This window comes from Pleurodeles waltl, chromosome 2_1 (assembly GCF_031143425.1).
Source record: "Pleurodeles waltl isolate 20211129_DDA chromosome 2_1, aPleWal1.hap1.20221129, whole genome shotgun sequence".
Classification (NCBI taxonomy): Eukaryota; Metazoa; Chordata; class Amphibia; order Caudata; family Salamandridae; genus Pleurodeles; species Pleurodeles waltl.
This window is the reverse complement of record NC_090438.1, coordinates 509,876,144-511,029,576: the sequence shown is the minus strand read 5'-3', so window position 1 is coordinate 511,029,576 and position 1,153,433 is coordinate 509,876,144. Positions and strand designations below refer to the sequence as shown.

General features: G+C 46.8%; 1 protein-coding gene and 2 non-coding genes across 3 annotated transcripts; 2 read left to right on the top strand and 1 right to left on the bottom strand.

The window, feature by feature from the left end:
• The first annotated feature begins 455,350 nt into the window (after window positions 1-455,350).
• Window positions 455,351-952,683, top strand: LOC138265840 (TRPM8 channel-associated factor homolog). Its single transcript, XM_069213933.1, has 8 exons — window positions 455,351-455,482; window positions 493,460-494,089; window positions 543,698-544,668; window positions 630,499-630,593; window positions 649,602-649,815; window positions 783,694-783,933; window positions 839,579-839,916; window positions 949,809-952,683. Exons 2-8 carry the CDS (start codon window positions 493,479-493,481, stop codon window positions 950,103-950,105), a joined length of 2,766 nt encoding a protein of 921 aa, XP_069070034.1. The 5' UTR covers window positions 455,351-455,482; window positions 493,460-493,478; the 3' UTR covers window positions 950,106-952,683.
• Window positions 569,152-569,267, top strand: LOC138270361 (U5 spliceosomal RNA). Its single transcript, XR_011200247.1, has one exon. It is a non-coding gene; the product is annotated as a U5 spliceosomal RNA (small nuclear RNA).
• A 129,125-nt stretch (window positions 952,684-1,081,808) lies between the features above and the next one.
• Window positions 1,081,809-1,081,880, bottom strand: TRNAE-CUC (transfer RNA glutamic acid (anticodon CUC)). Its single transcript has one exon. It is a non-coding gene; the product is annotated as a tRNA-Glu (tRNA).
• Window positions 1,081,881-1,153,433: the final 71,553 nt, after the last annotated feature.

Genomic DNA, 1,153,433 nt, shown 5'->3' with positions numbered 1-1,153,433 from the left:
ATATGTTTACATGCTCCAGGAGGTATATGGACAAAATATCAAGTTGTGAATATTGGGAGACAGAAATATCAGAAAAAAATTGTGATACAAAATGATAGTGATGCAGAAATCTCGTTAAGAATATGATTCTTTCAGATAAGTAATATTGTTTTTTAATCATTTTAATGTATTGTAAATTATTTATCAATTGAATGTGTTGCTATTGTTTGTAGAATTGTTATCCATTTTCTAAGTATAGTTTGTCATTGTAAGTGATTTAGAATTTTTAATTTATTTTCCAATGGTAATTTATAGTGTTGTAGCGGGTTGTTGGGTTCGTAGTGGGATAGGGTAGAAAGTTAATTAAGTAATAATTAATACTGAATTAACTATTACAATTTTAATTTATTAATAATTCATTAATTGATTATTAATCGTGTAAATTGTGTAATAATCACATATTTTTGTTATATTGTTGGTGCAGGCTGCTCAATTTATAGCGGTATAATGTGTCAAGGTAATAAAGTAATATTTAACAATTTATTATTAATTATTTATTTGATTATTATCCATGTAAATTGTGTAATAATCAAATATTTTAGTTATATTCTAAGTGTGGGCTGCTCAGTTTAGAGGGGTATAGAGTGGCAACTAAATGAAGTAATAACTAAACACCCATTATGATTTAGAAATTTAGTTAATTGGTTAATTTTTGTATTATATATATATAATATATTATACTTTAGGTTAAGTAATACTCTTTATATAACGAGTTTTATATTTTTCTAAATTAATAGGGTTATTCAAATATGTAATGTGTTTGAAGTGAAGTAAATTTAACCCCTCCGAAGTCCTATCCTTTTCCTACTGTTGCAAAGACTAGAGGGGGAATTGTAAATTTAACCCCTCCAAAATACAATACTTCCCGTCCATTGCACAGACTGGAGTGGGAATAGTAAAATTGACCCCTCCAAAGTCCAACAGTTTCCCTACTGTTGCACAGACAGGAGTGGGAATAGTAAATTTAACACATCCAAAGTCCAAGACTTTCCCTATTGATGCACAGACTGGAGAAGGAATAATAAATCTTACCTCTCCAAAGTCTAACCCTTTCCCTGTAGTTGTGCAGGCTGGAGTGGGAATAGTAAATCTTACTTCTCCATAGCCCAACACGATCCCTACTGTTGCACAAACTAGAGTGGGAATAGTAAATTTAACCCCTTTAAGTCCAAAGCCTTCCATATTTTTGCACAGACTGGACTGAGAATAGTAAATTTAACCCCTCCAAAGTCCAACACTTTCCCTACTGCTGCACTGTTTGGAGTAGGAATAATAGATTTAACTCCTCTGAAGGCCTACACTTTCTCTACAGTTGTATAAACTGGCAAGGGAATAGTATATCTATTATTCCCAGATTCCAATACATTTCCTACAATTGGTTAACAAATTTGTTAATAATATTTGTTTATAATATTAACCCTTTGGGTGCTATGGACTTGCTGGACACATCCTCAGTGCCGGTGCTCAGGTGCTGAGTATGTATTCAGCATGTTCTAGTACCTGCTCAGGGGGAAAGCACTGCTGCTCTCCCAGTGGAACTCCTGTCACTCGGCCCCACCAGGGATGTCAGCAGAAGCACTTCTGCTGCCACCCCCACCCCCTTCTTCAGCGATATGATGACAGAGCATGGATGGCACACCAACGTCACCAACAGGCACCAGAGATGCACTATAAGCCATTTGGTTCCAGCATATCTCGGGAGGAGGACCTGTTTCAGGTACGTCCAGACTCCTGGAAGGGATCAGGAAGGCAGAGACACACAGGGGAAAGGAAAGAGTTTTTCCTTTGCCTCCGTGTTTTTTTCAAGTGCATTTCTGCTGGGAGATCGCGAGTGGGCCCCCGATTGGGGTGTAGAAGGCATGCACCACTAGACACCAGGGATGTTTTCTTTGGGTGGTGGTAGCAGCCCCTTGGGCACAGGTCACCCCAAGTTTGAAACAGCCCATCCTTTGGCCTTTTCCTCCCTCCCTAAGGCAGATTGGACATTTTGTAGGTTGATTTGCCCTCTGGGGGGTAAGAACACCACTAGACACCAGTGATTTCTTTATTTATATTTATAGGGCGGTACTCCTTGAGCAAGGGTTGCTCCCTGTTTATAAGTGACCATATATTGGCCGTTTGCCATCCCTCCTGGGGAAGATCAGCCATTTTATATGTTGATCTGACCCCGGGGAGATGGAAAGCCACTAGACACCAAGGATTTCTTAATTTATGTATATAGGGAGCCACCTCTTGGGCAAGGGTCCCTTCCCTTGAAGGGCACAATTTTCCTTTGTTTTTGCCCCCTCTGGGGACAGATCAGCCAGTTTTTAAGCTGATCTGCCCCCAGGGGACTCACTAGACACCAGAGAAATAAATAATTTTCTTCAATGGGAGTGACCCCCTTGGACAAGGGGCGCTTCCCAATTTGGGGGCATATGTTTTGGCTGTTTTCCACCCTGACTGGAGTTGGGGAGATTGACTATTTTTTAGGCTCTTCTTCTCCCAAAGGGGTGGGGGGGATGGAAAACCACTAGACTCTGGGAAGTTTTATTTAGGCAATTATAAAGTGGCCCCTTGGGTAAGGGTCACACCCCAAAAAACAATAAAATGTGTTTTGGGTACTTTCCACCTCCCTGAGGCATCAGGGATTTGTTTTAATTTATGTTTGTTTGTGAGCAGCCCTTTGCACAATGATCGCCTCCCAAAAATATTGAGACATGTTTTGCCATTGCCACCTCCCTGCCCCTCAAGGTGCAGAGTGAACGTTTTTTAGGCTGGTCTGCCCCCAAGAGGGAGAAAAACTACTAGACACCCTGGATTTTGATTTTATAAATGTTAGGGAAGGGGCCTATTCGGCAAGGGTCACTTCCCAGTGTTGCCCACACTTGTCCTTTGTTTTCCGTTCCCAGCTCTCAGCATATCAAATTTTTCGTAGGCCTTTCTGCCCTTGGGGGTGTCGGAAAATCACTAGTCACAAGCGAATACGTTTTTGTGTGGTAATCTGGCGTTTGGCTGAAAGTATGTGTGGGCTGGCATGTGTCTAGCGTTTGGTTGGTGGTGTGTCCGTACTGGTGTTTGGCTTGCGTTTGGCTGGCGGCTGGAGTAAGGGTCACTCTGCACTGGAGTACCATTTATTTGCCTTAGTTTCCAGGGGCAGACTTCATTGTGTTTTGTGATGTTAACTGTTTTATTTCTTCCCATCATTTGCATTTGTCAACTTAATGTTTTGTTTCTTTTTATTGTTGTTCAAAGCTTTTGATTTCCTTGGTGGCACCTCCTACTTGCAGTTTCTACATTGATACTTCTCCAGTTTGTGTGGTTGCATGTGTTTAGTAAGGCACCATTTTTGTACTGTTTACTTGGAATGAATATTATCGCCCTGCATTCATGTGTTTTTTTGAATGGTGTAATATTTGCAAAATATTTAGCTTTTGTTTTATTTTGTGTCAAATTCACTTTGGATTTGTGAAAGATGTGTATTGTATTGTCTTCTGTGTAATTTCCTTTTGTTTTTCTTTTCTGGCCGAATATCGTTGGTGATTGCTGTGTCTTTACTGAGTAGGTGCAGCTGATCCTCAGTCTTGATGTCTGTTGCAAATGAGAGGTATTTTGTGGAGTAAAAAGTTAATTGTGTGGTTTGTATTGATAGTTGTTTCTAGTTCATTATATGCCAATAGTTATAGTTACTGTTTGATACAGCCACAGTTTGTTGAGTTGAAATTGACACAGTATTGCTTTATTGTTGTTCTGTTGTTATGTTTCATTAGTAACCATAATGATCGCCGGTCGGCTGAATGCCCAGCAGGTTGTTGGTTTGCTTTTTGTATCTGCCTCTGAACATGACTCCAAGACTGGCTATTCATCTGAGGCAGAGAATCAAGTTGAAGATGAGTCCGCTATTAGTGCTGATGAAGTACCACTTTTAGAGGAGGACACCGATATTCCAGTAGAGCAGCAAGAGCAAGCTGGACTGTAGACAAAGGCTCATAGGTTTCCCATTGGAAGTGCTGCACTGTGGGTTGCCCCTAATATGGTGCAGACTGTTTTACCTGGCTTTAGTGGTGTTGCATGGTGTAGAGTCAATACAGAGAGCCTTTTGCCTGTCAGTGTTTTCCAGCTGTTTATTGATGATATGTTTTGGATGGTATTATTGAGCACTCTAATTTGTGTGCAGTTTTTGAAGGACAACAGTGCCACACTTAAGACCCATTCTAGAGCTACTGGTGGACTCTCACAAATCCCCATGTTTAGAAAGCCATTACTGTCTTTATATTGGTCAACTAGTCCCTTAATGGCAACTGTTATATTTCCAGCAATCATGAGTCGAGACCAGTATTTGCCTTTGCAGAGGATGCTGCATTTTGTGGATATGCTACATCATTGCCACACAATCAGCCTGATTGTGACCATCTCTTCATGATTTGGCCTTTCCTTGACCATTTAGAGGATCGTTTCTCAGAGATCTATGTTCCAATGAAAGATATATCTGCAAATGAGTCTCTGAACCTGCTCAAAGGCTGTTTGGTTTTCAGACAATGCATTCCTAGTAAGACAGGACATTATGGTATCAAGATGTATATGTTGTGTGAAAGTGCCACTGTAAATGTGTACAATTTCAGGATCTTCACTGGTATGGATTTTTCAGTTAATTCCCAGTTGCCCTTCCACTTTTGGAATAAGTGAAAGCATTGTGTGGGGACTTTTTAATAAAAGTAATTGTTCATATGTGGACAATTGCTACACAGGTGTGCTATAATTTAACCACAGAAAAAAAAGAAAAAAAGGAGGGCAATTAATCCGGGAGATGTATACGGTCCTATGCATAATTTTCCCTAATCATATAAAAACCAAAAGAATGGCCAGTTCCAAGAGAAAGAAGGCTCCTCAATATCAATTTGGGAAGGAGTCGCTAGGTCTCTGCAAGCCCTCTGTACTTGGAACAAGGGCCGTCACTCACCATCCCATGACATGCTTCATCACTGGGCAATGCTCCTCATCAAGCCGGTGCTGCAATGCCTGGAGGGCCCCGTTTATGTGATATTTTTAAAGAAATTGTTCAAGGTTCACATGATGGCATGTGGCACACTCCACTCTACTGTAAATGTTACCCAAAAGAGCGTGTGTGTAAACAACTTCAAAAGGGACAGAGCAGTGCCTTGCACAGTAATGAACTTCTTGATTTGAAACTTCCAGATAGAGAGATGCCCATATGCTCACAACTATTCATGATGAAAGAACTTCACCTGTGAGTGTTTGGGGTTAGGTTCAACAGTCTATTTTAGGCAGCTATGTTGTTGATGAGTAGGCATCTCTTCTTACAGTCACAGTGGTGGAGTAATTGGATAGATTGAATGATTACCACTTTCCTGAATACATTCCTCCAACACCCAACAAAAAAATCCCTTGTCAGAGATGTAGGGCTTCATTATGAGTTTGGTGGTTGGACTGCCAGACCCCCATAGTGGTTGTAGGAAGCTGGCCTGGTGTGTGGTGGGTACCTAAGGTACTTACACCTGATACCAGGCCCAGGTGTCCCCTATTAGTGTAGTGTAGGCAGTGTCTAGAAGCCAGGCCATCTAGAGGTAGCTGTGGATGAGCAGCCAAGGCTTATCTAGGAGACATGCAAAGCTCATGCAATACCACTGTAGCCCCCAGCACTTACACACAAGAAAGAAAACACTCAGTGGTAACACAGCACACAAAATAATATAGAGGCAATACTCCCTTGGGAGGTAAGTAACACGCAAGATATATACACAAGTAGTCAGAAATAAGCATAAGAATAGTTAGAAAACAGTGCAAAACAGTGTAAATCGCAATAGAGAATCGTGACCCTAGGGGGAGCACAAACCATAAACTAAAAAAATGGAATGCAAGAGTTGGACCCCCACCTAGGTAAGTGGAGTGTGTAGTGGGGCACTAGGGGTACCAGGAAAGCCCAAAGGTAAGTACCACAACACCTCCCAGCGACCCGCAAGGTAGGAGTAAATCACTAGAATTTCCCCTAGACACCCACTTGGAAGAAAATAAAAGAACTGCAAAACCCAAAGATTACTGCAAGAAACCAACACAAGATTCCTAAAAAGGAGGACCTGTGGAAAGAGGGGACCAAGTCCAGAAGGCACAGCAGAGTCCAGTGGGGTCAGGAGCCCCTACCCACCAAGCTGAGGATGCAGGAGTTGGTCGACGGTGAGGAGTCAACACTGCAGCCCTTGAGTCAGAGTCGAGTTCCTGGAGGATGCAGGTGATGTCCCATGCCGGAAGGAAGATTGCAGTCAGGTTTGCATGTTCGTTTTTCACCAACAAGCCTTGGCACAAGCAAAACTCGCGGTTGGCGGAAAGTGGTGCTGCTGGGGACCAGCATGCCCGAACTCAACCCAGGAGGGGGAATCCGAGGGGGCCCTCAGTGTCACAGAAAACCCACATGCAGCACACACAGGAGTCCCACAGAACAGGGACAAAGAAGTTGCACATGGAGCTCTCACATCACTGCGAAAAGGAGTCCCACACCACAGGTTATCCACTCAGGGAGTTGTGCGTCACAGGAAGGAGTGCTGGGGGCAGGAGCTACAGGATGCCTGAAGACTAAGAAGTGTCAAGCCTTGGCAGCTGCAAAGACGCTGTACACATGGGTACTGTCCTGAGTGGGAAGGCAAGGGCTTACCACCACCCATGTAGAACAGCTGGTAGAGAGGACCGATTGGACCAATTTGGACCACCCCCTGCAGGATCCATGCAGCTCGGCAGGAGAGGGGATCCACGTAGCCGGTCGTCGTTGCTGTTGGTGCCTGCAGATGCAGGGGAGTGACTCCTTCATTCCAAAGGAGATTCTTTCTTCTTTCCTGTGAAGACTGAAGACAGACTGTTCTCAGAGGATGCACGACTGGGGAAATGTTACAGAAGCTGGAAGGAGCCGTAGAAACAATTTTGCAGGCGAACTCTTCATCTATGTTGCAAATTGTCAGGTCCTGGAGAGTCCAGATGCGGTTTCTTCGGTCAGAAGTTGAAGTGGAGGTTGAAGAGGAATCCTGCTGGAATCTTGCCAGCTGAATCTGAGGAACCACCCAAAAGAGAGACCCTAAATAGCCATGAAAGGGGGATTGATCACCTATCTGGGTGACCACCTACCAGGGGGGGCTCCGACTTCACCTTCCTGACCTGGCCACTTAGATGCTCGCAGTGTTCTCTGCCAACCTTGGATTCAAGATGTCAAAACCCAGGGAACCTCTGGTGGATCTCTGTGCACCACCCCTGGGATGGTGATGGGCAGGGGAGTGGTCACTGCCCTTTCCATTGTCTGGGTTCGTGTCCAAGCAGGGACTCGAGGTCCCTCAACCGGTGTAGACTGATTCATGCACCAAGGGCACCAAATATGCACTTCAAAGCATACCAGTGGCTTGGGGGCATACCCCTCCCAAGACATGGACCACCTATTTTCAAATGGAGAGGGTGTAACATCCCTCTCCCAAAGGAAATCCTTTGTTCTGCCTTCCTGGACTTGAGCTGCTCAAGCAACAGGAGGGCAGAAACCTGTTTGTGAGATGGCTGCAGCTTCGGCTGCCTGGAAAACCTTAGAAGAATGTATGAGCAATGCAGGTGGTCCTCTAAGGAGCCCCAGAGTGCATGGAAAAGACAACTAATACTTGCAAAAGTATTGGGGTGTGATTCCAACATGTTTGATACCAAACATGCCTAGCTTCGGAGTTACCATTGTGTAGCTGGACATAGGTAGTGACCTATGTCGAGTACATGCGTAGAATGGCGTCCCTGCACTCACAAAGTTCAGGAAAATGGATCTGTAGTTTGTGGGGGCACTTCTGCTAGTGCAGGGGTGCCCTCACAAACAGGTACCTGCACCCTGCCCTCTTGGCTGAGAGGGCCTACCATATGGTTGATTTACAGTGACATGGTGCAGTGGCCTGCATTCAAAACGGGTGCATGCACCTGGTTCACGCAGACTGCAATGGCAGGGCTGCAGAACCCTATGCATGGGCTCCCTTTGGGTGGCAGAGTAACTGCTGCAGCCCATAGGGATCCCATGGAACCCCAATGCCCTGGGTACCTGGGTACCATATACTGGGGGCTTACATGGGGGCACCAGTATGCCAATTGTGGGATGAAACACAAAGTTTTCAGAGAGAGAGCATAATCACTGGGGTCCTGGTTAACAGGATCCCAGTGAACACAGTCAAACACACTGACATCAGGCAGAAAAAGAGGGTAACCATGCCAAGAAAGAGGGTACTTTCCTACACAACCCCACAATATCTTGTTTAGGGAGCTTGATGGGTTGCTCCCAACCCTCCTTCACAAGAGCAAGTGGACCCCTAACAGGGTGCCTAAATAGAAGCTCAAAAGGGCAGTAGCCCAAACCCATTGGAGGGTCCTCCCTATAGGCAAAAAGGAGGCACAGTAATAGGGCGTCCCATCTCCTCCTGAGTTTTTCAGAGAGTCCCATTATCATGCCTTTGAGTGTTTTGTTAAACATCTCAACTAACCCATTTGTTTGGGGATGGTAAAGGGTGGTGAACTTATAAGTTACACCACACTCTTTCCACATAGCTTTCAAGTATGCAGACATGAAGTTGCTACCTCTGTCTGATACTACTTCTTTTGGGAATCCCACTCTGGAGAAGATAACCAGGAGGGCTTTGGCCACTGCAGGAGCTGTAGTGGTCCTTAGAGGTATGGCTTCTGAATACCTGGTGGCATGGTCAACCACTACCAGTATAAATCTGGTTCCAGAAGTTGTGGGAGGGTCTAGGGGGCCAACAATGTCAACACCTTCCCTCTCAAAGGTTACCCCAACCACTGGTAGTGGAATTAAGGGGGACTTTAAGGTGCCGCCTGTCTTTCCATGGCTTGACAAGTGACACAGGGGCGACAAAACTCCTTTGTGTCTTCAAACATATGAGGCCAGTGAAAGTGATGGACTAGCCTGTCCCATGTTTTACTTTGCCCCAGGTGACCAGCTAGGGGAATGTCATGTGCAAGGGTCAATAAAAACACTCTGTATTGCAGAGGTTCCACCAATCTCCTGGTGGTACCAGGTTTGGTTTCCCTTGGTTCTGAATACAGGAGGTTATCTCCAAGTACACTTTGAGGGTGCCACTGATATCTCCTGTCTCCTGTTGGACAGCTTGCTGTCTCAAACCCTCTAGTATGGGACAAGTCTTCTGAGCCACACTTAACTCCTCCCTGGCAGGCCCCCTGCACCTAAGAGCTCAGCTGTGTCAGCTTTTAGTTCATCAGATGTAGGTTCTGTCCAGGGAATGGATTCCTCCACAAAGGGGGAATCCTCAGTGGAGGGTGGGGTAGGGAATAATATCTTACCCTTTCTACCCTTGTTTTTAGGAAGTCCTTGGTCCATTATTTCAGGATCCAAGTTTCCCTGTTCCCCTTGTTTTTTGGCCTGAGCCCATTTCAAAGGAAAGAAGTGCCCTGGAATTCCCAGCATTGCTGCATGGGCTTCCAACTCTACTTCAGCCGAAGCTGAAGTCTCTAAGTCATTCCCTAGTAGACACTCTACAGGTAGGTCTGTGGACACTATAACTTTTTTAGGACCAGTAACCTCCCCCCAGCTGAAGTCAAGAATTGCCATGGAGTGGCTGACAGTATTGTTGTGGGTGTCAGTCACTTGGTACTCATGACTAAGTAGGTGTTGCTCAGGGGACACCAGTTTTTCAGTCACCGTGGTGACACTGGCACCTGTGTCCCTGTAGGCCTCTGCCTGAACAGCATTTATCAAGGGTAGCTGCTTGTACCTATCAATGTTAAGGGGACAAGCAGCCAGGGTGGCAAAGTCAATGCCCCCATCAGAGCCTAAAACAGCCTCTGTTGTATCCCTAACTAAACCAGCCCCCAACTACATTTCCCAGAGTTAGCACTGCTACACCCTTGGATTGGTTTATATCAGCACTACCGATATTGCTAGGGGCACTAGAGGTAGGAGTGGGGGTTGTAGTGGTGGGTGGCCTGGTGTTTTTCTAAGGGCAGGAGCTGTCTCCTGGCCCATGTTCTTACACATATAACACCAATGCTTTTTTACCTGATGTGAGAAGCTGGCCTGGTTTGTGGTGGGTACCAGAGGTACCTACACCTTATACCGGGTCCAGTGATCCACCTTAGTGAAATGTAGGCAGTGACTAGCAGCTTAGGCTGTTTAGAGGTAGCTGTAGCAGAGCAGCCAAGGCTGAACTAGGAGACATGCAAAGCTCTTGCAATACCACTATAGTCACCCAGTACTTATACACAATAAAGGACAATACTCAGTGTTACCAAAAATAAAGGCACTTTATTTTAGTGACACAAGGCCAAAAATACCTTGGAGGAAATATTCCCTTAAGAAGTAAGTACTATACACAATATCTACACTAGTAACCAAAATCAGGTAAGTACACAGTGAGAAAATAGTTGCAATAGGCCTAGGGGCAACACAAACAATACACTAAAATAGAGGAATGGGAATGTCGAATTCCTCCCAAGGCAAGTGTAGTGTGTAGAGGGGCGCTGGGAGTGTGGGAAAACACCAAAGGTAAGTAAAATACCCCACCCCAGAGCCCAGGAAAACAGGAGTAAAGTACAGCAAGTTTCCCCAGGACACACTAGAAGTCGTGATAAAGGATTTTGAAAAGACCAAGCAAGACTGCAAGAAACCAACAATGGATTCCTGGACCTGAAGACCTGTGGAGAGAGGAGACCAAGTCCAGAAGTCGATGAAGAGTCCAGGAAGAACAGGAGCCCCTGCCCACCTGGAAGAAGGTACAAAAGTGGATTCTCCGGTTGGAAGAAAAGTACAGAAATGCACCAAAGAAGATAGCTGCAGGTTCCTGCTCGGTGCAAGAGATGGTCCACGCTGAGTCATTGGATGCAGGCTGTTTGTGTTGCTGGATTCCACCAACAAGCCTTGGTTCACGCAAGAACATGTTTTATGTCAAAGAGGAGCTGTCTGGACTCAAGAGGGACCTGGGGGTCTCAACTCAGAGTGAGGAGACAGAGGGGGCTCTCAGCACTTCAGAGAGCCCTCAGAAGTCCAGGTAGCACCCACGGTAGTCCCAGGGCATAGGGACAAAGGAGTTGCAAAGTGCGGTTGTTGCAGCACTAAACAAACAGATATCACGCCGCCGGAGAGCAACTCAGGGAGCTGAGCATCACAGGATAGAGTTCTGGGGACCTCAGTTACACTGTGCATGAAGGACTTTTGGAAGAAGTGCACAGAAACCCAAGGAGCTGCAGAGGACGTGATGTATAGGGGTACTGTCTGGCACAGGGAGGCACGCCCTTACTTACACCAGATTTGGACAGCTGGACCGTTGGACAGTCAGGATCTCTTCGGTCTACCACCTGTGTTGAGCATACTTGCGACTTGGATTTGTTTCGGAATCATCGTATTTGGAAGATATGCAATATGTAGTTGTCTCGTACTCTTGAGATTTTAAGTTTCTGGCACAGAGTGTGTTAACCCATAAACACGTAATGCACGTGGAACGTTGCACTCGATTGTGAATATAGGATTCCTACTTGACAGTTTATCAGCTATGAGGAAGTCGTTGGGGTATTCCCCTAAAGACAAAACACGTGTTGGCTTTTGGCTCAATTGAAAGAACTTTATCAATGGTGTACCGGAGAGTTTGTTTGCTTCATCTTATGAACCTGATGTATTCAACTAAATAAGTTTTACCATTCTACGGAATACAGAGCACTATGTGAATAAATTACAAAGACTGGAAAATATTATGAAGAGCTGTACACATATTCTTTCCCTTTTCAGACTCTCAGCAAAGCTGTACAATTTGTGAAGTGACTGTGGCATTCATTTTTCTTGTGAAATTACTAGATTATTGAATTTACTACATTTCAGTGAGTGCCTCACATGTATTTTCTGTATCTTTCTCTGTTTACTTGGTAAACCTGTTAAGGGTCTGGGTGTTCCCCTGTGAGTGCACTGCAGTTGAATACTTTGCCGAACTAAGTCCTTGAGCACCTTTCTTTTCCCCTGGTTTTCACACCCGTCCTTTATGAACCTGTGTTCTAGGGATCATGCTCGTTGACAGGAGCGGAGTCCCAGAGTACCGGTCATCGTTGCAGAGAGGTGCATGCTGAAGCAGGGAAGTGACTCTGTCACTCCACGGGAGATTCCTTCGTTTCTTTTGGTGCAGGGTGAAGACAGGCAGTCCTCAGAGCATGCAGAAGCTGAAGCAGAGGATGCAGATGAGTCCTGGAGGAGTCGTGCAAACCGAATCTGAGAAAACACCCAGAGGAGAGAGCCTAAATAGCCCTGAGAGGGGGATTGGCTACCTACCCAGGTATGCACCTATCAGGAGGGGTCTCTGACATCACCTGCTGACACTGGCCACTCAGATGCTCCCAGAGGGTCCCCACACCTTGGAATCTAAGACGGCAAACGCCAGGGACACTCTGGAGGAGCTCTGGGCACCACCCCTGGGGTGGTGATGGACAGGACAGTAGCCACTCCCCTTTCCTTTGTCCAGTTTCGCACCAGAGCAGGGACTGGGGGTCCCTGAACCGGTGTAGACTGGATTATGCAAGGAGGGCACCGTTTGTGCCCTCCAAAGCATTTCCAGAGGCTCTGGGAGTCTACCCCTCTCATACCTGTAGCATCTATTTCCAATGGGAGAAGGTGTAACACTCCTCTCCCAAAGGAAATGCATTGTTCTGCCTTCCTGGGATTGAGATTCTCAAACCCCAGGAGGGCAGAAACCTGTTTGTGTCGTGGCAGCAGCTGGGGCTGCACTGGAAACCCCAGAGAGCTGGTTTGGCAGTACTGGGGGTCTATGGTGAAGCCCCCAGGGTGCATGGAATTGGCCCCCCAAAACCAGATTTGCATTAGGGGTTCAATTTCACAATCTTAGACACCTCACATGGCCACATTCTGAGTTATCATTGTGAAGCTACATATATGTATTTTGATATATGTAGTGCACGCTTATAATGGTGTCCCCGCACTACATATGGGTGACTTATAATTTTCCTAGTGCAGTGCAAAATGGCTGTGAAATAGTGTGTGCACTATTTCACTCACCCTGCAGTGGCAGTCCTGAAGAAAGGTTTGTATGAGCTCCGTATGAGTGGCAAAAGAAATGCTGCAGCCCAGAATGATCTCCTGGAACCCCAATGCCCTGGGTACCTAGGTACCATAAACTAGGGACTTATGGGGGGGGGCGTCCAGTGTACCAATTTGGATTGAAATATGGAGGCACTAGACTGTAGTGACAAATTTGGTACACAGAGAGAGCATGAACACTGAATTTCTGGTTAGCAGACCTCCAGTGACACAGTAAGCATACTGACTACACAGCAACACATACTGCCACAAACTATGAGCGCTGGGGTCCTGACTAGGAGGATCCTAGTGAGACAGTAAAAACACACTGTCAAACACTGACAAACTGGCCAAACATGGGGGTAACCATGCTAGAAGAAAGCCACCTTCCTACACCAGATTTTTAGGGGCACATGTTTTAGACCCACCCGAGAGGAGTTTTGTGGGCCTGATGAAAAATCTTTTTTATCTTTGTCCCCACCTTTGTCATGTTACTTACCTGCTTCATTTTTCTTGTCTTTGTCACCCCTGTATGTGTTTTTCTGCCCACCCTAGTTCTGACCCATTTGTCTGCCTTCTTACCAAATTCTTGCGGTGAGGTCAGATCTGAGTCCACTAGGTACTAGTGCAACAAATTAGACACACTGGGGCATATTTATACTCTGTCTGCGCCGATTGTGCGTCAAAAATTTTGACGCACAATCAGCGCAAACGTTGCCCCGTATTTAAACTTTGACGCCCGAGCCTGCGGACGACAAAATTCCGCTGTGTGTGTCATTTTTTGGATGCGGCAACCCGCCTTGCGTTAATTATATGCAAGGTAGGCGTTCCTGTACAAAAAATGGCTTAAACGGCCGTGCGTCGTATTTATGCTTTTGGGCAAAAATGACGCACGGCCGGGAGGCGGAGCCAGGAAATGACGCACAGCCCGATTTGCGTCAAAAATTAACGCCTGGGTCAGGGCAGGCATTAAAATGGGGCAAAACACCTGTATTTAATCAGAACACACAGAACAAACAGCAGAGCAGCAGAGCAGCAACAGGGAGCCATGGCGGTCATTCTAATCCAGCATGCACGCAGACGCAGAGCCCAGCAACAACAACAGCAGCTACAACAACACCAGCAGGGACCCCAAAGGTAGCGCAGAAGGCAAGAGAGGATATTCCGCCCAAGAACAACCCTTCAGGGCCTCAGGGAACACGACATCATACAGAGGTACCGGTTGAACTGGCAGGCCATTCAGCAGCTGCTGCGAAACATTGAACAGCAGTTGGCCCCCACTTTGGTGACACCCCATACCATCCCAACAGAAACCAAGCTGCTTGCCGTACTTCATAGGCTGTCAAGTGGCTCTTTTCAAACAACTGGTGCCCTGGTAGGCGGAATATCACAACCATCATTCTCCGCCTTTTTGCCCAAAGTACTGGACGCCATCATTCGACTGACACCCCGCCACATCTACTTCCCTAACACACTGCCGAAGCCGCAGGAAACTAAACAGGGGTTCTACGCAATCAGTGGCTTCCCACACGTCCTTGGTGCAATCGACTGCACACATATACGCCTTGTGCCACCTGCTGCAACTGAACACCTCTACCGCAACAGGAAGCACACACATTCCATCAACGTGCAGGCCATTGTCGATCACCAGGGATTGATCACCAACATCGTGGCTAAATATCCTGGGAGTGTACATGACTCATACATCTTCCGTCACTGCACCATCAATCAACACTTCCAGGATGGACGGTATGGCAATGGACTACTTGTTGGTAAGTACAAAAACCTACATATATATACATTGCACAGCAACCCACTAGGACACACAACACATACACCACAACAGCAACATGTCAACAGGAACACACTGAGGTCGTGACATCGCTAGCCATGTTTCTTAACTCACCATTGAACCTGTCACACATCGGAATTTACTGTACAGCCTAATGTGAATACATCAATGAGTGTGGTTGCCTAAATGTCACCTTGCAAATTGTAAGTGTCCCAATGACCTTTACATTAATACATTGCCTAAGTCTAAAGGTATGGGATGTCCAGGGTACTTTCATATGAACGTGTTAACAACACTTTCAATTTTAAATCTGCATGGAACTATCATCTCACCCCCAGTGAAGACACACGGACACCTGTATCACAAGTCACAATGCTAGGGAGGGCACACTGTACTGAAAGTCCCAAAACATATTGCTGACAAACGGTTAGCAGACAAACACTTGTTCAGCCAAGGAAACAACACAATGCAGATGGTATAGCCTACAAGCATAGGATGTCACATTAGTACACAAAAGAGACACAGACAATACAAGACAACTACTGTCATTAAAGGTCTTTTCAATAGTGCCAGCTACATCAACATGATCCCATTAATTTTCTATTGCAGCTGATCAGGGGTATGGTATCCAGCCATGGATTATGACACCATTTGGCAACCCGAGTACAGCTGCAGAGCGTGCATACAACGAGGCCCATAGGAGGACACGCAGCATTGTCGAGCGGACCTTCGGCATCCTCAAGTCAAAGTTCCGCTGCCTCAACATCACTGGTGGTAGCCTCCTATTTTCCCCCGAGATGGTCTGTAGGATCATCCTCACATGTGCAATATTGCACAACATTTGTGTCCGAAGAAACATTCCCCTCCTGGAACCAGAGCCACACATGCCTGAAGAGGAGGAAGAGTAGGATGCTGGCCTGCAACAGGAGGGGGAACTACAGAACACAGCTGCTGGTATACGCAGGCGGCAACAGATTGTAAATAATTTCTTCTGAATATGATCACCTTCACCACTTTAGTTAACTATTTTAAATAAACACCTATTATAATCACCATATCATGGTCTGGCTATTCCTTTTTACACACCTTCATGTCTACTTATCAGAATAAGAGTGTTGCCTCATGGAGCATTGCTGAGATACTGAGTAGGACACGGAACATCCCTGAGCTTATGTGATGCCTAACATACAATGGTCACATACACATACACTCTTAATGACATATATCATGTACATATCTCCTTTGAAGGCCTATAGCAGAGGACCACAACTATTTCACACATACATGTTGAAAGCGAGGTCCAACGCAGCATATGGCACACAACTATGACCCCATCACTCAATAAGGGGAAAACAAGCCTCATACATGAGGCAGTCAATGTGCTTTGGCATCACTAACAGGAATGTCTGACAAGACCCTTGACAGCAGTTAGTCCAACTGCATCCAATATTTGCAAGGAATATCTGTGACTAGAGTTCCATAGAAGCAGAACATAGACAGCACAAGTGCCACACATATGACATGCATTGCGCACATGACATTCCATGTACATGTCAGCCCATTTCCTAACTCATCACACACCCATGCACCTGGTCACAACCCACCTGTCGGAAGAGGTCCGTGGAATACTAAGATGTGTACCCTGATAATACCTCCTCTACAAACACAGACCAAGATTAGCAAACCAGTGTGCTACACCCTTTCCTAAGGTATGCCATTGTCAAAGAACATCTGACTGCATGGACGTCAGGTCAATTTATACACTGTATCCTAGTTTCAAAGCCCTGTTAGCACATGTAGATTGCTTCCCCTTGTGAAAATGTCTGTTGGCCCTTAGAATGCAAGTCTCACCTACAGGACTGGTGAGAAATAGATGCAGCCCACACCTGTGAATACCTCCATGCACACCACCCATTACAAAAAGCACTGCCCCTGATGATGCCTGGAACAGCATAGTAGTAGCCATGATTTTGAATACATCGTCAACCATTTATAGTAATTAAGTCGTGTAACACAGCCACTGGGTTCATTTGTCACCTTCAAAAACACAGGACATACACAGATGGACATGTCAACTGTCTAGTTTGTCCTCCAAACAGTCTCAGTCAGACCACTGATTATGTAACTTGTCCAGTAGCTGGCTCCTGAATCATCTTGCATTCTGTCAGCCTGACTGGCAACTGTCAGTGCGTCACAATAAAGTATCCCTGTGTCTACATATGTACCACACTTGCGTTGTCAAACCTGCCATTCATCAGGGGACATTGGGCATGGGCTTCTACCATTCATACACAAATACATTGTATAGCATCATCTGCCTTTTAACTGTACCATTTGAGTTAAATCCTCTTGTAAATGCAAAATTCTTGGCCCATCCCTTTGCTGGGTTGCATTTATGCATGAATGACAAAGTGTGACAGTGTCCCAGGGTCATAGGCAGGGCTTGGGTACGGGGCTTTCAGCACAACCAGCAACCTCTGATAATGTACATGACTAATACACAAATGTCAGGACCATGACAGTTCACACACAGCATCACAGTGCGCACAACATAGTGATGGGCCGTGTGTGCTGAATATGCAGCACAGAGGCTATGATGTTCCCAGATGCAGTGGGAAGTGCAGAGGCCAACCTGTGTACAAATGTGGTATTGACACCTGCCGGAACATGACAATTGAGACATTATCTCACTCAGCACACCAAGGTTGCCCTGTTGACTGTCTCATTATACGTCTTTAGTGACAGGGTGGGACCATCCACATGTTGGTTCACATGTCCACATCTACTCTACTCACATTGATCAACAAAGGATACTAAGTAGTTACAGGAATAGCTGCCACTGACACATGATGAGTCCTGGTCCGAACTGTGACAAATTACATCCCAAAAAATCTACAGGATCATATTTGGACCACACACATGAACAAGACACCTATGTGCAATTGATCACTGCAAATATGTGGACATGTGCTGTCTTGTATGCTGGTCCACGACAGCCACTTGATAGTTGGGGCTTACTTCTATGGCCTCAACTGTGGTGTCATCATACATATGAGATTGACCCTTGTCTGTCTGTGCAAACAACATGGTACCCACTTCATCAATGCATGTGTATGACTCACTGTGGTATACATCAACTAGTGCCTAGGAAGCTCTTACCAATACTCTAGGACATAGGATGTAGAAATTGTGGACCTTTGACATGAACATGTGTCTGCCATCCATCTGGTGCATGCTATGTCACATGTGGTGTCTACGTGACCCTAAAACTTGGAAGTATACTTTGCGGGTGTTGTTACATGTATGACTAACACATGCCCTTGCTCATTCCAATATTTACTTGCATCTTAGGGTAGGACACATGGACGTCACATTCATACAACCAAATGTACAATAATGCTTCATGTGATGTACACACACACCTGGTCAACCAACAAATTAGTTGTCAAAGCACACACTTTGAGCCAAAGGCAATTAGGTATTGTACATATGTGTGTCACATTGCTATCCTCTCCTTATGGCAAACATGCACAATTTGTGCCATACATATATGTGGGCCACACATATGACCATCTATGACGTCAGCCAACTGTAAACATACTGTGAAGGGTGTAGTGGATGATGTTCCGCTGCAGTATGATGTCACACATGTGAACATACACCATCAACACCATACTGTCTTCAATTAGCCAATCTCTGATGTTTTCCAAAAGTAAAATAACCAAAAAACATGTAAAAATGCCCCAAACCAGTTAATGCACTGTGATTTTGACGTCCCTAGCGGTGTGCATCATTTTTTGTTGCACAAAACTGTTTTTGCTTCGGTTTTTTAGACACACAGGAGTGAAATATAGCCCGCATCCTGATATTTGTACAGTCCATGTATCATTATATGGATGCAGGTTAATATTCACGTCTGTGCGTCAAAAAAAATGACGCAAATACAGTTTTGTGCAACAAAAAATGATGCATAACGCAAAAAAGGCGGGACTTTTCATTCAGGAAGTGATGTAATAGGATATCCTGTTTACAGATCATGTACAGTGGGTGTACTTTCACTTTCACTTTGCAGTCTATGATCCTTCTAGACTGTGTGGCTGTGTAGAGAGTGTTGTCCAGAGATTTTGTGCTGTATTTGTCCTGTGTGCTACCTGTAAAGTCCTTTTGTGAAATAAATTTTGTTTGTGTATACTGTAGTACTGTGTTTTGTCTACATTTGTCCATTTATCTTGTTGATTTATTGTTTGTGGGAGTCTGTTGTGGATAGTGTTAATTTGGGAATAGTTGGGCTCTTTTAGTGTTTAGGTTTACTTTTTTTTCTGTCTTTTTACCCCTACTTTCACCCATTTCCATTTCTTTTTCTTTTACCCCTATTCCTTATCTTCTTCTATAAGTATGTCTGGTAGGCCACGTCTTGGAAGTATGGGGGAAGAGGAGTTGGGGGGCTTCATCTGGCTGGTTACACATTTCTTGCCGCTCATGATCCAGGCAGGGGGCAGGGTCATACAGGGCTACCCGACAGAGGCGCGCAGAATCCGGTGGGGAAAGGTGCTGCATCACCTGCAGCGTGTGTATGTCAACCAGAGGAGTGACCACCAGCTGAAGCACCGGTGGGCTGACCTCATCACCAGGGAGCAGGATCTCTTGGACCACCTGGGAATCATGATTGGTGGCACTGTTGGTGAGTACGACTATTGTTATTGTGCAAAAATGAATGCTCTGTTGTGACATCAGTGGATTAGTGCAATGTCTGCCACCTAACTTGCTGACTGTGTGTAATTTTGGGGACATATGAGGGGATCATTGATGCACTATGGCAAGGATAACAATTGCTAGGTGTCAGGTAGCACGTGCTCAGCAAACTTACAGGTAACTTTACCATGAAGGAAATTGGTGCGGCCTTTCTGTCAGCACAGCTGACAAAATAGGAGCCAATCATGTCTATATAGGGTACTATTGACAGAGAAGTACAGATGTACCAACATTTAGGCTAACTATGTTGACGCAATTGCTAGACTGACTTTAGAATCACTACATGATGCTGAAAATGAGTGCTGCCTTCACAACAATTTATAATAGCAAAGTGGCTCAAACATTGGTCTCATGTGAGTCTGGTGAGTGTGGAAGGAAAGCGTTCACAGAAGTACTATGAATGTGTGGGATTATTGTGTTTCTTAATCTTTTAGGATAAATGTCAGTTCATGATTTTAATACATCGTGTAAAGGTGTAAGGTGCCCTCAGCCAACATCGTAAGATGTTTGTTGGAATTGGTTGAGCCACAATCCAAATATGGATGGCAGACCAAGTGTATGCACATGGCTTTACGTCTCCATGGTTGGTGCAAATCACCATAGCTGGGCCACATCAATTGACTATACTGTAACAACAGGATGGCTTGCAGGAGTCCCTGCCCCTCCCTCTGTACATTGGGCCTATGTGCAATAAATGTGTCATGACCACAAGGCATGTTTGACTGGTAATGCAGTCCTCAAGTAACCAGGCTTTGGATGTTTCTCTTGGATGCACAAGATGAGACGATTAAACTCCATATTTTTTAGTGCTCACCGATTATGGGGCAAGTTTGAAACCACATGATAGTTAGGGCCAATGTATGTGTGCAGATATGTGTGTAACTGTCACAGGAGACCCATGCTATGTACAAGTTGGCCGTGATATATCAGATGCAGTACCATCATGTCTGAATGGCTGCCATTTACTTATTCAGCCTACACATTGTAAATGATACTGAAAATGTTGCACTGTGCACAGATTTTGAGCACATTTCTTCCTTCCATACCTTACAGGTGGACCGGCGCCCTACACTGTGGGAGAGGTGGCGACATTTGAGGACCCCGACCACTACAGTAAGTGCTGATATGTCTGTTATGTGTTGTGTTTGCTGGTTATGGACTCCTGTGAGTTGGACGAATAGGAAGGTGTGATGCTGTGGTCAGGTTTTTCACTTGTTCCATGAGTGGGAATGCAGTTTTCACATGTTTTGAGTTTGCCAATGCGTATCCAATGGTTTCATGTAGGGATTGTAGGACATCCCTGTAGGCCCCACTGTGAGTACAGGGGATAGTCATGTCTCTGACACTTGTATCACCAAGAGTCGCAATGGATGTCAGCCCCTATTTAGTCAGCCTGTCAGACCCACATTCTCTAAGATTGGTGGAGCTAATAGCTTCCCAATAGACATCTGCTTCACTATTTACCTACGTAATTTTGAAACAGTAGGTAGAACCTCCTAGCAGCATGTACTTCCACATGTAGTGTATCAAGTCTGTGGAACCTGAGTGTAATGGCTTAGGTGTGCATGCAATTCATGATCATGGGTGTTCAAGCAACTCTGTGTCTGATGTAAGACAGGCCTCACTGGAAGAATATGTTGTGTACTAAGTTCTGATTTTCCTGACATGTCTGACCCTATGAGTGCTCTAGGGTTTGCTGACTCCAAAATTTAGATAGACCTTCCCTGTGGTGTGTCTGTAGAGACAAACATGTGTGGATTAGCCTATACACTCCTCGGTGTACATGTTGTTGGCAAATTATAGTTGTATATCCACCGCCCCCCCTCAAACACGGCCATGGGTTTGTGAATGGGGTACCTAGTATTGATGCTACCAGTATGTTACACATACCTGTGAATAAGTGACGGTTTGGTTGCATAGTAGTATACACACTCAGGTTTGGCACTTGGTACCATACTGGAAATTCCAGTTACAACTTGCAGACCATGTGGCTTTAGTTTTGCTTTTCGTACACTGACATTTGTAGCCCAGCTCTTGGTGGAGGATATGCAGCAGGATTCTTAGATGTTAACTGTCAGAACTCAGATTGCAAGTCAAGGCCAGTTGTTACCCATCTTGTGGGTTATGAATGTGCTTTGTGTGATGTGACCTTTGTTGTCTGGCCTGCCATGTACTTCCTCCGGGACATTCGATGCTCTGTATCGTGATATGAGCTGTTAGAAGTACAGTAGATGTATTGTCTGATTAACTTGCTGTGCTGTTTAACACAATGCAGTTACTAATGTGGCATATCTGCATTTGTCTTCACAGCAGCTAACATGACTCCAGACCAGGTCTGTGAATTTCAGTGTCGGGCCATGCGATACCAGCACATCCTGCTGGTGGAGTCGGGGTTCCAGAGGATGGCCCGGCGATATCGCCATGAACGTGCCTCCGGGGCATGGCGAGCCTTCCCACAGGGTGGGCCTACTGTGCCCACCACAGCCAACACAGAAACAACCACCAATGAGAGCCAGGTGGCCCCACCCACAGCTGCCTCTGTAGAATCTACATCTGCAGGACTTCCTGGCCCCAGCATTGCCACCGGTGCAGGACAGCCCACACAGACCTCCTCCACCGGTACCCAGACTGCCACTGCTTCAGCTGTTGACCCTGCCGCCTTCAATAGACTTGAGGACAAGATGGACAAAGTGCTGCGCAAGGTGAGCCACCTGAGCCGGTACGTGCGGCACATTAAACGGCGGGTCAAGGGTATCAAGAGGACCCTCCGGAGGGCCAGCCTCTAGACAGTTGGATAGATGGACATGATACCCTCCCCTCCCTCCTCTTTCCTTGTTCTTATAGTTAGTGGGCTTAGGGGGCTTAGTGTTAGGTTAGTATAGGCTGTTAGTTTAGTCAGTGTTAGTGGGTGGGGGGTAGGGGGTCCTGCTTGTTTCTTTTTTGACTTATTACATGTGTGGGTGGGTGGTTGGGGGGCTATGTTGGGGTTCTTGTGTGTAAATTGTTTTTTTTTAAAAACATTAAAAAAACATTTACCAAAAAAATATATATTTGTTTAGGATAGTATAGTATGTGTTTAGGTTAGTATGTGTTGTCCTCAATGTGTCCCGTCTCATAAGGGGGGTGGGGGGTAGATGTTTAGAACGTTTCGTTACATGTGATAAGTAATTGTAGCTTAGGTTAGTTAGGGACAGTTGTGGGTAATGAGTAGTGAGGATAGATTAGGGTAGGTAAGATTTTTCCCTCAGTTTCCTCATCTATGGTTAGCTTTTAATAAATATTTGGTTACCCCCTAAATAGTATGTGTTGAATGGTACGTGATCGTGGGTTTGGATTCCGTGTACATCTCTTTTGTACTATAACATCTGTGTCCTATGCTACAAACAAATTCCAACTGAGCTGTACGATTGGCAGCTAACCCAGAGCTAGCCTTGCAAAGTGTCTACCCTTTGTTGCAACCACCAATCACAGTTAATATGGATGACAATGTGTTTCTGTTGATAAGTGTGTTTTCAAAGTCACTAACAGTGCTTCCAGACTTGATATTGGGGAAACAGTTTTAGGTCTGACTGCAGTGTGATGATCATGCACACCCTTGTAAGATGAGTTCTCATTGTCTATCTTGTATTTTTGTCTTCATGACCCTCATACATCATTTGTGACACAGTTCGGCATGATTACCTATTTGTACGTTAACTCAGACACCTTCATTTCTGCAGTTTTTTTAGTGTTTAGTGTGGCATGTTTATTGTGTTATTTTTGCACTTTGACAACATTTAGCGGGCACAATTTGATGACTTAGTTATCCCCTGAGGAAGCATTCTTCTGTCCAACACAGCATGGTGGTCTATGGTTTCTCACTTCATCAGATTATTCCCTCAGGATGGGCAGAGTATGATGCAATCATGGTCACTGTGCAGATTTCTCTAACTACATAATATCTGGACAGTTGTATTGAGAAGCTACGTTATTTGACAGTAGGGACATTTCAATTATCTACTGCGCAGTTGATATGTCACATTACCCAGAGACAGATTTGTTGTGTAAGTGCTATTTATTGAAGAGTGCTGTAGTGCTATCTGTACATTGTCCATGAATGTGAGTCCATTATAGTGATATCTTCCATTGTGATCCAACACAAGGGTTTATCAAAATGCTTTTGTCATGCTGGGGTTGCTGTTTCAGACAGTGCAGAGGGACAGGATTTGGCAATGAGTAGCAGAGAGACAATCACTGGGCTGGGTGACAAGATATACAGTGGTTTGCAGAACAGTGCTTGAGTACAGTTGTTACAAGACTGGCAAGTTACAAAGCACAGGACATTGGTAAATGTGGGCCATGTGGCAGGGACTAGTGCTTCCGGGTCATTTTCCTTGTGAATGTGATCTGTTCCATGTCTTTTTCTTCTGATGTGTGTGTTGCCTGCTTTGTCCTTGTTGTTGTTGGTTGTGAAGGGGCAACACACACCTCAGTGCTAGAAGACGTGGAGGCAGACATCCCGGTGGCTGCTTCCTGTGAAGGTCTTAAGGGCAGTACTGCAGCAAGGAGGATCTGCTGGTTCTTGAGAATAGCAGCCACATCACGATGGTAGGCAGCCAGGTCGGCCCTGAGGGGTTCAATGTTGCATTTGTGCACGCGTTGACAGGATTGCTGTTGTAGGTGTTGGGTCAACTGTATTACAGCTGTGCTGATTTCCTTCTGGGTTTTCTGCAGTTCCTGCAAGATAGATGTTAGGGCTTGCATAGCTGCTGCCTGATCTGCAGATGACATCATGCACGAACGCACCCCCTCTAGGCTGGCTGCCATATTTTGCATCCCCACCCGCACCTCCTTGGCCAGCTCCCGCTGTACTCCAACTACAGTTCTCTCAAAGCTGGTGCCAGTGTCGTCAGAGTCCTTAGCTGTATTGGAGCTTGCAGGTCTTACAATTGGGGTGGTGGGTGGTTCCTCTGCGATGGCTGCTTGTTCTGTGCTCCTCCTTGTGACGGAAGGTGGGGTCTGGAGGGTTTCAAGGACCTTTTGGATAGTCTCCTGGGGAATGTTTATCGGCTCGTCATCCATGTCATCAGGGAAATCTGGGACAGGCATATCGGCAGGAGATCCATCTTCCTCTGCAATGAAACAGGGTACAATTAGTATGTCTGTGTTGTGACAATTTTGACGTGACGTGCCTGCCTTTTGATGAATTCACTTTGTGATCTTGTTTTGTATTAATATCTGCAGTCCTTCAGATGGGCATTGTTTCAGGCCTATGGCCCACCTGCGTGTCACATGTATGTTATTGAGTTATCAGACTTGTCAGCCTCATTGCCTCTAGGTGTTGCTTTATGCCAAATAGAGAATTGCCACCTTTTAGTCCTACTCGACACTCCGTGTATATCCATTCTCATGGTGAGACCTTTCACTGGCTGTGGGTGTTCTGATGGCCCTGGCAGCACACTTAACTATCAGGACCTGCCCCAATCCCTGATCGTTCACATCGACTTCATTGTAATTGACATGTTGCATATCCTATGCATGGCAATGTTATGATCTGATATGGATGTTGACATTGTTAATGTGTCCTGCTGATGTTGGGTAATGTGTGTTAAATTGGATTGCCCCGATAGTCGTATCAGTGTCCTATTTCGTCCTCTGACTGTGCAGGTGTATTTCAGTGACCAGTTACATGTGTCCCCTCCTCAATGCTGTTGTCTGAGCAGTATGACATTTGTGATGTTGCCTTGTTACCCAGGCACAGGATGGACCCTGACATATGCAGCATGGGTGTGTCCTTAGTGCTGTGTCGCTCCTATTGATGTTTGTGACAACTATGGGCATTGACATTTGAGTATACTGTGGCCTTTGTCTTGTTTCAGGAGATTGTTGCAGATGTCATCCTCACCCCCTAATTTAGGTGTGTATGTTCCATGGGGAGGTTACTGCCATTTGCTACTTGAGCTGCACACAGATCAGAGGTGGTAGTGGCAACTGTTGTCGCAGTTACATTGCAGTTGTCGATTTGGCTAGAGGATTGCTAATAGGGCCCTAGTTAATGTAGGAGGTATGTTGGCTGATGAGTGCCAGGATGTCAGTTTGACGTAGTGGCCTTCCCTCCTGTCGTGGCTTTCCCTTTGCTCCATCGTTGGCATGACAGCATGCCCCCATGGGACTGTTGTTGGTGTTGTGTAATGGTGTGCCCCAGCTTCTGTTTGTGCAGACCATGCCCCCCTGCCGTGCCCCTTTACCCATGCCACTCCATATATATGATGACTTACTTGCAATGTGTAGTAGGTATTCCCCCCCCGGTTGCAGTTGACATTAGTGCATTATAATTCCCCATGCGACTTACCCTGCATGTGCGTTGTCTCCTGGTAGTCTGCGCTGTCCTTGAATCCCTGTGACTATCTCCTCAGGGATGACGGCTGCGACCATCTCCTCCATGTGGTCCAGGGCCTCCTGGTGTGCTGGACTCCCCACTCCAGTCTGCAGTGCTGCCTTCCTGTTCCTGGACATCTTTTCCTTGGTCCTGCGTTTGCAGTCATGCCAGCGTTTCTTGCACTCGATGACTGTTCTGCGTACTTCAGCCACACTGTTAATCTTGTCGACAATTTGTTGCCATATAGCCTCTCTCCTACTGATTGGCAACTTTGATGTGACAAACAGTTGGTGCTGGTGTTCTGTCACCTCTTTAACCAGGATTTCCTGCTCCTCTGCACTGAAGCGACACTTTCTTTTCTTCTTAAAATTGTCCTGGTTCTTGTGTGGGTCCTCTGGCTGGTTCCTGGTCTGCTGTCATCTTCCTGGGGTCTGTAGTGGCATCTGGGATCCATTTTGGCTCTCCTCTGGTGAACTGGCAGTGTTCGTGGTTTTTTTTTACGCTATTGCGTCAAAAAACGGCGCATATCCGGTTTGCGGTGTCGTAAATCGACCCACAGGCATTTCCGCCGCATTAACGTAGTTTTCCTTTACGACTTGACTCCGCGGTGTGCGTCAAAATTAATGACTCCCACCTGTTGTTTGCGCCGCCGGCGGTAATATTTTTGACGCAAAACTGAGCCAGCGCAGTTTTGCGTCAAAAAGTATAAATATGGGCCACTATTACTAAGTATATGCTCTCTCAGAATCAAGGTTTATAGGCCCTCACAATCAGACACTTTGCTGCCATGTAGCCAGCCTTCCAAAGCTTTAACGGAATGTAGGAGGCTGGCCTGGCTTATAGTGGGTACCTTGTGGTACTTACACCTTGTGCCAGGCCCAGTTATCCCTTATTAGTAGATTAGAGGTGTTCTAGCAGCTTAGGCCGATAGAGGTAGCTATAGCAGAGCAGCTTAGGCTGAACTAGGAGACATGCAAAGCTCCTACTATACCACTTATATCATATAGCACTATATCATAAGAAAACACAATACTCAGAGTTACTAAAAATAAAGGTACTTTATTTTAGTGACAATATGCCAAAAGTATCTCAGAGGATATACTCCTTTAGGAGGTAAGTAATATACACAAAATATATTGACACAAACCAAAAATCAGGTAAGTAACAGTTAGAAAAGTAGTGCAAACAATGTAGAACACAATAGAATGCAATAGGCAGAAATAGGCCTAGGGGCAACACAAACCATATACTCCAAAAGTGGAATGCGAACCACAAATGGACCCCAGGCCTGGTGTAGTGTGTAGAGGGTCACTGGGAGTGTAAGAAAACACTAAGGGTGTCCAAGGTACCCCACCCCAAGACCCTGAAAAGTAGGAGTAAAGTTACCCTACTACCCCAGAAGGACAGTAAAGCTGAGATAGGGGATTCTGCAAGGACAACAACTGACTGCACAACACTGAAAACGGATTCCTGGACCTGAGGACCTGTAAAGGAAGGGGACCAAGTTCAAGAGTCAAGCAAGTGTCCAGGGGGGGCAGGAGCCGACTAAACCCCGATGAAGGTGCAAAAGGGCTGCCTCCGGGTGGAAGAAGCCGAAGATTCTGCAACAGCGGAAGGTGCCAGGAACTTCTCCTTTAGTCAGAAAATGTCCTACGGCGTGCTGGAGGATGCAGAGTTGTTTCCACGGAGAAAGACTGCAAACAAGCCTTGCTAGCTGCAAGAGTCGCGGTTGAGGATTTTGGGTGCTGCCAAGGCCCAGGAAGGACCAGGAGGTTGCCCCTTGGAGGAGGAGACAGAGGGGGAGTTCAGCAATACGGAGAGCCCATGCAGAAGCAGGCAGCACTCGCAGAAGCACCTGAACAGGCACTTAGAAGATCTGAGGACAACGGTCGACTCAGAGTCACAAAGGAGGGTCCCACGACGTCGGAGTCCAACTCAGCGAGTTGGGCAATGCAGGACGGAGTGCTGGGGACCTGGGCTAGGTTGTGCACGAAGGAAGTCTTGCAAAAGTACACAGAAGCTAGAGCAGCTGCAGTTCACGCAGTACATAGGATTACTGTCTGTCGTGGGGAGGCAAGAACTTACCTCCACCAAATTTGACAGAAGGGCCACTGGACTGTCAAAGACACTAGGACCCAGCTCCTGTGTTCCAGGGACCACACTCGTCAGGATGAGAGCAGACCCAGAGGACCGGTGATGCAGAGGTTTGGTGCCTGCGTTGGCAGGGGGAACATTCCGTCGACCCACGGGAGATTTCTTCTTGGTTTCCAGTGCAGGGTGAAGGCAGACAGCCCTCAGAGCATGCACCACCAGGAAACAGTCAAGAAAGCCAGCAGGATGAGGCGATACAATGTTGCTGGTACTCTTCTTGCTACTTTGTCGCGGTTTTGCAGGCGTCCTGGAGCAGTCGGCGGTGGATCCTTGGCAGAAGATGAAGAGGGAAGTGCAGAGGAACTCTGGTGAGCTCTTGCATTCGTTATCTGGTGAGATGCCCACAGGAGAGACCCTAAATAGCCCAAAGAGGAGGATTGGCTACTGAAAAAGGTAAGCACCTATCAGGAGGGGTCTCTGACGTCACCTGCTGGCACTGGCCACTCAGAGCTGTCCATTGTGCCCTCACACCTCTGCATCTGGGCACCTCCCCTGGGAGGTGCTGGTCAGGGGAGTGGTCACTCCTTTTTCCTTTGTCCAGTTTCGCGCAAGAGCGGGGTGGGGGGATCCCTGAACCGGTGTAGACTGCCTTATGCAGAGAGGGCACCATCTGTGCCCTTCAAAGCATTTCCAGAGGCCAGGAGAGGCTATGCCTCCCAGGCCCTTCACACCTATGTCCAAAGGGAGAGGGTGTAACACCCTCTCTCAGAGGAAATCCTTTGTTCTGCCTTCCTGGGACCAGGCTGCCCAGGCCCCAGGGGGGCAGAAACTTGTCTGAGGGGTTGGCAGCAGCAGTAGCTGCAGTGGAGACCCCGGAAAGTTAGTTTGACAGTACCTGGGCTAATGCTGGAGACACGGGGATGCATGGAATTGTCCACCCCAATACCAGAATGGTATTGGGGCGACAATTCCATGATCATAGACATGTTACATGGCCATGTTCGGAGTTACCATGATGACGCTACATATAGGTATTGACCTATATGTAGTGCATGCGTGTAATAGTGTCCCCCCACTCACAAAGTCTGGGGAATTCACCCTGAACAATGTGGGGGCACTTTGGCTAGTGCCAGCGTGCTCACACACTAAGGCCCTCATTCTTACTTTGGCGGGCGCGGCGGTCATTCTGACTTTCCCGCTGGGCTGGCGGGCGACCGCCAAAAGGCCGCCTGCCCGCCCAGCGGGAAAGCACCAGCAACGAGGATGCCGGCTCCGATGCAACGGCTCCGTTGCTGGTGTGCGACGGGTGCAGTTGCACCCGTCGCGATTTTCAGTGTCTGCCAAGCAGACACTGAAAATCAATGTGGGGCCCTGTTAGGGGGCCCCTGCAGTGCCCATGCCAGCATGGGCACTGCAGGGGCCCCCAGGGGCCCCACGACACCCGTTCCCGCCAGCCTGGTTCTGCCGGTGAAAACCGCCAGAACCAGGCTGGCGGGAAGGGGGTCGGAATCCCCATGGCGGTGCTGCTTACAGCGCCGCCGTGGAGGATTCACAGGGGCAGCGGGAAACCGGCAGGAAACCGCCGGCTTCCCTTTTCTGACTGCGGCTTTACCGCCGCGGTCAGAATAGCCCCAGAAGCACCGCCAGCCTGTTGGCGGTGCTTCCTCCGTCCCCTACCCTGGCGGTCTCGGACCGCCAGGGTAGGAATGACCCCCCTAACCTTACTAAGTGAGGGTATACATATAGGTGACTTATAAGTTACTTAAGTGCAGTGTAAAATGGCTGTGAAATAACGTGGATGCTATTTCACTCACGCTGCAGTGGCAGTCCTGTGTAAGAATTGTCTGAGCTCCCTATGGGTGGCAAAAGAAATGCTCAGCCCATAGGGATCTCCTGGAACCCCATTACCCTGGGTACCTAGGTACCCTATACTAGGGAATTATAAGGGTGTTCCAGTGTGCCAATCAGAATTGGTAAAATTAGTCACTAGCCTGCAGTGACAATTTTAAAAGCAGAGAGAGCATAAACACTGAAGTTCTGGTTAGCAGAGCCTCAGTGATACAGTTAGGCACCACACAGGGAGCAAATATAGGCCACAAACCTATGAGCACTGGGGTCCTGGCTAGCAGGATCCCAGTGACACATATCAAACACACTCACAACATAGGGTTTTCACTATGATTACTTGGCCCTGGCTAGCCTGACATATACTCACAAACAGGCCAAAAGTGGGGGTAACAAGGCTAGAAAGAGGCTACCTTCCTACACAGAACAGTCCACAAAGTCTATCCAATCTTGTGAGGACTATTTTCTGGTCTCCCAGAACTTTATTCTATATTGCTAGGCGTATGTGTTTTTCTGCCCACCCTAGTTCTGACCCATTCGTCTGCCTTCTTACCCAATTCTTGGGGAGAGGTCAGATCTGAGTCCACTAGGTACTAGTGCAGCAAATCAGACACACTATTATTAAGTACATGCTCTCTCAGAACCAAGGTTTATAGGCCCTCATAATCAGACACTTTGCTGCCATGTAACCAACCTTCCAAAGCTTTAACAGAACAGTCCACAAAGACTATCCAATCTTGTGAGGACTCTTTTCTGGTCTCCCTGAACTTTATTCTGTATTGCTCAGTGGTGAGACCAAACCCATCTGAGTGCAGATTTAAGGATATTGTAGTTGTCTGCTTTCTCTTCTCTGACAGTGAGAAGCCTGTCCCTCACCTTGTCAGAGAAGGACAACCAGAGGGATAGAAGCCCACTGCCTTTGAGGGACCCTCTGATCCATCTAAGAGTGCATCTTTCAAAGGTTTGTGGTTATTGGCATCACTTTCTCTGACAGTAAGGAGCCTATCCCTACCCTTACCAGTGAATGATAACCACAAGATAGCAGGCCATGCCTTTGAGGGACCAACTGTACCAAACCACTTATAACTATCATCCCCTACCTTGAACAATTTTGTGCAGGTTTCTAGAGTCAAAAGAGTCCTCTCTGACCTTGTGCTCCCTCAAACGTGAGCTGCTGCCACCATGGGGTGTTAGACCCAACTCCTGTCTTTCCCACTCAACTGCTAAGATCTCACTATCTAGGGCTAGCTGTTGCTGCTGTAGCCTCAGCCTGGTCTCTTCCAGTCTCAGTTTCCTGAGCTCCCTGTCTAGAGAGTCTCCCTCTAGATTTGAGAAGTTGGTCCCCTCAAACACTGAGGTGACATCTGAATGGACAGCGGAGGATATCTCCCTAGGCTTATTGACCCTTTCCACAAGCCCTATGGGTGTAAAGTGAGCCCTACTAGTATGGTTTCCCCTCCTACTTCCTGTAGTGCTTCAAGTCATGCTAGTAGGTCTGCTAGGAACCTTGTGACCCTCTGAGCTATCCTGTTGATCACCCCCAAGATCTAGAAAGTCATTTTCCAGCTCTGAAGGGTTAGAATTTACTCCTTCCTCCACCTCCTCCTCCTGGTCACCAGCTTGTTCCTGGTCATCCTAGAGGAGCAGACCCAAGAGCAGGCTCTTATTAGGATTCCTCCCCATGTCTAGCTTCCTTTCATCACACATCCCTTTCAATTCCTTGAAGGTCAGGTTCTCATAAGGAGAATCCATGGCCTCAGAGGTGTGCCCAGTTGTAGACATGGTATGTTAGAGTGGTGTAGGGTATACCTAAACTCTCTAACTTCTAGTCTCTATTAAGAAGTTTGGAGCAAGAGCTATGCCTAGACCCCTAGCTTACCCCAACCCAGAGACTAGATCCCTGACACTATGTACTATTTGTATCTCTAAGTAAGGAGTGGTCTTTCCTGTGGAAAGTACCAGGTAACAGAGTGATAAGACAATTGGAAGTGCTTACCCACCGCTGCACCACCAATGTAGGAAGCTGGCCTGGTATGAGGTGGGTACTTAAGGAACTTACACCATATGCCAGGTCCAGGTATCCCTTATTATTGTAGTGTAGTCAGTGTCTAGAAGCCAGGCCCTCTAAAGGTAGCTGTGGATGAGCAGACAAGGCTTATCTAGGATACATGCAAAGCTCATGCAATGCTACTCTATAGTCACCCAGCACTTACACACATGAAATAAAACACTCAGGGGGTCATTACAACATTGGCGGTAAAAGGCGCTTACCGCTGTGCAGAAGACCGCCAATACACCGCCGCGGCCGCGGAATTCCGCCACAGCTATTATGACCCACAGCACGGAATCCACCGAAATTCAGACACCCACACAAGTCCGCCACACCAAAGGTCAGTGATAAACTGCCGAAAACAAAACCTCCACCGTCACGCCAACAGAAACATGCCCATGCTATCACGACCCACGAATCCACGTGGCGGTCTTTCAATCGTGGTATTCCATTGGCGGTACACACGGTCAAAATACACACACATCTCCAAAACACCGCCACATTGGACAATTCAAAATACACACACCTGAGACACATACAAACAACACTCCCACACACCCAACACAATATAAAACACACACCCACATCACCCACAAACCCCTATGACCAAAAACTGAAGACGAAGGCGACAGACAGACAGAGACTACAGAAATAGACAACCCCACCACACAGAGGCACACAACACCATCACCCATACAACATCCACGCTCAAAACACCCCACACCACCACACATCACCACACTCATCAACACATACACCACCCCACACATCACCTACACCACCCCATGTCACGTCAAACACACCCCTGGTTTTCTGAGGAGGAGCTCAGGGTCATGGTGGAGGAAATCCTACGGGTAGAGCCACAGCTATTTGGAGCACAGGTGCAGCACACCTCCATAGCCAGGAAGATGGAGCTATGGCGAAGATTCGTCGACAGGGTCAACGCTGTGGGACAGCATCCAAGAAATCGGGAGGACATCAGGAAGAGGTGGAACGAGCTACGGGGGAAGGTGCGTTCAGTGGTGATTCAGCGGACTGGCGGCGGATCCCCACCTCCCCCCCCACAACTAACAACATGGGAGGAGCAGGTCTTGACTATCATGCATCCAGAGGGCCTCGGAGGAGTCGGTAGAGGAATGGACACTGGTAAGTCTAATCTTAACTATCATATCCCCCACCCTACCTGCATGCTATCACACACCCCCACCCTCACCCCCTCCCCTATCACTCCAACTCCTCACTAATGTACTAATAACACAAACCACACATCCCAACACCAAGCCCTGCATGACACAACTAAGCATGGACACCCAGCACTAAAGCATGCTCACTGCACATACCCATAACAACCCCCCAACCATCATCATACAAGCCCCCACACAGGAATGCTTGCACTGGGGTACACGCACACCCACCCATTGCACACCATGACACACACACATGTAATAATCATGCTCTTATACCCCTGCAGGACCACTACGTAACATCACCACACAGGAGGGTCCAGACATCTCCACTCCACCCACAGAAGAGGCCCACAGTGACGACAGCAGCTCTGGCCAACTGGATCCAGATGACCAGCCCAGTCGTGGGCCTCGGGACAGTCGGTTCCCCTCACACAGGCACAGCCCAACACTAACCGTCCATCCTCTGGTAACACCAGCACAGCACCCACCCAGCGGGCCCATACCTCCGTACCCAGGACACGTCAATCAGTGGTGTGTCCACCACTACAGGGAACCCAGGGTAACTCACCATCCCAACAACAACAGGGACCTGGGGGCAGTGGTAGTGGGCACACAGTCCAGGGGACGGAGGCACAGGAACACAGGGGAACTGACTGGGAGGGCTGTTGTGCGACAGGGGGCGGACAGGCCAAGGGATCCCACCCTCCACGAGGCCCTCTCCTCCATCATGGGAGCATACCACCACTCCCAGGAGACGATGGCGACGGTCCTGGCCAAGTTTCAGGAGACCCAGTGCCTGCAGGACGAACAGTATTTGGGGTTCAGGGAGGAGCTCAGAACCATAAGCTCCACCCTGGGCACCATCGTAGGGGTGCTGAAGGACATACAAAAGACCATGAGGGACACCGTGGCACTCCAAGGGGCCCATGACACTAGCATGGATGATGAACTGCCCACCACCTCCGCCGGCGCTAGTGGACAGGACGCCCCACCACAGGACCACCACACCAGCACCCCACCCCCTGCAGACGGAGAACAACCCCGCAAGCGGTCCCTGAGATCCAGGAACAGGACAGAGCAAGATGGCAAGACCCCCGCCAGGAAATGAGACCACCCTGATTGAACTCCCACTGTCTCACTTTGTTACCCTGTCCAGATTGGAACTGCCCCAGCTCCACTTCCTATGCCCATATGGGCAGTGCACCTGTGTGACTAATAGACTGGACTCTGCCATGGACATTCCTCCACCATCACCCATCACCATTTTGCCACCCCCTCCAATAATTAGCACTTCAATAAACACCCTTGAACCACAAAACAATCTGGAGTCAGTCTGTGATTTTGAAAATCTGTATTAGCAATGACAGTGACAAAATGCGTTTTCAAATGTAATGCCAACATACCTATGTCACACATCACAAGTCCATGAAGGATGCAAGTAGATGACACACGTTGGTAATCACACCTGTGAAACCGTAATGGAAATGCACAACTCAGTTACCAAATACTGCTACTAATTGACAGACAGGATAGAGGTAGAAGTGTGAAAGTGAATGTAATATTAAAAAATATTGTTCTCACCTGTGTGTCACTGGAAATATTGCTGTATGACTGACTCCTTGTTGTCTATGTCTTCTTCCTCAGCTTCCTCCTCATCACTGTCCACAGGCTCCACAGGCTCCACAGGCTCCACAGCTGCCACAACACCGTCATCTGGACAATCCTCCTGCAGAAAAGGCACCTGGCGTCGCAAAGCAAGATTGTGAAGCATCGAGCAGGCGATGATGATCTGGCACACCTTCCTTGGTGAGTAGAATAGGGAACCACCTGTCATATGGAGGCACCTGAACCTGGCCTTCAGGAGGCCGAAGGTGCGTTCGATCACCCTCCTAGTCCACCCATGGGCCTCATTGTAGCGTTCCTCTGCCTTGGTCCTGGGATTCCTCACTGGGGTCAATAGCCATGACAGGTTGGGGTAACCAGAGTCCCCTAATAGCCACACCCTGGTCCTCTGGAGTTGACCCATCACATACGGGATGCTGCTATTCCGCAGGGTGTAGGCGCCATGCACTGAGCCAGGGAACATAGCATTTACCTGGGAGATGTACTGGTCTGCCAAACATACCATCTGTACATTCATCGAATGATAACTCTTCCGGTTCCTGTACACCTGTTCACTCATGCGTGGGGGGACCAGAGCTACATGGGTGCCATCAATAGCACCTATGATGTTGGGGATATGTCCCAGGGCATAGAAGTCACCTTTCACTGTAGCCAAATCCTCCACCTGAGGGAAAACAATGTAGCTCCTTACGTGTTTCAGCAGGGCAGACAACACTCTAGACAACACGTTGGAAAACATAGGCTGGGACATCCCTGATGCCATGGCCACAGTTGTTTGAAATGATCCACTTGCAAGGAAATGGAGCACTGATAGCACCTGCACTTCAGGGGGTATTCCTGTGGGATGGCAGATTGGTGAGATCAGGTCTGGCTCCAACTGGGTACACAGTTCCTGGATTGTGGCACGGTCAAACCTGTAGGTGATGATCAAATGTCGCTCCTCCATTGTTAACAGGTCCACCAGCGTTCGGTACACCGGAGGATTCCGTCATCTCCTCAAATGTCCCAGCTGACGGTGCCTAAGAAGGACAACAGCGACCACAGAGTCAACAAATTCCCAGGTATGTACCCACAGCTACACAGAACACAACACCAAATATAAAACTCTTCCTGTATGTGTGTTGAGTGTAGGCCTAGGTATGTGTGACGCAGTAGTAAATGAAGCCATGTGGGCCCCTGAAATGGCAGCTGCCTGACCTCTAAACTAGGACAATGGGATGTGAGGTATCTGCGCTGGCGTTGTACACCGTCGCGGTAGGCGGTCGTAGACCACGGCGCAATGCTGCATTGGTTAACATTGGACCCTATGGGTCCCAGGAGCCAATGATGAAGTGCGCCGGCGGTGATGATACGCACCGCCGTGGACGTGACCGCCGCGGACGTGACCGCCATTTTCTATCTGTTCAATTACTTGATACCTGATCTTCGACAGGAGAGGACCTACACTGCTGTGCTGCTGTGACCTCGGTCTGGAAGAGACAATGGCACGTGCGTCTGGGGAAAGGGCCCCTGCCTTCACTGCTCAGGAGTTGGAGAAGCTAGTCGACGGGGTCCTCCCCCAGTACATGCTACTCTACGGTCCTCCAGACCAACAGGTAAGTACACAGGGAGCACGTTGTATGGGCTATGCTGGGTGGAGAGATCTGGATGTCAGTAGGAAGGGGGCAGAGTTCAGCGACCATGAAGGACTGTGAATGCATGTGCCACATGGCATGGGTAGGGATGGGGGCCACTCACTTCGACGGTGCAGTTGGTAATGACTTCTCTTCTTCCCCTGTACATGTCATGTAGGTCAGTGCCCACCAGAAGAAGGACATTTGGCGTGCCATCGCCAAGGACGTCCGGACCCTGGGGGTCCACCAGAGACGGGGCACCCACTGCCGTAAAAGATGGGGGGACATTTGCCGCTGGAGCAAGAAGACGGCGGAGGCTCAGCTGGGGATGGCCTCCCAACGTGGGAGGGGTGCCCGTCGCACCATGACCCCCCTGATGTTCTGGATCATGGCGGTGGCGTACCCGGAGTTGGATGGGCGCTTGAGGGCATCACAGCAGACACAAGGGGGTGAGTACACTCTCATTCTGTGGACTTTGCACGCAGTGGAGGGGTCTGGGTGGGGGAGAAGGGCTGTGGGTTTCCCTAGGCCAGGGCGAGTTACGTAGGCTAGGCCCCTCCATAATGCAGGCCATGTGGCACTCCACCCCACCTCTGTAGAGTGCCAAGTACAGGTATACATGCCCCTGTGTCATCTATGTGTGCAGATGTCCACCATAGCCATGTAGGCCAGATCCCAGGAATTGCATCTGTAGAGGCCAAGAGCACGGCGTAGTGCAGGGGGCTGCTGTGTCTGTACTGTCCGCCAACGGTAGCGGGAAGCCATGCACTCAACCTGTCTTTCTTCTGTCGTCGTCCCCCTTTTTGTGCTCTCCCTGTTCTTTTGTGCATCAGCATCATCATGCGGAGGTACAGTGGCACCGGAGCACGAGGGAGCTGCATCCCACATGGCCATGGAGAGCCACACCACAGACTCTGAATACACCAGTGGGACGTCGGGCGAGGGGAGCTTCACGTCGGTCACCGGATCACCAAACAGCGACACAGACTCGTCCGCCGATGGGAGCTCCCTTGTGGTGGCGGCACCATCTGTGCCCCCCACTTCTACAAGTACAGCTGCCACCCCCCCTACCAGCACCGCCCTCCCAGCAGCCCCTCAGCCTTCGCTCCGTGCCTGCTCACCCAGGAGGGTGGGCATCACCTTCGCCCCAGGCACCTCAGCCCCTGCCCCAGTCACCCCTGCTGCCCTCAGTGAGGAGGCCATTGACCTCCTCAGGTCACTCACTGTTGGGCAGTCTGCCATTGTGAATGCCATCCAGGGTGTAGAAAGGGAGTTGCAACACGGTAATGCATTCCTGGAGGGCATTCATTCTGGTCAGGCTGCCCTTCATCGAACCCTGCAATCTCTGGCCTCAGCACTGATGGCAGCCATTGTTCCTGTGTCTAGCCTCCCCCCTCCAACTTCCTCCACCCAGACCCAGTCCCAGTCCCAGTCCCCTGTACCCCAGTCTATCCCAAGCACACCATCAGACAAGCATGCACACACCTCAACACACAAAAGTAGCTCAGGCAAACATAAGCACCACACAACCCACAGGCACTCACACAAGCATCACCCACATACAGACACAGCAACATCCACTGCCTCCACTGTGTCCCCCTCCTCCTCGTCTCCCTCCTCCCTCCCAGTGTCGTCTACACTCTCACCTACATGCACTACACATACAGGCACTAGGACTCGCACCAGAACACCCAGCACCACACCCCGCTCACCTGCACTCACCACCCCCACTACCATTTACACGTCCCCTGTGTCCACTCCCAGTGTGTCTGTGACGCCCCCTCCCAAGGTACACAAACGCGGGCACCCACACACCCAACATCCATCCACCTCACGACAGCCTCCAGTACCTGCACCTGCACCCAAATCACCTAAAGTTACACCTCCTACAACCACCTCCTCTTACTCCACTCCCAGACCCCCTCCAGCTACCCATCCCAGTGTTCGTCAGAAACTCTTCCTCAGCAACGTTGACCTCTTTGCCACCACCCCCACCCCTCCAATTCATAGGTCCCGTAGTAGCACCTCAGCCAAAAAAAAGTCTGGTACCAGTGGTGCGTGTTAAAGGTGTGTGGAGTGCACCGGCCACCAGGGCAGCCAGTGTGACACGGAGCCAAAGCACTGCCAGTCCACCCCCTGTAAAGCACCTTAAGTTGGAAAGTGGCCGACGGGAGAGGGTGAAGCCTCCTGCCGGCAAAACAGCTCACAAGGGTCCCGAGTGTCAGCTGTGACTCCTCCCAAGGTGGTGAAGGGGCAGAAGAAATCTCCAAAGTCTGGTAAGAGCAGCATGGCGGAGAAGGGCGCCATCCTCCCCGCCGGCCGAACGCCACCGCCAGCACTGTAGTCACTGGTCCGGAGACCACCACCAGAGTCAGTGCCTGGAGGCCAGCAGTATCGTCACTGGTCAGGAGACAACCGCCAGAGTCAGTGCCCTGGAGGGCAGCAGTATCGTCACTGGTCCGGAGACCACCGCCAGAGTCAGTGCCCTGGAGGGCAGCAGTATCGTCACTGGTCAGGAGACCACCGCCAGAGTCAGTGCCCTGGAGGGCAGCAGTATCGTCACTGGTCCGGAGACCACCGCCAGAGTCAGTCCCCTGGAGGGCAGCAGTATCGTCACTTGTCAGGAGACCACCGCCAGAGTCAGTGCCCTGGATGGCAGCAGTATCGTCACTGGTCAGGAGACCACCGCCAGAGTCAGTGCCCTGGAGGGCAGCAGTATCGTCACTGGTCTGGAGACCACCGCCAGAGTCAGTGCCCTGGAGGGCAGCAGTATCGTCACTGGTCCGGAGACCACCGCCAACGTCAGTGACCTGGAGGGCCCCGGCAGCCACAGCCCCGCTGGGCACTGAGGGACCGTAATGCCACACACCGCTGCACAGGTCAGAGACAGCAAAGGCAAGCACCGCTGAACAGGGCAAAGACCGCCATGGTGAAGACCGCTGAACAGGGCAAAGCACCGCTGAACAGGGCAAAGACCGCCATGGCAAAGCACCGCTGAACAGGCCAAAGACCGCCATGGCAAAGCACCGCTGAACAGGTCAGAGACAGCAAAGGCAAGCACCGCTGAACAGGGCAAAGACTGCCATGGTGAAGACCGCTGAACAGGGCAAAGCACCGCTGAACAGGGCAAACACCGCCATGGTGAAGACCGCTGAACAGGGCAAAGACCGCCATGGCAAAGCACCGCTGAACAGGCCAAAGACCGCCATGGTGAAGACCGCTGAACAGGGCAAAGCACCGCCAAATCAAGCATCGTTAGCCCATGTGCAGCTGGGACAGTGACGGAACTGGGACCGTCACGGGGAGCGTGATGCACTCTGGGCACCATTCCCCCTCCAGAACCAGTGGAGACCTGCATCCACTCTGTCTGTCCTTCACAGGATGAAGCACTCTGGGCACCAGTCCCCCTCCAGAACCAGTGGAGACCTGCATCCACTCTGTCTGTCCTTCACAGGATGAAGTACTCTGGGCACCAGTCCCCCTCCAGAACCAGTGGAGACCTGCATCCACTTGAGAGACTGTGGCTTTGCACTCCCCAGGATAAAGCAGTGGGCAAACCACCCACTGTAGAGACTTGAGAGACTGCGGCTTTGCACTCCCCAGGATGGTATAGTGGGCAACCCACCCACTGTAGAGACTTGAGAGACTGTGGCTTTGCACGCCCCAGGATGGTACAGTGGGCAAACCACCCACTGTAGAGACTTGAGAGACTGTGGCTTTGCACTCCCCAGGATAAAGCAGTGGGCAAACCACCCACTGTAGAGACTTGAGAGACTGTGGCTTTGCACTCCCCAGGATGGTACAGCGGGCAAACCACCCACTGTAGAGACTTGAGAGACTGTGGCTTTGCACTCCCCAGGATGGTACAGCGGGCAAACCACCCACTGTAGAGACTTGAGAAACTGTGGCTTTGCACTCCCCAGGATAAAGCAGTGGGCAAACCACCCACTGTAGAGACTTGAGAGACTGTGGCTTTGCACTCCCCAGGATACATCAATGGGCATGGAGCCCCGTCGTGGATCTGGCGTGGTGCTGTAATCCGGCTGAGGTGCCCCCCCCTTCCCTTCCCCCTGAGGTGCCTGTTGTATTTCTATCTGATGTCCCTGCAGTGTTCTCTCCGTTTGTGGACAGGTATCTAGTGTGGGCCTCGCCCATGCATTTTGGGCCCTGTGGTCCACGGACATTGATATGTGCATACCTGCAGTACTACTCGTGATGTATAATTTTCGAGTGTTTATATATCTGTATATATTTGGTTACTGTATTTTGATACATTACAATGTTTGAACTGATTTCCTTTTGTCTTTGCATTCTTCCGGGGGGGGGTTGTGGGTTGTTACTGTGCTTTTTGGAAATGCATTGGTGTGTGTGTTGTAGTGGGTGAGGGTCGGGTTGGGGGTGGGGGTGTTGCGTGTGTGTCCCCCTGACTTTTTCCTCCCCCCCCTATGTCGTAGGTGCAGTACTCACCGTTGTCTTCGGCGCCTATGTTGCTGGTGATTGTAGAGGAGCAGGAAGACAAGCGCAGGGAGTATTTGTAGTTCGGGCTCCATGGTGGCCTCCTTCCTCGTGGAGTGTGTAGAGGTGAGCGTTTTCCCATTGAAATGGCTGTTTCCACCGTGTTTTTATCCACGGTGAATCCGCCCCGGAAAAGGGGGCGGATTGGCAGGTTGTGATACTGTGGGCGGTACATTGTCTCCCGCCTGTCTGTTGGCGGTGACCGCCGCGCTGCTTGTCTGTACCGCTGTGGCGGTCGGAGTTTTAAAGTGGCTGTCTATGTTGGCGGTTTCCGCCACGGTCATAATTCCCTTTTTTTGTCCGCCAGCCTGTTTGCGGTATTACTGCATCTTTAACACCGTCCGCCAGGGTTGTAATGACCACCTCAGTGTTACAAAAATAAAGGAACTTTATTATGGTAACACAGCACCAAAAATACTATAGAGGCAATACCCCCTTGGAAGGTAAGTAACACACAGGATATAAACGTATGTATGTAGTCAGAAGTAGGCATAGGAATAGTTAGAAAACAGTGCAAAACAGTGTAAAACACAATAGAGAATAGTGACCCTAGGGAGAGCACAAACCATATGCTAAGAAAATGGAATGCAAGAGTTGGACTCCCACCTAGGTAAGTGGAGTGTGTAGAGTGGCGCTGGGGGAAGCAGTAAAGCACAAAGGTAAGTACCACAGCACCCCCCAGCGACCAGGAAGGTAGGTTTTCCCAAAGAAAATTACAAAACCCCAAGATGACTGCAAGAAACCAATGGTGGATCCCTAAAGAGGAAGACCTGTGGAAAGAGGGGACCAAGTCAAGAAGACACCGCAGAGTCCAGTGGGGGCAGGAGCCCCTACCCACCAAGCTGAGGATGCAGGAGTTGGTTGACAGTGAGGAAGGAGAGTCAACAATGCAGCCCTGGAATCAGAATTGAGTTCCTGGAGGATGCAGGTGATGTCCCACGCTGGAAGGAAGATTGCAGTCAGGTTTGCATGTTAGGATTCCACCAACAAGCCTTGGCACAGGCAAAACTTGCGGTTGGTGGCGAGTAGTGCTGCTGGGGTCCAGCAAGGCCCAGGAGGACTCAACCCAGGAGTGGGAGTCAAAGGGGGCCCTCAGCGTCACAGAGAGCCCACAGAAGCACAGACAGCACATTCAGGAGTCCAGCAGGACCTGGACACAGAAGTTACAAATGAAGCCCACGCAGCTCTATGAAAAGGAGTCTCGCCCTGCAGGAGATCCACTCAGGGAGCTGTGCGTCACAGGAAGAAGTGCTGGGGGCTGGAGCTACACGATGCCTGAAGACCCCTTGGAAGAAGTGCCAACAAGCCTTGGCAGCTGCAAAAGACACAGTCCACTGGGTACTGTCCTGCACGGGAAGGCACGGGCTTACCTCCACCCAAGTGGAACTGCTGGTAGAGAGGACCGACCACAACCAGAGGGCATAGCTGCTTGAGCAATGTGCCCACACTGTGTCCTTGCCAAACCTGGGACATAGTGAGTGAACAGAGAAGCCATTTTAATATATGTGCTGGATACTGCTCAACACGAGTTTCCAAGCTATATAATGGCTACTCTGAACCTTGGGTTGTTTTAGTATGAAACAACTCAGAATGATAAATCCAAACTGGTGCCAGTACTGGATTTATTATAAAATGTAGCTAGGGGTCACCTTAGAGGTGCCTCCTGCAAAAGCTAACTATCCTGGCATGGTTACTGACTGGTTCCGAACAACCAGACAGCCAATATACAAACCCTAGGGGAGAGCCCTGTCTCTCTGGTTTGTAAAACAATGCCCTTCCTGGGTGGAGGGGCTAACACCCCCTCCCTCAGGAATGTGCACTGCCCTGGCAGTGCGCTTCAAAGGGCTGCAGCCATTGAAACTCGATCCCCAGGCCTGCTGCTGGCAGCAGATGGCCTCCCCATTTGCACGTCCCCACTTTTGGAGGGAGCAAAGGCGGGAAACCAAACAAAGGGTAGGAGGAGTAGCCTTGCCTAGCCTGCACCACCCCCTAAGGTGTTGCCTGCAAAGTGATCCCTCAAATTCAGTTTTCTCCTGTAGGAAAGTACATCTTCCTTGGCATGTTACCCCATTTTCTGCCTGATTGTCAGTGTGTTTGACTGTGTCACTGGGATCCTGTAAGCCAGGATCCAGTGCTTATGGTTTATGGCCTGCTTGTCAGTATGTTTTACTGCTTTTCCAAATTGTCACTGGAGTACTCCTAATCAGAACTCCAGTGCTCATGCTCTCTTTATTTCTAAATTGGCATACTGGACCCCCCTTATAAGCTTATATGGTACCTAGGAGCCCAGGCCATTGGGGTTCCAGGAGATCCTTATGGGCTGCAGCATTTCTTTTGCCACCCATAAGGAGCTCATACAAACCTTTCTTGAGGACTGCCATTGCTAACTGAGTGAAATAGTCTAAACACTATTTCACAGCCATTTTCATTGCACCAGGTAGCATATCAGTCACCTATATGTCTAACCTTCAGTTCCTGAAGGCTAGGTGCAAAGTTACTATGTGTGAGGGCACCCCTGCACTAGCAGAGGTGCTCCCATTTTGTCCAGGACCAATTTACTATACTTTGTGAGTGCAGGATACCATTCTAAGTGTGTAGTACACATAGGTAAATACATATATGTAGCTTCACAATGGTGACCCCGAATATGGGCATGTGAGATTTCTAGGATTGTGAAATTGTACGCCCAATCCAATCCTGGTATTGGGGGACCAATTCCATGCACCCTGGGGGCTCCACCATGGACCCCCAGTACTGCCAAACCAGCTCTCCCAGGTTTCCAGTGCATCCCTAGGTGTTGCCACTTCACAGGCAGGCTTCTGCCCTCCTGGGGCTTGGGCAGCCAAATCCAGGAAGGCAGAAGAAAGCATTTCCTTTGGGAGGAGGGTGTTACACCCTCTTCCTTTGGAAATAGGTGTTAAAGACTTGAGAGGGGTAGCCTACCAGAGCCTCTGGAAATGCTTTGAAGGGCACAGATGGTGCCCTCCTTGCATAAGCCAGTCTACACCGGTTCAGGGATGCCCAGTCCCTGCTCTGGCACGAAACTGGACAAAGGAAAGGGGAGTGTCCACTCTCCTGTACATCACCACCCCAGGGGTGGTGCCCTGAGCTCCTGCAGAGTGTCCCTGGCGTTAGCCATCTTGGATTCCAAGGTGTGGGGACCCTCTGGTAGCATCTGAGTGGCCAGTGCCAGCAGGTGACGTCAGAGACCCCTTCTGATAGGTCCATACCTGGTTAAGGAGCCAATCCCCCTCTCAGGGCTATTTAGGGTCTCTCATCTGGGTGTTTCCTCAGATTCGATTTGCAAGACTCCTTCAGGACTCCTTTGCATCCTCTGCTTCAGCTTATGACCATCGGATCAACCGCAGACAGCTCCAGGAACATTGTATCCAAGAAGGCTACAGTGACCCTGCAACTGCAACAGTTTCCAGGTTGTGCATCTTCAGAAGGCTCCCTGTCTTCATCCTGCACCATAAGAACCGAAGGAATCTCGCGTGGAGTGACGAAGTCACTGCCCTGCTTCAGCAGGCACCCTTCTGCAGTAACAACCGGTACTCTGGGTCCTCTCTCATATCAACAAGCATGATCCCTGGATCACAGGTGGTAGACCAAAGTGACCCTGATTGTCCAGAGGTCCAGCTGTCCAAATTTGGTGGAGGTAAGAGCTTGCCTCCCCGTGCCAGTCAGTACCCTTGTGCACCGACCCTTCTTCCATCTCCTTGAGCTTCTGTGCACTTCTTCCAAGAATCCTTCATGCACAGCGTAGCCCGGGTCCCCAGCACTCTATCCTTCGATGCTCAGTTCCCTGAGGTGTGGGATCCCTCTGTGTAGTGTGGTGACGACCGCCATTTGCAATTCCTTTGTCCCTGTGTTCTGGGACTTCTGTGGGTGCTTCCTGGTCTTCTGAGAGCTCACTGAAGTGCTGAAAGCTCCCTCTCTCTCCTCATCCTGAGTTGAGACACCTAGGTCCCTCCTGGGCCCAGGCAGCTCCTTTTCCCACCAAACATGTTTCTTGCACGAGCCAAGGCTTGTTGGTGGAATCCAACGACGAAAATCAGCCTGCATTCTTCTACTCGGCGTGGGACATCTCCTGCACCAACCAGGAGCCCAATCTTTCTTCTTTGGTGCATTTCTGACTTTTTCTTCTTTGTACCTTTATCCGGGTTAGCAGGGGCTCCTGTTCTTCCTGGATTCTTCATCGAGTTCTGGACCTGGTCTCCTCTCTCCACAGGGCTTCAGGTCCAGGAATCCATTGTTGCATTTCTTGCAGTCTTGCTTGGCTTTTGCATAATCCTTTACCACGACTTCTAGTGTGTTCTGAGGAAACTTGCTATACTTTACTCCTACTTTCCTGGGCTCTATGGAGGGGTATTTTATTTAACTTTGGTGTTTTCTTACACTCCCAGAACCCTTCTACACACTACACTTGCCTAGGTGGGAAACTGACATTCGCATTCCACGATTTTAGTATATGGTTTGTGTTCCCCCGAGGCCCTTTGCAACCTACTGTGTTTTTTGCTGTTTGCACTATTTATGAGTGTTTACTTACCCGATTTTGGTTAATAGTATATATATTGTGTTGAATACTTACCTCCTAAGAGAGTATAGCCTCTAACATATTTTTGGCCTTGTGTCTCTAAAATAAAGTACCTTTATTTTTGGTAACACTGAGTATTGTCTTTCTTGTGTGTAAGTGCTGTGTGACTATAAGTGGTATTGCAAGAGCTTTGCATGTCTCCTAGTTCAGCCGTGGCTGCTCAGCTACAGCTACCTCTAGACAGCGTAAACTGCTAGACACTGCCTAAATTTCACTAAGGTGGATCACTGGACCTGGCATAAGGTGTAAGTACCTCTGGTACTCACTACAAGCCAGGCCAGCTTCTCATATTGGTGGTGCAGCGGTGGGATAAGTACTTGCAATTGCCTCATCACTTTGTCACCGGTGCTTTCCACAAGAAAGTGTATTCTAATACTTGGAGATATATACAGATGTACCTAGCAATCTCATTTTCACTCTAAATTATATTTTTTCTTAACATTTATTTCTCTAAAAAGTTGGGTAAAATAGTTTTGCTTACTTCTTACTCTTCTTCCTAACTGTTCTATTACTATGGCCCTCATTACGACCCTGGCAGTTGGCAGCAATTTGGAGAAAGGTACTGCCAACAGGTTGGCGGTACCTTTCCCCAATTATGACATTTCCGGTTTGGCTCAAACCAAACCGCCAATGTACCACTCCGTCCGCCAGGGTGGTAATGGCTGCTGGACTGGAGACTTCGGTCTTTAGCTAGGCAGCCGTCACAATCCCCCCCTCAGGATTATGAGCCCTTCTACCACCATGGTTTTCATGGCAAGCGTACCAACATGAAAACCATGGTGGTAGGCACTGTCAGTTCCAGGGAATTCCTTCCTTGGCACTGATAGGGGTCTTCCCCGCTTCCCTCTCCCTCCCCATACTTCTCCCTCTCCTGCCCCCGCACATTTACACACCCACACGTGCACACATACACACTCATACACACACGACCACACACATACACACACAACACCCACACACGTACACACCACCCCCCTCTCCTGTCAGAGAACGCGACTTACCTTCTTGCATGGGGCTTTCTGGTGGAATTCCTTCTATGGTCATAATGAGGGCTGTTGCCGTGGGGGTAGGCGGTCAATACCGCCAATGTTGTAATGCGGGCCTATGTCTTCTATTGAGGTTACCCCAAGGGTTGTTAGACAACTTTGGAAAATCTTAATTTTAAATGTCTGAGGGGGCTTTGCTTAGAAAGAAGCTTAGGGATTGGGAAGAACCCCAATAAGTATTTCCTCTTAAATCTCCTCTTGCAAGATGATGAGGAGCAATCTGATAACCATGTAGAACCAGAGGGAGGGGTAGAGGGGGAGTCTGACCAGGTAGATTCAGGAGAGGGCCCTGAAAATGCAGGGGAGGGTCCTTCCACAGATCTCTTAACAGGCCTGCTAGTGTAGCTGGTAGTGGGAAGGGGTCACACACAGGTAAGGCACTGTAGGAGGCTGGCCTGACTTATAGTGGGTACCTGAGGGTACTTACACCTTGTCCAAGGTCCAGTTATCCCTCATTAGTAGATCAGTAGTGTTCTAGCAGCTTAGCCTGATAGAGGTAGCTATAGCAGAGCAGCTTAGGCTGAACTAGGAGACATGCAAAGCTCCTACTATACCACTTACATCATATAGCACTATATCATAAGAATCACAATACTCAGAGTTACCAAAAATAAAGATACTTTATTTTAGTGACAATGTGCCAAAAATATCTCAGAGGATATACTCCCTTAGGAGGTAAGTAAAATACACAAAATATACACACAAACCAGGTAAGTAAACAGTTAGAAAAGTAGTGCAAACACTGTAGATTACAATAGGATGTAATAGGCCTAGGGGCAACACAAACCATATACTAAGAAAGGTTAATGCGAACCACTTAGGGACCCCTGGCCTAGTGCAGTATGTAGAGGGTCGCTGGGAGTGTAAGAAAACACTAAGGGTGTCCAAGATACCCCACCCCAAGACCCTGAAAAGTAGGAGAAAAGTGACCCTACTTCCCCAGAAACACACTAAAGTCATGATAGGAGATTCTGCAAAGACCACAATAGACTGCAAAGCACTAAAGACGGATTCCTGGACCTGAGAACCTGTAAAGGAAGGGAACCAAGTCGAAGAGTCACGAAAGTGTCTGGGGGGGCAAGAGCCCACCAAACCCCGGATCAAGGTGCAAAATGGCTGCCTCCGGGTGGAAGAAGCTGAAGATTCTGCAACAACGAAAGATGCCAGGAACTTCTCCTGGAGGTCGCCACTTAGAAGCGGAGACAGAGGGAGCCCGCAGCAACACAGAGAGACCACGCACAAGAAGGCAGCACCAGCAGAAGTATTTGAACATGGATTAAAGAAAACTGAGCATGGCAGTCATCTCAACACTACAAAGGAGGGTCCCACGAAGCCAGTGGCCAACTCAGCGAGTTGAGCAATGCAGGATGGAGTGCTGGGCACCTTGGCTATGCTGTGCATGAAGGATTCCTTTCAAAGTGCACAGAAGCCCCAATACATGCAGTTCACGCAGTACACAGGATAATTGTCTGGCGAGGGGAGGCAAGGAGTTACCTCCTCTAAATTTGGACAGATGGACCACTGGACTGTCTGGGTCACTTGGATCCACCACCTATATTCCAGGGACCATGCTCGTCACAATGAGAGGGTACCCAGAGGACCGGTGAAGCTGAAGTTTGGTGCCTGCGTTTGCAGGGGAAGATTCCGTCGACCCACAGGAGATTTATTCTTGGCTTCCAGTGCAGGGTGAAGGCAGACAGCCCCAGAGCATGCACCACCAGGAAACAGCCGAGAAAACCGGCAGGATTAGGTGCTACAATGTAGCTGGTAGTCTTCTTGCTATTTTGTTGCAGTTTTGCAGGCGTCCTGGAGCAGTCAGCGGCCGATCCTTGGCAGACGTAGAACAGGGAGATGCAGTAGAACTCGGGTGAATTCTTGCAAATCGTTATCTGAGGAAAAACCCACAAGCAAGACCCTAAATAGCCCTCAGAGAAGGATTGGCCACTTAGAGAGGTAAGCACCTATCAGGAGGGGTCTCTGACATCAACTGCTGGCACTGGCCACTCAGAGGACACCACTGTGCCCTCACACCTCTGGATTCAAGATGGCAGAGGTCTGGGACACACTGGAAGAGCTCTGGGCACCACCCCTGGGGTGGTGATGGACAGGGGAGTGGTCTCTCCCCTTTCCTTTGTCCAGTTTCATGACAGAGCAGGGGCTGGGGGTTCCCTGAACCGGTGTAGATTGGCTTATGCAAGGAGGGCACCATGAGTGCCCTTCAAAGCATTTTCAGAGGCTGGGAGAGGCTACTCCTCCCCAGCCCTTAACACCTATTTCCAAAGGGAGAGGGTGTAACACCCTCTCTCAGAGGAAATCCTTTGTTCTGCCTTCCTGGGAGTGGGCTGCCCAGACCCCGGGAGGGGTCTGAAGGTTGGCAGCAGCGGTAGCTGCAGTGAAAACCCCAGAGAGCTGGTTTGGCAGTACCAAGGGTCCATGATGGAGCCCCGAGGATGCATGGGATTGGCACCCCAATACCAGATTTGGCATGGGGGACAATTCCATGATCTTAGACATGTTACATGGCCATATTCGGAGTTACCATTGTGAAGCTACATATAGGTATTGACCTATATGTAGTGCACACATGTATGGTGTCCCCGCACTCACAAAGTCCGGGGAAATTGCACTGAACTATGCCAGGGTGTCCTCACACTAAGTAACTTTGCACCTAACCTTCACTAAGTGAGGGTTAGACATATAGGTGACTTATAAATTACTTAAGTGCAGTGTAAAATGGTTGTGAACTAACGTGGACGTTATTTCACTCAGGCTGCAGTGGCAGTCCTGTGTAAGATTTGTCTGAGCTCCCTATGGGTGGCAAAATAAATGCTGCAGCCCATAGGGACCTCCTGGAACCCCAATACCCTGGGTACCTAGGTACCATATACCAGGGAATTATAATGGTGTACCTGTGTGCCAGTTAGAATTTAAGGAAATGGTCACTAGCCTATAGTGACAAATTTAAAGGCAGAGAGAGCATAACCTCTGAGGTTCTGATTAGCAGAGCTTCAGTGACACAGTTAGTCACTACACAGGGATACACATTCAGGCCACAAACCATGAGCACTGGTGTCCTGGCTAGCAGGATCCCAGTGAGACAGGCAAAACAAACTGACATACAAGTAAAAATTGGGGTAACATACAGGCAAGATGGTACTTTCCTACACAACTCCCCTAAACGAGGGACAATAAGGCTAACCTTGCCCAGATGAGTCTTCATTGTCTAAGTGGAAATATCTGGAGAGTCCATCTGCATTGGAGTGGGTACTCCCAGGTCTATGTTCCACTGTATAGTCCATTCCCTGTAAGGAGATGGACCACCTCAACAATTTAGGGTTTTCACCTTTCATTTGTTTAAGCCATAATAGAGGTTTCTGGTCTGTTTGAACAATAAAGTGAGTGCCAAACGGGTTTGGCCTCAGCTTTTTCAGTGCCCAGACCACAGCATAGGCCTCCCTCTCTATGGCAGACCAACACTTTTCTCTAGGGGTCAACCTCCTGCTGATAAAAGCAACAGGTAGATCCTGGCCCTCAGTGTTAAGCTGTAATAGAACTGCCCCTAACCCTAATTCAGTAGCATCAGTCTGGACTATGAATTTCTTGGAGTAACAAGGGCTTTTTAGGACAGATGCAGAGCACATAGCCTGTTTTAGCTCATCAAAAGCCTTTTGACAGTTTGCTGTCCACAATACCTTTTTAGGCATCTTTTTGCTGGTGAGGTCCTTAAGAGAAGCTGCAATTGAGTCATAGTTCTTAATAAACTTCCTATAGTACCCTGTGAGGCCTAACAAAGCTCTCACCTGGGTTTGAGTTGTAGGGGGACCCCATTCCATAATGGGCTGGATCTTCCCCTTTAGTGGTGCAATCTGTTCACCACCTACCAGGTGGCCCAGATAAACCACTTTCCCCTGCCCTACATGGCACTTTGAAGCCTTAATAGTGAGGTCTGCCTTTTGCAGGGCCTCCAAAACTTTCCATAGGTGGATCAGGTGCTCATCCCAGGTGGGGCTAAAGACAGCTATGTCATCAAGATATGCTGCACTAAAAGCTTCCAATCCATGCAGGTCTGTTTTCACCAACCTCTGGAAAGTGGCAGGTGCATTTTTCAAAAGAAAGGGCATAACAGTGACCTAATAGTGCCCTCCAATGGTGGAAAATGCTGTTTTGGGTTTAGCATCTTCTGACAACTTAATCTGCCAATACCCTGCAGTTAAGTCAAAAATGTTTAGATACTTGGCAGAAGCCAGTATATCTATGACCTCATCTGCCATGGGTATAGGGTGAGCATCAGTTCTGGTTACCTGATTGAGTCCCCTATAGTCCACACAAAACCTCATTTCCTTTTTACCATCTTTAATATCAAGTTTGGGTACAAGCACCACTGGGCTAGCCCATGGGCTTTCAGAAGGCTCAATCACTCCTAGATGCAACATTTTTGAACCTCTTGTTTTATGCAATCCCTTACATGGTCAGGCTGCCTATAAATCTTACTTTTGACAGGCAAATTGTCCCCAGTGCTGATTGTGTGCTCACACAAGGTAGTTGTACCTGGGATTAGTGAGAAAAGGTCAGAGAATTGGCCTAGGAGATTTACACAGTTGTCCTTCTGCTCTGCAGTAAGGCAATCTGCAAGCACCACTTCCTCCACTAAGCCATCGACTTCAGTGGTGGAAAAGAGGTGACGGAGAGGGTCACTCTCTTCTTCCTGCCCCTCATCTGGTGCCATGAGCAGGGTTAAGTCAGCCCTGTCATAGTAAGGTTTTAGGGGTTTGACCTGGAGCACCCTAAGGGGACTCCTGGCAGTGCCCAGGTCTACCAAGTAGGTGACCTCACCTTTCATTTCAACAATGAGATGGGGTCCACTCCATTTGTCCTGGAGTGCTCTTGGGGCCACAGGCTCCAATACCCACACCTTCTGTCCGGGGTGGTACTGGGTCAGGACAGCCTTCTGGTCATGCCATTGCTTTTGGAGCTCTTGGCTGGCCTGAAGGTTTTTACTGGCCTTTTTCATGTACTCAGCCATTCTGGATCTTGGGCCAAGGAAAGAGTCCACAATGTCTTGCTTTGGAGCTTTTATAGGTTGTTCCCAACCCTCCTTCACAAGAGCAAGGGGACCTCTTACAGGGTGCCCAAAGAGAAGTTCAAAGGGGCTAAAGCCCACTCCTTTTTGGGGTACCTCCCTATAAGCAAAAAGGAGGCATGGCAACAGAACATCCCATCTCCTTCTGAGTTTTTCAAGGAGACCCATAATCATACCTTTGAGAGTTTTATTAAACCTCTCAACCAGACCATTTGTTTGTGGATGATAAGGAGTAGTAAACTTGTAAGTTACACCCCACTCCTTTCACATAGCTTTGAGGTATGCAGACATGAAGTTACTACCTTTGTCTGACACCACTTCTTTAGGGAAACCCTCTCTGGAAAAGATTCCCAGGAGGGCTTTTGCCACTGAGGGAGGTTTAGTGGTCCTTAAGGGAATTGCTTCAGAATACCTAGTGGCCTAGTCTACTACCACAAGGATGAATATATTGCCTGAAGCTGTTGGAGGGTCAAGGGGGACAACCAGGTCAACCCCTACCCTTTCTAAAGGCACCCCAACCACAGGAAGTGGAATTAAGGGGGCCTTAGGTGTGCCACCAGTCTTGCCACTGGCTTGGCAGGTCACACAGGAGCGACAAAACTCCTGAGTGTCCTCTGACATGTGAGGCCAGTGAAACAATGGTACAAATCTGTCCCAAGTTTTACTCTGGCCTAAATGCCCAGCCAAAGGAATATCATGTGCCAAGGTCAGAAGAAACTCCCTATACTGCAAAGGGATGGCCAATCTCCTGGCAGCTCCAGGTTTAGGGTCCCTTGACTCAGTGTACAGGAGGTTATCTTCCCAATAGACCTTATGGCTATCAGTGATATCCCCATTCTGCTGTTTGACAGCATGCTGTCTTAAACCCTCTAGTGTGGAACATGTCTGCTGTGCCACACTCAGCTCTTCCCTAGCAGGCCCCCTGCACCCAAAAGCTCAGCAGTGTCTGCTGCCAGCTCATCTGGTGTAGGTTTTGCACAGGGAGAGGATTCTTCTTCCTCAAAAAGGGAATCTTCTGAAGAGGGAGGGATAGTGGGCAAGGATTTACCCTTTCTTCCTCTAGCTTTTGGGACCACTTGGTCCACTGTTCCAGGATCCAAATTTCCCTGTCCTCTTTGCTTCTGGGCCTGAGCCCTTGTGAGAGCAAAGATGTGCCCTGGAATGCCGTGGATTGCTGCATGAGCCTCCAACTCCACTTCAGCCCAAGCTGATGTCTCCAAATCATTGCCTAGTAAGCAGTCTACAGGTAAATCAGTGGCTACCACAACTTACTTTGGACCAGTAACCCCCTCCCCCAGTTGAGATTCACAACAGCCATGGGGTGGCTAAGAGTGTTGTTATCAGCATCAGTTACTTCGTACTGCTGACCAAGTAGGCGTTGATCAGGGTGAACCAGTTTCTTAATCACCATAGTGACACTGGCTCCTGTATCCCTGTAGGCCCCAACCTCAATACCATTTATTAGGGGAAGTTGCTTGTACTTACCCATATTAAGGGGACAAGCAACCAAGGTGGCAAAATCAATACCACCATCAGAGACTAAAACAGTCTCTGTGGTTTCCCTAAAAAGACCAACCCCAACTACATTACCAATGGTGAGCCCAGCTACACCCTTTGATTGGCTATTTGTAGTAGACTTTCCACCACCACTGCTATTACTAGTGGCACTAGAGGACGCAGTTGGGGTTGTGGTAGTGGGCGCCTTGGTGTTTATCTTTAGACAAGTGGAATCACTTGCCCAATGGCCTTTACTCTTACATAAATAACACCATGGCTTCTTTTGGTTGTTAGAAGAGAATTTGGATCCACCTCCCCCACAGGATTTTTGTGGGCATAATGAAGACTGAAATGCTTTTTATCTTTGTCCCCACCCTTGTCAGAAGACTTACCATCCTTCTTCTTGCCATCCTTGTCACCAGCTGTATGAACTTTTATGTTCACTCTTTAAAGTTTTAACTACCATAGGTTGCCTGAACAACTGTGGGAGTGAGCTCTACTGCAGACATAGTTGTATGAAAGAGTTTAGGACAGAGAGAAAAAAGTTTAGAAACTTTTTATGGAAAAGAATAAAACTTTTCAAACTTTTGAAAACTTTTGAAGACTTTTTAGAAACCTTTTAGAAAGTTTTTAGAAAGGGAGTTAAACTGTTTAGGTTAACTGTGTATATTTTTAAGAATTTGGAATATGTTTTTCTTATGAAAAGCACCAATGACAAAGTGGTAAAGCAGCTACAAGTACTTATCCCACCGCTGCACCACCAATGTGGGAGGCTGGCCTGGCTTATAGTGGGTACTTGAGGGTGTGTACACCTTGTGCCAGTAGATTAGTAGTGTTCTAGGAGCTTAGGCTAATAGAGGTAGCTATAGCAGAGCAGCTTAGGCTGAACTAGGAGACATGCAAAGCACTTACTATACCACTTATATTATATAGCACTATATCATAAGAAGCGCAATACTCAGAGTTACTAAAAATAAAGGTACTTTATTTTAGTGACAATGTGCCCAAAATATCTCAGAGGATATACTCCCTTAGGAGGTAAGTAAAATACACAAAATATGCACACAAACCTAAATCAGGTAAGTAAACAGTTAGAAAAGTAGTGCAAACACTGTAGATTACAATAGGATGCAACAGACCTAGGGGCAAAACAAACTATATACTAAGAAAGTGGAATGCGAACCACTTAGGGACCCCTGGCCTAGTGTAGTGTGTAGAGGGTCGCTGGGAGTGTATGAAAACACTAAAAGTGTCTAAGATACCCCAACCCAAGACCCTGAAAAGTAGGAGTAAAGTTACCCTACTTCCCCAGAAACACACAAAAGTCGTGATAGGAGATTCTGCAAAGACCACAACAGACTGCAAAGCACCAAAGATGGACTCCTGGACCTGAGGACCTCTAAGGGAAGGTGACCAAGTCCAAGAGTCACAAAAGTGTCCAGGGGGGGCAGGACCCCACTAAACCCCAGCTGAAGGTGCAAAATGGCTGCCTCTGGGTGGAAGAAGCTGAAAATTCTGCAACAATGGAAGATGCCAGGAACTTCTCCTTTGCAAAGAAGATGTCCCACTGAGCGGTGGAGGATGCAGAATTGTTTCTTTGGAGAAAGACCGCAAACAAGCCTTGCTAGCTGCAAAGATTGCATTTTAAGAAAAAGGGTGTTGCCCAGGCCCAGGAAGGACCATAAGGTCGCCACTTGGAAGAGGAGACAGAGGAGGCTCTCAGCAATACAGACCATGCAGAAGAAGGCAGCACCCACAGAAGTACTTGAACATGGGTTCAAGAAAACTGAGCATGGCGGTTGTCTTAACACTACAAAGGAGGGTCCCATGAAGCCGGTGGTCAACTCAGCGAGTTGAGCAATGCAAGACGGAGTGCTGGGGACCTTGGTTATGCTTTGCATGGAGGATTTCTTGCAAAAGTGCACAGAAGCCCTAGCAGCTGCAGTTCACACAGTACACAGGACTACTGTCTGGCGAGGGGAGTCAAGGACTTACCTCCTTCAAATTTGGACAGAGGGACCATTGGCCTGTCGGGATCACTTGGATCCACCACCTGTGTTCCAGGGACCACGCTCGTCATGATGAGAGGGGACCCAGATGACCGGTGAAGCTGAAGTTTGGTGCCTGCGTTAGCAGGGGGAAGATTCTGTTGACCCACGGGAGATTTCTTCTTGGCTTCCAGTGCAGGGTGAAGGCAGACAGCCCCAGAGCATGCACCACCAGAAAACAATCAAGAAAGCAGGCAGGATTTGGCGCTACAATGTCGCTGGTAGTCTTCTTGCTACTTTGTTACAGTTTTGCAGGCGTCTTGGAGCAGTCAGCGGTCGATCCTTGGCAAAAGTCGAAGAGGGAGATGCAGAGGAACTCTGGTGAATTCTTGCAAATCGTTATCTGAGGAAAAGCCCACAGGAGAGACCCTGAATAGCCCTCAGAGGAGGATTGGCCACCTTGAGAGGTAAGCACCTATCAGGGGGGGTCTCTGATGTCACCTGCTGGCACTGGCCACTCAGAGGCCTCCACTGTGCCCTCACACCTCTGGATTCAAAATGGCAGAGGTCTGGGACACACTGGAGAAGCTCTGGGCACCACCCCAGGGTGGTGATGGACAGGGAAGTGGTCACCCCCCTTTGCTTTGTCCAGTTTCATACCAGAGCAGGGCTGGGGGATCCCTGAACCAGTGTAGACTGATTTATGCAAGGAGGGCACCATCTGTGCCCTTCAAAGCATTTCCAAAAGCTGGGAGGGGCTACTTCTTCCCAGCCCTTAACACTTATTTCCAAAGGGAGAGGGTGTAACACCCTCTCTCAGAGGAAATCCCTTGTTCTGCCTTCCTGGGACTGGGCTGCCCAGACCCCAGGAGGGCAGAACCCTGTCTGAAGGTTGGCATCAGTGGTAGCTGGAGTGAAAACCTCAGAGAGCTGGTTTGGCACTACCTGGGGTCCTTGCTGGAGCCCCGGGGATGCATGCGATTGGCACCCCAATACCAGATTTGGCATGGGGGGACAATTCCATCATCTTAGACATGTTACATGGCCATATTCGGAGTTACCATTGTGAAGCTACATATAGGTATTGACCTATCTGTAGAGCACAAATGTAATGGTGTCCCTGCACTCACAAAGTCCGGGGAAATTGCCATGAACGATGTGGGGGCACCCCTGGCTAGTGCCGGGGTGTCCTCAAACTTACTAACTTTGCACCTAACCTTCACTAAGTGAGGGTTAGACATATAGGTGACTTATAAGTTACTTAAGTGCAGTGTAAAATGGCTGTGAAATAACGTGGACGTTATTTCACTCAGGCTGCAGTGGCAGTCCTGTGTAAGATTTGTCTGAGCTTCCTGTGGATGGCAAAATAAATTCTGCAGCCCATAGGGATCTCCTGGAACCCCAATACCCTGGGTACCTACGTACCATATACCAGGGAATTATAAGGGTGTTCCAGTGTGCCAATTAGAATTGGAGAAAAATGTCACTAGCCTATAGTGACAATTTTAAAGGCGGAGAGAGCATAAGCACTGAGGTTCTCATTAGCATAGCCACAGTGACACAGTTAGTCACTATACAGAGACACACATTCAGGCCACAAACTATGAGCACTGGGGTCCTGGCTTGCATGATCCCAGTGAGACAGGCAAAACAAACTGACATACAAGTAAAAATGGGGGTAACATGGCAGGCAAGATGGTACTTTCCTACAGGCACCCTTCGCACCAAGAGGCTAGGTCACTAGGATTACACAATTTAGAGAAAGATCAACCTCTCCACACTCCCATGTCACTTCTGTGTCAGAAGTGTCCCACACATCCAGCCCTGAGGACCAGTCCCCTGATAGGGAACTCAGAAAGCTGAGGTTGGACGAGGCCAGACTGAGGCTACAGCAGAAGCAGTTGGCCTTAGATAGGGAATCCCTAGCTGTGGAATTGGAAAGACAGGGGTTGGAGTTAGTTCCCCATGGTGGCAGCCACAACAGCAGTTTTAGAAGTAACAATGCCAAAAAAAAAAAAATTGATTGTGGAAACCTGCATACAATTATTACCCCTTACAAGGAGGGGGATGACATCTACAAGTGGTTTGCTGCATTTGAGAGGGCCTGTAAGGTTCACAGGGTCCCTCAAATGCAGTCTGCTGACATTCCATGGTTGTCCTTCTCTAGCAAGGGGAGAGATAGACTCCTTATTGTTAAAGAAGGTGATGCAGACAAGTACAATGTTTTGAAGACAGCACTCTTGGATGGATTTGGCTTAACCACTGAGCAATATAGAATCAAATTCAGAGAAACCAGAAAAGAGTCTTCACAAGATTGGTCAGACTTTGTGGACTGTTCAGTGAAGGCCTTAGAAGGTTGGTTAAATGGCAATAAAGTAACTGATTATGAAAGTTTATATAATCTGATCTTAATAATTGTGTGTCTGACTTATTACACCAGCATCTAGTAGACTCAGATCTGACCTCTCCCTAAGAATTGGGAAAGAAGGCAGACAAATGTGTCAGAAAAGCTCATACAGGGGGTGACAAGGACGACAAGAAGAAGGATGGTAAGTCACATGACAAGGGTAGGGACCAAATAAAAGGTCAGAATCTTCATCAGGCCCACAAAAATCCTCTGAGTTGGAGGGCCCAAATCCTCTTCCAACCACCAGAAAAAAACATGGTGTTACCTGTGTAAATTCAAAGGCCATTTGGCAAGTGATCCCAGTTGTCCCAAGAGGGACACCAAACCTTCCACCACCACAACCCCCACTGCTTCCATTAGTGCCCCTAGTAATAGCAGTGGTGGTGTGAAAAGCACTGCAAATAGCCAACCTAAGGGTGTAGCTGGGCTCACATTTGGTAATGTAGTGGGGGTTGGTCTAGTTAGGGAGACACTGAGGCTGTTTTAGTCTCTGATGGTGGCATTTACCTTGCCACCTTGGTTGCTTGTCCCCTTAATAAGTACAAGCAACTACCCCTAATAAATGGTGTTCAGGTTGAGGCCTACATGGACACATGTGCCAGTGTTACTATGGTGATGGAGAAACTGGTTGCTCCTAAGCAACACCTACTTGGTCATCAGTACCAAGTTATTGACACCCATGACAACACTGTTAGCCACCCCATGGCTGTTGTGAATCTCAACTGGGGGGGGGGAGTTACTGGTCCTAAAAAGGTTGTAGTATCCACTGACTTACCTGTAGAGTGTCTATTGGGCAATGATTTGGAAACTTCAGCTTGGGCTGAAGTGGAGTTGGAAACCTATGCAGCAATGCAGGGCATACCAGGGCACATCTTTGCTCTTGCCAGGGCTCAGGCCAAGAAGCTAAGAGGACAGGGGAAACTTGAATCCTAGAACAAGGTACCAAGTGCTCCCAAAACTAGGGGTAGAAAGGGCAAACCCTTGTCCACTATCCCTCCCTCACCAGAAGATTCCCCTTATGATGAGGAAGAGTCAACTCCTTGTGCAGAACCTACACCAGAGGAGCTTCAGGCTGACACAGCTGAACTCGGGTGCAGAGGGGGCTGCCAGGGAGGAACTGGGTGTGGCACATCAGACATGTCCCACACTAGAGGGTGTAAGACAGCAAGCTGTCAAACAAGAAGCTGGGGATATCAGTGACTCACACAGAGTTTACTGGGAGAATGATCTCCTTTATACTGAGGCAAGGAACACTAAACCTGGTGCATCCAGGAGACTGGTCATTCCCTTGCAGTATAGGGAATTCCTCCTAACTCTTGAATATGATATTCCCATAGCTGGACATCTGGGGCAAAGTAAGACATGGGACAGACTTGTCCTTCACTTTCACTGGCCTCACATGTCAGAGGACATAAAATAGTTTTGTTGCTCTTGTGTCACTTACCAAGCCAGTAGCAAGACTGGTGGCACCCCAAAGGCCCCCTTAATCCCACTGCCTCTGGTTGGGGTGCTTTTTGAAAGGGTAGGGGTTGCTATTGTTGGGCCCCTTGACCCTCCATCTGCTTCTGGAAATAGGTTCATCTTAGTGGTAGTGGACCATGAGGCAAGATATCCAAAAGCTATCCCTCTAGGGATCACTACAACAACTGCAGTGGCAAAGGCCCTCCTGGGAATATTTTCCACTGTGGGCTTCCCCAAAGACGTAGTATCAGACAGGGGTAGTAACTTCATGTCTGCATACTTGAAGGCAATGTGGAAGGAATGTGGTGTAACCTATAAATTCACCACACTCTATCCTCGATAGACTAATGGTCTGGTTGAGAGGTTTAATAAAACTCTCAAAGGCATGATTATGGGGCTCTCTGAAAAACTCAGAAGGAGATGGGATGTCCTCTTGCCATGCCTCCTTCTTGCCTACAGGGAGGTACCCTAGAAGGGAGTGGGCTACATCCCCTTTGAACTCCTTTTTGGTCACCCTGTTAGGAGTCCACTTGCACTTATTAAAGAGGGGTGGGAGCAACCCTTAAAGCCCCCTAAACAAGATATTGTTGATTATGTACTTGGCCTAAGATCCAGAATGGCTGAGTACATGAAAAAGGCCACTACGAACCTTCATGCCAGCCAAGAGCTTCAAAAGCAATGGCATGACCAGAAGGCTGTCCTGGCTGAGTACAACCCAGGACAGAAGGTGTGGGTATTGGAGCCTGTGGCACCAAGGGCATTCCAAGACAAATGGAGTGGCCCACCTCTTATTGTGAAAAAGAAGGGTGAGGTCACCTATCTGGTTGACATTGACACTGCAAGAAGTCTCCTCAGGGTACTTCATGTCAACCGCTTTAAACCCTACTATGATAGGGCAGATTTAACCCTACTCATGGCCACAAGTGAGGGGCAGGAGGAAGAGAGTGACCTTCTCCCTGACCTCTTCTCCAACACTGAAGCTGATAGCTTAGTGGAAGGAGTTGTGCTTGCAGACTCCTCACAGCAGAGCAGAAGGAAGACTGCAAGAATATAGTAGGCCAATTTTCTGAACTCTTTTCACTTACACCTGGTCATACTACTTGTTTTGAGCATGCAATTGATACTGGAGATATATAGGCAGCCTGACCATGTCAGAGACTGTATTAAATCTGAGGTTCAGAAACTGTTGGACCTAGGTGTCATTGAGCCCTCAGACAGCCCCTGGGCCAGCCCAGTGGTGCTTGTCCCCAAACCTTATAGTCAAAATGGAAAGAGAGAAATGAGGTTTTGTGTAGACTACAGAGGGCTCAATACAGTTACAAATACAGATGCTCACCCTTTACCCAGGGCAGATGAGCTCATAGATACACTGCCACCTGCCAAGTGTCTAAGCACTTTTGATTTGACTGCAGGGTATTGTCAGATCAAATTATCAGAAGATGCTAAAGCAGAAACTGCACTTTCAACTATTGGAGGGCATTATCAATTTGCAGTTATGCCCTTCGGTCTGAAAAATGCACCTGCCACTTTCCAAAGGCTAGAGAATACAGTCCTTCAAGGTTTGGAAGCATTTAGTGTAGCATATCTAGATGATATTGCTGTATTTAGCTCCAACTGGGATGACCACCTGGTCCACCTGAGGAAGATTCTGGAGGCTCTGCAGAAAGCAGGCCTCACTATTATGGCTTCCAAATGCCAGATAGGGCAGGGAAAAGTGGTTTATCTGGGATACCTGCTAGGTGGTGAACCGATTGAACCACTACAGGGGAGGATCCAGAATATTTTAGACTGGACTCCCCCTACTACTCAGACCCAAATCAGTGCCTTTCTTGGCCTCACTGGGTATTACAGGAGGTTCATTAAGAACGATGGCTCCATTGTTGCCCCTCTTAATGACCTCACCTCTACAAAGATACCTAAGAAGGTATTATGGACAGCCAGCTGTCAAATAGCGTTTTAGGAGCTTAAGCAGGCTATGTGTACTGCTAAAAAGCCCAAATTACTCTAAAAAATGTATTGTCCACACAGATGCTTCTGAATTGGGGGTTGGGTCAGTGCTTTCACAACTAAATTCAGAGGGCCAGGATCAACCTATTGCTTTTATTAGTAGGAGGTTGACCCCTAGAGAAAAGCTTTGGTCAGCCATAGAGAGGGAGGCCCCTGCTGTGGTCTGGGCCCTGAAAAAGTTGAGACCATACTTATTTGGGACTCACTTTATAGTGTAGGCAGACCACAAACCTCTCTTATGGGTAAAACAAATGAAAGGAGAAAACCCAACATTGTTGAGGTGGTCCATTTCCCTACAGGGGATGGACTTTACAGTGGAACATATACCTGGGAGTACCCACTTCAATGCAGATGGACTCTCCAGATATTTCACTTAAACAATGAAGTCTCATCTGGGCAAGGTTAGCCTTATTGTCCCTTGTTTGGGAGGGGGGTGTAGGAAAGTACCATCCTCCTTGGCATGGTGCTCCCATTTTTTGCCTGATTGTCAGTCTGTTTGACTGTGTCACTGGGATCCTGCTAGCCAGGACCCCAGTGCTAATGCTCTCTTTCCTCTTAAATTTGCCACTGCATACTGTTAACCCAGTATTTTACCCACAATTGGCCTACTGGTGCCCCCTTATAAGTCTTTAATATATGGTACCTAGGTACCCAGGGCATTGGGGTTCTAGGGGATCCCTATGGGCTGCAGAATTTATTTTGCCACACATAGAGAGCCCATGCAAAGGCTTCTGCAGGACTGCCATTGCAGCCTGCGTGAAAAGGCGCATGCACCCTTTCACTGTAGTAGAAAAATACTTTTTTAGTTCATAAAAACCATACAAAACATCCAAAAGATACAATACAGAGTTTTTGGGTACTCCCACATGACGTGCTGGGCTCTCTGACTGCCATTTACACTGCACTAGGTCACTTACAAGTCACCCCTGTAGCAGGCCCTCCAGCCCTGAGGGCAAGGTGCAGAGTACCTGTGTGTGAGGGCACCCCTGCACTAGCAGAGGTGCCCCCACGACCTCCAGGACCATCTTCCCAGACTCTGTGAGTGCAGGGACGCCATTTTACACATGTACTGGACATAGGCCACTATAGGTCGGCGCAGTGCTGAGCCAAATTTGGCAGCACCACGCTGCGTCACTTAAGAAATGCAGGGATGCTCCGTATTTAAGTGAATATGGAGCACCCCTGTGTTGGCCACTGTTCTGGCGCTAAATTTAGCTGCCAGCGCCAATGCAGGCATCCTTGCAATATTGTGCAAGGATGTCTGCGTTGAGGGATGTCATTGTTTATGTGCGGGAAGGTGTCCCTTTTCACACATAAACAATCACTAACGGCGCTTTGCCACTTCTGTGTGTGCTGCATAATGCAGCACACACAGAAGTGCCAAAGCGTCAAATGATTGTTTATGTGCAGGAAGGGACATCACCCCGCACATAAACAATAATTTCTGGCATTCCGCTCTTTCAATGCGTGCAGAATGCAGCACGCATAGAAAAAGCAAAAAACGAAGAGGAATAAAAGTATTCCTCCTCATTGCACCTTGCTAACGCCACCCCTGGGAGTGGCGTTAGATTTTGGCGCTGCCTCAGGTTTACGAAATTCCATAAATCTGAGGCAGTGTCAAAATGCAATGGGTGTTGCTGTGGCAAGCCCACAGCAACACTTGTTGCACACCCCTTCCACGCACAGTGCTGCGTGGGAAGGGGACATATTTACAAGTGTGGCTTAACACCACCTTGTAAATACGGTGCAGTGCTTAGCCCCACAGGAGTGTCAAGAAAAGTGATGCTCCTGTGACTCTATGGGCCTATAACTACGCCCCTAAGTGTTACAGGCTTGGGAGGGGTAGCCTCCCCTAGCCACTGGAAATGCTTTGAAGGGCACATTTGGTGACCTCCTTGCATAATTCATTCTAAACTGGTTGCGGGACCCGGAGTGCCTGCTCTGGTGCGAAACTGAACAAATGAAAGGGGATTGACCACTCTCCTGTCCATCACCACCTCAGGGGATCTGCTCAGAGCTCCTCCAGAGGGTCCCTGGGTTTTGCCATCTTGGATTCCAAGTTGGCAGGGAACTCTGGGAGCATCTGAGTCTCCAGTGCCAGCAGGTGGCGTCAGAGCCCTCCCCTGATAGGTGCTTACCTGTTTAGGTGGCCAATCTCCCTTTCAGGGCTATTTAGGGTCTCTCCTTTGGGTGGTTCTTCAGATTCGGATTCTAAGACTCCAGCAGGAATCCTCTGCATCCTCTACTTCACCTTATCACCAAAGAAACTGCATCTGGACCCTTCAGGCACTCTACAAACTGCAACAAAGAAGCAAAGATGACTTCTGCAACATTGTATCTTCAGCTCCTGCCAGCAACTGCAACTGTTTCCCAGTTGTGCATCCTCAGAGGACAGCCTGTCTTCAGCCTGCACTAGAAGAATGAAAGAATATCCCTTGGAGTGAAGGAGTCACTCCCGTGCTTCAGCAGGCACCTCTCTGCAACGACGACCGGCTGCGTGGGTCCCCTCTCCTGATGAATGGCGTAGATCCTGCATCACGGTTGGTGGACTGAAGTGGTCCCGACGGTCCTGACGTCCCTCTGTCCAACTTTGATGGAGGTAAGAGCTTGCCTCCCCACACAAGACAGTACCCCCATGCACCACGTGTTTTGCAGTTGCCAAGGCTTGTTGGCGTCCTTCCACAAAGTTCTTCGTGCACCGTGTATCCTGTGACGCACAGCTTCCTGAGTGGTTATCCGGCTGCATGGGGTCCTTTGTTGTAGTGCTGTTGTCCCCATGCTGTGGGACTCCTGTGGGTGCTGCCTGGTCTACTGTGGGCTCTCTAAGTTGCTGAAAGCCTCTTCTGACTCTCCTTCCTGGGTAGAGTCCACCAGGTCACTCCTGGTCCAAGGCAGTGCCATTTTCTGCTAACCGCGAGCTTTGCCTGTGCCACGGCTTGCTGGCGGAATCCAGCAACGCAAACCAGACTGTAATTTTCCATCCTGCATGGGACATCTACACCTTCCAGGAACCCACATCCGTCTTCTTGGGTGAAGTATTGACTGTTGTTCTTCACCGGTGGTTCTTCTTTTGCACCTTCATCTGGGTTGGCAGGGGCTCCTGTTCTCCCTGGATTCTTCTATGCTTCTTGGACTTGGTCCCCTTCTTCCACAGGTCTTCAGGTCCAGGAATCCACTGTTGGAGTCTTTCAGTCTCTTCTGGTTCTTGCATAATCTTTTTTCAAGTTCTTGGGTGTTCCAGGTAAGTTACAGGGGGTTATTACAACTTTGGAGGAGGTGTTAATCCGTCCCAAATGTGACGGATATACCACCTGCAGTATTACGAGTTCCATAGGATATAATGGACTCGTAATACGGCTGGTGGTATATCCGTCACTTTACCGTCACTTTTTGGACGGATTAACACCTCCTCCAAAGTTGTAATAACCCCCACAACAGTGATTTACTCCTGCTTTCCTGGGCTCTGCGGTGGGTTCTATTCCTTACCTTTGTTTTTTTCTAATACTCCCAGCGCCCCTCTACACACTACACTTGCTTAGGTGGGAAACCGACCTTCGAATTCCACTTTCTTAGTATATGGTTTGTGTTACCCCTAGCCCCATTTCTAACTACTGTGAATTTCACTATTTGCACTGTTTTCTAACTGTTTTTACACCTGTTTTTGCATTCTAGTGTATATAATTTGTGTATTACTTACCTCCTAAGGGAGTATAGTCTCTATGGTATTTTTTGCATTTGTGTCACTAAAATAAAGTACCTTTATTTTTTTAACACTGAGTATTTTCTTTTATGAGTGTGAGTACTGTGTGACTACAGCGCTATTGCATGAGCTTTGCATGTCTCCTGGATAAGCCTTGGCTGCTCAGCTACAGCTACTCCTAGAGAGCCTGGCTTCTAGACTCTGCCTACATTTCACTAATAAGGGGTAACTGGACCTGGTATACGGTGTAAGTACCATAGGTACCCACTACAAACCAGGCCAGCCTCCTACACCCTGTAACTACAAACACTACCTCAGTGGTATCATGATACTAGACATCTATTTTAACAAAGATCAATTGAAGTGGACTTACCTGGGGGGATGACATTTGTACAGTGTGTGTAGCACAGAGTGACATGTCTGCAACTACCAGCAGGCCTTGGGTCTGTGACTCCAAACAACTGCACAGGTTTCATAGGTCTAAATATACCTGTCTGTAATCACTCCAATGCTTTACACTCACCTGGGAGGGTGCCATTTTTCAAGTGTTGGGAAGTGGAGGGACTGACATGACTGCCAAGGCCAGAAGGCACTCTTTCTGTAACTACAAACACAAGCCCAGTGGTCACTTGCTAAAATAACCCTGACTGTCAACTCTCAATTGACGTCTACCTACCTGGGAGGATACCATTGCTAGACGCTGTGTAGTAGAGGCACTGAGCGACTACAGCTCACAATAGGCCTGGGTTCTTTCACTCCAACCATTAGACCTGTATACTCCTGGACAAATATACCTGTTTGTTAACTTCAAAATGAAGTGTACTCACCTGGGAAGATACCATCTGTTTAGTGTGTGAAATACAGGGACCGGGCTGACTACAGCTCACAATAGGCCATTTTTCTGTCACTCCAACCACCAGACCAGTGTACTCCTGCCCAAATACACTTGGGCCCATATTTATACTTTTTTGTGCAACATTTGCATAATTTTTGGACACAAAAGTGGTACAAACTTACAAAATACAAACATGCGTCACAAAATGATGCAAAAAAAGTGTAAATATGGGCCTTGGTTGTTAACTCCAAAATGAAGTTTACTCACCTGGGGGGATACCATTTGTTTACTGTGTGAAGTAAAGGGAGTGACCAGACTGCAAATCCCAGGAGACACGGTTCATCAAACCTCTAAGACCAGTCAAGTTTACCTTAGGCCAAATACAAACTTTTGTTAGCTCCAAACTGCTGTTTACTCAACTGGGGGAATACCATCTGTCCAGTGTGTGAAGTACAGGGACTGGGCTGACTACAGCTCAGAATAGGCCCTGTTTCTCTCATTCCAAATACACTCATTAGGTAACCCACAAGTGAAGTGTACCCAACTGGGAGAACAACATTTGTCAAGTGAGGGAGGTGGAGGGAGTGACATGAATGGGAAGGGCAGGAGGCACTGTTTCAGAAACTAAAAACACAAGCCATGTGGTCACTTGCCAATGTTTGTTAAATCCCATTTGAAGTTCATTCACCTGGGAGGATAACATATGTCAAGTGTTTGGTAGTATAGGGAGTGACCTGGCTGCAGCTCTCAGCAGGCCCTCTAATTGTTACTCCAAACACCAGACCAGTGGACACTTGTCAAAATATGCTTGCTTGCTAACTCTCAATTGAAGTTTACTCTCCTGGGAGTGAGCAAAATAGAGATCATGCTCAGCTCAGGGATGTGTCTGCCTACTTAGCTCCATTTTGACATGATAACCCAAGATGAAACTAGTGAGGACAGGAAGGGCATCTTACACAATGTGCCTAGAAAAGGGCCTCAAGGCCTCAAGATGCATTACTAGAATGGTATTGACAGCAGACACATTCACACTGCACTCACCACATGATCACTTCAGTCACATATACAACAAACTCCTACCTCTGCCTGTCTCAATCAAATAGGCCACAAAATGGCCAAAGCAATATCCTGCGCAGCCACTGTTTTGCCTGCACTGGTGGCAAGATGTAATTTCCAGGCCATCTCCAAAGTGCAAATGATCTGCACATCACGTCAGCTGCTTGTTTCAAAGTGAATTGGCAGACTTCACACATGTTAAGTTAAAACACCCCATACTGTGGTCACTTGGAACAATTGGATCAACTGCAACTTAACTTTGAACAAGGTCTCTGCTTACTGTAACACTAAACTGTTGCAGGAGATGCCACAATCCAACCAGTAACAGTGTACGTTTTACATCCACAGGTAGACCTGCAACTGGGCACACAGAGGAGACTGCAACCCCCACCCCCTCCAGATGCAGCCCTCAGTGAGTACAGCACTCTTGGACTGCTGGATATAGAAGAAGCCCCTGGCCCATCTGGGAAACCTAGTCAGATGGCTGCAGTGAGTCTCACTGTGCCCACATCAGCACCTCCCAGCCCAGTTGCCTCAAAAACTCAGGCAGCCATTCACCCCCCAACCTATGTACCTAGCACAGTGTCGACAATCTTATGCCCCCAGTCCTCGATCCTGAGTTTCTGTGCAACACTTCAGACAATGAGGGTCCAGGAACAAATGGGAGAGGGCATCCTGTTGCAAGGATACAGGCTTGTAGGGGTGGTATGCGTGGAAGCAGCGCCGCCATTGGAGGATTCCCTGGGCCAGGGGAAAACCGGCGGGAAACCACCGGTTCCCCTTTTCTGACCGCGGCTTTACCGCCGCTGTCAGAATGGCCCTGGAAGCACCACCAGCCTGTTGGCGGTGCTTCCGTTGCCCTCCACCCTGGCGGTCATAGACTGCCAGGGTTGGAATGAGGGCCAGAATGACTGCCATAGACTGTCCATATGTCTGGACTTCTATAAACAAGAGTGTATAACTCATACACATATCCTAAGGTAGAGCCCCCCACCCCAGACCATAGCGGAAAGGGATTTGCCAGACATTGACCCATAGAATAGGCAAACATGGAAGTAGATTATGTCACCAGATTGAGCCTTATCACATATCATACCAAAGTTTTCCAACACCACATAATTCAAGATACAGATAGATGGCAGTGTAACAGTCCATGATCACAGGTCCATTAAGATCCAGGTACCATTCATCTGGTGGTATGACACACACATATGTCAGTGTTGTGAAACAGGCATGACACTGCGATGACGAAACACATCGACAGCTACATATCGGCCATGCAAAAAGTGTTTAGCCAAATAAATTAAAAGTGATCTGTTTGCAATCTATGACTGCGTGTGTCATGCCCATATGATGACACACATGATGGAAGTCTCCAAGCCACAGCATATACAACAAGTCCAATGGGCACTTCTGAACTTCCATCAAGATACTGTGCAAGCTCTCCTACACCCAAACTCTGTGATCTACATTAACTGGAGCAATCCATGTCCACTTCATCTGTCCTAACAGCATCACAAACCTGCCAATGTCTGAAATGCCCACATGAGGATGGCATGGTGATAGTACCTGTACGGAGACAAAACAAGGGGTATAGGCTTGGAATCACCATGACACAAATCACATTTCATGCAACTTGAAAACCACTTACATTGCAGGGAACTAACATCCTCAAGGTGGGGATGTGTCAAGTGCAAATTGATCAAACTGTCTTTGGCTGGTCATTGAAGAGTGTCAGCTCCTTAGCTGTTTTGTATGAAACAAACTCTACATATTCTCACAACTACAGTCCAATGTACAGTCATAGTCATATGACATGCTTACACTCATGAAAAGTAGCTATTGATGGGATCTTCCTGCAAGTCAGCTCCTTTTCCTTTACCACTGTCATCCTCACTTGACATTTCAGGAGTATCACCCAGTGGCACTGCAGGCTCCCCCTCCTCTGGAATATATGGGATGTTCCTTTGCAGGGCTAGGTTGTGAAGCATGCAGCATGCCACAGTGATCTGACATACTTTCTCGGGTGAGCACAGGAGGGATCCACCGGTCCAATCAAAGCACCAAAATCTGGCCTTCAGGAGCCCAAAAGCCCGCTCCACAACCCACCTTGTTCTTCCATGGGCCTCATTGAAGCGAAATTCCCCCTGGCATAGTTGGATTCCTTAGTGGTGTTAACAACCATAGATGGTTGGGATATGTGGAGTCTCCTGCCTAGGAATGTGACGTATTTGCATCCATGAGTCCCACACTTCATGATTGTAGCACCTGACATTGCTCACACAGAACCAGTACAGGTGTGACTTACCAACCCTCTGTGGTCGCAGTTGTGAAATCAGCTGGGGTATGGTGATGTTCTGCATGATGAAGGAATCCAGGACTGCACGAGTACAGACATGTGAAATGTAGAGATCCACCAAACAGACTACTTGCACGTTGATGGAATGGAAGTTCTTCCTGTTCCAATAGAGTTGTTCATTGGCATGTGGTGGCACCAAGCCAACATGTGTGCCATCAATGTCTCCTACCAAATGTGGTAGGTGGGCAAAAAATAAAAGTGAGCATTCACATTGGCCAAATCCTCACATTGGGGAAACTGGATATAGGTGTCAAGGTGTGCCAACATTGCAGAGAGGACATCCCTCAACACCATAGGCTGAGGCCACTGTATGTTGGAAGGACCCTGTGGCCAGGAAATGCAACACTGACATGACTTGTACAATGGGTGGTATGCTGGTTAGATAACTAAAAGCTGACATCAGATCTGGCTCCAACTGTCTACACAAGTCCACTATTGTTTTCCTACCCAGGCGGTAACAGTATAATGTGGCAATGCTCCATTGTCTGCAGGTCAGGCAGTGGATGATAGACAGGAGGTTGGTGCCTCCTCCCTCTACCTGGGTACCTATGTGTGACAAGACGTGATTTGTAACATCGGTTAGTGTTGTCCACAGCAACTTACAGGATGCATAACAAGTTTATTATGTGACATAGCTTTTCAGGCTGCATAGACATGAAATCCAGCAAACATCCCAGCTGGCAACTAGTCAAGAGTCACATGTGACCCACATGTTTTCACAAACATGTCCTCTACATGGTATTGGACCAAACTAGGACTTTGTGTGACCCAATTGCCCCTAGAAATATGACTGCCTCCCCCACATGCAAAAAAGGCCATCAGCGGGGGTGTACCATGCATTGCTGTTTAATGCCATTAGTGCCCTGCGACATGCCAAAATGTTGTTTGAGAAATACCTACTTGACAATCCAACATAAGGATTATGTGAGTTTACATCACATGTTTTTAGGGTGTGATGCAGTGCAAATAGTGCAAAACAGCATTTCATGCTGCAAAAATGGCAGCTGCTGACCTACTCCACTGGACAATAAGAACAAACTATGACTCCCAGAGGAAGTCGTTGTGGCGGTAGGAGGTTGCAACCACAGCAGACACAGCCATAGGCTAAAGTTATTGCCAGTGGTGGTCGCAAGCCAATTGCTGTGTCTGCCGGCGGTGACAACAGCGTTTGTGGCAGACGTGACTGCCATGTTCTGCTGATTCACATCAAGATCTTCCCTGCCTGAACTGCGATGTACCACCTCTAGGAGCAATCATGCCACATCCAGCAGTTGATAGGGCCTCTGCCTTCTCTCCAGAGGAGCTGCAGAGACTAGTTGATGATGTCCTATCTCTGTATGAACAGCTCTATGGTGCACCAGAGGACGAGGTAAGTACCTCATGTGCACAGTTTGCTCTGTAGTCCACCATCCTTTCCCTCCTTACAGGTTAGAGTGTGGCCATGTATGCTAGGCTGACTACTCATGTGCCTCTTGTTGCAGTCTGTGTGGCATCAATGGGTGGGACAATTTCCAGGTATTGGTGGCCGGTGCATGTAAAGTTCATACACACTGTGTTGTGTGGGTTTTTTTAGTTCCTAGATTCTCCTTGTGTTGGATGTCCATAACTAGGTGAGGAGCCATCACTGCCATCCACCGACATGTCTTTTTTCATGATTGTAAATGTCAGACAACATGTATGTGCATGACAGCATGAAAAGAGTATGCAGGTTGTATGAGTCAGTTGTGAGTAATGTGAGCAATGTGCATGGTGCCACAGAGATTCCTTAACACATCTGCTGCTCCTCCATTAGGGCAGAGGAGCACCCCCGCCCCCCCAGCAGCAGAAGCTGCAAAGCCTTTCACAATGAAGGGATAATAAATTATGTTTATAATCCCTTCATTGTGAAAGGGGCGGGGCCATGGGGTGATTAGCAGTGAGGGAAGTGCACAGAGCACTCCCCTCAGAGCACATGTGCACTTGGCTGGCCGTCTCGGGCTGGCCAAACACACATGCGCAGAGTGCTCTCTCCAGCCCGGCACTCTCTTGCTGGCTGGAGAGAGTCTGCACAGGCTCCCAGTCTGCTGGGCACTCCCAGACAATTCTGACACTGCTTTGAGCAGCATCAGGATTGGCCGCAGGGCAGGCTGAGTGCCTGTGCCTGCAGCGAGACAGACGAGAGGAGCAGCATGGTGAGGAGCGAGGTAAGTTTTTATTTCATTTATTTATTTATTTATTTTTTATTAAATTTTAAACCCCCTCCCACTTCCACCTCACCTGCGTGCCGCACTCACCCCGATCCTTATGAGTGAAGCAAGCCGCGATTGCTGCCTTTGCTAAACTGTTGTCATATCTTGACTCGTTCTGCCCTTCAGGTTGCTACACACAGCACATGACAATTTGCTGTTGTCTACATAATGTACTGTCATGCATGGAAGTGATGGAAATGGAGTGTAATGTAGGTTCTGTCTGATCAGCCTGCAGAGACCAGGGCTTGTCAACTGTATCTCCCAGTACGGGTCCTAGTCTAGGCTGGGGTAGGGCCACTGTGGCTATGCAACTGTGGCACTGTGCCCACTATTTGTACCCCAGCTGACCCTGTCACATGGTCAATATGAGGCTCTGGCGGCACATCCTGCCCATAATCATTCCTTTGATTAGATTAGGATGGGTGCAGAGGTAAGATATTGATCTAAGCCATATGTCCCACAGTGCAGACAGTGTGTTGATTACAGAGAGGCCATGATATGTGATTCAATAGCTCGGTCACATTGCAGAAACTGTACAACACATGCCTTTGTTTGCTGGATGCCATATCTGTAGGATGGACACATATATCCGAAAGAGTGTTCTGTGGTATAGGTATATTCCTCAGAACACCAACCCCCGAAGTGGCATGACTCTGCATTTGTTATGGCACATGTCCACACATGGACAGGGAAGACACTTTCTGTATGCACCATGCCAGTCCCTTCATTGTTGCCCATCTATAATTTTTGAGTTTCTACTCTGGCAGTTGCCTGCAGGGACTGTATGCAGAGGGTCATTCTCACAGAGTGTGAATGTGTTGGTCCATATTCCTGCCTGTCACATTGCCAAGTGAATGAGTTTGGTTCTGAACTCTCCCTCTGACAAATAGGGATGAACCATGTGTCATACAGTAGAAGAGTGATTGTGTAGACATGTCATGTGGTGCATACCACATGTGGTGTACACTGATGTGCCTTGAATATTGGCCCAGAGACCTAAGACACAACTGGGTAGAGTCCACAAACCATTTGCTCTCCAGGGACAACACGTGGCTGAGTATATTGATCATAAGACTACTGTTTGTTGTTGCAGTGTGCATAATTTGTATGCAACAGACCACTACTCCTAAACGTTAGAGGTAAAAGGTAAGTAGCTGATGCATCACTTTCCAAAGCCATGTGTCTGGGTAAATGTGTGTATAGGTATCTGCCACCCACAGGCCAGTTGTCTTCAGTGCATGATGGGTGCGGCTGCCTCTCAGTAGTCTGCAATGTGAAGATGTCCAACATACAAGTGACAGAGCTTACATTGTTCTTTAGATGCAGCTTTAGGTCAATACTTTCACTTGGTAAGTGGGGAATGTCCATCAACATTATTTATGTGCCATCACTGTTGCCAACATTCATTGTGCGTACATGTCAGCATGTGTCCCTTACTGTTAGACATAGCATCCTTGGCGTGGCCTCCCCTAACTTTTTGCCTTGCGCTTCCCAGGTTGTTGATGTGTGCTGGACTCTGTTTTTGCTGTTTTTGATACTCTGGGCACTTTACCACTGCTAACCAGTGCTAAAGTGCAAGTGCTCCTATATAAAATGTGTGTGTAATTGGCGTATCCATTATTGGCATATTTGAATTACTAGTAAGTCCCTAGTAAAGTGCACTAGAGGTGCCCAGGGCCTGTACATCAAATACTACTAGTGGGCCTGCAGCACTGGTTGTGCCACCCACATGAGTAGCCCTGTAAACATGGCTTAGACCTGCCACTGCAGTGTCTGTGTGTACAGTTTTCAACTGCCAATTGGACTTGGCAAGTGTACTCACTTGCCAGGCCTAAACCTTCCCTTTTTATACATGTAAGGCACCCCTAAGGTAGGCCCTAGATAGCCTTGTGGGCAGGGCTCAGTGTATGTTAAAGGTGGGACATGTACTGATGTGTGTTGCATGTCCTAACAGTGAAATACTGCTACATTCAGTTTTCACAGTTGCAACTCCTATCTCCCTCATAGGTTAACATGGGGGCTGCCCTTAAATATTATTAAAGTGTAGATTCCCTTTGGGAGCAGATAGAAATGTGGAGTTTAGGGTCTCTGAACTCACAATTTAAAAATACATATTTTTGTGAAGTTGGTTTTAAGATTGTTTGCTTGAAAATGCCACTTTTAGAAAGTAGGCATTTTTCATGCCTAAACCATTCTGTGACTCTGACTGTTTGTGGATTCCCTGTCTGGATCAGTTTGACAGTTGGGCTCTTTGCACCTCTCCTCTAGACAGTGACACAAAGGAAGCCAGAGTGTAGCCTGCAGATCCCGATGAGCCATCTGTGCTAGAGTGGAGGGAGGAGTGGTCACTTACACCTGAATGGGCTGTGCCAGCCCTCTCACAATGCAGTCTCCAATCCCCTGGTGTTTGTATGGGCTGGCCTGGGCAACGCAGGATCTTGTGAACAACAAAGACTTTCCTTTGAAGTAGGCCTACTTCAAAGGCAAAAAGGGGTATACATATTGGACCCAAAACACCTGAAAATCAGATTATGTCTGAACCAAGAAAAACCTCTGCCAAGGAGAAAAGCTGGAGGAGGAGTACTGTCCCTTTGCCTGTGCTTTGCTGGGGTGGCCTGCAGTAGCTGCTTCTGCCTGAAAGAGGACAAATTCTGACTTTTGTGTGACTTCCCACTGGTGAGGAATCTCCAAGGGCTTGAACTGAGCTTGCCTCCTGTTGTTGAAGTCTCAGGGACATCAAAGACTTCTCTCTGCCAGCAGATGGACTCTCTGCATAGACTCCTGCCCTACCAAGTGGTGCCCTAACCTGCCTCTCGGCTCTTGAAAGGTGAAGCTTGTGGAAAAGGACAGAAATCTATGCACAGACCGCTTTGTGGGGAAACGTTTGACGCTCCATCCACCACGCGGCTGATAAACGACACGCCGCCGGCCTAGCGGCTAAAAACAGCACTCCACCTGCATCGCAGCTGGGAGATTGACGCATCACGGCTGGAGAAACGACGTGCAACACCCACTAACGGCTGCTGATAATGACGTAAGCCCCACGCAGCATGGTTTCCTGACACTGTGCGACTGGATTTTGAATGCAACATTGCTGGTAGTGAAAAACCAGTGCAAAGCCTGCCCGGACCTGAGGTGCCCATCTGGGAATTGACGCATCGCTATCTTGCAGGAAAGAAGAAACTACGCACGCTGACCCTACCGGAGAAGGATTGATGCACGGTCTCGCTTGCGAGTGACAATTTGACGCATCGCTGGCCTTTTTCGACACACGCTCGCCCATGAAGCTCAATTTTTTACGCCAACCAGGTACTTTGTGTAACAACAGCATTCTCACTGTTTTTTAAGGCTTAAGACTCTTATTTTTTTTTAAATGCATATCTTGACTTGTGTATGTTAGATTTTTGTCGTTCTGGTCTAGTTTGATTTAGATAAATATTACCTATTTTTCTAAATAGGTGTGGTGTCCATTTTGTAGTGTTTTCACTGTATTACTGTGCGTGTTAGTTCAAATACTTTACGCATTGCTTCTGAAGTTAAGCCTGCCTGCTCGTGCCAAGCTACCAAAAGGGTGAGCTGGGGTTAACTGAGGGTGATTCTCCTTTACCCTGACTAGAGTGAGGTTACTTGATTGGACGGGGGTAACCTGACTGCCAACCAAAGACCCCATTTCTAACACTTACTGTTTTGAAAAACATTTGTGAGCTGCTGTTTCATGCATGGTCTACATATGTTGTTGGGATGATGTCCGTATTCCCTCACATATATGTGCATGGCAAACTGTTTGTGGAATAGTACATTTACAATGCAGGTACTTTTCATGTTGTGGCACAGACAGGAGTGTGCCACCAATGTTTATTGGCCGACACATACCTTCACCCATCATAACATGTCATTTGGCATTTAAAACTGCAGTGGCAATGAGGGACATGACAGGCAGACCAAAAGTTTAGAGTCACAATGTGAATATCTCTCCCCTTGATGGAGCATCATATGGAAAAGTGCACTGCACATGTGTAATGAGTAAGGTTTGTGCCGTGACTGTTAGCCGGCATCATGGAGTGACTTGCAGTTATGTTGATATCACATGTGTTTGGGTACAAGCATTCATTCATAGACAGACATCTGGGTCTGCATTGCCATAATGGAGACAATAATGTAGCTTCCCACTGGGCAACATTTTGATAGCCTTCAACAAGTATTGTAAATCTCAGGGCCTCTCCAACATCCAAGGGACTAATGGTGTCTACTGATGCATTCAGAGTATTTCATTTTAAGGGGTACCAGACATTAGTGGGGTTTACTATGGGGCTTGCTGATTCATTATGTTGTTGATTTTGGAGCCATCTCTCCCTGAAATATTGCACATGATGTCTACAGTGTCTATTCCCATGCCACATGTGTGGCCTCCCTGAGCAACATATATACTACCTCCATGACCCTGTCGTGACAAATATCACTTGGTGAAGTGTGCATTGTTGATATGTTTCCAGTGTGACATGTGCATTTCCATGTCTCGTTCTCCAGGCTATTGTACTTTTGTTATCAACATGGCAAGATTTTCTATCTTCATTTCTCATTGTAGGGCCATTATGTATGTTATAAATGAATGTGTGCATGACCTTGTGTGGGATCTGTAGAAATGCATTTGACATTGGCCTACTATTGTATGACAACAAGTAACTGGGGTCTGCTCCGTGGGGCAAAGGTTTGAGGGTGATTGTGTCTCCTACTTGTTGAATGTTTTTTGTGATTGCACAACTTAAGCCATGCAATTTTAGGTGCCTGAGATCCTGATGTTCCTTTGGGCAAATGTTGATAGTTCAGATGGCATGCATGCATATGGTATGGTACATGTATGGGCCACTTAGGTGGAGTTTGCTGCTGGGGCCTAATTGATATCCTGTTAATGGTTTCCGATCAGAGCTGTTGTTTGTAGGAGGCTGGCCTGGCTTGTAGTGGGTACCAAGGGGTACTTCCACTCTGTACCAGGTCCAGTTATCCCTTATTAGTGTAGAAGAGGTGTTTCTAGCAGCTTAGGCTGATAGAAGGTAGCTATAGCAGAGCAGCTTAGGCTGAACTAGGAGACATGCAAAGCTCCTACTATACCACTGGTGTCAAATGCACAATATCATAAGAAAACACAATACACAGATATATTCAGTATGAGGATGCCAAATATACACAAGATATATGAACACAATACCAAAAATATGCAGTAATAGCAAAAGGAAGTAATGCAAGCAATGTAAAGTTACAGTAGATTGCAATAGGAGGACATAGGTTTAGGGTCAACACAAACCATATACTCCAAAAGTGGAATGCGAACCACGAATGGACCCCAAACCTATGTGAGCTTGTAGAGGGTTGCTGGGACTGTAAGAAAAAAGTGAGGGTTAGAAAAATAGCCCACCCCAAGACCCTGTAAGGTAGGTGTAAAGTGCACCTACAACCCCCAGAGAGCACAGAAGTCGTGATAGGGGGATTCTGCAAGGAAGACCAACACCAACAATGCAACAACAGTGGATTTCCGGACCTGAGTACCTGTAAGACAAGGGGACCAAGTCCAAGAGTCGCGACAGTGTCGAGAGTGGGCAGATGCCCGGGAAATGCCAGCTGAGGGTGCAAAGAAGCTGCCACCAGATGGAAGAAGCTTTGTGTTCTGCAAGAACGAAGAGAACTACGAACTTCCCCTTTGGAGGATGGATGTCCCACGTCGTGAAGAAGCTTGCAGAGGTGTTCCCACACAGAAAGACCGCAAACAAGCCTTGCTAGCTGCAAGGGTCGCGGTTAGGGTTTTTGGATGCTGCTGTGGCCCAGGAGGGACCAGGATGTCACCACTTGTATGAGGAGACGGAGGGGCAGCCCAGCAAGTCAGGGAGCCCTCACAGAAGCAGGCAGCACCCGCAGATGTACCGGAACAGGCACTTGAAAGAGGAGTGAACCGGAGTCCACCTGAAGACACAAAAGGGAGTCCCATGATGCCGGAGGACAATTCAGAAGGTTGTGCACTGCAGGTTAGAGTGTCGGGGACCCAGGCTTGGCTGTGGACGAAGGAAATCCTGGAAGAGTGCACAAGAGCCGGAGCAGCTGCAAATCACGCGGTACCCAGCAATGCAGTCTAGCGTGGGGAGACAAGGACTTACCTCCACTAAACTTGGACTGAAGAGCCACTGGACTGTGGGAGTCACTTGGACAGAGTTGCTGAGTTCCAGGGACCACGCTGGTCGTGCTGAGAGGGGACTCAGAGGACCGGTGATGCAGTCTTTTTTTGCCTGCGGTTGCAGGGGGAAGATTCCGTCGACCCAGAGGAGATTTCTTCAGAGCTCCTGGTGCAGAAAGGAGGCAGGCTACCCCCAGAGCATGCACTACCAGGAAACAGTCGAGAAGGCGGCAGGATGAGCGATACAAAGTTGCAGTAGTCGTCTTTGCTACTTTGTGGCGGTTTTGCAGGCGTCCTGAGCAGTCAGCGGTCGATTCTTTGGCAGAAGGTGAAGAAAGAGATGCAGAGGAACTCTGGTGAGCTCTTGCATTCGGTATCTGAATAATTCCCCAAAGCAGAGATCCTAAATAGCCAGAAAAGGAGGTTTGGCTACCTAGGAAGGAGGATAGGCTAGTAATACAGCTAAGAGCCTATCAGAAGGAGTCTCTGACGTCACCTGATGGCACTGGCCACTCAGAGCAGTCCAGTGTGCCAGCAACACCTCTGTTTCCAAGATGGCAGAGGTCTGGAGCACACTAGAGGAGCTCTGGGCACCTCCCTGGGGAGGTGCAGGTCAGGGGAGTGGTCACTCCCCTTTCCTTTGTCCAGTTTCACGCCAGAGCAGGGCTGGGGGATCCCTGAACCGGTGTAGACTGGCTTATGCAGAGATGGGCACCAACTGTGCCCATCAAAGCATTTCCAGAGGCTGGGGTAGGCTACTCCTCCCCAGCCCTGACACCTTTTTCTAAAGGGAGAGGGTGTAACACCCTCTCTCTGAGGAAGTCCTTTGTTCTGCCTTCCTGGGCCAGGCCTGGCTGGACCCCAGGAGGGCAGAAACCTGTCTGAGGGGTTGGCAGCAGCAGCAGCTGCAGTGAAACCCCAGGAAAGGCAGTTTGGCAGTACCTGGGTCTGTGCTAGATGCTCGGGGTCTCATGGAATTGTCTCCCCAATGCCAGAATGGCATTGGAGTGACAATTCCATGATCTTAGACATGTTACATGGCCATGTTCGGAGTTACCATTGTGACACTATACATAGGTAGTGACCTATGTATAGTGCACGCGTGTAATGGTGTCCCCGCACTCACAAAGTCCGGGGAATTTGCCCTGAACGATGTGGGGGCACCTTGGCTAGTGCCAGGGTGCCCACACACTAAGTAACTTAGCACCCAACCTTCACCAGGTGAAGGTTAGACATATAGGTGACTTATAAGTTACTTAAGTGTAGTGGTAAATGGCTGTGAAATAACGTGGACGTTATTTCACTCAGGCTGCAATGGCATGCCTGTGTAAGAATTGTCAGAGCTCCCTATGGGTGGCAAAAGAGATGCCCATAGGGATCTCCTGGAACCCCAATACCCTGGGTACCTCAGTACCATATACTAGGGAATTATAAGGGTGTTCCAGTATGCCAATGTGAATTGGTGAAATTGGTCACTAGTCTGTTAGTGACAATTTAGAAAGCAGAGAGAGCATAACCACTGAAGTTCTGGTTAGCAGAGCCTTAGTGAGACAGTTAGTCATCACACAGGGAACACATACAGGGCACACTTATGAGCACTGGGGCCCTGGCTGGCAGGGTCCCAGTGACACATACACTAAAACAACATAGATACAGTGAAATATGGGGGTAACATGCCAGGCAAGATGGTACTTTCCTACATTGTTCAAGTGTGATCATGAACATGTGATGACCCTATTTCTCTTTGTATTTGCAGCATCAGCACGGCAAGTGAAGGAGACTGGGCACAGCGGAGTGGGGAAGCATCTGGCCACAGGACCTTGGGTCAAGACACCACCGACACAGAGTGACCCAGTGGCCTAGAGGGTAAAGAGAATGCCACAGGGGAGCCTGGAGCATCTTCTTCATCATCTGATTCTTCCTCCAGTGGACACTCCCTAGTGGTGGGCATCCCCCTGTACCACCTTTGTCTGCCACTCACATTCTATCACCGCTTTCCCTGTTGCTCCCCACCTAGTTGACCATGCCTGCTCACCCAAGAGGGTGGGCATCACCTTTGCCGCAGGCACCTCAACTCCAGCCCCAGTTACTCCGGCCGCCCTCAGTGAGGAGGCTATTGACCTCCTGAGAAGTATCTCTGTGGGTCACGCAGCCATTGTGAATGCCATCAGGGATTGGTAACTCAGCTACAACAGACCAATGCATTCCTGGAAGGCATTCATGGTGCAATGTCTGGCCTACAGAGATCTTTTCAGGCTGTGGCCTCCACACTGCCAGCAGCCAGTCACCCCCCACCTTCCATCCCCACTCCACCTCCCTCTTCCCACTCCAAATGCCCCTTCCCCTACCTACACAAAGCAAAAAGACAGATCTGCATGCATCTACCTCAACATACAACTGCAGCATACACAAACGCAAGCACCACAAAACACACCACCACGCACACAAAAAACACTATCCATCCAGAGACAGTCACCACTTCCCCAGACACCCCCAAAACCCTCCAGCATTACACACACCATCCAGCACAGACCCAGGTACTGCCAAACTGCCTATCCAGCATACCTACAGGCACCACACCAACAGTCGGTGTCACACCCATCACACCCAACATACCTGCAGACACCCCACCAAAAGACACACAGACATCCACCACAAGCACCATGCCCGCAGACACCACAACAGATGCACATACATCCCCCACATCTACATACTTGCAGACACCACCCCAACAAACACACACACATCCACCACTCCATCCCCCAGCACCTCCACCTCCTAGACCCCAATACACACAAACACACTCACTCATACACCCAATAGAAACCCACCAAACACAAGCATACTCACTCACCCACCCAACATCCAAACCTATACATCAGACAACCACTCCCTTGACCTCCAAATCCTGATCCCCTTCTGCTGACCGCCCATGCCCCTAAGAAAAATGTTATGTTTGACCTTGACCTTTCCCCTGTTCCCTCTACCCTGTCTTAAACCCAAGAAGTCCCTACCCACCTCCCAGCCCCTCCTTTCAACCTCCACAGGCTCCCCTACCCCCTACCCCCCTGCAAGCAACCATACCTCTCCCCCTCAAGATGAAGCCCACCTCTCCTAAAAAGCAGACCACCCCTCCCAAACCCAAGACCAATCCCTCCCCAAATCTGACCCTCCCCGGATGATCTCTGAGGTGCCTGTCTGCCCATTTGATGCCCCTTTCTGTGGAGGTTCCATGGCAGTACGGTGTCAAGTTTTGGCACAATACTGTGCTATTATGGACAAAGAAATGGACTGGCCAATGGACTTTGTTCTAATTCATTTGGTTAAAGTAAACCCAAACAGCTGTTGTTTTATTGGGTACACCTTTGTATTGCAATTCCCTTTCCACTGTTATGTTGTTCCTGAGTAATTTGTATTGTCTGCCTACTGTTGCATGTGTTTCAGCCTGCTTGCTGTTCCGTTTGCTGTTGTTTGCAGTATGTGGACAGTGCTGATGTCCCCCAATACAAGTGTATATATTGACTTATGGATATATGGGTGTAAATGGTAGTGTCATGGCATTGTGTACTGTTTGGTATGTCGTGTGGACTCTCATCATCCTAATGAGGTGACTGGATTCAGGTGGCAGCATCACCTGAATTGTGGTGTACTGAGTCCAATCCCACACCATGTGGCAACTGTCAGCCTAATCTGTTTCCAGCCAACTACCAGTGCCTAACCTACAACCAAGCGCAGGGGTAATTTGTGGCAACTGGGAGCATGACAAGAATGACTTCTCAGGAAAATTGTGGTGGATCAGATCACATCCTTTTCTCTCAGTTACATGTGTCTCACACATGCAAAAACACAGAGGCAGTAGATAGTTCAGTAAGGTTTATTGAATGAGCTGTGTCTTAGATAAAATGGCATGAATTGCAATAATTAGAATGATAAAACATAATAGAAGCAAAATGGTGACAAGGAAAATGAAACACAGGAAATGTCCCACCATACTGTCACTATGCTAAAGATTTGTGGTTCCTATCTAAGCTATGTTAGAGCACAGCGTGATAAGTCCTAATCCGCCCTTCAGGTTTCCCACCAGGAAGACATCATCTTCCATAACTGAGCAAGAAAGCCTGTTGTATAGAGAGACACCATCCCTATGTAGGCCAGGCAACCAGTCGTCTCAGCAAGCAGCTCTAGCAAAGTCAGTCAGCATGCAGTCGTGGTCATCTGGCTGGAATCTCCCTCTAACATGCATGGGACCGAGAAGTGTTTTTTTAAATAAAACAGCTAATATTCTGGGAAAATGTCCCAACATAAGAATGTGTGTGTTTCTGTGAATGTGTGAGACGCAGTGTACCACTATGCTGGCAACACTATTGCTCTGCAGCCTTGAGGAAAGCACAAAGTGAAAAGAATGTCTTGCTAAGAAACACAATGCTTTCCTATGAGAAAGAACAACTAGATAAAGAAAATAAAACAACACCACAAATGTGGTAGATTCTGAACTAACACAAATGAAGCAGAATAAAGTGTAACTGGGCTAAAGGGCAGAAGAGGCAGGCCTAGTTGCTAAAATAACATGCTTAAAGACATCACTGAAATGGCTATACAACAGGTGTGGTACGTATTTCCACTTGTGTTGTCCAATGTGAGCATGTGTTGTATTCGCCTTGCCCCCTGATATGGATCATGTATTCATCTGATGTGTGTCAGCTTGAGTTTTATTTGTACTTATATGGACTGTGCTGAGTTGTGCTATCTTTGTTTGCGTTGGCTGTGCATGTGTCCATTTAGCTGTATGTAACTTGCAGCTAGTTCTTGGAAATGTATATCCCATGCATTGGAGTTGTGTGTGCTCCGTTGAATTGCACCTCCACATTGTGCAGATAGGCATGTCATTTGGGTCTAGTATTGTTTATTGCTGAGATACACTGTAGGGCCATTTCCTGTGCAAATGTTGCTTGAGGGGCATCTGCAGAGTGATATGTGTCCTAGTGCAGCCTTCTTCCCTGAGTGTCCTAATGGCCCTATCAAAAGTGTGCAGGTATAGTTTCCATAGTGAGCTTGGGAAATTTATGTCTCAGACTCTTTTGCATGCCATTGTCTTTCCAATGCGCTGTAATGGGAGTGTTGTTTGTGTTCCATGCCAGGGCTGTTTAATGGGAGTGTTGTTTGTGATCCATGCCACAATGATACATATGTGTGTTGAATGTGACATCTGTCTATGGCATGTGTGCAATATGAGTGTGAGTTGTTTTTGTAGATGTGATGTTGGTGTGTTGCTGGTGTTGTGTGAGACAATGTTGTTTACCCTTCACTGTCCCTGTGTCTGAGATGAGCAGGCGTGTTTTTTTGTGTAGTGTTGCAGTGCAGTGTGAGTGACCTGCCCAAAGTGGGCATATTGTGACTGAGAATGTGTCCATTTTTATGTATGATTCCGATTGTGTACACAATGAGACGTGTACTTGGTGCCCATAGCGTGAGCCCCATACCATGTGGATGATGGTGCAATGATCTGTTGTAACAACTGATAGCACAGATAGGTGTGTACTTACAATTGGTTGTGCCCACAGTGGTGTGGATTTTGGTCTCCTTCAAAGATCAGCAGCAGCGGCAGGAAGTGTAAGATGGTCCCTCTGGCGGCACCAGATGTGAGTGTCTCTCTTTATTCTCCCTGTTTCTGCCTGCTGGGATGTGGTGGTTGGACCACCACGGTCATATTGGTGGTGTACAACCTCGTAATGTGTCCTGTGGAAACTTAGGCTCTGCTGGCCTGTTTGTGCTGCCTTGTGACCGTGGCAGTCATGGTGTTGGCAGGACTTGGGTAGTCTTTGCTTCATAGACCCGCATGACTCGTATTATGGTGGGCCGAACGAATACCCGACGATGCTCTGAGTGCTGCAAGGTTGTCGCTGGACCGCCAAACTCGAAATAAGGCACTAGGGGGGTTATTACAACTTTGGAGGAGGTGTTAATCCGTCCAAAAAGTGACGGTAAAGTGACGGATATACCACCAGCCGTATTACGAGTTCCATAGGATATAATGGACTCGTAATACGGCTGGTGGTATATCCGTCACTTTACTGTCACTTTTGGGACGGATTAACACCTCCTCCAAAGTTGTAATAACTCCCTAGGTCATTTTCTTTGTGTTAATGTTTGGGTTTAGTGCTAGATGTTGTTTGCCTGCTTTGTTACCCTGGGTGCAATCCTTGGACCTAATGTAACCCTCTATGAGGGTTTTTCACTTGTTCATTCATCCATTATATTGATTGACTTTACGGTTACACGGATCTATTTAGGTATAGATGATGTTTGGGTGGCATCTGGTTGTTTGTTGATGATGATTCTCTCTAAGTTCCTAAAAGAATATAAAATGTACAAAACATATTTTAGGTTTATGTATAAGGTATGTAGTTATTTAGTTGTGGGGCATGGTATTGGTTGTTTTTATTGGTCAGTTTTTGACTGACCAAAACAATAGTGATTATCTTTTTCTTTTGTTCTGAAGGAATATGTATGTGATTAAATTACTAAAAGGGTACGTATGAGATTAGTTTAATGTATCTGTAATATTTTGTTCTTACTGTAAAATGCTGTTTGTGTGGACGTATGATGGTGCTTGTGTTGGTGAATTATCTGTTTGTGGATAATGGGGAGTGTGGCCTTTGGCACCTAATGTCCCTCTGGTGTCCCCACTTACTATGTCTACCTTCTACTTTTTCTTGTATTACAAGAGCCACTATCTTTCCCCGTTTTACCACAGCCCCTGAGTGCCACCTGTGCCACCCCTGCTTCCCCCTAATACACCTCTATCCCCTTGCGTCCTCTGTGTGCCTCTATTTCCCTGCAGGTCATCTGTGTATCCCACATCCCACCTTAACATTTAATGGTCCCTTACTGTGTCTGTATGCAACTATATAAAGGTATGTTTCTTTTTGTTGGTTGTATGAACATATAAAAGAGGGTAAGTTGGGTACATTGAGGGACAGCCTCTTACATTTGCTGTATCAGCGGTCGGATAAAGACTTTGAATTTGCTGATACCACTTTTTCAATTACGTGAACACGTGAATAACTCTCTAAATTGTCTTTAGTTAATTGTTTTTGATTTTTCTAGTTGAATAACCATTTTTACAAGTTTCTAAAAGCAAATGTTAGAGCCCTGGTTAGTTGTCTACAACCTAGAAAAAGTTTAAAAGTCTTTGCTTTAGTTGGTTATCCAAAAAGGGGAATTCTAAATTCTAAAACGGTCCCAACTTTAGTAAGATAAAAATGTCAGAAGCAGAATCCAGAAACCAAGAGCTCAACCTGGAACCTTATGAGGCATATAGCTATGACCAATTAGGGAAATTCTGCAGGCTTTACAAACTTGAAACTGGAAAAAGCCCCAAAACAGAGCAACTTAGGTTTCTGGTGGCCCAGTACGAAAGAGATCATCTGCCAGCTGATGATGATGATGCATCTGAGGTGGATAAAGATCCTGTGGACAATGGGGATAAGGGTAGCTCCTCTTCTCACACAAGCGCTAGAACACTCACAGACACAGACCTGGATATTACCAGGCTAACCAAAAGACTTGCTTTAGAAAGTCAGCTTTTGGAGATAGAAAAAGAAAGAAAAGAGTTGTGCTTGACACCCATCTCTGGTGGCAGCATTCAAGTGTTGAAAGATAAAGCTTTCAACATCAAACTCCCAAAAGGAGTTGTCCCTCCCTTCACTGAAGGGGATGATATAGTGAAATTGGTTTCTGCCTTTGAAAGAGCCTTTATTGGGTGGGAAATTGAAAAGAAACACTGGGACACATTTATGTGGGAGTTATTCTCAGGAAAGAGCAGGGATAGGCTTCTGACACTGAATGAGGCAGATTCTAAATCGTATGACCTCATGAAGGGTACCCTGATTGAGGACTTTGGATTTACAACTGAAGAGTACAGGATAATGTTCATGGAGGCTCAAAAATCCCAGAGCCAGACCTAGGTCGACTTTGTGGACTATTCAGTAAACATGCTGGATGGCTTGTTAGCTGGGAGCAAGGTACAAGATTATGATGGGCTGTACAATTTGTGAAAGAGCATCTGTTGAGTAATTGTTCCAATGATAGGCTACATCAACATCTGATAGACCTCCTCAAGAGTTGGGGAGGAAGGCAGAGCATTGGGTCAAAGCACTGGTGGATAGATGGAAGCTTTCCTCTATCCACTGGCGATGGAAGCTTCCATCTATCCACTGGTGGGGGAGACCAAAAGAAAGAGGCCAAAAAGTCCCCTCCCCCAGTGGATAGATGGAAGCCAGGGTAATAACAACAAAAAGTCTTCTCAAGGCCCGAAACATCTGCACACCAAGTTGGGCCCTGAGCCTACTCACAGTCCAGGGGAGGGTACAAAGGGAAACACTTTGACCCCAGCCAGCCTTGGTGCCATGATTGTATATCCAAAGGACACCAAACAAGAGACTGGCTGTAAAAAACAAAATGAACGCCTCTAGTAAATCTGCTGTAAATGTAGTTGTGATTTTCCAGATTGGGTCAGAGGTGTGGCCTGACCATGTCAGTGTCCCCACAGAGGAAATATTAGTCACTGAGGGTGGGGTAGATTTATCCTGTGCTGCCTCGCCAAGTAACATGAAGAAATACAGGCAGCACCCTGTGATTATTAGGGAAAAAGGAAGCAGAAGCTTTGAGGGACACAGGGGCTACTATCATCATAGTATCTCAGCACCTGGTTCCCTCAACTCAGTTCCTGGTAGGGAGGTCTTATCCTGTCACCAATGCTGACAATAACACCAAGTTCCACCCCATGGCTATGGTAAACTTTGAATGGGGAGGAGTAGCAGGGCAGAAAGAAGCGGTTGTGTCCTCATCCATCCCTGTAGATTTCCTACTTGGTAATGACGTGGAGCATTCCCCCTGGGCTAAGGTAGAGCTAAAGACCCATACAGCAATGCTTGGGATCCCTGAGTGGGCTTATGTCAGGACTAGGACACAGAGCAAACTTTAGAGAGAAAAAGGAGAGCTGGATCCCGAAATAGTGGACCAGTTACCCAAGAGAAAAGGCAAGAGAACTGGGGACCAAGATCCCAAGACAGGACTCCTCTTCTCAGGAGGGGGAGTTACCCACCTTAGAGGAAACTAAGTCTGAAGAGCTTAGGCCTTAGTACCCACAGCTCTTGGGCCCAGGGGAACCCTCTAGGAAAGATCTGTGCCAGGGACAAAGAGAGAGATAAAGGCCTCAGACAGCAAGCTGCTCAAAAGAGCTAGGAAATGTCAGTGATACCCACAGGGTCTACTGGGAGGAGGGTCTCCAGTTCACTGAGGCCAGAGACCTCAAGCCTGGTGCAACCAGGAGGGTGGTAGTGCCGCAGAAGTTCAGGGACTTCCTTGTCACTTTAGCCCATGACATTCCCCTAGCAGGACATTTGGGCCAGAAGACAAGACATGGAGTAGGTTGGTTAAGCACTTCTACTGGATAGGCATGTCGCAAAAAGTGAAGGACTTTAGTCAGTCCTGTCCTTCTTGCCAAGCCAGTGGCAAGGGAGGAAGGCACTTAAAGATCCCCTCAATTCCACTACCTGTGGTTGGGGGTTCTCTTTGAAAGAGTAGGGGTTGACATTGTTGGCCCCCTTAAACCTCCAAGAGCATCAGGAAATAGATATATCTTAGTGGTAGTGGATCATGCCACTAGGTATCCTGAGGCTATTCCCTTTAGGATAATCACTGCACATGCTGTTGCCAAGGTCCTCCTGGGTATCTTTACCAGGGATGGGGATGGGTTCCCTACGGAGGTAGTATCAGACAGGGAGTCAAACTTTATATTTGCATACTTAAAATACATGTGGCAGGAATATAGAGTGACATATAAATTCACTTCCCCATACCATCCACAAACCAATGGGCTAGTAGAAAGATTCAACTAGACCCTAAAATGAATGATTGGAGGGCTCCCCGAAAAACTCAGAAGGGGGTGGGATGTCCTACTTCCTTGATTGCTTTTTGCCTACAGGGAAGTGCCACAAAAAGGAGTAGGTTTTTCTCCTTTTGAACTTTTGTGTGGGCACCCTATTAGGGGAACACTAAGGGCCTCATTACGCCAAGCTGTAACCGCCGTGCGGCCGCCAATGCGGCCGCACTCCCGCGGTGCCCATTTGGACATCCCCGCTGGGCGGAAACCAAGTTTCCGCCCGCCGGCCCAGCGGGGATGTGGGCCGCAACATGGGAGCCGGCTCCAAATGGAGCCAGCGGTGTTGCGGCCGTGCGACGGGTGCAGTTGCACCTGTCGCACTTTTCACTGTCTGCACAGCAGACAGTGAAAAGCCGCATGGGGCCCTGTCAGGGGGCCCCTGCACTGCCCATGCCATTGGCATGGGCAGTGCAGGGGCCCCCAAGGGCCCCATGACTCCCCGTACCGCCAGCCTTTTCCTGGCGGTTCAGACCGCCAGAAAAAGGCTGGCGGTCGGGGACTCGTAATCCCCTGGGCAGCACTGCAAGCAGCGCTGCCCTGGCGGATTACATCCGCCGGGGCCGTTGTGGCGGTAAACCACCGGCCCAGGCGGTGCGACTGCGGTGCTACCGCCGCGGTCAAAATACGCCGGGAGGCACCGCCAGCCTGTTGGCGGTGCTCCCGTCGTTTTGGCCCTGCGGTTGTAATACCGCCAGGGTCATAATGACCACAATAGTCTTATAAGGGAAAGCTGGGAGAGACCTCTCAATGAGCCCAAACAGGATATTGTGAACTATGTGCTTGGCCTACGTTCCAGAATGGCTGAGTACACGGAGAAAGCCAGAAAAAATCTTCAGGCCAGCCAAGAGCTTCAAAAGCTTTGGTATGACCAAAAAGCTGCTATAGTGGAATTCCCACCAGGGCAGAAAGTGTGGGTGTTGGAGCCTGTTGCTCCAAGGGCCCTCTAGGACAAATAGTTGGGGCCCTATCCCACTCTTGAAAGAAAAGGGAAGGTCACTTATCTAGTGGACCTAGGCAGTTGCAAGAACCCCAAAAGAATCATACATGTCAACCGCCTTTTATGACAGAGCTGATGTGACCATGTTCATGGTTACAGATGAGGGACAGGAAGCTGAGAGTAACCCCCTCCCTGATCTCCTCTCCAGCAGTCCCCAAAATAGTTCTGCACATAGAGTGGTCTTGTCAGGCACCGTCTCAGGACTACAGGAGACTGATTGCAGGAAAGTCCTCAACCAGTATGCTGTGCTCTTTTCTCTGACCCCTGGAACAACAAAGTGGTGTACCCATGATGTGGACGCTAGTGACAGCCTACCTGTAAAAAACAACATTTACAGACAGTCTGACCATGTCAGAGAAAGCATAGAAATTGAAGTCAAGAAAATGTTAGATTTGGGTGTCGTTGAACCCTCAGAGACCCCCTTGGCTAGCCCAGTAGTGTTAGTCCCCAAACCTCACTCCAAGGGTGACAAGAAAGAAATTAGGTTTTGTTTGGACCATAGAGGCCTCAACTCAGTGACCAAACAGATGCACACTCAACCCAAGAACTGATGAGCTCATTGACAGACTAGGGTCAGCCAAGTATTTGACTACTTTTGATTTAACATCAGGGTACTGGCAGATTGGCATGACCCCAAGAGCAAAAGTGAGGGCAGCATTTTCTACTACTAATGGGCACTATCAGTTCACTGTTATGCCCTTTGGACTCAAAAATGCACCTGCCACCTTCCAAAGGTTGGTGAACTACGACCTTACTGGCCTGGAAACCTTTTGTGCAGGTTACTTAGATAACACAGCTGTCTATAGTTCCAACAGGTTCACTTGTTGTCCCTTGGCAAGGTCCTTGACGTTTTGCAGAAGGCTGGCCTCAATACAAGGCCAGTAAGTGCCCGATAGGGCACAGAAAAGTTGTGTACCTGGGTTAACTAGTTGGTGGAGGCCAAGTATAACCTTTACAACCCAAGATTCAGGCTAATCTGGCTTGGGAAGCTCCCTCAACCCAGACCCAAGTCAGGGCATTCCTTGGCTTAACTGGAAATTACAGGAGGTTTTGAAGGATTATGGCACAGTAGTTGCCCCCCTTACAGAACCCACCTCCAAAAAGATGCCCAGAAAGATCAACTGGATAGTGAGTTGTCAAGAGGCCTTTGACACAGTGAAGAAAGCTAGGTGCTCTGCTCCAGTTCTACAAGCGCCAGACTGCTTTAGGGAATTCATAGTCCAGACAGATGCTTCAGATATGGTGATAGGAGAAGTCCTCTCCCAAAGGAATGCTGCTGGACATGACCAGCCAGTAGCTTTTATCAGCAAAAAGCTACTCCCTAGGGAACAAAAATGGAGTGTCATAGAGAAGGAAGCCTTTGCTGTGGTTTGGGCTCTGAAAAGGTTGAGGCCATACTTGTTTCGCTCTCACTTCACTGTTCAGACTGACCACAGGCCACTCCCATGGCTACAACAAATGAAAGGTGAGAAACCCAAACTGCTTAGGTGGTCCGTTTCAATACAGGGGATGGACTTTAGAGTGGAACACAGACCTGGGACTGCCAATGCCCATACAGATGGCCTCTCCAGCTTCTTCCACTTAGAAGATGAAGACTCACTAGAGAAAGGGTAGTCTCATCCTCTTTCGTTTAGGGGGTAGTAGTGTGAGAGGAGGCCTCTTTTTAAATGGTTAGCCCTCACATTTTGCCTGATGTTGATGTGTCCTAGAAGATGTAGTGCCCAGGGCCCCTGCCAATCAGGTTCTCTGGGCCAGAGTTCTTTCCCTAAATCTGTTGTGATGCTTGGCACAATTGGAAACACTCTTACACATCAGTATAAGACAGTAGTAAATGGGTACTCCAGAACCCAGGGCATGGGATAGCATGAGTAGGCCCCTGAGGGCAGCAGCACTGACTGTGCTACCCTGAGCAGGCTCAGTGTACTGGGGCAAACCCAAAAAGACAAACTCAACATGACACACTCCCTGTGTGCCCTGTCCACCCTACACTGCATATGGTGTGGGTAAGTCACCCCTCTGGTAGGCCTTACAGCCCTAAGCAGGGTGCACCATACTATATGTGAGGGCATAGGTGCATGAGCAATATGCCCCCACTGTGTTCTTGCCAAACCTAGGAAACCCTGAGTGAACAGAACAGCCATTTTAAGTGCACATACTGGACACTGGTCAAACACGAGTTTCCCAGCTACATGATGGCCACTCTGCACCTTGGGTTGTTTGGTCACAAACAACTCAGGATGATAAATCTGAACTGGTGCCAGTAGTGGATTTAATCCCAAAAGTACCCAGGAGTCACCTTAGAGGTGCCCCCTGCAAAAGCTAACCTAACTGGCATAGTTGCTGACTGGTTCCATCCAGCCTGCCATTTCCAGACAGCCAATATTCACACCTAGGGGAGAACCATGGCTCTCTGGTTTGTAAATTAATGCCCTTCCTGAGTGGAGGAGCTAACACCCCCTCCCTCAGGAATGTGCACTCTCCTTGAAACTCGAGCCCCAGGCCTGCTGCTAGCAGCAGATGGCTTCCCCCTTTGTCAACCTGCACCTTTGACAGGAGCAAAGATGGGAAACCACACAAAGGGTAAGAGCGTGCACCACCCATAGAGGCTTGCAGGCGAAGTGGACCCCCCATTTCATTTTCCTCCATGTTGGATGGATGGAAAGTATCCATAGAGGTTTAGGGAAGTGACCCTTCCCACAGGAAGGGATCACTATAGTGGGTGTAGCCACCCAAGTGTAGGTGTCCGATTGAAAACTACCAGGTTCCTCCTAAAACACCCACTAAATTCAGTATTTAGTTGGCTCCCCTAGACCAAGAACTTAGATTCATCTGGAAGAAAAGAACACAGCACCAAAGAACGTGACAGGATGAGAACAGAGTGCCTGCTGCACCAGAAGAGGCTCCAAAACCCCTGCTGGCTACACCAGAGACAATTGCTGCTGCGGAGGAGCTGACAACTGGACCAACCTCAAAAGCCCCCCAGGACCTCTAGGCTTTCCAAATATCTCAAGATCTCCCTCCTGAGTGGAGGGACCACTCAAAAAACTAAAGAGACCTACAAGGAACCAGAATCCAGTGAGGGTTACTTCATTGGCCATATGATAGTTCCTCACCTGGAAGTTGTAGCTGGACACGAGGAAACAGCAACAACAGCCCAGACAAGACCTGCAAGTGTGCCAACGTTGGTGGCACAGTGCCCTCCCGTGGCTGAGTTATGCCAATACTCCAGGTACTGGTCAGTGCACGTCAGACAACACCAAAAACAGCTCACCCAGAGCTGTAACTGGACCAGGAGGAAGCCCCAGTTGAAGGACTTTAGTGACACCCTGGGCTTCCCACCAGGGCACCCATGATGTCCTGCAAGGCCCCTGGAAAAAGACTTACCTCCAGCTCCAAAGGGTCCCTTTGCGCACAGCATCCAAGACCTTCAAATCACCGTGCATCTGGCTGCCCTGAGCCCTGCATCGTGGGATCTACTGTGCGCCGAGGGTCCCCAACCCCTTGCAACCTCAACATCCCAAGGGGACCCCAAGGCACCATGGTTAAATCTGCAAACCAGCTCCTTTTCCAAGTGGCCCCTCCAGGTGGCCCTGTGCCAATAGACTTTCCAACACTGCTCCCGCCGGATCCAGGAGCTGCCTGAGGATCTCCGGCTAGCACACTGTGCCCACCAACTGCTTTGACCACCCTGCAAAAGAAGAGACTGGTAACTGAACTGTATGACTTTTATTGCATTTTTAAAGGTGACTGCCTATTGATTCCTATGGTGCGTAATTACGCACAGAAAAAATGCATTTATTAAAACTTGAAAAATGAATAACTTGAAAGGTACTTAATCAATCTTAACAATCTTAAAATGTAGCTATTTTTCTGGTGCTTGCCAGCGCTATACTTTTTGCAGCAAACCTGCGCTAAACGCAGGTTTGTGGCAAAAAGTATAAATCTGCCCCTAGGTTTCAAAAACCTACAATTAGCAATTGCAGCTGTGGGTGCTTTTTCTTTTTGATGTCCAGCCCAGAGGCAAGACAACAGTCATAAGCTGCTGACACATTCTCCACTTTCAAATATTAAGACAAGACTCCACATATAGTGCTAATTTTAAATATGTTGCATCTCTCTCAGTTCTCAACTTACTGCTTTTGTCAACTTCACTAATGTAGGTGCTTCACCTACCAACATGAACAGGGAGCGATGCAAAGGGTTTAGGAAGTGCATAGTTACAAACAACCAATGAGCACTGCTAGGCGCACTAGTCATGAGGATAGAACAAATGAAATATGGCCTGGACTGTGAGGTAACCATACATATGTGATCGCGTCTCGCAGTAGCCTGGGACAGAAAATAGGCCCAGCACCAAAATAATAGTGACCCCTATTAGTGAATCAAATAGCTGAACAAAGTGGTCTACGTTTGCAAATCGGGGCAGTTTTAAGCATGTTAAGCCAAGCTGTATAGGTGTTTCGCAAGGTATGGGAAACTGCATGCATTTAGACAATGTTTGTGGCAATACTAGGGAAATCAAAAGTAAAGTCCAGCCCACCACACAGCCACAAAAGCATCCCACACTGACCTGTCAGGTGCTGCCAGATTGGCCAGTCTTATACTGTGTCTGGGGATGAGAGACATAAGTTCTCACATCTGCAGAAGTAAGATTGCCCACCTCAGTACCAGTACAGAAACTGAAAATAAAATCACCTGGCATAAAAAAAGAATGGATGTGGAAAGAGGATAACACATCATTGTGCCCTGGCACATCTGCTCCTTGTTTTGTATACGGAAGCTGCTGACGAGGCCAACTTTAACACTCACTTTTTTACACATTGCCGCCTATAATTGCATGAGGTTTCAGGGGAGCAAGTGTGTTTCCACATTGGCACTAAACTTTCAAATAGATGGTATTAATAACTAAAGGATTGAGGGTATGTGGATTGGCGGCGTACTTATCGTAAATTGGAATTACTCAGTTTACCTCCTTATTTAGTCTACTTTTTTCAGAAAAGTGAAGCCATATTTAGTGTACCTCAATTTGCTTTAAAAACTTTTTCCACATAACTTTCAACATATATTACTTTGCATATGAGCAGATCTAGAAATCTTTAATAACTAACAGTAAAATACAAAGTAACAAAAGCTTTGACAAAATTGCTTCATCTAACTCACTCTCCCTATTTTCAAATATGGAAAATACAGGCGATACCATCCAAGATTTTGTTTCTTCTACACCTTCAACGTCTACATCTTTATCGTCTGCTATTAACAAATTATCATCCAAGCTTCCTGTTATATCATCTACGTTAAACAATAAAAGAGCCAAGAAAGATCCTCTGTAACCTATTAAAGCTGTTAGCACCATATCTATGGAGTTATTTCTTGAGAAGATTAGAGCTCTTAAACCTTACATGGAAGAAACTAATAAACAACTGCAAATATTGGATGATAAAAGGTCACATGTGGAGAACAGAGTTTCTCAAGTGGAACGAAAGGTAGTGGTGCTTGAGGATTCAGTTGCGCGCTAATAAAACTTTACAATCTGAAGTTACCTTGTTGAAAACATGGAAAATCGAAATAGAAGAAACAAACTACATATTTATGGTCTGGTTGAGGGAATTGAAGGATCAGATCCAGCATCTTTCTTACAATTGTTTTCCCCCAAAATTGTAGATTTGCCTACTTCTCCTGCTTTGGATATACAAAGAGCACATAGACTTGGTCATTCTTCTCATATGGCTTTGACGTCAAAGAAACCAAGAAGAGTCATCCTTGAATTGTTGGACTATTTGGATCGGCTAAAGGTTCTCCAATCTCTTCTTTGCAAACGACTATGCAAAATCGACAGAGGACAAATGAAAGAAATTCTTGGACATGCATCCTGCACTTAAAGCCCTTAATGCTCGATTTGGGCTCTTTCAACCCTGTTTATTAAAGGTGACTTACAATAATAAAACCACAACACATGAAGATCCAGCTTTATTGCTGAAAGTTATTGATACCTGCAAAGATGAAAACATGGACATAACCAAAGCAACAGAGTTTTGACTATTATAATGTAGATGTGCTCATACTGGTTCCTATAATGTTGAGAATGACTTAATATCTAAAGGAGTTGGTTGATATTACTCTTCCCTATTTTCTTCTCTTTTTAGATTTTACTCCATCAAAGTACCTGTTTCTGTGGTAGAGTTTTGTGCAGCCCGGTGTTTCTTCCCTTTCATGTCTGCAGTTGTAGAGTTACGGTTGTATCATATTCCTTTTGTGGTTTTACCACCCTCATTTTGTTTTGTCTTGTAGGTATGTTTTTATTACTTGTTATTTTTTGTGTTTTTAATTTCTCTTTCTATATTATTCTGTTTCCTTTTTCTTTCTCTTCTTTTTCTTTTTCTATTTTCTTCTTTTATCTTTCCTTTTTACTCTCTGCTGGTCATATTTATTCTCTTGTTTTTCTATATCTTATTATGTTTCTTTTTGATCAATTTTCCACTATATATAGTTGGTTTACATTTAGAATTTTATGGTTATATTATAAAGACTGTGTTTGAAATGACAATTAGATTTATTTCTTGGAACGTTTATGGTTTAGGCTCTCCAAGAAAGGGTCAAAGAGTTTTAACACATATTTCAAAGTTAAACACTGATGTTGCCCTATTGCAGGAAACTCATATTTCTGATACTGAAGCAGTCCAACTTAAGAGACAATGAGTGGGACATGTTTTCTCATCTCCTGGCACAGGGAAACAAATGAAGCAATTATACTATGTCATAAAGCTTTAGATATTTCTGTTATATCTTAAGAATCTGATACTATGGACAGATGGGTCGTTGTTTTGTTACCCATTAACAAAATACCCTTAACTATATTCAATATTTATGCATCCACTCAACTACATAAATCATTTTGGAATGAAATATTAACAAAGTTAATGATTTTTTCTGATGATTGTTTCATTTTTTCAGGGGATTTTAATATGATTATGGATTCTTTTGTCAATTGTAATTCCAAATCTAAGTTGATACCATCCACTAATTTTTTGCAGTTTACCTCTAAGATTAAGCAAAGAGCATTAATGGATGTTTGGAGATATGTGATCCCAATGTACAGGAATATACCTCTTTCTCTCCTGCATGTTCTTCCCCATCAAGGATAGATTATTTATTTGTCTCACAGCATATTGTACAACACGTTTTGGGTGCAGAAATTGGCTCTATACTAATTTCAGATCATGCTCCTGTGAGTATAGATCTAGATCTCATACAGCATAGCCAAACAAATAAAAGATGGAGATTTAATAACACTTTATTTCTTGATACAAATTGTTCCCAACTCTTTGAAAAATTTGTAGCACAGTTCTTTTTAGATAATAATACTCCTCAGGTACCTCTTCAGATAATTTGGGATGTTTTTCAGGCAGCATCTAGGGACTTTGGGGCTGATTCTAACCTTGGCGGACGGGGGACGCCGTCCGCCAAGGTTCCGCCGTCAGAACACCGCACCGCGGTCGAAAGACCGCGGCGGTGATTCTGAGATTTGCCCTGGGCTGGCGGGCGGCCGCCAAAAGGCCGCCCGCCAGCCCAGGGCAAATCAACCTTCCCACTAGGATGCCGGCTCAGAATTGAGCCGGCGGAGTGGGAAGGTGCGACGGGTGCAGTTGCACCCGTCGCGTATTTCAGTGTCTGCTAGGCAGACACTGAAATACTTTGTGGGGCCCTCTTACGGGGGCCCCTGCCGTGCCCATGCCAGTGGCATGGGCACGGCAGGGGCCCCCAGGGGCCCCGCGGCAACCCCTACCGCCATCCTGTTCCTGGCGGGCGAACCGCCAGGAACAGGATGGCGGTAGGGGGTGTCAGAATCCCCCATGGCGGCGCAGCAAGCTGCGCCGCCATGGGGGATTCTAAGGGCAGCGGTAAATCGTCGGGAGACCGCCGGTTTGCCTCTTCTGACCGCGGCCGAACCGCCGCGGTCAGAATGCCCTGCGGGGCACCGCCGGCCTGTCGGCGGTGCTCCCGCCGACCCTGGCCCCGGCGGTCTATTTATTTCCTATGTTGCCAATAAAAAGACAATTGCTACTAAAAAACTACTTCAATCCATGGATCGCATCAAACAATTAGAAAATATATACTACTTGTCCAAATCTACAATTTGTCTTACTTAGTTGCTTCAAGCTAAATTTACTTTTAATAAGAATTTGAGAGACATTGCTAATTCTTATCTACTTAAATCCAGTGCTAAGTAGTATGGAGGACAAAACAAGTCAGGAAAACTTTTAGCAAACTATCTTAAAATTAAAAAGGATAGAACAAAGATAGAATCTATTTACAATACTTATAATTCTGTATTGCATAAAAATGATGACATTTTAAATTAATTTGTTCATTTATTTTCACAACTATATATTCCAGAATTGCACCCTTTGCAGGATCATATTCTTCATTATGTGTCATCTATTAATCCACCTACACTTCCAAAATCAGAATTCTCTGCTCTTGACAAAGACATTTCGATTAAAGAAATTCTCAATGCAATAAATACTATCAAGAAAGGTAAAGCTCCAGGGCCGGATGGTTTCACTATAGAATTTTATTTGCATCGCTCTAAAATATTGGTTCCAAGACTATGTCCACCTTTTTCTCATTTCATCACATTTAACTTGACTGGAGGCTCTTTTCAAGGTACTTTAATTTGCCTTGTACCAAAAGATCACAAAGATCCAATGTTGTGTAAGAATTGTAGACCAATTTCCCTAGTTAATTTAGATTATAAAACTTTTGCTAAAAGTCTGGCTCTTCATTTGGAACCTATTCGTCTGAGGTTAATTGGTAAGGAACAATCTGGATTTATTGAAAGACATCTATTATCAAATAATACAAGTTTACTTTTTATTATTTCAAGTAAATCTGTTACCTATAAAAATTCTCTCTCAGCTACTACTGTAGATGCTGAAAAAGCTTTTGATCGTGTTAATTGGCTTTTTATTTTCTCGACTCTTTCCTGGTTTGTTTTTGGAACTAAATTCATAAAACTAATATCATTATTATTTTCTTCTCCTAAAGCAGCCATTTTTCTAAATAGTCTCATCTCTACTTCTTGTTCACTTTATAAAGGAGTTTGTCAGGGATGTCTCTTGCGACCACCAGGTTTGTTTTTTTCTTTGGAACCTTTTTTAATAAAACGTAGAGCTAATCCAAATTTGCATGGTTTTCAAAATGGGGAAAAACAATTAGAATGTATGGCCTATGCAGATATTTTACTTTTTTTTTTTGTAAGACACAATCTTCTTTTCCTGCTTTCTTGTTGGAAGTTGATAACTTTGCCTCTAATTCCAAATATAAATTAAATAAAGATACATGTGAAAAACTCCCTTTAAATAAATTCTATCTTTCTGAATATTTTAAATTATCCAATTTCCACTGGAACAATGATAAAATTAAATATCCAGGCCTTTTGTTTAAGTCTTCCTTTAAGGATACAATATCCTGTAACTTCCTTCAATTGTTTTCTACTCTTAACTCTTTTATATCTAAATGCAACCCTCTATTTGTATCTTGGTGGGGTAGATTAGATTCTCTTAAATTGATGTTGCTTTCTGTAATTCTTTTTATTTATCAAATATCCCAATTAACATCCCTTGTCATTATTTTAAGAAGATAAATTCTATTTTAACTAAATTTCTATGGAATAATAAAAAAAACCTGAATGACCCTTCTAAAACTAATGAGACCTAAACTTCTAGGAGGGGTTAATTTTTCAGATTTCCGCTCATATCATACAGCCTTTTCCCTTAAACAAGATTATTTTTTATTAAATGAGGATGATTCTATTACATCACCATTATGGATTGATGTTGAAAGGTCATCCTTTGATCCTTTTTCATTCCTAGAAGTTTTAAATCTAACACAGAAACCAGCTTTTATTTCTCTTCCTATTTTGAAAATTCCTGAACAATTTTACAGCCCATTTATGCTCCTTATAATGAGAGTAAAGATCAATTTCTTAATTCATCATTTTTGTATAACAAATATATCATATTGAATAATAGAACTATTTATTGGAAAACATGGCATATAAAAGGGTTAAAATGGGTGCACCAATTATTTAACAATGGGACTCCTCTTTCTTTTGTACAGGCTCAACATCTTTTCTCTTTTCTATCCTCATTTGCTAGAAAATATGATGCTTTAATAAATATTGAAAATAGATCACATCAAGATTTTCCAGCTCAGCAAACATCTTCTATTCAAGTCTCTCAAATTAAAAATGTCTTATTAAACTCTGCGTCAGCTTTCCATATTTATCATGTTATTACTGCCCCTCCTGAAAAAAGACCTAAATCTACAACTGAAATGCAGTGGGAGAAAGATTTGGATTCTTCCTTTTCAACTTCCTTATGAAATAAAGTTTGGATTAAAATACGGAAATCCTCAAGAGCAGCTAATGTAATTCAAACTTCATTCTTTGTATATAATAGATAATTAATTACTCCATTATCATTACATAACATTAATTCTACTGCGCTGTCTTGTTGGTCCTCTAATAGGCCGTTCTTAGATCTTAAACATATGTTATTTAAGTGTCCTTTTACATATCAATCCTGGGTAAAAGTTTAGAACAAAAAACTATTATATTCAATGCTCAAATTACTTTTATTTGTACAAATATATTTATTATCAAAAAATTAAATAAATATTTTAATTTTAGATCTTTTATTAGCTGTTGCATTTCAACAATTTGCTACGGGCCAGATTTATCAAAGGATTTTGTATTCACAAACGGTGCGACTCAGTAAATTCCACCATTTGCGAATGCAAAATCGCCTTTCACAATATATGAAAGGCAGTGCAGTGCAATTTTAGGAAATCTCAATTTTTAGCGATTCCCTAAAATTTCTACTTTGTATAGGTAAAGGCAAATTGCAATTCCCTAAATAGGGAATCACAAATAGGGAATGCCTATTTGCGATTACTTGTGCACATGTATCATGCATTTCCTAAATGCAAACTGAGCATTTAGGAAATTCAATTACTACAAATTCAAATATGATTAAAATGAATGGTATTAATATGCAATTGTGTTTCTTAAGAGAGAATTTTCTCATGTAACTGAACTCTTATTGTATTATTTATTCAAACTATTCATTGTATTTCTATAGCTTGATTATTGTATTAATTATTTATATTTTTCTTTTAAAAGTTAAAAAAAATAACTCAAGGACCACTCCATACTGGCATAGCCACTATGGCAGTGCCAGCATAGGATGGGGATGCTGCAAGTTTCAGCGAGTGGTCTGGTGGCAAGGTGAAAGCTGCTGTCGGCCCCTCGCAAACATTTTGTTTTATAAATAAGTTGGCACAGAGCAAAATGTTTTTGAATAGATAAACTATGCATTGTCCAACCACCCCTGATAATGAGGGACACTTTTTTAGGTGGATTCGTCCTTTGTGCACGAGCAAAATGCTGTGAGTCACAATGAAGGCAGCAGATGGAGAAAGAAGACTTAGGCCCTCATTATGACATTGGCGGTAAATCCCACTTACTGCCACGCTGACTGCCACCAAAATACCTCTGCCGCCGTGGATATCCGTTCACCATATTATGACACACACACCAATCCGTCACTATTCAGCCACACACACAAATCCGCAACACCAAAGGTTAGTGATAAACTGGCGGTATCCAAACCCACACCATTACGCCAACAGAACAACGCCCACCACATTATGACCCATGAATCACCACGGCGGACATTCAATGGCAGTAAACCATTGGCGGTACATACCGCCACACTCAAAATACACACACACAAACAAAACAACACCACATTGGACAATTCAAACAACACACACCTGACACCCATGCACACACCACACCCACACACCCACACTACTTTAAAACACACACCCACATTACCCACAACCCTTTACGACTACAAACCATTGGCAAGAGACAGACGCCACAACCACAGACAAAAACAGAGCCACACACTACCTATGACTATATACCACCCACGCATCCCACATCACACACCCCAACACATCACCTTACACACCCTCACCTACACAACTCACACAACACCCATGGCACCACAAAGACACCCCAGATTCTCAAAGGAGGAGCTAAGGGTCATGTTGGAGGAAATCATCAGGGTAGAGCCACAGCTATTTGGAGCACAGGTGCAGCAGATATCAATAGCCAGGAAGATGGAGCTATGGCAGAGAATCATGGACAGGGCCAACGCCCTGGGACAGCACCCAAGGACCAGGGATGACATCAGGAAGAATGTCTTACGGGGGAAGGTACGCTCCATTGCAGCAATACACCAGCTCACTGTACAGAGGACTGGCTGTGGACCCTCACCTCCTCACCCTAAACTAACAGCACGGGAGGAGCAAGTCTTTGCAATCATGCATCCTGAGGGCCTGACTGGAGTAGGAGGAGGACTGGACTCTGGAAAGCCAACTCTCTACTACTACTACCCCCTACCTGCATGCCATACCCCCACCCTCACCCTCACTCCCACCACTCCACCACTTCTCATACACCCCACCATCACATCTCACTCATTCCAATGCCAAGCCCTGCATGCTCAATAATGCATGGACACCACTCACAGGCCTGCATGGGCACCTATCACTAAAGCAGGAACACTAGAGAGAATCAGCTAGCCCACCACATGCCAACTTACACAAGTGAAAGTTGCCAGGGCAAATACAACCAAGGAGGGCAACCCACAGATGCACAATATGTCAGACACAGAAACAATAACACATCATTTACATCCCCACAGGTATCCCATCCAATGTCACTGGAGTGGAGGTACCAGCAATATCCAGTCCCCCCACAGAAGAGGCCCACAGTGATGACAGCAACCCTGGTTGTCAGGATCTGGATGTCTAACCTGGCCCATCAGGGACCTCTGGATAGTTGGTTGCCCAAGCCCAGTCACAGACAACCACAGAGCCTCCCCCATCCGGAAACACCACCACAGGACCCCCCCAGCATACCCACACCTCTGTCCCCAGGACACGTCAATCAGCAGTGTGTCCACCTCTGCAGGGACCCCAGGGCACACCTTATACCCAAGACAATAAGGGACCTGGGGTCAGTGGCAGTGGGCACACGGTTCAGGGGACAGAGGCACAGGCCAGCAGGGAAACTGGGAGGACTGCTGTGCGCCAGAGGGATGACAGGCCCAGGGAACCGACTCTCCAGGAGGCAGTTGCAGAGATCCTGGGAGCATACCAACTTTCCCAGGACATGATGGGCCAGATCCTGAACAATGTACAGGAGAACAGGAGGCTGCAGGAGGGACAGTACCAGGGGATCAGGAAGGACTTGCAGGACATCAATACCACTCTGCTCTCCATAGCAGGGGTACTGGAGAGATGGCCAATATTATGAGGGAGGCAGTCTCACAACAGCGGGCCCCTGCCACTAGCCAGACATCTGAACTGCCTTCCACCTCTGCTGCTGCTAGTGGACAGGAGCCCCCCCCCCCAGAGAACCAACAGGCCACCAGCACCTCTCCGCCTGCAAAGGAAAACCACCCCGCAAACGTTTCTTGTGATTCAGGCAGAAGCCAGCAACTATTGCCAAGACTCCCGCCAGGAAATTAGACTCTCCTGATTGCCACCCTTGTGTCCCACTCTGTCACCCTGTCGACCTTGAACTGCCATTGCTCCCCTTCCTATGTCCCCATGGATAATGCACCTGTGCTACAGACTGTAACACTACCCTGGAATTTCTTCCATCATCACCCCATCCCATTGCACGTGCCCGTCAATGTCTTAGCACTTAAATAAACACCCTTGTAACAAGTAGAAGTATGTATACGTTTAACCATTATTTAAGTATGTATACGTTTAACCATGTACAAACATTGCAAATCAAATGTACAGTAAATGAGCACATATGGAAGACCTGTTGTTGGCTGCAGTGATCACACTAGGAGTACTCTGAGGCACCAACATCTGTAAAATGAATTGACAAAGGGTACAGTAAGTGGGCATAAAAGTGGGAAATAACAGTGTGCCAGTGCCAACCAATTTCAAAATAATGACAATTAACTGTGAAGTAACACTGTGTGTCATTTAAAGTACTGTCTGGTCACTGCTGTTCTGTTGTCCTCATCCTCTGCTTTCTCATCCCCTCTGTCCACAGGGTCCACTGCTGCCAAAGGGCATCTCCAGCCTCCTCCTCCAGCAGAAAAGGTACATGGCGTATCAAGGCAAGGTTGTTCAACATGCAGCATGCCACTATTATCTGGCAGACCTTATTGGGCGAGTAGCACAGGGATCTACCTGTCAGATGGAGGCACCAAAACCTGGCCTTCAGGAGGCCAAAAGCTCTCTCAATGATCCTTCTGGTTTGCCCATGTGCCTCATTATAACGTTATTCTGCCCTTGTCCTGGCATTCCTCACAGGGGTCAGTAGCCATGATAGGTTGGGGTAACCAGAGTCACCTGCAAATGTTTAGATGCAACATTTAGCCACACACTATCCCATATGACCCACACCATACCCATACCCCAACATCTACTGGGTGGTAACCAGGGTTCACCTATTAGCCACACCATGTGCCTCAGTAGTTGGGCCATCACATTTGGGATGCTGCTATTCCTCAGTACAAAGGCATCATGGACCGACCCAGGATACTTAGAATTGTCATGGGAGCTGTACTGGTCCGCCAAGCACACCATCTGGACATTCATTGAATGAAAGCTCTTGTGATTTCTATACACCTGTGCATTTTGATGGGGGGGACAAATTCAATATGTGTTCCATCAATCGCACCAATTATGTTTGGGCTATGTCCCATTGCATAGAAGTCAGCCTTCACTGTGGCCAAATCTTCCACCTGGGGAAATACAATGTAGCTTCACATGTGTTTAATCAGGGCAGACAACACTCTGGTCAGCACAATTGAGAACATTGGCTGTGACATTCCTGCTGCCAAGCCCACTGTCACTTGGAAAGAACCAGTTGCCCGGAAATGGTGAACTGATAGAACTTGCACAAGAGGGGGGATCTCAGTGGGGTGACGCATAGCAGATATCAGGTCAGGCTCCAATTGGGCACACAGCTCTGTGATTGTGGCCCTGTTAAGTCTATAGGCGAGGATGATGTGCCTGTCCTCCATTGTTGCCAAATCCACTAGGGGCCTGTAGACGGGGGTACGTCTCCATCTCCTATTCATCCGCAGCGGTAGTAATCTAAGGGACAAAAGAGTGAGGAGCCAGTCACAAACTGAACAATGGGGCTACAGCAGTACGATGCATGCTGTCAAATTGTAATGGGTCAGTGAGAATTGTCCTGTATGTCCAAAATTAAACAGTGACGTAGTAATTATCCAGGGCCTGCCCCCCCCAAAAATGGCGTCTGCCTGTCCTGTGTGGAGGGACAGGTGGAAGTGCGGCAATTCCGCTGATGCTGTGAGCCGTTGCAGGAGGCGGTCGGGGACCGCTGTGCAACTCCTCATTTTTTATAATTGAGCCCTATGGGGTACAGTGGCCCATGGTGATGGACGCCGGCGGTGACGGTATGCACCGCTGTGGACGTCACCGCCATTTTCTATCTGATTCCTCACTTGCTACCTGATCTTCAACAGGAGAGGACTTACACTGCATGTGCTGCTGTGACCTGTGTCTGGAACCTACCATGGTCCTTTGTGGCTGGGGAAAGGGCCCCTGCCTTCACTTTGGCGGAGTTGGAGAGACTGGTTGATGGGGTCCTACCCCAGTATGGACTGCTGTATGGGCCTCCAGACCAACAGGTGGGTACACTGTGGGCACAATGCATGTGACATGAATGCATGGAGTGGGGTGTGAAGGCCTTGTGTAAGGGGGTGGGTGGATGTCCCCTGGGCCAGCGTGGTGATGTGAAGGGGTATGGTCGGCCACACATGTAGCAGGTAGGGCTGTTTGACTAATACTATTTTCCTGTGAGTATTCCCTCTGGAGGTCAGCGCCCAACAAAAGAAGTAGATATGGTGTGCCATTGCCAAGGAAGTGCAGACCCTTGGGGTCTATGGCAGGCGGAGCACCCACTGTTGGAAATGGTGGGAGGACCTAAGACGCTGTGCACGGAAAACAGCAAAGGCCCAGCTGGGGATGTCCTCCCAATGAGGAAGGGGTGCCCGTTGAACCCTGACCCCCCTTGATGGCCCTCATACTGGCGGTGGCCTATCCAGAGCTGGATGAGCACTTGAGGGCATTACAGCAGACACAAGCCCACACATCATCCTACAGGCACTCACACAAATACCATCCAGATGCAGACTTACCAACATCCACAGTTTCCACTGCAGCCCCCTCCTCCTCCACCTCCCTCCAAGTTCCGTCTACACTCACACCTGCGTGCACTACATCCTCATCCACTACCTACCAGCATCACCACCACACCTAGCAGAACACACACCTCACTCGCAGACACCTCCACAACAGCCATTCACACATCCCCTGTGTCCTCTCCCACTGTGACTGGCCCAGCAGTCACCACACCCACTTGTGGTGGGAAAGGATCCAGGGCACATGTCCTGAGGGTGAAGGAGCAGCACCAGGCAGCCTCAAGGGTAAGGAGCCTGCCCCAGCTGCTGCCAGGAAGAGCAAGGAGCCTGCCACAGCCTCTGCCAGGAAGACCAAGGAGCCTTCCCTGGCTGCTCCCAGGAAGACCAAGGAACCTACCCCAGCTGCTGGCAGGAATACCAAGGAACCAGCAGCAGCAGGCAGGAAGGGAAAGGGGCCTGGGGCAGGAACTGTGATGGAGCCCCCACCACCAACCATGGTTGTGCAGCCATCCGAGGCTACGGGGGATGGGCTGGAGCTTCCCCCCCACCACCCGCAGCACCACCACCAGTACAGCCATCCGAGGCTGCACGGGGTGTGCTGGAGCTTCCCCCCACCAGCAGCAGCAGCACCACCACCACCAGTGGGCAGCCATGGCTGCAGGGGGTGGGCTGGAGCTTCCCCCCACCACCAGCAGCAGCACCAGCACCACCAGTGGGCAGCCATCATAGGCTGCAGGAGATGGGCTGGAGCTTCCCCCCTCCAGCAGCAGCACTACCACCCCCCCAATGGGCAGCAATCCGAGGCTGCAGGGGATGGGCTGGAGCCTCCCCCCACCAGAAGCACCACCACCGCCACCTCCAGTGAGCAGCGGTCACCGCCGGCGGACGGTATGTAATCCTGCCTCCATGGGCTGCTGTGCGTGCTGCCCCCTGCAAAGCTAGTGGGGATGACACCCACCTGAGAGACTGTGACCTTGTACTCTCCAGGATCAAGAGCACAGGGCACGATGCCTCCTCCAGAACCAGTGGGTAAGACACCAACCAACCCCAGCCTCCCCAGGATCAAGAGCACATTGCACGATGCTCACTCCAGAACCAGTGGGTAAGACACCCATCAACCCCAGCCTCACCAGGATCAAGAGCACTGGGCACGATGCCCCCTCCAGAACCATTGGGTAAGACACTTACCAACCCTAGCCTCCTCAGGATCAAGAGCACAGGGCACGATGCCCCCTTCCAGAACCAGTGGGCAAGTCACCCACTTGAGAGACTGTGGCCTTGCACTCCCCAGGACCAAGCACAGGGCATGTTGCCCCCTCCAGAGCATGTGGGCAAGTCACCCACTTGAGAGACTGTGGCCTTGCACTCCCCAGGACCAAGCACAGGGCATGTTGCCCCCTCCAGAGCATGTGGGCAAGTCACCCACTTGAGAGTCTGTGGCCGCCTTGCACTCCCCAGGACGAAGCACAGGACATGTTGCCCCCCCAGAACCAGTGGTGTTGTTCCATCTCCCGGCTCAGGTGTCCCCCATCCCCGTCCCCCTGAAGTGCCTGCCTATTTACCAACTGATGCCCCTGCAGTGTTCTCTCCGTGTTGATGCAGATGACAAGTGGGGCCTTGGACTTTGGCCTGTGGTCGTGTGGGCCACGCAAAATGAGGACTGGGCAGTGTCCCTTGAACTATAGAATTGTAAATATCTGTAAAATTGGCTACGTTATTTTTATACTGTGTTGATCTTATTACACTCACTTTAGTACATTAATTTTGCCCTTGGATTATTTAGCCGATTTAGGGGGGTTAACTTGTTTTCTTGTATATCTGGTTGTGTGTATGGTGTTGGGGGTGTGTGCGTGTGTTGTGCGTGTGTGTCACTCTCTTTTTCCACCCCCTCCCTTGTGTGTTAGGTGGCTGTACTCACAGTCGTTGTCTTCGTCGTTGTTGGTGTTCGAGGTGGAGCAGCACGTAGAAGAGCATAGGGAAGACATGCAGCTCAGGCTCATGGTGGTGTGGTTGTCCCCTGTGTCTCCAATGGTGATTCCTTCCACTTCTGAGCTGTTTCCACCAGGTTTTTGATGTCGGTAGTACCGCCCTGGAAAGGTGGCGATTGGCATGTCTTAATACGGTGGGCAGAACATTGACTTCCGCCTGTTGTTTCCTCCCTGGCGGTCGGTGTGGTAAAGTGGCTGTCTATCTGAGATCTTTCCGCCATGGTCATAATTTTGGCGGTAATTACCGCTAGCCTGTTGGTGGTATTACCGCCACTTTTGTACCAACCACCAGGTTTGGAATGAGGGCCTTAATCCCTTACCCCAGGTTATAGGCTGCAGTGGGCAGGCAGGCAGCAGAATGTGAATGCCACCACAACAGACCAATGAATGAAGAGGTCTTACAGACAGCCTCTATATCTATGTATTTTTTTAAGGATTTTTTTAAAAAAAGAAAATGTTTTGGCTAATGCCAGAGCAAATAATTACATGAAAATAATTTCTCATCTACTTTTAAACCATTTTCTAGCCCAATATGCAAAGAGATGAGATATAGACAATACAAAAGTGAAAACATAAGGTAAATTCCACCTTGTTACTGCTTACAGACAATCTAGATGATGTTTGTGAGTGACAAAATGGTATTTCTCATGACTATGGCCATTATATAAAGTTACCTGCCACAGTTGTCATAATAAAGAGAACAAGAATGCCTATACTTTTGCACATTTTTAGTACGGCTACTGTGCTGGAAGCTCCTGTCTCTGAGGATTGTGCCACTGAAGTAAATCTATCCATTTACAAGACATCTACAGCCTAGGTTTTGATCCAGCACACATTGTGTATGAAGTGACTCAGATCTTTCTTTAATCTACATATCACTACTGGGATCCTGCTGGTCAGGACCCGAGTGCTCATAGTTTATGGCCTAATGTGTGTGGTGTGTATAGTGTTTGACTGTCAATGTGGCTCTGCTAACCAGAACCTCAGTGCTTACGCTCTCTCTACTTTTAAATGTGTCACTGTAAGCTAGTGACTTCATTTACCAATTTCAATTGGCACACTGTACCCGCTTTATAAGTCCCTAGTATATGGTACCTAGGTACCCAGGGAATTGGGGTTCCAGGAAATCCTTATGGGCTGCAGCATTTCTTTGGCCATCCATAAGGAGCTCAGACAAACCCTTCCACAGGCCTGCCATTGCAGCCTGCGTGAAATAGTGCACAAACTATTTCACAGCCATTTTCACTGCACTTAAGTAATTTATAAGTCATCTATGTGTCTAACCTTCACTTGCTGAAGGTTAGGTGCAAAGTTACTTAGTGTGAGGGTGCCCTTGCTCCCACATAGTCCAGGGCCATTTCCCAGGACTTTGTGAGTGTGAGGAGCCATTACATATGTGCACTACATATAGGTCAATACCTATATGTAGCTTCACAATGGTAACTCAGAATATGACCATGTAAGGTGTCTAATATAATGAAATTGTCCCCCCATGCCAAATCTGGTATTTGGGAGCCAATTCCATGCATCCTGGGGACTCCACTATGGACCCCCAGTACTGCCAAACCAGCTCTCTGATGCATGCACTGCAGCTACAGCTTCTGCCACCTCACAGACAGGGTTCTGCCCTCATGAGGTCTGAGCAGCTCAGTCTCAGGAAGGCAGAACAGAGCATTTCCTTTGGGAGCAGGGTGTTACACCCTCTCCCTTTGGAAATAGGTGTTACAGACTGAGGAGGGTTAGCCTCCCCCAGCCTCTGGAAATGCTTTGAAGGGTACAGATGATGCCCTCCTTGCATAAGCCAGTCTAAACTGGTTCAGGGACCCCTTGTCCCTGCTCTGGCATGAAATTGGACAAAGAAAAGGGGAGGGACTACTCCCCTGTCCATCACCACTCTAGTGGTTTGCAGACTTGGTTGGTTCTTGCAAAAATTCCAATCATGCGGTGTAGTGTGTCCTAAGGAAACTTGCAGTACTTTACTGCTGCTTTTCTGGGCTCTGGGGTCAGGTAATGTATGTACCTTTACTGTATTCTTACTCTTCCACTTCTGCACACACTACGCTTGTCTAGGGGGGAATTTGTGATTCACATTCCACTTTCTTAGTATATGGTTTGTGTTGCCCCTAGACCTATTTTCTCCTATTGCATTCAATAGCATTTCCTATTGTTTGCACTATCCTATGTCTAATTACTTGCCCTCTTTTGGTGTCTAGTGTATATATTGTGTATAATATTTACCTCCAGAAGGAGTATTGCCTCTAAGATATTTTTGGTACTGTGTCACCCAAATAAACTACCTTTATTTTTGGTAACACTGAGTATTGACTATACTTGTGTATAAGTACTGTGTAACTATAAGTGGTGTTGCATGAGCTTTGCTGTCTCCTAGTTCAGCATAAGCCGCTCTGCTATAGCTACCTCTATCAGCCTAAGCTGCTAGAACACTACTACATTTCACTGATAAGGGATAACTGGACCTGGTATAAGGTGTAAGTACCCAAGGTACCCACTACAAACCAGGCCAGCCTCCTACAACACATCACCTCATTCCCTACAAATGACATTTTCTGCATTTTTGCAATCTAAAGTTTTAAAGTAGTTCCATATCCAATGCTCAGGCACTCCAGAGGGACCAACCACCGACTTGCATGGGTACTATGTTGGTCTATGGCTCAGATACCTGAAGTCCTAATCCTCTAATGTTACCTTCTTCTGATTGCCAGTTTTGTGCACTTACGCCAGCATTAGCCATCAATCAATGTCAGACTCCCATCTAAATGAAAGTTAGCTTCCCAGCACTAACACATATTTATGGTTCATGCCAAGCTGTCCAGCTACAATACAATGATTGATAGTGTTTTAAACTATAAAAGGTTTGCGATGTAAAACCAAAATTGATTGGTTGTTCACCCATGCTATCGGTGTGGTGTTTAGTGTCTGAACAACAATTACATTGTTTAGAAGCTGGACTGCATAGTCGTCTTTAATACTGCATCTCAGAACAAATATTTGTGTTAACTTACTGCTAACACCTATTTACCTCATGACATATAAATGATCTTTAAATTACATAGTTGTATGAATAATTTCAATGTCTGTCCTAATTTTATTTAGGAACATGGCTTTAACTAAGCAGTGGGCATTTATTTTGAACTTAGGCTTTACTAAAGTGAGAGCACATTAGGAACTTTTGTTGTAGTGCGTTGCTACCTGGTTGAAAATGTAACATTGCTGGCTTCTATTTGTAGTCAATGTTTCAAGACAGTTTTACTCATTTGCTTATTGATATTTTGATTGATATGTAATGGCAATTAAATATGTCAAAAAACAAAGGTTAATGATACATTATAGTTAGGAAAACCTAATGTATTATTTCTATAGAAAACAATATAAACTGCACAAATCTTACAAATTACAAAGTTATAACTATAAAGTTATACATTCTGACCCACCCACAACTTTCAGTAACTAATGCACCTCAGTAGAAAGTGTTGTAAACTTGCTAGGAGGAGTAAATGACCTATAACTTGCACCATCACCATGTATTGCTTATACCCTCTCATATTATGTCACTTGTAGCATAATAAAGCATTCAAAATAACACTCATACCATCTCAAATACAGAGTGAGGTTACAACACATCGTACAGAGGTACGCGAAACATAGAAAGTCTTAGGTGGGGCACAAATCATAACTTTAAGTTATAACTATAACTTTTTAATTTGTAAGGTATATGTTGTTTGACATTCAGCATTGCTGAATTTCAGTGAATGATGCAATACAATTTTCGACTTTGACGCCAAGTCTTGCATTAAGAAATGGAGCAAAGAGCATAATACTCAGTCAGGAAGATGGTGATATTTATTTTAAGTTTGACTATAATTGATTGTCTTAAAAACTGAAAGCTGCATTTTTCAGAATTCAACCATATAGATCATCACCAGAGAACACTTCTGTTTTTCTCAAGACAGCTATTTCCATAACACAAAACAAAATAAAAGAACATTTCACATCAGTGCCAAACATTCCACTTGTGGTTATTACTTTGACAGAAAGGCTCTCATTAGGAGTTTGGCGGTCTTCGGGCAAAACCGCCGTGCAAAATGGCACCACCGTATCGTAGTGGTGGCGGTATAGCGACCGCCGGATTACAAGTCACAAAACACAAAACGCTCAAAAACAGAGACAAAACCAACACCGCCAGGACATTCCATAGCAAAAGAGTGACTGTGCAACCGCAGGCCCCGCCACGCTGTCACCATTTCGACCATCATATTTAGAGGCAACCTCCAGCACAGTGGTACATGCACGGCGGTAAACTGTTGGCAGTTCGCACCGCGGCGGTACAAAAAGGCACCTCTGAAAGTAGCCAACACCATATTGTCCACTTTGAATATCCCACACCTCAAACGCATACACACACCATGCACACCTGCACACGCTACCATATAACACCCCAACACACACACCCACAATCCCTAGCGACAACTATGAGCAGACACACTCGACACGAAGCACACTCAAAACACAACAAAAACAATCATCCAGCACACATTGTACAAATTATCACCACAGCTCACCAGCATCCCCACATCACTACACACCCGCACTGTACCCAAAACGCACACCACATACCCACTCCACAACATGTCACGCCATAAGCACCCACGGTTCAGCGAAAATGAGTTGTGGGTCATGGTGACAAGATCATCAGAGTAGACCCACAGCTCAGGTACAGCAAACATCAATGGCCAAGAAAACGGAGTTATGGCAGAGGATTGTCGACAGGGTCAATGCAGTCGGCACCTACCCACGCACAAGGGAGGACATCAGGAAGAGGTGGAACGACCTCAGGGGGAAGGTCCATTCCATGGCGCCCAGGCACCAGGTAGCAATCAACATGACTGGTGGTGGGCCCCCTTGAGTTGACAACCTGGGATGAGAAGGTCCTGGACCTCATGCAACCTGAGGGCCTGACTGGAATCAGCGGAGGGCTTGACTCCGGTAAGTCAACAATATCCCCCAAGCACCAATCACCCCTGCCCAGCATTCCTTCCCATCACCCACCACTCTCCAACCTACTACAACCCACGCCACTGCATCTGTCCCAAACATCCCATGCCCCATCCTCTGCATGCCACACTACCCCACTCCTACCATCCCTACTCACTCCCTCATAATGCACAAATGACAACCACAATGTGAAGAACCACAGCTCGAACAATCAAGCACAACCCACACAGCAACACACCAGAGATCTACTGCACATTGGAACATCTGTATGGACATCTGTGAGAAAGTAGCCTCTTTCTAGAATGATTACCCCCATTTTGGCCTGTTTATAAGTGTTTAACAGTGTGTTTTTCCTGTCTCACTGGGATCCTGCTAGCCAGGACCCCAATGCTCATAGTTAAAACTCTATTTGTCAGTGTGTTTTGCCTGTCTCCCTGGGATCCTGCTAGCCAGGACCCCAGTGCTCATAGTTTGTGGCCTATGTGTGTTGTCAGCATGCTAAAGTGTGTCACTGGAGTTCTGCCAACCAGAATTCCAGTGCTTATGCTCTCTCTACTTACCAAATTTGTCACTACACTTTAGTGACTCCATATTCCAATTCTTATTGCACACTGGACTCCCCCTTATATGTCCCTAGTATATGGTATCTAAGTACCCAGGGCATTGTGGTTCCCGGAGATCATTATGGGTTACAGCATTTCTTTTGCCACCCACAAGGAGCTCATACAAACCTTTCATCAGGACTGCCACTGGAGCCTGAGTTTAAAATTGCACACACTATTTCACAGTCGTTTTCACTGCACTAAGGTAACTTATAAGTCACCTATATGTCTAACTTTCATATACTGAAGGCTAGGTGCAAGGTTACTGTGTGTGAGGGCACCCTTGCACTAGCAAAGGTGCCCCCACGTTGTTCAGGACCACTATTATAAGCGTGTACTACATATATGTCAATACATATATGTTGCTTCACAATGTTAACTCCGAATATGGCTATGTGAGGTGTCTAAGATCATGGAATTGTCCCCAAATCCAATCTGGTATGGGTGGCTGTAGGAAAGTACCATCTTGCCTGGCATGTTACCCCCATTTTTCACTGTATATATGTTGTTTTAGTTGTATGTGTCACTGGGACCCTGGTAACCCAGGGCCCCAGTGCTCATAAGTGTGCCTGAATGTGTTACCTGTGTAGTGACTAACTGTCTCACTGAGGCTCTGCTAATCAGAACCTCAGTGGTTATGCTCTCTCATTTCTTTCCAAATTGTCACTAACAGGCTAGTGACCATTTTTACCAATTTACATTGGCTTACTGGAACACCCTTATAATTCCCTAGTACATGGTACTGAGGTACCCAGGGTATTGGGGTTCCAGGAGATCCCTATGGGCTGCAGCATTTCTTTTGCCACCCATAGGGAGCTCTGACAATTCTTACACAGGCCTGCCACTGCAGCCTGAGTGAAATAACGTCCACGTTATTTCACAGCCATTTTACACTGCACTTAAGTAACTTATAAGTCACCTATATGTCTAACCTTTACCTGGTAAAGGTTAGGTGCAAAGTTACTTAGTGTGAGGGCACCCTGGCACTAGCCAAGGTGCCCCCACATTGTTCAGAGCCAATTCCCTGAACTTTGTGAGTGCGGGGACACCATTACACGCGTGTACTACATATAGGTCACTACCTATATGTAGCTTCACAATGGTAACTCCGAATATGGCCATGTAACATGTCTAAGATCATGGAATTGCCCCCTCTATGCCATCCTGGCATTGTTGGCACAATTCCATGATCCCAGTGGTCTGTAGCCCAGACCCTGGTACTGCCAAACTGCCTTTCCTGGGGTTTCACTGCAGCTGCTGCCAACCCCTCAGACAGGCATCTGCTCTCCTGGGGTCCAGCCAGGCCTGGCCCAGGATGGCAGAACAAAGAACTTCCTCTGAGAGAGGGTGTGACACCCTCTTCCTTTGGAAAATGGTGTGAAGGCAGGGGAGGAGTAGCCTCCCCCAGCCTCTGGAAATGCTTTGTTGGGCACAGATGTGCCCAATTCTGCATAAGCCAGTCTACACCGGTTCAGGGGACCCCTTAGCCCTGCTCTGGCGCGAAACTGGACAAAGGAAAGGGGAGTGACCACTCCCCTGACCTGCACCTCCCCTGGGAGGTGTCCAGAGCTCCTCCAGTGTGCTCCAGACCTCTGCCATATTGGAAACAGAGGTGCTGCTGGCACACTGGACTGCTCTGAGTGGCCAGTGCCACCATGTGACGTCAGAGACTCCTTCTGATAGGCTCCTTCAGGTGTTAGTAGCCTATCCTCTCTCCTAGGTAGCCAAACCCTCTTTTCTGGCTATTTAGGGTCTCTGTCTCTGGGGAAACTTTAGATAACGAATGCAAGAGCTCATCCGAGTTCCTCTGCATCTCTCTCTTCACCTTCTGCCAAGGAATCGACTGCTGACCGCGCTGGAAGCCTGCAAACCTGTAACACAGTAGCAAAGACGACTACTGCAACTCTGTAACGCTGATCCTGCCGCCTTCTCGACTGTTTTCCTGCTTGTGCATGCTGTGGGGGTAGTCTGCCTCCTCTCTGCACCAGAAGCTCCGAAGAAATCTCCCGTGGGTCGACGGAATCTTCCCCCTGCAACCGCAGGCACCAAAAAGCTGCATTACCAGTCCCTTGGGTCTCCTCTCAGCACGACGAGCGAGGTCCCTCGAATCCAGCGACTCTTTCCAAGTGACCCCCACAGTCCAGTGACTCTTCAGTCCAAGTTTGGTGGAGGTAAGTCCTTGCCTCACCTCGCTGGGCTGAATTGCTGGGAACTGCGACTTTTGCAGCTACTCCGGCCCCTGTGCACTTCCGGTGGAAATCCTTTGTGCACAGCCAAGCCTGGGTCCACGGCACTCTAACCTGCATTGCACGACTTTCTAAGTTGGTCTCCGGCGACGTGGGACTCCTTTGTGTAACTTCGGGTGAGCACCGTTTCACGCATCCTCGTAGTGCCTGTTTCTGGCACTTCTTTGGGTGCTACCTGCTGCTGAGAGGGCTCCTTGTCTTGCTCGACGTCCCCTCTCTCTCCTGGTCCAATTTGCGACCTCCTGGTCCCTCCAGGGCCACAGCAGCGTCCAAAAACGCTAACCGCACGATTTGCAGCTAGCAAGGCTTGTTGGCATTCTTTCGGCGGGAAAATACTTCTGCACAACTCTCCACGGCGAGAGGGATCCGTCCACCAAAGGGAAAGTCTCTAGCCCTTTTCGTTCCTGCAGAAACCTCAGCTTCTTCTGTCCAGTAGAAGCTTCTTTGCATCCACAGCTGGCATTTCCTGGGCATATGCCCATCTCCGACTTGCTTGTGACTTTTGGACTTGGTCCCCTTGTTCCACAGGTACCCTAGATTGGAAATCCACAGTTGTTGCATTGTTGGTTTGTGTCTTTCCTGCATTATTCCTCTAACACGACTTCTTTGTCCTTAGGGGAACTTTAGTGCACTTTGCACTCACTTTTCAGGGTCCTGGGGAGGGTTATTTTTCTAACTCTCACTATTTTCTGATAGTCCCAGCGACCCTCTACAAGGTCACATAGGTTTGGGGTCCATTCGTGGTTCGCATTCCACTTTTGGAGTATATGGTTTGTGTTGCCCCTATCCCTATGTTTCCCCATTGCATCCTATTGTAACTATACATTGTTTGCACTGTTTTCTAAGACTATACTGCATATTTTTGCTATTATGTATATATACCTTGTGTATATTTCCTATCCTCTCACTGAGGGTACACTCTAAGATACTTTGGCATATTGTCATAAAAATAAAGTACCTTTATTTTTAGTATAACTGTGTATTGCGTTTTCTTATGATATTGTGCATATGACACTAAGTGGTACTGTAGTAGCTTCACACGTCTCCTAGTTCAGCCTAAGCTGCTCTGCTAAGCTACCATTATCTATCAGCCTAAGCTGCTAGACACCCTATACACTAATAAGGGATAGCTGGGCCTGGTGCAAGGTGCAAGTACCCCTTGGTACTCACTACAAGCCAGTCCAGCCTCCTACAGTGGCAATCCCATGCACCCTGGGGGCTCCACCATGGACACTCAGTACTGCAAAACCAGCTATCTGAGGTTTCCACTGCAGCCCCAGCTGTTGCCACTTCACAGACAGGTTTCTGCTCTCCTGGGGACTGAGCAGCTCAATCCCAGGAAGGCAGAACAATGCATTTCCTTTGGGAGGAGGGTGGTACACCCTCTCCCTTGGGAAATAGGTGTTACAGTCTTGGGAGAGGTAGCCTCTGAGAGCCTCTGGAAATGCTTTGAAGGGCACAGATGGCACCCTCCTTGCATAAGCCAGTCTACACCAGTTCAGGGACCCCCAGTCCCTGCTCTGGCATGAAACTGGACAAAGGAAAGGAGAGTAACCACTCCCCTGTCCATCACCACCCCAGGGGTGGTGCCCAGAGCTCCTCCAGAGTGTGCCTGGCGTTAGCCATTTTGGATTCCAAGGTGTGGGGACCCTATGGAGACCTCTGAGTGGCCAGTACCAGCAGGTGACGTCAGCGACCCCTCCTGATAAGTGCATACCTGGGTAGGTATCCAATCCCCCTTTCAGGGCTATTTAGGGTCTCTTCTCTGGGTGTTTCCTCAGATTCGGTTTGCAAGATTCCTCCAGGACTTCTTGCCATCCTCTGCTTCAGCTTCTGACCGTCCGATCAACTGCAGACTGCTCCAGGAACCACTGTAACTGCAACAAAGTATCCAGGACAACTCTTGTGACCTGCAACCTCAGCTCCAGCCAGCTTTTGCAACAGTTTCCAAGGTTTTGCACGCTCTGAGGACTGCCTGTCTTCACCCTGCACCAGAAGAAATGAAGGACTCTCCCATAGAGTGACAGAGTCACTTCCCTGATTCTGCAGGCAGCTTTCTGCAATGACAACTGGTACTCTGGGATTCCTCTCCTGATGACGAGCATGCTCCCTGGAACACAGGTGGTGGACCAAAGTGACCCAGACTGTCCACAGTTCCAGCTGTCCAAATTTGGTGGAGGTAAGAGATTGCCTCCCTGTGCTGCGACAATACCCCTGTGCACTGCGTCTTCTGCAGCTGCTTAGGCTTCTGTGCTTCCAAAAATCTTTTGTGCACAGCTTAGTCCAGGTCCCCAGCACTCCATCCTGCAACGCACAGCTCCCTGAGTTGTTCTCTGGAGGCAGCTCCTTTTTGATGCAAATCACATAATTGCTTGAACCAAGGCTTGTTGACGGAATCCAGTGACGCAAACAGCCTGCATCCAACAACTGAACGTAGGACATCTCCTGCACCAAGCTGGAACCTGCAGACATGTTCTTCTGTACTTTGACCGGAGAATCCTTTTTTGCACTTCTAGGTTGGCAGGGGCTCCTGTCCTTCCTGGACTCTTCTTTGACTTCTGGACTTGGTCTCCTCTTTCCACAGGTCTTCAGGTCCAGGAATCCATTGTTTGTTGCTTGCAGTCTTGCTTGGTTCTGGCAAATCTCTTATAATGACTTGTAGTGTGCCCTGAGGAAACTTGCTGTACTTTACTCCTGCTTTCCTGGGCTCTTTGGTGGGGTACTTTACTTACTTTTGGTGTTTTCTTACACTCCCAGCACCCCTCTACACACTACACTTTCCTAAGGGAGAATTCATTATTCACATTCCACTATTTTAGTATATGGTTTGTGTTGCCCCTAGGCCTATGACAATCTATTGTATTTTCTACTATTTACACTATTCTATGATTGTACCTACCCGATTTTGGTTACTAGTGTATATTGTGTGTAATACTTACCTCCAGAAGGAATATTGCCTCTAAGATATTTTTGGCCTTGTACCACTAAAATAAAGTACCTTTATTTTTGGTAACACTGAGTATTATCTTTTATTGGGTATAAGTACTGTGTAACTATAGTGGTGTTGCAGGAGTTTTGCATGTCTCCCAGTTCAGCCAAAGATGCTCTGCTACAGCTACCGCTAGACAGCCTAAGCTGCTAGAACACTGCCTACATTTCACTAATAATTGATAGCTGGACCTGGTATAAGGTGCAAGTACCTTAGGTACCCAATACAAACCAGGCCAGCCTCCTACAACAACCATACCACTACCCACACCTCCTGGCTGCCACAACTTTGTCCCAACACATGGCAATGACAGCAATGCCAAACTCCATCCACAACCCCCATGTAACATGGAAATCATGCCACAAACCCCTACAGCAAATCAATGTCTGCAGTGCAGCAGCTGTCATTGCCATCACTCGGAAGCAAGTCAAGCCACTGCATGCATCACAACAGGGACATAGCAACCACAGTGACACAACTAATATCTACCGTTTCCATCCACAGGTACCCGTGCCACTGCCACCGTGCAAAGAATGCCAGGCTCAGACAGCTCTCCCCAGGATGAAGGCCCCACTGGATGTCTGGATGGGGTCGACTTACCTGGGCCATCTGGGACCACTGGACAGTCCACCAACAGCAGACCCACCCTGGACACACCAGAGGCCCCCACCCATGTGGCAACAACACCACAGCGAGACCCTGAACCCCACACCTGTTTCCCAGGGACCTCACAATCAGAGGTGTGGCCTATAGTACAGGGGCCAGAGTCAAGAGCGCACACCCCAGACAATGAAGGCCCTGCTGCTACTGGGAGTGGGCACACTGTGCCAGGGGCACAGGCACAGGGGGCTAAAGGTAGTGGGAGGGGAACCGTAGTCCAAGGCTTGGGGCAGTCACACCAACTGACTGCCCAGGAGGCCTTCAACCAAGTCTTGGGTGTATATCAGCAGACCCAGGACACAGTGGCCAAGATCCTCGCTACCGTGCAGGAGACTCGGAGGCTGCAGGGGGAATACCATCAGGAGGCCATGCAACAGTGGCAGGCCTACATGTCACCATGGCCTCCATAGCAGGGGTGCTGAAGGACCTGACCACCATCCTGCATGAGTCCACCACTCACCAGCAGGCCCCTTCCACTCTCCACATCCCATCAGAGCCCTCCACATCAGCAGCAGCCAGTGGTATGGAAGACCCACCATAGGACCTGCAGGACACCAGCACCCCGACCCCTGTAGCTGAGGAACCCCCAAGCAAGCGAGGATGTCCAACTGTACATTCAGCCAGACATGATGCCAAGACCACGACCACTGCCAGGAAGTGACCTTCTCCTGAACATTCTCCCTTGTGTGTGATAGCTCTGTTTTCCCCTGGCCAGCATACTGGACCTGTGTAGGAAGGTAGCCTCCATCTAGCATTGTTACCCCCACTTTTGGCCTGTTTGTGACTATGGGGGTCATTCAGACCCCGGCGGGCGGCGGGAGCCGCCCGCCTGGAGGGAACCGCCATATGGCGGCTCCGCGGTCGAAAGACCGCGGAGGCCATTCTGGCTTTCCCGCTGGGCTGGCGGGCGACCGCCAGCAGGCCGCCCGCCAGCCCAGCGGGAAACCCCTTCCCACGAGGAAGCCGGCTCCGAATGGAGCCGGCGGAGTGGGAAGGTGCGACGGGTGCAGTTGCACCCGTCGCGAATTCCAGTGTCTGCTCAGCAGACACTGGAATTCAAAGTGGGGCCCTCTTACGGGGGCCCCTGCAGTGCCCATGCCATTGGCATGGGCACTGCAGGGGCCCCCAGGGGCCCCACGACACCCCTCACCGCCATCCTGTTCCTGGCGGTGAGGGGGTCGGAATCCCCCATGGCGGCGCAGCAAGCTGCGCCGCCATGGGGGATTCCCAGGGCAGCGGAAGACCGGCGGGAGACCGCCGGTTTTCCTGGTCTGACCGCGGCCAAACCGCCGCGGTCAGAATGCCCTGCGGGGCACCGCCAGCCTGTTGGCGGTGCTCCCGCATCCCCGGCCCCGGCGGTCCTTGACCGCCGGGGTCGGAATGAGCCCCTATATGTCAATGTGTTTTTACTGTCTCACTGGGATCCTGCTAGCCAGGGCCCCAGTGCTCATAGTGAAACCCCTATTTGTCAGTGTGTTTTATATGTCTCACTGGGACCCTGCTAGCCAGGGACCCAGTGCTCATAGTTTGTGGCCTGAATGTGTTCCCTGTGTGGTGCCTAACTGTGTCACTGAGGCTCTGCTAATCAGAACCTCAGTGCTTATGCTCTCTCTGCCTTTAAAATTGTCACTGCAGAATAGTGACCATTTTTACCAATTCTACTTGGCACACTGGAACCCTCTTATAATTCCCTAGTATATGGTACCCAGGTACCCAGGGTATTGGGGTTCCAGGAGCTCCCTATGGGCTGCAGCATTTCTTTTGCCACCCATAAGGACCTCAGACAATTCTTACACAGGACTGCCTCTGCAGCCTGAGTGAAATAACGTCCACGTTATTTCACAGCCGTTTTACACTGCCCTTGAGTAACTTATAAGTCACCTATATGTCTAACCCTCACTTGGTGAAGGTTAGGTGTGACGTTACTAAGTGTGTGGGCACCCTGCCACTAGCCAAGGTGCCCCCACATAGTTCAGGGCAATTTCCCCAGACTTTGTGATTGCGGGGACACCATTACACATGTGCACTACATATAGGTAAATACCTATATGTAGCTTCACAATGGTAACTCTGAATATGGCCATGGAACATGTCTAAGATCATGGAATTGTCCCCCCATGCCCAATCTGGTATTGGGGTGCCAATCCCATGCATCCCCGGGGCTCCAGCATGGACCCTGGGTACTGCCAAACCAGCTCTCTGGGGTTGTCACTGCAGCTACCACTGCTGCCAACCCACAGACAGGCTTCTGCCCTCCTGGGGTCTTGGCAGCCCAGTCCCAGGAAGGCAGAACAGAGGATTTCCTCTGAGAGAAGGTGTTACACCCTCTCCCTTTGGAAATAAGTGTTAAGGGCCTGAGAGGAGTAGCCTCACCTGGCATCTGGGAATGCTTTGAAGAGCACAGATGGTGCCCTCCTTGCATAAACCAGTCTACACCGGTTCAGGGATCCCCCAGCCACTGCTCTGGCACTGGACAAAGGAAAGGGGAGTGACCACTGCCCTGTCCATCATCACCCCAGGGGTGGTGCCCAGAGCTCCTCCAGTGTGTCCCAGACCCCTGCCATCTTGAATGCAGAGGTGTGAGGGCACAATGGAGGCCTCTGAGTGGCCAGTGCCAGCAGGTGACGTCAGAGACCCCTCCTGATAGGTGCTTACCTGACTAGGAGGCCAATCCTCCTCTGAGGGCTATTTAGGGTCTCTCCTGTGGGCTTCTCTTCAGATAACGAATACAAGAGCTCACCAGAGTTCCTCTGCCTCTCCCTCTTCGACTTCTGCCAAGGATCGACCGCTGACTGCCCCAGGACGCCTGCAAAACCGCAACAAAATAGCAAGAAGACTACCAGCAACATTGTAGCTCCTAATCCTTCCGGCTTTCTCGACTGTTTCCTGGTGGTGCATGCTCTAAGGGCTGTCTGCCTTCACCCTACACTGGAAGCCAAGGAGAAATCTCCTGTGGGTCGACGGAATCTTCCCCCTGCTAATGCAGGCACCAAACTTCTGCTTCACCGGTCCTCTGGGTCCCCTCTCATCTTGACGAGCGTGGTCCCTGGAACACAGGAGCTGGATCCAAGTGACCCTGACAGTCCAGTGGTCCATCTGTCCAAATTTGGTGGAGGTAAGTCCTTGCCTCCCCACGTCCTGTGTACTGCGTGAACTGCAGCTGCTTGGGCTTCTGTGCACTTTTGCAAGGAATCCTTTGTGCACAGCACAGCCCAGGTCCCCAGCACTCTGTCCTGCATTGCTCAACTCGCTGAGTTGACCTCCGGCTTCGTGGGACCCTCCTTTGTAGTTTTGAGGCAACTGCTGTGCTCAGTTTTCTTGAACCCGTGTTCAAGTTCTTCTGCGGGTGCTGCCTGCTTCTGTGTGGGCTCTCTGTGTTGCTGAGCGCCCCCTCTGTCTCCTCCTCCAAGGGGCGATCTCCTGGTCCTTCCTGGGCCCGGGCAGCACCCATTTTCTTCAACCGTGACCTTTGCAGCTAGCAAGGCTTGTTTGCAGTCTTTCTGCGTGGAAACAACTCTGCATCCTCCAGCATGCAGTGGGACATTTTCTGTGTAAAGGTGAAGTTCCAGGCATCTTCCATTGTTGCAGAATCTTCAGCTTTTTCCACCCGAGGTAGCCATTTTGCAACTTCATCTGTGGTTTAGTGGGCTTCTGCCCCCTCTGGACACTTTTGTGACTCTTGGACTTGGTCCCCTTCCTATACAGGCCCTCAGGTCCAGGAATCCGTCTTCAGTGCTTTGCAGTCAGTTGTGGTCTTTGCAGAATCTTCTATCACGACTTTAGTCTGTTTCTGGGGAAGTAGGGTAACTTTACTCCTACTTTTCAGGGTCTTGGGGTGGGGTATCTTGGACACCCTTAGTGTTTTCTTACACTCCCAGCGACCTTCTACACACTACACTAGGCCAGGGGTCCCTAAGTGGTTCGCATTCCACTTTCTTAGTATATGGTTTGTGTTGCCCCTAGGCCTATTGCATTCTATTGTATTCTACAGTGTTTGCACTACTTTTCTAACTGTTTACTTACCTGATTTTGTTTTGTGTGTATATTTTGTGTATTTTACTTACCTCCTAAGGGAGTATATCCTCTGAGATATTTTTTGGCACATTGTCACTAAAATAAAGTACCTTTATTTTTAGTAACTTTGAGTGGTATAGTAGGAGCTTTGCATGTCTCCTAGTTCAGCCTAAGCTGCTCTGCTATAGCTACCTCTATCAGCCTAAGCAACTAGAACACTATTAATCTACTAATAAGGGACAATTGGACCTGGCACAAGGTGTAAGTACCATCAGGTACCCACTATAAGCCATGCCAGCCTCCTACAACCTGGACTACCCACAGCTGGCCTCACCACTCTGATGATCTCAGCTGCCATTACCTCACTCATCACCCCTTGTACTTGTCCCTCCCAAATAAACACCATTGAGCACAGTTATTGCCTACATCTTTATGTGTCATTAGCACAAATGGAACTGCTAATACATGTGCAACTGGCAACCCATCGCCCAGCACATGCATGGGAGGGTGAGAGAGGAAGGAGCAAAATGCAGGGATGTCGATCGAGGAGCAGCTAATGGATAGAGATTTGTGTCAAGGGAGGTAACAGGTCAGGCAGAGAACACCACTACAATGACCTGAAAGTAGAGCAAGACAGAGACAATAATCACCGTAGGAGTCACAGATTCCAACTCAATACAAATGCACTGTAGGAACAGGTATCCAAGGCAGATATGGCAGGCAAGTCCTCAACCATGTGGCCAGTATCAACACACAAAACCAACACATACCAACCCAACTGTCCCACCCTCACAGCACACAGAGCCAGACCTGACCCCATACCCACTGCCACCAACAACAATGAAGCACTGCCAACTAATGTTGAGTCCCAGGATAGATGTTGCACAGACGCAAAAACCCTGTGTGGCACACACATAGCAACTCAGGAAAATTGTACATACACGTTGATGGCACTAGTGCACCAGCACAACAGCTGCCTGACTATAGGCCTGACCTGTACACAGTGACTACCTAAGTCATGGGCACATGTGACACCCCCCCCACCCTCCCAGAGTCAGAGCTGCAACCAATACCATCAGTGGTCACAGAAAACAGGTGGTAGCAGGGACAAGGCAGACAGTTGTAGAGGACACATACCAGACAGTTGACACATATGTGCATCTCAGTCGAAGTACTGTTGAATCAGCTCTGCCCTGGAGTCATTTACATCCTCATCATCCTCCTCTTCATCACTCCCTGTGTCCCCTTCATCAGTCACTGGTACAGCTACCCCCTTCTCTGCATCCTGCAATGGGATATGACGCCTCAGGGCCAGATTGTGCAGCATGCAGCAGGTCACAATGATCTGGCACACCTTCTGTGGGTTGTAGAGCAGGGCACCCCAAGAGATATGCAGACACCGGAATCTGGCCTTCAGCAGGCCAAAGCACCTCTCAATGACCCGTCTGGTACGACCGTGGGCCTCATTGTAACGGTCCTCTGCATCTGAAGCTGGATGCACCACGGGGATAGCCAGAGTCACCTATGTGCACCGAGGTAAGCGGCATGTCAAGACCAGGAGGGTGAGAGGGCAGGGACACAAGTGTGCAAATAGTGGAGGGTCATACAAATGCAGGAGTACATACCGATGAGCCAGGCCCCGTCCCCCGTAAGTGGTATCATCATGTGTGGGACACTGCTGTTCTGCAGGATGATGGAATCATGCGCACAGCCTGGGAACCTGGCCATCACCTGGGAGATGTATTGGTCCGCAAGACGCACCACCTGCACATTAACCAAATGAAAGCCTATTCACTCCACCTGGGTGCCACCAGGGCAATGTGGGTGCCATCAATGGCCCCAATGACATGATGGATGTGTGCCACTCCATAGAATGCAGCCTTAACAGTGGGCAATTCTGCGTGTTGGGGGAACCGGATGTAGCTGGCCAGATGTTTGAGCATGGCACATAGCACATCCCTCAGGACGTTGCTAAATATGTACTGTGACATCCTTGCTGCTAGGCCCACTGTGATCAGGATGGAGCCTGGGGTAAGGTAGTGGAGGAATGACAACACCTGCACTGTGGGAGGGATGGCATTGTGATGGTCTCCCAGTTCAGATGATAGGTCTGGATGACGTGACGCTCCTCCAGGGTGGCAAGGTTGACAAGGGGCCTGTACACCGGTGCATTCCTCATCCTCAACCTTCCATCATACCTGGAAGCAGGAGAGAGTTGGTATTATGTTGTGCACCATAGACGGTGTTGATATGGCCACAGATCACCAAATGTCACCTATGACGCATTAACATTTCACCCACTATTCACATTGGACATGTAAAATTGCAGACGCCTGTCCTGCATGCATGGGTCAGGTGGAAGTGAGGTAATCCTGCCCGCGTAACACATCATGGCGTTAGGTGGTCACGGGCACCGTGCAACTCACCATTGTTTGACACTGTTGCCTGTGGGAAGCAGGAGCCAATGGTGATCGCCGCTGGGGGTGACGGTGATGTCCACGGCGGCCCTGACTGCCATTTCATGTGCCTTCCCTGTACATATGATATGGCGGTCTTAACAGCTGGGCCTGCGGCGGTGCAACCACCAACTCCACCGCGCCGATCCACTCACCGCCAAACCCGTGATGAGGGCCAAAGTGTATAGACAAAGAAGTTGAGTGGTAAATAAGGTTGACTGCTCTGACTGCTGCCTCGGGGAATAAACTCACATTTTTAAATAAATTAGGTGATATTAGATTTTTTGATATCTCAATAAAGAAACACAGGAAAGCAGTAACAATAAAACATTTAAGTATCTTATGTTTATAAATTATAAAGCAATAATATTTGAGTCTAATGTTCAAAGTAAAATTGAAAAGTATTGTGGGCATGTAATGAACTTCATTCCCCTCTGTTTAGCTCACACCTGTTTTTAATTTCCAAGCATATTATGCTGCAGCCTTTTCCTTGTTGCTGTGAATAAACTTAATGTTCACAAAACACTTATAAAGCCAGGAGGTCTGGCTTGAATGTGCTAACACGCATAAACAGATCTTGTGCATATCAGCGTTTGCATGTTTTAGCATATCAAAACAAGACAAGACATTGGTTTTGCCAGTTCTTGTATCTTCAGAATATCTTGGCCATTTCGTATTATACATGTATAACAAAATCAAACAATTAAATATTGGGACTTGCCTGTGTCCAGTTACTGAAAAAAGATGAGCTGGTGGTTAACTCATCATGTATGCAATTCTCATACATGAACATCAATTCTCCAAAATGCCAGGGGTAGTGGAAGTGATATCACACACTAATTGACCTTACGTTTTACTCACACACATGCTTACACACACACACACACACACTTTTACACATTCACACACTCATATAAACACTCTCGCCCAAAAGCACGCACACACCAGACATTTAAAAGTATGCTTACTTACTTCAAATGCCAGTGAGGGTCATATTCCAGCTAATTGTACTCCATTCTTCATTACACTAATAGTGAATAAAAAAAGTATTCACTATTAGTGTAATAAAACACTGACCGAAAACAAAGAAAATGGAGCTCCAACCGATATCTGCAAAGACCAGTTGCCCCTTTGCTCCAGGTACTGATTTTGCCACCTCTGAGGCCAGGGGTCGCAAAGGCAGTGCCAGAGATCGCAAGGGGCAAGGTAAGGGTAGTAGCTGCGACCGCTGGCGAAATCCGAATGACGTTCATGTTCTCATACCTTTCTGGAGGTACCTAGAGTGCAGGTAGCTTTATGACTGGGAGTCATGGAGACTAGCTCTTATTTCAGTGTCTACTGATTGTGCAAGATGCCGACACTTCGATGTCCGCGCTCTGTGGCTGTGTGCACAGTTATCCTCAGTCTCTATCACAGGCACATTTGGAGTTGTTGGGGTATCCCAGTCGTGATATGCTTCTGTCACAGCCTCCGTTTATTGGTTAAATGCCTCTCCTTTGTGGTCATCTATGATCAATTTTTATGAGTTTTAGGAGTATTGGGTCCCATTTCATTACTCTGGTGTCCCCCTATAATGCATTGGTGGGGGCATGTGACTGAGCATTCAACGTCCATTGATTTAGTCAGTTCCGATCCACTAAAATGTCAGTGGTGCACTTGTTGATTTACATGCCTTGGTGATATGTCTTGTGGAGCGTAGGTGGGTCATATTGACAAGTCCACTTCCTTGCTTCTTCTTTTTGGTTCTAGTCATTTAGCCTAGTAAACAGACCTTCAGTGTGTATGCTATTGGTTAACCCGTCAAGCATTCCACACTGCCTGTTATCTTAGTCTAGTATCTCACTGGGGGTGGATAGGACCACAGAATGTGTATTAAGTATTAATCATGTGTATGTCTGCCTGACATAGTGGTCATCTATCAGAGACTGTTGACGGGATCCTGTGTAATCTGTGCAGGTGATGTATGTACCTGCAGAGTTCTATGCTGTGTTGGATCAATTTAAACCTAGTGTTTGGGTATTCCACTAGCAGTCACTATCAGATGTCTTCTTATAGATGCTCTACTCATCATTCCTTTAGTGATCTTAGTTAGATTTTAGGCATGTTTACTGTGCTCAGTATAGTTGGAAGATTGGTTTATTTGCCTCGCCCATTTGTAGGATAAGGACAAATATCAAATTACAAGTTATATCACCGCAGCCCAATTTGTATATTGCCATCATTTACCGCCCAAAAGTTATGGATTGGCCTGTGTACAAGGTGCACCTGTTGCAGGCTCTGGAATATGTGTAGCCATCAGATAGGCCTCCAATATTGTAATACCTGCTGTCGACCTTAGCAACACAGCAATATGCCTGTGTATATCAGCCAAGCCCATCAGGCTCTGCATTGGAAGTCTTAAAGCACAACTTGTATCTGTACCAGTGCTCTATCCGAACCAGGTTTCAGCAGTATCTTGCTGTCTACAACAGTTTTGGGAGGCATTGTTGTTCAGTTTCCTTCAGGAGTGAGGCATCCCAATACATTCCCTGTCACAGCATGTTTCCAGGGTGTCAGTATTTGGAGTCCACTGGGCCACCCATTGAGTTCAAGATCGGTAATACCCAGTCCATGCCCAAGCCCAGTGCCAGTTTGAAGAGCGAGATCCTGTGTTGACACAATAAAAGGCCAGTGATTATGATATCTAATTTTCATGAGCAGTCGCACCAGTATGTTAACAACTAAATAGAGGAGTTATGGAAGAATGATCATTTTGGTTTTGGCCACTCTGCCCTCAGCAGAGAGAGGGAGGCACTTCGGTGATTCATGAGGGTTTGCAATAACTTTCAAGTACTTACTTTGAGTTTGTATGGTAAATTTAAATGCCCAGGTCTCCTGTTCCCACTACAGTAGCGGGACCAGGAACTTAAGTTTTGGACAGGAGAAATTAAAAGGAATCATACAAGATTTAATTAAATACACAGGCTGAGCGAAGAAGCATCGTAAAAAGATTGAGACCTGCATTTAAATGTGTAACCATAATACCACTGTGAGATAGTGACCAATGAGGGAGTTCGGAGTTAATGAAGCGAAAAGACATGCATTGTTCAGGAAGCTGCTAATGAAAAGTATAGGAGATGAGGCAACATAACTCCCTTTCCAGTCCAAATCTTGCACAGACTACAGGACCGATTTCCTTACTTTTGATGAAATATGCAGACACACAATACATCGCATAGTTATGACTATGAATGCAGCAGAAGCATTATTTTCTTGCTAGTTTTGTTTTTGTCTTTAGTGTTATTTTTATACATGCCTAATGTGTTTCGCCAGGCATGAGATTGTTCATGAATCTCTAGCAATCCCTTTGACTATCTTTCAGTGTCCCTAAAGCACAATAAATACATTAAAATACATAAAAAACGGACTTATCAGCGCTCTTATGGACATGTGGTGCACTGTGACTCCTGTATTAATATATAATGCTTACTACAGGAAAAATCATGTTGTTTGCCTGTATTGTTCAAATTGTGCATGCTTTTAATCAAAAGTGCTGCTTTTATACTTCCAGTGTCTTTTTCAGATATGGCTGAACAGCACAGATGCCTGCAGGCCTATTGTTGCCAAACCTCTATAATATTTATAAAATGGGCTTGTCTCACCTCATGTGTGGGTTATTTAGTGCATCATCCTCTCTTCCAGGAATTACTTCCATTGGAATGCATGAGGGAATATTTTACATCTGAAAAAAATACACTCAATCATAATGCTATTTGTCACATTCAATATTCTTTCTCGTGTATGCATTTCATACAGACAGCAATCCTTTTTTGCCTTTTTCTGAAAACCCAGCAATGTGAACAGGGCAGGATATAACGTGACATTCAGCATTTGTGCTTGCAGCTCTTAAAAACAGCGCTTGTGAATGCCTGAGTTTACGTTGATTGACACATTAAAGAAAGACCTATTGGCTTTATCTATGATTGTAAATTTAGACAGGGAAATATGGTGGTTTGATAGTTGTACAGAGTAACATCTACTCCTGGTAAGGATGCTCTGGCACTTACACTGGAAGTGGATGGCGTCAATAGTGGAAAAAGGCTGACCTTGCATTGATGCAGGCACCTGGTATTCCCCTGACAAAAGGTTTGAGCTCTGGCATTTGTTGTTATAAAGGTAAAATCCCTCAAACATCTCAACCCCAGAGCCTATCCACTTGCCTTACTAATAATAGTTACATCTCTGCAGCAAACTTGTAGGACTCTTATTCAACTAATCTCCACCCAAAATACTGATCTGCGCAAATCATGTGACATTCACTTTCTACAGTACAATCGCATTGCTCAAATGCCCTGGCCTTAAAGTGCCATACATGCTTATCAAATACCTTAAAGAAAACAAATCTATCCTAGAATGAAGTCATGTCTTGTCTCAGTCCAACGGTTACCAAACTTTATAGAAATGTGATCCACTTTTTAGAATAAAAAAAAACTTGTGAGCCCCCTACCTTTCATGAACACGAAGATGATTTTATAATGTACCTAAAGCATTGTGTGAAAGAGCACAGTCATTTACAGACAGCACATTTCCCGTTGAAATGGCCACTAACTTTGGAAAGACACAGTTTTAATGATAAACTTACATAGCACCCAAATGATAATGTCTGGATACAGGCTTTCTGTTAATAGTTTTCAGTTGTGCATCACCGAGTACCTTGAGATTTGTTTTTGTCTTACTAAAATCTCTGTTTCTAGCACATTTCAGAATTTTAAAAAATATGCTTCATTTTCGCTTTCCTTATTGCGGACAGTTCATTCACTGGTATCTACATTTGGTTGTGTTTTGCAGAAAATGCTACGGACTGTTTTTCACGTTCCCTGTCGTAAGGGTGTATGTTCAATGTGTTCCAGTAATACCTCTTCTGAATAAAAAGTTACAATTATGAGAAGTCCAGTGGAGCCAGGCACTGCGAAGTGTAGCATGGAGGGTGGTGCCTTTTCCATTTTGTTGCGAAAAGTTGTTTTTCGGCAGCAGTCATTTTCATATGGGGACCAGTGAAAATATTAACTTAAAAGCACTGAAAACAAGTCACACGAAAAATTATGTTGCTCTATATTTTTTATTTCTAATGTAAGGATAGCATACCCTCAAGTCACTGAAAAAAGAGGTGCTTGTAGTGGCACTTTCCCAACCTGTGGCAGAGAGTTTTTTCAAGCTACTGAGCTGTAACTCATGGTAGAAAGCATGCGGAACACGCGCTGCCAATCTAAGAGATTTCTTAGAGTTATTTTTTTCTGCACTTTTAATGCCTGCTCAGAGCAGGTGTTAAAAGGAGGCACACTATTTGTTTACAATGGGTCTCAATGGGCTTTGCAAGATTAGCATCAAAATTATTTATGTTAATTCCTACAAAGCTCCGAACTAGGGACAAAAATGTTGACGCTAGTCTCCCTACCACCATGGTACGCCGTATCTTGGATACGGTGCACACATGTCGGCATTAGGGGGCACTAAGGGGGGAAAGAAAAGTGGCACTGGACTTGGTGCAGTGCCACCTTTCTTAAATCAGGCCCTTTGACTCTGAATGTACCACAGTTACTTCTTTAGTATATGTTGGCGTTGCCACCTGAGCCAAAAATAAACGTCAATCCTAACAGGTTGTCTCACATAGCTGAGGAGATAGTAAGCTTTGAGTTTGTGTCTATTCTCTGTTTGTGACACCGATTTCAGACTCTGTGGTAAATTTTCAGGAAGCTGATGCAGAATCTTGACATTCTCAGTTGTTTTCAGGCATTCTGTCAACACGTCAGTATCAAACAATGAACTCCTCTACGTGAACTGATTTGAAATAGATTTCGCAGGTGCATTTTTTACTGACATTTCGATATCAGATAGATTTTACATGTTTATTTTTGCCACTACATTTCCGGACTATGTAGATTTCACAGATGCAATTTTGTATCTACGTTTTAACATAACAAGGACTTCCACCGATCTCTGGATGGAAAATGTCTTTGTGATCAGGTCAGTCAGTGTTAATGTCATTTTGCACATGTTAGTTGATGCAAGTGTTCTGGCAAATGTAATTTCTATTGGTGCAATATATATAGCCTATACCATGGCATACTGTAGTGTCAAAGGTTAACACGACTGTGATTTTTTTCCTATTTTTTAAATGACATTATTTCAGACCCAACTTTATAACAGGCTCATGATATAATTTATATATTCACAAAGGTTATATAATTAATTTACAGTGATTAAATAACATCCGATTTGCCCTGAAACTACATTTAGGGCTCTAATGGCCGGATAAACACGTACTGTACATTTCTGCTCTTAATGTGACATTTCTTCATTTTAAATTCAAGAGCTAGATAACAAGTTGGTGGTGACTTACTTTGGTAACTTAGCTTCTTCTTCAGAGGATCATCAGTGTTCATGGAAGAAGCGTTATTTAAAGTCAGAGTTTGGACTCCTGAGGCACAGTTTCATCATTCTTACTTTATTGTCTCTCTAGATCTCTCCCCCCTGACCCTCCCATTCTTTCCCGACCAAACTTTGCGTGCGCCAAAGGACAGCAACACATGGCCGAGAAGTGATTTGCTGTCATCACTGTAAGTAATTTAATTGAACACCTGCATCTTGTTGTAGAACAAAAGTAACAAAAAAGTTCAGAAAGTTTTGACAAATTATATTCCAGTTTTGGACTAAATGACATCTATGAGTTGTGCTGGGTGCAAAGTAGGAGCTTTAACACAGCTCTTGGACTGTAAAACAATGTCTCAATCGATAGAAAACAATCTAGTCAAATGAAGATAACAAATATGTAAGTATTGGGGTGTAATAATATACACATTAACGAAATCGAGAAGGCCGTGCCAGGACTAGAGTGACATAGTCGAGCATTTGAAGACTTATTATTTGCCCCTACAGTTACTTTCTAACTTTGACACCCATGTATAATAAACCCCCGAAATATCAAGTAAGAGGACAATGAGAAATGTATACGTTTTTGCATTTCTCCCTTTAATCAAGGGCAACTCTGCTATCTGCCCTCTGTTCCCTAGAGATTCTTCTTAACTGTCCCAATTGAGCATGTGCATGACTTAGCCATTTTCAGCACCAGATTTTCGTCCCCCTGCTGTCTTTATCATTCCAAGACACTGTCCCCTTGAAGCAGTGGGCGGCCCTGCACTTTTCCTTACGGTTCATATCACTTATCTAAAGGAACCAAGGCATGAGCAAAATCCGAACTAAAAAATTGTGTAAATCCAGATTTGCACAATGTTCCAATGTCAAACGGTGTCATTTCAGACTCTGTGAATAACGTAACAGGCTTTGATTTGGAGTTTGGAAGGTACACTTATGTTCACTAATGCATGGAAACTATTACTTCTGCAGAGGCAAAAGTATACATCTGTAATACCTAGAGTGTTCTGCCAAGGCACAAAGATGGATCAGCAATATGGTCACACCTGCCATGGGAGAAGCCAATTTAGGGAGGACATTTTGGTGGAAGATTTACCAGTATTCCATCACTGCTGGTGGAATCACTATCCCTCAATATGGGTAGTAAAAATGTTTTCCCAAAGTACAGTTACATTGCCGAGATGGCGAAGTTTGTAGTGGCATGTCTGAGATCTTGGTTACTCTAAACAGGGAGGTGGCAAAGGTGTAGCTGGGGAAGATGAATTATTTTGGTGCAGTCTTATTTAGGGTTCTCAGTCGCTTTGTGTCTCACCTACGAAGTATAGTCAAGGCACAGAAACAGAATACCTTTAAAGCATAGTATTTTAACATCTGTTTTATTTTAATTTTGTCAAACCATAAACTTGAATTCCTCATGAAATGCAAACAAACGGAGAATTAATATGTAAGACCTCAAAACATACAGTTTTATTTTTCATTCGTATGAAAGGAGAGACTCAGCAGAAAGTAAAGGAATTACTTTATCTTATGATGAGCTGTTTACCAATTTTGACCTGATTTTGAACACATTTAATGTGCTTTATGAAAATACAGTAGGAGTATTCTTTCTTCTCCCTGCAGCATAAGGAAGATACCATTTTAATTACTAGTTAGCAACATAGTATAAGGTGTAGCATCTTCCCCAACCTGGTACCCGCTGATTAACTAGGCCACACACATAACTGTAAATCACATATCTTTATAACTCTGCGTGTACCTGTTTGACTCTACCATTCTAAACCAAACACCCATAGATTCTATTCTAACAAATATGTCACACACTGAAAAGGAGTCCTCGGAAAGTCAGAAAGGTTCTGTTTTAAATCATCCAAGATGTTACATCTCCCATTTTGTTAAATGAAATATTACACATTTTTAGAAATCATGAGACAGACAGAAAAATCCACATATATCGAGAAGCATATACAAATATATATTTTCAATTAATCTTCTTGTCGCTTTGAAATGTCGACTCAGTATGGTTGCTGGAAACAGTAAATGATCAAATTGCCAATGATGGTAATGAATCAGCAACAGTCACTGAGTGTTTAGAATCAATTTTTCTTTCACTATCTTGAGTTGAAGACTGATGAAACACAGTCATGAAGTGAGAAGAGTCTCTGGTGGGGGCCTTCCCAGGTCGTTGGGCAGTCACCATGTTTCCTTTGGTAGACACCACTTGAAGAAGTTAGCATTGTAAGGAGCATCAAATTTTATTTTCTATAACTGCTGAGCGATCATCAAATTTCCTTTTCAGAATGAGAGATCTTTTGCCTGTCGTCTCTTATCTGCATATATATTAATTGTCTGTTTTTGATCCAAGTCCCTTCTACGAATCAGGTTTCATTTCTACTTTTTTCTGTGGTCCATTGGGGTATCTTGGTTGCCATTGCTCTCCCGAACATCAAAATTGCATGACTTTCATCTGTGGTCAAGTGGGGTGTCGAATAATAAGAGCATAAAGTTGTATTAAGTATTGCTTTTAGACTTAGCTTCTCAAGAGTTGCACAGTGCACTGCTTTCTCACAAACCGCTCAACAAATCCATTGACATGTGGCCACAAGGTTGGATCTTTAGATGCTTTATGTTTAGATGCTCCAGAAATTCTTTAAATTCTTTGCTGTTGAAGGACAGACCATCGTCAGACTCCACAATGGCTGGCAAACTCCAGGTTGCAAAGATGCCATCATGTTTTTTGATGATTCGCTCATGTATAGTAGATTAGTGACCTTCAACTAAAGGAAAACGTTAAAACTCATCTACAATCACTATTAAATGGCATCCATTGTCAAGGGGACAAAAGAAATCAAAGGAGATTCTCTTCCAAGCATGTATCGAGAGTTCTGATGTGTTCAGAATATGTTGAGTAACTTTGGTTGACAGGCAATTTTTGACAGGAATGCTGTTTTTGTAGCAACAATGCCACAATGTCCTTTGTGAGCTACTTCTATCACCTGTCGTAGACTCTCCAGAATCAGGATCCTCGATCCTCATAGTATAACTCCTTCCTGATTTATGTACAATTCGTCCTTGACATTCTTGTACTTTGATATTCATCAACATTACTGAAAGGTCGAACATGTTTGTTCCATGACTGATATTTAATTATGGGACTGATTTAGATAATGGTGGAGGGGTTATTCCGTTGCAACGCTGATGGATATTGTGACCACCAAAATCTAAGTCCCATTGGATATAATGGGATTAAGATTTTGGTGGACGGGATAGTAACCCCTCCACCAATATCTAAATAAGGCCCAAAGTCTTTTAACTTTAGCAGGTGACTATCATGACTCATAGCATCATCAATCTGGGCTAAAAATACAGTAACTGGTATACTTGACTTGACAATGAAATTGTTGTAAGCCTCTGCCATTTTGGGTGGAGTACTATGACCTTAAACAGGCACTCTCAAAAAGTAGTCAGTAGGATTTTGATCCTTTCCAGGTTGATGGAAAATTGTATAATCGTATTTGTCCAACTGTAGTTCCATTCGTTCAATTCAAGGAGGCATCTTGGCTTTTGGATTGCTGAAGATTCTCAGCAAAACTTGACAATCAGTCATCAGCACAAAAGGCTTTCCACACAGGAATACATGGAAATGTTCACAAGCCCATACCACAGCTAAACTTTCCTTTGGGAGCTGTGAGTAAGCATGTTGTTTTTGAGTTAAAACGTCTGCTAGCATAGGCCACAATATGTCATCCTACATTTGGGCATCCACTGTCCTATGCAAGCATAACGCCTAGTCCAACGGAAATAGTTTGAACCACAATCTTAGTGTGTAGATTTGGATTGATGTATGCCATTTCTGTAGCATTTTCTATGGCATGTTTGAAACTCTTTAAACTCTTTTTACATTCTATTGACCTTTTTAAAAAAAACACTTTTCTTTTTAACTCTCGTAATGCAGCACTGACAGTGACAGATACCTTTTTGTATTGTGAGCAGTTGCTGGCCCTTTCAAGAAATGAATGTACCATTTAAACAACTTGTCGGGGTTCAGCATTCAATTGCGTATTCATGTCCGCAATATGAGGCCCTATATGTTGCTCTAGTTTAATTGCTTTGTTCATGTGGCGCATGTCAATGCATATGTGGACAGCTCTTTCATGGTCCTTTTTTAGGCACAACTATACTATGGGAGAAACCCATGGCGTTGGACCATTGAAACGTTCAATAATACCATGCTTGAGTAATGATTTGAGTTCTTATTCAACAGGTTCTTGTTAATGGAAGGCAACATGTCTATATCTCTGAGCAATACGAGGGACATCTTCATCATTATGCAGCTTTACTTTCATAGTCTTTAATTTTTCTAAACCATGAAAGAATGAAGGAATTTGACTTATTATCTCATGATGAGCATTCATGTTGCAATTTACTGAAATTAATCCCATGTCAGCAGTCGTGTTGAAACTGAGCACACAGACACTTGCCGCTGTACCTGGAAGCACATGGATTTGTGCTAATTTCTTTGTTACTTATGTTTCACTGTCGCCATAAACAAACTTTTACTTTTCATTGATGTCAATGTAGCCCAAATGTACACTTTGGTCTTTGACAGAGTAAGCTGCAGCTACAGAGGCAATTCAGTGTATTTTAATTCAGGCCTTATATTTATCAAAGCACCACTATCAGTAATGAAAGGTATTGAGCATCCATTTATTTTTGATCTAATCTTTGGACAGCATTTGTACGATTTTGTTTTTTTTACATATCGACTTTTCTTTGACTGACTTTTCGCCTCATGGGCAACTAGTCCAACATGTGTAAGTTTTTCTGAAGTAAACATTGACATGGCACAATCACTTTCTTCACTTTCACTTATTATTGAGGCTGAAGAACTGTTTGACGATAATTTAGATACAATGGACTTTGATTAGTATTTATTTGCCTCATCTGATGTCACCGTTTGTCCTTGTGGGTGTGCGTCAAAGGTTGCTCCTGGAACTTTCTGGTGGCCATTTTGTCTTCGCACCGTGACACACCTACGTTTCCCTACGCTCTGCACATTGTCAGATAATGGTTCTCTTTACCACAGCCTTTGCATATCTGACCAATGGCGGGACATTTTCCTTCAAGTGAAAACACAAATCCACTTCTGAAGCACAACTTCTTTTTACATGTAGACATTACTTTGTGTCCTTCAGTCTTTTGTTTTGAATTACTTTTCACATTCATGACTGACTGACTCACATCAAAGTTACAGGACTTTCACCTGTGGTCGAGTAGGGTGTTGAACGATAAGCTTGTAAAGTTGTGTTCAGAATTGCGTTAAGACTGAGCTTCTCAAGAGTCACACAGTGCACCGCTTTCTCATAACCCACTCAACAAGTCCATTAGCATGTGGCCACAAGAGTTAGATCTTTTGATGCTTTATGTTTAGATGCTCCAGAAATTCTTTCAATTGTTTACTTTTGAAGGGTGGACAATAGTCAAACTTCACAATGGCTTCCAAAACACAGGTTGCAAAGATGCCATCATGTTTTTCGATTACTCACTCATGTATCGTAGATGAGATATCTTCAACCAAAGGAAACCATGAAAATTAATCTACGGTCACTATTAAATGGCGTCCATTTGCAAGGGGACCATAGAAATCGATGGCAATTCTCTTCCAAGCATGTATAGGGAGTTATGACATGTTCAGAATATGCAGAGTAACTTTGGTTGACAGGCAATTGCATATTTGACAGGCTTTGAGTTCCATTTCAACTCTTCCATCTAGGTGTGGAAACCAAACCCGGTCTTGGAATGCTGTTATTGTAGCAACAATGCCACAATGTCCTTTGTGAGCTACTTCTATCACCTCATGTCATAGACTCTCCAGAATCAGGATCCTCGATCATTATAGAATAACTCCTTCCTGATTTATGGACAATTCGTCGTTGACATTCTTGTACTTTGATATCAATCATAATAATTGAGAGATCGAACATGTTTGTTCCACGACTGATGTGTAATTATGAGACTGATTTAGATATTAGTGGAGGGGTTATTCCATCACAACGGTGATGGATATCCTGTCCACTGAAATCTAAATCCCATTGGATATAATGGTATTTAGATTTCGGCGGATGGGATATCCTTCACCATTGTGATAGAGTAACCCCTCCACCAATATCGAAATCAGGCCCAAGGTCTTTTAACTTTAGCAGGTGATTATCATGTCTCATAGCAGTGACAATCCGGGTTAAAAATACAGCAACTGGTCTACTTGACTTGACAATAAAATAGTTGTAAGCCTCTGCCATTTTGGATGGCACACCATGACCTTAAATAGGCACACTCAAAAAGTAGTCATTAGGATTTTGATCCTTTTCTACTGTATATTGCTGTCAAATTTCATTACAATCCAACAGTCATTTTGTCTCCACGTGAAATGCAAAAGTCTATGTAAAATGCATTGGATTTTGAAGTGTATTTTGGGTATTTGGGAGTCTAATTAGAATGTCCCTGTAACCTTTGTGTTTTTCAGTGAATTTCTATGTTTTTTTTAAATTCTATTTTCCAACTATAACATACCTGTAACTTTTAGTTTTTTTCCAGTGAATTTTTATGTTTTTTTTAAACGTATATTAATTTTCATTGCTATACATTAATCCAACCACCTCTGCACATGGCCTTCGGCTGTGTGTGGTGGCAGTGGGCCACAGGGCCAACCCCCTATAAGCACCCAGCATTGCACCGTACATGGCCTTTGCCCATTCATAGCAGGGGTTGCTCGCAAGGCCTGGCCTGCAGCCGGACCCTGTGGCCATCCACCCAAGCCTACACTGAGCACAGCCCTTTGGCTGTGCGCAGCGGGAGTTAGCTGCAGCCTGTATCTCAAGGTGTGAGAATAGGGGTGAGAGGGTATATCTGGGGATGAGAGTGGCTGTGAGAGTCTCTGGGTGTATGAGTGCATGCATGTGTGTCTTAGTGGGTGCGTCAGTGTCTGTGCAGGTCTGTGAGTGGGTGCATGAGGGTGTCAGTGGGTCTGTGAGTGGGTGTGTGTGAGTCTGAGTGGGTGCATGAGTGTTTGGGTGGGTCCGTGAGAGGGTGCTTTAGGGTCTGAGTGGGGCTGTGAGTGGGTGCCCAAGGGTCTGAGTGGGTCTGTGAGTGGGTGCATGATTGTCTGAGTGGGTGCATAAGGGCCTAGGTGGGTGTGTGAGTGGGAGAAAGAGATTGAAAGAGAGAGAGAGAGAGAAAGAAAAAGAGTGATAGAGAGAGATAGAGAGTATTTTAGGCATTGATGGATGAGATATTTCTGGACAAATAGAGAATAAAATGGATTTGTCAATTAAAAAGTGTGAGATCACCTTTCAGAACCTTAAACTTTTGAAGTTTAAAAGAAATTAAAGGAGGGAAGTGATCACAGACATACCTGGAGTAGAACCCTCAACTCTCATGTGAAGTCCTGTGACCTTAACAATGAGGCCATAGGTGACTACTGAGTGTGCTTTCTCTAGACATAACTATGACATTCAACCCACACACTTAAAGAGGAAAGCAACATGAATGTTCCATTACTAGGAACGTTTAACAGTCAAACAAGAGAGTGTTTGCTATGGCTTGGCTGCAACTTCAAAGCTACAGCCAGGCCACAGCACACAGCTATGTCCCGGGGGTGGGCGCCCTGAGATATAGCAGGAGCCGACCCTGGGAGGTAGTGGTCCCCAGGGTCATCAGTGGCTCTTTAAGGGGGGGCTGCAGGGCCCCCCTCCTCTAATAATAGCTTCGGGGAGGTGGTGGTCCCTGGGGCTAAATGGGGTCCGAAACGTGCCTCCTTTACATTATTTAGTATGTTCCCTGAGGGGTGGTGCTCGACAGGGCAGGGAGGAGGCCATCTGGCCATCGCCACATATCAAAAGCATTTTTGCCCCAGGGGTGGTGGTTCCCGGTCTGCGATGGGGGTGCGGCCCCTACTCATATTTTATCATTCTCCCCAGGGAGGTAGAGGTCCCATGGGCTGTGGGGGGGGGGGGCAGGAGGCCCCCCTTTTAAAAAATAAGCAGTGCCTCTGGGACCTGGCCCACCTGGGGGCTTTTTTTAAAACAAGCGCTATAGCCCGCGCTTTAAAAAAATAATAATTACTGTGGATTTGCGAACCCATCACAATTCTGCTGTAAAATTAAAACAAAAATGCTTTTTAGCCCTAAGGGACCCCAGCACCAGACCTAATGGGTCAGGATGACTCTACCCTGGCCCCTTTTCTTTTTTTCACATTTTTTTGTGGGACTCAGCTAAAACAGAGTCCCAACATGGCTGCCAACACTTCCTGGTTTGAAGTGTTGACAGCTAAACAGATCTCACCACAAAATCGGGAGGGTTTGCAAATCCTTCACGTCCCTATATATTCAAATTTGGATTTACAGCTTTGCTAGATAAGCAGACATTTGAGGTGAGCAAATCTAGAGTGTCGCTGGTGTTGCAGGGTGCTCCTTACTAGAGCAGCTCTCCACCTAAAATTGGGAACTTCCCAGAGTTCTCCTTTGTTTTTTGCATAATTTATGCGTCGCTCTATCCCTGAAAGGGTTTTGGTTTGACTTATACTGGGTGCTCCCTTGTGTCTGGACAAAGCTATACTCCTCTGAAGAGCTCTAATGAGAGCGAAACACGTGTCAGGGGTTGCTTTACTCATTCCAGGTTCGCTTGGATGGTATTTGACCAGTCCAAAGCTGTAATACTGTGCCTGGAGTGGTAAATGGCTTTTGTCATTTTACAGCTCGGCAAGGATGACACTATGTCAATCCTATGCTTAAAGATTTTGCTGTACAAATGGCAAAAGACTTTGTCACTATCTAGCTCGGCAAGGATAGCACTGTGCTAATCCTATGCTTAAAGACTTTGCTAGATAAGCAGATATTTGAGGTGAGCAAATCTAGAGTGTCGCTGGTGTTGCAGGGTGCTCCTTACTAGAGCAGCTCTCCACCTAAAATTGGGAACTTCCCAGAGTTCTCCTTTGTTTTTTGCATAATTTATGCGTCGCTCTATCCCTGAAAGGGTTTTGGTTTGACTTATACTGGGTGCTCCCTTGTGTCTGGACAAAGCTATACTCCTCTGAAGAGCTCTAATGAGAGCGAAACACGTGTCAGGGGTTGCTTTACTCATTCCAGGTTGGCTTGGATGGTATTTGACCAGTCCAAAGCTGTAATACTGTGCCTGGAGTGGTAAATGGCTTTTGTCATTTTACAGCTCGGCAAGGATGACACTATGTCAATCCTATGCTTAAAGATTTTGCTGTACAAATGGCAAAAGACTTTGTCACTATCTAGCTCGGCGAGGATAGCACTGTGCTAATCCTATGCTTAAAGACTTTGCTAGATAAGCAGACATTTGAGGTCAGCAAATCTAGAGTGTCGCTGGTGTTGCAGGGTGCTCCTTACTAGAGCAGCTCTCCACCTAAAATTGGGAACTTCCCAGAGTTCTCCTTTGTTTTTTGCATAATTTATGCGTCGCTCTATCCCTGAAAGGGTTTTGGTTTGATATATATATATATATATATATATATATATATATATATATATATTCACTGAAAAATACAAAGGTTACAGGGAAGTTATATTTAGGAAGCAGAATTTAATAAAAACATACAAATTCACTTAAAAAAACAAAGGTTCTGGGACGTTATAGTTAGGCTCACATTTTAAATGTACAAACCCATAGAAATTCACCAGTTACAGTTAGAGTTACCACAAGTAACTATAACTTTTGTTATTCTCAGTGAATTTCTATGTTTTTTTTTATGTATAGTATTTTTCATAAAGCACCCAGCCTTGCACCGTAAATGGCCTTTACCCGTGCACAGTAGTGGTTGTCCATAATGGCTAGTCTGAAGCCATTCCCTGCTGCCTACTTCCCCCAACCACCCGACCCCAAGCTGTGCACGGCCCTTTGGCCATGCACGGCTGAAGTTGCCCACGGCCTCTTTGGGTTTCAGAATAGGTGTGAGAAGGTGTATCTGGGGATGAGAGTAGCTGTGATAATGTTTGTCTAGGTGAGGGTGAGTACATCAGTGCTGTAGTGGGTGCGTCAGTGTGTATGTGAGTCTGTGAGTGGGTGGGTGCATGAGGGTGTCAGTGGGTCTGTGAGAGGGGGTGTGAGTGTCTGAGTGGGTCTGTGAGTGGGTGCTTGAGGGTCTGACTGGGGCTGTAACTGGGTAACAGGGTCTTAGTGGGTCTGTGAGTGGGTGTGTGAGTGTCTGAGTGGGTTTGCGACTGGGTCCGTAAATGTCTCAATGGGTGTGTGAGTAGGAGGAAGAGATTGCAAGAGAGAGAGAGAGAGGGACAGATTAGAGATTTTTTTAGACTTTCATGTATGATATACTTAGAATGAGACACTTCTGTTCAATTTCAAAAGAAAAATGTATGTGTTATTTTTGAAAAAACATCACCTTTTATTTTACCTTTAAAAAATTTTAATTTAAAAAAAAAGAGGGAAACAAGTCCAGCTTGACTCGAATCATCAGAGCGAAGGTCTGTGACCTTCACGCTGAGCCATTGTTTTTTTTATGTTCGTTTTTTTTAACCCTTTATGGGCTATCTGGGACTATGATGGAGTCCTCAAGGGCTTCCCCCCACTCCCTACATGTTTTTTTAACTTTTAATATTTTTCTTATCATATTAAATATAAGATATATAAAAGCTGTTTTTTGATTTGACTATATCTTTGGTACCGTTTGAGGAATCTTCACGAAATTTTCCAATGAAAGTGTTCCTGAGAATCTTGTTGTATGTGGGAAGTTTTGGGGTGATCTGTCAGGTGGGGGCCTCAAAAAAGGGGGGTTGAAATGTGTGTTTCCCATTATAATTCCCATAGGATTTTGAACATGACTACAGCCTGAATTGTTGGATGGAATTACACCAAATATGGTAGGAAAGTATCTTTTGGTCCAGAAAGAAGCCTTTTTGTGGCTTGGTGTAAATCCATTCAGTAGTTTTTGAGATATTAAAAAATATATATAGATATCTAGAGGCTTGAAGGCTTCACGAAAAATAACAAGCTTGTGCAGAGATCTGCAGAGCTCTGTTTGGCTGCTAACACTTCAACCAGGAAGTGTTGGCAGCCTCAGACATCTTGGGACTGGGCTTCAGACGAGTCCATGAAAAAAATAAAAATGGGGCCAGGGGGTCTTGGTACTGGGCTTCAGCCGAGTCTCTGAAAAAAAGATAAAAAAGAAACGGGCCATGGTAGGGACACCCTCACCCCTTAGCTCTGGCGCTAGGGTCCAAGAGGGGGTGAACCCGGTCCTTCGCAGCCCGGGGGACCGCCACCCCCCCAGGGCAAGTTATTGCAAATGAGGGGGGCATGTGGCCACCCTGAAGCCCCAGGGACTGCCACCTCCACTGGGCCTGAAATAAGATAAAGAGAGGTGTCTGTTGAGGACCCCCAGCACCGGGGTCCACCACCTCCCAGAAGCAAAGTTACAGATTGGAGGGAGGGTGCACAGCTCCCGCTCGAGGAGACAATAATGGCCCTCGAGGCCACAACCCCACAGGGCCAGCTCCTGCTGTGTCCTGGGGTACCAACCCCCAGGACATAGCTGTTAGCTCTGACTTGGCAAGAGCTTTGGCAGCGCCCACAAAGTCAGAGCAAACACAACTCCACTCTCAGCAAGCAAGAGTTGTTTCACAGCTGTTGAACAGCGCTTGCTTGCTGGGAGTGAAGCTTTCCTCTGTTTCCCTGCCCGAACATATGCGGTCATGGAAACAGAGGAAGCAATTACTCTCAAAGACAGAGAGTTGCATGTTTAGCAGCTTCCTGTCTGTGACAGCAATACCAGTTCCCACAGGAGCCGGGTAGCTGGCTGGGACTGCGGGGGCCTTCAGGCTCCCCCCCCTTGGTCTCATTGCACACTGGGTGCCCTGTGGAGCACCCAGGACAGATGGCGAAGCCCCGGAGGATGGGGTCCTTGGGGCTGAGATCAACCCAGGGAGGGGAGCGCGTGCCCCCCCCAAAATAAAATATATATTAAGGCAGGGCCCCATGGAATGGGCTCCCTGGGGCTGAAATCGGCAAGAAAAGGGGGGACTGCTTGGCACCTGTACCAAAACAATAAAATATATTATGGGGGTTTTCCCCAGGGGATGGGGTCCCTGGGGCCAAAACTGGCCTGGAGGAGGGGGGGTGCAGCCCCCTCCCCATTGAATGGTTGTGGGCCCCGGGGGATGGGGACCCCAGGGCCAAAATCAGTTGGGGGTGGGAGGCCCCACAGCTGGGAGAGGGGGGCATGCGTTATAGCTACTTTAGGCCTCAAGTTATAGTTATTTGAAGTAACTCTAACTACTGAATTTGAATTTGTCCGGTTTTGTGCGAACCTAACTATAACATCCCCGTAACCTTTGTTTTTTTTAAGTGAAAATATATTTATATATATATATATATATATGTATATATATATATATATATATATATATAATTCACTGATTATATTCTGCATTGTAAAATTTCAGTTAATGAAGCAATACAATGTTTTACTTTGACGCAAAGTCTTGCATTAGGAAGTCAAGCAAAGAGCATGCTACTCACTCAAAAAGCTGGTCTTTTTTATTTTAAATTTGCCCATAACCGATTGTCTTAATAACCAAAAACTGAAAGTTGTATTATTCCATTATTCAGAATTCCACAATATGGAACTTTACCACAGAACGCTTTAAACTTTAAAACTTAACACTTCAGTGTTTCTCAGTACAGCTAGTTCCATAATACCAAACAGAACATTTTGCAATAGTCGCCAAACATTCCAGTTGTGACTACTACTGCAGCACAATGTGCATACAATTTTGCATTAAAAAAAGTTCAGTGGTAAGTAACCATACATGCCAAATATACCCGATTACGGCCGGGGACTCCCGATGTCTAAAGCCAAAAACTATTTTATGTTATCTGTCTCCCGCCTGAAATTGACCCTGCTTCAATAGAACTCAATAGGGGAAATATATTCTCCCGATTATATTTTTAAAATCTCCTACTTTCCTCCTCTAAAATGTTGGCATGTATGAGAAACGCTGACTGCTCTGACTACTGCCAAAGGTTACACAATAATATTTTCTATACTAAAAAAGAGTGATTTGAAATTTGTTAGCATCTTAATAATCTAACACAGAGAAAGGAAGTAAAATGAAAAATTATTTATGTGTATAAAACCAATACAAATATTTTATTTTAAAAAAAATTAGCTTCATAAGACATATGTAGCACATAAGAAATCAATATAAATCAATATATTTTTTAGTGTATTTTTAAATATTTTTTATGAATCTTACAGTTTAATTCTAATGGGTGTTGCTGAACGTACACCACCTACCAATACTAAGAATATCTTGGCCATTTCTTATTACACATGTATAACGAATACAAACAATGAACTCCTGGGTCTAGCGTGTCCAGGTATTGCAGAAAGATGAGCTGTTGGTTATCTCGTCAAGTATGCTTTCTCATACCTTGCTAGGTGTCTGGAGTAAAGGTGGCTCCGTGATCAGGAGTCATGTAGACTGGGATTTAAGTGTCAATTGATTGTGTGTGGTGTTGGTGCTCCAATGTCAGCGCTCTGTGGCTGTGCACAGTTATTCCTAGTCTATATTGCATGCGTATTTGGTGTTGTTGGGGCATCCCAGTCATGAAATGCTTCTGTCACGTTCTCCGCTTATTGGTCCACCCTTCATGGTGGCCTGTGATCGTTTTTTCTCAGTTTTAAGAGTATCATATCCAATACATCACTGTTGTGCTCCCCATGCATTGCATTGGTGCAGGCACATGACCGAGCATTCATCTTCTATTCATTAAATCAGCTCTGAGTTCCACTAAGCTGTGCAGCAGGCCTTGGACTGGTGTGCCAGTATGGAAGAGCCAATATACACAGCATGCGGTTGCCCTCACAAACACTGCAGTATAGGGAACATTTAATTGGACACTTTGGGCTTAAAGTGGTGCTCTGAATGTCCTTTCGTTGACCTGTGATCACGGGATTGTAACCTGTTGCTGTCATTTTGCCTGCTTTGCTGGTTCCATTCTGATCTTTTCCATTAAAAAAAACAATAAACATATTTTATCAAAAAAACATTAGCTTCGTAAGGCATATGTAGCAGATAGGTGTGGCGTAGCAGTGAGATTATTTTTGGCAGCACCTTCCCCACTATTTTGCGGTCTAGGATGAGCATTGACAGAGTGTCGCAAGAATGTACATTTAGTGGGCCCGAATGAGTTTTGAGGCAGTGACGATTTGGGCGTTCCTACTAGAAGGTGGAAATGTGTTGGAGTCCAGGGGTGTTGTGTACATAGATAGGAGGCTCGTGGTCAGCTGACCAATGTATGTGCTCTTTAACTGAGGACCACCATAACATCCTAGGGATTTTACAGCCCTTAGTCGTTTTATCACATTTTGCCTCCGTTAATGACAAGGGTACTCCCAGTTTCTCATTTTGATCGCCTGTTAGCCTCTCCAGTTCCGACCGTTCGAAATATCTTGATAGTTCTTTCCTTGAGCCAATGGAGATGTCATGATGTATATTCTCATATTAAGCGCATATAACTTTGTTTGTTTGTGATGTGAAATTAACTATCAGATGTGAGGGAATCTCAATGCATCAACAGGGGTCTGCATTTCCATTTCTATGGTCAGCAAACTCTTTGTCCCCTTTCGCATGTTGCCAAGCCACAAATGCTTCCTGGATGTGGTGTTGCAGATAATGATCCGCTGACCCCATGTAGGAAGGTAGCCTCTTTCTAGCCTTGTTACCCCCACTTTTGGCCAGTTTGTGAGTATATGTCAGGGTGTTTTTACTGTCTCACTGGGATCCTGCTAGCCAGGGCCCCAGTGCTCATAGTGGAAACCCTATGTTGTCAGTGTATTTGATATGTGTCACTGGGATCCTGCTAGCCAGGACCCCAGTGCTCATAAGTTTGTGGCCTATATGTGTTCCCTGTGTGGTGCCTAACTGTCTCACTGAGGCTCTGCTAACCAGAACCTCAGTGTTTATGCTCTCTCAGCTTTTAAAATTGTCACTGCATGCTAGTGACTAATTTTACAAATTCTGATTGGCACACAAGAACACACTTATAATTCCCTAGTACATGGTACCTAGGTATCCAGGATATTGGGGTTCCAGGAGATCCCTATGGGCTGCAGCATTTCTTTTGCCACCCATAGGGAGCTCAGACAATTCTTACTCAGGACTGCCACTGCAGCCTGAGTGAAATAACATCTACGTTATTTCACAGCCATTTTACACTGCACTTAAGTAACTTATAAGTCACCTAGATGTCTAACCGTCACTTAGTGAAGGTTAGGTGCAAAGGTACTAAGTGTGAGGGCACCCTGGCACTAGCCAAGGTGCCCCCACATTGTTCAGGGCAATTTCCCCGGACTTTGTGAGTGCGGGGACACCATTACACGCGTGAACTACATATAGGTCAATACCTATGTGTAGCTTCACAATGGTAACTCTGAACATGGCCATGTAACATGTCTAAGATCATGTTAATTGACCCCCCAAGCCAAATCTGGTATTGGGTTGCCAATCCCATGCATCCCGGGTACTGCCAAACTATCTCTCTGGGGTTTTCTCTGCAGCTACCGCTGCTGCCAAACCTCAGACAGCTTTCTGTCCCCCCCCCGGGCCTGGGCAGCCCAGTCCCAGGAAGGCAGAACAAAGGATTTCCTCCAAGACAGGGTGTTACACCCTCTCCCTTTGGAAATAGGTGTTAAGGGCCTGAGAGGAATAGCCTCTCCTGGCCTCTGGAAATGCTTTGAAGGGCACAGATGGTTCCCTTCCTTGCATAAACCAGTCTACACCGGTTCAGGGATCCCCCAGCCCCTGCTCTGGTGCGAAACTGGACAAAGGAAAGGGGAGTGACCACTCCCCTGTCCATCACCACCCCAGGGGTGGTGCCCAGAGCTCCTCCAGTGTGTCCCAGACCTCTGCCATCTTGAATGCACAATGGAGATCTCTGAGTGGCCAGTGCCAGCAGGTGACGTCAGAGACCCCTCCTGATAGGCTCTTACCTGGTTAGGTAGCCAGTCCTCCTCTGAGGGCTATTAAGGGTCTCTCCTGTGGGTTTCTCTTCAGATAACGAATGCAAGAGCTCACCAGAGTTCCTCTGCACTTCTTTCTTCAACTTCTGCCAAGGATCGACCGCTGACTGCTCCAGGACGCCTGCAAAACTGCAACAATGTAGCAAGAAGACTACCAGCAACATTGTAGCGCCTAATCCTGCCGGCTTTCTTGACTGTTTCCTGGTGGTGCATGCTCTGAGGGCTGTCTGCCTTCACCCTGCACTGGAAGCCAAGAAGAAATCTCCAGTGGGCCAACGGAATCTTCCCCCTGCTACCGCAGGCACCAAACTTCTGTATCACCGGTCCTCTGGGTCCCCTCTCACCTTGATGAGCATGGTCCCTGGAACACAGGAGCTGCATCCAAGTGACCCCGACAGTCCAGTGGTCCTTCTGTCCAAATTTGGTGGAGGTAAGTCCTTGCCTCTCCACACCAGACAGTAATCCTGTGTACTGCGTGATCTGCAGCTGCGAGGGCTTCTGTGCACTTTTGCAAGACTTCCTTCATGCACAGCACAACCCAGGTCCCCAGCACTCCGTCCTGCATTGTCCAACTCACTGAGTTTACCTCCAACTTCACGGGACCCTCTTTTGTTGTGCTGAGACAACCACAATGCTCAGATTTGTTGAATGCCTGTTCAGGTACTTCTGCGGGTGCTGCCTAATTCTGCATGGGCTCGCTCTGTTGCTGAGCGCCCCCTCTGTCTCCTCCTCCAAAGGGTAACCTCCTGATCCTTCCTGGGCCCTGGCAGCACCCAAAATCTTCAACTGCAACGCTTGCAGCTAGCAAAGCTTGTTTGTGGTCTTTCTGCGTGGAAAGAACTCTGCATCCTCCAGCAGGCCGTGAGACATCTTCTGACCAAAGGAGAAGTTCCTGGCTCCTTCCGTTGTTGCAGAATCTTTGGGTTCTTCCACCCGGAGGCAGCCCTTTTGCACCTTCATCCGGGGTTAGTGGGCTCCTGCCCCCCCGGACACTTGTGTGACTCTTGGACTTGGTCCCCTTCCTTTACAGGTCCTCAGGTCCAGGAATCTGTCTTCAGTGCTTTGCAGTCAGTTGTTGTTCTTGCAGAATCCCCTATCTCGACTTTACTGTCTTTCTGGGGTAGTAGGGTAACTTTACTCCTACTTTTCAGGGTCTTGGGGTGGGGTATCTTGGACACCCTTAGTGTTTTCTTACACTCCCAGTGACCCTCTACACACTACACTAGGCCTGGGGTCGATTCGTGGGTCGCCTTCCACTTTTAGAGTATATGGTTTGTGTTGCCCCTAGGCCTATTTTCTCCTATTGCATTCAAATGTGTTCAACAGTGTTTGCACTACTTTTCTTAGTGTTTTACTTACCTGATTTTGGTTTGTGTGTATATTTTGGGTATATTACTTACCTCCTAAGGGAGTATGTCCTCTGAGAAATTTGTGGCACATTGTCACTAAAATAAAGTATCTTTATTTTTAGTAACCCTGAGTATTGTGTTTTTTGTGATATAGTACATATATGATATAAGTGGTATGGTAGGAGCTACGCATGTCTCCTAGTTCAGCCTAAGCTTCTCTGCTATAGCTACCTCTATCAGCCTCAGCTGCTAGAACACTACTAATCTACTAATAAGGGATAACTGGACCTAGCACAAGGTGTAGGTACCCCTAGGTACCCACTATAAGCCAGGTCAGCCTCCTACACCCCAGCCTGACCCTCTTCTGTATGAGCGCCCCCTAGCTCCTACTTCTTTTATGGCATTGAGTTTATGGCCTTTATTTCATTTTCTATTTTCACAATCTCTGTATTTAGGCTCATCCTGACTCCCTTCAATACCTCCATTCAATCAATGCTGCTCCAACTGATTCCTCGTTATATTTAGGGTGGTGTGTAATGTGCTCTGCAAAGCTGCACCTGAGTGCATTGGGTTATGATGTGTCAGTATGAATCCCAAATGCTCTATGTGCACAATGCTTCACAGCACATATGTTAGTGTGATGCCAGTTCTGGTGTACAGTCTGCGTACTGTGGAGTAAAATTACTTTTAGATGTCCATTGAGTGTAATGCTCACCATCAGTCAGTTCAGTTCCAGTCTCACGCCCAGTGCATGAAGACATCCAAGACCTTCCTAACTTCCATACTGAGCAGGGGTAGGAGACATCCTGTCATCTCTGTGTTCATTACACAGTTAAAGCCCCTTCTCCACATTATGGAAATCTGCAACATTGTCAGGATGTGCAAGTTAATGGTGCATAGAATTGCTACTTGGGATGTGTTTGGAGCATATATGCATGGCGCTCTTCCAGGAGACTTCTTACTATCAGAAATCTGCTCTCCTGTTCCCATGACATGTGCTGTGTTTCAAACAGGACCCCACCTACACCCAAATGAGTGCTCCTTTGACATACGACTAGTATTTCATATGGAATAATTGTTCACTCCATCTTTTGGAAGATTTTCCCCCTTCGTTTTGGTTAAATGGGTATCTTAAAGGCAAGGAATGCCAATTTTCATTCAGATGAACTATGCCTGCACTTTGTGTCTCTTTGAGGGAGTCCAGACACCTCTGACATTTCATGTCATTAACTTTTATTTCCCCAGGGTTGGTGAATATATGCATCAAGATATCTGTCCATGTGTGTTTCCCTTCCTCGTTTCATGGTCTCATTTTTATCAGCAAATATACATCATTAGCGACCTAGTCTCATGTGTAGCTTCAACCCACTTTGACTGCTCATCCCTGTTCCCCAATGAGATGAAGGCCACTTTAATTATGAATGACCTAAAACAATAAACCTTGAACAACCCCTGAGGTTGTGGCCAAAAAAACAAATTCTGTCCAACTTAAATTAAACCCTGACACCATAGCTTCGTCTGACCATCTCATCACCTGTAGACGTATAGAAGGCTGCAAACATATTGTATGTAGGCTCCTTCTGTATGGGTAGTTATATCTTACCCGTACAGCCTATTAGATGTGCTTCTCTTGGTCTCTTTGGTGTCACACTCTTGTGGGAGGTGCATTTCTAGATTCTCTTGGGGCTGATGGGCTGTAGAATTGACTTAAGTAATGCAACACTTGACGAGTCCCATCGTATCCGCCGATTGGAAGCACTCATTGTCATAGAAAACGTTTCACTGTAATGGGTGTGATACAAGGTTAGCAGTTGGTGCCTTGTCACTAGTACCTACTTCTTGTGTTCACAGACGTATCTTTCATTCCTGATTCTTCGCCTGAAATCTAATTCCCAGCTTCTCGACATTATGCCACTTGGTGCTACCACCTTTGCATGGTCCGTGGTTGCATGCTCAGCCATCGGCCTATCCCAGTGCATCTCCTGTTGCTTTGACACCTACATCAGCTCCATCTTTTGCTCAGCTGCAACTTCTTTTCAGATTCTGCATTGGGATCTGTGAAAAAAATGTCCTTGTTAAGGATTTTCAATTTTGCTGGTAGGAGTAGCATGTATCTAACTGTTAGAGATCTACAAGTATGTTGACTTCCAGAAACAGGCCCCTTTGGTGTTGTACCACCATGCTGAAGTCTGGGAATTCTACTCTATATGGGTGTTTTTGGTGCACCATCCGTAAAAGGTGGTCATGTCCTGTGTTCAACAACCATTCAACAAACTGGCTACCACAAGGGGCTCGTGGAGGGCCCTGGCTACCACTGGTTACCTCTGGTTTTGAGGTTGCCACCAGGACTCTGTGTGCTCATTTGATAAGAAGAATTTAGAGAGATATTGTGGTGTGCGTGAGTGCAGATAAACTATTTGAGTTGGATCTTCATGTTATGGCACTCTGGGGGTTATTCTAACTTTGGAGGAGGTGTTAATCCGTCCCAAAAGTGACGGAAAAGTGACGGATTTACCACCAGCCGTATTACGAGTCCATTATATCCTATGGAACTCGTAATACGGCTGGTGGTATATCCGTCACTTTACCGTCACTTTTGTGACGGATTAACACTCCTCCAAAGTTAGAATAACCCCCTCTGTCTTTTCTCGTAATCCCATGATGTGTAGACTATTTCTTCTGGAACAGCTATATAAGTCTTCTGCTCTACAATCATACCCTTTCCTGTGGATCTGTGACTTGTCATTGCAGGTGTTGGAGTAATGGGTTCAGTGTTCCCAGCATTAATTCGTTCTTGGGGACTCTATATGAGATCTTGCAGTGAGCAGCCTGAAGAATGTTAAGATCCATAGCAACTCTATAGCAAGTGTGTCTGTCTTTAGTTCCAGGATTTCCCTTACGGCATTGATGGCCTCCAAACTGGTATCCAGCTTGCCCCTGGCCATAGATGGCATTATCATATTGTCTCCTTTTTTCATCGATGACTTTTTTTGTGTTGTGCGGGAGTTGTGTCATTTTCGGTAGGCCCAGTGAGGTGTGGTGCGTTTTGGATTTTATTAGTTTCAGTGGGGTGAAGTCACTAGCTCAATTTATCTGATGGTGGAGCCCTGCTGTAACCTAGGTCCATCTGCCTTTGGCTTGGTCCAGAATATGGATCATTGGAAACTTCACTGGGGCAGGCCACCTGGTGTTGCAGGCAGATTGACGTTCAGCTTTGGGCCCACGTTACCTTCATGAATGTGTGCCACAATTTGTGCTTATTCAGTAAGTCCGGGGGAAGGATTGGGAGCAGAATGAGTGAGCTGATCACTGTGAGTGAGCAGTACCTTTAAGTGTTTGTCACCCATCCGATGTACCTAGTGAAGCTTTTCTAGGCCCTGGGCCTGCCTCCATGGATGGCGTGGTGCCTATTTAATCAGTCTGCTGAGCTGAGCGGCCCGATTACTGTTGCAGAGCGCTGCCTACGAGTATATGTCACCCTCCTCTTGCCTTTTTAATTCACCAATGCACTTTCCACAGTATGGATGCCAAGAATGTTATGTAAGTTGGGGCAAAGCCCGTGTCTGCACCTTTGAATTGTCCATGTCCACTCAGCTCCATGTGCTCCACCACTCCCTACCCAGTCTACTTGTGCACATTATGTTGAATTTAACCTTGTAGAGACTCAGGCTTACTAAATCTTAGGTGCAGTTTTAGTTTAGGCCCCACTTATTTCTCAGGCCCAGTGCTCGAGCCATTCTAGTGGCCCCAGGGTCGATTTGGGATCCCAATAGGGCGTGGACAGTCCCAAAAAAGTGGCCAAGGTTCCTGAACAGAGCCCTTTAAATACTATTTGCTTAGTCTCAGTGGACTCATTTTTAGAGAAATGTGACGGGGGAGGGGGGGATGATCAGGTGAAGCACACAGCTGCTATTGCTCCAGCAACAGGAAGGTGGGGCCAAAGGCCACAAAATCGCCTGGCCCTAAGTCACCCCCTTCCAGCTCACCATACACTCGGCGCGATCACTTTGCAGGGGAGTGGTTAGGAAAAACACATTGCTGCTTCTCTACGGGGATGAGGGTGAAAATCACCTGCTACCCACCCCCTCTTACTCAGCGAGGCCATGCATACAACCGTGCCTTGAATGTAAATGCTGAGTGGGGCTGGGTGGTCAGAGAATAGAGACAGCTTCTGGACATGGGTGGTCCCTCAGGAACGGAGATTAGAATGGCCTAAGGCCCAGAGCAACACCTGTCCCCCAAGAAGGCAGCATCTTAGACTCAACCCTCCCTCGCCCAATATATCCTGAAGAGCGATGGCCTGGCAGGGTAGGAATAAAGCAAATGGCATGCTCTGGGCAGATTAATAGAGGCCCTAAAAGAATTGGCCCACAGGTTACCTTAGGCACTGGCCCATCGCCCAATGCCCGACTGTCCACCTTACCTATCCGACCCTGAGTGGCTCCTGTGCCATCTCATAAATCTTCATGTGACGCCACTATGTGTTGGCTTGCTCAGTTAACAGTCTTTCTGGGGGTCAACTCTGGTAGTGCCATGCTGTCTCTGCACTATGTGCCTGCAGGTGTCACAGAACCATCAAAAGGCTACCAGAACTCGTCAACCGTCCCTCATTTTCCTCTCGTCGTGGGTCACATGTGCGTAAGCTGCATCTTTCGGGGATGGGTCTTGTCAGCCCTGGTTTGTCGCCAGAGGTCAGGCTACTGTTTCTTCTCTGTCTGCATGGATGAAGGCACTGAGGGAGCCCCCAGTGGCTTGCTTTGCCTCGAGCTCGCCTCCCTTTCAGGCACTGCAGGCTTGCATTTCCTACCACTCACCAAGTCTCTCAGTCAGCCCATCTCCTTGTTTGTTCACAAGGATGTCCCGGTTGGTTAGGCACTTTCTGTTGCACCTGATATGTTTTAATCACTGTGGACGGTCAATGTGTGCAGCATTTTTGATTATAGTTGAGGGCTTCACAGGAGCTATCTGTGAATGCGAATAGTTCGAAGTTTTGTCAGGTCAGGGTCAATTAATCATAATCTCTTATGTAACAGAAATAAAACTTTATTTCCATATAGCATTAATGCTTAGTAAAGTCCGTACCCCGTACTAAGTTCAGTTGTTATATCTTAATAGCTTTGGCCCCATTAACTACATTTGCACCAAACATGAGGGACATAGCAATCACAACTCAAGCGTCAACATGGTTAAATGTTTCAAAAGTTATAAAGTGGTCCTCAGGTTTGTCTTTTACCAATTAACATGGGTTTTCGAATAAGAGGATTTACCTTTAAATAACTCTGAAGCCACTACAAGAAAATTCTTCCAGTTTTGATGGCATAGCCGCCTTTATTCTGTTAATTTTCCTGATTTGATAAATGTTCGTTTAGGCACTTTAGAACTAAAAGGAGACGTGAGTGTCAATTGCACATGCACCAATATAATATATAATTCGAAGGTGGTCACGATCTCCAGAAAATTATGGCGAACCTTTTGTGAGCATCATAAAATGTCAAAAACTGCTCATGTGCCACTTAGGCACGTGCTCAATAGACACTGGACACCTCTGGCTTCTAAATAGATGGACTGGTAGAGCCGATTCTGCAATATAGTACGGGGGAGGGTAACGACCTTTCAGGTTTTAGTGTAAACATAACACATCCGACTTTGCCCAGTCTGCTGGCTGATCCAGGATACCAAAAAGCTAAGTGGTGCTTGCAAGGAACGTTTTAAAGTGGAATTTTTATGCAAACTCTTTATTTCATAGTTATAAGTAAAAAAAAAAGGTGTTCAATGTTATTAGATTCTTGTCGTACTTTAAATTATGTATGTCGGCTTTCCCAGGGTTTTCATCACTATTTAAGCTTATGCACTTAGATTGCAGTACAGAGACTGTGCTTCCAATTCTTCTAGAAGATACTTTTGTGCATAGTCCCTGAAGGAATCAGACCATGGACGGCTTTTCCGCAATGCCGAAGGAGCGTCGCCCCACTAGCTCAGAGCCAGCAGCTGATAAATAAAACGATATTTGACTATCGTTTTATTTTTCAGTTGATGGCTCTCAGCCAGCATGTGCAGGGAGGGGTGGGAATGGGCCATGGAAGGGGGGGAGGAGGAGTGGAGAGGGTGCACCTAAGGGTGTATGTCAGTTTGGCCGGCCATCTTAGGCCGACCAAACTCACATGCACACTTAGGCTTCTCCAACCCGCCTGGGTTGCACAGCTGGGTTTGAGAAACAGCACAGACTCCAGTGCACTGTCTGAGTGGCAGACCAAGCTGCTCAGACCAATCCTGAAACTGCTCTCTTGCTAGGTGTAGGTAGATCAGTGCCAGGATTGCATGAGAAGCCTGTGCTGGTGTCTCAGGGACTGCTGGGGCACCAAGACAATCTGGAGAGGAGCGAGGTGGCCAGCAGCAGCAGACAGGTATGTTATAAGTTTTTATTTTATTTTATTGTTTCTCCCCACCCATCCCAGTCCCCAATTCTCTCTACACCCCCTTGAGATTTGTAGTGGCCACCACTGATTCAGATATGTCAAATGGAGAGAACGTGACATCTGTCAGGTAACAGCGGTATTCCCAGTTGTCCTTCCTTCTTCTTATAGGGTAGTTCAAAGTGGTTTCTAAGTTCTCCTCATGTCACACCTAAACTCATTTGCCTGAAATGAAGAGGACCTGTTTTCTGTTAGGGAGCAGCCCGTATGGCCTCCCAGCCTCCATGTGTGACTGCTCTGGACCATCTTAAATACCTTTCTATGAGACGAGGCCCAACCCTCCACCTCCACTGTCCTGTGACTGCGACATCAAGGTAAGTTTATATGCTATGACTGAAGCATCACAGGCCATGACGAAGGATATAGTGTTGTCATGAAATTCTATTCATTACTGCTTGGGTGCGTAGTTAATGGATGCCATAGAGAGAATAGTTGGCAGGTTGCATGAAGCCAGCTTTGCATCACCATTTTCTGTAGAACCAAAAGTTACAGTTCTTGATAAGGAAAATAGATCACGTAGGGCTGCATTAATGTAAGACAACTACTAGATCTCAATCTTTGTGGAGACTAAGTAGGACTAAAAAGGTCTCCCCAGCCAATAATGTCAAAAATAACTGGTTGATTCAAAATACATAGGTTGTGATTGCCATTGATACATTCAAGTTGCTGAGTGTTAGACCTGACAGCCTTAGGGTGGTCATCCCCCAACATTTTGCCTGCCTCCCTCCACTTTTCTGACACTGTTTTTGCTGGTTTGAAGACTCTGCACATTTTACCTCTGCTGACCAGTGCTAAAGGGCATATGCTCTCTCCCTTAAACATGGTAACATTTGTTCATCTCCAATTGGCATATTTGATTGACTTATAAGTCCCCAGTAAAGTGCACTGCATGTGACCAGGGCCTGTAAATAAATGCTACTAGTGGGCCTGCAGCACTGATTGTGCCACCCACATAAGTAACCCCTTAACCATGTCACAGGCCTGCCATTGCAAGGCCTCTGTGTGCAGTTTCACTGCCACTTTGACTTGACATTTAAAAGTACTTGCTAAGCCTTAAACTCCCATTTTTCTACACATGTCACCCCTAAGGTAGCCCTTATGTTACCCGTAGGACAGGGTGCTATATAGGTAAAAGGCAGGACATGTACATATGTGTTTTATATGTCCTGGTAGTGGAAAACTCCTAAATTTGTTTCCAATACTGTGAGGCCTACTGCTTTCATAGACTAGCATTAGGACTGCCCTCATATACTTTTTGAGTGGTAGATTCTGATCTGAAAGGGGTAACCAGGTCATATTTAGTTTGGCCAGAACGGTAATAGGACATCCTGCTTATTGGTGAGGTTGGATTTAATATTACTATTTTAGAAATGCCACTTTTAGAAAGTGAGCATTTCTCTGCACTTAAAACCATTTGTGCCTTACAGACTGCCTCCAATCAACGTCTGGTCTGTACTGGCTGACAGCTCCCTCGTGCATTCCCCTCTGACAACCACAAACACAGGACACTTAGGGGGTCATTACAACCCTGGCAGACGGTGTTAAAGCGGCGGTAAGACCGCAAACAGGCCGGTGGAAAAAAAAAGGGAATTATGACCGTGGCGGAAACCGCCAACAAAGACAGCCACTTTAACACTCCGACCGCCACGGCGGTACAGACAAACAGCGCAGCGGTCACTGCCAACAGACAGGCGGGAGACAAAGTACCGCCCACAGTATCACTACCTACCAATCCGCCTCCTTTTCCGGGGCGGATTCACCGTGGATAAAAACACGGCGGAAACAGACATTTCAATGGGAAAACGCTCACCTCTACACACTCCACGAGGAACGAGGACACCATGGAGCCGGAACTCCAAATACTCCCTTCGATAGTCTTCCTGCTCCTGTACGATCATCATCAACGCCGCCACCGAAGACAACGGTGAGTACTGCACCTACGACATAGGAGAGGGGGGAGGCAAAAGTCAGAGACACACACACACGCAACACGCCCACCCCCACCTGACCCTCACCCACAACAACACACATACCAATGCATATCCAAACATTACAGTAACAACCCCCAAACCCCCCGGAAGAATGCAAAGACAAAAGGAAATGAGTGCAACCATTGTAATATATCAAAATACAGTAACCAAATATATATAATTACACATTTAACAAAATATACATCATGATTAGTAGTGCAGGTAACGCACCATTCAATGTCCGTGGACCACTGGGCCCAAAATGCATGGGCGAGGCCCACACACGATACCTGAGCAAAATGGAGAGAACACTGCTGGGGCATCAGATAGAAATACAACAGGCACCTCAGGGGGAAGGGAAAGGGGGGCACCTCAGCTGGATGACAGCACCACACCAGATCCACGAGGGGGCTCCATTCCCATTGATGTATCCTGGGGAGTGCAAAGCCACAGTCTCTCAAATCTCTACAGTGGGTGGCTTGCCCACTGTTCAATCCTGGGGAGTGCAAAGCCACAGTCTCTCAAGTCTCTACAGTGGGTGGCTTGCCCACTGGACCATCCTGGGGAGTGCAAAGCCACAGTCTCTCAAGTCTCTACAGTGGGTGGCTTGCCCACTGTACCATCCTGGGGAGTGCAAAGCCACAGTCTCTCAAGTCTCTCCAGTGGGTGGCTTGCCCACTGGACCATCCTGGGGAGTGCAAAGCCACAGTCTCTCAAGTCTCTACAGTGTGTGGCTTGCCCACTGTACCATCCTGGGGAGTGCAAAGCCACAGTCTCTCAAGTCTCTACAGTGGGTGGCTTGCCCACTGTTCAATTCTGGGGAGTGCAAAGCCACAGTCTCTCAAGTCTCTACAGTGGGTGGGTTGCCCACTGTACCATCCTGGGGAGTGCAAAGCCACAGTCTCTCAAGTCGATAACAGTCTCCACTGGTTCTGGAGGGGGACTGGTGCCCAGAGTGCTTCATCCTGTTAAGGACAGACGGAGTGGATGCTGTTCTCCACTGGTTCTGGAGGGGGACTGGTGCCCAGAGTGCTTCATCCTGTTAAGGACAGACGGAGTGGATGCATGTCTCCACTGGTTCTGGCGGGGGACTGGTGCCCAGAGTGCTTCATCCTGTTAAGGACAGACGGAGTGGATGCTGTTCGCCACTGGTTCTGGAGGGGGACTGGTGCCCAGAGTGCATCAGTCTCCCCGTGACGGTCCCAGTTCTGTCACTGCCCCTGCCGCACATGGGCTAGCGGTGTTATAGTTGGCGGTGCTTGCCCTGTTTAGCGTTGCTTGCCATGGCGGTCTTTGCCCTGTTCAGCGGTGCTTGCCCTGTTCAGCAGTGCTTGCCATGGTGGTCTTTGCCCTGTTCAGCGGTGCTTGCCCTGTTCAGTGGTGCTTGACTTTGCTGTCTCTGACCTGTGCAGCGGTGTTTGCCATGGCGGTCTCTCATTGCCCAGCGGGGCTGTGGCTGCCGGGGCCCTCCTGGGCACTGACTCTGGCGGTGGCCTCCTGGCCACTGACAATGGGACTGCCCTCCTGGGCACTGACTCTGGCGGTGGCCTCCTGGCCTCCTGGCCACTGACGATGGGACTGCCCTCCTGGGCACTGACTCTGGCAGTGGATGGGACTGCCCTCCTGGGCACTGACTCTGGCGGTGGCCTCCTGGCCACTGACAATGGGGCTGGCGGTGGCCTCCTGGGCAGCGGGGATGATGGCGGGCTTCTCCGCCGTGCTGCTCTTCCCAGACTTTGGAGATTTTTTCTGCCTCTTCCCCACCTTGGGAGGAGTCACAGCTGAGTGAATAGTCCCCCCGGGACCCTTGTGAGCGGCTTTGCCGGCTGGAGTCTTCCCCCTATAGATTTTTTGGCTGAGGTGCTAGTACGGGACCTATGAATTGGAGGGGGGGTGGTGGGAAAGAGGTTAAGGTTGGTCAGGAAAAGTTGCTGACGAACACTGGGACGGATAGCTGGAGGGGGTCTGGGAGTGGGGTAAGAGGAGGTGGTTGTAGGAGGTGTAACTTTTGTTGATTTGGGAGCAGGTGCATGCGCTGTAGGCTGTGGTGAGGTGGATGGATGTTGGGTGGGTGTGTGGCCGCGTTTGTGTATTTTGGGAGGGGGCGTCACAGACACACTGGGAGAGGACACAGGGGACGTGTAAATGGTAGTGGGGTGGTGAGTGCAGGTGAGCGGGTGTGGTGGTGGGTGTGCCGGTGCGGGACCTAGTGGCTGTACTGGTAGTGCATGCAGGTGAGGGTGTAGACGACACTGGGAGGGAGGAGGGAGACGAGGAGGAGGGGGACACAGTGGAGGCAGTGGATGTTGATGTGTCTGTATGTGTGTGATGCTTGCGTGAGTGCCTGTGGGATGTGTGGTGCTTATGTTTGCCTGAGCTTCCCTTGTGTGTTGACGTGTGTGCAGGCTGGTCTGATGGTGTGCTTGGGATAGGCTGGGGTACAGGGGATTGGATCTGGGTGGAGGAAGTTGGAGGGGGGAGGCTAGAGACAGGGACAATGGCTGCCATCACTGCTGAGGCCAGAGATTGCAGGGTTCGATGAAGGGCAGCCTGACCAGAATGAATGCCCTCCAGGAATGCATTACTGTGTTGCAACTCCCTTTCTACACCCTGGATGGCATTCACAATGGTAGACTGCCCAACAGTGAGTGACCTGAGGAGGTCAATGGCCTCCTCACTGAGGGCAGCAGAGGTGACAGGGGCAGGGGCTGAGGTGCCTGTGGCGAAGGTGATGCCCACCCTCCTGGGTGAGCGGGCACGGGGCGAAGGCTGAGGGGCTGCTGGGAGGGCGGTGCTGGTAGGGGGGGTGGCGGCTGTACGTGTTGAAGTGGGGGGCACAGATTTTGCCGCCACCACAAGGGAGCTCCCATCGGAGGACGAGTCCGTGTCGCTGGTTGCTGATCGTGTCCCCGCCGTGAAGCTCCCCTCGCCCTCCGTCCCACTGGTGTATTCAGAGTCCGTGGTGTGGCCCTCCATGGCCATGTGGGATGCAGCTCCCTTATGCTCCGGTGCCACTGTACCTCCGCCTGATGATGCTGATGCACAAAAGAAAAGGAAGAGCACAAAAAGGAGGGGGAGGGACGACAGAAGAAAGACAGGTTGAGTGCATGGCTTACCGCTACCGTTGGCGGACAATACAGACACAGCAGCCACCTGCACTACGCCACGCTGTTGGGCTCTACTGATGCAGTTCCTGGGATATGGCCTACATGGCTATGGTGAACATCAGCACACATAGATGACACAAGGGGATGTATACCTGTACTTGTCACTCTACATAGGTGGAGTGCCACATGGCCTGCATTACGGAGGGGCCTAGCCTACGGAACTCGCCCTGGCCTAGGGGAACCCACAGCCCTCCTCCCCCACCCAGACACCTTCACTGCGCGCAAAGTCCGCAGAATGATGTTGTACTCACCCCTTTGTGTTTGCTGTGATGCCCTCAAGCGCCCATCCAACTCCGGGTAGGCCACCGCCAGGATCCGGAACATCAGGGAGGTCATGGTGCGACGGGAACCCCTCCCACGTTGGGAGGCAATCCCCAGCTGAGCCTCCGCCGTCTTCTTGCTCCAGCGGCGAATGTCCTCCCATCTTTTACGGCAGTGGGTGCTCCGTCTCTGGTGGACCCCCAGGGTCTGGACGTCCTTGGCGATGGCACGCCAAATATCCTTCTGGGCGCTGACCTACATGACATGTACAGGGGAGAAGAGAAGTCATTACCAACTGCACCGTCGAAGTGAGTGGCCCACATCCCTACCCTTGCCATGTGGCACATGCATTCACAGTCCTTCATGCTCGCAGAACTCTGCCCCCTTCCTTCTTACAACCAGCCCTCTCCAACCAGGCATAGCCCATACAACTTGCTCCCTGTGTACTCACCTGTTGGTCTGGAGGACCGTAGAGTAGCGTGTACTGGGGGAGGACCCCGTCCACAAGCTTCTCCAACTCCTGTGCAGAGAAGGCAGGGGCCCTTTCCCCAGACGCAAGAGCCATTGTCTCTTCCAGACCGAGCTCACAGCAGCACTTGCAGTATAGGTCCTCTCCTGTCGAAGATCAGGTATCGAGTGATTCAACAGATAGAAAATGGCGGTGATGTCCGCGGCGGTGCGTATCATCACCGCCGGCGCACTTCGTCATTAGCTCCTGGGACCCATAGGGTCCAATGTTAACCAATGCAGCATTGCGCCGCGGTCTTCGAACGCCTACCGCGATGGTGTACAACGCCAGCGCAGTTACCTCACATCCCATTGTCCCAGGTTAGAGGTCAGGCAGCCGCCATTTCAGGGGCCCACATGGCTTAATTTTCAACTGCATCACACATACCTAGGCCTGGACTCAACACATACAGACAACTTTTTGGATTATGTTACGTGTTCTGTGTAGCTTTGGGTACATACCTCTGAGTTGCTTGGCTCTGTGGTCGCTGTTGTCCTTCCTAGGCACCGTCAGCTGGGACATGTGAGGAGATGGCAGAATCCTCCGGTGTACCGACCGCTGGTGGACCTGTTGACAATGGAGGAGCGACATTTAATCATCACCTACAGGTTTGACCGTGCCCCAATCCAGGAACTGTGTACTCAGTTGGAGCCAGACCTAATGTCAGCTATCCGCCATCCCACAGGGATCCCCCATCAAGTGCAGGTGCTATCAGTCCTTCATTTACTAGCAAGTGGGTCTTTTCAAACAACAATGGCCATGGCATCAGGGATGTCCCAGCCTATGTTTTCCAACGTGTTGTCCAGAGTGTTGTCTGCCCTGCTGAAACACGAGGAGCTACATCGTTTTCTCTCAGGTGGAGGATTTGGCTACTGTTGAAGGTGACTTCTATGCCCTTGGACATATCCCTAACATCATAGGTGCCATTGATGGGACCGATGTGGCTTTGGTCCCCCACACAGGAGTGAACAGGTGTACAGGAACCGGAAGAGTTATCATTCCATGAATGTACAGATGGTATGTTTGGCAGACCAGTACATCTCCCAGGAAAATGCTATGTTCCCTAGCTCAGTGCATGACACCTACATCCTGCGTAATAGCAGCATCCCTTATGTGATGGGTCAACTCCAGAGGCACCGTGTGTGGCTATTAGGAGATTCTGGTTACCCCAACCTGTCATGGCTACGGACCCCAGTGAGGAATCCCAGGTCCAGGGCAGAGGAACGCTACAATGAGTCCCATGGGTGGACTAGGAGGGTGATCGAACGCACCTTCGGTCTCCTGAAGGCCAGGTTCAGGTGCCTCCATATGACAGGTGGTTCCCTATTCTACTCACCAAGGAAGGTGTGCCAGATCATCATCGCCTGCTGTATGCTTCACAATCTTGCTTTGCGACGCCAGGTGCCTTTTCTGCATGAGGATGGTCCAGATGACGGTGTTGTGGCAGCTGTGGAGCCTGTGGACAGTGATGAGGAGGAAGCAGAGGAAGAAGACATTGAAACAGGGACTCAGTCATCCAGCAATATTTCCAGTGACACACAGGCGAGAACACTTTCTAGCCTACTACAAGTACTTTCACACTTCTACCTCTATCCTGTCTGTCAATTTCAAGCAGTATTTGGTAACTGAGTTGTACATTTCCATTACGTGTGGTTACCAACGTGTGTCATCTGCTTGCATTCTTCATGGACTTGTGAAGTGTGACATAGGTATTTTGACATTACATTTGAGAACGGATTTTGTCACTGTCATAGCTAATACACATTTTCAAAATCACAGACTGACTCCAGATTGTTTTGTGGTTCAAGGGTGTTTATTGAAGTGCTAAATATTGGAGGGGGTGGTAAAATGGCGAGGGGTGATGGTGGAGGAATGTCCATGGCAGAGTCCAGTCTATTCGTCTCACAGGTGCATTGCCTATATGGGCATAGGAAGTGAAACTGGGCCAGTTCCAATATGGACAGGGTTACAAAGTGGGACAGTGGGATGACAATCAGGGTGGTATCATTTCTTGGCGGGGGTCTTGCCATCGTGCTCTGTCCTGGTCCTGGATCTCAGGGCCCGCTTGCTGGGTGGTTCTCCATCTGCAGGGGGTGGGGTGCTGGTGTGGTGGTCCTGTGGCGGGGCGTCCTGTCCACTAGCGCTGGCGGAGGTGGTGGGCAGTTCATCGTCCATGCTAGTGTCAGGGGCCCCTTGGAGTGCCACGGTGTCCCTCATGGTGTTCTGTATGTCCTTCAGCACCCCTACGATGGTGCCCAGGGTGGAGCTGATGGTTCTGAATTCCTCCCTGAACCCCAAATACTGTTCCTCCTCCAGCCGCTGGGTCTCCTGAAACTTGGCCAGGACCGTAGCCATCGTCTCCTGGGAGTGGTGGTATGCTCCCATGATGGAGGAGAGGGCCTCGTGGAGAGTGGGTTCCCTTGGCCTGTCCGCCCCCTGTCGCATAGCAGCCCTCCCAGTTCCCCTGTGTTCCTGTGCCTCCGTCCCCTGGACTGTGTGCCCGCCACCACTTCCCCCAGGTCCCTGTTGTTGTTGGGGTGGTGGGTTATCCTGGGTTCCCTGTAGTGGTGGACACACAGCTGATTGACGTGTCCTGGGTACGGAGGTATGGGCCCGCTGGGTGGGTGCTGTGTTGGTGTTTCCAGAGGGTGGAAGGTCTGTGTTGGGCTGTGCCTGTGCAAGGGGAACCGACTGTCCCGAGGCCCACGATGGTCTGGGATGGTCATCGGGATCCATTTGGCCAGAGCTGCTGTCATCACTGTGGGCCTCTTCTGTGGGTGGGGTAGAGATGTCTGGACCCTCCTGTCCGGTGACGTTGGGTATTGGTCCTGCAAGGGTGTAAAAGCATGATTATTGCATCTCTGTGTGTCATGGTGTGCAATGGGTGGGTGAGCGTGTACCCCAGTGCTAGCATTCCTGTGTGGGGGCTTGTGTGATGATGGTTGGGGGGATGTTATGGGTATGTGCAGTGGGCATGCTTTAGTGAGGGGTGTCCATGCTTTGTTTTGTCATGCAGGGCTTGGTGTTGGGATGTGTGGTTTGTGTTATTAGTACATTAGTGAGGAGTTGAAGTGATAGGGGCGAGGGTGAGGGTGGGGGTCTGTGATAGCATGCAGGTAGGGTGGCGGATATGATATTTAAGATTTGACTTACCAGAGTCCATTCCTCCACCGACTCCTCTGAGGCCCTCAGGATGCATAATGGTCAAGACCTGCTCCTCCCATGTTGTTAGTTGTGGGGGAGGAGGTGGGGGTCCGCCGCCAGTCCGCTGTACCGCGATGTTGTGTCTTGATACCACGGAACGCACCTTCCCCCGTAGGTCGTTCCACCTCTTCCTGATGTCCTCTCGATTTCTCGGGTGCTGTCCCACTGCGTTGACCCTGTCGACTATTCTTCGCCATAGCTCCATCTTCCTTGCAATTGAGGTGTGCTGCACCTGAGATCCGAATAGCTGTGGCTCTACCCGGACGATTTCCTTCACCATGACCCTGAGCTCCTCCTCAGAGAACCTGGGGTGTCTTTGCCGTGCCATGGGGTGGTGTAGGTGATGTGTGGGGTGGTGTATGTGGTGATGAGTGTGGTGATGTGTAGTGGTGTGTGGTGTTTTGTGCGTGGATGTTGTGTGGGTGATGGTGTTGTGTGCCTCTGTGTGGTGGGGTTGTCTATGCTGTGCAGTCTCTCTGGCCTTCGTCAATAATGTTTGGTCGTAGGGGTTTGTGGGTGATGTGGGTGTGTGTTTTATATTGTGTTGGGTGTGTGGGAGTGGTGTTTGTATGTGTATCAGGTGTGTGTATTTTGAATTGTCCAATGTGGCGGTGTTTTGGAGATGTGTGTGTATTTTGAGCGCAGCGGTGTGCACCGCCAATGGAATACCGCGGTTGAAAGACCGCCGCGTGGATTCGTGGGTCGTGATAGCATGGGCGTGTTTCTGTTGGCGTGACGGTGGAGGTTTTGTTTTCGCCAGTTTATCACTGACCTTTGGTGTGGCGGACTTGTGTGGGTGTCTGAATTTCGTCGGATTCCGAGATGTGGGTCATAATAGCTGTGGCGGATTTCAGCGGCCGCGGCGGTGTATTGGCGGTCTTCTGCACGGCGGTAAGCGGCTTTTACCGCCAATGTTGTAATGACTCCCTAAGTCACATCTGCAGTCATCTGCATATTGAATGGGTCTTTCTGGGCTGGAAAGGTGTAGGGCCAGACACTTACATTTCAAAGGCCAGTGGCCTGCCCTCACACAAAGGAGTGATAAACCCTCATCCCACTGGGACCCTGGCAGACAGGACTGGGCTGAAAGGGGAACTTGTGCACTTCACTTCAAAACCACTCTTTGAAGTCTTCCCCTCTTCAAAGGCATTTTTGTGTATATAGACTGGGTTTGTGACCCCACCAACTCAGACACTTTTGGACCTAAACCTGCACCCTGTCAGAGGAGAGCTGCCTGGCTGCCCAAAAGACTGATCTGGACTGCTTTACTGAGAAGTACTGCTGCCCTGCTGGCCTCTGACTTTGTTGGACAGACTCTCTCTTCCCCCCAAAACTGCTCTCCAAGGGCTTGGATTGAGCTTGCCTCCTGTTTTTGAAGTCTCAGGGCCAACAAAGACTTCATCTTTTCAGGAAATTCCTTGTGTGTCGAAAAGCGATGCAATGGCTGCTGAAAATCGACACAAAGCCTGCATATCGACTGAGATTTTGCCAACCAGAACAACATAGCCCCACTTTCCGACTGAAAATTCGATGCAGTGCCTGCCTTGCAATGGAAACATTCAACGCATCGCCTACCGGATCGACACAGCACCATGCCTTTTTCCAACGCATCAATAATTTTCACTGATCGTCCCTGGGTGTCAAAATATCCTTGCATCGCAGTGAGGAAGCAAGACTGCACACCGAAAACCAACACAAACCCCTTGCTGCCTGGAAAATACAATGCATCGTCTGTGCTGCGTCGGAAAATCTGACGCAACACCTTATTTTTCCATGCATCTTCTCCTACGCGGTCTCCGTGCATCGTTATTTTTGATGCATACCAGGTATTGTGTGTAACATAGAGACAACTGTTTATTTCTAAGGACTATAAACCTTTTAAAAGGGATATTTCAACTTTTGCTTATTGTATCTTTGTCTTTTTTACTTTATTTTATTCAGATAAATAATATCTATTTTCTAAATCTGTTTGGTGTATTTTTGTGGTGTTTTCACTGTATGATGTTTTGCACAAATACTTTACACATTGCCTTCTAAGTTAAGCCTGATTGCTCAGTGCAAAGCTACCCTAACAAGGATGGTGGTCCCTACTTGGACCAGGGTGTATACCTCTACCAACTAGAGACCCCATTTCTAACACTGAGTATCATCTATTTTAGTGAACAGGACACAGAACTGAGATCCGACGGCATAAAGGTAGACATTCACTATGTAAATGAAAAAATCGTTCTCATCTTCAAGATAAAAGAACAGTGTTTTTTGAGATCTTACCTAAAGTCACCTTTAGCAACAGACCAATTGGATCCAATATAGGCTTAGAGTAGGCTCTGTGTCCATGCCTTGCTCATGATTTGATGTTGTTCTTCTTTATCCCAGTCTCTTAATCTTGATTTGATGGCTTTATTTCCAATTCCATGTCTGTCCCACCCAAAGACTATTTCACCCTCAGATTGTCTTGAGTGGATGAATCTTGTGAGGCCTTCTTGTGCCCATCTTGGTTCTCAATTTTAGCTTTACATTTCACACATTTTAGGCTGACATCATTTTTAGCAAAGTTATTTTACATGTTTATGCTTGCACTATATTATTCTGAAAATACGCTGTACAAGCTGCTTCTTTTCGGTCAGCCTTTCTTGTCATGTAATCTGTACACTCTGTTCAAGGCTAGGTGCATAGAACACAATATCCTAGTGCTTGTGTTGTCCATTTAAAGACAGCTTCTGAATCCTAGACATATTATCGCATCGAAGCTACACCTCTGACACAGTGTATTTATGATTATATAAACAATGTACTGTCCTACACAGGTCAGAGGAGCACTCAAGCAGTGTACGGATCCTGTGTTCAATATGCAGCTCTGCTGACCTTTCATGTTGTAGAGAAGGATTGCCAACTTCACCCTAGAAAGACTCCCTGGTCCAGCTTTCCAGCTGTTGTGGGCTCAAGCTGTCCTTTGAGATCTGGAAGAAGGTACACCCACTGTGCTCTCATATTGTAGGTAGTCCTAGGTAGGAATATAGTAAAATAAGATTGCCATGGTTAGATTATTTATTCTGTTCACCATGTTAGTTACAATGCTTTGTTACATTTACCTAATAATCAGAGCTCATTCTTTCTATGCAAGAATATGATTATTTGAAGAAATGTTTGAAAACCTTTATTCATATTGTTCTTGTGTTTACCCTTGCATGCATAAGTAAACAAATAAAAGGGTAAGCTCAGTTTCCACCATTTCCTTGGGAATCAGAGTGGTCCTGTTCGAGGTTGACAAAATCATGTGTTACCTTGGGAAGGTTAGGGTTTCCGGTGAGGCACTGTGAGCTAGCTCGGAATTGGGCCAACATTTTCTGATGTGTAGACAGACTCAGAACCTACCTTCTGAAGGTCTGCGATCCTAATACGCAGCCCTACTTCTTGTGGGAGCCTTATAACATGGCGCCCGACATTCTAGGTCAGGTACTTACTTAACGGTCAGGTAGTTATTGAACAGGTTACTTGAGCAGGCCCTCTCCAGCACTGCCTCACTGCAGCCAGTGCCTCCTTCTGCCACACTGCTGGTAGGCTGTGCCCGTCCTGTGCAGGTTAGTCCAAGCAGACTGCACAGTCAGCCAGCTTCTGCCCTTAACTAATTTTACTTAATTTTTTTCCCCTGCCATTACTTGGTTGGTGCCTTACCAGCCCTTGGCAGTTCGTATCATACTCTCCCGTTTTTCTCACCACCTGCTACCACCCTCCCCAGTGCTCCTCCCAAGACATATTTACTGGAGGCCTTAGGGTGGCCAAACAGCAAATCTGCACAACGGGCACCTCACTGGTACACCAAAAGGAGACCAAAGGCATGCCCTTGTATGCCAGTCTGCAACTGGACTGCACCCAGGGACAGGAACCCTGGCCCTACGGACATCCACAGGTACTCTGGGGAACTTTGAGCCCTTGACCTCGGATGCCACAACAACTGCTGCATCACCCTTCCTCGCCACACAGCAGCATCTTTCACAAGCCACCAATGTCAGTTCACCTACAACATCGGACTGCACTCCCTCAAAGAAACCCATGCCACTCTCACCCTTTCTGCCTATGCCACCCCGGAACCACTCCGATGCCTCCTGATCAATGCCAGATTGCTCTGCAAACATGCCACCAAAGTCTAGGACACCATCTCCACATTCACCCCTGACATGACCTTTATTACAGAGACATGGCTCAATCCCTCTTTGGCCCCTTACATTGCCACTGTGACATACAAGATGAAACACAAGTACTGCACCAACAAACAATGAGGGGACAGCCATCATCCACAAAGAATCAATCTGTTGCACCACCACAAACGACAAAACTACACCTATCATGGAGCACCTCAGTTTCCAACACCACATGACCAACATCACAATGATCCAGGACCACAAAATGGCCTATGCAACACCATCACAGACTTCATTACCCCACTAGCCATCAAATCCAAGCATTACATCTTCCTTGGAGACCTCACCTGGATGACCCTACAAACATGAACTCTGCCAACCTCTTGGAACGAATGGACAACATCAACCTCACACAGTTTTTTACAGACCCCACACACAGAGCAGGACACACACTTGACCCTGTCTTCACATCCAGCAACAAAGCCAAATACAGCCACACCATGGAAGTCACCTGGACCGACCCAATGGACAGATGCCCTAAACACCACCCATCCCAACGCCACAACAAACCTCAATCAGGCAGTTGAGAAATTCAACACCTGCATCATCAACTCCACCAACCGAGTCACCCCATCAAACAAGTAAAAACTCATAGATCCACCAAACATGCCAGAGGTACACCCCAGACCTCAGCACAATGAAACGCAGCTGCAAACAACCTGAGAGAAGATGGCACACCAGCAAATACAATACCGACTAAGTCACCTTCAAATCAGCCCTCAGTAAGTACCACCAACAACTCAAAAATGCAAAAAAGGATGCCCTCGCTCACCCCATTGAGGATAGTGCCAACCACACCAAGGAATTCTTCACCATCATTAGAGAGTTCTTCTTCACTACAGCCACCCGGAACACTATCCCTCACTCACAGGAACTCTGCAGTGCTCTAGTAAATCACTTCCACAACAAGATATCCACCATTTACTGGAACTTATAAAGCCCAACCCACGACCTCATTAGCATCCTCACACCTACAGAAGCCTTCCCGACCAACATCACGCTGCATGGGAACATCTCACCACACCCTTAATGAACTCCATCCACTTGGAAGCACCCACCGATCCTTGCCCCCACCACCTTTTCAACTTAGGAAGCAACAAGATCAGCTACTAGCTCACCACCATCCTCAACACATTCATCACCACAGCCACCTTTCCCGATGCATGGAAGCACGTAGAGGTCACACCTCTTCTCAAGAAACCCTCAGCAGACCCCAGCGATCTCCAGAACTACCACCTCATCACCTTGCTCCTTTTCCCCACCAAATTCTTGGAGAAGGCCATCGACCATCATCTTACCTGGAGAGAAACAACCGTCGAGACCCGTCCCAATCAGGAATCCAAGCCGACCATAGCACTAAGACCACCCTAATCGTTGCAACAGATGACATCTGCACCCCATTCGACAGAGGAGACTTGGCTGCCCCAATCCCCTTCAACCTCTCCACAGCTTTCGACAACATCTCCTACTGCACGCTCATCAAGAGACTGTACCAGATCAGAATCAGCGAAGATGCGCTCAGATGGACTGCATCATTCCACACGGGACAAACGCCGAGAATCTGTCTCCCCCCCCTTCACCGCGCAACCCAGGAGCCCCATCTGGGGCGTCCCCCAAGGCTCATCCCTCATCCCAACCCTCTCCAACATCTACATGACTCGTCTAGCAGACATCGTCGGAACCCACGATTTCAACATCATATCCTACTCCAATACCAGCCAGCTCATCCTCTCACTCTCAGCAGCCCCCATGCCAATGAAGAACAACTTCCACAATTGCACGAAGAACGTCTCAGCTTGGATGAAGGACAAGAATCTGAAGCTCAACACAAACAAGACTGAAGTGCTGATCTTTGGAAACCATACCTCCGTTTGAAGCGACACCTGGTGGCCCGCCGAACTTGGACCCACCCCCATACCAGAAGACCACGCTCTTTACCATGGCATCATCCTAGACAGCAAACTCACAAAGAAGCAACAGATCGGCCTGCATCCACACACTCTTCATGCTCTGAAGAATCTTCAAATGGCTCACCACAGGCACCATGAAAATGGTCATGCAAGCCCTAATCACCAGCTGTCTGGAGTATGGCAATGCACTGTATGTGGGAACCACCATCAAACTCAAGAGAAGGCTCCAGACATTACAAAATACAGCGACCTGATGCTGAACCTGCCCAAACAGGCCCAGATCACCCTGCACCTGAGGAACCTCTACTGGCTCCCGTTGAGAAAAGATGTCAATTCAAACTACTGACACACACCTACAAAGCCCTCCACAACCAAGGACCAGCATACATGAACCATTGCCTGATCTTCCACCAGCCATCCAGAAACCATTGCTATGCCTCCCTTGCCCTCGCCGAACTCTGGGCATCCGCGGTAGCCACAGCAGAGGACGCCTCTTCTCTCACCTCACCGCCATGTCCTGGAATGCCCTCCACCTCCGAATATCACCCTTGCTGACAGACCTGACTCTTTGACTAAACCCAGCAACCTAGCACCTGGATACCCTCATGGGTGAGAAGCAGCACTCTAAAAGTAATGATTTATCAATTGATTGTGTGTCTCCAAGGTCCCTATTCACCTATAAAATGGAGACGTCTGTGGTATTATGGATTAATTTACAGAATTATAGGAAGTATTTATTTTTGTCTGTAGGTTATTCAAGCTTGAACAGTCAAAACGTTACTACACTATAATAGTTTCCTCTCTGAATGCTATTCAATAAAATGGCAAATGATAATGTTAATTGTGGATTCCAAGGAGATTCAGCATTCAGGAGCACCTCCCTGCTCCCTACCCCAGCAGCCTGTGCTCAGTGACTGGCCATTTAGCTCCCAGGCAACTCTAAGCTCCCCTCTCACACCTGCACTGGCCCTTTAAGTTTGTGGAGGGAACCCCAAGGCAGTAACCCCAGCGTCTCTGTGCCCTCAACAGCCCAGTGAGCAAAAGGCAAAGAAAGTGGTAAGAATACCTACTTTGTGTGTATTGTTGAAATTTTAAAAGTGCTTTTTACCCTAGCCCTGACTGTTTAAATTTACCTATTGGTTTCTGCAAATTTTGTACTTTTAAACTGCTGATTTGTTTCTACCTGTGACTGTTTACATTTCTCTACTAATTTTTCCCCATACTGTACTGAGCTCCCCCAAAGCAAAAATATGCATCAGTAGCCATCCCGAGTACTTTTAAGAGACTGCTTGATCTGCCTTATGGTTTAAACTGTTGTTTGAAAGTGCATGTAGCACTTGTTTTGGATTGACAAAGTGAGTAGTTTAAGTGTGTTAAAAAGCATTATTTTAGTGGCTTCATAATTGGGCCTGTCTGTATCCAAGGAGATTCTGCATTCAGGAGAACCTCCCTACACCCTGCCCCAGCAGCCTGTGCTCGCTAACTGGCCCTCTAGCTCCCAGGCAACCCTGAACCCTCCTCTCACACTTGCAGTGAACCTTTAAGTTTGTGGAGGGAACCGTAAGACAGCCACCTCCATTTTGTGACCCCAGCTTCTCTGTGTCCGGAACAGCCCAGTGAAGAAGAGACGAAGAAGGTGGTAAGACCACAGACTTGCTGTGTATTCTTGAATTTTTAAAGTGCTTTGTACCCTACCCATAACTGTATATATATTTACCTCTTGGCTTCTGTGAATGTAGTACTTTAAAACTGCTATTTTGGTCTAAGTGTGACTATTGACATTTTTCCCCCATACTATAACCTCCCCCCAACAAGATAAAAATGGCAAAATATACATTAATGGCTAAGCAGAGTGTGTTTAAGAGGCTGTTTGATCTGCTTTATGGTCTAAATTGTTTTTTGGAAAATGTATGTAGCATTTGTTTTGGGCTTGAAAAGGTGATTAGCTTATGTGCGCGAAAAAACAGTATTTTAGTGGCTTCAGGATTGGGCCTTACCTGAAGAGCTGAATCAGGAAGCTACAAAGTGTAGCTTGATCCTGTCTGTATCCAAGGGAATTCTGCATTCAGGAGCATCTCCCTGCCCCAGCAGCCTGTGTTCCCTGATTGACTTTCTAGCTCCCAGGTAACCCTAAGCCCTCCTCTCACACCTGCACTGGATTTCTAAGTTTGTGGAGGGAACCCCAAGGCTCACCTCCATTTTGTGACCCCAGTTACTTTGTGCCCTGAACTGCCCAGTGAGCAAGAGACAAAGAAGGTGGTAGAACACAGGCTTTTAATGTATTCTTGACATTTTAAAAATGTGCTTTTTCCTCTATCTGTGACTGTTGAAATTTACCTTGTGGTTTCTGCAATTTTTGTACTTTAAAACTGCTGTTTTGTTCTGCCCATGACTATTTATATTTCCCTCCTAATTTACCTCCTATAGGGTACTAAGCCTCCCTCCCTTCCAAGGTAAAAAGGCCATAAACACCTCCGTGGCTAACCAGAGTGTATTTAAGAGACTGCTTGATCTGCTTTATGGTTTAACCTGTCTTTAGAAAGTGTATGTAGCACTTGTTTTGGCTCAAAAAAGTGATTAGTTTAAGTGCACTAAAAAGTAGTATTTTAGTTTCTTCAGAATTGGACCTTACCTGAAGAGCTGAATCAGGAAGCTAGAAAGTGTGGATTAAGTCTGTCCAGACACAAAGGAGCAACTCCCTGCCCTACATGGCTGTGCTCACTGCTTGACCTTCTAGCTCCCAGGTAACTATGAGCCCCCCTCTTATACCAACACTGGCTCTATCAGTTTGTGGAGGGAACCTCAAGAGAGACACCTCCATTTTTTAGACCCCAGCTTCTCTGTGCCCTAACTAGCCCAGTGAGCAAGAGACAAAGAAGGAAGTAAGAACACAGGCTTTCTGTGCATTCTTTCAACGTGAATAGTGCTTTTTTCCTTACCAGTGACGGTTTAAATTTACCTCTTGATTTTTGTAAATTTTATACTTTAAAACTGATGTTTTGTTCTAACTGTGACTGTTTACATTTCTCTCCTAGTTTCCCCCCATACTGTAGTAAGCCTGACTCCCCCACAAAGGAAAAAGGCAAAATACACCTCAGTGGCTAACCACAGTCTGTTCAAGAAACTGCTTGATCTGCTTTATGGTTTAAACTGTCTTTGGAAAGTGTATGTAGCACTTGCTTTTGCCCTGAAAAAGCGATTAGTTTAAGTACGTGAAAAAGCAGTGTTTTAGTGGCTTCAGAATTAGGCCTTACCTTAAGAGCTGAATCAGGAAGCTACAAAGTATGGATTGAGCCTGTCTGTATCCAAAGAGATATTACATTCAGGAGAAACTCCGTGCCTACTGCCCCAGCAGCCTGTGCTTACGGTCTCTTGCCCCTCATATTAGTTTTGACTGGTTGCTGCATCTTGTGCTCTGACTGGATGCTAAGGTTAGGGTTTCTATTGGACTAATGGTTTATGGCTTGAATTCTGATTGGCTGTTAGGGCTATGGTTTCTGATTGGTTGCTAGGGCTAGGGTTTCTTTTGGACTAAGGGGTTATCATTTGAGTTGTGATTGGCTGTTAGAGCTAGGGTTTTGATTGGTGGCTAGGGTTTCTTTTGGAGTGAAGGCTTAGGGTTTGAGTTTCGATTTGCTGTTAGGGCTAAGGTTGTGCTTGGTTAATAGGGCCAGGTCTTAGGGATAGGCGTACCATTGACCATTACAGCTATTTAAGCCTAAGGTTCAGGGTGTCTCAGCCCGGGCATGGAGGCTAAAGGTGCGAGGACAAGGGGAGTTGCATGTTTGGGCCTATGGCCAGCACTTCTGCCCGTTTTGTCAATCACCAGCAACCACCTAAATCCATCCACATCCACAAACCTAGTAACACTGTCTCAGCAACTGCACAATATTCATGGATCACAAACAAACCTCATACAGATTTCAATGTCTCAACAACCACTTCTAAACCCCACAAACCACACTCATACGCCCTTCTGCCCCAACAACAACACCATGGCAGCTTCATTCTCACAAAATACAGCACTGTGTCCTATACCACTAACAAATCCACATATCATCAACACAACACAAACCACAGTATACATAACTTTAATGCTTCTAGACACGCACTCCCTGTTCATAAAAAACATCAGCTCTATCCTCTACTTTCACCTAACAGACCCCTTTTTATCACCAAAAAACGATACTCAACCTTCCATCATATCATCCACCAATACCCTCCTTCTCTTTTTTTCAAATGCACAACCAAAACATCTTTACACTCCACTCCAACGTACATATTACCTCTTTCAGTGATCAAATCTAACACAAACACTCCTAAATCTTGTCCATACCCCCTTATACACTACATACACATAAACCGCTGCCGATAAAGGTTCCTAGGTCAGGGAAACATTGTACATTGTAAAACACGCCTGGCAACCTCATTCATTCACATATTAATACTATTACTATCTACAGCTCAAGCAGACTCCAACATTTGTATTATTATATTTATTTAACAATTCACAAAAAAAATTCTTATTACACCATGGGGCTTATTCTAACTTTGGAGGAGTGTTAATCCGTCCCAAAAGTGACGGTAAAGTGACGGATATACCACCAGCCGTATTACGAGTTCCATAGGATATAATGGACTCGTAATACGGCTGGTGGCAAATCCGTCACTTTTCCGTCACTTTTGGGACGGATTAACACCTCCTCCAAAGTTAGAATAACCCCCTATATTTGGTACTTCTGGGATCATATCACACTTAAAAATACACACTCAACTAACCTCATTCTCACCACACACACCATATCAAACATATTTATCCCACATTAAAACCATATAATCCACCACAGACACACCTTTGCAAAGAATGACAGTGTCTGTCAAGGATTCAAGAAGTCATTATCTGCGTTTGGCAGATTCTCAAAAAACAGTTCTCTATTTTCAATCAGTTTTACATATATCATTTAACATCACATGCTTTTATTACTATCTATTTTAATTTTCAGGTAAGGCTCAATAACATTCAGTATTTGAGGCTTGTATTTCTCTCTCCTTGCATGTTTTGGCAAACAATGCCTTCTTAAGGAGAGCCACTTGATAACCTTAATCTTCAAATCTGTAATCACATGTAATTTGCTGCTTGTAGAAGGCTGGCCTGGTTTGTAGTGGGTACCAAAGGTACTTACACCTTATACCAGGTCCAGTTATCCCTTATTAGTGAAAATGTAGTCAGTCTCTAGCAGCTAGGCTGTCTAGGAGTAGCTGTAGCTAAGCAGCCAAAGCTGATCTAGGAGACATGCAAAGCTCTTGCAATACCACTGTAGTCACACAGTACTCACACACATGAAAGAAAATACTCAGTGTTACAAAAATAAAGGCACTTTATTTTTAGTGACTGTAGGAGGCTGGCCTGGCTTGTAGTGGGTACCAATGGGTACTTACACTCTGTACCAGGTCCAGTTATCCCTTATTAGTATAGAAGAGGTGTTTCTAGCAGCTTAGGCTGATAGAAGGTAGCTATAGCAGAGCAGCTTAGGCTGAACTAGGAGACATGCAAAGCTCCTACTATACCACTGGTGTCATATGCACAATATCATAGGAAAACACAATACACAGATTTACTAAAAATAAAGGTACTTTATTTTTATGACAAATGCCAAAAGTATCTCAGTGAGTACCCTCAGTATGAGGATGCCAAATATACCCAAGATATATGTACACAATACCAAAGATATGCAGTAATAGCAAAAGGAAGTAATGCAAGCAATGTAAAGTTACAGTAGATTGCAATAGGAGCACATAGGTATAGGGGAAACACAAACCATATACTCCAAAAGTGGAATGCGAACCACGAATGGACCCCAAACCTATGTGAGCTTGTAGAGGGTCGCTGGAACTGTAAGAAAACAGTGAGGGCTAGAAAAATAGCCCACCCCAAGACCCTGAAAAGTAGGTGTAAAGCGCACCTATAACCCCCAGAGAGCACAGAAGTCGTGATAGGGGGTTTCTGCAAGGAAGACCAACACCAGCAAAGCAACCAAAGTGGATTTCCAGACCTGAGTACCTGTGGAACAAGGGGACCAAGTCCAAGAGTCGCAACAATGTCGAGAGTGGGCAGATGCCCAGGAAATGCCAGCTGAGGGTGCAAAGAAGCTGCCACCGGAAGGTAGAAGCTGTGGATTCTGCAAGAACGAAGAGGGCTAGAAACTTCCCCTTTAGAGGATGGATGTCCCACGTCGTGAAGAAGCTTGCAGAGGTGTTCCCACGCAGAAAGACCGCAAACAAGCCTTGCTAGCTGCAAGGGTCACAGATAGGGTTTTTGGATGCTGCTGTGGCCCAGGAGGGACCAGGATGTTGCCACTTGGATGAGGAGACAGAGGGGGTGCCCAGCAAGTCAGGGAGCCTTCACAGAAGCAGGCAGCACCCACATAAGTACTGGAACAGGCACTTGGAAGAGAAGTGAACCGAAGTCCACCCGAAGACACAAAAGGGAGTCCCACGACGCCAGAGGACAACTCAGAAGGTTGTGCACTGCAGGTTGGAGTGTCGGGGACCCAGGCTTGGCTGTGCACGAAGGAAATCCTGGAAGAGTGCACAGGAGCCGGAGCAGCTGCAAATCACGCGGTACCCAGCAATGCAGTCTAGCGTGGGGAGGCAAGGACTTACCTCCACCAAACTTGGACTGAAGAGTCACTGGACTGTGGGAGTCACTTGGACAGAGTTGCTGAGTTCCAGGGACCATGCTCGTCGTGTTGAGAGGGGACCCAGAGGTCCGGTGATGCAGTCTTTTGTTGCCTGCGGTTGCAGGGGGAGGATTCCGTCATCCCACGGGAGATTTCTTCAGAGCTCCTGGTGCAGAAAGGAGGCAGGCTACCCCCAGAGCATGTACCACCAGGAAACAGGCGAGAAAGCGGCAGGATCAGCAATACAAGGTTGCAGTAGTCGTCTTAGCTACTTTGTTGCGGTTTTGCAGGTGTCCTGAGCAGTCAGCGGTCGATCCTTTGGCAGAAGGTGAAGAGAGAGATGCAGAGGAACTCGGATGAGCTCTTGCATTCGTTATCTAAAGAATTCCCCAAAGCAGAGACCCTAAATAGCCAGGAAAGGAGGTTTGGCTACCTAGGAAGGAGGATAGGCTAGCAACACAGGTAAGAGCCTATCAGAAGGAGTCTCTGATGTCACCTGCTGGCACTGGCCACTCAGAGCAGTCCAGTGTGCCAGCAACACCTCTGTTTCCAAGATGGCAGAGGTCTGGAGCACACTGGAGGAGCTCTGGGCACCTCCCCTGGGAGGTGCAGGTCACGGGAGTGGTCACTCCCCTTTCCTTCATCCAGTTTCGCACCAGAGCAGGGCTGGGGGATCCCTGAACCGGTGTAGACTGGCTTATGCAGAGATGGGCACCATCTGTGCCCATCAAAGCATTTCCAGAGGCTGGGGGAGGCTACTCCTCCCCAGCCCTGACACCTTTTTCCAAAGGGAGAGGGTGTAACACCCTCTCTCTGAGGAAGTCCTTTGTTCTGCCTTCCTGGGCCAGGCCTGGCTGGACCCCAGGAGGGCAGAAACCTGTCTGAGGGGTTGGCAGCAGCAGCAGCTGCAGTGAAACCCCGGGAAAGGTAGTTTGCCAGTACCCGGGTCTGTGCTAGAGACTCGGGGGATCATGGAATTGTCTCCTCAATGCCAGAATGGCATTGAGGTGACAATTCCATGATCTTAGACATGTTACATGGCCATGTTCGGAGTTACCATTGTGACGCTATACATAGGTAGTGACCTATGTATAGTGCACGTGTGAAATGGTGTCCCCGCACTCACATAGTCCGGGGAATTTGCCCTGAACGATGTGGGGGCACCATGGCTAGTGCCAGGGTGCCCACACACTAAGTAACTTAGCACCCAACCTTCACCAGGTGAAGGTTAGACATATAGGTGACTTATAAGTTACTTAAGTGCAGTGGTAAATGGCTGTGAAATAATGTGGATGTTATTTCACTCAGGCTGCAGTGGCAGGCCTGTGTAAGAATTGTCAGAGCTCCCTATGGGTGGCAAAAGAAATGCTGCAGCCCATAGGGATCTCCTGGAACCCCAATACCCTGGGTACCTCAATACCATATACTAGGGAATTATAAGGGTGTTCCAGTACGCCAATGTGAATTGGTGAAATTGGTCACTAGCCTGTTAGTGACAATTTAGAAAGCAGAGAGAGCTTAACCACTGAGGTTCTGGTTAGCAGAGCCTCAGTGAGCCAGTTAGTCATCACACAGGGAACACATACAGGGCACACTTATGAGCACTGGGGCCCTGGCTGGCAGGGTCCCAATGACACATACACTAAAACAACATATATACAGTGAAATATGGGGGTAACATTCCAGGCAAGATGGTACTTTCCTACAGTGACACAATGCCAAAAATACATTAGAGACTATACTCTCTTAGGAGGTAAGTAATATACACAATATTTACACTAGAATGCTGAAATAGCTGTAAAAACAGTTAGAAAACAGGGCAAATAGGGAAAATCACAATAGGTTGCATTGGGACCAGGGGGACCACAAACCATATACTAAAATAGTTGAATTTAAAAGTCGGTCTCACACCTAGGCAACTGTAGTGTGTAGAGGGGTGCTGGGAAGGTACGAAAACACGAAAGAAAAGTAATAGAACCCGCCCCACAGCCCAGAAAACAGGAGTAAATCACAATAAGTTTCCTGGGACACACAAGACGTTGTGATAAAAGATTATGCAAGAACAAGATGGATTCCTGGATCTGAAGAGCTGTGGAAGAAGGGGACCAAGTCCAAGAAGCAATGAAGAATCCAAGGAGAACAGGAGCCCCTGCTAACCCGGATGAAGGTGCAAAAGAAGAACCACCAGTGAGAAGACAAAGTCAGTTATGCACCGAAGAAGAGAGATGTGGGTTCCTGGTTGGTGCAGAAGATGTCCCACGCTGGATGGATGATTACAGTCTGGTTTGCGTCACTGGATTCCGCCAACAAGCCTTGGCACACGCAAATCTCGCAGTTAGCCGAAAATGCTGTTGCCTGGGACCAGGAGGGACCCAGAAGGGGTAGTCAGAGGGGGCTCTCAGCAACTCAGAGAGCCCTCAGAAAACCAGGCAGCATGCACAGGAGTCCCACAGCACAGGAATAAAGAAGGTGCAAATGGAGGCCCATGCAGCACGACACAAAGGGATCCCACACCGCCGGAGAACCACTCAGGAAGCTGTGTGTCGCAGGATGGAGTGCTGGGGGCCTACGCTGTGCTGTGCATGAAGAACTTCTTGGAATGTCGCACACAAGCCTTGGCAACTGCAAGTCACGCGGTGAAAGGGGGTACAGTCTTGCATGGGGAGGCAAGCCCTTACGTCCACTAAAGTTGGACAGCTGGACCTTGGGACTGTTGAGGTCACTTTAGTCCACCACCCCTGTTGCTGGATCCATGCTCGTCATCTCGAGAGGGGACCCACGCTACTGGTTGTCGCTGCAGAGAGGTGCCTGCTGAAGCAGAAAAGTGACTCCTTCACTCCACAGGAGATTCCTTTGGTTCTTCTCGTGCAGGCTGAAGACAGGCAGTCTTCGAAGGATGCATGACCTAGAAACAGTTGCAGTTGCTGGCAGGAGCTGAAGATACAATGTTGCAGAAGTTGTCTTGGCTTCTGTGTTGTAGTTTGTAGAGTTCCTGGAGGGTTCAGCTGCAGTTCCGTCGGTAGAAGATGAAGTAAAGGATGCAGCGTATTCCTGCTGGAGTCTTGCAATCCAAATCTGAGGAAACACCCAGGAGAGGGATCCAAAATAGCCCTGAAATGGGGTTTGGTCAGCTACACGGGTAAGCACCTATCAGGTGAGGTCTCTGACTTCACCTGGTGGCACTGGCCACTCAGATGCTCCCACCAACTTGAAATCCAAGATGGCAAAACCCAGGGACACTCTGGAGAAGCTCTGGGCACCACCCCTCAGGTGGTAATGGGCCGGGGAGTGGTCACTCCCCTTTACTTTGTCCAGCTTTGTGCCAGACCAGGGACTGGGGGTCCCTGAACCGGTGTAGACTGGATTATGCAAGGAGGGCACCATCTGTGCCCTTCAAAGCATTTCCAGAGGCTACCCCTCCCAAGCTTGTAAATCTATTTCCAAAGGAAGAAGGTGTAACACCCCTCCCAAAGATAATCCTGTGTTCTGCCTTCCTGGGCTTATGCTGCTCAAGCAACAGGAGGGCAGAAACCTGTCTGTGAGATGGCAACAGCTGGGGCTGCCTGGAAAGCCTCAGAAGGCTGGTATGGCAGTACTGGGGGTCCACTGTGGAGCCCCCAGACTGCATGGGATTGTACAACCAATACTAGAATTAGTATTGGGGTACAATTCCCAGTAGTTAGACACCTCAGATGGGCATATTCGGAGTTACCATTGCAAAGCTGGACATAGGTATTGATCTCTGTCCAGTGCACACGTAAAATGGCATCCCCGCTCTCCCGAAGTCTGGGAAAATGGTCCTGGATGACGTGGGGGCACCTCCGCTAGTGCAGGGGTGCCCTCACACACAGGTACTTTGAACCCAGCCTTCATGGTTGGAAGACCTGACATGTAGGTGACTTATAAGTGAACTGGTGCAGTGAAAATGGCTGTGAAAGAGTGCATGCACCATTGCACGCAGGCTGCAGTCTTGGAAAAGCTTTTGCATAGGCTCCCTATGGGTAGCAAAAGTAATGCTGCAGCCAATAGGGATCCCCTGGAACCCTAATGTCCTGGGTACCTAAGTACCATATATCTCAATTAGGTCTTCATTAAAATACCCACAGTGAATGGCACTCATGCTGTTAACCAAAAAGGAGAAAAAATACAAATAAGAGGGAAAATTATTCATCATCATATACGCCTAATGTTAGTTAAGTGTGCTTCAAAATTGTGCCTCTTAATGACACCTATGTAATATTGTCCCTCATTACAACCCTGGTGGTCGGTAATACCGCCAACAGGCCGGTGAAAAAAAAATAGAATTATGACCACAGCGGAAACCGCCAACACAGACAGCCACTTTAACACACCGACTGGCACGGCGGTGGCCACATGCACTGCTGCGGTAACCGCCAACAGCCAGGTGGAAGACAAGGTTCCGCCCACTGTATTACGAGACACCAATCTGCCACCTTTTCTGGGGTGGTACCAACGCCATCAAAAGCACTGTGGAAACAGTACACAGCAGGGAAATGACTCACCTCTGGACTCTTGTGGAACAACCACGATGCCATGGAGCCCGAACTGCAGGTGTTGCCCATGCTGGTCTGCCTCCTCCTAGACCAGGAATACCAATGGCAGCTAAGACGACCACGGTGCGTATCGCCCCTAGCACACAGGGGAGAAGAGGGAGGAAAAAGAGAGTGACACACACATGCAACACGCAACACCTCTACCCCAACACTATACACACAAACAGATGCAGTAACATTACATATCCACCCCGTACCCCTCAGGAATTATGCAAGGACAAAAGGAAGTGATTGAAGTGATTGTAATAAGATAAAATACTAGTAATACGTCCTCAAAAATCAACACAGTATACACATAAATACAAATGGAGGGACACTGCCCAGTCCATAATGTCCGTGGGCCACAGGGCCATATTACATAGGCCAAGGCCTCACTTAGTTTAGTTTAGTTTAGTTATATGGTTTTAAAGAGCGCATAGCTACTCTAGGGCATCCCAGCGCTGAGATACGTGAAGACTCCTAAGAGAGAAAAAAGAAGAAGAGAAAAGAGAAAGATTAGGGCAGAGGATTAGCTACAAAACAGACCGTTTTTAGATTCTTCCTAAACTGACGTTTACCTCCCCAGGATCTCTTAAATCATGCTATATGGACTTGCCGGGAGGTAGAAGACTGCAAAAATCTGGCGGGGACATGGAAAGAAAAGCGATGTCTGAGAAAAAGGGGACCCTTATTATGTATGGCTTTGTGAACCAAACATAAGGCTTTACATTGAATACGCTGTTTTATGGGCAACCAATGGAGTGCTACAAGAGCTGGCTTCGTAGAAAGATGTTTGGGTAAATTAGTGAGCAGTCTGGCTGCAGCATTCTGTACAACCTGAAGCTTTTTTATCACATTGTCCGGAGAGCTGAGGAATAGAGAGTTGCCATAATCGAGACGAGAGAGAATCAGAGCCTGGATAAGGATTCTTCTGGCCATGGGAGGTAGAAGATTAAAAATCTTCCCAAGAGATCTTAAAAGACCAAAGCACATAGAAGAAACCTTTTTGGACTGGAGCTCCATAGTTAGACAGGGCTCGAGCCAAATTCCAAGGCTTTTGATTTGTGTTTTAGGAGGGGGAAGGCTACTGAAGGCCTCTGAATGTAAAGTCAAAGGGATAGCAGGAGAGCCATTACCCACAATCATTACCTTTGATTTTCCATCGTTAAATTTCAATTTAGATAGGGTCATCCAATTGGCAATGTCCATCAAACAGACTGGCAGAGGAGAAATGCCCGTGCTAGAGAGGGATACTACTAGTTGGGTGTCATCAGCGTAGGTGACCATAGAGAGGTTGTGGGGGAGACAACCTTGGCTAAGGAGGATAGATAAATATTAAAGAGAGTCGGGCTTAAAGAAGAGCCCTGAGGAACTCCACAGGTCTAAGTATCTGAGAAAAATGAATGGTCTAAATCTTGAAAAGATCTTCCCGTAAGGAAAGAAGAAAGCCAGGAAATAGCAGTACCTCCTATCCCTATCTTAGAGAGTCTGTGGCAGAGGACGTTATGGTCCACAGTATCAAATGCTGCACTAAGATCGAGTAGAATGATGGCAGCATGACCCCCTCGATCTAAAACTTGCCGGGCAGATTCAGTGACTGCTAAAAGAGCAGACTCAGTACTATGTTGGGCTCTAAAACCCATTTGAGAGGGATCCAGGAGCTCCTGGTTCTCTAGATAGCTGGTCAATTGATGATTAACATGTTTTTCTAGGACCTTTGCTGAGATAGGGAGAAGAGCAATGGGTCTATAGTTGTTCAGAGACACATGATCTAAATTGTTTTTTTTCAGAAGGGGTTTGATGACGGCGTGTTTAAAAGATTGAGGCAGGGAGCCTAGGGATAAAAACCGATTTTAAATCTTTGTTAACAACGGAACAATAATGTCTGAAGCCAACGACAAAATAGCCGGAGGAGCAGGGTCAAGAGGAGAACCAGACTTAATATTAAGAAAATAATTGGTTACCAAAGTGTCTGTAAAAGGTTGGAAAGCATTTAATGCCATTCCCGAGGGAGAAAGATCAATGGACTGACAGTCCAGGGGTTCTTGAGGTAAAGAAGGGGGAAATGCAGAGTATATTTGAATGATTTTGTCTTGGAAATGAGCAGCTAACAGATTACTCTGTTCGATAGATGCCTCTATAGGAGAGTCAATTTGAGGAACCAAAGTAAGTTCCTTAAAAATCTGGAAGATTTATTTTTGAGAGTTAGATGATTCTTCTATTTTGGTGCTATAGTAAGTAGTCTGGGCTGCTTTAATGTTCTGATGGTAGCATCTGATTGATTGCCTGTAAGCCTCCTTGGAAGGAAGGCTGTAATTCTTCCTCCAAATTATTTCCAGTTTTTTACAATTCTTTTTAAGTTCTAACAGAGAAGGTGAGAACCAGGCATTAGTTTTGTGAGTGGTTTTCTTTAATCTTGTTTTGATGGGCAGAACAGAGTCCAGGGAGGTAGAGATCCATTTATCAAACAACTCTGCAGTAGTCAAAGCTGAGTGCTTATGGGTCATAGGAGAGGCACAAAGTGCCTTATGCCATTCAGTGGGTACCAGTTTGGACCGGATTCACCCCGATATTTTAGTCCTGGGTTGTGCACCTAAAGAGTGCTTATTAGAGGGAGAGAATGACAGAAGATAATGATCTGTCCAAGTAGGGGCAGGGGAGTGAAATTCGCGAGAACAGGAACGTTACTAAATATAAGGTCGATAGTGTGGCCTTTCAGGTGGGTGGGACCAGTCGAATAATGGGTCAGATCTAAAGCAGTCAGAGAAGCTAGTAAAGATTTAGCAGAAGAACAATCTGCATTCTCAAAATGGATATTAAAACTCTGAGGATGGTTAAATTGGAGGTTTTACAGATGATACTGGCCACAGCATCGGGTAAGGCTTATAGGAAGCTGACACAGGAGCCAGGAGGCCGATAAAGAAGATTGCCAGAGAAGGTGAAGATAAAGGGCGATAGATAAAGTGTAAAAGTCATGCTCTCACAGCCATGAATATCAAATGACAAAGCAACACATTTATTCATTGTCTTATGAATAATAGCAATGCCACCCCCTCTTGTGTGGGGTCTATCTACATGAACTATTGAATAAGTGGATGGTAAGGTATCTACAGATATCAACAGACAAATTTTCCGTCAACCATGTTTCAGTAAGAAATAAAGCATCAGGTTGGAGATCTTCTAAAAGAGTATAAATATGTAACTTATGTGCTGGCAAAGAGCGACAATTAAGCAAAAGCATTCTGCCCAATTGATGAGAGTAATTTTTAGAAGGAGGGGAGGTAGTAGGTCTCCAAGAACAACTAGGGCATGGTGAGGGGTCACAGAAACATAAAGGCGGTGATTCTAACCGCGGCGGGCGGCGGTCGCCGACCGCCATGCGGTTACCGCCAAATGACCGCACCGCGGTCACAAGACCGCGGCGGCCATTCTGGCTTTCCCGCTGTGCTGGCGGGCGACCGCCAAAAGGCCGCCCGCCAGCACAGCGGGAAAGACCCAGCAACGATGAAGCCGGCTCCGAATGGAGCCGGCGGAGTTGCTGGAGTGCGACGGGTGCAGTAGCACCCGTCGCGAATTTCAGTGTCTGCTAGGCAGACACTGAAATTCCTTTTGGGGCCCTCTTACGGGGGCCCCTGCAGTGCCCATGCCATTGGCATGGGCACTGCAGGGGCCCCCAGGGGCCCCGCGGCACCCCCTACCGCCATCCTGTTCCTGGCGGGAGACCCGCCAGGAACAGGATGGCGGTAGGGGGTGTCAGAATCCCCATGGCGGCGGAGCGCGCTCCGCCGCCATGGAGGATTCTCAAGGGCAGCGGAAAGTCGGTGGTACACCGCCGACTTTCCGTTTCTGGCCGCGGCTGAACCGCCGCGGTCAGAATGCCCAGCGGTGCACCGCCAGCCTGTTGGCGGTGCTACCGCGGTCATTCGCCCTGGCGGTTTTTACCGCCAGGGTTAGAATGACCCCCAAAGTGTCTGCAGGGCCAGCGCAAATAATAGGGGTTCTAGGTGCAGGAAATTGTGAGGGAGAATAAACTAACCTATTGATGTCAAAAGGAACAGCATTTCTGGGCTCTGGGCTCTTCTGGGCGCGGACTGGCGCAGACGGGCTTGCCTCTGGTGCGCCTCTGGCACGCCAGCGGCACGTCTGCTGCGCGCCCGGCAAGCAGAAGGCTTTAAATGCCCCATCTGGGGAAAGCCTGAAGCTGAGAAATCCAGTGGCTAGATCGCTAACAAAAATGGCTGCCAAAAATGGCCTTACAAGTGGGAGAGAGGAGGAAAAATGGAGACCCCCGGAACCACTGAACACGGGCGCCGGCAGCTCTTAAAGTAGAAAAATGCCCCCCAAATGTTAAAATGTCAAAGATAAAATGCCCCAAAAGTCACCAAAAACATTAAAAAGCTTTTAAAACCAAGTTAAATGAGTGGACTCAGGAGGAGTCACGTACCTTGACTCCTGCCTCAATATGGAGAGAACACTGCTGGGGCATAAGCTTGTAAATACACAGTCACCTCAAGGGAAGGGGAAGGGGGGGCACCTCAGCCGGAAGATGGTACTACACCACTGCTCCTGGAGGGGGCAACATGCCCATTACTCTGTCCTAGGGAGTGCAAAGCCACAATCTCTCTAGTGGGTGGTTTGCCCACTGCTTGGTCCTGGGGAGTGCAAAGTCACAGTCTCTCCAGTGGGTGGCTTCTTCCACTGGTGCTTTAGGGGGCTTTGGGCCCTGTGATGCAGCACTTGGGGAGAGCAAGGTCACAGTCCCTCACCTGGGGGTCAGACCCACAAGATTTGCAGTGGACAGGATGCATGACACTCCATGGAGGCAGGACTACAGTCCATCCACCGATGGTGACGGCTAAAGAGTGGGGCTGGTGCTGGCGGTGGTGCTGCCAGTGTTGGGGGGAGGCTCCAGCCCTTTCCCTGCAGCCTCAGACGGCTGCCCACTGGGGCTGGGCTGCTGCTGCTGGCAGTGGTGCTGGCAGTGGTGCAGGTGGCGGTGTAGGTGGCATTGCAGGTGGAGCTGCTGGCGGAAGTGCTGCCAGTGGTGGGGGAAGACACCAGCCCTTCCCCTGCAGCCTCAGATGGCTGAAGTGCCATGGTTGGTGTTGTGTGCTCAGATTCAGCTCCAGCACCAGGCCTCCTATCCATCCTGCCTGCAGTGGCCAGCCCTTTGTCATTGCCCTTGGCAGCTGGTGGTCCCTTCTTGCCCTTGGCAGCTGGTGGTCTCTTCTTGCCCTTGGCAGCTGGTGGTGCCTCCTTGCCCTTGGTAGCTGGTGGTCCCTTCTTGCCCTTGCCAGCTGGTCGTGCCTCCTTGCCCTTGGTAGCTGGTGTGCCTCCTTGCCAGCTGGTGGTGCCTCCTTGGCAGCTAGAGGTGCCTCCGTGCCCTTGGTAGCTGGTGGTCCATTCTTGCCCTTGCCAGCTGTTGGTGCCTCCTTGCCTTTGGTAGCTGGTGGTCCCTTCTTGCCTTTGGCAGCTGGTGCAGGCGCACTGGCAGTGCTGATGGGTGTCTCCTTGGGGCCTCTCACACCTGCAGTAGCTGCCGAAACTACAGTGGCCGTGGACTGGGTGGCTGAGGTGCTGGCCTGGGTTCTACCCACCCTGGCCCGATTTGAAGGACAGGGGAGGAGCAGGGAAGAGGTTAAGGGTGGAGAGGAAAAGCTTTTTAGGGACACTGGGGTGGGAAGAGGGTGAAGGTTTGGGAGTGGAGGAAGAGGGAGTGGTGGTTGGAGGTGTCTGCTGTGTTTGGGTGCAGGTGCAGGTGCATGGGCTGGATGCTGTTGTGAGGTGGATGGCTGTTGTGTGTCTGAGTGCTTGTGTTTGTGTACTTTTGGAGGATGGGGCACAGTCACAGTGGGAGAAGACACTGGGGACGTGTGCATGGATGTGGGGGTGGTGATTGTCAGTGAGGGGTATGTAGTGATAGTCGTGATGGATGTAGTGGATGAGGATGTAGTGCATGCAGGTGTGAGTGGAGACGCTACTGGGAGGGAGGTAGACGAGGAGGAGGAGGGAGACACAGTGGATGTTGGCATGTCTGATTCTGGATGGTGTTTGTGTGAGTGGCTGTGTGATGATGTGTGGTGCTTGTGTTTGCCTGAGCCACTCCTGTGTGTTGTCTTGGGTGCATGCTGGTCTGATGGTGTGCTTGGGATAGGCTGGGGTTGAGGGGAATGGGACTGGGTAGAGGAAGTTGGATGGGGGAGGCCAGAGACAGGAACAATGGCTGCCATCAGGGAGGAGGCCAGAGCCTGGAATGATCTCTGTTGGGTCACCACGCCAGAGTGAATGCCCTGCCAGCCCCTGGATGGCATACACTATGGTTGACTGCCCAACAGGGATGGATCGCAGGAGGTCAATAGACTCCTCACTCAGGGCAGCAGGGCTGACTGGGGCAGGGCCGGAGGTACCTGGGGCGAAGGAGATGCCCATCCTCCTGGGTGAGCGCACATGGGAAACACACTGAGGGGCTGCTGGTACGGGGGTGGCGTTTGTATCTATAGTTGGGGTGGCCACAGAGGTGTCCGCCACCACCAGGGAGCTTCCGTCAGAGGAGGTCTCACTGTCAGAACTGTCCCCTCCAGACTACACTGTGGTGCTCCCCTCGCCCTCAATCCTACTGGTGCCCTCACCATCGGTAGATTCGGCCTCATGGGCCATGTGAGATGCAGCTCACTCCGTCGCCGGTGCCTCTGCTCCTCCGTCAGATGATCCTAATGCACATAAGGACAGGGTGACAAAACAAAAAGGGGGGGAGAGCCAGAGGATACACTTGGTCAGTGCTAGGAACAACACCACCGTTGGTGTACACAAAACACAGGGAACAGCCCTATGCACTAAGCAATGCACTACCAGTGACAATGCTAGTCACCAGGCCATGGAGGATAATGCCTAATGCCAATAGCAGCATACCTGAGACCCACAGAACCCTGCCCCCTAGTAGATGCCCACTAGCATGTTTGGGGGTGGAGTGCATCAGACCCTGCCCAACATGGAACCTACCCTGCAATGTTCGACCTGGCCTAGGGGCACCCACAGGACCACATCCCCCACCCAGATAACACCCCACCACGCACAATTTTCAGAACTGGAAACTGTATTCACCCCTTTGTGGCTGCTGTGATGCCCTCAAGTGCCCATCCAACTCCGGATAGGCCACCGCCAGTATGCAGAACATTAGGGGGGTCAGGGGACGACAGGCACCTCTTCCTCATTGGGAGGCAATCCCCAGCTGGGTCTCCGCCATCCACCTTGCCAAGCAGCTCAGATCCTCCCACCGTTTGCAACAGAGGGCGCTCTGTCTGCCGTAGACCCCCAGGGTCCGCACATTCTTGGCGATGGCACGTCATATACCCTTTTTCTGATGGGCACTGACCTGCAGGGAAATAAACATAGAATAAGGTATCAACCATACCATCTGGCCTGTTACACTCATGGCCCACCATATCCCTCCCATCCCCTTACGCATATACATTGACCACCATACATGCAGCACTCTACCCAGAGCCCCTCAACCACCCCCCTACACGAGGCCTTCACACACATTTTTATAGTGTCGACAATCCAAGAGCTGTGTGCCCAATTGGAGCCAGACCTGATCTCAGCTATCCGTCAGTCCACTGAGATCCCCCTTCTTGTGCAAGTCCGATCAGTACTACATTTCTTGGCAACTGGCTCCTTCCAAGTGACAGTGGCCATGGCAGCAGGGATGTCACAGACAATGTTCTCAATAGTGCTGACCACAGTGTTGTCTGCCCTGATTAAACACATGCACAGCTACATCGTTTTCCCCCAGGTGGAGGATTTGGCCACAGTGAAGGCTGACTTCTATGCAATGGGACATATCCCCAACATCATTGGAGCAATTGATGGTACACATATTGCCTTTGTCTCCCCCCCAGGAGAAATGAACAGATGTTCAGAAATCGAAAGAGCTTTCACTCTATGAATGTGCAGATAGTGTGTCTGGCGAACCAGTACATCTCGCATGTCAATGCAAAGTATCCTGGGTCTGTGCATGATGCCTTTATCCTGAGGAATAGCAGCATCCCATATGTGATGGCTCAACTCCAGAGGCACCGGGTGTGGCTAATAGATGAGCCCATGGTCCCCACCCAATGTATGTTGGTACATGGGTGTGGGGTTGGCCCTAAGGGTGAGTGTGTGGCTAACAGGTATCCCTCGATATTTGCAGGTGACTCTGGTTACCCCAACCTCTCATAGATACTGACCCCAGTGAGGAATGCCTGGACAAGGGCAGAGGAACATTACAATGAGGCACATGGACGAACAAGAAGAATTATTGAGCGCACTTTTGGCCTCCTCAAGGCCAGGTTCATGTGCCTCCATCTGACAGGTGGATCCCTGTGCTACTCACCAACGAAGGTGTGCCAGATCATTGTTGCATGTTGCACAACCTTGCCTTGAGACGCCAGGTGCCTTTTCTGCAGGAGGATGGGACTGGAGATGGGCGTGTGGCAGCAGTGGAGCCTGTGGACAGTGATGAAGAGGAGGCAGAGGATGAGAATGTGGACAACAGAAGAACAACTATCATACAACAGTACTTCCAGTGACACACAGGTAAGACACTGTAACTTCACCTTCCATTGCTGTTTTGTGTAGTGAATTTTCTCTGGCAGGCTGCTGTTCCCACTACTATGGCCACTTACTGTACCCTTTGACATGTCTATTCACAGATATTTGTGCCCTACTCTGGCTCTTGGTGTATTGACTGCAGCACATTACAGGTCATATCTATGTATACATAACTGTACAGTCTAACTGCAATGTCTACAGATTGTTAAATGAATACATCCTTAAATCATTTGACATACTCCATACTTGTATTTTTTCAAATGGTGTTTATTTCAGTGCTGAGAAGTAAATGGGGATGTGGAATGGGCTGGGGTGATGGTGGAGGAAAGTCCAGAATAGAGTCCATTTTATTTGTATCACAGGTGCATTGTCTAATGGGGCATGTGAAGGGGAGCAATGGCAGTTCAAGGTGGACAGTGTAACAGGGTGGGACACAAGAGTGACAATTAGGAGAGTCTTATTTCCTGGCGGGGGCTTGGCAATGTTCTTTGACTTCTGCCTGGATCGCAGGGACCATTTGCGTGGTGGTTCTCTTTCTGCAGGGGGTGGGTGCTGGTGGCCTGTAGTTCCGGTGGCGGGGCCTCCAGTACACTAACATGGGTGGAGGTGGAGTGCTGTTCATTGGTGTGGCTAGTGTCAGGGGCCCGTTGGTGTGCCACTGCCTCCCTCATGGTGTTGGCCATGTCAGCCAGCACCCCTGCAATGGTGATCAGGGTGGTGTTGATGTCCTTCAAGTCCTCCCTGATCCCCAGGTATTGTCCCTCCTGCATCGACTGGGTCTCCTGCAACTTGGCCAGTATCTGGCACATCGTCTCCTGGGAATGGTGGTATGCTCCCAGGATCCCTGCAAGTGCCTCGTGGAGAGTCGGTTCTCTGGGCCTGTCCTCCCCCTGTCGCACAGCAGTCCTCCCAGCTTCCCTGTTGTCCTGTGCCTCTGTCCCCTGAACCGTGTGCCCACTGCCACTGACCCCAGGTCCCTGATCGTCCTGTGTTTGTGGGGTGACCTGGGGTCCCAGTAGTGGTGGACACACTTCGGATTGACGTGTCCAGGGGACAGTGGTATGGGTCCGCCGGGTGGGCGCTGTGGTGGTGTTTCCTGAGGGGGAGGGTTGATGGTGGTATGGGACTGTGGCTGGGTAACCAACTGTCCGTAGGTCCCTGATGGGCCAGGATGGTCATCCTGATCCAGGCGTGCAAAGTTCTGTCATCACTGTGGGCCTCTTCTGGGGGGGACTGGATTTTGCTGGCACCTCCTCTCTGGTGACGTTGTGTGGGGGACCTATGGGGATGTAATTGCAGTGTTATAGTTTCTGCGTGTGTCATCTTGTGCCTGGGTATGTTGCCCTCTATGGTTGATATTGCCATGGCAGATTAGCCTTAGTGTGAGTTGTTATTTGTTGGGCTAGGTGATTGTCTCTAGTGTGCATGCAGTGGTGATGGTTGTCCATGCAGGTCTGTGATGGGTGTCCATGTGTTGGTGGTGCAGACATTGGGCTGAGTGGGTTGTGGTGGTGGGGTGTATGTGAAGTGGTGGAGTTATGGTGGTGAGGTTACGGGTGGGGGATGGTGATGGCATGCAGGTGGGGGGGTGATAGTAATAGAGATTTGACTTACCAGAGTCCAGTCCTCCTGCTACTCCTGCCAGGCCCTCAGGGTGCAGTATTGCCAAGACTTGCTCCTCCCATGTTGTTAGTTGTGGGAGAGGAGGTGGGGGTCCACCGCCAGTCCTCTGTACAGCTATCTGGTGTCTTGCTGCCCTGGAACGCACCTTCCCCCGTAGGCCATTCCTCCTCTTCCTGATGTCATCCCTTGTTCTGGGGTGCTGTCCCACGGCGTTGACCCTGTCCACGATTCTCCTCCATAGCTCCATCTTCCTTGTGTGTGTGTCAGGTGTGTGTAGTTTGAATTGTCCAATGTAGTGTTGTTTTGTAAGTGTGTGTATATTGTGAGAACGGCGGTATGTACCGCAAATGGTTTACCGTGGTTGAATGTCCGCCACGGTGATTCGTGGGTTATAATGCTGTGGGCATAGTTCTGTTGGTGTAACAGTGTGGGTTTTGGTACCGCCATTTTATCACTGACTTTTGGGCTGGCGGACTTGCGTGTGTGTCTGTATAGTGACCGATTTCTATGTGTGGGTCATAATACGGGTAGTGATATACCCCCGCGGTTGCAGTATGTTGGCGGCAGTCAGCATGGCAGTAAGCAGCACTTACCGCCAATGTCATAATGAGGGCCGTAATATGGTATCTCACTTAACACACAAGAGTGAAAAGCATCCCTTCCAAGTGATAACTATGTCAAAGCTAGGGTGTTTACCAGGAAGAGGCACAGAATCTGCCCTCATTGCCATCTGGGATGATCCTAAAAACACAGTTGACCGTGACACCCTAATACAAAAACTCTACAAACTGGCATAGAAGGGATTGCTTTCAAATGGATCACATCCTGCCTTCAAAACAGAACAAATATCATCCATACTTCCCTTTTCTCATCCAAATCATAATTCACAAAAGGCAGGGGTCCCTCAAGGCTCAATCTTCTCACCCATGCTTTTCAACATCTACATGAAGTAATTATCGGAAATGATCAATGAATTTCAGATCACATGCTACAGCTATGCAGATGGCACACAAATACTCCTTAAACTGGAAAGCACCAAAGACATTGGAAACTCCAAAATTTTCAGTTGCCTCGAAGTTGTTGATGACATGGAGTCATCTCAAACTGAATGCTTCCAAAACTTCCATGTGGCGACTGGAAGAATTATGACCCACTCTGAGCCTGGCCTGACGATCCAGGACTGCCTCCTAAAGTATCTAAGGAAGTAAGAAACCTAGAAATTACCATGGACTCCAAGTTAACAATGAATGCCTAAGTGGAGACGTTAACAAGATCAAGCTTCATCACCCTGAAAACTCGGCAAATCATTTCCCCCCACCTGGGATTTCCACACAAGGTCCAGGCTACTATCTCTCTTGTACTGTCTAAACTGGATTACACCACTGACTTCTTGTAGGAGGCTGGCCTGGCTTGTAGTGGGTACCAGAGGTACTTACACCTTGTGCCAGGTCCAGTTATCCCGTATTAGTGTAACAGAGGTGTTTCTAGCAGCTTAAACTGATAGAAGGTAGCTATGGCAAATCAGCTTAGGCTGAACTAGGAGACATGTAAAGCTTCTACCATACCACTGGTGTCATATGCACAATATCATAAGAAAACACAATATGCCAAAAGTATCTCAGTGAGTACCCTCAGTATGAGGATAAGTTATATACACAAGATATATGTACACAAACCAAAATTATGCACGTAATATCAAGAAAAGTAATGCAAGCAGTGTAAAGTTACAATAGATTGCAAAAGGAGCACACAGGTATAGGGGCAACACAAACCATATACTCCAAAAGTGGAATGCGAACCACGAATGGACCCCAAACCTATGTGAGCTTGTAGAGGGTTGCTGGGACTGTAAGAAAACAGTGAGGGTTAGAAAAATAGCCCACCCCAAGACCCTGAAAGGTAAGTGTAAAGTGCACCTACTACCCCCAGAGAGCACAGAAGTCGTGATAGGGGGATTCTGCAGGAAGAACAAACACCAGCAATGCAACAACACTGGATTTCCAGACCTGAGTACCTGTAAGACAAGGGTTCCAAGTCCAATAGTCGCGACAGTGTCGAGAGTGGGCAGGAGCCCAGGAAATGGCAGCTGAGGGTGCAAGGAAGCTGCCACCTGTTGGAAGAAGCTTGGAGTTTTTGCGAGAAAGAAGAGGATTAGGAATTTCTCCTTTGGAGGATGGATGTCCCACATCGCGATGAAGCTTGTAGACATGTTCCCATGCAGAAAGACCACAAACAAGCCTTGCTACCTGCAAGGGTTGCAGTAGAGGTCTTTGGGTGCTGCTGTGGCCCAGGAGGGACTAGGATATCGCCATTTGGAGGAAGAGACAGAGGGTGCGCCCAGCAAGTAAGGGAGCCGTCACAGAAGCAGGTAGCACCCGCAGAAGTACCTGAACAGGCACTTAGAAGAAAAGTGAACCGGAGTCCACCCGAAGTCACAAAAGGGAGTCCCACAACGCCAGAGGACAACTCAGAAGGTTGTGCACTGCATGTTAGAGTGCCGGGGACTCAGGCTTGGCTGTACATGAAGGAAATCCTGGAAGAGTGCACAGGAGCCAGAGCAGCTACAAATCACATGGTACCCAGCAATGCAGTCTAGCGTGGGGAGGCAAGGACTTACCACCACCAAACTGGACTGTGGGAGTCACTTGGACAGAGTTGCTGAGTTCCAGGGACCACGCTCGTTGTGCTGAGAGGGGACCCAGAGGACCAGTGATGCAGTCTTTTGGTGCCTGCGGTTGCAGGGGGAAGATTCTGTCAACCCACAGGAGATTTCTTCAGAGCTCCTGGTGCAGAGAGGAGGCAGGCTACCCCCAGAGCATGCACCACCTGTAAACAGTCGAGAAAGCCGGCAGGATGAAGCGATACAAGGTTGCTAGTAGTCGTCTTGCTACTTTGTTGCGGTTTTGTAGGCATCCTGAGCAGTCAGCGGTCGATCCTTTGGCAGAAGGTGAAGAGTGAGATGCAGAGGAACTCTGATGAGCTCTTGCATTCGTTACCTGAAGAAGTCCCCAAAGCAGAGACCCTAAATAGCAAGAAAAGGAGGTTTGGCTACTAAGGAAGGAGGATTGGCTACCAAGAGAGGTAAGAGCCTATCAGAAGGAGCCTCTGACGTCACCTGCTGGCACTGGACAGTCCGGTGTGCCACAAACACCTCTGTTTCCAAGATGGCAGAGGTCTGGGACACACTGGAGGAACTCTGGGCACCTCCCCTGGGAGGTGCAGGTCAGGGGAGTGATCACTGCCCTTTCCTTTGTCCAGTTTCACACCAGAGCAGGGCTGGGGGATCCCTGAACCGGTGTAGACTGGCTTATGCAGAGGTGGGCTCCATCTGTGCCCATCAAAGCATTTCCAGAGGCTGGGGGAGGCTACTCCCCCCCAGCCCTCACACCTATTTCCAAAGGGAGAGGGTGTTACACCCTCTCTCAGAGGAAGTCCTTTGTTCTGCCTTCCTGGGCCAGGGCTGCCTGGACCCCAGGAGGGCAGAAACCTGTCTGAGGGGTTGGCAGCAGCAGCAGCTGCAGTGGAGACCCCGGAAAGGCAGTTTGGCAGTACCCAGGTTCTATGCTCGAGACCCGGGGGATCATGGAATTGTCACCCCAATGCCAAAATGGCATTGGGGTGACAATTCCATGATCTTAGACATATTACATGGCCATGTTCGGAGTTACCATTGTGACGCTGTACATAGGTAGTGACCTATGTACAGTGCACACGTGTAATGGTGTCCCCGCACTCACAAAGTCCGGGGAATTTGCCCTGAACAATGTGGGCTAGTGCCAGGGTGCCCACACACTAAGTAACTTTGCACCCAACCTTCACTAGGTGAAGGTTAGACATATAGGTGACTTATAAGTTACTTAAGTGCAGTGGTAAATGGCTGTGAAATAACGTGGACGTTATTTCACTCAGGCTGCACTGGCAGGCCTGTGTAAGAATTGTCAGAGCTCCCTAAGGGTGGCAAAAGAAATGCTGCAGCCCATAGGGATCTCCTGGAACCTCAATACCCTGGGTACCTCAGTACCATATACTAGGGAATTATATTGGTGTACCAGTTTGCCAATGTGAATTGGTAAATTTAGTCACTAGCCTGTTAGTGACAAATTTGGAAAGCAGAGAGAGCATAACCACTGAGGTTCTGGTTAGCAGAGCCTCAGTGAAACAGTTAGGCATCACACAGGGAACACATACAGGGCACATACTTATGAGCACTGGGGCCTTGCCTGGCAGGGTCCCAGTGACACATAGACTAAAACAACATATATACAGTGAAATATGGGGGCAACATGCCAGGCAAGATGGTACTTTCCTACACCTCTACCACAGATCATCTCTATCAACTATGAAGAGACTACAACATATTCAGAACCCTACTGCCTGGCTACTCCTACATGTACAGCCACAGCTCCACATCTTCCCTGCCTTGAGGGCCCTACATTGGTTACCGGTTGCCAGAAGATCCACTTTCAAGATGCTTTGTATCACCCACAAAGCAATACATGGAACAGGACTACTTTCATCAGGAATAAAATCACCAAATACTTTCAACAAAGGAACATCCGCTTAAGATTTACACCTCGCCTCAAAACACCATCATACAAAAAAGACAAAGGGTAGTGCATATTTCTCTGTCCAAGCAGCTAAACTACGGAATTCATTACCCCCAAATATAAGATCCACGGATAACTATCTTATCTTCAGAAGACTACTCAGAAATTGGCTCTTTACTACATAACCACCATACTCAAACAGTAATGTGCAGCATATACATGTGTATGTAAACATTTTTTATTTAATTATATTTATATAGCTTGATATGTGGATTTCTTCATACAAATATGCATAATGATTATGGTTTTACAATATACAGATACTCTTTAGGCCTGCTTAACAAATTTATATATCACTTACAGTTGATATAGGTATAGATATTATTTTATGCTTAACACTTTCATATGTCATTGTAAAGTTTTTTATATAAGTTGTTTGATTAGATGCTTATGGGTCTCTGTTTTATTTTTTTATCAAAATAGGTAAACACTATCATAACTATGAATCTACAAGCAATTCACTATTGAAATATTGAGGAAAAGATAAAATAAAAAATATGAGTTATAAAAAATAATGTATCTCTAAATACTGCAATACATGAATTTATACAATAAAACGTTGTCTCCATAGATTATCTTCCTTATGACTATATTCCCATTCTATGTAATCATGTATCTATATATTTATGACTTTACTCCTACTGTACAAAAGAAAAAAAAGAAAATGTACTCTCTCCTTTGCAATAATCTGTCTCATTCTAGACCTCTCTCGTTCTATCCTCTGTCTCCACTCTCTGATTTATCCCAAACTATGATCTCTGAAATAATTCTCCTTAGGCCTTTCCCTCCTCTATCCCTCCTGGCCTACCCCAAAGCTCAGTTTACTAGTATGATCTTCCAAACAACCCTACTAAATTCTTCCCTCATATATCTCTCCTTTGACTCATCCCAAACCTCATTTGACTACTATGATCTCCCTAATTCCTGTCTACAAACTCTTGCCTCCTCCATCTCTCCTTTTATTCACCCCAAGCCTCATCCTATTACTATGATCTCCCAACTAACACGATTTAGACTCTTCGCTATCCGCCTATTATTCTATTCATTCCAGCTCAATGAACTCATATTTCCCTATACTAATCCACCACTAAACCTTTTGGGTTCTGGAGTAGTGTTCAATTCACCGAAAAGCACTTTAACGCCTAGTCAGGGGTAGTAAGTGCTATATAAATTTAATTACAATCAATATACCATCTTATTGCAGACATGCTGTTACAGCACATTTAACACTGCATGGACTATGTGCTGCTGGTGGAGAAATTACATTTGTGGTTGAGGCTCACAAAGCTCATAAAACTGGAGTATTTAACTTGTGAGTGACTTTTACTGCGGTAGATGCTTATACAAAGACATTCCATACATACACTGAAGCTACCGTATCAGGCCCACACAGAGCTTATAAAGATTTAGAAATAACATTAACACTTTAACACATCAGGAAGTTCAAAATTGGTTGTTCCAAGGCGCCCTACCACGCGCATTAGAAAATATCAGGCTCGGTCCCCTTAGCAGTAATGAAGCAACATAGCCCATTTTGGCTCACTACACACCATATTCAAACCAAGCACTGCAAAATACAGGTGATTTACATACTCTATACCAGTGTTTTTCAACCTTTTTTGGGCAAAGGCACACTTGTTTCATGAAAAAAAATCACGAGGCACACCACCATTAGAAAATGTTACAAAATTTAACTCTGTGCTTATATTGACTATATATAAAGTAATTCTCTTGAATAGGAATCAAATAAACGCAAAGAAAGTATTTTATAATTACTTTATTATGAAATAGTAAGTAAACAGAAATATGAAAAATTATAAAATACTTTATTCAGTGCGCAACCTGGGCCTGTTTGGCTGAACGGGTAATGGTGAGGGGTCTCTAATTTAGTGCATCGTGCTCCCAAGTGGACAGGAAAACAAGACTGTCCTCGGTTGCTGTTATTGTGCCCCTACCCTTTCTCCTCTCCCAGCTCCCCTATTTCCTTCCCCAGTGCCCTTTTCCCTCTAGGTTCCCGCGTCCCCAGGAGGGACCTTACCTTTGCAAGCCACGACCCTCCTGGGTCGTGGCTGGCTCCTCGGCTGTTCTGCTCCGGCTCTTCTCCGTGGTAGACCTCCTTCTCCTTGTCTCTCGTTACTGCCGCTCTCTCGTCCTCCTCGTCCCGCTCCTCGACTCCAGTTCTTCCTGACTTGACCTCCTTCACTCCTTCGTCTCGTCCTGACCTCGTCGCGCTCTCCCTCTCCGCGTCTTTCGGCTCCGGCCCCTTTTCACCGTTGCTGCCCCGGAAGTCCTCAAGCGTTTCCCTGGAAACAGGGAAACGCGTCATCGACGCCCGGAGCGTTCCCATGGAGACATGGGAACGCGGAACTGACTCATCGGGCTTTCCTGGCGAGAAGCTGGTTGGCGCTGGCGTGGACGTGGTCGTAACGACCCGTTCACAATGTCCTACTGTGATAGGTCCAGGCTGGAGTCTGGACCAATCACAGCCCGGACATCAGAAAAGTGGAGGGTGTCCCCCTGAGGAGCGCCAATCGGCGCCCCTGCTGGCCGAGGGTGGGGTCAAAAACCCCACCCCCCCATACCCAGGACACAGTCCGGCGCCCACCTAGTGGGCGAAAATGTTACTTTTTTTTTTTTTTTTAATCTTTCGAATTTTTCAATTTTTCCCACGGCACACCAGGCAACATCTCGCGGCACACTAGTGTGCCGCGGAACAGTGGTTGAAAAACACTGCTCTATACAAAAGTCTAGTTAGACTATATGGACGTTTAAAACAGTTTATTATGAATACAATAACAACTGCCCCAGCAAGGCCTGTTTAAGCTGTCTAGCTACAGTTAGCTGTGTCCGTGATTGGTACAGTAACCAATAATGCAACATTGGGTAGGATACACACCAGACAGGGGGAGATTTTGTTCTGGATTGCTCAAAAAAGACAGCTTTAAGCTGTGTTCCCCTATATGGGACATCAGGACAAACATAGAATTCTTACCATGTGCTTACTGCTTGGAATGGTTTCCTCTATTGACGACTGTGTCACTTGGGGTACAGTCTTTGTTGTAATACATGCCATAACACATTTCAAACCATCACTGGCTTTTCAATCATATTAAGTAATATTAAAGAGGATGCAGCAGCTCTGGCAATACGCTAACGCCTTGTGCAGGTCACGGTTGCAGACTAGGGGCGCAAACTACCAAAAATTATTGCTGACACCTTTATGTCCATAAGTAGAGATAATTTGGGAGCCAGACCAATAAGCCAGAGCTTAAAGGTAATTCTGAAAAAGACAATTTCAAAAAAGCATTTGAGATGTTAAAATAAAGAAAAAGCAAAATCACTGGGTAGATCTCTGCAGTCAGAATCCTCTGATAAACATGAAAACTCATATAACCGTGATACAATTAAACAGTCTGATAGTTGTCAGTATACTGATACGCATCCTTCTTGTTCTTTTCAGGACACATCGGATAAACAGTCAGAGAGAGGGGAGCAATCAGAGCATAGACAAGAAAAGCATGTGTTAGAAATGGAGTTTCTAGCTGGTTTTGGATTGCACCCTGTCCAAGTAGAGACCATCAGTCTAGTCAGGATACGGAAGCCACACAGTTAAGATAACCCCTGCTCACCCCCTTGGTGGCTTAACACGGACAGTCAGGGTTATGTCAGAGGCAATGTGTAAAGTATTTGTATATATACACACACACACACACACACAGTTACAGTGAACACACCACAAAAGTTCTCCACCCGAGTTTAGAAAAATAACCTCTATTTATCTGAGTAAAACAAGACCAAAATAGCAACAATTTAACATACACAAGTAAAGATACACACCACTCGCGAGGGAATGCGGGCCGGTCAAGGAGTTGCACGGACCCCAGGTACAGTACCTTTGGAAAACAAGAAAACAAAGGGGTTGCACAGAGTTGGGGAGATGAGGCATCACTGGAGCCAGTATAGTGTTGGTTCCTTACTGCTACTCGGGAGGTAAGGCATTGGCTCCTTACTGCTAGGCAGGGGAGATGAGGTGTTGGTTCCTTATGGTTGCAGGTTAGGTGATGCAGCATAAGTGGCAGTTTGTCAGTTCCTTACGATCTGCCGGGGCCGATGAATCCAGCAGATCAAGACACAAGGCATTGGCTTTGTGGTGTCACAATCACACCACAGGATCACAGGTGCTGCAGCAGAGTCGAGTGTCCTGGAGGTCGGGGGCACAGCACTCGAGATTCATGCTGTGGCAGGACTTCAGAGGCACTACAGCAACATTGGGCCTGCCGCAATGGTCACAGTCGATGGACTCAGCAGGGACCACAGCTCAGTTGCAGGTAGCGGCGAGGAGTTGGACAGCGGTGCCGGTTCTAGAGTCGCTTTGGAGTCGATGAGCTTGTTTCTTCTGGGTTACACCAGAACTCTCTCCCAAGGCTCCTTGATCTGGATTTATCACCACCTGGTGTGTCAGGAGTCTCAGTAAGAGAGCCCAGGTGCAGGCAGATGAAGTCTTTGATGTCCCAAAGACTTCTAACAGAAGGCAAGCTCAGTTCAAGCCCTTAGAGAACCTTGAAAAGCAGGATGCAGAAAGCAAAGTCCAGTCCTTTCACTTCCAGAACAGAAGCAGCAAACAGCAGGCCAGCACAACAAAACAACAGGCAGAGTAGCAGTCCATCCTATAGCATCCATCTCTTTTTCCTGGCAAAATGTCCTTAGTCCAGAAGTGTTCTAAAGTTGTGGTCTCAGAGGTCAAATTTTTTATTTTTATTTCTGCCTTTGAAATAGGCAAACATCAAAGGAAAGTATTTGTAGTGCACAAGACCCTGCCTTTCCTGCCCTGGCCCCTGACACACTCCAGGCGGTTGGAGACTGCTTTTTGTACGGACTGGCACAGCCCTATTTAGGTGCAAGTGGCAGCTCCTCCTACCACTCTAGCCCAGGAAGACCCATCGGAATATGCAGAGCATACCTCAGCTCCCTCTGGGTGAATGTCTAGAGTGAATACTCAAACAGCCCAACGGTCATCCTGACCCAGACGTGTATTCCACATCCAGGCCGAGGCACAGAATGGTTAAGCAAGAAAATACCCACGTTCTAAAAGTGGCATTTTCAAACTTATAATTTAAGAAACAACTTCATCAAAAGATGTATGATTAAATTGAGAGTTCAGAGACCCCAAACTCCAGATCTCTAGTTGCTCCCAATGGGAAATTACACTTCAAAGATATTGCAAGGAAATCCCCATTTTGCCCTGTGGGAGAGATAGTCCTTGCCTTGCAATAGTGAAAACGAATAGTTCCAGTACTTCCCATCAGGAATCCCATCAGGAATGAACACGCTTTATTGCACAATTACTTAAAGTCATTGCACAAACACACATTTTAAAAGGATATAAATATAAACGACTGAAAGTACATTCCCATATCAAAATCATCATATCTGGCTATATATAAAACACTGTAAAAATAAAATGGACAAAGCACATGGAGAGAGTGTACTAACGGAGATACATCTTCTCATCATAAATCGCCATTTACCTGTATATATGCAATTAGAAATGTCCAGTCCCGGAAGGGCGTGGTCCGCGGCCAGGCAAGATAGCCGCATAGTGGAGCAGCTCTGTGGCGGCGCCTTAAAGGCCCATTAAAATCTGTTGCAGCAATCTGGACCAGAGGCAGGGGAAAGGACCGCCAGGAGTCGAGGGTCTCCTGAGGCCTAAAAGAAGGAGATGCGAGGTGTGACAGATGACGATTGAGGGCCAGGAGGACGGAGCAACCTGCTGCCAGGAGAAAACAAATTGGCAGGAAGAAGGAACACACAGGGCTGGGAGTGGGGCCTTTGAGGTGCATGGTCCCCCCCAATTAGGAGGAGCAACAGGGACAGCCAAGTGGGCACCGGAGGTTGCGTCCTGGACCAAGATGGGGTCGGAAGTGGTGTGCCGCGGCCCGACACCTCCGTACAGCCTGTGTGACAGCAAGGAAAAGACGAAGAAGTGCTGCAGGACACAGAGGGCACCAAGTCAGTGGGACGAGCGGGCGAACCAGGACCACACCCCTGGTCGATCTGAATACCCACAGTGGACGGTGGGTGATGGCAGCAAATGGAAAACCAGCAGAGAGAGAGAACTTTGGGTAAAGTTGCCCAACTCTGGGGGGTGTTGAGATGGACAATATCGACCCAAGAATGTTACAGAGGCATGACAGCCCGCTGAGAATACAGGAGAGGCCCGGGGGGATGAGGCTCAGACACCAGTGACAGTATGGACTGGGAGGCACCCCTATGAAGGGAAGGGCAGGCAGTGAGAACAGGCAAGTGATCCCAACAGCAAGCACTTCATTGGAGACAACCAGAGATCCTGGAGCAAAACATAGATCAATGCGGGTGATCACACTTGGCCGAGGGCAGCAGGAGAAGACTGCACTGGGCCAAGAGGCGGCTTGAAAGAGGGGAGGCAGTTCCAACACTTGGGAGGGGAGCGCCCCTCCGGAGACTCAACCTACGTCAACCAGTGTATTAACCCACCAGAAAGAGATCAAGATTGCACCCATGCATGGGGCTTGACAAAATGGATAGCAACTGAGGCCCACAAGCAAGGCAAACAAATAGTTTGGACAATTACACAGTTCAGCATGCGACAACGGGATTGGTGAAGACTGCACCAGATCCTACAGTGGAAAGCCCAAGGAGTGGAGACCCCTCACTGCGGGAAATCATAGATGCCATACAAGCACTAAGGAATAACACTGAGCTGAAAATCGATGCGGTGACACTGGATGTTAACTCATTACGTGTAGACCTTTGCAAGGTCACGGACAAGGTTGCCACGGCAGAAGGTCAGATTAACAGACTCCAGGCCATAAACAAACGACTAGAAAAAAAAGTACAAGACCTGAAAAAGAAACAGGCCGAGATGGAGGTGAAGTTGGAGGGCCAAGAGAGTAGGGCCCGTCGCAACAACATCAGGTTCACTGAAGTCCCGGAAGGGGCAGAAAGGCACTATACAGAACTGTTCATTGAAGACCTTATCCTGAAAAAATTGGGCCCCAAACGCCTGTCCAACTACTTTACAATCGAAAGGGCACATAGAGTACTGGCATGACTGCCTCTGACGGGCACCCGTCCCAAACAATAATCGTTAGAGTATTCAATTTCAGAGAACGCAACACACTTCTTCAAACAGCCAGAGCAAGGGGTGATCTGAAATGGGAAAGCGCCTTGATCCATTTCTTTCCAGACTTCACCCCTCAGGTCCAGAGGCAGAGACACTGCTTCGAGGAGGTCAAACTGGCCCTTTGGGCCAAGGACATAAAATACATGATGATCTTCCCAGCCAAGCTAAAGATAGTGCAAGATGGCAGGTCCTTGTTCTTCCAGTCTCCAGAGGAAACATGGGACTGGCTGGAGGGTTGGTGCAAGACGGAAAAGTGCGGCCCTGGGGCACGTGAGCGGCAAGATAGATTGAGAGAGAGGTGGACTCTGAGACGTGCCCAGGCAAGTCCCGTCCAGTCTGGTATAGAACACCAGGGCAGTCAAAATGCACAGGAAGGACTGGGGGACCGTTCTATGCATAGCCCGGAGGGAGCATCAGATCAGGAGTTTCTGGACTTGAGCCAAGCAACAGGAAAAGAGTTGGGTTGAGCCTGAATCGGGAGTTGGGGCATCGGCCCGAGACCACAGGGCAAAACCAAATGTCTGACCCTGCTGTCAGTCTGGCCATACAGCACTTATTGAACAGGGTCAGATAGAAGCCTGAGACTTAAGGCTGGTCATCTGCTGTGGTTTGCCGCAAATTCGTTTGAAGGTTTTGAGGCGACAGGCACGCTGCTAAGTTGTGAAGCGGGGTTGTGGGGTCCTGTGGGGTAGGGCAGCAGGAAGAGAGGAAGGGTTTGGTAGGGAGAGGGGAGTTCAATGGGGGAAGCTTACAAGTTTACATGTTTGGAGCGTGCATACAAAAGTTGAAATCAGGGAGACAGGGCTTCCAGAGGGTTCCCAGCCACAGAGGCCGACAGCTTATGACTGGAGAGAGCATGATATAGCAACTAAATCAACTGCATACAATGGCTTGTGGTGCGTTTCATAAACTCAGCATCTTGTCGTGGAATGTCAATGGGCTGGGGAGCAAAATTAAGAGGATAATAGTTCTACAGCACCTCAGGCGAACGACGGCAGACGTACTCTTGTTGCAGGAGACCCACCTTAGAGGGAACAATTACAAGACCATAAGCAGTTTTGGATATTATACGGTGGTCCACGCAGGATACCCCTTGGATGCAGGGGGGTGGGTATCCTACTTAGGAAGACTTCTATTCACCCAAGTACGTTCCTGGGTAGATCCCATGGGCTGATTCCCCACGATCACGGGACAGTGTGAGGGGCTCACGCTAAAGATACGCTGAGTATACATCCCATCACACCTGCACGGGGTGACGTTGCCGTAAATCGGAACTCAGATGCTGGAGCTGCCAGCTGGGATCCTTATCATGGGGGGGGGGACATGAGTGCAGTGATAGATACAGAGGCGGACAGACAGACAGATCCCCACACCCAGCAAAGGAGGACCACTGAAATCGTTTGTAGAAGCACTGGGATTGGTGGACATCTGGAGGACGTTACACCCACATGAGAGGCCATATATATACTATTCTGGCCCACACTGCAGATTTTCCAGGATAGACCACATATACACCCCTAGCCGACACATAGGTCACTTTGGGGAGGCCAGGCATGGGGCATGAGGAATCTATGACCACTTGCCAGTGGTGACAACACTAAAGGGACAGCAACGTGACTATGCCGCCATACCCAGAATAGATGCATAGTACTTGAGGGACCCAGTAATAGGGGAGCAGCTGCCGGAGGGGACAGTGTCCTCTAGATGTGTGTTGTGGGAGGCATTCAAGACAGTCCTTCGTTAACAGGCCCAAGCACTGACAGGGGGTAAGAAAAAAGAGAACAAGTTACAAATCGAAGCTTTGGAGAGGGAAGTAGGAGCGTTAGAGGCCCAGCTACCTGGTGACAGGTTAGAAGAGCTCCGCTGGCATTTAATAGTGAAGCAAACTGAATTACATGAGCTGACGGAGGACAAGGCCAGGCAACACAGAGAAGGGTATATGATATTAGGGATAAGGAAAGCAAACTGTAAGCGTGGTCAGACAACAGAGACCAAAAACAAAAAGGGGTGTGTGAGATAGTGGACGAATCGTGTGGGTCTAAACGGTCGAGCCCAGAAATAGCGGAGGCTTTCACCCACTAATATGAGAAGCTGTGCTCCACAAAGACCCTTATGACAGATCACGACTGTGACAACTTGCTCAAAGACATGGCCCTGGTGTCCCTCACAGAGTTAGAAAGAGAGTCACTGGAGGGAGAGCTGATGGCTGAGGAGATAGGACGGGCATTCGGAGCCCTACAGATGGGAAAGGCAGCAGGCCCAAACAGGCTCCCAGTGGAGCTCTACAAGGGACTGAAAAGCAGGATGGCCTCACATCTAAAAAACATTGTTCACGAGGCACTCAATATGCAGCAATTGCCGGAAGACCAGAGGACAGCAACTACAGTAGTCATTCCTAAGGAAGGGAAGCCGGCAACACAAATGAACATCATATAGGCCCATATCCCTACTGAACGTGGAGGCAAAGGCATTGGCCAAGGTGCTGGTTAACCGGCTGCAAATGGTGATTACTTCCATAGTACATCCTGATCAATTGGGATGTATGCCCTGGAGAACCACCCGGCTTAACATCCGTCGACTGTATGGAGTGCTCCAGATGACACAGTTGCTGGGGGGCACCCGGGCAGCCTTGTTGGCCCTAGACACCAGGAAAGCATTTGACAGCATAGAATGGGGATATATGTTCACCACACTTCACAGACTGGATTCTGCACCTTGGTTAGGCTGCTGTACCAAAAACCACTGGCCAGGGTGAAAGTAAATGTTGTGAATTTCTGCACGTTTCAACTGCAGAGGGGAGGGTGACAAGGCTGGGATGCCCGCTCTGCCCTATGCTATTTCCCTAGAACCGTTTGCAGCCTGGATGCGTCAGGACCCATTGCTCCAGGTCATCCTGGGTGCGTGTGTGGGAGGAGCGCATCTCTCTATACGCAGATGACATATTACTATTCATCATGGATCCGGCTCGCTCCATAGACAGGCTACTACAAATCTTCCTCACCTTCGGAGATTACTCCAGGTACAATATTAACTGTGACAAAGCCCTGCTGTACCTCCTGGTGGGGGGGACAATTCCGATGCCTCTCCGAGCAGACATTCCCATGGCACCCGATGGCTTTGAATACCTGGGGATATACATTACCAGAGACCTGCAAGAATTCCTCTGAGCGAATTTGACCCCACAGGTCAGGTGGAAAGGCCAGAGAGAGACGTAGAACATTGGCAACAACTACCATTGACACTAATGGGTATGATGATGATGATGACGCTGCTCCATTTGCTATACGTGTTTCAGAACACCCCCGTGGCGATCCCTAGGGTTGCCTTTCAAAAAATCGACCAGGCCCTTAGATCACTGTTGTGGGGGGATCCCCCCGTATAGCGCTGAGGAAGCTCCAGAGGAGGATTTATGAGGGAGGACTGGCCATTCCTGACACTCAGATGTACTACTGGGTGGCCCAGCTAGTGGTGATCAATGAATGGGCCTTCACAGGATCCAAGGAGCCAGCCTATATGGTTGATAGGGCAGCGATGGGTGCCTCGGGCTGTGAGAAAGTCCTATACTGCTGACGGAGGGCCTGTGACCTACCAACTCACACCCTAACTGTGGTGCGAGCTTAGGGAGAAGGAAGTCACTACCTTGGGGAGGTGCTGTCGGCTCGTGCCCCACTCTCGACTGGCGACTTCCTGAAGGAAATGAGTGTGCTGCGAGAGTTCTCAAGATGGGCCTCGATTGGGATAGAACACCAGGGAGACGTGTGGAGGAACAATGCTGTTATATCTTTTGAGGACCTACAGACTGGGTTTACATTACAGGATGCAGAAAGATATATATACCTGCAACTGCACCATGTCGCGTAGGCTCTCATTATCCTAATGAGAATACTGGATTTTGAGCGGCAAGATCGTTCACAGTGTGGGGACTAAGTCTGACCCACAATGGAGGACCCTTGTCACTCTAAATCCGGGTTTTGCTCCGGCTAACTAGCAGTGCCTCATCTCTCCCAAATGGAAGAGACAATTGGGCAGCCGAGCGCATGACATCTTAGCACTTCCCAGGGAAGTCGTAGTCACTCAGGTCACAACCGGTTCTCTCATACACAGTACGGTCTCATATATAAATGACAAAGGCAGTTTAAGTTTTAAAGATTGGTTTAATAAAACGACTGCCTTTTAGATAGAAAAGCGTGAGCTGCAATAACCAGAACTACATACTTAAAATAGTAATGATGAGAGTGAAGCACAAGAATAAGGCTATCATAGTGCCGCTAGATTATTTTCTCTCTAAATTATATTTCGAGCACAGCATGTGAAGCTCTAAGCCTGCCTTTCAGGTTCCCCCGGGAGGACATCAACCCTCATACCTGAGCAAAGGCCTGTAATCTGCATCAGCATCTGCAACAGGGCATTCAGCATCTACTTGTAGGTTCCTGGCCGTAATCCCAATAATAATTTATAGGAAACAACTCCCCCAATCCAAACAAACGACTGCGGGTGGCGTGAGAGGAAGACGTAGGTCCCATGGATGAGGATGAATGGGCTGACATGTTGAAAAGCACTAGAGAAATTGCAATTCGGAACCCGCTTTGGATTGGTGCTACTTTGGATACTGCACAAGCCCTATTTCTCCAGGGTGCGATTGCAGCGGATGGGGCGTACCCAGTCAGATCTCTGTGTGAGAGGGTGTGAGATGCCAGGGGCTTTCTAACACATACTATGTTCCTGCCCACAGATGCAGATGTTTTGGAGGGAAGTGGTACACAAGATGTCACAGGGTGGAGGGAGGCCCAGTACCGATGGACCATAGGTGGTTGCTCTTATCGATTGTAGGAGAAACTGTGGAAAAAAAAACAATTGGTATGGCTGAGGTTGGCAGTAGGAGTGGCAAAGAGGAATGTGACCAGGGCATGGGGTGCTCCCCATGCCCAAAGGGGGTGGATTGGGTGGCAGATATGGAGTGGTGATGTGGGTCTGAGAGAGTGTTCTACAAAAGTAGGGGGTGCCTAGCGAAATGGGACAAGATATGGGGACAATCGAACGCAACTCAGGGCTCATGTGTAGGAGGAGTATGCCGGAAAAGGGGGGGTAGCGGTAAGGGAGGTCAAGATTGGACTTTCCAGCCTTGGTTGGAGGAGGAAAGGTAGAAGCGTGCTAGAAGGGATCTGTGGGCAAAAGGTCCTTGAAAGATTATGTACTCCGTCACACCCGTTCACTAACTATCATGTCAAATTTCTGTTGTTTACATGTATTGGATGCCACGCGGTGTTAAATAAAAAGATTTGGAAAAAAAAAGAAATGTCCACTCCCATTGTAATGGAATCAACTAACTTCTTTGTGATATATCGCTCTTGGCAAGCCCGTCCCCATGAAATGAAACACAGTGGATTATCAAGCACTGTCATAAAAGAACCTAAAATCAGTGAAGGAGTGAAAGTGCCAGTGCATAAGTAGTACATTCTTCCACCTGGGACAAGCAAATAAAATCCATAAGTAATACATATTGGCCCTCATTCCTACTTTGGCGGGCGGCGGTCACCGCCCGCCAAGCGGGAACCGCCAGAAGACCGTACCGCGGTCAAAAGACCGCGGCGGTCATTCTGACTTTCCCGCTGGGCTGGCGGGCGACCGCCAAAAGGCCGTCGGCCCGCCCAGCGGGAAAGCACCAGCAACGAGGATGCCTGCTCCGAATGGTGCCGGCGGAGAAGCTGGTGTGCGACGGGTGCAGTTGCACCCGTCGCGATTTTCAGTGTCTGCCAGGCAGACACTGAAAATCAATTTGGGGCCCTGGTAGGGGGCCCCTGCAGTGCCCATGGCACGACACCCGTTCCCGCCAGCCTGGTTCTGGCGGTGAAAACCGCCAGAACCAGGCTGGCGGGAAGGGGGTCGGAATCCCCATGGCGGCGCTGCTTGCAGCGCCGCCGTGGAGGATTCACAGGGGCAGCGGGAAACCGGCGGGAAACCGCCGGCTTCCCTTTTCTGACAGCGGCTTTACCGCCGCGGTCAGAATAGCCCCTGAAGCACCGCCAGCCTGTTGGCGGTGCTTCCTCCGTCCCCTACCCAGGCGGTCCCGGACCGCCAGGGTAGGAATGACCCCCATTATCTTTCAGATCTTTCCCTAAAATTAGAAATTACCATTGACTCTATCGAGCACCATCTTAGTGCGACCTTGAAATAAAAGTCTAAATTAGATAAGACAGTAAAAGTGCATAGGTAATACATGCCATCATAAAAAATCATCAGCCCAGAATAGACAAGTAAAACACGAGTATTATATAATATCTTTCAATACGTACTCTTAAAATAGGGGGGATGCAGATGAGTCTTAGTATACTCTAAAAAGCAGAAGAGATGAATGATATAATTTAGAACTCAAGTCACCACACATGTCCTTTCTACAGTAGTCTAAGATTGATGTAAACATAAAAATAGCTACATAATATATGCCATCATTTGGGCTCATCCTCCTAGGATATACAAACATAATACACACATGCCATTTTCCCAAATCTTCCTGTAAGAGAGAATAATGATGTAATACAAAAGGAACTTGAAATGTCTGACAGAGATGGTAATTATTGATTGAAGCATATACTCATTACAGGTCATCTACTTGACCAGAACTGATAAATGGTGCTTATATGCGAACATTAAAATGCAATACACAATACCGTCCAAGACTGAATAAGCATTCAGCATGGAGGGAGCAGCCATTTTAGTAATGAAGTTCCTTTTTGGGCAGAGCTACCTCTGCCAATTGCTAATTTTTGCTGATCACGTGCATCCTGTAGGGCCCTGCCAACTCTGGCAAATTGTTTTCCAAATCAGGCCAGCTCCATAGGGGCCTCCGTTATAAACATGAACTATAGGACCTCTTTAAAAAATTAAGGCTTTAGTAATAGATGTCTTTCTGTGACTAAGCCCGGGCAGCAATGTATGAGATGGATTATTGTTTCAGAATGATATTTACACAGCGTACATTTTTGCTGGTAGCCGTGTGGAAGCTTCCAATTGTGTTTGTACTCCCAGGCTGTGAGAGTTAAGAGCTGCATCCGCGGAATACTCTGAAATGCATGAACACCCAATGGTTGGCCGCTTATGGCCCCATATGACTCTACTAGGCCATAAGCGCCACTGATATTCCTGATACTAGCAATGTCACCTTCCCTTGTGGCTCCCTCCCCTTGCTCCTTCAGAGTCCTTTTTATCAGGGCCATCATTATAAGTGGGTTTAGTCCATAGGAACGAGCCATGTTCAAATGTTCCTCCTTAGATAAGTAGCCCAGTTACTGGAGTTATCTTTAAAAATTACTTCAAGTACGCCCTCAGGCCATCAATGTTGGCCCTGCAGACTCAATGATAAAACTTGATTACCTCCATTTTACATTTAATGTCCATCATTATTAAGTCAAATTCAAGGCAAATCCCTGCATGCCTGGTAGATCTGGGAATCTGAAATATTTTCTTGTAGGCTTTTACCTGACACTTCTCAAGCAATGTGGTAAGGATACCAGGGTATGCAAGGTTCCCATAGGAGATTGTTGGTAATAACTTTGCCTTAATAACACTCCTAATTGCCGCTGCAATCGGAGATTTAAGCTGATGGTAACGTTTTGATGCGGCATAAGTAATTCTTTCCACATTTTCTGCCAATGCTGCTGTCTGATATGAAGTTTTCCCTGAGTTTGTTACTCAAACTCCAAGGTAATGATAATTAGTTTCCGTCTCTATTTTTAATGGGCCAAGGCTCCAATCCATTTGATACTTTTTAGTTTGACAACCAAAAATCTAAACTTTAGTTTTAGCCGCATTTGTCCGTAATGCATTTTGAGGGTCGCGCGAGCAAAGCGTTATGTCCTTGATGTAATCTCTCTATGGGCTTTTAACCACACCCATGTCACCCCTATCAGTTTGGTTGGTTCGTGGGCTTGCCTTTTAAAATAATTGTGGGTTCTACTGGCTGCATATATGACACTGAGGGTGACACATTGTCCATTGCATATAAATCACATTTATATTCTCACTCTGAAATGTGTTTTGCATCTACTGAAAAAATTGTGACTGGAGTTCAGATGGCTGTCATAAAGGAAAAACCTTTGGCTCAGGGGAAACACATACTTGTTGTTACTTCCATTCCAGTCTTAGAGGCTGTTACAAAGGCTAGAATACCTAACATGAAAGCCTTTCATTCTAGATGGATACAATGGGCCAATTGCTTGGCAGCAACAGATGCAGACTATGGCCCTCATTACAACCCTGGCGGTCGGTGTTAAAGTGGCGGTAATACCGCATACAGGCCGACGGAAAAAAAAGTGGGATTACGACCGTGGCGGAAACCGCCAACATAGACAGCCACTTTAACACTCTGACTGCCACGCCGGTAGAAACAAACATCGTGGTGGTCACCGCCAACAGACAGGCGGAAGACAAAGTACTGCCCACCCTATTACAAGAGGCCTATCCGGCACCTTTTACGGGGCAGAACCAACACTATCAAAAGCACAGCGGAAACAGTACACAGAAGGGAAAACACTCACCTCTCAACACCCAACAAGGAACCAGGACGCCATGGAGCCCGAACTACACGTACTGCCCATGTTGGTTTACCTCCTCTTCTACCTGGAGTACGATCGGGGGGAGGAAAGAGAGTAACACACACACGCAACATGCAACACCCCCACCCTCACACACAAAATCATACACACAAAAACATACACACAAATGCATGCAGCAACATTACACATACACCCCCACCCCCTGGAAGAACGCAAGGACAAAAGGAAATGAATGTAACCATTGTAATCATGAAAAATCCATTAGTCAAAAGTCAAAATTCAGTATATACAAATATGTACACCAACTACACAAGTCCGGATAGTGTTCAAATCATTGTCCGTGGACCACTGGGCCCAAAATGCATGGATGGGGCCCACACATAATACCTGACTGGAAACGAAGAGAACACTGCTCGGGCATCAGATCGAAAATATACAGGCACCTCGGGGGGGGGCACCTCAGCCAGATGAACGCACGACGCCACTGCTACACGAGGGGTCTCCATGCCCATTGATGTATCCTGGGGAGAGCAAAGCCACAGTCTCTCAAGTCTCTCCAGTGGGTGGTTTGCCCACTGCCTTATCCTATGGAGTGCAAAGCCACAGTCTCTCAAGTCTCTCCAGTGGGTGGTTTGCCCACTGCTTTATCCTGGGTAGTTCAAAGCCACAGCCTCTCAAGTCTCTCTAGTGGGTGGTTGCCCTCTACTCCAATGTTTGCATTATTGCCTTGGTCCTTGTGTGATTGGTGATTTTGGGGCATGAGTGAGTCTCTGTATTGGACATGCTTGGGTGATGGGTGTCCATGCATTGGTGTTACATGCAGGGCTTGGTTTTGGGATGTGTGGGTTGTGTTAGGGGGGTATCTGTGGGTTGTTGGGGTGATGGGTGTGAGGATAAGGGTGGGAGTATGTGATGGCATGCAGGTGGGGTGGGGGGATAAGGTAGTAAAGATTTGCCTTACCAGAGTCCAGTCCTCCAGCTACTCCTGCAAGGCCCTCAGGATGCAGTATTGCCAAGACTTGCTCCTCCCATGTTGTAAGCTGTGGTGGAGGAGGTGGGTGTCCACTGCCAGTCTTCTGTACACTAATCTGGTGTCTTGTGACCACGGAACGCACCTTCTCCCGTAGGTCATTCCATCTCTTCCTGATGTCATCCCTAGTTCTTGGATGCTGTCCCACTGCGTTGACCCTGTCGACAATTCTGCACCATAGCTCCATCTTCCTTGCAATGGAGGTCTGCTGCACTTGTGATCCGAATAGCTGTGGCTCTACCTGGATGATTTCCTCCACCATGACCCTGAGCTCCTCCTGGGGTGTTGTTGAGGTGCCATGATGTGGTGTGGGTGATGTGTGAGGTGGTGTCTGTTGTGATGTGTGAGGGGGTGTGTTGGTGTGTGTTTTCTGAGGTGCATGGATGTTGTGTGAGTGATAGTGTTGTGTGTCTGTAGATGCTGGTGTTGTTTTAGGTGGTGGCTCTGTCTGGCATACTTTCAAAATTCGGGTAGTAAGGGTTTGTGGGTGATGTGGGGGTGTGCTTTATATTGGATTGGGTGTGTGGGTGTGGTGTGTGTATGTGTATCAGGTGTGTGTCTTTTGAATTGTCCAGTGTGGTTGTGTTTTGTAAGTGTGTGTGTATTTTGAGCGCGGCGGTGTGTAACATCAATGGATTACCGCGGTTGAAAGACCGCCGCGTTGATTCGTGGGTCATGATAGTGTGGGCGTATTCCTGTTGGCGTGACGGTGTCGGTTTTGGTATCGCCAGTTTATCACTGACCTTTGGTGTGGCAGACTTGTGTGGGTGTCTGTATTGTGGCGGATTCCAGGCTGTGGGTCGTAGTACCTGTAGCGGAATTCTGTGGCTGCAGCGGTATGTTGGCGGTCTTCTGAAGCTCAAGACTTTCTCCAATATGAACAAGAATACCCTGTACCCAGTAATATATTGCCTCTTCAACAGTATAAATACATTATATATATACTGATGGTTCAGCCAAGTCTGCCATAGGCACTTAACATCAATACCCGGGGGCCTGCACCGCAGTACACAGTGTCATGAAGGATGGACAATTCCATCCACAAAAACACTTAAACAATCCTTAGAGGATTGTACTGCACAACTGGCTGAATTGCAAGCATTAATTCTGGCAATAGAAAATGCGGATCCAGATTTTCTCACACTCATAGCGCATGATTCATATTATTGTGTACAGTCTTTAATAAAAACTTAGCTTGAATGTTTTTCAGAGACTCAAGAGGAAATACTAAGAAGCATAAACTGCTTTGTGTTTGCCAAATGCTCATGTGATACACACATTGAGTCACCAGCGTGTTGGAGTACACATTAAAGGGTATTCATTGGCTGATAAAGCAGCCAAATCTGCAGGTAAGACTGACTGTAGCTGTGATTATTTGTTCACATACAAGGGTGGATGAAGATATTATGGCTGCCATCACTGCTTCACGCAACTGCACCACCTTACCTGAAAAATACTGAGCAAAACATCCCTATAACTTGAGCGCCCAAAACATTCCTTTTGCTAGCATCCCTGGAGTGGGTGACTGTGTGATAACAAACCAGGACCGAAGAATAGTACTAATAATACCTGCTCATGATGGTGTAGAATCTGCCCATGCAGGTATGGCGGCCACAATTTCTCTACTACAGAAGAGTAATTTGTGGCAGGGTGGCAGGGTCTGAACAAGCGGACAAAACAATATGGGGCATAGTTAAGAGCCCCCAGCTCCATTCTAACACCACATTAGAGTAATTTTTTTTATGATAATGTGCCGTTATAAGGCAAAAAACGCTGGCCCATATTTACAAAATGGCGCAATGCATGCATTGAACAACTTTGTAACCTTTAGCGCTACATTATGCCTGTGTCAGGCATAATGTGTGTGAAGAGGGAGTACCCCCTTTGGGGAGGGGTGAAAAAATAGCGCAAGGAAATCTTTTTTTTCAGCACTTATAGGCATATTCAGTAGCTGTATCCCACTCGGACCCTGTTTGCCTTTAAGGCATACAGGGATAATATGGGAACCCTGGGTGTTGCTGTGCATTATTTCTCTCCATATCACCCCGAGGGAAATTTTATTGTGGAGAGGAAGAGCTGTGACTTATAGCAATCCTTAACAGCTAGAGTATTAGGTTCAGGTCATAGTAGGATAAATCACTTGTATGGAGTCCATAGAGCATTAAATAATCTGCCAATATGATCTTTGGATGGCCAGACCTCCTCTGAGGTCTTCTTTGGCATCCAGATGTATGTTCCAGAACTGATTTAATATCAGTTTGGGAAACAAAACATTGGCAAGTGCAGGGTACAAAACACCTTCTTTAGAGATTGTTTGATTCCAATACAGATGCTTTTTCTTAATGAAACAGTGCAGCAAACTACTTGCTTGGTTATGGCAAATATTAAACAAATGAATTTGGCCATTATTCCCTCTATTGCACATTGTGATAAAGGGCAACCAGTTGTGAATTCCACAGAAGAACAGATCAATAGTATGGTACACAATGGTACCTATAAGTCTTCACTTTCAGGTCCAAACAGGTAGTTGGTGTAGCCAATAGCCTCAAATTATTTCAATGCACATTTTTTAAACTTCTCAAAGGGTTTTAAAGCAAGCAGACCGGACCCTTATTACAGCCTACCCCAACTCTCAGGGGTACAGCGTAGGAAAGTTTTGCCATCAATGGTTACAACATTCCACTTTGTCTGCAGTGAAAGATCATCTTTCTCTCCTCTCTAATGACATGGATTTATAAGATTCCTTGTTAGGTCCTAGGTCACCACATTCTAAAAGATTATTTTATACCATTTATAATGAAATATGGAAGCTTTCCCTGAAGGAAGCTGCTGCTGGTTTAAGGCAAATTGGTCAGGCTAATATGGAAAAAGCATTGGCTGTTATTGATAATGGAATAAATAGGTTTTCAACTCATATTTACACATTGAATAACATTATATCATCTGTGATTGATATTATTCAAAATTATGTCTTTTTTATACACTACAAGCAAAGTCAGCTTATCTCAATCATGCAGTTGAGCTGGGTGCTACATGTTTTAAAATTAAACCATGTGCCCTGAAAGCATTTGAACGCAACTGAATTGTTTTTGCCTTTTAATTTAACATGCAGGCAGCAATTGATGGCAAAGAAAGACACCACTCATACAGTGTTAAATATGGAAAATGTTGAAAAGTTGTCTGTGACAGTAGCTGAGCCTCTAGCGGCAGTGTGGTTGATTCGTGAGGTGATCTTGTTACCTATTTTAACGTTTCAATTCACATCCTATATGAAACATTTTCAAGTATGCAGATATGAAGCTTTGGGGGAGAGTTTCATCCACGAGTTGTGGAATTTTCCTTTTGATTACAAATGTATGAGTGGGAAAAAAGAAGTGTTGCTTTCACAGAAACAAATGTGAAACTTTGCTCAGGTACTCAATGACTTGTAAACAGGTGTCATTTCACAGGGCATGTAATGTCTGTATAGCCAACCTGGCCTGTTACTTGAAGGGAGTACCAGATTCCTTCATTTTCCCAGTGTTTCGATTGCTGTTAAATGGAAGTTATTTGATGTTGAATGATCAAGGCTGTTGTGGGATCAGAGCAGGTGTCCCTCATGTGGTTTCAGTCTTTCAAATAGTGACATGTTGTAATAATGTAATATTTCCTCCAACGCTCACAATTAAAGTAGTTAGCCTGAGGCTTTCCAGTCCAGCTTTTATGGTTTACTTTGACAAGCAGAACAGATTAAAAGTTGTATCGCTTCAAACAGAAGTGGCATGTACATCTGCCCGTGAATTGTTAGAATTACAGGTTGCAAGGTTATCCTCTGAAATACAATTGGTACTGAGCACAAACCTCCATTGGCATTTTAGTGCATTACATATTTAATGCTGCCAACACCACAGGTGTGGTATACTTTTTAAAGTGGTTGGGTCTGGTTATGTCAGCACATTATAGACTGTTTTTTGACTCTGTCCGTCCTTTATACACTCTCTGTTTTCTAGTATTTTAAAAGCATACCAGTTGTGCTATTTCTGATTGGTGGTATTTTGGTCCTATTTTTGCTGCTCCACAATGGATGTCCCACTTTGGGATCAAATGGCGATGGAACTACTGCACATCCATCTGTGCTGTGAGGACATGACACAGTATTTTGGACTGTCTTTGCTTGAGGTACTGAATAAAAACTGGTTCCAGTCTTTCAGACCGGTGTGTTTACACTGTGGGCAGCCTGTGTTGTACTGCCTTTGGTTTCCCTTCAAGTTTGCACTTGACATTTGTCTTGCAACACAGCTGGTACAGATGGGCCTCTGAGTGCCCATTTCGAATGTTGGCCTATGAGACTGGCATTGCTGCAGGATGTTTTTTATGAGCCATTCCTCTCATTGGATATGGATGCTAAAGTTCCTTGCTTCCTAGCTCCTGGCTCTTCCAATGCAGATACAATACGGGATACCACACCTTCAGCATTGGCTTAGGGTGATGACCATGTCTGTTCCTTCGATTTACTCGCCGAGGCCATTGTGGTTCTATTGTCTGTGGATGAGCGTTTAATTCTGGATTCCATTGACACTGAGAACATGGATAACATCTTGGAAGCCTCCATTGGTTCTGAATTTGGACACTGTTTTTTATTAAAACAGTTTTTAAAATCATTACATTCTTTTAATAGTATATTTAAATTGCTGTTTTGTTTTTAAATGGCTTTTGTCTGCTCTGGTTGTTAGGGTAATGGTTTTATTACATGCTTAGATTAGTGTTTTATTATTAAGCTTTGTCTTCCATGGCTAAGGTGAGGGTGTTGTGAGGCCTTCTTGAGCCCACTTTTCTCCATTTTAGGTTTACCTTTTATACATTTTAGGCTGACATTGTTTTTTTGCAATTTTATTTTACATGTTTATGCTTGCACAATCTTATTTTGAGAATACGCTGTACATGATGGTTGTTTTCATTCAGCCTTTCTCGTCATGTAAGCTGTACACTCTGTTCAAGACTAGGAAAACAAGATATCTTAGTGCTTAGTCTGAATCCTAGAAATATAGTCTCATTAGAGTTGGTTCTCTGATGCAATGTGGTTTTTATTATATAAGCAATGCGCTGCCCTGCACGGGTCAAAATAGCACTCCAGCCGTGATTGTCCCGGACGGACCCAATATGCAGCTCTGCTGATTCTGACCTTTCATCTCATGCAGAAGGATTGCCAACTTCACCCTAGACTGACTCCCTGGCCCAACTATCCAGGTATGGGGGCTCAGGTTATCCTTCAAGATCTGGCAGGGGGTACACCCACTATGCTCTCTGAGTGTAGGTAGTCATAGGTAGAAATATATAGAAATAAGATTGCCATGGTTGGGTTATTCATTATGTTCAACATGTTGGTAATGCTGGTTACAATGCCTAATAATCGCAGCTCATTCTCTCTATACAAGAATATGATTATTTCAACAAATGTTTGAAAACCTTTATTTGTATCCTTCTCGTGTTTAACCTGGGCATGCATAGTTAAACAATGAAAGGGTAAGATCTGTTTCCATGATTTCCTTAGGAAACAGAGTGGTTCAAGGTTGCTGAAATCATCAGTTACCCTGGGAAGGTTAAGAGTTTGGGTGAGGCACTGCAAGCTAGCCAGGAATTGGGGTGATATTTTCTGATTTTTTTAGACAGACTCAGCCCCTACCTCCTGAAGTTCTATTGCCCTAATACGCAGTCCTACTTCTTGTGGGAACCATGTAACACCATATCCATCCACTGCTGAAGTCATACCTAGCACTGCAGTGCTTGAGGGATATTGCGTTTTCCTCTGTCTCTTTCTGGTCTCACCTTCTTTCCCTCTCCCCCACCTTTCATCTCTCTTTATTAAACAATTAGGCCATACCACCGTCCACTTCCCTGTTGCCCCTTTATGCTCTAAATGCCACCAGCAAGCATCCATCTTAAAATGTTTTTAAACCATTGCAAGATGGCCACCCACGTGTGCACATCGTGAATATGCAATTACACTCTTTGAATGGTTCTTATTAGTGTAAAAGAAAAAGTATTGCAAGATAACTGCTATGCATGAGCATGTATGTGCAAGAACAATCCTAGAACAGTTTTTCTTTTGCTTTAATAAAAAATCATTCCAAGATGGCCTTGTGCGTGCGCACACACAGCGGCTATCTGGGGAAAAAACATTGGCAAAGTCAATAGGTCTGCTCTCCTCACGAGAGAGACCTTGTGCATTTGACAATGCTTGTTGTGCATTGGGCAAGGAGAACTCTATCTGAGAATATAAATATATTTTTACTTCAGTGGTTTTAGCTTAGTAATGTTTATCCTAAATGTTGTAAATCAATGCCTCTCTGTCAGAGTAAATCCAATATGAGCGTCAAGTGGTGGTTGTATTAAAGCATTGGCATAATTTATTCGTGCTGTAGCAACATCGGGGAAGTGTCTTGTGGGCAATTTTGACAATATCTGGTAAGGAGCAATTCAAAGGAAAAATTGAGAAAACATATCCAAAATGAGACTACAACATCAAGAATGATGGTGGAATTATGTCTAGCTCAATGTGTTTAGGAAAAAGACAACACGCAGTTAACGCAGAACGTCATATGGTGATACAGCATAAGACCATTGTGCATCCACTTTACATAACAGTATAACTTCGTTATAGAAAAAAGTTAAAGTACTGTAATTCTCAGGACCTTTAGAGTAAAAAATGACAAAGTCGCTTTTTTTAAAGTTTAATTGCTAGCCACTTGTAAACATCTAGGGAAATTTCGCAGAGACTGTTAGTACATTCTAAATGTATCTTAATTCTTACTGGATTCTGCAATAATTACGCATTGTATTCCACATTCCAATTTGTTCTAATCGGTCGCAATGGGAATATTTACACGTAAAAGTTTTAGACTATGTTCATAATTAGGTTTCTTGGCTGGCTTTCATTACTCACTCCAGTGTTGATGAAATTGCTTCATTAGTTGCGTAGGAAAAGATGTCCCAATCCGCCACGGTTGGATGTTCCCAAGCGGTAACACACGTTTACGCTATCGGTGCCAAAAACAGAAGTGACAAAACAGTTACAACTTTAAAACTTTTACAAGTTAAACCTAAGTTATGGCAAAGCACTGACATGTGCATTAATGTAAATGCAAAGGTTTAACGGACAGAATATCTCATCTACTCCTCATTGTATGTTGTGAAGAGATTCGAAATCTCTCAGGTGTTCCTAACTACGGTGATATGACTTAGCCTAAGGTCATGGAATTGCGACGTTAGTTGCAATATCCTTTTTATGAACAGTTCGTGGGAGTTAAAACCTTCTAACATGTGGAAAAGCCATCATCTCTACTTTACAAAATACGATTTTTAACTCTTTTATCGCCTCGCCCTCTTTCCTGGATACATTACTTTCTATTATTACCCCCTCCTTTTATGACAATAAAATTGTGGTTTCCCATCTGTCCTTACCTTTCCCCAAATCCCATCTCCACACACATTTCTTTAGAAATATTAATATTTCTTCTCCTTTTGTTTTTCCTTTACCACATACACGTTTTGGGCAAATTCTTCCATCACTCACCAGCTCTTCCAGTGTCTTAGTGTATTATTTGCAAATGCTGGTGAAATCTCTATCTAACTGAAGTAGGAACGGGCTCCCATATCACACCATCTCATAGCTAATGACGATGGTGCTTCAACGTTGCACCAGCAGGTGATAACTAGGGATGTGCAAAATGTGGGTACTTTGCTTTTGCGTAAATTTAAAACATTTTGGGAAAATTACACCTAATTGTGCGAAATGGAATGGCGACATAAGGGGCCAGATGTATTAAGATTTCAGTTTGCGATTTCATAATTGCAAATCTTTGAGATTCACAATTAGGAAATCGCAAATTACAATGTACCCATGCGTCTTTGACATATTTAGCTATTCCCAGTGGGCTGCAAATGGACCTGCCTCAACAATATCCATGAGGCAGCTCGCAATTTGTGACCCATTGTGAATGGCCAAAATCACAGGAACGGTGATCTGCAGGGGTCAATAAGCATTTTTTTTTTTAGTAATGCAGCCCGTTTTCCATAGAGGAAAACCAAATGTATTTCAAAAACAAAAATGAAAAATTTTCTTTTCATTTTTTAAGAGTAGGCAGTGGTCCCACTGCTTGCTCTCCAAAAATGTTTGTAGCCCCATCGTTTGCAAAGGGGAAAGGGTCCTTGGGATCCCTTCCCATTTGCAAATGGGTTACCACCAACTTGAAGTTGGTGGCAAACCGTGAATGTTTCACAACTGCATTCTGGTTGCAAAATATTCATACATCCCCCTGCAACTCGCTAGTAGGAAGGGACGCCCTTAACATGCCCCTTCGTAAACCGATTCGCAAACCTATTTTGCAATTCAGTAATAGTTTCCCAAATCACAAAATAGGGCTTGTATATATCAAAAGGCTATGTAGCGGTTGCAATTGACCCGATGCTCTGTTTGTGATCGCTAAAACCTCTTGTACGTGTGGCCCTTAGTGCTATATTTCAGCACAAAGTGTATCCTCACTTCTGTTTTGGATGCAAGGACGAATTGTGCAGTAAAATGATGTCTCCGAACATACAAGTGGCACGAACAACAGATCTTGTGTTCTGGTATCATTGTTCCTGTGCTATCATTTTGCTGTGAAGGTAGTGTAATATTGCGATATGGTGTAATGGTGTTTTCCTGAAAGTATACTAATTATCCTGGTGTACTTGAAATTTCTCATTGATAACATAGGGGATGTGGGAGTGATGCAATACGCGGGCCATAGCATGCTATGGCTCCCAAGAAACTCCAAACATTCTTGCAAGTCTTACATGCCTCCAAGACATTATTAACAACCCTGGATGACCCAAAAGAAACGAGCATCGGGCGCTGCCTGTCAAGGTTTACTCTATATCTCACTGGTGGTGCACTTAAACGGAGGTCATCCAAAAACTCCTTACATACAGTGAAGAATCACTGTTAACAGTATATATTTATATAATGCACACAACCAAATTCTATTATCTGTGAATGTTCATATCATTGTCATCCAAAATTTAAAAAGCGGAAAACCATATTCACAGTTCTTCAATTTTTTAATTGTCAATGTTTCAAGGAGAACCAATATTCATATCTTCAATTCTTCAATTTTCTGCTATTACTTGTAGATGACCAAAAGGAACTCGTCCGCCAACACGTGCTTCGTCATGGGTGTACCCCACAACTTCATCAGGGCTGTCTGTTTCCAGTCCGAATTGTAATTGCTTCCTCTTTAGTAAGTCATAGTCGGTTAGTGAATCCAGCGTTGAAAACAGTGAAAAAAACGAAACATCCAATATCTCTCTCTAACCGACTCATGTCCTTAATATGACTCCGCTCGTCCGATTATTCCGTAAACGAGTTGATGTATTTACTGACGAGGTAACTTTATCTTGGCACCAAAAGAAACAGAAGATACCATGAAGCAATCCCTGTTATTACATTCTGCGGTGAAGCCATTCACTAACCTTTCCTCAGCCTTCCTAGCACAGGTGCAGATCATAATTTAGTGGTATGGGGTAGCATCACTTAAACCACTTCTCATATGTGTCTTTACTAATAAAATCTTTTTTCCTAAATTTATTTTGCACATAGTTTATTTTGCATTTTTTCAAAAACAAAATGTACAAGTAATTCAGAGTAAGTGGAACAGAAAAGAAAGACGGAAGGAAAAAGATCGGAGCTCTTTGAACCACACATGAAGCGGTTTCATTTGCCTCGTTTGGACATGCTGCACTTCATAAGCTAGTAATGTCTCTCAAGCATGTTGGTCCTTGCTCTTCATACATTAATGTGTTCTGCACAAAACTTGCGACCAAAGAGGTACCCCTCAAAAGGTCAAAAATGTCGCTGCCAGGGATGCCAAATACTGAGGGCTAAATAGGGGCCCGTAAGGAAAGACAGCACAGTGAATACTGTGGTAGTGGACTACCCTAGAGAGCGGCTACTCTACTAAAGAAAAATATGTTTAAGATATAGTTAAATGAACCCCAGCAGTTAGCTGTGCTGAAATGAGGATGCCCCCAAGCACCACCGAAGAACTCCATGAAGAAAGGGCATTCTCAGAATTGAGGGTAAGGGGGAAAGGAATAATGATCATCACAGACAGATTACTCAGATGAAGAAGGGGTATATGTTATTTGTCAGGTATGTAGCGGTCACAAGAAAAGGTAGTCACAGATCAAACGCCAAATGACCATTCTGTGTCTAGAGATAATTAGCATGGCAATGCATTCCGATGATGGCAACTACAACAAACACCTAGGCACTCAAAAATATGAATATATACATATAATAGCTTGGACCCAATCTCTTTGAAGTGGCCATTTTTATTTTACTTGCAACAGGGTGCAGTAGGAGCGACTGCAAATACAGAGGCGTGCACTGTTCCTCTTCTAAGCCGCACTACAGCAGATGAGCTGAAGCGCACGTGCAGTGGAACGTTCCACTCTTCACTGTCAGGGTGCGTATGAAACAAAATGTGAAACTTCACATAGACAAGTCGTACAGTGTGCGGTGTCTCGACCCTGAGATCTTTTGTACAAAAATAAGGCGACATTAGAAGACGCTGATGCCCCTGAAAGGAGTGGATAGTTAACCCATAGGCTCTCCCTGATAACAGTAACGAGAAACAAATGCATCCAGTAACGGTCTTCACGTTCATGGCCATGAAGCTCCTCAGATACAGGCCTCAAGCGAGAGTGTCACATGGCACCAACAATTATTAACAAAATAAGCGCAGTTCTGAATGGTGCTACGTGTCTCCGTTATACTCTGGAGATTAATACACACTAAAAACAGTTACAAATTCGATAAGAAGCGGAAGGAATCTGCTGTTTTCTAGCAAAAGAATCGTAGATCCACGTAGCAAGGTCCTGTCTGCAGCAACCTTAAATCATGATTGCGCAGCAAAGCCAGCGTGAGCCATGAGGGGAGCTACTCTTAGATGCCCAAGATGGCCACGGTATCTCCAGACTACATGAGAGTTCATAGCTTTTAAAGAAATACAGTTCATTGTCAGGATGATGTTGCATAGCGCTCTATCGTCTGTGTCAAGCCTCTTTTCAGACATCACAGACACTCTGTGGGGAACGCCAGCCTTTCCTTGGAAAGCCATTTGATGGGCAGGTTTAGTATCATTCCATCATCCCAAATTTCAAAGGGTAAGCAAGACCTCTAGCCCTGTTTCCTGACATTGTTTGCCACCCCCAGGCCTCTGTCTCCGTGGCGGGGTTTTTGGTTTGTCAGTATGTCTTGCATAAAATTGTCTCAGCAAACGTGGAGCATGAACATTTGAAGCAGGTTCCCATAATCTCTCAAGGCCAAACCCCTTCCAATCCACCAAACAATTATTACAGCTTTTTTTTCTAAGAGGTCCTGCACCTTAAATCTTATGTACCTCATATTCGCTTTCCATTCTGCATTCACCTGAACTGACGTAGAATGAGAATCAAAACATGTTTTTGCTGAACAGAGTTTTAAACAAGCATTGGCAAAGGCAATAGGTTTCGCCTTTGTTATTTCGATCTAAGTGGATTGTAAAGTATTAGAAGGTAGAGATAGGTAGATGTAGGTGTAGGTATAGGTACAGGTAGACGTAGGTGTAGCAAGAGGTAGGTATATGTGTAGGTAGGGGTAGATGCAGGTAGAGGTAGGTGTAGGTAGAGTTAGGTGTAGGCAGAGGTAGGTAGACATGGAGTTAGGTGTGGAGGTAGGTCTAGGCGTAGGTAGAGATAGGTGTAGGTAGAAGTAGGTGTAGGTGTAAGTAGAGGTAGAGGTAGGTGTAGGTAGGCAAAGGTGTAGGTAAATGGAGAGGTAGGTAGCAGTAGAGGTAAGTGGAGGTAGAGTTAGGTGTAGTTAGAGGTAGGTGTAGGTAGAAGTAGAGGTAGGCAGAGGTAGGTAGACACATAGGTAGGCGTAGGTAGGGGTAGAGGTAGGTGTAGGTAGAGGTAGAGGTAGGTGTAGGTAGATGTAGGTAGAGGTAGGTGTAGGTAGAGGTAGGTCTAGACAGAAGTAGATAGAGGTAGATGCAGCTTGAGGTAGGTAGAAGTAGGTGTAGGTAGAGGTAGGTAGAGTTAGGCAGAGGTAGAGGTAGGTATAGGCAAAAGTAGGTGTAGGTAGAAGTAGGTAGAAGTAGTTGTAGGTAGAGGTAGGTGTGGGTGTACATAAAGGGGGCTGTAGGTAGAGGTAGGTGTAGGTAGCTGTAGATACAGGAAGAGATATGTGTAGGAGGAGGTAGGTATATATGGAGGTAGGTGTATGTGTAGGTACAGGTAGAGGTAGGTTTTGATGTAGGTAGAGATAGAGGTAGAGGTACATGTAGTTGTAGGTAGAGGTAGGTGTAGGTAGAGGTAAGCAGTGGTAGAGGTTGGTGTAGGTAGAGGTAGAGGTAGGTGATGGTGTAGAAAGAGGTAGATATAGGTAGAGGTATGTGTAGGTAGAGGTAGAGCTAGGTGCGTGTAGTTGTAGGTACAGATAGGTGTAGGTAGAGGTAGGTGTAGGTAGAGGTAGGTAGCTAGAGGTAGGTGTAGGTACAGGTAGAGGTAGGTGTAGGTACAGGTAGGTAGAGGTAGGTGTAGGTAGAGGTAAGTGGTGGTAGAGGTAGGTGTAGGTAGAGGTAGATGTTGATGCATGAAGAGGTAGGTGTAGGTAGAGGTAGGTGTAGGTAGTGGTAAAGGTAGGTGTAGATAAAGGTAGGTGTGGGTAGCGGTAGGTGTAGGTAGAGTTAGAGGTAGGTCAAGGTAGAGGTAGAGTTAGATGGAGGTAAAGGCAGAGGTAGGTGTAGGTAGAGTTAGAGGTAGGTAGAGATGAAGGTAGGTATAGGTAGAGGTAGATATAGGTAGAGGTAGGTGTAGGTAGAGGTAGATATAGGTGTAGGCAGAGGTTGAGGTAGGTGTATGTAGAGGTAGAGGTAGGTGTAGGTAAAGGAAGGTACAGGTAGAGGTAAGTAGAGATAGGTGTAGATAGAGGTTGGTAGGTGTAAGTAAAGGTGGGTGTAGGTAAAGGTAGGCGTAGGTAGACATAGGTGTAGGTAGAGATAGAGATAGGTAGAGATAGAGATAGGTAGAGATAGAGGTAGGTAGAGGTATTTGTAGGTAGTGGTAGGTGTATGGAGAGGTAGATGTAGAGTAGAGGTGGGTGTAGCTAGATGTGGAGGTAAAGGTAGGTGTAGGTAGAGGTAGGTAGAGGTAGGTATAGGTAGAGGTAGGTAGAGGTAGGTGTATTTAGAAGTGGATAATGCTAGGTGTAGGTAGAGGTAGGTGTAGGTGGAGGTAGGTAGAGGTAGGTGTAGGTAGAGGTAGATGTAGATGTAGGTAGAGATGGGTGTAGGTAGGGGCAGGTGTAGTTGTACATACAGGTAGTGGTAGGTGTAGGTAGAGGTAGGTATAGGTGTAGGTAGACATTGGTGCAGGTAGATATAGGTGTAGGTTTAGGTACAGGTAGTTGTAGATGTAGGTGTAGGAAGAGGTATGTGTATGTGTAGGTAGAGGTAGGTGCAGGTAGAGGTAGGTGTAGGTAGAGTTAGGTGTAGGCAGAGGTAGGTGGACATGGAGGTAGGTGTGGAGGTTGTCCTAGGTGTAGGTAGTAGTAGATGTAGGTAGAGGTAGGTGTCGGTAGAGGTAGAGGTAGGTGTAGATAGAGAAAGGAGTAGGTAAAGGTAGAGGTAAGTGGAGGTAGAGGTAGGTGTAGTTAGAGGTAGGTGTAGGTACACGTAGGTAGAGGTAGGTGTAGGTAGAAGTATAGGTAGGTGTAGGTAGGGGTAGAGGTAGGTGTAGGTGGAGGAGGTGTAGGTAGAGGTAGGTCTAGACAGGAGTCGATAGAGGTAGGTGTAGCTAGAGGTATGTAGAAGTAGGTGTAGGGAAGGGTAGGTGTAGATAGAGGTAGGTGTAGGTAGAGGTAGAGTTAGGTAGAGGTAGGTCTACTTTGAGGTAGGTAGAGTTAGGTGGAGGTAGGTGGAGGTAGAGGGAGGTGTAGGTAGAGGTGGGTGTAGGTAGAGGTAGGCATATGTAGACGCAGGTGTAGGTAGAGATAGATAGAGATAGAGGTAGGTAGGGGTAGGTGTATGTAGAGGTAGGGAGAGGTAGGTGTAGAGCAGAGGTGGGTGGAGGTTGAGGTGGAGGTAAAGGTAGGTGTAGGTAGAGGTAGGTGTAGGTTTAGGTAGAGGTAGGTAGAGGTAGAGGTAGGTGTAGGGAAAGGTAGAGGTAGATGTATGTAGAGGTTGGTAGAGGTAGGTGGAGGTGGAGATAGGTGGAGGTAGAGGTAGGTAGAGGTAAGTGTAGATAGAAGTTGGTATAAGTAGGGGTAAGTGGTGGTAGAGGTAGGTGCAGGTAGAGGTAGAGGTAAATATTGGTGTAAAAAGAGGTAGATGTAGGTAGAGGTATGTCTAGGTAGAGGTAGAGCTAGGTGTAGTTAGAGGTAGGTAGAGATAGGTTTAGATAAAGCGGTAGGTAGCGGTAGGTGTAGTTGTAGGCAGAGATAGAGGTAGGTGGAGGTAGAGGTAGATGTAGGTAAAGGTAGAGGCAGAGGTAGGTGTAGGTAGAGGTGCGTGTAGTTGTAAGTAGATATAGGTATAGGTAGAGGTAGGAGTAGGTAGAGGTGGGTGTAGCTAGATGTAGAGGTAGGTGTAGGTAGAGGTATGTGGAGGTAGAGGTAAATGGTGGTACAGGTAGGTGTAGGTAGAGGTAGGTGTTGGTAGAGGTTGGTGTGGTTGTAGGTAGAGATAGGTGTAGTTACAGGTAGGTAGTGGTAAAGGTAGGTGTAGATAAAGGTAGTTGTAGGTAGGGGTAGTTTGGGAAAGTACCATCTTTCTTGGCATGTTATCCCCAATTGTGCCTGTATGTCAGTATGTTTTTGCCTCTCTCGCTGGGATCCTGCTGGTCAGGACCACTGTGCTCATACTTTATGGCCTAATGTGGGTGATGTGTACAGTGTTTGACTGTGTCACTGAGACTCTGCTAATCAGAACCTCAGTGCTTAAGCTCTCTCTGCTTTTAAATTTGTCACTAAAGGCTAGTGACTTAATTTACCAATTTCAATTGGCACACTGGACCCCCCCTTATAAGTCCCTAGTACATGGTACTTAGGGACCCAGGGCATTGGGGTCCCAGGAGAAACGTTATGGGCTGCAGCATTTCTTTTGCCACCCATAAGGGGCTCAGACAAACCCTTCCACAGGCCCACCGTTGCAGCCTGCGTGAAATAGTGCACACACTATTTCACAGCCATTTTCACTGCACTTAAGTAACTTATTAGTCACCTATATGCCTAACCTTCACTTGCTGATGGTTAGGTGAAAAGTTACTAAGTGTGAGGGCACCCTTGTGTGAGAAGGTAACCTCTTTCTAGCCTTGTTACCCCCACTTTTGGCCTGTTTGTGAGTGTATGTCAGGGTGTTTGTCACTGTTTTCACTGTCTCACTGGGATCCTGATAGCCAGGCCTCAGTGCTCATAGTGAAAACACTATGGTTTCAGTATGTTTGTTATGTGTCACTGGGATCCTGCTGGTCAGGACCCCAGTGCTCATAGGATTGTGGCCTATATGTATGTGTCACTGGGACCCTGTCACACAGGGCCCCAGTGCTCATAGGTGTGCATGTATATGTTCCCTGTGTGGTGCCTAACTGTCTCACTGAGGCTCTGCTAACCAGAACCTCAGTGGTTATGCTCTCTCATTACTTTCAAATTGTCACTAACAGGCTAGTGACCATTTTTACCAATTTACATTGGCTTACTGGAACACCCTTATAATTCCCTAGTATATGGTACAGAGGTACCCAGGGTATTGGGGTTCCAGGAGATCCCTATGGGCTGCAGCACTTCTTTTGCCACCCATAGGGAGCTCTGACAATTCTTACACAGGCCTGCCACTGCAGCCTGAGTGAAATAACGTCTACGTTATTTCACAGCCATTTTACACTGCACTTAAGTAACTTATAAGTCACCTATATGTCTAACCTTTACCTGGTAAAGGTTAGGTGCAAAGTTACTTAGTGTGAGGGCACCCTGGCACTAGCCAAGGTGCCCCCACATTGTTCAGAGCCAATTCACTGAACTTTGTGAGTGCGGGGACACCATTACACGCGTGCACTACATATAGGTCACTACCTATATGTAGCTTCACCATGGTAACTCCGAATATGGCCATGTAACATGTCTATGATCATGGAATTGCCCCCTCTATGCCACCCTGGCATTGTTGGTACAATTCCATGATCCCAGTGGTCTGTAGCACAGACCCTGGTACTGCCAGACTGCCCTTCCTGGGGTTTCACTGCAGCTGCTGCTGCTGCCAACCCCTCAGACAGGCAGCTGCCCTCCTGGGGTCCAGCCAGGCCTGGCCCAGGATGGCAGAACAAAGAACTTCCTCTGAGAGAGGGTGTGACACCCTCTCCCTTTGGAAAATGGTGTGAAGGCAGGGGAGGAGTAGCCTCCCCCAGCCTCTGGAAATGCTTTGTTGGGCACAGATGTGCCCAATTCTGCATAAGCCAGTCTACACCGGTTCAGGGACCCCTTAGCCCCTGCTCTGGCGCGAAACTGGACAAAGGAAAGGGGAGTGACCACTCCCCTGACCTGCACCTCCCCTGGGAGGTGTCCAGAGCTCCTCCAGTGTGCTCCAGACCTCTGCCATCTTGGAAACAGAGGTGCTGCTGGCACACTGGACTGCTCTGAGTGGCCAGTGCCACCAGGTGACGTCAGAGACTCCTGCTGATAGGCTCCTTCAGGTGTTAGTAGCCTATCCTCTCTCCTAGGTTGCCAAACCCTCTTTTCTGGCTATTTAGGGTCTCTGTCTCTGGGGAAACTTTAGATAACGAATGCATGAGCTCAGCCGAGTTCCTCTGCATCTCCCTCTTCACCTTCTGATAAGGAATCGACCGCTGACCGCGCTGGAAGCCTGCAAACCTGCAACATAGTAGCAAAGACGACTACTGCAACTCTGTAACGCTGATCCTGCCGCCTTCTCGACTGTTTTCCTGCTTGTGCATGCTGTGGGGGTAGTCTGCCTCCTCTCTGCACCAGAAGCTCCGAAGAAATCTCCTGTGGGTCGACGGAATCTTCCCCCTGCAACCGCAGGCACCAAAAAGCTGCATTACCGGTCCCTTGGGTCTCCTCTCAGCACGACTAGCGAGGTCCCTCGAATCCAGCGACGCTGTCCAAGTGACCCCCACAGTCCAGTGACTCTTCAGCCCAAGTTTGGTGGAGGTAAGTCCTTGCCTCACCTCGCTGGGCTGCATTGCTGGGAACCGTGACTTTGCAGCTACTCCGGCCCCTGTGCACTTCCGGCGGAAATCCTTCGTGCACAGCCAAGCCTGGGTCCACGGCACTCTAACCTGCATTGCACGACTTTCTAAGTTGGTCTCCGGCGACGTGGGACTCCTTTGTGCAACTTCGGCAAGCACCGTTTCACGCATCCTCGTAGTGCCTGTTTCTGGCACTTCTCTGGGTGCTACCTGCTTCAGTGAGGGCTGTTTGTCTTGCTCGACGTCCCCTCTCTCTGCAGGTCCAATTTGCGACCTCCTGGTCCCTCCTGGGCCCCAGCAGCGTCCAAAAACGGCAAACGCACGATTTGCGTGTAGCAAGGCTTGTTGGCGTCCTTCCAGCGGGAAAACACTTTTGCACGACTCTCCAACGCGAGAGGGATCCGTCCACCGAAGGGGAAGTCTCTAGCCCTTTTCGTTCCTGCAGAAACCTCAGCTTCTTCTGTCCAGTCGAAGCTTCTTTGCACCCGCAGCTGGCATTTCCTGGGCATCTGCCCATCTCCGACTTGCTTGTGACTTTTGGACTTGGTCCCCTTGTTCCACAGGTACCCTAGATTGGAAATCCACAGTTGTTGCATTGCTGGTTTGTGTCTTTCCTGCATTATTCCTCTAACACGACTATTTTGTCCTTAGGGGAACTTTGGTGCACTTTGCACTCACTTTTCAGGGTCTTGGGGAGGGTTATTTTCCTAACTCTCACTATTTTCTAATAGTCCCAGCGACCCTCTACAAGGTCACATAGGTTTGGGGTCCATTCGTGGTTCGCATTCCACTTCTGGAGTATATGGTTTGTGTTGCCCCTATCCCTATGTTTCCCCATTGCATCCTATTGTAACTATACATTGTTTGCACTGTTTTCTAAGACTATACTGCATATTTTTGCTATTGTGTATATATATCTTGTGTATATTTCCTATCCTCTCACTGAGGGTACACTCTAAGATACTTTGGCATATTGTCATAAAAATAAAGTACCTTTATTTTTAGTATAACTGTGTATTGTGTTTTCTTATGATATTGTGCATATGACACTAAGTGGTACTGTAGTAGCTTCACACGTCTCCTAGTTCAGCCTAAGCTGCTCTGCTAAGCTACCATTATCTATCAGCCTAAGCTGCTAGACACCCTATACACTAATAAGGGATAACTGGGCCTGGTGCAAGGTGCAAGTACCCCTTGGTACTCACTACAAGCCAGTCCTGCCTCCTACATTGGTTGTGCAGTGGTGGGATAAGTGCTTGAGACTACTTACCACTCTTGTCATTGTACTTTTCATAAGAGAAAAATATACAAAACAAGGTCAGTGTATATACACATAGCCAAAAAGTTTTGCATTTCCTCTTTTCACTCTTTTCTAAGTGCTGAAAAGTACTTCTAAACTTTCAAAAAAGTTCTTAAAAGTTTAAAAAAGTTTTTTCTGTCTTTCCAAAAAGTTCTGAAAACTTTTTTCTATCACTTTAACTCTCTCTAAAAAAATGTCTGGCACAGGAAAAAATGTTGAACTGTCCAAACTTGCATATGATCACCTTAGCTGGAAAGGAGCAAGGAGTCTCTGCATAGAGAGAGGTTTGAGTGTAGGGAAGAATCCTTCCTTAGAACTGTTAATTAATATGCTTAGAGTACAGGATAAGGCCATGAGTGCCAAATCTGGTGAAAAAGTAGCTAATGGTTCTCAATCTGATCCAGGGACTCCCCCAGGAAAAGGTTCAGGAAAGAAACTTCTCAGCCTGCCCATTACTAGACAGTCTAGCATAGTTGGTACAGAGGTTGAATCACACCATACTGATGGTGTGCTCTCACATTATACTGGTAGCCAAGCTGTTAGGGTGCCCTCTGTAAGGGACAGGTCTCCTTCTGTTCATTCCCATCATACCTCTGTATCTAGAAATGTCCCTCCCACCCACCCTGATGACAGATTGTTGGAAAGGGAGCTCAATAGATTGAGAGTGGAACAAACCAGACTGAAGCTCAAGAAGCAACAGCTGGATTTGGATAGACAGTCTTTAGAAATAGAGAGGGAAAGACAGAAGTTGGGTTTAGATACCCATGGTGGCAGCAGCAGTATTCCCCATAGTCATCCTGCAAAAGAGCATGATACCAGGAATCTGCACAAGATAGTTCCCCCTTATAAGGAGGGGGATGACATTAACAAGTGGTTTGCTGCACTTGAGAGGGCCTGTGCTGTACAGGATGTCCCTCAAAAGCAGTGGGCTGCTATCCTATGGCTATCATTTACTGGAAAAGGTAGGGATAGGCTCCTTACTGTAAAAGAAAATGATGCTAATAATTTCCAAGTTCTTAAGAATGCACTCCTGGATGGTTATGGCTTAACCACTGAACAGTACAGGATAAAGTTCAGAGAGACCAAAAAGGAGTCTTCACAAGACTGGGTTGATTTCATTGACCAGGCAGTGAAGGCCTTGGAGGGGTGGTTACATGGCAGTAAAGTTACTGATTATGACAGCCTGTATAACTTGATCCTGAGAGAGCATATTCTTAATAATTGTGTGTCTGATTTGTTGCACCAGTACCTGGTAGACTCTGATCTGACCTCTCCCCAAGAATTGGGAAAGAAGGCAGACAAATGGGTCAGAACAAGGGTGAACAGAAAAGTTCATACAGGGGGTGACAAAGATGGCAATAAGAAGAAAGATGGTGAAAAATCTCAAGATAAGCATGGGGATAAGGGTAAAACCAAAGATCCCACTTCAAATCTTAAACACTCTTCAGAGGGTGGGGATAAAACAAATTCTTCCTCTTCTTCCCAACCTGCACACATTAAAAAGCCTTGGTGCTTTGTGTGTAAAAACAGAGGCCATAGGCCAGGGGATAAGTCCTGTCCAGGTAAACCCCCTGAGCCTACCACCACTAATACATCAAGCTCTAGTGCCCCTAGCAGTAGTGGTACTAGTGGTGGGACTGCTGGCAACAGTCAAGCAAAGGGTGTAGTTGGGTTCACTTATGGGTCCATAGTGGAAACTGATGTAATCAGTCCCAAGACAGTTTCTGTCACACCTAGTGGCATTGGCCTTGCCACACTGGCTGCTTGTCCCCTTACAATGGATAAGTACAGGCAGACAGTTTCAATAAATGGTGTTGAGGCCTTGGCCTACAGGGACACAGGTGCCAGTTTCACTTTGGTGACTGAAAACCTAGTGCCTCCTGAACAACACATCATTGGACAACAGTATAAGATTATTGATGTCCATAACTCCACTAAGTTTCTTCCCTTAGCTATAATTCAGTTTAGTTGGGGTGGAGTTACTGGCCCTAAGCAGGTGGTGGTATCACCTAGCTTACCTGTAGACTGTCTCTTAGGTAATGACCTAGAGGCCTCAGGTTGGGCTGATGTAGAGTTTTATGCCCATGCAGCCATGCTGGGCATCCCTGAGGAATTGTTCCCTCTCATTTCTACTGAAATGAAAAAGCAAAGGAGAGAAGGCCTGAAAACTCAGGAACCCTCTCCATCAACAGGTAAAAAGGGTATCACAGTATCCCCTAACCACCCTACCATTCAGGATACTATTCCTGTGGTGGGAGAAACCTCTCCTGGGGTGGCACCCGTTCCAAGGGAATCATCAGCTGGCAAAGCTGGACTCCCTGAGGTGGAAGTAACTCTCTGTGGGATAACTAACATTGGTGAGAAAAACAGCACCATTTTAGTTAACATGGAGCATCCCTCCAACCCTCCCAGAGAAACTTTAGTGCAGAAACCCTGCACTACCTCACAACACTTAGGACAGCATCCCTGCCCTAGTGTGGAGCTCATAGGACAGCATCCCTGCCCTGCTCCAACTCAAGAGAAACAGCATCCCTGTTCTCTCTTCCAGCCAGATGGATAAAGTTTTTGCCCAGCTATGGCTTTTCTGAGACAGCATCCCTGTCTGGCATTTCCATCACTACAAATAGGTTCAGTGGACAATTCCCACTGCTCTAAACTAAAACTTACTGATAGAAACTCTGAAAATACATCTTCACATTGTTGCTTAGCTAAAAAACTTCAAACAGGGTGGTTTACATCCCCACAGGGAAGTAACCATATAGTGGATGATAAAGGGAGTAACCAGTCTATTGCAGAGCTACTCTCTACTTATCACCACTTAGACAATAAAGTCTCAACTGGCCAAGGTTAGCCTTATTGTCCTTCGTTTGGGGGGGGGGTTGTGTGAGAAGGTAACCTCTTTCTAGCCTTGTTACCCCCACTTTTGGCCTGTTTGTGAGTGTATGTCAGGGTGTTTGTCACTGTTTTCACTGTCTCACTGGGATCCTGATAGCCAGGCCTCAGTGCTCATAGTGAAAACACTATGGTTTCAGTATGTTTGTTATGTGTCACTGGGATCCTGCTGGTCAGGACCCCAGTGCTCATAGGTTTGTGGCCTATATGTATGTGTCACTGGGACCCTGTCACACAGGGCCCCAGTGCTCATAGGTGTGCATGTATATGTTCCCTGTGTGGTGCCTAACTGTCTCACTGAGGCTCTGCTAACCAGAACCTCAGTGGTTATGCTCTCTCATTACTTTCAAATTGTCACTAACAGGCTAGTGACCATTTTTACCAATTTACATTGGCTTACTGGAACACCCTTATAATTCCCTAGTATATGGTACTGAGGTACCCAGGGTATTGGGGTTCCAGGAGATCCCTATGGGCTGCAGCACTTCTTTTGCCACCCATAGGGAGCTCTGACAATTCTTACACAGGCCTGCCACTGCAGCCTGAGTGAAATAACGTCTACGTTATTTCACAGCCATTTTACACTGCACTTAAGTAACTTATAAGTCACCTATATGTCTAACCTTTACCTGGTAAAGGTTAGGTGCAAAGTTACTTAGTGTGAGGGCACCCTGGCACTAGCCAAGGTGCCCCCACATTGTTCAGAGCCAATTCACTGAACTTTGTGAGTGCGGGGACACCATTACACGCGTGCACTACATATAGGTCACTACCTATATGTAGCTTCACCATGGTAACTCCGAATATGGCCATATAACATGTCTATGATCATGGAATTGCCCCCTCTATGCCATCCTGGCATTGTTGCTACAATTCCATGATCCCAGTGGTCTGTAGCACAGACCCTGGTACTGCCAGACTGCCCTTCCTGGGGTTTCACTGCAGCTGCTGCTGCTGCCAACCCCTCAGACAGGCAGCTGCCCTCCTGGGGTCCAGCCAGGCCTGGCCCAGGATGGCAGAACAAAGAACTTCCTCTGAGAGAGGGTGTGACACCCTCTCCCTTTGGAAAATGGTGTGAAGGCAGGGGAGGAGTAGCCTCCCCCAGCCTCTGGAAATGCTTTGTTGGGCACAGATGTGCCCAATTCTGCATAAGCCAGTCTACACCGGTTCAGGGACCCCTTAGCCCCTGCTCTGGCGCGAAACTGGACAAAGGAAAGGGGAGTGACCACTCCCCTGACCTGCACCTCCCCTGGGAGGTGTCCAGAGCTCCTCCAGTGTGCTCCAGACCTCTGCCATCTTGGAAACAGAGGTGCTGCTGGCACACTGGACTGCTCTGAGTGGCCAGTGCCACCAGGTGACGTCAGAGACTCCTGCTGATAGGCTCCTTCAGGTGTTAGTAGCCTATCCTCTCTCCTAGGTAGCCAAACCCTCTTTTCTGGCTATTTAGGGTCTCTGTCTCTGGGGAAACTTTAGATAACGAATGCATGAGCTCAGCCGAGTTCCTCTGCATCTCCCTCTTCACCTTCTGATAAGGAATCGACCGCTGACCGCGCTGGAAGCCTGCAAACCTGCAACATAGTAGCAAAGACGACTACTGCAACTCTGTAACGCTGATCCTGCCGCCTTCTCGACTGTTTTCCTGCTTGTGCATGCTGTGGGGGTAGTCTGCCTCCTCTCTGCACCAGAAGCTCCGAAGAAATCTCCTGTGGGTCGACGGAATCTTCCCCCTGCAACCGCAGGCACCAAAAAGCTGCATTACCGGTCCCTTGGGTCTCCTCTCAGCACGACGAGCGAGGTCCCTTGAATCCAGCAACACTGTCCAAGTGACCCCCACAGTCCAGTGACTCTTCAGCCCAAGTTTGGTGGAGGTAAGTCCTTGCCTCACCTCGCTGGGCTGCATTGCTGGGAACCGTGACTTTGCAGCTACTCCGGCCCCTGTGCACTTCCGGCGGAAATCCTTCGTGCACAGCCAAGCCTGGGTCCACGGCACTCTAACCTGCATTGCACGACTTTCTAAGTTGGTCTCCGGCGACGTGGGACTCCTTTGTGCAACTTCGGCAAGCACCGTTTCACGCATCCTCGTAGTGCCTGTTTCTGGCACTTCTCTGGGTGCTACCTGCTTTAGTGAGGACTGTTTGCCTTGCTCGACGTCCTCTCTCTCTGCAGGTCCAATTTGCGACCTCCTGATCCCTCCTGGGCCCCAGCAGCGTCCAAAAACGCCAAACGCACGATTTGCGTGTAGCAAGGCTTGTTGGCGTCCTTCCGGCGGGAAAACACTTCTGCACGACTCTCCAAGGCGAGAGGGATCCGTCCACCGAAGGGGAAGTCTCTAGCCCTTTTCGTTCCTGCAGAAACCTCAGCTTCTTCTGTCCAGTCGAAGCTTCTTTGCACCCGCAGCTGGCATTTCCTGGGCATCTGCCCATCTCCGACTTGCTTGTGACTTTTGGACTTGGTCCCCTTGTTCCACAGGTATCCTAGATTGGAAATCCACAGTTGTTGCATTGCTGGTTTGTGTCTTTCCTGCATTATTCCTCTAACACGACTATTTTGTCCTTAGGGGAACTTTGGTGCACTTTGCACTCACTTTTCAGGGTCTTGGGGAGGGTTATTTTCCTAACTCTCACTATTTTCTAATAGTCCCAGCGACCCTCTACAAGGTCACATAGGTTTGGGGTCCATTCGTGGTTCGCATTCCACTTCTGGAGTATATGGTTTGTGTTGCCCCTATCCCTATGTTTCCCCATTGCATCCTATTGTAACTATACATTGTTTGCACTGTTTTCTAAGACTATACTGCATATTTTTGCTATTGTGTATATATATCTTGTGTATATTTCCTATCCTCTCACTGAGGGTACACTCTAAGATACTTTGGCATATTGTCATAAAAATAAAGTACCTTTATTTTTAGTATAACTGTGTATTGTGTTTTCTTATGATATTGTGCATATGACACTAAGTGGTACTGTAGTAGCTTCACACGTCTCCTAGTTCAGCCTAAGCTGCTCTGCTAAGCTACCATTATCTATCAGCCTAAGCTGCTAGACACCCTATACACTAATAAGGGATAACTGGGCCTGGTGCAAGGTGCAAGTGCCCCTTGGTACTCACTACAAGCCAGTCCAGCCTCCTACACCTTGCACTAGTAACGGTTACCCCACATAGTTCAGGGCCAATTCCCGGGACTTTGTGAGTGCCGAGACACCATTACACGCGTGCACTACATATAGGTCAATACCTATATGTAACTTCACAATGGTAACTCCAAATATGGCATTGTAAGGTGTCTAAGATCATGGAATTGTCCCCCCATTCCAAATATGGTATGGGGGAGCCAACTCCATGCATCCTGGGGGCTCCACCATGGACCCCCAGTACTGCCAAACCAGCTCTCTGAGGCTTGCAATGCAGCTACAGCTACTGCCAACTCACAGACAGGGTTCTGCCCTCCTGGGGTCTGAGCAGCTCAGTACCAGGAAGGCAGAACAAAGCATTTCCTCTGAGAGCAGGGTGTTACACCCTCTCCCTTTGGTAATAGGTGTAACAAGCTTGGAAGGGGTAGCCTCCCCCAGCCTCTGGAAATACTTTGAAGGGCACAGCTGGTGCCCTCCTTGCACAAGCCAGTCTACACCGTTCAGGGATCCCCAGTCCCTGCTCTGGCATGAAACAGGACAAAGGAAAGGGGAGTGACCACTCCCCTGTCCATCACCACCCCAAGGGTGGTGCCCAGAGCTCCTCCAGTGTGTCCCAAACTTCAGCCATCTTGCTTTGCAAGGTGTGGTGCACACTGGAGGCCTCTGAGTGGCCAGTGCTAGCAGGAGATGTCAGAGACCCCTCCTGATAGGTCCATACCTGATAAGGTAGCCAATCCCCCTCTCAGGGCTATTTAGGGTCTCTCCTGTGGATTCTCTTCAGATTTTACTTGCAAGTTTCCAGCAGGAATCCTCTGCAACTATTACTTCATCCTCTGACCTCGGATCAACCGCAGACTGCTTCAGGAACTAGCAACAAAGTATCCAGAAGGGATACTTTTCCTCTGCAACTTCAGCTCCAGCCAGCAACTGCAACAGTTTCCACGGTGTGCACCCTCTGAGGACTCCCTGTCTTCACCCTGCACAGAAGGACCAAAGAAATCTCCCGTGGGGTGACGGAGTCACTCCCCTGCTCATGCAGGAACCTTCTAAGTCGATGACCAGTTCTCTTGGACTCCTCTCCTGGTGACAAGTGTGTCCCTTGTAACACAGAGGGTGGATCCCATTGACACAGACTGTCCTGAGGTCCTAGTGTCCCAATCTGGAGGAGGTAAGACCTTGCCTTCCCCGAGAGCGACAGTACCCCTGTGCACCGCGACTTCTTCACCTCCTGAGGCCTCTGTGCACTATTTGCAAAATTCCTTCATGCACAGCCTGGCCCAGGTCCCCAGTACTCTATCCTGCAACGCACAACTCACGTAGTTGATCACCGGCGGCGTGGGACCCTCCACTGTAGTGCTGCACTTTCCACATTTTGTACCTCCTTTGTCCCCGTGTCCTGGGACTCCCGTGGGTGCTGTCTGGCATCCTGAAGACTCTCTAAAGTGCTGAGAGCCCCCTCTTCCGCCTCACATAGCATTGAGGCTCCTAGGTGCCTCGTGGGCCAAGCCAGCGCCATTTTGATGCAAAACACAACTTTGCCGGAACCAAGGCTTGTTGGAGAATTCCAACACGAAATCAAATCTGCATCCATCTTCACTTCGTCGGACATCCATTGCATCATGCAGGAACCTGCAGACATCTTACTTGGGTGCATTTCTGCAGTCTTCGTCCTACCGGGGACTCTTCATTTGCACCCTCTTCTGGGTTGGCAGGGGCTCCTGTCCTTCCTGGAACTTCTTTCGACTTCTGGACTTGGTCTCCTTCTTTTGCTGGTCTTAAGGTCCAGCAATCCAGCAGTTGTTGTTTGCAGACTTGGTTGGTTCTTGCAATAACTGTAATCACGAGGTGTAGTGTGTTGTAAGGAAACTTGCAGTACTTTACTCCTGCTTTTCTGGGCTCTAGGGTAGGGTAATTTACTTACCTTTACTTTATTCTTACTCTCCCAGGGATTCTCTACACATTACACTTGTCTAGGGGTGGATTCGTAGTTTGCATTCCACTTTCTCAGTATGTGGTTTGTGTTGCCCCTAGACCTATTTTCTCCCATTGCATTCTATAGCATTTCCTATTGTTTGCACTATCTTATGTCTAATTACTTACCTTATTTTGGTGTCTAGTGTATATATTGTGTATAATACTTACCTCCAGAAGGAGTATTGCCTCTAAGATATTTTTGGCCGTGTGTCACCCAAATAAACACCTTTATTTTTGGTAACACTGAATATTGTCTTTACTTGTGTATAAGTACTGTATAACTATAAGTGGTATTGCAGGAGCTTTGCATGTCTCCTAGTTCAGCCTAAGCTGCTCTGCTATAGCTACCTCTATCAGCCCAAGCTGCTAGAACACTACTACTTCACTAATAAGGGATAACTAGACCTGGTATAAGGTGTAAGTACCCAAGGTACCCACTACAAACCAGTCCAGCCTTCTACATTGGCAGCAGCGATGGGATAAGTACTAGCATATGCTTTACCACTTTTTTACTGGTGCTTTTCACAAGAAAAGCTTTTTCCAATACTTAAAACATATATAATATATACCTAGAACAAATTTCTATCTTTCTAAAAAGTTCTTTAAACTTTGCAAAAGTTTTTACAAAGTTCTGAAAATATTTATTATTTTCTCTAAAATGTTTGCTCTGTTAGTCTACTAACCTTTTACTCACTTTCCTAAACTTTTTCTCTTTCAATATGTCTTCTGTAGAAGCTACCCCTAGATTTGTCAAGACTACCTATGAGAATCTAAACTTGAAAAGTATGAGGGGTCTCTGTATTGAAAGAAGTTTGGGAATTGGGAAGAACCCCAATAAGGAGTTCCTCTTAAATCTTCTCCTCCAAGATGGCCAGGGACTGAGCACTGGTCCAGATCAGACAGGGGAAGAAGTAGAGGATGATTCCAACCAGGAAGGCTCAGAGGAGCAAACTGACAATCCTGGGGAGGGTCCTTCCACAGATTTATCTGTTAACAAGTCCCTTAGTACAACTGGGAGTGGGAAGGGTTCAGACACTAGTAGGGCTCTCTTTACCCCTAGAGGCCAGGTCACTAGGGTGGCCCCTGTTAGAGATAGAACTGCTTCTGAACATTCCAATGTTACCTCTGTTTCAGAGGCATCCCACACATCTAACCCTGAGGACCAGTACCTAGATAGGGAACTCAGAAAGCTGAGGTTAGAGGAGGCCAGACTGAGGCTAATGCAGCAACAGTTGGCCTTAGACCGGGAATCCCTGGCTGTGGAAAAGGAAAGGCAGGGTTTGGGGTTAGTTCCCCATGGTGGCAGCAGCAGTTTCAGAAATTCAAATGTTAGGGAACCCTCGTTTGACTCTAGGAATCTGCATAAAGTTGTCCCTCCTTACAAGGATGGAGTTGGCATATATACGTGGTTTGCTGCACTTGAGAGGGCCTCTAAAGTTCAAGGGTCCCTCATATACAGTGGGCTGCTATCTTGTGGCTATCCTTCTCTGGTAACGGGAGAGACATACTCATTGTCAGAGAGGATGATGAAGATAATTACCAAATTCTTAAAAGTGCACTCTTAGATGATCTGGGCTTAACTACTGAACAATACAGGATAAAGTTCAGAGAGACCAGAAAGGGGTCATCACAGGATTGGGCAGACTTTGTAGACTATTCAGTGAAGGCCCTAGAAGGTTGGTTGACTGGCAGTAAGGTGACTGACTATAAAAGCCTATGTAACTTGATTCTGAGAGAGCATATCTTGAATAATTGTGTGTCTGATTTGTTACATCACTATCTTGTGGACTCAGATCTGACCTCTCCCCAACAATTGGGAAAGAAGGCTAACAAATGGGTCAGAACAAGGGTGAACAGAAAGGTTCCAACAGGAAGTGACAAAAGACAGCATGGAGAAGGATGGTTAGTCACATGACAAGGGTGGGGACAAAGAAAAAAAATCTTCAGAGTCTTCATCAGGTCCACAAAAATCCTCTGGGGGTGGTGGGCACAAATCCTTTTCTCACAAAGATAAGAAACCTTGGTGTTATATGTTAAGCCAAAGGCCATTGGGCAACTGATCCTTATTATCCAAAAAGAAACGCTAAGACTCCCACCACCACAACCCCTACTGCAACCACCAGTGCCCCTAGTAATAGCAGTGGTGGTGGGAAGAACACTAGGGTGTAGCTGGGCTCACCATTGGTAATGTAGTTGGGGTTGGTCTAGTTAGGGAGATCACTGAGGGTGTTTTAGTCTCTGATGGTGGCATTGACCTAGCCACTTTAGTTGCTTGTCCCCCTATCATGGATAAGTACAAGCAACTACCCCTGATTAATGGTGTTCAGGTTGAGGCCTACAGGGACACAGGTGCCAGTGTCACAATGGTGATAGACAAACTGGTTGCCCCTGAGAAGCACCTACTTGGTCACCAGTACCAAGTGACAGATGCCCATAGCAACACTGTTAGCCACCCCATGGCTGTTGTGAATCTCAACTGGGGGTGGGGGGGGGGTTACTGGTCCAAAGAAAGTTGTGGTAGACACTGATTTGTCTGCAGAATGTCTGCTAGGCAATGATTTGGATACTTCAGCTTGGGCTGAAGTGGAGTTGGAGGCCGATGCAGCAATGCTGGGCATTCCTGGTCATATCTTTGCTCTTACCAGGGCTCAGCCAAGCAGCAAAGAGGACAGGGAAACTTGGATCCTGGAATAATGGACCAAGTGCTCCCAAAAACTAGGGGTAAGAAGGGCCAACCCTTGTCCACTATCCCTCCCTCCACAGATGATTCCCCTTTTGAGGAAGAGGAATTCTCTCCCTGTGCAGAACTTACGCCAGATGAGCTGGAAGCTGATACAGCTGAGCTTTTGGGTGCAGGGGGGCCTGCCAGGGAAGAGCTTAGTGTGGCACAGCGACCTGTCCCACATTGGATGGCCTCAGGCAGCAAGCTGTCAGACAGCAGAATGGGGATGTCAATGACAGCCACAGAGTTGACTGGGAGAGCAATTTCCTCTATACTGAAGCAAGGGACCCTAAACCTGGTGATTGGTCATCCCTCTTCAGTACAGGGAATTCCTCCTAACTCTTGTTCATGACATTCCCTTCGCTGTGCATTTGGGTCAGAGTAAAACATGGGACAGACTGGTTCCCCATTTTCACTGGCCCCACATGTCAGAAGACACAAAGGAGTTTTGTCGCTCCTGTGTCACCTGCCAAGCCAGTGGCAAGACTGTGGCACCACAAAGGCCCCCTTAATCCCACTGCCAGTGGCTGGGGTGCCCTTTGAGAGGGTTGGGGTTGATATAGTTGGCCTCTTTGACCCCCAAACAGCTTTTACAGTAGATTTATCCTTGTGGTGTTGGATCATGCCACAAGGTATCCAGAAGCTATACCGTTAAGGACCACTACAGCACCTGCAGTGGCAAAAGCCCTCCTTTGAATCTTTTCCAGGGTGGGTTTCTCTAAGGAAGTTGTATCAGACAGAGGTAGTAACTTCATGTCTGCATACCTCAAGGCAATGTGGAAGGAGTGTGGTGTTACCTATAAGTTCACAACCCCTTATTATCTGTAAACTAATGGATCGGTTGAGAGGTTTAATAAAACTTTCAAAGGTATGATCATGGGACTCTCTGAGAAACTCAGAAGGAGATGGGATGTCCTGTTGCCATGCCTCCTTTTCGCCTACAGGGAGGTACCCCAGAAAGGATTGAGCTACAGCCCCTTTGAACTCCTATTTGGTCACCCAATTAGGGGTCCCCTTGCTCTTGTTAAGGAGGGTTCGGAACAAACTTTAAAATCTCCAAAGCAAGACATTGTGGACTATGTACTTGACCTGAGAAGCAGAATGGCTGAGTACATGAAAAAGGCCACTAAAAACTTTCAGGCCAGCCAAGACCTCCAAAAGCAATGGCATGATCAGAAGGCTGCCCTGACAGAGTAACACCCAGGACAGAAGGTGTAGGTATTGAAGCCTGTGGCCCAAAGAGCACTCCAGGACAAATGGAGTGGACCCCATCTCATTGTGGAAAAGAAAGGTGAGGTCACTTATCTGGTGGGCCTGGGCACTGCCAGAAGCCCCCCCAGGGTGCTTTGTGTTAATCGCCTGCAACCTTACTATGACAGGGTTGACTTAACCCTGCTCATGGCCACAGATGAGGGGCAGGAGGAAGAGAGTGACCCTCTCCCTGGCCTCGTCTCCAACACTGAAACTGATGGTTTAGTGGAAAGAGTGGTTATTGCAGACTGCGTTACTGCTAAGCAGAAAGAAGACTTTAAAAATCTCCTAGGTCAGTTTTCGGAACTCTTCTCACTCACACCTGGTACAACTACTTAGTGTGAACATACAATTGACACTGGAGACAGTTTACATACCAAAAGTAAAATTTACAGGCAACCTGACCCTGTCAGAGATTGCATAAAAACAGAAGTTCAGAAAATGTTAGACCTTGGAGTTATTGAGGCTTCTGATAGCCCATGGGCTAGCCCAGTGGTGCTTTTCCCCAAAATGCATAGCAAAGAAGGAAAGAGAGAAATGTGGTTTTGTGTGCACTATAGGGGTCTTAATACAGTAACCAAAACAGATGCTCACCCTATACCCAGGGCAGATGAGCTAATAGATACACTGGCATCTGTCAAGTATCTAAGCACATTTGATTTGACTGCAGGGTATTGGCAGATCAAAATGTCAGAGGATGCTAAAGCAAAAACTTCATTTTCTACCTTAGGAGGGCATTATCAATTCATTGTTATGCCCTTTAGTTTGAAAAATGCATCTGCCAATTTTCAGAGGGTGGTGAATATAGTCCTCCAAGGTTTGGAAGCTTTCAGTGCAGCATACTTAGATGATATTGATGTCTTTAGCTCCACCTTGGATGATCACCTGGTCCACCTCTGGAAGGTTTTGAAGGCCCTGCAAAAGGCAGGCCTAACTTTCAAGGCTTCAAAGTGCCAGGTAGGGCAGGGGAAAGAGGTTTATCTGGGCCACCGAGTAGGTGGAGAACAGATTGAACCACTACAGGGGAAGATTCAGACCATTATGGACTGGACTCCCCCTACTACACAGAGCCAGGTCAGAGCCTTCTTAGGTCTCACTGGGTATTAAAGGAGGTTCATTAAGAACTATGGGGGTCATTCCGACCTCAGCGGTTTTTACAATAGACCGCCGAGGGACCGCCGTACGGAAGACCGCCAGTGCTGGCGGTCTTCCGCACGGGCCATTCTGACTGTTGGTGCGCTCCGCCCGTTTCCGGACGAAGAGCCGCCAACAGCCATACTGGCGGCAGGCGGGGAAGTGGAGGTAGCTCCACCTCCACCGCCACGCCAACAGAACACCGCCCAGTGAATCACGACCTGTGATTCGCTGTGGCGGTGTTCTGTTGGCATGGCGGGTGTCGGCGGAGCTGCCCCCATGTGTCCCGTTCCCACCCGGAGGATCACCGGAACAGGTAAGGTGATCGCCCGCTAGGGAAGGGGGGTGGGGGGTGTTGTGAGTTGTGTGCGTGCATGGGGGTGTGCATGTGTGTATGTTGAGGGGGCGTGTGAGTGCGTGCATGAATGCGGGGGGGTGTGTGTATGTGCATGAATGCGTGCATGAATGTGGGGGTGGGGGTGTATGTGCATGAATGCGTGCATGAATGCGGGGGGTGTGTATGTGCATGAATGCGTGCATGAATGCGTGCGTGTATGTGTGTATGTGTGTGTATATGTTGGGGAAATGTTATGGATCGGGGTGGGGGACGGGGGTCCTGCAACCTTTTGGGGGTGGCAGGGGTGGTGGGGGGGTAGGGGAGGGAGTCGGGTGGGGGTTGGGGGTGGGGAAGACCCCTATCAGTGCCAGGGAAGGGATTCCCTGGCACTGATAGTGCTTACCGCCATGGATTTCATGGCGGTCCCAAACCGCATGAAATCCATGGCGGTAAGCCGGGGTTAGGCAGGTTGGAATTCTGCCGGCGGTATGTGACGACCGCCGGGCTGGAGACCCAGGTCTCCAGCCCGGCGGTCATTACCGCCGTGGCGGTCGGAATGGTGAAGCGGCGGCTGGCCTTGGCGGTAACCGCCATGGTCAGAATACATGAAAAAAGACTGCCAGCCTGTTGGCGGTCTTACCGCCGCTTCACCGCCGACCGCCACGGTCGGAATGACCGCCTATATCTCTATTGCAGCCCCTCTAAATGACCTCACCAGTAAGAAAATGCTTAAAAAGGTATTGTGGACAGCCAGTTGTCAGAAGGCTTTTGAGGAGCTAAAGCAGGCTATGTGCTGTGCACCTGTCTTGAAGAGCCCAAACTACTCCAAAAAATTCATTGTCCAAACAGATGCTTCTGAATTAGGAGAAGGGGCTGTACTATCACAACTTAACTCAGAGGGCCAGGCTCAACCTGTTGCTTTCATTAGCAGGAGGTTGACCACTAGAGAAAAGCATTGGTCTGCCATAGAGAGGGAGGCCTTTGCTGTGGTCTGGGTCTTGATGAAGCTGAGACCTTACTTGTTTGGGACTCTCTTCATTGTTCAAACAGACCACAAATCTCTATTATGGCTTAAAGAAATGAAAGGTGAAAACCCTAAATTGCTGAGGTGGTCTATTTCCCTACAGGGTATGGACTTTACAGTGGAACATAGACCTAGGAGTACCCACTCCAATGCAAATGGACTCTCCAGATATTTCCAGTTAGACATTGAAGGCTCATCTGGGTTAGCCTTATTGTCCCTTGTTTGGGGGGGGGGGTTGTGTAGGAAAGTACCATCTTTCTTGGCATGTTACCCCCAATCTTGCCTGAACAGGACCCCAGTGCTCATACTTTATGGCCTAATGTGTGTATTGTGTATAGTGTTTGACTATGTCACTGAGACTCTGCTAATCAGAACCTCAGTGCTTATGCTCTCTCTGCTTTAAAAGTTGTCTCTTTAGGCTAGTGACTTCAATTATCAATTTCAGTTGGCACACTGGACCCCCCTTATAAGTCCCAACTATATGGTACCTAGGTACCCAGGGCACTGGGGTTCCAGGAGATCCTCACAGGATGCAGCATTTCTTTTGCCACCCATAAGGAGCTCAGACATATCCTTACACAGGCCTGCCATTGCAGCCTGCGTGAAATAACGCACACATTATTTCACAGCCATTTTCACTGCACTTCAGTAACTTATAAGTCACCTATATGTGTAACCTTCACTTGCTGAAGGTTAGGTGCAAAGTTACTATGTTTGAGGGCACCCTTGCACTAGCACAGGTGCCCCCACATAGTTCAGGGCCATTTCCCGGGACTTTGTGAGTGCGGCGACGCCATTACACATGTGCACTACACATAGGTCAATACCTATATTTAGCTTCACAATGGTAACTCCGAATATGGCCATGTAACATGTCTAAGATCATGGAATTGTCCCCCCCATTCCACATCTGGTATTGGGGAGCCAATACCATGCATCCTGGGGGCTCCACCATGGACCCCAGTACTGCCAAACCAGCTCTCTGAGGCTTGCACTGCAGCTACAGCTGCTGCCACCTCACAGACAGGGTTCTGCCCTCCTACGGTCTGAGCAGCTCAGTCTCAGGAAGGCAGAACAAAGCATTTCCTATGAGAGCAGGATGATACACCCCCTCCCTTTGAAAATAGGTGTTACAGGCTGGGGAGGGGTAGCCTCCCCAGCCTCTGAAAATGCTTTGAAGGGCACAGATGGTGCCCTCCTTGCATACGCCAGTCTACACCGGTTCAGGGACCCTTTGTCCTCTGCTCTGGAGTGAAACTGGACAAAGGAAAGGGGAGTGACCACCCCCCTGTCAATCACCACCCCAGAGGTGGTGCCCAGAGCTCTTCCAGTGTGTCCCAGACTTCAGCCATCTTGCTTTGCAAGGTGTGGGGCACTCTGGGGGGCTCTGAGTGGCCAGTGCCAGCAGGTGTTGTCAGACACCCCTCCTGATAGGTCCTTACCTGATAAGGTAGCCAATCCCCCTCTCAGGGCTATTTAGGGTCTCTCTTGTGGGTTCTCTTCAGATTCTACTTGCAAGATTCCAGCAAGAATCCTCTGCAACCACTACTTCATCATCTGACCTTGGATCAACCGCAGCCTGCTCCAGGAACCGCTGTAACAGCAACAATGTATCCACAATGGATTCTTTTCCTCTGCAACTTCAGTGCCAGCCAGCAACTGCAACAGTTTCCCTTGGTGTGCACGCTCTGGGGACTCCCTGTCTTCATCCTGCACCAGAAAGACGAAGAAATCTCCCGTGGGGTGACGGAGTCACTCTCCTGCTCATGCAGGCACCTTCCAAGTTGACAACCGGTACTCCTGGACTCCTCTCCCAGCGATAAGCGTGCTCCTAGAAACACAGAGTGTGGACCCAATCATCATAGACTGTCCTGAGGTCCTGCTGTCCTAATTTGGAGGAGGTTAGACCTTGCCTTCCCTGAGTGCGACAGTACCCCTGTGCACTGTGTCTTCTTCATCTCCTGAGGCCTCTGTGCACAATTTGCAAACTTTCTTCATGCACAGCTTGGCCTAGGTCCCTAGCACTCCATCCTGTGATGTTCAACTCACTGAGTTGACCTCTGGCAGCGTGGGACCCTTCTTTGTAGTGCTGCACCAACCGCGTTTTGCACTTCCTTTGTCCCCATGTCCTGGGACTCCTGTGGGGGCTGTCTGGCAACCTGAGGGCTCTATAAAGTGCTGTGATCCCCATCTTCCTCCTCAGACAGAGGTGAGGTCCAGCCAGCGCCATTTTGAAGCAAAACACACATTTGTCGTAACCAAGGCTTGTTGGCGACTTCCAACACTAAATCATATCTGCATTCATTTTCATGTCGCGGGACATCTTCTGCATCCTGAGGAACTCGTTAGCATCTTCCTAAGGTGCATTCCTGCAGTCTTCGTCCAACCAGGGACCCTTCTTTTGCACCCTCTTCTGGGTTGGCAGGGGCTCCTGACCTTCCTGGAACTTCTTTCGACTTCTGGACTTGGTCCCCTTCTTTTGCAGGTCTTCAGGTCCAGGAATCCAGCAGTTGTTGTTTGCAGACTTGGTTGGTTACTGCAATATTCCAATCACGAAGTGTAGTGTGTTCCTCGTAAACTTGCAGTACTTTACTTCTGCTTTTCTGGGCCCTGGGGTTGGGTAATTTACTTACCTTTACTGTATTCTTACTCTCTCAGCGATGCTGCACACACTACACTTGTCTAGGGGGGAATTTGTGATTCGCTTCCCACTTTCTTAGTATATAGTTTGTGTTGCCCATAGACCTATTTTCTCCCATTGCATTCTATAGCATTTCCTATTGTTTGCACTATCCTGTGTCTAATTAGTTGCCTTAATTTGGTGTCTAGTGTAGATATTTTTGGCCTTGTGTCACCCAAATAAATACCTTTATTTTTGGTAATACCGAGTATTGTCTTTGCTTGTGCATAAGTACTGTGTAACTATAAGTGGTATTGCATGAGCTTTGCATGTCTCCTAGTTCAGCCTAAGATGCTCTGCTATACCTACCTCTATCAGCCTAAGCTAGAACACTATTACTTCACTAATAAGGGATAACTGAACCTGGTACAAGGTGTAAGTACCCACTACAAACCAGGTCAGCCTCCTACACTACCCATGCAAGTGAGGTACCATTTTTATTGGGAGACTTGGGGAAACACAGAATAGCATAAGTGTTATTGCCCCTTGTCTTTCTCTACATATTTTCCATCCAAAATTTTAGACAGTGTGTAAAAAATACATCTATTTGAGAAAAACCCTGTGATTCAGATGCTAGTATGGGCAACCCGGAATTCAGAGATGTTCAAATAACCACTGCTTCTCAACACCTTATCTTGTGCTCATTATGGAAATACAAAGGTTTCCTTGATACCTATTTTTCACTCTTTATATTTCACTAAATGAACTTCTGTACACCCAGTATACAATGAAAACCCATTGCAAGGTGCATCTCCTTTGTTGGCTCTGGGTACCTACGGTTCTTGATGAACCTAGAAGCCCTATATATCCCCACATCTAGAAGAGTCCAGCATTCGTAGTGGTATATTACTTTAGAAAATATGACATCACAGGAAAAAGTTACAGAGTAAAACGTGGAGCAAAATGGCTTTTTTTCACCTTAAATGTCAATATTTATTTCAGCTGTTATTTTCTGTAGGACAACCTTGTACGGTCTACACAAATGACCTCTTGTTGAATTCAGAATTTTGTCTACTTTTTGGAAATGTTTAACTTTCCGGGATCCAGCATTGGTTTCACACCCATTTCTGTCACTAACTGGAAGGAGGCTAAAAGCACAAAAAAATAGTAAAAATGGGGTATGTCTCAGTAAAATGCCAAAATTGTGTTGAAAAATGTGGTTTTCTGATTCAGGTCTGCCTGTCCCTGAAAGCTGGGAAGATGGTAATTTTAGCACCGCAAACCATTTGCTGATGCCATTTTCAGGGGAAAAAAAACACATGTTTTCTTCTACAGCCCTTTTTTCCCATCTTTCTGAAAAATGTTTTTGCTGTATTTGGCTAATTTCTTGGTCTTCTCCAGGGGAATCCACAAACTCTGGGTACCTTTAGAATCCTTAGGATGTTGGAAAAAAAGGACACAAATTTGGCATGGATAGCTTATGTGGACAAAAAGTTATGAAGGCCTAAGCGTGAACTACCCCAGTCAAAAAAGGGCTCAGCACTAGGGGGTGGGAGGGGAGGCCCAGCAGTTAAGGGGTTAACAATAGATTGTGCAAGCAGCGTGCTAGTGCGCGAGCAGGCGGGGGGGAAGTCCCAGCAGTTAAGGGGTTAACAATAGATTGTGCAAGTAGCGCGTTAGTGCGCGAGCAGGCGAAACCGAAAAAGAATACATAAAAAAACAAATGAATTGTCTCAGTCTGAGAGAATTTCAATCACACAGTAACTGGATTTACAATCTGGTTGATCACAAATGGACCAACAAACTTAGGTTGTATTGGAAATATCCCTCTCTATAGGTCACTTCTAAAATGTTGCCTTCCACCTGCTATTTTTGCTGGACCTTTGCTCTTGTTGACCTTAGGACTCTGCACTTTAACACTACTAACCAGTGCTTATTGGTTGGGCGACCTCCCTAAAACATGGTCAAACTAGCTTATATCCAATTGGCATATTTAATTTACTTGTAAGCCCCTTGTATAGTGGTAAACCATATACCCAGGGACTGTAATTGAATTTCTACTAATGGGCCTGTAGCACTTATTGTGCCACTCAATTATGCCTGCCATTGCAACCTGAATGCATTGTCGCGCTGCCATGTTGACCTGGCATTTAAACACCCTTGCCTAACCTTAAACTCACCTTTTGTTACATGTAAGTCACCCCTCAGGTAGTGTAGGAAAGTACTCTCTTTCTTGGCATGGTTACCCCCTTTTTCTGCCTGATGTCATTGTACTTGACTGTGTTCACGGGGATCCTGCTAACCAGGACCCGAGTGATCATGCTCTCTCTCCCAAAAGTCTGTATCTCACCCACAATTGGCATGCTGGTGCCCCCTTATAAGTCCCTAGTATATGGTACCTAGGTACCCAGGGCATTGGGGCTCCAAGGGATCCCTATGGGCTGCAGCATATATTTTACTACGGAGCCTATGCAAAGGCTTCTGCAGGACTGCCATTGCAGCCAGCGTTAAAAGGTGCAAGCACCCTTTCACTGCCATTTTCACTGCACCAGGTCACTTATAAGTCCCGCCAAACAGGCCCTTCAGCCCTGAGGGCAGGGTGCAAAGTACTTGTGTGAGGGCACCACTGCACTAGCGGAGGTGCTCCACGAACTCCTGGCCCATTGTCCTGGACTTCGTGACTGCAGGGACGCCATTTTACACATGTACTGGACATAGGTCACTACCCATGTCTAGCTACATAATGGTAACTCAGAACATAGGCATGTTTGGTATCAAACATGTTAGAATCATAACCCAAGGCTTTTGCAAATATTGGCTGTATGGTTCCATTGTTTTTTTCTGGCAACTGGGACAGGCTCCTTTAGCTTCTTAGCAGCTGCTGGGGCAGGCTCCTTGCTTCTCCTCGCAGCTGGGTCAGGCTCCTTTACCTTCTTGCCTGCTGGGGCAGGAACCTTGGTCTTTCTGGCAGCTGGGGCAGACTCCTTTCCCTTGAGGCTGCCTGGTACAGGCTCCTTCACCTTCAGGAAATGTGGCCTGGATCCTTTTCTACCACGAGTGGGTGTGGTGACAACTGGGCCCATAGACTGGGTGGCTGAGGTGCTTGGCTGGGTTCTTCCCACCCTGGCCATATGTGCAGGATGGGGGGAGGGGTGGGGATGAAGTCAATGGGGGATAGGAACAGTTTTTTAGGGACATTAGGGCAGAAACAGGGAGAAGGAATGGGAGTGGAGGAAGAGGGAGTGGCAGTTGGAGGTGTCTGCTGATTTTGGGTACAGGTGCATGGCTTGGATGCTGTAGTGAGGTGGATGGCTGTTGGGTGTCTGAATGCTTGTGTTTATGTAACTTAGGAGGGGGGACAGACGGAGTGGGAGAGGACACAGGGGACATGTGCATGGCTGTTGTGGAGGTGTCTGCCAGTGAGGTGTGTGTTCTGCTTGGTGTGGTGATGATGCTGGTAGTGGATGATGATGTAGTGTATGCAGGTGTGAGTGTAGACGGAACTGGGAGGGAGGTGGATGAGGAGGAGGAGGGGGAGACAGTGGAAATGGTGTATGTTGGTGTGTCTGCATCTGGATGGTGTTTGTGTGAGTGCCTGTGGGATGAAGTGTGGTGCTTGTGTTTGCCTGTACCACTCTTGTGTGTTATCTTGGGTGCATGCTCATCTGCCTGTGTGCTTGGGATAGGTTCGGGTTGAGGAGAATGGGACTGGGAATAGGAAGTTGGAGGAGGGAGGGTAGAAACAGGGACAATGGCTGCCATCAGAGAGGAGGCCAGAGCCGGAATCGATTGCTGTTGGGCCGCCAATCCAGTGTGAATGCCCTCCAGAAATGCATTTCCCTGTTGCATCTGGGCTGCCAGACTCTGGATGGCATTCACAATGGTTGACTGTCCTACGGAGATGGATCTCAGGAGGTCAATAGCCCCGTCACCCAGGGCAGCAGGGCTAACTGGGGCAGGGCCTGAGGTGCCTGAGGCGAAGGAGATGGCCACCCTCCTGGGTGAGCGGGCGTGTGCAACTCGATGAGGGCCTGCTGGGAGGGCGGTGCTGGTACGGGGCTGGCAGCTGTACCTGTAGCTGGGGGGGTCACAGAGGTGTCTGCCGCCACCAGGGAGCTTCCATCGGAGGAGGTATCTGTGTCAGAACTGTCCCCTCTAGTCTCCTCCGTGATGCTACCCTCACCCTCCGTCCCACTGGTGCCCTCAGCATCGGTGGACTGTGCCTCCTGGGTCCTGTGGGATGCACCTCCCTCTGTCGCCAGTGCCTCTGCTCCTCCTCCATATGATGCTAATGCACATAAGGACAGGGTGACACAACAAAAACGAGGGGGAACAGACAAAGGATACACTTGGTCAATGGCTGCACCAACACCACCGTTGGTGTGCACAGCACCCTCACACACAGGGTACAGCCCTACGCAATATGCCATAGCACTAGCAGATAAATAGTTATCAACCAAGCCAAGGGGAGGGGCACACACCGCCAAATGCAGCACACCTGGGACCCACCCAGCCCCGACCAGTATTGGATGCCTTCGAGCTAGGTAGCAGGATTTTCCCTTCTGAACCCTAGCTACCAGGGGTCATATGCTGCTATGTCAGGTCTTGCCCATGGGCGCTCACTGACACACATCCCTTACCCAGATACCACCCTACCATGCGTAAGTTGTAATGATGACCACTGTACTCACCCCATTGTGGCTGCTGTGATGCCTTCACGCACCCATCCAGCTCAGGATGGGCCATCGCCATTATGCGGGCCATCAGGGGGGTCCGGGTTTGATGGTCACCCCTTCCTCGTTGGGAGGCCATCCCCAGCTGGGCTTCCTCCGTCTTTCGTTCCCAGTGTTTCAGGTCCTCCCACCGTTTCCGACAGTGGGTGCTCCGTCTGCCTAAGAACCCCAGGGGACCGCACGTCCTTGGCGATGGCACGCCATATAAAACTTCTTTTGTGATGGGCATTGACCTGCATAGGAAATACACAGAGGAAAATTTAATTAGTCAAACAGTCCTGCCTGTTACACTAATGGCCCACCATACCCCTTCATATCACCATTTACACACACATGGCCCAGCACACAACCAATATGCCGCCCAGAGGACATCCACCCACCCCCTTAAACAATGCCTTCACCCACAACTCCATATTTTAATGTCACATGCATCGGGCCCACAGTGTACTCACCTGTTGGTCTGGAGGCCCATACAGTAGTCCATACTGGGGGAGGACCCCATCCACCAGTCTCTTCAACTCCGCCAAAGTGAAGGCTGAGCCCCTTTCCCCAGTCACACGGGCCATGGTAGGTTCCAGACACAGATCACAAGGGCACATGCAGTGTAGGTCCTCTCCTGTTGAAGATCAGGTAGCAAGTGAGGAATCAGATAGAAATGGTGGTTATGTCCGCGGCGGTGCATACCATCACTGCCGACGTAGATCACCATTGGCCACTGTAACCTATAGGGCCCAATGTTATCCAATGAGGAGTTGCACAGTGGTTCCCGACCGCGTACTGCAATGGCGCACAACGTAGCACAACATCAGCTCAATTATCTCACTTCCACCTGTCCCTCCACACGGGACAGGTAGACGCCATTTCAGGGGGGGGCAGGCCCAGGATATTTGCTGCATCACTGGTGAATTAGGGCATACTGTACACATCACAATTATTCATTACAAGTTAACAGCATGCAAAGTTCTGTGGTAGCCCCATTGTTCAGTTTATGACCTGCTCCTCACTCTTTTGCCCCATAGTTTGCTGCCGCTGCAGATGAATAGGAAATGGAGACATACCCCCGTGTACAGACCCCTGGTGGACTTGGCAACAATGGAGGACAGGCACATTATCCTCACCTATAGACTTGACAGGGCCACAATCACAGAGCTGTGTGCCCAATTGGAGCCTGACCTGATATCTGCTATCCATCACCCTACTGGGATCCCCCCTCTTGCGCAAGTGCTATCAGTACTCCATTTCCTGGCAACTGGTTCTTTCGAAGTGACAGTGGGCTTGGCAGCAGGAATGTCACAGCCAATGTTCTCAATAGTGCTGACAAGAGTGTTGTCTGCCCTGATTAAACACATGTGCAGCTACATTGTATTTCCCCAGGTTGAAGATTTGGCCACAGTGAAGGCCGAGTTCTAGGCAATCGGACAAATCCCAACATAATTGGAGCGATTGATGGAACACATATTGCATTTGTCCCCCACGTCAGAATGAACAGGTGTTCAGAAATCAGAAGAATTTCTACTCTATGAATGTACAGATGGTGTGCTTTGCGTACCAGTACATCTCTCACGTCAACACTAAGTATCCTGGGTCGGTGCATGATGCCTTTGTCCTGAGGAATAGCAGCATCCCAAATGTGATGGCTCAACTACAGAGGCACAGGGTGTGGTTAATAGGTGAGCCCTGGCTCCCACCCAGTATATGTTGTGTATGGGTATGATGTGGGCCATATGGGATAGTGTGTGGCTAAATGTTGTCCCTCAATATTTGCAGGGTACTCTGGTTATCCCAACCTATCATAGCTGCTGACCCCTGTGAGGAATGCCAGGACAAGGGCAGAAGAACGTTGTAATGAGGCTCATGGATGAACCAGAAGGATAATCGAAAGGATCTTTGGCCTCCTGAAGGCCAGGTTCCGGTGTCTCCATCTAACAGGTGGATCCCTGTGCTACTCACCCAAGAAGGTCTGCCAGATAGGAGTGGCATGCTGCATGTTGCATAACCTTGCCCTGAGACGCCATGTGCCTTTTCTGCAGGAGGTGGAGGCTGGAGATGCCCATGCGGCAGCAGTGGACCCTGTGGACAGTGAGGATGAGGAGGCAGAGGATGAGGATGAGGACAACAGAACATCAGCGATCAGACAATACTTCCAATGACAGACAGGTAAGACAGTGTTACTTCACATTTCTATTGAATTTGTTGGAATGTTTGTGGCACTGGCATGCTGATATTTCCCACTTCTATGCCCACTTACTGTACCCTTTGGGAATTCATTTTGCAGATGTTGGTGACCTCACATATGCTCCTGGTGTGATCACTGAAGCCAGCTACACGTCATTAATCTATGCTCATTTTCTGTACAGTTAAATTGCAATGTTTGTACCTGTTTAAATGAATACATACTTGAAAAGTTTGACATACTCCAAACTTCTTTCTTTGCAAGGGTGTTTATTGAAGTACTAAAATATTGAGGGGCAAGTGTAATGGGATGGGGTGATGATGAAGGAAAGTCCACAGTATTGTTCCAGTCTATTTGTAGCACAGATGCATTGTCCAAAGTGACATAGGAAGGGGAGCAATGGCAGTTCAAGGTGGACACAAGTGTAACAATCAGGAGAGTCTCATCACAGGGAATGTTTGTGGGGTGGTTCTCCTTCTGCAGGGGAGGGGTGCTGGTGGCCCATGAGTCCTGTGGCGGGGTCTCCTGGCCACTAGCGGCAGCGGAGGTGGAAGGCTGTTCAGATGTCTGGCTAGTGGCAGGGGCCCGCTGTTGTGTGACTGCCTCCCTCATAATATTGGCAATGTCTGCCAGCCCCCCTGCTTTGGAGATCAGGGTGTTGTTGATGGCCTGCAAGTCCTCCCTGATCCCCTAGTACTGTCCCACCTGTAGCCGCCTGTTCTTCTGGACATTGTCCAGAATCTGGCCCATCGTGTCCTGGGAATGTTGATATGCTCCCAGGATCTCTGCAAGTGCCTCCGGGAGAGTCGGTTCCCTGGGCCTGTCCTTCCCCTGGTGCACAGCAGTCCTCCCAGTGTCCCTGGTGGCCTGTGCCTCTGTCCCCTGAACCGTGTGCCCACTGCTATTGACCCCAAGTCCCTGATGTCATGGGTTTGAGGTGTGCCCAGGGGTCCCTGTAGAGGTGGACACACTGCTGATTGTCGTGTCCTGGGAACAAAGGTATGGGTATGCTGGCTGGGTGCTGTGGTGGTGTTTCTTGATGGGGGAGGCTCTGTGGTGGTGTATGGCTGGGCCTGGGTAACCGGCTCTCCAGAGGTCCCTGATGGTCAGGTTGGTCATCCAGATCCTGAAGACCAGAGTTGCTGTCATCACTGTGGGCCTCTTCTGTTGGGGGACTGGATATTGCTAGCACCTCCTCTCCGCTGACATTGGCTGGGGTACCTGTGGGGATGTAAATGATGTGTTATGGCTTCTGTGTCTGACATATTGTGCATACGTGGCTTGCCCTATTTGGTTGTATTTGCCGTGACAGCTTTCCCTTGTATATGTTAGTGTATGGTGGGATTGTTAGTTCTCTATGCTGTGCATACTTTAGTGATGAGTGTCCATGCAGAGCTGTGAGGGGTGTCCATGCATTGGTGAAGCATGCAGGGCTTGGCATTGGGATAAGTGAGACGTGATGGTGGGGTGTCTGGGTAGTGGTGGCGTGATGGGAGTGAAGGTGGGGGTATGTTATGGCAATCAGGTAGGGGGGTGATAGTAGTAAAGAGTTGACTTACCAGAGTCCAGTCCTGCTCCTACTCCGGCCAGGCCCTCAGGATGCAGCATTGCCAAGACTTGCACCTCCCATGCTGTTAGTTGTGGGGGAGGAGGTAGGGGTCCACCGCCAGTCCTCTGTATAACTAGTTGGTGTCTTGCTGCAATGGAACGTACCTTCCCCCGTAGGTCATTCCACCTCTTCCTGATGTCATCCCTAGTTCTTGGGTGCTGTCCCACGGCATTGACCCAGTCCACGATTCTCCGCCACAGCTCCATCTTCCTAGCCATCGATATGTGCTGCACCTGTGCTCCAAATAGCTGTGGCTCTACTCTGATGATTTCCTCCACCATGACCCTTAGCTCCTCCTCTGTGAATCAGGGGTGTCTTTGTGATGCCATGGATGTTGTGTGAGGTGTGTAGATGAGGGTGTGTTGGGTAATGTGTTGGAGTGTGTGATGTGGGGTGCGTGAGTGGTGTATAGGTGTGAGTAGTGTGTGGCTCTGGTTGTGTCTGTGGTCTTGCTGTCTCTCAGTGGTGGCAATTATTTGAAATGGTAAAGGGTTGTGGGTAATGTGGGTGGGTGTTTTATAGTGGTGTGAGTGGGTGGGTTTGGTGTGTGTATGGGTGTCAGATATGTGTTGTTTGAATTGTCCAATGTGGTGTTGTTTTGTTTGTGTGTGTCCATTTTGAGCGCAGCCGTGTGTACAGCCAATGGTTTACCGACATTGAATGTCCGCCATGGTGATTCGTGGGTCATAATGTGGTGGGCGTTGTTCTGTTGGCGTAACGGTATGGGTTTTGAGACCACCAATTTATCACTGATCTTTGGGCTGGCCGATTTGTGTCTGTGGCTGTATACTGACGGATTAGTGTATGTGTGTCATAATATGGTGAACGGATATCCGCCGCCGCGGCAGAACGTTTGCTGCAGTCAGCGTGGCGGTAAGTGGGATTTACTGCCAATGTCATGATGAGAGCCTCAGTGTTAAAGAAAAAAAGGTACTTTATTTTGGTGACACAAATACCCAAAAAACCTTAGAGGCTATACTCCCTTAGGAGGTAGGTAATACACAAATAATCTACACTAGTATGCAGAAATAGACATAAAAACAGTTAGAAACAGTGCATTTAGTGAAAATGACAATAGTAGAAATGGGCCTAGGGGGAGGACAAACCATATACTAAGAAAGTGGAATGCGAAAGTCGGTCTCTCATCTAGGCAAATGTAGTGTGTAGAGGGGAGCTGGGAGTACTTAGAAAGCCCAAAGGTAGGTACCAGAACTCACCCCAGTAACCAAGAAAGCAGGAGTAAATCACAGTAACTTTCCCACACAGAAGGAAGAACAGAAGAATATTGCAAAACCCAGAAGAGACTGCAAGACACCAACAGTGGATTCCTGGACAAGAAGACCTGTGGAAGAAGGGGACCAAGTCCAAGAAGCACAGAAGAGTCCAGGAAGAACAGGAGCCCCTGCTAACCCAGATGAAGGTGCAAAAGGTGAGACTATGGCAAAGACGAAAAGTCAGCACTGCACCCAAGACCACGAAGTCGGGTTTCTGGAGGGTGCAAGTGATGTTACACACCGGATGGAGGATTGCAGTTGGGTTTGCGCCTTCAGAGTCCGCCAACAAGCCTAGGCACACGCAAAGCTCGCGATTAGCAGAAGATGGCGCTGCCTGCGACCAGGAAGGACCTGGTGGACTCTACCCAGGAGAGGGGGGTCAGAGGAGGTGCTCAGCAACTCAGAGAGCCCACAGAAGACCAGGCAGCACACACAGGAGTCCCACTGCACGGGGACAACAAAGTTGCAGAAGAGGCCCATGCAGCACTACAACAAAGGCTCCCACGCTGCTGGAGAACCACTCAGGACATTGTGCGTCGCAGGATAGAGTGCTGGGGGCCGGCGCTACAAGATGCAAGACAGACTTGGAGGAAGGGTGCCAACAAGCCTTGGCAGCTGCAAAAGACATGGTGCATGGGGTTGCTTTCTTGCGTGGGGAGGCAAGGTCATACCTCCACCAAAGCAGGACAGCTGGAAGAGAGGACCGTCAAGACCACTTCAGTCCACCATCCATGATGCTGAATCCACTCAGCTCTGCAGGAGAAGGGATCCACACAGCCGGTCGTCATCTCAGTTGGTGCCTGATGAAGCAGTGGAGTGACTCCTTCACCCCAAAGGCGATTCCTTCTTCCTTCTGGTGCAGGCTGAAGACAGGCTGTCCTCGAAGGATTCACGACTGGGAAAATGTTGCAGTTGCTGGCAGGAGCCGGAGATACAATGTTGCAGGAGGCGTCTTGTTTCTCTGTTGCAGCTTGTAGGTTTCTGGAGGGTCCAGATGCAGTTTCTTCGATGAGCAGTCGACGTGGAGGATGCAGAGAATTCCTGCTGGAGTCTTGCAATCCAAATCTTAGGAACCATTCAAAGGAGATACTCTAAATTGCCCTGAAAGGGGGATTGGTCACCTAACCAGGCAAGTACCTATCAGGGGAGGGCTGTGATGTCACCTGCTGGCATTGGTCACTAAGATGCTCCCAGAGTTCCCTGCCAACCTTGAATCCAAGACGGCAAAACCCAGGGACCCTCTGGAGGAGCTCTGAGCACCACCCCTGGGGTGGTGATGGAACAGGGAGTGGTCACTCCCCTTTCCTTTGTCCAGTTTTGTGCCAGAGCAGAGACTGAGGGTCCCTGAACTGGTGTAGACTGGTTTATGAATGGAGAGCACCAAATGTGCCCTTCAAAGCATTTCCAGTGCCTTGGGGAGGCTACTCCTCCCAAGCCTGTAACACCTATTTCCAAAGGGAAAGGGTGTAACACCACTCTCCCAAAGGACCCTGGGCCTGGAGCGGACGGTATGTAATCCTGCCTTCATGAGTTGCTGTGCAGCCTGCACCCTGTAAATCCAGTGGGTATAACACCCACCTGAGAGACTGTGACCTTGCACTCCCCAGGATCAAGAGCACAGTGGACGAGGCCCCCTCCAAAACCAGTGGGTACAATACCCACATAGCCAAGACACCCCAGGATCAAGAGCACAGGGCACAAGGCCCCCTGCAGAACCAGTGGGTATGACACCCACACAGCCATGTCACCGCAGGATCAAGAGCACAAGGCACAAGGCCCCCTCCAGAACCAGTGGGTAAGACACCCACACAGCCAAGACACCCTAGGATCTAGAGCACAGGGCACGAGGCCCCCTCCAGAACCAGTGGGTAAGACACCCACATAGCCAAGACACCCCAGGATCAAGACCAGAGGGCACAAGACCCCCTCCAGAGCAAGTGGACAAGTCACCCACTCAAGAGACTGTGGCCTTGCACTCCCCAAGACCAAGCACTGGGCATGTTGCCCCCTCCAGAGCAAGTGGGCAAGTCACCCAGTGTAGGATGCTGGCCAGGTTTGTAGTGGGTACCTTTAGTACCTACACCTTATACCAGGTCTCGTTATCCCTTATTAGTGAAGTAGTAGTGTTCTAGCAGCTTAAGCTGATAGAGGTAGATATAGCAGAGCAGCTTGGGCTGAACTAGGAGACGTGCAAAGCTCATGATATACCACTTATAGTTACACAGTATTTATGCACAAGTAAAGACAATACTCAGTGTTACCAAAAATAAAGATATTTATTTGGGTGACACCAGGCCAAAAATATCTTAGAGACAATACTCCTTCTGGAGGTAAGTATTATACACAATATATACACTAGACACCATAATCAGGTAACTAATTAGACACAGTATAGTGCAAACAATATGAAATGCTATAGAATGCAATGGGAGAAAATAGGTCTAGGGGCAACACAAAACATTTACTAAGAAAGTGGAATGCAAATCACAAATTCCCCCCTAGACATGTGTAGTGTGTGCAGAATCGCTAGAAGAGTAAGAATACAGTAAAGGTAAATACATTACCCCACCCCACAGCCCAGAAAAGCAGGAGTAAAGTACTGCAAGTTTCCTTAGGACACACTACACCTTGTGATTTGGATTATTCCAATAACCAACCAAGTCTGAAAACAACAACTGCTGGATTCCTGGACCTGAAGACCTGCAAAAGAAGGGGACCAAGTCCAGAAGTTGAAAGAAGTTCCAGGAAGGACAGGAGTCCCTGCCAATCCAGAAGAGGGTGCAAAAGAAGAGTCCCAGGTTAGACAAAGACTGCAGAAATACAACCATTGAAGATGCCAGCAGGTTCCTGCATGATGCTAAGGATGCCACACGACGTAAAGATAGATGCAGACGTGATTTCGCATTGGAAGTCGCCAACAATTGTTGGTTACGACAAAGTTGCGTTTTGCGTCAAAATGGCACTGACTGGACCCAGGACGGACCTGAGGGCCTTAACTTTGTGTGAGGAGGAAGAGGGGGCTTTCAGCACTTTAGAGAGCCCTCAGGATGCCAGACAGCACCCACGGGAGTCCCAGGACACGGGTATAAAAGAGGTGCAAAACGTGGTTAGTGCAGCACTGCAGAGAAGGGTTCCACGCCGCTGGAGGTGAACTCAGCGAGTTGAGCAAAGCAGGATGGAGTGCTGGGGACCTGGGCCAGGCTGTGCACGAAGGAATTTTGCAAATAGTGCACAGAGGCCTCAGGAGGTGAAGAAGATGCAGTGCACAGGGGTACTGTCGCACTCGGTGAAGGCAACGTCTTACCTCCTCCAAATTGGGACAGCAGGACCTCAGGACAGTCAGTGTCGATGGGGTCCACCCTCTGTGTTCCAAGGAGCATGCTCGTCTCTGTGAGAGGAGTCCAGGAGACCCATTTGTCAACTTAGAAGGTGCCTGCGTGAGCAGGGGAGTGACTCCATCACCCCACAGGAGATATCTTCGGTCCTTCTGGTGCAGGATGAAGACAGGGAGTCCCCAGAGCGTGCACACCATGGAAACTGTTGCAGTTGCTGGCTGGAGTTGAAGTTGCAGAAGAAAAGTGTCCCTTGTGGATACTTTGTTGCTGTTACAGCAGTTCCTGGAGCAGGCTGCAGTTGATCCGAGGTCAGAGGATGAAGTAGTGGTTGCAGAGGATTCCTGCAGGAAACTTGAAAGTAGAATCTAAAGAGAACCAACAGTAGAGACCCTTAATAGCCTTGAAGGGGGATTGGCTACCTTATCAGGTAACGACCTATCAGGAGGGTTGTCTGACGACACCTGCTGGCACTGGCCACCCTGAGCCCTCCAGAGTGCCCCCACACCTTGTAAAGCAAGATGGCTGAAGTTTAGGGACACACTGGAAGAGCTCTGGGCACCACCCCTTGGGTGGTGATGGACAGGGGAGTGGCCACCCCCCTTTCCTTTGTCCAGTTTCGTGCCAGAGCAGAGGACAAGGGGTCCCTGAACTGGTGTAGACTGGCTTATGCAAGGAGGGCATCATCTGTGCCCTTCAAAGAATTTCCAGAGGTTGGGGAGGCTACCCCTCCCCAGCCAGTAACACCTATTTTTCAAAGGGGGAAGGTGAAACACCCTGCTCTCAGAGGAAAAGCTTTGTTCTGCCTTCCAGTGGGTGAGCTGCTCAGACCTCAGGAGGGCAGAACCCTGTCTGTGAGGTGGCAGCAGCTGTAGCTGCACTGCAAGCCTCAGAGAGCTGGTTTGGCAGTACCCAGGGTCCATAGTGGAGCCCCGGTGGTGCATGGAATTGGCACCCCAATACCAAATTTGGCATGGGGGGACAATTCCATGATCTTAGGCATGTTACAGGGCCATATTCTGAGTTACCATTGTGAAGCTGCATATAGGTATTGTCCTATATGTAGTGCATGCGTGTAATGGTGTCCCCGCACTCACAAAGTCTGTGGAATTGTCCCTGGATGATGTGGGGGCACCTTTGCTAGTGCACACATAGTAACTTTGCACCTAGCCTTCAGTAAATGAAAGTTACACATATAGGTGACTTATAAGTTACTTAGTGCAGTGAAAAATGGCTGTGAAATAGTGTGTGCACTATTTCACTCTGGCTGCAGTGGTAGTCCTGAAGAAAGGTTTGTATGAGCTCTTTATGGGTGGCAAAAGAAATGCTGCAGTCCATAAGGATCTCCTGGAACCCCAATGCCCTGGGTACCTAGGTACCATATACTAGGGACTTATAAGAGGGGTCCAGATTGCCAATCAGAATTGGAATATGGAGTCACTAAACTGTAGTGGCACATTTGGTAAGTAGAGTAAGCATAAGCACTGGAGTTCTGGTTAGCAGAACTTCAGTGACACAGTCAAGCATACTGACAACACACATAGGGCCAGATTTATACTTTTTGGCATAAAACTGCACTAACGCAGTTTTGCGTTGTTAGAAATGGGGTCTTTGGTTGACATTCAGGTTTCCCCCCTGTTCAAGCAAGGACCCTCACTCTAGTCAGGGTAAAACAGAATCACCCTCAGCTAACCCCTGCTTACCCCCTTGGTAGCTTGGCAGAGCAGTAGGCTTAACTTCAGAGTGCTAGGTGTAAAGTATTTGTACCAGCCCACACAGTAACTAAATGAAAACACTACGAAATGACACAACACAGGTTTAGAAAAATAGGAAATATTTGTCTAAACAAAACAAGACCAAAATGACAAAAATCCACAATACACAAGTCAAGTTATTAATAAAAATGCAAAAAGAGTCTTTAAGTAGTTTTAAATACACACTAACACTGTTAGCGTGAAAAAAGTATCTTGGGTGCGTCAAAAATAACCCCGCATGGGTGAGTGTGCGTCAAAAAGGGCTTACGATGCATCGATTTCGCTCACAAGCGGGACCTTGCATCGTTTCTCCTTTCGTCGGGTCGGGGCGCGTTGTTTCTTCTCTCCGCAGGAGAGCGATGCGTTGATCCGGTCAGCACTCTTGGGTCCAGGCAGACCTTGCGTTGTTTTACACGCCCAGCAGTACTTGCATCGGAAATCTAGCCGCACGATGATTTGAAAACCACGCAGCGCAGGTTGCGATCTCCCAGCCTCCGTCAGCGATGCTGCGCATTGTTTCTCCTGCTTCGTGCATCGATTGTCGGTCGCGTTTCGGGCAAGGGTCGATTTTCAGCCACTGAGCCGGCAGCGCGTCGTTTCTTCAGCCGCAGATCGGATTTGCGTCGATCTTTTCCCCGGACTGCACTCTGTGCGTGGATTTCCTTTTCTTTAGGCTGCCAGCTTCTCCTTTCAGGGTCCCAGGAACTGGATGGGCACCACAGGGCACAGTAGGAGTCTCTCCAGAGACTCCAGGTGCTGGCAGAGAGAAGTCTTTGCTGTCCCTGAAACTTCAAAGAACAGGAGGCAAGCTCTAAATCAAGCCCTTGGAGAGTTCTTCTCAAGATGGAAGGTACAAAAAGTCCAGTCTTTTCCCTCTTACTCTGGCAGAAGCAGCAACTGCAGGATAGCTCCACAAAGCACAGTCACAGGCTCTTCTTCCTCAGCTCTTCAGCTCTTCTCCAGGCAGAGGTTCCTCTTGTTTCCCGAAGTGTTTTCTAAAGTCTGTGGTTTTGGGTGCCCCTCTTATACACAATTTCTCCTGTGAAGTAAGCCTACTTCAAAGTAATGTCTCTGTTGAATGTGAAATCCTACCTTGCTCAGGCCAGGCCCCAGACACTCACCAGGGGGTTGGAGAGGGCAGGCACTGCCCTTTCAGGTGTGAGTGACCACTCCTCCCCTCCCTCCCAGCACAGATGGCTCATCAGGATATGTAGGCTACACCCCAGCTCCCTTTGTGTCACTGTCTAGTGTGAGGTGCAACCAGCACAACTGTCAAACTGACCCAGACAGGGAATCCACAAACAGGCAAAGACACAGAAATGTATAAGCAAGAAAATGCTCACTTTCTAAAAGTGGCATTTTCAAACACACAATCTTAAAATCAAGCTTACTAAAAGATGTATTTTTAAATTGTGAGCTCAGAGCCACCAAACTCCACATGTCTGTCCGCTCCCAAAGGGAATCTACACTTTAATCAGATTTAAAGGTAGCCTCCATGTTAACCTATGAGAGGGACAGGCCTTGCAACAGTGAAAAACAAATTTAGCAATATTTCACTGTCAGGACATATAAAACACATTACTATATGTACTACCTTAACCATACACTGCACCCTGCTCTTGGGGCTACCTAAGGCCTACCTTAGGGGTGTCTGACACGTAAAAAAGGGAAGGTTTAGGCCTGGCAAGTGGGTACACTTGCCAAGTTGAATTTACAGTTAAAACTGCACACACAGACACTGCAGTGGCAGGTCTGAGACATGATTACAGAGCTACTTTTGTGGGTGGTACAACCAGTGCTGCAGGCCCACTAGTAGCATTTGATTTACAGACCCTGGCACCTCTAGTGCACTTTACTAGGGACTTACTAGTAAACAAAATATGCCAATCATGGATAAACCAATTACATACATATTTTGTAAAGGAGCACTTGCACTTTAGCACTGGTTAGGAGTGGTAAAGTGCCCAGAGTAACAAAAATGGCAAAATCAGAATCCAGCACACATCAAAAACCTGGGGAACAGAGGCAAAAAGTTAAGGGAGACTACGCCAAGGATGAAAAGTCTAACACGTGTCCCCCCTAGCCGAAAGTGGGGAGCAACTACCCAACCTCATGGGTGTTCTCATCACTAAGGCGGAAGAACTTGGACAGACCATCAGCATTGGCGTGATCTGTACCAGGACGGTGTTCCACCGTAAAGTCCATCCCCTGTATGGAAATGGACCACCTCAACAGTTTCGGATTCTCACCCCTCATCTGCATTAACCATCTGAGGGGCCTGTGGTCAGTCTGAACTCGGAAGTGAGTCCCAAACAAGTAGGGTCTTAGCTTCTTAAGTGCCCAGACCACAGCAAAAGCTTCACGTTCTATGGCACTCCACCTACGTTGCCTGGGTAGTAACCTCCTGCTAATGAAGGCTAGGGGTTGATCTAGGCACTCTTCATTAAGCTGTGAGAGTACTGCTCCAATACCATGCTCTGAGGCGTCTGTTTGCAGAACAAACTCCTTGGAGTAGTCGGGTTTCTTCAGCACAGGTGCTGTGCACATGGCAGCCTTCAGGGCATCAAAAGTGTTCTGGCAAGCCTCTGTCCAGATCACTTTCCTGGGTTGCTTCTTAGAAGTCAACTCGGTAAAGGGGGTAACAATGGTACCCTATCCCTTAACAAACCTCCTGTAGTATCCTGTGAGTCCTAAAAAGGCTCTCACTTCAGTCTGGGTCTTGGGAGGCTCCCAAGCCAGAATGGTATACATTTTTGGTTGGAGGGGTGCGACCTGGCCACTCCCTACCTGGTGTCCTAAGTACACCACAGAACCCTGCCCTATTTGGCACTTGCTCACCTTAATAGTGAGGCCTGCCTTCTGCAGGGCCTATAACACTCTCCAGAGGTGTTGCATGTGTTCCTCCCATGTGGAACTAAACACAGCAATGTCATCCAGGTAGGGGGCTCTGAACTCATCCAACCCAGCCAACACCTGGTTGACCAACCTCTGAAAGGTGGCAGGGGCATTCTTCATCCCAAATGGCATCACTTTAAATTGAAAGTGTCCATCTGGGGTAGAGAATGCTTGGCCCCCTCAGTTAAGGCAATCTGCCAGTAGCTAGATGTTAAACCAAACGTACTGAGGTACTGGGCAGCTCCCAACCGGTCAATGAGTTCATCAGCTTGGGGGATGTGGTGTGCATCAGTCTTGCTGTCCGCATTGAGTCCCCGGTAGTTCACACAGAACCTGAGTTCTGGAGTGGCACCAGGTGCAGTAGCCTTTGGGACCAATACCACTGGGCTGGCCCACGGACTGCTGGAGTGCTGAATAACCCCTAGGGCAAGCATTTTGGATACCTCATCCTTAATTCATGCCCTAACCCTGTCAGTCACCCTGTAAACCTTCTGTTTAATAGCTGTAATGTCCCCAGTGTCCACATCATGGGTGCACAAGTGTGTGACTCCTGGGATCAGGGAAAACAGTGAGGAAAACTGTCCCAACACGTGGCGACAGTCACCTTGCTGCTCCTCAGTCAGGAAGGGGGAGAGGATCACTTCCTCCTCTGACCCATCTTTTTCTGCTGCAGATAGGAGGTCAGGAAGAGGCTCGCTCTCCTCCTCTACCCCATCATCGGTTGCAAGGAGAATTGACAGCTCAGTGTGCTCAAAGTGTGGCTTGAGGCGGTTGACATGCAGGACCCTTAAAGGGTTCCTTGGAGACCGCAAGTCCACCAGGTAGGTGACTACACTCTTGTGCTCCACCACCTCAAATGGCCCAGTCCACTTATCCTGGAGCACCCTTGGCTCCACTGGTGCCATCACCCACACTTTTTGTCCAGGTTGAAACTCGACCAGAGTGGCATTCTGGTCATACCAGTGTTTCATGTCCTCCTGGCTTGCTTCCAGGTTCCCCTGAGCGAGACTACTGAAGCGGGCAGGCTGGTTTCTCAAAGCCAGCATGTAACTGCATACATCCTGGGAGGGCTTACTAGGAGCTTCCTCGAAAGCTTCCTTAGCCAGACTCAAAGGTCCCCTCACAGGATGCCAATAAATCAGCTCAAAGGGACTAAACCCAAGTCCCTTTAGCGGCACCTTCCTTTAGGTGAACAAAAGGCATGGCAAGAGGATGTCCCACTTCGCCTCAAGGGCTCTGACAGGCACAGGATCCTGCCTTTTAAGGTGTGGTTGAATCTCTCAACCAGACCATTACTGTGGGGTTGGTAAGGGGTGGTGAACTTGTAGGTTACCCCTCACTCCTTCCACAGAGACTTCATATACTTGGATATAAAGTTGGTACCCCTATCAGATACCACTTCCTTGGGGAATCCCATGCGGGTAAAAACCCCCATCAAAGCACGACCCACCAGAGGGGAAGTGATTGATCTCAAAGGAATGGCTTCTGGGTACCAGGTGGCATGGTCCACCAAGACCAGGATAAACCTGTTGGCCATGGGTGTCTTGGGATCCAGAGGCACCACAATGTCAATGCCTACTGTCTCAAAGGGAGTACTGACAACAGGCAAAGGTTGGAGGGGAGCCTTACATTTCCTCCCACTCTTGCCACTTGCCTGACAAGTCTGACAAGACCTGCAATGTGCATCTGAGTGCCTGCCCAGTAGGGGCCAGTAAAACTGAATTACAAGCCTCTCAGAGGTCTTGTCCTGTCCCAAATGTCCAGATAAAGGCACATTATGAGATAAACCCCAGTAGGAAGGCCCTGAAACACTGGGTTACCACCAGCACACGGGCAGACCCAGGCTCAGGAACCTTAGGCTTGCTCTACAGGAGGTCATCCTCCCAATAGATCAGGTGCGATCCTGGCTCCTTGCCAGCCGCCTGGTTTACCGCCTGCTGCCGCAAACCCTCCAAAGTAGGGCATGTCTTCTGTGCTGCACAGAATGCTTCCCTAGTGGGCCCCCTTCCTGCTGCCACTGCGACAGCTCAGGGACCTCCCCCAGTTCTTCCACCTGTTCCCCTGTAGGCTCCGGGGCGTCACCCTCAGGCTCTGCCTCCTCCCGGACCGTGGGAACTTCTGGGGCCAGGTTCCCATGCCCCCTGCCCTTCCTCTTCTTGGCGGTCCCTTGGGCCACTGTTTCAGGCTCCAGGGGCTCTTGATTACCCTGACAGGCTGCCATTGACTGGCTGGATACGCATACCCACCCAGGCAGACCCAACATCTCCAAGTGAGACCTGTGTTCCATCTCCTTCCAAGGGGAATCCTCCAGGTCATTGCCTAGCAAACAATCAACAGGCATGGTTGGACTCACAGCTACCTTCAAGGAACCTGTGACCCCCCCCCATTCAAAAGGAACTGTGCCACTCTGCGCAGGCGTTCTGAGTTGTCCACTGCAACTATTTGGTGAAGTACCCAGGGATCTATCTGCTCTTCAGACACCAGCTGACTCCTTACTGTAGTCACGCTGGCTCCTGTGCCTCTCAGAGTCTCCACCCTCTGTCCTTTAATGGTCACCCACTGACTGTACTTCTTAGTGTTTTCAGGCACTAGGGTTCTCTGGACCATCTCACTGTCCCCTAGTGAGACAAGGGTCATCTCAGCTGGTCCCCACCCACCTGAAACCAACTCCTCCCCAAGCACTACACTGGCCAAACCCTGGGACGGTGCAACAGTGGGTGCCGGTGTACTTTTGGGGCATTTGGGGCCCCCCCTCACATGACCCACCTGGTCACATGCATAGCACTTATGCAGAGGACCACCTGCCACTGGGTTCCCTTTGTTATGTTATGTTATGTTATGTTATGTTATGTTATTTGCACTTATAAAGCGTCTGACTACCCGAAGGCCTCACAGCGCTAAAAGGACAACAACAAGAGCAAAAGGAAGGGAAAACTAGATTTTAAAAAGCCAGGATTTAATAGCCTTTCGAAAATTAAGTTCATGACTGGTTATTCGAATACTGAGGGGGAGGTGTAGGAGGCTGACCTGGTTGTAGTGGGTACCTTGTGCCAGGTCCAATTATCCCTTATTAGTAGATTAGAAGTACTCTAGCAGCTTAGTCTGAATAGAGGTAGCTATAGCAGAGCAGCTTAGGCTGAACTAGGAGACATGCAAAACTCCTACTACACCACTTATATCACTTAGCACTATATCATAAGAAAACACAATACTCAGAGTTACTAAAAATAATGGTACTTTATTTTTGTGACAATATGCCAAAAGGGGATATACTCCCTTAGGAGGTAAGTAATATACACAAAATATACACACACAAACCAAAATCAGGTAGGTAACAGTTAGAAAAGTAGTGCAAACAGTGTAGAACACAATAGAATGCAATAGGGAGAAATAGGCCTAGGGGCAAAACAAACCATATACTCCAAAAGTGAAATGCGAACCACGAATGGACCCCAGGCCTAGTGTAGTGTGTAGAGGGTCACTGGGAGTGTAAGAAAACACTAAGGGTGTCCAAGAAACCCCACCCCAAGACCCTGAAAAGTAGGAGTAAAGTTACCCTGCTACCCCAGAAAGACAGTAAAGTCGAGATAGGGGATTCTGCAAAGACAACAACTGATTGCAAATCACTGAAGATGGATTCCTGGACCTGAGGACCTGTAAAGGAAGGGGACCAAGTCCAAGATTCACGCAAGTGTCCCGGGGGGGGCAGGAGCCCACTAAACCCCGGATGAAGGTGCAAAAGGGCTGCCTCTGGGTGGAAGGAGCCAAAGATTCTGCAACAACAGGAGGTGCCAGGAACTTCTCCTTTGGTCAGAAGATGCCCCACGGCGTGCTGGAGGATGCAGAGTTGTTTCCATGCAGAAAGACCACAAACAAGCCTTGCTAGCTGCAAGAGTCACAGTTAAAGGTTTTGGGTGCTGCTGGGGTCCAGGAAGGACCAGGAGGTTACCCCTTGGAGGAGGAGACAGAAGGGGCACTCAGAAACATGGAGAGCCCATGCAGAAGCATGCAGCACCCGCAGAAGCACCTGAACAGACACTTAGAAAATCTGAGGACAACAGTTGACTCAGAGCAACAAAAGAGGGTCCCATGATGTCGGAGTCCAACTCAGCGAGTTCAGCAATGCAGGACGGAGTGCTGGAGACCTGGGCTAGGCTCTGCACGAAGGAAGTCTTGCAAAAGTGCACACAAGCCCTAGCAGCTGCAGTTCATGCAGGACACAGGATTACTGTCTGGTGTGGGGAGGCAAGGACTTACCTCCACAAAATTTGGACAGAAGGGCCACTGGACTGTCGGGGACACTTGGACCCAGCTCCTGTGTTCCAGGGACCATGCTCGTCAGGATGAGAGGAGACCCAGAGGACCGGTGATGCAGAAGTTTGGTGCCTGCGTTGGCAGGGGGAAGATTCCGTCGACCCACGGCAGATTTCTTCTTGGCTTCCAGTGCAGGGTGAAGGCAGGGTGAAGGCAGACAGCCCTCAGAGCATGCACCACCAGGAAACAGTTGAGAAAGCTGGCAGGATGAGGCGCTACAATGTTGCTGGTATCTTCTTGCTACTTTGTTGTGGTTTTGCAGGCGTCCTGGAGCAGTCAGCGGTCAGTCCTTGGCAGAAGTCGAAGAGGGAAGTGCAGAGTAACTCTGGTGAGCTCTTGCATTTGTTATCTGGTGAGATGCCCACAGGAGAGACCCTAAATAGCCCTCAGAGGAGGATTGGCTACAGAGAAAGGTAAGCACCTATCAGGAGGGGTCTCTAATGTCACCTGCTGGCATTAGCCACTCAGAGCTGGCCACTGTGCCCTCACACCTCTGCATCCAAGATGGCAGAGGTCTGGTACACACTGGAGGAGCTCTGGGCATCTCCCCTGGGAGGTGCTGGTCAGGGGAGTGGTCACTCCCCTTTCCTTTGTCCAGTTTTGCACCAAAGCAGGGCTGGGGGGATCCCTGAACCGGTGTAGACTGGCTTATGCAAGGAGGGCACCATCTGTGCCCTTCAAAGCATTTCCACAGGCCAGGAGAGGCTACTCCTCCCAGGCCGTTCACACCTATTTCCAAAGTGAGAGGGTGTAACACCCTCTCTCAGAGGAAATCCTTTGTTCTGCCTTCCTGGGACTGGGCTGCCCAGGCCCCCGTGGGGCAGAAACCTGTCCAAGGGGTTGGCAGCAGCGGTAGCTGCAGAGGAGACCCTGGAAAGTTAGTTTGGCAGCACCAGGGCTCTATGCTGGAGACCCGGGATGCATGGAATTGTCCTCCCAATACCAGAATGGTATTGGGGTGACAATTCCATGACCCTAGACATGTTACATGGCCATGTTTGGAGTTACCATTGTGATGCCACATATAGGGGGAAACATCCTTTTTTCCGACTTTTTTTTCTGAAAGTCGTGGTTAACGAAAGCGCTACAACGCTTTTTTTAACCACAACGTTTTTTTGTGCCTTAACTATGTATGTTCTGAACAACGAACATGCGTGGTTAAGGTACAAAGAAGGGAGTTGGTGAAGGTAAGTGGTGGGTTTAGGTTTTGGGGAGGGGGTGGGGGGTCAGGGGGTTTTAGGTTTTGGGTGGGGTGTTTTTGGTTTTGGGGAGTGGGTGGGGGGTCAGGGGGTTTTAGGTTTTGGGGTGGGGTTGGGGGGTGGGGCGTTTTTGGTTTTGGGGAGGGGGTGGGCGGTCAGGGGGTTTTAGGTTTTGGAGTGGGTTTGGGGGGGTGGGGTGTTTTTGGTTTTGGGGAGGGGGTGGGCGGTCAGGGGGTTTTAGGTTTTGGGGTGGGTTTGGGGGGGTGGGGCGATTTTGGTTTTGGGGAGGGGGTGGAGGGTCAGGGGGTTTTAGGTTTTGGGGTGGGGTTGGGGGGGGTGGGGCGTTTTTGGATTTGGGGAGGGGGTGGGGGATAGGGGGTTTTAGGTTTTAGGGTGGGTTTGGGGGGGTGGGGCGTTTTTGGTTTTGGGGAGGGGGTGGGCGGTCAGGGGGTTTTAGGTTTTGGGGTGGGTTTGGGGGGTGGGGCGTTTTTGGTTTTGGGGAGGGGGTGGGCGGTCAGGGGGTTTTAGGTTTTGGGGTGGGGTTGGGGGGGTGGGGCGTTTTTGGTTTTGGGGAGGGGGTGGGGGTCAGGGGGTTTTAGGTTTTGGGGTGGGTTTGGGGGGGTGGGGCGTTTTTGGTTTTGGGGAGGGGGTGGGGGGTTTTAGGTTTTGGGGTGGGGTTGGGGGGGTGGGGCGTTTTTGGTTTTGGGGAGGGGGTGGGGATCAGGGGGTTTTAGGTTTTGGGGTTGGGTTGGGGGGTGGGGCGTTTTTGGTTTTGGGGAGGGGGTGGGGATCAGGGGGTTTTAGGTTTTGGTGTGGGTTTGGGGGGTGGGGCGTTTAAGTTTTGGGGAGGGGGTGGGCAGTCAGGGGGTTTTAGGTTTTGGGGTGGGTTTGGGGGGGTGGGGCATTTTTGGTTTTGGGGAGGGGGTGGGCGGTCAGGGGGTTTTAGGTTTTGGGGTGGGATTGGGGGGGTGGGGCGTTTTTGGTTTTGGGGAGGGGGTGGGGGGTCAGGGGGTTTTTTGTCTTGGGGAGGGGGTGGGGGGTCAGGGGGTTTTAGGTTCTGGGGTGGGGTTGGGGGGGTGGGGCGTTTTTGGTTTTGGGGAGTGGGTGGGGGGTCAGGGGGTTTTAGGTTTTGGGGTGGGGTTGGGGGGGTGGGGTGAGGGATGTAGGGTGAATGGTGCCTATTACTAATGCTTTTATCAGGAATGCCTTTACAACAAAATATCGTTGTTAAGGCATTCATGGTAAAATCATTAGTAGTAGCAACGAGGTCGGTGTTCCGACCTCGTTATTAAGGCAGTAGTTGTTTTTGAAGTCGTTGTTTCGTCGTACAATCACATATAGGTATTGACCTATATGTAGTGCACTCGTGTAATGGTGTCCCCGCACTCACAAAGTCCGGGGAATTTGCCCTGAACAATGTGGGGGCACCTTAACTAGTGCCAGGGTGCCCACACACTAAGGGCCATATTTATACTTTTTGACGCAAAACTGCGCTAACGCAGTTTTGCGTCAAAAAAAATTGCGCCGTCTAACGCCATTTGGAAGCGCCATGCGGGCGCCGTATTTATTGAATGGCGTTAGCCGGCGTTAGCAGACCGGCGCTGCCTGGTGTGCGTGGAAAAAAAACCCGTACACCAGGCAGCGCCGGCGTTGGGGAAAATGGCGTTAGGGCGTCTTAAAATGGTGCAAGTCAGGTTGACGCCAAAAAATCGCCTCCACCCGATTTGCGCCATTTTTAACGACGCCCAGACGCCATTTACATGACTCCTGTCTTAGTAAAGACAGGAGTCATGCCCCCTTGCCCAATGGCCATGCCCAGGGGACTTATGTCCCCTGGGCATGGTCATTGGGCATTGAGGCATGTAGGGGGGCACAAATCAGGCCCTTGATAGCTTGGCAAAGCAGTAGGCTTAACTTCAGAGTGCTAGGTATAAAATATTTGTACGAACACACACAGCACCTTAATGAAAACACAACAAAATGGCACAACACAGGTTTAGAAAAATAGGAAATATTTATCTAAACAAAACAAGACCAAAACTACAAAAATCCACATTACACAAGTCAAGTTATTAATAAAAATGCAAAATGAGTCTTTAAGTAGTTTTAAACACACACTAACACTGTTATCGTGAAAAAAAGTACCTTGGTTGCATTAAAAAAAACTCTGCACGGGCGAGTGCACGTCAAAAAGGGCTTGTGATGCATCGATTCCACTAACAAGCAGGACCTTGCGTCATTTCTCCTTTTGTCGGGTCGGGTGCGTCGTTTCTTCTTTCCGCAGGAGAGCGATGCGTTGATCCGGTCAGCACTCTCGGGTCCGGGCAGGCCTTGCATTGTTTTTACACGCCCAGCGGTACTTGTATCGGAAATCCAGCCGCACAATGATCCGAAAACCACGCAGCGTGGGTTGCGATCTCCCAGCTTCCATCAGCGATGCTGCGCATCATTTCTCCTGCTCCGTGCATCGATTCTTCGGTCGTGTTTCCAGCGAGTGCCGATTTTTAGCTGCGGAGCTGGCGGCGCAGGTGATCTTTTCCCCGCACGGCACTCTGTGCGTGGATTTCCTTTTCTTTAGGCTGCCAGCTTCTCCTTTCAGGGTCCCGGGAACTGGATGGGCACCACAGGGCACAGTAGGAGTCTCTCCGGAGACTCCAGGTGCTGGCAGAGAGAAGTCTTTGCTGTTCCTGAGACTTAAAACAACAGGAGGCAAGCTCTAAATCAAACCCTTGGAGAGTTCTTCTCAAGATGGAAGGCACACAAAGTCCAGTCTTTGCCCTCTTACTCTGGCAAAAGCAGCAACTGGACGATAGCTTCACAAAGCACAGTCACAGGCAGGGCAGCTCTTCTTCTTCAGCTCTTCATCTCTTCTCCAGGCAGAGGCTCTTCTTGTTTCCAGAAGTGTTTTCTAAAGTTTGTGGTTTTGGGTGCCCTTCCTATACCCAATGTCTCCTTTGAAGTAGGCCTACTTCAAAGTAAAGTCTCTTTTGAATGGGAAATCCTGCCTTGCCCAGGCCAGGCCCCAGACACTCACCAGGGGGTTGGAGAGGGCAGGCACAGCCCTTTTAGGTGTGAGTGGCCACTCCTCCGCTCCCTCCTAGCACAGATGGCTCATCAGGATATGCAGGCTACACCCCAGCTCCCATTGTGTCACTGTCTAGTGTGAGGTGCAACCAGCCTCACTGTCAAACTGACCCAGACAGGGAATCCACAAACAGTTAAAACTGCACACACAGACACTACAGTGTCATGTCTGAGACATGATTATAGAGCTACTTTTGTGGGTGGCACAACCAGTGCTGCACGTCCACTAGTAGCATTTGATTTACAGACCCTGGCACCTCTAGTGCACTTTACTAGGGACCTACTAGTAAGCCAAATATGCCAATCAGGGAGAAACCAATTACATACACATTTTGTAAAGGAGCACTTGCACTTTAGCAATGGTTAGCAGTGGTAAAGTGCCCAGAGTAACACAAACAGCAAAATCAGAGTCCAGCATACATCACCAACCTGGGGAACAGAGGCAAGAAGTTTAGGGAGACCACACCAAGGATGAAAAGTCTAACATGCATCAAAATTTTTAACACTGGATAATGCCATTTCTTAACCCCACACGCGTGTCAAATTTATACTTTGACGCATGGTGGTGCTGAGAACAGGTTAGAGTATTTTTTTTACACTAACCATTGCGCCTTGTCGTAAGGCAAAATTACGTTAACGCAGGAAAAATAACTCTAATCCGGTTTGCGACATGGAAAAATGTTGCAAAAAGGATATGCACCATTTTTCACCGCAATAGTGTCAAAAAGCGATGCAAACGCAGCAAACAGTGCTAAGGAGCCCCTAAATGGATCCCAGAAGCCAGGAGAGACCCCAGGGAGACCTCAGTCAACCAGGCACCATCCAGGAGGACACAGACAAGATGCAGGGGAGAGACAAGAAGAAGAGGAAGTCTCGCTTCAGCTCAGAGGAGCATGAAATTCTGGTCAGAGAGGTGACAGAGCACCAGCATCAATTAATCATCACCTCTAAAATGCCAATTGGGAGGAGAGAGGCAATTTGGCAACAAATTGTGGACAAGATTAACAGTGTGGCCGAAGTCAGGAGAACTGTCACTGAGTGTAAGAAATGCTGGCATGAATGCAAATGCAGGACAAAGGAGAAAATGGCAAGGAACAGGAAGGCAGCACTGCAGAGGTGGGAGTCCAGCACCGCAAGAGGACCTGGATGAGATGGAGGAGATCGTTGCAGCTGTCATCCCGGAGGAGATCGTCACAGGAATCGCAGGACAGGACAGCTCAGACTACCAGGAAACAACACATATCCAGGGTGAGTTGCATGGGGGACAAAAATGCCTAAATGTCAGGTGCAAGAAGGGGAGCCACATACCTACTAAACAATGCATGTCAGCCCTGAAAATCAGGCAGTGGAAAGGGCACAGGGGCACGGCACGGGTGCATGGGCAGTGCAGGGACATCCAGGGGCACAGCACAACACAACACCAAAAACCTTTGCATGGGGATACACCGCCATGCCAAGGCTTCTGGAAATGCAAAAAAAGACCAGGAGGGGAGGGAAGAAAATTGAACTGGGCTGCTGTCACAGGACAGCTGGTATTTTCAGAATGTAAGCTAGGGGACAAAGCCCAGTCTCAGGACATTGGCTCAAGCCACCTTTACCATTAACAACACTTGCCATTACTGCCTGTGCTGTGGGTCAAATAGGAAATAGCGGTTAGGTGCCCATGGCAAAAACACACCCAAAATGAGGGATCAGTATGACTACGTGATCAGTCCCCATCAATCCCTATCCAAGTGCAACTCCTGTCAACTGCTCATGTCCATAGACCCAATAAACATCAGGCACTGTTACATACATTATGAAATACACAGCAGTAATCTCATACCCATGCTGCCCATTCCAGGGTCTACCCTTGCACCTATGTCAAAATAGCTGCAATACTAACATGGAATATCTCAGGTGTCATAGTGCTTAGACAACTGCATTGAGGGAGAGGACATAAGTGTGTAGCTAGGAAATTACACCCACACAGTCATAAGAGGAATTGGAATTCTGCCATGGCCCATCAGTGCAATGTAACGTAGCACACACATGCAAGCATCAACATGAGAAACTACCAATGGTGACACCTGTATTGTTTCATGAAAATGCAATACGTGGCATGGTGCTAGGTCTAAGCACCGGATAGGTGTATGTGAAAAATGATAGACTGGGACAGGGCCACATTTATATGTGTGGTGCATGTGGCATCAACACACCATCAAGCATTGAAAGGCCTCACCATGCTAATGGAAGCAGAGGGAGGGTTGATTAGGACAAGAAGGTGACAAGCCACAATTTGGACAGAAACCACACCTAGAAGATGTGACGCAGACAAACCCCCAAATTGCCCACACTACATGTGACATGCAGGTGGGGCATAGGCCTGAGAGACTGCAAACATTAATGAAAGGAACAATGCACTGGAACCAAGATTACAACGTACCACCAATAGGAAGTCAGTGACGTCACAGTACAACTGCCACAACACAGACACTCTAATTGTCAGACAATGGCTGTCCTATGGATCTGCCTGTCCTGGACTACCCTGATGACATGGATGACCAGCTGACAATCATCAGCAAGAAAACCCTCCAAGATGTCCTGGGAACTCTCCAGACACCACCTCCAGTCGCAAGGAGAAGCACACATGTAGCAGCCATCCCAGAGGACCCACCTACCTCCCCAATTGTACGACCTGCCTGCTCAAACACAGCAGAGGACTCTGATGACACTGGGACCACCTCTGAGAGGACAGCTGTGGGAGCACAGCGGAAGCTGGCTAAGTAGGTGCGGGCGGGGATTCAAACTATGGCAGACAGCTTTGAGGGGATGCGCAAGTGCAAGATGACATCCACAGAACAGTCAGCAGCTATACAACTCACCCAATCACAACTGCAAGGAGTCCAACAGTGTGTGAGGGACCTCACCACTGATGTGAGGGAGCTGCAACAGCACCTGCTCTCCAAATCTTGCAGCTGCATGCATGACAACAAGCTGGACTCCCTCAGGGCAGACGTGGCTGTCTACTACAGGGATGTTGCTGCCATACTCAATAATCAGTAGCTCCTCCTTGCTGCAGATATGCCATATCTAGTTACACTGATGGCAGCTGCAGGGGATTTGGAGTCTGCTTTTCCACCCACTGAAGTGTGTGTTGCCCCCTCAAACTCACCACCACCATCATCAAGGGCAGAGAAGACGACACACACATCAGAGGATGAAGATGTGGAACAGATCACCTTCACCCGTAAGAGTACCCGGTAGCACCAGCCCATGTCACATGGGCACTGTTTTTCCTTTGTCCTGTGCTTGACAACATGCCAGTGTTGCTACAGTTGGTGACATGCACTCTTCACCCACACACTGTTAACCTCACCACTATGGGCTGTAATTGTCTCTCACTACCCAATTGGCAATTCATGTTCCTCTACACTGAATGACACTTCATCTCAGCATGTCAAATGACATGTCCCTCAACCTTGCACTTGTATTGCTTCACAATATAATGCTTTACACTAATGGGCTCACAAACCTGGACTTTGTAAATATTGCACTACAACATTTTAAAATAAACAGCACCTACACAACCCCTTTGTCTCTGTGTAATGTGACAAATCTACTTTGCTGGAGATTTGTGATGCATGTAACATGTCAATGGTCACAGAGTGTCAATACCAGAGAGCAGAATTAATGTGGCACAGATATTTATGCACAAGGGTCAGTATTTTTAAATTATCTGTGCTGCCTATGCCTCATTTCTGAAGTAAAAGCTGTACAAACTTGCAAAATATCATTGTAATTTGTTAGTTTGCGCTGCTGCTGGGTTAAAAAATGAGGCAAATGCTGTGTAAAAATAGTATAGTTCAGGCCCAGGGTATCTACAAGATTAAACTCAATGCTGGGCCACATCCCCTACAAGACAATCATTGTGTATGTGACATTTGACTCAAAAACATACATGCCACACCCACAACATATAGCAGGAATGGCTGTGTAGGAGTGTTTGGCCAATAATGTCACCTGGGAGTACAATTAAAACCCATAGGCGTGAATTCTGTATACTTGACCTCATCAGAAATTGACACCACTCAGTTTATCAGGGTTCACATGAATATCAGGCTACAGGGAGACATCCCACAGTGCTCAAGATTCCAACATAGGACCCAAATGATGACAGCTTTAAAATCACACCTACCTGTCCAATATATGGGAACCATAGTCACCTTGAGTGGTGGGTACAATGGATGGCAGATGCATATAGATTTAGGTTTGTTGTAGCTGCCAATGTGACAGCTCATCTGGAAGTGGGAATTAACATGTCAAGAGTGGGATGTGGATGCATGACTGAATACACAGGCCAACAGAAAAGTGGCACTGTACACTCATGCAAAGACCCAGATCCCCAAGCATGTGACACATGCCGTAAAGGAGTACCTAAAACTTTTAGAACTATGGTGGTCATTACAACCCTGGCGGACGGTGTTAAAGCGGCGGTAAGACCGCCAACAGGTTGGCGGTAAAAAAATTGGAATTATGACCGTGGTGGAAACCGCCAACAAAGACAGCCACTTTAACACTCAGACCGCCATGGCGGTACAGACAAACAGCGCGGCGGTCACCGCCAACAGACAGGCAGAAGACAATGTACCGCCCACAGTATCACAACCTACCAATCCGCCACCTTTTCCGGGGCAGATTCATCGCGGATAAAAACACGGCGGAAACAGCCATTTCGAAGGGAAAACGCTCACCTCTACACACTCCACGAGGAATGGGGAAACCATGGAGCCAGAACTCCATATTCTTCCTGCACTAGTCTTCGTGCTCCTATACGAGGATCATCAACGCCGGTGGCGAAGATAACGGTGAGTACTGCACCTACGACATAGGGTAGGGGGAGGCAAAATACAGGGACACACACACGCAACACCCCCACCCCCACCCCAACCCTCACCCACTACAACACACACACAAATGCATATCCAAACATTACAGTAACAACCCCCAACCCCCCCGGAAGAATGCAAAGACAAAAGGAAATGAGTGGAACCATTGTAATATATCAAAATACAGTAACCAAATAAATACATATATATATATATATATATATATATATATATATATATATATATATATACACATCAAACAAAATATACACCACGATTAGTAGTGCAGGTAATGCACCATTCATTGTCCGTGGACCACTGGGCCCAAAATGCATGGGCGAGGCCCACACAAGATACCTGATCAAAACGGAGAGAACACTGCTGGGGCATCAGATAGAAATACAACAGGCACCTCAGGGGGAAGGGAAGGGGGGGCACCTGAGCCGGATGAGTGCAGCATGCATATCCACGAGGGGGCTCCATGCCCATTGGTGTATCCTGGGGAGTGCAAAGCCACAGTCTCTCAAGTCTCTACAGTGGGTGGTTTGCCCACTGTACCATCCTGGGGAGTGCAAAGCCACAGTCTCTCAAGTCTCTACAGTGGGTGGCTTGCCCACTGTACCATCCTGGGGAGTGCAAAGCCACAGTCTCTCAAGTCTCTACAGTGGGTGGCTTGCCCACTGTACCATCCTGGGTAGTGCAAAGCCACAGTCTCTCAAGTCTCTACAGTGGGTGGTTTGCCCACTGTACCATCCTGGGGAGTGCATAGCCACAGTCTCTCAAGTGGATGCATGTCTCCACTGGTTCTGGAGGGGGACTGGTGCCCAGAGTGCTTCATCCGGTTAAGGACAGACGGAGTGGATGGATGTCTCCACTGGTTCTGGAGGGGGACTGGTGCCCAGAGTGCTTCATCCTGTTAATGACAGACAGAGTGGATGCATGTCTCCACTGGTTCTGGGTGGGACTGGTGCCCAGAGTGCTTCATCCTGTTAAGGACAGATGGAGTGGATGCATGTCTCCACTGGTTCTGGAGGGGGACTGGTGCCCAGAGTGCATCACTCACCCGGTGATGGTCCCAGTTGCGTCACTGCCACTGTCGCTCATGGGCTAGCGGTGCTTGAGTTTGCAGTTTCTGACCTGTTCAGCTGTGCTTGCCCTGTTCAGCGGTGCTTGCCATGGCGGTCTTTGCCCTGTTCAGCGGTGCTTGAGTTGGCAGTTTCTGACCTGTTCAGCGGTGCTTGCCCTGTTCAGCGGTGCTTGCCATGGAGGTCTTTGCCCTGTTCAGCGGTGCTTGAGTTGGCAGTTTCTGACCTGTTCAGCGGTGCTCGCCCTGTTCAGCGGTGCTTGCCATGGCGGTCTTTGCCCTGTTCAGCGGTACTTGAGTTGGCAGTTTCTGACCTGTTCAGCGGTGCTTGCCCTGTTCAGCGGTGCTTGCCATGGCGGTCCTTCATTGGGCAGCTGGGCTGTGGCTGGCGGGGCCCTCCTGGGCAGCTGGGCTGTGGCTGGCGGGGCCCTCCTGGGCAGCTGGGCTGTGGCAGGTGGGGCCCTCCTGGGCAGCTGGGCTGTGGCTGGCGGTGACCTCCTGGCCAGTGACGATCAGGCTGACCTCCTGGGCAGTGACTCTGGCGGTGGCCTCCTGGCCAGTGACGATTGGGCTGGCCTCCTGGGCAGTGACTCTGGTGGTGGCCTCCTGGCCAGTGACGATCAGGCTGGCCTCCTGGGCAGTGATTCTGGCGGTGGCCTCCTGGCCAGTGACGATTGGGCTGGTGGTGGCCTCCTGGGCAGCGGGAATGATGGCGGTCTTCTCCGCCGTGCTGCTCCTCCCAGACTTTGGCGATTTCTTCTGCCCCTTCCCCACCTTGGGAGGAGTCACAGCTGAGTCGACACTCCCCCCGGGACCCTTGTGAGCGGCTTTGCTGGCTGGAGTCTTCCCCCTCTCCCGCCGGGCACTGTCCAACTTCTGGTGCTTCACGGGGGGGACTGGCGGTGCTGTGGCTCCGTGCCACACTGGCTGTCCTGGTGGCCGGTGCACTCCACATACCTGTAACAACAGGCACCACTGGTCCCGGATATTTTTTGGCTGAGGTGCTAGTACGGGACCTATGAGTTGGAGGGGGGGGGAAGAGGTCAAGCTTGGTCACGAAAAGTTTCTTAGGAACACTGGGACGGGTAGCTGGAGGGGGTTTGGGAGTGGAGGAAGAGGTAGTGGTTGTAGGAGGTGTACGTTTGGTGACTTTGGGTGAAGGTGCATGCGCTGGAGGCTGTCGTGAGGTGGATGGCTGTTGGGTGGGTGTGTGCCTGCGTTTGTGTATCTTTGGAGGGGGCGTCACAGACACACTGGGAGAGGACACAGGGGACGTGTAAATGGGAGTGGGGGTGGTGACTGCACGTGAGCTGGTGGGTGTGCTAGTGCAGGACGTAGTGGCTGTAGTGGTAGTGCATGCAGGTGAAAGTGTAGACGAGACTGGGAGAGAGGAGGGAGACGATGAGGAGGGGGACACAGTGGAGGCAGTGGATGTTGCTGTGTCTGTATGTGTGTGATGCTTGCGTGAGTGCCTGTGGGATGTGTGGTGCTTATGTTTGCCTGAGCTTCCCTTGTGTGGTGAGGTGTGTGCAGGCTGGTCTGATGGTGTGCTTGGGATAGGCTGGGGTACAGGGGATTAGGTCTGGGTGGAGGAATTTGGAGGGGGGAGGCTAGAGACAGGGACAATGGCTGCCATCAGTGCTGAGGCCAGAGTTTGCAGGGTTCGATGAAGGGCAGCCTGACCAGAATGAATGCCCTCCAGGAATGCATTTGTGTGTTGCAATTCCCTTTCTACACCCTGGATGGCATTCAAAATGGTAGACTGCCCAACAGTGAGTGACCTGAGGAGGTCAATGGCCTCCTCACTGAGGGCAGCAGAGGTGACAGGGGCAGGGCCTGAGGTGCCTGGGGCGAAGGTGATGCCCACGCTCCTGGGTGAGCGGGCACAGGGCAAAGGCTGAGGGGCTGCTGGGAGGGCGGTGCTGGTAGGGGGGGGTGGCGGCTGTACCTGTAGAAGTGGGGGGCACAGATTTTGCCGCCACCACAAGGGAGCTCCCATCGGAGGACGAGTCCGTGTCGCTGGTTGCAGATCCTGTGACCGCCGTGAAGCTCCCCTCGCCCTCCGTCCCACTGGTGTATTCCGAGTCCGTGGTGTGGCCCTCCATGGCCATGTGGGATGCAGCTCCCTTGTGGTCCGGTGCCACTGTACCTCCGCCTAATGACGCTGATGCACACAAGAACAGGGAGACCACAAAAAGGGGGGGGCGACAGAAGAAAGACAGTATGAGTGCATGGCTTACCGCTACCGTTGGCGGACAATACAGACACAGCAGCCTCCTGCACTACGCCGCGCTGTTGGGCTCTACAGATGCAATTCCTGGGATATGGCCTACATGGCTATGGTCGACATCTGCACACATAGATGACACAGGGGCATGAATACCTGTACTTGGCACTCTACAGAGGTGGGGTGGGGTGCCACATGGCCTGCATTACGGAGGGGCCTAGCCTACGGAACTCGCCCTGGCCTAGGGAAACCCACAGCCCTTCTCCCCCACCCAGACACCTTCACTGCGCGCAAAGACAACTGAATGATGTTGTACTCACCCCCTTGTGTCTGCTGTGATGCCCTCAAGCGCCCATCCAACTCAGGGTAGGCCACCGCCAGGATCCGGAACATCAGGGGGGTCATGGTTCGACGGGCACCCCTCCCACGTTGGGAGGCCATCCCCAGCTGAGCCTCCGCCGTCTTCTTGCTCCAGTGGCGAATGTTCTCCCATCTTTTCCGGCAGTGGGTGCTCCGTCTGAAGTGGACCCCCAGGGTCCGGACGTCCTTGGCGATGGCACGCCAAATATCCTTCTTCTCGTGGGCACTGACCTACATGAAATGTACAGGGGAAGAAGAGAAGTCATTACCAACTGCACCGTCAAAGTGAGTGGCCCACATCCCTACCCTTGCCATGTGGCACATGCATTCACAGTCCTTCATGCACGCAGAACAGTGCCCCCTTCCTTCTTACAACCAGCCCTCTCCACACAGGCATAGCCCAAACAACGTGCTCCCTGTGTACTTACCTGTTGGTCTGGAGGACCGTGGAGTAGCGTCCACAAGCTTTCTCAACTCCTCTGCAGTGAAGGCAGGGGCCCTTTCCCCAGACGCACGAGCCATTGTCTCTTCCAGACCGAGGTCATAGCAGCACTTGCAGTGTAGGTCCTCTCCTGTTGAAGATCAGGTATCGAGTGATTGAACAGCTAGAAAATGGCGGTCACGCCCGCGGCGGTGCGTAACATCACCGCCGGCGTACATCGTCATTGGCTCCTGGGACCCATAGGGTCCAATGTTAACCAATGCAGCATTGCGCCGCGGTCTTCATCCGCCTACCGCGACTGTGTAGAACGCCAGCGCAGTTACCTCACATCCCATTGTCCCACTTTGCAGGTCAGGCAGCCGCCATTTCATGGGGCCCACATGGCCTGATTCATAACTGCGTCACACAGACCTAGGCCTTGTCTCACAACACAAATACAGGCCAGATTCTGTGTATGAATGGTGTTCTGTGTAGACTGTGGGTACATACCTCTGAGTTGTTTGACTCTGTGGTCGCTCTTGTCCTTCCTAGGCACCGTCCACTGGGACATGTGAGGAGATGGCGGAATCCTCCGGTGTACCGACCGCTGGTGGACCTGTTGACAATGGAGGAGCGACATTTGATCATCACCTACAGGTTTGACCATGCCACAATCCAGGAACTGTGTGCGCAGTTGGAGCCAGACCTGATGTCAGCAATCCGCCATCCCACAGGGATCCCCCCTCAAGTGCAGGTGCTATCAGTGCTCCATTTCCTTGCAAGTGGGTCATTTCAAACTACAGTGGCCATGGCATCAGGGATGTCCCAGCCTCTGTTTTCCAATGTGTTGTCCAGAGTGTTGTCTGCCCTGCTGAAACACATGCAGAGCTACATCGTTTTCCCTCAGGTGGAGGACTTGCCTACAGTTAAAGGTGACTTCTATGCCCTTGGACATATCCCCAACATCATAGGTGCCATTGATGGGACACATGTAGCCCTGGTCCCCCCCCATAGGAGTGAACAGGTGTACAGGAACCGGAAGAGTTATCATTCCATGAATGTACAGATGGTATGTTTGGCTGACCAGTACATCTCCCAGGTAAATGCTATGTTCCCTGGCTCTGAGCATGACACCTACATCCTGCGGAATAGCAGCATCCCTTATGTGATGGGTCAACTCCAGAGGCACCGTGTGTGGCTTTTAGGGGACTCTGGTTACCCCAACCTGTCATGGCTACTGACCCCAGTGAGGAATCCCAGGACCAGGGCAGAGGAACGCTACAATGAGGCCCATGGGTGGACTAGGAGGGTGATCGAACGCACCTTCGGCCTCCTGAAGGCCAGGTTCAGGTGCCTCCATATGACAGGTGGATCCCTATTCTACTCACCAAGGAAGGTGTGCCAGATCATCGTGGCCTGCTGTATGCTTCACAACTTGGCTTTGCGACGGCAGGTGCCTTTTCTACAGGAGGATGGTCCAGATGACGGTGTTGTGGCAGTTGTGGAGCCTGTGGACAGTGATGAGGAGGAAGCAGAGGAAGAAGACATTGACAACAGGGACTCAGTCATCCAGCAGTATTTCCAGTGACACACAGGTGAGAAAACATTCCTGCCTACTACAAGTACTTTCACACTTCTACCTCTATCCTGTCTGTCGATTTCAACCAGTATATGGTCACTGAGTTGTACATTTCCCTTACGGTTTCACAGGTGTGGTTTCCAAAGTGTGTCATCTGCTTATATTCCTCATGGACTTGAGATGTGTGACATAGGTATGTTGACATTACATTTGAAAACGCATCTTGTCACTGCCATTGCTAATACACATTTTCGAAATCACAGACTGACTCCAGATTGTTTTGTGCTTCAAGGGTGTTTATTGAAGTGCTAAATATTGGAGGGGGGTTGTAAAATGGTGAGGGGTGCTGGTGGAGGAATGTCCATGGCAGAGTCCAGTCTATTAGTCTCACAGGTGCATTGCCCATATGGGCATAGGAAGTGGAGCTGGGGCAGTTCCAATATGGACAGGGTTACAAAGTGGGACAGTAGGATGACAATCAGGGAGGTCTCATTTCTTGGCGGGGGTCTTGGCATCGTGCTCTGTCTTGTTCCTGGATCTCAGGGACCGCTTGCGGGGTGGTTCTCCGTCTGCAGGGGGTGGGGTGCTGGTGTGGTGGTCCTGTGGCGGTGCCTCCTGTCCACTAGCGCCGGTGGAGGTGGTGGGCAGTTGTTCGTCCATGCTAGTGTCAGGGGCCCCTTGGAGTGCCACAGTGTCCCTCCTGGTGTTAAGTATCTCCTTCAGCACCCCTACGATGGTGTCCAGTGCTGATGGTACTGAGTTCCTCCTTGAACCCCAAATACTGTTCCTCCTGCAGCCACTGGTTCTCCGGAAACTTGGCCAGGACCATTGCCATCGTCTCCTGGGAGTGGAGGTGTGCTCCCATGATGGAGGAAAGGGCCTTGTGGAGAGTGGGTTCCCTAGGCCTGTCCGCCCCCTGTCGCACATCAGCCCTCCCAGTTCCCTTGTGTTCCTGGGCCTCTGTCCCCTGGACCGTGTGCCCACTACCACAGGTCCCTGTTGTTGTTGGGGTGGTGGGTTATCCTGGGTTCCCTGTAGTGGTGGACACACAGCTGATTGACGTGTCCTGGGGACGGAGGTATGGGCCCGCTGGGTGGGTGCTGTGCTGGTGTTAGCAGAGGGTGGAAGGTCTGGAGTGGCCTGTGACTGGGTGTGGGGAACCGACTGTCCCGAGGCCCACGATGGTCCGGGCTGGTCATCTGGATCCAGTTGGACAGAGCTGCTGTCATCACTGTGGGCCTCTTCTGTGGGTGGGGTGGAGATGTCTGGATCCTCCTGTCTGGTGATGTTGGGTAGTGGTCCTGCAGGGGTGTAAAAGCATGATTATTGCATCTGTGTGTGTCATGGTGGGCAATGGGTGGGTGACCGTGTACCCCAGTGCTAGCACTCCTGTGTGGGGGCTTGTGTGATGAAGGTTGAGGGGGGTGTTATGGGTATGTGCAGTAGGCATGCTTTAGGGATGGGTGTCCATGCTTTGTTGTGTCATGCAGGGCTTGGTGTTGGGATGGGTGGTTTGTGTTATTAGTACATTTGTGAGGAGTTGGAGTGATAGGGGAGGGGGCGAGGTTGGGGGTCTGTGATAGCATGCAGGTAGGGTGCGGGATATGATAGTTAAGATTTGACTTACCAGAGTCCATTCCTCCACCGACTCCTGCGAGGCCCTCAGGATGCAGAATAGTCAAGACCTGCTCCTCCCATGTTGTTAGTTTTGGGGGAGGAGGTGGGTGTCCGACGCCAGTCCGCTGTACCGCGTTGTTGTGTCTGGAGACCACGGAACGCACCTTCCCCCGTAGGTCGTTCCACCTTTTCCTGATGTCATCCCGATTTCTTGGGTGCTGTCCCACTGCGTTGACCCTGTCGATTATTCTTTGCCATAGCTCCATCTTCCTAGCTGTGGAGGTGTGCTGCACCTGGGATCCAAATAGCTGTGGCTCTACCCGGACGATTTCCTCCGCCATGACCCTGAGCTCCTCCTCCGAGAACGTGGGGTGTCTTTGCTGTGCCCTGGGGTGGTGTAGGTGATGTGTGAGGTGGTGTATGTGGTGATAAGTGTGGTGATATGTAGTGGTATGTGGTGTTTTGTGCGTGCAAGTAGTGTGGGTGATGGTGTTGAGTGCCTGTGGATGCTAGTTTGTGGATGGTGGTGTCTCTCTCTGGCCTTCTTTCCGATTTTTTGGTTGTAGGGGTTTCTGGGTGATGTGGGTGTGTGTTTTATATTGTATTGAGTGTGTGGGAGTGGTGTGGGTATGTGTATCAGGTGTGTGTATTTTGAATTGTCCAATGTGGTGGTGCTTTGGAGATGTGTGTGTATTTGAGCGCGGCGGTGTGCACCGCCAATAGAATACCGCGGTTAAAAGACCGCCACGTGGATTCGTGGGTCGTGATAGCATGGGCGTATTTCTGTTGGCGTGACGGTGGAGGTTTTGTTTTCGCCAGTTTATCACTGACCTTTGGTGTGACGGACTTGTGTGGGTGTCTGTATTTTGTCGGATTTCGGGATGTGGGTCGTAATAGCTGTGGCGGAATTCCGCGGCCGCGTGTTGGTGGTCTTCTGCATGGCGGTAAGCGGCTTTTACCGCCAATGTTGTAATGACCCCATATGAATAAAAGAGAACTTAAAACTATGTCAGACACCTATACTATTCTAACCTATCCTAACAATACATAACCCACAACTGGCCCTAACTACCCTATGCTAACCTTAATTACCACATTTAACTAAACACTTTAAACATTTACCCCCCCACACCCCTTATATGACGGGACACATGTAGGACAACGTATACTAACCCAAACAGATACTAACTAATATTAAACAAAAAACAAAAATATATATATATATATATATTTTTTTTTTTTTAATTAATTAGAATACACAAAAGACCCAACTTCAACCCCCACCCACAAACTAACATGTAGTAATATAAAGCCCCCCCACCCCAACCTACTTATCCTATCTAAACTACTAGCCTACTCTAACCTATCACTAAACCCCCTAAACCCACTAATAAGCAGGATAAGGAAAGAGGAGGGAAGGAACGGAATTAGGGATGAGGCAATGCAGGAGTTCAGAGGTTTGCCCTCTTCAGAGTTTTTTAATAGATTTTAGCCTCCGGCTATTCCTATCCACGAGAGTGTCAATCTTCCTTAGGACCTTTCTCATGTCCCTCTGTAGCTGCCTGATTGCTGCCATGTCCAAGCAGCTGCTGTTGTGATCTGTGTCCCTGATGTTGTCGCTCCTGCAGGTGCCGTGTTCGGGGGTGCTGTAAGTGAAGGTGCAGCAGGTGTTGTGGCTGTAGCTCCCGAGGTTGAGGGTGCAGCAGGTGGGGATGATGTACCGGTGGCCATTGTGCCACTGGCTGCAGTCGTGGTGGTGGAGACCCCTGTTGTGGCCAATGCCAGGACCCCTTGGCTGAAAGCCTGCCCTTCTCCTGTGGCTCTCTCCCTACAATAGCATCTTGCCATCATTCTGAACCCAGCTCAAAGTTAGGAAATTCTAATGGAATTTGTAAGTTTGTGCTGATTTTGCATCAACAAATGACGGCAAGGCTGAACTACAAAAGTATAAATCATGGTCTGTGTGTTTTGTGTGTGAATTGACTGTTACAACTATATGTGTGCTTCTGATAGAACGGCATGCAATACATTTGGTGTAATGGTCATGTATGAATGTGTTACAAATGATATCAACATCAGAGGGCAATCAATGATATACAACAGTCATGATATGCGTTTTCAATATGTGTCGACTCATTTGATGTGGATAATTGTTTGACTTTGGGGACATTACATTTCCCACGACAAACAATACACAGGGAAGATCGAGGATGGCAGATGAGGGCTATGTCGGATATGTTACCCCTCACATGTGAATAATTGATATGTCGGGCATTTGTATATGTTTGGAAGGTACAGTGTTTGCGACACTGAGCCTCAATTCCAATCATAAAATTATTAGGTACACATCAGTTTGACTAATGTAAATTACCTATATTACTACTGTGGCTGTGGTGGACCTGCAGCCCTGGCTGCATGTGTTCACATATTTTCCGAGGTGCATTGCATAAAAGTGTCCAGTTCAACTGTGTGGGCATGTGTACCCTGTGTCATTATTGGGTTCCATGGTGTTACGGTTTTGTGCAGGTCTAGTCAGGAGTCTGTTGGGGCAACCCTTGAGTTCACAGAGTACCCTGCAAGGCAGATTTGTCCTAAAGCAGAAGATCAGCTAAAGGCATACAAGGGGATAGGGCAGCTAGGGTACGGCAGATAATACAGAAGAGTGAATACAGAGCACACTTAGGGGGTGATTCTGACTCTGACGGGCGGCGGAGGCCACCCGCCAGAGTTCCCCCCTCCAAAATACCGCTCTGCGGTCGAAAGACCGCTGAGGGTATTTTGGCTTTTGCACTGGGCTGGCGGGCGACCGCCAAAAGGCCGCCCGCCAGCCCAGTGCAAAAGACCCTTCCCACGAGGACGCCGGCTCAGAATTGAGCCGGCGGAGTGGGAAGGTGCGACGGGTGCAGTGGCACCCGTCACGAATTTCACTGTCTGAAATGCAGACAGTGAAATTCTTTGTGGGGCCCTCTTACGGGGGCCCCTGCAGTGCCCATGCCATTGGCATGGGCACTGCAGGGGCCCCCAGGGGCCCCACGAAACCCCATACCGCCATCCTGTTCCTGGCGGCAGAGCCGCCAGGAACAGGATGGCGTGACCGCGGCCAAACCGCCACGGTCAGAATGCCCTGCGGGGTACCGCCAGCCTGTTGGCGGCGCTCCCGCCAACCCTGGCCCCGGCGGTCCATGACCGCCGGGTTCAGAATGACCCCCTTAGTGTGGACAAATTTATAACGGGTCAGTAATGGACAAACACGCAGGGCTCATCACTACGTTTGTACACAGGGTAGGGCTCAGAACTTCCCACAGCAACATGGAACGTCAGTGCCTCTGTGTAGAATAATCTCACAGCTAGTCACCACCAAGCCCCATCGAAAGGTGGCGGCAGAAGTGAATCTGTGTCTGGACCCTCAGGGCACAAACATGGATTGTCCTTACATACACAAGACTAGCCCTTGTTTTTCGGGCTGGAGACACAGTAACAAATCCTGGAATACAGCCATAGCACACTGTCACTGTTAGGCACTAATGAATACATGCAAAACTAGACAAAGGATGGGGGCTGGATTAGCCTCCTGGAAACCAGGTACCAGAACAAATACAAAATTAAACAAATCTATACAGTTGAGGACTGATAGTACACTTACCAGACACGATACCCCAAGAGGAAACAGAGGGCAAGGAAACCAACTAGGAGGCAAATGCAGGCACAGGGAACATGCTCTGGTTGACGCAAAGACTGGAACATGTCTAGGTAACAGAAAGCAGGCTCTGTCAGGAACAAACATGAACATGGCTGAAAAAACAGGGAGCAGAGTCTGACTGGAACAAGCAGGCACAGCACTGTGTGAATAGAGAGCAGTTTCAGGCGTAATCAGGACTGTAACACAATCCAACAAGGGCTCTGGTACACAAATGAATTGTACTCCAATGCATGACGAGGAGCTTCAGGGAATGGCAGATTCTAAGCAGTTCCAGGCAGCAGCAAGGCAAGGGCAGAGTCACATGGCTGGGCTGCACAACAGAGGTCACAGGTGTGTGCAGCTTCAGTCTCTCACACGTCCTGGAGGAGAGAATCCAGTATAAGGGGACAACCAGGCTTTTCCCATAGGAAGCTATGGACAGAAGATTACAGGTCTTACTGACTACCAGGCAGTGCATTATGGGACCTGAAGTTCATGCAGGCTAATGTAGTTGTTCTATAGCATGCCATATAGAAAAGGGAAGCAAACAGGAGTCAGAATGGGAGTCTGGGTGAGTGTTAATGATGATTCCCAGGGTGTAGATAGTCCATTTACAGCGCCCCCTAGAGAAGGGAGGGCAGAGACTTAACACAAGGCAGTGGCAGAACTTATTACCAGGGATGGACTGCGCAGGGCATGTGTTGTGACCATTGCTTGTCATACCCGGGACACTCCTGCTATCCATTTTCAGGATTGATTCACCTCTTGTCACACAAGCTCCTTGCAGAGATAGCAAATGTTACTAATGTCAGGGGTCTGTTCATACATTCCTGTTACCAATGATATTTCACATCCACTGCCTCATGTATGATGCGCTTATGTATGTCAGGGGTCTGTTCATACATTCCTGTTACCAATGATATTTCACAACCACTGCCTCATGTATGATGCACTTATGTACCTTATGATTGAAGATGTCATAGTTGGGTGTCATGTGCAACAGTAGACCATGTTGGTAATGTGGATGTCTGTCATATGCTGTGGTCCTATGATTTCATCCTTCATATGTAAAATTGAAAAGATGTTTTTTTTTTAAACTGTGTGTGATATTTGCTGGACAATCATACACATCACATGTGATGTTGCATCAGAAATAGTCATATTTGTCTTTGTGACGTGCTCCCAGAGGTAATACTCACATTCCTAAAGAACATGTGATGCAGAAGTAAGTAACCAGAGCAGGATTGAGTGATAAAGTCAGGTGTTTAATTATATATTGTAACAATGTGTTTAGAGTTTTGAAAAAAGTGTTGAACTATCTGCTCTCTGCAATGCATTCCTGCAGCTGTGTTTGGATGATCCCCCTCATTTTCCCTGGCACCATCCGCCTCCTCCTCCTCAGGCAGTTCTTGTTCGGGTTCATATAGGGGGATGTTCCTCCTAACACAAATGTTGTGCAGGATGGCACAAGTCAATATGATCTTGCAGACCATTTCTGGGAATATAAGAGGCTGCCTCCGGTGATGTCCCAGCACCTGAATCTGGACTTCAGGATGCCAAAGGTCCGTTCCACAATGGTGCGTGTCCTCCGATGTGCCTCATTATAGGAACATTCTGCTGCTGTGCTAGGCTTGGGGAATGAGGTCATGGTCCATGGCAGGATCCCGTAACCCTGATCAGCTGAAAAAGAAAATAGGGGTAAGTATTTTGTTGTTGCTTGCACCAGGAATGTCATGTAGCATGGCGGTTGATATCTTGTGTCGTCTATGACTCATATGTGTTTGTGGCATTGTGTGAGATCCTGGGCTTCTGTGAGGCTCTTTCTGCATTGGGTTGTTTGACTTGACGACTTGTGTTTGGCTCATTGACCTCATATCTATAGTTTAGTTTCCAAACTGCAGTTCAGTATGTATGTACCATGCGTTGTGTAGTGAGCAACATGTTATGGTGTGCTTTCACTGGAGGGGAAATAATACTTCCACACACACAATAGATTCCAATGTGGTAGTAACATAGTTGCACTACATGGCCCGGACATCCCATCCACTTAGACATATGTAATTGAAGATGAAATCCAGAAGTGAGGCCCTTTGATAAGGCTTGGTGACAATGCCCAACACATCTCCCTACGTTGGCAGCACAGAGGTGTTCGGTATTGACAATGCACAATTGTCCCATGTGTGACTTGGTTCTATGTAGACCTTTGTGGTTCCCTCTGCCAGTGGCTCATGTGCAACCATGCACCTACACTACCGAACTTGCTCCAGGTAACCTGGCTAACTGCCTTGTGGAGGTGGATGTATCTGTGCAGGAAGGGCCATCTCCCTGTACATCTGTTATTTTGATGGACAATGAGCTCTTTCATTGTGTGCAGTAGTGTGCAGTTTGCATTAGTGCCACATCAATATGTGTTCATTGCACAGTCCACTTCCTTATTGCTAGCTGCGAACGTCACCCCAGGAGTGATGTGTGATGTTGGGACTGCCTCAGTATTTCCATGTCACCTACATGTGAGTCAGCATCATCATGCTATATGTCTCATGGTATTTGACCTGCAGCAACATGCATTGCATACCTCTTCAAGTTGTCAGAAGATGCTAAACCTAAAACTGCATTCTCTACCATTGGAAGGCACTACCAATTTACAGTAATGCTCTTTGGTTTGAAGAATGTACCTGCCACTTTTCAGAGGTTGGTGAACACAGTCCTCCAAGTTTTGGAAACCTTCAGTGCAGTATTTCTAGATGATATAGCTGTCTTTAGCTCCACCTGGGATGATCACTTGGTACACTTCTGGAATGTTTTGGAGGCACTGCAGAAGACAGGCCTCACTATCAAGGCTTCAGAGTCCCAGATAGGGCAGGGTAAGGCTGCTTATCTGGGACACCTAGTAGGTTGGGAACAGATTCAGCCACTATAGGGGAAAGTCCAAACCATTTTGGATAGGACTCCCCCTACCACACAAACCCAGGTCTCACCCTTCTTAGGTCTCACTGGGTATTACAGGAGGTTCATTAAGAACTATGGCTACATTGTTGCCCCTCTTAATGACCTCACCTCCACGAAAATTCCTAAAAAGGTAATATGGACAGCCAGCTGTCAAAAAGCTTTTGAGGAACTCAAACAGGCCATGTGCTCTGCACCTACTCTAAAGAGCCCAAACTACTCCAAGAAGTTAATTGTTCAGACTGATGCTTCAGACGTAGGGGTTGGGGCAGTTCTCTCACAACTTAATACAGAGGGCTAGGATCAACCAGTAGCTTTTATTAGCAAAGGGTAGACCCCCAGAGAAGAGCTTTGGTCAGCCAAAGAGAGGGGGGCCTTTGCTGTGGTATGGGCCTTGAAGAAGTTGAGACCATACCTCTTGGGACTCACTTCATTGTTCAGACAGACCACAAACCTCTCTTATGGCTTAAACAGATGATAGAAGAAAACCTCAAATTGTTGAGGTGGCCCATTTCCCTACAGGGTATGGACTTTACAGTGAAACATAGACATGGGAGTAACCATTCCAATGCAGATGGACTCTCCAGATATTTCCACTTTGACAAGGAAGACTCATCTGGGCAAGGTTAGCCTTCTTGTCCCTCATTTGGGGGAGGGGATGTGTGTAGGAAAGAACCCTCTGTCTGATGTCAGTGTGTTTGACTGTGTTCACTGGGATCCTGTTAACCAGGACCCCAGTGATTATGCTCTCTCCCAAAAGTCTGTATTTCACCTAGAATTGGTACAAAGGTTCCCCATTATAAGTCCCTAGTATATTGTACCTAGCTGCCCATGGCATTGGGGTTCCAGGGGATCCCTATCGGCTGCAGCATATATTTTGCCACCCAGAGGGAGACCAAGCAAAGGGTTCTGGAGAACTGCCATTGCCAGCGTGAAAAGGTGCAGGCACCCTTTCACTGCCACTTCTCACTACACCAGGCCACTTATAAGTCACCCGTATGGCAGGCCTTCTAGCACAGAGGACAGGATGCCAGGTACCACTAGCAGAGGTGCCCCCACGAACCCCATTTTCCCAGACTTCGTGAGTGTGGGAACACCGTTTTAAGCATATACTGGACATAGGTCAATAGCTATGTCCAGCTACATAATAATAACTCCAAACATAGGCATGTTTGGTATGAAGCATGTTGGAATCATACCCCAAGGCTTTGCAGACATTAGTTGTATGATTCCATGCACTCTGGGGGCTCCTTAGAGGACCCCTGGTATTGCCATTACAGCCTTCTGAGGTTTTCCAGGCAGCCCAAGCTGCTGCCACCTCCCAGACAGGTTTCTGCCCTCTTGTTGTTTGAAAAGCTAGAGCCTAGGAAGGCAGAACAAAGGCTTTCTTTTGGGAGAGGGGTGTTACACCCTCTCCCTTTGGAAATAGGTGTTACAAGCTGAGGAGAGGTAGCCTTCCCAAGCCACTGGAAATGATTTGAAGGGCACATTTGGTGCCCTCCTTGCACACACCAGTCTATAACAGTTCAGGGACCCCCAGTCCCTGCTCTGGCACAAAACTGGACAAAGAAAAGGGGAGTGACCACTGCCCTGCCCATCACCACTCCAGGAGTGGTGCTCAGATCCTCCAGAGGGTCCCTGGGATTTACCATCTTGAATTCAAGGTTGTCAGGGAACTCTGGGAGAATCTGAGTTGCCAGTGCCAACAGGTGACGCCAGAGCACCCTCCTGACAGGTGGTCACCCAGCTAGGCGACCAATACCCCATTTAGGGCTATTTAGGGTCTCTCCTTTGTGTGGTTCCTCAGATTCAGATTGCAAGACTCCAGCAGGAATCCTCTGCACCCTCCACTTCGAGTTCTGACCCAAGAAACTGCATCTGGACTCTTCAGGACCCCACAACCTGCAACAAAGAAGCAAGATGCCTTCTGCAACATTGTATCTCCGGCTCCTCCCAGCAACTGCAACATTTCCCCATTTGTGTATCCTCTGAGGACAGCCCGTCTTCAGCTTGCATCAGAAGAAAGAAGGAATCTATCTTGGAGTGAGGGAGTCACTCCCCTGTTTCTGCAGGCATCAACTGCAATGACGACTGGCTGTGTGGATCCCCTCTCCTGCTGAGTTGGGTGGATTCTACATTATGGGTGGTGGACTGAAGTAGTTCTGACGGCCCTTACTTCCAACTTGGTTGAAGGTAAGTCCTTGCCTGCCCACGCAGGGCAGTATCCCCATGCACCGCATCCTGCAGCTGCCAAGGATTGCTGGCATCCTTCATCCAAGATCTTCAGGCATCCTGAAGCTCCAGTACCCAGCACTCCTTCCTGTGACGTACAGCTCCCTGAGTGGTTCTCTGGCGACGTGGGAGTCTTTCTTGAAGTGCTGCGTGGGCCTCTTCTGCGACTCTCCTGTCCCTGTCCTGTGGGACTCCTGTGGGTGCTGCCTGGGCTTCTGTGGGCTCTCTGTGTTGCTGAGGGCCTCCTCTGACTCCGCCTTCTGGGTAGAGTCCACCTGGTCATTCCAGCTCCACTTTCTGTTAACCTGGAGTTTTGCATGTTCCAAGGCTTGTTGGCGGAACCCAAAGATGAAAACCCAACTGCAGTACTCTTCCGGCATAGGATATCACATGCACACTCCAGGAACCTGACTTTGTCTTCTTGGGTGCAGTGCTGACTATCCTTCTTCACCAGTGGTTCACCTTTGGCACTTTCGACTTGGTGGGTAGGGTCTCCTGCCATTCCTGGACTCTGCTGTGCTTCTTAGACTTGGTCCCCTTCTTCCACAGGTCTTCTTGTCCAGGAATCCACTATTGGTGCCTTGCAGTCTCTTCTGAGTTTTGCATTCTTCTTCTTTACTTCTCTATGTGTGTTCTGGAAAACTTACTGTTATTTACTCCTGTTTTACTGGTTGTTGGGGTGGGTTGTGGTACTTACCTTTGGTTTTTCCTAGTAATCCCAGTTCCCCTCTACACACTACACTTACCTAGGTGGGGGACCGACTTTCGCATTCCATTGTTTTAGTATATGGTTTGTTCTCCGACTAGGCCTATTTCTTCCTATTGTGATTTTTACTAATTGCACTGTTTTCTAACTGTTTTCATGCCTATTTGTGCATCCTAGTGTAGACAACTTGTGTATTACTTACCTCCTATGGGAGTATAGCCTCTATGGTATTTTTGGTATTTGTGTCACCAAAATAAAGTACCTTTATTTTTGTAACACTGAGGGGGTCATTACGACCCTGGTGGACGGCGGTAGTTTGGAGAAAGGTACTGCCAACAGGCTGGCGGTAACTTTCCCCAAAATATGACATTGGCGGTTTGGCTCAAGCCAAACCGCTAATGTACAGTCTGTCTGCCAGGGTGGTAACAGCCACCACGCTGGAGACTTCGGTCTCCAGCCAGGCGGCCGTCACAATCCCACCCTTGGGATTATGACCCTGTTTACCGCCATGGTTTTCGTGGCAATCTTACCGCCACGAAAACCATGGCGGTAGGCACTATCAGTGCCAGGGAATTCCTTCCCTGACACTGATAGGGTTCTACCCCACCTCCCTCCCCCTCCCAAGAGTCCTCCCCCAACCCCCTACACGCATACCTACATCCACCCACGCATACATACATACAAACACACACACACCGCAACACACATCTAACATACATATAAGCACACACGCATTCACAACACACAACATACACCCACACTCACATTCATTCATTCACACACGCATCCATACGACTCACACCTGCATATACAAAAACAATCACCCCCACACACACACACAACACCCCCCTCTCCTGTTGGAGTGCCCGACTTACCTGCTTAAATGGATCATGATCCGGTCGGCGGTGTTTTCCTCACGTGGCGCTGCTGCTGGCAGCAGCGCCACCTTACCACTGTCCACCGCCATGACTGTAGCTGGAATTCCACCAGTCTTCTGGTGGAATTCCGGCTACGGTCATATTATGTGGACGGTAGGTAGCCACGGCAATGTTATTTTGGAGGTCGTCACCGTGGTGGTAGGCTGACTTTTCCACCAAAGATGAAATGAGGGCCTGAGTGTTTTCTTTCATGTGTGTAAGTACTAAGTGTGGCTACAGTGGTATTGCATAAGTTTTGCATGTCTCCTAGATAAGCCTTGGCTCCTCATCCACAGCTAACTCTAGACAGCTGGTTTCTAGATACTGACTACACTACACTAATAAGGGATACCTGGAGCTGGTATAAGGTGTAAGTACCATGGATATCCACCACATACCAGGCCAGCCTCCTAAAAATGTGCATGCGAATGCAGCTGAAAACAAAAAGCATAGCTTCACTGGATAGAGTAGTGTATACATCAGATCTAGTTTATGCAGTTGTTTCTTAACATTTATGAAGATTCTGCATAGTCTCTGCACAGCATTTTTATAATATGAGAAAACGTTCAACCTGTTGCCCTCACCTGTTCATGGGCCATGCCATCTGGACACTTGCAATATGTGATCTCTATCTCTCGCTCTGAAATTAAGCAGTCTGGCCATAATGGGTCTCTGGGGAGCCCCCGGTACGGCCAGTCTGCCTGGAACCATGTGGGTGCACCCTACAGAGACAATACTTTATGTTTTTCCACTCAAAACTGTTTGCAATAACTAGTCTTGTTTAAATTGTTCAGTTCTGGGGCCCTCTGCTTTCTTTGGTATACCTACTAGATGAATTTTATTTCACCTGAGGTGTAATTCAGCGTCATACATTGATGGAAGTGACTGAATCTGCGTTAGCATTTTGGATGCAGAGGACTTCACTATCGCTGGGGTTGATTTGTTTACAGAAACCCTCTCTGCCAATTTTCTGTGGTTGTCTCGAAGGATGTCAACATCTAATGCAACCGCATCAATCTTGACCTCTAATGTATTCTTGGTCTTTTTTATGGCATGAAGTATGTTACCTGTATGTTCATCTAGTGTCAGGTCTGCATCTGTGGCTTCAGTTTCATCCTCTTGTAGGAGGCTGGCCTGGTTTGTAGTGGGTACCTACGGTACTTACACCTTATACCAGGTCCAGTTATCCCTTATTAGTGAAATGTAGGCAGTGTTCTAGCAGCTTAGGCTTTCTAGAGGTAGCTGTAGCAGAGCAGCTTAGGCTGAACTAGGAGACATGCAAAGCTCCTGCAATACCACTATAGTTACACCGTACTTATACACAATTAAAGACAATACTCAGATCACCAAAAATAAAGGTACTTTATTTTAGTGAGACAAGGCCAAAAATATCTTAGAGGCAATACTCCTTCTGGAGGTAAGTATTATCACAATATATACACTAGAGACCAAAAGAAGGTAATTACTTAGACATAGAATAGTGCAAACAGTAGAAAATACAATAGATTGCAATGGGCCTAGGGGTAACACAGACCATATACTAAGAAAGTGGAATACGATTAATAAATTCCACCCTAGGCAAGTGTAGTGTGTACAGGGGTACTGGGAGTGTAGGAAAACACCAAAGGTAAGTAAAGTACCCCACCCCAGAGCCCAGGAAAGTAGGAGTAAAGTACTGCAAGTTTCCTCAGGACACACTACAAGTTGTGATAAGAGATATTGCAAGAACCAAGCAAGATTGCAATCAAAAACTGGTGGATTCCTGGACCTGAAGACCTGTGAAGGGAGGAGACCAAGTCCAGAAGTCGCAGAAGAGTTTAGGAAGAACAGTAGCCCCTGCCAACCTGGAAGAAGGTGCAAAAGTGGATTCTCCGGTTAGAAGAAAAGTGCAGATTTGCACCAAAGAAGATAGCTGCGGGTTCCTGCATGAAGCAAGATATGTCCTACGTTGAGTCATTGGATGCAGGCATTTTTCGGTGCTGGATTCGTCCAACAAGCCTTGGTTCAAGCAAATTTGTGGTTTGCATCGAAATGGCACTGCACGGGCCCAGGAGGGACCTGGTGTAGGAGGCTGGCCTGGTTTGTAATGGGTACCTTGGGTACTTACACCTTACACCAGTTCCAGTTATCTCTTATTAGTGAAATGTAGTTGTGTTCTAGCAGCTTAGGCTGATAGAGGTGGATATAGCAGAGCAGGTTAGGCTGAACTAGGAGACATGAAAAGCTCCTGCAATACCACTTATAGTCACACACTATTTTTACACAAGTAAAGACAATACTCAGTGTTACCAAAAATAAAGGTAGTTTCTTTGGGTGACACAATAGCAAAAATATCTTAGAGGCATTACTCCTTCTGGAGGTAAGTATTATACACAATATATACACTAGACACCAAAATAACGTAAGCAATTACACATAGAATAGTGCAAACAATAGGAAATGCTATAGAATGCAATGGGAGAAAATGGGTCTGGGGCAACACAAAGAAAGTGGAATGTAAATCTCGAATTCCCCCCTAGACAAGTGTAGTGTGTGCAGAATCGCTGGGAGAGTAAGAATACAGAAAAGGTAAGTAAATTACCCCACCCCAGAGACCAGAAAAGCAGGAGTAAAGTACTGCAAGTTTCCTTAGGAAACACAACAAGCCGTGATTAGAGTTATTGCAAGAACAAAGTGTAGGAAGGTAGCCTCTTTCTAGGCTTGTCACCCCCACTTTTGGCCTGTTTGTGAGTATATGTCAGGGTGTTTTTACTGTCTCACTGGGATCCTGCTAGCCAGGGCCCAGTGCTCATAGTGAAGACCCTATGTTGTCTGTGTGTTTGATATGTGTCACTGGGATCCTGCTAGCCAGGACCCCAGGGCTCATAGGTTTGTGGCCTATATGAGTTCCCTGTGTGGTGCCTGTAGGAAGTTGGCTCTGTATGTGCTATTTCAAAGTAAGGAATAGCATGCACAGAGTCCAAGGGTTCCCCTTAGAGGTAAAATAGTGGTAAAAATAGATAATACTAATGCTCTATTTTGTGGTAGTGTGGTCGAGCAGTAGGCTTATCCAAGGAGTAGTGTTAAGCATTTGTTGTACATACACATAGACAATAAATGAGGTACACACACTCAGAGACAAATCCAGCCAATAGGTTTTTTATATAGAAAAATATCTTTTCTTAGTTTATTTTAAGAACCACAGGTTCAAATTCTACATGTAATATCTCATTCGAAAGGTATTGCAGGTAAGTACTTTAGGAACTTCAAATCATCAAAATTGCATGTATACTTTTCAAGTTATTCACAAATAGCTGTTTTAAAAGTGGACACAGTGCAATTTTCACAGTTCCTAGGGGAGGTAAGTTTTTGTTAGGTTAACCAGGTAAGTAAGACACTTACAGGGCTTAGTTCTTGGTCCAAGGTAGCCCACCGTTGGGGGTTCAGAGCAACCCCAAAGTCACCACACCAGCAGCTCAGGGCCGGTCAGGTGCAGAGTTCACAGTGGTGCCCAAAACACATAGGCTAGAATGGAGAGAAGGGGGTGCCCCGGTTCCGGTCTGCTTGCAGGTAAGTACCCGCGTCTTCGGAGGGCAGACCAGGGGGGTTTTGTAGGGCACCGGGGGGGACACAGGTCCACACAGAAATTTCACCCTCAGCAGCGCGGGGGCGGCCGGGTGCAGTGTAGAAACAAGCGTCGGGTTTTCAATGTTAGTCTATGAGAGATCTCGGGATCTCTTCAGCGCTGCAGGCAGGCAAGGGGGGGATTCCTCGGGGAAACCTCCACTTGGGCAAGGGAGAGGGACTCCTGGGGGTCACTTCTCCAGTGAAAGTCCGGTCCTTCAGGTCCTGGGGGCTGCGGGTGCAGGGTCTCTCCCAGGCGTCGGGACTTTAGGTTCAAAGAGTCGCGGTCAGGGGAAGCCTCGGGATTCCCTCTGCAGGCGGCGCTGTGGGGGCTCAGGGGGGACAGGTTTTGGTACTCACAGTATCAGAGTAGTCCTGGGGTCCCTCCTGAGGTGTTGGATCGCCACCAGCCGAGTCGGGGTCGCCGGGTGCAGTGTTGCAAGTCTCACGCTTCTTGCGGGGAGCTTGCAGGGTTCTTTTAAAGCTGCTGGAAACAAAGTTGCAGCTTTTCTTGGAGCAGGTCCGCTGTCCTCGGGAGTTTCTTGTCTTTTCGAAGCAGGGGCAGTCCTCAGAGGATGTCGAGGTCGCTGGTCCCTTTGGAAGGCGTCGCTGGAGCAGGATCTTTGGAAGGCAGGAGACAGGCCGGTGAGTTTCTGGAGCCAAGGCAGTTGTCGTCTTCTGGTCTTCCTCTGCAGGGGTTTTCAGCTAGGCAGTCCTTCTTCTTGTAGTTGCAGGAATCTAATTTTCTAGGGTTCAGGGTAGCCCTTAAATACTAAATTTAAGGGCGTGTTTAGGTCTGGGGGGTTAGTAGCCAATGGCTACTAGCCCTGAGGGTGGGTACACCCTCTTTGTGCCTCCTCCCAAGGGGAGGGGGTCACAATCCTAACCCTATTGGGGGAATCCTCCATCTGCAAGATGGAGGATTTCTAAAAGTTAGAGTCACTTCAGCTCAGGACACCTTAGGGGCTGTCCTGACTGGCCAGTGACTCCTCCTTGTTGCTTTCTTTGTTCCCTCCAGCCTTGCCGCCAAAAGTGGGGGCCGTGGCCGGAGGGGGCGGGCAACTCCACTAAGCTGGAGTGCCCTGCTGGGCTGTGACAAAGGGGTGAGCCTTTGAGGCTCACCGCCAGGTGTTACAGCTCCTGCCTGGGGGAGGTGTTAGCATCTCCACCCAGTGCAGGCTTTGTTACTGGCCTCAGAGTGACAAAGGCACTCTCCCCATGGGGCCAGCAACATGTCTCTAGTGTGGCAGGCTGCTGGAACCAGTCAGCCTACACAGATAGTTGGTTAAGTTTCAGGGGGCACCTCTAAGGTGCCCTCTGTGGTGTATTTTACAATAAAATGTACACTGGCATCAGTGTGCATTTATTGTGCTGAGAAGTTTGATACCAAACTTCCCAGTTTTCAGTGTAGCCATTATGGTGCTGTGGAGTTCGTGTTTGACAAACTCCCAGACCATATACTCTTATGGCTACCCTGCACTTACAATGTCTAAGGTTTTGTTTAGACACTGTAGGGGCACAGTGCTCATGCACTGGTACCCTCACCTATGGTATAGTGCACCCTGCCTTAGGGCTGTAAGGCCTGCTAGAGGGGTGTCTTACCTATACTGCATAGGCAGTGAGAGGCTGGCATGGCACCCTGAGGGGAGTGCCATGTCGATTTACTCATTTTGTTCTCACTAGCACACACAGGCTTGTAAGCAGTGTGTCTGTGCTGAGTGAGGGGTCTCTAGGGTGGCATAAGACATGCTGCAGCCCTTAGAGACCTTCCTTGGCATCAGGGCCCTTGGTACTAGAAGTACCAGTTACAAGGGACTTATCTGAATGCCAGGGTGTGCCAATTGTGGATACAATGGTACATTTTAGGTGAAGGAACACTGGTGCTGGGGCCTGGTTAGCAGGGTCCCAGCACACTTCTCAGTCAAGTCAGCATCAGTATCAGGCAAAAAGTGGGGGGTAACTGCAACAGGGAGCCATTTCTTTACACAAGCCCCCCCCAGCCCACAGGCCAGGAGACTCAGCCCAAGCTGGGAGAGTCTTCCTAGTCTGTCAGGCGAGGAAGAGTAGGAGAAATAGGCTGGTTAGTTGCAGGGCCTACTCTGCCTTACATCCTTCTGTTCAGGTCATTCCCTTTGGGGAACTGACCCACTTCCACAGTGATAGGACCTAGTCTGAATTGCCTCTTGTCTGCTTCTTCAATGTCTCCACCCATTCTTTTTATTTTGGGTTTAGAGGTATCCACCTCTGCTAATCTTATCTTAGCCAGGGTCATCCCTAGCTTACCCAAAGAGGTTACCCAGAGCTGGAGTAACCCCACCATGACCAACAGGGTCAGGGGGCCTAACTTGTTAGTTGGCATGGGGTCAGACCACCATGCCAAGGATAGTGCAGCCATAAAGGCTAACACCCAGCAGAGGCCACTGACAGCTGTCAGTGCCCAGAACCACACCTTTAGCTCTTCACCTACAAGGGAAGGGGCTAAGTTACAGGCTTCTTTGGGTTCAGGGTGCCTGTCTGCTGTATTAGAGTGGGGGGTTACCACATCTTGTAGTAAACACCCTTCTTCCACTCTTTCTTCTGTTAGCTGAGGAGCCACCCACTCAGGCTTAACAGTTGCCTGATGAGCCAGGACTTCTTGTGGGTCAGGTTGGACTTTATCAGGGCCACTTTTGGAGTTCTCCCCTACTGGAGCAGAATCTCCTTGGCTTGCTGTAACCTTGGCTAAAGGTTGTCCACCCTTCCTACTCTGTTTTCTTTTCTTCTTCTTCTGGGGCCTGCTTGCATTTACTGCAGAGGCAGGACTTCCAGAATCCTTGGGAGAGGACTGGCACTGGACCAGTTCCTCTCTTGGGCTCTGACTAACCTCTGGGTAGTCATTTCCAAGGAGACAATCAAGGGGGAGGTCTGTACTGACTACTACCCTTCTCCAGCTAAGAGTGCCACCCACTTCTATGGGCACTAAAGCCACAGGCCTCTTAGTGACCCTGTCTAGGCTAACTCTTACCCTGGCAGTCTCACCTGGGATGTACTGGTTTGAGAGCACCAGCCTGTCATGCACAATAGTGTGACTGGCACAAGTGTCTCTCAGGGCAGTGGTTGGGATTCCATTCACCAGTAGGTGGTGGAAGTGTCTACTTCCCTCTGGAATCTCCAACTCACCTGTTGGGCCCTGTTTCCAGTTGAAGGCTAGGAAGACCTCCTCATCTGAGGAGTCATCTCCCATGGCTACACTGGTTACCCCAGGAATTTTGTTCTGGGGTTTGTTTTTGGGACAAGAAGTGTCCTTGGTGTGGTGCCCAGACTGTTTACAGTTGTGGCACCATGCCTTAGTGGCATCCCAGTTCTTACCCTGGTACCCACCTTTGTTTTGGGTTGTGTCCTGGGGCCCACCCACCTGTTCTGGTTTTTGGGGGCCTACAGGGGACTCTTTTTCTTTGTTTCTAGTGTTACCCACTTTCTCCTGGGGAGTTTTTGTAACCCCTTTCTTTTGGTCACCCCCAGTGGAAGTTTTGGTTACCCTAGTCTTGACCCAGTGGTCTGCCTTCTTTCCCAATTCTTGGAGAGAAATTGGACCTAGGTCTACCAGATACTGATGCAACTTTTCATTGAAGCAGTTACTTAAAATGTGTTCTTTCATAAACAAATTATAAAGCCCAACATAGTCACACACTTCATTTCCAGTTAACCAACCATCTAGTGTTTTTACTGAGTAGTCTACAAAATCAACCCAGGTCTGGCTCGAGGATTTTTGAGCCCCCCTGAATCTAATTCTATACTCCTCAGTGGAGAATCCAAAGCCCTCAATCAGGGTACCCTTCATGAGGTCATAAGATTCTGCATCTTTTCCAGAGAGTGTGAGGAGTCTATCCCTACACTTTCCAGTGAACATTTCCCAAAGGAGAGCACCCCAGTGAGATCTGTTTACTTTTCTGGTTACACAAGCCCTCTCAAAAGCTGTGAACCATTTGGTGATGTCATCACCATCTTCATATTTTGTTACAATCCCTTTGGGGATTTTTAGGATGTCAGGAGAATCTCTGACCCTATTTAAGTTGCTGCCACCATCGATGGGACCTAGGCCCATCTCTTTTCTTTCCCTTTCTATGGCTAGGAGCTGCTTTTCCAAAGCCAATCTTTTGACCATCCTGGCTAACAGGGGGTCATCTTCACTGGAGTTATCCTCAGTGATTTCAGAGGTGTTGGTCTCTCCTGTGAGGGAACCAGCATCTCTGACTATTATTTTTGGAGTTAGGGTTTGAGGGACCCTGTTCTCCCTAGATAGGACTGGTAGGGGGGAATTTTCCTCCAAGTCACTATCCTCTTCCTCTGAGTTGCCACCCTCAGAGGGGTTGGCCTTTTCAAACTCTGCCAAAAGCTCCTGGAGCTGTATTTTGGTAGGTTTGGGGCCCATTGTTATTTTCTTTATTTTACAGAGTGACCTTAGCTCCCTCATCTTAAGATGGAGGTAAGGTGTGGTGTCGAGTTCCACCACAGTCACATCTGTGCTAGACATTTTGCTTCTAAAAGTTGGAATACTTTTTAAGAATCTACAACTGGTTCTAGAATCTAATTCAAACTTTTACAAACTTTTAAACTCTAAAAGAAATGCTAAACAGGATCTAACACAAGGCCCTAGCAGGTCTTTTAAGAATTTAGAAAACTTTTCAAATTGCAAAAATCAATTTCTAATGACAATTTTGGAATTTGTCGTGTGATCAGGTATTGGCTGAGTAGTCCAGCAAATGCAAAGTCTTGTACCCCACCGCTGATCCACCAATGTAGGAAGTTGGCTCTGTATGTGCTATTTCAAAGTAAGGAATAGCATGCACAGAGTCCAAGGGTTCCCCTTAGAGGTAAAATAGTGGTAAAAATAGATAATACTAATGCTCTATTTTGTGGTAGTGTGGTCGAGCAGTAGGCTTATCCAAGGAGTAGTGTTAAGCATTTGTTGTACATACACATAGACAATAAATGAGGTACACACACTCAGAGACAAATCCAGCCAATAGGTTTTTTATATAGAAAAATATCTTTTCTTAGTTTATTTTAAGAACCACAGGTTCAAATTCTACATGTAATATCTCATTCGAAAGGTATTGCAGGTAAGTACTTTAGGAACTTCAAATCATCAAAATTGCATGTATACTTTTCAAGTTATTCACAAATAGCTGTTTTAAAAGTGGACACTTAGTGCAATTTTCACAGTTCCTAGGGGAGGTAAGTTTTTGTTAGGTTAACCAGGTAAGTAAGACACTTACAGGGCTTAGTTCTTGGTCCAAGGTAGCCCACCGTTGGGGGTTCAGAGCAACCCCAAAGTCACCACACCAGCAGCTCAGGGCCGGTCAGGTGCAGAGTTCACAGTGGTGCCCAAAACACATAGGCTAGAATGGAGAGAAGGGGGTGCCCCGGTTCCGGTCTGCTTGCAGGTAAGTACCCGCGTCTTCGGAGGGCAGACCAGGGGGGTTTTGTAGGGCACCGGGGGGGACACAGGTCCACACAGAAATTTCACCCTCAGCAGCGCGGGGGCGGCCGGGTGCAGTGTAGAAACAAGCGTTGGGTTTTCAATGTTAGTCTATGAGAGATCTCGGGATCTCTTCAGCGCTGCAGGCAGGCAAGGGGGGGATTCCTCGGGGAAACCTCCACTTGGGCAAGGGAGAGGGACTCCTGGGGGTCACTTCTCCAGTGAAAGTCCGGTCCTTCAGGTCCTGGGGGCTGCGGGTGCAGGGTCTCTCCCAGGCGTCGGGACTTTAGGTTCAAAGAGTCGCGGTCAGGGGAAGCCTCGGGATTCCCTCTGCAGGCGGCGCTGTGGGGGCTCAGGGGGGACAGGTTTTGGTACTCACAGTATCAGAGTAGTCCTGGGGTCCCTCCTGAGGTGTTGGATCGCCACCAGCCGAGTCGGGGTCGCCGGGTGCAGTGTTGCAAGTCTCACGCTTCTTGCGGGGAGCTTGCAGGGTTCTTTTAAAGCTGCTGGAAACAAAGTTGCAGCTTTTCTTGGAGCAGGTCCGCTGTCCTCGGGAGTTTCTTGTCTTTTCGAAGCAGGGGCAGTCCTCAGAGGATGTCGAGGTCGCTGGTCCCTTTGGAAGGCGTCGCTGGAGCAGGATCTTTGGAAGGCAGGAGACAGGCCGGTGAGTTTCTGGAGCCAAGGCAGTTGTCGTCTTCTGGTCTTCCTCTGCAGGGGTTTTCAGCTAGGCAGTCCTTCTTCTTGTAGTTGCAGGAATCTAATTTTCTAGGGTTCAGGGTAGCCCTTAAATACTAAATTTAAGGGCGTGTTTAGGTCTGGGGGGTTAGTAGCCAATGGCTACTAGCCCTGAGGGTGGGTACACCCTCTTTGTGCCTCCTCCCAAGGGGAGGGGGTCACAATCCTAACCCTATTGGGGGAATCCTCCATCTGCAAGATGGAGGATTTCTAAAAGTTAGAGTCACTTCAGCTCAGGACACCTTAGGGGCTGTCCTGACTGGCCAGTGACTCCTCCTTGTTGCTTTCTTTGTTCCCTCCAGCCTTGCCGCCAAAAGTGGGGGCCGTGGCCGGAGGGGGCGGGCAACTCCACTAAGCTGGAGTGCCCTGCTGGGCTGTGACAAAGGGGTGAGCCTTTGAGGCTCACCGCCAGGTGTTACAGCTCCTGCCTGGGGGAGGTGTTAGCATCTCCACCCAGTGCAGGCTTTGTTACTGGCCTCAGAGTGACAAAGGCACTCTCCCCATGGGGCCAGCAACATGTCTCTAGTGTGGCAGGCTGCTGGAACCAGTCAGCCTACACAGATAGTTGGTTAAGTTTCAGGGGGCACCTCTAAGGTGCCCTCTGTGGTGTATTTTACAATAAAATGTACACTGGCATCAGTGTGCATTTATTGTGCTGAGAAGTTTGATACCAAACTTCCCAGTTTTCAGTGTAGCCATTATGGTGCTGTGGAGTTCGTGTTTGACAAACTCCCAGACCATATACTCTTATGGCTACCCTGCACTTACAATGTCTAAGGTTTTGTTTAGACACTGTAGGGGCACAGTGCTCATGCACTGGTACCCTCACCTATGGTATAGTGTACCCTGCCTTAGGGCTGTAAGGCCTGCTAGAGGGGTGTCTTACCTATACTGCATAGGCAGTGAGAGGCTGGCATGGCACCCTGAGGGGAGTGCCATGTCGACTTACTCATTTTGTTCTCACTAGCACACACAGGCTTGTAAGCAGTGTGTCTGTGCTGAGTGAGGGGTCTCTAGGGTGGCATAAGACATGCTGCAGCCCTTAGAGACCTTCCTTGGCATCAGGGCCCTTGGTACTAGAAGTACCAGTTACAAGGGACTTATCTGAATGCCAGGGTGTGCCAATTGTGGATACAATGGTACATTTTAGGTGAAGGAACACTGGTGCTGGGGCCTGGTTAGCAGGGTCCCAGCACACTTCTCAGTCAAGTCAGCATCAGTATCAGGCAAAAAGTGGGGGGTAACTGCAACAGGGAGCCATTTCTTTACAGTGCCTAACTGTATCACTGAGGTTCTGCTAACCAGAACCTCAGTGTTTATGCTCTCTCTGCTTTTAAAATTGTCACTGCAGGCTAGTGACTAATTTGACCTATTCTGATTGGCACACTGGAACACCCTTATAATTCCCTAGTATATGGTACCTTGGTACCAAGGGTATTGGGGTTCCAGGAGATCCCTATGGGCTGCAGCATTTATTTTGCCACCCATAGGGAGCTCAGACAATTCTTACACAGGACTGCCACTGCAGCCTGAGTGAAATAACGTCCACCTTATTTCACAGCCATTTTGACTGCACATAAGTAACTTATAAGTCACCTATATGTCTAACCCTCACTTGGTGAAGGTTAGGTGCAAAGTTACTTAGTGTGTGGGCACCCTGGCACTAGCCAAGGTGCCCCTACATTGTTCAGGGCAAATTCCCTGGACTTTGTGAGTGCGGGGACACTATTACACGCTTGCACTACACATAGGTAACTACCTATATGTAGCTTCACAATGGTCACTCTGAACATTGCCATGTAACATGTCTAGGATCATGGAATTGTCACCTCAATACCATTCTGGTATTGGCGGGACAATTCCATGCATCCCCGGGTCTCCAGCATAGAGCCCGGGTATTGCCAAACTAACTTTCGCGGGTCTCCTCTGCAGCTACTGCTGATGCCAACCCCTCAGACAGGTTTCTGCCCCCCCCCCCGGGCCTGGGCAGCCTGGTCCCAGGAAGACAGAACAAAGGATTTCCTCTGAGAGAGGGTGTTACACCCTCTCCCTTTGGAAATAATTGTGAATGGCCTGGAAGGAGTAGCCTCTCCTGGCCTCTGGAAATGCTTTGAAGGGCACAGATGGTGCCCTCCTTGCATAAGCCAGTCTACACCAGTTCAGGGATCCCCCGAGCCCTGCTCTGGCGCGAAACTGGACAAAGGAAAGGGGAGTGACCACTCCCCTGACCAGCACCTCCCAGGGGAGGTACCCACAGCTCCTCCAGTGTGTCCCAGACCTCTGCCATCTTGGATGCAGAGGTGTGAGGGCACAATGGACAGCTCTGAGTGGCCAGTGGCCAGTGCCAGCAGGTGACGTCAGAGACCCCTCCTGATAGGTGCTTACCTTTCTCTGCAGCCAATCCTCCTCTGTGGGCTATTTAGGGTATGTACTGTGGGTATCTCACCAGATAACGAATGCAAGAGCTCACCAGAGTTCCTCTGCACTTCCCTCTTTGACTTCTGCCAAGGATCGATCGCTGACTGCTCCAGGACGCCTGCATAACTGCAACAAAGTAGCAAGAAGACTACCAGCAACATTGTAGCGCCTCATCCTGCTGGCTTTCTCGACTGTTTCCTGGTGGTGCATGCTCTGAGGGCTGTCTGCCTTCACCCTGCACTGGAAGCCAAGAAGAAATCTCCCGTGGGTCGACGGAATCTTCCCCTGCCAATGCAGGCACCAAACTTCTGCATCACCGGTCCTCTGGGTCCCCTCTCATCCTGACGAGCGTGGTCCCTGGAACACAAGAGCTGGGTCCAAGTGTCTTAGACAGTCCAGTGGCCCTTCTGTCCAAATTTGGTGGAGGTAAGTCCTTGCCCCCCCACGCCAGACAGTAATCCTGTATACTGCGTGAACTGCAGCTGCTTGGGCTTCTGTGCACTTTTGCAAGACTTTCTTCGTGCACAGCCTAGCCGAGGTCCCCAGCACTCCGTCCTGGATTGCCCAACTCACTGAGTTGGACTCCGACGTCGTGGGACCCTCCTTTGTGACTCTGAGTCGACCGTTGTCCTCAGATCTTCTAAGTGCCTGTTCAGGTGCTTCTGCAGGTGCTGCCTGCTTCTGCATGGGCTCTGTGTGTTGCTGAGTGCCCCCTCTGTCTCCTCCTTCAAGGGGCGACCTCCTGGTCCTTCCTGGGCCCTAGTAGCACCCAAAATCCTCAACCGTGACTCTTGCAGCTAGCAAGGCTTGCTTTTGGTCTTTCTGCGTGGAAACTACTCTGCATCCTCCAGCACGCAGTAAGACATCTTCTGACATAAGGAGAAGTTCCTGGCACCTTCCGTTGTTGCAGAATCTTTGGCTTCTTCCACCCAGAGGCAGCCTATTTGCACCTTCATCCGGGGTTTAGTGAGCCCCTGCCCCCCCTGGATACTTACGTGACTCTTGGACTTGGTTCCTTCCTTTACAGGTCCTCAGGTCCAGGAATCTGTCTTCAGTGTTTTGCAGTCAGTTGTTGTCCTTGCAGAATCCCCTATCTCGACTTTACTGTCTTTCTGGGGTAGTGGGGTAACTTTACTCCTACTTTTCAGGGTCCTGGTGTGGGGTATCTTGGACACCCTTAGTGTTTTCTTACACTCCCAGCGACCCTCGACACACTACACTAGGTCTGGGGTCCATTCGTGGTTCGCATTCCTCTTTTGGAGTATATGGTTTTTGTTGCCCCTAGGCCTATTTCTTCCTATTGCATTCTATTGTGTTCTACATTGTTTGCACTACTTTTCTAACTGTTACTTACCTGATTTTGGTTTGTGTCCATATATTTGGTGTATATTACTTACCTCCTAAGGGAGTATATCCTCTGAGATACTTTTGGCATATTGCCACTAAAATAAACTACCTTTATTTTTAGTAACTCTGAGTACTGAGTTTTCTTATGATATAGTGCTATATGATATAAGTGGTATACTAGGAGCTTTGCATGTCTCCTAGTTCAGCCTAAGCTGCTCTGATATAGCTACCTCTATCAGCCTAAGCTACTAGAACACCTCTAATCTACTAATAAGGGATAACTGGACCTGGCACAAGGTGTAAGTACCATAAGGTACCCACTTGTAAGCCAGGCCAGCCTCCTACATTGGTGGTGCAGCGGTGGGATAAGTACTTGTAACTGCTTTACCACTTTGTCATTGGTGCTTTTCATGAGAAAAACATATTCCAAATACTTCAATATATGCACATTGAACCAAACAGTTTAACTGTCCTTCTCTAAAAACTTCCTACAAAGTTTCAGAAAAGTTCTGAAACCTTTTTAAAGTTTTCAAAAAGTTTGAAAAAGTTTTTTCTCTGTACTTTCAAAAGTTCTAAAACTTTTTCTCTCTCTGTCCTAAACCTTTTCTATCATGTCTGCAGTAGAGCTCACTCCCAAAATTGTTCAAGCAACCTATGAGAGTTTAAACTTTAAAAGTTTGAGGGGTCTCTGCATAGAAAGAGGTTTAAGCAGTGGTAAGAATCCTACCAAAGACATTCTTTTCAACCTTCTCCTAGAAAATGACGAGAACCAGTCTGGCCCATCCCAGGAACAGGAGGTAGGAGGGGAAGATGCCCAGTCAGACTCAGAGGAGTTCCCTGAAGAGATTGGGGAGGGTTCTTAGAAAGATCTGCCGCCTAGCAGGCCACCTAGTGACACTGGTAGTGGGAGGGGGTCACACATTAATAGGGCACCTTTCACTCCTAAAGGTCAGGTTACTAGGGTCCAGCCAGTTAGGGACAGGTCTCTCTCTGCCAATTCCCAAATTTCCTCTGTATCTCACCATTCCCAAGCCTCCCACCCTGAGGATAACTTAATGGAAAGGGAACTCAGAAAGCTGAGGTTGGAAGAGGCCAGTCTGAAGCTTAAATAGCAGCAGCTGGCCTTAGACAGGGAATCTCTGGATGTAGAGAGGGAAAGGCAGAGATTGGGGTTAGTTCCCCATGGTAGCAGCAGCAGTGTTTTTGATCCTGTTAAAGAGCAAGATTCCAGAAACCTTCATAAGATAGTCCCCCCTTAAAAAGAGGGGGATGACATTAACAAGTGGTTTGCTGCACTTGAAAGGGCCTGTATGGTACAGTTGGTCTCTCAAAGGCAGTGGGCTGCTATCGTGTGGCTATCTTTCACTGGTAAGGGTAGGGATAGGCTCCTTACTGTCAGAGAAAGTGATGCTAACAACTACAAAGTTTTGAAGGATGCACTCTTGGATGGATTTGGCTTAACCACTGAACAATACATGATTAAGTTCAGAGACACCAGAAAAGAGTCCTCTCAAGACTGGACAGACTTTGTAGACTGTTCAGTGAAGGCCCTGGAGGGTTGGTTGCCTGGCAGTAAGGTGATTGACCACAAAAGCCTGTATAATCTAATCCTGAGAGAGCATATTTTGAACAATTGCTTGTCTGATTTGTTGCACCAGTACTTGGTAGACTCAGATCTGACCTCTCCCCAAGAATTGGGAAAGAAGGCAGACAAATGGGTTATAACAAGAGTGAACAGAAAAGTTCATACAGGAAGTGACAAGGATGGCAAGAAGAAAGATGGTGAGAAATCGCAGGATAAGCATGGGGATAAGGGTAAAACTAAAGGTCCTTCTTCAAATCCTAAACACTCTTCAGGGGGTGGGGCTAAATCAACTTCTTCCTCTTCTTCACAACCTACACACATTAAAAAGTCTTGGTGCTACGTGTGTAAAAATAAAGGCCATAGGCCAGGGGATAAGTCCTTCCCAGGTCAACCCCCTGAGCTTACCACCACTAATACATCAAACTCTAGTCCCCCCAGCAGTAGTGGTAATAGTGGTGGGACTGCTGGCAACAGTCAAAATAAGGGTGTAGTTGGGTTCACTGACGGGCCCATCATAGAAACTGGGGTAGTCAGTCCCAAGGCAGTTTCTGTCATACCTAGTGGCATTGGCCTTGCCACACTGGCTGCTTGTCCTCTTACTATGGATAAGTACAGGCAGAGAGTTTCAATAAATGGTGTTGAGGCTCAGGCCTACAGGGACACAGGTGCCAGTATCACTTTGGTGACTGAAAACCTAGTGTCTCCTGCACAACACATCATTGGACAACAGTAAAAGATTATTGATGTCCATAACTCCACTAAGTTCCTGCCCTTAGCTATAATTCAGTTTAGTTGGGGTGGAGTTATTGGCCCTAAGCAGATGGTAGTATCACCTGGCTTACCTGTAGACTGTCTCTTAGGTAATGACCTAGAGACCTCAGGTTGGGCTGAGGTAGAGTTGCATACCCATGCAGCCATGCTGGGTATCCCTGAGGAATTGCTTCCTCTCATTTCAGCTGAAATGAAAAAGCAAAGGAGGGAAAAAGGCCTGAAAACGCAGGATCCCTCTCCAACAACAGGTGAAAAGGACATCAAAGTATCTCCTACCCATCCTGCCATTCAGGATACCATTCCTGTGGTGGGAGAAACCTCTCCTGGGGTGGCACCTGTACCAAGGGAACCATTAGCTAGCACAGCTGTACTCCCTGAGGTAGAAGTACCTCTCTGTGGGATAACTAATATTGGTGAGAAAAAGTGCACTATTTTAGCTAACATGGAGCATCCTTCCAACCCTCCCAGAGAAACTTTAGTGCAGCAACCCTGAACTGCCTCACAACACTTAGGACAGCAGCCCTGCCCTCGTGTGGAGCTCATAGGACAGCATCCCTGCCCTGCTCCAACCTAAGAGAAACAGAAACCCTGTTCTGTCTTTCAGCCATATGGACAAAGTTATTGCCCAACTATGGCTTTATTGAGACAGCATCCCTGTCTGGCATTCTCATCATTTGATACAGGTCCAGTGGACAATTCCCACTGCTCTCAACTTAAACATACTCATAGGAACCCTGAGAATATAACTTCACATTGTTGGCTAGCTAAAAAACTTCAAAGAGGGTGGTTTACATCCCCACAGGGAAGTAACCATATAGTGGATGATAAAGGGAGTAACCAATCTATTGCAGAGCTACTCTCCAATTATCACCACTTAGAGAATAAAGACTCAAATGGCCAAGGTTAGCCTTATTGTCCTTTGTTTGGGGGGGACGGGTTGTGTAGGAAGGTAGCCTCTTTCTAGCCTTGTTACCCCCACTTTTGGCCTGTTTGTGAGAATATGTCAGGGTGTTTTTACTGTCTCACTGGGATCCTGCTAGCCGGGGCCCAGTGCTCATAGTGAAGACCTTATGTTGTCAGTGTGTTTGATATGTGCACTGGGATCCTGCTAGCCAGGACCCCAGTGCTCATACATTTGTGGCCTATATGTGTTCCCTGTGTGGTGCCTAACTGTATCACTGAGGCTCTGCTAACCAGAACTTCAGTGTTTATGCTCTCTCTGCTTTTAAAATTGTCACTGCAGGCCAGTGACTAATTTTACCAATTCTGATTGGCACACTGGAACACCCTTATAATTCCCTAGTATATGGTACCTAGGTACCCAGGGTATTAGGGTTCCAGGAGATCCCTATGGGCTGCAGCATTTCTTTTGCCACCCATAGGGAGCTCAGACAATTCTTACACAGGACTGCCACTGCAGCCTGAGTGAAATAACGTCCACATTATTTCATAGCCATGTTTCATTGCACTTAAGTAACTTTTAAGTCACCTATATGTCTAATCCTCACTTGGTGAAGGTTAGGAGCAAAGTTACTTAGGGGGTCATTACAACCCTGGCAGACGGTGTTAAAGCAGCAGTAAAACCGCCAACAGGCCGGCGGTAAAAAAATTGGAACTATGACTGTGGCAGAAACCGCCAACAAAGACAGCCACTTTAACACTCAAACCGCCACGGCGGTACAGACAAACAGCGCGGCGGTCACCGCCAACAGACAGGCGGAGGACAATGTACCACCCACAGTATCACAACCTACCAATCCGCCACCTTTTCCGGGGCGGATTCGCCACAGATAAAAACACGGCGGAAACAGCCATTTCAAAGGGAAAACACTCACCTCTACACACTCCACGAGGAACAAGGGCACCATGGAGCCGGAACTCCATATTCTGCCTGCAATAGTCTTCCTGCTCCTATACGAGGATCATCAACGCCGGCGGCGAAGACAACGGTGAGTACTGTACCTACGACATAGGGGAGGCAAAAACACAGGGACACACACAACCAACATCCCAACCCCCACCCCGACCCTCACCCACTACAACACACACACCAATGCAAATCTATACATTACAGTAACAACCCCCAACCCCCCCGGAAGAATGTAAAGACAAAAGGAAATGAGTTGAACCATTGTAATATATCAATATACAGTAAGCAAATATATATATACATATATATATATATATACACATTAAACAAAATATACACAACGATTAGTAGTGCAGGTATTGCACCATTCATTGTCCGTGGACCACTGGGCCCAAAATGCATGGGCGAGGACCACACAAGATACCCGATCAAAACGGAGAGAACACTGCAGGGGCATCAGATAGAAATACAACAGGCACCTCAGGGGTCAGGGAAGGGGGGTCAGGGAAGGGGGGGCACCTCAGCCAGATGAGTGCACGACGCCAGACCCACGAGGGGGCTCCATGCCCACTGTTTAAATCCTGGGGAGTGCAAAGCCACAGTCTCTCAAGTCTCTGCAGTGGGTGGGTTGCCCACTGTACCATCCTGGGGAGTGCAAAGCCACAGTCTCTCAAGTCTCTACTGTGGGAGGTTTGCCCACTGTACCATCCTGGGGAGTGCAAAGCCACAGTCTCTCAAGTCTCTGCAGTGGGTGGGTTGCCCACTGTACCATCCTGGGGAGTGCAAAGCCACAGTCTCTCAAGTCTCTACAGTGGGTAGTTTGCCAGTGTACCATCCTGGGGAGTGCAAAGCCACAGTCTCTCAAGTCTCTGCAGTGGGTGGGTTGCCCACTGTACCATCCTGGGGAGTGCAAAGCCACAGTCTCTCAAGTCTCTGCAGTGGGTGGGTTGCCCACTGTACCATTCTGGGGAGTGCAGAGCCACAGTCTCTCAAGTGGATGCAAGTCTCCACTGGTTCTGGAAGGGGCTTTGTGGCCAGAGTGCTTCATCCTGCCAAGGACTGAGGAAGTGGATGTATCTCTCCACTGGTTCTGGAGGGAGCTTTGTGCCCAGAGTCCTTCATCCTGTGCAGGACAGACGGAGTGGATGCAAGTCTCCACTGGTTCTGGAGGGGGACTGGTGCCCAGAGTGCAGCACACACCCTGTGATGGTCCCAGTTGCGTCACTGCCCCTGCCGCAAATGGGCTAGTGGTGCATTCCATGGCGGTCTTTGCCCTGTTCAGCGGTCCCTGGCCTGTTCAGCGGTGCTTGCGTTGCCAGTGTCAGACCTGTTCAGCGGTGTATTCCATGGCGGTCTTTGCCCTGTTGAGCGGTCCCTGGCCTGTTGAGCGGTGGCCTTGCCAAGGTGGTCCTTCATTGCCCAGCAGGGCTGTGGCTGGCGGTCCTTCATGGGTGAGCTGGGCAATGGAGGACGGGTAGATGGAGGGGATTTGGGAGTGGAGGAAGAGGTGGTGGTTGTAGGAAGTGTAACTTTTGTCGATTTGGGTGCAGGTGCATGGGCTGGAGGATGTCGTGAGGTGGATGGCTGTTGGGTGGGTATGTGCCTGCGTTTGTGTATCTTCGGAGTAGGGGGGGTCACAGACACACTGGGAGAGGACACAGGGGACGTGTAAATGGTAGTGGGGCTGGTGAGTGCATGTGAGCGGGGTGTGGTGGTGGGTGTGCTGGTGCGGAATGTAGTGGCTTTAGTGGTAGTGCATGCCAGTGTGAGTGTAGACGAGACTGGGAGGGAGGAGGGAGACGAGGAGGAGGGGGACACAATGGAGGCAGTGGATGTTGGTGTCGTACATACTGACGTATGTGTGTGATGCTTGCGTGAGTGCCTGTGGGATGTGTGGTGCTTATGTTTGCCTGAGCTTCCCTTGTGTGTTGACGTGTGTGCAGGCTGGTCTGATGGTGTGCTTGGGATAGGCTGGGGTACAGGGTATTGGGTCTGGGTGGAGGAAGTTGGAGGGGGGAGGCTAGATACAGGGACAATGGCTGCCATCAGTGCTGAGGCCAGAGTTTGCAGGGTTCGATGAAGGGCAGCCTGACCAGAATGAATGCCCTCCAGGAATGCATTTGTGTGTTGCAATTCCCTTTCTACACCCTGGATGGCATTCAAAATGGTAGACTGCCCACCAGTGAGGGACCTGAGGAGGTCAATGGCCTCCTCACTGAGGGCAGCCGAGGTGACAGGGGCAGGGGCTGAGGTGCCTGGGGCGAAGGTGATGCCCACCCTCCTGGGTGATGGGGCACGGGGCACACTCTGAGGGGCTGCTGGGAGGGCGGTGTTGGTAGGGGGGGTGGCGGCTGTACCTGTAGAAGTGGGGGGCACAGATTTTGCCGCCACCACAAGGGAGCTCCCATCGGAGGACGAGTCCGTGTCCCTGGTTGCAGATCCTGTGACCGCCGTGGTGCTCCCCTCGCCCTCCGTCCCACTGGTGTATTCTGAGTCCATGGTGTGGCCCTCCATGGCCATGTGGGATGCAGCTCCCTCGTGCTCTGGTGCCACTGTACCTCCGCCTGATGATGCTGATGCACACAAGAACAGGGAGACCACAAAAAGGAGGGGGACGACAGAAGAAAGACAGGTTGAGTGTATGGCTTACCGCTACCGTTGGCGGACAATACAGACACAGCAGCCCCCTGCACTACGTCGCGTTGTTGGGCTCTACAGATGCAATTCCTGGGATATGGCCTACATGGCTATGGTCGACATCTGCACACATAGATGACACAGGGGCATGAATACCTGTACTTGGCACTCTACAGAGGTGGGGTGGGGTGCCACATGGCCTGCATTACGGAGGGGCCTAGCCTACGGAACTCGCCCTGGCCTAGGGAAACCCACAGCCCTCCTCACCCACCCAGACACCTTCACTGTGTGCAAAGTCCGCTGAATGATGTTGTACTCACCCCCTTGTGTCTGCTGTGATGCCCTCAAGCGCCCATCCAACTCAGGGTAGGCCACCGCCAGGATCCGGAACATCAGGGGGGTCATGGTTCGACGGGCACCCCTCCCACGTTGGGAGGCCATCCCCAGCTGAGCCTCCGCCGTCTTCTTGCTCCAGCGCCGAATGTCCTCCCATCTTTTCCGGCAGTGGGTGCTCCGTCTGTGGTGGACCCCCAGGGTCCGGACGTCCTTGGCGATGGCACACAAAATATCCTTCTGGTGGGCGCATGCAATCACAGTCCTTCATGCACGCTGAACTGTGCCCCCTTCATTCTTACAACCAGCCCTCTCCACACAGGCATAGCCCATACAATGTGCTCCCTGTGTACTTACCTGTTGGTCTGGAGGACCGTAGAGTAGTGTGTACTGGGGGAGGACCCCGTCCACGAGCTTCTCCAACTCCTCTGCAGTGAAGGCAGGGGCCCTTTCCCGAGACGCTTGAGCCATTGTCTCTTCCAGACCAAGGTCACAGCAGCACTTTCAGTGTAGGTCCTCACCTGTCGAAGATCAGGTATCGAGTGATTGAACAGATAGAAAATGGCGGTCAGGTCCGCGGTGGTCACGCCTGCGGTGGTGCGTACCATCACCGCCGGTGTACATCGTCATTGGCTCCTGGGACCCATAGGGTCCAATGTTAACCAATGCAGCATTGCGCCGCGGTCTTCGACCGCCTACCGCGACGGTGTACAACGCCAGCGCAGTTACCTCACATCCCATTGTCCCACTTTAGAGGTCAGGCAGCCGCCATTTCAGGGGCCCACATGGCCTAATTACCAACTGCATCACACAGACCTAGGCCTTGTCTCACAACACAAATACAAGCCACATTTAGTGTACGAATGGTGTTCTGTGTAGACTGTGGGAACATACCTCTGAGTTGTTTGACTCTGTGGTTGCTGTTGTCCTTCCTAGGAACCGTCCGCTGTGAGAAGATGGCAGAATCCTCCGGTGTACCGACCGCTGGTGGACCTGTCGACAATGGAGGAAAGACATTTGATAATCACCTACAGGTTTGACCGTGCCACAATCCAGGAACTGTGTACCCAGTTGGAGCCTGACCTGATGTCAGCAATCCGCCATCCCACAGGAATCCCCCTTCAAGTGCAGGTGCTGTCAGTGCTCCATTTCCTTGCAAGTGGGTCATTTCAAACAACAGTGGCCATGGCATCAGGGATGTCCCAGCCTATGTTTTCCAACGTGTTGTCCAGAGTGTTGTCTGCCCTTCTGAAACACATGCAGAGCTATATCGCTTTCCCTCAGGTGGAGGATTTGCCAACAGTTAAAGGTGACTTCTATGCCCTTGGACATATCCCCAACATCATAGGTGCCATTGATGGGACCCATGTAGCTCTGGTCCCCCCCCCACAGGAGTGAACAGGTGTACAGGAACCGGAAGAGTTATCATTCGATGAATGTACAGATGGTATGTTTGGCAGACCAGTATATCTCCCAGGTAAATGCTATGTTCCCTGGCTCTGTGCATGACGCCTACATCCTGCGGAATAGCAGCATCCCTTATGTGATGGTTCAACTCCAGAGGCACCGTGTGTGGCTATTAGGGGACTCCGGTTACCCCAACCTGTCATGGCTACTGATCCCAGTGAGGAATCCCAGGACCAGGGCAGAGGAACGCTACAATGAGGCCCATGGACGGTCTAGGAGGGTGATCGAAAGGCCAGGTTCAGGTGCCTCCATATGACAGGTGGTTCTCTAATCTACTCACCAAAGAAGGTGTGCCAGATCATCGTGGCCTGCTGTATGCTTCACAACTTGGCTTTGCAACGACAGGTGCCTTTTCTGCAGGAGGATGGTCCAGATGACGGTGTTGTGGCAGCTGTGGAGCCTGTGGACAGTGGTGAGGAGGAAGCAGAGAAAAAAGACATTGGACTCAGTCATCCAGCAGTATTTCCAGTGACACACAGGTGAGAAAACATTCCTGCCTACTACAAGTACTTTCACACTTCTACCTCTATCCTGTCTGTCAATTTCAACCAGTATATGGTCACTGAGTTGTACATTTCCCTTACGGTTTCACAGGTGTGGTTTCCAACGTGTGTCATCTGCTTATATTCCTCATGGACTTGAGATGTGTGACATAGGTATGTTGACATTACATTTGAAAACGCATTTTGTCACTGTCATTGCCAATTCACATTTTCGAAATCACAGACTCCAGATTGTTTTGTGCTTCAAGGTTGTTTATTGAAGTGCTAAATATTGGAGGGGGGTTGTAATATGGTGAGGGGTGATGGTGGAGGAATGTCCATGGCAGAGTCCAGTCTATTAGTCTCACAGGTGCATTGCCCATATGGGCATAGGAAGTGGAGCTGGGGCAGTTCCAATATGGACAGGGTTACAAAGTGGGACAGTAGGATGAAAATCAGGGTGGTCTCATTTCTTGGCGAGGTCTTGGCATCGTGCTCTGTCTTGTTCCTGGATCTCAGGGACCGCTTGCGGGGTGGTTCTCTGTCTGCAGTGGGTGGGGTGTTGGTGTGGTGGTCCTGTGGCGGTGCCTCCTGTCCACTAGCGCCGGCGTAGGTGGTGGGCAGTTCATCGTCCATGCTAGTGTCAGGGGCCCCTTTTAGTGCCACAGTGTCCCTCCTGGTGTTAAGTATTTCCTTCAGCACCCCTACGATGGTGCCCAGGGCGGAGCTGATGGTTCTGAGTTCCTCCCTGAACCCCAAATACTGTTCCTCCTGCATGCGCTGGGTCTCCTGAAACTTGGCCAGGACCGTTGCCATCGTCTCCTGGGAGTGGTGGTATGCTCCCATGATGGAGGAGAGGGCCTCGTGGAGAGTGGGTTCCCTTGGCCTGTCCGCCCCCTGTCGCACAGCAGCCCTCCCAGTTCCCCTGTGTTCCTGTGCCTCCGTCCCCTGGACCGTGTGCCCACTGCCCCCAGGTCCCTGTTGTTGTTGGGGTGGTGGGTTATCCTGGGTTCCCAGTAGTGGTGGACACCCAGCCGATTGACGTGTCCTGGGGACGGAGGTATGGGCCCGCTGGGTGGGTGCTGTGCTGGTGTTACCAGAGGGTGGAATGTCTTTGGTGGGCTGTGCCTGTGTGAGGGGAACCAACTGTCCTGAGGCCCACGATGGTCCGGGCTGTTCATCTGGATCCAGTTGCACAGAGCTGCTGTCATCACTGTGGGCCTCTTCTGTGGGTGGGGTGGAGATGTCTGGACCCTCCTGTCTGGTGACGTTGGGTGGTGGTCCTGCAGGGGTGTAAAAGCATGATTATTGCATCTGGGTGTGGCATGGTGTGCATGCATGGGTGGGTACCGTGTACCCCAGTGCTAGCATACCTGTGTGGGGGCTTGTGTGATGATGGTTGAGGGGGGTGTTATGGGTATGTGCAGTGGGCATGCTTTAGTGATGGGTGTCCATGCTTTGTTTTGTCATGCAGGGCTTAGTGTTGGGATGGGTGGTTTGTGTTTTTAGTAAATTTGTGAGGAGTTGGAGTGATAGGGGAGGGGGTGGCTCTGTGATAGCATGCAGGTAGGGTGGGGGATATGATAGTTAAGATTTGACTTACCAGAGTCCATTCCTCCACCGACTCCTGCTAGGCCCTCAGGATGCAGAATCGCCAAGACCTGCTCCTCCCATGTTGTTAGTTGTGGGTGAGGAGGTGGGGGTCCGCTGCCAGTCCGCTGTACTGCGATGTGGTGTCTTGAGACCACGGAACGCACCTTCCCCGTAGGTCGTTCCACCTCTTCCTGATGTCGTCCCGATTTCTTGGGTGCTGTCCCACTGCGTTGACCCTGTCGACTATTCTTCGCCATAGCTCCATCTTCCTAGCAATGGAGGTGTGCTCCACCATGACCCTGAGCTCCTGCTCCGAGAACCTGGGGTGTCTTTGCCGTGCCATGGGGTGGTGTAGGTGATGTGTGGGGTGATGTGTGTGGTGATAAGTGTGGTGATATGTAGTGGTGTGTGGTGTTTTGTGCGTGGAAGTTGTGTGGGTGATGGTGTTGAGTGCCTGTGGCTGCTAGTTTGTTGATGCTGGTGTCTCTCTCTGGCCTTCTTTCTGGATTTTGGTCGTAGGGCTTTGTGTGTGATGTGGGTGTGTGTTTTATATTGTTTTGGGTGTGTGGGAGTGGTGTGTGTATGTGTATCAGGTGTGTGTATTTTAAATTGTCCAATGTGGTGTTGTTTTGGAGATGTGTGTGTATTTTGAGCGCAGCGGTGTGTACGGCCAATGGAATACCGTAGTTGAAAGACCGCTGCGTGGATTCGTGGGTCATGATAGCATGGGCGTATTTCTGTTGGCGTGACGGTGGAGGTTTTGTTTTCACCAGTTTATCACTGACCTTTGGTGTGGCGGACTTGTGTGGGTGTCTGAATTTTGTCGGATTTCGAGATGTGGGTCGTAATAGCTGTGGCGGAATTCCGCGGCCGCGGCGGTGTGTTGGCGGTCTTCTGCACGGCGGTGAGCGGCTTTTACCGCTAATGTTGTAATGACCACCTTAGTGTGTGGGCACCCTGGCACTAGCCAAGGTACCCCCACATTGTTCAGGGCAAATTCCCCGGACTTTGTGAGTGCGGCGACACCATTACATGCGTGCACTGCATATAGGTCACTACCTATATGTAGCGTCACAATGGTAACTCCGAACATTGCCATGTAACATGTCTAGGATCATGGAATTGTCACCCCAATACCATTCTGGTATTGAGGGGACAGTTCCATGCATCCCTGGGTCTCCAGCATAGAGCCCGGGTACTGCCAAACTAACTTTCTGGGGTCTCCTACTGGTGCTGCCAACCCCTCAGACAGGTTTCTGCCCCCCTGGGGCCTGGGCAGCCTGGTCCCAGGGAGACAGAACAAAGGATTTCCCCTGAGAGATTAAGCAAGACTGCAAACAACAAATGGTGGATTCCTGGGCCTGAAGACCTGCAGAGGAAGGAGACCAAGTCCAGAAGTCGAAAGAAGATCCAGGAAAGACGGGAGCCCCTGCCAACCCAGAAGAGGGTTGTACGAGGCTGGCCTGGCTTATAGTGGGTACCTGATGGTACTTACACCTTGTGCCAGGTCCAGTTATCCCTTAATAGTAGATTAGTCATCTTCTAGCAGCTTAGGCTGATAGAGGTAGCTATAGCAGAGCAGCTTAGGCTGAACTAGAAGACATGCAAAGCTCCTACTATACCACTTACATCATATAGGTTCTATATCATCAGAAAGACAATGCTCAGAGTTACTAAAAATAAAGGTACTTTATTTTAGTGACAATGTGCCAAAAATATCTCAGAGGATATACTCCCAAACCAAAATTAGGTAAGTAAAACAGCCAGAAAGTAGCGCAAACACTGTAGAATACAATAGGATGCAGTAGGCCTAGGGGCAACACAAACCATATACTAAGAAAGTGGAATGCGAACCACGAATGGACCCCTAGGCTACTGTAGTGTGTAGAGGATCACTTGGTAGAGTAAGAAAACACTAAGGGTGTCCAAGATACCTCACCCCAAGACCCTGGATCGTAGGAGTAAAGTACTACTATTTCCCCCAGAAATTCACTAAACTCGTGATAGAGGATTTTGCAAAGACCACAACAGACTGCAAAGCACTGAAGATGGATTCCTGAACCTGAGGACCTGCAAAGGAAGGGGACCAAGTCCAAGAGTCATGAAAGTGTCCAGGGGGGCAGGAGCCCACTAAACCCCGGATGAAGGTGCAAAATGGCTGCCTCCGGATGGAAGAAGCTGAAGATTCTGCAACAACGAAAGATGCTAGGAACTTCTCCTTCGTGCAGAAGATGTCCCATGGTGTGCTGGAGGACAAAGAGTTGTTTCTTTGGTAAAATACCACAAACAAGCCTTGCTAGCTGCAAGAGTCATGGTTGAAGAAAAAGGGTACTGCCCGGGCCCAGGAAGGACCAGGATGTCGCCACTTGGGAGAGGAGACAGAGGGTGCCCTCAGCAATGAAGAGAGCCCACTCACAAGAATGTAGCACCCACAGAAGTACTTGAACACGGGTTCAAGAACTCTGAACATGGTGGTCATCCCAACACTGCAAAAGAGGGTCCCGCAAAGCCGGAGATGAACTCAGGGAGCTGATCATCGCAGAACAGAGTGCTGGGGACCTGGGCTTGGCTATGCACAAAGCATTTCATAGAAATGTGCACAGAAGCCCTTGTAGGTGCAGTTCACGCGTTTCACAGGATTACTATCTGGAGAGGAGAGGCAAGGACTTACCTCCTCCAAATTTGGACAGTTGGACTACTGGACAGTCTGGGTCACTTGGGTCCACCAACCGTGCTCCAGGAGCCAGTCTCTTCTGGGTGAGAGGGGCCCCAGAATACCGGTGACACTGAAGTTTGGTGCCTGCTGGAGCAGGGGGAAGATTCCGTCAACCCACAGGAGATCTCTTTGTGGCTTCCAGTGCAGGATGAAGGCAGGCACCCCCAAAGCATGCACCACCAGGAAACAGTTGAGAAAGCTGACAGGATTAGGTGCTACTATGTCAGTGGTAGTATTCTTGCTACTTTGTTGTAGTTTTGCAGGTATCCTGGAGCAGTCAGCAGTCGATCCTTGGCAAAAGTCGAAGAGAGAGGTGCAGAGGAACTCTGATGAATTCTTGCAAGTCATTATCTGAGGAAAAGCCCACTGGAGAGACCCTAAATAGCCCTCAGAGGAGGACTGGCCACCTAGTCAGGTAAACACCTATCAGGAGGGGTTTCTGATGTCACCTGCTGCCACTGGCCACTCAGAGGCCTCCAGAGTGCACTCACATCTCTGGATCCAAGATGGCAGAGGTGTGGGACACACTGGAGGAGCTCTGGGCACCACCCCTGGGGTGGTGATGGGCAGGGGAGTGGTCACTCCCCTTTTCTTTGTCCAGTTTCATGCTAGAGCAGGGACTGGGGGGTTCCCTCAACCGGTTTAGGGTGGCTTATGCAAGGAAGACACGATCTGTGCCCTTCAAAGCATTTCCAGAGGCTGTGAGAGGCTACCCCTCCCAGCCTTTAACACCTATTTCCAAAGGGAGAGGGTGTAACACCCTCTCTCAATGGAAATCCTTTGTTGTGCCTTCCTGGGACTGGGCTGCCCAGACCCCAGGAGAGCCGAACCCTGTCTGTGGGGTGGCAGCAGCGGTAGCTGCAGAGAAAACCCCAGTGAGCTGGTTTGGCAGTACCCGGGATCCATAGTGGCGCCCCGGGGACGCATGGAATTGGCAACCCAATACCAGATTTGGCATGGGGGAACAAATCTATGATCTTAGACATGTTAAATGGCCATATTCGAAGTTGCCAGTGTGAAGCTACATATAGGTATTGACCTATATGTGGTGCACGTGTGCAATGGTGTCCCCGCACTCACAAAGTCCAGGGAAATGGCCCTGAATTATGTGGGGACACCTTTGCTAGTGCAAGGGTGCCCTCACACTTAGTAACTTTGCACCTAACCTTCAGCAGGTCAAGATTAGACATATAGATGACTTCTAAGTTACTTAAGTGCAGTGAAAATGGCTGTGAAATAACGTGTGCATTATTTCACTCAGGCTGCAGTGGCAGTCCTGTGTAAGGTTTGTCTGAGCTCCCTATGGGTGGCAAAAGAAAAGCTGCAGCCCATAGGGATCTCCTGGAACCCCAATACCCTGGGTACCTAGGTACCATAGACTAGAGAATTATAATGGTGTTACAGTGTGCCAATTAGAATTGGTAAAAGTGGTCACTAGCCTATAGTGACAATTTTAAAGGCAGAGAGAGCATAAGTACTGAGGTTCTGGTTATCAGAGCCTCAGTGACACAGTCAGACACTATACACAACACACACATTAGGCCATAATGTATGAGTACTGGGTCCTGACCAGTAGGATCCCGGTGAGACAGGGAATAACATACTGACATACAGGTAAAACTGGGGGTAACATTCCAAGAAAGTTGGTACTTTCCTACACCTGGGGGTATCAACTTGGAGTGAGGAGACAGAGGGGCTTTCAGCACTATAGAAAACCCTCAGAAGACCAGGCAGCACCCATGGGAGTCCCAGGACACGGGGACAAAGTATATGCAAAATGTGGTTATTGCAGCACTACAAAGGAAGGTCCCACGTCACCGGAGAACATCTCAGTGAGTTTTATGTGTCACAGAATGGAGTGCTGGGGACCTGGGCTACACTGTGCATGAAGGATTCTTTGAAGAAGTGCACAGGAGCTGTAGATGACGTGGTGCACAGGGGTACTGTCGCAAACAGGGAACACAAGCTCTTACCTCCACCAAATTTGGACAGCTGGACCTTAGGACAGTCTGGGTCATGTTGGTTCACCACCTGTGTTCCAGGAAGCACGCTCGTCGTCAGGAGAGGAGTCCCAGAGAACCGGTCGTCGTTGCAGAAGGGTGCCTGCAGAAGCAGGGAAGTGACTCCGTCACTCCACAGGAGATTCCATCGGTTCTTCTGGTGCAGGGTGAAGACAGGGAGACCTAAAAGTGTGCACACTTTGGAAACTGTAGCAAATGCTGGCTGGAGCGTAAGTTTCAGGTAACAGGAGTCAGCCTGGATACTTTGTTGCAGTTACAGTGGTTCCTGGAGCAGTCCGCGGTTGATCCGACGGTCAGAAGCTGAAGCAGAGGATGTAGAGGGTTACTGGAGGAGTCTTGCAATCTGAATCTGAGGAAACACCCAGAGGAGAGACCCTTGATAGCCCTGAGAGGCGGATTGGCTACCTACCCAGGTATCCACCTATCAGGAGGGGTTTCTGGCATCGCCTGCTGGCACTGGCCACTCAGAGATCTCTAGAGTGTCCCCATAACTTGGAATCCAAGGGCTGGAGGGTTGCTCCAAATTTACTAAAACAGTGCTATTTTGCACATCTGGTTTAGTGGTTCCACAGAGAGGTACCTTTACCTCTGGGAGTCCAGCTGTTGTAGCTGAGGGCTCCTTTGGTACAGGTTCCACCCCAGGAGAGCTTTCTCCCACCACAAGAATGGTGTCCTTAGTGGTAGGGTGGGGAAGGGATACTTTGATATCCTTTTCACCTGTTGGTGGAGAAGGATCCTGAGATTTCAGACCTTTTTCTCTTCTTTGCTTTTTCATTTCACCCTTAATGAGAGGAAGCAATTCCTCAGGGATACCCAGCATGGATGCATGGGTCCTAAACTCTACCTCAGCCCAACCTGAGGCCTCTAGGTCAGTCCCTAAGAGACAATCTACAGTTAATCTAGGGGATACCAACACCTGCTTTGGGCCAGTAACTCCACCCCAACTACGTTGCACTACAGCTAAGGGGAGAGACTGAGTGGAGTTGTTTACATCAGTAACTTGGTACTTCTGACCAAGGAGGTTTTGTGCAGATAACACCAAGTTTTCAGTCACCAAAGTGATACTGGCACCTGTGTCCCTGTAGGCCTGGGCCTCAGTCACCAAAGTGATACTGGCACCTGTGTTCCTGTAGGCCTGGGCCTCAACATCATTTATTACATTTGACTGCTTGTATTTGTCCATCTTAAGGGGACAAGCAGCCAAGATGGCAAGGCCAATGCCACCAGGTCTGACAGAAATAGTCTTGGGATTCTCTACCCCAGTTTCTTTGATGGACCCAAAAGTGAACCCAACTACACCCTTTGCTTGACTATTGCCAGAAGTCCTACCACTATTACCACTACTGTTAGGGGCACTGGAGCTTGATGTATTAGTGGTGGTAGGTTCAGGGGCTTTACCTGGGCAGGGCTTATCCCCTGGCTGATGGCCTTCACCTTTGCACACATAGCACCTAGGCTTTTTATTGTGTGAAGGATGGGAAGAAGAGGAAGATGATTTATCCCCACCTCCAGAGGAGTGTTTTGGACCTGAAGAAGGGTCCCTGTGCTTACTTTTATCCCCATGATTATGAGATTTTTCACCATCTTTCTTTTTGCTGTCGTTGTCATCCCCTGTATGAGCTTTTCTACTCACCCTTGTTCTAACCCATTTGTCTGCCTTCTTTCCCAATTCTTGGGGAGAGGTCAGATCTGAGTCCACAAGATATTGGTGCCACAAATCAGACACACAATTGTTAAGAATATGCTCTTTCAAAATCAGATTATATAGGCTTTCGTAGTCAGTCAATTTACTGCCATTTAACCAACCTTCTAAGGCCTTCACTGAACAGTCTACAAAGTCTATCCAATCCTGTGAAGTCTTGATTCTCTAATGTTCAGTGGTTAAGCCTAATCCATCCAAGAGTACACTTTTCAGAACATGGTAGTTGTCTGAGTCATCTTCCCTGACAATAAGGAGTCTGTCTCTCCCCTTGTCAGTGGAAGACAGCCAAGGATAGCAGGCTACTGTGCCTGAGGGACCCTCTGAATTTTACAGGCCCTCTCAAGTGCAGCAAACCACTTGTAAATAGCATCCCCATCCTTGTAAGGTAGGACAACCTTGTGCATGTTTCTGGAATTAAACACTGGAGTTCCTGAAACTATTGCTGGTGCCACCATGGGGAACTACCCCAAGCCCTGCCTTTCCCTTTCCACAGATAGGGATTCCCTGTCCAAGGCCAACTGCTGCTTTTGTAGCCTCAATCTGGACTCTTCCAACCTCAGCTTTCTGAGTTCCCTAACTAGGGACTGGTCCTCAGGGTTCTATGTGTGTGACACCTCTGAGACAGAAGTGACATGGGAATTAGAAGAGGATGATCTTTCCCTAACTTGAGTAACTCTAGTTACCTGACCTCTAGGTGTGAAGGGTTTCCTACCTGTCTATGACCCCTTCCCACTACCAGCTATACTAGGATTTTTCATGGAAAGATCTGTGGAAGGACCCTCCCTGGATCTTCAGAATGGTCTCCCGAATCTACCTGGATGGAATCTACCTCTACCTCCCCCTCTGTCTGTACCTGGTCAGTGGTATATTCCTGGTCATCTTGCAGGAAGTGATTCAAGAGAAATTCCTTGTTTGGGGTTCCTCCCAGTCCCTAAACTTCTTTCTAAGCAGAGACCGCTCAAACTTTTGAAATTCAAGCTTTCATAGGTTGTCTTTACATCCCTGGGGGTAGCCTCTACAACAGGCATAGTGAAATAAAGAGTTTAGGGAGAAGAGTAAAAGGTTAGCAAACTATTTAGAGAAAAGAAAAACTTTTCAGAACTTTTTAGAAACTGCAAAATGACTACTAAGTACAAGTGTATATAGCTCTAATTATTGGAGTACACTTTTATTGTGGAAAGTACTAGTAACAAAGTGGTAACGCAATTTTAAGTACTTATCCCACCGCTGCACCACAAATGTAGGAAGCTGGCCTGGTATGTAGTGGGTACCTAAAGTACTTACACCTTATACCAGGTCCATTTATCCCTTATTAGTGAAATGTAGGCAGTGTTCTAGCAGCTAAGGCTGCCTAGAGGTAGCTGTAGCAGAGCAGCTTAGGCTGAACTAGGAGACATGCAAAGATCCTGCAATACCACTATAGTTACACAGTATTTATACTCAATAAAATACAATACTCAGTGTTACCAAAAATAAAGGTACTTTACTTAAGTGACACAAGGCCAAAAATGTCTTTGTGGCAGTACTCCTTCTGGAGGTAAGTATTATGCACAATATATACACTAGAGACCAAAATCAGGTAAGGTAAGTAAGCAGTCATAGAATAGTGCAAACAGTAGAAAATACAATAGAATGCAATAGGCCTATGTAGGAAGGTAGCCTCTTTCTAGCCTTGTTACCCCCACTTTTGGTCTGTTTGTGAGTATATGTCAGGGTGTTTTTACTGTCTCACTGGGATCCTGCAAGCCAGGGCCCAGTGCTCATAGTGAAAACCCTATGTTGTCAGTGTGTTTGATATGTGTCACTGGGATCCTGCTAGTCAGGACCCCAGTGCTCGTACGTGTGTGGGCTATATGTTTTCCCTGTGTGGTGCCTAACTGTATCACTGAGGCTCTGCCAACCAGAACTTCAGTGTTTATGCTCTCTCTGCTTTTAAAATTGTCACTGCAGGCTAGTGACAAATTTTACCAATTATCATTGGCACACTGGAACACCCTTATAATTCCTCAGTATATGGTACCTAGGTATCCAGGGTATTGGGGTTCCAGGAGATCCCTATGGGCTGCAGCATTTATTTTGCCACCATAGGGAGCTGAGACAATTCTTACACAGGACTGCCACTGCAGCCAGAGTGAAATAACATCCACGTTATTTCACAGCCATTTTACACTGCACTTAAGTAACGTATAAGTCACCTATATGTCTAACCCTCACTTAGTGAAGGTTAGGTGCAAAGGTACTTAGTGTGAGGGCACCCTGGCACTAGCCAAGGTGCCCCCACATTGTTCAGGGCAAATTCCCCGGACTTTGTGAGTGCAGGGACACCATTACACGTGTGAACTACATATAGGTCAATACCTATATGTAGCGTCACAACGGTAACTCCGAACATGGCCATGTAACATGTCTAAGATCATGGAATAGTCACCCCAATACCATTCTGGTACTGGGGGGACAATTCCATGCATCCCTGGGGCTCCAGCATAGAGCCTGGGTACTGCCAAACTAACTCTCCGGGGTTTTCTCTGCAGCTACCGCTGCTGCCAACCCTCAGACAGGTTTATGCCCCCCTTGGGCCTGGGCAGCCCAGGCCCAGGAAGGCAGAACAAAGGATTTCCTCTGAGAGAGGGTGTTACATCCTCTCCCTTTGGAAATAGGTGTTAAGTGCCTGAGAGGAGTAGCCTCTCCTGGCCTCTGGAAATGCTTTGAAGGGCACAGATGGTGCCTCCTTGCATAAGCCAGTCTACACCAGTTCAGGGATCCCCCCAGCCCTTGCTCTGGCACGAAACTGGACAAAGGAAAGGGGAGTGACCACTCCCCTGACCAGCACCTCACAAGGGGAGGTGCCCAGAGCTCGTCCAATGTGTCCCAGACCTCTGCCATCTTGGATGCAGAGGTGTGAGGGCACAATGGACACCTCTGAGTGGCCAGTGCCAGCAGGTGACGTCAGAGACCCCTCCTGATAGGTGCTTACCTTTCTCTGTAGCCAATCCTCCTCTGAGGGCTATTTAGGGTGTCTCCTGTGGGTTTCTCACCAGATAACGAATGCAGGAGCTCACCAGAGTTCCTCTGCACTTCTCTCTTCAACTTCTGCCAAGGATCGACCGCTGACTGCTCCAGGACGCGTGCAAAACTGCAACAAAGTAGCAAGAAGACTACCAGAAACATTGTAGCACCTCATCCTGACAGCTTTCTCGACTGTTTCCTGGTGGTGCATGCTCTGAGGGCTGTCTGCCTTCACCCTGCAGTGGAAGCCAAGAAGAAATCTCACGGGGGTCGACAGAATCTTCCCCCTGCTCACCAGACATCAAACTTCTGCATCACCGGTCCTCTGGGTCCCCTCTTATCTTGACAAGCGTGGTCCCTGGAACACAGGAGCTGGATCCAAGTGTCCCCGACAGTCCAGTGGCCCTTCTGTCCAAATTTGGTGAAGTTAAATCCTTGCCTCCTGTAGGAGGCTGGCCTGGCTTGTAGTGGGTACCAGAGGTACTTACACCTTGTGCCAGGTCCAGTTATCCCTTATTAGTGTAGAAGTGGTGTTTCTAGCAGCTCAGGCTGATAGAAGGTAGCTATGGCAAAGCAGCTTAGGCTGAACTAGGAGACATGCAAACCTCCTACTATACCACTGGTGTCATATGCACAATATCATAAGAAAACACAATACACAGAAGTACTAAAAATAAAGGTACTTTATTTTTATGACAATATGCCAAAAGTATCTCAGTGAGTACCCTCAGTATGAGGATAAGATATGTACACAAGATATATGTACACAAAACAAAATTATGCAGGTAACATCAAGAAAAGTAATGCAAGCAGTGTAAAGTTACAGTAGATTGCAATAGGAGCACATAGGTATAGGGGCAACACAAACCATATACTCCAAAAGTGGAATGCGAACCCCGAATGGACCCCAAACCTCTGTGAGCTTGTAGAGGGTCGCTGGGACTGTAAGAAAACAGTGAGGGTTAGAAAAATAGCCCACCCCAAGACAATGTAAGGTAGGTGTAAAGTGCACCTACAACCGCCGGAGAGCACAGTAGTCGTGATAGGGGGATTCTGCAAGGAAAACCAACACCAGCAATGCAACAACAGTGGATTTCCGGACCTGAGTACCTGTAAGACAAGGGGACCAAGTCCAAGAGTCGCGACAGTGTCAAGAGTGGGCAGGAGCCCAGGAAATGCCAGCTGAGGGTGCAAGGAAGCTGCCACCGGATGGAAGAAGCTTGGGGCCAGATGTATGAAAACTGGGGTCTGCGATTCGCAAAATGTGATTTTTAAGAAATCGCTATTTCCGAGTCGCAATTGGCCATGTAACAAATTTGCGATTCGGAATTAGCGATTTCTTAAAAATCGATATTTGTGGTTTGCGAGGCCCATTTACTGAATCGCAATTTGCATTCTCGCAATTTGCGATTTTTTACCGATTCGGTAAAAAATCGCAAAATACGACAAAGTTCGAGAATGCACACCTGGAGGAGCCTGATGACATCACCAGCAGGAAATAAGTCATCCCAGGCAGTTACAGGTGCCACACCCAAACCAGCATCCTGAGTGAGAGCAGCCCAGCCACATTGAGCAGCACTCTGAAGGAGCAGCATCACCTGAGCCACAATGGAGCCCCAAGGTCCAGCACAGGAGAAGCAGGAGTGGAAGCCCAAACTGAAGTTCAGTGAGCAGGAGCTGGAGGCATTAACAGAAGAGGTGATGAGGAGCCATGACCGCCTGTTTGGCAAATCATCCCTCCAGGTGCCAGAGAGTGAGAAGAGAAGACTATGGCTTGAGATCCAAAGTAAAATCTGCGCTATTGGAGTGGCACAGCGCTCCATTGAGGAGATCAAGAAACGCTGGTATGACCTGCGGTCCCGGGCAAAGGAGAGGGTGGCAAGGAGACTTGCAGAGGCCAGGAGCACAGGAGGAGGACCACCAACCGAGCCACCTGCCACACCACTGGAGGACCTGGTGGAATCAACACTCCTACCGGAAGCAGTGACAGGGGTCACAGATATAGACACCTTCGCTCAACCAAGTACCATCCAAGGTAAGTGCAATGTTGTTGTGTGAACCCAATATGTGCATGCATAAAAGCCCCTTAGGAATTAGCATGTAATGTGAAGTAGTGTGTGAAGTAGTCCACTCCACATCTTAGTAGCAGCACAACAATGCATTATGGGAGTTGTGGTCCACAAACTAGTATAGACAGTGGCATGACAATGTAAGCAAGCATAGTGACACCCAAGGTAACACAACACACACTACACCATGTAGAGCAGTACCTATAGCTTTATTGCCATTTCTGGACAGATAATGTAACATACAGAACTGACATGCTGCATATTGTTGTTGCAGGTGGGCCTGGCACAGCAGCCACAGAAAATGCGTGTGTAGGGGAGACGGACACACAGCTGCCCTCTGACACCAACACCAGTGGGTCCGTCGATGTCTCCACTGTGCGCCGCAGGCCCAGGCCATTGCCACTTCCAGACCTCAGTGGTGACTCCGATGTGCAGCAGGAGGGGCCAAGCACACCATCTGCACCCGATAGACTCAGCCAGATACCAGATGACAGGGGTCATTCAGCACATCGCAGAAGTGCCACAGTGTCCAGCAGCAACTGCAGGAGGCAGCTGAGGGTACATCCTTGTTTGGTGGACTTGAGGCTGCTATGTTGCAGCAACAGCGCCTGCAAAACAGGAGAATTCTGAGTCTGGACAGGAACCTTAGAGTCCACAACAGACATATGGTTGGCTTGCATCGGCGAATTGACACCCTGAACGACAATATCACCCAGCTGCGTGAGGGACAGGTGCAGGCCTCTCAGGACACTAGGGAGCTGACCAGTGCAGTGCAGTGCGTGACCTGTGTGAGGAGCTGCGCCACGAAAGAGTGAGACGACGCAGACATGATCACCGTTTCCGAACCATGTTTGCGAACTACTGCAGGTCCTCAAATAGGATGGCCAACTCCACCGCCCTCATCGCCCGTCGTGCTGTGGCGGCCCAGGTTGAGGCTGCACACACCAGCAGGGATGTGGTCCAGGGCCTTGTCCAAATCACCAATGTGATTGAACTAGTCATGGGACAGAGGTCGGCCACTCCCAGTGAGGTTGCCTTGGGGGACACGGAGGACAGTTCAAGCCTCAGTAGTGTGCAAGTACCTGCTTCAGACACCAGACGGCGCAGTGCCAGGCGCAGCTCTGCCACTGAGGGTGACATTCAGGGTGCCAGTGAGTCAACTGGGCACCCCAGTGGTGTGCGAGGGAGGAGGAAGTGACTCTTGCCGCATTGACACTGGTGTCCCCACTATGAAGTAATAGTGTGGGACTCAGTTTTTTTGTTCATTTTCGTTTTTCTTATTCACCTTTTTACTTCTTTCATCACAATTAATTACCTGACGTAAGGTAATAAATTTCTATCACTACAGGTACAGTTGTCAGTGGAGTTTTGTTATACATACTCACGTCTGAAATGGTTGTGTGTGATGTCAGCACGCCTTTGCCTTCCCTCTACTGCACTGGTCCTGTCTGCTGGCTGTAGAGGTGGTATGGGGTCGTCATCCTCATCTGATTCAATGTCACTGATTTCTATAGCAATGCCCCTGGTTGTAGCTATATTGTGCAAGATTGCACAAGTAGCCAATATTCTACATGTGGTTTCTGGACTGTACTGTAGTGCCCCTCCACTCTTGTGGAGGCAACGGAAGCGACTCTTCAGGAGGCCAAATATGCGCTCCACCACGTAGCGGGTTGCCCTGTGTGCTGCATTGTATCTACGTTCTGCTGGTGTTGTGGGATTGAGGTAGGGCGTCATCATGTAGATGCGCACTGCATAGGCACTGTCTCCTGAAAGGGACAGAAGGTTTGATGAGTACCTCAGCCATCTGACAAGGGTTTGTTATCTATGCGCCATTGTAAAGAGTGACATTACCTAGTAGATATCCTTCACCAAACTCACCAGCTACCAGTCTTGTGTGAATGCCGCTGTGGCGAAAGATGTATGAATCATGTGTGCTCCCTGGGTACCTGGCCACGAGATCAGTTATGATATGGGAGGCATTGCATATCACCTGTATATTCATGGAATGTTGGTGTTTACGGTTTCGGTACACATACTCTGTGACAGAAGGTGGACATATTGCCACATATGTGCCATTTGTGGCACCTAAGACGTGGGGGAACTGTGCTATCTGATAAAACTCAATTTTTGTCTGCTGTATTTCCTGCAGGGTGTGGGGGAATCGGATGTACTGTTGGAGTTTGCTTAGCATGGCGTTGATAAATGCATTGAAGAATCTGGAGAGGGTGCTCTGTGACACCCCCCCAGCCGCTGCTACGACCCCTTGATAGCTCCCTGAGGCGAGTAGGTGTAAGGAACATAATACCTGAACATGGGTGGGGATACTATGTGTCCTTCGTGTTCTGCGCTGCAGTAGGGGTTGTAGCTCAGCTATTAAGTCAAGTATCATGGCTGAGTTCAACCTATACCTCTCATATACTTCCTCCTCTGTCAGGTCAAAAAGTGTAATGCGCACTCTGAAAATGCGCTCCTGTCTCCTCCTCCCTCTCCTCAAACCTGCCAGGATCCTCATCCTCCTCGCCATGACGTAGAGTGCAGCCATTGTGGTAGAGAGTGTGAGGCATTCTGGGCCTCTTTATATAGATTGCTCCTGGTTACCACCTGGTTTCACTTAGTAGTATTTTGCATGTGCAAAATGCCATTCTGCGAAAAATCGCTAATTGGGAATTTTTGATGCATCTATTTGCGATTTGGATTTTGTGATTCGCATTTTGCACCTCGCAATTTCCTACTGGAAATACCGAATCGCAAAATGCGACTCGCAAAACCCAGTCGCACCGCAAAAAAATCGAAATTTTAGCGATTTCTTATTTTTGGTCTGCGAATGCCTTTCATGCATCGCAGACCACGTTTTTGCACTCGCAAACGGCCGATTTTTGCGATTCACACCGTTTGCGAGTGCAAAAACTTTTCATACATCTGGCCCTTGGTGTTTTCCAAGAACGAAGAGGACTAGGAACTTTCCCTTTGGAGGATGGATGTCCCACGTCGTGAAGAAGCTTGCAGAGGTGTTCCCATGCAGAAAGACCACAAACAAGCCTTGCTAGCTGCAAGGCTCGCAGTTGGGGTTTTTGGATGCTGCTGTGGCCCAGGAGGGACCAGGATGTCGCCACTTGGATGAGGAGACAGAGGGGCTGCCCAGCAAGTCAGGGAGCCCTCACAGAAGCAGGCAGCACCTGCAGAAGTACCTGAACAGGCACTTGGAAGAAGAGTGAACCGGAGTCCACGCGAAGTCACAAAAGGGAGTCCCACGACGCCAGAGGACAACTCTGAAGGTTGTGCACTGCAGGTTAGAGTGTCGGGGACCCAGGCTTGGCTGTGCAAAAAGGAAATCCTGGAAGAGTGCACAGGAGCCGGAGCAGCTGCAAATCACGTGGTACCCAGCAATGCAGTCTTGCGTAGGGAGGCAAGGACTTACCTCCACCAAACTTGGACTGAAGAGTCACAGGACTGTGGGAGTCACTTGGACAGAGTTGCTGAGTTCCAGGGACCACGCTCGTTGTGCTGAGAGGTGACCCAGAGGACCGATGATGCAGTCTTTTGTTGCCTGCGGTTGCAGGGGGAAAATTCCTTCGACCCACAGGAGATTTCTTCAGAGCTCCTGGTGCAGAGAGGAGGCAGGCTACCCCCAGAGCATGCACCACCTGGAAACAGTCGAGAAAGCCGGCAGGATGAAGCGATACAAGGTTGCTAGTAGTCATCTTGCTACTTTGTTGCGGTTTTGCATGCGTCCTGAGCAGTCAGCGGTCGAACCTTTGGCAGAAGGTGAAGAGGGAGATGCAGAGGAACTCTGGTGAGCTCTTGCATTCGTTATCTGAAGAATTCCCCAAAGCAGAGACCCTAAATAGCCAGAAAAGGAGGTTTGGCTACCTAGGAAGGAGGATTGGCTACTAAGAGAGGTAAGAGCCTATCAGAAGGAGTCTCTGACATCACCTGCTGGCACTGGCCACTCAGAGCAGTCCAGTGTGCCAGCAACACTTCTGAATCCAAGATGGCGGAGGTCTGGGGTACACTGGAGGAGCTCTGGGCCCCTCCCCTGGGAGGTGCAGATCAGGGGAGTGGTCACTCCCCTTTCCTTTGTCCAGTTTCGCACCAGAGCAGGGCTGGGGGATCCCTGAACCGGTGTAGACTGGCTTATGCAGAGATGGGCACCATCAGTGCCCATCAAAGCAGTTCCAGAGGCTGGGGGAGGCTACTCCTCCCCAGTCTTCACAACTATTTCCAAAGTGAAAGGGTGTCACACCCTCTCTCAGAGGAAATCCTTTGTTCTGCCTTCCTGGGCCAGGGCTGCCTGGACCCCAGGAGGGCAGAAACCTGTCTGAGGGGTTGGCAGCAGCAGCTGCAGTGGAAACCCCGGAAAGGCAGTTTGGCAGTTCCTGGGTTCTGTGCTAGAGACCCGGGGATCATGGAATTGTCCCCCCAATGCCAGAATGGCACTGAGGTGACAATTCCATGATCTTAGACATGTTACATGGCCATGTCCGGAGTTACCATTGTGACGCTATACATAGGTAGTGACCTATGTATAGTGCACGCGTGTAATGGTGTCCCCGCACTCACAAAGTCCGGGGAATTTGCCCTGGATGATGTGGGGGCACCTTGGCTAGTGCCAGGGTGCCCTCACACTAAGTAACTTTGCACCCAACCTTCACCAGGTGAAGGTTAGACATATAGGTGACTTATAAGTTACTTAAGTGCAGTGGTAAATGGCTCTGAAATAACGTGGACGTTATTTCACTCAGGCTGCACTGGCAGGCCTGTGTAAGAATTGTCAGATCTCCCTATGGGTGGCAAAAGAAATGCTGCAGCCCATAGGGATCTCCGGGAACCCCAATACCCTGGGTACCTCAGCACCATATACTAGGGAATTATATGGGTGTACCAGTATGCCAATGTGAATTGGTGAAATTGGTCACTAGCCTGTTAGTGACAATTTGGAAAGCAGAGAGAGCATAACCACTGAGTTAGCAGAGCCTCAGTGAGACAGTTAGTCATCACACAGGGAACACATACAGGGCACATACTTATGAGCACTGGGGCCCTGCCTGGAAGGGTCCCACTGACAAATAGACTAAAACAACATATATACAGTGAAATATGTCGGTAACATGCCAGGCAAGATGGTACTTTCCTACACCTTCTATCTCTGCAACTACACCTCGCTTCTCTGGGGATCCTAACAAATTGCGAGAATTCCTAGATGCCTTGACAGTCTACTTCGCATTCCGTCCTTCACAGTTCACAAGATAAAACTAGAGTGGAGGATCTCAAGGGTTTAATGGATTTGACACTTTCGATAGAATATCGTCTAAATGAGCGAAGAATGGAGAAGAAAAAGAATCGTATACCATCACACTCAGTGGCCTTCCGCGCCATTCTTCATCGTTCCGAGAAGACTCGTTCTGACACTAAAGGGCCTACTGATGAGGAACCTATGCAAATCGATATGGCGCGTGGGCCGTTATCAACTAGTGAACGTGAAAACAGGCGACGGAAAGGACTTTGCCTTTATTGTTTTGCTTCTGGTCATCTACTCCGTACCTGTCCCATCTGTCCAGCAAAGCCCTTGGGAAGCGCCAGCACCCGTCCTCTGTGAGAAGGGTAAGAATGGGATATTCCGAGATACCTTCCATCTGTTCTTCCAGAGAAGAAATAACCGCTCTTTTCCTCTTACCCGTCACCTTACAATCAGTAAATGGCCGTGAAGAAAGAGCACCGGCCTTGTTGGATTGTGGAGCCAGTGTATCTACCTAGACGAAACGTGGGCTATGGAAAGACAGATTCCTCGGACACCCAAGGACGTACCAGAGCAAGACCACACGGTGGATGGTTCCCTCCTAGTCTCGGGACCTGTCAGGCATACCACTCCTACGTTATGTTTGCATTTCGGGAAACGTCAAGAAAACATTTCCTTCGACTTAATCTCCTCACCGCATCATGTAATGATTCTGGGTATTCCATGGCTAACCCGGCATAATCCCTATATTAATTGGGAAACTAGAACCATTTTTCTTTCCTCCCACTTTTGCCAACAGCATTCGTATTTGGCAGGAACTTATTGGTCCCCGAAGAGTATCTTACTAACACCACCTAAAGTAGGATGTTGCATCAACTTTCTGCAAGGAGTACCCAGACATTATCTGGAATAAGCAGATGTATTCCAGAAACCAGAAAAGCCTGTACTTCTTCCTCATAGAGAATACGATTGTGCCATTCCTCTGGAACCAGATGCCGTGGTTCCTTTAGGGCGAATGTATTCTCTAACCAAGCCTGAGAAAAAGATCCTCAACGAATATCTAGAGGAAAACATACAAAGTGGTCTGATTGCCCCTTCCTCTTCACCTGCAGGGGCTCCCCTCTTTTTCGTACCAAAGAAGAGAAAAGATTTACGTCCGTGTATAGACTTCCGTGGATTGAATAAAATCACTACTAAGGACCGTTACCCTTTGGCTCTCATTAAGGATATTTTAGAAGCCGTCAGAGGGGCTAAGAAATTCACCAAGTTAGATCTTAGGGGAGCATAACATCTTTTAAGGATAAAAGAAGGTGAGGAATGGAAGACCGCCTTCAGAATACCTTTCGGCCATTATGAGTATCGGGTAATGCCTTTTGGACTAACCAATGCTCCCTCCATCTTTCAGAGATTTATGGGCGCTATTTTGTCTATTCTCCTACACCAGACAGTGGTCATTTAACTGGATGACATTCTGATATTCTCTGTTCTCCCAGAACAACACACTAAACATGTACTCCAAGTATTAGAAAGGCTTAGACAACATCATCTATTCTGCAAGCCAGAAAAATGCGAATTAGATCAAACTGAAGTAAATTACTTGGGGTATTGCATCAATCAAGTAGGTGTTGCTATGGATTGAGACAAGATCCAAGCCATTCTGGATTGGCCATCCCCCTCTTCTATCAAGAAAACTCTGTTTTTTTTAGGATTGGCCAATTTCTATCATCAGTTTATAGCCGACTTTGCCCGGCAAACCAGTTATATTCCGCAAACCCTTAAGAAGGAAAGTCTACGGAAGGGTTTTTGTTGGACCAAAGACACAGAATCCGCATTTCAAGAGTTAAAACATGCCTTCATTCAAGCTTCCATTCTACGGCATCCGGACGCCACCAAACACTTCATTGTCGTTACAGACACCTCAGAAAGAGCAATCGGGGCTGCCTTGCTACAAAAACAAGATGATGATGGGCTAGAGCACCACGTATTCTACCTTTCACACATACTATCTGACTCCGAACGTAACTATTCGGTTTTAGAACGAGAACGACTCGCCTTGAAGACAGCCTGCACTGAATGGAGACACTTTCTTATGGGATCAAAAGAACCTTTTGAGACATGGACAGATCACTGGAATTTACAGTGTTTGAGAAACTTTCAATGCAAAAATAGTCGGCAGGCTCGATGGGCTTTCTTTTTTAGTCAATACGATTTCTACATCACATTTATCCCTTGTTCCCAAAATATTTTGGCAGACGCCCTGTCACGCCGCTATCCTGAGTGTAGTGATTCTCCTGTGCAAAACCTATTTGAAAATAATAGGATCATTGGGTTGGTACAATCATGCCTTGACAAAGAGAAAACTGAGTATTCCAACCTTGAAACAACTGAGATGAACAATTTACGACCACAGCTCCATAAAGATCAGGATTACTACTATCATAAAAAGGCATTGTTCCTACCTACTAAAATAGTCCAAACAGAGGCCCTGCAAATGTGCCACGATTCCCCCATCGCAGGTCATCGTGGTATGAAGGCTACCCAAGATCTCCTGCTTCGCTCTTTTTGGTGGCCCACGCTTAAAACAGACACTGAAAACTATGTGACTTCTTGTCCCATCTGTGCCCAAGTAAAAACACCTCGTAATAAACGAGTAGGATTACTCCGTCCTTTACCTGTTCCACCAGGTCCGTGGCTCACTATATCCACTGATTTTATGTGCACTTTGCCTCCTTCAGTTGGGAATCGGGTAATAATGGTAACGATTGACTCCTTCACGAAAATAGCACATTTCACAGCATTAAAGAAACTACCTACGGCAAAAGAACTAAGTCAAATCTTTACTCAGGAGATCTTTCGGCTTCATGGCCTGCCGCAAGTCATTATCTCAGACCGGGGTCCCCAGTACATCTCACGTTTTTGGAGACAATTTTGTAAGACACTAAGAATAGAGGTAGCTCTATCATCTGGTTTCCATCCCCAAACTAATGGACAGACAGAACGTCTGAATCAAGGCCTTGAACAATACCTACGTAGTTTTTGCAATGCTACGCAAAGCAATTGGTCTACGTACCTACCACTTGCTGAATTCTCATACAACTATTCGGTACACAGTGCCTCGAAAGTTTCTCCTTTTTATTGTTCTTATGGATTCCATCCGAAAGCCTTTCTTACTCCTCTTAAAGAAACATCTACTCGCCCTGCCATTACCTCATATGTCCGGCAACTACGGGGTATCCAACGTGTCATGCATTTGAATCTTTTAGCCACAAAAACACACATGAAAAGAATGGCTGACAAGAAACGTTGTGAAGCCCCGCCTTACCAGATCAACGATAAAGTCTGGCTTTCCTCTAAATTCTTACCTCTTTGATTAACCCAAAATAGGTTCAAACCTCTGTATTATGGTCCATTTCTGATTCTTCAAAAGATCAATCCCGTTTCTGTTCGTCTTCATTTGCCTCAGACTTGGAAAATACATCCTGTGTTCCATGTACCTCAGCTTAAACCCTATGTCCCTGATCCTTTTCGCAGACAATTCATCTGTCCTCCTCCTCAACTGGTTGACAACGTGCCTGAATACGAGGTCCAGGAAATCTGTGACTCTCGAGTCTTCTATGGTCGTCTCCAATACTTCATTCATTGGAAGGTCTACCGTATGAGTGAATGCTCCTGGGAAGACGCATCTTCGGTTCATGCCCCTCTTCTGATCCGTTGTTTTTTCCGTCTTTTCCCTCACAAACCTGGGACCTCGGGGGGGCCTACTGTCATGCCGCCGCGGCCCATGGCGTCTCCTGGCCGGGCCGCGGTGGGAGGCGCGGCCCGTGTTGGGGGTTGCGGTGCCCGCGGCAGCCCTTTTTTCCAGCCGGGTGCTGTTCTTTTGCCGCGGCGAGGCCTGAGGCCCAGGGTTGGACGTCGACCCTCGCCGCGCACAGATCGTGACGCAGGTGTTGTCGTGGGGTGTCTGCGCCCCCCCTAGCATCACAAACTTACTGGGTGCCCCATTCAGGGCCTTCCTTTCCTCCTTGTGATTTCTGGAGCCATGCCTTCTCCTTCCCAGGACACCTTGCACCTCTCTTTTCCCTGCATGCATCTGTTCCCTTTTACTATGGTGCCTTTTCCTATATATATTACTATAGCCTCTTCCCAATCCAAAATGGTGGTGTTACTTCTTCCTGTTTATCACTTCCTGTTTAGAGGTATATAAGGGGAATCAATTCTTTATCTCATTGGGTTGCAACACTTCTGCTGTGGTGGTCAAGCTCCGGCTGGTCTTCGCTTGGACTCCAGTTGTTCCTGTTTTTTCCTCTGCTTTCCAGTATTTCCAGACTTCTGAGTGCTAATTCCTTGTGTCCTCCTTCTGTTCCAGAGAGTTCCTGTTGGAGGTTTTTTTCCCCTTGGGGTTTTTCCTCTGGGACTCCTTCTGGAGGGCACGGACTGTGGTGGCGTACTATTGTCAACAGCAGTGTGGCTACCGGAAGGGGTCGCCCCCTACCTCGGTCAGAGTAGGACTTGCAGGAACCGGGGCCGCACACCATCCCTCCCTGATACAGACGGTAAGCCAAGGGTGAATCGTGACAATCTTAACTTTACTGTCTTTCTGGGGTAGTAGGGTTACTTTATTCCTACTTTTCAGGGTCTTGGGGTGGGGTATCTTGGGCACCCCTAGTGTTTTCTTACACTCCCAGCGACCCTCTACACACTACACTAGGCCTGGGGTCCATTCGTGGTTCGCATTCTACTTTTGGAGTATATGGTTTGTGTTGCCCCTAGGCCTATTGTCTCCTATTGCATTCTATTGTGCTCTACAGTGTTTGCACTACTTTTCTAAGTGTTTTACTTACCTGATTTTGGTTTGTGTGTATATTTTGTGTATTTTACTTACCTCCTAAGGGAGTATATCCTCTGAGATACTTTTAGCATATTGTCACTAAAATAAAGTACCTTTATTTTTAGTAACTCTGAGTATTGTGTTTTCTTATGATATAGGGGCTCATTCTGAGCCCGGCGGGCGGCAGGAGCCGCCCGCCTGGAGGGAGCCGCCAAATGACCGCACCGCGGTCAAAAGACCGCGGCGGCCATTCAGACATTTCCTCTGGGCCGGCGGGCGCTCTCCAAAAAAGCGCCCGCCGGCCCAGAGGAAATGCCCCTGCAACGAGGACGCCGGCTCGGAATTGAGCCGGCGTAGTTGCAGGGGTGCGACGGGTGCAGTTTGCACCCGTCGCGTATTTCAGTGTCTGCATTGCAGACACTGAAATACACAGTGGGGCCCTCTTACGGGGGGCCCTGCAGTGCCCATGCCATGGGCATGGGCACTGCAGGGGCCCCCAGGGGCCCCGCTGCACCCCCTACCGCCATCCTGTTCCTGGCGGGAGACCTGCCAGGAACAGGATGGCGGTAGGGGGTGTTAGAATCCCCATGGCGGCGGAGCGCGCTCCGCCGCCATGGAGGATTCCCCCGAGCAGCGGGAAGTCGGCGGGAGACCGCCGACTTTCCGCTTCTGACCGCGGCTGAACCGCCGCGGTCAGAATGCTCGTGGGAGCACCACCAGCCTGTTGGCGGTGCTCCCGTGGTCGGTGGCCCTGGCGGCCACCGGCCACCAGGGTCAGAATGACCCCCATAGTGCTAAGTGATATACGTGGTATAGTAGGAGCTTTGCATGTCTCCTAGTTCAGCCTAAGCTGCTCTGCTATAGCTACCTCTATCAGCCTAAACTGCTAGAACACTTCTAATCTACTAATAAGGGATAACTGGACCTGGCACAAGGTACAACACTCTTAGCCACCCCATGTCTGTTGTGAATCTCAACTGGGGTGGGGAGGGTTACTGGTCCAACGAAAGTTGTGGTAGCCACTGATTTACCTGTAGACTGCTTACTAGGCAATGATTTGGAGACATCAGCTTGGGCTGAAGTGGAGTTGGAGGCTCATGCAGCAATGCTGGGCATTCCAGGGCATATCTTTGCTCTCACAAGGGCTCAAGCCCAGAAGCAAAGAGGACAGGTAAGCTTGGAACCTGGAACAATGGACCAAGTGCTCCCAAAAGCTAGTGGTAGAAAGGGTAAATCCTTGCCCACTATCCCTCCCTCTCCAGAAGATTCTCCTTTTGAGGAAGAGGAATCCTCTCCCTGTGCAGAACCTACATCAGATGAGCTGGCAGCAGACACTATTGAGCTTTTGGGTGCAGGGGGGCCTACTAGGGAAGAGCTGAGTGTGGCAGAGCAGACCTGTCCCACACTAGAGGGTTTAAGACAGTTAGTTGTCAAACAGCAGAATGGAGATGTCAGTGATAACCATAAGGTGTATTGGGAAGACAACCACTTGTATACTGAGTCAAGGGACCCTAAACTTGGACCTGCCAGGAGATTGGTCATTCCCTTGCAATACAGAGAGTTTCTTCTTACCTTGACACATGACATTCCTTTGGCTGGGCATTTGGGCCAAAGTAAAACTTGGGACAGGCTTGTTCCCCTGTTTCACTGGCCTCATATGTCAGAGGACACTAAGGAGTTTTGTCGCTCTTGTGTGACCTGCCAACCCAGTGGCAAAACTGGTGGCACTCCAAAGGCCCCCTTAATTCCACTTCCAGTGGTTGGGGTGCCCTTTGAAAGGGTAGGGGTTGACATAGTTGGCCCCCTTGACCCTCCAACAGCTTCAGGCAATAGATTTATCCTAGTGGTAGTGGACCATGCCACTAGGTACCCTGAGGCCATCCCCTTAAGGACCACTACAGCTCCTGCAGTGGCAAAGGCCCTCCTGGGAATCTTTTCCAGAGTGGGCTTTCCTAAGGAAGTGGTGTCAGACAGAGGTAGTAACTTCATGTCTGCATACCTCAAGGCAATGTGGAAGGAATGTGGTGTAACGTACAAGTTCACTACCCCTTATCATCCACAAACAAATGGTCTGGTTGAGAGGTTTAATAAAACTCTCAAAGGTATGGTAATGGGACTCCCTGAAAAGCGCAGAAGGAAATGGGAAGTCCTGTTACCTTGCCTCCTTTTTGCTTACAGGGATTTACCCCAAAAAGGAGTGGGCTTTAGCCCCTTTGAACTCCTCTCAGGGTAACCTGTGAGAGGTCCCCTTGCTCTTGTTAAGGAGGGTTGGGAACAACCTTTAAAAGCTCCGAAACAGGACATTGTGGACTATGTGCTTGTCTAAGAACTCGAATGGCTGAGTACATGAAAAAGGCCAGTAAAAACCTTCAGGCCAGCCAGGAGCTGCAAAAGCAATGGCATGACCAGAAGGCTGCCTGACTCAGTAGCACCCAGGACAGAAGGTGAGGGTATTGAAGCCTGTGGCCCCAAGAGCACTCCAGGACAAATGGAGTGGACCCCATCTAATTGTTAAAAAAAAGGGTGAGGTTACCTATTTGGTAGACCTTGGCACTGCCAGGAGTCCCCTTAGGGTGCTCCATGTCAATCGCCTGAAACCCTACTATGACAGGGCTGATCTCACCCTGCTCACGGCAACTGATGAGGGACAGGAAGAAGAGAGAGACCCTCTCCCTGATCTCTTCTCCACCACTGAAGCTGATGGCTTAGTGGAGGGAGTAGTGCTTGCAGATTGTCTTACTGCTGAGAAGAAAGATAACTGTATAAATCTTTTAAGTAAATTTTTTGAACTCTTCTCACTGATACCAGGTATCACTACTTGGTGTGAGCATACAATTGATACTGGAGACAGTTTACCTGTCAAAAGTAAGATTTATAGGCAGCCTGACCATGTCAGGGGCTTTATTAAACAAGAGGTTCAGAAAATGCTAGACTTAGGAGTGATTGAGCCTTTAGAAAGCCCATGGGGTAGCCCAGTGGTGCTCGTTCCTAAACCTCACAGTAAGGATGGAAAAAGAGAGATGAGGTTTTGCGTTTACTATAGAGGGCTCAACCATGTAACCAAAACAGATGCTCACCCATTTCCCAGGGCAGATGAGCTTATAGATACACTGGCTTCTGCCAAGTATCTAAGCACTTTTGATCTAACTGCAGGGTATTGGTAGATTAGGTTATGAGAAGATGCTAAACCAAAGACTGCATTATCAACTATTGGAGGGCACTTTCAATTTACTGTAATGCCCTTTGGTCTGAAAAAAGCACCTGCCACTTTTCAAAGGTTGGTGAACACAGTCCTGCAAGGATTGGAAGCTTTTAGTGCAGCATGTCTAGATGATATAGCTGTCTTTAGCTCCACCTGGGATGATCACCTGGTCCACTTGTGGAAAGTTTTGGAGGCTCTGCAAAAGGCAGACCTCACTATCAAGGCCTCAAAGTGCCAGATAGGACAGGGGAAAGTGGTTTATCTGGGCCACCTGGTAGGTGGGGAACAGATTGCACCACTGCAGGGGAAGATCCAGACCATTATGGAATGGGCCCCCCTACAACTCAAACCCAGGTGAGAGCCTTTTTAGGCTTCACAGGGTACTACAGGAGAGTCATCAATAATTATGGCTCCATAGCAGCCCCTCTTAATGATCTCACTAGTAAGAAAATGCCTAAAAAGGTATTGTGGACAGCTGGCTGTCAAAAAGCTTTTGATGAGCTCAAACAGGCCATGTGCTCTGCACCTGTCCTAAAAAGCCCTTGCTACTCCAAGAAATTCATAGTCCAGACTGATGCTTCTGAATTAGGGGTTGGGGCAGTGTTATCACAGTTGAATATTAAGAGCCAGGATCAACCTGTTGCTTTTATCAGCAGAAGGTTGACCCCTAGAGAAAAGCGTTGGTCTGCCATAGAGAGGGAGGCCTTTGCTGTGGTCTGGGCACTGAAAAAGTTGAGACCATACCTGTTTGGTACTCACTTTATTGTTCAGACAGACCACAAACCTCTACTTTGGCTAAAACAAATGAAAGGTGAAAACCCTAAATTGTTGAGGTGGTCCATATCCCTACAGGACTATACAGTGGAACATAGACCTGTTTGTACCCACTCCAATGCAGATGGACTCTCCAGATATTTCCACTTAGACAATGAAGACTCATCTGGGCAAGGTTAGCCTTATTGTCCCTTGTTTGGGGGGGGGGGGGATTGTGCAGGAAAGTACCGTCTTTTTACCCCCGTCATTTTACCCCCATTTTTACTGTATGTATGTTTGTTTTTGCCAAAGTGTCACTGGGATCCTGCTAGTCAGGACCCCAGTGCTCATAAAGTATGCCCTGTATGTGTTCCCTGTGTGATGCCTAACTGTATCACTGGGGCTCATCTAACCAGAACTTCAGTGTTTATGCTCTCTCTGCTTTTAAAATTGTCACTGCAGGCTAGTGACTAATTTTACCAATTATCATTGGCACACTGGAACACCCTTATAATCCCCTTGTATATGGTACCTAGGTACCCAGGGTATTGGGGTTCCAGGAGATCTATATGGGCTGCAGCATTTCTTTTGACACCCATAGGCAGCTCAGACAATTCTTACATAGGACTGCCACTGCAGCCTGAGTGAAATAACATCCTCGTTATTTCACAGCCATTTTACACTGCACTGAAGTAACTTATAAGTCACCTATATGTCTAACCCTCACTTAGTGAAGGTTAGGTGCAAAGTTACTGAGTGTGAGGGCACACTGGCACTAGCCAAGGTGTCCCCACATTGTTCAGGGCAAATTCTCCGGAATTTGTGAGTGCGGGAACACCATTACCATTCTGGTATTGGTGGGACAATTCCATGCATCCCCGGGGCTCCAGCACAGAGCCCGGGTACTGCCAAACTAACTCTCCGGGGTTTTCTCTGCAGCTACCGCTGATGCCAACCCTCAGACAGGTTTCTGCCCCCCTGGAGCCTGGGCAGTCCAGGCCCAGGAAGGCAGAACAAAAGGAATTCCTCTGAGAGAGGGTGTTACACCCTCTCCCTTTGGAAATAGTTGTTAAGGGCCTGAGAGGAGTAGCTTCTCTAGTCCACACCGGTTCAGGGATCCCCCCAGCCCTGCTCTGGCGTGAAACTGGACAAAGGAAAGGGGAGTGACCACTCCTCTGACCAAGGGGAGGTGCCCAGAGCTCCTCCAGTGTCTCCCAGACCTCTGCCATCTTGGATGCAGGGGTGTGAGGGCACAATGGACAGCTATGAGTTGCCAGTGCCAACAGGTGAGAGACCCCTCTTGATAGGTGCTTACTTTCTCTGTAGCCAATCCTCTTCCTGTGGGTTTCTCACCAGATAACAAATGCAAGAGCTCACCAGAGTTTCTCTGCACTTCTCTCTTCGACTTCTGCCAAGGTTCGACCGCTGACTGCTCCAGGACTCCTGCAAAACCGCAACAAAGTAGCACGAAGACTACCAGCAACATTGTAGTGCCTCATCCTGCTGGCTTTCTCAACTGTTTCCTGGTCATGCATGCTCTGAGGGCTGTCTACCTTCACCTTGCACTGGAAGCCAAGAAGAAATCTCCTGTGGGTCGACGGAATCTTCCCCCTGCTAACGCAGGCACCAAACTTCTGCATCACCGGTCCTCTGGGTCCCCTCTCATCTTGACGAGCGTGGTCCCTGGAACACAGGAGCTAGATCCAAGTGTCCCGACAGTCCAGTGGCCCTTCTGTCCAAAGTTGGTGGAGGTTAGTCCTTGCCTTCCTACGCCAGACAGTAATCCTGTGTCCTGCATGAACTGCAGCTGCTAGGGCTTCTGTGCACTTTTGCAAGACTTCCTTCCCGCACAGTATAGCCCAGGTCCCCAGCTCTCCGTCCTGCATTGCCCAACTCGCTGAGTTGGACTCCAACTTAGTGTAACCCTCATTTCTTGTGCTGAGATGACTGCCGTGCTCAGATCTTCTGAGTGCCTGTTTAGGTGCTTCTGTGGGTGCTGCCTGCTTCTGCGTGGGCTCTCTCTGTTGCTGAGCGCCCCCTCTGTCTCCTCCTCCAAGGGGCGACCTCCTGGTCCTTCCTGGGCCCTGGCAGCACCCAAAATCCTCAACTGCTACTCTTGCAGCTAGCAAGGCTTGTTTGCAGTCTTTCTGCATGCAGACAACTCTGCATCCTCCAGCACACCGTGGGACATCTTCTGACCAAAGGAGAAGTTCCTGGCACCTTCCGTTGTTGCAGAATCTTCAGCTTCTACCACCCGGAGGCAGCCTTTTTGCACCTTCATCCGGGGTTTAGTGGGCTCCTGCCCCCCTGGACACTTGCATGACTCTTGGACTTGGTCCCCTTCCTTTACATGTCCTCAGGTCCAGGAATCCGTCTTCAGTGCTTTGCAGTCAGTTGTTGTCTTTGCAGAATCCCTTATCTCGATTTTACTGTCTTTCTGGGGTAGTAGGGCAACTTTACTCCTACTTTTCAGGGTCTTGGGGTGGGGTATCTTGGACACCCTTAGTGTTTTCTCACACTCCCAGTGACCCTCTACACACTACACTAGGCCTGGGGTCCATTCGTGGTTCCCATTCCACTTTTGGAGTATATGGTTTGTGTTGCCCCTAGGCCTATTGTCTCCTGTTGCATTCTATTGTGTTTTACAGTGTTTGCACTACTTTTCTAAGTGTTTTACTTACCTGATTTTGGTTTGTGTGTATATTTTGTGTATTTTACTTACCTCCTAAGGGAGTATATCCTCTGAGATACTTTTGGCATATTGTCACTAAAATAAAGTACCTTTATTTTTACTAACCCTGAGTATTGTGTTTTCTTATGATATAGTGCTAAGTGATATAAGTGGTATAGTAGGAGCTTTGTATGTCTCCTACTTCAGCCTAAGCTGCTCTGCTATAGCTACCTCTATCAGACTAAGCTGCTAGATCACTTCTAATCTACTAATATGGGATAACTGGACCTGGCACAAGGTGTAAGTACCACTAGGTGCCCACTATAAGCCAGGCCAGCCTCCTACAGCGTAGGGGCAACACAAACCATATACTAAGAAAGTGGAATTCGAATCACGAATTCCCCCCTAGGCATGTGCAGTGTGTAGAGGGGCACTTGGAGTGTAGAAAACACCAACGGTAAGTAAAGTACCCCACCCCAGAGCCCAGGAGAGTAGGAGTAATGTACTGCAAGTTTCCTCAGGACACACTACAAGTCGTGATAAGAGATATTGCAAGAACCAAGCAAGACTGCAATCAGCAACTGGTGGATTCCTGAACCTGAAGACCTGTGAAGAGAGGAGACCAAGTTCAGAAGTCCCAGAAGAGTCCTGGAAGAACAGGAGCCCATGCCAACCAGGAAGAAGGTGCAAAAGTGGATTCTCTGGTTAGAAGAAAAGTGCAGATTTGCACCAAAGAAGATAGCTGTGGGTTCCTGCTTGATGCAAGAGATGTCCCATGTCAAGTCATTGGACGCAGGCAGTTTTCGGCACTGGATTCATCCAACAAGCCTTGGTTCAAGCAAGTTTGTGGTTTGCGTCAAAATGGCGCAGCCCGGGCCCAGGAGGGACCTGGGGGTCTGAACTTTGACTGAGGAGACAGAGAGGGGGCCTCTCAGCACTTTAGAGAGCCCTCAGAAGACCAGGCAGCACCCATGGGATTCCCAGGACACATGGACAAAGTAGATGCAAAATGCAGTTGTTGCAGCACCACAAAGGAAGGTCCCACACCACTGGAGAACAACTTCGCGAGTTGTGCGTCGCAGCATGGAGTGCTGGGGACCTGGGCTACACTGTGCATGAAGGATACTTGGAAGAAGTGCACAGAAGCCCAAGAAGATGGAGATGAACCAGTGCACAGGGGTAGCGTTGACAACCAGGAAGGCAAGCTTTTACCTCCACTAAATTTGGACAGCTGGACCTTAGGACAGGGTCGGTCACGTCGGTCCACCACCAGTGTTCCAAGGAGAACGCTCGTTGTCAGGAGAGGAGTCCCAGAGAACCGGTCATCGTAGCAGAAGGGTGTTTGCAGAAGCAGGGAAGTGACTCCGTCACTCCACAGGATATTCCTTCAGTTCTTCTGGTGCAGGATGAAGACAGGGAGTTCTCAGAGCATGCACCCCTTGGAAACTGTTACAAATGCTGGCTCGAGATGAAGTTGCAGGTCACAGCAGTCATCCTGGATAGTTTGTTGGAGTTACAGCCGGGAGCAGTCTGTGGTTCATCCAACGGTCAGAAGCTGAAGCAGGTGATGCAGGGGATTCCTGGAGGATTCTTGAGAGCTGGATCCTGTGAAACACCAAGAGGAGAGACCCTAAATAGCCCTCACAGGGGGATTGGCTACCTACCCAGGTGTGCACCTATCAGGAGGGGTCTCTGACGTCACTTGCTACCACTGGCTACTCAGAGGTCTCCAGAGTGTCCCCACACCTTGGGATCCAAGATGGCTAATGCCAGGGACACACTGGAGGAGCTCTGGGCACCACTTCTGGGGTGGTGATGGACATGGGAGTGGTCACTTCCATTTCCTTTGTCCAGTTTCACACCAGAGCAGGGACTGGTGGTCCCTGTACCAGTGTAGACTGGCTTATGCAAGAAGGGCACAATCTGTGCCCTCCAAAGCATTTCCAGATGCTCTGGGAGGCTACCCCCCCCCCAAGCCTGTAACACCTATTTCCAAAGGGAGAGGGTGTGACACCCTCAACACAAAGGAAATGCATTGTTCTGCCTTCCTGGGACTGAGCTGCTTAGTCCCCGGGAGGGCACAAACCCGTCTGTGAGGTGGCAGCAGCTGGGGCTGCAGTGGAAACCTCAGAGAGCTGGTTTGGCAGTACTGGGGGTCCATGGTGGAACCCCCATGATGCATGGGGTTGGCCCCCCAATACCAGATTTGTAATGGGGGGACAATTCCATGATCTTAGACACCCCACATGGCCATATTCATAGTTAACATTGTCAAGCTACATATATGTATTGACATATATCTAGTGCATGCATGTAATGGTATCCCCGCACTCACGAAGTCCGGGGAATTGGCCCTGGACAATGTGGGGTCATCTTTGCTAGTGCAAGGGTGCCCTTACACTTAGTAACTTTGCACCTAGCCTTCACTAAATGAAGGTTAGACATACAGGTGACTTATAAGTTACTTAAGTGCAGTAAAAATGGCTGTGAGTAGTGTGTGCAGTGGCAGTCCTGAAGAAAGGTTTTTCTGAGCTCCTTTATGGGTGGCAAAAGAAATGCTGCAGCCCATAAGGATCTCCTGGAACCCCAATGCACTGGGTAACTAGGTACCATATACTAGGGACTTATAAGGGGGGTCCAGTGTGCCAATTGAAATTGGAATATGAAGACACTAAACTATATTGACGAATTTGGTAAGTAGAGAGAGCATAAGCACTGGAGTTCTGGTTAGCAGAACTTCAGTGACACAGTTAAGAGTTACTGACAGCACACACATAGGCCACAAACTATGAGCACTGGGGTCCTGGCTAGCAGGATCCCAGCAAGACAGACAAAATACACTGACAAATGGGGTTTTAACTATGAGCACAGGGGTCCTGGCAAGCAGGATCCCAGTGAGACAGTAAAAACACACTGACAAACACTCACAAACAGGCCAAAAGTGGGGGTAATTATGCTAGAAAGAAGCTACTTTCTCACACCTCTTGCCTAGGTTGTTAGTTGAGAGAAGCTTAGTTGTTTTTTGCATGAACCATTTTCCTTTCCTTATAGTCATGTTCTTTCATGTGTTTGATTGTTTCATAGTAATACACCATTCTGGCACTAATTGAGCACCTGTATGTGTCCTCAGACCCATATAGGAGAAGGGGATAATACAGGGAATACACCACAGATGTCTAAATGTAGCACCTGAGTCTCTCACATTCACCCCTATTCTGCCAGAAATGGACTATACCTCAAAAGTGAGGATGTAACAAATCTGTAACTTTCAAGGCAAGGGGTAGCTCCATCTCTAAATTAAGTGGTGCCCTGCAGCAGCTCAAAGAAATCATCGCCTCTTAGGTAACCTCATTTAGCACACTGGTGAAAAAAGGCAGATGTTCACAACATTTCAGACCTCAAGGTCCAGTAGTTTCTTTGACTTGAGTTATTACTGTGCTCCTGGGTCACCCCCCTCTGTTGAGTGATCAGAGAAATGTGGTGTTTCCCCCACGGAGGAGCATATACTTTGTAGCCCATATAAACAAGAGGAAAGCAGAAGTGGACACTGTGAGCCCCAGTCCAGCTCTCAGGTCCACATCAATGCATTCTTAGGATGATAACTGCCCTATAAGTCGCCATTTCTCTACATGTAGCTGTGAGCTGGCACCAAAGGTGCCCATCCATGCCAAGCCTGTGTTTATTTCTGGACAGGGACGGCCTTGGCGAGCCAAATCACCTACTATGCTTCTGTGTAATCACGTAGGACAGCCATGCTTGCTGCATTTTAAGGTGGTGGCATCATTCGGTACTGCAGAACCCACTTTGCCCTCCCAGATCATCACCCATCCCACCAAGTCAAGGGTTTTCTTTTGGTCTCAATAAGATCCCAACTCCCTGTGTCAAGTCTTGGGATCCTCCATTCCTCAAGAGGCACAATCTAAGTGCCAGCACGCAGGTGGCTGCTGGGGGAATAGGCCTCCTGAAAGCCCCCAGCTCCACAAGGCTGTCTCTTTTGAAGATAATGAGGGAGAGGAGCAGGTTTATCCTCAGTATTACAGGTGAGGTTGTCTGCCAATCCAGACATCAGGATAATTGTTGCACAGGGACAGTCTCTTCTGGGCTCTAATCAAATGTGTCCTAAGCCACTGATATCTAAGCCATGACGCCTGTTTTCCTTAGTTAACTGTGCCAACCACAATGTCTCACTACAGTCCTCCTCCTGTGTCAATACTTGATATCTCAAATTCAGCTCAACACTTTGATTTACCCTCTCAGATTGTCCATCAGTCTGAAGATGGTAACTAATGGACAGACAAACATCTATAGCTTGTTACACAGGACAGACAAATACTTTAAAATAAATAAAGTGAGACCCTCTGTCAGTAATATAAACCTGTGGAACACCACGTCAAGTGATGAGCAAATGTCTGTGCTAAAGCATTAGAGGTAGATGATCCAGGCAAGTATATGAAGTGATCCATCTTAGTCAAATGGTCCACAACTACTAAAATTACTATGCAACATTGACATTTGAGGAATTCTGCAGTGAAAACTATTCATACTGTATGCCAAGATCCAAATACCATGTAGAACAAACACAGGCCTTAACAAGCCGACTGGTATATTATGTGAGCTCTTAATTTGGGCACAGATTGAATGTTTGTACACAGTTCTTAATATCAGAAATAAATTTGACCACCAAAACTATCTGCTCACTGCTGCCAAAGTCGTAGCAATTCCAACATGTGCAACCACCTCTTGATCATAAAGTCAATTAATTTCCTATTGTCTTACCTTTTTTTGTATGAAAATCATATCTTATGTCTTGCTCTTTTAACCAAGGCTTTTATCTGTAAATTGCTGTTTGTATGTGCTGTTTTTGGAAATAAATCTATAATTATTGAAGCAATGGAAAGATCATACAAAATGTTGTCGGACAAACTTAACGGGGGATCCTCTGATGTTTATCCTCCAATGGATCTTGTCGCTATAGAGTATCAGCTTTATCATTTCTGTGACCTTGTCCATACTGTATCACAAAATCATGTCAGAAAAGAAGAAGGTTTGTCCTGGATGCTGGGGAGTAAGTGACTGATTTCAGAAACTGGAAATGTCTGTGATCGGCATATACTTCCATCTCAACAACACACTAAAGCAATCCTGCCCGTAGTGCTGGGACCCTTGCACTATGGTACAAGGGTGCCTGTGTTGGCACTTGGCAGAACACAGTGCGCCAGCACAAGGAGAGAGCAGAAATACTTCATATCTTTGTAAATATGCAGTATTACTGCTTTCTCCCTCTGAAGCAATGCAGAGGAGCAAGTTCCCTTGCTGCGCCGCATTACGTGACATAATAGTAAATGTGCCTGTCAATGTTCAATTAAACTGGTCTGTCACCATATAATTTTCTTGACTTTCCCACAACCTGTTCTTCTGTTTGTTTCTGTTCACACCTACAATTACGCATGTTGCAAACAGCATTTTTCAGACTTAATCGATTCTGGTTCTATATGTCCATTAGAGGAAGATAAAAGGAATGAGAAATTGCTTAGTACCATGGAACCTTTAAACACAACAATAAACTACATGGATCAATCAGTCATTTGTTAGTATGCCTCTTGCTCATGGTCGAGCATCACATCTTGACCATAAAAAATTACAAAATTAATAAATGACCATCCACAATAGAATCTTGGCCACAAAGTAGGACTCCTTGATTAAAAATAAATAGACAGGCAAGGAGCGCATGCAGTGTACAGGATCTAATCAAAGGCCTATAACCACAGAAGTGTACTTTCTCATATAGAAAACCAGATCTGGTAAGTTATTGCAGTATATAAAAAATGGGGAAGTGCCCAAAGGTGTACCTTGTGTCTGTTAGCGCGTCTGACCTTAATAAGTAAACTTACAAGGGGACGCAAATAGTTCGATGAACCTTTTGACTCGCAACTAAGATGTTCTTACCATAGCTCCAGTACATAATCAAGAATCAATACACAATAATAAATAAGCAACATCAATCAAAAACATCAATAATTAATGGAGTCAGTAATTGTCACGCACCATGACCTTTCAGTCATGAATACCACACCTTTTAGTAAAAGTTAGAATATTTATCTCCCTATATTAACAATGCTAAGGTCATGTAGCATAATCTTAATAGCAAATGAAACACATACAGAAATAATACTGGCTGTCCAAAGAGACTGAAGAAACGTAATCTAATCAAAGTTTGAACTACAACACATTCTAAAGTTATGGTGCCAATCAGTAACAAAATCAACTGCATCAACGTAACTACATACATCAAGTTTAGCAGAGAAATTCATCAAGCATTAGTCCCTGTTAACCTGATTCCATTAGTGAGGATCCTTAACTAACACCAGATTAGCATCAGCATGTTGGTCTTCATGCAAAAAGATTCAGTAACACAAATTTGGAAAAAACATCTAATTTTGCTCTATCAAAACAGTTCAGTTGGTACCTAGAAAGAAAAAGAAAATATGCATAATAATCAACAGTCTATTTTTTTATACCTATCCTCAGTGTGGATCAGCAAGCAGAGTCAGTCTTCGTCCTCAGGGCATCAGTCGATCAGCAAGGCATCAGGATTAAGCATCAAAGTTCAGAAAATGCAAAGTCTCTAAGTATTAAAGTTAAGCACGCCTTTTGTCAAGACGCACAAGGAATATTGACCTTTCGCCCAGCAAGAAAATGGACAATGGTGCAACGACAAAATGCAAGGGCAGAATGTCCCTCTCTTCTCCGTGTAGTCCGGTTAAGTCAAAACTACTAAAACTACTTCCTAAATCCTTATTGGTCGGATACTCGCATGTTCACACTTTGTCCAATAAAACTAAAACTCCAAATCTATGAATTCTACTATTACTCCGTTCACATGCGTTGATTGGTTTGTCTTGTAATGTCCTCATCATCCAGCTTGTCAGGTAACAACATTGTTGCAGCTTCCACTCCAGTCAGTATCCCCATTGTTCTTCTCCTAAGAGAGTCAGTCTCACACACATTACACACAAAATGTTACATTAATAAATACAGCATCTTGTAGCAGTCGATTCTCATGAGAAGCAAGTCTCAGCCGCGAGCACACAATGTAAAATGGAAAATCACAATTTAACTCTCTAGGACAGCCATTTTATTAAACGTTAAGAAATACAGCTTTGACATGAGGCCTGGCAAACTAGGCTAAGACATTCGCTAAGTTAAGGCCTACAATTAATAAAACTAAAGCATACTGCATAACCCTCAATATGACATATTACTACATTAGTCAAACATATATTCAACATGTCTTAATATTAAATCATTGATTAGTACATTTCGTTAACATTGGTGGCAATTATTCGTAATCACATATTCAAATGCGTGCACTATTTTTCTACGTTATTATTTTTCTACACAAATCACTTATTCAGAATACATGAACACTCATTAATACATTTTTATTAAAACACCCTCCGCTAGCACCACCGTATTAAGGAATAAACAATGTCCAAGAGCCCAAGATAATGAATCTACAGGAAGAAATTACCACAACAAGAAAAACTGAGAACTGGCCACAAGGACATAGACACGCTGCACAAAAGGGGCAGTAGAATATCACTTACCAATGAAGTGCAATAAATACCTCTGGTACGCGACTCCTATTCTACAATCAGAAATGGATGAAGATGCCAGTGAACCACAAGGTTAAAAGCAGGTTAGCAAGGGGGCAGTAAAGTAGAAGAAGACCATGTGGGAGGTGCGCTCAGGCTGCAAAGGCCATCGCCATCTTGGAAGGTACTCGAAAGCTGGATCAAAGTATCGGGCCAATTATAGCTATGAACCATAGAGAACCGGGGTCCTAGGGCTGTAGAAATTGCAAGATAAGAACGTGAACTGCAAACTACTCAATGAAGTACAAAAATGAAAGTGGAGCGTAACCAAGAGAAATGTATAAATTAACACGGGCCATATTGGAAAGGCTGATTGTCGTTCAGAATCAAATTAACCAATGAATACGAGGGTCCACAAAAGTTTGTAAAAAGCACAGCAACATTGTACAGGTCAGCATAACCTAGAAATGGGTGCATGTAAGAGGCACACAAATGTCAGAACCATGTTGTGTATATATATATATAGTCAATTCATTCCGGGGCAGCATGCGCCATATTGGAGGGGATGATATTGCAAGTTTAGTGTAGAGTCACGATAAACAACAATTGCGAAAGCCAAATAAAGGTTATAAATATAACCACATTGGGAAACAGGCACATTAAAAAAATAGTATGACATTAACTAACTGCCATATTAAAGTAAGAATGATGTGGTGTGTAAACAGAAAGTAACTAAAAAGCAGTGGGGGGGCAAAGAAGTAGCATTCAGTTGTGTAGGCTAAGGGAAGGAAAAGCTAAAGCCTCATGGTAAAAGGAATAATACAATATTATAGTCTGTTTTTACAGACCACAGTTACTTAAAAGAAAAATGGAAAACAGGCTTAATGTCTATTCATAGGAATCAGTCAGGCTAGAACCCACAGTTAAACAAGGGCAGATAAATCTTCCAAGCAGTTGAGGTCACTTTGAAAACTATTTACACACAGAATCCATTTGAGTTTCCCCTTGTTTAGTAGTGTATTAATATCTCCACCCTTAGGTGATAACTTGATGACAGTGATGACTTGCCAACGAAGTTCATTCTCTGCATGTCCATTTGCCACGAAGTGGTCCACAAGTGAAGTGTTGGAAACCCAAGATCTTAAGCGACTTCTGTGTTGGCAGATGCGTATGTGGATTTTTTGTGTTGTCTGTCCAAAATAGATTAAATTACATGGAAAGAGAATTGCATAAATAACATTAATTGCATTACAATTATAAAATGCATGTAAAACAGCTTTCGCATTGCCATGAACAAATTCCTTTGTTTCAATATTAAATTCACACGCACTGCATTACCCACATTTATAGTGATCCACAAGCGGTTGTTAACCCCAGGCCTCATGTAGAGTATGGCTGGTCGGTTTAGGAAGAAGATTTGCCCTCATCAAGTGATCTTTCAAGTTTTTGCTTTTGCGAAATGCAAATAAAGGTTGTCCAATATGTAGGTCACCCACATTACGAATAGGCCACTGTTTCAAAATACACTATAATTGATTGGAAACAGGGGAGATGGTTGTCACGCAGGCTAGGCAATCTTTATTTACTTTGTCTTTAGGAAAGAGTAATACATCACAAGGTCAGTACCAGGCTCTCTTCATTGAACGTTTACAAGTTTGCGGGGGTAACATCTACCAATACAAGGAGTCCTACTTTGTGGCCAAGATTCTATAGTGAGAAGTCATTTACTCATTTTGAAATTCTTTAAGGTCAAGATGTGAAAATTATTGTTTTTCACACCACTTCACCTTCACTTTTCCATATGTTTGTATGCGCGTCATGAGTGCTTTGTCACTCATTACTTATATCATTTTACCTGGCATTTGCTTTTGGCCTTTTTAAAACAAAAATCTAATTTGAATATTAAAAACAATTTTCCACAACTTTTCTTTTTGTAAAACAAATGAACTCTTTCTTATCACTGTTCCAACATGTTTATCTCCAATATGTTTTTGACCCTTTAATCCCTCTCCCCTTTCTTTTTCCTTTCAGAAGGCGTAAGGTAACCCAGTTGTTGATTGTAACCCCTTTGCTCTTCTCAGGCACAAATTTGTGATGTTCCCGAGTATCTAGTCTTAGGGATCAAAACGTCATTGACAATATGTACCTTAACTCATTTTTACTCTTTGTATGAATATTGGTACTACTTGGAAATAGACACACATTTCTGGATTGTATTGAGTCACCTGGTTTTGCCTGAGTCTCATTACTGGTTATTGAAATATGCCACAATCAGTATTCATTACACATAATTTTTTATGGAAAATTATCACATATATAACTGTTGAACCTGGAACTATTTTTTTTTTGTATTTTCTTTTTCATATCAGCTTGGCTGGGAAGTGCATACTTTTTGTTATTGTCTTATGTGTATACATCCTTTGCTTTATTTTTTTAATGATTCTTTTATTAATAAATGAATGTATTTTGATATTATGCATAAAACTCATTGTATTTATGTGTTTGAATTATGAACTATATTTTGCTGATAAGTGACCCCTGTTCCTTGTAATATGTCATACAAATATCTATGGCAAGCCGATGATATTGAATCATGCACCTTATCACTTTGCTTAGGGGTTGGATATGTGATATGTAGAAAATGGAACTGAGTATATTTGAAGCAGATGTTCCCTGACAATTTGTGTTTCTTAGATACATTTTCAAGTCACTGCCATGGTGAGGAGAACACTCTAGAAGCAGGTTCCTAATCTCTTAGTTTGCCCCTTAGTGTATAATAAATGTTGCACTGATATATTGGGGTTCACCATCTAACTTGCAGCATTCTCTATTAATGTATTTTGGATCGGTGCACAGTGTGGAGTGTGAGTCCTGCTCAATCAGTTGTCAAAGTGATCTCAGAGTGCCTGAGTCATAAGAGCCCCTAACTCTATCCATGCACTCAACTGCAGCATTGTGTGGAAGCCTTGGGCACTGGGAGCCCACCTAGTGACAGGACCAGGGTGTAAATTGGTATTCTCCCTGTCTTGAGGAGTACTTGCCCTAACATATAAGAGTAACCTGCAGCAATCTAGACCATCCCATATCAGGTGGCAGCATGCCTACTAGCACATATGTTATTTTCTCTTCTCACACATCCTCATCACCAATTCCTGCCTTTGTCATCCACGGTCTATCAAACCTTCTAGCTGTCCATTGAAGCACTGCAGCCAGATAGTACAGTTCAAAGTCGGCTGCCTCTATGCCTCCCTATCCCCTTGGTAATTTTAACTTAACAAGAACTACTCTGTGGCTGTCTGATCCCTCGATCAGGTTGGAAAGCAATGTGTCCACATCTTTGAAGAAGCTTTTGTGTATCCAAACTAGCAGTGTAGCATATTGAAATAGTAGTTGGGGAGCACATGATTATTTTGGCCAGTGCTATATGGTGCATGGCCAATATGGGGAATTTTCTCCAGAATTTCATGCAATTTCTCAGGGCAGTCTGTGATTTCACTAAATTCCCCTCTGTCAAATCAGAGTAAGGATATAAGACCTGTACCTAATTATGTAAATGTTTGTGGTTCTCAAGCTATGCTCTGATCTTGTAATACTGCAGGTTTGGGCAATGTCCAGTGGCCTTATTATAAAACCACATGTGTTCACCTAGTTTATGCAAAAACCTGAAATTCATTCAAATTCGGGTAGGACTCAAAACCTGTCATCATTGTTACGTATGAACATGTACTTATTTCGTAAAAATAAGGCATCAAAGTTTCTCATGATTTATGTTGAGTCCCTGATTACTTCCCATTCAAGTTCCCTAAATTTCAGAACATATTCTGTTAGTGTGGATGCTGGCAGGAGTGAGGAGGAATCCCACCAAACCTCTGCCTGCCAATACAGTCCCCTAGAGATTCAACCTGGGTGTGGATGATGCCAAACAGAAGCTAGAGGACTGAGTGTGTGGGGCATGTAAATGGCTAGCTGGTTTACCAAGGTCGTTCAGCAGGACCACAGCTTTGCAAGTTGAAAAGGTATAACAATTGCCCTCTACTTCTCTTTGAATTATATATGGCCTTAACTTTGTATTCTGGATGGTTGTTGATGGGAATAGGTGGCAGAGGTGTTAGGAAACAAGTTTTTATGGAGTGGTATTGCCACAGATATGCGAAATACTGGATGAATGGCTAGCTTTCTATATAATGTAAATTGAACACACACAGGATTTATTATTTTAATCACAGCACAAGGACCAGTAAACTTTGGCTTCAATATGTTAGCTGCTTTCAATTTGATGTTTTTGTTGATAGCCCGACCCTATCCCCTGGCTTCTAGCTTGGACCTATAGTTCTATGTTGGTCAGCATAATCTTTGTACTTGTCCTTGACCTCTTTTGAGACTTTCCTTTGCTTCTTGGTGTATCTGATGAATTTGTAGGACTCTTTCTTGGATGGTGAGGATCGTAATTCTTTGTTTTGGTTTGGTCTCTAACATTTTGGGATGCCTTACGAAGGTACAGCAAGCTGTAGAAAAAGTAGACAAAGCATTTGTCACATTGCTGTAGGCAAGCTCATTCGGCCAGACACTATCAACCCAGTCTTCCAAATTCTGCAGTAGTAAGCAGTATAAAAATTGGTTCAGTGTTTGGTTTACTCTTTCAATCAGGTCATCAGCTTGAGGGTGGTAGCCAAAGAATAGTCTGGCATCAATGTTCATTATCAACCAGAGAGTTCCTCAGAAATGGGGTACAAACTGGGTGCCCCTGTCTGTATTAAGTGCTGATGATATCCCATACAGCTGTATATTTTCTTGTGATAATTTGGCGACCAATTTGAAAGCTGATGGCACTTGTTTTAGGGGAATGAAATGAGCGTTCTTGGTTAAATGTTTCACAACAACTACAAGAGAGTTGTAACCTCCCTTGGACTGCAGTAGTTTCACTGTCATGCTCAGATACCGTATGCTGAGAGTTAGAGGGAGAGTGGGAGGGGTTGAAATAGCCCCTTCATATGTTGAAGACTGGCTTTGGCTTGGGCACAAATTGCATAAGTGGCCACAATTATTAAATGTCTTTAGACATAAATGTCCACTAAAAACATTGTTGAACTAACTATAAAGTTTTCTTCTCTCCAGGGTGATTTGCAAGGAAGCAGAAAGATGCCAGTTTGTTGTCTGATTCTGTAGAGACTCAGTAGGGAGCTGCAAGTAATGACCGTTGTAATATCACTCATCTTTGCTGGTTCCTGCTTCAGATTCCCAAGCACTTGGATCAGTTTCAGATTGGGACTTCTTTACAGAGGTTAAAAAGTCTGTGGTAGCTGCATTTAGAAACATCTCCTCAGCAATGATTCTCACTGGCTTTAGGCTGGGAACTCATACCTGGACAAGGTGTCAGACTTGCCACTCATACCTGGACAAGGTGTCAGACTTGCCATGGTTTCTTCCAGGTTGTTATTGGATGAAAAATTCATAGTTCTTAAAGAATTGCATTCAACACAATTGTCTTGTCGATAGGGTGCAGGGTGATTTAAAACATTGTAAGTTTTCTACGGACCACCATAATGGTAACTGTGAGGAAACAGAGTGTATTATATAGTGTGGTTGTGTGTGTGTCACCTGTGTGTCAGCATGTAACACACTTAGCAACCCCTTTCCTGTCATATTTTATGTTTTTTAAACCCTCTAGCTTGACCCTTGGTAGCTGTGGCTCTGAGCAGTCAGGCTTACAAAAAGGAAAAAGTGTTAATCATTTAAAAAGCATGAAAACAATTGAAGAAGAAATTCACAAGGCACTCAAGAAATCCAACACCAATGTATAAAAATAGACTGTATTCTTATGTAGTTTTAGACATCACAATGAAAAAGATCAGACAGTTCTGGAGCTACATATTTTACAAGGTATAGTAAATATGCACTTTCTACTTAACTGCAAACAGTCATTGGCAAATTCAACAAATTTGACACAGGAATTTTTGAGGAATAACTTTGGTTACTTGTATTGCGGTTACTTGGAGTTACTTGGACAACCAACTCCAGTAGTGAGCCAGTCAGTGGGACCAGCAGGGGCCTCATAAGCAGTTACTTCAAAGGCAGAAGGAGTCTTCAGTCATTTCCAGGCACTTTGTCTCCTTGCCATAGACTCCTATAGAAGCGGTCCTGATGCAAGAGATATAAGATGCTGAGGATGCTTAAGGATACTGTGGATGTGATGCGGTCAATGAGGGTCTTCCAACACCTACTCCTCGGTCCACATCTCTCAGGTCTGGCAGAAGTGCAATTGCCACTGGGCTACAAGTCACCTGGTATCGTGGTCAACGGGAAATCCTTCCTTGGACTGTTACTCACCTTGTAGTGATCAAGCTGCACTCTACAACTCTCCCAGGTCCAGCAGACGTGGGTGCAACTTAAAGCATTTGTTTCTGGCCTTTGGTGGTGCACAGTGCAGATGAGCAGTGATATGAAAATCCAGGCTACAAACTCACCCCAGCATGGTTCTTCAGCTGTTGTGGCCCTGTGCTGCATACAGGAGGCCAGCCAACTGATCCTTAGAGTCCCTTACTTCAGCTGGGCTTGGGAATGACGTCTCAATGAGCAGAACACAGCAGGCACAGTCACCTCTTCTTTGCTGGTCCCCAGGTCCAACAGGTGCAGTCCACGCCTGTGCAACCTCTGTTTGCTGGGCCCTTGGTGAAGCAGGGCAGTCTTTTCTCAGTACTCTTCTCCAGTCTGTTGAGATCTGAGTTCTGGGTGTGCGGGGTGCTCTTTTTATGTCCAGAAAATGCCCTTAAGGTAGATGCAGTCAGTGGCCAATGGGCTACTAGTCTCCTTCCCTCCTGATGACCACTTCCTTCAAAGTGTGGCATCTGGCTGTCTAGGAAGCACCATTCTGCCCACTTCCAGCATGGAAGACTCCCTCCCTTGGCATAGAGAGCTTCCTATTCCAACCCAGAGGTGCTGCTACCAAGGGTGCTACACGGACCTGAAAAACTGTTTTGGCACCTGATTTCCTCTCTACATTCCTAGTGTCAGTCTGTATACCTAAAACACAGAGCAGTCCCTCTCCCAAGTGTTGCCCATTTGCCCTTCAAAGGTGGCTTCTCCTTGAAGTTCACCTTTTGGGATAACACCCATGTGTCTTCCTGACAGAATTTGATAACACCTCTCTCCCATGCAGACTACCAGTGTCACCTTTCTAGGGCTCATTTGCACAGGAGGCCAGAAAGATGTCTGAGAGGCAGATCCCATATATAACCGCAGTGGGGCACAGGGGATTTAGGGCAACAAAGTAGCAACTTTGTAAAAGTTGCACACTGCAACAAGCTACATACATTTTGACTTGGACATCAAATTGGGCTTAATATGCTTTACAGTATCAACTTTAGTAGTCCCAGTCAGAAGTTAGCAGGGCTGCTGGTGCAGTCTGAAACTCTGTACTCACCAATGGGGCTATTAGTCTTTTTCACAGTAAAAATGACAAATGTAGGTTTTTACTGTTGGAACGTGTAGACACATGTTCCACATCTTAACATAGAGCACACTGCCCTATGGCTTGCTAGGCCTACCATATGGGTGACTTACATATATTACAAAGGGAGGACTTGTTTTTTCCATTGCTTTAAATAGGTATTAAATGTTCTGTTGTTCGATGGCGATTCTTCTGCCCATCCTGCCTGTAGCTTATGTTCTAGTTACTGGATTCCTAGAGTCATGGCGCACACTAGAAATACTTAATAAATACGATAAAGAGTAAAAAGGAAACTGGTGTATTCAAAAGCAGAGAGCCCGGCGAAGCACAGTCCAATAAGGTTTATTGGCAGACAGAGAGGAACGACAACAAACGTCCTTACAGCCTGACCAGCCCCCTGTAAGACTGAAGTCAGCAGATTGACAAAACATAATTCTAAGTCAAAGCCTGGAGCATCAGGCCAGAAAACGCAGCAGAAAACTCCATCTTACCTGCTGAAAGGGAACAAAAGGTGTGTTCTCCTGATGATAACGCTACTCCTAAGAGCCAGTTATAGCTGACTTTATTATTTGGTCTCCTGGTAATCTTCACTTGGGGCTTTGATATAAGTGTTTCAGCATTTTGAGAGGTATTCTGCATCTGGTGAATAGTATTAGAGATGGGTGTGGTGTTTATTGGATGCCTCCCCTTTCCGTTCAGTTATGTGACCCTAGAAATGGAGGCTATTGTGTTCTGTTATGAACCTGTGTAATGCTCCTTAGCTGCTGGTTTCGAAATTATAGCAGCCAAAAAAGCACTTTAGAAATGATTAATGCATAGACGTCTTTGTTAGTTTCTTTTGATTTCTTGTTATTGGTTATTTGGAATCTTTGCAAAATTCTGTGTCTGTGAGTATGAAACACGCAAGTCGAAACACTTGCAATTAAAGAATCGACTTCCTGGAAACTTAAGAGAAGTGTGATAACATCTTCTGCGTGTATGGGGCTATTGAAAAAAATCAGGATTAGTGTGCCAAAAATATCGCAGCTGGCTATTGAGGCATATTGTAAGGGCGCCGCTGCAGCACTACGAGACAATACGATTTAAAATCACAATTCTAACTAAAAGCTTGAATCACCACTAGACACTTTTCTGGTAGGCTGGCACTCTTGGAGGCCACTTTTTAGGGCACCGGGTCGCTCCTAGTGCCTCTGTCACTTTCTCTAGCACAACGAAGTTAATTGGAGCAGGCAGGTGACACATCAAAAGAGAGAAAACGGGGGGAAATAGAGAGAAAGTGATCAGAGCAGTAGGAGAGAAAGAGAGGAGAGGAGAATGGACGGCTGGAAAGAGGGAAGAGAAGAGAGGGGCTGGTTTGAGTATTTTTACCAGGACTTCTTTGGTTCTTCAGTCTGACCATGAGGTGAACTGTCATGTAACTGCTGAGCGTCAAGCACATATGGACCTAAGGGACCCTAAAAATCTGAGCCTAGAGGCCTCGGGCAGCAATTCCATGAGTTAATCAAGTTGTTCATTACAATATTATATGTCCTTGACCCATATTTTAAGAGAAGGCTGACCACCGCTCTCTACAGAGACCCGTCCCTTGTCTCTTGCTTATCAGCAGTGCCGATGCTGCATTTTCCGTGCTGTAGCAGAGATAGTTCTGGCCAGGCCAAGTAGAGTGATATAGGCTTCCACGGGACCAACAAAATTAAAAACCTTGCATTGTGTTGTTCCTGTCAATACCTGTAAATCCCAAGACTCCCATCCAAGTGTAATAATCCTAACAATGGTTAAACGTCGATCCCTCCCTTAGTCCATTTTTCCACATAATCAAAGGGGAATGGCAAATTATATGTAGGAATTTAAAAGGCAGAATGCGGACTCCACCAGTAGTGGAGAGAGCACTGGTATGTGTCTACAGCAAAACTCTCAATCCACCTCGGAAACCTCGCTTGGTACCTCAAGAGTCCTTTAATCCATGGAGGTGGGGGTTCTTCAAAGGAGCCCCAGCTTGCATTGCAGAACATAGTTTCGTTATCAAACACCCAAATGGATTTAGTCTGATATTTATACTATTTGACGCAAAACTACGCCGGCGCAGTTTTGCGTCAAAATTTTTACCGCCGGCTAACGCCATTTTGGTGCACCGTGCGGGTGTCATATTTATACTTTGACGCACGTCGGCGCAAACCACAGGTGGGAGTCAATATTTTTGACACACACCGCAGCGTCAAGTCGTAAAGCAAAACGACGCTAACGCAGCGGAAATGACTGTGGGTCGATTTACGACCCCGCAAACCGGATATGCGCCGTTTTTTTAAGCAATAGCGTCCAAAAAACCAGCGAACACCGCCCTCACACCAGAGGAGAGCCAAAATGGATCCCAGATGCCACTACAGACCCCAGGAAGATGACAGCAGACCAGGAACCAGCCAGGAGGACCCACACAAGAACCAGGACACTTTTAAGAAGAAAAAAAAAGTGTTGCTTTAGTGCAGAGGAGCAGGAAATTCTGGTGAAAGAGGTGACGGAACACCAGCACCAACTGTTTGTCACATCAAAGTTGCCAATCAGTAGGAGAGAGGCTATATGGCAACAAATTGTCAACAAGATTAACAGTGTGGCTGAAGTACGCAGAACAGTAATTGAGGGCAAGAAACGCTGGCATGACTGCAAGTGCAGGACCAAGGAAAAGATGGCCAGGAAAAGGAAGGCAGCACTGCAGACTGGAGGGGGGAGTCCAGCACACCAGGAGGCCCTGGACCACATGGAGGAGATGGTCGCAGCCGTCATCCCTGAGGAGATCGTCACAGGGATTCAAGGACAGGACAGCGCAGACTACCAGGAGACAACTCACATGCAGGGTAAGTCGCATGGGAAACTAAAATGCACTAATGTCAACTGTGAGCAGGGGGGGATACCGACCACTAAATGCATGGAAGTCATCTAATACATGGAGTGGCATGGGTAAAGGGGCACGGCATGGGCGCATGGCCCGTTCTGAGAAGACCTGGGGCACACCATTACACAACACCACCAACAGTCCCATGGTGGCATGCTGTCATGCCAACAATGGAGCAAAGGGAAAGCCACGCCAGGAGGGAAGGTCACACCGTCAAACTGACATCCTGGCACACATCAGCCACCATACCCCCTACATTATCTAGGGCCCTATTAACAACCTCTAGCCATACCGACAACTGGAATGTAACTGCGACAACAGTTGCCACTACCACCTCTGCTCTGTGTGCAGCTCAAGTAGCCAATGGCAGTAACCTCCCCAAGGATCATACACACCTAAATTAGGGGGTGAGGATGACAATTTCAACAATCCCCAGAAACAAGGCAAAGGCCCCAGTACTGTCAAATTTCAATGCCCATAGTTGTCGCAAACATCAGCCAATGTAAACAACAATAGGAGCTACACAGCACTAAGGACACACCCATGCTGCATTTGTCTGGGTCCATCCTGTGCCTGGGTAACAAAGCAACATCCCAAATGTCATACTGCTCAGACACCAGCAATGGGGGGGACACATGTAACTGGTAACTGAAATACACCTGCACAGTCAGAGGAGGAAATAGGACACTGATATGATTATCAGGGCAATCCAATGTAACACACATTCCCCAACATCAGCAGGACACATTACCAATGTCACCATCCATATCGGATCATAACATTGCCATGCATAGGATATGCCACATGTCAATTACATTTAAGTGGATGTGAAAGATCAGAGATTGGGGCAGGTCCAGATTGTTAAGTGTGCTGCCAGGGCCATCAGTACACCCACAGCCAGTGAAAGGTCTCACCATGAGAATGGGTGTAGACGGAGGCTTGAGTAGGAAAAGAAGGTGGCAATTCTCTATTTGGCATAAACCAACACCTAGAGGCAATGAGGCTGACAAGTCTGATAACTCAATAACATACATGTGACACACAGGTGGGCCACAGGCCTGGAAGAATGCCCATCTGAAGGACTGGAGAAATTAACACAAAACAAGATCACAAAGTAAATTCATCAAAAGGCAGGCACGTACATCAAAAACTGCCACAACACAGACACACTAATTGTACCCTGTTTCATTGCAGAGGAAGATGGCTCTCCTGCTGATATGCCTGTCCCAGATTTCCCTGATGACATGGATGACGAACCGATAAACATTCCCCAGGAGACTATCCAAAAGGTCCTTGACACCCTCCAGACCCCACCTTCAGTCACAAGGAGGAGCACAGAACAAGCAGCCATCGTGGCGATCCACCCACCACCCCAATTTTAAGACCTGCCAGCTCCAATACAGCTGAGGACTCAGACGACACTGGCACCAGCTTTGAGAGAACTGTAGTTGGAGTACAGCGGGAGCTGGCCAAGGAGGTGAGGGTGGGGATGCGAACTATGGCAGCCAGCCTTGAGGGGATGCGTTTGTGCATGATGTCATCTGCAGATCAGGCAGCAGCTATGCAAGCCCTAACATCCATACTGCAAGGACTACAAGAAACTGTCAAGGAATTCACCACTGCAGTAAGGGAGTTGCCACAACACCTCGCACCCCAAACCTTCCACTGCATGCACAAATGCAATCATGACTCCCTCAGGGCCGACCTGGCTGCCTACCATCGTGATGTGGCTGCTATTCTCAAGAACCAGCAGACCCTCCTTGCTGCAGTACTGCCCTTCACAGGGAGCAGCGACCAGGATGTCTGACTCCACGTCTTCTAACACTGAGGTGTGTGTTGCCACTTCTCAACCAACAACAAGAAAGACAGAGCAGGCAACACACACATCAGAAGAAGACATGGAACAGATCACATTCACAAGGAAAATGACCCGGAAGCACTAGTCCCTGCCACATGGCCCACATTTACCAAGGTCCTGCGCTTTGTAACTTGCCAGTCTTGCAACAGCAACAACTTTACTCAAGCACTGTTCTGCAAACCACTGTATATCTTGTCACCCAACCCAGTGATTGTCTCTCTCCTACTCATTGCCAAATCCTGTCCCTCTGCACTGTCTGAAACATCAACCCCAGCATGTCAAAAGCATTTCCGTAACCCCTTGTGTTGGATCACAATGTAAGATGTCACTATAATGGACTCACAATCATGGACAATGTACAGATAGCACTACAGCACGTTCCAATAAATAACACTTACACAACAAATCTGTCTCTGGGTAATGTGACATATCAACTGTGAAGTAGATAACTGAAATGTGCCTACTGTCAAATTACGTAGCATGTCAATACAACCGTCCTGATAATATGTAGTCAGAGAATTCTGCACAGTACCCATGATTGCATCATACTCTGCCCATCCTGAGGGACAAATCTGATGAAGTGAGAAACCATACACCACCATGGTGTTGGACAGAAGAATGCTTCCTTAGGGGATAACTAAGTCATCAAATAGTGGCCGCAAAATGTTGTCAACATGCAAAAATAACACAATAAACATGCCACATTAATCTAAGTAAACGCTAAAAAAACTGAATAAATGAAGGTGTCTGAGTTAACATACAAATAGGTAATCATGCTGAGCTGTGTCACAAATGATGTATGAGGGTCATGAAGACAAGAATACAAGATTGCCAATGAGAACTCATCTTATAAGGGTGTGCATGATCATCACACTGCAGTCAGACCTAAAACTGTTTCCCCAATACCAATTCTGGAAGCACTGTTTGTGACTTTCAAAACACACTTATCAACAGAAACACATTGGGATCCATATTAACTGTGATTGGTGGTTGCAACAAAGGGTCGACACTTTGGAAGGTAGCTTTGGGCTAGCTGCCAATCGTACAGCTCAGTTGGGATTTGTTTGTAGCATAGGACACAGATGTTATAGTGCAAAATTGATGTACACTGAATCCAAACCCACGATTGTAGGAGGCTGGCCTGGCTTGTAGTGGGTACCAAGGGGTACTTACACTCTGTACCAGGTCCAGTTATCCCTTATTAGTGTAGAAGAGGTGTTTCTAGCAGCTTAGGCTGTCAGAAGGTAGCTATAGCAGAGCAGCTTAGGCTGAACTAGGAGACATGCAAAGCTCCTACTATACCACTGGTGTCATATGTACAATATCATAAGAAAACACAATACACAGATATACTAAAAATAAATGTACTTTATTTTAGTGACAATATGCCAAAAGTATCTCAGTGAGTACCCTCAGTATGAGGATGCCAAATATACACAAGATATATGTACACAATACCAAAAATATGCAGTAATAGCAAAAGGAAGTAATGCAAGCAATGTAAAGTTACAGTAGATTGCAATAGGAGCACATAGGTATAGGGGCAACACAAACCATATACTCCAAAAGTGGAATGCGAACCACGAATGGACCCCAAACCTATGTGAGCTTGTAGAGGGTCGCTGGGACTGTAAGAAAACAGTGAGGGTTAGAAAAATAGCCCACCCCAAGACCCTGAAAAGTAGGTGTAAAGTGCACCTATAACCCCCAAAGAGCACAGAAGTCGTGATAGGGGGTTTCTGCAAGGATGACCAACACCAGCAAAGCAACAACAGTGGATTTCCGGACCTGAGTACCTGTGAAACAAGGGGACCAAGTCCAAGAGTCGCGACAATGTTGAGAGTTGGCAGATGCCCAGGAAATGCCAGCTGAGAGTGCAAAGAAGCTGCCACAGGATGGAAGAAGCTTTGGTTTCTGCAAGAACGAAGAGAACTAGGAACTTCCCCTTTGGAGGAGGTATGTCCCACGTTGTAAAGAAGCTTGCAGAGGTATTCCCACGCAGATTGACCGCAAACAAGCCTTGCTAGCTGCAAGGGTCACGGTTAGGGTTTTTGGATGCTGCTGTGGCCCAGGAGGGACCAGGATGCCGCCACTTGGATGAGGAGACAGAGGGGGCGCCCAGCAAGTCAGGGAGCCCTCACAAAAGCAGGCAGCACCCGCAGAAGTACCGGAACAGGCACTTAGAAGAGGAGTGAACCGGAGTCCACCCGAAGTCAGAAAAGGGAGTCCCACGACGCCGGAGGACAACTCAGAAGGTTGTGCACTGCATGTTAGAGTGTCGGGGACTCAGGCTTGGCTGTGCACAAAGGAAATCCTGGAAGAGTGCACAGGAGCCGGAGCAGCTGCAAATCACGCGGTGCCCAGCAATGCAGTCTAGCGTGGGGAGGCAAGGACTTACCTCCACCAAACATGGACTGAAGAGTCACTGGACTGTGGGAGTTACTTGGACAGAGTTGCTGAGTTCCAGGGACCACGCTCGTCATGCTGAGAGGGGACCCAGAGGACCGGTGATGCAGTCTTTTGTTGCCTGCGGTTGCAGGGGGAAGATTCCGTCAACCCACGGGTGCAAGAAGGAGGCAGGCTACCCCCAGAGCATGCACCATCAGGAAACAGGCGAGAAAGCCAGCAGGATGAAGCGATACAAGGTTGCAGTAGTCGTCTTTGCTACTTTGTTTTGCGGTTTTGCAGGCGTCCTGAGCAGTCAGCGGTCGATCCTTTGGCAGAAGGTGAAGAGAGAGATGCAGAAGAACTCTGGTGAGCTCTTGCATTCAGTATCTGAAGAATTCCCCGAAGAAGAGACTCTAAATAGCCAGAAAAGGAGGTTTGGCTACCTAGGAAGCAGGATAGGCTAGTAACACAGGTAAGAGCCTATCAGAAGGAGTTTCTGACGTCACCTGATGGCACTGGCCACTCAGAGCAGTCCAGTGTGCCAGCAACACCTCTGTTTCCAAGATGGCAGAGGTCTAGAGCACACTGGAGGAGCTCTGGGCACCTCCCCTGGGAGGTGCAGGTGAGGGGAGTGGTCACTCCCCTTTCCTTTGTCCAGTTTCGTGCCAGAGCAGGGCTGGGGGATCCCTGAACCGGTGTAGACTGGCTTATGCAGAGATGGGCACCATCTGTGCCCATCAAAGCATTTCCAGAGGCTGGGGGAGGCTACTCCTCCCCAGCCCTGACACCTTTTTCCAAAGGGAGGGGGTGTAACACCCTCTCTCTGAGGAAGTCCTTTGTTCTGCTTTCCTGGGCCAGGCCTGGCTGGACCCCAGGAGGGCAGAAACCTGTCCGAGGGGTTGGCAGCAGCTGCAGTGAAACCCTGAGAAAGGCAGTTTGGCAGTACCCGGGTCTGTGCTAGAGGCTCGGGGGATCATGGAATTGTCTCCCCAATGCCAGAATGGCATTGGGGTGACAATTCTATGATCTTAGACATGTTACATGGCCATGTTCGGAGTTACCATTGTGACGCTATACATAGGTAGTGACCTATGTATAGTGCAGGCCTGAAACGGTGTCCCCGCACTCACAAAGTCCGGGGAATTTGCCCTGAACGATGTGGGGGCACCTTGGCTAGTGCCAGGGTGCCCACACACTAAGTAACTTAGCACCCAACCTTCACCAGGTGAATGTTAGACATATAGGTGACTTATAAGTTACTTAAGTGCAGTGGTAAATGGCCGTGAAATAACGTGGACGTTATTTCACTCAGGCTGCACTGGCAGGCCTGTGTAAGAATTGTCAGATCTCCCTATGGGTGGCAAAAGAAATGCTGCAGCCCATAGGGATCTCCTGGAACCCCAATACCCTGGGTACCTCAGTACCATATACTAGGGAATTATAAGGGTGTTCCAGTATGCCAATGTGAATTGGTAAAATTGGTCACTAGCCTGTTAGTGACAATTTGTAAAGCAGAGAGAGCATAACCACTGAGGTTCTGGTTAGCAGAGCCTCAGTGAGACAGTTAGGCATCACACAGGGAACACATACATATAGGCCACAAACTTATGAGCACTGGGGTCCTGGCTAGCAGGGTCCCAGTGACACATAACAAACATACTGACAACATAGGGTTTCACTATGAGCACTGGGCCCTGGCTAGCAGGTTCCCAGTGAGACAGTGAAAACACCCTGACATATACTCACAAACAGGCCAAAAGTGGGGGTAACAAGGCTAGAAAGAGGCTATTTTCTCACAACGATCAAGTACCATTCAACACATTCAATTAAGGGTTAACCAAATATTTATTAAATGCTAATCACAGATGAGGAAACTGAGGGAAAAATCTTACCTACCCTAATCTACCCTGACTACTCATTACCCACAACTGTCCCTAACTAACCTAAGCTACACTTACTTATCACATGTAACGAAAAGTTCTAAACATCTACCACCCACCCCCCTTATGAGATGGGACACATGGAGGACAACACATACTAACCTAAACACATACTATACTATCCTATACAAATATATATTTTCTTGTATTTTTTTGTATTTTTTTTTTTTTTTTAATTTTGAATTTCTTTTTTTTTTTTTAAACACACAAGAACCCTGACATAGACAATACATGTAATAAGTAAAAATAGAAAAAAGCAGGACCCCCCACCCCTAACCCACTAACACTAACTAATATTACAGCCTATACTAACCTAACACTAAGCCCCCTAAGCCCACTAACTATAAGAACAAGGAAAGAGGAGGGAGGGGAGGGAATCATGTCCATAGCAAAAAGTCCAGAGGTTGGCCCTCCGGAGGGTCCTCTTAATGGACTTAACACACCGGTTAATGTGCTGCACATCCCAGCTCAGGTGGCTCAACTTGCACAGCACTTTGTCCATCTTACGATCCATTTGGTTGAAGGCTGCAGGGTCAACAGATGGAGCAGTGGCAGTCTGGGTACTGGTGGAGGAGGTCTGTGTGGGTGTGGTGCTAGGCCTCGTGGGCTGTCCTGCACCGGTGGCAATGCTGGGGCCTGGAAGTCCAGCAGATGTCGGACCAACAGTGGCAGCTGTGGGTGGGGCCACCTGGCTCGGATTGGTGGTTGTGCTGGTGGTGGCTGTGGTGGGCAAAGTAGGCCCACCCTGTGGGAAGGCTCTCCATGCCCCGGAGGCCCGTTCATGGCGATATCGCCGGGCCATCCTCCGGAACCCTGACTCCACTAGCAGGATGTGCTGATATCGGATGGCCCGGGTGCTGAAATTCACGGACCTGGTCTGGAGTCATGTTAGCAGCTGTGAAGATAAATGCAGATATTCTACATTAGTAACTGCATTGTGTGAAATGGCACAGCATGTTTATCAGCCATTACATCTACTGTACTTGTAACAGCTCATATCACAATACAGATCATTGAATGTCCCTGAGGAAGTACATGGCAGGCCAGACTACAAAGGTCACATCACACATAGCACATCCATAACCTACAAGATGGGTAATAACTGGCTTTGACTTGCAATCTGAGTTCTGGCAGTTATCAGCTAAGAATCATGCTGCATATCCTCCGCCAAAACCTGGGCTACAAATGTGAGTGTACGGAAAGCAAAACTAAAGCCACATGGTCTGCAAGTTGTAACTGGACTTGCTAGTATAGTACCAAGTGCCAAACCTGAGTGTGTATACTAGTTTGCAACCAAACCATCACTTATTCACATGGATGTGTAACATACTGGTAGCATCAGTACTAGGTACCCCATTCACAAACCCATGCCCGTGTTTGGGGGGTGGATAAACAACTATAATTTGCCAACAACATGTACACCGAGGAGTGTATAGAAAACTCATGTTTGCTCTACAGACACACCACAGGTAAGGTCTATCTACAATTAGGAGTCAGCAAACCCTAGAGCACTCATAGGGTCAGACATGTCAGGAAATGCAGAACCTGGTACACAACATATACTTCCAGTGAGGCCTGACTTACATCAGACACAGAGTTGCTAGCACACCCATGATCATGAATTGCATGCACACCTAGGCCATTGCACTCAAGTTCCACATACTTGTAGCACTACATGTGGAAGTACATGCCGCTAGGAGGTTCTACCTCCTGTTTCAAAATTACGTAGGTAAATAGGGAAGCAGATGTCTATTGGAAAGCAATTTTCTGTACCAATCTTAGAGTATGTGGGTCTGACAGGCTGACTAAATCGGGACTGACTTCCAGTGCGACTCTTTGTGATACAAGTGTCATACACATGACTAACCCCTGTACTCACAGTGGGGCCTACAGGAATGGCCTACAATCCCTACATGATACCATTGGATACGCATTGGCCAACTCAAAACATGTGAGAAACTGAATTCCCACTCATGGAACAAGAGAAAAGCTTGCTCAACGCATCACACCTTGCTATGCGTCCAACTCACACAAGTCCATAACCAGCAAACACAACATATAACAGACATATCAACACTTACTGGAGTGGTTGGGGTCCTCAAATGTCACCACCTCTCCCACAGTGTAGGGTGCCGGTCCACCTGTAAGGTATGGAAGGAAGAAATGAGCTCAAAATCCGTGCACAGCGCAACAAATTCATAAACATATACAATGAGTAGGCTGAATAAGGAAATGACAGCTATTCAGACATGATGGTACTGCATCTGATATATCACGGCCAACTTGTACATAACATGGGTCTCCTGTGACAGTTACACACATATCTGCACACATACATTGGCCCTAACTATCATGTGGTTGCAAATATGCCCCGTAATTGGTGAGCAGTAAAAAATATGGAGTGTAATCGTCTCATCATGTGCATCCAAGAGAGACATCCAAAGCCTGGTTACTTGAGGACTGCATTACCAGTCAAACATGCCTTGTAGCCATGACACATTTATTACACATAGGTCCAATGTACAGAGGGAGGGGCAGGGACTTTTGTAAGCCGTCCTGTTGTTACAGTTTATTCAATTGATGTGGCCCAGCTATGGTGATTTGCACCAACCATGGAGATGTGAAGAAATGTGCATACACTTGGACTGCCATCCATATTTGGATTGTGGCACAACTAACTCCAACAAACATTCTAAGATGTTAGCTGAGGGCACCTTACACCTTTTCACGATGTTCTCAAATCCAGAACTGACATGTATCCAAAAAGATCAAGGAACACAATAATCTCACACATTCATAGTACTTCCGTGAACGCTTTCCTTCCACACTCACCAGACTCACATAAGACATATGTCTGAGCCACTTTGCTATTATCAATTGACGTGAAGGCAGCACTCATTTTCTGCATCATGTAGTGATTCTTAAGTCAATCTAGCAATTGCGTCAACAAAGTTGGCCTAAATGTTGGTACATCTGTACTTCTCTGTCAATAGTACCCTATATAGACATGATTGGCTCCTATTTTGTTTTCTTTTCTGACAAAAAGGCCGCACCAATTTCCTTCATGGAAAAGTAACCTGTAAGTTTGCTGAGCACGTGCTACCTGACAGCTAGCAATTGTGATCCTTGCCATAGTGCATCAATGATCCCTTTATATTTCCCCAGCATTACACACAGTCAGCAAGTTAGCTGGCAGACATTTTACTAATCCCCTTATGCCACTACAGAGCATTTAATCGTGCGCATTAACATGATTCGTACTCACCAACAGTGCCACCAATCATGATTCCCAGGTGGTCCAAGAGATCCCACTCCCTGGTGATGAGGTCAGCCCACCAGTGGTTCAGCTGGTGGTCACTCCTCTTTCTGGCATACACACGCTGCAGGTGATGCAGCACCTTTCCCCACCAAATTCTGCGCACCTCCGTTGGATACCCCTGTATCACCCTGCCCCCTGCCTGGATAATGAGCGGCAAGAAATGCGTCACAAGCCAGATGAACCCCCCTAACTCCTCTTCCCCCATCCTGCCAAGATGTGGCATACCAGACATACTTGGAAGTGAAAGGGAATAGGAGTAAAAGAAATAGAAAGGGGAAAAGGGGGAAAGTAGAGGTACAAAGACAGATAAAAAGTAAACCTAAACACTAAAAGAGCCCAACTATCCCCAAACTAACACTACCCACAACAGACTCTCACAAACAAAAAAACACAGAATAAATGGACAAATGTAGACCAAACACAGTAGTACGGTATACAGCAACAATATTTATTTCACAAATTGACCATGCAGATAGCACACAGGACAAAAACAGCACAAAATCTCAGGACAACACTCTACACAGCCACACAGTCTTGAGGGATCATAGACTTCAAAGTGAAAGTGAAAGTACAACCACTGTACATGATCTGTAAACAGGATAACCTATTACATCACTTCTTGTATGAAAAGTCCCGCCTTTTTCACGTTATGCATCATTTTTTGTTTAACAAAACTGTATTTGCGTCATTTTTTTTGACGCACAGAAGTGAAAATTAGCCCGCATCCACATAATAGTATATGGACTGTACAAATATCTGGATGCGGGCTAAATTTCACTCCTGTGCGTCAAAAAAAATTCCGCAAATACAGTTTTGGTAGTCAAAAAATGACGCATAACGTTAGGGACGTCAAAATTACAGTGCATCAACTGGTTTTGGGCATTTTTACTTGTTTTTTGGTTATGTTACATTTGGGACACATCAGAGATAGGCTGATTGAAGACAGTATGGTGTTGATGGTGTATGTTCACATGTGTGACATCATACTGCAGTGGACCATGATCAGCTACTCCCTTCACAGTATTTTTACGGTTGGCTGACGCAATAGTTGGTCATAAGTGTGGCCTACATATATGTGTTGCACAAATTGTGCATGTTTGGCATGAGAGGATAGCAATGTGACGCACATATGTACAATACCTAAATGCCTTTGGCTCAAATTGTGTGCTTTGGCAACTAATGTATTTGTTGACCAAGTGTGTGTGTATCACATGAAGCATATTTGTACATATGCTTGTATGAATGTGACGTCCATGTGTCCAATCCTTAGATGCAAGTCATATTGGAAATGAGCGAGGGCATGTGTTAGTCATGCATGTAACAACACCCGTAAAGTGGACTTCCAAGTTTTAGGGTCACGTAGACACCAGATGTGACATAGCATGCACCAGATGGATGGCAGACGCTTGTTCATGTCAATGGTCCACATTTTCTACATCCTATGTCCTACAGTATTGGTAAGAGCTTCGTAGGCACTACTTGGTGAATCCCACAGTGAGTCATACACATGCATTGAGGAAGTGGGTACCATGTTGTTTGCACAGACAGACAAGGGTGAATCTCAAATGTATGATGACACCACAGTTGAGGCCATAGAAGTGAGCCCCAACTATCAAGTGGCTGTGGTGGACCAGCATACAAGACAGCACGTGTCCACTTATTTCCAGTGATCAATTGCACATAGGTGTCTTGTTCATGTGTGTGGTCAAATGATGATCCTGTATATTTTTTGGGGTGTAATTTGTCACAGTTTGGTCCAGGACTCATCATGAGTCAGTGGCAGCTATTCCTGTATCTACTGAGTATCCTTGGTTGATCAATGTGAGTAAAGTGGATGTGGACATGTGAACCAACATCTGGATGGTCCCACCCTGTCACTAAAGACGTGTAATGAGACAGTCAACAGGGCAACCTTGGTGTGCTGAGTGAGATAATGTCTCAGGTGCATGTTCCGGCAGGTGTCATTACAACATTTGTACACAGGTTGGCCTCTGCACTTCCCACTGCATGTGGGAACATCATAGCCTCTGTGCTGATTATTCTCGCAGCTATTCACCACACACGGCCCATCACTATGTTGTGCGCACTGTGATTCTGTGTGTGAACTGTCATGGTCCTGACATTTGTGTATTATTCATGGACATTATCAGAGGTTGCTGGTTGTGCTGAAAGCCCAGTACCCAATCCCTGCCTACGGCCCTGGGACACTGTCACACTTTGTCATTCATGCATAAATGCAACCCAGACAAGGGATGGGCCATGAATTTTGCTTTTCCAAGAGGATGTAACTCAAATGGTACAGTTAAAAGGCAGATGATGCTATACAATGTATTTTTGTATGCATTGAAGAAGCCAATGCCCAATACCCCCTGATGAATGAGAGGTTTGCTAATGCAAGTGTGGTACATATGTAGACACAGGGATACTTTAGTGTGACGCACAGACAGTTGCCACTCAGGCTGACAGAATGCAAGGTGATTCAGGATCCAGCTACTTAACAAGTTACATAATCAGTGGTCTGACTAAGACTGTTTGGAGGACAAACTAGACAGTTGACATGTAAAACTGTGTATGTCCTGTGTTTTTGAAGGTGACAAATGAACCCAGTGGCTGTGTTACCCGGCTTAATTAGTATCAATGCTTACGGTGTATTTGACATAATGGCAACTCCTATGCTGTTCCAGGCATCAGCAGGGGCAGTGCTTTTTGAAATGGGTGGTGTGCATGGAGGTGATCACAGGTGTGGGCTGCATCTGTTTCTCATCAGTCCTGTAGGTGAGACTTGCTTTCTAAGGGCCAACAGACATTTTCACAGGGGAAACAGGCTTTGAAACTAGAAGACAGTGTATAAATTGACCTGACGTCTTTGCAGTCAGATGTTCTATGACAATGGCATACCATAGGAAAGGGTGTAGCACACTGGTTTGCTAATGTTGGTCTGAGTGTGTAGAGGAGGGAATATCAGGGTACACATCTTAGTATTCCAGGGACCTCTTCCAACAGGTGGGTTTTGACCAGGTGCATGGGTGTGTCAGGAGTTCGGAAATGGGCTGACATGTACATGGAATGTCATGTGTGCAATGCTGCTCATATGTGTGGCACTTGTGCTGTTTCTATTCTGCTTCTATGGGACTCTGGTCACAGATATTCCTTGCAAATATTGGATGCAGTTGGACTTACTGCTGTCAAGGGTCTGGTCAGGGATTCCTGTTACTGATGCCAAAGCATATTGACTGCCTCATGTATGAGGCTTGTTTTCCCCTCATTGAGTGATGGTGTCTTAGTTGTGTGCCATAGGCTGCGTTGGACCTTGATTTCAACATGTATGTGTGAAATAGTTGTGGTCCTCTGCTATTGCCCTTCAAAAGTGAAATGTACAGGATATATGTCATTTACTGTGTGTGTGTATGTGACCATTGTATGTTAGGCATCACACTAGCTCTGGGATGTTCTGTGTCCTACTCAGTATCTCACCAATGCACCATGAGGCAACACTCTGCATCTGATAAGTAGAGATGAAGATGTGCAAAAAGGAATAGCCAGACCATGATATGGTGATTAGAATAGGTGTTTATTTAAATTTGTTAACTAAAGTGATGAAGGTGATCATATTCTAAAGAAATTGTTGACGATCTGTTGCCGCCTGCGTATACCAGCGGCCGTGTTCTGTAGTTCTCCCTCCTGTTGCAGGCCAGCATCCTCCTCTTCCTCCTCTTCAGGCATGTGTGGCTCTGGTTCCAGTAGGGGAATGTTTCTTTTGATGCAAATGTTGTGCAATGTTGCACATGTTAGGATGATCCTACAGACCATCTCTGGGGAATATAGGAGGCTACCACCAGTGAAGTTGAGGCACCGGAACCTTGACTTGAGGATGCCGAAGGTCCTCTCGACAATGCTGCGTGTCCTCCTATGGGCATCGTTGTAGGCACGCTCTGCAGCAGTACTTGGGTTGCCAAATGGTGTCATAATCCATGGCTGGATGCCATACCCCTGATCAGCTGCAAGTGAAAATGATTGGGATCATGTTGATGTAGCTGGCACTATTGAAATGACCTTTCATGGCAGTAGTTGTCTTGTGTTGTCTGTGACTCTTTTGTGTAATAATGTGGCATCCTATGCTTGTAGGATGTACCATCTGCATTGTGTTGTTTCCTTGGCTGAACGATTGTTTGTCTGCTAACCGTTTGTCAGCAGTATGTTTTGTGATTTTCAGTACAGTGTGCCCTCCCTAGCATTGTGACTTGTGATACAGGTGTCCGTGTGTCTTCACTGGGGGTGAGATGATAGTTCCATGCACAGTTAAAATTTATAGTGTTGTTAACACGTTCATATCGATGTACCCTGGACATTCCATACCTTTAGACTTAGGCAATGGATTAATGTAAAGGTCATTGGGACACTTACATTTTGCAAGGTGACATTTGTGCAACCCACTCCACACGTTGTGATCTTTGACGTCTTAACATTAGGCTGTACAGTAATTTCAGATGTGTGACAGGTTCAATGGTGAGCTAAGAAACATGGCTAGCGATGTCACGACCTCAGTATGTTCCTGTTCACATATTGCTGTTGTGGTGTATGTGTTGTGTGTCCTAGAGGGTTGCTGTGCAGTGTGCATATAAGTAGGTTTTTGTACTTACCAACAAGTAGTCCATTGCCACACCGTCCATCCTGGAAGTGTTCCTTGATGGTGCAGTAACAGAAGATGAATGAGTCATGTACACTCCCAGGATATTTAGCCACGATATTGGTAATCAATCCCTGGTGATCGACTATGGCCTGCACGTTGATGGAACGTGTGTGCTTCCTGTTGCGGTAGAGGTGTTCAGTTGCAGCAGGTGGCACAAGGCGTACATGTGTGCAGTCGATTGCACCAAGGACGTGTGGGAAGCCACTGATGAGGTAGAACCCCCGTTTTGTTTTCTGCTGCTTCTGCAGTGTGTTAGGGAAGCAGATGTGGCGGGGTGTCAGTCAAATGATGGCATCCAGTACTTTGGGCAAAAAGGCGGAGAATGATGGTTGTGATATTCCGCCAACCAGGGCACCAGTTGTTTGGAAAGAGCCCTCTTGCCAGCATATGAAGTACGGCAAGCAGCTTGGTTTCTGTTGGGATGGTGCGGGGTGTCACCAAAGTGGGGGCCAACTGCGGTTCAATGTTGCGTAGCAGCTGCTGAATGGCCTGTCAGTTCAACCGGTACCTCTGGATGATGTCGTGTTCCCTGAGGCCCTGAAGAGTGGTTCTGGGGCGGAATATCCTCTCCTGCCTTCTGTGCTGCCTTTGGGGTCCCTGCTGGTGTTGTTGTAGCTGCTGTTGTTGCTGCTGGGCTCTGCGTCTGCGTACAAGCTGGATTAGAATCACCTCCATAGCTCCCTGTTGCTGCTCTGCTGCTCTGCTGTTTGTTCTGTGTGTTCTGATTAAATACAGGTGTGTTTGCCCCATTTTAATGCCTGCCCTGACCCAGGTGTTAATTTTTGACGCAAATCGGGCTGTGCGTCATTTTCTGGCTCCGCCTCTCGGGCGTGTGTCATTTTTGCCCGAAAGCATAAATACGACGCACGGCCATTTAAGCCATTTTTTGGACGGGAACGCCTACCTTGCATATACTTAACGCAAGGCGGGTTGCTGCATCCAAAAAATGATGCACATGGCGGAATTTTGTCATCCGCGGGCTCGGGCGTCAAAGTTTAAATACAGGGCAACGTTTGCGCTGATTGTGCATCAAAATGTTTGATGCACAATCGGCGCAGACTGAGTATAAATATGCCCCTTAGTGTTTAACATCACTGGAAGCGTTTCAATGTTGATGGTTACTGAGGGAATGTGTCAAGTTTACTTTTGCATGACAACCTTAGACCCTAATAAAGAATAATATCAAGGGTTGTGTGATTTGGTTTCCCTGTAATTGGGCTATTGCGAAAAAAGTGCACCTCCCGAAAAAAATCCCCCAGCTTTGTGATATCTAGCGACTGCAGCTTAGTGAAATCTTTTATTTTCACACGTGGACAGCATTCTTGGGTGGTTTACAAGGGACACTCTATACCAGGCTTATGCAGTACATTCAATACTGTTCATGATTGATAAGCTATGTGGGACCTGTTTGCATATTAGGGACTTAAGAGAGATGGGAGACGCATGATCTTTTTTATTTGCAATATGTGGTGTCAAAGATGGCAGGTGATACCAAAAGTGTGCAAACTAGACCTGAGCACAGAGGTATTAAATCTATATATCCAACCTGTGTATAAGGCAAAGGTACAGTTACGAGTTGTTGTTGCTTCTCCAATTGACAGCTTGATCATTAAAGATCATGGACTCTTTAAAAAGGACTTCGATGAGGGAATCTGAATTCTTCAACTAAAGTAAAGGAGTCTAGGCAGGCCAGCCATCTTCATTGAGGCGATGTGAACTGCGATTGATAATGGGAAAATAGAACATCTCTTTACCTGACCTCCTATCTTGGAGATGGCAATACCATTATTTGTATGCATGACCGCTTGATTATTCTTACTGATCCACCAACCCCCTTTCCCATAAGTAGGTAACCAAGCAATCACATCACAAAAGAGTAAATCCAAGTTCAACTTTATTAGTATGTGAGGTGAGTTGGAATAGTAATGATTTTCTTCAATTTATTGTAAATCCTGAATGGACCTCAAATTGCATATATTCTCAAATAATTGACCCTACATTATTTTGCAGATTCCTTACAAAAATTCTCATGTCATTTTCATAGAGAGAAATCAAACGTTTATGTGAAGTGAATTTAAGGGAGTTATCTGAGTAGTGCTATGTAAGCATTGCTGCCAGTGGTTCGAGTGCCACTGTGAATAAGATAAGTGATAGGAGGCATCCCAGTGGCATATACATCTGTTATGAGGACGAAAATGGCAATTTCATGGTTGAAATAATGGTAGATTTAGCAGTCACCATTGAGAGATATCAAATTATATTAATAAATTAGTGGCACAGAAGTTAGCATATGGTGACTAGTTAACCCTAACAGAGAAAGTAACATGAGTTGTGAAATGTGCACATTTGAATGATGGTGAACCACGTGGCCACCATTAATTTTGTGTACCATGTTTTAACATGAGAGTTTTGCATTTTATCATATTAAAATATTAAACTGAGCAAACGGTAACATTTTTTTCTTAATATGAAGAATAATAATTGAAGTATTAAAATGAATATGAATTAATTGTACATGCGTTTGAATAAATGGATTTCATTAATGTAAATTACGTGTATGCAGAACAATAAATGCATGTTTAAAATTGGCTCTAATATGCTATGAATACTGTTTTCAATTAAATAATTAGATTTGCACATATGAATTGTAAGGAGTGCAATATGTTTACTAATGTATTAAATGTATCGGTGTGTATTAAGGCTTCCTTGACTTCATTAGGTCTAAGAAAATTCATTTTGCAGTAATGGAAAACCACCAGTTTATTCTGTCCCATCTGACCTGAATTATTTTCCAAGGTTGCTAATGTGAATGCTGAATGTCCTACTGTATTTTAAGAAAGAAGCATGTTTTAAGAGCAACAATGTTACATTATTTGTTCTGGCTGTCAAACAGGACAGGAAATTTGCAGTTCTCATGTGAAATGAATTAGTTTAGCTTATTGTGTGCCGTGAGAAAGGATCTCAAGTAAAAAATAACTAGAGAATGTAATATTTTGTTAGTCACATATAAAGTACACAATGACACTGCACTTTTGCTGAGAAGATTCTTGAAATTATCAGAGTTTAGTCATGCCATCTTCAAGTGAATGGATGCTGAAGCTGATGTCTGAAATGCGCCCACCTGAAGGACCAATCAAATGGACTTTGCTTATTTTAATTAGTAAAGAACTTTGGAATTGGAGTCAGTTTGTCCTGAGTCAGTCTTCCCTAAGCACCACACCTGTTTCGATGCTTTTCAGAAGTCTGCTTAAGTCTGCTCTCACATTCCTATTCTCTGAGTTTCCCAATGAGTTTTCCTCATCATAGTCATAACTGCCCTATTCTGGTATGTGGCTCAGAACTAATAAGACAAACTAATTCTGAACTGCTGATCTGTCCTATGTGCAGCTCGTGTTCCGCACTGTCCTGAAGCTGCTGTCAACTGATGCTGGAAGAAAGTGACTCCTCTGCCTGATGAACTGTTCCTGTTTGCTGTCCCATGAGGAGATGTATAACTAAATGTTTTTTCTTGTTTTCTTTAGGTAATGACTTAACACCGACATATTTTTTAGCGAGTTGCCTTAGTTAAATGTTTTCCAAACAATTTTTGTCTTTCTTTTATCTTTGCTTTTTTCCTGCATGTGTTAGCCCATTCCCACACATGCAAGTCCAAATTCTGGTTAGTTTTAAGAATGGCCCAGCTCTGAAATCTGAAAACTGAAATTGAGTGTTAAATTGCATTTTGATGATTTACTGATGTCACCATCATCTGCTTTGAATGTTAATAGTCATGTGCATATGGTATTGTTGTCTATCTGTGTTATTCATTTGGAGTGCTTAACAATATTAATGTTTAGTGGATTGAATCTTTTCAGATGTTTTAGTCAGCCTATGGTTTTCATCTATGTTTATAATTTATATATTTGGGGATGGTGTCTCACCAGCACAACGGTGACTGTTGAGCCGGAATCAGGGAGTGAATTATTTCCTGGACTGTTGTGTGCCAGCAGCATCAACAGCAGGTAAGAGGTGAAAATGTGTTACCTATCTCTCAGCTCACTCTTCACTCCTCACTGCTGTCACCCACCAGCATTCCAAACCTTCAGATGTAGAGCAAACCAAAAAGAAAATAAAGATAGAAAAAGTTATGAACGTCAATTTACCAAAATGCCAGGGGTAGCGGAAGTGACATCACACACCCTTTGACTTTCAATTACATATACACAGATACACATGCTTACATATACACACATTCACACTTACATCCTCTCATGTAAACACACACACCCTCACCCTCAAAAGCACTAACACAACATGCATTTAAAAACATGTTTTTTTTACTTACCTCAACCACCAGGAGGGCCATAGTCCAGCTAACTATACTTCATTTTTTATCACAGTAATAGAGAATAATTAAACATTGTTTACTATTAGTGTAATAAAAAATGAGAGAAAACAACGGGAAAGGAGCCCCAACAGATGACCATAAGGACTTGTGGCCACTGTGTTCCTGCACTGATTTTGCCACCTCTGAAGGCAGGGGTCGCACGGAAAATGCCAGGGGTTGCAAAGGGCAAGCCAGGGGTCACGGCTGCAAACCCTGGTGACCCATAAATGAGGTACATGGAAAAAGTATATCACTCCATCGTCCAAAGTTTACTAAATAAATATTCCCATTCTTAAGAGTCCAAAGCTTTGGCACCATCAAATAACACTGTCAGCTTGAGGTTCTAGTTGATCAATGAGGAAAAATATGGTGTGCAGGCTGTGTTAAGTGAACCTACTAAGAATGAATACTGCCTTGCCAGAAATCATCAAGTCCGAAAGGAGAAGAAACACTTAATCTGCAATTAGTTTAGCAAAGACGTTAAAGAGTGGAATTGGGCTGTAAGATTCGCACTGTTCAGGAAATTTCCCAGGTTTATGGAGTGTGACAAAAGAGACTTGTTAGAAATGGGGTCTCTAGTTGGCAGAGGTACACCCCCTTGTCCAAAAAGGGACCACAATCCTAGTCAGGGTAAGTCACACACAATCCAAAGTATCCTGTGCCCACCCTCTGGTAGCTTGGCAGTGAACAGTCAGGCTTAACTTAGAAGGCAATGTGTAAAATATTTGTGCAACAAATCATACAGTAACACAGTGAAAACACCACAGAAATACACCAAACAGGTTTAGAAAAATCTAGGATATTTATCTGCTTAAAATAAGGTCAAAACAATAAAGATTAAATAAGCACAAGTTGAAATGTCACTTTTGCAAGTAAAAAGAGTCTTAAATCTTAGAAATCAACGGTTGTCTCTTGATTACACAAAGTACCTTGTTTGCGTCAAAAATAACATGCATGAAGACCACAGAGGACGAGCTGCATGGAAAACTAAGGTAAGCGTCAGATTTTCTGATGCAGCACAGACGTTGCATTGTTTCTTTCCATGCTGCATGGGGCTTGCGCCATTTTTCGCTGCACAGTCTTGGTTCCTCACTGCAATGCAGGGATCTTTTTGACGTCCATGGGCGATGCAGAGAAATCCTGGGCTCGCTGGAAGAAGTCACAGGTGTTGAATCGATCCAGTAGGGTGATGTGTTGAATTTTCTGTCACAGGGCAGGTGCTGCATAGATTTTCCACTCGGGGAATTGGCTACGTCATTCTGGTTCGGCTGTGCGTCGATCCGGTAGGGCTGTGCATTGAAATTTCTGTCGCAAGGTAGACGCTGCAGAGATTTTCAACTTAGGAAGTCAGGCTGCGTCATTCCGGTTTGGCTGTGTGGCGAATTCTCAGTCGCTAAGTCGGGTCAGGGATCCCCCAGTCCCTGCTCTGGTCAAAACTGGACAAAGGAAAGGGGAGTGACCACTCCCCTGTCCATCACCACCCCAGGGGTGGTGCCCAGAGCTCCTCCAGTGTGTCCCAGACCTCTGCCATCTTGAATACGGAGGTTTGAAGGCACAATTGAGGCTACTGAGTGGCCAGTGCCAGCAGGTGACGTCAGAGACCCCTCCTGATAGGTGCTTACCTGACTAGGTGGCAAATCCTCCTCTGAGGGCTATTTAGGGTCTCTCCTGCAGGCTTCTCTTCAGATAACGAATGCAAGAGCTCACCGGAGTTCCTCTGCATCTCCCTCTTTGACTTCTGCCAAGGATCGACCGCTGACTGCTCCAGGACGCCTGCAAAACGGCAACAAAGTAGCAAGAAGACTACCAGGGACATTTTAGGGCCTGATCCTGCCGGCTTTCTCAACTGTTTCCATGTGGTGTATGTTCTGGGGGCTGTCTGCCATCACCCTGCACTGGAAGCCAAGAAGAAATCTCCTATGGGTTAACAGAATCTTCCCCCTGCTAACGCAGGCACCAAACTTCTGCTTCACCAGTCCTCTGGGTCACCTCTCTTCTTGACGAGCATGGTCCCTGGAACACAGGAGATAGACCAAGTGACCCCGACAGTCCAGTGGTCCATCTGTCCAAATTTGGTGGAGGTAAGTCCTTGCCTCCCCACGCCAGACAGTAATCCCGTGTTCTGCATGAACTGCAGTTGCTAGGGCTTCTGTGCACTTTTGCAAGGAATCCTTCAAGCACAGCACAGCCCAGGTCCCCAGCACTCTGTCCTGCATTGCTCAGCTCGCTGACTTGACCACCGCCTTCGTGGGACCATCCTTGTAGGGTTGAGACGACCGCCATGCTTAGTTTTCTTGAACCTGTGTTCAAGTTCTTTTGTGGGTGATGCCTTCTTCTGCGGTAGCTCTCTGTGTTGCTGAGCGCCCCCTCTGTCTCCTCCTTCAAGGGGCGACCTCCTGGTCCTTCCTGGGCCTGGGCAGCACCCATTTTCTTCTACCACAACCTTTGCAGCTAGCAAGGCTTGTTTGCGGTCTTTCTGTGTGAAAACAACTTTGCTTCCTCCAGCACGCCGTGGGACATCTTCTATACAAAGGAGAAGTTCCTGGCCTGTTCTTTTGTTGCAGAATCCTCAGCTTCTTCCACCTGGAGGCAGCCATTTTGCACCTTCATCCGCGGTTTAGTAGGCTCATGCCCCCCTGGACAATTTCATGACTCTTGGACTTGGTCCCCTTCCTTTACAGGTCCTCAGGTCCAGGAATCCATCTTCAGTGCTTTGCAGTCAGTTGTGGTCTTTGCAGAATCTCCTATCACGACTTTAGTGTGTTTCTGATGAAGTAGGGTCACTTTACTCCTACTTTTCAGGGTCTTGGGGTGGGGTATCTTGGATACCCTTAGTGTTTTCATACACTCCTAGCAACCCTCTACACACTACACTAGGCTTGGGGTCCCTAAGTGGTTTGCATTCCACTTTCTTAGTATATCGTTTGTGTTGCCCCTATGCCTATTGCATCCTATTGTATTCTACAGTGTTTGCACTGCTTTTCTAACTGTTTACTTACCTGATTTTGGTATGTTTGTATATTTTGTGTATTTTACTTACCTCCTAAGGGAGTATATCCTCTGAGATATTTTTGGCACATTGTCACTAAAATAAAGTACCTTTATTTTTAGTAACTCTGAGTATTGTGATTCTTATGACATAGTGCTATATGATGTAAGTGGTATAGTAGGAGCTTTGTATGTCTCCTAGTTCAGCCTAAGCTACTCTGCTATAGCTACCTCTATCAGCCTAAGCTGCTAGAACACTACTAATCTACTAATAAGGGATAACTGGACCTGGCACAAGGTGTAAGTACCATCAGCTACCCACTATAAGCCAGGCCGGCCTCCTACATTGGTGGTGCAGCGGTGGGATAAGTACTTGTAACTGCTTTACCACTTTGTCATTGGTGCTTTTCATAAGAAAAACATATTCCAAATACTTAAAAAAATACACAGTTAATCTAAACAGTTAAACTTTCTTTCTACAAACTTTCTAAAAAGTTTTGAAAACGTTTGAAAAGTTAAAAAAGTTTTTTCTCTTTTCTCTAAACATTTCTAAAACTTGTTTCTCTCTGTCCTAAACCCTTTCTAACAACTATGTCAGCAGTAGAACTTACTCCCACAGTTGTCCAGGCAAACCTATGGTAGTTTGAACTTTAAAAGTTTGAGGGGTCTCTGCATAGAAAGAGGTTTAAGCATTGGTAAGAACCCTACCAAAGATCTTCTCCTTAGCCTTCTCCTAGAAAGTGACCAGAACCAGTCTGGCCCATCGCAGGATCAGGAGCTAGAGGAGGGGGGTACCCAGCAAGACTCAGGGGAGGGCCCTGAGGACTCTGGAGAGGGTTCCTCCAAAGGCCTGCCAGCTAACAGGCCACCTAGTGACACTGGTAGTGGGAGAGGGTCACACACTTGTAGGGCACCTTTTACTCCAAAAGGCCAGGTAACTAGAGTCCAGCCAGTTAGAGACAGGTCCACTTCTGCCAATTCCCACATTTCCTCTGTGTCTCAGAATTCCCAAGCCTCCCACCCTGAGGATAGCACCATAGAGAGGGAACTCAGAAAGCTGAAGTTGGAAGAGGCCAGACTGAAGCTGAGACAGTAGCAGTTGGCCTTTGACAGAGAATCCCTGGATGTAGAGAGGGAAAGGCTGAGGTTGGGGTTTGTTCCCCATGGTAGCAGCAGCAGTGTGCTTGATAGTAATCCTGTAAGAGAACAAGATTCTAGGAACCTGCATAAGATAGTTCCCCCTTACAAGGAGGGGGATGACATTAACAAGTGTTTTCCTGCACTTGAGAGGGCCTGTATTGTACAGTTGGTCCCTCAAAGGCAGTGGGCTGCTATCTTGTGGCTATCTTTCATTGATATGGGTAGGGCTAGGCTCATTACTGTCAAAGAAAGTGATGCTAATAATTACAAAGTTTTGAAGGATGCACTCTTAGATGGATTTGGCTTAACCACTGAACAATACAGGATAAAGTTCAGAGATACCAGGAAAGAGTCCTCTCAGACTGGACAGACTTTGTAGACTGTTCAGTGAAGGCCTTTGAGGGTTTGTTACATGGCATTAAGGTGACTGACTATGAAAGCCTGTGTAATCTAATCCTGAGAGAGCACATTTCTTATAATTGTATGTCTGACTTGTTGTATCAGTACTTGGTGGACTCAGATCTGACCTCTCCCCAAGAATTGGGAAAGAAGGCAGACAAATGGGTCAGAACAAGAGTGAACAGAAAAGTTCATACAGGTGGTGACAAGGATGGCAAGAGGAAGGATGGCAAGTCTTCTGACAAGGGTGGGGACAAAGATAAAAAACATTCTGGGCCTCATTCTGACTTTGGCGGGCGGCGGAGGCCGCCCGCCAAAGTACCGCCGTCAGAACACCGCTGCGCGGTCAAAAGACCGCCGCGGTAATTCTGAGTTTCCCGCTGGGCTGGCGGGCGACCGCCAGAAGGCCGCCCGCCAGCCCAGCGGGAAACCCCCTTCCATGAGGATGCCGGCTCCGAATGGAGCCAGCGGAGTGGAAGGGGTGCGACGGGTGCAGTTGCACCCGTCGCGATTTTCAGTGTCTGCTTGGCAGACACTGAAAATCTAGGTGGGGCCCTGTTAGGGGGCCCCTGCAGTGCCCATGCCAGTGGCATGTGCACTGCAGGGGCCCCCAGGGGCCCCGCGACACCCGTTACCGCCAGCCAGGTTCTAGCGGTCAAAACCGCTAGAGCCAGGCTGGCGGTAAGGGGGTCGGAATCCCCATGGCGGCGCTGCCTGCAGCGCCGCCATGGAGGATTCCCCAGGGCAGCGGGAAACCGGCGGGATACCGCCGGTTTTCCGTTTCTGACCGCGGCGGTACCGCCGCGGTCAGAATGCCCATGGATGCACCGCCAGCCTGTTGGCGGTGCATCCGCGGTCGTTTGCCTGGCGGTAGTCTACCGCCAGGGTCAGAATGACCCCCTCTGTGTCTTCATCAGGCCCACAACAATCCTATGGGGGTGGTGGGTCCAAATCCTCTTCCAACAATCAAAAGAAGCCATGGTGTTATTTATGTAAAAGTAGAGGCCATTGGGCAAGTGATTCCACCTGCCCAAAGAACAACATCAAGGATCCCACTACCACAACACCAACTGCGTCCTCTAATGCCCCTAGTAATAGCAGTGGTGGTGGGAAGTCTACTACAAATAGCCAATCAAAGGGTGTCGCTGGACTCACCATTGGTAGTGTAGTTGGGGTTGGTCTTGTTAGGAAGACCACAAAAGCTGTTTTAGTCTCTGATATTGAGGCCTACAGGGATACAGGAGCCAGTGTCACTATGGTGATTGAGAAACTGGTTCACCCTGATCAACACCTACTTGGTCACCAGTACCAAGTGATTGATGCTCATGACAACACTCTTAGCCACCCCATGGCTGTTGTGAATCTCAACTGGGGGGGGGTTACTGAAGAACCCCCCCCCGAAGAAAGTAGTGGTAGCCACTGATTTACCAGTAGACTGCTTACAATGCAATGATTTGGAGACATTAGCTTGGGCTGAAGTGGAGTTGGAGACTCATGAAGCAATGCTGGGCATTCCTGGGAATATCTTTGCTTTGAGAAGGGCTCAGGCCAAGAAGCAAAGAGGACAGGGAAGCTTGGATCCTGGAACAATGGACCAAGTGCTCCCAAAAGCTAGGGGTAGAAAGGGTAATCCTTGCCCACTATCCCTCCCTCTCCAGAAGAATCCCCTTTTGAGGAAGAGGAATCCTCTCCCTGTGCAGAACCTACACCTGTTGAGCTGGCAGCAGACACTGCTGAGCTTTTGGGTGCAGAGGGGCCGGCTAGGTAAGAGCTGAGTGTGGCACAACAGACCTGTCCCACACTAGATGGTTTAAGACAGCAAGCTGTCAAACAGCAGAATGGGGATGTTACTGATGGCCATAAGGTCTATTGGGAAGATAACCTCCTTTATACTGAGTCAAGAGACCCTAAGGGGGTCATTCCAACCCTGGCAGTCGGTGATAAAGCGGCGGTCAACCCGCAAACAGGCCGGCGGTCAAAAAAATGGAATTCTAACCCTGGCGGGAACCGCCAACACAGGCCGCCACTTTAACACTCCGACCGCCACGGCGGGACCGACAAACAGCGCGGCGGTCACCGCCAACAGGCAGGCGGCAGACAATGTACCGCCCACCCTATCACAACTCACCAATCTGCCACCTTTTCCGGGGCGGGAGCCCCGCCGATAAAAACATGGCGGAAACAGACTACGAACGGGAAAACGCTCACCTATACACACTCCACGAGGAAGGAGGACACCATGGAGCCCGAATTACACATCCTACCGGCTATTGTCTACCTGCTCATCTACCAGGAGTACGAACGCCGGCGCAGATGACAACGGTGAGTACTGCACCTACGACACAGGCGAGGGGGGAGGAGGAAAGCTTACGGGCACACACATGCGCCATACACCAACCCCCCCACCACAAATACCTACACCGCAATGCCGAGCAACAAGTCAGAGTGACACCACACAAACCTCCCGGAATAATGCAAAGACACAATTTAAATGATCAATAAAATATATGTATAAATAGCTCCATTTAAGGAATGGCAAATATGCCATATAAAAGATACAAAAATAAGGAATGAACATAGGCAACAATATATCCATAGGCAAAAAGTCCGGCACATTCCGTGAAAGTTCCATAGTCCGTGGGCCAATGTGCACAAACACAAGGGCAAAGCCCACACAAGAGACCAGATACCATTGGAGAGAACACTGCAGGGGCATCAGACGATAAAACTACAGGCACCTCAGGGGGAAAGGAAGGGGGGGCGCCTCAGTCACATGAGTCTACGACGCCAGATCCACGAGGGGCCTCCATGCCCACTGTCCCATCCTGGGGAGTGCAAAGCCACAGTCTCACAAGTCCCTACAGTGGGAGGCTCGCCCACTGGACCATCCTGGGGAGTGCAAAGCCACAGTCCATCTGACGGATTACCGACTCCACAGTCATTGGAGGAGGCATGGTGCCCAGAGTGCTTCCTGAAGCCCTGCTCGACACAGAACCGGCACGGTCAATGGCCCAGCGGTGCTTGAGATGAAGGGCCCAGCGGAGAGGTGCTTGAGATGAAGGGCCCAGCGGAGCGGTGCTTGAGATGAAGGGCCCAGCGGAGCGGTGCTTGACAGGAAGGGCCCAGCGGAGCGGTGCTTGACAGGAAGGGCCCAGCGGAGCGGTGCTTGAGATGAAGGTCCCAGCGGAGCGGTGCTTGACAGGAAGGGCCCAGCGGAGCGGTGCTTGAGATGAAGGGCCCAGTGGAGCGGTGCTTGAGACGGCGGGGCCCAGCGGAGCGGTGCTTGAGATGAAGGGCCCAGCGGAGCGGTGCTTGAGATGAAGGGCCCAGCGGAGCGGTGCTTGAGATGAAGGGCCCGGCGGAGCGGTGCTTGAGACGGCGGGCCCAGCGGAGCGGTGCTTGACAGGAAGGGCCCAGCGGAGCGGTGCTTGAGATGAAGGGCCCAGCGGAACGGTGCTTGAGACGGCGGGGCCCAGCGGAGCGGTGCATGAGATGAAGGGCCCAGCGGAGCGGTGCTTGACAGGAAGGGCCCAGCGGAGCGGTGCTTGAGACGGCGGGGCCCAGCGGAGCGGTGCTTGAGATGAAGGGCCCAGCGGAGCGGTGCTTGAGACGGCGGGGCCCAACGGAGCGGTGCTTGAGATGAAGGGCCCAGTGGAGCGGTGCTTGACAGGAAGGGCCCAGCGGAGCGGTGCTTGACAGGAAGGGCCCAGCGGAGCGGTGCTTGACAGGAAGGGCCCAGCGGAGCGGTGCTTGAGATGAAGGGCACAGCGGTGCGGTTCTTGTCCCGGCGGGGCCCTGTTCAGCGGTGCTCCTCCCGGCGGGGCCCGTTCAGCGGTTCTTGTCCCGGTGGGGCCCTGTTCAGTGGTGCTCCTCCCGGCGGGGCCCTGTTCAGCGGTTCTTGTCCCGGCGGGGCCCTGTTCAGCGGTGCTCCTCCCGGCGGGGCCCGTTCAACGGTTCTTTGGTCCGGCGGGGCCCTGTTCAGCGGTGCTCCTCCCGGCGGGGCCCTGTTCAGCGGTTCTTGTCCCGGCGGGGCCCTGTTCAGCGGTGCTCCTCCCGGCGGGGCCCTGTTCAGCGGTTCTTGTCCCGGCGGGGCCCTGTGCAGCGGTGCTCCTCCCGGCGGGGCCGGTTCAGCGGTTCTTGTCCCGGCGGGGCCCTGTTCAGCCGTGCTCCTCCCAGCGGGGCCCATTCAGCGGTTCTTGTCCCGGCGGGGCCCTGTTCAGCGGTGCTCCTCCCGGCGGGTCCCTGTTCAGCGGTGCTCTTCCCGGCGGGCCATGTTCAGCGGTGCTCCTACCGGCGGGGCCCTGTTCAGAGGTGCTTGTCCTGTGTGTCTAGGGAGCCAGACCTGGCCAAGACTTCCCGCTCATTCACCATCCGAACTTGCGGTCGCGGCACCCTCCTGTGATGGAGTCCTGGGCCCATGGGTGTCGTCCGACACACCCGGAATGGGGCTGGTGGGGCCCTCCTGGGCAGCTCGCCTGCTGCCTGACTTCTCCGCCCTGCTGCCCTTGCCCTCCTTCGCTGGAGCTCTGTGGGCCTTGCCTTCCTTGGATGATGTGGCAGGTGACGGGGCAAGGCTACTGTCCTTGGTGGCAGCCGTCTCAGGCTTGTCGCGCCAGCCCTTTTTCTTTTTTGTCCTCTTCCCAGGGGGGGGGCTGGCTGTCCCCTTGCTGCTGGCCGATGTCCCTGCCCTAGGTTCTGGTGGACTCCAATAGCCCTGCACTATGGTCACAGTAGATGCAGGGCTGGTGGTGGCTGAGGTGCTTTTTTTAGTCTTACCAGATGGAGGGGGTGGGTCAGTGATTGGAACGAGCTCAAGGTTGGAAAGGAAAAGGACTTTGGAAGGACAGGGACGGGTAGGTGTAGTGGGTTTGGGAGTGGAGGAAGAGGATGTGGTTGTAGGAGAGTCAGGTGTGCTATCTTTGGGTGCAGGTGCTTGTGACGGAGGCTGTCGTGAGGTGGATGGCTGTTGGGTGGGTGGCTGCCTGCGTTTGTGTGCTTTGGAAGAGGGGGTGACAGACACACCGGGAGAGGACACAGGGGACGTGTAAATGGCAGTGGGGGTGGTGACTGCACGTGTGCGGACTGTAATGGAGGGTGTACTGCTGATGGAAGTACTGGCTGATGGTGGTGTGCATGCAGGTGTGAGTGGAGATGTCACAGGGAGGGAGGAGGGAGATGAGGAGGTGGGGGACACAGAGGTGGTAGTGACTGTTGGCATGTCTGCATCTGGATGTTGCTTGGGTGAATGCTTGTGTGATCTGTGGTGCTTATGTCTGGATGAGCTGCCCTTGGGTGTAGAGGTGTGTGCAGGCTGGTCTGATGGTGTGGATGGGATAGGCAGAGGAACAGGAGACTGGGACTGGGTGGAGGGAGTCAGAAGAGGGAGGCTGGAGACAGGGACTGCCGTCAGTGCTGAGGCCAGAGCGTTGAACGATCGCTGATGGGCAGCCTGACCCGACTGAATGCCCTCCAGGTATGCATTGCTCCGATGCACCTCCCTTTCTACACCCTGGATGGCATTCAAAAGGGTAGACTGCCCAACAATGAGTGTCCTGAGGAGGTCAATGACCTCCTCACTGAGGGCAGCAGGGGTAACTGGGGCAGGGCCTGAGGTGCCTGGGGCGAAGGAGATGCCCGCCTTCCTGGGCGAGCGGGGACGTAGCGAAGGCTGAGGGGCTGCTGGGAGGGCGGGGCTGGTGCGTTGGGTGGCGGCTGTACCTGTTGTGGCGGTGGGCACGGATGTTGCCGCCACCGCTAGGGAGCTCCCTTCCGAGGACGTGTCGGTGTTGCTGACGTCTCCACGGGTCCCCGTTGTGGAGCCCCCCTCGCCCTCCGTCTCACTGGTGTACTCGGAGTCTGTTGTATGGCCCTCCGGGGCCATGTGAGATGCAGCTCCCTCGTGCACCAATGCCACTTCTCCTCCGCCTGATGATGCTAATGCACACATGAACAGGAAGACAAAGAAAATGGGGGGGGGAGAAATGAAGACAGGTTGAGTGCATGCATTGGCAACACCATTGTCGGAGAGGACAGACACAGAAGCCCCCTGAACTAGGCCGCGCAATGGGGGTACACTACTCAGTTATTGTGACTAGGCCTACGGGTCTATGGACGACAAATGCACACATGGGTGAGGCCGGACCATGGATAGCTGTACTTGGCACCCTATAGAGGTGGGGGCGGGGGCACAGGGCCGTGTCTAACGGAGGGGCCTAGCCTACAGAATGCGCCCTGGCCTAGAGATAGCCACAGCCCTCCTCCCCCACCCAGACACCTTCACTCTGCGCAAAGATAGCAGAATGTGCTGATACTCACCCCCTTGTGTCTGCTGTGATGTCCTCACGCGCCCATCCAAATCGGGGTAGGCCACCGCCAGGATCTGGGACATCAGGGGGGTCAATTGGCGACTGGCACCCCTCCTACGTTGGGAGGCCATCCCCAGCAGAGACTCGGCGGTCTTTCTGGTCCCGCGGCGGATGTCCTCCCACCTCTTTCGGCAGTGGGTGCCCCGTCTGTTGTGGACCCCCAGGGCCCGGACGTCCTTGGTGATGGCACGCCAAATGTCGATCTTCTGATGGGCGCTGACCTATGTGACATGTACAGGGTGGTAAAGGAAATCGCATCAGTTTTCTGCCTGGTCAATGTGAGTGGCCCCCCCCTCCCCAACCTTGCCATGTGGCACATGCTCTCATCTTTCGTGTGTTGCACTCCTCATTCGCTCCCCTCCCCACCATCTGACATACACCCCACTCAACACAGGCATAGGCCATTCAACGTGCACCCTGTGTACTAACCTGTTGGTCTGGAGGACCGTAGAGTAGCGCATACTGGGGGAGGACCCCATCAACAAGTCTCTCCAATTCTTCGGAAGTGAAGGCAGGGGCCCTTTCCCCAGTCGCAGCAGCCATTGTATCTCCCAGACCGAGGTCACAGCAGCACTTGCAGTATAGGTCCTCTCCTGTGGATGATCAGGTCTCGAGTGATTAATCAGATAGAAAATGGCGGTCACGCCCGCGGCAGTGCGTACCGCGGCGGTGCGTACCGCGACAGTGCGTACCGCGACCGCCGGCGCACATCGTCATTGGCTCCTGAGACCCATAGGGTTCAATGTTAACCAATGCTGCTTTGCGCCGGTGGCTTAGACCGCCTACCGCCAGGGTGTGCCACGCCAGCGCAGTGACCTCACATCCCACTGTCACACTGCACAGGTCAGGCAGCCGCCATTTCAAGGGCCCACATGGCATGATTTCTACTGCGTCACACAGGCCTGGGCCTTGCATTGCCACTCATACAAGCCGTTCCATGCATAGCGATTCGTGTACTGTGCAAGCTGTGTGAACGAACCTGTGGGTTGCTTGACTCTGTGCTCCATGTTGTCCTTCCTAGGCACTGTCCGCTGGGACTTGCGAGGAGAAGGATGAATCCTCCCTTGTACCGACCGCTGGTGGACCTGTCGACAATGGAAGAACGACATATCATATTTACATACCGGCTTGACAGAGCAACTATACATGAACTATGTGCCCAGCTGGAGCCAGACCTGATGTCCCCCATCCGCCAACCCACAGGGATTCCCCCTCTGGTGCAGGTTCTGTCAGTACTCCATTTTTTGGCAAGTGGGTCGTTTCAGACAACAGTGGCCATATCATCTGGGATGTCTCAGCCTATGTTTTCTAAGGTTTTATCCAGAGTGTTGTCTGCCCTGATGAAATACATGCAGAGCTACATTATTTTCCCTGAGGTGGGCGAATTGGCTACAGTGAAGGGTGATTTCTATGCCCTTGGACATATCCCCAACATCATTGGGGCCATTGATGGGACCCATGTGGCTTTGGTTCCCCCAAAAGACAGTGAGCAGGTGTACCGAAACAGAAAAAGTTATCATTCGATGAATGTCCAGGTGGTCTGTTTGGCTGACCAGTACATCTCCCATGTAAATGCCAAGTTCCCTGGGTCAGTGCATGATGCGTATGTCATGCGAAATAGCAGCATCCCTTATGTGATGGAACAGCTACAGAGACACCGTGTGTGGCTAATTGGTGACTCTGGTTACCCCAACCTGTCGTGGCTACTGACCCCAGTGAGGAATCCCCGGACCAGGGCAGAGGAACGGTACAATGAGGCCCATGGGCGGTCTTGGAGGATCATAGAAAGGACCTTCGGGGTCCTGAAGGCCAGGTTTAGGTGCCTGCATATGACAGGGGGATCCCTCATGTACTCACCAAAGAAGGTGTGCCAGATCATCGTGGCCTGCTGTATGCTTCACAATCTTGCATTGCGACGCCAGGTGCCTTTTCTGCAGGAGGATGGTCCAGATGGTGGTGTTGTTGCAGCTGTGGAGCCTGTGGAGAGTGAAGAGGAGGAAGACGACAGGGACGACACGGACAACAGGGATACAGTCATACAACAATACTTTCAGTAGCACACAGGTAAGAAACAGCCACCCCAATTTACATTTACTTAAGGCCTCATGCGTCTACACTGTCTGTGTTTCCCCCCAGTTCCGGTTAACTGATTTGTGACTTTCCCTTCCCTTTTCAGAGCTGTATGACCCACTGCCTGACTTCAGCTTTGTTTGCCCATGGACTAAAGCTTATTGAAATTGGTATGTTATCATCACAAAGTAACTGGACATTATTGAACCGTTATGTGTAATACATTTGTTAAGAATACAAGCAGACTCCTGTTTATTTAAGTGGAATAAGTGATTTATTTTAAGTGCTAGATATAGGTAAATGATTGGGAAGCGGGGATGGGTGGGGGTGGAGTAATGTCCATGGCAGAGTCCAGTTCTCAGTCGCACAGGTGCATTTTCCATATGCCTGTGGAAGGATGGAGCAGGGGCAGTTCAAGGTTGGACAGGGTGACAATGTGGGACAGTGGGATGACATCAGGGGGTATCTTAGGCTGGCGGGGGTCTTGCAATCCTACTCTGTCTTCTTGTGAGATCTCAGGTTCTGCTTGCGGGGTGGTTCTTCTTCTGCAGGAGGTTGGGTTCTGGTGGCCTGTCGTTGTGTGGGGGCCTCCTGTCCACTAGCGCAGGCGGAGGTGGTAGGCTGTTCCTGGCCTGGGCTAGTGACAGGGGCCCTTTGGGGTGCCACATGGTCCCGCAATGTGGTGTCGATCTGGGTAAGGGCCAGGACGATGGTCCCCATTGCGGAACCGATGTTCCTCAGTTCCTCCCTGAACCCCATGTACCGTTCCTCCTGCAGTTCCTGGATCTCCTGGAACCGGGCCAGTACCGTCGCCATCGTCTCCTGGGAGCGGTGGTATGCTCCCATGATGGAGGAGAGGGCCTCTTGGAGAGTCGGTTCCCTGGGCCTGTCCACCCCCTGTCGCACAGCAGCCCTCCCAGTTCCCCTGTGTTCCTGGGCCTCTATCCCCTGGCCGGTGTGCCCACTACCACTGCCCCCAGGTCCCTGTTGTTGTTGGGGTGGTGGGTCAACCTGGGTGCCCTGTAGTGGTGGACACACCGCTGATTTACGTGCCCTGTAGACAGAGGCATGGGCCCGCTGGGTGGGAGCTGTGCTGGTGTTCTCAGAGGGGGTTGGGTCTGGTGTAGCCTGTGGCTGTCTGTGGGGAACCGACTGTCCAGAGGTCCCCGATGGGCCGGGCTGGTCGTCTGGCTCCAGGGAGACAGAGCTGCTGTCATCGCTTGGGGGCCTCTTCTGGGGGTGGGATGGACATCTCTGGACCCTCTGTGGCGGTGTGGTGGCGTTCGGGTCCTGCAGGGGTATAAAGGTATGGTTATTGCTTCTGTGTGTGGCATTTTGTGTGATGGGTGGGTGTCCGTGTACCCATGTGCAGGCATTTCCTTGTGGGGGCTTTTGTGAGGGTGGCTTGTGGGGGTGATGTGTGTGTGCAGTGGGCATGCTTTGGTGATGGGTGTCCATGCTTTGGGGTCGCATGCAGGGCTTGGTGTTGGGATGGGTGGGTTGTGATGGTGAGGCTTTTGCTAGGGGTTGGTGTGATGGGGGAGGGGGTGAGGGTGGGGGTATGATTTGGCATGCAGGTGGGGTGGGGGTGGGAAGCAGTAGTGAAGATTTGCCTTACCAGAGTCCATTCCTCCGCCTACTCCAGCGAGGCCCTCAGGATGCAGGATGTGCAAGACTTCCTCCTCCCACGCGGTAAATTCTGGGGGAGTAGGTGGGGGTCCGCCGCCAGTCTTCTGCACCGCTATGTTGTGCCTTGATACCATGGAACGCACCTTCCCCCGTAGGTCGTTCCATCTCTTCCTGATGTCCTCCCGATTGCGTGGATGCTGTCCCACCGCGTTAACCCTGTCCACTATCCTTTGCCATAGCTCCATCTTCCTGGCAATTGTGGTGTGCTGGGGCTCTACACGGACTATTTCCTCCACCATGACCCTGAGTTCGGCGTCACTGAACCTGGGGTGTCTTTGGGGTGCCATGGGGTGGTGTGGTTGAGGTGTGGGGTGGCGTTTGTGGTGATGAGTGTGGTGCGTGTGGTGGTGTGTGGTGTTTGGTGCGTGGATTTTGTGTGGGTGATGGTGTTGTGTGCCTCTGTGTTGTGGGATTCTCTATTCTGTGCTCTGTCTCTAGCCTTCGTCAATGATTTCGGGTCGTAGGGGCTTGTGGGTGATGTGGGTGTGTGTTTTATATTGTGTTGGGTGTGTGGGAGTGGTGTTAGTATGTGTATCAGGTGTGTGTATTTCGAACTGACCAATGTGGCTGAGTTTTCTATGGGTGTGTGTATTTTGACAGCGGCGGTGTGTACCGCCAATGGAATACCGCGTTTGAAAGACCGCCGCGTGGATTTGTGGGTCGAAATGGTATGGGCGTATTTCTGTTGGCGTGACGGTGGAGGTTTGGTCAGCGCCATTTTTTCGCTGACCTTTGGTGTGGTGGATTATTGAGGATGTCGGGTTTTCGGCGGTTTGGCAGTTGCGGGTCAGAATGACCGTGGCGGTTTACCGCGGCCGCGGCGGTGTTATGGCGGACTTCCGGCCGGCGGTAAGCGCCTTTTACCGCCGATGTCAGAATGACTCCCTAAGCCTGGAGCTGCCAAGAGATTGGTTATCCCTTTGCAGTATAGGGAGTTTCTTCTGGCCTTGGCACAGAACAATCCTTTGGCTGGGCATTTTGGCCAGAGCAAAACTTGGGACAGACTTGTTCCATTGTTTGACTGGCCTCACACGTCAGAGAACACTAAGGAGTTTTGTCACTACTGTGTGACCTGCCAAGCCAGTGGCAAGACTGGTGGCACACCTAAGGCCCCTTTAATTCCACCTCCTGTGGTTGGGGTGCCCTTTTAAAGGGTAGGGGTTGACATAGTTGGCCCCCTTGACCCTCCAACAGTTTCAGGCAATAGGTTTATCCTTGTGGTAGAGGACCATGTCACTAGGTATCCTGAAGCTATCCCCTTACGGACCACTACAGCTCCTGCAGTGGCAAAGGCCCTCCTGTGAATCTTTTCCAGGGTGGGCTTCCCTAAGGAAGTGGTGACAGACAGAGGTAGTAACTTCATGTCTGCATACCTCAAAGCAATGTGGAAGGAGTGTGGTGTAACATACAAGTCCACTACTCCTTATCATTCACAAACAAATGGTCTGGTTGAGAGGTTTAATAAAACTCTCAAAGGTATGATAATGGGATTCCCTGAAAAACTCAGAAGGAGATGGGATGTCTGTCACCGGTGCGTCAGTGATGACACGTGAGCAATGAATATGTGTTCAGATGTGTTTTATTATTTTCTTGTTAATGTGAAGCTGTGAACATGCTACATAGCCTCTATGGGTCCAGTTTCTTCGATAACGGCAGGTCTTCAATTCTCTTTCCTTCTCTCTGCTTATTACAGGGCTCCTGGAGGCGCATGTGAAGAAAGACAAGACAAGACAAGGTATCAGTAAGTTGCTTTTCTTGTCTCTAAGTGTCTTTCCCTTTCTCAGTCTCACCCTTTCCCTTTAGTCTATCCCAACCTTCGGATTGTTTTTCAGGTATTTCTTTTCTCTGTTTTCTGTTCTCTCTGTTCTCTGTTCCTTTTCCTATCTTTGGTACACCTATCTGTCTGTATCTCTCCTCTTCGAACCTTCCTAGTCTATTTCTTTATCCATTTGCCTTTGTCTTCTTAGCTTATACTTCTTCTCTACTCTTTTGGGTCTTTTTGTCTTTTCACTCTCTTCTATCTCAGCCATCTTTATTTCTTCCTGCTTCTTGTTTGCTTCTCTTTTGCTTGTTGAGTTTTCATCTGTCTTCTTAGTGACCCTTCCCTCTAGTCATCTCTTACTGGGTTATTGGTTGGTTCTCCTCCCCTCCCCTCTCGTCCTTCCCTGTCTCTTTCCTCTGATTCTCCTCACCTTTCCCCTCTTGTCTTTCCTGGCTTCCCCCTTACACCACCCCGTATTTTCTCTCTGCCCTTACTAGTGATGCACATGGCTTGGCCACGCTTCTCCAGCGTGGCTGGAAGGGTCACAAAATGCCTCCCGGGCCGCTGTTGATTCTGGGGTCTCCACGCAGGTACAGTCCGCTGGTTCCCGGAGTCCAAGGGAATCCTCCTTCACCGCCTGCTTCAGTCGCAGCATTTCTTCCTCTGTCTCCGTCGCTCCCATTTCGTCTGCGTTGTCGCCTCCATCAGCTGGTTCCTCTTCTTTGTCGACGACGCCTCTGGCACCGCGAACTGCTCTTTTCTGCCGTCTTCTCCCCGGAAGTGCTAAGGGATTGGAGAGCGCTCGATCCCTTTACGGGTTGGAGGCGGCAGAGTCAGCACCAGTCAGCGGCCCGTCACAGACACTCCCCTAGCGAGCGGTCATAGAGGCGTTCTGGATCCAGGTGCCTGGAGAGGTAATCGGCATTTGTCATGTGTGTTCCCGGGGAATGACGAATCTTGAAGGAAAACGGCTGGAGTGAGAGAAACCATCGGAGCACCCGAGCATTGGTATCTTTATGTTGGGCAAGCCAGGTTAGGGGTGCATGATCTGTTATCAGGTTGAAAGTTCTACCAGTCAGATAATATCATAGGGATTCCACTGCCCACTTAATTGCCAGCCATTTTGTTTCCAAGGTGGGGTTGTGTTGTTTCCGGGATCTTGAAGGAAAAAGGCTGGAGTGAGAGAAACCATCATAGCACCCGAGCATTGGTATCTTTATGTTGGGCAAGCCAGGTTAGGGGTGCATGATCTGTTTGTTATCAGGTTGAAAGTTATACCAGTCAGATAATATCGTAGGGATTCCACTGCCCGCTTAATCGCCAGACATTCTTTTTCCAAGGTGGGGTTGTGTTGTTCCCGGGGAAGTAGCTTGCGCTAATATAGACGACGGGGTGTAATGCCCCATCTTCTTTCTCCTGGGATAATACCACCCCTAGGCCCACATCTGAGGCATCTGTCTGTATTACAAAGGGATTGGTAAAGTCAGGACAACAGAGTACCGGCTCAGAAGACAGGCATCACTTTAACATCTCAAAACTCTTCATTGCAGTAGCAGAGAGGGTAGGTAACTTGTTTGGACATGTTTGCTTTAAAAAGTCCGTAAGGGGCCCTACTATAGTTGAAAACCGGGGAATAAATCTGCGGTAATAACCTACCATACCTAAAAAGGCCTGGATGTCCTTTTTCGTGCGGGGAATGGGTATTTTGGAGATGGATTGGATCTTTTCTACCTGGGTCTTTACTTGTCCTTCTCCTAGTATACAGCCCAAATACTTAATTACGGTGTGTTCTAACTTACATTTCTCCGGGTTAGCCGTGAGGTTGGCTTCCCTCAAGGCCTGTATTATGTGGCGTAGGTGTTCTAGATGGTCCTCCCACGTAGCGCTATAGACCATTATATCGTCCAGGTATGCTGCTGCATACTGGTGGTATGGTTGGAGAATTTTGTCGATTAGACGTTGGAAGGTGGCTGGGGTCCCATGAAGTCCAAACGGAAGGACCGTGAAATGATAAAGGCCAGAGGGAGTAGCAAACACGTTTTTTTCCCTATTTTCCTGACGTAAAGGAATCTGCCAATATCCTTTCGTTAAGTCCAGGGTGGACATGTATCTAGCTTGGCCTAAACGATCTAGGAGTTCATCTATGCGTGGCATCGGGTAGGAGTCAAAATAGGATAATGCGTTCACTTGTCTTAAGTCTACACAGAATCTGGTGCTACTGTCTGGTTTTGGAACTATTACCACCGGGGAACACCAAGGGCTGGTAGAGGGCTCAATTATCCCTGCCTTTAACATAGCGTCTACTTCCTGTTCTATTATCTGTTTCTTGGCCTCCGGGACACGATATGGAAGTTGCCTGGATATGGTATTAGACTTAGTGCGTATGGAATGTTGGATCAATGAAGTCTGTCCCGGCATTTTCGAGAACACGTCAAGATTGTCACTGACGAGGCACTTGAGCTGGATATATTTGGCTTCCGGTAGGTCAGTATTTAGCTGGGGAAGTGGATGTTCTAACAAAGAACCAGTTGGTAGGGGGTGGATAGGTATGTCCCCTTCCGGTTCTTTTGTTATGTACCGATTGAGGTGTTCTTCCGTCGGCTCATGCCATTTTTTAAGGAGATTTGTATGATAGATCTGGTCGTGCCCTGTACCAGGAGGTATTTCAAGTTTGTATGTGGTTGAGTTGATTTGTTCCACTACCTCATAGGGTCCTTGCCATTGGGCAAACAACTTATTATCATAGGTAGGTAATAAGACCAGCATCCTATCTCCCACTTTCAGACTACAGAGGGTGCTTTTGGCATCATGGAGTCTCTTCTGCTTATTTTGGGCCTCCCTAATGCGGTGTGGGTTTCTTCCCAAACCATGTGTAGGTTTTCTTTTAATTCTTTAGTGTAGGTAAGGATATCCTTGACCCCGTCCTTCGACTCCTCCCACTGTTCTGCCAACATTTCCAAAAGGGTGCGGGGTTGTCACCCAAAAAGTAATTCAAAAGGGCTATGTCCGGTGGACGCTTGGACATGGGTGCGTATAGAATAAAGGACCAACTGTAACTTTTTTTTCCCAGTCCTTGCCTGCTTCAGAAATGACTTTTCGGAGGAGGGTTTTAATGGTTTTGTTATATCGTTCTACTAATCCGTCTGTTTGTGGATAATAGACCTAAGTTCGCATCTGTTTGACCCCCAGGGTCTGGCATATTTCAGCCATAAGTCGAGGCATAAAAGGGGTTCCCTGGTCTGTAAGAATTTCTTTTGGGAAACCTACCTGGGAGAAAAATTCGATCATGGCTTGAAAAATTGTTTTGGTATGCATGCTAGAGAGGGGTATAGCCTCGGGATACCGTGTTGCGTAGTCTACCAGAACTAAAAGGTATGGCGTTCTTTGATAGATGGGGTTAACGGTACAACAATATCCATGCCGACTCGTGAAAAAGGGATGACTATAACAGGCAGGGGTTGCAGAGGGACTGGCGCATGAGCAGATGGGTTAATCAGTTGACATTTTGGGCATTCTTGACAGTGTTTTCTGATGTCACCATAGACCCCTGGCCAATAAAACCTTTCCAATACTGGTGCCATAGTCCTCTCTCTTCCCATATGCCCCCCCGGTATCCCAGTGAGCCAGGTGTAGAACCTGTTGTCTGTGTGTTAGAGGAACCACTAGCTGAGAATTTCTCCCTGAACTATTGGGACTAGACCTGTATAACAAATTATTTGTTATTACAAAGGAGGGACCTACCGATCGTTCATCCGGTTGTAAGGCCTGCTGCCAGGATTTTTTCAGTGTGGGGTCCTCTCGCTGGGCTTGTCTAAAACTCCCTGTAGACTTTAGAACGGTAGCGGCCCTGAGAACGGACATATGAGTGTCAGTAGTTGGGGTGGCATGGTATTCCTTTCGTTGCTCTCGTTTTTGTTTTCTGCTGAGTTTCTTTTTCAAAGGTCTTTCTTCTACCTCAACTACCCCATGTGGTGCTTTTTCCCACCAGGCGCTGGTTACATCTTCGTGGCAGGCCTTTTCTAATAGTGGGCTGAAATCAGGATTATCAGTGCCGAGTATTAAATCCTCCCCTAGGTTTGGGATAATCCCTATCATGATGGTTTCTTCTGTCCCTCTCCAGTTGAGCATCACTGTTGCCACTGGATACAGCTGTTCATCTCCATGTACACATGTGATCAGGACTTGGGTGTGGGGGACCCTTTGTTCAGGTCTCACTAAATCCTGTCTAACAATACTTGACTACACCCGAGTCTATCAGAGCTTTCCTTTCTATGCCATTAAGATAAACCCTAAGGGTATACTTTGTTTTCTTCTGTCCTGACCATAATACTCGGCCTCTCATCATCCCTATCTCCATGGGTTCTTCTGTCTCTTTTTTTAACGGACAGTTGCGGGCGATGTGCCCCCATTCAGAACTGTGGAAACATTGAGGTCCGGTTACGGGGTGTCTTGGGGCGGGGGAAAGGATAGGTGTGACCCGGTCGGGACCGTGAAGCAGCGTGGGTCGTGACTGTACCGGTTTCCCCTGTCCTGAACGAAGGTTAGTGGAGGCAGGTGTTTTAGTGGGGATGCTACAGAAATCAGGGGCTCTGTGGTATGCACAAGCAAGTTCTATTGCTGTCTGATTGGTTAAGCACGGATGTTGTCGGATCCACTTCAGTGTACTGAGAGGGAGGGCTTCCAAATATTGTTCAAGTTTAATGGCATCAAACATCTCTTCTCTCGCAGTTTCTGTGGGGTGTAACCATTTACCCCCTGCTTGGTGTACTCGGTAATATAGTGTAGGTGGATTCTCCTGGTGTATCCACTTAGTGTGCCGAAACTTGGCCCTGTAGCTTTCCTTATCCAACCCAACCCTTATCCAACCCAACACGTTCTAGGATGGCCTTCTTTATTTCAGTGTAAGGTGTAACCCCTCTGGGGTTTACTGCCTGGTAGGCGGCTTGCAATTGTCCTGTTGGCAGGGGTGCTATATATTGTCCCCATTTATCGTCTTCCCTTTAGTCTATCCCAACCTTCGGATTGTTTTTCAGGTATTTCTTTTCTGTGTTCTGTTCTCTCTGTTCTCTGTTACTTTTCCTATCTTTGGTACTGTAGGAAAGTACCATTTTGCCTGGCATGTTACCCCCATATTTCACTGTATATATGTTGTTTTAGTCTATGTGTCACTGGGACCCTGCCAGGCAGGGCCCCAGTGCTCATAAGTGTGCCCTGTATGTGTTCCCTGTGTGATGACTAACTGTCTCACTGAGGCTCTGCTAACCAGAACCTCAGTGGTTATGCTCTCTCTGCTTTCCAAATTGTCACTAACAGGCTAGTGACCAATTTCACCAATTCACATTTGCATACTGGAACACCCATATAATTCCCTAGTATATGGTACTGAGGTACCCAGGGTATTGGCGTTCCAGGAGATCCCTATGGGCTGCAGCATTTCTTTTGTCACCCATAGGGAGATCTGACAATTCTTACACAGGCCTGCCAGTGCAGGCTGAGTGAAATAACGTCCACGTTATTTCACAGCCATTTACCACTGCACTTAAGTAACTTATAAGTCACCTATATGTCTAACCCTCACCTGGTGAAGGTTCGGTGCAAATTTACTTAGTGTGTGGGCACCCTGGCACTAGCCAAAGTGCCCCCACATTGTTCAGGGCAAATTCCCCGGACTTTTTGAGTGCGGGGACACCATTTCACGCTTGCACTATACATAGGTCACTACCTATGTATAGCATCACAATGGTAACTCCGAACATGGCCTTGTAACATGTCTAAGATCATGGAATTGTCACCACAATGACATTCTGGCATTGGGGAGACAATTCCATGATCCCCCGGGTCTCTAGCACAGAACCCGGGTACTGCCAAACTGCCTTTCCGGGGTCTACACTGCAGCTGCTGCTGCTGCCAACCCCTCAGATAGGTTTCTGCCCTCCTGGGGTCCAGCAGCCCTGGCCCAGGAAGGCAGAACAAAGGATTTCCTATGAGAGAGGGTGTGACACCCTCTCCCTTTGGAAATAGGTGTGATGGCTTGGGAGGAGTAGCCTCCCCCAGCCTCTGGAAATGCTTTGATGGGCACAGATGCTGCCCATCTCTGCATAAGCCAGTCTACACCGGTTTAGGGATCCCCCAGCCCTGCTCTGGCGCGAAAATGGACAAAGTAAAGGGGAGTGACCACTCCCCTGACCTGCATCTCCCAGGGGAGGTGCCCAGAGCTCCTCCAGTGTGCTCTAGACCTCTGCCATCTTGGAAACAGAGGTGTTGCTGGCACACTGGACTGCTCTGAGAGGCCAGTGCCAGCAGGTGACGTCAGAGACTCCTTCTGATAGGCTCTTACCTTTCTTACTAGCCTATCCTCCTTCCTAGGTAGCCAAGCCTCCTTTTCTGGCTATTTAGGGTCTCTGCTTTGGGGAATTCTTCAGATACCAAATGCAAGAGCTCACCAGAGTTCCTCTGCATCTCCCTCTTCACCTTCTGCCAAAGGATCGACAGCTGATTGCTCAGGACGCCTGCAAAACCGCAACAAAGTAGCAAAGACGACTACTGCAACCTTGTATCGCTTCATCCTGCCGGCTTTCTCGCCTGTTTCCTGGTGGTGCATGCTCTGGTGGTAGCCTGCCTCCTTTCTGCACCAAGAGCTCTGAAGAAATCTCCTGTGGGTTGACGGAATCTTCCCCCTTCAACCGCAGGCAACAAAAGACTGCATCACCGGTCCTCTGGGTCCCCTCTCAGCACGACGAGCATGGTCCCTGGAACTCAGCAACTCTGTCCAAGTGACTCCCACAGTCCAGTGACTCTTCAGTCCAAGTTTGGTGGAGGTAAGTCCTTGCATCCCCATGCTAGACTGCATTGCAGGGTACCACATGATTTACAGCTGCTCAGGCTCCTGTGCACTCTTCCAGGATTTCCTTCATGCACAGCCAAGTCTGGGTCTCCGACACTCTAACCTGTAGTGCACAACCTTCTGAGTTGTCCTCCGGCGTTGTGGGACTCCCTTTTGTGACTTCACGTGGACTCCAGTTCACTCCTCTTCCAAGTGCCTGTTCAGGTACTTCTGTGGGTGCTGCCTGCTTTTGTGAGGACTCCCTGACTTGCTGGGCACCCCCTCTGTCTCCTCATTCAAGTGGTGACATCCTGGTCCCTCCTGGGCCACAGCAGCATCCAAAAACCCTAACCACAACCCTTGCAGCTAGCAAGGCTTGTTTGTGGTCTTTCTGCGTGGGAACACCTCTGCAAGCTTCTTCACGACGTGGAACATCTATCCTCCAAAGGGGAAGTTCCTAGTCCTCTTCGTTCTTGCAAAACACCAAGCTTCTTCCATCCAGTGGCAGCTTCCTTGCACCCTCAGCTGGCTTTTCCTGGGCTCATGCCCACTCTCGACACTGTTGTGACTCTCGGACTTGGTCCCCTTGTCTTACAGATACTCAGGTCCAGAAATCCACTATTGTTTCATTGCTGGTGTTGGTTTTCCTTGCAGAATCCCCCTGTCACGACTTCTGTGCTCTCTGGGGGTTGTAGGTGCACTTTACACCTACTTTACAGGGTCTTGGGGTGGGCTATTTTTCTAACCCTCACTGTTTTCTTACAGTCCCAGCGACCCTCTACAAGCTCACATAGGTTTGGGGTCCATTCGTGGTTCGCATTCCACTTTTGTAGTATATGGTTTGTGTTGCCCCTATACCTATGTGCTCCTATTGTAATCTATTGTAGCTTTACACTGCTTGCATTACTTCCTTTTGCTATTACTGCATAATTTTGGTATTGTGTACATATATCTTGTGTATATTTCTCATCCTCATACTGAGGGTACTCACTGAGATACTTTTGGCATATTGTCATAAAAATAAAGTACCTTTATTTTTAGTATATCTGTGTATTGTGTTTTCTTATGATATTGTGCATATGACACCAGTGGTATTGTAGGAGCTTTACATGTCTCCTAGTTCAGCCTAAGCTGCTTTACCATAGCTACCTTCTATCAGCCTAAGCTGCTAGAAACACCTCTTCTACACTCACAGAGATACTTTTGGCATATTGTCATAATAATAAAGTACCTTTATTTTTAGTATATCTGTGTATTGTGTTTTCTTATGATATTGTGCATATGACACCAGTGGTATAGTAGGAGCTTTACATGTCTCCTAGTTCAGCCTAAGCTGCTTTGCCATAGCTACCTTCTATCAGCCCAAGCTGCTAGAAACACCTCTTCTACAATAATAAGGGAAAACTGGACCTGGCACAAGGTGTAAGTACCTCTGGTACCCACTACAAGCCAGGCCAGCCTCCTACAGGTACACCTATCTGTCTGTCGAACCTTCCTAGTCTATTTCTTTATCCATTTGCCTTTGTCTTCTTAGCTTATACTTCTTCTCTACTATTTTGGGTCTTTTTGTCTTTTCACTCTCTTCTATCTCAGCCGTCTTTATTTCTTCCTGCTTCTTGTTTGCTTCTCTTTTGCTTGTCAAGTTCTCTTCTGTCTTCTTAGTGACCCTTTCCTCCAGTCATCTCTTACTGGGTTATTGGTTGGTTCTCCTCCCCTTCCCTCTCGTCCTTTCCTGTCTCTTTCCTCTGATTCTCCCCACCTTTCCCCTCTTGTCTTTCCTGGCTTCCCCCTTCCACCACCCCGTATTTTCCCCCTGCCCTTACTAGTGACGCACATGGCTTGGCCACGCTTCTCCAGAAGCATGGTTGGAAGGGTCACAAAACGCCTCCCGGGCCGCTGTTGATTCTGGGGTCTCCACGCAGGTATGGGTCCGCTGGTTCCCGGCGTCCGAGGGAATCCTCCTTCACCGCCTGCTTCAGTTGCAGCGTTTCTTCCTCCGCCTCCGTCTCTCCCGTTTCATCCGCATTGTCGCCTCCGTCAGGTGGTTCCTCTTCCTTGTCAACGACGCCTCTGACGCCGCAAACTGCTCTTTTCTGCCGTCTTCTCCCCGGAAGTGCTAAGGGATTGGAGAGCGCTCGATCCCTTTCTGGGTTGGAGGTGGCAGAGTCAGCACCAGTCTCCTCCCCGGACGGGCTTGATGGCAGCGGCCTGTCACAGTGTCCTGTTACCTTGCCTCCTTTTTGCTTATAGAGAGGTACCACAAACAGGATTGGGCTTTAGCCCCTTCCAACTCCTCTTTGGGCACCCTGTAAGAGGTCCCCTTGCACTTGTTAAGGAGGGTTGGGAACAACCTTTAAAAGGTCCTAAACAGGACATTGTGGATTATGTACTTGGCCTAAGATCAAGAATGGCTGAGTACATGAAAACGGCCAGTCTAGCCGGGAGCTGCAAAAGCAATGGCGTGTCCAGAAGGCTGCCCTGACCCAGTACCCCCCAGGACAGAAGGTGTGGGTATTGGAGCCTGTGGCCCCAAGAGCTCTCCAGGACAAATGGAGTGGACCCCATCTAATTGTTGAGAAAAAGGGTGAGGTTACCTACTTTGTAGACCTGGGCACTGACAGGAGTCCCCTTAGGGTGCTCCATGTCAACCGCCTAAAACCCTACTATGACAGGGCTGATCTCACCCTGCTCATGGCAACTGATGAGGGACAGGAGGAAGAGAGTGACTCTCTCCCTGATCTCTTCTCCACCACTGAAGCTGATGGCTTAGTGGAGGGAGTAGTACTTGCAGATTGTCTTACTGCTGAACAGAAAGACAACTGTGTATATCTTTTAAGCCAGGTTTCTGAACTCTTCTCACTGATACAAGGTACCACTACTTGGTGTGAGCATACAATCAATACTGGAGACAGTTTACCTGTCAAAGTAAGATTTATAGGCAGCCTGACTATGTCAGGGACTGCATTAAACAAGAGGTTCAGAAAATGTTAGACTTAGGAGTGATTGAGCCTTGTTCCAAAACCTCACAGTAAGGATGGTAAAAGAGAGATGAGGTTTTGTGTTGAGGGCTCAACTAATTAACCAAGACAGATGCTCACCCTATACCCAGGGCAGATGAGTTGATAGATTCACTGGTGTCTGCCAAGTATCTAAGCACCTTTGATTTAACTGCAGGGTATTGGCAGATTAAATTTTCAGAAGATGCTAAACCTAAAACTGCATTTTCAACCATTGGAGGGCATTATCAATTCACTGTGATGCCCTTTGGTCTGAAGAATGCACCTGCCACTTTTCAAAGGTTGGTGAACACAGTCTTGCAAGGATTGGAAGCTTTTATTGCAGCATATCTGGATGATATAGCTGTCTTTAGCTCCACCTGGGATGATCACCTGGTCCACCTGTGGAAAGCTTTGGAGGCCTTGCAAAAGGCAGGCCTCACTATCAAGGCCTCAAATTGCCAGATGGGGCATGGGAAAGTGGTTTATCTGGGCCACCTGGTAGGTGGGGAAAAGTGACCACTCCCCTGTCCATCACCACCCCAGGGGTGGTGCCCAGAGCTCCTCCAGTGTGTCCCAGACCTCTGCCATCTTGAAGGCAGAGGTGTGAGGGCACAATGGAGGCCTCTGAGTGGCCAGTGCCAGCAGGTGACGTCAGAGACCCCTCCTGATAGGTGCTTACCTGGTGAGGTGGCCAATCCTCCTCTGAGGGCTATTTAGGGTCTCTCCTGTGGGTTTCTCTTCAGATAACAAATGCAAGAGCTCACCAGAGTTCCTCTGCATCTCCCTCTTCGACTTCTGCCAAGGATCGACCGCTGACTGCTCCAGGACGCCTTCAAGATCGCAACAAAGTAGGAAGACGACTACCAGCAGCATTGTAGCACCTAATCCTGCCGGCTTTCTCAAATGTTTTCTGGTGGTGCATGCTCTGAGGGCTATCTGCCTTCACCCTGCACTGGGAGCCAAGGAGAAATCTACCGTGGGTCGACGGACCAAACTTCTGCATCACCGGTCCTCTGGGTCCTCTCTCATCTTGACGAGCATGGTTCCTGGAACACAGGAGCTGGATCCAAGTGACCCCGACAGTCCAGTGGTCCTTCTGTCCAAATTTGGTGGAGGTAAGTCCTTGCCTCCCCACACCAGACAGTAATCCTGTGTACTGTGTGATCTGCAGCTGCTAGGCCTTCTGTACACTTTTGCAAGGATTCTTTCATGCACAGCACAGCCCTGGTCCGCAGCACTCCGTCCTGCATTGCTCAAGTCGCTGAGTTTACCACTGGCTTCGTGGGACCCTCTTTTGTTGTGTTGAGACAACCGCCATGCTCAGATTCCTTGAACATCTGTTCAAGTCCTTCTGTGGGTGCTGCTTGCTTCTGCATGGGCTCTCTCTGTTGCTGAGTGCCCCCTCTGTCTTCTCCTCCAAGGGGCGACCTCCTGGTCCTTCCTGGGCCCGAGCAGCACCAATTATCTTCAACCATGACTCTTGCAGCTAGCAAGGCTTGTTTGCAGTCTTTATTCGTGGAAACAACTCTGCATCCTCCAGCACACCGTGGGACATCTCCTGACTGAAGGAGAAGTTCCTGGCTCCTTCCGTTGTTGCAGAATCTTTGGCTTCTTCCACCCGGAGGCAGCCCTTTTGCACCTTCATCCATGGTTTAGTGGGCTCCTGCCCCCCGGACACTTGCGTGACCCTTGGACTTGGTCCCCTTCCTGTGCAGGTCCTCAGGTCCAGGAATCCGTCTTCAGTGCTTTGCAGTCAGTTGTTGTCTTTGCAGAATCCCCTATCTCGACTTTACTGTCTTTCTAGGATAGTAGGGTAACTTTACTCCTACTTTTCAGGGTCTTGGGGTGGGGTATCTAGGACACCCTTAGTGTTTTCATACACTACCAGCAACACTCTACACACTACACTAGGCCTGGGGTCCATTTGTGGTTCGCATTCCACTTTTGGAGTATATGGTTTGTGTTGCCACTAGGCCTATTGTGTCCTATTGCATCCTATTGTATTCTACAGTGTTTGCACTACTTTTTTCTAACTGTTTACTTACCTTATTTTGGTTTGTGTGTATATTTTGTGTATTTTACTTACCTCCTAAGGGAGTATAGCCTTTGAGATACTTTTGGCATATTGTCACTAAAATAAAGTATCTTTATTTTTTAGTAACTCTGAGTATTGTCTTTCTTGTGGTATAGTGCTATATGATAAAAGTGGTATAGTAAGAGATTTGCATGTCTCCTAGTTCAGCCTAAGCTCCTCTGCTATAGCTACCTCTATCAGCCTAAGCTGCTAGAACACTACTAATCTATTAATAAGGGATAACTGGACCTGGCACAAGGTGTAAGCACCAAATGGTATCCACTATAAGCCAGGCCAGCCTCCTACATTGGTGGTGCAGCGGTGGGATAAGTAGTTGTAACTGCTTCACCACTTTGTCATTGATGCTTTTCATAAGAAAACCATATTCTAAATACTTAGACATATACACAGTAACCTTAACAGTCTGACTTTCTCTCTAAAAACGTTCTAAAAAGTTTCAGAAAAGTTTGAAAAAGTTTTTCTTTTTTCTTTAAATGTTTTCTAAATTCTATCCCTCTCTCCTAAACTCTTTCTTTCAACTATGTCTGTAGTAGAGGCCACTCCCAAAGTTGTGCAGGCAACTTATGACAATTTAAACTTTACAAGTTTGAGGGGTCTCTGTATAGGAAGGAGTTTAGGAACTGGTAAAAACCCTACCAAAGATCTTCTCCTTAGCCTTCTCCTTGAAAGTGACCAGAATCAGACTGGTCAAACCCATGATCAGGAGGTAGAAGAGGGGGAAACCCAGGTAGTTCCAGTGGAGGTCTTTGAGGACTCTGGGGAGGGTACTTTCAAAGACCTTTCAGTTAACAGGCCATCTAGTGAAGTTGGTAGTGAGAGGGGGTCACACACTAGAAGGGCACCTTTCACTCCAAAAGGCCACGTTACTAGAGTTCAGGTAGTTAGAGAAAGGTACAATTCTGCCCATTCCCATATCACCTCTGTGTCAGAGAATTCCCAAGCCTCCCTCCCTGAGGATAACACCCTAGACAGGACTATCAGAAAGCAGAGGTTTGAAGAGGTCAGACTGAAGCTGAGACAGCAGCAGTTGGCCTTAGACAGGGAGTCTCTAGATGTAGAGAGGGAAAGACAGAAGTTGGGGTTAGTTCCTCATGGTGGCAGCAGCAGTATTCTAGATAGTCATCCTGTTAGAGAAACAGATTCAAGAAACCTGCATAAGATTGTCCCCCCTTACAAGGAGGGGGATGACATAAATAAGTGTTTTTCTGCACTTGAGTGGGCCTGTGTGGTACAGTTGGTCCCTCAAAGGCAGTGGGCTTCTATCTTGTGGCTATCTTTCACAGGCAAAGGTAGGGACAGACTCCTTACTGTCAGGGAGTGTGATGCCAACAACTACAACATTTTGAAAGATGAACTCCTAGATTGAACCTTGCCCACTATCCCTCCCTCTTCAGAAGATTCCCCTTTTGAGGAAGAGGAATCCTCTCCCTGTGCAGAACCTAAATGATCTGGCAGCAGACACTGCTAAGCTTTTGGGTGCAGGGGGGCCTGCTAGGAAAGAGCTGAGTGTGGCACAGCAGACCTGTCCCACACTAGAGGGTTTAAGACAGCAAGCTGTCAAACAGCAGACTGGGGATATCACTGATAGCCATAAAGTATATTTGGAAGATAACCTCTTCTATACTGAGTCAAGGGACCCTAAGCCTGGAGCTGCAAGGAGATTGGTCATCCCTTTGCAGTATAGGGAGTTTCTTTTGACTTTGGCTCATGATATTCCTTTGGCTGGGCATTTGTGCCAAAGTAAGACTTGGGACAGACTTGTTCCATTGTTTCAATGGCCTCATATGTCAGAGGACACCAAGGAGTATTGTCGCTCCTGTGTGACCTGCCAGGCCAATGGGAAGACTGGTGGCATACCTAAGGCCCCCTTAATTCCACTCCCAGTGTTTGGGATGCCCTTTGAGAGGGTAGTGGGTTGACATTGTTGCCCCCCTTGACTCTCCAACAGCTTCAGGAAATAGGCTTATCCTTGTGGTAGTGGACCACTAGGTATCCTGAAGCTATACCCTTAAGGACCACTATAGCTCCTGCAGTGGCAAAAGCCCTCCTGGGAATCTTTTCCAGAGTGGGTTTCCCTAAGGAAGTGGTGTCAGACAGAGGTAGTAACGTCATGTCTGCATACCTCAAAGCTATGTGGAACGAGTGTGGTGTAACTTACAAGTTCACTACTCCTTATCATCCACAGACAAATGGACTGGTTGAGAGGTTCAATAAAACTCTCAAAGACATGATCATGGGACTCCCAGAAAAACTCAGGAGGAGATGGGATGTTCTGTTTCCATGCCTCCTTTTTGCTTATAGGGAGGTACCCCAGAAAGGAGTGGGCTTCAGCGCCTTTGAACTCTTCTTTGGACACCCTGAAAGTGGTCCCCTTGCTCTTGTGAAGGAGGGTTGGGAACAACCTTTAAAAGCTCCAAAACAAGTCATTGTGGATAATGTACTTGGCCTCAGATCAAGGATGGATGAATCCATGAAAAAGGTCAGTAAAAACCTTCAGGCCAGCCAAGAGCTCCAAAAGCAATGGCATGACCAGAAGGCTGCCTGACTCAGTACCGCCCAGGAGAGAAGGTGTGGGTATTGGAGCCTGTGGCCCCAAGAGCACTCCAGGACAAATGGAGTGGACCCCATCTCATTGTTGAGACAAAAGGTGAGGTCACCTATTTGGTAGACCTGGGCACTGCCAGAAGTCCCCTTAGGGTGCTTCATGTCAATCGCCTGAAACCTTATTATGACAGGGCTGACTTAACCCTGCTCATGGCCACTGATGAGGGACCCTCTCCCTGACCTCTTCTCCACCACTGAAGCTGATGGCTTAGTGGAGGGAGTTGTACTTGCAGATTGCCTTACTGCTGAGCAGAAGGACAACTGCATAAATCTCCTTGATCAGTTCTTTGACCTCTTCTCACTGATCCCAGGTATAACCACCTGGTGTGAGCACATAATCAACACTGGAGACAATTTACCTGTCACAAGTAAGATTTATAGGCAGCCTGACAATGTCAGAGTTTGATTAAGCAAGAGGTACAGAAAATGTTAGATCTGGGAGTGAATGAACCTTCTGAAGGTCCCTGGGCTAGTCCAGTGGTGCTTGTTCCCAAACCTCACAGTAAAGATTGTAAAAAGGAAATGAGGTTTTGTGTGCACCATAGAGGTCTCAATCAAGTAACCAAAACTGATTCTCCCCCTATACACATGGCAAATGAGCTGATAGATGCACTGGCTTCTGCCAAGTATCTAAGCACTTTTGACTTAACTGCAGGGTATTGGCAGATTAAGATGTCAGAAGATGCTGAACCTAAAACAGCATTTTCAACCATTGGAGGGCACTATCAGTTCACAGTTATGCCCTTTGGATTGATAAATGCACTTTTCAGAGGTTGGTGAATACAGTCCTCCATGGATTGGAAGTCTTTAGTGCAGCACATCTAGATGATATAGCTGTCTTTAGCTCCACCTGGGATGATCACCTGGTCCACCTGTGGAAAGATTTGGACGCCCTGCAAAAGGCAGGCCTCACTATAAAGGCTTCAAAGTGCCAGATAGGGCAGGGGAAAGTGGTTTATCTGGGCCACCTGGTAGGTGGGGAACAGATTGCACCACTGCAGAGGACGATCCAAACCATTATGGAATGGGCTCCCCCTGCAACTCAAACCCAAAGTGAGAGCCTTCCTAGGCCTCACAGGGTACTACTATAGGAGGTTCATTAAGAATTATGGCACTATAGCTGCCCCTCTTAATGGCCTCACATCCAAAAAGATGACTAAAAAGATTTTATGGACAGCTAGCTGTCAAACGGCTTTTGATGAGCTCAAACAGACCATGTGCTCCGCACCTGTCCTAAAAAGCCCTTGTTACTCCAAAAAATTAATAGTTCAAACTGATACTTCTGAATTAGGGGTAGGGGCAGTTCTATCACAGCTTAACACTGAGGGCCAGGATCAGCCTGTAGCTTTTATCAACAGAGCGTTGGTCTGCCATAGAGAGAAAGAGAGCTTTTCTGTGGTCTGGGCCCTGAAAAAGTTGAGACCATACCTCTTTTGTACTCACTTTATTGTTCAGACGGACTACAAACCTCTATTATGGCTTAAACAAATGAAAGGTGAAAACCCTGAAATGTTGAGGTGGTCCATCTCCCTACAGGGAATGGACTATACAGAGGAACATAGACCTGAGAGTACCCACCCCAATGCAAATGGACTCTCCAGATATTTCCACTTAGACAATGAAGACTCATCTGGGGAAGGTTAGCCTTATTGTCCCTCGTTTGGGGGGTGTGTGTAGGAAAGTGTCATCTTGCCTGGCATGTTACCCCCATTTTTACATGTATGTCAGTTTGTTTTTGCCTGTCTCACTGGGATCCTGCTAGCAAGGACCCCAGTGCTCATAGTTTATGGCCTGAATGTGCATACCTGTGTAGTGACTAACTGTGTCACTGAGGCTCTGCTAATCAGAACCTCAGTGCTTATGCTTTCTCTGCCTTCAAATTTCTCACTATAGGCTAGTGACCACTATTACCAATTTCAATTGGCACACTGGAACACCCTTATAATTCCCTAGTATATGGTACCTAGGTACCCAGGGTATCGGGGTTTCAGGAGATCCCTATGGGTTGCAGCATTTCTTTTGCCACCCATAGGGAGCTCAGACAAACATTTACATAGGACTGCCACTGCAGCCTGAATGAAATAACACACACGCTATTTCACAGCCATTTTCACTGCATTTAAGTAACTTATAAGTCACCTATATGTCTAACCTTCACTGAAGGTTAGGTGCAAAGTTACTAAGTGTGAGGGCACCCTTGCACTAGCAAAGGTGTCCCCACATAGTCCAGGGCCATTTCCCCAGACTTTGTAGGTGTACTGGGACACCATTACAAGCGTGCACTACATGTAGGTCAATACCTATATGTAGCTTCACAATGGCAATTCCAAATATGGCCATGTAACATGTCTAAGATCATGGAATTGTCCCCCCATGCCACATCTGGTATTGGGGAGCCAATTCCATGCATCCCTGGGCTCCACTATGGACCCCGGGTACTGCCAAACCAGCTCTCTGGGGTTTTCTCTGCAGCTACCGCTGCTGTCACCCCACAGACAGGGTTCTGCCCTCCTGGGGTCTGTCCAGCCCAATCCCAGGAAAGCAGAACAAAGAATTTCCTCTGAGAGAGGGTGTTACACCCTCTCCCTTTGGAAATAAGTGTTAAAGGCTGGGGAGGGGTAGCCTCTCCCAGCCTCTGGAAATGCTTTGAAGGGCACAGATGGTGCCCTCCTTGCATAAGCCAGTCTATAACTGTTCAGGGAACCTGTAGCCCCTGCTCTGGCGCGAAACTGGACTAAAGAAAGAGGAGTGACCACTCCCCTTTCCATCACCATCCCAGGGGTGGTGCCCAGAGATCCTACAGTGTGTCCCAGACCTCTGCCATCTTGGATCCAGAGGTGTGAAGGCTCTCTGGAGGCCTCTGAGTGGCCAGTGCCAGCAGGTGACGTCAGAGACCCCTCCTGATAGATGCTCACCTGACTAAGTGGCCAATCCTCCTCTGAGGGCTGTTTAGGGTCTCTCCTGTGCACTTTTCCTTAGATACCGACTTGCAAGAATTCACCAGAGTTCCTCTGCACCTCTTTCTTTGACTTCTGCCAAGGATCGACTGCTGACTGCTCCAGGATGCCTGCAAAACTGCAACAAAGTAGCAAGAAGACTGCCAGCGATATTTTAGCACCTAATCCTGCCAGCTTACTTGAGTGTTTCCTGGGGGTGCATGCTTTGGGGGCTGCCTGCCATCATCCTGCACTGGAAGCCACAAGGAAATCTCCAGTGGGTCGACTGAATCTTCCCCCTGCTTCAGCATGCACTAAACGTCAGTGCAACTGGTACTCTGGGACCCCTCTCCTCCTGACGAGCGTGGCCCCTGGAACACAGGTGGTGGACCCAAGTGACCCAGACTGTCCAGTGGTCCAACTGTCCAAATTTGAAGGCGGTAAGTTCTTGCCTCCCCTCTGCAGGCAGTAATCCTGTGCACAGCGTGAAATGCAGCTACAAGGGCTTCTGTGCACATTTCCACAAAATCCTGCATGCACAGCCGAGCCTAGGTCCCTAGAACTCTCTATCCTACGATGCTCAGCTCCCTGAGTTGATCTTCGGTATTGTGGGACCCTCTTTTGCAGTGTGAGAAAACTGCTGTGCTCAGACTTCTTCAACCCGTGTTCAAGCACTTCTGCAGGTGCTACCTTCTTGATCGTGGGCGCTCTACAATGCTGAGGGCCCCCTCTGTCTCCTCTCCCAAGTGGTGAAATCCTGCTCCTTTCTGGGCCCGATCAGTACTCTTTTTCTTCAACTGTGACTCTTGCAGCTAGCAAGGCTTGTTTGTGGTATTTTGCCAAGAAAACAACTCTAAATTCTTCAGCACTCCATTGTACATCTTCTGCACCAAGGAGAAGTTCCTATCATCTTTCGTTGTTGCAGAATCTTCAGCTTCTTCTATCCGGAAGCAGCCATTGTGCACCTTCATCCGGGGTTGTAGGAGGCTGGCCTGGCTTATAGTGGGTACATTGTGGTACTTACACCATGTGCCAGGTCCAGTTATCCCTTATTAGTAGAATAGAGGTGTTTCTAGCAGCTTAGACTGATAGAAGGTAGCTATGGCAAAGCAGCTTAGGCTGAACTAGGAGACATGCAAAGCTCCTACTATACCACTTATATCATGTAGCACAATATCATGAGAAAACACTATACTCAGAGTTACTAAAAATAAAGGTACTTTATTTTTATAAAAATATGCCACAAGTATCTCAGAGAGTACCCTCAGTTAGAAGGTAAGTAATATACACAAGTTATATGTACACAAACCCAAAACAGGTAAGTAATAGTAAGAAAAGTAATGCAGTGTAGAATTACAATAGGATGCAATAGGTGAACATAGGTCTAGGGGCAACACAAACCATATGCTCCAAAAGTGGAATGCGAATCACAAATGGACCCCAGACCTATGGGAGCTTGTAGAGGGTTGCTGGGACTGTAAGAAAACAGTCAGGGTGTCCAAGGTACCCCACCCCAAGACCCTGAAAAGTAGGAGTAAAGTACACCTACCACCCTAATAGGACACAATAGTCGTGATAGGGGGATTCTGCAAGAACCACAAACACCAGCAAAACACTGAAGATGGATTCCTGGACCTGAGGACCTGCAAGGCAAGGGGACCAAGTCCAAGAGTCGCGATAGTGTCCAGGGGGGGCAGGAGCCCAGGAAACCCCGGATGAAGGTGCAAGAAGGCTGCCTCCGGATGGAAGAAGCCTAGGATTCTGCAACAATGAAGACAGCTAGGAACTTCTCCTTTGGATGGAAGATGTCCCACGGCATGCTGGATGTTGCAGAAGTACCGCAAACAAGCCTTGCTAGCTGCAAGGGTTGCGGTAGAGGTTTTTGGGTGCTGCTGGGGACCAGGAAAAACCAGGATGTCGCCCCTTGGAGAAGGAGACAGAGGGGGCAATCAGCAACTCAGAGAGCCCTCACTGAAGCAGGCAGCACCCACAGAAGTACCAGAGCAGGCACTTAGAAGATTTGTGAACCGGAGCTGGAGTCACAAAGGAGGGTCCCACGACGTCGGAGTGCAACTCAGACGGTTGGGCACTGCAAGACGAAGCTAGGCTGTGCACAAAGGAATCCTTGGAGAAGTGCACAGAAGCCCTAGCTGCTGCAAATCATGCAGTACACAGGTTTGCAGTCTAGCGTGGGGAGGCAAGGACTTACCTCCACAAAACTTGGACTGAAGGATCACTGGACTGTGGGAGTAATTGGGATAGAGTTCCTGTGTTCCGGGGGCGTGGCTGGGCCACGAAGGAAGATGGCCACCTAATCCCAGAGCGCCGCGCTGCAGCGACCCTGGGGAGGCGGCGGGGGCCTTGCTGTGGCCACACCGAAGAATCTGTCCGGCGGCGGAGTGATCCAGAGGCCTCTGGGCCACTGAACCGGGGGTGAAACGGATCGTGGCCGAGACTTGGAGGGCCAGCGACCGCCCGACAGGAAGAGGCCTACTCTGGGGCGGAGCAGCGCCATCCTGGTCCCTCGGTCGGCCCACTGAGACAGGGCTGAAAAAGAGGCAGAGCGGTGGGACGGCCTGGTGAGGGGCCTCGGGGACTCTTACCACGCTCCGGGCCCTAGACACCCTTAGCCCCCGAGGAAGGATCAGTGGTGGATCACGGAGGGACCGCGACGAGACCCGCGACAAGACCCAGCGCCGGAGGCCTGACCGAGGGGGCGGAACCGCCCCCTCGAGTCAGAGAAACAGCAGATATCCTGGCTACCACAGACCGGCAGCACCCGGCACCCTCGGCAGGGGATCTTCGAGCCTATTCCTACATCGGAGAGAGAGCGGGGAGCGGCGGAGGAAGAAGGGACATCGACCATCGAACATCGAACTGCAGGAACAAAAAAGGGACATGGATTAGGTAAACAGATAAAAGAACTATCATCTACAAAACCGACAGAAAAAAGTAAAAATTTTAAAACCAGGAGGACAGAAGAAGAAAGTAACAAAAAAAACAAGTAGAAAGAGAGTGAAAAGAGACAAAAGGACCACTATTGGACAGGGAAAACAAATAAAAGAACATTGAAACTAAATATCTATTACCTACTTCTGCTTCTCCAAATCCAGCTGTTTGAACTCCGAGACAAGAACAAAGGGTCCCCACTAATGCCCGCACTAGAGATGGGAGAAGGAGATCAACGGCAGATACAGACAGTGATGGTGGTCAGGAGGTAAAACACCGTAGAAAGGGCCTCACTCACCCCTCCTTCGACCCACCCTAAAAGAAGAACCATCGAGACACTGACAGGTGAGGGGCCAGGGACAAAGACCGACCGACTCGCGAACCCCTATCCCAAAGAAGACCTCGGGTCCAATCAGGTAGCCTTTGCAGACTAGTAAGGGGATGTCTGGCAGCAAACCGAACCACAAACTGGCAGGCAAGCCGGTAAGACAGTTACTATTCTCAGAGGCGCTCCACCAGAAACGAACAACTCCCATGACAATGGAGACCTATCCGTCATCACCCTCAAACCAGCCTGTTACGACATCGGACAAGGAACAATCCACCACTATGGAACGGATACTACACGAGATCACTGCTGTTGGGCGCTGAATAGAGGGAATAGACACTTCCATATCCTCATGGACCTTAGAAACCAAATCCATTTGGTTAGACATTGCAAGCTTTCAAACCAGAGTGACAGGCCTGGAACATCGCATGGGATCATTGGAAACACAGATCGCCACATCCCAGGATAGAGACCAGGACCTCCTCTCCCTCAAGAGTAAACTCACAGATTTGGAGGACAGAAGCCGAAGAGACAACATTCGCCTACTGGGAATCACGGAAAACAAAGAAGGCACCGACATACAGGCCTTTCTGAGCTCTACCCTCCCTAAACTGACTTCTCTGAACTTTGATCCACTTCTAGAATTCCAACGCGTACATAGAGTGGACCCGAAACGTTCCGATACATCCCTTAGACCTCGTCCGATTATCGCTAGCCTCCTACGCCACAATCAGACCCGACAAATACTACAAACAGCGTGCAATCACAGCCCCTTTTGGATAGGCCAACACGACATACGGATAACAGCCAACTACTCAAAGGACACTAATGAGCGTAGGAAGGCCTTTCTAGCTTTAAGACCTCGACTTCGCCAACTAGAGATGAAATACGGCCTCTTTGACCCCGCCAGAATGTGGGTCACCAAAAACGGAATATCCAGGGACTTCTACAACCCAGAAGAACTGAAACAATTCCTTGACTCCTTCCACCGTCAACCTACGGACTCTACAAGCACAAACTGTCCACCAGACGTCTCGGGGGGCAACGAGGACGACAGGACCTTTCTCTTAGGACTAGAGAATGAAGGCGCTACCCGCCATGACACCGACACCGGCCAAAGGGGCGGAGACCTAGAGAGACTAGCTAAATCGCATGACGATAGAGGACAGGTCTTACACGCGGTGGCAGTTCATACCCAGCTATTGGAGAGAGATAAATCCCGCTCACCTCTGAAACCAGCGGCCGCACCCTCCTGAAACGACTACCTACCACAGTGCTCACAAGAAACAACTATGATAACACCGAAGGTCAACCGGCTGCAACCCTATGGACAGATGAGTACACATTTGGACTCTATAATTGCACCTATCCTATAGACAACCACAACTACCTCCTTTAAAGATAAATGTTTAATAGATCTATGCTCTCTATAGCATACTGCAAGGTTCTATGTTGCAATAACACGGTATGAACTGTCCGCTAAAAGGCGCAAGGTACACATATCAGTGCACACACCAGGCTTCACCGACATACACAGGCCACACACAAGCTAGGATCTCACTCTAAGAGGCTGCAACTAGACTCATAACCAAACTTCTAACAAATAAGTAGACACCCCTCTCACCCAACTACAGAACAATTCACAATAACAATGCCACATAGTCACACATGACATAATATGTAAACCATATCAATAAACCTTTCTGCTAGATTCTACTAATTTCCAACCCTTACACGGAAACCCAAAATAAACGAAACAAGCCATACACAGGGACACAAACACTGACACCCAACAGGGTAATAGACCAGTGAGAGATGCCACAGTAGGAGATATTACATTATATTATACTATGCAAAACAGGGCGTTGCACGATCATGATCATACCACCGGGCTTGTTAATAACCTAACAACCCCTAAATGCACTACACAGTATTATGACGCAATAATACATTACAAGACGCATAGGCAAAGGTGAGAAGACCACGTTAGACACGTATGGACCAGGACCTATTAATACTCCCTATCAACCACAGGGTATGCCCCAAGATACGCGATCTAAACGATAATGACACGATAACAACAAGGAACCCTATTATACTATGTTATGTTATGTTATAACAAGTAATAGACGAGATGCATGCCATGATATATATTGCAGTGTAACTATATGAGTACAGAAACTTCTAATTTGTAAATTTGTACATTGCAAATTGTTAATTATTATTATGTTCAGATATATTCCATAGCCCCTACCTGGCTCCATACTGCAGCGTCCTACACCCCCCCCCCCCCCGGGCCCTGCGTCCCCCCGTCTCGTCCTATCTACTCACTTCCTCCCTTATGCTATATACTATATGTTATATCTCACTATATTATATTATATTATATTATATTACACTGTATCTCATTTCTTACATTTCGTCTGTTAACACACTTTCCCCAGCCCCTGCAAACTCTTCCCTTCCCTCCCTTCCACCACAGCATTCCATAATGCAGAACCTAACATGATGGCATAAATCGAGCACAGAGGTTATCCAGTACCCCACAGGCACGAACACACCAACTGTATGATACATCATATTAGACAACGATGGACGTAAGAGCCCCCAATAATGAACGGCCACATACATCTATATCAACATACTAGGCCCTCTCAGTTACTTGCACGTTGTCCTTCCCTACCCCGCTATCCTGCCCCGTACCCCTCTCCCTTCCATCCAGGACAGCAAACCCCGATCATAACTACCAACATGGCAACTGCCCCCCCTCGGGTCCCTCCCACCGCGTGGCTGTGACCCGCCCCCCCCTTTTCTTTAAGAATTTGGAGCCAGCGCACCTCCCTACCATAAACCAGAACCGCCTGACCTCTGCCCATCCGCCGCCTCCCCGGCAGAGAGATCGCTCTGACGGCACGGAAAGCTCCGATAGGAATCGGGCTCGTCGTCTACAGACCTTCCCACAGGAGGCTTCCAACCCCTAGCCCCTATTTGTATTTGTACCCGTCCCCTCCACTCCTTCCCTCTTTCGACCCTCCTTGTTATTTTATTTTATTTTATTTTATTTTATTTCATCTCACTTAACTTTATTTTGTCCTATTTATTAACACCAATACCCTTCCTTCCCTCTCTCATCTATAACCCTCTCTCAATCTTCTCTCCCCCGAATAATTTTCTCAACCCCACACCCCTCCTCCCTTTCCTGTCGGAGTGTTCGGACCTCACCAGTTGATCCCTCTTCCCTCCCTACCTAACATCACTCGGCGAACACAGACCCTATTTCATTGGCAAAAGTACCCCCCTTATCCTACATCTACCATCCACAGGATCGCTGAGATCTTGTTCTACCATCGAGAATGCCAGGGAACGCCCCCCACACGATGTGCCCACTACGAATCCTCTCCTGGAATGTTCATGGCATGACGAACTACATCCAACGGAAAAAGATTCTATCCTATCTCCAATCCAAGAGAGCGGACATAGCCCTGATCCAAGAGACACACCTAGATAATGCAGAATCCAGCAAGCTTAAACGCGACTGGGTAGGAAGGGTTGTCTTTAGCTGCTGCAAAACCAGTCGGGAACCCGGGGGCAGTATGCCTCGCAAATGCGGTGTAGCAATCCTATTACGTAAATCCCTCCTGGCTACGATCATTAAAACATGGAATGACACGGAAGGGAGATATGCATTCACTAAACTGAAAATAGGAAACACCTTCCTATGCGTGGGCTCCGTTTATGCACCAACGGGCACAAAGTGCCCCTTTTTCCTGCAACTAAACCGTCTATTGACTGAAATAGGAGCGACCCGCTACATTATAGGGGGCGACTGGAACCTTGCCCGAGACGCCATAATGGACAGGACAGGCCCTATAGATGCGAGCAACAACCAAGATAGAGCACTATTGACAGATATAACCACAGATGTAGGTTTAGTCGACTGCTGGAGGCTCACACACCCAAAGGACAAAGAATACACCTTCCTATCATCCGTTCACGGCACCCAATCACGCCTGGACTATTTTCTAGCATCGCATACCATAATCCCCCAAATACAAGACACTTGCATTCTAGATAGTGGACTCTCAGACCACTCCCCGATCCTTCTCTTGCTACAAGCAGGGCTGGCCTCCCCCGGTTGTAAGCCATGGCGCTTTTCTATACATAGATACCGCTCCCCACAAGGGAAGGAACAACTTAAGGCCCACATATCCACATTCATGACCGAAAATACGGGCTCCATGGTGTCCAAACGGGTGCTATGGGCAGCGACGAAGGCTACCCTGAGAGGGAATATGATGCGTGATGCGGCACTAGCCAACAGAGATAGGAATACCCGTCAGCGTACCTTAGAAAACGAGATCCAGAGTCTTACCAAACAATATACCACTCATCCGACCCCTGAGCTACGCCGCTCACTCGAACTGGCCAGAATGGCACACAACGAGCTATACACAACACAGGCAGAACACGCGCTACAAAGATTGCGCAACCGCCACTATGAGCAAGGAGAAAAGGCGGGTCGCCTTCTAGCGGCACAGCTCCGGCAAAGAGAAGCCGCTTCTGCCATCCCGGCCATTACGTCCTCCTCAGGAGCGGTACTGACCAACCCACAAGACATTGTGAATGAATTCGCTGCCTACTACCAGCATCTCTATACCCCTGAAATACCGACCGACCACGTGCGGGCTGAAATGTTTCTCACTGCGGCCAAAGTACCCCGCCTATCGGAAGCCGGCCGAGCCCTACTCAGCGGCGATATAAGCAGAGAAGAAATAATACAAACAGTCGCAAACCTCCCTTACCATAAATCCCCGGGAGAGGACGGGTTCCCTGCCGAATTTTATAGATGGGCCGGGGAGGAGGCAATCACGGCAGTACACGAAGCGCTCTCAGAAACATGCCAGGAGGGTTCTCTGGGCACCCTTTCTAATAGAGCCACAATCGTCGTCTTACCCAAACCAGGGAGAGACCCCTTGCTTTGTGGCAGTTACCGCCCTATCTCACTCCTGAACGGAGATGTCAAATTACTAGCTAGCGTCCTAGCAGCACGCCTGCGTAAAGTGATCCCATCCTTGATCCACAATACCCAGGTAGGATTTGTGCCGGGTCGCACCTATAGAAACCATATGCGTACCCTGTGCCATACACTGATCAAATCGCTACACTTACCAGAGGAGGCACTGGCCTTAACCCTAGACGCAGAAAAAGCATTCGATCGTGTCGAATGGCCCTACCTATTCACCACTATGAAACACTTCGGCCTCAGGGACCAATTTATTTCCAAAGTCCGACTATTATATGACCATCCAACGGCACAAGTTAACTGCGGGGGCTTTCTATCAGACCCATTCCCCATTGGAAGAGGCACCCGACAAGGTTGCCCCCTTTCGCCACTTTAATTGTTACTGGCGATGGAACCCCTGGCAGCCACCATACGGAACTCCCAACAAATAAAAGGTATCCCGCTACCAGGGGGTTCCTCCAAAATCTACCTATATGCAGACGATATTCTATTAACCCTGTCCGATCTGGAAAGATCCTTACCATCATTGCTCTCTGTCATAGAGAACTTCGCACTCTTATTTGGCTACCGGGTGAACTGGGACAAGAGCGAATCGCTGCCCCTATCTCGCGCTACTACGAGGTCCGCAATCCACGGCCTCCCATTCAAATGGACCCCGACTCGCCTCAAATATCTTGGAACATACATTAACCGAGGCCTAGAACATATGGTTAGGGACAATCTTGATCCCCTCACATCCCGGATGAAACAGGACTTCGCCAAATGGTCACTATTGGGTTTATCCATGTGGGGCAGGACACAGGCGGTCAGGATGGTTACACTACCACGCTTTACATACGTATTAGGTATGCTCCCTTTGCAGGTACCCCTCTCCCTTTTCCGGATGATCGATACCTCAATAAGATCTTTTGTCTGGGGCTCTACACGCCCAAAACTGAAGCCCGCAACACTATTGGCACGACGTCCCTACGGTGGATTAGGCTTACCCTCAGTAGAACAATATTCCTTAGCACTACAACTATCGCAACTGGCTTACACATTACCTGGCACACCGGACCCTCCACAATGGGTAACCACGGAAAATATACTCCACGGACAGCATATAGAGTTAGGTGGGGGTATACACTGACTGTTCCCAGTCGGCAAACCCTATCCTTAAGGCCACAAACACAGCACCGCCTGTTAAGTACACACCCTTTCCTGCACACTCAGGCTCCTATAGCATGAAACAAATGCATAAAAATAGGAGGAAACACCTTGCAGTGGCCCCAATGGAACACGGCTGGAGTCCATAATATTTCCCAAATAGTAGATGATGATCACCTTAGAACCTTTGACTCTCTACGGGAAAAATTCGGCATTGACAACAAACAAGAGTGGCGATATATGCAGCTTAAACACTGCATGCGCAAAACACTAGCTACCCCCCGTGGACGATTAAGATATCACCCATCGTTACTTACCTGCAAACATGGGGTCTACACAGAGACGTCATGGCTGGCCTATATGCAGAGATAACGAACCACCTATACTCACAACCCCTCCTAGAGCGGCTGCGTTTAAAATGGCAAGAATGACTGGAGACAGATTATACCGAGGAAGAGTGGTCAGATGCAATGGAGGCCCTAGGTAGGGGGGTCCGAGAGGCCCGATTGAAATTCTGTTTATTTAAAATCCTTCAAGACTGGTACTGGACTCCCATAAAACTCTTTAAAGCAGGCCTGATACCACATGCGAAATGCTGGCGATGCGCGAACCTCCAATGCGACCTTCTTCATATCCTGTGTCACTGCACAACTATACAACCCCTATGGGACACAGTACGTCATACACTACTGGATATCATACCGATCCCTGACCCGATACCACTACCACTTATTTTCCTACATGATATGCACCTGTACCCCTCCCTATCACAATCCCAAAAACGGCTGATTCACACGGCAATCGCCACAGCCAAAATTTGCATTCTTAGACACTGGAGGTCTAGCGTAGCCCCAACATCAGCAGAATGGATGACAGCTATGTTCCAAACTGCCACACATGAATGCGTAATTTACAATCTACAAGACCAAGCAGCTCTGTTTGCGGAAATCTGGAGTCCCTTCCTGACGGGACCATGATGTAGAGGGAGGAAGACTGACAGACAGGGACAGCAACACCAGCGGCCGACATTCCAGGACCCTCTCCATCCCCACTTCTCTCTTGCCCCCCCTCCCCCCCATCATTAACATCACCACTATTTTTTTTATATTTTTCCTCCTCTCTCATCCAGATTACCCGTTTCTGGAAAAGTTCACCTACCCAACCCATCCACTCATACATCAGAAGACTTGCTCCCCCTTACCCCATCTGGCCAGTCCTCGAATATTTAAGGTACCTAGAACGACCTAGACCCCTGATATACCCAATCCTAGGCCCCTACGGGCATTCCCTTGCTCACCATCTTCCATTCAGTATCTTATACCTCTCCCAGACAGGAAATACTCAGAACACCCAATTACCAGGAAGCACTGACTATAGGACCCTTCCACCCCTCCCTCTACATATCCTCTTCTCCCTCTCCTCCCCTCTTTCCATTCTCTCTCCCAACTACCCCTCTTCCCCCTATCCCTCTCCCAAATGGTTTCGTCTCTCTCTTCCCCTCCACGTCTCTCCCCTATGTTCCCACTCCCCTCTCTCTCCCCACCACCCCGGGCTGACATCTTTACACCCATCAACCAGTATATTCAGCAGATTGTATGCCCACATATATACACAGAGTAAGGATTTGATGTAAAGTGGAAAGTTGAAAAAATGCCTATATATACACATATATTTTGTAATGCTTTATGTTTCTAATCAATAAAAACTATATAAAAAAAAATTAAAAAAAATAAAGAGTTCCTGTGTTCCAGGGACTACGCTCGTCAAGATCAGAGGGGACCCACAGGACCGGTGATGCAGTCTTTTGGTGCCTGCGTTAGCAGGGGGAAAATTTCCGTCGACCCACAGGAGATTTCTTCTTGGCTTCCAGTGCAGGGTGAAGGGAGACAGCCCCCAGAGAATGCACCACCAGGAAACAGTCGAGAAAGCCTGCAGGATGAGGTGTTACAATGTTGCTGGTAGTCATCTTGCAACTGTGTTGCGGTTTTGCAGGCGTCCTGGAGCAGTTAGCGGTCGATCCTTGGCAGAAGTCGAAGAGGGAAGTGCAGAGGAATTCTGGTGAGCTCTTGCATTCGCTATCTGAAGAATACCCCAGAGGAGAGACCCTAAATAGCCAGAAAAGGAGGTTTGGCTACCAAGAAAGGAGGATTGGCTACCACGAAAGGTAAGAGCCTATCAGAGGGGGTCTCTGATGTCACCTGCTGGCACTGGCCACTCAGAGCAGTCCAGTGTGCCCCCAACACCTCTGTTTCCAAGTTGGCAGAGGTCTGGGACACACTGGAGGAGCTCTGGTCACTCCCCTTTCCTTTGTCCAGTTTCACGCCAGAGCAGGGCTGGGGAATCCCTGAACCAGTGTAGACTGGCTTATGCAGACATGGGCACCATCTGTGCCCATCAAAGCATTTCCAGAGGCTGGGGGAGGCTACTCCTCCCCAGCCCTTCACACCTATTTCCAAAGGGAGAGGGTGCAACACCCTCTCTCAGAGGAAATCCTTTGTTCTACCTTCCTGGCCGGGGCTGCCCAGACCCCAGGAGGGCAGAATCCTGTCTGAGGGGTTGGCAACAGCAGCAGCTGCAGTGGAAACCCCAGAAAGGCAGTTTGGCAGTACCCGGGTTCTGTGCTAGAGACCCGGGGGATCATGGAATTGTCCCCCCAATTCCAGAATGGTATTGGGTGGACAATTCCATGATCTTAGACATGTTACATGGCCATGTTCAGAGTTACCATTGTGACGCTATACATAGGTATACAGACCTATACAGACCTATGCATAGTGCACGCGTGTAATGGTGTCCCCGCACTCACAAAGTCTGGGGAAATTGCCCTGAACGATGTGGGGGCACCTTGACTAGTGCCAGGGTGTCCACAAACTAAGTAACTTGGAACCCAACCTTCACCAAGTGAGGGTTAGACATATAGGTGACTTATAAGTAACTTATATGCAGTGAAAAATGGCTGTGAAATAACGTGGACGTTATTTCACTCAGGCTGCAGTGGCAGGCCTGTGTAAGGATTGTCTGAGCTCCCTATGGGTGGCAAAAGAAATGCTGCAGCCCATAGGGACCTCCTGGAACCCCAATACCCTGGGTACCTAAGTACCATATACAAGGGAATTATATGGGTGTACAAGTGTACCAATGAGAATTGGTAAATTTAGTCACTAGCCTGCAGTGACAAATTTGGAAAGCAGAGAGAGCATACACACTGAGGTTCTGGTTAGCAGAGCCTCAGTGATACAGTTAGGCACCACACAGGGAACACATACAGGGCACTTACTATGAGCACTTGGGTCCTGCCTAGTAGGATCCCAGTGACACAAGGGCTAAAACAACATACATACAGTGAAAAATGGGGGTAACATGCCAGACAAGATGGTACTTTCCTACAGTGGTTTAGTGGGCTCGTGCCCCCCCCTGGACAGTTTCGCGACTCTTGAACTTGGTCCCGTTCCTTTGAAGGTCCTCAGGTCCAGGAATCCGTCTTCAGTGCTTTGCAGTCTGTTGTGGTCTTGCAAAATCCTCTATCACAACTTTAGTCTGTTTCTGGGGATATGTCAGTACTTTTCTCCTACTTTCCTGGGTCTTGGGGTGGGGTATCTTGGACACCCTTAGTGTTTTCTTACACTCCCAGCGACCCTCTACACACTACAACAGCCTAGGGGTCCATTAGTGGTTCACATTCCACTTTCTTAGTATAGGGTTTGTGTTGCCCTTAGGCCTATTGCATCCTATTGTATTCTACAGTGTTTGCACTACTTTCTGACTGTGTCACTTACCTGATTTTGATTTGTGTGTATATTTTGTGTGTTGTTTCAAAGACGACGTCCTACTAATCTGTAGTGGGGATATGTAATCGCCACATAAATTTAAGGACTGGTTGAATAGCAGCACTTCTGTTCTACACTTTGCTTCAACCATCACAAATTTGTCACTTTCCTTCCTTGACCTCGAAATCTAGGCTATTGACGGGAAACTAATGTCTCAGGTGTATCATAAACCCACTGACAGAAACAACTTTCTGTCACATCAAAGTTTCTGTCCAAGATCTCGTTGAAAAAATCTGCTTTATCGTCAATTTCTGCATCTTCACAGGAACTGTTCAGACATTAATGATTTTAAACAAGCGGCAAACAGGCTTAGCAATAAGCTACAAGAGAGACACTACCCGAACCAGGTGGTGGCTATAGCACATAAGGGACACTCTCCATTGTTGTATAGCTATTTTAGCCATGTTTTAGACACGTTGTTTTAGCTTATTAAGCCTGCCCCTGTGCACTTTAATCCAGTTGCATTTTATTCAGCATTGCTTTATTTTTGTAGCAATAGCCACATTTGTGGTGCAGTTTTATTTTCTTTATCTCATTGTACTTTTGCTTAGGACGGCATCACGTTCTTAGTAGGACATTAATTTCACTTTGTGCTTTCTCCAAGGCTACAGTCAGATATGGTTGCCGGCAAACGTGGTATGCTCTGTCTTCAACATTCACAGAAAAACACACACTCATACTTGGGGACTATTAGAATGTCAGCTATCTTATTATAAATCACTCCTTTGTCTTCGACACTTTAGAGGGAGATTCCAGCCAGATGACCAGGACTGTATGGTGATTGCTGATTGCTTTGCTGCAGCTAATTGCTTAGACGACCGGATCTCTGATCCACATTGGGGACGGTGTCTCTCTAGACTACAGGCTTCTTCCTCCAGGTATGAGGGATGATATAACCCTAGGGGGAAACCTGAAGGGCAGATTAGGCTTATTATGCAGTGCTCAAATATAGTATAGGTAGGAGATATATAAGTCACTCCTAGTGACAGGATGGTAGGACTGTTCTTGTGTTTTACTCTAGTAGTCACCTGCTTGTTTTTATTGTGTTTTATCATCCTAGTTATTGCAATACATGCCTTTTTATCTAAGATGCAGTTATTTCAACAAATCCTTATTGAACTATATTCTGCCTCAGTTGTCTTTGCCTGTATGAGACCTTTTGGTAACTGAGAGAAAGGAAGGGGATCTGATCGACCACGATTCCCCTGACGAGTCTTAGTACCCACCACCCATGTGATCCTGTCTCCCAAATCCAGTAGCCTCATTACCAGAATGAGAACCTATGCAACACTATGAGACAAATGAGAGACCTAAAGCAGACAGAAACATCTGTGTAACAACTTTTAGCACAGCCTCTAATCACATCAAGAGAAATGTCACTAATGGTTTGGGTCTACAACCCCTAATGTTTTTCATTTAAGAAGAACACAAGTATTAGAAACATTAGGAACAGTGAGACGTTTGAAATGGTTCCAATTGAGTGATTCTATTATCAAATGACACAGATTTAATTATTATGTTACTTAGATTTGTTGCAATTTTCATAAGTCAAGGATTGTCAGAGTTATGGATACGTAATGAAACAGGTGAGAGAAGACACTAAGGCCCATATTTATACTTTTTAAGCACCGAATATGTGTCGTTTTTTGACGCAAAATAGGCGCAAACTTACAAAAAACCATTGAATTTTGTAAGTTTGCGCTGATTTTGCGTCAAAAAATGACGCAAATGCAGCACTAAAAAAGTATAAATATGGGCCTAAGGGCTCAATTATGAGTTTGGAGGACAGGACGACCCATCCACTGAACTTCCGATGGGGAGGTTGCCGCCTTACTGGCTACTTCCCCGCTGGCCCCATTACGTCTTTGCCACTGGGTTGACAGGCAGAAACCAAGGTTCCCACCCGTCAACCCAGCGGGAATGTGGCAGCAGCATTGTCGTGGGCTTATAAACTAGCTGGCAGCAATGCTGCCGTCTGCAGGGGCACCAGCACCCTCGTAATGCACACTGTCTACACAGCAGACAGTGTACATGACGAGGGTGCTGGGCAGGGGGTCTCCTGCACTGCCCATGCCAGGGGCAGTGCAGTGCCCCCCGTGGCCCTCTGCATTTGTTCTCTGCCTGCCTTTTCATGGTGGTGAAAGCGCCATGAAAAGGCTGGCGGAGAACCAGATCATAATCAGCAGGGCGGCGCTGACTTCAGCTGCATCCTGGCGGATTCCGACCTGCACCACCTTCTTCCTACAGAACTCACATGTACAGGTACTTGCAAAACCTGTGCTACAAAAAGATGTCCCTGTCGATATGCTCTTCTCAAATGTTCAACATTCTGCATATGTACCACGAGCAATTGCCCAAACAAATAAATAAAGTGAACTATGAAAATGTGTTTAGAACAGAAGTGATGAAGAATTTTTTTTCATAGTCATATCATAAATAAATATTGTTTGATGTATACATAAAAGGATTAACAAACATTATTATTTGTTTCATTTCTATATATTTCTCTTTTTCCTCTATTATAGCCTCCATTTTGGAAAATGGCAGAAGGGTTGATCTGAGGAATTATTTTCTGTCTCTATCAGACTACTTGACCCCCAAAACCTATGTTTTGACACCAAACTGAAGAATATAAGTCTCATGGTTCTTGAAATATTACATCATCACTGCAACACATCTGCCATTTTTTGAAAATGTCATCCAGAAAAATTCTGCTTGGAATAGCGATGCCTACCCAAGCCGAATTACTTCTCTAATGATCCAAAAGCACAAATTAAAATTGAAAATCTCTGGACAATTCTTTTTGCGGAGGTATGTATATCTAGGGGCCTGGACGATATTTAGAGTACCTGTTTGCTCCTGAAAAGTGCTAGTCCTCTCCTATTAAATGTATTGCACAAGTGCTGCGAAGTGCAGGTACTTTCCCATTCAAATTAAGAAAGTGTAGGTACTCAGTACAGGACAGTACCTGCCCATTTAAAGCACTATACGTGTAGATGACTTTCCTTCAAATGGTTATTGACACTTGACTGTGTTCTTGATGGAATTGCTTTGTACGAGAATGCTAAACTTAGGCAGCTCTGGAATAGAAGTAGAGACTACCTCAAGATTTGTTTGAGCTAAAATCATATATTGCTACAGCGCCAACATATATAGTTATCAGGCAAAAATGTTTAAAAAAACGAAAAAACACTGCTTCATGTCAACATTTCCTGGTCCCTAATACCGCAGTTTTTCAAACTTACTGCAACATCAATTTCTTTTACATCAGCGAACAATTCGTTTCACCCTAACCTTCCTTTTTATTTTATTGCCTTTTCACAGTGTCATTCATTTTCTCTGTTTATTTCAGTTGTTAACCTCTTGGGCACCTGTTATATCTTTAGAGTGTAAAAGTTTTCTGGTATTTCACTGGTGCCCAATTAGACTAGCCCACCACTATCACAACCTCTGACAGATCAGATTTTTACTGAGTCATTTTATTAACGCTTTTTATGGCAAGCGATTAGTCACTAGGGATGAAAAATGACAATATCTTTGTCCAATATAGGCTGCAAGAATGTTGACTCGACAGTATCGACTTGCACTACATTGTCAAAGTAAGTGGATGTGGAGGTAGAACAGTGAATCTATGTTTCCTTATGTATACTTACCTCAGCCATAAAATGGGGTGTTTATGTCTCTGTCGGTCGAAATTTGGTAGGCTATATTGTGACACCAATCTCTTCTCTTCCTGATCAAACCAGTATGGTTATAAGCATGTTTAACATTTCCAGCCGATGATTACACTTCCATCCATTTTCTCTCCTAACCCCTGGTTGGGGCCCATAATTGTGTGGTTGGCAGTTTTCACCCTCCTCAGAGAGCATTAACCACTGGCATTTCGCTTAATAAACACTCACACATAATAAACATTTTACTTAATAAACACTCGCAGAGAACGTTGCATCTTGTCCTTTGACATTGCAGATGTCCACCAGTCATACCTGGATAGCTGCCATGAGAAAAAAGCAGCAAAGAGGGAGTCCACCAGGGCACAGCAGTCGCCGCTTGTTTGGGAATCACTAAAGGTGGGTGCAAGTAGGTGCAGTTGAGTAGTTAGTTATGTACACGTCGCTGGAATGGCATCTGTTATACTCTCTTTTACCAACCTTCAATTCAGTTTGTTAACCCACTCAACCAACTCTAGAATCCTTTTTCTCGGTTTCTGTGTCAACTTACTTTCCATACCTCAGAGGTGATTATTCATTAAAGTCCCCTACTGTTAATGTCCTTTCCTTTGAATATTGTAGTTGCCAATTCTCTGTTATTCGCTTGGCTTCAATTGGGGAAAAGGGGGGCATAACCAAGATTGACACTGAACTGTGTGGAAAAGGCCGCTTTTATTGAAGACAGGTGCCCTTAACATTATAACTTGGCCTTTGCCTTACAAAACTAACCTCCTCACTATACATGCGCTTCAACTACGCCATTCCCCCACCCCTGCCCTACCCTCCCCCTCCCAACAACAGTATTGCAATCCTGTCCTCTTGTTTTTCTTGGTGCAATGTCTATATTCAAAACCCCTTTCAAGATGCTATTACTCTGCAACTATAACAACTCTAACTTTGTGCCGAAAATGTTAACAATGTGGCTCGACCCTGCGAAGTCCAGTCTCCCCTCTCCTTTCCCACCTGGGCTGCCGCTTTCAAGCCTAAAACTGTGCAAACCGTGCCAACTGGCCCTGCCCCCGCCATAACAACTGCCTCTAAGCGACAACGTATCAACATACCAACTTATCTTAGAACACCTGTCCTCAAGAAAACTCCCTGTTTTAACATTCCTCCCATTGATGCTACAAAAAAAACCTTTGTTTAACCATTGACAAGCTAACGGAAGGAGGGAGGGATGGAGGGAGGGATAAAATATCCTGCTACCGTAAATGGCCAGCCACTGTGTCGCCTACCTCAAAATGGGAACTGAGACCACAAAATGGCTGTATAAATACACGGCGACATAGAAGCCCAAAAGAAGCCCAAAATATAGCCGGAGCAGTCGTGGACTGCTCCATTGCCCCAATAATTCCAGGGGGAGACCTCCCGCCGGTCGGCTAACCCCCAAAGCCTCAATGGGGAAAATGGGGGCATAACCAAGACTGACACCGAATTGTGTGGAAAAGGTCGCTTTTATTGAAGACAGGAGCACTTAACATTATAACCTGGCCTTTGCCTTACAAAACTAACCGCCTCACTATACATGCGCTTCAACTATGCCACTCCCCCCACCCCTACCCTACCCTCCCAACAACAGTATTGCAATCCTGTCCTCTTGTTTTTCTCATTGCAATATCTATATTCAAAACCCCTTTCAAGATGCTGTTACTCTGCAACTATAACAACTCTAACTTCCTGCCGAACATTTTAACAACATCGCTCGGCCCTGCGAAGTCCACTCTCCCCTCTCCTTTCCCACCATGGCTGCCGCTTTCAAGCCTTAAACTGTGCAAACCATGCCAACTGGCCCTGCCCCCTGCCACCCAGAAAGTGGACAAAATTGGACTCTTTCTGCCCCGCCTTCTTAAGATATCCTAAAAAGCTCCTGCAATACCTCTTTGATATGTAACAAATAAAGTTTGCTACCCAGGAACGACACATGGACACTGTCACCACGAAAGAAAATATCATCCTTCAATTGCAAATCTGAGTGTTCGACGTAAGTAACTCCTCTCGCCACACAAGCATTTTTCATCTCCTTATTCATCTTCTTTCTTGCCCTTTCAATTGCTCCCGGTCGCCTCGCACCCTTCCATGTCATTCGTGGAACAAATGCTGTCCATACTAAATGGCATCCAGCCCATTGCCGTTGGATCTCCTTTAAGTCTCTTTTCATATTTTTAAAAAACTGCGACCCTTTTGCTGCAACTAAATCATTCTCCCCTAAATGGATTAACAAAACATCCGGACATTGTCCTTGAACCACTAACTTATTCAACAATGGCATTAACTCTGGCCACTTCATGCCGCCTTTCCCGTGCCAATTTAATACAAAGTCTGATGGATTTAGCCCCAAATTCAGACCCTGATTGCCCCGGTGAGCTTGCAGACGTGGCCATTTTATGATGAATGCCCCACGAGCCAAATCTCCAATCTTTCGCTCGCTGGACCAGCTACTGAACCTGTAAAAGAACAAAAACAAGATACCTAAGGAACTTCATTAGACTTGATCTGGAACAACATGCACATATCTTCTGAAAGTCTCGGAGTGCTGATTTCCTAAATTCATGATCTGTTCCTTATCCCACCGACATCTAGCTGCTTCAATTGCCATGTCTATTGCAAAAGAGTGCGTACCAAGCTCTGAAGGAATATGACCTATAGCTAAAAACGCTTTTCTTAACACTGACAGCAGTTGAAACGCCGTCGCTGGCCGTTTATTTTTATGTAAAAAGACTAACTCATCCATAGAACCCCTTCTTGCATACAACTCCCTACTCCACGTTACTTGGCATATACTCCCATCTGGGTAAGACGTCAACTGCACCATGATTCCCCTACCTCTTTGGTCTGATTTTGACTTCTGGACCCAAATGGAAACAGAGTCCTCCTGCACTTGCACATCAGACCACCATATCCCCACCTGTGACCTGCCCCCTACCATCTCCGACACCCTAAAAGCCCCCAAAAACATCCACACCATAAGCGTGCTGAAAAGCATTGCTTCAGTCTCATCCGAGGAAATCTCTGACATCTTGCTAACCAACTCCTTCAACCCTGGAGTCGTCACTGGCCTTCTGGCATCCCTACTCTGCCCCACCTCTTTGGCCCAACCATCTAACATTTGTTTTCCCAGCTCGCCGGCCATAGGAGCATAACCCCACAATAGTTTGCCCATAAAGGCAATGCCCGCTATTTTGCCCGAGATAGTAACTTTGGATTGTCCTTTGTTAATTAGCCCCAGAATAAACTGCCTCACATCCTCAACTTTCTCCCACTGTTCCCTCCGTCTACCAGCCCCATTTTGCTCAAACTCCTTCCAGGCTTGCAAGTACGCTTGGCACGTTGACATTGCTAATGAATTTAAAACCAGTTGCAGCATCCTTTTTCGCCCGTAGTCCATAATTCCGGAGGCATCTGCACTTTCCTGATTTCTGCATCCGTGACCAGACCAAGGAACCTCTCCCACTGTGAACAAGACAAAGCATCCGCAATGTCATTGTCCACTCCAGGAATATGTCTGGCTCTAAAAGCAACAGAGTACCTTAGACAAAGCAGTACAAAAACGTGCAACAATTTTACAACCTGAGCATCCCTTGCAGATTGATGGTTGACCACATGTACCACCACCATGTTGTCCACCCTGAACAGAACTTTCCTGTGTGCCAGCTCTTTGCCCCATAAGAGCACTGCCACCACCAAGGGAAACAACTCTAAAAACGCAATACTTCTGCCTCCTTGCTTCCATGATTGCAGCCACTCATCTGCGCAGCACCTACCCTGCCAGTAGACCCCAAAACCAGGACCCCCTGCAGCATCAGAAAAGAATTGTGCATCCCATTCAATTTTTTCACCATCGTCGCAGGGGAACACCATTGAACTCTTTAAAGAATTTCAATCACATCCTCAAGTCTTCCTTCACGCCTGCTGATAAACGATCATGGTGATGAGGCAACCAGTTACCTGACAAGGACAACCCCAACCACCTACGAAAAACTCTTCCGGCTCTGACTACTTTGCATGCAAAATTCAAGTGACCCAACACCACCTGTAGTTCCTTTACTGTAACTTTCTCTTTCTTCAGCATATGCAGTAACAATTGTGCCATTGCAATCTTCTTATCAATGGGAGGCGTGCTTCCATGCTCATAGAATCTATTTCAATGCCAAGAAAGGAAAAAGATGTCACAGGTCCCACTGTCTTCTCTGGTGCCAAAGACACCCCCAATTCTCTCATAAGCTCCTAAAAGGCCTCAGACATTTCCCTACACTGGTTCGATTCCGGCTTCCCTGCTAAGAAAAAATCATCTAAGCAGTGTGTTATGCCATTATGCCCTGTGCTCTGCTGGAACACCCATTGCAAAAATGTGCTGAAGCATTCAAAAAGGGCACATGATATGGAACACCCCATTGGCAATGCTTTATCAACGTACCAGCGCTCTTCAAACTGGATGCCCAACAATTCAAAATCATTAGGGTGTACCAGCAGAAGCCTAAAATCCGACTTAATGTCGCTCTTGGCTAACATTGCACCCTGTCCGACTTGCTCCACCAGATCAAATGCTACATCCACTGAAGCATATGACACTGAGACTTGTTCTTCAGGGATAAAATCATTGACCAAAGCTCCCTCTGGCCATGCTAAATGTTGAATCAAAAGGAATTGACCTACCTCTTTCTTAGGAACAATCCCAATGGGAGAAATAATAAATTTTTGCATCGGCCAATGTAAAAAAGGGCCTGCCATGCGACCTTCCGAAATCTCCTTCTGTAACTTTTCCCTTACCACTTGTTTGTGTGCAACTACTGATCTCAGATTCTCTGCCCATCTACACTCTTTCTGACCCTCAGAGCCCAACCTGAAACCCCATGTGGAGCTTTCCTGAAGTGTATGAGCATCCTCCTGCCTGTGATATTTCTGCAACCAGAATTCCAACTTATCCAACTTAACTGGAGTAGGAGCTTTTACCACCAGAGCCATGAGCGCCCCTTCCTCCTCTTGCTGTGTTCGCATGAAACTGTTGAGATCCTCTACTGCCCTGCGACCTTTGCCACTGCCTTTCTGAGCACCCAGCTTGTTGTCCCCCCCAACAGCTAGCCAAGGCCTGTTTTCCCCCGCATCTGGAACATTTGTGCCACAAACTGCAGTATTCTCTTGTACACAACCCTTTATTAAAGTCCCAGCATGCTCCTGTTTGTCCACTACCCAAACCACTGGCCTGTCCTCTGGTAACCCCACCCCACCCCGGGTGGTGGGACGATCCCGAAAGGGACGATACGATATAGGAAGACCACTAGCTGTAAACACCGTCTTCCCAAATTTCGTCAGGCCCATAGTGTGCTGCCAAAGATCTGCATCAATTTCTCCCCATTGAATTTCAGGATCCACTGCCATACTTGCTCGGAATTCCTCATCATATTGGACCCAGGCAAAACCGCTGTAATTCAGTTGTGCTTTCCTAATCATGTCCATATATTTAAGAAGAACCACAGCACGCTCAGGGTACCATTCACAGTACACACTAGCGAAGATCAAAAAGGCTGCAGTCCAATTTTCGATTGTTACAGGTACCATGGGGCGCTTTGCCAGTTCATTTTCTTATTCCTTTGAGCCTTCTTTTGCTCATAATTCCCTATGTAGTAATTTCAACATCTCAACATATTCGCCCTTCCATATCTTTTCTTTTGTAGACATTAAGTGAGCCCCCAAAGGTTTAGAAGTTCCCATGTACTGGAGCTTTTTAACTTTAGCTTCTTTGCTTTCCAAACCTTCCGTCTTATTCGTACCTGAGACTGTGCCTACCCGATCTTCTTCCACACCCACCAGGGTGTCTACCTTTCCTTGTATGGGCTGCCCACCCATGTCTTTCTTACTAGCTGGATCCCCTTCCCCCTCCAAACTCATCTCTCTGCCGACTGCCATGTCCGTCATGTATACTGTCAACACCAGAGCAGTAAGTGCTCTATTGGCGACAGAAATGCAAAAACCCAGCACTCTCAAAACAACGTAATTTATGCATTGTGCTGATATGTTGTGGTTTAACCTTTTGCATTGCAGAGTTCAATCCTAAAAACGTATTTTTAATATGCTTACAAATACTGTTCCTTTGCAATGTATTGCTGCAGGTTTTCAGAGTGTGTTAGGGTGTGGCCCCTTTCCAGGGCCTTCCAGAGACTTTCCCTGCAACATGCCTGGGCGTGGTTCTGGGCTGGGCCAAGACTCTATAAAAGAGAGCCAGCCCAACTCCCAGTGCTCACTATTCAGAGGTCCCGGTGCAGAGCAGCAGCTTCTTCCTGAGCTCCAGTCCTGGCGGCCTATTTGGATCTTCCAGTCTTCTGCCCTTCATCCTTCATTGGTGATCATTGTTCCAGGCGGTAAGACGGTGGTTGGACTGTTCCGACACCGTTATTGAGAATTTTCATATTCTTGGTTTAATTCTTAAATGAGTAACAGATTACTTGTGCGCTACCATTTCTTGACATTTATATGGTAGTTTACAAATAGGCAAGACGCGCGATTTGTTTCATAAAGGTTTGACTTTGTTATTCATTGCGTGCTACCATTTCTTGACATTGACATGGTGGCTTAAGAATCGGCAAGACGCACAATTCATTTTCTGGTGTTTAAACATTGTTGTCGATTGCGCGCTACTATTTCTTGACATTTACATGGTGGCTTAAGAATCTGCAAAAGAAGCGCGATTCATTTCATTGTACTTTGAGCTTGTTATTTATTGTGAGCTGTTATTTCTTGACATTTACATCGTGTTTTACGAATCGGCAAGACGCGCGATTCGATTAATGATGATTTGACTTTGATACTCATTGCGTTCTACCATTTCTTGGTATTTTACATGGTGACACTCGAATCGGCAAGACGCACGATTCTCTCCTCGAGTTTATTTCATGTTGTTTATTGTATGCCACAATTCTAACATATTTATTATGTAATATTCGAGTTGACAAGTTATGTGATTTGTTTCCTGAATCCATATTGTGTTATTCATGGTGCACAATCCTTTTATGGTGTTTACTATATATATATATATATATATATATATATATATATATATATATATATATATATATATATCTGCAATATGCACAATTTGTGTTGAAACATTTTAAGAGTACACAGAAGGGCAGAGTTTCTAGATGCAATATTGTATGGTCCTAGTATACATTCTCAAAACAGGATTTATATGACTGGTTTAAAATGTAGTCAGAATGTTTTTTCTGATTCTCATGTAAAGGAAAGTACTTGAATAAGAAAGTTTTCATTTAATTCATCTTGATTCCCTTACAGGTATCCAGCCATCTTGAAACTTAGTCATTTTAAACTTAACTCTTAGATTGTTCATGTTTTCAGAGTGACTAGGCTTAGAATCATAGTCTAGTATTGATTTCAGGAGATATAATTTTCATATTGTGTGTTCTAACCTTTTTCTTACTACAGGTCTCCTTCCCAGCTGTTCCCTTCCTAATCCCCTCTTCCCCTCTTGAACTCTCTCAGTCTCTGTGATTTATCTATCAGAGTCTTGGAGCTGTTCAGTGGTGGACGTGTTGGGAACGTGCACAGACCCCGAGGATCTGGTGACTCTGACATATACCCCTTTCCACAAGCGCGTCCCAGTGCTACCTGTTTTAGTGGTTTCAACTGCCACAGACACAATTGCTTTTTTCTTCTGTGCTTGCTTACCTGGCGCGCGGTGGCCGCTCATGACACTTCCTCCTTGCCAGGTCCTCCTTTTTTCCAGCATCTCGCCAAATATTCTGACTAACGGAACTTGACCCCTGTAAAACACAAACAACAGGATCATCCGACCCCGCTCCCACCCTCACTTTTTGGCTCTTTTCTTTCTGCCACCTTTCAGCTTCCTTTTTGTTAGCCTCATATTCTTCCTGCACCTCCCCTTCTTCCAAACTTTCCTCATCATAATCAAGTGCCGAGTGCCCACTGAAAACCTATGTGTCCATACCGGACGGCCCTGGTTGTTCCTCAGTGTAATGATATGGTTCTGTTGGTGTATGTTTGATAGCCGTTGAAGGGCACCGAAGGGCTACTGTGAGCCTACTCTCCCACCAAGCTACCTTACCTGCGGACTGTTGGTGCCTCGAAACATTGGCAGGTGCACCATACCTGCCATCCCAAGGCACCTTTACCACCTCATTGTCACTGAACCCAATCGACCAATCCGGTCCCTCGTCGGTCCAGCTGGCCACCCGGGGCTCAGCCTTCTCTTCTCCTCGAGTGTCCTGAGCTGCCTGAAGCTCCCTCGAACTCTGACTCGTGCCTGCCAACACCCGCTGGGAAAAAGAAAAAGACAACGGTCCCGGTGTGCTGACCCTGACTCTCTCCACAACTCCTATGCTGTCATCCCTTAATTCCGACAGCTCTCCACCCCCTTTGACTCATCCTCGTATAACCTACCACTGTTTGACACCCTGGGCATAGCTCCTCCTGCCTTCGTTGATTTCCCCACAGCCTCCTTAACCCCACTACCCCTAGGATATACTTTCTTGGGGGGCCTACAGTGCTGTTCATCCTCATCCTCGCTACATTCCATAAAGGCAGCTTCCAGCACCAATGCCGGGCCCTCCTCTCTTCCCAAGCTATGTGCCACATAAATATCACCTTTTTTCCTTTCAGCCATATTCCTATTTACATCAAGGTTCTGGACAGCCTGCATCTCCTCATCCCGCATTGCAGTGCCATAAGGCTCCATCCCCCTGACCGCTCCTTGCCTCTCAGAACTTGAAGGGCCTTCTAAATGTGTTGCCGGTAAATCATACTGGCCTAACCTATCCCCATCATGTATTTCTTTATTATCCCATGTCCGCATTCTTTTAATATTCTTTCCCAGGCCTTCCCTGAAACACTGACCCACTCTTCTCACCCTGAAATCCCCCCCACCCGCCCTCAGCCTTTTATGGACCCAGCCCGAGCACTGAATGAGGCCCCGCCCCGCCGCTTGTAGAATTCGACGTTCCCACTAATAAAAGATGCTGTGCTTTCTTCGCTCCTGTCACCTTTCGCCACCTGCAGAGATCCGCTTCTCATTATGCGGTCTCCCCCCCTCCTACTGAGGCCACTTGCCGAGTGTGCAAGCGGCCTCTCACACTAACCTCCATGACCTTAGCAGAATCCTCACGTGGCAGCGAGCACGCTGCCACAGCAGCCGCCACACCTGCTGCCGCTTTCCTCGCCAGTCATGCCTGAATACGCGCTGCCGGCGCCAGCAAATCAAGTCTGCCTGACTCTTCAAACAAGGCCAAGGCCTGCTGAACCAATTAGTCTGCCATACTCACAGACACCTTTTTTGTCACGTAAGTACAACTGCTAAGGCATTCTTTTCTAACAGTGCACACCCTGCTAAATTCAAAATCAATAAATTCAAATAATTATATTGACTAAATGTAGGAGGCTGGCCTGGCTTATAGTGGGTACCTTGTGGTACTTACACCTTGTGCCAGGTCCAGTTATCCATTATTAGTAGATTAGAGGTGTTCTAGCAGCTTAGGCTGATAGAGGTAGCTATAGCAGAGCAGCTTAGTCTGAACTAGGAGACATGCAAAGCTCCTACTATACCACTTATATCATATAGCACTATGTCACAAGAAAACACAATACTCAGAGTTACTAAAAATAAAGGTACTTTATTTTAGTGACAATATGCCAAAAGTATCTCAGAGGATATACTCCCTTAGGAGGTAAGTAATATACCCAAAATATATAGACACAAACCAAAATCAGGTAAGTAACAGTTAGAAAAGTATTGCAAACAATGTAGAACAACAATAGAATGAAATAGGGAGAAATAGGCCTGGGGATGAAGGTGCAAAAGGGCTGCCTCCGGGTGGAAAAAGCCGAATATTCTGCAACAACTGAAGGTGCCAGGAACTTCTCTTTTGGTCAGAAGATGTCCCACGGCGTGCTGGAGGATGCAGAGTTGTTTCCACGCAGAAAGACTGCAAACAGGCCTTGCTAGCTGCAAGAGTCGTGGTTGAGGATTTTGGGTGATGCTAGGGCCGAGGAAGGACCAGGAGGTCGTCCCTTGGAGGAGGAGACAGAGGGGGCGCTGAGCAACACGGAGAGCCCAAGCAGAAGCAGGCAGCACCCGCAGAAGCACCTGAACAGGCAATTAGAAGATCTGAGGACAACGGTCTACTCAGAGTCACAAAGGAGGGTCCCACAACGTCGGAGTCCAACTCAGCAAGTTGGGCAATGCAGGATGGAGCGCTGGGGACCTGGGCTAGGCTGTGCACGAAGGAAGTCTTGCAAAAGTTCACAGAAGCCCGAGCAGCTGCAGTTCACGCAGTACACAGGATTACTGTCTGGCGTGGGGAGGCAAGGACTTACCTTCACCAAAATTGGACAGAAGGGCCACTGGACTGTCGAAGATACGTGGACCCAGCTCCTGTGTTCCAGGGACCATGCTCATCGGGATGAGAAGGGACCCAGAGGACCGGTGATGCAGAAGTTTGGTGCCTGCGTTGGCAGACGGAAGATTCCGTCGACCCACAGGAGATTTCTTCTTGGCTTACAGTGCAGAGTGAAGGCAGACAGCCCTCAGAGCATGCAGCACCAGGAAACAGTTGAGAAAGCCGGCAGGATGAGGTGCTACAATGTTGCCAGTAGTCTTCTTCCTACTATGTTGCGGTTATGCAGGCATCCTGGAGCAGTCAGCGGTCGATCCTTGGCAGAAGTCGAAGAGGGAAGTGCAGAGGAACTCTGGTGAGCTATTGCATTCGTTATCTGGTGAGATGCCCACAGGAAAGACCCTAAGTAGCCCTCAGAGGAGGATTGGCTACAGAGAAAGGTAAGCACCTATCAGGAGGGGTATCTGATGTCACCTGCTGGCACTGGCCACTCAGACCTGTCCATTGTGCCCTCACACCTCTGCATCCAAGATGGCAGAGGTCTGTGACACACTGGAGGGGCTCTGGCCACTACCCCTCGGAGGTGCTGGTCAGGGGAGTGGTCACTCCCCTTTTTTTTGTCCAGTTTTGCGCCAGAGCAGGGCTGGGGGGGATCCCTGAACCGGTGTAGACTGGCTTATGCAAGGAGGGCACCATCTGTGCCCTTCAAAGTATTTCCAGAGGCCAGGAGAGGCTACTCCTCCCAGGCCCTTCACACCTATTTCCAAAGGGAGACGGTGTAACACCCTCTCTCAGAGGAGATCTTTTGTTCTGCCTTCCTGGGACCAGGATGCCCAGCCCCAGGGGGGCAGAAATCTGTCTGAGGGGTTGGCAGCAGTGGTAGCTGCAGAGGAGACCCAGGAAAGTTTGTTTGGCAGTACCCGGGCTCTATGCTGGAGACCCGGGGATGCATGTAATTGTCCTCCCAATACCAGAATGGTATTGGGGTGACAATTCCATGATCCTAGACATGTTACATGGCCATGTTCGGAGTTACCATGGTGACACTACATATAGGTATTGATCTATATGTAGTGCACACGTGTAATGGTGTCCCCGTACTCACAAAGTGTGGGAGCATCTTGGCTAGTGCCAGGGTGCCCTCACACTAAGTAACTTTGCACCTAACCTTCACTAAGTGAAGGTTAGACATATAGGTGACTTACAAGTTACTTAAGTGCAGTGAAAAATGGCTGTGAAATAATGTGGACGTTATTTTACTCGGGCTGCTGAGCTCCCTATGGGTGGCAAAAGAAATGCTACAGCCCATAGGGATCTTCTGGAACCCCAATACCCTGGGTACCTAGGTACCAAATACTAGGGACTTATAAGGGGGGTCCAGTGTGCCAATTAGAATTGGTAAAATTAGTCACTAGTCTGCAGTGACCATTTTAAAAGCAGAGAGGGAATAAACACTGAGATTCTGGTTAGCAGAGCCTCAGTGATACAGTTAGGCACCACACAGGGAACACATATAGGCCACAAACGTATGAGCACTGGGGTCCTGGCTAGCAGGATCCCAGTGACACATATCAAACATACTGACAACATAGGGTCTTCACTATGAGCAATGGGCCCTGGCTAGCAGGATCCCAGTGAGACAGTAAAAACACCCTGACAAGTGGGGGTAACAAGGCTAGAAAGAGGCTGCCTTCCTACACTAAAAAAAACTAAAAATGTCCTGCTACCTTGAATGGCCAGCCACTGTGTCGCCTACCTCAAAATGGACCATAAAATGGCCATATAAATACACGGCAACATAGATGCCAAAAGAAGCCCAAAATATAGCCGGAACAGTAATTTCCCCAATAACCCTCCAAAGCCTCATTCAGCAAGACATCTTCGCACCCCGGTAGGGTGTAATTGTGAGGAAGAAGTACATCCATACCGTGCACATATACTTTGTCACTTCACCTCGAAGTGTCCTGGTCGCTACAGTCCTTTGTAAGGACTGCTAACAATTAGCACCGTTTGAGACAATTTTATTGAATGACTAGGAACATTTGAGACCGAGAACAAACAATGAAATCATTAGCAAAGAAGTAGTTTTCACCGTCAAGATCCCCGAAGGAGGATTAAATGGGAACTGTGCGGCCCTTCGCTGCGAGCCAGCACATGTGTGTTTACATGAACCAGTAGCTCTGGCGCTGGCGGCCTTTCAGAACAAGGACATTCATGCGTTTATGGCTTGGGCAGGGCATTGTTCTGCAGCATTGTGTGCTCTTCGGCATTAGGTTTAACGAGGTGCAAACAAATGTCACATCCCTCGTGGCATTTAATATTAAATCCGAGTTCACATAAAGACTGAAGGAGGTTGCTTTTTCTGTTCATGTTGAGAAGCTGATGATCCTGCAACCCCTAGAAGAATTTATGTATTTATTTTGAAATTCTTAATTGTTACATTTCTTGTTCAGTTTTTCCCACTGCGCGCTTTTGTTTTTTTTAACTGAAAGCCACCTGGCGTCTCAAGAACATGTTTCACATTATTTATCCAGGCGTGATTTTATTACGACTAGTATTATTAACAGTAGTAATGAAAATAACAATAACATTGATTATAATAATATTGTCATTTATCAGGCGTAAGCTCCACTCCAAAGAAGGGACTTGGCGCTATAGAATGTGTGCGTGAACTGCAGTGCGAAAAAGAAAAATAAGCAGTTAAGAAGAAAAGGAAAGAGTGTTATGTGGAGCAGATTCGATCCTCTTTCAAGATTGAGACTGTTGCACGTGAGAGTATCCTGGATCTGAAAAGCTTTGTTGCCTCACCTTTGGTATCTTGGACTGGGGACTTAACAGCTCCTGATAATAGCCTGCGTTTTGGAATGCGTTTGGTGAATTTCTAGGCTGAAAATTTCCGGCCAGGAATATAAAAGTTCGAAAGCCTAGAAGTTTTTTTATTATGTGCAATTTTAGGTGGTAAAATATTTTGAAACTTTTATGATGAATTTTAGTCGTAAACGGATGAATTACTGAAAATGAAAATGCACTCAAATGAATGGTATTTGGTACTTATGCAGAAGTGTGCTTAATAATGTGTTTTAGTTATACCACATTTCCCTATTTAGACAACATTTTAGTTAAATGGATGTTCTTTCTGATGCACTGTGCAAACCTGCTCCTGCTTATTTCCCCTCCTAAACATGCTTCCCTGATTGTCGTTATTCCTCATTGTTTCTGCATTCTTTGCAAAGCGCACAGAACGCTACGTCTTAATTGGTAACTTTCCTCGAGCTCTTGTACTTTGAATGAAGCTTTTGTCTCTGTATGTCCCTGTGTGTTGTTACTTCTGAAGACCAGGTTCATCCAGCTGTAGCTTCCTGATGCCTAGTTGAAAATGTTTATTGTTTAGTAAATTAAACATAATGTGAAGTACACCTAAGGAGCCTCGCTTGTAGAAGGGGGATAAGGTATTTTATTTAATTCGGTGACATGTTTATTTGTAATTGGTCAATGTTGTGGTATCTGTGATTAAGTCATGCTGAATCTGCAGTTTTTCCTCATCAGTAATGTGAAAATGATTATAAAACCCCCTGATTTTGGGGTGGTGTATGATGTGAGAAAGTAGCCTCTTTCTAGCATGGTTACCCCCACTTTTGCCCTGTTTGTGAGTGTTTGTCAGTGTGTTTTGACTGTCTCACTGGGATCCTGCTAGCCAGGACCCCAGTTCTCATAGTGAAAACCCTATTTGTCATTGTGTTTTGCCTGTCTCACTGGTATCCTGATAGCCAGGACCCCAGTGCTCATAGTTTGTGGCCTAATGTGTGTGTTGTCAGTAGTACTTAACTGTGCCACCGAAGTTCTGCTAAACAGAACGCCAGTGCTTATGCTCTCTCTGCTTCCAAATTAGTCACTATAGTTTAGTGACTTCACTTACCAATTCCAATAGGCACACTGGACCCTCCTTATCAGTCCCTAGTATATGGTATCTAGGTACCCAGGGCATTGGGTTCTAGGAAATCCTTGTGGGCTGCAGCATTTCTTTTGCCACCCATAAGGAGCTCAGACAAACCCTTTCACAGGACAGCCACTGCAGCCTGCGTGAAATAGTGCACACACTATTTCACAGCCATTTTCACTGCACTTAAGTAACTTATAAGTTACCTATATGTCTAACCTTAATTTACTGAAGGCTAGGTGCAAAGTTACTAAGTGTGAGGGCACCCTTGCACTAGCAAAGGTGCCCCCACGCTGTCCAGGGCCAAATCCCCGGACTTCGTGAGTGCAGGGCGCCATTACACGCGTGCACTACATATAGGTCAATACCTCTATGCAGCTTCACAATGGTAACTCTGAATATGGCCACATAAGGTGTCTAAGATCATCAAATTGTCCCCCCATTCCAAATATGGTATTGGGTGGCCAATCCCATGCATCCTGGGGGCTCCACCAAGGACCTCCAGTCCTGCCAAACCAGCTCTCTGAGGCTTGCACTGCAGCTGCAGCTGCTGCCACCTCACAGACAGGGTTCTGCCCTCCTGGGGTCTGAGCAGCTCAGTCACAGGAAGGCAGAACAAAGCATTTCCTTTGGGAGGAGGGTGTTACACCCTCTCCCTTTGGAAATAGGTGTTATAGGTTTGGGAGGGGTAGCCTCACAGAGCCTCTGGAAATGCTTAGAAGTACCCTCTTTGCATAAGCCAGTCTACAACGGTTCAGGGACCCCAGTCCCTGCTCTGGCACGAAACTGGACAAAAGAAAGGGAGGGACCACTCCCCTGTCCACCTCCACCCCAGGGGTGGTGACCAGAGCTCCTCCAGTGCGTCCCCGGCGTTAGCCATCTTGGATTCCAAGGTGTGGGACCCTCTGGGAGCATCTGAGTGTCCAATACCAACAGGTGACATCAGACACCCCTCCTGATAGGTGCATGCCTGCGTACGTGTCCAATCCCCGTCTTAGGGCTATTTAGGGTCTCTCCTCTGGGTGTTTCCTCAGATTCGGTTTGCAAGACTCTAGCAGGACTCCTCTGCATCATCTGCTTCAGCTTCTGACCATCGGATCAACCGCAGACTGCTCCAGGAACTGCTGTAACTGCACCAAAGTATCCAGGAAGGGTACTGTGACCTGCAACTTCAGCTCCAGCCAGCAACTACAACAGTTTCCAGGTTGTGCACACTCTGAGGACTGCCTGTTTTCATTCTTTACCAGAAGAACCAAAGGAATCTCCCGTGGAGTGGTGGTCCAAAGGTCAAGCTGTCCAAATTTGGAGGAGGTAAGGGCTTTCCTCCCTGTGCCAGACAGTTCCCCTGTGCATTGTGTCCTCTGCAGCTCCTTGGGCTTCTGTGCTATTCTTCCAAAAGTCCTTCTTGCACAGCATAGCCCAGGTCCCCAGTACTCTATCCTGTGACGTTCAACTCCCTGAGTTGTTCTCCGGAGGCGTGGGATCTCTTTGTATAGTGCTGTGACAACCGCACTTTGCAATTCCTTTGTCCCTGTGTTGTGGGACTCCTGTGGGTGCTGCCTGGTCTTCTGAGGTCTCTCCTAAGTACTGAGAGCCCCCTCTGTCTCCCCAGTCTTAGTTGAGACCCCCAGGTCCCTCCTGGGCCGGGGCAGTGTCTCTTTGATGCAAAACACATTCTTGCATGAACCAAGACTTGTTGGCGGAATCCAGTGACGAAAACAGCCTGCATCCAATGACTCGACGTGGGACATCTCTTGCACCAAGCAGGAACCTGCATCTATCTTCTTTGGTACAATACTGACTGCGTCTTCTCCCTGGTGGGTCTCCTTTTGCACCTTCATCTGGGTTAGCAGGGGCTCCTGTTCTCCCTGGACTCTTAAGTGCTTCTTGGACTTGGTCCCCTTCTTCCACAGGTCTTCAGGACCAGGAATCAGTCGTTGGTGTCTTGCAGTCTCTTTTGGTTCTTGCACTGTCTTCTACCATGACTTCTAATGTGTTTTAGGAAACTTGCTGATTTTTATTCCAGCTTTCCTGGGCTCTGGTTGGGGTATTTTACTTACCTTTGGTGTTTTCTTACACTTCCAGTGCCCCTCTACCCACTGCACTTGATTAGGTGGGAAACCGACATTCACATTCCACTATGTTAGTATATGGTTTGTGTTGCCCCTAGGCCCATTGCAACCTATTGTGATTTTCACTGCACTGTTTTAAGACTGTTTACTTGCCTGATTTTGGTTACTAGTGTATTTTTTGTGTATAATACTTACTTCCTAAGGGAGTATAGCCTCTGCGATATATTCAGGATTTGTGTCAATAAAACAAAACAAATTTTTTTTTTGGTAACACTGAGTATTGCCTTTCATGTGTGTAAGTACTGTGTGACTACAGTGGTACTGCAAGAGCTTTACATGTCTCCTAGTTCAGCCTTGGCTACTCTGCCTACAGCTACCTCTAGACAGCCTGGCTTCTAGACACTGACTTCATTTCACAAATAAGGGATAACTGGACCTTGCATAAGGTGTAATTACCTGTGACACCCACTACAAACTAGGCCAGGCTTCTACATTCATGAGCTGCCCAGCATCTCTGACCATTACGCCCAGGTGCTTCCTAACATTTAGAAGAAGGGACTGTTTTCACAAACAAATGCACTCCCTGAGAACCATGTTTTTGCAAAGTGCAGGAGTGCCATTACCGCTTAAGGTGCAACTTGCAAAATGAAATACACAAAAAGAAGACATTCTATCATTTGAAGCATGGGAATAGTCTCTGCAACTAGAATAATGTGTGCTTGACATAGATGCTGCATGGGGGTGATGGGGTCAGGTGCTCTGCTTTGCTCTACCTATAAGTGTCTTCCGGTGCACAGCTTTGATAGTGCTGTCATCAATCACCACTGCAAAATACAAACCTGTGCAATACCCCTGGAGGCTGCTCCAAGATGTGAAAGGCACTTCAAATAAGCAATGGCTGAATGTGGCTGACCCATAGCGACCAGTGACTCACTGGGGCTGACTGAAGCCCCTTTCTCTACTTTTTTTTAGGTTTGGATTTTGACATCACAGCTGTCTGACAGACCTGTTGTTGACTAAATGAGCTTCAGTTCTACTCCTTTCTTCAACCAGCCTTTTTCAGCCATTGTCAATCAGATTTTATTTAACTCAGCACAGTGGAGTATTCTTCTCTTACTGTTTGCTAGTGGCTGTTTGCGTGTATCCTCCATTTCCACTACACTGCTTGCATCGTTCTGGATGAGTCACAACAACCAAAGCCCTCCCTGTCTGCTCCCTCTCGAGAGCCTCCTTCTGTATGCAAACTGCTACTCCCGGACCTATTGGCTTTGTCAGCACTGGTTTTGTATGGCTGGTACATGCTCCAGCAAATAGCAAAAGCTGCCTGTAGTCGGAATTAAAAACAATGTACTGGATTGCTGCCCCCAATAATCGCCAGTGACTTAGAATAATTCAAACACTCTGTCCTCTTTTTGTTCTTCTGACACTAAACAATAAATGATTACTAATCCCTGAGTTTTGAACGCTAACGATGTAGGAGTTAGAATAGTTTCAGCCTGCTTCTTGGCGCTTTGCTGTTGGTGGCATGCACCTTTTCCCCTAACACGTGGCTAAGCCTACCTTCTGGGAGGAGGGAGCACTTCTCTTCTGCTGTCATTCGGAATCCATAAAAGGCAGGAAGTGGAGAGCCATTCGTTGTGTGATGAATACATGTGTAATCTGAGATGGCGAGATTGGGCAGTATAAACCGCAGCTCCATTCAGCAGGGATCGGGATAACAGCTGCTGGCAAGTAAGTGAGGTGCTCTGACTGGGAGTAGGCTACCTGCACTTCGATCGACTTGGTATGTATGCTGCACCCTAGCTACTTTGTAATTATACACATTCGTGGTGTACACGTGTTTCGGATGATCGCCTTGTATGTTTGGCTCCAGGAACACTAGGTCAGCACTAAACGAATAAAATCATTATTATGCAGCTGCGCTGTCAGGGCCAATTGCCTTGTACACACCATGAGATGACAAAACAATTTTGACTGGCGTTATTAAGGAACTGCTTGCTCTAAACACCTCTTACCAATGTGTTATGAAATTAGGATGTTGGAGGTGATACTGTATGACAAGAAAGTTTGTGCACATTTGGGGTGTGGCATTTTCTTGAGATGCTGAGGTGTTCTGCTTTTTGTGCTGCATCATTCCATTTGAGTTTTGTTTTGCTGTACTGCATTTTTTTGCGTTCCGTTCTGTTTTGACTTTTTTGTTGCAGTGTCAGTAGTTTTAATTGTGGTGTTATGTTGCTTTGTGTATATTATTAAGCGGTATTTAGTTATAAACAAAACTCTGTTCTATTTCCAGCCAAACGCAGCAAGCTAATTCCATGTGCCTCTCATCTCGCCCGCTTACCTAGTAATACTTACTAATTAGGGGCTTATTTACAAGCCCACGTGGCGCAGGACTACGCAGCAAGGGGCATATTTATACTTGTTTTGCACCGAATTTGTGTCATTTTTTTCACGCAAATTCGTTGCAAAACTAACTCCATATTGATTTGTATTGTAATCGTATTTATATAGTGCTTACTACCCCTGACGAGGCGTTGAAGTGCTTTTCGGTGAGTAGCACGCTACTCTGGAACCCAACAAGAATTAGTGATGGATTAGTATCGGGAAATAATGAGTACAGTTTTGGTATTATTATGAGTTAATTTGAGCTGTGGATATGAGAGTTTGTTAGTTAGATTGACTGGAGTAATGGAGGGGTGGAGGAGGAAAGAAATCCAGAAGTGTTAATTGGGTGTATATCCTTAATTTACTCAACCCAAAGGCTTGGGATGAGTAAAGGGGGATGGAGGAGGGAATAGTATGTGGAATGGTTAGGGAGAGCATAGAAGCGGGGTGAGATAAATGTGGGAGAATTTAGTAGGGTTGTGTGGGAGGTCATGGTAGTAGAGTGAGGTTTGGTGAGTTAGATGTGGAAGCGTAGGAAAGAGCTTAGGCAGAGTTATTTAGGAGATTAAAGTAGTAGAAAGGATTTGGGATGAGTCAGAGTGAGAATGGAGGATAGTTTGATGGAGACATGACATATGATGATGGGTAGATAAGTGTGATAAGATGAGAGCAGGAATTCATAGATATCTAGTATAACAACCCACCCAGGTGCCATGCAAAGACCCACGAACATGCCAAGCACAGAAACAACATATACATATACATACAAATGGTTTTGTTTGCTGTAAGGAGTGCAAAGCATGTCGCATTGGGATGAATGTGAAGGAATTCGAGGACTCTGGTGGCAACAAGATGACTATCAACAAAAAGATCACATGTAATTCCAATTATGTGGTATATGTGATTCAATGCACATGTGGTATGCGTTATGTGGGCAGTACAATTTGTCCTTTGAAAAAACGCATTTTGGAACACATTAGAGCCGTGCAAAATAAGGATACAACCTATGCTATTGCAAAACACCTTATGACTCATGATGGAGCTAAATGGACAGACATGAGATTTTTTGGTATTGCGAGTGTAGAGAGCAATGAAAGGGGAGGAGATAGAGAGTTACAACTGAGACGTTTGGAGTCACGGTTCATAATACAGCTCAAAACCAAAAGCCCGAGGGGTCTGAATGGGGATGAAGGATTACATTATCATCTGTAGGTTGAGGATATATAACGCTCTTGCTAACAGTTATTAGATAAGATTACCTGTGGATGTGTGGATAGAGGATATTTATAGATAAATATCAAGGAGAAAATGAGGTAAATTTAGGAGGTATATGAGAAAGTATGAAAACAATAATAGATAAGTGCACCAATCTATTATCAGGTACATAGAGCAACCACAGAGGTAATTGTATTAAGCAAGGTTAATAGTACCAACAAAATAGAAATGGACATAATTTTTGTTGTGAATAGTGATATTCTTTGCACATTTTCATTTAGACAATTTGTGTAGCGTAGGGCACGTTCTGTGGTGGTGGGGAGCTTGGTTTATAATGCACAACATTTAATTTATTTTTAATAGACTACATGTCCCACTATGCACCAATAGGGGTCATAGGAGAGACACTATAAATAGGGGACATGGAGATAGGACTAAGTTACTGTGATCAAGACCAGTAGGTCGAAACGAGTCAGTGGTGAAGGATGGTGATTTAATCCTGACTGCAATAAAAAGAAATAATTTCCTCCTGGAGTGCGGTGGTGAAGTTGCTTGCAACTGTTTGTTTTTGGATTCATGAGAGGAAATGGTCCATTCCTCACACCTGCACCAACATGAAAGAGCGCGCCAGAAGCAGGACCAGTTTGTTTTCTCATATACATACATACATACATATATATATACATACACACACACATACAAACAGACATGAATACACACACATATGCATATACAATACATAATTAGAACCATGGGTAAAATATACTTAGTCAAACAGGTTTAAAGAGTGTGTGTGTATTTTATTGTTATGACATAGTAGTGATACATATTTTCTAAGGAACTATACATAACTAGAAATATACACATAATCTGAAAAAAATATTTATCAACATAGGCATATGCAGTCCATAGTTGTTTGAATATGGTGGTTATGAAGGAAAGAGCCAACTCTTGAGTAGTTTTCTGAAGACAAAAAAGTTATCTGTGTCTCTTATAGTTGGGGGTAATGAATTCCATAGTTTGGCTCCTTGAACGGAGAAGGATGTATAACCTATAGTCTTTTTCTTGTATGGTGGTGTTCTAAGGCGGGGTGACAATCTTGAGCGAAGGTTTCTTTGTTGGATGTATTTGGTTATTTTGTTTCTGATAAAAAGCGGTCCTGTTCCATGTATAGCTTTGTGGGTGATACAAAGCAGCTTGAAACATGCATCTTCTGGCAACGGGTAACCAGTGTTGTGCTCTCAAGGCAGGGGAGATGTGGGCTTGCGGCTTTACATGTAATAGTAGCCTGGCTGCAGAATTCTGGATACATTGTAGTTTTTTCAGAATTGATAGAGATGATCCATGGTAGAGGCCACTGGCAAAATCCAGTTTGGACAGTTCAAGCGAGATAGTAGCTTGCACCTTGTGTGGAAATCCGAGGTGGGGGAATATGCGTCGTAAAGTCTTCAAGGTGATGGAGCTTGTTCGTGCTAATTTGTCCACTTGCGCATTCATAGTTAACTTGGAATCCATGGTGATTCCTAGGTTTTTAACTTCCTTGGATAATTGAGGAGGTGGTCTGAGATCGTCAGGCCAGACGCACAGAGGCGCTAGACCTGTCTAGCACCAAAGTTATGGAGTTAAAGTCATTTTTTAGACGTGTAAACCTACCTTGCATCAAAGAGATGCAAGGTAGGTTTTCCCGTGCAAAAAATTACTCTATGGCCTTAGCGCCATATTTATCCCCATGCTACAATCACTCACGGGTGGAGGAGGGGTCAAATAATGGTGCAAAGATTGCTTTGCACCATTATTTAACGCCTGGGTCAGGGCAGGCGTTAGGGGACCTGTGGGCCTATTTCCATGGTGGAACACCATGGAATAAGCCCACAGGTGCCCTTCCCAGGCCCCAGGGACACCCCCACCTACACCAGAGGGACAGCCCAGGATGGGGGACCCCATCCCAGATAGGTATAGGTAAGTACAGGTAATTATTTTATTTTATTTTTTAAAGTGCCATTGGGAGCCCTGGAATGGGCCCCCTACGTGGCACTGTGTGCAGTGGCCATGCCCAGGGAACACTGGTCCCCTGTGCTGGCCATTGGGGTGGTGAGCATGACTCCTGTCTTTTCTAAGTCAGGAGTCGTGTCGTATGGATGGTTTGCATCAGAAAATGACGCTGGGATTTGTTTTTTTACTCTAAGCTGCCTAATGTAATTTTTTGGTGCAAAACCCCTTTCTCCCATACCAACATCCCCACCCAGCTAATGTCATTTTTTTTTTACGCTAGTCCACCCTTTGCGCCGGCTTGCACCATTCCATAAATAAAGTGCCCGGCTGGCACTCAGGAATGGTGCAAGCCCGTGCAAAAGTTTTTAATGCAAAACTGCGTAAGTGCAGTTTTGCACCAAAAGTATAAATATGCCCCAAGTGTCCTGCTGTGCTGCCCTGTGCCACTGGGAATGGGCAGAAATGCACTGCATCTACAAGATTCAGCACATTTCTGTCCTCTCCCCCGGTGCTGGCACTAGAATTAGCTACCTAACGCCAACACAGACACCCTTGTACCATGGTGCAAGGGTGCCTGTGCTGCAGGGAATTATTGTTTATGTGCAGGAAGGTGGCCTTTCCTGTGCATAAACAGCCAATAATGGTGATTTCTATAGAAGAAGCAAATCATCATTATTTAATGATTGTTCATTTGCAGAAAGGGACACCATCCTGCACATAAACAATCATTAATTGGAGATTTGCTCTATGTGTGCTCCAGAATGCGGCACTTATGGAAGAAGTGAAACCAAGGAGAAATAAAAGTATTTATCTCCTTTGTACCACTCTAACCCTACCCCTGGGGGGTGTTAGTTTTTTGTGTTGTCTCAGGATTACGATTTCTCGTAAATCTGGGGCATTATCATAAGCAATGGGTGTTTTGTGGAAATGCCCACAGCAACAACCATTGCACTCGGGCCACAGAAAAATGCATTGGGGGACCCAAATTTACAAATCAGCATTAAGCCACGCAAAGTGGCTCAGAGCCACCTTGTAAATGTGGAAAAGGGGACGGCGGCTACCGTAGCTTTGCTGAAGGTGACGCTCTGGTGACGCTCTTATTTACAAGCCCCTTAGTTTTTTATGGTCTGGCTTGACAGCACAGCTGTTGCCAGGCAATTCTGTGAGCATTACTTCAGAAGGACTTTGGCTCCCCCCACATGTTGAGACCAGGCGTACATGTTTTGATTAGACAGACGTGCTTAAACAATAAGGGCTAGATGTAGCAAGATAGCAAATTGCGACTTGCAATTTGCGAGTCTGTGCGACTTGCAAATTGCAAGTCGCAATTTGCTATGCAGAACGGTGTCTCAGACACCGCCTGCGAGTCGCTATGGGGTCGCAAAGACCACCTCATTAATATTGATGAGGTGGGTCGCAAATTGCGGCCCCATAGTGACTATGGGCACTCACGGGTATGGAGGCCTGCTGTAGTCAGCAGACCTCCATGTCCGTGACTGCTTTTAAATAAAGCAGTTTTTTTTTTCCAAGTGTAGCCCGTTTTCCTTAAAGGAAAACGAGCTGCACTTAGAAAAAAAATACGAAACCTTTAGTTTCAGATTTTTTCAGTGCAGGTAGTGGTCCCTTGGACCACTACCTGCTCTGAAAAAATAATTTGGGGTCCAGTCTCAAAGGGGACCCCTTCCCGTTTGCGAGTGGGTTGCCATACACTTCATGTGGATGGTAACTGCGACTCCATTTGCGACCGCATACGCGGTCGCAAATGGAGTTGCATACCACTGCGACTCGCAAATAGGAAGGGAACACCCCTTCCTATTTGCGACTCTGAAATGCATTTTGCGAGTCGGTTCCGACTCGCAAAATGCATTTCTGCATAGCAAACACACGTTTGCGACTCGCAAACGGCGATTTTCGCCGTTTGCGACTCGCAAATGGTTTGCTACATCTGGCCCTAAGTGCTTGCCCTCAACACAGCTGTGATCATTTTGTTTATTTATCTAGCTGAGTAAGCTTGAATTCTCAGGGGCACACGCATGACATTGAACTTCTATTAAAGTGTCTTAGATAACTAGATAAGTTATGTTGTTTTTGGCTGGCAGCAGCATAGATGGGAAGAAAGCAGTCATCAACCTACTTGGTGTTTTAGGTCTGGCTTGGCAATGCAGCTGTGCTCTGACCTTTTAAACAACATTAAAGTTATTCTACAGTTCTTTGCTTCCAGTCAAATAGATTTCTTTTCCCATGCATTTTACTTAATAATGCTTCACACTAGCGAACAACATTCGCTTAAATCCAGACTTATTGGCTTTGCCAATGCTTGTTATTTTAATTTGTCATCATGTGCCCACTTATCTATGTTCCATAGTACTCCACATCATTATCTGCAAGCTGTTCCTTTATCTATTTGCTCTACATTGCTGCATTCGACATAGAAAAGCAGACAAACGACTCTACTCACTTACTGCTCGATTAGCAAAAGTTTCTAGGGTAACGTGTGTCTGGAGCAAACGTCATATTGTTTTTGGAATTAATGCAATGTCTTGTTATTATTTGCACGCTTTGTGTATGTTCATCAGTACATAAATTCTTTTTCCGCTGAGGAAAGTGGAAAAGGTGGAAAACTTTGCATGTGACGATGTAATACAAACTACTAGTGATCCTTTTTTGGAACACCAACAGTGAAATATTAGTAAATATTAGTACCAGTGTAATACAAAATGGGCAGAAAACAAGGGGTGTGGAGTCCCGATGACCATAAGAGCTCCATGCCCCAGTGATCTTGGCACTTATTTTGCCACCTTTGAGGCCAGGGGTTGGAAAGACATTGCCAGTGGTTGCAATGGGCACGTCAGGGGTCACAGCTGAGAACTCTAAATGATGTCTGTGAAATGACACATGATAAAACTTCCGGCGGTTTTCCGCCATTTCTGCCCCGGCGGCTATAATCCACCAGGGCAGCGCTGCCCTGGGGATTATGACCCCCTTACCGCCAGCCTGTTTCTGGCGGTTTTCACCGCCAGGAAGAGGCTGGCGGTAAGAGGTGTCCTGGGGCCCCCTAACAGGGCCCCGGACAGCTTTTCACTGTCTGCCTAGCAGACAGTGAAAAGCGCGACGGGTGCAACTGCACCAGTCGCACGGCCGCAACACCGCCGGCTCCATTCGGAGCCGGCTCCTGTGTTGCAGCCTCATTCCCGCCGGCCCAGTGGGAATGTCAGAATGGGGGACGCGTGAGTGCGGCCGCATTGGCGGCCGCATGGCGGTTTCCGCCTGGCGGGCGGCAGTAGCCGCCCGCCAAGGTCGGAATGACCCCCATAGTCATTTAATTTAGAAATAACTTTAAGCAATAATTTAAAAAATATCTCACATTCTATAATATGTTTATGTACATTTAATATGTAGTAGTTTGTGAAACGCAACTGTCTTACTCTTACATTGGTGGGTGTTTGAATTAGTATGTCCCTCCTAAACACTTCCTTAAATTTCCCTAAAGCACACCCATTTAATAATAAGTATTCCCCATTTTCCAGCCACTTCGATTATCTGTCCCACATATACTGTGAAAATGTAGACCTGCATTGTAGGAGACTGGCTTGGTTTGTAGTGGGTAACTATGGTACTTACACTTTATACCAGGTTCAGTTATCCCTTATTAGTGAAATATAGGCAGTGTCTAGAAGCCAGGCTCTCTTGAGGTAGCTGTAGCTTAGAAGTCAAGACTTATCTAGGAGTCATGCAAAGCTCATGCAATACCACTGTAGTCACATAGTACTCACACACATGAAAGAAAATACTAAGGGGGTCATTCTGACCTCGGCGGTAAAAGGCTCATACCGCCGGTCAGAAGACCGCCATTCTACCGCCGCGGAAACCCGTCACTGTAATTCTGACCAACAACTGCCAAGCCGCCAAAAACCCGACATCCACGGAAGGCCGCCTCATCAGCGGGCAGCGATAAACTGGAGATGACCAAACCTCCACCGCCATGCCAACACAAACACGCCCATGCCATTACGACCCACCAATCCACGCGGCGGTCTTTCAGCCGCGGTATTCCATTGGCGGTACACACCGCTGCGGTCAAAATACACACCCAGGCTCCAAAACCCAGCCACATTGGACAATTTGAAATACACACACCTGATACACATACAAACACCACCCCCACACATCCAAGCAACTATAAAACACACACTCACATCACCCACAAACCCCCACTAGTTGGAAATCGGAGAGAAGGCGAGAGAGAGCGAGAGAGAGAGAGAGAGAGAGAGAGAGAGAGAGAACAGCAATCGAAAACCCCAACACACACAGGAACCCAACATCATCAACCACACCACATCTACGCACACATCACCACACACCACCACTCACATCACCGCAAACACCACCCCACACCTCATCCACACCACCCCATGGCACCCCAAAGACACCCCAGGTTTTCCGACCAGGAACTCCGGGTCATGGTGGAGGAAATCATAAGGGTAGAGCCCCAGCTCTTCGGCACACAGGTGCAACACACCACCATAGCCAGGAAGGCGGAGCTATGGCAGAGGATTGTCGACAGGGTCAACGCTGTGGGACAGCATCCCAGAAACTGGGAAGACATCAGAAAGCGCTGGAACGACCTACGGGGGAAGATACGGTTGATGGTCTCCAGACACAACATCGCTGTGCAGAGGACTGGCGGCGGACCCCCACCCACCCCTCCCGAATTCACAGCATGGGAGCAAGAGGTCCTTAACATCCTGCATCCTGCGGGCCTCGCTGGAGTAGGCGGAGGAATGGACTCTGGTAAGTCTAGTCTCAACTACTCCCCCCCCCAACCACCAGCATGCCAACCCACACCCCCACCCTCACCCCCAACCCCCCAGCACACAGCCTCCCTGCCAATGTCTCACCAGCACAACCCACCCAACCCAAAACCAAACCCTGAATGCCAACACAAACCATGGACACCCATCACCTATGCATGACCACTGCACATACCCATCCCCCCCACAAACCACCCTCACAACTCCTGCCACAAGGGGATGCCAGCACTGGGGTACAAGGGCACCCACAAATCGCACACCATGGAACACACAGAAGCAATAACCATACTCTTTCACCCCTGCAGGGCCCGAACGCCAACACACCGGCCAGGAGGGTCCAGATATGTCCATCCCACCCCCAGAACAGGCCCACAGTGAGGACAGCAGCTCTGTCGACCTGGAACCTGATGACCAGCCCGGACCATCGGGGACCTCTGGACAGTCGGTTCCCCACACACAGACACAGGCCACAGCAGACCTAACCCCCTCTGGGAATATCAGCACCGCTCCCACCCAGCGGGCCCATGCCTCTGTCTCCAGGACAGGTCAATCAGCGGTGTGTCCGCCACTACAGGGCACCCAGGCTGACCCAACACCCCAACAACAACAGGGACCTGGGGGCAGTGGTAGCGGGCACACCGTCCAGGGGACAGGGGCCCGGGGAAACAGGGCAACTGGGAGGGCTGCAGTGCGACGGGGGGGGAGGACAGGCCCAGGGAACCGACTCTCCAAGAGGCCCTCACCACCATCATGGGAGCATACCACCGCTCCCAGGAGACGATGGCGACGGTAATGGCCAGGTTCCAGGAGATCCAGGCACAGCAGGAGGAACGGTACATGGGGTACAGAGAGGAGCTCAGGAACATCATCCAGGCCCTGAACCTAATAGTCACCACATTGCGGTACCATGTGGCACCCGAAAGGGCCCCTGTCACCAGCCCGGACCAGGAGCAGCCTACCACCTCCGCCGGCGCTAGTGGACAGGAGGCCCCCACACAACGACGGGCCACCAGAACCCCACCTCCTGCTGAAGATCAACCACCCCGCAAGAGGAGCCTGAGATCACAAAGGAAGACAGAGTAGGATGCCAAGCCCCCTGCCAGCCTAAGATCCCCCCGGATGTCATACCACTGTCCCACATCGTCACCCTGTCCAACCTTGAACTGCCCCTGCTCCATCCTTCCACAGGCATATGGACAATGCACCTGTGCGACCGAGAACTTGACTCTGCCATGGACATCACTCCACCCCCACCCATCACCGTTTTACTATCATGGACCTATTTGTAGCACTTTAAATAAATCACTTATTGCACATGAAACACTCAGGAGTCTGCTTGTATTCTTAACAAATGTATTATGCATAACGGGTCAAAAATGTGCAGTTACTTTGTGATGACAACATACCAATGTAAATCTGCTTTACTCCATTGCCGAACAAACCAGAAGTCACGCAGTGGGTCATACAGCTCTGAAAAGCCAAGGGAAAGTCACAATTCAGTTGAAAGGAACTGGGGGGAAACACAGAAAGTAGAGATGCAGGAGGCCAGAAGTAAATGTAAAATGACGTGGGGGATTCTTACCTGGGTGCTACTGAAAATACTGTTGTATGACCGTGTCCCTGTTGTTCGTGTCGTCCCCGTCGTCTTCCTCCTCTTCACTCTCCACAGGCTCCACAGCTGCTACAACACCACCATCTGGACCATCCTCCTGCAGAAAAGGCACCTGGCATCGCAATGCAAGATTGTGAAGCATACAGCAGGCCACGATGATCTGGCACACCTTCTTTGGTGAGTACATGAGGGATCCCCCTGTCATATGCAGGCACCTAAACCTGGCCTTCAGGAGGCCGAAGGTCCTTTCTATGATCCTCCTAGATCGCCCGTGGGCCTTATTGTACCGTTCCTCTGCCCTGGTCCGGGGATTCCTCACTGGGGTCAGTAGCCACGGCAGGTTGGGGTAACCAGAGTCACCAATTAGCCATACACGGTGTCTCTGTAGCTGTTCCATCACATAGGGGATGCTGCTATTTCGCATAACATACGCGTCATGCACTGACCCAGGGAACTTGGCATTTACATGGGAGATGTACTGGTCAGCCAAACAGACCACCTGGACATTCATAGAATGGTAACTTTTCCTGTTTCTGTACACCTGCTCATCTTCTTTTGGGGGTACTAAGGCCACATGGGTCCCATCAATGGCACCAATGATGTTGGGGATATGTCCAAGGGCATAGAAGTCAGCCTTCACAGTGGCCAAATCACCCTCCTCAGGGAAAATTATGTAGCTCCGCATGTATTTCGTCAGGGCAGACAACACTCTGGACAAAACCTTTGAAAACATAGGCTGAGACATCCCTGATGACATGGCCACTGTTGTCTGAAAAGACCCACTTGCCAAGAAATGGAGGACTGACAGAACCTGCACCAGAGGGGGAATTCCTGTGGGTTGGCGGATGGGGGACATCAGTGCTGGCTCCAGCTGGGCACACAGTTCATGTATAGTGGCTCGGTCAAGTCGGTATCTAAGTATTATATGACGTTCCTCCATTGTCGACAGATCCACCAGCGGTCGGTACACGGGAGGATTCATCCTTCTCCTCGCAAGTCCCAGCGGACGGTGCCTAGGAAGGACAACATGGAGCACAGAGTCAAACAACCCACAGGTACGTAACTACAGCTTGCACAGTACACGATTCTCAATGCATTGATTGGCTTGTATGAGTGGCAATGCAAGGCCTAGGCCTGTGTGACGCAGTAGTAATTAAGCCCTGTGGTCCCTTGTAATGGCGGCTGCCTGACCTGAGAAGTGTGACAATGGGATGTGAGGTCAATGCGCTGGCGTGACACACTGTGGCGGTAGGCGGTCGAAGACCGCGGCGCAAAGCCGCATTGGTTAACATCGAACCCTCTGGGTTTCACAGGCCAATGACTAGCTGCGCCGGCGGTCGCGGAACGCACCGCGGCGGTACGCGCCACCGCGGGCGTGACCGCCATTTTCTATCTGCTTAATCACTCGAGACCTGATCATCCACAGGAGAGGACCTATACTGCAAGTGCTGCTGTGACCTCCGTCTGGGAGATACAATGGCTGCTGCGACTGGGGAAAGGGCCCCTGCCTTCACGACAGAAGAGTTGGAGAAACTTGTGGATGGGGTCCTGCCCCAGTATGCGCGACTCTACGGTCCTCCAGACCAACAGGTAAGTACACTGTGTGCACGTTGAATGGGCTATGCCTGGGTTGTGTATGGTGGACGTAAGATGTTGGGGTGGGGAGCGAATGAGGAGTGCAAGGCACGACAGATGAGAGCATGTGCCACATGGCAAGGTTGGGGAGGGGGGGCCAATCGCATCTATCATGCAGAATATTGATGATATTTCAATTTCCACCCTGTCCATGTCAAATAGGTCAGCGCCCATCAGAAGATCGACATTTGGCGTGCCATCGCCAAGGAAGTCCGGAACCTGGGGGTCCACAACAGATGGGGCACCCACTGCCGCAAGAGGTGGGAGGACATCCGCCGCGGGACCAGGAAGACCGCCGAGTCACTGCTGGGGATGGCCTCCCAACCTAGGAGGGGTGCCAGTCGTACCCTGACCCCCCTGATGTCCCGGATCCTGGCGGTGGCCTACCCCGATTTGGATGGGCGTGTGACGACATCACAGCAGACACAAGGGGGTGAGTACCAGCACATTCAGCTATCTTTACACGCAGTGGAGGCGTCTGGGTGGGGGAGGAGGGCTGTGGGTGACATTAGGCCAGGGCGCTTTCTGTAGTGTAGTCCCCTCCTTTAGGCATGGCCCTGTGCCCCCGCCCCCAACCTCTGTACGGTGACAGGTACAGCTAGCCATGGTCCTGCATCACCCATGTGTGCGTTTGTTGTCCCTAGACCTCTTGGCCCAGTCACAAGTACTCAGTAGTGTACCCCGATTGCGCGGCTTAGTGCATGAGGCTCCTGTGTCTGTTTTCTCCGCCAACGGTGTTGACAATGCATGTACTCAACCTTTTATTATGTCTCCCCCCACCCTTTTTCTTTATCTTCTTGTGCATGTGTGCTTCAGCATCATCAGGCGGAGGAGACTTGGCACCGGAGCACGAGGGAGCTGCGACTCACAAGGCCCCGGTGGGCCATGGCACAGACACCGAGGCCACCAGTGATACGGAGGGCGAGGGGAGCTTCACAACGGGGAGCCGTGGTAAAACCAGCGACACCGACACGTCCTCGGAAGGGAGCTCCCTAGCGGTGGTTGCAACATCCGTGCCCCCCACCTCTACAGGTACAGCCGCCACCCAGCGCACCAGCTCCGCCCTCCCAGCAGCCCCTCAGCCTACGCTCCGTGCCCGCTCGCCCAAGAAGGGGGGCGTCTCCTTCGCCCCAGGCACCTCAGGCCCTGCCACTGTTACCCCTGTTGCCCTCAGTGAGGAGGTCATTGACCTCCTGAGGACCATCATTGTTGGGCAGACTACCCTTTTGAATGCCATCCAGGGGGTAGAGAGGGAGGTGCATCGTAGCAATGCATACCTGGAGGGCATTCATTCGGGTCAGTCTTCCCATCAACGATCGTTCAATTCTCTGGCCTCAGCACTGACGGCAGCCATTGTCCCTGTTTCCAGCCTCCCTCTTCTAACTGCCTCCACCCTGTCTCTGTCTCCTGTTCCTCAGCCTATCCCATCCACACCATCAGACCAGCCTGCACACACCTCAACACCCAAGGGCAGCTCTTCCAGACATAAGCACCACAGATCACACAAACATTCACCCAAGCAACACCCAGATGCAGACATGCCAACAGCCACTACCACCTCTGTGTCCCCCACCTCCTCGTCTCCCTCCTCCCTCCCTGTGACGTCGCCACTCACACCTGCATGCACACCACCAACAGCCAGTACACCCATCACCAGCACACCCTCCAGTACAGTCCGCACACGTGCAGTCACCACCCCCACAGCCGTTTACACGTCCCCTGTGTCCTCTCCCACTGTGTCTGTCACCCCCTCTTCCAAGACACACAAACGCAGGCAGCCACCCACCCAACAGCCAACCACCTCACGACAGCCTCCAGTCCATGCACCTTCACCCAAGGACAGCACACCTGACTCTCCTCCAACCACCTCCTCTTCCTCCACTCCCATAACCACTGCACCTACCTTTTACCTTGGTCCTAAAAAGTGTCAGAGCGGTAATGGGCAGAGGAGTAGTCACTCCCCTTTCCTTTGTCCAGTTTCGCGCCAGAGCAGGGGCTAGCAGTACCTGAACCGGTGTAGACTGGATTATGCAAGGAGGGCACCAAATGTGCCCTTCAAAGCATTTCCAGTGGCCTTGGGAGGCTACCCCTGCCAAGCCTGTAACACATTTCCAAGGGGAAAGGGTGTAACACCCCTCTCCCAAAGGAAATCCTTTGTTCTGCCTTCCTGGGCTTGAGCTGCTCAAGCAACTGGAGGGGAGAACCCTTTCTTAGGGTTGGTAGCAGCTGGGGCTGCCTGGAAAACCTCAGGAGGCTGGAATAGCAATTCTGGGTGTCCTCTGATGAGCCCCCAGAGTGCATGGGATGATACAACCAATGTTTGCAAAATCCTTGGAGTATGATTCCAACATGTTTGATACCAAACATGCCTATGTTCAGAATTACCATTATGTAGTTGGACATAGGTAGAGACCTATGTCCAGAACATACGTTAAATGTCGTCACCACACTCACTAAGTCTGGGAAAATGGCCTGTAGGTCGTGGGGTGCCCTCACTCACAGGTACTCTGCACCCTGCCCTCAGGGTGGAGGGCCTGCTATTGGGGTCACTTATAAGTGACCTAGGGCCAGATGTAGCAAAGGGTTTTACCCATTCTGTGTCTATGGGGAAATGTGTTCGTACATATGGCCCCTGGTGCAGTGTAAATGGCAGTGAAATGGTGCACGCACCTTTTCACGCAGGCTGCAATTGTAGTCCTACAGAGGACTTTACATGGGCCCTCTATGGGTGGCGAAAGATATGCTGCAGCCCATAGGGATCCCCTGGAACCGGAATGCCCTGGGTCCCTAGGTACCATATAATAGGAACTTATAAGGGGGCACCAGCATACCAATTGTGGGTGCAATACGGGGTTACCAGTATGCAACAACCATAATTTAAGGGAGAGAGCATAACTACTGGGGTCCTGATTAGCAGGATCCCAGTAGACACAGTCAAACACACTGACAAACAGGCCAAATGTGGGGGTAACCAAGCTAGAAAGAGGCTACTTACCTACATGCATGTGCATAGATCTCCATCACTGTGGTGCAGGTCTCTGCAATGAAAAGATAGGCAAGGAGGAGGTCTCCAACTGTAGATTTGCAAATTGAATTTTGCAGTGCTTAAGTAACACTACTGTACTTCTACTTTACATCCTGCAAAATGCAGTTTGAGAATAGGCCCTTGAATGTCTAAACCAGCTATTGGCGTTATGCAGATTAGCATAACTGAGCAGAGTTTCACAACAGGCAGTTTTGGAACAGTCTCCAGTCAATAATGTAGGTACCGCCGCATTAACCATTCTTCAAAAACAGTTGACTGAGTTGTTCAGGCAGTCATATAGTTCAGATCCACAATATGCAGCTGTCCCTATGTATACTACACACTCAATTTGCTTCATCTTTAAGTTTTCACATCTCTCAGGATCTAGCTGCAACATATCATGCTACTTGTTGCTGTCAGAAACAATCAGCTTGTAGACCAACCAACTAGTCCCAATGTCAGAGTTCAGTCAAAAACATAGTCAATCCTGATAATGTTCTGTTTATGATCCTTCCTGTTTGCTTCATCAGTGAAGACAAACATCCAGTCTGTTGACAAATCTGTTATTCCATCAGAGCAAAAGCAAGCCAACAGGTTTAGATCCTTCTCATAGGAATTTCCCCCTAAGTATTGCATATATACATATATATATATATATATATATATATATATATATATATATATATATATATATATATATATATATATATATATGTGTATATATATATGTGTATATATTTATTATGTGTACATATATATATATATATATATATATATATATATATATATATATATATGTCTGTTTTAAAAATAAAAGATACAAATATTCTTTTGTAAATTTAATACAATATAGGAGCATCTGCCATAAGCTCTTTTGTAACATTTGTCAATTGTATGGAACTGAAAACAGAAATTAAAGAGTTTACATATATAGAGATGGTAACTAGTAGCTGAGATCCACAGTAACAATGAATGTTAGTAGTGTGTATTCCTGCTGTGTGCGGTAATACTCCACCACACACCTTTCCTGATTTTCACTCTCCTTAACATCACAGGAATAAACTTTAACCTGCGGTTTGCGGGTTGCTAGCACAATAACCTTACCACACCAATTTCACACAAGAGATATAGCCACCCTACATTTTGACAACATACATTTTGGTACTCTCCTTGTATAGTGACCCCCAGGTTTTTCATTGATGCTGCTGTTTTTTTTTACTCTGAGAGTGAGCTGAGGCCTGCTAACCAGACCTTAGTGCCAGTGCCCTGGCCCCAAAATGTGTATGTTGCATTGGCTGTACCCAATTGCCAGAGAATAGTTTACTTGAAAGTCCCTAAAATATGTTACCCAAGGTACCCAGGGCCTGTAAGTTAGATGTTTACCCCAGGGACTGCAGCACCGGTTGTGAAACCCTGGATGTGACAAAGGTAAAGCAAGTCCCCAGTCCCCCATTGCAGACTGGAAGAGCAGCTTCCGGCTGCTAGCCGGGCTTTGCCATTTAAAGCCATGGCAAAGTCATATGTTTCCCAAAAACATGTGTAAGTCCCCCTCTGGCTGGCCCACTGGGCCCTAAAGCAGGTTGCAGCATATTTCATGGGCAGAACATGAATTTCACATGTTCTGAAAGTAAAAATGGGAACCTGTTGTTATCACTGTGGAAAGAATTGGTTGGTCACTCTGTTGGCGAGTGCAGGGTTACACGTTGACCCCCTCAGCTGTGCTAATTCCTGAACTGTGAAATCAAAGTTGATACTCCAAGGTATCAAACAGCTTGTTATATTAAGCCTGACTTGATTCTGAAGTCAAAATTAATGTAACAAGTTGTTACTGTCTGCAACCTTTACAAAGTTGCCACTTTTTTTCCTTCAACCTCCAGTGCCCTTAATGGTTCCACTTGGAACTCCAGGCAGCTTTCTGCCTTCCTAGGGAGACATGCAACATCTCCCATGAAAGTAGACAATTAGGGCCTCTACTTGAGAGAGGTGTTGCCTCCTTCCTGCAGGAAGCCACCTAGGGTTAGGCCCAAAAGGCAAACTTCAAAGCTGAAGTTCCCTTTGAAGAGCAAATGGGGAACACATGGGAGAGAGACATCCCCATTGTTAAAGCAGACTAAGGGGCATATCTATACTCTGTTTGCGCCGGATTTGCGTCATTTTCTTTTTTTATGCAAATCCGGCGTAACTTTGACTCCATATTTATATTTTGGCACTAGAAATGTTTAGTGCCAAAATATTAGAGTTAATGTTATTTTTTCCCAGCAAAAAACTATCTTGTGTCAATGAGATGCAAGGGAGGTATTCCCAGGCAAAAAATGCCTCAAAGGCCCAAGCGCCTTATGTATCCTCCCATGAAAAGGGGGAGGAGGGTCTTAAATAATGGCGCTAAGCCTGCTTAGCACCATTATTTAATGCCTGGGTATGGGCAGGCATTAGGTGACCTGTAGGCAGATTTCCATGGTCAGAGTTTCAAAGACAAGAGGAGAAATACAGAGGTTCGGGCATTGCAGAGGTAAGTCCAACACTACCAGTACAGGAGCTGACAGCAAAACAAATAGTTCAGCAGGGTTAAACGTGGGGGGGTGGAACGTAGAGATAAATTGCCTAACTGGAGGAAACTGCACATGAGGAGAAGCTGCCGTAGAGAACTGCAAAAGAAGTGCGGAGACAACGCACAGTGGTGGGAACTGCAGAACAGAATGTGGTATTTCATATGGGCACATGATTGGCATAGGAACTTTAAATGCAGTAGAGCAGAAACTACAGAAAAGAATGTGGGGCTCAAGCAAAGCAGAAAGGGCCAACAGGGATTCAGGACCTACAACCAGGAAAAGCTATAGAAAAGCAGACACAGAAAGAAATGAGAAAATTGAAGCATGCAGGAAGAACAGAGGGGAAAACAAGAAGCAGAAGAACTGCCAAGGGGAAGCTGAGGTGCATGAGTTGGAGGGAAATCGCTTTATTGCTTGTTCGCCATCCTCACTACAGTCAGTATGAGAAATACATCTGCAGACAGAAACGTCACCAACCAAAAATACACACTGGTTTCCCATCCCTCCAAAAAAGATGACTTCCTTTTCTATCACTTAATTTGCATAAAAAGGTAGTCATTTTACCTCACCTCCTATTTTTTGTTTCTGTGCTGGTAAAGGTCACCAGGACAAGGTCATGATACATCTATATTTTCCTCCAAACGGCCTCTTTTTAGTCCCTGATACCAAAGCTTTGAAGAGCAGGATCTTGCCCACTCGCATGCTGTTTGCATTGGCTATATTAAAGAAGCAGCAACACTCAGGGCCTGACTCAAAAAGGTAAAAGTACACTTTAGTGTAAACTTAGGCTTGCTGGCTATTCACAAAGGAATTTACGAGTAGTTTCTTTACAAGTGTGGAGTCTCCGCACATTAAAAGATTGGTCTTAATGTCTAGACATGTTGATGGTTGTTCTGAGGTACTCTTGGTTATTTAATGTTTAGCAGATGTGGAGTATCCACCAAAATTGTCAGATGATCTAGCCCTTTAAAAAGCATACACTCTCAATGGGAGAGACAGAACATTTGCCAAACTCCAAGTACCACCCCTAGTACCTACGTAATAGCTGATTCCAGGGCTTAGATTGGTATCCTTAGTGCCAGAATGTATTACTCCACTGTGGTTTAATCCTGTTTTTATGTCACTGATTCTAATGCTTCACTGACTCCCTTGATTCCTTTAAATGATGTTCCTCACTCTAAGCTGTTTTTGCGATCCGCCTAGTCTGCAGCCTATGACATCATATCATTTAAAAGCCTACAGTCTGTAATTTGAAGTTGTATGCTCTAGGATTTCTTGGAGATTGTTAAGGTTGCTTTCCTCTGCTGCATAGGGTGATGGTGTGGACAATGTTTCATGGCTCCAGTCTGTGGAGAATGTTGCTGCGTGTACAACTGCTCTGGCCGTGGCCATAGCCATCCTTGCAGCACAATGAGTGCATAGTTGGCCATAAAAGGAATTGCGATTACATGTAATGGTAGATGAGGGATTCTGAGCTTGGGACATGGACATGAGCTGCAGAGTGCTGGGAGTTAAGCTGAGATATGTATTATATTTTGAGGCTAGGTCACTTTAGGAACTCCCTCCCCACCAGCCTCAGGACCACCCAGGACCACTCCGCTTTCCGGAGACTCCTAAAGACTTGGCTGTTCGAGCAGCGATAACCCCCCCTTTCCCCCCTAGCGCCTTGAGACCCGCACGGGTGAGTAGCGCGCTTTATAAATGTTAATGATTTGATTTGATTTGATTAGGAGGCAGAGACTCTCAACTTGACAGAGGTCTTTGATAATTTCTTCAAAGGGTAGCTTTTGGATTGTTTTTAATGCTGTGCTGTTTTCAGGGATGGTAGATGCTTCTAATGTAGGATATGCATGACGGTGTTTTTCAGGCTCCCCTAATATTTCTTATAAAAGCTCCAAATGATTCAAAACCAGGTAGTGAGTTTAGTTTCTGATCTTTGGAAATTTCACAACGTTTCTGAGAAATTGTGTGCTGTTCACTGGGTACCCATAGAAAAGGGGGTCTATTTTAAAGCATTATGCAACTGCAATAAGAGCTTTCCCAAAAAAAGGTCCATAGGACCACTGCCTGCTCTGAACAAATGTTTTCAGTGACATTCACAAAGGAGAAGAGGGACCCCTTCCTGTTTGGGAATGTGTTACCACCAGTGTGACACTGGTGGTAACTGCGATTGTTTTGCGACCGCGTTCGCTGTCACAAAACAATCCTACATCGCACTGCGAGTCGCAATTAGGAAGGGAACACCCCTTCCTAATTGCGAGTCGCAATCCCATTTTGCTATTCGGTAACAATGTTACTGAAATGCAAAACTGAGTTTGTGCATCGGGAAGTGCTTTTTGCACGTTGCAAACAGCCAGATTCGCTGTTTGCGAGGTGCAAGAAAGCATCATACATGTGGCCCTAGGTGTTTTAGAAAACATATACGTGAGTAAATATACAAATGCATATTTGCTTTAGTGACTACGCCTCTATAAGCTGGTTTTCCTCAAATATAGCATATTTTATGGTTCAATATTTTGTAATTAGTTAATTCATAGAGATCAGTGATCACTGGCATGCTCATTAATTCTTATCCTTATGCTACAGTTGATAAGTTCTCTCGAATATTTCTTTCTACCACCAAGCTACCCATTCAAATAGTAATAGGAAGTAATTTTCAGTGTGTCCTTAAAATGTTAAACTATTGATATATTAATATTGTATTCTATTGTGATTGCATTTATATAGAGCTTTCTACCCTGAAGAGGTGTTGAATCACTTGTTACCTAGTAGCACCCTACTATCTAACCAAGCGATAGAAGTTAATAAGTGAAATTATTATGATTTATAATTTGAGTAAGAACAACAACTGTGCCCTATGGATCGGATCTATTGCATGTATTGTTCTAAAAGTCTTGTGGCAGAAGTTTAAACATTTTAATGTGGTCTAGATCAGAGTTGGGTCACGTGTAAAGACTGCAGTTCTTAGTGAACTGTGGTAGTTGAATTAGGGTTGGGTTAAAGTTGGTGTTGGAAAGATCAGGTTGGAAGTTCCGTTAGATTATGGGCCTGATTCAGATGTTGGCGGTGATGGTCCCATCACCGGTTTTCCATCAGAAAATCTGTCCGCCGTTTTGGTGGTCCACCCGCCCTATTTAGATGTTGGCAGGACCATTGGCAAAACACTGCCCGAGTCCCACTGACTCCGCCAAAAATCTCCAACCGCCCTAATGGTGACAATGGGAATAGTGGCTGACTGTGGGACTCCAGTCACCTGTACCGCTGAGCAGATCTGGAGGTTCCTTACCGCCAACCCAACTGGGGCGGTCCGACCTCGACATCTGATTTTGGGGTATTTTAAGAGGAAAGGGCACAAAACCTACCTTTTTCCATGTTTCCGCTTCCATGGTGGACCAGACCTTACTGGACATCACTTGTCTTCACTGCTGCCACTGGACCACGGGGGACACGCGACCCCGCTGTTGCTGGACTCGGAGGTAGGGATACTGCATGTATTGTGTATGTTGTGTGGGCACTGTACATGAGCTACGGACTTCTGAAGAGATATACATGCCAAAGGTATATTTTAAAAATACCTCTGATATGCATTTGTTAGGAACACATTTGTGTCAGTGATTGATGGGGACACACTGGTACAAGACACATTGCACACACACATAATTGTTATTGTGGTGTCAGTATTCATTGCTAAATTAATGCTGACATCACAATAACGAGGGCATCACACTTCTCACCACGTCTATGTATGCTCATTGCAAGTGAATCTGTACCTTTGGTATTGTGTGTTCACTTGTGTATGTGAGTCATGACGTATATGTGTGCATGGGCCTGGATTGGCTGGTCGAGGTGAAGGGAGCTGGAGTGGGTTTTGTGGTTGGGTCTGTATGTGTGCCACGTCCATGTGGGTCTGATTAGTGTTGTGTGTTTTAGGTTGTATGTTGTTTTACTTTGTGCAACACTATGGTGTGTGTTGTTGTGTGGTGCTTGTGGTTATGATGTGTGCAATTGTGCTTTTGTGTGCATGTGTTTGTGTAGATAGGTATTTCATTGTGTTTGTTGTTGTGGTTGTGTTGTATTGGTGTGTAGGTGTGTGTCATATTAATGGTGTGTGTACGTTTTGTCATGGATGTGTGGCACCGTGTGTTTTCTGTATGTAGATGTCATATTGCAGTGGAATTGCAATAGATAATAGTGTGTATGTTGTGTGTTGTGTTGTGCAGGTTTACACATATGACTAAGGTAGTGTGTGTGTATGTGTGTGTCACTTACCTCTATGCAATAGCCACTGCCATTGTACAATGCCCAATGGCTCCCGCAATGGTCTCTCTCTGTCAGAAATCTGCCATCAGTACACTGCCTGCAGGACTGTAACATCTAAATACAACGGGCAGAACTCCTCCAACTTGATGGTGTTTTGAGTATGCCGCCACTGCAGAGTGGCGGTAATACTGCCAAGATCTAAATCAAGCCCTATATTATTGTTTTGTTACACTGATTTACTCTGGGATTAATAGTCTAAAATAGCGAAAAGGAATTTTGTATATTCATGCTGACAAATTTATCAAAAGATGATCTTTTGGATTGGAGAAGGCAAATCAGATAATGGAAAAGGAGGTTAAGATTCGGTAACATTCAGGGGCCTGAGCTTTGTGCAATGTAAAGGGATATCTAATATGTACTTCAGAATGAAGTCTACGGACGTTTATATAAACTGCTAATCTTTATATTTGCTCTATTTATTGAGTAATGAAATCAAAGGATCTCAGTCTTTGCATTGTCTTGTATTGTATCTTAATGTAATTGATTTTATATTGTGCTAACTACCCCCAATGAGGCATCAAAACACTTTGGGGGTCATTCTGACCCCAACGGGCGGCGGGCGCCGCCCGCATGGAGGGAGCCGCCATATGGCTGCTCCGCGGTCGAAAGACCGCGGAGGCCATTCTGGCTTTCCCGCTGGGCTGGCGGGCGACCGCCAGAAGGCCGCCTGCCAGCCCAGCGGGAAACCCCTCCCCACGAGGAAGCCGGCTCCGAATGGAGCCGGCGGAGTGGGTATGTGCGACGGGTGCAGTGGCACCCGTCGCGTATTTCAGTGTCTGCAAAGCAGATACTGAAATACAAAGTGGGGCCCTCTTACGGGGGCCCCACGACACCCCTCACCGCCATCCTGTTCCTGGCGGTCGGAGCCGCCAGGAACAGGATGGCGGTGAGGGGGTCGGAATCCCCCATGGTGGCGCAGCAAGCTGCGCCGCCATGGGGGATTCCCAGGGCAGCGGAAAACCGGCGGGAGACCGCCGGTTTTCCTGGTGTGACCGCGGCCAAACCGCCGCGGTCAGAATGCCCTGCGGGGCACCGCCAGCCTGTTGGCGGTGGTCCCGCATCCCCGGCCCCGGCGGTCCTTGACCGCCGGGGTCGGAATGACCCCCTTTATGCCAGACAGCAGGCTGCTCCAGAGCCCACGATTAGTGATTAATCCAATGGTTATTGTTGGGTAATGAGGTTAGTCTTTTGTTTGCAAGGCAAATATTTCATTCATTTACTCCAGTTTCTTTGTAGTACATTTAATTAATAAAAGATAGGGTTAATTATTGATGGGGAGCAATGTGAGTTTGTGAAAATGGTTGGTGGGATTTGTAGGGAAGATTAGATATAGTTAGGTCAGTTTGCATGGATATGACCTTCAAAGAAGTATTTTTGAAGTGAGGTGTGGGCAATATGCAGTAATGCAAAAATAACAATTGTATTCAATAATAGAATGATTAAGACAAACTAGTGTGTGCTTTAGTGCATGCTGTACTTGCAGACAATGAAATGTAAGTAGGGGGTCTTTTGAAAAAATGAAGAGAGACAACCATCAAAAGTTTTAAATCAAGTTGATTTTGTTTATTGCAGGATTTTAGGAAAACTGAAAAACATTTTTGAGATAGCTCTAATATGAGCATACAGTCTTTACTTACTGTAAGTAAGGAGATCTTGAGCTCCCTCTTGTTCAATTTAGAGTGCCTGCCTCTTCTCTTACCTTTGAGGCCAGGTGCTTTTCAGTAGCTTTTATCTTAGCTTCAGAGCAGATTCCATAGGATTTGGTCATTTGGTTTCTAGCAATGATTTTGAGAAACCCACAATTCTTCCGAAAATCAAATGGATTTTGGAGACCCTTAACTTTGCCAGCAGGAAGTGCCATAGATTAGCAGTATGTATTGTTGTCAGTGTTTATTTACTCGCATGTCTGAATTATTAGACATGTTGCTAACCTAGAATGTAGGGCCCAGATTTAAGAGATCCTAGCGCCACCTAACGACACATTAGCATCAATTGTTTTACACTAATGTGGCGTTATATGGCCAAATTCACCGAACCATATTTACAAAGTGGTGCAATGTATACAATGCGCCACTTTGTAACCACTTGCGCCACATTATGCCTGTGCCATAATGTCATAATATATGCAAGAGGGACGTTCCCCCATGGGGGCGGGCGTGCAAAAATGGTGCAAAGTCATCTAAGAGATTTATTTGTGTCATTTTTTCCAGCATTTTTAATGACTGCTCAGTGCAGGCGTTAAAAGGGGGAGTGCCATTGTATTCAGTGATCCACTGAGGTAACATTTTGGCGTTCACCCTGAACAGTAAATCAATAGCGTCAGAAATGTGGATACTATAGCCCCCTACCCTGCCCCATGGTGAGCTGTATTTTAAATACGGGGCACACATGGTGGCGGTAGGGGGCGCAAGGGGCAGCAAGAAAAGTGGTGCTACATGTAATGTAGCACCAATTTTCTTAAATCTGGCCCCAAGTTTGTAGGTTGGCAGTATTTCATAATTTTCTTGTGGCAAAATCCTGGACCATTACAGTTTATTATCCTGTGAGTGATGCACAGTAGCTTGAACAACGATCATTTGGTGAGTGGTAATCAGTCAAGCGCCTTCACAACTAGGGAGTAATGACTTTAAGTGAGTGGTAATCAGTGAAGCGCCTTCACAACTAGGGAGAAATGACTTCATGTCTTTACAACAAGAAGCAGTTTTACTGCTGAGTTCTGGATTCCCATGGTTGATAGTGAGGTGCCATGATGTAGACTATTAGCGCCATCTATTTTTAAGAGGATGGGTGATGTTGTTGCTTGAACCTTCTGTGGCAACCCTATGTATGGGAAAATATGGCAAAGTATTTGCATTTTGCAGAATGTAGAGTCACATTTTGTCTACTCGTGTGTTCATGGAGAGTCCCAAATCCATTGTAAATTTGGAGTTTTGTTTCTACCTAGATATATTTAAGAAAGTCCCTATTCTGCTGGCCAAGATAATAAAGCATCATACCTTTTCCATTCACCACAGAGAAATATTTCAGTGTATGAATCACTGAATTTTATATGATTCCAGGTCATCCATTGGTCTATGGGCATGATGTTTGATTTTCATATGATCTGGGGTTTTCCAATTTGAGAATCATCTGTGTGTGGTTGATATTGTTGTAGCAGATAAGTTTAAAGCTATTGAGTAGTTGTAGCAGTAGTTTCATGTAAATGTTGAAGATGAGGAGCATGATGATAGATCCTTGCAGGGCTCCTGTCATTATGTTGTAATGTTTCAATGAAAAAATAGAGGTACGTTCCACTGGGTTGATTTATTTGAGTCTGAGGGTTACAATACCTTGCTGGAGCATGTTGAAAGCTGAAGTAAGATCAAGGAGTAGCAATGCACCTGTGCGAGTTTTGTCAGTGATGATTTGTAGGTTGTCCCAAATCACTACCAATTGCAGGGTGGAATGAGTTTTGGTATTCTGAGCATAAGTAGCTTTCTTCAGTCCTTTGAAGTCTTTATCCAGTGAGGAAGTTTTTTCACATTTGCCTTTTTCCTCCTAGGAAGGTGGCAGCTCCTCAAGGGCTCTTGCCTATTACATATTCTAGTGTGTGATGACATTGTGGATTCAAGAAATATTTGCCCTTACCTTGGGCAGTGGAAGGCCCAGATTGGAGAGCGGATAAGTGTTACAACCTCAATAGGTTGCAATGCCCAAAATCTGTTTGTTTCTAACAACAATCCTGGTGTAGACATGAAAACTGTACTTCAGCAACAAACACTGATATTGGACCACTTAAGGACCGAGAATGCTGCCCTTCGTAAAGCAATCCATTTCAGTTCTTGTGAAGGATTTGAGTAATGAGCTGGCAAGGCTTCCCCAAGCCTCTTCATTTGCTGAACTCCTGGATCAAGTGCACCTGGTAGAATGCAGACTGACTGACTGAGTACCTCAACTTACAGCTACAAATCAAAGCCAAGTCAACAGTAAGAGGTACCTTTGTATACAGACCCCCAGGACCTCGACTGGCCTTTTGCAATGCCATCCCCAACTTCATTGCCCCTCTAGCCATCAATTACAACCACTACATCCTTTCAGCAACCTACATTTCCACTTCAATGACCTCAACAACACCAACTCCACCACTATCCTAGAGAACTTGAGCAACATCAGCTTCGCCCAACTGTTCACCAAAGCACCGCACAAAGCCGGACACACACTGGACCCCATCTTCACCTCCAGTGACAGAGTCAAATTCAACCATGTCACAGAACTCACCTGGTCGACCACACCATAGTTCACTTCACCATCTCTGACCCACACCACACCATCGCCAGGAACCACAGCTCCTCCCACAGCAGCTGGGGCAAGATAACAGAGACACAATGGACTCAGGCTCTCTGCACCTCCCAACACAAAGTCTCATCAGACCTAGAACAGGCAGTCCAGAACTTCTCTACCTAGATCACTGAATGCGCCAACAGAGTTGCCCCGCTAAAACCAGCTAGAACCATCAAAACCTCAAGACGAATCAGTGGGTACACTCCTGAGCTCAGAGCCACCATGCATAGTTGCTACCAACTCGAGAAACAATGGTGATCCACCAGAAACCATTCTGGCAGAGCTGCCCACAAAGCAGCCCTTAGCGACTACCACCAGCTAATCAAGGAAGCCAAGAGAGCACGCAGCCAGCATCCACACAGTTGTCAACCGCATGAAAGAACTATTCAAAATAGTAAAAGAATAATCCATACCAGCAGCCACAGAAAACAGAATCTACCCTTCCCAATAACTTTGTGACGCCCTCTCGGACTACTTCCACAGCAAGATTGCCACCATATACAAAAACATTAACCCCCCGAACCCATAGCCCTCAACCTCAGAAGCCTCGACCAACCAGCGCACACCAGCCAAACGATCACCACAGGGACACCACTCACAACACAATCCACTTTGCCCATCATGCCATCCATCTCCCCTGGAGCACCCACTGACCCATGCCCTCACTATTTCTTCAACCTCAGAACCAATCACAACAACACAGAAGCACCAGCATCCTTAACACCTACATCACCATGGCAGCATTCCCGGACACATGGAAACAAGCAGAGATCAGACCCCTCCTAAAGAAGGCATCTGCCAACCACAGCAAACTCAAAATTATCGACAGATCTCTCTGCTTCCCTACCCTGGCAAAGTACTCGAGAAGGCAATCAATCAACAGCTCACTGAATACTTAGAACAAAACAACCTGCTCAACTTCTCTCAGTCTGGATTCTGAGGTAACCACAGCACTGAGACCACACTTATCACAGCCACAGACAACATCAGAACACTCCTCGATCACAGGGAGACAGCTGCTCTGATCCTCCTTGATATTTCAGCAGCCTTCAACACCATATTCCACCACACCCTCCTGACAGGATATACCCAGAGTATCCAGCTGCCTCCCTTCACCACCATACCCAAGATCATCATATGCTGCGTCCCTCAGGGATCATCCTTCAGCCCCACTCTGTTCAACACCTACATGACCCTCCTTGCAGAGATCATCAGATCTCACTGTCTCAACATCATATACTAAGCAGACAATACACAGCTCATCCTGTCACTCACTGAGGGCCCACCCAACACCAGAGAACACTCCTGCAAAGTCATGACCAACCTAGCCAACTGGATGAAAGCAAACTGCCACAAACTCAATTCATATCTTCGAGAGAAACACATCCACATAGGACCACAGCTGGTGGCCAACTGAACTTGGACACACTCCCACACCAACAGACCACACACCCAACCTCAGCATCATCGTCAACAATGAATTGACCGTAAAGTGACAATTCAGCGGAGTTGCCTTCTCCTGCTTCTACACCCTCCACATGCTCTGCAGAATCTTCAGATGGATCCCAGTCAACACCACGAAAACCATCACCTGGGCCCTCATCACCAACCACCTTGATTGTAGTGAGCCACTGTACTCTGGCATTTCCATCCAACTCCTCAAAAGATTCCAGACCATCCAGAACACGGCAGCTAGACTCATCCCCGACCTCCTCAAATGGGTCCACATAACCCCTTACCTCAAAAACCTCCATTGGCTCCCCATTCAGAAGAGATGCCGGTTCAAGATCCTCATACACTCCTACAAGGCCTTAAATGATCAAGGACCTGCCTACATCATCCACCGACTGAACTTCCATCAACACACCAGACACTTGCGCTCCGCCTCACTAGACCTTGCACACATACCCCAAAACTTTTGCAGTCTTAGTGGTGGCCATTCCTTCTCCTACATCACTACCAAGACCCGGGACAACCTGCCCCTCCACCTCCATGCATCACACTCCCTTGCGGACTGCACAAAGAAATTCAAGACCTGGCTTTTCGGCGGAGACCTCGCACCCCAGGGCCAAGATATTCCACAGGTGATGGTGTTGCTCCGTACAAATACTGACTGATTGATTGATGGAAAGGAGAAGGGTAAAGCAGAAAATTAGAGGTTCTCTTCTACTCCTACTTCACAAGCTTTAACACGGACTGAGTCTACACACAATTGACCTGAACACCGAATGCAGTTCAGGTCCGCTAGAGGCCCATTGTCAACACTAAAAATATTGAAGATGTAAGGGAGGTTTGTGTCTTTTGTGTGCAAGCCCAAGTCATTTGCTGAGAGACTGCCCAGTTTGATCTTTCACGGCTATGGGAAATTCCAGGTCATAACCTTTATAATCAATCAATCAATCAATCAACCAGTACATTTGTATAGCGCGCTACTCACCTGTGAGGGTCTCAAGGCGCTTGAAAGAGGGCTGGGGGGATAGCTGCTACTGCTCAAACAGCCAGGTCTTGAGGTGTCTCCTGAAGGTCATTAGGTCCTTGGTCTGTCGTAGGTGGAAGAGGAGGGTGTTCCAGGTCTTGGCAGCGAGGTAGGAGAAAGATCTGCCACCGGTTGTTGTCCTGTGGATGCGTGGAATGTGGCGAGGTCGGCGGAGTGGAGCTGTCGGTTCAGGGTGTAGAAGGTGAGTCGATCATTGAGGTATGCTGGTCCGGCATTGTGGAGTGCATTGTGGGCGTGGGTGAGGAGTTTGAATGTGATCCTTTTGTTGATGGGGAGCCATTGTAGGTCTCTCAGGTGGGCTGTGATGTGGCTGAAATGGGGGATGTTGAGGATGAGGCGTGCGGAGGCGTTCTGTATTCGTTGCAGTCTTTTCTGGAGATTGGCTGTGGTTCCCGCATAGAGAGTGTTGCCGTAGTCCAGTCTGCTGCTGACGAGGGCCTGGGTTACTGTCCTTCTGGTTTCAGTAGGGATCCACCTGTAGATCTTGTGGAGCATGCGGAGTGTGTTGAAGCAGGAGGATGAGACAGCGTTGACTTGTTGGGTCATGGAGAGCGATGAGTCAAGGATGAAACCCAGGTTGCGTGCGTGGTTGGTGGGCGTCGGTGCTGCTCCCAGCGTGGTCTGCCACCAGGAGGCGTCCCAGGCGGAGGGGGTGGGGCCAGGAATGAGGACATCTGTCTTGTCCAAGTTCAGTTTTAGGCAACTGTTCTCCATCCAGTTCACAACGGCCTTCATACCTTCGTGGAGGTTGGTTTTGGCGGTGGCGGGGTCCTTGGTCAAGGGGAGGATCAGCTGGGTGTCGTCGGCATATGAGACGATGTTGAGCATGTGAGAACGGATGATGTTGGCGAGCGGTGCCATGTAGACGTTGAAGGGTCGGGCTGAGGGAAGAGCCCTGTGTTACGCCACAGATGGTCTCGGTGGCTTCTGATCGGAATGGAGGGAGGTGGACTCTCTGGGTTCTGCCGGTGAGGAAGGAGGTGATCCAGTCCAGGGCTTTGTTGCAGATCCCTGCGTTGTGAAGGCACGTGCGCAGGGTATGGTGGCAGACGGTGTCAAAGGCGGCCAAGAGGTCAAGGAGGATGAGGGCTGCGGTTTCACCTTTGTTCAGGAAGGTCCTGACGTCGTCGGTGGCAGCGATGAGGGCGATCTCGGTGCTGTGGTTGCTGCGAAAACCGGATTGGGACGTGTCCAGAGTGTTGTTTTCCTCAAGGTGGTTGGTCCGTTGCCTGTTGACGACCTTCTTGATGACTTTCACCGGGAATGGAAGCAGGGAGATGGGCCGGTAGTTTTTGAGGTCCTTAGGGTCCACCTTGGGTTTCTTGAGTAAGGCATTGATCTTGGCGTGCTTCCAGCTGTCCGGGAAGGTGGCGGTCTCGAAGGAGCTGTTGATGATCATACGGAGTTGGGGGGCAATGATGGAGCTCACTTTGTTGTAGATGTGGGGTCAGATGGTGAGCCGGAGTGAATGGTGTTCATTACTTTGGTGGTGTCAACGTCTCTGACATGTGTCCAGGATAGTAGGAGGTTAGTGTTGCTGGGGGGCGGTGAGTTGGTGGTGTTGGCGAATGCCGGTGGGGTCTTGGTGTTGAAGCTGTTGTGGATGTCTGCGATCTTCCGGTGAAAGAAGGTGGCGAGGGAGTCGCAGAGGTCTTGCGAAGGTGGGATGTCATTGGTGCTGGAGCTGGGGTTGGGGAGTTCCTTCACGATGTTGAAGAGCTCTTTGCTGTTGTGCACTCTGTTGTCGATTCGTTCCTTGAAGGAGGATCTCTTGGTGTTGCGGATGAGCTGGTGGTGCTTGCGGATGGTGTTCTTGAGGGCTGTGTGGGTGTATGGTGTCTGTTCTTGGCGCCACTTCTTTTTGAGTTTTCAGCAAGTCTGTTTGGAGGTCCAGAGGTCAGTGGTGAACCAGGTGGCCTTTCTGCTGGTGCGGTTGTAGGAGGGTTTCTTGATCGGGCGAGAGCGTTGGCGCAATCATCGATCCATTGCCTGAGGTTGCAGGCAGCTGTGTTGGTGTCGGTGGTCTCTGCTGGTGGGGCTTGGGTGAGGGCGGAGATCTGCTGGTCATTGGTGACCTTGCTCCAGCTGTGGCAGGGGATCGGTTGCGGGTGGAGGTGAGTGGTGGGTTTCTCAAAGGTTAAGTGGATGCAGCTGTGGTCGGTCCAGTGGAGTTCGGTGGTGTGGCGGAAGGCTATGTGGCTGATGGCAGAGAAGATGGGGTCGAGCGTGTGTCTGGTGGAGTGGGTGGGTGACGTGACGAGATGTTTGAGTCCGAGGTTTGGTGAGGTTGTCGAGAAAGGTGGTTGAGTTCCTGTCATTGGTGTTTTCGAGGTGGAAGTTCAGGTCTCCGAGGAGGGAGAAAAGGGCAAGAGATACTGCTGTCCCTACAATTGTCAGTTCCTCCTATTAGTTCAGTTCATGCTTGTTCATGTTGAAGTTAACTCTTCAAAATCATCCCGGTTAGTCCCTCTCTATTCCACTCTGTTAGATTCAGGTGCTTTTGGAATGTATATGAACTCAAATTGTGCCCAGAGATTCAACATTCCAATCAGAAAAAAAAAAAATCCTGATCATGTACAAACTATTGATGGTTCTCCTTTGACATCAGGTCTCTTGACCCCCATAAGTGGTTCCTCTCCTAGGTTTCTTAGGTAATCATAAAGATACCATTGTCCTTGGGATACCTTGGCTGGTGTGACACAATCCCTTTGTCAATCGAGAAATCAGAGTTGTGTCTCTTTTCTCCCAGTTCTATAGTGATAATTATTATTCTAAGAGGAGCTAATGGGTTCCAGTAGTGTAAGAATTTAATTGAAGCCCAGACTCATTCCACTATTGCTCAGACCTTGTTTAACCTTCTGGCTGATGAAGAACATCTTGACGTTTTTCATAAGCTATCTCTGTATCACTTCCTCTTCATAGAGATTTGGGCTGTGCTATCTTGACCATGTCTGGAGCCAAATGAAAGGATATATTCTCTTTCACAGCAAGAGAAGCAAGTTCTGACAAAAATCTTTATAAAGGCCTTATTGTATGGTCTACTACCCTGCTGGAGTCATTCTGTCTTTAGTCCCAAACAAGTCCAAGTAGCTAAGACCATGTACCAACAATTGTGGGTTAAATAAGGTCATTCCTTCCACTCATCAAAGATATTCTTGAATCCATTCAGAGTGCTAAATACTTTACTAAGTTACATCTCTGTGGAGCTTTCCATCCGCTCCAGATAAAGAAGGGTGATGAGTGGAAGACAGCTTTTTAGACACCTATTGTACAGTTCGAGTACCATGTCATGCCCGTTGGCCTAACCAATGCTCCAGTGGTCTTTCAGAGATTTATCAACAGTATATTCTCTGATGTCCTGAAAAGAGTTTCTTGTGGTGTATCTTGATGATGCCCTGATCTTTTTTACTTCCTTACCCGAGCATAGAGTCCATGTTCATTTTATTCCTTAACATCTCAGAGAAAACCACGTGTCCTGTAAAGTACAGACGTGCAAGTTTGAAGTAACAGAAGTGGACTATCTAGGGGATGACCTCTGTGAGAGTGGATTATCAATTCACCCTTTTAGGACCTCTGCCATCCTGGACTGGTCTTCTCCTAAGTCCATAAAGGAGACCAAGAGTTTCTTGGGACTGGATGTTTTTTATATCCAAAAGAAGTAATCATGTAGCTGCCACTTAAAATAAAGAATAATCTGGATAAAGGTTTTTTTGGACTCCGAAAGGCCAGACGGTCTTTGCCAATCTCAAGAAAGCTTTCACCCAAGCTCCTATCCTCAGGCACTCAGATCAATACAGAAAATGCATTGTAGTTACAGACACTTTGAATTTCGCTGTAGGAGCATCTCTGCTTCAGCTTCCGAATGAGGACAACTTGGAACATCCCATATTTTAGCTTCCCCATGACCTGAACTTATGGGAACACAATAATTCAATTCTTGAATGTGAACTATTGGCCCTCAAGCATGACAATATGATGTGGTGGTATCTTCTAATGGGAACAGTTGAATCTTTGGAGGTATTAAAATCTCCAGTTTCTGCAGAACATGAAATGTAGTAACAGCAGACCAGCATGCCGGGCTTCCTTCTTTTCACAATATGATTTTTATTTCACTAATATCCCTAGCACACAGAACACTCTTGCCGATGCCTTGCCTAGACAGGTTTTTGTGGTTCCAACAGGCCCTGTTGATCCATACTAGGGAACTTCAAACTGAGGTGCTGGGAATATGTGAAGACACTGCAAAGGCCGGTCATTGCAGAGTTAAATCAACTTTAGAGTTAGTTCCTTCTGGCGGCATACAGTTTGCCAGGATATAGAGTTATATTTAAAGTCCTGGCCTGTTGGCACACAATCCACAGCAGTCCACAAGAAGCCTGATGGGTTTCTTCAGGCCTTGATTGTTCATTCTTATCCATGGCATATTATGACCACTGATTTTATTCTGTAGGAAATTGAGTGATTATGGACACTGTATACCTCTTTTCCGAGATGGTTTGCTTTCTCTTGTTTTTCATAAACTTTTATCTGCCAGTATGTTGGCAAGGAGATTCCTAGCTGACATATTCCTTCTTCATAGCTCTCTGACATCATAATTTCAGACAGGGGCTCTCCATACATTTCAAGATTTTGTTCCTCAATTTGTTGTACCCTACAAATCCATCAAACTCTGTCCTCAGGTTACCAGCCACCATTCGGTGAAGAGACTGAGAGGGTCAACCAGAGTCTTGAACAGTGTCTGGGGTATTTTTTTAATATCACTCTAAACAACCAGGTGGAATATTTACTTTTCTCAGAATTCTCCTATATTAACTTTATTCTCTCTGCTCCCACGTATTCTCAATTATATTGTATCCAACATTTTCATTCTTGTTCCTTGCTGGATTCCCCTCTGGTCACTGATCTTGTGCCTGCTGACTTTCTAGAAAGGCTTGTTTCTGAGAGACACGTGATTATCCAGAATTTACAAGATTCCAAAACTTCTACGAAGGCTAGAAGCAATAAATTAAGAAGACCAATCACAGTCTTTAAAGAAAAGATAAAGTTTGGTCGTCTTTCAGGTTCTTATCCACTTGAAATTTACCAGTCTGCGATCAAACTCAATATCTTGGGGAATTTGTGATAACCAAACAGATGGATAATTTTGCCTTTGGCATCAGTCTTTCTAATTCTTAGAAGATTCATCCTACTTTTTAAGTCCCCTAGCTGAAACCTGATGTTTTCTCATCAGAGTTCTGTTCCTCCTCCTGTTTTGGTGACTACGGAACGTTAATATGAGATTATGAGATCTGTTATCACCAGATTTTCAAATGAAAGTTACCGTTCTCTGTTCACTGGAAAGACAACCCTGCTACTAGTGAACATTCTCAAAGTCCCTGCCACTTCCGTCAATGTCCCTATTGTGGTCCACCTTTTTTTCCTAAGATGCCTTAGGCCTCAGGAGGGGGTAGACGTTTGCGGTTGCAGCATCTTATTCTTCTAGATGTCTAAGACATAGGATGTGTTGTGTGGTTATGAGGTTCCTTGGCATCATAAAATTCTGCAAGAGGCCTGTAGCTGCATTTCCTCAGCCGCACTCACATAGGTTGGCCTTTTCTCATGGTCCTGGTCTCATGTTTGATGCTCCTCTAGCTTCAACATGTCAGTCACCTGTATGAGAGATTGCAATGCCTTTTAAGGCTCTTCCAAAGCTAGTACAATGATGTGGTGATCAGACCATGTGAACTGGATGAGCCTTTGGATAATGATTAGTTATGGATTGTGAAAGATGACATCAACTATATTTCCTGCTTTATGGATTGGCCTAGGAATACTTTGTTGTAGGTTGTGTAAGGGTCAACGCAATAGGTTGACATTTGGTTGTGGTTATTAGGTTTGTTGAACCAAATGGTTAGATCAACAAGTATACGTGGATTAGAACTTTAGCTGACAGGCCCAATACTGCATTTATGAAAAACCATCTGGGAAGGCTCCGTTGTTTGCTGGTGGTCTGTAGATCAGGAGAAAATTGCAGACAAAAGTCAGGCTGTGATTGCATCTGAGAAGAAGGACTTCACAACCTCATATTGCTACCTTTTCTGACTTGGAAAGTGTTATGGATTATTTAGATACAGTTGCTAAACCGCCTCCTCTCATTCCTGTCATTGTTCAGTGATAGTACGATATCCAGCATAGATGGCTTTATGAAGTGCTGGTGTCATGTCAACTCTCAACCATGTTTAAGTGATAAATAACATGTATGCCTATAGGTCAAAACCAAATTAGTTTAAGTTCATTGAGCAGGTATTTATCAACAGGCAGCTTATGTGGTATACTATTGATTATGGAGTTATTTGAGTCAACATCAGTGTCAGTATCACATTTGGGCTAACTGTTGTTCTGTTGATTGACATGAATTTCTCTTGTCTATTACACAGTGAAACTCTTATAAGTGTGAAAGAGTGAAGAAGAAACATCCTGGTTCATTGGCAGTCGCTGTGCTGCTCAGACAGGGTATAAGATATAGTCATTGCAGGACGGTGTGGCTGACCCCATTTGTGAATGTTGTATTGGGGAGTGAGGCGTATCAGTGATATGTTGACATCACCGTGTGGCCTGTTGTGTTGCAGCAGAAGGGATGCATGATTTGTGATGGTGATTACGTTTTCTGTATCATTTGTTAAAGGTAAAAGGGTTTGAATAAAATAACTTGGTAAACCATCAGGGCCTAATTTTGTGCTTTAAATGTAGCACTTAGTGTGAGGCATACAAGTGAGTGAGAATGGTGAGTTGTGTTGCGCTCACTAGTTGGGAAATTTGGGCAAGATAGAGAGCGCTAGGAGTGGTTAATATGTGGGAGAATCCACTGAGAATTTTATTTAGTGAGGTCACAGTAAGTTGATGAGACCTTGTACAGTGGAGTTGCTGTTGGAGAGAAAGCCTGTTATTGTGAATCATGAGTTGCACATATTGGGTGCTTGTGGAAATGTAGGTGAAATTTCTGGTGCTGTGCTTCTGGGTAGATGCACTTAAAATTTTTGATGTGGTTGGGAGGAATGTGGGAGCTTCAAATGTCATTTTATAGTTCAACACTTCTATAGGAAATGCACCTAGTGCGGTGGCAGACAGGAGGGGAAGTTTAGAATGGGTAATTAAGTGATGCAGTGATGGAAAGACATTGCAAAGGTTGAGGGTGTGTGATGTTTTGGAGAAAGGGTTTGATGGGCAAAAGGGAAAAGGTTTAATAGTTAAGGAGGGAACACAGAGGTGGGGTGGGGGAGTGTAGGGGCAGCGCAGGATATATTTTGGGGGAAGCCAGTAGACGTTGGGAAAGAGGTTTTGGGGAGGATCTTTGGTCACAGTGTTGTTGTGGGGATGAGTACGTCGGATGAGAACGATGAGGTGCAAATTTGCGGGTACAGGATGAGAGGTGGGTAGATTATGGGTTTGTTGGGGTAGCTTGTAGGCAGAGAGAAGGGAAGGAGAGTGTCTTGTGAGTGTGGGTGCATAATTGTTGTATTCGAAAAAAGAATAAATCAGAGTGGCTGTTAAAGCTCATGTGTTAAGCCTGGTAAGGGAGTATTAAATCGAAGATCAGCAATCAGATCATTTAAAGGGAAGAGGCTAATCAAGAGCGACACATCAATTGTAAGGCAAAGGCTTACCAGTTGTTAGGCTATTTAAGGCAACGTTTGTGGCCAAAGACCCTTCCAGGCCCTACACACCGAAATACGGAAGACCTGCCCCATGCTTCTTCCAACCTATGCCTAGTACCTGTTAGGCAACCACCAAAATAGTGCACGTGGAAGTGTAGGTGACTCTGGTCTTAAATCCAAAAATTCTTTCTGTGCATATATAGAGGAAGAGATTTGGAGACGGAAGGAGAGACCAATGTTAGGGGAGGAAGTGGGAGAGCAATAGTCCAGGCGGCAAAGATTTCAATCTACAGACCGTACTGAGGAATAGATGCACTCTGCTAGACTCTCTGAAGCCCACAGACTAGAATCAGCATCCTTGCCGATAGATTTTCTAATACACCCTTCGCTTTCGGAGAGCAGGAGGATGAGGTGAAAAAGTTCCAAGTTCCTGTTTGCTAATAGAAATAAGTGTGCACTTTGTAATAAAATATCAAGATGCTGCAAGGATTAAATCAACAAAAATTATATTAGGAAAGGCGGCAGGATCAGAGTATGTAGTGTGGTTCCTGAAATGTAATAATTAATTAATTGCCCTGACCTCAGGAGTTGAGAGTGGTACAGGCTCCTCATCCCTAGCTGCAGCCAGTATGGCCTGACGCCCTAACGGGGAAAAAGTCAAGCCTGTATGCAACATACTGGATTCAACACTGGGCTAAGGAAAAAACGAAAAACCAGCTGATGTATATGTGTGTACATAGATATGTGCTACATAGACAATCGTGGCTGAAAGAAACCCGATGCCAAATGGAGCTGCTGCAAATGAAGAAAGTGCCACCTGAGCTAATAAATGATACCCACAATTGTAGTTATTTTAATGAATCATTTTGGCTAGTGCTTAATATCATTGAAGTGAGATTCATTTGTTCAGGTAGCCTGCTAGGCCTTTTGATTTCCACCATAGGAATGCCTGAAAAACATTTACCCACTCAGTCAAAGTTATGTTATGTCAGAGTTTGTCATTCCAATTTTTGGGACTACACAGTGAGATATCTAACATTGGTCTCAGTGAGCAATGGTTCCAAAGTTCAGTATTTTTCAACTTGAAGTTGTGTTTAATCGAAATAATTATTTCATTGAAGCCTTGTAGCTTAATGCTTTTCTTTGATAAAAGAGTGTAGTGTAGAGGAACGCACCGTATAAAGGAATTCCATAAATATAGATAGATATATTACGAAGTTTAATGGAGAAACGAGACCCACGACTGAACTCCACAACGGCTCCTCCACAAGTCCTTATTCTAGAATACCATAACATTCTTTATCATGACATACCAACGACTTCTTAACATTCCAGTACAATAACTACAGTAAATACCACAATTGTCATACTACTTGGATTTGTCTCTTAGATGTTACAGGGAGTATTGTGGAAATCATAAAAGGGGATATGGCCATACCTAAAGATATGTTCCTACTATTTTGTATTACTGTTATTGCAATTTGGTAGTCAGAGCTCCCTTTCTTGTCGTTGTTTGAAAGCTTGACTTTGTCAACTGTACCTTTTCCTGTGCCAAAGCAGGATTCTTATCCGATTATACATCTTGATGGGATTTTTATATCTGTTCATGGAACATATGGTTAAGTACATACATTATCCCATTTCCTATTGTTTATTGCTCTTCAAATTGTTAAATTAACCTGGGCTGAAACTTGAAATCCTTGTTAAATAGTTTTTCATGCCAACAATCTAGTCTTTTGACACGATGTTTCTTAATTGCTTCTAGGAATCTCAAACCATTGGAAATGACTCCCACAGAGGCGTACAGGAATCTGATCAAAGGTCTCAATGTTTTGGACTTTACTGAGCATGAGGCCCCATGCCAGCTGCTCCTCAATGGCGATAAAGCATTTCCAATAGTGGTTAGTCCCAAAGGGGAGGTCCTCATAGCTGCCTCCCAGTATGGGAAGGGCCGAGTGGTGGTCATTTCACATGAAGGCTACTTGAAAAGTCATAACTTCACTTCTTTCCTTCAAAATGCCTTGGAGTGGCTCAAACCCTCACATGATGCACTGATCGGAATCCACACAAGCTTTGACTTGCTGCTGAAGATAATTCATGAGAAGAAGGTTCAATCCAGTGAGGAGTTCTCAGACTGTTTTGGTGTGTATTGCATGAATGCCTATGATGATAGGCAATGTAGGGACATCATCATGTCTTTGAAGAGGGGTGCAGGTATCCTTATTGGGGGTCAAGCCTGGACCTGGTCCCATCAACACGGCTTTGAGAATGTCATGGCTGAATTTCCTGGAAACAAAGTGACACGTGTGACTGGAATCCATTTCACTGCCAATATTGCTGAGGCAGGAATTTTCCCTGTCACCAAGGAAATGCCTATGAATCCAGTCTTTGTTCAGTGGGTATCACAATTTATATTACTTGTAATTTGATTTACTGTCTAAGCATTCTGTGTTGGAACACATTATTTTTGCTTTAATGTATTGTAATAGTAATAAAAATGTGGCCAACACTATTACTGAAGCCGTCACTTAAACAGTAATACCTTTAAGTAGGGGTGTGCAGAATTATAATTATGGGTTTGTAAAATTACACCTGTGAGATATTTACATGGGTGGTGCAAAAAGTGCCATGCTAACATTACTGATGGAGTTGTGTAATTAATGAATAAACAAAATATGCAATTTTCAGTTGTGGCTCAGTGTTCAGGATTCTGAGCTTGCCTGGAAGTCCCAATGAGGGTTCATTTGAAGCCTCAATCCCATTTAGGGTTCCAGGCTACTAGATACATTCTGTCAAATGTTCCTTCTGTGACCTCGGTGCACATGGTCAAGACTGTGAGCTGAAGCAGTTGTCCAAGGGTTGGCTATAGGACATTGCTGCAGGGCAGGACCTATGACTAACCCACTGTGCCTGGCCAAAGCCAGTGTAGCCTCTTACTCATCGTATTTCCCCACTGATATTATCTGCTCCATAAGGAAATCCAGGTTCTCCACTAGCAAGGTTTCCCAGTGTTGTTTTGTTGTGTGCAATATTTTCGAGTGATTGAGGTCCCTGCGAGGTGAGATATTGGGAATCCAACTCCAATAGGCGTGTCACTAACTGCAACACCTCTTGTTCCTGGCATCTGTTGTCTCTGCTATGTATCTCATGGTTCCAGTCATGGTGAAGGCATTAAAGGCCTCTATAACACTTGGGGAGAAAAGGAGGTTAAAGCAAACCCCCTTGTCTGCCTTAGGTAAACTATCACAAGCATATCATGACGTGGCAATTGAATAATATGGTACTATGGCTTTCATCTTTAGTATGTATTTCCAAGAAGTACTAACCACCCCTGGAACCTGCCTAATCAATCTCAGGGCATTTTCAAGACTTGTATGAGGCGGGCTCACTCACGTAATGTGACATGCTTCATCATTGGCCACCTCAGCCCAGAGTGGACAATGATGGATCATGTCGCGTCATGTTGTGTTTGTGGCATTACAGACGTCCCATAATGTCATTAGGGATGCTACTGAGCCCTGATGCTGCATAAAATAAAAGATGGATTCCTGTATGATGTTGTTTTTAAATGTAATTTAATTTAGCCCCATGCTCCAAGGTGCCAACTCCCTCGTCTTGTAACCCCCTGGGTCAAGAATGAGTTAATCAAGTGAGTAGTCTGAAATTCCCCATGCCAGTATTGGCGCCAGTACATTCAGATCAAGGTCAGAAAATAATCAAGTTTTGAAAACGACCTTGGTGTGCTGGAATCATAGCTCAGCACCGTTCACCTTGTTGAAAGTGATGCCAAACATCTATGAGGCTCACGGCTTCTGCGAAGACAGCCAGACAAGTGAGACCCTGAAATGAGGTCACTCTAGTGCCTATTCTGACAGCAACTCAGTCAATGATGCCACTAAAGTGTCCGCCAAGAACCAGAATCCCCATTTAGAGTTACATTAGGGGTGCCCCACTGCCTTCTAGGAGGGTAAAGATCAGTGGGATGGGAAGTATATGCTAACTAATTACATTGATTTGTCATAGAGAAATCCTGCTTTTACAATATAGAGTTATTGTGAGTAAGTTAACATATGCTGTATTTGGAAGGACAGATGATTCCTTATCAATATTGCTACCTCTCGAGATCATTTCATAAATTCTACATGAAGTAGCATGGGACACCCATGACATTTCAAGAAATTATAGTTTGTGCCCATCTGGTGTGACTTGTAAGAGGAGAATGCCTCACTCATAGCACTTTTAGGTATTTGAGCGCTGGTGCCAGAGTCAATCATGGATCAGGATAAAGAAGGAAGAAGAGAAAGGATGCTGATCAAGATATAAAAACTAAAGAAAGGTTACGTATTGTGGATGTTTCAATACAGTCTGTGCACCTGCCTCTGAAGCCCCTAGTAGCATGTGATCATGCATTGTGTTTATCCATCTAGCATTTTTGTGTGTCAAAATCATATCCTCTTTTGCTGGGAGTATGTTGCTTTGCCACAGGGTATCTTTCTAAAAACGGTGTACTAATAAGTGTGTACTAATGTATGGCATTCCCTACAGCTCCTGAGTTGAGTAATCCCCCACAAGCGATTCCACCTCCCCCAGACCCTGCGCTCTAAGTGTCTACCACACTTTTCTTTCCCTGTAGATCTTATTTTACCATTGTGTTGGAGGTCCTGGATGCTTTCTCAGCACTTTCTGCTCTATTGACCAGTGTTGCAAAAGAGCCAATAGAGTGTAACACAACCTTGCGTTTTGCCGCGTAGAGGAGTTTGTACTCAAGTAGCATTGCCCTCAACTTCTGTTTCACCATCTCAAATGTCTTTCTTTGCTGTTATACAGGGTCAGTGTAATGAGGTGTGATCAATATTCCAGCTGAATTATAGTTGAAAGTACCTGTCCTGTTTGCCACCTGAAGGATAGAATCAGAGTCTTTAGAGCTTTGTATATTAGTTGTAATGGGTCAGTATGCCTTGGGGGGGGGGGGGGCACTTCTGGTTCAGGGTGTAATGTGCAGAAGGGAGGTGCATCTCTGTTTCCCTGGAAGTAGACCATGTGTACAAGAAGTTTTCTGGTGGAGCACCTCCACCCTGTCTGGGAAGCCCACCAGTCACAAGCTGCTATGGTAAGCCATCTGTTCTGCATTTTATGCCCATTCCACAACTGGTTGAGGATAAGAGACAGCCTACCTGTGTCTTTGGGTGTTGTACACCCTCTACTGGTTCCAAAATGTGGGCCTCCTCCTCTTTGACTCTGTCCATGGCATATTTCAGATCTGCCCTGAGCAGGACCACGTATAACCAAAATTCTAGAATCTGATGAGGGCTCTTGATTGCCTGGAGAATTATTGCAGTGTCCAATGTCATCTTAGAGCCACAACAATCACCCTGACTCACCCCTTTGTTGCTGCCAGTCTAGGGTTCATTCGTTCGTGGGCATGGGTTTTTCAAATTTATCACTTTTGGGTTGATGAGCGGTTTGATGAAGCATATATGTCATCATAGCCTTTGGTGACAGGTGTAGAGAATTCTAGGGATCATTAACGACTTCCTCCCTTACTGGTCTTCAGCCGTCATGTCTAGTCTGTCAGTCCTAGGATGTAAGGCCTCTCAGGCAGTCAAACCAGTTTTCTTTCCTTTCACTAATATTACTTCTCTTTAAAGTTTCCTCTCAGTCTCAAGGCTGAAGCTCCAAGAGGCACTGGAATGCCACTCAGTTTACAGTCTCTGGGGCCCTCAAGTTATCTCTATCTGGTACCCCTGGAGTTATGCATACCTGTGGCTCGGTTGTCAGCCAGTCACTTTTCCTGAGCACATTTACTGGCAGACTAGGGTGTGGGCTGGTCAGGCAGCACATCCTATCACAATGAGAGACCGGGGCACCTCAGTAAGTAAGCCCCAATCTGCCATCTTGTCCTTCAGTCTGCCCACTCACCGTAATGATTCATAGCAGGGGTACCTCTTTAGTAGAAACTGGGTCATTCCATGAGGGCTGTTTCATTGCAGATGGTTGTGCTTGGAGCTCGTGGATGCTTCCTCCCATGCGGAGTTTCGTCTCTCGGCAATCGGGCATGCAATCTGCTACTCATTCGGTATTGATGCGAGAGAAGATTTGTTTCTGCGACTGTGGCACTTGATTAAGTAGAGTTAAACACAGGCCTGGCAGGTGCTCTGAAAAGTGTATCTGCCATGTTGGGCTTTTAGCCCATCACGCTTCACCCAACCTTCCTTTGTAGTCTTTGAAATATTTGAATCTGGGAGACCAGTGTTCTGGAGGTCCACCAACGTAGAAACTGATAACCTCTGAGAATTCTACAATAATTCACATCTTGCTTTAAGGGCTTCATTTTCTTGTTGAAAGAATGAAGGACGGCATAACCACAAAACGAATCCTGGAGCAGATTTTGCCTAGTTTCTATTTTATGCTTTATCCAAGCCAGAAAATACATGGGGTAGAGGGCTATACAATTTAACACTATCTCTATTTCCAGACTGAATGCCCTACGATTGTGACATTGATTGAAACAAATGTGGCCCTCGGTTAGGATTTTTCCATGTTTCCAAGTAATTTGTGCCAGTGCGTAATGGAAAGTCTGATTGGTGGCTTTTAGGGGGCACATATGTCCCAACTCTCTTTCGATTGCTTATTTGGATGGCTGACAACTTCTTCTGACCATAAGCATCAGGGTTTCTCTTTCCAGATTGATGCCAATAAAGGAGACATGGATTAGGCTTTTCTGGGAAGACTCCAGTCTGACTTATTTTGGTTAAGTGTAGAACTTGTTTAGCTTTTCATAGTTATATTATTACATGGAAAGACTGTTTTTTTAAATGTGGCACAATAATCATTGTTCCTTGGCTCCCAGCTTCCCAGTATTTAATATTGAATGCTAGTGTAGCATCTCTTTTCCAATCTCGAGAACACAGTTTCCTACAGGTGGTTGCCTCGCTAAAAGGATCTGCGTTTATGAAATGTGCCCCAAACATGTACTGTAAATGTAAAAGCAAGGAGTAAGAGATGTATTTGTTTTTTTACTTATTTCTTTGGGTTTCCTAACATGCTTTATGCTGTTTTAACTGATCTCCTATGCAAGGTGCAGTGGGAGTGCACAATGAAAACTGGAAAGTCCCACAATTGGTGGCAAACCAGCCTTGAGTTCTAGTCACGATGGCAGAGAAAAACAAGAATAGGCCAACCAAGCCGTCTCGCGTTGGCTTTGCAAAAAGCTTATCTTATTAGCGATGGCAGACATTAGTGAACAATGAAGTATCCAAAAACATTTAATATAGGGGCTCATACATGCATAGACAGCCATCTCTGAAAGTTTTTGAATTTTTTTAGCAGTGTATACTGTGTCAAGGTATTTGACGCGTTGAAAGCGTGCCAGCCTCACAGAACGCTAATGCAATATCAAGTATTGAAAGAGACATTCCAAAATAGCTCTCGTGCATGGACACATAAGCGTGGCCATTTTGAAATGATTATAACTATAGTTGGGGTTTTACAAAAATATTGAAAGATGGCTGTCTGTTGGTGCACATGTAGGCATTCACACAGGTGACTAACTCGGAATGTTTTTTTTACATGCTTTAGTGTTATTATTATTATTATTACTTTTGTTATTATTACTATTATTATTATTATTATTATTATTCCTATTTATGGAAGTCAATCGCAAATTTGGCTCAATAAAATAATAATAAGGTATGAGCTGAATGCCACGTACTCTTAAGATGAGCGTGCAGCGTGAAAGCAGCATGCATGGAGCTGGTAGGCCCTTGCAAACCAAAATAATAGCCATTGGCAAAGCCAAAGAGGCTGGGTTATTTCAGATAAATGCGTTGTTTGTAGTAATGCCTCTATGTTGTGTTACATGTGTGGGTGCACAAGCAGATAAACTCATACAGGTGCCCACGCCAATGAACAAAGTGTATAGCAAAACATATACACATAGACAACATACGTGCAGGCAGAAACGTGTGTGCCAGAAGTAGTGTAACTCAGATCTGACAACCTGACATACTAGGCTGCCGACTATCTCAGAGAGAAGCAGATTAACTGCCACTGCCTTTGAAGAGCACAACTAACTTCCTTATAACTTTCTTATTGGTTGTTCTCACACAGCAAAGCATTTTTAGGTTATACAGAACTGGCAAGTGATAAGCATCCAGGAGTAGAGGACACACAGTCCTGACAAAGAGTGAGGGAAGACAGGTGTAAGTCTATGAGAGGCTGAGTCACAGTATTGAGGAACGAATGATGATGTACATGGCTATGTGGGTGAGCGTCGGGTGTAGTGTATGAGTGAGCATTATTATGAGGCACGTGATTGGTGCTGAGAGTGATGGGTGTTGTAAGAGATTGATTGTGGGCGAGTGATGTAGAAATTGTTTTTGATATTGTGGGTGTTGATGGGAATGTGCAAGTGAATGGTGTTGCTCACATAAGTGTTAAGAAGCTATGTGACGTTCTTGGCTGCGTTAGCATATGAGTGGCTGTAGGTAAATAGGTGGTGTGGGTCAGGGAGTTTTGCAAGTATGACTGATTGATTCAACAGGAAGAGAGAAATCAGTGCAAGCTCATGGTGTTGAGTGATATTACTAGTTGATATCTATTTAGATGACTCACTGTTATGGCTAAGTGAACAAATGTTGATGCGGTGGCATGTATAGGTGTGAGGTTAAGTGGTGATGAATAGAGGATGATTTCAGTGGCTGGAGGGTGGTCTAAGACTCAAAAAGTACTGTGAGAACAAACATCAGACGACATCCACGTTTCTTTGTATTGGAATGTGCCACAATCGCTATGAAAAAATAATTTCTTTCTGTTCCAGAACCAATGGTACTGGCAAGCCACAGGTACTTCGATTGCAGTACTTTGATCCAGAGCATAGCTAATTTATACATGCACAGTTTTGAGAGCGTACATATCTACCCGGATCCCAATCCATACCAAGCACATCTCTGGAAAAGATATATTGGTGATGTTCTTGGGCTCTGGGAGGGTAGTTCAGCTTTAACTCTGGAATTCTGGAATTCACACTAGGAACAATCATATAAGATGTACCTGCTAATACAGTAAGACTAATCTTCCCTTTTTGGATCTAAAACTGTACCCTAAACGTGGATACATACAGTCGGAATCATATAAGAAACCAAGGGCACATAATTCATTATTATTATATGACAATTTCCATCCATGAGCGCTACGTGACAACCCACCTCTAGGTCAATTTTTTAGAATTCGAAGAAACAGCTCTGACCTGATTTTTTTTTTAATCATGCCACTGAACTGAGTGAGAACCGGATACAAAAAACTACCCCCCCCCCCCCATTTGGTTCACAAAACTGGAAAAAAGCTAGGGGCAATCACACAGATGCACTTCTCGAATATTATCAGAGACCCATATAGAATAGATTGATATGTGTATGCACTTTCAGTCATTTGGCAACTACTATTAAGAAGGCAGACCTAAAAAAAATTACACATTCTCAATACTGGTGACATGGAGTTGAAAAGATCAATGTTTGCTTTCAAGCACAACAGAAATCTGAAAGCTATGGTTTTACACACCAGTCCTAAAATAACTAATGGACACGTCCCGGATTTCATTTGGGCACTTCCAAGGATGAGGGGCTATGTCCGATGTGGCTTATGCTCAGTGTGTTATCACTCCAGTGCAACACGGAAATTGATCTGGGTTGACTACTTCATGGGTATTCAAACACCATACCTATTGTAACACCAGTAACGTTATTTACTTGATTTAATGTCCATGTAGCCTACCTTACATTGGAATGTCCTAGTGGGAAATGGAAAGAAGAGGGAAGATGATAATTATAGAAACTGGGACACTAAAAGATGCAAACACTCTAACACTAATACACCGTTTCTTGACGCTTAAGCAAAGCGAGAATGACCTGCGATGGACAGTTATTGACAAACCATAACATTTCTCCCAAACATGTGGTCTGGAAAGTTTTCTGTTTCAGAAGGAACAGCGCTGTTTTTTTTGGTTAAAGAGTACTAACTCGGGCCACAACAATGACTTCCAGTGGACCAGTCTGCTATTAGCCTAGTAGTTTGACACATTTATCAGGGAAACTCTAGTCTTTTATTTTATATGAACGGAAATCTTGCATGGCACAATAGATGAGCTATTTCTATTTTTCATTTTTCCTCTTCTTTTTTTCCTTTCCTTTTTCCCCAAATATATGCTATGGGCTATTATATTATTTATCTACTCTTATCTCTGTTATCTTCAATTCAGAAAATAAACTTTTTTCCAGGCCCAAACCTTCCTTTTTAATACATATATTATAAGCCATCACCAAGGTAGTCCCTGAATATCCCAGAGATTAGGGCCAAGTGAATTTCAAAAGTTGGACATGTACTGTCAGTGAAAAGCTCCTAAATTCATTTTTCACTATTGCAAGGCCTACCTTTCCCATAGGATAATATTGGGTTACCTCGTAGGAGGCTGGCCTGGTTTGTAGTGGGTACCTAAGGTACACCAGGTGCAATTATCCCCTAATAATGAAATGTAGGCAGTGTCTAGAAGCCAGGCTTTCTAGGGTTAGTGTAGATGAGCAGCCGAGGCCTAAATAGGAGGCATGTGAAGCTCATGCAGTACTATTGTAGTCACGCATTACTCACACACATGAAAGAAAATACTCAATGTTACAAAAATAAAGGTACTTTATTTTAGTGACACTAATGATAAAAATACCATAGAGACTATACTCTCTTTTGAGGTATGCAATACACAAATAATATACACTAGTATGCTGAAATAGCTGTAAAAACAGTTAGAAAACAGTGCAAATAGTAATAATCACAATAGTTAGAAATGGGCCTGGGGGAACACAAACCACATACTAAGAAAGTGGAATGCGAATGTCGGTTTCCCACCTAGACAAGTGTAGTGTGTAGAAGGGTGCTGGGAGTATTAGTAAACACCAAAGGTAAGTAATAGAACCCACCCAGAGCCCAGGAAAGCAGGAGTAAAACACAGTAACTTTCCTAGAACACTCAAGAACACGAGAAAGAAGATTATGCAAGAACCAGATGAGACTGCAAGACACCAACAATGGATTCCTGGACCTGAGCACCTGTGGAAGAAGGGGACAAAGTCCAAGAAGCACAGAAGAGTCCAGGGAGAACAAGAGCCTCTGCTAACCTGGATGAAGGAGCCAAAGAAGAACCACCTGTGAAGAACAACAGTCAGTACTACACCCAAGAAGATGGATGCAGGTTCCTGCTTGGTGCAGATGATGTCCCACACTGGATGGCTGATTGCAGTTTGGTTTGCGTTGCTGGATTCCACCAACAAGCCTTGGCACACGCAAAGCTTGCAGTTAGTGGAAAATGGCGCTGCCCAGGACCAGGAGAGTCAGCATCTCAGAGGGCCCCCAAAATATCAGGCAGTATGCACAGGAGTCCCACAGCACGGGGACAAAGGAGGTGCAAAAGGAGGCCCACGCAACACAACAAAAAGGATCCCATGCCACCTGAGAGCCACTCAGGAAGCTGTGCATCACTGGATAGAGGCTGGGGCCGGAGCTGCACGATGCATGAAGAACTTTGTGGAAGGATGCTAACAAGCCTTGGCAACTGCAAAACATGTGGTGCATGGGGGTACTGTGTTGCGTAGGGAGGCAAGCTCTTACCTCCACCAAAGTTGGACAGTAGGACGTCAAGACCATCGGGACCACCTTAGTCCACCACCTGTGATGCTGGATCCACCCAACTTGTCAGGAGAGGGGACCCACACCACTGGTCGCCGCTGCAGAGAGGTGCCTACTGAAGCAGGGGAGTGACTCCTTCACTCCAAAGGAGATTCCTTTGTTTTTCTGGTGCAGGCTGAAGAGAGGCTGTCCTCAGAAGAAACAAGACCTGGAAACAGTTGCAGTTGCTGGCAGGAGCTGAAGATACAATGTTGCAAAATTCATCTTTGCTTCTTTATTGCAGTTTGTAGAGTTCCTGGAGGTTCCAGGTTCAGTTTATTCAGTGAGACGGTGAAGTAAAGGATGTAGAGGATTCCTGCTGGGGTCTTGCAATCCAAATCTGAAGAATCACCCGAAAAAGAGACCCTATATAGCCCTGAAAGGCAGATTGGTCACCTAAACAGGTAAGCATCTATCAGGGGAGGGCTCTAACTTCACCTGCTGGCACTAGCCATTCAGATGCTCCCCAAGTTCCCTGCCAACCTTGGAATCCAAGATGGCAAAACCCAGGGACCCTCTGGAGGAGCTCTGAGCACCACCCAAGGGGTGGTGATGGACAGGGGAGTGGTCACTCCCCTTTCCTTTGTCCAGTTGTGTGCCAGAGCAGGGACAGGGGTCACTGAACCAGTGTAGATTGGATTATGCAAAGAGGGCACCAAATGTGCCCTTCAAAGCATTTCCAGTGGCTTGGGGAGGCTAACCCTCCCAAGCCTGTAACACCTATTTAAAAAGGGAGAGGGCGCAACACCCCTCTCCCAAAGGAAATGCTTTGTTCCACCTTTCTGGGCTCGAGTTGCTTGAGCAACAGGAGGGCAGAAACCTGTCTGAGAGGTGGCAGCAGTTGGGGCTGCCTGGAAAACCTCAGAAGGCTGGAATGGCAGTACTGGGGGTCCTCTAAGAAGCTCCCAGAGTGCATAGGATCAGACAACAATTGCTTGCAAAAGCATGGGGTTAAGATTCCTACATGTTTGATAAAAAATATTCCTATGTTTGGAGTTACCATTATGTAGCTGGACATAGGTAGTGACCTATGTCCAGTACACACATAAAATGGCATCCCTGCACTCATGAAGTCTGGGAAAATGGTCCTGGAGATCGTGGGGGATCCTCTGCTAGTGCAGGGGTGCCCTCACACATAGGTGGAGGTCATGCTATTGGGGTGACTTATACATGACCTGGTGCAGTGTAAATGGCAGTGAAAGGGTGCATACAACTTTTCAGACAGGGTGCAATGGCAGTCCTGCAGAAGGCTTTGTTTGGGCTCCCTATGGGTGGCAGAAGATATGCTGCAGCCCATAGGGACCCCCCGGACGCCAATGCCCTTGGTACCTAAGTACATTATACTAGGGACTTATACGGGGGCACCAGTATGCCAATTGTGGTTGAAATACTGGGATGCCAGTATGCAGCAACCACATGTAAGGGAGAGAGTATAACTACTGTGGCCCTAATTAACAGAATCCCAGTAGACACAGTCAAAACACTGACAAACAGGCCAAACAATGGGGGTAGCCATGCTAGAAAGAAGCTATGTTCCTACATACCTTATAACACTTAATAAGTGATCTCTTTGAATTGGAAGCAGACAGACTAGTCAAGTTTGGTGTCTAAAGAATTGTTTTTTAAAGCCCTCTCCTTAATGGTAAAGTTGGATTTTAAGCCACAATTATGAAATGCCACTTTTAGAAAGTTGGTAGTCTTTCCCCCAACCATTTGGTGCCTGCCGCCTGTCCCTGGGTCACATGACTTGGTGTAGTTGGCAGTTGGTGTTTGTGGTTGATCCCAGACAATGAGACAAAGAGAAAATAGGTGTTGGCAGAAAGGATCACTCTGATGAGGGGCAGGAGCAGTCACTTACTACGTTTTCACATCACACAGGCCCTGTCTGAACATGCAAAGAGTTTGCCACCGGTTTTGTGTAACCCCAGACTGGCTGGGGGCAGGGAAGGCAAGAAATTCCAAACACCTCCAGGGGTGGAAACCACCAGAACCGTCTCCTACTTCAAATGGGCACCAGGTATAAATACTGGATCTCTGACCCCAAGTCTTAAGTACACATGTGGACCCTTGCAAGACTCAAAAGGACTGCTATGCTGCTATGCTGAAAGAAGGACTGACACTCACCCGCTCTGATACCCTCCTGCCTGAGTGAGAAGGGCTAGACCCACATCTTGAACCCAGGACCACTAGAGTGACTTCAAGGGCTAGTTGCCTGGCCTCCTGATCAGAAGCCCCAGGGAAAGTAAAGGCTTCCTCCATCCTGAACCCAGCACCTGAACTCTTTCGTCTGTGAGTCCTGCCCTACCAAGTGGTGCCACCCTAGTCCTGGACCCTTGCAAGTCGGCCTGAAGGAGCTCTGCCAGGTCAACTGTGATGCCAGCAGAACTGACACATCACCTCCCAGAAACTCAGCATCGGTGTCGCTGCACTTTGCATCACTTCACCAAACTCCACAGTGCAGGTCTTCACGTCACCGCCCGCAACCTCCTAGGAACCTCCACTGTGTGATGCATTATGGATGCAGGCCTTCCCATCTCAATCTACTCATCAACAACTTCCTCAACAACAACTCCATTTTGCAAGCCCAGCTGCTTCTTCAGAACCAGCCGGTGCGGGATGCATCTTCGTGGCAGGACTTTGCATTGCAAGTATCCTCGACTATGACGCAGGTCCTAGCATCGCAGCCTCGCAGACTCAAGGAACCGCCGCTGCATAACACATTTTCTTTGCAGGACTCTGCAATGTCCTGCAATTGGGATTTATGCTATTCCTGTTCAGCAGGCCTAACTGGGCTTCTGTAGTGGGATCACACTCCATTCCAGTTGGACTGAACTTGTGACTTTGTCCCGGTCCGGTGCAATCAAATAACCACGATTGCACTTTGCTCTCTTTGGTGCTATTTCACTTAAATATTTAAAACTGCATATCTTGATTTTACTAATTAGTTTGTGTTGTTTTACTCTGTTTATCTAAATTGCTGTGGGATTTTTCTTTTAAGTGTAATTTCCCATTAGGAGCAGATAGAGATATGGAGTTTGTGTTTTTTGAACTCACAAATGTAAAATACATCTTTTGGTGAAGTTGGTTTTTGAACTGTGAATTTGAAAATGCCACTTTTAGAAAGTGGGCATTGTCTTGCTTAGCCATTCTGTGCCTCTACCTGTCTGTGGAATACACATCTGGGCCAGGATGACAGTTGGGCTGTTTGTGAATTCACTCCGGACTGTCACACAAAGGGAGCTGAGGTGTGCCCTGCGTATCCTGATGGGTCTCCTGGGCTAGAGTGGTGGGAGGAGCTGACATACCTGAATAGGGCTGTGCCTGTCCTCACAAGAGATGGCCAACCTAAATAAATATTGGCTATTGTTCTACACTGGTGTGGAGTTATTTTGTAGTATTTTCACTGTGTCACTCTGTGTGTACAAATACTTTACATATTGCCTCCGAGATAAGTCTGACTGCTCGTGCCAAGCTACCAAGGAGGTGAGCAAAGGTTATCTTAGCAGTGTGACTTCCTTACCCTGCCCACAGTGAAGGTCTCTACTTTAACAGGGTGCAAACCACTGCCAACCAGGGACCCCATTTCTAACATATCCCTCACTGTTCAGCCCACCAAAAGGTCATTTTACCCTTTCCTATCACATAACCTGCACTATGCCTTGCTCATCTACACCATCGACACTCATAGGGCCCTTACTATCAAAAACACCTCGAGAGCTCCTCCCTTGGCTAAGACAGTTGTAGCCCATAGCAGAAACCATTGGTTCCGGTGTGAGGATGGGGTCGATGGTGAAGCATGCCACCTAAGGGTGAGTGAGGCTTACGATCCTTAACAAGAGGACTTGCAAATAGTACAAAGACACTGTCCCCCTTCGTGGAAATGGATCTCATCGGATGAGTCTCATAGACCATGTGTACTTGTTTGTGCTATACTTGTGTTTTAGGGAGCAGTACACAAAAGGACATTTAGGTTGCTCATTTTAGACTCTTTTTTGTGATTTAAATGAAGAAGGCTCATCTCATATTGTGGACTATGGTTGGTGGACATAAAGTGTGATGAATAACTTAACAAACAAATGAATGAAGACCACTAACCAAAAGCCTCTATATGTATGTATATATTTTTGAAACCAAAGTAGTCTGGCAAGACAGCTAATGTTGTCTCAAAGGCCAGACCTAAACAAGCATTTGCAATTGCAATGTAATGGGTCGCACGTTTGCTCGAGCTAGAGCTATTAGCATTGTAAGTTCCTAACTGGACTTTTCTTGCCACTCAAATTGAAAATTAAAAGTAAAACATTTTAAATGAGTGTGCAATGTGGAGGAGAGACACAAAAGGAAAAAGAAGTTCGCTTGCTGTCAAACATATTGGCAAAAATCCAATTATCCATGTAACAGAGTCGATGGCAGTAACAAAACTGCCCCAAGGACGGACAACATAAAGCATTTACCAATGATAACAAAAACCCACAGATAGATTACAAGAGGCCAGAGCTCTTGTGCGCTCAACCTACAAAGGGTGCTGTTCACTCTCAATGTGCTTTAAAAGGTGCATAGAATTGCATCAATTTTCTTAACATTAGAAAGGCCGACAAGAACAGCACAAAAACTGGCACGTGGCAGCCCTCGAAAACCTTATATAAATGTAGGATATAAACTGCTAAGTTTTATGTCCAAAATATCAGTCAAAATATTGAAATTGCACACATATTTTCCCACATAAATTTCTGCAGGCACCCAACCCCACTTTAAGCTTATGCCCCTTAACCCCTTCGCTGCCAGGCCTTTTCCCCCTCCTGTGCCAGGCCTTTTTTTGCCTATTTGGGGCAGTTCGCGCTTAGGGCCTCATAACTTTTTGTCCACATAAGCAAGCCAAGCCAAATTTGTGTCCTTTTTTTCCATCATCCTAGGGATTCTAGAGGTACCCAAACTTTGTGGGTTCCCCTGAAGGAGGCCAAGAAATTAGCCAAAATACAGTGAAAGTTTTGTTTTTTCAAAAAAATGGGAAAAAGGGGCTGCAGAAGAAGGCTTGTGTTTTTTCCCCTGAAAATGGCATCAACAAAGGGTTTGCAGTGCTAAAATCACCAGCTTCCCAGCCTTCAGGAACAGACAGACTTGAATCAGAAAACCCAATTTTTCAACACAAATTTGGCATTTTACTGGGACACACCCCATTTTTACAATTTTTTGTGCTTTCAGCCTCCTTCCAGTCAGTGACAGAAATGGGCGTGAAACCAATGCTGGATCCCAGAAACCTAAACATTTCTGAAAAGTAGACAAAATTCTGAATTCAGTAAGGGGTCATTTGTGTAGATCCTACAAGAGTTTCCATCAGAAAATAACAACTGAAAAAGAAAAATATTGAAATTGAGGTGAAAAAAACAGCAATTTTTCTCTACGTTTTACTTTGTAACTTTTTCCTGCAATGTCAGATTTTCGAAAGCAATATACCGTTACGTCTGCTGGACTCCTCTGGTTGCGGGGATATATAGGGCTTGTAGGTTCATCAAGAACCCAAGGTACCCAGAGCCAATAAATGAGCTGCACCCTGCAGTGCGTTTTCATTCTATACCGGGTATACAGCAATTCATTTGCTGAAATATAAAGAGTCAAAAATAGCTATCAAGAAAACCTTTGTATTTCCAAAATGGGCACAAGATAAGGTGTTGAGAAGCAGTGGTTATTTGCACATCTCTGAATTCCGGGGTGACCATACTAGCATGTGAATTACAGGGCATTTCTCAAATAGATGTCTTTTTTACACACTCTCTTATATTTGGAAGGAAAAAATATAGAGAAAGACAAGAGGCAATAACAATTGTTTTGCTAATCTATATTCCCCCAAGTCTCCCGATAAAAATGATACCTCACTTGTGTGGGTAGGCCTAGCGCCCGCGACAGGAAACGCCCCAAAACGCAACGTGCACAAATCACATTTTTTTAAAGAAAACAGAGGTGTTTTTTGCAAAGTGCCTACCTGTAGATTTTGGCCTCTAGCTCAGCCAGCACCTGAGGAAACCTACCAAACCTGTGCATTTTTTAAAACTAGAGACCTAGGTGAATCCAAGATGGGGTGACTTGTGGGGCTCTGACCAGGTTCTGTTACCCAGAATCCTTTGCAAACCTCAAAATGTGGCTAAAAAAACACATTTTGCTCACATTTTGGTGACAGAAAGTTCTGGAATCAGAGAGGAGCAACAAATTTCCTTCCACCCAGCGTTCCCCCAAGTCTCCCGATAAAAATGATACCTCACTTGTGTGGGTAGGCCTAGCGTCCGCGACAGGAAATGCCACAAAACGCAACGTGCACACATCACATTTTTTGAAAGAAAACAGAGGTGTTTTTTGCAAAGTGCCTACCTGTAGATTTTGGCCTCTAGCTCAGCCGGCACCTAGGGAAACCTACTAAACCTATGCATTTTTGAAAACTAGAGACCTAGGGGAATCCAAGATGGGGTGACTTGTGGGGCTCTGACGAGGTTCTGTTACCCAGAATCCTTTGCAAACCTCAAAATGTGGCTAATAAAACACATTTTGCTCACATTTTGGTGACAGAAAGTTCTGGAATCCTAGAGGAGCAACAAATTTCCTTCCACCCAGCGTTCCCCCAAGTCTCCTGATAAAAATTATACCTCACTTGTGTGGGTAGGCCTAGCGGCCGCAACAAGAAATGCCCCAAAACACAACGTGCACACAAAACAGAGGTGTTTTTTGCAAAGTGCTCTAGCTCAGCCGGCACCTAGGGAAACCTACCAAACCTGTGCATTTTTGAAAACTAGAGACCTAGGGGAATCCAAGATGGGGTGACTTGTGGGGGTCTGACCAGGTTCTGTTACCCAGAATCCTTTGCAAACCTCAAAACGTGGCTACAAAAACACATTTTCCTCACATTTTGGTGACAGAAAGTTCTGGAATCAGAGAGGAGCCACAAATTTCCTTCCACCCAGCGTTCCCCCAAGTCTCCCGATAAAAATGATACCTCACTTGTGTTGGTAGGCCTAGCGCCCGCGACAGGAAATGCCCCAAACCGCAACGTGCACACATCACATTTTTTGAAAGAAAACAGAGGTGTTTTTTGCAAAGTGCCTACCTGTAGATTTTGGCCTCTAGCTCAGCCGGCACCTAGGGAAACCTACCAAACCTATGCATTTTTGAAAACTAGAGACCTAGGGGAATCCAAGATGGGGTGACTTGTGGAGCTCTGACCAGGTTCTGTTACCCAAAATCCTTTTCAAACCTCAAAATGTGGCTAAAAAAACACATTTTCCTCATATTTTGATGACAGAAAGTTCTGGAATCAGAGAGGAGCCACAAATTTCCTTCCACCCAGCATTCCCCCAAGTCTCCCGATAAAAATGATCCTCACTTGTGTGGGTAGGACTAGCGCCCACGAAAGGAAATGGCCCAAAACACAACGTGGACACATCAAATTTTTTCATAGAAAACAGTGCCTACCTGTGGATTTTGGCCTGTAGCTCAGCCGGCACATGGGAAAACCTAGCAAACCAGCGCATTTTTGAAAACTAGAAACCCAGGGGAATCCAAGATGGGGTGACTTGCGGGGCTCTGACCAGGTTCTGTTACCCAGAATCCTTTGCAAACATCAAAATATGGCCCAAAAAACACTTTTTCCTCTCATTTCGGTGACAGAAAGTTCTGGAATCTGAGAGGAGCCACAAATTTCCTTCCACCCAGCGTTCCCCTAAGTCTCTTGATAAAAATGGTACCTCACTTCTGTGGGTAGGCCTAGCGCCCACGAAAGGAAATGGCCCAAAACACAACGTGGACACAACACATTTTTTCACAGAAAACAGAGGTGTTTTTTGCAAAGTGCCTACCTGTGGATTTTGGCCTCTAGCTCAGCCGGCCCCACGGGGGGGGGGCAGAAATGGCCTAAAATAAATGTGCCCCCCAGGGGAGCGACCCTTGCCTAATGGGTCGCTCCCCATCGCTAAAAAAACAAACAAACAAAAAAAAAACACAAAAATAAATTTGCCCTGGCACCTAGAGGTTTCTGCCCCCAGGGGGGGCAGAAATGGCCTAAAATAAATTTGCCCCCCAACCCCTCTGCCCCCCGGGAGCGACTCTTGCCTACGGGGTCGCTCCCCCTGCGTGACATTGCTTAAAAAAAAAATCCCCGGTGCCTAGTGGTTTCTGCCCCCCTTGGGGGCAGATTGGCGTAGCAAAAAAGGGCCGATCTGCCCCCAAAGGGGGCAGAAATGGCCTAAATACAATTTTCCCCACCAGGGGAGCGACCCTTGTCCAAGGGGTTGCTCCCCATCTGTAAAACAAAAAATTCCCGGTGCCTAGTGGTTTCTGCCCTCCTTGGGGGCAGATCGGCCTAATCAAAATATGCTGATCTACTCCCCAGGGGGGCAGAAATGGCCTAAAATAATTCCCCCCCCCAGGGGAGCGACCCTTGCCTAAGGGGTCGCTCCCCTTGGGTGAAATTTCCGAAAAGAAAAAAAACTCCCTGGTGTCTAGTGGTTTCTGCCCCCCTTGGGGGCAGATTGGCCTCATCAAAATAGGCCAATCTGCCCCCAAGGGGGGCAGAAATGGCCTAAATATAATTTGCCCCCTAGGGGAGCGACCCTTGCCTAAGGGGTCACTCCCCACCTAAAAAAAAAAAAAAAGATCCCTGGTGCCCTAGAGGTTTCTGCCCCCCCCCCCCCCCCCGGGAGCAGATCGGCCTAATAATAGGCCTATCTGCCCCAGGGGGGGCAGAAAAGGCCTTCCCAAAAAAATGCCCCCCCCCCCGGAGCGACCCTTGCCCAAGGGGTCGCTCCCTTTTGTCACTTTCAGGAAAGAAAAAAAAATCCCTGGTGTCTAGTGGGGTTTCAAAAGCCGGATTGCAAGCAATCCGGCTTTTGAAACCCTGGGAGAGACTTCAAAGGGAAGGAAATACATTTCCTTCCCTTTGAAGCCCCTCCGGGCCTACCCCACCCAGCGCGATGGGGGAGGCCCCTGTGACAAATCAGCGCGCACTCGTGCGTTGATGTCACAGGGGGGGTGGGGGGTCGGGGATGGAAGGTCTTCCCCTTCCATCCCCGCCTTGGGGGGGTGCACAGGGGGGGCGCGCTAGCGCTCCCCCAAGTTCCCGTGCCTTGGAGGAGGTGACCTCGTCCAAGGCACACGGGAACTGTAGCCTTGCAAGAGGTGACCTCGTCCAAGGCACAGAAGCGGTTAATAATGTAGTTTCATCTATATTGAGACTACTGAAGTTAATTAAATCAATTGCAAATCCAGCAGAACATCACAATCAAATGAAGCCCTAAAATACAAAATAAAAGCACATTGTTAATAACAAGGGCTCCCTGCCTAGTTTACAAAGCGTAACAAGCATTGGCAAAACCAATAAGCCTCGTCTATACAAGAGCTTTTGGCTTTGGCAATGAGTTTTGCCATGTTTTACACCAGCATGGCTCCTGTTCAGCATGGCTAAACTTAGTGGTGTGAAGTCTCAATGTCATAGAGTGGAGTAAGAGGATTAGAGTACCTCATAGTTGAGTAGAGGGGAGTAGGGTTCAGTGGCAGAGAGTGTCATAGAATGAAATGAAGTGGGATGGAATAGGGTGGTGTGGATAGAGTGGATTGAGGTAGTGGGGTGAATTGGATTGTAGTGATGTGAGGTGGTTTGGATTGGAGTAGAATGAGGTGGATTGAGTGGAGTGGATTGGTGTGGGGTGGATTGGAGTGGGGTGGATTGAAATGGGGTGAGGTGGATGGGATGAGGTAGATTTGAGAGGGGTGGATTAGATTGAAGTGGGTGGCTTGCATTGGAGTGATAGGGGTGGATTGGATTGGGGTGGAATGGATTGGAGTGGGGTGGATTAAATTGGTTTGGAGTGTATTAGATTGGACTGGAGCGGGTGGATTAGATTGGACTGGAGGGAGGTGCATTAGATAAGATTGGACTGGGATGGGGTGGGGTGGATTTGATTAGATTAGACTGGAGTGTGGTGGGGTGGACTAGATTTGAGTGAGGTGTATTGGAATGAGTGGGTGGAGTGGATTAGGGCGGACTAGGATGGGGTGGGGTGGGGTGGATTGGGATAGACTGGGTGGATTGGGGTAGCGTGGTGAATTGGAGTGAGAGGGTGGATACGGGTGTGGTGGATTGGATTGGGGTGGCGCGAGTTGGATTGGATTGTGGTGGATTGGAATGGGGTGAATTGCATCGAGGTGTGGTGGATTGGAGTGTGGTAGGATGGATGGATTTGATTGGAGTGAGTTGGGGTGGACTGAACTGGGGTGGGGCATTTTGGATTGGGGTGGGTGGACTTTAGTAGAGTGGATTGTGTTGGAGTGGGGTGGATTGGATTGGGGTAGGCTGAAAGGATTGGATTGGAGTGTGGTGGACTGAAATGGGATGGGGTGGGCTGGATTGGAGTGGAGTGGGGAGGATTGGAGTGATGTGGATTGTTGGAGTGAGGTGGATTGAAGTGGGGTGGAGTGAATTGAAATGGGATGGGTTGGATTGAGGTGGTTGGATTGGGGTGGGGTGGGGTTAATTGGATTGGCGTGGATTGGACTGGGATGGGTTGCATTGAGGTGAGGTGCATAGGATTGGCATGGGGTGAAATGGATGGGATTGGAGTGGGGTGGAATGGACTAGAGTAGGGTGGACTGGAATAGGTGGGGTGGATTGGACTGAGTGGGGTGGATTGGATTGAGTGGGGTCAATTGGGCTGTGATGGGGTGGGGTGGAATAGGTTGAGGTGGATTGGGTTGGGATAGATTGGATTGGGAAAGATTGGATTGGTTGGGGTGAATTGGAGTGGATTGGGGTGGGGTGGAGTGGATTGGTGTGAACTGGGTTGGGTAGGGGTAGAGTGGATTGTGTGGGGTGGGGTGGGACAGATTGGAGAGTGGTGGATTGGATTGGAGAGGGATGGATTAGAGAACAGTGGATTGATTGTAAATGGGTGTACTGGATTGAAGTGGGGCAGATTAAGGTGGTTTAGATTGAGGTGGATTTGACTGGAGTAGGGTGGATTGGGTAGTGGTAGACCTGAATGGATTCAAGTATGGTGGGTTGGAGTGGGGTGGGGTGGACTGGATTGAGTGGGTAGGATTGGATTGAGTAGGGTGGATTGGATTGAGTGGGTGCATTGGGTGGGGTGTGGTGGGGTGAATTGGATTGGGGTGGATTGGACTGGGATGTATTGCATTGAGGTGAGGTGCATTGGAATGGCATGGGGTGAAGTGGACTGGATTGGAGTGAGGTGGAATGGACTGGAGAACGGTGGACTGGAATGGGTGGGGTGAACTGGATTGAGCGGGATGGATTGGATTGAGTGGGGTCGATTGGGCTGTGATAGGGTGGGGTGGATTAGGGTAAGGTGGATTGAGGTGGGATAGATTGGATTGGGGAGGATTGATCGGTTGGAGTGAATTGGAGTGGATTGGGGTGGAGTGGATTGGAGTGGACTGGGTTGGGTAGGGGTAGAGTGGACTGTGTGGGGTGGGGTGGGACGGATTGGAGTGGGACATATTGTTTTGGATTGGAGTGGGCTGTATTTGAGTGGAGCAGATTGTGTTGATTTGGAGGGGGCAGATTGGAGTGAGGGCAATTGTTTTGGTTTGGAGTGGGGCAGATTCTTTTGAATTTGAGTGGGGCAGATTGGAGTGAGGTAGATTGTTTTGGATTGGAGCAGGCAGATATTTTTGGATTGGAGTGGGGCAGATTGTTTTGGATTAGAGTGGGAAGAGTTGGGGTGGGGCAGATTGCTTTGTAGTGGTGCAGATTGTTTTTGATTTGAGTGGGGCGAATTGGAGTATTGCAGACTGTTTTGCATTTGAGTGGGGCAAATTGTTTTGAATTGAAGTGGGGCAGATTGTTTTGGATCGGAGTAGGGCAGATTTGAGAGGGGCAGATTGGAGAGGGGCAGATTGGAGAGGGGCAGATTGTTTTGGGTTGGAGTGGGGCAGATTGTTTTGAATTGGAGGGGGGCAGATTGGAGTGGAGCAGATTGGAGCGGGGCAAATTGTTTTGGGTTGGAGTGGGGAAGATTGTTTTGGACTGGAGTGGGGCAGATTGTTTTGGATTAAAGTCAGGCGAATTTGATTGGGGTGGGTTGGGAGGATTGAAGTGTGGTGGGTTGGAGTGGACTGGATTGCAGTGGGGTGGATTGGTGTGGGGAAAGTGGTTTGGATTGGGGTGAGTTGTAGTGGGGCAGATTTGAGTGGGGTGGATTGGGGTGTACTGCATGATTATGTATTAAAGCATCATTTCGTAGATTACACATTAAAAAGAGACACTTCCATTTTGAAATATTTCAAACAAGTTAATTGTCATCTTTTGAGAAGAGTGCCCACGAGCAAAAAGAAAAGAAAACATGAGTGGAAAGTGAGAAAAGACTACTTGGCAAAATAAAAGAAATTTAGGTTTAAAAAATAAAACTTTGCAATTTTGTTTGCCCTGCTGGGCACGTTTTTGCCACTCACAAGCCTTCTGTTTGTGGGGCACGAAAAGTTAAAAAGAACAAAATACTATCTTGATCACGTCAGAAGCAGTGGACAGGCACTAATTAAACTGAATTAATCAGTGCTTAATCCCTGCTCCACAAAGAGGAATGAAAATTATGCCAGGTGTGACTTGACGAATTACGAGGATGTAAAGAAGAGTGCTACGCAAGCCAACAATGGTGGGTGACAGGCGGGCTCTGTAGGAAGGTAGCCTCTTTCTAGCCTTGTTACCCCCACTTTTTGCCTGTTTGTGAGTATATGTCATGGTGTTTTTACTGTCTCACTGGGATCCTGCTAGCCAGGGCCCAGTGCTCATAGTGAAAACCCTATGTTGTCAGTGTGTTTGATCTGTGTCACTGGGATCCTGCTAGCCAGGACCCCAGTGCTTATAAGTTTGTGGCCTATATGTGTTCCCTGTGTGGTGCCTAACTGTATCACTGAGGCTCTACTAACCAGAACCTCAGTGTTTATGCTCTCTCTGCTTTCTAAATTTGTCACTGCAGGCTAGTGACTAAATTTACCAATTCTCATTGGCATACTGGTACACCCATATAATCCCCTTGTATGTGGTACTTTGGTACCCAGGGTATTGGGGTGCCAGGAGATCCCTATGGGCTGCAGCATTTCTTTTGCCACCCATATGGAGCTCAGACAATTCTTACACAGGCCTGCCACTGCAGCCTGAGTGAAATAACGTCCATGTTATTTCACAGCCATTTTTCACTGCACATAAGTAACTTATAAGTCAGCTATATGTCTAACCCTCACTTGGTGAAGGTTGGGTGCCAAGTTACTTAGTGTGTGGGCACCCTGGCACTAGCCAAGGTGCCCCCACATTGCTCAGGGCAAATTCCCTGGACTTTGTGAGTGCGGGGACACCATTACACGTGTGCACTGCACATAGGTCACTACCTATGTGTAGCGTCACCATGGTAACTCTGAACATGGCCATTTAACATGTCTAAGATCATGGAATTGTCACCCCAATACCATTCTGGTATTGGGGGGACAATTCCATGATCCCCCGGGTCTCAAGCACAGAACCCGGGTACTGCCAAACCGCCTTTCCGGGTTTTCCACTGCAGTTGCTGCTGCTGCCAACCTGGGGTCTAGGCAGCCCTGGCCCAGGAAGGCAGAACAAAGGATTTCTTCTGAGAAAGGGTGTTACACCCTCTCCCTTTGGAAATAGGTGTGAAGGGCTGGGGAGGAGTAGCCTCCCCCAGCCTCTGGAAATGCTTTGATGGGCACAGATGGTGCCCATCTCTGCATAAGCCAGTCTACACCGGTTCAGGGATCCCCTAGCCATGCTCTGGTGTGAAACTGGACAAAGGAAAGACTGCATCACCGGTCCTCTGGGTCCCCTCTCAGCACGACTAGCGTGGTCCCTGGAACTCAGCAACTCTGTCCAAGTCACTCCCACAGTCCAGTGACTCTTCAGTCCAAGTTTGGTGGAGGTAAGTCCTTGCCTCCCCACGCTACACTGCATTGCTGGGTACCTAGTGATTTGCAGCTGCTCCGGCTCCTGTGCACTCCTCCAGGATTTCCTTCGTGCACAGCCAAGCCTGGATCCCCGACACTCTAACCTGCAGTGCACAACCTTCTGAGTTGTCCTCCGGCGTCGCGGGACTCCCTTTTGTGACTTCGGGTGGACTCCGGTTCACTCTTCTTCCAAGTGCCTGTTCAGGTACTTCTGCGGGTGCTGCCTGCTTCTGTGAGGGCTCCCTGACTTGCTGGGCGCCCCCTCTGTCTCCTCATCCAAGTGGCGACATCCTGGTCCCTCCTGGGCCAAAGTAGCACTCAAAAACCCTAACCGCAACCCTTGCAGCTAGCAAGGCTTGTTTGTAGTCTTTCTGCATGGGAACACCTCTGCAAGCTTCTTCAAGACGTGGGACATCCATCCTCCATAGGGGAAGTTCCTAGTCCTCTTCGTTCTTGCAGAACTCCAAGCTTCTTCCAACAGGTGGCAGCTTCCTTGCACCCTCAGCTGGCATTTCCTGGGCTCCTGCCCACTCTCGACACTGTCGCGACTATTGGACTTGGTCCCCTTGTCTTACATAAGCCAGTCTACACCGGTTCAGGGATCCCTCCTGCCCTGCTCTGGCGCAAAACTGGACAAAAGAAAGGGGAGTGACCACTCCCCTGACCAGTACCTCCCAGGGGAGGTGCCCAGAGCTCCTCCAGTGTGTCCCAGACCTCTGCCATCTTGGATTCAGAGGTGTTTGGGGCACACTGGAATGATCTGAGTGGCCAGTGCCAGCAGGTGATGCCAGAGACCCCCTCTGATAGGCTCTTACCTCTCTTGGTAGCCAAACCTCCTTTCTTGGTAGCCAAACCTCCTTTTCTGGCTATTTAGGGTCTCTTCTCTGGGGTATTCTTGAGATAACGAATGCAAGAGCTCACCAGAGTTCCTCTGCACTTCCCTCTTCGACTTCTGCCAAGGCTCGACTGCTGACTGCTCCAGGATGCCTGCAAAACCGCAACAAAGTAGCAAGACGACTACCAGCAACATTGTAGCGCCTCATCCTGCCAGCTTTCTCGACTGTTTCCTGGTGGTGCATGCTCTGAGGGCTGTCTGCCTTCACCCTGCACTGGAAGCCAAGAAGAAATCTCCTGTGGGTCGACGGAATCTTCCCCCTGCTAATGCAGGCACCAAAAGACTGCATCACCGGTCCTCTGGGTCCCCTCTCATCCTGACGAGCTTGGCCCCTGGAACACAGGAGCTAGATCCAAGTGACCCCCACAGTCCAGTGATCCTTCAGTCCAAGTTTGGTGGAGGTAAGTCCTTGTCTGTCCACGCTAGACTGCAAACCTGTGCACTGCTTGATTTACAGCTGCTCCGGCTTCTGTGCACTTCTCCAAGGATTCCTTTGTGCACAGCCTAGCGTGGGTCCCCAGCACTCTGTCCTGGAGTGCTCTACCCTCTCAATTGGACTCCGACATCGTGGGACCCTCCTTTTGTGACTCTGGTTACACCAATCTTCTAAGTGCCTGCTCCGGTACTTCTGTGGGTGCTGCCTGCTTCTGCTGGGGCTCTCTGAGTTTCTGAGCGCCCCCTCTGTCTCCTCCTCCAAAGGGCGACATCCTGGACCCTTCCTGGTCCCCAGCAGCACCCAAAAACCTCTACCGTGACCCTTGCAGCTAGCAAAGCTTGTTTGCAGTATTTCTGCCACCTTCAGCATGCTGTGGGACATCTTCCTTCCAAAGGAGAAGTTCCTAGCCCTTTTGGTTGTTGCAGAATCTTTGGCTTCTTCCACACAGAGGCAGCCCTTTTGCACTTTCATCCGGGGTTTCCTGGGCTCCTGCCCCCCCTGGACACTATCGTGACTCTTGGACTTGGTCCCCTTGCCTTGCAGGTCCTCAGGTCCAGGAATCCGTCTTCAGTGCTTTGCTGGTGTTTGTGGTTCTTGCAGAATCCCCCTATCACGACTATTGTGTCCTTTTGGGGCAGTAGGGGAACTTTACTCCTACTTTTCAGGGTCTTGGGGTGGGGTATTTTGGACACCCTGACTGTTTTCTTACAGTCCCAGCAACCCTCTACAAGCGCCCATAGGTCTGGGGTGCATTCGTGATTCACATTCCACTTTTGGAGTATATGGTTTGTGTTGCCCCTATACCTATGTTCACCTATTGCATCCTATGGTGATTCTACATTGTTTGCACTACTTTTCTTACTGTTACTTACCTGTTTTGGGTTTGTGTACATATAACTTGTGTATATTACTTACCTCCTAAGTGAGGGTATTCTCTGAGATACTTTTGGCATATTGTCATAAAAATAAAGTACCTTTATTTTTAGCAACTCTGAGTATTGTGTTTGCTTATGATATTGTGCTATATGATATAAGTGGTATAGTAGGAGCTTTGCATGTCTCCTAGTTCAGCCTAAGCTGCTTTGCCATAGCTACCTTCTATCAAACTAAGCTGCTAGAAACACCTCTATTCTACTAATAAGGGATAACTGGGCCTGGCACAGGGTGTAAGTACCACAAGTTACCCATTATAAGCCAGGCCAGCCTCCTACAGGCTCCAAGCCCTCTACTGAACACAACAGAGTCTTGCAAGCAAGACGCATGTGCTAGCACATGCACTCGTAGGCTCGATCCTAAAAAAAAGATGTTGAGCCATTTTACATGGTTTTCAAAATTCATTAAATACAGAGAGTAAATAGCGAAAAATATACTACTTTATGGCAGTTAAAATAAATCAGGAAATTTGAAGCAATCCAAATATCAAGGCCTACTTCAATAAAAATACTATTTACATTAGAACTGAACATATTAATCCTCCTTACTCTCGTGGCAGAGGTTAGTGAATTAGAAGCACAGCTTTTACTAATGGCCTCCTTCCTGCACTTAACTAACTTTGGCACATACTTGATTTGACACCTCTCTAAACACAGACTTAGTACATCCCTGGTCATACAGCTATGAGTCAGGCTAAAAGTATCTTTTAAAAACACAGTGGGAGCTAAGCATGGGCCGAGGAAAGCCAGCATAATTTCTTCTCATTTTCGCTGATGTTGTGGCTAAGCTTGAAACAATTGCAGATTCGGTGGGAGCCTGCCCAGTTGTGCCTGAATTTAACCATATCAACAAGCAGGTTCTTAAAGGGCAAGAAACCATATCTGACGTTTTCATGGTTCAATTAAATATCTTTGTGGTGCCACATCAGGGAAGGAACCTCCTAAATATTTAAAGCTTTTCCTAATCGAGTAAAGAAGTACGAACTTCCACTAGAGTGAATCCTAACCTGCCCTCATTAGTTTATTCAATGCACAAAAAGTAACTAGATGACCCGACTATTTATCCTTTAACTCTTTCCTGCTAAGTTATTAAGTTATTAACATACAATAAAAATGGTATTGGGATTCCAACTATGGTGTATACGTTGGAGGTGGATGTTTTGACCTGCATTTTCTCCTCAACTAAGAAGGATTGCAAGGATCACCATCTGATGGAGTCTGCTTGCAAGTCATCAAATAACATCCAAAGACTGGACAGGACTGAAGCGAACTACACCACTCAGACTAATCGCAAGATTCAGTTTACGGAGCAATGTGGGGCTAGCTTATATATCGGATGAAAGACATGTAGTCCTGAGAATTTATGGTAGTACATAGTGATGGGGCACACCCAGTGGAGCAAAATCTGGGCACTTCTATCAACAATGAGCCTCACCTTTTACTGTAATCATAGAAGATGTGTAGCAGTTCTTATAAGGGGGAGCACACTTGTTGCCACCTGAAACACGTCCCTAATGAACGCTGCCCATTTACCTGTTCCACTAACATAGCTCAAGTCCACTACAACTAACAGTATTCTGAAATCAAGTGAATCTGCCTATCTGCATCATCACAAGGGGCCATTCACCGTGATAGGGCACCACAGGCTCCCATAGAGACACCCACAGGGTGCATTGTATTTGAAAAGTTGGACATGCACTGTTACGTTTAATATGCACTGTTAAGTTTTGCAAGCATGTAACATTTGTTTTTCAATGTTGTGAAGTCTAACAATACTTTTTTTGGTAGTGGATACAAAGCTCATATTTGGTATTTAGGAATTGTAAGTTAAATTCCTCATTAATGGTAAATTTGGATTTCAATGCCCAATTCTAAAAATGCCACATTTACAAAGTTGACATTTTCCTGTCCTAACCATTTGGTACCTGCAGCCTATTTCCTGGGCCCCATGACTAGGTTTAGTTGGCAGTTTATCTTTGTGTTGGCAGGATGAGCTATCTTGGCAGGACAAGGGGCGGAAATGTGCAGAGTACTGTAGGAGGCTGGCCTGGCTCATAGTGGGTACCAATGTTACTTACACCTTGTGCCAGGTCCAGTTATCCCTTATTAGTAGATTAGTAGTCTTCTAGCAGCTTAGGCTGATATAGGGAGCTATAGCAGAGCAGCCAAGGTGGAACTAGGAGATATGCAAAGCTCCTCCTATACCACTTATATCATCCAGGTACTATATCATAGGAAAGAGAAAACTCAGAGATACTAAAAATAAAGGTACTTTATTTTAGTGACAATGTGCCAAAAATATCTCAGAGGATATACTCCCTTAGGAGGTAAGTAAAATACACAAAATATACACACAGCCCAAAATCAGGTAAGTGAAACAGTCAGAAAGTAGTGGGGCAACACAAACCATATACTATGAAAGTGGAATGAGAACCACAAATGGACCCCTAGGCTAGTGTAGTGTGTAGAGGGTTGCTGGGAGTGTAAGAAAACACTAAGAGTGTCCAAGATACCCCACCCCAAGACCCTGGAAAGTAGGAGTAAAGTACTACTATTCCTCCAGAAACACACTAAAGTCATGATAAGGGATTTTGCAAAGACCACAACAGACCGCAAAGCACTGAAGGTGGATTCCTGGACCTGAGGACCTGCAAAGGAAGGGGACCAAGTCCAAGAGTCACAAAAGTGTCCGGAGTGGCAGGAGCCCACTAAACCCTTGATGAAGGTGCAAAATTGCTGCCTCCGGATGGAAGAAGCTGAAGATGCTGCAACAACAAAAGGGGCTAGGAACTTCTCCTTCATGCAGAAGATGTCCGACGGAGTGCTGGAGGATGCAGAGTTGTTTCCTTGGCAAAAGACCTCAAATAAGCCTTGCTAGCTGCAAGAGTCACGGTTGAAGAAAAAGGGTGCTGCGCGGGCCCAGGAAGGACCAGGATGTCGCCACTTGGGAGAGGAGATAGCCCATGCACAAGTAGGAAGCACCCGCAGAAGTCCTTTAACACGGATTCAAGAAGTCTAAACACAGCAGTCATCTTGACATTGCAGAAGAGGGTCCCACGACACCGGAGATAAACTCAGGGAGTGCTGGGGACCTAGGCTTGGCTGTGCATGCAGGATTCTGTGGAAATGTGCACAGAAGCCCTTGTAGGTGCAGTTCACATGGTGCACAGGATTACTGTCGGAGAGGGGAGGCAAGGACTTACCTCCTCCAAATTTCGACAGTTGGACCACTGAACAGTCAGGGTCACTGGGGTCCACCACCTGTGTTCCAGGGGCCACACTTGTCAGGATGAGAGGGGTCCCAGAGTACCGATGATGCTGAAGTTTGGTGCCTGCTGAAGCAGGGAGAAGATTCCATCGACCCACAGGAGATTTCTTCATGGCTTCCAGTGCAGGATGAAGGCAGGCAACCCCCAAAGCATGCACTACCAGGAAACTGTCGAGAAAGCCAGCAGGGTTAGGCCTACAATGTCGCTGGTAGCCTTCTTGCTACTTTGTTGCAGTTTTGCAGGCATCCTGGAGCAGTCAGCGGTCGATCCTTGGCAGAAGTCGAAGAGAGAGGTGCAGAGGAACTCTGGTGAATTCTTGCAAGTGGTTATATGAGGAAAAACCCACTGGAGAGACCCTAAATAGCCCTCAGAGGAGGATTGGCCACCTAGTCAGGTAAGCACCTATCAGGAGGGGTCTCTGGTGTCACCTGCTGGCACTGGCCACTCAGAGACCTCCAGAGTGCCCTCACACCTCTGGAAACAAGATGGCAGTGGTCTGGGTCACATTGGAATAGCCCTGGGCACCACCCCTGGGGTGATGATGGACAGCAGAGTGGTCACTCCCCTTTCCTTTGTCCATTTTCACACAAGAGCTGGGACTGGGGGTTCTCTAAACCAGTGTAGAGTGGCTTATGCGAGGAGGGCACCATCTGTGCCCTTCAAAGCATTTCCACAGGCTGGGAGAGGCTACCCCTCCCCAGCCTTTAACACCTATTTCCAAACGGAGAGGGTGTAACTCCCTCTCTCAGAGGAAATTCTTTGTTCTGCCTTCCTGGGACTGGGCTGCCCAGACCCCAGGAGGGCAGAACCCTGTCTGCGGGGTGGCAGCAGGGGTAACTGCAGAGAAAACCCCAGAGAGCTGGTTTGGCAGTACCCGAGGTCCATAGTGGAGCCCCGGGGATGCATGGAATGGCCTCCCCAATACCAGATTTGGAATGGGGGGACAATTCCATGATCTTAGACATGTTACATGGCCATATTTGAGTTACCATTGTGAAGCTACATATAGGTATTGACCAATATGTAGTGCATGTGTGTAATGGTGTCCCCGCACTCACAAAGTCTGGGGAAATGGCCCTAAACTATGTGGGGGCACCTTAGCTAGTGCAACGGTGCCCTCACACTTAGTACCTCTGCACCTAACCTTCAGCAAGTGAAAGTTAGATATATAGGTTACTTAAGTGCAGTGAAAATGGCTGTGAAATAACGTGTGCCTTATTTCACTCAGGCTGTAATGGCCGTACTGTGTAAAGGTTTGTCTGAGCTCGCTATGGGTGGTAAAAGAAATGCTGCAGCCCATAGGGATCTCCTGGAACCCCAATACCCTGGGTACCTAGGTATCATATACTAGGGAATTATAAGGGTGTTCCAGTGTGCCAATTGAAATTGGTAAAAGTGGTCCCTAGCTATAGTGACAAATTTAAAGGCAGAAAGAGCATAAGCACTGAGGTTCTGATTAGCAGAGCCTCAGTGACACAGTTAGTCACCACACAGGTATACACATTCAGGCCACAAACGATGAGCACTGGGGTCCTGGCTAGCAGGATCCCAGTGAGACATGCAAAAACAAACTGACATACATGTAAAAATGGGGGTAACATGCCAGGCAAGATGTTACTTTCCTACAAGTACCACTTGCACGTTAAAGACCCTGCTCAGATCACACACAAAGAACTTCACACTAGCCTATTGTGACTGCAGACAGCCTAGGATCGGGATGGGTAGGCGGGAAATTCCAGACACTTCTATGGAGTGAAATGTCCAGAAGTTGCTTCCATTTCAATGTTGGCACCAGGTATAAAATTAGTACCCTCAGATCCACTCTTTAGTTCACTTCTGAACCTGGAGAAGGACTCTCAAAGTACTGTTGTGCTGCCTGTGGCCTGGTGTGTACTTCAGAGGACTGTCCTGCTGCACCAATAAGATTACCCTGCTGCCTGAAACCTCCTGTGTGATCAGAGGACTGCCCTGCTGCTTGAGTCCTGCTTTTGTGCTTGACCCCAAGACTTCCAGAGTGACTCCAAGGGCTAGTTGGCTGGCCTTCTGATCAGAGCCTCAGGGACAGAAAGGCCCTAATCATCTTGAACCTGCGCCCAAACCTAGCCTGAGTGAGTCCTGACCTTCCACGTTTTGCCTCTCCAGTCATGCACCATTAGAAGTGGTACCAAAGGTGGCTAGGTAGCCCAAATCCAAAACTTGTGACTTAGAACATTTTCTGCCTAAAAGTGCTTTGAGAAATGAGAGGAGACAGGTGCCTACCTGCTCTCCTGTCTACCCAAGAAGCATTGACAATTGACTTGATTTCACTGCAGCAGCAAATCCTGTTCACCGGCTTCTTGCAGAAGGGCTATCTGTCTTACTGGAGCCCTCGTCAGCTACAGCCTGCAGCTTTGTCCCACTGGAGATTTTTCATTTTACATAAAAGAGACTAAAGGTCTGATTTTGATCTTGGAAGAATCAGTCCGGACGTTGCTTTTCCGTCAGACTACCAATTCGCCATCTTGATGGTCTGCCCACTCTATTTAGATGCTGGTGTGCCCTTAAACAAAAAAATCCCCTAGTACCTCCAACTCCAACAGAACTTTACACCTGCGCCGGCGGCGCCATAGGAAAGAGCGGCTATCGGCAGGACTCCAGCCAGTTTTATGGCCAAGCTAATCACGATGTGCCTTGCCTCTAAGGCAACTGTGGAGGGGAAACCTCCACACCTGTATTGGCAGATTAGAAAGGAAATGAGGTAAAAACCTACTTTTTTTCCCTTTTCCATTCCATTTTTCAATGGAAACCCGATCAGATAAGTCCTGCCTTTGCTGCTGCCACTCGACCATGAAGGAAAACAACAGCGTTGTGGCCGGACACAAAGGTGAGCAGTCTATATTGCCTGTTAATGTTGAATTGTCATTTGACATTGGCTTGGGACCCATGCATTTACATACATATCCTATAATAAAAAAATGTAAAATACTTGTGTAATGCATATGCTTTGAAACTAGTTGTGTCAGTAATTAAATGAAACACACCTGTATCAACACCCATTGATAATTTTCAAAAAATTATTTTTGGGTTTTTGGTATAAGTTTTCATTACCAAATGAATGCTTGCACCAAATTCTCATAGTCCATCACAATTGGAAGCAATGGCAATGCTAAAACTTTGCGATGTGACGTGTCTGTGAAATGTATTTATAGTAATGAATGTGAGTCAGCACAGGTATCTCACTGTTACATCAATTCCATTCCAATGAATTGTACGATAACCAATGTGGGACAAACTTTGTGTAAGTAAAATTCAAGTATTCGTTCATGTAATACTTCTCTCAGGTACATTTGTTTGGCAATGTAACAAATATGTGACTGTGAACAATGTTTGAAAGATACAATTTCTCCTGGCTTTTTTGCCCATAACTTGTCTCCTGCCTGTAGTCCAGGGGTAACCTACTCAGCATCTACTGGCACCTTAAGGCCTTTACTTACAAGGGGTGGGATTAGGTGTGTAGGGGTCAAGGCAAGGTAGATGAAGAATCAAGAGGGAGGAATAAGGGTAGAAGAGGTGGGGGTGGATTGACTGGTTGATGTAGAGAGAGCTGAAGTGGGTGATGTGGTTGTGTCTGTATGTTTGCAAGTTGCATGTGGGTTTGGTATATGTTGTGCATGTTTGGTTGTGTGATGTTTTGCTAGTGTGTAACATTCAGGTAAGTGTGAGAGCTTGCTTTTGGTTGGTGTTGTCACTTGTGTAGGTGTGCTTTTGTGTGAGTGAGTTGTTTTAGATGATTGTTGTATTGTGGTGGTTGGTGTGGTTATGGTGTATGTGGCTGTAATGTCAATAGTGTGTGTATACTGTGTTTTCTGGTGTGTTGCATTGTGTTTCCTTCAGGTACCTACTTGTGTTGTGGTGGAATGGCAAAGGTTCATGGTTTGAATGGAGTGTGTTGTATAGTGTGGGAAGTAGGTGGTCACATGGAGCCATAGTACATCAGGTGCGCACTACTAGCATCCACTCCATAGCCACAGGCATAGCACAAGGTTAAACATCTCCCGTGACGGACCCCCCTGCTCAGGAAACCACCACCAGAAAAACACCAGTTCAACTGTGAAACCTAAATATGGTTGGCAGTAAACCGCCAGCCTGATGGCGACGGAGTGATGTTAGTCACCATAGGAGTTTGCTGCACCATTGGCGGGGAAGCTCTTACGTGACAGATAACACTCTGTCAAGACGGTCAGAGACTTAGCCGGAATACATCTAACTACATGGGTCGAAACTCCAACAGCTTGACATAGTACATGAAACCACCTCCTCAGAGAGATGGTGGGACTTCCATCAAGATCTAAATCAGGCAGCAGAAATCTTCACTGCAGCCTCATCCAGCTGCTCCCCGACGATGATGCCTTCTCCTCAGATTGCCAAAAAAACAAAAAGAAAGGGAATAGTAGGAATGAATAATGTCTTCAATTTACTTTGAAAACATGAATTAGATACCGTGCTTAATGGTGTATGTTTATCAGCAAAAGAATCAATCCAAATGTATTATATGTAAACTGAAATCCCTGTGCTCATATTGTATCTTGTTCGTATCATGTATAATCTCAACACAATGACATAAAAGCTACCAACATATTATTATTATTAATAATATATATATTCCAAAAAATTTTTTTTTTATTAAATATGCTAAATTGGATTTGGAAGAGATTTACAAACAAATCAAGGATGTGGAAGAAAAAATTAACAAAAGTGAAGCAAAAGATGAACAATTAGTTTTTAGGACCAACATGGAATCCAGATTAGAAAAGTATGAACTTGAAATACAGGAACGGAAGAAAAACAAATTTATACGAGATGAAAGAGATTACAAGTATGGCAGAATTTTAACCTTTGCAAGGAGATTTGAAAGTCTTAAAACTGATTTACAACGTAAGAATTTGAAGTCTGTTCAGAGTAGTGAAGATACCCCCAGTGAATCTGATATCAGTGAAGGGGAAAGTTCCTCAGAGCATCTTGATAATCCCAGTGGAAATACTTTTTTAGAGGAAATGCAAGTGTTGTATCTAGATCAACGACTAACGAGAGGCAGAGGAACAAATCGATACCGAGGAGGTGGAAGAAAAATAGATCAAACAGAAAACAGAGGAGGAAGATCAGAAGATCCAAAAGAAAGTGGAAAAAGACAACACCCCCTCAGGAGTCAAAAGAACAAATAATTGAGAAGCCAGACTTAGTAATAAACCTTTCGAACTATGAACTAACATCGTCTGAACGTCATTTACTTAATAAAGGTTTATCTTTCTGCCCGGAAAAACATTTTAATTATGCAAACACTCGTATTGACATTTACAAGTTTATTCGCAAATTAAAATTGGTTAAGTATCATTCCATGAACTCGAAAAAAACTGAAGGAACACAAGAGGAAATATCAACTGACATTCCACATCAATCCAATTTATATATTGATCAAATTGGAGATTTGAAAACGTTATTTGATTTATATTTTGACTTACCCGATGAAACTTACACTGAATCAGAAGTTTTACGAGAATTGGATATAGCTACTAATAAACATCAGTTCAGTCATTTTAAAGAGAAATCTAAATTCTGTCCGGTACTATCACCTGGAAATAAGATTGATATATTTATGGAACTAGTGTTGGAAGATTTGGAAAAGTTACAAAATATTAGACACCATGGTCATCGGGAAAATCTTTCAACAAGTGAACGATTAGCTTTAAAATCATTAACGAACAATGCTAATATTATAATCAAACCCGCAGACAAGGGTGGAAATATTGTGGTTTTGGACATACGAAATTACATGACAGAAGCATATAGGCAATTAAATGATCAATCGAATTACAGAAAATTGAATCATAATCCCATCAATCAAATGATTCATCAATTACATTCGAAACTAGATGATTGGCATCAACAATCACTTTTGAATTTAGATGAGTTTAAATTTTTGAAAAAGGAGAATCCAACCATTTCAACTATATACTTTTTACCCAAAATTCATAAATCACTAACATTACCACCTGGTAGACCAATAGTTTCATCATGTGAATCATTGTATGAAAGAATTTCTGACTATGTTGACTTTTATTTGGCACCAATTGTAATGACTTTAAGTTCATACATTAAGGATTCGGGAGATCTATTACGTATCTTATCGGAATTAAATTGGTCGGATGACTACTTATTAGTAACAATAGACGTTGTATCCTTATACACGTCTATTAATCATGATATTGGTTTAAGAGCATGTGAATATTTTCTAAGACAGCGAAGTATTGCGGAACTTGAACATTCAAAGATGTTGCTTTCAATGATAGAACTATGCCTCAATAATAACATTTTTATCTTTAATCATGAGATTTACCAGCAGATGTGTGGTACAGCTATGGGCATTTCCCTTTCTCCCAATTATGCCAACTTAACAATGGGTTGGTGGGAAAGGGAAATAGCTTGGAGTAAGGATAATGATGTATTTATGGATAAAATTGCACTTTGGGTACGCTTCATTGACGATTTATTTATAATTTGGCAAGGAACACAGGATGATTTTCAACTATACTTTGACAAATTGAATCAGAATAATGTGGGTTTGCAGTTTACTTGTGAAATGAGTAAGTCATCAATTAATTTTCTAGACATTAATATTTATGTAGAAAATAATAAATTAGAAACCACAGTCTTTCGTAAAAAGACGTCAACAAATAGCATTTTACATGGTCAAAGTTTTCATCCTAAATCACTTCTTAAAAGCATTCCCTATGGAGAGCTGATCAGAATGCGTAGAAATTGTTCCAATGAGAAAGAGGTACAGTTGAAATATAAAGAAACTTTACATAGATTTAAACAAAGAGGCTACAATTCTCGACTTTTACAAAGAAATTTAGAAAAAGTACAAACAATCTCTCGAGATGAGACATTAGTGCCCAAGAAAACTCAGGCTATACAGGACAAAATAGAGGAAAACAATGTGAGGATGATAATTGAATACACTAAAGAAAGTGGCCTTATCAAAAATATTTTATGCAAACATTGGCATATTATACGGAAAGACCTAGATCTTGGTCCAATAATAGGATCAGGTCCAATGATCACGTATCGAAAAGCTCCATCGTTGAAAGATTATATTGTAAGAAGCCACTTCAAAATAAAAAATCAACAGAATTGGCTAATTGAACAACAATGTGGCTTCATTAAATGTAATAGTTGCAAAGCTTGCAAAATTGGAAAATCAACTAAAACTGTAAAATTTATGGGATGAAACAGTAATGAACATTAAACACCGAATAACTTGTAACACAAAATTTACAGTTTATGTAATTGAATGTCATTGTGGCCTGAGATACGTAGGCAGTACAATCTGCATGCTTAAGAAGAGAATTTTAGAGCATGTCAGAGCAGTTTTACATAAAGATCAAACATATGCCATAGCCAAACACTTCCAACAACATGAAACAAATAGTTGGAGAATGTTACGTTATTATGGAATAGACCACATTCCTGAAAATGAAAGAGGTGGAGATAGAGTAAAAAAATTGAGACAACTGGAATCTAAGTATATTATCTTAATGAGGACCAAGATCCCGTTAGGGCTCAATTATGACGAGGAGCTTTATGTCCATCTCTGATTTAAAATGATTTAAAATGAATTTAAAATGTATTGGAATCTATTTGACTGTAAATATCACTAGAATTTTGATTAAATATTAAATCACATGATCATATTAATCAAATTAACTTTTTTTCACATGATTCACATTTGAGCAATGAATTGGAAGTAAATTAATTAGGGAAATGAATTGTGAGGTTCATTTAATCATGTAATGGCTGTTTATTGTTTATTGTAGAATAATACTTTATTTTGCTCTCTCTCTAACATATGAAAATGAGTTTTTTTATTTTAATATATAATAGATATAATTTGTGTATCATTTATATTATTTTCTGGCGAACACATTTTTGAATTGATGAAATTTAGTATAAATTAGGTGAAATTTTACATTGTACAATTGAACTATTATAACCAGAATGCATTGGATTGGTATGTGAAATATGCACTATAAATAGATCTGTTAGAGAAAGGACTATTGAACTAGGAAGAAGACTGCATAGTCGAAACGCGTTGTTCTTTTTCTTTTTGCACCGAATAAACCACTTAAATTTGTTCTGTGGCTGAGCGGAGTGCGTGGCAATCATTTCTTTTGTTCTTCATATATATATATATATATACATCTGACAACACAAAGTTACTACATGAAAAACTGAACATTAGTGATAAATCAATAAAATAATTGAAAACAAAATCAGCTCCAGTCTTCCAGTAAATCTCTGTGGCTTCAGACCAATGTCTAACCATATAATACAGAGGTCAAGGTTGTCCTGTATGTCACAGCGCGTTCTAGAGGATCCTAGGTTCCTCCCTTATTGGACTGCACATGGCATCATTTTATGACCATAATTTCCAAATTCCTTAGGGACCCCTCTGCGTGGAATGTCAACATGTTTCGACCCTCCTAAATACGGGCCTTTTCAGGACATTGGAAGAAAGAAGACCTAAAAAATATATGCATTTATGGTCTGTTAAAGAGCATTTTATATTGGTTCAATGCAAAGAAATGGTTTTGAAACATCTACAAACCATGCGCCCCCTGAGTGAGGAACCGCACCTGAGTGACGTCAAAACAAGGAGGAGTGTAGGAGGCTGGCCTGGTTTGTAGTGGATACCAAAGGTACTTACACCTTATACCAGTTCCAGGTATCCCTTATTATTGAAATGTAGTCAGTGTCTAGAAGCCAGGCTCTCTAGGGGTAGTGTGGAAGAGCAGCCAAGGCTTACCTAGGTGACATGCAAAACTCATGCAATACCACTGTAGTCACGCAGTACTCACACACATGAAAGAAAATACTCAGTGTTACAAAAATAAAGGTGCTTTATTTTAGTGACACAAATGCCAAAAATATCATAGAGACTATACTCCCTTAGGTGGTAAGTAAAATACAAATTATATATACTAGTATGCAGAAATAGCTGGCATAAAAGTTAGAAAACAAAACAGTGCAAATAATGAAAATCACAACAGTTAGAAATGGGTCTAGGGGAACACAAACCATATACAAAGAAAGTGGAATGGAAAAGTCGGTTTCCCACCTAGGCAAGTGCAGTGTGTACAGGGGGGCTGGGAGTATTAGAAAACACCAAAGGTAAGTAATAGAACCCACCCCGAGGCCAAGGAAAGCAGGAGTAAATTACAGTGACTTTCCTAGAACACACAAGAACACAAGAAAGAAGATAATGCACGAACCATAAGAGACTGACAGACACCAATGATGGGTTCCTGGACTTGAAGACCTGTGAAAGAAAGGGACCAAATCCAAGAAGCGCTGAAGAGTCCACGGAGAACTGGAGCCCCTGCTAACCCAGATGAAGGTGCAAAAGAAGAACCACCGGTGAAGAAAAACAGTCAGTACTGCACCCGAGAAGATAGATGCGGGTTCCTAATTAGTGCAGTTGATGTCCCACGCCAGATGGATGATTGCCGTTTGGTTTGCGTCACTGGATTCCGCCAGCAAGCCCTGGCACTTGCAAAGCTCGTGGTTAGCAGAAAATGGCGCTGCCCGGGACCAGGAGGGACCTGGTGGACTCTACCCATGAGGGTGAGTCAGAAGGGTCTCTCAGCAACTCAGAGAGCCCTCAGAAGACCAGGCAGCGTGCACAGAAGTCCCACAGCACAGGGACAAAGGAGACGCAAATGGAGGCCCACAAAGCACTACACAAAGGGATCCCACACCACCAGAGAACCACGTAGGAGGCTGTCTATCACAGGATAGATTGCTGGGGGCCCAAGCTGCAGGGTGCATGAAGAACTTCGTGGAAGGATGCCATCAAGCCTTGGCAACTACAAAACATGTGGTGCATGGGGATACTGTCTTGTATGAGGAGGCAAGTTCTTACTTCCACTAAAGTTGGACAGTAGTACGTAAGGACTGTCGAGGCCATTTCAGTCTACCACCTGTGATTCTGGATCCATGCACTTTATCAAGGGAGGGGACCCAAGCCACCAGTCATTGTTGCAGAGGGGTGTCTGCTGCTGAAACAAGGAAGTGACTCCTTTACTTCAAGGGAGATTCCTTTGTTCTTCTGGTGCAGGCTGGAAACAGTTGCAGCTTCTGGCAATAGCTGAAGATACAATGTTGCAGAAGTCATCTTTGCTTCTTTGTTGCAGTTTGTAGAGTTTCTGGAGGGTCCAGATGCACTTTCTTTGGTAAGAAGGTGAAGTAAAGGAGGCAGAGGGTTCCTGCTGGAATCTTGCAATCCGAATCTGAAGACCCACCCAAGAGAGAGACCGTAAATAACCCTGAAAGGGGGATTGGTCAGCTAAACAGGTAAGCACCTATCAGGGGAGAGCTCTAGCGTCACATTCTGGCACTGGCCACTCAGATGCTCCAAGAGTTCTGTGCCAACTTAGAATCCAAGATGGAAAAATTCAGGGACCCTCTGGAGGAGCTCTGAGCACCACCCCTGGGGTGATGATGGACAGGAGAGTGGTCAGTCTTCTTTCCTTTGTGCAATATCACACCAGAGCAGGGAGTGGGGCTCCCTGAACTGAACTGGTGTACAGAGGATTATGCAAACCATCTGTGTCCTTCAAAGCATTTCCAGAGGCTCTAGGAGGCTACTCCTCCCAAGCCTGTAACACCTATTTCCAAAGGGAGAGGGTGTAACACCCCACAGCCGAAGGAAATGCTTTGTTCTGCCTTCCTGGGCTTGAGCTTCTTGAGCAACAGGAGGGCAGAAATCTGTCTGCGAGGTGGCAGCAGCTGGGGCTGCCTGGAAAACCTCAGAAGGCTGTAATGGCAGCACTGGAGGTCCTCTAAGGAGCCCCCAGAGTGCATGGAATCATACCAATTTTTGCAAAAGCCTTGGGGTATGATTCCAACATGTTTGATACCAAACATGGCCATATTCGGAGGTACCAGTGTGAAGCTGGGCATAGCTAGTGACCTATGTCCAGTGTACTTGTAAAATGGCACCCCGCACTCACAAAGTCCGGGGAAATGGTCCTGGAGGTCGTGGGGCACCTCTGCTAGTGCAGGGGTGCCCTCACACACAGGTATTCTGCACCATGCCTTCAGGGCTGGAAGGCCTGCAATAAGGGTGACTTATAAGTGACCTGCTGCAGTGTAAATGGCAGTGAAAGGGTGCATGAACTTTTCCACACAAACTGCAATGGTAGTCCTGTAGGAGCCTCTACATGGGCTCCCCATGGATGGCAAAAGAAATGCTGCAGCCCATAGGGATTCCCTGGACCCCCAATGCCCTGGGTACCTAGGTTCCATATACTAGGGACTTATAAGGGGTGACCAGTAGGCCAACTTTGGGTCAAATACTGGGTTACCAGTATGCAGTGACACAATTTAGAGGAGAGACAGCATACTCACTGGGGTCCTGGTTAGCAGGATCCCAGTGAATACAGTCAAACACACTGACATCAGGCAGAAAATGGGGGTAACCATGCCAAAAAGAGGATACTTTCCTACAATGAACGGTTGAGAAAACAGTGTCAGGCTGTGAAGAGTGACCGGGACACATCATGGGAGAAATCTCAGTATTCTCTAAGGACTAAAAATAAAAGGTACCTCAAGTAAGTTCTGTTGCCAAGACCCTAGGCATTGTTGGAAAAATAGCCTTTGAATTGCCATGGGAGCTGTGATAAATGAAGATGTGGTAAATAAAATAAACAAAAAACAAACATTATCTTCTAAAGTTAGATAATGGGAGACTTACTCTTCCGGATAGCAAAGTGGTGGATTCGCACAGTGCCTCCCTTGTCAAAACCCGTTGGACACAGAAAACCGGTCAAAAGGTCCAGAATTGTAATGGGGCACCACTGGTTGCCTTATGTATTGTGGCTATTTAGAGACAACTGCACACTACAGGGCTGGACGCCAGGGAAGGCTGCTACCCAAAATGCAGAAGTACAAAAAAACTATACTTCTGACACACTGACATGCTATATATCCTGGCCGTTCCGACTCTAAATAGAGAGAACTGCTAAACTGCTGTCTCAGGCTACATGAACGAATGACGCTTCAGGTAAATGTCTTCAAGCCCTCTTCGGATTGCGCCAGCTACCTTGCCCCATTGTCCCAGTGAATTTTACCAAAAATGTTTTTCAAAAATTCTTCTAAGTGTGAAGGCGAAGCAAAGACCAGGCCCAATCCATGTTGTGTATCTGAACCAAGCTCCATTGCGATCTACCATAACTTTCGACTTTGTCCCAGTCTAAGGTGACTAGGTGTCTGCAGATGGCGCTTTGATCTTTTAGATGCTATTTTCCTCTTCATAACTCAGTTCTACTGATTGGATTTTTGCCATGCTGTCAAATATTTTATTAAAATTAACTCTATTTTTCAAAACTGGTGTGGGATTTGTCTTTTGTTGTATTTCCACTTTATTGCTGTTTAAGCTCTGCAGAAATTCTTCACACAGGTCAAGCTTGACTGCTTTTATGCCAAGCTACCAGGGGATTAGGCACAGGTAAATTTAGTGACTTTTGTGGTTCATCCTGAAAAGGTTTGCGGTTGTTGCTTGAGTGAAGTTTCACCGCTCACAATCAACACACCAATTTCTCACAATATATTGTTTGGCCCAGGGTGATTTATAATGGTATCTATCCAGACATGTAAACATTTGCCCAATCTGAACTTTACAAGAACATCTTTCATCATACCCAAGCAACAAGAGTACCTCTGTTTTTTCAGTCTATCTGCTGTGATGTCTATCAATTAGAGGACTTTCTTAGTGTTGTTGGTAATTGAGCAGTTCAAGATGTAGCTTGTCTGGTGGATATGGATTAGAGAAGGCAGTGCGCTGTTCTAATTGATTTGCCATTGTTTTTAAGGCTATACAGTGTAATGTTTAACAGAGCTATTGGGTGGTATAAGGAGCAATTAACAGGGGCTTTACATGGTTTTGCAATGAGAGAAATCATTGCTTTCACCATCAGACACAGGAACCCCCTGCACCTGCCAAAGTTTGTTAAAAATCTCCAAAAGCAGTGGGAAAGGCTGGAGTGTGAATTGTTTTAAAAAAGCAGGGGTAAAGTCATCTTGTTCTCAGTCTTCTCAGGCACTATATTGCACCTGAAATTTATAGGGCCGTTTTAGCATTCTACTTCTGTGATAGTTACTCTGGGAGGGTCACCAAAATGAAGAAGACTGATTATGTCTGCTGGCTATTTGTAGAATGTGTCATATAATATTTTATCATAAGAGTTCAGTGCTTGAAACTTTGTCTCTTCACTTGTTTAAGACACTCCTTTTTCATCCTTGATCTCAGCTATGCAGCTGCAGGATTTGGTGGTGCATGGTTGGTTTACTAGGAGGGTGCCCCCCTTGTTGCCCCCTTTGTGAAATGAAGCTTCTATTTTGGTAAGTACATAGATAGCTTTATCTTTTTGAAGGGAACAAAGCTGGCCTCTTATTGATGATAACATTCACCAAACTTTCTTTGAGAAGCTGTAGTTCTATAACTTCTTGGATTAGTTTTGCTGCTGCTACCTGTTTCATGCACTTAAGGCTACCTTCTTCTTGTATGGAATCGCCCCTGATCACTGCCTTTAGGGTATCTTACATTAGACTCTTGTCCATTCCACTCATATTGTTATGTATTATTCATTCTTTAATCTTTTCCTGATTTCATAGAATACAACTGGGGGTTTTAAACACTGAGGTGCCATAACCCTCTGGGATGGGAATCTTCTCCAAGCAGACCTGGTAAGACAAGAGTGATAGCACATTGATCTGATAATATCTATGGTTTCTGATGAGCCTCGTGTACTAGTTGCAGTCGACACTGATCCAGTAATTTGAAACCCATACACCTACAAATTTGGTGTGTGGCTGACTATTGCAAGAAGTCTACTATCAGCTGATAGCAGTGACGTCATATGTCAACTAATCCTAGGTATTCAAGAAAGGTCTTACTCTACAACTGCATCACATTTGTCACCCCCCTCAAGCTTTGCTGTGGTCATTGTAATGATAAGTTCATTACAAGGTTCAAGTCTTTATTAGATGATCAGTAATTGGTTTGAAGGACGGGTGCTTGACCAGTGTAATGGGAAAGAGATCTTGATAGAATTGCAATTGTGCCTCATGATAGGAGATTTGGCATCCCTACCAGGCCTTCAACATGATGGATTCCTTAGTTTGGTAGAAGTGCTCTGGAGTGAGCACATCTGGAACAATTGTGTCTGCTATGCATCTTGGAGCAACTCTGTGTGTTCTGTCTAGTTTTACTTCCTCTGCCCTCTCCAAGACAGTATCTAACAGATCGTTGACATATTGCTAAAAACATTCACATTTCATCTCACAGGGGTTTCTGTGAATGCAAATGTAGTTTCGCCTCAAGTGATTCTCCAGTTATTCACATTTTCCTGTAGAATACAGTTCTGTACTTCCAGTGCCATGTCATAGTTTTGCAGACAGTGCCAGTCATCGATCTGTTAGCCCAGAGCTGTCTTAAACTTGTTCACCCTGTCTTCTAGGTCATTTATGTCTTTTTTTTTATCTCTGTCATGTTTTGCTATGCGTTTGTCTTAACAGCTCGAATTTCGTCCTTGATTTCCCAGAAAGCCTGTCATGAAGGAAGTCTTTGCTGATTGATCAGTCAGGTTCTATTTGTGCTGTGATATGTTTGTCAATCTCTAGCATGTTTAAAGCCTTGCTGTCATAGCTGGGACTACAGGTCTTACTCCGGTGAAGAAAGTCCTTAATACTATCCTTTATTCTCCTTTTGCGTCTTGACATTTTGCTGAAGTAGTCACAGTGGCCTTGGTTTGGCAAAGATAAAAATGGTTTCTACTGAGATTGCAGGAATCAGTTTAAGGGAGATGGCTAACCATTTATTTTGTAGTTATTTGTGGTAGTCCCACCTCAGGGTGGTCTAAAAGGGCCTAGGCAGTACAAACCTGTGGAGATTCAATGGCACAGCCTCTTGTGTGTGGTAGCCCCTAGCTTGCTGATAAACTGTGTGCCTCAAATTGGTCGATGCACTCTAGGTCTATTTGGAAGGTGCAAGAGGTGTTGGGCCCTTTCTCTCCAACTCCAACCCTTGTGTGGTCTCTCCATGGGAAAGGGACTTTTTTAACTTCTAAGTTGTTGTGAGGAGACCTCTTTGGACAGGATTGTGCTGGGGCCTCTATGGCGCAATTGTTATGCAATAGTTCATTAGTCTGTGGGCTTTACACTAGATTGCCAACTGCTGGTTCTGATAAAATGGTCGTTATATATTTTTATGTATTATATCCCAGCTTTGTTTTAGCAATATGCTTCAAAAGGGGACCATTTGTTGTGTGGTTTGTTCTGCCCTGTCAGGGGCATTCCAGGCTCCTCACTGTTTGTACACTGATGCATGGTCAGGTGACACCAGTTGAGACTAATAATAAGTTCACTCCCCTCCTAGGCTGATCAGCTTATGAGTCAATTTTTAGGGTTGGTGAGTTACAGGTTATAACCTAACTCAGAAGGCAATGCTCCAGATTTTGCCATGGATCTTGTATTGTGGCTCTCTTTATGACTGCCGCCCTGTAGTCGTGTTAGCAGTGAGGAGTGCCTACCTGGAATTAGTTTCCTATCCTTCACTCTGGTCTGCCCTGATCGGGCCCAGGCGGGCTGGGCACATTAGGCCAGCTGGGAAGCATCCCATCACTGGAGCCAAACATGCCCCTTCCCCGGTCTCATCTGCATAATAAGGCTGCTGTGTGCAGAAAATAGCAGCTCAAGTGGGATAGGCTTACTGGCCTCTCTGTGTCAATTCTCCCTCAGCACAAAGCATAATTTCAAAGGTTATGTAACCTCACCATGATGGGCCATGTCAAATGGAGGAAGAAACCACATATCTAAGTGGTCTCTCACCACCCTCAGATCTCAGCTTTTACAGCCCTCTGCAGCACAGTTGGCAAGCCTTTATTCAGGCCCTGGATGCAGCGTATTGGTGGGGAGTCATGGGACTCACAGTGGAGCCAGAGCTTAGATGTTCGTCATCGCTGGTGCCTAGCCAAGCACTGCACTTAAGTTGTTAATGGCCCCACACACACACACAGCAGGGCATACTCAATCTAATTTCACACACAACATTGAACATTGTGAATTTCAGTCCTAACCTCAAATATAACCACACCATGCTTTCTTTTCCCGGCATCTTCTGAACCTTTTGTACGAGCCTCACCCATTTACTGGAAATGAATAAATATCAAGACCCAGCAGACATTTCAGAGACCTCAATGAGTTAGAGGTTGATGTACTTTACCCAGAGCTGCTTCCACCAATGCCCAGATGCTATAACTGAGAACATCTACCTTAAGACAACCTTTGCCATCAACAACCTGACTCCCAAGAAGACAAAGAAGCAAAAGCAAGGTCTCAAAGTGAACAACAAATGGCCCACTCATGCCCTGGTGATATGAAAAAGGCAATCCTCTTACCTATGATGTCAATGGCACAAATCAGAAGCAAAATCTAATAATACTGATTACAAGATAAGTAGGAGCTCTCAAAACTCCACTTGGAGAACAAAGAACTCCTACTTGGGCAATCACAATTAGAAACTAGGCCAACTAAGCAAATAAAATCTTCAGCATTTTTAAGGAACTAACCAACCCTGAACCACAAAAAATATACACCACTCCATAGGACAACATTGTAAAAATCTACATCATTTCAAAAAATGTAAAACATGATGGCAAATAAACTGCAACAATCTACACTCAAATGGATGCAGTGAAATTACCCTTGATCTCGATCCATCCATTACCAAAGGAGGGAAAAGCCAAGGTAACTATTACAACTAACTCATTTAACTTGCCAGTGGAACCATGTACCACATCCTACATAAAGAAATGTTTCTCTTGCCTGGCCAATGACAGGACACCTTGAATAACTCCTCTCTGTTTGTGGGCTTAGGGACAGATATATTATTTATAATTCTGGTCACAATTTGTGATAAGTATTTTGCGATGAATGAAGAAAGTTTAAGTTCTGACATATGTGGAAATAGATTTGTTCATAAAATTTTAAATCATAGTGGGTCACAATTCGACCTATCTCATGAATATTAATGAGGTAAGTTGCAAATTACCACTGACATAACATGAACTGACCTAGAGCATTTTATTACTGACTAGTATAGGGTGTTCTGTGAGGTATGTGCCATTACTTCCTTGTGTTCACATAGGCTGGCTCGGCAAAGACCACACATGATTTTTGCATGTTTCCATTAATATCAGTCTACCAAAACAATTTGAGTCATAATATCCCCCAGGCAGGGGTCTCTCTCCTGTTCTACAATTTATCCCCTTTTAAGCACCTAAGATACCCTGGTCTGGAAATTATCGAACAATAGATCTCCATCAGATAATGACTAGATTGCCTAAAAGTATCCGTTCCTTTTATCTATGCCCTGAGGAGGCCAGAATGATAGGCAGAAATGTTTCAACATTCTCTGAAACAGAGGTTCCATTCAGTATAAAATCATGGAATGTATTGAATCAGACAAAACAAAAAAGCGGTAGTTATGATTATAATTATGAAGGTAAAAAAACAGATTGTTTGGAACGCTCTTTTTAAATCAAATCAAATAAGATGTATTACGCACAGCTAATCACCCCAAGGGTATCGAGGTGCTGAGAGCAAGCTGCGAAGTTCAGTCGAACAGCCAGGTCTTGTGTCCTTTCCTGGATTGCAGAAGAGAGGATGTGGTCCATAGTTGAAGAGGAACGTTGTTCCAATATTTTGCCATGAGGTAGGAAACAGAGCATCCTCCACAGTTGCTCCAGCGTGTGGGGGTGAGGGAGGTAGAACGCATGGGTCTGAAGGTTTGGTGGAAGCTCAGACAGTGGTAGATGTATGCTGGTCCATCCTTGTGATGGGCTTTGTAGGTGTGGATCAGCATATTGAATTGGCATCTCTTCTGACTAGGGAGGCAGTGTGGGGTGGTCTATTTGAGCAGGTTGAGGATGAGTCCGGCTGCAGAGCTTGGAATTATATGCAGCTCATTTGGAGGTGCATGGTGATTCCTCCATAGAGCATGCTGCTGTAGTCCAGCCGCCTGGTGACTAGGGCATGGGTGAAGGTTTTTCTGGTGTTGATTGGGAGCCATTTGAAAATCTTATGTAAGCATGGGAAGAGTAAGGAAGCAGGCAGATGAAACTGCATTGATCTGGTTTTTCATGGTAAGCTTGCTGTACAGGATGACACAGAGGTTGTGTGCGTGGTCTGTTGTAGTGGATGCTGGTCCATGTTCTGAAGGCCACCAGGAGTCGTTCCACTTGGAGGTGTTGTTCCAGAAGATCAGCAGTTTTGTTTCGCCTGTATTGAGTTTTAGACAGTTGTTTTTCATCTGTACAGCAATGCCAGTCAAGGACTGGTGGAAGTTGACCTTCATGGTAGAGGAGTCTTCTGATACTGAAAGGATCAGCTGGGTGCCATCTGCATAGACTATGATGTTCCTTCTGTGTGATCTAACGATGTTGGCCAATTCTCTGGGTTTGCCGGTTACACAATTGAGGTGTATCATCGACATGTAAGAGCTTTGGGACACTCCTATTGCAATTAGAATGAAAGGACTGTGTACCAATGCAAGAATGGTACACATTCTGTAATTAAATATGTTTTACAGACACTTTGAGGGAGCAATATGAAAAAATGGATGTAATGAGTAAACTTCATGGTATTTTCATGTGACAGGTGTCCAAAGGCAATGCTGAGATGACATATGTGAACTTTTAGTGGTCCATGCATTAGCCGTCAATAGTGACTAGCCCGGCTATTGATTAATTAATTGCTAAGTATTTATCCCTATACAGCACAACTTACTTATATGTAGACTTCCTTGTGTAATTCTTCTCCCCAATGTTTATTTAGAAGTAAGAAGAAAAGTGGATAGTGATTCTTTGCTTAATCTTCTTCAGAAAAGCTTAGGATGTTAAGGCATTCAACATTACTGCAAGAGGGCGAGTGTATTTAATTCTGGAGAAAGATTAAGTCCTGATCGGCCTCCATTTTGTAAACGGCTTTCCCAGTGGATGCTTAGCTCAAAGTACTAAAGTCTGTAAAGAAAAATAAAGACAGAGCTGACAGTTTCAAACCTTTTGCTCATCTTCTTGTGACTGCTGACCCTTGCAGACAACCATCCCTCTGATTGCAGCCATCAGATTGAGTCACAAATTGTGACCTTCCGAGGTAGGTAGAATTGAAAGTTAGTTTTAGAATTTTGGAAACCCACCTATTGGCACATACACTGGCATGTAGAATTCGGTACTGGTTGCAAAAATATTGGCTTTAAATTGCAACAAGTCCTTTGATCAGTGTTTTGGTACATCTGGTCCTGTCGCCCTAAATTGAAAAAAATGTCTAAAACAAGATTTCTGATGGTTCTGACCCATCTCTAGTCTCTGGCATTTACTTTCGTACCAGCATCCTCTCTACAGTACGCCGTGCGGAGATTCCAACCCGAGTGTGAAGATTTCATCCCAAGTGTGGAGGCCCCTCACTTGTAACTTCACTACACATAAGTATCTTTCAGGAATCAGTCCCTAGGGGGGGATATGCAATCGCTGGCTATATGCTACTTTCTTCATGAACATACCCTATAGTACCAAAAAAAAAACATTGAGTTATTATGCACTCAATGAAATCCTAAAGTTTATCGTTGTATATGAGATTTGCAGCATGAGCAGTAACTTAATTCATTTATTTATGAAGTTTTCTATAGCGTTCGCATGATGCTTTAGTCACTTCAGAGTCCTAGGTGGGTTGTCTGCTAGAATATCGATGACCAAAATATTGAGTGGAAAGAATTTTGTGTCAAAAATATCGAGGACCAAAGTATCAAGAAGGCAAGTGCAAATATGTAAGTATGGATTTACTATTAACTCCACATGTACGTACCTTGAAGATACATATATTGTCAATGTACATATATGCAAAGTTAAGGATAGTAGTATTTTGCTTACCTATAAAAACCTACCTTCACAATGTTTATGCCCTCGATATCCTTCATACAATATTTTGTCCACACAAAATTTTTGACCATATATTTTGTTTAATCACCAATAGTTGATGCTAATTCTAAACTTACATTCAATGCAGTTGAAGAGCTACAGGTAGTTGTGATAGTTCAAGAGGAAATAAGTACTCAAGGATAGCTCAGGATAGTAGATCCATAGAAGGGACAGATTAGAGTGAACATGGGTGATATCGAAAACAGTTTTTTTGGAGAGTGTAATGCATAATAGTTCCTACTTTCTTTATGGTTATTTCTTGTATTTGTGCTGTAAAAGAATCTTTAAGTTGGAGGTCTTACGGTCTTTCCTAATTTTATGTGCTCCATTTGACCTGCTGATGCTCTGTCTTGAGTGGGCCCTGAAGGTCAAGTTGAACAATTCCCTTGAAAAACGAACATGTTCCAATTTTATTGCTCAAGAAACATATTGAAAGGAATGATTTTCAAGTAAAAAATCCGCAGCTCATTTCATAGAACATCTTCAGATAGCCTCGTGTTTCACACCTCATTATAATTTCTATAATTTAGAGTCCAGGCTTGCTCGGGCTCCCTGCTTTTGGTTGGCTAACACTGAAGAAAGTTTGTTTGCTGTGTCCCGGAGCATTAGTTACTGTATTGTATATTGTAAATTGTTTATCGATGGTAAGCCATGCAGAGCATGTTTTGTTAATTCATGAAGGTGGTTGAAAAAATGTGACATTTACTTTGCAACACTTTTCCAAAACATTTTTTGTATTTTCAGGCATGGGATGGATGTCCTCAAAGACCGAAAGGTGTTACTGAAAGATGTGTATGAACTCAACCTTAAGGACAGCGGGATACCTTCTCTTCTTCTACTGCATGGTGCGACTGCCTTTCCTGTGGGGCCTCTGGCTGCTGCACATTACGGAAGTGGCCGAGTGGTGGTGTTAACACATGAGCGACAAATTGGTGCTCTGAAACTGAAAAGGTTTCTCCTCAATGCAATTGCATGGCTTGATACTGGAAGGAAAGGGAAAGTGGGGATAGAGAGAGGCCTGAAACATCTTCAGGCTCTTCTGAATAAAGAAAGCATTGCATGTGAACTCTCAGATTTGAAGCCAGATTTCACTGTCTACTGCTGCACAGCCTCCACTGGCAGAGAGGTTCAGAAGATCCAGGAGTTTGTCGCTGAAGGTGGTGGCCTTCTCATTGGAGGTCAGGCATGGTGGTGGGCCAGACAGAATCCTAGTAGCGATGCAATTGCTGAATATCCTGGTAACAAAATCATCAACCACTTTGGAATAAGTATTCTGGGCAGTCCGAGTAAGGCAATACTTTATAAGACTTCAGTTGCTGAAGAATCCGAGCTGCATTATCACTTCCGTACAGCTTTTTCCTACTTACAACAGCAGATGGGCTCCAAGCAAGATTTTCAGGAACCCTTGACATCTTGGCTAACCAGTCTAGCTCAGGATTGTTCAGCAATTCTGAAAACAAAAGCTGACAACAACCAGGTGTTTTCACCGATTCAACAAACGATCCTCAAACTTGTACAAAAAGCTGGGATCTGCAAAGTTAGTGTAAAAGAGCCAATAAAAGGAAGCTCGAAAGAGGCCTTTGTCCTGCGACTTGCGGCGAGTTTTGGAAGCATGATCCCCAATATTGAAACTTACCTGAGGTCACTGGTTAAGAGTCCCCAGGCGTTTCCAGTGTCCAATTTAGAAAAGCTGCAGATCAATGGAACTACTGGAGGTAGGGTTTCCCATGAATAAGAAATGAGAATGATTGACAGAGTTGTATATTATCTCTGACTGGAAATCGCTTTTCAGGGTCTACTATTATAGCATATGACTAAGGCTCTGATTTAGGTAAGTAGGATAGCGCATATCTGTCTTTTTTGCACCTGTGTTAGACCAGATGTCCAGTTTAGAGCACTATACACGGCAGCCATTCCACCAGGAGAGACACATCTGTTCCTGCCACTGAGTCCATCAAGGTCCAATGCTAAGTGCATCAAAGATGGGGGCAGTTCACCTACCCCATGCACAGGAGCAAATCCATTCTTGACAGAGTTGGCACAATGAAAGACCTGTATGGTAAGGATGTGTTTTATGTCCATGATATCCTGGAAAGAACCCATTTCCACTCTCCAGCATGACAGAGAGACAAGATATGTAATGACTGACACCCCCGATTCTTTAAGTGTACACATACAGGCCCTGATTTATACTTTTTGTTGCAAAACTGCACTAATGCAGTTTGCACCAAAACGTTTATCACCAGCATGCACCATTTCTGTGCACCAGCCGGGCATCATATTTATGGAATGGTGCAAGCCAGTGTAAAGGGTAGACTAGCGTTAAAAAAATGACGTTAGTCAGGTGGGGCTGGCAGTATAGAAGAAAGGGGTTTGCACCAAAAAATGACATTAGGCAGGTTAGAGTAAAAAACCATGACTCTAACCTGCCTAGAGTCATTTTCTGATGCAAAACCATCCATACCACATTACTCCTGTCTTCGAAAAGACAGGAGTCATGCCCACCACCCCAAAAGTTAGCACAGGGGACCAGGGTCCCCTGGGCATGGCCATAACACCCAGTGACATGTAGGGGGGCCCATTTTAATACTTACCTGTACTTACCTAAACTTACCTGGGATGGGGTCCTCCATCCTCTGCTATCCCTCTGGTGTGGGTGGGGGTGTCTCTGGGGCCTGGGGAGGGTACCTGTGGGCTTATTCCAATGTGTTCCACCATTGGAAATAGGCCCAAAGGTCCCCTAACGCCTGCTCTGACCCAGATGTTAGAAAATGGTGCAAAGCAAGCTTTGCACCATTTTTTGACCCCTCCTCCCTTCTGTGTGTGATTTTAGCACAGTGAGATAAATATGGCGATAAGGCCATAGAGCCATTTTTTGCACGGGAACACCTACTTTGCACCTCATTTACCCAAAGTAGGTTTCCACATGCAAAAAATGACTTTAACTCCACAAATTTGGCGCTAGATGGGTCTAGCGGCAAAGTATAAATATGGAGTTAGTTTTGCACCGAATTTGCGTTAAAAAAAATGACACAAATTTGGTGTAAAACAAGCATAAATATGCCCCACAGTGTCTACTTCAGGTGGAAGAAATTCCACCATTGTTCAAGGGCTTGAACTTTGACATGGGTGGAATTTACCCAAAGTACTTTCTCCCACAGTGGAGACAGCCATTTTGATGGACAAATCTGCAGAGCTCTGGTGACAAAGTAAATATGCAGCAGAATATCAATCACTGTAACAGGGGTCCTAGCTCTCCAACAGAAGTGGATTTAATTTCCACCAGCAAAACCTAAAATCAGACCCTAATATTGGAAGATGTCCTGAACAGTGTGCGGCATAGTGTTGGGCAATAATGCTGTCTTAGTGGCACAACGGATAGCTGTAAGAATCTGGGTTTTTATTTAGGATTGATTATTACCTGCCTCAAGAAATAAACGCAACCTTGTCTGACTGAACCTGCACAGTTACTAAATTGACCTAAGTTTAATACCCTGTGAGCTTTGGCACAAAGCAGACAGGCCTAACTTAGGGCAATGTGTAATGTATGTATGCAGTGCCAAAACAATAATAAAGGTGAAATGCAAAACAATAAAAATCCCAGAGTTAATAACATAGAGCAAAATTTACTAAACAAAACTATACCAAAATGACACAAATCCAATAAGGGAAACCAGAGATATGATTTTTTAAAGTTGTAAATAGCAATGGTGCCAATAAGCAAAAAATGACAATGATAGTCAATGGTCGTGGTAGACCAGGACCGAGGCACCATTTGAGGCTGGCCACAATGAAGTGCAGTTTGGATCCCCCAACCAGGATCATCCTGGGCACATATTTTACCTACTGACTTCAGTCTTTAAGTCTCAATCCACCAAAGAAGTACAATTCTAAAGCACATTAGGACCTTAGGGGAGGCACTTAAAGACTTATATGGTGTCAGGAAGAGGCCACACAGCAGGGTCCAGTCCAGGTTAGTTTTCATGTATGAAAATATTTCTTGTCTTGTGTCCCACCAGTCTTATGACCCTTGAAGTCCACTTCTTTGTTCTCTGCACAGGAGAGTACAGGTCCAATCATTTCAGGGTTCTTCTGAGGTCACAGAGAGCAGGTCCAGTTCTGTTGTTCCTCAAGTCCAGGAGTGTTCTAAAATGAATGCCAGGGAATGCCATGTGTATGCATAGCACGATCTAGTAAGTGGAAATGACTCCTGGCCATGCCTAACCAATGGGGTAAAAATTCCTAGGGCCAACCCTACCCACTTTGGGCATTTTCAAGATGACAGAAGTCTTCAGCCACACTAAACAGGTGCCCTAAGCGCTGTGTATCTGAGAAGTGTACTATAATAATCCCAGTGTCCTCTCACATCTAATACTAAAATCCAGTTGCCGGTAGGTACTGTGTCCCCAATAAACCTGAATACAGAAGTCTGGTAGAACAAAGAAGGGTTTTTACTCCCTTCCATTAAAGTGTACACCCAGTATTATATGTAAAAGCCCAGTGGCAGTTCAACAGTCTGATGGAACAAAGCAGGTCTTTTAGCAACCAGACAGTATATACACAAGAATTGATTGGGCTTTCTGGTTCACCTCCTTCCAAGTGTGCCCCTAGTAAAATATGTAAACCCAGGAGAACTGTAAAGCAGGATTTGACACTGTAATGTCAAAAAGGACACTCAAGCCCAACCCTACATATTCTATCAGGTTCAGAGGACTCATTTATGCCCATTCAGGTCAACCTATTTTTTGCTTTTGCTCCGGGGAAGAACTTTGCACTTCTTCACATTTATTCAAATGCTAATTACTGGCTAGCAGGAGTGGGAGAGCAAATGCAAATTTTGTGTACTGGAACTTCAGGCAGGGAAAAGTTAAGTTTCTAGAAGGCATTTTTCCTTAATAATTATAAAATATGGCTTCACCATTAAATTGGATATTTAATAACTATTTAATATAGCTGTTTAATTATTTTTCAACCTAGTCCCATTCCTGAAATACAGGATTAGGATTTTTTATCTGGTTTTCTACATAGGACCACTATGCCTGCCACAGTGAAAAATAGCTTTTGGTTGATATTTACTGAAAGGACATGGTAGCATTACATTTCTACAAGCCCTACTTATAAATACCTTGCTCACTGCCTTGTGGGTGATAAGGCCTACAAAGGGATGATATGTTATTATTTAAATGGGAGTTTTTGACCTGCCAAAAGTGTTTATTTTGGCAGGTTGAACTACAGTGTTTAAACTGCCAGACTCAGGCTTGAGTGATACACTGTTGCTGTAATGGATGGCCCAATAGGTGCTGCAGCCCCTCATAGCATTTCGGTGGCCTGGGTACAAATTTGGACCATATACTAGGGTCTGATATGTCAATTAAATATACAAATTAGGAATATGCCAATTGAACCACGTTTAAAGGGGGAGCACACACTTTATCACTGGTTAGCAGGCTTAAAATGCACAGAGGTCCAATGCTAGCAACAATTTAGGGTCCAGCAAAAGAGTATATGTTAGAAATGGGGTTTCTAGTTTGCAGTCAGTTTACACTCTGTGCAAGTAGGGACCCTCACTCTAGTCAGGGTAAGGGAGATACACAGCTCAGATAACCCCGCTTACCACCTTGGTAGCTTGGCACAAGCAGTCAGGGTTATCTCAGAGGCAATGTGTAAAGAATTTTTACAAACATACACAGTAACACAATGAAAACACCACAAAAGACCTCCACAACAGTTTAGAAAAATAGCTAACATGTACCTAAATCAAACAAGACCAAAACAAAAAGCATCCAACATACGCAAGCAGAAATATGAATTTTAAAAGATTAAATCCCAACAAAAACACTTAGAAACACAATAGCTTCAATTGGGGCTATCACAATGTGGTTGACGGAGTCATTCCCAACAGTCCTACAATATTCGCGGGGAGGGAGGTGCGGGACATGGAGTCGCACAGACCCCTAGGAACAGTACCTTTGGTAATGAGGAAAACAGCCAGTGCACAGAGTCGGGGAGGTGAGGCGTCGCTGGATCTGGTGCAGTGTCGGCTCCTTGCTGCAGGTGATGTGGTGTTGGGGCAAGGCGCTGGTTCCTTACGATCTGGTGGAGTTGATGAATCTGGTGGGTCAAGATGCGGTGGGGTGACCTCCTGGGTCACGGTCACGCCACAGAGCTACAAGCACCACAATGGAGTTGGGTATCATGGATGTTGGTGACAGCAATCAGGACTCACGATGTAGTGGGATTTCAGTGAGGCTGCGGCGGTGTCAGGCCTATGGCGTCGGTCAGGGTCATTGTACTCCAGAAGGGACCATGGCTTCAAGTTGCAGGCAGTGGCATGGAGTCGTGCAGCGGTGCCGGTTCTGGAGTTGTCTGGAGTCGGTGTGCCTGTTTTTTTCTTGGTTTCAAGCCAGATTTCATCCCCAAGGGCCCAGGAACTGGATTGGCACCACTTGGCAAGTCAGGGTCTTCAGCAGAAGTATCAAGGTGCTGGCAGGCAAAGTCTTTGATGTCCCTAAGACTTCTTAACAGGAAGCAAGCTCATTCCAAGCCCTTGGAGAATCTTCACAAGCAGGATTTCAGAAAGCAAAGTCCGGTCCTTTCCCTCTTCAAGCAGGCCAGCACTGCAAAGCAACAGGCAGATTGGCAGGCCCTCCTCAAGCATCAAGATCTTCTCCTTGGCAGATGTTCCTCTTGATCCATAAGTAATCTGAAGTTGTGGGGTCAGCAGAGCAATAGTTATACTCATGTCTGCCTTTGAAGTAGGCAAACCTCACAGGAAGGTCTTTGTAATGCACAAGACCCTGCCTCTTCCTTGCCCTGCCCCAGACACACACGGGGTTGGGGACTGTATTGTTTGAGGACAGCCACAACCCTTTCAAGTGCAGGTTTCAGCTCCTCCCTCCCACTCTATCCCAGGAAGACTCATCAGGATATGCAGGACACACCTCATTTCCCTTTGTGTCACTGTCTAGAGTGAATTCACAAACAGCCCAACTGTCAGTCTGACTCAGTGAAAAGTGGCATTTTCAAACAGACAATCTAAAAACCAACTTTACTAAAAGATGTATTTTTAAATTGTAAGACCAGAAACCCCAAACTCCATGTGTCTATCTGCTCCCATTAGAAACTGCACTTAAAAGATATTTAAAGTCAATCCTCATGTTAAATTTGCACTAGTGAAAACCGAATTTGGCAGTATTACACTATCAGGATATGTAAAATACAATAGTCCATGCCTGACCTTTTGAATACACTGCACCATGCCCACGGAGATACCTCGGATCTACCTTAGGGGTGACTTACATGTAGTAAAAGGGAAGGTTGGGGCCTAGCATGTGAGTACACTTGCCAGGTTGAATTGGCAGTGCAAAACTGCACACACCGACACTGCAATGCAGGTCAGAGACATGTTTACAGGGCTACACATATGGGTGGCACAATCAGTGCTGCAGGCCCACTAGTAGCATTTGATTCGCAGGCCTTGGGAACACATGGTGCACTATCCCAGGACTTACCAGTAAATCAAATCTACTAATCCTGGAAAACCAATTACCAATATCATTTAGGCAGAAAGCACTTGTACTTTAGCACTGGTTAGCAGTGATAAAGTGCCCAGAGCATCAAAACCAGCAAAAATGAATGACAGCACAGGATCCAAAAAACAGGAAGTCAGAGGCAAAAAAAGTACAGGGAAACCACGCCAAGAACTGCCAGGTCTAACAGAAAAAATCCAAGATGACCACACAGAAAAGAAAATGTTCCTACAATAGCACTATATTTTTAGGAAACACCTACGCTGTGTTTTTTCCAGGAAGACATAGATTAGCTGCAAATTAGCATATCTAGAATGTCTCTTTGAAAATGCTATTATAAGCAGTGTTGTAGATTTTATCACAACTCAGATTATTTTCTGATTAAAATGTAGAGATATTAAATAAAAACTATTTACATATTAAATAAAAAACAAAATTACCAATAGGTCTGACCTTCCCTCCAAAACATAAACAAGGTTTATTTGCTTCCAAATGTGCATTAAAGGTTCCAAATAATGATGAAAGCCCTAGCAGTGAAACACATTAATGGCCCATCTTTAATGCCCCACATATTAATGAGCAATGGTGTCCAGGAGCAGTAACAAACATTAATGGCCCCCCAGGGACATTTTAAGGATTTTGCGAGCCACGGCCAAACATATTGTGGGGCTCCTGCTAAGAAAACCCAGACTTTGTTATCCTTTTTCTGCTCATTCACACCTTTGGGGGACTATGGTCGGATCATTGATAACCTTCTTACTTGTCCAGTCTCCATCTGGCTCCACCCTTGAAGAAATAGTCTATCTTTTACTGGCTGACACCAGAGAAGCAGAAATGCACGCATCCTGAAAAAAACCTTGCGCATGAGGGACAGTGGACTGGTGCCTCACCTTTCGGGTCTTGTCAAATGGAGAATGTTTTTTTGTATCTACTGCACTCAGGTCCCTGCCCTGTGAGGAACAGGGACTGTGAGACAGGTGGCTCATAGCTGTAATGTCAATGGCCCAACAGTGGCTCACACAAAGGGAGGAAACAATGCCAAGCTTTACTGAACAGTAACTGACACATGAGGCATAAAGGCAAGGGTTAGGAGGAACCTGCGAATTGTGAAAGGTTAAAGCGCTTGCTGAATCTGCCCAGAGTCTATTAGGTATTTTTCTTTATCCATCACTATCTCTCAAGTAGGGGCTGGGACTGGCCCAAAAGCCTAATGAAGGAGCCCCTTGAAAGGCTGGGGCACTGGGCCAGAGTCCATGTTGCCCATACCTTAAAACGTCTCTGTGCACGATGCAACGGAGAGTAGTAACATCCCACAGAGTAAACTTTAAAGGGCCACATAGAACCCAAATTTAATGCCCCCACATAGCAACCAGCTTTAATAGCCCAACATAGTAAGCAGTTCAAGTGGCCCACACAGGAACTGGCTGATGTGTCAAAGCTCTGTGGGGCTCTAATTTGAAAGGACCTTGCTGCAATTATTGCACAGACATTGACCTGGAGGTTTTCTGTGCCCAACGCGCCCAACACAACTGATAGCACAAGCTGAGCACCATAGGGCAGAAGGTCTAACTTGAATGCCCAGGGTACATGTGGCAGGACCAGCACGGGTGTTGCACATCAGCAGTGGTGGGATACAGAGGATGCTCACTCCCTGCGGTATGGTTTAGGAGGCTGGTTTGGCTTATAGTGGGTACCTGATGGAACTTACACCTTGTGCCAGGTCCAGTTATCCCTTATTAGTAGATTAGTAGTGTTTTAGCAGCTTAGGCTGATAGAGGTAGCTATAGCAGGGCAGCTTAGGCAGAACTAGGAAACATGCAAAGCTCCTACTATACCACTTATATCAAATAGCACTATAACATAAGAAACACAATACTCAGAGGTACTAAAAATAAAGGTACTTTATTGTAGTGACGATATGCCAAAAGTATCTCAGAGGATACACTCCCTTAGGAGGTAGGTAAAATACACAAAATATACACACAAACCACAATCAGGTAAGTAAACAGTTATAAAAGTAATGCAAACACTGTAGAACACAATAGAATACAATAGGACACAATAGGCCTAGGGGCAACACAAACCATATACTTCAAAAGTGGAATGCGAACCATGACTGGACCCCAGGCCTAGTGTAGTGTGTAGAGGGTCGCTGGGAATGTAAGTAAACACTAAGGGTGTCCATGATACCCCACCCCAAGACCCTGAAAAGTAGGAGTAAAGTTACCCTACTACCCCAGAAAGACAGTAAAATCGACAATTGACTGCAAAGCACTGAAGACGGATTCCTGGACCTGGGGACCTGCAAAGGAAGGGGACCAAGTCCAAGAGTCACGCAGGTGTCCTGGGGGGCACGAGCCCACTAAATCCCGGATGAAGGTGCAAAAGGGCTACCTCCGGGAGGAAGAAGCCAAAGATTCTGCAACAACGGAAGGTGCCAGGAACTGCTCCTTTGGTCAGAAGATGTCCCATGGCGTGCTGGAGGAAGCAGAGTTGTTTCCATGTAGAAAGACTGCAAACAAGTCTTGCTAGCTGCAAGAGTCACAGTTAAAGAAAATGGGTGCTGCCTGGGCCCAGGAAGGACCAGGAGGTCACCCTTGGGAGGAGGAAACAGAGGGGGCGTCCAGCAGCACAGAGAGCCCATACAGAAGCAGGCAGCACCTGCAGAGGTACTTGAACAGGCATTAAAGAAATCTGAGCACGGCGGTCATCTCAACACAACAAAAGAGGGTCCCACGAAGCCGGTGGTCAACTCAGCGAGTTGAGCAATGCAGGAAGCAGTGCTGGGGACCTGGGCTGTACTGTGCACAAAGGAATCCTTGCAAAAGTGCACAGAAGCCCTAGCAGCTGCAGATCTCGCAGTACACAGGATTACTGTCTGACGTGGGGAGGCAAGGACGTACCTCCATCAAATTTAGACAGAAGGACCACTGGACTGTGGGGGTCACTGGGATCCAGCTCCTGTGTTCCAGGGATCACGCTCGTCAAGATGAGAGGGGACCCAGAGGACCGGTGATGCAGATGTTTGGTGCCTGCGTTAGCAGGGGGAAGATTCCAGCGACCCACAGAAGATTTTTTCTTGGCTTCTAGTGCAGGGTGAAGGCAGACAGCCCTCAGAGCATGCACCACCAGGAAACAGTCGAGAAAGCCAGCAGGATTAGGCGCTACAATGTTGCTGGTAGTCGTCTTGCTACTTTATTGCGGTTTTGCAGGAGTACTGGAGCAGTCAGCTGTCGATCCTTGGCAGAAGTTGAAGAGAGAGATCCAGAGGAACTCTGGTGAGCTCTTGCATTCGTTATCTGAAGAGAAACCCACAGGAGTGACCCTAAATAGCCTTCAGAGGAGGATTGGCTACCTAACCAGGTAAGAGCCTATCAGGAGGGGTCTCTGCCGTCACCTGCTGGCACTGGCCACTCAGAGGTCTCCATTGTGCCCTCACACCTCTGCATTCAAAATGACAGAGGTCTGGGACACACTGGAGGAGCTCTGGGCACCACCCCTGTGGTGGTGATGGACAGGGGAGTGGCCACTCCCCTTTCCTTTGTCCAGTTTCATGCCAGATCAGGGGCTGGGGGATCCCTGAACCGGTGTAGACTGGCTTATGCAAGGAGAGCACCATCTGTGCCCTTCAAAGCTTTTCCAGAGGCTGGGGGAGGCTACTCCTCCCCAGCCCTTCACACCTATTTCCAAAGGGAGAGGGTGTAACCCCCTCTCTCAGAGGAAATCCTTTGGTCTGCCTTCCTGGGACTGGGCTGCCCAGACCCCAGGAGGGCAGAAACCTGTCTGAGGGTTGGCAGCATCTGTAGCTGCAGAGAAAACCCCAGAGAGCTAGTTTGGCAGTATCCGGGGTCCATGCTGGAGCCCTGGGGATGCATGGGATTGGCACCCCAATACCAGATTTGGCTCAGGGGGACAATTCCATGATCTTAGACATGTTACATGGCCACGTTCGGAGTTACCATTGTGAAGCTACATATAGGTATTGACCTATATGTAGTTCACACGTGTAATGGTGTCCCCGCACTCACAAAGTCCGTAGAAATTGCCCTGAACAATGTGGGGGCACATTGGCTAGTGCCAGGGTGCCCTCACACTTAGTAACTTTGCACCTAACTTTCACTAAGTGAGGGTTAGACATATAGGTGACTTATAAGATACTTAAGTGCAGTGTAAAATGGCTGTGAAATAACGTGGACGTTATTTCACTCAGCCTGCAGTGGCAGTCCTGTGTAAGAATTGTCTGAGCTCCCTATGGGTGGCAAAAGAAATGATGCAGCCCATAGGGATCTCCTGGAACCCCAATACCCTGGGTACCTAGGCACCATATACTAGGGAATTATAAGGGTGTTCCAGTGTGCCAATCAGAATTGGTGAAAATGGTCACTAGCCTGCAGTGACAATTTTAAAAGCAGAGAAAGCATGAACACTGAGGTTCCGGTTAGTAGAGCCTCAGTGATACAGTTCGGCACCACACAGGGAACACATATAGGCCACAAACTATGAGCACTGGGGTCCTGGCTAGCAGGATCCCAGTGACACAGGCAAAAGCAAACTGACACACAAGTAAAAGTGGGGGTAACCTGCCAGGCAAGATGGTACTTTCCTACACACAGGTAGCAAGGGAGCACATGTCCAGGACAAGAGCGGACTCATCTGAGCCCACGCGGAGGATGCTAGGCCAGCCCCTAACATCTGCCCAGAAACTGTAGTAGGTGCATTGTCTCACTATCTACTTTAATAATCTGCTTTGCACTCTTCAAACAGACACATGGCTTCTGGCTCAAAACAAGGCTGTGTAACATTGTCTGGTTTGTGCATATTGTTTTCCCTCTTACCTGGCACTGCAGGTGCTTACCACTAAGAGAGGCCACCCCAGGGAAGTGGCCTGGTCTCTTCGGATCAAAATATTGGTGGCAGGTGACTGATTGATCCATCTAAATATTAGAGCCCAGTTAGCACAGCTCACATGGGCAAGCCGAAATGCACCGGAAGGGCCACGTCTCTCTCTCCCCCGCACTACCAAAAACTGCATTGATACTCAATGCTGTTGAGGGCAATGAACGTCATTACAACAGAGATTGAACTGACAGAGAAGACTGTCTTTGGGCTCAGGTTTGACTCCCCATCCATCTACAGCTACCAATAATCTGGACACAGCTCGCCTTTGGTGAGTGGGGCGGGGTGCAAGACCAAACAATTTACGCATCCAATAGAGTGTCCCCCTAGGTGCGTCTTGTGGAGTGCCACCGATCCCCAGTAGCAGCCAAGAGGTCCTGGAGGACAGCCCAGATTACATATATTTAAACTGGCACCCAAGTGGACCTTTCAATGACCAACCATAGTGAATTCCAGCCACCAAGTAACTTAACTGGAAGGGACACCAACAGCCAGCCACCTTGTATGGCTAAATTGGCAGAGGAGTCAGTAACTAATGTCAAGGTCATTTTGTGAACAGAACTCTAATATTGGTGTGCTTACAAGCGATAGAGGAAGTGCTCAAAGACAAACCTGAAACACAGCTCCAGCAAGTACCCAGGCCTGTTAACCAAAGTTGAATGATGAGTGTGCCTAGTCATTCCAACATCCTCCCACAGAGCAATGCTCGGGGTTGCAGAACTACAGGCTTATCACCCCCAGCACAACCTGGTGCCACCTTGCTACCATCATGTTCTCCCACTAAAGGAAGACACCATGGTGGTCAAACTAACCAGAAAGAAAACAGTAATGGGTCTCCTGGGACTGGGTATCCACAAGATAGTTGCAACCTCCCCGTGATCAGTCTCCCCTGCTTCCTGTCCCTATGTGGCAATTTTATTCAGAGTTTTACAGTTATGTGAGGAACAGAGAGAATTGCATAATAAGCTTGTCAACAAATCTGGCAAGTCTGAAACAAGAACTTCTCCCTCTCAATGGCAAATAAGATTCAATGCACCCACTGGGTGAGGTAGATTGGGCCAGGGCACGTGGACCATCCAGGGGATTGTGCAATTATTCATTTTACAGATCTGCACTTGGTACGGAAGGTGCTCTCCAATCATGAGAGCCTCCAGGAGGGGATATCAAATATTGTACTTCTTCCTTTGGGCTACTTTTATAACCTAGTTCCTAGGGTAAGCACATTCCATTATTGCCGCCATTCTATCACCCCTCTGACAGAGAAACAACTTCCATTGGCTGACAGTTGCACAGGATAACATACAGTGTTCCCACAATTAATTGATTTGATATGCTTGAGGGAGTTGATTGACTAAATGGTACCTGGGGCTTTGAATGTAACCCTCATATGGTGTCAAAAAGTGGAGGGTGCTGTGAGTCTTTAAAACATCAAGAGGGGGGGAGGAGAGAGTCACGCTTAGCCTACCAGGATAACAATGAAGTGATTGAATTGGATCAATATTCTGGGTTCCAGGTTGAATAAGAGATCAGTGTTAGGGTAGAAACGGAGACGGAACGCCAAACTCACCTCCCCCGGGTGCTGACTGACTTAGGTTGGCCCTGGCAGGCAGAGGATTTACAAACATGGGTGAACTAATTGTTGCCCCACTAATGATTTCGGATAGGACCTGCACCAGCAATAGCAGTAAACCTGGTTGGGAAAGATAGTGGGTGGAAAACGGCGATGCCCACTACTTCGACCCCAATTCACTGGCTGGCAAAGAGGTGACTATTAGGATCAAGGTAACTAAGGTGTCAGCAGAACCTCAACCCTAGGCATCTATCAGGCTACTCTCATGGAACATTGCAGGGCTAGGTACCAAAGTTGATTTCATGGACTCTGGCCATTTCATAGACCCATTCAATGTCTGCCTCTTCCAGGAGATCTGGCTAACCATGCATGTTCATAGTGTAGGTTACATAACCTACAACAAAAAAGCAGTAGCGAGGAGCACAGGTAGACCCTCAGGAAGCCTGGCAATTTGGGTAAGTTCTGCGCTTGGGTGTGCGGTATAGGAGGATGTCACAGCATCCGATGCCTTGCTAGACATAACTCTCACATTTCCCTTTCAATCTAGTCCTCCATATATATAATGTCTATCTGAGACTGTGAGAAACAGACAGGACTCACCCACTGTTGAATTACTCTTGGCCCATTTGGCCTGCATGTGGGAAGGTGCTTGTAAAATAGTGGATGGGAAGTTTAACTATCAATTTGAGCCTGTGGATGTTAATACTGATGATTTTACCCTGGAGGAAAATAAGATCTGGAACTTCCATGATTTGACAATCCTATCCATAAAAAAATGCCCTCCCCCGCTCCTGCACATAAATGTCCTGGCTCTAAATCAAAGTATTTGGTCATGCAATGGGAGAACCCCATTGGACAGAGGCGGGCACACTTTCAATTGTGTTGAGAGCACTAGAATGAGAGACTATACACTGATAGATGTTAGATTATGGATCCATATCATTGATATGACGGTAATGCCCAAACAAGACAATGGTCACAATAATCTAGCCCTTGTTATGGATTCCCCAGTATGCAAAGGTGCAGTTTGTCATGTTGATCCCTTTGACAATATGTGGTAAATTCTCCCCGCCCTACTTCCTTACTCCTGATACTATACTCCACCCTGCCCAAGCTCTTAAATTTGCCCCTTCCACCCCTGTCCTGAACCCTAAACCCCCTGCCCTGAGCCCTGAAAGTAACCCTGCCCTATCCAAAAAAGTAGTCTGACCCCCTGACCTGCGCCCTGAACCCTAAAACCTACCCCGCCCTGTCCTAAAAACAACCCTGACCCTCCACCCCGCCTTGAACACTAAAACCTTACCCGTCTTGTCCTAAAAACGAACCCAACCCCTGACCTTGAACCCTAAAACATACCCTGCCCTGTTCTGAAAACTACCCCCCACCTCCACCCTGAACCCTAAAACCCACACTGAACCCTAAAACCTACCCCGCCCTGTCCTAAAAACTTCCCGACCCCCCTAAACCCTAATACCTACCCCTTACTGTCCTAAAAACTACCCTCACTGCTGTCCCTGCCCTGAATCCTAAAACTAACCCCGCTCAGTCCTAAAAACTACCTCCTCCCCGCCCTTTACCCTAAAACCTACCCCACCCTCTCCTACAAACTACTGCAACCACTCCGTCCTGAACCTTAAAACCTACCCCGTCTTGTCCTAAAAATTACCCAACCCCTCACCCCTGCCCTGAACACAAAAATCTACCCCGCACTGTCCTAAAACTAGTCCGAGCCACCGACCCCGCCCTGAACACTAAAATGTACCGCACCCTGGCCTAAAAACTACCCTGGCCCCCTGCCCCACCTTGAACCCTAAAATTTACCCCACCCTTTCCTAAAAACTACCCTGACTCTTCTGACCCCACCCTGAACCCTAAAACCTACCCCCTCCTGTCCTAAAAATTACCCAACCCCTCACCCCTGCCCTGAACACTAAAATCTACACAACACTGTCCTAAAACTAGTCTGAGCCACCGACCCCGCCCTGAACACTAAAATATACCGCACCCTGGCCTAAAAACTACCCTGACCCCCTGTCCCACCTTGAACCCTAACATTTACCCCACCCTGTCCTAAAAACTACCCTGACTCCTCTGACCCCACCCTGAACCCTAAAACCTACCCTGCCCTGTCCTAAAAACTACCTGATCCCACTGCCCCCACCCTATACCCTAAAACCTACTGTGCACTGTCCTAAAACTACCCCAACTCCCTGCCCTGTTCTGAACCCTGATACCTACCCCACCCTGTCCTAAAAACGACCTCAACCCACAACCCTGTCTTGTCCTAAAAACTACACCAACCTCTGCCCCAAACCCAGCCCCACTTATCTCTCTCTCTTCTGCTCTCTGCTCCTTCCTGTTCTGTCCAGACAGCTGGATCACTCTCTCTACCGTCACCACGCATATGTATGGTAAAGGTATGCATGATAGAAGCATGCGTGATAAACGCATATGCATGGTAATGGCAGCATGGTAAATGCATTGCGTTCCATTGACCGCATTGTAGGTGATGTTTTCCCTGAAGAGTCAGTGGCACATACACTCTTCTTTTGCCCAGAATACAGCAAGATCACGGCAAAGGGGGGATAATACCCATAAGTAGGAACCTGGGAGCTATTCAACACATGGAGGACTACAGAATATTACATTGGGGAAGAAGGACACCACGTCACCTTTGTGTGTAAAAGGCCGCTTTATTGGAACCAGGTGCACTTACAATCCAACACAGCTCTTGGCCTATTGCCTTACAAAACTAAGACCTCACTATACATCAAAATTACCTGCCAATCTCACCCCAGCCCTACCCTCCCCCTCCCTTTTCCCTTAACCTTGCATTCTTCTAATACACTGTTCCTTTGTAATGATTTCTGCTGCTGACTCCAATTTGTCACCTTAATAATCTCATGCTGCTCCATACCCCTTTGAATCTGCAACTCACAAACCCCTATTGTCAAAATATTTCTGTCTGAGTTGTACTACTGTCGTCCCCCACTTTGAAACCTGAAGGTGTTGTGTCCCTGTTATCAGTATCATGTGAACTGTCTCCGTCTCCGCCACCAGAAAAAGGAGCTCTCCTTTTTCGGCCCCCCCAATCACCTCCCCCTCTGTTGCCCCGGACGCCAGCCCAAAATGCCCATCGTACTTGTAATTATGTCTCTTTAAACAACGCCTTCACGGCTTTTTTCAGTTGGAGCAGGTACAACTCGATGCCCATGAAGGACAGGTGTACGTCATTGCCCCTAAAAAATTCTCGGTCCTCAAAACGTGTTCCAAGTGCCTGATGGTATGCGCCTCCCAGAAAACCTCCATCTCTATTATTTTCCTGCGAGCCCTTTCTATAGCACCAGGCTTCTTTGCTCCCCTCCAAAAGCTCCTTGGAACGAAAGCCGTCCATACTACGTGGCACCCATACCACTGTTGTTGTATCTCCAGCAAGTCCAACTTCATGGTCTTAATCCTGTCCAAACCTGTCCTTTGCACTAAGTCATTCTCCCCCGAATGGAGTAACAACAAATCGGGACAAAAATCTCGCCCTTTAAGTTTTTGTAAAATCACCAATAATATGCTGCCAACGAATCCCCCCTTTACCCTCCCAACAAACCAATTTTTCTCTATCCAACCCCAGGTTGTCCCCAATCGCCATTTTCCTCACTTGTCTTTGAGCCCACTTGACAAAAGAATGTCCAACAACCCAGATGGACAGGAAATGCACCTCCGGCCCGGTACAAAACCTGCAGCAGGAGAAAAATATGTTACTGAACTACTCTGACACCCCCTCACTGCCTTGCCTTGCCTGACATATCTTTTATATGCATTCGACTTCCACCACCCCAGTCTCACTAACTGACAGGTATTCCACCCCCTGGACCCTGCCTCCATCGCCATGCCTATCCAAAAAGAATGAGTGCCAAATTGAGAAGGATCATGCCCCCCGCATTGCAGTTCTGCCCTCAAAACCTCTAAAAGCTGTTGCACTGTTACCTATTTTCCATTATTGTGCCTAAAAACTTCTCTATAAACCCCCCGCCCTCTCACTGCAAAATGCCGATCCAGCACTACTTGACCTATTCCCGCCACCGGGGATATGCTGCAAGCACCACCTTGACCCCTTTACCTCGTTGGTCTGTCTTCGATCTTGCAAGATACAATGACACTCTGGTCCGACCAAACGATACATCACGCCACCTCACCCCTGCCATACTCTCTGAGCCCACCAATTCCGAAACCCAGAAGGCTCCAAAAAACATCCAAGACATTAAGGTCTTAAAGAGGAGGCACTCATCCGCATTATAGCAGACACCTTCCAGTGCCCGCATCACTTCCTTTAGGAGGCCCAGAGACATAGGCTGTCTCCCCTTACCTTTTTTCACCTCTTCTTTGGTCCCACCGTCCAATATACGCCGGGCCAGCTCCCCTGCTGATGGTGAATTTACCCGTAATAGCTTCCCCATAAATGCAGTGCCCGCCAGCTTTCCGAAGATGGTGATCCTCGACTGTCACCTCCCCACCAGTTCCATAATGAAACGCACTACGTCTCCCAACCTGTCCTTTTCGGCTGCCCTCCTGTGCGCTCCCGAATGCCTACATTTCTGCCATGCCCAGACGTACGATTGCTGTGTAGACAGCACCAATGAACATATCACAAGGCGCAGCATCCGCCATCGGCTACCGTCCACAGAGCTGTCGGCATCGGTGTCCTGAACAGAGGCTTGTCCCCAACCAGCCCATGGAATCTCTCCCAATGTGAAAGAGACAAAGCATCCGCAATGTCATTGTTCACACCTGTAATGTGCTTTGCCCTAAAACAAATGTTGCGGCCATTACAGGCCAAAACTGTCCGAAAAAATATGTACATCCCATTCACACACCTCCCATGTCCAAATGGGAATGCCATTGAACTGCCCCAAGAAAGCCCACCACATCCGCAAGATCTTTTTCACTCCCACCCACAGCCGCATGTGATGATGAGGTAAACGCTGGTCTGACAGAGCCATGCCCAGACGCCTTTAGAACGTCCGCCCTGCTCGCACCACTCTACAAGCGAAGTTAAGCTGGTCCAGCAACACATGAATATCCCTGACTGTCACCTTATTCTTCTGTATCATGTCCTTCACCGTCACCAACATTTCCATCCTCTTTTCCTCTGGCAATCGTGCCACCATCTCCTCTGTGTCCAGTTCAATGCCCAAAAAGGTTAAGGCCGTGCCGGGCCCCACAGTTTTTCGGGGACCAGGGGCACTCCCAGGTCCCCAAGGATGTCCTGAAACTGACGTAGCACAACTGCACAGTGGTCTGAGCCCGCCGGTGCTGCAAAAAAAAAAATCATCCAAGTGCTTAACATCCTTGTGCGCTGTAATGGATGAAGATATTCATTGTAGACAAGGGCTGAAGCACTCAAATAATGAAAAGGAACCCCCCATAGGGAGGGCTTTGTCAACATACCAACTGCCCTGGAACTGAATACCTAGGAGCTCAAAATCATTAGGACTGACTGGTAGGAGCCAAAAGGCTGATTTTATGTCCGCCTTGGCTATCAAGGCCCGAACTCCCAACGATTCCACTATAGTAATGACCACGTCCACTGACCCATAGGACACCTTCATCATCTCCTCAGGGATGAAATCGTTCACAGAGGACCCCTGCGGCCAAGACAAGAGATGAACTAGCGTGAATTGTCCTGGCTCCTTTTTGGGAACCCCTCCTAGGGGGGACACTATAAGGTTATCTAAGGGCCAGTCCGCAAAAGGACCTTCCATACTCACTTCCGCCACCTCCTTGTCCAGTCTTTGTTGTACGATTGCCTCTTTCCCTTTGATGGACTTTAAATTGTCAGCCCAATGCCGCTGCCGCGGTCCCATGTAAGCCAATTGGAAACCTTCTGAAAAACCATTAAACAAAATGTGTGCTGCCCTCTCATCCCCATAACATTCCAACCAAAAACGTAGCCTGTCAAGCCTAACCGGAGTATGAGCTTTTTCCCAGAGAACCTTGCCCTCTCTTTTTTTCCGGATACCTGCCCCCCGGCGAACCCCGTAGGAAGACTGACCCTGTCCAGACACTTGGGTTCCCTGGTTTGTCACGGTGTAGCAGTGAATAAGTGCATGTCTCCCGGCGCAATGTGTACATTCATGTTTAAATTTGCAATATTCATGGGTACACAAGCCTTTGTTATAATCCCAGCACGCCCCCGATTTGGGTGAGCCACTGCTACCAGTGTCTGATCCGCTCTTAGTAGTTGACAATGCCCCAGCCTGGGAATGCTCACGAAAGGGCTGATAGGTAATGGGCAAACCACTAGCTGTGAACATCATCTTACCTAATTTGGACGGGCCAATCATATGCAGTCGCAAGTCCGGATCAATCTCCCCTCATTGTACTTCCAAATCAGCTGCCATTCTGGCCTGAAATTCCTCATCATATTGAACCCAAGCGTAGCCCCCATAATTCAAGTGAGCTTTCTTCATAACGTCCATATATTTAAAGAGCGCTACTGCCCTCTTAGGGAAACGCTCACAATACACACTTGCATATATCAAGAAGGCCGCCGTCCAGTTCTCAATAGTAACTGGCACTCCCGGCCGCAGAGCCAGCTCGTACTCCTCATCCTTGGAACCTTCTTTGGACTGCACTTGCCTATGTAGAAGTTTTAGCATTTCCACGTACTCACCTTTCCAAGTCTTCTCCTTCGTAGCTAACATCAAATGTGCCCCTAGTGACTTCGCCGTGCCCATGTTTGGCAGCTTTTTAGCCTTCTCCCCACCATGCAGCTTACCTGAACCTTCCTTCAAATCCCCTCCCCTCAAGGCAGAACCCTGTGCACTGCCTTCTCTCTCCGGCCCAACTCGTACATCAGTAACATACACCCCTTTACAGAAGCGCTCCTTCGCACAATCCACCTTTGCCTCAATGCCACTGAGACTACCTCATGGTGCACACAAAACACCTCCTTACCTGCCGTCAAGGACAGGGGCTGCTCCTGAGACATCCACCTTGCCAGTTGTGCTCCTCCTTTGTCCTCGTTCGCCGCCTGAAACAACTGAGGCACAGGATTAGACACCCCCCCTTGTCTCTCCACCAGTCATCCTCATCCTCCTCTTTCAACTCCCCTTCCTCTATACTTTCCTCGTCGTAGTCCAATTTGTCCTCCAATTCAGCAAACACACCAGGCAGGGCGCCCCCAAAGCCCTCACCTGTTCCCCACCTTTCGGTGTACAAGCTAGTCATGGAACCCATGCCCGATGTAGGTCCCCCGTCGTCCATGCTGCTGTCACGCCAACGGGGGCCATAGAACCCTCTCCGTCCTGCAGCCCCTTCAGAACAACCTTAGCCCTCAGGCCCTTGCCTCCTGCCTCCATGCGTGATGATATCCAGCCGGCCACTCTGGGTCCCACCTTCGCTTCTTCCCAAGTTGTCCGGGCTGCCCTTGACCTGCCCCGGCTGCGTCTCACCAACTTGCCATCCTGCCATGAAAACCCAAGTGTGCCGGTGAGTCTTGTGCCTAAGCTCGCTCCTTTTTCCCGCCCGCACCCCACTACCCCAGATCCACAACCCACACCCTCCCCCAGTCTGAAAACCCCCCTTCAACCCCATATTAACCCTCCTACACCATGTCCACCCTTCTGCAACCCCCGCCCGCCCATAAGTGCGCTGAGGGAACGCACCTTTAAGGTGATCCCATCCTACTGAACCTCGATGCCTTCCACCTCCTAGTCCTCACTCCACTCTAAAGTGGATTCCCACAACTTGGATAACCCCAACCCCCCACCCCGTACCCCCAAAGCGGAAGCACCCCTGACCACCCCCCAACTGCATCCTCCCTGGTGCCATTTCCAGGCCACACCTACTGTAGGCCCATCCTGGCCCCCGGGCACCCCCCCCCAAGACCTTTCCCCCATCCTGAAATCCTCCATGGTACCGAATAGTCGCTGAGGGAGGCAGACTCATCCATTCCTTTACCTCTCCCAGCACAGCTCCTCCCCTCACTGCTTTCCTCCCCACTCCGCTCCGCTCAGGGCTGTCACCATGGACGCCTGCACCTTCCCCGCCCTGCCCCCTTTGCCAGGGTTCCCCACCCTGCTGCCCCAGGGGCCTCAGAGCCACTCCCTTTAGCCTTGAGCAGCGCCCAGCGCGTAGGCGGTTGCGCGGCTAGGCCAGAGGGGCGGGGAGGTGTCTTCTCACCCCGCCCCTTCTTCTCCACCAAAGCTTTCTTCCCTTGCGCCGCCCCCCCACCCCTCAGACTCACTGGCTTCAGGGCCACATGCACACTGTGTGGTCGCGACCAGGCCAGAACGGTCGCCGCCACCTCGCTCGCCGCCCTCCTGGCCGGGTGTTTTGCTTTCACTAATGAGCGAGCTGACAAAAATCTCTGGAATGCACTTCTTAGTTTCAAGAAGACATTTATTATTACTTCAACACGAGGTTCCTGAGAGAGGAGATTAGGAGGTTGGAGGCACACGTTTAGAAATAGTCACAGCAATGAAAGGAAAATATATCAAAGTGATTCTCAACTGCAATGTACACAGCAAATATATGTGATTATATTATAGCATAACTGCCAAGCAAAGAATAAAGTCAAAATTCATCACCGTAGGGCCTATCACTGCTTTTCATCTTTCTAATGCCAGCAAGTTGATGACCCCTGTTCAACTGCGAGAAAGAGTTTTTCCACCCTCACGGGAGGTCAGGCAGTTGACGTCCACTCCTGACTGGCGCCTCGGAAAATTCCCCTTGCTGCTGCCCAGGGACACTTTTTATAGATTAATTATTCAAAAATGTTGGCTTGTTTGGGTAAACCTTGACAGGAATGTGTCAAAAACTGGCCACCCTTTTGAGACACACCCCTCAAGGTCAGACTGTTTTCTGCACTAAAGAAAAACACAAAATATGCGCTTCCTTATCATGCTATCGTGTTCGGTGAGAGAAAATACGAAAAACACAAGCTTAGTTTACCATGTGGAAAAACACAGCTCATCTGCAATGTCTCAACTGCAATGTCTAACGCCATGATAAAGCCAATAGGCAACTAAACTGAATATAGAATGTAATGTCTAATGCCACGTTAAAGCCAATAGGCAGCTAAACTGAATACAAAATGTAATGTGCTACTGGTGAACACTGAACAACTAATATGCACAGTGGTGAAACACAAAGTCAGTGGTCAAACATACTTATTTTCACTACACCGGGTGCAGGGTTTGTAACACCCTTTTGTGCACCAGATCCAGTCGCCCGGCATCCTGAAGCAGCCGAAGTGCTGCTTGGATATGTCTGTCTGTTGCCATCTTCAAGGACCCAGGAAATCGCCGAACTGACGCCCGCCGGTAAGTCTGTGCCTCTTCCTTGTCTCACATGGGATCAAAAACTCCAAAAGACCTCCGCAGCCACAAACACTAATACAAAATACGAGAACCTCACCGCACTCAAGCTCCTACACACACAAAACTGCAACCCTACGTCCTGATTTAAAAAAAACTAAACCAGCCCGCCGGCCATTGTGTTGCTTACCAAAATGGTAGAGCCACCCTAAAATGGCTCCTTTAAATACTTCTACCCACAGCCCAAAAAGCACCCAAACGGTGCCCGTGGGCTGTACCACTTCCCCAAACCTCCCGGGGGGGAGAACTTCTGTCGGCAATTCCCCCCCGGGTCCCACATCGTACAACAGCCAACACATAGTTTTTGCTGTCTCTGGGTACTTGCTTTCAATGGGGTGATTTAGGCAAAAACACATTTCACTGACCACAGCTCACAGAGCCATTGTGAAGTTAATGAAATACTTAATCAGCACTTTGCGACCCTTATATCAATGGTTATTCTGCATTTTATGTTTGAGCCAGCTTTTCCGCCATCTGCAAGATACAAATAGCTAACTAACCTCTTCAGAGACTAAGAGAGTTAAGCATTTATACACTGCCCTTGCCCATAGCATGTCTTGCACTCTATGAGGAGGGTAAATATTTAACACTTATTTTATACCTTCTGATTTTTTTTATACCTTGTGACTTTTTCATAGTCTTCCCATGTGTTTTTAATATTTGCTTTATCAAATGTATATAATTTTTAGAAGAATAGTGCTTACTGGATTGCGATTGTATTGAAGCTGCTTGTTCTTTTAAAGCAATTTGACCAGTATTCAAGTGGAACTGGCTTAATTAGTGCCACGTAGACCCCACTAAGTAACAAGAAACAATGGACCAACATTAATGGCCCTAAACAGTAATAAATGTTAATAGCCCCACGCAATAACAAAAATTAACAAACATTTAAAGACTCACACAGTAACTTGCTTTTACACCCCAATGAATTTTGACTGGAGAAACAGAACAGGCCTGCAACACCATCATGATTAGGTATCCAGGCTCAGAGGGTGGGGTAGCCTTGGCTTGTCAAATTGACGCTGGAGCCATGCCCATAGGCAGTGAGCTTCGGTCCTTGATGGCATATTCCCTGATGCAGTTCTTCTCTTACTTTATGGTCTGTCATTAACTCAAAGGCAGTGCCATTTCCATGAGGATCAGGCACTCCGGACATGTGGCTCCACTAGGTGCTTCCAAACACATGCATATCCGGCATCAGATCTCGGATGTTTGCCAGGCTGGGCTGCACGTGTGCAATACTGGCACCACTTAGCCAATCAGGAGTCAGATTAGCCTCCTCATCAACAACAGCACTGATCAATGAAGGTGATCAATAAAGCAAATGTCCTTAAAGAGATGACTTTATTACATTCAATGCATGCAGATTACTTTTTATTCTTGTTTGCATGACCTCACTTCTATTTCCTTGCAGTGGTGATGATCTGAATCAAGTAGTTTGAGGTAAAATACCTTAATAACAGTGCCATTAATGGTGCTGCATTCCAAGCAGGTGAAAGCTAAAGAAGACAGGGCAAGAAATTAAGGGGATAACACAGAGTAGCGGACTAGCATGCAACTGGAAATCTAATGGGATTTGCAAAGTCATTTAGACATTCTGAGAATCCACCCTATAAAATATGAGTCGTCTTCACTGACGATTAAAGACAAGCTACGGCAAGTTGATGTGAACAATATCAAAGGCAGCAGAAATATCTAAAATGAAAACTAATAAAAGTTGAATCAATTTTCCACAACCCAGATGAACGTTGAGGTGAGGAGATCACAAAAGTCTTTTGCACGTTTTGCAAATGATTTGTAGGAGATGAAGAGGAAGATTGTAATGGAAAGATAACCACTTAGGCCTGTGTCCTTAAAAGAAGATTTTGGAAATTATTCACAAATTATAGTTTTAAAGAGCCAGAAAAGTGGGGACTCCAGGCAATGACTTTTAGAAGCTTGCAGTAGGTGTCATAGCATGCACATAGTTCATTTTGAGGTCAAGGGTGTATGAGCTCTGGCCTGTTGTAATCTCTCTGTGGGTTTTTAGCCATGCCCACCGCACACCCATCACTATCACTTGTTTATGGGCCTGCCTTCAAAAAATCCTTTGTTATCACTGATAAATGTTTTATGTTTGTCTCTCCTTGGGGCCCTTTTGTTACCGCCTTGGCCATCGACCCTGTTACATGGATAATTGCATGTTTGCTGATAGGTTTGACTGCAAGCAAAATCCTCATGGCGGCTGGGGAGCTTTGAATCGGCTTGCTTATGTCGACTGTTTTACTTTTCATTTTCAATTTATGTTGCAAACAAAGTCCAGTTAGGAATTTACAACACTAATAGCTCTAACTCGTTCCTCTTTGCCAATAATTGTTTTGTTACAGCAGCCAATGCAGCCTTATAGGCTTCAAGTACAAAACACACTGGTTCATTCATTGTCTCAGAAAGAATAGCAACGAGCCAGTGAGCATGCTTTGACATAGGCATATAAAAATCCTCTTCTTGGGTGCCATCGGTCCTCACAAAAGCCTTTGTGAAGCCCCATTCAAAATGTGCAGAGTTAACGGAGATGACATTGCGACTTGAGCAGGGAAACTGATGTGAAGCAGCCTTTCCTTTCACGTGAACTACGGCTAAATTTACATACCCATAATTCTGTGTCACTTCTGAGTCCTACTGTTGTTTCTTTTTAAGTCAACAAGTGTTTTATCAATGTACCAGATTATAACAATTATAATAAATTGGTTGTATTTAATGGGTTTTCTAAGATGAACTTAGTAAACTAAATCACCCCAACAGTCTGTGGAACAGGGTCTCCTAGCGCCACAGATGACAGCCATTAAATGTATACTCTGGTTTCTCTTCAGACCGAATAAATCTTTCGCCTTTTACTAAAGATTTCCGTGGAGACGAACATTTAAGAGTTTCACTCAACTTTTGAAAGCTCTGCCAAGGGCAGGGTTATCCTTATTTAGTAAACTAAAGTATAACTATATAGTAGACAGATTGATTATTTGCTGATTCCTCAAGTGCGACAACATTCTTCTGTTATCCGTCAATGCTCTTTTTATCCGTCAATGCGCTTTTGGGGAGTGATTTAACTGTGATGTCTTTTATTGCGATTTTATTCAAATCCCCTTTGTGACTTAATTGTAAAGATGTGTTAAAGTATACAGTTACCAACATTTATTTATCTATATATATGTATATCTCTATCTATCTATATATCTCTATCTATCTCAATCTATCTATATATACTGTATATATATATATATATATATGTAAAATGTACATATGTTTATATCATGCCACAGTCTAATGGCCGACCGACTTTGAGACTGGTGACTAAAGATCAAATCCAGCTCAATTCACCTCCTGCCATCCTGGGAAAATCACTTAATCAACCCTTGCCTAAAAACCACAAGCAATAGGAAAGCCAATAGGTCGTACTTATGCAAGATCTATTGCTTTGTCTATGCTATTTCTTAGCCATGTACAGCAGCGTGACTGCTATGCAACATGGCTGAAAGTAAAAAAACAAAGTGCTATGGCGGGGTTAACGCTTGTGCTTTTTTACTTTATTTTATTTTGAACCATGCTGCTCAGCAGCCGCGCAGCTGTACAACATGGCAAGAAAGATTGACTAAAGCCAATAGGTCTCGCATAGGTAAGACCTATTGACATTATCAATGTTTTGGGAAAAATTGATATGATGAGGCTAGTGCTGGATGTGCCTAACTTATTCATTATGTTGAGCATGTAAGCACTTTGACCGGTTGTAATCTATCTGTGGGCTTTTAACCAATCCCACTGCACACTCATCGCTATCACTCGTTCGTGGGCTTGCCTTTCAAAAATCCTTCGTGATTGTTGGTAAATGCTTTTCATTTGTCCCTCTTTGGGACGGTTTTGTTGCTGCCTTGGACAGTAATCCTATTACATGGATAATTGCATGTTTGGTGATACCTTTGACTGCAAGCAAATTTCCTTTTCCTTTTGTGTCTCTCCTTTGTGCTCATGCTCAGTGCCACTGTGGCACTTTGAATCCGCTTGCTTATGACAACTGTTTTACTTTAGTTATTCAATTTATGTGGCAAGAAAAGTCAAGTTAGAAATTTACAGCGCTAATAGCGCTAACTCGAGCAAACGCGAAACCAATTGCATTGCAAATGCTTGTTTAATTTTCAAAGCAGGTATTTGATTTCAGAGCCTGGTCCTTTTGGTAAGTATCACTGCATCCATAATGTACATACCACCAATCCACTTGCTTTGCAATCGACAAAAATCTGCAAAACACCCTTGTATTATTTTTAACCTAGATCATGCAGTGTCATTGTTGAATAATCCTTTTATCTTATTACTGGGCACTTAAAGCACTATATATATCTACCCAGACTCCCCTGCTCTTCTGCACTGGGCTAAGGCTAGAAACTCAGCATCTATGTAGACTCTTCATACTACCTTTGATGTATGCTATCCTGCTCACATCACACAACCATGTACTTTCCAAACGCTTTCTGTTCCCTTGCACTGTGACACAAATAGCAGGTTGTGCCCCAGTGGATTTTGCTTTTGAAAGCCCCTCGCCTATTTTCATTGATGTTTAACATGGATGAAAAATATACAAATACAATAATCCAAGCACCGAATGCTTCTATTGAAAACAAAACGTTATTAATTACTACATTACCACCCTCAGACTAAAGAAGGAAAAGAAAGAGAAGAACAGAAGGAGAAAAAAGAAGGAAAGAGAATTAGATGCCCAAATCTAAAGTACAGCTGACAGGTTGTATGACGATTTACAAGCTCTGCTTAACCCCTTCCCCGCCACGGACGTAATGGTTACGTCCATGGCAGCGCCCGTGTGACGCCATGGACATAACCATTACGTCCTGCATGCTGCCCTTGGGAGAAGCGCTAGCTCTCCCCCCGAGGGCCGCCCCCCCACACCCCCAGGTCAGGGCTGAAAGGGGAATCCCTTCTCCTTCAACCCCCAACCCCCCCTCTGCCCCCCCGTGACGTCAGCGCGCGAGCGCGCGCTGCCAATCACACAACCTCCACCATCGCGCTGGAAGCAGAGCTACCAGCGCGATCGAAAGAGAAATGCTCAGCAAGGAGAGGCTTCAAAGGGAAGGAAATGTATTTCCTTCCCTTTGAAGTCTCTCCCAGGGTTTCAAAAGCCGGATTGCTTGCAATCCGGCTTTTGAAACCCCACTAGACACCAGGGATTTTTTTTTTTTTTTTTTTAAAGTGACATAAGGGAGCGACCCCTTGGGCAAGGGTCACTCCCAGGGGAGCATTTTTTTTTAAGGCCTTTTCTGCCTATTATTAGGCCGATCTGCCCCCAGGGGGGGCAGAAACCTCTAGGCACCAGGGATCCTTTTTTTGTTTTCTTTTTGTTATGTTTTTTTTTTTTTTGGGTGGGGAGCGACCCCTTAGGCAAGGGTCGCTCCCCTAGGGGGGAAATTATATTTAGGCCATTTCTGCCCCCCGGGGCAGATTGGCCTATTTTGATGAGGCCAATCTGCCCCCAAGGGGGGCAGAAACCACTAGACACCAGGGAGTTTTTTTTCTTTACGGGAATTTCACGCAAGGGGAGCGACCCCTTAGACAAGGGGAGCGACCCCTTAGGCAAGGGTCGCTCCCTGGGGGGGGGGGGGGAATTATTTTAGGCCATTTCTGCCCCCCCTGGGGGCAGAAACCTGTAGGCGGCAGGGCAATTTTTTGTGTGTGTTTTTTTTGTTTTTTTAGAGGTGGTGAGCGACCCATTAGGCAAGGGTCGCTCCCCTGGGGGGGGGTCAAATTGTATTTATACCATTTCTACCCCCCTTGGGGGCAGATTGGCCGATTGTAGGTCAATCTGCCCCCAAGGGGGGCAGAAACCACTAGGCACCAGGGATCTTTTTTTTGCGCCGTCACGCAAGGGGAGCGACCTTGTAGGCAAGGGTCGCTCCCCGGGGGGGTGGGGGGGCAAATTTATTTTAGGCCATTTCTGCCCCCCCTGGGGCCGGCTGAGCTAGAGGCCAAAATCCACAGGTAGGCACTGTTTTCTCTGAAAAAATGTGATGTGTCCACATTGTGTTTTGGGCCATTTCCTGTCGCGGGCACAAGTGAGGTATCATTTTTATCGGGAGACTTGGGGGAACGCTAGGTGGAAGGAAATTTGTGGCTCCTCTCAGATTCCAGAACTTTCTGTCACCGAAATGTGAGGAAAACGTGTTTTTTTTACCAACTTTTGAGGTTTGCAAAGGATTCTGGGTAACAGAACCTGGTCAGAGCCCCACAATTCACCCCGTCTTGGATTCCCCTGGGTTTCTAGTTTTCAAAAATGCGCTGGTTTGCTAGGTTTCCCCAGGTGCCGGCTGAGCTAGAGGCCAAAATCCACAGGTAGGCACTGTTTTCTATGAAAAAATTTGATGTGTCCACGTTGTGTTTTGGGCCATTTCCTTTCGCGGGCGCTAGGCCTACCCACACAAGTGAGGTATAATTTTTATCGGGAGACTTGGGGGAACGCTGGGTGGAAGGAAATTTGTGGCTCCTTTTAGATTCCAGAACTTTCTGTCACCGAAATGTGAGGAAAATGTGTTTTTTTTAGCCAAAATTTGAGGTTTGCAAAGGATTCTGGGTAACAGAAACTGGTCAGAGCCCCACAAGTAACCCCATCTTGGATTCCCCTAGGTCTCTAGTTTTAACAAATGCACAGGTTTGGTAGGTTTCCATAGGTGCCGGCTGAGCTAGAGGCCAAAATCTACAGGTAGGCACTTTGCCAAAAACAGCTCTGTTTTCTTTCAAAAAAGGGATGTGTCCACGTTGCGTTTTGGGGCATTTCCTGGCGCGGGCGCTATGCCTACCCACACAAGTGAGGTATCATTTTTATCGGGAGACTTGGGGGAACGCTGGGTGGAAGGAAATTTGTGCCTCCTCTCAGATTCCAGAATTTTCTGTCACAGAAATGTGAGGAACATGTGTTTTTTAAGCCAAATTATGAGGTTTGCAAAGGATTCTGGGTAACAGAACCTGGTCAGAGCCCCACAAGTGACCCCATCTTGGATTCCCCTAGGTCTCTAGTTTTCAAAAATGCACAGGTTTGGTAGGTTTCCCTAGGTGCCGGCTGAGCTAGAGGCCAAAATCTACAGGTAGGCACTTTGCAAAAAACAGCTCTGTTTTCTTTCAAAAAAAGGGATGTGTCCACGTTGCGTTTTGGGTCATTTCCTGTCGCGGGCGCTAGGCCTACCCACACAAGTGAGGTATCATTTTTATCGGGAGACTTGGGGGAACGCTGGGTGGAAGGAAATTTGTGGCTCCTCTCTGATTCCAGAACTATCTGCCACAGAAATGTGAGGAACATGTGTTTTTTTAGCCAAATTTTGAGGTTTGCAAAGGATTCTGGGTAACAGAACCTGGTCCGAGCCCTGCAAGTCACCCCTCCTTGGATTCCCCTAGGTCTCTAGTTTTCAGAAATGCACAGGTTTGGTAGGTTTCCCTAGGTGCCGGCTGAGCTAGAGGCCAAAATCTACAGGTAGGCACTTTGCCAAAAACACCTCTGTTTTCTTCCAAAAATTTGGATGTGTCCACGTTGCGCTTTGGGGCATTTCCTGTCGCGGGCACTATGCCTACCCACACAAGTGAGGTATCATTTTTATCAGGAGACTTGGGGGAACACTGGGTGGAAGGAAATTTGTGCCTCCTCTCAGATTCCAGAACTTTCTGTCACAGAAATGTGAGGAACATGTGTTTTTTTAGCCAAATTATGAGGTTTGCAAAGGATTCTGGGTAACAGAACCTGGTCAGAGCCCCACAAGTCACCCCATCTTGGATTCCCCTAGGTCTCTAGTTTTCAAAAATGCACAGGTTTGGTAGGTTTCCCTAGGTGCCAGCTGAGCTGGAGGCCAAAATCTACAGGTAGGCACTTTGCAAAAAACAGCTCTGTTTTCTGTGATGTGTCCACGTTGTGTTTTGGAGCATATCCTGTCGCGGGCGCTAGTCCTACCCACACAAGTGAGGTATCATTTTTATCGGGAGACTTGGGGGAACGCTGGGTGGAAGGAAATTCGTGCCTCCTCTCAGATTCCAGAACTTTCTGTCACAGAAATGTGAGGAACATGTGTTTTTTTAGCCAAATTTTGAGGTTTGCAAAGGATTCTGGGTAACAGAACCTGGTCAAAGCCCCACAAGTCACCCCATCTTGGATTCCCCTAGGTCTCTAGTTTTCAAAAATGCACAGGTTTGGTAGGTTTCCCTAGGTGCCGGCTGAGCTAGAGGCCACAATCTACATGTAGGCACTTTGCAAAAAACAGCTCTGTTTTCTGCGATGTGTCCACGTTGTGTTTTGGGGCATATCCTGTTGCGGGCGCTAGGTCTACCCACACAAGTGAGGTATCATTTTTATTGGGAGACTTGGGGGAACATAGAATAGCAAAACAAGTGTTATTGCCCCTTGTCTTTCTCTACATTTTTTAACTCAGTGTGTCAGGATCTTACATTTTTGTAATGGATTATCAACCTTAGAACATTATTGTTCAAATGATGTGAACTAAACACTCTTGGAATATGGGCATACGGCGATGGCAAATGACAGTCTATTCATGGGCAAAAATAAATACATTATTTTAAATAATATTCTTCTTATTCTTTTATACTTTTAATTAATATTCTTATTCTTTTATATTCGTTTTAAGTTGACCACAAAAAGCGCTCCAGTTTGTTACAAATTCCACATACATATTTCATATACCCATTTTTACGCCACCCTGTGTGTTAAGGAGGCTATCCTTGTGCCTCGGCTTACTCACTGATGGGTTGACACATTTCAGCTCATAAAATATTCTGCTGCATGCTCTCATGAGAGACATGTATAAGGTATAAGATCAGCTCCCTATACTCCAACAGATGTGGGGTGACCTCCTAGATCCAATCGCACGAAATAACTGGATTGATGGTGACATATGTATGATTTTCCTTGCTATACGTGTCGCACATCCTGACGAAAAAGGACGGCCCTGTTTAAATGTTTACATCTTTATGCTATTTGTAGCGTGGTAGTGGCCGATGAAATGTAAGTTGATTGCTTGTTTTTCATGTCCACTCAGTATCCATACTGCAGTTGCACATTTGCACGGTTTACTCGTAAACGATCTCATAACGAGCTGGATAACTCATTTCCCCACCAGTCTTCCATCACCCCTGCATTTCTTGCCTCCTTTTCGAAGGCTGTGATTCTTTGTGTGTTTTCCTTTAGTGTGCTAGAGGCAGTCTGAACCACGCGTGGAGATCGCCATGTGCATCTCTTCTCTCTTATTGTAGAGATCATTGTATCTTTCTCCTTTGCATTGCTAAAACTCCTACATGCATAAATTATGTTGTTACATGGTGTCCAAACCAAACACAATAATCAAACATAATAAACGGCAGCTGTGGAAAATATGGGAGTTAGTAGTGGTTAGTTGATTTAATTTGCATATTTCCATAGTAGTATTTCCATAGTTTTAGTCTCAACGTAGGTTTATAATGCGTTGAAAGAATACATACGAACTGCCCAGCCTTTGGAGGGGGCGTGGACCCCACGAAGCCTTTTACAACGTGTAACAGCACCACTGACGGAACCCGATGCTTCATTGGCTCTGTGACTAAAGAATTACATGTATTTTGTTTTAGCGATATTCTGTGCTAGGATATAAAACAGATTGTTCTCAAGATAGCACGAGAGGGTTGTCATCCTAAGTGTTACACCATGTTCTTCTGGCTTCTGCTGGTGCTTGCCCCAGCTGCCGCCTGGCAGGTCATTGTAGTTTTCGCAGCTGTAGGCGAAATTATCTCAGTAAATAACTCCTCAATTCAAGAGGCCACGTAGACAGCGAAAATCTCAGTGTAATTTTTTTAAGGACAAATCGTTCCAACAACTGCTTACAAATAAGATATTTTCACTAATTACTCCAGTCTCCTATTTCAGTTTGGACAATATTAAAGGCATTTAAAAACACATTATCTTATTGTTATCCAAAGATCATCGCAAAATATTTTGTATTGGTGGAAACCAAACCAAACAAATCCGAACTACACAACACGAGACATGATAACTTGGTTACATACTAATGATTTTGATGTAACACTGTGTTATTACTCAGATTAGTAGTATTGTGTTGAAGCATTTATATAGCGCTTACTACCCTTATTTGGGAAGCTGAAGCACTTCACAACACACAGAGAGAGAAATTGTGGGAGTGGGGGTTTAATGGAGAACTCAACCGTACTCAACTCCCAAAAACCAACACAAAAACACAATTGGGGGTACGGGGTTCTTGTAACGGGGGCAAGTCAGTAGTGTATCATTTGAAGCACTATGCCCCTCGTGAGCCTCAACTAAAGGCGGGACATGGGTGGACTAAGGTGTATGGAATGGAAGGGGAATTTCCTTTACGGACTAGGTGGTCTCACACACTCTATGGTGTCATGCTTCATCATATGACCACCTAGCCCCACCCAGGTAGGACAATGCCACCTGGGCGGACTCAACCTCACTGTTAAAGGAACAGGAGGGAGTGAGTAAATCAATTCTGGTTCTGGAAAAGGGATCCAGCTAGACTAAGAAATAAAAACATCTAAACAGATACCTATGTAAGTATTTTAATAGGAGGTTCTGTTTGATGTGATTAAAAAGAGGACTGGGACACCAAAGTGAGAGTGATGACTCACTGGGTCTCCTATCTAAAAGGAAGAAGCCGACATGTTTCTGCCCTCAAAGTTGAGCTATGGAAGGTCTCGGGGCATTCATCAGGGCGAAGGATCCCTGCTATACATGTTTAGTAAGCGTTTGATAGATAGTAACAATTGAATAGAAATAATAATAATAAGTGACACCCGGATGGGCGGGGGGGCCTACCTTGCCGAGGAAATACCTGGGGAGTACCTAAAGGAAGTAAAACAAATCAGTCCGGTACTAGGGGTGACAAAGTGACACAGCAATACACAGCAATCCACAACACACGTGAAAGGGAGCATGCAAGACGCAGCAATACTGGGTGCGTAAGGCATACTTCGCATAAATAATGGTATGGCACGTCATAGCGTGGAGGACAACAAGAAGGGGAGAATTTCTTACCCTATCACAGGAGGCTATTGGCATCCGGTGTCCAGGAGAGGGAGCGTCCCTCTATAGTCAGACTCTAAGGAAGGGAAAGAAGGAATAAACAGGAAAAAAGGAAAAAAAGCCACATGAGAGAAAAAAAGGGGCAGAAAGGGGATGGGGACCCCTAGGAAACCGAGGGCAAGGCCCTGGAATGTAGGACACCTATTCGGGTCCAGAACCTAAGATTAAAGGTAGAGGCATGGACAGGAAGACACTCAGAAAGAATTAGTAAGAAAGGGGGCTTATAGTAAATAAAGGGGGAAGGGTAGAAAAGGTAGGGGGAGAACAAAAGAAAGAGTTGAGTAACAGTAAAGATTAATAATGATATAGGCAAGGAAAAATCAGGAACACTGCAACACCAGCAAGAAAGTGAAGTAGTGGAGAAGAAGTAGAGGAAAAAAGAGGGGGAAAAAGTAGAGAAATTCTTATCTGTACGTCCAATGGTAGCCGGCTCACTCACTGCATCAAAGGCGGGCGCTCTCTATGCGCCTAGACCGACCTCTCACAGGACCGCTTGAATAAAGTGGCCTGCGAGAGACGGGTAGTTATATTATCATTGATTGCCGTAAAAGAGCCTCAGGTGCTGGTGCTCACCGTCGCGGCCCGCGGTCCAGGCCCTGATTGGACGCGAAGGGCGGAAGTTGTTCGACAAGCGAAAACGCACCTCAACGTTGTGAGGGCAGGCGCCCGGAAGGACAAGGCCGGTGTGCCCCGGAGACGATAGTACCCGGGGCGGCCGAAGAGGCAGGGAAGCAGCACCCTCGCGCGGGACAGCGTCATGAGAGGCGCAGTCCCCGCGGGGGACGCCGGGAGATGTAGTTCCCGGCGGTCGAAGAGACAGAAAGGCAGTGCCCTGGTGCGGGACAGCGTCATGAAGGGCCCGGTCCCAGCGGTGGCCGCAGGGAGAAGTAGTTTCCCGGCTAGCGCGACCATGGGAGGTCCCCGGTACCCTACCGCCTGGGACACAGGCGGGAGGCAAAGAGAGAGGATGTTGAAAAGGGGAAGTGGGGAGGGGGAGGGGAGGGGAAAGGTATGACAAAAGGGTGAGAGGAAGCAGAAAAAAGGGGGGAAAAAAAGGAGAAAGAAAGAAAGGAGTGAAAAAGGGGGAAACAAACCAAGAGAGGGGGGGGAAAGGAAGGGAGACCAAGGATGGGGAAGGGGAGGGGGGGTGCAAGAACACCAGGAGGGGAAAAGGACTTGGCGGTGCTGAGGAAGGGAGAAAAGAGGGAAGAGGGGGAAAAAAAGGGGGGTGGGGAGGGAAGAGAGGAGAGGGGAGAAGGCATATGCAGAAGGGGGGGGCAGGGAAGGCTAGGACTGAAAGAGTATGTAGGTCATGAGAAAGGTCTAATGCTGGAGAGAGAACCAGGGTATCTCATCATTCAGACCCACCGTATCGGTGTGTAGCCTCCAAATCCAGCGTTGTTCAGCCCTAAACAGGTTATTTGACATGTTGGGGGTTGTGAGTGGAAATTGTTCGAGAATAGTCCATGACATATCGTCTGGAGAGTGATTTTTTAACAGTAAATGGCTGGTAAGTTTTGTTGCGTCGCGCTTGCACCGAATCGTACTTCTATGCTCACAGATTCTGGTGCTGACCTTTCTAGTGGTCATACCCACATATTTGAGTGGGCAAGGGCATTTGATAAGATAGACTACGTTCTTGCTGTTACAATTCGTAAGTGATTTTTGAACCCATGGGGTTTTTAGGTCAAGGTTGATGGAGGTGGATCTACGTGTAAGGCAGCACAAGCTGCAGTTGCCACACGGGTAGTGGCCTGTGGGAGGTGTGGTCTGCCAAAGCGTAGTCTGTGTTGTACGAGGCTTATCTTTAGGTCTTGTATGAACCACTATATCGCGTATATTGATTGCCCTTTTATACGCATGTAGTGGCAGTTCAAAGGGTAAACCACCTGATGTGAGGATCTTCCAATTGTCTTTTATGATCTTCTGAATTGTGTTGGATAGAGGGTTGAACGTGGTGACACACACAATTTTCTCAAGGTCTGGTTTGGATATTCGGGGTTGCAACAACTGATCCCTGGTATTGTTGCATGCTCTCTTACGGGCTCTCCTGATTAAGTGTGGGGGGTAGTCCTTGGTGTATAACTTGTTGGTTAACTTATCAGCGTGTTTGTGGTAGTCCGCCGTAGACGAGCAGTTCCGTCTCAGACGTAGGAACTGGCCGACTGGGAGGTTATCTCTCAGAGCTCGTGGGTGGAAACTCTGGTATTGTAGCAGATTGTTACAGTCCGTCGGTTTATAGTACACTTCTGTGGACAAACCACCATCGTGTTCGTAGATGAGTAGGTCAAGGAACAGTAGTCTATTATCACCTATGTTCATGGTGAAGGTGAGGAAGGGATTGGCCCCGTTGAGCCAGATGGCGAAAGCGAGGGCCTCTTCTTTACTGCCAGTCCATATCAGCAGTACATCGTCAATGTATCGCTTCCAGAGTTTTATCTGGTCTCAGTAGGGGTTGTCATCGTTGAGGACCACCAGTTTCTCGAAATTGTCGACATACAGGCAAGCCAGACTGGGGGCAAAAGTGCTGCCCATAGATGCCCCTTGTGTCTGTAGGAAGAAACTCTCTTCAAATTTGAAGAAGTTTCTTGTAAGAGCAAGGTGCGCTAGGTCCAGTACGAAACCCGGGGGGGTTTTGGATTCATCCATATTTGCTTCTAGGAGGTTGCTTATCACTTCCAGAGTGGCTTCTTGGGGGATGTTTGTATATAGCGATTCCACGTCTAGGGTGATCAGGAGTTCTTTTGTCTTGTCTAAGGACAAGGATTCCAGTAACAGTAGGACATGGGTGGTGTCCTTGAGGTAAGTCGGGATTCTTTTAACCAATGGTTGTAGGAAGAAATCCACAAACTTAGACAGGGGCTCTAACACTGAGCCTATCCCAGATACTATAGGTCTCCCGGGGGGTGGAATCTTTTCTTTGTGTACTTTTGTTAAGATATAGAAGTACGGGATTTTCGGATTAGCTTGTATTAGAAAGGCTGCCTCGTGTTCTGTGAGCCAGTTATTCTCCATCCCTTTTGTCACTAGGAAGGCAATTTCTTCTTGGATATCCGGTGTAGGGTCACGAGCCAGACGTTTATAATGTTTGGTGTTGCCCAGAAGTCGCTCACATTCATCTTTGTACATTTTGTGTGGGAGAATCACCGTTGCCCCACCATTGTCTGCTGGTTTTATAATAATTCTTGGGTCTGCTGTTAGGCTCTTGAGTGCCTCTTGCTCCTCCTTGCTCATGTTATGGAATATTTTGTTTGATGACTCAGCGAGCCCATTGATCTTAAGGGACACTGACTTCTCGAATGCCGGCACTTCAGGGGGCATTTGACCTGCTGTGGGACAGAAAGTCGACTTAGGTCGCAGTCCTGTGTTTTGCTCAGGGGTCTCATATTCCTTCCCAAGGAAGAAGGTTTTTAAGCGAATCTTGCGGAACAAGCCCGCTAATTCTCTTCTGGTTTTAAACAAATCGACTTGTGGGGTAGGCACAAAATTCAGACCTTTACTTAAAGCTCGAGTTTCGACTTGACTTAATGACCGTTTGCTTAAGTTAATGATATTGATTGTTTTATCTGCGTCTAGTTTGGCTGTGTCTTGCTCGTCCCTGGGGTGGCCTCCCTGTATGTTGGGTTTTCCTTGGTGTCCTCTTTTGGGCGCCACTGCACTTCTTTTCTCCTCCCTTTGCCCCTCCCATGACCTCTGTCTAAAAAAGAAGGTGGGGGGTCGGAGTAGGACCATTGGGCAGGGTGCTGCAGAAAGGGTGCTTGGTATTGTGGTGGGGTGCCATACTGATTAGGCCAACCCCATTGTTGGTTGAAATACGGGGGGCAAGGGAGTTGCATGGGCGGGTAGTTCAATCTACCACGGTGTTGCCCACGTCGTCCGCGGCGCTGCCGTGTGTTCCCTGATGAGTTACTGTCACTATCTGAGCTAATGTTACTGCCTGAGGAAGTCTCAGACGTATTGTTGGAGGTTTTGGCTACATAATCAGGTTTGGTGTAGGGGTATACCCTTTCATGGGAGAACCGGTTTAGATCTTTTTGAAATTTCGCTATTTTCTGCTGGGTCAGGTATTCTTTATATTCACTCATATTCCCGTTCACCTCCTCCAATTTCTTTTTGAAGGAGAGGATGCTTACGCCTGATTTGAGATTATTTTCGCTCATTTTTATCTGGATTAATAAGGTTTCGGATAATCTGGTGGCAGTTTTTATAATTAGTATCAGCCAGTCTTGTGTACATTTCCACGCTATAAGGGCCCAGTCTTTTCGAAACTCCAGATCGTCTAGGAATATGCGTGGTTCATTGGTGACAAGTAACTCATTGGGTGCCGAATTGCTACGGAGGTATTCCGTCAGGACGTCTCCATGTAGAATGGTCTTAATCTGGGAGCGTTTCAGCTCTACTAGGGTATCCCAGTCTCCAAGTTGGGATAAGCTCTTGGATAGAGCTGTGTCCCCAAGGAGAGATGGGGCTGAGAGGATCGCTGATACTTCCTCGTCGTTAAAGAAAAGGCCTTCTGCCATGGTGAGAGGGGAAAGGGGGATGTGAGTGGGGAGGGGAGGAGGAGAGCCTGAGCACTAAAGGGGACAGGGCAAGCCAGATGTGCTTGCTGGGGGGAAGAAAACCAGGGGAGGGGGCTCTCGCAGCCGAAGGGCTGCTCTATTATCACAACACACAGAGAGAGAAATTGTGGGGGTTTAATGGAGAACTCAACCGTACTCAACTCCCAAAAACCAACACAAAAACACAATTGGGAGTACGGGGTTCTTGTAACGGGGGCAAGTCAGTAGTGTATCATTTGTAGCACTATGCCCCTCGTGAGCCTCAACTAAAGGCGAGACAGGGGTGGACTAAGGTGTATGGAATGGAAGGGGAATTTTCTTTACGGACTTGGTGGTCTCACACACTCTATGGTGTCATGCTTCATCATATGACCACCTAGCCCCACCCAGGTAGGACAATGCCAGCTGGGCGGACTCAACCTCACTGTTAAAGGAACAGGAGGGAGTGCGTAAATCAATTCTGGTTCTGGAAAAGGGATCCAGCTAGACTAAGAAATAAAAACACCTAAACAGATACCTATGTAAGTATTTTAATAGGAGGTTCTGTTTGATGTGATTAAAAAGAGGACTGGGACACCAAAGTGAGAGTGATGACTCACTGGGTCTCCTATCTAAAAGGAAGAAGCCGACATGTTTCTGCTCTCAAAGTTGAGCTATGGAAGGTCTCAGGGCATTCATCAGGGTGAAGGATCCCTGCTATACATGTTTAGTAAGCGTTTGATAGATAGTAATAATTGAATAGAAATAATAATAATAAGTGACACCCGGATGGGCGGGGGGGCCTACCTTGCCGAGGAAATACCTGGGGAGTACCTAAAGGAAGTAAAACAAATCAGTCCGGTACTAGGGGTGACAAAGTGACACAGCAATACACAGCAATCCACAACACACGTGAAAGGGAGCATGCAAGACGCAGCAATACTGGGTGCGTAAGGCATGCTTCGCATAAATAATGGTATGGCATATCATAGCGAGGAGGACAACAAAAAGGGGAGAATTTCTTACCCTATCACAGGAGGCTATTGGCCTCCGGTGTCCAGGAGAGGGAGCGTCCCCTTATAGTCAGACTCTAAGGAAGGGAAAGAAGGAATAAACAGGAAAAAAGGAAAAAAAGCCACATGAGAGAAAAAAAGGGGCAGAAAGGGGATGGGTACCCCTAGGAAACCGAGGGCAAGGCCCTGGAATGTAGGACACCTATTCGGGTCCAGAACCTAAGATTAAAGGTAGAGGCATGGACAGGAAGACACTCAGAAAGAATTAGTAAGAAAGGGGGCTTATAGTAAATAAAGAGGGAAGGGTAGAAAAAGGAGGGGGAGAACAAAAGAAAGAGTTGAGTAACAGTAAAGATTAATAATGATATAGGCAAGGAAAAATCAGGAACACTACAACACCAGCAAGAAAGTGAAGTAGTGGAGAAGAAGTAGAGGAAAAAAGAGGGGGAAAAAGTAGAGAAATTCTTATCTGTACGTCCAATGGTAGCCGGCTCACTCACTGCATCTAAGGCGGGCGCTCTCTATGCGCCTAGACCGACCTCTCACAGGTCCGCTTGAATAAAGTGGCCTGCGAGAGACGGGTAGTTATAGTATCATTGATTGCCGTAAAAGAGCCTCAGGTGCTGGTGCTCACCGTCACGGCCCGCGGTCCAGGCCCTGATTGGACGCAAAGGGCGGAAGTTGTTCGTCCAGCGAAAACGCGCCTCAACGTTGTGAGGGCAGGCACCCGGAAGGACAAGGCCGGTGTGCCCCGGAGACGATAGTACCCGGGGCGGCCGAAGAGGCAGGGAAGCAGCGCCCTCGCGCGGGACAGCGTCATGAGAGGCGCGGTCCCCGCGGGGGACGCCGGGAGATGTAGTTCCCGGCGGTCGAAGAGACAGAAAGGCAGCGCCCTGGCGCGGGACAGCGTCATGAAGGGCGCGGTCCACGCGGTGGCCGCAGGGAGAAGTAGTTTCCCGGCTAGCGTGACCGTGGGAGGTCCCCGGTAGCCTACCGCCTGGGAGACAGGCGAGAGGCAAAGAGAGAAGATGTTGAAAAGAGGAAGTGGGGAGGGGGAGGGGAGGGGAAAGGTATGACAAAAGGGTGAGAGGAAGCAGAAAAAAGGGGGGAAAAAAAAGGAGAAAGAAGGAGAAAGAAAGAAAGAAAGGAGTAAAAAAGAGGGAAACAAACCAAGAAGGGGGGGGAAGGAAGGGAGACCAAGGATGGGGAAGGGGAGGGGGGGTGCAAGAACACCAGGAGGGGAAAAGGACTTGGCGGTGCTGGGGAAGGGAGAAAAGAGGGAAGAGGGGGGAAAAAAAGGGGGGTGGGGAGGGAAGAGAGGAGAGGGGAGAAGGCATATGCAAAAGGGGGGGCAGGGAAGGCTAGGACTGAAAGAGTATGTAGGTCATGAGAAAGGTCTAATGCTGGAGAGAGAACCAGGGTATCTCATCATTCAGACCCACCGTATCGGTGTGTAGCCTCCAAATCCAGCGTTGTTCAGCCCTAAACAGGTTATTTGACATGTTGGGGGTTGTGAGTGGAAATTGTTCCAGAATCGTCCATGACATATCGTCTGGAGAGTGATTTTTTAACAGGAAATGGCTGGTAAGTTTTGTTGCGTCGCGCTTGCACCGAATCGTACTTCTATGCTCACAGATTCTGGTGCTGACCTTTCTAGTGGTCATACCCACATATTTGAGTGGGCAAGGGCATTTGATAAGATAGACTACGTTCTTGCTGTTACAATTCGTAAGTGATTTTTGAACCCATGGGGTTTTTAGGTCAAGGTTGATGGAGGTGGATTTACGTGTAAGGCAGCACATGCTGCAGTTGCCACATGGTTAGTGGCCTGTGGGAGGTGTGGTCTGCCAAAGCGTAGTCTGTGTTGTACGAGGCTTATCTTTAGGTCTTTTATGAACCACTATATCGCGTATATTGGTTGCCCTTTTATACGCATGTAGTGGCAGTTCAAAGGGTAAACCACATGATGTGAGGATCTTCCAATTGTCTTTTATGATCTTCTGAATTGTGTTGGATAGAGGGTTGAACGTGGTGACACACACAATTTTCTCAAGGTCTGGTTTGGATATTCGGGGTTGCAACAACTGATCTGTGTTATTGTTGCATGCTCTCTTACGGGCTCTCCTGATTAAGTGTGGGGGGTAGTCCTTGGTGTATAACTTGTTGGTTAACTTATCAGGGTGTTTGTGGTAGTCCGCCGTAGACCCGCAGTTCCATCTCAGGCGTAGGAACTGGCCGACTAGGAGGTTATCTCTCAGAGCTCGTGGGTGGAAACTCTGGTATTGTAGCAGATTGTTACAGTCCGTCGGTTTATAGTACACTTCTGTGGACAAACCACCATCGTGTTCGTAGATGAGTAGGTCAAGGAACGGTAGTCTATTATCACCTATGTTCATGGTGAAGGTGAGGAAGGGATTGGCCCCGTTGAGCCAGATGGCGAAAGCGAGGGCCTCTTCCTTACTGCCAGTCCATATCAGCAGTACATCGTCAATGTATCGCTTCCAGAGTTTTATCTGGTCTCGGTAGGGGTTGTCATCGTTGAGGACCACCAGTTTCTCGAAATTGTCGACATACAGGCAAGCCAGACTTGGGGCAAAAGTGCTGCCCATAGATGTCCCTTGTGTCTGTAGGAAGAAACTCTCTTCAAATTTGAAAAAGTTTCTTGTAAGAGCAAGGTGCGCTAGGTCCAGTACGAAACCCGGGGGGGTTTTGGATTCATCCATATTTGCTTCTAGGAGGTTGCTTATCACTTCCAGAGTGGCTTCTTGGGGGATGTTTGAATATAGCGATTCCACGTCTAGGGTGATCAGGAGTTCTTTTGTCTTGTCAAAGGACAAGGATTCCAGTAACAGTAGGACATGGGTGGTGTCCTTGAGGTAAGTCGGGATTCTTTTAACCAATGGTTGTAGGAAGAAATCCACAAACTTAGACAGGGGCTCTAACACTGCGCCTATCCCAGATACTATAGGTCTCCCAGGGTGGAATCTTTTCTTTGTGTACTTTTGGTAAGATATAGAAGTACAGGATTTTCGGATTAGCTTGTATTAGAAAGGCTGCCTCGTGTTCTGTGAGCCAGTTATTCTCCGTCCCTTTTGTCACTAGGAAGGCAATTTCTTCTTGGATATCCGGTGTAGGGTCACGAGCCAGACATTTATAATGTTTGGTGTTGCCCAGAAGTCGCTCACATTCATCTTTGTACATTTTGTGTGGGAGAATCACCGTTGCCCCACCCTTGTCTGCTGGTTTTATAATAATGCTTGGGTCGGCTGTTAGGCTCTTGAGTGCCTCTTGCTCCTCCTTGCTCATGTTATGGAATATTTTGTTAGATGACTCAGCAAGCCCATTGATCTTAAGGGACACTGACTTCTCGAATGCCAGCACTGATGACCATAGCTCAACTTTGAGGGCAGAAACATGTCAGCTTCTTCCTTTTAGATAGAAGACCCAGTGAGTCATCACTCTCACTTTGGTGTCCCAGTCCTCTTTTTAATCACATCAAACAGAACCTCCTATTAAAATACTTACATAGGTATCTGTTTAGGTGTTTTTATTTCTTAGTCTAGCTGGATCCCTTTTCCAGAACCAGAATTGATTTACGCACTCCCTCCTGTTCCTTTAACAGTGAGGTTGAGTCCGCCCAGCTGGCATTGTCCTACCTGGGTGGGGCTAGGTGGTCATATGATGAAGCATGACACCATAGAGACCACCTAGTCCGTAAAGGAAATTCCCCTTCCATTCCATACACCTTAGTCCACCCCTGTCTCGCCTTTAGTTGAGGCTCACGAGGGGCATAGTGCTACAAATGATACACTACTGACTTGCCCCCGTTACAAGAACCCCATACTCCCAATTGTGTTTTTAAGCTGAAGCACTTGCCTACATGAGCAGCATACTACACCATGTAGGGTGTGTGGTTGAAAGGATATTGTTTTTGTTTTGATCCTATGAGGGAAATGTTTACATGTGCGTGATGACCAACAAGGTGCTGTTATCGCACTATTGGATGCAGCCTGTAGCAATGTATTGCATGATGAAGTGTAAGAGACAGACACGTAGTTCTATGGTTTTTAGCATGCTGTTAGCTTTGAACAACTCCCTTTATGGTATTTCATATGATATAGTCTGCTTATCTGGTCACTGCTCTGGGATGTCCAATCTGAGAATTTGTGTATGATTGTGGTCCTGAGCTGGCATTGTTGGGGGGAGAGAGAAGTGGAGAGATCTATAGGGATGGCATTTCAGTGTCTATGTGAGATGTTAAGAAACTGTTAGATTGGATAGATATTTGGGACCTGCAGTGAATGGACTACATTAAAGTCCTCCAAAACTGTCCAGTAATGTAGTGACAGATTGATTCAGTTATTCCATACCTGTTTATTTGGTGGTGTTTTGTTTTTTGGCTGTGCAGTGCTAGTTATGGACAACCCTCAAAGTAGATATGTATTATATGAAGTTAATGGGTATATATTGCAATTTGTTGCTGAACTCTGCGTATTATGGTTTTAGTATTATTGTGAGCCATAAAAGTTATAAATGGAAGTACGTAACTGTGAGAAATTGGATTACCGGTTGACTTGGGTGTGAGCACTGGTCAAGCAGCAACCATAATCTTTGTCAGGATAAGGTACAAGCAAACCTAAGATAATCCTGTGCTCAACCCTCTATTAGCTTAGCACAAAGGAGTCAGGCTTAGCTTAGAGGCAAAGTGTAAAGTATTTGTGCAACACTTCAAACAGTAACCACATATAAATGATCCCATACTGGTTTAGAAAAATAGAGCAACATTTAATAAATAAAATGAGACTAAAATGACAAACCACTAGAATTGGAGTTATGATTTTTTTTTTAATAAAGTGCAAAATAGCACCTAAAAGCAGAGGTGGCAATCACGGCTATCAGGTCGCACCAGACCAGGTCAAAGTCAAAAGTTCAAATGGACAGTGATGGAGCACAGGTCGGATATAGTCCCAGATTAGTCCTGCTGAAGTTTTACCTTCTCCAATTTTGTGCCAAGAGTGCAGGCCACGTTGGAGAGGGTTGTGTTACATGCAGTTGTCAGTGTGGCACAAAGAGCATGCTGGTTGGTGCAGACGGGCAGGCTGATGCTTCACACTGGCTGTCCCCTGTGAGCAGTTGATGTAGCGGTGCAAACAGATGGGCTGGTGGCGGCACACACTGATTTCGGTCTGAGGGGTGCTTGAAGTAAGAGCCCACGAGCCAGGCCAAATGTCCAAGACTATTGAAGCATCACTTGGCGGTTAAAAATGTTCTGCAGCTGGGTCCTTGGGCTGTTTGGGGAGCCGTTATGTCCCTGAGCCTCAGATCAGGAGGTCAGTAGACTAGCCCTCTGGGTCATTCTTGGGTCCTTGGTTCAAGATGAAGTTGCATGTCAAGTTTTTCTTCTCCAAGCAAAATGGCAGCAGGTCAGCAGAACAAGACAGCAGCTCCTTTAGCGCAGCAGTCCAGCAGAGTGGCAGTCCTTGTAGCAGCACAGAGTATCAGAGTATCCACAGGTCCTGAAGTGTACTGAACATTTAGTGTCTGAGCTCTGGTATTTATACATAGTGCTTTGAAGTGGGGTAAGCTTCTAGAGGCATACCGTGAAGTGCACAGATGCACTACTATCCTTGTCCTGGCTCCAGACTAGCTACAGGGGGTATGCAGCCCTTTGTCAGGAGACAAGAGACAGCCTATTGAAGTGTAAGTGAGGCTGGGACCAGCTTCTTCCACCCATCATGTCAATGATGGCCCACACAGTCATATCTAAGCTCCCCATTGTGTGTGGCTGTCTGGGAGAAATACACAAAGCCCATCTGTCAGCTACACCCAGTTATTTGACCCAGAGACAGAGGCTACAGGCACCAAACGGCTAAGGCAAGAAAATGCCAAGCTTCTAAAAGTGGCATTTCAGAATTGCAGTTTAAAATCCAACTTGACCATAAATTGGGATTTTACATTGTGATTTCAAAGACATCAAACATGAACTGGTTTCCCTTTCCCATTTGAAAATTACACTTTTAAAATGTAATAAGGTAACTCCATTGTTATCCTATGGGAACGGTAGACCTTGCTGTAATGAAAAACACATTTTAGAGTTTTTTCATTACCAGGACATGCAAAACATAAAAGTACATGCCCCACATTTTAAATACATTGCAGCCTACCCTCTGGGCTGTTCAGGGACTCTACTAGGGGTGACTTATAAGTACTAAAAAGGAAGATTTGAGCCTGGCAAAAGGCTTATTTTGCCAGGTCAAAATAGTAGTTTAAAGTTTCCCACAAACAGGCTGCAATGTCAGGCCTGAGACATGTTTAATTAAAGGACTACTTGACTGGATGGCACAACCAGTGTTGCAGTCCCACTATTAGCATTTATTTTACAGACCCTGGGTGCAGGTAGAGTCACTTTACTAGGGACCTACAAGTAAATAAAATAGCCAATTGGGATAAGCCAATCTAACATGTTTTAAGCAGAGAGAACAAGCACTTTCGCACTGGTTAGCAGTGGTAAAGTGCACAGAGTATTACACTAAGAGAGAGTATATGGGAGAAAGGGGGACAGAGGAAAAACACAACCGTACTCGACTCCCGAAAACAATACTAAATCACAACTGAGAGTACGGGGTTCTTGTAACGAAGGTGGGTCGGTAGTGTATCAATTGTAACACTAGACCACTCGTGACCCTCAGCTAGAGGCGAAATGTGGGTGACCTGTGGTGTGGTGTGTGGTCTGGAAGGGGGATTTCCTTTACGGACTAGGTGGTCTCACACACTATATAGTGTCATGCTTCATCATATGACCACCTAGCCCCACCCAGGTAGGACAGTGCCACCTGGGCGGACTCAACCTCACTGTTAAAAGAACAGGAGGGAGTGCGTAAATTAATTTAAATTCTGGAAAAGGGATCTAGCTATGTTAGGAATTAAAAACACCTACTCAGATACCCGTGTGAATTTTAATAGAGGGTTCTGTGTGGTGTGATTTAAAAGGACTGGGGAACCGGTGTGAGAGCAATGACTCACAAGGTCACCTATCTAAAGGAAGTAGCCGACATGTTTCTGCCCTTGAAATTGAGCTCTGGAAGGTCTCTGGGCATTCATCAGGGCGTTGGATCCCTGTTGCATATGCTTCGTGAGTGCTGCATAAATAATAACACTATAAAGGGTAAAGGAGGGGCCTACCTTTACCAAGGGAATACCTGGGGAGGACCCTAACAACAGAGGCTAGTGGCCTCTGGTATCCTGGAGAGGGAGCGTCCCCTTATAGTCAGACTTGCATCAAAGGTGGGCGCTCTCTGTGCGCCTATACCGACCTCTCCTCAGGACTCAAGCGGTCACTAGCCTCTGTTGTTAGGGTCCTCCCCTGGTATTCCCTTGGTAAAGGTAGGCCCCTCCTTTACCATTTCTAGCATTATTATTTATGCAGCGCTCACGAAGCATATGCAACAGGGATCCAACGCCCTGATGAATGCCCAGAGACCTTCCAGAGCTCAATTTCAAGGGTAGAAACATGTCGGCTACTTCCTTTAGATAGGTGACCATGTGAGTCATTGCTCTCACACCGGTTCCACAGTCCTTTTTAATCACACCACACAGAACCCTCTATTAAAATTCACACGGGTATCTGAGTAGGTGTTTTTATTTCCTAACATAGCTGGATCCCTTTTCCAGAATTTAAATTAATTTACGCACTCCCTCCTGTTCTTTTAACAGTGAGGTTGAGTCCACCCAGGTGGCACTGTCCTACCTGGGTGGGGCTAGGTGGTCATATAAAAAAGTGCACAGAGTCCCAAGACCAACTAAAACTAATTCAGCAAAAATGGAGGAGTGAAGGCAAATGGTCTGTGGATGAACCTGCAGAAAGGTCCAAGTCCAGCAATAACTATATCATACATTTTCACTTGCCTGCATAATGAAAGCAGTTTACTGGTTAAGTTGTTTGCAGTTTGTGGGTTGTAAGCTGAAGATTGTGCTTGAGGGTGTGGCTATTTTCAAGATTCTGTTGCCCTGATATAGGTGGTGCAATTATCTAGGAAATATCCAAGTTGTCAACTGCCTTTGGGTGTGTATATGCTCCTGGTTGCTTCTAATGCTAGTTGGCAGTGGGTTTCAGAGCTTGGCACCTTGTACTGAGAAAGCAGTGCCTCCTTCACATTTGTAGGATGATAAGTGGTGAAAGCCTGGAGCACAGTGTTCTGTTTGGTTTTTATCACTTGAATTTAATTAGTGGGTATAGCAGTCCTTTTCCTTGGGAGGCTTTGTGGACAATGCTGAGAGCCTTGACTATTGTCCTTCCAGCTATCGGTAGCCAGTAGAACGATTGCAGAACTGGGGTCATGTGTGCTCTTGGGTGAAGGTGGAGAAGAAGCCTTCCATCAGAATTAACCATTTTATCAATTTCAAAAGCCTGAATGGCTGAGCTTACCCTGCTTTGGATCCATGGATGTGACTTGTAGGTGCATGTCTGCTGTCTGCACTCAAATGTTTCACTGATTCTATGGGGCCTATTCATAAACACATTTTGGAATGCATAAAGTAGTGCTCCTGTCATACACTTTTACGTGCTGTTACATGTCTTTGTGAAATGGCACAAAACATCTAAAAAAGGCCAAAATGGGAAAATTCTGAGAATAAAATTGGAATATTCATGTACAATTAGCACAAATAGAACAGACGGTTCCCACTTTTATTGCTAGTTAAACATTTCAGGACAGTGCTTAACTTGTAAAAGAATGAGTGTCAGTGTCCATTGCTCTGCTCAGAAGCCTGTGGCAGGTGCAACTTTATTCCGGCACACCAAATACCAAGACTGCATAGTCCTAAACCCACCTCATGCCTCTTTAATCCACTTCCAAACACTTTCTGCCCATTTATCTCACTCTTGCAGGTTTAAGCTTTTTCTCTTTGTGACAGTTTTTCTGTTATTCTCTTACTCTGCCTTTTTGTTTTGTGTGTTTTCCCTCTTGCTCTCGTAAACGTCTGATGGAGAAAGAGAAGTGCCAATTCCCACAAACAGGTGCCTGTGGCCCCCACCAGACTTAAGCACCAGTCCAGGTGCTTCACAAATGTTTCTATAAGTACATAAATTGTTACTCCTGTAGCACGAATCTCTATACTCATAAACTTGTAAATGCTTTTATGGATTGGCCACTACTTGCGGAAGAATTAACAATGGCTTCTACACATCCTCTCTTGATCTTCAGTGATAGCACATTACTAGAAGTACCAGTCACAATGCACATTGGGCCCATTCTAGATGGAGCCAGTTTACACAGCTGCACTGAGTCCAGAGGCTACAAAAAATACTGTGCAATTCTACCTTATGGCTAAATCTGTGGTTCCTTTGTAGTTGCATATAAAGTGGACACAGTTTCACAGCATTTGATGATTACCTTTTGTTGTTTGGTATCCTGTAATGCTATCTAAAACATCATCTTGAACACGTTTTTCCAGCCTCGTGTGATATAAAAAACAGAGATGAATAAGAGTATGTACACACACACATACATACATACACACATAAATATATACATATTTATATACAGGCGCTTTAGGTCAGCCTTCTTCATTCTTGATCTGTTTAACTATTTTTTAAATTTTGCTTCTGCCTACTACAGCATACAACAGGGGTAAAGGATAAGCCCACTTCTACCCTAAGAGCCAATGCTTTTCAGCCAACATTTGCTATTTTCTCTTTCCATTCTTTTTCCTCTTTTATTCTTTTAAACATTGTTTTGCGTATAAACTTTGGGCCTCATTATGAGGCTGGCAGTCTTGAGACCATCAGCCTTGCAGTGGCAGTCAGGACCACCGCTGCTATAGCTGTCTGATCGCCACATTAGGACCCAGGCCTTCCCCCTGCCCAACACCACCACAATGTTTACTATCTGCTGGTGCACCCTGCAGGTGACAGCATTGCAGCCCCCTCAATTTTGAACTGAAGACTATGCTGCCGCCAGTTTCCCACTAGGCTGACAGACAGAAACCTTGGTTTCCACCCATCAGCCTTGTTGTAAACTCATAATAGGTGCGGCGGGGTGGTCGCCACTATGGAAGCAGCCACCCTGTCGGAAGTTTGGCGGCAGGTGTTCCAATCCACCAAACTCATAATTAGGCGCTGTGTCTTCAGATTACAGTAATGTAAAGCCATTAGTACTTTTTTCCACCACAAAGAATCATATTTCTTGTGATGTGCATTAAAACTAACGAAAGGGTTTAAGACCATCAACTGCTAGGCACCATCCACACTGTTCCCTCTACGGTGCAGGCATAGGTGGTCACGAACACTGCAGTCAATATCTGTAGAGGGGCACATTGGAGACTGCATTACAGTTTTTTGCTGAGCAGCAGGAGATACCTTTATGGGTTTAGTGACAAAATCAGACACTAATTTAAACAAAAGAGAGGGGCTACAGCAACCTGGACAACAGTTGATTACACCTGTGGATGGAATGATCTCTGTCCTATTGGCAGAGATTTTTAGGAAAGGCAGCTACAGGATTCCACACTGCATGCAGAGTCGTCGGCAAACATTTGCTGATGCTGTTCCACTTGACCACACAGTGTACTGAGCAGTGAGGCTAGCATTTAAGGAGAGTGGTGGGGCGGGCAAATGGGTGGTGGGTATTGGCAAGCACTTTCGAACTGTGGGCTGCAAGCAAAATAATTAAAGTACACTCACCTTACAGGCACAACACGTCCTTCTCTGCGCTGCTATCCTTCTCCTCTGATTCAGTGTTGAGTCTATCTATCTCTCTATCTATCTATCTATCTATCTATCTATCTATCTATCTATCTATCTATCTATCTATCTATCTATCTATCTATCTAATTTTCTATCCCTTTTCATGACATGGATTGTTTACCTGTACTCTGTTTAAAATAATGTAATTTCTCTCGCCATCGTTTTCTTTTTGTCCATACTGTATATTTGTACTTGTGTTTTGCCATTCTCTGTACAAAGCACTCTAACTCCTGTTAGTTTTGTGTGTGCTACACAAATCAACAAAATAAATCAAATAAAACCTTTCATAGACCAAGCAAAAAAAGTTAACTTTATTTTAGACCAATGGGTCTTTTAGGTATACATTACTTCACTCTCTGAAAGCTATTTAGTCTGTCTGGTGGAAATCTTCTGAATTTGACATAATCGGGGTCATTATGAGTTTGGTGGTCTCAGTACCGCCATGTTCGCGGTGGCGGTCGTACTGCCAACAGGCTGGCAGAGAAGACCGCCATATTATGACCATGGGAGTTTTCCCTATAGAATACAGCTAAAGCACTGCCGGCACCACCAGAGCGGTGAAGCCTCCACAGACGACACACACACGGTAGCCACCTTCAGACCGACAGAGGCTATGTTTCGGCCGGACAGTTTGAGGCTGAACACTGTGAGAAACTGGCCTTTTGTTGCAGTACTTCCCCCCCACTTTTTGCCTGGGTTGTGAATGTAACTTGGACTGGAGGGCACTGGGATCCTGCTAACCAGGTTCACAGTGCCAGTGTTCTTTCCCTAAAACCTTGTCAAAGTAATTGGATACATCTTTAGTTACCACTATAAGTCCCTAGTGAAAGGTACTTACATACCCAGGGCATGGGGTATTATGGGTAAGCCCCTGAAGGCAGTAGTACTGATTGTGCCTCCCTCAAGAGCCATGTATCCAGATGCACCCAGCACTGCCATAGCAGGCTGAGTGTCCTGGTGCAACCCTAAAATACAAACTCGACATGGCACATTCCCTGTGTGCCCTGTCCACCATACACTGCATATGATATGGGCAATTCACCCCTTTAGCAGGCCTTCCAGCTCTAAGGCAGGGTGCACCATACTATATGTGAGGGGATAATTGCATGAGCAATATGCCCCCACTGTGTCCTTGCAAAACCTGGGACATAGTGAGTGAACAGAGCAGCCATTTTAATGTATGTGCTGGACACTGGTAAACACAAGTTTCCCAGCTACATAATGGCTACTCTGAACCCTGGGTTGTTTGGTATCAAACAACTGAGAATGATAAATCCAAACTGGTACCAATACTGGGTTTATTATAAAATGTATCTAGGGGTCACCTTAGATGTGCCCCTTGCAAAAACGAACTATCCTGGCATGGTTGCTGACTGGTTCCAGCAAGCCTGCCACAACCAAACAGCCAATACCCAAACCCTAAGGGAGAGCCATGTCTCTCTGGTTTGTGGAACAATGCCCTTCCTGGGTGGAGAAACCAACATCCCCTCCCTCAAGAATGTGCACTGCCCTCCTGGCAGTGAGCTTCAAAGGGCTACTGCCCTTGAAACCCGATCCCCAGGCCTGCTTCAGTATTTTGTGGGCCCCCCTAAACCAAGAAATCAGATTTGAAAGGATTTGAAGAAACAAAGAAGACCAGCACCAAAGAAGACCACAGCAAGAGAACTGAGGCCCTGTTGAACAAAGAGAAGGCACCAAACCCTGCCTGCTGCAACCAGGACCCGAAAATGACTGTTGCGCAGGAGCTGGTCACTGGCCCAACCCCAAGAAACCCTGGGGACCTCCAGGCTTCAAGATTTGCCCCAGATCTCCCTTCTGAGTGGAGGCACCTCTCTACCAACAGGCAAGAACCAGCAAACCAGTGAGGGTCACATCACTGAATCACCAATATCTCCTTGACCGGAAGTCACAACCAGACTCAACAACACACCAACAACCGCCCAGATGTGACCCGCCTCTGTGCCAAGTTTGGTGGCACTGCACCCTCTAGTGGACGACTTACAGCAATACCCTGGGTGCTGGTCAGCTGACATCCGACCAGCAGAAAACCCGCTCCCCCAGAGCTGAAAAAGGACCAGGAGGAAGCCCTAGTCAAGGGACTTTAGGAACACCTCGAACCTCCGACCAGAGTGCCCCCGTTGTCCTGTAAGCCACCCTCCAAGAGACTCACCTCCAGTGGACTCTGTTGCGAACAGCATCCAAGACCCCCATAACATCCTGCACCTAGCCGCCCTGGGCCTGGCATCGCAGGATTTGCTGTGTGCCCCAGATCCTCAACCCCTTGTGACCTCGACAGCCCAAAGGGACTCCCAGGCTCCATCTTTAAATCTGCAAACCAGATTCTTTTCCAAGTGGCCCATCCAGGTGGCCCTGTGCCAAGAACCTGTCCAACGCTGCTCCTGCCAGACCCGGGAGCCACCCGAGACTCTCCAGCTGGCATAAGGTGCCCACCGACTGCTGCGACCATCCTGAAAAAGAAGAGACTGGTAACTCAACTGTACGATTTTTAATGCATTTTTAAAGGTGAGTGTCCATTGATTCCAATGGTGCGTAATTACGCACAGAAAGACTAACTTTGCTAAAACTTTAAAAAGTCATATCTCAAAAAGTACTTAACGTATCTTAAATATCCTGGTCTTAAAAATTATATAAAAATTTGAAGTATTTTTATAAAATCTGGTCTCAAGTTATTTACTGAGTGTGTGGTGCATAATTGGATTTGTGAGTACAGTAAATGCTCAGCACATCTCCTGGATTAGCCTAACTGCTCGACCAGCTTCCTTAAAAATTGGAGCATTAGGTGGTCTAATTTGTACCTCTGGAAACCAACGTGTGGTTGCCCGGACCTTCTGCATAGTGTACTCGATTTTGTACACTAACCAAAGGGAAAGCCTCCAACACACGTCGCCAAGGTTTTCGCTGCAGTCGCACCACCACGGATTCCCTGGCAGAAACCAACTCTAAAAGGAGACACTTACCTCCAGGAAGCCATACTCGTCTGGAGCTGCCATGGAACCAGAACCAGAATTACATGGCTTTCCACTGCTCCTTCTCACCCAATGACTTCGAAACCAGTGACAACTACACCAACCATGAGTAGACACAGTGATCTGTCACTGTTGTGAAATGTCCAAGTACCTACACCCACACAACTTACACACCAGGGATGGCTGGCCCACAGAGATTGACCTCAGGAGGTCAGTAGCTCCCTCATCGAGGGCAGCAGGACTGACTGGGGAAGAGGTTCTTCCAGCGAAGGACATGCCCACCCTTTTGGGTAATCGATCACAGACAACTGCGTGGGGAGCTACAGGGAGGGTGGTGGTAGAAAGTGGGGTGGTGGCCAAAGATGATGCTGGGGTGGTCCCAGAAGGATCCACCACCGCCAAGGAGTGTCCACTGGAGGAGGATTCCGAAAATGATGATGATTTTCTGGTCTCTCCCGTGGCACTCCCCTCACCCTCTGGACCACTGGGTTCCCCGCTGTTGGTGTTCTCAGCCCTCCGGGTCCTGTGGCCTGCAACTTCCCCACTCCCCTGTGCCCCATCTCCTTCACATGCCACTGCTGATGCACACAAATAGAGAGAGAGGGAGGGAGGAAGTGCGAGGGGGTCATCACATTCCTCACACACACACATGACAACATGCACAACTGCAGGTAGACATCTTCTGGCCAGGGAATCTCATGTGGAATACCACAATCCTACTTCATGTCACAACATTTCACTGCAACCCACCCCTTCATGTCATATCTTCCACCATTATCATGATCCATGTGAGGTACCACAACTGGACCCTTCAATCTATTCACCTGTAAACCTTTGTTAGCATGCACATCATACCCTTGCTAAAGCTGAACAATCATCCTCATCCAGGTCATATATCCCCTATTTCATAAGGAACAGCAATTGACAGATAACAACATATCATGCACGTTCACATTTCACTCCAGACATGTCCATGTCCATGAGGTATGTACTATGCTGGTCAAGACAACTCAATTGACTACACAGTTCCTACCATTGCTATCACATGCCTACCTGAACCCTGTGTACATATCTTGCACTATGGATACAATCCATGATGAAGACACAACGTGTGGCAAACACATTAAGGTGCCACCTGACATTACATGTCTGGTGACCAGCTATATCACTACATGTATCTAATCTTAGAGGACTAGTTGCAGTCTCCATACTCAGATACTCCACATTACACCAAACATGCGTTTACGGCAACAGTGGAAAACCTAACACACATGATACATACACTGACAATCACAGAGAGCACTGTCACCAAAACTAAACACAGGACAGCCAACTAATACCTAAGAGGCCAACTCATATTTCACCTAATGTGCAGATACAGAGCCACCACATGTCAACATGAGGAAACCCACATCACTCATATCAATCCTCACTTGTGAATACTACAACCATAGGTCCACACAACACACATATCCCACAGAGAAAACATGTACACATGATACACACATATGGACCCACACAACTGCCATTGAACTTACAACATGTGCCACAACTACAACACCTATATGGCAAATAGTACTACAGCCAAACAATGACATCTCATAGTAAGAAGTGACCCCATAGCATGTACTGTACAACCTGTCTACATCAGCTAGGCAAAGGGCAACAAGGAGTGTCCCCCTCCACAAGATCTGACCCCAAGTAACCATTGTGACATGATGTAGGCCGATATTACCACATGATGCACTACTATTGGTAGGGCATCGGCAAATATTGCATGAAAATAGCAATTTGTGTATGGGAAGAACTGTGATCAGTTTACATTTCAATGGCCTGGAAAAGCATGGGCAGGCCACATATAGATGATTAAACACTCATATTGGATGTCCTTCAGTTACAACCTTCACATGCCCCATAATATGCACATGAAGCGACAATGGGGACAGCACCAGTAACCTATATGTAGTGTTCACATATCTGTTGACTGAATGAAAAGCCAGACTCACATGGAGTCAACACCCTCACCAGGACAAAAGCTAACTAGGCCCTGACCCACACATGTCTAGCACACTGTAACAGATACAGATTAAGTACATTGATGGGAGTTGGCTAGCACCATAGAGCTACATACTCATATATTCAGATATACGGACTAGCATGTACTAGACAGGTAGGGTGAAACAGCAGCCTACAGACCTATATACACCTGGGTGGAGGGACTCATGTGGCACTGGTCACTGTACATCTCCACATGCAGACACAGATATAGCTAGACACACCTAACATAAACAAACACAATCGCTAGCCTAGGGCCGGATCTCCATCTTTGTGTAATGCAAATAGAGTACAATGTATTCCTAGTTATCTACATACATGGAGCACCAACTGCAGTGTCTCAGCTGCTAAAGTGTGGCAGCAAACAAAACCATCAGGCTAAATTTACTTACCCTCTTGTGGCTGCTGTGCTGTCCTCAAACGCCCATCCACCTCAGGGTAGGCCACCGCCAAAATGCGGGCAACTGGGGGAGTCAGGGTCCGACGGGCACCCTTCCCTCATTGGGAGGACATCCCTAGCTGGGCCTCCGTGGTCTTTCGGGCCCAGCATCTCAGGTCCTCCCACCCCTTGCGACAGTGGGTGCTCCACTGGCTATGACCCACAGGGTCTGCACTTGCTTGGTGATGGCATGATAGATCCTCTTCTTCTGATGGGCCTTTACCTGCAAGAGTGACACAGACAAAAAGAGAAAGTCATGTACACTGGAACCATACCAATAGGACTGTTCAGTGCACAACAGGCACAGCAAGTTGCCACTCATTCCATCCTCTAAGCACCCACGCCTACACATCATGCCATCTTCATGCATCAACACCCACACTAATGCACATCCAGTATGCAACGTCACACAACATCTTTCACACATGACTATGGAATAGGACTCACCTACTCAACTGGTGCCCCATATAGCTGTTCATACAGGGGTAGGACCTTCTCCACCACCCTCTCTGGTTCTTCCAGTGCGCAGGCGGGGGCCCTATCCTCTGGAGAACATTGCATGATGGCTCCCAGAGGCAGTACACACTAGCTCACATCAAGGAGGTCTTACTGGCAACAGTGTCAAGGGTCAAGTGAACAATACAGCAGAAAATGTCAGTCACGACCGCCACGTACAGGACCCTCACCACCGGTGGTCACTGTCATTGGCCCAAGTCCACCAAAGGCAGCAATGTTATCCAATGGAAAATTGCACTGCAGTTGTGACCGCCTACCGCCATGACGACTTCCGCAGGTGGACTCAGGTCACTTCCACCTGTCCAGTACAATAGGTCAGGCACCTGCCATTTTGTGCACATTTCTTTGATGGATGAGTGTGCATTATACACCTATTCCACTCCAAAGGCAGTAACCACATATGTAATGCCACCATGTATGTGCAACATATTGGTCATATATTCACTTAGGGCCAGATGTATGAAGAAATGGCTTTGCGAATCGCAAATAGCGATTTTTAAGAAATCGCTATTTCCGAGTCGCAATTGGCCATGTATCATAATTGCAATTCGGAATTAGCGATTTCTCAAAAATGTCTATTTGTGGTTTGCGAAGCCCAATTACCGAATAGCAATTTGCATTTTCGCAAATTGCGATTCGTTAATTGAAAATCGCTAATTGCGAGAAATTGCGAGAAAGCATGCCTGGAGGAGCCTGATGGCATCACAAGCAGGAAGTGAGTCATCCCAGGCAGTTTCAGGTGCCACACCCAAACCAGCACTCAGAGAAAGGCAGCCCAGCCACACTGAGCAAGTCTCTGGAGAAGGCAGCAGCACAGCTGAACAACCATGGACACCTCTGCCCAGGGAAAGGAGAAGGGAGAAAGAAAGCGTAAGCTGAAATTTAGCGAGCAAGAGCTGGAGGTGCTGACAGAGGAGGTGGTCCGGAGCCATGACCGGTTGTTTGGAAAAAGCTCACTCCAGGTGCCTGAGAGTGAGAAAAGGAGACTCTGGGCAGAAATACAGACAAAGATCTGCGCTGTTGGAGTGGCACAGCGCTCGGTAGAAGAAATAAAGAAGAGGTGGTATGACCTACGGTCCCGTGCCAAGGAGAGGGTGGCAAGACGACTGCAGGAGGCCAGGAGCACAGGAGGCGGACCACCCACAGAGACACCCTCCACCCCGATAGAGGACCTAGTGAAGTGCACACTCCTCCCGGAAGCAGTCAGCGGGGTCACTGAGATTGACACCTCCGGCACACCAAGTACGAGCAAAGGTAAGTGCAATGTTGAAAAGTAACCCCATATGTGTATGCACAAAAGCCCCTTAGGAATTAGCAAGTAATGTAAAACAGTGTGATAAGTAGTCCATTCCACATCTTAGAAGCAGCACAACAACGCCTTATGGGAGTGGTAGTCCACAACCCAGAGCTGAAAGTAGCACATACAATGTAATTAAGCAGAGCGACACCCAGAAGAACACAACACCCACAACACAGTGAAGAGAAGTGCCTGTACCTTTTTACCATTGTGTGACCTTAATTGTAACAAACATAACTGACATGCTGCATATTGTCGTTGCAGGTAGGTCAGGCCCAGCAGCCACAGCATGTGCCAGTTTAGGGAGACTGACACCCATCCTGCTTCAGACTCCAATACTCCAGACTCCAATACAATACATTGCGCCACTCCGAAGCAGGCCTAGGGCACTGCCACTGCCAGAACGGAGTCAGGACTCCAATGAGCAGCAGGAAGGCCCACAAACACCATCCCCAATAGGCAGATGCACCCAGATGCAGGAGCCCCGTTCGCACCAGACCACAGCACTCCGCAGGATGCCGACATATGCAGGTGCACAGGCGTATGAGGCAGGTGAGGGAACCTCCTTCTTATGTTGCAGCAGCAGCGCCTGCAGAATAAAAAGATCACTGCATTACATAGGCAGATGCAGCAACATAATGCCAACATGGGGGGCCTGCATCGCCAGCTGGAGTGCCTGAATTCCAACATTGAACAGCTGCATGAGGGACAGGTCCAGACATCACAGGACACAAGGGAGCTCACTTCTGCTGTGGGGGAACTATGTCAGGAGCTGCGCCATGACAGGGTGAGCCACCGCAGGCAGGAGCGACGCTTCATGAGTATGTTTGTGGGATTTTGTATCTCTGTGAATAGGCTGGCTAATTCCACCTCCCTAATTTCACGTCGTGCAGTGGCTGCACAGGTTGAGGCAGCACACAGCAGCAGGGATGTGACTCAAGGACTAGTCCAAATCACCAATGTGATTGACAATATCATGGGAAACAGGTCAGCCAAACCTAGCGAGCTTGGACTGGGAGACACAGAGGACATATCCAGCCTCAGCAGCCTAGCTGTGCCCGCAATGGACACCAGACGGCGCAGTGCCAGGCACAGCACTGCCACAGAGGCAGACAATCGAGGTGCCGGTGAGGCAACTGGGCACTCGAGTATCGTGCGTGGCCGCAAGAAGTGACTGTAGTGGCCAGAGGGGTAATGAGTACACTATAAAGGAATAGTGCTTTACAGTGAACTGCAATTGTTTTTTTTTAAATCACTTTTGTTGGTATTCATTGGACTAACATTACCTGACATTAAGGTAATAAATTTACTCACTACGGGTACTTTTGTCAGTGGATTTGTGTTTACATACTTACATCTGAAATGGTTGTGTGTGATGTCAGCACGCCTTTGCCTTCCCTCTGCTGCACTGGTCCTGTCTGCTGGCTGTAGGGGTGGTATGGGATCATCATCCTCATCTGAGTCTGGCTCCGATATTTCCACAGGTATGCCCCTGGTGTAGCAATATTGTGCAAGATTGCACAAGTAGCCACTATTCTACATGTTGTCTCTGGGCTGTACTGTAGTGCCCCTCCACTTTTGTGGAGGCACCGGAAGCGACTCTTCAGCAGGCCAAAGGTGCGCTTCACCATGTTGCGGGTCGCCCTGTGTGCTGCATTGTATCTCCGTTCTGCTGGTGTTGCAGGATTTAGGTAGGGCGTCATCATGTAGGTGCGCACTGCATAGGCACTGTCTCCTGGAAGGGACAGAGAGTATATTGAGTAACTGAGCCATCTGACATCAGCACGCCATCAATGCGCCAGTGTACAGAGTGTCAATACTTAGTAGATATCCTCCTCCAAACTCCCCAGCTAGCAGTCTTGTGTGAATGCCGCTATGGCAAAAAATGTATGAATCATGTGTGCTCCCTGGGTACCTGGCCACGAGATCAGTTATGATATAAGAGGCATTGCATATCACCTGTATATTCATTGAATGTTGGTATTTACGGTTGCTGTACACATACTCTGTGGCTGATGGTGGACAGATTGCAACATGTGTCCCATCTATGGCACCTAGGACAATGGGGAACTGTGCTATCTGGTAAAAATCAATTTTTGTCTGCTGTATTTCATGTGGGGTGTGGGGGAATCTGATGTACTTGTGTATCCTGCTCAGCATGGCGATAATAAATGCATTGAAAAATCTAGAGAGGGTACTCTGTGAGGCCCCTCCAGCTGCTGCTATGACCCCTTGATAGCTCACTTGAGGCAAGTAGGTGGAGGGAGCATAATACCTGCACATGGGTGGGGATGCTATGAGTTCCTATGTGTTCTGCGCTGCAGTATGGTTTCTAGCTCAGCTATCAGATCAAGTATCATGGCTGAGTTCAACCTATACCTCTCAAATATTTCCTCCTCTGTCTGGTCAAAAAGTGTAATGCGCACTCTGAAAATGCGCTCCTGTATCCTCCTCCCTCTCCTCAAACCTGCCAAGATCCTCATCCTCCTCGCCATTACGTAGAGTGCAGCCATTGTGGAAAAGAGTCTGAGGCATTCTGGGCCTCTTTATATAGGTTGCACCTGGTTACCACCTGATTTCACTTAGTGGTATTTTGCATGTGCAAAATGCCATTCTGCGACAAATCGCAATTTGCAATTTTTTGATGCATCGAATTGCGACTTGGATTTTGCAAATCGCATTTTGTGCCTCGCAATTTCCTACTGGAAATACCGAATCAGAAAATGTGACTTGCAAAAACTGGTCGCAACGCAAAAAAACTCAATTTTAGCGATTTCTTGTTTTTGGTCTGCAAATGCCTTTCATGCATTGCAGACCATGTTTTTGCATTCGCAAATGGTCGAATTTTGCGATTCGCACCGTTTGCGAATGCAAAAAAGTTTCATACATCTGGCCCTTAATGATGTAATTAGGGAGTAAATATGGTGACAACTATGTATAGTGACTTTGAGGTACATAGGCCACAGGTAGATATAGGTAGTTTACAATAGTAATGTGTGAATAGTGCTGGACAGCTAAGTGTTATACACTTGTACACTTGCATTAGTCTCATTAATACATTCTAATTTGCATGTAAGCCAATGTGCAGCAACGAGGCAGGAATCAATGAAAATCTTTGGGCTGTTATGTATGTGTCACAATTTCTACACATCCTCTACATGTGTTAATAATGTGCAATGTGTAATGGATGTGTGAATACAGCATTACTCATTGTATACTCCATTCTCTAAACATAGTAATGCTGCCATGAGGAGAGTGAGACACCAACCAGTGTACCGTCCACTAATAGACCTGAAAACCATGGAGGACTGGCGTGTCATACAGACATATCGTCTGAATCGTCTGACCATCATGGAACTTTGCACTCAGATCTGATGCCTGCGATTCGCAAACCCTATGGCATACATTCCATCGTTCAAGCCTTGTCAGTGCTACACTTCCTAGCTATAGGGTCCTTTCAAAATACATTGGCTTTAACAGCTGAGATGTCTCAGCCCATGTTCATTCTTGTGTTGAAGGATGTACTGTCTGCATTGTTGAACACCTGGACAGCTACATCAGGTTTCCCCACCCAGAGGATTTGGCATTTGTGAAGGCAGACATTTATGATTTGAGATACATTCCTGATGTGGTAGGAGCCATTGATGGCACCCATGTAGCCCTGGTCCCTCCAAGTGCTAATGAACGGGTGTATAGGAACAGGAAGAACTACCACTCAATCAACGTACAGGTGGTCTGTCTGGGAGACCAGTACATCTCACAAGTGACAGCCAAGTTTCCTGGATCTGTGCATTATTCCTACATCATGCGGAACAGCAATATTCCACATCTGATGGCACAACTGCAAACAGAGAGGGCCTGGGTGCTTTGTAAGTAGGTAGTGTTGGGTGTGTCTGTGATTTTTCTCTCCTATCATTACATTCTACCCAGTCCCACATACAACGTTGGAGTAGTTGTCCCTTTGGGTACACAGGTGACTCCGGTTATCCAAATTGTCCTTGGCTGTTGACACCAGTGAGGTACCCAGCCACGCCAGGTGAACTGGGTTACAATGAGGCCCACTGGAGGACAAGGCATATAATCGAGCACACATTTGGGCTCCTAAAGGCAAGATTCAGGTGCTTGGACCTTTCAGGTGAGGCCCTCCTCTACTGACGCCAAAAGGAATGCCAAATTATCATTGCCTGCTGCATGCTCCACAATCTAGCCTTGAGACATCAGATACAATTGATAGCATATGGGGGGGGGGGCAGCTGGTCCTGTGGCTGGAGATGGAGAAATGGCAAGTGATGAAGAGGCTAAGAAAGAAGGAGGTGTTGACTCTAGGGCAGATCTAATCAATCAATATTTCAACTGACATACAGGTATGTGAAGTGGAGCATATGATGTGTTGAATGAGCACAGCTGTTAGTAGATGGCTGCCTTTACACCTCCCTTTTAGCTTCATCAGTGGTGGTGTCATGTGCTCCAATGCCTATGTGTGGTTGTGGATGCAGACTGATGGTCAGTAAAGTGTACAGCACAATATGTTACCCTATTTCATGATTAGTTACATTAGATCTTGACACACACATCTGTAATGACCCAATCAGTAATGAGGATTGTTTCTTGCTTTGTCCTATCCTATTTTCCTTCCACTCACTGATATAGCCATGTGCTATTTGGCTCTGCAACCTATGCTTGAGGTATTCATTGCCAATGGGCACTGGTATATGCGGACAGAGATTGGAACCAGCCAGGTAGCTGATAATATGCATGTATTTACGGTGTGTTGTACCTTGTTAGTACCACCTTCATTCAAGTGGGGTTGTGACTACTTCATCCTTTCCTTGTACTAGTGGGGGTTGGGGGGATATGCAATGGTGTATTATGTGTCAGTTGTAGTACATGGCCCATGTGTGCTGTTAGCATCATGCCCTGTGGCTTCACAATAGGTGGTGTACCAAGTGATTAATTTGGGACTTAGTTGTTGTTTCTAAACTGATGTTGCAGTCCAAGTTGCAGATCACTGTATACTGACAAAGGTGTGTGACAACCCTACAGGTATGGGACCTAATTTAGTGTATGGTTTAAGTACTGTGTACCTCAGTGATGTTATTTGTGTGTTCCATGGTATAACTGCATATGTGGCTATGGTATGATATCTGTTAATGTATAGTTCCTATCAGAGTGACCCTGCTTGGTAGGTAGTCTAACATGGCCATGACTGATTTTACTTGTAAGTGTCCTTAGTATGCCACCATGTCTTCCATCCTAATGGTACTCTCTGTTATGCTCTATTTGCAGATTGGAATACTGACTATACCTGGTGTTACTCTGGATTCTACACTCACTTACTTCTGGCCTGTGACATTTCTCTGGTGCTGTGTCTCCCCCTGAGGGTGCCTCCCTCTGATGCCCATTACAATGGCTGTTCAATGCAGGGGGGCATGCCCAGGCCACAGTTGGCAAGCATGACAATTGTTGATGTTGCATTAAAGACACATATGCAGTATATATGTGTTCAATAGTGTTTATTCTACATATATTCAGAGTGAAGTTAAAAAATAAGGTGCATAAATTAACATAAAGGTAATGAGTGAGGTAATGGTAGGCGGATGGATACATCAGGGTAGCTGCTACAGCAGTTGGTATCTCAGGTCCAGTGCCTGTGGAAAGATGGAGTTCTGTCTCAGAACAGTCAACAGGGTGTATCAGTGGCACACAAGGGAGACATATCAGGAGAGGTCCACTTCCTGGCATTGGGTTTGGTCTTGGCATCTGCTCCAGATGGATGTCTAGATGGATGTCCACGTTTGCAGGGGGTTCTTAAGCTACAAAGGGAGGGGCGTCTGAGGCTTATGGTTCCCCTGGCATGGCCTCCATTCCACTAGCTGTAAGGGTTCTAGTTGTAGGGGCCTTATGCTGTTTGGAGAGCCCAGTGAGGATGGTGTTGTTGCCCCTCAGCACCCCTGCAAAGGAAGCCATGGTGGCATTATGTGCTTGCCACTGCTGCATGACTTCCTGGTGGTATTCTCTCTGCAGCTCCTGATTTTCCCCCTGCATGGTAATTATTTGGGCCATCCTATCCTGGGAAGATTGGTATGCTTCCATGACTTGGGAGATGGATTTCTGGTGCGTAGAGTGCCTTTGAGACCCCATCCTCTGGCCCACAGCTTCCCTCCCACACACCCTACCCCCAGGTACCTGTGCATCTGGCACAGTGTGCCCACTCTCAGTGCTAGCAGGACCATCATTGTCTGGGGTGTCAAGGTTCTACTCAGGTCACTGTACTGCGGGGCACACAATTGATTGAGCTGTGCTTGAGACACAGGTTTGGGGGCGATTGGTTAGCTGTGATATGAATGCACCAGGGGTGGGAGGAGTTGATGTGGGCAGGGTAAGGCTGGGACTCATTAACTGACCAGGTGTCCCAGATGGGCCAGTTTGGTTGTCGTTGTCCAGACATCCTGGCATGTTGTCAACACTGGGGCCATCATCCTGAGGGAAACTGTCAGTCTCTGGTATCCTCTCCATGGTGGCTAAGGCAGGGTTACCTGTGGAGGAAGTGAGTCCCAGGGTACAGGTTAGATTGTGTGTCTGGTAACAACTTTGCAAGATGCAGACAGTGGCTTAGCTAGATTCCCTGCAATCATATTGACAGCTGCTACACAGCATGCCTTTGATGTACATACTACTCAGGCACTTGGCTTCCGTTGTCCATGTTGGGAGCTGCCAGACAACTTTGGTACAGTTTGCACTACAGATGGATTCTAGTTTAGACTGATATTTGACATGATTGTTCAGCTCTGTTGCCTTGTGAATGTTCAGGCTTGCTAGATGCCGCACATGATAGTGGCACAATGCACAATGATGACCTAGTGGGAACACAGTATGTGAGTATGCAAAGGTGATAGTCCAGTCTCTGGATACTGTGCATGTGCATCGACTTTGCCATGTTACTTTCCTACCAAGGTGAGTCTCTTTCTGGGTTTGGATATGGGCTTTGTGGCCATTTGGAATAGTAACTGAGCTGTAGCTGTATTTTGCTTTGGATACTATTATGAGTGTGCCATTGCATTGCTGTCATTGCCATGTACTGGCCCTCAGTGGTTCAATCTAGATTGTGTTGCTAGTACTTTATTTGTACATGCATTACATGTGATATGTTGTGCACATTCCAGGTTTTCACAATGATGGGATAGTGCATTCTGGGTATTGTAGTGGTATGATTGGCCTGTAGTTTACATGCCATTGGCAAGGGCTGTGAGGGGAGTTGGGATGAGTGGATGTGAGGCATGCAGGAGAAGGGCATTAGGTGAATAGGTGGGAGGGATAGTAGGACATTTAGTTATATGGGGAGTAATAGGGTCGTGAAGAGGCATGCAGGACAGGACAAATGTGTAACATGACTGCAGTGGGTGCTTAGTAGACTCCAGTCCCCCGGGTATTCTAGTCAAACCCTCCAGATGCAGTATGTCCAAGACCTTCTCCTTCCAAGATGTGAACTTTGGGGGAGGAGGTAGTGGCCCACCACCAGTCTTACTCACAGCGATTTGGTGGCTTGATGCCATGGAACACACCTTCCCCCGTAGGTCGTCCCACCTTTTCCTGATGTCCTCCCTTGTTCGTGAATGGCTGCCTACTGAGTTGACCCTGACGACTATCTCTTGCCACAACTCCATTTTCCTGGCAATGGATGATAGTTGGACCTGTGCTCAAAACAGTTGTGGCTCTACCCTGACAATTTCATCCACCATGACCCACAACTCATCATCAGTGAATCGTGGGTGTTTTTGTGGGGACAATGCAATGGTTGTGTAGGTGGTAGGGTGTTGTGAGTGTGTACTTGGTGAGGTGTGGGTGCTGCGCTGTGAGGGTGAGACGGTTGCTGCAGGTGGTGTGTACTAGTGATGTGTATATTGTGTTGGTTGTGCAGTTGTGTGGTGTGTGATAAGTGAGAGGTATATGTGTGTCTATTGTGTAAAGGTTCTTTCTCTCTAATTTGTCCTGCTCTCAGTGTATGTGAATGCCGTTTGTGTCACAAAGAATTGTGGGTTTTATTGGGGGTGTTTTAGAGTGCATTGAGTATATGTGTCGGATATGTGGATGTGTGTCAGGTGTGGTGTATTCAAACTATCCAATGTGGTGGTGTGTTCTGAGAGTAGTGAGTTTTGACCGTGGCAGTTTGTACTGCCAATAATTATCCTCCGTGAAAGTGCCACTGTGGTGATTTGTGGCTCGTAATCTGGTGGGTGGAATTTGGTTGGGCTGGCGGTGCTGTGGTACAACCACCTCTTTCCAGTCCTCCAGTGTCCTGGAGTGTCGGGATGTTGGCTGATTTTTTGTGGACTTTGTAGTGTGACACTTAATACGGCAGTCGGATTACCGCCAAATGGCAGACTTTGAAAAATACAGCCAAAGTCTTAATGAGGCCCAGAGCTTTAGGGTTACAGATTTTGCCTAAGCGAAGTACTGAGTGAAATAGGGATTGTATTAGACAGTGAAGGATAGTGAGGGCTTTTATTACAACTCTTGTTCAAACACAGGTGCAAAGTGTACAACACATATTTACCAGTTACCTGGAGTGTGATAAGTAGCAGGTGTGCAACTTGCACCCAATTCGGAGTTACATCCCTCAAAATAAGGAATGTGTGCAAATTTCACATGATTTCACCAAGTGTGAGGTGTGCAAACTAGTGCTGCCCCTAAAGTTGTGCACGGTTTTTCTCTGCACAATTTTGGAGTGCAAGCCAATTTTACAAGTAGTTTGCACCGGAACTGAAATCCCAGGTCTGGCACAAATGGAAATACGTAGCTGAAACTGGATTCACAGCACAAAGGTAATCAAGGGCGCCATAAGCTAATGACTCAAACACCATGGGCAAGAGTGAATATGTTGCAATGTTGGTGATAAGACAGAAAGCAAGCAAGAGGGACTTAGAATAAGTAAACAGGTGAATCCAAAGGAAGTGAGCGGGCTAGACAGCATGTTAGAAAGTTTAGGAGCTCATGTAGCTCTCAACAATTCTGAAGAAGTGTACATAATTTGAGCTAGTTGTTTGCCAGTAGGCATCACTGGCACTTGTTTATAGGGATCAGGACCATTCAAATGTGACCTGCAGGTGGTGGTCCCGATTGATATCTGTTTAAAAGATTTTGGTGGCATGGTGGACAACCCAGTTGCTGGCTGTAAGAAGTTGGGTTACTGGTGGGGGAACCACTGAAGCAATAATAACAACTCTTCTCAGGGTGAAGTCACATGCAAATCCTAAATTAACATGTGCTCAACCCTTGGGTAGCTTGGTACAGAGCAGTCAGGCTTAACTCAGAGGCAATGAGCAATGTATTTGTGCATTACTTCAAACAGTAACACAGTGAAAACATACCACAAAAGGAGCCCACAACAGAATTAGAATAGTAAGTAATATTTAACACATAAAAAAAGACCAAACGACAAAATTCCAATCAGTAGAACAGGAGATATTTAATTTTGAAGATTTTGGTCAAAATAGCGGCAAAGGCGAAAAGCACCCACTGTGGACATTTGGTCGCGGGGGACCGGGACAAAGTTACAAGTCCAGGCCAACTGTGAATGAGCGCAGGTCAGCTTCAGGGACCCAGTTCAGCCTGATAAACAAAGTGCCTTCAATGTGGTTTATAGAGTACTGCTAGGATTTGCATTGAAAATGCGTCACACAGCGGAAGAGATGCTTGGATTCCGAGAAGCAGCAAGACTGCAGTGTGAGGTCCAGTTTCATCATTGAGGAGCCGAGGCCAATGCTGCTGCACGGTTTCCACTGGGCTGACTGGCAGAAATCCCCCATTTTGGAAGTTTCCGATGGTGAGCCCAGTGGAAACCTTGTAATGGGTCCAGTGAGGAGACCTCCAGCCTCTCAGTGGTCTCCGCCCCACAGGTCTGGTGGTCTGGATTTCAGACTGCCTAACTCGTAATGAGGCCCTATTTTTTAAGGTGGGAGTCCTACGGCCAGCAAAAGTGAAATCAGAAAAACAGAGGAGGAAGGCAAAAAGTTTGGGGGAAGACCACCCTAATGCTGACATGTCTATCACTGAGTACTGCCCACCAGACCTAATTGGGCCTAAATGCGCATATGTATTTCACTGAAAAATGTCCCCAAACAATGCTACACCAGTTCTTTCTTGTTCTCTTAGATATCTGTTAGAAATTGGGTCTCTAGTTGGCAGAGGTATACACCCTTGTCCAAGTAGGGACCACTTTCCTAGTCATGGTAAGTCACACACAATCCAAACTATCCTGTGCCCACTGTATAGTAGCTTGGCACTGAGCAGTCAGGCTTAACTTAGAAGGCAATGTGTAAAGTATTTGTGCAATAAATCATTCAATAACACAGTGAAAATACCACAAAAATACACCGCACAGGTTATAGAAAAATGTGAGATATTTATCAGAGTGAATTAAGGTAAAAACAATCAAGAATTGATAAATACAAACTGAAATATCACTTTTGTAATGATAAGGGGACTCTTAAGTCTATAAAAAGCAACAAGGGTCTCTTGCAAGAACAAAGTACCTGGTATGCATCAAAATTACATGCACAGGGACTGCGGAGGAGGAGATGCATGGAAAATGAAGGAGTGCATCGGATTTCCAGGTGCACACAGACGATGCATAAATTCTTTTCCACATGGCAAGAACTTTGCATCGAATTTGGGTGCGCAGGCTTGAAACATGTTTGCGATGTGGGGTCTTTTGACGCCCAGGGATGATGCGTGGAAATCCTGGGCATGCAGAACGAAGTCACAGGTGCTATGGCAATCCGGTGGGTGATGCGTCGGAGATTATGTCGAGCGGCAGGCTCTGCGTCAATTCTCCCGCAGGAAGTTGGGGTGCATTGTTCCGGTTTGGTGATGCATCGAACCAGTGGGCTGTGTGTCAAAGTTCCGGTCGCAATGCTGGCGCTGCATCGATCTCCACTCGGGGAGCCGGGCTGCATCGTTCCGGTTTGGCGGTGCGATGATTCTTTCACTGCTAGGCAGGGTTTGTGTCGATTAACGGCAGGCTGTGCAACGATTTTCACTGCACAAGGAATCCCTTTGCAGAGATGCAGTCTTTTTGGCCCTGAGATTTTAGGAAACAGGAGGCAAGCTCCATCCAAGCCCTTGGAGAGCACTTCTCAACAGAGCCAGGGACCAGCAAGGCAGCAGGGCAACAGCAAGGTAGCAGTCCTTCACAGCAAAGCAGTCCTTCACAGCAAAGCAGTCCAGGTGAGTCGTTGGGGCAGCCAGGCAGCTCCTCTTGGCAGGTTGCAGGATCTGGTTCAGAGTGTCTGTCCAAGGAAGTGTCTAAAGTTGGTAGGGTCAGAAACCCAGTTTATACACCGAACATGCCTTTGAAGTAGGGGAGACTTCAAAGAGTGGTTTTGAAGTGCACAAGGTCCCATTTCATTACAACTCTGTCTTTCAGTAGGGTGTTTAGCAGTCCATTGTGGGAGGGCATACCACTGTCCTTTGAAATGTAAGTGTCAGGCCATCCACTCTTCCAGCCCAGTAAGAGCCATTCAGTATACAGATGTGTGCAGGTGTGACTGAGCCTCCTGTGTTTGTGGTTGTCTGGATGAAATGCAAAAGGATGCTGTCAACCAGCCCAGTCCAGATGTGAATTGGAAACAGGCTGTAAGGCACAGAAGGATTATAAGTACAGAGAAATGCTCAATTTCAAAAATTGCATTTCTAAAATAGTAATATAAAATCCAACCTCACCAGTCAGCAGGATTTTGTATTACCATTCTGGCCATACTAAATATTCCCTGTCTACCTACCACTCAAACAGTAAATGAGGGTAGCCCTCATGAGAGCCTATGAAAGGAGCAGGCCTCACAACAGTGGAAAACTAATTTAAGAGTTTTCCATTACCAGGACATATAAAACACACAGGTATGTGTCCTGCCTTTTTCCAACATAGCACCTTACCCTGCGGGTTATCCAGGGCCTACCATAGGGGTGAAGTATACATAGAAAAAAGCATCTCTTCACATACCCCAGCAACTAGCCCCCTCCAAATGAGACCATAAACGTGGTTTAATGTCCCATAATTGCTCGGTTAAACAAACCTTTGTCAGTCTATAGTTTTTAGTATATGTAAGTGAAAATTGGGCTCTAAGAAGCATTATTAGGCTTCATGTATTCAAAGATTTTCCTGGTGAGAAAACCGTCATTGGGAAAGGCAGGCTCTCTGGCTTGGTTGCTGAAATTCAGATTTGGGCATTGTCCATGTAGGCAGCAGGGTGTTTGGACAAAATATTTGAAACAAATATAGAAATATCGTAGCAAGAATGTCAGGACTTCAAATATATAGTGGACAGGAATATCGAAGGTAAAAATATTGTTTTAGTGTTGTTGTCAACAATATTGATATAGTAAATAATGTTGCATATAATAGTGTTAATTAGTATGTAATGTATTGTATTGTATTGTTTTTATTCTGTGTTTATATTTTTTGTGTTTTCATTATATAATGTGTTTTATTTATCAACATGTTTAAATTGTATTAGTGGTTTTTACTAAGTATTGAATTGTTTTTTTTTATAGCGGGATGTTGTGTTATTACGTGATAAGGGTGGGGTTGTATTTTAATTTTTAATTTTAAGTTAATAATTTTAAAGCTGTGCAAATGTTGTTTTTAATTTTATTTTGAAATGTGTTTTATTATTTTAAAGTATTATTTTATTTTTACATTAATTGTTAAATAAGATGTAGTTTATTATTTTTAAGAAGATAAAAAAATTAAACTATTTTAAAATGTTAAATTATTATTTTTAGATTTTCATATAGAAGTATATTTGGATTTATTTTGATATTTAGGTTAATATTATTACTTAATGGAATTGTTATAATTGCACACACAATTTTAAAATAACAAATATTAAAAAAAGAAAATTTTAACTTTGGGCCCGATTCAAAACTCGACAGACTGGTTACTCTGTCACAATGGTGACGGGTATCCCTCCATCAAAATCTAAATTCCATGGGACATAATGGGATTTAGATTCTAGCGGACGGGATATCCGTCACCAATGTGACGGAGACACCCGTCCACTGAGTTCCAGATCATACTCCTTCTTATCTGAATTAAATGTACCTGAAATTTTCAAATTTTATAAATGGAAAATATTTTTCAATTTTAAAAAATGTTATTATTAATTAAAATGTATTTTTTATTTTTGTTAATTTTTCTATATAAAGGTTAGTATTTTAAATTAGTGTTTTTAATATAACATGTTTACATATTTTGTAATTTACTAAAGGGTGAGAATGTGTACTATTTATTGTGTATTTTACATTTTAAATGCATAATGTTCTAGGTTACATTTGTTATTTTGAACTGGATTTATGAAATTTGAAGCTTTTATTCTTCAACACCTTCCCAAAGTTGGTTTAGATTGGAGGGGGAATAGTAAATGTCACCCCTTTAGTTTCCAATACCTTCCCAAAGTTAGTTTAGATTGGAGAGGGAATAGTAAGTGTAACTTCTTTAGTGTGTAACACTTTCCCTAAGTTAGTTTAGCTTGGAGTGAGAGTAGTAAAGTTCACCCTTTTAGTGTCCAACACCTTCCCCAATTTTTTTGATTTGGAGTAGGAATAGTAAATGTCCCCCACCGCTTTAGTATCCACCTCCTTCCCCAAATTAAGTATAATGAAAAGATGTCAAACATACAGTATTTTAAAAATGTTATTTGCTGACAATATTAATTTATTGTACAGTTTTACATATTGACAAATATATTTTTAGGTAAAAATAAAAGCGATTATAAAGTAAAGCAAATAAAATATTTTTTATTTTTTTAATTATAAGAAAACAGAAGTAACTCTTATTTTATACATATTTGTATAATGTACATTTTCAAAAGTTATTTATCATGGATTATAATTTTTTAACATTTGTTTACTTTTGTAATACATTTTTTAACATTATTTCAACAGATTATTAGTATATACTAAAAGATTGGAATATATATTTTATGGTATTTAATTTATTTGTTACACTTTTCTGAATTGTTGTACAACATTGTTTACCTTTTGAGGATTTCTTAAGGGTTTAAAGGGTATGAGGGATTTAGGATGCATGTTTAAAATCTGGGTATTGTGTGTGTAAGTGTTTTTGGTATATTTAGATGTGTATTTGATATATATCCTTCTTGGTTCCAGCAGAACTGTCTCAGATAGCTAGAACAAGAGGGGGCCTGCTTTTACTGGTATCCCTTAGCCTAAGGTGTAACTTGACTCAGGTCGTGTTTGACTCTAGGCATTTGCTGATTCTTAAATTAGACTTTGAGGATTCCCCAAGCATTCTGTTAAACTTTTACAATTCCCTCAAGAGGGCCTTTCGACTAAACATATAGGCTCACTACATTCTGTTTTAGGGTGTTTTCATAGGTGCCCTTATACCATCATTCTACTAGGGGATTTTAATTTGCTCTCTAGGAGGGGTAGGGGTACTCTTGACCAGTGCTTGAATTTTCATTTATTAGTGGGAAATACACAGTGGCTGAACGTGAGAGGCTCTATTTGGCTTTTATGGATCTGGCCTCAGCATCTGACTGGGTTAATAGAGCCATGTTCGGTGATATGGGTTTGGATATTAGACTTGTTAACTTCTTACATGACTTTCACAATGACCTAGCGGCCGTAGTGAGACATTTAGCTGAAGACTCACGGATAAGATAAACAGCCAAAGGGGTGTGAGAAAGGGCTGCATTCTGGCTCCATTGTTGTTTACTTCATAAATTTATAACATGCCCAGTGTTAAGTTCTGCCAAAAAGGATATTTCCCGGTTTGGGTAATTGGGGATACTGGCCCTAGTGTGTGCAGATGATACAGTGCTGATAGCAAGAACTACGGTGGGGCTCCAAAGACTCCATAACTCATTCATTGATTTTATGTCTTCCCTTGATCTGAAAGTATACTATTCAAAGTCCCATAGTATAGTTATAGGGAATACAAGGAAGGATAGTAAACAATGTTATGGGGAAGGGCAGGAAGTGTCAAGGGCTACAATGTTCCATATCTTGGTGTTATTTTTGACGAGAAAGGCTTGTGGGTACCGTAGAGTAGGATAAACTGGGATCCAACCTGTACAGGTACTGCTTAAGGTGTGTACAGCTAAATGTGTGGCCATAGCAAATTATAGAAGTGGGATGTGGGGTTAGAAGGACTGTGGTGAGATTCAGAGTAGAGAATGCTTTTGTACGAAGATTACTCTGTCTCCAGCAGTCAGACACCATCTTTGCTAAGCTTTCTCTAACCCCTATAACCAGCTGGTTTTGAGTTTGGTCAAACCCAGAGCTAGTCCTATACCAGCAAATTATTTGAGACTGCCTTGTACTTCAGAGAGGCAATAGAATTGTATGGCTGCTGTATACAAGGAACACTTTGGAAAAGTTGGGTTGACCTGCCTTAATTGAGCCCCCTGAACATATTTAAAAGAAGGATGTTAGTTGGGTTAAGAAGTAATTTATGGCAAGATCCAAAGCTATAAGAGAGGAGGAGGAGCTCCTAAAGCTGAGGGTCCACTCCTATGTTATCTTGAAAATAGGTATAGGCATGGAGCCTTATCTAGGAGCAGTTAATTCTCCCCATCACTATTTTCTTTTAACACGGTTCAGATTAAGGGCCTTTTTGTTGGTTTGTCTGTCGGACCGCCAGACCGCCATGGTGGCGGCCTTTTGAACAGTGCCAGGTCTATGGTCCCAAGATCGCTGGATTACAAGTTTTCCATGGGGCTGGTGTGACTAGCAGGGGAGGGGCAGCATTATGGAGCTACTGCTGGCCATGCTTCCCTACCTGTTGGAACGACGGGTGGACTGTGCCCATGCCCCACATTGTGCAGTGGACACAGTGCGCCCCAACCCCCAAATTTCTGGGGGGCCCACATGTACCCCGCCTCACCCTCTATGGAGCTGTATCCTTGGGGCCCTCCATTTTGGGCCCTTACCTGCCTAACAGCCAAGCTATCCAAGGCGCTGGGATCGGCATTGAAAGCTTGGTAGTCCTGCAGGTCGTAATGGCCATGGGGGTCCCAATGCAGGGACCTTCAACACTGGCCGCTACAGTCAGGACTGCCATGGTCCCCACTGCACTAACTATGGCGGTGCAGACGGTCTCCTTGCAGTCTTCTGATGGTCCGAGCGCCAAACTCGTAAAGCAGCGGTCCGACCGCCAAAGTTGCAGCAGTTGGGCTGCCACTGCTACCATGGCAGTCCACGGAACGTCAAACTCATAATGAGGCCCTACATCTTTTGCCTTGGCTGTCAGCAGATCCCCAATTTGTTCATAATGAGGCTAACCAGAGACCATAATCCTGTGATAACTTTTCCACGCAGGAAACTATGCATTTTATTTATTTTTTTGCGACCACTATATCTCCCTGAGACAGCAATATTTATTGCCATTACTGACGGGAAAGATTTGTATTGGGTAAAGCCTGCTTTGAACTACTTACAAATGGTGCATTCATCCTCAATTTGTTATAGTGTCATAGTATATAGGTTTGAGGGTTTTTATGGAAGTTTTTTTAACTGAGTTCTCTACTTAAGTGTAAACTCATTACAGTGTCTGTGGCCCAAATGCTAGATGTTTTTGATCCCTATTTTTTTTTACTATGGATATAATGTGTATTTTATTAACTATTTTTAGACGATGATAATGCATTTTGCTTAATAATATGTATTTTATTGACTATTTTAGATTGTGTTGATGTATTGTCTTTTGTGTGCTTTTAATGAATTAGTACTAATCTGAAATAAATAATAAATAATAGAAGAATACAAAGAATAGATGTTACTTATGTTTTGATGATTAAACTTAATTTATGTGTACGTTTGGGACTATGCTGTATTATTTGGGTGGGCATTTAACATTTATTTTACAGGTTTCTGTCTACAAACTTTCTATGGGAATATGGAGTTTCTGGAGTTATATTTAAAGGCAATGATTTTTGGTGTGTTTTAAATCAATTATTTTTACTTACTGCAAAGGACACTATAAAACACACCCCTTCACACACTACAGTCCTTTGCATATCCACTGCATGAGCAACAACACTCAACATCATCTTCCCATCTGTTCATGTCTTAGGCACTGTCACCCTCTTTATTTTTTTTCTCCACCATGTCACGTTCCAAAAACCCACGTCTTTCTGAGGATGAGTTAAAAGTCATGGTGGATAAAATCATTAGAGTAGAGCCACAATTGTCTGGAGCACAAGTCCTGAATACTCCTCTCAGTAGGAAAATGGAAATGTGGGACAGGATAGTTGACAGAGTCAATGCTGTAGGCACCACCCTGCTTACAAAGAATGACATCAGGAAGAGGTGGAACTAACTCAGGGGAAAGGTCCGTTCCCTGGTCTCCAGGCACCATCTGCAGGCCAAGAAGACTGGCAGTGGCCATTTGCTGTGCCCCATTACATCTATTTCCCTAGGTGGAGAAGGTCTTGGCCATCCTGCATCCCAGGGGCTTGACAGGAATACCTAGGGAAGTTGAGTCTGGTAAGTCACAACACAAAAAAGACACAAAAATGTAGTGTCATGCATAATCATAGCTCACTTTTTGCCCCTGTCTTGTTCATATACCACACCAACATTCAATACCCAGAGTATATGGTTGTTCACACTGTCATGACATGTCTCAACAGGTAAATGTATACCCAAATCTTAAATGCAGTCTGCATGCAGATTATGTAACACCTAACATTTGTATAGTGTATGTAGCAGAGAGAGTGACCTAACTGCAACTCCCAGCAGACACTGTTTCTGTAATTCCAAACACCAGAGCAGTCTGCTTGTGACCAAATACACTTGTGTATCAACTAACAAATGATGTTTACTCACCTGTGAAGATACAATGTATCTAGTGTGTGAAGTAGAGAGACTGACCTGACTACAGCTCCCAATAGGCCCTGTTTCTGAAACTCCAACCACCAGCCCAGTGTTCCTTTGACCAAATGCCCCTGTGTATCAACTCACAAATGGAGTTTACTCACCTGGGGGAGGATAACATTTGTAGCGTGTGTGAAGTAGCGGGGGTGAGCTGACTACAGCTCCCAATAGGCCTTGTTTCTGAAACTCCAACCACCAGCCCAGTGTTCCTTTGACCAAATACACCTGTGTATCAACTCCCAATTGAAGTTTACTCACCTGAGAGTATACCATTTGTCTAGTGTGTGAAGACGAGGGAGTGAGTTGACTACAGCTCCCAATAGGCCCTGTTTCTGAAACTCCAACCACCTGCCCGGTGTTCCTTTGACCAAATACACCTGTATATCAATTCACAAATGAAGATTACTCACCTGTGAGGATACCATTTGTCTAGTGTGTGAAGTAGAGGGAATGGCCTGACTACCGCTCCCAATTGGCTCTGTTTCTGAAACTCCAACCAGCAGCCCAGTGTTCCTTGAACCAAATACACCTGTGTATCAACTCACAAATGAAGTTTACTTACCCGGGAGGAGAACATTTGTCTAGTGTGTGAAGTAGAGGGACTGAGCTGACTATAGCTCCCAATAGGCCCTGTTTCTGAAACTACAACCACCAGCCCAGTGTTCCTCTGACCCAATACACCTGTGTATCAATTGACAAAGGACGTTTACTCACCTGAGAGGATACCATAGAGGGAGTGACCTGACTACCTGAATCGGCCAAAGGTTAAAATTTAAATTGGAGGAAGCCTGTAGTCAATGATCCCATGTCACTGGACTGGTCAGTCCAAGAAGAAACCTGATCTCAAAATTTCTACTTTACCAAAGACGTACCATTCTGTAGTATTATTTCAGTAGTGGCCCAGAATTCTGAAAGTACCAACACTGCCCAAGTGTTCCTCAAGTTCCTCAACCTACCAATCTTCTGGACTGCATGCACTCTACCCATTCCAGTAATTTCCTAAGGAACTTATTTTCCTTTACACCAAGGATATTCAAGTTACTCTGCCCCCACAACTCGGCCTCATATAAGGCTGCACCCGCTGCCTGCATTTGATATATATATTAATTGAGATGTTGACAGCAAATACTGAGCTTTTTTAGACTTCCTGATTATAGCACCACCTCTATACCTAATGACATTTAAGCTTTAGTTATTTGTGGTCCCATGAGCTTGAGTCTGCTAATCTGACACCCGGGTACTCAAATACAGATTCCCTCTCTAAGCTCACATTGTTCAGAGTAATTTTGCCATTCAGCTTTCTCCTCCAGGTGTAAATCATCAGCTTTGTTTTAACTGCATTGACCTCCATCCCGAAATCGTTGCAGAAAGCACAAAAACTGGTCACTAAATTCTGGAGACCCACCTTAGTTCTAGCTAATAGAAGGATGCCGTCAGCATAAAACAGCCCTGGATTTTTTGTCCAGCTAATGTGGGAGAATCGTTAACACGGACAGTTAAATAACCTATGCGGCCCTATGATATACAGAAGGAAGAATGTGGGTGCCAGGACACAGCCCTGGCGGTCCCCCGTATTAACACTGACTGGGTCTGTTAGCTCACCCTTATTTCCATACTTAATCCTTGCAAAATTTCCCTTGTGGAGGCGGACAATGAGAGATAGTAATTCTGGAGGGACCCCCATTTCTAGAAATGTACTCCTTGTCTTCCCTCTTGGGACTAAGTCAAAGGCTGTGCAAAGATAAATAAAGGCTACAAACAGATCTCCCACCCCCCAATAGCTACAGTCTTCCACTTGATTTGAAAAAATCTAAAAACTTGAGCTACAGCACAGATCAGTAGTATAAATCCTTCCTGCAAATTGGAAATTGTGTCACTCTCATCGATCCGCTTCACTAACCCGTCTAGGATTTGTTTGCAGAATATTTTCTGCACATTATGCAGCAGACCGATCTGCCAGAAGCTGGATAGATCGGTTGGACTGCACTTTTTTAATATAGGCACTATCTCAGCTCCCTTCCACGTAAGTGAGATCAGAGCGCCAGCTGCAACAGCATTGCAGACAGTGTTAATTTAAGGCACCCAGATACTCGTATTGGATTTTTATAAATCACCTAGGACTTAATCAAGGCCTGGGGCCTCCCCCAACTTGAGTGAATTGACAGCTGATAGAGTTCCAGAAATTGAGAACTCAGGCGGAACATTAGGCTCGGTCTCTGTAGAACTGGGGCTTGCATAATGAAATTCATCAAAGACAGAATAGAGAGAACTAAAATGTGTGACCCATTCACCCAGGAGAATTGAGGACCCAGAAGGAGAAGGGGTATTCCCATTACCACTGCTTACCAGCTTCCAGAAATGCCTCTGATCATTATTCCTGGCTGCTTCAAGTAAATCATCCCAATGTTCCCCCTCCCACTTTCTCTTAACCTGGGTCAATTCTTGCCTATATTCTGCTCTAGTTGTTCTGATTTTGCTTCTGTTGCCTGCTTTGATGGCTATTAGCAGATTGGTCTTGGCTTCCATATACCTTTTCATAATCCTAGTCTTTCAAGTGGCATCTGACACAAATAGGGTTTTAAGGGAGTTGAAAAAAATCAGACACTCTTCAATAATCCTCCCATAGTCGCTCCAATTCAAGGTCATAGATTCCATGTGCTTGGCAAGTGTCTAGTACAATATAGGGATTGTGGAAAGAAAGCAATTTACTGCCTCCCATTTAACATTTCTCTAATTATTAGTTAGCTTAAGTTGCTGATCAAAGTGCCCTGAATTGGGAGTGTCAGTGGATGGTAGAAGATTACAGATGGAAATTATTAGGGGGCTTTGGGTAACTCTCTTCATGTTCTAGTACCTTCATATCAGCCATATACTCCCACAGCCGAATATCTAAAAGTATAAAATTAATGTTGCTATTATATGTCCCTCGCCTAAAATTTGGGACTAGATGGATGTCTGAGCACAAACGACAATTACATGTTTGGAGCCCATGTGCCAGGATAATGTCCACCACCTGCAGAGCTGCTCTGGTTAGGTTGCATTTATAAGAAGTGGTCAATTCAGGTATACCCCATATTTTTTCTTCTCCCTGAATTAGATCCTTGGCCACTAAATAGGGCTCAAAAGTGACATTAAGATCCTCTGAAAAAATCAGGTGGTAGGCTCCCTCAAAGCCTGAGAGAAGGTTATTAAGTTTGTGCAATGTCGCAGATTCACTGCTTGTACCCACACTTCTGTTATACAAGTTAATCATTAGAATGCAGCTCACTTTATTTGTGGAAAGAACGAGTCCCTGCATGTCATTTGACCCCAGTTCTAGCTCATTCACAGTACATTTGAGTGTCCTGCTTAACCATATTGGTAGACCTCCCAAGGCCTTACCTGCTACCGACCCACAAGCGGAGACCCAAAAACTCTTAAAACCACTCCTATTCTTTGGTTGCAAAGCCCATGTTTCCTGGAAGAAACATATTTGATGTTTACCTATAAAATCTCCCCAGAATGGGTTAGTAAGTTTCACCCCCAATTCCTGCTATATTCTAGCTCAAAAATCTAGTTAGATGATGAGTATCTGGTGAGGAATCCAGAGAAATTACCATTGTGCTTGTGCATGGTGTTCCTACCGGAGAAAATTGAGCTCCAGGCAACCTGGGACTACTTAGGAGGGGGAAATTACCTTTTTTGGTTGACTCCTGATGCAAATACTTATGTCTGGAGGATAAGGGGTAAGGCTGCCAAGACCTCCATGTCCCCATCTGATGTATGAAAATTGTACCCCGCGGCATCAATCAATCTCGGACAAGGAGCGTTGGCCCTCTTTCTGGAGATTTGAGTAGCTGGCTAGAAAGACTCCAGTATCTCTACATGTGATAGGTCACTGTGCACATGAGCAAAACTTGCCAGGGGATAAAATGCATCAAACGGTCGCAGGAACAGGCCTATAGACCTGTTGCCAGCATGTTGACAGTTAGAAAAACATTGTTTAACAATTTTGGCTGAGCTGAAATTGACAATTATACAGTCTCCCTCCCACTGCTTGGGCAGCATGCCCACCCATGCCAACTTCCTCACCATCAATATGGTAGAAGCTAGATGACAGGGAAAATTTGCATAACAATGCAACCAATGGAGAACCTTATGTTTCAGCAGCACAAAAGATTCTGCGGTATTTGAAATCAAGCTAGATACATTAGCTATCAATGCAACCAAGGGACTTGCTTCGGGGGTAAATTGATTACAGTACGACTGATCTTATGCTTGTTTCACTAATGCCTCTTCTCCTGTTAGTCCTATAACAAGTGTCTTATCAATGATTTTTGGGATCTTGTTCCCTTCCCACACAGTTATCCTCAGGGTCTGTGTCTCTGAGAACAATGTGTGTGCGACATCCTTAGTTGCAATGCCCTGGTCTTGGGGTCTAGGATCACAGCTAAGTTATGGAAGAACTTTATCATTGTTTGTCGAAGGCAGCACAGGATGGGATGGGCTCTTTATCTGAAGTGCAGGCGTTGGCGGATGGGCAAGTCTCCTCAAGACCTCCTCAATGGCACTTAGCCAATCTTTAACTGATTCCAATCTCCTCTCTAGTTTTTCCACAGCCATCCCAATGAAGGGTTCCAAAATACCCTCAATGTGGTCCTCAATGCCCCTTTCTGGCGCTTTCAGAGAAAATGTCGCCACATTCCGAGGACACTTGATCTTAATGCATTTATTGGCTTGTTTCCTCTTGCCTTTGGTGTCTTCACTGTTTGGCTGGTCTGCCTTTATGGGGGTTTCTTGTGATAGAGGTACCTCAGAGCCAGCATTGACCTGTGAGGCACCGCTATTAGTTGTTAATTGGAATAAGGTTGAGGCCTCTCCGCGTGGTTCTATAATCCGGGGAGAATTATGGGACGTCTTGGTGGGGGAGATAAATGAGAGTTGTCTCTCTGCAGACTATATTTCCCTAACAAGTGCTCCAACTGCCTTCTGGAGAAAGCCATCAAGTGTGTTTTTAACAGTATACATATCATCACCGGGTGGTAGTTTGTACTTCCCGATTCTAAAAACGAATTGCTACTAACAGGTAGTCAGACCAATACATCAGTGTGTAAAATCACACCACAGTCTACATCCCACTGCCTAAAACGTTGTTTTAGATTTTAGCTTAACGTTAAATTTCGGCCCTCACTTATCGAATCCCAGGCCAAGATATACAGATATCACTTGCTGCGCTTACCTCTTTAAATCAAGATGGTAAGGGGGTGGCCCAGCCTCTTCCGGACGATGACAGATGAAGACGGACCAAGTCTTTGACCGGGCATGCAACTGGCTGTGTCCCACGCCCATCCCATGCTGCAGGAGCCGGGTGAGTCCTTTAGGACTGAGGCAGCAGGATGACACTCCTCCTGCCTCCTCCTCTGGCTGCACAGTGGTTTGGGCACCTGTAGTACTCTGGCTTCAGAAACCAGCAAAGCATGTCTCATACTGCAGGAGCCCGGTGAGTCCTTTAGCACCGAGACGGCGCGATGACACTCCCCCTCCCAGGTCATTTTCTGGATGACAATTCGGAGCATGCGTTATTTACCCCACCCAAAGGTATCAATATTTACTAAGTGCACTAACCACTTTACCCCATTCTAGTCCACCCATAATCAAGCCCTCAGATGGAATAGCAAAATTCAATTCCTCTTTGCTTGTAGGTGGACCTCTTTTTACGAACCAACCACAATTTATATACAAAGAAGCAATTCGATAGTGGGAGGTTTGCTAAAATTCGGAGCTGAAATGGCCCCTTGTGGACCCTATGACTCATATCCAGCGCCAACCTTAAAATCTATATTCCTGCTAGTTGAAGGTAACGTTCAGAAATAAGAGATGCATCACTTGCAACAGGAACAGTGCTTACCCATCTACAAATTCCATCCCCATTATTAACAAAGCCTTCATTGAATCCCAAAACCCTGCTAATAATGGGCCCACATCACAACTGTCATAAGTATCTAAGTTACAGCAGAGACAGTAGCAAGCTAACTTCAATAAGTCATTGAATGCCAGTTTTTCACACTACAATCACCTCTGAATCAATGATAGTTGCATTCATGGATGCCTTATGGCTTCCAGAAGATTTAAGTTGTGCAGTCGCCTGGGTAGTTTGAGCCTCGTGGTTACTTTTGACACTACAGCCTACTTCCTCCTGCTAGCCAGACTCCATAAATTTGCCATCGGAAACAATGTATCTTGGGTGACCTGTTTTTGGCATTAACTTCCATACATATCTGCCTGTCCTTATCCTTATCATCCTTTGAAATGGCAAGTACTCCTAGGCATGGTAATTTCGCAATTATGTAACATTTACATTTCTCTTTTTGCCAGCCTCTATTAGCCTTTCTATTTCCTGTGTTATACATATGCAGATACTAACTAAATATTCCAGCTATCTGTAGAGCACCACTGATGAACCTAAATCAGATATGAAGGCGGTGGACATTTCGATGTGCGTGAACAGGCTCTAACTAAATGGTGGTACAGCACTTATTCTCCTTACTTTCATCGTGACTCCTCATTTAGCCAGATAAGCTCCTCCTAGTGTTGGGATCTCCACTTACTGCAGTCCTAGAGGCGAACCTCTTGGTGTCACATTAAATTCGAAACGAACTTTTCAGATAAAAGCTGTATCAAGGAACTTCCGCTTATGAGTCCTGAGAAAACTTTTTCTTTTTTTGCATTGTTCACCTATGTTGTCAAAAGCTTGTGCCTTCATTTAATCTCGACTGGAGTATTGTAACACACTCTGGGGGTTATTACAACTTTGGAGGAGGTGTTAATCCGTCCCAAAAGTGACAGATATACCACCAGCTGTATTACAAGTCCATTATATCCTATGGAACTCGTAATACGGCTGGTGGTATATCCGTCACTTTACCGTCACTTTTGGGACAGATTAACACCTCCTCCAAAGTTGTAATAACCCCCTCTATCTAGAGTTCCCCAATCTTCGATTCACAGGTGATGCACAATGCAGCAGCCCTGATCATGTTTTGATTGAAGAAAATAGAACATACTGGTCAAGCTCTGGCTGCATTGCCCAGTCTCTAAGCTGTTTAAGTTAAATGCTTTATACCTTGTTCACAAAGAGTTTCACCACTACTGCTTCGTCTTTCCTACATGAATATTTTCCCAGGCTTAGATGAGTATGGATGTACTATTTTTAGCTGTACAACTATGAACCTTGACGATATGCATAACTTTATATAGATGTGAAAGCAAGTATAGTAAATCTGTATTTACGAACATATACTTATCCTAATGATATAGTGGTGGTAATATTCGGCTCTCGATATTGTTGCAGGTCGATACTTCGACACTTGACATTTTGACATACAACCACGGTTAGGGACCTTCTATACTAGCAGCTTGCTTATAAAATGAGATCCTGTGTGAACCTTTTGTAAGCATGGACACCATCAGAATTTTAGAAATGCTCTGGCATCATGGCTTCATCTGCCTTTTTCTGCGTTGTGATGCTTTTCTTTTTTACAACGTAAAAATGCCTCCCGGAAAACAGTACTTTAGACAAAGAGCAGAAATAGAATAGAAAATTCTACTTGTGGGCTAAGATGTCCAAGATTGCCAGAAGCATGCTCCGTATGTTGAAATAGTGGTGGGGCAGAACACATTACCACCACAACATACTATGAGAAAAAAAAGCGCAAACACTCCTGTCACACATTTCCACCCCAAGGAACCTGGGCCCTTATTTAAGGAAAGTGGTGCTTCATGTCATGAAGCGCCAGTTTTCTTGCGGCCCATTTTGCGCCCCTAACGCCACCATGTGTGCGCCATATTCAACATACGGCGCAGGTTAGGGAAAATAGCGTCATACTTTTTGACGCTATTGTTGTACTTTGCAGGATTAGTGCCACAAATCTTGGCGCTAATCCTACAAAGTACATAGAGGCCCATTATAATTATTGGTGTGCCTCCTTTTAATGCCTGCTCTGTGCAGGCATTAAAAATGCCGCTAAAAATGGTGTAGTGAATTCTCATAGATTCCACTGGGCCATTTTTGCGGGCCCCTAATAGGGGAACACACCCTTGCATACATTATGCTTGGCACAGGCATAATGTGGCGCAAGTGTTTACAAAGTGGTGCAATGCATGCATTGCGTCACTTTGTAAATATGGCGTGGTGTCTTTTCCACACCTTCGCCACATTAACGTAAACAAAATGAGGCTAATGTGGTGATGGTTGGCGCTAGGCCCTTCTTAAATTTGGGCCCTACTTTCATAATAGGTGGAAAAAACACAGGGGGTCATTCTGACCCCGGCGGTCAAGGACCGCCGGGGCCAGGGTCGGCGGGAGCACCGCCAACAGGCTGGCGGTGCCCTGCAGGGCATTCTGACGCCGCGGTCAGAACAGGAAAACCGGCGGTCTCCCGCCGGTTTTCCGCTGCCCTCATGAATCCTCCATGGCGGCGCAGCTCGCTGCGCCGCCATGGGGATTCCAACACCCCATACCGCCATCCTGTTCCTGGCGGTTCGCCCGCCAGGAACAGGATGGCGGTATGGGGTGTCGTGGGGCCCCTGGGGGCCCCTGCAGTGCCCATGCCAGTGGCATGGGCACTGCAGGGGCCCCCGTAAGAGGGCCCCACAAGGAATTTCAGTGTGTGCTTAGCAGACACTGAAATTTGCGACGGGTGCAACTGCACCCGTCGCACCTTCCCACTCCGCCGGCTCCATTCGGAGCCGCCTTCCTCGTGGGAAGGGGGTTTCCCGCTGGGCTGGCGGGCGGCCTTCTGGCAGTCGCCCGCCAGCCCAGCGGGAAAGCCAGAATGGCCTCCGCGGTCTTTCGACCGTGGAGCGGCCATATGTAGCCGCCCGCCAGCCTCAGAATGAGGCCCACAGTGTTTGAACCTAGCGTTGGCTAACCTACCGCCCAAAAACATGAAAGTGCACTAGCAAGAAAGGTTTTGTGATTCAGCCCATAGAGTTTCAGAAAAAAAGAGTTATGTATCTAGTAAATGCCATCCATACAGCTAATGAAGAAGAGCAGCAGAAATCATAAGGCCATGGTCTGCAAGACTCTCACTACATTTGGTACACTTATAATAAGATTTATTTGACTTAAGTCTGATCATACTACAAGGTGCATAACAAGAATGCAGTTACAAGAATTGCTGTTGGCAATGTTTAGCTGCTATAATCGCAGTGTGCATTAACTTTATAAAAAAGTTCGTATTTCAGATTTTACTTTGAATTATTCTCTCTGTTACACGTTCTGCACCAATGTTTCCCTCCCTTGGAGTGCTCTGTTTAGTATACGTGTAGAGCTCAGTAGACATCAGTAGTACATTTCACAGGGCATACAGAATCCTCCAACCAGTGGGGAATTGCGATAACATTGATGAAAACTGTGCTCCAGAGCGATCATTTGTCCATCATGTACAAAAGCCAGTGCTGAAACTGTGCTTGTTATTTCCGGTGCGGAGCACCGGCACTTATTTTTGAGGGCTGCCACTTATTTTTCTGCCTCGAGCATTTACTGCGAGCAAAATAAACCTATGTGAAAGACGGAGGAAGAGAAAACCAAAAAAACGTCACAATGGGAGAAAGCAGAAAGCTTTAAGAGTCGGCTGAAGGGGAAGGCAGTGGCTGTAAATGGATTGAAGAGGCCCGAGATGGCTTCAGGATTGCGCTGCCTCCATAGTCCGTGTTCGCACATTTAATTGCAACAGCCCCGTGTTTAAGAGGAGGGCTTTGGGCACAGGCACGTTTTTATTTACAAATTAAGCACTGACAAAAGCTCAGTGAACTTGTTCGTGGTTTCCACTTTAAGTTGTACAGCATGCTTTAGATGCCCATGTGCGTTCTAAAAGCTCTGAGTGTTAAGAGCACGGTAATTAGACCAGGGGATATATTTACAGACAATGCCAGGAAATCTTTTTCTTTCAGGCTTACGCCTTCTATGTACATTGAGGGGGCTTCCATGCAACAGCTAACATGCAACACATACTACACGTCATATTATTTTATATCATCACTTATCGAAGTTAAAATGAAACGTATAACCGTTTTGACCTGCTGGGTGGATAAGACCTTGCAAGTAGCCAAAAGCCAGATTTGTCACCAGTTATAGCTAATGTGCCCCTGTACTCTGAAAAGAAATGCCCTGGAGCAGGCTGAGCAGCTTGGGGAGAATGGGTGTTTTAACATGGTTTACTCGCCAGTTAGGGAGGGCGCCAAATCTTCACTAAGATCAAGGAGAGCATTAATATGGTGCGACCGTATTTGCTGATTACCAGGGATAAAGATCACTGTCACATCTGAAGGGATGATGAAGTCTACATGTTGTATGCCAGATGAGCACCTGTGGCCATTATGTGGATGAGACGTGTTCCGTGGTTGGGCGACAAGAAAATTGAATGATCTTCCCCTCTTTACACACTTTTCACAGATCAAACACATTGTTAGTATTGCTAGTTAGAAGGTAAACCTCTAATGGAAGCATCATTGACAATCATCAATCAGGAACATTAGTCAACTCTGTTGTAACCTCTGTTCGCCAAGTAGAGAGCTTTGAAATTTGCAGGGTTCACAGCTGGAAGGAGAAGGCATGTCCTGGGTGCTGGTGTTATGTGTTCTCTGTTGTGATACACCAGCAGGCTTGATACAGCTTGAAACTCCATAAGTGAATAATGGTATAGGTCAAGAACTATTGAAGAGCCATAGCATGCTCTAAGGGAGCAACCTCCCTGTTATAGACAAAGCCAGAAGGGAGCTGTCTTCCTTGCCTACAAGCATGCATTTATGTATGTATGTATGTACAGTGCCCCCCCCGCAAAATATGCTGTAGGGGCTTCACACACTTACATTAGTAGGGGCAGGTGGGACCCCCTCCAATATGGGTGAGCTTGGGGGCCCATTAATTACAAAGGGCTAATTAACCTGTAAAATCATGGAGTTCAGTACAAGAGGAAAATAGTACGATTTACCTATGTCTATTGAAGATATTCATAGAAGAGGTAACAGTACTCGTTACTTTCAGAAAATATGGTTTTAGAAAAGGTGGATTTTAGTTTTTTTCTAAAAATTAAAGAGGAAATTAGCTTAGTGACAATGTGCCAGTCTAGAGGTGCAGAATGATCTTACCAGGCGCATTCTTGTTTTAGGATCGTTTCTTTCTTGCACACCACAAAGAGAGCTGCTGGTCGATTCTTACCTGATCAACCATAGTGCAAACACTGGAACCTGCAGATTCTCAATGGCAGCTTTTTTCATTTCTTGGTCGTGGTTTATGCACATTTAGCTTCAGAATCCCTCGGCCAATGGCTGTACCTTGTCCTTACTTATTGATAAGGGTAAATCAATGAGTTGTGATCTTGGAAGCTAGTAACTATTTTGCAGTATTATCCCTTCCTTTGAACGTTGTTTGCTAAGGCTTCACAGAGGTGTTATTGTTTTGTCTTCGGTCAGTTATACAAACTGTAAACCTGGAACCCACATGACACCCATATTTCATGTCGCATTGTTCAATCTATAGAAATACATAACATTTTTAATGTACGTTTTATTTCTTACAGGATTCCAGACCTGGAGAAGTACAGGTCTTTATCTGGCCCCAGGAAAACCAGCAACCCTTGTGTTTCCTGATGCTGCCGTGAATGTTGGTCTTCAGGTAGGCGTTTCAACTTCAAGATATAGAATCCCATGTGTCTTCCATTTCCTTCTTCAAAGCATCATTTGAAATGTTTAATATTGTGCTAAATCATCTCTATAGTTATTCATAGCCCTCACAAGGCCACAGTGTGCTCGAACTTACATCAGGTTCTTGTGAGCCGTTTTGTTGTGCATGTCTGAAAAGGACATTGGCTGTAGTTTGCCCATTTTGGAAGGTGATGGATAACGTGCATTAAGTTTGCAGATACTCTGCACATGTGATGTCGCTGAATCACTACACTTAAGCAAGATGTGTTGAAGAAAGTGTGATCACAGAGACAGTCGCACAAACAGATATTTACCATTGGTAACGCGTCTTTCTATGTCAATTTTATACACATTAGGACTCGTTTTAGGCCAATGAATCTTGTGACCTAGTGGAGAGACACCGTAGGACGAGATAACTGATCAATATGTCAAGCAATATATCAATAATCTCATCAATATTTCTCACCACAATGTACTTTACTTTGGAGTAAGGCATTAATCAAATTGTCGACACAACCATGACCTTTCAGCCATGAATAACCACACCTGTTGATAGAATTTTATGAATTTTATTCCCTATTGATTACAATCTACGAGCAGCAGAGTCAATCTCAAAATCAAGAAGCATAAGAGTATAGTCACAATATGGCAACTTTGATAAGATTTCATTAATGCGTGAAACACCAACATAAGAACATAGCACGGCGTGAACATAGATCAGAATACAAAGAATATCACTTGAATCTTAGTTCAGCGTAGTGTAACGTCAGTCATTTGTCTATTGCGTCAGTCATTGTGAACTCCTAACCTAACCCCTAATTAGCATCAGCATGTTGGGCTTCATGCAAAACAATTTAGAACACAAATTTGGAAAACATCTAGCTATGGCCTCTATTCAAAAATACTGCAGTTGGTACCTAGAAAGGAAAAGCAAACAGACAAATTATAATTTGCATTGTCATAATTACCCTCCAGGAATAGGTCAGCACACAGGATCAGTCTTCGTCTTCAGGACATCAGTCAGATTGCCTTCAATCTAGCTTCGTCTAAGAGACAGGGGACACTTCCCTCATAAGGAGGAGACGTGTAAGGGGCAGTCTATGGGTGAGGATGGTTTAATAAGTCTCCAATCACCAAACAGAGTGACAGAGTTTCTGGATGAAATCAACAGCATTCCCTACCTAGTTCTAACGTCTCTTCTGTGACATGAGTTTTTATCCCTTTTTCGTAATACAGTCCCCCAAAATTCTATTGGACATTCACTATACTCCACTATCTTTAACCTATCAAATTATACATTAGGTAATTCCAATTGTGAGCCCACGATAATTTATAACACTTTGATTGGTCTTCATAATTGATGTCTTCGGAGGTGGCACATCCGGGTTACTTCATCGTTTTGGCACGTTCCTCGGGTCATAAGTTCCTTTGTCCATGGTCAAATGTCCTTGTACATTTCTTTTAATTTACTTTAGTTTCAAAATTGTATAAAACTCATACTAAGGCAGCTAGCATGAGGATGAGAACAGAATTGGTATAGATACATGAAACGGAGAAAAGGAACAAATGCAGGGTGATGGCCCTTTGTGAGTCAGCACACTGAAAAACAGAGAAAAATGCTTTAATATAAGAGCTAGGCAGCTAAATCCACAGCTCACGCTAACTTAAGGCCTATAGGTTTTAACATAAATGCAATATCGTAGACGCTAATATATGCTTGACTAATCATAATGCAAACAATCATTTTTCATAACCGACATTAGTTCGAGTACATGATAATAGCTGTACGTTATAATTCACATGCACGTTAAGCAAATCACTATTTATCGTTGTTTTCTATTCAGCTTTTAAGCGTTGATATAAGCATTACTTCTAGTATTTGTAATATTTAAACTACACTCTCTCAGTCCCTCCTCTGATGACGCTCGTCATCACACAAACATTTCACTTTTTAATTTTTCACCTTGCGCATATTGCGCATTTCAACATCTTGCCCTTTATGAGAACTTTCCCAAATTTCATTGAATATTTTCTCGCTTTCACTTTCTTCATTTCTTCCGGTTCTTTTAGTCCAATTTTTCTTAATTTTGTAGTTAATTTTGCATGCCCCCCACAATCCTAATAGAGAGACCAAGACAATTAATAGACCCATTAATATTTTTGCAAGGCCCCCATTCCAAATATTGGTAAACCAACTTCCTACTCTGGCAATTCCCTTTCCAAACTTTTCCCAGACACCAAGTTCTTTCAATTCCTTCAAATCTGTACTATCTCTAGTAAGGTTAGTAAGCATACTTCTAATCTTTTTACTATTATCCGGAATGAACGAGCAACAATGACGCTCGTTGAGCATCTTGCAGACCCCCCACTCTTTGCTAAAAGAATGTCTAAAGCAAGCCGATTGTGAAGAGTCATAGCTCTTTCTGCAGCAAGTTCAGTATCCATCAGGAGTATAGCCCCTGTAAAATTTGTCAGCATGTTATCCACAGTAGTAGACAACTTTTGTATCTTCATAGAATTCAAGATAACCCCCACTTATGGGATTATAGCTCCAAATATGTCACCAATGACAGCCGCCCCTGATTCTCGTTTTTGTCTAGGATGTTGTATTTCAGACGTTTTAGGTATTTGTTTTAAGTCATCAATCTGGTAGATCGTTGGAAAAACTATTCCCAAATAACATGCCCCATACCATCCCTTAGGGAGACGGTAATAAGCATTAAGTCCACAAATATAATATATCCCAGGGATCGCTGGATCTTGTCCATTCAACATAAATGTCCACTTACTCTGAAACAGAAACACATCCCTGCATTCACTCGTTCCCACAAACAAATTGTCTTGCTCAGATTTTGGTCTATATATACAAAGCCTACCTACATGTAATGCATCTATAGGTAATTTGCCTTGTGTTTTGTTTGCAGTGTAAGCATAATCATTTGCATATGTGGGCTTTTCTAATTCTTTCTCTAATCTTTCCTTCAATGCTTTGCGTCTATCATCAGTGTGGTCTAAAAAGCTTTTCTCTACAGGTGATAGTAAGCAGGTCAAATTATTGGGATGTGCATAAGCAGTTCCGAATGTAAGTGTTGGCTCAAAGAATCCTCTAACTAATTTTATATCATGTTCTTTAGCTAATCTATTTAAAAATTCAATCACAGGCACAAAAGAAAACACAACATCCAGATTTGAATAAAAGTATTGCACATGCTTTTGGTTATAAAATCTTGTTAATAGCAAGCTGCAACTAATCCCGTAAATCAAAGGGACGCTATGATAAGTAACTCCCTCCTGCACAGATGAAGGAATTTTAGTGCACACATAACAATCTTTCGCATCCATGGTCTCCACATATTCATTTAGTAAGCGATAGAAGACATTAGTAGAAAGTTCCCCCTTTGAATTAGTTCCCTCATGCATGTGTCTTGCATCCTGCTCAAATCTTTCCCATGGTGTTAGTGTTTGAGGGTTTTGAGGTAGCATTAATAGTCTTTTTCTCCAACCACGGCATTCCTACAATCACACCCACAATCATTATTGTACACACAATACCTACTATAAAGCTCAAACAACCACACATTTTACTTCTCTTGCTACTACTTCTATTATAAGCCACGTCTGTATAGAATCAGATAGCAGAATAACAATCACCTAGAGAATGATCTATAACATTTTTTTCTTTTTTCTGTTGCGTGTATTTAAAGCGTCTTCACTCACTCCAGGACCCCTTTCTTGTCAAATCAGGTTAGTAGCTTGTCACAATCAGGTTTCTTAAAAGTCAATCCGGTTTTAGTGTCACTTTCGGTAGTTTATAAAGTCTTTCTTTTAGTTTTCAGATTTTCAGTTTTAACCAAGTTTTCTCTGAATTCGTTCAGGTACCGTAGTATTGGCCTGGTACTTCTCGATCAAGACAGAATGCTAGGAATTCTTGTTGCCATTCAGATGTTGTAGCATATGCCCATTCAGGACCTGTATATCTCCTGTTTGCGATTCTTTTTCTTTTCAACCTTCGTTCACCTTTCTGTTCTCCTTCCCTTAGGTCTTCTACTCGGGATGTATCACTTTCCTCTACTATTGTGTCTCTTGGTACGTCTTGTATCTTGATGAGTGATTTATCTGGCCAGTTATCACCCTTATGCATCTTCTTTTGATGTGTCTTTTCAGGACTTTGGACAACACCCTCCTCTTGTACTATGGTGTTTTCACTTGATGGACCTGCAATTGGCTCAGGTGACTTTGGCTCACTCTGATTTCTTTCTACTATTTCTCTTTCTTCTTCTTCTTCTTCTTCCACTTCTAGGTCTGTACCGGGTTCAAGTTCTAACCCGTATCTGTCTATTTCTGGAAGGACTTCTCCTTGATTTTGTTCTCCTGTCGCCTCTACTGAGATGGGCTCTCTGTCACCTCTCTCGAACTCATTGACTGTTTGAGGTACGAGGCTGTTCTCAGTGAACTCTCCATCAGTCTCAGTTCTTCCTTGACTGTTTTCTAGACCTGAGACTTCTCCTTCTGGAGCTGTTGTGCCAGAAACTTCAGGCACTTCTTCATCTGGACACGTTACCTTTTTAGTGTGACCGGCATGTATCCAGTTTGGAATTCCGGCACACTTTACAGCAGTGGTAGTTGTCAAGATTACTTGATATGGTCCTTTCCAACGTGGTTCCAGACACGACTTTCTCTCGTGCTTTTTGACAACCACCCAGTCACCAGCTTGTAGAGAGTGGCCTGGAACCCAAATCGGTGGCAAAGTGTTAGCTTCCACCTGGTGAGAGAAAGAGCGAATCACGTCAGCCAAACCCTTGCAGTAGTCCAACACCATATCATCTGTAATATTCACTAGAGCATTTGCAGGTACTGCTGGTAACCTCACAGCTCTACCCATGAGGATTTCATGGGGGGACAATCCTGTTTTCTCATCTGGGGTGTTTCTCATTGACATCAGCACTAAAGGTAATGCATCTGGCCGTTTCATATTGGTAGCTGCGCACATTTTTGCCATTCTCGATTTCAAAGTACCGTTCATTTGCTCTACTTGTCCTGATGCTTCAGGGCGATAGCTACAATGCAGCTTCTGTTCGATGTTAAGTGTGGCACACAGGAGTTTAATCACCTCATTGTCGAAGTGTCTGCCCCTATCTGATTCTATAGAGACTGGAAACCCGAATCTTGGTATCAGTTCCCTAAGTAGTAATTTTGCAACTCTGAGACTGTCATTCCTACGTGTAGGGTATGCCTCAATCCAGTGACTGAAAACACATACAATCACCAACACATACTTCAATCCTCCACAAACAGTCATTTCAATGAAGTCCATTTGCATCTTGCTAAATGGACCACCAGCTCTCCCAATGTGGCTCAAAGTTACTACTGTTCCTTTACCGGCATTCATCTGTTGACAGATGATGCACCTGTGACAAATGACTTCGGCAGCATGTCTGAATTTTGGATTAAACCAATCGATTTTAAATGACCTGATCATTGCATCCCTCCCAAGGTGAGCCTGTCCATGGTACAGTCTGGCGAACTGTGATAAAAGATTGTTTGGCAAGACTAGTTTCCCCTCTTCTAAAACCCACAAATCATCTGCCCTTTGTACACATTGCATTCTCTGCCAAGAACGTTTTTCCTCTTTGCTTGCACAACTCTGTAATGTCTTCAACTCATCTAAGGTGTCCACTACTCGTAATGCAAGATTCAAACATATGTCATTTTCAGTTTGTGGTAATAGTTCCCATTGTTCCTTGAACGATATGCAGTTCAATGCGCAAAACCTTGCGATTTGATCTGCATAACCGTTTCCCATGGACACAAAGTCTTGTGATCTAATATGAGCACTGCATTTCACCACGGCAATTTCAAGAGGTAACTGAATTGCATGTAACAAATCCTTCATTTGTTCACCATTTTTCACAGGGGATCCGGATGAGGTCATGAAACCTTTCTGAGACCAAAGTTGGCCAAAATCATGCACAATTCCAAATTCGTATCTGCTGTCAGTATAAATAGTAACTTTTAAGTTTACTGCTGCGTGGCACGCCTTAGTAAGGGCAATTAATTCTGCCACTTGTGCGGAAAACACTCTCTTGAGCCAGGAGGCTTCAACGATGCCAGCTATAGTGCATACCGCATAACCAGCTCTCGGCGCTCCAGCAGAATCTCTTAGACAGGACCCATCGACAAACATGATACAGTAATTTTCTTTCAATTGGGTGTCCTGAATATGTGGACGAGGTTTGGTACATAACTTGGTTACCTCAAGACAATCATGTTCAAATTCTTCCTCATTTTTGATCTCAGTGTTTTCAACAGGAAGTAAAGTTGCCGGGTTCAATACATTACACCGATTAAGGGAGACATTTGGTGACCCCAGTATGATGGTCTCATACCTTGTGAGACGTGCATTTGTCATTTGCTGAGTTTTAGTTCGAGTCAACAGAATTTCAACTGAATGTGGAACCATTACTGTTAGGGGATATCCCATGACTATGCCTTCACATTGTGTAAGGCTCTGACCAACTGCTGCAACTGCGTGCAAACAACCCGGTAAGGCTGCTGCAACAGGGTCCAAGGTAGCCGAAAAATATGCTACAGGGCGATTTGCATCTCCATGGACCTCTGTTAAAACAGACAAAGAACAAGCATCACGTTCATGACAGAACAACAGAAAAGGTTTCGTATAATCTGGCATTCCTAATGCTGGTGCCCTGCACATGCATTCTCTTAGCTCCATAAATGATTTGAGTTCTTCTTTAGACAAAGCTATGGTATATGGCTCGACCTTGATTTCTTTGCCTGTCAGTTTTATCAATGGTTTTGAAATGATCGAGAAGTTGGGTATCCACTGACGACAGTAGCCCACCATTCCCAAGAACATCCTGACATCTCTTTTTGTCGTTGGAGGGTTCATTTGTAAAATGGCTGTTATTCTTTCCTTTGATATCCTCCTGGAACCTCTTTCAATTAGGTGCCCTAGATATTTCACCTCTTTCTGACAGTATTGTAATTTCTTAGGTGACACCTTGTGTCCATTCTTTCCCAGATGATTTAGTAAGGCAATGGTATCGTATTTACAGCTGTCCCTTGTTTTAGATGCAATCAGCAAATCATCAATGTATTGCACCAGAGTCGAATTAAAAGGCAGTACCAGAGGTTCCAAATCCTTTTTCAATATCTGATTGAAGATGGACGGTGATTCAGAAAACCCTTGAGGGATTCTGCACCAACTGTACACCTTATCCAGGAATTTGAAACTGAACAAAAATTGGCTATCCTCATGAAGAGGCACCGAAAAGAAGGCTTGCGACAAGTCCACAACAGTAAACCATTCAGCATCACAGGGAACCTGGAACATTATTACTGCTGGATTGGGTACCACAGGGCAACATTTTATCACAATTTCATTTATTTTCCTCAAATCCTGCACAATTCGAACTTTCCCACAGGGCTTTTTCAAAACCATTATTGGAGAGTTACATGGACTGCTCAAAACTTCTTTCAGAACCCCCTGTCTGAGAAAATCTGCAATTATTTGTGACACTTCGATGAGAACGTCTTGAGTCATGTGGTACTGTGGCACTTGAGGGAATACTGCATTTGGCTTTATCTGGACTTTAACTGGTTCTACCCCTTTTATTAGTCCCACTTCTTTTCCAGTCAGATCCCACACTTTCTCTGTTACCGTTCCCTGCAGTTCAACAGGTAGGTCAATCATGGTACGCATCGGGAACAGGGTAATTAAGGGGTAATCTTCATTAGCTGTTCCTGTGTCTTCTTCTGAGAATTGCCCTTCGTCCCCCTCATCGTCTCTATTTGTCTGCACCTCGATTCCATCACTGGAACAGGTAATCGAGCATTTTGTCTTGCACAATAAGTCTCTTCCCAGTAGGGATACCGGACTCGAATCACAAACTACAAACCTATGTAGTCCCTGGAAGTTGCCGATCTCAACCTGCACTGGATCTGTAATCGGATTTGTCAAATACTGGTTTGCTACTCCGACCACTCTTATGGTACGCCCTGAAAGTGGCAATTTTGGAACCTCAACACTTCTGACTGTGAAGCGTGTAGCTCCTGTATCAACCAGAAATGAAACCTTGTAGCCCATCACCTTTCCTTCTACATGTGGACCCCTCTGATCCACCTCTAAGGATGCTGCAAACCTGCACTCCTCACTGTCTGAGCTATCGTCTGACCATTCCTCATTCATGCCATTTTCACCTCTTAATGGGAACTGTTGTACGGTATTATTTTGACTCATTACTTGATCTGTGACCTGTTGAGGAACCTGTTGCTGTCCCATCGGAGCCATTGGTAATTGCATTTGCTGTCTAGGTACCATAGGAATCTGCTGTTGTGCTGGTTGCATTTGCACTGACTGAAAATGCGGCATTTGCATGTGCTGCATAGCCTATACCCCCTGCATTTGTACTAGATTGTTCTGAAAGTTCGGGTTTTGGTGTCTCATTTTCGGACCCCGTATATTTTGTAATGTACCAACGTTAGCACCTTGCTGAACAGCACCATCAACACGCAGATTTCACAATCACCTGCAAAAGGCATAAGCTAAGCAAGTGCAAAAACTCTAAACCACACACATTATGGCGCCGAGAACATTCACAACTCACTTAGGCAGGCTCCGAGATCCCGGCAAAGTCATGATGAACTTAGAAACCCATCATACCTCCAATTTGCATTATCACAGAAAAACAATTTAAACAATAATTCTCCATCCTAGGGCCCCCAAGGGCCAAACCATCGCTCTGCTACCATAACTGGTAACGCGTCCGTCTATGTCAATTTTATACACATTAGGACTCGTTTTAGGCCAATGAATCTTGTGACCCAATGGAGAGACACCGTAGGACGAGATAACTGATCAATATGTCAAGCAATATATCAATAATCTCATCAATATTTATCACCACAATGTACTTTACTTTGGAGTATGGCATTAATCAAATTTTCGACGCAACCATGACCTTTCAGCCATGAATAACCGCACCTGTTGATAGAATTTTATGAATTTTATTCCCTATTGATTACAATCTATGAGCAGCAGAGTCAATCTCAAAATCAAGAAGCATAAGAGTATAGTCACAATATGGCAAATTTGATAAGATTTCATTAATGCAAACACAAACATAAGAACATAGCACGGCGTGAACATAGATCAGAATACAAAGAATATCACTTGAATCTTAGTTCAGCGCAGTGTAACGTCAGTCATTTGTCTATTGCGTCACTCAGTGTGAACTCCTAACCTAACCCCTAATTAGCATCAGCATGTTGGGCTTCATGCAAAACATTTTAGAACACAAATTTGGAAAACATCTAGCTATGGCCTCTATTCAAAAATACTGCAGTTGGTACCTAGAAAGGAAAAGCAAACAGACAAATTATAATTCGCATTGTCATAATTACCCTCCAGGAATAGGTCAGCACACAGGATCAGTCTTCGTCTTCAGGACATCAGTCAGATCACCTTCAATCTAGCTTCGTCTAAGAGACAGGGGACACTTCCCTCATAAGGAGTAGAAGTGTAAGGGGCAGTCTATGGGTGAGGATGGTTCAATAAGTCTCCAATCACCAAACAGAGTGACAGAGTTTCTGGATGAAATCAATAGCATTCCCTACCTAGTTCTAACGTCTCTTATGTGACATGAGTTTTTATCCCTTTTTCGTAACACCTTCCCCCAAAATTCTATTGGGCATTCACTATACTCCACTATCTTTAACCTATCAAATTATACATTAGGTAATTCCAATTGTGAGCCCACGATAATTTATAACACTTTGATTGGTCTTCATAATTGACGTCTTCGGAGGTGGCACATCCGGGGTTGCTTCATCGTTCTGGCACTTTCCTCGGGTCATAAGTTCCTTTGTCCATGGTCAAATGTCCTTGTACATTTCTTTTAATCTACTTTTGTTTCAAAATTGTATAAAACTCATACTAAGGCAGCTAGAATGCGGATGCTAACCGAATTGGTATAGATACATGAAACGGAGAAAAGGAACAAATACAGGGTCATGGCCCTTTGTGAGTCAGCACACTGAAAGACAGAGAAAAATGCTTTAATATGAGAGCTAGGCAGCTAAATCCACAGCTTACGCTAACTTAAGGCCAATAGGTTTTAACACAAATGAAATATTGTAGACGCTAATATATGCTTGACTAATCATAATGCAAACAATCATTTTTCATAACCGACATTAGTTCGAGTACATGATAATAGCTGTACGTTATCATTCAAATGCACGTTAAGCAAATCACTATTTATCGTTGTTTTCTGTGCAGCTTTTCAGCGTTGATATAAACATTACTTCTAGTATATGTAATATTTAAACTACACTCTCTCACCATCATTAGCCTTGTTTGCATCATACAGTAGGAGCCACTATGAAAGTAGATCAATGGGTCCACAGGTAGTAAGTATACTGTAAGGACGGACTGTAGAGTGACAGAACCCACCCAACAGAACTTCGAGACACTATTCTGCCAGATTTCTCTCTGCTCTGAAGAGTCATAGAACACGAACGTGTGGCAGGTTCTTTTTTTCGTACCTGTTAGCGCATCTGACCTTGTTTGGTTTCTTATCTTTAATTTAGAAGGGGACGCGTTAGAGGTTGGATGGAACTTTTGACTGACCTTAGAGTAAATCCCACCACAAGGCTCAATTTCAAATCAAATCATCTACAAATTTTAAACAGCAATATCAATAATCTTCGGAGACAGTAATCTCACGCACCATGACTCCTTTAGCCATGAATAATCACACCTTTAAGTAAAGTTAGAATGTTTATTTCCATATTTTAACAATGCTAATATCACATAACTTAGGCCCATATTTATACTTTTTGAGGCAAGCCTGCGTTAGCGCAGGTTAGCGTAAAAAAGTATAGCGGCGGCTAGCGCAATTCCAGGACGCCAGCCAGGTGTCATATTTAAGGAATGGTGCAAGCCAGCGCTGACGCCCGGTTAGCGTCAAAATAAATGGCGCTAACCGGGTAAGGGAGGCGTAGGGCAAACTGGACGTTGTGCAGGAAAGAAAGGCGCTAGTCAGGTTAGAGTAAAAAAAAATGACTCTAACCTGACTAGTGTCATTTTTTTGTCGCACAACCCCGATGGACATGACTCCTGTCTTTTTAAAGACAGGAGTCATGCCCACCAGCCCAATGGCCAAGCCCAGGGGACTTATGTCCCCTGGGCATGGGCATTGGGCACAGTGCCATGTAGGGGGGCCAAGTTAGGGTCCCCTATGGCACTTTAAAAAATATATATATATATATTTCCTGGACTTACCTGGGATGGGTCCCCCATCCTTAGGTATCCTCCAGGTGTGGGTGGGGGTGAGTGGGGGCGTCCCTGGGTGCAGGGAAGGGCACCTGTGGGCTGTTTCCATGGTCTCTGACCATGGAAAATGGCCCACAGGTCCCCTAATGCCTGCCCATACCCAGACGTTAAATAATGGCGCTAAGCAGGCTTAGAGTACTCATTTAAGGCCCTCCTCCTCCCGTGCTTTATTTTTATAACTGAGGATAAATAAGGCGCAAGGGCCTTAGAGTCATGTTTTGCCCGGGAATGCCTACCTTGCATCTCATTGACGCAAGGTGGTTTTCCGCAGGTAACAAATGACGCTAACACCAATATTTTGACGCTAGACGGGTCTAGCATCAAAATATAAATATGGAGTTAAGTTTGCGCTGGAGTTGCGTAAAAAAAATGGCGCAAATCAGGTGCAAACAGAGTATAAATATGGGCCTTAGTATCAAAATCAAAAGATGTACATACAAAAACAACACTGGTTGACAAAACCTTCTAAAGAATCTCAATCCAACTAATGCATGGGTTACTACGCATTCAAGAGTTATAATACAAGTCAATAACAAAAACAACTGTACAATAGATATAGCATACATCTAGAGTTAGCAACTGAGCAGCATCGATTATTTATTTATAGCAATCTATTAGCATTTTAGGGTCTTCCCTCACTAACCCTTCTGATTAGAATAGCATGTTTGGACTTTACACAAAACAATTTAGTCAACATAAATTTGAAAAACATCTAACTATGGCTCTATCAAAATAGAGGTTGGTACCTAGAAACAAAAGGCAAATTACAGCAAGAATAACAGCATTTTGTTATAGCTTTCCTCAGTATGTATCAACAAGCTGTGATTATCTTCGTCAGTTAGGCATCTGTTCGGTCTGCCTCAGCAACGGGCTATGAAAGGGAATAGTTCAGAAAGAGAGGCGCTAAGCTCTCTGAACCATTTAAAAAGCAATGTCTAAGGAATCAGCATTCAGCATCAGTAGTTTAAGCAATAAAGTTAAAGATAGAATTCTCTAAGCAGGAGAATCGAAATAGGAATAAGCACATCTCTTCGACGGAAAACAGACAAAGAGAAATGAGCATGAAAGATGAGAATTATCAAAATGTCGTGCTTCTCCTCTGTGCAGTCAGGCTAAATTAAAATTGTCTAAAACACTTCCCACGTTGCCATTGGTCAAAGAATTGTACATTTACATTTAGTCCAATGAAGGTAAAACTCCAAATCTGAGATATAACTAAACTGTCTTTCACATGTCGATGATGGGCTCCTCTTCTCCTGTTCCCATCATCAGGCTCGTCAGGTAACAATTGTGAATCCCTCTGTCCTGCAGTCATAGCATCCATTGTTAGCTCCTAGGAACATCGCTTTCTCACACACTAAACTATACAATGTATCAGAAACTGGTACAAGTCATTCTTGCAAGCAGATCTCATGAGAAAAGAAAGAGCAACTCAGTGAAAAACAATTCACCTATTAATTTCTTCAACCGTACATTTCTCACATCCTTATCTTAACAGTACGGCTTAACATTAGGCTATGCAACTAGGCCCAAGACCTCGCTAACTTAAGACCTATACTTGATAATGCAAATATACAATAGGTAATCATCAATATAACACACTACTACATTAATCTAAACATGGGCACATCAATTTATATCAATAAGCATTTAATAAGGACACTTTGTGGTTATTGTTGGCCACTCAAGTGGGCACATTTTCCCAATTGTGCATTACTTTCCATGTTAAGTCAAATTCTATGCAGATTTATAATTCGGAATACATGAATATTTATTAGTAAAAATTCAGCGTTCACATACCTACCAGACAATGGACCTCCAGACCACCTTCATCTTGAACAGAACTACCATACCTTTGGAAAAAAATAAAAGCCTAGCTCTTCTCAAAGCTCAGTTGTTTGCTTGTTTCCGAACATCAGGGCACTCTTTTTGTCTCTATAAACATTTAGCATATTGTGATTTTTCCCAGGATGACTAAGAGGCAGTGATGATTCTTTCCAGGTTTCCTTAATACATACAATCAATGTTTGAGATTATCTCCATTCCTAAACTCTTCACATGCAGTTAGTTATCCTTCTTTATTTCTGTTATAAAGGTAGGCTCGTACTGCAAGTGGTAACAGTCTCCACTTCTAATCAACATTGAATCTTTAGTAATATCCTTGCTTAGGTCAAAGATAATGCTTCCTTCCAACAATGAAAATGATCTTACCTCTTCTTTTCTCCATGACTGGCCTCAAGCATAAATACATTTTTCAAGGAACTGAAAGGCGATCTGAGGGAAGTCAGGTTCCCAATCCCGTCTCAGTCCCACTACCAATCAGATCTGCCAGCTACCTCCCAGTCAGGTCCCCAACCAGATGTCAATTCGAACCTCAATTCCAATCAGATGTTCCACCTTCTTCTCTCTTGTGAGCCAGAGTTGGTGGTTTATATGAGTCAAAATGAGCTCTGCCGCTGCACTTCCCCAGGAAGGATGAACAGGACTGAAACTGGTGAAGTTCATGGTAAGAACCACCCAAGTTTCACACTGCCATTTAATATTAGATGGAGGTGGATCTTTCCTTGGGATGCTCCACCCACTTAAAATAGTCAGCTCCACCTTCTCTCTTGACATTCTCAGCACATGGCAATCAGCGTTCTCCTCTATTGAGGCTTTTAGCATTTTCTTTTCTGGCACCAGTATTGTCATTCATTTGGCCACTGCTCTCTGCTCTGCAACTCTGTCTCCTGTGAGGTTAGTTACCTGGTAAATCTCTAGCAAAGGGAAATGAGAGGACAATGAGGGAGTAGTTATGTCCCCATGTGTTAATTCTTGTATGAAAGGGTCAGGACCTCCAACCTAAGCAGCACTCCTGCCACGGAGGTCACTCCCATGGGTATCTTACAATTGGTAACAGTGCAGGTGGCTTTGATCCTGTTAAGGATCTTACATAGGTAGACCTGATATCAGTCTGGGAGCCCACAGGGTTACTCCTACCCTATCCCATTCTATCCTATCTTATCCTATTGTCTTATGTGGTGATATAATGAAGTAGGCATAGTATGGTATATAATATTATGGCCTGCCATTGTATAGTTTCGTATGGCCTGTCATTGTATATATTAGTATGGCCTGTCATTGTGTAGTATGGTACTGTAATATTTTTTACAACGTACACATGAAGCTACTGAAGGAAGTGCAATAGGAGTGGCGAAATAAGCAAAAAATGCTTTACAATTAATGTTATTTTTACACTAGAATGTTCTATCCAGCTATAATTGTGCAAACATAAACCAATTTAAAACAAGCTCTGTTTATGCATAACACATTTTATTCTTGCCCAAGACATCCTAAAAAAATTATAAAACACAAATAAAAAAGCAGGTTGTTACAAACTAAATGAGTGATTACTTAATAGCAATAGAACAAAGCCATTAATGTATTTTGACATCATTGTTAAAAGCGATGCTGACAGATTGTGGCCTTCTAATGGTGTTATGCTGCACCAAAGAAAAGAAAGAGAGAGGATGAAAAGGTCAACGGAGCAAACACAAACACTGGAAACAAGCAGTGAGAGCAACAGTGTGGTGCAAAACCAGGAACAAGACAACCTAAAGGCAACCTAAAATCACATACATTCTTACGAAGCACTGCAAGTAAAAAAAAAAAAATATGCCAAAAGAGAAAGCAGAAGCAGTGGGAGGACACTAACTAAAAAAGGAAGCAGAACTTATTGTTCTAGGGACAGGGAAACTCATGAACCAAAAGTGAAGCCAACTCAGGCTGACCAAACAGAAACCAGAAAATAAGACTGACAGTGAAGCTAGGTAAATAATAGGTGGCCTCTAAGCTGCATGTATGTAAACATAGGGGGTTATTACAACTTTGTGACGGATATACCACCAGCCGTATTACGAGTCCATTATATCCTATCGAACTTGTAATACGGCTGGTGGTATATCTGTCCCATTTGGGACGGATTAACACCTCCTCCAAAGTTGTAATAACCCCCAAAATGTCTTACAAGCGACAGACTTCCCTAGTAAAGCAACTAGGTGGGAAATCCAATCTTTTATGTTATGAAACCTCATTTGGTTAACATAATCACTGCAGATCTTGTCATAGAAATACATCCTAGTTGATGCAGTGAGGAATAGTGACCTGGATATTTATAATACTACGAGGTCCCAGCCTGTGATAGAAACCGCCGTGAATATGTATGTGTAGGAGGCTGGCCTGGCTTATAGTGGGTACCTGATGGTACTTACACCTTGTGCCAGGTCCAGTTATCCCTTATTATTAGATTAGTAGTGTTCTAGCAGCTTAGGCTGATAGAGGTAGCTATAGCAGAGCAGCTTAGGCTGAACTAGGAGACATGCAAAGCTCCTACTATACCACTTATATCATATAGCACTATATCATAAGAAACACAATACTCAGAGTTACTAAAAATAAAGGTACCTTATTTTAGGTGAAAATATGCCAAACGTATCTCAGAGGATATACTCCCTTAGTAAGTAATATACACACAATATACACACAAACCAAAATCAGGTAAGTAAACAGTTAGAAAAGTATTGCAAACACTGTAGAACACTATAGAATGCAATAGGAGACAATAGGCCTAGGGGCAACACAAACCATATACTCCAAAAGTGGAATGCGAACCACGAATGGACCCCAGGCCTAGTGTAGTGTGTAGAGGGTCGCTGGGAGTGTAAGAAAACACTAAGGGTGTCCAGGATACCCGCCCCAAAACCCTGAAAAGTAGGAGTAAAGTTACCCTACTACCCCAGAAAGACAGTAAAGTCGAGACAGGGGATTCTGCAAAGACAACAACTGACTGCAAAGCACTGAAGACGGATTCCTGAACCTGAGGACCTGCAAAGGAAGGGGACCTAGTCCAAGAGTCACGCAAGTGTTCAGGGGGGCAGGAGCCCACTAAACCCCGGATGAAGGTGCGAAAGGGCTGCCTCTGGGTGGAAGAAGCCAAAAATTCTGCAACAACAGAAGGTGCCAGGAACTTCTCCTTTGGTCAGAAGATGTCCCACGGCGTGCTGGAGGATGCAGAGTTGTTTCCACGCAGAAAGACCGCAAACAAGCCTTGCTAGCTGAAAGAATCTCGGTTGAAAATAATGGGTGCTGCCCGGGCAGGACCAGGAGTCGCCCCTTGGAGGAGTAGACAGAGGGGGCGCTCAGCAACAGAGAGAAACCTGTCTGGGGGTTGGCAGCAGCGGTAGCTGCAGAGAAAACCCCAGAGAGCTAGTTTGGCAGTACCCAGGGTCCACGCTGGAGCCCCGGGGATGCATGGGATTGGCACCCCAATACCAGATTTGGCTTGGGGGGACAATTCCATGATCTTAGGCATGTTACATGGCCATGTTCAGGGTTACCATTGTGAAGCTACATATAGGTATTGACCGATATGTAGTGCACGTGTGTAATGGTGTCCCCGCACTCACAAAGTCCGGGGAAATTGCCCTGAACAATGTGGGGGCAACTTGGCTAGTGCCAGGGTGCCCTCACACTTAGTAACTTTGCACCTAACCTTCAGCAAGTGAGGGTTTGACATATAGGTGACTGCTAAGTTACTTAAGTGAAGTGAAAAATGGCTGTGAAATAACATGGACTTTATTTCACTCAGGCTGCAGTGGCAGTCCTGTGTAAGAATCGTCTGAGCTCCCATGGGTGACAAAAGAAAAGCTGCAACCCATAGGGATCTCCTGGAACCCCAATACCCCGGGTACCTAGGTACCATGTACTAGGGAACTATAAGGGTGTTCCAGTGTGCCAATTAGAATTGGTAAAATGGTCACTAGCCTGCAGTGACAATTTTAAAAGCAAAGAGAACATAAACACTGAGATTCTGGTTAGCAGAGTCTCAGTGATACTGTTAGGCACCACACAGGGAACACATATAGGCCACAAACTATGAGCACAGACTGTCACAAAATGAGTTATTATTTAAAATAAAACAATTATGTTCAAAGTATATATTTTGGCAATAGGTAATACAGTGTGAAAACATTTTAATGTGATTGTCAGCTTGAAGCCTCAAGTGACACCATCAGTTAAAGTCTATACAGACTCCGAAACAACCTTTGCATTTTGTGCTTACCAATTGCTCATATTTAAATTTGTTTCAGGTAGCGGTCACTATGATGAGAAGGCCTATATCTTTAGCTCTCTGTCCCTCTTTCGGCTTCAAAGCACAGAAGCTACAACTTTCTCCCCTCGTTTTCAGCCAGAGGCACCTCAAGGCCTGCAGTACCTGTTCAGATAGGGATGCTTTTAACAGAAAGTATAAGAACTGTTTTTTAAATACAAAAAGAAGTCTGGCGATCCCTATAGGTTCTGCAAATGTTGACCTTTGTTTACATTCAGATAACCTTTCAGGGGAGTTCAGGGAGTGAGAGGGAGAAGGACAGCAGTGTTGCATTGGGATGCAGAGCCCTGATACTTGGGCCCCTGCGAAATAAAAGTAATAGTCAAGGAAAAAGAGGAAAGGAGCAATTTCTTTTGATACTATCAAATAAATGGTGCAGAGGATGTGGCACTATGTGGGAGCTATTTTCTAATTTTCAAATAGGCATAGACCGCTTCCTCAGAAAGATGCCCTCGGGAGGGTGAGATTTGAGAGCTTGCAGGTTCTTTTTTAAAGGGCCAATATTGCAGCAGGTGCAGTGCCAGTGGGGTTCAGGAGTGAGAGGGTACAACTACATCATAGCTGTGACTGTCTTACTTTACAAAAGGTACATGTGGACCCATTTTCTTTGCTAACATTAGGGTTGAGGGCAAAGAGAGGGGCAACATGTGGGAGTTCATTTTTTAAAGGGACAGACAGCCTGTTTTAAGACTAGAGTGATAGCCAGATGTTGTGGAGGAAAGGTGAAAGAGGCAGGAGAGAACCTGCTACTCGGAGCTGCTGCTGTCTTAAGTGTACCAGATGCAGTTGCATTGGAACCCACGCATGCGAGAGGCTAATGTCATCCTAATGACGGAGAGTAGTGTTTTTTCGGCCTGTTGTCGTATTTGGTTGATGCTTTTGGTCTTCTGTAAGTCTCTCATAAACCCTGCTCCCTGCGATCAACCCTGCTACTCCTACCCCCCAATCCTTGCCGTACTTTTTTGGAGGGGGGCAGACTTCAAATCATTTTGCTTAGTGGGTTAAGAGCAAATAAGTTTGAAGAACTCTGCTTTAAGGCATAATAACAAATAATATAGTAAACAATGACATTGCTGATGGTGTATAACAGACACAAACACACACAGTCACACACCTACGCTCACACACCCACCGACACACACACAGACACACACACAGAAAATATCTTTCAAACTTTCCTTTTCTCTCTCTCTTCACATTCGAATCAAGGCAGCAGCAGATGTGACACGATGATTTTTTTGTGGCATAACATAATATTAATGTTAGATTAAACATGCCAAAAACAACCAAAGACTTACTTCTCTCAACAATTCGAAATAACTGCTACACTTTCCCCTGACTGGGGCCAGCACTTGTATCTAACTACTATGGTTTGTTTTCAAATAAATGAAATTCGATGGATAGTACATTTCAAACAATGTTACCAACGAAAATCTTGGTAACATTACCAATAAACACCTGTGTTGGATTTCTTTTAGGTGCAAATTGGGTGCCATACCGATGACCTGAAATCTGCTTCAACCCTTAAGCGCCCTCCTGTGGTTTTCCAAAGATATTTTGTAGACAAGAAGGTGCTATTGATAGCCAGTCTCTGGGGTGGCCTTTTATACATCATAGTGCCCAGTAGAAGAAAGCTTGGGCAAGTGCCCCTCACAGTTGAGGGTGCTACGTTGGCTCCGTTGTACAAATATGGTAAGTTTGAATGAATGCGACTGAAGTTAAAAGTTAAGTAATTTCTTTACATAAATGTAATTGTCTGAAAGTTATTCATAAAGTAATAAAATCATTGAACGTGTCCAGTGCTGCGGGATTGGAACAACCCTGTACTAATGTCAGTAACTAAGGTTTTGTTTGAAGCTTTGTAGATACTCTACCCCGCTCACAAAGCAGGCAGATCTAGAGGTTAACTATTCCTCTTCAGAGCGTTCCGGATATCTAACCTGGGATATGATTTAAACCAGTTGGGGAACTCGACTGTATGCATATGCTTGGTAAAGAGACTGAAGCACAGCAAAATTTATTAGAATTCTTGTTGAGCTGGACTGATGTAACTGCTCCCATGCAGTCGGATTTTCTAATCTCCAATACTCATGAATTGAATAAAGCAAACAAACTCCCCAGTGATTTATCCAGCCACTTCCTTAATAGCTGTTCAAAGTTGCTAATGTTGAAGAATATTTTGCAGAACATCCAAGCACTTCCCAACACTTGTCTCTTTTCACAGCCATGGAGAGCTGTCAGAAAGAACTATACAAGGTGCTTTGAGTGGGTGAATAAACACGCTTTTATTAAGGCTATTTTTCACAGCTGTCAGGTTTGCACCCAGAGGCATAGATTTCTCTAGGGAAAAAACGTTTTCTTAACTATAGCTAAGCTTTGACCTTTGTGGAAAAGAGTGTTGCACATTGGAGTGTATGGGCATAGAGTGGAGTATAGAGTTGGACAGTGGAGTGCATGGGGATGTGGTGGAGTAGAATGTCATCAAGTGTCATGAAATGTGGTAGATTTCTTTAAAGCGGAGTTATATAGCAGGGAGGAGAGTGTCATACAATGGCGCGGCATAGAGTGGAGTGGCTTACACTGTATTGGTGTAGAGTGGATTACCAAAAAGTGTATTTTCAAACAGTGGAATAACCTACAGTGGGATACTGAACAATTTGGTGTAGGAGAGTGGATTGGCATAGAGTTGAATAGCATGGAGTGGTGTACAGTAAAGTGGCATACAGTGGAGTAGGGTTAAGTGGATTAGTGTAGAGTGGGGTGGCATACATTGAAGTAGTGTAGCGTAGAGTCATGGAAACTGTTATAAATTAGAGTAGTGTCTCATACAGTAGAGTGGAGTGCTGTGTTGTACAGTGTTGGAAACTTTCGTAGAGTGGAGTAGAGTTTTATGCAATAAAGTGTACGGGCATAGAGTTGAGCGCAAATTCAGACAGAGTAGTGAGTGGAGTAGAGTTTAGTAGAGTGGCACAGAGTGTAGTATAGTTTTGTAAAGTGTAGTAGTCCAAACTAGAGTGGCATACATTAGAGTGGTGTAGACTGTAAAAGTGTGTAGTCTAGTGGCAATCAGTGGAGTGGCATAAAGTGTAATAGCATATAGTGTAGCATGCAGTGGAGTGGTGTACAGAGAAGAGGATTATTTTAAAGTGTTGTATTGTAGGGTGGGGTAGAGTGTAATAGCATACAGTGGATTGGGGCACAGTGGAGTGGGACAGAGTGGAATACTATACAGTAGAGAGGCAAAGATTGAAGTTGTGTACAATGTAATAGCGTAGAATGGAGTGGCATTAGTGAAATAGCATAGAGTGGAGTACAGAGGAGTGTCATAGAGTAGAATAGCGTAGAGTCCAAAAGCATAGAGTAGAATGAGTAGTATAGAGTAGAGTGGAGTGGCATACACTGGGGTGGTGAAGACTGGAGTACTGTACAGCATAAAGCGGAGTGGTGTAGAGTGGAGTGGCATCTAATGGACAAGTGTAAAATGGAGTGGCGTAGGGTGGAATTGTGTAGAATGGTGTGACATAGAGTGGAGTAGCGTATACTGGAGTGGCATACAGTGAAACAGTCTAGCGTGGAGTGGTGCACAGTAAAGTATTGTAGACTGGAATAGCCTATAGTTGAGTAGCTGTGCAGCGGTGTACAATGAAATGTGGTAAACTGGAGTGGCATACACTGGAATGAGGTAGAGTGTAATATCATACAGTGGAGTGGCGTACAGTGGAGTGATGTCCAGTGGAATAGCATAGATGGAGTGGGGTAGAATGGAGGAGAATACACTGGAGTGATGCAGAGTGGTAGAGTAGAGTGGAATACACTGGAGTGACGCAGAGTGGAGTAGCATACAGTAAAGAGGCATACTGTGGAACAGCATACAGTGGAGTGGCATCCAGTGAAATTGGGTAGAGTGGAATAGCATATACTGGAGTAGAATATACAGAAGTGGCACACAGTGAAGTGACATACATTGAAGAGGAATAGAGTGGAGCTAGATTCAGCGTAATAGCATAGAGTGGAGTGGCATAAAGTGGAGTGTTGTACGGTGGAGTGGCATAGAGTGTAATAGTGCATATTGGAGTAGCATATGATATAGTGGTGTAGACTGAAGTGGCAGACAGTGGCAAGGGGTAGAGAGGCATATAGTGAGTGCCATACATTGAAGTGGCTTAGAGTGGAGTAGCGTACAGTGGAGTAGCATATAGTGGAACAGCATACAGTAGAGTGGCATAGAGTGGAATGATGTACAATACTATAGCATATAAAGAAGTAGCCTAAACCTGCGTGGTATGCAGTGGAGTAGCGTACACTGAAGAGGTGTAGAGTGGAGTTGCATACAGAGTAATAGCACAAAATGAACTGTTGTACAGTGGAGTGGCATAGAGTATTATAGTGTATAGTGGAGTAGCGTTCCGTGGACTGGCATATAATGGAGTGGTGTATACTGGAGTGGCCTACAGTGGTGTGGGGTACAGTGTAATAGCATTCAGTGGAGTGGCATACATTAGAGTGGTGCCCAAGCACATGGCGTGGAATGAAGTGCCATAGAGTGGAATGCCATACATTGAGTGGTGTAGAGAGGAGTAGCGTACAGTGGAGTAAAATACAGATGAATAGCGTAGATTAGAGTGTTGTAGATTTGTAGAGTGAAGTGAGGGTACTGACTCTATAGGCGTAGTTAGAGTAACCAGAGATAGGGATATTTAAAATGTTTGTCCGTTAATTCCTTTGCACCCATTTGACAAACATCCACGAAACGTTGAAGGCCTGCTGCCCCCGTTTCATTGTCAGAGTACTAAAAGATTTGCAGTGTTTGGAAAAGGGGTTTACAAAGAAAAAAGAGGAGTCCCAAATCAGGCTTGAAATCCAATGCATTTTAAATAGACTTTTATATTTTGCATAGTGTGAAAATGGCAAGTCCCATATGAGTGAAATTTGGCAGCATATGATATTAATGTATGCATATGATTCTTTTGGGTAAGCAGGTAAGTAGGTAATGTAGTTCTTATGTTATAAAGGTTTTCAAATTAGTGATATCTTGTAGCTTAATACTACTAAAAGTAGCAAGGAAGTCCCAACAATAAACTAGACTGCATATGTAAAGATTTATTACATGAAAAACTGAATGACCCATTTATGGTCTCAGAGTAATGGAAGCCCATTAACAAATATATAACAAATAAAATACATCTTAATCTACATATGCTTTCTTTGTATGTTCTCTGGCTCACAAATAAAACCGTTCCAACAAGGCAAAGAAAACCCATTTTTCTTATGCACGCTGTGCAACAAAACGAAAAGTTGACCTAGCAGTGACCCAAATAAACTACTATTTGGTGGACGTGATAATTGGCGGCCAGAAAAAACATCATAATCTCAATTAGTATAACGATAACAATTACCTTTCATTCACTTTGGCCTTCATATGTAGCACAATCCTACAAAAATAGCAAGGAAGCCCAAAGGATAAACTAGACTGCACATGTAAACTTTCAGATTGGCTACATGAAAACATGTCAATGGAAATCTGTCAACAAATACATAACACATAGAATACATCCTATTCTACAAATGTTTTCTCTGCATGCTAATTTGGCTCACTAAATAAAACTTTGGCCAACCAGCCAAACAAAACTCACCTTGGTTATGTACTCCTGTGCAACAAAATGGTAAAGTGAACTAGCAGTGAGCTACACAATCTACTATAAGGAGGATGTGATAATTGACCCTTAGGAAAAAGATAATAGTCGTATTTTTTATAACAACAATGATTGGCTTTCATTCATATTGGGCTTTGCATGTAGCAGAACTTTAATAAACGTAGCAAGGAAGCCCAAAAAATAACTAAACTGCATATGTAAAGTTTTAGCATTACTACATAAACGACTAAAAGAAACATTTATGATCACATGATTATTTAAATCGATAAGCAAATGCATAACAAATACAATCAATTCAAAGAAAGAATTTGCATTAACCCCGTCGCTGCTAGGCCCTTCCCCCCAGTGCTCAGACCTTTCCTGGCTACTTGGGGTAGTTCACGCTTATGCCTTCTTAACATTTTATGCAAATAAGCTATGCACACCACATTTGTGTCCTTTTTTAACAACATCCTGGGGATTCTAAAGGTGCCCAGGGTTTGTGGATTCCCCTGGAGGGGACAGAGAAAATAGGCAAAATATAGCAACATTTTTAGTTTTTGGAGAAAAGTAGGGAAAAAGCACTCCAGATAAAAGTGTCTATTTTCTCCTACAAATGGCAAGGAATATTGACTCCCACTTGTGTGGCTCTTAACACATTTTTGCACCCAGAATCTCTTGAAAACCTCAAACATTTTCCTCACATTTGTATGTTGAAACGTTCTGGAATCTTTGGGGAGTCACAAACTTTCTTCACCCAGCACTCCCCGAAGCCTGCTGATTAAAATGGTACCTTACTTGTGTGGGTAGACCTAGTGCCCGCAACAAGAAATGGCCCAAAGTGCAACATAGATGCAGCCATTTTTTCAAAGAAAACTGACCCTCTTTTTCCAATGCGGGTAGGTCTAGATTTTGAACCCTAGCTCAGCTGGCACCTTTGTAAACCTAGCCAACCTGTACAATTTTAAACTTAGACACCTAGAGGAATCCAGGGTGGGCTGACTTGCGTGGCTCTCACATTTTTTTTGCTCCCAGAATCCCTGTCAAACCACACACTTTGATTAAAAAAACACATTTTCCTCACATTTCTCTTATGAAAAAGTCCGGAATCTGCGGAGAACCCCCAATCTCCTTCCAGCCAGCATTCTGTCAAGACTCCTGATTAAAATGGTACCTCACTTGTATGGATAGACCTAAGACCTAGTGCCCGTGACAGGAAATGGTTCAAAATGCACCATGGACGCAGTTCATTTTGCCAACAAAAACTGGACCTCTTCTTCTGATGTGGTAGCTGTAGATTTTGGACCTTAGCTCAGCTGGCACCTAGGGAAACCTAGCTAATCTGTACATTTTTTTAAAACTACATACATAGGGTAATCCAGGATGGTGTGGCTTGCATGTATCCCCACTCCCTGGTGCCAAGAGGAGCATATCATTGGAAAGGGAAGATTTTCCTTTTTCCAATGATACCACTCTTGTCTGCCTAGGCAGTGAAAGTGAAATGAGCTGAATGGCCATTAAAACCTGGCTATTCTAAATTCTTCTAACTTCCCCTTCTCCAGTGAAGTTTGAGATTCCTCCAGTATGTTCTAAACTTTTCAAACTGATCAGCGCTACGAGGCCTCCGGGTAGCTGGTGCTATATAAACCGCAATAACATAACATAACATAACATAACATAACATAACATAACATAACATAACATAACATAACATAACATAACATAACATAACATTTTAAGTGAAATGATGTTAGCACACCATGCACACTGTTCATATAACTGAAAACCAAAAACAGCCTCAGGAGCTGGGAAAGCTATTCTCAGTCAGCAGAGGGATTTCCTGGGCATGTGCAGAAGACAGAACAGTTCTGTCCTCCGCACATGACCACAGTGGCTGAGAACAGCACGTTTCATCCTCAGCATGGAAGGGGTTAAATCTGACTGCCACTATGTACTTATAGTTAGTTTTCCCAAAGATAGGAATTGCTTGGATATTAGCTCCAGGGGCAGTTCCTCTGCAATGGCGGAGGATCGTCATCCTCCTGGCCAAGAGCCAGGTGATGAAAAATAAAACAATAGTTAGATCATTGTTTTATTTTTCATCTGCTTACTCTGCTCAGCCAGCAGTGCAGGGAGGGGCGGGGCTTGGCCATGGGAGGTGGGAGGTGGGAGGTGGGAGGAGGAGAGAGTGCACCTAAGTGCACATGTGTGTTTGGTCAGCTGTCTCAGGCCGGCCAAACTCACATGCGCACTTAGGTTTCTCCAGCCCAGCTGTGCTACACAGTTGGGTTGGAGAAACTGCACAGACCCTACGGTTGTGTCTGAATGACAGTCCATGCTAGGTTACCATGAAAGCAGTGCCAGGATTGCTGTGAAACCTGTGCTGGTGTCCCAGTGAATGCTGGGACACCACAACAAGAAGAACCACAAGCGAGGCGGCAGGATTCGTCAGGAATAGCAGGAAAGGTAAGTTTGGGGTTCTTTTTTGTTTTTTACATTTTTTTCCCTCATCGTCCCTCTGACCCCCCTTGACATTTGTGTGTCCACTGCTGATTAGCTCCCTAAGAACGTTCCACCTGTTTGACGAATCATCACAAAACCTTTCAGACCTACACCATTTAAATGATAATAGGCAGATAAATGTATTGATATATTTTAAATAGGCATTTTCTACCTTTTGAGATGATGTATATTGTTCTGGTGAATCCTTAAGGGAGTGCAAAGATAATAGGGGCTCCCAAAATGCATTATTCCACCAATGCATTTTCCATAGACTTCGCAAAAACGGCTGAATGGATTTACATGAAATTTGGCAGGATTATACATTATGGTGCAGAGATTATGTTTTTTCAGTACTGCAGTTAAGTAGGGTAAGTATTTTGTAAGTTAAAAGGCATTTTAACTTAGTGATACCTCTTACCACTGTACTTTCGCAGAATATCACAAAACATTTTCAAACTACCGCAGTACATGGTCATAGAACTAGAACTTCGCACTTGTATAGCGCACTACTCACCCATTAAGGTCTCAAGGCACTGTACGCATACCATTGTGGAACATCTCCTGGCTTTTCCCTGTGAGGCACCGACTCCTGGACAGCCCCAGGGTGAAGCCAGGCATCCAAGCGCTGTGAGGGCCATTGTGGAGATTAAGCAAGCTATTTCCCAGAGTTACAGAGTGGGACCCATTAATTAGATTAGGCACCGAGGCAAGAATTAGCTGGTCCAAGGTAATTGAGGCGAAGACCCGCCGAGGTGGGAATTGAATCCTGGTCCTGGGCCAGATCTCTGCATCAGGGTCTGCCTCTCTAACCATTGTGCCACACTTCTCCACGTAAACTTATTTAATACGCTTTTCACTTTACAACACTCCACTCTATGCTATTACACTGTATACAACACCACTGTATGCCACTCCAGTCTATGTCAATCCACTGTTCGCCATTCCACTGGATGCTACTTAACTATATGCTATTCCACTTTACACCATTCTACTGCACACCACTAGACTCTATTAATTCCACTGTATGCCACTCTACTGTATGCTACTCCTCGATTTGCCACTCCATTGTTTGGCACTCCACTCTATGCTACTTCATCCCATGCTGTTCGGTTATATGCCACTCTATGGTATGCTACTACACTCTACCCCAAACCATTGTATGCCACTCCAGTCTGCACTACTCCATTATACACCACTCCACTGTATGCTACTCCCCTACAGACTTTTGCATTCTATGCCACCCCACTGTACAATACTCTGTTCTACGCCACTCCACTCTACACTGGTATACTATACACAGCGCCACTTTACACCAGTCCACTCTTATGCTATTAACTATATGCAACTGCACTCTACGCCTCTTCAGTGTACGCCACTTCACAGTATGCCACTCCGTTATACGCTACTCCAGTATATGCCATTCCATTCTGTCCAATTCCACTGTTTACAACTCCACTGCATGCTATTCCAATGTATACCGTCCACTGTATGCTATTCCACTCTATGGCACTCCAGTGTATGACACTCCATTCTACCTCATTGGACGCCACTCCTTTGTACCTCACTCCACTGTATGTCATTACACTCTACCCCATTCCAGCGTGTACCACTCCAGTCTACACAAATTCAATGTATGCCACTGCACTGTATGCTACTCCACTATACGCTATTCCAGTATATTCCACTCTACTGTACACCATTCCACCCCACGCTGTTCCATTGTATGACACTCCATTATAGGCTACTCCATTCTACGTCACTCCAGTCTACACCTCTCCAGTCTACGCCACTCTATTCAATACTAGTCCACTGGACTCCACTCTACTTTACACTACTATACTACATGCTACTTTACTCTACTTCACTGTACACTACTCCAGTCTACACCAACCCATTGTATGCGGCTACACTCTACACTGTTCTACTCTAAGCTATTCCACTCTATGCTATTTGCCTAGTTGACTCCTCCACACCATTCCTCTGTACTCCACTCTACGCTATTCCACGCTACGTCACTCCATTCTACAATATTACACTATGCAACTTTGCCTCTCTACTGTATGGTATTCCACTCTACCCCACTCCATTGCACTCCACTCCTCTGTATGCTATTATGCTCTACTCCACCCCACAGTACACCACTCCAGCATAAACTACTTCACTGTACATCACTCCATTGTACGCTACTATATGCTATTACACTTTATGCCACTCAACTGTGCCCCACACCATCCTACACTACTCCACTCTATACTATTCCACTTTATGACACTCCACTGTATGATATTCCACTCTACGCCATCCCAGTGTGCACTACTCCACTCTACACGTCTCCAGTGAAATGTCCTTCACTCTGTATATCTCCACTCTACACAACTGTATCACACTATGTGCCACTCTACTAGACTCTACTCCACTCTATCCCTGTACACTCCACTGTCCAAATTTGCAGTTGCCTTTATTCCTGTACACTGTATTGTACAACACTCTACTCCACTCTACGACAGTTTCAAACACTATACAACACAGCACTCTACTGTATGAGACACTATTCAAATTTATAACAGCTTCCTTGGCTCTACGCTACACCACTTCAATGTATGCCACCCCACTCTACACTAATCTACTGAATCCTACTCATCTCTACGCCACTTGACTGTACACCACTCCACTCTATGCTATTCAACTCTATGCCACTCCAACTTCTACACCAAATTGTACAGTATCCCACTGTACACTATTCCACTGTATGAAAATACATGTTATGGTTATCCACTCTACATCACTACAGTCTAAGCCACTCCACTCAATGCCGCTCCATTGTATGACACTCTCCTCCATGCTATATAACTCTGCTCTATAAAAGTCTACCATATTTCATGAAACTCCACTCCATTATATCTCCGTAAACTCCACTGTCCAACTCTATATTCCACTCTATGCCCATACACTCCAATGTACAACACTCTATTCCACTATATAACACTTTGTATATACGACGCAGCACTCAGCTCTACTGTACACCCCCCTCCTATTTATAATAGTTTACGACCTATTCTACACTAGTAAACTCCATGCCACTCTTCTCTACGACACACCAATACACTATTGTGCTTTACTCAACACTATGTTACACCGCTCCACTCAAATCTACTCACTGTACAAGACTACCTCACTCTATGCTACTATACAACAATCCACTCTACACAGCTCTACTGTTTCACACACTACTATACTCTATGCAACTCCACTTTACAATGCTCTACCATACTGTATGCCACTCTCCGACACTTTACTCCTGTCTATCCCACTTCACTCCACTGTACAACATTGCACTATTCTGTATTCCACTGTAAACACTTGACTCCACTCTACTCTGTGAAACTCTAGTCCACTATACAACACTGTACACAGCTCTTGTAGGCCACTGCACCCCACTCTACTCGGGCACAGTACTTCACTGTACTCCACTACTCCACTACTCCACTTCACTCTACGCCACTCAGTGCCATTGTACTCTATAACACTGTATGCCAATCCACTTTACCATACTCTACAACGCTGCACTAAACTATAAACGATTCCTGTCACAAAAATCAACTAGAATGTATACCTCTCAATTCTACTGTAGTCTACATCATTTTCCAATACAGTAGGACACCACATTACACTCTAATGTACAGCACATTACTCAAATTTATGACACTTAACTTGACTGTATGCTGTGCCACTCCACTCTACTGCACTCCACGCCACTATAGTCTACAACACTCCACTCTGTGACACTTTTCTGCACTCTACACTATCCCACTCAATTGTACTCCACTCCACTATACTTCACGCTACTACACTTTATCCCACTGTATGCCACTGTACTATACTCTGCTCTGTGCCACTCAACTCTCCCACACTCTACTCCACTGTGTGCAACTCCAATCTACAACAGTCTACTACACTCTGTTCCACTCCATGACACTCTACTCCACTCTATGCCCATCCACTCCTGCTAGAAATGGGGTCTGTAGTTGGCATGGGTCTGTTCCCAGTCCAAGGAGGGACCACCACCTTAGTCTGGGTAAGCCAGATACACACTAAAAGATAACCTGTGCTCATCCGCTTTTAGCTTGGCGCAAAGCAGTCAGGCTTATTTAAGAGGCAATGTGTAAATTATTTGTGCAACACACTCACACAGTAACACAATGAAAACACCACAAAAAGATTCCACACCAGGTTAGAAAAATAGTGTATGATTTTATAAATAAATAAAGACCAAACGACAAAAATCCAATGAGTAGAAGTTGAGTTATCATTTCTTAAAGAATAAAAAGAGTTCTAGTGACTAGAAGCAAAAAGTGCCAATTGGGTTTAACTCGGAGCGCTGTATAAGTGCAAAGTCAATGGTACAGGCTGACCGCGATGGAGTGTAGGTCAGGGCCAACAATCCCACAGGCCCAGTGAACAGACTATCTTGATCCTGGTTGTAGCAGCGAGATTCAGGGAGCCGGTGAAAGATGCATCGTGCAATGCATCAATGCTGATCCCGTAGTTGAGGTAATGCGTCAATCGTCTTTACACAGTGGTGGCAATGCGTCGCTTCCACGGATGAAGCACTGAGCTGTGATGCATTGGTTCCGAAGAGCGATGCGCTGGGTTTCTCTGCACAGTAGAGGGGATGCTCTGATCTCTCCAGACTGCTGTGATGGTGATGGGTGGTTACGATCATCGGGGCTCTTAACTTGTGTTGATCCTGCAATCATGCACTGGTTCTACTCCTGCAACAAGGTTGATGCACTGGTTCTGCTCCAAACAGACTGGAGATGTTCCTATTTCTCTGCTGCAAGTATCTGGGTCTACTTCCAGTGAACCAGGAACAGGTGTAGAGGCTTTGGTTTTTCTGAGTCTCAAGCAACAGGAGGCAAGCCAGCAAGCCCTTGGAGATCACTTCAGTTGCAAGGCAGAGTCCCGCTCTCCCTCAGAAGGGTCAGAGAGCAGCAGATACCAGGGCAGCAGAACAGAAAAACATTATTTTCAGGTTGGCAGTCTAGCAGAGTAACAGTCTTGATGTTGCATAGCACAGACCTCTTCTGACAGAGTCTAGTTGTAGGTCCAGGCGTGTCTGATTTGGTGTGGTCAGAGACCCAATACTTATACCCAGTTGTACCTTTGAAGTGGGATGACATCAAAGAAGAGTCTTTGAAGTGCACACATGCCCTTTCTTCTTAGCCCTGGCTGCAGCCTATCAGTAGGGGGTAACCAGCCTTTTGTGTGGGGGAAGGGAGTGCCTATTCAGGTATAAGGGTTTCCTGTCCAGGAAGAGCCATCAGAATGCAAGTGAGTGCTCAGATACACCTAATCTTCATGTTTGTGTGGCTGTCTAGAGGGAATACACAAAGTGTAACTGCCATCCCACCCCAGACATGTATTGGAGGCATCCTGCAGGGGCACAGCTCTGTCAGAGCAAAGAAAGGTCTACTTTCTAAATGTGGCATTTCTGAAATAGTAATATTAAATCTGACATTACCAGTTAAGAGAATTTATCATTACCATTCCAGTGATATGAAACACGATATAGCTACACCTTCTCAATCCGCAATTACAGCTTAAAAGTATAATAAGGAACTTCCAATGTTAACCTATGAGGAGTAGGCCTCACAGTAGTGAAAATCAAATGTGGGTGTTTTTCACTACTTGGACATGCAAAACTCAAAATTGCTTCCCCTACCTTTTACTTACACAGCACCCTGCTCTATGCACTACCTAGGACATACCTTATAGGTGACTCAGGTGTAATAAGTAAGGCTTGGCAAATGGTTTTAAATGCCAAGTTGAAATTGCAGTAAAACTGCTCATACAGCCTCTGCAGTGGCAGGCCTGCGCCTACTTAAAGAACTACTTGTGTGGGTGTCACAAGCAGTGCTACAGGACCACTAGTAGCATTTAATTTACTCACCCTGGGAATATGGTATATCACTTTATAAGGGACTTACAAGTAAATCAAAATATGCCTATTGTGGATAGACAAATGTTTCCATTTTTAGAGGAGAAACCCATGCACTTTAGCATTTGGTCAGCAGTGGTAAAGTACTTAGAGTCCTAAGACTTAGAACTTCTCAAATTGCATTATCCCAACACAGTGTATGCTAGAGGAGTGGGTTATAGTTAGTGCTGTCTGGTTGGCAAGCTGAAACGAGTGCGTAACAAGGTCCACTACTTAAAATAATTGGAAGGTGGCAGATAAATTGTAAATGAAAGTTATACCTATAACTTTAGAGTTTTTTAAAGTTTGTGTAGTCTAAACTTGCTTTGTACAGGGAAAATAAGTTTTCTTAATTCTAACTAAGCTTTACCAATTGGTTTGTTCATTGAATACACACACACGTACACACACACACACACACACACATGTTATTGTGCAGGAGCAAGTCTGCAAATGCACGAATGAGTAAATGGCTAGAGGAATGGACGCATGAGATCATGGATGAGTCACTGAGTACATTCATGATGAGAGAATTAGTGAATAAACTCACCAAGTCACTCTCAGTTTTGCAACAGACTTGTTGGCGTAGCAAAATATTGTATTTAGAGTTGCAGCTCCTATCCTAAAAATGGCTAAACTGTTGCTTATTCTTAAGAGAGAAAATGAAAACACCTAAGAGGAAGGGGGGCCACAAGGAGTAACTTGAAGAAAGAATAACTTGCCATGCCCTCTGGCTGTATGTAAATACAGAATGATACAATGTTTATGAGATAGAGAGCTGAGATATCTGGGGCAGGTTTGCTGTCATATTCTCCGCATATCTACACTTTGATCTACTGGGTTGTATACCTAAATCAACCTGCACATATTTCAACATCAGAACATTGAGTATCAACATATCATTATGGAAAGCATACAAAGTTTAGATTTATTATTCTAACCTTCACATCTACTTATCTTAGTGATGTCCGTAGTAAATACTGTGGAGTCAATTTAATTACAGGCCAATCTAAAAACTTGAGGGCCTATTCACAAACTGCACTTTGAGTACACGAAGTAATACCACGAGTACTGCAAAAATATATATACAAAAATCAGGGAACTCTGGGTAGTTCACAAGGTTTAGTTGGAGAGTGCACCCTACAACACCACTAACACTTTGAATCTGCTCACCTCAAATGTCTGTTTTTCTGGCAGAGGTTTCAAGCATAGGAGTAGCACTATGCCATTCACACTGAGCAGGAAAGTGACAAAGCATTTGCCAAGTTTACAGCATGTGTTAAAGCATAGGATTGGCTAGTGCCATTCAGGCTTACCTGGGATCATGGATTTAATGACCAAGGGGATTTACTTTTGTATATATTTATGGGGTCTGCTGCACTCCTTGTAGTCCCCAGTAGCATTAATAACATTATTTGTGGGGCTCTTGTTCCTTCTAAGGTCATCACAAAGCTAAAAATAAAGTACAAAGATCCCTTGCAGGGCATTATGGGGAGTTCCTTCAAAGAGTAGTGAATGATAAATGAGTAGCTCCTATGTGGGAGCTGAATAGGCTTAGGCAGGGGGGCCGCATGTCCCCACCCTTTGAAAATCACTTGCACCAACCCCACGGTTGGTGCAAGTGATCATTCTGTGTCATTCCGTTTAACAGTTTTTTTCAGTATTGCTGTTCAAGCTTCCTGTGGAACAATGAATGTGGAAACTGATGTTTGGGACCTCCCATTTTTCTCATACCGTGCTTGTTGAATCACCCCAAAACTTTGCAAGTAGGATTTTTTTTTAAAGTTTTGTGAAGATTCATCAAACAGCACCTGCTGCCAAGTCTTGCATACAACCCCGAAGATGGGCTCCACTGTTACGTATGGGGTCCTCTTGGATGGGATCCCTTGGACAGATGTCAGCTCAGGGAGGGGTGCATGGACTGCCTTACCATTTTAAATAAGTTTAGCCTTGAAGGATGGGTCCCTGGGGCCTGAACAGGCTGAGGGAGGGTGGTCATGTGACCCACACCCTTTAAAAAAATACAGCCCTGGAGGATGGGGTCCAGAGGTATCGAAAGGAAGGGGGAGAGGGGCTGCACATCTACTTCCCTGTGAAAATGATAATGCTCCATGGGATTGGGTCCTCCGGGGCTGTCAGGGCTTGTAAAGGATTGGGAAGGTGGACCCATTGCCCCCTCACCTTTTATGTTAATGGGGCCCCGTGGGATGGTGGCATGAATAAGCTTGGGTTGGGGGACCACATCCCCCACCCCCTTTGAAAATGACTTCTGCTGGCCCCTGTGCACTGACCCATTGTAGGGATGTTGATTTTTTAAAATGTTCAGGCACCCATTTTTTTCTTAATTTCCTCTGCGACCGCTCCACCAGGCCTAGGAGTGCTATAAATATAACTTGCGCCCTCGCTATACACAGTTTTCTCATAAAAAACTTTACTGCAAATGTTACAGTGATATTATCAATGATGTCAAAGAAGATGTCATGAGTGATGTAATAACTGGGGTAATTAGCAGTGCATAGCGAGGGTGCAAGTTATAGTTACATTAGGGCACAAATTATAGTCACTTGAAATAACTATAACAGCTGAATTTCTATGATTTTGTGTGTGTAAAATCTGAACTATAACGTCCCCATAACCTTTTTTAGTGAATTTCTAAGATTTCTTTTATTCTGTTTCCTAACTATAACGTCCCTGTAACCTTTGATTTCTTCAGTGAATTTCTAGGGTTTTTTACCATTAACTAAGTTGCCATTGCAATGCATGTTTCAGGGGTTGGGGGGTTGGACAAGGGGCCTCGCCTGACATTGTTGGTGCTGCCCCACCCAAGCTTGCAGCTTCTGCCCTACCCCCTCCTTGCCATCAACTGTCCAAGTCCATGTCCCTCCTCCCTCATTATAAACCTGTGTGGCTGATGTTGTTCCACTGCCCTTCCCGCCTGTCCTGAACAGTTAGCTTGCTGCCCCATCCACCTACCCTATCGTCTGTTGTTTGAGTAATTGCTCCAGCCCCCTTCCTCCTGCCCTACATGGCCAAATGTGCTGCCACTGCCCACTACCTCCTGCCCTTCATGGTATGGTATGCCACAATTGTCCCACCTGTCTGTCCGATATAATCAGCTAGCTGTCCTTGCCTCTTTCCCCTTTGTTCTCTGTTGTCCATTCGTATGGCTCGATCCCCTCTCTATTGCTTTCCATGGTCTGTTATGCTACACTGCTGTCCGGCTTGCCCTGTGTGTATTGTGCTGCTGCAACCTCTGACGCTTACCCTGAAAGGTCAGTTTGGTGCCCCTGCCCATCTCCCTCCTGCCCTGTTTTATCCGAGTGCATGTCCCTACCACATTCTTCCTGCCCTCCATGATCCAAGATACCATACCTGCCAAAATTTTGAATTTGGTAAGAAGGAGATTTTGAAATAAAATCTGGGGAATTGATTTAATTCATTGACTTACATTGAAAAAGAGGATATTTTAGGCAGGGGGCAGATAAAATAAAGCCCTTTTCGGCTTTAACACATTGAATTAAGGCCCTCATTATGAACATGGCGGCCTGTTCCGCACCGCCGGCGGTGGTGGCAGAAACCACCAACAGAAAAGCGGTCCGGAACGCCAAATAATGAACCAAACTAAACTCACGCATCCGGCGCACCAACCACCGCCTGGAAAGGATTCCCGCTGATGACGGCAGAGGCCGCCCACAGGCCATCGGAAAGGCCCAACCCGCCCATCAAATTATGAACCACCATTCCGCCGCCAGTTCCGAGGCGAGAAAAACAAATAGAAGGAAACACTCACTGGAGCTCAACAAAACGTGCAGCGGCAGCAATGGACAGAGAGCTGCAGATCATGCCATGCTTGCCATATATCTACACGACCAAGACCGCTGACAAAGACGACAACAGTAAGTACTGCAACCTACAAAACAAGGGAGGAAAGGGCAAAGTTACATACCCACTCACCCCGCAAAGCCCCCACAACCCTACCCAGCAGCAATAGTCAGACACCCCACACCAAGAGGGACGTACCTGACTGAAGGCCACTGCAACTTGGTAATAGGACATACAATAGCACCACAGCCATAAATTATTTAAACAAACACCAGGGTGGAACTGCGTGCAGCCCAAACACAGGCCACACCAAAACTTTATTATGAAGCTCACTGAGCGAAATGATGAAAACAGGGCCAATGGCCAGTCCATAAAAAGTCAATTTTCCTTGGACGCAATTGGCCACACCTGACTCCCACAAGGGCTGGGTACTCCACACAACAGGGCACCATAGGGGGATCCAGGCACCTCACGGAATGGGGATGGGGATTTACGACGGGGGTGCTACTTTGACTTGCGTGAGGAGGTTGGGGGGGTGGGCTTCTCCTTAGAAGGGGATCAGGGCTGTTTGGCACAGGCAGAGCTGGATGCCTTAGGCTCAGAGCGGGCCTTCTTCTTAAGTGGAGAAGGGGCACAGGAATGGGAAGGATGGACCGGGGTGGTCTGCCATGTGGAAGGAGCGGAAAAGGCAAGGAGGTGGGCACATTTGGGGACAAGACAGGGTGGACCAGTGGGTTCAAACAGGTCTACACAGGAGAGGAAAAGTTTCTTGGGAGCAATTGGGGTGGCCGTGGATGAGGGCGAGGGAGTGGAGGCAGAGGGAGTTAATGTATGGGGTGTAGGTGTGCGTGCAGTGGGTGCCGGTGACTGCTCAGTATGCTGTGGTGTGGTGGATGTCTGATGGGTGGGTGTCTTGCTGTGTTTGAGTGTTTTGGGAGGTGGGGGTGGACACAGTGGGAGAAGACAGACAGCTAGTGTGGATGTATGTTGGGTGGGCGTCTGCAAGTCGGGTGAGTGTGCTGCATGTGTCAACTACAGTGGAGGTGGTGAGTGCAGGTGTGGTGTATGGGGTGCATGTATGGCTGTCTGCTATTGTGGTGAGTGCAGGAAGAGGAGCAGTAATAGTGAGTGACAGTGCAAGGCATGGGGGTGTGCATGTAGAGGGGACAGACAAGGAGGCGGAAGAGGCGGGCACACTGGGGGAAGTGGACATTGTTGTGTGTGCAGGTGTATGTTGGCTGTGTGAATGCTTGTGGTGGGAGGTGTGGTGCTTGTGTTTGGAAGTGTGTTTTTTGTGTGTTGAAGTGCTTGACTGCGTGTCTGAATGTGTGCCTTGGACGGGTGAAGGGAGTGAGGTGCTAAAAGGGGTAGAGGAGGTTGGAGGGGGGACGGAATGGCCAGGGAAACTAGCTGCCGTCCAAGAGGAGGCCAGAGCCTGAAAAGATCTCTGTGGGGCAAACATGGCACCGTGAATGCCATCCAGATAGGCATTAGTCTGCTGCACCTCTGATGCTAGCCCCTGGATGGCATTGACGATGGTTGTCTGCCCTACAGAGATGGTTCTCAGGAGGTCAATTGCCTCCTCTGTGAGGGCAGCAGGGCTGACTGGGGCAGGGGAGGGGGTGCCTGGGGCGAAGGAGACACCCACCTTTCTGGGTGGGTGGGTGGGCATGGCCAACTCGGTGGGGAGCAGTAGGGAGGGCACTGATGGTATGGGTGGTGGCGGAAGATCTCACGGTCGTGATTTGTCCACTAGTGTCCACCACCGCCGGATGACCCCCATCGGAGGAGGTTTCAGAGTCACTACCACCGGTGGTAGTAGCCTCCCCCGTGGAAGTCCCCTCGCCCTCCCACCCACTGGTTCCCCGGGCGTCCGTTGTCTCTGCCTCCGAGGATCCATGGGCCGCTGTCTCCCCAGTAGCCGGTGCCTCAGCTCCCTCGCCTGATGTTGATGCTGTACCAGACACACAAAAGAGAACAGGGATGGGGAGACAAAACAGGAGAGACACTTGTAAGTAGCTGAATGCTGATACACAATGGCCAGACATGCACCTACCCAGAAGACACACCCAACAGGCAGCACCGTGCACTAGGCCCATGGCCCTGACTACTGAGCAGTATACAGACCTACACCCATATCCTGTCATTGCATTGAAGCTGAGGTAGGTGAAACCTGACAGGGACACCCCTACACCCTTTGGGGAGCAGACAGTAGCTGGACACCAGTCAAAACCCTGCTCTAAGCCCCATGAGCACTATCGCACACACACTCATCCTTCCAGGCTGAAGTATTGGCTGTGAGTACTCACCCCCTTGTGACTGCTGTGCAGCCTTCAAGTGCCCATCCAGGTCTGGGTACGCCACCGCCAGGATCCTTTGTATTAAGGGGGTCAGTGCCCGATGGGCACCACTACCACGTTGGGAGGACTTCCCCAGTGGACCTCACTGATCTTCCGCGCCCAGCGCCGCAGGTGGTCCTTCCACCTCTTCCAACAGTGGGTGCCCTGCCGGTTGTAGACCCCCAGGTTCCGTACCTCCTTGGCGGTGGCATGCCAATGTGCCCTCTTCTGGTGGGCACTGACCTAGTAGGGAGACACAGAGAAGAAACACAGAGGTCAGGCACCTGCACGATGGCAATAGCTGGCTGATTGTTAGACATAGGACCGACAGTACACCCAGACATGCAGGACAGTAGCACGCAGCATTCCATGCACCAAGCCCTATCCTTGCTCACAGGAACGCACATCAGAGCAATCCACTCCATCCATTACACACACAGTGCCCCCAAACCCGGACTCACCTGTACCTCTGACCATGGAGGGCACCTCAGCTGGATTCGGGAACAAGCCCACTGGTCCTGGAGGGGGCTCCATGCCCATTGCCACCTCAGCTGCATTTGCGAACAAGCCCACTGGTTCTGGAGGGGGCTACATGCCCATTGCTCTGCCCTGGGGAGTGCAAGGCCACAGTCTCTCAGGTGGGTGACTTGCCCACTGGATCTGGAGGGCGCCCCTCGCACAGCAGTCTCAAGTGACCATGTCTCTTCAGATGGCGGTGGAGGCCCCGTGACCGCTGGTGGGGGTGGAGGTGTCATGACAGCCTCCAACGGAGTAGAGGGCTTTGTCCACTCCATGACATGGGATGTAGATTCCTTACCCTTCCTGGCAGGGGTGGATGGCTTCTTCCCCTTCTTGGATGGAGGTGCAGGCTGTTTACCCTTCTTACCTGGAGGTGCAGAATCCTTCCCCTTCTTGCCTGGAGGTGCAGGCGCCTTTCCCTTCTTGCCTGGAGGCGCAGGCTCCTTCCCTTTCTTGCCTGGAGGTGCAGGCTCCTTCCCCTTCTTGCCTGAAGGTGTGGTATCCTTGCCACCACGAGTGGGTGGGTGGTGCTGGGCTGGGTCTTTGGTACCCTGCTCATATGGGCAGGACGGGGGGGGGAGGGAGAGGGAAGAGGTCAAGTTGGGCAAGGAAAAGCTTTTTTAGGGAAGGTGGAGCGGGAGGAGGGAGGAGTGATGGGAGTGGAGGTAGAGGGAGTAGTTGTAGGAGGTGTATGTCTGCTGGATTTGGGTGCATGTGCATGCGCTGTATGCTGATGTGAGGTGGATGGCTGTTGGGTGTGTGTGTTTGTGTTTGCGTCCTTTAGGAGGGGGGACAGATAGGGTGTATGCCACCACCAGGGAGCTTCCATCGGAGGAGGTATCTGAGTCTGCTTTGTCACCTCTGGTCTCCGCTGTGGTGCTACCCTCACCCTCTGTCCCACTGGTTCCCTCGGTGTCGGTGGACTCTGCGTCCTGGGTCCTGTGGGATGCAGCTCCCGCTGTCGCTGGTCCCCTGCTCCTCTGCCAGATGATGCTAATGCACACAAGGACAGGATGACAAAACAAAAAAGGGGGGAGAGAGACAAAGGATACACTAGGTCAATGACTGCACCAACACCACAGTTGGCATATACAGCACCGTCACACACAGGGAACAGGCTTAAGCACTATGCATTGCACTACTAGTGATATGGCTAGTTGCTAAGGCAAGATGAGGACCACACATTGCCAACTGCATTAGTCCTGGGACCCACAATGCCCTGCCTGAAAAGGACTGATAACAAGATAGGTTACCTGTATTTACCATACACCCATTACCCTGAGATGACTCACGCTGCAATGTCTGGCCCGGCCTTATGGGCACCCACTAACACACATCCACCAACCGGATCCCACCTCACCTGACAAAATATGTAATGATACCCACTGCACTCACCCCGTTGTGGCTGCTGTGATTCCCTCGAGCGCCCATCAAGCTCAGGGTAGGTAACTGCTGGTATGCGGGACATCAGGGAGGTAAGGGTCTGACGGGCACCCATTCCTCGTTGGGAGGCCATCCCCAGCTGGGCCTCCGCAGTCTTCCGGTGCCCAGTATCTCAGGTCCTCCCACTGTTTCCAACAGTGGGGTGCTCCGCCTGCCATAGACCCCCAGGGCCCGCATGTCCTTGGCGATGACACGCCATATTCCATTCTTTGGATGGGCGCTGACCTGCAGAGGCAATACAGGCAGGAAAACACCATTAAACAAACAGTCCAGCCTGTCACACAAATGGCCCACCATACCCGTTTCCATCATCATTGCCAGACATATCGCCCAGCGCACACCACGTACACCACCACAAGACATTCCCCCCACCACTCCTTTACACGATGCTTGCCCACACATCTCCATGCATTCTTCCCACATGCATCGTTCCCAAAGTTTACTCACCTGTTGGTCTGGAGGCCCATAGAGCAGTCCATATGGGGGTACGACCCCCATCCACAAGTTTCTCCAACTCCTCCAAAGTGAAGGCAGAGGCCCTTTCCCCAGTCATGCGGGCCACGGTATGTTCCAGATACAGGTCACAGCAGCACACGGAGTGTAGGTGTTCTCCTGGTGAAGGTCAGGAAACAAGTGAGGAATCAGATAGAAAATGGCAGTCACGTCCGCGGCGGTGTACACCGTCAAGGCCGGTGCAGATCCCCATTGGCCCCTGTACTCCATAGAGCCCCATATTATCCAAAGAGGAATTGCACTGTGGTGCAAGACCGCCTTCTGCCACGACGCCCAACGTCGGCGGAATTACCTCACTTCCACCTGTCTCTACATTCAGCACAGGCGGTCGGCATTTCAGGGGGGGAAACAGTCATATGGACATTAACTGCGTCACAGATTAGATTGGCACATGCCTTGCCATTAACACTGTCCCATTATATAAGTGCACCATGTAGACTGCAGTTGTGGTTCCATTGTTCCAATTGTGACAGCCTACTCACTCTTGTATCCCTTAGATACCTACTGCTGCGGATGAATAGGAGATGGAGACATACCCCCGTGTACTGACCCCTGCTGGACTTAGCTACACTGGAGGACAGGCACATTATCCTCACCTATAGAATGGACAGGGCCACAATCACAGAGCTGTGTGCCCAATTGGAGCCAGACCTGATCTCATCTATCCGTCATCCAACTGGCAAGTGCTATCAGTGCTCCATTTCTTGGCAAATGGTTCCTTCCAAGTGACATTGGGCTTGGCAGCAGGAATGTCACAACCAGTGTTCTTAATCGTGCGGGCAAGAGTGTTGTCTGCCCTGGTAAAAAACATGTGCAGCTACATTTCTTTCCCCCAGGTGGAAGAATTGGCCACTGTGAAGGCTGGATTCTATGCAATGGGACATATCCCCAATATTATTGGGGCGATTGACGGGACACATATTGCGTTTGTTTCCCCCGCCCGAATTAACAGGTGTACAGGAATCGTAAGAGTTTCCACTCACTGAATGTGCAGATGGTGTGCCTGGAGGACCAGTACATCTCCCATGTCAATGCTAGGTATCCTGTGTTGGTGCATGATGCCTTTGTTCTGAGGAATAGCAGCATCCGAAATGTGATGGCTCAACTAAAGAGGCACAGGGTGTGGCTAATAGGTGAGCCTTTGTACCCACCAAATGTATGTTAGTGTATGCCTTCTGGTGTTAACCCCATAGGATTGTGTGAGGCTACATGTGCTCCCTCAATAATTGAAGGTGACTCTGGCTACCCAAACCTATTGTGGCTGATAACCCCTGTGAGGAATGCCAGGACAGGGGCTGATGAACATAATAATGAGGCACATGGGCGAACCAGACAGATCATATAGAGGACCTTTGGGATCCTGAAGGCCAGGTTCAGGTGCCTCCATCTGACAGGTGGATCCCTGTGCTACTCACCCGAGAAGGTCTGCCAGATAGTAGTGGCATTCTGCATGATGCACAACCTGGCCCTCGGACGCCATGTACCTTTTCTGTAGACTGGAGATGCCCCTGAGGACAGTGAGGATGAAGAGGCTGAGGATAAGGACAACAGAACATCAGTTATCCATCAGTACTTCCATTGACAGACAGGTGAAACAGTGCAACTGCACATTTCTATGGCTATTGGTGTATTCTGTGAGGCTGTAGCATGATGGCATTAACTTCCTTTTTATCTCAACTCACTGTCACCTATGGTTTATCATTTTACAGATGTTGGTGATAGAACAACTGTGTACTGATGTGCTGACTAAACACAGCTACAGGTCTTATGTGAGAACATTGTACAGTTAATTTGCAAGGGATGTGACTGTTTCCATAAATACACATTTTCAATACATAAAATACTAGTAGTCAAGTTGTGTTCAAGGGTGTTTATTGTAATGCTAACAAATTGAGGGGAAAGTGCAGTGGAATGGGGTGATGATGGAGGAAAGTCCAGGGTATTGTTCCAGTATGTTTATAGCACAGGTGCAGTGTCCGAGGGGCCAATGGAAGGGGAGCAATGGCAGTTCAAAGTTGACTGAGTGGGACACAAGGGGGACAATCAGAGTTTCTTTTCCTGGCGGGGGTCTTGGCAAGTGTCTCTGGCTTCTGTCTGGGTCGCAGGGAACGTTTGCCGGGTGGTTCAACTTCTGCAGGGGGAGGGGTGCAGGTGGCCTGTGGGTCCTTTGGTGGGGCCTCCTGCCCACTAGCTGCAGTGGAAGTGGAGAGGGGGCCTGTTGCTGTTGCCTCCCTCATGATGTTGGCCATGTCTGCGGGGATGCAAGTGATATATTATGCTTCATGTGTGTAACATATTGCACATCCCTGGCTTCCTCTCTATCATTGGTTTTGCCCTGCCACCTTTTGCTTGTGTATGGTATTGTATTGTGGGATTGTTAGTTCTCCATGCTGTGCATGCTTTGGTGATGAGGGTATATGCAGGGCTGGGAGGGCTGTCAATGCATTGGTATAGCATGCGCGGCTTGGCATTGGGGTTAGTCATATGTGTAGGTGCAATATAGGGGATGGGGTGGAGTGATGGGAGTGAGGGTAAGGGTGTGAGATGGCATGCAGGAATGGGTGGTGATAAGTGGTACATTTTGATTTACTAGTGTCCAGACCTCCGGCTACTCCAGTGAGTCCCTCAGGATGCAGTATTGCCAAGACTTGCTCCTCCCATGCGGTGAGGTGTGGGGGAGGCGGAGGTGGGGGTCCATCGCCAGTCCTCTGAATAGCGAGCTGGTGCCTTGTTGCTATGGAATGTACCTTCCCTCATAGGTCGTTCCACCTCTTCCTGATGTCGTCCCTTGTTCTTGCGTGCTGACCCAGAGCGTTCATCCAGTTCACGATTCTCTGCCATAGATCTATCTTCCTTGCAATGGATATCTGCTGTATCTATGCTCCAAAGAGCTGTGGCTCTACCCTGACAATTTCCTCCGTGACCCTTAACTCCTCCTCAGTGAAACGGGGTGACTTTGTGGGGACATGGGTGTTGTGTGGTGTGTGTTGGTGAGAGTGTGTTGAGTAATGTGATGGGGTGTGTGATGTGGGGTGCGTGAGATATATATTTGTGTAAGTGGTGTGTGTCTAGTTGTCAGAGTGGTCTTGGTGTCATTCTGGTGGCAATAATTTGTATTTGTAAAGGGTTGTGGGTAATGTGGGTGTGTGTTTTATAGTGGTGTGGGTGGGTGTGTGTATGAGTGCCAGGTGTGTGTTTTCCGTGTTGGCCAATGTAGTGTTGTTTTGTATGTGGGTGTCCTTTCTGAGTGCGGCGGTATGTACTGCCAATGGTTTCCCGCCATTGAATGTCGAACGTGGTGATTTATGGGTCATAATGTGATGGGCGTTGTTTTGTTGGTATAACGGTATGGGTGTTGGGACTGCCACTTTTGCACTGACCTTTGGGCTCGGGGATTTGTGTGTGTGGCTGTATTCTGTCGGATTAGTGTGTGTGTGTGTGTGTCATAATATGACAAACGGATATTCGCCACTGTGGCGGTATGTTGGTGGGCGTCACCATGGCGGTAAGCGGCATTTACAACCAATGTCATAATGATGGCCTAAGTGTTTTGCACACTTCTGTCATCAGGCTATACATGTACTACATTTGGGTGATATGTGCGCTACATTTCGGCTCTTTTTTCTCTGGTGGCCATCTAGGGAGGCTATCTGTTATAAAGCTCTTTAAGTTCTTTGTTAACTGAAGAATCCTCAGTAGAAAAATAACTCAGTTTTCCACTTCGATTCCACCAAGATGGCATTCAGATGTGACACATTTTTGGCATAAATTCAGAATGTTAGCATTCTAGTTGCTCATTAGAACAGTGTAAGCTGCTGATCACCAGGGAGTTAACTGAAGCCAGGAATTGTAATGGAAGAGCTTTAGCACGGGTCATCATCAAAGATTGGGCCAACTTTTTAAAATCCAAGAATAACAACAGAGAAATTGCCAGAATGGTTTTTGTTTTGAAACACTCCACCAGAAGTATTGGCCACAGGATAACCTTATCAACACACAGCCCGATGCTCCACACAGAAGAGGATTTCCGGGGCAACCTTCCCTTTTTGTCTAAGATCCGAAAACTTAAAAGAGTTATTTGAACATCAGACCAACCCACAGGATACTTATACTTACATGGGGACTATGGCTTGTTTACATTGCAGCAACTGCAACAACATTATAAAAGGTGCTATCATTACTCACCTGTGGAAAGGAATGCAAATCAGACTATGTACCATGGTCACTTGTGACTCCAAAAACTTTATTTACCTTTTGAAATGCCTGTGTGAATTTGCATGTGTAGGAAAAACTTAAGTAAAAACAAGATCAGAATTATAGAACATAAACATAGAGCACATACGAAGAAACAAAAATCAGTAGTCCCAGTACACTTCTATATCCATAGACACAGTGTCAGTCAATTGAGATTCACAGTTTTGGAGACAGTTCGACCAAGAGAAGGGGTTGACAAAAAGAAATTGTTATTACACAGGGAAATTTATTGGATTAAAAGATTGGATTCCCTCATTCCCCGAGGACTCAACGACTGACTTGAATTTAGTTGCTTCTTGTAGCATGGATCGACTTTGCTTAATGAACAATATGCTATCAATGTAGAACCATTTTCACACCTTCTTCACACATTTCCTTATGTTGTCTCTGTTTTTGATTACTTTATATCTTTTAGTGTTATGTAGGATGAAAGCCTAATTGTTTTTTTATTTCACTTCCTTTAGTAGAAGTGACTTCATGTCAGATAACATATAGACAAACCCTATGCCGAAACAAGAGCCACGTTACGCTGATTGAGGCTCCTGAGATTTGTTTCCTTTTAAAAAAAAATAAAAGTGAATATGCTTTTGTTTGGAGTTTACAGCTTCAGGCAATCAACAGTACTCACATAAGAGTTATTGCAGTTGATTCTTCACACCTTATCTCACACTAGTTAATTGAGATTTTATGTTCAGTCAAGATTGTTATGTTCATACTCGAAGTGTGATTGGTTACTCCATTGTGATGCAACCTGGTAGTTTTTTTTTCTCCCAGGGTCTCTGGGATTTGTAATTTTTGGCTTCTGTTTATTAAAGTAAGAAAAGAAATGCATAATATGAGCCTCCGGTCTTGTAATAAAATAGACATTTCCATGGGAGATTTAAACCCTTTGTTGTATTTTCCTTATACTGTATATTGTGCAACAGTTTAGCCTATTTGAATTTGAATATCATTATTGGGTCATTCTCGCGAATCCTTCGTGATGTTTAGACATACACGTAATGAGGACTACATTGCCAGGCCAATATGGCACACGTTTTCTCACACAGGTTTTTGTTTTCCCCTTTCAATTTCAATGAATCTTAGTATTTACATTTTGCCATAATGGCGGCCCTGTTAGACGTCCCTGGAGAAAAGTAGCAAGTATGTTTACGAACATGGAGATGAGCACACACAACTTCACACATGTCTTTTACTTTTATCACTTATGGTTTATAAACTGCAAAGTTCACGAACATTAGTGTGTGTTTTGGGACATAGAATGCACGAACGAGGTTTATCCGACATATGTGAACTATGCAAAAAGCCATCGTAATAACAGTTTCTTCTGTCATTATTTTTGTGCATGTCACAGAACCTTATTCTAATTTTGTCTTTCACCATTCACATATACTCGTTGTATGAAAACACAAATGAGTTCCTAATAGCACACAATAAACAGTGCAAAAGATGAGGGTGGCGACAGTCACTACTGTTAGAGCATCTGACCTTATTTGGCTTCTCTTCCTTAATGTATAAGGGGACACGTTAGAGGGTTGATGGACCTTTTGACTGAGGTTAGAGTAGTTCCCACCATAACACTCAACTTCAATTGCCAATCGATAACAATACCAATCAATTGGATCAATAATCTTAGGAGTCAGTAATTTCCACACAACATGACCCATTTGGTCATGAATAACCACACCTTTATGTAAAAGTTAGAATGTTTATTTCCCTGTATTAACAATGTTAATATCATGTAACTTAGTCTCAAAATCAAATTATAAACATACAGAAACAATACCGGTTGACCAAACCTTCTGAAGAATCTCAATTTAATCAATGCATGGATCACCACACATTCATGCAGAGATCAATAGCAAAAATAACTGAGCAATAGAAATAGCATACATTCAGATTCTGCAAAGAAATTACATCAACTGTTGTTAATCATTAGCAAACATCTTCTGTGAGTCTCCTAACTAGCCTTCTGATTAGAATGGCATGTTTGACCTTCATGCAAAACAATTTACTCAACACAAATTTGGAAAAACGTCTAACTATGGCTCTATTATAATTAGCAGTTGGTACCTAAAGATAAAAGCAAATGACATCGGGTTCAATAACATAGTCTTATACCTTGCCTCAGTATCGTTCAGCAAGCTTTGATAGTTTTCGTCAATTGGACATCTGTTCAGTAAGCGAGGCATTGGGACTTAACATTAACGTTTAAGATAGAAATGCCTCTGGAACGGGCATTATCAGAATGTCGCTTCCCAGCAACAGAGTTAGGAAAAAGTGAGCTGTCTCATCTCCGTGCAGTTAGGAAAAAGTGTGTCATCCCTTCTCGGTAAAGTCTGGCTAAATTAAATTCCCTAGGACTTCTTTCCACGTTGCTATTAGTCAAGGAATTATACGTTTACATGTAGTCCAATGAAAATAAAACTTCAAATGTAAGATATAACTAAACTGTCTTTCATATGTCAATGATTGGCTCCTCTTCTCCTGTCTCCGTCGTTGGGCTAATCAGGTAACAATTTTGTATCGCCTTATACTCCAGTCAGTGCATCCATTGTAGCTCCTGGTAACGTCACCTGTACACACACTAAATTCTACAAAGTATCAATAGCTAGTACAGCAGAGTCTAGCAAGCAGTTCTCATGGGAAAGAAAAATAGCCACTAGCATTTGGTCAACGCGGTGGAAAAATACAAATCTACTTCTCTATGCCGCCTTTTTGTGTGACTCATTTAATCAGTGTAACTTAACATGAGGCTGAGCAACTAGGCCAAAGACATAGCTAATTTAAGGCCTATGATTAATAAAGCAAATACATAATACATGACCATTGATATAACATACTTCTACATTAATCTAATCATGAGCATGACATTTCATATCAATAAACAGTTGCCAAGGACACCATGATCATTGGAGGTCACTGAGGTAGGCACAGTTTCCAAAGATGCATATTTTTTTTCTATATTAATTCATTTTCTATGTAGATTTAGCATCCAGACTACATTATTATGTTATTAGTAAAATACAGCGTTACCAATCCCTCGTCTGATGACTAAATATGTCATCACACCTACATCTTCCCACACAAATTTTCGCTCACCTAAAATTTGTCAACCCTATCTCTTTGAAATTTTCATTCTCTCTTCAAATTTTCCCTAAACAATTTCTCCATTTTAATTTCTTCCCTCCTCTGATCATTTTTAATTTTCTTTGATTTAATCACATGATACAATTTACATATTTCCCATGCTCCTATTATGCAAATCACAATAATCAGTATCCCTTGTCTTATTTTCAATACTATCCCTTTCCCAAGGTTGCCAAGCCAATTTCCCACTGAAGCAAATCCTTTGCCAACTTTTTCCAACACACCTGGTTCTTTCAGCTCTTTCAAATCAGCACTATCATTATTCAGATTACTAAGTAAGTTTCTAATGTATTTGCTGTTGTCAGGAATATATGAACAACAATGCTTCTAATTCAACATTTTGCAAACTCCGCCATCCTTTGCTAAGAAAATGTCTAACGCACAGCCGTTCTAAAAAGTCATAGATCTTACCGCAGCCATTTCTGTGTCCATTAGGATCGTGGATCCTGAAAAATTTGTCAACATGTTATCCACAATAGTAGATAACTTTCAAATCTTTATAGAATTTAGGATAACTCCCACTGAAGGAATGATTGCTCCAAATAAAGTCTTCAAGTTGAAATATCTTTGGGAAAACTATCCCTATGTAACATGTGCCATACCATCCTCTTGGAAGACCATAATAGACGTTTAGCCCACAGATGTAATAAACTCCAGGAATTGCCAGATCCTGTCCATTCAGCATGAACGTCCATTTACTCTGAAAGAAAAACACGTCTACAGTCACTCAAACAACGCATCAGTTCTAGATTTTGGCCTATACATACACAGCTTTCCGACGTGTTGAGCATCCAAAGCTAACCTTCCTTGTGTGTTTATGTCACTGAATGCATAATCATTTCTAAATATTCTTTTCTCTAAGCCCTTTTCAAATTTTTCCATTAATGCCTTCCTTGTATCATCTGTCTGATTAAAAAAGCGATTTTCTGTGGGTGTAAGCTTGCATGTCAAATAGTTTCTATGTGCATATGCGACGCCAAAGGTTAAGATAGGTTCAAATAATTCTCTCACTAATTCTATAGTGTTCTCCTTAGCTACTCTATTCAGGGATTTAATTATAGGGACAAACAAAAACACAACATCATAATTGGAATAGAAATACTAAATGTACTCCTGGTTATGGAATCTTGTTAGTAACAGACTACATCTTAACTCATAAGTGAGAAGCAAACTATGATAAGTAACTCCTTCCTCGACTGATGAAGAAATCTGTGTGCAAACATAAAAATCTCTCGCATCCATTTTCTCAACATACTCACTCAATGAGCGATAGAAAACATTAGAAGGTTCTCCTTGTGCATTATCTACGTGCAGCTATTTCTCATCTAATCTAGACTTCTCTATTTCTGTGAGTGCGGTAGTTGCCTCTAAAGCTGACGTATGGTTGGCTTTATTCTTGTCAAGAACAGTCATACCAACAATCAATACCAGGCACATTGACATGCATACAATTACCAAACCAATACTCATGTATTTAAAGCACCTATCCTTCTTACCCTGCTGGCTAAGGTTACTCATGATCTGTAAAGAATCAGAAAGTAGAAGAGAAAGATTATGACTATGCAGCAAAAATCAAAAACAAATCTTCAATCTTCTTCAGGAATTATTTACAGCTTTCAGTCTTATTTCCAGGATCCTTTTGTCAAAATTGGTAAGGTTGTCAAAAATCGGTTTAGCAGCTTGTCAACTCAGGTTATCGAAAAGTATATCTCAGTTACTTTTAATAGTCTCTTTTTCCTTACACTTCTCTCAGTTCATAGTTTCAAAAGTTCCGTTCAGTTGTGATCCTTCAAGTGCCAACATATTGACCTGGAACGCTCTCGATCAAAAAAAAAGACAAAAATTCTCTTTGCTATTTACTTGTTGCATATGCACATTCAGGACCAGCTTACCTTCAACTTGTGATCCTCTTTCTTTTCAGTTTTCGATCTCCATTTAATTCTCCTTCACTCAAATCTTCTCTCCTTGTTGTGTCTACTTCCTCCTCAATTGTTGTCACTGTAATTGCTTCTTTTCTTTTCGCTTGTGGCTCCGACCACTTACCTCCTTTCAGTAGACCCATCCTTAATGCTCTTTTCAGTGGCAAACTTGTAACTTCTCCTTGCTCTGCAGGACTTTCTCTTAACGGACCTGCATCTGGTTCAGGAGGAGTCAGACCACAGTGACTTTGACCCGCCTCAGATCCTTCCCCCTCAGAATCTGAAGTTTGATCTGTTGGTCTCTCAAGACCGTCTGCTTCTGGGGGAGCCCTTCTCTGACTAGACTCTCCTGCTGCCTCAATTGAGGTCGGTTCACTTTCACTTTCCTGTGGGTCTTCTCCTTCGTCTCTCACAGGAGTGGCTGAACTGCTTTCAATTTGTTCAGATTCAATCTCAGTTCTTTTTCCTCCCCTTTCCGGCTCTGGGGTTAGTCTGGATGTTGCTGGTACTCTCAACAACTCCTCTTCATTGTCCAACAGACATGCCACTTTTCTTGTATGGCTTGCATGGATCCAGTTCGGAACTCCAGCGCACTTCACAGCTGTGGTAGTGATCAGCACTACCTGGTAAGGGACTTTCCACTGATGCTCCAAACAAGTTTTCTTCACGTTTTTTCTGATCACAACCCAGTCACCTGTTCTCAAGTTGTGTCCTTGATCTTGAGACAATTGCAGTGTGGTGGCTTCCACCTGATGAGAGAAAGAGTGAACCATATCAGCCAGATCTTTTCAATAGTCCAACACCATATCATCTGTTATGTTCACAAGAGCATTTGCAGGAACCGCCTGCAACTTCATTGCTCTGCCTATTAGGATCTCCTGCGGTGACAGTCCTGTCTTCCTGTCGGGTGTGTTTCTCATTGTCATCAGAAATAACAGTAGTGTGTCGGGCCATTTCAGATTCGTGGCCGCACACATTTTTGCCATTCTTGATTTCAAGGTATCATTCAACTGTTCTACATGTCCTGATGCTTCAGGGTGGTAGCTACAATGCAACTTCTGCTCAATGTTTACGGCTGAACATAGTAACTTAATTACTTCATTGTTGAAGTGACTTCCTCTATCTGATTCTAAAGAGATCAGAAACCCAAAACGTGGCATCAGTTTCCTAAGCAGTAATTTCACTACTGTGAGGCTGTCATTTCTTCGTGTAGGGTAAGATTCAATCCAATGACTAAAGACACAGACAATCACCAACACATGTCTCAATCCTCCACACACGGGCATCTCAATAAAATCTATCTGCATTCTGCTGAATGAACCTCCTACTCTTCCAATGTGGCTCAAATTGACCACTATCCCTTTTCCCACATTAATTTGTTGACAAATGACACGAGGGCAAACTGCTTCAGCAACCTGTCTGAACTTTGGATGAAACCAATTCTGTTTGAACACACACATTATTGCATCCCTCCCAACATGTGCTTGACCATGATAATATCTAGCAATTTGTGACAACAAATTGTTTGGCAATAACAATTGACCCTCATCTGAAACCCATAGTTCATCCTGACGCTGTACACATTTCATCTGGACCCATTACCTTTTCTCTTCCCCTTCAATGTTATTCTGCAATGTTTTCAGTTCTTCTAAGGTATCTATAACATGTAATGTATAACTTGGACATATCTCATCTTTCTCAGGTAACAGTTCCCATTTATCTTTGAACAATATACAGTTCAATGCGCAAAACATTGTGACTTGAACCACATATCCATTTCCCATTGGCACAAAAGCTTGGGATTTCAGGTGTGTACTGCATTTCACCAAGGCAATCTTCTCAGGCATTTGAATAGCTTGCAGCAATTCATGAATTCTCTCACCATTTCGGACTGGTGAACCAGAAGAGGTCAGGAAACCTCTCTGTGACCACAACTGGCCAAAATCATGCACTATTCCACATCAATACTGGCTGTCCGTGTAGATGGAAACTTTAAGCTGTGCAGAAACATGGCATGCTCTAGTAAGGGCTACCTGTTCTGCCACTTCTGCAGAGTATATTCCTCGAAACCAGGACGCTTCAAGTATACCAGAAATTGTGCATACAGCATATCCTACTCTCAGTATTCCCATATTACCCCTTAGACAGGAACCATCAACAAATATATTTTGTTCATTTTCCTCCAATCGGGTGTCAGGTCTCGGTTTTGTACACAGATCAGTTACTTCAAGACAATCATGGTCAACATCTTCCAGTTTATCAATTTCAAAATTTTCATTAGGGAGTAAGGTTGCCAGGTTAAGCACTGTACACCTTTTCAATGACACATTTGGGGACCCCAGGATGCTCGTTTCATAACGAGTCAGCCTAGCACCTATAAGATATTACATCTTGGTTTGTGTAAGTTAAACTTCAATGGAGTAAAGGACCATAATAGTCAGGGAATGTCCCATCACAATGCCCTCACACTGAATGAGGCTCTGTCCAACCCCCGCAACTGAACACAAACAGCCTGGTAAAGCTGCTGCAACTGGGTCCAAAGTAGCTGAAAGAAATATGCTCCTGGGTGGTTTACACTACCATAGACTTGATTTAAGACAGACAAAGAACATGCATCACGCCCATGACAGAACAACGTAAGGGGGTTTGTGTAGTCAGGCATTCCCTAAGCCGGGGCTTTGAACAAACTTTCTCTCAGTTCAGAAAATGCTTTTATACAGGCCTGATCTAACACTAGGGGATCGGTAACTTCTTTATGAGTCAGCTTCTGCAATGGCTTCGAAATAACTGAAAAGTTGAGAATCCACTGGCGACAGTAGCCTACCATTCCCAAAAACATCCTGACATCTCTCTGTGTGGCTGGGTGACTCATCTGCAAAATGGTTGTAACCCTTTCTCTGGATATTTTCCTAATTCCCTTCTTAATCTGGTGACCCAAATATTTCACTTCTTTCTGATAGTATTGCAATTTAGCTGTTGACACTTTATGACCATTCTTTCCTAAATGGTTCAGTAAGGAAATCCTATTGTATTTGCATTCTTCCTTTATTTTGGACGCAATCAACAAATCATCAATGTACTGTACCAATGTCGATTGGGAAGGCATTTCCAATGACTCCAGGTTGTTTTTTAAGATCTGGTTGAAAATGGAAGGTGACGCGCTGAACTCTGCCTGAGGTACTACAAGTCCCAGACTGCTCTTGGCCCCTGGAGGCGGTTATCTTTCCTGCACAGCTACTCACACTTGCACCAACGACGAGCGCTATAAAGTGCTATCGAGATCACTGCTGCACGGGATGTGCTGAACTCTGCCTGGGGCACTACACATACCAGACTGCTCTTGGCCCCTGGAGGCAGCCATCTTTCCTGCCCAGCTCCTCACACTTGCACCAACAATGAGTGCTATGAAGTGCTACAGAGATCACCACTGCGCGGAACATGCCCTGGCAAAAGGCAGGCCCATCCACACTCATCTGAGCCCGAAGGAGGCTGGGCTGGGCCACCCCTCTAACAATTTGTTTTCTTTTAGGATGCCACTGTAGTTATTGTATTTTGGCAGTAGGGTTACTGATCTAACAGGCCTTGAAGGGGCCTATCTATTTATTATTCTCAACTAAGTGATATCACATGGGTAAAAGAAAGACAGCAGTGGGTGGTTCTGGGACAGTGCAGAACAAACAATGTAAAAACCGGAAGCATGCAGCAGATAATTGTGTGATGACAAGGATAGACAATCTCCTAGTAGAATGTGAAGAAACACTGACCTCCCCACCTGATAATGCCCCTGAAAATGCTCAGGGTGTGTGTTCTTCTATAAATTTGGGGGTTAAATGCAAGAAAATCCCTGAAATATTTAAAGCACGAGACCTGCAGGGGTGTGCACATGAAGGAAAAAGGTAGTCGGTGTAGGTAAGTACCCTCTTTTTGGAATGTTACCCCCAGTTTCTGTTTGTTGTCAGTGTGTTTTGACTGTGTCACTGGGATCCTGCTAGCCAGGACCGCAGTGCTTATGGCTTGTTTGCCCTGCTCCCCAGTAAGTTCACTGATTTAGAAAGTATGCTTGACTGTATCACTCGAGTCCTGCTAAACAGGACCCCCAGCGCTTATGCTCTCTCTCTGTTTCCAAATTGATCACTACATACTGGTAACCCTCAGTATTTCACCCACAATTGGCATACTGGTCACCCCTTACAAGTCCCTAGTAGTAAGTACGCTGGGCTTTAGCATTTCAGGGGATCGCTATGGGCTGCAGCATTACTTTTGCCCCCCATAGGGAGCCCATATAAAGGTTTCTGCAGGACTGCCATTGCAGACAGCGTAAAATGGTGCATGCACCCTTTCACAGCCATTTTCACTGCACCAGATCACTTATAAGTAACCTATATGTCAGGCCTTCCAACCCTGATGTCTTGGTGCAAAGTACCTATGTGTGAGGGCACCCCTGCACTAGCAGAGGTGCCCCCACATCATCCAGGACCATTTTCCCAAACTTTGTGAGCCCGAGGACACCATTTTACGCGTGCACTGGACATAGGTCAATACCTATGTCCAGCTTCACAATGGTAACTGAAAATTGTACCCCAGTACTGATTCTAGTATTGGTTGCAAAATTCCATGCACTCTGGGGACCCCACTATATCCCTCTAGTACTGCCATACCAGCCTTCTGAGGTTTTCCAGGCAGCCTCAGCTGCTGCCACCTCACAGACAGGTTTCTTCCCTCCTGTTGCTTGAGCAGCTCAAGCCCAGGAAGGTAGAACAAAGGATTTCTCCCTCTCCCTTTGAAAATAGGGGTTACAGACATGGGAGGGATAGCCTCCCAGAGCCTCTGGAAATGCTTTGAAGGGCACAGATGGTGCCCTCCTTGCATAATCCAGTCGACACCAGTTCAGGGACCCCCAGTTCCTGATCTGGCACAAAACTGGACAAAGGAAAGGGGAGTGACCACTCCCCTGTCCATCACCATCCCAGGATTGTGCTCAGAGCTCCTCCTGAGGGTCCCTGGGTTCTGCCATCTTGTTTTCAGGATGGACAGGGAACTCTGGGAGCATCTGAGTGACCAGTGCCAGCAGGTGACGTCAGAGCCCTCCCCTGATTGGTGCATACCTGGTTAGGTGACCAATCCCCCTTTCAGGGCTATTTAGGGCCTCTCCTCTGGGTGTTTCTTCAGATTCAGATTGCAAGACTCCAGCAGGAATCCTCTGCATCCTTTACTTCATCTTCTACAAACTGCAACAAAGAAGCAAAGACAACTTCTGCAACCTTGTTACTCCAGCTCTTGCTAGCAACTGCAACAGCTTCCAGGTTGTGCATCCTCCGAGGACTGTCTGTCTTCAGCCTGCAACAGGAGAACTAAAGGAATATCCTGTGAAGAGACAAAGGGGGTCATTCTGACCTCGGCGGTAAAAGGCGCCTACCGCCGGTCAGAAATCCTCCATAATCCCGCCGCGGTCGCGGAAACCCGCCACGGTCATTCTGACCCGCAGAAGGCAAACCTCCGAAAATCCGACCGCCACAACAGACCGCCAGACCAGCGGTCGGCGGAAAGGTGGAGGTGACAAAACCTCCACCGTCACGCCAACAGAAATACGCCCATGCCATTACGACCCACGAATCCACGCGGCGGTCATTCAAACGCGGTATTCCATTGGCGGGACACACCGCCGCGGTCAGAATACACACAAACGAACAAAACTCAGCCACATTGGACGATTTGAATCCCACACACCTGATACACATACACACACCACTCCCACACACACAATACAATATAAAACACACAACCACATCACCCACAAACCCCTACGCTAAAAAATTCGTAAAGAAGGCAAGAGTGAGACACCAGCATCCAAAAAATAACAGCCACAGCCACTCAACACCATCACCCACACACTATCCACACACAAAACAACACACACCACCACACTCAACTCACTTAAATACACATACTCCACCCCACACATCATACACACCACCCCATGGCACCCCAAAGACAACCCCGCTTCACAGACGAAGAACTCAGGGTTATGGTGGAGGAAATCGTTCGGGTAGAGCCCCAGCTGTTCGGCACACAGATACAATACACCAGCATTGCCCGGAGGACGGAGCTATGGCAGAGGATTGTCGACAGGGTGAACGCAGTGGGACAGCACCCCAGAAATCGGGAAGACATCAGGAAGCGATGGAACGACCTACGGGGGAAGGTGCGTTCCATGGTATCCAGGCACAACATCGCCGTGCAGAAGACTGGCGGAGGACCCCCACCTCAACCCCCACAATTCACATCATGGGAGGAGGAAGTCTTGAACATCCTGCATCCTGACGGCCTCGCAGGAGTCGGCGGAGGAATGGATACTGGTAAGTTGAAGCTTCAATACTGCTTCCCCCCCACCTGCATGCCAAATCAGACCCCAACCCTCACCCCCATCCTCGAACCCCACCCTCACCCCCACCCCCATCCTCACCCCCACCCTCACCCCCACCACCATCCTCACCCCCACCACCATCCTCACCCCCACCCCCACCCCCAGCACACCTATTCCCCGCCAATGTCTCACCATCACAACCCACACATCCCAAAACCTAGGCCTGCATGCGTCCACTAAGCATGGACACCCATCACCAAAGCATGCCCAATGCATATACACATCCCCCCCACAAGCCACCCTCACCAAAGCCCCCACACACGAATGCCAGCACTTGGGGACACGAGAACCCACAGATACACCCATATGCCACACATTGAAACTATAACCATACCTCTATACCCCTGCAGGACCCGACCGTCAACACACCGCGGCGGAGGGGCCAGAATTCTCCACACCCCCCACCCAAGAGGCCGTCAGCGATGACAGCAGCTCTGTCGACCTGGACACCGATGACCAGCCCGGACCATCGGGGACCTCTGGACAGTCGGTTCCCCTCACACAGGCCCAGGCCACTACAGACCCAAACCCCTCTGGGAACACCAGCACAGCTCCCACCCAGCGGGCCCATGCCTCTGTCTCCAGGGCGCGTCAATCTGCGGTGTGTCTACCACTACAGGGCACCCAGGATAACCCACCACCCCAACAACAACAGGGACCTGGGGGCAGTGGTAGTGGGCACACCGGCCAGGGGGCAGAGGCCCAGGGAAACAGGGGAACTCGGAGGGCAGCTGTGCGACAGGGGGGGGAGGAGAGGCCCAGGGAACCCACTCTCCACGAGGTCCTCACCACCATCATGGGAGCATACAACCGCTCCCAGGAGACGATGGCGACGGTACTGGCCCGGTTCCAGGAGATCCAGGTACTGCAGGAGGAACACTATTGGGGGTACAGGGAGGACATCAGAGCCATCAACACCACCCTGGTTACCATGGTAGGGCTGCTGCAGGACCTCGTCAACAACAGGGCGGACACTGAACAACACCCAAGGGCCACTGCCACTAGCCTGGACCAAGAACAGCCAACCACCTCCGCCGGCGCTAGTGGACAGGAGGCCCCCGCACAGCAGCAGCCCACCAGACCCCCACCTCCTGCAGGAGAAGAACCACCCCGCAAGAGGGCCCTGAGATCTCGCAAGAAGACAGAGTAGGATGTCAAGACCCCCGCCAGCAATGGATACCACCTGATGTCATCCCACTGTCCCACATTGTCACCCTGTCCATCCTTGAACTGCCCATGCTCCATCTCTCCACAGGCCTCTGGACAATGCACCTGTGTGACTGTTACTCTGGACTCTGCCATGGACATTCCTTCACCATAGCCCCCACCCACTTGAAACCACCCATCCCATTTTGAGCACTTCAATAAACACCTATTTTGCACCAAAATATCTGGAGTCTGGCTGTGATTTCAATAGATTGTAATTGACATGACAGTGCAAATATGTCCTTGTACATGGTGAAGTCAACAAACAGCTGCCACAAAGCTGTAGTCCATGGGGAAACGAAGCACAGGACTCGTAGTGGGGACCCCAGATCTGAAATAGGGAGGGAAAAGTCACAACTCAGTCATCATACACTGGGGCAAATAGACAGGCAGCAGAGATGCTGGAGAGTAGTTAACATTTACTAAATTATCTTTGAAATGTTACCTGTGTCCTATTGGAAGTACTGTTCAATGATTCTGTCCCTGTTGTCTGTTTCAGCCCCGTCGTCTTCCTCCTCGTCACTCTCCTCAGGTTCCACCGCTGCCACAACACCACCGTCTCGACCATCCTCCTGCAGGAAAGGCACCTGGCGGCGCAAAGCCAGGTTGTGAAGCATGCAGCAGGCCACGATGATGTGACACACCTTCTTAGGTGAGTACATTAGGGATCCACCTGTCATATGCAGGCACCTAAACCTGGCCTTTAGGAGGCCAAAGGTGCGTTCGATCACCCTCCTAGTACGCCCATGGGCCTCATTGTACCGTTCCTCTGCCCTGGTCCGGGGATTCCTTACTGGGGTCAGTAGCCACGACAGGTTGGGGTACCCAGAGTCCCCCACTAGCCATACACGGTGTCTCTGTAGCTGTTCCATCACGTAAGGGATGCTGCTATTCCTGAGGATGTAGGCGTCATGCACTGACCCTGGGAATTTGGCATTTACATGCGAGATGTACTGGTCAGCCAAACACACCACCTGGATGTTCATTGAATGGTAGTTTTTTCTGTTCCTGTACACCTGCTCCCTGTCTCTTGGGGGAACCAAAGCCACATGGGTCCCATCAATGGCACCAATTACGTTGGGAATATGTCCAAGGGCGTAGAAATCACCCTTCACTGTAGCCAATTCGCCCACCTCAGGGAAAATGATGTAGCTCCTCACGGATTTCATCAGGGCAGACAACACTCTGGATAACACCTTCGAAAACATGGGCTGAGACATCCCAGAAGCAATTCCCACGGTTGTCTGAAATGACCCACTTGCCAAGAAATGGAGTACTGACATGACCTGCACCAGAGGGGGAATCCCTGTGGGTTGGCGGATGGGGGACATCAGGTCGGGCTCCAGCTGGGCACACAGTTCATGGATAGTGGCACGGTTAAGACGGTAGGTCAGGATAATGTGGCGTTCTTCCATTGTCGACAGGTCCACCAGCGGTCGGTACACGGGAGGATTCATCCGTCTCCTCGCCAAACCCAGCGGACGGTGCCTAGGAAGGACAACATGGAGCACACAGTCAAGCAACCCACAGGTACGTACTCACAGCTAGCACAGTAAACGATTCTCTATGCAGTGAATGGCGTGTCTGAGTGGCTATGCAAGGCCTAGGCCTGTGTGACACAGTTGAAATTGAGCCATGTGGGCCCTGGAAATGGCGGCTGCCTGACCTGTGAAGTGTGACAATGGGATGTGAGGTCAATGCGCTGGCGTGGCACACCGCGGCGGGCGGCGGGCGAAGACCGCGGCGCAAAGCCGCATTGGTTAACATTGAAGCCTATGGGTTTCAGGAGCCAATGGCGAAGGGCGCCGGCGGTGGCGGGACGCACCGCCGCGGTACACACCGCCGCGGACGTCACCGCCATTTTCTATCTACTTATCCACTTGCGACTTGAACTTTCACAGGAGAGGACCTATACTGCAAGTGTTGCTGTGACCTCGGTCTGGAAGGGACAATGGCTGCTGCGCCTGGGGAAAGGGCCCCTGCCTTCACTGGAGAGGAGTTGGAGAAACTTGTGGATGGGGTCCTCCCCCAGTATGCGCTACTCTACGGTCCTCCAGACCAACAAGTGAGTTTAATTCAATATGGATTTGGGGCCACTGGCTGGCTTGGGGGCCTGGCGGGGATGGGGGGCATGTTGGGCCTGGCGGGGGGCCTGGCGGGGGGCCTGGCGGGGATGGGGGGCATGTTGGGCCTGGCGGGGGGCCTGGCGGGGGGCCTGGCGGGGATGGGGGGCATGTTGGGCCTGGCAGGGGGCCTGGCGGGGGGCCTGGCGGGGATGGGGGGCATGTTGGGCCTGGCGGGGGGCCTGGCGGGGATGGGGGGCATGTTGGGCCTGGCGGGGGGCCTGGCGGGGGGCCTGGCGGGGATGGGGGGCATGTTGGGCCTGGCGGGGGGCCTGGCGGGGATGGGGGGCATGTTGGGCCTGGCGGGGGGCATGGCGTTGGGCCACTGGAAAGGAAAATGCTGACAAACTTGAACGTGGTATTTCTCCCTCCCTGTACGTGTCACATAGGTCCGCGCCCATGAGAAGATCGGGATTTGGCGTGCCATCGCCAAGGAAGTCCGGACCCTGGGGGTCCACCATCGACGGGGCACCCACTGCCGCAAGAGGTGGGAGGACATCCGCCGCGGGACCAAGAAGACCGCCGAGTCTCTGCTGGGGATGGCCTCCCAACGTAGGCGGGGTGCCTGCCGTCAACTGAGCCCCCTGATGTTCCGGATCCTGGCGGTGGCCTACCCTGAATTGGATGGGCGCGTGAGGGCAGCACAGCAGACACAAGGGGGTGAGTACAAGCATTATCTACTCTGTTGTCGCGCAGTGGAGGTGTCTGGTTGGGGGAGGAGGGCTGGGGGTCCCCCTAGGCCAGGGCGATATCTGTAGGCTGGGCACCCCCGTAAGCCCCTGTGTCCCCAGCCAGTACCCTCAGTAGTTTGTCAGTACAGCCATCCCTGGGCCGTGTCATCCATGGGTGCAGTTGTCAACTCTAGGCGTGTAGGGCATGTTCCACGGAATGCGTAGCGGACCCCAAGTGCGCAACTTAGTGCAGGGGGCATCTGTGTCTGTCATGTCCGCTAACTGTACCGGAGATCCATGTACTCAATATCCCTTTATTTCTCTCTCCCCCCCCCTTTTTGTTTGTCTTTCTGTGCTTGTGTGCATCAGCATCATCAGGCGGAGGAGAAGTGGCATCGGGGCAGGAGGGAGCTGCATCTCACATGGCCCAGGAGGGCCATGCCACAGAGTCAGACTGGACCAGTGAGACGGAGGGCGAGGGGAGCTCCACGACGGGGACGACTGGACCCTGCAGCGACACGGACACGTCCTCGGAAGGGGGCTCCCTTGCGGGGGTGGCACCATCCGTGCCCCCCGCCATTACAGGTACAGCCGCCACCCAGCGCACCATCTCCGCCCTCCCAGCAGCCCCTCAGCGTTCGCCCCGTGCCCGCTCTGCCAGGAAGCCGGGCATCTCCTTCGCCCCAGGCACCTCAGGCCCTGCCCCTGTTACCCCCGCTGCCCTCAGTGAGGAGGTCATTGACCTCCTCCGAACGCTCATTGTTGGGCAGACTACCCTTTTGAATGCCATCCAGGGGGTGGAGAGGGAGGTTCATCGCAGCAATGCGTACCTGGAGGGCATTCATTCGGGTCAGGCTGCCCATCAGCGATCGTTCCAGGCTCTGGCCTCAGCACTGACGGCAGCCATTGTCCCTGTCTCCTGCCTGCCTCTACTAACTCCCTCTTCCCAGTCTCCTGTTCCTCTGCCTGTCCCACCCACACCATCAGACCAGCCTGCACACACCTCAACACCCAAGAGAAGCTCATCCAAACATAAGCACCACAGATCACGCAGACATTCACACACGCAACATTCCGATGCAGACATGCCAACAGTCACTACCACCTCTGTGACCCCCACCTCCTCGTCTCCCTCCTCCCTCCCTGTGACGTCTACACTCACACCTCCATTCACCTCACCATCAGCCAGTGTTTCCATCACCAGCACACCCTCCACTCCAGTCCGCACACGTGCAGTCACCACCCCCACTGCCATTTACACGTCCCCTGTGTCCTCTCCCACTGTGTCTGTCACCCCCTCTTCCACACCACACAAACGCAGCCACCCACCCACCCAACAGCCATCCACCTCACGACAGCCTATCCCTCCTGCACCTGCACCCAAAGACAGCAAACGTGACTCACCTACAACCACATCCTCTCCCTCCACTCCCATTCCCACTGTACCTACCACTCTCCATTGTCCCAAGAAGCTCTTCCTCGCCACTACTAACTTCTTTCCTGACCCTGAGCCCCCCCTCCTTCTCGTCGGGGTAAGAAGAGCACCTCAGCCACCACCAGCCCTGCAGCCCCCTTGACAAGGGTGCAGGGGTATTGGAGCCCGCCAGCCCGCATGTCTGGATCTTCGCCCAGCAGCAAGGGGACAGCCAGCCCACCCCCTGGGAAGAGGAGCAGAAGGCGGAAGGGGCGCCGCAGGAGCCCGCCTTCTACATCCCCCCCGGACACCACCCAGAGACAGTCACCAGCCACAGCTCCAAAGGGAGGAAAGGGCCACAGGCCCACGACTAAGGAGGGCAAGGGCAGCAAGTCGGAGAGGTCAGGCAGCAGGCCTGCTGCCCAGGAGGAGCCCACAACCCCCATAGCCGCTGCCCCGGGAGGAACCGGCACAGCTGCCCCGTGAGAGCCCACCACCCCCATAGCCGCTGCCCAGGGAGGACCCAGCCCAGCTGGCCAGGAGGGCCCCACCACCCACAGCCCAGGTGGGCAGTGAAGGAGCACCATCCCCGCTGCCCAGGAGGGCACCACCAAGCAATTAGCAGTTGGCCATAGACCGTCCGCCGTCTCAAGAACCGCTCCGCTGGGCCCCGCCGTCTCACGCACCGCTCCGCTGGGCCCCGCCGTCTCAAGAACCGCTGAACTGGGCCCTTCAGGGCAAGGACCGCTGAACTGGGCCCCGCCGTCTCAAGCACCGCTCCGCTGGGCCCCGCCGTCTCAAGAACCGCTGAACTGGGCCCTTCAGGGCAAGGACCGCTGAACTGGGCCCCGCCGTCTCAAGCACCGCTCCGCTGGGCCCCGCCGTCTCAAGAACCGCTGAACTGGGCCCTTCAAGGCAAGGAGCGCTGAACTGGGCCCCGCCGTCTCAAGAACCGCTGAACTGGGCCCTTCAAGGCAAGGAGAGCTGAACTGGGCCCCGCCGTCTCAAGAACCGCTGAACTGGGCCCTTCAGGGCAAGGAGCGCTGAACTGGGCCCCGCCGTCTCAAGAACCGCTGAACTGGGCCCTTCAGGGCAAGGAGCGCTGAACTGGGCCCCGCCGTCTCAAGAACCGCTGAACTGGGCCCTTCAAGGCAAGGACCGCTGAACTGGGCCCCGCCGTCTCAAGAACCGCTGAACTGGGCCCTTCAAGGCAAGGACCGCTGAACTGGGCCCCGCCGTCTCAAGAACCGCTGAACTGGGCCCTTCAAGGCAAGGAGCGCTGAACTGGGCCCGCCGTCTCAAGAACCGCTGAACTGGGCCCTTCAGGGCAAGGACCGCTGAACTGGGCCCCGCCGTCTCAAGAACCGCTGAACTGGGCCCTTCAAGGCAAGGACCGCTGAACTGGGCCCCGCCGTCTCAAGAACCGCTGAACTGGGCCCTTCAAGGCAAGGAGCGCTGAACTGGGCCCCGCCGTCTCAAGAACCGCTGAACTGGGCCCTTCAAGGCAAGAACCGCTGGCCCTTTGGCAGACGTGGCAGGGCAGGATCTATCTCGGGCAGGGCTGCAGGATGTCCTCTGGCCAACTTGCCTCCTCCAGTGGCAGTGGGGTCTGTTATGGACTGTATGGACTGTGGCTTTGCTCTCCCCAGGATGGCCCAGTGGGCAGGCCACCCACTGTATGGACTGTATGGACTGTGGCTTTGCTCTCCCCAGGATGGCCCAGTGGGCAGGCCACCCACTGTATGGACTGTATGGACTGTGGCTTTGCTCTCCCCAGGATGGCCCAGTGGGCAGGCCACCCACTGTATGGACTGTTTGGACTGTGGCTTTGCTCTCCCCAGGATGGCCCAGTGGGCAGGCCACCCACTGTATGGACTGTTTGGACTGTGGCTTTGCTCTCCCCAGGATGGCCCAGTGGGCAGGCCACCCACTGTATGGACTGTTTGGACTGTGGCTTTGCTCTCCCCAGGATGGCCCAGTGGGCAGGCCACCCACTGTATGGACTGTATGGACTGTGGCTTTGCTCTCCCCAGGATGGCCCAGTGGGCAGGCCACCCACTGTATGGACTGTTTGGACTGTGGCTTTGCTCTCCCCAGGATGGCCCAGTGGGCAGGCCACCCACTGTATGGACTGTTTGGACTGTGGCTTTGCTCTCCCCAGGATGGCCCAGTGGTCATGGAGTCCCCTCGTGGATCTGGCGTCGTGTACTCAAGTGGCTGAGGTGCCCCCCCTTCCCTTCCCCCTGAGGTGCCTGTCCTATTTTCTTTCTGATGCCCCTGCAGTGTTCTCTCCGTGGAGTTCTTGTCGTGGGACTGGGCCTTGCCCCTTTGCACAGGTCCCCTGTGATCCACGGACAGTGGTTGGACTACATTTAGTAGCTGTATATATTTTGTACATAGTTTATTTATTTATTGGGATTACGGGTGTACATATTTCAATATATCTGCCCGTTTATGATCTCTTCTTTTGGTCTTTGCATTATTTCGGAGGGGGGTGGTTTGTGGGTTGTGACAGTGATCTGTGGGAATGCATTGATGTGTGTGTTGTAGTGGGTGTGGGTGGGTGGGTGTGTGCCGGTAATCTTTTCCCTCCCCTGTGTCGTAGGTGCAGTACTCACCGATGTCTTCCGCGCCGCCGGGCGTGCTCCTGGTATATGAGCAGGAATAGGAGTGCGGGGATGACCTGCAACTCTGGTTCCATACTGCCGGAATCTCGCGTGGAGTGCGTAGAGGTGAGCGTTTTCCCGTTCGTAGTCTGTTTCCGCCGTGTTCTTATCGGCGGTGCTCCCGCCCCGGAAAAGGTGGCAGATTGGTGGGTCGTAATAGGGTGGGCGGTACATTGTCTGCCGCCTGGCTGTTGGCGGGAACCGCCGCGCTGTTTGTTTGTACCGCTGTGGCGGGCGGAGTGTTAAGTTGGCGGGCTGTGTTGGCGGTTCCCGCCAGGGTCAGAATTGCATATTTAAGACCGCCGGCCTGTTGGCGGCTTGGCCGCCGCTTTATCACCGACCGCCAGGGTCAGAATGAGGGCCAAAGTCCCTTCCTTGCTTCAGCATGCAACTCTCTACAGCAACGACCAGTGGCATGGGTCCCCTCTCCTGTTTCTGATCCATGGATTGCATGGATCCAGCAACATGGTTGGTGGACTAAAGTGAATCCGACAGTCCAAAGGTCCAGTTGTCCAACTTTGGTGGAGGTAAGAGCTTGCCTCCCCACGCAAGACAGTACACATGTGCACTACGTGACTTGCAGTTGCCAAGGCTTTTGTGCAACCTTCTAAGACGTTCTAGATGCACAGCACAGCTTAGGCCCCCAGTACTCCATCCTGTGATGCAGAGCTTCCTGAGTGTTCCTCCGGTGGCGTGGGATCCCTTTGTGTTGTGTTGGGTGAGCCTCCATTTGCCCCTTCTTTGTCCCCATGTTGTGGGACTCCTGTGCAAGCTGCCTGGTCTTCTGAGGGCTCTTTGAGTTGCTGAGAGTCCCCTCTGTCTCCCCCTCCTGGTTAGAGGCCACCAGGTCTCTCCTGGTCCATGGCAGCGCCATCTTCCTCCAACTGCGAGTTTTGCATTTGCCAGGGCTTGTGGGCAGAATCCAGCGACACAAACCAGTTTGCATTTATCTATCCGGCGTGGGACATCTTCTGCATCAACCAGGAACCTGCATCTGTCTTCTTGGGTGCATAACTGACTTTGGCCCTCATTCTGACCTTGGCGGGCGGCGGAGGCCGACCGCCAAAGTCCCGCCGTCAGGTTACCGTTCCGCGGTTGAAAGACCGCGGCGGTAATTCTGACTTTCCCGCTGGGCTGGCGGGCGGTCGCCTTCAGACCGCCAGCCAGCCCAGCGGGAAAGAGGCTTCCACGATGAAGCCGGCTCGGAATCGAGCCGGCGGAGTGGAAGCTGTGCGACGGGTGCAGTTGCACCCGTCGCGTATTTCACTGTCTGCGCAGCAGACAGTGAAATACATTTAGGGGCCCTCTTACTGGGGCCCCTGCAGTGCCCATGCCAGTGGCATGGGCACTGCAGGGGCCCCCAGGGGCCCCGCGACCCCCCCTACCGCCATCCGGATCTCGGCGGTCCGACCGCCGGGATCTGGATGGCGGTAGGGGGGGTCGGAATCCCCGCGGCGGTGCAGCAAGCTGCGCCGCCGCGGAGGATTCAATGGGGCCGCGGTACACTGGCGGGACCCCGCCAGTGGTGCCGGTCCGACCGCGGCTTTACCGCCGCGGTCGGAATCCCCATTGGAGCACCGCCGGCCTGTCGGCGGTGCTCCCGCGGTCCTCCGCCCTGGCGGTCAAAGACCGCCAGGGTCAGAATGAGGGCCTTTGTCTTCTCACCAGTGGTTATTCTTTTGCACCTTCATCCGGGTTAGCAAGGGCTCCTGTTCTGCCTGGACTCTTCAGTGCTTCTTGGAGAGGGACCCTTCTTTCATAGTCTTCAGGTCCAGGAATCCATCATAGGTGTTTTGCAGTCTCTTCTGGTTCTTGCAGAATCTTCTATCACAACTTCTTATGTGTTTCAGTACGTTTGTGTGTGTTACTGTGATTTACTCTTGCTTTCCTGGCCTCTGGGGTGGGTTCTATTACTTACCTTTGGTGTTTTCTTACACTCCCAGCACCACTCTACACACTACACTTGCCTAGGTGGGAACCGACATTCACATTTCACTATTTTAGTATATGGTTTGTGTTTCCCCTAGGCACATTAAAACCTATTGTGATTTTCACAATTTGCACAGTTTTCTGACTGTGTACTTACCTGTTTTTGGTTACTAGTGTCTATATTGTGTATATTGTTTACCTCCTAAGGGATTATAGTCTCTAAGGTATTTTTGGCATTGTATCACCAAAATGAAGTACCTTTACTTTTGTAACACTGAGGATTTTCTCTGTACTGTGTGACTACAGCGGTATTGCAAGAGCTTTGCATGTCTCCTAGTTCAACCTTGGCTGCTCAGCTACAGCTTCTTCTAGACAGCCTGGCTTCTAGATACTGACTACATTTCACTAAAGGGATAACTGGACCTGGTATAAGGTGGAAGTACCTTTGGTACCCACTACAAACCATGCCAGTCTCCTACAGGTGGGTCATGGTACTCACACTACACCAACACAGGCGAATAAATCGCCACTTGATTACACTAATGTCTTGCTTCACAGTAATCGTTTTAGTCCTCTAAGAGACATCTTAGACACATGTGATGACCCTGTCACTAACATTATAGTAGGCGAGACCATAGTCACAACTGTCGCCCCCACTACGGCTGAGTTACAACATCTCTCTCATATACAAGGTTTAAAAGCTGAGGTGGCTGAGCTCAAATCTATGGTATCTACATTAATCTCCATGGTTAGGTAGATGACTCCATCGGCCGTGATGACCCCCTTGGTTGGTGCCCATGGCCTTGTGTCCAGCTCCCTCAGTCCAGTAGGTGTGTTGTCTAATCTTCCTTTGACAGCCCTAACAAGCGTTCTATCCCTGTGTCTGGCTCTGCTAGTGCTAGTTTGGCTCCTTGTGTCGACAAATGGCCAGCGGGCCAGAGGCTCAGACATGGTTGCCAGGTTTCCAATTGTACTGACATAGGTATGGTCAAGGAGCCAAGAAATTACTGCGAACCCTTGGGGCCTACAGGTAATGGTATCTCTAATTGTGTGGGAGGTTCTGTTCTCAATTGGCCCGAATTTACAAACACTGTTTTGATGGGTAGTGTACCCAAGCTACACCCTGCTGCCCCTAGAGAGAGTGGAGAAGCCACTAAAAATAAGTCAATACACTGGATTCGTTAAGTGAGAGGTTAGCGATCTGTGAGGACAAAATTAGGGCAGTCAGGAGACCAGATCCTGATACACAACACGATGTGATCGAGTTCATACTCAGGGACATGAGCATGGTAGATGATCTGGTGGCCTTAGATGCAAGAACATGCCCACCAAGAAACTCCCACATGCAGTTTTAATACCCCAGACTTCCTACCCACCACAATGCTCATTCAGGGGGTAGTGTATCAGGTTTAAATGATGATGATTGACTTAGCACTTCATTTGTGATTGCTCTAGTTAATTTATCAGTGGTTCCTGCTTTGCATAATGAAGTAGGTCCTGGCATTAGCACTCTCCCTGCTCCTGCCCCTGAGTTTTCCCCCTATCTTTGACAGATCTTGCCAGACACTGCTAAATCAGCCAGCTAATTGTCCAGCCAATGGTACCACGACTGCATCTTTGTTGCACGCAGCATCTCATATTGATGGGGCATGTTTTGTTTCCTGGAATGTGGCAAGTTTAAGTTCTACTACCTCCTCGCCAGATTTTGACCAATTCATTGAGAATTACAATCTCTGCCGATTCCAGGAAACATGTGAAGTGGATCAGTTCTTTCGGTCTGTGTTTCTAAATTTCCATATTCCAGCACTTCCTAGCAAGAGGGGTAGACCCTCTGGTGGTCTAACCACATGGGTTAGAACAACATTAAACTGTCATATATTACAGTTACCCATTGATTCTCAGTTATCATTTGGGCCAAATTCCGGAGTAATTATTATTATTAATATCTATGCAAGAGGGATCGGGTGGCTTGTCCTCCAGCACTCTCCACGTGCTGGAAGCGTTTCTTAGGCAGTGCCCCCAATATTTTAAAATCTTTATAGCAGGCGACTTTAATGTCATTTTCGAGCCTTTAGATTGGGATGATCTTGTCTCCACGTATGAAGTAGATCGGATGTGGGTTGTTCCATCCCTAGACATCCCTCCCATAAATAGGTGGTCTCAAGCAGCTGTGCACCTAAAAGCCCTGACCATGGAATTTGGGTTTAGAGCATTTAATGGCAGCACTAAATCAGATGAAAAGGCCTCTCATACTTATAATAAAACTAACAATACAAGCAGAATTGATTATTCCTTAGTTGATTTGAGATTGTAGCCTTGGGTTGTTGACATAGTAGTTGTTGGGAGGCTAGGGAGCGACCATAATCCACTCTCGGTCCAAATCCATGCTGTATGTGAGCAATTGTCTGTGCCTAGCATTCCCATTATACCACTAATGGACATTAGTATGACCACCGACAAAAGACATTTGAAGTGGCATCAATTAGTAGCCCGGCCTGATATTTTAATTTCTGTTAAAGCTGTCCTAGAGTCTTGGCTGGCACAACTAGAGGCGGGCTCCACAACTAATGTGCAATTGATTGCAAGTCATGTTCTTTGCTTTGAAAGTATTGCAGCCCATTTCATGGTAGGTGGTAACCTTAGTGGCAAAAGTCTCAAAGGGAAACATCCATGATATCATAGGGACTGTCAGGCCTTAAATAAACAATTGATCAAACTATCAAATCAAATCAATCTTTATATGGATATTACTCCATAAAAGATATACAATCCATTTACAAAGATAATATACAATAAAATGCTTTAAAACATCAATAATAAAAAATGTAAATCCTTCATTACGATTAATTGGGCCAGTATTCATTCTCATAACAGAGGGTTTCTGTATGCATCAATTTTTTACTCTGTTCTATAACATGTAAAATAAATTTTAGCACTGCATCACATTTCTCATAAGTGTCCAGTTTACATAAATAATTAAAAGCTTCTCTACAATAAAATAATTTATAAGTAACAAATAAAGGTTTTTAATTTTTTTTCCTAATGTCATGATAAAATCTACAAGATATAGAAAGTGCATCGTCCCATACAGGGGCACTTCTGTAAACTTTTACTCCATATCCTCATCTTTGGGAAAGCTACTAGAAAGTGCAATGTCCTAAAATGCATTCGGGTTAAGTAAAATCTATCTTAAATGTTTACAACTGTCAATAAATAGTTTTGAATTGTATCATTAGCTTCCGTCATGTAAAGTGCTACTGTTGATTTCCTACATTCTCTATTTACTCTATCACTATCCCTCCGTTCCATTAATTGGTTTTTCAATTCTTTTTTGCTAAATTGAAGAATGATACCCGAATTGTCTAAGTGTGAATCTAGGTTTATGCTTTTGAACAGATCTTTTAAATGCACAAACCATAGGATTTTATCCCAATATTCTAGTGTAAAGCAATCTTTTATGATCTTTTTAGTAAATCTAGTCCCTTCATTAGACCAAATGCCATGCCACGCCAGTAGGGCACTGGTATATATTAAATCTTCCACGTAGGGGCAATCCAATTCCCTATGTACCATATAAGTAGACTTAGTGTTTGGCACGGCTAGTAGTCTATAGAGGAATCTATTCTGTAGCACTTGTAATGACTATATCTCAGGCATTAGTCCCCAAAGGGCAGAACTATACGTAATGATATTGATTGTCTTACTTTTATAAATTTATAGCATTCCCCTAAGGGGTTTATTGCCAATTGTTTTTGAGAATCTAAAAATGGCCTCTGTTGCCCTGATATACTTCATCTTAGTTATTTCTAGGTGTTGCGTCCAGTGCCCCATATCAGAATACTGTACATCCAGATATGTAAATCTATTTACCTCTTCACATTTATGGACCTTAATATAATAAGTTTTCTTACTATGCTTTCCCTGGCCACAAGTCATTACGACTGTTTTATTCAAACTCAGACACATGCCTCTATCCACCATAAATTCTACAAAACCCTCAATCAGCCGCTGCAGCCCATTTACGGTTTGTGCAACAATACCGAATCGTCTGCATATAAGAGGACCGGAACTGGACATTCCCCTATTTTGGGTGTATCGATTGCCATGTTTTTTAAATGGGCATCTACCTCATTCATGTAGAGGGAAAATAGACGGGGAGCAAAAACACAGCCTTTGATGTATACTTCTCCCAGTCCTGACGCCTGAGGTACATTAATCATTTCTTACATATCTTACTCATGCTGTTAAATTGTTGTACAATTGTGTCAAAAAACTAATTATATCGAAAGGCGCACCCAGATCTATTAAGACTTTCCACAACTTTGCATGGTTCACTAAATCAAAGGCACTGCTAAGATCTGCAAAGCAGAGAAACACATGACCCTTTTTTGCTATTGTGTATTTACTTATTGTTAAATTAAGGTTTATACAGTGTTCTGAAGTACCAACCTCAGGTCTAAATCCCAATTGGGCCTCTGTAAATATATGATTATCTGTTGCCCAAGACACTAATATTTCTAGAAGTACTCTTCCTAGTAGTTTAACTGAAGAGTCTAAAAGGGATATAGGTCAGTAGCATTTGGGGTCACCTCTATTTCCCTTTTTTAAAATGGGAAAAATTATACTTTCAGCCCATGATGTTAAAATATATCCCCTTGCCGCACTCAGGAAAACTTGGGTCAAAATAGGGCACCATAGATCCAGATATGTCAAATAAGCATCTACTGGCACCCCATCAGGGCCCGGTGCCTTCCCTTTCAAAAATCTTCCCATGGCAGATCTCACTTCCTCTAGACTGATTGCTTTCAGAAAGGGGGGCTTTGGTCTCAACTAGCCCAGTAATGAAAAAAGCATAATCAAGCGATCTGGATTACATATTGTACCAAAGTGGGAGAGCCAATCCGCTGATGAAACATGTACAGTAATCTCATGTGCATCTCTATTTTTTAGGAATGGTTGGTTAATAGTTTTCCAAAATAAGGTGCTATCTCTCAATGCCGCTGCTTGATCAAGATTATCCTGTACCTTAGCTCTCAATAGGACCCTCCTAGTCTCCAGTGCATGTTTATAGCTGGAACGTTTATTAATTACTTCTTCCCTGTTTCTCAGTCGAGCCTGCAAGCCTCGCTTAAGTTACTGGCTAGGTAATGAGCAATTATGATCAAACCATCCCGATTTTACTCTCTTTCCGTTCCTAGACGTTACTTTTAGGCTTTCTGATATGGCATTACTGAGATGGTTAAAAGACGCTAAAATCTCAAGTGGACTTTGCTTGAATTCTGTGATATTACGATTTCTTGTCTATATCAGGTGCAAATTTTTGTCATCAAGTCTGTTTCATTTATCCCAGTCCATTGAATGCCAATTCCATTTTCCCTTTTTCTTCCTATGTTTCATGCTAATCGATCTCCTATGTTATAGGGTTTATCTAATCTCATAGTAAGAAGCAAGGGATGGTGGTCACTATAGATAGTTGGCTTAATCTTTAAAGATTCAATCATAGCTACATTATTCCTAGAGATTAGTGTATGATCAATAGTGGAGAAATTACCTTTTCCTATAAACGTTGGGTGCTTCACTCCCTTGACCCCCTCTTGTTCCACCAATTCTAGATCATATCTAGAGATCGTTTCATTCAATACAGTTCCATAATTATTATGTAAAAAATGAGGTTGGGCATTTCCCCCATCATCAATAAATCTGCATATTTTTTCTATGGTAGTCTGGCATGTCCTGATGTTAAAATCTTCAGCCCAAACTAATATATATGTTGATGTTATATCATTTAGAAATAGCTGTAAATCATCCTGAAGGGTTAATGCCACACTTTTTTGGTATCATCAAATTTATCATTGCAATAATCGATTAATATAATTCCTATAATGCCATTTATCTGAAACTGATAATAATGGAAGTCAAGGAAGGATTTCACCGTCACAAACGGTACTAATGTTGAAATCAATATTGCTAGCCCTCCCTTGGCCCTCCCACTACGTGAGACGATAGCTGGCATGGTAAATGTGGAATATCCTTCCATATAGAAAGATCCAATATGCTATGCCTCTTGTAGGCAGATAATATCTGACAAATTTATTACAGTCTGCAGTTCCTTATCAGCCAATTTAGATCTCACCCCGGCTATATTCCACGACATGAAAATAATTGAGTTCCTTGTTAAGGACCTCCTATCAGACTCAGCATTACCATTACAGCACAGAATGTTAGATTTTGGCTCTAAGGTAGTGGATGATATTTCATCAGGGGCGGGTATCCCTAATCTATTCATATCCTCCTGCTGTCAATCCTGGTCCTCCATATTACTCAAGGAGGTAAATAGATTGAAACACTCTAAACTATCATGCCTATCCAGTTTACTAGATGCTTTCCTTGTATCCCCTGTGCATCTTGTACCTAGAATATTCAGTGTTCTATAAGTATCCTAGAGGGGCAGCCATAATCTCCCTTCTCATACTTCTGTGAGTTCTAAGTCTAGAAGTAAATTACCCACAAAATGAGGATCACAAAAATTAACCACTATACAATCTCCCTCTTCTTCATCCAGGTGTCCCACCCACTGGGCTCTCCTTGCATATAAAATTTCACAAAATAATATGTCTGGGGTACATATATTCATCGACATCCAATGTACTACTTTATTACGTAATTCTGGCCAGGTTTCAACAGTATTTAGTCCCAATTTGGGAAAAAAAATTATAATGATAGTATATGGAGTTGAATCTGGGGGTAGATGTAAAACCTTTTTCACAAGGCTATCTTTCTTCTCATTCTGCCATTTATGGTTTACATTTAATTGCCTCGCTTGGTTGATAATAGGTGCCTTGAATTGAGATGGTTCCCTCTGTGCAGGATAACAGCAATCTATACCTCTTCTATTAGAGTCCACATTCCCTGTCATTGTGTTATTCCTTGTAACTATATTCACTTGATTTTCATTTGGGCCAATATCACAACCAAGGTCCACATTTTTAGCATTAATCGCTAAATTGACACTTACTTCTATCTTGCTTATATGTTCTTTTATCTCCTTAATTTCTGTCAGTACTTTAGACTCTACATTGTCTAATTTACTGTGTAATTTCTTTAAAAAAGTTTCCACACTTTTTAATAGAGGGCCATCATGGCCTAATAATGCAACTGATAGATGACCTCCATACATTTCCCTATTTATTTTACTACACTTAAGAGGCTGTGGTGGTGGTATGAAATTAGATTTAGTTATCTGTCTACTTCTCTTCTTCTTCGGTGGTGGAGAGGTTGGATCATATGTATTATTCAATAATTCAATTTCTACTATTGTGTCTATGGATACTAATGGGCCTAGAGAAGACCTAGTGACCGCCCCATAAAGACTTTCCTTTGGGGGTTTTAGGTCGATAATCATATCTGCAGCCTCAGTACTCACTTCTATGATAGCCTCATATACAACATTGTTAGTTGCCACTAAACGTGCTTCAGCATTAATGATCTCTTCATTAAGATTCCCCATTGTATCTGTAAGATAGTTAGTGATCATATTAGTGGTACTAGGGATTTTTGTACTTATACCGTTCCCTACTTGGTTTTGCCTCATTTTCCACATTATAAATATGCAGTGTACTTGCAATAATAATTAATCTTTCCTAAGCTAGGCAGGATTTATACAAGCTCTCAAGCCAAAAGAGAAACCCAACAGAGTATGCCCAGCCCAGCCTCCTCTGGGCTCTGACAGGCGCAGACAGGCCCACTCTTGGCCTGGGCATGTGCCCGGGCGCCTCCCGCAGAGCAGGTTTGCAGCATCCTTTTCACCACGCCTCCGAGTGCAAAATGGCAGCCAGCGGCTCTAATGCCGCTAAGGAGTCTGGGGCTTGTGGTTCAGGATACCCCCAGAGCAAGGAGAAAATTTGTCCTGCGGAGCTGGTTTGCAGTGTCCTTTTTACCGCACCTCCGGGCGCAAATGGCAGCCGGCAGCTCTAGTGTCACTAAGGAGTCTGGGGCTTGTGGTTCAGGTCCCCCCCCAAGCAAGGAGAAAGTTTGTCGATCAAACTATCAAAACGAAGGATATTGCCTCTATCCACAAAGCCAAAAATTCTTTCAAGGCTGCCATCTGCAAAGCCAAGCATATGCAGGATGAGAAATGTTAGGTTGCTTTGAATGAAGCTGCATCTGATAAGGATTGTGTACGTTTTTGGCTGTGGAAGGCCCTTATAATGGTGTGTTGTGCATAGAGACTAATATTGATCCATCAGAGTGGGTTAATGATTTCAGTCAACTATACACTATGGATTGCTCTAGTGTGGGGCATGAGCAGAATTGGTGCTGTTCCCGTCACCATTGATCAACCACCTGATTCGTCAACTCTACACTTATTCACCCTTTCTGATGTTGTGCATTCATTAGGCACCCTCAAGCACTCAGGGCAGCTGGCCAAGATGGTGTCCGGCAAACTTATTTTTGACTGATAGAGATGCCTCTATCTAATGCAATAGGGGCTGGCTGATTTGTGGAAGGGTGCCGTTGTTTTACCCATCCATAACAAGGGTGATAGATCTTTGCCCTGTAGTTATAGAGCTATCAGGTTATTAGACTGTGTGCAAAAAATCTTCTCCCACTGCCTTCTGGGAAAGATCCAGGATTGGATATCTGACCATGACATTCTCAGCACTCTGAAAGCTGGGTTTCGTAGAACAATTTCTACTACTGACCAAGCCTTTAGATTCCTGCTCCTATATTGGAAAATTGTCTTAACTGTCAAAGGAAATCTTTATGTTGCTTTTGTGGATCTAAAATATACGTTTAACTTAGTACCTTGCAATAAGCAGGGAGAAGTCCTTTTTGACTTGGCAATGCCTCCCCACCTCCTTTCCTTACTAATATGTCTCCATGAGGATACTTATGTACGTGTCAGGTGGGGAGATCAGGGGCAGCTTACTGACAAAATCCCAGTACAAAGGGGTGTACGACAGGGATGCATCCTTGCTCCAACTTTATTTTCATTGTAGATCAATGACATTGTCCCCTTTTTAGCTAGGCTGGAGGCAGATGCACCATGTATAGGTGCATGTAAAGTTCCCGTATTGTTGTTTGCAGGCGACACTCTTTTAATCTCCAAGACCCAAGTGGTTTACAGAAACTCTCAAATTAATTTGACGAGTTCTGTCTCTCTCGGGACTGGAGATCAATACCTCCAAAACTAAGCTGATGACATTCAACCCCTACCAATCATACAAAGGGAAGGTAGTTCTTGGAGGCACGCCGCTTGAAAAGGTGAAATCTTTTGGTGACCTTGGTTTAACAATTTTAGAAAATTTGCCTTGGAAATCCGATATCACCAAGGTGGCATTGAAGCAAAAGCAGTACACTGGGGTTTTAGTCAAGGACTTTAGCACCTCATATATCAAACCAATCCGCCCAGCACTTCAGATTTACAAGACATTGGGCCAGATGTAGCAAACTTTCACGAGTCACAAATGGCCCGAATCGCAATTTGCGACCCCGCAAAATCGGAAATGGGATGCAAAAATCCCATTTCCGAATCGCAAAATGCGACGCGAGCCATTACCGACTCGCAAAAATTGCGACCCCATTTTGCCACCCGCAAATAGGAAGTCGCCATTTGCGAGTCGCAAACCATATCAAATAGCCACTCGCAAATTGCGACTAGTCGCAAAAAGTCCTTTTTGCACTTCCAATTTACCACTAACTCAGAGCAGGTTGTAACCATAACCAAAGTATAAAAGGAGACCCAGAAGGCACCTGGGTTACTCAAGATGGTGAAGATATATGTAATAGCAAGGAGGAGGAGAGCCCACGCCGCACAGCAGATGAGGAGGAGGAGCCAGAGACAGGAGAAGATATACAGAACCAGACAGGCACTTTTCCAACAAACTGAGGAGATATATAATAAATACAGACTTAGCAGTGCAGCAATCCTAGATTTAATAGATCTACTCAATCTGCAGCTTCAACGCCAGATTGTGCGCGGCAGCGCCATCCCCACACATGTGCAAGTGCTATGCTCACTGCACCTCTTGGCCTCGGGTAGCTATCAGGGGATCATTGCTGTGGCACGTGGGGTATCCCAAAGTGCACTCTCACGGTTCTTCAGAGCATTCCTAGATGCCATACTCACACACATGTCCAGATACATATACCTACCCAGGAATGAGGCAGAAATCAACAGCACCAAGTTGGAATTCTACATGATTGCCAACTTCCCTCATGTAATAGGGTTTGTAGACGGGACACATATACAAATATGCCCTCCTGCAAATCTGGAATATCTGTTCCGCAACCGGAAGTGTACCCACTCACTGAACATCCAGGTGGTATGTGACGCCCATTATGTTGTCACTGACATGGTTGCCAAATTTCCAGGGAGTACACATGACTCCTACATTTTCAGGCACAGTGGGATACACCAACGCCTAGAACGTGGGGAGTTTGGAGACGGACACCTCCTAGGTATAGCTGAACACACCTTGAAGACATACACACAGGTCAATGTGGAACCCATCTATGCCCAGCTAACATTGTACATTTTGTGGCAAACAGGTGACAGTGCATATGCACTACGACCATGGATACTTACCCCGTACTTAACACCCAGCAATGAGACAGAGAGGCGATACAACAGTGCACATAGGAGGACCCGAAATATTATAGAAAGGACCTTTGGACTGCTGAAGGCAAGATTCAGATGTCTCCACAGAAGTGGAGGTGCCCTCCAGTATGCCCCAGTGACAGCTTTCAAGATCGTTGGCGCATGCACTATACTGCACAACATTGCCACCGGACGTGGGCTACCTCTCACCCCAGAAGACCCAGATTCGGAGGATGACGAGCAAGAGCTACCACATCGCCATCATGGGGATGGAAGCATTGCAAATCAAGGCAGACAGAGACGGGACCACATTGCAAACCAATACTTTGGAAGGTACGTGCTAACTGTCACCACACGCACGAATGTCACACACAAAGAGTCCAGGTCTGAAGTGGAACAAACAAGGAATTTAATAATGTGCACCAAAAAACTATTTACACAAACTACAGTTCAGGGGCTGTAATAGTCCACCTGCCATGAGGACACATTAACGTCATGTGCCTCAAGTCAATGACAGTGCGTAGCTCACACCCTATGCTGTGCTCGCCCACCATGGCTGGTTCCTGGTGCGTCTGCAGTGCCCTGCCGTGCGCTACCACTGCACAACACCCTGGTGTCTGTGGCAGAGACACTGCTAACGGTAGAGCCCTCCTCACTGTCCTGCGGCGTGTCTGCCGCGCCCCTAGCCACCTGTCGTGCCTCCATAAGATCAACTGCGTGGCTAATACGTCCCAGCCCACGTGCCACATTGCTGGCAAAGTGGCCCATGTCCACCTGGAGGCTGACCGTGCGCCGTGACAGCCCAGTGGTGTAAACAGCCAGCCGGACGATGGAGGCAGACATGCGGTTCAGCCGGTGAATGAGCTGCCGGTCACGGCACCTTGCCCCCTCTCTCTCTGTGACAAGTTCTGACACCAGTTGTCTCAAGGAGAGCGCAAGGTCACCAACATGGGTGTTTAGCTGTTGCAGCTCACTGTGGACCAGTTGCATCCCTGTGGTCTGGTTGCGTTCCATGCGCCGCATGGCTCCCTGAAATAATCCTTATCTCTCTTGTCTGCAGGCGCTGACCATGTAGGAGTGCAGCCTCGGTGGCGGACATGGAGGCATCCCCTGCTTCACCCTGTGGCACTGGAGGGACATTGAGACGTCCCCTGCGATGCAGTGGAGGTTCCGTGTCCTCAACACTGGCACTGTGGCTGGGACCGGGTGCTGGCTCACTCTCCAGTATGGCCACTGGTGTATCAGGAGGGGACTGTGTTTGAGTGGTGCAGGTCCCTGTGGTGGCTGGTCCTGGGTCCTGTGCTGGCTGGTGGCTGACCTGTGGCCCCTGGATGCTGTGGCTGGAGGTGGTGTCGTGTGGGAGACCTGTGGGACATAGGGAACACACTGTCAGTATCTACCATCTGTTATCAGATTCCTAATAAATTGTTGCCTATCAACTGCCTACTTGACTACATTGCCGATAATGCACCATGCAGGTGGTACCTACTCTGAAATGGAGCTATTTTGGTTGTGCATGCTGCTGTGTACTAGGTGGGTGGGGGTATGGCAGATATGGGTGTAGATGCATGTCTCATGGTACTCACCGGTTGATCGTCCTGGCGCTGACGTGTCCAGATCTCCTATCCCGTACACTGCCTCTGGCTCCAAGGTCTCCTCCACTCTTTCCTTCAAGGGTGTGGGTGGTGGTATGGTGGATGGTCCCCCTCCAGTGCCCCTCATCTCCCGGAGCTGCTCTGCCACCCTCTCTTTGGTCCGGGAGCGCAGGTCATACCACTGTTTCTTCAGTTCCTCGTACTCTGGTGGCTCACAACCAGTGAGTTGACTTTGTCCTGTATGTCACTCCAAATCCGTCTTTTTTCCACCTCTGGCACACTGAGGGCTGCCCTCCCAAAAAGTTGTTCGTGGTGCTGGCAGCATTCCTCAGTCAGCACCTCCAGTTCTTTTTCAGCAAATTTCAATTTTCTCTTTCTAGGAGTTTCTGCCATTGTAGCTGCTGTTCCTTCTGTTGGCTGTTCAGCAGTTTAAAATGGGAGTGGTCCTCCCTCCTCCGAGGTGTATTGGTTAACTTCCTGGCTGTGATGTCATCATCAAGAGCCAGGAAGTGTTTTCCAGAGTGTTCTGCTGCACCTGCATTCAATTTGCGGCACAGTCGCAATTTGCGACACCCACTCGCAATTTGCATTTTCGTTTTTAGTGCGGTCGCAAAAAGCGACCTCGCAAACAGCGGACTCGCAATCTGCGGTGCGACTTCATTTGCAAGTCGCAAAATGAAGTTGCTTTTTCTTCTAGGATACCATTTAGCGAGTCGGAAATTGCGAGTCGCAACGACTCGCAATTTCCGACTCACTAATTTTTTCCTACCTACATCTGGCCCTAAGGCTGTTAGTTCCATTTTATCTGGCACGGAGCTATGGGGCTATGTCAAAGCTCAAGAAATATCTGCAGTCGAAAATCCCTTTTTAAGGAAACTTGCTTCTCTACCATGGAGTACCCCGCGGTTTCCTCTTTCCAAGGATCTGGGCATCATGGGAATAGGCCCTAAGTTCGTTTATGTCCCCTCCTGCTTTGGATACGGCTTTGGACTACTCCGGAGCATGCCTCATATACCGAAGATGTAGGAGGCTGGCCTGGCTTATAGTGGGTACCTGCTGCTACTTTCACCTTGTGCCAGGTCCAGTTATCCCTTACAAGTAGATTAGTAGTGTTCTAGCAGCCTAGGCTGATAGAGGTAGCTATAGCAGAGCAGCTTAGGCTGAACTAGGAGACATGCAAAGATCCTATTATACCACTTATATCATATACTGTAGGTACTATACCATAAGAAACACAATACTCAGGGTTACTAAAAATAAAGGTACTTTATTTTAGTGACAATGTGCCAAAAATATCTCAGAGGGTATACACCCTTAGGAGGTAAGTAAAATACACAAAATATACACACAAACCAAAATCAGGTTATTAAACTATTATAAAAATAGGTCAAACACTGTAGAATACAATAGGATGCAATAGACCTAGGGGCAACACAAACCACTATGAAAGTGGAATGCGGACCACGAATGGACCCATAGGCTAGTGTAGTGTGTAGAGGGTCACTGGGAGTGTAATAAAACACTAAAGGTGTCCAAGATACCCCACCCCAAGACTCTGGAAAGTAGGAGTAAAGTACTGCTATTTCTCCAGAAACACACTAAACTCGTGATAGAGGATTTTGCAAAGACCACAACAGACTACGAAGCACTGAAGACGGATTCCTGGACCTGAGGACTTGCAAAGGAAGGGGACCAAGTGCAAGAGTTGTGAAAGTGCCGGGGGGTAGGAGCCCACTAAACCCTGGATAAAGGTGCAAAATGGCTGCCTCTGGATGGAAGAAGCTACAACAACGAAAGGTGCTAGGAACTTCTCCTTCATGCAGAAGATGTGCCACAGAGTGCTAGAGGATGCAGAGTTGTTTCTTTGGCAAAAGACCACAAACAAGCCTTACTAGCTGCAAGAGTTGCGGTTAAAAAAAGGGTACCGCCTGGGCCCAGGACGGGCCAGGATGTCGCCACTTGGTAGAGGAGACAGAGGGGGCCCTCAGCAACGTAGAGAGCCCACGCACAAGAAGTTAGCACCCGCAGAAGGACTTGAACCAGGGTTCAAGAAGTCTGAACATAGCGGTCATCTCAACACTGCAAAAGAGAGTCCCACAAAGCTGGAGGTCAACTCAGGGAGTTGAGCAATGCAGGATAGAGTGCTGGGGACCTGGGCTTGGCTGTGCATAAGGGATTTCAAGGAAATGTGCACAGGAGCCCTAGCAGCTGCAGTTCCCATGGTGCACAGGAGTACTATCTGGAGAGGAGAGGCAAGGACTTACCTCCTCCAAATTTGGACAGTTGGACCACTGGACAGTCTGGGTCACTTGGGTCTACCACCTGTGTTCCAGGGGCCATGCTCGTCTGGATGAGATGGGTCCCAGAGTACCGGTGGCGCTGAAGTTTGGTGCCTGCTGAAGTAGGGGGAATATTCCTTCGACCCACAGGAGATTTCTTCATGGCTTCCAGTGCAGGATGAAGGCAGGCAGCCCCCAAAGCATTCACCACCAGGAAACAGTCAAGAAAGCGGGCAGGATTAGGCACTACAATGTCGCTGGTAGTCTTCTTGCTACTTTGTTGCAGTCTTGCAGGTGTCCTGGAGCAGTCAGCAGTCGATCCTTGGCAGAAGTCAAAGAGAGAGGTGCAGAGGAACTCTGGTGAATTCTTGCATGTCGTTATCTGAGGAAAAGCCCACTGGAGAGAACCTAAATAGCCCTCAGAGGAGGATTGGTCACCTAGTCAGGTAAGCACCCATCAGGAGGGGTCTCTGACGTCACCTGCTAGCACTGGCCACTCAGAGGCCTCCATTGTGCCCTCAGACCTCTGGATTCAAGATGGCAGAGGTCTGGGTCACACTGGAGGAGCTCTGGGCACCACCCCTGCGGTGGTGATGGACAGGGGAGTGGTCACTCCCCTCCCCTTTCCTTTGTTCAGTTTCATGACAGAGCATGGGCTGGGAGTTCCCTGAACCGGTGTAGACTGGCTTATGCAAGGAGGGCACCATCTGAGCCCTTCAAAGCATTTCCAGAGGCCTGGAGAGGCTACTCCTCTCAGGCACTTAACACCTATTTCCAAAGGGAGAGGGTATAACACCCTCTCTCAGAGGAAATCCTTTGTTCTGCCTTCCTGGGACTGGGCTGCCCAGACCCCAGGAGGGCAGAAGCCTGTCTGTGGGTTGGCAGCAGAGGTAGCTGCAGTGAAAACCCCAGAGAGCTGGTTTGGCAGTACCCAGGGTCCATGCTGGAGCCCCGGGGATGCATGGGATTGGCACCCCAATACCACATTTTGCATGGGGGGACAATTCAATGATCTTAGACATGTTACATGGCATTTTCGGAGTTACCATTGTGAAGCTACATATAGGTATTTACCTATATGTAGTGCACGCATGTAATGGTGTCCCCGCACTCATGCAGTCTGGGGAAATTGCCCTGAACTATGTGAGGGCACCTTGGCTAGTGCCAGGGTGCCCTCACACTTAGTAACTTTGCACCTAACCTTCACCAATTGAAGGTTAGACATATAGGTGACTTATAAGTTACTTAAGTGCAGTGTAAAATGGCTGTGAAATAACGTGAACGTTATTTTACTCAGGCTGCAGTTGCAGTCCTGTGTAAGATTTGTCTGAGCTCCCTATGGGGGGCAAAAGAAATGCTGCAGCCCATGGGGATCTCCGTGAAACCCCAATACCCTGGGTACCTACGTACCATATACTAGGGAATTATAAGGGTGTTCCAGTGTGCCAATTTAGAATTGGTGAAAATGGTCACTAGCCTATAGTGACAATTTTAAAGGCAGAGAGAGCATAAGCACTGAGGTTTTGGTTTGGTTAGCAGAGCCTCAGTGACACAGTTAGGCACTACACAGGTATACACATTCAGGCCACAAACTATGAGCACTGGGGTCCTGGCTAGCAGGATCCCAGTGAGACATATAAAACACACTGACAAATAGGGTTTTCACTATGAGCACTGGGGTCCTAGCTAGCAGGATCCCAGTGAGACACTCAAAACACTCTGACATATACTCACAAACAGGCTAAAAGTGGGGGTAACAATGCTCAAAAGAGGCTACCTTCTCACAATCTGTTCCTTAGTTTTCAGTGTTTAGGGGTGAACACAACTCTGGAAACTACTTTAGCGTAGAGCCTAAATCTGAAACTTTAATGACTAAATTCATGACATCTCTAACCACATGGACCAAACTTCTAATTAATGTTCGCGGCAGAGTAGCACTATTTAAAATGACAATGTTACCACAAATACTCTACACCATCCAGAACTGCCACTTGCCTTTACTCTGAACTTGGTTCCAAACAAATTGTTAAGCATAATGTGTTCCTTCTTCTGGCTAAACCAACCCTCTGGAGTGGGCTTTGGCAAATGAGTCTGAAAGAAAAGGGGTTATTAGTTGAAAGGGGTGGAATCCCACTCAAATAATAAGCACAATCCTTGTCACGGTGAGCCACAAAAGTCACTAAATTAACCTGTGCTTACCCCTCTGGTAGCTTGGCACAAAGCAGTCAGGCATAACTTAGAGCAATTGTGTTAAGTGTTAATGTAGCACACAAACAGCAATAAAGTGAAAACACAACACAAGAAAAATCCCACATCAGTTTATAGGAATAGAGTACATTTTAAGGAATAAATGACACCAAAACAAATAAAATTGAATCAGAAGAACCAGAGATATGTGAGTAAAATAGCAGAAAAATAGCAGAAAAAAGCACCAAGAGTGGTCATTTGGTCCTGCTGACTAGGACAAAGTAACAAGTTCACGGTGACTGTGCTGGATTCCAGACCAAGTAGGGGACTGAGTTTGGCCAACTGGAGAGTGACTTGGTTGCAGTTGGTCTGATATGTGACATGCTGCAATGTGAGGTCCTCCATCAAATTGCATTGCGCTACATCAGTTCTGATAAGACTGCCGAACAGGAGCTGTGAGATGCTGCAATGTGAGTTCATGTGTTGAGTCATACTGCATGAGTTACAAGAGATTAATATGCGAAGAACTCATAACATTTTGACCCATAACAAATAACCTGTACCATTTAAACCTATATTAAATTTCAAAATGCAGCTCCTCCCCAACCTCGATGCCCAGTGCTATGACACTGATCGCACTGCCCTATGCTGGCCCTACGTTCCACAGCCATGCAGGGGATTTCATATCCTAGTAGCATGGGTAAAATCATTGCTTATCCCTTCAAGAGGTGATACAAATAATTGAAATGACACACAGAATTCAAACAGTTCAAGAAACAACTAGGGTAAAGTCCTAACAAAGGAATGCAAAAATAATATTGATGTATTTATCACAAATGTCTCTTTAAAAATTGGCCATTAATATCATAATTGAGATACCAAAAATAGTTATCCATCCAATAGGATTTAAGTATATGGTGAGCTGATAGAGATGTATTGTAAGTGCTTCTATAATCATTTTGGGTAGACAAACGTTGAAAAAAATTTCAGAGAATAATTTTAACTCAGTCCTTTTTTGTGAAATTAATCTTGCAAGATTTTGAAAAGATATCAGAACAAGAGTACTGCTTTGTCCCAATCCAGGTAGCATGTTGAGGGACAGAGTCTATAATACCGCAAGCGAAGGACTCAGTTGCCAAATAACAAAGTTCCACACTGGAATTTCTTAGCACAAACGACGAATTTGGTCTCAATCATACATCTCTTCAGTTCCTGACCAGTCCCTAAAGCAAGTCACAAATGGAATAAGGTCTTTGCAGAAGTTCTTCTACTAGAATTCATGACTTGGATTGGCAAAGTCTCCAATCCTTACCCGGTTGATTCAAGAGGTCTGAAATACTACACTGTTTCTTCAGAACTGATACAAGGCCTCCAGTGGACAGACTGAATCCAAGACTTCAATGTCTGCTTAGTGTAGGCCAAAATGTTCCTAGTTCCCTGGTCAAATGATAAACCTGTCTTTTTCAGGAAGCCTTAGTACTTCTTGCACAGACTTTCTTTTGGCATACATAGTTGTTCTTGGAAAAAGGTGTCCCAAGAGGATCTTTTTTGGTTTTAATCTGGCACCTCCTTGGGTAAAACTAAGGAATTATTTGTCACAACCTATTAGTGTACCAAGTCAAAGATATCCTGAGTATAAAAAATGTATTATTTATGGGGGAGAGGTTAACCAAATGCTGTAAATATATTTCCCTCTAAACTTGTTTTCCTAACATATGATGACACAGGAATTTGTAATACTTTGACTCAGCTTTCCCTCCCACTACAAACAAGATGAATCTCAGGGTAAATGGTGGCTCAGTTTAAAGTTTACATATGAGGCAACAAATTATGTACCTATTACCATCTGGATGTAATCTTTTAGTTGACCTTGATGTTTGTAGCCCCCTCCCCAACCCAGTGGAGGCCAAATATGTACCACATATTGGGTGGAATTGACAAAACAATCAGGTAAATTCACCTGAAAGTTACTTGTTGTGAGTCAGGCTCATTTGATCAGGGCAGGGAGCATCATGATTAGATGAGCCCAGTAATATAGAAAAGGTGTACCCATCTCATCTTGGGAGATGTAAAGTCCCACTTAAGAGGGGAACCCACTCATGGGAATACACATTGCTTTGCTGATGCATTGAACATACCCATACCTTATTTTAGGATTATATTTGGGAAACACTTTCAATGCAGTTTAAACGTTCATAACCGAAAGTAACAATGCTTTGTCATAAATAATGACAGTGACGAGTGCAGTGGTAGCAGAGAAAAGCTACTTCGACAATGAGAAGAGTTCCAGGACCTGGGAGAAGGCACTGAAGTTTCTCCCGCCAGTATCAATTGGAACTAAGAGGACCAACTAGTGCATTTACAATAAACATCTTGGTAAAGTGGCTAAAAAGTGATGGATTTTATGGGCAGTTCAGGTTCGGGACTCATGAAATATATCACATGGATTCGGTTATCTTTCAAAATATATACGGCAACTTTCATAAAATCTGTATTAAGCTGTCTTCCCTTTCCCTACTCTGCCAGGATCAGGCAATACAAATACAAAGGTCTTACTCAGAAGTTAGACACTATTTCATTATAGCAATAACATCCGAATAGTAATTAATCAATAATAAAAAGTTATAAAATTATTAATAAATATTCTGAATTAACCTTTAACAGCCATAACAAAGTGTAGCGGGCATAGAGCACCACGAAAATGATGCCATTACATCAGCAACATATACTGCCAACTGAACATTCATTATTGCTTATCGACTTTTAACATATTTGGCAAATGCATTTATTTTGTCTATATTCACAAGTTGCCCTCACGATCCAGCTTTTCATTTTGGGAAAGATGCTCCTGGTGCTTCTGGTACATTTAAGATTTTCTATTTCCCAAGTGTGACACTGATCTGGTTGTGTGTGCATGTACCAATAGGGGTGCTTCAGTGCCTCGCTCTACAGTGCCTGTTCTTGGTCGAAGGAGTTCACGGGAAGAGTGAGAGAGTGATAATGGATAGGACAAACAAGAGATGGGAAAATAAGGAGCAAGAAAGAGAGAGGCAGTGTTTGAGGATGGTCTAAATAAAGTCCTGCTACCGGATTATCATTTGAACTTGGTTATGTAATTGTGTGTCTGTCATAGTGTGTACTCTTACCACAGCAGCCATTAACCAATTCACAGGTCATAGAACAGGATGCAGTTTTTAGGCATTGACCCCCTGACTACATAACCAAGTTCAACTTACAGCACTATGCAAGCACTTTGGTGAGATGTCTTAAGAATAGTGAACTGTGAGTAGCTCCATCAATTATTTGTCACTAAAGACTGGTCTGTAGAAAGAAATCATCCGGAGGATTCGGAGGAATTACATATGGGCCGAAATGTGTTAATAGTCTGAGGGGAGGAAATTAATCTTTAAAAAAGGTGAAAAACACATTTTAAGTAGCCTCATAAGGAGAAAATAATTGATTTTTCTCCATGCTATAAATGCCTCCAATTGACACTGAGGACACATCTGAAACACTGATGTGGTTTGAGTATGTGTATATGTCTATAGTGGCTGTGTAAAACATTACACAGTTGAGAATAAAAAGTATATTTATGTTTATCTATGTTGTTTCTATATGCAATATGAGGCCAACTCTTCTACATTTTGCAGGTTGATCAACGGCGGCCACCGCAAATCTCAAACACAGGGGGGGCAAAGGGGATGGGGACATAAATAAAAAAAAAATCGAACCAAAAAGAACTTACCTTCACGGACACCCCCAGCCGTCTCACGCTCCTCTTCTGGTGTCCCAGCATTCACAGGGACACCAGCACAGGCTCCCCAGCAATCCTGGCACTGCGTTCATGCTAAACCTAGTTGTGTCTGAGCGGCAGTCCAAGTCGCTCAGACACAACCCTGTGGTCTATGCAGTTTCTCCATCCTAGATGTCAAACACAGAGAAACTTAAGTGTGCCTTTATGGCTGGTCAAAAACCCATGCCCACTTAAGTACACTCTCTCCTCCTCCCCCTTCCCGTGGCCCAGCCCTGCCCCTCGCTGCACTTGCTGGTGGCTGAGCCAGCAGCTGTAAAATAAAACAATAATTAAAATTGTTTTATTTTACAGCTCTTGGCTCTTAGCCAGGGGGGTAACGCTTCTTCGCCATTGCGAAGGAGTCACCCCTGAGGTTGAGCCTGAAATTGTGGTCCTGTCATGACCACATAGAGGCAATGCGGGATTCCAATTGTCTTGAATTAAACTTCCTACCACTCTTGACTTTCACAGGACAAGCAAGAGAGGATGATTGGAGCTGCGAGGTGGCACAACTCAAGCAACATGACAAGGGGTCCATTCTTTCAGGCCTATGTAAGCTGCAAAAAAGGTGCCCTTGGCAGCTTGGAGGTAGGAGCTGCAACACAGGAAGTGTCCTGCACAGTTCAGTATTAAGAGCACTTTCAGATGTAGAAATGCAAATAAAGTCACCTTCCTTAACCAGCCCTGAAAGTGTGAATGAAAATCACGCTGAGGTACTGTGCAGGAAATATGCATTTGGTGTTCATTTCCTCCGCTAAGTCTGTCAAATTAATGGACAGAGGTACAAGGAGATTATGATTTGCCAGTGATCAAGCAGTTTGTAAAATTGGAGACTTGGGAATACAGCAACCTGCAACTTGCTCCAAAGTCTAATAAATGTATCACCAAACTGCATTTTGATGAATATACTATGAGGCTAGGGCCCCTTGCCCCCAAATAACAACCAGTCCAGTTTGATTTTAATCAAACACTTAACGTTCAGTTTTTACATTGATTTAAAATCCCCAATCCTGCTGAAAGCGGGAGCAAAGCAATAAATTCAAAAAGCAATTACTCAAAGGCACTCAATTTGGTCAAACGTGGAGGCTGTGAATAAAAAACATCTTTTCCTGGTTTCACCGTTTCCAACTAGCCCAAAATGGAGTATAAGTAATTCTTAATTAGTTTGTTCAGTGCTACTTTAATAAATATATAGAAATGTTGTGGGCAACAAATACAGAGCAGGGTCATAAGACTGAAGAATAGATGCGGTCACAACATGTCTGTACTAAGGGGTAGGGGCAAGGATATCATTGCAGAGGTGACTATATGATCATGGGTCATTTCCACACTTGTCTATAGGTAGCACTTAGCTACCTATAGACACACTTAGCTATAGGGTATGGCCGTCACCCTCACCATAGTCGATATGGAAGAGAGAACTGTGACAGTAAATGATATCCCTTATCACTGCATGCCAGTGGTCCAGCAGGACAGTTGTGGGGAGCATGTGGATTATGGGTGAGAGACCCTGAAGGAAAACTGGGGGTGGTGGAGTGGAGTAGAATGCATGAATCAAGATGTTACTCAATCAAGCACCCTAGAAACATAAGAGCCGTATGTGATGGTGTCCCTCTTGTTCAGGCGCATACATGTCATTGTAGTGACAGAGTCATGATATATCAACAAGTGTGTACGGTAGGGTGAGTATAGTTAGCTCCTTCTCTGCGCATCCATGGGAGTTCTCTGACAGTTTGCATATAGACAAGGCTAGCAGTGTGATGGGTGAACCAGAGGTTACCTGGAGGACGGTGCAACAAAGTGTCCCCAAATAGTCCTAAAAGTCAGATTGATTACCCAGTTTCTATATATTATTTATATCTAAATATACATATATATGTGTGTGTGTGTGTGTGTGTGTTTGTGAGTACACACATAAATATATAAATGTGTGGTTATATATATATATATATATATATATATATGTATATATATATATATATATATATATATATATATATATATATATATGAACTTATATATATAACTAGATATTAAGGATTAGTGTCTTTAACTTCTAAAGTGTTCTAAATTAATTTATATAATATATATTTATATTTGTTAATAATATATAAAATTGCTTTGAGTGAGGTTTCTCGTAAAACAAGGTACCTTGTATTTAGAAATTTAGCTGTTAGAGTTATTTCAAGTAACTATAACTCATGCCCTTAGGTAACTATTACATGCACCCCCACCATGCACAGTTTTATCATCAGTAATTTTACAGCAAATGTTACAGTGATGTTATTAATGATGTCATACAGTAACTCATGAGTGAATATCTGGGGTAATTAACAGTGCATGGCGAAGGCGCGTGTTATAGTTACCTTAGGGCACCAGTTATAGTTACTTGAAATAAAGCTAACTATGACAGCTGAATTTCCATGGTTTTCTGTGGGTAAAATCTGAACCTATCTATAACGCCCCTGTAACATTTGGTTTTTTAGTGAAGTTCTAAGGTTAATATTCTATTTCCTAACTATAACGTCCCTGTAACCTTTGTTTTTCTCAGTGAATTCCTACAGTTGTTTTTAACTTAAAATACAATGCCTATTGCAATGAACGATGGGGGAGTTGGACGCAGGGCCTAGCCTGGCATTGTGCTGCCCCAACCCAAGCTTACTACACCTGCCCCCTGTTCCTCCTTGCCATCCATTGTCCAAGTTTATGCCCCTGCTCTCACATTACAGCCCTCTATGTCAGTTGTTCTGCCACTGCCCTTAAAACCTGCCCTGAACCATTAGCTTGCTGCAGCATGCACCTCCCCTCTACCCTCTCTTGTCTGAGTCCATGCACTAGCCCCCTCCGTCCTGCCCTGCCTGGTCTGCTGCGCTCCTACTGCCCTCCATTTAAATTGATGTCCCTGCCCACTCTTCCTGTCCTTCTTTGCCCAATTCTATGCCCCATCATTGCCATCCTGCTTGGCCTCTGTTCTTAGCTTGCTGCCCCTACCCTCCTTCCCTTGCCCTCCACTGTCTGTGTGCATTTCCCTGCCCCTTCTTTTTGCCTACCATGTTCCATAGACCTGCAGCAGCTCCTCCCATCTACTCAGAGTGTTCTGTTGAGCTCCCACTGCCCCTCCCTCCTGCCTAGCATAGTCAGTTGGCTGCCACCCATCCCTGCCACCTCTTCTCTGCCTGTCGGAGTTCCATGCCCCTATCCCCTCCCTCCTTTCATGTTCCATTTTGCTGCCACTTCCTTCTGCCCTCCATATTCTGTTGTGCTGCAACTGCTTCTCCTTCCTGCTCTGCATGGTCTGTTGTGAAGCCTCTTTCCCTGCCCTCTCTTTTTTCTGTGTCCAGCCCCTACCCCTCCCTTCTGTCCCTTTATGCATGCCCCTGCCTCCTCTTTCCTGCCCATCATGGCCGTTGTGCTGCCACTACCCCTCCCGCTTGGCATGCATTGTCTTCTGTGCTGCCCCTCCCACCTGCCCTGTGTGATCAGCTTGCTGCCCTTACCCTCTCCCACCTTCCCTCTGTTGTCTGCGTATAAGCGATTATAGTCTCACTGCTGCCCTCCAAGGTGTGTTGTGCTTCCAGTGCCCATCCTGCCTGCCCTCCATGGCCAGCTTGCTGCTCCTACCCCCTTACCCCTGCACTCTATTTTCCATGTTCAGACCCCTATCGCCTCCCCTCTGCCTTGTCTGGTCAATTGGTATGCCCATGCCCCCTCCTTCTTGCCCTTCATGGTCAGTTATGCTGCAACTGTCCCGCCTGTCTGTTCGGAATGGTCAGCTTTCTGCCCTTGCCTCTTACCTCTCTGCTCTCTGTTGTGCATGTGTATGGCCCTGTCCCCTCTCTATTGCTTTCGATGGCCTGTTGTGCTGCGCTAGCGTCACACTTGCCCTGTGTGGTGTATTTTGCTTCTGCAACACCTGGCACCTGCTCTGTAAGGCCAGTTTAGTGTCCCTGCCCACCCCCATCCTGTCCTCCATTATCCAAGTCCATGTCCCTACCCCATTCCTCCTGCCCTCCGTGATCCAATGTACCATACTTACCAACATTTTGAACTTAGTAATAGGGAGGTTTTGAAAATGAAACCTGGGGAATAGCGATTCTCCAAATTAAGGGCCAGATGTAGCAAAGCTTTAGCGAGTTGCAAACGGCGAAAATCGCCGTTTGCGAGTCGCTAAAGCCACTTTGCTATGTAGAAATGCATTTTGCAAGTCGGAACCGACTCGTAAAATGCATTTCCGACTCGCAAGTAGGAAGGGGTGTTCCCTTCCTATTTGCGACTCGCAATGCGATGCAATTCCATTTGCGACCGCGAATGCGGTCGCAAATGGACTCAAAGTTACCATCCACTTGAAGTGGATGGTAACCCAGTCGCAAACGGGAAGGGGCCCCCATGGGACCCCTTCCCCTTTGTGTCTGGCATTAAAAATACCCTGAAAAATACCGAAACTAAAGGTTTCGTTTTTTTTTTCAAAGTGCTGCTCGTTTTCCTTTAAGAAAAACGGGTTGCACTTTGAAAAAAAAAACTGCTTTATTTAAAAGCAGTCACGGACATGGTGGTCTGCTGTTCCCAGCAGGGCACCATCCCCGTGAGTGCCCTGAATCGCTATGGGGTCGCAAATTGCGACCCACCTCATTAAAATTAATGAGGTGGGTCTTTGCGACCCCATAGCGACTCGCAGAAGGTGTCTGAGACACCTTTCTGCATTCCAAATTGCGAGTTGCAATTTGCGAGTCGCTGGGACTCGCAAATTGCAACTCGCAGTTTGGAACATTGCTACATCTGGCCCTAAATGACAAGAGAATCTGAATTTCATTAAAGACATGGCGGCTAACAATATACATGCATTATTTGTTAATGCAGCTCTTCACAGCACTTGAAAGTATAAACATCATAAAAGAAACATTCCAGAACAGAACATGCATCACATAAAAATAAGACCATGTTAACAACAATCTGCCTCTTTTAAATGTCAGTCTCAGTCAGATCCATCACAGTCAGACAGAGGCAAGGAAACTCTTGACATGAAACTTCCCAAATAATAATCTTCTTATGCAGTTAACCATTATGAATCTTCCTCTCATTCCAACAAGTGGTTATTCCACGGAAGAGAGAGAACATCGTTGAATCATCTGATAGGGTAGGAATATTCAAAGACAAGGCAGTCTTAAGCAAAGAATAAACTTAAAATTCTTAAAATTCAAGCTCTAAAAGACAGAATAAGGAAAGTGCAATCAGTAACCATTTTTCATTATTTATTTATTTTTATTTATTCATATACTAAACCTATGTCCATTCCACTAGGGTTGGGAGGGTGTGATAATGTTAGCCTCCGTGTCTTTAATGAAATTAAAATTCTCTTGTCATTTAATTTGGATAATCGCTATTTCATTACAAGCCCGGAGGCTCTCATTATGCATGTTGGTCTTCTCAACCTGATGCTTTTAAGCACTCTACAAACTAAGACGTTCTTACCAACCATTTTGCCATTGACCAAACTAAGACCTGCAGAAATTGCAGACCTATAGCAATTTAGTGTTCGATATCTAAGGCCTCTATCAAACTGCTCTACGAGGAAGTTAACTACTTCCATTATAGGTGCTTCCACGGGATCCAGACCCTCTTCAAGCAGCAATGAACCCGCAATTTCCATATCCATCTGTATCTACCGTTGGGTAACTGGAGCCCAGGATTCTTACTGGAGCTGTTCAGCTATCCCTAAAAGGCCTGACATTTCTGTAGATCTCCTGTCACTCTCCAAACAAGAAGGTTCAAAGTCCCATTCAGCACCAGAGGGTGTTCCTCTCCATGTGCCTTTACTAAAAGGCCTTTATCTGCAGGAAATAAAAAGGGTATGTTGCATGCTAGTTCCAGGGTCATTAGAAACCAAAAAATCAAAATGGAGTTATTAGAATAAGTGAACACTTCTCCTGTCTCCTCCTCTGAAGAAATTGTGGAATCATGGCAAATGGAGGAAACGTATATGTGTTCCTGTTAGTGATCTGAAGAAAAGCATTCACTACTAGAGCACCCGGGTCTGGCATCCAACTGAACTAACTCTTCAGCTGGTTTGTCAGTCTGCTTGCAAAAAGGTTGTTAGAAATGGTGTTTCTGGTTGGCTAGGGTAGGCACCGCAGCCAGGCAGGGACCATCACTCTAGTCAGGACAAGAGAGTTACTCACCCAAGATAACCCTTGCTCACCCCTTTGGTAGCTTGGCACGAGCATTCAGACTTATCCCAGAGGCAATGTGTAAAGCGTTTGCACAAAACACACAACACTGGTGACACACTAAATACACCACAAAGAAAATTCCACAACAAGCTAGATAAAAATAATAAATTGTATTGCACAAAACATCATTAGACCAAAAACAAACACATATCTGTAATACCCTGCTACGCAAGCAGTTGTCAGATTATCACACAGGTTAATAGAACTCTGCAAAAATAAGCAGCTGTCAGACCAGCACATACTTGGAAGCATACTGCAAAAATAAGCAATGGTCAGGTAATCATTGTCACCATAATGGACATTGAGTGAAACATTCCTATACTGCATACATCATACAACACACTCTCCCATTGGATAAAAAGCAAATCCTGAAAAAATGTAGGTTACCCCTAACATGGCAAGCACGACATGTAATATAACTCAGGTGGTGAGATCCATATTGAGACAATGAGGGCAGGAATACCCCTGTGAAATGCAAGTATTACAGGAGTCACAATCACCACCTTCTAGAGCACAGTGTTCCTCTCATAGGAAGTTCGGAACACGAGTGCCTTGTCTAACAAAGGGGGCTCACATGCTCCTCCCACAATAAATGCGGTGAAAAGGGATGCACAGGTCGATATCCAGGAGCTCCTGGGACAGCAATGCTAAAATGATACTGGCAGGACCAGGGGATCTCCTTCGAGAGTCACCACCTGGGTCTGGTACTGACATCAGCAAGGCTCTATATCTACCGGCCCCTCCCTTGAGGCAAGGTAAAAGAGAGTGGGGCACACAGGACTGTCACATACAGTGCAGAGCCCCTCTCAAGGGAAGAAACCACCAGGCAGTCTTCCGCCTTCGTGCGGGCAGCTGCTCACTCCAGAGGTGTCCTATCTGGCTGCACGCCCCTCCTGGAGTGCATCCCAAGCTCTTCCGGGATCAGGGAAATTAAGTGTAGACGTTCTGGCAGGCCCGATCTCCAGCGGCAGGGGCCATTGCACCTGGCCGGGCTGCGCAGTGATTTGTAAACAGGAGGTGTCTGTTTGTGCCCCTGGGGCACCACGGCTAGTGCGCAGCTCGTCCCACACTCTCTTGGGACGGGCCACGGTTTTGCTGGGTTCTGCCCCCCCACGGTCTTTCTGAAGGGGGTTTGGAAAGCAGCTACACCATGGGCCCCAACCACAGAGTAAACGGGGGCACTCTTGTCGTGCTCCTGATCGCACAAACCTAGTGCTTCCCTCATGCTGAAATAATTGGGCACAAAGAGCTCTTCATGGGCTGGGTCAATAAAGCACTCTTCACACTCTCAACAAGGGGCAGGGGGCACTCCACTGGTACCCATCAAAGGAGAATGGCACCAAAATCACATAAATGCAGAGGAGACAGAGGGACCACACAACCCAGCCCCTGGAGACAGCTTGGAAGGACCCAGAGAAGCAGGCCAGCACAAGGTCCTGCTGTAGCAATAGCAGTCCTCCTAGTAGCCTACCATGTCACAGGTCAGCACAACAGCAGGGCGGTCCCAAGGCAGATCCTGGCAAGTCCTTCCAGCATCTGGTGTCTAGTCCTTATGGTGTCCATTAGAGTCTCCATGTCCAAATATGGGGAACAACCCCTTGTACTTATACTCATTTTGCACAGCTTCAACAAAGGTGGAGATGTGGTTCCAACCAGCTCTAACCAGTTCCAGGAATGTCCCCTTTCGTCCAACACTGGCTCCAGACATCAGTAGGGGATAAACGCACCCTTTTTGTGAGGCCAGGCACAACCTTTACAGATGCAAGTGTACCACACCTTCACCTCTCACAGCCAAGGAAAACCATTCAGTATACAGATGTACCCTTGTTACACCTTCACCCTCCCAGTGTAATGGCTGTCTGGAAAGTATGCACAAAGCCCAGCTGTCACTCTACCCTAGATGTGGATAGGAGTCAAGCTGCAACAACCACACAATTATCAGCACAGAGAAATGCCCACTTTCTAAAAGTGGCATTTCTACAATGGTAATAAAAGAAATCACCCACACCAGTAAGCAGTATTTCTCACCACTACTCCAGACATACTAAACATGCCCACGCTTAGAGGTATGTCAGGGCATGTCCAATACAATCCTATGAGAGGAGCAGTACTCACAGTAGTGAGAAACTAAATAGGCTGTTTGTCACTACCAGGACATATAGTACATAAAGACATATGTCCTACCTTTTACATACACAGGCCCCTGCCCATAGGAACATCTAGGGCCTACCTTTGGGGGTGACTTAGGTGTAGTAAAAACAGGAGCTTAGGCCTTTGCAAGTAGTTTGACTTGCTATGTCATTGTGGCAGTAAACTGCACAGGCAGGCACTGCAGTGGCAGGCCTGATACATGTTTGAAAGTCTTCTTCTGCGGTTGGCACAATCTGCACTGCAGGCCCACTAGTAGCATTACATTTACAGGCCCTGGGTATGTGGTATACCAATTCACAAGAGACCTACAGGTAAATTAAATAAGCCAAACAGGTGTAAACTGAAATCTCATAACATTCTTGAATTCCAATCTGCAGTAACATTTGCCTTTTTAGGCAAATATTGTGCTCTCAGGCTGATCTTGTGTTCCAAACAAAATAACCAAAGTTTCTTTGCAACTCTGAGATGTCCAGGGACCTTGTACCACCTAAGCGATTTATATGTGCAAAAGCAGAAACATTGTCCATTTTCAACAATACCGCCCTGCCTTGTAAACAAAGCTTATTAGAGCCTGGAAACCTGCGGTCAATTCTAAATAATTTATATGATGCATTTTTTCTGCCTGAGACCAATAGCCACCCGTCTCTTGAAGACCCAAACGTGCACCCCAGCCAGCTAAACTGACATCTGATTCCAAAACAGAGTCTGGAGAACAACAGAAGATTTCTCTGCCATGCCATGCATCTACATTCTCCAACCACCAAGACAATTCTTCCCTTGCTTCCTTGTCCAACAATACCTTGTCTCTCTACCAAAGCCTTTTCTGAAGGGCTTTTGCCTTTATCCTCTGTAAAGCCTGATAGTGAAATGGGACCAGACAACTTGCCTTAAAGGATGATGCCAAGAGGCCCAGTAGCCTGGAAAGTTCCTGTCATTTAAGGACATAACTTATCTCATTCTGGATCTTGATAATCTCTTTTAAGGGTAATAACAGTATTTATTAAAGCTTCCTCAGCCATATATATAATCCTAGACAGAGGACCAATGACCTCAAAAAGGCGATCTTGACAAAACCCGAGCAATCTCTCAAGGCCCTTTGTAGGGGCTCTACCCAGCATAAATAGGAATGTTATCAGTTCAAGAACTAAGTCGGGTGTATGACATACCTTATCTTCAATTACTGGCCTGAAGTATTCAGCCCTTAATCTGTTACGTGCGCTATTACCAAGGGGATTCCTAATTCACTTCTTAATAAACTTGGACACATAATCTAGGGGCCACCACTCAGAGCTCCTAGGATGATTAATCCTGTCTGGGGAAAACATCTCTTCACCCAAGAGGTCCTTTATTACATCCTTAGAGGAAGAAGGACTGTCAATATCCCCCAAAAGCTCAACATTATCCAGATCTCCTTGATCCAAGTCAAGAATATACTCATCAATTGGGGATTCGTCGGGTGGCTCCAAATCCCCAACATCAACTACTTGTAGGACACTTGGAGTGATTGAGTCAGCTGAATCTTGAGCGACAGCTTTCAACCTTGTGCTTCTTGGGACACCCACACTTCACGAGGTGCATGGACTTCTCTTTCTCTGTGAGGTGTATGGACCTCCCTTTCTCAGGTGAGGTGCTTAGGCCACCAGTCGTTTTGTAAGATATGTCAGCCTTCTCCATATGTTTCGATTTCCTTTCCTTTTACCCCCTTTTATATCTCCAATGGGGATCTCTTCTGAGGTTGACTCAGGGCCCCTTGAAGACATAACTTTATCCAGGGTCTTTTTCAGGCAAGTGCGCATTTCAGTCTAAATTAATCTTTTGATTAATTCTTCATTAACAAGGTGCTGAGGGATATTAGGGTTCTCACCATCAATGGTAGCCATGTGTAGGAGGCTGGCCTGGTGTGTGGTGGGTACCTATATCACTTACACCTTATACCAGGTCCAGGTATCCCTTATTAGTGTAGTGGAATCAGTGTCTAGAAGCCAGGCTCTCTAGGGATAGCTGTGGATGAGCAGACAAGGCTTATCTAGGAGACATGTAAAGCTCATGCAATACCACTGTAGTCACACAGTACTCACACACATGAAAGAAAACACTCAGTGTTACAAAAATAAAGGTACTTTATTTTGGTGACACAAATACCAAAAAATACCATAGAGGCTGTACTCCCTTAGGAGGTAAGTAATACACAAATGATATACTCTATTATGCAGAAATAAGCATAAAAACAGTTAGAAAACAGCGCAATTAGTGAAAATCACTATAGTTAGAAAAGGGCCCTAGGGGTAGCACAGACCGTATACTAAGAAGTTGGAATGCGAAAGTCAGTCTCCCACCTAGGCAAGTGTAGTGTGTAGAGGGGAGCTGGGAGTACTAAAAAAGCCCAAAGGTAAGTACCACAACCCACCCCAGTGACCAGGAAAACAGGAGTAAATCACAGTAAGTTTCCCACACACAGAAAAGAAAAGAACTATGCAAAACCCAGAAGAGACTGCAAGACAGCAACAGTGGATTCCTGGACCAGAGGACCTGTGGAAAGAGGGGACCAAGTCCAAGAAGCACAGAAGAGTCCAGGTAGGGCAGGAGCCCTTGCTAACCCAGATGAGGGAGCAAAAGGTGAACCACCGGTGAAGAAGAAAAGTCAACACTGCACCAAAGAAGACACAGTCGGGCTCCTGAGGGTGCAAGTGATGTCCCACGCGGGATTGAGAACTGCAGTTGGGTTTGCATCATCGGAGTCCGCCAGCAAGCCTTGGCACACGCAAAGCTCGCTGTTCATGGAAAATGGCGCTGCCAGGAACCAGGAAGGACCATGTGGACTTTACCCAGATTGGGGAGTCAGATGGGCCCTTCAGCGCCATAGAGGGCCCACAGATGACCAGGCAGCACAGACAGGAGGGGACAGGATGGGGACAAGAAGATTGCAGAAGAGGCCCACGCAGTACTATGACAAAGGCTCCCACACAGCTGGAGAATGACTTAGGAAGCTGTGCATCGCAGGACAGAGTGCTGGGGGCCAGAGCTTGAAGATGCATGAAGATCTTGGAAGAAGGATGCCAACAAACCTTGGCAGCTGCAAATGACACTGAGCACAGGGGTACTGTCTTGCGTCTGAAGGCAAGGTCTCACATCCACCAAAACAGCTGGAAGAGAGGACCGTTGGAACCACTTCAGTCCACCACCCGTGATGCTGGATCCACGCAGCTCAGCTGGAGAGGGGATCCATGCAGCCGGTTGTCCTTCACCGCAAGGGAGATTCCTTCTTTCTTCTGATGCAGGCTGAAAATTGGCTGTCCTCAGAGGATGCACGACTGGGGAAATGTTGCAGTTGCTGAAAGGAGTCGGAGATACAATGTTGCATAAGGCATCTTGCTTCTTTGTTGCTGCTTGTAGGGTCCTGAAGAATCCAAATGCAGTTTCTTTGATCAGAAGTCAAAATGGAGAGGGCAGAGGATTCCTGCTGGAAATCTTGCAATCCGAATCTGAGGAACCACCCAGAAGAGAGACCCCAAATAGCCCTGAAAGGGGGATTGGTCACCTAACCAGGTAAGCACCTATCAGGGGAGGTCTCTGACATCACCTGCTGGAACTGGCCACTCATATGCTCCCAGACTTCCCTGACAACCTTGAATCCAAGATGGCAAAACCCAGGGACCCTCTGGAGGAGCTATGAGCATCACCCGTAGGGTGTCGATGGACAGGGGAGTGGTCACTCCCCTTTCCTTTGTCCAGTTTCATGCCAGAGCAGGGACAGGGGGTCCTAAACTGGAGTAGACTGGTTTATGCAAGGAGTGCACCAAATGTGCCCTTCAAAGCATTTCCAGTGGCTACCCCTCCCCAGCCTGGAACACCTATTTTCAAAAGGAGAGGGTGTAACACCCCTCTCCCAAAGGAAATCCTTTGTTCTGCCCCCCCCTGGGCTTGAGCTTCTCAATATATAGGATGGCAGAAACCTGTCTGGGAGGTGGTAGCAGCTTGGGCTGCCTGGATACCCTCAGAAGGCTGAAATGGCAATACTGGGCGTCCTTAAGGAGCCCCCAGAGTGCATGGAATCATACAACCAATGCTTGCAAAACCCTTGGGGAATGAGTCCAACATGTTTGATACCAAACATGCCTATGTTCAGAGCTACCATTATGTAGCTGAACATAGGTAGTGACCTATGTCCAGTACACACATAAAATAGCATCCTCGCACTCACGAAGCCTTAGAAAATTGGCCTGAAGCTCATGGGGCAACTTTGCTAGCGCAGGGGTGCCCTCACACACAGGTACTTTGCACCCTGCCCTCTGGGCTAGAAGGCCTGCCATAGGGGTGACTTATAACTGACCTGGTGTAGTGAAAAATGGCAGTGAACGGGTGCTTTCAACCTTTAAACACAGGCTGCAATGGCAGTCCTGCAAAAGCCTTTGCATGGGCTTCGTATGTGTGGCAAAATATATGCTGCAGCCCATAGGGATCCCGTGGAACCCCAATGCCCTGGGTACCTTGGTACCATATACTAGGGACTTAGAATGGGGCACCAGTGTGCCAATTGTGGGTGCAAAACTGTGATAACAGTAACCAACAACTAATTTGAAGGGAGTGATCATACCTACTGAGGTACTAGTTAACAGGATCCCAGTAGACACAGTCAAATACACTGACAAACACGCCAAAAGTGGGGGTAACCAAGCTAGAAAGAGGCTACTTTCCTACACCATGGTAGTATAAAAAAGTGCTAACAAGATATCCCAAATATCAAGGCAAAGCACCAAAAGCTAAAGAAAAAAATTAAAGTAATTTTAGTTAAACTCCCTAAAAATAATGAATTGCAACCTTTCCTAAAAGGTAAATGAGCCAGAGCAAAAGAATTAATGGGTACGACACAGAAACAGCTGTTTTAAACTTGTACGTGTCAACTTCACAAGTGACAGGTTACCAAGACCCTGAGTACTCAATATAATCAAAAGTGGGCTGTTGCCTGGTCAGTTAATTTAATCTGTGGCTGACGCGTCAAGTCTTACGAAGACGTGTTGGCCCAGGAAAACTAACATTGGCTGTTGCCGAGTGGTTTCCTCTAATCTGTCCTGACGCGTCAAGAGCTATTTTTAGGACATGTTGGCCCTGGTGAGAATCAGCTTAAAAGAGAGGGAGCCTGTGTCAGATCAAGTTGCTGGACTCGGCACCGCACCAACATTAGCAGGTAACATGCCAGTGGTGGTCCAAACACACAAATCAGTCTTGCACCTGTCTTGGTGCCAGCGATCCCTGGTGAAAGGACCCAAACGGACAAAGGATCCCTAGTGGTCAAGATAAGACAGCCAAATGATGTGCAATGCGCTCTTCTGAGTCGAGTGGTCGCAGATGCCCATAACATAATAGGTGATGAACATGAAAGTTAAAGTAAAGTCAAGCACAACCATCTACTATGAAAGCTCCATAAATTGGAACCAGTAATCAAAAGACACATTAATACGTTAATAAAATAACATCAACAAACATGAGATAAATTGCTCTAGTATACTTTGCTGTGTGGAAAAAGCATTTAAACTAGACAGATTGCTGTTAATATGGTCTTATTATAATGTGATGCATGTTCTGTTCTGTAATGTTTCTTTTATGATGTAAATACTTTAAAGCACTGCGTGGAGAGACATTAAATAAATAATGCATACCAAATGGGAGCCTGTGGTCTTGTAATGAAATTCATTTTCCCCGTTGAATTAAATTGAAAAAGAGGAATTTCTGGCAGGAGACAGATAAAAGAAAGCCCTTTAAGCTTGGGCTTACAAACAGACTGAATCGGGTCTGTTAGCATGTATGGTGGTACTGCCACTGGCTCTTTCTTCTGCCCTCAGTGGTCCTTTACATGGTCACAACATCTCTTGCCTATCCTGCATTGTTGGTTTGTTGCCCCTTCCTCCCTTTCCCCTGCACTCCCTGGTCGATTGTGGTGCCACTGCCCCTCCTGCCTGTCCATCATGGTCAACTTGTTGCTTCTGCACCCTCCTGCCCTCAATTATCTGAGTCCATGCCCCAGGCCTCTGCCACACCTCAGTGTTCTAATGAACAACTAGATTGCTAACATTCTGTATTTATTACAAAAGTGTGGCCAGTCTGACGTCATCTTGATGTAATCAATACTGTAATACCTAAAACATTTCCTTTAGAAATTATAAAAGTGAGAGGGTCTAATTTCCATAGAAATTATGGTTAGTGGTGTAAATAGGTAAAATGAGGACAGATTGTCTGAGTGCCCAAATACTGACAAAGCACTGTTAAATTATTCGCTATCTTTACGTTTTTTTATCCAGTTGATGACTGTAGGAAAGTACCATCTTGCCTGGCATGTTACCCCCATTTTTCACTGTATATATGTTGTTTTAGTTGTATGTGTCACTGGGACCCTGGTCACCCAGGGCCCCAGTGCTCATAAGTGTGCCTGAATGTGTTACCTGTGTAGTGACTAACTGTCTCACTGAGGCTCTGCTAATCAGAACCTCAGTGGTTATGCTCTCTCATTTCTTTCCAAATTGTCACTGACAGGCTAGTGACCATTTTTACCAATTTACATTGGCTTACTGGAACACCCTTATAATTCCCTAGTATATGGTACTGAGGTACCCAGGGTATTGGGGTTCCAGGAGATCCCTATGGGCTGCAGCATTTCTTTTGCCACCCATAGGGAGCTCTGACAATTCTTACACAGGCCTGCCACTGCAGCCTGAGTGAAATAACGTCCACGTTATTTCACAGCCATTTTACACTGCACTTAAGTAACTTATAAGTCACCTATATGTCTAACCTTTACCTGGTAAAGGTTAGGTGCAAAGTTACTTAGTGTGAGGGCACCCTGGCACTAGCCAAGGTGCCCCCACATTGTTCAGAGCCAATTCCCTGAACTTTGTGAGTGCGGGGACACCATTACACGCGTGCACTACATATAGGTCACTACCTATATGTAGCTTCACCATGGTAACTCCGAATATGGCCATGTAACATGTCTATGATCATGGAATTGCCCCCTCTATACCATCCTGGCATAGTTGGCACAATCCCATGATCCCAGTGGTCTGTAGCACAGACCCTGGTACTGCCAATCTGCCCTTCCTGGGGTTTCACTGCAGCTGCTGCCAACCCCTCAGACAGGCAGCTGCCCTCCTGGGGTCCAGCCAGGCCTGGACCAGGATGGCAGAACAAAGAACTTCCTCTGAGAGAGGGTGTGACACCCTCTCCCTTTGGAAAATGGTGTGAAGGCAGGGGAGGAGTAGCCTCCCCCAGCCTCTGGAAATGCTTTGTTGGGCACAGAGGTGCCCAATTCTGCATAAGCCAGTCTACACCGGTTCAGGGACCCCTTAGCCCCTGCTCTGGCGCGAAACTGGACAAAGGAAAGGGGAGTGACCACTCCCCTGACCTGCACCTCCCCTGGGAGGTGTCCAGAGCTCCTCCAGTGTGCTCCAGACCTCTGCCATCTTGGAAACAGAGGTGCTGCTGGCACACTGGACTGCTCTGAGTGGCCAGTGCCACCAGGTGACGTCAGAGACTCCTGCTGATAGGCTCCTTCAGGTGTTAGTAGCCTATCCTCTCTCCTAGGTAGCCAAACCCTCTTTTCTGGCTATTTAGGGTCTTTGTCTCTGGGGAAACTTTAGATAACGAATGCAAGAGCTCATCCGAGTTCCTCTGCATCTCTCTCTTCACCTTCTGATAAGGAAACGACCGATGACCGCGCTGGAAGCCTGCAAACCTGCAACATAGTAGCAAAGACGACTACTGCAACTCTGTAACGCTGATCCTGCCACCTTCTCGACTGTTTTCCTGCTTGTGCATGCTGTGGGGGTAGCCTGCCTCCTCTCTGCACCAGAAGCTCCGAAGAAATCTCCCGTGGGTCGACGGAATCTTCCCCCTGCAACCGCAGGCACCAAAAAGCTGCATTACCGGTCCCTTGGGTCTCCTCTCAGCACGACGAGCGAGGTCCCTCGAATCCAGCGACTCTGTCCAAGTCACCCCCACAGTCCAGTGACTCTTCAGCCCAAGTTTGGTGGAGGTAAGTCCTTGCCTCACCTCGCTGGGCTGCATTGCTGGGAACCGCGACTTTGCAGCTACTCCGGCCCCTGTGCACTTCCGGCGGAAATCCTTTGTGCACAGCCAAGCCTGGGTCCACGGCACTCTAACCTGCATTGCACGACTTTCTAAGTTGGTCTCCGGGGACGTGGGACTCCTTTGTGCAACTTCGGTGAGCACCGTTTCACGCATCCTCGTAGTGCCTGTTTCTGGCACTTCTCCGGGTGCTACCTGCTTCAGTTAGAGCTCTTTGTCTTGCTCGACGTCCCCTCTCAATTCAGGTCCAATTTGCGACCTCCTGGTCCTTCCTGGGCCCCAGCAGCGTCCAAAAACGCCAAACGCACGATTTGCACCTAGCAAGGCTTGTTGGCGTCCTTTCGGCGGGAAAACACTTCTGCACAACTCTCCACGGCGAGAGGGATCCGTCCACAAAGGGGAAGTCTCTAGCCTTTTTCGTTCCTGCAAAAACCTCAGCTTCTTCTGTCCAGTCGAAGCTTCTTTGCACCCGCAGCTGGCATTTCCTGGGCATCTGCCCATCTCCGACTTGCTTGTGACTTTTGGACTTGGTCCCCTTGTTCCACAGGTACCCTAGATTGGAAATCCACAGTTGTTGCATTGCTGGTTTGTGTCTTTCCTGCATTATTCCTCTAACACGACTACTTTGTCCTTAGGGGAACCTTAGTGCACTTTGCACTCACTTTTCAGGGTCTTGTGGAGGGTTATTTTGCTAACTCTCACTATTTTCTAATAGTCCCAGCGACCCTCTACAAGGTCACATAGGTTTGGGATCCATTCGTGGTTCGCATTCCACTTTTGGAGTATATGGTTTGTGTTGCCCCTATCCCTATGTTTCCCCATTGCATCCTATTGTAACTATACATTGTTTGCACTGTTTTCTAAGACTATACTGCATATTTTTGCTATTGTGTATATATATCTTGTGTATATTTGCTATCCTCTCACTGAGGGTACACTCTAAGATACTTTGGCATATTGTCATAAAAATAAAGTACCTTTATTTTTAGTATAACTGTGTATTGTGTTTTCTTATGATATTGTGCATATGACACTAAGTGGTACTGTAGTAGCTTCACACGTCTCCTAGTTCAGCCTAAGCTGCTCTGCTAAGCTACCATTATCTATCAGCCTAAGCTGCTAGACACCCTATACACTAATAAGGGATAACTGGGCCTGGTGCAAGGTGCAAGTACCCCTTGGTACTCACTACAAGCCAGTCCAGCCTCCTACAATGACTTGATTATAGGTTTCACTTAGGGGAGAATATGTGGTATTACGGTCAGAGCTGCAGACTATGGAACTGGGAACCAGTTTCAAGTTTCAGCATCAGCTCCACATCCTGTGATTCCAGGCAAATCACTTAGGCCCAATGCAGCCACCCCCCCGCCGTGGCCATTTGGAGATCCCCGCTGGGCCGGCGGGTGGAAACCTAGTTAGATAAACAGCGGGGATCTCGGACGCAGCACAGGAGCCTGCTCCTAATGGAGCCGGCGGTGTTGCGGCCGTGCGACGGGTGCAGTTGCACCCGTCGCGCTTTTCACTGTCTGCTGTGCAGACAGTGAAAAGCTGCACGGGGCCCTGACAGGGGGGCCCCACGACTCCCCGTACCACCAGCCTTTTCCTGGCGGTTGAAACCGGGGCCGTTGTGGCGGGAAACCCCCAGCCCGGCGGTGCGACCGCAGCGCTTCCGCCGCAGTAATGCCATGGGAAGCACCGCCAGCCTGTTGGCGGTGCTTCTGTCAAAACAGCCCTGGTGGTCTTTGACCGCCAGGGTTGTAATGACCCCCTTAATCTCCCTTTTGCCTAAAACCAAAATGAATGTGTCCTTATGTAATGTAACTGATGCTCATGTGACGCACCCCACTACCTTCAGATCAAGTCTGAACTATATAAAACTGCAAAAAAAAAAAACTGAAAAAAAAAATGCAGTGTTTTGCACACTTATGTCACTGGCTGTACTTAGGCTACATTTGGGTGATATTTGTGCTACATTCTGACTATTTTTTTCTCTGGTGGCCATCTCGGGAGATTTATTTGTTATGAAGCTCCCTAATCTTCTCATTTGATACAGTATCCTCAGTAGAAAATGTTTTCAGATTTCAACTTTGATTCCATCAAGATGGTATTCAGGTGTTTCTCATATTTGGCATAAATTCAGAATGCTATCACTATAGTTGCTCATTCAAACACTGCAAGCTGCTGATCACCAGGGAGTTAAGTGGTAGTCTGCTGCTGGTGTTGAAAGTGCATTTTCAGTCTGCATATCAGCATTTTTAATTAAATAGAAGAGGAAGATATTTGAGAACTGACTTAAAACGTTCTAATTTTTCTTTCTGGAGCCCTATACATACTTTCCATGACAAAATTAAGCCCCTCATTTTGTTCTTTCCTAAATTAAATAGTTTACATTTTACTAGTTTCATTCGTCAAGATGACTTCAGGTGTCACAATTGTGTCGTTGGTAAGACCTTTTGCACTCTAGTTGTTCTTAAGAACACTCTGTGAGGCAGCAGTAGAACACTAGGGAATCGACTGGTAGGCTGCTGCTGTTCGAAATAAAAGAAAAAGGAGCAGGGTAGGAATACCCTAGTCCCCTATCTATGGTGCTGGGCCCCCCATGGGACCTCGCCAGGGAAATAGATTTTCTTTTTTTTTAATTTTGCCAAAATCCATGGTGGATCCATGAATTTTGAAGAAAATTTCAAAAACAACCCGGGTGGGCTGCATCCCGGGGGCATTACAAATTTAACAACAAATAAGGAGGAGAGCACATGGGCCTCCCCTCCTTGGGCTCTTAAAAGCCAAGGGTGCCACCACCTCCCTGGGGGCTACATACAAAAAAATCTTAGAGGGGCTGCGCAGACCCTCCTGGGCCCCGGGGGCCACCACCTCCTTGGGGTTGCAGTGAACATTAAATAGGGGGTCTGCGTAGGTACCCTGTTCCCAGGGACCACCACCTCTCCAGGGCCAATTACATTTTTCAAAATATGGAGGGAGGGGTGCTGAGCACCCCACCTCCATATTTGGCCTGGGGGACCCCCACTTCCCCAGGCCTGGCCAATGCAAAAGAAATGAGAGGGACTGTGGCCGCACCTCCTAGTGCAATTAATGGTCCTGGGGAATGCCACACCCCGGGGCTATCGCCCAAGTTGCCAGCCCTCGGGAGATAGCTGTTTGCTTTTGCATGGCAGAAGCTGCGACACTCCGCTTCCAGCAACCGGGAGCTGTCAAAATGCTCCTGCTTGCTGGAAGTAGAGTTTTCATCTCTTTCCCTGCCCACAGACATGCGAGCAGGGAAAGAGATGAAAGTACTGCTCCCTCACACAGGAAGCTGCATTTTCAGCAGCTCCCTAAGTGCAGGAACAATGCTGGCTCCTGTAGGAGGCAGGGAACCAGCTGGGACCACGGGGGCCTTGAGACTTTCCCCGCAGTCCCCGACATGATCCAAGTTTCGTTTCTCTGTAGTTCCTCCTTGAAAAGTTATCTGATGAAGATGCTCAAGAAACCATAAAAATGGCAAAGTTACAGATACACAAGGTTAGGGGAGACATTTTCTCTGTGTCCTTTAAGCAGCTGTAGTTTAGGAGATGCACTATACATACACCCAACGAGGTAGCACTTACTAATTAGCCAGTAGAAAGTACTCAGGTTGGGTAGACATTCTGCACCAAACTGTGGCTTCTTCTTGGATTATTACACAGGGAAGGATTCATTCTGTATATATGGAAAAAACATGAAAACATAAAATAATGACACACATCTAATCATCAAAATCATAATTAAAAATAGGAATTTATTTTTAGAATGATCCACACAAGAGCATATAAATGAAATAAAGTGCAATGTGTTCCCGGTGCTGAAGCCAAAACAAAAGTGGAACCAAATCCCAATAAAAAAATAAAAAAATAGCTAGTGGCTTAATAACAAACAACTTTGTGGAAATTATGGGCTTTTGGAAGGATAAAAGTTCAACAAAGTTGAGTTTGTTTGTTATCTATGTCAACAGCATTTCAACTCCTATAAAAAATACATGGGTCTCATCAGGAGATAATAAAGAAATGAGGGACAGAGTGTGTAGGGGTACTATGTGCATGCACACCTATGTACAATAATCAAATACATTACTTAGGGGAGTACCCTTTGAGGTAAACAAGATACCATAATGAAATCAACTGTGTCTTGAACAACTAGTGTGCACAATTGAATGTAACGACACACTCAGCTTTCTCTCAGACATCACCTTATGAGGACGTGTATGTGTAATGTGGCGTACACAAAGACAGAGAACTGCACATAAACTTCTCCCCAGAGTGACAAGCATATATAATAAGATGTGCAAAGGAACTGCCCTCTCCACCAGCAGACAGCAGCACGTTGCATACTGTAAGAATGTATTTGTCACTGTGCCAAAACCTGCCTCTTGTATAATCTTCATTCTACAGTTGGAAGAAGCACCAATCTCTCTACAGTACCTTAAAAATATAAATACATGAACATGGAACTACCACTTTAATTCACCTTAGAAGACTGCAATCTTTCAAATTGTTAAAAGCTATTAAGGAAACAAATCAGTAGTAACTTTAAACGTTTTATTAGGAAAACAAGTTAACAACATAAACAATAACAACATTAGTAAACTATACCAACAACAGTAAAAAAACAGAACAACAAACTTTACAAACTATTTACATTTTGTCTTCCCTCTGATTATTAGTAATACCTCTTTTCCTTTTGCTTCATTTGCCCACTGGATTTTGATGTATATGAATCTTCTTTTCCTTTGTTTCAGCCACCTTAGCCTGCTAAACAATAACCCTCATTACAACATTGGCGGTAAATCCAGCTTATTCGCCGTGCAGAAGACCGCCTACAGCTATTACGACCCACAACTAGTAATCCGCCAAAATCCAGACACCTACATAAGTCCGCCACACCAAAAGTCAGTGATAAACTGGCGATAACAAAACCTCCACCGTCACGCCAACAGTAATACGCCCACACTATCATGACCCACAAATCCACGCAGCGGTCTTTCAACCGCGGTAAACCATTGGCGGTACACACCGCTGTGCTCAAAATACACACACATTTACAAAACACTACCACATTGGGCAATTCGAAATCCACACAACTGATGCACATACACACACCAGTTCCACACACTCAATACAATATAAAACACACACCCACATCACCCACAAACTCTTACGACCAGAATTGCGACAGAAGGCAAGAGAGAGACACCACCATCAACAAACTAGCATCCACAGGCACTCAACACCATCACTCACACAACATCCACGCACCTCACACAACACACACAAACACATCCCCTTACACAACACACACCACGTCACACATCACCCACACCACCCCATGGCACCGCAAAAACACCCCAGGTTTTGTGAGGAGGAGCTCAGGGTCATGGTGGAGGAAATCATCCGGGGAGAGCCACAGCTATTCGGATCACAGGTGCAGCACACATCCATAGCTAGGAAGATGGAGCTATGGCGCAGAATCATGGACAGGGTCAATGCAGTGGGACAGCATCCAAGAGCACGGGATGACATCAGGAAGAGGTGGAACGACCTACTGGGGAAGGTGTGTTCCGTTGTCTCAAGACACCACATTGCAGTTGAGAGGCCTGGCGGCGGACCCCCACCTCCGCCCCCACAACTAACAACATGGGAGGAGCAGGTCTTGGCTATACTGCATCCTGAGGGCCTCGCAGGAGTAGCAGGAGGAATGGACTCTGGTAAGTCAACTCTTTAACTACCATATCCCCACCCTACCTGCATGCTATCACATACCCCCACCCTCACCCGATCACTCCAACTCCTCACATATGTCCCATTATCACAAACCACACATCCCAACACCAAGCCCTGCATGCAACAACAAAGCATGGACACCCATCACCAAAGCATGTCCACTACAGAAACCCACACAGACCCCAAAACAATTATCACACAAGGTCCTGCACAAGAAGGTAAGCACTGAGGTACAGGGTCACCCACTCATTGCACACCATGGCACACACAGATGCAATAATCATGCCTTTACACCCCTGCAGGACCCCTACCCAACGTCACCGGACAGGAGGTTTCAGACATGTCCAGCCCCCCCACAGAAGAGGCCCACTGTGATGACAGCAGCTCTGTCCAACTGGATCTAGATGACCAGCCCGACCTGTGAGACTAATAACTGGACTCTGCCATGGACATTCCTCCACCATCGCCCCTGACCATTTTACAACCCCATCCACTATTTAGCACTTAAATAAACACCCTTAAATCACAAAACAATCTGGAGTCAGTCTGTGCTTTCACAAATCTATATTTGCAATAACATAACTGAGGAAAATAGCAATGTCCATTCTATTGTCAACATACCTATGTCACACAGCTCTAGTCCATGAGGTAACATAGCAGAGGTCACACAGTGGGAGCCACATCTGTGAAATGGAAAGGCAAAGTGACAATTCAGGGTCCATACACTGGGTGAAAGTGACAGACAGAGGATAGGTCTAACAATTTTATCAGATGTAGGAGGCAGTGATGTCTTCTTTCCTGTGTCTCACTGGAAGTATTGCTGGATCACATTGTTTCTGTTGTCTATGTCCTCTTCTTCTGCCTCCTCTTCTTCACTGTCCACAGGCTCCACAGCTGCCACAAGACCTCCTTCTGGACCATCCTCCTGCAGAAAAGGTACCTGTCATCGCAAAGCCAAATTGTGCGACATACAGCAGGCCACGATGATCTGGCAAACCTTCTTTGGTGAGTAGTATAGGGAACCGCCTGTCATATGGAGGCACCAGAACCTGGCCTTCAGGAGGCCGAAGGTCCTCTCTATCACTCTCCTAGTTCGCCCATGTGCCTCTCTGTAGCGTTCCTCTGCCCTTGCCCTGGGATTTCTCAATGGGGTCAGTAGCCATGGCAGGTTGGGGTAACCAGAGTCACCTGCAAATGTCGAAGGAAATCTGTTAGACACACACTAACCCTTAGGGACAACCCGAGACCCAGACAACTATTCACAGGGTATAGGGTCCTTGTCCTCACCTATTATCCACACACAATACCTCTGGACTTGCCCCATCACATAAGGGATGCTGCTATTCCTCAGAATGTAAGCGTCATTTCCTGAGCCTGGAAACTTGGCGTTCACATGGGAGATGTACTGGTCGGCCAAACACACAATCTGCACATTCATTGAATGGTAGATCTTCTGGTTTCTGTACACCTGTTCACTCCTGCGGGGGGACCAAGGCCACATGTGTCCCATCAATGGCACCTATGATGTTGGGGATATGTCCCAGGGCATAGAAGTCACCTTTCACTGTAGGCAAATCCTCCACCTGAGGGAACACGATGTAGCTGTGCATGTGTTTCAGCAGGGCAGACAACACTCTGGACAACACATTGGAGAACATGGGCTGGGACATCCCTGATGCAATGGCTACTGTTGTTTGAAAAGACCCACTTGCCAGGAAATGGAGTACTGGCAGGACCTGCACTAGAAGGGGGATTCCTGAGGGATGGCGGATAGCTGATATCAGGTCTGGCTCAAACTGGGCACACAGTTCCTGGATTGTGGCACGATCAAGTCTGTAGGTGACTATTATATGTCTCTCTTCCATTGTCGACAGGTCCACCAATGATCTGTACACTGGAGGATGCCGCCATCTCCTCACCTGCCCCAGCAGAGGTGCCCTATGGATGAGAACAGCGAGCACAGAGTCAGCCAACACTAGTAAAAAAACAATTTTATTGCACACATTTGTCAATACGCTATGTTCCTGTCTCTGTGGATATGCAAGGCCTATATATGTGTGACGCATTAACAATTAATGCCATGTGGTCCCCTGAAATGGCGGCTGCCTGACCTGTAATGTGGGACAAGGGGACATGAGGTAACTGCGCTGGCGTTCCACACTGTTGCGGTAGGCGGTCGAAGACCGCTGCGCAATCCTGCATTGGTTAACATTGGGCCCTATGGGTTCCAGGAGCCAATGACGATGTACACCAGCGGTGACGGTACGCACCGCCGTGGACGTGACCGCCATTTTCTGTCTGTTCACTCACTTGATACCTGATTTTCGACAGGAGAGGGCCTACACTGCAAGTGCTGCTGTGACCTCAGTCTGGAAGCGACGATGGCTCATGTGTTTGGGGAAAGGGCCCCTGGCTTCAAATCGGAGGAGTTGGATAAACTAGTGGATGGGGTCCTCCCCCAGTACACGCTACTCTCCGGTCCTCAAGACAAACAGGTGAGTTCACTGTGAGCATGCTGTATGGGCAATGCCTGTTTGGTGTGGTGTGGATGGAAGATACGGGGGGAGATGAGGTCTGCATGATCGAACGGTGAGTGTATGTGCGTCAGGGCAAGGGTGGAAATGTGGGACAATGAATGTGACGGTCCGGACGGTTAAAGTTTTACATTTTCCCCAGTACTATTCCTCTAGGTCAGCGCTCACCAAAAGAAGGATATTTGGCGTGCCATCACCAAGGACGTCCGGACCCTGGGGGTCCAGAACAGACAGAGCACCCACTGCCATAAAAGATGGGAGGACATTCTCCGCTGGAGCAAGAAGACGGTGGAGGCCCAGCTGGGGATGGCCTCCCAACGTGGGAGGGGTGCTCATCGCACCATGACCCCCCTGATGTTCCGGATCCTGGCGGTGGCATGTCCAGAGTTGGATGGGCGCTTGAGGGCATCACAGCAGCCACAAGGGGGTGAGTACCGTCACATCCATCTGCCTCTGCGTGCATTGGAGGTGTCTGGGTGGGGGAGCTGGGCTGTGGGTTCCCCTAGGCTAGGGCGAGCTTTGTAGACAAGGACCCTTTGTGAAGCAGGCTAAGTGGCACCCCATCCCCACCAGTGGTAAGAGCCATCTACACCTAGTCAGGCTCCTGTGACTTCCATGTGTGCACCAATCGGGCATAGGCCATGAACCCCATGTCCCTGTGATTAATTAGGAAACTCTAAGTGCATGGCGTAGTGCAGAGGGCTGCTGTGTCTGTAGTGTCCGCCGACGGTAGTGGTATTGAATGCACTGAACACGTCTTTCTTCTTTCTCCCCCCCCCCTTTTTGTGGTCTCCCTGTTCCTGTGTGCATTAGCATCATAAGGCAGAGGAGCTGTGCCACCGGAGCAGGAGAGAGCTGCATCTCACATGGCCCTGGAGGGGAGACAACGGAGTCTGAAGTCACCAGTGGGACGGAGGGTGAGGGGAGCTCCACGGCGGGGACAGGAGCTGAGACCAGCGACACTGACTCTTCCTCTGATGGGAGCTCTCTTGCGGTGGCAGGCCACTCTGTGCCCACTGCATCAACAGGTACAGCCGCTACCCCCCCCCTACCAGCATCGCCCTCCCAGTAGCCCCTCAGCATGTGTCTCGTGGCCACTCACCCAGGAGGGTGGGCCTCTCCTTTGCACCAGGCACCTCAGGCCCTGCCCCAGTCAGCCCTGCTGCCCTCAGTGAGGAGGCTATTGACCTCCTGAGACCCCTCACTGTTGTGCAGTCTACCATTCTGAATGCCATCCAGGGTGTAGAGAGGCAGTTGCAACAGACAAATGCATACCTGGAGGGCATTAATTCTGGCCAGGCAGCCAACAGCGAGCATTTCAGGCTTTGGCCTCTGCACTGATGGCAGCCATTGTCCCTGTGTCCAGCCTCCCCCTTCCAACTTCCTCCACCCAGACCCAATCCCCAGTACCTCAGCCTATCCCAAGCACACCATCAGACCAGCATGCACACACCTCAACACACAAGGGTGGCTCTGGCAAACATAAGCACGACACATCCCACAAGCACTCACACAAGCATTATACCAATGCACACATACCAACATCCACTGCCTCCACTGTGTCCCCCTCCTCCACGTCTCTCTCCTCCCTCCCTGTCACGTCTCCACTCACACCTGCATGCACTACATCTTCAGCCACTATCTCCATCACCAGCACGCCCATCACCACACACTGCTCACATGCACACACCACCCCCACTACCATTCACACATCCCCTGTGTCCTCTCCCAGTGTGTCTGTGAGCCCTCCTCCCAAACTACACAAACGCAGTCATACACCCACCCAACAGCCATCCACCTCACGACAGCCTCCAGCCCATGCACCTTCACCCAAAGTCAGCATACGAACACCGCCTACAACCACTACCTCTTCCTCCACTCCCAAACCCCCTCCATCTACCCATCGCAGTGTGTCAAAAAACCTTTTCCTCTCAAATGTTGACCTCTTCCCTACACCTCCCCCCCCATCCGTCCCCCTAGGGCCCGCCTTTCCAGGTCCCAACCCAGCACCTCAGCTACCACATCACCGGGCACAGTGGTGCCAGCAATATCCGGATTCTGGAGTGCGCCAAGCAACAGGGCTGCCAGTGTCCCAAGGAGCGAGTCCAAGGACAGTGCCCCACCTCCACAACAGAAGAAGATGCCCACATCCCAGAGGGAGAAGGCCAAAACACCTGCCACCAAGGGCTCAGCCAAGACAATAGTTGGGAGTGGCAAGTCAGCTGCGCCACCATCCAAGGTGGGGAAGGGCCTGAAAAAGAAAGGCGAGTCAATGTTGCTGCCAACCTGCACGGTGAACAAGACCGCCACCGCCACATGCACCGCCGCCACGGACACCGCCACCAGCACCCCAGATCCGGAGCCCTTCACCAGCACCGCAGACACTGTGCCCTTCAGCAGCACCGCAGTCAGTGAGCCCGCCACCAGCACCACCGCTTCTGACACCGCCGCCAGCTCCGCAGTCAGTGAGCCCGCCACCAGCACCGCCGCTACTGACACTGCGGCCACCACGGCAGTCAGTGAGCCAGCCATCAGCACGGCAGTCAGTGAGCCAGCCACCTGCACTGCAGTCAGTGAAGCTGTCATCAGCACCGCCGGCCCAATGACCACCGCAAACACCGCCACCCCAATGACCAACGCAAGCACCACCGCTACTTACCCCGCCGCAAGCACCGCCAGCGGCCACGTGACATCCTGGTCAGTTCCAGGGGCCTGGGCAGCTTCGATGTTGCCCCACTGTCAGTAGAGTGTCACATCCACTACCTCAGTCCTTGGCAGGATGAAGCACTCTGGGCCCAAAGCCCCCTCCAGAACCAGTAGAGTTAGACATCCACTACCTCTGTCCTTGGCAGGATGAAGCACTCTGGGCACAAAGTCCCCTCCAGAACCAGTGGAGAAAGGCATCCACTACCTCAGTCCTTGGCAGGATGAAGCACTCTGGGCACAAAGCCCCCTCCAGAACCAGTGGAGAAAGACATCCACTACCTCTGTCCTTGGCAGGATGAAGCACCCTGGGCACAAAGCCCCCTCCAGAACCAATGGAGAAAGACATCCACTACCTCTGTTCTTGGCAGGATGAAGCACTCTGGGCACAAAGTCCACTCCAGAACCAGTGGAGAAAGGCATCCACTTGTGATACTGTGGCTTTGCACTCCCCAGGATAACGCAGTGGGCAACCCACCCACTGGAGAGACTTGAGAGACTGTGGCTTTGCACTCCCCAGGATAAAGCAGTGGGCAAACCACCCACTGGAGAGACTTGAGAGACTGTGGCTTTGCACTCCCCAGGATAAAGCAGTGGGCAAACCACCCACTGGAGAGACTTGAGAGACTGTGACTTTGCACTCCCCGGGATAAAGCATTGGGCAACCCCCCCACTGGAGAGACTTGAGAGACTGTGGTTTTTTACTCCCCAGGATACATCAATGGGCATGGAGCGCCCTCGTGGAGCTGGCGTCATGCACTCATCGGGCTGAGGTGCCTGTTTTATTTCGATCTGATGCCCCTGCAGTGTTCTCTCCGTTTCGATCGAGTGTGGGCCTCGCCCATGCATTTTGGGCCCAGTGGTCCACGGACTATATAGGTGCAGTACCTGGACTTGAATTCTTGGTGTACATATTTGTTTATAGTGTATATACATTTTTGACTAATGGATGTTTATTGACTACAATGGTTACAATCATTTCCTTTTGTCCTTGCGTTCTTACAAGGGGGGTTGGGGGGTGTAAATGTAATGTTTCAGCATGTATTTGTGTGTGTGTTGTTGTGGGTGAGGGTTGGGGTGGGGGTGTTGCATATTGCGTGTGTGTGTCACTCTCTTTTCCCTCCCCCCTCCCCTGTGTTGTAGGTGCAGTACTCACCGTGGTCGTCGCCACCGTCGGTTGTGCTCCTGGTAGAGCAGCAGGAAGACTATCGCAGGGAGTATTTGGAGTTCAGGATCCATGGCATCCTGGTTCCTCGTGGGGTGTGTAGAGGTGAGTGTTTTCCCTTCCAAGTCCTGTTTCCACTGTGTTTTTGTTCGCGTTGAATCCGCCCCGGAAAAGGTGGCGGATTGGCCTGTCATAATAGTGTGTGCGGTACATTGTCTTCCGCCTGTCTGTTGGTGGTGACCGCCATGCTGTTTGTTTGTACCGCCATGGCGGTCAGAGTGTTAAAGTGGCTGTCTATGTTGGTGGATTCCGCCATGGTCATAATTCCATTTTTTTTCCACCAGCCTGTTGGCGGTTTTACCGCCGCTTTACCACCGACCGCCAGGGTTGTAATGAGGGCCAATATCTCACTTAGTAGCCTTTTTCTGGCAGGCTGTGTGGCAATAAAAAAAGTATGCAAAAAGGAGTTAAGCTGGGAAACTAGAAACAACCAGTGTGTTACATCCTTTACAGGAATGTAGAAGAATTGCAGATGCAGTCATTCTAAAAGAAAAGCTAAAACAAACTTAGCTTGTGCAGCCAAACTATACAGTTCTTCAGCTGCCTACACATTTGTTAAACTGGCAGAGACAATGGGGGTCATTAGAACATTGGCGGTAAAAGCCGCTTACCACCGTGCAGAAGACCGCCAACACACTGCCGTGGCAGTGGAATTCCGCCACGGTCATTATGACCCGCTGTTCAGAATCCGCCAAAATTCAGACACTCACAGAAGTCCGCCACACCAAAGGTCAGTGATAAACTGGTTAAAACAAAACCTCCACTGTCACGCCAACAGAAATACACCCACACTATCACGACCCACGAATCCACGTGGCGGTCTTTCAACCGCGGTATTCCATTGGCGGTACACACCGCTGCGCTCAAAATACACACACATATACAAAACACAGCCACCTTGGACAATTCCAAATACAAACACCTGATACACATACACATACCACTCCCACACACCCATTACAATACAAAACTCACACCCACATCACCCACAAACCCCTACGACAAAATTACAGAGAGAAGGCCAGAGAGAGACACTACAAACAACTACCAAGCATCCACAGGCACACAATACCGTCACCCACATAACTTCCACGCACCTCACACAACACACCACTAAATATCACCCCACTTATCACTACACACACCACCCCACACATCACCCACACCACCCCATGGCACGGCAAAGACACCCAAGGTTTTCTGAGGAGGAGCTCAGGGTCATAGTGGAGGAAATCGTCCGGGTAGAGCCACAACTATTCGGATCACAGGTGCAGCACACCTCCATTGCTAGGAAGATGGAGTTATGGTGAAGAATAGTGGACAGGGTCAACGCAGTGGAACAGCACCCAAGAAATAGGGATGACATCAGGAAGAGGTGGAACGACCTATGGGGTAAGGTGCGTTCCGTGGTCTCAAGACACCACCTTTCGGTTCAGCGGACTGGCGGCAGACCCCCCACCTCCTCCCCCACAACTAACAACATGGGAGGAGCAGGTCTTGGCGATTCTGCATCCTGAGGGCCTCGCAGTGGTAGATGGAGGAATGGACTCTGGTAAGTCAAATCTCAACTATTACATCCCCCACCCTACTTGCATGCTATCACATACCCTCACCCTCAGCCCATCACTCCAACTCCTCACAAATGTCCCAATATCACAAACCACACATCCCAAACCCAAGCCCTACATACAACAACAAAGCATGGACACCCATCACCAATGCATGGCCACTGCACATACCCATACACCCCCCTTAACCACCATCACACAAGGACCCACACAGGAATGCAAGCACTGGGGTACACGGTCACCCACCCATTGCACACCATGCCACACACATATGTAATAAACATACTTTTATACCCCTGCAGGACCCCTACCCAACATCCCCAGACAGGAGGGTCCACACATGTCCACACCATCAACAGAAGAGGCCCACAGTGATGACAGCAGCTCTGTCCAACTGGATCTAGAAGACCAGCCCGGCCCATCGGGGACCTCTAGACAGTCGTTTCCCCTGACACAGTCACAGGCCACCACAGAGCTTCCCCCCTCTGGAAACACCAGCACAGCACCCACCCAGCGGGCCCATACCTCTATCCCCAGGACATGTCAATCAGCAGTGTGTTTGTCCACCACTACAGGCAACCCAGGCTAACCCACCACGCCAACAACAACAGGAACCTGGGGGCAGTGGCAGTGGGCACACGGTCCAGGGGACGGAGGCACAGGAACACAGGGGAACTGGGAGGGCTGCTGTGCGACAAGGGGAGGACAGGCCAAGGGAACCCACTCTCCACGAGGCCCTCTCCAACATCTTGGGAGCCTACCACCATTCCCAGGAGACAATGGCAACAGTACTGGCCAAGTTTCAGGAGACCCAGCGCCTGCAGGAGGAACAGTATTTGGGCTTCAGGGAGGAACTCAGATCCATCAATTCCACCCTGGGCACCATCGTAGGGGTGCTGAAGGAAGTCCTCAACACCAGGAGGGACACTGTGGCACTACAAGGGGCCACTGACACTAGCCTGGATGATGAACTGCCCACCACCTCTGCCAGCTCTAGTGGACAGGAGGCACCGCCACAGGACCACCACAACAGCTACCCACCCCCTGCAGAGGGTGAACCCCCCACAAACGGTCCCTGTGATCCAGGACAAAGACAGAGAATGATGCCAAGACCCCCGCCAAGAAATGAGACCACCCTGAAAGTCACCCTTCTGTCCCACTTTGTCACCCTGTCTACCCTCAAACTGCCCCAGCTCCACTTCCAATGCCCATTTGGGCAATGCACCTGTGAGACTAATAGACTGGACTCTGCCATGGGCATTCCTCCACCATCACCCCTCACCATTTAACAACCCCCTCCAATATTGAGCACTTAAATAAACACCCTTGAAGCACAAAACAATCTGGAGTCAGTCTGTGATTTCAAAATAGTGTATTAGCAATTACAGTGTCAAAATGCTCTTTCAAATGTAATGTCAACATACCTATGTCACACAGCTCTAGTCCATGAGGAAACAAAGCAGATGTCACACAGTGGGACCCACATCTGTGAAATCGTAAGGGAAAGTGACAACTCAGTGACCATTCACTGGGTGAAAACGACAGACAGTTGAGAGGTAGTAGTGTTAAAGTACATGTAGTAAGCAGGTTTGTATTCTTACCTGTGTCTCACTGGAAATATTGCAGGATCACTGAGTTCCTGTTGTCGATGTCCTCTTCTTCTGCTTCCTCGTCTTCACTGTCCACAGGCTCCACAGCTGCAACAACACCGCCATCTGGACCATCCTCCTGCATAAAAAGGCACCTGTTGTCGCAAAGCTAAGTTGTGAAGCATACAGCAGTCGACGATGATCTGGCACACCTTCTTTGGTGAGTAGAATAGGGATCCACCTGTCATATGGAGGCACCGGAACCTGGAATTCAGGACGCCGAAGGTCCGCTGAGTTCGCCAATGAGCCTCATTGTAGCGTTCCTCTGCCCTTGTCCTGGGATTCCTCACTGGGGTCAGTAGCCATGACAGGTTGGGGTAACCAGAGTCACCTGAAAATAGAGAGGGACAACTGTTAGACACACACTAACCTGCAGGGATATCCCCAGACCCAGACAACCATTCCCACTGACTTGCTTCCAGGTGCTCACCTAATAGACACACACGGTGCCTCTGGAGTTGACCCATCACATAATGGATGCTGCTATTCCGCAGGATGTAAGCGTCATGCACTGAGCCAGGGAATTTGGCATTAACATGGGAGATGTACTGGTCTGCCAAACACACCATCTGCACATTCATGGAATGATAACTCTCCGGTTTCTGTACACCTGTTCACTCCTGCAGGGGGGTACCAAAGCCACATGTGTCCCATCAATGGCACCTATGATGTTGGGGATATGTCCCAGGGTATAGAAGTCACCTTTCACTGTAGGCAAATCCTCCACCTGAGGGAAAACGATGTAGCTCCGCATGTGTTTCATCAGGGCAGAAAACACTCTGGACAACACGTTGGAAAACAAAGGCTGGGACATCCCTGATGCTATGGCCACTGTTGTTTGAAATGTCCCACTTGCAAGGAAATGGAGTACTGACAGCACCTGCACTTGGCTTCTGTGTCTGTCGTGTCCGCCAACGGTAGCGGTAATGCATGCACTCAACATGTCTTTCTTCTGTGCCCCCCCTTTTTGTGGTCTCCCTGTTCTTGTGTGAATTAGCATCATCAGGTGGAGGAGCAGTGCCACCGGAGCAGGAGGGAGCTACATCCCACATGGCCCTGGAGGGCGACACTACGGACTCGGAGTTCACCAGTGGGACAGAGGGCGAGGGGAGCTCCACAGCGGGGACAGGAGCTGAGACCAGTGATACGGACTCGTCCTCTGATTGGAGCTCCCTTGTGGTGGCGGCAACATCTGTGCCCCCGCATCTACAGCAGGTACAGCCGCCACCTCCCCTACCAGCACTGCCCTCCCAGCAGCCCCTCAGCCTTTGCCCCGTGTCCGCTCACCCAGGAGGGTGGGCATCACCATCGCCCCAGGCACCTCAGCCCCTGCCCCAGTCACCACTGCTGCCCTCAGTGAGGAGGCCATTGACCTCCTCAGGTCCCTCACTGTTGGGCAGTCTACCATTTTGAATGCCATCCAGGGTGTAGAAAGGCAGTTGCAACAAACAAATGCATTCCTGGAGGGCATTCATTCTGGTCAGGCAGCCCTTCAGCAAGCTTTTCAGACTCTGGCCTCAGCACTGATGGCAGCCATTGTCCCTGTGTCCAGCCTCCCCCTCCAACTTCCTCCACCCAGACCCAGTCCCCTCTACCTCAGCCTATCCCAAGCACACCTTCAGACCAGCATGCACACACGTCAACACACAAGGGAAGCTCTGGCAAAAATAAGCACCACACATCCCACAGGCACTCACGCAAGCATCATACACAGGCAGACACACTAACATCCACTGCCTCCATTGTGTCCACCTCCTCCTCATCTCCCTCCTCCCTCCCAGTCTCGTCTACACTCACACCTGCATGCACTACATCTACAGTCACTACTTCTATCACCAGTACACACACCACCACACCCTGCTCACGTGCAGTCACCACCCCCACTGCCATTCACATGTCCCCTGTGTCCTCTCCCAGTGTGTCTGTGACGCTACCTCCCAAGATACGTAGACAAACGCAGGCACACACACACCCAACAGCCATCCACCTCACGACAGCCTACAGGGCATGCACCTTCACCCAAAGTCACCAAACGAACACCTCCTACAACCACAACGTCTTCCTCCACTCCCAAACCCCCTCCAGCTACCCGTCCCAGTGTTCCCAAGAAACGTTTCCTTTCCAACCTTGACCACTTTCCCTCACCTTCCCCACCCCGTCAGTCTCCTAGGGCCCGACTCTCCAGGTCCCAACCTAGCACCTCAGTCACAACATACCAGTGGTGCCTGTAGTCACCGGAATCTGGAGTGCACCGGCCACCAGGGCAGCCAGTGTGGCACAGAGCCACTGCACGGACAGTCCCCCACCTGTCAAGCATCAAAAGTTGGCCAGTGCCCGGCGGGAGAGGGGGATGACTCCAGCCACCAAAGCCACTCCCAGGGGTACAGGTGGGAGTGTGGAGTCAGCTGCGACACTTTCCAAGGTGGGGAAGGGCCACAAGAAAGTCAGCAAGTCTGGGAAGAGCAGCACTGCGGAGAAGACCGCCATCATCCCCACTGCCCAGGAGCCCACCATCCTCCCCGCTGCCCAGGAGGCCACCGCCATCATCCCCGCTGCCCAGGAGGCCACTGCCATCCTCCCCGCTGCCCAGGAGGCCACCGCAATGCTTCATCCTGCCACTGTCCTTGTCAGTATGAAGTACTCTGGGCACAAGGCCCCCTCCAGAACCAGTGGAGAGATACATCCACTACCTCTGTCCTTGGCAGGATGTAGCACTCTGGGCACAAGGCCCCCTCCAGAACCAGTGGAGAGATACATCCACTACCTCTGTCCTTGGCAGGATAACACACTCTGGGCACAAGGCCCCCTCCAGAACCAGTGGAGAGATACATCCACTACCTCTGTCCTTGGCAGGATGAAGTACTCTGGGCACAATGCTCCCTCCAGAACCAGTGGAGAGATACATCCACTACCTCTGTCCTTGGCAGGATGAAGCACTCTGGGCACAAGGTCCCCTCCAGAACCAGTGGAGAGATACATCCACTACCTCAGTCCTTGGCAAGATGAAGCACTCTGGGCACAAGGCCCCCTCTAGAACCAGTGGAGAGATACATCCACTACCTCAGTCCTTGGCAGGATGAAGCACTCTGGGCACAAAGCTCCCTCCAGAACCAGTGGAGAGATACATCCACTACCTCTGTCCTTGGCAGGAAGAAGCACTCTGGGCACAAGGCCCCCTCCAGAACCAGTGGAGAGATACATCCATTACCTCTGTTCTTGGCAGGAGGAAGCACTCTGGGCACAAGGCCCCCTCCAGAACCAGTAGAGAGATACATCCACTACCTCTGTCCTTGGCAGGATGAAGCACTCTGGGCACAAGGCCCCTTCCAGAACTAGTGGAGAGATACATCCACTACCTCAGTCCTTGGCAGGAAGAAGCACAGGCCCCCTCCAGAACCAGTGGAGAAAGGCATCCACCTGAGAGACCGTGGCTTTGCACTCCCCAGGATGAAGCAGTGGGCAACCCACCCACTGTAGAGACTTGAGAGACTGTGGCTTTGCACTTCCCAGGATAAAGCAGTAGGCAACCCACCCACTGTAGAGACTTGTGAGACGGTGGCTTTGCACTCCCCAGAATGCAGCAGTGGGCAACCCACCCACTGTAGAGACTTGAGAGACTGTGGCTTTGCACTCCCCAGGATGCAGCAGTGGGCAACCCACCCACTGTAAAAACTTGAGAGACTGTGGCTTTGCACTCCCCAGGATACAGCAGTGGGCAACCCACCCACTGTAGAGACTTGAGAGACTGTGGCTTTGCACTCCCAAGGATTGAACAGTGGGCATGTGGCCCCCTCGTGGATTTGGCATCGTGCACTCAACCGGCTGAGGTGCCCCACCTTCCCCTTCCCCCTGAGGTGCCTGTTTTATTGCTATCTGATGCCCCTGCAGTGTTCTCTCCGTCATGTTCGGGGATTGAGGTTGGGCCTCGCCCATGCCGTCTGGGCCCAGTGTTCCACGGACTTCAATGGAGCACTACCTGGACTACTATTCTTGGTGTATATATTTGTTTATAGTGTATATATATTTTTGCGTCCTGGATTTTAGTAGATTACAATGGTTACACTCATTTGCTTTTGTCTTTGCATTCTTCCGGGGGGTTTGGGGGTGTAACTGTGATATATCATGCTGTATTAGTATGTGTGTTGTAGTGGGTGAGGGTGGGGGTGTTGCATGTGTGTCCCTGTTTTTTCCCTCCCCCCTCCCCTGTGTCGTAGGTGCAATACTCACTGTTGTCTTCGCCGCCGGTGTTCGTGCTCCTGGTAGAGGAGCAAGAAGATGAGGGCTGGCAGGATCTGGAGCTCTGGTTCCATGGCGTCTGGATTCCTTATGGGGTGTGTAGAGGTGAGCGTTTTCCCTTTGAAGTCCACTGTGTTTTTGTCCGTGGTGAATCCGCCCCGAAAAAGGTGGCGGATTGGTAGGTTGTGATACTGTGGGCGGTACATTGACCTCCGGCTGTCTGTTGGCGGTGACGGCCAAGCTGTTTGTTTGTACCGCCGTGGCGGTCGGAGTGTTAAAGTGGCTGTCTTTGTTGGCGGGTTCTGCGACGGTCGTAATTGCAAATTTTTTACCGCCGGCCTGTTGGCGGTCTTACCGACGCTTTAACACTGACCCCCAGGGTTGTAATGACCACAAATCTCTCCCCAGGTACTCACTGCTCAAGCAGATAACAACCGTCCTCATATAAATAAAATACTTTTTTGCTGCTTAGGTAAGCAGATCATTTTGTTATCAAAAATAAATATAGCTACACAGAACAAGCTTCTCCAGGGTTAAAAATGTCACCAAATGCAGTAATAACTTCATCATTGGTGTTATTACATTTTTTACTGACTTTCCACACAGTTACTGTTCCATGTTTCTTCTAAAGTAAACAATTTTTGTTGTACTCCTCTATGTAGCATGTGAAAGGCACTTCTACAGAGCTCCTGTTTTCCATTTTGTCCGTAAAAAAGGCAATATAATAAAAAAATATAAAATAACATACTGATCAATAATTGAGTACAATGATACATCACAACATTCTATGATGATTTCTACATTTTCACCCACAATCTCATATTTATATTTGCTGTACCACTAACTCATTGTTCCATTATGTTAAAAGATTCTAGAGCCTCAAACATTGCATTTTGTATCCACAATTTAATTATAACATGTCTTCAAAAATGGTTCCAAAACAATTTGTAAAGTAACACACTCCTCTTTACATAGTTTTCCTAACAGTGAGCACTGAGGTTTACTCTAGAAAAGACAACATTTCCACTCAAATATCTCATGGGATATGTGCACAGTAAGGTTCTTAAAAGCACTTGTATTAACAGATTGCAGATGCTTTGCTTTATAATTTCAGAGTCACTGCCTCTTTTATTTACCTACTTCCACATACAGACTGAACATGTCTTTTTTTAACACAACGGATACTTAGGGACATCTTTCCACATAAGTCTGCCAAGTATACCTTTCAAAACCTATATTAATAAACATGCACTCCTACAAACAGCTTTTGACTCACTAAACCTTGTATAGAATAGATCTACCAACAGTAGTGCACTTAAGGATATGTCTCAAAAAAGTTCATAAGGTATATTTCTAATTACCATACCTTAAGCAGTTTCTTATATACATAGCTAAAGACACCAGTCTGTCTCAGTTCCAAATTCAGTCACTTCTGCTGAGCACAACTCCAACAGGCTTCCTTCTCCTCCAAATGACCAAGAACAATCTTCGGTATCCCTGGTTCTGCACCCAAACACATCACAGCATTTCTCCAAATATCTAAAAGAATAGTAACTATTAGTTAAGCCTTGGCCCTTTTTTTTACTTCCTCCAATAAGATCTCACAAGACTTTTGTGGGATTATAAAACACCTTGTTGCAGGCCCAGTAATGTTCCATGCGGGTCTCTCAAGAGGCTTGCGGAGTTGGAAAATACCTCGGGTAGGCTCAGTAATTTCCCCATCAGGTGACACAAGCCCCTCTCTCGAGATCGCACATGTCCAAGCAGCAAGCTTTACTCCCTGAGACTTGTGACTACTCTCGCAAGAGTCTTGTGGAATCACCAAAAAATTGTACATAGCAGTATAAGGGATAGAGTATCCTCTCCACTGAGACCTATCTCTTACATGACAGGTATTTGTGGTAGGGTGGGGGAAGAGGCTGCCTCTCCACTAAGTCCTCTCTCTCAGATGACAGGTGTACGTATTAGGGTGTGTACATAGACTGGCCTCTTCTGTCAGACCTTTGTCTCAGATAAATGCTGTGCATAATAAGGTATGTCCAAGGACTAACCTCTCCTCCCAGACTTCTCTCTCAGATGATGGGTATGTGGAGAAAGACTGGCCTCTCTAGTGAAACCTCTATCTCACATGATGGGTGTCCGCAGCAGTGTATATGGAGGGACTGGCTTCTCCAGTGAAACCCTTCTCTTGGATGATGGGTGTACACAGTAGAGTGTGAGGAGAGTCTGACCTCTTACCTCAGACCGCTCTCTTACATGAAAGGTGTGCGTAGTAGGGTGTCTGCATGGACTGCTCTCTCTTTCCACACCTCGTTCTCAGATAACAGGAGTGGATAGTAAGGTGTATACATGGACTGCCCTAACCTTACAGACCTCTTTCAGATAATGGGTTTATGTGGTAGCGTGTATGGTGAGAGACTGCCTCTCCACTAAGTCTTCTCTCTCAGATGAGGTCTGTATATATTAGGGAGTGTACATGGACTGGCCTCTTCTGTCAGACCTCTGTCTCAGATGATGGTTGTGTATAGTAGGGTGTGTTACATGGACTACTCTCTCCTTCAATATCACTCCCTCAGATGATGGGTGTGCGTAGTAGGGTGTGTGGAGAAAGATGGGCCTCTCCAGTGAGAGCTCTATCTCAGATAATTGGTGTACATAGTAGGGTGTATACATGAACTAGCCTGTTCTGTCAGACCCCTGCCTCAGATGATGGCTGTATATAGTAGGGCATGCACATGGACTAGCCTCTCCTGCTAGACCTTCCTCTCAAATGACAGGTGTGCATATTAAGCTGTGTACATGAACTGGCCTCTTCTGTAATAACTCAAATGATAGGTGTGCATAGTAGGAGATTGGCCTCTCCGCTGAGACTTCTCGCTTGGATGACAGGTGTGCATAGTATGATCTGTGCATGACAGGTGTTCATAGTATGCTCTGTCCAGGGACAATGTGTGTGCATAGAAGGGCGCAGGAAGAGACTATACCCTATTCACCACTCTTAGAAAGCCGATGGGTGTAAATAGTACACTCTGACAAACACCATCTCTAGTAATACTCCTTCCTACAGTAGCAAGTATGCATACTACAGTGTTTTCAAAGATCACCTACTCCTTTCTACTGTTCATGATCCCCCAAGAGTCTTGCGAAATTGTAACATTTAAAAAAAAAAAGGAATTAACCATCTACTCATCACAGTACCAATGACCACAATATGCTTTCCTACTTATGGAGTGTATTCAGAACTCATCTACCCCTTTTTTTACTATTCACGATCACACAAGATGTAAAAACAAGGTAAAAACAATATACATTTATTTTTATCACAGTATTTAACGCTGAAACACTTCCTTCCTAAATCTAGGGGGACACATTGCCTTTCTGCTACCCCCTTGTATAGTTCTGTTTTACTTTATTTCCAGAATACGTCAAATTTTTTTGCAGTGAACTGTAATGGCCACCATTTCATTTCTAACATTCCAACAGCCAGCCAATCAGAACATTCACTCTTGCGAGACTCACAGGAGCCTTTCACAAGAGTGTGAAGGCTCACAGGAAAAAACAGGCCTCTCCCTCAATTACATACTTCCATTTTTAAATTCACACTCTAACTGGACTGCCATGGGACTCTTGCAAGCCCAACCATCCAAATATTCAATCATTTTTACCCTTCATGTTTCAAACACTACTGACCGGATTTACACCAAATTACACAAAGCACAATCTGCAGACCACGATCTTGCCTCCTGCCAAATTTGGTGTAATTCCATTCAGCAGTTTTTGCTTAAGCCATGTCTAGAGAAGTCTATGGAAATTGCAAGGGGCGTTACCATTGTGTAGTTACAGTTAGGACCAGGTTTCCATAGGAAATTGATGTTTTGCTTTACTAATAACTTTGCCCTATTTGAGAAATCTTCATGAAACTACCCAAAAACAAGGTTCAGCCACTTCAGTTTTTGTCAACAGACATGATACGCCATTTACACTCTACTAATAACATTCATTATCATGAAGAGAGGTATGGACAGAGACAGCAGTTTCTACCCACAGCGTATTTTGCACATTGGTGTGTGATGTCTCAGCTGAGAGGGCAGTACGTTTTCACATCATAGTATATGCAAGATATACTTATGAGCATAAAGGTAATTTCATCTACAGACTTTACTTGTACTTCTTTTATAATGGAGAGCGATGTGACCACAAAGCTAAGTTACTTTGAACACCCTAATTTGCACAAGCATTATCCAAGAGCCATATCCAGGAGGGAGGCAAGTCTCTCTACACACTATACTACACAGAGTTCTCATGCACGAGACTTGTCTCAGGAAACATGGCAGCTACTTCCCCCAGCCTACTATGCATACCTGTCAGCAAGAGAAGAGGTATAAGTAGAGAAATATGTTTCTCTCAAACCCTTGTAGATGCACCTCTTTTCATGGTAAGATGTGCTAGCAGAGAGATGATTTCCTTCCCAGACATACTATATATCACTGTTGTTTTAAGGAGAGGCATGAGGACAGATGCCACTGGTTCACTAACTGTATTGTATATCCAAGTTGACTAGGAGATAGGTGTTAGTGCAGAAGACAATGGGCCTGATTTAGATATTGTGATGGTGTAACCTGTCCGCCAATATCTAAATCAGGTGTATGTTTTCCCTACATACTATTGTATATATTGGTCATGCTGGGGAGAGTTGTGAGTGGACAGGAAAATCCATTCCCACAAACTAATGAATATGGTTATTTCCCTGAAGAGAGGTGTCAGTAGAAAGGTTATTGCTTATTATACTTAATATGGAATAGTTAAGTCTTACATGTGAGGTGAGTACCATTCCCAACTTACTATGCATACTACTGAGCCTGGGAAAGGTGTGAATGGAGAGACACTGTCTCTTTATAGCTTACTCTACAAACTAGTTATCTTAATTAGGGGTGGGTGCAAACTCTGCTCTGCCAGTGAAGTTGACAGAGTTTTTGCCACTCCGCACTCCATTTGGAGAGTGGAGTTAGGCAAAACTCCATCATCCGCTGCGTAGTGGAGTTGACTGGTGCCCAGATCCCTTTAACTGTGGCTAAAGAAGAAGAAGATGTGGGAAGACTACATTTCCCAGACATCTGGAGGCGTTAGGCTGTGTACGTGAGAGAGAGGCTGGCATTCACAATCCCAGAATCCCGGGTGCAGGGCTCATGGTGGCTGGGCTGTGACTGGAGGGGAATGCTGGAAAATGGCAGAGTTGCAGTTGCTGTTTCAGTAGGAGAACTCTGCCATCAAACGGGCACTCATCAAGAGCTATGCTTTATCAAAAAATGCTGACCCAGGTGGCTCACTGCTGCTACTTGCAGGTAAGAGAGGACTGCTTACATATTGAATGTGGGCCCAGTGGAGTGGCACATGTTTAATTATAGCCCATGAGCAATGCAATGTATTTTGTCACATCGCCACTCTACTGTGTAAGTTTTCGGAATATAACGGCAAGATGGAATTTGCATTCTTAATAGTATAGTAAGTCTGAGATGCCTTAGAAAAGCCTTTTCTGGACTGCTTGCAAATGTTGCGTTAGATCTCATTGTACCAATGAGGCTGCTGGATCTGGTTGGATCAGATTTCATCCTTTTCTCTCATTTACATTAGTCTCACACATGCAAAGACAAACAGAGGCCAGAAATGGTCAAAAAGATTAATTGAATCAGCTGCGTCTTAGATAAAATAACATGAAATGCAGTAATTAGAGTGATGAAACATATTAGAAGCAAAATGGTTACAAAAAAAGTGAAAGACAGGAAAAGTCCAACCATACTGTCACTATGCACGATATATGTAATTCCTAAATAACCTATGTTAGAACACAGCAGGATAAGCCCTAATCCACCCTTTAGGATTCCCCCCAGGGAAGACATCATCCCTCATGCCTAAGTATGATAGTAGTGAAGAATCCTGTTATCTACAGAGACACCATCCCCATGTGGGCCTGGGAACTGGTGATCTCAGTGAGCAGCTGTAATGAAGCCAGACACCATGGAGTCGAAGTTATATGGCTAGAACCTCCCTCTAACATACATTAGACAGGGAAATGTTTTAATGATAAAACAAATGATGTTCTGACAAAGTGTCCCCACATACAGATATGTGTGTTTCTGTGAATATTAGAGGTACAGTGTACCACTTGTGCCGGCAATCTTATCTCGCTGCAGCCTTGAAGAAAGCACAGAGTGAAAGAACGTTGTGCTAAGAAATGTTATGCTTTCATAGGTGAAAGGACAACAAGATAAAGCAAAAGAAAACACCACCATGAATGTGGCTGATTATAGAAGAATAAAATGAAATAAAATTAAATGTTGCTAGGCTTAAGGGCGCAGGGAGTAGGCCTAGTTGCTAAAATAACGTGCCCAAAGGCATCACTAAAATGGCTTTACAACACAAAATGTCCACTAGCCTGCCACAAACTTCATTCAGCAGCACCAAGCCCTTTTCCATTTCTTTAGCAGTTTAGCACCCTGTGAAAATGTGTTACTACATGAATAATGGAACTGAGGAATGTTCAAGAGGAATGTCAGAGCAGTTTAATTGCATTGAGTAATCTGCTCCTGCGGGTGAGACTGAGACCAACTGCAGCCCATGGCCCTGAAGGCATCAGACTGTGAAAGAACTCATTAGTCATGCCTACTGCTGATATGCTGAGAGAGACCAACTGTGAGCACCAGATCAGTAAGGAGATGATTGGTCCCATTGTTGTGTACAGAAAGTGAAGGAGATTAAAGTAAATCATCCTGTCTGCCTCATTTGCAGTGCCTGGAAATCAAACGGGATATAACTGGATTGGGGCAGAACTTCGAGGAATCCCTCAGAGTTTTTTTGTGAATCTGTGGGATTCTGCAGTGTACAACTCCGCGAGTTCTGCCCAGCCGTAATCTTAATGCACAGGTATCAATGGAGAGGCACGTCTCTCCCTATAGTGTAGTAGTGGGGATTATGAAGGATAACTATTGTAATGAAGGAAATGTAAAATTTTCCTCTATTTTTATGATCTCGCAAGAGTCTCACAGGATCGCAGGAAAGAAAAGTGGAGGGGTAACAAAAAGCTGGTGCATATAAATTATATTTTTACAACAGGATATGTTCAAGGAAAATGCAAAGTTTGTTATAAAAGTTCAGTCTCGCAAGACGCTCACAAAGGCAAACACTGCCCCCTCTCAGTTAATGAGGAAGACTGTGGACCTGATTCTCATGAGAGGTTCTCGAGAATCACTCGTGCTATGCATGGGAGCATCATGGCTTTCGCAAGTGTCTCATGAGAGACATCAAGAAGGAAAAAAAGGGGTGCATTGTATAAATAACATACCTAATGAAAGTATAAGGTAGCTCTAAAAAGAGCTGTTTCAAGTAACATTTTGAACAACTTTTTTTTGTATTTTTTAACATTTTTAATTTTGTGGTATGTTTTATAAAAAGGGATAGAACAAAAACAAGAAAGTGGGAGTAAAAAAGAAGCAACATCACCTTCAAAACAAAGAGGAGGAAAATATTTTTAAAAATGTTTAAAAAAAACTGCTGCCTAGGTGGGCATTTATGATCGTGGACAAGCCAGTCCTGTGCAGCCCCACTTTTCTCAGAATAATTATTAATCTCCATAAGCATAAGCATAAGCAGCAAAAAAGGGCTTTGTACAGATATGCAGGGTTGTTATCTGCTTGAGCGGTGACTACCTGGGCAGGCATAGTGCAGCATGGGTTAGACCAGCCCGAGCAAGGCATTAAGGGTGCATAGCTCTCAAATGTCGCCACATCCCAGTGGTACTCATTGAATATTGCTTGTTCAGGCTGCCCCTACTGAACTCTTTTTTGCATATCTTACAAATTACATATTTGGCAGATACTTTCCTCTCACCAATCTTCTTCTGAAAAAATTGCCAGATTAAGGATTCCTTGGGTGGCTGAGGTGTCTTACTTGAAGGAGTAGGGTTCTCATCTGAATCAGATGATCTCACAGAGAATCAGCAACGTCAGAGCCAAAATGGTATAATCACTTAAAAACCCAGTAGTCAAATAATGTAAGAAGGAAGGAATCTTTTTTTGGTAAAGAAAGACATCCCTATGAACCAATCACAATCGTTCCTTGGGATGTCTTTCCTCTCCTGGTCATCTCATGGGCATCCGGTGAGAGGTCCAAGGAGAAGTACAAGGACAAATGCCACTGGTTTACTACATATGACTATGTGAGGTGTCTAAGATCATGGAATTAACACCCCAATCCAAATCTGGTATTGGGGGGCCAATCTCATGCACCCTGGGGGCTCCACCATGGACACCGAGTACTGCCATACCAGCTCTCTGAGGTTTCCACTACAGAGCCAGCTGCTGCCACCCCACAGGCAGGTTTCTGCCCTCCTGAGGATTGAGCAGCTCAATCCCAGGAAGGCAGAACAATGCATTTCCTTTAGGAGAGGGGTGTTACACCCTCTCCCATTGGAAATAGGTGTTACAGGCATGGGAGGAGTATCCTCCCAGAGCCTCTGGAAATGCTTTGAAGTGCACAAAAGGTGCCCTCCTTGCATAATCCAGTCTACACAGGTCCAGGGACCCCCAGACCCTGCTCTGGTGTGAAACTAGAAGAAAGGAAAGGGGAGTGACCACTCCCCTGTCCATCACCACCCCAGGGGCGGTACCCAGAGCTCCTCCAGAGTGGCCCTGTCGTTAGCCATCTTGGATTCCAAGGTGTGGGGACCCTCTGGATACCTCTGATTGGAAAGTGCCAGCAGGTGAAGTCAGAGACCCCTCCTGATGGAAGAAAACCTGGGTAGGTAGCCACCCCCCCTCAGGGCTATTTAGGGTCTCTCCTCTGGGTGTTTCCTCAGATTCGGTTTGCAAGATTCCTCCAGGACTCCTCTGCATCCTCTGCATCCTCTGCTTCAGCTACTGATTGTCGGATCAACCGCAGACTGCTCCAGGAACCACTGCAACAAAGTATCCAGGATGACTCCTGTGATCTGCAACTTCAGCTCCTGCCATCATTTGCAACCGTTTCCAAGGTGTGCACGCTCTTAGGACTGCCTGTTTTCACCCTGCACCAGAAGAACCAAAGGAACCTCCTGTGGAGTGACGGAGTCACTTCCCTGCTTCTGCAGCACCCTTCCGCGAGGACAACCTGTACTCTGGGACTCCTCTCCTGATGACGAGCGTGCTCCCTGGAACACAGGTGGTGGACTGAAGTGAGCCAGACTGTCCAAAGGTCCAGCTGTCCAAATTTGGTGGAGGTGCTGCAACAGTACCTCTGTGCACTGCGTCTTCTACAGCTCCCTGGGCTTCTGTGCACCTCTTCTGAAAGTTCTTCTCGTACAGCATAGCCCAGGTCCCCAGCACTACATCCTGGGACACACAGCTCCCGAGTTGTTCTCTGGTGGCGTGGGACCTTCCAATTTAGTGCTGCACTGACTGCACTTTGCATCTTCTTTGTCCTCATGTTCTGGGACTCCTGTGGATGCTGCCTGGTCTTCTAAGGGCTCTCTGAAGTGCTGAGAGACCCCTCTGTCTCCTCAGTCCGAGTTGCAACCCCCAGGTCACACCTGGGTCCAGGCAGCTCCTTTTTATGCAAACCGCGTACTTGCTTGAACCAAGGCTTGCTGGCGGAATCCAGTGACGCCAACAGCCTGCATCCAACAACTCGATGTGGGACATCTCCTGCACCACGCAGGAACCCACAGCCATCTTCTTTGGTGTACTTCTGTACTTTTCTTCTGACTGGAGAGTCCACTTATGCACCTCCTTCTAGGTTGGCAGGGGCTCCTATCCTTCCTGGACTCTTCCTCAACTTCTGGACTTGGTCTCCTCTCTCCACAGGTCTTCAGGTCCAGGAATCCATTATTTGTTACTTGCAGTCTTGCTTGGTGCTTACAAAATCCTTTATCACGACTTGTGTTGTGTCCTGAGGAAACTTGCTGTGCTTTACTCCTGCTTTCCTAGGCTCTGGGGTGGGGTACTTACTTACCTTTGGTTTTCTCTTACACTCACTCGCAGCCCCTCTCTATACACTACACTTGCCTAGGGTGATATTCGACATTCACATTCCACTATTTTAGTATATGGTTTGTGTTGCCCAAAGGCCCTTTGCAATCTACTGTATTTTCTACTGTTTGCAATATTCTATGACTGTTTACTTACCTGATGTTGGTTACTAGTGTATATATTGTTTATAATACTTACCTCCAGAAGGAGTATTGCCTCTATGATATTTTTGGCCTTGTGTCACTAAAATAAAGTACCTTTTTTTTTGGGTAACACTGAGTATTGTCTTTTATTGTGTATAAGTACTGTGTAACTATAGTGGTATTGCAGGAGCTTTGCATGTCTCCTAGTTCAGTCTTGGATGCTCTGCTACAGCTACACCTAGTCAGCCAAAGCTGCTAGAACACTGCCTACTTTTTACTAAAAAGGGATAACTGGACCTGGTATAAGGTGTAAGTACCTTAGGTACCCACTAAAAACCATGCAAGCCTCCTACAAACAGTCAGTTCAGCTGCTGTGTTTAGAGTTTCGGGTGATTTGTCAAGTGGGGGCAGAGAAAAACAGGGGTCTAAAAACACTTTTTCGCCATGCAACTTCCATTGGGATTTTTAGACATGACTAAAGCCCGAACCGCTGGATGGAACTACAACATGCTTGGAAAAAAGGTAGCTTTTGGTCCACAAAGTGCTATTTTGTGATTTGGTGTAACTCCTTTCAGTAGTTTTTGAGATATTAAAGGAAACATAGGTTTGTATATCCGGACAGCTAGGACATGCTGGCAGTCATCCTGGGACCAATATACATGATAGTGCCCCATTGAAATGCATTGTAGTGAATGGCAGATTTGAGGGTCACAAAAAGGAGCACAAATAAAGTATTGTAACAGATTTTAGTTACAATAGAAATCAGTTGTTGATTGTACCATACTAATGTTAGGAATTGTGGTGCTTTCTAGGGTTATTTTACCCTGTGAGGAGGCCTTTTGCTGTGATTTCATGAATCATGTTTGATAAAAAAACAGTTTTCTCATGATTTTCCCATAGAGGTTAGGGAAGGTGATCCAGAAGATAAAATGTGGATGGAGCAGCAAGCTAGCTGTTTAGGGCAGGCGGGATGGGAAGTGTCAGAACAGCTACACAGGGCTGTAATGAGGGAGCAGGTACATAGACTTGGACAATGATGGAAAGGGGGAAGGGCAGCAGCAAGCTTAGGTGGGGCAGCAGAATGCCAAGCCAGGCCCTGTGTCCAACCCCTTCTCCACCATCTTAACATTAAAACACCCTAGAAATTCACTGACAAATACAAAGGTCACAGGGACATTATAGTTAGGAAATAGAATAAAAAAACCTTAGAAATTCACAAAAAAAACAAAGGATTCAGGAACGTTATAGTTTGGGTCAGATTTTACACGCACAAAACCACAGAAATTCAGCTGGTATAGTTAGAGTTACTTTAATTAACTATATCTGGTGCCCTAAGGTAACTATAACTTGTGCCCTCGCCATGCATTACTAATTGCCCTAGATACTACACCACTCATGACATCATCTATGACATTATTGATAATATCACTGTAACATTTGAAGTAAAATTATGAATGAGAAAACTATGCATGGCGAGGGTGTGGGTTACATATGTGTGTTATTCACTTTTCTCTCTGTACAGCAAAGGAAAGTTAGGTCGCACTCTCAATTGGCAATTTTTCTGTTTATTTGGTAATTGGAGTCGGCATCCAAACACACCCAACGTGTTTCAGTCACCAAAGCCTTGATCACTGGATACTTTGTATCAGTCCTACAACAATCACTACCAGTGGTTTTTACCTTTCTGTGCATCATTGCATAAAATATTTGCACCATTGTGCAAAACATTAAACCATTTGTGTTGTTTCCTAATCTGAGTGATTTCATTAAAACAACAATTTATGAAAGGCCAATATACATATAAATGTTTGATTTGGGGAGTGCGAGGATCCACAGAACCTTTGCAGCACTCAGCGAGGCCCCCCCGGTGAATCTGCGACAGGTTCACAGGTCCAGAGCTAAATAAAAAAGAATACCCATTTACACACTCACACACCAAACCCCTGCCACCAACAGCCAAAGGCTGTGAGCAACATGGGGTTCAGCCACGCCGGGGGTTTGGACAGCCAACGCACCACTGTGAACTTCCAAGACACTTGGGTTGGACAAATGCACCAGTGAAGGTATAAGTGCTAACCTAAGTTCCACATTTAATGTTAGAAAGTCTTCCAAAGCACCTTAACAAAGAATGTAAAACAACCATTGCAACTGAAGTTCGGCGTACGTCTGTGCTTAGAACATACACATTAATCTAAGCTAAACCTGCAAGTTAATACATAATCAGCCATCTTTAGAAGAAAGCCAACATGAGGAGACTAAAGCCCTCATTACAAACCTGGCAGTCGGTGTTAAAGTGGCGGTAATGCCGCCAACAGGCCGGCGGTAAAAAAAATTGGGATTTTGACCATGGCACTTACCACCATTCAAGACCGCCACTTTAACACACCAACCGCCAGGGTGGTAATGGCCACTGGGCTAGAGACTTCAGTCTCCAGCCCGGCAGCCGTCACAATCCCACCCTTGGGATTACGACCCGGCCTACCGCCGTGGTTTTCAAGCCAATCTTACCACCACGAAAACCATGGCGATAGGCACTATCAGTGCCAGGCACTGATAGGGGTCTCCCCCACCCCCCTCCCCAGAGTCCTCGCCCACTCTCTGTAGGAGGCTGGACTGGCTTGTAGTGAGTACCAAGGGGTACTTGCACCTTGCACCAGGCCCAGTTATCCCTTATTAGTGTATAGGGTGTCTAGCAGCTTAGGCTGATAGATAATGGTAGCTTAGCAGAGCAGCTTAGGCTGAACTAGGAGACGTGTGAAGCTACTACAGTACCACTTAGTGTCATATGCACAATATCATAAGAAAACACAATACACAGTTATACTAAAAATAAAGGTACTTTATTTTTATGACAATATGCCAAAGTATCTTAGAGTGTACCCTCAGTGAGAGGATAGGAAATATACACAAGATATATATTCACAATAGCAGAAATATGCAGTATAGTCTTAGAAAACAGTGCAAACAATGTATAGTTACAATAGGATGCAATGGGGAAACATAGGGATAGGGGCAACACAAACCATATACTCCAAAAGTGGAATGCGAACCACGAATGGACCCCAAACCTATGTGACCTTGTAGAGGGTCGCTGGGACTATTAGAAAATAGTGAGAGTTAGCAAAATAACCCTCCCCAAGACCCTGAAAAGTGAGTGCAAAGTGCACTAAAGTTCCCCTAAGGACAAAGAAGTCGTGTTAGGGGAATAATGCAGGAAAGACACAAACCAGCAATGCAACAACTGTGGATTTCCAATCTAGGGTACCTGTGGAACAAGGGGACCAAGTCCAAAAGTCACAAGCAAGTCGGAGATGGGCAGATGCCCAGGAAATGCCAGCTGCGGGTGCAAAGAAGCTTCTACTGGACAGAAGAAGCTGAGGTTTCTGCAGGAACGAAAAGGGCTAGAGACTTCCCCTTTGGTGGACGGATCCCTCTCGCCGTGGAGAGTCGTGCAGAAGTGCTTTCCCGCCGAAAGAACGCCAACAAGCCTTGCTAGTTGCAAATTGTGCGGTTAGTGTTTTTGGACGCTGCTGAGGCCCAGGAGGGACCAGGAGGTCGCAAATTGGACCAGCAGAGAAAGGGGACGTCGAGCAAGACAAGGAGCCCTCTCTGAAGCAGGTAGCACCCGGAGAAGTGCCAGAAACAGGCACTACAAGGATGCGTGAAATGGTGCTTGCCGAAGTTGCACAAAGGAGTCCCACGTCGCCGGAGACCAACTTAGAAAGTCGTGCAATGCAGGTTAGAGTGCCGTGGACCCAGGCTTGGTTGTGCACAAAGGATTTCCGCCGGAAGTGCACAGGGGCCGGAGTAGCTGCAAAGTCGCAGTTCCCAGCAATGCAGCCCAGCGAGGTGAGGCAAGGACTTACCTCCACCAAACTTGGACTGAAGAGTCACTGGACTGTGGGGGTCACTTGGACAGAGTTGCTGGATTCGAGGGACCTCGCTCGTCGTGCTGAGAGGAGACCCAAGGGACCGGTAATGCAGCTTTTTGGTGCCTGCGGTTGCAGGGGGAAGATTCCGTCGACCCACGGGAGATTTCTTCGGAGCTTCTGGTGCAGAGAGGGGGCAGACTACCCCCACAGCATGCACAAGCAGGAAAACAGTCGAGAAGGCGGCAGGATCAGCGTTACAGAGGTGCAGTAGTCGTCTTTGCTACTATGTTGCAGGTTTGCAGGCTTCCAGCGCGGTCAGCAGTCGATTCCTTATCAGAAGGTGAAGAGAGAGATGCAGAGGAACTCGGATGAGCTCTTGCATTCGTTATCTGAAGTTTCCCCAGAGACAGAGACCCTAAATAGCCAGAAAAGAGGGTTTGGCTACCTAGGAGAGAGGATAGGCTAGCAACACCTGAAGGAGCCTATCACAAGGAGTCTCTGACGTCACCTGGTGGCACTGGCCACTCAGAGCAGTCCAGTGTGCCAGCAGCACCTCTGTTTCCAAGATGGCAGAGGTCTGGAGCACACTGGAGGAGCTCTGGACACCTCCCAGGGGAGGTGCAGGTCAGGGGAGTGGTCACTCCCCTTTCCTTTGTCCAGTTTCGCGCCAGAGCAGGGCTAAGGGGTCCCCTGAACCGGTGTAGACTGGCTTATGCAGAATTGGGCACCTCTGTGCCCAACAAAGCATTTCCAGAGGCTGGGGGAGGCTACTCCTCCCCTGCCTTCACACCATTTTCCAAAGGGAGAGGGTGTCACACCCTCTCTCAGAGGAAGTTCTTTGTTCTGCCATCCTGGGCCAGGCCTGGCTGGACCCCAGGAGGGCAGATGCCTGTCTGAGGGGTTGGCAGCAGCAGCAGCTGCAGTGAAAGCCCAGGAAGGGCAGTTTGGCAGTACCAGGGTCTGTGCTACAGACCACTGGGATCATGGGATTGTGCCAACTATGCCAGGATGGCATAGAGGGGGCAATTCCATGATCATAGACATGTTACATGGCCATATTCGGAGTTACCATTGTGAAGCTACATATAGGTAGTGACCTATATGTAGTGCACGCGTGTAATGGTGTCCCCGCACTCACAAAGTTCAGGGAATTGGCTCTGAACAATGTGGGGGCACCTTGGCTAGTGCCAGGGTGCCCACACACTAAGTAACTTTGCACCTAACCTTTACCAGGTAAAGGTTAGACATATAGGTGACTTATAAGTTACTTAAGTGCAGTGTAAAATGGCTGTGAAATAACGTGGACGTTATTTCACTCAGGCTGCAGTGGCAGGCCTGTGTAAGAATTGTCAGAGCTCCCTATGGGTGGCAAAAGAAATGCTGCAGCCCATAGGGATCTCCTGGAACCCCAATACCCTGGGTACCTCAGTACCATATACTAGGGAATTATAAGGGTGTTCCAGTAAGCCAATGTAAATTGGTAAAATTGGTCACTAGCCTGTTAGTGACAATTTTAAAGAAATGAGAGAGCATAACCACTGAGGTTCTGGTTAGCAGAGCCTCAGTGAGACAGTTAGGCACTACACGGGGAACACACACATATACGCCACAACCTTATGAGCACTGGGGTCCTGACTAGCAGGGTCCCAGTGACACATAACAAACATACTGAAAACATAGGGTTTTCACTATGAGCACTGGGCCCTGGCTAGCAGGATCCCAGTGAGACAGTGAAAACACCCTGACATACACTCACAAACAGGCCAAAAGTGGGGGTAACAAGGCTAGAAAGAGGCTACTTTCTCACACAACCCCCCCCAAACGAAGGACAATAAAGCTAACCTTGGCCAGTTGAGACTTTATTGTCTAAGTGGTGATAAGTAGAGAGTAGCTCTGCAATAGACTGGTTACTCCCTTTATCATCCACTATATGGTTACTTCCCTGTGGGGATGTAAACCACCCTGTTTGAAGTTTTTTAGCTAAGCAACAATGTGAAGATGTATTTTCAGAGTTTCTATCAGTAAGTTTTAGTTTAGAGCAGTGGGAATTGTCCACTGAACCTATTTGTAATGATGGAAATGCCGGACAGGGATGCTGTCTCAGAAAAGCCATAGCTGGGCAAAAACTTTGTCCATATGGCTAGAAGAGAGAACAGGGATGCTGTTTCTCTTGGGTTGGAGCAGGGCAGGGCTGCTGTCCTATCAGCTCCACACTAGGGCAGGGATGCTGTCCTAAGTGTTGTGAGGCAGTGCAGGGTTTCTGCACTAAAGTTTCTCTGGGAGGGTTGGAGGGATGCTCCATGTTAACTAAAATGGTGCTCTTTTTCTCACCAATGTTAGTTATCCCACAGAGAGGTACTTCCACCTCAGGGAGTCCAGTTTTGCCAACTGATGATTCCCTTGGAACAGGTGCCACCCCAGGAGAGGTTTCTCCCACCACAGGAATGGTATCCTGAATGGTAGGGTGGTTAGGGGATACTGTGATACCCTTTTTACCTGTTGATGGAGAGGGATCCTGAGTTTTCAGGCCTTCTCTCCTTTGCTTTTTCATTTCAGTAGAAATGAGAGGGAACAATTCCTCTGGGATGCCCAGCATGGCTGCATGGGCATAAAACTCTACATCAGCCCAACCTGAGGCCTCTAGGTCATTACCTAAGAGACAGTCTACAGGTAAGCTAGGTGATACCACCACCTGCTTAGGGCCAGTAACTCCACCCCAACTAAACTGAATTATAGCTAAGGGAAGAAACTTAGTGGAGTTATGGACATCAATAATCTTATACTGTTGTCCAATGATGTGTTGATCAGGGTGCACTAGGTTTTTAGTCACCAAAGTGATACTGGCACCTGTGTCCCTGTAGGCCAAGGCCTCAACACCATTTATTGAAACTGTCTGCCTGTACTTATCCATTGTAAGGGGACAAGCAGCCAGTGCGGCAAGGCCAATGCCACTAGGTGTGACAGAAACTGTCTTGGGAGTGACTACCCCAGTTTCTACTATGGACCCAAAAGTGAACCCAACTACACCCTTAACTTGACTGTTGCCAGCAGTCCCACCACTAGTACCACTACTGCTAGGGGCACTAGAGCTTGATGTATTAGTGGTGGTAGGCTCAGGGGGTTTACCTGGACAGGACTTATCCCCTGGCCTATGGCCTCTGTTTTTACACACAAAGCACCAAGGCTTTTTAATGTGTGTGGGTTGTGAAGAAGAGGAAGAATTAGTTTTATCCCCACCCTCTGAAGAGTGTTTAAGATTTGAAGTGGGATCTTTGGTTTTACCCTTATCCCCATGCTTATCTTGAGATTTTTCACCATCTTTCTTCTTATTGCCATCTTTGTCACCCCCTGTATGAACTTTTCTGTTCACCCTTGTTCTGACCCATTTGTCTGCCTTCTTTCCCAATTCTTGGGGAGAGGTCAGATCAGAGTCCACCAAGTACTGGTGCAACAAATCAGACACACAATTATTAAGAATATGCTCTCTCAGGATCAAGTTATACAGGCTGTCATAATCAGTAACTTTACTGCCATGTAACCACCCCTCCAAGGCCTTCACTGAATGGTCAATGAAATCAACCCAGTCTTGTGAAGACTCCTTTTTGGTCTCTCTGAACTTTATCCTGTACTGTTCAGTGGTTAAGCCATAACCATCCAGGAGTGCATTCTTAAGAACTTGGAAATTATTAGCATCATTTTCTTTCACAGTAAGGAGCCTATCCCTACCTTTTCCACTAAATGATAGCCATAGGATAGCAGCCCACTGCCTTTGAGGGACATCCTGTACAACACAGGCCCTCTCAAGTGCAGCAAACCACTTGTTAATGTCATCCCCCTCCTTATAAGGGGGAACTATCTTGTGCAGATTCCTGGAATCATGCTCTTTTGCAGGATGACTATGGGGAATACTGCTGCTGCCACCATGGGTTTCTAAACCCAACTTCTGTCTTTCCTTCTCTAACTCTAAAGACTGTCTATCCAAATCCAGCTGTTGCTTCTTGAGCTTCAGTCTGGTTTGTTCCACTCTCAATCTATTGAGCTCCCTTTCTAACAATCTGTCATCAGGGTGGGTGGGAGGGACATGCAGTGAAACAGAAGTATGGTGAGAATGGACAGAAGGAGACCTGTCCCTTACAGAAGCCACCCTAACAGCTTGGCTAACAGAAACATCACTACCAGTATGGTGAGAATAAATGCTTTTGCTATGATGTGAGACAACACTATTTATATGGTGTGGCTCATCATCATTACCAACTATGCTAGACTGTCTAGTAATGGGCAGGCTAGGAAGTTTCTTTCCTGAATCTTTTCCTGGGGGAGTCCCTGGATCAGATTGAGAACAATTAGCTACTTTTTCAACAGATGGGGCACTTATGGCCTTATCCTGTACTCTAAGCATGTTAATTAACAGTTCTAAGGAAGGATTCTTCCCTACACTCAAACCTCTCTCTATGCAGAGACTCCTTGCTCCTTTCCAGCTAAGGTGATCATATGCAAGTTTGGACAGATCAACATTTTGGCCTGTGCCAGACATTTTTAGAGAGAGTTAAAGTGATAGTAAAAGATAAAAAGTTTGTCAGAGCTTTTAGAAAGACAGAGAAAAAAAACTTTTTAAACTTTTTAGAACTTTTTAGAAAGTTAGAAGTACTTTTCAGCACTTAGAAAAGAGTGAAAAGAGGAAATGCAAAACTTTTTGGCTATGTGTATATACACTGACCTTGTTTTGTATATTTTTCTCTTATGAAAAGTACAATGACAAGAGTGGTAAGTAGTCTCAAAGCACTTATCCCACCACTGCACAACCAATGTAGGCGGCTGGATTGGCTTGTAGTGAGTACCAAGGGGTACTTGCACCTTGCACCAGGCCCAGTTATCCCTTATTAGTGTATAGGGTGTCTAGCAGCTTAGGCTGATAGATAATGGTAGCTTAGCAGAGCAGCTTAGGCTGAACTAGGAGACGTGTGAAGCTACTACAGTACCACTTAGTGTCATATGCACAATATCATAAGAAAACACAATACACAGTTATACTAAAAATAAAGGTACTTTATTTTTATGACAATATGCCAAAGTATCTTAGAGTGTACCCTCAGTGAGAGGATAGGAAATATACACAAGATATATATACACAATAGCAAAAATATGCAGTATAGTCTTAGAAAACAGTGCAAACAATGTATAGTTACAATAGGATGCAATGGGGAAACATAGGGATAGGGGCAACACAAACCATATACTCCAAAAGTGGAATGCGAACCACAAATGGACCCCAAACCTATGTGACCTTGTAGAGGGTCGCTGGGACTATTAGAAAATAGTGAGAGTTAGCAAAATAACCCTCCCCAAGACCCTGAAAAGTGAGTGCAAAGTGCACTAAAGTTCCCCTAAGGACAAAGAAGTCGTGTTAGGGGAATAATGCAGGAAAGACACAAACCAGCAATGCAACAACTGTGGATTTCCAATCTAGGGTACCTGTGGAACAAGGGGACCAAGTCCAAAAGTCACAAGCAAGTCGGAGATGGGCAGATGCCCAGGAAATGCCAGCTGCGGGTGCAAAGAAGCTTCTACTGGGCAGAAGAAGCTGAGGTTTCTGCAGGAACGAAAAGGGCTAGAGACTTCCCCTTTGGTGGACGGATCCCTCTCGCCGTGGAGAGTCGTGCAAAAGTGTTTTGCCGCCGAAAGAACGCCAACAAGCCTTGCTAGCTGCAAATCGTGCGGTTAGCGTTTTTGGACGCTGCTGAGGCCCAGGAGGGACCAGGAGGTCGCAAATTGGACCAGCAGAGAGAGGGGACGTCGAGCAAGACAAGTAGCCCTCTCTGAAGCAGGTAGCACCCGGAGAAGTGCCAGAAACAGGCACTACAAGGATGCGTGAAACGGTGCTCGCCGAAGTTGCACAAAGGAGTCCCACGTCGCCGGAGACCAACTTAGAAAGTCGTGCAATGCAGGTTAGAGTGCCGTGGACCCAGGCTTGGCTGTGCACAAAGGATTTCCGCCGGAAGTGCACAGGGGCCGGAGTAGCTGCAAAGTCGCGGTTCCCAGCAATGCAGCCCAGCGAGGTGAGGCAAGGACTTACCTCCACCAAACTTGGACTGAAGAGTCACTGGACTGTGGGGGTCACTTGGACAGAGTTGCTGGATTCGAGGGACCTCGCTCGTCGTGCTGAGAGGAGACCCAAGGGACCGGTAATGCAGCTTTTTGGTGCCTGCGGTTGCAGGGGGAAGATTCCGTCGACCCACGGGAGATTTCTTTGGAGCTTCTGGTGCAGAGAGGAGGCAGACTACCCCCACAGCATGCACAAGCAGGAAAACAGTCGAGAAGGCGGCAGGATCAGCGTTACAGAGTTGCAGTAGTCGTCTTTGCTACTATGTTGCAGGTTTGCAGGCTTCCAGCGCGGTCAGCAGTCGATTCCTTATCAGAAGGTGAAGAGAGAGATGCAGAGGAACTCGGATGAGCTCTTGCATTCGTTATCTGAAGTTTCCCCAGAGACAGAGACCCTAAATAGCCAGAAAAGAGGGTTTGGCTACCTATGAGAGAGGATAGGCTAGCAACACCTGAAGGAGCCTATCACAAGGAGTCTCTGACGTCACCTGGTGGCACTGGCCACTCAGAGCAGTCCAGTGTGCCAGCAGCACCTCTGTTTCCAAGATGGCAGAGGTCTGGAGCACACTGGAGGAGCTCTGGACACCTCCCAGGGGAGGTGCAGGTCAGGGGAGTGGTCACTCCCCTTTCCTTTGTCCAGTTTCGCGCCAGAGCAGGGCTAAGGGGTCCCCTGAACCGGTGTAGACTGGCTTATGCAGAATTGGGCACCTCTGTGCCCAACAAAGCATTTCCAGAGGCTGGGGGAGGCTACTCCTCCCCTGCCTTCACACCATTTTCCAAAGGGAGAGGGTGTCACACCCTCTCTCAGAGGAAGTTCTTTGTTCTGCCATCCTGGGCCAGGCCTGGCTGGACCCCAGGAGGGCAGATGCCTGTCTGAGGGGTTGGCAGCAGCTGCAGTGAAACCCCAGGAAGGGCAGTTTGGCAGTACCAGGGTCTGTGCTACAGACCACTGGGATCATGGGATTGTGCCAACTATGCCAGGATGGCATAGAGGGGGCAATTCCATGATCATAGACATGTTACATGGCCATATTCGGAGTTACCATTGTGAAGCTACATATAGGTAGTGACCTATATGTAGTGCACGCGTGTAATGGTGTCCCCGCACTCACAAAGTTCAGGGAATTGGCTCTGAACAATGTGGGGGCACCTTGGCTAGTGCCAGGGTGCCCACACACTAAGTAACTTTGCACCTAACCTTTACCAGGTAAAGGTTAGACATATAGGTGACTTATAAGTTACTTAAGTGCAGTGTAAAATGGCTGTGAAATAACGTGGACGTTATTTCACTCAGGCTGCAGTGGCAGGCCTGTGTAAGAATTGTCAGAGCTCCCTATGGGTGGCAAAAGAAATGCTGCAGCCCATAGGGATCTCCTGGAACCCCAATACCCTGGGTACCTCAGTACCATATACTAGGGAATTATAAGGGTGTTCCAGTAAGCCAATGTAAATTGGTAAAATTGGTCACTAGCCTGTTAGTGACAATTTTAAAGAAATGAGAGAGCATAACCACTGAGGTTCTGGTTAGCAGAGCCTCAGTGAGACAGTTAGGCACTACACGGGGAACACACACATATACGCCACAACCTTATGAGCACTGGGGTCCTGACTAGCAGGGTCCCAGTGACACATAACAAACATACTGAAAACATAGGGTTTTCACTATGAGCACTGGGCCCTGGCTAGCAGGATCCCAGTGAGACAGTGAAAACACCCTGACATACACTCACAAACAGGCCAGAAGTGGGGGTAACAAGGCTAGAAAGAGGCTACTTTCTCACACTCTCCTCCTCCCTCTCCTCCCCCCGCACATATACACACCCACATGCACACTCACATACACACATGCACACACGCATACCCACCACCACCCATGCATGCACACATACACACCCACACACCGCAACACACACCAACATACCTTGTCACACACATGCATTCACAACACACAACACTCACAATCACTCATTCATGCACACATCCTACGCGACTCACACCCACATGCACGCATACCAAAACATACACACAGTCCCCCCCACATACACACAACACCCCCACCCCTCTCCCCTCTCTCCGGTCAGAGAACCTGACTTACCGGCTGGGGACGGTCCGCGGCGCTGCTGTCACCAGCAGCGTCTGCCAGCAAAACACGCCAAGCCGTATCATTGGTCATGATACGGTCTGCAGTGTTTAGCTGGCGTGGCGGTCCTGCTGTCAGAAGCGCTGCCTTACCGCTGCTGCCGCCATGACCGTTGGCAGGGTTCTGCCAGCATTCTTGTGGAATACAGTTGGCGGTCATGATACATGTAGACGGCTGGTAGCCATGGCGGTGGTGTGTTCACGTTCGTCACCATGGCAGTAGGCGGTCAATACCTCCAATGTTGTAATGAGGGCCTAAAAGTTTAAATATGAGTTAAGAAATTATAATTAACTTACATAGTATACATCCCTTCTTTCCCGGCTGGGGGTTTTACAGTAAAATATTACTACATGCTGCAGCATACAATGATGAAATGTTTTACAGAATAATATGCTTACAAAATAAAATAAATAAAAAATAAAAAAAATCACTAAAACTGCTATATACTCTAGAATGAATTATATTTTCTAACCACAGTATAGATATAATACTTTACTTAAAGGTCACAAAGAATATTTTAAAACCAGCATAATACATTTAACGTTTACAACTTTAAATACATTATTCCCAAATTTGATAATTAAATTAAACAAGGTTTTGCTGCTGCCATAAATCCTAAGGAAAAAAAGCAAATTTCCAAAATCACAATTCCCTCCAAAAATACAACCGTCCAAAAACAAAAATGAAACCAAGTACAAGGTTTCATATCAAAGCCATGGCATCCCTTAAATTCCATTACATAAGTATTAAAAAATACGCCTACAAAGCCCAAAAATAAAATGCATGTTGAGAAAAATGCTCAAACACACACAAAAAAAGAATGTTAACCACCCTTAACCAACACATCAATTCCCTACCAAATACTATTTTAATACACTAAGGGCCAGATGTATCAAAAAAGCCTTTTGCGATTCGGAAATAGAGATTTTTAAGAAATCGCTATTTCTGAGTCACAAAATGCTATGTATCATATTTGTGGTTCGGTAATAGCGATTTCTTAAAAATCGCAAATGCTATTACCGAATCGCAAATTGCGATACAGCCCCCATTCGCACCTATGGGCCTGTCGGCCCATATTTGCACATTTTTTGCATTTCCCAAATTGCGAATTTCTAACTGGAATTCACAATTTGGGAAATGCAAACTCCAGGCTCCTGGGGGCCTAAGGACCCCTCTGCTGCACCCCAAAACAATGTTGGAAGATATGTAAGGTGCACACATGCCAAAAGGGCATGTGTGCGTTACATGTCATTTTTAAAAATGCATTTTTAATGCATTTTTAAAATTTGCACATGGTTACCACCAAGTTCAACTTGGTGGTAATAGCGATTCCTTAATGCCCAATTCGCATTAAGGAATTGCTTCATACATGTGCTTAAGAAATCGCAAAAAATTATTCATTATTTACAATGCCGCATTTAGAGAATCGCAAATTGCGATTCTCTAAATGGGGTTGCAATTTTAAGGAATCACTGTTTTAGCGTTTCCTTAAAATTGCACTGCGAATGCCTTTCTTATATTTAGAAAGGTGATTTTGCATTTGCAAACGGGCGAATTTTTGCAATTCGCGCTGTTTACGAATGCAAAATTCTTTGATACATTTGGCCCCAAACTACATCTAGGTAAGTTGTTATTATTTGAACTATATAAAACTTAAGTTTCATTACTTTTCCAAACGGCATTCACTGTCCTAGAAATCCAGTGGCCAAAAACTTGTAAAAATACTTTATTCAACAACAAGATAGTGGCAAAATAGAAATCAAAAATACACTAAAATAAATTTAAAGTCAATGGAAAAATCTAGAGCATTTTCATAGAAATAAAACTGATCCAAATAGGTTATAATAACTTGTATAAATACCTGCTTTAAAGAAATTGTAACAATTTGTTCATGTACAAGGTATTATGTAAACATGCTCTTCTTTCCAGATTATTTGCTGCAAAATAACTGCTTTCTACATCAGAGACAACTTCATTATCAAATGAGACGTATAGCAGTGGGTTCCAAATTTTCTCCTACAAGTGCTATTCTCTTCTTCCATTGAATGAGACAGAGCACGCCTGAGATGATACCAAACATAATCTACAAGACTACAAAACTATTTAAATTTAGTCCTCATTGTGTTTAAAAATAGTAATTGGTATTGTTGTTGTAAAATATTGTTTATCTATTTTAACATTTGATACATCTATTGAACACTTATTCAACTTTCCAACACTGTCTGTTTTTTAAAATATAATCTCATGGATATTAAATTACAATATACTAATGCATTTTCTGACTAACATAACAGAATTTGAGAAAATATGTGCAACTAATTTACTAATGTAAATAAAATCAAATAAACCATTGTTAAATGTCTGTGTAGGTAATAACATATTTACTACTGTAACTGCACACCTACAAACCTTGGGAAAGTGCACTTATTGGGCTGCAGGAGAGATCAGATTTGCTATTCAAACTCCAGTCCCATAAACTGCATATATTAGTCAGCAGATTTAGCATTCTAACTCCAATTCCACAAACATTGGGAAACTGTGTATTTGATGGGGGCAAATTTGCTATTCTACATCCAATGCCACAAACAGATTGAGAAAGTACATCAAATGGGAAAAGTCACAATTAATAGTCTAACTCCAATCTAACAACATTGGGGAAAGTACATTATTGCGGTGTTGAATCTGCCCATTTTCACAGGGTTACCCCTAGCTTTTTGCCTTCTGTTCTAAACCTGTTTTTTTGACATTAAGACTCTGTGCACTTTTTTCCTCATCCTAACCAGTAGCAAAGTGCTTGTCGTCCCTCCCTAAAGCATGGTACAATTAGCATCTGATTGGTACATTTAATATACATATAACTCCTTAGTAAATGGTATTACATGTATCCTGGGCCTGTAAATCAAATACTACTAGTAGGCAGCAGCACACATTGTGCCACTCACTAAAGTAGCCTTTCAAAACATTTTTCAGGCCTGCCACTGCAGCCTGTAGTGCAAGTAGTTAAACTGCCATTTTGACCTGGAAAAATAAACATTTTGCCAGGCCTAAACTCCCCTTTTTAATACATATAGATGCCTCCTAAGGTAGGCCCTGAAAGCTCATACAACGGGGTGCATTATATTGAAAAGGTAGGAAATGTGTACTTTTGTTGTATATGTCCTGGCAGTGAAAACCATCTAAAGTTGTGTTTTTCTGTTAATAGGCCTGTCTCTCTGATGAATGAACACTGGGTAACCTTATTGCATTTAATAAGTGCTAATTTTGGATTGGGAGCAGATAGAAATTTACTGTTTACTCTCAAATGAATTGTAATTTAAAGTCCCCTCTAAATAGAAAAGTTGTATTTTAAGTTATAGGTCTGAAAATGTCACTTTTAGAAAGTTGGCACATTCTTGTCCCAAGCCTTCTTCCAGTGTCCTTGATCACATGACTGTGAATGACTCTAGTCTTGGTGTGTGTGTCTCGCGTTCAGACAGTAACACAAATGGGACTTAAAAATGGGCAGGATGGTTCATCCTAGCAGGATGACTGAGAAGGGCTGTACAAAGCCCTACTTACACTTTGCTTCCTAGACACATAAAGGTATCTAACAAAGGCCTACTCTGCCTTTTCTCACCCCTAGACAGTCTAGAGCCTTGAAAGGGGAAGAACTTTCCAGATGTGGGGGTAGGGCATGGAATCCACCCACAGAAAGGTTGGCACCAGAAATAAATATTGGACGTCAAGAGGTACTCTTCAGAACACTACTGGACCTGTTGAAGTTAGAGAAGGACTGCTCTGCTGCCAGTGCACTGCCTTGCTGCTTGAATGTCTGCATTATTATCTGAGAAGGAAGGCTGAACCTGCTTGCTTTCATCCCAGGCGAACAAGAGTGGCTTAGAGGGTAAATTGGCTGACTTCCTGTGTAAGCGACAGGTGCACAACAACTTTCAGAGGCTTCCATACAACTACCCAGCTGACCTGCTGAAACAAGACATGCCTGGACCTGCCTGAGCCCTCCTGGCCTCTGCTGCAGTGAGTCCTTGATACCCATGAGGTGCCTCCACGGGTCTTGAACTGTCTGGCATCTGAGTGTACTTCTTTCAAAGAAAAAGTGAACATTCTGAGGTTTCGGCTCTTCATGAGCATGAATGGGCCTGTTCGCGCCATGATTCTGCTGCCCGTGATGATCACCAACGCAAAGCTCTGGTGAAACCAGTTCTTCACTTTGACTTCCAGCCGGTGCAGGCAACATGGGACCTGCACTTCGCGCTACAGGACAGATAATGCAAAGTTAGAGCAATGATCTCCACTCCACTTGACCTGCTCTCCAAGTTACAGTGATGATCATCCATAATGCCCTAACTGCTCTTCATGCTACAGCGACGACCATCAGTGGCCTTCAGCCTCCTCCTCTGGGGCTTTCTCTAACGTGAAAGAAACTCTTTGTGCTAGCCTTTGAAGGTAACTTTTCAGTGGGACTAACCTAGTCCCTTTACCTGGCCCACGCTCCATAGCTGTTGGCCTGAACTTGTGTCTTTCCCCCGGTTTACCGCAACCAGATTACATCAAGTGGCACTTGGTGCTTTTAGGTGCTATTTTTACAAAAATGTTTACAACTTAATGTTGTCCGTTTCTCCTGATGACATTGGTGTAATTCTGGTATCATTTTATTTATTAATATGTACTCTATTTTTTCTTGATTTGTGTTTTCACTTCGTTACTCTTTGTGTGCTGCACAAATACTTTACGCATTGTCTCTAAGTTAAGCCTTACTGCTTTGTATCAAGCTACCAGAGTGTTAGGCACAGGTTAATTTAGTGACTTTTATGGTTGATCCTAACAAGGACTGTGGTTGTCGTCTAAGTGGGGCTTCAACCCTCTCAAGCAATAACAACGTTTCTTACAGGGGAGCCATAAGTATTATTCTAACTGTAACTCAACAAACATTGGGGAAAGGGTGTATGGAGGGGAGCATGTTTACGATACCAATCCCAGTCCAACAAATATTGATGGAATGTGCATATATCTAGGAGGAGGGATGTAAGGTATACTATTCTAACTCTTAAACTGCATGCATGTAGGAAAGAGAATGTATTGGTTGGGGGCCTATTTCCATCCTTAAAACATTGGGAAAATTGTATCTATTGGGGGTGGGGTGTCAGAGTTAGTACTCCAACACCACAAACACTTTAGAGAGTGAATATATTGAGAGAGGTCCTAATTATAACTCCAAATCCAATCCACACAAACATAAGGGAAAGTGCATTTATTGGATGAGGTCCAATTTACTATTCTAGCTCCTAGCCAAGAAACGTTGAGAAAAGTGCATACATTGGGAGAGGTCTGTATTTCTACTATAACTCCAATCCCACAAACATTGGAGAAACTGCATTGAGAGATCCCACAAACATTGGGTAAATTGCATTTATAAAGAGGGTTATATTTGTTATTATAACTCCAATGCAAAAAACAATAGGGACATGCATATATTGGGGGAGGTCAGATTAATGATAACTCCAGTACCACAAATAGTGGAGAAATGCATATATTTGGGAGGTAGAGAGTGACATTTGCTATTCGTACTCCGAACAAAACAGACAGTAGGGAAAGTGCATATATTATGGGGGTCTGATTTACTATTCTAACTACAGTACCAGAAACATTAGGGAAACTGCACATATTGGTTGAGGTCTCATTATTCCTACTCCAAAGCCACACATATTTAGGAAAATGTATGTAATGGAGGAGGTCAGATTTAAGATTGTAAATGCAATCCCACAAACATTGGACACACTGCATATGTTTGGGGAGGTCCAATCCCACAAACAATTGGGAAACTGCATATTTTTAGGTGTGGGAGGAAGTGAGATTTACTATTCTAATTGTAAACCCACAAACATTGGGGAAAGTGCATATACTGTGTGAGGGCCGATTTACTATTTCATCTCCATATAGTTGGTGGTGGAGGGGACAGATTCACTATTATATCCATAAATTCAAAAATACTCTGGAAAGTACATATATTTGAGGGAAGGGTCAGATTTACTATTCTAAGCCAAATCCCACAAACACTGTGAAAAGTGCAAGTATTAGGGGAAATTAACTATTTTAGCTGTAACAGAACAATCACATATAAAACCAATCAATAAGAATATTGTAAAAAAAGATAAATGCACATAATAAATTCTAAAAATATTCTTTAATTTTTAAAGACAAATAGATTACCTCACATCAAAATTCAAAATGTGTTATTATTATATTGAGGTTCATTATTATTATCGCTTTAAAAGTAATACAAACCTTCATTTAAATACCTAAGCATATATTTAATTCTATGTATCTGTACCCAATAAATAGTGATATTTACCTTTAATTCAGTAGTATATATAAATTATATTTTTACTAAAATAATGAATATCGTTTTCTTATTTTTTAATAAAATTTCAAGTACACATTAGTCATACCTTAATTACCCAACATGTATTTTAAGTAATCATCCTTATAAAAGATAATCCGCCCAGCCCCACAATGGAACCCAAATTCTGTTTGAAACAAACAAAATACACTTTTTTATAAACTATGAACCCCAATATCAAAACGGACTTTTAAAGGAAATTTCAAAAAAGGAATATTTTAAGTTTAAATTCATAATACTATTCAATAACTTCATATTATTTAAAATAACAAAACAATACCCATGCGATCTTTCAATAAATCCCACAGTATGTTCACTACTCAATTCAAAATAGCTCACATTGAAATGAGAAAATAACACATGAAAAGTATTTAGGAACTTTTTTAATAATCAAAAAATTTAAAAAATAGCGATTATTAATTAAATTAAAAAAATTCACATCTAAAGCACTTTCTGCTCAAACACTAAAAATACACAAACCCAAAAAATATAATCTTCTCAAAAATACAAAAAAATTAAAAACTAGAGCAAAATGCTTTTGTATTTAAACATCCAACTATCAACATGTAAGAACAGAAATTAAACCTATATTTAATACCACATTATTTTAATGCACTATGGGGCAGATTTAGAAGAAAGGGGTACATCAGTCCCGATGCGCCACTTTTCTTGCGTCTCCTTCCACCACTTAACAACACCACGGTTGAGCTGTATTTATAGTATGGTGCACCATGGCGGTCGTTAGCACAATAGCATCAACATTTCTGACACTATTGTGGCACTTTGCTGCACTAGCGTCAAAAAAGTTGACACTAGTGCAGCAAAGCACAGGGAGGCCCATTGATTACTATGGATGCATCATTTTAACACCTGCCCTGAGCAGGAGTTACAAATGATGGAAAAAAATGTTGCAATGAAATGTTGTACATTTCACCACACCATTTTTCCGGGCCTCCCTGCGTCGGAATGCCCTCCTTGCATACATTATGCCTGATGCAGGCATAGTGTGGCAGAAGGGTTTACAAAGTGGCACAATGCAAGGACTGAGCCACGTTGTAAATCTGGCATGGGGAAAAGGAGGCCTTAGCATTAAAAAAACAGCGCTTGGGTGAGGCAAATTGGAGCAATCAGCTTGTAAATACGCACTAATATTTGTAACATTTAGATTATTTATGGCAAGAAAAAAATATATACATTTATCTTTGATATTCATTTACTATGTTTGGGCAGTGACAATATTTTGACATTAATGTAATGCTAGGGTTAGGTTTACTAACATTTCTCATTGGAAGCGAAATGTATTTTGCAATTTTCTGGGCCACTGAAAACCTGATTTGCCTGGCTTAGTATAAACTAAAAAAGTAATTGAATGCAGTGTACAGCACTGCCTTGTGGTACTTTGCATCATGGAAACATTCCATAGGTGGAGCACGGATATTACTGTGTATCCTACCATGGATTTTGATGCAAACCCAGATTTTCTAAAGTCAGTAAACCTGGGTTTGTGCCAAAATGGTGCTCCTGCCGGAGGCAGGCATAGTGAGAAATATCTTCATTTCCCCTTTTTACTTCCTCTTTCTATGTGTGCTGCATTTTGCAGCACACATGTCCCACAACCACCAAACTCTAAATAAGGCCCTCAGTTACTTCATTCTTTTTTCAAGACGCTACACAAAAGTTGACAGTATGATGTTAAACCTAGAACTGAAATCCATTCCGTTATTAATGTCCAGGTGAACTATTTTGAAATTAAATCAGTATTGAGCAGAAAATGAAAAATATATTTGTAATGGATAATCGAAAATGTGTTATATTATCCATTCTGCTTGATACCGCAGGTGAAACAAGTAACTCACGCTGGACAGAAACCATCTGCCATTACCCAGCTCCATGGGCAGAGCTCGCCACTGACAACATTATCCTGACAGTTCCTTCAGACAACGTCCGCACTCTAGAAAATCCTGAAGAGCTACTCTCTCTCTGGGACAAGATGATGAAGGCTGTTGCTGAGCTATCTGGTTCGCATGTTCCGTTAGCAAGGCCAGAGAGAATTGTGGCAGATGTGCAAATATCAGGTGGTAAGAAATCGCTCTTATTTGTTAATAAAATCACTCTGCTTAGCACGAAACAACATATGGGTGAAAGCTCAGCATTATTGCTATTTTTGTGACTTAAATCAGGGCTCATATTATTTTTCAAAGAGCTTTAAAGCAAGAGTAATGGGGTTCTACGAGGAGCCAACACATATGGAATAAGTTATATTTTGTCAATGGAGCTTCTTTATCTAGATGACCTATTCTGAATTACCACCTGGATTCCGTTAGAATGTATCGTTGGGGGACAGAAGAAAACAAGCCTCTCCTGCATTACTCTATTTGCCAGTATGTCAGTCACTTTCTCCCTGAACAGAGAGAACGTTTTATCATATGAAATCTGCACAATTGCCTCATACTTAACTGTTCTAATTGCAATATTTCTTAGATGTTTTCTTGCTTCAAACACTCTCATCTTCACCAGCTGTGAATAAAAGACTACAATGGATATTTCTTTACCTTTATTAGAAGTGAAAAAGCCTAACTGGTTTGCTTTAATTCCTAGGACAAAATAGCCCCAAAATCAGGAAATATAGAAGAGGTGCAATGTATATTTTCTTAACTTCTTTTCTTTTTCTTAACTTAATAGATTTCTTGCTTGACTTAATGTACCTGGATACAAATCAAAAACTTTCTGTTTATGATCTTTTGCAAGTGCATGTACACTTGGTATTAAGGGCCAGATTAAGAGACTGGCGGTCCAAAGCTGCCAGCCTTGCGGTGGCTGTCAGACTGCCACAGCTGTGTCGGTCCCACTGCCACTTTATGAGGTAGGCAGACAGACTCGCCAACCTCCCTCCATCCCAGCCAGGATCTCAGATCGTGGGGGGCTGACGGCAGTGCAGGTTGCAATCAGCTGGGGCGGCATTGAAGTTTGCGCCGCCCTGTTGATTACAACCTTGTTCTCTGTCAGCCTTTTATGGCGATACCACCGCCATGAAAAGTCTGGCAGCGAACAGGTGCGGGGTGCCACAGGGGTGCCCACCACCCTCAAAATGCGCACTGTCTGCTGTGCAGAAAGTGCACATATCAAGGATGCTAGTGCACCCCTGCATGTGTCAGAATTGCCACCAGCTCTATAATGAGCCTTTCCCACTGGGCTGACTGGTGGAGACCTTGGTTTCCGCTGGTAGCCCAGTGGGAAAGTCGTAACAAGGCCTGCAGGGAGGTCAACCTCATGGCGGCGACCACCCTGTCGGGAGTTTGGCAGACGGGTGTTTCCATCCACCAACCTCTGAATGAGCCCCTAAGTTTTGAACAATAACGCCATGCAATTTTCAATTAAATGCGGTGCAATTTCACTTTAGTTCAGTAGATTATTTGACATGCACAGAATATGCAAGACCTATCCTTATAGACACTGTCAGTGAAGTAATTGGTGATATTTTTGTACTGTTATCAGAGGTATCATCAATGATGTCACTTGAGGTATGATCATTGATGGTATCATTTGAGGTGTCTTCAGAGAGGAAGCAATTAGTGCATGTAGATGCATGAGGTATGGCCAGAGTAGAATACCATTATGCCCCTATAGGTAAGGCTGACATAACACTCAATCAGTGTTCTCATTGTCATGGCCTACTGATAACAAAGAGACTTATAATGGTTTATAATCAATCTCACTTGACTGTGCACTGCACTCATTGTGAAATATGGTGCAGTTACATGGGTCCTAAAGTTACCCATAAAAAGGGTTTATTACCAAACACCTCAGTATTGTCTTAAATCAACAGTTTTTCTTCAGCCCCCTTTCTGTGAATGCATTCCACAATAGAATCTTTCCACAGCACACACCCTCCACTCTGAAATTAACAGGGATTGAGCAGTTGGAACGGCTTCCATCTCGTATATAAGTACAGAATAAATAAATGAAAATGACCAAAAAGAGGCCCACCCCGGGAGTAAGCAATAAATCATTTAACTAGAACAGGGGTACAAGTCAAAACAGATAACATAGGTCCTTATGTACAAAGATTCCAAATAAGAAATTGTATCTTGTGACTAATAACGATTCACAATTTGCAATTTCTTATTTGCAATGTACTAAAAAAGATTCTGTGAAAGTGATTGCAATTTGCGCACCGACTTCTCTCAAATGCATTGGTATTTTGCAAACCGACTTTTGTACTAATAGATCGGTTGACAAAATACATAGCGGGTCATTTTGACCTCGGCGGTCTTTTTCCAAGACCGCCGAGTGGAAGATCGCCAGTGGTGGTGGTTTGCCGCTCGGCCTATTATGACCGTTGGCAGCTCTCCGTCCTTTTACGGACGGAGAGACGGCAACAGCCATACTGGCGGGCGGCGGGGAAGTGGAGGTTGCTCCACCTCCACCGCCACGCCAACCGAACACCACCCAGCGAATCACGTCCTGTGATTCGGTGTGGCGGTGTTCTGTTGATGGTGTGGTGTCGGTGGAGCAGCCCCATGGCTCCCGTCCCCTCCCGGAGGATCGTCGGACCAGGTAAGTTGATCGTCCGTGAGGGGAGGGTGGTGGGGGGTGTTGTGTGTTGTGTGCGTGCATGGGGGTGTGCATGTGTGTATGTAGGGGGGGTGTGAGTACGTGTATGCTTGCGGGGTGTTGTGTGTTTGGGAATGAGTGCATGTATGTCTGTAGGTATGTTTGTATGGATGTGTGCGTGTATGTTTGAATGTGGGTGTGCGTGTCTGACTGTGTGTGTGGATGTTGGCATGTATGTCGGTGTGTGTGTGTGTGTATGTGTGTTGGTTGTGCCTGCGTGCATGTCGTGTGTGCATGAGTGCTGTGATGTTGGGGGTCAGGGTGGCGAGGGGGGTCCTGCCACCTTTGGGGGGTGGCAGGGGTGGTGTGGGGTGTAGGGGAGGGAGTTGGGGTGGGGTAGACCCCTATCAGTGCCAGGGAAGGAGTTTCAAACCACATGAAATCCATGGCGGTCAGCCGGGTCCAAATACCGCCGGCGGTATAGTGGCGGCCGCCGGGCTGGAGACCAGGCAGGCGGAATGGAGAACCGGCGGATGACCATGGTGGTAACCGCCATGGTCACAATACAAAAAAAAAGACAGCCAGCCTGTTGGCGGTCTTACCAACGCTCCTTCGACTTCCGCCAGAGTCATAGTTATGGATTGTGGTCCAACCTACCTCATCAATACTCATGAGATAGGTTTCAAATTACGCCTCTTTGTAGAAATATTCACTGTAAAAATGTTGTTGATAGTGCAATTCACAATACAAATTTACAGTAAACATACAGAAGAAAAAGACCGCGGTTGGCCATTTTCATGATGCTGTTTAAATGCATTCTTGCTTTCAAAAATTGGTGCAAGGACAAATGTCGTGCTAAAATATAGTGCAAAATGACGTGTATTTCGCATAATTTTGCTATCATTTGATTGAATTATGCCACACTAACTTACACAAATTTTGCATGTCTGCATTTTCACCCCCCCTTCCCTCTACTTAGCCTCTATTTCTACTGCCTCCGAAGAACTACTGTTATTTTTACTTACTAACTGGAACACTATCTCATTATATACTTCTCTTAAGGCCCTCTCTTGCTTCCCATTTGCACTACTGCAACAACATTGGTGTAATATCCATTCTTCCCATACTCCCACACTCACTGCATACCACTCCTAATGAGTGACACTCTACTGCTCCTCATGTGCCCAGTCGGCTCTCACCAGTAACACTGTCCTTTGAATAGTATTTCCTTGTTCAGACTTTCTTCCACTCTTTTAGTCAGTACTATTACTTCACTCACTGGTGGCTTCTCTCTTACCACTAACTCTTCAGATATTTTCTCACAATTACTGCTAAATAGATTTTGATCTCTGATGCATTCATTGGTCAATGAACCAAATTTGCAGGAAGAAGTGAACTTCTTTAGAGACATGTGGTATTCTTCTAGTGACTTTCCTTCACTTTGAATTCTGTTCCTAAAAAGGTAGTTATCAAGAATGGTGCTAATGTGGGTTACATAGTGAATATCAAGTTCTCAAACTCCTTGACCCAACAAGCCTCCTCTTGTTCTAGCAGATTATCTAACAGTTTTTACCCCCAAACAGTGTACAAGAAAAGAGCACAAACACTCCACCCCCATGTTTGTATCACAGAACACAATATGGTTTATAAAAAAAAAATGCTGCATTTGTTCTATCATAGTAGTTGCTCCCCAGGATCCCTTAGGGAAAAAGCGGGCAGTGTTACTTTGGAATATTTTATACCCCCATTAGATGTACCAATATATAAGCTTAACTAAAAAAAAATCCTCAGCAACTCCAAGAACCTGTAATCACTGTAAATATCTACACCTAGGAATGGGATCACAAGAGGGTTCAGTAGTATTTACAATTATTGTATCTGTCTGTACCATCTTATCACATCATACCTGTTAAATTAGCACAATCATCAGATCTGTGTGTTCATAGCAATTGTTATTAATATCCCTTCAAGTTATGAATAGTGTGCCTGTCACAGTTGAAATTACTTACTTACTATCTGCCATGCTGACTGGCATGTAGGGCAGCAAAAGGACCTTCACTTTTGTCTATCTTGGGCAAGTTTCTGTACCCTGCCCCAGCTGTGGTTCATGGTCTTCATTTTGGTTACAACAGTTCATATTTAGGTGTTCTTTGGTCTTCTTCTTTTCCATTTGCCTTCTGGGGTTTAGTGGACAACTGTTCCTGTGATGGAGACATGTTCTCTTCTGATGGTGTGTCCTAGCCATCTCGATATTTTTCTGATAACAATGGTGTCCATGCTCTAATGCATGGGTACTCACAAACACTTTCCCAGGGGCCACAACGTTTGATTTGTGATGTGACCAAGGGCCGCATTGATGCTAGCAAGGTGGCGGCTGTCGGCGGGGAGGGTGGAGGGTGTTTGGGGTGGTGGGGGGTGCAGTATGGTGGGTGTAGGAGAAGTGAAGCATATACATCTAGTGGCTGAATTGCATAATGTGAAACCAGAAAACCTGCTATGAATCCTGGCTTCCCCACTTTACCAAAATGTGTGATCCTAGACAATTCTTTTATTTCACGCTCCCTCCTTTTTCTTCATTAGTGCATATATGAGAATCTCAAAATACATGACTTCAGGATGTGCACTGTACAAAACCTTCTCCTGTGTTTGATTTAATAAACTATAATAATGTTCATGTGTAATAGGAACCCAGGCCACACAAAGAGTGAATATGAAAACCAACTTACCTCTTAGTTCAGTACTGGCATGTTTTCAAGTGGGGGGGAGAATTAATGTTTCTGGATTTATGTTTGAAAACCATCACTTAAAAAGATAATGCTTCTCCATGCAATGATATAATCTGATGTACTATGTTGAAACGACTCTGCATGTTAATGATAAACAGTTTTTGATTTTTGAAGAGCCCTTATTATATTTTTAAAATTTTAGTGTAGCATGTCTTTAAAAATGAAGGTGTTCCTACAGGTGCTGGACAATGTAGTTACTTACTTTCTTTACCTCTGATTAACATTTAAATAAACGCTTGCCTTTTATTTAACATATTTTTAATCATTGTGCAGAGTTGAGTAAACAGCAGCCCAGTCCTGCTCTAGAGCAGGGGGATGCATGTAAAGGTCAGGAGGGCCGCATGTGGCCCCCGGGCTGTACCTTGAGTATCACTGCTCTAAAGCTTGCATCTGGTAAGCAGTTCCTGTTTGGAGATGTTTCACATCAAGTAGAGTGTGTGGAAGCTGACAGCATTGTCATGGACAGAATGCAGCTCTGGTAAAGCCTCAGCATAGTGTTGTTGCTGTACTGAGATGACCACAATACATTGTTTATCATCCTGAAGGCTTTCCTGGCCTTCTTCAGTCTGCTTTTGATGTCACTGCTTGACCCTCGATCCTGACTGATAGTACTGCCTATATAGGTGAAGAAAATAGGCATGGCAGAGTCCTCTACATCCACCGTGACTGGTGAAGGGTTTGGGATATTGAGTGGAATGAGTTCTGACTTTTTTTGTGTTGATCATCAGGACCACTTGCTATGCACTGATATTAAGGTGAAACGTCTTTTCCTGCACATGCTGATCTATGTGAGAAAACAAGGCTAGATCATCAGCATAGTAAACGTGCTCCAGTGTAGAGAATAGCATCCATCTGATTCCTGTGGCTTGGTGTTCATCTGTGTGTTGCATCACCCAGTCAATACCTAGGTTAAGGAGCAACAATGATATCGTTCATCCATGTCTCACATTGGACTTGACTTTGAAGTTATACTCACTATCTCCCACTTTGCAGGTAACCTCATCATAGAAGTTCTTGATGAGGAGAACTATCTGCTGCAGTATACCATAGGATCAGAGTATGAGCCAGAGTCTGTCACAGACGATAGTGTCAAAGGTTTTCTCAAAATCAATGAAGTTGACGGATAGTTCTTTCTATGATGTTGCGGAGAGTAAGGATCTGATCAACACACCCTCTGCCTTTGCGGAACCCAGTCTGTTCTTTTCTTAGCTATTTGTCCACTGCATCAGAAATACACTGTGTAGTTATTTTCACCAGGCTTTACCTCAAGATTGACAGAAGGCTGATTCCACACCTGTTGTTACAGATGGTTAATGCTCCCTTCCTTGGAACCTTGATGATGATAACTTGTTTCCAGTTATCTTGTACTTTCTTTCCCTCCTTAATTGATAAACACAGAGTTTGGAGGATCCTGGCTGATATTTCAGTGTCTACCTTGAACATTTATGCATTTAGTTATCTTGGCCAAGAGCTTTTCCATTCTATAGAGATCTGATGGCAGTGATGATTTTTTTCTTTCTGTGGTGGGCTAAGTTCACATCCAAGTCTGTCTCTGATTCTTTATGTTCGCTGCACTTGTTGGTACTGCTCTGTTCAAGACGTCTTTGAAGTGCTCTGTCACTTTTGTTAGTAGTCTGCCTTGCTTGTTCATGATAAGGGTGTTTTACTTTTGTGATCTTGAAGACCTTTCCCTGTTCTCTTCTACTGGCTGCTTCCTCTGATTGGTTGGCAAAGTTATCCATGTATGCTATCTTGCTTGCTCTTTTTATTTCTGTGACTGCTCTGTTTGCTTCTGAGTTCTGTTGCTAACACTTCTCCTGCAGCCTCTGAGATTTGGCCACCATGAGTTGCTTTTTGCTGCTCACCTGTCTTCTACGGCGTGCCATGTATCTTGTCTTATCCAGTCTTTCTTATTCCTCATTGTGTTCCTCCAAGGCATATTTTACTGGTCTTCCGATATATCAAAGAGACCTCTTCCCATTTCTTGTTGAGTCACAATTGAAAGGCAGGTTAACAATTACACATCCTTTGTCTATCACTGGCCTTTTTTTAAATCTCTTGTTGTGGATAATAGGTGTGTTTGTGACATCTCCAGTTGTTAGCTATTGGATAGGGCTGCAGAACTTTTTTTACTAGGAAATGCTGACCCAGTATCAGACAGCGATCTTCCAGTAAAAAATGTTGAGCAGACCCCTCCATATCCAGTCTCAATCTTTATAGCCCATTCCTGTACCTGAGAGTAAATTAAACTAGTATTCACTGGAAACTGAATGCCACACTTCATAGTCTCCCATTTACTTCATGGATTTCTTCTAATTGACATATCACGTTCAAAAATGGAAATGCTATAAACCTTGCAAGCTGCAGACTTCTTCCATTTTCATGATGACAGGTCTCAGAAGGACATTGCCTTGCACTCCATTGTTGTTACCATGGAACACATATTGCATATGTGTTCCAGGCACTGGAATGCTGTCTTTGAAGGTTTACCCATTAGAATTAGACAATGAAACTGTCTGAAAGACTTGCTGGTATCTGTTTTTGTATTCTTCCTCCATTCATCATCAACCTTTTAGAGTGTTCAGACAGCACTCCCCCAGCATGCTGCAAGCCCTTTTCAAACAAATCTCTGCATGGTCCTCCTGGCCTGTTCCTCAGTCTTCAACTGGGTTATGTTGAGGAGCAACAAACACACCTACTGTCAGCCTGAAATAAGATGCAGCTGTACAGGGCTTCAGGTTATCTTCAGGTGGAGTTTATTGAAACACATATTAACCACACCTGTGTTCTTCAGAACTCTACATCCCTAGATGTAATGTCGGAGTATAAGGTACAGTGGACACCACATTCACATTTATCACCATAAGTCTATGATAATATACTCCTGCAAAAGAACTCACCATATATGACAGAATTTTATCTTCTTGGATTTTTCCTACATAAAATCTGAAAGTCTCTATAAAAGTATTTTTTCCACAAACCTTTGAAAACTGTTTTCATTGTGCTAAATTTAGTATAACGTTGTCAGGGGGTGGCATAATTATAAGTAGACTCCTAAAACACTTGCTTTTAACAATCAGCATGGGAATCCTCATAGGAAAATGTATGAACAAATAATAAAATATAGCTAAAGAGAAGAACATTAAAATAACACAGGCTTGTACTGATAGGTACCAATTTGTGCCTCTTTTAGTTTGGTGTGTTTTCCTTCACCAATTTTGAGTCAAAAACAAAAATGTAAGTGGTCATTATGCATTGTTCATTTATGTATATCAGTGGTGGCTCCCTCATTCTGGAGTTCAAGCATTGACCCCCCTCACTTCTTTCCCCTTTTCAGTCTGAGATGCTAAACCAGCTTAAGATTCTCAGACTGACAGTGGTTCTCTGCCCAATTGTAATGTCCAAAGCCACACTTACAGTGTGATTGACAATGCAAGCCCAAAAAGAAGCCACTGGGGGACCAACTTCAGCATTGACTAAGTAGAGCACTCTCAGCCTTTAGAGGGCAAACACAATAAAAGCAGTCTGTGTATTTCTGAGAGGGTGATTGACAGAGAATGACTGACTGAGATGGGGAAATGAGAAGTAAGTAAAAAACTGTGCAAGTTAGAGCCTGTGAGTGAGTGATAGAATGTCAGTAAGCGAATGAGTGAGTGGGAGTTTTGAGTGGCTGAGTGCCTGAGAGAGGAAGTGAATTACAGAGCGTGAGTTAGTGTGACAGTGAATGACTGAGTGACAGAGTGAGTGATCAAGAGTGAGTGACTATGAGAGTGAGAGATAGCATAAGTCTGAATGTGTGAGATTGAGTTACTATGTGACTGACACTGAATGAGTGAGTGTGACAGGGGGAATGACAGAGTAAGATAATGAGACTGCAGTGTCTGGTTGCAAGTGTAAGTGAGAGGGAACGACTGAGGGAGAGAGAGTGACAGTGTGAGAGAAACTGAGAGTGATTGAGAGATAAGGATAGAGTGACTGTTAGAGTGACTCAGTGGCTGAGAGAGTGACTGATAAAGAGATAGTGTGGCTTAAAAGTGACTGAGAGAAAGAATGATTTGGAAATTGACAGTAAGAAAGTGAAACCGGGCAATAGACTGACTGGCTACTGAGAGAGAGAGGAGGAGAGTAAAAGAGTGAAATAAGAGTGTCAGAAAAAGTGACTGAAAGAGATAGAATGACAATTACTGAAAGGGTGACTGACCGATAGGCATAGAATGCCTGAAAGAATGATTGAGATAGAAATAGAGTGACTGAGAGAACTGATAAAGCACGTGACTGGGAGAATGACTGATAGTGACAGAGAGAATTACTAAGAGAGTGACTGAAAAAGGGAGAGAGAGATTGAGTGCCAGAAAGAGTGGGAGGAAAGCAACTTAGGGAAACATAATGCTAGAACGTGACGGAGAGCGAGATAGTGAAATAGAGAAGAGAGCAACTTAGGGAGAGATATAATGCCGTAGCGTGTCTGAGAGGGAGACAGAGTGAGAGAGAGAATTAGAGTGTGACAGTCATACAAGTGTAGAGGCTGGTCTGGGAATGGCTAAGCAATGAAGTATGAACACTAGGGAGTACATCTTTAAGTCAGGGTTGCCATGAAGAACCCACACATTTTATGAATGGCCGGCAGAATGGGTGTTCTGAGCTGTATCAACAGCAGAATAGGTTTCAGGGCACCAGAGTAAAATAGGGGTTGACGTGGTTTGAGAATGGAAGGTATTAGGAGGCTGATGAAGTTGGTGAAGGAGCTGAGGGGAGTCTGATATAGGAAGAGCACAGGAGCACTCAGAAATGCAAAGGTTTAATGAGCATGGGTTGACTAAGAGATAAGAGATTGTTGGACATAAACTGAGAAAGGACTGATAAGCACAGGGGGGCTAAGGCACGAAGGCAACATACAGGTGTGACTCTTGGGGTAATGAAGAATATAAGAGTGGACAGAGACGGTGGTGATGAGGAGTCACTGTGTAGGAAACATGGATGAGCCAGAGGAGGTTGAGGAATATGTGGAAGGACTCCCAGAGTATGGGACTGAGGAGGAAAGGGCTTGGGGTCGAAGGACTGCAGTTGGTAAGTCAGAAGGCCTTTGTTTTTCACAAATGTATGTGAAAAAAGGTCCTGCAAAATTTAAATTTGACTCCCTTCATTTTTTCACATTTTTTGGGGAGACAGAACTCCTGAGGCTTCATTTAGCTAGTCTAGCTCACTTGCTCGTTCAAATTCATGAACAGGTGTTACATCCCACTGCTTTCAAAGATCACCAGCCAGCACTGATGTACTTAACGATTACAAAGTCATTAGCATTGGAAATAATTGAAAAACACAAAGACGGATTGTGAAATGCTAAATTTTCCCAGCATTCTTGAACATTACAGAAATCACACATTGGGCCGGATTCCCACAGAAAGTTGAAAATATATGGAGGGACACGCTTCCCTCCATCTGCATGTACTTTTCCTACTTTCTGGAACTCCTAAAAGTTCCCAGGGGTATGTCTGATATCTGCACAAGGTGCAGGTTCCTAAGCGTACGTCCCAGTTGAGATTCCCAGTAACGGCTTATTCTCTCTGTGCAGAGTACTTCTCAGTGAAGAACTCCATTTTGGCAAATAGGATCCCCCGTGAAAACTCAAGTTTTTTTTGTACAGGGAAAATATTTTTACACGTGAAGACAGCCCTTAACCTATGCCGTCAGCCAAATGTGGGGTTATTCATCATTCCCCTTCCCAGCCAGGAAAGGGATTGACACCAACCCTTTGCTTAAGTAAAAATCCAACCTTTTCCAGAGTGGAAAGGAAAAGATAGGGAATTTGTGAATGAATACAAAGTGCATGTTTGTGCACCTTCACAAGCTTCAAAGGGTAACCGCGCCATGAAACACCCACTTTCTCACCGGTTGAATGGGTTGATGAGTGTTAAGACCTCTACCTTCATTAAAGAGATCTCCACACATGTAAATAGATCAATGCCTGCAAACTCCCTTTGTGATTTCCCGGCAGACGTTGACATTTGTTAACGAACATGAAGATGTCCACAGTCCCAACGAGGAAAAATATCCGATATGGGTTGCTTAGCCCTCATATAAAATGTACTCAGTTGTCAGTCTGTGGTACAAGCGTGCTCTGACGTCTGATGTCAACCTTCCAATGAAAGTTGAAAAGAAAAAGAAAATAAACACCACAGTGGGAAAGCGGATGCTGTATTATGCATACCTTCGACGGCTTTGGCACTTCCTACTTATAGAGATATTTATCAACCTGTAAGACAAACGAGGGAAAGATTAGAAAAGAACCTTTATTCACCGCTCCTTTCGCTTAGCTTGCCAACAACACAAAGGCAGTGAAGGTTCAAAACTGAGCAAAGGTCTACATTGTGGAAAACAAATCCTCTGTGTCCTTATCTCCTGTCCAGGTAGGGTTGAGTTGGTCGCTTCTGCCCTTAACAAATCCTCTGCCTTGCCTAAGTACAGCTCACACGGAAAGTTCTTGTACCATTCCCTCGCATTGCCATAGGGCCTGGAAAGGTTTATTTGTAGCCCTCACGTGCCACTCATTTCAATATCCGTCAACCTTTTTGAAGGTTTGGGGAAGGTTCTAGCTAGTTCAAGGATCCCTCCCCTGCAATTCCCACTCTCCCCCTGCAAAGGGGCAGGTTGAAGTCAGCCCATGTATGTGATATCCACTTCAATGCATTTACGCAAGGGTCGGACGAGGGCCTGTCAATGTAAATGTTAGCCCCAAGGCTACCTCATCACTTACTCCTTCCGCCTTGCTATTGGTTGATGATGTACTGCCTGCTCCTTGTGTCCTTTCCCTGTGAGAAGTAGAGCAACATCGATGATTCTCTCTCCCAAGTCATGAGTACGTGGTTGAGGATGGACTGTCTTCTCCCTGTGTCCTTTCCCTGTGAGAAGTGGAGCAACATCGATGTTTCACTCTCCCAAGTCATGAGTAGGCAAGACCATCTTCAGGACCAACAATGTCAGTTTTATTTCATGATGATCCAAATTAATGCAGAACTGATAGCTCCATACATGATAAGGTATCCAATTCCCCTTCGGGGCTATTTAGGGTCTCTCCTCTGGGTGTTTTCTTAGATTCGGTTTGCAAGACTCCAGCAGGACTCCTCTGAAACCTCTGCTTCACTGTAGGAGGCTGGCCTGGTTTGTAGTGGGTACCTGAGGTACTTACACCTTACAGCAGGTCCAGTCATCCCTTATTAGTGAAATGTAGGCAGTTTTCTAGCAGCTTAGGCTGTCTAGGGGTAGCTGTAGCAGAGCAGCCAAGTCTGAGCTAGGACACATGCAAAGCTCCTGCAGTACTATTATAGTTACAGAGAACTTATACACAATAAAATACAATACTCAGTTTTTCTAAAAATAAAGGTACTTTATTTTCATGACACAAGGCCAAATATATATTTGAGGCAATACTCCTTCTGGAGGTAAGTATTATACACAATATATACACTAGTAAGGTAAGTAAGCAGTCATAGAATAGTGGAGACAGTAGAAAATACTATAGATTGCAGTGAGCCTAAGGGCAACACAAACCATATACTAAAATAGTGGAATGCAAATGTTGGATTCCCCCGTAGGCAAGTGTAGTGTGTAGAGGGGTGCTGGGAGTGTAGGAAAACACCAAAGGTAAGTACAGTACCCCACCCCAGAGCCCAAGAAAGCAGGAGTAAAGTACCACAAGTTTCCTCAGAATACACTACAAGTCATGATGAAGAATTATGCAAGAACCAAGCAAGACTGCAGCAACAAACAACTGATTCCTGGACCTGAAGACCTGTGTAGAAAGGAGACCAAGTCCAGAAGTCAAAGACGGGTCTAAGAAGAACAGGAGCCCCTGCCAACCTGGAAGAAGGTGCAAAAGTGGATTCTCCGGTTAGAAGAAAAGTACAGGAATGCACCAAGGAAAATAGCTGCGGGTTCCTGTTTGGTGCTAGAGACGTCCCATTTCGAGTTGTTGGATGCAGGCTGTTTGCGTCACTGGATTCTGCCAAAAAGCCTTGGTTCAAGCAAATATATGGTTTGTGTCAAAGAGGAGCTGCCTGGGCCCAGGAGGGACTTAGGGGTCTCAAGTCAGACTGAGGAAACAGAGGGGGTGCTTAGCACTTTAGAGAGCCCTCAGAAGACCAGGCAGCTCCAGAATAATCTTTACACCAAAGCCTACATTTACCTCCAGTAGTGTCTGAATTTCACTCTGAATGCGTCCTAATTCACCCTAAAAATGTTCTCAAATTGCAACACCTTGAATGTGGTCTATTGCATTCTATGTCCTTGTGGCATACCATACCTAATGAAGACAACACACAAATATTCAAACATATTCTTCAGCATCATTCTAGAATCAGATGCCAAACAGCACATGCACCACTGAGTGGCCATTATGCCCTAATGGGTCAATCTCCAAAAGATATGAAACGGTGAGTCATAGATGTGATTAAACCTATAATCGGAAACAATAACACAAGAGTGGTTGCTTACTCTCTGTGAAAACCAGATGGATATGGAAAGCTAACATAGTTGCTAATGGCTTGAATATAGCTGTGTAGTGGTCTGTATTAGCAACAATTTGACATACTTGGTCTCAATTTTGTTTGCTAAGTTACAAGGCCTACCAGGTATGCTCATTTGTTTAGTACTGTCAACTATATGATTGAGTAATCACTTTAATTTCTTCTTTTCTGCTCTACTTTTGTAAATATTGATTCAAGTTAACAAATATCAGTATTATGATCTTCGTTTATAATGTATTCAGACTCAGCTGTTTTCACATGAATTGTTATTTGGATGTTCTGTCTAAGCTTTGTAATGGTTGTTCAGAAATATGGAGTCTACAACTCCAATTTTTGGTTTAATCCACGGTTTTAACATTTTTTTAAGCTAAGTTCATTTGAGAACAGACTTCAATATGATTGTTATGTTGTTCGCTTTAATTCATTTCATGATCCCTAATAAACTTTTATGTTCTTCTCAAACATTTCATTGTATGTATCTTTTTTTCGAGGTCTTTGTGGTGGACCCTGAGGCAATTGTTACTAATTAAGTGCTATATTTGATTTTTGATACAGTTCAATTAATTTACAATGTGGTTTGCAATGCACTAAAAAAACACCAAACAAATATATCGGTCCTCTCAGGCATCATCCTGGTATGTACCATGCTGATTCTTCGATATCACAAAGTATAGTTTGTTTAGATATTGTTAAACCTGACATCCTTGGTGTAGTTCCCCCTAACTTTTTGCCCTCTGGCCTCCTGTATTTCTGGCAATTTTTTGCCTGTTTTTAGGCTTCTGCACCCTTTACCATTGCTGCCCAGTGCTGAAGTGCAGGTACTCTGTACTCTAAAACATGTTAACATTGGCTTATCTGCAAATGGCATATTTAGTTTACTTGTAAGTCTCTATGAAAGTGCACTGTATGTGCCCAGAGCCTATGAATTAAATGCTACTACTGGGCCTGCAGCACTGATTATGCCACCCACTACAGTAGCCCCTCAAAAATGTGTCAGGCCTGCCACTGCAGATGCTGTGTGGACAGTTTTAAACTGCCATTACGACCTGGTGAGTATACTCACTTGCCAGACCCAAACCTTCCTTTTATTACATGTGTCACTCCTAACGTAGGCCCTGGTTAGCCCCAAGGGCAGGGGGCAGTGTATTTAACTGCTACTGTGCCACGGACGTAACGGTTACGTCCCGCGGCACAGTGCTCCTGTGCCGAGGACATAACCATTACATCCCGGCACCGGAGCTCGGAGAGAGCGCTAACGCTCCCTCCGTGTGCCTCCCTACACCCCCCAGGGAAGGGATGGAAGAAGAAGCCCTTCTCCTTCCACCCCTGCCCTCCTTGGCGTCTGATGACATCAGTGCGAGATCACGTGCTGACCTTATCAGAGGCATGCCTCTCGGATCAGAGGAGAAATGCTTTTGCATTTCTCCTCCGATCACATGGAGAGGACAAGAGAGGCATCAAAGGAAAGGAAAGGCCTTTCCTTTCCTTTAATGTCTTTTTCAGTGTTTCTACGTGATCGGGCAGAAGAAATGCCCACTAGACACCAGGGAGTTTGGTTTTTTTAGGTTAGTGTCAAAAGGGGAGCGGCCCCTTGGACAAGGGCCGCTCCCCAGGGGGCCAAATTATTTTTAGGCCATTTCTGCACCCCCCGGGGAGGCAGAAACCCCCTAGACACCAAGGATATTCGTTTTTGGTTTATTTATTCCTTTATATGTGGGTAGTGACCCCTTAGGCAAGGGTCGCTCCCCAGGTGGCAAAATTACTTTTAGGCCATTTCTGCTCCCCTTGGGGGAAGATCGGCCTATTTCTATTAGGCCGATCTGCCCATAGGGGGTGGGGGCAGAAACCATGTATACACCAGGGATTGGTGTGTGTATGTGTGTGTTTTGTTTGGGGGGCAGTCCCTTGGGCAAGACTCACTCCTCTTAGGGGCACATTACTGTTGTCAATATCTGCTCCCCTTGGGGGCAGATTGGCCTGTTTTTGGAAGCCCCATCTACCCCCAAGGGGGGCAGAAAACCTACCAGAGATCAGGGAAGATTTTTTTTCCAAAATAAGAGGGTGAGATATGGCCATACCCCCACCCCAAATAAAGGGTCCAAAGTTGTTCTACCCACCAGTGGGCAGATAGGGCAATTACCCCCGATCCACACCTGGGGGGTAGAAAGTCTACTAAATGCCAGGGAATTAAAAAAAAAAAAAGTGGGGGCGTGGCTACCAACCAGTATGTGCCTGGTTACTCCCCTACCCCAACTGAATGGGGTAACAGTCTTTCAGCTCTCCCCCCGCACACTAAAACATCTTACCCACAGCAAACTGGAGGACATTTGATTATTTGGGGTTTTTGTTTTACATTTGGGCCATGAGAGCTTGGCTAACTCTCAAAATCGTCCCACTTGGAATGGTGAGGGCTGCACTTTTTGGACTTTGGGATGCTGCCATGTTAAAAAATCCACAAGACCTAGACACATCTAAAAACTAAACATATGGGTGAGTCCAGGGTTGTGTGCTTCACATGCACCCTTCACCATTTTCTTACTCACAATGCCCTGCAAACCTCCAACTTTGCTGGAAATCACACATTTTTTCCCCATTTTTTTTATGGAACCTTATGGAATCTGCAGGAATCCACAAAATTCCTACCACCCAGCATTGTCTCATCTATACCGATAAAGATTCTGCCCCACTTGTCAGCCTAAAATGTATTTATTTTTCTAACTGCCCTTTTGGATAGCTTTGGTTCCCTCTCAGTTTCGATATGTTCTTGGCTCTTCCCTGTCACAGGCACTTGGCCCACCTACACAAGTGTGGTATCATTTTTACCGGGAGGCTGAGGGGAATGTTGGGTGGTAAGAAATGTGTCCCGATGCGGTGATCCCACACAGAAATGTGAGAAAAATGTGATTTTTGTAGCTAATTTTGTGCTTTGCTGAGGATTCTGGGTAAGAAAACACTGGGGGATCCTCGCAAGTCACACCTCCCTGGACTCCCGCAGGTGTCATGGTTTTCAGAAATGTCTGGGTCTGGTAGGTTTCCCTGTATGGCTGCTAAACCTAGGACCAAAAATGCAGGTGCCCACCCCCGCAAAAACAGGTAGTTTTGTATTTGATAATTTAGATTTGTCCAGATAATGATTTGGGGCATTTCCTTTCTCTGGCACTAGGCCTACCCACACGTGTTAGGTACCTTTTTTATCGGGAGACTTGGGGGAACGCTGGGTGAAAGTAACTTTGTGTCTAGTTTTCAAGAATGCACAGGTTTGGTAGCTTTCTTTAGGTGCTTTCCAAAAAACAGCTCTGTTTTCTTTGGGAAAATGTGATGGGTCCACGTTGTGTTTTGGGGCAGTTCCTGTCATGGGCGCTAGGCCTACCCACACAAGTGAGGTACCATTTTTAACGGGAGACTTGGGGAACGCTGAGTAGAAGGGAATTTGTGGCTCCTTTCAGATTCCAGAACTTTCTGTCACCAAAATGTGAGGAAAAAGTGTTTTTTGGCCACATTTTGAGGTTAGCAAAGGATTCTGGGTAACAGAACCTGGTGAGATCCCCACAAGTCACCCCATCCAGGATTCCCCTAGGTGTCTAGTTTTCAAAAATGCACAGGTTTGGTAGGGTTCCATAGGAGCCGGCTCAGCTAGTGGCCAAAATCTACAGCTAGGCACTTTGCAAAAAACAAGTCCGATTTCACTGTAAAAATGTGATGTGTCCATGTTGCATTTCCTGTCGTGAGCATTAGGCCTACCCAGGCAAATGAGGTGCCATTTTTATCGGGAGACTTTGGGGAACATAGAATATCAAAACAAGTGTTATTGCCCCTTGTCTTTCTCTACATTTTTTCCTTCCAAATGTAAAACAGTGTGAAAAAAGACATCTATTTGAAAAATGCGCTGTAATTCACATGCTAGTATGGGCACCAGGAATTCAGAGATGCGCAAATACCCACTGCTTCTCAACACCTTATCTTGTGCTCATTTTGGAAATATAAAGGTTTTCTTTCTTTATATTTCAGCAAATTAATTGTTGTATACCCGGTGTAGAATAAAAACCCATTGCAAGGTGCAGCTCATTTATTGGCTCTGGGTACCTAGGGTTCTTGATGAACCTACAAGCCCTATATATCCCTGCAACCAAATGCATCGAGCAGATGTAACAGTATATTGCTTTCAAAAATCTGACATCGCAGGAAAAAAATACACAGTAAAACATGGAGAAAAAGGGCTGTTTTTGTCACCACAATTTCAATATTGTTTTATTTCAGCTGTTATTTTCAGTAAGAAAACCTTGTAGGATCTACACAAATTAACCCTTTGCTGAATTCATAGTTTTGTCTACTTTTCAGACATGTGTAGCATTCTGGGATCCAGCACTGGTTTTACACCCATTTCTGTCACTAACTGGAAGGAGGCTAAAAGCACAAAAGAATAGTAAAAATGGGATATGTCCCAGTAAAATGCCAAAATTCTGTTGAACACTGTGTTTTTCTGATTCAAGTCTGCCTGTTCCTGAAAGCTGGGAAGATGGTGATTTTAGCACCACAAACCCTTTGTAGATGCCACTTTCAGAGAAAAAAACACAAGCCTTCTTCTGCAGCCCTTTTTTACAATTTCTTTGAAAAAAACAAAAATGTTGCTGTATTTTGGCTAATTTCTTGGTCTCCTTCAGGGGAAACCACAAACTCTGGGTACCTCTAGAATCACTGGGATGTTGAAAAAAAAACTTGGCATGGCTAGCTTATGTGGACAAAAAGTTATGAGGGCCTAAGCGCAAACCTCCCCAAAGAGCCCAAAAAATGCTTGGCACAGGAGGGGAAAAGGCCTGGCAGCGAAGGGGTTAATACGTTGGACATGTATTTTTAAGTTCAACATGTCCCCATAAAACTACTAAATCTGTTTTCACTACTGCAAGGGCTCTCTCTTCCACAGGTTAACATGGGAATTGCCTTAAAACACCCTTTAAGTGCAATTTTCCATTGGAAGCAGATAGAAACTTACAGTTTAGTGTCTCTGGACTCACAATTTGAAAACACATCTTTTAATAAAGTTGTTTTTTAAACTGAAGGTCTGAAAATGCCACTTTTAGAATGTTGGCATTTTCTCACTTTAACCATTGTGTTCCTCTGCTTGTCTCTAAATACACATCTGGAGTAGGTGATAGTTGGGCTTAGTGCATTTCCTCTAGACAGTCACACACAAAGAGAGCCTGGGTGTGTCATTTGCATCCTGATGCCCCGTCATTAGGCTGATGGGTCTTCCTGGGTTAGATGGGAGGGAGTAGCTGACACCTATATCTGAATAGGGCTGTACCTCTCCGCACACAGGGCTGCATACTCTCTGTAGGGTGTCTGGAGCCAGGGAAGGCAAGGACCTTATGATTATCAAAGGCCTGTTTGAAGTCTCCCCTACTTTACTTTGGGGTCCTGAGGAGACTCCACCAAGAAGAGGAGCTGTCAGGAGGGACTGTGACTTTGCATTTGTTTTGCTTTGTTGGCCTGGTGCCTGCTGATTCCTGTGCTGCCAGGTGGAACTGCCACTTTGCAACCTGCTCTGCTGTGCTGGCCTTCTGCCCGCTGTCTATTGTACTGAGAAAGACTGAAACCTTCTCTACAACCTTTAAACCTGAATTAACTCCAAGAGATTATTGGCTTGCACGCTGTTCTTGAAGTCTCAGGGACATCAACAACTTTCTGTCCTCCTTTGTGTCATTCTGCTGCTAGAGTGGTTCTACAAACACCAGTGCATGCCCAGCACGTCACCCTGCACAAGGATGAACTTCACCGCAAGGACTGAGCACTACACTGTCACCAAAGCCAGTGCTCACCCTCTAAACTGCAACCAAGATTAGCGACATGTGCTCCTTAAAATTACCACCTTTGGCCTGGGCCGATGCAACAAGACTGAGAGAAGCCACCTAGCACATCCCCAGAATTGCCATAACAACCAGGCTTCCCCCAAGATGGTGCGTCAGCTGAGGTCGCACTGCCTACCGCAGAGGAGTGTGAACTTGCTGAACCTGCTTCCCTGCTGAAGATAACCTCATATGGCCTGGCGCCACACAGCTTGCATCAGAAGGACCGCTCCTATACCGACAGGTACTGTATTCAGGGACGGGACCCATGAGGGCCTCTGTGTTTATTCCACACCACATGCCGGCTAGGTAATTTTTCTCTATCGGTCCTGAGGGACATGGGACTCATTTTGGTGTGCCCATAAAGGTTTGTTTAACTACTGTGCACCTACTAGTCGATCTCCCTGTGGGGATCCCTGTAAATCACCCTGGTCTGCAACACCTCAGTAAGCTTTTCTAGCCCTCATAGAAACAAATGCATTTCTTCAGCACTGTGATATTAGATGCATATTTGAAAACACTATAACTTGCAAAGTATTGACTGGATTTTTCCCGTTTTGACTCCATTTTAATCAGATAAGTATTTTGTATTTTTCTGGTGTGGAGTCTTTTTGTGGTGTCTTTCACTGTGTTACTGTACATAAATGTTGCCAAAACACTTTACACATTGCCTCTTAAGTTAAGCCTGACTGCTCTGTGCCAAGCTACCAGAGGGTGAGCACAGGTTAATTTAGGGAGTTTAACTGATTTACTCTGATTAGGACTGTGGTTCCTACTTGGAGAGGTTACTATTAATAAGTGGCTAATTAAATTCCTTCTGGATGTATTCATATATGTTGGCCTTTTCTCTTCCAATGTAATCATATCTGGAGTATCTTGCATGGAGAAACCTACAATCTGCTTGGATTTGCTAAGGATTTCTTTCCAAAAATGCCTTCATTTTATTTATGACCACCAAATATGTAGTACAAAGCTATCTGTAGTTCCATACCGCCAGCATTCACCTCTTGTTTTAGGGTATAGCATTTTCATTGTGAGGTGAGATACCATGTATACATTAATTTGTATCCTTGATCTCTGCAGAAGACCGCCAACACACCACCGCGGTCGCAGAATTCCACCACGTCATTATGACCCACAGCCCGGAATCCGTCAAAATGTAGACACCCACACAAGTCCGCCACACCAAAGGTCAGTGATAAACTGGCGATAACAAAACCTCCACCGTCACGACAACAGGAATACGCCCACATTTTCATGACCCACGAATCCATGCGGCGGTCTTTAAACCACGGTATTCCATTGGCAGTACACACTGCCATGCTCAAAATACACACACATCTACAAAACACATCCACATTGGACAAATGGAAATACACACACCTGATACACATACACACACCACTCCCACACACCCAATACAATACAAAACACACACCCACATCACCCACAAACCCCTACGACAAAAATTGTGACTGAACGCCAGAAAGAGACACCACCAGAAACAACACTAGCATTCACAGGCACTCAACACCATCACGCACACAACATCCAAGCACCTCACACAACACACCTCTAAATATCACCTCACACATCACAACACACACCACCCCACACATCACCCACACTACCCCATGGCCCCACAAAGACACCCCAGGTTCTCTGAGGAGGAGCTCAGGGTCATGGTGGAGGAAATCATCCGGGTAGAGCCACAGCCATTCGGATCACAGGTGCAGCACACCACCATAGCTAGGAAGATGGAGCTATGGCTAAGAATCGTGGACAGAGTCAACGCAGAGGGACAGCACCCAAGAACCAGGGATGACATCAGGAAGAGGTGGAACAACCTACGGGGGAAGGTGCGTTCCGTGGTCTCAAGACACCACATCGCGGTTCAGAGGACTGGCGGCAGACCCCCACCTCCTCCCGCACAACTAACAACATGGAAAGAGCAGGTCTTGGCTATACTACATACTGAGGGCCTCGCAGGAGTAGCTGGAGGAATGGACTCTGGTAAGTCAAATCTTTCACTATTTCATCCCCCACCCTACCTGCATGCCATCACATACCCCCAACCTCACCCTCACCCCCATCACTCCTCACGGATGTCCCAATATCACAAACCACACATCCCAAACCCAAGCCCTGCATGTAACACCAAAGCATGGACACCCATCACTAAAGCATGGCCAATGCACATACCCATACACCCCCCTAAACCATCATCACACAAGGTCCTACACAGGAATGCAAGCACTGGGGTACACGGTCACCCATCCATTGCACACCATGCCACACACAGATGCAATAATCATGCTTTTACACCCCTGCAGGACCCCTACCCAACGTCACCGGACAGGAGGGTCCAGATATGTCCACTCCACCCACAGAAGAGGCCTACAGTGATGACAGCAGCTCTGTCCAACTGGATCTAGATGACCAGCCCGGCCCATCTGGGACCTCGGGACAGTCGGTTCCCCTCACACTGGCACAAGCCACTACAGAGCTTCCCCCCTCTGGAAACACCAGCACAGCACCCATCCAGCGGGCCCATACCTCTGTCCCCAGGAAACGTCAAGCAGCAGTGTGTCCACCACTACAGGGAACCCAGGCTAACCCACCAACCTAACAACACCAGGGACCTAGGGGCAGTGGTAGTGGGCACACAGTTCAGGGGACAGAGGCACAGGAACACAGGGGAAATGGGAGGGCTGCTGTGCGACAGGGGGAGGACAAGCCAAGGGAACCCACTCTCCACGAGGCCCTCTCTAACATCATGCAAGCCTACCACCATCCCCAGGAGATGATGGCAACGGTACTGGCCAAGTTTCAGGAGACCCAGTGGCTGCAGGAAGAACAGTATTTGGGGTTCAGGGAGGAACTCAAATCCATCAACTCCACCCTGGGCACCATAGTAGGGGTGCTGAAGGAACTCGTGAACACCAGGAGGGACACTGTGGCACTACAAGGGGTCCCTGACACTAGCCTGGATGATGAACTGCCCACCACCTCTGCCAGCGCTAGTGGACAGGAGGCACCGCCACAGGACCACCACACCAGCACCCCACCCCCTGCAGATGGAGAACCAACCCGCAAACGGTCCTTGAGATCCAGGACAAAGACAGAGAACAATGCCAAGACCGCCGCCAAGAAATGAGGCCACCCTGATTGTCATCCTTTTGTCTCACTTTGTCACCCTGTCCATCCTTAAACTGCCCCAGCTCCACTTCCTATGCCCCTTTGGACAATGCACCTGTGAGACTAATAGACTGGACTCTGCCATGGACATTCCTCCACCATCACCCCTGACCATTTTACAGCCCCCTCCAATATTGAGCACTTAAATAAATACCATTAAATCACAAAACAATCTGGAGTCTGTCTGTGATTTCGAAATTGTGTATTAGCAATTACAGTGGCAAAGTGCTATATCAAATGTAATATCAACATACCTATGTCACACAGCTCTAGTCCATGAGGAAACAAAGCAGATGTCACACAGTGGGACCCACATCTGTGAAATCATGAGGGAAAGTGACAACTCAGTGACCATACACTGGGTGAAAATGACAGACAGATGAGAGGTAGTAGAATTAAATCAGATGTTGCAGGCAATGTTGTCTTCTTACCTGTGTCTCACTGGAAGTATTGCAGGATCACTGTGTTCCTGTTGTCTATGTCTTCTTCTTCCGCTTCCTCGTCTTCACTGTCCACAGGCTCCACAGCTGCCACAACACCTCCATCTGGACCATCCTCATGCAGAAAAGGCACCTGTCGTCGCAAAGCCAAGTTGTGAAGCATACAGCAGGCCACGATGATCTGGCATACCTTCTTTGGTGAGTAGAATAGGGAACCACCTGTCATATGGAGGCACTGGAACCTGGCCTTCAGGAGACCAAAGGTCCGCTCTATAATCCTCCTAGTTCGCCCATGGGCCTCATTGTAGTGTTCCTCTGCCCTTGTCCTGGGGTTGGGGTAACCAGAGTCACCTGCAAATGGCGAGGGACAACTGTTAGACACACACTAACTCATAGGGACATCCCCAGACCCAGACAACTATTCACACTGTATTGGGTCCATTTCCTCACCTAATAGCCACACACGTGCTGCTATTCCTCAGAATGTAAGCGTCATGCACTGAACCAGGGAATTTGGCATTCACATGGGAGATGTACTGGTCTGCCAAACACACCATCTGTGCATTCATCGAATGGTAACTCTTCCGGTTTCTGTACACCTGTTAACTCCTGCTGGGGGGGGACCAAGGCCACATGCGTCCCATCAATGGCACCTATGATGTTGCGGATATGTCCCAGGGCATAGAAATCACCTTTCACTGTAGGCAAATCCTACACCTGAGGGAAAACGATGTAGCTGCGCATGTGTTTCAGCAGGGCAGACAACACTCTGGACAACACGTTGGAAAACATAGGCTGGGACATCCCTGATGCTATGGCCACTGTAGTTTGAAAAGACCCACTTGCTAGGAAATGGAGTACTGACAGCACCTGCACTTGAGGGGGATTCCTGTGGGATGGCGGATAGCTGACATCAGGTCTGGCTCCAACTGGGCACACAGTTCCTGGATTGTGGCACAATCAAGTCTGTAGGTGATGATCACATGTCGCTCCTCCATTGTCGACAGGTCCACCAGCGGTCTGTACACCGGAGGATGCCGCCACTTCCTCACATGCCCCAGTGGACGGTGCCTATGGAGGAGAACAGCGAGCAGAGAGTCAACCAACTCTGAGGTACGTAAACACAGCTTACTCTGAAAATATTAGCCAATCGACATATGCCTGTTTGAGTGTGTAGGCAAGGCCTAGATATGTGTGACACAGTCCAAAATAATGCCATTTGGCCCCCTGAAATGGTGGCTGCCTGACCTGTAATGTGGGACAAGGGGATATGAGGTAACTGCGCTGGCGTTGTACACCGTCGTGGTAGGCGGTCGAAGACCGTGGCGCAATTCTGCATTGGTTAACATTGGACACTATGGGTCCCAGGAGCCAATGACAATGTACGCCGGCGGTAACGGTACGCACCGCCGCGGACGTGACCACCATTTTCTCTCTGTTCACTCAGTTGAAACCTGATCTTCGACAGGAGAGGACCTACACTGCAAGTGCTACTGTGACCTCAGTCTGGAAGAGACAATGGCTCGTGTGTCTGGGGAAAGGGCCCCTGCCTTCAGCACGGAGGAGTTGGAGAAACTGGTGGATGGGGTCCTCCCCCAGTACATGCTACTCTACGGTCCTCCTGACAAACAGGTAAGTACACTGTGAGCATGCTGTATGGGCAATGCCTGTGTGGAGTGGTGTGGATGAAAGATGGGGAGGGTGAGAATGAGGCGTGCATGAAACGACGGTGAGTGCATGTGCGTCATGGCAAGGGTAGGGATACGGGCCAATGACTGTGATGGTGCGGACGGTAATAACTCCTCTTTTTCCCCTGTACTATTCCTGTGGGTCAGCGCCCATCAGAAGAAGGATATTTGGTGTGCCATCACCAAGGAGGTCCGAACCCTGGGAGTCTACCACAGACAAAGCACCCACTGCCGGAAAAGATGAGAGGACATTCGCCGCTGGAGCAAGAGGACGGCGGACGCCCAGCTGGGGATGGCCTCCCAACGTGGGAGGGATGCCCATCGCACCATGACCCCACTGATGTTCAGGATCCTGGCGGTGGCGTACCCGGAGTTGGATGGGCGCTTGAGGGCATCACAGCAGCCACAAGAGGGTGAGTACACTCTCATTCTGCTGATTCAGCGCGCATTGGAAGTGTCTGGGTGGGGGAGGTGGGCTGTAGGTTCCCCTAGGCCTGGGCGAGTTTAGTAGGCAAGGACCCTTTTTAAGGCAGGCCCTGTGGCACCCCACTCCACCTGTGTACAGTGCCAACTACACATAGTCAGGCTCCTGTGACATCCATGTGTGCAGAAATTGGGCATAGCCTTGTAACCCATGTCCCTGGGATTGAATAGGGAACTCCAAGTGCGCAGCGTAATGCATGGGGCTTCTGTGTCTGTAGTGTCCGCCAACGGTAGTGGTATTGCATACACTCAACATGTCTTTCTTCTGTCTCCCCCCCTTTTTGTGGTCTCCCTGTTCTTGTGTGCATTAGCATCATCAGGCGGAGGAGCAGTGGCACCGGACCAGGAGGGAGCTGCATCCCACATGGACCTGGAGGGCGACACTACGGAGTTTGAATTCACCTGTGTGACGGAGGGCGAGGGGAGCTCCACGGCGGGGACAGGAACTGATACCAGCGATAAGGACTCCTCCTCTGATGGTGGCTCCCTTGCGGTAGCGGGCCCATCTGTGCCCCCCGCATCTACAGGTACAGCCACCACCCCCCCTTCCAGCACCGCCCTCCCAGCAGCCCCTCAGCGTGTGTCCCGTGCCCGCTCACCCAGGATGGTGGGCATCTCCTCCGCCCCAGGCACCGCAGCCCCTGCCCCTGTCACCCCTGCTGCCCTCAGTGAGGAGGCCATTGACTCCTCAGGTCCCTCACTGTTGTGCAGTCTACCATTTTGAATGCCATCCAGGGTGCAGAGGGTCAGTTTCAACAAACCAATGCATACCTGGAGGGCATTCACTCTGGTCAGGCAGCCCATCAGCGAGCTTTTCAGACTCTTGCCTCAGCACTGATGGCAGCCATTGTCCATGTCTCTAGCCTCCCCCCTTGAACTTCCTCCAACCAGACCCATACCCCTGTACCTCAGCCTATCCCAAGCACACCATCAGACCAGCATGCACACACCTCAACACACAAGGGAAGCTCAGGCAAACATAAGCACCACACATCCCACAGGCACTCACGCAAGCATCAGACACATGCAGACACACCAATATCCACTGCCTCCACTGTGTCCCCCTCCTCCTCGTCTCCCTCCCTGTCTCGTCTCCACTCACACCTGCATGCACTACATCCTCAGCCACTACGTCCATCACCAGCACACCCACCACCACACCCCGCTCATGTACAGTCACCACCCCCACTACCATTCACACGTCCCTGTGTCCTCTCCCAGTGTGTCTGTGAGGCCACCTCGCAAGGTACACAAACGCAGCCACACACCCACCCAACAGCCATCTACCTCACGACAGCCTCCAGCCCATGCACCTTCACCCAAAGTCACCAAACGTACACCTCCTACAACCACTACCTCTTCCTCCACTCCCAAATCCCCTCCAGCTACCCTGCCCAGTGTTCCTAAGAGATTTTTCCTGTCCAACCTTGACCTCTTTCCCTCACTTCCTCCACCCCTTCAGTCTCCTAGGGCCCGACTCTCCAGGTCCCAACCCAGCACCTCAGCCATAACATTGGCGGGACCAGTGGTGCCAGTAGTCACCGGCTTCTGGAGTGCGCCAGGCAGCAGGGTAGCCAGTGTGGCAAGGAGCCAGAGCACGGACAGTCCCCCACCTGTAAAGCATAAAAAGTTGGCCAGTGTCCGGCGGGAGAGGGGAAAGAAATCAGCCACCAAAGCCGCTCCCAGGGGTACAGTTGGGAGTGTGGAGACAGCTGCGCCACCATCCAAGGTGGGGAAGGGGCACAGTAAAACCGGCAAGTCTGGAAAGATCTGCACGACGGACAAGACCGCCACCAGAACCGCTGCCCAGCACACTGCCGGCAGCAGCACCACTGCCCAGGACACCGCCGCCACCAGCTCTGCAGGCCAGGACACCGCCGCCAGCAGAACCGCTGCCCAGGACACCGCCGCCACCAGCCCCGCAGGCCAGGACACCACCACCAGCAGAACCACTGCCCAGGACACCGCCGCCAGCAGAACCGCTGCCCAGGACACCGCCGCCACCAGCCCCGCAGGCCAGGACACCGCTGCCAGCAGAACCACTGCCCCGGACACCGCCGCCAGCAGCACCGCTGCCCAGGACACCGCCGCCAGCAGCACCGCAGGCCAGTGAGCGCCAATGATTCTGACGCTACTGAGGCCGCCACGGGCAGGATGAAGCACTCTGGGCACAAAGCCCCCTTCAGAACCAGTGGAGATTCACATCCACTACCTCTGTCCTTGGCAGGATGAAGCACTCTGGGCACAAAGCCCCCTCCAGAACCAGTGGAGATTCACATCCACTACCTCTGTCCTTGGCAGGATGAAGCACTCTGGGCACAAAGCCCCCTCCAGAACCAGTGGAGATTCACATCCACTACCTCTGTCTTTTGCAGGATGAAGCACTCTGGGCACAAAGCCCCCTCCAGAAAGTAGTGGAGACTGTTATCCACTTGAGAGACTGTGCCTTTGCACTACCCAGGATTGAACAGTGGGCAAACCACCCACTGCAGAGACTTGAGAAACTGTGGCTTTGCACTCCCCAGGATTGAACAGTGGGCAAACCACCCACTGTAGAGACTTGAGAGACTGTGGCTTTGCACTCCCCAGGATTGAACAGTGGGCATGGAGCCCCCTCGTGGATCTGGCGTTGTGCACTCATCCGGCTGAGATGCCCCCCCTTCCCTTCCCCCTGAGGTGCCTGTTTTATTTCTATCTGATGCCCCAGCAGTGTTCTCTCCGTCTTGTTCGGGTATTGAGTGTGGGCCTCGCCCATGCCTTTTGGGCCCCGTGGTCCACAGACTATGATAGTGGAATACCTTGGGCTTGTATTCTTGGTGTATATATTTGTTTATAGTGGGAATACCTTTATAAATGTATATATTTTTGATTACTGTATTTGAATATATTACAATCATTTGACTCATTTCCTTTTGTTCTTGCATTCTTCCAGGGGGGCTTGGGGGGTGTAACTGTAATGTAGCATGATGTATTAGTGTGTGTGTTGTCGTGGGTGAGGGTGGGGGTGTTGCGTATTGCGTGTATGTGTCGCTGTTTTTTCCCTCCCCCCTCCCCTGTGTCGTAGGTGCAGTACTCACTGTGGTCTTCGCCGCCGGCGTTTGTGCTCCTGGTAGAGAAGCAGGAAGATAAAGGCTGGAAGAATCTGAAGTTCCGGTTCCATGGCGTCCTGGTTCCTTGTGGGATGTGTAGAGGTGAGCGTTTTCCCTTCGAAGTCCTGTTTCCGCCGTGTTTTTGTTCGCGGTGAATCCGCCCCGGAAAAGGTGGCGGATTGGACTGTTGTAATTCTGTGAGTGGTACATTGTCCTCCGCCTGTCTGTTGGCGGTTACCGCCGCGGTGTTTGTTTGTACCGCCTTGGCGGTCGGAGTGTTAAAGTGGCTGTCTATGTTGGCGGTTTCCACCACGGTCGTAATTCCATTTTTTTTCCGCCGGCCTGTAGGCAGTTTTACTGCCGCTTTAACACCGACTGCCAGGGTTGTAATGACCACCTTTGTCTTCTGTCTTCTTTAGAGTTTTTCCACATGTTTTTCCAAAATCGCTACTTTCTTGTCGCTTACTCTCTTTTTTCGGCAGGCATATCAATATGTATTTTTCAAAGTTTGTGAGTTTTCTAGTTGCTTCAACTTTCATAGTTGTGTGTCTGGTCCAATGTCTTAATTTCACAAATGTCAACCTGTCTTTTCCAGTAAGTTCAGCACAGACCAAGTACTAGGTGAATCTGCTAATCACCATTTTAGATCTGTTTTACTGACTACTTTTTTTGTTTGAAAAGCAATTCACAGGATCGGATCAGTCCTGTTTTCACTCCCTTCCTAACAGTGTGTTTTTTGGGAGTTCGAGTTAGTGCATTTAAGAAATGTATTTTTGGTTTTATGTCTGTGTCCATCTTTGAACATGAACATCTCACACAATACCCCTCAAAGACATTTACACAAAGTTGTCTTACTTTTGAAACTCTAGCTTATCCTCCAATCTCCAGGCAGAGGATCTCCTCCACTCTGAGACATGTGCATGACTCCAGGCACTGCTCGCTTGCCATGCTGCACAGGTAGCAGTGTGGCAGCCATTTGAGGGTTAAGCAGGAGATAGTTGCGGGCCCAAGTGGCTAGAAGCGAAGGTGGCTCTTGTGGTCCACTCTATGCACACACTACCCTGGTGCTTTTTGGCTGCTGCGTCAGGGACCAGAGGAGGCAGCAGCTGCTCTGATGCCCGGCCATCCCTGAATGGGATGCCAATTGTTGGGTTGAAGGATCCCTGGCCTAAAATGGAGGTCTAGTCCAGTGGTGGTGAGGTGGGTGCTTAGGGCAAGGGTTTATGGAGCTGTGGGGAGGGATGTTTGGAAGCCACAGGCACACAACCATCCCCCTGTAGCTTTCTGGCATACTGGAGAGTTTGCCGCCCATCCCCTGAAACACTGCTGTCCATTTAGGGGATGTGAAAAAAGCTAGAGTACTGCTTCTCTTCTTTGGTGGTAAATATGAATGTGTGGTCCTACAGTGCTGATCATCATGTGATAGGGGTACAGACAGGTGGGACCTGCTGCATGCGTGAGTGGGCAGTAGATAATAACAGAGCTGATACCCTGTTGTTATATAGGGAGAAGGGATCAAGCACGCAGCAGCCCAGAGGCCCACTTTTGGGAGAGGGTGTTTGCTTGCGAGATGAGGAATGAACACCTTTTGTCCGGTGTGAGATAGGACAGAAGGAATAGGCTATTGTGCTGTTACAATACTAGGACTTGCCCCACGACTGTTTTCATGTTGTGATCTAAAGTAACAACCCATTTATTTCTCTTGGCTAAAAAACTAAGACTGTCCCAAGCTCATCCATTTTATGAGTGACCACTTGACATCTGTGCATGTCTCACAAATCAGACATTAGCTGACTTTACAGAACTTTTTCAAGTTGTTATGAGAGCCAGATCTGAGTAGATCATTGTTCCTTTTCACTTACACCCACCCTCTCATACCTGTTTCTCCTCTCCCTGCCTTATCATCCCTGTTTCTTCTCCCCACTCATCTCTGTTTCTCCCTCCCTGTTTGTCACTCGCACCTGATGGTCAAAGCCAAAACCTCACCCAAGGGTGAGATCTGTTGGCTTTGCCAATGCTTGTTAGCCTTACAGTGACCTCTGCTTTTGATGTTCCTGGTTGCTGGGGTACAGCCTTTGTAATTTTGACAGCAATTTTCTGTTTTATGGAGCTATGCCTACCCTTGATTCCACAGAGCGTTTTTTCAGAATTTGCTCTCTGGCACCATCTTGACTCTGTCCACAAAATACTTTTTGTTGCCAAAATTACAAAAAAGATTTTATCAGTTTTATCATTTTGGAGATGCACAGAGCACACAAATATAAACACAGATTGTATGTAGATTCAATTCATTACTCAAAAATCAATATCATGGTCATTGAATATCCAATAACACCTTAGTACAACATATGAAGGTCATTAGTCAGAGTTTGGCAGAGTGAAGTATCTGCTAAAAAGTGTCCTGCTGGCCATATTTAGAATGCCAATGGCATCGCTGCACTCTCTATATGACAACATGCTGTCTTTATTTGGTGGATGTCCTGCATTCATTCACTCTAAATAATGCCCAAAGCTCCATACGTACATAAAGAACACTTCTGTCTAATCAGCTCTGTTTACTAATATAGAAAACAATGGAAAATTACATAATAAAATACTGGGCAGAAAATTAGACGTAAGCACACTGTTACTCTGATAGCAGCATAATTTAGTCAATATTTTGGTGTCTTAGTTGCAAGACTTTTGTTGTGTTTGGGAAATGCACTATAATTTTGTAGGCCTCAATTCAGCACAGTTCATTGTGCTTGATGATGCATAAAAAATTCACAATCCTCTTCCTTATATGATCAATACGTTATTGTATTTGTATTTATTAAATCTGTTGTTGCATTAAAATTGAATAAAATTTGTTTCACCTTTGGCATATAGTGCTGGGTGCACTTTCAGGCTTACAAGTCAAAACACCAGAACACCATGCCTAGTGCAATAATTGTTACTGTATAATTGTAAGTAAAGGGAAATAGTGATTCACTACATGTGCAGTATGTGCTGACTTACATTTTAGATTGATGGAATGATTTAGATCTTGGCAGAAGGGATACTCCATTGGAAAGGTGATTGATATCCTATATGCTGAAATCTAAATATCATTGTTTTCTACTGTACTTAGATTTCGGCAGACGGGAAGTTGAGCAACTCCTCTGCCGAGATCTAAATCAGGCCCTTAGGGTCTGATTTAGAGTGTGGCCGATGGGTTACTCTGTGACAAACGTGACGGATATGCCGTCTGCTGTATTACAATCTCCATAGGCTATAATGGGATCGAAATACAGAAGACAGAATATTTGTCACGTTTGTGATGGAGTAACTCCCTCCACCATACTCTAAATCAGTCCCTTAGACGGCAACTCAAAAGTGTTGCTTGTGCACCCTATATTGGAGCTAACTGTGGGACCTTTTACTTGCTAAATGTTATATTCATTTTACAAAATAGTTTGTATTTACATGAGTATTTATTCTAGTAGCTACCCATATGTTTAAGCACTAACATAAATTTAGATTACTGTGACTAAGGATGCCATGGAGCCTGGATTTAAAAATGCTAAACACCTGTATTTCCTGTTCCCTGTGCAGTCTACTACAGCATGTGGAGGTACTATCATTCATAACCTGGACCCTCTTCCCGGGAGCCTACAATAATTGGATTGTCAAAGTTTATCCCAGAGTCTCTTTCCTGAAGTATATTACACATTCAGTTTGTTCCCCCTTTTCCATCAACTTGTATAGTAGTCTTTGTTACTACTCATCCACTTTCGTAGTCTTCAAGACCCAGGGAGAAAAAATTAAGGTGCTTCTGTCAAGTAACTATCAGGATATGCTGCTCTCCTCCTTGCTCCTCTCTCATGGCATATTGCCTATCCATGCCCAAAACACCACTTGTCTGGAAGATAGATGAATAGGAGTAGACGTCTGTTAGGTAACTACCAGTGTATGCTGCTCTTTCCTGTTACTCTTTCTGTTCTAGATGTAAATAGCCCCTCTAAGGTCTACCTCCTTCCTCTCTACTTATTCTTGATACAGTTCTGGACTGGAAGATGCATGGTCTGTTATCCTTGATAGGTTTTTGTACGGGATGCAGTCTTGCCATGGCATCTGGTTGGTCGCTCAATGGTTTCCTTTCTTGCCAGAAGTCTCCCTGCCTGTGGTCCAGATTCTTGTAATCTGGACCTTCCTGTAACTGCCCTTATACCAACCACGTGAGCCAACCAAAACATACTACTAATTCAGGTGTTTGGACTATACAGCAAGGTTCCAATTAATAGTGATCTACTATTTTTCATTCTATCCTGTGCTAGGACCCTGTCTGCTATTTTCTGTATGTTTGTATTATGCATCTCTGCCTTTTCTGCATCTCTCTTACAATCCCTTCCTCTCTGTCCTTTACCTTGTAACAGCTACATAATATATTACCTTAACATATTTTGTTTCATAGTTGGATATCAATGTGTGTGGTGCTGAAAGTAACAGAAAAAAGCAGCAGGTTTTAATATTTAGTATTTCAACACACAAGTAACTTGTGAAGAGACAATTGTGTAATAAATTGAACAAAATCTATTGAGGAAATAGTGGAAGAGTCTGACCTAGGCAAGGCAGCTAACCGTAGTCAGGTTAACCCAAACGGGGGAAGCAGCCTAAACCACGACGAGGGTCGGTATCCATGAAAGCTGAACAATGCTTTCATGAATGACCCTGTTTTTCTCTGCCTTAACCACGCATGTCCAGAACAACGAACATGCATGGTTAAGGCAGAGGAAAACAGGCTCCAGATCGGAGAGGACGGGGTCAGTTAAGTGGGGCTGGGGTAGTGTTGGGGGTAGTTAGTTTTAGGGGTGGGGGGTCTGGGTAGTTTATTTTTTTGGGGCAGGATGGGGTGGTTTTAGGGGTGGGGGTGAGGGGTTGCGGTAATTTTTTCGGGCGGGGTGGGGGTTGGGGTAATTTGAGGTTTTAGGGGAGGCATGGGGCGTCGCTGTAGTTTTAGGGGTGGGGTGGGGGTTGAGGTGCTTTAGGTTTTAGGGGCAGGGTGGGGGGTTGGGGTAGTTTTAGGTTTTGGCGCGGGTGGGGGTCGTGGTAATTTTAGGGGTGGGGGTTGGGGTAATTTTAGGTTTTAGGGGCGGGGTAGGGGGTTGCAGTAGTTTTGGGGGGAGGGGTGGGGGCTGGGGTAGTTTAGGTTTTAGGGGTGGAGTGGGGCCTTGGGGCGGTTTTAGGTTTTAGAGGTGGGGGGCTTGGGTAGATTAGGTTTTAGGGGCGGGATGGGGGTTGTGGCAATTTTAGGTTTTAGGGGTGGGGTGGGAGTTGTGGTAATTTTAGGGGTGGGGGTTGGAGTAGTTTAGGTTTTAGGGGCAGGGTGGGGCTTGGGGTGGTTTTAGGTTTTAGGGGCGAGGTGTGGGGTCACAGTAATTTTACCGGTGGGGGTCGGGGTTGGGGTAATTTTAGGTTTAGGGGTGTGGGTTGCGGTAGTTTTAGGGGCGGGGTGCGTGTTGAGGTAGTTTAGGTTTTAGGGGGAGGGGTTGGGGTGGTTTTAGGGGCGGGGTGGGGGGGTCACGTTAATTTTAGGGGCGGGGTGGGGGTTGGGGTGGTTTCAGTTTTTAGGGGAGGGGTGGTGGGGTCGCATAATGTTAGGGGCAGGGGTGGAGGGTTGGGGTAATTTTAATTTTTAGGGGAGAGGTGGGAGTTGCAGTAATTTTAGGGGTAGGGTGGGGTAATTTTAGGCTTTAGGGGCGGGGTGGGGGTAGCAGTAGTTTTAGTTTGTGTGGTGGATTTGGGTAGTTTAGATTTTAGGGGTGGGGGTTGGGGTGGTTTTAGGTTTTAGGGGCGGGGTGGGGGAGTCGCAGTAATTTTAGGGGTGGGGTCTGGGGTTGGGGTAATTTTAGGTTTTAAGGGCGGGGTTGGGGGGTCGCGGTAGTTTTAGGTGCAGGTGGGGGTTGAGGTAGTTTAGGCTTTAGGGACGGGGGTTGGGGTTGGGGTGGTTTTAGGTTTTAGCAAAGGGTTGGGTGTCCGCGGTAATTTTAGGGGTGGGGGGCCAGGGAGTCGCATGCTGGAACCATGCGTGCCATTCCACGCATGCCTTTACCAGGAATGCCTTTACATCGAAAAATCGTTGTTAAGGCATTCGTGGTAATGGCATTAGTGGTAACAACGCGGTCGTGGTTCCAGCATGCGTTGTTCTGACATACATTCCCCAACGGTCATGGCAACCATCTTGGCACCTTGTCTTTGTACCCCATACCACCATTTGCAGCTTTTCCCTGCCAGCTGGCAGTCGGTTGTTTCCTGGCTTGAGGGGAGATGGTGTACAAAGCTTAAGGCCTACAGGGTCAACGGGTGTGACATGCATTCAGGAATTTAAACATGCTTAGCCACAGGTTCAGGCTTCTTTGTATTCCTACCTCACCCCAGCTAGAGGAGCTCCCAACAGAGGCAGTTTCTTTCACACCCACTAGATTCCCCAGCTTTTTCCACAATGTTTTATGCCATAGAGGCAGAAGGTGAACACAGCTGGGATGTCATGGTGCATCTTGCTTGCAAATGGCTTGGATGTGAATTAGGGGCTGGATGGGTGTTAGGTTCGCCTGAAGGCAGCCTGGTGTCCTATACCTACCCAGGGGTGCTCACATTGGGAACAAACTCATTTTTGGGGGTGATAGTGTGGATGGGCTTGGCCACAGTTACCTATAACAACATAAGAATTTCTGTCTTACTCTGACTAGGGGGCCACTGGTGCCAGTTGCTGAAGTGCCGAGGGACCCCCTCCCCCAGCTGTGGGGAGTGTGAGTGAGAGCCGCCCAGTTCACTGAGCTTTTTTTAGACCAAGCCGCACTGAGACTCTGCTAAAAAGGTGGCTCCCATCCCTGCTGGCTGGTACTTGTTGGTCTGCGCCACCTGAGGCTCGATCGCAGGGGAAGGCACTGGAGTCATGGATGTGATGCTTAAAGAGGCCTGGTGTCCACCTTCACTCCTAGGGCTGGAGGGAAATCGTGAAGGGCCTGTAAGACAAGTGAGGCCCCCCACAGTGTTGCAGGGGCTGGGAGGTGAGCTGCATGGGGTCTTGTAGCAGAAAGCTGATGTTCACTGCCTAAAGTCCTGTGCTTTCCCACATGAAATCTTTCTAGCCAGATGCCAGAGGCCTGTGTGCACTATCTGAGAGCCCTGGAGGCCGCCTGCACAATGGATCACGCAGGGCCCAGAAGACAATAGCAGCCCTCACGCCCTTGAGGGTAGCCATAGGATGGGCTGCACACCCCCTGAGTGACAAACTCCATGAACTGCCAGGCAGCTCACACAACCTAGCCCTGAGGGCCTCCTGGCCAAAGGCTGAATACCTGTGCATGCATTCCAGAGATCAGTTTGCCTGCAGGAGCCAGAGCAGCCAAGAGTAAGACTGCACTGGACCTGCAAGATGCTTGTGGCCCCTCCGACAAAGTGAGAGGCAGTGAGGTGAGCAGGGTTGGTGCCGGGACAAACTGCTGCACAATCTCCCCTCTCTAAGTTGGAGGTTTCCCCAGACCACCCGCTCTGAACACACCGACCTCAACCATACTGGAAGCTGCGTGGGCCCAACAGAAGCTACCTGGGAGACCACGACTCAACTGCAATGTGGGGACTGCCGAGACTAGGAGTTTGCAGAAACATAACACAATAACCTGGGGGCTGGCTGCCTTAATCTCCTGGAGGTCTATCTCTTGTGCTGATCTCAGTGCCCCCCCACAGATGTGACTTCCCTGCATATTTGGGCCCATACGAGTCACTGTGGTGCCAGAGACTGGCACCTGGGTAGCATTGCAACTGGTTTGAGCCCTGATTGGCTGTTGAACAGAAGTACCTGAGGTACAGGGGACACTGGGGCTTGCGCATATTTAGGATATAGTAGACATTGCCTAATAATCACTGCTTCAGGGGATACCTCGAACTTGCTACTCTGGCATGCCATACCACCCAGATTAGGCCTCCTTGATCCTGATGGTTAAGACCAGTGGTTCCCAACCTGTTGTCCAGGGCCCCCTAGGGGTCCACGAAGTTTCATCAGGGGATCTGTTACTGCTTAGAAAATGTAACTAATATTAACTGATTAATGGACTGTATATAATAAAAGTGGCTAAATGTGCAATTGAAAATGTTAAAACGTACTGTAAACGTGAAGGAATTTGAAATTGAGACTCATGGGAGCAGTACAGGTGTACAACACAGAATATAGAATGGGTGATGTGTGGATTCAACTGAATTTACAAAAGCGCCAACCTTCCTATTAAAATTACATTTTTTATATTTTTTCTTCTCAAATTACATAAAATGTGTTATTATTTGTGTAAGTGTTTGATGGAATGCTTGTTCCTATATTTTATTGTATTGCCTTGCAGTTTAAATGATCAACAATGTTTAGGTCTGGGTCCCAGGCTTCCAGCAATGACTCAGTGGGAGTCCCTGGGTTCCGTTAATGATAAAGTGGGGGTCCACAGATGTCAAAAGGTTGGAAACCACTGGCTAAGACCTATTCACAGAGTGGTGATCAGAGATGAGACCATGCAGTGATCCAAGACTAAACGGGGTACTATTTGTGTCTGGCAGATGACTTTGGGTGGCACCTACAGTATCCCATGCTTCCCATCATCCATGCCCCGGATGCAGGAAGGAGACCTAAGGGCTGAACCCCTACAAGTCCCTTACACGTAGTGATGAAACCTGCCCACTCACGGATGCGGTGCTGGTCCCACAGGACAAGTTGGACTTAATCCTTCTGGTAATCAGAGACTCAAAAGAAACCCTGAAACACAACATTTATGTGGTAGTGATGGATGTCAGCCTCCTGAGGGCTGACCATCGTAAATTGTGAAAACGCATTGCCGCCACTGAACGTCCCCTGAAGTAAATGATTCCCATGACTGAAAACTTGAGGAGAGGACTCTGAGAATCAGGTCCGCAGGATTAACATCTGAGTGTGCGCATACCTGAGAGGCCAAGGGGACTGATATGGGGGCTTTCCCTGAAACATGGTTACAAGAGAAAGTGGCTCCAGAGAGCTTGTCCTCCTTCTTTGCATTGGAAAGGGCCTACAGGGTACTGGCCTGCCTGCCACCCCCTGGGAGTGCACTTAGACCCATTGTAGCAGGCCTTCTGCATTTTAAGGACAGAGACCACATTCTTAAGTGTGCCATCAACCTGGGGGAATTACTGGTTGACAACAATAAGGTGAGGATTTTCCCCATTTCACATTGGCAGTTCAAAGGCAAAGGGCTTCTTTCCTGGAGGCCGAACAAGAGCTCAGAGACCTTGACATCAAATATGCCATGCCATACCCCACCGGTTTTCGGGTTGTTACTGCCTAGGGTATGAAGTTCTCATCAGAACCCAGAGAAGTACGGGACTGACTAGATTGAGTCACAAGGCTTGGAGATATGGCAGGTGACCACGGAATTGGCCCCAGAACAGACAAAGGTAAGGTGGGGCTCCAACATCTGAGCAGGTGCATCGGGACCGCATGAGTTCTGTTGAAGTGGCAGATAGGCTCATGATCTCCAGCTCGGAGCAGTGCCCATTCAAGGATGGGGATCAATCAAGTGATCCGGACACTGGATTGGAATCTGATTCTATGCTACACACTGAATGGAGTGAGGACTTGCCTGTGGTCATTTGACCTTCTGCATTCACTTGGATAAGATACAAGAATTGCTTTTTTCTCCCCTCCTTATAGGCTGAGAGGGAAATGGCAGTGCCTCCTTACTATCAACTGCCAATGGGTCCCCCTTGCCAGGTGATGGTATCTTTTTTTTCTTCCATGGCCAGAGGTGGGGCTGCCTTGCCAGGACTTCTTTTACCTTTTTTGTGGACTGTGTCGTATTTCTACCACACCACAGACAAGAACAGTGGGTGTGTTTCTGACTACAGAAATGTTTGAGTAGTCCAGTTTGGAAGGGGGGATGTTACTTTGCTGTCCTGGGGAGCAGGGGTTGGACTGTTATGCTGGTTGCACTGTTACGTTGTGGACCTCAGTTGTCTGTTCATACTTCTCTGTAACCTCGCCATGGGGAAACAACGGTTTATTGTTGCCCATGTGCTGGGGGCTATACTCGGGCTCTGGCATTACTTGATGATGGATGATACAAGTACTTAAAAAATGATCTCCTGCAATGTATGAGACCTGAATAACATGGTCAAGTGCTACAAGGTGCTGGCATACCTGAAGGGAAAAAATCAATGTAGCATTACTGCAGGAAACCCACTTTAATGCCACATAGGGGGCTGCCTTCTGCAGGCATTGGTGGTGTCAACCACATACTCAGCCTTTGCCAGTGGGACTTTAATATGGATGAAACAGGGCGTCCAATTTCAAGTCACTAGAAACACGATTGACGCAGAAGGACATTATTCTTCTCTGACAGGCCGGTTAGCTGGTCATGATATCTCCTTTGTTAATGTCTATGCCCTAATGTTGACCAATTTCAGTTACCCTATATGCAGGCTCCTTTGTAGCGATAGGTACTTTTCATTGGTGGCTGTTAGAAATGTGGTCTCTAGTTGGCAGTCAGTTTGCACCCTGTCCATATGGGGACCCTCACTCTAGTCAGCATAAGGGAGATACCCAGCTTAGAAAACCCCTGCTCACCCCCTTGGAAGCTAGGCACGAGTGAAAGCACTGTGTAAAGCATTTGCACATAACACACAGTAATACAGTGAAAAAAACTGTTTTAGAAAAATAGGCAATATTTATCTATGTCAAACAAGACCGAAAAGAGAAAAATCCATCATACAGTAATAAAGATACGAATTTTCCAAGAATTAACTAACAATACAGTTCCTAAAAGTCAATATCTCCTTCTGGGGCTATCACAGCATTGTGAACAACAAATCCAACAGTTCAAGCTGACTGCAGCGTCGCGGGCCAGCTACATTGTCGGGAAGATGCCCAAACAATACCTTGGAAATCCAGGACGTCATGATCCTCGCGATGAGATCTGGAGTGCGGGATCGACGGCTTCGCAGGTGTCGGTTCCGGAGGTCGATGCGGGGTCGTCGGCCCTTGAATTCACACGCATTGCAGATCGAACTCTGGGCTGATGACGAAGTCCATGAGCACTGGCCTACATGGCGTAGGAGCTGTGGTGTGAAGCGGGATGATGCAACGTGCGGTGCCCACAGGTCAAATACAGGCAGCGGCTCGGTGATGGCATCCTGCAGCATCGGTGAGACCAGGGCTGTGGTATGAAGTGAAGCAGTGTGACATGTGGTGTCTCCAGGTTGCATTGCAGGCAGCGTCGTCGTCGTTGCTGAATCGTTGTCATCGGTAGGCCCAAGATGGTGGCATGGGCGGGCTCTGTGCAGCTTCCACGGGTTGTGGTGCAGAGAGTGGCTTCTGTTGACGACACTGAAGTTGATGACACTGGCATCGGTGGACCAGGGCTACAGTGCGGGATGGGGCTTTGTAGCTCATGAGTGGTGTTCACAGGCCACGGTGCAGGCAGCAGCGCTGGTGTCAGCATGGAGTGGTGTTGTGGGGGATGCCATGGATGCGGTGTGAGCAAGGTGATAAGGAGTGTGGGGCCCACAGGTCACGGTGCAAGCAGCGGCTCGGTGACGGTGTCAGGTGGCAGCGTCGGTGAGACCAGGGTTGTAGTGCAACATGGGGCATGGCTCCTTGTGGCGTTGTCAGGTCACAGTGCAGGCAGCGGCTTCATTGACGGCATCACAGTGGTTTTTCTTCTGCAGCACAAAACACACAGTTCCCAGTGCCGTAGGCAAATGAAGCAGAAGTCTTTGATATCCCTGAGACTTCCAAAAGGAGGCAAGTTCGACTCCAAACACATGGAGAAACTTCACATGCAGGATACACAGCAAAGTCCAGTCTTTGCCCTTTTTAAGACACAACTGAAGGCCAATCCAGCAAAGGGGCAGTGCTCCTCCTCCAGCTCTTCAGCTCTTGTCCTTGGCAGAGGATTCTCTTGATCCAGAAGTGTTCTAAAAGTCTGGGGTACTTATACCCCTTTCTGCCTTTGAAGTGGGCAAACTTTAAAAGAAAGTCTCTGTTGTTGACAAGATCGTGCCTTGCCCAGGCCTGGCCCCAGACACACACCAGGGGGTCGGAGACTGCATTATGCGAGGGCTGGCACAGCCGTTTTAGGTGTAAGTGACCACTCCTCCCTCTACTCTAGCCCAGATGGCCCATCAGGATATGTAGGCTACACCCCAGCTCCCTTTGTGTCACTGTCTAGTGGAGATTCACAAACAGCCCAACTGTCAGTCTGACCCAGACGTGGAATACACAAGAAGGCAGAGGCACAGAATGGTTTAAGCAAGAAAATGCACACTTTCTAAAAGTGGCATTTTCAAACAGACAATTTAAAAAACAACTTTACAAATAGATGTGTTTTGAAATTGTGAGTTCAGAGACCCCAAACTCCACATCTGTATCTGCTCCCAAAGGGAAACTGCACTTAAATGTTTTTTAAAGGCAGCCCCCATGTTAACCTATGAGAGAGACAGACCTTGCAACAGTGAATAACAAATGTGGCAGTAATTCACTGTTAGAACATGTAAAACACATGTCTCACCTTTAACATATACTGCACCTTGCCCATGGGGCTACCTAGGGCCTAATTTAGGGGTGCCTTACATGTATAAAAAGCGAAGGTTTGGGCCTGGCAAGTAGGTATACTTGCCAGGTTGAATTGGCAGTTTAAAACTGCACACACAAACACTGCAGTGGCAGGTCTGAGACATGTTCACAGGGCTACTCATTTGGGTGGCACAATCAGTGCTGCAGGGCCACTAATAGCATTTCATTTACGGGCCATGGGCACCTTTAGTGCACTTTACTAGGGACGTACTAGTAAATCAGATATGATAATCATGGATTAACCCATCACCAATAGAATTTACATAGGGAGTCCATGAACCTTAGCACTGATCAGCAGAGGTAAGGTGTGCGGAGACAAAAAAACCAGCAAAAAGGAACCAGAAAAGATAGGAGGAAGAATGTGAAAAGTTTGGGGATAATCCTTCAAAAAGGGCCATTTCTTTAGCCAACACTGACTTGGATCGCTCTCACCCCCCTATTCAGGACTCCCAAGCTGTCCGCTTGGCCCAGAGGTTCACTTTTTGACAAAGTCTTTAGGGCCTGTGGATTGTTGGCATCATTACCGCTCACAGGACAGGGGCTACTCCTTTTACTCAATGATGCATGTGCCCTACATTTGCCTTGACACCTTCTTATGCTCCTCTGACATACGTAGGGCTATCACATTTATTGAATAGTTGGCCTAAACTATCCCTGACCGCAACCCCCTGTTTTTGACACTATAATGAGGTGGAACAAGGACCTGCATTCCTAGTTGGTGCCTCATGGTAGCCAACCTCAAGTACCCAGCTTTCTGTAAGACAATTAGGGAGGGGACCAGCATTATTTCGATGAGAATGCTGGTACATCTTCCACTCCACTTCCAGAATGAAAAGCCTGAAAAGTTGTTATCCGGGGGAAATGCATCTGCAAAGGGTGCGAAGACCACTATTGAGGGACATTGTCACTTCTGAACAGACCTTTAGAGATTTGGAATGGTCCAAGGGAAGGTTCAGTGGACACACCGCCTCAAGATCCGCTCCAAGTGCATACCTAAAGATAGTCCTTAAATACTTCCTATGCAAATTTCCAAAGTTGTAAACTTAGATGTTTGGTCTACGTTTAGGCCAAACGACTAAGTTTACCTTTGTGAATCGGGTCACCAGTCTCTATTTTCCTCCCACTCTGCCTCATTGCCCACAAAGCCATGATGCTAATGGAGATCTTCTCCACATGCTCTGGGGTTGCCTTCTTTAGATCCCTTACTGGGCTGCGAAAGTACACCTTCTGGTGGATGTTACAGACTGCTCCTTGACCTCACTCACCAAGGTTCTGTCTACTGGGTCTTTACCCCGACCTGCAAAACACAGTTACTACTCAGTTCATAGACATAGCTCTGGTGCCTGCCAAGTAGCAGAATCATGATGCACTAGAAACCAGGTGAGGAACCTCGGTTTGAGGAATGGAGAGTGGATATGCTACGCTGCGTGACATGAGAAGGGGTTGGATTGCTCTATGAGGCACGTCAGGGCATGATACCCATGGAGTTTGCACTGGCATGGAACACCATCCTGGCAGACAGGGAGGGCGATAAGAACGGAAGTGCAGAGGGTGTCTCTGACTAGGAGGTCCACTGACAGGCTGTCAGAAGTTACTGGCGGTGGGCCTCCCACAAAGACCCCTGGTAGACAACGCCTACCTGCTGGTAGATGTTTTCATGACCCTCTGGCTAGTGACACTCAGCAGAGATGAGAACCTAGCATGGGGCAGGCTGGCATGGTTGCCTTAACCATGTCACGTTTTATTGACCTCTTCATGTGGTGGGGGGAGTGGACACCACAGAGGGAGGTTAGGATGTTGTTGTTTATTAAATACGCTGATCGTTATTTATAGACAGGGCTGTCCCAGTAATATAATCAGGGGCATTGGAGCAGACCAGCCTATACATGAGACATTGCGCTTGAGATCCCATGCCCAATTATTTTGTATATAGATTTTCTTGTCTTTACTATTGTGAGAATCCGGTCTGAACCGTTTACTTGCACTGTCCCACCCTGTGCTGTAGATTATATGTGATTGTAAACACAACTGGGGTTCTATTGAATGACTACATCAATAAAATCTGTTTTAAAAAAAAGGGCGTACATGAGTGTGGGTATTGCCTTTATGCGCAAGCCTAACTTCAAATGTTTGTACTGTGCATTTGTTTTCTTGTTTATTCAGGCAGCTAAAATGTGGTCTGTGAAAAAGCAAGTGTCATTGGCTTGTAAATCTGCTTGCTTGGGAATATATCCGTTTTTGTTTTTCTCAAGTTCCAATGAGTATTCAGACAGAGAGTCAAGTCTTTTCGAGAAGATTTTGTTCAATGACTGTGAGATTATACTTTGTGATAGTCCTGATTAGTGTTTTTTCTCAATTTCCTCTTTGCCACAAGCTCTGGTCTGTGGGCCAACACGAGTATCTGGTCATCATCTTGTGCTACCTATATATTCAGTTTTTGTACTTTATGACAATGGGTCTCTCTTGCTTAGATTGTTAGTTCATTGTCCAAGGGGAGCCACAATACTTCCTCCAGAAAAAAACTTTGATTGCTGAAGTTATGCTTTTTCGTGATCCTCCGATGAATCTATGTTAGAAAAAGATTCTGTGATTCTTCCAAGGTGGTAGACATCTTTTCCTTGAGGCGGGTTCTGACCATCATATTCTAATGTATGCACTTTAGCTAGCTAACATTGTAGCTCATCCCTTCTGAATTTTCTTCTTTTTTGTTTACCACATTATTCAATATTTCATAATTTTCTTTGTGATCTCTTCCCAGTTACTTTCTTCAATAATGTTTGCACTTTAGTAATCAATCTATGAATCCAGATGTATTAGTACACTTGTTCCAAACAATGTGTTATTATCCCTCACCACACACACACAAATAGATATAAATATACATATATAAATAAGCTGTGCCTAATGTGATATGCTATTTAATAGCATGTTTGAGTATGGAGAGGGGAAATGTTCATGAGTAGTGAAGCATCGAGTGAGTCACAATGCCCCTCCCATCCCTAAACAATTGTAACAAATAGCAAATCATAGTCAGTGGAACTGCATGAATGGTTTATTCCATGCTTTGTTTCACATGCACGATTATAAACCAAAGCAGTTGATGAATGGGAGCCAAAGAAGGCCGTTATTCGACCCAGAATAGGGATCCGAACTCGGTTTCTGACTTGCTATGACGTGGTCAGCTTGCTTCTATCCGTTCTGAGCAGAATGGTTTGTTATAGCCAGGTGTAGGTGTGGTAATACTAGCCACAAATGGTAATTCGAACCACCTGCTGTCACAGCTGTCAGCTTTGCCCCAATAAAATGCTAACGGGCTGATAAGCAAGATCAGGCCTGCTTGAGTCTGAAAGGACTATGGCCCAAGAAAAATAAAGAAAATCTAAGGAGAGCAATACAACCCACGTTCCTTTATCATTTTTGGAGTGGAGTTACCAATCAGGGATTGAGAATCTCCCCCATTAGCAGGAATCGCTGGCTTATTTAAACACGCACCCAATGTATGTCAAGCTAACTCACAATACAAATACTAATACAGCCAATCACAGTTCAACTCCAAAATAAGACTTGAACGTAATATATAAATCAAAACAAATACATTGTGTTAGAAATGGGGTCTTTGATTGACAGTCAGGTTACCCCCTCTTCAAGCAAGGACCCTCACTCTAGTCAGGGTAAAAGAGAATCACCTTCAGCTTACCCCCTTGGTAGCTTGGCAGAGCAGTAGACTTAACTTCAGAGTGCTAGGTGTAAAGTATTTGAACCAACACACACAGTAACGTAATGCAAACACTACAAAATGACACAACACAGGTTTAGAAAAATAGGAAATATTTATCTAACCAAAACATGACCAAAACGACAAAAATCCACAATACACAAGTCAAGTTATCAATTAAAAATCAAAAAGAGTCTTTAAGTAGTTTTAAACACACACTAATACTGTTAGCGTGAAAAAGTACCTTAGGTGCGTCAAAAATAACCCCGCACGGGCGAGTGTGTGTCAAAAAGGGCTTACCATGCGTCGATTTCCTTCACAAGCGACACCTTGCGTTGTTTCTCCTTTCATCGGGTCAGGCACGTCATTTCTTCTACCAGCAGGAGAGCGATGCATCAATCCGGTCAGCAATCTCGGGTCCGGGCAGGCCTTGCGTTGTCTTTACATGCCCAGTCGTACTTGCATCGGAAATACAGCCGCACGATGATTAAAAAACCACGCAGCGTGTGTTTCGATCTCCTAGTCTCTGTCAGCGATTCTGCGTGTCATTTCTCCAGCTCCGTGCGTCAATTCTTTGGTCGCGTTTCTGGCGAGCACCGATTTACAGCTGCATCGTTTCTTCAGCCTCAGATCAGAGTTGCGTTGATCTTTTCCCCGCACGGCACTATGTGCGTGGATTTATTCCTCTTAGGCTGCCAGCTTCTCCTTTCAGAGTCCCTGGAACTGGATGGGCACCATAGGGCAGAGTAGGAGTCTCTCCAGAGACTCCAGGTTCTGGCAGAGAGAAGTCTTTGCTGTCCCTCAGACTTCAAACAACAGGAGGCAAGTTCCAAATCAAGCCCTTGGAGATTTCTTCTCAAGATGGAAGGCACACGAAGTCCAGTCTTTGCCCTCTTACTCTGGGAGAAGCAGCAACTGCAGGATAGCTCCACAAAGCACAGTCACAGGCAGGGCAGCTCTTCTTCCTCAGCTCTTCAGCTCCTCTTCAGGAAGAGGTTCCTCTTGTTTCCAGAAGTGTTCTAAAGTCTGTGGTTTTGGGTGCCCTTCTTATACCCAATTTCTCCTTTGAAGTAGGCCTACTTCAAAGTAAAGTCTCTTCTGAATGTGAAATCCTGCCGTTGCCCATGCTGTTACGTTGAAGACACCACATGGTACGAGTTTCTTTTGATGCTTCAAGTATAGTTTATTTGTAAATATGACCCTGGTCCGGCTGTCACCACTCCAACCGCTTCTCTTCCTCTGCCCACATTTCAGAACCCCACTGTTGCTGGGAGACGATCGGAATCCCGATGACGTAACACCATAAGAATATAACACATCCCCAATCCTATAATAAATATATGCTAACTTTCACTGACAAGACTAATGCAAATATATATACATGAACCTATTATTATTAATTTATCTATATATATATATTTTTTTTTTATAAAGCAAAATATACTGACTATATTCCAACTATATCACACTAACTGCACACAAAATCCTTAAGTAACTTTGACGGCTCCTTCACTTTAGTACTTGATCTTTTGTACACACTTTTTTCCTTCTCCGAACGTGCCTCATTATCCATGTCACCCAAATGTACCTCACTCCTTTCTTTTCCCATGAAACCATCCCTTTCATTCTCCTTCTTAAACCATTCATTTATTTCCACCTCTGAACACTTCACTACTCTCCTTGTATTCCACCAATTACCATCCGATAACTTGACGCAATTTCCTTTTACGTCTAACACACTCTTCGGCTCCGACAACTTGGATTCCCCTTTCCTTGCCGCATTACCTACCTTCACTCTCACCCACACGCCCTTCTCATGCCTCTTCTGTTTTCTTATAACCTTACTGTTGTGTCTCGATACATATTATTGCTGATACGTCCTTACCCTTTCCCTGACCTGTTCATGATTAACCACTGTTTCTTTATGTTTTCCCATCCATGCCGGCACAGCCATAGTACATGGCCACTTCCCTTCAATAATAAAAATGGAGACTCGCCTGTCACACTATGTGGTGTTATTCTGTAATTCCATAGCATGTCCCTAATTTGAGACTTCCACGATAAATTGTTGTACAAGGCTAATTGAATATTTTCTCCCAATACTCAATTAAACCTTTCAACCATGCCATTTCCTCTTGGATGATAAACTAGTATCCTACAATGTTTGATTCCCCAAATCTTGAGGAAGTTCATAAATTCATCAGAAGTGAATTGTGGCCCATTATCACTAACCATTTTTCCGGGAAACCCTTCCCTTCTAAATATTTCTTCACAAAATGCAATAACATTACTTGTCTTCACCTCCCTTACAAATGCCACCTGAGGCCACTTTGAATAATAGTCCATCATGACTATGGCAAATCTTTCCTGGCCACCCAAATACTCAAACGGCCCACATATATCTATAGCTACCCGCTCCCATGCTCCACCGGTATTTCTTGCGAATCAATCTTCGTTTCCGACAACACATGCGACTTGTCACTACACGAGCACGCAACGCAATTCCTTACATATCTTTCCACACATTTATCCATACCCGGCCACCAGTAATCTGCACAAACTTTTTTTTTCATTGCAGATATGCCCCCATGTCCTTCCTGCATTAACTTTAGCACTCTCACTTTCAACCCCTCTGGTACCACTAATCTGTCACCTCTCCTCAGCACACCATCCATAACAGATAGTTCTTCCCACACCTGCTTAAATTCACTAATATCAGCATCTATATGTTTTTTTTCCACTTCACCCATCTTCGGTATAGCTTTCACAATCTTACTCAGCAACACATCCTGCCGAACAGCAGTTACCCACTCTTCTTGATTAATGGCCCTCCAAGTTTCCGAGATATCTGCCACCACCCATTCATCCCCAATAAATTCATCCCCATCATCCACAGGTAGTCTTGACATGCAATCAGCGTTAATATTTTTTATGCCCGGTACATAGTTCATCCTAAATGTGTATTCCTGTAGTCTATACATCCATTTTGCTACTCTTGGAGTTGCTTTTCCGGCCCCTTTGGTAGTGAACATGTCTATTAAGGGTTTATGATCTGTCCTCAATTCAAATACTGTGCCCCACACATATGTTCGAAAATGCTGTACACTCCACCAGCACACTAATGCTTCCTTTTCCACTGTTGAATAGGTTGGCTCTGCTCCTTTCAATGTTCGTGATGCAAATGCCACCACTCTTTCTTTTCCTTTATGTTTTTGTAATAATGCTGCTCCCAAGCCGTAATTGCTAGCATCCGCTACAACTATCGTCTCATCCTCTGGATCGTATGGTTTAAGTGTAATGGCTTGAATTATGGCTTCCTTGATTACTTCAAATGCCTCCTGACACTCTTTGGACCATTGAAAATGGCATCCCTTCTTCATCAAATTTCTTAATACATGTACTTTCTCTGCAAAGTGTTCTACAAACTTCATGTAATATTCAGCTAATCCCAAGAATGATCTCAGCTGCTCTTTGTTCTGCGGTGTTGGAGCTTTCTCTATAGCATTCAATAACTTCTGCTTAGGTTTTACGCCTTGATGATTTAACATATGTCTAAGGTATTCCACCTCTTCCACGCCGAATTTGCACTTATTCCTGCTTATAGTAAGCCCAGCTTCCTGCAACTTCCTTAACACTACTGCTAGTATTTCATCATGTGCCTGCTCGCTCTCTCCCCATACCAGCACATCATCTTGGAACACCAACGTGTTCAGCACATTGTTCAGTATTCCTTGCATTACTCTTTGGAATACCGCAGAGGCAGATGCCAGGCCAAAAGGTATCCTCACAAACTGGAATGCTCCCTCGGTTGTGATGAAGGATGTCAAATGTCGTGATTCTTCTGCCAGACACATCTGGTGATACACACTTGATAAATCCAGCGTCGTGAAATACTTCCCTCCTCTCACGCTGGCTAACATCTCATGTATCCTTGGCAATGGGAACCGATCAATTAAAATAATGTCATTCAGATCCCTCAAGTCCACGCACATGCGGATCCTGCCATATTACAATTGGACTCAGGCACTCGGACGCTTCTATTGGTTCGATTATACCCTCATCACACAACCTACAAAGTTCTTCCTTTAATTTGTTCCTCAGCGATATTGGTACCACTCATGCCTTATGTACCTTAGGTACTGCATCCTTTTTCAACAGAATCTGGTATTTAAAATTTTTGAGACAACCCAGTTTGTCTTTAAACACCTCTGGAAACTTAATCACCCACTTTTCTTCTATACCTCCTTTTGTTAACAAAACTTGTTCCGGGTGATTTGGATCTAACACCACATTTAACGCACGTTTCTCCCTCCATCCGAGCAATGATCGTCCTTGTCTTACAACATGTACTTTCGCTCGCACTTTCCGGCCTTTGAATCTTAAATCTGCTGCAAAATAGCCTAAAACAGGAATTTTCCCTCCACCATACCCTTCCGGTGACACATCAGTGGGCATAAGTTTGTTGTTTCCCAAATTTCCCCATTCTTGTTCATCAGTGTGGTTCCATCATCCACAGATAACACTTCTACTTCTTCTTCACTATTACTATTTTCCATCTTTCCATTATTCTTTACTATATTCACTGCCTTTCTGAATTTGTGTTCACCTATCATCCTGCACACTCTTGCAAAATGCCCAATTTTCCCACACTTAAAACACTTAGGGGGTTATTACAACTTTGGAGGAGGTGTTAATCCGTCCCAAAAGTGACGGTAAAGTGACGGATATACCACCAGCCGTATTATAAGTCCATTAAATCCTATGGAACTCGTAATACGGCTGGTGGTATATCCGTCACATTTGGGATGGATTACCACCTCCTCCAAAGTTGTAATAACCCCCTTAGTATTTATAGCCGGCCAATTTTTTTCTTCTGCTAGATGTTTATTACTTCCACATCTAAAACACTCTTTTCTCTTCCCCTGGCCTTCATCAAATGTATTCTTGTTCTTTTTCTTAGGGTATCCTACCTCTCCAACTACACTCTGTTCTTTATTGTAATTTTGAGTATTGAGGGCCTCATTCCGAGGGCGGCGGGCGGCGGTCGCCGCCCGCCTGGCGGGAACCGCCATATGGCCGCTCCGCGGTCGAAAGACCGCGGAGGCCATTCTGGCTTTCCCGCTGGGATGGCGGGCGACCGCCAGAAGGCCGCCCGCCAGCCCAGCGGGAAACCCCTTCCCACGAGGAAGCCGGCTCCGAATGGAGCCGGCGGAGTGGGAAGGTGCGACGGGTGCAGTTGCACCTGTCGCGAATTTCAGTGTCTGCTAAGACACTGAAATTCTTTGTGGGGCCCTCTTACGGGGGCCCCACGACACCCCATACCGCCATCCTGTTCCTGGCGGCCGAACCGCCAGGAACAGGATGGCGGTATGGGGTGTCAGAATCCCCATGGCGGCGAAGCAAGCTGCGCAGCCATGGAGGATTCCTGAGGGCAGCGGAAAACCGGCGGGAGACCGCCGGTTTTCCTGTTCTGACTGCGGCCAAACCACCGCGGTCAGAATGCCCTGCGGAGCACCGCCAGCCTGTTGGCGGTGCTCCCGCCGACCCCGGCCCCGGCAGTCCTTGACCGCCGGGGTCGGAATGAGGCCCTGAGTTCTTTAACATATTGAGTTGTGCTTTCCATATGTCTTGCAACTTCTACTGTTTTATCCAAGGTGGGATTCCTTAAACTTAATAACTTCTCCTGTATTTTCGTGTCTTTCAATCTATTGATGAATTGATCCCGTATGATCTCATCATTTAAATCTCTGAATTTACAAGAAATGGGCAATCTACGTAGACTATTTACATATTGATCTATTGTCTCACTTGGTTTCTGAGTGTATGAAAAAAACCTGTGTCGCTCCACTACTATATATTTTTTTTTCCATAGTTTTCTTCCAATGCCGTCATGGCACTCTCATAAACATCCTCCTCTTGATCCGAGTCTCCTCTTGTGTACTTTGTAATGGTAACGTTTTTAATACTTTTCTACCTTCAACTCCTAGACAATGCTTTAGAATTGCTAGCTTCCTCTTTTCCACGTACATTTCCCCACCAATAGCTTCCAAATATGTAACAAAAGCCTCTTTCCAATCCCCCGATGTCATACAAGGTTCTCCTGGTAGTTCTAAAAACGTTGGTGGTGGAAATATAGATTGTGTTGCCATTGTTCGCCTTAAAAATACTAATATTTCTATGTTATGTATCCTTTTGTGTACTTATAATATTATAGTCCACTGTACTTCCTTTGATGGTAGACACCTTCTCTCCTTGGCACTGGTTTAAATTGTATCCGCTTGCTTGGCAATGTATATGTTTTTTTTAAAAAATTGCCGCACACACGTTGCCAAGCACAATCAGCTGTGTTGATTCTTTCTTCCCTTGTAAGCGCGTTGCTGAGCAACCATACGCGTCAGCCGTATATTTCTAGTCGCACACGAATGCACGTGCGTCTTCGTGCATACAGTTTAATACGGACGCTGTTCAAACAACGCCGCTTTCCGATCCCGTGGTCACCGCCCTTGGCTTCATACCTTTGTGGCTCCGCCTTTGTTTCTCTGTCTCCGTCTCCGTCTCCGTTTCGTCGACATTGCCTTTCCTCCGTGCCACACCACAGCTGATGCCGCTTTCACCGGTCCAGGGTCGCTTCTTTGCCGATCCCAAAAAAAAAAGGTTTATACGTCACCCTCGTCGCCACTGTTACGTTGAAGACACCACATGGTACGGGTTTCTTTTGATGCTTCAAGTATAGTTTATTTGTAAATACGACCCTGGTCCGGCTGTCACCACTCCAACATCTTCTCTTCCTCTGCCCACATTCCAGAACCCCACTGTTGCTGGGAGACGATCGGACGATCAGAATCCCGATGACATAACACCATAAGAATATAACACATGCCAGGCCCAAGACACTCACCAGGGGGTTGATGACTGCATTGTGTGAGGGCAGGCAAAACCCTTTCAGGTGTGAGTAACCTCTCCTCCCGTCCCTCCTAGCACAGATGTCTCATCAGGAAATGCAGACTACACCCCAGCTCCCTTTGTGTCACTGTCTAGTGTGAGGTGTAACCAGCCAAACTGTCAAACTGACCCAGACTGGGAATCCACAAACAGGCAGTCACAGAAATGGTATAAGCAATGAAATGCTCACTTTCTAAAAGTGGCATTTTCAAACACACAATCTCAAAATCAACTTTACTAAAAGATGTATTTTTAAATTGTGAGCTCAGAGACCCCAAACTCCACATGTCCATCTGCTTCCAAAGGGAATTTACACTTTAATCAGATTTAAAGGTAGCCCCCATGTTAATCTATGAGAGGGACAGGTCTTGTTACAGTGAAAAACACATTTAGCAATATTTCACTGTCAGGACATATAAAAGACATTCCTATATGTCCCACCTTCACCATACACTGTACCCTGCCCTTGGGGCTACCTAGGGCCTACCTTAGGGGTGCCTTACATGTAAGAAAAGGGAAGGTTTAGGCCTGGCAAGTGGGTACACTTGCCAAGTCGAATTTACAGTTACAACTGCACACACAGATACTGCAATGGCAGGTTTGAGACATAATTACAGAGCTACTTATGTGGGTGGCACAACCAGAGCTGCAGGCCCACTAGTAGCATTCGATTTGCAGGCCCTGGCACCTCTAGTGCACTTTACTAGGGACTTACTAGTAATTCAAATATGCCAATCATGGAAAAGCCAATCACATACACATTTTGTACAGGAGCACTTGCACTTTAGCACTGGTTAGCAGTGGTAAAGTGCCCAGAGTAACAAAAACAGTAAAATCAGAGTCCAGCACACATCAACAACCTGGGGAACAGAGGCAAAACGTTAAGGGAGACCACGCCAATGATGAAAAGTCTAACACCTTGTCTGCCTACCAGGATATGGGAAGAGAAATCAAACTCACCAAAAAAAGGGGAAACATTCTAAGTACTTTAATTCATGCCAAGATAAGATATGGGCCAGAGGTGCCCCACCTTAGAATCAGCTCCTCCATTCCCCGTGCACAAAGAAATGAACAGCACTACCCTGATTGGCTCATACTCAACAATGCTATTAAGAGCTTCATAGGACTTTCATTTATAGTACTTCAACCTATAATCTGTTGTGATGCCACATGCTTTTCAGTGGACAACCTTAATAATTATGTTGAGATTTAAATCTGCAAACCTTATAAATGGATCCTAAAACGTTAGCACATGAATCACATAAAATCACAAGTTTTCAATAAGAGCACAATTCAAAACAACTTCAGCTATTCTTGCAAAGCATTACAGTGCAATACAGATTGTCAAGCATGCACAACAAAGGACGCACAACATGATTGACATAACACCACTGCTATTTGCACCCCCAAAAACATGTACTGATTCCGAATCTCACATCACATGACAAATCAAATACACTGTCACGGGAAACGTCTTTAACCACGTGTTGTAAACAGCATGGACATTTCCCACGCAAGCGTAACCATGCTTCCAGAATAACGACTGCCTTTTTCTGTGCAAAACTACGTATATCTGTGGTTAAGGCACAGAAAAAGGAAAAGATCAGGAGAGGATGTGGTGAGGTAAGTGGGGCTGGGGCAGTGTTGGGGGCAGTCATTTTTTAGGGTGGAGGTGGATTAATGGCTCGCGGTTGGTGGGTGGCGGGGTGGCGGGTGTTTGGCTTTTTTTTTATACAGGCAGAAGTGGGGGGTTTGGGGAAGTTTTGTTTTTAGAGTTGACGGTAGGTGGGGAGACTGAGTAGTTTACTTTTTAGGGGTAGGAGCAGGGGGTTCAGGTAGTTTTATTTTTTAGGGATTAGGGTGGGGGGGGGTCCGGAGTAGTTTAGCCAATAGGGGTGGGGATCGTTTTTAGGGCTCAGTGTGGGTGGAGGCTGTCAGGGTAGTTATGTTTTTAGAGTGGGGTGGCCGAGGTAGTTTTGTTTTTAGGGCTTAGTATGGGTGGGGGTGTGGTGTGTGGTAGTTTAGCTATTAGGGGTAGGGTAGTTTTGGGCCTCAGGGTGGGTGGAAGGTGTCAGGATAGTTAAGTTTTTAGGGATGGGGAAGGGGGGGTCAGGTTAGTTTTTTTTTAGGGCTTTGGGTGTGGTAGTTTAGCTATTAGGGGTGGGAGTCATTTTGGGCCTCAAGGTGCATGAGGGGGGGTTGTATGACAGAACCACAAAACCGTTTCCACATATGCCTTTGCTAGACATGCTTTTACAACTAAATTCATGCATGGAAATGCCGCAGTTGTGGATCTGACCACGTTGTTAAGGAATGCGTGTAACCCGTCACAACCTGCATAAAACAACTGACCATGCATGACAACTGTCTTCACAAAGTCCTATTTATACTCATGTAATGGAACTCCCAACAGCTGTAACAAGTCAGAACATCTAGTGTACTACTACTGGTGTACTTGCATTATTCCACAAATGCCAGCACGGTGCGCCAACAAAATACTAAAGGACCAATATGCAGGACTACGGGCCGCATAAGCCTCAAAGGGCGAGGGAGCGAGGAAACTTAAATAAAATACACGCAGGACAATAACCACAGACCAAACCATGAAGGTTTATTCAAAATGAAGAATCATTACCGAAAGCAAAAGTCAGTATCAATATAATTCATTATAATTGAGAGGTTTCAATATAAGGGTGATCGCCAGCAATGTATCAAAAGTTAGAACCAAAAACTATTCCAATAACAGACTGACACAGAGACTGCTTGGTGTTAAAGCAAGGAAAGGCCTGGCACACACATCCCAGAATAGACACATTTTATAGGGTCAAAGGAGTAGAAGACCACTCTCCTCATGTGGCGTGTTGTGGCAACATGGGCTGGACTGATAAAGTTAGGTAACATAAGCCGATCAACAATTATCAATTGTGTTGCATTAACACGTAATCAAAAGACCGCCCAAAGATTAAACAATTACATATCCAAATTACTCTACAAGCAGGGAATATGACATTGCACTTCTAAACAATAAACCATTTAAATGAGTAAACAAACGGTTGTGGCTGCAAACCGCAATAGCCGTGATCATTTGCAACATTACATTTCATTTGAATCCCATTTCAACTATCCTATGAAAATCATACTCAAGAGAAAACATGCACATAGGAAACTTCGCTCCTAACCTTTAAAAGCCACCTTGTCTTCAGCCATCATTACAAGTAGAGAAAGTACCAGTGACTTTATTTTGCAGCCTTTTAATGCTCCCTTGATCAAATGCAAATGAACAGTAATTATAATTAATAAATCTGCTCTAACACCACAACTAAATTCGGTACCTTATACTTGGCTTCTGAGTTTCTTGTATCGATCTATACACTCTGTTGCTTGTAAACTTTATACTGAAGAATACATCTTTCAATCACGACGACGTGTTTCAATTTAAGTTAATAAAACTCAGTTTATATGTCATTCCTTACTCAAGAATAGTAAAGCAGTGGAGCACATTTGTTTTTCACACAACTTGTGTCCTGTATGTATACAACTGTGATATGTGTGACAGTTGGGACTGTCAGGGCGAGGCTTTCACCAACGCTGAGTTTGCTAATGTGTTTTCATATCCAAATCTGCTGTCTCTGAAAAATGTTCTTTGAGGTCTAAAGGTTTCCAACGAAGACAATAGACTGCGTCTGTTAAACCACAAGTCACACCTATTTGTAGAAGACATCTGTGTGAACTGGGCTGACAATGTCAGTACCGATAGGAACTTCTAATTTGCAATGTTTTCTTTTGCTTTTTCTCAAAGATGTGTCTGTGCACTTGTACATTTTCTACAAAGAACTCACATGTTCTGTCTTTTTTATAGGATGGATGCATTCAGGATATCCAATAATGTGCCATGTGAGGTCAGCTAAAAGTCTAGTTGATGCAAAATCAATTCTATCAAAGGGCATATGGGGCCCCATCCATGAGTTAGGACACAACCAGCAGCGCAGTGAATGGCAAATCATGCCTCACACCTTCGAAGCCATGTGCAATATGTGGACAGTATATGTGCACGAGAAAGTGCTAAATATCAGCAGGAATAAGGCTCACCCAAGCCTCCAAGAGGAAGAGAGAAGGGCCAGAACAATCCGCTATCTAGACAACGGATCAAGGCTGGACAGCTGGCATGAGGCAACCTGCCTGGAGACCTACCTGCAGGTGACGTTGTCAACAAATAATGACCAACCAGGAAATAACATTTCTGCTTGCAGATTTCAATCTTCGCACTTGCTTTTTACCTTATGGTGTCCGCTTTTAATTTCACGCTGCTACATCATTCCATCATGTCATTCCAGGCTCTGAATTCAATTGTAAAGAGTTTATTTCCTCTTTAAGGTGGCTTACAACCTTTTTATCTAATCATGCTGCTTTTCAAGACTCATACAAATATCCTTCAGTATGTGCCCTTAGTGTGGTTTTCCATAAACGTTTTGCTTTTCCCCCTCTGGTTTGCTGAAATTCGTTTTTGTTGGCCTTAGGACACTTAATTGCTGATAACCAGCGCTAAAGTGCTTGTGCTCACTTTTCATAACATGGTAAAATTGGCTTACAACCAAGAGCCACATTTAATGTACTTATAGGTCCTTAGTAAATTAGTGCAAAATATCCAGGACCATTAAATAAAATGCTACAAGTGTGCCTGCAGGAACTATTGTGCCACACAATTAAGTTGCCCTTTAAAACATGTCTCAGGAATGCCTCTGCAGTCTAGGTGCAGTTTTAAACTGCTAATTCAACCTGGCAATTACACCTTCCACCAGGTCTAAAGCTCCCTCATTAATACACGCAAGTCATCCCTAAGGTAGGCCCTAAACAGCACATTGTGCTAAAATAGGTTGGACATGTACTTTTAATTTTCAACGTTGTGGTAGTGAAAAACTTGTAAATTTGTTTATTTTTATTGTGAGGCCTACCTCTCCCATAGCATGACATTGGGTTACCTTATTACAGTTAACAAGCAATAAATTTTGATTGGGAACAGGTAGAATTGCCATGTTTGGTCGCAAAAGAAGTCTATTTTAAATTCCTCAATGGTATAGTTGGATTTTAAGTCACAGTTCTGAAAATGTCATTTATAAAAATTTGGCATTTTGCTCTCATAGCAATTTGGCACCTATAGCTTGTGTCTTGGTTCACGTGACTCTGATTAGCATGGCAGTTTGCCTTTGTGTATTCCTCCTAGACAATGAGACAGAGGGGGAATAGGTGCTGGCAGGTGGGCCATCCTGCCAGGATGCGTTGGACAGAACTGTTCCCTGCCCCACTTACATTTCAAAGGAGCTGTTTCAGCACATTCACAAAGGACATCTTTTTTCACCCCATGACTCTTGGAGACTGGGCTGGGAGGAAGGTAATTCCAGAACTATCTGTGGGGGGTTGGAAACTCCAGAGGTTTCTTCCACTTCAAAGCTAGCACCACACATGAAAACAAGACACTCAGATACACTATTCATTACACTCCTGGACCTGTGGCACAATTCAGGACTATCTTGTACTTAGAGGAATTCCCTGCTTCTTTAGGTCAGCCTTGTTTCTCTGAGGACTGCCCTACTGCTTGAGGCCTGCCTTGTTCTTCAGAGCATTGCCTGGCTGTCTGATGCCTTCCTTGCTGTTTGAAGGATAGAGGACAATCTTCTTGTTTCCAGGAAGACCTCAGTGACTCCAAAGGTCGGTTGACTGACCTCCTGTTCTGGCCTACAGGGACACAACAAATTCCAGAAGCCTCCCTGCAACTTCCCAGCTGAAATGCTGTATTGCACCTGCCTGAGCCAGCAAATGAATCTGCCTGAGCCCTGCTGGCCTCTGCTAGAGTGAGTCTCTGCTCTCCAAGAGGTGCAGCCCCAGGACCTGGATCCTTGTCTGGCATCAAGTGCACTCATGTGATAGAAAGGGAGAAATCCTGAAGTTTTGGGCTCACCGTGACCATGAATGGTCCCTTTCGTGCTGAGATTCTGCCACCTGCGACCACCTGCAAAAACCAGCAATGACCGGCAATGCAAGATCTGCAATTTGCATTACAGCAGCAACATATCACTGTGACTGCCAACACGAAGATCCAGTAACAATCATCCAAGACACCCCACTGGATCTTCACATTACTGAGATGAACATCCGTGATGACAGGCCTGCTCTTCAGGCCATAGCAATAACCATCCCCAATGCTCTCTGCGTGGCCTCCTCCACCTCGAACTGGACTCAGTGTGCCTGAGTTTGAGAAGGTAACTTTTTTAACAGGACTAACCTGCTCCTTGTATCAGGGCTGTGTTCTACTGCCAATGGACTGAACTTGTGACTTTCTCCTGGTCTAGCACGACCAAATGACTGGAAGTGGCACTTGGTGCATTAGGAGCTATACTTACCAAACACTTTTAAATTGCATATCTCCCATTCTCTAATTGGATTTTTGTCATTTTTTAAAACTCTTTATTGAAACATTGCTCCACATACATTAGGTACAAGAATGATATGGGAGTGAACATGCATTATACATTTCAGTTAAACCAGTAGATGACAACAGTAAATCGTGAGTATACGTTTAAAATAACACCTTAACGGCCAATGATATTTTGTAAGTCAAAGAGTAGAAGACACCCAATTGACAGTGCCCATCATTCCTTTTCCTTCTCCACCCCTATACTCAATCGCTTCAAAAGTTGCATCAGCTGCCCCACACTTTTTCCCAGTTCTTGGGACAGCCACTGTTTTGATAGACCACTTGCTGTGAATATTAACACCAGTCAAGTCGGACTCTCAGAGTTCTATCAGAGGCAGAGACGCAGTGCCTCAGGCTTGCGCAATATTACATTTAGTCATTCCCGCTGCAACTACCAGCCACATCTTTTTTTTATTTGGCCAGGCTGCCTCTCCTATTATAGCCAAGAGGAGTCATTTTGTGCCTAGGGGAACCTCCAGGGCTACTACCCAAGACATTCTCCGAACCATTTCCCACCAAAAGAGTTGTATGACTGGGCATTCCCAAAGGATGTGGAAGACTGTATCTTCCTGTCCACACCCTTGCAAACAAAGTGCAGAGTTTCCCCTTCCTATCTTTTAAAGTAGGGTTCTAGAATAGTATGTTCTGCGGATGATTCTCAGTAGCACCAGCTGAAATTGGGAATGAATCCCTATTTTTCACATGTTTTGTAGGGCCTCTGCCCTGTCATCGTCATCCAGGGCACCCAGGTCTCTTACCCAGACATCTATCAAAGCAACCATAGGGTTTGGGGAATTACTGATCAGCTTTTTAGATTATAGAGATGGTTTTATCAGTTATAGGCTCTATGAGAAGGTGACCCTTAAGTGGTGTCACCTTTGGCAGTTGTTCCCCCTCCATTATATATCTCTTATGTGAGTGCCCACGTTATAGGTATCTATATCACTCCAGCTTTGCCAGTTCATACTTCTGCTGCAGGAGCTCAAACCCAACCAGGGCTTGCCCCCTCAAAATATCTCCTAAACTGTCTATCCCAATTGAGTTCCATTTCGTTAAACTTTTTGGGTGTCCCACCTTTTGCAGCAGGTCGCTGTCCCATAGTGGGGTTTGATTAGGGAGCTGACTTCCCCATGTCTGTCCACCCGGTAGGCTGGTTCCCCAGCCGTTGATTGCCACCAACTGAGCAGCCTAGTAATATTTAAGTTAATCTGGGACTGCCAGTCTACCATCATATACTCCTCTTTGGAGGATGTTCAGCGCAGTTCGGGAGCCACTTCCATTCCATAACAAGAGGAGGACTTCATGATCAACTTTACGGAAGAACTCTGAGGGAATGTTAAAGGGTGTATTTTGAAGTACATATAGGAGGCGTGGGAGGGTCCTCATTTTTAAAAAGTGCTACTATGCCCATTAACAATAGCAATATACTCCTGCAGTGTTCTACATCCCTATGGAGACTATCGAGATGCAGGAACTGATTCCTATGTAGAAATTTGGTAGGATCATGAGTAATGTAAATTCCCGGATACTTGAACACATCCAGCGCTAAGGGCACCGTAAAAGAGGAGGGGAGCCTCTGAGTACATCCCGCGAGGGGAAAGATCAGTGACTTTGACCAATACATGCGATATCTTGAGTGGGCTCCAAAAATGTCAAAGATTTGTAATACTTTAGCTATGGAGAGGGTTGGCTGAGTAATAAAGACCAATACATCGTCCACATATATACTGATGCGTTTTTCCCAACCCTGTCACCACTTATTCCCTGTGTAGGTGAGTCTTGATGGACCCATGCCGCCAGTGGGTCAAGCCCCAGCACAAATGTTATTGGGGATAGGGGACACCCCTGCCTAGTGCCCTTCTGTAGGGCAAAGACTCGGGAAATCACGCCATTAACTCCATCCTAGCAAGTGGGCCATGATATAAGTGTCTTACCCATCCACAAAAGTTTGGCTTAAAGCCCATTCTCACCAGAGCTGCAAAGATATAGTTTCACTCGATGCTGTCAAAGGCCATCCTTGCATCTCAAGCCATGAGCTGTGCCAGTTCGGCGCATGGCAGCCTAGTCATGTGTAGCACCTCACAGAGAAGTCGCAGGTTAAGACGTGTGCTCCTGTGGGACGTGAAACCTGATTGGTCTGGGTATATTTCTGGAGTGATGACTTTGTGCAGCCTGGTTGCCAAGGCTTTTGCCATTACCTTGGCTTCCACATTTAGTAAAGACATGGCACTTTACAATCCAAAATCCGTCTGTGACATACCCTTTTTGTAGATAACCACTAGCATGGCAATTTTCTGCTCTTCAGGTAAACTGCCCCCGCTTGTGCCACATGGGACATGTCCTATATGTGTTCTGCAACTTTTTTGGCCATTCTCCTGTACAATTCAATAGGGAGGCTATCAGGCCCCATTGCCTTCCTGGATTGGAGGGCTCGCATTGCTAGCACCAACTCTGCCCCTGTCAGGTCTTCTGCCAAAGCCCCTCGAGCCTCACCTGAGAGCGTCTGGAAATCAATGTCCTTTAGAAAGTCAGCACAGTCTGCATTGTCATGATAGTTGTAGAGGTATATACACCTTCATAATAGGTGGCAAAAGTTTCAGCTATGACAGCACTAGTCGTTTGCTGCACCCCGTCAGCGTTGAGTACTTCTAGCAGCTAGCTGCACTCTTAGGGGGTCATTCCAACCCTGGCGGTCGGTGATAAAGCGGCGGCCAACCCGCCAACAGGCAGGCGGTCAAAAAAATGGAATTCTGACCCTGGCGGGAACCGCCAACACAGCCCGCCACTTTAACAGTCCGACCGCCACGGAGGGACAGACAAACAGCGCGGCGGTCACCGCCAACAGGCAGGCGGCAGACAATGTACCGCCCACCCTATCACAACTCACCAATCCGCCACCTTTTCCGGGGCGGGAGCCCCGCCGATAAAAACACGGCGGAAACAGACTACGGACGGGAAAACGCTCACCTCTATGCACTCCACGAGGAATCTGGACAGCATGGAACCCGAATTAAACATCCTACCAGCTATTGTCTACCTGCTCATCTACCACGAGTACGAACGCCGGCGCAGACGACAACGGTGAGTACTGCACCTACGACACAGGGGAGGGGGGATGAGAAAAGTTTACGCCCACCACATACGCGACACACCCACCCCCCCACCCCCCCAACTATCTACACACCAATGCAGAGCAACAAGTCAGAGTGACACCCCCCAAACCCCCCGGAAGAATGCAAAGACATAATTAAAAAGAACTATAAAATTTATGTATAAAATAGGTTCATTGAAGTCATGGTAAATATGCTATATGAAATATACAAAAGAAATAATGAACATAGTGCAAAGTATAAACATAGTCAATAAGTCCTGCACAGTCCGTTAAATATCCATAGTCCGTGGGCCAATGTGTACAAACACATGGGCAAAGCCCACACAGGAGACCGGATACCATTGGAGAGAACACTGCAGGGGCATCAGATGATAAAACTACAGGCACCTCAGGGGGAAGGGAAAGGGGGGCACCTCAGCCACATGAGTCCACGACGCCAGATCCACGAGGGGCCTCCATGCCCACTGTACCATCCTGGGGAGTGCAAAGCCACAGTCTCTCAAGTCTCTACAGTGGGAGGGTTGCCCACTGTGCCATCCTGGGGAGTGCAAAGCCACAGTCTCTCAAGTCTCTACAGTGGGAGGGTTGCCCACTGTCCAATCCTGGGGAGTGCAAAGCCACAGTCTCTCAAGTCTCTACAGTGGGAGGGTTGCCCACTGTCCAATCCTGGGGAGTGCAAAGCCACAGTCCATCAGATGGATAACCGACTCCACTGGTATTGGAGGAGGCATGGTGCCCAGAGTGCTTCGTGAACACCTGCTCGACACAGAACCGGCACTGTCAATGGACCAGCGGTGCTTGAGATGGCGGTGCCCAGCGGAGCGGTGCTTGACAGGAAGGGCCCAGCGGAGCGGTGCTTGAGATGAAGGGCCCAGCGGAGCGGTGCTTGACAGGAAGGGCCCAGCGGAGCGGTGCTTGACAGGAAGGGCCCAGCGGAGCGGTGCCCAGCGGAGCGGTGCTTGACAGGAAGGGCCCAGCGGAGCGGTGCTTCAGATGAAGGGCCCAGCGGAGCGGTGCTTGACAGGAAGGGCCCAGCGGACCTGTGCTTGACAGGAAGGGCCCAGCGGAGCGGTGCTTGACAGGAAGGGCCCAGCGGAGCGGTGCTTGAGATGAAGGGCCCAGTGGAGCGGTGCTTGAGATGAAGGGCCCAGCGGAGCGGTGCTTGACAGGAAGGGCCCAGCGGAGCGGTGCTTGAGACGGCGGTGCCCTGTTCAGCGGTGCCTGTCTTGGCGGGGCCCTGTTCAGCAGTGCTCTTCACGGCAGGGCCCTGTTCAGCGGTGCTCTTCACGGCGGGGCCCTGTTCAGCAGTGCTCTTCACGGCGGGGCCCTGTTCAGCGGTGCCTGTCTTGGCGGGGCCCTGTTCAGCGGTGCTCTTCACGGCGGGGCCCAGTTCAGCGGTGCTCTTCACGGCGGGGCCCTGTTCAGCGGTGCTCTTCACGGCGGGGCCCTGTTCAGCGGTGCTCTTCACAGCGGGGCCCTGTTTAGCGGTGCCTGTCTTTGCGGGGCCCTGTTCAGCGGTGCTCTTCACGGCGGGGCCCTGTTCAGCGGTGCTTGTCCTGTCTTTCAAGGGAGCCAGACCTGGCCAAGACTCCCCGCTTAGTCGCCCTCCGACCTTGCGGTTGCGGGGCCCTCCTGTGATGGAGTCTTGGGCCCGTGGGTGTCGTCCGTCACACCCGGTATGGGGCTGGTGGGGCCCTCCTGGTGCGCTCGCCTGCTGCATGTCTTCTCCGCCCTGCTGCCCTTGCCCTCCTTCGCTGCAGCTCTCTGGCCCTTGCCTCCCTTAGATGATGTGGCAGGTGAAGGGGCAAGCCCACTCTCCTTGGTGGCAGCCGTCTCAGGCTTCTCGTGCCGGCCCTTATTTTTTTTGGTCCTCTTCCCAGGGGGTGGGCTGGCTGTCCCCTTGCTGCTGGGCGATGTCCCTACCCTAGGAGCTGGTGGACTCCAATAGCCCTGCACTATGGTCATACTAGATGCAGGGCTGGTGGTGGCTGAGGTGCTCTTTGGACTCTTACCAGATGGAGGGGGTGGGTCAGTGGTTGGAAAGAGGTCAAGGTTGGAAAGGAAAAGCAATTTGGAAAGACAGGGACGGGTAGGTGGAGTGGGTATGGGAGTGGAGGAAGAGGATGTGGTTGTAGGAGAGTCAAGTGTGCTGTCTTTGGGTGCAGGTGCTTGTGATGGAGGCTGTCGTGAGGTGGATGGCTGTTGGGTGGGTGGCTGCCTGCGTTTGTGTGGTTTGGAAGAGGGGGTGACAGACACACTGGGAGAGGACACAGGGGACATGTAAATGGCAGTGGAGGTGGTGACTGCACGTGTGCGGACTGTACTGGAGGGTGTGCTGGTGATGGAAGTACTGGCTGATGGTGGTGTGTATGCCGGTGTGAGTGGAGACGTCACAGGGAGGGAGGAGGGAGACGAGAAGGAGGGGGACACAGAGGTGGTAGTGACTGTTGCCATGTCTGCATCTGGATGTTGCTTGGGTGAATGCTTGTGGGATCTGTGGTGCTTATGTCTGGATGAGCTGCCCTTGGGTGTTGAGGTGTGTGCAGGCTGGTCTGATGGTGTGGATGGGATAGGCAGAGGAACAGGAGACTGGGACTGGGTGGAGGGAGTTAGAAGAGGGAGGCTGGAGACAGGGACAATGGCTGCCATCAGTGCTGAGGCCAGAGTGTTGAACGATCGCTGATGGGCAGCCTGACCCGAATGAATGCCCTCCAGGTATGCATTGCTCCGATGCACCTCCCTTTCTACACCCTGGATGGCATTCAAAAGGGTAGACTGCCCATCAATGATGGTCCTCAGGAGGTCAATGATGGTCCTCAGGAGGTCAATGACCTCCTCACTGAGGGCAGCAGGGGTAACTGGGGCAGGGCCTGAGGTCCCTGGGGCGAAGGAGATGCCCGCCTTTCTGGGCGAGCGGGCACGAAGCGAAGGCTGAGGGGCTGCTGGGAGGGTGGGGCTGGTGCGCTGGGTTGCGGCTGTACCTGTTGTGGCAGTGGGCACGGATGTTGCCGCCACCGCAAGGGAGCTCCCTTCCGAGGACGTGACGGTGTCGCTGACGTCTCCACGGGTCCCCGTTGTGGAGCTCCCCTCGCCCTCCGTCTCACTGGTGAACTCGGAGTCGGTTGCATGGCCCTCCGGGGCCATGTGAGATGCAGCTCCCTCGTGCGCCGATGCCACTTCTCCTCCGCCTGATGATGCTAATGCACACATGCACAGGAAGACAAAGAAAATGGGGGGGGGAGAAATAAAGACAGTTTGAGTGCATGCATTGGCAACACCGTTGTCGGAGAGGACAGACACAGAAGCCCCCAGCACTACGCTGCGCAATTGGGGTACACTACTCAGTTGTTGTGACTAGGCCTACAGGTCTATGGACGACAAATGCACACATGGATGATGCAGGACCATGGATAGCTGTACTTGGCACCCTACAGAGGTGGGGGGCGGGGGCACAGGGCCATGCCTAACGGAGGGGACTAGCCTACAGAAAGCGCCCTGGCCTAGAGTTACCCACAGCCCTCCTCCCCAACCCAGACACCTCCACTGCGCGCAAAGATAGCAGAATGTGCAGATACTCACCCCCTTGTGTCTGCTGTGATGTCCTCACGCGCCCATCCAAATCGGGGTAGCCCACCGCCAGGATCCAGGACATCAGGGGGGTCAATTGGCGGCTGGCACCCCTCCTATGTTGGGAGGCCATCCCCAGCAGAGACTCGGCGGTCTTTCTGGTCCTGCGGCGGATGTCCTCCCACCTCTTTCGGCAGTGGGTGCCCCGTCTGTTGTGGACCCCCACGGCCCGGACGTCCTTGGCGATGGCACGCCAAATGACGATCTTCTGATGGGCGCTGACCTATGTGACATGTACAGGGAGGGAAAGGAAAGATCATCACTTTTCTGCATGGTTGATGTGAGTGGCCCCCCCTCCCCAACCTTGCCATGTGGCACATGTTCTCATCTGTCGTGCGTTGCACTCCTCATTCGCTCCCCTCCCCACCATCTTACATCCACCCCACTCAACACAGGCATAGCCCATACTACGTGCTCCCAGTGTACTTACCTGTTGGTCTGGAGGACCGTAGAGTAGCGCATACTGGGGGAGGACCCCATCAACAAGTTTCTCCAATTCCTCAGATGTGAAGGCAGGGGCCCTTTCCAAGGTCGCAGCAGCCATTGTATCTTCCAGACCGAGGTCACAGCAGCACTTGCAGTATAGGTCCTCTCCTGTGGATGATCAGGTCTCGAGTGATTAAGCTGATAGAAAATGGCGGTCACGCCCGCGGCGGTGCGTACCGCGGCGGTGAGTACCGCGACCGCCGGCGCACATCGTCATTGGCTCCTGAAACCCATAGGCTTCAATGTTAACCAATGCGGCTTAGCACCGCGGTCTTCGACCGCCTACCGCCACGGTGTGCCACGCCAGCGCATTGACCTCACATCCCACTGTCACACTTCACAGGTCAGGCAGCCGCCATTTCAAGGGCCCATATGGCATTATTTCAACTGCGTCACACAGGCCTAGGCCGTGCATTGCCACTCATACAAGCCTTTCTATGCATTGCGAATCTTTTACTGTGCAAGCTGTGTGAACGAACCTGTGGTCTGCTTGACTCTGTGCTCCATGTTGTCCTTCCTAGGCACCGTCCGCTGGGACTTGCGAGGAGAAGGATTAATCCTCCCGTGTACCGACCACTGGTGGACCTGTCGACAATGGAAGAACGACATATTATACTTAGATACAGGCTTGACCGAGCCACTATACATGAACTGTGTGCCCAGCTGGAGCCAGTCCTGATGTCCCCCATCCGCCAACCCACAGGGATTCCCCCTCTGGTGCAGGTTCTGTCAGTACACATTTTTTGGCAAGTGGGTCTTTTCAGACAACAGTGGCCATGTCATCAGGGATGTCTCAGCCTATGTTTTCTAAGGTTTTGGCCAGAGTGTTGTCTGCCCTGATGAAATGCATGCGGAGCTACATTGTTTTCCCTGAGGTGGATGAATTGGCTACAGTGAAGGGTGATTTCTATGCCCTTGGACATATCCCCAACGTCATTGGTGCCATTGATGGGACCCATGTGGCTTTGGTTCCCCCCAAAGGAAGTGAGCAGGTGTACAGAAACAGAAAAAGTTTTCATTCGATGAATGTCCAGGTGGTCTGTTTGGCTGACCAGTACATCTCCCATGTAAATGCCAAGTTCCCTGGGTCAGTGCATGACGCATATGTTATGCGAAATAGCAGCATCCCTTATGTGATGGAACAGCTACAGAGACACCGTGTGTGGTTATTAGGTGACTCTGGTTACCCCAACGTGTCGTGGCTACTGACCCCAGTGAGGAATCCCAGGACCAGGGCAGAGGAACGGTACAATGAGGCCCATGGGCGTACTAGGAGGGTGATTGAGCGGACCTTCGGCCTCTTGAAGGCCAGGTTTAGGTGCCTGCATGTGACAGGTGGATCCCTAATGTGCTCACCAAAGAAGGTGTGGCATATCATCGTGGCCTGCTGTATGCTTCACAATCTTGCTTTGCGACGCCAGGTGCCTTTCCTGCAGGAGGATGCTCCAGATGGTGGTGTTGTAGCAGCTGTGGAGCCTGTGGAGAGTGAAGAGGAGGAAGACGACGGGGACAACACGGACAACAGGGATACAGTCATACAACAATATTTTCAGTAGCACACAGGTATGAATCATCCACGCCATTTCACATTTACTTAAGGCCTCCTGCGTCTCTACTGTCTGTGTTTCCCCCCAGTTCCTTTTAACTGAGTTGTGACTTTCCCTTACCTTTTCAGAGCTGTATGACCCACTGCGTGACTTCTGCTTTGTTTGCCCATGGACTAAAGCTTATTGACATTGGTATGTTGTCATCACAATGTAACTGGACATTATTGCACCGTTATGTGTAATACATTTGTGAAAAATACAAGCAGACTCCTGTTATTGTAAGTGCAATAAGTGATTTATTTCAAGTGCTACATATAGGTACATGATTGTAAAACGGTGATTGGTGGGGGTGGAGTAATGTCCATAGGAGAGTCCAGTTCTCAGTTCTCAGTTTCACAGGTGCATTGTCCATATGCCTGTGGAAGGATGGAGCAGGCGCAGTTTAAGGTTGGACAGGGTGACAATGTGGGACAGTGGGATGACATCAGGGGGTATCTTATGCTGGCGGGGGTCTTGCAATCCTACTCTGTCTTCTTGTGAGATCTCAGGTTCCGCTTGCGGGGTGGTTGTTCTTCAGCAGGAGGTGGGGTTCTGGTGGCCTGTCGTTGTGTGGGGGCCTCTTGTCCACTAGCGCCGGTGGAGGTGGTAGGCTGTTCCTGGTCCAGGCTAGTGACAGGGGCCCTTTGGGGTGCCACATGGTCCCGCAATGTGGTGACTATCTGGTTAAGGGCCAGGACTATGGTCCCCATTGCGGAACCAATGTTCCTCAGTTCCTCTCTGAACCCCATGTACCGTTCCTCCTGCTGTGCCTGGATCTCCTGGAACCTGGCCAGTACCGTGGCCATCGTCTCCTGGGAGTGGTGGTATGCTCCCATGATGGTGGTGAGGGCCTCTTGGAGAGTGGGTTCCCTGGGCCTGTCCCCCCCCTGTCGCACAGCAGCCCTCCCAGTTCCCCTGTGTTCCTGGGCCTCTGTCCCCTGGACGGTGTGCCCACTACCACTGCCCCCAGGTCCCTGTTGTTGTTGGGGTGGTGGGTCAACCTGGGTGCCCTGTAGTGGCGGACACACCGCTGATTGACGTGTCCTGGAGACAGAGGCATGGGCCCACTGGGTGGGAGCTGTGCTGGTGTTCCCAGAGGGGGTTAGGTCTGCTGTAGCCTGTAGCTGTGTGTGGGGAACTGACTGTCCAGAGGTCCCCGATGGGCCGGGCTGGTCATCTGGGTCCAGGGAGACAGAGCTGCTGTCATCGCTGGGGGCCTCTTCTGGGGGTGGGATGGACATCTCTGGACCCTCCGTGGCGGTGTGGTGGCGTTCGGGTCCTGCAGGGGTATAAGGATATGGTTATTGCTTCTGTGTGTGGCATTTCATGTGATGGGTGGGTGTCCGTGTACCCAAGTGCAGGCATTCCCTTGTGGGGGCTTTTGTGAGGGTGGCTTGTGGGGGTGATGTGTGTGTGCAGTGGGCATGCTTTGGTGATGGGTGTCCATGCTTTGTGGTCGCATGCAGGGCTTGGTGTTGGGATGGGTGGGTTGTGATGTTGGGACATTTGCAAGGAGTTGGTGTGATGGGGGTGGGGGTGAGGGTGGGGGTATGTGCTGGCATGCAGGTGGGGTGGGGGTGGGAAGTAGTAGTTAGAATTGACTTACCAGAGTCCATTCCTCCAGATACTCCTGCGAGGCCGTCAGAATGCAGGATGTGCAAGACTTCCTCCTCCCATGCTGTAAATTCTGGGGGAGTAGGTGGGGGTCCGCCGCCAGTCTTCTGCACCGCAATGTTGTGCCTTGATACCATGGAACGCACCTTCCCCCGTAGGTCGTTCCATGGCTTCCTGATGTCCTCCCGATTGCGTGGATGCTGTCCCACCGCGTTGACCCTGTCGACTATCCTTTGCCATAGCTCCATCTTCCTAGCAATTGTGGTGTGCTGCACCTGTGCCCCGAATAGCTGGGGCTCTACACGTACTATTTCCTCCACCATGACCCTGAGTTCTGCGTCAGAGAACCTGGGGTGTCTTTGGGGTGCCATGGGGTGGTGTGGATGAGGTGAGGGATGTTGTATGTGTTGTGGAGTGTGATGTGTATGGTGGTGTATGGTGTTTTGTGCGTGGTAATTGTGTGGGTGATGTTGTGATTTGCCTCTGTGTGATGGTCTACTCTAAGCAGTGCTGTCTCTCTCTGTCCTTGATTCGCAATTGTGGTCGTAGGGGTTTGTGGGTGATGTGGGTGTGTGTTTTATATTGTATTGGGTGTGTGGGAGTGTTGTTTGTATGTGTCTCAGGTGTGTGTATTTCAAATTGTCCAATGTGGTTGTGTTTTGAAAGGGTGTGTGTATTTTGAGCGCGGCGGTGTGTACCGCCAATGGAATACCGCGTGGATTCGTGGGTCGTAATGGCATGGGCGTATTTCTGTTGGCGTGGAGGTTTGGTCATCGCCATTTTTTCGCTGACATTTGCTGTGGCGGACTTTTGTGGTTGTCGGGTTTTTGGAGGTTTTCAGGTAGCGGGCTAGAATGACCGTGGCGTTTTACCGCGACCGCGGTGGTGTTATGGTGGTCTTCTGACCGGCGGTAAGCGCCTTTTACCGCTGAGGTCAGAATGACCCCCTTAGTCTCTTCTGTCTAGCCATACCAACAGTTTGTTGGCTTCGGACCCTCTATTGTAAAGTATTGTAAAGTAAGCATTACATTGCAAGTGCATGGGCTTGGGCCCTGTGTTTTGCCAGTATACACAAGTTGAGCTGTCGGAGATGAAGCTGATGACAAAGGTCAGCAGTTCCGTTCTCCAGTGTCCTGGCCTTTAAGGATAATAATATACATCTCGATCCAACAAAATAAAAATGAAATATTTAGATTTATAAAGCGCAGCTTATCACCCATGAGGTTATCCAGGCCCTGTCCGTGGGCACAGGGAAATTAAGTGATTTGCCCAGAATCACAGGACATTGCGCCGATGCAGAGGCACAACCCCAGATCCCCAGTTCCCGACGTGGTCGCACTGACCACTGCGCTACATCGTACGTCCTGCATTTAGTCTCTTTCTTCTTTCCCCCTATCAGGGCCTGAGCCTGACCGTGTGTGACAGCTTTAAATGCTTCCTACAGGACACACGCTGAATCAACATTCTCTTTATTTTCTGAAAAGTAAATGTGTGCCCTTTACCTGAGTTTCTTTTTAATGTCCCCGTCTTGTAGTTGTCATGGATCAAGTCTACAGGCCAGTGTGAAGTCTTGGGCTGGTAAGTGCAGCACTACCCCCACTGGTAAATGATCGGAGATCCCTTGCACCATATGCGATGCATCTTGGAACTGGCCTGTATTTCTTTGATGGGTAAAAACATACAGGCCATAGTGACTACCGTGTGCAGGCGCGGCCCGTCCTTTAGGGCTGAGGGGCCACGCCCCCCCACCTTTTGCCCCTCATGAAGAGTGTCTGTCAGGCTGAACAAAGGTCAGCCTGACAGACACTCTTCATTTTCAGCTCAGACAGCCAGGAGCAGACATGCGCGATTTGCGCAGACTCCTGGCTGCCTGAGCTGAACTTTGCTGGGCTGAGGAGGTCACAGCTCCTATGGGTGTGACCTCCTCGGCTCAGCAAAGGTGCCTCGAGTCCCTCCCCTGGGTGATGAGGAAAACATCACCCATTGACTTCGACCTGGGCGCTTCAGGTTTAAGCCCTGAAGCGCCCAGGGCGAGAGTCAATCAGTGACACTTTTTTCACAGAGTGGGGTGGGGTCATCAGTCTCACTGACCCCCATCCCACTCTGTGACGAGGCTGGGACTGCTGCCTTCCCTCAATGAGGGAAGGCAGCAGTCCTAACCCTCCTGGGACCTCGAGGCTGAACGTAAGTGTGTGTGTGTGATGTTTTAAAATGAATGTTTGGTGTGTGCGTGCATGTTTGAATGTTATGAGTGTTGTTAATGGATGTGCGTGTGAAAGAATGAGTGTGTGATGTTTTAAAATCAATGTTTGGTGTGTGCGTGCAGGTTTGAATGTTATGAGTGTTGTTCATGGATGTACGTGCGTGCATGTCTGTGTCTGAAAGAATGAGTGTGTGTGCTTCTCGCCCACCCCCCTCCCTCCTAAAGCTGCCGGCCGCCACTGACCGTGTACCACCAAAAAGTATGTATATTGACTTCGCTGTGGGTTGTGTGAGTGCCATAGGTCTATCAGCCCTGTTGCTTTTATAAAGGTCTGTAGCGGTCTTGTCTCGGGTTGTGAGGCAGCCCTGCTCATTCTATCCATCACAGGCTCAGCTGCAGAATTCATATCGCCTCCCTGTACCAGGATCCCAGATGGCAGCTCTTGTAGTAAGGCACTAATATCTGGAAAGGTTGCCCAATGGAGTTTCGGTGGTATGTACAAAGAGTAAATAATTAGTGTAAGACTTTCCCAGCACCCCAATAGGGCCACATACCGGCCAAGTGGGTCTGACCATGTGTGGGTATGGATGAAGGGCACTGATTTCTTTATTAAAATGCCCTTTCCTTTGTAGTCAGCCGGCATGTGCCAGTAAAACATAGCAAAATCTTTCTAGGGCTTTGTTATGGTTACCTCAAAGGTGTGTTTCAGCACTAGATCCAAGGTGTGGTGGTGTAGATACAAGAGTACTAGTGTGCACTTAATTCTGCTTCCCAACCTGTTCACATTTCATGACCATATGATTAAGGCTCGCTGGGACTGCATTTCGATAAGTATGGTAGTGTTGCCTGTGTCTGCCCCAGTAGTTGCGGGGGGCTCTGTGTCTGTGCCCCTCTGTTTTATGCGTTCCTGTTCCACTTCCTTCAGAATCCCTGTATTTGTGCAATCATGGTAGCAAAATTGCATTCTAAAAATGAAAAACAGTTGGACCAACTCAATGAACTCCTCCCACCCTGCCACCCTGCACAGTGAGCCTACAACTGCCCACCACCCCAACCTGCAGAATGCCAATAACCCCAGATAAATCATTAACTACAGTGGGTAGGCTAAAACTGCCTCACCAAGGTATATTAGAATGTTTGAACAATCATGATATTCCTTATGAGTGCTTGTGACCCAGCTGATGAGGTCCCTCTCCTGTTTCTCCCCTCTCTCGCTCCCCCCCACCAGCCTCCCACCCAAACCCCCATTCTCTCCTCGAAGAGAAGTGCATCTTTCCAGTCATGTCCGTCCCCACTGAAACCCGTTCACTATGTCACTGCATCATTACGGAATACACTGCAGGCCCCCTGAATAGCCCTTTAAAAGAACACCAGCCCACGCCTTATATGGGTCTGCTGCTCACATGTCTGTGGGAGTGTCATGTCTCTGCTGCACCTCAGGGGATGTGGAGCGCCGTGTCTCTATGTCATCGTGCGGATGGCCACCTCTCTGTTCTCTGGTTCCTTTCTGGCCAGCTACCTGCCATCCCTTGATCCAGTCCCACACTTCTTCCAGGGAGGTAAAATGCCATGACTTGCCTGCAGCTACCACATACAGTTTGGCCAGGTATAGCATCATATATATCAGGTCTTGGGCCCTCAGCACTTTCTTGCCCTCCTCGAAGTTCCGCCTCTGCTTTTAGTCCTGCAGTGTGAAATCCAGAAAAAAACTGTAGTGATATTTCTAAAATTCAAGGTCTCCCTGGGAACAGGGTGCCTGGAGGAACGCATCTCAATCTATGTAATGAAACACCGTGATGATGATTGTCCACGGAGGGGCGTCTAGTCATGTCAGGGGCACCAGTGTTCTTTGTGCTCTCCCTATGGAGATGAATTTGGATAGCAACTCCACAAAATAAAATGATGGACAGAGTGCTGAAACTTTTCAAACACTCATCCCCAGTCACAGATCATGACTTAATCCATTGTTTTGTTTCTTGCCATGTCACGCACATTTTGGACCCAGTCATATGCAAATCAGTCTTGACTCGGCTCCCCATGTGAAGAGTCCAGCTCGAACTGCCAAGCCAGGTCCCCCCTGGACTGGAAACAAGCATACTGGGACCGGGTTTGGGATATCAATAGCTTTAACACTGTGGCGCAAAAGGGTTTGTCTGCAAATTGGGTCTCCAGGCTGTTGTTGTCAGCGATGACCCCTTCCGCTACTTGAGTACTTGTCCAATTTATCAGCCTGCATAGGTTTAGGGCCCTGATTTCTGACCATATCTCTAGATCAGCACTCCTAAGTGACTGCCAGCACGCCTTTGCCCCGAACCTCCTTTTATCACAGCAGCTCTCTCCAAGAGCTACTATGGGGTGGCAGCTATCGAATAGCAGTGCAAGTTTAAGGAGTCAAGCTATTCAGTGCACCCACAGTACTTTGCTGGGTTGCTCACCAGGGCCCTGTCAAAGCCTAATGAAAAGAAAACGTTAGTCCATGCCACCCCAATTTGTTCCAGTAAGGGGATTACCCATCAGGGCCTCAGAGACAGACGGCCACTTGCCACAAATTATATCAATTTACTGTGGGGGGGAAAGGAAGCTGTTTTGGTCTCTGTTTATTTCAACAGGTTGTGGCTGGCCTACAGATAAAGAAGATGCTTGCTAGTGGTCCTACTGCACTTCACAAAGTCCAGCCTCTCCTGGGGCCTTTTACGCCAGACTAAGAGCCTTTACCTGTGTTCGCCCGGGCCACAGCTGCTGCACCAGAGGTGGGCAGTCACTTTCTCAGGCCCAGCACACCAATATCTCAGATGAAACACCAGACATAGGGGGTCCGTGAACACAAAGGCCCAGTAAGTCAATCTTCGCACATCACGCACAATCTCAGTCCCTCTGATCTTCCATCTTATCCCACAGGGTAGGGAGAGAAGAAGAGGATTTCACCATAGTCTGTGATTTGGGCCATGAAAGGCCTCAGCTGAAGGAGGTGCTCAATAGTTGATGGGGTACAATGTATTCTGCCACAACACAGAATCCACAGGCGATACTGTGCCAAGTTGTTGCTATTATTCTCTCAGGGCCATTGGCGTCAAAGAGTAGGATACAGACCACTACTGTGTCTGCCCCGGTTAGTACCTCTGTGGTCTAGGTAGGTGTTTTCACCTCACATCTTCCTTTACAAAGTGGGGCCCGCCGGAGAGAACCCACCCAAGAGCTTAGTACCTCAGTGTTAATGTCCTAAGTTCCCTTCTCCACTCCCTGCTCTTTAGGGAGTCATGCCGGAGGGAAAGGCGTGGTTTGTTGGTGGGCCACAGTAGGTCTTTAGTTCTTTGAGTACAGCACCAAAGGTGTGATGAGTTCCTGGCTCTTAATCTCCCGGGGCCACTGCTGTGTACAGTGCTGTTGCGGCCCATTCCCATGCCCCCTTGCACTGGGGTCAATGCGCCAAGATCTGTCAGGGTGCTTCCACGTGGTATGGTACAATGGCGCCACAGTTGTTCCCTGCAGTGGAGTTTGTACGCTGCACTTGAGGGGCACATTAGCCCTCCTGTCTTGAGCCCGTCACAACTCCCACCTCTGGCCTGTTGGTCGTGCTGGAGAGGGGGACAGAGAGCAGCACTGAGTCTCATCACCTGGTCACGTGTCCTCTTAACACTTTCTGCCATCTTCTCAACTCTCCTCCTTTAAAGTGGAGTATCTGCACACTTGCTTTACAGGGCCGCAAAGCACTGGTTGCACTGCCGGTGGACGGCCAGAGGTGGCAGGGTCCGCAGCAGGCTGTCAATGTCAGGGCATAAGCCAGATAGATAGACTGATATTTCGGATAGTTTAGTGGTGCTTAGAGAGTTGTTTCAATGTGTGGCCATTTTGGTAGGCTCTTAGCCACCCCCCCCCCCGATTTTTGTCCTTTTGGTCTCAAATTATTTATTAAAATGTATTCTATTGTGAGATTTTTTTAGTATTGTGTTTTCACTTTAATACTGTTGTGTGCTGCATAAGTACTTTGTTGCGGTTCAGGAACACAGCCGGAACAGATTTTGTAAGTAAACAAGTTTAATGTGTGATAAAACAGGAACCACCCACAGCGCGTCCTTCTGGCCGCAAGCCAACCGCCGATCCGCCGTTCCACATTCCACCGCTCCACCTCCCCGCGCCCTACATTCCACATTATAAATAATACCAATACATAACATAGCATCTCTCCCTTTTAAAAACACAAACAAAAAAACTAAAAAAACACATTCAATAATAGGGGTAGAGTCTAACTAGAGATTAAGACTCATCAGATCTCAATTTCCATGGTAAAAACTTTTCCCGGGAAGACCTACGCAGAGACCCTTACGAAAAACTTGTAGCTGAACTCTGAGCATTGGACTCATACGAACTCTGGACATGCACCCTCGAATTTCCACTATTACACACCTCACCACAACCACTATGATCAATGGCACCTGGAGATGGGTCCTCAGATACCTTAACAATCTTCAACACATTCCACCACTGTCCTCCATCAACCATGACTGCACTCCCACACACCTTTCTCACCCTAACTGGATTACTGAAACCAGTACCACCTTTCTTCACAAATATACTTTTTTTTATACGCACCAAGTCTCTAGGGCAAAACACACGCAACTTAGTAGCTTTGACTGCATCGTATCTATTCTTCATGCGCTGTTGTCCAGACTCCACCTTTTCCCAGCTGACCCCCCATTCATTACTCTCATTCCTTTATTTTTCAATGAACTCGCTAACCATGAAGGGAATAAAGTGGAAGTGGGTTTGCGACCTCTCAACGCTTCAAATGGAGACACATTTGTCAGAGAATGAGGTGTGGAACGATAGACGCATAACATGGTGCTGACCGCCTCTTGAATGTCATAATTGTTGTGTCTGGCCCATTTTATGCAATCCCCGACAACTCTATTCATTCTTTTGACCAAACCATTAGTTTGGGGATGATATAACGAGCTTTTCAGATGTCTAATGTTTGATTGCTGTAAAAAGAATTCCATTTCAGAATTAACAAATTGTACTCCATTGTCAGAAATGATGGTATTGGGGAAACCCTCACGCCTAAAGACTTCTTTAAGAAAATTAACTGCATTGGTTGCTGACGGGGTGACACAAAAATAAACCTCTGGCCATCTGCTGTGATAGTCCATGAGAACAAAAGCATAACGCAAGTTATGAGGGAGAAAATTAAATGGCCCAATCATGTCAATGCCAGGCTTCGACCAAGGTCTATCCGGAACTTGAATAGGATGCAACGGAGGCGTACACACCTTGAGACCCTTCTCAGCAGAATTGCAAATTGCACACCCTCTAACCACACCATCAACATCTTTATCCATAGATGGCCACCAATAACTCTAACTTAACCTCCTTTTTATCATAGTTGCCTCAAAATGACCTTCATGTGCTGAATTAATCAAACCTGAACGAATACCATAAGGTGGAATACATCTCTCACCCCTCAAAATTATCTGGTCTTCAATAGAAATCTCATCAGCAACCTTACAAAATGTTTGAGGAGGTAAAGGAGCACTTTTCTCTTTCGGCCAACCATTGGTCACAAATTCTTTAACCTGAACTAAAATGGGATCCTCATGTACTGCTGTCTCCCAATCCATTTTGCTAAAAGCCTTGAACGCAGGAAGATCCACACTAGCTACAAAACAATCCTCTCTATCATCTTCCTAATCACATTCATCCAAGTCCTCAATGGGAAACCTAGAGAGAAAATCCGCTCTTACATTAAGTTTACCCGGTAAAAACTTAACCTCAATATCATATTGCAGCAACTTAGTGGTAAGACGAGCAATACGCGGAGTGGTATAATTAGTTTTGTCTCCACTGAGAATATAAAGCAGGGGCTTGTGATCGGTTACAATCGCAAACCTCCTGCCCCAAACATAACTCCTGAATTTTTCACTTGCCCAGACACACGCCAACAACTCCTTTTCTATGACAGAGTAATTCAACTCTGCCTCTCTCAACACTCTAGAAGCATAACTAACAGTTGCTTCTCCTTGCTTAGAATCTTGGACGAGAACAGCACCCAAGCCATATTTGCTGGCATCAACCATTATTTTACATACTAACTGGGGATCATAAGGGCATAGCGCTTTAGCATTGGTCATTTCAACTTTCACTAAATCGAATGTATCTTGGCAATTTTTGTCCCAAAAAAACGCCACACTCTTCTTCATCATATTAGACAAACACTTCATCTTGGAAGCGTAACTAGGAATAAACATGGAACAGAATTCACACAAACCCATAAAAGAGCGCAGTTCATCCTTATTTTTAGGAGGAGGACAGTTCCTAACAGCATCAACTAGACCAGGTCTTGGTTTGACCCCCTCAGACGACACAACATGTCCCAAAAATTCAATCTCCCTCTTCCAGAATTCACACTTTTGATCCTTCACCACAACCCCTCTCTCCTCAAACACTTGTAACACTAACTTAAGTATTGTGTCACGTTCAGTTAATTGTTTAGCAAAAATAAGTACATCATCCTGGAACACTAGTACTCCATCAATATCCCTCAATAGATGTGACATAATGCGCTGGAAAACAGATGCTGCTGAAGCAAGGCCAAAAGGCCTCCTTCGAAACTGAAAAGTACCAAAGGGTGTGTTAAAAGCTGTACAATGTTTGGAATCTTCTTCAAGGAAAACTTAGTGGTATGCCGAAGCCAAGTCAATTTTGGAGAACCATTCAGCACCATTGAGTTTACCCAACAAATCATTTATTCTGGGAAGCGGAAAAGAGTCCACCCATATCTCCTTGTTCAAACTTCTTAAGTCAACGCAAAGGCGCATTTCACCACTGCGCTTGAGAGCAACTACTATGGGAGATAACCACAAACTAGACTCTACTGGTTCAATTACGCTTGCTGATTGTGACTTTTCCAACTCTAATTTAAGATCTTCTCTCAGGCTGAAAGGGATCGCTCTCAATTTGTGCTTAATGGGAATGGCGCCCTGTTTGATTCTGATCTTATGTGTGAACCCCTTAATACACCACAGTTTTTTCTCAAACACACCAGGGAAAGACTCATGTAAAGTCTGCAAATTTAAACCACCACCATCTTTAACAACCATAACTTGCTCAGCGGTACCTGGCCTCAGTACCATACCATCCTAGTAAGTTAAGACCCTTTAGTGCCACATACACCTTTCCTCGGCTTCTACTCCCTTTGAACTCCAAAATATCCTCAATGAATCCTTCAAGTTTGATCTTTCTTCCTTCATAGGAGACAGGAGCTCTGTCAGGAGGAAGTAATGTTCTAGAACCCCAAGTTTTCTTAAACAAGTCCGATGTCACCATAGTGATACATGCACCGGAATCAACTAGTAAATTAAGTATCTTGCCACCCACAGTAATGTCTACATAGGGGTCAATACACTCTTCAGGAATACCTGAAACAACTTGTTCATCCGTGAACACAACAATCATATCACGGAACTGACATTCCAAATCTTGATCAGTTACCACAGGGGGTTCACACACACCGTTAACTTTGACATTCTTGCTCACATTACTCTGACAAACTTTAGCAAAATGACCTATACAGCCACACTTATGACACACCACATTCTTGGCAGGGCATCCCTTAGAGTCTTTCACATGTCGTAAGTTACCACATCTAAAGCAAATATTTGTTTATATTTATCTATTGTTCATAGATTTCTGTTCTTTGCGTGTAGAGACAACGTTAACAAAGGCTTTTTCTTCTTCCTTTCGTTGAATTGCAAGTTTTTTAAGTGATGCTTGAGCCATTTCTATGCTCCTAGCTTGCTTGATAACATCATCGAGTGAAGGGTCCCCCATTGTGAGTAGTCTTTGCTGAATATGTTTGTCAACACAATGTCCTATCAGCTGGTCCCTGATAAGTTGATCACGGAAAGTGCCAAACTGGCATTGTGCACACAGTTTACGAAGTGCACTGACGAATTCATCAATGGATTCATTTTGTAACTGGCTCCTCTTGAAAAATTTGTGGCGTAAAACAACTAGACTCGGCAGTTTATCAAAACTCGGAGCCAATTTTTTAACAGTTTCTTGAAATTCATCCACATTTTCATTTTCCAGAATTTTGATATCTGGGAGATTTTTTTAGAATTTCACTGCCTTCAAAACCCAGAGAGTGTAACAACAAAAAATTATTTCTCTCTGGTCTAAAACATGAGGCTCCAATCTCACCCAAATAAGTCTCAAAAGCTTCGAACCATTGAGACCATAGCACAGGTGGTTCTCCAGGTGTTTCTAAGAAAGGCGGGGGAGCAGTAACAGATTGCATTATGCAAAATACTTAGGGGGTCATTCTGACCTCGGCGGTAAAAGGGCCTTACCGCCGGTCAGAAGACCGCCATCATACCGCCGCGGCCGCGGTAAACCGCCACGGTCATTCTGACCTCCAACTGCCAAACCGCCGAAAACCCGACATCCACGGAAGGCCGCCTCATCAGCGGGCAGCGATAAACTGGAGATGACCAAACCTCCACCGCCACGCCAACACAAACACACCCATGCCATTACGACCCACGAATCCACGCGGCGGTCTTACAACTGCGGTATTCCATTGGCGGTACACACCGCCGCGGTCAAAATACACACCCAGCTCCAAAACACAGCCACATTGGACAATTTGAAATACACACACCTGATACACATACAAACAACACTACCACACATCCAAGCAACTATAAAACACACACCCACATCACCCACAAACCCCCACTACTAGAAAATCGGAGAGAAGGCAAGAGAGAGAGAGAGAGAGCACAGCTATCGAAAACCCCAACACACACAGGAACACAACATCATCATCCACACCACATCTACGCACACATCACCACACACCACCACTCATATCACCACAAACACCACCCCACACCTCATCCACACCACCCCATGGCACCCCAAAGACACCCCAGGTTTTCGGACCAAGAACTCAGGGTCATGGTGGAGGAAATAATAAGGGTAGAGCCCCAGCTCTTCGGCACACAGGTGCAACACACCACAATAGCCAGGAAGGCGGAGCTATGGCAAAGGATCGTCGACAGGGTCAACGCTGTGGGACAGCATCCCAGAAATCGGGAAGACATCCGAAAGCACTGGAACGACCTACGGGGGAAGGTACGGTCGATGGTCTCAAGACACAACATCGCTGTGCAGAAGACTGGCGGCGGACCCCCACCCATTCCACCCGAATTCACTGCATGGGAGCAAGAGGTCTTGAACATCCTGCCTCCTGCGGGCCTCGCTGGAGTAGGCGGAGGAATGGACTCTGGTAAGTCGAATGTCAACTACTCCCCCCCCCAATCACCAGCATGCCAACCCACACCCCCACCCTCACCCCCAACCCCCCAGCACACATCCTCCCTGCCAATGTCTCACCAGCACAACCCACCCAACCCAAAACCAAACCCTGAATGCCAACACAAACCATGGACACCCATCACCTATGCATGACCACTGCACATACCCATCCCCCCCCACAAACCACCCTCACAAATCCTCCCACAAGGGAATGCCAGCACTGGGGGACAAGGGCATCCACAAATCGAACGCCATGGAACACACAGAAGCAATAACCATACTCTTTTACCCCTGCAGGGCCCGAACGCCAACACACCGGCCAGGAGGGTCCAGATTTGTCCATCCCACCCCCAGAACAGGCCCCCAGTGAGGACAGCAGCTCTGTCGACCTAGAACCTGATGACCAGCCCGGACCATCGGGGACCTCTGGACAGTCGGTTCCCCACACACAGACACAGGCCACAGCAGACCAAACCCCCTCTGGGAATACCAGCACAGCTCCCACCCAGCGGGCCCATGCCTCTGTCTCCAGGACAGGTCAATCAGCGGTGTGTCCGCCACTACAGGGCACCCAGGCTGACCCAACACCCCAACAACAACAGGGACCTGGGGGCAGTGGTAGTGGGCACACCGTCCAGGGGACAGAGGCCCGGGGAAACAGGGCAACTGGGAGGGCTGCAGTGCGACAGGGGGGGGAGGACAGGCCCAGGGAACCGACTCTCCAAGAGGCCCTCACCACCATCATGGGAGCATACCACCGCTCCCAGGAGACGATGGCGACGGTACTGGCCAGGTTCCAGGAGATCCAGGCACAGCAGGAGGAACGCTACATGAGGTACAGAGAGGAGCTCAGGAACATCGTCCTGGCCCTCAACCTAATAGTCACCACATTGCGGGACCATGTGGCACCCCAAAGGGCCCCTGCCACTAGCCTGGACCAGGAACAGCCTACCACCTCCGCCGGCGCTAGTGGACAGGAGGCCCCCACACAACGACAGGCCACCAGAACCCCACCTCCTGCTGAAGATCAACCACCCCGCAAGAGGAACCTGAGATCACAAAGGAAGACAGAGTAGTATGCCAAGACCCCCACCAGCAGAAGATACCCCCTGATGTCATTCCACTGTCCCACATTGTCACCCTGTCCAACCTTGAACTGCCCCTGCTCCATCCTTCCACAGGCATATGGACAATGCACTTGTGCGACTGAGAACTGGACTCTGCCATGGACATTACTCCACTCCCACCCATCACCGTTTTACTATCATGGACCTATATGTAGCACTAAAAATAAATCACTTATTGCACTTAAAACACTCAGGAGTCTGCTTGTATTCTTAACAAATGTATTACACATAACGGTTCAATAATGTTCAGTTACATTGTGATGACAACATACCAATGTCAATGTGCTTTACTCCATGGACAAACAAAGCAGAAGTCACGCAGTGGGTCATACAGCTCTGAAAAGGGAAGGGAAAGTCACAATTCAGTTGAAAAGAACTGGGGGGAAAGACAGAAAGTAGAGATGCAGGAGGCCTGAAGCAAATGTAAAATGGCGTGGGTGATTCTTACCTGTGTGCTACTGAAAATACTGTTGTATGACTGTGTCCCTGTTGTCCATGTCATCCCCGTCGTCTTCCTCCTCTTCACTCTCCACAGGCTCCACAGCTGCTACAACACCACCATCTGGACCATCCTCCTGCAGGGAAGGCACCTGGCGTCGCAATGCCAGATTGTGAAGCATACAGCAGGCCACGATGATCTGGCACACCTTCTTTGGTGAGTACATTAGGGATCCCCCTGTCATATGCAGACACCTAAACCTGGCCTTCAGGAGGCCGAAGGTTCTTTCTATAACCCTCCTAGTTCGCCCATGGGCCTCATTGTACCGTTCCTCTGCCCTGGTCCGGGGATTCCTCACTGGGGTCAGTAGCCACGGCAGGTTGGGGTAACCAGAGTCCCCTATTAGCCACACACGTTGTCTCTGTAGCTGTTCCATCACATAGGGGATGCTGCTATTTCGCATAACATACGCGTCATGCACTGACCCAGGGAACTTGGCATTTACATGGGAGATGTACTGGTCAGCCAAACAGACCACCTGGACATTCATAGAATGGTAATTTTTCCTGTTTCTGTACACCTGCTCATCATCTTTTGGGGGTACTAAGGCCACATGGGTCCCATCAATGGCACCAATGATGTTGGGGATATGTCCAAGGGCATAGAAGTCACCCTTCACAGTGGCCAAATCACCCTCCTCAGGGAAAACAATGTAGCTCCGCATGTATTTCGTCAGGGCAGACAACACTCTGGACAAAATCTTACAAAACATAGGCTGAGACATCCCTGATGACATGGCCACTGTTGTCTGAAAAGACCCACTTGACAAAAAATGGAGGACTGACAGAACCTGCACCAGAGGGGGAATTCCTGTGGGTTGGCAGATGGGGGACATCAGTGCTGGCTCCAGCTGGGCACACAGTTCATGTATAGTGGCTCGGTCAAGTCGGTATCGAAGTATTATATGACGTTCCTCCATTGTCGACAGGTCCACCAGCGGTCGGTACACAGGAGGATTCCTCCTTCTCCTCGCAAGTCCCAGCGGGCGGTGCTTAGGAAGGACAACATGGAGCACAGAGTCAAGCAACCCACAGGTACGTTCACCCAGCTTGCACAGTACACTAATCGATATGCATTAAATGGCTTGTATGAGTGGCAATGCAAGGCCTAGGCCTGTGTGACGCAGTAGAAATTAAGCCATGTGGGCCCTTGAAATGGCGGCTGCCTGACCTGAGAAGTGTGACAGTGGGATGTGAGGTCAATGCGCTGGTGTGGCACACCGTGGCGGGAGGCGGTCGAAGACCGCGGCGCCAAGCCGCATTGGTTAACATTGAACCCTATGGGTTTCAGGAGCCAATGACGAGGTGCGCCGGCGGTCGCGGTACGCACCGCCGCGGTACGCACCGCTGCGGGCGTGACCGCCATTTCCTATCTGATTAATCACTCGAGACCTGATCATCCACAGGAGAGGACCTATACTGCAAGTGCTGCTGTGAACTCGGTTTGGAAGAGACAATGGCTGCTGCGACTGGGGAAAGGGCCCCTGCCTTCACTACAGAAGAGTTGGAGAAACTTGTGGATGGGGTCCTGCCCCAGTATGCGCTACTCTACGGTCCTCCAGACCAACAGGTAAGTACACTGGGTGCACGTTGAATGGGCTATGCCTGTGTTGAGTGGGGTGGAGATTAGATGGTGGGGTGGGGAGACAATGACGAGTGCAAGGCACGACAGATAATAGCATGTGCCACATGGCAAGGTTGGGGAGGGGGGGCAATCACATCTATCATGCGGAAAATTGATGATATTTCCTATTCCACCTTGTACATGTCAAATAGGTCAGCGCCCATCAGAAGATCGACATTTGGCATGCCATCGCCAAGGAAGTCCGGACCCTGGGGGTCCACAACAGACGGGGCACCCACTGCCGCAAGAGGTGGGAGGATATCCGCCGCGGGACCAGGAAGACCGCCGAGTCACTGCTGGGGATGGCCTCCCAACCTAGGAGGGGTGCCAGTCGTACCCTGACCCCCCTGATGTCCCGGATCCTGGCGGTGGCCTACCCCGATTTGGATGGGCGCGTGAGGACATCACAGCAGACACAAGGGGGTGAGTACCAGCACATTCAGCTATGTTTAAGCGCAGTGGAGGTGTCTGGGTGGGGGAGGAGGGCTGTGGGTGACATTAGGCCAGGGCGCTTTCTGTAGTGTAGTCCTCTCCTTTAGCCATGTCCCTGTGCCCCCGCCCCCCACCTCTGTAGGGTGACAAGTTCAGCTATCCATGGTCCTGCATCACCCATGTGCGCGTTTGTTGTCCCTAGACCTGTTGGCCTAGTCACAAGTACTGAGTAGTGTACCCCCATTGCGCGGCTTAGTGCATGAGGCTCCTGTGTCTGTCCTCTCCGCCAACGGTGTTGACAATTCATGCACTAAACCTATCTTTATTTCTCCCCCCACCCTTTTTCTTTATCTTCTTGTGCATGTGTGCATTAGCATCATCAGGCGGAGGAGAATTGGCACCGGAGCACGAGTGAGATGCAACTCACAAGGCCCCGGTGGGCCATGGCACAGACACCGAGGCCACCAGTGATACGGAGGGCGAGGGGAGCTTCACAACGGGGACCCGTGGTGACACCAGCGACACCGACACGTCCTCGGATGGGAGCTCCCTAGCGGTGGCGGCAACATCCGTGCCCCCCGCCTCTACAGGTACACCCGCCACCCAGCGCACCAGCTCCGCCCTCCCAGCAGCCCCTCAGCCTTCGCTCCGTGCCCGCTCGCCCAAGAAGGCGGGCATCTCCTTCGCCCCAGGCACCTCAGCCCCTGCCCCTGTTACCTCTGCTGCCCTCAGTGAGGAGGTCATTGACCTCCTGAGGACGCTCATTGTTGGGCAGTCTACCCTTTTGAATGCCATCCAGGGGGTAGAGAGGGAGGTGCATCGTAGCAATGCATACCTGGAGGGCATTCATTCGGGTCAGGCTGCCCATCAACGATCGTTCAATTCTCTGGCCTCAGCAATGACGGCAGCCATTGTCCCTGTCTCCAGCCTCCCTCTTCTAACTGCCTCCACCCTGTCTCTGTCTCCTGTTCCTCAGCCTATCCCATCCACACCATCAGACCAGCCTGCACACACCTCAACACCCAAGGGCAGCTCATCCAGACATAAGCACCACAGATCACACAAACATTCACCCAAGCAACACCCAGATGCAGACATGCCAACAGCCACTACCACCTCTGTGTCCCCCACCTCCTCGTCTCCCTCCTCCCTCCCTGTGACGTCTCTACTCACACCTGCATGCACACCACCAACAGCCAGTACTTCCATCACCAGCACACCCTCCAGTACAGTCCGCACACGTGCAGTCACCACCCCCACTGCCATTTACACGTCCCCTGTGTCCTCTCCCACTGTGTCTGTCACCCCCTCTTCCAAGACACACAAACGCAGCCACCCACCCACCCAACAGCCAACCACCTCACGACAGCCTCCAGCCCATGCACCTTCACCCAAGGACAGCACACCTGACTCTCCTACAACCACCTCCTCTTCCTCCACTCCCATAACCACTACACCTACCCTTTACCTTGGTCCTAAAAAACTTTACCTCTCCAATCTTAACCTCTTTCCCTCACCTGACCCACCCCCTCCATCTGCTAAGAGTCCCAAGAGCGCCTCAGCCACCACCAGCCCGGCTTCAAGGGTCACCGTAGTGCAGGGATTTTGGAGTCCCCCCTTTGCCAGCAGTGATACATCGGTCAGCAGCAAGGGGACAGCCAGCCCCCCCCCCGGAAAGAGGACCCGTAAAGTAAGGGGCCGCCGCGAGAAGACTGACACGACTGCCCCCAAGGACCAAAGTTCTGCCACTTCACCTGCCACAACATCCAGGGGGGACAAGGCCCAGAGAGCCACATCGAAGGAGGGCAAGGGCAGCAGGGCGGAGAAGTCATCCAGCGGGAGCGCGGACCAGGAGGGCCCCACAAGCCCCATCCCGGGTGTGAGGGAGGACACCCAAAGGCCCAGGACACCGTCACCGAAGGGTCCAGCAACTGCACGGTCGGAGGGCGACTGAGCAGGGAGTCCTGGCCAGGTCTGACTCCCTTGACTTACCGAACAAGCACCGCTGAACAGGGCCCGCCGTGCAGGAAGGCACCGCTGAACAGAGCCCCGCCGTCCAGAAAGGCACCGCTGAACAGGGCCCCGCCGTCCAGAAAGGCACCGCTGAACAGGGCCCCGCCGTGCAGAAAGGCACCGCTGAACAGGGCCCCGCCGTCCAGAAAGGCACCGCTGAACAGGGCCCCGCCGTCTCAAGCACCGCTGAACAGGGCCCCGCCGTCCAGAAAGGCACCGCTGAACAGGGCCCCGCCGTGCAGGAAGGCACCGCTGAACAGGGCCCCGCCGTCCAGAAAGGCACCGCTGAACAGGGCCCGCCGTGCAGGAAGGCACCGCTGAACAGGGCCCGCCGTGCAGGAAGGCACCGCTGAACAGGGCCCCGCCGTGCAGGAAGGCACCGCTGAACAGGGCCCCGCTGTCCAGAAAGGCACCGCTGAACAGGGCCCCGCCGTGCAGAAAGGCACTGCTGAACAGGGCCCCGCCGTCTCAAGCACCGCTCCGCTGGGCCCCGCCGTCTCAAGCACCGCTCCGCTGGGCCCTTCATCTCAAGCACCGCTCCGCTGGGCCCTTCATCTCAAGCACTGCTCCGCTGGGCCCTTCATCTCAAGCACCGCTCCGCTGGGCCCTTCATCTCAAGCACCGCTCCGCTGGGCCCCGCCGTCTCAAGCACCGCTCCGCTGGGCCCCGCCGTCTCAAGCACCGCTCCGCTGGGCCCTTCATCTCAAGCACCGCTCCGCTGGGCCCTTCCTGTCAAGCACAGCTCCGCTGGGCCCCGCCGTCTCAAGCACCACTCCGCTGGGCCCTTCATCTCAAGCACCGCTCCGCTGGGCCCTTCCTGTCAAGCACCGCTCCGCTGGGCCCCGCCGTCTCAAGCACCGCTCCGCTGGGCCCCGCCGTCTCAAGCACCGCTGGCCCAATGACAGTGCCGGTTCTGAGTCGAGCTACTGTTCACGCTGCACTCGGCCCACCCTGCCTCCTCCATTGCCTGTGGAGACTGTTATCCACTTGAGAGACTGTGGCTTTGCACTCCCCAGGATTGAACAGTGGGCAACCCACCCACTGTAGAGACTTGAGAGACTGTGGCTTTGCACTCCCCGGGATTGAACAGTGGGCAAGCCACCCACTGTAGAGACTTGAGAGACTGTGGCTTTGCACCCCCCAGGATGGCACAGCGGGCATGGTGGCCCCTTCGTGGATCTGGCGTCATGGACTCATGTGGCTGTGGTGCCCCCCCTTCCCTTCCCCCTGAGGTGCCTGTAGTTTTATCATCTGATGCCCCTGCAGCGTTCTCTCCAACGGACTCAGGTCTCCTGTGTGGGCTTTGCCCATGTGTTGATACACTTTGGCCCACGGACTGTTGCAATTTCAGTGACTGTGCTGGACTTATTGCCTCTATTTATCGGTTACGGAATGTTTAAACTTAATTTTTTTTTTTTTCATTTTCCTATTTTACCATGACTTCAATGAACCTATTTTATACATAAATTTAGTTTCTCACTTTAATTATATCTTTGCATTATTCCCGGGGGTTTGGGTGGTGTCACTTTGACTTGGTGCTCTGCATTGGTGTGTAGATAGTTGGGGGGTGGGTGTATTGCGTATGTGTGTGCCCATAACCCTTCCTCCTCCCCCCTCCCCTGTGTCGTAGGTGCGGTACTCACCGTTGTCGTCTGCGCCGGAGTTCGTACTCGTGGTAGATGAGCAGGTAGACGAGAGCAGGTAGGATGTTCAATTCGGGCTCCATGCTGTCCTCCGTCCTCGTGGAGTGTATAGAGGTGAGCGTTTTCCCGTTCGTAGTCTGTTTCCGCCGTGTTTTTATCGGCGGTGCTCCCGCCCCGGAAAAGGTGGCGGATTGGTGAGTTGTGATAGTGTGGGCGGTACATTGTCTGCCGCCTGCCTGTTGGCGGTGACCGCCGCGCTGTTTGTTTGTCCCGCCGTGGCGGTCGGAGTGTTAAAGTGGCGGGCTGTGTTGGCGGTTCCCGCCAGGGTCAGAATTCATTTTTTTTCACCGCCTGCCTGTTGGCGGGTTGGCCGCCGCTTTATCACCGACCGCCAGGGTTGGAATGACCCCCTTAGTTTTTTGTCAGTAACTTTTGACTGAAAATACAATGTTCTGAACCGGAGAACGTAAATTGATATTTGATGGAAAAGTGTTGAAACAAAACACAATACCAAAAGAACTTAACTTGACCACTTAAGAAGGACCAAAACTGCAAAACACAATTTTAGTATAAATAATAGTCAGTGAAATGTCCCAGATTTGTAATTAAAACTCTAAGGACAAGTATAAAATACGTGTTTCAAAGCGAAAAGGAAAATTCATCCATGTAAACACAGCGGCTGCTTGGATACAGAATAAATAATGAAAAAGACTGTCACGTAGGCAGACGCACGTCAGTAAAACAAAACACTTCCGTGTAAACACAGCGGGTGCTTGAATACAAAGTAACCAAATAGTCAAATTTCGATGTAGACGGACGTGCGCACAATCTCTTCCGTATAAACACAGTGGTTGCCTGGATACAGACGCGCGCACATCCTCTGTTCACGCGTTCTATGCTTCAGTGCGTGCTCGAGCTAGCCGGTTGCTAGGCGCGTATAACTTCAGAATATATATATTTTTTTTAATGGAAATATCACCCTGAAGAAAATGGTCCTCCGTGAACATCGATGGCAGGATACAAACTTGTGAAGGAGACGACTTCACCACTTGAGAATGCGAATGACTTGTAAATTTCACGTAGGTTCAGAGGTGGCTCCAGATCCCATCCTCGTTGCCAAAATTATGTTGCGGTTCAGGAACACAGCCGGAACAGAATTTGTAAGTAAACAAGTTTAATGTGTGGTAAAACAGGAGCCACCCACAGCGCGTCCTTCTGGCCGCAAGCCAACCGCCGATCTGCCTCCCTACGTCCTCCCCGTTCCACATTCCACCGCTCCACCTCCCCGCGCCCTACATTCCACATTATAAATAATACCAATACATAACATACTTTACACATTGCATCTCAGTTAACCCTGACTGCCTTTGTGCCAAGCTACCAGAGAATTAAGCACTGGTTAATTTGGTGACTTTTGTGGTCCACCCTGACAGTGGTTGTTGTTGTTGCTTGAGAAGGGACTTCGTCCACCTCAATCTAGAACCCAACTTCCTATAGTAGTGTTGGTGTTGCCCCTGATCAGTTTTACCTATTCTCTGTGCTGTACCCAAGATTATGTACCAAATAGTCCTGGGAAGCAACAGGGTCTGTCAGTGGTGTTGGGAGGTAAAGGGTTTGCTTCAGCATCAAGGGGCTGTTCTGTATTGATGGTGACTCAATCCAATAGAGAAATTGGAATACCAGTCCTGAGTGGCTTTCTGCCTTTAGAACATAAAAGCTCCAAACACCATAAAAACACTGCTGGCCCACAGCTGGTCATTGATGATTCCTTTGAGTGTGATGGGGTGCTGGAACAATTTTGAAAGTGGAGGTACTAGCTGTCAACATCAATTGACTTATGTGTCTTAATTGCACTTATCATGTTGCTGATATGCATTTTGAAAGACTTGAAGTTTACTTTGTAATGTGAGTGCATGCCTATATAAATATGTTAGAAAAACTCTGGAATACTGTGGCCTTCTCCTTTCACAAGTACCCTAGCAAGTGCATAAGCTAGTTAACATTACAAAATACCCCAAACATGCATCCAGAGAAGGGGATAGTAAACACAGCTCTCCAGTTCATTGTCAAATGAAGTTGCCTGCCATGCAACAATTTGTTCTAGGTCGCACATCAAGGCTATATGGGGATGTTGGAATTTGACGAGAAGTCCTACTAGGATGTTGACTCAGATACAGGGGTGGTTCTTTGTGACAAAGAGCAGGTATGAGTGCCCATGGATCACCCAGACAGCAGGCTATAAGGAGATTTTAAGGGAAATCAATTTCGTATCTTTTCAATAATGAAAACACATGTGAAAGGTACATTCACAAAAACAGTGCTGTATTAAACTCTACACAGAAGAACGTAAATCCACCATTATCAATGTCTCCTACTCCGATTATATGATCTATATTGTTGCCTGCATGAACAAAACAGCCATCGACCTCTAAATCCCTCTTCATCTAGACAATTCTCTAGATATTTTTGTTTGAAACTCATGTAGCACCATGTTTTTCTAAAGAATCCTTCCTTAAAACTCAAGATTTGCTGAATCAGGTTATGTCAATGTTTCTGACACTTAAGTGTTTCAAGGCTGTTCATAATTGCATCAAGTGCCAATACAATGTACTCGACAAATGAGGGGTCAACTTCTCTACGAGACAGGAAACATCAAAGACTGGGCAGACCATACACTTCACGGAAACAGTGAATTTCTGGGCTTCCGGAGCTACTGATATACTCAATAGGACAGACAGAAGTAACTGGGACAGAAGGCAAAGGCTGCTGGAATTCTTAATCTTCAGACACCTTACTGTCACAGGAGGATAAGGAGTCATTAATCAAGAGTGACAGCTTATTTTGTGGATCTGAGGATGAGAAACATTGGCAATTTCGTTGAATAACCATGGCCTCAAGCTAAAGCCCAACACAAAGAAAGAATGTTGATTTCCTACGGGTCTACTTTTTTAAATCTCATAAATACGGCAAACTCCAGTGGAATAAAATCAGAAACAGTTTGAACAGTGGGGTTGAAACAGAATAGACTTCTGGCTCACAGGCTATACAGAGGTGCCTTTGCATGACCACTTTATCTATGGGTGTGGGAAAGTGGCACCTTGTTGCAGTACACCACCACCTTTTGCCTTGTTTGTGAACACAACTTGGACTGGAGTACACTGGGATCCTGCTAACCAGATTTCCAGTGTTCATTCCCTAAAATATTGTAATGGTATGAGAAATACCTTTAGCTGCCACTATAAGTCCCTAGTAAATGGTTCTTAGGTACCCGGAGTATGAGGTACTAAGGGTAGGCCCCTGAGGGCAGCAGCACTGATTGTGCCACCCATAAGGGTCATGCACCCAGATGCACCCAGCACTTTCATAGCAGGCTGAGTGTCCTGATGCAAACCTAAAATGCAAACTAGACATGGCACACTGCATGTGTGCTCTGTTAACTACACACTGCATACCATATAGGTAAGTCTCCCCTCTGGCAGGCCTTTCAGCCCTAATGCAGGGTGCACTATGTTGTATGTGAGGGCATAGCTGCATGTGCAATCTGCACCCACTGTATTCTTGCCAAACCTAGGACATAGTGAGTGAACAGAGAAGCCATTTTAACATATGTGCTGGACACTGGTCAACACAAGTTTCCCAGCTACATGATGGCTACTCTGAACCCTGGGTTGTTCGGTATCAAACAACTCAGAATTATAAATCTAAACTGGTACCAGTACTGGATTTATTATAAAATGTACCCTGGGGTCACATTAAAGGTGCCCCCTGCAAAGGCTATTTATCCTGACATTGTTGCTGACTGGTTCTATCCAGCTGCCACCTCCAGACAGCCAATATACAAACCTTGGGGGAAAGCCCTGCCTCTCTGGTTTGGAAGACAATTGCCTTCCTGGGTGTAGGAGCTAACATCCCCTCCCTCAGGAATGTGCACTGTCCTGGCGGTGAGCTTTAAAGGGCTTACTGCCCTTGAAACTCAACCCCCAAGTCTGCTGCTTGCAGCTGCTGGCCTCCCCCTTTGCAAATCCCCACTTTTGGTGGAAGCAAGGGCGGGAAACCTCACAGTTGGTAGGAGGAGTGGCCTCACCTGGCATGCACCACCCCTGAGGTGTTGCCTGTGAGGTAGACCCACTATTTAAATTTTCTCCATCTTGGATGGAAGGAAAATAGCCAATTAGGTTTAGGGCAGTGACCCTTTATAGGAAAGTACCATCTTGCCTGGCATGTTACCCCCATTTTTACTGTATGTATGTTTGTTTTTGCCTGTGTCAGTGGGTTCCTGCTAGCCAGGACCCCAGTGCTCATAAAGTATGCCCTGTATGTGTTCCCTGTGTGATGCCTAACTGTATCACTGAGGCTCATCTAACCAGAACCTCAGTGTTTATGCTCTCTCTGGTTTTAAAATTGTCACTGCAGGCTAGTGACTAATTTTACCAATTCTGATTGGAACACTGGAACACCCTTATAATTCCCTAGTATCTGGTACCTAGGTGCCCAGGGTATTGGCGTTCCAGGAGATCCCTCTGAGCTGTAGCATTTCTTTTGCCACCCATAGGGAGCTCAGACAATTCTTACACAGGACTGCCACTGCAGCCTGAGTGAAATAACGTCCACGTTATTTCACAGCCATTTTACACTGCACTTAAGTAACTTATAAGTCACCTATATGTCTAACCCTCACTTAGTGAAGGTTAGGTGCAAAGTTACTTAGTGTGTGGGCACCCTGGCACTAGCCAAGGTGCCCCCACATTGTTCAGGGAAAATTTCCCAGACTTTATGAGTGCGGGGACACCATTACACGCGTACACTACATATAGGTCAATACCTATATGTGGCATCATAATGGGAACTCCGAACATGGCCATGTAACATGTCTAGGATCATGGAATTGTCACCCCAATACCATTCTGGTATCGGGGGTGACAATTCCATGCATCCCCGGGTCTCCAGCATAGAGCCCGGGTACTAGCAAACTAGCTTTCCGGTTTTTTTTAGCAGCTACCGCTGCTGCCAACCCTTAGACAGGTTTCTGCCCCCCTGGGGCCTGGGAAGCCAAGTCCCAGGAAGGCAGGACAAAGGATTTCCTCTGAGAGAGGGTGTTACACCCTCTCCCTTTGGAAATAGGTGTGAAGGCCCTGAGAGGAGTAGCCTCTCCTGGCCTCTGGAAATGCTTTGAAGGGCACAGATGGTACCCTCCATGCATAAGCCAGTCTACACCGGTTCAAGGATCCCCCCAGCCCTGCTCTGGCGTGAAACTGGACAAGAGAAAGGGGAGTGACCACTCCCCTGGCCAGCACCTCCCAGGGGAGGTGCCCAGGTCTCTTCCAGTGTGTCCCAGACCTCTGCCATCTTGGATGCAGAGGTGTGAGGGCACAATGGACAGCTCTGAGTGGCCAGTGCCAGCGGGTGATGTCAGAGACCTCTCCTGATAGGTGCTTACCTTTCTCTGTAGCCAATCCTCCTTTGAGGGCTATTTAGGATCTCTCCTGTTGATATCTCACCAGATAACGAATGCAAGAGATCACCAGAGTTCCTCTGCACTTCCCTCTTCGACTTCTGCCAAGGATCGACCGCTGACTGCTCCAGGACGCCTGCAAAACTGCAACAAAGTAGCAAGAAGACTACCAGAAACATTGTAGCACCTCATCCTGCCGGCTTTCTCGACTGTTTCCTGGTGGTGCATGCTCTGAGGGCTGTCCGCCTTCACCCTGCACTGGAAGCCAAGAAGAAATCTCACGTGGGTCGACGGAGTCTTCCCCCTACCATCGCAGGCACCAGACTTCTGCATCACCGGTCCTCTGGGTCCCCTCTCATCCTGACAAGTGTGGTCCCTGGAACCCAGGAGCTGGATCCAAGTGTCTCCGACAGTCCAGTGGTCCTTCTGTCCAAATTTGGTGGAGGTAAGTCCTTGCCTCCCCACACCATACAGTAATCCTGTGTACTGGGTGAACTGCAGCTGCTAGGGCTTCTGTGAACTGTTGCATGACTTCCTTCGTGCACAGCCTAGCCCAGGTCCCCAGCACTCTGTCCTGCATTGCCCAACTAGCTGAGTTGCACTCCCACTTCGTGGGACTCCCTTTTGTTGTGCTGAGTCAACTGTCAGGCTCAGATCTTCTGAATGCCTGTTCAGGTGCTTCTGCGGGTGCTGCCTGCTTCTGCGTGGGCTCTCTGTGTTGCTGAGCACCTCCTCCAAGGGGCTACCTCCTGGTCCTTCCTGGGCCCTGGCAGCACCCAAAACATTCAACCGCTACTCTTGCAGCTAGCAAGGCTTGTTTGCGGTCTTCTGCCTTGGCCTACCTCAAGGGTGACATATGCAAAAAAGGGGACATTAAAGCTTAGCAAGTGGGTTATATTGCTGAGTCGAATTGCAATTAAAACTGCATTCACGCTGCAATGGCAGGCCTGGGATATCTTTTAACGGGCTACATAAGTGAGTAGCATAATAAGTGCTGCAGGCCCATTAATAGCATTTAATTTACAGACCCTGGGTATATGCTACGACATTTTACAAAGGATATACAAGTTATTCAAATATGCTATTCAGGTATAAACCAATTTTACCATGGTTTAGGGAGTGAGCACTAGCAAGGTCGCACTAGTTAGCAGTGATAAAGTGCACAGAGCCCTAAAGCCAACAAACACTAATTCAGCAAAATAGAATAAAGGGAAAACATTTGGAGGAAGACCACCCTAAGGCTGACAGATTAAACACTTGCGGCGGGGAAGACAGTAAAAGATTAATTCACCTAAATGCCTGAACCTCTTTGGCTCTGCTCCTGAGGTGATGACCATCAAACTGACTTTTGTGACTAAGGAAATCAAAGATCACATTTGTGCATTTGTTTAAAGGGCCCCTAAAGGTTTATATAGACATACACTGAGATCCTAATAAAGGTGTCAAAGTCCTCACTGGGAGGTGTTTCTGCCTGAATCCCTCAAGAAATTTGTGAATAATAGGTATTCTTATGAAAGATGTTTTGAAGGAGACATTCACTATAACTGGCTTAGCTATAACTCAAAACGAGAAGGCATAGGAACGCTGTTCTTGACAGAACACTGTGTCAGCCAATTCCCTAAAAAACTAGTAAAGAATGTATTTCTGTTTTGGGGAATAGCATGCCCCGTTCAAATTTTCCATTCACTCTGTAGTCAGATTCACATGACAATATTGGAGACGTCCAGAACGGTGGCATTCAAGGTGTCTAGGTGTCTAGGTATGGAATGCTGCCTCCCTCCGTGGAACGATCGTGCCTCAAAGTTAGCTTCAAAGAAGAAACTAAACAAATCCAGAATGTTTTGCTATCTAATCCTCTTCACCTTTTGGGTTGCAGTCGAATTATGGATGAAGCAAATACCCTGAATTTCCAAAGATCAGGAGTAGAAAATATTTTGTTGTGCTTGTGAGATTTCACTGCTTGTCTGTCCTTCCCTTATCTGTATGCAAATTAAAGCCTTTACGATATGCTGTAAGACTTTCTGTGGTAAACTCCTCTTAAAACTCTTGTATTTCAAGCAAATCCTAGGTTTGCCTAGAGTTGCATTGTCCCTGGCAAGCAGCTGCTCTTTTCAATCTTTCAGTGCTAAATCATGAAAGTTTCATCCTCAGACCTCGTGTAAATTTAGGTGGCTTATGGCCTTCAGGAAAAAGTCAGACCATTCCTGTTCTGATTCCTCATTACTTCTTCACTACAAGAATGCCATTCTTGTTTGGTTGCATTATATAAAATTCGATGTTGATTATAATTATCCAAAAGGCAGTGGTGGAGACTTTGATGCCTTAGATGCAGTACAGACAGAGTGACTGGGTGAGCACTAGCTGAACAATGGACATGGATCTTAACTTGAAAGGCAGTAGTACAAAACTGTTTGTCTGCTGGGGGAAAGTGTGAAAGGATATTGTATGCATGCCAAGTGGGGTAGGACAATAGGCATGAAGGTTTAAAGTCCCAATGAAATGTCCTTATAAATAGGTGCTAGTGCTAGAAGAGTGACCGCTTTACAGTCGCAATTTAGTAGAAACTTGTTTAAATGCCTTAAATTAAGGATTTCTCATTTTTTAATTCTCAAATGCCTCCTTACTGACCAGCAATTATCCACAGTACACTACCCTCTGCCTCCAAATTATTGATGCAATACTGTTCCTGTAATATATCCGCTATCACAAATGTTGAAATGACTGCTGAAACTTGAACTGCTCTAGAGTAGGTTTCTTGGCATATGCAGAAGTTGACACAACTGTTAACATTCTTGTCATCCAGTACGGGCTTGAACCCAATGTAGGAGGCTGGCCCTCAATGTAGTGTGCAAAACTAGACACACTGTTTAGGAGATCCAAGCAACCACACATTTGTTTCCAGAGGTAAAAACTAGACGGCCTAATGCTCTAATTTTTTAGGTAGCTTGGTCGAGCAGTTAGGCTAATCTGGAGAAGCATTTGCTGTACTCACAGTATCAAGCATGCGACTCGCACACTCAAAGGACTAACTCGAGACCAATTTACAAAAATACTTCAGATTTTTATATAATTTCAAGACCAAGATTATCAAAATTGGTTAATTACTTTTTGAGATATGAATATTTGAAATTTTAATAAATGTAGTCTTTCTGTGCGTAATTACGCACCATAGGAATAAATAGGCAGTCACTTTCAAAAATGCATATAAAATTACACAGTTGTATTACCAAGTTCTGCTTTTGGAGGTTGGTCGAGGTCATTGGTGGGCACACTGCGCCAGCTGGAGAGGTTCGGGCAGCTCCTGGTTCCGGTGGGAGCAGTGTTGAAACGTCTCTTAGAGCAGGTGCAGGGCCAATGAGGGGGACCACTAGGAAAAGGGTGATTCTTGCACATTTAAAGGTGGTGCCTTGGGGTCCCCTTGTGGTGTTGAGGTCGCAAGGGGTGTGGGAACCTGGGAGTACAGCTGGTTCCTCGTTGCAGGGCACTGGGCGGCCAGGTGCAGAGTGAGTTGGTGATCCAGGAGATGTACTTAACTGAGCCCTTTGGAGCTGAGGTAAGTTTCTTTGAGGGCTGCTTCAAGGACAATGGGGGCACTCTGGTGGGAGCTCCAGGGTGTTCCTGAAGTCCCTCAACTGGGGCTTCCTCCTATTCCTTTTTCAGCTCTGGGGGAGCTGGTTTTCTGGTTGTCGACCTCAGCTGACCAGTACTCAGGGTATTGGTACGACTCGGACACTCGGAGGCATGGTTCCACCAAACGTGGCACACTGGTGGGGTTTGTCCTGGTGGTTGTCAATGTTTTGTCTGGTCCAGCTGCAACTTCCTGTTTGTGAGTTATCTGCAGGTCAGTGAAGTGACCCTCACTGGGTTGCTGGTTCTTTGTTGGTTGCAGAGTGGTGCATCCACTCTGAAAGGAGATCTTGGATGATTGGTGAAGCCTGGAGGTCCTCTGGATTTTTTGTGGTCAGTTCAGTGTCCAGCTCCTTCTCAGCTGTGATTGTCAGGTCCTGGGTGCAGCAGGCAGGACTTGGAGCCTTTATCTAATGCAGTTGGTTCACAGTTTTCGTACCTTGGATCTTTTTTGGACCAGTCTTCTTTGTCCTTTTGAATCTGATTTCTTAGTCTAGGAATGCCCACTAAATACTGAATTTAGTGGGCATTTTATAGGGGATCTTTGTAGTGTCCAATGGGACACTTACCTTTGAGTGATTACACCCACGACAGTTACCACTTCCTGTGGGAAGGGTGTAGGAGGCTGGCCTGGCTTGTAGTGGGTACCAGCGGTACTTACACCTTATGCCAGGTCCAGTTATCCCTTAATAGTAGAGTGTAGTAGTGTTCTAGCAGCTTAGGCTGATAGAGGTAGCTATAGCAGAGCAGCCTAGGCTGAACTAGGAGACATGCAAAGCTCATGCACTACCACTTTTATCATATAGGTACTATATTAGAAGAAAAGACAATACTCATAGTTACTAAAAATAAAGGTACTTTATTTTAGTGACAATGTGCCAAAAATATCTCAGAGGATATACTCCCTTAGGAGGTAAGTAACATACACAAAATATACACAACTAACCAAATCAGGTAAGTAAAACAGTCAGAAAGTAGTGCAAACACTGTAAAACAAAATAGGATGCAATAGGTCTAGGGGCAACACAAACCATATACTAAGAAAGTGGAATGTGAACCACGAATGCACCCCTAGGCAAGTGTAGTGTGCAGAGGGTCACTGGAAGTGTGTGAAAACACTAAGGGTGTAAAGGAGACCCCACCCCAAGACCCTGGAAAGTAGGAGTAAAGTACTACTATTTACCCTAAAACACACTAAAGTCGTGATAAAGGATTTTGCAAGGACCACAACAGACTGCAAAGCACTGAAGACGGATTCTTGGACCTGAGGACCTGCAAGGCAAGGGAACCAAGTCCAATAGTCGTGAAAGTGTCCAGGGGGGCAGGAGCCCAGGAAACCCCAGATGAAGGTGCAAGGCAGCTGCCTCTGGATGGAAGAAGCTTGGAGTTCTGCAAGAAAGAGGAGGACTAGGAACTTCCCCTTTGGAAGACAGATGTCCCACGTCGCGATGAAGCTTGCAGAGGTGTTCCCACGCAGAAATACCACAAACAAGCCTTGCTAGCTGCAAGGGTCATGGTAGAGGTTTTTGGGTGCTGCTGTGGACTAGCAAGGACCAGGATGTTGCCTTTTGGAGGAGGAGACAGAGGGGGCACTCAGCAACTCAGAGAGCCCTCACAGAAGCAGGCAGCACCCGCAGAAGTACCCCAACAGGCACTTAGAGTGAACCAGAGTCCATGTGAAGTTACAAAAGAGGGTTCCACGATGTCGGAGGCCAACTCAGAGGGCTGTGCACTGCAGGACGGAGTGCTGGGGACCCAGGCTAGGCTGTGCACGAAGGAAATCCTGGAAGAGTGCACAGGAGCCAGAGCAGCTGCAAATCACGCAGGACACAGCTTTGCAGTATAGCATGGGGAGGGAAGGACTTACCTCCACCAAACTTGGACTGAAGAGTCACTAGACTGTAGGAGTCACTTGTACAGAGTTGCTGTACTCCAGGGCCCACGCTCAACAGGATGAGAGGGGGCCCAGAGTACCGGTGATGCAGTCTTTTGGTGCCTGCGTTGGCAGGGGGAAGATTCAGTCGACCCACAGGAGATTTCTTCTGAGCTTCTGGTGCAGGGTGAAGGCAGTCTACCCCCAGAGCATGCACCACCGGGAAACAGTTGAGAAAGCCGGCAGAATGAGGCGCTACAATGTTGCTGGTAGTCGTCTTGCTACTTTGTTGCTGTTTTGCAGGCGTCCTGGAGCACTCAGCGGTCGATCCTTGGTAGAAGTCGAAGAGGGAGATGCAGAGGAACTCTGGTGAGCTCTTGCATTCGTTATCTGAAGAATTCCCCAAAGCAGAGACCCTAAATAGCCAGAAAAGGAGGTTTGGCTACCAAGAAAGGAGGATTGGCTACCAAGACAAGTAAGAGCCTATCAGAAGGAGTCTCCAACGTCACCTTCTGGCACTGGCCACTCAGAGCAGTCCAGCGTGCCCCCAATACCTCTGTTTCCAAGACGGCAGAGGTCTGGGACACACTGGAGGAGGTCTGGGCACCTCCCCTGGGAGGTACTGGTCAGGGGAGTGGTCACTCCCCTTTCCTTTGTCCAGTTTTGCTCCAGAGCAGGGCTGTGGGATCCCTGAACCGGTGTAGACTGGCTTATGCAGAGATGGGCACCATCTGTGCCCATCAAAGCATTTCCAGAGGCTGGGGGAGGCTACTCCTCCCCAGCCCTTCACACCTATTTCCAAAGGGAGAGGGTGTAACACCCTCTCTCAGAGGAAATCCTTTGTTCTGCCTTCATGGGCCAGGGCTGCCTGGACCCCAGGAGGGCAGAAACCTGTCTGAGGGGTTGGCAGCAGCTGCAGTGGAAACTCTGGAAAGGCAGTTTGGCAGTACCCGGGTTCTGTGCTAGAGACCCGGGGGATCATGGAATTGTCCCCCCAATACGAGAGTGGTATTGGGGTGACAATTCCATGATCTTAGACATGTTACATGGCCATGTTCGGAGTTACCATTGTGACGCTATACATAGGTAGTGACCTATGTATAGTGCACGTGTGTAATGGTGTCCCCGCACTCACAAAGTCCAGGGAATTTGCCCTGAACGATGTGGGGGCACCTTGGCTAGTGTCAGGGTGCCTACACACTAAGTAACTTGGCACCCAACCTTCACTAAGTGAAGGTTAGACATATAGGTGACTTATAAGTTACTTATGTGCAGTGGTAGATGTCTGTGAAATAACGTGGACGTTATTTCACTCAGGCTACAGTGGCAGGCTTGTGTAAGAATTGTCAGAGCTCCCTATGGGTGGCAAAAGAAATGCTGCATCCCATAGGGATCTCCTGGAACCCCAGTACCCTGGGTACGTCAGTACCATATACAAGGGAATTATATGGGTGTACCAGTATGCCAATGTTAATTGGTAAATTTAGTCACTAGCCTGCAGTGACAAATTTGGAAAGCAGAGCATAAACACTGAGGTTCTGGTTAGCAGAGCCTCAGTGATACAGTTAGGCACCACACAGGGAACACATACAGGGCACATACTATGAGCACTGGGGCCCTGCCTGGCAGGGTCCCAGTGACACAAGGACTAAAACAACATACATACAGTGAAATATGGGGGTAACATGCGAGGCAAGATGGTACTTTCCTACATGCATATGTCGGGGAGTCAAGGGGGTCAGACACAGGTGGGGACACACTGGTACACAACACATATCACACACATTCACAACTGACATTATGGTGTCAGTATCCATTGGCAAATGAATGCTGGCACATCAATGACAGTTTTATCACACTTGTCAACTGTGTCCATGTGCGCACATTTCAAGGGGACCTGTACCTGTCATGTTGTGCTTCAAGTTGTGTGTGTGAGTCAGTACGTGTATGTATGTGTGCAATGCGTTTGGCTGGTTGAGGTGGAGGGATGTGTTGTGGGTGCTGTGGTTGTATCATTATGTGTACCCCTTGCATACGGCATTCCTGTTGTTTTGTATGTTGTGTAGTGTGTTGTGTTGCACGCAACATACAGGTAAGTGTTGTGTGGCAGTTGTTGTTGTGATGTGTGTAGTTGTGATGTTGTGTGAGTGTGTTTGTGTAGATGAGTGTGTAGTTGTGTTGGTTGCTGTGGTTGTGCTGTGTGTGATGTTGGGGTACACATATGGCAAAGTTACAGTGTAAGTGTGCGACTTACCTCTATTCCGTAGCGACTGCTGTTGTCTGCTTTACAATGGGTCCCACGATGTCCCCCCTCCGTCAGTGAACCACCGCAGTACACTGCCTGCAGGACTGTAACATCAAAATATGGCAGGCGGAACAGTGTCAGCTTGATGGTCTTCTCAGGTCTGCTGCCACAGCGTTTTGGCGGTAACACTGCCAAAATCAAAATCAGGCCCTTACTCTTGCACAACTGGATTTCAGTGGTTGATGCTTTGATCTCTTAGGCGCTATTTTTTACCTTAACATTTCAAAATCCATAACTCCGGTGCTATTGACTGGATTTTTGTTTTTTAATGTAAATAATTCAATAAAGTGTATTATATTTTTCTAAGTTGGTATGAGATTCTACTTGTGTTGTGCTTTCACTTTACTGCTGTTTGTGTGCTGCACAATATTTTACACATTTCCTCTAAGTTAAGCCAGACTGCTTTCCTGCCGAGCTACATTAGGGTTAAGCACAGGTTAATTTAGTGACTTTTGTGGGTCACCCTGAGAAGGATTGTGGCTGTTGCTTGAGCAGGGTTAACACCCCACTCAACCACCAACGCAATTTCTCACAGCAGGGTTTTTCCATGAAACCACCCTTCATTTTTTTGTAAGGTGATGTCTGAATTTTACAGTAGTCAATCATTTCACTTAGACACATTTGTGCACAAAACCATACGTTTTGGATGATTATGTTGTACAAAGTTTGGATATAAAAAGTATGCTCATTTACTGTTTGAAATGTAACAAATAGATGCATCGTTTAAGATATTTAATGCCTTATAACCCAAGGAATGTAGAGCAGGTATTTCTTAATCAAAGGTTGAAGATGCATCATGGTTTGTAGCAAGTTAGTAAACAAAATCAACTGGATATGTGCAGGTTGTCCTGGGATTCAATCAAGCAGTTCAGTGGTGCTTCTCAGAAATGCTGTGTGGTAAAACGTTCAAGGCTGTGACCTGAAAGCAGGTTCATATATTTGTGCTGGTTTATACTTACATCCATACTTCAAGGTCAATACCTAAGTTGGTCAAGCATCTCTCAAGAGATTATTTGAAGGAAGACCCACAACTACGCACTTTGTCTGGTCTGGCTTTATGTCAGAATGTTGATACTAAAATATTTTCTGACAGAAATATGTGACCTAAATGTTTACGTACACATTGCACGATTGGTGTAGATTAATAAGCAATAATGTGATTATTTACCTAGGGATATTTCTTTGGAAAAGAACAAGACATGTATTGTTATTAATGGTTAGTAGTAGAGTAAAAAAGATTTACAAATGCAGTAGTTTTTGCCTTGCCTGACCCATTCTTGAGAAACCAAAGCATTGTATGAGAGCATCATCACAAGGACAAAGGGGTATAGAAAGAGAGGGGATCAGATAACTCGTAGCATAGGGAAAGGATAGCACCACTTCAGAGGGCAACAGAGGGGGTGCAACAGAAGGGGTTATAGAGAGCCCAGCACAAAAGAGGACATTAGAAGGGTCACAGTGTGAGGCAGATGGAGGAGAGGTCAGTGAGAGCACGGTTGAGGAGAAAAAGAGGATACAGTTTGTGTCAGAAAAACACTGCACCCTTGTAGGGGGCTGGCCTGGCTTATAGTGGGTACCTGATGGTACTTACACCTTGTGCCAGGTCCAGTTATCCCTTATTAGTAGCTTAGTATTGTTCTAGAAGCTTGGGCTGATAGAGGTAGCTATAGCAGGGCAGCTTAGGCTGAACTAGGAGACATGCAAAGCTCCTACTATACCACTTATATCATATAGGTGCTATATCATAAGAAACACAATAATCAGAGATACTAAAATTAAAGGTACTTTATTTTAGTGACAATGTGCCAAAAATATCTCAGAGGATATACTCACTTAGGAGGTAAGTAAAATACACAAAATATACACACTAGCCAAAATCTTGTAAGTAAACAGTTAGAAAAATAGTGCAAACACTGTAGAACACAATAGGATGCAATAGGCCTAGGAGCAACACAAACCATATGCTTTGAAAGTAGAATGCAAACCATGAATGGACCCCTAGGCTAGTGTAGTGTGTAGAGGGTCACTGGGAGTGTAAGAAAACACTAAGGGTGTCCAAGATACCCCACCCCAAGACCATGAAAAGTAGGAGTAAAGTACTACTATTTCCCCAGAAACACACTAAACTCGTGATAGAGGATTTTGCAGAAGCCCACTAAACCCCAGATGAAGGTGTAAAATGGCTGCCTCTGGATGGAAGAAGCTGAAGATTATGCAACAACGAAAGGTGCTAGGAACTTCTCCTTCATGCAGAAGATGTCCCACAGAGCGCTGGAGGATGCAGAGTTGTTTCTTTGGCAAACCCCCCCCAAACAAGCATTGCTAGCTGCAAGAGTTGCAGTTGAAGACAAGGGGTGCTGCCCGGGTCCAGGAAGGACCAGGATGTCGCCACTTGGGAGAGGAGACAGAGGGTTCCCTCAGCAAAATAGAGAGCCCTCGCACAAGAAGGTAGCACCCGCAAAGTACTTTAACAAGGGTTCAAGAAGTCTGAACACGGTGGTCGTCTCAAAACTGCAAAAGAAGGTCCCACGAAGCCGGGGGTCAACTCAGGGATTTCAGCAATGCAGGACAGAGTGCTGGGGTCCTGGGCTTGGCTGTGCATGAAGGATTCCATGGAAATGTGCACAGGAGCCCTAGCAGCTGCAGTTCACGCAGTGCACAGGATTACTGTCTGGAGAGGGGAGGCAAGGACTTACCGCCTCCAGATTTGGACAGTTGGACCACTGGACAGTCTGGGTCACTTGGGTCCACCACCTATGTTCCAGGGGCCATGCTCATCAGGATGAGAGTGGCCCTAGAGTACCGGTGACGCTGAACTTTGGTGCCTGCTGGAGCAGGGGGAAGATTCCGTCAACCCACTGGAGATTTCTTCGTGGCTTCCAGAGCAGGATGAAGGCAGGCAGCCCCCAAGGCATGCACCACAGCAAACAGTCGGGAAAGCTGGCAGGATTAGGTGCTACAATGTCGCTGGTAGTCTTCTTGCTACTTTGTTGCAGTTTTGCAGGCATCCTGGATCAGTCACCGGTCGATCTTTGGCAGAAGTCAAAGAGGGAGATGCAGAGGAACTCTGGTGAGCTCTTGAATTCGTTATCGGGAGAGAAGCCCATAGGAGAGACCCTAAATAGCCCTCAGAGGAGGATTGGCCACCTAGTTAGGTAAGCACCAATCAGGAGGGGTCTCTGATGTCACCTGCTGGCACTTGCCACTCAGAGGCCTCCATTGTGCCCTCACATCTCTGCATTCAAGATGGCAGAGTTCTGGGACACACTGGAGGAGCTCTGGGCACCACCCCTGGGGTGGTGATAGACATGGGAGTGGTAACGCCCCTTTCCTTTGTCCAGTTTCGCACCAGAGCAGGGGCTGGGGGATCCCTGAACCGGTGTAGACTGGTTTATGCAAGGAAGGCACCATCTGTGTCCTTCAAAGCATTTCCAGAGGCTATGAGAGGCTACTCCTTTCAGGCCCTTAACACCTATTTCCAAAAGGAGAGGGTCTAACACCCTCTTTCAGATAAAATCCTTTGTTCTGCCTTCCTGGGACTGGGCTGCCCACACCCCAGGAGGGGAGAAGCCTGTCTGTGGGTTGGCAGCAGCGGTAGCTGCAGGGAAAACCCCAGAGAGCTGGTTTGGCAGTACCCGGGGTCTATGCTGGAGCCCCTGGGATACATGGGATTGGCACCCCAATACCAGATTTGGCATGGGGGGATAATTCCATGATCTTAGACATGTTACATGGCCATATTCAGAGTTACCGTTGTGAAGCTACATATAGGTATTGACCTATATGTAGTGCATGCGTGTAATGGTGTCCCCGCACATACAAAGTCCGGGGAAATTGCCCTGAACTATGTGGAGGTACCTTAACTACTGCCAGGGTGCCCTCACACTTAGTAACTGTGCACCTAACCTTCAGCAAGTGAGGGTTAGACATATTGGTGACATATAAGTTACTTATGTGCAGTGTAAAATGGCTGTGAAATAACGTGGACGTTATTTCACTCAGGCTGCAGTGGCAGTCCTGTGTAATATTGGTCTGAGCTCCATATGGGTGGCACAAGAAATGCTGCAGCCTATAGGGATCTCCTGGAACCCCAATACCCTGGGTACCTAGGTACCATATGCTAGGGAATTATAAGGGTGTTCCAGTGTGCCAATCAGAATTGGTAAAAATGGTCACTAGCCTGCAGCGACAATTTTAAAGGCAGAGAGAGAATAAGCACTGAGGTTCTGGTTAGCAGAGCCTCAGTGACACAGTTAGGCACTACACAGGGATACACATATAGGCCACAAACTATGACCACTGGGGTCTTGGCTAGCAGGGTCCCAGTAAGACATATAAAACACACTGACATGTACTCACAAATAGGCCAAAAGTGGGGGCAACAATGCTAGAAAGAGGCTACTGACTTCCTCTACATCTCCCTCTTTGACTTCTGCCAAAGATCGACCGCTGACTGATCCAGGACGCCTGCAAAACTGCAACAAAGTAGCAAGAAGACTACCAGCGACATTGTAGCGCTTAATCCTGCTGGCTTTCCTGACTGTTTCCTGGTGGTGCATGCTCTGGAGGCTCTCTGCCTTCACCCTGCACTGGAAGCCAAGAAGAAATCTCCCGTGGGTGAACGGAATCTGCCCCCTTCTAACGCACGCACCAAACTTCTGCTTCACCGTTCATCTGGGTCCCCTCTCATTGTGACGAGTGTGGTCCCTGGAACATAGGAGCTGGATCCAAGTGAACCTGACAGTCCAGTGGGCCATCTGCCAAAATTTGGTGGAGGAAAGTTCTTGCCTCCCCATGCCAGACAGTAATCCTGTTTACTGCGTGAACTGCAGCTGCTAGGGCTTCTTTGCACTTTTGCAAGGAATCCTTCGTGCAGAGCACAGCCCAGGTCTCAAGCACTCCGTCCTGCATTGCTCAACTCACTGAGTTGACCACCGGCTTCGTGGGACCCTCATTTGTAGTGTTGAGATGACCGCCGTGCTCAGTTTTCTTGAACACGTGTTCAATAACTTCTGTGGGTTCTGCCTGCTTCTGCATGGGCTCTCCATGTTGCGTAGTGTCCCCTCTGTCTCCTCCTCCAAGGGGCGACCTCCTGGTCCTTCCTGGGCCCGGACAGCACCCATTTTCTTGAACCACGACCTTTCCAGCCAGCAAGGCTTCTTTGCGGTCTTTCTGCGTGGAAACAACTCTGCATCCTCCAGCATGCCGTGGGACATCTTCTGTGCAAAGGAGAATTCCTGGCATCTTCCGTTGCAGAATCTTCAGCTTCTTCCACCTAGAGACAGCCATTTTGCACATTCATCCGGGGTTTAGTGGGCTCCTGCCCCCCCTGGACACTTTCGTGACTCTTGGACTTGGTCCCCTTCCTTTACAGGTCCTCAGGTCCAGGAATCCGTCTTCAGTGTTTTGCAGTCAGTTGTTGTCTTTACAGAATCTCTTTTCACGACTTTAGTGTGTTTCTGGGGAAGTAGGATCAATTTACTCTTACTATTCAGGGTCTTGGGGTGGGGTATCTTGGACACCCTTAGTGTTTTCTAACACTCCCAGCGACCCTCTACACACTACACTAGGCCTGCGGTCCCTAAGTGGTTCTCATTCCACTTTCTTAGTATATGGTTTGTGTTGCCCCTAGGCCTATTGCATCCTATTGTATTCTGCAGTGTTTGCACTACTTTTCTAACTGTTTACTTACCTGAATTTGGTTTGTGTGTATATTGTTATGTATTTTACCTACCTCCTAAGGGAGTATATCCTCTGAGATATTTTTGGCACATTGTCATTAAAATAAAGTACCTTTATTTTTAGTAACTTTGAGTATTGTGATTGTTATGATATAGTGTTATATGATATAAGTGGTATAGTAGGAGCTCTGCATGTCTCCTAGTTCAGCCTAAGCTGCTCTGCTATAGCTACCTCTATCAGCCTACGCTGCTAGAACACTACTAATCTACTAATAAAGGATAACTGGACCTGGCACAAGGTGTAAGTACCATCAGGTACCCACTATAAGCCAGGCCAGCCTCCTACAGAGAGGTGCAGAGGAACTCTGGTGAATTCTTGCAAGTCATTATCTGAGCCCACAGGAGAGACCCTAAATAACCATCAGAGGAGGATTGGCCACCTAGTCAGGTAAGCACCTGTCAGGAGGGGTCTCTGACGTCACCTGCTGGCACTGGCCACTCAGAGGCCTCCAGAGTGCCCTCACACCTCTGGATCCAAGATGGCAGAGGTCTGGGACACACTGGAGGAGCTCTGGGCACCACCCTTGGGGTGGTGATGGACAGGGGAGTGGTCACTCCATTTTCCTTTGTCCAGTTTCGCTCCAGAGCAGGGACTGGGGGTTCCCCGAACCGGTGTAGACTGGTTTATGCAAGGAGGGCACCATCTGTGCCATTCAAAGCATTTCCAGAGGCTGGGAGAGGCTACTCCTCTCCAGCCCTTAACACCTATTTCCAAAGAGAGAGGGTGTAACACCCTCTCTCAGAGGAAATTCTTTGTTCTGCCTTCCTGGGACTGGGCTGCCCAGACCCCAGGAGGGCCGAACCCTGTCTGTGGGGTAGCAGCAGCGGTAGCTGCAGAGAAAACCCCAGAGAGCTGGTTTGGCAGTACCTGGGGTCCATAGTGGAGCCCCGGGGATGCATGGGATTGGCACCCCAATACCAGATTTGGCATGCAGGGACAATTCCATGATCTTAGACATGTTACATGGCCATATTCAGAGTTACCATTGTGAAGCTACATATAGGTATTGACCTATATGTAGTGCATGCATGCAATGGTGTCCCCGCATTCACAAAGTCCGGGGAAATGGCCCTGAACTATGTGGGGGCACCTTTGCTAGTTCAAGGGTGCCCTCACACTTAGTAACTTTGCACCTAACCTTCAGCAAGTGAAGGCTAGACTTATATGTGACTAATAAGTTACTTAAGTGCAGTGAAAATGGCTGTGAAATAACATGTGCGTTATTTCACTCAGGCTGCAGTGGCAGTCCTGTGTAAGATTTGTCTGAGCTCCCTATGGGTGGCAAAAGAAATGCTGCAGCCCACAGGTATCTACTAGAACCCCAATACCCTGGGTACCTAGGTACTGTATACCAGGGATTATAAGGGTGTTCCAGTGTGCCAATTAGAATTGGTAAAAATGGTCACTAGCCTATAGTGACAATTTTAAAAGCAGAGAGAGCATAAGCACTGAGGTTCTGATTAGCAGAGCCTCAGTGACACAGTTAGTCACTACACAGGTACTCACATTCAGGCCACAAACTATGAGCACTGGGGTCCTGGCTAGCTGGATCCCAGTGAGACAGGCAAAAACAAACTTACATACATGTAAAAATGGGGGTAACATGCCAGGCAAAATGGTACTTTCCAACAACCCTCACTCCTCAGCTTAAGGCTCGACAGGAAAGATCTTCCTACCTCTTCAGTCTATCTGCCAGGCTGCTAATTCACATATATACCTGCAACCTTCTGGACCACCCGTCACTTGCTTCTAGCAACATTCCGCATTATGAACAAGAACACACAAAAACTCACCCTGGAGGTCTCTGCGAGCAATATCGCAGCGCAGGGGAGAAGACATTTTTTTCACCCAAGTACATGGTGCATACCATTTTTTCAGGGTAGCCCTCACCATTCATCCTCTCTCTCACTCAATTTTTGAAGATCAATTGTATGCATACTATCTGGAAGCACAGGTGAGGTTTCAGAAATACCAGACAGGGACATCAAAAGTGATAAATGCAGTGTAGGAAGAGTCACCATTACTGCCTCTCCCTCTGCAAAACAGAAGCTACATGCTTGACTTTTCCTTCTAATCACTCTCCCTACACTTCTAAGCCCAAGGGTTCTGTCCTCCTACCTCTCCAGGCCACTTTATCATGACACACACTTGCAGGCCTGGGCATCATGCACCCAAGAGTGAGAGTCTCGAAGACTCACCAGGAAAGTGACCATTGCAGCCCAGCATGCTATTGCAGTCCTCCAGCAAAGCCCTCACAACAGAAGACATCCATCCAGCTGCATGTCCACACAAAGAAGACTTAAAGGGGTGGTGCCAAGAGCACTAAAGCCAGTCTGTAAAACAAGTCCATGAAACTCCACACTCCTTCATTTTCGCTCACACGGGGAAGAAAGCAGATGGGAAACAAGCAAAGACTAAGCCACCAAGGCCACGACTCTATCTGGGGGGAAAGGAACCATGCAACAACCAAAAGGGAGAGTAGAAACACTCAAATGGGACTATAATTGAACAGGGGAGATAAAAGTGACAGGCAAGTGACTTGTGCATGAGGTTTGGACTGCACAGGAAAAAGGAAGAAGCTAAAACCCAAACCACGAATGCCACCATCGGCAAACAAGAGCGCACGTTATCCACCAAGTCAGGATTTTAGGGAAGAATCTATTACCAGACAAAATGATGTGTGGTATATCAAGGTTAAATTTACAATAGTGGGCACAAGGTTGCACATAGACAATCAAAAGGGTAGATTTGAGTACAGTTAGGAACTTGTGAGTCATGTTCTGAAACTGTTCTCTCTATGGCAGGCGTTCCAGGTACGACACCACAGTTCACATCTATGCTGCACAGGACAGCGGCTCTCTGCAGGGAGGAGGAGGCATAATATGCTGACCTTTCGGCGTTCAGCGGTGTAAGACAGTCATTTAAGTAGGCAACTGGGAAACCTTGCCAAGCATGCACGAGTAGATACTGTTCAGGGGTGGCAGAGTGCCCGGGTTGGGACTGGGCAGCACGATTGGTAGACCCCAAAGGCTAGCACAGCAGTAGCTGCCCTTGCCTCATCGCTGCTGCCCTTAGGAGAGCAGATGCACCAATCTGCATGTTTTGCTGCTGGAGAAGAGAGGACAGACAGGTTCATGAAGCCTCTTTGCAGGAGAGGGTTGCTGTGTCGAAGGTGCAGCAGGCACAGACTGCTAAATCAGTGGTGGCGCCAGGGCTTGCAGACACGGTCAGGGCATGAAACTCTAGCAGTCACCTCACTTCCCTTCTGGAGGGTCACAGGCTTGATCATATCTTATAAAGTCCCTTTCGTCTCGTGAGAGCCTTTTCGATGTTTGCAAGAGAGCACGGTCCCAGGACTGGGCTATGGTCAGACTGAGAATGATAGTGGAGCGATTTGTTTTTTTTTCTTCCTTTCCCTAAATGCAAAAGCCCAAAAGGCACTCTTTCTTCCCCTTGCTAAGCAGGTGGATGTGTTTACTTTTCTTGTACACCAACAAATACTTTGTTTTTCATTGCAACATTCCATTTACATTTCTTGTTGGAACCTGTGCATATCATTTTATCTCAAGACCCTGCTGAGTGGTTTGAGAGCGTCTGGCCTTATTTGATCTTTTATAGTTTAATTGATAAGGGGACGCATTAGAGGTTTGATGGACTACGCTTAGAGTGATTCCACCATAAGCCATAATTTCGACAGCAATATGCACAACATAATCAATAAAAACCATCAATGCTGTTGAAGTCAATAATCTTTACGCAACATGACCCAGATAAACACTCGAGAGTTACAGTACAAATCAGTAACAGTAATAACTGGAAAATTAGTCCAGTATACTCGACAGATGAACAGAATCAATTCTTGGTTATTGGCAATGAGCAACATGTGGACATACTTACTAACCTTTCAATTAGAATGGCATGGCTGGGCTTCATGCAAAAACAATTTTAGTCAAAGTTAATTTGGAAAACATCTAACTATGGCTCTATTAAAATGGCGGTTGGTACCTAAAAGAATATACAAGTACAGCACTGTAAAGTATAATTTTGTTATACCTCTCCTCAATGAGTCAGCAAGAGGCGGTTTCTTTGTCAGGTGGACATCCATCTGGTCAGCATCAGCAATCGGACAGTGAAAGGGGATGGCTCAGCCATGGTTGGGCTCTAAGTTAACTGAACCACTTAGGGACATTTAAGCTAAAGAATCAGCATTAACGCAAATTAACAAAATACATGGAACTGCAGTACTCCACCAATAGAACTCTAACGGGGACAGGAAGGAAATGCTCTGGAACGCTCAGAAAAGGGACTACTAGCTCAGGCTATAGGCTATGGCGTCTGGGCTCTAGTTGCAAGCAGGCTAAGTTAAACTCCTAAAAGTCTCTTTTCACGCCATCATTGGTCAAGAAATCGTACATTTACAGCAGGAACAATAAGCTATAAACTATAAATTTAAAACATAACGAAACAGTCTTTCTCATGTCGATGATTGGCTCCTCTTCTCCTGTTCCCATTGTCAGGTTCGTCAGGTAACTGTTTTCTTGCAATCTCAGCTGTAGTCAGTGCGTCCATTGTTGTTTCCTGGGAACATCGCCGTCTCACGCATCAAGGATACTTTGTAACATTTTTTAGTGCAAGACATTGTGACAGGCAGTTCTCCTGAGAAAGTTGAAGACATTTACAAATCACTTGGTCAGTGCCATATGAACAATGAATAGTGTTAGTTCTCAGCTTTCGCAAATCATTTACAGCCATTTATTTATTTCTGCCATGCAACTTAGCAAGAGGCTTGTTGACTAGGCACAAATTACATGACTAATTTATGCCTAATATAAATTTTAAGCAAATACATAGCACTAATATGTTAATGTGACCCACTAATACATTTTATTCTACATGTGCACATCATTTAGACTACAAACATGAGTTTATTATTGATTTTCAAACATCTCATGGTGACCACATCAGTGGGCACATATCCATTGGCACACAATTTTCTCTATGTTATCCTAATTCATGTAATTTCTTAACAGTTAATCAATACAAATAAGGAGGCTTAAAAAGCACAGTTTGAGCATTCAGTTCACACTTAATTGCTTTGTAGTTGTCCCAAATTGCCAGCAATGTCATCAGGCAGTCGTGCTATATTTGAGTAGGTAGGTGGGACATGTGAAAGACTCTATACAAGAAACATAGAGACAGGGGTACAGACAGGCAAGTCACTCAACTTCATAGTTTCCCTTGAGACCCCTGGGCAGACTCTGAGGGTCATTACAAGTTTGGCTGTCTTTTGTGAAGACCGCCATAGTGGTGGCCACCAAAAGACCACCATGTTGATGGTAATCCAACCGCCGTATTAGGAGTCACACTGTGAGTTCTGCCAAAAAACAGCCAAATTTCCGAAACCACCAGGACACTGGAGGACGGAAAAGAGGCAGTTCCACCACCAGCATGACAAAATCCCATCCATAAGATTACGATCCATAAATCATGACAATGGTTCTTCCATGGCAGAAAGCCATTGTGGTGCGAACCGCAGCAATCTCAACTCACATCACACTGAAACAACACTACACTGGATAGTTTGAATACCCCGCACCAGACACACATACACGCTACACTATATAACACATCCCCACAAAAATGCCTCACACAGCCACAGACAAGCAAAATCTTGATCAGATATGAAGAAATCAACATTAGGTGTCCATATACATTTCACCACACATACATCCCACACCTGCACAACATACACAACAAACATTTTACTACCACACAAAATCCACAACCACCGTCACCCATTCACATCACAGCACATACACCTCACTGTTTACCTTTTTCTGCACCCTTTTTTAACACTACCACACAGTCATCACCACCACTACCATGTCCCCACAAAACACCCATGTTTCACAGATGATGAGTTGAGGGTCATGGTGGATGAAATTGTCAGGGTAGAGCCACACCTGTTCAGAGCACAGGTCTAACAAACATCAATTGCCAGGAAAATGGAGTTGTGGCAAAGAATAGTCAACAGTGTCAATTCTGTAGGCAACTATCCACGCACAAAGGAGGACATCAGGAAGAGATGGAACGACCTGAGGGGGAAGGCACAGTCCATGGCAAACAGGCACCAACTGGCAGTACTCTAAACTGGCAGTGGGCTCCCACTTTCTCACACTACTTTTACATCTTGGGAGGAGAAGGTATTGGACATACTGCTTCCTAAGGGCTAGACAGGAATACCTGGGGGAGTGAAGTTGGGTAATTCCCCACAAAATCCATGCCACCCAATTGTCATGTCTTGCATGCTCCCTCACCACCTTAACCCACCCCAACTAACATACCACCCACTACACCTCTGTCCAAATGTCCTAATACCCCTCTCTGGCATGCCATATGTCCATTAAACTCACCTAGCTCCACAGCCCTGGGAAATGGTAAGTGAAATATTGGCAACTCATAACACTAATACTCCCAGAATTCAATATCCTACCATTGTGAAAAAATGAACACTGCACCAAATGTGAGATGTCATATATGTGAAACTAACTACCAATCTAACCCATCTTGAATGTGCAAGTGTGAAATACTTAATGCCAATGACAACAATGCAATGGCCCACTCCCACTATTATCACAAGCAAAACACAGCTATAGCTGAGTGCCCAATCCTAATGCCCTTAGAATAAAGATTCCTAAGATTGAAGTGTACTCACCTGGGGTGGAAATTTAGATGCCGAAATGGATGCACATGCAGTACATCCAGTTACAGGTCAATGCCTATTGTTTACTCCCATACTGCGCCCCTACCCTGACACTATTGTGCATTGTTCAGCTCTTTTTTTGTGCCATTTATCATGTCAGACACTTCACTAAGCAACAAAGATGAAGACCCATGTCAATTAAAAAGACAACATAAGATGGTATCAGCAGTCCAATCACTACCAACAAAGTTTCACAGCTGTAGTCATGGTGTATAGTATTGAAATTACATAGGGGTTAATTATGAACATGGCCGTAAACACCGTTCCCCGCCGTGGCGATGCTGAACAGAATCCTGCCATTGGCGGTGAACAGAAACCTGCCATATAAAGATGCAAAAATCAGAATCCGACAAAAATTTCCCTGCCACCAGTCACCGCCAGGACCTTGTCAGTGAAATCGCTGGACATCACACCCCACCACCGCAGAGCACACAAACTCTCTGCCCTCCAAATAATGATGCACAAATCACTGCAGCGGTCAGTAGAAGTCGAACAACCACTGGCGCTACAGACCGCCATGGCCAGCAATGGGACCCAACAGTAAGAATTGCACACATTGGCAAGTTGGAAACCCACACACCTGACACACATCCACAACACTATAAAACACTCACAGACACACCCCACAATCCTTTGCCCTGCCAATAGAACAATTGAGATTGAGAACTCCACAAGCAGACACTGAATGCCACAGCACACAAATCACACACCCAACCACACAACAGCACCTTCAGGTCCACACAACACACCACTCACAACACACACCATGGCACCCCCTAAGCACCCACACTTCACAGAAAGGGAGCTAAGGACCCTGGTGGACGAGATACTGAAGGTCGAGCCACAATTATTCGGGCACATGTCCAGCATACACCCATCGCCAGGAAGCTGGAGTTTTGGCAGACCATTGTCAACAAACACCATCCACACATGAGGGACGACATCCGCAGGAGATGGAACGAGCTGCGTGGGAAGGTGAGGTCAATGGCATCCAGCCACAACATTGCAGGCCAGAAGACTGGGGGAGGAACTCCACCAACACCACCCAACTACACTGACTGGGAGGAGAAGGTACTGGCCATCCTGCAACCTGAGGGCCTCACTAGACCCACTGGGGGAATAGACTCAGGCAAGTCATCTACAATTACCCCATATCCATCACACCTGTAATACATGCACCACCCCACCCCTCCAACAGCCACCAGGACCACTACCCCGCCCAGGCCACAATAATAAAAACCAGTCACCCTGCATGCCCACAATTCCACCAAAAGGCCCACATACCTCCCCCTGACACAGCCACCTACCCCTGCAAGTAATCACAAAGGCACTACACAACCCACAATGCACCTCCACATAATAAGGAAAATGCAATGGCAACCTTTACAAAGGCACCCTGCATGGCCCAAAAGTGTAAAACCTGCACAAAACATCCCAGCCCTGTGCACCCCATTCAATTCATCAATTGTAACAGACATGTCCATCCCCTTCAACAGACACCACCACCCATGCCACCCTGACGTACAGGACAAGGAGTGGCAGTGCCCCACATGGAGACAGAGGCACCACCCAGGACACTGGAGAGGGAACCCTGAACAGTGAGGAATACCCTGGCCAGTCACACAGTCCTGGACTGTCACCATCCAGCAGCCCCACCCAGGACACCACCAACATCAGGCCAGGGCAACCGGCCCCACACCTGTGTATCCAGGCCACAGACTGGTGGAAAACAAGAACAGAGGCCACAGTCACCGCCTACCAACAAGCAGGAAGACGATGGCCCCAGTACATGTGATACTGCCAGACCTGTGCAGGGGACACAGGCACAGGGGGCTAGGCCCAGTGGGAGGGTATCAGTGGCCGAGGAGGGAGGCCACGGGATGGATGCTGCAGCCCAGGACGTGATCTCGGAGGTCGTGGGATCATACCACCATACTCAGGATAGGATGGGCCATATTGTGGCCACTCTGGAGCAGAGTCAAAGGCTGCAGATAGCCCAACACCAAGAGACCATGGAGCAGTGGAAACTGCACAATACCACCATGGCCACCATAGCAGGTGCGCTGCTGCACCTTGTCCCAACCCAGCCTGAGACCCCCACAGACCAATAAGCCCCTACTACAGGCCAAGATAGAGACCATCCAACAACAGCAGCAGCAGCAACTGGACTTGTGCCACCATCTGAGGACACACAGGAGACCAGCACCTCAACCCGTACAGGCCAACAACAGGCCCCCAAACTGTCCATCAGGCCCAGATATGGCACTGGTACACCTGCCAAGACCAAGGCCCCCTCTAAGAAGTGACTCTGACAAGAACTGTCCCCCAAGTGTGCCACTGAACCACCATCCACACCGTGCAATAACGACCACAAAACTTGTAAATAACAGATGGACATATTACCACTGCCAACAATCGCTGAGACCATGTAGCCAATATGGACATCCACCAGTAGCCCACTCCCATCACTGTAAAGAGCACAATGGCATTTCTGACACCAAATAAAACACCTGTTCACCAATGCAAATGTCCCCTGTCATTATGTTGAATCAAATCGAAGTGTACATACAATTGTCATTGAAATCATTTATTCATATTTTCATTGCAGGAATGGCACCCCACGCCTCACATGGAGTGGTGCCAACAGAAATGTCTAACAATTGTCCATAATGTCACATGTCCCATGCAAACCTGGTCACAGTGACAATGTCAATAGATCCAACAACCCCATAGAGGATAAGGCATACCAACAGTATGCAGCACAGGCAACCACGGCATCAAATAGTGCAGCTTAGTTACTGGATGTACAGTTGGATCAGTTGGTTCCTGTAGTGTACATCTTCCCCCTCCTCATCATCACCATCACTCTCATCCCCTCTCTGAGGAAGGTGGTCCGGATACACATCCCCCTCCTCCTCCAAGAGGGGAATAGATTTCCTCACAGCCATGGTGTGCAGCATGCAGCAGGCCACCACTATTCTACACACCTTCTCAGGCTCATAGGCCAGGGATCCCCCAGAGATATGGAGGCAAAAGAATCTAGCCTTCAGGAGACCTATTGTGCGCTCTATCACCCTCCAAGTACGTCCCTGGGCCTCATTGTAATTCCTCTCTGCATCTGTCCTAGGATTCCTCACTGGTGTCAGGAGCCAATGCATGTTGGTGTGGCCAGAATCACCTGCAAAAGGGGGCAAACCAGGACTGTCACTGAGAACCTTCAGTTGCAGACAGCCTGGCTGTCTGCTATGTGCCAAAAAGTGTCAGACACACTTACCTACGATCCATCCTCTGTCCCCTTGTAGTTGTTCCATCATGTGTGGCACACTGCTGTTCCTTAGCACAAAGGAATCATGGACTGATACAGGGAACATGGCATTCACATGTGGGATGTACTGGTCTGCAGTACACCAATTGAATGTTTATGGAGTAAAGGTTCTTCCTGTTTCTGTATACCTGTACACCTGTTCACCTGTGAGAGCTATGTGGGTGCCATCAATGGCACCTATCACATGGGGAATGTTGGCAAAGGCATAGAAGTCTGACTTGATGGCAGGGAGGTCAGCACTTTGGGGAAACCTCACATAGGGCTGCAGGTGTCGTACAAATGCATTCAGGAATCTGGACAGTATAATGCAAAACAATGGCTGAGAAAAACCTGCACCCATGCCCACAGTCACCTAAAATGAGCCCGTGGCCAGGAAATGGAGTGCAGAGAGCACTTGCACTTCCACTTCAGTGGAGATAGCATGCTGATTCCGATTAGCCGGTCTCAGTGCTGGATCCAGTAATGCACGAAGTTCATGAATAGTAGCACGGTTGAGTCTGTAATCGATAATAATGTGACTCTCCACCATGGTCCCCAAATAAACACGTGGTCTGTACACCGATGGGGCCCTCCCTCGCCACATGGGTCTGTACCTAGGAGGAGTTGAGAATACATGTGAGAAACACACATATATCTGCCCAAAATGTTAAATATTCAGCACTGCTGGCATACAAGTCGATGACACATATGCATAGTAGGATGTTAAACTGGAGTGACGTCCTCAATGATACATCAGGATTGTTGTGATGAGTAAATGTATATTTGTTCATGCCTATGGGGTTTGGGGACAATAGGGTCTGCATGGGGGAAATGAGAAATTAATAACTGGCCAAAATGTCTGCCCCCTGTAATCCAGAAATATTGTAGTGGAAGTGACCTCATACCGCTAGGGCTTGTCATAATAGCGTAAAGCGGTGTTCAACGCTGTATGACCATTCATTGGTTAACATGGTTGTCAATGCTGAATATGAGCGTATCATGATCACCGCCAGCGGTGACGGTATACACCCCCGCAGGGCGTACGCCATCTTGTCACCCCAACTTCACTTGACTCCCGGATTATGTGCATGCAGGTACTCCACTGAGTGTGCTGCTGTGTCCTGACTCTGGTCCTGTAAATGGCATGAGTGGCAGGGGAAAGGGTCCCGGCCTTTACCACCGAGAAACTGGACAAGCTCGTGGACGGGGTCCTACCCCTGTATGCCAAGCTCTATGTTCGACCAGAGGTACAGGTGGGTAGGTGGATTGGGGGGCATGGATGTGTGTAATGGTGGTAGATGGCTGTAAACATGGTTGCACATTTGACACTGTACAGTTGTGGGATTCATGACATGCTGCGTGTGTGACGTCCTGTTATGCTGTTGTGAGTGTCCGTCCCATAGGGGACGTGTAGCCAGCTGTATCTAATGCGCATTGTCTGATCTCTTTGTTACTTTTTCTGTGTGTCCCATATAGATCAGCGCCCATCAGAAGAGGGGACTCTGGCATGCCATCGCCAGGGAGGTGCGGACCCTGGGGGTCTACAACCGGTGGAGCACCCACTGCAGGAAGCGGTGGGAGGACCAGCAGCACTGGGTGAGGAAGACCTGCGAGGCCCGGCTGGGGAAGTCCTCCCAATGAGGAAGGGGTGGCCGTCAGGCCATGACCCCACTAATGCGCCGCATTCTGGCGGTGGTGTATCTGGACCTGGATGGGCGCTTGAAGGCTGCACAGCAGACACAAGGGGGTGAGTACAGAAACCATTGTATGCCTCCTTGATGGATGTGTGAGTGTGTTGTAGTATGTATGCTGTCTATTGGCAGGGACTCTGACTGATGTCATTTTACATAATGGCCCCCATGGGAAGCTAGGTTGTAAGGGACAGGTCTGCAGTACTTCATGGTCCCTCGGTGATGTTGGAATTGGCTGTAGAGCAGTGTTGTGGCCACTAGTCAGGGGCATAGCCATGCGTATAGCGGTGGGTGCTGCATGGTGAAATATTTGCAGGGTGGGAGTATGTGTGAACCAGTTATGTACCTCCATTCAGCTATTTACAAGTGTCTCTACTGTTTTATCTCCCCATTCTGTGTCATCTTCCGCCACCCCCATACCATCACCGCCCTTCAATTTGCTACCCACTGAGTTGCCTGTGCCCGCTCACCCAGAAGGGTGGGCGTCTCCTTCGCCCCAGGCACCTCATCCCCTGCTCCAGTCAGCCCTGCTGCCCTCACGGAGGAGGCTTTTGACCTCCTGAGGACCATCTCTGTAGGGCCGACAACCATCGTCAATGCCATTTAGGGGCTAGCATCAGAGGTGCAGCAGACCAGTGCCTGCCTGGATAGCATTCACGGTGCCGTGTCTGGCCTACGGAGATCTTTTTAGGCTCTGGCCTCCTCTTTGACGGCAGGCAGTTTCCGTAGTCATTCCGTCCCCCCTCCAACCACCTCTACCTCTTCCAGCACCCCACTCCCTTCACCTGTCCCAAGCACATATTCTGACACCCATGCACACACCTCAACACACAAGAAGCACACTGAAAAACACAAGCACCACAATTCCCACCACAGACATTCACACAGCCAAAATACAAAGGTACACACACCAACATCCTCTTCCCCTAGTGTGTCCACCTCTTCCGCCTCCCTGTCTTTCACCTCTACGTGCACACTCACAGGCACTTCACCCTCATTCACTGTTGCTGACCCCATTCTTGCAGTCACCACAAAATCAGACATCAATTCATGCACCCCAGACACCACACCTGCACTCACCAGAACAACTTTGGTTGAAACATGCAGCACACTCACCAAACTTGCAGACACACAGACAACATACATTTACACTGGCAGCCTGTCTTGTCCCACCTCCCTTCCTCCCAAGACACTCAAACGTTCCAAAACACACACCCAACAGACATCCACCGCACCTCAGTATAATATACAGTCACCTGCACCCATGTCACGCACACCTACACCTGTCATGACAATTCCATCTACCTCCACTCCCACACCTCCCTCCAGGTCCACCAGATTGTCCCTAAAAAATATTTCCTATCCTGTGTTGACCTATTCGAACCCACTGGCCCACCTCGTCTTGTCTCTAAACGTGCCCACCTCCTTGCCCTGTCTACTCCTCCCACGTCACAGCCCACCCCTGTCCGCCCTTCCCATTCCTGTACTATCTCCCCTTTGAGCAAGAGACCCCTTGCTGGCCAGGTACATCATCCGCACCCCAGTCAAAGCAGCTCCACCAGCTTCAAAGGCCAGACCCAAGCCCCCTCCACCTCCCAAATGTAAAGCCAAGACCCCCTTCCCAGTCGTAAGTCACCACCCCCACCACCCCCTGCCCCTGTTCCCTGGGGTGCCTGGATGCCCCTTTAAGGTGGAGTACCATTTGCACTTGTGGGAGTTAAGTTGGGGCCATTTGGGCCCATCGGACTTTATAATTTGGACTGACCATTGGCCTTCTGTTGGACTTCTGTTGGACTTCTGTTGCTTCTGGAGCTTAATAAGAAGTTTGTGTGGCCAGTGTTGGTTTTGGCACACTCTGGATCCGTGGTTCATCGTTCCTTTGCGGGGGGTGTTATGCACATGTGTGTACTTTGGGCAGGTTGTCTTAAATACCTCTTACTCTGGGGTGTATGTCATGTGGTGTTGTGAGAGGCTGTGGGTGCGTAGCGGGGTGGGTGGGTATGTAACTGTGCCCTTTCTTCCCTTGTTTAGTAGGTTGCGGTATTTACTGACGTCGTCTTCATTGGCGGTCTCGGTCGTAGAGGTATATGGCATGGATCAGGACTGGCATGATTTGCAACTCTCTCTCCATGTCTGCTTCAACGTGTTGTCTGAGCCTCCGGTGAGTGATTCCTTATATTTGGTTCGGTTCCGCCTGGCTTTGCGTGGCAGTGGTTCCCGCCACGGAACTGACGGTGGTCTAGTGCTTCATTATTTGATGGGCGGATAGGGTCTTGCCTACGGCCTGTGGGCGGCCTCTGCCGTCATTGTTGGCACTCCTCTGCTGGCGGTGAGTGATTTTCAGGCTGCCTGTTTTTCAGGTGGTTCATAATTTGGCGGCCCAGACCAGTTACCGCCACCGCCGGCGGAGCGGTGTTTACCACCATGTTCATAATGAGGGCCATAGTCTAAAGTTGTACTAAGTAAGATTGTGCAGCAGCTGTAATTTCTGGGGATCATGTTTAGGCACTGTCTGCATCTCACACAACATCAATAATACCCTAAAAGTAAAAGCAACTCTGTGTTCCACATCTCCCACAGGGAACCTTGCCTTTGTCACCATGGGCAGGATACCAGAGACTGTCACTATCGCTCTGGATGAAGGCCCCAGTGAAGACTGGCCCATCAGGGGCACCTGGTCAGTCAACAACTGTCAGCCTCACCCTGCCCACATCAACTCCTCCCAGCCCTGCTGCATCTATATCACAGGCAACCATTCGCCCACAGACCTGTGTCCCAAGGACTGTCTCATCCATTGTGTGCCCCACAGTACAGGTATTTGAGTCTCCTCTTGTCACCCCTGATAATGATGGTCCTGCCACCACTGGGAGTGGGCACACTTTGCCAGGGGCACAGACAGATGGGGATAGGGTGCATGGGAGGGATGCTGTCGGCCAGAGGTTGGGGGCTCAAAGGAACAATGTTGACTAGGAAACCCTCTCCCAAGTCTTAGGAGCCTACTCAAATTCCCAAGGCATGATGGGCCAGGTTATCACCATGATGGAGGAAATTCAAAAGCTGCAGATGGACAACTACCTGGAAGCCATGCAGCAGTGGCAGGCACAAAATGCCATCCTGGCTTCTATTGCTGGGGTGCTGAGGGACATCAACACTTCCCTGAGTAGGTCTGCCACACAACATCAGGCCTCTTCCACTAGTAATGAGTCATCAGGCCCTTCAACATCTGTGGCTGCTAGTGGAATTGAGGCCCTGTCAGGGGAAAGACATGCCTCAGACACCACACCCTCTGTAGCAGATGAACCCTCAGCAAACGTGGATGTCCACCCACACGTCCAGGAGGAGCAGATGCTAAGACCAAACCCACTGCCAGGAAGTGAACCTCTCCTGACTGGTTCCTCTTGTGTACCACAGATGCACCCTGTTGACTGTTCTGAAACCTAGCTACAGTTTCCTATGGTGCAAGGACACTGGTCTTCAGTTTCCTAATGGTGTAGCAGCTACTCTGATGATTTCAGCCACCATGACAGAACCCTTCACTGTTTACTTTGTGTTTTTCTAGTTACTTATCACTGTAGGGGCTGGCCTGGCTTAGGCTGATAGGGGTAGCTATAGCAGAGCAGCTTAGGCTGAGCTAGGAGACATGCAAAGCTCATACTATGCCACTTATATCATATAGCACTATATCATAAGAATCACACTACTCAGAGTTACCAAAAATAAAGGTACTTTATTTTAGTGACAATGTGCCAAAAATATCTCAGAGGATATACTCCCTTAGGAGGTAAGTAAAATACACAAAATATACACAAATGAAAATCAGGTAAGTAAACAGTTAGAAAAGTAGTGCAAACACTGTAGAATACAATAGGATGCAATAGGCCTAGGGGCAACACAAGCCATATACTAAGAAAGTGGAATGCGAACCACTTAGGGACCCCAGGCCTATAGTAGTGTGTAGAGGGTAGCTGGGAGTGTAAGAAAACACTAAGGGTGTCCAAGATACCCCACCCCAAGTTCCTGAAAATTAGGAGTAAAGTTACCCTACTTCCCAAGAAATGCACTAAAGTCATGATAGGAGATTCTGCAAAGGCAACAACTGACTGCAAAACACTGAAGATGGATTCCTGGACCTGAGGACCTGCAAAAGAAGGGGATCAAGTCCAAGAGTCACAAAAGTGTCCAGGGGTGGGCAGAAGCCCACTAAATGCCGGATAAAGGTGCAAAATGGCTGCCTACGAGGGGAAGAAACTGAAGATTCTGCAACAACGGACGATGCCAGGAACTTCTCCTTTGCACTGAAGATGTCCCACGGCATGCTGGAGGATGCAGAGATGCAGAGGACACAGAAAGACTACAAACAAGCCTTGCTAGCTGCAAAGGTCACATTTGAAGAAAATGGGTGCTGCCCGGGCCCAGGAAGGACCAGGAGGTCGCCCCTTGGAGAGGAGACAGAGGGGGTACTCAGCAACACAGAGAGCCCACGCAGACGCAGGCAGCACCCGTAGAAGCACTTGAAGAAGCATTCAAGAAATCTGAGCACGGCGGTTGTCTCAACACTACAAAGGAGGGTCCCACGAAGGCGGTGGTCAACTCAGCGAGTTGAGCGATGCAGGACAGAGTGCTGGGGACCTGGGCTATGCTGTGCACGAAGGATTCCTTGCAAAAGTGCAAAGAAGCCCTAGCAGCTGCAGTTCACGCAGTATACAGGATTACTGTCTGGCGTGGGGAGGGAAGGACTTACCTCCACCAAATTTGGACAGATGGACCACTGCACTGTCAGGGTCACTTAGATACAGCTCCTGTGTTCCAGGGACCAAGCTCGTCATGATGAGAGGGGACCCAGAGGACCGGTGAAGCAGAAGTTTGGTGCCTGCATTAGCAGGGGGAAGAGTCTGTCGACCCACAGGAGATTTCTTCTTGGCTTCCAGTGCAGGGTGAAGGCAGACAGCCCCCAGAGCATGCACCACCAGGAAACAGTCGAGAACGCCGGCAGGATTAGGTGCTACAATATCGCTGGTAGTCTTCTTGCTACTATGTTGCAGTTTTGCAGGTGTCCTGGAGCAGTCAGTGGTCGATGCTTGGCAGAAGTTGAAGAGGGAGATGCAGTGGAACTCTGGTGAGCTCTTGCATTTGTTATCTGAAGAGAAGCCCACAGGAGAGACCCTAAATAGCCCTCCGAGGAGGATTGGCCACCTAGTCAGGTAAGCACCTATCAGGAGGGGTCTCTGACGACACCTGCTGGCACTAGCCACTCAGAAGCCTCCATTGTGCCTTCACACCTCTGCATTCAAGAGGTCTGGGAAAAATTTGAGGAGCTCTGGGCACCACCCCTGGGGTTGTGATGGACAGGGGAGTGGTCACTCCCCTTTGCTTTGTCCAGTTTCACGCCAGAGCAGGGACTGGGGGTTCCCTGAACCGGTGTAGACTGGTTTATGCAAGGAGGGCACTATCTGGGCATTTCCAGAGGCTGGGGGAGGCTACTCCTCCCCAGTCCTTAACACCTATTTCCAAAGGGAGAGGGTGTAACACCCTCTCTCAGAGGAAATCCTTTGTTCTGCCTTCCTGGGACTGGGCTGCCCCGGCGCCAGGGGGACAGAAACCTGTCTGAGGGTTGGCAGCAGCAGTAGCTGCAGAGAAAACCCCAGAGAGCTAGTTTGGCAGTACCCGGGGTCCATGCTGGAGCCCCAGGGATGCATGGAATTTTCCACGCATATACCAGAATGGTATTGGGGTGACAATTCCATGATCCTAGACATGTTACATGGCCATGTTCAGAGTTACCATTGTGAAGCTACACATAGGTATTGACCTACATGTAGTGCACACGTGTAATGGTGTCCCTGCACTCACAAAGTCTGGGGAATTTGCCCTGAACAATCTGGGGTCACCTTGGCCAGTTCCAGGGTGCCCTCACACTAAGTAACTTTGCAGCCAACCTTCACTAAGTGAGGCTTAGACATATAGGTGACTTATAAGTTACTTAAGTGCAGTGTAAAATGGCTGTGAAATAACGTGGACGTTATTTCACTCAGGCTGCAGTGGTAGTCCTGTGTAAGATTTGTCTGTGCTCCCTAGGGGTGGCCAAAGAAATGCTGCAGCCTATAGGGATCTCCTGGAACCCCAATACCCTGGGTACCTAGGTACCATATACTATGGAATTATAATGGTGTTCCTGTGTGCCAAATCAGAATTGGTAAAATGAGTCACTAGCCTGCAGTGACAATTCTAAAGGCAGAGATAGCATAGACACTCAGGTTATGGTTAGCAGAGCCTTAGTGATACAGTTAGGCACCACACAGGGAACACATACATGGCACACTTTATGAGCACTGGGGTCCTGGCTAGCAGGATCCCAGTGACACAGGCAAAAACAAACATACATACAAGTAAAAATGGGGGTAACATGCCAGGCAAGATGGTACTTCCCTACACAACCCCCCCAAACAAGGGACAATAAGGCTAACCTTGCCCAGATGAGTCTTCATTGTCTAAGTGGAAATATCTGGAGAGTCCATCTGCATTGGAGTGGGCACTCCCAGGTCTATGCTTCACTGTATAGCCCTGTATAGCCCTCAACAATTTAGGGTTTTCACCTTTCATTTGTTTTAGCCAAAGTAGAGGTTTGTGGTCTGTCTGAACAATAAAGTTTGTACCAAACAGGTATGGTCTCAACTTTTTCAGTGCCCAGACCACAGCAAAGGCCTCCCTCTCTATGGCAGACCAACACTTTTCTCTAGGGGTCAACCTTCTGCTGATAAAAGCAACAGGTGGATACTGGCCCTCAGTATAAAGCTGTGATAGCCCGGCCCCAACCCCCAATTCAGAAGCATCAGTCTGGACTATGAACTTTTTGGAGTAGCAAGGGCTTTTTAGGACAGGTGCAGAGCACATGTCTTGTTTGAGCTCATCAAAAGCTGGCTGTCTACAATATCTTTTTAGGCATTTTCTTACTAGTGAGGTCATTAAGAGGAGCTGCAATGGAGCCATAATTCTTAATAAACCTCCTGTAGTACCCTGTGAGGCCTAAAAAGGCTCTCACCTGGGTTTGAGTTGTAGGGGCACCCACAGCCCACATCCTCCATCCAGGTAACACCTTAACGGGCACAAAGTCATGATTCTGACTCTGTACTCACCCCCTTGTGGCTGCTGTGATGCCCTCAAGTGCCCATCAAACTCCGGATGTGGAACATTAGGGGGGTCATGGTGCGATGGGCACCCCTTCCACATTGGGAGGTCAGCCCCAGCTGGGCCTCCGCTGTCTTCTTTGACCAGCGGCGCAGGTCCTCCCATCTCTTGCGGCAGTGGGTGCTTTGCCTGTGAAAGACCCCCAGGGTCCGCACCTCCTTGGCAATGGCACAGCAAATACCATTTTCTTGGTGGGCGCAGACCTAGAGGGAAAAGACAGCAGAAAAGGAAATTACTCACCCATCCGGAATGGCATACTCATTGCCCACCAGTTCCCACGATTCCCTGACGCACATACACTGACCACCTTACATGCTGCACTCTGGGCAGGACACTTCAGCACCCCCCAACATGTGGCTTACATCTACAGCACTCCATACATTCATGGCCCACGCATTATGCTCACAGTTTACTCACCTGTTTATCTGGAAGACTGTAGAGTAATGTGTACTGGGGTAGGACCCCATCCACCAGTTTCTCCAACTCCTCCGCAGAGAAGGCAGGGGCCCTTTCCCCAGACACATGAGCCATTGTCCCTTCCAGACTGAGGTCACAGCAGCACTTGAAGTCTAGGTCTTCTCCTGTTGAAGGTCAGGTAGCAAGTGAGTGAATAGTTAGAAAATGGCAGTCACGTCCGCAGCGGTGTATACCGTCATCGCCTGCATACATCGCCATTGGCTCCAGGAAACCAAAGGGCCCAATAATAACCAATACGAAGTTGTGCAGCAGTCATCGACCGCCTACTGCGACGGCGCACAACGCCAGTGCAATTACCTCATTTCCACTTGTCCCTCCTCACATGTTAGGCAGCCGCCATTTTAGGGGGCACAGGGCATGGCACCTAACTGCGTCACAGCAGACATTGGCACATCAACTGACTCTCTTATTCAACATTACTGCAAAAGATGTGGAAATATGACCCTCTGATCACAGTTCTCTTCCATAGGCTTCAACCTCTGAGGCAGCATATGAGATGGCGGTAACCTCCAGTGTACAGACCCCTGGTGGACCTTGCGACTATGGAGGACAGACACATTATCATCACATACAGACTTGATCGTGCCCCAATCCAAGAACTGCATGCCCAATTGGAGCCAGACTTCATGTCAGCTATCCGCCAGCCCACAGGAATCCCCCCTCTAGTGCAGGTCCTGTCAGTGCTCCATTTCCTGGCAAGTGGTTCCTTCCAAACAATAGTGGCCATACATCAGGGATATTTCAGCCAATGGTCTCCAAAGTGTTGACTACAGTGTTGTCTGCTCTGCTGAAACACATGCACAGCTACATCGTGTTCCCCCAGGTGGAGGATTTGGCCACAGTGAAGGCTGACTTTTACACCCTGGGACATATCCCCAACATCATTGGTGCCACTGATGGTACACATGTAGCATTTGTCCCCTCCTGGAAAAATGAACAGGTTTACAGGAATAGAAAAAGCTATCACTCGATGAATGTGCAGATGGTGTGTTTGGCGGACCAGTACATCTCCCATGTGAATGTCAAATATCCTGGCTCTGTGCATGACACCTTTATCTTGAGGAATAGCAGCATCCCATATGTGATGGGCCAACTCCAGAGGCACCAGGTGTGGCTAACAGGTGAGCCAAAGGTCCCCACCCAGTATATGTTGATGTCTGGGTATGGGATTGCCCCTAAGGGATAGTGTGTGTCTAACAGTTGTCACCCTATATTTACATGTGACTCTGGTTACCCCAACCTCTCCTGGCTACTGACCCCAGTGAGGAATGCCAGGACAAGGGCAGAGGAACGTTACAATAAGGCACATGGGCGTACAAGGAGGACAATAGAAAGAACCTTTGGCCTCCTGAAGGCCAGGTTCCGGTGCTTCCACCTGACTGGTGGCTCCCTCAACTACTCACCCAAGAAGGTGTGCCAGATCATCGTTGCATGCTGCATGTTGCACAACCTGGCCTTGAGATGCCAGGTGCCTTTTCTGCAGGAGGATGTGCCTGGAGATTGTCTTGTGGCAGAGGTGGAGCCTGTGGACAGTGAGGAAGAGGAGTCAGAGGAAGAAGATGTTGACAACAGAACAAATATAATACAGCAGTACTTCCAGTGACACACCAGTAAGACACTGTAACTCCACTTAACATTTAAGTAATCTGATGGACATTGTACAAGGCAGCCTCTTACCCTATGTCTATGGCCACTGACTGTTCCCTTTGGATTCTCTTTTTCCAGATCTCCTTGCCCCATTCTGGCTCCTGCTATATGTACTGCTGCCCACCAAAGGTCATCCTGTAGTATATTTCACTGTACATATACGTTGCAATGCTTTGATAATGTTGTTCTAATACATTTGTGAATCATTAGAGTGACTCCAGATTGGTATTTGTTTCAAGGGTGTTAATTTAGGTGCTAATAAGTATAGGTGTATGTGCAAGGGGCTGGGGTGATGGTGGAGGAAAGTCCAGGGTAGAGTCCAGCCTCTTGGTATCACAGGTGCATTGTCCGAGGGGGCGATTATCAGGAGAGTCCTATTTCCTGGTGGTGGTCTTGGCAATGTTCTCTGTCTTCTGCCTGGATCGCAGGGACGGTTTGCGGGGTGGTTCTCCTTCTGCAGGAGGTGGGGTGCTAGTGGCCTGTTGGTACTGTGGCAGGGCCTCCTGTCCACTAGCGCCGGCAGAGGTGGAAGGCTGTTTCTCAGTTTGGCTAGTGTCAGGGGCCCTTTGTTGTGCCACTGCCTCCCTCATGGTCTTGCCCATGTCAGCCAGCACCCCTGAATGGTGACCAGGATGGTGTATACTTTTGTTAGGTCATCCCTGATCCCCAGGTATCCCCAGGTACTGTCCCTCCTGCAGACGCTGGGTCATCTGCAACTTGGCCAGTATCTGGCCCATGGTCTCCTGGGAATGGTGGTATGCTCCCAGGATGTTTGAGAGTGCCTCTTGGGGAGTGGGTTCCCTGGGCAAGTCATCCCCCTGTCACACAACAGTCCTCCCAGCTTCGCTGTGGTCCTGTGCCTCTGTCCCCTGAACCGTGTGCCCACTGACTCCAGGTCCCTGATCATCCTGTGTTTGTGTGGTTTCCTGGGGTCCCTGTAGTGGTGGAAACACTGCTGATTAACGTGTCCTGGGGACAGCGGCATGGGCATGCTGGGTGGGTGCTGTGCTGGTGTTTCCTGAAGGTGGAGGCTCTGTGGTCGGTTGGGACTGTGGCAGGGGAACCAACTGTCCAGAGGCCCATGAGACAAATATTATACAGGACTGCCACTACAGCCTGAGTGAAATAACGCACACGTTATTTCACAGCCATTTTACGCTACACAAGTAACTTATATGTCTAACCCTCACTTAGTGAAGGTTAGGTGCAAAGTTACTAAGTGTGAGGGCACTAGCCAATGTGCCCCCACATAGTTCAGGGCAATTTCCACAGACTTTGTGCGTGCGGGGACACCATTACACGTGTGCACTACATATAGGTCAATACCTATATGTAGCTTCACAATAGCAACTCAGAATATGGCCATGTAACATGTCTAAGACCATGGAATTGTCCCCCCATGCCAAATATGGTATTGGGGTGCCAATCCCATGCATCCCCGGGTCTCCACTATGGACCCCGGGTACTGCCAAACCAGCTCTCTGGGGTTTTCTCTGCAGCTACCGCTGCTACCACCCCACAGACGGGGTTCTGCCCTCCTGGGGTCTGGGCAGCCCAGGAAGGCAGAACAAAGAATTTCCTCTGAGAGAGGGTGTTACACTCCCTTTGGAAATAGGTGTTAAGGGCTGGGAAGGAGTAGCCTCCCCCAACCTCTGGAAATGCTTTGACGGGCCCAGATGGTGCCCTCCTTGCATAAGCCTGTCTACACCGGTTCAGGGAACCCCAAGTCCCTGCTCTGGCTCGAAACTGGGCAAAGGAAAGGGGAGTGATCACTCTCTGGTCCATCACCACCCCAGGGGTGGTGCCCAGAGCTCCTCCAGTGTGTCTCAAACCTCTGCCATCTTGAATCCAGAGGTGTGAGGGCACACTGGAGGCCTCTGAGTGCCAGCAGGTGACGTTAGAGACCCCTCCTGATAGGTGCTTACCTGACTAGGTGGCCAATCCTCCTCTGAGGGGTATTTAGGGTCTCTCCTGTGGTCTTTTCCTCAGATTACGACTTGCAAGAATTCACCAGAGTTTCTCTACACCTCTCTCTTCGACTTCTGCCAAGGATCGACCGCTGACTGCTCCAGGATGCCTGTAAAACTGCAAAAAAGTAGTAAGAAGACAACCAGCTGCATTGTAGCACCTAATCCTGCCGGCCTTCTCTACTGTTTCCTGGTGGTGCATGCTTTGGGGGCTGCCTGCCTTCATTCTGCACTGGAAGCTAAGAAGAAATCTCCTGTGGGTCGACGGAATGTTCCCCCTGCTCCAGCAGGCACCAAACTTCAGCGTCACAGGTACTCTGGGACCCCTTTCATCCTGATGAGCATGGCCCCTGGAACACAGGTGGTGGACCTAAGTGATCCAGACTGTCCACTGGTCCAACTGTCCAAATTTGGAGGAGGTTAGTTCTTGCCTCACCTTTCCAGACAGTAATCCTGTGCACCACGTGAACTGCAGCTGCTAGGGCTTCTGTGCACTGTTGCGAGGAATCCTTCATGCACAGCCTATCCCAGGTCCCCAGCACTACATCCTGCGTTGCTCAACTCCCTCCGGCTTTGTGGGACCCTCTTTTGTAGTGTTGAGACGGCCACCGTGCTCAGTCTTCTTGAAACCGTGTTCAAGTACTTCTGTGGGGACTGCCTTCTTGTGAATGGGCTCTCTGTGTTGCTGAGGGCCCCCTCTGTCTCCTCTCCCAAGAGGCGACATCCTGGTCCTTCCTGGGCCCAGGCAGCACCCTTATTCTTCAACCGCGACCTTTGCAGCTAGCAAGGCTTGTTTGCGGTATTTCTCCAAAGAGACAACTCTGCATCCGTGGGATGTCTTCTGTGTTAAGGAGAAGTTCCTAGCACCTTTCGTTGTTGCAGAATCTTCAGCTTCTTCCATCCGGAGGCAGCCGTTTTGCACCTGCATCCGGGGTTTAGTGGGCTCCTGCTCCCTCTGGACACTTTCATGACTCTTGGACTTGGCCCCCTTCCTTTGCAGGTCCTCAGGTCCAGGAATCCATCTTCAGTGCTTTTCAGTCTGTTGTGGTCTTTGCAGAATCCTCTATCACGAGTTTAGTGTATTCTGGGTTAGTAGCACTTTACTCCTACTTTTCAGGGTCTTGGGTTGGGTTATCTTGGACACCCTTAGTGTTTTCTTACACTCCCAGCAACCCTCTATGCACTACACTAGCCTAGGGGTCCATTCGTGGTTCATATTCCACTTTCTTAGTATATGGTTTGTGTTGCCCCTAGGCCTATTGCATCCTATTGTATTCTACAGTGTTTGCACTACTTTCTGACTGTTTTACTTACCTGATTTTGGTTTGTGTGTATATTTTGTGTATTTTACTTACCTCCTAAGGGAGTATATCCCCTGAGATATTTTTGGCACATTGTCACTAAAATAAAGTACCTTTATTTTTAGTAACTCTGAGTATTGTGTTTCTTGTGATATAGTGCTATATGATATAAGTGGTACAGTAGGAGCTTTGCATGTCTCCTAGTTCAGCCTAAGCTGATCTGCTATAGGTACCTCTATCAGCCTAAGCTGCTAGAACACTACTAATCTACTAATAAGGGATAACTGGACCTGGCACAATGTGTAAGTACCATCAGGTACCCACTATAAGCCAGGCCAGCCTCCTACAGGGAGCACAAACCATATACTAAGAAAGTGGAATGTGAAAGTCATTCCCCCACCTAGGCAAGTGTAGTGTGCAGAGGGGAGCTGGGAGTACTAGAAAAGCCCAAAGGTAAGTACCACAACCCACCCCAGCGACCAGGAAAACAGGAGTAAATTACAGTAAGTTTCCCAGATTACACACAGAGAAGAAAAGAAGTATGCAAAACCCAGAAGAGTCTGCAAGACACCAACAGTGGATTCCTGGACAAGAAGACCTGTGGAAGAAGGGGACCAAATCCAAGAAGCACAGAAGACTCCAGGAAGGGCAGAAGTCCCTACCCCCCCAGGATGAAGATGCAAGAAGAAAACAACCGGTGAAGAAGAGTCAGCACTGCATACAAGAAGACGAAGTCGGATTCCTGGGGAATGCAGGTGATGTCCCATGCTGGATGGAGGACTGCAGTCAGGTTTGCGTTGACAGAGTCCACCAACAAGCCTTGGCATATGCAAAGCTCGGGGTTAGCGGAAAATGGCACTGCCGGGAACCAGGAAGGACCAGGTGGACTCTACCCAAGAGAGGGAGTCAGAGGGGTCCCTCAGTGACTCAGAGATCCCACAGAAGACCAGGCAGTACACACAGGAGTCCCACAGGACGAGGACACGAAAGTTGCAGAAGAGGTCCATGCAGTACTACGTGAAAGGCTCCCACGCCACCAGAGAACCACTCAGGGAGCTGAACGTCGCAGAAAGGAGTTCTGGGGGCTGGAGCTTCAAGATGCATGAAGATCTTGGAGGAAGGGTGAGAACAGGCCTTGGAAGCTGCAAAGGACACTGTCTTGCGTGGAGAGGCAAGGTCTTACCTGCACCAAAGTTGGACAGCTGGAAGAGCGAACCGTCGGGACCACTTCAATCTACCACCCGTGATGCAGGACCCACGCAGCTTGGCAGGCGAGGGGATCTACGCAGCCAGTCGTCGCAGTTGGTGCCTGCAGAAGCAGGGGAATAACTCCTTCACCCCAAGGGAGATTCCTTCTTTCTTGTGATGCAGGCTGAAGATGGGCTGTCCTCAGAGGATGCATGACCGGGGAAATGTTGGAGTTGCTGGAAGGAGCTGGAGATACAATGTTGCAGGAGGCGTCTTGCTTCTTTGTTGCAGCTTGTAGGGTTCTGAAGAGTCCAGATGCAGTTTCTTCGGTCAGAAGTCGAAGTGGAGGGTGCAAAGGATTTCTGCTGGAGTCTTGCAATCCGAATCTGAGGAACCATCCAAAGGAAAGACCCTAAATAGACTTGAAAAGGGTATTGGTCACCTTACTAGGTAAGCACCCATCAGGGGAGGTCTCTGACATCACCTGTTGGCACTGGCCACTCAGATGCTCCCAGTGTACCCTGCCAATCTTGAGTCCAAGATGGCAAAACCAAGGGACCCTCTAGAGGAGCTCTGCGTATCACCCCTGGGGTGGTGATGGACAGGGGAGTGGTCACTCCCCTTTCCTTTGTCCAGTTTCGGGCCAGAGCAGGGACTGACTGGTCCCTACACCCCTTTCTCCCACCCTGTGATAGCCCCAAATGGTTTGTGTCCATCCCCAAGGCTGGCCCTTCTTCCTCCAAGACCTTCCCTGCCCACTGTATAACTACCCATGCCCCTCCCGAGCCAAGAAGTCAACCCTTCCACCAATAAGCCAACTCTCCCCTAAACCTAAGACCAAGCCCAAACACTCCCCTTTCAAACCACATCCCAAAGGTCCCCCTTTAAAACCTAAACCCAAACCCAAACCGCCTTCTCTGCCCCCCCACCAGATAACCCCTGAGTTCCCTGCCTGTCCCATAGATGTCCCTACCTGTGGAGGTTACATGGCAGTCAGGAGTCAAGTTCGGGGCACACATCTGTGCACTGTGTGCAGATAGACTTTTCATTCACGGACTGGCCTATGGCCTTTGTTGTTGATAATAATTTTTCAGAAAATAATCATTTCAACCAACATATAGTTGGTTTCCTGGTTACATCTTTGTCATGCATTTCTTTCTCTAGTATGGAGTTGTTCCTGGCTCACATTAGCTGTGTGTGTGTATGTGTGTGTGTGTTCTGCTTGGACTACGTGTATTGTTTAGGCAGTATGTGAGCTCGTGTGCAGTGCTTTTGTCTGAAAGTGGTAGGGTGTGTGTTATGTGATGGACATTTGTGTGTTCAAGAGTTTTTGTTGTGTTGGTATTGTGCATTGTTTGTGTTGAGATGTGTTTTTTGGTGTGTTGTGTGGCTTTATGTGCTTTGACTGTGTGTGTGTTGTGTGCATGAAATGTTCGATACAATGTTCTGTGTGAGTTGATTGGTAAGTAGTATGATTGTGTATTTATATGTATTTTTTGTATGTTTGTGTTACATGTGATGTTTGTGATGTATGTGTGATGTGTACCTGGGTAGTGTCCCCTGTGGGCCCCTGCCAAGAGATTGGAGATAGTGCGGTTGTTACATGCTCTGGTGCTGTGTGGTACTGTGTGAGGGTGGGCCTGTGCAGTGTTTCCATATATACCTGTATGTGTTTGTGACAAGTGTACGTGTGTGTGTGTGTAGTGGCCGTGGTATGTTTGTTGTGTATGTTCGGGTATGTGTGTGTGGGTGTATGTGAGTGTGCATTTTAGTGTGCTGTTACGTGTGAGTGTTGCACTCACAGCCCCTTCGTCAGTGTAGAAAAGTAACAGGTGTGTTTACTCAAGATGCTATCGTCGTCACAGATTCCGAAGTTTTTGGGTGAGCAGGAGCATCGGGAAGATGTCTAGTTCTTGTTCCATGGCGGCTCCGGACAAGTATGAAATGTGTTTGTTTGTGTGTTGTGTGGCTTTATGTGCTTTGACTGTGTGTGTGTTGTGTGCATGAAATGTTATATACAATGTTCTGTGTAAGTCGATTGGTAAGTAGTATGATTGTGTATTTGTATGTATTTTTTGTATGTTGGTGTTACATTGTGATGTATGTGTGATGTGTACCTGGGTAGTGTCCCCTGTGTGTTTTATATGTCTCACTGGGACCCTGCTAGCCAGGAACCCAGTGCTCATAGTTTGTGGCCGTAATGTGTCTGCTGTGTGGTGCCTAACTGTGTCACTGAGTTTCTCTAACCAGAATCTCAGTGCTTATGCTCTCTCTGCTTTTAAAATTGTCACTGCAGGCTAGTGACCATTTTTACCAATTCTGATTGGCACACTGGAACACCCTTATAAATCCCTAGTACATGGTACCTAGGTACCCAGTGTATTGGGGTTCCAGGAGATCCCAATGGGCTGCAGCATTTCTATTGCCACCCATAGGGAGGTCAGACAATTCTTACACAGGACTGCCACTGCAGCCTGAGTGAAGTAAGGTCCACGTTATTTCACAGCCATTTTTCACTGCACTTAAGTAACTTATAAGTCACCTATATGTCTAACCCTCACCTAGTGAAGGTTAGGTGCAAAGTTACTAAGTGTGAGTGCACCCTGGCACTAGACAAGGTGCCCCCACATTGTTCAGGGCAAACTCCCCGAGCTTTGTGAGTGCGGTGACACCATTACACGCGTGCACTATACATAGGTCATTACCTACGTATAGCGTCACAATGGTAACTCTGAACATGGCCATGTAACATGTCTAAGATCATGGAATTGTCCCCCCAATACCATTCTGGTATTGGGGGGACAATTCCATGATTCCCCTGGGTCTCTAGCACAGAACCCGGGTGCTGCCAAACTGCCTTTCCGGGGTTTCCACTTCAGCTGCTGCTGCTGCCAACCCCTCAGACAGGATTCTGCCCTCCTGGGGTCTGGGCAGCCCCAGCCCAGGAAGGCAGAACAAAGGATTTCCTCTGGGAGAGGGTATGACACCCTCTCCCTTTGGAAATAGGTGTGAAGGGCTAGGGAGGAGTAGCCTCCCCCAGCCTCTGGAAATGCTTTGATGGGCACTGATGTTGCCCATCTCTGCATAAGCCAGTCTACACCAGTTCAGGGATCCCCCAGCCCTGCTCTGGCGCGAAACTGTACAAAAGAAAGTTGAGTGACCACTCCCTTGACCAGTACCTCCCAAGGGAGGTGCCCAGAGCTCCACCAGTGTGTCCCAGACCTCTGCCATCTTGGAAACAGAGGGGTTGGGGGCACACTGGACTGCTCTGAGTGGCCAGTGCCAGCAGGTGACGTCAGACACCCCCTCTGATAGGCTCTTACCTTTCTTGGTAGCCAATCCTCCTTTCTTGGTAGCCAAACCTCCTTTTCTGGCTATTTAGGGTTCTCTCCTCTAGGGAATTCTTCAGATAACGGAAGCAAGAGCTCACCAGAGTTCCGCTGCACTTCCCTCTTTGACTTCTGCCAAGGATCGACCGCTGACTGCTCCAGGACACCTGCAAAACTGCAACAAAGTAGCAAGACAACTACCAGCAACATTGTAGCTCCTCATCCTGCCGGCTTTCCTGGTGGTGCATGCTCTGGGGGGCATCTGCCTTCACCCTGCACTGGAAGCCAAGAAGAAACCTCAGGTGGGTCGACGGAATCTTCCCCCTGCTAATGCAAGCACCAAAAGACTGCATCACCGGTCTTCTGGGTCCCCTCTCATCCTGACGAGCGTGGTCCCTGGAACACAGGAACTCTATCCAAGTGACTCCCACAGTCCAGTGATCCTTCAGTCCAAGTTTGGTGGAGTTAAGTCCTTGCCTCCCCACGCTAGACTGCAAACCTGTGTACTGCGTGATTTGCAACTGCTCTGGCTTCTGTGCACTCCTCCACGGATTCCTTCGTGCACAGCCTAGCCTGGGTCCCCTGCACTCCGTCCTGCAGTGCTCAACCCTCTGAGTTGACCTATGATGTCGTGGGACCCTCCTTTGTGACTCTGAGCCAGCTCCAGTTCACAAATCTTCTAAGTGCCTGCTCCGGTACTTCTGTGGGTGCTGTCTGCTTCTGTGGGGGTTCTCTGAGTTGCTGAGCGCCCCCTCTGTCTCTTCCTTCAAGGGGTGACATCCTGGTCCTTCCTGGTCCCCAGCAGCACCCAAAAACCTCTAACGCAACCCTTGCAGCTAGCAAGGCTTGTTTGTGGTATATCTGAATGAGAACACTTCTGCAACCTTCAGCATGGCGTGGGACATCTGCCGTCCAAAGGAGAAGTTCCTAGTCTTCTTTGTTGTTGCAGAATCCTAAGCTTCTTCCATCTGGAGGCAGCTTCCTTGCACCTTCATCTGGGGTTTCCTGGGCTCCTGCCACCCCTGGACACTATCGCGACTCTTGGACTTGGCCCCCTTGCCTTGCAGGTCCTCAGGTCCAGGAATCCATCTTCAGTGCTTTGCTGGTGTTTGTGGTTCTTGCAGAATCCCCCTATCACAACTATTGGTCCCTTTTGGAGTAGTAGGGGTACTTTACTCCTACTTTTCAGGGTCTTGGGGTGGGGTATCTTGGACACCCTAACTGTTTTCTTACAGTCCCAGCGACCCTCTACAAGCTCCCATAGGTCTGGGGTCCATTTGTGATTTGCATTCCACTTTTGGAGTATATGGTTTGTGTTGCCCCTAGACCTATGTTCACCTATTGCATCCTATTGTAATTCTACACTGTTTGTATTACTTTTCTTACTCTTACTTACCTGTTTTGGGTTTGTGTACATATAACTTGTGTATATTACTTACCTTTTTACTGAGGGTACTCACTGAGATACTTGTGGCATATTGTCATAAAAATGAAGTACCTTTATTTTAAGTATTGTGTTTTTTATGATATTGTGCTATATGATATAAGTGGTATAGTAGGAGCTTTGCATGTCTCCTAGTTCAGCCTAAGCTGCTTTGCCATAGCTACCTTCTATCAGCCTAAGCTGCTAGAAACACCTCTATTCTACTAATAAGGGATACCTGGACCTGGCACAGGGTGTAAGTACCACAAGGTACCCACTATAAGCCAGGCCAGCCTTCTACATCAACCAACCCAACAAACCAGGAGGTGCAACGCCATCATTTACAAAGATACTCTCCAATGCACCACCTTCACGGTTCACAACACACAGCTCATGGAATGCCTTACTTTTCACTTCCGTATAGATGCAAAGACCACATTCAAAAGCACCCTCACTTACAGGCGGCCTGGACCCCAACCCAGCTTTTGTGACACCATCCCAGGACTCATCACCACCATGGCAATCAGCACTGAACACTACAACTTCCTTGGAGATTTCAACTTCTACCTCGATGACCACAACACTAACAGCAAAAACCTCCTAACAGCATGAACATCATTGGTCTGAAGCAAATTTTCACATACACCAGGCACACCACAGGACACGCGCTCTACATCTTTACCTCCAACAACGACATCAAATTCGATCACATCACTGAAATCACCTAGTCAGACCACTCTATTGTCCATTTCATCTACTCCACCACTCCGAGTCGCCTCCCTCACCCCACTCACACCACCCAGCAAAACTGATACATTATCTCTGAGAACCAATGGACAGATGCCCTCAGATGCCATCTAGCCAGAGGGCACTTTGGACATCAACACTGCCGTCAAAAACGTCAACTCCTGGATCTCAGACTGCGCCAACAGATTAGAACCCTGCAAAATAGTAATGCACAAACCCAACAAACAAGCAAAATGGTACACCCCAAAACTCCGGTCAAAGAAGCACAATTGCAAGGAAGTCGAGAGATGCTAGCATACCAGCAAAGGTCTCAGCAACAGGGCCGCCTTCAAACATTCACTCAACCAACACCACAACCGCCTAAAGGAAGCCAAGAAGTTAGGCCTCCTAACCAGGATCAAATCCAGCACCAACAGAAGCAACAAACTTTTCAAGACCATCAAAGAATTCTCCAATCCATCTGCAACAGAAAATAACATTTCACCTTCACAAGAACTATGGGATTCCCTTGCTGACTATTTCCACATCAAAATCTCCACACTAGACAGAAACGTTGCTCTCCAGCCAATGGCTGCCAACACTCTCAGTCTACTCAGCACCAGCGACCCGACAAAGCAACAACATCATTGACATCAAACTCACAGACATCCTCAACATTTCCATCACAACAGCCACATACCTTGAAGATCAAAAACACGCCGGACGGAAGCACCTCCTTAAAAAACCCTTGTTAGACCCTAACAATCTCAATAAATACTGTCCAATCTCCCTGCTTCCCTTCACAGGTAAAGTAATTGAGAAGGCCATAAACAGCAGCTCACCACCAACCTAGAAGAAGACAAACATCTGGACACCTCTTCATCCAGTTTCAGGGCCAACCACAGAACTGACTTTGCGCTAATTGTGTCAAAGATTACATTAGAATCCTCCTCAAACAAGAATAATGAGCCACACTCATTCTCCTTGACCTCTCAGCAGCATTCGATATTGCCTCCCATCATATTTGAGAGACTCCCCCAGATAGACATCAGGGGCAACGCCCTACAGTGGATCACCTCCTTCCTCTCTGGCAGAACTCAGAGTCTTTCTCTCCCCTTCACCTCACAATCTAAGGACATAATTTGCAGCATACCCCCAGGCTCTTCCCTAAGCCCCGCCTTCTTCAACGTCTACATGACCCCCTTGGGCATCATCGTCAGGACCCACGGTCTAAAAATAATTTCCTATGTAGATGAAACCCAACTATCCAAAGAGCCCTCCATGACAAAGACCAACTGTCACTTCCGCATGAACTCCATCGCCAAATAGATGAAGGACAACTGCTTCAAACTCAACAAAACAGTAGTCCTCCTATTTGGAACCTTACTCTGGGATGACTTCTGGTGGTCCGCCGAGCTAGGACCACCCTCATGCCCTCGAACACCGCCAGGAACCTGGGGATAATCATCAAACAATCTCAGCATGGAAAAGCAGATCAAGGCAGTCTCCGCCATCTGCTTCCCCACCCTACGCATGCTTTGGAAAACCTTCAAGTGGCTCCCAATCATCACGAAAAGAACAGTCATGAAGGCACTCATCATTAGCTGCCTTGACTACAGCAATGCTCTCTATGCAGGAACTTCAGCTCACCTCATGAAACAATTCCAAGTCATTGAGAACTCAGCTGCCAGACTCATCCTGAACCTCACAAGAAGAACCCACAATTCTCTCCATCTAAAGAATCTCCACTCGCTGCCTATACACAAGCGCTGCCATTTGAAGATCCTGACCTACGCATACAAGGCCCTGCACAACCCAGGACCCACCTGCCTCAACCACCGACTGAACTTCCACCAACCCTCCAGACAAATTCGCTCAGCAACACTCTTTCTTGCGCACACCCCTGCATCCATCTCAGCTCCTACGGAGGTCGAGCCTTCTCCTTCATCGCAGCTAAAGCTTGGAACAGCCTTCAATTCCACCTGAGAACATCCCCATCTCTCCAGGCGTTCAGGAAGGGCCTCAAGACCTCGCTATTTGACTAGAGCACAGCAGGTGCACAGCACCTGGATACCCTCACGAGAGACAAGTGCGCTTATACAAAACCGCTGATTGATTGATTGACTGACTATCATCCATGCCTAATCAATATTTTACTTTCTTACAATGGAGCACAGAAACATGGGCAGAATTATACTAGAAATAAACATAAGAAAATTGCAATTCTCTCCTGACAAACACCATCAAGAACAATCTAAAGACAAATAATAAATTCCATTGTCTGATTTAAGATTTGAATTCAGTTAGGAGTCTATATTTCTCCGATAATTACAGGCATGTTTACTGGACCATATAGGTTTCTAAAAACACAACAGAAGTTCTCCCTCTTTTAATGCTGAATACTAGAGAAATCTAGCCCGTAGTATCTGGTGTGCAATTGTTTTTTAAAGAATATGTTTATTGATTATTTCTTTCATACATACAGCAATGCATTATGCACAACTAGATAACAACACTCAAACTTTGAAGATTACTGTCCTCCTTAAGTATATGAAATAAAAATTGTTTGATTTCCACATTTTGTCCCTGAAAAAGAACACATAGGCCCTCATTCCAACCCTGAAGTCAAAGAGCGCCAAGGCTGTTTCGACAGAAGCACCGCCAACAGGCTGGCGGTGCTTCACATGGGATTACGACCGCGGCAGAAGCGCCGCGGTCGCACTGCCGGGACTAATGTGACTGGAAACCGCCGGTCCAGTGGGGATCTCCAAATGGCCACCACAGGAGTGCGGCTGCATTGGAGGCTGCGCGGCCGCACAACAGTTTCCACTTGGCGGGCAGCGCTTGCCGCCCGCCAAAGTTGAAATGAGGGCCATAATATTCCAGATTGAAGTCGTCAAATACATGTCCATTCTAAAACGGTCTTCCTTCGTCCAGTACATTGGTGTATGCCTATCCCTTTTACCACTACTCACTCCTCGTCATCAGTTGATCCTCCCAAACTTTGGGTATCCATCCCCTCAAATCTGGACAGCAATGTTCCCCACTCATGCAGGTCATCCTCCAACTTTTCTTCTGTTAATACTCATTTAAGATGAATTTCTTCCATTCCCTTACATCTATTTTACAGTGGTCTACCGTAGGTCTTGTGCGCCCCATCTAGGTGATGACAGTCCCACCTCCTACCTTTTGACAGTAGCAGTGTCAGATGTTTATACTCCATCTTTTTCCCTTTGCATGAGTGCATAGCCCCCAGCAACCCTACCACAGGGCACCGCTCTAATTTTATCCCACAAGCAGTCTCCAAATGTTGGAACACCTCCTCCCAGGATGCTGTCACAGGTGGGCAGCTCCAAGTGAGGAGCACAAAGGTTGCATTGTCTGCCTGGCAGCCGGGGGCAGTTCATCATTATGGTGTGGTCTATCCTATGCAGTAGGACCTTTGTAATGTATGTACAGTGTAAATAGTTGAAATAATTAACTTAAACGTAGAATAGAGGACACCGTGTGCACCAAGGAGCACATTTGGTCCACTGTTTATGAGAGGGGTCCCTAGTTCTGTTTCCCACGCCTCCCTAACTGGAATCGTCTTCCTGGTCTGTTAGCTCATGTGGCTTTGTATAAATCCGATATCAAGCGTTTTGCAACCCACAGCTCCAGGAGCTCCAGAAATACCATGGAGAGGGGTGGGGCAGTTGGATAACTCGGCCATATCTCTTAAGCAACATCAGCTATACTAGCATACACGCGAAACTGACCCTCCCCTAGTGCAAATGTCTCCCGTGCAGCCTCAAAGGATAGAAAATCATCTGTTGGATAAAGGACTCCTAATGCCTTGCACCCTCCCCCCCTTCAGCCGTTGTGTCCACTGTCGTGGTCAGTATGAGAAAGGCCGATAACTCCCAGAAAGTAAACTCCCTGGCAAACAGAGCTTTTCCCAGATTCATTTTAACAGACCTCCCCAATAATGTTGCTGTATGTATGAAGAGATAGTGAATCTTTTCTGTTGTTCAGCCGCCTGAATGTAAAAGGAGGGGCAGCTCTATGACCCTCTCACTGTCCGCCAGCAGTGCCTTCTCCCAATTTGTTCCATCTGCCAGTCAATGGGCAGCATGTTGTATTTGGGAAACTAACTAGTACCATTCTATTTATGGAACCGCCAGCCCACCCTCGAGAGTCAGCAAGTGTAAATCTTCCTGGGCCACTCTGCATCTCCCCACTCTCCAGAGCAGTTGTGAGCATTGAGAGTAAGTGTTGAAACACTGCTCTTGGCAGTGTATCAAACACATGCTGAAAGTGTAGAGACAACGGGGAGGAACACCATTTTCGCAACTGCCACTCAGACAATCTGGGAGAGTGGGAGCGTATTCCAGAAGAGCACTGAGGTACTGAGCCCTTCGGACATATTTTCTGTGCTATAGTACATTCTTTGTTGGGGGTAGACGCTATAATCACTCCCAAGTATCTGAACTTATCTGTCTCCCACCTTAGCGGGAGCTGTGGCAGTATTCTGGAGTCTACCTGTGCTAATCATCCCAGTGGGAGCACCAGGGATTTGGTATGATTAATTTGTAGGCCTGTTATGTCTCCGAAAGTGTTCAAATATTGGAGCAACATTGGCAGCGATTCCTCTGGCGATCTCAAGTAGTAGAGTGTATCATCCGCATATAGGGATACCAGGTGGGTCGTGTCACACACTACAATCTACAAACTTTTCATTAGCTGATGAAGCTGTATTGCCAGAGGCTCCATAACCAGCACACATAGTAATGTGAACCACAGACAAACTTGCCATGTCCCCGTACCTACTGGGATTGGGTCCACGCATAGTTGGCCAAGTTTGACTTTAATCATCGGCTTAGTATAGAGGAGCTGAATCCAGGCTCTGAAGTGTGGTCCAAATCCCATTGTCTCTAAGACACCCTGTATATACTGCCAGTCTACCGTATCGAAGGCTTTAGCTATATCTAAAGACACCACCACTAATTCGTCTTGGCACTCTGCTGATTCATGTATCACAGGAATGAGGCACCACATATTCATTGTGGTATTCCAACCGGGTATGAATCTGCATTAGTCTATGTGTTTCAATTCAGTCATCACCGGTTGAAGACAGAGCAGAAGCAGCTTATATAGTATCTTAACACCCTCATTTATCACCGTAAGTGGTCTGTACAAGGATGGATCTGAGGTGTCTGCATCTGGTTTTGGGATCATCGTTATGCACCCTTCTCTCATAGACTAAGGTACTACCCCATATTTCCTAGCTTCAAGATAAACCTCTATCAGGTGTTGGATTTTATCCTCTGTGTATGTGTGGTAAAATTCAGCCAGGATGCCATCGCTCCCAGGAGTCTTCCCTCCTGGCAAGCTATTCAGTGCCAACCGGATAGCCCCTAACATGATTTCTGCCTCAATTTTCCTTGTCGCCTTCACCCTCAATCGTAGAACATCCGGCATGTAAGGAACCCCATCACCTCTGCTGGCTGGTGTGTAAGTAGGCTAGTATATACCTGATGCAAGCAATCTCTAAATTTATTTAACAAGTCTGCCTATTTGTATTCATTTCCCCTCATGGAGTTCTGAGGTGCACAATAGTGTGGCATGGCAGTTTCCTGTGTAGAATCCTAGCTAGTAGATGCCCTGAGCTATCCCCCTTTCAATAAAATAGTTGTCTGTATGACTTCAGTGTAGAATGTTCCAGCCTGTCCCTCTCTGCAACGACATCCAAAAAAGTACTGTAAAACTGACCATCATCAATGTTTGACCCCATATGTGTTCAGGAAGGCCATTTCCATCATATCCAATTTGCCCTGTAGGCAAAAGTGTCTACTCTCCACATCGGCTTCCATGTATGTTAATGCAAACATGACTCCTGGGGAAATCCAGACCACCACCCCCTAGGAATAAGAGAACTAATTTTTAATAATATACTTGCACACCTCCATTTCTTAATCCATTTGGCAGCTTCTTGATCTGTGAGGTGGGTCTCCTTCAAAAAGGCTATGTCCACCCCTCGTCTCTTCAGCAGATATAGCGCTCCATAGTCTGGCATGTAACTTAAGCTTTTTTGTAGCATGTTCTTTGTCTGCAAGAGACACAGGTGTTGGAAAGCTTTTCTGGAATCTGTTAGTTAGTATTTTGTGTACAGGGCTTTAAAATTGAAAAAGAGGTCACAGCAGTGGAGGACCCTTAACCTTTATAATTTCTCCCATGAAGAGACCGGTTTTAAAAATCAATATTAACAAACACTACATGCTCGATGTGGCCTTTAAATTGCAACCAAACAGTATCTGTCCAAAACAACTGATAGTCTGGGTGACAATATACATCCACTTTTGCCACAACACTGGCAGCAATTAATAAGAGCATGACTGATAATCAGGGTAATAACAACAATGTGCTTGGGAACTTTAATGGCTATATTACTGTATTCTTTTATGAGGAATCAGAAAACTTAGTTATCATTACTTATCATCACTTTGCTTTCCGAGTACATTGCAAGCTCATGGCTCATTGAGGTCCATCCTTATCATGATGAATGTAAGAATGATTTGGAATACCCTGAATCAACAAAAAAGAATTAAAAGAAGTGCAAATTCATCATGCTCTCATCATGCACTCATTGTGCCACCCACTGAAGTAGCTTTTTAAAATGTCTCATGCGTGCCACTGCAGCCTGTTTAAAATAATGCTATTTCGTTCTAGGAAAAGTAACCTTTTTCCAGGCCTGAAACCTCCTTTTTATTACCTATAAGGCACCCCTGAGGTAGGCCCTAAAGGCTCATAGTGCAGAGTGCATTGTATTTATGTAGGACATGTGTACTTACATTTTAGTTTTACACATCCTAGAAGGGAAAAACTCCCAAAGCTATTTTTCACTGCTATAAGGCCAATCTCTCCCACTGACAAACACTGGGTTACCTTATTACATGTAAAAAGCTAACTTTGGATTGGGAGAAGATAGAGATATGCAGTTTAAACTCAACTGAACTGTAATTTGAAATCCTCTTTAATGGTAAAGATGGGTTTTATGTCACAACTCTGTTTGGATATTGCTTACACACAGTAACACAAAAGGAGGTTTAGATGTGGACAGGATGGGCCATCCTAGCAGGAGGACTGGGAAGGGCTCTACCCTTATACTTGAAATGGCTTTAACGTCTGAACACACAAAGGAACCTGACACTAGGCCTGCCCTGCCTTTTGTCATCTCCAGACAGTCTGGAAGATTGATAGGGCAAGGGGAAGAACTTTCCAGAACCAGATGTGGGGATAGGACACAAAGTTTTTTGTCTCATTGGGAAAGAAACAGACTTTTTATATTATTATTGGCCAAGGACAATAAAAACACATCACCTTCAATATACATGATATAAAATCCTGGAAAAGGTTAATGGTTTTAATTCAGTTATTGGTCCTGAAGAAGGTGGGATAATGGTGAATAAGCCACTGAAATGCTGCGTCGACACAATAACGTTTTTTATTATTTTGATTGTATACAGTAGTTTTATGTGGTTTTTTGACTGATCGTTTTGGATGATGTATCCAGCCTAAAGGATGATGAATTCTATCAAAAAAAGTAAATAGTATTTTATTGGTACTTTATTAAATATTTCTGAAATTCTAAATATTGTGGTTGGATCATAATTGCTTACTTTGATATCAAAGTTATATCTTTTGTACTTAGGTTGATAATTAAGCATCCACAAAGCAAAAGATTGGATTTCGACAACAAGTGCAGGGGGAAATTTTTTGTATTGGTTTTGTTGAACCCTATCCCCTCTGCCTTTATAAAAGGAGTCACTCGCTATATTGGTGATGTCACCTCTTGTTGCCATGTCGGCGTCCCCTACCATTACTCTGCCCTTGAAAACTATTCTCATAGGAACATACCCAATCAGATCTACTGAAACTCACCAATTTCCTACTGGATTGATACCAGAGGGTTAAGCACAGATTATTGTTAGTGACCTTTGTGGTTCATCCTGACAAGGATAGTGGTTGTTGATTGGGTTAGGCTTCCACTACTCTCAACCAATAAACACATTTTTGAACATTATACATAGCCTTGTGAGCAATACTGCAAATCTTCAGTTGTTCTTCATCAGGGGGGCATACAAAGAATACAGTCAATCGCCAGAAAATATGGAGGTCTCACTGCTCAATACCAAGTGGGCATTCTATGGCATCCTCCAGTCACAAGTGAATTGCCAGTGAAGCTGCAAACATAAATATGGCCAAATGCTGTGTCTCACTGCGTCAGGAGTAAAAATGTATTTCGCTCTACCACCACTGACACTAATTCAGAGGAAGGTTTTTTCTCTGTGCATATTTTCTTGACAGTAACTTGTCAAGAATTGAGAGTGGCTTGTGCTATTTGGTGCCCCTGAAACATCAATGCTGGTAAAATAATTAAAATCTTCGTTGATTCTGATATACATGTATATGTAATAGCATGAAGTGCAAAATTCATTTCTGATTGCTATCATGCCTCTGTCTTGCTGCATGATCTAAAGTGGCTGAAGAGGAGTCTGCAGGTGGAGAGATGTCACTGTTGGACCTGGCCCTTCTGCAGGGTCATCCCTAAACCTTTTGCCTCCTTCCTCCTATTTTTTTCTGAATAGTTTATGTTGGCTTTAAGACTCTGGGCACTTTACCACTGCTAACGGGTGCTAAAGTTCATATGTCCTGTGTCTAAATTGTATTGGTGATTGTTTTTTTCATGATTGGCATATTTGATGTACTAGTAAGTCCCTAGTAAAGTGCACTAGAGGTGCCCAGGGCCTGTAAATCAAATGCTGCTAGTGGACCTGCAGCACTGATTGTGCCACCCACATGAGTAGCCCTGTAAACATGTTTCAGACCTGCCACTGCAGTGTCTGTGTGTGCAGTTTTGCGCTGCCAATTCAACCAGGCAAGTGTACCCACTTGCCTGGGCCAAACCTTCCCTTTTACTACATGTAAGTCACCCCTAAGGTAGGCCCTACGTAGCCCCATTGGCAGGGTGCAGTGTATTTGAAAGGTAGGACATGTACTGGTGTGTTTTACATGGCCTGATAGTGAAAAACTGCCAAATTGCGTTTTGACTATTGCAAGACCTATCGCTTCCATAGGTTAACATGGAGACTGCCTTTAAATATCTTTTAAGTGCAGCTTCCCATTGGGAGCAGATACATATGGAGTTTGAAGTGAAGTTGGTTTTTAGATTGTCTGTTTGAAAATGCCACTTTTAGAAAGTGGGAATTTTCTTGCTTATCCATTCTGTGCCTCTGCCTGCCTGCAGAACCCACATTTGGGTCAGACTGACAGTTGGGCTGTTTGTGAACTCCCTCTGGACAGTGACACAAAGGGACCTGAGGTGTGTCCTGCATATCCTGATGAGCCTTCGTGGGCTAGAGTGGGGAGGGAGAAGTTGACACCTACACCTTAGAGGGCTGTGTCTGTCCTCACACAATGCATTCTCCAGCCCCATGGAGTGTGTCTGAAGCCAGGTCTGGTCAAGGCAGGATCTTGTGACCAACAGAGACTTTCCTTTGAAGTTTGCCTACTTCAAAGGCAAAAATGAGTATAAATAGTAGACCCAAAACCCCAGACTTTTAGAACACTTCTGGATCAAGAGGAACTTTCACCAAGGAGAAGAGCTTGTGGAGGAGTATTGCCCTTTTGATGTGTGTGCTTTGCTGGGTTGGCTTGCAGTTGCTGTTTATGCATTAGAGAGGGACTGGACTTTGCTGTGTATCCTGCTTGTGAAGATTCTACATCAACGACTTCATCTGCCAGCACAGACCCCCTGACTTGCCAAGTGGTGCCACATCCAGTCCCTGGGCCCCTGGAAGGAGAAGCTGGCAGAACCAGAGAAAAAATCCACACACCGGAGCCGAGCGGCAGAAAAATCAACGCAGCGCCTGCACCGCAGCTGAAAAATCAACACAGCAGAGGTGAAATCGACACATCACCAGCTCAGCAGAGATTCATTGCTACTGTGCACCTGGATTTTCCACACATCGTCCCTGGGTGCTGAAATCTTCAACAATACCGCTCAGACCAAGGCTGCTGGTCCGGAAACCAACGCATCGCTTACCCGGTGGAGAAAGAATCGACGCGTGGCTTCACTTGTGAGTAAGGAATCGATGCATTGCTTGCTTTTCCAATGGACGCTCAACTGTGCAGCCTTATTTTTCATGCATATCAGGTACTTTGTGCTAAATCAACGCATCAATTGATTTCAATAGCTTAGGACTCTTTTTACTTTAAAAATTCATATTTTGCTTGTGTATGGTGGATTATTGTCATTTTGGTCTTGTTTTAGATAAATATTGACTATTTTATTAAACTGGTGTGGAATCCTTCTGTGGTGTTTTCACTGGATTACTGTGTGTGTTGGTGCAAATACTTTACACATTGCCTCTGAGATAAGCCTGATTGCTTGTGCCAAGCTACCCAGATGGTGAGCAAGAGTTATCTGAGCTGTGTATCTCCCTTATTCTGACTATAGTAAGGGTCTCTACTTGGACCGGGTGTAAACTGACTGCCAACTAGACACCCCATCCACACATTGACTGGATAACATTGTGAACGACCACACTGCAGAAGCATCTGAAAGAGAGAATAATAACAGCCAGCCTGATGGTCAGCCTGAAGGGAGGTTGCTCTCTGCCTGTGACGCAGTCTCTATTCTTAGCTTGATCTGTGCCACTTTCTATTTCAGGCAGAACTACTGCTTGCTTCATGATGCTGTAAGTCTGCCATAATTCTGAGACACTCTCTCCAATGCAGAATTGCGGAATGTGTCATTCTGCGCTGAGACCACATCACAAACTGTCTCCTTAGCTTCACTTTGCAAACTAGATGTACTGTTTTTAAATATGCTACATGTAAATACCTACACAGTCAATAACACAGGTCATGTCTCTCATAGAGGAGGGGATTATATTTAAGACTGGATGTGTCCCAGCTTCTACACATAGCTAACGTATGCCCAGTTTTTCTGACCCACATGGTGGACACATGAGCAGCTGTTTCCAGCTATTCCACAGAGGAAGGGAAAGTGCATAATTTGTATAGTTCTCTTACAGAAGACAACTGCAAGAATGATGCTCTTTATCATATTCACAAAGGAGAAGTGAAGGAATATTTTATCTGCCACATGGCAGACTTCCCCTTTCACGTCACTTCTGTCATCACATACATGATGTGGGTGGAATTTTTTCATACTGAATTGGGAGGAAGAACATTTGGAATCTGTAACGTGCAATGCCCCCCACTTTGAGCCCTATCCCCAATGGCACTGGGTAAATGAGGCAAGTGACTCCCTTATTTGGCTGCCTCCCCATGGAAATCCTGGAAATGGTGTGGCCAAGTAGTATCTCTTACATCTGCATCCTCAGTGAATTTGCCCATCCATCTACATATTCATCCTTCTCTCTGTCCTTTCTACTTTTTATCATCAATCCTTGCTTTTTCTCATCCACTCATCCATTTTACCATCTTTCCATCTCTTCACCTACCCCTTCATCAATCCATCCTTACTTCTCTCCATCTTTTCACCCTTACTTGTGTTGCATAGGCTCTCATTATTCTAATGAGACTACTGGACTTTGAGCGTCAGAATCGCCTGCGGGGTGGGAGACTGAGTCTGACCCACTACAGGTGACACCTGTCGCTCCAATCCGGGTTCTGCTCCGGCTAACTAGCAGTGTTTCATCTCTACCCAAGGACAGGGATGATTGGGTAGCCTAGTACATGACATAACTGGTTTCTCAGGGAAGCTGTGGTCACTCAGGTCTCATCCGTTTCTCTCAGTTACATTAGTCTGACATACACAATGACAAGCAGAGGCAGTATATATTTCAATAATGCTTTCATAAAGAGACTCCATCTTAGATAGCATAGCATGGACTGCAATAACCAGGACGATACAGCATGGCAAGATTAAAATTGTGACAAGAAGAGTAAAACATAAGAATAATGCTATCATATTGTCACTATAGTCAACAGACTAATTCTTTCCTAGGCTATTATAGAGCACAGCGTGTTAAGCTCTAATTCTGCCCTTCAGGTTCCCCTGGGAAGACATCATCCCCCATATCTGAGCAAGGCCTGAAGTCTGCAAAACAGCTGTAATGAAGCATTCGGCAATCAGCATACAGTTGTTGTTCTCTGGCTGGAATCTCCCTCTAACGTGCAAGAGACAGGGAAGTGTTTTTATAAGAAAACATTTGATGTTCTGAGAAAATGTCCCTACGTAAGGATGTGTATTTTCTATGAATGTCAGAGACTAAGCTTATACCATGTTCACCGGCAACCTATCTTACTGCAGCCTTGGAAGAAGCACAGAGTGAGCAAGAATGTCTTGTTTGAGAACAGAGTGCTGGCCTAGGCAAAAACTGTTAAATAGAGAGAAAATAAAACAAGACTGTAAAGTGGCTACTGTAACAATAATAAAGAAAAGCCGAATAAAATATATCTAGGTTAAAGTGTACAGCAACAGGCCTAGTATGTTAAAATAACGTGCTTGAAGCTATAACTAAAATGGCTACACAACACTTGTATCCATCACGACTTCTCTCCATTACCATTACTTCTTTACATCTGTACTTCTCTTCATCAATCCAATATCCTGACTTCTCTAATACACTTGGAATCTTTATTCAAGCCATCCTTCTTCCCATCAATCTCTGCATCATTCCGGTCAAGCGGCCACCTCTTCCACCCATCCATTCCTCATCCACTCTTGATCCTTGATCCACCAATTCATACATCCAACTCTCCATCCACCCATTCATCTCTACAATCATTGATCTCTTCATGCATCCTTTCCTTCCTTTTTCTTTTGTGCTCTCTTCTTGCTTTTTTCCCCACAGCTCCATAATGCTTTTCTTTTCTGTGTCTCTGATCAAAGTGAACACAAATAACATTTTAAAGATTTTGGCCCTCATTATGACATTGGCAGTAAATTCCACTTACCGCCATGCAGACTGCCGCCAACATACCACCGACGCAGTGGATATCCAACCATATTATGACACACACATACCAATCCATCACTATACAGTCACACATACAAGTCCGCCAGCCCAAAGGTCAGTGATAAACTGGCAGTATCCAAACCCACACCGTTACACCAACAGAGCAACGTCCACAACATTATGACCCATGAATCACCACAGCAGACATTCAATGGCGGTAAACCATTGACGGTACATACTGCTGCGCTCAAAATACACACACACATACAAAACAACACCACATTGGTCAATTTAAATAACACACACCTGACACCCATACACACACCACACCCACACCACTATAAAACACACACCCACATTACCCACAACCCTTTAGGAATACAGACCATTACCAATAGAAAGAGAGACAGCAAGAACACCCTACACACCCTCACCCACACCACTCACACCACACTCATGGTGCCACAACAACACCCCAGGTTCTCTGAGGAGGAGCTAAGGGTCATGGTGGAGGAAATCATCCGGGTAGAGCCACAGCTATATGGATCAGAGGTGCAGCAGATATCCATTGCTAGGAAGATGGAGCTATGGCGGAGGATCGTGGACAGGGTCAACGCCGTGGGATAGCACCCCAGAACAAGGGATGATATCAGGAAGAGGTCAAACCGACCTACAGGGGAAGGTACGTTCCATAGCACCAAGATACCAACTCCCTGTACAGAGGACTGGGGGTGAACCCCCACCTACTCCCCCACAACGAACAACATGGGAGGTCTTGGCAATTATGCATCCCGAGGGCCTGGCAGGAGTAGCAGGAGGACTGGACTCTGGTAAGTCAATTTCCTATCACTACCACCCCTCTACCTGCATGCCATCACATACCCCACCCTCACCCTCACTCCCATCATTCCACCACCTCTGCATACCCCACCATCACAACCCACTCATCCCAATGCCAAGCCCTGCATGCAGCACCAACGCATAGCTACCCCTCACAGACATGCATGGACACCTATCACCACAGCATGCACACTAGAGAGAATCACCTAGCCCACCAAACAACAACTCACACAAGGAAAAGCTGTCATGGCAAATCCAAACAAAGAGGTCAAAGCACGAAGAGGTGCCAGCAACATCCAGTCCCCCCACAGAGGAGGCCCACAGTGATGACAGCAGCTCTGGTTGCCTGGATCTGGATGACCAACTTGGCCCATCTGGGACCTCCGGACAGTCAGTTACCCAGGCACATTCTCAGACCACCACAGAGCCTCCCCCTTCAGGAAACACCACCACATCACCCACCCAGTGGGCCCATACCTCTGTCCCCAGGACACATCAATTAGCAGTGTGTTTACCACTACAGGGACCCCAGGCCACCCCACAAACACAGGACAATCAGGGACCTGAGGTCAGTGGCAGTGGGCACACGGTTCAGAGGACAGAGGCACAGGACAACAGGGAAGCTGGGAGGAGTGCTGCATGACAGGGAGAGGACAGGCCCTGGGAACCGACCCTCCAGGAGGCACTCACCGCAATTCTGAGAGTATACCAACATTCCCAGGATATGCTGGGCTGGATTCTGGACAAGTTGCAGGAGAAAATGCAGCTGCAGAAGGGGCAGTACCTGGGGATCAGGGAGGACTTGAAGGCCATCAACACCAACCTGGTCTCCATTGCAGACGGTACTGGCAGACATGGCCAACAGTATGAGGGAGGCAGTGGCACATCACCGGGCCCCTGACACTAGCCAAACCACTGAACAGCCCTCCACCTCTGCTGCCGCTATTGGAAAGGAGGCCCCACCACAGGACCAACAGGCCACCAGCACCCCTCCCACTGGAGAAGGAGAACCACCCCGCAAACGTTCCCTGCCATCCAGGCAGAAGCCAGGGATGATTGCCAAAACCCCCGCCATGAAATAAGACTCTCCTGATTGTCACCCTTGTGTCCCACTCTGTCACCCTGTCCACCTTGAACTGACATTGCTCCCCTTCCTATGCCTCCTTGGACAATGCACCTGTGATACAAATAGACTGGACTCTAACCTGGACTTTCATCCATCATAACCCCGGCCCACTGCACTACCCCCTCTTCTTCAGAGCTCTGCAATAAACACACTTTGATAAAATACAAATATGGTGTATGTAAAATGTTTTCAAAATGTATTTGTGTAACCAGGTTCAAACATTGCATTTCAACTGTACAGTAATGTTTACATTGGAAAGACCTGTAGTTGGCTGCGCTGAACACACCAGGAGCAATAGTGGGGCACCAACATCTGCAAAAACAGATGGAAAAGGGTACAGTGAGTGGGCATAGAAGTAGGAATACATAGCCTGCCCGTGACAATGTCAAACATCAAACTGTCAATGATATGTGTATTAACACTGTCTAACCTGTGTCTCATTGGAAGTATTGACGAATAATTGCACTTCTGTTGTCCTCATCCTCATCCTCTGCCTCCTCATCTTCACTGTCCAGAGGGTACACTGCTGCCACACGGCCATCTCCAGCCTCCTCCTCCTGCAGAAAAGGCACCTGGTGGCACAAGGCAAGGTTGTGCAACATACAGCATGCCACGATGATCTCGCAGACCTTCGTGGGTGAGAAGCACAGGGATCCACCTGTTAGATGGAGGCAATGAAACCTGGCCTTCAGGAGGCTGAAGGTCCTCTCTATAATCCTTCTTGTTTGCCCATGTGCCTCATTTTAATGTTCCTCTGTCCTTGTCCTGGCATTCCTCACAGGGGTCAGTAGCCATGAGAGGTTGGGGTAACCAGAGTCCCCTCTAAATATCGAGGGACAACTGTTAGCCACACACTCATCCTTAGGGCCCACACCATACCCATACACTACACATCAACATCCACTGGCCCAGGATAATTTGCATTGACGTGGGAGATGCGCGGGTCCGCCAGGCACACCATCTGGACATTTATCGAGTGAAAACCCTTTTGATTTCTGAACACCTGTTCATTTCTCCCCGGGGGGGACAAATGCAATATGTGTTCCATCTATTGCCCTAGTGCTGTTAAGGATATGTCCAATTGCATAGAAGTCAGCTTCACTGTGGCCAAATCCTCCACCTGGGTAATAACGATGTAGCAGCACATGTGTTTAATCAGGGCAGACAACACTCTGGTCAGCACTATTGAGAACATTGGCTGTGACATTCCTGCTGCAAATCCCACTGTCACTTGGAAAGAGCCACTTGCCAGGAAATGGAGCACTGATAGGGCTTGCAGAAGAGGAGGGATCCCGGTGAGGTGACGGACAGCAGATATTAGGTCAGGCTGCAATTGGGCACACAGCTCTGTGATTGTGACCCTGTCAAGTCTATAGGTGAGGATAATGTGCCTGTCCTCCATTGTTGCCAAGTCCACCAGGGGTCTGTACACGGGGGATGTCTCCATCTCCCATTCATCCACAGTGGTTGCAATCTATGGGGCAAAAGAGTGAGCAGCTGGTCATTATCTCTACATTCCAACCACTCCAGTTCAATGCATATTGTGATTGAAACATTATTTTGTTGGAGATGCATTTGTGTACTGTGACGCAGTTAGGATCCATGGGCTGCATCCCCCCTGAAATGGCACCCGCCTATCCTGTATGGAGGGACAGGATGAAATGAGGTAATTCCGCTGACGTTGTTGGCCTTTGCAGGATGCGGTTGAGAACCACCGTGCAACTCCTCATTGGTTATCACTGGGCCCTATGTGGTCCAATGGCCAATGGTGATGTATGCCGGTGGTTACGTAAGCACAGCCACGGAAGTGACCGCCATTTTATATCTGTGCACTCACTTTCTACCTGACCTTCAACAGGAGAGGACCTACACTGCAAGTGCTGCTGTGACCTGTGTCTGGAACCGACCATGGCTCGTGTTACTGGGAAAAGGGCCCCTGCCTTCACTTTGGTGGAGTTGGAGCGACAGGTGGATGGGGTCCTACCCCAGTACCGACTGCTGTATGGACCTCCAGACCAACAGGTGACTACACCGTGACTACGATGCTTGGGGTGTGAATGCATGGAGTGCTGTGTGTGAAGGACTCATGTGGGGGGTTGGTGGATGGGCCCTGGGCAGCGTAGAGTATATATGGCGGGCCATGTCTGTGCAAATGGTCATGTGAAGCGGTATAGTGGGCCATAAGTGTAAGAGGCAGGACTGTCTGACTAATACTATTTTCCTGTGTGTATTTCCCTGCAGGTCAGCGCCCATCAAAAGAAGGGTATATGGCGCGCCATTGCCAAGGACGTGCGGACCCTGGAAGGTCTACGGCAAGCAGAGCACCCACTGTTTGAAACAGTGGGAGGACCTGGGATGCTGGGTACGGAAGACGGCAGAGGCCCAGCTGGGGATAGCCTCCCAATGAGGAAGGAGTGCCTGTCGAACCCTGACCCCCACCCGATGGCCTGCATACTGGTGAGGCCTATCCGGACCTAGATGGGCACTTGGGGGCATCACAGCAGCCACAAGGACGTGAGTACAGTGCCCTAATTTAAAACTTACACCTGATAGGGTGGTATCCAGATGGGGGGTGTGGGCCCTGTAGGTGGCCCTAGACCGGGCCTGACATTGCAGAGAAGGTCCCATGTTGTGCAGGATTCTGATTTGAAAGTCCTCCAACCAAGCTAGTAGGCATCCACTACTGGGCAGGGGTCTGTGGGTCTCAGGTATGCTGCAATTTGCGTTACATGTCCCTATCCCTGGGCTGGTGACTAGCATTGTGACTGGTAGTGCATTGCCTAATGCGTAGGGCTGTTCCCTGTGTGTGAGTGTGTTGTGTATGTCAACGGTGATGTTGTTGCCGCCATGGACCAAGTGTATCCTTTGTCTCCCCCCCTTTTTGTTTTGTCACACTGTCCTTATGTGCATTAGCATCATCTGCTGGAGGAGCAGAGGCACTGGCGATGGAGGGAGCTGCATCTCACAGGACCCAGGAGCCTGAATCCACCGACGGTGAGGGCACCAGTGGGACGGAGGGTGAGGGGAGCACCACGGCGGAGATTTGAGGGGACAGGTTGGACACAGATTCTCCTCCGATGGATGCTCCCTGGTGGTGGTGGACACCTCTGTGCCCACCCCAACCAGAGGGACAGCCGCCATCCCTGTACCAGCAACGCCCTCCCAGCAGCCCCTCAGCGAGTTTCCCGTGCCCGCTCTACCAGGAGGGTGGGAATCTCCTTTGCCCCAGGCACCTCAGGCAATGCCCCAGTTAGCACTGCTGCCCTGAGTGAGGAGGCTATTGACCTCCTGCAATCCATCTCTGTTGGGCAGTCAACCATTGTAAATGCCATCCAGGGGCTGGCAGCCCAAATGCAACAGCCCAATGCATTTCTGGAGGGCATTCACATTGGCTTGGCGGCCCAACAGAGATCAATCCAGGCTCTGGCATCCTCTCTGATGGCAGCCATTGTCCCTGTTATCACCCTCCAACTTCCTCCACCCAATTCCATTCCCCTCAACCCCAATCTATCTCAAGCACACAGGCAGACGAGCAGGCACCCAGGACAACACACAAGAGTGGACATGGCAAACACAAACACCACACTTCCTCCAACAGGCACTCACACAAACAACATCCAGAATCAGACATACCAACATCCCTTGCTTCCACTGTGTCCCCATCCTCCTCTTCCATTCTCATCCATTACTACCATCACCAGGACACCTATCAGTGCACACCCCTCACTGGCAGTCACCACCCCCACATCCATGTACACGTCCCCTGTGTCCTCTCCCACTGTGTCTGTGCCCCCTCCCCCCAAGGTACACAAATGAAAGAACTCAGACAACACCCAACAGCCATCCACCTCACAACAACATCCAGCCTATGCACCTGCACCCAAACACAGCAGGCTGACACCTCCTACCACCACTCTTCCTCCACTCCCAAACCCTCTCCCTTTTCCCGCCCCAATGTCCCTAAGTAGCTCTTCCTCACCCTAGCCCTCCCCTTGTTCCTCATGTCAGGTCAGGGTGGTCAAAACCCAGGCAAGCACCTCAGCCACCCAGTCCATGGGCACAGTAGTGTCCCTAGCTACTTCAGGTGGGAAAGAATCCCGGCCACCAGCCAGTCACATGGAAATGGTGCTGGCCCCAAATGTGCCAAGTAAGGGCAAGGAGTCACTCCCAGCTGCAGGAAGGAAGAGCAAGGAGACAGCCCCAGCTGCAGGAAGGAAAGGCAAGGGGCCTGCAACAGCAGGGAGTAGAGACAAGGGGCCTGGTGCTGGGGCTCAGCCGGAGCCCCCACCACCAACCATGGTGGTGCAGCCATCCGAGGCTGCAGTGGATGTGCTGGAGCCTCTCACCATCACTTCCAGCACCTCCACCAGCAGCAGCAGCCCCAGTGGGCAGCGGTCTGAGGCTGCAGGGGATGAGCTGGAGCCTCCTCCCACCACTGCCAGCACTGCTGCCTACACCGCCACCAGCAGCAGCCCCAGTGGGCAGCCATCCGAGGCTGCTGGGGATGGGCTGGAGGCTCCCCCACCACTGCCAGCTCCACCAGCAGCACCATCACTGCTACCACTGAGCAGCCGTCACCACCGGCGGACAGTGTGTAGTCCTGCACCCATGGGCTGTTGTGCGGCCTGGGCCCTGCAAATCCTGTGGGTATAACACCCAGGTGAGAGACTGTTACCTTGCACGCCCCAAGATCTGCCTCACAGGGCACGATGCCCCCTCCAGACCCAGTGGAGAAGCCATCCACTCACCCTATTCTCCCAAGGATGAAGCTCACAGGGCACGATGCCCCCTCCGGAACCAGTGGAGAAGACATCCACTCACCCCATCCTCCCCAGGATGAAACTCACTGGGCACGATGCCCCCTCCGGAACCAGTGGAGAAGCCATCCACTCACCCCATCCTCCCCAGGATGACGCTCACAGAGCACGATGCCCCCTCCGGAACCAGTGGAGAAGCCATCCACTCACTCCATCCTCCCCAGGATGAAGCTCCAGAACCAGTGGGCAAGTCACCCACTTGAGAGACTGTGGCCTTGTACTCCCTAGGACCAAGCACAGGGCATGTTGCTCCCTCCAGAGCATATGGGAAAGTCACCCACTCGGGAGACTGTGGCCTTTCACTCCCCAGGACAAGAATAAGGGGCATGTTGCCCCCTCCAGAGCATGTGGGCAAGTCACTCACTTGAGAGACTATGGCCTTGCACTCCCCAGGACAGAACGATGGGCATGTTGCCCCCTCCAGGACCAGTGGCGTTGTACCATCTTGTGGCTGATGTGCCCCCCATTCTCCGTCCACATGAAGTGACTGGCTATTTTTGACCTGATGCCCCTGCAGTGTTTTCTCTGTGTTGTTGCAGGAGTGAGGTGGGGCCCTGGACTTTGTGATGTGGCCCTGTGGCCCATGAACATTGAGGACTGGGCAGTGTCCATTGATTTGTGAATATGTATATACGTTTTGATTTGGATGAACGTATTACTACTATATTTATATTATTACACTCTTTTTACTCTATTGTAGTTGTCCTCTGTATTATTCCTGAGAGGTACGGGGTGAATATATAATGTTACTGCATTTGCTTGTGTGTATGGTGTTGGGGGTGGGGGTGTTGCGTATGTGTGTCACACTCTTTTTCCTCCTCCTTTCCCCTGTGTGCTAGGTGGCAGTACTCACCGTGGTTGTCTTCGCCGGCGTTGGTGTTCGTAGTGAAGCAGAACGTGGAAGAGCATGGGGAACACATGAAACTCGGGCTCCATGGTGGTGTGGTTCTTCCTTGAGTCTCCAGAGGTGAGTCCTTTCCCTTCTGTGCACTGTTTACACCAGCCTTTTGATTTTGTTGGTACCACCCCGGAAAAGGTGGCAGATTGGTATGTTATTATACAGTCGGTGGAACATTGTCTTCCACCTGGCTGTAGGCGGTTACCACCGTGGTGCCTGTTGATTTCACCCTGGCGGTCGGTGTGTTAAAGTGGCTGTCTGTCTGAGCGGTTTCCGCATGGTCATATTTTCATAGTTATTACCACTGGCCTGTTGGCGATATTACCACCACTGTATCACCGACTGCCAGGGTTGTAATGAGGGCCTTTATGTTGCCTCACTCCCCAGTGGAAAAACACACTCTACTCAAGCTGCTGAAGTAGGGGTTCATGATACCCCCGGACAATGTACTAGAATTTTTAGAGTCTAAATACAGTATCAGAAATTTCCCAATGACATAGTGGAATTTCCTTCATTGCATTTCTTCCCAAAGTGCCTTCTCCTTCAGAAAAAAAAGGCACTTTGACCAAAAAATCCCCGTCACCACAGCAGAGATGTACAAATGTGTCACCCATCTACTAAGCAGGAAATGTAATGTCACCAGAAAAACCTAAACAATGCTGTGATTCTTCTCAAAAGATAAAGCTTTGACAGGTCATTTAGGTTATTTTTGATATTTCAGTAAGGGGAGAGAACTCTTCACATAAAAAGATAGATCTGTCTAATCTTTTTATGTGCAGAGGTGCCAGTTGGAATGCTGATTCGGCACAGTTGTGCACTTGCTATTAACTTGTAGTTTGTAAATACCAAAAATATACAAACTTACAAAAAATGTAAGTTTAACTTAATGAATAAGGCCCAGAGATCCAGAGAGGTGGTTGGGGATCTATGAATACAGTTCACTGTCAGGCCCCGTTCAGTGTGCTACATGGTAAGCCGGGGCTATTAGGCCTATACCAGTGGTCTTCAAACTTTTTAATGCCATGCCACCACCCCCAGTGGAAAAAAAATCATCGGCCCCCTATAATTTTTCACAATTATTCTATTAAACTGGCAATGTTTAAAAATGTCTAAACTCGTTTAAACATTGCAGTTAAGTTATGCTACTGTTTTAAAAATGCAATCAAGCACATGCTGCCTAACACAGTATTCTGGTCAGTCAGGCCTTAACAACATATAAAATTAGCCACATTGTGATTATTGGGGGTGGGGGTTTGGAAGAGTATTTGGAGTTCCATCCCTTTTGACACAGCTAGGATATAATAGACAAAACATGTTAGCGATGGCCCATTACAGAGCTGTTTGGTGCTGATCATTTTTTTCAGCTTAAAACAAAGCCCTGTTATCAGCATAATGCTTCTTTTGGCCAGCACCTGGCGCTCCCTCTGGGGATCATATGAGACCCGCTAGGGTCCCCCCCCCCCAAGTTTGAAGACACCTGGCTTAAACTGTGTGGTTTGGGGTAGTTTAGCTTGGATGTCCCACAGTCTGTCCTACTACGGCTTTGCAAACTGGAACAAGTACAACCCCTTCAACACTTCACTGTCTGTAAAGGCGAGTAGTCACATATATCTCAGGGAGATAGAGCTGAGTGCTCAAGCTCAGAACTCAATAATCACACAGTAGCACAATACCTAATTGGCCAACCTAGTGTTCTTCTAGATACTGCTCAAGTTACTGAACAGGGTGCTAGGGCTACTGCACCTCAATCTTCTATCCACTCCTTTCCCCCTTCACCCCATGGGTTACCCTATTCCTATAAATGAGGCAATTATCCCCCTGGAGTACCCCACTGTAGTATGTTTAGGGCACTCAGTATATCACAGTTTTCATTTGCCTTTGGTATCCCTCCGCGGTGTGGGTTTCAGAATCCCAGGCCCTAGGCTTTCATCTAACTGGTGACCACACCTGGGAGAAAGCATGCTCCCCAATCAGGCCTGGCCTTCAGCTACAGTGAAGCACAGTGTGGGGTGGCAGCAGGAGAGGACACCAGAGGGCCTCCAGCCTGGAACATTAGGTAGCATGGAGGTATGGTGATCTCACACACTGTTTCTGGTCATGGTTGCTATCCTGTCCACTTCTGAATGCTGGTCATGGTGGCCAGGGTGCAGAGAAGAGGTTTGGAAAAATTTGCTCTGTTGAGAGTGAAAAAGCACACTGGATGACAGGAATATGTTTTTTTTATGAAACAATAGAATAGGGTCTGGCCCATCCTGACAAGCTCCACTCTCACCCATAAAGCCTCAACAGCCTTGCCCCCGGGAACTAAAGTACCCCATTATAACAGCAAGCAAGAGCAAATTTCATATTGTTTTAACATATTGGCCAGCAAAATGGGACTAAATCCCAATATCGTCCCATTTGTGATGTAGAATAGCTGCACTTTCCAGGCTTGAGTCGGATTCCACCTGGAGAAACCGACCAAAATCAGACATCTATGAAAACTAGTCATCAAGGGGAGTCTAGGGTGGAATGCCTCACATGAATTCCATCAAGATTTCTTACCTACTATGTCCTGCAAACCTCAAGTGATGCCTAAAATCACACATTCTCCTCGCATTCCTTTGACGTAAGCTTCCGGAATCTGCAGTGGTCCAGAAACCTCCTACCAACCAGAGCTCATGTCACTTCTCCCAATGAAAACACTACCCCGCTGGTGCGGCTCAGCCTAGTGCTTGCAATGCAAAAGTTCTGAACTTCAATGTGAAAATATCAACAATTGGGGTAGCTATGATAATTGGTAAAGGCTGGTCCACCACCGAAACCTACCAAATCCAGACTTTTAAAAAAACTAGACACCCGGGGAGTCTCGTATGGTGTGCCTTGCATTGATGCCATAGATATTTATTACCGATAATGCCCTTTCTACCGGCACAATGTCTAAAATCATGCATTGTCTTGCATTTCTGTGATGTAAACATCTGGAATCCACATTAATCCACAAAATTCCGATGACCCAGCATTCCCCAATTGTCCTAATAAAAACATTATTTCACTTGTGTGGGTGAGCCTAGAACCCCCAACAGAAAATGCCCTAAAACACCACAGGGGGACTCCAATTCACCCTGGTTTGATTAATTTCCTTTTGTGGTGGTAGTTTTCTAAGGTGGGACAGACAACCCCCATAGCTTTCAGTTCACATTTGTATTCCCCGCTAAAAATTGCTTTGCTTCTACAAAAACAATTCTTACTGTGGTACAGACGGCCATATTAAAGAAGCTTCCCTTGGTACATTTTCAGTTACTGGCCTTTCAATGTAATTCTCAGATTGTTTTTTTACATCAAAGTGCCTCAGGAACTTAGTTAAGGTTTTTTTGCACTTACTTGTGCTGCCTTTCTATTTTCCTGGTAGTTATCCCAATATACTTTTATTTGCATTTGATTATATAAATTAGGTCACAGGAATTACAATTAAAGTGGTCTGTTAGGATCCACGGTGTTGCTTTGCCTTGCACGATTAAGAAAATACCTAGAGTCTGTATTATGAAGAAATAACCAAAAAACACAGCTCAATGATAGGGATATGTTAAACAGTAAAGCACATGAAGGAAGGACGACCCAATTCTTCCTGAACTACCAGTGCTAATGTGAGGCACTAGCACTAAGCACACCGTCAGATGCCGTCATTGCGCACAGCTCAGACCCGGACTGCAAGAGAGAATGGTGTTCTCCTTAAAAGATCAAAACATGCCAGACCCTCTTTCAGCAAGACAGGATAGGGGTGGCCATAGGTATGTGAACAGGCACTCATCCTTGATGAAGTGAGTAGCAAGGGATGTGGGAACGAAGTAACTTGCCCAATCTAATTGAATGATGAAACAATTGTATGCATGTTGAGAATCATGAATGACTTGTTTTTTAAACACCACGGGCATCATTACAGCAATCATGAATATGAAATACAACAAACAAGATGTATGAATGTCTCCTGGATTCCATAGTTAGCTTTATAGCCAAGAGATGTTGAAATAAAAGACATGGAGCAGTCCACACTGAACTAATATGACCACTATGCATGAATGCTGTCTCCTGAGAGTCATATAACACTCATAGAGCTAAACGGAATGTTGTTTGAGGTGCAACAGTTTGATCACCTATAAAAGGAATGATATAGCAGCAAAATGTATTGAAAGCAAGTTACGAAATGTCAACGGGACATGATAAATATCGGCTTGTTATACATGCCTGTAAGTCTAGCTTGCTTCTATGTTGCACATTGAATGATTCTGACACACTGGTGGCAAAAGCAAATTATTTATTAGGGCACAAATGCATAAATACAAATACAGGTACAATGACTTGCTTTTTGTTGACGTGTGTCACGACAAGGAAGTGCCTCCTGTTTCTCATGGCTAAGGATGAAAGACAAAGCCCAAGTTAGGGTAAGTCAGTGTGTTTGTGACTGAGTGAGTGACACATCACTTTTATTGTGCTTAGTGTATTTCACGTCTCAGCACTGGGTACCAAACACAAATGGGCTTTTTACTATGTTCACCATGTGGTGTTGATGCATGTTTTCTGAGTAGATAAAAACCTCAGAATGATTTTAATTTTATATGTATATCTTTTAATATCTTTTTAATAGTTTCATATTACATTATTTGACAGGTTTATACATAATAGTTTGAAAAACAGATATGAGAGCATTACACTAGTTGGAGATTTCATGAGCCCTGAAGAAAGCCTCTATCCTACTAGGGATAGAAGATTATTGAACCATTTAGGCAGTTAGAAGCAGATGAATGAAACACTATTTTCAAAAGACAAACCTAACTGTGATTTTAATCATGTCAAAGGTACCCATCAAATTAAAGGGAAATCTTTCGGTTATACCTGAAGACATTTTAAACATCTGGATCTATGTCTATACTCATCAAAGTTTATCTCTGAACTCTAAATGTTGGTTGAGTCCATATAGGTGGTATTCATGTACTAAATGGGAGAGGAAACCTATGACAAAGCATACCATTAAGAACTGTGGGCGGGGTGTCCTCTTCTGATATCTTCAGATAGCTGTGACATACCAGTAGACAAATCTTGGTACCTATAAGCATCCTGTAACCTTATTGCTGGGTAGAAGTCTAAATCTACTCATAAACCTCATCTGCAGTACACTAGTGCACTAGGTTAGTCTTGCATAGGATACTTATACGCAACAGTTTACCATTTGCAAGATGTTATCCTCTGATCCCCTCCTGTTTTGAGAAACCTCTCTCCCCATTCTATGAAGCGTTTTTGCATTTTCTCTAGAATGTGTGTAAATAGAAGACAAATTCCCACATGCCCGGAAAAACCTGCATACCATTGGTGTGCAAATGCGATTTTAGGGAGGACTGTATGTGGTTTGGTTTCCTCTCAGTCTCCTCTGTGTGTACCAGGGTTCGGATTAGGATCATGGTTTGAGTACTGGAAGGTGTTGATGGTGGTGTTTAGTAGAAGGTACAGCAGAAGGGTAGCACAAAAGCCTCCACGGAAGTCGGCATGAGAGTAAGGAGGTACCACCCCACACATAAAACTGAGGAGACAACCTAATATAATGTAACACAAAAGGTTACCGCCAAACCTAAAGAGGAAATAACAGTTTGGGCTTAGGGCAAAGATTAATGTTTGTCTATGTACAAATCACAGACTTCACAGTAAAACAGTGACATTTTACCTCTGTGTTTTTATATTTTTATAGACATACATGCTAGCCACAGCTTTCATACCTTTTCTTTTTCAACTCTACATTTTTCCTTTTCTAATTTTTTATCTCTATTTTATTACAATCCAACCAAAAACATACGGAGACGGAGATAGAGCCTCGGTCTTTAGATAATCTTTCAAAAAGAAATGATGCACTGATTGGTTGGTTCTTTCAATTACTGGTTCTGATCTGGGGGACCCATCAAAACCCTTCGGCATTGGCAAAACATCTGGGGGCAAATGATCTGGCAAAGCCTTGGTTCGTTAGTACATCATTTGTATATTATCAATATTGGCAAGATGTCCTAGTGCACGATGTAGCATAAATTAGCACTAGCTTCATTGACTGCTGGGTACTCACAACTGCCTCACCTTAAGTCCAAAATGCTTTGCCTCTACAAAGAATTGTGATCTGCATTTAATTAGGACTGTCACCACAAATGCGTACACTGCCCACCATTGTTAAAAAAACCTCTCAAAATGTGCCTTGCCAGGTTCACATTTCTTGCTTTTCACTGGTAAAGAATATGAGCACACAGAGGTGCCACTCATTTTCAGATCATTAATGGGAATTAGGGCTATGCCAGCTGTTGCACTGAAAGTCCTTTGCAGAATTGCCACGTGCCTTCCTACTCCTCAATTCATAATGTCATCATTCTGGTGCACACATTATATTTTCCTCTATGGAGGACTTGTGTCACAAGTCCTGTAATCTAGGTAAATTGCATGCTGATTCCCAACAGAGTTCTAGATTCTGTTTGCAGGTAGGTGTCCACCAAAAAAGTAGAAATAGTTTGTTTATCTGCTTATAGTTCTCAGGGCTGGGATGTGAAATAAATAGGAGGTGGCGTCACCCTATTCACAGTCAAAGGGTATAGGCCTTTTTACCTGTACCCCAATGAGGTGAGATGGCCTACTGTCTCTCCCTTTTAAAATTTGTGTAATTTGTCATAACTGGGCTCTCCAATCCCTTTGAATGTGAGCAACATGTGTGAGTGGATACGTGAAGCATGGTATGGTGTGCTCCATGTGTATCTATCCCAAAGGTAATAGGAAGCTTCATAGATTTCATGGTAGTTATATATGTGCTATCTCCAATCCTTGCTTGTTGCCTTGATGGGAATTCCAGCATTTTTGCTCCCATCCTTGTTTAGTCCTTGGTCCGTTATAGATAGCATGTGAGCCCACCGAGCAGGAAGCAGACTGCTCCATACCTGCCAGAGACCCTAGCGCAGTGAGTTATATAGGTGGGCACCCATTTAGTTCTGAAAATATAACAACTTTTTATTATACACTGACCTAAACCATCCTCTTCCCCTCCCTTTCCTGCACTCTCCTTTCATTCTCTCCACTCTCCACACATCCCCTCTTCCTACATTTGGTTCTTCTCCTGTCATCTTTACAGTGCATGAAGCCAGTGTGGGAACTGAGAAATATATGCTTCTCACAAAAGCATATCTATTTTGTGGAAACATATTATTTTGACTGACAAACAAGTTAGGGAAACTCTTTTACTACCTATTTTGCGCAATTTACACACTCTTTCTTATAAAGAGGGATTGACTGGCATTCAAAGCCTTTTAATCCAAACAAATGTGCAGCTCTATTTTAAGTTTTATTAAATCAGCCATCACCATTAGAAATCGATATGAATTAGTGATGTGACTATTTATTAATGTAATTTAAATACTGCTTTATTGTTGTATACGATTTTACAAGTATTAATTATTATATATTGACTTAGTAGGCTTAAGGGATACGCTTAGATTTTATAGACTTGCAGATCGAAGAGTCTCGCTTTTTTGATTTAAGTAATAAGTACTGTATTTTATGATGATTCATATGTATGCATATGTACTTTTATGGCAATACGCTGAATAAAGTTATTTTGACTGACTTGACTGACTGACTGACAAACATGCTAAGTATTTCCACTTACTATCTTTTTTGTATTTCCCCAGCTCCAAGAAGGCTTTGGTTGGGAGCCTTTTAAACAGCTTTTCTCCGCCTACCAAAACATATCCAAAGTCAAGAACGAAAACAAGTATAAGATGAATCTCTGGGCAGATATGTTTTCAAAAACAGTTGGGAAGAATTTGGTTTCATTCTTTAAATTATGGGGATGGCCTATTGACAATGAAGTCTCCAGCAATCTCTCCCCCTTGCCTGACTGGAAGGAGGATCCAATGAAGAAGTATGCAATGGAATTAGCAACAATGAAAACTGAACCTTCCGTTCGTGGACTGGAAACATACTAGATTAAACCTTGGTTGTGTAGTCACACTGCACCATAGGCAGGCAACATCTACATTTTTAGAAAAGAACAAGTATTTAGCTAATATATTATTTAACATATCTATTATTATGTTAGATCGTATCATACCCATCATTAGAAAAGATTCCACTCAAAGAGATATTGAACAACCTAATGTACAATAATTGAAAATCAGATTTGACTTTTAGCAACTATAACAACTCTTTGAAACGATAATTCTAGTAGGAATTCCAGATGATCACTTATAAAAGTTTTCAACTCAATCCAATTTGTAGGAAAAGAAGAAAACCACGGCACATCAAACAGGATCAAGGTGAGAATGCTTTATTCCTTAGTGACAAATCAGGGCTGGACTCTTCTAGTGTCATCAAAACAAACTAGATCCATTAGTGTAGGCACACAGTGCTTTCTTCAAGTTTGTATAACAACAGCTGACACGTGTTTCGTCATTCTTGACTTTTTCAAGGCTTACTAGTTATGAATTAAGAAGTTGAAATTGAAGAACTCCAAACTTTCAAGAAATGTACAGCCAGGTGTACATATAGTGGCATGGAAATGTTCACATGAAAAAGACCCTGATAAGTCTGTAGAGCGTATGTGCGGTCAAGTACCGAGTGCAGTTAGCGTCGTCGTAAGACCAATCCAATTGGTAGTATATGTTTTAAGACATCTCATAATTTGCTATAGACAAAGCCCAATAAAATTCTAATTCCATCTATCAGTTGGTTATTAATGTCTAATTAAACCTAAGAATTCCACTTAGGGAACTTTGTCTAAAAGAATAGCCTTAAGTTTTATTCTTTTAACTAGTCAAACATAGTCCATTGTCCAGTAGGCAACATGTTGTTATTGCATCCAGGAAAGTTATTTGCTATTGGTCAACTAGAATGTCGGCTAAGGCCATTCTACAACTTACTCTGTGGCAAGATAAAAGGCACAAATATTGGGGTTCTACCGCAGGCTAGAATTAGGCAATGTGAGGGTTGCCAACACCCAAAGCTGTGGACAGTGTTGATTCTTGTCTGCTGCTAGGTTCCAAAATCCTGTAACTGGAGAGAAAAATATAATTAAATCCTCTGCAGAGTGCCATAATTTAGCTCGATGCGTTCACTCTAGTGGCTTCCATCCTCAACTGAATTATTCTGGCCGTATTCCCAAATGCCTTTTAAACAAAGTAAAGAAGACGTTCCACAACTAAATCTCTGAAGTGGTGTCAGTGCAGCATTTCTGAAAAAAGGTGCAACATCTGCACTGCTAAAAGAGCTTTTCAGACTCAGAAATAATTCAGACTGGAATTAAAGAGATCTACAGTGGTCGCTGTATTACTCTAAAATTAAATGAAGAAAATGAACACTATTCAAGATTATATGAGCATTCATGCGGCCAGATTTTTCCTCCTACTAAACTTGTACAAAGGAAATTCACAAAAACACACCCCAGGGAGAACATTAATCTACACAGACTTGTTTGTAATGCAAATATTTCATAAACCAGTTACGTTTTACTGATGCACATTACTAGAACTTTGCAAATTTAACAGCTTATCATTCTACACCACTACATTTAGCACTGTTTTGCTGTGGTTAAAACATACAACACAAACGGTCCAATTAATATCAGTTATCACATTACTTCTTGACATATCAATATATGGTAGTTTGGGGGAAGCAGTCTGTAACTTTCATTGAATACATGAGACCTACTGTTTAATTTGTTTCTTTAATAGCTTTTCACTAAATGCAACCCACAAGAAAAAGGATCATACCAGTCCCTAAAAGTTAATAATCAGTTATTCAGTAATCTGAAGGTATTCTACCCTCGATCCAGGATACACACTGGTTGACGAACAGGTACTAAAGGGTCCTTCAGTCTTTATGGTGGTGCTTTCTCAGATTTTAACAATCACATCTTTACACGAAATCATTAACCAAATGATTATACAAGTTAAATCTAGATAATTACTAAATTACGTTTATATTGCAAGTCCTTCAACATGATCACAATTAAGCCACAGACAAACTAGTATGACCAAAACATTCATAACAGGATTAAAGGACTGAATAATAACATCCAATTTGATGCAACCAAATGAAAGTAATGTACAAACCACAACATTCAAGAGATTTCCTGGCGTTCAGATATGCTATTCTACAGCAGCCAAACCATCATTGTTGTGGATTGAACACACAATGTTTCCTTCTTTATACTTGTGTCAGTTCCAGCTCAAGAAATATCTACATCTACTGTAGATAATTATAAAACATGTGCTTTTATTTAAACCTTTAGGTGTAATTGCAGTAAGTTTATGTATCCAATATGCTTCTTTTGTATAGTAAATTATTGTTAATGCCAATCCATGCTGCTCTGATTCAGTACTTGAAATGTTAACTGATGCAAATTGTGTTTTGCTCTAAGTAGTGACAGGCTATAGCAAATGAAATATTGGCAGTTCACATGCTGTTCTTATGGTCTAATCAGTTTAGGTTTTCGATTACATTTTATATAATAATTACTTTAGTTAATATTGCATGTGGCGTAACACTTAATTTTGAATTGTTTGTCTGAATTAGGATTAATTAAAATGATTATACTAGATGCAGTTTATGCATTGAAAAATGCGACTCCTCATTGCTTTCAATGTCTTTTGAGGATTTATTTTCTGAGTGGCATTAGTAGGCATAACAAGCATTTAAATATTTGCAAATTTGGGATAGACAACTCAACCCCCACAGTGGGGGGCGTGTAATGTGTTGTCATTCAAGTCAACAGCTATGTTACTTCCTGTAATGTCATTCCAGTTTTGTCATTTCCAGTGCAGAGGGACCGGGCCACCTGCTACAACACAGAAACTTTGATGACTTGTGAGCTTAATAATATTCTATTATGCTGCTTACGCAAATAATGAGCTTATAAAATACTTTTCATGAAATACCATCCTTTGTTTTTTAGAAAAACAATCTATAATTTTTAGCATTGTTCTTCCATTTACTACAACATCAAATGCCCAATGTGTCACCATCTCAAGCAAGGTATATCCACAATCTGATAAGACGTCCCGCAGTTATTCCTGCATTATGCCAGGTGCGGGCACCATCTTGACACAAGTGCCCATACTGTGTCAGAAATTATCAACATTATGTCAGTGCTCAACATCATGTCATGGATACCCATAGTGTGCTAGGAACTGTTATTATTACAGGACCATAATTACATCAAGGGTGGGTAATGGGCACCATCATGCTATGAATGTCTTCAATATGCCAGGAATTACCACTATTATGCCAGTGCCAGCATAAAAACAAAAGTGAGCACCATCATTTTTTGAAACTCCACCTTATATCAAGCATTTCCATCATTTAGCCCGGGCCAGAAATAGCAAGGGTGGGCATCATTTAGCCCTGGATGCCTAAAACATGCCAGCAATTACCACCAATATGCGAAGGACAGCTTTTTTTAAGGGGTCGCCACCATCATACCTTGAAAGGGTCTCCTATATGTCTCAACTTACTACCTATATGCAAGGGCCAGTGCTCAGCTATGCATGCACACATTGGCATTAACATATACACAGGCACAAGCAGGCATGATTGGGGGAATCAGATAAATCCATCCAAATAGCATCTGTCTTTTAACTTATTGATTCAATTGTTTTGCATTGTGCTAATCATATCACCAAAAAGACCACTTCCAAGTACTGAGTTTAAACCTATCAGCTTTTTACAAATACATTGATCCATGAGCACCGTAGGTTCAGTTTATCCTTGCTGTTTCTACCACTTAAATTGTCAACATTTCATAAAAACTGTGTCTGTTCTTCCTAGTTGTATAAAGAGTGGCCAAAGCGTTAATCACAAAGTCAGTTGTACAACTCCACTAGTGCAGCACATGCAATGGTGCAGAAGTGGAAGGATCTGATGGGCCCACTTCAGCTCAATTATGGGTGCCTTTTACCACCCAGCTGGGAGGTCAGGGACTGCCATTTCACTTAACTGCTGAAGCATTTAAAACATTTAAACATACCTAAAAATAGATAAATCCATTAACAGTGGCTCATTCTGTTATTTACTGCTGATAACACTTGTTTACATTTATCACATACAATGTGCTTAATTTGAGACAGTGGCTGCTGGTGGGGCTGAACGACACTAACTTTTGGGGGCCAGCGCCTATTTTTCCTCTTCAGATATTGACAGCAAGCAAGACAGCTAAAATAAACATAACTGATATTTGAGAGCCCCACCAGAGCAGAGCTTTGCACAATGGCACTCATTCTTTTACAAAGTAAGCACTGTGTGTCACTTTACCATTTGAAATGTTAACATATAAGATATTTACAAATAATGTATTTTAGTAATGGCTTTTGATGAGAAGTGCTAAGGGGACTATAGGGAAACTTCAATCATTATTAGTCTTCTTTTACCTCAATTGTGAAGTTCTTGCACCCAACTGTTTTAAAGAGGCCAGGTCTTTTGGGTGAGAAAGAAATTAATCAACTGCGATCAAATAAGTTAATAACAATTATTTATCAGTTTCGTTCGATTATGATTCAATAATGAGAATTTTAGATTATAGTTTTAAGAATTTATTAAAGTTTTAGTTTGCCATAATGTTTAATCAGCATAGCATAAATCAATAAAGTTACAGAACGTAGCAGGAAGCGTGTTCCATTCAATCTAGTCCCTATTCTAGATAAACTTAAGCCTAGGTTGAAATCTAAATAGAGCTCATAGAGAGCTCTAACACTAGATGTGAAAGCACATAAAAGAACTTCTCACGAAGAGATGTTTATGAGATCCTTTAAAACGTTTACCCAAAGTCAAAGCAAAAGTAAAATAGATCTCAGTGTAAATCTGGGATACGACAGCAAAAAATTTAGGTCAGAACGTTCAGAGTCAGAGTGCTCTCTCTTAAGGAAAGTGTCTCTATCTAATCTGAGAAAATGTTTTCATAACATTGTATACTGCAACAAATTATACGTTTTTGGTAAATACCATTCAGCTACATCCAATCAGAAGTGGACGCCTTCATGAGAACAGGACAGCTTCCATGGACTTTGCAAGTTTCAACAAAAAACATTCCAAATACATGATACATTTAACCATTCTGTAAAACAACTTTGCAACTTTATGACTCATTCCCACTGTAGGAAAGTCTATGAAATAAAGGCAAGTCAAGGTAAGTAGAATACGATTCTATTGAAGTCCTCTCCTTTTTCATACGCTTTATTGAAAATGCCTATTTATAAAGGAACACCTGTTAAGATTAATTCCATCATTGCAAGTGTAAGGGAACAGGCTTTTCGCACGATCTCCCTCACTTTTGAGTCCCCATTTAGACTATTAGCTGCTGGTTTTTGACCCTGAATATGCACTAAGGCCTGCTAACCAGACCTCGGTATATGTATATGTCTAATTGGATACACCCAATTAGCAAGGCCTGACTTACTTATAAGTCTCCAGTATATGGAACCAAGAGCATGTAAGGCAGAGTGTCCACACAGGGCTCCAGCGCTATTGGTACCACCCTTCGGGTGACAAGACACAAAATGCAGACTGGAAGGATAGTGTTTTCAATGTCAGTTTGACTTTGCCATTTAAACCAAAAGCAAATCCTGCCGCCCCCTTAACATATGTAAGTGTCCCCTAAGGAAGGCCTAGAGAGTCATAAAGCAGGAAGCTGTATTTTGTTGAGTGAGACATATATATTTTGGTATGTTTTAACAGCAACACTTTCAAATGGGCACTTTGCCTTGGGTAAACTTGGGAGCCCCATTGGCTGACACAGGGTTACTGGGTGACATCCCCACCTGGCTAACTTTTGACTGGGACTATCAAACTAGGTCATGTGAGGTATCAAATTAAGTGGGACATTACATGTGATCTGATGCGCAGGTCAAAATGAATGTCACTATTAATTGTTGGCCACTTTTAGAAAAGTGACCACTTTGTGCTCTGATCACTTTTAGAAAAGTGACCACTCTGTGCTTTGCTCTGCCAGCGGCCTCACAGGGGCACACATATACAGACAGCTTTCTGGCCACCTAGGGAGATGCGTGAATGACTCTCAGGCTCAAGGACAAAGGCAGTGCTGCAGTAGCGAGGTGTCACCTCTTCTGTCAAGATGGCCACTCAAGGAATTAGCCTGGAGGTGCCTTCAGAGGTGAAACTGCCTTTGATTGATTGCCTGGCCCAATGCCCCTGAGCAGAATGCCTTTTGTCCTTGTAGACAGTATGAAGACAGGGCCAGAGGCTGGAAACTCACCCCAAAATCATTCTACCATGGGCGTGTTGTTCCCAGGTAGCCACACCTCCAGGGGGGGTTACCTTGCTCCTCACAATGAGGAAGGGTTGTGCCATCTTGAAGGGAGGAAAAATGTGGCATTCTCGGATAGCCAAATGCCACAGATTACAGGAACTTCATCACTAGGTTGGAGGGGACCAAATAGCCTATTCGCTAGGGACCGTATGGTACCCTCAGGGAACTTGTCACTCGAGAGGGACACCAGCCTTCACCAAAGATCTACACCATGACAGCAGTGTTGCTAAAGCGCAAGGTCTGCATCGGCAGCCATTGGAACCCTGCAAAGAGGTCTTTGTGGGACCCTGAATCCGTGTCCAGAGCCGCCCCCACTCACCTGTGGACCGAGGACTCTACAGGACTTCATCCCCGTGGACCGCACAGCATCTAGAACATCATTGTGCATCTTTGTGCATCTTTGAGCCAACATTCCTGAGCATCAGGATCACTCCATTATCATCTATGACATCATCCTGTAAAGTTTGGATCTCGCTCTGAAAATGCTCTGATGCCCAGGTAACAGTCCAAAGTATCCTCTCTGGCCCTTGGACCTTTTTCCTGATGGAATGAGTCACCCAACTCAGGCTGGAGTTGCGGAACTAACTTTTCAAAACTTTGTAAAAGTTTCTAAAGTTTTTTTTGACTAATGCTCATTTGAGGTTGATGCTAAAGTTATTTATTCCTTTGAAAATCTACATTTCCGGAACCCTTCGGTGGATTGTGATAGTCAAGTTTTCTAAAGATGCATAAAAATCAAATCTATTTTTCTAACCTGGTGTCTTGTTTTTTTCATGTCGTGTGACTTTCTCATTAAGTTGTTTGGTGTTGTTAAATGCTTTACACATTGTTCCTTTGCTACGCCTTACTGCTCATAGCGACAGCTACCCAGAGTTGAGCTTCAGGTTGAATAAACGTACCTGACTGGAACCCAAGACGGCATTTGTGAGTGTACTTCATGGTATGGCTACGTAGTCATACCATGTAGTACACCCCAAATACTCACAGCAAGCATTCTACATGGATCAACCAGATAAAAAGCTATGTTTTAACACTACCTCTACTCATCTAGTTGCTACCATAGAGCATTTGTGTCATGAAAAGATATACACTGATGGCCATGACTCCGGTCAAACTAACAATTAGAACAGGAAAGGGAAGAAATAGGAATGAAATATGCTTTTCAGCAGCTCAAATAAAGTGCACATTCTCTGTGCAATTTTGAATGCAAAACTACATTTAAAAGCATAGTTTAGTTGAGGCCTATAATTCATTCTAGTGACGGTTTATAGTATAATGTTTTAGATTGGTAAAATGCACTTACAGTCTCCCCGTATGATGGTTTCGAGCCATCAAAAAAATGTAAACACAGATGTATTCAGAGTTCATTCTCATTGTCAAATGATTCTTTTCTCTTTCGTTTCAAGTTTTCTCTCCTTCAACCTATTGTATTCTTTATTTTTAAGCCCACTTATTCTAAGTCCTTTATTCTTTTATTCATGTCTCTGTTTGCTTCACTTCTAATTATGTTTTTCTAGCCTTTTAAACTGGTAGTGTGGACAGGAAACAGATGACTAGTATTAGTAAGGACACTAATATTGCCTTGAGGATTCCTCTCCCTGCTGCTTTAATCCAATTACCCAATGTAGAAATACCTTTAGTTACATGTTGTACTAAACTAGGAGTCTCTAAAGGTCCCATGTCAAGCATAAGGTCAGAAATGTTCTTTGCATAATCTATAATCTTCTTACTCCCATCTGGGATATTTTACAACAATTTTCAATTCTCAGGATCTTACAGACTCCACCCCTTAAAATGTTTAATGCATACCTGTTCTGCAAAACCATTAATCTAATCATGACTAATTAAGTATGTTCTACTAATAATGCTCCAGAAGTACTAGTTACCAATTTATCTATTATGTTGGAAGATTTATAATCTATTCATCATTTAGTATCACCCCTACTGCTGGTATAATAGCTCCAAATGTGTCTCTAACAAGTTGGGTTTCCTCATTCACACTGTTTAAGTATCTGTGTGCATGTTTTGTTGTCAAAGCAGTTAAATTCTGTACCTATTACATTTTCGAAAATAGCAAACCTAAGTAGCAAATTTCTTCCCAATCGTTCGGTAATCTCAAATAATTATTCTCTCTAAAAAGAAAGTACACTCCAGGCATAGTAGGATCATCACCCTGCAAAATATGCCATGTCCCGCCTGACAGTTCAAAACATGTTCACAATTACTGTTTGATAAAAGTCTTTTTCTAGCACTATTTCTTCTTTTACACACACAAGCTTTTCCCTTGTGTCTCTTCTCTAATTTTAACTTTGGACAGACATCTTTCGCCTAAATACATCTTCCTCTCTTCTCCATACATTCTTCCATACAGCCTCCTTTTTATAATTTGTTTTCTGCAAAATGTGCTCTCCTTTCCTCCAACATCATGATAAAAGCCTTTGCTAATGGATTCATGAAGCATGTTAGATTACTCTTGATGTAGCAAGAGCCTTAGTGCTGTCCCTCATGTCACAGAAGTTATCAATATGTGACAGTTTATGCATTATGTTAACCAAAGTACTAATGAATTGACTGTAGAAAGATGCACTGAGAAGTCCACTTAAGTGTGCATTTGTTTAGATTAATGTGGTGGTATCAAGGGTTAGTTAGATGTTTGAAGGATTTAATTGATATTATGTTATAATGTAGACTCCAGGAGTAACGGTTATCCACTTGGAAGGTGCCTGCGTGAGCAGGGGCGTGACTTCGTCACCCCACAGGAGATTTCTTCGGTCTCTCTGGTGCAGGGTGAAGACAGGGTGTCCCCAGAGCGTGCACACCATGGAAACTGTTGCAGTTGCTGGCTGGAGCTGAAGTTGCAGAAGAAAAGTATCCCTTGTGGATACTTTGTTGCTGTTACAGCGGTTCCTGGAGCAGGCTGCGGTTGATCCGAGGTCAGAGGATGAAGTAGTAGTTGCAGAGGATTCCTGCTGGAAACTTGCAAGTAGAATCTGAAGAGAACCCACAGGAGAGACCCTAAATAGCCCTGAGAGGGGGATTGGCTATGTTATCAGGTAAGGACCAATCAGGAGGGGTCTCTGACGTCACCTGCTGGCACTGGCCACTCAGAGGCCTCCAGAGTGCCCTTACACCTCTTGAAACAAGATGGCAGAGGTCTGGAACACACTGGAGGAGCTCTGGGCACCACTCTTGGGGTGGTGATGGACAGGGGAGTGGTCACTCCCCTTTCCCTTGTCCAGTTTCGTGCCAGAGCAGGGACTGGGGGTTCCCTAAACCAGTGTAGACTGACTTATGCAAGGAGGGCACCATCTGTGCCCTTCAAAGCATTTCCAGAGGCTGGGAGAGGCTACCCCTCCCCAGCCTTTCACCTCTTTTTCCAAAGAGAGAGGGTGTAACACCCTCCTCTCAGAGGAAATGCTTTGTTCTGAAATCGTGGGACTGGGCTGCCCAAACCCCAGGAGGGCAGAACCCTGTCTGTGGGGTGGCAGCAGCAGTAGCTGGAGAGAAAACCCCAGAGAGCTGGTTTGGCAGTACCCGGGGCCCATCGTGGAGCCCCGTGGATGCATGGAATTGGTTCCCCAATACCAGATTTGACATGGGGGACAATTCCATGATTTTAGACATGTTACATGGCCTCATTCGGAGTTACCATTGTGAAGCTACATATAGGTATTGACCTATATGTAGTGCACGCATGTAATGGCGTCCCTGCACTCACAAAGTCCCGGGACATGGCCCTGAACTATGTGGGGCCACGTTTGCTAGTGCAAGGGTGCCCTCACACTTAGTAACTTTGCACCTAACCTTCAGCAAGTGAAGGTTAGACTTGTAGGTGACTTATAAGTTACTTAAGTGCAGTGAAAATGGCTGTGAAATAACATGTGCGTTATTTCACGCAGGCTGCAGTGACAGTCCTGTGAAAGGGTTTGTCTGAGCTCCATATGGGTGGCAAAAGAAATGCAGCAGTCCATAAGCATCTCCTGGAACCCCAATGCCCTGGGTACCTAGGTACCATATACTAGGGACTTATAAGGGGGTCCAGTGTGCCAATTGAAATTGGTAAATGAAGCCGCTAGCCTATAGTGACCAAGTTAAAAGTAGAGAGAGCATAAGCACTGAGGTTCTGCTTAGCAGAGCCTCAGTGAAACAGTCAAGCACTAATGACAACACACACATTAGGCCACAAACTATGAGGTCTGGGGTCTTGGCTAGCAGGATCCCAGTGAGACAGGCAAAACACACTGACATATAGGTTTTTATCTATGAGCACTGGGGTCCTGGCTAGCAGTATCTCAGTGACGCAGTGAAAAAACACTGACACACACTAACAAATAGGCTAAAAGTGGGGGTAACTCACAAGCTTGAACTGTTGGCTTTGCCCCAGTCCTGCGTGACCTCAAATAGCCTTTAAAAGCGCTATTTGCTTCCAAGTGCCAGAACTCTTTATAATTCTTACAAAGTCATAACTTGACTTCTACTCATTGGATTTTTGTTGATTAGGTCTTAAACTATTAAAATATATATATATATATATATATTTTAACCTGGTGTGTTGTCTTTTTATGGTGTTTTCATTGTATTTGTGTGTGTGTGTGTGTGTGTGTGTGTTGCAAAAATACTTCACACATTTCCTCCTTAGATAAGCCAGACTGCTCTGTGCAAAGCTGCCTGACGATGAGCATGGGTTATCTTTTAGTGTGTTTCTGGCTTACCCTGACTAGAGTGGTGGTCCCTACTTTGATTAGGTGCATACCCTTGCCAACTAGAGATCCGATTGATAACACTAATTAGCCGATGAAGGTGTACACAAACAACCATCTTTTGCACCAATAGCTTGTAGATACTCTTGAACTAATCTGGAATAAACATTTGATGAATAATCTTCCTTCATGTAATCTACAAATGAAGCTTTAAACTTGTGTTTATCAAAGTCTGGCATGGAGGTTGTGTTGATAAATGTAGATACAGATTTCTCTGATGTAAAGTGTATTAATAAAAATATTGCTACTGTTGGTAAAACTATTAGTGTAAATTTAATTCCTAAAGTAATTTTACACATATTTATGGTTAGGACACACATTAGTCTAGAGTCAGATCTTATAAAATGGTAAATGTAACAGCAATGCTAATGTTGTAAATTCTTAATTATGTTCCTGTCTTGCAATGCAGATTAGTCAATCATCGTATAGCCTTCCTTAACCCTTCTCCATGTTCTTTTAAAATGTTATCCCTACTCTTCTACTGCTGCCTCGGACCTACGTTCTCTTCTTATCTTCTTTTTGACCCTAACAATGTTGTCAGTCTCTATTTATTTGGTTCATTTAACAAATCTTTCTAAATTTTTCAGTTTTGAATATGAGTCTCAGCCTATTTGTTGTACCAACTGCGGGTGGTTCAGGCCGTTATTTATTCCAATCATGTAGATCTGAAATTGGGATGTATAGCACTAGGCTCACATAATGAGTCCATACAGGTGCTGAATAACTTCAACAAGGCACTCTCGTTATTTTGGATCTTCTTAGCATTTGTTGCTCTCCTTCTGTGTCACTTATACCACTTGATTCTGTGTCTTCCTCAGTTGTTGGTTGTTTGGATCCAAATGACACACTTGATTTCAATTTAATCCGACTGTAAGCTTTTGGCCATTTAACATTGTGGGAGTTTCTTCTGGGTCTTAGTTCAGTACTTGTTCCTTTACCTGGGTCTTCTTGTTGCCCTGAAGGTGTATCGACAGTTGCCTCAGCTTAAGTTTGACCTTCAGCACTATGAGCTCCAATGCCACTCTGTGAGATATCCAACAGTTAGATTTCTTCACCTGTCTGCAGTTCTTCACCTCTCTTTTCTTCTTGCTGTCTTTGAACACAAACTTGAGTTAACTGTACAAGTTGCAGTGGTACATTCACTAGTGCTCCCAGCTCTGGTTCATAGAACACTATTCCTTCATACGGATCCCTGTGATCATGTACCCAGTTTGGTACTCTGGCACATTTGACAGCTATATTTGTGATCAGTATGACTTTGTAGGAACCTTCCACCTTGGCTTCAGACAGGACTCTCACATACTTCTTTTTAAGGATCCAGTCACCTGGACTGAGGTCAGGACATTGCTCTAGATGCAGATTTGCAGTGACAGCTTCAACGTGCCAAGAGGCAAAACACACCACATCAGCTAATCCTTTGCAACAATTGAGTACCATGGTACATTGGTACATATATCTGTGACATCATGGTACATTGGTACATAAATCTGTGACACCAAGACAACCATGCTCAAAATTATCTGATGTTTCACTTTCAGGCAAAGGCATAAGAGTATTTGGATTCAAAACCTGTCAATTTCACAGAGAAATGTTGTCAGCAGCGAGAATCTGCTGCTCATAGTTCAGGCCTGATGCAGATCTTGTCGTCCCTCTGTGGTGGCGTTTACAAGTTTTCTTTCAAGCAGATGGATTCTAGTCTGTCCTATTTAGTTGTCTGCTGGCTGAGCCTCTGTCTGCCTTGACAGTGTTTCCCGTAGTGTAAGCAGTGCACCTCTAACAATGCAGCAGACTCCTCTGCAGGCTAACATTACACCGTGCCCTTCAGGGTGGCAGGATTGCACCATGCATATTTAGATTTCACAGTTGTGCTGGCATTGTCTTAACAGCGGATTCCTGAAGGTGGGATTCCCTTGTGGAACAAGTTTAACATTAAACTATGTCTGTGTGTTGGAAAGTGCTCGTTTTGGCATAGTTGCTTCCCCCATGTTTTCCCTGATATCGATGCTGACTTGACTGAAAGTGTGCTGGGATCCTGCTCACCAGGTCCCAGCTCCAGTGTTCTTTCTCTAAAACTGTACCATGTTCCCACAATTGACACACCCATAGTACACAGCTAAGTCCCTTGTAAAGGGCACCCAGGGTACCTGGGGCCGGGTGGCCAGGGAAGGACCTCAAGGGCCGCAGCATGTGTTAAGCCACCCTAGGGGACCCCTCACAAAGCACATGCACACTGCCACTGCCACTTGTGTGTGTCAGTGGGGAGAAAAAAACAAAGTCGACATGGCAGCCACCTCAGGGTGCCTTGCCCACAAACCACTGCCTTTGGCATAGGTAAGTCACCCCTCTAGTAGGCCTTACAGCCCTAAGGCAGGGTACACTATACTACAATTGAGGGTATAGCTGCATGAACAATATTCCCCTACAGTGCCTAATTCCATTATTAGACATTGTAAGTGCAGTGTGGCCATATTGAGTGCATGGGCTTGGAGTTTGTCATTACAAACTCCACAGCTCCATGATGGCTTCACTGAATTCTGGGAAGTTTGGTATCAAACTTCCCAGCACAATAAACCCACAATGATGGCAGTGTTGGGTTTATTGGAAAATGCACCCAGAGGGCATCTTAGAGATGCCCCCTGTATTTTACCCATACTTCTAGTGCATGACTGACTGGTCTGTGTCAGCCTGCTACTTCCAGACAAGTTTCTGACCAAATGGGACCAATAGGGTTAGGAGTGTGCTCCCCCCACAAGTGAGTGGACACAGGAAGGGCGTAGCCACCCTCAGGGACAGTAGCCATTGGCTACTGCCCTCTGACCCCTGTAAAACTCCTAAATCTAGTATTTAGGGGCACCCCTGAACCTAGCTCAGCAGATTCCTGGTGACCTGAAGTAGACGAGAAGAAGAAAAAGAAGGACTGGTACTCTGATCCCCAGCAGAGAAGACTTAAGACACCAACTGAATTGGCCCCAGTCCTACTGGCCTGTATACAGCTTCTGAATCCCCTGCTACAAAAAGGCAACACATCCCACAGGACCAGCTACCTCTTAAAAGCCCCGAGAGGACTGCCTGCACTCCAGAGGACCATGATCTCCTATAGACAGCGGCCCTGTCCAGAAAGAAATTCCAGCAAAGGACTCGAGAACTGCCCCAGATCCGTGACTCTGTCCACTCTGCACCTGACGCCCACAGCCTGTGTCCAGGTGTCCCAGGTGCTGACCTGTGGCACCCATGGTGCTCTCCTAAACCCCCAGGTCTGCCCTCTAAAGATGCCGGTACTTACCTGCTGGCAGATCCAATTCCGAGTGCCCCCAGACTCCATTGGAACACATTATAAATCTTGCATCAACTTTGACCTCTGCACCCGACTGATTCCATGTTGCTAATGTTAGGTGCTTGGGGTTAACTTGAACCCCAACATGTGGATATCCTAACCCCCGTACACTGGAACTGTATGTCTTATACTTACCTCAAAACTGTAATAACTTTTCTTCCCCCAGAACTGTTTGAAAATAATTGCAATGTGTCAACTTTTAAAATATATTATTGCTATTTATGTGTAACAAAATACATTTTTGCTACATAAAAACTGTAGGAAGGTAGCCTCTTTCTAGCCTTGTTACCCCCACTTTTGGCCTGTTTGTGAGTATATGTGCTCATAGTGAAAACCCCACGTTGTCAGTGTGTTTGATATGTGCCACTGGGATCCTGCTAGCCAGGACCCCAGTGCTCATAAGTTTGTGGCCTATATGTGTTCCCTGTGTGGTGACTAACTGTATAACTGAGGCTCAGCTAACCAGAACCTCAGTGTTTATGCTCTCTCTGCTTTCTAAAATTGTCACTGCAGGCTAGTGACTAATTTTACCAATTCTCATTGGCACACTGGTACGCCCATATAATTCCCTTGTATATGGTACTTAGGTACCCAGGGTATTGTGGTTCCAGGAGATCCCTATGGGCTGCAGCATTTCTTTTGCCACACATAGGGAGCTCAGACAATTCTTACACAGGACTGCCACTGCAGCCTGAGTGAAATAACATCCATGTTATTTCACAGCCATTTTTCACTGCACATAAGTAACTTATAAGTCACCTATATGTCTAACCCTCACTTGGTGAAGGTTAGGTGTCAAGTTACTTAGTGTGCGGGCACCCTGGCACTAGCCAAGGTGCCCCCACATTGTTCAGGGCAAATTCCCCGGACTTTGTGAGTGCGGGGACACCATTACACGTATGCACTACACATAGGTCACTACCTATGTGTAGCGTCACAATGGTAACTCCGAACATGGCCATGTAACATTATCCCCCGGGTCTCTAGCACAGAACCCAGGTACTGCCAAACTGCCTTTCCGGGGTTTCCACTGCAGCTGCTGCTGCTACCAGCCCCTCAGAGAGGATTTCCTCTGAGAGAGGGTGTTACACCCTCTCCCTTTGGAAATAGGTGTGAAGGGCTGGGGAGGAGTAGCCTCCCCCAGCCTCTGGAAATTCTTTGATGGGCACAGATGGTGCCCATCTCTGCATAAGCCAGTCTACACCGGTTCAGGGATCCCCCAGCCCTGCTCTGGCGTGAAACTTGGCAAAGGAAAGGGGAGTGACCACTCCCCTGACCAGTACCTCCCAGGTGAGGTGCCCAGAGCTCCTCCAGTGTGCCCAAGACCTCTGCCATCTTGGATTCAGAGGTGTTGGGGCACAATGGACTGCTCTGAGTGACCAGTGCCAGCAGGTGACGTCAGAGGCCCCTCCTCATAGGTGCTTGCCTCTTTTAGTAGCCAAACCTCCTTTTCTGGCTATTTTGGGTCTCTCATCTGGGCTATTTCTCAGATAACGAATGCAAGAGCTCACCAGAGTTTCTCTGCACTTCCCTCTTCGACTTCTGCCAAGGATCGACCGCTGACTGCTCCAGGACGCCTGCAAAACCGCAACAAAGTAGCAAGACGACTACCAGCAACATTGTAGCACCTCATCTTACCGGCTTTCTCGACTGTTTCCTGGTGGTGCATGCTCTGAGGACTGTCTGCCTCCACCCTGCACTGGAAGCCAAGAAGAAATCTCCCATGGGTCGACGGAATCTTCCCCTTGCTAACACAGGCACCAAAAAACTTCATCACCTCTCCTCTGGGTCCCCTCTGATCCTGACGAGCGTGGTCCCTGGAACACAGGAGCTGGGTCCAAGTGTCTCCCACAGTCCAGTGGCCCTTCTGTCCAAATTTGGTGGAGGTAAGTCCTGGCCTCCCCACGCCAGACAGCAAACCTGTGTACTGCGTGATTTGCAGCTGCTCCGGCTTTTGTGCACTTCTCCAAGGATTCCTTTGTGCACAGCCTAGCCTGGGTCCCCAGCACTCCATCCTGCAGTGCTCAACCCTCTGAGTTAGACTCCGACATTGTAGGACCCTCCTTTCGTGACTCTGAGTTCACAGAACTTCCAAGTGCCTGCTCTGGTACTCCTGCGAGTGCTGCCTGCTTCTGCGATGGCTCTCTGAGTTGCTGAGTGCCCCCTCTGTCTCCTCCTCCAAGGGGTGACATCCTGGTCCTTCCTGGTCCCCAGCAGCACCCAAAAACCTCTACTGCAACCCTTGCAGCTAGGAAGGCTTGTTTGCAGTATTTTTGGGTGGCAACACTTCTGCAACATCCAGCACGCCGTGGGACATCTTCCATCCAAAGGAGAAGTTCCTAGCCCTTTTCGTTGTTGCAGAATCTTCGGCTTCTTCCACCCGGAGGCAGCCCTTTTGTACCTTCATCTGGGGTTTCCTGTGCTCCTGCCCCGCGGGCACTATCGCAACTCTTGGACTTGGTCCCCTTCCTTTTCAGGTCCTCAGGTCCAGGAATCTGTCTTCAGTGTTTTGCTGCTGCTTGTGGTTCTTGCAGAATCCCCCTATCACGACTATTGTGTCTTTCTGGGGTAGTAGGGTAACTTTACTCCTACTTTCTAGGGTCTTGGGGTGGGGTATTTTGGACACCCTTACTGTTTTCTCACAGTCCCAGTGACCCTCTACAAGACCTATGTTTGCCTATTGCATCCTATTGTGATTCTACATTGTTTGCACTACTTTTCTTACTGTTACTTACCTGTTTTGGGGTTGTGTACATATAACTTGCGTAAATTACTTACCTCTTAAGTGAGGGTATTCTCTGAGATACTTTTGGCATATTGTCACTAAAATAAAGTACCTTTATTTTTAGTAACTCTGAGTATTGTGTTTTCTTATGATATTGTGCTATTTAATATAAGTGGTATAGTAGGAGCTTTGCATGTCTCCTAGTTCAGCCTAAGCTGCTTTACCATAGCTACCTTCTATCAGCCTAAGCTGCTAGAAACACCTCTATTCTACTAATAAGGGATAACTGGACCTGGCACAAGGTATAAGTTCCACAAGGTACCCACTATAAGCCAGGCCAGCCTCCTACATTGGGGGTGCAGCGGTGGGATGAGTACTTGCAACTGCTTTACACTTTGTCATTTGGTGCTTTTCATTAGAAAATCATATACCAAATAGTTCAGTATATGTACATTGAACCAAAACAGTTTACTTTTCTATTCTAAAACTTTTAACGAAGTTTCTGAAAAGTTTTGAAAACTTCTAAAAGTTTTCCCAAAGTTTGAAAAAGTTTTTTCTCTGTGCTTTCTAAAGTTCTGAAACTTTTTCTCTCATTATCCTTAAATCTTTTCTATCATGTCTTCAGTAGAGCCCACTCCCAAAAATGTTAATGCAACATATGATAGTTTGAACTTTAAAAGTGTGAGGGGTCTTTGCCTGGATAGAGGTTTAAGTATAGGTAAGAATCCAACAAAAGAGTTTCTCTTTAACATGCTAATTGAAGATGACCAGAACCAGTCTGGCCCATCTCAGGAGAGGGTAGAAAAAGGGGAAGCTTCCCAGTCAGACTCAGGGGAGTTCCCTGAAGAAGCTGGGGAGGGTTCTTACAAAGTCCTGCCCTCTAGCAGGGCACCTAGTGACACTGGTAGTGTTAGAGGGTCACACGTCAGTAGGACATCTTTCACTCCTAGAGGCCAGGTTACTAGGGTACAGCCAGTTAGGGACAGGTCTCTCTCTGAAAATTCCCACATTTCCTCTGTGTCCAAACATTACGGGGATAACTTAATGGAAAAGGAACTCAGAAAGCTGAGGGTAGAAGAGACCAGACTGAAGCTTAAACAGCAGCAGCTGGCCTTAGATAGGGAATCCCTAGACATAGAGAGGGAAAGATAGAGATTGGGTTAGTTCCTCATGGTGGCAGCAGTAGTATTTCTGATAGCAATCCTGTTAGAGAGCAAGATTCCAGGAATCTGCATAAGATAGTCCCCCCTTACAAGGAGGGGGATGACATTAACAAGTGGTTTGCTGCACTTGAGAGGGCCTGTATGGTACAGTTGGTCCCTCAAAGGCAGTGGTCTGCTATCTTGTGGCTATCTTTCACTGGAAAGGGTAGGGATAGGCTCCTTACTGTCAGGGAAAGTGATGCCAATAATTACAAAGTTTTGAAAGATGCACTCTTGGATGGATTTGGCTTAACCACTGAACAATACAGGATTAAGTTCAGAGACACCAGAAAAGAGTTCTCTCAAGACTGGACAGATTTTGTGGATTGTTCAGTGAAGGTCTTGGAAGGTTGGTTGCATGGCAGTAGAGTTTCTGACTATGAAAGCCTGTATAATCTTATTCTGAGAGAGCATATTCTTAACAATTGTGTGTCTGATTTGTTGCACCAGTACTTGGTAGACTCAGATCTAACCTCTCCCCAAGAATTGGGAAAGAAGGCAGACAAATGGGTCAGAACAAGAGTGAACAGAAACGTTCATACAGGAGGTGACAAGAATGGCAAGAAGAAAGAGGGTGAGAAATCTCAGAATAAGCTTTGGGATAAAGGTAAAACTAAGGATCCTTCTTCAAATCCTAAACACTCTTCAGGGGGTGGGGATAAATCATCTTCTTCCTCTTCTTCACAACCCACACACATTAAAAAGCCTTGGTGCTATGTGTGTATAATTAAAGGCCATAGGCCAGGGGATAAGCCTTGCCCAGGTAAACCCCCTGAGCCTACCACCACTAATACATCAAACTCTAGTGCCCCTAGCAGTAGTGGCAATAGTGGTGGGACTGTTGGCAACAGTCAAAATAAGGGTGTAGTTGGGTTCACTTATGGGTCCATCATAGAAACTGGGGTAGTCAGTACCAAGACAGCTTCTGTCACTCCTTGTGGCATTGACCTTGCCACACTGGCTGCTTGCCCCCTTACAATGGATAAGTACAGGCAGACAGTTTCCATAAATGGTGTTGAGGCTCAGGCCTACAGGGACACAGGTGCCAGTATCACTTTGGTGACTGAAAACCTAGTGTCTCCTGAACAACACATCATTGGACAACAGTGCAAGATTATTGATGTCCATAACTCCACTAAGTTCCTTCCCTTAGCTATAATACAGTTTAGTTGGGGTGGAGTTACTGGCCCTAAGGAGGTAGTAGTATCACCTAGCTTACCTGTAGACTGTGTCTTAGGTAATAACCTAGAGGCCTCAGGTTGGGCAGAGGTAGAGTTTAATACCCATGCAGCCATGCTGGGTATCCCTGAGGAATTGCTTCCTCTCATTTCAGCTGAAATGAAAAAGCAAAGGAGAAAAAAAGGCCTGAAAACTCAGGATCCTTCTCCAACAACAGGTAAAAAGGGCATCAAAGTATCCCCTACCCACCCTGCCATTCAGGATGCAATTCCTGTGGTGGGTGAAACCTCTCCTAGGGTGGCACCTGTACCAAGGGAACCATCAGCTAGCACAGCTGAACTCCCTGAGGTAGAAGTACCTCTCTGTGGGATAACTAATATTGGTGAGAAAAAGTGCACCATTTTAGTTAACATGGAGCATCCCTCCAACCCTCCCAGAGAAACTTTAGAGCAGCAAACCTGCACTGCCTCACTACACTTAGGACAGCAGCCCTACCCTAGTGTGGAGCTCATAGGACAGCGTCCCTGCCCTGCTCCATCTCAAGAGAAACAGCATCCCTGTTCTCTCTTACAGCCATATGGACAACGTTTTTGCCCAGCTTTGGCTTTACTGAGACAGCATCCCTGCCTGGCATTCTCATCACTTGATATAGGTCCAGTGGACAATTCCCACAGCTCTAAACTTAACCAAACTAATAAGAACTCGGAGAATATGACTTCACATTGTTGGCTAGCTAAAAAACATCAAACAGGGTGGTTTACATCCCCACAGGGAAGTAACCATGTAGTGGATGATAAAGGGAGAAACCAGTCTATTGCAGAACTATTCTCCACTTATCACCACTTAGACAATAAAGACTCAACTGGCCAAGGTTAGCCTTATTGTCCTTCGTTTGGGGGGGTTGTGTAGGAAGGTAGTCTCTTTCTACTCTCGTTAGCCCCACTTTTGGCCTGTTTGTGAGTATATGTCAGGGTGTTTTTACTGTCTCACTGGGATCCTGCTAGCCAGGGCCCAGTGCTCATAGTGAAAACCCTTTGTTGTCAGTGTGTTTGATATGTGTCACTGGGATTCTGCTAGCCAGGACCCCAGTGCTCATAAGTTTGTGGCCTCTATGTGTTCCCTGTGTGGTGCCTAACTGTATCACTGAGGCTCTGCTAACCAGAACCTCAGTGTTTATGCTCTCTTTGCCTTCTAAAATTGTCACTGCAGGCTCGTGACTAATTTTACCAATTCTCATTGGCACACTGGTACACCCATACATTTCCCTTGTATATGGTACTTAGGTACCCAGGGTATTGGGGTTCCAGGAGATCCCTATGGGCTGCAGCATTTCTTTTGCCACCCATCGGGAGCTCAGACAATTCTTACATAGGACTGCCACTGCAGCCTGAGTGAAATAACGTCCATGTTATTTCACAGCCATTTTCATTGCACATAAGTAACTTATAAGTCACCTATATGTCTAACCCTCACTTGGTGAAGGTTAGGTGCCAAGTTACTTAGTTTGTGGGCACCCTGGCACTAGCCAAGGTGCCCCCACATTGTTCAGGGCAAATTCCCCGGACTTTGTGAGTGCGGGGACACCATTACACGCGTGCACTACACATAGGTCACAGGTACACATAGGTGTAGGGTCACAAAGGTAACTCCGAACATGGCCATATAACATGATCCCCCGGGTCTCTAGCACAGAACCCGGGTACTGCCAAACTGCCTTTACGGGGTTTCTACTGAAGCTGCTGATGCTGCCAACCCCTCAGACAGGATTCTGCCCTCCTGGGGTCTGGGAAGCCCAGTCCCAGGAAGGCAGAACAAAGGATTTCCTCTGAGGGAGGGTGTTACACTCTCTCCCTTTGGAAATAGGTGTGAAGGGCTGGGGAGGAGTAGCCTCCCCCAGCCTCTGGAAATGCTTTGATGGGCACAGACGGTGCCCATCTCTGCATAAGCCAGTCTACACCAGTTCAGGGATCCCCCATCCCTGCTCTGGCGCGAAGCTGGACAAAGGAAAGGGGAGTGACCACTCCCCTGACCAGTACCTCCCAGGGGAGGTGCCCAGAGCTCCTCCAGTATGTCCCAGACCTCTGCCATCTTGGATTCAGAGGTGTTGGGGCACAATGGACTGCTCTGAGTGGCCAGTGCCAGCAGGTGACGTCAGAGACCCCTCCCCATAGGTGTTTACCTCTTTTAGTAGCCAAACCTTCTTTTCTGGCTATTTAGGGTCTCTCATCTGGCTATTCCTCAGATAACGAATGCAAGAGCTCACCAGAGTTCCTCTACACTTCCCTCTTTGACTTCTGCCAAGGATCGAACACTGACTGCTCCAGGACGCCTGCAAAACCGCAACAAAATAGCAAGACGACCACCAGCAACATTGTACCGCCTCATCCTGCCAGCTTTTTCAACTGTTTTGACTGCATGCTCTGAGGGCTGTCTGCCTTCACCCTGCACTGGAAGCCCAGAAGAAATCTCCCGTGGATTGACGGAATCTTCCCCTTGCTAACACAGGCACCAAAAGACTGCCCCACCGGTCCTCTGGGTCCCCTCTCATCCTGACAAGCGTGGTCCCTGGAACACAGGAGCTGGGTTCAAGTGTCTCCCACAGTCCAGTGGCCATTCTATCCAAATTTGGTGGAGGTGAGTGCCAGACAGCAAACCTGTGTACTGCATGATTTGCAGCTGCTCCGGCTTCTGTGCACTTCTTGCACAGCCTAGCCTGGGTCCCCAGCACTCCTTCCTGCAGTGCTCAACTCTCTGAGAAGGACTCCGACGTCGTGGGACCCTTCTTTTGTGACTCTGAGTTCACAGAACTTCCAAGTGCCTGCTCTGGTACTTCTGCAGGTGCTGCCTGCTTCTGCAGGGGCTCTCTGAGTTGCTTAGTGCCCCCCCTGTCTCCTCCTCCAAGGGGCGACACCCTGGTCCTTCCTGGTCCCCATCAGCACCCAAAAACCTCAACTGCGACTCTTGCAGGTAGCAAGGCTTGTTTGCTGTATTTCTGCATGGAAACACTTCTGCAACATCCAGCACACCGTGAGACATCTTCTATCCAAAGGAAAAGTTCCTAACCCTTTTCGTTGTTGCAGAATCTTTGGCTTCTTCCACCAAGAGGCAGCCCTTTTGCACCTTCATCTAGAGTTTCCTGGGCTCCTGCCCCCCCGGACACTATCGCAACTCTTGAAGTTGGTCCCCTTTCTTTTCAGGTCCTCAGGTCCAGGAATCTGTCTTCAGTGTTTTGCTGGTGCTTGTGGTTCTTGCAGAATCCCCCTTTCACAACTATTGTGTCTTTCTGGGGTAGTGGGGTAACTTTACTCCTACTTTCTAGGGTCTTGGGGTGGGGTATTTTGGACACCCTTACTGTTTTCTCACAGTCCCAGCGACCCTCTACAATCTCCCATAGGTCTGGGGTCCATTCGTGATTTGCATTCCACTTTTGGAGTATATGGTTTGTGTTGCCCCTAGACCTATGTTTGCCTACTGCATCATATTGTGATTCTACATTGTTTGCACTACTTTTCTTACTGTTACTTACCTGTTTTGGGTTTGTGTACATATAACTTGTGTATATTACTTACCTCCTAAGTGAGGGTATTCTCTGAGATACTTTTGGCATATTGTCACTAAAATAAAATACCTTTATTGTTAGTAACTCTGAGTATTGTGTTTTCTTATGATATTGTGCTACATGATATAAGTGGTATAGTACGAGCTTTGCATGTCTCCTAGTTCAGAATAACCTGCTTTGCCATAGCTACCTTCTATCAGCCTAAACTGCTAGAAACACCTCTATTCTACTAAAAAGGGATAACATGGACCCGGCACAGGGTGTAAGTACCACAAGGTACCCAGTATAAGCCAGGCCAGCCTCCTGCAAAAACAATTGGCCTGGAGTTAGTCATTGAGTGTGTGGTTTATTTACTGCCTGTGTGTGTACAAAAAAATGCTTTGAACTACCCTCTAAAAAGCCTAACTGCTCGACCACACTACCACAAAAGAGAGCATTAGTATTATCTACTTTAGCCTCTGTTAAGCCTCTGGGGAACCCCTGTACTCTGTACTATGATTTTGCAATTGCTAGAATACTCAGCCAATACCTGCTCACACGACTAAGTTCCAAAATAGCTTTTAGTAGCAGATTTTTGAATTTGACAATTTATTTTAAAACATTTTAAAGTCCTGCTAGTGCCTTGGTTAAGTCCCTTTAGCATTGTTTTCCAAATTAAAAGTTACTGTAGTTAGGGGTAAGTAGCTAGAAGTAGGTTTTTAGTTCCTAAAAGTAATCCCCAATTTTGGCAACAAAATGAGCAGCTCAGAGGACATGGTTGTGAGTTCAACCTCACTCCTTGCTTCCATCTATGGACGGGAGAGTTAAGATCCCTCTGCAGACTGAATAACATTAAAACATGTTCCAAACCTACCAAGTTGAAGCTCCAAGAGCTCTTGGCAGAATATACAAAGGAGGAGGAAGACCTCCCCTCAGATAGGGATGATTTTAGGGATGAGGAGACTGAACTCCCCTCTCCTCACCTAACTAGGGAGAACAGGGCCTCAAGGCCCATATCTCCCAGGATAGTGCTCACAGGATCTAGGTCCTATATGGATTTATTCTTGTGTTTAATAAATTGTTCATTTGATTTCATTTGCCTCATACCCATTTCTATTTTTGTGCAAAAATATTCTATAAATAGATAACATGTCTACATAGATATATAACTGAAAATTGACTTTGCCAAAATGTAGGAATTTGTATATACGTGTGCCCGCTAACTGTTTTGTAGTTTGTGAATAACTGGTTTAAATGTGTTTTATTCCAGTATATCCAGACATTTGAACTGATATGAATTTGCATCTAAGAAATAGTAATTGTTGCCATAATTTTCAGCACCTTGGAATCCAAGATGGCAAATCCCAGGGACACTCTAGAGGAGCTCTGGGCACCAACCCTGGGGTGGTAATGGACAGGGGAGTTGTCACTCCCCTTACCTTTGTCCAGTTTTGCACCAGAGCAGGGTCTGAGGGTCCCTGAACCGGTGTAGACTGGATTATGTAGGGAGGGCACCGTCTGTGCCCTTCAAAGCATTTCCAGAGGCTCTAGGAGGATACCCTCCCCATGCCTGTAACACCTATTTCCAAAGGGAGAGGGGTAACACCCCTCTCCTAAAGGAAATGCATTATTCTGCCTTCCTGTGATTGAGCTGCTCAAGCGCCAGGATGGCAGAAGCCTGTCTGTGAGGTGGCAGCAGCTGAGGCTGCAGTGCAAAAACCTCAGGAGGTTGGTATGGCAGTACTGGGGGTCCACTGTGGAGCCCCCAGAATGCATGGAACTGTGCAACCAATACTGGAATCAGTATCGGGGTAGAATTCCCAGTTGTTGGACACCTTACATGGCCATATTCGGAGTTACCATTGTGAAGCTGTGCCTAGATATTGACCTATGTACAGTGCACACTTAAAATGGGCCTGGACAATGTGGGGACACCTCTGTTAGTGCAGGGGTGCCCTCACACACAGGCACTTTGCACCCACCCTTCAGGATCTGAAGGCCTGATGTATAGATGACTTATAAGTGACCTGCTGCAGTGAAAATGGCTGTGAAAAAGGGCATGCACTATTTCACACAGGCTGAAATGGCAGTCCTGTAGAAGCCTTTGTATCGGCTCCTTATGGGCGGCAAAAGAAATGCTGCAGCCCATAAGGATCCCCTAGAACTCAAATGCCCTGGCTTCCTAGGTTCCATATACTAGGGACTTATAAGGGGGGTCCAGTATGCCAATTTGGAGTGAAATACTGGGCTACCAGTATGTAAGTACAAATGTGGAACCAAAGAGAGCATAAGCACTGGAGTTCTGGTTAGCAGGACTCCAGTGACACAGTTAAGCATACTGGCAAAAACAGTGAAACAGACTGACAAGTAGGCCACAAATGATGAGCACTGAGATCCTGGATAGCAGGATCCCAGTGACACAGTTAAACACACACTTACAAACACTGACAAACAGGTCATAAATGGGAGTAACCATGCTAGAAAGAGGCTACATTCTCACATAGAGTCTTCTAAAGGGGCCCACAAACCAGCACAGGAGGGTGGGCCCTGAGCTTCTTCACAATCTTCACATGGGTAAAAGGGTAAACACTTTGATCCCAAAAAGGCCTGGTATTTCAACTGTAAACAGCATGGACACCAGACTGGAGACTTGGCCTGTCCCAAAAAGAAATCCTGTAGCACTGCTCCAGTTAGTATTGGTATAGCCAACCTCCAGGTGGGATCAATAGTGTGCCCAGAGAAATCCAGGGTTCACACTGAAGCTACTTTAGTCTCTGAGGGTGAGGTAGACATTGCCACTCTTGCTGTCTGGCCCCCTAATATGCACAAATACAGACAGCATCCCTTGATTAATGGGACAAACGTAGAAGCCTTGAGGGATACAGGTGACAGTGTCACCATGGTGACAGAAAAACTGGTTTCCCAATGGCAGTATTTGTCTGGACAAACTTATCCAGTTACTAATGCTGACAATGTAACTAACTTCCATCCCATGGCTATGGTGACCTTAGAATGGTGAGGGGTTACTGGCCTGAAAAAGGTAGTGGTCTCTTCTGCAATCCCAGTGGAATGCTTGCTAGGGAATGATCTGGAGTCCTCAGCTTGGGCTGAGGTAGAACTCAAAACCCATGCAGCCATGCTGGGAATCCCTAAACTGGTATATGTGAAAACTAGAGCACAAAGTCGAGCACAGGGTGAAAAAGAAGTGTTGGAGCCTGGAATAATGGCCCAAAATTCCAAGAAAAATGGGAAGAAGACTGGGGGAACAGCTTCTGAGCAGCAAAAGAAACAAGACTCCTCTTAACCGGAAGAAGTCTTATCCCCTGAGGAAAATGAGTCCATGGAGCTGGATTCTTATCAGGTAGAGCTCTTGGGCTCAGGGGAACCCTCAAGGGAACAGTTGTGCCAGGAACAAAAGACCTGTCCCACTCTTGAAGGTCTAAGGCAGCACGCAGCTGCATAGGAAAAGAGAGATGTTAGTGGCCCCCACAGGGTCTATTGGGAGGATGGGCCCTAAGTGGCTAGGGTGTGTCCAGACGTGGGTCCCTTGCTTTCTGCACCACTGGATTCAAGCTAGCCTTGCTGATGAAGGGTGATACCCTGAAACTGGTCCCAGGATGCTTGAATCCTGTCTAGGGAGGAACTTGCTGGGCAGTTCCGGCTGGACTGCTCCCAGAGAGAGCAGGGCCAAGACTGATTTTCATATAGTTGGATCCAAACTGGGGTGACGTGGCAAGTAAAATAACAATGGATTAAATCTAGATCTGTGACTGGGGGTGAGTGTTTAAAAAGTTTCAACACTCCGTCCATCATTTTATTTTGTGATATTGCCTTGTGCGACCTGAGTGGCTAGGGTATGCCCAGACGTGGAACTCTTGCTTGCTGCGCACCCCTAGATTCAAGCTAACCTGGCTGATGAAGGATGATACCCTGAAACTGGTCCCGGGATGCTTGACTCCTGTCCAGGGAGGACCTGGCTTGGCAGTTTGGGCTGGACTGCTCCCAGAGGGATCAGGGTCTAGACTGATTTGCATATAGCTGGATCCAAACTGGGGTGACGTGGCAAGCAAAATAACTATTGATTAAACCCAGATCTGTTACTGGGAGTAAGTGTTTGAAATGTTTCAACACTCCGTCCATAATTTTATTTTGTGATATTGGCTCCTATACATTGAGACCAGAGACCCCAAACCTGGTGCAACCAGGAGAGTAGTAGTGCCTTAGCCATTTAGAAAGTTTATCCTCATTCTGGCCCGTGACATCCACCGAGCTAGGTGTCTGCGACAGACAAAAACTTTGAATAGGCTTGTAAGCCATTTCTACTGGCCCAATATGTCTCAAAAGGTGAAGGAGTATTGTAACCCCTGTGACACATGCCAAGCTAGTGGTAATGCAGGTGGCCACCCAAAGGCCCCCCTCATTCCACTTTCTGTGGTGGGGTTCCCTTTGAAAGGCTTGGCGTGGACATTGTGGGTCAACTTGAGCCACCCACAGCCTCAGGAAATCAATACATACTCATAGTAGTGGCTGACACTACCAGATATCCTGTAGCAATTCCCATTTAGTCTACTACAGCTCTTGCAGCAGCCAAGTCCCTTATTGGCATTTTTACAAGGGTAGGGTTTTGTAAGGAGGTGGCTTCTGACAGGGGTACAAACTTCATGTCAGCTTACCTGAAACACATGTGGGGTGACATAAGTTCCCCACACCATACTATCCACAAACCAAAGAACTTGTTGAGAGACTCAACAAGACATTGAAGGGCATGATCATGAGCTCCCTGAAAAACTCAAAATGAGATGGGATGTCCTCCTGCCATGCTTGCTTTTTTGCTACAGAGAGGTGCCTCAGAAGGGAGTAGGGGTTTCCCCCTCTGAACTTCTGTTTGCCCACCCTGTTAGGAGACCACTTGCACTTGTAAAAGAAGGCTGGGAGAGACCTCTCAATGAGCCTAAACAAGATGTGGTGGACTATAGCTTGACCTCTGCTCAAGGATGGCTGAGCACATGGAAAAGGCATCCAAAAACCTTGAGGCCAGCCAACAGCTCCAGAAGTTGTGGTATGACCAAAAAGCTGCACTGGTAGAATTTAAACCAGGGCAGAAGGTATTGGTTCTGGAGCCTGTGGCTCTCAGGGCACTCCAGGACAGATGGAGTGACCCTAACCCTATCCTAGAAAAGAAGAGTGAGGTCACCTACTTGGAAGACCTTGGCACTAGCAGGACACCCAAAAGGGTGATCCATGTAAACCATCTAAAACCCTATTGTGGTAGGGCAGATGTAACAATGCTGATGGTTACTGATGTGGAGCAAGAAGCAGAAAGTCAACCTCTCCCAGACCTCCTCTCACATGACCCTAAAGATGGGTCAGTTGAGGGAGTTGTCTATTCAGACACTCTCACTGCCCAACAGCAAGCTGACTGCAGACAAGTCTTATAGCAGTTTGCTGGGGTCTTCTCTTTGACCCCGGGACATACCCACCTGTGTACCCCAGAGGTAGACACATGTAGGAGGCTGGCCAGGTTTGTAGTGGGTACCTTGTGTTCTTACACCTTACACTGGGTCCAGTTATCCCTGATTATTGAAATGTAGTAGTGTTCTAGCAGCTTAGGCTGATAGAGGTAGCTGTAGCAGAGCAGCTTAGGCTGAACTAAGAGACGTGGAAAGGTCCTGCAATACCACCTAGAGTTACACAGGAAACTTATACACAAGTAAAGACAATACTCAGTGTTACCAAAAATAAAGGTAGTTTATTTGGGTGACACAATGACAAAAATATCTTAGAAGATAAACTCCCTCTGGAGGTAAGTATTATACAAAATATATACACTAGTAACCAAAATCAGTTAAGTAAACATTCATAAAATAGTGCAGCAAAAAACACAATAGATTGCAATGGGCCTAGGGGCAACACAAACCATATACTAAAATAGTGGAATGCGAATGTCAGTTCCCCCCAGGCAAGTGTAGTGTGTGGGAGTGTGGGGAAACACCAAAGGTAAGTAAAATACCCCACCCCAGAGCCCAGGAAAACACGAGTAAAGTACAGCAAGTTTCCTCAGGACACAGTAGAAGTTGTGGTGAAGGATTATGCAAAAAACAGGCAAGACTACAATATACCAACAATGGATTCCTGAACCTGAAAACCTGTGGAGAGAAGAGACCAACCCAGAAGTCGATGAAGAGTACAGGAAGAACAGGAGTCCCTGCTAACCCGGATGAAGGTGGATTCTCCGGTTGGAAGAAAAAGTCAGAAATGCACCACAGAAGACAGCTGTCCGACATCGAGTCATTGTATGCAGGCTGGTTTTCGTCGTTGGATTCCGCCAATAAGCCTTGGATCAGGCAAATGTTGCAGTTGGTGGGAAAATGTGCTACCTGGGCCCCTTGAGGGACCTGGGGGTTTCAATTCAGACTGAGGAGACAGAGGGGGCTCTCAGCACTTTAGAGAGCCCTCAGAAGACCAGGCAGCACCCACAGGAGTCCCAGAACATGGGGACAGTTGAAAATGGTGGTCATCGCAGCACTAGACAAAGGGATCCCATGCCACCGGAGAACAACTCAGGGAGCTGAGCATCACAGGATAGAGTGCTGGGGACCGGAGCTACACTGTGCTTGGAAGATTCTTGGAAGAAGTGAACAGAAGCCCATGGAGCTGCAAAACACGCGGTGCATAGGGGTACCGTCTGGCCTAGGGAGGCAAGCTCTCACCGCCACCAAATTTGGACAACTAGACCTTTGGACAGTCAGGGTCATTTTGGTCTACTAACTGTGTTCCAGGGATCACGCTCGTTGAGAAGAGAGAGGACCCAGAGTACCGGTTGTCGATGCAGAAGGGTGCCTGCTGAAGCAGGGAAACGACTCCGTCATTCCACAGGAGATTCCGTCGGTCCTTCTGGTGCAGAATGAAGACAGGCAGTCCTCAGAGCGTGCCCAGCATGGAAACTGGTGCACTTGCTGGCAGGAGCTGAAGTTACAGAGTTGCAGTAGCCCTCTTGGATACTGTGTTGCAGTTGCAGTGTTCTTGGAGCAGTCTGCAGTTGATCTGATGGTCAGAAGCTGAAGCAGAGGATGCAGAGGAATCCTGGTGGAATCTTGCAAACCGAATCTGAGGAAACACCCAGAGGAGAGACCCTAAATAGCCCTGAGAGGGGGATTGGCTACCTACCCAGGTATGGACCAATCAGGAGGGGTTTCTGATGTCACCTGCTGGCACTGGCCACTCAGATGCTCCCAGATGGTCCCCACACCTTGGAATCCAAGATGGTTAATGCCAGGGACACTGTGGAGGAACTCTAGACACCACCCCTGGGGTAGTGATGGACAGGGGAGTGGTGACTCCTCTTTCCTTTGTCCAGTTTTGCGCCAGAGCAGGGACTGGGGGTCAACTGTAACTTTGCACCTAGCCTTCAGTAACTGAAGGTTAGAAATATAGGTGACTTATAAGTTACCTGGTGCAGTGAAAATGGCTGTGAAATAGTGTTTGCACAATTTCACTCAGGCTTCAGTGGCAGTCCTGAAGGAGAGTTTGTATGAGCTCCTTATGGGTGGCAAAACAAATGCTGCAGCCCATAAGCTTCTCCTGGAACCCCAATGCCCTGGGTACCTAGGTACCATATAATAGGGACTAATAAGGGGGGTCTAGTGTGCCAATTTAGACTATAGTGACAAATTTGGAAACAGAGAAAGCATAATTACTGGAGTTGTAGTTAGCAGGGGTCCAGTGACACAGTGACACAAGCATACTGACAACACAGTAAAACATACTGACATATAGGCCACAAACTATGAGCACTGGGGTCCTGACTAGCAGGATCCCAGTGAGACAGTAAACACACACTGACAAACAGGTAGAAATTGGGGGTAACATGCCAAGAAGCATGGAACTTTAAAAAACCGTGCCAATGTAGATGGCCTTTCCTTTCCATGTTTTTCCACCTAGACAATGAAGACACTCTTGGGAAAGGTTAGTCTCTTCCTCATTCATTTGGGAGGAGGTTGTCTATAAAAGTGACCCTTTTGGCATGGTTACTGTAGGAGGCTGGCCCGGTGTGTAGTGGGTACCTCTTGTGCTTACACCTTATAACAGGTCCAGTTTGTAGGAGGCCGGCCTGGTTTGAGTGGGTTCCTTTGGTACGTACACCTTATACCAGGTCCAATCATCCCTTATTGGTGAAATGTAGGCAGTGTCTAGAAGCCAGGCTCTCTAGAGGTAGCTGTGGATGAGCAGCCAAGACTTATCTAGGAGACATGCAAAGCTCATGCAGTACCACTGTGGTCACACAGTACTGACACACATGAAAGAAAATACTCAGTGTTACAAAAATAAAGATACTTTATTCTTGTGACACAAACACCAAAAATACCATAGAGGCTATACTCCCTTAGGAGGTAAGCAATACACAAATTATATACACTAGTATGCAGACATTAGCATAACAATAGTTAGAAAACAGTGCAATTAGTGAAAATCACAATAGTTAGAAAAGGGCCTACGGGGAACACAAACCATATACTAAGAATGTCGGTTTCCCACCTAGGCACGTGTAGTGTGTAGAGGGGAGTTAGGAGTACTAGAAAACACCAAAGGAAAGTACTGGAACCCACCATAGTGACCAGGAAAGCAGGAGTAAATCACTCTAACTTTCCCAGAACACACGGACAAATGAAAAGAAGGATTATGCAAGAACCAAAAGAGACTGCAAGACACCAACAGTGGATTCCTGGACCTGAGGACATGTGGAAGAAGGGGACCAGGCCCAAGAATCACAGAAGAGTCCAGGGAGCACTGGAGCCCCTGCTAACCCGAATGAAGGTGCAAAAGAAGATCCACCAGTGAAGAAGAACAGTCAGTACTGCACCCAAAAAAACAGTCGGGTTCCTGGTTGTTGAAAATGATGTCCCACGCCATATGGAGGATTGCAGTCTGGTTTGCATCGCTGGAGTCTGCCAACAAGCCTTGGCACACGATAAGCTCATGGTTAACGGAAAATGGGGCTGCCCAGGACCAGGAAGGATCAGTTAGACTCCACCCAGGAGGGGGAGTCGAAGGTGGCTCTCAGCAACTCAGAGAGCCAACAGAAGACCAGGCAGCATGCACAGGAGTTCCACAGCACGGGACAAGGAAGGTGCAAAAGAGGCCCACGCAGCATGACGACAAAGGCTCCCACGCCGCCGGAGAACCACCCAGGAAGCTGTGCCTCTCAGGATAGAGTGCTGGGCGCCAGAGCTGCAAGATGCATGAAGAACTTCATGGAAGGATGCCAACAAGCTTTTGGAATCTGCAAAACACACAATGCCTGTGGGTATTGTCTTGTATGGGGAGGCATGCTCTTACCTCCACCAAAGTTGGACAGTTGGACGTGAGCAATTACAAAGTTTTGAAGGATGCACTCTTGGATGGATTTGGCTTAACCACTGAACAATACAGGATTAAGTTCAGAGACACTAGAAAAGAGTCCTCTCAAGACTGGACAGACTTTGTAGACTGTTCAGTGAAGGCCTTGGCGGGTTGGTTGCATGGCAGTAAGGTGACTGACTATGAAAGCCTGTATAATCTGATCCTGAGAGAGCATATTCTTAACAATTGTGTGTCTGATTTGTTGCACCAGTACTTGGTAGACTTAGATCTGACCTCTCCCCAAGAATTGGGAAAGAAGGCAGACAAATGGGTCAGAACAAGAGTGAACAGAAATGTTTCATCAAGAGTCTTCATCAGGCTCACAAAAATCCTCTGGGGGTGGTGGGTCCAAATCCTCTTCTAACAATCAGAAAAAGCCATGGTGTTATTTATGTAAAGTAAAAGGCCATTGGGCAAGTGATTCCACCAAAACCCCAAACCTCCCACCACCACAACCCCAACTGCAACCTCTATTGCCCCTAGTAATAGCAGTGGTGGTGGGAAGGCTACTAAAAATAGCCAATCCAAGGGTGTAGCTGGGCTCACTATTGGCAGTGTAGTTGGGGTTGGTCTTGTTAGGTAGACCACAGAGGCTGTTTTAGGCTCTGATGGTGGCATTGACCTTGCCAGCTTGGTTGTTTGTCCCCTTAATATGGGTAAGTACAAGCAACTACCCCTAATCAACGGTGTTGAGGTTGAGGCCTACAGGGATACAGGAGCCACTGTAACTATGGTGATAGAGAAACTGGTTCACCCTGATCAGCACCTACTTGGTCAGCAGTACCAAGTGACTGATGCTCACAATAACACACTTAGCCACCCCATGGCTGTTGTGAATCTCAACTGGGGGGAGGGGGTTAAAGGTCCAAAGAAAGTTGTAGTACCTACTGAATTACCTGTAGATTGCTTACTAGGCAATTATATGGAAACATCAGCATGGGCTGAAGTGGAGTTGGAGGCTCATGCAGCAATGCTGGGCATTCCTGGGCATATTTTTGGTTTGACAAGGGCTCAGGCCAAAAAGCAAAAATGACAGGGAAACTTGGATCCTAGAACAATGGACCAAGGGCCAGATGTATGATCACGGCCCATTGCGATTCGGTAATAGCGATTTTTAAGAAATCGCTATTACCGACTCGCAAAGGGCCATGTATCACATTTGCGAATCGGTAATAGCGATTTCTTAAAAATCGCAAATGCTATTACCGAATCGCAAATTGTGATACCGGCCCCATTCGCAGCTAAGGGCCTGTTGGCCCATAGCTGCGAATTTTTTGCATTTCCAAAATTGCGATTTCTGAACCAGAAATCGCAATTTTGGAAATGCAAAAGGCCAGGGTGCTGGGGGCCTAAGGCCCCCTCTCCTGCACCCCAATTTTTTTTTTTTTAACATGTAAGGTACACACATGCCAAAAGGGCATGTGTGCTTTACATGTTCAATTTAAAAATGCAGTTTTAGTGCATTTTAAAATTTTGCACCAGGTTACCACCTGGTTGCAGATCATGGTATTTTGCATGTGCAAAATACCATTCTGCGAAAAATCGCAATTTGTGATTTTTTGCAGCATTGCCTTGCGACCTGGATTTTGTGAATCGCAAATTGCGATTCGCAAAATCCAGGTTGCAAAGCAAAAAATCGCAATTTTTGCGATTTCTTCTTTGTGGTCTGCGAATGCCTTTCATGCATTGCAGACCACTATTTTGCACTCGCAAACGGCCGATTTTACCGTTTGCGAGTGCAAAATATTTTCATACATCTGGCCGCAAGTGCTCCCAAAAGCTAAGGGTAGAGAGGGTAAATCCTTGCCCACTATCTCTCCCTCTCAAGAAGATTCCCCTTTTGAGGAAGAGGAATCTTCTCCCTGTGCAGAACCTACACCAGATGAGCTGGCAGCAGACACTGCTGAGCTTTTGGGTGCGGGGGGCTGCAAGGGAAGAGCTGAGTGTGGCACAGCAGACCTGTCCCACACTAGAGGGTTTAAGACGGCAAGCTGTCAAGCAGCTGAATGGGGATGTCAGTGATAGCCATAAGGTGTATTGGGAAGACAACCTCTTGGATACTGAGTCAAGGGACCCTAAACCTGGAGCTGCCAGGAGATTGGTTATTCCCCTGCAGTACAGAGAGTTTCTTCTTACCTTGGCACATGACCTTCCTTTGGCTGGGCATTTGGGCCAGACGAAAACATGGGACAGGCTTGTCCCCCTGTTTCACTGGCCTCATATGTCAGAGGACACTAAAGAGTTTTGTCGCTCTTGTGTGACTTGCCAAGCCCCAAGTCACGCAGTGCACTCCAAAGGCCCCCTTAATCCCACTTCCAGTGGTTGGGGTGCCCTTTGAAAGGGTAGGGGTTGACATAGTTGGCCCCCTTGACCCTCCAACAGCTTCAGGCAATAGATTTATCCTGGTGGTAGTGGACCATGCCACTAGGTACCCTGAAGCCATTCCCTTAAGGACCACTACAGCTCCTGTAGTGGCAAAGGCCCTCCTGGGAATCTTTTCCAGAGTGGGTTTCCCTAAGGAAGTGGTGTCAGACAGAGGTAGTAACTTCATGTCTGCATACCTCAAGGCAATGTGAAATGAGTGTGGTGTAACTTACAAGTTTACTACTCCTTACCATCCACAAACAAATGGTCTGGTTGAGAGGTTTAATAAAACTCTCAAAGGTATGATAATGGGACTCCCTGAAAAACTCAGAAGGAGATGGGATGTCCTATTACCTTGCCTCCTTTTTGCTTACAGGGAGGAACCCCAAAAGGGGAGTGTCGCTGGTAGTCGTCTTGCTACTTTGTTGCGGTTTTGCAGGCGTCCTGGAGCAGTCAGCCGTCGATCCTTGGCAGAAGTCAAAGAGAGAAGTGCAGAGGAGTCCTGGTGGATTCTTGCAATTCGTTATCTGAGGAAAAGCCCACTGAAGAGACCCTAAATAGCCCTCAGAGGAGGATTGGTCACCTAGTCAGGTAAGCACCTATCAGGAGGGGTCTCTGACCTCACCTGCTGCCATAAGAGGAGGGGAGGGTGGGAGTGGCAGCTGGGAGGCGGGAGGTCCTAGCGAATGAAAGGGCTTGGGGGTGGGGCCACAGGGGACGCAGCGGTGGGAAATGGAGAAAGAAGGAGGCAGCAAAGGAAACGGTGAGAAGGAGGGGGAGAGGGGTGGGGCCACAGGGGACACAGCAGCGGGAAATGGAGAAAGAAGGAGGCAGCAAAGGAAACGGTGAGAATGAGGGGGGAGGGGAGTAGGCCGCAGGGGGCGCAGCGGCGGTAAATGGAGAAAGAAGGAGGCAGCAAAGGAAACAGTGAGAATGAGGGGGAGGGGGATGGAGCGAAACTCGGCCACAGTCTGACTCAAACACCAGTGAGTCCTTGATACATCCACCAACTAGATGCAGGGCTAAAGTGCTACCTCTCCCTGAGTATAACCTGGACTCTGATGAAATGTCGGATGAAGAACCCATACCACCCACAGAGGCTAGAAGCACAGACAGACTGCAGTCCCTGCCCCAGCGTCAGTCCACTCCCCTCAGGAGGTGTCACAAAGCAGGCAGACAGTGCACAAAGGAAGGTGAGAGACCCTCACTCTTTGGCTGCCTTGAGGCTTCCATGCTGAAAGTGCAGCACCTGCAATATAAACACATGAGGTCAATGCACAGGCAGTTGGTGTCAATCGATCATAACATGGGCGCAATGCATAGGCAGTTTGAGTCTCACAATGACAACATGGCATCAATGCACAAGCAGGTGGATGCACTCAATGAAAACATGGGAGCAATGCACAAGCAGTTCGAGTCTCTCAATGAAAACATGGGATTAATGCACAAGCAGTTGAGTCTCTTAATAAAAACATGTGCAAGCTGCATGAGGGACAGCAAACAGCAGCAGAAAACGAAAATGAGATGACAAACGCCATTAGGGAACTCTGCACTGTGATGCAGCAGGAGCATGTCACCCACCGTGGGCACCATCACCAATTGATGGGCAGGTTGCATGGGTGCTGCAGATCTGTCAATTGGCTCACTACCACAACTGCCTTGATATCACGACGTGCTTTGGGCATACAAGTGGAGATGGCACATTGCAGTCGGGATGTTGCACTAGGATTGGTGCAAGTAACCAATGTTTTGGAGCCAATGCAGACAGCATGGAGTGCTACAAACAGCGAAGTGGGTGGTGGGGATAGCGAGGAGCTCTCTAGACCTCAGCAGTCTCACAGCCCCTGTGACGGACGCTAGGCGTTTCAGTACCAGACACAGTAGTGTCTTTGAACCCGCTACAAGAGGTGCCACCGATGCCACTGAGCACTCAAGTGGAGTGCGTGGACGTAGGAGGTACATGTTGAGGGGTACCGGGGACTAGCTTAACATTTGGCAAAGTAGTTGTACTATGATGCTAACAGTGTGACACTGTTACTGTTTGTCTATAGTGCATAGCTATGTCCTAATCACACATATATTATCTAAGGTCAAGGCAATAAAGATGCTACCTACAGCAATACTTAAAATAGACATGGTATTGTCATTACTTACATCAGAAATAGTTGCTCCTGATCTCAGCACATCTTTGTTTGCCCTCTGCTGCACTGCTTCTGTCTGCTGGGGGAAGGGTGGCAAGGGATCATAAACCTCATCTGGCTTGGTGAGTTCTACAGATATGCCCCTCGTTGTAGCAATGTTGTGCAGCATAGCACATGTAGCCACGATTATGCATGTTGTTTCTGGGCTGTATTGTAGTGCACCACCACTCTTGTGTATGCATCTGAAGCAGCTCTTCAGCAGGCCAAAGGTCCTCTCAACAACGCTGCAGGTTGTCCTGTGAGCAGCATTATACCTCCTTTCAGCTGATGCTGCAGGACTCAGATAGGGCATCAGTATGAATGACCGCATGGCGTAGGCACTGTCTCCTGGAATGACAGGAGAGTAAAATGAGTAATTGCTATTTGTGACATCATATATACATCAAAGCAACATTGTCAACTATCGCATTAACCCATCAGATATCCTTCGCCAAACTCCCCAGCAAGTATATTCAGGTTACCCCCTGTTCAAGCAAGGACCCTCACTCTAGTCAGGGTAAAAGAGAATCACCCTCAGCTAACCCTTCCTTACCCCCTTGGTAGCTTGGCAGAGCAGTAGGCTTAACTTCAGAGTGCTAGGTATAAATTATTTGTACCAACACACACGGCAACTTAATGAAAACACTACAAAATGACACAACTCAGGTTTAGAAGAATAGGAAGTATTTATCTGAACAAAACCGAAGACCCCCCCCTCGCCGCTGAACACCTGCATTTTCAGATTCGCACCGACCCAAGGACCACCCTCAGAGGATCCCTCGTCTACCGTCCTCCCGGACCTCGCGCCTCTTTCAGCGACGCCATCGCCGACTTCATCTCCCCGCACGCCCTCGCCTCACCGGACTACATCCTCCTAGGCGACCTCAACTTCCATCTGGAACAAAACAACGACCCCAACACCACCACCCTGCTCGACAACCTCGCCAACCTCGGCCTCAAACAACTGGTGAACACCGCCACCCACATCGCCGGACACACGCTCGACCCTATCTTCTCCACCAGCAAACACGTCTTCTTCAGCCACACCTCTGCCCTACACTGGACCGACCACAGCTGCGTCCACTTCACATTCCGACGCGAGACCTCCCACCTCCGCACTCAACCCATCCCTCATCGACAGTGGAACAAGATCCCTGAAGAGCAACTCTTCTCCGCTCTCGCCGCCAACCAACCCACCCTCACCACCGACCCCAACGACGCAGCTCTCAACCTCACAAACTGGATCTCCAACTGCGCTGACAACCTTGCTCCCCTCAAACGCACGCATCGACAGACCAACACCAAAAAACCTCTCTGGTTCTCTGACACCCTCAAAGAATCAAAGAAAACTTGTCGTGCCCTTGAGAAGGCCTGGCGCAAGGACCACACCGCTGACAACATGACCGCCCTCAAGAACGCTACACGCGAACACCACCACCTGATCCGCACTGCCAAAAGGAACTTTTTCACCGACAGACTAGACAAAAACAGCCACAACAGCAGAGAACTCTTCAGCATCGTCAAAGAGTTCTCCAACCCCAGCGCCAGCGCCAACGCCGTCACGCCCTCACAGGATTTGTGCGAATCCCTCGCCACTTTCTTCCATCGCAAGATCAGCGACCTCCACGACAGCTTCGGACACCAGACCCAACCATACACCACTGAACCCGCTTCCCCGGACATCACCCTCAACAACTGGACCCACATCAACACGGAAGAAACCAAATCCATCATGAACTCTATCCACTCCGGCGCCCCTTCGGACCCCTGCCCGCACTTCATCTTTAACAAAGCCGACGACATCATCGCCCCGCACCTCCAGACCGTCATCAACTCTTCTTTTTCTTCTGCTACCTTCCCCGAATGCTGGAAGCACGCTGAAGTCAACGCCCTACTAAAGAAACCTACGGCTGACCCAAGCGACCTGAAAAACTTCCGCCCCATCTCTCTTCTACCTTTCCCAGCCAAGGTAATAGAAAAGACCGTCAACAAACAGCTGACCACCTTCCTGGAAGACAACAACCTGCTCGACCCTTCACAAACCGGATTCCGAACCAACCACAGCACGGAAACCGCCCTCATCTCAGTCACAGACGACATCAGAACCCTGATGGACAACGGTGAAACAGTCGCCCTCATTCTCCTCGACCTCTCGGCTGCCTTTGACACCGTCTGTCACCGCACCCTAATCACCCGCCTACGCTCCACCGGGATCCAAGGCCAGGCCCTGGACTGGATCGCCTCCTTCCTCGCTAACCGCTCCCAAAGAGTTTACCTCCCTCCGTTTCGCTCAGAACCCACCAAGATCATCTGCGGCGTACCTCAAGGCTCATCGCTCAGCCCGACACTCTTCAATGTCTACATGAGCCCCCTCGCCGACATCGTACGCAAGCACGACATCATCATCACCTCCTACGCCGACGACACCCAACTTGTACTCTCCCTCACCAAGGACCCCGCCAGCGCCAAGACCAACCTACAAGAGGGTATGAAGGACGACGCATGATTGGATGAGGCTCAGCCGCCTAAAGCTGAACTCTGAAAAAACGGAAGTCCTCATCCTCGGCAACACCCCGTCCGCCTGGGACGACTCCTGGTGGCCCACGGCCCTCGGCACCGCACCGACCCCCGCAGACCACGCCCGCAACCTCGGCTTCATCTTGGACCCTCTTCTCACCATGACCAAGCAAGTCAACGCCGTGTCCTCCGCCTGCTTCCTCACTCTCCGCATGCTCCGTAAGATCTTCCGCTGGATCCCCGCCGACACCAGAAAAACCGTGACCCACGCCCTCGTCACGAGCCGCCTGGACTACGGCAACACCCTCTACGCCGGGACCACAGCCAAACTCCAAAACCGCCTGCAACGCATCCAAAACGCCTCGGCCCGCCTCATCCTCGACGTACCCCGCAACAGCCACATCTCCGCACACCTGAGACACCTGCATTGGCTCCCAGTCAGCAAAAGGATCACCTTCCGTCTTCTCACCCACGCACACAAAGCCCTCCACAACAAGGGACCGGAATACCTCAACAGACGCCTCAGCTTCTACGTCCCCACCCGCCCCCTCCGCTCCGCTGGCCTCGCACTTGCTGCCGTCCCTCGCACCCGCCGCTCCACGGCGGGTGGGAGATCTTTCTCCTTCCTGGCGGCCAAGACCTGGAACTCCCTCCCCACCAGCCTCAGGACCACCCAGGACCACTCCGCTTTCCGGAGACTCCTAAAGACTTGGCTGTTCGAGCAGCGATAACCCCCCCTTTCCCCCCTAGCGCCTTGAGACCCGCACGGGTGAGTAGCGCGCTTTATAAATGTTAATGATTTGATTTGATTTGAAAACAAGACCAAAACGACAGAAATCCGACATACACAAGTCAAGTTATGAATTTTTAAAGATTAAATTAAAAATTGCACTTAGAAACACAAAATGCTTTGATGAGGTGTTAACACGGTGTTGTGATGGAGTCATTCCCAACAATCCAACCCCAGCGGCACTGGCCACGGAGTCACGTGGACCCCCAGGTAGAGTACCTTTGGTGGAGAGTGAAAACAAGCTGATGCATGAAGTCGGGGATCGCGGTATCTGTGCGAAATGTAGAATCTGCGCACTACGAGTGGCGTCAGTCCCGACGTGGTGCGGCGCCTTCCACAGAGTTGGGGACTTCGGTGGGGCTGCAGCAGTGTCGGGCCTGGGAAGGTCGTCGCGTTCCAGCAAAGATCACAGAGTCGGTTGCAGGCGGGGTCACTGGATTCACAGCGGCGTCGGTCCAGAGTCGTCCGAAGTCGATTTCTTTGAATTTTCACCAGCTTTTCCTTTCAAGGGCCCAGGGACTGAATAGGGCACCACTTGTCAGGGCAGGAGTCTCTACAGAGACTCCAGGTGCTGGCAGAGAGAAGTCTTTGCTGTCCCTGAGACGTCAAACAACAAGAGGCAAGCTCTAAATCAAGCCCTTGGAGATTTCTCCTCAAGATGGAAGGCACACAAAGTCCAGTCTTTGCCCTATTACTCTGGCAGAAGCAGCAACTGCAGGATAGCTCCACGAAGCACATTAACAGGCAGGGCAGCTCTTCTTCCTCAGCTCTTCAGCTCTTCTCCAGGCAGAGGTTCCTCTTGTTTCCAGAAGTGTTCTTAAGTCTGTGGTTTTGGGTGCCCTTCTTATACCCAATTTCTCCTTTTAAGTAGGCCTACTTCAAAGTAAAGTCTCTTTTGAATGTGAAATACTGCCTTGCCCAGGCCAGGCCCCAGACACTCACCAGGGGGATGGAGATTGCATTGTGTGAGGGCAGGCACAGCCCTTTCAGGTGTGAATGACCACTCCTCCCCTCCCTCCCAGCACAGATGGCTCATCAGGAAATGCAGACTACACCCCAGCTCCCTTTGTGTCACTGTCTAGTGTGAGGTGCAAGCAGCCCAAATGTCAAACTGACCCAGACAGGGAATCCACAAACAGGCAGAGTCACAGAAATAGTATAAGCAAGAAAATGCTCACTTTCTAAAAGTGGCATTTTCAAAAACACAATCTTAAAATCAACTTTACTAAAAGATGTATTTTTTAATTGTGAGCTCAGAGACCCCAAACTCCACATGTCCATCCACTCCCAAAAGGAATCTACACTTTAATCATATTTAAAGATATCCCCCATGTTAACCTATGAGAGGGACAGGCATTGCAACAGTGAAAAACGAACTTAGCAATATTTTACTGTTAGGACATGTAAAACACATTACTATATGTCCTACCTTAACCATACATTGCACCCTGCCCTTGGAGCTACCTAGGGCCTACCTTAGGTGTGTCTGACATGTAAGAAAAGGGAAGGTATAGGCCTGGCATGTAGGTACACTTGCCAAGTCGAATTTACAGTAAAACCTGCACACACAGACACTGCAGTGGCAGGTCTGAGACATGATTACAGAGTTACTTATGTGGGTGGCACAACCAGTGCTGCAGGCCCACTAGTAGCATTTGATTTACAGGCCCTGGCACCTCTAGTGTACTTTAATAGGGACTTACTAGTAAAAATCCACTATGCCAATCATGGATGAGCAAACTACAATACAATTTACAGAAAGAGTATATGTACTTTAGCACAGGTTAGCAGTGGTAAAGTGCTCAGAGTTCAAAAGCCAACAGCAACAGGTCAGAAGAAATAGGAGGCAGGAGGCAAAAAGATTGGGGATGATTCTGCATAAGCAAAAAAGTCCAACACGACCCCCTACCAGCCTAAAGCCCGGTGAGAACAATCAATACCTTGATGTACTTCCCTGTTTCAGGCGATAGAACAGGGACCCAGGCCCACAACAGCAGGGGCATGTTCCAGTTCTACGCCTTCCTGATTCCAGTTGGATCCCTCTGTCTATACTCTCAGGGCCCACTAAGCTAACCCCAGGGGAATCCTTCTCCACATCTGCAGATACCATCTGTGTAGCACCTAACTTTACTTTGCTCACAGATGTGTCCCAATGGGTAGATGGAACCACCAGGGCCAACACAGTGGTGCTGCCCACTCCACCCCCGGGATGTGACTCTCGTCCCCTCCCCGGGGGGAACTCTGTCCACCAGCACAGCAAGCAACAGTGACCTCTGACAACTGTCAGGGATGAGAGCTTGACCTCAGGCCTCTCTAACCACTGTGACTGTGGAGAGCGGGCGGTAGCACCAGGTGCCAGACACCCCTTGACCACTCTCCCTTGCACCAGGTCAGGGATGACAACCTGACCCTGGTCCTCCCCTTTGGGGCTCTGTACCCTCCCTCCAGGAGCGGCACCACCAGAGTCAAAAATTGTCAGGGTGCTTGTAGAAGCAGTCCTGCACTATCCTTCCACCAGTGCAGGGCTGTTAACCTGCAATTGGTCTTCCAACCTGGGGTCTGTACCTTCAGGTTGGACCAGGGCCAGGGGTGAGGCTTCTCTCCCCCTGCCCTCCCTTCTGGGGTCCTGCACGCCCCCAACTAGGGGTGGCCTCCCCAGAAGACAACATGGTATGGGCACTGTTAGCAGTAGCCCCTTCCTCCAGGTCAGGGGGGACACCCTGATCCTGGCCTTCCAATCCAGGGTCTTGTCGCACTGCAAAACGCGTCACGAGCCGAACATTTGGCTCGGGACGCGGCCGCAATCTGCGGCAGCAGGACGTGCCGCACCCCTGCCATTACATATTTTTGTCAAGGCCCCAAATTGGGCATGGGGCCTCGACGAGTTACGGGCATGCACGCCCCTGCTAGTTCTTGCCTCCCTCCATACACTAACTCACCCCACTTACCTTTTGCTTCCTTTTTCTTTCTTCTTTTCTGCTTTCCTTGTTTCTCCCTGTATTTATGCCCTTCTTTAGTTGCCATGATCCTTTCTCCTTCCCAGCATGCCTTCCTTCTCCCTGCATGCCTTTGGAACCTTTTTTAACATGGGGACTTTTCTATAGGTTTCTATGTTACATTCCCAACCCAATATGGTGTCTTTACTTCCTGTTGGTCACTTCCTGTTCTTTGGGTATATAAGGTGTGTGATTCCTAGGAGAGTACCCCTTGAAATCACACCGGGGGTGATTGGAGAAACCGCCCCCCTTTAGGTCAGGGTTTACACCCTGCACCTGATCCTTCAGTCCAGGGTCTGTACCCACAGACTGGACCACTGCCTGGAAACTCAGGACTTCCTGGGGGGCATACCTACCCTCCACCAGGTCAGAGTTTACTCTCTGAACCTGGTCATCCAACCCAGAGTCACCAACCTGCGGTTGAACCACTGCCTGGCGCACGAGGACTTCCCTGGGAGCACATCTACCCCCAATCAGGTCAAAGTTTACCCCCTGAACCTGATCATTCAACCCAAAGTCACCACCCTATGGTTGAACCATTGACTGGCACACCAGGACTTCCAGGGGGGCACACTTACCCCCCTCAAGGGAAACACCGTCCCCAAGGGCCACACAAGAGTCTGGCTGGGGCAGGTCTCCTGACCTCTGTCCATTTGACAGTCTGGATTCCCCCCAACCCAGTAATGGTCTCACCAAGGTCATTCCTGGGGGGCTCTGCTCTCAGAGCTGGCCCCTGACCCTCCAGGTTCTCCACTGGGGTCCGCAACCCCCTCTCAACCCTCTGTCTGGACTTTTGCACCAGTGGTACTGCCAGACACCAGAACTGGTGGGACGCTGGTCACAGCTGCCACCCCAAGTTCTCCAGAAACTGTTGGGTCTCCCTCAGCAGATGACTTTACGGTAGAGGCTAGGCTCCCCTCCTGGTGTTCCCTCATGGAACCCTCCAGGACCTGGGACTGGATCTCGGGCACCTTGGGCCTCAGCCCATCCCCATTCCCTCTCTTTCGGAGACTGGACATGGGGTCCCTCACCCATCCCACTACACAGGGACCTACCTGAGACACTACAATCCTTCCCTACCTCACCTGGTTGGAAAATACTTAGACCACTCCCTTCAAGAGCACCCCCAAATGCCTCTTCAGACTCTCTGGTACTCACCCAGAAAGCTGCCTCCATTGTAAGCTCCCTGGGGTCAGAGAACTCACACTCCATCTGGTATTGGTGTAGCTCTGGAAAATAAGGACTGGACATATGCTCTCCAGCAATTACATCACTCAGCTCCTCACATGAATTAACCAAAGTACCCTTCACCCAACCATCCAGTGACTTGAAAAAGCACCCCACATCGCCCTCCTGAGACTGGTGAGACAGTACCTGACTGTCCCAGACACTCAACCCACACTCTTCTGGGATGTCTTCACACTTAATGACCAGGACTTCTACCTGGGGAGAACCCCTCGCCCTGTCACTCTCATCTAGAGCCAGTAGAGTGTCCCTCCCATCACTAGGAATATGACTCCCTATGCCAGTTCCCCAACCCACCTCAGGGACCATGTGCATCACTGGAGCTACCGCATACCCCTGAACCTCCTGGTGTGTGTTAACTCCCTCCTTCAAGTAGGGCACCGCATCTCTGGGCATGTGCACTTTTTCAGCAGCACTGGATATAAAATTGTTGCTGCCACCATTGCAGCTGGACTCAGCTCTCCTGACCTCCAGCTCTTTCAGTTTTAGCTCATAAGCTAAAATCATCTCTATCTCTAAGTTCCTTTTCTACTTGTCAAACTCCCTTTGCATCCTCAACTTTTCTGACTCCAACCGGCGAGCCCTTTCTGCCTGTCTGTCCTGCAACTCTTCAGGAGTCAGACCCTTAGGGGACCTACTGCTACCTCTCCTGGAGACCCTCCCCCCAGGTATAACAGGTACCTCCACTACACCACTGTGTAGACTCTGCACTTCCTCATCCTGTGTGTGCCCCCCAGCCTCCTTGACTGTCACTCAGGCCCTCAGTGCCTTTTGCAGCTCCCCCTTCCTGGCGGAGCTCTGAACAGGACAGGCAAGATCTTCACAGAACTGTTTCAATTGAGCAACTGAGTACCTCTTCAGTTTTCCTAATTCAAACACAGCTCCAGCTGTTGCATCCACAGATTGAGACATGACGGTAACAAGTGCAAAGTTCCAAAGGCAGAAAACAAGTTCCCAATTAAGTAAAAAGAATCAGTCAAGGGATCAGCAAAATCATGGAAGTAGAATAAAAAGGAGTCCCAAAGAGAAAAATGAAAGATCACCAAACAAATAGTATGTGGTCACGTAGTGGTCTGCACTCAAAACAGTAGTGTTCACGTAATCACTTTATGTCAAGTACAAATACAAGTCCAAATCCCAACCGCTGATCACCAATGTTAGAAATTGGGTCTTTGGTTGACAGTCAGATTACCCCTTGTTCAAGCAAGGACCCTCACTCTAGTCAGGGTAAAAGAGAATCACCCTCAGCTAACCCCTGCTTACCCCCTTGGTAGCTTCGCAGAGAAGTAGGTTTAACTTCAGAGTGCTATGTGTAAGTATTTGTACCAACACACAGCAACTTAATGAAAACATTACAAAATGACACAACACAGGTTTAGAAAAATAGGAGGCAGGAGGCAAAAAGATTGGGCATGACCCTGCATAAGCAAAAAAGTCCAACAGAGGCATTGCTAATTACTTATATGTTAATGGAGTGTGTACTTTTACTGTTCCAATGAACATACTCTGGGGCCGATGGTAGACAGATAGCTACATGTGTCCGATGATCAATGGCGCCTATTACATGTGGGAATTGGGCAATCTGGTAGAAATCTAATTTTATCTGTTGTAATTCCTGTAGGGTGTTGGGGAATCTTATGTGCGGTTAAGGTTTGAGAAATGCATTGAAAAACTGTGAGGGAGCACTCTGTGAGACCCCTCCAGCTGCTACTATGACCCCTTGATAGCTCCCTGAGGCTAATAAGTGCAGGGAGCCTAATACCTGCACATAGGTGGGAATGCTATTGGTCCTGTGAGTGTTGCGCTGCAGTATGGGTTGTAGATCAGCTATCAGGTCAAGTATCATGGCTGAGCTTAACCTGTACTTATCATATATCTCCTCCTCTGTCTAGTCAAAAAGGGTAATGTGCACTCTAAAAATGCGCTCCTGTCTCCTCCTCCCTCTCCTCAAACCCGCCAGGATCCTCATCCTCCTCACCATCACGGGGAGTGCAGCCATTGTGGAACAGAGGCTGAGTCATTCTGGGCCTCTTTATATAGTTTGCACCTATTTACCACCTGATTTCACTTCGTGGTAAATTGCACGTGCAAAAGAGCATTCTGCGAATATTTGCTGTTTGCGAATTGTTGATGCATTGCATTGCGAGACAGAATTTGCAAATAGCGTTCTGTGTATCGCAAATAGAGACATGAATTTGCGATTCACATTCTGCGATTCACAAATCCAGGTTGCAATTTGCGATTTGCATCCTGCGATTCAGAAATTCATGTCGCTATTTGTGATACGCAGAATGCGACCCGCACATTCATGTGGCAGTTGCAAGGAAACGATATTTTAGGGATTCGTTATATTTGCAGTGCGAATGCCTTTCATACATTGGGAAAGGCGATTTTGCATTTGAAACAGTGAAATTTACAGATTCTCACCGTTTGCAAATGCTAAATCCTTTGACACATCTGGCCCCAAATGTGATATCTAATGCTGTAATGGACAGTAGGATCTTAGCCCAAGAATTGTTCCCAGGTTTTAGCTGTTCTTAATATGAGGTATTGCACTTTGGTATTGTGAGTATAACAGCCCGGCTTGCAAAGATCAAATGTGATATGTAATGTTACAATGGACAGTAGGATCTCAGCCTAAGAATTGGTCCTGGGTTTTAACTGTTCTTAATATTAGGAATTTGTAACATGATTGTGCTATGATATTTTAGTATGTGCATGTTTACTTGATATTTCTGCACTTGCACTTTATTGAGTACGAGAGTTCTGCATATTATGGAATGGTCCACCACCACCTGTATGAATCTGTTTCTAGAAGCTGTGGGGGGTCAAGAGGGCCAACAATATCAACCCCTACCCTTTTAAAGGGTACCCCAACCACTGGCAGTTGGGTTAAAGGGGCCTTTGGAGTGCCATCTGTCTTGCCACTGGCTTGACAAGTGTCACAGTATCTTCTGACATGTGAGGCCAGTGAAACTGAGAGACCAGTCTGTCCCATATTTTACTTTGCCCCATATGTCCAGCAAGAAGAATGTCATGTGCCAAAGTCAACAAAAACTCTCTGTATTGCAGAGGGATAACCAATCTTCTGGTGGCATCAAGTTTGGGTTCCCTTGCTTCTGAATACATGAGATTGTTTTCCCAGTACACCCTGTGGGTGCCACTGACATCCCCTGCTTCTTATTTGACAGCTTGCTGTCTCAAACCCTCAAGAGTGGGAGAAGTCTGTTGAGCCACACTTAACTACTCCCTGGCAGGCTCCCCTGCCCCTGAGAGTTCAGCTGTGTCAGCTTGAAGTTCTTCATGTGTAGGTTCTGTCCAAGGAGTTGATTCCTCCTCCTCAAAAGGGGAATCATCAGTGGAGGGAGGGATAGGAGATAATTTCTTACCCTTCCTAGCCCTGCTTTTGGGAAGCTTTTTGACCATAGCTTCAGGATCCATGTTTCCCTTTTCCCTTTGCTTTTTGACCTGAGCTCTTGTTAAAGCAAAGATATGCCCAGGAATGACCAGCATGGCTGCATGGGCCTCCAACTGTACTTAACATAAGCTGAAGTCTCCAAGTTGTTCCATAGTAGACATCCTACAGGTAGGTCTGTGGACACTACAACGTTTTTAGGACCAGTAAATCCCCCCCATTTGAGATCAACAACTGCCATGGGGTGGCTCACAGTATTGTTGTGGGCGTCAGTCACTTGGTACTGATGACCAAGTAGGTGTTGCTCAGGGGCCACCAGTTTTTCAGTCACCATAGTGACACTGGCACCTGTGACCTTGTAGGCCTCAACTTGAACACCATTTATTAGGGGTTGTTGCTTGTAATTATCCATATTAAAGGGACAAGCAACAAGGGTGGCAAGGTCAATGCCACCATCAGAGACTAAAAGAGCCTCAGTAGTTTCCCTAACTAAACCAACCCCCACTACGTTTCCCAGAGTGAGCCCTGCTACACCCTTGGACTGACTATTTCTAGTATTAGTTTTCCCACCACCACTGCTATTGCTAGGGACACTGGTTGTAGCAGAGGGGATAGTTATGGTGGGAGGTTCGGAGCTTTTCTTAGGGAAAGAGCTGTCTCCTGCCCTATGGTCTTTGTTTCTCCAAATATAGTACCAAGGATTTTTATTCTGATTGTGATGAGAAGAGGATTTAGACCCACCCACAGAAGAGTTCTGTGGGTCTGATGAAGACTCTTTACTTTTATCTTTGTCCCCAACTTTGTCATTAGACTTACCATCCTTCTTCTTGTCCTTGTCACCCACTGTATGAACTTTTCTGCTCACCCTTGTTCTGACCCATTTGTCTGTCTTCTTTACCAATTCTTGGGGAGAGGTCAGATCTGAGTCTACCAAGTATTGGTGCAACACGTCAGACATGCAATTATTCAAAATATGCTGCCTTAGTAATAGATTAAAGAAGCCCTCATAGTCAGACACTTTGCTGCCATGTAACCAGCCTTCTAAAGCTTTAACAGAACAGTCCACAAAGTCAACCCAATCCTGTGAGGCCTTTTTTCGGGTCTCCCTGAACGTAATTCTGCATTATTCAGTGATAAAACCAAAACTCTTTAACAGTGCTGTTTTGAGAATATTGTAGTTGTCTGCATCTTCTTCTCTGACAGTGAGATGTCTATCCCTCCCTTTGTCAGAGAAGGACAACCAGCGAATAGCAGCCCACTGCCTTTGAGGGACCCTCTGAACATTACAGGCTTTCTCAAGTGCAGCAAACCACTTATAGATGTCATCCCCCACCTTGTATGAGGGAACAATCTTATGTAAGTTTCTGGAATCTATGGAGTCCTCCTGTACTGCCATTTGTTAAATTTTGTTTTGACCAATGACTTTGTGTTTCACCACTGCGCATATTAGTTGCTCAATGTACACCAGTAGCACATGGTATGTTTTGTTCAGTTTAGCCGCCTATGGGCTTTGACATTGCATTAGTCATTACATTCTGTATTCTGCCTATTGGCTTTGACATGATATTATACATTGCATTTTATATTCAGCTCAGCTGCCTATTGGCTTTGACATGATATTATACATTGCATTTTGTATTCAGCTCAGCTGCCTATGGGCTTTGACATGATATTATACATTGCATTTTGTATTCAGCTTAGATGCCTATTGGCTTTGACATGACACTAGACATTGCATTTGATATTTAGGTTAGCTGCCTATTGCCTTTAACATGCCTATTGGCTTTGACATGATATACATTGCATTTGATATTTAGGTTAGCTGCCTATTGCCTTTAACGTGGAGTTAGACATTGCAGTTGAGAATCCAAGCTGTATTTTTCCAAGCTGTGTTTTTGCACAAGAGAACCAAGATGTTTTTCTCACAGTAGACTAGACATGATAAGAGAGAGTACATGGGTGTTGTTTTTTCTTCGCTTGAGCTTGGGAACAGGAGTAGTCTTGGAGACCTGGCCAGTCTCCAAAAGGCTTGCTCAGTTTCCCAGGTCTGAGAGGAGGGGGCACACCTTTGTAACGAATGTAACAGGCTGCAGAGGGTCAGATTCGAATCTGCCGGACCTCGTGCTGGAGCTTGGCGCAGGCTGCCAGCAATCCCGTGTGGGTAGATGAATCTCTCTTTCTCGCGGCTGACAGGGGTCATCAGCTTGCAGACCTTAGAAAGATGAAGCTGTAGATATTTCCCACACGGTGAAGTATTTGTTTTGCTTTGCATTCAATATCTTATAAATATAACCTGCTGTGTATATTGCAAACTGATATATTTTGTTTGATTAACGCGGACTTGAAAGCTACTAATTCGTCATTCATAAATATTGTGGTTTGGGAAGAATTAACAACAATAAAAGTCTTCTTTGACCTCAGAAGTGCATTTCTGTTGTGTTATGTTAGTGCTTAGAAACTAAATAAGAGGAAGCACTACAATTGGTACCAGAAGTGGGGCGTCGGTCATTAAGAGGTGATTAAGAGGGTGTTGACGAGTTGGTAGATTTCTAAGTGCACACTTTAAAAGTGTAATTGTTTTTTGTTGTTTGGAGAATTACAGAAATTGTTTTCTGTTTGGGGAATCACAGTAGCACGGCAGACCATGTCTGAGAATACATGTGTTGATAAACTGCCTGATGGTGCTAAGAAAAACTGTGAATTGTTTTCTGTTTGGGGAATTACAGAAGAAAATGCATGTGTAGCTAAAATGCCTGATAATGCTTTGAGAAATAATTTCTGTTGTACATATGTAGAAAACGTGTGTTTTGGAAGTAATGATGACAGAAAGGTCTGGATACCTTTATCTGCTTACAGAGAAATGCAGGAGAAATGTAGGAAGTTGGAACATGAAAATAGGAATTTACGTGAGCAAATTAGCCCGACTGAAAGTTATAAAAGGGCTGTTTTTGAAGAATCTTTCTTGTCCCATTCCAGTAATGAGGGGGTTAAGACAGCTCCGAGCTGCACTGAGTTTTCGTGTGAGCCAGGGTTTTTGGCAGCCAAAATGCATTCCTTAACTGATAACACGGACGAGAGAGACCAGAGTTACCATTGCAAAATGCACAAGTAAAACGAAAGATTTTAGAGCAAGAGCCGACTTTCATTAGCTTGTTTGATTTTTGGAAAAAGAATAGCCCTCATTTGAGTGAAATCCTAAAACGTTTGTATATGGTCACTGTGAAAAATTATATGCAGCTGCGCGCTTGTGATTTGGCAAATGAAATAATGCAGACTTTAGGTTTCTGCGCAGTGCAAGAAGGAAATACTTATGTACATGTAACTCAAGAACAAGGGAAGAAAATAGTGCCCCTAGCTAGGATCATACACTGGATCTGGTACTTGCAAGACAGGGCTAGAGTACCACAGGTAAAAGAATTACCGGTGAAATTGTGTGCACCATTTGAATTCGTGTCCACTGAAGATAAAAAGCATGTTTGTTTTACTAATGATTCATTGACTGAAATGTTGTTTTCTGGCACAGTAGAAGGAACAGCGTTGTATAATGTGTGTCAGATTTTAAAGCAAGAGCTACGTGAGATGTGTCATTTTTACGCTGATTTTTGGTTCATTGCTAATGTTTTAGCACCTAACTGGTTCAATTACCTTGCAGATGTTAATGAGAAAAATTCAGAGAGAGAAGTGTTCACCCAGAATTCTGCCTTAGTGGGGATGGCTAAGTGGGTGCCCCAGAAATGTGAACAGCTGAGAGAAAAAGCCACTTACAGGTGGGCAGAGATGAGAGAGATGCACATTCCCCTAGTTTTGATAAAAACTATGCAGCTCGCACAAAAGCAATCTGTCATGCAAGCAGTCACAGAGCAGTTGGGGAGAGGAAAGTTACCAGAACAGAAATGGCAAATTGATCAGGTTTTAGGGAGAGTGATTGCTGCAAATTACCAAGGAAAAATCGAAATTATGCTGATACCTAGAAAAGAATCTGATTCATTCAAACAAATTGGAGACAGAATGGCCCAAATTGGCAAAAGTGCAGTGAATGGAGGTTTGTTAAAGAAGGAGTCTGCCCCAGCCCTTCTGACAGTGCAAGAAAAGGGAAGCTGTGGTGCAGCAGATAAAAACCTAAGTGCTGATGTGTGGGCTGAAGCCCCAAGTGATCCTCCAGAACCTGCAGAAAATATAACAAAGGGCCTCAAAAACGTCCTGCTGATTATAAAACAGGGAAAGAAAGAGGAAGGGTGCAGTTTAAATGAAAAATGTTATTTGCAAGAAAAGTCATACTTGTTTCTTTTGCAGATCCTACCACGTTTCGCCACTGTCCCTGAGTGTGCTGTGTGGTCCCCCTTCCGGTGTGTGCGTGTGGGGTCGGGGAAGGGACCGAATCCCCAACCTGAACCTGGCTGAGTAAAGTGCCAGCACCATGGATCCATTTTGCGCAAACTGCGCCTTCAGTTCAAGTTCAACTTGTTTGATTGCATTCTTCCACTGGAACTAAGCTGTGTTTTTTTTTTTATTTCCTCTCATATGGAACTCTGACTTTTGCTTACCTTCCAGAAAACCTTTCAGGTGGACCGTGCATCTTTACATGAGTAGAACTCATGCCACATCAAATTGCTAACACTGTTGAATTAGAGACTCACTCAGAGTATAAAAATTGCCCAGTCTTTTCTGTGTAGATGTATCTGATGTGAAAGGTTATGAGATCAATGTGTTAATTCACTTCTATTGCTTTACAGGGATTGCTTTGATATGTTTTTTTGTTTTTGTTTGAAACAGGAGATATGTGAAACAAAAATTCATTGGTCAAAGGGCGGAATGTACTGCCATTTGTTAAATTTTGTTTTGACCAATGACTTTGTGTTTCACCACTGCGCATATTAGTTGCTCAATGTACACCAGTAGCACATGGTATGTTTTGTTCAGTTTAGCCGCCTATGGGCTTTGACATTGCATTAGTCATTACATTCTGTATTCTGCCTATTGGCTTTGACATGATATTATACATTGCATTTTATATTCAGCTCAGCTGCCTATTGGCTTTGACATGATATTATACATTGCATTTTGTATTCAGCTCAGCTGCCTATGGGCTTTGACATGATATTATACATTGCATTTTGTATTCAGCTTAGATGCCTATTGGCTTTGACATGACACTAGACATTGCATTTGATATTTAGGTTAGCTGCCTATTGCCTTTAACATGCCTATTGGCTTTGACATGATATACATTGCATTTGATATTTAGGTTAGCTGCCTATTGCCTTTAACGTGGAGTTAGACATTGCAGTTGAGAATCCAAGCTGTATTTTTCCAAGCTGTGTTTTTGCACAAGAGAACCAAGATGTTTTTCTCACAGTAGACTAGACATGATAAGAGAGAGTACATGGGTGTTGTTTTTTCTTCGCTTGAGCTTGGGAACAGGAGTAGTCTTGGAGACCTGGCCAGTCTCCAAAAGGCTTGCTCAGTTTCCCAGGTCTGAGAGGAGGGGGCACACCTTTGTAACGAATGTAACAGGCTGCAGAGGGTCAGATTCGAATCTGCCGGACCTCGTGCTGGAGCTTGGCGCAGGCTGCCAGCAATCCCGTGTGGGTAGATGAATCTCTCTTTCTCGCGGCTGACAGGGGTCATCAGCTTGCAGACCTTAGAAAGATGAAGCTGTAGATAGTTCCCACACGGTGAAGTATTTGTTTTGCTTTGCATTCAATATCTTATAAATATAACCTGCTGTGTATATTGCAAACTGATATATTTTGTTTGATTAACGCGGACTTGAAAGCTACTAATTCGTCATTCATAAATATTGTGGTTGGGGAAGAATTAACAACAATAAAAGTCTTCTTTGACCTCAGAAGTGCATTTCTGTTGTGTTATGTTAGTGCTTAGAAACTAAATAAGAGGAAGCACTACACCTCCCAGACTCTATAATCCCTGAACCTGTTGCTATTGCCCCCATGGGTGCTAACCCAACCCCTGCCTCTCCCTCTCCACTGCTAAGGCCTCCCTATATAGGCCTAGTTGTTGCTGTTGCAGCCTCAGCCTGGGCTCCTCCAGTCTCGACTTTCTATCTATAGAATCATCCCCTGGAGTTGTGCAGTGTGACCCCTCAGACACTGAAGTGGCATGAGAGTGGGCAGAAGTGGTTCTTTCCCTAGTCTTAATGACCCTAGCTACTTGTTCTCTGGGTATAGAGGGACCCCTACAAGAGTGACTTCCCCTCCTACTACCAGCTACACTAGTTGGTCTGCTAGGAACAAGATCCTTTGAAGAACCCTCCCCTAGGCCTAAAAGATTATCCTCTAACTCAATGGGATTAGAGTCTCCTTCTTCCTTCTCCTCCTGGCTACCAGCATGCTCTTGGTTATCCTGAAGAATGAGACTTAAGAGCAGACTCTTATTAGGATTCTTCCCCATGTCTAGCTTCCTCTCTGAACACAGCCCTTTTAATTCCTTGAAGGTCATGCCCTCATAAGGAGAGTCCATGACCTCAGAGCTAGGTACAGCTGCAGGCATGGTGTGTGTTAGGGTGGTGTAGGGTGTACCTATCCTACCTAACCTCTAGTCTCTCAGAAAGAAGGTTAGAGACTATGGTGGTCATTACAACCTTGGCGGACGGTGATAAAGCGGTGGTAAGACCGACAACAGGCCGGCGTAAAAATTTTTGCAATTACGACAGTGGCGGAAACCAACAACAAAGACAGCCACTTTAACATTCCGACCGCCACGGCGGTACAAACAAAGAGCGCAGCGGTCACCGCCAACAGACAGGCGGAGGACAAAGTACCGCCCACACTATTATGACAGGCCAATCCGCCACCTTTTCCGGGGCAAATTCACCGCGGATAAAAACACGGCAGAAACAGGATTTCCGAAGGAAAAACGCTCACCTCTACACACCCTACGAGGAACGAGGACACCATGGACCCGGAACTCCAAATTCTACCGGTGATAGTCTTCCTGCTCCTCTACCAGGAGCACGAACGCCGGCGGCGAAGACCCCGGTGAGTACTGCACCTACGACACAGGGGAGGGGGAGGCAAAAAACAGGGACACACACACACGCAACACACAACACCCCCCCAACCACTGCAACACACACACTAATGCATCTTAATACATCACAGTGACACCCCCCAATCACCCCGGAAGAATGCAAAGACAATAGAAAATGAGTGTAACCATTGTAATATATTAAAATCAAGTAGGCAGAAACATATATATACACCATTGACAAAATATATACCAGGCATAGTAGTCCAAGTAGTGCTCCAATTAAGTTTGTGGAACACTGGGACCACACGGTATGGGCGAGGCCCACACACGATCCCCGACCATGACGGAGAGAACACTGCAGGGGCATCAGAGAGCAAGAAAACAGGCACCTCAGGGGGAGGGAAAGGGGGGGCACCTCAGCCAGTTGAGTGCACAACGGCAAATCCACGAGGGGGCCACATGCCCACTGTTCCATCCTGGGGAGTGCAAAGCCAAAGTCTCTCAGGTCTCTACAGTGGGTGGGTTGCCCACTGTTCAATCCTGGGGAGTGCAAAGCCACAGTCTCTCAAGCCTCTACAGTGGGTGGGTTGCCCACTGTTCAATCCTGGGGAGTGCAAAGCCACAGTCTCCCAAGTCTCTACAGTGGGTGGGTTGCCCACTGTTCAATCCTGGGGAGTGCAAAGCCACAGTCTCTCAAGCCTCTACAGTGGGTGGGTTGCCCACTGTTCAATCCTGGGGAGTGCAAAGCCACAGTCTCCCAAGTCTCTACAGTGGGTGGGTTGCCCACTGTTCCATCCTGGGGAGTGCAAAGCCACAGTCTCTCAAGTCTCTACAGTGGGTGGGTTGCCCACTGTTCCATCCTGGGGAGTGCAAAGCCACAGTCTCTCAAGTGGATGACAGTCTCCACTGGTTCTGGAGGGGGCTTTGTGCCCAGAGTGCTTCATCCTGCTAAGGACAGAGGTAGTGGATGAAAGTCTCCACTGGTTCTGGAGGGGGCTTTGTGTGCAGAGTGCTTCAGACTGCTGAGGACAGAGGTAGTGGACGGATCTCTCCACTGGTTCTGAAGGGGGCCTTGTGCCCAGAGTGCTTCATCCTGCTAAGGATAGAGGTAATGGATGACAGTCTCCACTGGTTCTGGACGGGGCTTTGTGCCCAGAGTGCTTCATCCTGCTAAGGACAGAGGTAGTGGATGCCTTTCTCCACTGGTTCTGGAGGGGGCCTTGTGCCCAGAGTGCTTCATCCTGCTAAGGACAGAAGTAGTGGATGGATCTCTCCACTGGTTCTGGAGGGGGCCTTGTGCCCAGAGTGCTTCATCCTGCTGAAAAGAGAGGTAGTGGATGGATCTCTCCACTGGTTCTGGAGGGGGCTTTGTGCCCAGAGTGCTTCATCCTGCTCAGGACAGAGGTAGTGGATGGATCTCTCCACTGGTTCTGGAGGGGGCTTTGTGCCCAGAGTGCTTCATCCTGCTAAGGACAGAGGTAGTGGATGGATCTCTCCACTGGTTCTGTAGGGGGCCTTGTCCCCAGAGTGCTTCATCCTGCTAAGGACAGAGGCAGTGGATGACAGTCTCCACTGGTTCTGGAGGGGGCATGGTGCCCAGAGTGCTTCATTCACCCTGTGACGGACTCAGTAGCGTCAGTGCCTTTGCCGCTCATGGGCCAGCGTGCTTGAGACGGCGGTGCCCTGTTCAGTGGTGCTTGAGACGGCGGTGCCCTGTTCAGCGGTGCATGAGACGGCGGTGCCCTGTTCAGCGGTGCATGAGACGGCGGTGCCCTGTTCAGCAGTGCTTGAGACGGCCGTGCCCTGTTCAGCGGTGCATGAGACGGCGGTGCCTTATTCAGCGGTGCTTGAGACGGTGGTGCCCTGTTCAGTGGTGCATGAGACGGCAGTGCCCTGTTCAGCGGTGCTTGAGGCGGCGGTCTCCATTGCAGGGACTCAGCTGCTGGCGGTCCTTCATGGCCCAGCGGGGCTTTTGCTGGCGGTCCTTCATGGCCCAGCGGGGCTTTTGCTGACGGTGGCCTCCTGGGCAGCTGGGCTTGTTCTGGCGGTGGCCTCCTGGGCAGCTGTGCTGGTGCTGGCGGTGGCCTCCTGGGCAGCTGGGCTGGTGCTGGCGGTGGCCTCCTGGGCAGCTGGGCTTGTGATGGCGCTGGCCTCCTGGAGAGCTGGGCTTGTGCTGGCGGTGGCCTCCAGGGCAGTTGGGCTTCTGCTGGCGGTGGCCTCCTGGGCAGCTGGGCTTGTGCTGGCCTACTGGGCAGCGGGGATGATGGCGGTCTTCTCCGCCGTGTTGCTCCTCCCAGACTTGCTGGGTTTCTTGTGGCCCTTCCCCACCTCGGAAGGTGTCACAGCTGACTCCACACTCCCACCGGGACCCCTGGGAGTGGCTTTGGTGGCTGGAGTCTTCCCCCTCTCCTGCCGGGCACTGGCCAACTTCTGATGCTTAACAGGTGGGGGACTGTCTGTGCTGTGGCTCCGTGCTACACTGGCTGCCCTGGTGACCGGTGCTCTCCAGATTCCGGTGACTACAGGCACCACTGGTCCCGGAGATGTTGTGGCTGAGGTGCTAGTTCAGGACCTAGGAGATGGACGGGGTGGGGGAGGTGTAGGAAAGAGGTCAAGGTTGGACAGGAAAAGTTTTTTTGACACACTGGGACGGGTAGCTGGAGGGGGTTTGGGAGTGGAGGAGGAGGTGGTGGTTGTAGGAGGTGTTCGTTTGCTGACTTTGGGTGAAGGTGCATGCACTGAAGGCTGTCGTGAGGTGGATGGCTGTTGGGTGGGTGTGTGCCTGCGTTTGTGTATCTTGGGAGGGGGCATCACAGACACACTGGGAGAGAACACAGGGGACATTTGAATGGTAGTGGGGGTGGTGACTGCACATGACCGGGGTGTGGTGGTGGGTGTGCTGGAGAGGGACGTAGTGGCTGTAGAGGTAGTGCATGCAGGTGTGAGTGTAGACAAGACAGGGAGGGAGGAGGGAGACGAGGAGGAGGGGGACACAGTGGAGGCAGTGGATGTTGGTACGTCTGCATGTGTGTGATGCTCGTGTGAGTGCCTGTGGGATGTGTGGTGCTTATGTTTGCCTGAGCTTCCCTTGTGTGTTGACGTGTGTGCATGCTGGTCTGTAGGTGTGCTTAGGATAGGCTGAGGTAGAGGGAATTGGGTCTGGGTGGAGGAAGTTGGAGGGGGAGACTAGACACAGGCACAATGGCTGCCATCAGTGCTGAGGACAGTGTCTGAAAAGCTTGCTGAAGGGCCGCCTGACCAGAATGAATGCCCTACAGGAATGCATTGGCTTGTTGCAACTGCCTTTCTACACCCTGGATGGCATTCAAAATGGTAGACTGCCCAACAGTGAGGGACCTGAGGAGATCAATGGCCTCCTCACTGAGGGCAGCAGGGGTGACTGGGGCAGGGCCTGAGGTGCCTGGGCGAAGGTGATGCCCACCCTCCCGGGTGAGCGGGCACGGGGCGAAGGCTGAGGGGCTGCTGGGAGGGTAGTGCTGGAAGGGGGGGCGTGGCGGCTGTACCTGTAGATGGGGGTGGCACAGATGTTGCCGCCACCACAAGGGAGCTCCCATCAGAGGACAAGTCCATGTCACTGGTGTCAGCTCCTGTCCCCGCCGTGGAGCTCCCCTCGCCCTCTGTCCCACTGGTGAAGTCCGAGTCCGTTGTGTGGCCCTCCATGGCCATGTGGGATGCAGCCCCCCTGGTGCTCCAGTGCCACAGCTCCTCCGCCTGATGATGCTAATGCACACAAGAACAGGGAGACCACAAAAAGGGGGGATGACAGAAGAAAGATATGTGAAGTGCATGCATTACCGCTACCGTTGGCGGACACGACAGACACAGAAGCCCCCTGCACTACGCTGCGCTCTTGGGCTCCACTGTTCAATTCCTGGGAAATGGCCTACAAAGCTATGGACAACATCTGCACACATAGATGACACAGGGGCATGACTAGGTGTACTTGCCACTCTACAGAGGTGGGGTGGGGTGCCACATGACCTGCCTTACGGAGGGAACTTGCCTACGGAACTCGCCCTGGCCCAAGGAAACCCACAGCCCACCTTCCCACCCAGACCCCTCCACTGCGCGCAAAGTCAGCAGAATGAGAGTGTACTCACCCCATTGTGGCTGCTGTGATGCCCTCAAGCGCCCATCCAACACCGGGTATGCCGCTGTCAGGATCCTGAACATCAGGGGGGTCATGGTGCGACGGGCACCCCTCCCACGTTGGGAGGCCATCCCCAGCTGAGCCTCCGCCGTCTTCTTGCTCCAGTGGCGAATGTCCTCCCAGCTTTTTCGGCAGTGGGTGCTCTGTCTGTGGTACACCCCCAGGGTCCGGACGTCCTTGGCGATGGCATGCCAAATATGTTTTTTCTGGTGGGCGCTGACCTACATGAATTGTACAGGGGGAAGAGAAAGTTATTATCAACTGCACCGTCAAATTGATTGGCCCGCATCCCTACCCTTGCCATGTGGCACATGAATTCACTGTCGTTTCATGCACGCCGCACTCTCCCCCTTCCTTCTTACATCCAGCCCTCTCCACACAGGCATAGCCCATACATCATGCTCCCAGTGTACTTACCTGTTTGTATGGAGGACCGTTTAGTAGCGTGTACTGGGGAAGGACCCCATCCACGAGTTTCTCCAAATCCTCCGATGTGAAGGCAGGGGCCCTTTCCCCAGACACTCGAGCCATTGTCTCTTCCAGACCGAGGTCACAGCAGCACTTGCAGTGTAGGTCCTCTCCTGTCGAAGATCAGGTATCGAGTGATTAAACAGATAGAAAATGGCGGTCACGTCCACGGCGGTGTGTACCGTCACCGCCGGCGTACATCGTCATTGGCTCCTGGGACCCATAGGGTCCAATGTTAACCAATGCAGCATTGCGCTGTGGTCTTCGACCGCCTACAGCGACGGTGTACAACGCCAGCGCAGTTACCTCACATCCCTTTGTCCCACTTTACAGGTCAGGCAGCCGTCATTCCAGAGGCCCACATGGCTTCATTTTCAACTGCATCACACATACCTAGACTTAGACTCAACACACATACAGGCCACTTTTTGAGTATGAATGGTGTTCTGTGTAAGCTGTGGGTACGTACCTCTGAGTTGTTTGACTCTGTGCTCGCTGTTGTCCTTCATAGGCACGTCCGCTGGGACATGTGAGGAGATGGCGGCATCCTCCAGTGTACCGACCGTTAGTGGACCTGTCGACAATGGGGAAAAGACATGTGATAATTACATACAGGCTTGACCATGCCACAATCCAGGAACTGTGTACCCAGTTGGAGCCAGACCTGATGTCAGCTATCCGCCATCCAACAGGAATCCCCCCTCAAGTGCAGGTGCTGTCAGTGCTCCATTTCCTTGAAAGTGGGTCACTTCAAACAACAGTGGCCATAGCATCAGGGATGTACCAGCCTATGCTTTCCAACGTGTTGTCCAGTGTGTTGTCTGCCCTGCTGAAACACATGCAGAGCTACATTGCTTTCCCTCAGGTGGAGGATTTGCCTACAGTGAAAGGTGATTTCTATGCCCTGGGACATATCCCCAACATCATTGGTGCCATTGATGGGACCCATGTGGCTTTGGTCCCCCCCCACAGGAGTGAACAGGTGTACAGAAACCGGAAGAGTTATCATTCGATGAATGTATAGATGGTATGTTTGGCAGACCAGTACATCTCCATGTGAATGCCATGTTCCCTGGCTCAGTGCATGATGCCTACATCCTGGGGAATAGCAGCATCCCTTAAGTGATGGGTCAACTCCAGAGGCACTGTGTGTGGCTATTAGGTGAGCACCTGGAAGCTAGTCGGTGGAAATGGTTGTCTGGGTCTGGGGATATCCCTCCAGGTTAGTGTGTGTCTAACAGTTGTCCCTCGCCATTTGCAGGTGACTCTGGTTACCCCAACCTGTCATGGCTACTGACCCCAGTGAGGAACGCTACAATGAGGCCCATGGGCGAACTAGGAGGGTGATCGAGCGGACCTTCGGCCTCCTGAAGGCAAGGTTCCGGTGCCTCCATATGACAGGTGGATCCCTATTCTACTCATTAAAGAAGGTGTGCCAGATCATCGTGGCCTGTTGTATGCTTCACAACTTGGCTTTGCGACGACAGGTGCCTTTCCTGCAGGAGGATGGTCCAGATGGAGGTGTTGTGGCAGCTGTGGAGCCTGTGGACAGTGAAGACGAGGAAGCAGAGGAAAAAGACATGAACAACAGGGACTCAGTGATCCAGCAATATTTCCAGTGAGACACAGGTAAGAGTACAGACCTGCCTACTACATGTACTTAAACACTACTGCCTCTCTACTGTCTGTCGTTTTCACCCAGTGTATGGTCACTGAGTTGTCAATTTCCCTTACGATTTCACAGATGTGGGTTCCATTGTGTGACATCTGCTTTGATTCCTCATGGACTAGAGCTGTGTGACATAGGTATGTTGACATTACCAATGAAAAAAGCTTTTTGACACAGTTATTGCTAATACAGTATTCTGAAATCACAGACAGACTCCAGATTGGTTTGTGCTTTAAGGGTGTTTATTTAAGTGCTCAATATTGGAGGGGTCAGTAAAATGGTGAGGCGTGATGGTGGAGGAATGTCCATGGCAGAGTCCAGTCTATTAGTCTCACAGGTGCATTGCCCATATGGGCATAGGAAGTGGAGCTGGGGCAGTTTATGTATGGACAGGGTGACAAAGTGGGACAGTAGGATGACAATCAGGGTGGTCTCATTTCTTGGCGGCGGTCTTGGCATCGTTCTCTGTCTTGTTCCTGGATCTCAGGGACCGTTTGTGAGGTGGTTCTCCCTCTGCAGGGGGTGGGGTGCTGGTGTGGTGGTCCTGTGGCGGGGCGTCCTGTCCACTAGCGCTGGGGGAGGTGGTGGGCAGTTCATCATCCAGGCTAGTGTCAGGGGCCCCTTGTAGTGCCACAGTGTCCCTCCTGGTGTTCTCGAGTTTCTTCAGCACCCCTACGATGGTGCCCAGGGTGGAGTTGATGGTTCTGAGTTCTTCCCTGAAGCCCATATACTGTTCCTCCTGCAGGCGCTGGGTCTCCTGAAACTTGGCCAGTACCGTTGCCATCGTCTCCTGGGAGTGGTGGTAGGCTCCCATGATGGAGGAGAGGGCCTCGTGGAGAGTGGGTTCCCTTGGCCTGTCTGCCCCTGTCGCACAGCAGCCCTCCCAGTTCCCCTGTGTTCCTGGGCCTCTGTCCCCTGGACCGTGTGCCCACTACCAATGCCCCCAGGTCCCTGTTTTTGTTGCGGTGGTGGGTTAGCCTATGTTCCCTGTAGTGGTGGACACACAGCTGATTGACGTGTCCTGGGGACGGAGGTATGGGCCCGCTGGGTGGGTGCTGTGCTGGTGTTTCCAGAGGGGGGAAGCTCTGTAGTGGCCTGTGACTGTGTCTGGGGAACCGACTGTCCAGAGGTCCCTGATGGGCCGGGCTGGTCATCTAGATCTAGTTGGACAGAGGTGCTGTCATCATTGTGGGCCTCTTCTGTTGTTGGTGAGGACATGTGTGGACCCTCCTGTCCGGTGACGTTGGGTAGGAGTCCTGCAGGGGTATGAAAGGATGGTTATTACATCTGTGTGTGTCATGGAGCGCAATGGGTGGGTGACCGTGTACCCCAGTGCTTGCATTCCTGTGTGGGACCTCATGTGATGATGGTTTAGGAGGGTGTATGGGTATGTGCAGTGGGCATGCTTTAGTGATGGGTGTCCATGCTTTGTTGTTGCATGCAGGGCTTGATGTTGGGATGGATGGTTTGTGATGTTGGGACATTTGTGAGGAGTTGGAGTGCTGGGGGTGAGGGTGAGGGTGGGGGTATGTGCTGGCATGCAGGTAGGGTGGGGGATGTAATAGTTAAGATTTGTCTTACCAGAGTCCATTCCTCCACCTACTCCTGCGAGGCCCTCAGGATGCAGAATCACCAAGACCTGCTCCTCCCATGTTGTTAGTTGTGGGGGAGGAGGTGGGGGTCCACCGACAGTCCACTGAACCGCCAGGTGGTGTCTTGAGACCACGGAACGCATCTTCCCCCGTAGGTGTTCCACCTCTTCCTGATGTCCTCCCGATTTCTTGGGTGCTGTCCCACTGCGTTGACCCTGTCCACTATTCTTCGCCATAGCTCCATCTTCCTTGCAATTGAGGTGTGCTGCACCTGTGATCCGAAATAGCTGTGGCTATACCCGGACGATTTTCTCCACCATGACCCTGAGCTCTTCCTCCAAGAACCTAGGGTGTCTTTGCCGTGCCATGGGGTGGTGTAGGTGATGTGTGGGGTGGTGTGTGGGGTGATAAGTGTGCTGATATGTAGTGGGGTGTTGTGTGAGGTGCGTGGAAGTTATGTGGGTGATGGTGTTGTGTACCTGTGGATGCTAGTGTTCCTGCTGGTGCTGTCTCTCTCTGGTTTTCGTTCGTGAATTGTTGTCGTAAGGGTTTGTGGGTGATGTGGGTGTGTGTTTTATATTGTATTGGGTGTGTGGGAGTGGTGTGTGTATGTGTATCAAGTGTGTGTATTTCGAATTGTTCAATGTGGATGTGTTTTGTAAATGTGTGTGTATTTTGAGCGCGGCGGAGTGTACCACCAATGGAATACTGCGGTTGAAAGACCCCGCGTGGATTCGTGGGTCGTGATAGTGTGGGCGTATTTCTGTTGGCGTGATGGTGGAGGTTTTATTTTCGCCAGTTTATCACTGACCTTTGGTGTGGCGGACTTGTGTGGGTGTCTAGATTTTGGCGGATTCAGAACTGTGGGTTATAATAGCTGTGGCTGCATTCCGCGGGTGCAGCGGTGTGTTGGCGATCTTCTGCACGGCGGTATGCGGGATTTACCGCCAATGTTGTAATGAGGGCTTATATTCCTGCACTAGGTACTATGTATTGTCTCACGGTATGGAGTGATTTTTCCTGTGGAAAACACCAGGTGACAGAGTGATAAGGCAATTGCAAGTACTTATCCCACCGCTGCCACCAATGTAGGAGGCTGGCATGGTGTGTTGTGGGTACCTGTGGTACTTACACCTTATACCAGGTCTAGTTATCCCTTATTAGTGTAGTTTAGGAAGTCTCTAGAAGCCAGGCTCTCTAGAGGTAGCTGTGGATGAGCAGCCAAGGCTTATCAAGGAGACCTGCAAACCTCATACAATACCACTTTACTCACACAGTAATCACACACATGAAAGAAAATACTCAGTGTTATAAATATAAAGGTACTTTATTTTGGTGACACAAATACCAAAAATTCCATACAGACTATATTCCCTTAGGAGGTAAGTAATACACAAATTATATACACTAGAATGCAGAAATAGGCACAATAACAATTAGAAAACAGTGCAATTCTTGAAAATCACAATAGTTAGAAATGGGCCTAGGGAGAGCACCAAACATATAATAAGAAAGTGGAATGGGAAAGTCGATCCCCCACCTAGGTAAGTGTAGTGTGTAGAGGGGAGCTGGGAGTAGTAGAAAAGCCCAAAAGTAACTACAACAACCCACCGTAGTGACCAGGAAAGCAGGAGTAAATCACAGTAAGTGTCCCAGAACGCCCAAAGAAACGAGAAGAAGAATTATGCAAAACCCAGAAGAGACTGCAAGACACCAACAGTGAATTCCTGGACAAGAACACCTGTGGAAGAAGGGGACCAAGTCCAAGAAGCACAGAAGAGTCCAGAAATAACAGGAGCCCCTGCTAACCTGAATGAAGGTGCAAACGATAAACCACCGGTGAAGAAGAAAAAACGTCAGCACTGCACCCAAGAAGGCGAAATCGGGTTCCTGGAGGGTGCAAATGATGTCCCACACCGGATGGAGGATTGCAGTTGAGTTTGTGTTGTCGGAGTCCGTCAACAAGTCTTGGCATATGCAAAGTTCGCAATTAGCGGAAAATGGTGCTGCTGGGGACCAAGTAGGACCAGGTGGACTTTACCCAGGAGGGGAAGTCAGAGGGGGCCCTCATCAACTCAGAGAGCCCACAGAAGACCATGCAGTATGCACAAGAGTCCCACAGCACAGGGACAAGAAAGTTGCAGAAGAGGCCCATGCAGCACTACAACAAAGGTTCTCACGCCGCTGGAGAACCACTCAGGAAGCTGTGCGTCACAGGATGCAGTGCTGGGTGCCGGAACTGCAAGTTGCGTGAAAGACTTGAAGGAAGGAAGCCAACAAGCCTTGGTAGCTGCAAAAGACGCAGTGCACGTGGGTACTGTCTTGCGTGGGGAGACAACGTCTAACCTCCAAGAAAGTGGGACAGCTGGAAAAGAGGACTTTCGTGACCACTTCAGTCCACCACCCGTGTTGCAGGATCCACACAGCTCAGCAGGAGAGGGGATCCACCCAGTCGGGCGTCATCAGAAGCAGGGGAGTGACTCCTAACCCTAAATGGAGATTCCTTCTGATGCAGGCTGAAGACGGGCTGTCCTCAGAAGATGCAAGACCGGGAAACTGTTGCAATTGCTGGCAGGAGCCGGAGATACAATGTTGCAGGAGGCGTCTTGCTTCTTTGTTGCAGCTTGAAGGTTCCGGGAGGGTTCAGATGCAGTTTCTTCACTGAGAAGTCAAAGTGGAGGATGCAGAGGATTCCTGCTGGAGTCTTGCAATCCGAATCTGAGGAACTACCCAAAGGAGAGACTCTAAATAGCCCTGAAAAGGGGGATTGGTCACCTAACTGGGTAACCACCTATCAGGGGAGGGCTCTGACGTCACCTGCTGGCACTGGCCACTCAGATGCTCCCAGAGTTCCCTGCAAACCTTAAATCCAGCATGGGAGAACCCAGGGACCCTCTGGAGGAGCTCTGAGCACCACCCCTGGGTGGTGATGGGCAGGGGAGTGGTCATTCCCCTTTCCTTTGTCCAGTTTCGCACCAGAGCAGGAACTGGGGGTCCCTTAACTAGTGTAGACTGGTTTAGGCAAGGCACCAAATGGGCCCTTCAAAGCATTTCCAGTGGCTTGGGGAGGTTACCCATCCCAAGCCTATGACACCTATTTTCAAAGAGAGAGGGTGTAACACCCCTCTCCCAAAGGAAATCCTTTGTTCTGCCTTCTTGGGCTTGAGCTTTTCAAGCAATAGGAGGGCAGAAACCTGTCTGTGAGGTGGCAGCAGCTGAGGCAGCCTGGAAAACTTCAGAAGGATAAAATGTCATTACTGAGGGTCCCATAAGGAACCCCCAGAGTGCATGGAATCATACAACCAATGCTTGCAAATGCCTTGGAGTATGATTGCAACATGTTTGATACCAAACATATCTATTTTCGGAGTTACCATTATTTAGCTGGACATTTGTAGTGAAGTATGTCCAGTACACATGTAAAATGGCGTTACCACACTCAGAAAGCCTGGGGAAATGGGCCTGGAGTTTGTGGGGGCATCTCTGCTAGTGCAAAGGTGTTCTCAAACACAGGTACTTTGCACCCTGCCCTCAGGCCCAAACGGCCTGCTATAGGGGTGACTTGTAAGTGACCTGGTGCAGTGAGAATGGCAGTGAAAGGGTGCTTGCACCTTTTCACGCAGGCTGCAATAGCAGTCCTGCAGAAGTATTTGCATGGGCTCCCTATGGGTGGCATAAAATATGTTGAAAACCATAGGGATCCTCTGGAACCCCAAAGGCCTGGGTACCTAGGTACCATATACTAGGGGGCACCAGTATGCCAAATGTGGGTGAAATGCAGAGTTTTGGGTGAGAGAGCATAATCACTGGGATCCTGGTTAGCAGGATCCCGATGAACACAGTCAAACACACTGACATCAGGCAGAAAATGGAGGTAACCATTCCAAGAAAGAGGGTACTTTCCTACAGTTACTCCCCACTTTTTGGCTGATATTGATGCGGATTTGACTGAGCTTGTGCTGGTATCCTGCTAACCAGGACCCTGCACCAGTGTTCTTTCCCTATAAATGTACCATTGTTCCACAATTGGCATACCCCTGGTACACAGCTAAGTCCCTTGTAAAATGTACCCAGGGTACCAAGGGCCCTGTGGCCAGGGAAGGACCCCAAGGGCTGCAGCATGTATTATGCCACCCTCAGGGCCCCACACCAAGCACATGCACACTGCCATTGTAACTTGGGTGTGTTGGTGAGGAGAAAAAGACAGAGTTCACATGGGACCCCTCTCAGGGTGCCATGCTCACAAACCACAGCCTATGGCCTAGGTAAGTCACCCCTCTAGCTGGCATTACAGCCCTATGGCAGGCTGCACTATACCACAAGTGAGGGCATAGATGCATGAGCAATATGCCCCTATAGTGGCTATGTCCTTTCTTAGACTTTTAAGTGCATTGTGACCATATTGAGTACATGGGCTGGGATTTTGTCAATACGAACTCCACAGCTCCATGATGGCTTCACTGAAGTCTGGGAAGTCTGGTATTAAACTTCCCAGCACAATAAAACCACACTGATGCCAGTGTTGGATGTATTGGAAAATTCACCCAGAGGCCATCTTAGAGAAGCCCCCTGTATTTTACCCAAACCTCTAGTGCAGGACTGACCGGTCTATGCCAGCCTGGCACTTCCAGACAAGTTTCTGACTACATGGGACGAGAGGCTTTGTGCTCTCTGTGGCCAGAAGCAAAGCCTGCACTGGGGAAGTGCTTCACACCTCCCCCTGCAGGAACTGTAAAACCTGATGGTGAGCCTCAAAGGCTCAGGCCTCGTGTTACAGAGCCCTAGGGCACTCCATCTAGTGCAGATGCCCGCCCCCGGACAAAGCCCCACTTTTGGCGGCAAGTCCACCTGCAAAGTTAGGAAAAACAAGGAGGAGTGACCACTTCAGCTGGGACCACCCCTAAGGTATCCAGAGCTGAAGTGACCACCTCCCTGCAAAATGCTCCATCTTGGTTTGGAGGACAGGAACCAATAGGGTTAGGAGTGTCGCCCCCCACCCCACAAAAGGAGTGGGCACAGGATGGGTGTTGCCACCGTCAGGGACAGTAGCTATTGGCCACTGCTCTCTGAGCCCTGTAACGCCCCTAAATCTAGTATTTAGGGGCACCCCTGAACATAGCTCAGTAGATTCCTGGTGACCTCAAGAAGATGACAAGAAGGACTGCTAATCTGTTCCCCAGCGGAGAAGACTGATTTGGCCCCAGCCCTACTGGCCTGTCTACAGCTTCTGAAGCCCCTGCTGCAAAAAGGTGACACATCCTGCAGGACCAGCAACCTCTTAAATGCCCCAAGAGGACTGCCTGCACCCCAGAGGACCAAGATGTCCACGGACAGCGGCCCTATCCAGAAAGAAACTCCAGCAAAGGACTCCCAAACTGCCCCAGATCAGCGAGTCCTGCCCACTGGTGCACCAAACAACCACGGTCCGTGTCCTGGTGGCCCAACGGTCCAGAGCAGGTCACCACGCGATTCAAACCTAGTGTCCACCCTGGGTTTACCCGTATGGGCAACACCACAACGCCTGCAGCCTAAATCCGGAGGACCCCATGAGCGCAAGAGAACCGGACGAAGATTCCCAACACCTAAAGGAACCCCAGCACCCGCAGCCCCCTGGCCTTGGGGAATCTTATCTCCAGTACAGCAACGTTCAGCATGCAGCCCTCCTGCCTGTCCAGCCTGTGGTTTACCGGAATCGACCACCTACAACTAGTCTGCAGCCTACTTGTGACCCCCCAGGCCACCCTATTCAAAAGAATTGGGAGCTCAATGCTGAGTTTACACCCGGCACCCGACCGCCCCTGTGCCGCTGATGGTCTGTGTTTGGTGCTGACCTATGGCCACTTCAGTGCTCTGCTAAACACCCCTGGGTCTGTCCTTCAAAGACGTGGGTACTTATCTGCTGGCAGATCCAATTCCGAGTGCCCCCAGTCTCCATAGGAGCCCACTCTAACTCTTGCATCAACTTTGACCTCCACACCCGGCCGGCCCCATGCTGCTGGTGGTGGGTGTTTGGGGTTAACTTGAACCCCAACCTATGGACATCCTAGCCCCCGGAGACTGGAACTGTAAATCTTGTACTTACCTCAAAACTGTACTAACCTTTGTTCCTCCCAGGGCTGTGTTTGAAAATTGCAGTTTCAACATTTACAGATTATTGCTATTTATTTGAAAAACATTTATTTTACTGAATTGAAACAAAGTGGTGTTGATACATATGCTTGCTGCTTATTTGCAAATGTACTTACCTGCAAACTGAATCTTGAAATAAAGTAACAAAATATATTTTTGCTATATAAAAACAATTGGCCTGGAGTTACTCATTCAGTGAGTGCTTCATTTAATGCCTGTATGTGTACAACAAATGCTTGCACTTCTCTTTGATAAGCCTAACTGTTCGACCACACTACCCCAAAAATGAGCATCAGTATTATTTACTTTAGCCTCTGTTAAGCCTCTGGGGAACCCCTGGACTCTGTGCACACAGTATATCATTCTGATAGCATCACACACCTGATGTGTTTTGGCTAATTGTTTTCACCTGCACATCACAATATAAAACACACTCAATTTCAGGCCATGATCCTATGCCATTCCACTGCAGCAGTTTGTCTTTACTCTGCTTTTTGTTGTTTTGTCTTTTTTTTTTGTTTTATCTTGTGGGTTCCCAAAATCATTTAATTTAATTACCTTAGAACGGCAGGGAGGAGAAATCCCTATTTCACAGAGGGAGAATTGTCAGTCATGGTGGATAAAATTATTAGAGCAGAGCCACAATTGTTTGGAACACAAGTACAAAATACACAACTATAGCACAGAAAAGGCAAATGTGGTCCAGAATAGCAAACAGACTGAAATCAGTAGCAAACAACATATAAATACAGAAGCAAATCAAGAAGAGGTGGAACGACCCACGGGGAAGAGTGCGTTCCCTGTCCTCCAAGTGTCACCTGGAGGTCCAGAAGACTGCTGGTGGTTCTCCCATTTACCCAATAAAACTATATCCTTGGGAGGAGAAGGTCTTGCAGACCTTACATCCTGAAGGCTTGACAGGACTCCTTGGTGGATACATTTGAATGTGTCGCTTGTGCTTTTAATTTAACCTAGAAATTAATATTTAATTTTGTTTTATAGTGGAAATTAGTAGCATTCTTGTTGTTTCTCATGTTTAACATATTTCTTCTATCCTTGTTTGTTTGTTTGTATGGATGTATTCTGTTCAATGTAAGATCACAGGTTTCAATCAACAGCATTGTTTATAATATGGTAGGGTCACATAAGTGTTTCTACACATCTTCTCAAATTTCTTATATGTGTCTCATACTGGAAATGTCAGTTTATTTCTAATGTAAATTTTAACTATGTATGTTTCACTTACAATTTTGCAACTGTTGTTAAAGTTTAATTGAGATGACTACAACTACCACAATGCCTTATTTTATTTTTTTAATAATATTGCAATGTTCACATATGTTAACGTGTGATGTATTCATCATTCTCTATATTATTCTATGTTGTGTAGTATGATATTGTTTAATTTTGTATGTTTTAAATTTCATGATATGTAATTGATTTGATGGTTTCTCTCTCACTAATCAAAGTAAATGTTTAATGTATGTTATTTTGTACTTTGTAATGTTGATGTGATGACCAATGCTATTTATCCTACAAAGTTGTTTAGTTTTCAGATCATTACCCTGCTAGGACGTTTCATGTTTTTCTCACATTTCTCCTCTCTATTGTGTTGCGCCGAAAGTTTGGTATATTTCATGTATACATCATATTTGTTTTACATTTCAGAACATCATTTTACATGCTTTTTTGAAGACGTTTTCTTTGTAATTTAAAGTGTTGTGTAACTTAAACAACTGAAAAGTATAATAATGATATCAATTGATGTACAATCCAAACATCTAAAATATTGTATTTTTAATTAATCATACATCCATCACCAAGAGTACGTGGACCACAATCTGCCACAACAACAGAGGATACCTTCACTCCAGACCAGGAACAAGCCTTCAGTGAGAATTCAACTTCTGCAAGTCCGGATGATGAGGAGCAGCATGGTCCATCTGTTATTCCTGGGCAGACAGAGCTTGTGAGTTTCACTCGGTCCACATTTACACCTCCCACCACAACTGCTACAACACTTAAGTCCTTAGATACCTCCACTTCCTGTGTCCAAAGGACCATCACGCCAATCTTCTGCTTCCCCCACAGTCCTGGCTGCTGTTGATCCAACACAACCACCACCTCCAGTTCACCAGTTCAGCCAGCACCCAGTGGAATGGGGCACACTGGGTCAAGAGCACAGGGTAGTGGGGCTAGGGTCCATGAGAGGGAATGTGTGGGTCAGCAAAGTGAGGCCAGTGGGTTTACTGTCACCCAAGCCTCCATTTACCAAGTCTTAGGAGCTATCAATCAGTCGCAGGACATGATGAGCGAGGCACTCACGGAGCTCTGGGAAATGAAGTAGCTGCAGAGGGTGTATAATTTCCAGATGGAAAACCTCATCTCAAATTTGGGCTCCCTGACGGGATGCTGCAGGACTGTTTTAACTACATGTGCAAGGCTTTTACAGTACCATCTTCCCTGTCTATGGTCCAACAAAATATGGCCAAATTACATCTTCCTCAGCCACAGCAAGGGACACCCTGCCACAAGAGGAAACACCTACACCCACCTCAGTCCTTGCAACTGTGGAACCACCAGTCCCGCTCAGGAGGGGACCTTCACCTGGACCAGCAGGAAAGGATGGCAAGACCTCCACCACCACCAGCAAGAGAGGTAGAACCTAATTTCCTCCAGTTGTGACTAACATTCACTCTGTGGACTACTTTCTGGGCACAGTTTTGATACCAGTTGCATTTTTTACATTGAACTTCAAACAATTTTGGCTCTTCAATAATAGTTTCATCCACCATTATTGATTTTTATAATATGTTTGCTTTGTTTTTTTCCTCAGTGTCCCTTGTTGCATATTGTTTTGTTGAATAAAAGCAAAACATCACATATTCAAAGACTGGTGTTGTCTTTCTTCTCTCAATTTGTACTAATTGCATGTTTCTGCATACATTTTAAAAGGTTACCATAAAAAATAATGTTAATACATCAATAATTAACATGTACATCATGCTTTACTCATTGTTAATAAATAAACAAATATATACAAATTACACATCAAAATGAATTATGTTAATACATTTGAATAAAGAATTGTTTTTCATATGTTTCAAATAAGTTAGTACCCATGCATGATCGCAATACTTCAAGCTATATTTATATGTACAGTTCCAAACCTTACACCATTGAAGAACGGGATATGACCTAAAAAATCATATTAAATAGGCAAACTATTATTGAGTTATGTCATTGTAGGAAAGTACCATCTTGCCTGGCATGTTACCCCCATTTTTACTTGTGTGTCAGTTTGTTTTTGCCTGTCTCACTGGGATCCTGCTAGCCAGGACCCCAGTGCTCATAGTTTGTGGCCTGAATGTGTTCCCTGTGTGGTAACTAACTGTGTCTCTGAGGCTCCGCTAACCAGCCTATGCTCTCTCTGCTTTTAAAATTCTCATTGCAGGCTAGTGACCCTTTTTACCAATTCTGATTGGCACACTGGAACAACATTATAATTCCCCAGTATATGGGAACTAGGTACCCAGGGTATTGTGGTTACAGGAGATCCCTATGTGCTGCAGCATTTCTTTTGCCACCCATAGGGAGCTCAGAAAATTCTTACACAGGTCTGCCACTGTAGCCTGAGTAAAATAATGTCTATGTTATTTCACAGCCATTTTACACTGCACTTAAGTAACTTATTAGTCACCTATATGTCTAACCGTCACCTAGTGAAGGTTAGGTGCAGAGTTGCTAAGTGTGAGGGCACCCTGGCACTAGCCAAGGTACCCCCACATAGTTCAGGGAAATTTCCCTGAACTTTGTGAGTGCGGGGACACCATTACACATGTACACTACATATAGGTCAATACCCATATGTAGCTTCACAATGGTAACTCCGAATATGGCCATGTAATATGTCTAAGATCATGGAATTGTCCCCTCCATGCCAAATCTGGTATTGGAGTACCAATTCCATGCATCCCCGGGGCTCCAGCATGGACCCCGGGTACTGCCAAACTAGATCTCTGGGGTTTTCACTGCAGCTACTGCCACTGCCAACCCACAGACAGGCTTCTGCCCTCCTGGGGTCTGGCCAGCCCAGTCCCAGGAAGGCAGAACAAATAATTTCCTCTGAGAGAGGGTGTTACACCCTCTCCCTTTGGAAATAGGTGTTAAGGGCTGGTGAGGAGTAGCCTCCCCCAGCCTCTGGAAATGCTTTGAATGGCACAGATGGTACCCTCCTTGCATAAGCCAGTCTACACCGGTTAGGGATCCCCCAGCCCCTGCCCTGGTGCGAAACTGGACAAAGGAAAGGGGAGTTGTCACCTGTCCATCACCACCCCAGAGGTGGTGCTCAGAGCTCCTCCAGTGTGTCCCAGACCTCTGCCACCTTGAATGCAGAGGTGTGATGGCATAATGGAGGCCTCTGAGTGGCCAGTGCCAGAAGGTGATGTCAGAGACCCCTCCTGATAGGTGCTTACCTGGTTAGGTGGCCAATCCTCCTCTTAGGGCTATTTAGGGTCTCTCCTGTGGGTTTCTCTTCAGATTACGAATGCAAGAGCTCACCAGAGTTCCTCTGCATCTCTCTCTTCGACTTCTGCCAAGGATCGACTGGTGACTGCTCCAGGATGCCTGCAAAACCGCAACAAAGTAGCAAGACGACTACTAGCAACATTGTAGCACCTAATCCTGCCGGCTTTCTTGACTGGTTCCTGCTGGTGCATGCTCTGAGGACTGTCTGCCTTCACCCTGCATGGGAAGCCAAGAAGAAATCTCCTGTGGGTCAATGGAATCTTCCCCCTGCTAACGCAGGCACCAAACTTCTGCTTCACTGGTCCTCTGGGTGCCCTCTCATCTCGATGAGCGTGGTCCCTGAAACACAGGAGCTAGATCCAAGTGACTCCGACAGTCCAGTAGTCCTTCTGTCCAAATTTGGTGGAGGTAAGTCCTTGCCTCCCCACGCCAGATAATAATCCTGTGTACTGAGTGAACTGCAGCTGCTAGGGCTTCTGTGCACTTTTGCAAGGAATCCTTCGTGCACAGCATAGCCCAGGTCTCCAGCACTACGTCCTGCATTGCTCAACTCACTGAGTTGACCACCGGCTTCGTGGGACCCTCCTTTGTAGTGTTGAGATGACTGCCATGCTCAGATTCCTTGAACTCCTGTTCAAGTACTTCTGCAGGCGCTGCCTGCTTATGCGTGGGCTCTCTTTCTTGCTGAGTGCCCCCTCTGTCTCCTCCTCCAAGGGGCAACCTCCTGGTCCTTCCTGAGCCCAGGCAGCACCCATTTTCTTCAACAGTGTCCTTTGCAGCTAGCAAGGCTTATTTCCAGTCTTTCTGTATGGTAACAACTCTGCATCCTCCAGCACACCGTGAGACATCTTCTATGCAAAGGAGAAGTTCCTGGCACCTTCTGTTGTTGCAGAATCTTCAGCTTCTTCCACCCATAGACAGCCATTTTGCACCTTCATCTGGGGTTTAGTGGGCTCCTGCCCCCCCGGGACACGTTCGTGACTCTTGGACTTGGCCCCCTTCCTTAGCAGGTCCACAGGTCCAGGAATCCGTCTTCAGTGTTTTGCAGTCAGTTGTTGTCTTTGCAGAATCTCTTATCATGACTTTAGTGTGTTTCTGGGGAAGTAGGGTAACTTTACTCCTACTTTTCAGGGTCTTGGGGTGGGGTATCTTGGACACCCTTAGTGTTTTCTTACACTCCCAGCGAACCTCTACACACTACACTAGGCCTGAGGTCCCTAAGTGGTTTGCATTCCACTTTCTTAGTATATGGTTTGTGTTGCCCCCTAAGCCTATTGCATCCTATTGTATTCTACAGTGATTTCACTACTTTTCTAACTGTTTACTTATCTGATTTTGGTTGTGTGTGTATAATTTGTGTATTTTACTTACCTCCTAAGGGAGTATATCCTCTGAGATATTTTTGACACATTGTCACTAAAATAAAGTACCTTTATTTTTAGTAACTATGAGTATTGTGATTCTTATGATGTAGTGGTGGAGTGGTCTAGTAGGAGCTTTGCATGTCTCCTAGTTCAGCCTAAGCTGCTCTGCTATACCTACCTCTATCAGACTAAGCTGCTAGAACACTACTAATCTACTATTAAGGTATAACTGGACCTGGCACAAGGTGTAAGTACCATTAGATACCCACTATAAGCCAGGCCAGCCTCCTACATTGGTGGTGCAACGGTGGGATAAATCCTTGTAACTGCTTTACCACTTTGTCATTGGTGCTTTTCATAAGAAAAACATATACCAAATACTTATATACACAATTAACCTAAACAGTTTAACATTCTTTCTACAAACTTTCTAAAACTTTTCAGAAAAGTTTTCAAAAGTTTTCAAAAGTTTGAAAACGTTTTTTCTCCTTTCTCTAAAAGTTTCTAAACTTTTTTCTCTCTGTCCTGAACCCTTTCTAACAATCATGTCTGCAGTAGAACTTACTCCCACAGCTGTCCAGGCAACCTATGGTAGTTTAAACTTTAAATGTTTGAGGGGTCTCTACATAGAAAGAGGTTTAAGCATTGGTAAGAGCCCTACCAAAGATCTTCTCCTTGGCCTTCTCCTAGAAAGTGACCAGAACCAGTCTGGCCCATCCCAGGATCAGGAGGTAGAGGAGGGGGGGTACCCAGCAAGACTCAGAGGAGTCCCCTGAGGATACTGGGGAGGGTTTATCCAAAGACCTGCCAGCTAACAGGCCTCCTAGTGACACTGGTAGTGGGAGGGGGTCACACAGTAGTAGGGCACCTTTCACTCCACAAGGCCAGGTTACTAGAGTCCAGCCAGTTAGAGACAGGTCTCACTCTGCCAATTCCCACATTTCTTTTGTCTATCAGAATTCCCAAGCCTCCCACCCTGAGGATAACAGTATGGAAAGGGAGCTCAGAAAGCTGAGGTTCGAAGAGGCCAGGCTGAAGCTACGACAGCAGCAGCTGGCCTTAGACAGTGAATCTCTAGATTTAGAGAGGGAAAGGCAGAGGTTGGGGTTAGTTCCCCATGGTGGCAGCAGCAGCGTTTTTGATGGCAATCCTGTTAGAGAGCAAGATTCCAGAAACCTGCATAAGATAGTCCCCCCTTACAAGGAGGGGGATGACATAAACAAGTGGTTTGCTGCCCTTGAGAGGGCGTGTATGGTACAGTTGGTCCCTCAAAGGCAATGGGCTGCTATCTTGTGGCTATCTTTCACTGGTAAGGGTAGGGATAGGCTCCTTACTGTTAGAGAAAGTGATGCTAATAACTACTAAGTTTAGAAAGATGCACTCTTGGGTGGATTTGGCTTAACCACTGAACAATACAGGATTAAGTTCAGAGACACCAGAAAAGAGTCTTCTCAAGACTGGACAGATTTTGTGGACTGTTCAGTGAAGGCCTTGGAAGGGTGGTTGCATGGCAGTAAAGTTTCTGACTATGAAAGCCTGTATAATCGTATTCTGAGAGAGCATATTCTTAACAATTGTGTGTCTGATTTGTTGCACCAATACCTAGTGGACTCTGATCTGACCTCTCCCCAAGAATTGGGAAAGAAGGCAGACAAATGGGTCAGAACAAGGGTGAACAGAAAAGTTCATACAGGGGGTAACAAGGATGGCAAGAAGAAGGATGATAAGTATTCTGAGAAGGGTGGGGACAAAAGTAAGCATTCTGAGTCTTTATCAGGCCCACACAACTCCTCTGGGGGTGGTGGGTCCAAATCCTTTTCTAATAATAATCAGAAAAAGCCTTGGTGTTAATTGTGTAAAGTCAAAGGCCATTTGGCAAGTGATTCCACTTGTCCGAAGAAAAACCCCAAACCTCCCACCACCACAACCCCTGCTGCAAATTCTAGTGCCCCTAGTGATAGCAGTGGTAGTGGGAAATCTACTATTAATAGCCAATCCAAGGGTGTAGCTGGGCTCACTATTGGCAATGTAGTTGGGGTGGGTCTTGTTAGGGAGACCACAGAGGCTGTTTTAGTCTCTGATGGTGGCATTGATTTTGCCACCTTGGTTGCTTGTCCCCTTAATATGGGTAAGTACAAGCAACTTCCCCTAATCAATGGTGTTGAGGTTGAGGCCTACAGGGACACAGGAGCCAGTGTAACTATGGTGATAGAAAAACTGGTAAACCCTGATCAACACCTACTTGGTCAGCAGTACCAAGTGACAGACGCTCATAACAACACTCTTAGCCACCCCATGGCTGTTGTAAATCTCAACGGGGGGGTTTACTGGTCCAAAGAAAGTTGTGGTAGCCACTGATTTACCTGTAGATTGTCTACTTGGAAACAATTTGGAGACATCAGCTTGGGCAGAAGTGGAGTTGGAGGCTCAAGCAGCAATGCTGGGTATTCCTGGGCAGATTTTTTCTTTGACAAGGGGTCAGGTCAAGACGCACCAAGGATAGGGTAACTTGGATCCTGGAACAATGGACCAAGTGCTCCCTAAAGCTAGGGGTAGAAAAGGTAAATCCCTACCCACTATCCCTCCCTCTACAGATGATTCCACTTTTGAGGAAGAGGAATCCTCTCCCTGTGCAGAACCTACACCAGAGGAGCTGGCAGCAGACACTGCTGAGATTTTGAATGCAGGGGGGCCTGCCAGGGAAGAGCTGAGTGTGGCACAGCAAACCTCTCACACATTAGAGGGTCTCAGACAGCAAGCTGTCAAACAGCAGAATGGTGATGTCAGTGACAGTCATGGGGTGTACTGGGAAGATAACCTCTTGTACACAGAGTCAAGGGACCCAAAACCTGGAGCTGCCAGGAGATTGGTCATTCCCCTGCAGTACAGAGAGTTTCTTCTCACTCTAGCACATGACATTCCTTTGGCTGGGCATTTGGGCCAGACGAAAACTTGGGAAAGACTTGTCCCCTTGATTCATTGGCCTCATATGTCAGAGGACACAAAAGCCTTTTGTAAATCTTGTGTGACCTGCCACGCCAGTGGAAAAACTGGTGGCACTCCAAAGGCCCCTCTAATTCCACTTCCAGTGGTTGGGGTGCCCTTTGAAAGGTTAGGGGTTGACATAGTTGGCCCCCTTGGCCCTCCAACTGCTTCAGGCAATAGATTCATCTTGGTGGTAGTGGACCATGCCACAATATATCCTGAAGCCATACCTTTAAGGACCACTACAGCTCCTGCAGTGGCAAAGGCCACCCTAGGAATCTTTTCCAGGGTGGGTTTTCCTAAAGAGGTGGTATCAGACAGAGGTAGCAACTTCATGTCTGCATACCTAAAAGCAATGTGGAAGGAGTGTGGTGTTACCTACAAGTTCACCACCCCTTACCATCCACAAACAAATGGTCTGGTTGAGAGGTTTAATAAAACTCTCAAAGGTATGATAATGGGACTCCCTGAAAAACTCAGGAGGAGATGGGATGTCCTGTTACCTTGCCTCCTTTTTTCTTACAGGGAGGTACCCCAGAAAGGAGAGGGCTTCAGCCCCTTTGAACTTCTCTTTGGGCACCCTTTAAGAGGTCCACTTGCTCTTGTGAAGGAGGGTTGGGAACAACCTTTATAAGCTCCTAAACAGGACATAGTAGACTATGTACTTGGCCTAAGATCCAGAATGGCTGAGTATATGAAAAAGGCCAGTAAAAACCTTCAGGCCAGCCAGGAGCTGCAGAAGCAATGGCATGACCAGAAGGCTGTCCTGACCCACTACCAACCAGGACAGAAGGTGTGGGTATTGGAGCCTGTGGCCCCAAGAGCACTCCAAGACAAATGTAGTGGACCCCATCTCATAGTTGAAAAGAAGGGTGAAGTTACCTATTTGGTTGACCTGGGCACTGCCAGGAGTCCCCTTAGGGTGATTCATGTCAATCGCCTAAAACCCTACTATGACAGGGCTGATCTCACCCTGCTCATGGCAGCAGATGAAGGATAGGAAGAAGAGAGTGACCCTCTCCCTGATCTCTTCTCCACCACTGAAGCAGATGCCTTAGTGGAGGGAGTAGGTTTAGCAGATTGTCTGACTGCAGAACAGAAAGACAACTGCATCAATCTCCTAAGCCAATTTTCAGACCTCTTTTCACTTGTACTAGGTACAACATCCTGGTGTGAACATACAATTGACACTGGAGACAGCCTGCCTGTCAAAAGTAAAATGTATAGTCAGCCTGACCATGTCAGAGACTGCATCAAACAAGAGGTGCAGAAAATGTTGTATTTAGGGGTGATTGAACCTTCTGAAAGCCCCTGGACTAGCCCAGTTGTGCTTGTACCTAAACCTCACACCAAAGATGGAAAGAGAGCGATGAGGTTTTGTGTAGATTACAGAGGGCTCAATCAGGTAACCAAAACTGATGCTCACCCTATACCCATTGTAGATGAGCTCATTGATACACTGGCTTCTGCCAAGTATCTTAGAACGTTTGATCTAACTGCAGGGTACTGGCAAATTAGATTGGCAGAAGATGCTAAACCCAAGACTGCATTTTCTACCTTTGGAGGGCACTACCAATTCACAGTAATGCCCTTTGGTTTGAAACATCCACCTGCCACTTTTCAGAGGTTGGTGAATACAGTCCTGCAAGAGTTGAATGCTTTCAGTTCAGCATATCTAGATGATATTGCTGTCTTTAGCTCAACCTGGGATGCTCACCTGGTCCACCTATGGAAAGTTTTGGAGGCCCTGCAAAAGGCAGGCCTCACTATCAAGGCCTCAAAGTGCCAGATAGGGTAGGGGAAAGTGGTTTATCTGGGCCACCTAGTTGCCATCGTCTCCTGGGAGTGGTGGCAGGCTCCCATGATGGAGGAGAGGGCCTCGTGGAGAGTGGGTTCCCTTGGCCTGTCCGCCCCCTGTCGCACAGCAGCCCTACCAGTTCCCCTGAGTTCCTGGGCCTCTGTCCCCTGGACCGTGTGCCCACTGCCACTGCCCCCAGGTCCCTGTTGTTGTTGGGAAGGTGGGTTAGCCTGGGTTCCCTGTAGTGGTGGACACACAGCTGATTGACATGTCCTGGGGACAGAGGTATGGGCCCGCTGGGTGGGTGCTGTGCTGGTGTTTCAAGAGGGGGGAAGGTCTGTGGTGGCCTGTGACTGGGTGAGGGGAACCGACTGTCCAGAGGTCCCCGATGGGCCAGGCTGGTCATCTAGATCCAGTTGGACAGAGCTGCTGTCATCACTGTGGGCCTCTTCTGTTGGTGGTGTGGACATGTGTGGACCCTCCAGTCTGGTGACGTTGTGTAGGGGTCCTGCAGGAGTATAAAAGGATGGCTATTACATCTGTGTGTGGCATGGTGTGCAATGGGTGGGTGACCGTGTAGCCCAGTGCTTGCATTCCTGTGTGGGACCTTGTGTGATGATGGTTTAGGGGGTTGTATGGGTATGTGCAGTGGGCATGCTTTAGTGATGGGTGTCCATGCTTTGTTGTTGCATGCAGGGCTTGGTGTTGGGATGGGTGGTTTGTGATGTTGGGACATATGTGAGGAATTGGAGTGCTGGGGGTGAGGGTGAGCGTGGGGGTATGTGCTGGCATGCAGGTAGGGTGGGGGATGTAATAATTAAGATTTGTCTTACCAGAGTCCATTCCTCCACCTACTCCTGCGAGGCCCTCAGGATGCAGAATCGCCAAGACCTGCTCCTCCCATGTTGTTAGTTGTGGGGGAGGAGGTGGGGGTCCGCTGCCAGTCCGCTGAACCGCCTGGTGGTGTCTTGAGACCACAGAATGCACCTTCCCCCGTAGGTCATTCCACCTCTTCCTGATGTCCTCCCGATTTCTTGGGTGCTGTCCCACTGCGTTGACCCTGTCCACTATTCTTCGCCATAGCTCTATCTTCCTTGCTATTGAGGTGTGCTGCACCTGTGATCCGAATAGCTGTGGCTCTACCCGGACGATTTCCTCCACCATGACCCTGAGTTCCTCCTCCGAGAATCTGGGGTGTCTTTGCCGTGCCATGGGGTGGTGTAGGTGATGTGTGGGGTGGAGTGTGTGGTGATAAGGGTGGTGATATGTAGTGGCGTGTTGTGTGAGGTGCGTGGAAGTTCTGTGGGTGATAGTGTTGTGTACCTGTGGATGCTGTTGTTCTTGCTGGTGCTGTCTCTCTCTGGCCTTCTTTCGGAATTTTTGGACGTAAGGGTTTGTGGGTGATGTGGGTGTGTGTTTTATATTGTAATGGGTGTGTGGGAGTGGTGTGTGTATGTGTATCAGGTGTGTGTATTTCGAATTGTCCAATGTGGCTGTGTTTTGTAAGAGTGTATGTATTTTGAGCGCGGCGGTGTGTACCGCCAATGGAATACCGCCGTTGAAAGACCGCTGCATGGATTCGTGTGTCATGGTAGTGTGGGCGTTTTTCTGTTGGCGAGACGGTGGAGGTTTTGTTTTCGCCAGTTTATCACTGACCTTTGGTGTGGCGGACTTGTGTGGGTGTCTGAATTTTGGCGGATTCCGAAATGTGGGTCATAATAGCTGTGGCGGAATTCTGCGTCCACGGCGGTGTGTTGGTGGTCTTCTGCACAGCGGTAAGCGACGTTTACCGCCAATGTTGTAATGAGGGCCTATGTCATGTATACGTCAGATTAACACATCTGCAAAAATCTAAATCAAGCAAAAAAATTAGTCATTTGAAATTTTTGAAATGCATCAGAGGACACATTTAAATATGCTAAATTGAATTTTGAATGTCCTTTTCTTTTTTCATATGAATAAATGTGTGTTGAATTTTACTGTAATATTCTACTAACATTTGACTTACCTGAAAGCCAGATTTTCTTATGAAGAATTAATTATATAATTAAATGAAGATATTTCAGAAAACGTTTTGTAAATATTTCTATGTGTTCTAAAGTGGTATGAAAATGTATCAAGCCCTATGTATTAATTTATGTTGTAGAAGTAATTAAAAAATGTCAAATTTGACAAAATTATTTTTTATATTTCTTCAACAGCATAAGTAAATACATAGGGCACGATACATTAATAAGCAACTTCAGTACAGAATAGAAAACAATAATTTGAACTTGTAAATAAATACTTAAGTCAATTAAAGAAAGAATTACCATTGTGAAATGGCCTATAAAAATAAAACAGCATTTCAATTCATCCAAACATTGGTACAACAATACAATAAATATTGACACACACTAATTAATATTTATATTTTTCTAAATTAAATATCTGATCAGCCTTTTTTAACCTTGTACAGACAATGTACAACTTTTTTTGTTTGATCTAAAATGTTGGTAACATAAGTTCACTATTCTTAACAACAAATCTGAAACATTCACAAGTGTACACCAGTTCCCAGAAAGAATAGTAAATAGATAGGATATATGATCAGGACTAAAATAGGAGCAATAATAAGAAATAACAAAAGTGTGACCAAATGGTTTCTGAACATGTTCCCTCCATCCAGGAGATTAAGATGTACATAAACTTGAGTTTAAAAGCCTTAAAGCTGGTGAAAATTGAAAAATTAAGGAATGTTTTGATGACATATGTCATTATCGAATATATTTACACAGGTAAGATAACACTATTATGAATGTCTTTACACTATCCTCAAGGGCAGACAAGAGAGACATTGGCCAAGAAAGCGGGGAAACAACTGTCCACTGTGTTTCGGGTGCAGAAACATGGGACACTGATGGACACAGCGGCATGGAAGTTGAGGGGACTGGAACGGAGTCCACGACATTGTCATTGTCATTAGAGGCCTCCACAAATGACCAGTGTAGGAGGCTACATGGCCATATTCGGAGTTACCATTGTGAAGCTACATATAGGTATTGACCTATATGTATTGCACGTGTGTAATGGTGTCCCCACACTCACAAAGTCCGGGGAAATGGCCCTGGATTATGTGGGGGCACCTTTGCTAGTGCAAGGGAGCCCTCACACTTAGTAACTTTGCACCTAACCTTCAGCAAGTGAAGGTTAGACATATAGGTGACTTATAAATTACTTAAGTGCAGTGAAAATGGCTGTGAAATAATGTGTGCGTTATTTCACTTAGGCTTCAATGGCGGTCCTGTGTAAAGGTTTGTCTGAGCTCCCTATGGGTGACAAAAGAAATGCTGCAGCCCATATGGATCTCCTAGAATCCTAATACACTGGGTACCTAGGTACCATATACTAGGGAAATATAAGGGTGTTCCAGTATGCCAATTGAAATTTGTAAATGTGGTCACTAGCCTATAATGACAAATTTAAAGTCAGAGAGAGAGCAAAAGCACTGAGGTTCTGATTAGCAGAGTCTAAGAGACACAGTAAGCACTACAGAGAACACACACATAGGTCACAAACTACGAGCACTGGGTTCCTTGCTAGCAGGATCCCAGTGAGACAGTAAAAAACACACTGGCATACACTCACAAAAAGGCCAAAAGTGGTGGTAACATTGCTAGAAAGAGGCTACCTTCTCACATACCAGTTCCTAGTAGTAGTGGACCCTATTAGAAATGTTGAGTCCTCATCCTTTTCCTCCACCCAGAGACACATCACCACCCTCCCTCTTACTCCCCTCAGTTGACCAAACCTGCACTACTGAAAGGGTAGGGGTCTCCTTTGCCGCTGGCATCTCAGCCCCAGCCACTGTCACCGGGGCTGCGCTGAGTGAAGAGATTATTGACCTCTCATGCAGCATCTCTGTAGGCCAGACTGCTGTAGTGAACGACATCGAGGGACTCAGCTGTCAAATGCATTTCTCGATGCCATTCACAGATTAAAGCTGGCATCCAGAGATCGCTTACAAAAATATCAGCCTCCTCAATCACTGAAGCCACTCAACCTGCCCACCCTTCTATTCTAACTCAGGTCCCTTCCTCAATCCAAATCCCAAATCCCAACTCTACCCCAATCCCAAGCACACTCACTTCTTTGCAGGCACCCATTCCAACAGACACACGCAGCACTATCTCACACACACACACAAACACACAAAGAAACACACAAACAACATACACACACGATTGACACTACACACACAAGCACCACAAACACAACACCCACCTCCACGCCCACTAGCACCACAACCACACAAAGCACCCCAGCAGCATGCTCATCTAAACCAGTGCACTCACACAAAAGCACACCAACACACAAAACAACACCAACCAAAAGCAAATGCTCACATTCACCTGACTATCACACACCAGCAAAATAATACACATCCAAACACACACAACAAACACCAGACCCACATGCAACTGACAAACATATAGACACAACCACATCACCCACTCCAGCTCCCTCTACCTCAACAGGCCAATCTTCACCCACAAAACCTACCATTACTCCTCCTTCTCAATTCTCATCTTACCTGCCCTTGACCCCTACCAAAACTAAACCCGCCCCTCCCAAAAAAGCCTTGAGGTGCCTCCTATGTGCCGACTAGATGCCCCTTCCTGAGGAGCTTAGCCTTGGACTATCTGTAGTAGGAAAGTTACAATCAACAAAGCCAGGAGCTGTTGTTTATTACATTCCTTATTTACTGCTAATTGTTCTGATTGCCACATTAAATTACATGTGAGAAGTATCTCATTTATGATTAAAAAATACTTTCACAAAGTTTGTCCTTCCATCATTATTCATGTACAATTCATTGTTTTCAAAAATGTTATTGATGAAAAAGTGACATTTATAACAGTAAATACCAAATATTTTTTTAATGACCTATTTGTAAAGGCAAAATATTTGTAGAAAATTCAAATGTAGTAGACATTAACAATTTGGTGCAAGCATTCATCATGATAATGGACACTTAACCAAATAATACAGTTGATATATTTATTTTGAAGTGTTAACACAGGTGTGTTTCTTTAAATTTCTTAACCAACAACATTGCACACATATGCATTACATATTAGTAAAAAATTGTTTCTAAGGCATTTTGTTGCAAATGCATGTGTCCAGAGCAAATGTGCACAGAAATTTCAAATGCCAAGAGTTGGAAAAACCTTACCTTTGATTCTGGTGGTTATGGGGTTGATTTGCTTTGTGGTCATGTTGCAGCAGCAAAGGAAGGACTTGGACGATCTGGTTCATGATGGAAACGGAAGTGGAAAAAAGAAAATACTCACTCTCACAGACGCTTTTGCCTATTGCGCCATCAGCGTGGGAGGGAAATTCTGGTGGAGACAGTGGGACGCAGACGGACTATCAACAATAGACCCTCCAGCATCTAAATTAAGCAGGCGGACCACCTAGTAGGTGGACACATTTATCAATGGAAAAGTGATTACAGGACCAAATCCGCCAAGATCTAAATCTGGCCCTTAGTCTTCTACTGGTCATGTGCTGTGTTTTTGTTCTAGTAAGTAGGACCTCGACAGAGTAAGTAGCCATAACAGCAATAACAGTTTAAGGATGTCCCAATCGCTATGCTTTCACACCGTTCTAGGCTTTCATTAACTGCAGCCACGGATTTTAAACAACCAGACAATGTGGCGACAACAGGATCAAGGGTAATTGAGAAATAGGACACAAGTCTTCTGCCATTGCCATGCAGCTGTGAAAGGACTGATAGAGGGCAGCCTCATCCCCCCTCACTGCAAAACAATGTAAAGCTCTTTGAATAATCAGGAATTCCCATTGCTGGAGCATGGCAGAGACTTTCTCTCAGCTCTAGGAAAGCTTTCTTGTATTCGTTGTCCCATGGAACCAGATCAGAAACATCTCTGTGTATCAACATAAGTGAAGACTTTGCCATCATGAAAAAAGTTGGGTATTCACTGTCTACAGCTGCATCTTTGGAGGACCCATCCATAAAATGCCTTCTACTCTTTCTAATGATACTTTTCTTGTTCTTTTTTCAATAATATGTCCTAGGTATTTGAATTCTTTTTGACAATATTGTAATGTGCTCAGGAACACTCTGGGCCTGATTTAGAGTTTGGCAGTTGGGGTTACTCCAGAACAAACATAATAGATATCCCATCCACCACATTATGATTCCATAATATCCTATGGAAATCATAATGCAGTGGATGGGATATCCATCATGTTTATGACGCTAAACTCTAAATCAGGCCATTAATGTTCATGTTCAGCTAGGTGATTCAACAATGCAATAGTGTCTTGTTTGCAAGATATGGTTGATTCTGATGCTACCAATAGGGCATTGACATATTGTACAAGGAATAAACTGCAAGACATATTTAATGGCTCCAAATTTTTATTTAGAATCTGATTAAAGATTGATGGACTTTTAGTATACCATTATAGGACTCACCAGCATGCTAATACTTTCCCTCAAAATACAAAGAAGAATAGGTATTAGCTATACTTGTGCAATGGTATTGAGAAGAAAGCTTGACAAAGATCCACAACCGTTAACCATTCTGCTGTGCATGGAATTTGGTAATGAATGGTGGCTGGATTCCCCAGACAACATGGATTTACTATACTGTTCATTTTACGTGGGTCTTTGCCAATACTAAACTTTCCATTGGGCTTTTGTAATCCCACAATCGGTGAGTTGCATGGACTCCTCATTATCTCTTTCAAGATTTTTTTTGTATCATATCCTGAATTAATGGTGTTATTGCTGCTATTGTTTCTGGGGCCATGTGGTAAGGTGAAGTTCTTGGAAACATTGTATTTGGTTTAACTGAAATCCTTACTAGTTCTACACCTTTGATCAGTCCACTGTCCTTCTCTGTAAATCCCACACTTCGGGATTAACTGTGTCTCTCAGGTCTGCAGGCAATTATTATACTGTCCTCATTGGGTAAAGTACTACTGCATCTTGCTGAACCAATTTAAACTTCACGTATTCACCATGTATCTGAAACTCAACACCTCTTGGAGTACAATAAATAGTGCAACATAACTTGTGCTACAAATCCCTCCCTAATAAACTTACAGGATTTGAATTGCATATGACGAATTGATGATTCTCTTCAAGTGAACCTATTTGAGGAACCTTTTCTGAAATTGGATTTGTAATCTTTTTATTGGTAACTCCTACAACTTGAATATTCTTTTCTGAGAGGGGTAGGTCTGGACCTTCCACTGTTCTAACAGAGGAACGGGTAGCTCTGGTATCAATAAGGAATGGCAGTTGGTCACCATTTACCTCAACTATTACAAATGGTCCACTCTGGGCCACCTCTAGGACTGAGCCAAGTACAAAATCGGCCTCCCTCAGGCACCATCATTATGATGAGTCTATGTCCAAGCCCTCATCATTAAACATGGGAAATTATTGAAACGTATTTTAATTTGATTCTGAATAGGTTTTAAGTTACCCACATTCTGTTTGACCATCGGGGACTGTGGAACTGATATTATCGGAACTTGATTTTGAACTGGTACTTGCATCTGCTATGCAGGTACATTCTGCATTTGCATCTGATTTCCTTGCTGCACATGGTTATTGTTTACTCTGTCCGCATTGAGCCTACCCTTGTGCTTCCAATGGCCCATCTTGTTACAAAAATGACAAGGAGTCATCTTCTTCAGCGTTGCAACATCAACACCTGTACTCAGATCGTTAGAACTCTTCGACCTCTGCCCTGTGTAACAACTACACGTCACTGTACCCCTTATATGCCATTCTGGAATCCAACACCCTGTATTGCACCATCACTTCCTGCAAATGATTGATTCTGAAACCCTCTCCGTTCCAACTTCACCCGGGCCAACAGACATTTTACTTTAAGTTTTTTTCTGTTCATCACTACAATACTTAGAATTCTTCAGCACCTCATTCAATGATTTTGTCTGCCAAAAGATCACATTATGCTGTATGTGCTGGCTAATTTCTGCTCTCAATCCAAGCAAAAACTGCAGTATGGAAAACACATGTCATTTAGCTCTGAAAGCACATGGACTATATGCTGCTGAAATGCTTTCAACAACCTCTCATAGTACTCAAGCACAGACTCTTTCACCTCTTGCTGAATCCTGTTCAATCTAACCTAATCCAGGTCCTTAGGAGGAACTGTGCCTTTCAGAAAAGTCATCACTTTCTTGGTGGCTCTACATGTGGCCAATGAACAGAAATTTTACACTCCAGCCGTAAATCATTTGGAAACACAATGTCAAAGAATGTATTCAAATCCGTCTACAGCACCTTTGAAATCTTCACAAATCTTTTGAATTGAGCATACAAAAGCAAAGGATACTCTCTCAATTTAGAAAAAATATTTGTAAATGATGCAAGGTACATGCACATACCCTCCATCTGGTATTTCCCTCAAAGGATAAGATGAAGTTTCTCCAACTTTCTGATTATCGGATGGTGTTTTTCTTTTCATTTCAGACATCTCTATCTGTTTCATTTCCTTCTCATGTCTCTTTGCCCATTTGCTTTCTAATTTTTCAAAATCTACCCATCCACTGTTTGGTAATGTGCTGCAGCAATCCTGAAGAACAAATCATTTCACTTGATAGTAATGGGATCATTCTTACTATATCAATATCATATTTATTTGCCAATTCAGTTACTCTCTCATGAATATTAGCAGCTTGTCTGGTAATTTCCTTGCATAAATAAATAATTATTTCTGTTGATATTTATATGTTATAGATCCAGGCACCTTTCAACTATCTCTTTCAATTCTAATTTTAATCTTGGTGTGTTTAGGGGTCTTTCCTTTTCTGCTCTTTGACTGGTGTTTTGACTTTCTGTCTTGTTTTAGCCTCTGCTCTGGCCATTTCTTTACACCATGGGGGAAAAAATCCCATCTTCAGGCACATTTGTTTAATCTTTGGCTGAATGTGTCATAAAGACAAATCGTCATCTCCCTTCTCCCAGAGACTGTATATTATGTGGCGGTGTCCACACAACAATCTGCGAATTTTGTTAAGTCACAATAAATCAGGTAACTGCTGCTATTTCAGTAGCTCCTGGAGTTACCACATTTGGGACAACTGATGCACATACCCCTACCGGTTGTGCAGTTACAGCCATAGTAACAGTTGCTGGCACGATCACAATAGATATAGTTACATTGGTCGGTATTACTGATAGTATGGCCTCAACTTGAACATGCATTGTCACATTACATGGTACACGAGTCTGAGCAACAGACGATGTCATACAAGGTTGTGCTACAGTGGTTTGGGCCACAACAGGCTGTGTTAATTGTACTGATCTCTCAATCTGATATACATTTGCATAAACAGGAGCTGTAGCTACTGTTCCATTATAAACAGTTGCCCTACCAGTGCTCATACCACCTTTGTCCATTCTAGATTCCACATTCTAGATTGCAAACAATTCTTGTAAAATATTGTCTCCTGAATCAGTATCAGAATCTGATGTCATTTCATCTTCATTTTTTTTTTTTGCCTTTAATCGTTTTTTGGGGGGGTTCTAATTTTTCAGGTTGCTCATTTTTCTCCTTTGTGATTGCTGGATACAGTCTTACTCCCTCTACCATATTTTTCCATCTCCATTCCTGATTGCCTAAATAGCATCAGCGTAATTTCTCATTGCCCTTTTTGTTTTTTTCTGGTATTTTCTTATTTCTCTGTTGCAAGCCACCCTCTCCTATGCACTTATGCCCAGTTTTAAGAGGGCTAGAGGCATTCTAAGAACATGTTAGTGTCATTTCTTTTATGCTAATGTGGCGTTAGAAGGCCAAAAACGCTGCACCATATTTACAAAGTGGCAGAATGCATGCACTGCTCCACTTTGTAACTCTTTGCGCTACACTATGCATGTGCCAGGCATAATGTATGCAAAGGGGGTGTTCCAAAATCTAAGAGATTTCTTTGCGCCATCCTTTTTGGCATTTTTAATCCCTGCTCAGAGCAGGCGTTAAAAGAAGGCTCCCATTGGTTACAATGGGCCTCTGGATGCTTTGCAGGATTAGCGTCAAAATTTGTGGCGCTAATCCTGCAAAGCGCCAAACTAGCATAAAAAATTATGACGCTAGTTCCCTAACTACTGCTATGGTGCACCGTATATTAAATATGGCCCCCAACATGGTGGTGGTAAGGGGGCACTAGAAAAGTAGTACTGCACTAGGTGCAGCACCACTTTGCATAAATATGCCCCTTACTGCTTCAAATTGAGTTGGTGAAGGAGGAGGCTTCATTTCACAAAGTTCTTCTCTTCATTTTTCTATGATCCTCAAATTAATTGTACCCGTCTAGGAAACCTGGTGAACCCTCTTTCTCAGTGATCTTGAACACTGACGAATTCATACGCAGGTGTGTAACCCTTCATCGATCATCACACAATGTGCTGTTGCACCCTCAGGAGGAGCCTATTCACCCTCCTGAACAGGAATACTCACTTCACCCTTCACTAAACGTTTAATGCCTTTAAACAATTTCATGATTTCAAATTCAAATTTTAATAAATCGCAATAATATGAAATACAATTCCTCATTCTTTTGATTCAATTCCGTAAAATCTGATTCCACCAATCCCAGCTCAGCTCTGTAGACTGATCATGGTTCGACCACTCTCAGAGCTGTGTTTTACACCAACCAATTGTAGGAAAGTACCATCTTGCCTGGCATGTTACCCCCATTTGTATTTGTATGTATGTTTGTTTTTGCCTGTGTCACTGGGATCCTGTTAGCCAGGACTCCAGTGCTCATAAAGTGCGCCCTGTATGTGTTCCCTGTGTGGTGCCTAACTGTATCACTGAGGCTCTGCTAACCAGAACATCAGTGTTCATGCTCTCCCTGCTTTTAAAATTGTCACTGCAGGCTAGTGACTAATTTTACAAATTCTGATTGGCACACTGGAACACCCTTATAATTCCCTAGTATATGTTACCTAGGTGCACAAGGTATTGGGGTTCACGGAGATCCCTATGGGCTGCAGCATTTCTTTTGCCATTTATAGGGAGCTCAGACAATTCTTACACAGGACTGCCACTGCAGCCTGAGTGAAATAACTCCCACGTTATTTCACAGCCATTTTACACTTAAGTAACTTATAAGTCACCTATATGTCTAACCCTCACTTAGTGAAGGTTAGGTGCAAAGTTACTTAGTGTGAGGGCACCTGGGCACTAGCCAAGGTGCCCCCACATTGTTTAGGGCAAATTAACCGGACTTTGTGAGTGCGGGGACACCATTACACACAAGAACTACATATAGATCAATACCTATATGTAGCGTCACAATGGTAACTCCGAATATGGCCATGTAACATGTCTAGGATCATGGAATTGTCCCCCCAATACCATTTTGGTATAGGGGGGACAATTCCATGCATCCCCGGGGCTCCAGCATAGAGCCCGGGTGCTGCCAAACTAACTCTCTGGGGTTTTCTCTGCAGCTACCGCTGCTGCCAACCCTCAGACAGGTTTCGCCCCCCCTGGGGCCTGGGCAGCCTAGTCCCAGGAAGGCAGAACAAAAGATTTCCTCTGAGACAAGGTGTTACACCCTCTCCCTTTGGAAATAGGTGTTAAGGGCCTGAGAGGATTAGCCTCTCCTGGCCTCTGGAAATGCTTGAAGAGCACAGATGGTGTCCTCCTTGCATAAGCCAGTCTACCCCGGTTCAGGGATCCCCCCAGCCCTGCTCTGGTGCCAAACTGGACAAAGGAAAGTGGAGTGACCACTCCCCTGACCAGCACCTCCCAAGGGGAGGTGCCCAGAGCTCCTCCAGTGTGTCCCAGACCTCTGCCATCTTGGATGCAGAGGTGTGAGGGCACAATGGAGAGCTCTGAGTGGCCAGTGCCATCAGGTGACATCAGAGACCCTTCCTGATAGGTGCTTACCTCTCTCTGTAGCCAATCCTCCTCTGAGGGCTATTTAGGGTCTCTACTGTGGATTTCTCACCAGATAATGAATGCAAGAGCTCACCAGAGTTCCTCTGCACTTCTCTCTTCGACTTCTGCCAAGGATCGACCGCTGACTGGTCCAGGACGCCTGCAAAACCGCAACAAAGTAGCAAGAAGACTACCAGCAACATTGTAGCGCCTCATTCTGCCGGCTTTCTCAACTGTTTCCTGGTGGTGCATGCTCTGAGGGCTGTGTACTTCACCCTGCACTGGAAGCCAAGAAGAAATCTCCCGTGGGTCGACGGAATCTTCCCCCTGCCAACGCAGGCACCAAACTTCTGAATCCCCGGTCCTCTGGGTCCCCTCTCATCCTGACGAGCGTGGTCCCTGGAACACAGGAGCTGGCTCCAAGTGTCCCCGACATCCAGTGGCCTTTCTGTCCAAAGTTGGTGGAGGTAAGTCCTTGCCTCCTCATGCCAGACAGTAAACCTGTGTACTGCGTGAACTGCAGATGCTAGGGCTTCTGTGCACTTTTGCAAGACTTCCTTAGTGCACAGCATAGCCCAGGTCCCCAGCACTCCGTCCTGCATTGCCCAACTCACTGAGTTGGACTCCGACTTCGTGGGACCCTTTTTTGTTGTGCTGAGATGACCGCCATGCTCAGATCTTCTGAACGCCTGTTCAGGTGCTTTTGCGGGTGCTGCCTGCTTCTGTGTGGGCTCTCTGTGTTGCTGAGCGCCCCCTCTGTCTCCTCCTCCAAAATGCGACCTCCTGGCCCTTCCTGGGCCCTGGCAGCACCAAAATCCTCAACCGCGACTCTTCAGCTAGCAAGGCTTGTTTGTGGTCTTTCTGCGTGGAAACTCTACATCCTCCAGCATGCCGAGGGACATCTTCTGACAAAAGGAGAAGTTCCTGGCACTTTCTGTTGTTGCAGAATCTTTGGCTTCTTACACCCCGAGGCAGCCCTTTTGCACCTTCATCCCCGGTTTAATGGGCTCCTGCCCCCCCGGACACTTGTGTGACTCTTGGACTTGGTCCCCTTCCTTTGCAGGTCCTCAGGTCCGGGAATCCATCTTCAGGGCTTTGCAGTCAGTTGTTGTCTTTGCAGAATCCCCTATCTCAACTTTACTGTCTTTCTGGGGTAGTAGGGTAACTTTACTCCTACTTTTCAGGGTCTTGGGGTGGGGTATCTTGGACACCCTTAGTGTTGTCTTACACTCCCAGCAACCCTCTAGACACCACACTAGGCCTGGGGTCCATTCGTGGTTCGCATTCCACTTTTGGAGTATATGGTTTGTGTTGCCCCTAGGCCTATTGTTTGCTATTGCATTCTATTGTGTTCTACAGTGTTTGCACTACTTTTCTAACTGTTTACTTACCTGATTTGAGGGAGTATATCCTCTGAGATACTTTTGGCATATTGTCACTAAAATAAAGTACCTTTATTTTTAGTAACTCTGAGTAAGGTGTTTTCTTATGATATAGTGTTAAGTGATATAAGTGGTATAGTAGGAGCTTTGCATGTCTCCTAGTTCAGCCTAAGATGCTCTGCTATAGCTACCTCTACCAGCCTAAGCTGCTAGAACACTACTAATCTACTAATAAGGGATAACTGAACCTGGCACAAGGTGTAAGTACCACAAGGTACCCACTATAAGCCAGGCCAGCCTCCTATACCAACCAATACCAGTGCCGCATACTATGATGCAAACACCAGCTCCTTGTAGTGATTTCACCCTCCTTTACAATTTTCCTGTAGACGTGCAAAGCATCAATTCTAAATCCTAGGTCACATAAAATAACAATCTTGGTTTGCCTCTTCTAAAAAAAACAAAAAAATAATAATTCAATTAACCAGAATATTCAGGTTTTTAAACCTTCCAATATCCTCAATCAACGTTGACACACACCAATGAAAACTTAGACCAGCAAGAAATCACCCGATCAATGCAGTGATACCTTTCTGTATTATGCTTCACTAACACTGATCAATATTAGTGCAACCACAACAAATTTCTACTGTCCCTGTCTCAAAGTGCAGTCGACGATGTCTCACGACCTGCACCATAAATCTTTGGCAGACAAGAATGCCATTAATCAACTATTATTTATCTATCCTGGGATCTTGAACTACTTCTTAGTCTGATAATCTCATTATTTTCTTCAACAAAAAGGTATAAGCATCAGCAATGCATAAACATCAGTAATTTATAAACACAATTTTATACCTCTATAATGCATTTAAACTTTTTCTCAGACAACTCAATAATCAAACAATAATTTTGACACAAACCCTATTGATACACAACTTTCCGAATCATGTGTCTGCTTCAGAAAACCACCCTCTATCAGTCTTTAAACTCAGGTTTTGGACATTGGTACCTGGGCATTTATGTATTTCGGGATGCTTTTAGTCATTGCAGTTCTTGTTTACTATCACTCATAAGTATCTGACTGCCAACTTTGCTGAGGGGACTATAGGGCTCCTCCAGTCATTATTAGTTTTCGTTTGCCTAAACTATAAAGTTTCCCTACCCCACTGGCCCAATAGGCAAGGTCTTTTGGGTGATAAAGAAAATATTCAAACGCAATCAAATCATTTAACAACAATTATTTATCAGTTATATTTGATTATGAGTCAATAATAAGAGTTTTCGTTTATAGTTCCAAGAATTCATTCAAGTTTTAGTTCGTCACAATCTTCATTCAACATAGCATAAAACAACAAAGTTATAGAACACAGCATGAAGCGTGTTCCATATAATCTAGTCCCTATTCTAAATAAACTTAAGCCTAGGCTGAAATCCAAATAGAACTCAAAGATTTCTAGCATTAGATGTGAAAGCATAAAAAGGAAAAACCCATAAAGAGGAGTTTGTGAGATCCTTTAAAACGTTTACCTAAAGTCAAAGCAAAAGTTAACCAGATCTAAGAGTAAATCGGAGATACGACAGCCTATAAAATAAAGACAAATCAAGGTAAGATTGCCTTTCGTCTATGCATTACTAAAAATGCCTATTCATGAAGAAACAACATTTAAGATTAATTCTAACACTGCACGCATTCTATATGAGTCGAACTAATGAAAAAACTATGGCCCTCATTAAAACCCTGGCGGTCTGTGTTAAAGCGGCGGTAATATCGCCAACAGGCCGGCAGTAAAAAAAAGGGGATCACGGCGGAAACTGCCAAAACATACAACCACTTTAACATTCCGACCGCCACGGCGGGAGCAACCAACACCGCGGCGGTCACTGCCAACAGACAGGCAGAAGACATTGTACCACCCACCACATTAAAACCCGCCTATCTGCCAGCTTTTCCGGGGCGGTACCAACATCATCACATCAGCACAGCGGAAACAGTGTTTGGAAGGGAAACCACTCACCGCTTGACACTCAACGAAGAACCAGGACGCCATGGAGCCCAAGCTGCAGGTCCTGCTGATGCTGGTCTACCTCCTCACCTACCAGGAACACCAAAGATGGCAGCAACGATGACGGTGAGTACTGCCCCTACTACACGGGGGAGAAAAAGAGAGTGACACACACACACACGCAACATGCAACACCCCCACCCTCACCCACAACACCATACACACAAACACATCCAACAACATTAGAGATACACCCCAATACACCCTGGAAGAACGCAAGGACAAAAGGAATTGAGTCAAACCAGTGATATTTTAGAAATAGGCAGATATACTATAGAATTTGAAAAATAGTATTTACACAAATATACAACATGTACAGAGGTCCGTACATTGTCCTTCACAAATGTTCGTGGGCCACTGGACCAAAAATCATGGGCCAAGCCCACACTTGACTCCTGCCTCAATACAGAGAGAACACTGCAGGGGCATCAGGTCAAAAAGACACAGGCACCTCAGGGGAATGGGAAAGGGAGGACACCACAGCCAGAAGATGGAAGAACGCCACTGCTCCTCAAGGGGGCTCCATGCCCACAGCGATGTCCTGCGGAGTCAAAGGCCGCAGTCTCTCAAGTCTCTCAAGTGGGTGGTTTGCCCACTGCTTAGTCCTGGGGAGTGCAAAGCTACAGTCTCTCAAGTCTCTCAAGTGGGTGGTTTGCCCACTGCTTGGTCCTGGGAGTGCAAAGCTACAGTCTCTCAAGTCTCTCTAGTGGGTGGTTTCCCCACTGCTTGGTCCTGGGGAGTGCAAAGCTACAGTCTCTCAAGTCTCTCTAGTGGGTGGTTTTCCCACTGCTTGGTCCTGGGGAGTGTAAGGCTACAGTTTCTCAAGTGGATTGCTCCTCCACTGGTTCTGGAGGGGGCTTTGTGCCCAGTGTGCTTCATCCTGCCAAGGAGGGGGTGAGTGGATGCATATCTCAACTGGTTCTGGGGGGGTTTGGTGCTCAGTGATGCAGTACTTGGGGTGTGCCAGTACACATTCCCTCACCTGGGGGTCTGAGGCACGAGATTTGCAGGGAACAGGTAGCATGATAGTTCATGGAGGCAGGGCTAGACTCCATCCTGCAGCGGCTAAGGCTCCTAAGTAGTGGTAGTGCCAGTGCTGGTGGGGGTGCTACCAGTGCTGGTGGTAGGTTCCAGCTCGTCTCCTGCAGCCGTGGACGGCTGCACACTGGGGCTGCTGGTGCTGGTAGTAGTCCTACTGTCAAAGGTGCAGGTGGTGGTGTTTGCAGCAGTGCTTGCAGCGGGGATCCTCGCGGTGCTGGCTGTGGTGCAGGTGCCGGTGTTGCCAGTGGTGGAGGGAGGCTCCAGCCCTTCTCTTGCAGCCTCAGAAGGCTGCCCACTGGGGACGCTGCTGCTGAAAGTAGTGGTGGCAGCGGCGGTGCAGGTGGCGGTGCTTGCAGCGGGGCTGCTGGCGGTGCTCCGTGCGGTGCAGGAGGCAGGGATGGCGGTTCTGCTGGTGGGCACCAGGCCTTCACCTGCATCCTCCGTCGGCTGAAGTGTCTTGCCTTAGATTTTCTTCCCCTTCCTCACCTTGGCAGATGCTGTTGTGCCCTTGGCTCTGTCAGCTGGAGGTTTGGAGGAGGCCTTGCTGGGTGTGTGGTGCTCCTTGCTGCATGCTGGCTCCTTCTTAACCTTGGCAGGTGGCGGAATGGTTTGATCCTTTGCAGGGGTTGGTGGAACACTGCTTTCCTGACGGGTGCCCCCTTTGAGCCTCTGGGAGTTGCAGGTTCCACATTGGACGGCGACTTGGTGGCTGAGGTGCTGGCTGGGTTCTGGACACATTGACTCGAGGGGAAGGGCGTGGGAGGAGGGGTAGGGAACAGGTCAAAATGCTCCAGAAAATGTTTGTTAGACACACTGGAGCAGGAAGATGGAGAGGGTTTGAGAGTGGAGGAAGAGGGAGTGGTTGTAGGAGGTGTTTTTCTGCTGAGTTTGGGTAAAGGTGCATGGGCTGGATGCTGTTGTGAGGTGGATGGCTGTTGGGTGGGTGGGTGCTTGCGTTTGTGTAATTTGGGAGGAGGGGTCACAGACACACTGGGAGATGACACAGGGGATGTGTGCATGATTGTGGTGGTGGTGACTGCCAGTGAGGTGTGTGTTGTGATAGGCCTGCTGGTGATGAGGATGTAGTGCATGCAGGTGTGAGTGGAGACGATACTGGGAGGGAGGTGGATGAAGAGGAGGAGGGGGACACAGTGGAGGCAGTGGATGTTGGTGTGCCTGCATGGGTATGGTGCTTGTGTAAGTGCCTGTGAGATGAAGTGTGGTGCTTATGATTGCCTGAGCCACCTTTGTGTGTTGATTTGGGTGAATGCTGTTCTGAAAGTGCTTGGGATAGGCTGGGTTTAAGGGGATTGGGTCTGGGTGGAGGAAGTTGGAGGAGGAGGCTAGACACAGGAACAAAGACTGCCATCAGTGTTGAGGCCAGAGCCTTAAATGTTCTCTGTTGGGCCGCCACACCAGAGTGAATGCCCTCCAGGTATGCATTTGTTTGTTGCAAATGCCTCTTGACACCCTGGATGGGATTCAGAATGGTTGACTGCCCAACAGTGAGGGATCTCAGGAGGTCAATAGCCTCCTCACTGAAGGCAGCAGGGCTGACTGGGGCAGGGCCTGAGGTGCCTGGGGCGAAGGAGATGCACACCCTCCTGGGTGAGCGGGCACGGAAACACGCTGAGGGGCTGCTAGGAAGGAGGTGCTGGTGGGGGGTGGCTTTACCTGTTATTGGGGTAGGCACAGAGGTGTCCGCCACTGTCAGGGAGCTTCCATCGGAGGAAGAGTCGCTGTCTGTGGTCTCCCCTCATGTCCCTGTTGTGGTGCTCCCCTTGCCTTCCGTCCCACTGGTGCCCTCACCCTCAGTGGATTTGGCCTCCAGGCCCATGTGGGATGCAGCTCCCTCCATTGCCGGTGCCTCTGCTCCTCTGCCAGATGATTCTAATGCACACAAGGCCAGGGTGACAAAACAAAAAGGGGGGGAGTGACAGAGGATACACTTGGTCAATGCCAGCAACAACACTACAGTTGGCGTACACTACACACAGGAAGCAGTTCTATGCAATAGGCCATGCCCAACCATTTCCTAAGCCAGTCACCAGCCCATGGGGTTCAATGCCTAACGTCATTAGCTGCACACCTGAAACCCAAAGGACCCTGCCCAGGAGTAGATGGCAACCAACACTATTCGGGTAGGAGTGATTCTCAGCCTGCCCAACAAGGGACCTACCCTGTCATGTTCGCCCTGGCCTAATGGCACCCACAGCCCACATCCCCCACCCAGGTACCTCCTAACGCGTGCAAAGTCAGGAGTCAGATTCTGTACTGACCCCCCTCGTGGCTGCTGTGATGCCTTCAAGTGCCCATCCAACTCCGGATAGGCCAATGCCAGGATGCGGAACATCAGGGGGGTTATGGTGCAACGGCCACCCCTTCCTTGTTGGGAGGCCATCCCCAGCTGTGCCTCCACTGTCTTCTTTTTCCAGCGGCACAGGCCCTCCCACCTCTTGCGGCAGTGGGTATTGTGAAAGACCCCCATGGTCCGCACCTCCTTGGCGATGGCATGCCAAATACCCTTTTTCTAGTGGGCACTGACCTGCCGGGAAAAGACAGCAGAAAAGGGAATTATTTACCCATCTGGACCATCATATTCATTGCACACTAGATCCCTCTCATCCCCTGATGCACATACATTGACCACCATACATGCTGCACTCTAGCCAGGACCCCTCTGCCTCCCCTTACATGTGGCTCACACACACAGCAGTCCATACATTCATGGCCCATGCATCATGCTCACAGTGTACTCACCTGTTTGTCTGGAGGACCGTAGAGTAACATGTACAGGGGTAGGACCCCATCCACCAGCTTCTCCAACTCCTCTGCAATGAAGGCAGGGGCCCTTTCCCCAGACACATGAACCATTGTCGCTTCCAAATTTGTGCAGCGGTCATTGACCGTCTACCGCGATGGCGCACAACGTCAGCGCAATTACCTCATTTCAACTTGTCCCTCCTCACCGGTCAGGCAGCCGCCATTTCAGGGGGGCACAGGGCATGGCACCTAACTGCGTCACAGCAGACATTGGCACATTAACGGACTCTCAACTTCACATACTGTTTCTGTAAAGTCAACAATTCATCATTAGTGCAATATAAGTGGGAATATGACCTTCTGCTCACCGTTCTCTTCCATAGGCTTCAACTGCTGAGGCAGAATGTGAGATGGCGGCATCCTCCGGTGTACAGACCCCTGGTGGACCTAGCGACAATGGAGGACAGACACATTATCATTACCTACAGACTTGATCGTGCCACAATCCAAGAACTGTGTGCCCAATTGGAGCCAGACCTGATGTCTGATATCCGCCAACCCACAGGTATCCCACCTCTAGTGCAGGTCCTGTCAGTGCTCCATTTCCTGGCAAGTGGTTCCTTTCAAACAACAGTGGCCATGGCATCAGGGATGTCTCAGCCAATGTTCTCCAACGTGTTGACCAGAGTGTTGTCTGCCATGCTTAAACACATGCGCAGCTACATCGTGTTCCCCCAGGTGGATGATTTGGCCACAGTGAAAGCTGACTTTTATGCCCTGGGACATATCCCCAACATCACTGGTGCCATTGTTTGTACACATGTGGCATTTGCCCCCTCCCCAGAGAAATTAACAAGTTTACAGGAATAGAAAAAGCTATCACTCAATGAATGTCCAGATGGTGTGTTTGGCGGACCAGTACATCTCCCATGTGAATGCCAAATTTCCTGGCTCTGTGCATGACGCCTATATCTTGAGGAATAGCAGCATCCCATATGTGATGGGCCAACTCCAGAGGCACCGGGTGTGACTAATAGGTGAGTCAAAGGTTCCCACACAGTATGAGTAGGTGTCTGGGTATGGGTTTGTTCCTATGGGTTAGTGTGTGTCTTACAGTTGTTCCTTGATATTTGCAGGTAACCCTGGTTACCCCAACGTCTCATGGCTACTGACCCCAGGGAGGAATGCCAGGACAAGGGCAGAGGAATGTTACAATGAGGCACATGGGCGTACAAGGAGGATTATAGAAAGAACCTCAGGCCTCCTGAAGGCCAGGTTCCGGTGCCTCTATTTGACAGTTGGATCCCTGTAGTACTCACCCAAGAAGGTGTGCCAGATTATCGTTGCATGTTGCATGTAGCACAACCTGGCCTTGAGTCGCCAGGTGCCTTTTCTGCAGGAGGATGTGCCTGGAGATGGTCTTGTGGCAGAGGTGGAGACTGTGGACAATGAGGAAGAGTAGGCAGAGGAAGAAGATGTTGACAACAGAACCAATATTATTCAGCAGTACTTCCAGTGACACACAGGTAAGACACTGTAACTTCACTTAACATTTCAGTTATCTGTTGGACATTGTACAAGGCATCCTGTTTCCCTACGTCTATGGCCACTGGCTGTACCCTTTGCCATCTCCATTTTCAGATCTCTGTGCCCCATTCTGGCTCCTGCCATGTGTACTGCTGCCCACCAGAGGTCATCCTAAAGTATATTTCACTGTCACTTTTGATTTGCAGTGCTTTGATAATGTTGTACTAATACATATTTGAATCATTTGACAGACTCCAGATTGGTATTTGTTACAAGGGTGCTTAGTTAGGTGCTCATAAGTAGAGGGGGTGGTGCAAGGGGCTGAGCTGATGGTGGAAGGAAGTTGAGGGTAGAGCCCAATCTCTTGGTATCACAGGTGCATTATCAAATGGGGCATAGGAAGGGGATTAATGGCAGTTCAAGGTGGACAGGGTGACAGTGTGGGACACAAGGGTGACAATCAGGAGAGTCTTATTTCCTGGCAGGGGTCTTAGCAATGTTCTCTGTCTTCTGCCTGGATCGCAGGGACCGTTTGCAGGTGGTTCTCCTTCTGCAGGGGGTGTTGTGTTGGTGGCCTGTTGGCCTGTTGGTCCTGTGGCGGTGCCTCCTGTCCACTAGCGCTGGCGGAGGTGGAAGGCTGTTCCTCGGTTTGGCTAGTGTCAGGCGCCTTTTGTTGTGCCATTGCCTCCCTTATGGTCTTGCCCATGACTGCCTGCAACCCTGCAATGGTGACCAGGATGGTGTATATTTTTGTTAGGTCCTCCACGATCCCCAGGTACTGTCCCTCCTGCAGCCGCTGGGTCTCTTGCAGCTTGGCCAGTATCTGGCCCATCATCTCCTGGGAATGGTGGTATGCTCCCAGGATGTTGGAGAGTGCCTCGTGGAGAGTGGGTTCCCTGGGCCTGTCCTTCCAAGCGTACAGCAGTCCTCCCAGCTTCCCTGTTGTCCTGTGCCTCTGTCCCCTGAACCGTGTGCCCACTGCCACTGACCCCGGGTCCCTGATCGTCCTGTGTTTGTGGGGTGGCCTGGGGTCCCTGAAGTGGTGGACACACTGCTGATTGACGTGTCCTGGGGACATTGGCATGGGCCAGCTGGGTGGGTGCTGTGCTGGTGTTTCCTGAGGGGGAGGCTCTGTGGTGGGTTGGGACTGTGGCAAGGGAACCGACTGTCCAGAGGTCCCGGATGGGCCTGGTTGGTCATCGAGATCCAGGTGTGCAGAGCTGCTGTCGTCACTGTGGGCCTCTTCTGTGGGGGACTGGATGTGGCTGGCACCTCCTCTGGGGTGACATTGAGTATGGGTCCTGTGGGGATGCAAATGCAGTGTTATTGTATCTGCGTGGGCAATATTGTTCATAGGTGTGTTTCCCTCTATGAGTGTGATTTCCCTGCCAGCTTGGCCTGGGGACATTGGCATGGGCCAGCTGGGTGCGTGCTGTGCAGGTGTTTCCTGAGGGGGAGGCTCTGTGGTGGGTTGGGAATGTGGCAAGGGAAAAGACTGTCCAGAGGTCCCGGATGGGCCTGGTTGGTCATCGAGATCCAGGCGTGCAGAGCTGCTGTCGTCACTGTGGGCCTCTTCTGTGGGAGGACTGGATGTAGCTGGCACCTCCTCTGCGGTGACATTGAGTATGGGTCCTGTGGGGATGCAAATGCAGTGTTATTGTATCTGCGTGGGCCATATTGTTCAAAGGTGTGTTTCCCTCTATGAGTGTGATTTCCCTGCCAGCTTGGCCTTGTCCACGTGTGAGTGGTGATTTACTGGGCATGCTGTGGTGATGGGTGTCCATGCAGGTCTGTGATGGAGGTCCATGCATTGGTGTTGCATGCAGGGCTTGGTATTGGGATGGTGGGGTATATGTGAGATGATGGAGTGATGGGAGTGAGAGTAAGGGTGGGGGTATGTGATGGCATGCAGGCAGGTTGGGGGATATAATAGTAATATAAAAGATATGACTTACCAGAGTCCAGTCCTCCTGCTACTCCTGCAAGGCCCCCAGGATGCATTATCGCCAAGACTTGCTCCTCCCATGTTGTTAGTTGCGGGGGAGGAGGTGGGGCTCCACCACCAGTCCTCTGTACGGCTACCTAGGGGGTCATTCCTACCCTGGCGGTCATGGACCGCCAGGGCAGGGGACGGAGGAAGCACCGCCAACAGGCTGGCGGTGCTTCAGGGGCCATTCTGACCACGGCGGTAAAGCCGCGGTCAGAAAAGGGAAACCAGCGGTTTCCCGCCGGTTTTCCCCTGCCCCAAAGAATCCTCCATGGCGGCGCTGCTCGCAGCACCGCCATGGGGATTCCGACCCCCTTCCCACCATCCTGGTCCTGGCGGTAAAAACCGCCAGGAACAGGATGGCGGGAACGGGTGTCATGGGGCCCCTGGGGGCCCCTGCACTGCCCATGCCACAGGCATGGGCAGTGCAGTGGCCCCCTAACAGGGCCCCATAATGATTTTCAGTGTCTGCTTTGCAGACACTGAAAATCGCGACGGGTGCCACTGCACCCGTCGCACCCCTTCGACTCCGCCGGCTCCATTCGGAGCCGGCTTCATCGTAGAAGGGGGTTTCCCGCTGGGCCCGCGGGCGGCCTTCTGGCGGTCACCCGCCGGCCCAGCGGGAAAGCCAGAATGGCCGGTGCGGTCATTCGGCGGTTCCCGCTTGGCGGGCGGCGACTGCCGCCCGCCGAAGTAGGAATGACCCCCTAGTGTCTTGCTACCACGGAATGCACCTTCCCCCGTAGGTCGTTCCACCTCTTCCTGATGTTATCCCTTGTTCTGGGGTGCTGTCCCACGGTGTTGACCCTGTCCACTATTCTCCGCCATAGCTCCATCTTCCTAGCTATGGACGTCTGCTGCACCTATGATCTGAAAAGCTGTGGCTCTACCTGGATGATTTCCTCCACCATTACCCTTAGCTCCTCCTCAGAAAACCTGGGGTGTCTTTGAGGTGCCATGGATGTGGTGCGAGTGATATGTGTGAGGATGTGTGGGGTGATGTGTGGGGTGATGTGTTGTGGTGTATGCTGTGATGTGCGTGGGTGGTATATGGGTAATGGTGTTCTGCGCCTCTGATTGAGTGGGTGCCCCTGCCTTGTCGCCCTCTGTGTACTATTGTTTTTTTTCGCTGTAAGGGGTTGTGGGTATTGTAGGTGTGTGTTTTATAGTGGTGTGAGTGTGTGGTGTGGTGTGTGTATATGTGTCAGGTGTGTGTAGTTTGAATTGTCCAATGTGGTGTAGTTTTGTAAATGCGGCGATGTGTACCACCACTGGTTTACCGCAGCTGAAAGACTGCTGCGGTGATTCATGTATTGTGATGCTGGGGGCGTATTCCTGTTGGCGTGATGGTGTGGGTTTTGCTATCGCCAGTTTATCACTGACCTTTGGTCTGGCGGACTTGTGTGGGTGTCATATTACCCATAGCGGAATACCGCCATGGTCACGTTATCTTGGCGGCTGTCAGCACGGCGGTAGGCATCATTTACCGCCACAGTGATAATGAGGGCCTATGTTTTAACACTCCCTCTATTCATGGAGTTGCTAACATAGAACATTTGTGTCATGAAAAGATACACACTTATGACCATGACACCTGTCAAACTAACAATCAGAATAGTAAAAGGAAGAAAGACATGGGAGCTAATATTATGACCTCCTCCTTTACTGAAAAACTATTGCAGCAAAGAAATATCAAGATAAACACTCATCCAAAACAAAGACAGAATGATAGTCTGGAGTGAGCACTCCAGAACACCAATCACAGCACTCACTCCTTGATAAATACAGCAGGCTGCTCGGTGGTGTCTTCTTCCTTGCAAAACAGAAAAAATGAAAGGCCTCCGCTGGACTGGAGTCTACAATGCCAGTTTATTTCATGACCTATCTGGGCATCTCACAGTGCATAATGGGGGTTTGAGAGTCACTTGTGATATGTCAGTTCCAGCACATTCAATGCATTCTCTGCCAAATACCTTTTCTGGATGCCCAAGGATTACTTCACCCTAGGTTTGCATTTCACAATGTCAACATTACCTTTGCAACACAACTGGATGGCTTTTATCCTTAACTACTCAGGTGGAATGATTTTGCCCTTTCAGCATAGGAATTCACCTTCAAATCGTAGCTCACTTCTGATCTCCCTAAATGCTTTCAGTGCAACTCCCACACACTCCTTTTTCAGCCATCTCTCCCTAATGAAACTTTTGACTGCACAGTGTATTTAACCCTCAACATACCTTTCCTTCCATTCTCTGTTCTTCACAAGAAAGAGCCAGGCTACCTTTGTCATCAACCATAACAACTTGGAATGAATCCCATTCGTACCCATGTTCTCCTGCAACACCAGTGGTAATCTACTCAAAATAAAATCTGTGACTATATTTTGAAAAACAGGTATGTACTACATGCTGTATTTGAAATCTTATCACATTAAAATTCTTCTGATGCACAGCAAACCTGCAAGTATACTAGCAGTAGTTAAAATCTCCAAAATCTGGATTAAGTGTTTAAGGCATAGAGAAGGCCAGCCTGGAGCTTATAAAGCACTGGTATGACCAGATGCCCTCAATGATGAAGTACCAACCAGGACAGTTGGTGTGGGTTGTAAAGCCTGTAGCTCCTGGGGGCCTCCATGCCAAGTGGACTAGCCCCTATCCCATTTTGGGGAAAAAAGGGTAAGTTACCTACTCAGTGGACTTAGGTACTCCAAGAAACCCTCAAAGGGTTATCCATGTCAACAGGCTGAACCTCTACCATGACAGAGCAGACATGACAATGTTTATGGTGACAGATGGAGGTGAAGAAGAGGAAAATGAACCTTTCCCTGACCTCCTCTCCAGCAAAGTCAAAGATGGTTCAGTGGATGGAGTAGTCCTCTCTCCAGGCAGCAACAAAATTGTTATAGGTTCTTGTGACAGTTTGCTGATCTGTTTTCATTGACTCTATTTCTGACAACTTGTTGTACCTATGATGTGGACCCAGGTGTGACATTGCTTGTAAAACAATAAGACTTATACATTGTCCGATCAGGCTAAAGCTAACATCAAATCTGAGGTTGCTAAGATGCTAGCAGTGGTGTTGATTGAGCCCTCTAGTAGTCTATGAGCCAGCCCAGTGGTGCTGGTGCCAAAGCCAAACACCAATGGCGGGAAACCTTAGAAGAGGTTCTGTGAGGACTACAGAGGCCTAAATGCAGCCGCCAAGACTGGTGCTCACCCAATACCCAGAGCTGATGAACTTACAGGCAAATTAGGGGCTACCAAATGCCTAAGCACATTTGATCTGACTTCAGATTATTGGTACATAGCACTCACCCAAGTAGCTAATGAGAGGTCTGCCTTTTCAACTCCTGAAGGGCATATTCAATTCAAAGTTATACCCTGTTGGTTGCAAAAAAGGCACCTGCCACATTCCAGAGGTTGGTAAACACAGTAGAGCAAAGCATATCTAGATGAAATTGCTGTGATTAGTTCCACCTGGGAGGATCGACTGCACCACCTAAGGGAAGTGCTTCAGGCTTGCATCAAGCAGGACTAATAAGGCAAGCAAATGACAGATAGGGCAAAGCCCAGTTGTATATTTGAGCCACTAAGTAGGTGGAGGCCATGTACAACCTCTCCAGTACATGATCCAGACCATTCTAACTGGGAAGCTCCTAAGACACAGACCAAGGTCAGAGCCTTTTTGGGCCTGACTGGGTACTGTAGGAGGTTTGTTATAGGTTATGGTACTAGAGCAGCACCCTTGACAGAACTAAATTCCAATACACAACCAGAAAGAGTATTTGAACTGAGCAGTATCAAAAGGCCTTTGACAACCTCAAGGAAGCTTTGTGCTTAGTGCCTGCCCGAAAGGCACCTTATTTCAGTAAAGAGCTTATTGTCCAAAAAGATGTTTCTGACCATGGGATTGGGGCAGTTTTGGCACAAGTAAATCAGGACCAGGATCAACCAGTTGCCTTTATTAATAGGTTAATCTTCCCCCGAGAGCAGTGTTGGAGTGTCACTGTGAAGGAAGCCCTTGGTTTGGTCCCTGAAAAAGCTGAAACCTTATTAGTTTGGGTCTTACTTCAGAGTTCAAACAGACCAGAGATTTCTCAAGTGACTGATACATAAGAGAAGAAAGAAATGCAAATCGTTGAGGTGGCCCATTGCCCTACATGCGATGGCCTTTACAGTGGAACACGGACCTGGGACTGATCGTGCCAGTGTAGACAAAGTCAAAGTCAAAAATTATCTTTATTCACCATATTTCTCAGGCATAAAAGATTGAAAGCAGTAAAAACAAATACACTATATACCTTTAAATAAACAACATCAAAGTGCTGCTGTGTAATAAATGCTGAATACATGAAGTATCATGTTTCTGAAGTATCAACAATTAAACGAATAAGACTGATACAATACATTCATTAGATAAGAAATGACAAAGTGCTGCTGTGTGCTAAATTCTGAGTACAGTAAGTATTACAAAAATCGTTTTTTTCTTATTTTTAGTATATGCCAAAGAAAAGAGGCAACCATCCAGCATATCAAAGGGGTATGAAGTTGCTGAAAGAATAAGAGAGCAGGCCTGCAATGGTGAAAGTTATAGTTTTTTAAAAATACGCAATAAAATCATCCTCCTAGGAAGTTAATAAAAGGAGCGAAAAACTGATGTGGAGCATTGACTGAACCAACCTCCTGTCACAGGACCAAAGTCCTCGCGTCCCAGGGGTAAAGGCTCAGGTCTGATAGAGTGAAATAGTTAGTAGGGAAACCGACCATCAGCGGAAGCAAATTAAAATGGAACCGGGCAAGCACACTGCGTTGTTGTCTGTTTTGGATATAGGACAGGTACGGTTGGAGGTCGTCCTGGGCGCAAACCAAACTATGGGAACACATGGCCTGCTTTTGACAGTCAGTCAAATCTCTAGATAGGCTCACCTTTTCACAAAATAACTGTTTTATTTTACCTTTACTAAAAGAAGTGCAAGAGACCGGTTCGGCAAATAGTCCCGGGTGGCCAATCTCAGCACAAGCTTGTTTCACATATGCTAGCCATGGGATATCAAGTGCGGATTGTAGGCTGAGACAATCATTTATGATTAACTTAGCTAAAGAAGTCTCCTCTCTTACCCAAACACTATAAAGGGGATGGAGGAATGTAATGTTATCCTCAATAGAAGTGATGGCCAATTCGGCAGGACAGATGGAATGAATCAATGAATAATCTTTATTGTACAGTTAATTAAAACCATTACAATGGTGTGCCATATATTGCCAGCGTAAAATCAAAAATTATAAACATATTTAAAAAATGCATAAATATTACACTTATTAAATAAATACAGTATAAAATCATAACCTTGGTCTTTGTTTGCCCCCCTCCTGTCTCATCGTTCTGTTCATTTTCCTAAAAACTTCTTCTCAGCTGTCTTAAATATTTTCATCATTTGTGAGTTCAGGATTGGGTCACCTGGTTTTAGGCATGCTATTGCTGCTTGTCTGCATGTCCTTATACCACGTTGATTAAAAAGCGATTTTAGCAAGCGTTTTCTCTCTTGCTCTAAGGCAGTGCACAAACATAAAAGATTAATCATAATCCTCTTCCCCCTATTACATACCCTACAAAGTTCATTAGAACTCTCCTTTCCCCCTGAATAGTCTTTATTATCACCAGGTAACTTTCCTAGTCGAATATACAGAAATTCCATTCTTAGAACAGGGGACCAACCTTCTTCAAGATAGAGAAGCTGTCGTAGGCATTTGTACTAATTTAGTATCCCCCATGCATGCGATTTTTTCAATAATATTTCTTTTTCCTTCAATAGAAATAGCATCTTGGATTTGCTCTTTACTACTCTTTTGAACCATGCTACTGATAGGTTACTTTCCCAGCTTTCGTCCATCTCTAAATCATTTATTACCTTGGTCAGATAGCGCGCAGCTGGATGCTCACTATTTCTTTGGAGTTCTTGCCACAGAACCTGACACAGGTCATTCCTCTCATGTAGGCCCTTTCCTATCTATTGTCTGGTCTGTTAGCCCAAACTCCAATCGTATCTGTGCTGGCAATGCATTTGGAGATAGGAGAAATGGCTGTCTATATGTTCTTGGGATACTCGTATTTAGACATTGTGCATCGTGCCCTCGTAATGCCACACTGCCATACGTTAAGCTAGGTGCCAATTTGGCCGATATAAACTTTAATAATGGCAAGAAACTTGGGCTGTTCAAGGTTCTTTTTAGTGTTGAGAGCGCTATGCGCAGTGTTAGACCTTTCCGTTTCAACTCCTCCCTGTGTTGGGTAAAACACCCCCGTTCATCAAACCGTACTCCCAGGTAGCAATAGGAATTAACTAATTCCACCTGTTCTCCATTCATAAACCATCTATATTTTTTATTTATCCTACGACTACATTCCATTACCTTGGTCTTTTCTCAGTTTACTATCAGAACATTTTGTTTTGAATAGTTTGCTAGCCCTCCCAGTAGTCTTTGAAGCCCCGACCTGTGTTTGGCTTATCAGAGCCACATCATCTGCGTATTGCAGATTTGATACAGTTACCTGGCCTAATCTCAGTGCATGTGAGTTTACTGTTTTGAGTTCTTGTGATAGGTCTGTTAAAAACAAGTTAAAGAGATATGGTGCCAGGACACAGCCTTTTTTCAGTCCTTGAAAGGTATCTATTTTTCTTGAATAGACAGACCCGTCCCCCTCTACAGAGTCAAAGGCTGATTTAAAATCAACGAAGCAAAGGAACATTGGTAACTTCTTTTGAATTTGTTTATCCATTAACAAAGATAATGCTAATATATTAGTTTCTGTTCCTACTCCTTGTGTGAATCCGGTTTGATTTAGTGCAACAATCTTTCTATCCGTTGCCCATGTCTTAATTCACTTAGAAGTAGGCTAGCAAAATACTTTGATTATATATCTTGTAATGTAATTAATCGGTAATTTTCTGGTGTTTCTCTGTTACCTTTCTTATAAACGGGGTTTATTATAAAATCTCGCCATATATCTGGTACTATCTGCTGTCGTACCACACAGTTATAAACTGTGGTTAATACTGGTGTCCATAAATCTGTATTTGACAGATACAAAGCTTGATGAAGCCCATTTGGTCCTGGAGCACCATTCTTCCTGGATTTTAATACTATTGTTCTTATTTGATTCTCCTGGAAGCTATCTAAAATGCTGTCTTTGGTTTCTATGCCCCCTTTCCTAATGTCTTCACTTTTACACTTTTCCTCTCTTGGCCCTATTACTGTTGCTTTAAATATTCCATTTAAAAATTGGACCCATGTCTGTTCTGCTATATTGGAATTTACTACTAGTCTTTGAGGACGATTTATCCCATTTATAGTTTTCCAGAACGGTCTTGCAATTTTTTATTTTGCCAAAAATAGCATCTTTGCCCAAAACTCATAATTTCTTTCCCTTTTTTCTTCCCAGACCTGTCTTTGCAAACTTTTATTTACTTTACGGAATATATGCTGTAAATCTTTATTTTGTGGGTCTTTCCCAATGTACCTTTGCAGTTTGTTCCTTTCTTTCCTTAACTTCTGAACAAGAATGGATAATTTTATTCTTCCCCGGGTCTCCTCAACTAGACTTCCTTGCGGGCCCTCATGGGGCTTCTTTGCAATTTCCTTTTCTCTTATACTATATAGGAAGACCTCCCACTGTTTAACTTTATTGCCATATCCATTTGCTAGGGTTTTTTTTAATTAGAGTTTCGGCCATCTCTTTTACTTGGGCATTCACTTCACTTGAGCATATTAGCCTTCAGTAGTTTATTGTGGTGTCTTCCCCCGCTCACATAGGTATCTGTTGGTGATATTCTAGTTGTGTTGTGAGGTACTGGGTTTTTCAGAACCGGTACTGATCCGGTAACCCAGCGGTGCCAGGGTACACCCAAAGACCTCGGGTACTTTCCTGATTCAGACCACAGAAACTCAGAGTCTTCTAGGTGAAGTCAAAGATCGAATTTATTGGCTGCAGCCAAGTAACAGGCGTCCTAGAAGTACAACAGCACGGTTTGTATGTTCTCAGGAGACTGTGTTTCAATGCAAAGTCAGGTTTCCTTATATACAGTTTTTTTAAGCTTCAGGCAAACATTCTTGACATTTTGGTTGGTCATTCACATGTTTTCACTACAAAGGAAAAAACAGTGTCATGATGAAACCTCATATTTCATGTCATCCAACCCATAATAAATTACCCGGCAAGGCCTAGTATTTTACATCAGATAAGTGTGGACCCCCAATAAAAACGGGCACCTCCCCCTCGTAAAGTAAGAAGAAGAAAAGAGCAGGTGCAGGTGTGAGCAAGATTAGGCAGGGTGTGTGAGCGATAATAAGGGTTTTATGGCATGGTGTGCCTTGATGCTATCTGATTCGGCCACTGGGAGAGGGACTGACCAAACAGGTTTGGCCTGAGGCAATGGTTCCAGCTTGCCCAGGTCAGAGAAAAGTCAATCAAGGTGTACGTGTCCTTGGAATCAAATCTGACTGTATTATAAGCCTATGTGAGGGCAACTTTTAAAAATGGCTGCCGTGTAAAAAATGGGAGCCACGAGTGCAGGACGAAAATGGCGATTTCGAGGTGAAAACGCTGCTGGAATTGAGCGATAATGCTCATGCTTAGTGTACTAGTCATTATCGGTCTTTTGATACTAAAATCGTACTGCTGTGGCAAAGTAAATTACATGGGTCCAGAATTTTTAGAACCACAAACCCTCCTTTTGCCCTTACATAGGCAATAAACCTATTCTCATGCTAATCTGAGTCCAGGTCTATGTTTATAAGGCCATGGAGATGTTGCTGGAGCAAAATTCTAGTACTTGGTAACTCTCTCTGGACAGGTCTCCTCGAACATGAAGTAGCACAAAAGGCCACATATGGCAGGACAAAATAAGGAATACCTCTATCTGCAGTAGGTGGCATAAGATCACACACCCAACAATTAGTGATGTTCACTACTAACTAGTGTTGATGCAGAAGCTGTACAAAAGAATTGCTTACGAATTCTGATCTTCTAACCTGCTCATGTTCAGGAAAAGGGTGAAAAGAGTGCAAAGAAACAATAGTAGGAAAAGACATCGGTTGGGAAGTGGGTGCAGAAGTCAATTGAGTAGAGAAAAACAATCCCACCCATAAATGACAACGTCATGTTTAAAAGACACTAGAAAACACGTTATTAAGAACATATAGACAACGGGAGAAAGTAGTGACCACTATTACAAATTAAATAATAATTTTTCACAACCCTAACCAAAAAGCAAATCCTAAAATTATCTAGTAACATTTTTAGGGCTCCTCTGCATTTCAGTAATTTTTGTATGTTCAGGTGGAACAGTGGTGACTCTCATCAATGCTCTAAGGTGAAAAGGGGGTACTCTTTCCACAGAAAATTGACTTTATTCTGCTTTTACTAAACAGAATAGTACTTTAAAACAATGCCAGCAAAACAATCAGTCTCCTAACACCTAGTCTATACAATCACAAGGAAACCTCTTGTGAAACCAACGATGCCCAGAGTCCGTTCAAAAAGCCTCTCTGGCAGGCTTCTATTGTCAATCAAATTTTCTTTTGTTGTTTTCTTTCGCATGGGCCTCTCAATTCAGGCCTCTTCGTGAGAAAAGTACTGCTTAGTTGGAGTGCCCTCCTGGCAAACACCCACAGCTCACTCGAAAGTCTCAATGTCTTAAAGCAATGCACCAGTGTCTCTCCTCTGTGGCAGACACTACAAACAAGGTGCTCTTCATTGATCAAGGGCACAAATCATCTCGTGCAGACCCAAGCACCATTAATTGGGAAATAGCTCAAGCTCAGCAGCACTTTCAGACTCCAACGCTCATTATTTAGTGTCAGAGGACGCTCAAGCTGCTCTTTCATGGGCACCACAATATAGTGCCTTTTTCCAAACTTGAAATCTCCGGTGCACTGCCCTTCTTCCGTTGGAGCAAAGAAAAGGGGGGGTGTGGCCAAAACTCAGGCCAAGGGGCTCAAGGGATTGCATACTGTCAGAGGTTACCAGCACATGACAGGTAGAGAAATGAAACCTCAAAACAGCTCTGCTATCAACAACAGGAATCCTTCTTTTTAGCTCTTTTACACTGAAACTTTGGTTTTGTGATGTCCAACGCCGTCTGATGGAGCAAGTACGATACCATGCGCTGGCGATCGTTGTCCAGCTTTGCTACTTTCTGGGTGCTGAGACTGTAGGGCCAAGACGTCCGTCTTTCATCTGTAGCTGTCACTGATGGGAATTAGGCTTAAATCAATGTCCTGCAGGTTATTATGACTTGATACCCGCAGAATCTAGTGACGTAGGAAATGTGCCACAGTTGTTAGTTTCCTTCAATTTAGTAAAAAAAACAGTTCATGGTTTTTAACAAGGGGACTGCAAGCAGGTGGTCTGCAATCTTCAAAGGAGTAGCCATACACCATGGGCATAAAATACAAAGACAAAGGCAGAAGGGCAAAACAGGGTCTCTAGCATCTTTAATTGGGTTCTCTCCATTATTCTCTGCCATCTATAGCTACATGAGAATTCTATCTGAATGGATTTCCTCACACAGTGGCATTGTCTAATGGGGTAAACACATATTTGCCTCAATGATTAAGTCTAGGTGTTCCTCCTTACCTTAGAACATCTCAATAGAGAAATCACATGATACCGATTATCAGGGACATGTAGAAACCTTCCTTTAAAAACTGTGCATCAGGTGCACTATGCAATACACAGGCTAATAGTCAAATGTGCAAATAAAAAGACAAGAACTAGAGGGTCCTGATATTTGCATGATTAGGACACATCTGATCCCACCAAAAATTAAAGTAGCAGGAACAGAAGGGAACCGAAAACCAAATTAAAATAGACATTGAAAATTCGTCATGTTCAAAAAGGTAAACATAAGATATCTCCTATTGAAATGGAAAACTTGTCTTACTATAATATTGAGTCAGTTAACCAGTCTATCGCTACCCTGACAGTCAGGCTGGAAAACATTGAAGCACGCCTAAGGCAAATTCTTGAAAACCAGTCTGGTCATACCAAAGGGAATTATACATAACATGGGGGTCCCTGGTACATCACTGCAGTCTGGAAATGTGAACCTGAACAATACATCAATAATAATAAAAGAGCTGACTGGTGAAAGGAATTTGAAAAAGAGAAATGGGACTAGGACATAGCTAAAATCTCAATAACTAAGCATGATGCGACATTGGTCAGGGGAAGTAACAAAATAAAAAAATCTATAGGAAGAACAAAAAAAATTATTTGGGTGATAGTCAGGCATGTGACACAACACCAAGAGTACGGGTGATACACAAAGGCCAAAGTTACACAAATTTTAACTCTACCGTTGGCGACTACACCATATACGGTACTCCTAGCTAATGTTTCAGTTCCTTCTTCAGGAAAAAATGAAAACCTGGTTTTCTTTTAAGGAACGAAAGCCATATGCTACTTAGGAAACAGAACATCATTAACTAATGTAATATAGAAATTAGGCCACCTTGAGTCACAGATCTATAATTTCATCCTTAGGTCCAATCAAGGCTACATAAATGTAGGGCTGCCTGTTCCTTTAAGGGAAGGGGCAGTAACGTGACTAACTACAGGTGACACACTTTGATCCTGTATATCTCTTTTTATTTTCCTTCAATACCATTATAGCCAAATAGACATGCACTGGTGAAGTGTTGTCTTTTATGTTCAAAGCATGAAATATCATTATCTGTGGAATTTAGTAACCAGAACAAGTTCAACCAACTGTTGCGTAGCGATGGGCATCGTCATGACCATCCCCTCACAACACAGGGGAGCTTGTAATAGTATCAAAAGCAGCAACAAACATGCAAAAAACAAATAAAAAATAATAAAAATGCACAAAACGTCAAGCCATCAGATATACTTGCTGTGTATCAAGCACAAAAAGCATAGACAAAACAATAGCATGTGTGAATAAGCGGTGACACACAACACCATGTCATGTACTTTATGCACTGTAAACCTGCAGCCCAAAACCCAATATTTGGGCCTGTTTAATTTGTCAGGTTTAAAATCCTTACCCTCCTTTTGACAGTAGATCACCAGGCAATGGAAATCTGCTGTCAAATATAACTTTACTGTTTCTCTTCTAACATACAGGACCAGCAAGAACAATTGATGATAGGACCAAATACATGAAAATAAATTTCCATTACTTAACTGTTACCCTCTTGTCAGTTACTTCGCAACATCAAGCCACCTTAGTTTTACCTTTCTAAAAGTAAAAATTGTTACACTGACACTCCATATTAATTTGGCACCTACAATTTCCACTGTGAAAAATAAGTCTTAATTGGCAAATCGTTCTCATTAAGGCATGCAGCCTTCAAAATTTTAGAAAAGGGCTGCATCTTATTTTCTGTCTAAGACTTAATGCAACACTTCGTTTTCTGTCAAATAAAAGCAACTAGCAGGCATCATTTTATTTTTTAGAGCGGAGACACAAATGTATCAGTTCTGCAGAGCATTTAACATGATGTTGGGACTTTCGAAGAAACCCCTTTTTTTTATATTTTCCCTTTGGAATTAAGTTCTTTAATTGTATTGATGTTCTTCTGGAGAAACCAGAAATCCCACTTTTAGAGGCCCGTAGGGTCATTCTGCATTTCACAGAGACAAGGCCCTAATTTAAAAGGCCACAAGTGTCAACATGATAGCCTCCTCCATTGTTTATGGGAAAACTAAAGATAGCATCTCAGCAGCGTGACTTGAGCCAGCCTCTGTAGCTCTCCTAGCTTCTGCCACTCTGAATCTGTCAAAGACAGTAGGCCTTCCTATTTTCCTTCTAACCTGCAATAATTCACTCTATTTAAAAAAAAAATATTTTTCCTTTTTAGGCGCTAAAAAAATTATCTCTATTTCCAGATTATTAAACTACATTTACTGTGAATAATTCACAAACCTTAATAACACACATACCAGTTGTTAGAATAAATGCTTGTTGCAATCCCATGCAATGGTACATATTTCATCAACCTCGAATGAATGAACGTCTCAGTAGGCCCAGCTGAAGTTAGAACCTTCAACCTTGATATTAAAACAAGCCTTTGTACTGGCACATTGACTCATTGAATCATAAGAAGGCACAACCTGCAAATATATATTAAACCTAAATGTATGCATTTACTGAAGCCTGAGACACTTTAAAAAGTACTCTGAATGAAAGAAAATGCAATTTAAACAGTGCTTTTGCCCAAAATCGACTTTGATATTTTAGGCATTAAAAAATCAATATCCTACAATTTTCTTGCATAATATGCATTACCAGAATGTCTATTGCACAATCCATGAGTCAGCCATTGAAAATATTAACTTATACTTTATAGAAATGAGCTTGTTTGCTCCTGCGCCAAGGGAAAATTGCACATACAAATGTCATTTTAGCGGTGCAACATAACTTAAATTAAATTTTAATGTTAGGAGGTCATAGTATAGGTATTAAGCTTTATAAATATTAAAAAACGATTTTGAAAGGCACTTATTTTTTAAATAATTTTTCCATAATTAATTATTTTCTTTTTTTTTTTAAATAAAAACCCAATTATTCTTTTTTTTGTGATAATTCCACATATAAAAGCAAGCTGCATCCCTTGCCTATTATTTGGGATACATTAGCTCACAAGCCTAAGCGCATAAGCCTAACTTGAAATGCGTCACATTTTTGCGCCACTTTCATTTAAAAGGAAGGTTATGCAAAATTCCACCCATGTTTAACTGGGAAAGTGCTGGCTGAATTGAACATTCCTATCAAATATACTGTAGCTGAAAAGTTTGCCTGTGAACATCTAATACAATGCATCTAAGAAAAATGCTGTAAATGTTTTTTTTTTTTTTTGCAAAAATAGATAATTTCGTTTTTTTGGGGGGCCCTATTTATATCTATTGAATGTGTTTTCTAATTTATTAAGCATTTAACGGCTGTTTTGTATATGTGCACAATTGCTCATTCTATAAATTAAAGAGCAACATATAGCTATGTTAGCACATCACATGGTTCATTTCTGGATTTTTTTTAAGTTTCTACTTAATATTAATTAACCAACATTTTACTTAACAAACTGTAAACATCAAGAAGACCCACAAACACACATTGAGCTCATTTCAGATATAAACAGAAAACACTCAGTACACACAATACAGCGCGCTTTAGCCATTTTTCATAAATAGCGCCATCGTAATTTACTTACAGAACCGTTTGCAGATCCTAGTTGTAAGTCATTTTTACAAGAAAAAAAGAAAACTTTTCTCAATTATTTCCAAGAATAGCGGACCCATACTTTATTAAACGTGATGGGGCCTACTCAGTGCTTCACATATAGTTCATAGGTTGGAGTTCCAATCGGAGGAACCGGACATGAGTCCTCCAACCGGGAGTCCCTTTTACAACCAAGACAAAACAAATTTCCAAGTCTGCTAAGACCAGGCATCTTCGCTCACTAGTCTAGCTTCAAACTTCAAAGGATTATCGTTTACGATAGTCTCGTGAATACACGAGTCCTTCGGCTTTGGTACTTGCAAGTTCCAAATCAAAGTGATCCCGAAGGGATACCAAACCAAATGTCCAACTAAGGACCAAACCAAGTGTCCAACTAAGGACTGGGAGACGCTCCACTTATACTTAACTGAAAATATTGATGACCTCACCAGAAGACTCGTCTTATCGTTTCGCTCTACCAAACATCAAGGGTCCAAATCAGGGCGATAGCCAGGGCAGCAGTCCTTCGTAGCCGTCGGGAAGCGGGGAACCTCGCAGCAAAGACTTTTGGACCACGTCGACATGCAGGGGTCGATGAAGTGGCGGCCTTCCTCCAGAATTTTCACACGAAGCTCCCCATGGACCTCAGGCTTGGACCGGTACCACTGGTATCGCCCCACGTTGGGCGCCAACTGAGGTACTGGGTTTTTCAGAACCAGTACTGATCCGGTAACCCAGCGGTGCCAGGGTACACCCAAAGACCTCGGGTATTTTCCTGATTCAGACCACAGAAACTCAGAGTCTTCTAGGTGAAGTCAAAGATCGAATTTATTGGCTGCAGCCAAGTAACAAGCGTCCTAGAAGTACAACAGCACGGTTTGTATGTTCTCAGGAGACTGTGTTTCACTGCAAAGTCAGGTTTCCTTATATACTGTTTTTTAAGCTTCAGGCAAACATTCTTGACATTTTGGTTGGTCAGTCACATGTTTTCACTACAAAGGAAAAAACAGTGTCATGATGAAACCTCATATTTCATGTCATCCAACCCATAATAAATTACCCGGCAAGGCCTAGTATTTTACATCAGATAAGTGTGGACCCCCAATAAAAACGGGCACCTCCCCCTCGTAAAGTAAGAAGAAGAAAAGAGCAGGTGCAGGTGTGAGCAAGATTAGGCAGGGTGTGTGAGCGATAATAAGGGTTTTATGGCATGGTGTGCCTTGATGCTATCTGATTCGGCCACTGGGAGAGGGACTGACCAAACAGGTTTGACCTGAGGCAATGGTTCCAGCTTGCCCAAGTCAGAGAAAAGTCAATCAAGGTGTACGTGTCCTTGGAATCAAATCTGACTGTATTATAAGCCTATGTGAGGGCAACTTTTAAAAATGGCTGCCGTGTAAAAAATGGGAGCCACGAGTGCAGGACGAAAATGGCGATTTCGAGGTGAAAACGCTGCTGGAATTGAGCGATAATGCTCATGCTTAGTGTACTAGTCATTATCGGTCTTTTGATACTAAAATCGTACTGCTGTGGCAAAGTAAATTACATGGGTCCAGAATTTTTAGAACCACAGTTGAAAGCACCATTTTCTGTTGACCATGGTCGCTACTTGGTGTTTTTTTTATACTAAAGGATGTTATCCCTCCCCAGAGATCTAGTGTTACTATTGTGTAATCTATTATGGAACAAGCAGGGGGTGAGAAATAGGTCCACTCTGGTGGGGTGTCTGATTGAAATCTCCCATTTAGGGTTCCCATACCTAGGGACTCCAAGTCCTTTATTAAGGAGTTCGCCCTTTTATCATATGTTCTTCTCAAGTGGCCCCTATTACTTTGGGGGGGAATTGACCATACATAATCTTGCTGGATTGCTTGTTCTTCGCGTACCGAAATGTGCATCAAGTCCATATTGAAGTCTCCCATTAATATTATATCTGTTACATTCGGTTCTTGTAATACGCCCAATATAACCTCACGTAACTCATACGCTATAGTGGACTTTATTTTTTCGTTTGGGGGAAAATACACATTCAGTATATATAAGGGAGTTTTTGTGTCTTTCCTTGTGTCTTTCCTCCAATTATTTAGTTTTAGTACCAGAATATTATTATTTACCTGGATTGCTTCTATCCTAAGCGCTATTTCTATAAAAATTGCTAAGCCTGCTTTTGGTCTGCCCTTTTTTTTGTTTTTTTGTTGCCGGTCTATAATCTCCTACATATCCTACTATATCAAAAGGTTCCGTCGCCCATGTTTCCTGGAGGCTTATTATTTGGCTTCCTTTAGCATCACGGATTTATCTTTCTTCTGGAACTTAGTCTGGGCTCCGTTGATGTTCCATGAACTAATATCTAAAACATCATGCCATCTATTTGCCTCATTGTACCCCTTAGTTCATGTCCTACACTTCCCATGTAGAGCCTCAATTATCCAACCTGCATTCACTATTATTGGTCTATCCTTTTCCTCTATGCTATATGATTCAGGACTTTCCTCAGGTTTTTCCATCCTTCCTCTCGCGTACCAAAGAACTGAATATGATTGACCTCCCCTGTTCTTGGTTCTTACTATTGTAAATGGTTCAGGGTACATGTCTTTTTGGGGAAATGATAATTGTATTCCCTAGGCCACAAAAATGGTTTTTTCTCTTATCACTGCTTGGGCGAGTTAGCTATTTTGAAATGAAGCCATAGTGGCTTCCTGCACACTCCTTTCTGTGAGATTCAGAAATTCAATTGACACTATATCATGTGATGTTATATTTGTCAGTGATGGAATTGCATGTAGTAAATTTAGTGTGTTACCCCTGTTCAAAATATCATGTGCTCCTCTAGACTTATATGTGGGTATAAAAATTAATTTATCTGAAACATTTAGGCTTTCTATGTCTGTGTTCTGGTCTTCCCTTTCCCTTGAACTTCTCCCTAGACAGTCTTTTTTCCAGCTTCCTGCTTCCTTCCTCTTCATAATCCGGTAGTCTGCACATCTTGTCTTTTCTGATTATACTTTGTACTTTTGATGCATAATCATGTGTGCCCAAAGGTTGCATAGTCCTGTCCTTATTATTCACCTCGCTGTTTGTCTGCTGAGGTTGGTAGTCGATTCCTTTATTTCCTGTGATTCCCATATTTTTAGGAGCTTTGATTAGCTGCTGTTTTTGAGGGCTCAGTTCAGAGATTATGTTTTCCCTGTCGCTTGAGGGAATTGTAATGAATGTCTCCTCTGGTTTCATTATGATCTTTGCAAGACTAGTTTCCCTAGTTGTTTTTACATCTATTATCATTCTGGTATTATCCTCATTTTTCTTTTCATGCCTTTGAAAGATTGGAAAGGATTTTATTCGTTCTCTCTCCTGTGTAGCCATTTCTGATGTCGTCTCACAGGGATTTTCCGTCTTTTGCCTCACAATTAGTTGTTCTAATTTTGCTGTGCTTATTTATTGCTTTTTTCTTGCTTTATGCAATTTCTTTCTCTGTTTTTTTGTTGTTCCCCTGCCAGTACATGATTTTTTACTTGCTGCATGAGTACCATGGGTTTTCCCGGATTTCCTGCTTTGTCATTAAGTTTATTTGTCTCATTGATTCCTATTTTGTTCTGCTTAGCTCCTATATTGAGATTTCCTATAGAGTCATCTTTATCGACTCTTGTTGCTTCATTATCTTCCGTTTTTATTTCATAATCTCCCTCACTGGATAATAACATGTATCCCTTTCATTCTCTGCTTTTCTTTTCCCTGTAAGATTATTCTTTTTTATATCGTCTATGATAGTACTTAACACTTCAGGGATTTGTTTCAGTTTTTCCACTATTGGGGCACACACACATTCTATATTTGTTGTTTCTGCCAGGGTTTGTGCTTGAATGATCAGATTATTTAGATCCACCAATTTCTGATCTATACCTGATATTGAGGTTGCTATTATGGTTAATATATCTATCTGGACATCCATTTTATTTGTTTGGTATGTCAGTGCCTCGAGTGTCAGTTGTGATGTTTTAAAAACCACTTTCCACACGTCTACTGTCTTACTTTGTTGGCCTATTACATTTTCTTGGTTAGCATGTGTGACCTGTGTCTCTTGTCGAATCTTTGCCTGCATGTTGTTTTGGAGAGGCTCATGTTTTTCCATTTCTTTTTTGTCACCCTTCATTGTCCTTTCAGTTATTTCAATTTTATTCTTTCCCTCTGATTTTATCTTCTGTTCCTTTATTCCCCCTATCTTGTTCCCAGCCACTTCCACAATCACTTCTATAGGAGCTGGCTGTCCATTTCTCAACAGGGCAGTTTTCTTCTCCATTTTGTTACTTTGCTGGAAGAGTCTGACAAGATTGATAAAAGATCTGTGTCGCTTACCAACCCCCACTCTAGCATTGCACTATCTTCAGTTTTCTCCTTATTTTCCAGCTCTCGCTTGTTTGAAGAAGTTTTCAGCTCACTTTGCTGTGACTTCTCTCTTACATAGCCGTTTTGATCCTTCGCCTGCACTGGGCTTGATTTTATTGGAGTAATTGGAGCAGTAAACAAGTTTTTGTCCTTTGGAGTAGAGAAGATTATTCCTACTGGGTCCTTTAGGAAGTTATATTTTTCCAGGATTTTCTGTACCTTGTCAAACATTCTTGTGATGGGTGATATTTGAGCTGTATTTTCCCTTGCTGTGTTTGCCTTTACTTTTTTTGACGTTTGTCCCATTTGCATCCCTCTCCTCTTGTTTACTCATGTAGTAACTTGTCTTTCGCATCCTGATCTTATTTTGTGGGGTAAAATACTCCTACTTAGATGACTCTGACTGACTATGGTCCACTCTTCCGTGAGATCCCGGGCCAATCACGCTACTATCACACTATCACACTACGGAATGCCACATTAGCACCTGCAAGCTACACCCAGATGGCTGGGGCAAAGTCAGTTCGTATCTTGTCCTCTAGTTAACCCCCTGCCTGCTCTCTGCTTCTTCCTCCCTCCTCCTCACCTCCTTGTGTTGTTCTGTGCTGCTGTAGTCCTCCTTGCTTCTCCTTGCTCCTTACGGTGTGGCAGCAGTGTGATAGTGGTCTTACTAGCAGGTGCCGTTTCATCAAGCCCACTATGGCTACACAACTTCCTTGTTGATCTCTCCTTGCTTCCTTAGCCGATTCCTTGGCCGATCCCTGCTTTCCTTTTTGCCTTGAGCAAAGGGGGTTTCCAGCTTTCCTCAGTAGAATCGTGGCCCAGTTTACCACTCCTCTAAATACATCACCATCGACAAGCCATCAACAAGCCAAAGCTTTGTCAGGGGTAGGAAGTGCTATGTGACTATTTAATGCAAGATCCCAACTCTGTTAATTTTTATGCTGAAGTGAGTTGCAGTGTTTTTTTCTGACTTCTAACTCGTTACTCGTGCTGGAGTAAAGGATTCAGAGATGGGCAATCAGGAGCAGGGCAGAGAAACAGGAAACAGGTTCAAGCTGGAACAGAACAGGAACAAGACTGGAACACCATCCGATAAGGGGTCAGCTCTACTCCCATCCAACGGGGCTCCGGGCCGTGTTTCCCATTAGGGCTGAGGACTGGGCTCTTGGGCATCCGTAGGAGGAGTTCCAGTGGAAAAAAAACAAACTTGGGAAAAACCTCAGATCAAGAAACTCCTGATATCGATTTAGTGCTAGTGAAGGCGGTCACAATGATCAATAGATGATGGAAGCAGTGCCCTCCTGTCTCCAGGCGGAGGCCCGGAGGCTCTTAAAAATCCGATTGCCTCTGCCTTGTTTTTGACTCTAAAAGTACTTGGAAAACTGAAAGCAAGACGAGCCAATAGGAGACAGATGGAATTAGAGCAACTGCACAGGATCACCACTCGATTTTTCAAAAAAGTAATTTTCCTCTTGTTGCAGTGGTTTTATATTGGAGTAAAGCAGAATACCACCCCCGTTTGTTGCGAGTTCCATGCATTTACTAGTATGAATTGTATAAATTTATTTTAATGTTTTTGTACCCAGGTTTTTTTTACAAGAAATATGTATACCATTGATGGATTTCTCAAATAAGGCTTTCCTGTTTGTGAGCATCGGTTTCCAATTAAGTTTCATGTCAAATAACATTCTAGGTAGGAAAAGGATGTGGTTGACATAATCTTAGTGTTATTGATGAAGTGTGGGGGATTTTTAGTCAATCTGGAACCACAAGTCATAGTAAATGTTTTACACTTGTTCACCCTCAGATCTAACTCATTCATGAATACAGTAAAATCATGAATTCTAATTTGAAGCACTCTCCCTGTTTTAGCTATTAAAACTGCATCATTTCTGTAGAGTAAATTGGGTAATGAACGTGTCTAAAAATATGGGTTGTCCTTTGCTCTTACCTTTAAAAATGTCTATACCCTAGTTATATAGAGGGAAAATAAAAAAGGGTCCAGGACACATCTTCGTCTTACGCCCCTGTGGGTCATAAAAGTGTCTGTGCATTCTCCATCTTTACCATATCAGACCCAGGCTGAGACACCCTTTTAAAGATCTTTTATCAAGGATAAGATATCCTAATCAACTCCCATCTCTTGCATGATAACACATAATTTCGAATGGCTGACACAATCGAAGGCTGCTGACAAGTCCATAAAGGAAAAGTACAATGGCCCATTTTTAACGAATGTATACTTGCCAATAACTAGGCTTGAATGTAGGCACTGATCAACGGTGCCTAGGACTTTCTTAAAGAGGTACTTGTTATCGGATAGGATGTTGCTCTCAGCATCTCATTCTTCCAATCTGTGTAGAAGAAAATTACCCATAACTTTAGCAGTTGCGTCCAACAGAGAAATCGGTCAATAGTTCTCGGGGTGAGCTTTATCCCCTTTTTTTATAAATGGGGGTAATTATAGAGCTGTTCCAAGTGTGAGGGAAGCCTACCTTAGCCACAGGATTGAACACATTGGTTAAGAGAGGGGCCCAAAAAGTCAGAATTATCCAAGTAAATGTCAAGTGGGATCCCATCTGGGACTGGTGCCTTACCCTTCTTATTTCCCGCAAGTGCTTTACAAACTTCTGTCACGACTTACGCGCTGCTTTAACCTGGAGTCCACAGAACGAGTGGCGAGGATCTTGTTCCTGAATGTTTGGCCTTGGCCCAGGTAGGGGCGACTCTTTCTGGTAGCTATGGTGCGCAGGCAATGGAAACGCCAAGGGCAGGCCGTGTCCTTCAGGAGTAGTGCCAGAGGGAAAAAAACCCTAAAAGAGGAAAAAACCTCCAGAAAGGAAAAGTTCCTGAAACAGGAGCAAAAATGAAAGGTAAATACAAGAGCAAAAAGAACAGGAAACAACACTGGAACGGACGTGAACCAGAATTGAGAACGAGGAAGCAGGAGCGAAGACACCATCCAAACAGAATGTTTTGCAGCGCAAGGAGAGAAAGAAGCACAGTCCTTATATACCACAAAATAGGAAGCGACCCACAGGAAGTGCAAGGACACCATCTTAGATATGGGAAAAAGTAAAAACATAAAGGGAAGCACAATGCAAAAGGAAAAGAAAGAAGAAGAAAACAAGAACAGGTGATTGGGGGAGGGTTAAACCTGTCTGTAAGAGCGTCACGCTATGTAGGAACGAGGCCCCATGCCCAATTTGGGGCCTCGTACAGTGCACAGCACGCTGAGGACGGGGCGCGTCTCCATGCCGTGCGCCCCGGCCCGAGCCGAATGTTTGGCTCGCGCTGCGCGCTGCGGCGCACCAACTTCAGACAGCTCAAAGACCAAGGGTGGACAAGTTACCTCTGTATTGTCCCTTGTTCCATTATCAATCCAGGCCTCTTCTGAAGTTGAATGGTTATTACAGATCAGGCTAAAGTGCTCAACCCAAGTATGCGCTGGAATGTTGGTTTCTATAGACGGGCCTGAAGGATCACTGAGCAAGGGTGCATTTACCACCCTCCAAGATGCTTTATTGTCTTTCATTTGCCTGGCAGTGTGGAGAGAAGTCCAAGCTTTCTCTTTAATTTGTTTTTTTCCTAACTGTCAGAGCAGATTTATAAAGTGCTCTAGTTTTTTTTATTAACTCCACAGCTCGGGGTCTAACAAATAATGCCTTTTTACATGCAGTGTCAAACCTGCCCCAAGGCTTTGGGTGGGAGGTTCTGGCAGGTGTAGTGAGGGACTCCCTAATTTCCGCTAATATATCTATAAAGCCGAACTTAATCTTGTCAGCCTCTGCTAGTGATTTGAGGCAGATAGCAACCTCTTGTTGTTTTTCCTTGATGGTCATTGCATACAAGTTGAGGGCGCTCACCTTAGACCATTTAATTGTATATCCACTTTCAACCCAAGTTCTATTTTATGCCTGGCTTAGGGGTTAGTTTTAATTAAGGCCACCAGCCCCACCCACAAAATAAGTGCTGTGTGATCGCTATGACATGACGTGGTATATAAGTAAAGTCAAGTACAGATTTGCTTAAGCTTTCTGAGGCCAAGATATAATCTATGGTAGTCAAACAAGAATTTCTAACACAGGTGGAAAGGGATTATTATTATTATTTTGAAGCCATATCATTCACCATTGTCATATTTTCCTTGAACATGAAGTTATTCAAAGTATCCTCATATATGTCTTGAAGAAAGTGGGTCACATTCTCCCCTTCAGTGTTAGATAAACCATATACTCGTTTAGATGGCCAATTGTAATAATGTACATTGAAGTCCCCTACACATAAAATATGTAGAGGCTTCAGATGGTCCTTAAGGATCTTTTGGATGGCATTGTCTAAGTCAACCACCACATGACTTTGCTTAGGATCAAAGCAGTTGTTAAACAGGTTGACTAAACGAAGATCCCATTCTCTCTGCAAATCAAACAAAAGTAAATTGAAAAAGGTGAAGTCATTGACAAACTTGACTCTATTCCCTGAGAAGGTGTTTAAAATGTAGGTTGCTAGGGGCTTCTTGAATCTATTAGAGAAGGAGAGCAGTGCCTGTGTGAAGTAGACAGAGAAAACACCAAAGTGTGAAGCATGCAACACCCAGGTTTCCTGAAAGCAGACTGCATGGAACCTTGGATACAAATCTCTCCAATCAGCCACAGCCATTTTTTCTTTAGACCCGCTATGTTCCATGACAGTACTCCCAGTACCCACAGAGCTGGGAAGCTTAGATTGGCTTCTTGTCACATGAGTAGGAGATGGCAAAGGGGAATTAATTTTTATCGGACCAATCTCAATAGAGTGACAAGGATGAACAAAATCTGTGAGGGTATCATAGTAGGAGGTGCTGGTAAACTTCATATCACGTGAACAGAATCAATTCTGATCATTCAGATATTAAAATCCATTTTCCCTCCTCCAATCATTGTGTATTTAATTAGAATATCTAGTGATAGCATGGGTTACCCTGCGAGACTCATAGTCACAGGTCCCCGTAGAAGGACCTGTAAAAAACAATTTGGGGTACAAGTGTAATACACAAGGATAATAATGCGCATTAGAGAGTAAATGGAAAATCTTTCCAACCAAGCAGAGGGGGCGAAAGTTCATAATAACACAGTCACGCATGTGCATTTTCCCCTCTGAACACCCAATATACCCATCTAACCCTAATTACATCAGAAAACATACCATCACTGTAGGAAAGTACCCTCTTTCTGTGTATGGTTACCCCCTTTTTCTGGGTGTTGTGTGTGACTGTGTTCACTGGGATCCTGCTGATCAGGATCCCAGTGATTATGCTTTCTCCCAAAACTCTGTATTTCACCCCACAATTGGCACACTGGTGCCCCACTGTGGGCTGCAGCCTGCGTGAAAAGGCTCAAGCACCCTTTTACTGCCACTTGTCCGTGCACCACGTCACTTATAAGTCACCCTTATGGCAGGCCTTCTAGCCCAGAGGGCAGGGTGCAAAGTACCTGTGTTTGAGAGGAACCCCTGCACTAGCAGATGTGCCCCCACGAACTCGAGGCCCATTTACCCGGACTTTGTGAGTGCGGGGACGCCATTTTACGCATGTACTAGACATAGGTCAATACCTATGTCCAGCTACATAATGGTAACTCCCAACATCGGCATATTTTGTATCAAACATGTTGAAATCATACCACAATGCTATTGCAAGCATTGATTGTATGATTCCGTGCACTCTGTGGGCTCCTTAGAAAACCCCCAGCATTGCTCCTACAGCCTTCAGAGGTTTTCCGGGCAGCCCAAGCTGCTGCCACCTCACAGACAGGTTTCTGCCCTCCTATTGCTTGAGCATCTCAATCCCATGAAGGCAGAACAAAGGATTTACTTTGGGAGATTTTGCAAGAAGGGTGTTACACACTCTCCCTTTGGAAATAGGTGTTACAAGCTTGGGAGGGGTAGCCTCCCCAAGCCACTGGTAATGCTTTGAAGGGCACTTTTGGTGCCCTCCTTGCATAAACCAATCTACACCAGTTCAGGGATCCCCAGTCCCTGCTCTGGCATGAAACTGGACAAAGGAAAGAGGAGTGACCACTCCCCTGTCCATCACCACCACAGGGGTGGTGCTCAGAAATTCCTCCAGAGGGCCCCTGGGTTTTGCCTTCTTGGATTCACGGTTGGCAGGGAACTCTGGGAGCATCTGAGTGCCAGTGTAGGCAGGTGATGTCAGAGCCCCTCCTTATAGGTGATCACCCAGCTAGGTGACCAATCTCCCTTTCAGGGCTATTTAGGATCTCTCTCTTGGGTGGTTCCGCAGATTCGGTTTGTAAGACTCCAGTAGGATTTCTCTGCAACCTTCACTTTGACTTCTGACTGAAGAAAGTGCATCTGGATGCTCAAGGAAACCAACAAGCTGCAACAAGGAAGCAAGACTCTGCCAGCAACATTGAATCCACGGTTCCGTCCATCAGTTGCAATGTTTCCATTGTCATGCATCCTCTGAGGACAGCCTGTCTTCAGCCTGCACAAGAAAGAAGAAGGAATCTCTCTTGGGGTGAAGAGTCACTCCCCTGCACCTGCAGGCACCAACTGCAACGAGGACTGGCTGCGTGGTTCCCCTCTCCTGCTGAGCCGTGTGGGCCCTGCAACATGGGTGGTGGACTGAAGTGGTCCCGACGGTCCTCTCTTCTAGATGTCCAACTTGGGGGGAGGTAAGCCCTTGCCTTCCCACGCATGACAGTACCCTTGTGCACTGTGTCATTTGCAGCTGCAAAGCTTGTTGGCATCCTCTCCAAGGGATCGTCAGGCATCTTGAAACTCCAGCCCCCAGCACTCATCCTGTGACGCAGAGCTCCATGAGTGGTTGCCCTGCGGCGTGGGACTCCTTTTCGTAGTGCTGCATGGGCTCCTTTTTCGACTTCTGTGTCCCCATCCAGTGGGACTCCTGTGGGTGCTGACTCTGCTTCTGTGGGCTCTTTGTGTCACTGAGGGCCCTCTCTGACGCCACTTCTTGGGTAGAGTCAGTCCACCTGATCCATCCTGGTCCCCGGCAGCACCAATTACCGTCAACAGCGAGTTTTGCGTGTACCAAGGCTTGTTGGTGGGATCCAAAGACACAAACCCGACTGCAGTCTTCCTTCTGGCATGGGAAATCACATGCATTCACCTTGGTCCCTTTCTTCCACAGGTCCTCTTGTCCAGGAATCCACTGTTGGTGTCTTGGAGTCTCTTCTGGGCTTTGCATCATTATTCTTCTCTTCTAAGTGAGTGTTCTGTTTTTTTTTCACATTTTTACATTGATTTACTCCTGCTTTCCTGGTCGCTGGGGGGACTGTGGTACTTACCTTTGGGCTTTCCTAGTACTCCCAGCCCCCTCTACACACTCCACTTACCTAGGTGGGGGACCGAATCTCGGATTCCACTTTTTTAGTATATGGTTTGTACTCTCCCTAGGGCCATTATTCTCTATTGTGATTTTTACTATATTGCACTGTTATGTTCATGACCCATGACAAGGGAGGCAAAGGAGTGCCTGACATCTCCACCATCTTGAGGGGGATCTTCTTGTACCACTACATGAGGAGAGCCCTCAGGACCAAAGATGAAGGCCACAAAGACTTTCTAATGGCACCCTCGTTCCTGGTACTAACATATAGATGCCTCGGATGGGCAAAGTGGTTGAGTCTGTTCCCTACAACTAGGACACATCATGGTTCTGAGAGAGCGTAGCTTATATGATCTATATTAACATGAAATGTTTATGAATTAAGGTGTGATGATGCCGCATAGAAAATATAGTAATAGCAATTTTGCTTAGACGTGCGCTTGAATTGTGACCACAATGAGTGGCCACCAATGTATACGCAAACTAATAATGATGACCAAAATTTTTATGTTACGTTCAAAAGAGCTTATATTAACATTTGCGTTATTAAATCTGTATTGAAAACCTCATAGGCCTTAAGTTAGCATGAGCTGGAGTTTAGCTGCCTGGCTCTCGTATTAAATGCATTTTTCTATTTTTCAGTGTGCTGACTCACAAGGGGCCATGACCCCGCTCGTTCTTTTCCTTCAAACTTGGACGGTGAATGTAGCCATATAGATCTCTTTCTCCTGTTTCCCATCGTCTCAAAAACTAGAATGTTATAAATGAACTAAAACAGTGTAGATTAAAGTAACGTACAAGGTCATTCAAACCGAAGAAGACGACAGAACTGCTGACCAAAAGATGTGCAAAGAATTACAAGGGAGTGAAGTCACCTGATGTGCTACCTCTGAAGACGTCAATTATGGAGACCAATCAAAAACTTGTAAATCAATATGTGGTGAAGATTAGGATTACCTAATGTCTAATTTGATAGGTAAAAGATAGTGGGGTATAGTAAATGTCCAATAGAATTTTGGGGGAATGTACTACGAAAAAGGGATAAAAACCCATGTCACTGAAAGGTCATTTAGGCGGGTTAGGGAATGCTATTGATTTTATCTAGAAACTCTGTCACTCTGTTTGGTGACTTGAGATTTTATTAAAACCATCCTTGCCCTTAGACTGCCATTTACACTTTTCCTCCTTATGAGGGAAGTGGCCCTTTGTCCCTTTTGCTGAGTTCTGATTAATGGCGATTTGACTGATGTCCTGAAGAGGAAGACTGAACCTGTGCGCTGACGTAATCCTTGGAGGGTAATTATGACAATGCATTTGTAATTTGTCTGTTTGCTTTTCCTTTCTAGGTACCAACTGCTTATTTTGACAGAGACCTTAGCTAAATGTTTTCCAAATTGGTGTTCTAAATTGTTTTGCATGAAGCCCAACATGCTAATGCTAATCAGTGGTTAGGACAGGTGTTCACTTAAACTGACGCAAATAGACAAACGACCAAGACTATGCTTTATTGAACTGACGCAATATTGACATTCTGAAAACCTTGATCTATGTTCACGCCGTGTTATGTTCTGATGTTTGTGATTCTTGCCCTAATGAAATCTTATCAGAGTTGCCATATCGTGACCATGCTATTGTGTTTCTTGGTGTTGAGATTAACGCATATGCTTCTAGATTGTAATCAATAGGGAATAAAATTCATAAAATTCTATTAAACTGGTGTGGTTATTCATGACTGAAAGGTCATGGTAGCGTCATTTAAATTGATTTATGACTTTGACTAAAGTGAAATGCTTTGTTGTGATAAATATTGATGACATTATTGATGTATTGATTGATATATTGATTAGCTATCTCGTCCTACGGTGTCTCTCAACTGGTTAAAAGATTCATTGGTCTAAAAAGAGTCCTGATGTGAAATAAATTATCATAAAGGGAAGCGTTAACAGTTCTACATAGAAGTGGAGAAGTCTGTCAAGGACTTTGTTCTGGAGGCTGCCTCTCCAAACCAGTGGACTCTAAAGATTGTCCATTGACGACAGATCTACGCAACAGCTGCCAGCAAACAGATCAGCGCCTTCCCCTCTGCAACAGCAGACATGTGGAAGAACATCGACTCCAGATGTCTGACCAACAAGCACAAAGACATTGTCTGAAAAGCTATCCAAGGAGGCCACCAGTGAGAACCTTCATGCGTGCAAGACAGCTCAACCAATCCAAGTCCTACCGCAGAGGATGCATCTCAGACGAGACGTCCTACCACCGCTTCCGGGGCCCTGAGATCCACAACATCCATCACTGCAGACTTGGTAGAGTATGGTTTGTTTCCAGGGACGCATACACTTGGAGACCTCCAGGATTACTGAGGCTCCTGTGCTGCTATAAATATGTTCTTCTATTTTCCAGAAACTGCCCAGCGGCAAGGAAGAAGGAGACATAGATTCTGACCTGCCACAAGAAAATCCACACCATCCTGCCTGACTATGGGGTAATTGCTGGATCGGACGATGACAGCAAAGAGGATACTTAAGGCCCAAAAGGGACACCATGGCCCGGGTGGGGGACTTTAGAGGGGTATCTCACGCTGTTTTCTCTTTTTCTCGCTGCTCCAGGAACCGTACAGTGACTAGGGAGAGGAGCAAACGAATGAAAACAGGGGGAAAATGTATATTTTAACTAATGTGACCTTTTTCCCTTCACAGGATAATGGGCAAAGGGATAGCTTGCATACATGTTGTCAAGTTTGTTACCTACGACTTACAAGTATGAGGTTTTCGTGAAGGGTGACGATAGTATGTATCTGAACTGTACAAAAATTCCTGATAAGGTTAAAAAAAGAATTGGAGGTTACAGGGCTCTAAATATTATGATAATAAATATGCCCACCAGAATATTGTGCAATAAAAAAACATTTCCCTGGAGTTTCTTATCAGCAAATGGCAGTATCAGAGCAGGGTGAAAAACACAGTACCCCAGTATACCTTCATTTCCTTATAATTGCCACATTTGCCCAACAAGTATGTACATGCGCAGTAGTACTCATCTTCACACGCTCTCAATGAAACAAATTGCTTCGAATCTCTTGTAAACTAAGAAATATGAAAAACATAACGTGTCTTCCATAAAGAAAACTGTGTAAAATTGTATAGTGACGTAAAAAAAATGCGTTGGAGACGACAACTGAAAAATAACAATTACGGTATAGTGTATATTGTATTCACTCAATTACTTGTATGCACTCTACCGTAATGCCTATTTTTCAGTTGTCTTCTCCAACCCATTTTTGTAATAACTGACATAGGTACTTTTATAAAACTATAAATATTAGTTTTTTAACATTATTTAAAAAAATAAAATAGCTGTTCCCTGACCGGGAATCGAACCCGGGCCGCGGCGGTGAGAGCGCCGAATCCTAACCACTAGACCACCAGGGACATACGACTTCTATGTTCAACAAACGACTCATATCGTAAATATCACAGCCAGAGTCAGTCTTTATTAATTTCCCATAGTAATGAGCTCTACCATACCTATGGAGGACATACGGTAAAAGCCATTAGCTTGATATAAGCCGTTCTCGTACCGCTCTGTGCTATCAACAAAAACAAATCCCGTACCTAGAAACGTGGCCATGTTAATTGTCTTTTTTTCAATAAACTGGAGCTACGTCTGGATGCTTTCACAGCGGGAACTAATGTACCCTGAATATATGCAAACAAATATACACTATGAAATCAATCACGAAAAGCAAGTAAAGATGAGCAGCTGTGTATGGTTTAGAGACTTATTTTGTTTCATCAAATATGGGGGACGTATAACAGCCCTGGCCCGGAACTACACCCCTTCCGGGAAACCGCGCCCCTGTGCGCAGCCAGAAGTAGCAGATATCAGAACTGCATCTTCTAACGCGATCTTAGTTGACTACCCTTTCGCTTTATTTCAGCTTTTTCAGAGTATTGGTTCTCGGTCCTCAGTTTTTTCATATCCCATTCTAAGGCGCCACTGCATCTTTATGTGTTTAACAAAATAACTCCTGACACACCTGGGATTTAGGAATGCGTCAAACTACTTTGAAAATAGCATCATTGAAACTATACATGTCATATATTTTCTATTATGGATATTTTAAGAAAAGCAAGACAGCCCTCCTTTCACATATCAGTGTGTACGTCCGTGCGTGCTATACCAATGTCAAATAGCTGGTTATATGCTTCCCATGCTTTTTTAAAACGTACATTTAAAAAAGCCGATAGGCTTGGATTTGGTTTGTTATTCAATTGCCATTTGTTTGTGTTTCTATTCATTATATTTACACCGAGTGACTTGCTCAGTGTTGTTTTTTTAAACAGTTTAGTTCAGGTAAATATTTGCAATTGATAAAACGTGATACTTTGTTTAACTTATTTCAAACCACTAATTTTGCCTGACAAGGGATCGGTGCTACACTTCTAACGGAGCCTATGCTATATAACTTGTGGGAAAGTGGGAGATTTAAAAAAAAATGAGAATGTATTTCCCCCATTCACTTCTGTTGAAGGAGAGGCAAATTTTATGACAAGACCGGAGGCTCCTATTATGTATTCTTTTCTTGCTTTAATAAAACAGCAGCAAGTGTAGAAAAACTACAATTCCCATGAGCGCAGAGAAACCAGCCAATGGGAAACAAGATGTAGTCCATTAAAGTTAGCCAATGAGTAACTATGTGTGCCATTATGATGTATCTGGACTGCGAGCAGCCCTCTTTTCTTGCTGCTCGCAGCCAGTTAAGTCGTTTTTCCTTACTACTCTTTATTAATACTGTGTTTTTCATTGTAAATGTTAATATTAATTATTATTATTATCGCGCTTTACTAGCGCTACGGTATTGTTTTACTAACTTTACTTTTTGCCCCCTAGTCGGCAAGTTGGTGCATTTCTATCTTTCTGCTCGTGCGCTCCCCTGCGCGCGCTCGGTTTGTTGAGAACGGTTTAAACCGTTCCTCACGCGTCGCGCCATTGTTTTGGATCGCGCGTGAGGAACGAGTTGCTGCCCGTTGGTCCAGCTGCCCAAGAGCACCTCCTAACGTGTATATTGCCGCGTTCAAGCATATTAAGGCCTTTTTTCAGCCCTCGCTTACCGGACACGTCCTTTCTTCTTCAGAGCTCGTCTTCTCTGCGTGACCTCACAGTAGGCAGTGTTTGTGCAAGCCCAGGGGCGGAGGTGTTCAATTTTTTCCCTTCCCTTCACTGTTAACCCTTAAACTCCTGGTTTTTCTATCAACATGGATTCTGGCAGTTCCACTTCACTTCAGGTGGACTCTGAGGAAGTTTCTGCCATTAAACAGGATATATATGAGTTTATCCAAAGTTCTGTACAGCAAGCCGTTAATAATTCTATAAATAATTTGTCAAAAAATTTAGAATCCTCATTTTAAAAAATGTTTAACAAGTCGTTATCAGCCCAGTCTGCAGGGGAGTGCAGACAGCGCCCTTCACTCATGTCAAAAAGTACACAAAAATCGGCTCTAAAGGTTTGTGAGGTTCCCTCACCCATGGCAGAGGAAGCGGCTCCTCAAAAGGCTCCATCTAAGGAGATTAGAGTCACTGAGGGTACATCTCAGAAACGCAAGGCGAAAACAAAAAATATTATGGGGGTGATTCTGACCGCGGCGGACGGCGGTCGCCGCCCGCCAAGCGGTTCCCGCCGAAAGACCGATCCGCGGTCAAAAGACCGCGGCGGTCATTCTGGCTTTCCCACTGGGCTGGCGGGCGACCGCCGAAAGTCCGCCCGCCAGCCCAGCGGGAAACACCCTTCCCACGAGGACGCCGGCTCAGAATGGAGCCGGCGGAGTGGGAAGGTGCGACGGGTGCAGTTGCACCCGTCGCGAATTTCAGTGTCTGCAAAGCAGACACTGAAATTCTTCGTGGGGCCCTCTTACGGGGGCCCCTGCAGTGCCCATGCCATTGGCATGGGCACTGCAGGGGCCCCCAGGGGCCCCGCGGCACCCCCTACCGCCATCTCCCGCCAGGAACCGGATGGCGGTAGGGGGTGTCAGAATCCCCATGGCGGCGGAGCGCGCTCCGCCGCCATGGAGGATTCTCAAGGGCAGCGGGAAGTCGGCGGTACACCGCCGACTTTCCGTTTCTGGCCGCGGCTGAACCGCCGCGGTCAGAATGCCCAGCGGTGCACCGCCAGCCTGTTGGCGGTGCTACCGCCGACCTCCGCCATGGCGGTAATTACCGCCAGGGTCAGAATGACCCCCTATGTCCCCTTTAATTATTACCTCCATACCGGACACTGATGATGAGGTACCCGATGCGGATTCATATGCTGATCCATCTGACCAAGATGATTGTGACTCCGCGCCTGTTCCCAAGAAACCTAAGTTTTCTTCCTCTGAGGCCTCCAATACCACACCACTTCTAGATTGTGAAGGCTTGCCTATGTTTGACCCTTCTTTTATATTACACCCCAAATCAACTGAATGGTTCCCGGCCACTCATGTGGGGGATTATGTATCGGCCACATTATTTTGTCCCCTGGATAAACAAACTCGCTCCAAACTCAAATCAGAGTGTCCTCGTCCCTCTTTGGCGCATAAGTCATCCATTACACCTACTATTGACCAACCCATCCTAACTTTCTTCACCAAGTTTGGCAAGGATCCCAGGAAAGGGTTTGATACAGCCTGGTCCTCTTGTCAGGACAAACTATTGGACGTCATTGGCCCTCTCACCCGTATCTTTGACATGGCCGAGGCCGCCAGAATTGATGGCTCCGCTATTGATCCAGAGGAAGATTCTCCTTATGGGTTCAAAGGTCTGTTTGCCTTCTAGGAAACGCTAACGCAGATATTTCTCAAGAAAGGCGCAAAGGTATTCTGCTCAAATTGCACCCTAAACTTGTACACCTAGCCACAATTCAATCGCAGGTTAAAACGGAGTGTTTTCTATTTGGAGATAACTTCATTAAAGAACTTGGCATGTACGTTGCTACATTTACCTCGCTGGATAAGGCCCAACAGTCTCTAAAGACAATGTTCAACCAGCGGGTTTTCACCAGGGCCGGCAGAGGCAGGAGCCGCTTTGCCAGCCGCTCCTACTACAACCAAGGCTCCCGTGGCAACTACAACTCCTCTTCATACCAAGATTTCAGGCCACAGTTTTACCCGCACAGGGCCAGAGGTTTTCGCACCAGAGGCTTCAGGAATACCAGAAATGCCAACCAAACAGGTAAATTCTTTTCCTTCTCTTGATTCCGTGGGCGGTCGCCTTTGTCATTTTTTCCCAAAATTGGCTATTAATTACCTCAGATCCTTGGATTCTAAATACCATTCAAGGTTATATGATAGAATTTTACTCAACTCCAATACAAGCCGTTGCTCCTCCTCTTCCTCGTTTTTCTACAGTTATGTCCACTTTTATTCCTCGGAAGTCCAATCTCTTCTGCAAAAACGAGTTGTTGCTCTTACTCAGCCTCACCCGTCAGGCTTCACCAGCTCCATTTTCTTCGTTCAAAAGAAGAACAAGAAAATGAGACCCGTTATCAATCTCAAGTTCTTCAACCAATTCGTGGTTTACCGCCATTTCAAGATGGAAACCATTCTCCATCTCAGAGACTCTCTGCTTCAGAACGATTGGATGGTCCGTTTAGATTTACAGGATGCTTATCTGGTCGTCCTGATCCACCCAGAGCACAGGAAGTTTCTTCAATTTCAATGGCTCGACCAATTCTTTCACTTTACATCTCTACCTTTCGGTCTCTCGTCAGCTCCATGGTGTTTCACCAAACTCATGAAGCCAGTGGTGGCGCATCTCAGGGCTCAGGGAGTGAGACTTCTCATTTATCTGGACGATATTCTCCTCATGAGTCAATCACCTCAATTACTTACAACCCACCTCAGCCTAACCTGTGCTCTTTTATCGGAACTCGGCTTCATCATCAACAAAGAAAAGTCTATTCTTCTCCCTACCCAAAGCATAGAATTCTTAGGTTTTCTAATAAATTCAGTTTCGGCCACTCTGTTTCTTCCTTCTGCAAAAATCAAATCTATAAAGTCAGAGATTCTTCAAGTTCTACCTCATTCGTCCATTTCCCTGAGGACCCTTGCCCGCGTCGTCGGTCTTCTTTCCTCCTCCATACAGGCTATATTCCCAGGCCCTTTGCATTACCGGGCTCTCCAGCGGTTAAAGATTCAACATTTACGCAAAGGTCTTTCTTACGCAGATATTATTCCCCTAGATCACGATTCTCATACAGAACTGCAATGGTGGATAGACCATTTAGACGCCTGGAACGGGAGGACTATCTTTCCATCAGCCCTAGATCTTGAATTAGAGTCAGATGCAAGCCTAATCGGTTGGGGGGCCCGTTGTGGGCCAATCTCAACTGGAGGTTTATGGTCGTTAGAGGAGTCCAAATTGCATATCAGTTGTTTAGAGATGCTTGCAGGCTCCTTTGCAATTAGAAGCCTCGCAAAGAACAAGGTATGCTGTGCTATCCTTCTCAGGATGGACAATATTTCGGCGGTCCGATACATCAACCATCTCGGGGGTACAAAATCCAAACCTCTAGCGGAATTGGCAAAGAGTTTTTGGGAATTCTGCCTTACAAACCAAATTTCGGTTCACGCAGAGTTCCAGGAACTCTCAACTCCATTGCCGATTGGCACTCTCGTCATCTACACGATTCAAGCGATTGGAAGCTCCATCCCGCGATCTTTCATTTCCTACAAGACAAATGGGGGCCCATGACTATCGACTTGTTCACGTCTCGCCTCAACACGGAACTCCCCCAATTTTACAGTTGGCGACCGGATCCTTCGGCCCTGGCCTACGATGCATTTCTCCAGGACTGGTCCAAGTCCCTTTCTTACGCTTTTCCACCCTTTGTTATGATCAGCAGGGTTCTTGCTCAGGTCCGTCGTCAGCAAGCCACTTTAATTCTTATCGCTTCTTTTTGGCAGTCCCAGATTTGGTTTCCAACTCTTCTGGAACTAGCCATAGATTTTCCTTTTCTCATCCCGTCGCTCCCAGACCTTTTTTTGGACCCTCTGCAGCACCCTCTCAACCTCATTTTGAACAACCCTCTTTCCCTCTCAGCTTGGAAAATTTCAGGAATTCCCAATTTTTCCCTTGCATTTCGTCACAAGCTTCGGAATATATCAGACAATCTTGGGCCCCTGGAACAAGGAATGCCCATAAGTCAGCTTGGGCTTTATGGCAGAGCTGGTGTTTGGGAAAACACATTGATCCCCTTTCAATAGATGTCACTTTTATAGTGAATTTCCTTGCTGTGGAGGCTAGTAAGGGTAAAGCTTTTCGTACTATTAATCTGTACAGGTCAGCCATCTCCTCTAATCATCAGTTCGTCAATGGAAAGCCAGTGGGTGAACACCCGCTTATTTGCCGTGTTTTAAAGGGAGTAACATTTTCTAATCCACCACTTCCTAAATACAGAATTTTGTGGGATGTTAATATCGTTCTTAATTTCTTTCTTTCATGGCCTGACAATTCTTCTCTTACTCTGAAGATGTTGTTGGCTAAACTCACTATGTTGTTGTGTCTTATTTCTATTAAACGGATTTCTGACGTCAAAGCTCTAGTTATTTCCTCTAGACAGTTTGCTCCCCTGGGGTGTTGTTTACTGTGTCTCGAAGAACAAAAACAAATTTACATCCTGTTTTCTATCCATATTTTCCGGATCATCCCAAATTATGTGTAGCACAATGTTTAAAAGTATACGAGCATATGACTGCTCATCTAAGAACGTCCTCAACTAATCAACTTCTTATTTCCTTCAGGAAGCCTTACAAGCCTGTGTCTTCCGCTACTTTGGCTCGTTGGGTCAAGTGGATTATGCGTTTGGCTGGGATTGACACTTCTAAATTTGGAGCCCATTCTTCTGGAGGCACTATGACATCCAAAGCCTTTTGGGCGGGTTCACGTCTTGAGGACATTCTTAGATCCACCGATTGGTCTAATGACAATGTATTTAGAGTCTTTTATTGTAAGCCTGTTGATAATGTATTTACGAATGTCATTAATTTGCTTTGAACATGCATAATAGGAGCCTCTGGTCTTGTCATAAAATGTAGATTTTCCTAGTTTTAATGACGGAAAGTCTTAATTTTATTAAAGACACGGAGGCGAGTATTATCCCACCCGTTGTTTTCTTGGTAACTAGTGTTTGTTTATATTTCTCCCATCCCTCTAGTGTCATCGTCTGTTCAACCTGCTACCTAAGTCATCGCTCCATGGTGAGGATGCTCCATCAACGTCAACGCTGTCTCCTTATCCACTTCTTTGTTTGGCGGATCACCAGTGTGCTTCCCTTCACCGGCAGTTCCCTGGACTTATGAACTTCTGCTCCGAGTTGTTATCTTTCATTATGGCTCTCCTAATTTTGGCTTCTATTTTCCCTTTATTTCGTGCCAGCTGAGCTTTAAGCGCAAGAAAAGAGGTCTGTTCGCAGAGAAGATGAGGACAATTGAAGCCACTGCAAGGATGCGGCGCGGCTGCTTTTCCGAATGCCACCTCCTTTCACAACTGCTGGTCCTCCCGCCAAGGAACCCGGCGCTGTGGTATTTCTTTTGTGGTCCCCACAGTACCTTCAGTCCTGGCGAGGCAGGTGTGGGGAAGATCCTTGGAGACAGTGTCTCTGACTTCGGGGTTTCTCCCAGCGGTCTCTCGCAGGTGACACTGGTGGTGGGGTGGGCCTTCACTAAGGCAAGCCGGTCTCCATGGAAAACGGTGAGCGGCTAATCCTCTGTTGCCACTCCATCCCTGCTAGCAATGGAATTTAGGTTTGAATCTGTGGGCGTGTGACCTTATATTATTTTGTATTATTATGATACAGTGACAAGTAAAAGGGTAGTGACATCTACCACCCTCAGAGGTGACGCAAATCTTTTGACTCAGACAGGAGTACGAAATCATTCAATCAAACAATGAGAACAAATAGCCATCAAACAATAACAAAATATGCACTAATGAGTTAGTAATTTAAACACACCATGACCTACGTGGCCATGAATCACCACATCAGTTTAGTAAAGTTTAAACATTTATTGCCCTTAAATTGACAATGCTAAAGTCACGTATATAATGCGCAAGACCAAATAACAGAAACAACACAGGCTGTCCAAAACATCTAAAAAATCTCAATCTTGCCAATGCATTTATCATTAAACACTCCAAAAGAACAATACAGAATAACAGCAACATTATGTTTTAAAAAAAAAAAAAACATATACTCACATTTGCCAACATGGGTAGCATCAAGCGCTAGAGTCATAGTGTGCAGCTCATTGTATTGCTAGCATATCCCTTCCCAAGTTCCCCGTTCCCCCCCTCGTCCATTATCCCCCTCCCATGTCTTATACCCCCAACCCTTCCCAACTGTGCAGCGTTACCTTTGACATTACATGTCTAGTATTTAGCCCCAAGCCTTGCCCCATACTTGCTTCTCATGCTTATTCTGCTTTGCCCCAGTATGTTTTTTTTTCTCCTCCTCCCCTCCTTAATACATCAATTCAGGGGATACCCAATGGCGAGTTAGTTGATGGTGTCACCACGTGTCTGAGTTCTTCCACTAAAACGGACCACCCCCGGCCCTCTCCGTTGGGCAACCTCACTTCTGCGCCTCGAGTGCCAGTACTGCTCCTACGTAATCTGCCCACTTTAAGAGTTCTTTACACCATGCTAGTGCTTGTGAGCTCTGTGTGGCTTACCAATTTCCCTTTTAGCTAGTATGGGACCCAAGTCTAGAAAACTGCTTGTTACCTTAGCCTTGGCCATACATGGGAAGTCACTCAACAGGCAGTAAGTGGGGTCTCTGGGTATCTCCTTTTCTACTGATTTGGAGAGGATGTCTATTACATCTTGCCACCATCTAGAGAGTAGCAGACAACTCCAGAACATATGTAGGAATCTAGCACCTTCCTCCCCGCATCTAGGACATTTAGGGGGTTATTCTAACTTTGGAGGAGTGTTAATCCGTCCCAAAAGTGACGGTAAAGTGACGGATATACCACCAGCCGTATTACGAGTTCCATAGGATATAATGGACTCGTAATACGGCTGGTGGTAAATCCGTCACTTTTCCGTCACTTTTGGGACGGATTAACACCTCCTCCAAAGTTAGAATAACCCCCTTAATCTCTGAAGTTCTGAACATCGTATTCAGCCTGTGTGGAGTGAGGTACGCCCTATGAAAGACGTGGAAGTTAATTAATTTAAACCTGGCATTGCATGAGATTTTGGGCACCCTTTCCATTGAGACTTCCCAACCTGCATCTGTAAAGGGTCTGTCAATGCCTGCTTCCCTTTTCTGTCGTAAGCACATTAGGGGTGATAGTTACAGTGTATCCTACGATAGAGACAAGGGACTGCTTTCCGTGTGCCCGCTGCTGTTGCTATATATGTGCAGCCCAGGTGTAAAGGAGGTTCGGCTCCCCCTGGACCCTAATGTTGCCTTATTGAAGTTATAATGGCCCCATGTACCAAGACATATTGCAGCCTAAGGTCAAACTCTGCTTGCAATTCGTGGAAGATGAGCAGTGTCCCATCTCTATATAGGTCTCCCAACTGGCGCAACCCTGCTTCCTTGAGCTGGTGTAGTCCCATCTCGTGAGCACTGTGGACTATTGGAGCTAAGGAATCAAGCGGAATTCTGTTGAGTAAGCGCATTTACTCTCTGTCTTTAGGAAGCATCTATTCCAGCAGTATGCCACTGCCACTTGCACCCTCGACTCCCACTGTCCTTGGTTGTTAAGCCCCAAGAGGAGTCGGGTAAGTTTGGACTTTGTAGGTGTACCCAAATGCCTCTCATTCAGAGAGTACTGCTGGCTCCACAGCCATTGTGTGAAATATTGCAGTTGTGCCGACACATAGTAGCCCTCAAAGTTAGGCGCCGGCAGTCCGCCAGTGGAAGTTGGACGTTGCAAGGTGGTCAATGCCACTCTCTTGCGCCCTGTGCTCCATATAAAGGACAATGTCATGCTGTCCAATTCCTTAAACACTGCACGCAGTATTTTCACAGGTAGGGTACTAAAGTAATAGAGTAGTCTCGGCAATGATACCATCTTTAGCAGGGCCACTCTTCCCATGAAAGATAGTGGCAGCATTTTCCAAAAGTCCATAGCTTGTTTTAGGAAACCCAGTGCTCTGCCAATGTTACCTTGTAGCAGGTCTGAGTGGTCATGGTACGCTCTTACTACCAGATATGTAATCTGACGTGGTTCCCAGGGGATGTTGTCCTGGACCACTGGAGGGGGGGGGCATTTGGGCGGATTGGGAACAAGCACGTCTTCTCCCAGTTGACCTGAAGGCCTGACATCCCTCCAAAGGATCGCAGAAATAATTGTGCTCCCGCCAGGACCCTCTCCATATCCCGTAAGAATATCAGAATGTCATCCACATATAACGCAATTTATGGCTGCTCCACCACTATCTTCGGGCCCCTATAATCAGTCCCCAGGCGAGCTCGGATTGCCAAGGGCTCTTCTGCCAAGGCAAACAATAGCGGTGATAATGGGCAATCCTGCTGCGTGCCACGCTCTTTTACAAAACTCAGTGAAATATATGTGCCCGTTTTAACTCTTGCTTGTGCCTCTGCGTATAATAGTTTGACCCAGCGTAAGAATCCATTGCTCAGTCCAAACCTAACTAGCACCTCCTCCAAGAAGTTTAATTCTATGCTGTCAAACGCTGTATCAATGTTAATAGTAAATACTGCTGCCTGTGGTGCTATGGTCGGGGCTTTCTCTGGTATCAGCAATAGCCGACGGATGTTTTGGGTTGTACTGCGATTCGGGAAAAAGCCCATTTGGTCTCTGTGGATTAACTGTGGCATATGGGTTAGCAGCCGGGAGGCTAAAATTCTACTGAGAATTTTGTAAACAGTGTCAAGAATGGACAGTGGGCGGTAGGCCTTCATGTCGTGTGGTATTTTTCCCGGTTTTAGCAAGGGGACCATTAATGCATCTCTGGTTGTTGACTGAAGGGTTTGTGTTTGTCTGGCCTCGTTTTATACGGCCACCAATTTAGGCGCTACTTGTAGGCGCTACTTGCTCTGTAAATGTTGCATAGAACTCTAACGGGAGCCCGTCTGTTCCTGGTCTTTTCCCTCTTGACAAATGTTGTATTGCTGCCCGTACCTCTTGGAGTGTTATTCTATCCCTCCCCCCCAGTGATTCTGCTACTTCCAGTTCTATTCTAGGGAAGACGAGGGGTTGTAGGAATGCTCTAATTTCAGCGGAAGTGACTTGGGATTTACTTTTATAGAGTCCTGCATAGTGGTTATGGAAGGCCTCATTGATCTCAGCTTGTGTAGTGACAGTGTGCCCCGGTTCTGCCTGGATCGCTACTATCTGGGACTCTCGGACACTCGACGATGCCATCCAAGCCAGCAGTTTCCCTGCCTTATCCCGTGTCGCATGTGTTTTTATCATATAATTTCGGTAGTTGTGACAACGGAGTCGTTCCACTAGGCGCACCACCTGTTCCCTGGCTTGTAGTGCTGCTTCTTTATCTACCAACCCCTTCGGCAGCTCAACCTCCACTTGCTTCAATTGAGCTTCCGTGGCTTGAGTTTCCCGTAGCACAGTTCAGCGTACCCCCACGGACTCTGCTACGCAGCGGGCCTTGAGGACCGTTTTAAAGGCGGTCCATTCTAAGCCTCTAGAATCAGTAGATTCTTTGTTCTCTTGGTAATATTGTGTGATACATGTACCTATTTGCCCCCTAAAGGGAGGGTTCAGCAGTGTCTCTGGCCTAAGCTTCTATGTGGGTATGGGCGTTGGGTCGGTGCCCCACGGTAAGTACAGTAGTACTGGGTTGTGATCTGATATAGTTCTGGCGAGATAGTCTACATCGCATATTTTCTGATGTAGTGATGGTGTGCTAAGAAATGTATCTAACCTTACATGCAAATTGTATACGGGGGAGAATTATGAATATTCCCGCCCTTGGGGGTTTAACCCTCGCCAGGTATCAATTAAGGTCCAATTGTTCTCCCAGTCCTTAAATGTGTGTGCTAGTTTTTGGACCATTGTTCTATCTAGTGGCAGGTGAGACTTGTCCTTGTCGGGGTCACTTAAGCAGTTGAAGTCGCCTCCTATCAGTACTTCCTCTGTGATATAGGAAGCTAACCGCCGGGATAATTCATGAAAGAAACCTTTCTGATTAACATTCAGGGCGTAAACGTTAATGATAGTGATGTCTTTCCCGTCTAATTGACCCCGGAGTGCAACAAAGTGTCCCTGTGGGTCCACCATATGATCCGTACATTGAAGCGGGACCCCGGGTTTGACCCATATTAGAACCCCTCTAGCGAATGCCGAATATGTTGTATAGTACAGATGACCCCTCCACCTCCTCTGTAGAGCTTACCCCTCTTTCTGCTGTAAATGCGTTTCCTGCAATAATGTGAGGTGTGCTCCTCTATGGGACAGATATAAAAATACTTTATACCGTTTAGTTAATGTATGGATACCCCTCACATTCTAGGAGATTATGTTATAACACTTGGGACCTTGCATACTGTGTGACAATTTCGGTTCACTGTCCTACCAAAACTGTTCGCTCTAGGGAGCACCGGGGCCAGTTACTCGCGTGTCGTGTATATATTTCCCCTATTTCATGGCGCGCTGCACTTTTCCCCAATTTAACAAGCAACAACTTAACTCCCCAACTCCCCTCCCCCTGGACTGGCAAAACCTTTCCTGTCCAAACTGTATTCGTAGACACCAACATCGTGGTATCCACCATCTCTCCGGCGGAGGGGTTGTTGAGGGTCATGTGCCTGTGGGGCCCGTTACGTCAGCCATCAGAATGCGGGTATCCCAGGCGCAGCATAGCGCCTGTGATGTGTTCCTGGTCCTTAGGGCATAATCCGCTGCGTTTTGTCCGAGTTGCAGCTCTTCTCGGTCATTTGCTGCTTGCCCCAGTATCGGACCCAAGTCACAATTTTTTTTTCACAGTCATTGTACGACTGGTCGCCACCTCGAGGGCCATTTGGCTGCTGGTTTCAGAGGAGATCATCTGCTGTTCTGGGTGTGATTCTGGGGAGATCCTGCTCAGAGTCTGATAGGTCAGATGTGTCAGATAGGTTTGTTCCGGTACTCAGGCCAATATCAGTGTTCTCTTCCCTGTCCCTTGAGTTATCTCCACTATTGGTGGGCTGGGATTGTGTGTGCCTGCCAAAAGCCACTACGTCTGCCAACGCTCGGTGTTGGGCCTGTTGCACTTCTGCAGCCGTGGCGGGGGGTCCCCACACTGCTCCCTTCTTCCGTTTGGAGTGTTTTGGGTGTGGCGTTTGCCAGGTCTGAGTGTCCTGTGAGTCCTGCTGTGGCTGCGTTTCGATCCATGACCACACTTCCTGAGGGGTATTGAAGAAGAAGGCAATTCCCTGTGATTGAACTCTCATCCAGGCTGGGTAGATCATTGCTTAGATTACTCCCGTTTGTCTCAGTTTCCGCTTCACTGCCAGGAAAGTGTTCAGATAGGTTAGAATTTCTCTAGAGTAGTCTGGGAATATCATTACTCTAGTGTTGTTCATCATTATGTCACCTGTTTTGAGAACTTGTGCCAGGATTGTGTTTCCCTGTTCTTGTAATGCAGGAGGTGTGCAATTATTGCTCTAGGTGGAGCCCCTGGTAGAGGTGGTCACAGAGGGACTCTATGCGCTCTCTCAAGTGCGAAAAAGGCTGACAGCCCAGTTGGTGCTATTTCATCTTTGAGCCATAGTTTAAGAAAGGTGATAATGTTCGCCCCTCTACTTTTTTGGGTATCCCCAATATCCGTATATTGTTTCGCCTGGACTTGTTCTCCGCATCATCTGCTTTCTGTTCTAGGACTCTGACCTTGTTCTCAAGTTCCTTTAGTTGTACTTGCGCTCCAGTCATGGCGGCTGTGATATCTGCTACTTCTCTCTCCACCGTGGTTACTCTCTGAGCCAAATGGCGGTGATCATCCTTTAGAAGCCCAATTTTGCCCCTTAGTGTGTCAATCTTTGTTTCCAGGGCCTCAAGGGAGGCTGTTATTGCCTGAAGTATGTCATCTATGGTAGGGCTTCCTATTGGCGTTGGGGATACGTCTCGTTGCTCAAGGGCACCAGGTCTGACCAGTAGCGCATCCCGATCCATTCCAGCTTCTCTTTTTTTGCTAACTTTCCCCATGTTAAGGTAAGTTATGTTTACTTGCCTTCACTTTTTCAGGTCTCTGGTCAAGTCTCTGCGAGTACTCCTCATGCAGCTTTATGGTGGGCACCCCCAGTTGGCTCTCCTGTTTTATATTTGTGGAACTTTCCTCCCATCTCTGCAGTGCCCATCGGGCCAGCCAGGGTTTCACCTCCCGCTCTCCCCAGTATTCACTCCCAGGTTGTGAAGGATTGACGTGCATGTGATGCCCAGCGTTTCCCCCTGCCTGGTGGCCCCCGTATGTTGGCAGAACCCCTGCCGGTGGGCCCCGCCCAGAGGGGCCCACTCGCCAGGTCTGGGCCTGTCCGTTGCGCGGTTCCCCCAGTGCTTTACTCCGGTTTTCAGATCATCTCTTGGGGTCAGAGGGGGGGATGCCCAGCAAATGAGGGAGCGACTTCTAATAGGGAGGCATCTGAGTTGTAGTACTCGGTCCTCCCAGTACCTCTCCTCCTCCCGTTCTTCTTGTTGGGCAGCGCTAGGAGCCTTTGCGCAGGAGATTCCACCGGGGGGTCAAGGGCCCTCAACTCCGTTCGCAGTCCGGTCCATCAATCCTGGCGATGTCACTGTGATTGGTCTCGGTCTGGTTCCAGGGCCCAGACCCTCTCCGTCCGCCCCCGGTCCCAGTAGGGGACAGCGAGTCCGTCAGGCTGTTCTGTCTCTCTGAGCCCGATGTTTCACCTCCTGGTGGGGGATTCCAGCCCATCTTGGAGGAAAAATAAATGCACGTTGGTTATACCTCTCCTAAATGAAACAGCAACTTGCAGACTATTCTTCAGCGGAGTGCAGGAACTGCAGATCTTCAGACAATTGCATCAGGAATTTGAAAGGGAAAACATTTCAGAAATATCAGGCCTAACGTAACTGAACTGTTAGACAAGAGCAAAAGCTGAACAGACAGGAACACATCTAACTTTGCACAGAACTGGATCAGGAACTGACTCTGAATGGAACAAAAATGAATCTGAAGCTCATCACCTAAAGCCTGATAACTTAAAGTCAAAAAAAGTTACTATCTAGGCTTCTATTAGCCAAGACTATGAAGTAGTTTAGTGCGCAGCCAATAAACTTTCATCTGTGCTTCAGATGTAGTTCTTTTTGTTCTTCTTTCGCTCCTCTCCAGTTGACAGGTTCCGTGCAATTCAAAACAATTTCAAAATGCAGCATGGAACATGACATTGAGCACTGAAGCCCATTGTTAAAACTTACAATTTTTATCTCGAGAAAATATGGCAAGTTAAGTAAGAAAAGAACATCATTGTTTCCACTGTGCAAGTCACAATAGATGTTTAATAAACTGCTTGCAAAATATTTCAGAGAAGTCAGCAACATTTAAAACATCGTGCTTCTATGAAAAAGCTCAAATATGGGTGATTTAACTAATGCTAAACACAAAGAATAAACCATTTATAGTAATTTCAAACCATTAATTTTGTAGTGCATTAACATTCTTCATGTTTTTGTCAGTATATTTATTTATTTAATTATGGTTTAACAAAAAATATTTCCAAAGATATTTATTATTTTACATTACACTTCGTTATGGTGGCCACCGTGTCAGTCACTTTTTAAAGCTAAATGTGTATTTTTCTAACAGGTTTTTCAATTAGGCCTTTAAACACACAATATTTCACATTATTTTAATGAATCATTTTTATTAATGATGTTTGCGCCCTAAAAATCCGTCCTCTGACACCTATTTGTGCCATCACAAAAGAAATATATACTACTTGTATTAATGCTAATGAGACAATTCAAAACTTAGGCCGAATTATGAGTCTGGCAAATCTAGGACCGCCAGACTCGCTGTGGCGTTCAGGTCGGTCAGCCACATTATGACTGTGGCAAAAGAGCCACCGTCCGACCGCCAGCACTGCCACTTTTGTGCTGGCCGACGGCCTGGCGGTGTCAGCGGTCTTAATCAGCCAGGGCAGCACTGCCAGCAGTGCTGCCATGGGGATTACGAGTACTGTGTCCGCCAGCTTTTGCATGGCAGTTCCACCACCATGCAAAGGCTGGCGGAGATGAGGTGCCAGGGGCCCCATAAGGGCCCCTGCACTGCCCATGCCTGTGAAATGGGCAGGTGCAGGGGCCCCCATGGGCAGCCCTGTCACGCTTTTTACTGCCTGAATCACAGGCAATGAAAAGCGCGACAGGTGCTGTCGCACCCGAAGCACTGCAACATTGCTGCTGACTCAATTACGAGCCTGCTTCCATGTTGTGGGTAATGCTGTTTCCTCCCGCTGGCCCAGCAGGAAACTCATGATAGGGCCAGTGGGCAGAAAACCGAACTGTCGGTCTTACGACCTATAGAGTTTGGTAGACGACCTCCGCCGTCCACCAAAATCATTATGAGGCCCTTGGTTTGTTTATTTAATATATCTTTTTCTCGGTTTTCTCCATTCTTCAAAATTTCTCAAATCACGAAAATACCTGCTTCTCATCTTTTCCATTTTAATTTCCTCCCTCCTCTGTTTTTTTCATCTTTTGTCTTTGTGTGAATCTATACAATTTGTAAAATCTGATTATGCAAATAAAACATACAGTCACTATTAATAATTGTTTCAGTATCATTCCCACAGCACCCTGACCAAGATTTCCCAACCAATTTTTCATTTCAGTGAAACGTTTGCCTATATTTTCCCACACACCTGGCTCTTTCAGGTCTTTCAAATCAGAATTTAGATCTGTCAAATTCTTAATGAAGCTCCTAATTTCTTTACTGTTATTAGGGATAAAAGTTCAACTATGTTTTGCTGTTTAGCATTTAACAGACTCCCCCCTCTTTTGCTAAAAGGATGTCTAACGCAAGACGGTTCTGAAAAACCATTGAATGTACCGCAACCATTTCAGTCTCCATCAGTGTGACTGCTCCAGAAAAATCTGTTAACATCTTATCCACTATGGTAGACAGCTTTCTAATTTTCATGTCATTCAGAACAACTCCTACAGAAGGACTGATTGCCCCAAATATATCCCTAACTATTTCCGAATAGCTTTCCCTTTTTGACATTTGTCTTCGAATTTCATGTGTGTCCTCTATGTTATCAATTTGATAAATGTTAGAAAAGACCACTCCCAGGTAACCCGGGTTGTAATAAGCCCCAGGATTCGCAGGATCTTGTCCATTCACTCTAAATCTGTTTAATTATCTTTTTTAATGTTAGGTTGATAGACATTGTTATTGTCTGACCCATGTCCACCTAAAGACTACGGGTTTCTCCTGCTGTTGTTTTCACCATTTTGGGAAACATTTCATGATGTGATACCAAATAATGCAGTGTAGACTTACCAGTAGTACTTCTCAAATGTAGGCAGAAGTATTCGTCACCAGGGCAGAGATCTCCAGATTGCAAAGTAAAGGGTAAAGTAAAACGTTTATAAAACTTTAAATAGTTTAGGAAAAAGATTTTAACGTTAAATATTAATGTAAAATTATCATATATAGTTTCTATCTTAGAACACATTGTGAAAATGTTACGGTACTATTATCGTAAAAGTATTAAAACAATGAAAGTATATTTATTTGATGTTAAATTATTTGAAGATGTATTAACAAACATACAATAAAACATTTATTTTTACTTACTTTGTATTAACAATTATTATGCGTTATATACAGAATACATTTTGATTCATTTAAATTTTTTACAAAAAATAAGTGCCATTTTTTTATTTTTATTGAAATGTTTATTAAAAACGTATAATTACATGTCATTTATATTTTAACTATACATATATTTTTTAAATAAATATAATGTATGTGTATTTTGTGAAAATCATAATAAGGTAATTTATTTCAAAACTGTTAACATTATTTTCAATAGGGTTTTATTTTAGCCTATCCCTCCACTATTTCCTATGCACGGGTGTTGCAATTCCAATGGTTGGCCATTTGTGGTGCAGGACCTATGCTGGGTCAGAGCTAAAGTACATTTATAGCTGCTTTGGGACTTTTTGTCTGTAGTTTCTATAGATGTGCAGTTTGTGAGTAGCAGTGGGCTTACTCTTTTGTGGATGGGAGTTTGTCCCTACCTAAACGCCCCCTCCTTATCCATCCCTAGCTGCCTCCCATTTCATTGTAAGTATTCCCCATTTTTCACCATTCTTATTGTGTGCAGTGATCTCTAAATGGAAAACCCAGGAGCACACCAGAGGATGCCACATGTAGGCCACATGTAGGTTTTCTTCCACCAGAAGTTAACTGAGTGCTTTACATGGGGTTTTTTTTGGGGGGGAGGTTTTTGGATAGCATTTTGTAGTACATGAGTAGTGCTACTGTACTAATAGTAAATGTACTACAAAGTGCCATTTGTGAATAGTTCACAGTAAATGCAAAGCTGTTTCAAGGCATACATTTATAGCTTGCATAGAGAGCAGCAGGAGGACTTTTTGTGGGTGTTGTAATGATACATTGTTTACAATGTGAGACATATTACTAACAACAGATTTCAGAATTTTTACGGGTTTGCTACAGGCACTGGCAAACCTTTCCAGAAATGCACGTAGGCTCAGATAATAAAAACATTGTTAGTGAAATTATAAGAAAAAACATTTTCCCAAAGATGTGTGATACAGTACTTTAGAGTAACTGAAAAGACCATTCTAATGTGAAATAGAAGACTACTAGGTGCCAGTATGTGCCTCTTGCTTCTCTCCCTTCATCTCGCCCCTCTTCAACCTGATGTTCTGCCTTACATGTGCACAACAGGCCTCATCTTTCATTCACTTCCTGTTCTTCCTCCTCCCTCCCATGGCAGTGAAGTGTAACAGAACACAGGATTATTTTTTTCTCCCCATCCGCTACAAAAAAATGTTTGTGCCCAATCAAATTTAGAAATCACTCTGGCCTTGCTCATGCCAGGGACTGGTAAAACTTTCCCTACCCTCACTTAGGTTGCCATGAATGGTGGTCTTGGGATGTGCATTATCCGAACTCCCAGGTAAAGAGCATTACCATTTGATTCCCTTCCTTATCTCAGCCCTGCACTATAAGTTGTGCCCACCACACTGAAAGCAGTTCCTACCCTATATCTCTTTTTTTTCTGCAAGGCGGGACTTCCAGATCCCAAGTTCTGAGCCTCCTGATTGGATAGGTTAAAGAGGGAATCAACTTATCTCACTGTTTGTTTTTTTACTTGTCTCCCAGGAGCAGTATATCAAACTTATTTTTTATGTACATTAGCTATGTATTCACTGCTGTTTGTGCAGGTGTGCTCGAGCCAGAGCAGGGACCTATTATACAGGGGCAGCTCCTCCACAGTCGTGGAGGGGCATCAACCCCCCCGGCTCAGCCAGCAGATGAAAAATAAAACAATAGCTTGCTATTGTTTTATTTTTCATAATATTTCATCTGCTGGCTCAGCCAGCAGAGTGTACAGGGAGGGGTAGGGCTGGGCCACAGGAGGAGGGAAGAGTGCTTTAAGTGTGCATGTGTGTTTGGCCGGCCATCTGAGGCCAGCTAAACACACATGCGCATTTAGGTTTCTCCAATCCGGCTGTATACACAGCCAGGCTAGAGAAACAGCTCAGACCCCAGGCTTCTGTCTGAGCGGCAGTGACTGCTGCTCAGACCAATCCTGATGGTGCTTACATGCTATGTTTAGCATGTAAGAAGCACCGGGATAGCTTGGGAACCTGTGCTGATGTCCCAGCATATGCTGGGACAATACAAGAGGAGCAAGGTGTCAGGAGACGGCTGTGGAGATGGGTGGCACAAGGTAGTTTCTTTTTTTTTAAATGTTGCTTCCTCTGTCGTCCACTGTCATCCACCCCAGCCCCAGACATATGCAGCAGCCACTGGTGCCATTATGCAAGTACTTTGAACTTCTGCAGAATCGACAAAACCCAGCCTCTCAGTTTAACCTCTGATATGATGTAGAGACAATTGTGTTTGCTAACGAAACACTTTCTGTTTGAGCGGAGGTACAATAGCTTTTAGACTGAGCACACTGACATGGATTACAACCCTAATTTAGCAGTTCACTAGATCCTCTAAGCTCTCCTTCTTCCAAACCTGTCTGCCCATATGCCTGCCTTTATCGTGGTGATGGCTGCATGAGGCACAGGATTAGTTCTCCTAGAAACAAATAAGCAGGAAGTGCTTTTCAGTCTTGCATTGAGCATCAAGGTAGCTACAATGGAGGCAAGAAGCAGTCTGTGAAGCTGTGCCACGAGGACAGAGATGATGATGCAGGACCTTTTCACATTCTGGAAAATCCTGAAGATTTAGCCAAGCCAGCCTGCTTCAATCCATTATAAATCATGGGGTTGAGGCTGAATTAAGGGCAAGAGAGAGACAATCTGTTCAAAAACAGAGTGCATGGGAGGACCCTGACAATGATGGAGAGGACCTGGAACAAATAGGTTGATATGCTCAGAGTTCAGACTCACTGAGGTACTTCATCATATTCAAACCAACTTGGGTTTCCTTGAATCCTCGGAGTAAGAACACAATTACTTCTTCCAGTATCAATGAAAAAACCTGACTCTTTCCTGCTTCATAATGTCATGCTCAAGGTCTCTAGCAGAAAGTGATAAGACATTAGTGTTATTGTTGGAAGTGGTCCTGGAAAGCAGATGCTTCACAAAAATCACTTCATATGCATCTTCTGATCACTCGGACAAAGGTTTTTGGAGTTAAACAAGGGATGTTGGTAGGAAAATCGATTGAGGACTAAGTTTGTTTCCCTTTGAGAGACAGAGGATTTGTTTTACAAAGAGCCTTTGCTCCTTTTTCGGTCAGAGAGAATTCTTCTCAGTCAGATCTTTCATGTAGGAGTTGTGGCCTCTGACAAGTCCCAGTAGCAGCCTACTTCTTCCATACCCCCTTCCTCTAAACTCTGACTATACCTGTTCAGTTGAGGATTTGCCTTTTGAATGTTTCTCAAATCTTACATTTCAGTCAGATGGGTTCTTTAAATTGTGACTTAACGGGTTGTCATCCAAGTGTAACCACTGCAGTATTTAGGAACAACAGTGACTTCCTGTTGTCCTTTAAATCATCAGGGCCTTCCTCAAGGAATTCAGGACCTGTTGATGAAGGTAACCCATCATCCCAGTTCCGGGGGTGGTGGAAGACTGTGGTAATTATTCAATCCTCTTTGTGACCTAAAAATCTTCGGGTGATCTCCTTTATGCTATTTTGACTATTTAATATGACACATTCACTGTGTATAGTACCAACGGTAGCTTCAGGCATTGTTTTTGTGTCTCTAGACTTGAGAGATGTTTACCTGCATATCCTTATCTATCTAGATTTGGAGAAATATCTTGAGTTCTGCATGATGTTACTTTATTATGCGTTCTGTGTGGTTCCGTTTAGTTTATCCTTAACATCAACTGTGTTCACTAAGGGACCAACACATTGGTAAGTATTCTGCATGCAGGAGGTCTCTATGTGTTAGCTTATCTTCATGACAGGCTAATCTGTACTTAAAAAAATAAATAAGAAAAGCATGGCTCATCAAAAGGTATTCATCCTTCTCCAGTCACAGGAGTTCAGTTTGAACTTGGGCAAGTTCCATCTACTACCATGTCAGAACTAAAAATCCATAGGGACCCTAACCACAACATATCTAGAGCAGATGTTTCTTGCTCCATCTCTTCAAGAGAAGCTCTTCTTCCAGTCTAAGGAGCAACAGCCTATGACTTGTTAAAGGTGTAGAGGCATAAGGCTTCTCCAGGTTCCTTTGGAACTACTTCATCTACATCCCTTGATTCAACAACTTCTGTATTTCTGGAACCATGCCTCAGCAGATGAAAGTCTGATCTCAGTTTCACATTAGATCCACAAGAACTGCAGTAGTGGTTAATTCAGGAATATTTTGCAAAGGGTTCCTCTGTTACAGCCTTTTCCGCGATAGTCACAAAAGATGCCAGCAGTCTAGGGTGTTAAGCAATGTTAGGGATGTCTCAATTAAGAAGCAGTGGGCTTTGGAAGAGACAGGTGCTTCTTCTAATTGGAGGGAGCTGAACCAATGGCAAGAAATAAAATCCTGTTCCTTGTTTACCTACCTCAAAAAATCCAGAATAGGAGTGCACACCAGCAGAGTGGGGTTTTCTTGTCCTCTACCTCCCAGTGTCTTTTCCCCCTTCTCTTCCGGTGCATCATGGAAGTATTCAGTCCTCCCTTGCTAGACTTGTTTGCCTTTCTGTAGAATGCTGCACTTCTCCAGTTCTGCTCTCTCTTCTTTCCGCTCAAGGGACTTGGACAATAGATGCTGTTGGAAAATGATCTTCTCTGAAGGGTCACCCCAAACTTTATGCATTCCTCCTCCTCTTTTTTTCTGACCTCCTTTTTGTTGGCTTTAGGACTCTGGGCACTTTCCCACTGTTAACAGTGCTAAGATGCATGTGCTCCCTCCCTGAAACGTGGTAACATTGGCTCATACCCAAATGGCATATGTATTTTGCTTGTAAGTCCATAGTAAAGTGCACTAGAGATGTCCAGGGCATGTAAATTAAATGCTACTAGTGGTCCTGTAGCACTTGTTGTGCCACCACATAAGTATCCCCTTAACCATGTCTCAGGCATGCCATTGCAAGGCCTGTGTGCAGTTTCACTGCCACTTCGACTTGACATTTAAAACTACTTGCCAAGTCTTAAACTCCCCTTTTTCTACATAAAAGTCACCCCTAAGGTAGGCCCTAGGTAACCCATAGGGCAGGGTGCTATGTAAATAAAATGCAGGACATGTACTTACATGTTTACATGTCCTGGTAGTGAAAAACTCACAAATTTGTTTTCTGCTACTGTGAGGTATGCTCCTCCCACAGGCCAGCATTAGAACTGCCCTTATATACTTTTCAGTGGTTGATTCTGATCTGGAAGGAGTAGCCTTGTCATGCTTAGTATGGCCAGAATGGTAATAGAAAATCCTGCTTACTAGTGAAGTTGCATTTAATATTACTATTCTAGAAATTCCATTTTTAGAGAGTGGGCATTTCTCTGCACTGAGTGCCATCTGTGCTTTACAGTCTGTCTCAGTCCACGTCTGGTCTGTGCTGGTTGACAGCTCCCCTTGTGCATTCCCCCCAGACAGCCATAAGCACAGGACACTCAGTCACGTCTGCATTAATTTGCATACTGAATAGGTGCTGGAGGCTGGCCTGGTGTGTGGTGGGTACCTACAGTACTTGCACCTTATACCAGGTCCAGTTATCCCTTATTAGTGTAGTGTTGGCAGTGTCTAGAAGCCAGGCTCTCTAGGGATAGCTATGGATGAGCAGCCAGTGCTTATCTAGGAGACATGCAAAGCTCATGCAATACCACTGTAGTCACACATTAGTCACACACATGAAAGAACATACTCAGTGTTACAAAAATAAAGGTACTTTACTTTGGTGACACAAATACCAAAAATACCATAGAGACTATACTCCCTTAGGAGGTAAGTAATACACAAATTATATACACTAGCATGCAGAAATAGGCATAAAAACAGTTAGAAAACAGTGCAATTAGTGAAAATCACAATAGAAAGAAATAGGTCTGGGGGAGTACAAACCATATACTAAGAAAGTGGAATGCGAACGTCAGTCCCCTACCTAGCTAAGTGTAGAGGGGAGCTGGGAGTACTAAGAAAGCCCAAAGGTAAGTAACACAGCCCACCCCAGTGACCAGGAAAGTAGGAGTAAATCACAGTAAGTTTCCTAGAACACACACAAAGAAGAACAGAAGAATATTGCAAAACCCAGAAGCGACAGCAAGAAACCAACAGTGGATTCCTGGACCAGAGGACCTGTGGAAAGAAGGGACCAAGTCCAAGAAGCACAGAGGAGTTCAGGCAGGGCAGGAGCCCCAGCCCACTAGCATGAAGGTGCAAGAAGTGAACCACCAGTGAGGGAGAAGAGTCAGCAATGCACCCAAGAAGACGAAGTTGGGTTCCTGGAGGGTGCAGGTGATGTCCCCTGCCAGAAGGAGCATTGTAGTCGGGTTTGCGTCGGAGTACACCAACAAGCCTTGGCACACGCAAAGCTTGTAATTAGCAGAAAGTGGTACTGCCGGGGACCAGGCAGGACAAGATGGACTCTACTCAGGAAGGGAAGTCAGAGGGGGGCTCTCAGCAGCACAGAGAGCCCACGGAAGACCTGGCAGCACCCCCAGGAGTCCCATAGGATGGGGACAGGAGAGTAGCAGAAGAGGCCCATTCAGCACTAGGAGGAAGGCTTCCACGTCGCTGGAGAACCACTCAGGGAGCTGTGTGTCGCAGGAAGGAGTGCTGGGGGCTGGAGCTGCAAGATGCATGAAGATCTTGGAGGAAGGATGCCAACAAGCCTTGGCACCTGCAAGTGATGCGGTGCACAGGGGTACTGCCCTGCGTGGGCAGGCAAGGGCTTACCTTCACCCAAGTTGGACAACTGGAAGAGAGGACCTTTGGGACCACTTTAATCACTTTGCATAGTTATGGATTTGCTGCATTTGCCACATAATCCATCGTCTGCTGCATGATCAGCAGATTTAAAAAAGAAAACATTTCTAGCTGAAATGGATCAATAATTACGAAACCGTGATGACATAGGTTTGACTGGCCTTTTGTAAAGGTAAAACGGTCATCACTCAGTTACTTTTGTCTGTATTTGGTTGTTAAGCTGCTACTAATGAGGTGAAATCTTTGCCCATTCAGTAGTACCATGTCTAAAAATTGCAAACTAATTAAGCATTAGTATCACAAAATGTTTTGTCTTATGCCGCATAATTTGATTTTTCTTGCTGCATAAGTTAGTCATCCCTGCTGCTTAATTTGGTGCTCTGCTGCAGCATAATTCAATGGCCCTAGTAATAAGACATCAACCAACTGGGCACCAGACTAAATGATATTGAGCCAACTCTTGATGACAGATCAGAAGAGGTCCGTTTCATGGGCAACAGAATCATAGCATCAGAGGAACAATGTACTGAACTGGACCATAAACAAGAGATCTTTGAAAACAGATGACAGTGTAGTAATGTTAGGATTTCGGTCTTCCTCAGGGAGCGGAAGGACAAGATATGCAGCTACGTTCAAAAGCTATTTCAGCATATGTGAAACAGCCCTATTACCCTTTGATAAGACTCAACCTCACGTATAGAATGAATGCTGGTGCCTGCGGAAAGAAACTACAATTGATTTCCTCACTAGGGCCACTTTTTATGAAAAAGAAATTATGGCAATGTTTTGAGCTACAGATTATGTCACAATTTAGGGACATCCTGTATAATGACCTAGCACATTCTATGCAACAAAGAAGACGGGAAATGAAACAAATAGAATACCAGTTATATAAGAGGAAAATCCCACACCAATGCAGGGACTCTTTTAGACTCATTTTTGTGTGGAATGACCAGAAACATGATGTCTAGATGAATTGTGGGTTTCACAGAAGAACCCCAGAGGAAGCGGACTCAGGAGATGCCTAGCAAATCCTCACTCTGGCAGTAGAGAATGGGGACGAAAAATTAAAAACTGTTCTCTCCATCCACGATAAGATATTGAAACCTAGGCAAGAAGCTATCAGGGAGGTGGAGAAGATGAGACTGGCTGTCCCTGAATCTGTTGATGTAGCTACCGTAGGGAAGGAACCCAAGGCAACAGACCCAGCTAAAAGCTCCTAACTGTGAACCTCACAGGTATTTTCATGAGAAGATAGATGGTGGGATAGATGGTCAGGAGATATGGGAGAAACATTTGACTGAACCTGATACAAGATAAATAATGACAAAGGGGAGAGATGTTTGGCACATTTAATAATTTGGAATGCTCTTTGGTGCCCAGCAAATGGGCAAAAGGTCTGTACGCATAGACAGGGCACTTAGGAAGACCGTACTTCCTTATGTGTTTTGGAGGTGTAATTTTGCTTAGTTGTAAGTTGGGGTGTACGAGGAGTGAATAGGAGGCAAGGTCAATTTACTTAAATAACAACTTGAGAAGTGTGACTCAGGTGGAGAGCAGCCTAGAGCTCCATCGATGTACCAAATTGATAGGCCATAATGCAATGTATACCACACTCCATACTTGTTTTCATGGTCAAGCTCCTTAGCTGTAAGGGTAAGGGCCTGAATTCCACGATCAGGGGGCTGGCAAATCTTAACTTATTGGAGCTTACAGGAGTTGACCTATGCTTACTACAACAGTACAATGGCTAGAAACTGGAGGAGGTGAGATCTAAGCTTTTATCCTGGCAGGTCTTATACTGAAAAAGCCAGGGTGTGGGTGCTTTGTTGCCTCTTGTTTGGGGTGACAGTGAAACAGGTTATTCTCAACAAGGCAGAGAGAATGCTTGGATTGGTGATTCAATTACTACACAGAGAATACACCATAGTTAATGTATATGCCCCTAAAGTCCAGCAGGAATCACACCTTAAGGAAGCAATATCTGAATAGTGGGTGCCACTGTGTTTGCAAGCACCCTGGGTCCCAAAGCACCCCTCACCTACTAACCAGTTCCAGCTATCCTGCCACTCCATGAACCAAAGATTGCATCAACCTTTTCCTGGATACTGGGCCACTTGCAGCTAAGTCACAAGCCTCAGTGTTCCAGGGTGAAGGTGGGGGAATGGAAAGACAACAGCCAGTAAGCAATTAAGGTGGAGACGTTCAGGCTCCCCACAAGAGGTTCACTCAGAAGTTGCAAAACACAGGTGGAGGATCACTGGGGCTGCTGTTTGATACCGAGACACCCAGCCCAGCCAGACAGTTCAATGTTACCAAATAATTACCAAAATCAGCACCTCCGAAACAGAGAGGTGACATCAGGGCTTGTTGACATGAGTCGCCCTCAACACCTCCAGTTGCACACAACAAGTTGCTAGGCCCACACCTCCTGTACCAGCAGATGCCGCATCTGGGGCACCAAGACTCAAGTGACCACAGAGAGTTTCGATCCCACCTGAAAAGTGCTCAGTGCTGTACCTCCACCAAAAGGAGGCACAATCTCAGGGGTCCGCTGATATGAGTCACCCTGACCGTTCGTTTATTCACAAGTCAATCCCCAAGATGATACCTCCTCGGACAGAGGCATCAGTCTGGTGATTGATGACTTGCCGCACCAGACACTCCTGGACACTCTCACAAAGGACGTAAATTCTGCACCCCTCTGGGAGGCACAATATTTAGCACACAATGACTTGAGTTGCGCTAGATCATTGTACTGAAAATAGGTAGGTTTGACCACTGACTTTGTGTTTCACCACTGTGCATATTAGTTGTTCAATGTTCACCAGTTGCAGATTACATTTTGTATTCAGTTTAGCTGCCTATTGGCTTTATCATGGCATTAGACATTTCATTTGAGACATTGCAGATGAGCTGTGTTTTTCCACATGGTAAACTAAGCTTGTGTTTTTCGTATTTTCTCTTACTGAACACGATAGCATGATAAGAAAGCACATATTTTTTGTTTTCTCCAGTGCAGGGAAAGGTGCAGCCTTGGAAGGAGAGCCTTGAAAGGCTTGCCAGTTTTCAACGTTTTTCTTCCAACTCTGACCTCCACTAGCCAGCATGTTTGAATATTTCCATTTGAGAGGAGGGGTTTTCTCCAAGAAGCCCTTTCGTTTTTTAAACTGTAAAAGAGTGGCCCTGCTCAGTAGCGAGGGAATTTCCGAGACCTCGGTCAGGATTTGACATATGCCTGATATTGTCCCAGGAGGGTGAGGATCTCTTTCTCGCAGTGAACAGGGGTCATCTTCTTACTGGCATGAGAAAGATGAAGAGGCTGGCAGGCCCTACGGTGATGAATTTTTACTTAATCCTTTGCTTTGCAATTATGCTATAATATATTCACATATATTTGCTGTGTACATTGCAATTGAGAATCACTTTGATATATTTTCCTTTCATTGCTGTGACTATTTTTAAACGTGTGCCTTCGACCTACTAATCTCCTTCATTTTTTTAGGAACCTCGTGGTGAAGTAATAATAAATGTCTTCTTCAAACTAAGAAGTGCATTCCAGAGATTTTTGTCAGCTCGGTCATTAGTGAAAGCAAAACAACCATCCAGTCACACTCAGAACTTGGTTTCCATACCTCTCTGGAAGGAGGCACATTGTGTAGTACACAATGACTTGATGTCGCACCAGACTCCCCAGTCACACACTTAAATGCAAGTTCAGATGTGCCAAACGAGGTCAAGAACAGCACAACTCAGGTTACACCCCCACCTCCGAGGGTTGCAACCATTGAACAGGGCATTGCACACAATGAGCATGCAGCCGAGGCTCACATGAGAGAAATGCGAAACACTCAACAATAGCGATCCCCGCCGGGCCCTGCACTGGGTGATCCTGTTCACACCAACAAGACATTTCAGCGTGCAGTGGTCCGCGCGATGAAGGGCCACTCACCTGAAGTGCGGGTAGTCCTTGGCAAGCTCCGCACCAGGCTGTTGTGGTCTCAGATACAATACTGGTGGTTCAAAGGGTTCTCCTTTGAATCACAGATGTCTCCCCTAAATGTCTTCCCTGTCTGCCCTGAGACTCTGGAATGCAGATCTTTATCTTTAGTGGATCCATGCTCTGGCTCCGAGAGACCAAGTGTCAACTCTTTCCCCCCTCCCCAATCTATCTATCCTGGCCCCAAATGGCAGAGATCAGTTGGTCTGGGTGCCCATGTTTTATAGCAGTGGCCAGGGGAATGCACAGACGTGCTCTACCCCCATAACCCGTAGAATGAAGCCTAATTTATAAGACCCCAGAACCACTTTGCATCCTACTAATGCCTGCTTCCCAGAAGTGGCATTTCTAGGGCTTCGATGACAAAACCACCTTTACCATCAAAAGGGGTTTGCCATCCTGAGTCCAACAATACTAAACAACATGAGGCTGCTCCCCTGCAATCCACTATTGCAGTCAGACTTAATAAGACTCATTCTCCAATGTTACCTTATGGGTAGAGCAGCGCTCATAGGTAATGCGAACATGAACTCATGGGGAGAGAACCATTTCAGTATAGTGTTAGTGAAATAGGATGGGCCCTAGGCAATTGTCCAGTCCAAAATGTGCCCATCCCGAATTCTATTCCATGGTCCGTTCCGAAGACTGGTGAAGTTCCAGCATTGTTCCTGTGAGAGATTGATGTGTATTAATAGCGCTTTGCACTCGCATTGCTTTTGGCCTGAAGATTGCAGTAAAGTGTGATGTTGTGAGGTGCTTTGTGGAGTCATGATACTCATTTGATTGTGGCGCTAGTTGCTAAAGATATCTGCGGTTGCTGACAGGTCCATCATGGCCTAGGATCCCAAGATAAAGCACAAGTGTAGAAGACACTTTGTTAATCTATTGTCTGCAATGAGATGCTTGTCATGAGTGTGAGAAAGTACCCTCTTTTATACCCCCACTTTTGGCCTGTTTGTGAGTATATGTCAGGGTGTTTTCACTGTCTCACTGGGATCCTGCTAACCAGGGCCCAGTGCTCATATTGAAAACCCTATGTTGTCATTATGTTTGTTATGTGTCACTGGGACCCTGCTAGCCAGGATCCCAGTGCTCATAGGTTTGTGGCCTATATGTATTCCCTGTGTGATGCCTAACTGTCTCACTGAGGCTCTGCTAATCAGAACCTCAGTGGGTATGCTTTCTCTGCTTTCCAAATTTGTCACTAACAGGCTAGTGACTAAATTTACCAATTCACATTGGCACACTGGTACACCCATGTAATTCCCTAGTCTATGGTACTGAGGTACCCAGGGTATTGGGGTTCCAGGAGATCCCTATGGGCTGCAGCATTTCTTTTGCCACCCATAGGGAGCTCTGACAATTCTTACACAGTCCTGCCATTGCAGCCTGCGTAAAATAACGTCCACGTTATTTCACAGTCAATTACCACTGCACTTAAGTAACTTATAAGTCACCTATATGTCTAACCTTCACCTGGTGAAGGTTGGGTGCAAAGTTACTTAGTGTGTGGGCACCCTGGCACCAGCCAGGGTGCCCTCACATTGTTCCGGGCAAATTACATGCGTCCACTATACATAGGTCACTACCTATGTATAGCGTCACAATGGTTACTCCGAACATGGCCATGTAACATGTCTAAGATCATGGAATTGTCACCCCAATGCCATTCTGGCATTGGGGGGATAATTCCATGATCCCCCGGGTCTCTAGCATAATACCTGGGTACTGCCAAACTGCCTTTCCGGGGTCTCCACTGCAGCTGCTGCCAACCCCTCAGACAGGTTTCTGCCCTCCTGGGGTCCAGGCAGTCCTGGCCCAGGAAGGCAGAACAAAGGATTTCCTCTGAGAGAGGGTGTTACACCCTCTCCCTTTGGAAATAGGTGTCAGGGCTGGGGAGGAGTAGCCTCCCCCAGCCTCTGGAAATGCTTTGATGGGCACAGATGGTGCCCATCTCTGCATAAGCCAGTCTACACCGGTTTAGGAATCCCCCAGCCCTGCTCTGGCGCGAAACTGGACAAAGGAAAGGGGAGTGACCACTCCCCTGACCTGCACCTCCAGTGTGTCCCAGACCTCTGCCATCTTGGAAAACAGAGGTGCTTGTGGCACACTGGACTGCTCTGAGTGGCCAGTGCCAGCAGGTGACGTCAGATGTTCCTACTGATAGGCTCTTACCTCTCTTGGTAGCCAATCCTCCTTCCTAGGTAGCCAAACCTCCTTTTCTGGCTATTTAGGGTCACTGCTTTGGGGATTTCACCAGATAACGAATGCAAGAGCTCACCAGAGTTCCTCTGCATCTCCCTCTTCACCTTCTACCAAAGGATCGACCGCTGACTGCTCAGGACGCCTGCAAAACCGCAACAAAGTATCAAGACGACTACTAGCAACCTTGTATCGCTTCATCCTACCGGCTTTCTCGACTGTTTCCAGGTGGTGCATGCTCTGGGGGTAGCCTGCCTCCTCCCTGCACCAGGAGCTCTGCAGAAATCTCCAGTGGGTCGACAGAATCTTCCCCCTGCAACCGCAGGCACCAAAAGACTGCATCATTGGTCCTCTGGGTCCCCTCTCAGCATGATGAGCGTGGTCCCTGGAACTCAGCAACTCTGTCCAAATGGCTCCCACAGTCCAGTGACTCTTCAGTCCAAGTTTGGTGGAGGTAAGTCCTTGCCTCCCCACACTAGATTGTATTGCTGGGTACCACGTGATTTGCAGCTGCTCCGGCTCCTGTGCACTCTTCCAGGATTTCCTTCGTGCACAGCCAAGCCTGGGTCCCCGAAACTCCTTCCTGCAGTGCACAACCTTCTGAGTTGTCCTCCAGCGTCGTGGGACTCCCTTTTGTGACTTTGGGTGGACTCCGGTTCATTTTTCTTCCAAGTGCCTGTTCAGGTACTTCTGCGGGTGCTGCCTGTTTCAGTGAGGGCTCCCTGAGTTGCTGGGCGCCCCCTCTGTCTCCTCCTCCAAGTGGCGACATCCTGGTCCCTCCTGGGCCACAGCAGCACCCAAAAACCTCTACCATGACCCTTGCAGCTAGCAAGGCTTGTTTGTGGTCTTTCTGCGTGGGAATACCTCTACAAGCTTCATCGCGAGGTGTGACATCCATCTTCCAAAGGAGAAGTCCCTAGCTCTCTTCTTTCTTGCAGAACTCCAAGCTTCTTCCAACAGATGGCAGCTTCCTTGCACCCTCAGCCGGCATTTCCTGGGCTCCTGCCAACTCTCAACACTGTCGCGACTATTGGACTTGGTCCCCTTGTCTTACAGGTACTCAGGTACAGATATCCACTGTTGTTGCATTGCTGGTGTTTGTTCTTCCTGTAGAAGCCCACTATCACGACTTCTGTGCTCTCTGGGGGTAGTAGGTGCACTTTACACCTACCTTTCAGGGTCTTGGGGTGGGCTATTTTTCTAACACTCACTGTTTTCTTACAGTCCCAGCGACCCTCTACAAGCTCACATAGGTTTGGGGTCTATTCGTGGTTCGCAATCCACTTTTGGAGTATATGGTTTGTGTTGCCCCTATACCTATGTGCTCCTATCTACTGTAATTCTACACTGCTTGCATTACCTTTCTTGCTATTACTTACCTAATTTTGGTTTGTGTACATATATCTTGTGTATATAACTTATCCTCATACTGAGGGTACCCACTGATATCCGTTTGGCATATTGTCATAAAAATAAAGTACCTTCATTTTTATTAACTCTGTGTATTGTGTTTTCTTATGATATTGTGCATATGACACCAGTGGTATAGTAGAAGCTTTACATGTCTCCTAGTTCAGCCTAAGCTGCTTTGCCATAGCTACCTTCTATCAGTCTAAGCTGCTAGAAACACCTCTTCTACACTAATAAGGGATAACTGGACCTGGCAGAAGGTGTAAGTACCTCTGGTACCCACTACAAGCCAGGCCAGCTTCCTACAATAAGACATCGTTAACAGTGCCAATTGTTCTTCTTGAATGAGTGGGAGTTTTGGTTGGTATTAACTGATTCCTGAGGACCCATGGAGGATCTGTGTCAACTGGAGTGAGGTTTGATTGAGAACATTGAGAGAAAAGAATTGTGGGATTGAAGTTAATATTTGATTTGATTGACATTTATTGTGATTAACTAAATTGAATTAAAAATGAAATTCTTGAAAGCATTAAGTAGTGCATTAAGGGGAGATGTATTTATTCCAGTTAGAGGAGGTATAGAGACCCCACCCGATGGTACTCCAGGTCATTATGTATTATCCGTAAAAGGATTTCATGCATGGTTGGACTTGAACAATGGTGTAAGATTACTGCGAAAGAAAGTGCATTTTAATTTCCCTGTGTTGGAACCTTTAATTTAATAATTCTAGACAATTTGAAGTGAGTGCTTTATGAGATGAAACTGCCTCCGAGACACGCACAATTTGAAGCCCTTAGTATTTGGGAACTCGTAGCACATCAGGAAATGACAGCCAAATGTGAGAAAAGAATGCAGAAACCAATCTAGACACTTGCTAGGCTAGATGGGATGCAGAACAGAAAATATGGAGAGCAGACATAATTGAGGAGTCAGAATGTATCCAGCTATTTCTAGTAAAGATGGAGAAAGTACTAAAGCTAAAGCTAATAAAAATACAGGAAAAGCAGATCACACAACAGGTACTGAGGATAAAAATACATTGACATACGAGAGTGATTCAGATAATGAGTTTATAAATCAGATCTTGTAAAATTGTCTGCCTCTGTACCACTCATTTGAACTAGGAGCAAGAAGTGAAGCTGCACAAAATGTAATGCCGAATGTACCTACTGTTTTAGTTGCACAAACCCTGAACCTGATAGTGCAAGTCATATGTGCAAGTTCAATGACAAAAATTCCTGAAAGGAATCAACTAATTCAGAGTTTTAACACAGTTCAGCCTGTGCCAAGTCATATTGTGAGTCAGTTTGTGCCGAATTCGAATGTGAACCAGACAGTGCAGTCACCCTATACGAATCCGCCTGCGCAAAACGTTATCCCAAATCAACTTGTGCAGTTGTTTAGTCCAGGTCAGTCAATGTCAAATGTTACCCCGAGTCAGACAGGGCAAAGTTTCAGTACTTTCTTAACCAGACAGAGTGTAGGAATGACAATTCCTTGTATGCTCCAGGGACATCTGGAAGCAATACACATTCCTTAAATGTCCCAGCATTTCCTGATACTCCGGTTACATCCACTGGTATATCACCAATTGGAATGCACTGGTCAGTGTGGTCTAACAACTCAGAAATGGAGAAAATGGGTACTCTTGTGAGACCGTTAATCTCTACACAAATTGCAGACCCAATGACAAGTCAGACAGGATTTACCCTAATGCGAGATTTCTTCAGAGATCCTCACCTTATTTTGTGCCCACACTAGAGCAGCGCCCCGATTGCAAATTGCAGCACTCCACAAGGATTATACTTTAAAACGCCAGAGAACATATCAAATTTTAACACCCCGAGTCAGCAGACTGTAGGTTCTTTAAGAGCTGAAATATTACTGAATAGTAATATAAGCTTGTGAGGTTTTCACTGCGCAGAAGCTGAATGATTGGTTAAAGAATCTGAGTCCTGAAGGTGCAACAGGTGCAGCAAACTGCAATGCTAGAGCAGAAGAAACCCCAGAGAGAGAGAGATCAGTGAATGTGCCCAGATTGAAATTGGAACTGAATTAAATGATATTTGGAACCTAAGACACAGCCCAATTGGAAACATACACAGAAGACGAACTATGGTTCATGTGTAAAGACATTACTCAACAAGCAGGACAGGCTCATGAAAGATTAGCTGAAGAAGCTAAAAAATATGATGTGAATTTAGAGAAATCAAAGCCCTTAAAGAGAAGCTACGGATTGAAGTTCAGCACAAAGGATATAGTTAACATGAGATCCCCTGGAATGAAAACGCACATTAAGGAATTGATTACATACATTCAGAAATGGGGTGCTATGGATAAATGGGAAGGTAGATGGGCGAAAAAAAGAGATGAAGCCGAAGACAATGTAAAAATGCTGCCCATGAGAGAAATACTGGGTGGATGTTATGTACATGTACCCTGGAGTAGGAGTGATATTCTGTCATTCACAAATGATTACCTCAAACTGATAGAGAAACCAGTAGAATCTTAAAAGCAGACAGAAAGATTTGTGAAACTTTCAAAATGCCTATGGGAGGACTTGAATACATTGTTTGACATTGTGGTTCCAAGTGATTTGTGGACTGAATGCAAAGATAATGAGATCCAGTAACAGGTGCACCATCGGAAGAGGTGATGAAAAGGTATTACAAGGTGATTGAGTTTCTGAAAAACAAGGTGTCTCCGAAAGATATTGATTGGGCGAGAGTTGAGAGGACAACACTCAAAAGAGTCAGTTGATGCCTATTATGAGAGATTGTTGCAGGCTTTAAAATATTTTGGTGGTACAGAGATCATAGAAGCCAAAAATATGGGTAATTTTGTGTTTAAATGTATGCAGTGATTGAAACCAGACATAAGTGACATGATTCAGCAGCACTTGATTTGTTGGCAGAGCAAACCGATTGATGAGATCCTATACTATGTAAGGTCCTGTAGTAGCAAATTGGGACTGAAGCAGAAAAAGTTGAAAAAGAAGGTTATGGTCATGCAATCTAAATCTGCACAGAAAGTCAGTCAGAGCCCACAGATGATTGTGACCATTGGTGGTATGCAAGGAGTGCCACAGCAGGTAACGAATGTTGTTCAGCTTAGAGGTAGAGGATGTGGTGTTCAAGTAGATCAAAGTGGAGGTGTGGTTGATGTTCAGGCTTTGAAGAGCACCAATCCATCTTATGCATGTGGAGATTTGGGTCATTGGCAAAGGGAGTGTCCCTTTAATAATGTGAGTAATCAGATACAGAATACTGCAGTTGCTCAAGTACAAGTCAATAACCAGGTTCAAATTCAAAGAGTTCAAAGACCCAGAGTACAAAATGGGAATGTGTCCCCAGGAAAATAGATGTAGGTACTACAAGCCCCAATGACTCAAGAGCAAGTGGTTGCTCCCTAACAGAATCCAAATGAAATTTCAAATGCAAATGCAAATCACATAGCATCACAGTTTCCCTTGATGGACTTGAGTGATGAGGAATTTTTGCAAATTCTTCATGCAGATAGCTCAGTTGATGAGGATTGCATGCTTGGTGCATCCCTAAAAGTAGATCAGCGTGGTCCCTGTGTAAATGCTAACGTTATGGGTCATGACGTGTCATTCCTGGTTGACAGTGAGGATGTACGTTCCACTGTCAGAACAGCAGAAGTGGCAAATGTGCCCCTTTAAGGAAAGGGAATCCAGATTGTAGGAGTCACAAACAAACAGGTGACCACCCCTTTAACGGAATCTATCCCTGTAAAAATAGGTTAATGTGAAGATGAGCACCAATTCGTGATCTGTGATTTAAGTCTGTAAGTTTACTTGGATTCAACCTCCTGTGTCAGCTAAAATGTTCTATTAGTGGCACACCCTGAGGAATTGTGACCCAAACAAATGAGGAAGGTGGCCCTGTAAAGCTGTGAAGCAGTACCCAGGTGTCACATTGTACCCAATGCTGACATGTAATGAATTGCCAAAAGAATTAAAAGACACAGTGACATCTGAGGTTTTGGATTTTTTAGGAAGGGAAATAGGACTCATCAAAGGAGTTGAGACTATAAAAATAACAATGAAGCCAAATGTAGTGTATCCAAAAATTCCCCCATATAATTTGACACCGAGACAGTTGCCAGATTCAGTCCTCTAATAAATGGATTAATTGAGCAGGGTATCATGAAAGACATTATGGGAAGTCCTTGTTATTCTCCCATTCTAGGACCGCAGAAGCCCTATGGAAAGTACTGCATAGTCCAGGCCCCCAAAAAATAAATGAGATTGTTGTACCATGTTATTCCATGGTACCAAATCCTACACTGATTTTATTTTAAATTCCATGCCCTACGCCTTTTTCTGAATATCATTACATGTTTAAATTCGGCAGTCATGTTTTGGCATGGTGCTGATTTTCCACAAGGGTACACTGTGAGTCTTTCAATTTTCAGCCATATCTAGAAAAATAATCTGGAATCCCTTAAAATGCCCTATCACTCAGTCTTAGTGCAGTACATAGATGACCTACTTGTTTCATCAAACACTGAAGAAGCATGCAGGAGTTACTTAGGGAGCTCTTACCACCGTTCAGATTCCCGACTTCTCTAGTCAGACCGAGGAACTCACTTCAGCAGGTAAGTTCTGAAATTATTGTGTGTGTATTACAAATTTAGCAAAGATTACACTGCAGCTACAGACCTGAGGCTTCCGGACTTGTAGAGCAGATAAATGGTACCCTGAAGTCCAGATTTGCAAAAGTATGTGCATCCACCATGTGCAATACACCCAACAGAAAAACTGTTATCTCCTCATGAAATTATCATGGTAAGGGCCATGAGATTGCCAGCAGTGCCTGAAAATGCACTTGTAAACATTACAGATGACATGATGCTGTATTATTGCAAAGGACTGGCTGATGTGGCTCGTTCTTTGTCTCATCAGGTTGGTGAAGCTACAGCACAGGCACAACAGGAGCCTTGCCATGACTTGTATCCATGCGACTGGGTCATGGTGAAAAAGCATATAAGGAAAACATGCTTGGGGAGGCCCTCATCAAGTTGTTTTGGTAATCACAATAGCTGTGAAGTGTGCTTGTCTCCCTAACTGTGTACACACTAGCCACACTCTCAAAGTTCCCGTTCCCTTGATGATCCAGCACCTGTTCTAGAAGGGTTGGATACAGTGAGCTATAGGGATCAGGTTAGTCAAGCTGTTGGGGCTGGGCAAGTGGCTGCTATAGCACAAGTATGGTCTCAGGGGTGTCTGAGCGAGTCAGCAATAGTGTATGATACAGAAGGGTTGAGACAGAATCAGTTGACTCATGCAAGCTCGGATGCTAAACACAGACCAGTTGCTGTAGATAAAAAGCTGTACCAGGAGACAATTAGCCTAGTGAGCACTCAGTACAAGCAGTACAAGCGCCTCTGACTAAAGCTGAAGAGACTGAAGAGTTGAGTCAAAGTGACAGTGATGCTGAGGGTCGAATAAACCGAAGATCAAAGAGAAAGAGAGTACCAAGCCAAAAATACTCAGCACCTGAAAGGACATATTTTGCTGCAAAGAACTGGGAGAAGGAGTTTTCACCCTTTTGCTTTAACGCTTTAACAATTTGAATCCAGTTCACTATTCTTGAGTTTGAATTTGCGGGGTGGCTGAACTTTGAAATCTCATTGCTGCTTATGGAACAAAGATATTGAGTTTTGGAAAGGATTATGAGCTGCGCCTTTATCAGAGACATTTTGAACTTTTAGCAGAAGCTTTCTGAACATTTGCAAGTAGAGATAACCCTCGATGAACTTTCTAGATCAAGGAGAACTTTTTTATGAATAATTTGCAGTTTTAAAGAGACCATTTGTGATTTTTGCTTTGCTCTTAAATAGAAAGGACTGAAAAGAGGCGTTGATACATTAACCCCTTCGCTGCCAGGCCTTTCCCCCCCCAGGTGCCAGGCCTTTTTTTTGGCTATTTGGGGCAGTTTGCACTCAGGCCCTCATAACTTTTTGTCCACATAAGCTACCAATGCCAAAATTGCGTCCTTTTTTTTCCAACAAGCTAGGGATTCTAGAAGTTCCCAGAGTTTGTGGGTTCTCCTGAAGGAGACCAAGAAAGTAACCAAAATACAATAACATTTTTGTTTTTTTCAAAAAAAGGAGAAAAAAGGGCTGCAGGATAAGGCTTGTGTTTTTTTCCCTGGAAATGGCATCAACAAAGGGTTTGTCGTGATAAAATCACCATTTCCCCAGCTTTCAGAAACAGGCAGACTTGAATCAGAGAACCACATTTTTCAACACAGTTTTGGCATCTTACTAGGGCATACCCCATTTGTACCATTTTTTTGTGCTTTCAGCCTCCTTCCAGTTAGTGACAGAAATGGGTGTGAAACCAATACTGGATCCCGGAACACTAAACATTTCTGATAAATAGACAAAATTCTGAATTCAGCAAGAGGTCATTTGTGTATATCCTACAAGGTCTTCCTACAGAAAATAACAGTTGAAATAAAAAATATTGAAATTGAGGTAAAAAAATGCAATTTTTCTCTAAGTTTTACTCTCTAACTTTTTCCTGCGATGTCTGAGTTTTTAAAGCAATATACCGTTATGTCTGCTGGACTCTTCTGGTTGTGGGGATATATAGGGCTTGTAGGTTCATCAAGAACCCTAGGTACCCGGATCCAATAAAGGAGCTGCACCTTGCAATGGGTTTTCCTTCTAAACCGGGTATACAACAATTCATTTCCTGAAATATAAAGAGTGAAATATAGGCATAAAAAAAACCTATGTATTTACAAAATGGGCACAAGATAAGGTATTGAGAAGCAGTGGTTATTTGCACATCGCTGAATTCTGGGGTGCCCATACTAGCATGTGAATTTCAGGGCATTTCTCAAATAGACGTCTTCTGTACATACTGTCTTATATTTGAAAGGAAAAAATGTTTTGCTATTCTGTGTTCCCCAAAGTCTCCCGATACAAATAGCACCTCACTTGCCTGGGTAGGCCTAATGCCCGCGTAGGAAACACAACATGGACACATCACATTTTTACATTGAAAACTGACGTGTTTTTTGGAAAGTGCCTAGCTGTGGATTTTGATCTGTAGTCCAGCCGGCACCTAGGAAAACTGACCAAACCTATGCATTTTTTAAAACTAGACACCTAGGGGAATCCAAGATGGGGGGACTTGTGGGGCTCTCACCAGGTTCACAACCCAGAATCCTTTGCAAACCTCAAAACTTGGCCAAACAAATACTTTTTCGTCACATTTCAGTGACAGAAAGTTTGGGAATCTGAAAGGAGCCACAAATTTCCTTCCACCCAGCATTCCCTCAAGTCTCCCGATAAAAATAGTATCTCAATTGTGTGGCTAGGCCTGGTGCCCACAAAAGGAAATGCCCCAAAACACTATCTGGGTACATCAAAATTATCAAATACAAAACTACCTATGTTTGTGGGGGGGGCACCTGCGTTTTTGGTCCTGGGTCAGCAGCCCTACAGGGAAACCTACCAAACCCAGACATTTCTGAAAACTAGACACCCGAGGGAGTCCAGGGAGATGTGACTTGGATGGATCCCCAGTGTTTTCTTACCCAGAATCCTCAGCAAACTTTAAATTTAGCTAAAAAATCATTTTCCCCACATTTCTGTGTGGGATCACTGCACTGGTACTTATTTCCTACCACCCAACGTTCCCTTCAGTCTCCTGGTAACAAGATACCTCACTTGTATAGGTGGGCCAAGTGTCTGTGACAGGGAAGAGCCAAAAACATGTCTAAATTAAGGGGGAGTCAAAGCGGGTCCAAATGGGCAGTTTGAAAAAAAAAATTTTTAGCCTGTCAAGTGGGGCAGAATTGTTATCGGTATAGATGAGACAATGCTGGGTGGTAGGAATTTTGTGGATTCGTGCAGATCCCGGAAGGTTCCATCACAAAAAGTTGGGGAAAAATGTGTGATTTCCAGCAAAGTTGGAGGTTTGTAGGGAATTATGGGTAAGAAAATGGTGCGGGGCTCATGTGAAGCACACCACCCTGAACTCACCCAGATGTTTAGTTTTCAGATGTGTCTAGGTCTAGGATTTTTCTACATGGCAGCATCTCAAAGTCCAAAAAGTGCAGCCCTCACCATTCCAAGTGGGACAATTTTGAGAGTTAACCAAGCTCTCATGGCCCAAATGTAAAACTAAAACCCAAAATAATCAAATGTCCTCTTGCTTGCTGTGGGATCAGATCTTTTAGTGTGCGGGGGAGAGCTGAAAGACTGTTACCCTCTTCAGTTGGGGTGGGGGCATAACCATGCCCATACTGGTTGGTAGCCACCACCCCACTATTTTTCTTTTTCTTTTTTTTATTCCCTGTCATCTAGTAGGTTTTCTGCCCCCCAGGGGGTGAATCAGGGGTAATTGCCCCATCTGCCCATGGTGGGCAGAACAACTTTGGCCCCATTTATTTGGGGTAGGGGTGTGGCCATACCCTCACCCTCTTTAAAAAAAAAGCAAATCTTCTCTGGTGGGCTTTCTGCCCCCGTTGAGGGCAGATGGGCCTTCCAAAAATAGGCCGACCTGCCCAAAGGGGTGCGGATATGGCCAACAGTAATGTGCCCCCATGGGGAGCGACCCTTGCCCAAAGGGCTGCCACCTCCAAACAAAACATACACACCAATCCCTGGTGCCTAAGTGGTTTCTGCCCCCCGGGGGGGGCGGAAATGCCCTAAAATAAGTTTGCCCTCCAGTGGAGCGACCCTTGCCTAAGGGGTCGCTCCCCTCACGTGAAAGTGCCATAAAAAAATATTCCTGGTGTCTAGTGGTTTGCCTAATAAAAATAAGCCAATCTGCCCCCAAGGAGGTCAGAAATGGCCTAAAAACAATTTGCCCCCTCCCCCCAGGGAGTGACCCTTGCCTAATGGGTCGCGCCCCACGAGTGAAGCACAAAATAAACAACAACAAAAAATCTCTGGTGTCTAGGGGTTTCTGCCCTAATTATAATAGCCCGATCTGCCCTCTGGGGGCAGAAAAGGCCTAAAAAATATTTTGCCCCCCCTGGGGAGTGGCCCTTGCCCAAGGGTGATGCTCCCCGTTTTCAACAAGATAAAGAAAAGAAAAAAATCCCTGGTGTCTAGTGGGCATTTCTGCTGCCTGATTGCATCCTGATCGAGCAGCAGAAATGCAGAGAGAGACATAAAGGGAGAGGAAAGGTCTTTCCTCTCCTTTCATGCCTCTCTCACCCCCTCCACGTGATCGGAGGAGAAAAGCTTTTGCATTTTTCCTCTGCTCCGCTTCCAGCGCGGAGGGGGAAGCCTCTGATGACATTAGAGCGCGTTTGCACGCTGACGACATTAGATACCACAGGGGTCAGGGGTGGAGGAGAAGCGATTCCCCTTCCATCCCTGCCCAGGGTAGGGTGGTGCTTGGCCCTTGCGGGAGCGCTAGGGCTCTCCCGAGGGCCTATAGCAGGACGAGCTGGTATCGTCCTCGGCACCGGGCAACAGGGGCCGAGGGAAAGACCAGCTCGTCCTGGGCACCGTAGGGGTTAAAGCCGGTTTGCATTTTTTGATCTTTATTTTTGATTTCAAATTTTTTGGTCTGAAATTAGAGAACTCATGAAGTCGAATAGAAATAGAGGTATTATATGCAAATACATATGTATAGGTTTAGGTTCAAAGACCGCCAGGGTTGTTTTGGCGATCGTACCGCCAACAGCCTGGCGGCACAAATCGTCATATTTTGACCGCGGCGGTAGCGCCGTGGTCACACCGCCGGGACCAGTGGTTTCCCGCCATCATTGTCCCAGCGGTTTTAATCCGCCAGGGCTGCTTGCAGTGCTGCCCTGGGGATTATGACTCCACTTCCCGCCAGCCTGTCCATGGCAGTAGAGACCCCCATGGAAAGGCTGGTGGAAAGGGGAGTCGCGGGGCCCATGGGGGCCCCTGCACTGCCCATGACCTTGGCATGGGCAGTGCAGGGGCCACCAGGCACAGCCCCACCCTGCTTTTCAAAGCGCGACGGGTGCAGCTGCACCCTTCGCACGGCCGCAACACCGCCGGCTCCATCAGGAGCCGGCTGCAATGTTACGGCCGACATCCCCGCTGGGCCGGCTGGGCTGGCGGGCGGAAACTCTGTTTCCCACCGCCGGCCCAGCGCGGATGTAGTAATGCAGCCGGCGGGAATGCGGCCGCATAGGCAGCCGCTCGGCAGTTCCACCTTGGCGGACGGCCTCCTCTGCCCACCAAGGTTGTAATGAGGACCAATGTCTATAGTACACATATGCCTTTACCACTAAATAGTAAGTAAATGCTAGATACGTAGATAGATAGATAGATAGATAGATAGATAGATAGATAGATAGATAGATAGATAGATAGATAGATAGATAGATTAGGGTAAGGGCTTTTTTAGTGTTTAGGGGTGAGTAAGGGTTTTGGATGCTAAAGGGTTTTTTAGGGTTAGGGTGGGTAAGGGTAGTTGGATGGAAAGGGTTTTTTAGGGTTTAGGGTGGGTACGGGTATTTGGGAGTTAAGGCTATTTTTAGGGTTTAGGGCAGGTAAGATTATTTGGGTGGCAAGGGTATTTTTAGGGTATAGGATGGGTAAGGGTATTTGAGTAGGGTTTAGGTGGGTAAAGGTATTTGGGTGGCAAGGGTATTTTCAGCGTTTAGGATAGGTATGTGTACTTTGGTTGGAGGTGTATTTTTAGGGTTTAGGGTGGGCTAGGGGATTTGAGTGGCAGGGATGCTTTTAGGGTTTAGGGTGAGTAAGGGTATTTGGGTTTCAGAGGTATATTTAGGGTTTAGGTTGGATAAGGGGATTTGGGTGGCAAGGGTTCTTTTATGGAATAGGGTGGGTAAGGGTATTTGGGTGGCAGGGGTATTTTTAGGGTTTAGGTTGGGTAAGGGTATTTAGGTGGGAGGGTGCACTGAGTGCGGTGGGAGCAGGCCTTCTTGAATGGCCCCGCAGATAAGCGAAGGGGTCTCCAGCACGGAAGAACAGCGAATGACACATAGGTGGGGTTTATTAATTTGGCCTCCACCTCAGAAACAGAGCCCCCTTACACACCGGAGGCAGGTGCTCACTGGCCCCCACATGGCAGGTGGTCATCGCTACTGTGCAAGTAGGTACCCTAGGAAAGGAGGGCACACTGGGACTCCACAGTGGTGTGCCCTATCCTCATTGGCATCCTGCAGAATTACTTTGAATGCCTTGGCAGGTGCGGGGGATCACCTGGGATGCAGTTCTTTTATGCACCATAGTGTATGCCAGATGCTGGCTAATGGACTGGCTAGTGGCCTGTGCAGCCGGGTCATGGGCTCGCACAGGGTTCCCCAACAGTGATGGGAGCAAGAGGAATGGAGGGCGCACCTAACAGAGGACAGAAGCCTATCCCACAAGGGCTTCTCTGGGTGATTCCCCCGTGGCTGCAAGGCAGACAGGCTTAGCCAGCTTTGTGCCCCTAACAGTGAAAAAAAGGATTTGGCACAAAGAATACATTGTCCTTTTCTCCTTATTGGAGGTTAAGAATGTACGATTAGACCTGGTAGCTCATGACTAGAACGATGAGGACAAGTGGGAGAGGTGCAAACCTAGAATTGAGAGATCCTTTGAGAACTGGCTGCATGTTTTCAGGACATTAGTCTGTGTGTTTATTCAAAAGTTCCCCCAATGTGCAGTGGCCCTCCTCCTCTAGGAACAAAAGGTTCATGATACACAATGAATGTACCAAGATGTGGCATGATTAAAATATAATGAAAGATTCAGAGAAAAGATGCAGATGTAGCCCGTTATAGAATGGGACCACCAGCAAGTGAAATGCTTCTTTTACAATATGGTGTTGGCACGGAAGGGAGCAAGCTAGCCTGAGACATCATTTTGAGCCTATGGCAGTAAAGGGAAGCAAGACTGGTTTCAGCAAGGAGGCAAAACTGCGTTGATCTGGGGGGAAACTATTAGAGGAGTCACAACAGCTTGTAAGAAAAATGATAGAGGGGAGTGTAAGTAGGAGCAAGCCTGCAGGTTCAAGCACTCCTCCAGGAACTTCTGTGGTTCTCACCCAGCCAGCGAGTGCCAGAAAGGAAAAGTCCCCACCCCACCAAAGAAACAGCAATCACACCGACCAGTTTGGTTATCGAGGGGAGTGGGGAATCAGGGCGCAGTGAGCAAAGCCCCCACTCCCATCAAAGTCAGGCAACTCAGCTTCTTAACAGGTACCATAGGAAAGATGATGTGCAGCAACTAGCAACAGGTTTTGAAGAAGGGTTTCCCATGCCTTAGAGTGATCCCCAAGGGGATCTAATTAGCAAGAATCTCAAATCAGTGCTTGAGAATATAGAAGTAACTAAGAAAAAGGTAGAGACCGATCTCCTACTTGGGGGCGTGGCAGGCCTGTTTCAGCACCCCCTCCCCTTGAAAACTTTGTCATTTCAACACTGGGGGTGGGTCCTGAGAAGGAGGTGGGTCAGTTTAGGCTGCTCCACCACTTATCACAACTGCTATGAGGGTCAGTCAATGACGGATGGAACCCAAACCAGTGTTCGTTCTCTTACGCCACACTTGAAGATGCAATTGACATGTTGCAAGCTTCCAAAATGGGCGCTTATGACAAAAGCCAATACTGAATCCTGCTTCCACCTCCTGTTTGTACACCTGGATGGCTTCTTTTTGTTGGGTTTCCCCTGGATGGATTGTTCTACCATGACAAATGCCTTCCCGTGGGCTGCACAATCTTCTGCTCCTACTTCAAGGCATTCAGTACTTTTCTAGCATGGATGCTCATTGACAGGAGCCTAACAGAATGGAAGCTGCATTACCTCAATTACTTCCTTTTTATCTGTGAGTCAAAAGCATCCCAGTGTGGATCACTCCTGGCTTGATTGGTCTTACTGGCAGAACAGCTGGGTGTGCCTCTAGTGCACGACAGAACAGCAGTCCCTACAACAAAGTTGACATTGCTTGGTATTGAGTTGGATTCAGTTTACAGGGTTTGTAGGCTGCCTGCTGGCAAGTTTACAGGCCAGAAACAGGTGACTGAAATCTTATTGGCTAAACAACCCTTGGGGAGATTCAGTAGCTACTCAGCAAGCTGAATTTCACAAGAAGGGTGATCCCACCAGGGCAAGCCTTCACCAAGCACCTAGTAGGGTTGACAAAGGGCCTAACCAAAAAGCATAACCTTGCCAGGTTGCCTGCCATGGTTTCCTGGCCAACTTCAACGGGATAATGATCTGGTGAGAACACTTGGTGACAGCCAGACAGCTGGAGTTATTCACAGATGTGGCAGGGTGCCTAGGGTTTGGAGCTGTTTTGGGAGCGGTCTGGTGTGCAGCACGACTGGCACACAAAAAGAGGCCACAAAGAACAAAACACTGCTGAAATTATTATTCCCTATTATGGTGGAATTCTTGCTCTGGAAAAGCAACCCTGCGAACAAGCAAGTGACTGTGGTCTGATAATCACACAGTAGTGCAAAACTTCACTTGGGGTCGGCCTCCTGCCCCAGGGTCCTTAACTTGCTGTGCCATTTGGTCAGCTACCAGCTAAGTGTGGACATAGCAATTACTAGAAGGCACATCTCAGACTAAAATGACTCAATCATGGGTGCTCCTTCTCAATTTCATTGTACAAGGTCCGACAACTATAAATCAAACAATCAACCAATCAGTTTTTATAAAGCGCAACTGCGCTTACCCGTGAGGGTCTCATGGGCCTCATTCGAAAAACCATGTCTTGAGGTTCTTCCTGAAGATGGTGAGTGATGAGCTTTGGACAACTAGTACTTCAAGCAGAGCTGGAGACGACAACTAAGTTATACACATACTCTTAGAAAAATCAAAAGGTCTTGACTCACACAGACCTAAAAAGCCAATGAGTCTGGTGTTGGCTGCTAGCCTTTTGCCTTTGAAAAAGAAAGAAAAAGAAGGATGGAGAAAGAGGGAAAAGAAAGAAAGAAGTAAGGAAAAAGACAGAATGAAAGAAGAAAGAGAAGGAAAGAAAGATGAAGAAGGAAAGAGAGAACGACAAAAAAGAGAAGGAAAGAATAGAATGATAAAGAGAAGGAAGGAAAGAGAAAGAAAGGGAAGTAAACAGAAGGAAAGAAGGAAGGAAAGAGAAAGAAATAGAGAAGGGAAGAAGAAACAAAAAAGGCAAGAAAAAAGGAAGGAGAGAACAAAAGAGTAGGTAAGAAAGAGAAAGAATGTAAAAAGCAAGACAGAACGCGAAATAGGGGGGATAAGAGAATGAAAGGAAGAAGGAAAGGAAGAAAAAAGAAAGGAAGAAAGAAGGAAGAAAATAAATTAGGAAAGAAATCTATCTAACTGTCTTCTACCTATATTTTTACAACTGTTTCTCTCTTTGTAACTCGATTTATCTCTCTATCCCTATTTATTTCTCTATTTGCATCTCTATCTGGCTATCTTTGCAACTCTAACTATCTTCACAGCACTGACTACAGATCTGTCTAATTAACTTTGAAGCCCTATCTATCTGCGAATGCAAATCTATCTATCTATCTATGCAACCGTTTACCTAATTATCTATATAGCTATCTTTCTGTTCAGCACTGTCTATGTAACCCACTCTATCCGTCTTTGCAAGCTTCTCTACTATATCTATCTATTTGTAATGGAAATGTACAAAAACATGACATAAACATTAGCAAAGGCAAGATGCTGGCAGCCATTTCCAAATCATTCGGCTTTGTTAGGTCTCATGTTAGCCAAGAGCTTTAGATTTTACTAAAATCGTGGCTATTACATAGTTAAGGGGCCTTTCGGCTGAATTTCATCCATTAGCCTGTTGTTGTGTCATTCACATTTTTCTTCCACCTGCTCCATCATGCATCATGGAACAGTGTGTCAGTCCACTTCAACCACTGACTGACTTCACTGTGAGTTACGACATGCTGCCCTTTCACAGGGAGGACAACCACACACAAAGTAGTTTCCTTCAGTGCCAGGGACTACTATGGCAATGTGTGCTTTTTTAAGACCAAAAAAGTGTTTTTGCCTTTATCTAATGGTTTTCTGTACAGTGATGAGGGCTCAGCAGCATCCCCAACAGCATTGTTGGAAAAAACGTGACAGAACAAACCACAAATTGCCAAAGGAAAATGCTGGCAATCATGCCAGACCTGTTGGTTTTGCCAATGCTTGTCTTTTCATAGTACTCACATACGCACTATACTTTTATGAGTACTATTGAAAACAAGAGGCATATCACTGTGAAATGAAAATATCTGAACTGAAATACTTTGGGGGTCATTACAACATTGGCGGTAAAAGCCACTTACCGCTGTGCAGAAGACCGCCAACATACCGCTGCGTCCGTGGAATTCCGCCACAGCTATTATGACACACATTTCGGAATCCGCCGAAATTCAGACACCCACACAAGTACGCCACACCAAAGGTCAGTGATAAACTGGCGAAAACAAATCCTCCACCGTCACGCCAACAGAAACACGCCCATGCTATAACGACACACGAATCCACGCGGCGGTCTTTCAACCGAGGTATTCCATTGGCGGTACACACCGCCGCGCTCAAAATACACACACATCTCCAAAACACCGCCACATTGGACAATTCAAAATACACACACCTGATACACATACAAACACCACTCCCACACACCCAACACAATATAAAACACACACCCACATCACCCACAAACCCCTACGACCAAAATTTTGAGGCGAAGGCCAGAGAGAGAGCACAGCAATAGACAACCCCACCACACAGAGGTACACGACACCATCACCCACACAACATCCACTCACAAAACACCACACACCACTACACATCACCACAATCATCACCACATACACCACCCCACACATCACCTACACCACCCAATGGCACGCCAAAGACACCCCAGGTTTTCGGAGGAGGAGCTCAGGGTCATGGTGGAGGAAATCATACGGTTAGAGCCACAGCTATTTGGATCACAGGTGCAGCACACCTCTATAGCTAGGAAGATGGAGCTATGGCGAAGAATTGTGGACAGGGTCATCGCAGTGGGACAACACCCAAGAAATCGGGAGGACATCCGGAAGAGGTGGAACGACCTATTGGGGAAGGTGCGTTCCGTGGTCTCCAGGCACAAAACCGCGGTTCAGCGGACTGGCGGCGGACCCCCACCTCCTCCCCCACAACTAACAACATGGAAGGAGCAGGTCTTGACCATTATGCATCCTGAGGGCCTTGGAGGAGTCGGTGGAGGAATGGACACTGGTAAGTCAAATCTTAACTATCATATCCCCCACCCTACCTGCATGCTATCACACACCCCCACCCTCGCCCCATCCCCTATCACTCCAACTCCTCACTAATGTACTAATAACACAAACCACCCATCCCAACACCAAGCCCTGCATGACACAACAAAGCATGGACACCCATCTGCACATACCAATAACAACCCCTAACCATCATCACACAAGCCCCCACACAGGAATGCTAGCACTGGGGTACACGCTCACCCACCCATTGCACACCATAACACACACAGATGCAATAACCATGCTTTTATACCCCTGCAGGACCACTACCTAACGTCACCAGACAAGAGGGTCCAGACATCTCTACCCCACCCACAGAAGAGGCCCACAGTGATGACAGCAGCTCTGGCCAACTGGATCCAGATGACCAGCCCGGACCATCATGGGCCTCGGGACAGTCGGTTTCCCTCGCATAGGCACAGCCCAACACTGACCTTCCACCCTCTGGAAACACCAGTACAGCACCCACCCAGCTGGCCCATACCTCCGTCCCCACGACACATCAATCAGCTGTGTGTACACTACTACAGGGAACCCAGGATAACCCACCACCCCAACAACAGGGACCTGGGGGCAGTGGTAGTGGGCACACGGTCCAGGGGACGGAGGCACAGGAACACAGGGGAATTGGGAGGGCTGCTGTGCGACAGGGGGCGGACAGGCCAAGGGAACCCACTCTCCACGAGGCCCTCTCCTCCATCATGGGAGCATACCACCACTCCCAGGAGACGATGGCTACGGTCCTGGCCAAGTTTCAGGAGACCCAGCGCCTGCAGGAGGAACAGTATTTGGGCTTCAGGGAGGAACTCAGAACCATCACCTCCGCCCTGGGCACCATCGTAGGGGTGCTGAAGGACATACAGAACACCATGAGGGACACCGTGGCACTCCAAGGGGCCCCTGACACTAGCCTGGACGATGAACTGCCCACCACCTCCGCCGGCGCTAGTGGACAGGACGCCCCGCCACAGGACCACCACACCAGCACCCCACCCCCTGCAGACAGACAAACACCCCGCAAGCGGTCCCTGAGATCCAGGAACAGGATAGAGCACGATGGCAAGACCCCCGCCAAGAAATGAGACCACCCTGATTGTCATCCCACTGTCCCACTTTGTAACCCTGTCCATATTGGAACTGCCCCAGCTCCACTTCCTATGCCCATCTGGGCAGTGCACCTGTGAGACTAATAGACTTGACTCTGCCATGGACATTCCTCCACCATCACCCATCACCATTTTACCACCCCCTCCAATAATCAGCACTTCAATAAACACCCTTGAACCACAAAAGAATATGGAGTCAGTCTGTGGTATTGAAAATGTGTATTAGCTACAACAATGACAAAATCCGTTTTCAATAGTAATGTCAACATACCTATGTCACACATCACAAGTCCATGAAGGATGCAAGCAGATGACACACGTTGGTACACACACCTGTGAAACCGTAATGGAAATGTACAACTCAGTTACCAAATACTGCTTGAAATTGACAGACAGGATAGAGGTAGAAGTGTGAAAGTAAAAGTATTAGTAAAGAAAGTGTTCTCACCTGTGTGTCACTGGAAATATTGCTGTATGACTGAGTCCCTGTTGTCAATGTCCTCTTCCTCTTCTTCCTCCTCATCACTGTCCACAGGCTTCACAGCTGCCACAACACCGTCATCTGGACCATCCTCCTGCAGAAAAGGCACCTGGCGTCGCAAAGCAAGATTGTGAAGCATAGAGCAGGCGATGATGATCTGGCACACCTTCCTTGGTGAGTAGAATAGGGAACCACCTGTCATATGGAGGCACCTGAACCTGGCCTTCAGGAGGCTGAAGGTGCATTCGATCACCCTCCTAGTCCACCCATGGGCCTTATTGTAGCGTTCCTCTGCCCTAGTCCTGGGATTCCTCACTGGGGTCAGTAGCCATGACAGGTTGGGGTAACCAGAGTCCCCTAATAGCCACACCCGGTGCCTCTGGAGTTGACCCATCACATAAGGGATGCAGCTATTCCGCAGGATGTAGTCGTCATGCACTGAGCCAGGGAACATAGCATTTACCTGCGAGATGTACTGGTCTGCCAAACATGCCATCTGTACATTCATCGAATGATAACTCTTCTGGTTCCTGTACACCTGTTCACTCCTGTGGGGGGGGACCAGAGCTACATGGGTCCCATCAATGGCACCTATGATGTTAGGAACCTTTAACAGTAGCCAAATCCTCCACCTGAGGAAAAACGATGTAGCTCCTCATGTGTTTCATCAGGGCAGACAACACTCTGGCCAACACGTTGGAAAACATAGGCTAGGACATCCCTGATGACATGGCCACTGTTGTTTGAAATGACCCACTTGGTAGGAAATGGAGCACTGATAGCACCTGCACTTGAGGGGGGATTCCTGTGGGATGGCGGATTGGTGACATAAGGTCTGGCTCCAACTGGGTACACAGTTCCTGGATTGTGGCACGGTCAAACCTGTAGGTGATGATTAAATGTCGCTCCTCCATTGTCAACAGGTCCACCAGCGGTCGGTACACCGGAGGATTCCACCATCTCCTCACATGTCCTAGCTGACGGTGCCTAGGAAGGACAACAGCGACCACAGAGTCAAGCAATTCAGAGGTATGTTCCCACAGCTACACAGAACACGAAACAAATTCCAAAAAGTTGTCTGTATGTGTGTTGAGTCCAGGCCTCGGTATGTGTGATGCAGTTGAAGATGAAGCCATGTGGGCCCCTGAAATGGCGGATGCCTGACCTCTAAAGTGGGACAATGGGATGTGAGGTAACTGCGCTGGCGTTGTACACCGTCGCGGTAGGCGGTCGTAGACCGCGGCGCAATGCTGCATTGGTTAACATGGGACCCTATGGGTCCCAGGAGCCAATGACGAAGTGCGCCGGCGGTGATGATACGCACCGCCGCGAACGTCACTGCCATTTTCTAGCTGTTCAATCACTCGATACCTGATCTTCGACAGGAGAGGACCTACACTGCAAGTGCTGCTGTGACCTCGGTCTGGAAGAGACAATGGCACGTGCGTCTGGGGAAAGGGCCCCTGCCTTCACTGCACAGGAGTTGGAGAAGCTCGTGGACGGGGTCCTCCCCCAGTACACGCTACTCTACGGTCCTCCAGACCAACTGGTGAGTACATAGGGTGAAAGTTGTATGGGCTATGCCTGGGTGGAGAGGGCTGGATGTAAGAAGGAAGGGGGCAGAGTTCTGCAAGCATGAATGAGTGTGAATGCATGTGCCACATGGCAAGGGCAGGGATGCGGGCCACTCACTTCGACGGTGCAGTTGGTAATGACTTCTCTTCTTCCCCTGTACATGTCATGTAGGTCAGCGCCCACCAGAAGAAGGATATTTGGCGTGCCATCGCCAAGGACGTCCGGACCCTGGGGGTCCACCAGAGACGGAGCACCCAGTGTCGTAAAAGATGGGAGGACATTCGCCGCTGGAGCAAGAAGACGGCGGAGGCTCAGCTGGGGATGGCCTCCCAACGTGGGAGGGGTGCCCGTCGCACCATGACCCCCCTGTTGTTCCGGATCCTGGCGGTGGCCTACCCTGAGTTGGATGGGCGCATGAGGGCATCACAGCAGACACAAGGAGGTGAGTACACTCTCATTCTGCTGACTTTGCGTGCTGTGGAGGGGTCTGGGTGGGGGAGGAGGGCTGTGGGTTTCCCTAGGCCAGGGCGAGTTCCGTAGGCTAGGCCCCTCCGTAATGCAGGCCATGTGCCACTCCACCCCACCTCTAGAGTGCCAGGTATAGGTATACATGCCCCTGTGTCATCTATGTGTGCAGATGTCCACCATAGCCATGTAGGCCATATCCCAGGAACTGCATCTGTAGAGGCCAAGAGCGCGGCGTAGTGCAGGGGGCTGCTGTGTCTGTATTGTCCGCCAACGGTAGCGGTAAGCCATGCACTCAACCTGTCTTTCTTCTGTTTCCCACCCCCTTTTTGTGCTCTCCCTGTTCTTTTGTGCATCAGCATCATCAGACGGAGGTACAGTGGCACCGGAGCACGAGGGGTCTGCATCCCACATGGCCATGGAGGGCCACACCACGGACTCTGAGTACACCAGTGGGACGGAGGGTGAGGGGAGCTTCACGGCGGTCACCGGATCAGCAACCAGTGACACAGACTCATCTTCCGATGGGAGCTCCCTTGTGGTGGCGGCACCATCTGTGCCCCCCACTTCAACAGGTACAGTTGCCACCCCCCCTACCAGCACTGCCCTCCCAGCAGCCCCTCAGCCTTCGCCCCATGCCCGCTCACCCAGGAGGGTGGGCATCACCTTCGCCCCAGGCACCTCAGCCCCTGCCCCTGTCACCTCTGCTGTCCTCAGTGAGGAGGCCATTGACCTCCTCAGGTCACTCACTGTTGGGCAGTCTACCATTGTGAATGCCATCCAGGGTGTAGAAAGGGAGTTGCAACACACTAATGCATTCCTGGAGGGCATTCATTCTGGTCAGGATGCCCATCATCGAACCCTGCAATCTCTGGCCTCAGCACTGATGGCAGCCATTGTCCCTGTGTCTAGCCTCCCCCCTCCAACTTCCTCCACCCAGACCCAATCCCCTGTACCTCAGCCTATCCCAAGCACACCATCAGACCAGCCTGCACACACCTCAACACACAAGGGCAGCTCAGGCAAACATAGGCACCACACATCCCACAGGCACTTACACAAGCATCACCCACATACAGACACAGCAACATCCACTGCCTCCACTGTGTCCCCCTCCTCGTCGTCTCCCTCCTCCCTCCCAGTCTCGTCTACACTCTCACCTGCATGCACTACCACTACAGCCACTAGGACTCGCACCAGAACACCCAGCACCACACCCCGCTCACCTGCACTCACCACCCCACTACCATTTACACGTCCCCTCTGTCCTCTCCCAGTGTGTCTGTGACGCCTCCTCCCAAAGTACACAAACGCGGGCACACACACACCCAACATTCATCCACCTCACGACAGCCTCCAGAACATGCACCTGCACCCAAATCACCTAAGGTTACACCTCCTACAACCACCTCCTCTTCCTCCACTCCCAGACCCCCTCCAGCTACCCGTCCCAGTGTTCATCAGAAACTTTTCCTGAGCAACGTTGACCTCTTTCCCACCACCCCCCCCAACAATTCATAGGTCCCGTAGTAGCACCTCAGCCAAAAAAAGTCTGGTACCTGTTAGAGGTATGTGGAGTGCACCGGGCACCAGGGCAGCCAGTATGACACGGAGCCAAAGCACAGCCAGCCCCCCCCCGTGAAGCACCAGAGGTTGGACAGTGCCCGACGGGAGAGGGTGAATACTCCTGCCGGCAAAGCCGCTCACAAGGGCCCCGGGGAGAGTCTCGAGTCAGCTGTGACTCCTCCCAAGGTGGGGAAGGGGCAGAAGAAAGCGCCAAAGTCTGGGAAGAGCAGCGCGGCGGAGAAGGCCGCCATCATCCCCGCTGCCCAGGACGCCACCGCCAGCCCCATCGTCACAAGTCAGAAGACCACCACCAGAGTCAGTGCCCAGGAGGGCAGCACAATCGTCACTGGTCAGGAGACCACCGCCAGAGTCAGTGCCCAGGAGGGCCCCAGCAGCCACAGCCCCGCTGGGCAATGAGGGACCGCCATGGCACACACCGCTGCACAGGTCAGAGACAGCAAAGTCAAGCACAGCTGAACATGGCATAAACCGCCATGGCAAGCACCGCTGAACAGGGCAAGCACCGCTGAACAGGGCAAAGACCGCCATGGCAAGCACCGCTGAACAGGGCAAGCACCGCTGCACAGGGCAAAGACCGCCATGGCAAGTACCGCTGAACAGGGCAAGCACCGCTGAACAAGGCAAGCACCGCTGAACAGGGCAAGCGCCGCTGAACAGGTCAGAAACTGCAAAGTCAAGCACCGCTGAAAAGGGCAAAGACCGCCATGGCAAGCACCGCTGAACAGAGCAAGCTCCGCCAACTCAAGCATCGCTAGCCCATATGCGGCAGTGACGGAACTGGGACCGTCATGGGGAGAGTGATGCACTCTGGGCACCAGTCCCCCTCCAGAACCAGTGGAGAACAGCATCCACTACCTCAGTCCTTAACAGGATGAAGCACTCTGGGCACCAGTCCCCCTCCAGAGCCAGGGGAGAAATACATCCACTACCTCGGTCCTTAACAGGATGAAGCACTCTGGGCACCAGTCCCCCTCCAGAACCAGTGGAGAAATACATCCACTACCTCGGTCCTTAACAGGATGAAGCACTCTGGGCACCAGTCCCCCTCCAGAACCAGTGGAGAACAGCATCCACTACCTCAGTCCTTAACAGGATGAAGCACTCTGGGCACCAGTCCCCCTCCAGAACCAGTGGAGAAATACATCCACTACCTCAGTCCTTAACAGGTTGAAGCACTCTGGGCACCAGTCCCCCTCCAGAACCAGTGGAGACTGTTATCGACTTGAGAGTCTGTGGCTTTGCACTCCCCAGGATGGTCCAGTGGGCAAACCACCCACTGCAAAGACTTGTGAGACTGTGGCTTTGCACTCCCCAGGATGGTACAGTGGGCAAACCACCCACTGGAGTGACTTGAGAGACTGTGGCTTTGCACTCCCCAGGATGGTACAGTGGGCAAACCACCCACTGCAAAGATTTGTGAGACTGTGGCTTTGCACTCCACAGGATGGTCCAGTGGGCAAACCACCCACTGTAGAGACTTGAGAGACTGTGGCTTTGCACTCCCCAGGATGGTACAGTGGGCAAACCACCCACTGCAAAGACTTGTGAGACTGTGGCTTTGCACTCCCCAGGATGGTACAGTGGGCAAACCACCCACTGTAGAGACTTGAGAGACTGTGGCTTTGCACTCCCCAGGATACATCAATGGGCATGGAGCCCCGTCGTGGATCTGGCCTGGTGCTGTCATCCGGCTGAGGTGCCCCCCCTTCCCTTCGCCCTGAGGTGCCTGTTGTATTTCTATCTGATGCCCCTGCAGTGTTCTCTCCGTTTCTGGACAGGTATCGTGTGTGGGCCTCGCCCATGCATTTTGGGCCCAGTGGTCTACGGACATTGGATGGTGCATACCTGCACTACTGATCGTGATGTATATTTTTGGCATTTGTATATATTTCTGTATATATTAGCTTACTGTATTGTGATACATTACAATGGTTGTACTCATTTCCTTTTGTCTTTGCATTCTTCCGGGGGGATTGTTACTGTGATGTTTGGATATGCATTGGTGTGTGTGTTGTAGTGTGCGAGGGTCGGGGTGGGAGTGGGGGTGTCGCGTGTGTGTGTCCCTGACTTGTGCCTCCCCCCCCCCCCTATGTCGTAGGTGCAGTACTCACCGTTGTCTTCGGCGCCGCCGTTGCTGATGTTCGTAGAGGAGCAGGAAGCCTATCGCAGGGAGTATTTGGAGTTCCGGCTCCATGGTGCCCTCCTTCCTTGTGGAGTGTGTTAAAGTGAGCGTTTTCCCATTGAAATGGCTGTTTCTGCCGTGTTTTTATCCATGGTGAATCCGCCCCGGAAATGTGGCGGATTGGCCTGTTGTAATACTGTGGGCGGTACTTTGTCTTCCGCCTGTCTGTTGGCGGTGACCGCTGCGCTGTTTGTCTGTACCGCCGTCTATGTTGGCGGTTTCCGCCACGGTCATAATTCCCTTTTTTTTTCCACCGGCCTGTTTGCGGTATTACCGCCGCTTTAACACCGTCCGCCAGGGTTGTTCACAAAAAATAATAACTTTTTATGTATATCAAAGCTTTATATGTGCAAAATGATTACTGAAAAACTTCAGTAATCACTGCACTTACTACATTTGTGAGCGTGGCACTGCATCTTCTATCTAAATTTCACCTTGCTACCTTGTTCTATATGAACCATTTGTGAACATTTCAGATCTTCTGTCATTTTTATTATGCTTCCTTCTCTAACCATATTTTCTTAATCCAGCAGGTATTCTGGAAAAAATGTGAACACACTACAGATTGTTCTACTTAGAAACCATTTTCCATTTCTGATATCCAATGGAAAAACAGCATGTTGAAGAAACATACTTAGCTTTACTTATCACATTAAGGTAAATGCAATTCTGACATTGAATAACTGCACTTGTAACATAGGTAGAGAACAGCCATGCATCATTTAGGCAAATTGTATTGTATTGTATTGTAATAGTATTTGCATAGCGCTTACTACTCCTGACGAGGCGTCAAAATGCTTTTCGGCGAGTAGCACGCTACTTCGGAACCCAACAAGAATTAGTGATGGATTAGTATAGGGAAATATGAGTACAGTTTTAGTATTATTATGAGTTAATTTGAGCCGCGGATATGAGATTTTGTTAGTTAGATTGACTGGACGGGTGGAGGAGGAAAGAATCCAGAAGATTTAATTGGGAGTATATGGTAATAGGATTTAGGCTTGGGATGAGTAAAGGAGGATGGAAGAGGGAAGAGTCTGTGGAAGGGGTTAGGGAGATCAAAGTAGCAGGGTGAGATAAATGAGGGAGAATTTACTAGGGTTGTTTGGGAGATCATGGTAGTAAAGTGAGGTTTAGTGAGTTAGATATGGAAGCGGAGGGAAGAGCTTAGACAGACATATTTAGGAGATGAAAGTAGTAGAATGGATTTGGGATGAGTCAGAGTGGGACTGGAGGATAGATTGATAGAGACAAGACATATGGTGATGGGTAGATAAGTGTGATATAAGATGAGAGCGGGGATTCATAAGTATCTAGTAGAACAACTTATATAGGAGTTTTTGCAATGACCTATGAACATGTTAAGCATAGAATAACATACACACACATATATATATATATATATATGTATATATATATATATATATAAATATATTAATTAACATAGTGTTGTTTCCACTTCAAAGGAACTCCTTTGATGAAGAACAAACAGCTGTGACAGCAATGACGTTGTTTATTGACACAAAAAATCCTGACGCATTTCGGAGCACCCGCTCCTTGATCACAGGTTCTAAAGACTCATTCATTCTTGCCAGTATTTATTTTAACAACACAAAGGAAGGACTAACAGCTATGCTTGTACTAATACTTAAAACTAAAAACCATGTCAGCCATATTGGATTGGAGCAGATATAATACATTACTTACATCTCTTACATGTATGTCATGTCTATGCCATTAAATACAATATACCCAGACTTACTGTAACTCAACCAAAACCAACTTCCTGCTGTATCTATATGCAATCAATTAAATGCAAATAAAAATAAAAAATGATAATAAAAAAATAAAAAATAAATATAATACCAATACAGATAGAAAACTACTAAATAAATACACATATATCAATCTATATACATATTTTCCTAAAAAAAAAAACATACTAAACTTGTTTAATATCAGGAAACCTAACCCTCTATAACATCCACAATCATAATTGGGTATAAATAATATTACATATCAACACTAATAAAATGGTATAATACTCATCTCATATGTGGATTATACTGGTCAAGATATAATAGCTCCTTGCATCTCTTGCTGCTCCATCTCCTTATAATCCTTATAAAAACAACAATCACATGATAAGTAGTCAGATAATATACCAAAAATCATACTTAACATATACACAGTATCATTCATTAAATTGCTAATCCCTCCTACAAATATACAGACATATAAGTAACATTTCTACTACTAAGTCGACTTCAAATGTACAAAAAGTTCCTCATCTTGATTAAATCCATCCGGTGTGTTAGTGGAATACTTAATTATAAACTTAGATTCCAGTTGTCTCAATTCCAAATCCCTATTGCCTTCTCTTATACCTGGAGGGATATTATCCAATACACAGAATTTTAACATATCTGTTTTTCCCATGAACCTCAGCAAAATGTCTTGCCATTGGATAATTTTTGTCAACATTTGTAATAGCCCTCATGTGTTCAGCACTCTTTTCTTGGCCCTATGTATCGTACTGCCCATGTAATACTTATTGCACGGGCAGCTAAGGGCATAGACACAGTAATCTGTATTACAATTAAGGTGCTTTTTGATAATAAAAGGATTTGAATTCCTAGATACTTGATCTTAGAACAATTATTACTGCCTTTACAAGCTTTACATTTCCTGCATATGAAGAAACCCTGAACATGCGTACCTTTACTCGCATGAGGTGATTGTATCAAGCTCTTACATAATCAATCTTTGAGAGATGCACACCTCCTGAAGGTCACTTGTGGATGTTGACCAATAAACTCAGCTCTCACATCATCGCTTCTGAGAATCTCCCAATTCTTCAATAAAACATGTTTAACTTCCCAGGCCTGAGTACTATATGTAGTAATAAACCTCATCACTGGCTATCTGACTGATCTGTGCCCTTCTGGGATACCAAGAGTTTCTCACGGTCTAACAATAGTACTCTCTTACAAGTGCCCTCAATCAATTTGCTTGAGTAACCTCTTTCAAGGAATCTCTTAGTCATCACTCGCATCTCCTTTACAAAATCGCTATCTTCACTACAGTTCCTCCTAGCTCTTAGGAGTTCACCATAAGGGATACTATGAATCAAATTCTTCAGATGACAACTACTGGCATGTAAGAGACTATTTCCAGCTGTCTTCTTGCAAAATAAGGTAGTGGTTAGTTTTGTATTCCTGACACATAATTTCAAATCCAAAAATTCAATTTCTGAGCAATGTATATGTGCAGTTAATTTCAAATTCATATCATTGATATTAAGTTGTTTAACAAATTCTTCCACCTGTTCTTCACTACCTTTCCAAATACAAACAATGTCATCAATGTACCGAACCCACAACACAACATGTTCATCAAACATGGACATATTGTAAACCAATTGCTCCTCCCACCAGCCTAAAAAAAGGCCTGCGTAACTTGGAGCAAAGCAAGTACCCATAGCGGTCCCTTGCACTTGTCGGTACACTTGATGATTGAATATAAAAAAGTTGTTAGTTAAACAAATTTGCATCATATCAAGTAACATTTCAGTGTGCTGAAAATAAGAAAGGGATCTTGCTCTAAGAAAGTGTCTACATGTCAGGATACCTAAATCAAGCGTGATACAGGTGTACAAACTTTCCACATCCAATGTTAATAGTAAAACTTGCTCCTCCCACGGTATCTCATAAATCCTTTTCAGGAAGTCCCTCGTATCTTTGATATATGATGGCAGTGCTTCTACATATATATATATATATATACACACACACAAACACACATACCTACACACACAAATGCACACATATATGTACATACATATATATATATATAAAACATGAGTAAATATACTTAGTTAAACAGGATTAAAGAGTGTGTGTGTAGTTTATTGTTATGACATAGTAGCGATACATATTTTCTAAAAAATTATATATAACTAGAATATACACATAATCAGAAAAAAATATTTATCAACATAGGCATATACAGTCCATAGTTGTTTGAATATGGTGGTTATGAAGGAAAGAGCCAACTCTTGAGTAGTTTTCTGAAGACAAGAAAGTTATCTGTGGATCTTATAGTTGGGGGTAACGAATTCCATAGTTTGGCTGCTTGAATGGAGAAGGATGTACCACCTATAGTCTTTTTCTTGTATGGTGATGTTCTGAGGTGGGGTGCCAATCTTGAGGGGAGGTTTCTTTGTTGAATGTATTTGGTTATTCTGTTTCTGATAAAAAGCGGTCCTGTTCCATGTATAGCTTTGTGGGTGATACAAAGCAGCTTGAAAGTGCATCTTCTGGCAACAGGTAGCCAGTGTAGTGCCCTCAATGCAGGGGAGATGTGGGCTTGTGGCTTTAGATGTAATAATAGCCTGGCTGTGGAATTCTGAATACATTGTAGTTTTTTCATAATAGATAGAGAGGATCCATGGTAGAGGCCATTGGCCTAATCCAGTTTGGATAGTACAAGTGAGATAGTGGCTTGCTCCTTGTATGGAAATCCGAGGTGGGGGAAGATCCGTCGTAGAGTCTTCAAGGTGATGAAGCTTGTTTGTGCTAATTTGTCCACTTGGGCATTCATAGTTAACTTGGAGTCCATGGTGATTCCAAGGTTTTTAACTTCCTTGGATAATTGAGGAGGTGGTCCGAGATTGTCAGGCCAGGTGCACAGTGGGTCATAACTTTTCCAGTCAATACATGTGAGTATTTCTGTTTTGGAGGCATTTAGTTTGAAATGGCTTCAGGTCATCCACTGATCAACGGCTCTGAGGCAACTGAAGATTTCTAAGTTTTCAATGTTTTTCGGGCATTCTAATTCAAGTAGTATTTGTCATCTGCATAGTTGTAGCATGTGAGATGAAAATCATTGATCAGTTCTGGTAATGATATCATGTAGATGTTGAAAAGCAAATGTGAGATGATTGAGCCTTGGGGGACCCCTGCGCTTGTGAGGTAGGGTTTGGGCAAGAAGGGGGGAGAATAGATGATATTAGATGTTTTTTGAAGATAGGATGTAATCCAGTCGAGAACAGTCCCTTCTATGCCAGCTTTGTGGAGTCTTTGAATTGAAGAGAAGTAGTGCAGCAACTCCATTGCGGTCGACTGTGTTTTTAAGATCATCCCAGATATGAGTGCTGATTCAGTGCCTCTTCCTGGGTGGAATCCAGTTTGGAAGTCTGAAAGTATAGAATTGTCTTCAATGAATTGTGACATCGGGCGAATGTTGCTCTTTCTATCAGTTTGCCCAGGAAAGGTCCATTTGTGATTGGTCTGTAGTCATTGGGGTCTTGCAGGTCTAGGTTGTTTTCTTTAATAACGTTCATATGTATTCCTTTTTCAGGTCTCCAGGAAAAGTTCCTGTAGTTAAAGAGTTGTTGATGATTCTTCTTACAGGTGTGGCAGCAGAAGTAGATAAAAGAATGTTCTTGAAGATTTGTGGTGGACAAGAGTCAGAAGGGCAACTGGAAGGCCTGCTTGCTTTGACCAAATCCATACATTTGTTTGAAGGACTGTAGAGGCTGGGTTGGTTTATTCTTAGAGGGTATTTTATGAAGGGGTTTGGTGCTGATGTTTTTTTCTGTTTTAAATAGGAGTCCAATGTGTCTGCCTTGGTTGTGTAATTAGTTGCCAGTTTGTTAGTGAAATCTTGAGTAGTGGGATGACTTTCTTCCATGCATGTAGGTTTTCAAAATTCATTGAGAATTTTATAAAATTCCTTGGTTGTAGATTTAGCATGTTGAATTCTGTCTGAGTACTACCTTTTTTTTAGCTTTTTTGATTGATGATTTGTATATTCTGTTAAGTTTGTGCAGCTGCAGTTTGTCTTCACTGTTGTTTGTTTTGGTCCAGGTCCGCTGCAACTTTCTCATTTGTTGCTTTTTCTTTTTAAGGTCTGTGTTTCTCCAATGTGTTGGTTTTCTTTTGTTGTGTTTAGTTTTTCTGAGTGGTATAAGGATATCAAAAGCCACTCCTAAAGGTTTGGAACAGAATTAATTGTATCTAGATCTGTGTTGGCGGTTAGTTGTGTTTCTAAGTCATCAAAATTGAGTTTGCTCCAAGATCGATAGGTGCTTGTATGTAAGTAGTTGTGGAGTGTGTTGATTTGTGGAGTTTTATGTCGGAAAGTTATCAAATGGTGGTCTGACCATGTGATTGGCATGATACTTTGAACGGTAACTAGTTCAGGCTTAGCAAAAATGACATCTAGGATGTGTCCAGCGATGTGTGTGGGATTGTGTACAATCTGATGTAGGTTCAATGCGACTAGGCCAGTGGTGATAGCTTTTGGATGGGGCATATTTGGTTTGTCAAACCAAATGTTTAGGTCCCCAAGAATGTATAGGTTGGAGGATAGTGTAATAAGGTTTGAGACTGTATCTAGAAAATCATCTGGGAATGTTCAATTGTTAGGTGGAGGTCTGTAAAGGAGGAGAAAGTTACAGGAGGAAGTTGGAGCAGGGTGGCTTCTGGTGAGGAAGGCTTCACAACCTTGTATGGAAATGTTGTCTGTTTTACTGAGATTTATTGCCTGTTTGAATGTAATAGCTAGTCCACCTCCTCTCTTGCCTATATGGTTTTGTGTGATGGTTTGATAGCCCGGAGGAAGGGCTTCGTGCGGCACTGGGGCCATGTCATCTCCCAACCATGATTCTGTTATGAATAGTAAGTCAGGTTATGTGTCTGTGAGCAGGTCATAGATGTGGTGTTTGTTTTTTCAGAGTGATCGAGCATTTATGAGATGGCAGTTTAGAAAAAGTGTGTTAGTGGCAGTGTTGTTTTGTTTAGGAGAAGGGTAAGCAGTATAATTTGAGCTTGAAGCAGGTGTGTTGTTAGTTGTGATAACTGTGTGAGGCTCACAATAGTCTTGTTTTTGAATATAGTGTTCCTCTTCCAGCAGGTTAAGGAGGTATTTTGTAGGGTCTGTGTGTGTGGGTGGTGGACTTGGTGGCTGAGAGAGACATGAAGAGTGTACTGTTTTTTGTAGGGTAGCCTTATTATGTAATAGACAAGGGGATGCGAGGTTGTTAAGAGTGGCATGTTGTTTATTTTGTTTGCGTCTGTTTAGTGTGGGTGGAGTATGGGTTAGCAGTGGTGGAGGAGCATGTGGATTATGATGTAAGGCTCTAAATTGTGCAGTGGAGGAGAGGCGAGTGAACGAAAGTTGCTGGGTTGGGGTGCTTGTGGTAGGTGTTTGTGAAGAGTTAGAATGTAGGGGTAAAGATAGGACGGGACTTGTATTCTTTGTGGAGTCATGAGAGTGGGTGTGTCGATAAACATAATGAAAGTTTGTGTTGATTTGATGTGCTGATGTTTGTGGTCTGTATTGTTTTTGTGGAATAGTGAGAGGGGAATATAGATGTAGTTGTTTTCGGGGAGGGATTTGTATGTGAGTTAGTGCTGGTGAGTGGAATTAGAGTATTACAGGGGGTGTTAATGTGTTTTGCAGATGAATGTATGAGGTGTGTAAGAGGGGATGGATGTGTGTCAGGGGAGTTTGTGTTAGTTGTGATGACTGGAAGAGGTAATATATGTGGTGGAGTGAAGTGTGGGGATTGTATGGTTGTGTGTAATTGGTAAAGAGAGGGGAAGGGTGTTTGTAGATGGTGTATTGGAAGGCTGGGTTTGGGCATTGTTATGATGAAAGGTGGTCTGTGTGGAGCAAAAAGAGGATAGTGCTGTTGGTTTGTATGAACAGGGAGTGTGTCTCTGGCAGGCTGAAACTAATGTATAGTGTGGTTTTGTGTTGTATGGGTGATGGCAGGTCGTGTTAGTGGGAGTGGACAGAGTAATGTTTGCTGTGAGAAGGCAGGCGTTTGACTGTTATAGTTGTGGAGGATATGTGTTGTATAATGGGTATTGTGTTGGATGATGGGACATTGCAATCTGTCTGCGGTCAGTTTGTGACATATGAGTTGGATGTCTTTGTAGATGATGTGTTGCATGTTGATGGATGTGTAGGGAGTAAATTCATTTGTGATCAATTGAGAATTGGGCAGCATTTCTGGCCCTAGGTCTTAGGCCCTACCAGTCCCGAACAGGCCCAAACAGGCAACTGCCCTTGTCCTCTCCACCCTTAGCTGAGACGCCCTGAGTCCTAGGCTTAAATAGCCCCACTGGCCAATAGAAATCTAGTCCTAACCCAAACCAATCAGATTTGTAACCCTGATTCTAACAACCAATGGGAGACCCAGCTCTAATCACCATTCATACCCCTAATCCTGACAACCAATCGCAACCGCAGCCGTAGAACCATCAACCAATCAGAATCTTAGCCCTATCTACCAATCACAACCCCAGCCCTAGTCCCTAAACCTATAGAAAGACCAGCCCTCAACAACTTATCACAACAACATATGCAACAACCAATAGGAACTTAGATAAGGGGCAAGTTAACTGAAGTCCAGTCCCTGTGGGCAGGTAGAAGGCAGATGCTGCTCTAGTCAGAATCTCCTTGGATACAGACAGGCTGAATCCACACTTCCAAGCTAGCAGAGTCTACTTTCCAGGTAAGGGAGAGATTGCTTAAAACAAACACTAAAATACAGCTTGTCACGCACTCTGAAATTTAGCTTTTTTAAGGCAAAAAACAGGTGAAGCAGGCAGTTTCTAAACACAATTTAAATCACAGAAACCGATTAAGCAGTCTCCTAAACACACTCTGCAAGATGTATGTAGCCTTTTTACTTAGAAAAGAGGGGGGGTTATGCAGTCTTGTGCCACAAACTAGAAAGGAAATTCACACAGTCACGGCTAAAAAACACCACTTTAAAAGGTCAAGCTGCTTGAAACACAGATAGTCTACAGTAAAACAGGCATGGGTAGCTGTAAAAAACACTTTTAAACAAATAATACAATTTCCCAGAAAAGTCTGGGGCTCCTTACCTAGGTCTTTTAGGAATCCTTGAACACTGGGCTGTATCATTACTATAGAGAATGTACCACCTATTTGCCAATGCAATGTACATGGTTTGATATATGGTGTTTAATTCTGGACGGGGGAAATTGATTGAATCTGCAGAGAGGGACGGGGACCCTGACTGTCATTGTGATTCTACATGACATTCTGAAATGTTTTTGCAGTATGCCAGTATTGTTATGTGTATTGCGAAAATACCAATAAAAACGTTTACAAAAAAAACCGTGCATGTGGCATGCACAATGTCATAATTTCAATTACTTACTTACTGTCAGAGGCTGTCTCTTCTGGTAAAGGTGCACTTACTCTGTTCGTACCAGGGTTCTTATGCAGATTGGGAAGGATTTTGACTTGTTCCAGTTTAGTCTTGCCCCAAGAATGTCCAAATACTTTAGTCATAGTAGGGTGTAAACTGAATCACGTTACCATCAAGCAGAAAAGTTGTTATTAAATATGTGAACAAAATTTTAAAAAATGAAGTTCAGTTGCAAGACTGTTCAATAATGTATGCATTACAAATTTCCTTTTTCTTCCACAACACGTGTGCCGGACGGGCTGATGTGGCTGACGCCAGTAACTCCCACCCTTTTCCCGATTCCCATTTTCTATCCACTCGACTTATTTATCTTAAATCTCTCCCCCACTTGAGGGATGTTTGGTAGTGCTGTCATATGATTCCTCTATTCGGTGTCAGGGTTACTCAATATCTCATAAGAGAACCAGGATATATAGACTCTGCTTAGCAAATGCAAAAGCATGAGCAATGATTGCCCACACAAATCCCCTCATCTCACCATGTTTTCTTGAGAATAAACGTTCAGTTTGAAGTTGATAACACACATGCACATTTGAAGTGTGTACTCGGCCCTCTGGCTGTCTTACTGTTATTAGAACCTGTGGCCTGAAGAATACATGAACGTTTCTGATAAATTATCCAAACTTCTCAATGAGTACAGTGGACTTCAGCAAATTCTCTAGCTATACTTGCATTTAAATGTCAGGTCAAACTGACAAATTGAGATTTTCTTGGTGCTTTCCATGACATTATTGCAATCATGTTTTGTTCAGTGAAATTTCAAGTTACCACAGCTGTGAAGTTCATGAGTAGGACATCTTTCGCCAAGGTTACCTTTTAAGCTGACAGCACTTTGCATGGTGTGATCTTATTTTATGTCAAGACCGGAGGCTCTTATTATGCTTCTCTAATCTTGCTTTTATTAGGTAGCAGCAGTCAAGAAAACTACAATTCCCATGAGGTTAGAGAACAAATAGCCAATGGGAATGCAAAACGTATCGAAAGACACACCAATCACAACAATAGGAACAGTATAATCACCATACTTGACTTCGACCAGCCCTCTTTTCTTGCTGCTCGCTGTCAAGATAAGTACTCATTTACACTTTCATTCGAAATTAATGCTGTTTTTTGTTCTATTGCTTACATACTTGTACTTAGTTTTGTGCTTGTATGTTTTATTCCTTTTTCGTTTGCAGGCATTGTGTTTCACGCACCTCTTCGAGTGCTCGCACGCTTCTTTCCTCTGTCAACGACTGAACAGTTGTTACGTCGGGTAACCGCCTCTGACCTTCTTCAGCCGGTCACCTCATATTCTTTCCTCGCTTCGCGCACAACATTTCTTCGACGTTTCTCGACCTTCTGCTCTGTTTTCCCTGCACAGGAACAGCTCGAGACTCCACCTCCCATGCTTCCCTCTTTGCCTCAGGTTTAGTCACGCCCCGTAGGGGTGTGTGTTTTCTTTCAGTATTTCTCCTTCTAGGAGTTAACCCTTTACTCACATAAAACGAAATAACTTTTTACTCATTCATTTTCAAACATGGTTCCCCTGTGCAAGCCACAAATAATGATGATGACACTTTTGGTCAGGACTTCAGTGCCTTTATTAATGATTCTGTGGCTAAAGCCGTTTCAGCCACTATGGACAAGATGACAAAAAAAACTAGAATCCTCTGTGAAGAGTATGGTTTATAAATCCCTACTGGCCCATTCTGTGGGGGATAGCAGAAAACGTAAAATTAAGGATAGGTCATCTCTCAAATCCCTCCTTAAGGTCACCCCTCATGGCGCCACTTTGACAGGTGAAGCTTCTTCACCTCAGATTGAGGATATGACTCCTCTCAGGCCTTCTTCAAAGGAGGGGAATTCCAATTTTTCTCATGTAAAATGTAAGTCTAAATATGTATTAAACACCTAAAAAGATTGTGATTTCTCACATCTCCAATACAGATGATGATATGGGTGAGATAGGTGATATAGACGACAATTCAGACATTTGGGGATCTCAAATTCAGTCCCCCCCTTCTAAATAATCCAAATTAGATCATTCCCTTCTAATCCCTTCACAGCCAAAACCATTCTAGATTCTGATGGCATGTTTGATCCTTCCCTTCTTCACCATCCCAATTTGACTGAATTGTTTCCTTCTTCTCACGTGGGCGAGTACATCGCTTCCAGATTAAGACTTCCACTAGACAAACAGACAAGGGCTATATTAAAATCGAATGTCCTAGACCATCCCTTTGTTCCAATACTACCTCTACTCCCTCTATTGATCAACCTCTGCTTACTTTCTTTTCAAGATTTGGAAAAGATACCCATAAAGGAGTAGATAAGGCATGGTCTAACTGCCAGGACAAGCTATTGGACTTGGTGGGTCCTTTGGCCTGTATCTTTGATATGGCGGAGTCAGCCAGAATAGAAAATGCGATCATTGATCCTCTAGATCTTTCTTTGTGGACTTAAAGAGCTTTCTGTCTCCTAGGAAACGCCAATGCTGCCATTACCCATGAGAGAAGGAAAGGTCTTCTTTTAAAGCTAGACCCTAAGCTAGCTAATTTAGCAACTCTGGATCCAGGCATCAATTTGGATGGACTCTTCTTTTAATATTCTTTCAATAAGGATTTAGACAAATACGTCTCTATGTTTGCTTCCATTGACAAAACACAACAATCCCTTAAAAAAGTTTTTAACCAACTTGCTTTTGCAAGGGCTGGTACAGGCAGGAGCCGCTCTACCGGCCGTTCCTTTCTTTTGCAACAATTCAGAGGCTCCTTCAACTCTACACACGGAACACAAACTTTCAAACCTCAACTCTAACCTCAAAGAGGCAGAGGTTACCGGGGTTGAGGACAACGGGGCTTCAGGAACAAAGATTTGCAATGTAAGCCCTGTTTCTGGCCTTCCTCCAGTAGGTTGTCTTCTTTAATTGTTTTCAGCAAAGTGGCACACAATAACATAAGACCCGTGGGTTCTGAACACAATGCAAGGTTATCTAATAGAATTTTACTCAAACGTTTTTTCCTCCTCCTCATTTTACGGCAGAAATGTCCTCTACTGTTGAAACACGCCATCCATCCCACTCTTCCAGACCCTTTGGGTTTTCTAAGTTCTCTCTTCTTAGTTCAGAAGAAAAACAGAGAGATGAGACCAGTCATAAGTCTCAGAGCTTTCAACCAGTTCGTTGTCTATCGACATTTCAAAATGTAAACTATAGTTCATTTAAGAGACATTCTTCTTCAATTCGATTTCATGGTTCGCTTGGACTTACAGGACGCATACCTTTCCGTCCCTATTCATGCAGACCATAGAAAATGTCTCCAGTGGCAGGGAAAATCTTACCAGTTTTCTTCCTTTCTGTTCGGCCTTTCGTCAGCACCTCGGTGCTTCTCGAAACTAATGAAGCCAGTAACGGCTCATCTCAGATCCCTAGGCATCAGGTTATTAATTTACCTGGACGACATTCTTACAATGCACCAGAATCACCTTTCTCTTCTGTCTCATCTCCATATTACGTGTTCCCTTCTACCTCAGCTAGGCTTCATAGTCAACAAAGAAAAATATATTACAATCCCTACTCAAAGAATAGAGTTCCTGGGTTTCATGGTAGATTCCTCTTCCACTACTCTTCACGAAACTCAACAAAAAGTAAAATCTATCAAGGCAGAAAATTTTAAGATTCTCCACAGTTGTCAGATTTCACTCAGATCCCTAGCCAGAATCGTAGGACTCCTCTCTTCTTCGATTCAAGCTATTTTTCCCAGTCCTCTTCATTACCGAGCTCTTCAACAATTAAAAATTCGTCACCTCAGGAAGGGTCTTGCATATCAGTTTGAACCAAGAATCCCGTTCGGAGCTTCAGTGGTGGATAGACCATTTAGATGCCTGGAACAGCAGAACTATCTTTTCATCAGCCCCAGATCTTGTGTTAGAATCAGATGCAAGCCTAATGAGTTGGGGCGCCCGTTGTGGTCCAATCTCGACTGGAAGTTCCTGGTTGTTAGAGGAGTCCAAATTTCATATCAGTTATTTAGAGATGCTTGCGGGCTCCTTTGCAATCAAAAGCCTGGCAAAAGACAAGGTTCAGTGTACCATCATCCTCTGCTACATAAACCATGTAGGGGGCACCAGAACAAAACCCTTAGAGGATCTAGCAAAAAGTATATGGGAATGTTGCTTACGCAGCAAATTTTACTCACAGCAGAGTATTTACCAGGTTCTCTCAATGAGACGGCAGACTGGCACACTAGTTTCCTCAGAGACTCCAGCGACTGGAAACTCCACCCCTCAGTGTCCCAATCTTTCCTCCACAAATGGGGTCCCTTCAGTATAGACCTTTTTGCCTCTCGCCTGAACACGCAATTATCTCAGTTTTTCAGCTGGCGTAAGGATCCTTTGGCTTTAGCCTCAGACGCTTTTCTTCAAGATTGGTCAACTTCAGTCAATTACGCTTGCCCCCCTTTTCTGATGATCACCATAGTTCCCGCCCAAGTGAGACATCAAAAAGCGACATTGGTAATAATAGTTCCTTTTTGGCAAACTCAAGTATGGTTTCCCCCTCTCTTGGAGCTCACAATGGACCTTTCAGTCCTCCTTCCGTATTTTCCTTCCCTTCTTTTGGATCCTTTAGGTCATCCTCACCCCCTAGTGCTCAACAATACCCTCACACTTTCAGCTTGGAAGGTATCGGGACTTCCCAACCTTCCATTCCTATTTCGGCAGAGGCTTCAGACTTTATTAACAAAGCCTGTGCCCCTGGCACCAGAAAAGCATATAGTTCTGCCACTGCTGGTGTATGGGAAGGAATCTCAATCCCATTTCAGCCGATATAACGTATGTTATTAATTTTCTAGCCACCCAAGCCAATGCCGGTAAGTCTTACAGAACAATAAACCTTTATAGATCGCCTATTTCCATGCATCACACTTACATAACGGAAAACCTGCGGGCGAACATCCCCTTCTTTGTCGTCTGTTAAAAGGAGTAACATTTTCTATTCCTCCTGTACCCAAATATTCAAAATTATGGGATGTTACTGTTGTTTTAAATTTGTTTTTATTTTGGCAGGACAATACGGATTTATCATTGAAAATGCTTTCCGCTAAACTCACTATGTTACTATGCCTAATTTCCATTAAACGTTTATCAGATGTTAAAGCTTTAGACATTTCTTCTCATCCGTTTACTCCTACAGGTGTTCTGTTTTCAATCAATAGGCGTTTTAAGACCAACTTACGTTCAGTATTTTATCCATATTTTCCTAACCAACCCAAACTTTGTGTGGGACAATGTCTTAAGAGTTACGAAGACTGCACAGCCAATCTCAGAACGTCCTTCCATTCCCAACTTCTTATATCTTTTTGTAAACCTCACAAGCTCGTAGCATCTGCTACTCTCACCAGATGGGTTCATCAGGTCATGTCTTGGGCAGGTATTGACACTTCAGTATTTGGGGCTCATTTTTCTAGAGGGGCTATGGCTTCCAAAGCTTTCTGGGTGGATTCCAGATTTCAAGACATTCTGAGATCGGCTGATTGGTCTAATGACAATGTTCTCAGATTTTTTTTTACTGTAAACCAGTTCATACAGCAACTTCAGTGGTAATTAACATGCTTCAAAAAGCATAGTAAGAGCCTCCGGTCTTGACATAAAATGTAGATTTACCTAGTAAATTATAATGGAAAGTCTTAATTTTATTAAAGACACAGAGGCAAATATTATTCTGCCTCAATTTCTCTATAACTGTTGTTATTCGTTTTTCTCCCTCCCTCACAGCACCAATGACTCAACCTCAGCCTTCCTCCTGAGAGTCGGATGGGATTTTCAAAATCTTTGGCCTCTTCAGGGGATCCATCCTGTTTCCAGCTGGACTCACCCCCAGACTTTCGGATTTCTTCTTCATGACAGTCGTGGTTGAATTTGATTCAAGAACTTTTTTCATTGCTGTTGACAGTTGCCATTGTTCTAGCTATATTTCCTTTGTTTTCTCATACTGATTAGCCTTCTCGCATCAAGAAAAGAGGGCTGGTCGCAGTCAAGCATGGTGATTATACTGTTCCTATCATTGTGATTGGTGTGTCTTTCGATATGTTTTGCATTCCCATAGGCTATTTATTCTTTAGCCTCATGGGAATTGTAGTTTTCTTGACTGTTGCTACCTAATTAAAGCAAGATTAGAGAAGTATAATACACGCCTCCGTGTCTTTAATAAAATTAAGACTTTCCGTCATAATTTACTAGGAAAATCTACATTTTACCTCTGATGGATGGTCGTAAACATGCCATCATGTGTAGTGATGATGGCTGGAAAACAGACATGACAAAAGTCTCTGTAGCCATTCTAGTGGTTGACAGGGAATATATTTACATTTTGCAAACAAACTAGTAAGTTCTTGAAAACTGAAAATAATAAACTGCAATGTTTGCAAGCAATATGGGCAGCGTGAGATGTACTCGGCTGCTGGCAACAAACGACAATTATATAATAATTATATGCTACATATAACTAAATACAGCAGAACGTGAAAAACTAAAACTGCGTGCCTCAATCAGGTCCGCTCAAATATGGGGCTACACGGATACCATATTCTACCATGGTGGCCCAAGAGGCGACTACTTATGTTGCCTGTGCTACAGGGTGTTATCTGTCAGCATTGCTTTGGGTCTGGGTACAACAGAAATCTGGGAAGCTATAATTTTTAAAGGGATATCTGGAGCGTAAAAAACAAAATCTTATGTCTGTACATTTTATTGTTTAGAATTTTGTTTGTGAAGTCCTTAGTAAGCGGCATACATAATAGATAATTCTCTGAACTTTCAAACAAATGCTGGCACAAAGCAACTCTTATTAGTACTTGTTTATGAATATTACAGCCTAATGAATGAGTAATTATCCCAAAACATTTTAAGTATAATTTGGTGTGCTTACATTTACATTTAATCATTCTTTAT

What these genes read in the sequence shown, in the direction of transcription:
- LOC138265840 (XM_069213933.1), top strand. Translation starts at nt 493,479, where the DNA reads ATGACTCCCACAGAGGCGTACAGGAATCTGATCAAAGGTCTCAATGTT. An exon ending in ATGAATCCAGTCTTTGTTCA is followed by an intron (nt 494,090 to 543,697) that starts GTGGGTATCACA and finishes TTGTATTTTCAG; the next exon opens with GCATGGGATGGATGTCCTCA. An exon ending in GGCTCCGTTGTACAAATATG is followed by an intron (nt 649,816 to 783,693) that starts GTAAGTTTGAAT and finishes TTGATACCGCAG; the next exon opens with GTGAAACAAGTAACTCACGC.